At 38.1% G+C, this 1,031,183-nt stretch overlaps 2 protein-coding genes, 1 non-coding gene and 3 pseudogenes across 17 annotated transcripts; 2 read left to right on the top strand and 4 right to left on the bottom strand.

The window, feature by feature from the left end:
* Positions 1 to 30,691: 30,691 nt before the first annotated feature.
* On the bottom strand, positions 30,692 to 165,797 carry USP15 (ubiquitin specific peptidase 15). Of its 6 annotated transcripts, XM_006072616.3 has the most exons (22): positions 165,371 to 165,797; positions 139,734 to 139,861; positions 124,431 to 124,561; positions 111,278 to 111,404; positions 100,376 to 100,521; positions 95,010 to 95,071; positions 79,705 to 79,791; positions 73,683 to 73,827; positions 51,827 to 52,000; positions 50,216 to 50,374; positions 49,913 to 50,137; positions 45,847 to 45,930; positions 45,663 to 45,757; positions 45,374 to 45,565; positions 44,364 to 44,479; positions 43,909 to 44,181; positions 43,429 to 43,499; positions 42,972 to 43,087; positions 42,212 to 42,361; positions 40,215 to 40,318; positions 34,849 to 34,937; positions 30,692 to 31,141 (listed from the first exon to the last, which is right to left on the bottom strand). In XM_006072616.3, exons 1-22 carry the CDS (start codon positions 165,457 to 165,459, stop codon positions 30,959 to 30,961), a joined length of 2,946 nt encoding a protein of 981 aa, XP_006072678.1. In that variant the 5' UTR covers positions 165,460 to 165,797; the 3' UTR covers positions 30,692 to 30,958. The 6 variants fall into 6 exon arrangements, with proteins under 6 accessions (XP_006072678.1, XP_006072679.1, XP_025139671.1 ...); XM_006072617.3 differs by lacking the exon at positions 79,705 to 79,791; XM_025283886.2 differs by lacking the exons at positions 79,705 to 79,791; positions 95,010 to 95,071; positions 100,376 to 100,521; ... (2 more) ...; positions 139,734 to 139,861; positions 165,371 to 165,797 and adding an exon at positions 76,419 to 76,770.
* Positions 165,798 to 258,050: 92,253 nt separating this feature from the next.
* TAFA2 (TAFA chemokine like family member 2) lies at positions 258,051 to 844,613 on the top strand. 10 transcript variants are annotated; one of them, XM_045165424.1, is made up of 7 exons: positions 258,051 to 259,609; positions 260,428 to 260,664; positions 604,335 to 604,455; positions 667,498 to 667,604; positions 799,800 to 799,952; positions 801,021 to 801,145; positions 842,478 to 844,613. In XM_045165424.1, the coding sequence occupies exons 3-7, from the start codon at positions 604,412 to 604,414 to the stop codon at positions 842,487 to 842,489; spliced, it is 441 nt and encodes a 146-aa protein (XP_045021359.1). In that variant the 5' UTR covers positions 258,051 to 259,609; positions 260,428 to 260,664; positions 604,335 to 604,411; the 3' UTR covers positions 842,490 to 844,613. The 10 variants fall into 10 exon arrangements, with proteins under 10 accessions (XP_045021359.1, XP_045021360.1, XP_045021356.1 ...); XM_045165425.1 differs by lacking the exon at positions 260,428 to 260,664 and adding an exon at positions 333,015 to 333,075 and having other exon boundaries at positions 258,053 to 259,609; XM_045165421.1 differs by having other exon boundaries at positions 258,053 to 259,609; positions 260,511 to 260,664.
* On the bottom strand, positions 395,899 to 398,454 carry LOC123465685 (annotated as a pseudogene).
* On the top strand, positions 476,820 to 479,665 carry LOC123465714 (annotated as a pseudogene).
* On the bottom strand, positions 823,497 to 824,174 carry LOC123465653 (annotated as a pseudogene).
* A 6,037-nt stretch (positions 844,614 to 850,650) lies between the features above and the next one.
* Positions 850,651 to 850,723, bottom strand: TRNAG-GCC. The gene has a single exon. It is a non-coding gene; the product is annotated as a tRNA-Gly (tRNA).
* Positions 850,724 to 1,031,183: the final 180,460 nt, after the last annotated feature.

Below are 1,031,183 nucleotides of genomic sequence, written 5' to 3'. Positions count from 1 at the left end.
CAAGATTTAGATACTCTACAGTCAAAGATGACTTTTGTGGTTCTGGTAATATATATCTGACACTTGGTAAATCTCATAAATTACTGTGTTATATGATTGATGACTTTACATTTTTAAAATCAATGTTAGAATTAAAATCATACCAATAGCAGGAATATGAAAACAAACCAATCCATTCACATTCCTACCCTTTGATTAAGTTTTTAGTCTTCATATATTTCTTATAGTTCCTGTCTATATTAGTGACTAATTTTACCTGGCAGAGCACCAGGTAGGTGAACAGAGGAATCCTCTGTGTACTTTTGATACTAAACTATCTGCTGAGAAAGTCACTTATTCCATACACTAGGATCTGAAGATCATGCTATTTTGTGGTAGAGTTATTAAATCATTCCAGTTTCAGTTCTGTAGCTTTTTATTTATTTTTCTCACTTGTCTATTTTCATTTAATTTCAGACTACAAAAAAAAAAAAAAAAAAACCTGAAGAGATGGGGTAATTCAACAGTTCTTGAATCCATAAGTATATTTAAGAAACTCTGTCTATCACCTGCACTTTCCCCTGGCAGTTCTAACTACCTTCTCTCTCCATCTTCTGCCAATTTTCCCATTTCCAGCCCTTGGTACCCCAGAGCATGTTAACTTCTCTGCAGCCAAAAAGAGCAACAGAAAAAGAAAAGGTTTTAAAGACAGGAATTTAATTTTTTTTGCTTCCCATCCTCCAACCTTCCTGTTTCCCAGTTGCCTGCTCTTTGCCTGACTCTACATTAACCAGACTGACATCTAGAAGCCCCATGAATCATCAGTATTACTTGGCCAACAAAGGTCCGTCTAGTCAAGGCAATGGTTTTTCCAGTAGTCGTATATCGATGTGAGAGTTGGACTGTGATGAAAGCTGAGCACCGAAGAATTGATGCTTTTGAACTGTGGTGTTGGAGAAGACTCTTGAGAGTCCCTTGGACTGCAAGGAGATCCAACCAGTCCATCCTAAAGGAGATCAGTCCTGGGTGTTCATTGGAAGTTCTGATGCTGAAGCTGAAGCTCCAATACTTTGGCCACCTGATGCGAAGAGCTGACTCATTGGAAAAGACCCTGATGCTTGAGGGCATCAAAAGATTGAGGGCAGGAGGAGAAGGTGACGACAGAGGATAAGATGGTTGGATGGCATCACCGACTCAATGGACATGGGTTTTGTAGACTCCAGCAGTTGGTGATGGATAGGGAGGCCTCTTTTGTGTCGCAAAGAGTCGGACACGACTGAGCGACTGAACTGAACTGAACTGACACAATACAACTGCCTCTTTTGCTCCTGACCTGGAGCTCTCTCAGGGCAGAAATACAGCTAAGGGATGGCAATCTTTGAAAACATTGAAAGGCAAATGAACAAACTTAGGGATATCTCTCAACATATAAATATAGTCTAAATATCTATACATCTCTTTATATGCAAATATATATAAAATCATATACATACTATATAATATATAATTACATAAATGTAATTTACATATATAAGCAATATATATTCACATATTTATGAATATGTATATTTAGACCATGGACTGCCAGACTGCTTTACAGAATGGGTGAACAAACTCAATTTGTCTCTAGCAGCATATGAGGGTTCCTGTACCTCCACTTTCCTACTACCATTTTCCGTCAGTCAGTCCAGTTGTTCAGTCGTATCCAACTCTTTGTGACCCCATGGACTGCAGCATGCCAGGCTTCCCTGTCCATCACCAACTCCAGGAGTTTACTCAAACCCATGTCCATCGAGTAGGTGATGCCATCCAACCATCTCATCCTCTGTCGTCCCCTTATCCTCCTGCCTTCAATCTTTCCCAGCATGAGGGTCTTTTCCAATAAGTCGGCTCTTTGCATCAGGTGGCCAAAGTAATGGAGTTTTAGCTTCAGCATCAGTCCTTCCAATGAATATTCAGGGTTCATTTCCTTTAGGATGGACTGGTTGCATCCTAAGGATCCAAGGATGATCTCCTTGCAGTCCAAGGGACTCTCAAGAGTCTTCTCCAACACCACAGTTCAGAAGCATCAATTCTTTGGCACTAAGCTTTCTTTATAGTCCAACTCTCACATCCATACATGACTACCATTTTACATTTACTTTTAACCAATCTGACAGATAGGAAGTTTTATTTCACTGACTTTTGTATGTATCTACTTTCTAATGACTTCATGTATCTCTTCGTGTGCATGTCAGACATGAGGTATCCTTTTCTGAGAGTTTGCCCCTGTTTCCATTGGGTTTCTCTGTCAATATTGACTTGGTGGTGTTTCTGATATATTTGACATATCAGCACCTCATCAGTATCACATAATATTTAATGCTTTCCCCTAATTTGCTAGATGCTTATTAACTTTGTTCACAACGTCCTTCATTGAAAAGAAATCTATAATTTTGATGAAGTCACACTGTCCAGGTCTTAGAACAGGGAATTTCATTATTTTTTCTCATCATTTCTTCATCTTCAGGATTGTGCTTTTTGGTAGTCCTTTCAAACCTCTAATTTTATTCAAGTTGTTTAAGCCAGGAGCTTGCATATTGTGGATTTAATTTTATCAGCCTGTGCATGAATTTTGGAATAAGGAACATTCTACCAATTAATATGATTTTGAACAGCCTAAGTTCTGCACAAACCCCATTAACAAACTGATATCTAAACCCTGATACCATGGGGTCATCAGGGTTGGGCCTAAATAATCCTTCCCAATGTTTTCTAATAATATAATTAGATATCCCTATGATCAGAGACTGATTTGTCTGCTTATTATTTATACCCTTGAATCTTTGAGCAGTCTATTCTGTAGGGATAGAATCTGGGCTATTTTCCACTCTTCTTAGCCCTATGTTTGATCTAGGTTGAATTTTCATTTAATTACAAGTCTTCATTAGCTTTTTCAAACTGTAAGTGGGTCCTGGCATCTCTGGGAACCACAAGAAGTTTAGCTAACTAATAAAGGTCTAGAAGCCTTGGAAAATATGTTTCTAAAACTAATTTGAGTTATGTAGAAATGTTCTGTTTTCTCATGGTTCAGGAAAGTCCTTTCTTATTTCATTTAAGGCAGATTGAGACCAATGCTTAAAAATGACTTGCTGGGAATTCCCTGGCATCCCAGTGGTTAGGATTCATGCTTCCACTTCTAGGGACCCAGGTTTGATCCCTGGTCAGGGAACTAAGATCTTGCAAGCTGTGCAATGTGATGAAAAAAAAAAAAAAGACTTGTTGAGGAGGAACAATTGAAGTGCTTCATCTTTCCTTCCTTGAAGTCCACATACCAGGGAACTGGGGAGCCAGCAAAGTGGGCAATGTTTGGGAAAGGTGGGTAGATACAAGGAGGGTCAGAGCATGGTGGAGGAGATATGAAGGAGTCTGAAACAGCAGATAGATAAGGAAAGAAAAAGGCATGTGTGAGAGTCTTTGAGGTTGGAATAGAAGAGGGAGTAATGGCTGAGGAGGACAGGTGACCCTTGAGAGGTTAAATGGCTTCAGATAAAGTTGATTGAGATTGTTGAATGGCCTGATTAAAGTGATATTGAGGAAGTTACTTTTCAGTTTCTTCATACCAAGACAAATAAGACCATTTCTAGAAGCAGTTTTTGGCCCTTAAGATGCAAGGGTCTCCCATAAATGAACCAGCTTGGGGAGATCCCAGAGAGGGGACATTGATAGCTCCAAAATATCCTTCATAAAACCTTTTACATTTTTGGAGATCATGTACTGCATTAGTGCCATAGTGATAGAGCATATAGTCAGGAGGAAAGGAGCCTGGTGGAGTGAGAATCACTCATGTGATTAGGCTGGTACTGAAATAAACAAAAAAAGACCTCATGAAAGATCTCTAGGAGTATTCCACTCAGCAGAAAAGAGCCAGGAGGAATTCCACCCAACAGAAAGAGTCAGGAACTGAATCCTCTCTCAATTAAAAAAACTAAGATTTCCATCCGGAAAAATTCTCATCCAAATAGAAAAGGGCCAGAAAGAGTTCCTCTCAATGGTTAAATCCGCACTCCAAAAGTGCCAACATGCTGCTATAGAAAAACAATATAGCAGTTCTTCAAAAAATTGAAAATAGAATTACCATATAACCTAGCAATACCACTTCTGGGAATATATCCAAAAGAATAGAAAGCAGGGTCTCACAGAGATATCTGTGCACTCATCATGTTCATAGAAGGATTATTTATAATAGACAAAATTGTAGAAGAAACCCAAAATGTCCATTGATGTTTGGAATAAAAAATGCATGATTGGATTCACAGGTGAATGAATAAATGAAAAGTAGTTTATACATATGATGGAGTATTATTAGCCTTAAAAAAAATCTGACACGTGTGACAACATGGATGAATCTTGAGGACATTATATTAAGTGAAATAAGCCAATCGTAAAAGAAAAATGCTATATGGTTTCACTTATATGAGGTATCTAGAATGGTCAAACTCATAGAAACAAAGTATAATGGCAGTTGCCAGGGGCTGGTGCGGAGGTAAAGTGAGGAGTTAATGGGACTAAAATTTCAGTTTTTCAAGATAAAAAAGTTTTGAAGATTAGATGCACAAAATACAAATGCACTTAACACTGCTGAACTATTCACTTAAATGGTAATAAAGTTTATGCTATGTACCCTTTGTGCCACGCTAAGTCACTTCAGTCATGTCCAATTCTGTGTGACCCTGTGGACTATAGCCCACCAGGCTCCTCTGTCCATGGGATTCTCCAAGCAAGAATGCTGGAGTGGGTTGCCATACCCTCCTCCAAGGGATCTCTATTTTATCACAAATTTTAAAAAATTGCTAACGAGTCAAGATAACTTTTTTCCAGGAAGATTCTTTCTCAAACAGAAAAGAATCAGAGCCCCATTAAATAGAACTAAAGTAGCTCCTCACTGTGCTACAACAGAAAAATGTCTGAATGACTAGATTAGGAGTTGTGACTTATCCCTGTATGTTATTAGGCTGAATTGTGTCCCTTCAAAATTCATATGTGTAAGTCCTAACCCTCAGTATCACAGAATATCTCAGCCATACAGCTGACCATCCAACAATATGAGTTTGAACAGCATGGGTCCACTTACAGACGAATTTTTTTCCATAGTAAATATTACAGTGCTACACTATCCAAGGTTGGTTGACTCCACGGATGCAGGCCTGTGAATATGGAGGACCAATTCTAATATCCTTTTTTCTTTTCTCACACAGATTACTAGGTACTGCATAAGCATGTAAAATAGTACTGATGAATATGAGCAAATTTGGGTTTTCCTAGTCTTAAAGCAAATACATCTAAATTTTTTCCATTAAGTAAAAAGTTTGCTCTAAGTTTTTCATATTAAACCTTTATCAAGATAAAGGAGTTTCCTTCTAGTTCATTTTAAAGAGATTTTTTAAATGAGCATAAATGGTGATCACTCTTAAAGTCTTCTGAGTTTATCATATAATATTCTTGTTTAGAATATTAGGGAGGAATTATATTCCAGACTTTTCTGATATAGATTATGCTTACATTCTTAGGATAAACTTGATTGTAATGAATTTTTTATGACACTATTGGACTTAGTTTGCTAATATAGGCATTTCCTGCTTAATGTCATCAATCTATTTTTGAAAATGAGATGTTCTGAGGGAACTCAGTAGCCAGGGGAAGTTATAATACATTTCATATCAACCCTAAACCCCATATAAATTTTTTTAAATGTAAGAAAACTTGTAAAAATCTGTTATCAAACACTACTGTAAGACTATAAAATGCTTAAACACCACTTCTTGATCAACTTAAAACTAAGTGGAAGTTGGTAGGAAGGGCTTTGGGGAAATCAGCTGAGGTGTAGTAGTCTTGGCCTTCCTGTCTTTCCTGCTAATCCCTACCTGGAAAGTTCTATGGCTGAACTTTCAAGCAGCCACTTTGTGATTTAAAGGTGGAAACCTCATGCCAAGAATGGTAGAGAAGACAGCCTGGTTCCTTTGTGTCTTTGTAGAGCTGCTTCTTAGCCTGTGATTGCCTAGTTCCCCAGACTTCTACTATATGGGAAACATGTATCCTTACATATTATTTTAGATCTGTCTGTCAGAATAGCAGGACATTCATCTGAACTGATTCAGATATCTTATTATTCAGGCCTTTTGAGCTCATTTCCTGAGATGTATCAGTTACCTGGACTGATTGTATTGCAGGAGGGGCCAAAGCCCTGCCCTAGGTTTAATTCTTCCCAAGGAAGCTAAACTGGGGGATGGGAAGGGAGAAAATAGGGATGAGTCCCCAGGACAGAAGTCTCCTGGCTGTCAATCCTTTCCTTTTCCTCCCCACTTCTTCAGGTGACTCTTCAAAGACTTTTCTTTTTTTTTTTTTTTTAAAGCAGCAGCATGAGAAGAGGACTGTTTCCTTACACTGTAATATACTAGTTCTGAGGATTAGAAAGGGAGAGGGTGATTTTGCAGCATAATTTTGTAAAAGATGCCGGGCATGGCCAGATTCCTTCAGTGCATTCTCACCACCACAGTGCTCCTGCTGACACTGCTATATTGAAACTTTGGCTGGAGTACCCTTGGAAAATAGCTTCTTTCATGTAATGTCACAAAAACAGCAAAATCTCTCAGCCTGTAAATACCTGATAGGTAAGGTTTCAGACACCTACTTCATATTCTGAATCCCATTTGTACAGCCCAGCAACTATTTTGCCAACTCTCTTGGAAGTCATCATTCAAACATTACTTTCTCCCTGAACATCCAATTTAAAACTGCACACCTCCCAACTCCCCCATCTTTCTTCCCTGCTTTTATTTTTCCTTCAGAGCATCTAACATACGGTATACATTTCATTTACGTGTTCTGCTCATCATCTGTCTCCTTCAACTGCATAGAGGTCCATAAGCACAGGGGTGTTTTTTTCCTTCACTGGTCTATCACCAGCGTCTGGCACATGCCATATGCTCAATAATTATTTATTGAATAAATTAATTCAAAGATGTTAAATAGACATCTCCCTATGGCAGGGGTTGCTGCATTCCTTTAAATAAAGAAAAACTAAATTGTATTATTCAGAAGCACGTCTCAGTACCCTAAGCCACCCCTGAACTGCTCAGGCTCATAAGGAACTCACATACAGGAGGATCTGTTCCTTAGTTTGAGTGATGTATCAAGTCAGGAGACAAGCAAAAGAGAGATGAAGCTCTTAAAAGGGGTATTTGAAGATTGCTTAATAAAGAGGTTATTTACAAAGGTGTGTGTGTGTGTGTGTGCTCAGTCATGTCTGACTTTGTGACCCCATTGGCTGTAGCCCACCAGACTCCTCTGTCCATGGAATTTTTTAGGCAAGAATACTGCAGTAGGTTGCCATTGCCTCCTCCAGGGATCTTCCCAACCCAGGGATTGAACCTGCGTCTCTTGCATCTCCTGCAATGGCAGGCAGATTCTTTACCACTGTGCCATCTAAGGGAAGGTAAAACACCCTGGGCTAAAATCCGTGAAGATCTGTATCCACCCCCAAACCTGCCCTCTGCTTCCCCACTGAAGAGACAAGGAGAAGGCCAGTCACTGGAACGCGGCTAGAGCAGCTGTAACGGTAGCAGTTGTGGTCTGTGTTTAGCCAAGACTAACCCACACTGAGCCTGCAGGTCAGGGAGCTAAGGAGTAATGCCTGACCCTCACCCTCTGCCCTCCTTCTGCCCTCCCCCGGTGCCTCCCAAACCCAACAGGAACCTTGAGGGTATGGAACTTCACTGATGTAGTCTGTTAAATCCAATTTCCTAGATGAAGGGAGGTAACACGAAGAGTTGGACGTAGTAAAGAAAAAGGGAAATTTTCAGCCCACGTGGTAATAATACACTGGCCCATTATGCAATCTGTAACTTTTCTTTCTAGAAAACTCTTTCCTGCCACTGCCCAAACCCCAACTGATAAATTTCAGAAAGTCAGCTGTGTGTGATCCTGACTATTTTCATCAGGTTGTCTACTACCCATCAGCATCTCTACCTGGATCTCCTGCACTTTAGCACACTCAGTATCTCCATCTACAATCTACTGTCTCCACCTGTTGTCAGCAGTGACTGTAGGTAGCATGATGTCTCCCTTGATTAAGAACTAATTTTAACTACAGTCTACCCATTTACTGAGTGCATGAGTACCTAATGTACTTTTCCCTTTCGGTCTCTATGTCAGAAGACACTGGTAGCCAAGAGAGAATTAATAGTTTTCCTTTAGTCTCTGCTTAGGATGGTCTTCCCTGGTGGCTCAGTGGTAAAGAATCTACCTGCCAGTACAAGAAAAGCAAAAGACACAGGTTTGATCCCTGGGTCGGGAAGATCCCCTGGAGAAGGAAATGGCATCCCACTCCAGTATGCTTGCCTGGGAAATCCCATGGACAGAGGAGCCTGGTGGGCTATAGTCCGACGGGTCACAAGAGTCAGACACGACTTAGTGACTAAACAACAAGAAGAAGAAGGAAGGTCAGAGTCACAGAAGGAGCTGTGACAACAGAAGCACAGGTATGTGAGTAACATGGAGAAAGAGAAAAATTAGAAGATGCCGTGTTGCTGGCCTTGCAAATGGAGAAAGGGACCATAAGCTAAGGGATGTAGACTACTTGTAGAAGCTTAAAAAGACCAGGAAACAAATTCTCACCTAGTATCTCCAGAAGGAATATAGTCCTGCTAGAATCTTGACTTTAGCCCGTAAGACTCATTTCTGACTTTATATTTACGGAACCTTAAGATCATAAATTTGTCTAAATTTAAGCCATTAAATTTACTAATTGTGTTACAGCAGTAATAGGAAATTAATGCTGGTGCCACCCTATCTCTGGGTGATAAATAATGGAATGAAATGGCTTCAGGACAGCAAAATGAATAACAGGTGAGTGCAGCTCTTGTGCCCACTCTTTCTCTCTTTTAACTAAACTTTGTACTGTCGCACTTGAAGATATGGCGATTTTAGTTCTGGAGCACAGTAAAGCAAATATCGAAATAAGGTCAGGCATACAATTTTTTTTTGGTTTCCCAATGCATATAAAAGTCATGCTTACACTATACTATCAAGTATGTAATAGCATCATGTCTAAAACAACAATGTACATACCTTAATTAAAAACTGCTTTATTGCTAAAACGTGCTAACCATCATCTGAGCCTTCAGCAAATTATCATCTTTTTTGCTGTTGGAGGTTCTTGCCTCAATGCTAACGGATGCTGACTGATCAGGGGGTAGGTGCTGAAGATTGGGGAGACTGGTAATTTCTTTTTTTTTCTTTCTTTCAATATTTTGGCCATGGAGTACAGCTTGTGGGATCTCACTTCCCCAGTCAGGGACTGAAGCCAGGCCATGGCAGTGATAGCACTAAATTCTAACCACTAGGCCATGAGGGAATCCCGAGGCAATTTCTTAAACCAAAAATGAAGTTTGCAATATCAATTAACTCTTTTTTCACAAATGATTTATCTACAGCATGCAATGCTATAAGATAGCATTTTGCCCACAATAGAAATTCTTTCCAAATTGGAGTCAGCCCTCTCAAACCCTGCCACTGCTTTACCAACCACTTTAATGTAATATTCTGTACCCCATCTGTTGTCTTAAGGAACATTTAGAAAGCACCGATCACGGCTATAGACAGCACATGATGAGCACTACAGGATAATTTGTATGTTGAATAGAAATTCAAAACGTATCTTTTGTTAAAAAAAAAAATCAAACAAAGGGATAAAAATAAATTCCTTGGTAACAATTTTTAAAAAATAACTTTTAAATACTGTTGAGGTGGGTCTGACTTTTGGGAAGGCCCTTGGCTGTGACAGCTGTTAAGTGCAGAAAGCCCAGAGATCAGAAAGCAAGGTCACACTCGTGGCCCTCGGCCCTGCAATGTCAGTTGGACGTGTCTTCATAATGTCCACAGGCCCTAAAGGGTGTGGTTCCCTGGGTTAGGCCAATATAGCCTTCAGCCTGGTCTTTATAAACTTCTTAAGCAAAAACTCAAAGAACTTAAATGAGGAGCCCAGGATTGCTGATGAGGCCTGATGTCCTGAGAGTGGTAGTTTTTCCATCCATCCTATCTTCAGTTGAAATTGTTTACTGGCTATAAAGACATAGAAAATTTTGTTATTTGGAGGTCTAAGGAGAGGCTAAATCCTTGTGGGAAAAGAAAATTAACAGTCAAGATCAGTAAAAACTTATTCCAATTTGCCAAATTAGATTTGTTTTATTATGACAATACCAGTAGTCATTTTTGCTATGCACCAATTACACAGCTAGACTTGCCATCACTTCACGGCAAATAGATGGGAAAACAATGGAAACAGTGAGAGACTTTATTTTCCTGAGCTTCAAAATCACTTCAGATGGTGACTACAGCCATAAAAAAGATGCTTGCTCCTTGGAAGAAAAGCTATGACCAACCTAGACACCATATTAAAAAGCAGAGACATTACTTTGCTGACAAAGGTCCATCTAGTCAAGGCTATGGTTTTTCCAGTAGTCAAGTATGGATGTGAGAGTTGGGCTATAAAGAAAGCTGAGCACTGAAGAACTGATGCTTTTGAACTGGTGTTGGAGAAGACTCTTGAGAGTCCCATGGACTGTAAGGAGATCCAACCAGTCCATCCTAAAGTTGATCAGTCCCGACTATTCATTGGAATGACTGATGCTGAAGCTGAAACTCCAATTCTTTGGCCATCTGATGCGAAGAACTGACTCACTGGAAAAGACCCTGATGCTGAGAAAGATTGAAGGTGGGAGGAGAAGGTGACAACAGAGGATAAGATGGTTGGATGGCATCACCGACTCAATGGACGGGAGTCTGAGTAAACTCCAGGAGTTGGTGATGGACAGGGAAGTCTGGCATGCTGCAGTCCATGGGATCACAAAGTTGAACATGACTGAGTGACCAAACTGCAACTGCAATTAGACAGCTTAAAAATGGAAAGTAATCCATCAGATCAGATCAGTCGCTCAGTCGTGTCCGACTCTTTGTGACACCACGAATCGCAGCACGCCAGGGCTCCCTGTCCATCACCAACTCCCGGAGTTCACTCAGACTCACGTCCATCGAGTCAGTGATGCCATCCAGCCATCTCATCCTCTGGCGTCCCCTTCTCCTCCTGCCCTCAATCCCTCCCAGCATCAGAGTCTTTTCCAATGAGTCAACTCTTCACATGAGGTGGCCAAAGTACTGGAGTTTCAGCTTTAGCATTATTCCTTCCAAAGAAATCCCAGGGCTGATCTCCTTCAGAATGGACTGGTTGGATCTCCTTGCAGTCCAAGGGACTCTCAAGAGTCTTCTCCAACACCACAGTTCAAAAGCATCAATTCTTCGGCGATCAGCCTTCTTCACAGTCCAACTCTCACATCCATACATGACCACAGGAAAAACCATAGCCTTGACTAGACGAACCTTTGTTGGCAAAGTAATGTCTCTGCTTTTGAATATGCTATCTAGGTTGGTCGTAACTTTCCTTCCAAGGAGTAAGCGTCTTTTAATTTCATGGCTGCAGTCACCATCTGTAGTGATTTTGGATCCCAGAAAAATAAAGTCTGACACTGTTTCCACTGTTTCCTCATCTATTTCCCATGAAGTGATGGGACCGGATGCCATGATCTTCGTTTTCTGAATGTTGAGCTTTAAGCCAACTTTTTCACTTTCCTCTTTCACTTTCCTCAAGAATCCATAGAAGAAATTAAAAGCAGTTTTTAAATGGAGGTCTTGAAAGATCTAGCTGCAAGAATTTATACAGCTGGACACTCCTGCCCCCTGCTGGTTAAAATTGGCTACAACCAGGATAACCCAGATTAAACTGTACTCAAGCAGTTCAGTTCAGTTGCAGCAAGTTCTTCCTGTACTTAGGGAAATTTCTTAGTTCGTTTCTTTCAAGAGGCATACACACAGAGACAGACAAAGAGAATAAGAGAGGGACAGAGTCAGACAAAAAAACAGAGACAGAATCAGTTCAGTTCAGTCGCTCAGTCGTGTCCGACTCTTTGCGACCCCAGTGAACCACAGCACGCCAGGCCTCCCTGTCCATCACCAACTCCCGGAGTTCACTCAGACTCACTTCCATCGAGTCAGTGATGCCAGTAGCACCATCTCATCCTCTGTCGTCCCCTTCTCCTCCTGCCCCCAATCCCTCCCAGCATCAGAGTCTTTTCCAATGAGTCAACTCTTCACATGAGGTGGCCAAAGTACTGGAGTTTCAGCTTTAACATCATTCCTTCCAAAGAAATCCCAGGGCTGATCTCCTTCAGAATGGACTGGTTGGATCTCCTTGCAGTCCAAGGGACTCTCAAGAGTCTTCTCCAACACCACAATTCAAAAGCATCAATTCTTCGGCGCTCAGCTTTCTTCACAGTCCAATTCTCACATCCATACATGACCACTGGAAAAACCATAGCCTTGACTAGACGAACCTTTGTTGGCAAAGTAATGCCTCTGCTTTTGAATATGCTATCTAGGTTGGTCATAACTTTCCTTCCAAGGAGTAAGCATCTTTTAATATCATGGCTGCAGTCATCATCTGCAGTGATTTGGGAGCCCAAAAATAAAGTCTGACACTGTTTCCACTGTTTCCTCATCTATTTCCCATGAAGTGATGGGACCAGATGCCATGATCTTCATTTTCTGAATGTTGAGCTTTAAGCCAACTTTTTCACTCTCCTCTTTCACTTTCATCAAGAGGCTTTTGAGTTCCTCTTCACTTTCTGCCATAAGGGTGGTGTCATCTGCGTATCTGAGGTGATTGATATTTCTCCCGGCAATCTTGATTCCAGCTTGTGCTTCTTCCAGCCCAGCGTTTCTCATCATGTACTCCGCATATAAGTTAAATAAACAGGGTGACAATATACAGCCTTGATGTGCTCCTTTTCCTATTCGGAACCAGTCTGTTGTTCCATGTCCAGTTCTAACTGTTGCTTCCTGACCTGCATACAGGTTTCTCAAGAGGCAGGTCAGGTGGTCTGGTATTCCCATCTCTTTCAGAATTGTCCACAGTTTATTGTGATCCACACAGTCAAAGGCTTTGGCATAGTCAGTAAAGCAGAAGTATATGTTTTTTTTGGAACTCTCTTGCTTTTTCGACAGAATAGATCGACAAAAAAATACCTTGCATTTCTGCCTTCCCCTCCTTCTTTCCACTTCCCAGGTGGCGCTACTGGTGAAGAACCCACCTGCCAATGCAGGAGATATAATAAGAGGTAGGTAGGTGTTTGATACCTGGGTCGGGAAGATCCCCTGGAGGAGGGCATGGCAACCCTCTTCAGTATTCCTGCCTGGAGAATCCCACGGACAGAATAGCCTGGTGGGCTGCCGTCCATAGACTCACAAAGAGTCGTACACCGCAGAAATGACTTAGCACACATGCACGGTCCCTCATCCAGGGACTGAACCCGGGTCTCCCGCATTGCAGGCAGACGCTTTACCGTCTGAGCCACCAGGAAAGCCCCTTTCTACCTTATAGCACTGCAACAAGTACTAATTTGTTTTAAAATATTGCAAAAACAGAGGGTAAATGCTTTTTTGATTCAAAATATAATCATCAGCCTAAAATAGTGCCTGGTACATAGAAGGTGCTCAGTAAATATTTGTTGAGAAAATGAGAGGGAGCCAGAGAAAAAGTTGCAGAGGTTAAGAGAGAGGAGGAAGAAGAGACAAGACCTGTTCTTTCAAGGACTCGTCCCACCTCTATCTGAGAAACATTTATATCAGGAATACTAACATCACAGTGCTTCGTAGACAGGAAATAGAAACTCAATTCAGTTGGCATACATAGGCATTGACCTAAGTCTTTTACAATTATCCTTACATCATGTATACAATAACCCTATATGGTAAACATTATTATACCCATTTTAGACATGAGAACACTCAGACAAGCAGAGATTAAGGTAAATGTCCAGTGGTTAAGACTATTTGGCAAAACTAAAACAATTATGTAAAGTTTAAAAATAAAAAAAAATTAAAAAAAAAAGACTCCATGCTTCCACTGCAAGGGATGTGGGTTTCACCTCTGGTCAGAGAAATAAGATCCTGCAAACTGTGCAGTATGGTCAAAAAAAAAAAAAAAAAAAAAAAATTCCAGAGTTAAATAGCTACTTAGTAGTGGGGCTGAGATTTGAATCTGGGAAGTTTGGCTCCACAGTTCACACTTTTAACGAGCAGCATGGTGCCTCTCCAAAAGATGTGAAGAAGAGGGGAGAGCAGAGATAGAGGAGAAAAATATCTTTGGGAGTACTGTACCAATCTTTCCATGTCCAAGATTAACTGACTGCAGGTGTGAGTTTTTACGGGCTCTTTTCTGTCCCATTGGTCTGTCTGTTTTGTGCCAGTCCCACACTGTTTTGGTAACTGTATAAACTGGCTACACCAGTTTGCATTCCTACTAGTAGTGGAGCATTCTAGCCACTCCACATTCTCACTAAAATTTGGCATTTATTCTAGCTATTCTAATAGGACTCGAGTGGTATCACATTGTGGCTTTCACTTGCATCTAATGATTTATGTTGGGCATATTTTCATCTGTTTATATGGCATCAGTATATCTTCATCAGTGAAATACCTATCCAAGTCTCCTGCTTTTCCTTTTTTTTTTCCAATTGAGTTGTTTCCTTACTGTTGAGTTTTGAATTATATTTTGGATACAATTTTTTTTTTACTGGATATATTTAGTTGCAAAGATTTTCCTACCAGTCTGTGGATTGCCTTTTCATTCCTTAACAGTGTCTTCTGCAGAACAAGTTTTGCAATTTTATTAAAGTCTACTTTATCACTTTTCAATTTGTATCATGTATTAGGTGTCATAACTATGATATCTTTGCCTAACCCACAGTCAAAAAGATTTTCTCCTGTTTTTTTCCCCGGTTTATAGTTTTAGATTTTTGCGTTTTGAACTATGATCCATTTTGAGTTAATTTTTGCATAAGTTATGGGTTGGAGTTAGCTATTTTGCATAGGAATGTTCCATCACTGCTAAAATGACAATCTGTTTTGCACTGAATTGCTATTAATATTATGCAAAATGTCAATTGATCCTATATTTATAGGTCTATTTCTGGAGTATATTCTGTCCCACTGATCTTTATGTCCATCTTTCACCAACATTTGCACTTTCTGATTATTGTAGTTTTATAGTAAGTTTTACAATCAGGTTATGTGACTCCTCCAACTTTGTTCTTACTCAAAATTTCTTAGGCTATCTCCTTTGATGTTCTATATAAACTCTTACAGTGATCTTGTCAATTTCTACAAAAAGTTTTGCTGGATTTTTTACTGAGATTGTGTAGATGCCATAGATCTCTTAGAATAAAACTGACAGGTTAACAGTATTAATATATCCATAAATATAATATAATCATTTAATTGGGTCACAGATCATCAGTGTTTTATAATTTTTGACATATAGATTTGGCACGTTTTTCTCAGGTTTATGCTTGATAATTTTACAAATGGTACGTTTCCAATTTTCATTGCTTATACAGACAAATAAAATACAAAGAAATACAAAGAAAGGCAATGCCAAAGAATGCTCAAACTACTGCACAATTGCACTCGTCTCACAAGCTAGTAAAGGAATGCTCAAAATTCTCCAAGCCAGGCTTCAACAGTACGTGAATTGTGAACTTCCAGATGTTCAAGCTGGATTTAGAAAAGGCAGAGGAACCGGAGATCAAATTGCCAGCATCTGCTGGATCATCAAAAAAGCAACAGAGTTCCAAAAAAACACCTACTTCTGCTTTATTGACTACGGCAAAGCCTTTGACTGTGTGGACCACAACAAACTCTGGAAAATTCTTAAAGAGATGGGAATACCAGGCCACCTGATCTGCCTCTTGAGAAATCTGTATGCAGGTCAGGAAGCAACACCTAGAGTTGGACATGGAACAGCAGACTGGTTTCAAATAGAGAAAGGAGTACTTCAGGGCTGTATACTGTCACCCTGCTTATTTAACTTATATGCAGAGCACATCATGAGAAACTCTGGGTTGGATAAAGCACAAGCTGGAATCAAGACTGCCAGGAGAAATACCAATAACCTCAGATATGCAGATGACACCACCTTTATGGCAGAAAGCGAAGAAGAACTAAAGAACCCCTTGATGAAAGTAAGAGGAGAGTGAAAAAGTTGGCTTAAAACTCAACATACAGAAAACTAAGATCATGGCATCTGGTCCCATCACTTCATGGGAAATAGATGGGGAAACAGTGGAAACAGTGACAGACTTTATTTTTTGGGGCTCCAAAATCACTGCAGATGGTGATTGGAGTCATGAAATTAAAAGACGCTTGCTCCTTGGAAGAAAAGTTATACCAACTTAGATAGCATATTAAAAAGCAGAGACATGACTTTGCCAACAAAGGTCCGTCTAGTCAAAGCTATGGTTTTTCCAGTAGTCATGTATGGATGTGAGAGTTGGACTATAAAGAAAGCTGAGCACCGAAGAATTGATGCTTCTGAACTGTGGTGTTGGTGAAGAGCTTGAGAGTCTCTTGGACTGCAAGGAGATCCAACCAGTACATCCTATAGGAAATCAGTCTTGGATATTCATTGGAAGGATTGATACTGAAGCTGAAACTCCAATACTTTGGCTACCTGATGCAAAGAACTGACTCATTCGAAAAGACCCTTGTGTTGGGAAAGATGGAAGGTGGGAGGAGAAGGGGATGACAGAGGATTAGATGGTTGGATGGCATCACCGACTCAACATGAGTTTGAGTAAACTCCGGGAGTTGGTGATGGACAGGGAGGCCTAGCGTGCTGCAGTCCATGGGGATGCAAAGAGTTGGACACGACTGAGCCACTGAACTGAACTGAATCCAATTATTACTGGTGTCCTTATAAAATTAGAACACAAAAGGAGACACCAGGGATATACTGCATGATGGCCATGTGAAGAAAACGTAAGAAGGTGGCTATGTGCATGCCAAGGAGAGAGGCCTTAGTCTATCTGCACCTTGATATTGTACTTCCAGTCTCCAGAACCATGAGAAAATAAACCTATGTTGTTTAGGCCACCTACTCTGTGGTCTTTTGTTATGGAAGCTCTAGCAAACTAATACAATCAGTCTTGCTGATTTACTGCAGGCATACCTCATTTCACTGCACTTTGCTTTACTGTATCTTCCAGATATTCCGTTTTTTGTTTTTTGACAAATGGAAGATTTGTGATAACCCTTCATTAAGCAAGTTTATTGGTATCATTTTCCCAATAACATTTGCTCACTTTGTGTCTTTGGTAATTACACTTTGGTAATTCTCACAACATTTCAAAGTTTTTCATTATTGTTGTATTTGTTACGGTGACCTGTGATCTTTGACGTTACCATTGCAAAAAGATCAAGACATGCTAAAGGTTCCAATGACAGAATTTTTTAGCAATTATATACGTTATTTTTTTAGACAAAGTGCTAAATATAGCACACTTAACAGATTACAACATAGTATAAACATAATTTTTATGTTTTTAGCTTAACCCCTAAATTTTCATGTGACTTTCTTCCTTGACCCATGTTAAGTTTCTAAATATCTTGTTATTTACAATCATCCCTTGGTATCTGCTGGGGATTGGTTTCAGGACCTCCCATCCCAGATACTAAAACTCATGCATAGTCGACTAAGTCCCGTATATAAAATCGTGCAGTATTTGCATATAGCCTTTGCACATACTTCCGTATACTTTAAATCATCTCTAGATCACTTATAATACCTGAAAGTGAAGTGAAAGTGTTAGTAACTCAGTCGTGTTCGACTCTTTGTGACCCCATGGACTAAAACACACCAGGCTCCTCAGTCCATGGAATTCTCCGGACCAAGAGTACTGGAGTGGGTTGCCATTCCCTTCTCCAGGGGAATCTTCCTGACCGAGGGATCAAACCTGGGTCTCCTGAATTGCAGGCAGATTCTTTTTATCATCTGAGCCAATACCTAATCCAATGTAAATGCTATATAAATACTTGCCGGCATCCAGCAAATTCAAGTTTTGCTTTTTGAAACTTTCTGAAATTTTGTTTCAAATATTTTGGATCTGGAATGTGCCATTGTAAACCAGTGGATACAGAGGGGGCTGACATATTTCAAATTTAATTATTTGGGGGTACAAGAGCATATTTGTATGATGTCAATTATTTGCAATTTGCTAAAACTTATTTATGGACCAGCATTTTGTCTTAGGGGCCTCCCTGGTGGCACAGTGGTAAAGAACCCATCTGCAGGAGATGCAGGTTTGATCCCTGGGTCAGGAAGATTCCATGGAGAAGGAAATGGCAACCCACTCTAGTATTCTTGCCTGGGAAATCCTATGGATAGAGGAGCCTGGTGGGCTACGGTCTATGGGTCACAAAAGTTAGACACGACTTAACGACTAAACAACAGTTTTGCCTTAGAGACTATTTCTTGCATATTTGTTGTGTGTAGTGTTCCATAAGTGTCAATCATCTTATTTTAATACAGCCACACTAAATTTCCTATGCCTGGGTGTATAATTTTCCATCTTTTTACTTATGACTTGTTTGGTCTTTATATTTAAATTGTGACTGTTGGAAAAAGCATATGTTGCATCTTTACTTCAGCCTTATCCAGAATTTAGTGCATTTAACTTATTAATATGGTTGCATTTAAATCTACCACTTTCCTCTGTTTACCATTTGCTCTTCCTATTGTTCCTTTTCCCTTCTTTCCTGCCTTTACTTTTTGGGTTTGTTGGGGAGGGGTGACAATATTATTATTACATTTTATCTCTTCCACTGATTTTCAGTTATGCCTCTTTTGTTCTTTGTGTGTGTGTGTGGCTGCTCTAAATATTGCAGAAGGAAATGGCAATCCATTCCAGTACTCTTGCCTGGAAAATCCCATGGATGAAGGAGCCTGTTAGGCTACAGTCCACGGGGGTCGCCAAGAGTCGGACACGACTGAGCTAAATATACCATGATCTTTTGCATTCATATTATATTAATTCACATATAAGAACATTATAACAGTATAATTTTAATTTACTCTCTTTATCTAATGTAGTATGTTTTATTCACACATTACAAATACCACAGTACATTTTCATTCGTTTTGAACAACCATTTGATTTTTTCTAAGAAAGAAAAAAATTTCTAGTTATCCACATGCTCTACTCACCATTTCCAGAGTTTTTTTCCTTCCCGTAAATCTGAATTTCCATCTGGAAATTCTTCCGGCATGTCCCTCAGCATTTTTGTAGTATGGGTTACTGATGGACAAATTGTCTTTAATCTCAAAATGTGTAATTTGCCTTCAGTTTTGAAAGATATTTATTTGTGTATCAATCCTAAATTTGACAATCCCCACTCTCCCACCACACACTTCAAAGATGTCATTCCGTTTTCTCCTGGCTTTTGTTGCTTTTAATGAAATGTCAATGGCATGTTACTTGTAGCAATGTATAATAACTCCCTCCCACCCCGCAATGGCTACTTTTGAGAATTAATTTATCATGGATTTTTATTAATTTGACTATTAAGGGAATGGATGTGGTTTTCTCTTCTTTTTGTTCTACTTGGGATACACTGGATTTTCCACATTGATTTCTTTGGTCAAATTTGGGAAAACTTCAGTCATCTGTTTTCAGTTCTTTTTTCTACTCCATGCTTCAGTTTGGTTCTCTCTCGCAGGTCGTGTCCCTGTTACTTTAGGAAAAAAAATCTCTATGCTTTATTTTAGATAATTTCTGGATTTATTTAACTTTTGGCCATGCCACATGGCATGCACATAATCTTAGTTCCCTAACCAGGGACTGAACCTGTGACCCCTGCAGTGGAAGCCTGGAGTCTTAACCACTTGACAATCAGGGAAATCCCTGGCTTTAAGTTGTGTTCTGCATTAATCCCATCAAATTAATACATTTTTAATTTCAGTTATTATATTCTTTCAATTTTTACATTTGGTTATTTCATATAGTTTTCATATATATTCCCTGACATTCCCTATTTCTTATTCACTCTGTCTTTTCCTGTGGACTCTTTAATGTATTTATTAAAGTCCTTGTTTACCAATTCTAACATTTGGGTTATTTTTGGATCTGTTTACCATGAGCTTATACTTTCCTGTTTAATTTCTAGTAATTGTGCAAGATACATGTTATTTTCTATTTTATAACATATGGAGGCAACCTAACAATGACAAGGCCTCAGCAAGGCAAATGAAATGAACATTTTCATGAATATTCTTGGAATGTATTTTCCATTTTTTAAACTGATATACTCATTTTCCATCAAATTATTTTGATCCTGACTTTCCCCCAAGAACTTCATTTTTCTGTATTAGAAATTATATGAAAACAACAATATGACAATTGCAGAAATATATCCACAGAATATTTACTACAGAAGAACATCCCTGATTCTTGAAGTTAACAGTCTAGTTCAATTCAGTTCAGTTCAGTCACTCAGTCCTGTCCGACTCTTTGCGACCCCATGAATCCCAGCACACCAGGCCTCCCTGTCCATCACCAACTCCCGGAGTTCACTCAGACTCACTTCCATCGAGTCAGTGATGCCATCCAGCCATCTCATCCTCTGTCATCCCCTTCTCCTCCTGCCCCCAATCCCTCCCAGCATCAGAGTCTTTTCCAATGAGTCAACTCTTCGCATGAGGTGGCCAAAGTACTGGAGTTTCAGCTTTAGCATCATTCCTTCCAAAGAAATCCCAGGGCTGATCTCCTTCAGAATGGACTGGTTGGATCTCCTTGCAGTCCAAGGGACTCTCAAAAATCTTCTCCAACACCACAGTTCAAAGGCATCAATTCTTCGGTGCTCAGCTTTCTTCACAGTCCAACTCTCACATCTACACATGACCACTGGAAAAGCCATAGCCTTGACTAGACAGATAGTCTAGTTACAGGGAGTATATTACAGTTTTATTATGGGTTTTCTATGGGCAGCTTTAAAGAATCCGAGAAAATGTGCCTTAGCCAAAAATAGAGAAGACAAAACATAAACTTGATTTTAGGGGTAAATCCCAACATTACATCTTGAAAAACCAAATCAAAACTCCACAATATGAGCAAATATCAGAGTCTGAACGGACAAGCCATGCCTTTGGAAATCCAATGTAGCTGTGGAAACAGTAGTTATAGAAGGATGACTAGATAAAAATTCAAGTTTACAGAGATACCAGCTAAGTGTAAGGATAGAAACAAACAGGCATAAAAACCTGAAGTGAGTGTTTCAGAATCTGGAAACAAGTGGGTCCAGTGACAGGAGAGGGAGACATAACTAGCATGAAAGATAAGGTATTGTCTTCTCTCTGCCCTGGTTTTACGTTGCCTCTGAGGGCAGAAAGGGTGTTAGAACTCCACTGAATTCTGAAGCTCAATTCTGTATTTGCTAATAACTGCAGTGTGAAAGTGGTTTCCAGAGTTATACCAATTTCACTAGTGCCAAAGAAAACACCTGGTCTTAACATCACTCACGGCGAGCCTCAAATACTTCTATATTACTCATTTTTAGAATATCTATCAATTAAATGATTTATCATGTATTTCAGAAAGCAGATTCTGAACAAGTTAAGCAATTCCATTTTCCTTCTGGGTCTAATCATTGAGGGTTTAAAAACTTTGTTAGTGGACTATATATACAAGTAACTCTGGTTGGGCTATTATTTTATTTTTATCCAATTACAATTGGTGTCATTATACAGTTATCATTCATGTGCCTCTTTAAAGATAGCAGCAGATTCAGAATGTTCCAAGTATACCTAGTTGTTCAAAGGGAATTTTGAGAGGTCTGTCCATGAAAATACTTGTACAGCTTAAACCACTCATGAAAGAAAAAAAACAAACCACAAAATCTCTTTTTTTCCAATCAAAACTATCTTCTGTCCTCGTCTCTTAAATTTGGCTCTTTTTGTTTTCAAAATTAACTTACCCCGTTAAGAAATTGAGTCTTACCCTTGGCCATCAATAAGACCCTTTTTTGCCTCAAAAGTGAAGTCTTTTAAAATGGAAATTCAAATCTGAAAACTATGGACTGTTTCCCGTCCTTTCAAATTAGCAATTTGTATACCTATCTTTGTATATTCCAACCAAACAGCATCTTTACTCTTTCAATGTGGTTGCATGTGATTTAGGGACAAGTACAGCTTTACAGGCTGCTTGGAAGCCATTAGTAGGTAAACTCTCATTACAATTTAATAACTCTGAGACCTTTTTCAGAGAAGACAAACTTGGTGACTAGTTTGTTGGTCAATGCAGAGGCAAAAAGGATCTAGATCTTACTTCTGGTAGCTGTTAATTCTCCTGGAAAACCTTAGGTTCAAGAAAAATGGACAATCTTAAGGGAAAGCAGACTTTAAAATGTTGTACATGTGATACTGGATTAGGAGGCTAATTAACTTAGTCACAGAATGGTTACTTTGTCATGGAGATCAGGTTAGAAAACAGATTTCTTTACAGTAAAATGTCTTTAGAAAATAAAAATGAAGTGTTGCTATTCTTCACATTTAATTTTGAATAGCCTAAAATTAATAATACTTAATTTGTTTTTAATAATGCTGAACTTAGAATGCTACTGTATTTTAAACATGCATTTAATGCACATTCATAAGGCAAATTTACTTTGAAAGCTTTTGAAATACGTACTCATTAGGGATATCAGGGATAAAACAAAATCGTAGTAACAGTTATATTTCAGATATTGAGGCAAATTCTTCATTTAATAATTACCACATTTAGGAACACATACTATATCCAACACCATCTTAGCATCTATGAACAACTCTACCATCAAATTATTTCAGTCTAATGGGGGATGAGAGGTATGTACAGCTTATGGTGACAATGTGTCAGGAAGAGCAAGCAATGTACATTGGGATCGGTCCTGCAGGTATGTAGGAGTTTGCCAGGTAGGAGATAAAGCAGACCATTAAGCAGAATAGTATGTGGGAAAGCCCAGAGCTGTCAAATTGTGTATGTCTCAGGGAAGGTGAGGAGTTGGATAAGGGCTAGTTCTCAGTATTTTCCACTGAATAGGCAATCTGGGTGGACAAACTGTTACCCTCCTTGTTCTATTGCTAAAGAAAGCTTATTGGAACTTGAGTGCGAATGATAATGAATAGGGATGGCTACGTTCATTTGTAAAGAGAGAAAAATCATTCCCACACATGGGTGTACTTTTTTAGTAATATCTGCTGCATTATTCATAATGATCAAGGCACAATTTATGCTTCACAATTATTCTAAAAGGTAGGGTAATATTCAGTGACAGACTTTATTTTGGGGGGCTCCAAAATCACTGCAGATGGTGACTGCAGCCATGAAATTAAGACGCTTATTCCTTGGAAGAAAAGTTATGACTAACCTAGACAGCATATTAAAAAGCGAAGACATTACTTCACCAACAAAGGTCCATCTAGTCAAGGCTATGGTTTTTCCAGTAGTCAAGTATGGAATGTGAGAGTTGGACTATAAACAAAGCTGAGCGCCAAAGAATTGATGCTTTTGAACTATGGTGTTGGAGAAGACTCTTTAGAGTCCCTTGAACTGCAAGGAGATCCAACCAGTCCAACCTAAAGGAAATCAGTCCTGAATATTCATTGGAAGGACTGATGCTGACGCTGAAACTCCAATACTTTGGCCACCTGATGAGAAGAACTCACTCATTGGAAAAGTCTCTGATGCTGGGAAAGATTGAAGGTGGGAGAAGGGGACAACAGAGGATGAGATGGTTGGACGGCGTCACCGACTCGATGGACATGAGTCTGAGTAAACTCCAGGAGTTGGTGATGGACAGGGAGGCCTGGCGTGCTGGGGTCCATGGGGTCGCCGAGTTGGGACACAACTGAGTGACTGAACTGAACTAAGGGTAATATTCAGTGCCAAGAGTGGATGGTTCAGGGAGATGAGTTTGGTTTCCTCACAAATAACTATTCATAGCCCTCTACCACAGTAAACTATATTCCAAGAAAAGCCATGTGCTTGCTAAGCAAACACGCAGTTTTAAAATCTCACACTTCCCTCTAACCAAACTGATCCTCCCGAGCACTCCTAGATGGAAATTCTGCTCTGCTTTGTAAATTGAGAATCAGAGAGGTAACAAGACTTACAGAAAAGTGGTAGGCCCAAAACACAGGTGATTAAACTCCTGAGTCTATTTTCCAAACCCCTCTTTTATTCATAGACAGTTTGGAGGAGGACTTTAGGCTGAAGAGAGGAACAGAATCTGGCTTTTTTTTTAAGGGACTCACTCTGGCAGCAGAATAGAGAATGGACTGGAGTAGGGACTGGTGACCAGAAGACATAATCCTGGTGAGTGGATCTGACTGTACATTTATATTTTCAAACAAGGAGATGCTGTATCTTAGTTTGCCATGACATGCAGTTACTTAATACTGGTTACATTATTTTTAATTGTACATAAATATATGAGCAATTAAAGTCACAACCATTGGAGTTTGATTATCTTTACTCAGATGATTTTAGATACTAATGAAATCGAGGAAAAAAGACAACATAATCCATGACTGCTGAAGGCAGAGAAAAAGGTTCTATTGTAAAATGGTTATGCTCATAAGTAGCTTTAAAAATCCTACTGGTTAGTATGTAACTGGATTCTAGTATCCACAATGAAATTTTAATTTTCAAGCTTACCATCACACTAAGACTTCTGCTCCAAGTCTTTTTAGAGGAGCTAGGAGAACATAAAAAAAAAAAAAAAAAAAAAGGAAAAAACAAATATTAATTTGACCCATCCTACTATTCTTTTGCTAAAAATAAGTAACAATGACTTCAAAAGCTGGATTTATGCCTTCCATTGAAGAAGTCTTTCACGAGCAATGACAGAGCATTCTAGTTGCCCATAATAGAAAATATTGCCTTATTTTGCAAAACTTCAGTTTATACCTTTATATCCATTACTTGCTATAAGAAACTATTATTTTATGGTTGAGAACTAATGACTTTAGAGTCAGCTGTGGTGAATGGTTCTAAATACAGAATGTTTTCTACACTGTCTCCCAACAAACATCATACCCAAGTATCTGTCATTGTTTACTATTTGAATTTGCAATATTACCTCAACTCACACAACAGATATATGGTACAAAATTGAATGTAGTTGTTCTATAAATTGAGTTTTATCTTACTAGTCACTCAATATTTGAATCCTATAGGAATTCTTCTGATTTTAAAAAAAGGACTATCTATTTCTCTATCAGTTCAGTTCAGTTGCTCAGTCGTGTCCAACTCGTTGCGACCCAATGAATCACAGCATGCCAGGCCTCCCTGTCCATCACCAACTCCCGGAGTTCACTCAGACCCACGTCCATCAAGTCAGTGATGCCATCCAGCCATCTCATCCTCTGTCCTTCCCTTCTCCTCCTGCCCCCAATTGGTTTTATTAAATGAGGGCAATCCCTAAAATCCCTACCCTAGATGCTTGTAGGATGTTTTGTCTTGAGGAGTTTTCAGAACACTGATAATTCACTACAGGTATCAGGGAGCTCAGAGAATGAACAATGATCCGAACATCTAAAGCTTCTTTAGGAAATGAGTTAAAAGGTCATGATGGATTAATTCTTATGAACTCAAGGGAGTTTAAAAGTGGCCCACTTCATATAATGAAAAGATATGAATATAGGTATGAATATTCTCTAGTGATATGAGAAAATGAAAGAAAAATGAATACATTTTTCACTAGAGACAATGAAATACACTGCTACTTACCCACTCCAGTATTCTTGGCTGGAGAATTCCATGGACAGAGGAGACTGGTGGGCTGCGGTCCATGGGGTCACAGAGCCGGACACGACTGAGTGACTAACACTTTAACAGGAAGAACTCAAGGTGAGAAGAAAGCAGGCCAGATGAAGGAGTGAAGGCATACATGTAAGGCCGGAATAAGCAGAAAACTCTAGTACGAGTCTGAACTATCCAAAACCTAGCATACCTAACAGTGAATGAGCAGAGGAGGAATGAGGAGCTACAATGCCTGTTAACCTACAATATTCCTTCAGAAATTCTAAAAGAAAAGCAAAATACATTTTAATAAGAAACTTTGTTTGAGATGTTATAGAGTTTTAAAACCCTGTAAGGTTTTAACTGTTAGTTAAAAAACAAAGTGATAGTCAAGGCTTAAAACAACAGTTTGGGAAATGTAAAGAATTTGTCACTACCGAGAAAAATGGAAGAATACACATTATGGGAAAAGACTGTCAGGATGTTTCCATATTTATTGTTTTACTTTTATGTATGTAGATTTAACTCCAGCTAGCAATGGACTTGAAAGTCACAGCAAATGAAACTATTTTGTTTCACCAAACTATATAAAACAAGCTATAAGTTCCTGATATGAGGGAAAACTTTGAGCAAGTGAGCACCAACTTCAACCATGATTTTCTACAGATGAACAGTTAATTACCAAAACAATTTAAACATTTAAAATATTTGATTTTATGCATATTGAAAATGTGCAATCTTATTTTTTTTTTTACAGCATTTCCATTTAAAAGAACAATTTCCAAAGAGATAGCTGTATTTTTAGCTGCTTTGTATAATCATGTTTAACATGCATTTCTAGGGAAAAAAATCCAAATCTATTTGGCTGATTTTTTCTATCTATCCTTTAAGACTCTAGATCACAACATTATGTCAACTCTTGATTTTCCCTCAATGGTTTATCCCCTTTCTAGATTCCCTTAATAACTCAGTCTTTTCCTTTCACTATCTTGGCAATTTCCAGGCTTCCCAAGGTAGAGCAGGTTATAATTAGAGCAAGGTATGATGTAGGGTGAATATGTTTCCCAATGCATATATTTGCCAAAAATAATTTTTGTACTGTCTGTTTTATATCCATTTAAAAATTCTTTACCCCATCATCAGTTCAAATAAAGCTTGATTAATATCTGAATTTTTACCATAAACATTTCATCTTCCCAATTCTGATATTTAAAAACCTACTTTATGTAGATAAAAACTTGAATATACTTAATCCAGTTTTAAATAAAAGTGTTATCTGAGCTACTTCAAAATTCTTTTGCTTTAATATACAGTAAATAAGAATTAAACATAAACATATATATTGAATTAAAATGCCCCAAACTTAGAATGTTTATGAGAAAAATTATGCATATTTATTTTTTAAAAATCTGATAATGAAACCATAGAGTATATAGCTCTGCAACTTAATGTATTAGTCAGCAAGAATATAAATACACTCTCTTTCTCCCTTTCTTTATCCTCTGGCACTTAAAAAAAAGTACTTGTGAGTTATCAACATAAGTATTTTTTCAAGAGAAGCTGTTTCAAATAAAATTTTAATAATCATTTTATTGTAGAGTAGAAAATATGAACAAAGATTTTCACTATTTTTCTTTGGCTTCAGAAATAAAATTTATTTTCCTTTCCTTCTGAGATTTTAAAGACTTCTGTTTCCTTCCTACTATACAAGAATCTTCCACATTTTTAAACATTAACCTGGAGAGAACATGCTCATCTATACCGCACAAGCAAAGATCAGAAGCATACATACAAGAAGGGAGGATAGGAAGCAGGCAGTAATGAAATGGATTGTCTGCAAATACTTAAAGAGAGTAAAACAGACTAAAAGTTGGCTTACTTTTTATTATCACCATGCCCCAGTCATAGTGTCAAGAGATAGTACATTCTCTAGGATGAAAGGTTCCTACTAGCATGCTCCCCACCCCTAGAAACCCTCCCCTCTTCCCCACTTTTGTAAGCCACTGAAGGAGACTACAGGTCTTTATCTTAGTCTCCTGGCTTATTTCTCATAAGATGTCCCCAACTCGGAAATTAACTGGTGAAAAAGTACTGCCTTATACTGTATCAAGGGTTTTGGCCTTTAACTAATTTTTTTCATGCCCCAATCAATGTTTTGTGTGGCTTTATATCTAGTTGCTGGAAAAGCAAGGACAAATATAGGACCACTAAAAGAACACAGATTATAAGAGAAAGCAAGAGATTTAAGTAAAGCATCAGGCTACAGCTTTTTCACAGACATTAATTAAAACCAAGTCACAGGTGAATGAAAAAAGTCCTGAGAATCAGGGTTGCATTTGGGAAAAGGCATTATATTAATATTTAAAATTTAATTAAAATTGTAATAAATATATGTGAGTTGAATGAAGTTAATTTCAAAGGGGAATGGTGAGTCAATATTCCAGGTGGTATTTTTCTTATTCAATTCTCAAATAGTCACCTGAAGATACTTTTGGGAGCAAAGTTATAAGACTTCAAGATGACTTTCTATGTAGACTGAAAAAATCAGTAGTGAGTATACTACACAGTTTACAAAGCACTTCCTATAAAACACATTATCTTGTTTGAGCTCCAAACAATCCTGTGAGTCAGACACTAAATCTAGTGGGAGGTAGTACATACATCTGAGGATAGAATATTGGCCATCGCATAATATCCACCACATAGCAACTGTGTGAACTGCTTTGTATCCTTGTTTCTCCGTATGAGAAATGGGGAGGATAGATGTCCCTACCTCATAGCTATTGGGGAATAATATGAGATAATACATCTAACTCATATAGTATCTGGTCTCTGGTAAGTGCTGAATAAATGCTATTATTATTATCATTATTTTACAGGTGAAGAGACAGACCAGGAGAGATTAAATTTAAAGTCACATGATTACTAAGTATCTAGGCTAGAAGCAGAATTCTAGACTGGATATATTCCTATGACCCTGTACTACCTACGGATACCTACTTTTAGAGTAAGGAATACCCTTTGCACTATTTTTAAGAGTTTATTTTTTGCAGCAGAAAATGCCATTTGATTTTGACAAATTCAGTAATTTTATTAACATCGTTTTCTTTTTAAAAACACACAATTAGGGTAGAAACTACACTCTAGAGCTATAAAAAAAATTGTCTTTTCTTTAAACCTCAGAAAAATGGAAATAAAGTTTACTAGTTGGTAGATAGGAGAAAGCCTGCAAGCTCTCTGGGTGCACGGATATTGTTTACTGCTAAATCTCAAGACTCTAATAAGTATACAAACAGTTGCTCAATGAATATTTAAACTGAAGAAGTCAACTTTAAAACATGTCCTTAACAGGAAGATTTACCTCACTACGACATGTTTTCCTTTCTATTTTTAACTATATAACTAAAAAGTAGAGCATATGGTCACTGACCATAAAATAGGGGACTTTTATTAAAAGATTCAGAGTAAGAAATAAAAGACTAAATAAGGCCTTGAATAGCTTTATTGAAATCTGTATAAATAAACATGCACATTTCAAATGTAAACTCAAGTGAACTCAGGTGCAGACAAAATTTTAACCTCTGTCATGCAGGAGGTTAGTTTACATTAAAAAAAAAAAAAAAAAAAGAAAGAAAGAAAGAAAAAGAAAAGGAAAGGATAAAAAGGAAAAACGCAAAACAGCTTTAAAAATACCAGGATGAAAAACCAGCTTTAATATTAAGGTATAAAGAAAGCAAAGCCATGATCAACATACCTCATTTATCCTGGTTAAATGCATTTTTCTTTCACGTTTAAATGCTAACATAAATAAATAATTTACCAAAATGTGCACTCACAGAGTGAACTTTTATTTACAATACACAATTTATAATCTATTGTATTTGATTAGTTCAAGTGAAGAACATTATACTTTTTGCTTTAATAATAGTGGGACACATAGCAATTTCTCAGGTAGTCGATATGTGAAACGTGCCCCAGCATTTATTTTCTATTAAAGGCAGTATTATATGCCAATTGACAATACATTCTTTCAACTAGATCGAAGGGGAAAAAGCAGCAAATGAAAAATGTTTCAAATGTTCACACATATTTTTGGCATCCTGGATCCTTGAATGTGGTGAACTAAAATCAAATTCAAGGTTTGTATGTTTTATATACTGTACAGGTTCTGACTCTGGAACATGCAATGCCAATTCTCTTGTAACAAGTTCCCTTCTGAGAAAAGCTGTAAGGCTATGGTGAATTCCATCAGGAACACACAAAGAAAGTTAACAGACCTACCTTTAAAGCCAATTGTCCATTAGTAATTTAAAGGCCAGAAAAAAATTTCTCATCTAAGCTTGATGCAATCATTACTATGGATACAGAATACTATTAAATTTGTCTTTATATTACAATACTTGGGAGAGCTAAAAGTTGCCAAATTACTAAAAAATGGGGTAGAGAAAAACAGACAGCCAAAATTTTAATTTTGGACCAACACCAGATTTAAAGATATGCATTTTAAATTTAAAGTAAGTAAAAAAGAATCTGAATATCTAAGGAATAGATCCGAACAGCAGTGAAAAATACTTACATTTAACTGAAAAGTGACTTTCGATGAAGTGTGAAATCTAGAACCTGTTTCCACAGTAGTAGTAAGATGAACATAATATTCTGTTTTTTTATGATACTACAAAAGGAAATAACTTTTTCAAGACTGCTTCTTGTATCATGATTTAGTTTTATAACAGGCCCACACTGATTCCAGGTAAAGATTTGGAAATTTGGTTTTCCAAGAATACTACTGCAGTATTTATGCCACATTGATACTGCAGCTCATTATCATAGTAGTATATGTGGCAGCCTAATGCACATGAACTAGATTATCCAAGAACTAAGTTCAGCCATAGGTTTCTTGCAGTTATTATCTGAGCAAAATAAATGACCAACATCCACAAATTTAACATTTGTCATCAATTAACTCACATCCAAAAAATTAAAGAAAACATAATTCATCAAAACAGCAGCAAACTTAAAAGGGATTTATTTGTGATTTCCTATATATATTTAGCTTGTAAATACAAGACTGTAAATGTATTAAGAGACAATTTCTGTTAAAGTTTTCATTGTGTTTCACTTCAAGTACTGCACAAGTTAAAATCTGATAAAGGATTTACATTCAGTGATCTGAAACTCCCCATCTCAGACTTTTGTTTAATGTGGTGGGTAACTTCATCATTTCAATAGATACCACCAGCAGGAAAGTCTCTCTTTTATGGCTTCTAGGACTTTCATTAGTTAGTGTGCATACAGTTCTCATTTTCTATATCATTGTCATTATCATTGCTATCTTCATCACTTTCTAATGGGATGCCTGTGGCAGCTGAAGCACCTTTAGTTTCTCGGTCAAGGGGGAAAAAGCCAGTTCCACTGAAAGTGTCTTGTCTCTGGTAGAAGAGTACATATGCTGCTTTGGACTGTTAAAACAAACAAAGAATATTAAAATGGTTATGATTCTCAAAGATCACATTAAATATAGAATGAATTTTTAGCTGATAACCAATTTTGGTGATAGGACATAAATCAAGAACACCACACATGGTCAATGGAGGTTACTAAAATTTATTAACTATATCAATAGTATGACTTCTATCTATAAAGGAAGAATGGTCACTGGATTTAACATTTATTCTCTTCTAAGTTAGCTGGACTGATAAATCAATGCAACCATATCACAGATTCACCTTCTTACTCTAACATGAAATAGAATTCTATGCCTTCTTTCCTCTTGTCTCTAAGGATAGAGCAAATGTCTTTCTAACAGTAATAGCTTCATTCTGTATTTGTTCTAGATTCCAACTTTTCTTACCATCTTAAGGATACTGCTCCATCAATCATCACTGTGTATCTTTAATGAGTTCTTATCTACTGGACTTTTTTTGGTATAAAAAATACTCAAGTCTTCTCCTTCATAAATTCCTCTCCATTCCTTTTCTAGCTGCCATACACCTCTTACTCTTCCTCGCAGCCAGGCTGGGGTCTATAGAAAATCTAATATTCATCATTTACTCTCATGCACACTCCTCAATTCAATGTGATTGCTGCAACCACTGTAATGAAATGCCTTTCACCAGGCTCAAAACCCTCTTATAAACAAATTAAATGGGTGCCTTTTTTAGCCAATCTTTCGGTGGCATTTAATGCTTTACTCCTCCTCCTGCATTAAAGCATTTTTGGCTTCTGTTATACTACTTTTCCTTAGATGCTTCATCTCTAGAGTTTCTTCTGATTTTCCTGTGGGCTCATTAAATCCTGACTTAAAGTAAAAAAAAAAAAAAAAAAAAAAATCATGTTTTCAGTCCTCAGCTCACTGCTCTTCTGAATATGTATCTTCCCATAAGTGACTCATTCAAACCTATGGTTTTAACTGCTACCTAGAACAGACAATTCAAATTCATAACTTAAGCCAGTTCTCACCCCTGAACTTTAGTCCAATTAGTCCAACTACCTAATGGAAATTTCCACAGAGCTATTATACAGGTATCAATTTCACAGCAAATTTTCTTATTCACTATCTTTGTAAATGTCAAAGTACGAGTCATCATCTCCCTCCCCCCTCTATATTTACATGTCATCTTAATCAAGTTCTAGTATTTCTGTCCATTAAAGAGCTCACAAATCCATTCTCCCCTGTCTATATACTTACTACCACTAATTTAACTTGAGAAGATCTTGTGGCTTAAATTTCAGGACAGCCTCCTTTCCTCTGGAGGCTGAATAATGGCCTTTGGGCTTCTTTACTGGGTGCCCTCCAATCTGTCTTCTAAAGTGTTCTCAAGACATGTTAAAATGGAAATTTAATAATGTTCTTCTGTTAGTTAACAACCACCCAATACTTCTTAAAGGCTTTAAGAAAAGATCAAAACAACGAAGAACTCATCTTTCATGATCTAAGTGCCAAGTTTAGCCCCAGTCTAATTTTTGCTCCACATTCCTAACAAGTCTTTTGTTTCAGTAACACCAAATTATTTGCTGTTCCCTTAGCTAAATGGTATATTCTGCCACACCTCCTTGCTTTCGTAGCTACTGTTCTTTTTGCTAAGAATATCTTTGGTTTTGGTTCTTTTGTCTAATTTACCACTATTCATATTTGCAGACTCAGATCAAACACTCCCTGCACTGGTTCTGTTTCCTTACACTCCAATTAGTTGAGACAGCTGCCTCAATCTATACAGTCAAGATATTTAACAGTAATTATCATAAACAATTGTCAATTCATGTCTCTGTCACCTATAGATTGTAAGCTTCTTGACATTAGAGATAGCTGTCTTTTTTGGCTTCCCTGGTGGCTCAGATGGTAAAGAATCTGCCCATAATGCAGGAGACTCAGGTTCGAACCCTGGGTCAGGAAGATACCCTGGAGACTGGAATGGCTACCGCTACCCACTCCAATATTGTTGCCTGGGAAACCCCACGGACAGAGGAGCCTGGTGAGCTACAGGACTAAGTGATTAACACTTTCACTTTCAACCTTGTGTAGAATAGAGTGTTATATATAGAATGTATTCATATACTTGTTGACTAAATGAAGAATTATTACTGTTAAAATGTAAGGTAACATCAAATTCACATACTGTATATAAACAAGATATTTATTTGAAAGCAAGATTAGGGCAGTGTTGTCAAATAGATTTTGAAGGAGGATGTAGGCAACTTCAAGGTTTTGGTTGAGAGACTAAAGAAGAGAACAGAACTGAAAAATGAGGGATATGATATAAAATTAGAAGTCCAAATATACGCCCAAAATGTAGTTAACTTAAGCATAAACACATTTTAAAAAATACTGACTTTAAAAGTCTCTTTCTGTTCTTGCTGTAGCTATAGGGAGATAAGCAATAATATGTATGTATATAAATCATGTGTACAAACAGGTGATAAAGATATAAAACATCTATAAACAACTCAAAATAACTTCATATCTATGTATACAATAACTGATTAAAACTATGCCAGTAATTGGGCTCAGAAGTTTATTAATTTATTAAACTGAACAATTTAAGTTGAAGACTTTTAAAGCATTATAAACTAAAACAAAACAAAAAGCTAATCTCTGCCCTCAAGGAATACATAATTTAAACTGGGAAATAAAGTAAAGCAATCAGTGCTCCCCACATCAACAGAAAACTTCTGTATAGGAAATATCATTGCATGAGGAAATACTACATTTCTCATTCATTGTAAATACTGTGATCAATAAGTAAAATTATTATAAAGGCAAAATTTATAGAATAATAAACTCTTATCAAGCAAGCCTTAGTTTTCTTCTTAGAACATTATTAGTCACCTGTCATCTATTCATCAATCAATAGAGGCTACCCTGGTGGCTCAGCAATAAAGCATCCACCTGCAAAGCAGGAGACCATCTATAATGTAGGAGGCACGAGTTTGATCCCTGGGTCAGGAAGACCCCTGGAGAAGGAAATGGCAACCCACTCCAGTATTCTTGCCTTGAAAATGAGGAGCCTAGCAGGCTACAGTCCATAAGAGTAGGACATGATTTAGTAACTAAACCAACATTGTCAATCAATATTTGATAATAAAAATGTGCTCTGATAGGAAACAAAGCAAATGCCAATATTTTTGCTCCAGCTATGGCTGACAAGCTGATGCAAGTGTGAGTAGATGTAACTTCCTAATTTTTCTACTATTCAGAAAACATCAGACAAATACACAGGGTTAATTCTGAAAATTTTGTAATTTGTTTTACCTAATTATATCATTTCAAGAGTTTGAATATGTAATTGTCATAAAGGATAAGACTTTTCTTTAAATATCTCAGGTATGGTAAACTTAAAAGTTTTTTATTTTTCTATTTTAGCATTCTGACTTTAGCCAATGTCTAGAATGTCTGAGCCTATTGTTCAGGGGAGAATTTAATATTTTCATTAGAAAAGTCCAGTTTTCATGTTGAAAACTACCAGAAAAGTTTTCATGTTCAACTTATGCTTCTGCTAGTGGACAAATTTAGAAGACAGATCTCCACTTAAAAGGACAATTTTACGTATCTTTAAATAAGAACGAGTCCCTCAACTACTAGAACTGCTAGAATATAGACTATAGTGCATCATGGGCCCCTTTTAAAACAATGGATTCCTTGATCTTCAAGATTAAAAGACACACTTACCACAATCTGGTCTTCAGACGCAGTTGAGACACTACTATCATCAAAGTAGTACCATTTTCCATCATCTTTATTTTTTGCGAAAGCAGTATCTAATGAAAAAAATACAATCACTTCTATCACTTAAATGATCTGTGGTTTTCTGGGAGGGAACCCTCACGACTTTAAAATTGTCTATATAAGGAATACCTATTAAAATTACATGATAATCATCTACATTAGGCCAATCTATCGTATATTCAACTGATTCCAATGTTTAAAGGTTTTCAGAATAATTTTCTATAATCTGGAAGTCTATGATACTTTCTATCTATACTTTTTTTTTTTAATCCCAGGAACATACAGGGCATATTTATTATTTTTTTAATACAAAGAATAACAATACTAATGACAATACATGGTGATTAGCATTTGTATCAGGCCCAGTGCTGTATTATTTCAAAAAGAAGGTATTATCATTACTATTTTTCTAATTTTACAGATGAGGAAAGTGAGGCATCAGGAGAAGTTTAATTTGTCCAAGAGTATAGCTGTTAGGCAGCAGAGTTAGGATTTAAACTCAGCTCTGTTTATGATTCCAAAGTTTGAATTTTCAAGTGTAAGTTTAAATTTTCTATGACCAATATTTTTTCAACAATACTATAACTCATTGATCTGTATTATTTTGTTTTTTTTTTTACATCAGAATCATTTCCAGTCTTTAACAAAAGTACAGGGCAAGAGAAATGTAAAAAGCGATCAATTAATCTGCACAAATTTTAAAGATTCGCTTTATCATTAAGTTAAAAAAATGCCCACTTTTCCTATCTCATACTTTGTATAAACTACCCAACAACTGAAGAAACAAAGCTGCAAAATGTACTCATAACAATTATCTGCTGTCATAACTTTTAAAAAGTGACACTACAGATTTTGTCTTCTAAATAGTTCTACTCCTCTTAAAATTATTCTTCTGAGTGAAGCCCATTATGGGTTGTAAATTTGTCAATCTGAAATCAAGTCCACCACATTCACAAATTTAAAGAAACATATTTTCAGACCAGTAAGTCTGACACTAAAAGGACAAGACTGAACAATAATATTGGGCTTCCCTGGTGTCTTATCTGGTAAAGAATCACCTGCAATGCCGCAGACCTGGGTTCAATCCCTGGGTTGGGAAGATCCCCTTGAGAAGGGAAAGGCAACTCACTCCAGTATTCTGGCCTGGAGAAGTCCATGGACTGTATAGTCCATGGGGTCACAAAGAGTTGGACACAACTGAGCGATTTCCAAAAAAAAAAAGAGACACATCTAACAAAAATGCACACAGAGTTTGCAAACTAAATGATGGTATCAAAAGAAAGCTAAACTAATATTTGTAATTCTGAGAAAAAGACAAAATGAAAAATGAGTATCAAACTCAGGTAAAAAAGAACAATAGATAAAAGAAGAGCTACCCATTTTAAACATAAATGCAACTAATAATGCAAAACAACTAAGAAAACTGTTAGATGAAACAGATAAATCATTTTAGTAGTAGTCCTGACAAATTCATCCCAGAAAAAGAATGAACATCAAAAATAACCAGAAATAGTTGTGATTTAAATAAAACTAGTAAGATTAACTGTGATAGAAACAGAGAACTCTATGTTTGAATGGGGAATACATATGCTTTTAAAGTACATCAACATTTAAGAAGCAGTCCATGTATTAAGTTACATGAAAGCCTTAATAAACTCCTAAGGTTAATATAGATAATGGCCCTAATTACTATAAAATAGAATTAAGAAAAAAAGGAGAGCTTTACAAAAAACATATACTTGAAAAAGCATATGAGATAATCTTGTGATATTCAGAAAATTATACAGGAAACTAAAAACATACACAGAATTCAAAGAAAAAGAAGACTACATTAAAAAATTTATGCAACAGTCATAGAGTATTTAAAGGAAAACTTATAGCTTTAATTATAGCCTTCAACAGAGGGAAAAGAAAGAAAACAAAGTTAAGGATGCAACCCAAGAAACCAAAGGAGTAAAAGAGCAAACTCAAAGTAACAAGAGGAAAAATATACCAAGGAGAAGAGAAGAAATCAACAAGATAGAAGACATACCATGTATAACAACAACAAAAAATAATACAATAGAAAGTCTAATTCTTTCAAAAGACAGAAAAGAACAAGGAACAAAAAAATATAGCATAAGAGTATTATAAACAAATATTCTCAAATAAATTGGGAAATACACATTTTAAGAAAAATGGGGAATGTCAATATGTACACATTCTGGAAAAAGAAAATCAATAAACATGACATAAATAGAATAATTTATGGCTGAGAAGTCCAGATAGTTTTATTGGATGAATTCTATGAAACTTTCTTACTAGTTAATTCTTATATTATACTAGCTGCTTCAGGAAACATAAAACAGTAAAATGTCCTAACCTGTTTCATTAGACTAGGTCATAATCTTGATTCCAAATTCAGACTTAAATTGAAGAAAGTGGGGAAAACCACTAGACCATTCAGGTATGACCTAAATCAAATCCCTTATGATTATACAGTGGGTTGAGAAACAGATTTAAGGGCCTAGATATGATAGAGTGCCTGATGAACTATGGACAGAGGTTCATGACACTGTGCAGGAGACAGGAATCAAGAACATCCCCCAAAAAAAGAAATGCAAAAAAGAAAAATGGCTGTCTGAGGAGGCCTTACAAATAGCTGTGAAAGGAAGAGAAGCAAGCCATTTGAATGCAGAGTTCCAAAGAATAGCAAGGACAGATAAGAAAGCCTTCCTCAATGATTAGTGCAAAGAAACAGAGGAAAACAACAGAACGGGAAAGACTAGAGATCTCTTCAAGAAAATTAGAGATACCAAGGGAACACTTCATGCAAAGACGGGCTCGATAAAGGACTGAAATGGTATGGACCTAACAGAAGCAGAAGATATTAAGAGGAGGCAAGAATACACAGAAGAACTGTACAAAAAAGATCTTCACAACCCAGATAATCATGATGGTATGATCACTCATCTAGAGACAGACATCCTGGAATGTGAAGTCAAGTGGGTCTTAGAAAGCATCACTACGAACAAAGCTAGTGGAGATGATGGAATTCCAGTGGAGCTATTTCAAATCCTGAATGATGATGCTGTGAAAGTGCTGCACTCAATATGCCAGCAAATTTGGAAAACTCAGCAGTGGCCACAGGACTGGAAAAGGTCAGTTTTCATTCCAATCCCAAAGAAAGGCAATGCCAAAGAATGCTCAAACTACCGCACAATTGCACTCATCTCACACGCTAGTCAAGTAATGCTCAAAATTCTCCACGCCAGGCTTCAGCAATATGTGAACTGTGAACTTCCAGATGTTCAAGCTGGTTTTAGAAAAGACAGAGGAACCAAAGATCAAATTGCCAACATCTGCTGGATCATCGAAAAAGCAAGAGAGTTCCAGAAAACATCTATTTCTGCTTTATTGACTATGCCAAAGTCTTTGACTGTGTGGATCACAATAAACTGTGGGAAATTCTTCAAGAGATGGGAATACCAGACCACCTGACCTGCCTCTTGAGAAATCTGTATGCAGGTCAGGAAGCAACAGTTAGAACTGGACATGAAACAACAGACTGGTTCCAAAGAGGAAAAGGAGTATGTCAAGGCTGTATATTGTCACCCTGCTTATTTAACTTCTATGCAGAGTACATCATGAGAAACGCTGGACTGGAAGAAACACAAGCTAGAATCAAGATTGCCGGGAGAAATATCAATCACCTCAGATATGCAGATGACACCACCCTTATGGCAGAAAGTGAAGAGGAACTAAAGAGCCTCTTGATGAAAGTAAAAGAGGAGAGTGAAAAGGTTGGCTTAAAGCTCAACTTTCAGAAAACTAAGATCATGGCATCTGGTCCCATCACTTCATAGCAAATACATGGGGAAACAGTGGAAACAGTGGCTGACTTTATTTTTTGGGGCTCCAAAATCACTGCAGATGGTGACTGCAGCCATGAAATTAAAAGACGCTTACTCCTTGGAAGGAAAGTTATGACCAACCTAGACAGCATATTAAAAAGCAGAGACATTACTTTGTCAACAAAGGTCCATCTAGTCAAGGCTATGGTTTTTCCAGTAGTCTTGTATGGATGTGAGAGTTGGACTATAAAGAAAGTTGAGTGCAGAAGAACTGATGCTTTTGAACTGTGGTGCTGGAAAAGACTCTTGAGAGTCCCTTGGACTGCAAGGAAATCCAACTAGTCCATCCTAAAGGAGATCAGTCCTGGGTGTTCATTGGAAGGACTGATGTTGAAGCTGAAATGCCAATATTTTGGCCATCCGATGCAAAGAGCTGACACATCTGAAAAGACCCTGATGCTGGGAAAGATTGAAGGCAGAAGGAGAAGGGGATGACAGAGGATGAGATGGATGGATGGCATCACTGACTCAATGGACATGAGTTTGGGTAAACTCCGGGAGTTGGTGATGGACAGGGAGGCCTGGAGTGCTGCATGCAGTTCATGGGGTTGCAAAGAGTTGGACATGACTGAGTGACTGAACTGCTAATGAAAGAACAATTAAAAAAAAAAACTACAATATCATTTCAGACATGAATTAAATTTTATTTAATCCTAAACAAAACCAGCTAACCAAGTCCAACTGAGTATATTAAAAAAAATATTTAATGAATAGGATTTACCCCAGAATACAATGATGGTTCTTCAGAAAAACCTATCAACTGGAGAGCACAGATTGGTATAATCATCCTGGAGTGCCATCTCACAGTACTTCAACCCAGCAATCTTATATCTGGGTATGTAGCTCAAAGAAATTCTCACATAGGAGACTAAAAACAATGATGTTTATTGTTCTCGAAATGGTAGAAAGTTAAAGTTAATCTGGATGTCCACCGTGAAGTGAAAAGAGAGAATATGGTAGATGTAAGTCATGAGTGGTTAGAAGCAATGAATTAAATTGACACAAGTAATATGGAGAAGTCTTAAGTGTCAAGAGAGAAGAGTAAACTCTATAGCAGAGCAACAATCATATAAATTAACAATGATGTGTGATTTGTGAGAGCGCATACAACAAACATGTTAGAAAGGGGAGGAGGAGGAGAAGGCGAAGGACAGGAGCCCTTAATGGACCAGTGATTTCCTGTGCTCTAACTGAGGAGTATGATTAACTCAATCCTCTTCTTTTAATGTTAAAAAAAGAAAAAGAGTTTCAAAAGCTGATTCATTCATTAATCAATATCTACTGATGTAGACACAATATCTACTGTGTAAGACACATCTCACATTTTTCTTTTAAGAAGTAATAAATATTTTAAGGAAAAAAGTCTGGTGTTATTAAACATCATGACTTTAGTAAAAAAGTAAATTATCTACTTACAGTGTCCTCCTCCCATTCCTCCATAGTGGTTGGAAACAGCAATCAAATTATAGCGGCAAGGACCTGCATTTGGATTAATTAGGAATTCTGACATATCCAAATCACTGTTTAAAAAAGAGATCAAGTTAATTTTATGTTTCCCCTAAATGTAATGAAATTTTACTCTTCAGTCAGTGTTGTCTGACTCTCATTTAAATATACTCCTATACACACACATATATGTATCTCATTAAATAAATTACTAAGGGCCAAATAACTATAAAATTATACAAATACCCTTGAGATTTGAGTGTTTCAGCAAAAATTTTCTTAGGGATTGAGAATTTAAAAATTCTCCACTGATCGTTTGTATTCAGATTAGTATTTTCATGTTAATACATTTTTTAGTATAAGAGGAATTATAGACATCACCATTTATCACGTGGGTTCTTTTTTAAAGTTATTTTCAGAAATTATTTATTTAAGGAAGAATAAAGGGATAGTGAAAAAAAACTTTCTTAGAAATTTTATCCTAATTTGAATATAAAATATATTTAAATATAACTCCAATATCTATTCTATGTTTTCCAGGTTTTGATGACCTATGCATCCTAAATGGACAACATTCTCTGAAATACAACCAGCTGTTTATAATTTATCACACACAAAACTGGAATATGATCATTTTATAGTTTATCTTTTTTTCTGGTTATTCTTTTTATATTTGTATAATTAAAAAGCAATAATGATTCTAAATTTCAAACAGATCTCTAATAGATTTAGCTTATCATTACTCTTGTTTCTTCTTTTACTCATATTTTCAAAATGCTGTATTCTTGAAAAGTTTGATGGCTCATAATTTTGTTTTGTTAAAGAGAAAATAAGCATTTTTATTCTATAATTGCAAAACATTTTCAATTTTCAATTTATAAACATGGATTAGAATAAGCAATCCAGAGAATGTTTTCAGTATTACATTATCTATTTCCTTCTAGTCACCTCTGCATGCATATACAATACCTACCTTCAGTATCTGTTTACTTACAAACTGTAGTAAGTAAATTTGGTATACCAATATTATGAAATATGAAAGAATACTGCCAATTTTTTTTCAGGAAAATGGGAGAGCAGCATGGTCTTTTTACAAAATAGGGTGTAATGAAGTCCTTCCTGGACTCCGTGAATCAAGATACATTATTCCCTTCTTGACCATCTGAATTCTCAATGATTTTAATGAAAGAATAAAAAAAGACTACTGATATGCTGTATGTAGACTTCTTTATATATTTTTACAAATAGGACTTACTCTGGACACTGAAATAAGAAAACCAAAAGATGACAATAGGAATGACTTATTACTCTACTGATGATCTGCCTTCTAAACAATTCCACTATTCAGTTTTCACATTAGTTTTTTTAAAAATGCATTTAGGAATAATGGAGGATTAATGATGAAAACAAAACCACTAAGATCCCATGAAGTATCTTAGATTTACAAACAGGGCCAGTGAACTCAAAAGATATTGTAACATAAAATGAGTTTTACTTTTTTTTTTTAATGTATTTTCTCTTTGTCCTTTGAAAGATCTCTTAAGGAATAAAAATTGTTACTAATCCATACAAATTGCTAGAACAACCCCAAAAATACACTTGAAAACTGAGACTGGATCTAAAACAAAACAAATGAACAAACAGAATAGAAACAGACTCACAGATACAAAGAACAATCTTGTGGTTGCCAAAGGGGAAGATGGGTTGGGGGATGCGTAAAATAGGTGAAAAGGATTTAGATATAAGTCAAAAGGACTAAAGGTATAGCACAGAAAGTACAGCTAATATTATAGTAACTTTGTATGCTGTGTAATGTATAAAATTATCAAATCACTATACCTTACACCTGAAACCACATAATATTTAAAGTCAACTACGTGTAAAAATAAAAAAACACCTATAATTTGGGAGTGATGTTAAAAAAAGTTAGAGGTGCCCAAAGTTTATTAAGTTCAATAAGAACTTACTTGATAGGAAAATCAACTAAGGTATCCAACTTGTCTCTCATGTATCGACTATAAGAAAATCGCTTGAGATGTACCACAAGTACTGGAGGCAGAGACCATAAATCCAATTTCTTTGTGGCTTGCTGATGTTCTTTACAATTGGGACAATACCTAAATATATCGAGAAATATTTAAAGCTTAGTAGAGATAATGTCAGAGGTAATATCAGTAATGCCTAATATGTAACAGATTGACAGGAACTTGTTATTTTTAATCAATACATGTTTCAAATAGATTTAAGTAGTGAAAATGAGTATGTAAATAAGTATTCAAAGAAATAATGAGGGCTAGATTATTTACATTTTAGTAAGCTAAAAAAACATGGATGTAGCAAAACTGTGCTGAAATAAAGGTATTAGAAAAATCTTGAGACTTTTTGGACTCAAATTAGTAACAACACAAAACATATTGTGATTTTCCTAAAAAAGCTTCTGTTGGAATACCTCCACAGCTAAAAGTTCCTGGAAAAACGTAACTAAAATGAATTATTCATAGTAAAAGAGCTATTATGGAAAATATACTAAAATAAGATTAAAACTTAACATTTTAAAACTTTTAAAGACATTTTCATTCTTAATATATTATTACCATATAAACAAATGCTTATTGTTTAAAATATCAAAGGGAATTTAACTATTACTTTTTCAATTTGAGGTACCACATACCTCAGTATATATCCTTAAAAAATAATTAGAAACAATTATTTAATTTTGTCTCTTACCAGGGATCTTCAGCACCTAGCTTTTCTTTTGTTGTAAAAAGCTCAATGCAATCTTTTAATTTCACAAAGGGTTTTTTAGGAGGTTTGTATTCCACACTTTCATGTTTTTCAAAATCCTAAAGAGAAGTATTTCTTGAGTTAAGAAAACAAATGAAACAAAACTCATTTTAGTGATATCATATTACTATGAATAGTCATGAAAAACTCCTAAATGTTCTAAAATAAATCAAAAGCTTATTTTAGCTGAGATTTACAGTATTTCTAACTTCCTGTATACATACCTATACAGACAATCAGGAAGTTTAAATAGTAGGTTCAAAGAAGATGAACCTTTTCTCTTTTAACACATAACCATTTTTAAAATTGCAAAATAAACATATTTGGTAGAAGAAAAAGAGTGTAACAAAACAGTGTGATCAATATAGAAGAGAGAAAGAAGGAATGAAAGATGACTTACCTCAGCAGCATTTTCATCAAAATATCTTTTTTTCAAATCAGGATCCCAATCCAAAGCAAGGAAAGACCTTTCTAAGGTGGAAAACATATTTTTTTCTTTAAGATTTAATATGCTGTATTGAGTTAATATATTTTAAGATATAAAATAATACATTTTAAGATATATAGCAGAATAGAGAGACTACTGTACTAGGTGATCAGGGTAATTTGCTATTTCCAAGCCATTAAAATATTTTAAAAAAGGTACAAAACTTAAGTGTAAGTCCAATCTTCATTTAATAAACGCCGATGTGTTTTAGTATACTTAGAAATGAAGGCTTTTCATTTAAACATGTAGATAGATAAGTAAATGTTACTTCCTAGGACAGTGTTGAATTTCAAGGTTTCACCTCAAAAAAACCCAAAAAACAAACAAACAAAAAAAAAACCCCAACACACTTTGGTCAGTTTAGTGTTTAAGTCATTTTCCACAAATACTTACCATCTAACCTAAGCTGCCTATCATCAAATCTTATATGCCTGGTATCATCTTTGATGTAGTTGATATCAGTATTGCCTAAGTTGTTGAACTGGAATGTAAACAATCGCTTTTTGTGTCCCGTGAGTTGACCTCTGCAAGTCTCTTCAGTACATAATCCATTTTCAGAATCATTATCTCCTCCAACTGAATCTTCCGACTGACTGTTCTCATTCTCAGAGGGCAGTTCTTGATCCTGGCTGGATTCATCATCTGGCTCATCTGTTTCCATTTCACCTAATATTAGATATTAGAAATCTTTATACAAAACCAATGCTACATTATTAATACTTATTGATATGAACATTTTTCCCCCTAGGCTTGCAGATATTGTTAAATTCCTTAATCCTCATCCTCTTAATTTCCCTCTGCAGCAATAACCCAAGAGAAAATTTTACAATTTAATACATAAATCTTACTTGGTGAGCCTTCTTCATGGATGCCATTTGGGCCATTCCCATTAATATTTTGGTCCTTACAGCAGTGTAGGGATCCTTCAGTGTCTTCAGTGTCAGTAGATATTTTGACATATCGGCTGAAGTAAAATCAGAAATCAAACAAGTTCAGTTCTACTAAGGTAAAAACTTAGAAAAGTTTTCCATTCTTTCAATAAAACAAAATTTCAAATTTCAATTAACAGTGGTCATTTAGTGGATTCAATGATAAATTCAGGCTCAAGGTATGGTACCATAATCATCTGTGTTTGGCTGTCTTAAAAAAATATATAAGTTAATTTGTTACTTCTAGGGTTTTAACATCTTCCTCTTTTATGTTAAAAGTTTGTGGGAAATAATTTCGTAAAATTATTTTATAAAGATTCTCATTTAGATGATATATATGTATAGTACGCTAAGACCACTTACAGATTGTAATGTGATCTTTACGTATGGGTTATGGGACTATAATGATTAAAACAGGCATGCAAGAAAGAATACTAAATATGTCAGTTATAACAGATAAAAGAAAGGAAGTAAATGGCATTCTTGATTACTCTAATTCAAACCAAGGTTCAATTCAAAAAGATATTGCCTTACAAAAGAAAGAACCATAAAAGCTTATCCTTTTAAATAAAACCATTTATTATTATGAGTTCTTGTTATCAGTATGAGCGCTGTGTATAAAGAAATGAAGCATAAGACATTTGTTATGATTTCAAAGTGCATACATGATAAACTATTTTCTTCCAATTATAAATTTTTGGTGTAAAACAACTAAGAGAATTTATGCTTCCTGTATTTGAAATTATCTCAGCGAAGCGTTTCACATGATCAAGAAACTGAATTAGCCTATAATTTGATTTCTTACACTGCTACCTGTCTAAACAAAGATAATATAGATGACTAATTATGTTCTGATAGTACCTTGCATGTTTGGTTTTATTAGCTATTTAATATTTTATTTTGTTAATGCAGAACTGTTTGGCACTTACCACATTCTCACAAGCAAAAGATTATAGAGTTTATCTTCAGTATTGTTTCGTGGAACAGCCATAAGAAAAGGCTGACCAAAAAGTGAAGAACCAGTATGGTGGGTGTAACTTGAGTGTCTAAATTTTTCTCTCAGGCAAACAGGAATAATCACATGCTCTGTATCTTCTGTCCTATTTATGTTAATCTCAAACCTGCAAGGATAAAACTGACTGTAAACTTTGAAAATTTTATGATATTTCCTTTCATTTTTTTCTCAAGAAATATTTGTGCAATGAATTTCATACTTACACATAAATATCATCACGTTCCATAATACTACTAAGATTTTCATCCATTGCAAATATTCTGTGAAATCTATGATTGTATATATCAGTAACTATCATCTAAAAGGAAATAAATTTCTATTAAGCAGGGTTACAACAGTGAAAAACTAAACTCCAATTTACATACTTTAAACCCATAAACATCCTACCTTATCTGCAGGTACTCCTGACAAAAGAGACAATGCTGTACAAAGATCAAGTATGTTTCCAATTTTGGGGACAACCACTTTGTACTAAAAAACAAAAAAGAAAATTGCAATGACTTTATTACTTTGGAAAAAATACTCACTAGTTGAGACTAACCTTCTGGTTGCTTCCTCACATTCACTTGGCATTTGGCTCACAGTGTCTGTCTCCAATCTTGCCATTGTCCTGGGTGACAAAGTCCACGTGGACAGTTTATCTTAGCCTTATTATTCCTTCACTGCTCAATTCAAAGGCCTACACTTGCATTTAACCATGGTTCACGTCTCAGACCTTGCCATCTCCTTTTCCTCCTGATACCTTAAACTCTTAACTGTCTAAACACTATTTACTTTTCCTGGAGACCCATACTTTCCTATTCTTGGCTTGCATTGAGATATCTAGTCCTTTTAACTCTCAGTTTTTCCCACTGGCTCCTTAATATCTCCATGCCCTTCCATCCCCATGATTTATCCCTTCAACCATTCCACTGCAAAAACTTTTAACTACTTTATTATTCAGCTATTCAATTTTATTCTTGCTATACTTTCTTAGAGTTGTTTAGATATGCCGGAGTAAATTGCCCAACTTTATAGACTGGTGTACTACAAACTCACAGTGCCCAATCTCAATGGATCCTTCAACCCTAGCCAGAAATTCTTCTGTGTCTCCTTTATTTGCTTATTCTCATATTTCTCTCAATAACTATTTAAAATCGTCACTATTTCTTAGGCTTCCTATTTCACCATTACTCCTCTCACTATCAGCAGAATACCTATCTGAGTGAGAAAACAGCCTAAGCGATATGAAAATCTCCAACTTATTGTTTACCCTGTAAACCTGAGTCTAAAAAGTCCTTTTCTCTGTCTCTTTTGATACAGGGAAAGGGAATCAGGTGGTAGTACTCTTCCCATTCTAAAAGTGGTTTAAAAAGATGCAAACAATTAAAAAAAAATGCTTTGCAGTTTAAAACAAACAAAAAAAAGACTAACCCTGGCATCTATATATTCTCTTCTGACTCCTCTAGAACATAAACTCAGCAACTATCCTTTATTTCATTTTATCTTGGTGGCTCAGACAGTAAAGAATCCACCTGAAATGCAGGAGACCCAGGTTCTATCCCTGGGATGGGAAGATCTCCGGGAGAAGGGAATGGCTACCCACTCCAGTATTCTTGCCTGGAGAATTCCATGGACAGAGGAGCCTGGTGGGCTACAGTCCATGGGGCTGCAAAGAGTTGGACACAACTGAGCGACTAACACTTTCACTTTACTTTTTAACTCTTATAAAATCAGAAATGTCTCAAAAAACAAAACCATCTCTCACTGCTTTTTAATAATTCTCCACTAATTATCTCCCTTTCTCTTCTGATTCATAAATAGCCTTGTTAAAAGTAATGTCCACACTCTTGTAACTTATATCCCATTCACTTATTAATCCACTCCTGGCTTCTGTCCTCACCTCTTTAACCTGTGATCAAGGCTACCATTTAACCAAGTCTTTTTCAGTCTTTATTTTATTATCTCTCTGTAGCAAGACTGCAGACTACTGCCTCCTTCAAAATCTTCCTTTCCCTACAACACTACTACATCTTATTCTTTTCTAATGCTTTAGTCAAATCTTCCTGAGGAAAGAACTAACTCTCTAGTGTAATCCTTCAGGCTTTTATCTTTAGCCTTCTTGATTCTATATGCTCTCCTTAGATTAGGTGACAATATATCCCAGTTTGCTTTGGCCAGTCCTGGGTTAACCTGATGTCTTGGTATAATTTTTAATATGGCCCTTTTCATTTTTCAAATTGCTCTGGTTTAGACGATCAATTAAGTTATCTCATCCTTCTAATACATTCCCTACCATCTTCATAGAGCTCACCACTCAATTTATCTCTCAAGCACAGATCTCACTCCTCTAGTCTACACACATAAAATCAATGCTTATTGATACTTCTCCCAAATTTTCCTCATGATTCTCAATCTGTCCAATACTTAACACAGATTTAAGTCATGTTAAATCAACATATCCAATACTAAATTAGGCTGCTTCTTAAAACTTTCTTCCTCTATCTTCCAGTAAAACAAATAGTACCATTCTCCTCAGTTTTCCAATCTCATAAACTTGAATATCTTAATATATTTTCAACTCCTATATTCAACTGGCTTTTCTACCTGCCCGCCATCCTGATACTTAGCTTGAGAGTCCAAACCCTTGTCATCTGTCATCTCATCACTACAAAAAAACCTTTTACTTAACCTTTTACTTAGTACATCTGATCTAAGCCTCTCCAATCCAATCTCTGCACTAGCCAGTGTTCTTTCTGAAACACAAATCTACCATATCATCTCTTTACTTAATAAGCTTTAATGGCTCCTTTAGTCTTTAGGATGAAGTCCAAGCTTCTTGTGATAGCACATTAAGCTTCTTTGTGATCTAGCTTCTGTTTACCATATTATCTACCTGTAGTTTCCAGAAGTGGGCCATGTTCTCTTTTGCCTCAGCCCTTTCTTTGTATGTGTCACTCTCTTGGTATTTATTCCCAATTTTCATGTGCTTAAATCCTAATCATTCTTCAGGATTCAGCACAGGCGTCACTGCCAGTTTGGGTAGGTTATTCCTTCTGTATACTCCTTGAGCACCCTGTCAGAGAACTCTTCACACTGTATGACGAACTTCTTGAGAACAAGGACAAGGAATACCTTTGTACATCCAACACCTTGCATAGTATGTGAGTTCAATACATAATACATATTCAATGTAATTACTAACAAACTTCTTAATTTAAATCAACTTCAGTGATGGCAAACTCATGTGATGGGCTAACAACGCTAATTCCTTTTTCTCTAGAGCCTGTGTTCCCGCTCTCTATCTCCCTGCCCTGTGAGGATGCATTTGAGGAGGCATCCATCTGTAAGTGAGGAAGAGAGTCAGCATTAGAAACCACCAAGCTGGTTCTCTATATTTTTCCATTTCCGGCCTCCAACTGTGGGAAAATAAATTTCTGTTATGTCACTCAGTCTGTGGTATTTCATTATGGTGGCCCGAGCAGACTAATATAACTAATACGCTCTAAAAAACTGCACTTCTGGCTGGAACCTATACGAGGATTTTGGTAAACAATTTTTTAAAGGATGAACTATGTTTACTTTATTTACCAGAGTTTTATACTCTGAAAGTACCCAATACATATTTGAATGAATAAAACTTATGAACACTTCTAAGTCATGAGGATTGGGAATAAAAAGATTTCCAAAGTTCCTTTCTTCAAGGAATTCACAGTCTAGGGGACAAAATTTAAAATAAACCAAAGGTCATAAAAAAATTTGGTAGGTGTTAAAATAGAATTTAGGGGAACAGAAGGTAGAAAAGGAAGGAAATACTTTTATTAGGGTAGGTCAAATGTCAGAAAAGGATTAACTGATTAAAAAAGGGAAAATACATAGTACTTTGCTTCATAAAATGTAAAATAACCCAATTATAACACTAGGCAATGGAATCAGGCAGACAATTGATATTAAGGTCTACCACAGGGCTCTTGTATAGAATAAAGTTCTTCTCTTCTTGTGTAGACTAACCAAACTGTTAAAAGATTAGAACATTACTGAAGCAAGTATTTTTACCCTAATTTCCACTTCTCTTTCAAGTTCTTAAAATGCTTAAATATTAAAGCATATACCATTGTCTTATCATATCATGAATCAAAATGTACAGCAAATATTAGTTTCACTTCCAATGGCCAGTAGGAAAAAAATTACAATGAAGATTAAAGAAAGTTCCAGTTGGAAAACTGGGTAAATAATACTATATTATTAATCTTTGTAAGCTAATATTCCTAACAATATTATAAAATCAAACCACCTCTCATTTTTCTTCGATAAGAAAATGCCTTTGAGAATTTTTTTTTACATGATGAGTTGTACTAATTTTCAAAGTATTTAGCATATAAAAATCTCTTATGCAAAAAAGTTTATTACTGAATTGTACTTCAGGCATAAGGACTCAGCACTAACAAATGCCAAGAAAAAAATCATTACTTACCTGCATAGGTTTGGTAAGTGGATCCATTCTAACTAAATAAACTTCCAAGGTACGTTCCTTCTTCATGGGCAATGGAAGTGTCAAGTAACAAAAAGGATCAAATGTTACTGAAATCTTAGCACATTCCGGACAAACTAAAGTTGATTTAAAAAGGCCATGAAATATATCTACTATGATAGAATCATTTCTTTTTAAATGGTTTTCCCAGGCTTCTTCAGCAACTACCTATAAGGAAAACAGACACATATTACACAGAGATATCACATTATTGTAACAATGTGACAATAATATGATTAAATTTACCTTATCTGGTCTTCCATCAGCATCTTTTAATTGTATATATGGTTTTTTCCTAATTCTATTCAAATCCTCATGTAGTCCATCTAATAGGAAAGCTAATAGTTCTTGACAGTCCTGCTGCTGGTATCCAGAGAACTGAGGTGCAAAACGTCCTACTTGTGTCTGTAAGAAAAGCAAAACTATAAAATCAGTTCTAGGGATTTAAAAAAATATATAACTGATAATCCATATCTGTGAATTCATATACTTCCTAAAATTTATTTGTAATCCTGAAATCAACCTGTGGCACTTTTGCAGTAATTTTCAGATATGATAATTACATATGGATAAATACACATAAATAATTACATATCTAAAAATATTTTAATAATGGTAACTTATGTGTAAAATAGAAAAGAAACGTTGACCTGAGGAAAGAACAATGAGAAAACATTGCAGTTTTGTACAAAGAATTGGGAAACACTAAAGACTTGCTCTTAGTGGAAAAAATTTCATGAACAGAGGAAGCCTGGTGGGCTACAGTCTATGGGATCGCAAAGTGTCGAATATGACTGAGCTCACACAACACATAGACTTAAAATTCAGTAACATTTTTGGGTCATTTGAAAACTACAGTGCTCTCATTCAGCTTCTGTGTTTAAAGAGGATAAATCTCATAGAGACAAAAGGAATATTCATGCTCATACATACTTTTTCTAGTCATTGCAGTGCTAAGTATTTTTTTGATGAGACTGAAAAGAAATGTCAAAGAAAAAAGTCAGGTATCAAGGACCTATTTATAATGTAATTTTAAATGAGGACATCTTGTAAAATGAAAGTAACTGGAATTACGGATAAAGGCTGAGGAATGATTTGTCTAAACCAGTTGGTCCAAAGTCTGGAAAGTTAAGGAACAAATGCAGGAGCTTTTCTGCTTTGTTGCTATTTATTTTTAAAAGAACCAGCATTCAGTTAATAAAATGTTGTCCAGTCGATTTCCTATAAGAATATCATTTAAGTTGTATAAAAAGTGATTGAAAACTGCTAGGAAGAGCTCCTGGAGGAGGAAATGGCAACCCACTCCAGTATTCTTACCTGGAAAATCCCATGGACATAGGAGCCTGGAGGGCTACAGTCCATGGGGTCGCACGAGTCAGACATGAATGAGTGACTAAACTACCACCATCACCATACTCAATATTTAGTGTTTGCTTTGCAGACTAATTTCAGTAATTTTTCAAACTTATGACTTTCAAAATAAGAGTCCTTAGAGCTTAATGACATGCCCAAATTTAGTCTTTACATTTGTATAAAATATTTACGTAGGTTTCTTCGAGATACGCTGTAGTCTAAAACAATCTGCAAGTGCTCACTGCTCTCTGTCTGTTGTCATTTTGAACCATGCCTGTATTTCTCAACTTTTATTTATGTCCTTTACCATCTCCCAGAACTCATCTGTTCTGTACCCTACCCTGAAAATTTAATACTTTATTTGCTGCATATCTATTTATATGCTGAGTCCCTCTGGAGGGCCACAAACCATTATAATAGCTATGATTCTTTGCTCTTTTCCCAAAGACTTCTGTCCTCTTGGGGGTGAAAAGGACTTGATGAAAATGTATTTAAGATACTAACCTTAAAGGCTCTTGGTGTGACATAGCTGTACTTTCCAGACCACATTTGCTTGATCAATTCAGCATAAGATTTAGCTATTTCACCTCTCATTCCTAAGGGATTGTCAAAATTCAGTTCTTCTTGATACTTATCATTCAGGAAATATTCAGTAAGTGGAGGTGTATTGCTCAAACACTGCAAAAAATAAAATATATTTTCAAGTAAAAGAAACCATACATATTAAACATTAAAATGCAGAAACAAAGTGATTATATATATATAGAAAAATTTACACTGATGGCCTCTTGCACTAAAATAAATAACTGATCAAATAAACATTCAAATGATGTACTCAACTATTCATTTCCCAAATTTCAAGTCAATTATTTATAGTAAACGAAAATAATATCTGTTGCTGCAAAACCTACATTAATTTTAACCACAGCAAACTACTGGTTAACTGGGAGAGAAGTTCAGAATTTTTTTTCTGGCAGAAATTATGGATCGTCTAACCATCCCAAGCATTTGCCAATTAGCCTGAGTAGGAGCTAAAAACTGAGATGGAGCACAAGTAAGAAATGAACTTTAAAGAGGTATTTACTGCTTCCATTGTCAATTCATCATCATGAAAGAGCAGCCTTCTAAGTTTTCCTTTTGGGTCAATCATTTTCTAGAAGGGACAGTACAGATCAGCTGAGCCTGAGAAAACAAACTTCTATTATGTGAGCTCTGGCCAATAGTGTTCTTACTTCTTCCAGCTCTTATTTAATAATACAACAACCCAATTTTACTTTATGGCATGATTAAAATTATGAGTAAGTTAATTCTCCAGCTCTATTCCATTTTGAATAATTAAGGATCTAAAATAAAATAGACAGTGGAAGTACAGTTTTCCCAGAATATTTTATCTCAAGCTAAAATAATTTTAAGTTGATAATGCTATATAATGTGACTTCATTTTGAACCCAATATTACTTTATCAATTAGATGTCTAGAGCCATTAAGTAGAATATGTAAAGACTGACACAGACATAGAGTCATAAAGGTAACTTTTTGGCTGCAGGAAGATATTTGTTTTGGAGTATAGTGAAAAAATGCTTTAAGTGAAGCTAGCTCTTTGCATGTAAAGTAGTAGAAACCCATTCATAGGCGAGTTCAGAATTCATATTAATGGAAATGAAAGTTTTTCAAACCTTGCTTACCACTCATAAGAACTAAGTTAAACAGTCTGGGTAACTATGAAAAATTAAGCCTGCTGAGTTTATGCTGATAACTTGGATGTTATAAACTATATGTCATATACTGTTTGGCTAAAACTTAAGCATATTCAATCTTAAAAATAAATCATGGTGTTATATTTTGTGTTTTCAATTAAAAGTCAATTTCTGTGTACTCATAACCATGATATCTAATTTGGAATTTTCTAATAAAAATAATGCTGTTCAAACTGGTAGTCTGGCCCCAACCTCAAGATAAGAGGGAGAACTCTTTATAATATGGAACTTGTTATTACATTATTTTAGGCAGTGAAAACAATATCAACAGTCAAAAAATGTTTGAGGTGGGCTACATAGACTGTGATTTACAAGTTATTTTCAACAGTAAAAATTTTTATATAGAAAAGAGGCAGGCTACAGTATAAGATGCAATTAGGGAAGGATTTTTTTTTTTCTTTTCCGTACTTTTGCTCCTAATTCCTTTTACATCTCAAACTTTCCTAATCTTACAGGCTTTCTCAGTTTCATTTTCTTTTTATAATATATATTGGTTTTATACCCAGCTTGGAGGTAGGGGCCAGCAACCTAGAATACACCATGACTACACAGGGCATAAATGCCATCACTCAGTAGTATCATCTGATTTAGTACAAACAGGACCAATACTAAACTGTCAATGAAGCAAAGTGGAGATAAGATACCATTTACAACAATTATAAATTAGTTTTCAAATCCTTATATTTGATCAGCTCAGGGTTTTACTAAGAATGTATAATATTCTACTACTGTGTGCAACAATTATATAAAGAAATTAATGTTTTACCAAACAGTTCAAAGAATCAAGCTGTGCAAACATGAATAATTCTTGCAGTTTGCTTTTACTTATTCATAGTTATCCTTATCTTGCAAAGAGCTTCCAATTATAATTGAAAAATTTTTAGTTTTGCATCCATAGTGATCTTTCTAAAATTTGTCACTAAAATTTAAGACTTGATTATGTCACTTCCTTGCTACAAATCCTTTAATAGCAATTTCAGATTAAAATTTCAAATTCAAAAAGACAACACCTATTAAAACCTCCCTAGTCCCTTTTTGACTTTCATTTAATCTACCATTTGCTTTGTAACAGGTCTCTACTTGGATTTTTAAAAAGAACAGTGCTTATTTTCATAGTGACTCATGCCAGTTTGAAACTGATTATAATTAACTGATAACAAACTAAACAACAAAACACAATGGTTCAGTAAATAATTGCCTGTATTTCCTGTCAAGATATCATAAAAAAATTTTTTTACTTTTTTTTAAAATTAGAGGATAACTACTTTACAACATTGTATTAGCTTCTGCCATATGTGAATCAGCCATAGGTACATAACCTATGTATCCTGAGATAAACCTTATTTTAAATGTGAACTATTAAGTCCTAAATAGTCTCCCAAAGCATCTTATTTGTTAAAGGTAATGTTTTCAGGAACTCACGACCTTAATTTTTCTAAAAATTTGTACAAATACATACAAATACAGATATTCAATTGTTCTAATACACAGTCCATAGTATTTTAAAAACTAAACTGATATCATATTTTTTTTTTCCACCTCTTGAAAATACCATACTTTTTTCCCTTACTTTGAAAATAATGGAGTCATTATATTCTAGAAATAATACAAAAACCAGTTATATATTAAAAGTTCTCTTTGGGTATCAATTTCAAGGTACAGCTGGAATAGAGCTCAAACAACTAAAATATTTTCATGTTCCAGGTGATATCAGTATTCAATGCCATCGCTCTGGCAGAAGAAAAGAAGCTGGTTTCTTAAATTTGCTCATAATACAATTGATTTGTAATTTATGCAACTCATTACTCAATCTTTTATCATGAGGCTTTCTCAGAAACATGAACACCTTTGACAATTACCAGAAAATTTGATATTGGACTGGCTTCCATTAAGTACAATATTTTAAAGAATAAAGATAAATTTAATTAGTACAGTAATAAAAACTAGAACCAGAGTTCTAAAGCATATCTCTCAAAGATTCTTCTAATATAAAAAACACTACTTTCCTATCTGTTTGGAAGTGTTCCAAGATGATTCCTTTCCTAAGGCATATGAATTCCTATATATGTAGACATAGAAAATGTCCTTATTAACTCATAAGCTACTTTACTCCAACAACAGAATATAGACCAGAAATCATACAACATACGTTGTGCCTATGTGTATATATCTCTTATTCTCAATACTTTCTGAACTGGAGAAAACAACCACCACCACCCACAAAACTTTCATCCATAACATACATCATTTTTCTTATAAAAAACTGAGAATTAAAAAACAAAACACAAACCCTGAGAATATATATGAATGTATCATAAAAACAAAAAAGGATTATATAAACAATATTAGCATGTTATTTTTATGGCCACTTATGAGGTTTTTTTTTTGACATTCTACCAGTCATATGACATGCTGAGCTTCACCTCTATTACATTCATTTGATTTCAACAGCTTGACACTGACTAAATGCCAATACTTCCATAGTTTAAGAACTAGCTCTTACAATTCACCATCAAAAAACGAGGTCCAAATATAAAGTAATGTGACTAATCATAAAACACATATCTTAAGCCATATTTTGTTTGTATTACAATTGTATTTAGAATCAGTCCTAATATTGCATAGAATTTTGTCAAATACCATTTTAAAAATGAAGCAATAATCAGACTGAAGAAAAAGATTCTGTATTAGTCGTTTCAATTCTTTTTTTCAGTTCTACCTCTGTTAACTGCTACCAACCCAACTCTCTCCACCCACCCTCACGTGTGCATGCTCAGTAGTGTGACCCCACAGACTGCAGCCTGCCAGCCTCCTCTGTCCATGGAATTTTCCAGGCAAGAATACTGGAGTGGGTTGCCATTTCCTTCTCCAGGGGTAGTTTCAATTCTTGATGCAAAAGAGAAAAAGCAAAAAAACCTACATTAATTAACAGGCAAATGCACTTGTTAACTAGGGTAAATATTCATTTAAACTTTTTATGATCCCTAGGCAAGTTAATACTGTGCAAAACTGACAAAAGCATTTGAAGATCTAAGTATTAAAAACTAAATTGCATATTTAGTATATGGTAATATGAATACTAAAATTTCATATTTAGCATATAGTAGACTTTGGTACCCTTGCCTGGAAAATCCCAAGGACGGAGGAGCCTGGTAGGCTGCAGTCCATGGGGTCGCTAAGAGTCGAACATGACCGAGCGACTTCACTTTCACTTTCTTACATTGGAGAAGGGAATGGCAACCCACTCCAGTGTTCTTGCCTGGAGAATCCCAGGGACGGGGGAGCCTGGAGGGCTGCCCTCTATGGGGTCGCACAGAGTTGGACCCGACTGAAGCGACTTAGCAGCAGCAGCAGACTTTTGGCATTCATTAATTTAGGCTGTGTGACGCAGCATCTTCACAGCTGGCTAACTGGAAGGTTCAGGATATAAGCTAGTATGAAAAGATGTTGGTCCAGGAAGAATGATGAGAATGGTGTATTATGTGCAAACCAATCATTCTGTGAGCAAATGTATCTGTTCCTCAATGTGGCTTTATACTTCTCTACTTGTGCTCACATATGCATTTAAAATCAAAATTGCATGTAAGAATGTGAATTCTTGCATGTGAATTTGAATTAGGGATTTTATGATATATTTCTTAAAGTATTAAGACTGAGCCTTAGCATGTACTCTTTCCCTTAGTATGTTCTTCCCCTGTAAGAAATTCCTACTTATTCTTTAAAACTCATCTCAATATCTCAGTACCTCAAAGATAAACTAATGTTCCTTCTTCTGGACTAACTCTATTAACTTGAACTCTTATACTGTCTTTATCCTGAGAGCAGAGTCCATGTCCTATTAACTTTTGTAACTCAGCATCTAGCACAATGCCTGGCACATACCGTAATAAAGGTGTGATGAATGAATTAAAAACTTATATGGTAAAGCAGTTCTTACACAGACTGAGAACAGTGGGAAAACACTTGACTAAGATCTGAATTGCAGCCTGCTATATAACTATAACCCATTCAAAGCTCTACAAGTTAAAAAATAAAAGTCCAAATAATGCCTAAAGAGGGTTTCTTAATGAAGAAAAAGTTAACTAATGTGAATTCTCCAAAAAATAACTCTCAAGATAAATCCATATAAGTAAAAGATACGTGAAAGGAAAATATATGGTAATATATTTTCATGATGACTCTTTCCCTCAAATCAACCTGGAACTAGACATAATAATTCTTCAGAGAATTACTCTAAATAATCAAATATCTCATCTACTGGACATTGTATATGGATCAATGTATATAGACTTTTAACCACTGTCACCATGAAGAACTCTTTTTTTAAAAATGCATATAGTATTCAACTATTTTAAAAAGTGTTAATTATCTATGAAAAACTCTCTGGTTATACATTTCCACCTTTAACCCAACATGCTATAATTGGCGTATTATGTGAAGTCTGATTTTCTCTAATTATTTAAATTTCTTGGAAAGACTACAATGCTTTTTAAAAATGACTTTTCCTTAAACACACATGCAAAAATCCTGTTGTTCTTTTATTACTGTCAATAAGTTCTTCCATTAAATGTTCTGATCAGTAAGACTGATGTTTCTAGAATTCTCTGAAAAAGTGACTCATTGTAAGAGTCTCAATTTTGTATTTCACTACAATCTTCCAGTTTTTAAAAAAACTGACCAAGTGATATAAAGTTCTACTATATAACCAAATCTCAAGTCTATAATCAACATATTTTAGGAAATGAATAATTAATAGCCATCCCAATAACTTGTAATGAATCTGGAATTTCCCCAGTACCTGGAAAATAGTCAAAGTAATCCCCTTCAAAAAGAGAAAGTTGTCTTTTGTAATGCTGAATATGAACCACTCCCTTTCTGTTCAGGTGCTCCAGAAGCCCAATTTTCAAGTGATCATGTATGCTCACTATTTTAGTAAACCGGTAACTAGAACAGGAAAGAAAACAAACTTAATTTTTGATTACCTAAAGCCTTTGAGAATTGTGTAACTCATTCTGTAACTGATCAAAAGGTAATCCCACTCACAACTCTTAAAGTAGCTACACTTTCAAACTGACCAATGCTAAATATAGGAACCCAACCTAAAGTGGAAATTATTTTCTTATGATTTAAAAAATAAAACCTAAAGTAATCCATGGTTAAAGTAATCTTAGAATACCCCCCAATATATTTTTCTGGATTTTAAGATTAGATGGATAAAGAATTTTCAGATTTGTCAGATTGTTTTTTTTTTTTTGTCAGGACAACAGTATAAACATTCTAAAAAGGTACTGTATAACTCCAAAGCATTCTATTAAAACTGGGATACTGGCTCTAATTATGTAATAAAGTAGTGGATAAGACAGAAAAGTATGATGTAGACTTTCACAATGAAGAACTACAAATATAAGCCTGCGCTTTCACCATGGAGATTTGAAAAATGAGATTTATAAGACACTTCATGTTTTATTTTTTGTTATTTTTCTCCTTAGAATAGGAAAATCTCCTTATATTTGAGGGATCAATTTTGAAGTTTCTCTATATATTCTGGGGAAACAAATACAACTAAAGCCATATTTTGCTTTACATTTCCATTCTCCAAGTTTTCTTTAAAGAACAAATTTGTGTATGTAAAATACAAATGGATATAATTTTCTTTTTAGTTTTAAAAAACTTTAAATATTTTTTTCCCTCTCCCAACTACTTAGTGAAGAGAGAATTGGCATACACTCTACTTAAAATATTGGAATTTTACATAAAGCAGTTTTAAAGGCAGCATTTTTAACTAGACAAAAATATTCTAACATTTTACCATTAATCTGGCACTATGCTTAGGACATGAAAAAATTAAATTTCATTTAAAATCTCTGCTATCACCATTTTCTTCAAATTCTATGGAATCTATTTTTCACACACTACTTGAATTTAATAAGAATTATTATGAAAACTTAGTTAGTATGACAACTAATGGGAAGCCTTTTGGCTAGCAAAGAAATGTCAATGCCTCTTCCCCTTCACCTACAGGACTGAGAAAGAAGAATTCTGTCAGCAAGACTACACTGCTACTTACAGTATCTCCTGTAATTAGAACTGTCATGCTTAAAAAAGCATGATTATATAAGACTGGTGATTTTTCATATTAAAAGCTAAAAGTAGAAATTGGACAGAAGATCCACTGGATAGAAGATACCACAGAGATATATTTCAAAACTTTTGGGATAATGATTATATCAATAAGGATGCTACAAGCTTCAAGAAGTTGCATGATGTTTTAAAACTAATGGACTGCCAACATCAATTGTAAAAAAAAATTTTTTTTAGTAACAGGTTATATATGAATGATTTTATTTTTAGATATTCAGTTTACTGAAAGCATTCTAAAGCTAAATGATTCTAATAACATTAGTAAATGTTAGTGCAAGTTGTATTTTAGGGGACTAAAGCTTACAAAGTCAATTTTAATGTTTAGCAGCTTATCTCCTACTCTGTTTTAATAATTCAGAACTGGCTCACAATAAAATTAATGTCAACATTTTAAGCAAGGAGACTGTCAAAGGTTTTAAGAAGAAACAAACTTCTATAATTTTGTGTGTGTTCAGTCCCTCATAAACAATATTCAGTAAAGAAACATTTTTGAATAAATGAGCATTAAGAATTGCGTGAACCATTCATCTTTTAGATCTAGGCACATACAGAAAGGTATAGCAGAATTTTTAAAAAAAAAGCTTCACTGACTTACTACATTCTTTAAGAGAACCACCAAGTCATATACTTCTCTGTATCGTTTTATGGCACTAGGCACATAATTGACAATATTTAAGCTGAGTTGAAACAGAAGTTTAAGAACTATGTGATAACATGAACTATGAAGGTTTCTATCTTCATAATAAAAAAGAACTTAAATTTACTTGATTAATCACTCAACAAATATTAAGAACAGAAGATCACTATTGTAAGAGTCTCCAGAAATATAATGTTCTAAAATGATGTTTTCATATCATTCACTGTGAAATCATTAAAGAAACACTTTGCACAGTAGTGAGGGTATGTTCTGACAAGCTGTGATTAACATGGCAGGCCAATTCAAGTGCTATGAAACTGGTTACATTGGCAGGTCTTTGTAAGAACTACATATATACATATATATTACATGTTATAATTCTTTTAAAAATTATTGTGCTCTTTGACACTTAGCTCCAGAAATACCATTAATGTGGTACAGGTTAAGCAAATATTTCAGGTAAATTTTCCTAACTCAGTGTTTTTCAAACCATCTATGTGGAGGGACTAATATGTTTTAAATTCTTCAAATTGTCATAGACTGATACTTTATAAAGTTCATAAAATGAAAATGAACTACTAGAAAACTGAAATAAGAAACAACATACGGAAAACAAAGCCCCATTTTTAAATTATTAGATTTAATAGAAATGAAATTACCTTAACCACTATAAAAGTTTTGGATCACTTATGCTTGTATAGTTATTTTACTGCTGACCAGCACAGTCTCATCCAAACACTGTGAGAAACACTATTGTAATGTACTGAACTATTATCTGCCATCGTATCAAACATTGGGGATATAAAAGAAAGCCAAAGACAGTCTCGAATTGCATGATTCTCACTGTGCAGTAGTTATCTGTCCAGAAGAGACAGAGGAAAAGAGCTGTGTGTGCATGTGCGTGTGGGTGTCCATGAGCAAATATATGGGTGTATGAAAGGCAACTAGGAAGGAGGCAACATTAAATATAAAGAGACCTCAGACTTAATGAATTATGAGAATCCTTTTAGTTAAGGAGCTAGGTAGGGTCCAATTTGGATTTTATCCTTTAGGTGATACAAAATGAGTTTTAAGCAAGGAGGTATTTGCATTTAAAAACAATGACACTTTGTACTAAATGAATTAGAAGAGGATAAATGATGAACAAAAAGATGAGTTAGGAACAAAGAAATGAGTTAGATATATTTTTCAACGGTTCATTTAAAAGACACTCAAGTGTTAAAATACTGTACTGGCAGGACAGAAAATGATAGATACAAGTGATATTTAAGAACAGTAGAATCAACAGATCCTGTGGTAAGTCAGGTTTTGACTTAGGTCAATGATTGCACCTATAAGGTGGTATACTAAATAAAAGCACTAAGCTTCTAGGAAATATGTTCAGTCACAGACATGCTGAGTTTGAGTTATCTGTAATATTATTTAGGCAGGGATGTCCATCTAATAGTTACATTTTGGAGGAAAACTCAGGAGGGAGAATTATGGTGGAGAGAGCTTTGCGATTTGTCAGTTATAAGCAGATTTCAACTAGAGGGGCTACAAAGAGCCTAGTGAAACAGGGAGTCAAGAATGACCTTACCAAATATAATTTCTGTGGAGTGGTATAATGGTCACGGTGATGATATAGCAGCAGTTGATACCTACACAATGTTTGTTATGTGCCAAGTACTTCTTAAGGATTTTATCTCCATGTAACAGATAAAATTAAAAAGTTTCTTATCCAAGATCATACAACTTGTAAAGTTATAGAACTAGGATTTGAAGCAGTCAAACTGCAAAATCCAAGCTTTTACCTACTGTGCTATGCTGCAGTCATGAGGATTACTGAATGGAATATGAGAAAGTGGGGAGAAAGCACAGACCATCCTTTTCAAGGTCAAGGGTACTCCATCTTCCTCTTACCTCATTTTTTTAAATAAGACTTGACCATGTACATATGTTGAAAGGAAGACAGTGAAAAGGTGAGGATAAAGGTACAGAACAAACAAGAAATGATTAATGGAACAGGTTTCAGGGAAGGTAAGAAAGGTCTCAGGAAGATGGTAGTATAATTATGATGATATAGATACTTTGATATGGTATTCAATGAATATAAGAATCATAAAGGATATATTAATATTAGGAATCTCCTTATGAACAGTAACATTCCGGTCAAGAACTTGTTTTTAATTTCTTTTAAGAACAGTTAATGGCACCCCACTCTAGTACTCTTGCCTGGAAAATCCCATGGACAGAGGAGCCTGGTAGGCTGCAGTCCATGGGGTCGCTGAGGGTCAGACACGACTGAGTGACTTCACTTTTCACTTTCATGCATTGGAGAAGGAAATGGCAACCCACTCCAGTGTTCTTGCCCAGAGAATCCCGGCCATCTATGGGGTCGCACAAAGTCGGACACAACTGAAGTGACTTAGCAGCAGCAGCAGCAGCAAGAAGAGTTACTGAAAGCTTTCTCTTGGGCAAGGTACATGATGTTTAAAAAAGCCCTGGGCAATTACTGAATAATTTACACAAAATATCTTAATTTTATACCAGATCTATTTAAAAATATATGTATTCATTCATATATGCATAATAAACATGCATGTGTATGTATACTAGTGTTTGTGTATGTGTCAGTCAATGACTCGGTTTATATTCAAAGCAAAATCTGTCTAAAGGAACACAGATCTTTAATTACACATGAGACCTGATTATTAAGCAAAGAGTGATTTTCCAGTAAACCCTTCAAATTCAAATGAACGTCATCTTTGATGCAATTACTTTAGGAGACTATATGTTTGTTTCACTGATACTGTCAACTGCTCAAAATATTTTAGGTACTTCTCTTTTTAGAGCTGACAGATGTATGAAAAAGCACTGTTATCTATACAGCACCCAGGAGGTATTAATATGTTTATTGAGTATATGAACAATGTGTTTTTTGCTATGGTAAAGTAAGATTTCTGATGTAGGGATTCCTATGATAAAAAAAAAAAAGGGGGTGCTCATCTGAACAAGTATGAGCTCTAATGTTATAGTTGTACCTCTGGTACGTCATTGCTATTTTTATCACCAGGTTAACCAAACATAAGTCTTAGTGAATAATGTACTCAATCAAATGAAATCAAGACCCAATTCAACTGTCACCTCCTTAGGGGAAGCCTCACTTATTTCCCAATAGATCTCTTCTCTTTGCTTCTAAAACAGTTGGCTATCATGCTTTCTATATCACATATGATTATATCTTATTTATTTACATGTTTATCTTATTCACTACACAATGAAATTCTAGAAGACAGGCACTGTCTTTTTCAACTCTGTATTACCAATGTCTAGAACAATGCTTGGCACAGAGTAAGTCTCAATGTATGTTTATTGGATTAGCTAAATACATTAGCCACCCAAAACAAGAAGACTAGCCTAGCTGCTCTTAATTTCTTTGACCCCTTTTTTTTTCAACTCGAGATGAACCCAATTGTCTTATTGTATGAACCCAGGCATCTATTTTATGCATTATGTAGCTAAACACTATATCATTCTAATTGATGGTCTTCAATCTCAAATGAGATCTCAGTATTGCTGAGCAATCTTGTTCATGTATTCTTAGCTTATAATATGGTCTCATTCTTTTGGAAGTCATCACAAAATCAAGAAACTACTTGAATCCATAATCCCCTTCTTTTATCTTGTTGCAACAGTAGTGTCTTTCCTCTATTCGCATGTTAAACTGTAAGTCTTAGTCCTGGAATCTCTTTTTCACAGATGCCCTCTCTTTACAGATGCAATCATTTCCCTGATTTTAAAACCAACTACAAACAGCCACATTTTTATTTCCAGTCTAAGCCTGTGTCTGTATTCTGTACTCTTAGAACATCCATCTGTCTATGATGTATCAACTTGGATGTTTCATGGGCATGACAAACTGCATAAGCCTAAAATTAACTCATAATCTTCTCCTTACTTCAAACCTACCTCCCCTGTCTCTCTCCTCCCATTGGTATCATTATGTCATCATTATGATGTACAAGCCAGAAGCCAGACACACACTTGTGATTTCCTTTACTTTTCATTAATTTGAATGCTGGCTACATGCCAGACACTGTTTGAGGTAGCAGGGCTACATCAGTGACTAAAACAAAGTCCCCATGCTCATGGAGCATGAATTGGAAGTAGGGAGAGGCAAACAGACAAAAAAACTCATATATATACGTGTGTGTGTGTGTGTGTGTGTGTGTGTGTGTGTATAGAGAGAGAGAGAGAGAGAGAGAGAGAGAGAGAGAGAGAGCGAGCGAGCATGCAAGTATCAGGTGGTCATGCAATGGTAAGGGCAATTACCATTATATATAGAGCGAGGAGGGAAACATCTGACTCATATAAGTGTAGAGACCCCAAGGCAGGAACATTTGTGGAATACGTGACGGGGCTAAGTGAGGAGGGAGCAGAGTGAGCATGGAGCAAAGTGGTAGAAAATAAGATAGCAGGAGCCAGATCATGCAGGGCCTTACAGTCTCTTTTAAGAACTGTAGCTTTTTCTTGGTGAAATTAGAAGGCATTCAGTGATATGAACAAGGAGTAACAGGAAATGTTTTAATTAAAAAAAGAACAACCACAAACCTATTTATTTGGCTGTGCTGGGTCTTAGTTGTAGTATGTGGGATAGTTCCCTGAACAGAGATTGATCCCAGGCCCCATGCACTGGGGGCATGGCATCCTAGCCACTGGACCACCAGGAAAGGCCCTGCTTTAAGTTTAAAATGATCTCTCTGAAAGTTCATTTTTGAGGATGAATCATAGGGGCTAAGGGTATAAGCAGAGAAATCAGTTAAAAGATAACTGCAGTAAACTAGATGAGATGATAGTTGCCTGGAACCTTTAATGCCTTTGTAATGCATTGAAATGCAAATTCCCCCTACATGATCTGGTCTTTGCCTATTTCTCTGAACTCATTTTTATCACCCCCCCCACCATTTTAAATATTATCCCATGGGTTACTTATCTTTGGTTCCTCAAGCTTGCCTGCCTTAGGGGCTTTGCACATGCTGTTGCTCTGTCTGACTTCAATTCTCACCTGCCTAACAACTATTCTTTGGTCACCATTCAAACATTATTTCTGGGGAGCATGACATCCAGTATAAATCAGATGCTCTCCCAGCTCTTGTTATACTCATTGTACCTTCCATGATTTTTTCTCTTTATGATGCTTATCACACTCACAATTTAATGTTTATACTCTACTAGACTAGGGCTTCCTTAATGGCTCAGACAGTAAAGAATCTGCCTGCAATGCAGAAGACCTGAATTTGATCCCTGGGTTGGGAAGATCTCCTGGAGAAGGAAATGGCTACCCACTCCAGTACTGCTGCCTAGAGGATTCCATGGATAGAGGAGCCTGGTGGGCTACAGTCCATGGGATCACAGAGTCAAACATGACTAAGCGATTATTACTTTCCTCTGCTGCTGCTGCTGCTGCTGCTAAGTCGCTTCAGTCGTGTCCGACTCTGTGCGACCCCACAGACGGCAGCCCATCAGGCTCCCCCGTCCCTGGGATTCTCCAGGCAAGAACATTGGAGTGGGTTGCCATTTCCTTCTCCAACGCATGAAAGTGAAAAGTGAAAGTGAAGTCATTCTGTCGTATCCGACTCCCAGCGACCCCATGGACTGCAGCCCACCAGGCTCCTCCGTCCATGGGATTTTCCAGGCAAGAGTACTGGAGTGGGGTGCCATTGCCTTCTCTGTCTACTAGACTATAATTCATGGAAATAGTACTCTTTTGTTCACTACAGCATAGTCAATGTCTCCCAGAGTGAAAGTCACTTAGTGACCCTTTGGTGAATATCTGCTGAGTAAATGAATGGATGTGCTAAGTCACTTCAGTTGTGTCTGACTCTTTGTGAACCCATGGAGTGTAGCCCACCAGGCTCCTCTCCCCATGGGATTCTCCAGGCAAGAATACTGGAGTGGGTTGTCATTTTCTTCTCCAATGAATGGATGACTTAACACTTATTATTTGAAAAAAATTATACAGCTTGATCCCCTACAATATTCTGGAGATAAAGCTCTGAATAACATTTTTTGAAAATCAACTTTATCATCAAAGGAAGAGAAATATCCATCAGTGATATTCAGAAGAATGAAAGCAATTCTAAAAGGAGTTCTTAAATTATTTCAAACACACCATCAAATATAATCTCCCAGGGAAAGTGTCTGAATCATAAAATAGTAATACTACCTTATGGAAACATTTTGTATTATGGGGACCATATATTTGGCATAAACATAAAAACATTTTTAATGGATGCACAACAATGTGAATATACTTAATACCACTGGACTGTACACTTAAAGATAGTTGAAATGGAAAACGTTGCTATGTATATGTGACCACAATAAAATAAAAGATTTTAAAAGCACTTCTTACAAGTTGACTAGTATAATTATGAAAGATACATTATCTCAGGATGTCTGAATTAAAACTGGCACACATCCTAATGTCAGCCAGTTTTAACTCATTCATTAACTTGTCTTAGTGAATGACAAGTTACTTAAACTTTCCTTGCCTCAAATTTCCTCTTCAGTGAAATAAGGATACCAGATGCCCTAACTCAAAGGTCTCTATGAAGGGAAAAGTAAGAACATGACAGTGATAGGAAAAACCACCTTTACTATGCAAAGAAGGATACTGTTACTATCAGAGGTTGTAGGTTCACTGCTGCTGCTGCTAAGTCACTTCAGTCGTGTCCGACTCTGTGCAACCCCGTAGATGGCAGCCCACCAGGCTCCCCTGTCCCTGGGATTCTCCAGGCAAGAACACTGGAGTGGGTTGTCATTTCCTTCTCCAATACATGAAAGTGAAACGTGAAAGTGAAGCCGCTCAGTCGTGTCCGACCCTCAGCAACCCCATGGACTGCAGCCTACCAGGCTCCTCCGTCCATGGGATTTTCCAGGCAAGAGTACTGGAGTGGGGTGCCACTGCCTTCTCCGGTAGGTTCACTACACTGGGCTCTTAATATTTTAATATGAGTTTATGAGAATTAGTAATCTATTTTAAATACTATTATTAATCAAAGCAATGGTTTTTAGTAACCAACTCGCTCGCCAAGTACAGTTTAGAAATTATTGTAAAGAAGTGATTGGTAACACTAAGCAAAAGTTTCCATATAGATAGTACTAAAAAAAAAAATAATGAACTAAGCTAACCCCACTCCAGTACTCTTGCCTGGAAAATCCCATAGACGGGGGCACCTGGTGGGCTGCAGTCCATGGGGTCGCAAAGAGTCGGATAGGACTGAGAGACTTCACTTTCACTTTTCACTTTCATGCATTGGAGAAGCAAATGGCAACCCACTCCAGTGTTCTTGCCTGAAGAATCCCAGGGACGGGGGAGCCTGGTGGGCTGCCGTCTATGGAGTCGCACAGAGTCGGACACGACTGAAGAGGCAGCAAGCATCCATTATTGGCAAAGCAAAAACACTAATGAAGTTGATCACTGGTAACATGAATTACCACAAACTATTTTTACTCACAAACTGAAATAGAAAGATGATCTTAAGTGTGACAGTAGAAAAAAAAATCAAATAGAGAGGGCCTCTTGTAATTAAAACAGCATAACATTAACTGACTAGAATTTAAATACATACATTAGGACAAACAGGCAAAAGATAAAAAACCTTTAAGATATATTTAGCATGGCTTTCTGCTTTCTAAGGCTCTATCTGTCCAATAGCTTATTTTTTCCAGTGACTAATAATACCAATTTATAAAATTTAGAACATAAACCTGATATACTTCAGAACATTCCAATCATAATGTGTTGAGTGACATGCATATATTTAATAAAGAAAAAAAAAAGTATTTTGGAAAAAGCTTTTGACATCAAGGAAATGAACTGTTTTTGATTGTTTAGGTAATACAAATAAATCTGAAACCATTTTCTGTTTTCTTGCTTCTTTACTATGCAAAGAAGGGTACTTTGGTAACTACTAAAACGGGGCAAGTTTTAGTAGTTACCATTATAAAGACTGACATTTCTTATGTTTCCAATTACAAGTACTTTGAATAATTATTAAAATCAGTACAAGATAATTCAGTCTGATTATATTAATAACTGCTGCTATATGTTAGCACCCCAAGTAATTCTACCTCGTGAGTGTAATATAAAACAATTCTGTATTAAAATCAGATGTTATTATCTACAACTCCTTGAAATAATATTATCTACAACTCCTTGTAATCTGTACTCATGTCATTTCGTATTCTAGAATTAGGGACTGACAAAACATAAGAAAATTTATATTAACAGAAACAGAAGCATTAATCATAGAGAAATGTGTATAATAATTTGGAAGAATGTGAAGAACAGACAAGTAAGATCACTGGTTATGAAAGGCATATTTTCATGATCAGAAATCACCATTAGCCAACTTACACAGGTACAAAGCATTCGATCAGAGATACTGCTTCTGCCCCAGTTATGAAAACTAAATACTTAAAGAATTATGCTATATATATACTCTTTCCCCTAATAATCTGCCTGACAATTAAGGTTCTCTTTTCCAAGTCCCCTTACTTTTTCTAAAGGGAAGAAATATGTCTCCCTTTCCCTAGTTCAAACAAGGGAGAAGTAAAAACACTGGCATCTGTGATAAGAAAGTGAATGGTTCTAAGTAAGGTTGTTTCCATTTCTTTACCTTTATCAAAATGTAAAGATCTGATTGAGTTGCCATTTGACAAGATGATTTAACATATTTATGATGCTAGTCTGCCATGTAATTTTAGGTACACAGTATGGAAGGAGCTCAAATATATTGAGTTTAATTGCTTGGGTAAAAATCTGCCATAAGAATAGTATTTGAATTTTTCATCAGCCACATTCTCAGTTTACCTGAAGTTATCATTTTCTTCAAAATCCTAAACTATTTAAAAAAATTCTTGTTTCTGTGGTTAGGTGTTTTGTTTTTGTGATTGGAACAAACTATGTTCATTTATTGAATCAAAAGTTTGGTTAATTTGAATAAAAATTAGAAAGTTTCATGTTAAACTGTGTTTCCAAGAATTTCTTCCAATAAATGCAAAAGAAAGCTTGAGGTAAGTATAGAAAAGCATTATACTTAATTCTGTTCAAAGCTATGAAGTACTCCAACACAGAAATAATAGCTTTAGTAGTGACTTTTTCACAGTTTTGCATTATATGAGAATCCAGTTTCTTAAAAGAATGTTATTTCTGTGTAATATTACTCATTCTCTTTAATTACATCTTAAAAAAAAAGACTTTTCAACTTTCTATATTCTTTGAAAACTTTCAACATTCTTTGGAATTTACAGAAAAACTTTTAACCTAACCCAACAGATCACAGGAAAAAGCTGACTTTAACAACGTTTGAAATTTCAACTGACATTTATGACAAAGGATAAAAAATAGGTCCTTATCATCTCTTTTTTTCAATGACTTCTTAGTGTCTATTTTAAGAAGCCCTATTACTTTCAAATAAAGAGTTGGAAAACAACCATCTTACGCCATGCTGCTTTCCAGTGGAAAAGACTATATCACTCCCTTGCTTCAAATCCATCTGAAGAGTTGCTTCTTCCAGGAAGCCAATCATGAGCATCCTACGCCTTGACAATGAAAAAGACAAGGGTTGGAGTGCTCCTGAAATCTACTCAACTAATGCTAATTAAAATTACCTCCAAAAATGCAAATTTAAAAAACTAGACATTTTCTCAATGGAGTAGTATATTAAGGGCACTGAAAAACTACTTTGCTAACTCATTTTGCTACTGGAACACAGTGATGTATGCCTCTAATCATAACTACTGAGGAGGCTGAAGCCAGAGATTACTTGAACTCAAGAACTTTAAATTTCCTGCAGACTGATTATTCATGAAAAGTTCTATGCTGTTATATCCCCTGCTTAGTCAGTATGCCTAGGAGAGCTAAGTTAACAAAGTTCAGAAATGGAGATGATAAATATCGTTATTGAAATAACACTAAACAACAACAACAAAAAAATTAAAAGTACATTCAATTTTTCCTTCATTCGCTAGGTCCAGACAAAGCGGAATAAGACTTGTAGGAAAGGAGAAAAAATAAACACAGGGACTATGGATGGTAGAATTTTCCCACAGTCACTCTGCTTGCTGCTGCTGCTGCTGCTAAGTTGCTTCAGTTGTGTCCGACTCTGTGCGACCCCATAGATGGCAGCCCAACAAGCTCCTCCGTCCCTGGGATTCTCCAGGCAAGAATACTGGAGTGGGTTGCCATTTCCTTCTCCAATGATGAAAGTATAAAGTGAAAGTGAAGTCGCTCAGTCGTGTCCGACTCTTAGTGACCCCATGGACTGTAGCCCGCAAGGCTCCTCCGTCCATGGGGTTCTCCAGGCAAGAGTACTGGAGTGGGTTGCCATTGCCTTCTCCGGTCACTCTGCTTAACTCCTTCAAATAAAAAAAAGATAAAATAATATCAACCTAATGCCTAATCATTTATGATGTGCCAGTCACTATCCTAAGAACTTTATATTCATCAACTCAATCCCCATAAAACTCCTAAGATAAGGGGACTATTGATATTATTTTCCTCACCTGAGGAGAAAAATAAGTTGGAGAAATAACTTATACAGGGTAGCACAGCTAATTAGCAGGAGAGATGTTAAACTACTCCTTAGAGTCCTAGGATTCCATGAGCATGCTCCTGGGGCCATTAAATAGAAGAAAAGCAGACAGCACTCTGGGTACTTCAACCAACCAAAGCAACTTCACTGTATCTATTTAATTGCTGAGGAGACAAAGTTTTCACAGTAATAATTCAAAAAAGATTTTCATGTTAAAAAGCAAAACATCTGAAAATTACAATATCAAGGCTATAATCTTAATAGGTCAGGACCTATGTCTAAATGTATCTCACATGTTTGATATCTAGCAAATATTAACTAGATAAACAAACTATATGGCAGCACTATACTCATCAGAAAAATTTAACACTTATGCATACCATTAAATCAGAGAAAATCTTGAGTACCAGCATTTTTCAACTGAATAATAACAATGATAATATTAAATAACACTCAAATTTGTGCTGCTTAGTTTTTAATCACAAATGATCAATTTGATTATCTCAAGGCTACTGATGGGTTAAGCATAACCTATGCTCACACAAAAAAACTGCAATGCTTTTGCACCCATGTTTTTAAAGATATTGTCAACAATTACACTGCCTGATGTACTAATGTCCACTCATATCTTTTAGAATTACTGAATTAATAAGAGATTATATTACAATTCAAATTATCAGTAGAAAATTTATTTTATAATATTTATTGAAGTTAATGAACTATCTTTCATTTCACAGAAGTTACAAGGAAACTTAAATGGTGAATTTTCTACTTCAAAGCTGACATCTAAAGCAATTAAAAATTATAGATGCTTTAAGAAAATAAAACTGAAGTACTAGCTTTTCTAATTCTGCATGTGGATTAAAATTCAAAAGCAGCAAAAATTAAAACTAATTTTTTCTCTTCCCCAACTTGGAAAGTTTTATTTTAACGAGAGTAGTTCTTTAAAATACTTTGCTGAAATTTTCATGAAAAATTTCTCTTTTATGATTATCAGAAAATTACAAACTATCACCCTAACAAACCTCATCCTCACATCTATATCTCAGCTGAAATGAAACAAAAGGTGAAATATATTAAAGAGAAGTCAGCATTAGGTATACCAGTTTATTGTAATAAAACTGCTTTCAACAGAAGAACAAAGTAGTAAAATGAAGTTTTTACCTTAAATATACACAAGGGAAGTTCAGCAAATGCCAAATCTAGCTCAACATAGTTGATTAGCAGATTTCATTTTAATATTCATTTTTGAGAAACTGAGTTAACCATATGGAGATAACACTAAATAGACTATAACAAAGGCACAGGAAACGAGAATGTAATATTGCCTTACAAGAAATTTAGTTTGAATGTAAGCCAGAGACTCTCTGGCATGAATGATTAGCATGAACACTAATTCTTGTTTTAATGGACTGAAATTTTTTATGCTTATGCAACTAAAATTTTTACAAAAATCCTATTCTTAATCCTTACGAAAAATCACCAAGATTGGTTTTCCATACTAGAATGTTAAAACAAAACCAAAACCCCAAAGACCTCAAGATATCAAGCCTCCAGAATGAAAATAATTGTGGTAATGCAAGAATAAGCAGTTGTATAAAAATTAATGTGACTGGCGATATGAAGGGTTTTCTGATACTGATATAACAACTGTTTATATATATAAAACATTTTCCAGAGATGGCGCTAAATATGATTTTTCAGTGATTAGGTAGAGTAGTCCAACAGATACAGAAACAAAATGACAATGCCTGCACTGTCCCTATCTCAGAAAGCTCAGCACCCATGCACTTTATTATCTAAATTAAACTGTCAGGATAACAATAGTTTTGGCTTGTTCTTTTCAGATGAGTTACTTTTCTCTTCTTCCGAAAAATAAAGACAAAATATTTTAAAATTAAATTGTCTAACTAGTGCTAGGATCCTAGAAAAAAAATTTGGATAAAGTGATTCCCATTAAAGTATAAGCAGTATTAATCATCAAAGTAGGTTTAAAGAAAAAGTTTATTAAACCTACACAATATCTGCTTGAGCAGACAACTTACTGACTGGCTCACCTTTAAACCAAGATATCTGGAATTTATCAATTTTACACACCCTAGTGTGTGTCTTAAAAAAATTGTCAACTCCTAGTCAAGAGTTATGATGGCTAAATTCTAATTTTTCAAGAATGCTATAAAGACAATGGTTAATTTAGGAAACAAGTGGATTAATGAGAATGTATAAATTATTTAGAATTTTGAATGAAGAAGAGTCCTATACTTTTTTCAGATAGTCAAAAAGATTTGCAAGTATGTCCTTTTCAATCTACATCTGTGTTTAATCTGTATCTTTGGAGGGTGCCTCCTGGGCATAGGCGATTCAGTATTAAAATCTGAATAGAGAACAGAATACTGTAGATTTAGAAATAAAATTCATAATTGGGGGAAAAAAAGACTTGACAAATGTAGATAAAATTCAAATATCAAAATAGTATACCATTATCTTGGGCTCTTTGAAACACAAAATTTTATTTTAAAAGGGAAATAAAATAACCAGTTCTAATATTATGCACAGTGACAGTGATAGTCAAGTATATATAGATCTTGTTACTTCTAAATCAAAGATATCAGTATTTCACAAGTAAAGTTGGAAGAAGGTACAGACAATAGGAAGAAAAAGGAAGCTCTATGGAACAGACAAAGGGAAAAAAGGGCAGTGATCTCTTATATCCCCAAATTGAAAGAGCATTAAGGGAAAGTGATTTTTTAAAATGCATATACAAAATTTCATTCAATTTTATTTTTTAAAATCTTAATTTCACATTAAGGTAAAAAAAAAGATTTAAAAATAAATTTTTTTTTTTTAGAGGTAGAACACTGGTGACCATAAAAAGCATTTTATGAGATTTCCACCCATGTCTTAAAAAACAAGAGACTTCATGTAAAGGAGAGATCTTACTAGTTTTTTTTTTCTTCTCTGAGACCCTAGGTTTTCTGATTGGAATTATATTTTCCCATGAATTTATATTTAATCTACTATGTGATAATCAATCACATGCCACCTAACTGAGAAGCATAAGGTATTCTACTACCAGCATCAGAATGAAACAAATGTGCATTCTTCAAGCTTCCATGAAAACAAAAGCTCTTCAAACATATTATATAATACTCAAGTTCTGACATGTAAAACCCAACTCTATTTCTCCTGTATTACTGATTTCCATAAAGCACAGGAGTTTCACTTTGTTTGGAAAGACCTACCTGAAAAGCTGAGTTCATGAAACACGTATTTCCCAAATTACTCAGGCCACAGAGGCCTGGTTGTTCATTGTTTCTTCCAGGTTCTGAATAATCATAGTTCTTATAAGCGGTATATGATGGGAGACAATAATTTGAGTTTTTCACACTGGAAGAAAAAACAAAAAATATTTTTCATAATGCACAATTATCATCATACAGTTATAATGAACAGAGTACTTTAAACCTATTTGAGATAGGTGGTCAGTTATTAATTTTTTTATAAAGCACTTAACTGAGGTACTTCTAACATGAACCTAAATCACAACAACCCCCTTAATTAATTCCTCATTCAATCAACAAAATCACTGTATCATATACCACATCAACCAATACAAACCACATTATATCTTTCTACCCTTAATGAACCGGAGTAGCTTCACAGCTTGCTCTGTTCTTCACTGTTCCAACAAATTTGAAAAATTCAGATTTTAAACACCACTCGCAGCAATAAATTATCTCATTTATGTCCATTTTACATCTTGCTATTGTAATAGAGTGGGAACAAGAGAAACAGGAAGAGTTGTGCTTTAGTTACAGGTAAGAGCACAGATTTCCAGGGCCTCTGTGACATCACTATTCTGATGCACTGAAGATTCTATTTATAGTATTCTATGCTAGATCAGCAAAATCTAGTATTCAAATGCAGAAAAACGTCTGGGATGATTAGGTATGCAAAACTGAAATGATTCTAAGCAAGTACATTTCAGTATTATTATTACAGAAAGAATCTTCTAGCTTGTTAGATAAAAGGAGTTTATTTAACTAGATAAATACAACTTCAGGATAATATGTACTATGATGAGTACAATAGATAATAATCTTTAAAAAATGATGTAATATTCAACCTTTAGAGAATCAGAGTAATTTTACAAAGAACTAAGAAAATCAATAAGCTAGACTCCTTTTTTTTATATGTAGTTAAAAATTTGTTTGTGGAAAATACTGGCTTCTTAATTTTTTAAAAAATAAATTTATTTATTTTAATTGGAGGTTAATTACAATATTGTATTGGTTTTGCCATACATCAACATGAATCCACCACAGGTATACATGTGTTCCTCATCCGGCTTCTTAATTTTTAGTAAGTTATCTTACAAGCTATTTATGATGAATGCTTTGGATAAACCTAAACAAGAATCAAGGTCATTTGGTAAAAACAAACAAAAGAACACACTATTACAAATAAACTTGGTAAATCAGTAACTCTGACAACCTCAATTGGCTATAATTTATTCCTGGTATTACTTTTTACTTGTAATTTCAAATAACTTTCCATTGTAGCTTCTATACTCTCACTTTATAATTACAACAGTTTAAATGAACTGTACTTCTGTCTGTTCTAACAAAACCTTAAGTAAACATACATGCCCCAACACAAAATCCTATCAATCAATAATTATACACATAATGTTATACCATTAATATTTTTGTATTCATCACAAATAAAAAGATCAACTCTCATACTAAAAAATTAATCTACCCTAAACTTAAAAATAGCAGGGTCCAAAGCGGATTCATGTTGATGTGTGGCAGAACCAATACAATATTGTAAAGTAATTAGCCTCCAATTTAAATAAAAGTGCTCATAGACTTGTAGCTATTTACTTGTTTTAAAGTTAAAGAAAAAAAAAAATGGGTTCAAGCATCTTTCGAAGATCACTACCCTTATAATTTTTATTACCAGTAACTAAGTTCAAGGCACCTGTCAACAATTCAATATATATTAACTTAATAACTGATTCTTGACTCTAACTTCTAGGATATGTAACAGAAAAACTGAGTTGTTTTTCTTTCTTCCCTTTAAGAAGCACTTAAAATCAAGGCCTGCTATACATTACAAAAATAAAAGGTCTACATTTTCAACATGTTGAAAACCTATATATATATATATATAATTGTTATATTTAATATGTGTATGCTATATATATATATCAGCTATAAAATAATAATAAAACAAGACACAATACAGAGGGAAAGTATGCCCAAATGTATGTTCATGCACATACACACACCCATATCCACACTCACATCCAAGCAAATGAAAAGACTAAAAGCACACTTATAAGCTTATTCATATTCTGATACTCCCTACCCCCAATAACAAACGAATGTTGAAAACTCAACTCTTCTTTGTGGCAAGAGGATGGAGTTTGTTGGGACAGGGATTCCTATCTACTGAAAAATGAATACAAAACTCATATGCAAAAGCAGTGTTTGGTTTTATCTTTTAAGATCTGAATACTTAAAGGATATCCGTGTTTTAGTTTAAGTGACAGGATAAGAATAAACCTTGTCCAAAGATTGAGATACTAGTCTAGATGCTCAATGATAATAATGAAAACAAATTAAAAATATTTTAATACTGTCTTCATTGGTCACTTATAATCCACATCTTTAGTGCTCTTTAAATCAAATAAAGTCTGCTGAGGAAAATACCAAAGCCAGCAGCTCGTTAAACACTTAAGCAAAGAACATGGAAACCTAAGCCCGAAAGACAGTTTCTATACCTTTCATGATGACTTCTGCTGTTTTTTCCTAAAGAGTGTAAGCTAGTCCTTATCCCATAGGGTTTGCTACTTTGCAAAAATAAATGAGTTTTCCAGGAATCTTACTAAGAATTTTAATACTATATTAGATTAATTATGTATTATAAATCTATCATCTTAAATGAATATACATTTAAAAGTTTATGCTTACTTTGCAGTTAATGAAATGATGCTTCCACCAAGTAACTTGTCAAAAGCCAGATCACTAGCTAGCTCTGGCAGTCGTTAGTTCCAGTTCCTTTTCATCGCTTAATCTCTTACACAAAGTCATTTCCATTGCAAATAAAAGAGTTTTAAATGAATTAACAGAAAAACAGAATGTGCTCTGATGTGGAAACCCACGAGTTGAGACAATAAATACATTGAAGAGATTTATTTTTAAAGGCAGTATTATAGCAAAACAAATGTAGCAAGACAGAAGAAAATGCAGCAAAAAGAAAGATTTTGGCATATATAATGAATATTATATGAATTAATAAGAAAACTACAAGGAAATCAATATTCAGGCATCTGATTCTTAATATTAGTCTTTAATAAAAACTTAATCTTTATTAAACTTATACAATTCCAAGTACACTTTGTTATTACTATTATAACAAATATTCTTATTTCTAAAAATGAAAATTTTGTATCTTAATAATGTATCAGTTTAAAGCTTGAATTTGTAAATAAATGCCATATAAACTTGTATATCAGAACTATTGGTTTTAACATGCACTTTCAGTGGAGTATATAGCCACATACATGAAGTTTCATAAATGTACTTAATTTAACAATGTTACTACCGATTTTACATACTTTTAATTAAAGAAATCATGCTATTTCCATCTGAAGTCTTAAGCAGCTACTTATTTCCACAAGTTGAAAAGAAAGTCAAGAAGTAAATTTTATGTGAGATAATTGTTTAGGTAAACATGACAACATTAATTCAAGTTTTTCAAGCTAAAAAAATTCATTTCATAAATGTTTAAATTTTGTTCCTTACCTAAGAAAGGTAAGTTTTACTTTTAAGTAAAATGGCACCAGCAACTATTTACTATTAAAATTTCCAATATGAAAGGACTATTTTAGTGTCTACACAAATATAAATAGCTAAAAACAATCTAGTCATAGGAGTATAATCATTATTCATGTTCTAAATTTAAGAAACCACTCCCAATTCCCCTTTTTAATATTTTCCCCAGTCAGAGGTTTTGAAATCACATTGAACTGTCATATTTTTACAATGAGAAGGAAGTAAGACAAAAATAGAAGCACCAGACCACATGTACTAATATGGCTACTCTGGTCAAAATACAGTCTATGTTCAATACAGTCTATAACATTGTTCAATACAATGTCAAAAAACCTCTCTCCAAAGAATAACTATAAATACATGTACAGAATAAGTAACATGTATAGAATAACTATAAATACATGGAACCAAATTCTTTTACAGTAAATGTGGGAGCCATCTGCAATCGGCAGAAACACAAATATTTTATCTCATATGAGAAAATTACTTTTAATGAATTAAAAGATACCATGTAAAATACAAACCAGATTATAGGAGGATTCCTTTCACTCTTTTGCTTGAGAATAAACATTTTTGAATAGAAGAGAACATACTACATTGAAATTTTGGATATCCAGTGTCTTCAATATTTCACTATTATACTACAGTGTGCATATCTTGTTACTACTGAAATAAAGGAATAAATGTTTTAAATCTTGATACAGATAGCAAACTCTTTTCTAGAAAAGTTGGACTAACATTCCAACCACTCAAACAGAATCCTTACAAGAAAATATATCATCACTTAACTTTTCTCAGTGCGATGGAGGTGGGGGGAAGTAGATGGAGTTGTTAATGGTTTTAATTTACCTATCTCTAGTTAGTGAATTTGAACATTTAAAATGTTTAATTCTTTTATTTTTACAGCCCAGCTACATCATTTACTCACTTTTCTAGCCATCTGAAAAAATTCCTTGCTGGTTTTTATAAGCTTGCTATATTAAGAATATTTGCCCTTCACTGCCATTTCTGGCAAGAATTTTCTTCACTTATTTGCCTTTTAATTTTTATATATCTGACAATTAATACTTTTTAATAGCAATCTAATTTTTCTAACAGCATTTCCTGGATAATCTGCCCATTCTCCATTAGTCTAGAATATTGATACTTTCTGATCACATTAAATTCTTTTGTATGTAAAGGTCTGTTTCTGAGTTCTTTTCTATTCCATTGATATGGAGGTGTATTACTGGGTCAGTACTTTGCTGTTTGAATTCTATCTTTATAACAGGTTGTGATATTTATATTCCATTGATATGGAGGTGTATTACTGGGTCAGTACTTTGCTGTTTGAATTCTATCTTTATAACAGGTTGTGATATTTAACAGGATTAATCATTTTCAATGTTTTTCCTTTCCAAAGTTATTTTGGCTATTCTTATATATTTATAATCCAGATGTATGTTAAAATTGGAATCATTTTATCAAGCCCCGCCCTCCATAAGAATTTTAAGGGAACATTAATTAAACCTATAAAATCAATTAATGGTGCTTTTTAAAAGAGTATTTCACAAATAGTCTCAAGTATTTTTGAATTAATTCTCTAGAATAATCAGATGTCATTTATGAACTGGACAAGCAGTGTAAATATTTAATAACATAAACACTGTAAATCTAATATAGAAGTGACAATGTATACATCCAAGAAGTAAAAGGATGATAATCATCTCTGGATTAAAGTTCTTTCCATAATGGACCCGACTAATTATAGTTTTCTTTTTATCCTTTCCTATAAAACCATGCCAATTTTCAAGGCAATATATCCATGTCAGATGTTATTGTGAATACCAAGTGACTTTCATCCTTTTTCTTATAGCAATATATTCAAAGGCACACACTGTCATGTAATTTTTATTTATCCCAAGATTCTGAGTATTCGTGGTAGAGCAAAGGAATTGTTTCTCCAAGCTATTTAAGAAAAAGTAACTGCCTTTTTCATAAATAAGAATTTGTATACACTTTTCAATTTTACTGACTGTACCTTCCAACTGAATCACAGATACACATTTTTAAAAAAACACCATATGCTGTCTGTGATTACATGTCTAGTTCTAAAATGACATCTGAAATTCATACTCTTCTTAAAAATTTGAATGATAACAGACTTTATATATGACAATAATTAGCATTTAGAATATAAAACTCTGAAAGTGCTTTATTTCTCTTTTAGTAAATTATTGTAGTATATATATTAAATCAAGAAGTTTATACTTCTGCTTGCTTTCTTGAGAAGTTACTCTTAGAAGAACTGATGAGTGATTTAAAAGAAAATCAATTTTAATGCATTAAGACTTTTTTATTCTGAATTTTAGTTACAAGAGATTTTTTGCAACCACAATAGGGTGATCAATTAAACAAAGAGTTTTTAAGATTCAGTGCTTACTTTCTGTTGTTGATGTTGTTATAATTATTTGATAGAGATGAAGGAGAGATCTTTGGTAAAGTTGAAAAATTGGATGCACCTGGGGACCTTTAAAAATATGAAAATGTTAAATTAGATAAAAAATGCTGAATTTTGAAATTAATTATGAAATAAAGAAACGAACTAACAGATGACAATGTATGTAGTAAATGAATGCTGGAAAACAGATTTATGACGAAATCATCATCCTTTGGTTTTCAATTTCTGATGTATTCATATAAAAAATAATGGTATATAAGGGAACTACTTTCAAAAGAAATTTATCAAATTAAATATAACACTCAGTATTATTCTCATAAATCTACTAATGCAATACACCTATTTCTGAGTTCAGGTAACCATTACTAATATTTTACAATCAATAATTTTCTTAAGTCAGTGGAATTAAAATACTAAATTTTTAAAGGAAGCATGTTAAATAAATCCACTTTGTCTCAGTGGATACCGAGCATGCATGCTCAGTTGCTCAGTCGTGTCCAACTCTTACAATCCTATGGATTGTGGCCTTTTAGGTCCCTCTGGCCATGGGATTTTCCAGGCAAGAATACTGGAGTGAGTTGCCAATTCCTACTCCAGGGATCGTCCCAACCCAGGGATTAAACCCACGTCTCTTGCACTGGCATGCAGATTCTTTACCATTGAGCCACCTGGGAAGCCCCCAGAGTGTACCATGGCATTCTGATTATACACAACACAGATATCAGAGGATTTACCAATTTTAAAAGTGTAAGGCAAGAGGGATAAAAGAGCAAAGAGAATTCCAAACATAATCCCATGAAGCAATATTTGGCCAAATTCATCCCTGCAAAAACTGAACAGATACAAATCTGACTGCATATTACACACCTCACTAGTTCAGATCTTTTTGGAGAAATCTCAATTACTAATGGCTTTTAATCAACAAATATGATTTGAAGGCATGATTTATAATAAACAAATCCATGATATACAAACAATTATTTTCAAGTACTTAGAAGTTTCTGAAAGATTTAATTTTTCTTATACTTTTGTACTCAAATTTAATTTACTAGGCAACATCTAGGCCACAGGCTGTAGGGCCTTAAGAAGTTAATACTTTCAGTCCAGAGTCTTAGTCATCAGAAATTCTAAATTAGTGAGGCCTCAAGTGATTACTGTTTTAAAAATTATTTTATTTCTTTTACTCAGGTGACAATGAACACCAATATGGTCAATGAGCAGGAAAGTATATAATCTATAAAATTTACTTTTTGGTAATTTGAATTTTGCAAAGTGGTGAGTAATAAAATTTCTTACATATAAAAATTTTATTTAACTTTTGAAGTTTTATGAAATCTTGGTAAAATTTTTTCTTTATTTGAAAGGAGGATTTTTTGTTGTTGTTGACTATATACAGATAAGATTATATCAAGTGGGACTTCTATTTAGCTGCCTTTCTGACAGAAGACCCTTGCAAGATTTTATTTGCTAAGCTCAAAACGAAAAATATAGCCACCAAGTTTTAATATAAAACAATGTAGAAGACACACTTAAAATGCAATTTTAATATAAATACTAATATTTTAAGGTATTTATTTTAAAATGTTAATAGTAATAAAGAAGCATTCTGGCATTGTTTGCCTTCATATTATTAATGCTAAATTAGGGAAACAAACTAAAAACACTGCACCTAAGTTATAAGAATTAAGGAGGTTAATCTTTCAAAATGTGATCCATTTGACTACGATTTAATTCAACTCACTACAAGTTTTCAAGTATACAGAAAGAGAAATATTCCCTTAAATTTTACTTATACTAAAAGTTATGAAAATAAACATTTTATTATAACATATATTTATTATATATATGGCTAAGGTCATATATCATGTGAAATGCCTATATATATACACACACACACATATATATATATATTTATATAAGTGAAAAAGTTGGCTTAAAGCTCAACATTAAGAAAACTAAAATCATGGCATCTGGTCCCATCACCTCATGGCAAATAGATGGGGAAACAGTGGAAACAGTGGCTGACTTTATTTTTCTGGGCTCCAAAATCACTGCAGATGGTGATTGCAGCCATGACATTAAAACACACTTATTCCTTGGAAGGGAAGTTATGACCAACCTAGACAGCATATTAAAAAGCAGAGACATTACTTGGCCAACAAAGGTGCGTCTAGTCAAGGCTATGGTTTTTCCAGTGGTCATGTTTATGGATGTGAGAGTTGGACTATAAAGAAAGCTGAGTGCTGAAGAATTGATGCTTTTGAACTGTGGTGTTGGAAAAGACTCTTTAGAGTCCCTTGGACTGCAAGGAGATCCAGCCAGCCCATCCTAAAGGAGATCAGTCCTGGGTGTTCATGATGTTGAAGCTGAAGCTCCAATACTTTGGCCACCTGATGGGAAGAGCTGACCCATTTGAAAAGACTCTGATGCTGGGAAAGATTGAGGGCAGGAGGAGAAGGGGACGACAGAGGATGAGATGGTTGGATGGCATCACTGACTTGATGGACATAGGTTTGGGTGGACTCCGGGAGTTGGTGATGGACAGGGAGGCCTGGCATGCTGCGGTTCACGGGGTTGCAAAGAGTCGGACACAACTGAGCGACTGAACTGAACTGAACTGATGGTATATATGTTCTGTGCTTAGTCGCTCAGTTGTGTCCGACTCTTTGCAACCCCATAGACTATAGCCCGCCACGCTCCTCTGTCCATGGGGATCCTCTGGGCAAGAATACTGGAGTGGGGTGCCATGCCCTTCTGCAGGGGATTTTCTGAACCCAGGGTTTGAATCCAGGTCCTCCACATTGCAGGCAGATTCTTTACTGTCTGACCCACCAGCTGCTAAGTCGCTTCAGTCGTGTCCGACTCTGTGTGACCCCATAGACGGCAGCCCACCAGGCTCCTCCATCCCTGAGCTTCTCCAGGCAAGAATACTGGAGTGGGTTGCCATTTCCTTCTCCACTGACCCACCAGGGGAAGCCCCAAAATAGTGGAGTGGGTAGCCTATCCCTTTCTCCAGGGGGGCTTCTTGACCCAGGAATCGAACCAGGGTCTCCAGCATTGCAGGCAGATTCACTACCATCTGAGCTACCAGGGAAACCCATATGCAGGTGGGGAGTGTGTGTATGTGTCTCTGTGTGTGTGTGTGTAACGTTTTTTCTGCCCATCTGTCCATTTTTACTATTTATTAGCAACTCTACTCCAAGACAGTATAGGATTTCTTGCCCTTGTTAAGTCTAGCAATACAAAGACAGACACAGTTCCTGATCTCAAATAGCTCATAATCTAACAGAAATGACACAAGCAACCTACAAAACAGTTTAAGTTCTAAAACAAATTTTAAAATTATAACAAAATCAAATTTTGTGGGTAGTACATGAAGTAATTTTAAAATGTGCACAGCTGGAAGGGTAGGTGGAAACTGGAACATAAGAGTATTCTAGGTGCAAAGAATAGTATGTGAAAATGTGTGGCTACAGAAATCATGATGCGTTAGGGAATTATCAATAAATAGAAAGAGTAGGAAGTGTGCAGTGTTAGAAACAGAGGTTAGTAAGGCAGGTGTGATAATAAAGAACCTCTTATGTCCTCTGAAGGAATCTGGATTTTATCCAATTGTGCTGTGGCATATTGAAAGATTTTAAGAGTATCAACATAGCCAATTTGTATTCTAGAAAGTTAACTCTTGAGGAACAGAAAGAGACTGAAGACTGGAAGAGCATTTAGGAGACTATAAGAACAACAAAGGTGAGAAGTAATAAAGACAGTTGAGTGGGCACAGGCAACATGTCTTGGAGATTCAGAAAACAGTACTCAAAGTGCAATCCATGGACACCGAGCGGGCTACAAGATCCTTTCCAGGCAGCAGTCCATGAGGTCAAAACTATTTTCACAAAAACACCAACATGTTATTTAAACATTATCTGACCTCCTTCACTGGGTAGATATTTGCACCAATAGTACAAAAACAATGGTAGGTAAAACTGCACAGTGCCAAAGAGGGCCTTTTATAGATTACAATGTGAATGATGTCCCTGGAGTTGTGCAGTATGAAACGTGCAAAAATAGGCAGGCAGCCCTAGAGAGGAAGAGAGCCAGCCAGTTAGAGGATTGGTCAGAGTCCTGAAAAACTGGTATAATGGTTTCAAAATAAGAGAATTTCTGTACGAGATAGTTATCAAAAAGAAGTATTAAAGAGAGAGATCAAATAAATTAGGTTTTAAAAAAGTTCAATAAGGACTCTGCTACGGAGAAGGCAATGGCATCCCACTCCCATGGGTGGAGGAGCCTGGTAGGCGGAAGTCCATGGGGTCGCGAAGAGTCGGACACGACTGACCGACTTCACTTTCACTTTTCACTTTCATGCATTGGAGAAGGAAATGGCAACCCACTCCAGTGTTCTTGCCTGGAGAATCCCAGGGATGGTGGAGCCTGGTGGGCTGCCGTCTATGGGGTCACACAGAGTCGGACACGACTGAAGTGACTTAGCAGCAAATCCTGAATAGGTGATAAGAAATAGTGAGCACTGCCTTTTTAAAGAAGTTGGCTCTCAAGGGAGAAAAACTAAATGATATTCAGAGGAAATTGATGGTCTTGTTTTTAAAGATGGGAGAGATTTGTTTGTATCTATCGGTTAGCTTGGAAAATGATTCTGGAAAAGAAACAAAAGCACAAAATAATGTTAACTAGTGTCTACTATAGGTGGGCAGTATGCAAGGCATTTATATACACAGGAGTGAGTTGATAATGAAGGAAAAGCAAGGTCAAGGAAACACTTGGATAAATCCATTGGTAGAGAGCTTGCTTTTAAAGAGCACAGAGATCAGAGCTGGATGGATGTGGTCCACAGGTAAATAGAAAAGTTTGATAAAACTTTTTAAATCCTGATACAGACATTATTGTTAATAGTTAGATCACTTATCTACTGTGATTCCAACTTCTGACCTAGATTACACGTAGCCCAATCTAGCTAGTATTTGTGGAATTAATTTAGGGGTTGATTAGTCAATCTGTGGATTATAGCCTGAACACTAACTCTTTCTTTAATATAATTTGGGAATCACACTGTTTACTAGCAACTTTGCACTAACAGCTTTCTAAAGAGATGAGTGAAAAAAAAAATGCTTAGAACATTATGCACAAACTAGATGCTAAGCCAGTTGTCTAGCATTAAACTCATTTTGGCTAGTTAGGGCTAAGTGTAATATAAGACAGTGAATCGTCTCTTAACAAGACAGAAAAAAGTAAAACAGCGCAGCTGAATTGATTCCATTAAGTGGGAAAATTAAACTTCACCCCTGACAACTGAATGCAGTATTTTAATTCCCCTATTCCCAGTGTTTGAGCTAAAAGCCTATAATTCAAGGCCAAGCTGAAATTCTTACATGAACAGAAAAACAACTTTACCTAAATATTCAACATACATGGAAATCTAATATATATTGAGCAATGAAAATATAAAGAAATTAAGTCTGAATACTGACATATCTAATTTAAAACTTTTATTTTCAAACATGACATAAAACCCAAATTTTTAAAATTTAACATTAAAAAACAAAAATTATTAAGAAAAACAAGACTGATCTTAACTTTCCCAGTTTCTAACAATCATCCTAAACTAAGTTCTTAGAGAAAATGAAAAATTTAACTCTCTTGAAAAATTAAGCACCTTTACTGCTGTGAGATATAGATTAGTTCGATTCAACAAGCATTTGCTTTGTGTCTCCTTTTTGTCAGGTGGCATGTTAAATACTTAAAAGAGAACTTATGAAAATTTACATATATGATGCTTCACATAACTTAATTTTTGCTTCTCATTTTGACTGCTCTAATGGGATCTGACAAAATATTCCACTTTAAAAAAATTAGTTACTTTTCTTTAATCATTATCACTCTCAACACCAAAACTGCAACCCAATTTTTTCTGCTGTCTTAACACAAAAAATTTTCAAACACACACATGTCCTCATGTGCCCAGTATCAGTCATTCAGCTTCAAAAATTATTAACATTCTACCACTCATTTTATTTATAAAGCCCTCAACTTCCACATTCATGTTTTTGCCGCACTATTTTAAATTTATAAGTACACCTGTAAATACTACAGTATGTCTCCCCAGCAGGTTAAGAGATCTTTTGCGATACTACTGTCTGCCCCAAACTAATATTCAGTCATGTTCACATTTTTTCCCCCAACTGTCTCAAAAATTGAATTAGTCTGAATAGGGATCCCAAAAATGTCCTTACACTTGCAGATCAATTTTAGTAATTCCAAGAGCCCTTACCTTAACTCCAAGAGCAATTTCTGCTCCTACCAGCTAACTCCTCTGATTTCATCTTACTATGCCTATGTTTGTTTTTATTTTCGTCCTGACTTTTTAATCTAGTCATACAGTCAACCTTGACTTATATGTGTCACTGTAAATTGTTCAAACATTTGGAACAAACCACGGGATACAGAAAGTATCCAATAATTTTTTGTGAGTACCTCTGAATCAAGCATCTATTTGAGAACTGAATACGTAAATTTCATTTATGCATGAAATATACTATCTAAATGTCGTAACTTCAATTTAATTTGGATATGGCTTTTAAATATTAAATCTAACACTAACTAATAAGCTTGATTGTGACCATGCTCCCTTTGGTAAAACTTGGAGACATAGTACTAGGTTATACATTATCTTGTCACAACAGGAAATAGGTAGTGTTTACACAAAGATTTATTTAATCAATGTGCATTTTCAGAATTTTAAAGGAAAATCTGTATACACATTCAAGATCTTAGTGAATATTAAATTCAGGAACCACAAAGTATAGTTATGGGAAGTGTGTGTTTCTGTATCAATACAAGCACAAGCATTTCCAAAGAAGATCTGGAGTCTGGACCACTAAAATAGCCGGAAAAAATCAGTTTATTGGTAAATAACAATACACAAGAACTTCATTCCACCATTATGCTGCCTTCATCATTAGGTAACAAATAGCTAGGAAAGGATGTATATATTTAAATAATAAATATATTTATATATAATTTTTTTCTCTCTCTAGGAATAATGCCTTTCCAACCAAGTACCACCTTATTTTTCTTCTTTCCATACATTTCATGATGAGTGATCTATATCAGGTGTTCCAATATCTGACTAGGTATTCATCCCCTCTTTCCCTATACTCTATTTCTTATTCTCATCATGCTGTCTTCATTTGTCAAATACACAGAATCTCTTGTCTCCCTCTAATTTCTGCATCATTTAAATACATTGCTTACCACATTTAAATACATTGCTTACCATTCCCTTTATTCTATAAGTTCTTTTTCCCCTTGGCCTTTATGACCAAACAAGAGTCAAGATTTCCTAAATCTTCAGAATTATTCATTTTATCTTTTTGTCTTGTATCATTACTTAGGGACACTTTTAAAGGTTTAGTATACAGTTCTTTACATTTTTAATTAGATAATTCAGTAATATTTCTCACTTCCAGGAATGTAACTCCATTCCTGTAATTCTCATTACTTTCTAAGCTTTGGTTGCCCATAATAACTGCATCCTATGCAGTTCCATTACCTTAAACTTTTTAGTTTCAGAAAAAATTATTGTTTCTTAAAAAAATTTTTTTATTGGAGTACAGCTGATTTACAATGTTGTGTTCTGTCTTTTTCTTATTCAGACCAATGAGATGAAGCATGAAAGAAAATTTATAAAGACTCAAAATGTCTTTAAAAATGACAACAAATTGCAGATTTTGGAATGTTATTCTAGATTTATGGCTCATAGGCTGCATTTTAAATTGAAGATGTTATTAATTTGAAAAATATGAATTTGAATGACAAGGAATGAAAAACTGGTTCCTGAGCCATCTTCTCAACTCCTACAACCAAAATCATTCAATCCCTCACCTTTCAATATTTGAACAAGGTTAAAATTGGTAACAAATTTGTATACTTTCACAGAAACTTTAAGAAAGCACTTTCTGTGAACTGTAATAACCATTGTTCTTTTAGTACCAAAGTAAAACTATCATAACCAAATCTGTTTCAAATAAGCAGAGACTGTCTTGCTTATAAATACTTAAACAGTGTCTATTCAGGTTATTGTTAAAATGAAAACAATACTTTATCTCACAAGAGTTTCCTAGTACGAATTTTCAATTGAACAGGTCTATCCACCATTTCTGAATCCATTTATACAGTTAACCTTGCAATTACTATACATGCAAACTGGGCTTAATAAGTCTTTAAAAAGTCCTAAAGAAATATATGCTAGGCTTTTCTATCTATATTTAAACAGATACAAAATCAAAACAGCTGGTGTAAAAAAAAACAAAACAATTATTACAGTCACCTAGATGTTTATTGTTTATCCTAAATAAAAAGTAGTATGCAGTGGTTTTATTTATAAAATGTTTCCTCTCTCCAAGTAGAGCATTCAGGGACAGAGTGCTGTAAAAATATTAACATGCCACTAAGATGAAGTTTATACTTAGTGCTCAGTCACCAACTTGGAATTCTGCTAATCAGAAGACCACAGATGGCAGAGGGCCAACATCTGAGTTAAAAACTACCGGCTTAGTTTTCTATTTGATTTATTTTAGCCTGTCATATCTTACCTGGTTGATTCTGGATTCTTCTCCAAATGTTTTCTAGCTTATGAAAACTGCCTCTTCAGTCATCAATGACCCTTACTTTTTTCAACAGATTCTTAATTACACATCTCTTGTCAGTATTTTTGAGCAATTAATGAAAATGTCTGCATTAAAACAACTTCTCATGCTATTTTTATAAGAATTTTTACTTATGTTAGAAAAACAGCAAAATATGGATATTTTAATTTCTAAAACGTTAGTACTGTCAAAAGCACTCTTTGGGACAATTATACCTAAATGAAACCATACAGAAAAAAAGTAATAGTACAATTTAATTAATCAAGTTATACTGCTTCTAACTAAGGGATAAGGTGTTAACATTAAACAAATTTTCTGGAGAGTAAGGGGTAATCTATTGATTAGATTTCTCCTCTCTTTAGGAACACACAGGATTCTAGAATTACTCTACTTTAAAATAATTAAAAAAATATATAAGCTGTAACTAGCTACATACCTCCAATTGAATAATTAGACTATCCACCCAATGACAACATTTTCGGAAAGACAGTCAAATTTAACACAACAGAAAAAACATTACAATGGTTGAAGCTTTCATAAAATATTATTAGAAAATAATGTGTTTTTGAGCAGTTTTAAGAAATTAGATACTTAAGAACTAGATTAGAAATCCAAGTTCTGGAAAAAACTAAGCATCTCAATTAAAAAAAAATAAAACATGAATATAAAGATGAAAAAATAAAATTATAAATTGATATCTAGCAGACAAATCTGAATAGATAAAAATAGAAAACTTCTGAATAATTTTTAGGTCGGTTCTTAAGATTTCCAATTAGATTTTGGGTTGTCATAGGTTAATACATTTTTATAAACAGGACTATATGTTTTAAACAAAATTATATTTTATGCTTAATATGGCTTTTATATTTAGCAGTTCCTCAGGTGAGGATATATTGTCTCCATTCTGACAGAAATGGGTCTAGTATGATTTTTAGGTCCTTCAGAACAGTTAGTTTTCAGTAGTATAGAAAAGTCAAGACAGATACTGACATGCTTTCTCTCAATGCCTACTGTAGTGGTGTTCTTGTATTTTCTTCTTCATAAGCAGCACCTAAAATTCAGATTCCTGAGTCCCCTCATAAAGATTTATACTTGCTGGTCTGGTGGGAAGGACTGTGGAAACTTCTGTCTATAGTGGTTCACACAATACATACTAAGAAACATTATCTACAGAATTTCTCAAAGTGTGACAGATCAACAGCATTAGAATCAGCTATGAGCTTATTATGAGAAATGCAAATTCATGAGCTCGACCTAGATCTACTGAATCAGAAACATTAATGATGGGGCTTAGGTAACAGTGTTTTAACAAACTCAACAGGTGACTCTTCCTTTCATCACCATATTACAGCTTTTAATGATTTTTTCCTTGGCTTTTGACACTCTAAGTAGGAAATATTTATGTGCTAAGCAGTATGAGCACTGGACAGACCCCAGATTAGTGGTGGTTATTAGAACTAGCATCTTCATACCATGCGGAGGACCAAAGGTTGTCTCCTGACAGACATGATGACAATTCTAAGTGTTACAGCTGTTCTGTATTTTAATATCTTGAAGTTTCTTTTTTGAGGACCTCAAAATTACATGCCTTCTGCTACAGTTGAATTTGTCTAAGTCACATGTGGTTATAATGTAGTAACTTCAATGAATACACAGAATTTCACTTTTTTAAAAAAAGCTGGCATTTATCCAGAAAAAAGGAATTTGCATCTTTACTTCAATTGTAAATGATAATTCCTCAAACTTCTTTTTTCCGTAATCTGTACTATTTTCCTCCACTTCAGGTGCCTTCTCAATGTTCTTGAATATTATAATTTTATATAATATGTTCTGTTCCAAGTTTACCTAAATGATACTAAGTTAAATTTCATTTTGTTTTTTTTTTCTTTCAACTGTATGTTTTAAAGTTTATTCAGTTTTAAAGATCTTACCACTGTTACTTCTGCCTACTGCACTGGTTTTCCACAGTACATCACCATCATTTTTCTTATTCATTCTACCTGAAAAAGATATTTAGCAAGGCTGCCTTCAAATCCCCACTATCACAAACAATGCAGCTACAAAGACTGCATAATATATTCAGGGACCTGTGTAAAAAATTCCACTGAGTGCTGGGTCAGACGCATTAAGCATTCCTAATTTAATTAAACACTGACTGATTTATAGAATGGTACTAGTTTGTAGTTCTACCATCAGTACCTAAGTTGTCTCCTACAACTCTCCAAACACTTCTTACTAGCACCCTTTTAGGTTTTTGTCATTCTGATGGCTATTAGGTTGTATCTCATGCTTTAATTTTACAAGAGAGTTTGTATACCACCTCACTACTTGTCAGCGCTTGGGCGTCCCCTTCTTTAAATTTTTTCATCTTTTATTTTTATAAAAGGTTATCTGCTTTGTTTCCGTTAATTCACAGCAGTTCTTTGCACACTGTAGTATTATTCTCTTGTAGGCTTTAGATTTTCTAAAACCTACATCTGACTTTTAACTTTGTATACAGTTCCTTTAACAGAAATACTTGATGTAATCAAACACATTAATTTTCACACTATGTTCTGTGATCCCTTAGTCACAGATACTATCCAAATTATCTTATTGAAGTGGGTTACTAATGTTATATATCATGGTCAAGAATCTACACAAGCCAAATCCACATTTTTTTAAAAACAAAGTTTTACTGCAACACACCATATCCATATGTTTACACAATGTTTACTGCTACTTTTAAGCTGTATCAGCAGTTATAGTTGAGTCAGAGACCCTATGGCCTATAAAGACAAAAATACTTATTATATGTTGTGTTGTGATAGTTGCTCAGTCATGTCTTGACTCTTCATGACCCCATGGACTGTAGCCCGCCTGGTTTCTCTGTCTATGGGGCTTCTTCAAGGCAGGCAAGAACACTGGAGTGGGTTGCCATGCCCTCCTCCAGGGGATCTTCCCAACCCATGGATTGAACCCAGGTCTCCTGCATTGCAGGTGGATTCTCTACCAGCTAAGCTAAAGAGTATTGAACTATGGGTATGGAAAACACCTGTTAATTTTTATAAATTAATTTTATATTATATAGTATTGCTGAATTCTCTTAGTTCTAGTCTCTTGTCTTTGGATTTTATGAAGACAGTATTATTATCTGCAAATAGTGTATTTTATTTCTTTTTAAAATTTCTAATCTTATTTAGTTTGATTCAAAAATTTTCAATTACATGTTTGCTACAGATTCTAGACTTATAGGCTTTATCAAGTTAGGACAATTCCCTTTTATTCTTAGTTTTTTGAGAGTCTTTCCATATAGTAGATGCTAATTACAATTTTTTTTTTTGCATTTTTAATACAATAATATTAAGTAATAAACTATCATTTGGCAATTTATGACATACTGCTATATTGTATTTCTCACATTTTACAGTGAACAAATACTTAAACTTTTCATGTTTTAATATTTGGGTTTCCTATAAAACTGGCTGATTCAGTGAAGAATGGGACTCAATTGTATTTCTGTGTGTATCTCTGGTATAGTACCTTCACTTACCAATATTTACTACATGTGTATAATGTGTAAAGTATTATATAATAATGTTTTCTCTTACAAAAGCAAGTAACTATAGCTGTTTAAAATAAAACTAGTACTGTGCTAGCAGATAGGAACGAAGACAATAAAAGAAAATATTAATATGTAGTTTTATCTCTTAGGTGAGTATCAGTAATTTTAAGTTGAAAAGGTCTCTCAATCCTTGAAATTCAAGGGACTTTTATATTAACCCACAAGCAGTTCTGCAACCTCAAAAGTTATTTAAAGCTGTAACAAGTATACAACTATACAACTATCTAAAGATAAGCTAGAAAAAAAAAATAGTAGTTCTAATCTAAACACTAAATGTGAATATTCACAAAGAAAATATTCCTAACTTCTAAAAACTAAACACATCAAGAAATCTACATGATTCTACCATGTGTTTTTTAGTATCTCCCTAAAATAATTTCTACTCTTGTATTACATCCAACTAAGTGGAATAAAAATAAAATGTAATTAATATACTTGGGCATATTCCCACAAAAAATTTAAATAAACTTCACAGAAGATAAAAAGGACAGAGAATAACTCAGTAAAGGTATATTTTAGTTCTGAAGGAAATTAAGTGGCAGGCTGTTCTCTTTTATTAGCTAGGTTGGTTAACAATGACTAAATTATCATAAATTTAAGAACCGTTATTTTAAGGATTTCAAAACACAAATTCACAATCTTTAATCAGAAAATCTGAAATTCCAAAAGCTTTGAAAACTTAAAAAATTCTCCATGATTCCCTTAAGGGCAATCTAAACTGACCTGATATGAGTTATTTATACTCCTTATTTATCCTGCTTTGTGTGAATACTTAATGAATACTAATGTGCTTAACTATGAGTCTCCCTGGACGTTACAGAAATAGTAAAATAGTAAGTGGCACATGTGACACATTACTTCTCAAATGTCTACAAAGTCAAAATATTGAAATACAACTAGCCCTAAGTGTTTCTGATAATGAAATGTGGATCTGAAAATCCTAAAACCCGTAAAAATACTTCCTGCCATGCAGCATGTTACCTTTTCACTCTGTTGTTTCTGTTACTGTGTGGAAACTTTTTAGTTTGGTATAGTCCCTTTTGTCTATTGCTTTTGTTGCTAGTGTTTTTGCTGTCATATTCAATATATCACTGCCAAGACCAATGTAATGCTTTATAGATTCAGGTCTTGTTTTTAAATCTTTAAATAACATATCTGATAAGAGGTTAATATTCAAAATATCAATATATAAGAAACTCATTACAATTCAACAGCAAAACCCTCAAATAACCAGATTTACAAATGGGTCTAGGGTTTGTTTGAACAGACACTTCTGCAAAGAAGGCACACAAACACGTAATAAGTATGTTAAAAAGATGCTCAATATCAGAAATCACTGGGAAATGCAAATCATACCACAATGAGATACCACCTCACACCTGTTAGGATGTTTATTACCAAAAGAACAAAAGAAAATGAGAGCCAGCAAGGATGTGGGGAAACTGGAACCCTTGTAAACTGCTGCAGTGTAAAATGGTATAGGCACTACAAAAACAGTAAGCAGGTTCCTCAAAAAATTAGAACTAGAACTATCACATGATCCAGAAATCTCACTTTTGGGTATACATACAAAGGAAATGAAATCAGTATCTTGAAGAGGCATCTGCACTCCAAAGTTCAGAAAATAGTAGTATAATTTAAAATAGTAGTATAATTTAAAATAGCCCAGATGATGGAAACAACCTGAATGTTTGTTGATGGATAAATGGATAAAGAAAATATACAAAGGACTTTTATTCAGCCTTGAAAAAGGAACGAAATCATGCCATATTTGATAACATGGATGAACCTAAGGGACAGTATGCTTGGTAGTGGGTTAGTTGCTACATTGTGTCTGATTCTTTATGGCCCCATGGTCTGTAGCCTCACCAGGCCTTCTCTGTCCATAGGATTATCCAGGCAAGAATATTAGAGTGGATTGCCATTTTCTTCTCTAAGGGATCTTCCCAACCCAGGAATCAAACCCATGTGTCCTGCACTGGCAGGCAGATTCTTTACCACTGAGCCATCAGGGAAGCCCTTGTTACTCTTAAGCCCTGCAAAGAATGATCTTATTCCTATAGACATCCAGCCCAATGGCTTTGTTAATAGCATGGACTGTATTTAAATAATGCAAAAATCAGAAGAATTGAAATTTTGCAAAGGATAATATAAGCAGGCTATACAATACAGAGATAATCGTATTTCACTTCATGAAAGTTATCAAAGACTAGATTTTTTTCAAAAAGCGATAAGCCCATATGACTGAGGATAATATGTCCAGTAAAGTAAGACAATTCTTAGAAAGACAATATTGTGTGATTTCACTTATATGAGGCTATGCAAACTAGTCAAACTCATAGAAACAGAGAGCAGAATGGAGATTCCCAGGGGCTGAAGGGAAAAATGAGGAATTACTGTTCAACAGGACTAAAGATTGCTACACGATGAATAAATTCTAGAGATCTTCTGTAGAACAATGTACCTACAGTTAACAATACTGCAAGTGCACACACTTAAAACTTTGTTAAGCAGACAGATATAAAGTTTTGTTTTTTTACCATAATTTAAAAAATTTTAATAGAAGATTTCTAATTTTTTCATTGCTCATTTACCATCAAAATAAAACTCTTCTATCTCTACTTGTGCTTTTATACTCTATTTATTTAAATAAATAAAAGTATTACTTTCACATCAGATTCATTTTGATAAAGAATATTCTTTTAACAGACACTTTAAAAAAAATCACAAAAAGCTTGAAAAATATTAAACAAAATGTTTAAATAGTGATTTGATTGTATTAGTGCACCATTACATTTATAACATTTCTACATTATTTAAAAGAAATTAGTATTGGAAAGCTTTTAAATTACAGCATATTAATTTAGGTGCAAGTTTAGACAACTCCTATACTGAGAATAAAACACTAAAGTATTAAAAAGTTAAATATATTTGGAATATATAATTATGTTCTTCTATCATTCTGTATTATCTGAAATCAAAGCTTCAAAATCATGTATTAAGCCATAAAAGGTGAGAGCACTTACTTAGGAGTAGACGGACCCCTTGGCCATGTTCCATCTTCATTTTTCTGTTCTATCACTAACACCTGCAAATAAGACAATAACAGTGTTTTTTCTTAACGCCGAAGTTAAAACAGCTTAAGAAGATTAGCTGTATATGCTAAATATCTAAACTAACTCTGCAGTGACTTATATGACACAGTAGACAAGGTGAAGAGGAATTTGCACTTTGATTTCAAAGCGGGTCAAGGGAGATAGAGAGACCTTGAATATAAGACGTCGGCAATGACAGAAAGAAAGAAGGTAACAAACTATAAGGAAAATCATTGGTTCTATGACTTAAAGCATTAAAAAAGTTTAAACCAAGTTGATAGAAGTTCTTTGAATCTAGGGAGTATGTTTTCTGTTTGTTGCTTGTAAAAGTACTGTGCAAAAAACAGATGCTCAATAAATGGTTATAGTTGTTCTTAAACATACTGATATATGATCTCAGTCAACTATTGTTATGCAAATACTGAGGAACAGATACAAAGACAGTTCCAAATTACAGATTATATATGATTTGTCTGGGGTTTGATCTGAGAGAATAACATTGAAACATGTATATTATCATATGTGAAACAGATCACCAGTCCAGGTTCGATGCATGAGACGGGGTGCTCAGGGCTGGTGCACTGGGATGACCCTGAGGGATGGGACGGGGAGGGAGGTGGGAGGGGGGTTCAGGATGGGGAACAAATGTAAACCCATGGCTGGTTCATGTCAATGTATGGCAAAAACCACTACAATATTATAAAGTAATTAGCCTCCAATTAAAATAAATAAATTTAAAATTAAAAAAAAGAAAAGAAATTTGTCCTTATTTACATTATCACTGTATAAATTAGAAAATCTTTTACGATATAAATGATAGAACCATGTATGAGAATCAGACTGCAGTTCCCTATTGCAGCATAGTTAGGGTAGACACAAATCACCTCTAACAAATGAAAGGTACAGGCTGAGGTGAACTATATTTTAAAATAAAACCCCAGAATCTTTTTTCATTATCTTCCAATCTAAAATAGAAGGCTCTCTTCTAGTTTTTAGTAGGGGTAAGTCTGTGCAAAGAAGAAAAACCAAAATAATTAACAAAAGAAATAAGTGATCTCTACAAGTTAGTATCTAAATTTCCACAGGAAAACTATAATATATAAAATATGCCTGGAAGCAAATTCAAGGCATTAAAAATTCGCATATATTCTACACTACATTTTTATTAACTCTTTTAAAGTTGCAATTTTGTTACCTGTTCTATATATTCTTAGTAATATACTTCTTTATTGATAAAATAATTAAAAAAATTTTTATTTGGAGGATAACTGCTTTACAATGTTGTGCTGGTTTCTGCAGTATAACAATGTGAATGAGTCATAAGAAGGGGACGTATGTATACTTAGCAATATACTTTTGTGGACTATGGGTTTCAGGCAATTTCTAAGTTGGCATTTGGATATTAACCATGTAAAAATGTAAGCCTGATTCAGAATACATATACAAATGAAATATTGATTTAAAAAATTCATGGAACCATGTTGTTGATGAAGAAGTGAAGTCGCTCAGTCGTGTCCGACTCTTTGTTGTTGATAAAATATGCTAGTTAAAACACTAATGTTATCTTTGTGTGTGGTGTGTTAGTTGCTCAGTCGTGTCTGACCCTCTACAACCAATCTGTATGTAGCGCACAAGGCTCCTCTGTCCATGGGATTTTCCAGGCAAGAACATTGGAGTGGGTTGCCATTTCCTCCTCCAGGGGATGTTCCCAACCCAGAGATCGAACTCGCATCTCCTATGTCTCCTGCATTGCAAGCAGATTCCTTAACCACTGAGCTATTGGGGAAGCCAAAGTTACCTTTAAAAAAGTTATCTGTAAAAACTTAATTATTTCCTGTAAACAAAAAGCACATGTGAGGAACTTCCCTGATGGTCCGGTGGTTAAGACTCCGTGCCCTTGGTGCAGGGAGCACATGTTCGATCTCTGGGTGGGGAACTAAGATCTTACAAGCCATACAGCTTGACCAGAAAACAAAAAACAAACTCCCAAAACACACATGAAGTATAGGTAATATATTAAGAACAGTGCACTGTTTATCTGCCATCCTGACACCTCCCTGATCATATTCCTCTCCCTAACTACCACAGGCAATTAACCATTATGCTCAATTCCTGGTTTAAGATGATACAGTCATATATTTACATAGTTTTACATGTTTATAAAGTTGAGTTTGCTGAGTAATTTTTAACTTCTGAAGGAAGGATTTCCTGTGCTACAACTTATAACTGTACAGACATCTAAGTAAAAATTATACTTTATTAAAAAACATATACACATAAACTTTGTCTCTGCTGCTGCTACTAAGTCACTTCAGTTGTGTCCGACTCTGTGCGACCCCATAGACGGCAACCTACCAGGCTCCCCCGTCTCTGGGATTTTCCAGGCAAGAACACTGGAGTGGGTTGCCATTTCCTTCTCCAATGCATGAAAGTGAAAAGTGAAAATGAAGTCGCTCAGTTGTGTCTGACCCTCAGCGACCCCATGGACTGCAGCCTTCCAGGCTCCTCCGTCCATGGGATTTTCCAGGCAAGAGTACTGGAGTCGGTGCCTTTGCCTTTTCTGAACTTAGTCTCTAGCAGCACTTAAATCAGCTGTAAAGCAAAAGAGTTTAGCTATAGAAAATGTCAAAGGTATATATTTAGTATCTTTGCTTACAGTTTGTTTTTTAAAGGAAGATCCTAAAGCTGAAGAATCAAAAAAATATTTAAAGTTTAACTGTAACTTTTAATCCCAAGCAGTATTTTAAATTCCTTTTGTCTTTACAATTAATGTTGAATGCCATCAGAAATGCTAAAACTCATTTCCTTACTCAAATGTATCATTTTCTGAATAAAATTTTCATCATTTATGGTTAAAACCTTAACTCAAAATGAAAATATTTTAAAAAAGATTTTAAGATTTAATTAAATTGAACATACACATACAAGAAAGAGAGGTAAAGACCATCTATTTTGAGCGGTAAACTCTTCAATAATGTATCTTTGTTTCACTTTCTAATGAGGATACTTTCTATTTCAGTAAGAAAAAAAAATTGTTTTAAGTCTAAGATAGTGTTCAGTTCATTCATCATCATTCAGAAAATAACTGGTCAAAAATCTAGACAATTTCATGCATTTTCTCTGAACCATTTCTATTTCAAAAGATCAAATGTCTCTAAAGATATTCTATAAGAATGTTTAATAAGATATTTAGTCTTATTAAAATAATTCTGTCATCTTCATTCTGATAGATGCATTCCTATCAAGAATATCAAATTACTTAAATTCTCTAAGCCTCAGTCTAATATACATGACAAGGAGAATTATAGCCATTACACAGACTCAATTATTGAAAAGATTTAAGAAATAATCCTACATATTTAAACTGTATTCCCTGGAGCAACCTCATGGCCTGATGGATGGTAACCTCTTTCTACTGGAAGAGAGAAAGTTGGATGGATAAGGAAGGGAGTGTCGAATAGCCAGTAGTTCCAAATGTCTCAATCAGCTTCAACTGGGTAACTCCTTTAAATTAGAATACATGTTAGATTTTGTAAGATTTTACTTAAGAATATAATGGCTAAAATAAGTGTGAAAATCACTGTTTTACAGCTTAGGACAATATTTGATTATAGTAGGAACAATTTCCACCACATATCAATTTTAAATTAACATAGAACAAAGCAAAAACTTCCATATATTGGAGCAGCAGGCTCTGTGTTAGGTATTAAAATATAGGTCCTATTTAGGACACAAAATCCAACCAAAACAAGGACTTCATAGTTTAGCCAGGGAGCTTAATATATAAATAACCGAAGTTCACAATGAATGATACAAGCTTCCCTGGTGGCTCAGACAATGAAGAATCCGCCTGCAATGCGAGAAACCTGGGTTCGATCCCTGGGTTGAGAAGATCCACTAGAGGAGGGCATGGCCCCACTCAAGTATTTTTGCCTGGGGAATCCCATGGACAGAGGAGCCTGGCGGGCTACAGTCCATGGCGTCATAAAGAGTCGGACATGACTGATCAACTAAGCACAGCAAAGTATACAATGAATGATACAAGACATACATGTAAATCATTATGGAAGTTAAGGGAGAAATTTTTTCTCCAAAGTAAAAAAAAATTCTATGCCTTAGTTAGATACTGAGATAAACAGATCATGAAAGGCTGAAGAAATGATCTGACATTGGGATTGGAAGGATGGATAATCTGATCTGGTTAGAGTACATGATAGGATGGGAAGCTTCATTTCAGTATTTGGATGTTTAAAAAGAATTTTATTTTGGATGAATACAGGGAATGGGGAGAACGATACAATGGGCAGATGAAACAACATATATCAAAGAACAAGAGAATGGAACACCATAACAGGCTTAAAGACTATAAGTAGTTCAGTTAGGTTTTGTTAGGAATACAAATCAAAAGACAAGATTAATCAAAAGATGCTGGAAGAATAAGGTAAATGGATAAACCATGACTTGCATGCTATGTTAAGGTGCTGAGACTTTATTCTACAATTGTTAAGGAGCCAGGGAAGATTAGTGGAAAGGAAATAATAAGGTTTACATTTTAGAAAGGGTATTCTGGCAGAAATATGGAAGGTTGAGAATGGACATGAAAAGACTGGAAGCAGCGGGATTTGTTAAAACATTACTGAAAAATAAGGGCTGGAAATGGAATAGAGATTAATTAAAGAGAGAGTTGGAAGGAAGAATCAGTAAGACTTGCTGATTGTGTCTAGAAATCTTCATTTCTCAACACATTCGTTTGTTTGGATTACATCATATAGTCTTTCATTTGTTTGGATTATATCATAAAGAAAGACCAAACTGGGGGTTGACCCCTTCTAACAGGTATTGACAAACTACAATTCACTTAACTCACTGACTGCTTTTGAAAATCAAGTTTGTTGGAACATAGCCATATCCATTTTCTACATATTGTTTACCATTACTTTCTTGCTACTACAATGGCAAAGTTGTGCTCATGACAGAGATCATATAGACCGCTGAAACAAAAATATTTATTACTTGATCCTTTACAAAAAGTATGTTGATCCCTTATTGTATTAGTTATTTGTCAATGGAAAATAATTTATTTTTAAAAAGTCAGTTATTCTCAAGCTCAAGGAGAGAAGAAGTTATAATTAGTGTATAATTAGTGACCAGCAGGGAAAAGAGAACAGATGAGTTAGAAAAGAGGAAATCAGAGATAGTAGAACCCATTGTAGAGTGTCAGGATAGCCATAAAGTTTATGAATCTCAAAAGCTTCATGGATAGTATGCTTAAAATAAACAGCGTTGCTAAACAATACCTGTCCTTGGTATAAACCAGCATCCTGAATGGTGCTGTCTGGTTTATTCAGTGGTTCAAATGTATTACTCATGTATTTGTTCCACAATCTGGTCTCCTTTTCATCTGGAATATTGAAGATTTTTCTTATTTCCTTTTCAATTGTATCTAGACATAAGGAGGAAAGATATGTAAATATAATAAATATTTAATAATGTACACACAGAGATAAGTGCTCACTAGCATAAAAATCCTAAATTTAAAATACTGATAATAATAAGAGAAGATAAACAAATATGCAGGAAATATATAAAACAATCAAGTTTTTGAGACTGGGTATACTTTTTAGGAACAAAATGATAATTGTAACTCTGACAGATAATTACTTGGAGAAATTAATATCTCAAAGGTAAGAGTTCAATCACGTAACACTAAAATATAGTTTACATTATACAGGGTGCACTTTAACTTCTTATACATTATAAAATTAATGTATTTTCTGATGATGTGTTGGTGTTAGAAATTAAAGTATGATTCAGAGGTGCCACAGGATGAAATTTCGTTACAACAAAATCAATTTAAGAATAATTTATATTAAGCTGAATATAATTTACAGTTTAAATAGCTAACTGAAATTAAATAGAATATGGAGACACACAAAAAAGTGCCATCTTTGAAGAGAGGTTGGTCAAAAATCTCTTGATTCCAAGGTAAAACCAGGTATCTTTCTTATTTCTAAACCAATTACCTGAGTGGGAGAAGTCTTTTTTAAAAACCCACAGCAGTTTATCTGCTGTAAAGTAAGATATAGGAGTATCTACATGTTTGAGAGTTATTAAGTTTTGGTACCATATTTAGATGAATCTTTAAAGTATTTTTAAACATTGTCAATAACTCACCTAACTTAGATTTCAAGAAAGTTACACTTAAAATATTTTATAACATATGAAGAAATATAAAATATCTTTTAGAATACTTGATTAATTTTGGACAAAACATTATTTGTAAAATACTAAGTCTAACAATACATGTTCTCTTAAAAAATAAAAGCCACACCTAACCTACATAATCAAACTTAGTTCAATAGCACTGTTTATGTTCTACTTAGCTTTTAATCCTCTTTAACAGTCTTACAGTGGAAGACAGTTTAATTAAGGCATTCATTACAAGGTAAACATTAAAGTGTACTTCAAAACTTAGAGCAAACTAGCCAGAAGATTTAAAAAATTACATCAAATAACTGTAAGTATATTATTAAAACTACTTTGTATTTTGGCAGCACTGATTTTATACCTGAAGTGTAAATCCATATAGAGAAATGCACAAATCGTCAGTATATAATGATGAAATTCAAAAGTGGATACACCCATATAAGCAGTACAAAAAACAGAAAATTACCTAGGAAGGAGGCTACAGGAAGAAGTCAAGGAAGGGAGGTTATTTTTCTATAAAAATGAATACTTGTTTCCTGAATGAAGAAATAAATCTTGCTCATTGCAAAAATATATAAAATACAAATAAAATGTTCACCTAGAGATAACCACTGTTACCATGTTGATATTTTTTCTTCTAGGCATTTTTCCTATTCAGTTCAGTTCAGTTCAGTCGCTCAGTCATGTCTGACTCTTTGCGACCCCATGAATCGCAGCACGCCAAGCCTCCCTGTCCATCACCAACTCCTGGAGTTCACTCAGACTCACGTCCATCGAGTCAGTGATGCCATCCAGCCATCTCATCCTCTGTTGTCCCTTTCTTCTCCTGCCCCCCAATCCTTCCCAGCCTCAGAGTGTTTTCCAATGAGTCAACTCTTCGCATGAGGTGGCCAAAATACTGGAGTTTCAGCTTTAGCATCATTCCTTCCAAAGAAATCCCAGGGCTGATCTCCTTCAGAATGGACTGGTTGGATCTCCCTGCAGTCCAAGGGACTCTCAAAAGTCTTCTACAACACCACAGTTTAAAAGCATCAATTCTTCGTCGCTCAGCTTTCTTCAAAGTCCAACTCTCACATCCATACATGACCACTGGAAAAACCATAGCCTTGACTAGACGGACCTTTTTTGGCAAAGTAATGTCTCTGCTTTTGAATATGCTATCTAGGTTGGTCATAACTTTTCTTCCAAGGAGTAAGCGTCTTTTAATTTCATGGCTGCAGTCACCATCTGCAGTGATTTTGGAGCCCCCCCAAATAAAGTCTGACACTGTTTCCACTGTTTCCCCATCTGTTTGCCATTAAGTGATGGGACTAGATGCCATAATCTTCGTTTTCTGAAGTTGATTAATACATACATATTTATATGCATAATATGTACAAGTAATATGGAAATGTCCTCTTGATTTTGAGAAGGGTAATGCAAAGGCCCTGAGATGGGGACGTATTTGGCATGTTTTAGAACACCAAGGTGCACCAATGTAGCTGAAGTGGAATTTTGTTGTTGTTCAGTTGCTAAGTTGTGTCTGACTCTTTGTGACTCCATGGACTGTAGCCCACCAGGCTCCACTGTCTATGGGATTTCCCAGGAAAAAATACTGGAGTGGACTGCCACTTCCTTCTCCAGGGAATCTTCCCCACCCAGGGATCTCCTGCATTGGTAGGCAGATTCTTTACCACTGAACTACTAGGGAAGCCTGAAGTGGAATGAGCAAGATGAAAAGGTCAAGGTACTAATTGTAGGATCATACAGAATTTAGGTAGTTATGAAAGCATTCTACTTTATCTGATTTTATCTGATTAAGAAGAGAACTCACTGAGGGGTTGTGAGTAGAGAAGTGGCATGTTCCAACTGACATTTTAAATGCTCACTTTTACTGCTAGTAAAGAACAAACTAAAGAATGTCAAGGATGGGAGACTAGGCTACTACAGAAATCCAATCACGGTGATAACAGTGGAAGCAACATTAAGCTGTCAGACTGAGAACAGATTCTAAGGAATGCTTAGAAGTTATGTTGCCAGATTATGTAGGTGAGAAATGCAAGGGAATCAGAATGATACCAAGGATTTTAGCTTAAGCAATCAGAAGTGCTAGTGATGATTACTCAGACAGGGAAAAATAACAGAGTAGTAGGTTTTAGGGGGAAGAAGAAGAATTTAGTTTCAGACATGTTATCCTCAGATTTTCATCAGACACAGATGATGATATGGAATGGATGAAACTGGAATTAAGGGAGAATTTGGGTAGGAGATATAAGATATCAATATATAGAAAGGATTAAAAGCCAGGGTAAAACATTAAGGAAAAGAATGGAGATCCAAGGACTAAGCATATCACACTGCTGTTTTGAGGTCAGAAACACGAAGAGCATCTAACAAATGACTTTGAGAAGTTGCAGCCAGTGAGAACTTGTGCGCTGGCAGCCATGTGAAGAGAAAATATTTCTAGGTGGAAAAGTAAATAAGTATGTAAATTTTTGCTGGCATGCTAAGATATGCAGAGTACATCATGCAAAATGCTGGACTGGATGACGCACAAGCTGGAATCAAGATTGCTGGGAGAAATATCAATAACCTCAGATATGCATATGATACCATCCTTATGGCAGAAAGTGAAGAACTAAGGAGCCTCTTGATGAAAGTGAAAGAGGAGAGTGAAAAAGTTGGCTTAAAACTCAACATTCAGAAAACTAAAATCATGACATCCGGTCCCATCACTTCATGGAAAATAGACAGGGCAACAGTGCAAACAGTGAGAGATTTTATTTTCTTGGGCTCCAAAATCACTGTAGATGGTGACTGTAGCCATGAAATCAAAAGATGCTTGTTCCTTGGAAGAAAAGTTATGACCAACCTAGACAGCATATTCAAAAGCAGAGACATTACTTTGCCAACAAAGGTCCGTCTAGACAGGCTATGGTTATTCCAGTAGTCATATATGGATGTGAGAGTTGGACTATAAAGAGAGCTGAGCACTGGTATTGATGCTTTTGGACTGTGGTGTTGGAGAGTCCTTGAGAGTCCCTTGGACTGCAAGGAGAGCCAACCAGTCCATTCTAAAGGAAATCACCCTGAATATTCATTGGAAGGACTGATGCTGAAGCTGAAACTCCAATACTTTGGCCACCTGATGCAAAGAACTGACTCACTGGAAAAGACCCTGATGCTGGGAAAGATTGAAGGTGGTAGGAGAAGGGACGGCAGAGGATGAGAGAATTGAATGGCATCACCAACTCAATGGACACGAGTTTGAGTAAGCTCTGTGAGCCGGAGATGGACAGGGAAGCCTGGTGTGCTGCAGTCCATCGGGTCACAAAGAGTCAGACATGACTGAGCAACTGAACTGAACTAAGACAATGAAGACTTTAACCACTGGATTTATTAATGTAGAAGTAATTAGAGACCATCACAGAAGTATAATCAAGGGAGTGATAGGTCTGATCTAGTGAGTTTGAGGGAGAAGGCAATGGCACCCCACTCCAGTACTCTTGCCTGGAAAATCCTATGGACGGAGGAGCCTGGGTAGGCTGCAGTCCATGGGGTCGCAAAGAGTCGGATAGGACTGAGCGACTTCACTTTCACTTTTCACTTTCATGCATTGCAGAAGGAAATGGCAACCCACTCCAGTATTCTTGCCTGGAGAATCCCAGGGACGGGGGAGCCTGATGGGCTGCCATCTATGGGGTCGCACAGAGTCGGACACGACTGAAGCGACTTAGCAGCAGCAGCAGTGAGTTTGAGAGAGAATAAGAGCAGAAGAAGTGGTAGTCAGAAAGCAGTTTGCTTAAAATGATATATGGCAAGTGCAGTTGTAGATAATGTCAGCCTGGGGTATATTTATGGGAACTGGTGATTGAGTCTGAGGTGCAGATCAAGGTCACCAGAGTGAGAATGTCAAGGTACTGAGATGATGTGCATATTTCTATATATATTAATCTGACAATATTAGGCAGTTAATGAAAAGGATAAAGAGATAAAAAAGTATTAACACAGAAAACATAAATAAAATTACTGTGACAAACATTTTTTTAAATAAGAAAGTTAAGCAATTCTATTAATAAATTTTAAAACAAATCACCTTTCAAATTTTATAATAAAATTATTTTTCAGTGGTATTGAGAATAAATAAAAACATATTCTATCTTTCTTATTGAAACATCTTCAATATCTAATATATCAATTTAGGGAGAAAAATATTAAAAGGCAGAGTATTTTGGTCCTGAATATGGTAAATTATTTAGATCCTACTTATGGCTGTCATCATTTTTATTATAAATCAATGCAGGCATTATTAGCTGAAAATGGAACATTTTATTAATTTGGTAAAAGCCGAAAACAAGTGCTTATATTTTTTAATTCTGTTTGTATAATTTGTATGCTGTAGTCAATTCTAAAGGAAATCAGTCCTAGACAGTCATTGGAAGGACTGATGTTGAAGTTGAAGCTCCAATACTTTGGCCACCTGATGTGAAGAACTGACTCACTGGGAAGGACCCTGATGCTGGGAAAAACGAGGCAGGAGAAGGGGACAACAGAGGATGAGATGGTTGGATGGCATCACTGACTCAATGGCCATGAGTTTGAGCTACCTTCAGGAGTTGGTGATGGACAGGGAAGCCAGGCATGCTGCAATCCATGGGGTCGCAAAGAGTCACACACAACTAAGTGACTGAACTGAGCTGATATTGCATATCATACACATAGCTATTTTGATCCTTTTTAGACAGATTGAGAAAAAAACATTCAGGGAAAAAAATATACATCTCATATTTCCTTTCTTATCAAATTCTTTATTGCTTCAAAACTCACTTGCTCTAGAAAAACAAAATCAATCCAATTAACACTTGTACAGATTGTGTAAAGCAGCAAATTAAGAGGTGAGACTCTGATATAAAAGGTCTAGTTAAGGAGTCAAAATACTGGCTCTATTACCTGGTACCAGGGTGAATCTTTGTAAATTACCTTATCTTTCTAAGCCTAGGTGTCATCACCTTTAAGATGAGGGTATAGTAATGTTGAGGTTTAAATAAGAAATTTCCTACAAAGTGCCTAAAACATAGGAAAGTGAAAGTGAAAGTGAAGTCACTCAGTCGTGTCCGACTCTTTGCGACCCCACGGACTGTGCCTATCAGGCTCCTCCATCCATGGGATTTTCCAGGCAAGAGTGCTGGAGTGGATTGCCATTGCCTTCTCCAGGGGATCCTCCCGACCCAGGGATCGAACCCAGGTCTCACAGGAAGTACTCAGTAATTGCTAACTACTATGATAATTATAACCATGAAGTTTCTAAAATTCCTTACTTAATTTTAATTTCTGCAAAACTTTCGCTTAGAAAGCAAACATGTTCTAATACAGATTTTCAAATTTTTAAAACTAGGACCTATGGTAAGGAGCTGTGACCCAGTTTACACATATATGTAGATAGTTTGTATTCTGATATTTTCCATTCTCTTTATCCCCCAATGTTTAATGACCACAAAAGTACAGATAACATAGTTTGAAAAAATCATTCCAATACAGTAAGAAGTGTCAGCTATATAAAAAATTTACTCATATACAATTTTAAGGCATATACCCAAAATATGTAGCATTTTAAAGTATTAGTAAATTTAAACTATGCAAATTAAAATCTATTAAATCATAAACTTTTTGAAGCAGAGATTCTTTACAAATAATCTCCTTGATAATTCTTGGTGGTGGTGGTGGTTTAGTCACTAAGTTGTGCCTGACTCTCATGACCCCATGGACTGTAGCCTGCAGGTTTCTCTGTCCATAGGATTCTCCAGGCAAGAATACTGGAGTGGGTTGCGTTACCAAGTACCTAATGTAAAGACACTGAAATACTGTTTTGAGTTCAGAAATTAAAACTGAGATCTTCATATAATGAGTTTTAAAACATTTTTTCAGTAAACTGATGTTCTAAAATAAGACTTTTATTGCCTCATATAATTTACATGTAATTTTCCTACAGAAATGAGGTAAGGAACAAAGAAAATAAAGAAAAACAAAAGAAACTTTAAAATAACTAGAAAACATTATTTACACCAAGCATTTAAGAGGTAGTTTATTTATATTCCAATTGGCTGTAAATTTCAGACATTGAGTCTCTGAATTAATTTTAATAGATAATCTTTGTTGGGTACAGATTCTTAGTGTGCACATTTTGATATCATGATTAATGCAATTTCATAAATTATATTTAAAATTTTCAGTTTTCAGGATGTAGCAATGTTTTACTTTCCTGAATATGTTCCCAAAACCGAGAAGCACAAAAGTACTTTATCCACTATAATGTAATAAAAAAGACATTTATATGGAGTTTCTCACATTTTAAGCGCTCTTTTAGAAAGATGACTGTATGAGTTTATTGAAATTGCATCTCAACTTATAAATGTTTTAGCTAAATAAAGAGAGGGAGAATAAAAAATTCATACATAATATATGGTAGAAACATTAGGATTAACCAAGCATTAGGTACTAAAGAATGGTACTACTTCATGAAAATTATGGGTTAAAAGTATTTTCTTGCAGTGAAATGGCTCAGTGGTGAAAGTCAAATGTACCTATGAAATTCAGAAATATTTTATTAACCTGGTCTTCACTTCATTTTGGAACAAAACAAGATACAAAGAATTTATACCAGGTCTATTGGAACTATTGCTTGACTGAATATAATTTGAAGGTTCTTTTTATAAACCAAATATAGAAGTATAGATATATTGAGCTTAATGGTGTTTTTATTTTTTATTGTCATTTACTTCTATTTTATTTGCTTAGGAAATTACAAATTGTCACTTTTTATAAAATCTACACTATGGAGTTAATATGTACTTTTCTGAATATTTCTATTCTGTTTTTAATGCATTTTAATTATGTGAATTAGTAAAATAATGACCCTAAATGTATCAGTTCACTTCAGTTCAGTCGCTCAGTCATGTCTGACTCTTTGCGATGCCATGAATCAGCACGCCAGGCCTCCCTGTGTATCACCAACTCCTGGAGTTCACTCAGACTCACGTCCATCGAGTCAGTGATGCCATCCAGCCATCTTATCCTCTGTTGTCCCCTTCTCCTCCTGCCCCCAATCCCTCTCAGCATCAGAGTCTTTTCCAAAGAGTCAACTCTTCACATGAGGTGACCAAAGTATTGGAGTTTCAGTTTTAACATCATTCCTTCCAAAGAAATCCCAGGGCTGATCTCCTTCAGAATGGACTGGTTGGATCTTCTTGCAGTCCAAGGGACTCTCAAGAGTCTTCTCCAACACCACAGTTCAAAAGCATCAATTCTTCGGCGCTCAGCTTTCTTCACAGTCCAACTCTCACATCCATACATGACCACTGGAAAAACCATAGCCTTCACTAGACAAACCTTTGTTGGCAAAGTAATGTCTCTGCTTTTCAATATGCTATCTAGGTTGGTCATAATTTTCCTTCCAAGGAGTAAGCATCTTTTAATTTCATGGCTACAGTCACCATCTGCAGTGATTTTGGAGCCCCCCAAAATAAAGTCTGACACTGTTTCCACTATTTCCCCATCTGTTTGCCATGAAGTGATGGGACCAGATGCCATGAATTTTCTGAATGTTGAGCTTTAAGTCAACTTTTTCACTCTCCTCTTTCACTCTCATCAAGAGGCTTTTTAGTTCCTCTTCGATTTCTGCCATAAGGGTGGTGTCATCTGCATATCTGAGGTGATTGATATTTCTCCCGGCAATCTTGATTCCAGCTTGTGCTTCTTCCAGCCCAGCGTTTCTCATGACGTACTCTGCATAGAAGTTAAATAAGCAGGGTAACAATATACAGCCTTGACGTAGTCCTTTTCCTCTTTGGAACCAGTCTGTTGTTTCATGTCCAGTTCTAACTGTTGCTTCCTGACCTGCATACAGATTTCTCAAGAGGCAGGTCAGGTGGTCTGGTATTCCCGTCTCTTTCAGAATTTTCCACAGTTTATTCTGATCCACACAGTCAAAGGCTTTGGCACAGTCAATAAAGCAGAAATAGATATTTTTCTGGAACTCTTGCTTTTTCGATGATCCAAAGGATGTTGACAATTTGATCTCTGGTTCCTCTGCCTTTTCTAAAATCAGGTTGAACATCTGGAAGTTCACGGTTCATGTACTGCTGAAGCCTGGCTTGGAGAATTTTGAGCATTACTTTACTAGCGTGTGAGATGAGTGCAACTGTGTGGTAGTTTGAGCATTCTTTGGCATTGCCTTTCTTTGGTAATGGAATGAAAACCACATATATATTTGAAAGTGGATGTTGTTCTTTTAGTTCAAATTGTATAAATATGGATTTTTCCATGTGTACTTGTAAAGATCTTACGTAAAGTTTCATAAACGTACTTAATTGAGTTTGTACAAACATTGTTTTCAGCTGTGTGGCATATACTCATTGATTTCTGTCATTTACACATATACTGCACATATCTCTAGAAACTATGTTTTGAAACGTATATTGCTTTCCTAAGAACATAAATGTCTGACTCTGCTTTAGAACAAATTGTGCTATTTTAGTGTAGTTTTATAATATGCTCCCACCATGTCCTTCAAATACCATTTTAAAGATTATTTAAAACATTCTGCATGAAAATAGCATTAAAGTATTTAAGAAATAAAATAAATAAAATAAAGTGCATCTAATGACTGATTTCAACAAGGAAAGTTATATAGGTGTAATTCATAAATTTGCTAATCTCGCTTTCTTGCTGAATTCTACATTAAGTATTACGTCCTTCTCTAGTGACCATTTACATTTTACAACAAGATCAATGTTATTACCAATAATTTTCTTTTCTAAGAACTTTATTTGAAAATAACTACTATTTATAATTTTTATTTTCAGTTTTGTCATCAAAAAGTACTGCAATTGTTAGTAAATGCATAACCATGTATATACAAAGCATTTTATTCAATATATTCCTTTTTAAAATTGAAGTATAATTGGCATGCAGTATTATATTAGTATTAGGTGTGTGAAATAATGGTTTAAAATTTATATCATCAATAATTTATCAACTGTTGATCCATCAACCAGCATACAAAGTTAAAAAATTTTTTTCCTTTGTGATGAGAACTTTTAAAATTTACTTTTTGGCCACTTTCAAATTTGCAATATAATATTACTGATTACAGTCACCATGCTGTACATGAAAGCCTCATGATTTATTTTATAACCAGAAGTTTATACCTCTTAATTTCCTTCACCCATTTCACCCAACCCCCAAGCCCCACTCATCTGGCAGCCAGTCTGTTCTTTGAATCTATGAGCTTTGTTTTGTTTATTCAATACTTCCTTGATCTATAACTAAAATGTAGCTTTTAAGCAGAATTTAAAAAATTTACATATATTTTAACATACATGTATTTGTGTAGATAGGTAAATATATGGGCTTCCTTAGTGGCTCAGACAGTAGATATATAAACATATGTAGATATATAAATATATAGATGGAGTTAGGCACACATATTTGATACTATAATTCTGTAACCTACTCATTATATTAAAAAAAAATCAGTGAGTCATAATAATGCTAAGCCCACTACCTTACTAGCTATTTAATTGTATTTGGACTCCCAAGAATTAGAGAAAAAACAAATTAAGTCATTTTTCATGCTAAGAAGGGTAAATTATTATTATTAAAAAGTACATTACCTGACAAAGTTTTACCTAAGCAAGTATTTAAAGTTCTACATTAATTTATAATTCATGTTATAAACATGATATTTATTTTCAAATGCAATTAAAACTATAATTATTTGATTTTTTAAAAAGTAAAATGGCACAAATATTAAACTCATCTAATAATGTAAAGTACATCTAGAAATGATAAACAGTTCAACTTTAAGCTATGACATATTATATCAAGCTTGGAAATCTATAATATCTAAGGATAAACCTTTAAAATGGTTTTCATCTTAGTAGCATAGAGCAAACAGAATTTTAAATAAATTTTGAATAGCAATGGTTTAACAAAGAAACAGGATCTTGCATTACCTATTGTGTCAGCTTTGCTAAATCTTCGTGTTACAACATTGTTCATGTTTCCATTTTCACAGAGCTTCAATTCTGTGAGATATACTTCTACTTTGCAGTGTTTTACAAACATACCCTGTTCAACCACCTAGAAAACAAAACAAACTAGTGTCAGCTATAGCTTGATATATCTTACTGTTTTGAATAACATATCTCTAAAAAGACTTTAGAAAAAGCAGATGTCCAGTGAAAAAACCATAACTATTAAAACTCATTAATATAAAAGATACTGGATAGCTGAAAAAGAGAGGAACATTTTTGGAAATATTAATATTTAACAGAATATGAATAATCATGATACAAATATTAACAGACAGTATAGTAAGGCATTCTACTACTCTATGGAGATACTTTGGTATACTATAAATAATGAATACACTTAGTATTTATGATGAGAAAGTGCATGCAAAGTGTAAATATGGTTCGGATTAAAGATACAGACATACTTTATCTTTTAGCACTCGATCTCAAGCAAAAAACCTTTAAAAACCACTTTAAGTTTTTTATAATTTCAGCTAGCAACAGCTATAATAACACTCTGTATGTTAAAATAAATCTTTTAAAATGGTAACTCCAAATTACTGTTGCCAAAATATTCAGCTATGCCCTGTAATTGATATGTTAGTTTTCCATCCTAAGATGACTTTGTTTGACCTTTAAATGCACACTGAGTAGTTCCAGGCAACAAATGAAAGGGGAAAAAAAGTTGCTAAACATGCAAGCAATAAAGCAGAAAGAGAAGAAATGTATATATTAGGGTCACCTTTTTAATAAGTATATTTCCTTTTGATCTTCTTAAAGGTTAACTGTAGGATTTCAATCATGAACACTGTTTCTGAAAATAGTAATCAGCCTGATACGTGATACATTAGACAAATATGGCAAAAGGGAGGCTCCAAATGACTGTTGTACTCACTTGCTTAGCATCAATTCAGTAAGGGACTCAGAATTTGTCTTTCACTTGCAGTGAAGTTGTTTCAGCTCAAAAAGTTCAAAGGTAGTTTGCTAGCATTTAAAATGTCTAATTCAATGCTAATTTTTATGATACTTTATTATATATATTCTCCTAATCATACTTGTTACATTTCTAAAGTAATAGTGTGCGATTCTGTAATGAACGCATTATATAAACTAGTATATTACTGTCTAAACCAGAACTAATTTGTTTTATATCATATTTGAAGTTAAGCATGAAGCAAAGGATATTACATTATTTATAAGATTAATGGAGCTATAAAGCTAAGAATCAAATATTCCTAACAATCAGAAATTTCTGCTCTGGGACTCAATATTCGAGTAAGAATATAAGTTAGTTACTAATCATCAGTAGGTTCCAAACTGAGGTACTCACAGGCCTCATTTTATGCAGGGGGTGGGGGGTGGGGGAGGAAATTCTAACAGTAGAGCAGGTAATGGGATAAGTAAACAGGATAAAATTAAAAAAAAAAAGAGAAAACCGTCCATTATGATTTACATTGAGGTATGTATTCTCTAAGTAAGCAGTTTCCTTTCCTGGAAAGACTCAGGTGATTTAACTGTCAGAAGCTCACTGTCAACAATAAACAAACATTAATTCCCTATTTCACTACTATATACAACACAGATATCAACAAGGATCTATGGTATAGCACAGGAAACTCGACTCAATATTCTGTGATAATCTACATGAAAAAAGAATCTAAATAAGGATGAATACATAGACATGTATAACTGACTCATACTGCTATACACCCCAAACTAACGTAACTCTGTAAATCAACTATACTCCAATAAACTAAAATTTAAAAAAAATTAAGAGTACTTCAAAACACACTCTTTATTAGGGTTCAGAATTTTTTCATTTTTTTCTTTTCTCCAACATCTTACAGTGATAATTAGCACTACTCAGAATACTATTACTGTACTTAGAAGATATTTTACTGTTTCCAAAAGCAGTATATTAAAAAGCAGTTTTTTAAAGCAAGATATGAATTTGTCCTCCAACAATTTTTATTTGATAGAATCATACTACATGAATGATTAAAGACTGAATACAATAGCACTGCATCAGAGAAAAATAATTAGCATATTTATATATTAGTGTCATAATATGTACATTATTTGTTCATTTAGTAACTCCTTTATATTTGTGTATATAAAGTATCCTATCTTCATTAAAAATGTTTGTGCTGAAAATAACCTTTAAAATGATGGCTATTAAGACTGTAATAGGAAGAAACAGGCTTATAAAATACCAGATACAAAGTTACATTTATCTAGTTACTATAACCATTAAAATACACATTTGAAATAAGACAGAAAGGTGAATTTTCAGAAATAACAGTTATGTTTCAGAATTAGAGATGACAGCTAAAATGTTTTTTTCCTAGGTGAATTATAATATTTTTCTACATCAGAGATAAAGAGCAAGCACAAGATGAAATCTATGCTTGGATTCTATTAATTCATGGCCACAATGAAGGTCAAGTTTCTTTACTAAGTTAGTTAGGGAAATACAAGTTAAAGCTGAATTAAACATAATTTCCATTTGTTCACTTTGCTTTGAATACTAGTGGGCAATCTGACTAACGTCATGAAATATACCTGATAAACCTAATGTAGTGTACTCTTTACAGTGGCTTATGAAAGAATTGACTTCAAGTGCCTACTTCTCCCCTCTTGGAAAGAGAAAGTAACTTCTAAAGAAATCTGTTACTTCAAAACAATTTGATAACACTGGGCCTAATGGACACATTTACTATTTTTGAGGAGTTATACTCATTTTAGCAGCATTTACTAAGTACCTATGTTCAGTGTTAGAAATACACAATGAATTAGATCCAGTCCTTGAAATCAGGGTAAGAACACCTAGTGGTAAAAAGACAGACAGACTAGTAGAGAAGTATAATACAAATATGAAATCACAGGTGTTAATGTGTAACACAAATCTTATTTGTGATATTCTATACAAACATTTCAGGATACTTTAAAAACAAGATCACAAACATAACCATATTATCACACCTAAAGTATTAAAATGAATACCTTAATATCAAATATCCATTAAATTAAAACCAATTAAAATAAAAATGATTTTTAATATCAATCCAAATAAAGCCCATACACTGCAATTGAGAAGTCTCAAGTGTCTTTTAACCAAAAAATTCACCATTTATCTTTTTATTCTTGCAATTTTTAGTAAGACTACTTCATAGATTGTGAGTTATATTCTAAAAAGATGCAGATAATATCTAGTTGCCCCTCTTTTTATGATGTCGGTGGCTCAGATGGCAAAGAATCTGCCTGCAATGTGGGAGACCCATGTTCAGTCCCTGGGTCAGGAAGATCCCCTGGAGAAGGAAATGGTAACCCACTCCAGTATTCTTGCCTGGAGAATCCCATGGACAGAGGAGCCTGGTGGGCTATAGTCCATGAGGTCACAAACAGTCGGACATGACTGAGTGACTAAGTAGCAGCAGCAGACATTAATTAACCAGCACCTAGATGAGAGGTGGGGCTTCCCTGGTGACTCAGTGGTAAAGAACTCATTTGCCAATGAAGAAGACAAGGGTTCAATCCTTGGGTCGGGGAAATCCCCTGGAGAAGAAAATAGCAACCCACTCCAGTACTCTTTTCTGGGAAATCCCATGGACAGAGGAGACTGGAGGGCTACAGTCCATGGGGTTGCAAAAGAGTCAACAAAGCAACTAAACAACAACAGACCAGGGGTGGGCTGACTCTGATCCATAGGCTAAAACTATTTTTTTTTTTTGTAAATAACTTTACTGGAACACAGTTGTTCCCATTTGTTTCAGTTCAGTTCAGTTCAGTCACTCAGTCGTGTCCGACTCTTTGCGACCCCATGAATCGCAGCACACCAGGCCTCCCTGTCCATCACCAACTCCTGGAGTTCACTCAGACTCACGTCCATTGAGTCAGTGATGCCATCCAGCCATCTCATCCTCTGTTGTCCCCTTCTCCTCCTGCCCCCAATCCCTCTCAGCACCAGAGTCTTTTCCAATGAGTCAGCTCTTCGCATCAGGTGGCCAAAGTACTGGAGTTTCAGCTTTAGTATCATTCCTTCAAAAGAAATCCCAGGGCTGATCTCCTTTAGAATGGACTGGTTGGATCTCCTTGCAGTCCAAGGGACTCTCAAGAGTCTTCTCCAACACCACAATTCAAAAGCATCAATTCTTTGGCGCTCAGCTTTCTTCACAGTCCAACTCTCACATCCATACGTGACTACTGGAAAAACCGTAGCCTTGACTAGACGGACCTTTGTTGGCAAAGTAATGTCTCTGCTTTTGAATATGCTATCTAGGTTGGTCATAACTTTCCTTCCAAGGAGTAAGCGTCTTTTAATTTCATGGCTGCAGTCACCATCTGCAGTGATTTTGGAGCCCCCAAAAATAAAGTCTGACACTGTTTCCACTGTTTCCCCATCTATTTGCCATGAAGTGATGGGACCAGATGCCATGATCTTCATTTTCTGAATGTTGAGCTTTAAGCCAACTTTTTCACTCTCCTCTTTCACTTTCATCAAGAGGCTTTTTAGTTCCTCTTCACTTTCTGCCATAAGGGTGGTGTCATCTGCATATCTGAGGTGATTGATATTTCTCCCGGCAATCTTGATTCCCACTTGTGCTTCTTCCAGCCCAGTGTTTCTCATGACATACATATACAGCCTTGATGTACTCCTTTTCCTATTTGGAATCAGTCTGTTGTTCCATGTCCAGTATCATCAATGGCTGTTTTTGCACCCAAAACAGCAGAGATGAGTAGCTGCCAAAATGAATATTTTGGCCCATAAAGCTGAAAAGATTTATTGTCTTTTACAGAGTAAGTTTGGTGACCCTTTGACCATTAACTCATTAGGTCTTCTTTAATTTTGCTCAGTAGTGTTTGGTAATTTTCATTGTAGAAAAGCAGTTTTTCTAAGTTTTATTTCTTAGTACTTTTATCTCTTCAGTTCAGTTCAGTTGCTCAGTCATGTCCGACTCTTTGAGACCCCATGAATTGCAGCACGCCAGGGCTCCCTGTCCATCACCAACTCCCGGAGTTCACTCAAACTCATGTCCATCGAGTCGGTGATGCCATCCAGCCATCTCATCAAAACATTATTTTAAAATTCAACTTTGTTGATTATATATAATTGATTTTTCTATTAATATATTTACCTTATATCCATTCCCCTTGTGAAACTTAATTACTAATATTAATGGCTTATTTGGTAGAGCTTTTGGAATTTTCAACATATACAATTATGTCTTCTAAAACATTACTATTTTACTTCTTCATCTTCAATCCTTATTCTTCCTCACATTACCAACTGGCTAAGACTTCTAATATAGTTATCCTTGTCTTGTCCCTGATCTGAGAGGGACAGCTTTGAATACTTTACCAATAAGTATTGTCTGCAACAGCTTTAGCTTTCTATTTCTAGTTTTAAAAAAAATCATAAATTGATACTGTTTTATCAAATGCATTTTCTGTATCTACTGAGATGGTTTTTCTACTTTATTCAGATAATACTAAAATTATAACAAGTGATTTTCAAAGTAAAATAAAAATTGTGTTTGAAAAAAATCCAGCCTGGCTATTTAAACTTTTTATTTTATATTGTAGTATAGACAATTAACAATGTTGTGATAGTTTCAGGTGAACAGTGAAGGGACTCAGCTGTACATATACATGTATCCATTCTATCCCTGCAGCCTGGCCATTTTTAACTCTTTTTTTTTGCCCATTTCTGGCCTGGCTTGCTAATACTGTGTTATTAAATATTTGGTAGAATATTCACTGGTAATGTCTTCTGGAGTTAACAGTCTTCTTTGTGAAAAGATGTTTGTTTAATGATTTAGCTTCTTTATTCACACATGGCAATTGAGATTTTCTATTTCTCACTCAACACTAGTACATTCTTCTCTAGACATTTGACATTCTTCTAGACATCTGTCCACTTCACCTAAATTTTCAAATTACATAAAATTGTTCAAAATCAATCTTTTAAAAAATGTCTTTGGACTCTGCTATTGTATCCCCCTTTTCATTCCTAATACAGATGACTTGTGCCTATTTTCCTTTTATTCTTGATCAGAGTCTTCCCAGGACTCATCTTTATTTTACTAGTCAAATTACAATGTTCTTTACAATTAGTCAACTTTGGTCATTTAATGCATTTTTTTTGTTCTGTTTTATGTCTACTTCATACTAGTTCTTGATTAGTCTTAATTTCCTTTTCTTCTTTTCTTGAGACAACAGTCTTCCTTCTTTTGCAGTATTTACATTCAAAGAATGACTTTAGTCACTTTTATGCTGTATAGTTACCAATCAGTTCAAAATATGTCTAATTTTACATGTTAATCTTCTATGACCGAAAAATTACTTAGAAGTACACTGTTTCATTTCTAGGTAGCTGAGAGATCATCTAGTTATCTTTTTGTTACTGACTTCTAAATTCCTTGAGAGACAGAAAATACACTGAATAATTTCTAGCATACAGTATTGGAATTTGCTTGATGGCCCAGCATGTGTTAAAAAATATTTGTATCCTGCACTAAGTGCAGTGCATGTCAATTAGGTCACAGTGGTTAATCACGTTCAAATCTGCTTCCGAGCTTATTCATGTGTTATTGGCAGGCCTCTGTTCCTTTGCAGCTGTTGGCAGAGACTTCAGTTCCTCATCATGTAAGTCTTTCCACAGGCTGAATGCATGACATATGGCTTCACTCAAGAGTGACTGATCCAAGAGAAAGCAAGAGAGCACTCCCAAGTTAGAAGTGTCAGTATCTTTTATAAACTCATTTTGACAATATATAATACTATAACTTCTGCTGTATTTTACTAGTCACAGAGACCAACTCTGGGATGATGTAGATTACATGAGTATGAATAACAAGAGGTGGTGATAACCTGGGTGCAATCTTTAAGGCTATCTCCTACAGTACACCCTCTGGTACCAATAAAGTTATTGTTCCTGTCACCAACATGCAAAATACACTCCACCCCTGCAAAGCTCCCAACTGGTCCCGTCCCATTATAGCATCAACTCATAGTTCAGACACCTGTCATCTATATCTGATGAAGGTACAGATGAAGATTCTTGGGTATAAGTTCCTTAAGCATCTCGAGTATGGGCCTATAGATCTATGGGCCTGTGAACGAGAAGATAAATTTACTGCCCCACTTACACCCAAAATAAAATGGTGGGGAAGGCAGAAGATAATCTCAGACAGATATTTCTGTTAAAGTGGGGAAATGAAGGGGTTCAAAGAAGTTATTAGTCTACAGAAATTCTGAAATCCACCTGAGCAGACACTCAAAGTTCCTTGATTAGGGCTCACTCTTGCTTTGACCTGAAAAAATGACTCTTCGTAACACCTGGTTGTTTTCTGAGTCACCTTCTTTCATGAAAGTTAGCACACGTTTGCAGTTGAGTAAATTCTTAGTCTGATCCCTGCTTGTGTAAGTCTGGGAGGTCAAAGGTTTCTAAAATTTTATGCTGTCTCTACAGTCCAAAATGACAGTGATTCTTGAAAACACTGGATCTTTACTGGATTTCACTGGAGTTTCACCCAGGAGGCAAAAGTCACAACCACAAATGTTCTCTAGGTAAGTCCTTTCTACTCTGGGTTTATATCGAGAAGGCTCAGGGACACCACCCTGAAGCTTCTTAGAAGCCCTATAGTCCTAAAAGCCATATATTGAAAGGAAGTGCAAAGAACACCCTGAAATTCTTTAAAGGGCCTTTTTTTCTGAAGTGTACTCTGAGGCACCACCTTCATCTTTTCTGAGATCTTAACAAAGAAATTTTACAGTCACAACCTTAGGTTTCAACTTTAGACCATGCTTTCTTGAGAATACCTTGAGTTTGATTTTTGCTTGGAAGCATTTCTTTGTTTCAACATTGTTTGTCATCTGGAGAGGCTAATTTTCAAAACTAGCAAGTCTTGGCTCCTTTTTATTTAACAGTCCTTTCTTTAGCTTCTCTTTTCTCACATCTGACTAGAAGCAGAACAAGAAGAAACTCAGCAGTACTTTCAATGTTTTGGCAGATTATTAAGTTTATTAAGTGTATTTTTTACCTTTCAGTGACATGTTGTTAAAAGTTTCTTCCATCTTATTACAAAAATCACTGGGTTCCAAGAAGATTTTCCTCACTTTAAGATCTCACTGGCAGCCTCCTCAAAGTCTAAAACTCTACTACTATTCAGGGCACTTTAGGCTTTCATTAATACTCGTAAAATTCTCACAGCTTTTACCCACTTCCCAGTCCCAAAGCCACCACCACATCTCAAGTCTCTGTTACCATAACACACAACTTCCAGGTACCAAAATCAGTATTAGCTACCTGTGTGTGTATGCTTATTTGCTCAGTCATGTCTGACTCTTTGCAACCCCATGGACTTAGCCCACCCAGGCTCCTCTGTCCATGGAATTTTCCAAAGAAGAACACTGGAGTGGGTTACCATTTCCTCCTCCAGGGAATCTTTCTGACTCGGGGATTGAACCCAGGGTCTTGTGTCTTCCAGCATTGGCAGGTGGATTCTTTACCACTGTGCCACCTGGGAAGTCCATATTAGCTACTTACTACTATATAATAAATTCCCTGAAGTTTTTATCAGCTTAGCAAAGCAAATGGTATCTCACATAGTTTCTGAGGGTCAAGAATCTAAGGCAGCTTAGCTGGGCTGGTCTGGCTTGGGGTGTCTCACAAGGTTGTTGTCAAGCTGTGGGCTGGGACCTCAATAACTGAAAATTAAAATGAGACTGGAGGTTTCACTTCCAAGCTCACTCAAATCATTGTTAGCAGATATCCATTCTTCTCTACTGCCCAGAGATCTCAGTTCCTTAACATGTGAGCCCATCCATAGGCTGCCTGAGTGTGCAGGTAAATTTCTCAGACTGAGAAATGAGAGAGAACAATAGGGTGTGTGCACCCAAGACGTAAAGCCAAGGTGTCTTTTATAATTTAATCTTTTATTTTTAAAATTAGGAGCAATAACATATTAGTTTCAGGTATACAACACAATATTCAATGTATTCAATATTTATATACGTGGTGCAATGATCACCACAGTAAGTCTAGTTAACATTCATCACCTTACATAATTATGTTTCTTTTCTTACAACAAAAACTTTTAAGATCTTCTAGAAGTCTTAGCAATTTTCAAATATGCAATGTCGTATTTTTAACTATAGTCACCACGCTGTACAATATATTCCCATGACTTATTTTACACCTTTTGACCTAAAATTTAATCTTGAAAGTGATATACTGTACTATGATTCTACTATATGTCACTGGCCACAAAGACCAGTATAATACAAAACCAGTACAGACCCTGGTACAATGTGGATGGGTACTATTCAATGCTGTGGCTATGAAGAGATGGAGATAATGGGGTTTGTCTTGGGGCAACTATCTGCTAATATTGTTATGTACATAATTTGATACACATCTGACCCTCATAAGAAATTATTACTATTTTAAAGAGCCTACCTTAACACTCATTTATAGTATTTGCTTCTGCCAGTCAGCATTTTTTCCTGTGTTTCCAAGCTTCTGTACAGAGTAAATTTTCATTCTGAAGACAATTTTTATTTCCATTGGTGCAAATATGCTGGTAACAAATCCTATCAATTTATCTGAAAACAACTTTTTTCACTATTATTCTTAAGGATGCTTTCCAAGGTTATAGAATTCAAGGTTAGTAATTATTTTATTTCAGTGTATTGAAGATACAGCATTATTATTATATTTTATTTTGGCTTTCTCTTGAGAAAGCATCTGTCTTACCCTTACTTTGAAGGTAATAAATCTTTTTTTCCTGCCTATTACTGGGGATATCTTTGTTTTCTTAAAGTTTTTCTGTGTATGATTTCGTCTGTATTTTTTCAGCTTGGGATTCATAGCATTTCTTTAACCTGTAGCATGATACCTTGCATCATATTTAGAAAATTCTCAACTATTATTTCCAGTATTACTTTTACCCCATATTATCTTTCCTTTCCTTTGAGGAGACCACTTAAATCTATGTTACGCTTATTCACTGCATTCCATGTGTCCCTCTTTTGTCCTTATTTTCCACTCTTCAGTCTCTTTAAGCTTTAGTCTATTTTCTAATGGTGTTATCATTTACACATTGTTTCTTTTTAGTCTAGTATTTCACCCAAATAACCACAGATATACAAATATGAACTGTTAATGTGTCAACTTTGTAACATGCTTCAAATAAATCCAAATATGGTTTGGTCAAATAACAAGCACTTAATTCTTAATGTTTTCATATTAGTGTTCAGTTTTAGAATTACATTTGGTTCTTTTTAACTTTTTTTTTTTTAACATAACAAGCACAATATTTTAAGGTTTCTAATACTTCTGTCATCTGGATTCCTCATGAATCTGTTTCCATTATCCATTGTTTCTCTTGGATTTTTGTTCCACTGTACTTCCTGACTATTTGCCTGTTCTGTTTCTGGTTTTAAGATGAATGCCTGATATTTTAAGTGAGACATTTTAGTGATGATTTGAGGCCTAGGAATATGGTTAACTTTGTTTCTACATGAGAGCAGGGGTATTACCAATTCTAGATTTCTTAATGCAATCAGAAATTAGTAAAATTTGAAGCTGGGCTTCAGATTCTAAAAAACCAGTCAAGTCTATTCTTTTAAGTGAGTTCTACTGACATCAGGGTCTGTTCTTTATGTGAGTCTACTGGGATTAGAAGCATAGGAAAAATGCAAATTCCCAAACTTACTGATTTAAACTAAGATCGCGGCACCTGGTCCCATCACTTCATGGCAAATAGATGGGAAAACAGTGACAGACTTTATTTTTTTGGGCTCCAAAATCACTGCAGATAGTGACTGCAGCCATGAAATTAAGACGCTTACTCCTTGGAAGGAAAGTTATGACCAACCTAGACAGCATATTAAAAAGCAGAGACATTACTTTTGCAATAAAGGTCCATCTAGTCAAACCTATGGTTTTTCCATTAGTCATGTACAGATGAGAAAGTTGGACTATAAAGAAAGCTGAGTGCCGAAGAATTGATGCTTTTGAACTGTGGTGTTGGAGAAGACTCTTGAGAGTCCCTTGGACTGCAAGGAGATCCAACCAGTCCACCCTAATGGAAATCAGTCCTGAATATTCATTGGAAGGACTGATGCTGAAGCTGAAACTCCAATACTTTGGCCACCTGATGTGAAGAACTGACTCATTAGAAAAGACCCTGATGCTGAGAAAGATTGAAGGCAGGAGGAGAAGGGGACAACAGAGGACGAGATGGCTGGATGGCATCACTGACTCAATGGATGTGAGTCTCAGTAAACTCCGGGAGTTGGCGATGGACAGGGAGGCCTGGCGAGCTGCAGTCCATGGGGTTGCAAAGAGTAGGACACGACTGAGTGACTGGACTGAACTGAACTGAACTGAACTGATTTAAGTTTGAAGGAAGACATTTTAATAGGTACTCTAGATAGTTTAATACACACTAAAGTTTGAAAATTATTTTACAAGTGAAGCAAATTCCAACTGCCTCATTAAAAATAAATATATAACCTCCTAATAGACTTCTTGGGGTTCCCTGGTGACTAAGATGGTAAACAACCTGCCTATGTTTGGGAGAATCTAGGTTAAATCCCTAGATCAGGAAGATCCCCTGAAGACGTGAATGGCTACGCACTCCAGTATTCTTATCTGGGAAACCCTAGGGAGAGAGATGCCTGGCAGGCTTTAGTCGGACACGACTCAGCGACTAAACAACAAGACTTCTTAAACTTTTTTTCCTTCTGCCTATATGAAGTCTTCATGATTCTTTATCTTCTTTAATTTGCTTATCAGACATAGAGTTCAAAAAATGCCAATAAGGCCTCTTTCAAGAAGAAATGTCAAAGGAGTTGTCAGCTAATCAGTTTACTATATGATATTCTACATTTATTAAGGAAAAAACACGTGTCATTAATGTTGAATTAATACAAGTTAACACATTTGAATGTATTCTAGACATAGGTTTTTCTTTACCCAAGAATAAAAGTCTTCTAGAGAGTTTTACAGCTAAATATTTTATCCTTCAAGTGGTCAAAACACTCAGTTCTATAGGAACTACAGATAAAAATCGTAGGCCATTATATATACACACACATATATGTGTGTGTGCTCAGTTGTGTCCAACTCTGCGACCCCATGGACTGCAGCCCTCAAGGCTCCTCTGTCTATGGAATTTTCCAGGCGAGATTACTGGAGTAATTATATATTTTATATATACATATATTTATATATATATATATAAAATTTATTTATGGCTAGCATTCCTAGAAGAGATGACTCTTAACTTTAAATTGGCTATAAGACTGAGTGAAATTAAGGAACAAAACTTAACTAAATCAAAGGCATATTCACATTCTATTTAGAGAACAAAATTCAGTTCTATACCTAAACCACAGATATACAAATACAAACTGGTAATATATCAACTTTGTAGCATCAGTTTCAAATAAACCCAATTATGGTTTGGTCTACTAGAAGTTTATACCCTTGTGCTATATAATTGACTTTTTAATCATTTTTATGTGGAAATAAAACCAGATAAATAATTCTGCTCCACCTGACTACACTATCAAATACGTGTGTAAGGTTGACAGATCTACCTTAAGTACTGGGTATTATTCTACTATTGCAATACTGACACTTTCATAAATGACTTTTTAGCTCCCCAAAATAAAGAAAATGGGTCATTTTTAATGTTTCTAGACTGTAATTATAAAGCTTAAAATCAGGATAAGAAAAACAACTGCATTTTCAAGTTTAAAAAAATTTAAGTACGTAAACTCACATGGCTTTCTAAAAGATCCTGAACCTTGCTACCTCTGTCCTAATTTCCTCACCTATAAAATGGGGATAATACTTACCTTAGAAAGACTTTTCATGAGGATTAAATTAGTTAATAATGTATATGATATGCTTATATCAGTGGCTAGCATATAATACACCCTCTCTCTATGTGCGCTAGTGTACAGTAACATTTTGATGGTCTTTTTCTCCAAGATAATTGAGGCTTCATAAGTCATGGAAATTAACAACAAAATATGAACTGTTTAAGAAAAATATTTCTATTCATTTCTTAATATGTACCTTTCGTGCTATTGGTTCCTGACCTTCCATCAATGTGTACCAGCTGACAAGTTTGTTCCAGCCCTCAGTTGGCAACAGTATGTAATCCAATTCATCAATAAGGTGCTCCTTAAGTGACTGGGCATCGCCATCTACAAAAGAGAAAATAAAATCAATACAGAAAAAGAAGTAATACTACATAGCTCTAAATACTGTGGTCGAACATACTACAAATTATGTAAATTCATGAAGACTAATTCAGGTATTTAAATAATGAGTTTTGAAAGAAGCTCTGAAGAGGTTCACAAACCTTAAATCTAGGCATTTCAAAATAAACTGTTGCTTTACAAAGTTTCAGTATGTATCATTAGTCAACCAACAGTGTTTTAAAAAGTAACTTTTCTATTATTGAACTCTTAAAGAAATTCTAAACTGTTGGTCAGAGGATCCCAATGAAGAGTGTTTCCCAAATATCTTGAGTATCAGAGATCTGTCACACAGTAATAGTGATCAATTCAGTATTAACTGATGAAGAACATTCAGAAGCAAATCAATAACCTTTCACAATACCAAAGCACATGGGCTGAGAACCATGATGGAAACCACAAAAGGGTATGTCATTACTCCAGAGAGTCCACAAGCTAGATTCCTCCACAGATCCAGAGTAGAGGTAGTTGTTCAGTTATGCTTCTATGATCCATTTTCAAAATTCCAGTTGGACAGGGCAGGCCAGAGATCTAGAAGCAATACTGTGAGCTGTACCTATATCACAGTCCTAATCTGAGACTCACTGATTATTATTTGGTCACTTGAATTTCCAAAGTGTAGAAAACAGAAACAAATAGTTTACTCAGTTATTTGTAATTAACTCAAAAATATAAAGATTTTCTCATTCTGAGTCAGCCCTGAATTAACAAACATGGGAAGCAAAATTGTTCCAGGCAGCATTTCAATGATAAAGTACTACTTTTAACTAGATACAATAAAAATCAAGAAGCAAGAGAAATGCTTAAAAAAAAAAATTATTTACTCTATGTACGATCAATCTATGGTTACAAAATCATACAAACCTTTGAGAAAAACTATGCTTCATATAGAACAGAAATGAGAAAACTCTGAATTTTATACGAACTTCAATAGCTGGTACAAAGTAAGTATTAATTTTAAAGCTCAGTTTAAAAAATTCTTAGTTGTAACTTTATTAAATTCTTGATGAGACTGACTATTTGGAACAAATTTTCAGAACCCTCTGAAAATGAAACTCTCTTATGCATCATGTACTAAGTCATGTTATAGCAGATGATCATGTTATCTCAGTCAATTCTCAAAACAATCCTATAAGATGAATATCTATTTTAGATTAAAAAATACATTCAAAGAAATCAAGTAAATTGCCCAATACATTCACACAGAAAATTGCAGGTACAATGAAAGGTACCATTATGGAAAATACTTTTATCTCAGTTGATTTTCAAAACAATATTATGAAGTAGACAGCTTCATTTTACTTAGTAAATAGATTCAGGTATTGATTAACCTGCCCAAGCTCACATACAGAAAATTGTAGGCTAGACTCAAACATCTATCTATTTACACTAATATCCGTTTTCTTTCCACTATAATAGGCTGCTTCAAAATAAATTTAGGGAAAGAAAAAAAGTTTAAAAATTAAGATGTCTATGTTATTCTCCACAATAATTCAAGAGTCTGGGTAAATGATTTTATTATGTAACAGAATCAAACAGTAATTTATATCTAGTTGTTGTTTAGTCACTAAGTTGTATCCAACTCTTTTGCAACCCCATGGACAGCAGCCCGCCAGGCTTCTCTGTCCATGGGATTTCCTGAGCAAGAATACTGAAGTGGGATGCCATTTCCCTCTCCAGGGGATCTTCTCGGCCCAGGGATCAAATCCATGTCTCCCACATTGGCAGGCAGATTCTTTACCACTGAGCCACCTGAGAAGCCCTATAGTGGATAAAATAAAATGATCAATTTTTTAATCATTTTTAAGGGAGGAAGAACAACCCTAAACACAGAACCTCTCATTTTTGTTACGTCTGTGTTTTTGATATAAAACTGATATCAAAACTGCTGAGATTTAAAGTGTAAAATTTGTTGTTGTGACATAGCAATACAAGTGTGAAATCATCATTACCAAAACCATAAACATATACATCAGCATTTCCCCTCACCCTCTGGCCACAAAGGCTTCCCTGTCGCCCTTTTTTTTGGTGTAATCTCTCCTTCCTGTCCATCCAGGTTCACTGTCCTGTACCCTGAAAACTGCTTATCTGTGTTTTCCAACTGTAGACTAATTTGCATTTTCTAGATTATATAAAATTGGTATGTACTGCTTTATTTGGTGTCATTTATGCTGCATCATTATCTTGAAATCCATCCATATTTTTATGTATCAAGAGTTCATTCCTTTTAATTGCTGAGTAGGATTTCATTACTTTATATGAACATTCTGTAATTTGTTTATTCATTCAGCTACTAATGGGCATTTTGGACTGTTTCCAATTTTCTCTACAAGTAACACTGATATGAACACTCATGTGTAAGTTTTCTCTTCATGTCTCTTGGGTAAATACCGAGGAGTGGAATGATTGGTTCCTGTGGTAAATGTATATTTAGCTTTTTAAGAAACTGCAAGACTATTTCATTATCCAAAATAGTGTATGAAAGTTCTACTTGCTCTACAGCCTCATCAATACTTGGTATGGATTTATCTTTTAAATTGTAATTTGAATCATTGTAAATGATTCAAATCATGCACAGTGGGACCTCACTGTGGTTTTAATCTTCATTCTTCTAATGACTAGTGATGTTGAGTATTTTTACATGTGCTTTCTGAAAACACCACCTTCTCTGGTGAGGCATCTGTTTAAGCCTTTTGTCTATTTTTTCCACTGGGCTTTATGGAATTCTTTATTCTGCATCTATTTTATCAGCTAAGTAATTTGAAAATACTTTCTCCCACATTGTGGTTTATCTTTTCATTCTCTTAACAGTGTTATTTGAAGAAGCTTTTGTTAATGATGAATTACAAATCATCAATTTTTCCCTTTATCAATTGTACTTTTTAATTCATAATTAAGAAATCTTTGCCTAACACAGTGTCACAAAAATCTTCTCCTAATTTTTTCCTAAGAGTATCACAATTTTGGTTTTTACATTTAAGTCTGGTGTGTTTTGAGTTAATTTTGTATATGGTGCTGGGTACAGGTCAAAGTTCATTTGTTTCTGGCAAATAGATACTTAACACTCAAGCAGCATTCATCTATTTAAAAGACTTCACTGAATTTCTCTTACATTTTTATGTAAAATGAATTGCATATATGTGTGGATCTACTACTAGATCCTCTAATATGTTCAACTGATTTTTATCTCACACTATATACAAATATTAATTTTAAATTGATCAGAGACAGAAATGTAACCGCCAAAACTCAAAAACTCTTAGAAGAAAACATGTCTTTTCTGATCCTGGATTAGGTGATGGTTTCTGCAACAAAATCACAAGCAACCAAAGGAAAAAAATAGATAAACTGGACTTCATCAGAATTAATTTGCACTTCAGAGGCACCATCAAGAAAGTAAAAGACATACACAGAATGGGAGACAATTTTTGGAAATCTTGTTTGATAAGGGACTAGTATCCAGAATACATAAACAACTCTTAAAATGTAACAGTAAACAGACAAATAACCCAATTAAAAAATGAGCACAGGATCTGAATATTTTTCCAAAACAGATATAAGCAGCACAGATATGACACTTAACATCATTAATCATTAGGGAAATCAAAATAACAAACAGATATAAAAATAACAAATACAAATCAAAGTAACAATAGATATCAGTTCACTGGAAAAGACCTTGACCCTTGGAAAGACTGAAGGCAGGAGGAAAAGGGTACTAAGGAGGATGAAATGTTTGGATAGCATCACTGACTATAAGGACGTGAGTTTGAGCAAACTCCAGAAGACAGTGCAAGACAGGGAAGGCTGGCACCACCGGGTCACAGAGAGTCAGACCTGACTTAGCAACTGAACAACAACAATCATTTCATACCCATTAGGATGGCTATAACATAAAAGAATAGACAATAATAAGTTTGGCAAGATGTGGAGGAACTGGTACCCTACTTGCTGCTGGTGGGAATATAAAATGGTGCCAACTATTTTGGAAAAGTTAAGCAATTCCTCAAACAGATAAACACAGAGTTACTATATGACCAAGAACACATCTACACAAAAATCTGTACATGAATAGTTCATGAATGAATTATTCATTCATAGCCAGAAAGTAAAAACAACCCAAATGTCCACCAGTTGATGAACAGATAAATTAAATGTGGCATATCTCTATACAATGGAAAATTATCCATCCACTAAAAAAAGAATAAAATACTGATTCATGTTACATGAATGACACTTGAAAACTTCGTACCAAGCAAAAGAAGTCCAATACTACGGACACGTATTGTTTGATTCCATTTAGATGAAATGGTCACAAAAGGAGAATCCACAGAGACAGAAAATATATTAATGATTGCCTAGGGATGGGGTCTTGAGAGGAGATGAAGACTGACTGCTAATGGATATGAAGTTTCTTTCTGGGGTGATGAAAATTTTGAGGAATTAGACAATGGTGATGGTTGTAAAACTATGAATATAAAAAAAGAAAGCCAGTGAATTACAGAATTTCAAAGGATGAATTTTATGGTGTGGGAGTTGGACATGACCGAGTGAACTGAACTGAACTGAACTGAACCGAAACTCTATCTCATTTTTTAAAAAGCCTACTAGGAATGTGATTTGAAATTGTGTTGAATCTGTAGACTGAGTGGAGGAATTAAAAAATACTGAGTTTTCTGATCCAAAAATATAATTTCTCTAGGTTTTAAATTATCTCAGCAATATCCTGTAGTTTTTAGTTTACATGTATTATAGATTTATCTGCATTTTATATTTTGGTGCTATTATAAAATACATTTTTAAAATTTAAATTCATGTTAGTTCATTTTTAATGTACAAGAAACACAACTGGTTTTTGAGTAATGGTCTTGTATCCTATAGGCTAATTTCATTTATTAATTCTAGAAGCTTTCTTTTTGTAGATTTTATTAACTTTTCTACATAGACACAGGTATTTATGAATAAAGGAAGACTTCTTACTTTTTCCTACAGGGATCAAGACCATCCCCATGGAAAAGAAATGCAAAAAAGTAAAATGGCTGTCTGGGGAGGCCTTACAAATAGCTGTGGAAAGAAGAAAAGCGAAAAGCAAAGGAAAAAAGGAAAGATATAAACATCTGAATGCAGAGTTCCAAAGAACTGCAAGAAGAGATAAGAAAGCCTTCGTCAGCGATCAATGCAAAGAAATAGAGGAAAACAACAGAATGGGAAAGACTAGGCATCTCTTCAAGAAAATCAGAGATACCAAAGGAACATTTCATGCAAAGATGGGCTCGATAAAGGACAGAAATGGTATGGACCTAACAGAAGCAGAAGATATTAAGAAGAGATGGCAAGAATACACAGAAGAACTGTACAAAAAAGATCTTCACGACCCAGATAATCACGATGGTGCGATCACTGACTTTGAGCCAGACATCCTGGAATGTGAAGTAAAGTGGGCTTTAGGAAGCATCACTACGAACAAAACTAGTGGAGGTGATGGAATTCCAGTGGAGCTGTTCCAAATCCTGAAAGATGATGCTGTGAAAGTGCTGCACTCAATACGCCAGCAAACTTGGAAAACTCAGCAGTGGCCACAGGACTGGAAAAGGTCAGTTTTCATTCCAATCCCAAAAAGAAAGGCAATGCCAAAGAATGCTCAAACTACCGCACAATTGCACTCATCTCACATGCTAGTAAAGTAATGCTCAAAATTCTCCAAGCGAGGCTTCAGCAATATGTGAACCATGAACTTCCTGATGTTCAAGCTGGTTTTAGAAAAGGCAGAGGAACCAGAGATCAAATTGCCAACATCTGCTGGATCATGGAAAAAGCAAGAGAGTTACAGAAAAGCATCTATTTCTGCTTTATTGACTATGCCAAAGCCTTTGACTGTGTGGATCACAATAAACTGTGGAAAATTCTGAAAGAGATGCGAATACCAGACAACCTGATCTGCCTCTTGAGAAATCTGTATGCAGGTCAGGAAGCAACAGTTAGAACTGGACATGAAACAACAGACTGGTTCCAAATAGGAAAAGGAGTTCGTCAAAGCTGTATATTGTCACCCTGCTTATTTAACTTATATGCAGAGTACATCATGAGAAACGCTTGACTGGAAGAAACACAAGCTGGAATCAAGACTGCCGGGAGAAATATCAATCACCTCAGATATGCAGATGACACCACCCTTATGGCAGAAAGTGAAGAGGAACTCAAAAGCCTCTTGATGAAAGTAAAAGTGGAGAGTGAAAAGGTTGGCTTAAAGCTCAACATTCAGAAAACGAAGATCCTGGCATCCGGTCCCATCACTTCATGAGAAATAGATGGGGAAACAGTGGAAACAGTGTCAGACTTTATTTTTCTGGGATCCAAAATCACTACAGATGGTGACTGCAGCCATAAAATTAAAAAGTGATTACTCCTTGGAAGGAAAGTTATGACCAACCTAGATAGCATATTCAAAAGCAAAGACATTACTTTGCCAACAAAGGTTGGTCTAGTCAAGGCTATGGTTTTTCCTGTGGTCATGTATGGATGTGAGAGTTGGACTTTGAAGAAGGCTGAGCGACGAAGAATTGATGCTTTTGAACTGTGGTGTTGGAGAAGACTCTTGAGAGTCCCTTGGACTGCAAGGAGATCCAACCAGTCCATTCTGAAGGAGATCAGCCCTGGGATTTCTTTGGAAGGAATGATGCTAAAGCTGAAACTCCAGTACTTTGGCCACCTGATGCGAAGAGTTGACTCATTGGAAAAGACTCTGATGCTGGGAGGGATTGGGGGCAGGAGGAGAAGGGGACAGAGGATGAGATGGCTGGATGGCATCACTGACTTGATGGACCTGAGTCTGAGTGAACTCCGGGAGTTGGTGATGGACAAGGAGGCCTGGTGTGCTGCGATTCATGGGGTCGCAAAGAGTCAGACACGACTGAGCGACTGATCTGATCTGATACAATCTGTATGTCTTTTACATTTTCTTTTTGCTTTATTAAACACTGTCTAGAACCTCCCGTACAATCTTGGCTTAAAGAGTTGAGAGTAGGCATCCTTGCTTTTCCCTGATTTTAGAGGGAAAGCATTCAGTCTTTCACTGTTGAGTATGTCATCTGTAGATGCCCATTTTCATAGATGCCCATTCTGAGGTTGAGGAAGTTTCTTTGTATTTTACTCTTTTATATAGTATTTTGGTAAGTTTTTTCTATATCCCTATCCTCTTTATTTTTGGACTTGATTTACTAAAATTCTGTTAATAATAGATGCATCTATGTTCATCAGGGGTATACTGGTTGAGAGCTTTTTTTTCTTGAAATGTCTGTCTTAGACTTTGGTATCAAAGTAATGCTGGTTTCACTGCATGAAGCAGTCTCTCCTAATTTTTGAAAAGAGCTTTTTTTGAATTGGCATAATTCTCTTAAACAGCACTGGTAGAATTCACTAGTGGCACCATCAAGGTCTGATGTTTTCTTTGTGAGGAAATTCTAAACTACAAATTCAACTTCTTTAATTGATATAGGGCTCTTCAGAAAATTCATTCTTTTGGAATGAGCTTTATTAGTTTTCATCTTTCAAGAAAGATTTCTTAATTGCCCTTTTGCTATTTGTAGATTTCTATACAGATGTTACCTCTCTTGTTCCTGATACTGGTAGCTGTGTCTTTTACCTTTCTCTTTGGAGGGAATGATGCTGAAGCTGAAACTCCAGTATTAGCCACCTCATGCGAAGAGTTTACTCATTGGAAAAGACTCTGATGCTGGGAGGGATTGGGGGCAGGAGGAGAAGGGGACGACAGAGGATGGGATGGCTGGATGGCATCACTGACTCGATGGACATGAGTCTGGGTGAACTCCGAGAGTTGGTGAGGGACAGGGAGGCCTGGTGTGCTGCAATTCATGGGGTCGCGAAGAGTCGGACACGACTGAGCGACTGAACTGAATTGAACTGTGATCAAACTAGCTCTTTATAAATTTTATTATCTTCATAAAGAACCAGTCTTTGGTTTCATTGATTGTCTCTATTTTTCTGTTTTTCTTTTATTTGATTTCTGTTCTGAACTTAGTATTTCTTTCCTTCTGCTTGATTTAATTTGTTCTTATTTTTAGTTTCCTGAGTCAGAAACCAAGGTCACTGATTTGAGACCTTTTCTTTTCCTTATGCACGTTAAATGAGCTATAAATTCCTCTCCACTTACTATTTATTTGCCTTCCACAAATTTTGATATGTTTTGTTTTCACTTTCATTTAAAATACTTCTTAATTTCTTTGAGTTCTCTTTGACCCATGAGTTATGCAGAAGCATGTTAAGTTTTCAAACACTTGAAGATGTTTTACCTCTCAGTTATAACCTTTCCTTTTCTTTATACATGTTAAAAGAGCTATAAATTACCCTCCACATACTATTTACCTGCCTTCCACAAATTTTGATATGTTTTGTTTTCACTTTCATTTAGTTAAAAATACTTGCTAATTTCTTTGAGTTCTCTTTGACCCATAAGTTACGCATAAGTATGTTAGTTTTCAAACACTTCAAGATGTTTCACCTCTCAGTTATTATCCCTCTGTAGTAAGAAAACATATTTTGTATGATTTAACTCCTGCCAACTTTACTGAACCAGGTTTTATGCATAATACTGTTTATCTAAATGCTTCATGTGAACACCAAAAAGAATTTTCATTCTGCTGTTGTTCAGTGGGAATACAGTAAGTCCTCTACACATGAACAAGTTCCATTTCAAGAGTATGTTCATAAGTCCAACAAGGTTAGCCTAGGTATCTACCTAACACAACTGGCTATACAGTACTACACTATAATAGATTTACAACACTTTCCACACAAATAATATTTAAAAAAACACACACAAAAAATAAGGAAAACATTTTTAATCTTATAGTACAGTACCTTGAAAAGTATGGTAGTACACAGAGTACAACAGCTGGCATACAGGGGCTGGCAAAGAGTGAACAGGCAAGAAGAGTTACTGATGGAGGCAGGAGAGGAGGTGGCAGATGATAAGAGCTGAAAGACTGTCAGCAACAGGAGGCAGAGGGCAAGGTGCAACGTCACTCATGCCTGATGCTGATGACACGGGTTCTGGGTCCTTGCCCGATTCAATTCTATCTACCCTGTTGAAAAAACAATCCAGTGATGTCTGGGTAAGTAGTTCTCTTTTTTCTTGTCACAGATGACAGAGTAGCACTGGACTGCATTCTGAACAGCAGTGGCAAACTTCGTGTACCATTCTACACTTGGGCCCCACACCTCAAAAACTAACAGTGCCTCCTCAAATAAAGAAAACCCTTTGCCATTTCATGTGTCATTAATCTCTTCGTTCTTCAGTTATTTCTTCTTCCTCTTGTCTCTCTTCATCCTTTCTCTGGGCCTCCAATTCCATCAGGTGTTTATTAGTAAGCTCCTCATTTTGCACAGCAAGGTCAATGAGGTCATCCTCTTGCAGATCTAGCTCCAATTTTTTTCCTGAGGGTCACTAAGTGGCTGAAGACCTCTTTTGATTCTTTGTCCACCTTCTCAAATCCATGAAAATGATGAATAAATTGTGGGTAAAGGTTCTTACAAATCCCATTCATGATGACAACTAAACATAACACCAAGCAAAGTCAATGTTTTTTATGGGTTTGTACATGGTACAGCCCTTCCAAAACTGTTGCAAGGTGGTTCCTGATTTGTCACTTGCCTTTATTGCCTGACAAAAAGTGCAATGTGAATATTTCTTAAAAGTCCACAGGCTTTTAACCCCCTGGTCCACAAGCTGGATAACCGATATAGTATTTGGTGGCAGATACACATTGGGATGAAAGTCATCCATGAATGACTTTGGAGGGTGGCCGAGAGTATTGTTGAGCAGCAAAAGAATGCTGAATGGGATGTCTTTCTTCAAGCAGTATTTCTCAACTCTGGGATAAAATGGTGGAAAAACCAATCCTGGAAAATGGCCTGTGTAACCTGGGCTTTGGGGTTTCTCCACACAAAAGGAAGAGAGTCCCTGTCTGTTTTTAAGGGCTCTTGGGTTCTCTGGATGAGAAACTAAAAGATTCTCTGGCTTCATACTGCCAGAAGCACTGCCACCAAACAAAGAGAGTTAGCCTATCCTTTAGTGTTTTATAGCCTGGCATCAACTTTTCTTTCTTACTGATATAACTTTGGTCTGAATTCCTCTTCCAGTATAGTCCTCACATCCACATTAAAAACCTGCTATAGTAAATATGTTCCTTCATCAATAATTTCTTAAAGCATTTCAGGAAATTTCCAGGCAGGTACCATACCTACACTTGCTGCCTTGGCACTTATCTTTACATTGTAAAGCTTCGCTCTAGCCTTGAATCGATAAAAGCAGTCATGGTTGGCTTTAAAAGATGTGCCTTCTGATTTTTCACCATGTTTCTTCTTCAAGTCTTCATAAGGCTTTTAACTTTCTCTTGCATCAGCATTAAACTGAGAGCAACTCAGCTGACACCGATCCTGCATTCACATACTGAGAAGTTTCTCCATCTCCTCCATTACTTTTCCATGCTCCTTTGGTATTATTGTCAACATCATTGGCATGACATACTTCACATGTCCCAAGATTGAATGATTCATGTTATAAGAATAAGTGATCTTCACCATCTTTTTGCCTTGCTCCACTCTCTCAATTATTTTCACTTTTGTTTTCATTGTTATTGCTTGGTGCTTCTCAGCAGTACCAGCTACATCACCGCTGCTTTTATGCTTGCTTCTGAACATCCTGGGCTTGAAATAAAGATACTGCACCACTGTACTATATACAGTAGTTTACAGTAAAGTACACAAAAGCACAACCACTTGTAAGAGGATGCATGCATGTAACAATTTATTCCAGACACATGAACCAAGTTATATGACTGGATACGTGAATGCATGTACACATCTTTGAAAGTTTGCGGTTAGTATATAGGGAACGTACTGTATTCTATAAATGTCAGGACAAGCAGATTGATTTATTTCCTTTCTACTTTTTTGTCTACACTTTTTCTATTATAAGAATAGTACTGAAATATCCATTATATAATTGTGGATATTTTTCTATTTCTCCTTGTGGTTCTGGTTCTGTCAGGTTGTACTTTGCATATTTTCAAGTGACACCATTAGATGGGTATATATTTTTAGGATGGTTATGTTTTCTTAATGAACTGTCCTGGCCCATTTACGATTATGAAATGCACTTTTATCGCTGATAATGTTCACTGTTCTAAATCTTAATGTCTGATATTAAAATGGCCACTCCAGCATTCTTTTGATTATAGTGTTGTATGCGTTCATTTCAGTTCAATCACTCAGTTGTGTCCGACTCTTTGCAACCCCATGGACTGAAGTTAGTATGTGTCTTAGTTTTCTACTGCTAACAAATAACCATAGTAGCTTAAAATACCTATTTATAGTCTCATAGTTCTGTGGGTCAGAACTTCAGGTGAGTTCAACTGGGCTTTCTACTTCAGTTCAGTTGCTCAGTCGTGTCCGACTCTTTGTGACCCCATGAATTGCACCAGGCCTCCCTGTCCATCACCAACTCCCGGAGTTCACTCAGACTCACGTCCATCGAGTCAGTGATGCCATCCAGCCATCTCATCCTCTGTCGTCCCCTTTTCCTCCTGCCCCCAATCCCTCCCAGCATTAGAGTCTTTTCCAATGAGTCAACTCTTCGCATCAGGTGGCCAAAGTATTGGAGTTTCAGCTTTAGCATCATTCCTTCCAAAGAAATCCCAGGGCTGACCTCCTTTAGAATGGACTGGTTGGATCTCCTTGCAGTCAAAGGGACTCTCAAGAGTTTTCTCTAACACCACAGTTCAAAAGCATCAATTCTTTGGCGCTTAGCTTTCTTCACAGTCCAACTCTCACATCCATACATGACCACTGGAAAAACCATAGCCTTGACTAGATGGACCTTTGTTGGCAAAGTAATGTCTCTGCTTTTCAATATACTATCTAGGTTGGTCATAACTTTTCTTCCAAAGAGTAAGTGTCTTTTAATTTCATGGCTGCAGTCACCATCTGCAGTGATTCTGGAGCTACAAAAATAAAGTCTGACACTGTTTCGCCATCTATTTCCCTTTCTACTTAGGGTCTTACAAAGAGGGAATCAAGATGTCAGACAGGCTTCTCTCCTATCTGAAGGCTCTGGGAAAGAATCTACTTCCAAGTTCATTCAAGTTGTTGGCAGAATCTAGTTCCTCATGGCTACAGGTATGAGGTGCCTGTTTTCTTGCTGGCTATAGGCACAACCATTCTCTTTGTCCCTAGATGACACCTGTATTTCTTTTCACATAGTCCCATTTTCAAATCAGCAATGAGTTCTTCTCATGCTTTAAATCCTAACTTCTATAGCTACCAGCTAGAGAAAGCTCTGCTTTCAAAGGGCATGTATGATCAGATAAAGCTCACTGGGATAATCTCTCTTTTGTCATATAACATAAATAATCACAGGAATGATATCTTATTCTCAGGTTCCACTCACACTCAAAGGGGAGATGGTTATAAAGAGTGAGGATGACTGGAGGTTAGTCTTAGAATCTTTCAATTTCTATTTGTACTCTGTATTTAAGGTGGGTTTCTGGTAGACAGTATACAGTTGGGTCTTTATTTTTTAATCCATCTTACAGTCTCTACCTCAAATTTACATTAAATACAATTGTTCACAGAGTTGGGTTTAAATCTACCATCTCACTTGCTATTCACTTTCTATTTGTTTCATTTGCTTTGTGTTCTTCTTCACTTAAAAATTTTTTTTAAATGTTGCTATTTCTCCTTATTATGCATTATATTTTCTGCTTCTTTGCATTCTGGGTACTATTTGTTTGGATCCAAGATACTAAAAATTTTATCTTGTTGGATGGATGCTGGATATTTTTGTATTCCTGCTTCCCAGGTGGCATGTGGTAAAGAATCTAATCTGCCTGCCAATGCAGAAAACCCAAGAGACGCGGGTTCAATCCCTGGGTGGGGAAGATACCTTAGAGGAGGAAATGGCCACTCACTCCAGTATTTTTGTCTGAGGGACAAAAATTCCAGGGACTGAGGAGCCTGGTAGGCTACAATAGATGGGGCTGCAAAAAGTCAGACACAACTGAGTGTGCGCGCGCGCGCGCACACACACACACACACTCTTGTGTTCTGTTCTGAGATGCAGTTAAGTTACTTGGAAATAGTTGCTTTTGATTTAGAAGGACAAGAGGATTCATTTTGCCCTACTATAGAGGCTAACCCATTCTCTGCAGTCTACTCCATGATTTATAACGTTTTCCACTCTGGCTACTGTGAACACATTATTCTTGCTCCTTTATGAGTGAAACCGAGGGTACTCATCAGTTAGATCCATTAAACTGTAATTTCTTAATGAACAGTGAACTGTAATATGCCTTCACTGATCAAGCTCACTTTAATTGTTTTTACAAAAACTCGCATGTCCTCCAAGTTTCATAAAGTCTAAAAATAAGATACTTTCCTGAGATGTTTTTCAGGAATTTGCAATCGGCTGCATTCAGTTTTAGGTAGAGCTAAGATTAAGACCACTAACTGTCCAACTGGGCTTGTATGAAGTGTCCACTTGGTGACCTTTTGACGTGAAAGGGCCCACAATTCCACCCTCAGAACATGCTAATGCCTCCATTTTCTGAACATGTGTCTCATGGACAAGCAAGCAGCTTACCTGCATCTGCATAAGAATGACTCACTTTTTTCTTATCATCAATTACCCTTCCCCATGCTCTGCATACCTTGGACTACCCTGCTTCTTTATTTCCACAAATACCCTGAGTCCCTTGCTATCAGGTAGGTGGATTTCAGAGTTGTTCTCCCCACTCCTCACTTGGTTGCCTCACAAATAAATCCTTTCCCTGCTGCAAACTTTGCCATCTCAGCATCTGGCTTGTAGCACATCTGGCAAATGAACCTGATTTGGTCACATGAACCTAAATGACTGCTCTAATTCTTTTGATAATTCTTTTCTTGGCCTTGGGTGGCTTGTCACACACATGCAGTAGTCAACTGTCAGCTGAAGACTTACAAGAGTCTTCAGTGGTTTCTGTAGATCTCTAGGTCTCTCTCTCTCCTTACGTGCTGCTCATTCCTCTCTGGTCCTCTGCCCTGGAAACTCTGGCTGTCTTGGTCTCCCTGGACTCCAAATTCTTTTCTCAACTAAGGGAGGTTGCCAGGCTTTGCATGGGTCTTCCCTTTTGTGCTGTGCCTTGGAAACTCTCTCAATACAGTAAGCTGAGGAAAACACAGGGCTCATTTCATTTGTTTCATACTTCTCAGGGATCACTGTTCTTCAATGCCTGATGTCCAATATTTTAGGAACCATGGTTTCATATATTTTGTCAGGGTTTTGGTTCATTTAAATGGAAAGATAAGTCTAGTCCTTGTCATTCTACCTAGGCCAGTAATGAAAGTTCTAGTACTTAGGTTTTATTCTCTTTAAATGTTACCAGAGTTTTAGAAGAGCTGACAAGTATTCATAGTAAGGGTTGTAGAAAAAAATCCAAAAATCCAAGAATGTAACATATACCACTGCTCCCCAATTAAAGAAGTTACGTGTCCGTTAGCAAAATAATACACAATAGAGCATTTCCCCCAAACAGTAAGATAGTGCTATCTAATTTACATTCTAGTCTTAAAAGCTAGTAAACCCTTTTTACATCATAAATGACAAAATTCGTCATAATATAGAAAACTAATTATGACAAAATAATCTGAATTCATTAGGTCAAATCTATAATATAGTCGGCCCTCTGCATCCACCGGGAGGAAAAACATTCCAGAAAGTTCCAAAAACTAAAACTTGAATTTGCTATGTAACAGCAACTATTTACATAGCATTTATATTTTGTTAGGTATTAAAAGTAACCAACAAAAGACTTAAAGTTTATGGGAAGACATACATAGATTATATGCAAATATTATGCCATTTTATATAAGGGGCTTGAGCATCCATAGATTTTAGTATCTGAGAGGGGTCGTGGAATCAAACCCCACGTGGACACCAAGGGATGACTATATAAGAAATTTCTGATTTATCAATTTATTTACATTAACATTTTCCACATTATATATGTTGACCATAACATATTAAAATGAACACATTTACCAACTTGATTTAAGGAAATAATACCTCTAAGAAGCCCAGAGTTATCAATGGGTCCAGGATAAACGTTTTGATCTCCCATCTGGTATTTGTCCCAACTGTCAAAGCCAACATACTTTTTCCACTGTTTGAACCAGCGACTATCGACTAGGTACCTAAAAAAGAAGAGAAATTGGTAAAAGAAAATATCAAGAACTTCAAGAATAGCAGAAAAGCTATCTTTTTTTTTAAATATATATATTTATAATGTGGACCATTTTGAATGAATTACAATGTTGCTTCTGTTTCATGTTTTGGTTTGTTGACTGCAAGGCATGTGGGATCTTAGCTCCCCAACCAGGGCTCAAACCTGCATCCCCCACATTGGAAGGTGAAGTCTTAACCAACGGGCCACCAGGGAAGTCCCTCTATTTTTTATATTTCACTTTATATCAAAGTACATGTCTACTTCAAAGGATTACTGAGAATAACTAATGCCACAGTTGTAGAAGAGAAATATTTCACTTGTATAAGGTATTATTTCTATTGTTCTATAAAATATCTACTACACACAACTACTGACATACACATTAAACAAAAAATCCTTAATAGAACTTTTAAAAAAATGCAGTAGCTGTTCAGCACAATATGTGCCAACTGAACAAAAATTCAAATGACAATGACAAGCGTCCATCAAGGTAAAATTTTACATGCAACATGGTAAAATGTTAACATGAAAAATGGTTCTTTTGCAAAAAACTTACAAATACAGTATGCTAATTATATGTGTTTTACTGTATCTTTCAGGGAGTAAGGAAAGCAATTATTAAAGGTTTGGAAGATTGATTTTAGTAATTATAATCAAAGTTTTAAAAGAAACTTTAAAAATATCTAGCTTCTTTACAACAGAAGTTGATAGCAACAACACTGTCTCCCACTGTTTCTCGTACATAAGTAAAATTCGCTGGGGCAAGCAATTGGTTTTTAATTGATTTCACAAGTATGAAACCAAGCACTATAACCATTACTGAAACTATATTCACCCTATAGCTTTCTCATCAGATGACCAGTTACAGAAAAAGTAAAATAATAGTCTCTAGCAAAGATAGAATAAAAAAATTATTATTCTAAAAAAACCATATAAATTTATTTATATTATATATACCATGCTTTGCCACTGGTTCATAATTATTTTAAAATTCTTTTCCAGAAACATTTTCCCTCACAGTTAACTAGGCTCAATCACAAACAAAAGCAAAGGTTAACAAGATGTTTAAAGTCCACGTGTGTAGCCAAGTTTTTTAGAACATCATTCCAATGCTTCCATGCTTACAATACTATTCATAGAGCCCTGTAGGAATGAAATGCTATCTTTATGTCTGAAAATACTTGAAGTAAAGGCACCAACCTAACAAAACCCCACAATTTTTAAGGAATATTCATCAGCAGTTCGATTTCCTAAAAATGGGTAAGGTAGAAGAATTATCTATACATGAGTATTCCAAACATACTATCAGGGTCATACAATGGAATGCCACCAAGTTGTAGATTTTGATCTATGAGGAAAAAAGAGAATTGAAAAACTAAGTTTTAAGAAAACCCTGTTTGTAAGATAAACAAAATAGATTAGACTAGCAACGTCTTTATATGTTAAACTGAATAAAGAAAATTAGACTTAACTGTATGTGTGCATGCGTGCTCAGTTGTGTCTGACTCTTTATGATGCTGAGGATGGTAGCCCGCCAGGCTTCTCTGTCCATGGGATTTCCCAGGCAAGAATACTGGAGTGGGTTGCCATTTTGGTCTCCAGGGGATCTTTCTGACCCAGGGATTGAACCTTCGTCTCCTGCACTGGCAGGCAGGTTCTCTGCCTCTGAGCCATCAGGGAAAGCCAATGAAACATGAGGGAAGCAGAAAACACAGGAGTATCTATTACGGAAATAACGTGCAGTCTTCTTAGGTGTATTCTTGAAATTAGATAAAGTGGACATATAAATGAAAAAAAAAATTCTAAGACATTTACATGGATTTGTTGTACTGTAAAAACTTTAATCTATTATAGACCTGCCCTAAACACAAGATTCCTCCATTTTAATTCATAAAAGCCTAGGACAAAACCAACAGCTCACCAAGATTTTAAGTGAACAAAGACCTAAATTTATTATACATTTTCAACAGCACTCTTAATCTTTGATACGTTATTAAGGTCCAGATGCACCCAACTTCTGAGTTTCTTTTTTGAATAGTTTTAACTATTTGTAAAGGTTGATATTTCATGGTTTTTATTCTTGAAATAGCAATCTGTACAAATAGTTATACCTGATTTTAAGATGAAGTCTAAAATCGGTAACTTTGCCTAATAGGTCTTGCATGATCTGATCTGCTTCTATCTCCCTCTTTAGTCTTAACTAGTACCATTTTTCTTTTTGCTGAGATCTAGTTCCTGGACATACTATTTTCTGCCTCATGGTTCCTTCTGCCTCAAATATTTTCCTACTGCTCTCACCACCTAGTTAACTCTTATTATGTTTCAGATAATTTAAACATCACTTTTCTCAGGGAATCCTTCCATAAGCTTCTCCCCATTTCCTCTTAGTTTGGAAAAGAAAACACAAGATGGCAATCTCAGTTTACTAGCTCTCAAGACTCTTTATTCAGTTACAAGGATTACCTTTAACAATAACAAAATAGCTAACATTTGAGCTTTACTCTTGGGCAAGGCAAGTACTTCTAAGTACTTTAATATACTGACTCACTCACTCCTTTAATTACCCAATGAGGTAGGCACTCCTATAATTTCACAGGCACATAGAAATTAACTTGCCCAAGGTTACAAAGTTAGTGCCAGACCTGTGATTATGAAAATGTGTTAGCGGCATAGGGAGAAGCGAAAAGACCAATGAAAGCACAAAGAAACAAGAACCAGGCTCAAGTATTCAACATTTGTGGAACTACGCTACATGCTAAAAGCATCATTACAAACCAGTGTAGAAAGATCTGGATATATATATACATGGAAAAAATTAATTAGAGCTCTACACCTCACATATATAGTCAGTTCTACTTGAAAAAGTTTAAGAAAACCTGAATGTGTTAAATGTGACTGAAATAAGGGAACAGTAACACAAAGTCTGCGTATGCTTAAGTACTACTTCACTCTAGTGCCAGGACTAGGGTAAAGCAAGTGAGATGCCAAGGGACCCCAACAGGGAGTGCGTCCTTCTACACCCTAGGAGCCTTACTTGTCTCAGCCTAGCCCTAACTCCAAAACAAACACTAGATAAATGTGGACAACTACCCAGCTATACTGAGTGGCACAGGTGTGCACAAAACATACATTTTTACATCTACTTGCAATCACCATGTGCATTATGAACTACACACTCCACATCTGTTACAATTTCTTGGTGCATTTTGGATAACCTTCCTTCTACCATTTCACAATAATTTACAGGCTGCAATGTTTTTGAATCCCACTTCAAGCAAATTTCCTTTTTTTCAAAATAAAAATGACATATTTTTTGTGGTATTAGTGTATCTCTTAACCTTTAATAAATGTAAAACTATGCTACCATTTTTATTAGGTATCTTTTTTAAACAAATGGGTCGCTGCCAAGAAATTTTCAAGTGCTGTGCCCCAACACTATTTTTCCCATATGCCCTGTGGGTTTTACTGCATGGTTTTGCATATAGCACAGTGATTTTCAGGAACACATGCTCTGTTACAGCAGAAACTGTACAAAAATAAATCATAGTTGGATTAAAAACATAAATGTGAAAGCAAAAATATAATTTTTTAAAAGATAATGGAGAAAACTCTTGTTACTTCAGAATATAGGAAGAGTAAACACAAAAAGCAAAAACTCTTAAAAGTAAAGGTTGATAAAATCGCAAGGTTAAAATGAAAAGCTTCTGTTTAACAAAGGAACCAAGTAAAGAAAGACAGAGATTGGGAAAAATACTGCCTATAACCAACAAAGGATTAGAATACATGAAAAACTCCTTTAATTTAAAAAGAAAAAAAGGACAATACACAGGACATCAGAATAGCCTCGATACCTGTATCATTAGCAATGTAAAAAATACAAATTAATATCATACCACCGCGTTTGCATGCAATTGGTGAACACACAAGCACACGTACATGTGTCAATAATATTGTGTGGAGAAGATGTGTAGTAACTACAGCTCATAAACTATCAACTAGGGTGTAAACTAGAATCCTCATTTTGGAGAATAATTCGGCAAATTTATTAAAGATGAAGATGTGCATACTGCAGAATCACATATTGTCATTGCTAAGTCTTATAAGAAACTCTTGCACATATTTACAAGAATACAACTTGTAATGCAGTTACATTATATATAACACAACATAATTAGCAAATGGAAAACAGGAAAAGCTCCCTGATATCCACTATTCCTATCACGACATATTATACAAAAACTGAAATGAAAAATACAGCTGCAAGTATTAACATGGATAAATCTCAAAACTGCAATGTTGAATAAGAAAAACAGAAGCTGCAAAAGGATACATGTAATATAACACAAATACATTAAGATACAGATACGCACACACAGTACAACTATAGAAAATTTTTAAACATGCGACAAATAATAATATTCATAGATTCATGTATACATATTGAAAATATAAGTAAAGGGAATAATAAAAATCCATTTCTGGATGGTGGCTCCCTGTGGCAAGAGAGGGAAGGGGTTAGGATGAGTGAAAACAGGTACAGGGAGATTCAACTGTATTTGTAAAGCTTTTTTTTTTTTAACTAACAGAGGTTTACACAGCAGTTTTGTTACATTTTTCTTTGTATTCTGTTTTCTGAAATAGTATACTTAGTATGGAAGAAGGCAATAGCCACCCACTCCAGTACTCTTGCCTGGAAAATCCCATGGACGGAGGAGCCTGGTGGGCTGCCGTCTATGGGGTCGCATGGAGTCGGCCACGACTGAAGCGACTTAGCAGCAGCAGCAGATGACATACATCTTTTCCTTGTGTGAGCTCCTCAAGACCAGATGCCATATCACATGAACCTTTGTAATTCCAGTCCCTCACTCAATTCCTGACACAAAGCAATTGGTTAATAAAAATTTACTGAATGAATGAATAAAACTGCTTCTGGGTATGCTTTTATTTACCAGAGTAACTTGCTACTATGTATTAGCTTAACAATATCATTTCCTGAATACTCAGTAACACTTTAATAGTTACCAGTTGAAACTTGATTTCCTCTCATGTTGCACAAAATAACACCCTATTTGACATTTTTTGTTATTGTGTTTATAAATCTTTCTTATTTGACATTATTATTTTAAATATTCATATAAGTTGCCTAAGGGTTAGTTTTCAGAGAAGGCAATGGCACCCCACTCCAGTACTCTTGCCTGGAAAATCCCACGGATGGAGGAGCCTGGTAGGCTGCAGTCCATGGGGTCGCTAAGAGTCGGACACGACTGAGCGACTTCACTTTCACTTTTCACTTTCATTCATTGGAGGAAATGGCAACCCACTCCAGTGTTCTTGCCTGGAGAATCCCAGGGACGGGGGAGCCTGGTGGGCTGCTGTCTATGGGGTCGCACAGAGTCGGACACAACTGAAGTGACTTAGCAGCAGCAGCAGCAGCAGCATACTTAATATGAATTATATGTTTCCTATTTAATACAGAATAACCGTTTATATGGATGGGCTTCCCTGGTGGCTCAGTGGTAAAGAATCTACCTGCCAATGCAGGAGACACAGGTTTGATCTTTGGGTCACAAAGATCTCCAGAGAAGGAAATGGCAACCCATGCCAATATTCTTGCTTTGGAAATCCCATGAACAGCGGAACCTGGCAGGCTATAGTCTACGGGGTCACAAAAGAATTGGACACGACCTGGCAACTAAACAGTAACAATGGTTAATGTATAATCTTCATATACATGCACAAAATGAAAGAGTCAAACATACAGACTATGAATAATGTTGCAGTCAACCAAGCTGATAGCAAATGAGATTTCAAGTATAAAAATGGGATAAAAATGTGTACAGAAAAATGTATAAAATGCATAGCTTTAGTTTTATTACTCTTTACTTTTTAAAAGAAATTCATTATTTTCTATTATTATTATTTTATATTACCTCATATTTATTTTATACTATCTCTTTGAAAAGAAAAGACCCTGATGCTGGGAAAGATTGGAGGCAGGAGAAGGGGATGACAGAGGACGAGACGGTTGGATGGCATCACCAACTTATTGGACATGAGTTTGAGCAAGCTCCAGAAGTTGGTCAAGGACAGGGAAGCCTAGCATGCTGCAGTCCATGGGGTTGCCAACAGTCAGACACAACTGAGTGACTGAACGATGACAAATCTCTTCCAAATCCAACAGATTAATTTCCATTCAGTTCAGTTCAGTCACTCAGTTGTGTCTGACTCTTTGTGACCCCATGAATCGCAGCACGCCAGGCCTCCCTGTCCATCATCAACTCCCGGAGTTCACTCAAACTCATGTCCATCGAGTCGGTGATACCATCCAGCCATCTCATCCTGTCATCCCCATCTCCTCCAGCCCCCAATTCCTTCCAGCATCAGGGTCTTTTCCAATGAGTCAACTCTTTGCACGAGGTGGCCAAAGTATTGGAGTTTCAGGTTTAACATCAGTCCTTCCAATGAACACCCAGGACTGATCTCCTTTAGAATGGACTGGCTGGACCTCCTTGCGGTCCAAGGGACTCTCAAGAGTCTTCTCCAACACCACAGTTCAAAAGCATCAATTCTTTGGTGCTCAGCTTTCTTCACAGTCCAACTCTCACATCCATATGTGACTACTGGAAAAACCATAGCCTTGACTAGCCGGACCTTTGTTGGCAAAGTAATGTCTCTGCTTTTGAATATGCTATCTAGGTTGGTCATAACTTTCCTTCCAAGGAGTAAGCGTCTTTTAATTTCATGGCTGCAATCACCATTAGATTCTAAGAAAAAGTTACATAAACCTTGAAGAATTTTCTTTAGAAAAACATGACTTAATTGTTTCCAAACTGATCAAATTATGAATCTGATATATAGTAATGCATTCATTTTCAAGAAATTATTTCCTTTTGTTAACTAGAGCAACTACTAACTAAGCCAGAAAGGTGAAAATGATTGGTTGACATCTCGTAAGAAAAGAAAAGCACAAAGTACAAAAATACAAATTATTACCCTTGTTATCTGGGAAGATATGTAAACCAAACAATCAAAAAATTCTAAAACTGACATATATACTGACTTTAAGCTGATCAAGCTTTAGTACCAAATATTAAACTTACCAAATATTAAACTATAGACTTGCAACCATCCTGCTGCTGCTGCTGCTAAGTCGCTTCAGTTGTGTCTGACTCTGTGCGACCCCATAGACGGCAGCCCACCAGGCTCCTCTGTCCATGGGATTCTCCAGGCAAGAACACTGGAGTGGGTTGCCATTTCCTTCTCCAATGCATGAAAGGGAAAAGTGAAAGTGAAGTCGCTCAGTCGTGTCTGACTTTTAGCGACCCCATGGACTGCAGCCTACCAGGCTCCTCCATCCATGGGATTTTCCAGGCAAGAGTACTGGAGTGGGGTGCCATTGCCTTCTTCTGCAACCATCCTAGGTTCAACTAAATACTAACATGCAAACATCTAGATGGCCCAGAGTAATTATTAACCTCTTTATGATAAACAAATTTAAGTTTCTTACACAAAAGAGTTAGTATGATACAGATGAAACTGAGGATGAAATATTTCTGAATAATATTGAGCCATCTGACTGTGTTCCTATATAAAAAGCTATGAAGCAAACGTACCAAAATATGCTCACGATCATTTCAGCTTTTGGGTGAGGCTTCGGACTGTGGCTGAATCACTATCATTCCCTCTGTTTCAGGTGAAAAGTGAAAGTGAAAATCGTCCAGTCGTGTCCAACTCCTTGCGACTGCATGGACTATACAGTCCATAGAACTCCTCAGGCAGAATACTGCAGTGGGTAGCATTTCCCTTCTCCAGGGGATCTTTCCAACCCAGGGATCGAACCCAAGTCTCCCGCATGCAGGTGGATTTTTTAACCAGATGAGCCACCAGGGAATACAAAGGACTTTAATGATGATGCCTCACATTTGTCACTACCCAAAAGGCCTGTTTTCGTTCCAATCCCAAAGAAAGGCAATGCCAAGGAATGCTCAAACTACCGCACAATTGCATTCATCTCACACACTAGTAAAGTAATGCTCAAAATTCTCCAAGCCAGGCTTCAGCAATACATGAATCATGAACTTCCAGATGTTCAAGCTGGTTTTAGAAAAGGCAGAGGAACCAGAGATCAAATTGCCAATATACGCTGGATCATTGAAAAAGCAAGAGAGTTCCAGAAAAACATCTATTTCTGTTTTACTGACTATGCCAAAGCCTTTGACTGTGTGGATCACAACAAACTGTAGAAAATTCTGAAAGAAATGGGAATACCAGACCACCTGACCCGCCTCTTGAGAAATCTGTATGCACATCAGGAAGCAACAGTTAGGACTGGACATGTAACAATAGACGGGTTCCAAACTGGGAAAGGAGTACGTCAAGGCTGTATATTGTCACCCTGCTTATTTAACTTCTATGCAGAGTACATCATGAGAAACGCTGGGCTGAATGATGAAGCACAAGCTGGAATCAAGATTGCCGGGAGAAATATCAATAACCTCATGTATGCAGATGACACCACCCTCAGGGGAGAAAGCGAAGAGGAACTGAAGAGCCTCTTGATGAAAGTGAGAGTGTGAAAAAGTTGGCTTAAAACTCAACATTAAGACAACTAAGATCATGGCATGTGGTCCCATCACTTCATGGGAAATAGGTGGGGAAACAGTGAAAACAGTGGCAGACTTTATTTTGGGGGGCTCCAAAAATCACTGCAGATGGTGATTGCAGCCATGAAATTAAAAGACACGTATTCCTTGGAAGGAAAGTTATGACCAACCTTGACAGCATATTAAAAAGCAGAGACATTACTTTTCCAACAAAGTCTAGTCAAGGTTATGGTTTTCCTAGTAGTCATGTATGAATATGAGAGTTGGACTATAAAGAAAGCTGAGCACCGAAGAATTGATGCCTTTGAACTGTGGTGTTGAAGCAGACTTTTGCGAGTCCCTTGGACTGCAAGGAGATCCAACCAGTCCATCCTAAAGGAGATCAGTCCTGAGTGTTCACTGGAAGGACTGATGTTGAAGCTGAAACTCCAATACTTTGGCCACCTGATGTGAGGAACTGACATGTGAAAAGACCCTGATGCTGGGAAAAACTGAAGCCGGGAGATGAAGGAGATGACAGAGGATGAGATGCTTGGATGACATCACTGACTCAATGGACATGAGTTTGAGTAGGCTCTGGGAGTTGGTGATGGACAGGGAGGCCTGGCGTGCCACAGTCCATGGGGTGGCAAAGAGTCAGACACGACTGAGCCACTGAATTGTACTGACTGATGATTCTCAAACACTAGTATACCAATATGAAAATGTTTCTATAATGATATTATGAGTTCAAAATTACTAAAGAAAATTTCAGAGATTAAGTATCTATGGTCTTCAATCGATCTCAAGTCCTTTAAAAACAACCTACAATCCTCCAGCATATCTCCAGTTTAGCCTTCTCTACTTCCAATAACTATTTCAAACCTTTTCAAAGCATTAAGTCTCTAATCCATTAGGCTGAATAGACAGCCTTGCTGCTTACTTTTCGAAGTAAGCCCCAACTTTCTAACTCTCTTATTCCACACCTTTATCATCAGTGATTCCCTTACATACCCGCGGAGTATACAACTCTCCTTAAATCTAAGGCTAATAATTTTTGTTCCTATTCTTTGGATCTAATTTCCTTCTGCCTCCTTGGAGACTTAACTTATAAACAGCCGCTACCATCTTTTTTTCCCCCCATATCTATTCTGTTTTTTTAACTTAGCATATAAGAAGATCCATCCACTCTTTTCCCCCTTCTGCCCATATGACTGCCCTACTCACATACACATTTCCTCTTCTACCTGCTCCCATTTTTCTGATTTGTCCTTGCAGCCAAGCTTCTCCTTCCTCTATCTTCACTTACTCTTCACCAAAGCACAACAGATCTTGCTATCCCAATGGGCCCTCAAAAAGGTCCTCGTGAAGTCACCAATGGCCACCCTACCGAATACAAAGGATTCATAATTTTGTTACCATATCAGTGCTTTTAAAAATAATCTCAGTGGATTCATAATTTTGTTACCATATCAGTGTTTTTAAAAATAATCTCAGTGATTGTACCTTTCCGGAGGGCAGGAATATATCTATATCTAAATGTATTTAGCTATTTTACAAGATTCCCTACTTCTACCTAAATGTTAATGTCACAGAGCTGCTCTTCAATTTCCTTTTTTCTCACAGTCAATAGTCTCAGTGATATTGTAACTTCACCTGGAGTCTAAAATCTGCATGCTAAGACCAATCCTCAAGTTCTTGAATATTTCCAATTTCTATTCATCCATGTCAACTTGGAATTTTTATAGAATTTCAACTTCAAGTTGTCAACTGTCTTTACATCCTCAAATGTACTCCTTCTCTAATATCTCTTTAATAAATGTCATCAGTAATTTAGTTTCCCAAACCAGAAACCAAATTATCCTATATTCTTCCATGACCCCTTAACATCTAGCAACCAAGTCTGTCCCTCTCTTCTTCATGCTCAGAAAAGTATCTTAGTTCTGTAACTCACCCTCCTCATCAGTCTTAAGTGGCATAGAGTACTATAACAGCTGCCCAACTTGTAACTGCTTTAAATTTGCTTGCTTCCAATTTAGCCTCCATTCTGCTGCCAGACATTTTAAAAACACAAATATGATCAATCACTCTACTGTTAAAATTAAAATTTAGTGTCATGTAACAGACCATCTTAACTGTCTCCTGAGAAACCTGTATGAGGGTCAAGAAGCAATAGTTAGGACCCCGTATGGAACAACTGATTGGTTCAAGATTGAGAAAGGAATACGACAGGGCTGTCTGCTGTTACCCTGTTTGTTTAATCTATACACTGAGCACATCATGAGAAATGCTGGGCTGGATGAGTGACAAGCTGGAATCAAGACAGGTGGGAGAAACATCAACATCCTCAGATATGTGAATGATACCACTCTAGTGGCAGAAAGCAAAGAGGAACTAAAGAGCCTCTTGATGAGCGTGAAAGAGAGAAAGAGCTGGCTTAAAACTAAATACCAAAAAAACTAAGATCATGGCATCCAGCCTGATTTAATTCATGGTAAATAGAGGGGGAAAAGGTGGAAGTAGTGACCGACTCCCCTTCTTGGGCTCTAAAATCACTGCAGATGGTGACTGCAGCCATGAAATTAGAAGATGTTTGCTTCTTGGCAGGAAAGCTATGACAAACCTAGACTGTGTTGAAAAGCAGAGACATTACTCTGCCAATCAGGTCTGTATAGTCAAGGCTATGGTTTTCCCAGTGGTCACATACAGTTGTGAGAGCTGGACCATAAAGAAGGCAGTGCCAAAGAATTGATGCCTTCGAACTGTGGTGCTGGAGAAGGCTCTTGAGAGCCCATTGGACAGCAAAGAGATCAAACAATCAATCTTAAGGGAAATCAACCCTGGATACTTGGAAGTACTACGATGCTGAAGCTGAAACTCCAGTATTTGGTCATCTGATGTGAACAGCTGACTCTCTGGAAAAGTCCCTGATGCTGGGAAAGATTGAGGGCAGAAGAAGAGAGTGTCAGAAGATGAGATGGCTGGATGGCATCACCAATGCAATGGACGTGAACTTGGGCAACTTCAGGAGATGGTGAGGGACAGAGTGTCCTGGCATGCTGCAGTCCATGGGGTCACAAAGAGTCAGACACAACTGGGTGACTGAACAACAAGAGAATAGAAATGTTTTAATTTATATTTATGTAAAGTTTTTTGTATAAAGTGTTTTCAAATTAATCTTTAGAGTAACTTTTCCTCCTCTTTTTTTTATTTAGCTGATGGGGAAACCAAAACACAGAGAAGCTATGTACCTTAACAAGGTCATACAACACTGAGTGTGTAGGACCTGTTTTCAGTATGCACTCTAGTTTTCAGACTCTAAAGTTTAGTGTTCTTTCTACTGTATTAAACTGTACTTTGGAAGCCATTTACTAACAGAGAACTAAGGCTTCCCAGGAAGCTCAGTGGTAAAGAACCGCCTGCTAATGCAGGGGATACAGGTTCAATCCCTGTTTCGGGAAGATCCCCTAGAGAAGGAAATGGCAACCCACCCCAGTATTTTGGTCTGGGAAATTCCATGGACAGAGGAGACTGGTGGGTTGCAGTCCATGGGTTGCAAAGAGTTGGACACAATGCAGTGACTGAGACACATTTAGAATAAACAAAAACCTTTTTGAAAAAATATCATCTTAGCGTATGAACAGGAGTTATTTCATGAAGAATAAGATAAAAAGCTATCTAGATTGAAGGAACAGCACATGCTAGACCCAGAACAACTTCGGGATTCAGGTATACTAGAAGAGTTAAATGCAGTTGGAGTTTATGACAAAGGGAGAAGAGATGCTGGATAAGGGAGGCTGGGGCCACACTACAGCACCTTTAAGGTAATCAAAGATTTTATCCTAAATGCAAGGAAAGCCACTGACAGATTTTTAGAAGAGATATGATCTGATTTACATTTTATGAAGATCATTGGGAGTATCTCACAGGAGTGTTGGGAGGTTTAAACACAAGTGAAATGTTTAATAAATCAAAACTTACATAAAGTTATGAGTACTTCAAAAAGGCCTAAACTGTATGGTGCTAAATGTTCTAATGGTATCAAGACAGACAATGTGTAATGTGGTCTGGACAGAACAATTATCAATGGCTACAGAGAAGCAGAATCAATTTTAGAACCCAAAACAAATCAATTCAAAATGAGTCAATTTTAAAACAGCCCTCAAATGCAGAAAAGCTATTATAAGAACTGAAAAGCCAGGTTGTAGGTTTTTTGCTGTTTTTTGTGTGTTTTTTGGGGTGGGTGGTGGTAGAGAAGAAAGGTAGGAGTCTCAAAAGCTGGCTAGTGTCTCTACACACTAAAAGAAAATTTAAGAAACACATAAAGGGACCAATGAATGATTCAGAACAGTCGTAAATACAAAGACATTTAAAAGCAATACAGGGAAATGGGGAAATCCCAAGAGCTGGATTCAGAAAACCATAGGGCTAGTGAATGCATGGTTCTGTTTTGCTTTTTTGGATTAGTATACCTTTATGCTGACAATTTTCAAATAAGCAGTTCCTTCTTAATTGCTTAATACTGATATATGATGTTTATTTTTAAAAAAACCCTACCTTTTTCTCTGCAAAGTAGATATAAGACAGTCACTATTTTGCAACTGAGGAGACACACAAAAACTTCAGCCTAATTCAATGTAGCACACTTACTCTGAGAACAACATGTATAACTGTTGTGTGTAGAATTAACAGCATAAACACTTTTGGATATTAATTCACTCTATGACTAATCATCTCATTGAATAAAATACTGTTTCAATTACATTTAAGTTGCAACAGCATTAGCCATTTTTTAATACTAGTAAGAGGTATTTATAGTATCTAGTACTTTAAATCATTATAAAACTAGATACCTCACTGATTTTTTTTAAGTACCACAAATGAAAACTCTTCAGTAAAACATAATCAAGGAAAGCTATTAAGTTGTTCAAATAAACCAATGGTTTGGTTAATCATCCCTTTATATCTTAATTTTTAGGTGTGAAGCATTTCCAACCTATTTTTTGCTCTACACATTAATCAGCTGGCAAGAATTAATTTTTATGACCTCTTTTACATCTAAACTAAAGACAAAGAACTCAGGAAGGAAGCCAAATAAGATTGTGACAGTGAAAAGAAAACACACAGAAGTGGAGAAAATGTTGCGTATCATCTATCTGATAGGGGCTTTGTATCTAGAATATATATGAAGAACTCTTAAAACTCAATAATGAAGAGAAAATTGCCAAGTGAGAAAATGGGCAAAGAATATAGACAGGCATTTTTGCCTAAAGGGCTAATAAGCATATATGAAAAGATGTGCACCAACATTTGCCACTATGAAAATGCAAATTGAGCCTCCAATGAGATACCACTTCACATCCCCCAAGATGGCTATAATCAAAAAGACAGATAAGTATCACAACAATGCAGAGAAACTGGACCCTTATACATCACTAGTGGCAATGGAAAATGGCGCCACTGCTTTGGAAAAGAGTCCACTAGTTCCTCAAAAAATAAACACGGAGACTCAGCAATTCCATTGCCAGATATGCACCCAAGGGAAATGAAAACTTATGTCTAGACTAAAACTTGCACATAAGTGTTCATAGAAGGATTATTCATAACAATCAAAAAGTGTGAACAAGTCAAAAGTCCATCAACTGAAGAAGGAATAAACTTAATGTGGCATCCCTATACAACGGGACATTTTGTGGCAATAAAAAGAAATGAAGTGCTGATATACACTACAAAATGGATGAATCTAAAAAGCATTATGTTAAGTAAATGAAGCCAGAGATAAAAATCACACATATATGATTTTATTTACATGAAATATCCAGAAGGCAAATTTATAGAACAAGAAAGTAGATTAGTAGCTGCCAAGAACAGCGGGATGTGGGTAGAAAAGGGGGTGGGGGAAACTGCTAATAGGTATGTGGTTTCTTTTAGGACTGATAAAAATATTCCAAAATTGACTGTGGTGATGGTGGCACAATTCTATGAATATACCCAAATTCAGTGAATTGTACACATCAAGTGATATGTGATACCACTCACCGATTTCTTTTCTCTGCCCATGTTCCTTTCCTCCAGAGACAGTATGATATGTCAATTATACACAATAAAGCTATTATCTTTTTTCAAAAGTGTGAAAGGGCCATAAATCTGGATGGAATTACTAGGGATAATTTTACAAAGATTGGTTTTGAAGTAAGTGAAAGTCAAGACTTAGTAAAATGTACTGGAAATAACATGAATGATGTGTAAACTCCTATAAGGAAGGAATAAGTAAAGAATCTGCAGGAAACAATACTTGTATCAAAGAGCTATATTAGTTAGAAATGAGACTGCCAAGACTACAATACTAAACCAGAAAGACCTAGAAAATTCTGTAGTTTCCCCATAGATAATAGATGAACATGGTATTTTACTAATATGACAAAACTGCCACTTCTTAATTCTAATACTTTCAAGTATTCATCCCTCAAAGAACTGTTTCCCATAAAATGGGTATGGCTATCACTCAAAGGCAGGCAGTAGCAGTGTATTTTAAAATGCAGGTTTCAGAGGTGACTGCCTAGATCAGAATCTCTGCTGCACCACTGACTGACCGTATCACCATGTGCACTTAGCTCTGTACTCCAGTTTCTGAAACTGTAAAGGAGAACACTATCACTTATTTCATACAGACTCATACATGAATGGTAGTATTTGTAATCATAGCCACAACTGCATGGTACATATAAATACTTCGCTATACCTTTTCTGAGATTTGAAAAGCTTGAAATTCATTCAAATTTAAGAAAATAAATTTTCCATCTATATCACAGATAAATCTCTTGATTAAACTGTTAAACTTCATCAAGTTGCTATGACATATTGCTAAATAATATAAAGCAAGCCAAATTATCAGATCTCTTATGGTTAAACAGATCTTATGGTTAGATCATTTAACCCTTATCATTCTTTTTTCTTTCTTCTAGTTTTATTTATACAATTGACATACAGCACTATAAAAGTTTAAGGTGTACAGCATAATGATTTGACTTACATACATCATGAAATGATTACCACAATAAATTTACTGAACACCCGTTAGCTCATATAGATACAAAATTAAATAGAAAAAAATTTTCCTTATGATGAGAACAGTGGCCACAGGACCGGAAGAGGTTCAGATTTTATTCCAATCCCAAAGAAGCGCAATGTCAAAGAATGTTCAAACTACAGCACAACTGCACTCATTTCATATGCTAGCAAAGTAATGCTCAAAATCTTTCAATAGCATGAGAACATCCAGATGTACAAGCTGGATTTAAAAAAGGCAAAAGAACCAGAGAGCAAATTGCCAACATCCACTGGGTCACAGAAAAAGCAACAGAATTCCAGAAAAACATCTACTTCCGCTTCACTGACTATGCTCAAGTCTTTGACTGTGTGGATCACAACAAACTGTGGAAAATTCTTCAAGAGATGGGAATATCAGACCACCTTACCTTCCTCCTGAGAAACCTGTGTGCAGGTCAAGAAGCAACAGTTAGAACTGGACATAGAACAGCAAACTGGTTCAAATTGGGAAAAGAGTATGTCAAGGCTGTGTACTGCTTATTTAACTTAAATGCAGGGTACATCATGTGAAATGCCAGCTGGATGAAGCACAAGCTGGAATCAAGAATGCTGGGAGAAATATCAATAACCTCAGATATGCAGATGACACCATCCTAATGGCAAGAAAGCTAAGAGGAACTAACGAGCCTCTTGATGAAGGTGAAAGAGGAGACTGAAAAATCTGGCTTAAATTCAACATTTGAAAAACAAAGATCATGGCATCTGGTCCCATCACTTCATGGCAAATAGATGGGGATAAAATGGAAACAGTGACAGACTTTATTTTCTTGCACTCCAAAATCACTGTGTATGGTGACTGCAGCCATGAAATTAAAACATGTCTGTTTCTTGGAAGAAGAGCTGTGACAAACGTAGACAGTGTATTTAAAAAGCAGACATCACTCTGTCGACAAAGGTCTGTCTAGTTAAAGCTATGGTTTTTCCAGTAGTCATGAATTGATGTGAGAGTTGGACCATAAAGAAAGCTGAGTGGTGAAGAATTGATGCTTTTGAACTGTGGTGCTGGAGAAGACTTGAGAGTCCCTTGGACAGCAAGGAGATCAAACCAGTCAATCCTAAAGGAAATCAATCCCGAGTACACACTGGAAGGAGTGATGCTCCAATACTTTGGCCACCTGAGGAGAAGAGCCGACTCAGAAAAGACCCTGATGCTAAGAATGACTGAAGGTGGGAGGAGAAGAGGACAAGAGAGGATCAGATGGTTGGATGGCATCACAGATTCAATGGACATGAGTTTGAGCAAACTCCAAGAGACAGTGAAGGACAGAGAAGCCTAATGTGCTATAGTCCATGGGGTGGGCAAAGAGTCAGACACAACTGAGTGACTGAACAACAATGATGAGAATTCTTAGGATTTACTCTAACAACTTTCACATATAATATTCAGCACCATTAATTATATTACAAAGGAATATTGTTTTTGTTGTTTAATCACTAAGTCATGTCCAACTCTTTTGCAACCCCATGGACTATAGTTGGCCAGACTCCTCTGTCCATGGGGTTTCCTGGAGTGGGTTGTCATTTCCTTCTCCTTCACCACTGAGCCACAGGGAAGTCCCACAATGGAGTATTACTCAGCCATAAAGAAGAATGAAATCTTGCCAGGTGCAACAACATGAATGGCCATGGAGGATATTACGCTAAGTGAAATAAGTCAGACAGACAAATATGTATGATTTCACACATATATGGAATCTAAAAGACAAACATAAGAAAGCAGAAATAGTCATAGATACAGAAAACAAACAGGTGGTTGCTAGAGAAAAGGAAGGTAGGCAGAGGAGAGAAATAGGTAAGTGAGATTAAGAGGCACAAACTTGCAGTTGCAAAATAAATGAGTCCCAAGCAGGAAATGTACAATGTGGGAAATAGAATCAGTTATCATGTAATACCTTCGTATGGTGACACATAGTAACTAGACTTATCCTGGTGATCCTTTTGAAATGTATAGAAATATCAAATCACTATGTTCCATAATAGGAAGTAACAGTGTTATAGGAGAACCAACCAATCAAACTCATAAAAAATTAGATCAGATTTGTGGTTACCAGAGGCAAGGGCATGGGGGAGGAGGACTTGTATGAAGGCAGTCAAAAGATACAAACTTTCAGTTAGAAGATAAGTACTAGGGAGGTAATGTACAACATGATAAATGTAATTATCACCCTTAATCTTTTTTTTTACTACAGGAACTTGATGCTCTTTTCACTCAAGCAAAGAATTTTTTCTCTAATGCTCCCCAGTTTTGATTTCACTGGCTAAGTGAAATAAGTCAGACAGAGAAAGACAAATATCATATATTACTTTTATGTGGAATCTTAAAAAAATGATACAAATGAACTTATTTACAAAACAGAGACTCATAGACACAGAAAATAAACTTTTGGTTACCAAAGGGGAAAGTGGAGATGGGGGGATTAATTAGGAGTTTGGGATTAAAATATACACACTACTATATATTAAATACATAACCCACAAGGACCTACTGTATAGCATAAGGACCCATATTCAATATCCTGTAATAGCCTCTAATGGAAAAATCTAAAAAATATGTATCTATATCTGAATCACCTTGCTGTACACCTGAAACACAACATTGTAAATCAACTATATTTCAGTTTTAAAAGCAAAAACTGGCTCTCTAAAACTTAGACTAGCCTGGTCTCAGAGACACTTTGGACTTGCTTGTGAGAGAGCCTTTGCTGCCTTTCACTAAAAAGTCTTTTCTAAGGCCACGTCTGCTAAATCATTTTCCTGAATTACGAGGAATTATCACACTAATACCTGGACCTTCTCAAAGCTAAAGGGAGAGTGGAAGGGACAGGATTCTTAGTATTCCTCCTCATAAAGAAGAAAAAGTAGTCATTACCCTCCTTTTCTTTTTGGACAACTATAAGAAAACCGAGTGGAATCTTACTGAAGAAGCAGTATTCTAGGCAGAACCAAATATAGGTTAACCCTACAGAGGTTTTCTGCCTTATATTAGAATCTGAGCTTTTTTCTTTTTGAAGAGCTGTTCTTGATCGTTCCCTCAGATACATCACTTTAATCTGAATTCAAAACTGAGTTCACTTACTACCAATCAGTCTTACTCTACGTTTCTTTGGTGGCTTCTGTGTACAATGGATGGTGACGCTAAACGGAACTACATTTCCCTTTCTAAAGAATAGATGGAGAAAGAATCTGAAAAAACAACTTCAAAGGAATAAATATAAGATACAGAGTGTGAATTACAGTGGTAACTAAGGAAATGAAAATAAGAGGCACAAACCAAACTGACATTACTCAGGGAGGAAAAAAAAACCAGCAACTGCAGACAAATTCTATATGGAGACTAAGAAGAAACAGTTTAATGGTTTATGAAATACTGTTTGAATTACACTTGAGTAGTGACACCACAAAACATTTTAATACTAAAAAGATACTAATAGGATTTAGTATTTTAAATCATTATAAACCAGGTGTGTAAGTAATATTTTAAAAACCAGCTCTTAAACCCTCAAACATCTATAAAATGAGGTAAATAAAACTCTTGCTTTAATAGCTGCACAAGTATAAAGCATTTTGGATAGTGGCTAGAAGAGAGTAAGCATTCAATACATGCTCACTAGTGGTGGTATTATTATCTGTGAACCACATGCAAACCAACTGATTTCTCTCAGATTTCTCATCTACAAGAACAGAATATACACTTATTTTGAGAATCCAACCAGATGTGCACAAACACCTTCACCAGTAATTCTCAACTTTCCCTTTATCTCCCTGCCAATCTAGCTGATGGTTTCAATTCACTTTTATCAATAATCATAGTTTTTCAGTGAAGTTAATTCTCACAGTGAGGAAAAGAAAAATCACTCTAAACTCTTGTCCAACTTAATGGACATGAGTTTGAACAAAATCCCGGAGATGGTGAAGGACACAAAAACCTGGCGTGCTGCAGTCCATGAGGTCACAAAGAGTTGGACACGACTGAGTGACCGAACATCACGTAATAAAACAAATATACCTAATGACTAATAATATGGGAAAACTCATTTTATCAGCAGTGATACTACATGGACTGTCAGTTTTCAGATGTTAAAGAGGTATCAATATGGTTATGTACCTTTCACTGTCTTAAGTGTGCTTTGACTCTGAAAATTCACAAGAAGTTGGTAATCATGGAACGTAAAATATCAAACTTTCACATATGCATTTTCTGGGCTATTTCTATGGATTCTTAATGGGGAAAAAAAAGACATATATTTGTGATTTATACTTTTAAAATATGGGTAAAGTACTAAAACAAAATATCCTACTCTTACTACAAGCTCTTACTATCTGCTAGATACGCTGTTTCTGTAAAACTATACGTAAAGGGGGCCATATGGCCTCTAACAATCGCTTATGATTACTAATAAACAAAATCCCAAATCTAAACAATACATGAGCCCAATTGCTTTTGTTTAAATGTACTTTTGGACTGAAATAATATTTGTTCTACATATTCAGTTAATAACCTACTAATCCTTAAACATATTTTTTTTTTTCCAAAAGCAGTATAAGATTTTCCATCATATCAAAACTAAACAGTCACAAGAAACAAGTGTGGGATAAAATGGTAAAATTCTCTTCCTAAATATAAATTAGATTCCATTTAAAGAGAAAAGAATGTCCATTTAAAAAAACAAGTGGAACACTTTAAAATGCATCTTTAAAAGGCTGCTGCTGCTGCTGCTGCTGCTAAGTCGCTTCAGTCGTGTCCGACTCTATGTGACCCCATAGACAGCAGCCCACCAGGCTCCCCATCCCTGGGATTTTCCAGGCAAGAACACTGGAGTGGGTTGCCATTTGCTTCTCCAATGCAGGATAGTGAAAAGTGAAAGTGAAGTCGTTCAGTCGTGTCCAACTCTTTGTGACCCCATGGACTGCAGCCTACCAGGCTCCTCCATCCATGGGATTTTCCAGGCAAGAGTACTGGAGTGGGGTGCCATCGCCTTCTCCATTTAAAAGGCAGTGTAGCACAATAACTTTAAGGCCTGATTTAAAGCCTCAAACTACCTGGGTCCAAATCTCAGATGTATCACTGTGTGAACACTTCTTCAAGCCTATCTGGGGAAACTCCTATTCTGGCCAGTGTGCACTGGCACACATTCACATTCTGGTACCCTAGAATAGTAGTAATGAGGGACTAAGTGATTCAGCAACACCTAGCACAGGGCCTTTTTAATGTAATATCATAGGTCACAGCCTGACAATTCTTTTCTCATCATACTTACATCCAAGCAAGATTAGTAGCAGTTACAAAATTATTTTCTAAAACATCTATTTAATACTTTGTATGTGCTAATGAAAAAAGGTGGTATGATTTAGGAAAAAATAAAATCTGAATGTCACTAAGTAGATGCTAAAGCTCTGGATGTGCTTGACCAAATGGGGTACATTAATCTTGGCTTCACTAACAACTTACAAGTGATTTTAAAAATTATGAAAAGGATTAAATAAGGAAAAGCTACTTTTCTCAATTTTAAGCAATTAAAATGTGAAAAATATGCTTTAACGTCCCTACTTCTGTTATGTTCATCAATTGACCAACACTAAAAAACAGTTTTGCTTTCTGGTTTCATTTGATGCAAATGATATAATATATATCCTATTTTAGAGGTAAACACTTTGATACAATTAAAGCTAACAGTAAGAGTAATATAAAAACTTCTTGGCAAGCACACACTAAACAATTTGGAGTTCATATTGATTAATAGTTTCCATTTCCATTATTAACTGATGGCCTGATTTAAGATTATTTTTTAGTGTGAATCAAAATTGCAAAAACATAAAGGACTACATAAAATAAAGATTTCTAAGTAAAACAGTAGGAAAGGAAAGCTCTAAAATTGAAATTAATGCCTCCTCTATCAAAAAAACTTGATTGGTCCAATTCCTCTGCAGTTTGAGACAAAAACATCACACATGGCTATATGAGTACATTTTTAAATGACTATAAATCAAAGTTACTCTTCAAAGTTACCTTAAATCTGCTAATTTTATTAGAGTTTATACAAAAATGACATGCAAGATTTAATCTGTAAAGTAAGCTTTGAACATACTTGAACATAAAAATTAGTGGAAATGATTGGTAGATACATAACATTTAATATAATGAGGGAATACAGCAGTGATTTTGGTGACTTATAATCATCTATTTATTTACTTACAATAAATCTATTTTAAAAGAAATCACCTAAGAGAGTACATAACCCACAACATGTATTTGTATATTTGTATACTTATTTAACTATCATTCCCTTCAATAGGTTCTTCCATCCCTGATAATACTTAATGCAATGTACTTTAAACAAATTTTCCTTTTATCTTATTAGAGGAAACTACCATGTACCTAAAAATTAAGTTGTCTTTCATTCATCCTAAGCCAAACAGTTCTAGTTCCTTTACTCTTTTTCTACACTTTCTAAATTCTAATAGTGTTGTTCATAGTTTTCTGAATCTCTCCATGAAGCTAAACACAGATGAGGAAACAGCATAAAAGATCACGCCTTCTAACACAGATAGCTGTTACTTTTATACCCAACCTTTTTAAGAAGTGTATCTCTTTTACATCAATTTTGACATTTTTGTCACTACAAAATTTAATACCAAACATATCATAAGGTTTGTTACTCGTCTCAGACACGTGTAGCTTATTTTCATCTCTAGAAAGTTAGTTTCCAGATAAAACTCATCCACTATTTACAAATAAACAGAAATTCTAGTATCCACATAGAAGCAAATCTGTATCCTTGGCCAGGTGTTAGCATTAATTACCATAGTAGTAGGAGGCAGTCTTTATCTGCAAAGTGCTCACAACCTAATTAATGATCTTTACTTATTTGAATGTATTTGACTATAACATGAAACGTTTGTATTAAAATTTCAAGAATAAACTCATGGTAAATCTATCATTTTTTCTTAACAGTCCAATCAGTCTTTTCAAGATGGTAATATACATATGCCAAGACAATGTTCCATTTGCATATGGCCCATTTCAGCTACTAAAAAACAAGCAGAATTTGCCCAAACACCCATAAATGACTAATCCGAGGCTTTTTTAAGACTTTAAAAAGAGAAATAACTATTTAACAAGTTTTGCTGCTGCTAAGTTGCTTTAGTCGTGTCCAACTCTTTGCGACCCCATAGACGGCAGCCCACCAGGCTCCCCCGTCCCTGGGATTCTCCAGGCAAGAACACTGGAGTGGGTTGCCAGTTCCTTCTCCAATGCATGAAAGTAAAAAGTGAAAGTGAAGTCGCTCAGTCGTGTCCAACCCTCAGCGACCCCATGGACTGCAGCCTTTCAGGCTCCTCCGTCCATGGGATTTTCCAGGCAAGAGTACTGGAGTGGGGTGCCATTGCCTTCTCCGTAACAAGTTTTAATGAGTACCAAAAACATGAACCCAAGCTACAACTAAACCATTAAATATCTTTACCAATTCTGTACTCACGAACACATTATCAAATTCATACTTAACAAATTATTCTCCTTAAAATTCTGAATCAAACTTTTGCTAATTCCTTTTTTGATAGGTTTCACTTGCTAATTCCAAGTAAACTGGCTCACATATAAACCAAATTAGTTTCTGGAGCATCCCAGTACCATCTTTTCCTGCAATTTTTTTCCTGTAAATGAGAGGGGAAATCAATTGTGAGGATAAAAATTTGCACATTCTGCTGTTAATTAAATGTCTGAGCCTCAGTTTTAAGATGGAAGCACTAAAATGACTCAAATTTATGAACTTCCTGTATTTACTCTTATAAATATCAACAAATCTTTAAAATGATTTACAGTAACTTTGTCAAAAATAAAAATGCTAAACTTTAATGGTCACAATATCCATACTGCTTTGATCACCCTTTATGGTTAACACCACCAATTATTACTCAGTATATCAAAACCACAACAACATTAACAAGGAGTAATATACATATAAGTAGTATCTATATATTAAATTAAATAGCATCACAAACTCAATGAACATGAGTTAGAGCAAATTCCAGGAGACAGTAAAGGACAGGGAAGCCTGCTGCACTACAGTCCATGGGGTCACAAAGAGTCAGACACAACTTAATGACTGAACATCAACAAATATATTAAATTGTAGATTTGTATTTCATGAAAATCCACATTTACCTTAGTATAAGGTGGTATTAGGCAAGGTAAATTAAGAATGTTAAAATGTTCTTTAACAAGAAAAAGCAAAGATTGATTTCATCTTTAACAATTCACAGGAAAAGGTAAACAAAAATGTCCTAGGAAATGTCCAATTTCCCCACAATAATAAACATCATAGGAACACTCCATTATGAGCAAAAATGATTATTAAACCATATTTTTTTTGCTGCAATCCAACAAGTATATGTTTACACTCTCAGGGATTTTTAATCATATAAAACTTACAGTGTAGCCTAACAAAATAAGAAAAAGTACCAAGACTTAGACCAAAGTATTTAAATTCAAGTCCCAAGTCTGCCATCTACTAGCTTACTTGACAGTGATTCTAGCTTACTTGACAATGATTCTAATACCACAGCATTTTAACAGAAATGGTAGTAATAAGAAGGTAACTAAAATTTAATGTTATCTCAAGGCAGAAAATCTTGTAGACTATTTCACTGAATCAGGATAAACCCCTAAATGAAATCATTCTGTCCATTTCGTAGATGAAATCATTGAGATGCAATTTAAATTAACTTTCCTCAAAGTCACACTGCAAGCTAAGTGGTGGAAAGGCTAACCTAACTTGAGTCTAAATCTTACGCTCCTTCCACTAAGCCATAATGAGGAAATGAAAAAACATGCTGCATATTATACACGACGATAGAAAAGTGAAAATAACTTTTATTATAATAAAGAGGCACATGATCCTTCCTAATGAAACAGAGCACTTTAGGTTACATATTCACATACTTAAGTTATTTTGAATACCACTTGATATGGCCCACAAATATTAAAATCTACAAATACTTCCTTCTATATTTTAAGTATATCCTTTGGTATTTTATAAGTTTGAATGTTAGCAAGTGACTGAAGCTTCAAGTGGACTTATCTACTTCTTGCAGGCCTACGTTATCCTTCCAGTAAGAGGGAAGAGCTGCACTTCTATGAGAAACGCTGCCGGCGTCTATCAAGCTTCCACTAAAGCACAAGACCACGTGGTACCACTCAGAAGCCTAAGGTTCAGTACTCCTCTCCCTCCTTTTGACAAGGAACTAGGAACTAGGTTCCTTTCTCTTAAGTGGCGCCCTGACACATGCCACCTGTGTAGTACGAACCGCAAACATCCTGCAGCCGGCCTCCCGGAAGAATACGAGAATCAGAATAGGGGAACTTGGATGCCGACAAAGCAGGGAAAGGAAATGACTAAAGAAGTGAAGCGGGTGAGATCGTGATCAGCCGCGAGACCAGGACCTGTCAAACATTAAGAGACTCACACCGAACGAGAGTAACCTATCGTTCGGGAAGGCCTGAAGTGGGAGCGGCACAACCAGAGGAAGAAGGACGAGAAGAACCTCAAGAGCCGCCGCCGCCGCTCCCCGCAAGCCTTTCAGCATGCCCCGACGAGCCATGAACTGTGGCCCTCATTTCGGGTCCAATCTTTGCCCCAGCCTTGCGGAAGCGGCCAAAATCCTGCTGCCTGAGGCGGCCGCCGCCGGACCTGCCCGCACCTGTCACCAGCGAGACACCAGCCCGCAGTTCCCACCGAGTTCCCCACCACCCTCGGGCAACCGCAGCCACTTCAACCTCTTTCCCTCACCAGGTGTCCCCTTTCCGGAGCGAGGTTTTGAGCAGCGTCGCGATGTCAGAACGCTGGATGTCCAGATCTGCCGCTCCGCCTTCCGCCATCTTCTTCCACTAGCGGTAGCGGAGGCGGCAGCGACGGCGGCGGCACGCCCCAGAGCATTGTGGGAATGGCGTCCCGCGGCCCCTCCCAGTCGGCAGGTCGAAACCAAAAGAGACGAAAGGGTGGGGGGGGTGCGCCTCCGGACCGGCGTTGGCCCCGGGCGGAGTGAGTGCGCCGCCGTGGTCGGCTGCCTCGCATCGGCCCCTGCCCGTCTAGCAGCTCGCCTCGGCCTCCTACGACCCGGGAACGCCTGGTTTTAACTCTCGACTGTGGGGCCTGGATCCTGTCTCACTTGAGCGGTGCCACCGCCCTGTCCATCCTGCCTTCTGCCTTCCCCTCCGTCTTTCCCACAGACGCCTGAAAACCCTTATTTGCGCATTCACTCACGCTTGAGGGTGGGGCGGGGCGAGGGGCGTGGGGACGGCTGAAATATGGCAGAAAAATTTTAACAGGTCTGTGACTCGAGTCTTTCCGTTGCGAGTCCCAGAACCTAAACTCGGTGAAGATTGGACCAAACCTAGCAACCCGAAACCGAACGCTTAGCCGCAGTGCTCTTTCTGGGCTCTTTCTTGCGCTCCTACTCCTGCTGTAGGTGGAGACCTTTTATAGGCTCTTTGTGACGCCTCCCCAGGCACACCCAGATAGCTAAGCTGCAGTGAAAAACACGTTCCAGTTCCTCGGTGAACAAGGTGTAAAATATGTATCGAATAGTGCCAGGTACTAAAATAAAGGAGCGAAAACAGGCGAGAAACCCATTCTCCTAGATACTATGAAGTTACATATTCCTAGCCACACCTTCCCATGGTGTGTGCACCTGAAAGTAGGTAGTTCTAGCTATTATTTGAAGCCGATTATGTTAAAAATGGGAAAATCGAGTCTCAAAAATCAAATGCCAAGGTCACACAGTAAGTGGAGAGGCAAGTTTATAGTCCAGCTTCACATGCACACTGGCTCGCTGTTACACTAATTACCACTCCTTACGAAAGCCTAAACTAACATAGAAACTAGGCTGCACTAGTCATTTAAAACAAACAAAAAACAACACCTTTGTACACCTAGTGGCTAGCGCTTTGTACACCTAGTGCTGCCTAACATAAGAATGACCTAAATATGTGTTTAAGAAATAAATTGTGGCAAAACTGCCTAAGTAATTCCGAGCATGAAGATGTCCAGCGATTTGACTGTAAGATAACATGATGTGAAAAGTCTAAAAGATGGATAAGAATTCCAGCATGATCTCTCTTGTTTACTAGTTTTCAGCCTCTATGCTAAGTCATTTGGTAGGAATGCAGAAAATGGGTGTAATATAAGTGTTGAACCCTTCCAAGTCAGGGTAGTATAATTTGTGTGTATCAGCATTAGGATTGCTTATTTTCTTTGAAATAATACTGTTTTGTATTCTTGTATCATCCTTGATTTGAAAGTCTGAAAACAGCTTCCAGTTCCTGCTATTTCTTATACTATTTGATTTTTGACGTTAAAAATTAGTTTAACTATGAGTACTATCAAAGGGTTAAGTTTCCCTCCTTTCCCACCTAAACTCTGAAAGAGAACTAAGTAATTTTTCAGAAAGGCCTATGGATATGGGAAAAATAATGGAATCATATGAATGAACATGAATTCAAACCTCATGTTCATGCCTCAACCTCTAGCTGCAAAGTATTTAGCTATAGTTAATCATCAAATTGAGAAAGATAATACGTGTGTTAAAGAATTTTTATGAAGATTAAGAAAAACAATGTATGTGTATTACCTGGGGACACAGTAGCCAATCAATAAACGCTAATGTTCTGTATTGATGGGATTATTTGTAACAGTGTATTAATTGTATCTCAATAAAGTTGTTGGGAAAAAGAAGTTACAGGTTTTGAAGGCAAAGATCCTCTCCATCATTTTATAAACACAACAACTGAGAAGTGAGGCCTCATGCATACCCTGCTATCCAGCTTGGTATTTTTTTTCAAAGACAGGGCATTTCTGATATGTTGAACTCTGTATCCATGCAACAAAATGAAATAACATTTTATTCGTTTGCACCATGTTCAAGGCAATGAGTTAACGGGATATAGATGTGTAAGTTCGATGTCAATTTGAATTATGTCAGATTGATGAAGTCATTTTGTACACATAACTAGTTGCCTTCAGAGTGAAAAAAGAAAGAAGAGTCACAGTATTTTATTTAACAAGCCCACTTATACAGTGCCAAATCAGGTTCTAAACACTTTAAAGTGTTATTTTGATTCTCCTAACAATTCTATGAGGCAAGTATTATTACTACTCTCAATAGGTAGATAAGGACTTCCATGGTGGCTCAGACGGTAAAGCAACGACCTACAATGCGGGAGACCAGGGTTCAATCCCTGCGTGGGGAAGATCTCCTGGAGAAGGAAATGGCAACCCACTCCAGTATTTTTGCCTGGAAAATCCCATTGATGGAGGAGCCTGACTCTTTGGGACCCCATGGACTGTAGCCTACCATGCTCCTCTGTCCATGGGATTTTCCAGGCAAGAGTACTGGAGTGGGTTGCCATTTCCTTCTCCAGAGAATCTTCCCGACCCAGGGATCGAACCTGGATCTCCCTCATTGTAGGCGGACACTTTACTGTCTGAGCCACCAGAGAAGCCTATTAGGCTATAGTCCATGGGGTCGCAAAGAGTCCTACTCAACTGAGTGACTTCACTCACTCACTCACCAGGTAGATAAGGAACTGAGGCAAGCAGCAGAACCCAGATTTGAAACCAAGCAGTTTAGTTCCAGCATCTAGAAGGTTTGGGTAAATTTTTATTTTTCTACTGGCCTTTACGATCTTGATAATAACAATCAATTGATTGCTATAGTAAGTAAACTTAAATTGTTTAAATTAGTAAGCAAATTTACAAATTTATGGAAATTCTGCTTATCATACTTCTACACTCAGTTATGAAGAGAAATAAGATACTGTTTATAAATACTAAATTGGTTAAGGTTCACTACTGAATATCTTTTTTCTCTAGTGAATAAGTAGATAATTGATGAGAAATGTTACTTTCCTTTGACTCACACAGATAACTGAACCAGGTATTACATTGACTTGTTTGGAATAAGTGTCTTCACTGATGCTTCCCTTAGTTAACTTTATAAAAAATGTACTATTTTCTTGGTGATTGCTATTACCTTCTCAGACTCTGCACCTTTCTTACCTGTTAAAAATTTGACCTAGGACTTTGAATAGGGAAAAGGGGTATCTGAGTACTTTAGATTTTAAGCTTGATATGAATCAAGTGCACTTTACCTAAAAGCAGGATTCCTTCATCTTCAAATAATTCCCTCTCTGCTTACTGATGTTTAAGTGACGTCTTTCAGAAAAGTTATTATTTTCAACAACTAAAAGGTAGGACTTCAAATGTCAACAATCTGGAAGAGAGTAAATCTTAAAACTAAGGTGTCAAATGAGTGCTTGATAGACCTTAGATGGACCAGAGAAAGAAGAAAAAGAACTGCATCTTTAGATAGAGTTGAATGCAAGAAAGTACAAAGAATTCAAAGAGGAACTTTGAATATTTAACAATTTTGTTTGGTGTTGGCTTCATGAGCCTAAAGAAAAATCTGCTAGAATCAGCACATTCCATAAAGGAACAATGATTGATGACCTAGCTGTCTTTATTTCTCAGCTCTTCCTATCTCAGGGTCTTCAGGAACCACTGCTTCACTTTTTCCTTCTTCCTTGTCCTTCCTCTACAGTTATTCCTTTTGATAACTCCCCACTCCCCCATGCGTGTTCAACTCTCTAAACCCTTCATTCTTTTCTCTTTTGTAACTTTATAACTCCATTTTCCCCTTTACTAGCTCTCGGAACAGCTAAAACACAGTGGAAAGGAGGGGGAGTAGTGCAAACACCAAAACAGCATGTAGTAATATGCTTAATCTGTTAATGATATTTTGAAACTTGAGATATGAACAAAAATTGTAAGTGCCACGATGCAGTTTTAAAAACTTAAAAAACCCACAGTCTTCTTATTTCAGATAAATGTTATGTTCTGATAAAGAGAAAGAAAAAGTAGTGAAATGAATACAGTGTCTTACACAAAGGGCCAGTGTACTTGGATTTTGACTCTGGCTCGGTGCCACTAACTAGCTTGATCACCTTGGCCAAGTTATTTAATCTCTGTGAACATTGGTTTTTTTCATAAAAAATAAGGTGATTAGACTCTTCTGGGGCTGAAACTCAAATGCTTGCAAGGGTTCGATAATAGCTAATGTAAATGAGTGAAGCAAAACTGTTGTTAAGACAGTGAGGAGTTGTGGGAACTCTAATGAAAGATCTGCCCTAACTAAAGTTATTTAAATTAAAAAAAAAAAAAAAAAGAGAACAAACAAAATTATACCTTCTATCCTAAAGGATCTAGAAAGTTTAATTTTAACCTGGGTGTGAAGTCTGCCAATGGATTATTTGGAGCTGCTACTTTAAATTCTCTGTTTTGGAAGCATAACCAAAATGCTGTGTAAGCTGACATTACTCTGGAGGTTGATGTCAATCTATGGTAGATACTAAATGACTAGAGAACTAAACTGAGTTAAATCAACAAACAAATCAAATATTCTCATAGATCTAGAATTATAACAAAAAAATTTAAGAGATAGTATATTCTGTGGGTCCTAGATATTTCAAAATGAAATGTACTTGTATAGCGCAAAACTTTTCCAAGAAAAGAGTTTGGTTATCCTATCCAACAGAGTGGTTGGTGGTGGTTTAGTCATTAAAGTCGTTTGCAAGTCTTTGTGACCCCATGACGGTAGCCTGCCAGAATCCTCTGTTCATGGTATTTTCCAGGCAAGAGTACTGGAGTGGGTTGCAATTTCGTTTCTCCAGGGGATCCTCCGATTGAAGGATCAAACTTGGATCTCCTGCTTGGCAGGTGGATTCTTTTCTGCTGAGCCACCTGGGAAGACATCCAACAAAGAGTGATATAGATTAAATCAAGGTTAATAGGAGGGAAATCTGCCCATTTTATTTTTTCTTTATTTGTTGTTTACATTTATTGACATATTAAAGGTTAAATGTGTTATATTTATAAATAGAATTCAAGGTTCATAAATGACCACTTCAAGAAAAAATAGATATGTTAAACAGCCTCTGAGTCCTTTTCCCAAGCTTCATAATAATAGATGGATTTTAGAAAGCTACATCATTTCAAACATGCTGATCTTTTGTTTTAAAAGACAAGTTAAACAAAATATTGATCTTAACATTATATACTTGATCATTCTTATTTTATATCAGTTTTGTGTAAGAGTTTAAACATTTTCTTTTATGCCCATGTATCTTAGAAATCTAAACATCCAAAGTGAGGTAGAGACTTGTGTAACAATTCAGTGATTCTGCAACTATATAAATTCCAGAGAGATTAACTTTGTTTCCTCCCAAGAGAGTATCAAATTATTCAGATTTTCTGTTTGGACACTCCTCTTCATTTTGGCTTTGATAGCAAAAAGATTTAAACTGCTGACAAAGAGTTTTAGAACAATATATTTTATAATAGCATGTCTTAAAGAGTACATCTATATTCTGGGAGTGATGCAAACTTTGCCAAGAGGCATTTTTTTCATGTTGTCTTCCAGGTATGTCTAAGCAATAGGGACACTATAGACCATATGGAAGCTTTAGTCAAGTTAGAAGACATCAACAATGAAGGTAAAACAAGTCAGGTGATTTAATGAAAATATTTACTATTGATTTTTGCTGCTAGCCAGGATGCTTCTCCAGAGAAGGCAATGGCACCCCACTCCAGTACTCTTGCCTGGAAAATCCCATGGACAGAGGAGCCTGGGAGGCTGCAGTCCATGGGGTTGCTAACAGTCGGGCACGACTGAGTGACTTCACTTTCACTTTTCACTTTCCTGCATTGGAGAAGGAAATGGCAACCCACTCCAGTGTTCTTGCCTGGAGAATCCCAGGGACGGCAGGCCCTGGTGGGCTGCCGTCTCTGGGGTCACACAGAGTCGGACACGACTGAAGCGACTTAGCAGCAGCAGCAGCAGGATGCTTCTCTCTAGGCGTTTTTGAACTGGCATCAGTTGTGCGTTTCTAAAATTATTAGTGGCCCGAGACCACTGTGTAACACACTGGAAGTAATTTGTATATCATGAGGGATTCTTGATATGTACAGGAAATAACGATATACCTCCACATATAACTTGATTTACTTAATGTTTATGGAAATTTAATACAATATAGCTGCTGCTGCTGCTAAGTCGCTTCAGTCGTGCCTGACTCTGTGCGACCCCATAGACGGCAGCCCACCAGGCTCCCCCGTCCCTGGGATTCACCAGGGAAGAACACTGGAGTGGGTTGCCATTTCCTTCTGCAAAACATATATAGAGGGAAGATTATATATTTTAGAATTAGAAAGACCTATATTTGAATGCCCCACTCTGCTACTTACCAGCTTTGTGATACTGGAAACTTTTGTTTCCTCATCTGTGAAATGAGAATAATAGACTATAGCATTCAGTCAAAAAGAGCATGAAGTAATGAATGTAAAACTCATCATAGAGCCTAAAGTATAGTAGCAATTCTTATTGACGAGCTACCTATCCCTCTTAGATTGGAGCATCTACTAAATGTCAAAAAAAATTCACTAAGATCACAAAGTTGCTATGCAGTAATGTAAACATTTATATTAAAATTAGCAGTATCCCATCTCAAAGAAACCCAATCATTACAGGGGCTAGGATGGATAATATTGAAAGTTCAGCTTTACTCTCAGTCTTTTCTGTGAAGGTGTTCTTAAGAATAAAACAATGTACTTAGAAGCCAATAGTGGAATAATATACAAAAATAGTTTCATATGCATAGGAATCTCCTCTAATTATACACATAATAGATCAAATACATTTGTTATAGTCATCTTGGCTTCCCTGGTAGCTAAAATGATAAAGGATATGTCCCCTACACGGGAGACCTGGGTTTGATCCCTGGTTGGGAAGATCCCCTGGAGAAGGCCATGGCAATCCACTCCAGTATCTTGCCTGGAGAATTCCAAGGACAGAGGAGCCTGGTGGGCTCCAGTCTATGGAATCACAAAGAGTCAGACAAGACTGAGTGACTAACACTTTACCTTCACTAGTCATCTTACCTGTGGATTAAGACAGACAATGCAGAAGAAAGAATAGTGGCTGGATGTCCACGTCGTAATTCTGGTACCTATGAATATGTTACCATGTGTGGCAACATGACAGAAGGGACTTGGTCAATTTGATTAAGGTTGAGGACCCTGATCATGAACTCCTTATTACCAAATTCAGACTTAAATTGAAGAAAGTAGGCAAAACCACTAGACCATTCAGGTATGACCTAAATCAAATCCCTTATGATTATACAGTGGAAGTGAGAAATAGATTTAAGGGCCTAGATCTGATAGATAGAGTGCCTGATGAACTATGGATGGAGGGTTATGACTTTGTTGAGGAGACAGGGATCAAGACCATCCTCATGGAAAAGAAATGCAAGAAAGCAAAATGGCTGTCTGGGGAGGCCTTACAAATAGCTGTGAAAAGAAGAGAAGCAAAAAGCAAAGGAGAAAAGGAAAGATATAAGCATCTGAATGCAGAGTTCCAAAGAATAGCAAGAAGAGATAAGAAAGCCTTCTTCAGCAATCAATGCAAAGAAATAGAGGAAAACAACAGAATGGGAAAGACTAGAGATCTCTTCAAGAAAATTAGAGATACCAAGGGAACATTTCATGCAAAGATGGGCTCGATAAAGGACAGAAATGGTATGGACCTAACAGAAGCAAAAGATATTAAGAAGAGGTGGCAAGAATACACAGAAGAACTGTACAAAAAAGATCTTCATGACCCAGATAATCACGATGATGTGATCACTGACCTAGACCAGACATCCGGGAATGTGAAGTCAAGTGGGCCTTAGAAAGCATCACTATGAACAAAGCTAGTGGAGGTGATGGAATTCCAGTGGAGCTATTTCAAATCCTAAAAGATGATGCTGTGAAAGTGCTGCACTCAATATGCCAGCAAATTTGGAAAACTCAGCAGTGGCCACAGGACTGGAAAAGGTCAGTTTTCATTCCAATCCCAAAGAAAAGCAATGCCAAAGAATGCTCAAACTACCGCACAATTGCACTCATCTCAATGCTAGTAAAGTAATGCTCAAAATTCTCCAAGCCAGGCTTCAGCAATACATGAACCGTGAACTTCCTGATGTTCAAGCTGGTTTTAGAAAAGGCAGAGGAACCAGAGATCAAATTGCCAACATCCGCTGGATCATGGAAAAAGCAAGAGAGTTCCAGAAAAACATCTATTTCTGCTTTATTGACTATGCCAAAGCCTTTGACTGTGTGGATCAGAATAAACTGTGGAAAATTCTGAAAGAGATGGGAATACCAGACCACCTGACCTGCCTCTTGAGAAATCTGTATGCAGGTCAGGAAGCAACAGTTAGAACTGGACATGGAACAGACTGGTTCCAAATAGGAAAAGGAGGACGTCAAGGCTGTATGTTGTCACCCTGCTTATTTAACTTCTATGCAGAGTACATCATGAGAAACGCTGGGCTGGAAGAAGCACAAGCTGGAATCAAGATTGCCAGGAGAAATATCAATCACCTCAGATATGCAGATGACACCACCCTTATGGCAGAAAGTGAAGAGGAACTAAAAAACCTCTTGATTAAAATGAAAGAGGAGAGTGAAAAAGTTGACTTAAAGCTCAACATTCAGAAAACGAAGATCATGGCATCCAGTCCCATCATTTCATGCAGAATAGGTGGGGAAACAGTGGAAATAGTGTCAGACTTTATTTTTTGGGGGCTCCCAAATCACTGCAAATGGTGATTGCAGCCATGAAATTAAAAGACGGTTACTCCTTGGAAGGAAAGTTATGACCAACCTAGATAGCATATTGAAAAGCAGAGACATTACTTTGCCAACAAAGGTCCGGCTAGTCAAGGCTATGGTTTTTCCAGTGGTCATGTATAGATGTGAGAGTTGGACTGTGAAGAAAGCTGAGTGCCAAAGAATTGATGCTTTTGAACTGTGGTGTTGGAGAAGACTCTTGAGAGTCCCTTGGACTGCAAGGAGATCCAACCAGTCCATCCATTCTAAAGGAAATCAGTCCTGGGTGTTCTTTGGAAGGATTGATGCTAAAGCTGAAACTCCAGTACTCTGGCCACCTCATTGGAAGAGTTGACCCATTGCAAAAGACCTGATGCTGGGAGGGATTAGGGGCAGGAGGAGAAGGGGACAACAGAGGATGAGATGGCTGGATGGCATCATTGACTCGATGGACGTGAGTCTGAGTGAACTCCAGGAGTTGGTGATGGACAGGGAGGCCTGGCGTACTGCGATTCATGGGGTTGCAAAGAGTCAAACATGACTGAGCAACTGAACTGAACTGAACTGAACTGAACTGGGGACCCTGAGGTGGGGAGATTATCTTGCATTATCCAGTTGGACCCAAGCTAATCATGTGAATCCTTAGAACTTGAGAAGCTTTTCTGGCTGTGGTCAGAGGTAGATATGACAATGGAGGAACAGTTTTGAAGATGGAATAAAGGGACCACAAGCCAAGGAGTATAGATGGCTCCTAGAGGCTGGAAAAGGCAAAGAAATGAAGCCTCCAGAAAGGAATGCTGCATTGATGGTTTTATTTTAGCTCAGTGAAATCTGTATTGCATTTCTAACCTACAGAAATGTTAGATAAAACATGTGTACTGTTTCAAGCCACTAAGTTTGTGGTGACTTGTTATAGTAGCAATAGAAAACTAATACAGATTGGTGGGAAAACAGTCTATCTGGAGGAAATAAAAACAATGCAAAGTATTTTCAGACCTTAAATTGGCAACTGTATCCACCTATTATAGCACTACACAGATATGTTATATCACGGGTCACATAAGAAATTGGTCTCAATAAGATTTATTCTCTGGACTGCTGGTTCACAAAAGTATGGCAATGAACTGTAAAAGTGACTTCCCTGATAGCTCAGTGGTAAAGAATCTTCCTGCAGTGCAGGAGACTGCCTGCAAAACAGGAGAAGTGGGTTTGATCCCTGGGTCAGGAAGACTCCCTGGAGAAGAAAATGGCAACCCACTCCAGTATTCTTGCCTGGGAAATCCCATGGACAGAGGAGCCTGGCAGGTTACAGTCCATTGGGTCGCAAGAGTCAGACACGATTAAACCACTACCACCGATATAAAAGTGACACAATACAGAAAGTAATAAGCCATACTAAAGTCTTTGATGATTATGAGATTATTTTAACTTTTTTTTGCAATGTCGCCAAAATCTTAACATCAAATTTAATAAATATTCATCAAGAATAAGGACCTGAAGCTTGAGAATTATGCTGATTACATTTCCACTGGGTCAGATATAAGCCATGAATAGATGACAGTAGATACAAACAGCTTCTAGACCAGTTGTAATAGATTTAATTATTGTCATACTACACAGGAGAAATGCTATAAAGACTCACTAACAGAGACTCTGAAACATTTCAGGGAATCAAGAGCAACACTTAAGCCAACATCATGTATTACAAGCAGAGGAAACAGAGTAGAGATGAATTATGAGGAGCAGAGCTGTAAATACACATGAGCTGGATAATACATATAACTGCTGGCTAAAGTAGATTACAAATTAACACTTTTGGTCAAAACTTGGTTTCCTTCCTTCCTTCTACCCTTCTTCCCTTCCTGCCTACTTGTCTTCCTTCTGATCTTCCAGGGTATTTGATACAGTTGTGGACAATGGTTCCTGGATAAGTACTTACTGAATGTAATGGCTTTGCAGGCAAGTTAAAAGTAAGAATAAGGCCCATGTCCACTGACTACGTAAAGTGGTTAATGGAAAACAGAAGTAGATTAAGGTAAGAAGGAAAGTACCTTGTTTTGAATAGAGCAAGAGCTGAGTGGTTTTAAGCAATGGCCTTTAGACTCTCTAATCCTCTAACTGCTTTTGAATGGTTCAGGTATTGTAAATGATGCTATACAGCAAGTTTCTTTTAGCCCTTTCAGAGAAAAATGAATTTCAAGATTTTTTGTCTTGAAGGGGAAGTAAAAGAAATGTGGCAAATTAAAAGACAGTTCCAAACTGTCAGACTTCCAAAATAAAGGAAGTTTTCTCCAAATTCTTCTACTGTTTAACAAGGTTTGCATTTGTAAGCTTTCTCTTTACATATTGCATAAATTAATTCAGAAAACAAATAATAACTTATAAAGATTTGAACATTTTTTTAAAATTTATTTTTAATTGGAGGATAGTTGCTTTATAATGTTGTGTTGGTTTTTGCTGCACAACACTAATCAGCTATAACTATACATATATCTTCTCCCTCTTGAGCCTCCCTCCCCCACATCCTGCCCCTCTAGGTGTGAATACTTATTTATGTATTTATTTTTGACCCTGATGCATGGCTTGCAGGATCTTCATTTCGCCATCCAGGGATCAATCTCATAGTAGAGGCATGTAGTCTTAACCACTCAGTTCAGTTTAGTCGCTCAGTCGTGTCCGACTCTTTGCCACCCCATGAATCTCAGCACGCCAGGCTTCCCTGTCCGTCACCAACTCCCGGAGTTCACTCAAACTCATGTCCATCGAGTTAGTGATGCCATCCAGCCATCTCATCCTCTGTCGTCCCCTTCTCCTCCTCCCCCAATCCCTCCCAGTATCAGAATCTTTTCCAATGAGTCAACTCTTCGTATGAGGTGGCCAAAGTATTGGAGTTTCAGCTTTAGCATCAATCCTTCCAAAGAACACCCAGGACTGATTTCCTTTAGAATGGATGGACTGGTTGGATCTCCTTGCAGTCCAAGGGACTCTCAAGAGTCTTCTCCAACACCACAGTTCAAAAGCATCAATTCTTTGGCACTCAGCTTTCTTCACAGTCCAACTCTCACATCTATACATGACCACTGGAAAAACCATAGCCTTGACTAGCCGGACCTTTGTTGGCAAAGTAATGTCTCTGCTTTTCAATATGCTATCTAGGTTGGTCATAACTTTCCTTCCAAGGAGTAAGCGTCTTTTAATTTCATGGCTGCAATCACCATTTGCAGTGATTTTGGAGCCCCCAAAAATAAAGTCTGACATTATTTCCACTGTTTCCCCATCTATTTCCCATGAAGTGATGGGACCAGATGCCATGATCTAATCATCAGATCGTTTTCTGAATGTTGAGCTTTTTCACTCTCCTCTTTCACTTTCATCAAGAGACTTTAGTTCGTCTTCACTTTCTGCCATAAGGGTGGTGTCATCTGCATATCTGAGGTGATTGATATTTCTCCCGGCAATCTTGATTCCAGCTTGTGCTTCTTCCAGCCCAGCGTTTCTCATGATGTACTCTGCATATAAGTTAAATAAGCAGGGTGACAATATACAGCCTTGACGTACTCCTTTTCCTATTTGGAACCAGTCTGTTGTTCCATGTCCAGTTCTAACTGTTGCTTCCTTTCCTGCATACAGGTTTCTCAAGAGGCAGGTCAGGTGGTCTGGTATTCCCATCTCTTTCAGAATTTTCACAGTTTATTGTGATCCACACAGTCAAAGGCTTTGGTGTAGTCAATAAAGCAAAAATAGATGTTATTCTGGAACCACTAGACCACCAGAAAAATCCCATGAATACTTTTTTTTCAAGTCTGAAAGAACTTTAAGTTAAAGAGAGTAAATTAGCTTTTTTTAAATATAGAAAGACTCATCTAAGAGAAATGATAATTCACTGGAAAGGAAATTTTCCCCAACAACGATTTCATTAAGTTATTGCTATCATGATATGGAAGAACATTTATGATGAAATCAACTTAGGAATTAGGTGTTCCTTTATATATACCTGTGGCAGATTCATTTTGATACATGGAAAAACCAATACAATATTGTAAAGTTAAAAAATAAAATAAAATTAAAAAAAAAAAGCTATAGAAATAGTATTATCTGATTAAGAATTGACCTGGGCACCTCAAATTAAATTTTAGGCCTTCTCCTTCAAAAAGGAGCTCTTAAGTTAAGGAGCAAGGAATCTAAGAAGAGAATGCAGCTCTTCATCTGAACTTCAGAAAGGGATAATGGAACTCGTTTGGAATTTGCTCTTCCTCTCCAACACCAAAGGTATGTTACGTATCCAGTGAACTGTTAATGGCTGGAGGGTTAAAAAGGAAAAATCATTTCAGCCTCAGGTAGTATTCCTGAAAGTGTGGCCTCTGAATTAGCTATATCACAAAGAAGGTGCATTTAAAAATGTGGATTTTTAGGCCCAACTCCAGATAGAGTGAATCAGAATCTCTTGAAGCCTGCATATTAACAATCTCACAGGTGATTCTTGTGCTCTCCAGAATTTGGGAAGCGGCAGGAGGAGAAGGGGACGACAGAGGATGAGATGGCTGGATGAGATAGAACAATTTCCATCTCTAGCCCTCTAGGAATATTTAGTCTCAGTAAATTAAATAAACAAACCCTAGTATAACTCTCATATACCGTAACAGGCATCACTTCTCCTAGGATGTTTTTTCTTCTTAAGAATTATGACAATTTCTTTAATAAAGATGCTGGCTTGTATCAATGGACTGATATTATACTCAATAATTTCTTCTATTTGATGTCTCTATATTAATCCTTTATAGTCCATTGGGTTTCTTTTTTAGTAGATAAATCATATTTCAGTTAAAACACAATAAACTAAGAATTGTGTATCCAACTGATGATAAATATTTTTAGTAAGTGGGCTTCCCAGATGGCTCAGTGGTGACGAATCTTCCTGCCAATGAAGTAGACACAGGATATGTGAGTTTGAGCCATGGGTTGGGAAAATCCCCTGCAGGAGGAAATGGAAACCCATCTACCTGGGAAATCCCAGGGACAGAGGATCCTGGTGGGCTACAGTCCATGGGTTTGCAAAGAGTCAGACATGACTGAGCAACTGAGCATGTATTTTTAGTAAGCATTGTAAAAGTAATTTATTTTTATGTTAAAAATATAGCCTATACAAATAGATCTAATTTAGATTTGTTAAGCCTGGTTACCAATGGCTAAATATAAATATAAATATATGCTATGTCATATAGATTTAAAAAATATATTGTATATTATATTTATATATGTGTATATACGTAGATAATGTTTAAGCAGAGGGAATGAAGTACTTGTATAATTAGTGTGCCATATATTATATATGTGTATACCACATATTTTTCTATGATAACTTAAATGTGTGATAATTTGCAGACTGTATGTAAAACCTGTTTGCTTCAGATTTGTAAGGATCATAGTATTCATTACTGCATTTAAAGATCATCATACTAGAAAATCTCATTAAAAATGGAGCCTATTTTGAAAACACTGAAAAGATCTTTTTGTAGGCTGCTATGCAGCCATGAAATTAAAAGACACTTACTCCTTGGAAGAAAAGTTATGACCAACCTAGATAGCATATTCGAAAGCAGAGACATTACTTTGCCAACAAAGGTCCGGCTAGTCAAGGCTATGGTTTTTCCAGTGGTCATGTATGGATATGAGCACCGAAGAATTGATGCTTTTGAACTGTGGTGTTGGAGAAGACTCTTGAGAGTCCCTTGGACTGCCAGGAGATCCAACCAGTCCATTCTGAAGGAGATCAGCCCTGGGATTTCTTTGGAAGGAATGATGCTGAAGCTGAAACTCCAGTACTTTGGCCACCTCATATGAAGAGTTGACTCATTGGAAAAGACTCTGATGCTGGGAGGGATTGGGGGCAGGAGGAGAAGGGGACGACAGAGGATGAGATGGCTGGATGGCATCACTGACTCGATGGACGTGAGTCTTGAGTGAACTCCGGGAGTTGGTGATGGACAGGGAAGCCTGGCGTGCTGCGATTCATGGGGTGGCAAAGAGTCGGACACGACTGAGCGACTGAACTGACTGATCATACTCAGACTTCTATGTATGTAAGAAGAAGGTATGAAATATGTAAAAGTGGCACATTATTGGGTACCTCTCAAATTGGAAAATCAGGAGGTCAGAACTAGGAATTTGATGTATTAAAAACCCCCTAGATGATTTTATGAAGTTAAACAGTCCTTTGAGAAATCTCAGTTATATAGAGGAGACCACAACATATGTTAAAAGTGAAAGCATCAGTAATTATTCTTTTTAGTTCCAAACATTCTGCATTTTGTATTGTGGCAGTGAACACCCACCCCTATCCAACCTCACCCTACCCCCAAATGAGTTCTAAATCATTTTTTCTTCCTGGACCCATGTCTCTTCAATGAGTACAACATGCCTAGGGAGCAGCTTAGGGATGCATGGGACTGAAAACATGGCTTCCTTGAAAAGCACTGAAAGTGCCTATATATTGATTTATACAACTAACTCCTTAGGACTCATATTTTGACAGGTAAGAGATAATACAGTATGAGATTCAAAGGCGTCTTGAATAAGTAAACTTATACAACACAGAAAGACGATGGCAATATGATGATGGTTTTTAAAATAACTAAAAAAGATTAAATATACTTAAATTTAAGAGCAAAACATCAAGACAAATGCTATTTAGTGATACATTTCCCTTAATTGGAAACAGAAATGAAAGGCTTGGGTTAGCTGTAACTAAGATTTATTTATTTCGGAATCATTGCCAAATAATTCAAGTCTTTACTAACAGTTTATAGTTGTTATAATCTCCTTTACTTAGAATTATAGTCAAATATTTTCCTGTTTAAAATCAGAGTTTCAGATTTGTTACCTTGATTTAATTTAGCCTTGAGTGTCTATAATAAATATTAAGGAGAAAAACTCTCATTCACTTTCAGTACCTCAAATAGTAAAATACAAACTCTTGAAAGGAAACTTAAAGAGCAACTATTTGAGAATGAGAAGTAAATACTATGGAACAGTATTTACAGTGGTTGATATACATGAAGGGGGCTCCTGGGAACACTGAACAAGTTTCTGACTCTTGAACTGACAAATGAGGAGGAAACAATCTGTGAAAATCTCCATTTGTAGCATCAGAAATCAAGTGTTCTTAGACCTCAATGGACCTAGCAATCATCTCATTTCATCCTTACCTTTTGGATGAACAGTTTAATAAGTGAGGTTGTGACCTTCCAAGGTCATAAAGCTAGTGAAAGGGTAGGGTTAGGACTAGCAGCCAGATAACCTGACTGTTACTTCATTACTTTTGCATAATGTCACACTAATTCAGTAAGTCACTATATTACTGATATTGGGCATTCTTAATATAACAGATTTTCTACTAAATTGGGAACTGGGTATGCCAAAAGTCATAGTACTCCCTATGGCAGAGATTGCTTATGGTCTACAAACCTATACTCTAATTTTCTTCCATAGCAACAGAAGTTTCAGCTGAACACATGGCTGCACAATCAAACACTCTGAATGCATTTTCTTTTTAAAAACCACTTTGAGATATATAATTCCACATGCCATACATTTGGCTCCTTTGAAGTGTACCACTAATGTCTTTTAGTATATTCACAGAGTTGTGCATCTATTGCCACAATCAATATTAGAATATTGTCATTACCCTCCCCCAAACTCCACACCCCTGGGCTGTCACCCCAAAGCCCTCAGCCCCTCAGCCCCAAGTAGTCATGAATCTACTTTGTATATGTTGTATGCTATGCCAAGTCTCTCAGTCATGTCCATGGACTGTAGCCCACCAGGTTCCTCTGTCCATGGGGATTCTCCAGGCAACAATACTGGAGTGGGTTGCCATACCCTCCTCCAGGGGATCTTCCCAACGCAGGGATCAAACCCAGGTCTCCCACATTGTGTGCAGATTCTTTACTGTCTGAACCACCAGGGAAGCTACTTTCTATATAGATTTGCCTTTTTGGACCTTTCATTTAAATAGAATCATACAATATATGCTCCCTTGTGACTGGCCTCTTTGATTTTGCGTAATGTTTTCAAGATTCATCCATGCTGTAGCACGTATCCATGCATCATTTCTTTCTATTGAATACTAATAATTCTATTGTATAGGTATACCACGTTTAATTTAATCTACTCATAGTTGATGGACATTTGGGATGTTTTCACTTTTGGACTACTGTGAATAATGTTGCTGCGAACATGGTGTTAAATTGTTTGTGTGGATGTATATTTTCACTTTTGGGGCATATATACCTAGGAGTGGGATTGCTGGGTCAAATGGTCACTCTGTGTCTAGTCATTTGAAGAACAGGCAGACTGTTTTCCAAAGTGACTGCACCATTTTACATTGCCACTAGCAGTCTCTGAGAGTCCCTATTTCTCCAACTCTCAGAAACCTTTGCTATTATCTGTGTTTCTGACTATAGGCATTCTGGTGTGTGTGAAGTGATATCTCATTGTGGTTTGATTTGCATTTCCCTGATGGCTAATGATGGTAACATCTTTTTTTTTTTTTTTTTTTTTTGCTTGTTGACCCTTTGCATATCTTCTTTGGATAAATGTCTATCCACATCCTTTGCCCATTTTGTACTTGGATTATTTATCTTTTTTATTATTGAGTTGTAAGTGTCCTTTAGATATTTTAGATACTAGATCTTTATTATATATACAATTCTCAGAGTCTTATAGCTTGGGTCTTACTTACATTTAGTCTTTGATCCATTTTGAGTTAAGTTTTCTATGTGATGTGAGGCATGGGTTTAATTTAACTCTTTTGCATGTGGAAACTCCAGCACTACTAGTTAAAAATATTATTCTTTCCTCCGTTGGTCTTGGCACCTTTTTGAAAATTAACTAACCAGAGCTACAAACACTCTCAGTTCTATTTCATTCACTTGTATGTTTATCCTTATGGCAGTATCACATTGCCTTGATTACTCTAGCTTTGCAATATGCTGTGAAATTGAGAAGTGTGAGTTCTTCAACTTTGCTCTTCTCTCATAGGATTGTTTGTCTATTCTGAGATTCTTGAAATTCCATAAGCATATTAGAATTAGCTTTTCAATTTTTGTAGAGTAGTCGGCTGGGATTTTGATAAAGATTGCCGAAATTTGTAGATCAATTTGGTGAGTAATGCCATCTTAACAATGTTGTCTCTCAATTTATGAACAAGTGAACACACCATGGTTACTTAATCTCCCTTGCTAATACATGTGGTCATGTTCTAGGTTGTGGTCAATAGAATGTGAGCTAAAGTTATGTGTGAAATGTCTTATTCATGCTCATATAAGGAAGGATCATGTTTATCACTCCCCCATTCCTGTTCTTCCTTTCTGGTGGCTAACAATTAGAGATGATAGTGAGAGCTAGAGTTACCATGTTTTCTGTAAACTGGAGTTGATCTCCTGTCCTGGATTAAAGGACTTTAATCCCATCCTGAGGGCCCCATTTTTATGACCCAATCTATCTCTAATCACTTCCTAAAGGTCCCACTTCAAAATACCATCACATTGGGGATTAGAGCTTAAATATTTAAATTTGGGGGATGATGGTACACAATAACATTCAGTCCATAGCATTCTGGCACTGGCTTTCCCAAATTTATATCCTTCTCACAGGCAAAATACATTCACTCTATCTGAACAGCCCCCAAAGTCTTGACTCTTTCCAGGATTAACTCTAAAGTCAAAGTCGCATCTAAATCACATGTGGGTGAGACTCCAGGTATGATTCATCTTAAGGCAAAAATTCCTCTGGAGCTATGAACCTATGTAACCAGACAGGTTTTGCACTTGCGTGATTCAGTGTGAGATAGGTATAGGTTAGACATTTCCATTCTCAGTGGGAGAAGTGTGAGAGAAGGAAGGGTGTGGGTCTCAACAAGTTAGACTCTAGCAAGGCAATTCCCATTGGATCTCAAGGTGAGAGAATAGTCTTGGTTAGATGCTCAAATCTCCTGAAGTGGCAGTATCTCCCCAATGGCTCAGCGGGAATACGCAGTATACACCTCAGCTCTAACAGTGGGCGTCGTGCCTCCACAGCTCCAGGCAGTCTCACTCTGGCTTTCCTTGGTGGCTGTCTAGCCTGTTGAAAATGTGGTGGTGGCCCTGATGATCTCTGAATCACCCCCAGGGCCATTCTTCCCTTATCTTGAAAAATAGCACCTGACACAGCTAAACAGCATTATGGTTTGGGTGATTTAGGGTGTAAAAACTCTGACAGCTTTCTTTGGTTTTGTCCCCTCTCCATTCCTTTCAGTTCAAACTGGCAGGGTTGCTGGAGTGGTTGATTAGATCTGTGATTAACATCCATGTTAAACTCCTAATTGAATGGTCAGTCAGCCATACCCTTAGCATTCTCTTATGAATACACTTTGTTATTTTTGTGTGTGTGTGTGGGTAGGATCAGAATTTTCCAAATATTTAAGTTCTAGTTCCTTTTTGCTCAATAGTTTTATTTTCAATTTAAATCTGTCTTATATGCAATCAGAAGGAACCAAGCTACTCCTACTTCTTCACACTTTGTTTAGAAATCTCAGCTAAAAATCCAATGTCATCATTTGCAAGTTCTACCTTCCACTATACATTAGAACACAAACACAAGTCAGCCAAATTCTTGGCCACTTTTTAATAAGGAAAGCCTTTCCTCCAGTTTCCAATAGTCTGTTCTTCATTTCCATCTGAGATTTCATCAGAATGACCTTTACCATCCACATTTCTACTAACATTCTGTTCATGATTATGTATTTTCTAAGAAGGTGGACACTTTCTCTCTAGTTCTCCTCTTTCCTTTCTGAGCTCTTACCACATCACCTTTAGCATTCCCTTATGACAATATGAGCTTTTTCTACCAGGCACTTCAAAGATCTTCCAGCCTCTTCCCATTCCCCAGTTACAAAGCTGGTCCACATTTTTAGGTATTTGTTACAGCAGTATCCTACTTCTTAGTACCAATTTCTTTATTAGTCAAGATCCTTCAAAGAAACAGAACTAATAGGACATATATATCCTATATATATATATATATCCTATATATTTGTATATATATCCCATATATATGTATCCTATATACACACAAATATATAGGACACACATGTGCATATATAGGATATACATATATATGTGTGTGTGTGTGTGTATTGGCTTAAACACTTATAGAAGCTGAGAATTCCTGTGATCTTCTGTCTGGAAACTGGAGGGCTAGAATAGCCATTGGTATAAATTCCAGTCTGAGTTTGAAGACCTGAGAACCTGCAGAAGGTGCAGATTGTGTAAGTCTCAGTCCAAAGACAGTCGGTGATTGATGGCTGAATTCAAGTAGTTAGTCAGGGTGAGAGAGCCATCTCATGTTTCTTCCTTTATTTTAATAAGGGCACAAATCCCATCATGAGGACGCCACTCTCATAACCTAATGTAATCCTAATTGCCCTCCAAAGACCCCACTTTCAAATAGCATGGCACTGGGGATAAGGGCTTCAAAATATGAATTGGTGTTGGGCACCACATTCAGGTAAAAACAACAGGTCACATTACAATTAAGATGAAAATAAAGAAACAACTCAGAAATTGGGTCCTTTCAAACTTTATTTTTTATTGAAGTATAGTTGCTTTATGATATAATATTAGTTTCAGGTATACAACATATTGATTTAATATTTTTATATATTATGCTCCATTTAAAGTTATTACAAAATAATGTCTGTATTTCCCTATATTGTATAATATATCTTTATTGTTTATTTATTTTATACACAGGAGTTTGTATCTTTTAAACTCCTGCATGCATGCCCAATCACTTCAGTCATGTCCAACTCTTTGTGACTCCATGGGCTATAGCCCACCAGGCTCCTCTGTCCATGGAATTCTCCAAGCAAGAATACTGGAGTGGGTTGCCATGCCCTCCTCAAGTGGATTTTTCTGACTCAGGGATTGAACTCCTGTCTCCTGCAGCTCCTGCCTTGCAGGTGTATTCTTTACCGCTAAATCACTGGGAAAGCCCCATTAATCCCTAACCTCCTCCCCCGCCCCACTTCAAATTGAATTCTTTTTTTTTTTTTTTTTACTGATTTTATTTTTACTTTTTATTATTTTTTTTAAATTTTATTTTATTTTTAAACTTTACAATATTGTATTGGTTTTGCCAAATATTGAAATGAATCCGCCACAGGTATACACATGTTCCCCATTCAAATTGAATTCTTTATCTGAGAAAAAATCTCCCTATATTACTTGGCTTTTGCTGTGTAGCCAATCATCCAAACACTTGGTGGCATACAGGGAATAGACTTTCATTTATTTCTTGCAAGTCTATTGTTACTAAGGTTTGAGAAATCTTACTTAAACTCAACTGACTTTGGCTCTAGCCACAAGTTCAGTCTAAGTATGCCCTACATTTCTGTTATCATAAGAATCAGTATACCTGAGGCATATTCTTCTGATGTGAAAACCTGGAATGCAGGAAAGAAATCTTAGTCATGTAAGCACATTGCAAGCCTCTGGTCTTGTCATGTCTATTAACATTAATTTGGCCAAAGGACATTATAAACTCCAAATTCAGTTCAGTTCAGTTCAGTTGCTCAGTCATGTCTGACTCTTTGCGACCCCATGAATCGCAGCATCCCAGGCCTCCCTGTCCATCACCATCTCCCGGAGTTCATTCAAACTCACATCCATTGAGTTGGTGATGCCATCCAGCCATCTCATCCTCTGTCGTCCCCTTTTCCTCCTGCCCCCAATCCATCCCAACATCAGAGTCTTTTCCAATGAGTCAACTCTTCACATGAGGTGGCCAAAGTACTGGAGTTTCAGCTTTAGTATCATTCCTTCCAAAGAACACCCAGGGCTGATCTCCTTTAGAAGGACTGGTTGGATCTCCTTGCAGTCCAAGGGACTCTCAAGAGTCTTCTCCAACACCACAGTTCAAAAGCATCAATTCTTCGCCGCTCAGCCTTCTTCACAGTCCAACTCTCACATCCATACATGACCACAGGAAAAACCATAGCCTTGACTAGACGGACCTTTGTTGGCAAAGTAATGTCTCTGCTTTTGAATATGCTATCTAGGTTGGTCATAACTTTTCTTCCAAGGAGTAAGTGTCTTTTAATTTCATGGCTGCAATCACCATCTGCAGTGATTTGGGAGCCAAAAAAACCAAAATCTGACACTGTATCCACTGTTTCCCCATCTATTTCCCATGAAGTGATAGGACCAGATGCCATGATCTTCGTTTTCTGAATGTTGAGCTTTAAGCCAACTTTTTCACTCCTCTTTCACTTTCATCAAGAGGCTTTTTAGTTCCTCTTCACTTTCTGCCATAAGGGTGATGTCATCTGCACATCTGAGGTGATTGATATTTCTCCCGGCAATCTTGATTCCAGCTTGTGCTTCTTCCAGCCCAGCGTTTCTCATGATGTACTCTGCATAGAAGTTAAATAAGCAGGGTGACAATATATCAGCCTTGATGTACTCCTTTTCCATTTTGGAACCAGTCTGCTGTTCCATGTCCAGTTCTAACTGTTGCTTCCTGACCTGCATACAGGTTTCTCGAGAGGCAGGTCAGGTGGTCTGGTATTCTTTCAGAATTTTCTACAGTTTATTGTGATCCACACAGTCAAAGGCTTTGGCATAGTCAATACAGCAGAATTAAATAAAGGCAAAAAAATCCTCCTCTCCAGAGGAGGAAGGGGACAAATGACTCTCTGTTGAACACTGTTTTAAATCTAATCTACTACAGTCTTCTTTTACAGTTGTAAATATTCTTTCATCAACCATATGTAATATACACTCTCTTTCATTTCAAGACACCCCCAAAGTCTCATTCAAGCATGACATCAGATTTAAAGCTTAGGATCACATGAATTTTTAGTGTATCTCTTTGTGATTCAAAGACCCAGAAACTTATAGGATAAAGTATCTGCTCTCAAATATTCAAAATATGATGGTGGAAAAAGGAAAGGATAACTATAAAAGACACTTCCATTTGAAAAGGAGAAGAATGAGATACAGATAGGAGTCACTGGCTCTTACCAATTTTGAAATCCTGCTAGACAAGTATTTCCAAATACCTCCACTTTGGGGAAGCATAATGTTCCTTGGTGAACATCGTTCCCATCCATGCTTCTTCATGGCTCTTTGCTCTGTCCTCTGCTGAGGTGGAAGGATCTTTGTTTATTTATTTATTTTATACTCCTCCCTAGTCACTTCTGAAAAGGGCTCTTCTTGGTGGCTAAGATGCTTTCACAGTCTGGTCCCTGCCTGTAGAAAGTTGGGGCCTAAAGTTCTTTTTATATCTGTAGAGCCTCAGTTTCTTTCAGTTCAAACCTGTGGTGACTTTTGCTAGAACAGCTTTAAGGAACAGTCATGGATTTCCTTTGTATTGATTCCAGTCAATCCTACATACCAAAAGGCTCACTCACAGTTCTTTTTGAGATATGATCATCTTACTTTATAGACTTACTTGGAAATACTTTGGGTACTGTCAAGACTTTGTTGAACCATATCCTTTATCTTTATAGATCCCTTCCCTGGTGGCTCAGATGGTGAAGAATCTTCCTGCAATGCAGGAGACCCAGCTTCAATCCCTGGATGAGGAAGATCCCCTGGAGAAGGAAATGACAACCCACTCCAGGATTCTTGCCTAGAGAATTCCATGGACAGAGGAGCCTGGTTGGCTACAGTTCATGGATCACAAAGAATTGGACACAACTGAGCAACTAACACTTTCACTTCCTATCCAAGAGAAAAGATTTAGTAGGTAACACGTGTAGTAGACACCTACTACCTAAACTCATCTCTATGGCTGCATGATGGATACCTAATGACTAGTTTCCGATAAAAGGAAAAGTTTGAGCTTTATTTATGAATGATTCAAATCAGTATGTGGGTGAAAGTCAAGAAAAGGGTGGTAGTTACCCTACAGATCCATTCATGAGTGGGTTTAAAAAAAATGAGACCAGGATAAATTCTCTCAATCAGCAGAATTTTGGTTGGTACACCTAGTCATCCATTTTGCATGGAAAGACAAGTTTGTTCAGTGACCTGAAAGGAGAAATATTGTTAGTTTGAGGGCCAGAAAGTCTGAAGTAAAGTTATATGGATGGCCCTAGGGAGATGGGCAAAAGTGTCAAGAATTTTGTATTGTATGTGAGCACCAACCATAAAACAGATACCCCAGAATAATATTTTGCCAACAAAGGTCCTTTGGGATTGGGGGCAGGAGGAGAAGGGGATGACAGAGGATGAGATGGCTGGATGGCATCACTGACTCGATGGACGTGAGTCTGAGTAAACTCCGGGAGTTGGTGATGGACAGGGAGGCCTGGCATGCTGCGATTCATGGGGTCGCAAAGAGTCGGACATGACTGAGCGACTGAACTGAACTGAACTGAACTGAGGGAGATGGGCAAAAGTGTCAAGAATTTTTTATTGTATGTGAGCACCAACCATAGAATGGATATCCCAGAATAATATTGGAACAAACAGACTGAATGACTCAAACAGTTGACATCAAATAGCCTCTATCCTCAGAGCTGTAACAACAAACACATGAATATCATAGCCACAGTTGCAGGGATGATGGCTATACAAGGGGACTGCAGCGCAGTCTCCTACTTATCAAGACTGATCTAGCTGTTACTGCTGCCAAACATCCAACTTATTGGGAACAGAGATCAATACTGAGCCCGTAATATGGAATCATCCGTAAAGGAAGAACAAATGGTGTCATGTTAAATACATTGGACCCTAATTCTGGAAAAGGCAATGATTTATCTTGATTACAGTTTATGTTACAGGTATGAATTTTCCTTTCCTGCCAGCAGTATCTCAAACATCTCCACTAACAAAGGGCTCACAGAAGGTTTGATGTTATTCCCAGGTAGTGCTAGTGGTAAAGAACTCGCCTATCAGTGCAGGTTAGACAGAAGATACACTGGTTTGATCCCTGGGTTGGGAAGATCCCCTGGAGAAGGGAATGGCGATCTGTTTCAGTATTCTTGCCTGGAGAATCCCATGGCCAGAAAAGCCTGGCAGGCTACAGTTCATACGGTCGCACAGAGTCGGAAACGACTGAAGCGACTTAGCATGGCATATAATATGTCAAACAAAAGGCTACCATCTTTAGGAGATGCTCCATTCTAGAGAGCATCCAGTATGTAATGACTAGTTCAGTATAGTTCAGTGGCTCAGTCATGTCCGACTCTTTGCAACCCCATGGACTGCAGCATGCCAGGCTTCCCTGCCCATCACCAACTTCCGGGGCTTGCTCAAACTAATATCCATCAAATTGGTGATGCCATCCAACCATCTTATTCTCTGTCATCCCCTTCTCCTCCTGCTTTCAATCTTTCCAAGTGATAGGGTCTTTTCTGATGAGTCAGTAATTTGCATCAGGTGGCCAAAGTATTGGAGCTTCAGCTTCAGCATCAGTTCTTCCAGTGAATATTCAGGACTGTTGTCCTTTAGGATGGACTGGTTGGATCTCCTTGCAGTCCAAGGGACTCTCAAGCGTCTTTTCCAACACCACAGTTCGAAAGCATCAATTCTTTGGCACTCAGCTTTCTTTATACTCCAACTCTCACATCCATACATGACTACTGGGAAAAACATAGCCTTGACTAGACGGATCTTTGTTGGCAAAGTAATGTCTCTGCTTTTTAATATGCTTGTCTAGGTTGGTCATAACTTTCCTTCCAAGGAGCAAGCGTCTTTTACTTTCATGGCTGCAGTCATCATATGCAGTGATTTTGGAGCCCCCCAAAATAAAGTCTGCCACTGTATCCACTGTTTCCCAAACTATTTGCCATGAAGTGATGGGACCAGATGCCATGATCTTAGTTTTCTAAATATTGAGTTTTAAGCCAACTTTTTCATTCTCTTCTTTCACTTTCATCAAGAGGCTCTTCAGTTCCTCTTCACTTTCTGCCATAAGGGTAGTGTCATCAGAATATCTGAGGTTATTGATATTTCTCCTGGCAATCTTGATTCCAGCTTGTGCTTCATCCAGCCTGGCATTTCCCATGATGTATTCTGCATATAAGTTAAATAATGAGGGTGACAATATGCAACCTTGATGTACTACTTCACAACTTGGAACCAGTCTGTTGTTCCATGTCCAATTCTAACTATTTCTTCTTGACCTGCATACAGATTTCTCAGCAGACAGGTCAGGTGGTCTGGTGTTCCCATCTCTTTAAGAATTTTCCATATTTTGTTGTAATCCACATAGTCAAAGGATTTGGTGTAGTCAATAAAGCAGAAGTTCTTCTGGAGTTCTCTTGCTTTTTCTTTGATCCAGTGGATGTTGGCAGTTTGATCTCTGATTCCTCTGCTTTTCTAAATCCAGCTGGAACATCTGGAAGTTCACAGTTCACATACTGTTGAAGCCTGGCTTGAAGAATTCTGAACATTAATTTACTAGCATATGAGATGAGTGGAATTGTGAGGTAGTTTGAACATTCTTTGGCATTGCCTTTCTTTGGGATTGGAATGAAAACTGACCTTTCCAGTCCCGTGGCCACTGCTGTTTTCCAATTTTGCTGGCATATTGAGTGCAGCATTTTAACAGCATCATTTTTAAGATTTGAAATAGATAAACTGGAATTCCATCATCTTCACTAGCTGGTCCCATCACTTCATGGGAAATAGATGGGGAAACAGCAGAAACAGTGTTAGACTATTTTTTTGGGCTCCAAAATCACTGCAGATGGTGATTGCAGCCATGAAATCAAAAGACGCTTACTCCTTGGAAAGAAAGTTATGACCAACTTAGATAGCATATTGAAAAGCAGAGATATTACTTTGCCAACAAAGGTCCATCTAGTCAAGGCTATGGTTTTTCCAGTAGTCATGTATGGATGTGAGAGTTGGACTGTGAAGAAGGCTGAGCACTGAAGAATTGATGCTTTCGAACTGTGGTGTTGGAAAAGACGCTTGAGAGTCCCTTGGACTGCAAGGAGATCCAACCAATCCATTCTAAAGGAGATCAGTCCTGGGTGTTCTTTGGAAGGACTGATGCTAAAGCTGAAACTCCAATACTTTGGCCACCTCATGTGAAGAGTTGACTCATTGGAAAAGACTCTGATGCTGGGAGGGATTGGGGGCAGGAGGAGAAGGGGATGACAGAGGATGAGATGGCTGGATGGCATAACTGATTCAATGGATGTGAGTTTGAGTGAACTCCGGGAGTTGGTGATGGACAGGGAGGCCTGGCGTGCTGCAATTCATGGAGTTGCAAAGAGTCGGACACGACTGAGCGACTGAGCTGACTGAGTGACTGACACTAGCTTTGTTCATAATGGTGCTTCCTAAGGCCCACTTGACTTCACATTCCAGGATGTCTGGCTCTAGGTGAGTGATCATATCATCGTGATTATCTGGGTCTTTAAGATCTTTTTTGTATAGTTATTCTGTGTATTCTTGCCACCTCTTCTTAAAGCTGCTTCTGTTTGGTCCATATCATTTCTGTCCTTTACTGTGCCCATCTTTGCATGAAATGTTCCCTTGGTATCTCTAATATATTTTGAAGAGATCTCTAATCTTTCCCATTCCATTGTTTTCCATTATTTCTTTGCATTGATCACTGTGAAAGGCTTTCTTATCTCTCCTTGCTATTCTTTGGAACTTTGCATTCAAATGGGTATATCTTTCCTTTTCTCCTTTGACTTTAACTTCCCTTCATTTCTCAGCTATTTGTAATCCCTCCTCAGACAACCATTTTTCCTTTTTCTATTTCTTTTTCTTGGGGATGGTCTTGATCACTGCCTCCTGTACAATGTCACGAACCTCTGTCCATACTTCACACACTCTGTCTATCAGATCTTATCCCTGTTTGGCCTAGTGGTTTTCCCTGCTGCTACTGCTGCTAAGTCGCTTCAGTCGTGTCCGACTCTGTGCGACCCCATAGATGACAGCCCACCAGGCTCCTCCGTCCCTGGGATTCTCCAGGCAAGAACATTGGAGTGGGTTGCCATTTGCTTCTCCAATGCATGAAAGTGAAGTCACTCAGTCGTGTCCGACTCTGTGCAACCCCATAGACGGCAGCCCACCCGGCTCCTCCATCCATGGGATTTTCCAGGCAAGAGTACTGGAGTGGGGTGCCATTGCCTTCTCTGGTGATTTTCCCTACTTCCTTCTATTTAAGTCTGAATTTGGCAATAAGGAGCTCATGGTCTGAGCCACAGTCAGCTCCTAGTCTTGCTTTTGCTGACTATATAGAACTTCTCCACCTTTGGCTGCAAATAAAATCAATCTGATTTTGGTATAGACTTTCTGGTGATGTCCATGTGTAGAGTCGTCTCTTGTGTTGTTGGAAGAGGGTGGTTGCTATGATCAGTGTGTTCTCTTGGCAAAACTCTGTTAGCCTTTGCCCTGCTTCATTGTACTCCAAGGCCAAATTTGTCTGTTACTCCAGGTATCTCTTGACTTCCTACTTTTGCATTCCAGTTCCCTATGATGAAAAGGACATCTTTTCTCAGCATGAGTTTTAGAAAGTCTTGTAGGTCATCATGGAACTGTTCAACTTCAGCTTCTTCAGCATTGGTGGTTGGGGCATATACTTGGATTACTGTGATATTGAATGGGTTGCCTTGGGAATGAACAGAAATCATGCTATGATTTTTGAGATTGCAGACCAAGTACCACATTTTGAACTCTTGTTGACTATGAGGGCTATTCTATTTCTTCTAAGGGATTCTTGCCCACAACAGTAGATATAATGGTCATCTGAATTAAATTCGCCCATTCCCATCCACTTTAATTCACCGATTCCTAAAATGTCAGTATTAACTCTTGCCATCTCCTGTTTGACCGCTTCAATTTACCTTGATTCGTGGGCCTAACATTCCACGTTCCTATGCAATATGGTTCTTTGCAGCATTGGATTTTACTTCCATCACCAGTTACATCCACAACTGGGCATTGTTTTTGCTTTGGCTCTGCCTCTTCATTGTTTCTGGAGTTATTTCTCCACTGTTCTCCAGTAGCATATTGGGCACCTACTGACCTGGGGAGTGCATCTCTCATTGCCATTTCATACTGTTCATGGGATTCTCAAGGCAAGAATCCTGAAGTGGTTTGCCATTCTCTTCTCCGGTGGACCACGTTTTGTCAGAATTCTCCATCATGACACGTCTGTCTTATGTGGTCCTACACAGCATGGCTCATAGTTTCGCTGAGTTAGACAAAGCTGTGATCCATGTGATCAGTTTGGTTAGTTTTCTGTGATTGTGGTTTTCATTCTATCAGCCCTATGATGGAGAAGGATAAGAGGCATATGGAAGCTTCCTGATGAGAGAGAATGATGGTGGGGGAACTGGGTCTCGTTCTGATGGCTAGGGCCATGTTCAGTAAATCTTTAATCCAATTTTCTTTTGATGGTCGGGGCTTTGTTCTCACTATGGTAGGGGTAAGGAAGGTAATGGTGAACTTCTTTAGAGATTTTGTCTTTATCCCAGGTCAAATATCACTGCAATAGATTAGACTTGCTACTTCTCTGAAGTTGGAATTTAGTGATAAACAATTTCTGTTTTAATCCTGTAAGTTTCAGAATTTCTGGACTCTAAGTTTTTCTCAACTCTATAATTCAGGCAGTTCCTTTAAAGTTAATCTCTTTCTTTTTTTAATTTTTAAAGAAGATTTCTTTATTTATTTTGTTTATTATGGCTGTGCTTTGTTGCTGTGCATGGGCTTTCTCTTGTGGAGAGCCGGGGCTACTCTATCTAGTTGCAGTGTACAGGCTTCTCATTGCTGTGGTTTCCTTTGCTGCAGAGCACTGGCTCTAGGCAGATGAGCTCAGTAATTATGGCTCATGGGCTTATTTGTCCTGCAGCATGTGGGATCATCCCGGTCCTGGGATCAAACCTGTGTCCCCTGTATTGGCAAGTGAATTCTTCACCACTGAGCCACCAGGGAAGCCTGAGTTCATCTCTTTCTTATGCCTTTGCAAGTGGCAGCTAGCAGCCCACTTTTTAACATTCTGCTTTTAAATCATCTCACCTAATTTCACAAGTTTATTAAATACATGTTCTGTCTTCCATGTTATTGCAGGTGACAATTTCCATTACATAACAATGCTGCCATTTTTCAACTCTCCAGTGACAATTACATCATTGCCTGCTGCCCATTCCCAAGGTTAGTGCTACATAATTTAGGTTTTTGTTACAGCAGCACTTTAAATACCGAATTTTGTATCTGTCCAATTTTTCTGCCTTTCAAAACACCTCCAATCCTACTAATGCACAATAATCTGCATGTATTTCTTATCCTGCACTTGTGAGTGGGATGGAGTTTGGCTGATGTTGGTGGGGCTCAGCTGGTCTCCAAGCTGCAGGCTGGGACTAAGCCTGCTTCACAAATATCTCATCTTCAAGGTAGACCTGTTCCCATGCAAAAAGCAGAAGACCAAGAGACAAGTCCAACTATGCAAGCCCACATCAGTAGCAGAGAAGTGTATTCCTCATGTAGGGCTAGGGAAAGGCGGTGATCATTTGCTGAAAAATCCTCTATCTACTGTATTACTGGAATGTAGAATAGATAAGGTATAGAAAATATGAAAGAATAATTATTTAATGGAGAATAGACAAGACTCAACATTTGTCTAATAAGAGCTCCAGAATGAAAAATAACCAATATTAAAAGAGAAAATGATGATCTTTTTTTCCCCCCTAGAAACAGAGTCTTCAGATTCAAACTTAAAATGAACTTTATGTAAGTAAAGTGAGTGTCCAGGAGTCTCCAGCAGAGGTGTGGTTCAGTGGTTGCCTGCTGCAGGGTTGGGGGCACTGAGCGTAGCAGTACGTGCATGGGATCTTTTGAAGGAGGTCGCCATTATCTTCATTGCTTCCACCATAGTTTGGCCCCAGGTACATCTGGTACCATCACTTCATGGTTAATAGATGGAGAAACAGTGGAAACAATGGCAGACTTTATTTTTGGGGGCTGCAAAATCACTGCAGATGGTCACTGCAGCCATGAAATTAAAAGATGCTTGCTCCTTGGAAGGAAAGTTATGACCAACTTAGAGAGCATATTAAAAAGCGGAGACATTATTTTGCCAACAAAAGTCCATCAGGTCTAGGCTATAGTTTTTCCAGTAGTCATGTATGGATGTGAGAGTTGGACTATAAAGAAAGCTGAGCGCTGAAGAATTGATGCTTTTGAACTGTGGTGTTGAAGAAGACTTTTGAGAGTCCCTTGGACTGCAAGGAGATCAAACCAGTCCATCCTAAAGGAAAGCAGTCCTGAATGTTCATTGGAAGGACTGATGTTGAAGCTGAAACTCCAATACTTTGGCCACCTGATGCAAAGAGCTGACTCATTTGAAAAGACCCTAACTAGGAAAGATTGAAGGCAAGAGGAGAAGGGGACAACAGAAGATGAGATGGTTGTATGACATCACCAACTCAATGGACATAAGTTTGACTAAACTCCAGGAGTTGGTGATGGATAGGCAATGGCAACCCACTCCAGTACTCTTGCCTGGAAAATCCCATGGAAGGAGGAGCCTGGTGGGCTGCAGTCCATGGGGTCGCTAAGAGTCGGACACGACTGAGCAACTTCACTTTCACTTTTCACTTTCCTGCATTAAGAAGGAAATGGCAACCCACTCCAGTGTTCTTGCCTGGAGAATCCCAGGGACGGGGGAACCTCGTGGGCTGCTCTCTCTGGGGTCACACAGAGTCGGACACAACTGAAGTGACTTAGCAGCAGCAGCAGCAGCAGGGAAGCCTGACATGCTGCAGTCCATGGGGTTGCAAAGAGTCAGACAGGACTGAACTGAACTGAACTGAAATAGCAGAGAGGGAACACAGCTCCACCCATCAACAGAAAATCGGATTAATATTTACTGAGCATGGCCCCACCCATCAGAACAGGAACCAGTTTCCCCCTCAGTCAGCCTTTCCCATCAAGAAGCTTCCATAAGTCTCTTATCCTTCTCCATCAGAGGGGCAGATAGACTGAAAACCACAACCACAGAAAACTAACAAATCACATGGACCATACATAGCCTTGTCTAACTCAATGAAACTATGACCCATGTTGTGTAGGGCCACCCAAGATGGTTGGGTCATGGTGGAGAGTTCTGACAAAATGTGGTCCACTGGAGAAGGGAATGGCAAACCACTTCAGTATTCTTGCCTTGAGAACCCATTAACAGTATTGTCACTCGAGTGTATGTTCCTCGGTTCTTTGTCTCGTCACAACAAAGATTTGGAGCGACAGACATTAAAGCCCTCAGCGCGTCACAGCTCTTGGGTCTTGGACAAACCGTGCTACAGCTCTTAGGCAAATCAGTGTTACAGCTCTATTTTATTTATAAGATAGCAGGAGAATCCAAGACTCGAAGAGAAGAGAGTGGAGGAGTGCGTGGGGAGGGAGGGGGAGAGAGAGAGAGAGAGAGCGCGCGCGCGCATGCCCATGGGAGAGAGAGTCTGAGAGAAAGCACTTTGGCTCCTCTTTTTATATGTTTTTTCCTCCATCTGGGCCTGCCCTATGCAAATTGGGCTTAGCCAGGAGTGCTATTTGTTCTGCCTGAAGTTTTCACTCTGGTCCTCAGACCTTCCTTTGACCTTCCTTGTCTTTTAGCCACCGCCATTTTGGACTCCTTTTCCCTATTCCACCTACCTAACAGTATGAAAAGGCAAAAAGATAGGACACTGAAAGATGAACTCCCCAGATCAGTAGCTGCCCAATATGCTACTGGAGATCAGTGGAGTAATAACTCCAGAAACAATGAAGAGACGGAGCCAAAGCAAAAACAACACCCAGTTGTGGATGTGACTGGTGATGGAAGCAAGGTCTGATGCTGTAAGGAGGATAGGAACCTGGAATGTTAGGTCCATGAATCAAGGCAAATTGGAAGTGGTCAAACAGGAGATGGCAAGAGTGAATGTTGACATTTTAGGAGTCAGCAAACTAAAATGGACTGGAATGGGTGAATTTAACTCAGATGACCATTATATCTACTATTGTGGACAAGAATCCCTTAGAAGAAATGGAGTAGCCATCATGGTCAACAAAAGAGTCTAAAATACAGTGCTTGGATACAATCTCAAAACCAACAGAATGATCTCTGTTCGTTTCCAAGGAAAACCATTCAATATCACAAAATCCAAGTCTATGCCCCAACCAGTAACGCTGAAGAAGCTGAAGTTGAACGATTCTATGAAGACCTATAACACCTTCTAGAACTAATACCCAAAAAAGATGTCATTTTCATTATAGGGGAATGGAATGCAAACGTAGGAAGTCAAGAAACACCTGGAGTAACAGACAAATTTGGCCTTGGAGTACAGAATGAAGCAGTACAAAGGTTAATAGAGTTTTGCCAAGAGAATGCACTGGTCATAGCAAACACCCTCTTCCAACAACACAAGAGAAGACTCTACACATGGACATCACCAGATGGTCAATAGTGAAATCAAATTGATTATATTCTTTGCAGCTGAAGATGGAAAAGCTCTATACAGTCAGCAAAAACAAGACCAGGAGCTGACTGTGGCTCAGATCAGCTCCTCATTCCCAAATTCAGCTTAAATTGAAGAAAGTAGGGAAAACCACTAGACCATTCATGTATGACCTAAATCAAATCCCTTACGATTGTACAGTGGAAGTGACAAATACATTTAAGGGACTAGACCTAATAGACAAGCAAACAAGTGCCTGATGAACTATGGATGGAGGTTCATGACATTGTACCGGATACAGGGATCAAGACCATCCCCAAGAAAAAGAAATGCACAAAATCAAAATGGCTGCCTGAGGAGGCTTTACAAATAGCTGTGAAAAGAAGAGAAGTGAAAAGCAAAGGAGAAAAGGAAAGATATACCCATTTGAATGCAGAGTTCCAAAGAATAGCAAGGAGAGATAAGAAAGCCTTCCACAATGATCAGTATAAGAAATAGATAAAACAACAGAATGGGAAAGACTAGAGATCTCTTCAAGAAAATTAGAGATACCAAGGGAACATTTCATGCAAAGATGGGCTCGATAAAGGACAGAAATGGTATGGACCTAACAGAAGCAGAAGATAATAAGAAGAGGTGGAAGAATACACAGAAGAACTGTACAAAGAGGTCTTCACGACCTTGATATTCACGATGGTGTGATCACTCACCTAGAGCCAGACATCCTGGAATGTGAAGTCAAGTGGGCCTTAGGAAGCATCACTTTGAACAAAACTAGTGGAGGTGATGGAATTCCAGTTGCGCTATTTCAAATTCTAAAAGACAATGCTGTGAAAGTGCTTCACTTAATATGCCAGCAAATTTGGAAAACTCACCACTGGCCACAGGACTGGAAAAGTCAGTTTTCATTCCAATCCCAAAGAAAGGCAATGCCAAAGAATGCTCAAACTACTGCACAATTGCACTCATCTCACATGCTAGTAAAGTAATGCTCAAAATTCTCCAAGCCAGGCTTCAGCAATATGTGAACTGTGAACTTCCAGATGTTTAAGCTGGTTTTAGAAAAGGCAGAAGAACCAAAGATCAAATTGTCAACATCCAGTGGATCATCGAAAAAGCAAGAGAGTTCCAAAAAAATATCTACTTCTGCTTTATTGACTACACCAAAGCCTTTGACTGTGTGGATCACTACAAACTGTGGAAAATTCTGAAAGAAATGGGAATTCCAGATCACCGGACCTGCCTCCTGAGAAATCTGTATGCAGGTCAGGAAGCAACAGTTAGAACTGGACATGGAACCACAAACTGGTTCCAAACAGGAAAAGGAATACGTCAAGGCTGTATAGTTATATACAGAGTACATCATAAGAAACACTGGGCAGGATGAAACACAAGCTGGAATCAAGACTGCCCAGAGAAATATCAATAACCTCAGATATGCAGATGACACCACCCTTATGGCAGAAAGTGAAGAACTAAAGAGCCTCCTGATGAAAGTGAAAGAGGAGAGTGAAAAAGTTGGCTTAAAGCTCAACATTCAGAAAACGAAGATCATGGTTCATCACTTCATGGCAAATAAACTGGGAAACAGTGGAAACAGTGACGGACTTTAGTTTTGGGGGCTCCAAAATCACTGAAGATGGATACTGCAGCCATGAAATCAAGAGATGCTTGCCCCTTGGAAGGAAAGTTATGACCAATCTAGACAGCATATTAAAAAGCAGTGACATTACTTTGCCAACAAAGATCCGTCTAGTCAAGGCTATAGTTTTCCCAGTAGTTATGTATGGATGTGAGTGTTGGACTATAAAGAAAGCTGAGCACAGGAAAATTGATGCTTTCAAACTGTGGTGTTGGAGAAGACTTTTGAGAGTCCCTTGAACTGCAAGGAGATCCAACCAGTCCATCCTAAAGGAAAACAATCCTGAATATTGACTGGAAGAACTGATACTGAAGCTGAAACTCCAATACTTTGGCCACCTGATGCAAGATCTGGCTCATTTGAAAAGACCTGGATGCTGGGAAAGATTGAATGTGGGAGGAGAAGGGGATGACAGAGGATGAGATGGGGAATACCCATAAGGATAACAGCTGATCTTTCAATAGAAACTCTTCAAGCCAGGAGGGAATGGCAAGACATACTTAAAATGATGAAAGAAAATAACCTACAGCCCAGATTATTGTGCCCAGCAAGGATCTCATTCAAGTATGAAGGAGAAATCAAAAGCTTTTCAGACAAGGAAAAGCTGAGGGAATTCTGCACCACCAAACCAGCTCTCCAACAAATACTAAAGGATATTCTCTAGACAGGAAACACAAAAAAGGTGTATAAATTCGAACCCAAAACAATAAAGTAAATGGCAACGGGATCATACTTATCAGTAATTACCTTAAACATAAATGGGTTGAATGCCTCAACCAAAAGACAAAGACTGGCTGAATGGATACAAAAACAAGACCCCTACATATGTTGTCTACAAGAGACCCACCTCAAAACAGGGGACACATACAGACTGAAAGTGAAGGGCTGGGAAAAGATTTTCCATGCAAATAGGGACCAAAAGAAAGCAGGAGTAGCAATACTCATATCAGATAAAATAGACTTTAAAACAAAGGCTGTGAAAAGAGACAAAGAAGGTCACTACATAATGATCAAAGGATCAATCCAAGAAGAAGATATAACAATTATAAATATATATGCACCCAACACGGGAGCACTGCAGTACGTAAGACAAATGCTAACAAGTATGAAAGGAGAAATTAACAATAACACAATAATAGTGGGAGACTTTAATACCCCACTCACACCTATGGATAGATCAACTAAACAGAAAATTAACAAGGAAACACAAACTTTAAATGATACAATAGACCAGTTAGACCTAATTGATATCTATCGGACATTTCATCCCAAAACAATGAATTTCACCTTTTTCTCAAGCGCACATGGAACCTTCTCCAGGATAGATCACATCCTGGGCCATAAAGCTAGCCTTGGTAAATTCAAAAAAATAGAAATCATTCCAAGCATCTTTTCTGACCACAATGCAGTAAGATTAGATCTCAATTACAGGAGAAAAACTATTAAAAATTCCAACATATGGAGGCTGAACAACACGCTGCTGAATAACTAACAAATCACAGAAGAAATCAAAATGTGCATAGAAACGAATGAAAATGAAAACACAACAACCCAAAACCTGTGGGACACGGTAAAAGCAGTCTTAAGGGGAAAGTTCATAGCAATACAGGCACACCTCAAGAAACAAGAAAAAAGTCAAATAAATAACCTAACTCTACACCTAAAGCAACTAGAAAAGGAAGAAATGAAGAACCCCAGGGTGAGTAGAAGGAAAGAAATCTTAAAACTTAGAGCAGAAATAAATGCAAAAGAAACAAAAGAGATCATAGCAAAAATCAACAAAAGCAAAAGCTGGTTTTTTGAAAGGATAAATAAAATTCACAAACCATTAGCCAGACTCATCAAGAAACAAAGGGAGAAAAATCAAATCAATAAAATTAGAAATGAAAATGGAGAGATCACAACAGACAACACAGAAATACAAAGGATCATAAGAGACTACTATCAACAATTATATGCCAATAAAATGGACAACGTGGAAGAAATGGACAAATTTTTAGAAAAGTACAACTTTCCAAAACTCGATCAGGAAGAAATAGAAAATCTTAACAGACCCATCACAAGCACGGAAATTGAAACTGTAATCAAAAATCTTCCAGCAAACAAAAGCCCAGGTCCAGACGGTTTCACAGCTGAATTCTACCAAAAATTTAGAGAAGAGCCAACACCTATCCTGCTCAAACTCTTCCAGAAAATTGCAGAGGAAGGTAAACTTCCAAACTCATTCTATGAGGCCACCATCACCCTAATACCAAAACCTGACAAAGATCCCACAAAAAAAGAAAACTACAGGCCAATATCCCTGATGAACATAGATGCAAAAATCCTTAACAAAATTCTAGCAATCAGAATCCAACAACACATGAAAAAGATCATACACCATGACCAAGTGGGCTTTATCCCAGGGATGCAAGGATTCTTCAATATCTGCAAATCAATCAATGCAATACACCACATTAACAAATTGAAAAATAAAAACCATATGATTATCTCAATAGATGCAGAGAAAGCCTTTGACAAAATTCAACATCCATTTATGATAAAAACTCTCCAGAAAGCAGGGATAGAAGGAACATACCTCAACATAATCAAAGCTATATATGACAAACCCACAGCAAACATTATCCTCAATGGTGAAAAATTGAAAGCATTTCCTCTAAAGTCAGGAACGAGACAAGGGTGCCCACTTTCACCATTACTATTCAACATAGTTTTGGAAGTTTTGGCCACAGCAATCAGAGCAGAAAAAGAAATAAAAGGAATCCAAATTGGAAAAGAAGAAGTAAAGCTCTCACTGTTTGCAGATGACATGATCCTCTACATAGAAAACCCTAAAGACTCCACCAGAAAATTACTAGAACTAATCAATGACTATAGTAAAGTAGCAGGATATAAAATCAACACACAGAAATCCCTTGCATTCCTATACACTAATAATGAGAAAACAGAAAGAGAAATTAAGGAAACAATTCCTTTCACCATTGCAATGGAAAGAATAAAATACTTAGGAATATATCCACCTAAAGAAACTAAAGACCTATATATAGAAAACTATAAAACACTGGTGAAAGAAATCAAAGAGGACACTAATAGATGGAGAAATATACCATGTTCATGGATTGGAAGAATCAATATAGTGAAAATGAGTATACTACCCAAAGCAATCTATAGATTCAATGCAATCCCTATCAAGCTACCAACAGCATTCTTCACAGAGCTAGAACAAATAATTTCACAATTTGTATGGAAATACAAAAAACCTCGAATAGCCAAAGCGATCTTGAGAAAGAAGAATGGAACTGGAGGAATCGACCTACCTGACTTCAGGCTCTACTACAAAGCCACAGTTATCAAGACAGTATGGTACTGGCACAAAGACAGAAATATAGATCAATGGAACAAAATAGAAAGCCCAGAGATAAATCCACGCACCTATGGACACCTTATCTTTGACAAAGGAGGCAAGAATATACAATGGATTAAAGACAATCTCTTTAACAAGTGATGCTGGGAAAACTGGTCAACCACTTGTAAAAGAATGAAACTAGAACACTTTCTAACACCATACACAAAAATAAACTCAAAATGGATTAAAGATCTCAATGTAAGACCAGAAACTATAAAACTCCTAGAGGAGAACATAGACAAAACACTCTCTGACATACATCACAGCAGGATCCTCTATGACCCACCTCCCAGAATATTGGAAATAAAAGCAAAAATAAACAAATGGGACCTAATTAAACTTAAAAGCTTCTGCACATCAAAGGAAACTATTAGCAAGGTGAAAAGACAGCCTTCAGAATGGGAGAAGATAATAGCAAATGAAGCAACTGACAAACAACTAATCTTGAGAATATACAAGCAACTCCTACAGCTCAACTCCAGAAAAATAAATGACCCAATCAAAAAATGGGCCAAAGAACTAAATAGACATTTCTCCAAAGAAGACATACAGATGGCTAACAAACACATGAAAAGATGCTCAACATCACTCATTATCAGAGAAATGCAAATCAAAACCACTATGAGGTACCATTTCACACCAGTCAGAATGGCTGCGATCCAAAAGTCTACAAGTAATAAATGCTGGAGAGGGTGTGGAGAAAAGAGAACCCTCTTACACTGTTGGTGGGAATGCAAACTAGTACAGCCACTATGGAGAACAGTGTGGAGATTCCTTAAAAAACTGGAAATAGACCTGCCTTATGATCCAGCAATCCCACTGCTGGGCATACACACTGAGGAAACCAGAAGGGAAAGAGACACGAGTACCCCAATGTTCATCGCAGCACTGTTTATAATAGCCAGGACATGGAAGCAACCTAGATGTCCATCAGCAGATGAATGGATAAGAAAGCAGTGGTACATATACACAATGGAGTATTACTCAGCCATTAAAAAGAATACATTTGAATCAGTTCTAATGAGGTGGATGAAACTGGAGCCTATTATACAGAGTGAAGTAAGCCAGAAAGAAAAACACCAATACAGTATACTAATGCATATATATGGAATTTAGAAAGATGGTAACAATAACCCTGTGTACGAGACAGCAAAAGAGACACTGATGTATAGAACACTCTTATGGACTCTGTGGGAGAGGGAGAGGGTGGGAAGATTTGGGAGAATGGCATTGAAACATGTAAAATATCATATATGAAACAAGTCACCAGTCCAGGTTCAATGCACGATACTGGATGCTTGGGGCTGGTGCACTGGGACGACCCAGAGGGATGGAATGGGGAGGGAGAAGGGAGGAGGGTTCAGGATGGGGAACACATGTATACCTGTGGCGGATTCATTTTGATATTTGGCAAAACTAATACAATTATGTAAAGTTTAAAAATAAAATAAAATTTAAAAAATAAAATTAAAAAAAAAAAAAGGAATGAAATAATGCCATTTGCAGCAACATGGATGAACCTCGAGATTATCATACTAAGTAAAGCAAGTCAGAGAAAGAAACCTTTCTTATGATACCACTTACATGAAGAATATTAAAAAATGATACAAATGAAAAAAAAAAAAAAGAGGATGAGATGGTTGGATGGCATCACCAACTCAATGGACATGAGTTTGCATAAACTCCGGTAATTGGTGATGGACAGGGAGGTGTGGTGTGGTCCAGTCCATGGGTTCACAAAGAGTCAGACATGACTGAGGAACTGAACTGACTGATGTATGTAAAACTAAACAAAACCAACTCTCTCTCTATACACACACACACACACACATTCTCTCTTTCTCTCTAAAGATATGCAAACACATATCTATGCGTACAGAAATAAAAATGAGTTTGATAAGAAAAATAAATCCATACATATTCATACATACAAATATATAGGCTCTTTTTCATGAACATAAAAAAGAAATCTGAGAAAATCTTAAATACTAAGGAAAAAGACAGTTCTCTATTAGAGAAATGCCATTTAGATAGAAAACTTCCCGTCAGTTATAGTATATGCAAGAAGACATTGAGAAAATATCTTAAAAGTACTGAAAGGAGAATTGCTCTCAGCTTAAAATTGTGTACTCAATTGAATTATTCAAGATGAAGATGAGGGGAAATGAAGAGATTTTTAGGAGAAGATTGAGTCTACAACACACTGAACTTCTCACAGTTTCTCACATCATGTATTTAAGGAAGACAAAAATTGAATATAGAAGTTGAGGTAAGAAGCCATTTTGAGCAAAGAAATAAATACATATAACTATTGATTAGACTGATTTTAAGAAGAGGTATTTTAAAGAGTAATTGTGTGAATGAACATTGAGAATATTATGCTGAATGAAATAAGCCAGTCAGAAAAAGAATATAGGATTCCATTTATACAAGGTCCCTAGAGTAGTCAAATTCATAAAGACGGAAAATATAATGGTGGTTATAAAGGGCTCGGGAAAGAGATGAATGGGGGGGTTATTGTCTAATGGGTATAGAGTTTCAGTTTTGTAAGATGAAAAGAGTTTTGGAGGTTGAGTGCAAAACAATGTGAAAATATTAACATTACTGATCTGTACACTTAAAAAATGGTTAAGATAGTAATTTTGTTTTGTATATATTACAGTTAAAGAAGTTGAAATAATTTTAATAAGTACAGTAAATGGTCTAAGTATTAGCAGTATCCATTAACTTTAGAACAAGTGCATTAAAACTGTAAGGGTAACTATCATAACAAAGAGGAAAAAAAAGTAAATTAAACCACTTCACTAGAAGGAAGACAAGGAGAAGAGCAAGGAGATCAGCAACAATACCAAACAGGGAGCGATTCAAAGAAGCAGCAATGGAAAGCATAGCACATAGAAAGCATAGCATATCTATGAGTAGAAAGAAGGCCAAATATGATCACAGTAAATATGAGGAATTGGACTTGTTAAAAACCAGAGGCTTTATAGTACTTAAAAAATAAAGCACCCTTAAGCAGTTTATAAGAAGTATCTGAAACATGAAGACATATAGAAATATTGAACATAAAAGGATGGAAAATAATATGCCAGGAAAATGCCAAAAACAGTTGGTTTTGCTGATATATCAAAACCTATTTTGGGTTGTCTTACCATCTATAATCAATCAAATTTCTATCAGTATAGACTTTGAGGCAAAAAAAAAATTTATTAGGAAAAAGTCACCATTTAATGATTAAAGTAACAGTTTACAAGGGAAATTTAACATCTGGAGTCTTTCTATAACTAGAGGCATGATGTCAAGACATATAAAGCAGAAAGTCTAAAGAATTATAAGTAGAAATTGAGAAACTCTTTTAAAAGATGATAGAACAAGCAAAAATCAGTAAAGATAGAAAATATCAGGACATCTTCAGAAATATGCTTGATCTAATAATCATATATAGACTCTTCTGGCCAACAATTAGAGAATACAGATTATTTCAAACAAGGGTAAGGAATTTATAGAAAGCAAGCAGTACAAAGCCAGAAAGATTTCAGAAAATATCAAACAATCCATGTCATAAAGAGCTCTTTTTCTGAACAAAATTAGAATTCTAAAGAGAAAGACGGCCCCAATTACTAAGTGTTTGAAAACTAAATGGTTCATGGCTAAAATATATCGAATTGGAAACTGCATAGCATTTATAAAGTAATAACAATGAGAATAGTCTGGTGCTAAAATAGAACCAGAGTGACATGTAAGGTCTAAATGCATAAATAAGAAAAAATGATAATTAGGGAGCTAGATTTTCATTTTTAAATGATAAAAGTACAACAGAGTAAGTCACAGAAATTAATAAAATAGAAACAAAAAGAGTAAAAAAAAAAAGCCAAAATCTGGTCCTTTGAAAAGGCAGGTATATTTTATAAAATGAGAAGAATGATGCCAGTGCATAACGAATGTTAAATAATAGCTATAATCATTAAAAGAAGATTGCTACTGAGCCATCAACTTAGTTTTCTGGATTTATACCATGTAGTTAGGTTTTGCTGGTTCAAGTCTCTGGCATTTAACCACACAATAAAACAACAACAAAAAAATCAGTCCATAAATGATAGCCTTTACAAATAATCATGAGTGTATATTGCTGCTTGGTTTAATAGACTGCATAATGTTTTATAAAAATTAGTTCATTTACTTGATAAACGGAAACGGCTATGGGTCTTGATTCCAGCCCAAAGGTACATGATATGCATTTATAAATATGTAATTAGGCAGCTCTTAAAGCCAAATTTGCTACTGCTACACTACAAGTCTAGCATTATAAGTACTAAAGCGTTTTCCTGCCATGCTTCCTTTATCAACTTTATTACTAAGTGGAGAAGCTTGGCATTCGAATGTAGTCTCTGTATGAAAGTATGTAATGGAGAATCAATAACCTGTGTATATCCTATATAATATTCTCATACTATATAAATATTTCACAAATAAGGGTGTTTTCATTTTCTTAATATCTTGAGTATCATAATATTTAAAATATTAATAGCTTAAAATCTTAATAATTTTGCCTGTAGTTTTCAACACAATTTTATGTAAAAGTTACTGTCTACATTTCAGGTCAGTGACTCATTTAAAATGACTTTTAAATGAATATAACTTTTGGGCTTTCCCTGGTGGCTCAGATGGTAAAGAATTTGCCAGCAGTGTAGGAGACCTGGGTTCAATCCCTGGATCAGGAAGATCCCCGGAGAAGGGAATGGTTACCCACTCCAGTATTCTTGCTCAGAGAATTCCGTGGACAGAGAGAGGAGCCTGGCATGTTACAGTCCAGGGGGTCGCAAAGAGTTGGTTTTGGGAAGAAATGTGCTTATTTTTAAATAAAAAGTTTTTGATTAGAGTTTTACAAGTTGGTTAGTTACTACAGATTACATTCATATAGGGTATGTAAATTTCAATCTGTGTGAACTTTACTCCAATCAAAGTATTGTGTTTCCTCAGATTAAGAAGACTTAGCTTTTTAATCTTTAGATGTATAAAGCTAAGTGTGTGTGAAATTCAATTTTAGAATTTGGGCAATTAAATTTTAAAATTTGAAACATTTGAAAAATACAGGAAATTACAGAAATAAAACATACACCTGTAAAATGACCATAAAACATCCTCAATAGTTAACATTTTATCATATTTGCTTTATCCTTTTATAATATAGTGACTAAAACATTTAGAATTGAGAGTCATTGTCCCTCCTATCTAGTCCCATTTCCTTCCTCTTTCGCTAGTAAATTCAGTGTGTCTTTTCATTCAAATTTTATGCTTCTGCATATGTAAAAATATAGTTATATAAAATTTAGAGTACAGTTTTATGTCTTAAGCTCTACTTAAATGAATTCATTCTGTATAAATCATTCTGCAACTGCTTTTTTGGACAATATTGTTTTTATAATCCACTATTTACACACACACACACACACACACACACACATACACACACACATACACACACACATATGTAATCAGTGGGTTGCTCTTACTTGCTATATGATGTTCTGTCATTTAAACATAGCACATTTTAGTTATTTTCCATCTGATTGACATTTCACTTTCGGTCAATATTTTGTATACATACCCTTTTATAAATATGTGTGAGAGTGTCTCTAGAGCATGTATCTAGAAATAGAAATGTTGAATTTTACAGTACGTTCATATTAAACTCAATGCCCTTCATTTATTTTTTGCCAAAGTATTATATCCAAATAGTTAAAAATTCAATGGGCATTATAGAGTATAGCATAAAAATCGTAGTCCCTATTTCTGCCTTCTCTCATGCTTGTCCTTGGAAGTCACCACTTTCAACTGTTTTAAAAGTTTATTCTGATATTTACCCCATTATATAGAATATGCACATGCTTTCGTCATAAACATCTATTGTCTTCTTGCTTTGGAACATAAATGCTTTATTTGGCTCATTCATAGCTTCTTATTCCTTTCTTCTATTTTTCTGTATAATTTTGTCTCAGTTTTTGATTATTAAACCTCTAATTGTGTCTGTATCTTTTGACTCCATAAATATTGATTACTCCTGAGCCATGTGTTAACAGTATTCTTTTGTTTCCTGTTGTGTTCTTTTTTTCTGAAGCTGATAATTGCTTGATTTTTAAATTATTATTTTTCTTTGAAAATTTGAATAAAGTTTTCCCATAGCTCTAAAACCTCCATAGAATATATCTCAATCTAATTTTCATAATTTTCATCAGGCCTAAACTTTAAGACAATTATTCTATTGCCCCCTCCCCCTGAAAACAACAACACTGGACTTATCTGATACCCTGCCAATCTGAATTGGTTGCATTCTCAGCTTTGATGTTCATTGTTATTTTGGAACTTTCTTTTGTCATCATTTTTGGAATTTTGTTTACTTTCTTTCTGTCTGCTTTCTGGAGCTGAAAAGAGGAAAGAGGAAGAGAAGCACCCCACTGCTCAGTATGAACTCTTTTCACCACTTTTTCATTTGCCTGGTAATCTCCAAACTGGTACCTCTCTATTATTTCCAGAGAACAAACACTTATTTCCCTCTGGTGACTGGGGAAGTTGCCTGACTTCTTTGAGGATGAGGAATTGGGAGTTTTGTTACAAGCTGTACAGTTTTACAAGCAATATCTGTTTTCAGCTCCTCTGCATCACTGCCTCCAACTCTGGAGCCATTCAAGGGTTCTGAGGGCCAAGGCAGCTTGCTTATATTTGCTTCTCCCAGTATAGGCAAAAATGTTGTGTTTCTGTTTCTTGTTATTTGAGATAATTTCCAAATGGGGGAGCAGTCAGAAATGTTTTCTGTTCTTTCTGCCATGGTATATTGCTTTGTCAGAGGACCCAGAAGTTAGATTTCCACATTCCCAATAACTACTGTGGCAGAAGTTGCTGGAACCAAATTAGGAATTCAACTGAAACATCAGTAAATGAGACTGAAATTAATCTGGGGAAAACTAGATAAAACACCTGCATCAGTCAAGATAAGGACTTAATGTTGTAAAATTAAATTGAATGCCAAAAAGAAAGGAAAGGATAGCCCCTTTTCAAGATGACAAAGTATTTCTCAGTCCTTTCGAAAATTCCTTCAAAACAGAAAAATGAAACAGACTTTATCTCTAGAGAAACTTGGAGACATTTGTATCTCTGAACCACAGTAAATGAAGACAAAAAGAAAGTAGGTCAGATCTGACGTCTTTAGAACAGAAGTATCAATGTGAGGCAAGTTTGCATGATCTGACCCAATCTAGTGTATCTTTTGTCACTTTCTTATGAGGATGCTAAGCCGCTTCAGTTGTGTCCGACTCTTTGCAACCCTATGGACTGTAGCCTGCCAGGCTACTCTGTCCATGGAATTCTCCAGGCAAGAATACTGGAGTGGGTAGCCATTCCCTTCACCAGGGGATTTTCCCACCCCAGGGCTCGAGCCCACATCTCTTATGTCTTCTGCATTGGCAGGTGGGTTCTTTACCACTAGTGCCCTCTGGGAAGCCCTTACCACTTTCTTACCTGTATCTTATGTTTAAACAGAAACAGGTCCTTCAGTTTCCTAGACTGTATTTACATTTCGTATCTTCTTATGTAGGACACATGCTATTCTCTTTGCATAAAATAATGGTTCTCAACCTTGTCTTGTGTGTGTCAGGAGAGGATGTTAAAAATTAAATATTCTCCTAGGGAGCTAGTAACATTAGAAACCATGGGACTGGAATGTCCTCACAATACCTTTTCTCTTCTGCCCTCAGACTTTTCTGTAGCAAAACTCTACTCATTTTTTCTGATCATCTCAAGGTCTACCTCAAACTCTTCCTGACCCTCTCACTCTCCATTGTCCTATCCAGATATTATCTCTTCTTCCAGTTATTCTCTGAGGCTCTTTATTTGTATACTTCCTCTGGCACATATTATATTCTTCACACGGAGGAATGACACTTGTTATTCGTTTTTGTCATCCCTAGACTATAAATCTATGGAAGGATTGAGCCTCTATTTATTAATTTTTACATCTTTCAAAGCATCTAGCACAAGGGCTTTCATATAAATGGGTACTCAATAAACATTGGTTACGCTAAATATTCAAAACCTTTTTTTAAAACACTTTTTATTTTGTTATTTTTGGTTGTGTTGAGTACTTCATTGCTGTGTGCAGGCTTTCTCTAGCTGTGGAGAGTGGGGCTACTCTTGGGTGCAGTGCTCAGGCTGCTCACTGTGGTGGCTTCTCTTGTTGCAGAGCACAGACTCCGGGTGCACAGGCTTCAGTAGCTGTAGCTTGTGGGCTCTAGACTGCAGACTCAGAAATTGTGGCACACAGGCTTAGCTGCTCTGTGGCAAGTGGAATCTTCCGGGACCAGGGATCAAACCGGTGTCATCTGCATTGGCAGCAGATTACTACACACTGTTTCATCAAGGAAGTTCTTCAGAACTTTGGAATGAGATGCTTTTTTTTTTTTTAACTGAGAAAACAGATTAGAAGTCTGTGGGATGTGAAAATAAGGGCATATTCAGTGTCAGATCAAAATTAATGATTTCTTTTCTTCCATGTTTGAGTGTATAGTTTAAAGTACTAAAAGTCTGATTAGTTATAATGTTTCTAACACAAAGATAAGTAACATACAGATCTTCAAAGATTTACCCAAGTTTATAAATTCTAATTTTCTATGTCAGAAAACAACTCTGAAAAGAGAATCATCTTAATTATTATATATTTCCAGGCCCAATAATTAGAAAGTCAATTAAGTAGCATCTGCTGGCTAGAAAATTACACAACATAGGAAACAGGAAATCATAGTGCAATATATCAAAGCAACAGTATTTATAAATTCAAATTGCTTGTCAGTCAGCCTTTACCTGGTGCATCTTATATATTCATTGTTTGAAGGGCTTAAGTAATACAAGATGAACCGAAGTAAAAGTCTGATGAGGCAGGTCAATGCTAAAGATTGGGGGAGGGGGCAAGAACATGGTGGTAGCTAAAGCCTAGAGAATAGGTGGGATTACTTCAGAAAAGTATGTCAAGAGAAATGTGTGGACCAAGAGTGACATCCTAAGATGCAATAGCATTTAAATGATGTCTTAGGCAGAAGAATTTATGAATGTAAATGAGGAGGATAGGACAGACAAGAAAAGGAAAAGCAGGAGGGAGTTGAATTTCAGAAGCCAAGGGACTAGAGAGTTCAAGGACTCATGAGCACTTCTGGTTTGAAGATGGTAGCATATATAGTTGGCATTTACCTTTTCTCTTTTGAAAAATCATCTGAAAGCAACCAGGAGAATGAGAAAGTAAAAGAACACAAACCAGGAGACAGCTAAAACCCCAGTCCACCAGATAGGTGGAAATGATGATGAAAACTTTAGAAATTAAGCAACAGTGTTTGTAGGAGGAAGCATAGAGAACACACCATTATGAATACCTTAAAAAGAGCCAGCAAAGTAAACTTGCCAGAGGCAATAGGCATAGCCTTGGAGCAAAATCTAAATATGTTGTTTGGGAATAGGGTGTGTGTTTGTTGCATGAGACCATCTGTAGGATAAGTTGCTAGAAGTGGAATTGCTGAGTCAAAATGCAGGAAACCCTGGAAATTTTGATAAATATTGCCAAATTGTCTATAGATCTTAAACTCATTTACACATCAACCAGCAATTTATAAAAATGCTAGCTTCTCCATACTCTATTAAGCTTTCTAATCTTTGCCAAATTTATAGGTGAAAATGGACATTTCAGTGTATCTTTATATATGTTTCTTTATATATGTTGGCACAATTTTCCTAATGACCAGGAACCCATGAAATGTCTCTAGATGTTCCCCCATTTTCCTTATTTTTTCTGAAAAATACTGATTTGGAGAAACTTTTACTATATAAGGGAAATTAATCATTTGTCAACGAATAAGTTGCAAGTTACTTCTAGTTTTGCTCTTAAAAAAAAAACTTTTCTTGATTTTTCCATGTATTTTTTTTATAAAAATTAATTGTAGTCAAATTAGTCTTTTATGGTTTTTAAGGTGGAAAGCACACACTTAGAATTTACTTATTTCAAGATTGTAAAATTTTTTTCACATAAATTTTTCTAATTTCTTTATGAAAGAAAGTTGGAAGTGAAAGTTGCTCAATCTTGTCTAACTCTTTGCGACCCCATGAACAATTTAGTACAGATTGATACCACTATTATTCATGCTAAGGCACCAATAGTTTATCCACCAATGCTTTTGCACCATTATCACAAATATCAATCAGCGACAAGGGCAAATAACATCTTCATTTTATTATGAAAGTGGTTTTGACTTCATGGGACCCTTAAAGCATCTTAGACACCCACAGGGGTTCTCTGAAATGCAGCTTGAGAACTGCTGGTTGAAGCATCAGAGTCTTTCTCTTTGTGACCCCATGGACTGCAGCCTACCAGGCTACTCTATCCATGGAATTCTCCAGGCCAGAATACTGGAGTGAGTAACCGTTCCCTTCTTCAGGGGATCTTCCCAACACAAGAACTGAGCCTAGGTCTCCCACATTGCAGGCAGATTCTTTGCCGTCTGAGCCACCATGGAAGCCTCTATTAATATTTGATTCTGATAAATCTGGAATTTTTCTCAGCATAAGATGGGATATATGAATCCAATTATATTATTTGCCACAAGACTATTTCAATGTTATTTATTAATTAAATAATCATCTTTCTCAACAACTCAAAATAATTGTATTGTATTAGATCTGTTTCTGGTCACTCTCAGTTCAATTCAATTCAGTCGCTCAGTTGTGTCTAACTCTTTGCGACCCCATGAACCGCAGCATGCCAGGCCTCCCTGTCCATCACCAACTCCTGGAGTTTACTCAGACTCGTGTCCATTGAGTCAGTGATGCCATCTGACCATCTCATCCTCTGTTGTCCCCTTCTCCTCCTGCCTTCAATCTTTCCCAGCATCAGGGTCTTTTCCAATGAGTCAGCTCTTCGCATCAGGTGGCCAAACTATTGGAGTTTCAGTTTCAACATTAGTCCTTCCAATAAACACTCAGGACTGATCTCCTTTAGGATGGACTTGTTGGATCTCTTTGCAGTCCAAGGGACTCTCAAGAGTCTTCTCTAACACCACAGTTCAAAAGCATCAAATCTTCAGTGCTCAGCTTTCTTTATAGTCCAACTCTCACATTCATACATGACTAGTGGAAAAACCATAGCCTTGACCAGACGGACCTTTGTTGGCAAAGTAATGTCTCTGCTTTTTAATATGCTGTCTAGGTTGGTCATAACTTTCCTTCCAAGGAGTAAGCGTCTTTTAATTTCATGGCTGCAGTCACCATCTGCAGTGATTTTGGAGCCCAAAAAAATAAAGTCTGACACTATTTCCACTGTTTCCCCATCTATTTCCCAGGAAGTGATGGGACCAGATGCCATGATCTTCGTTTTCTGAATGTTCAGTTTTAAGCCAACTTTTTCACTCTCCACTTTCACTTTCGTCAAGAGGCTTTTGAGTTCCTCTTCACTTTCTGCCATAAGGGTGGTGTCATCTGCATATCTGAGGTGATTGATATTTCTCCCGGCAATCTTGATTCCAGCTTGTGCTCCACCCAGCCCAGCGTTTCTCATGATGTACTCTGCATAGAAGTTAAATAAGGAGGGTGACAATATACAGCCTTGATATACACCCAGTAAGTAGAATTACTGAATCAAATAATAACTATGTTTCATTTTTTTTGAGAAAGAACATACTGTTTCGACAGTGGCTACGTCGTGTGCGTTCCCTTTCCACTCTATTGATAAGTGTCACAATTTTGATGAAGTCCACTTTATCTTTTTTTTCTCTCTCTTTTGCTTCCTGTGTTTTTGGTGTCATATCCAAGATGTCCTTGCCAAATTCATTGTCATAAAGCTTTCCCCCCCCTATGTTTTCTTCTAAAGATTTTATAGTTTTAGTTCTTTCACTTGGGTCTTAATCCATTTTGAGTTAGTTTTTGTACATATTGTAAGATGAGAGTCCAACCTTACCTTTTTGTGTGTGGATATCCAGTTCTTCTAACATTGCTGAAAAAACTGTCTTTTCCTGATTATGGTCTTGGTACCCTTGTCAAAAATCATTTGATCACATATTACCTGTTTATGCATTTATATACAAAATTTAGAATCTGTTTGCCTAGTGGAAAAATCCTGTTAGTATTATTTATTTATTTTTTTTGTTAGTATTTTTTAAATTGAGATATAATTGACATGAAACATTATTTTAGTTTCAGGTGTACAACATAATGATATAATATTTGTATATATTGCAAAATGATCAGCACAGTAACTCTAGTCAACATCTGTCAAGCATATATATCACAGAATTTTTTCTCTTGGAGTGAGAACTTTTAAGATTAACTCTCTTAGCAACTTCCAAATATTCAATGTGATGTTATTAACTATAGTTATCATGTTGTATGGGCTTTCCTGGTGGCTCAACAGTAAAGAATCTGCGATGCAGAAGACCCGGGTTTGATCCCTGGGTTGGGAAAGTCCCCTGAAGGAGGGCATGGCAAGCCACTCCAGTACTCTTTCCTAGAGTATCCCATGGGATACTCTAGGAGCATGGGAATCCATAGGGTCACACAGAGTTGGACATGACTGAAGCGACTAAGCAGCAACAGCAACCATGTTGTATAGTACATCCAATGACAACTTATTTTATAATTGAAAGTTTGTACCTTTGACTTTCTTCACCCATTTTTTTCACTCTCCATCCCCCACCTCTGGCAGCCTTCTTTTCTCTGAATCTGTCCTATTAGTATTCTTGTTGGGATTGCATTGAATCTACAGATTAATTTAAGGAGAATTTATATCCTAACAGTATTGAGTCTTACTTACCAAGAATATGGCATGCTTCCTCATTTGTTTAACTCTAGTTTTGTGTCCTTTAATATTATTTTAACATTTCTTTGTATAGATATCACACACTTTTTACTTAATAAAATCTTGGCTGTTTTGTCCTTTTTTATTATTATCATAGGTGAGATCTTTTCTTAATTTTAAAAAACTGATCACAGTATGTATACAGGAATTATTTTGTTTCAGTTCACGCAGAAAATACGAATATATATTAATTTCATGGTGAAATGAGTGGGTCACAATTTTTGCTTATTCTTCAGCAATGTTTTCTGGAGAGTGTTTTCAATTGTCTTTCCTTATTTGTTTACTCTGGTACAATCTTTGTGCAGATCTTGTGCTGGCTCTTTATTGATTACTCATTTGTAAGAAAGTTTTTGTGGACAAGAAGCCAGAGCTGTGTTGAGACTAGTGGAAATTTCCTTATGATCTAGAAGTATGTGTGTGTGTGTGTGTGTGGTGTGTTTTAAAGCCTTTAATTCTCCCCAGTCAATGGAGAAAGACATGTATGTCCAGGGGACTAGAGGTTTTCAAAATACAATGTCTCTTCACCCTTCTGTCACAGATGCAGACTACTTCCTAATATGTCTTTCTTGTTTTAACCCTTATTTAGCCCCACTTCATCTTTGTGTTAGACTTAAACTCTTTGTTTAATGTGGTTCAGAATCTTTACTCTGGAAGTCTCCAACTTATGGATTTGTAAAAGTTTTTATATATTTTGGATATTAGCTCTTTGTTGGTTATATGTGTTGAAAATATATTCTCTGTACTTTTCTCTTTTCACCTCTGTATACTGTCATTTGATGAACATTAACTCTTCATTTTAATGTGCTAGCATTTTTCAATCTTTACTTATATAGTCAGGGTGTTGGTGTCTTTAAAAAAATTTTTTTTTCTCAAAGATCATAAAGATATTCTCTAATGCTATTACTAAAACTTTTTAATTTTGTCTTTACATTGGCTTCTCTAATCCTCCTAAAATTGATTCTTATGAATGGTGTGAGATTAGAGCCCCGTGTCATTTTCCCCAGTTATCCCAGGATCATTTATTCAAAGGTCCATTCTTTATCCACCAATTCATCATGCTACTCCTGTGGTCATACTCGAGCAGGTCTTTCTGGGTTATCTATCCTGAATCATTGATCCATTTGTTTATCCCTGTGATAATATTTCATTGTCTTAATTATCACAGCTTAATAATAAATCTTAATATCTGTTACCAACTTAGATTCCTAATAAAATATGTTAGAGTGCATTTCAATATTTTCAGTATTTTTGGACACTGCATATTACATAGTACTCTTTAAAAAAATATATATATATTTTTTTCAGTGAATTCTGTGAGGTCTGAAACATTTTTTAAAGTTAAATTCTTTGGTCAGTGTTGGTCTATTCATATTCTCTATCTCTTTAAATATATTTTTAGTATTTTACAACTGTTCATGCATTTACTTTTGATTATTATCTTTATTACTATACTATTAAAATATTTTCAGTAATTTCCAAATCCTTTTATAGACAGCATGAGTAATTTCTGGTTATAATATATAGGATAATAGCAATGTATGTATATCATAAAAAATTGGGAAGTATAGAAAAGTATAAAAAAGAATTAAAATGACCTGTATTCTAACTACACAGAGATGATTATTTTGTTGAATATTTTGCTTCATTTCTTCCAGGCATCTCCTTTTTTTTTGTTTCATTTTTAAAAGGAGGTTTTAGCTTTTAGAGAAGTTTTAGGTTTACAGCAAGACTGAATGGATGGTACAGAGATTTCCCATATGCTCCCTGCCCCCACATGTAGGTATTATCAACATTCCTTACCAGAGTGTTCAGTGTGTTACAGCCTTCGCTAGCACATCATTATCATCCAAAGTTCATAGCTCACAGTAAGATCCACTCGTGGTGTTGCACATTCTATGGATTCTGACAAATGTATAATGACAATGTACTCACCATTGAGTGAGTACAATGCAATTCACCATTGAGTGAGTACAAATGTAGTCACCATTATAGTGTTGCAGAGAATAGTATCACTGGCCTAAAAATCCATTGTGCTTTGCCTATTCATCCCTTCTCCCAAGAACTCCTGGCAACCACAGATGTTTATACTGTCTGTATAATTTTGCTTTTCCATAATGTCATATAGTTGGAATCATATATTAATAGTATTTGGCCTTTTCAGAGTGGCTTCTTTCACTTAATAATATGCATTTAAGTTTCTTCCATGCTTTTTCACAGTTTGGTAACTCATCTCTTTCTTTCTCTTTTTTAAATTGGGGTATAGTTGCCTTACAATGCTGTGTTAGTTTCTGCTGTACAAAGAAACATATCAGCCATGTGTATACATATATCCCCTCCCTCTTGGACTTTCCTTCCATCACTCCCCCATCCCACCCATCTAGGTCACCACAGAGCACTGAGGTGAGTTCCCTGTGACATACAACAGGTTCCCATTAGCTATCTATGTTAGGACTCATTTCTTTCTTTCTTCCTTTTTCTTTTTTCTTTTAATTTTGGTTGCTCTGGTTCTTCATTGCAGTGTGTGGGCTTTCTGTAGTTGCAGCATGTAGGCTTCTCTTGTTGTGGAGCATGGGCTCAGTAGTTGTGGTTTGTGGGTTTAGCTGCTGCACAGCATGTAGGATCTTAGTTCTCTAACCACAGATTGATTCTCCTGCATTGGAAGGTGGATTCTTAACCACTGGAATACCAGGGAAGTCCCAGGGTTCATTTCTTTTTAGCTCTGAATAATATTCCATTATCTGGATGGACTATAGTTTATTTATCCATTCACCTATAGAAGGATATCTTCATCTCTTCCAAATTTTGGCAGTTATGAAAAAAGCTACTATACACATCTGCAGGTTTTTATGTGGACATAGGTTTTCAACTCATCTGAGTAAATATCAAAGAGTATGATTGCTGGATTAAATGTTAAGAGTTTACTTAGCTTTATAACAAATGACCAAACCATCTTCTGGAATGGTTGTACCATTTTGCATTACTATCCACAATGAATAAGTGCTCCTGTTGCTCCATGTCCTCATCGGCATTTGGTGGTATCAGTGTTTTGGACCCATCTTTCTAATAAGTGTGTAGGGGTATCTTATTGATGTTTTAGTCAGATATTTTAAAAAATCTCTGGGTTCTTATATTTAGTTTCTCACTTTATTAAATGGTATTTTCTTCCTTTTCACTAAATGGGCTTAATTTTGTAATTTCTTTTTCAAAATAATCATTAGTGTTTTTTTTTTAACTGTATTTTTCCTTGTAGTTTATTTCCACTGCTTACTTTCATATGACTTATACTTCATTTTAATTCTTTTTTTTTTTTCATTCTGGTAGTTTGTTTCTGTCTCCCATTACATTCTGCCTTTAGTAAAGTCATTTTAAACAGTTTTTTAAGATGACATTTTAATAATTCAGCTGTTTAATAGACTTCATAATTTTGTTCTAGACTTTTTCACTTTCTGAAACGTAAGTATTTTCAGTTTTCATCTCACATTCTCTTTGATCACTAGGTTAAGAAAAATTCCAAATCTGTAGGTTAGCTTGTTGAGTAAGCCCTGTGACAGAATGAGATTTTGTGTTGTATCTTAAAGTTAATATATTAGAATAATTTAATGTAGAAAGTTATTTAAGGAGTAAGATGCACTGATACAGTTGTGATTTAATGGAAGAAGGCACAGTTTTATGTACAGAGTAGGTGGGTCATTAGTAATAAGAGCAGTCAGGTTATATTTAGTGATGTAATTGTCCTAAATTTAATGAGAAAATTCAACTCCTTTTTTAAAAAAAAAATATATTTTTAATTTTATTTTTAAACTTTACAATATTGTATTGGTTTTGCCATATATCAGAATGAATCCGCCACAGGTATACATGTGTTCCCCATCCTGAACCCTCCTCCCTCCTCCCTCCCCATTCCATCCCTCTGGGTCATCCCAGCGCACCAGCCCCCAAGCATCCAGTATCATGCATCGAACCTGGACTGGTGACTCATTTCATATATGATATTATACATATTTCAATGCCATTCTCCCAAATCATCCCACCCTCTCCCTCTCCCACAGAGTCCAAAACACTGTTCTATACATCAGTGTCTCTTTTGCTGTCTCGTTTACAGGGTTATTGTTACCATCTTTCTAAATTCCATATATATGCATTAGTATACTGTATTGGTGTTTTTCTTTCTGGCTTACCTCACTCTGTATAATAGGCTCCAGTTTCATCCACCTCATTAGAACTGATTCAAATGTATTCTTTTTAATGGCTGAGTAATACTCCATTGTGTATATGTACCACAGCTTTCTTATCCATTCGTCTGCTGATGGACATCTAGAATGCTTCCATGTCCTGGCTATTTTAAACAGTGCTGTGATGAACATTGGGGTACACATGTCTCTTTCAATTCTGGTTTCCTCAGTGTGTATGCCCAGCAGTGGGATTGCTGGATCATAAGGCAGTTCTATTTCCAGTTTTTTAAGGAATCTCCACACTGTTCTCCATAGTGGCTGTACTAGTTTGCATTCCCACCAACAGTGTAAGAGGGTTCCCTTTTCTCCACACCCTCTCCAGCATTTATTGCTTGTAAACTTTTGGATTGCAGCCATTCTGACTGGCATGAAATGGTACCTCATAGTGGTTTTGATTTGCATTTCTCTGATAATGAGTGATGTTGAGCATCTTTTCATGTGTTTGTTAGCCATCTGTATGTCTTCTTTGGAGAAATGTCTATTTAGTTCTTTGGCCCATTTTTTGATTGGGTTATTTATTTTTCTGGAGTTGAGCTGTAGGAGTTGCTTGTATTTTTTTGAGATTAGTTGTTTGTCAGTTGCTTCATTTGCTATTTTCTCCCATTATGAAGGCTGTCTTTTCACCTTGCTTCTAATTTCCTTTGTTGTGCAGAAGCTTTTAAGGTTAATTAGGTCCCATTTGTTTATTTTTGCTTTTATTTCCAATATTCTGGGAGGTGGGTCATAGAGGATCCTGCTGTGATGTATGTCGGAGAGTGTTTTGCCTACGTTCTCCTCTAGGAGTTTTATAGTTTCTGGTCTTATGTTTAGACCTTTAATCCATTTTGAGTTTATTTTTGTGTATGGTGTTAGAAAGTGCTATAGTTTCATTCTTTTACAAGTGGTTGACCAGTTTTCCCAGCACCACTTGTTAAAGAGATTGTCTTTAATCCATTGTATATTCTTGCCTCCTTTGTCAAAGATAAGGTGTCCATATGTGCGTGGATTTATCTCTGGGCTTTCTATTTTGTTCCATTGATCTATATTTCTGTCTTTGTGCCAGTATCATACTGTCTTGATGAATGTGGCTTTGTAGTAGAGCCTGAAGTCAGGCAGGTTGATTCCTCCAATTTCATTCTTCTTTCTCAAGATAGCTTTGGCTATTCGAGGTTTTTTGTGCTGCTGCTAAGTTGCTTCAGTCGTGTCCAACTCTGTGCGACCCCATAGATGGCAGCCCACCAGGCCCCGCCATCCCTGGGATTCTCCAGGCAAGAACACTGGAGTGCGTTGCCATTTCCTTTCATACAAATTGTGAAAAAAATTCAACTCCTTATGGCAAATACTGTTTACAACTTTAAGTGAAAAAAAAATTTTTGTTAGCAAATAAATGACTCATAAAATATATTTTTTCAAGTCAACAGTCCTAAAAATTTTACTATTAGAATCAATTTCTGAATATTTAAGAAAAACTCTGTCCTTGATATACAGAAATCTAGGTTTATATTGGTTTAGATTAAGTATGCTGCCAAGTCGCTTCAGTCGTATCCGACTCTGTGTGACCCCATGGACTGCAGCCTACCAGGCTTCTCCGTCCATGGGATTCTCCAGGCAAGAACACTGGAGTGGGTTGCCATTTCCTTCTCCAATGCATGAAAGTGGAAAGTGAAAGTGAAGTCACTCAGTCGTGTCTGACTCTTAGCGACCCCATGGACTGCAGCCTACCAGGCTCCTCCATCCATGGGATTTTCCGGGCAACAGTACTGGAGTGGGGTGCCATTGCCTTCTCTCTAGATTAAGCATAGATTTAATTTATTTTGCTGTTACCATTTGTACATGCTCTCTAGTCTTCTCTTGTATCTACCAATGCTTGGCATTCCCCACTGGTGTCAGCAACATTTTCAAATTTTCTATTAAATACAAGTAAACCTGTGACCTGAAGTTTCACTTATAATTTTAACTAAAGCTAATTCTTCATTTCACACTTCAAATAACCAAATTAATTTCTCTTATATCTGTATTTGAACTCCTATAAATAAACCTAGATTTTTGTTTTTAGAAACAGAGTGTAATTTTATTCATTGATTTATGTAAGTATAATATTAATAAGAGGAACTTAAATATTGTGTCTTTTCAGAAATATTTTTCCATAAATTTTTTTTCTTTTGCTATACTCACCTTGACATATTCATTCATATTATATTATTCTGTTCTCATCTTTTCTCATTTAGTCCAAATCACAGTTTTTGTATATTGCCATTTTAATCTCATCATCTCAAATCCAAAATGCCAAAACGTCTAGCTATTTTGCAAGTATGATATTATTGAATGTCCTATGTAAATGTGTAACTGCTTGAAAAAATGTCCTTCAGGATATCTTTAGTAAATAGAAAACTATTCCAATTTAAATGTCCTTTTGATATCTATTCTGATTATCGTTGCTTTATTGACTTTGTGACTTGCAATGAGGTATAAATGAAATGTAAAAGAGAAGGAAAGTAAGTGGCTAGGAATAGCATTATATCCAATAATATCTGAAGTATCTATTTGGCTTATAGATTTAAGAGTGTACATAAAGATAATGCTAGTATATTATAGAAATAGGTCAGTGCTTGACATATTATAAATGCTAAATAAATATTTATTTAAAGTAAGTGAGTGAAATTCAGGATTTTCACAGGAGGTAAAAACAAGTAGAGTTTGGGTTAAAATGTTTAGCTTCTTTGTTGAATAGCAAATGGTAGTTTTTCTCTGGAGTAATGTTATTCTTCATTTCAGTTAACTTGTGAAGTGAAAGGCTACACAACGTACTACATAGCTTTTCAAGGACTAGGAAGGTGTGTTTATCAAAGATGAGGAGGGGAGTCTTTTTTGCCTTTCCTTTTTCTCCCTCTCTTCCTTTCTTCCACTCTTTTTTCCTTATAAATTAGAAATCGATTCACATTTATAAAAACCTAGAAGTAAAGTTTCTTTATTTCCCCTTCCCTCCCTTCATCTAATGGAATATAATTTTAGTATGTATATCTTAGGTAAGTTTTCTGGAGGAAAACATTCTCAGATGCACATTTGTTTGCAAGAAATTTATTGAAATATGTCCTTGGGATCAATATCCATGGGGAATCAAAGGAAGTAAGAATGGTAAGAGGGAGGAGTTGAGCTGTGAAGCAGTTGTGACAAGGGCCTCAACCATCTCAAGGGGAACTTTGGAACTAGTATGGCCTTTCTGAGGTGCTCCATTTTGAAGGAAGTGCTGAGCGTTTATACCTTTGTATCTGGATTTGACTCTGGAGGTGGGTGGAACCCAGGAAAGGAATTCAGTTTTGGCCACATGACTCTCTTGAGCTGACTTAGGGAAGGTCTGGCAGAACCCACCTCATAATGAGCAGTACTGGCCCACTGGTCACCTGAGTCTCCACTGATCAGGCTCTGTGTCTTTATGAAGGTCCAATAGCACTCCAGAGACCTATTATTATGTTTTTAAATGCTGTACAACTCACTGCTACAGATGACATAGTTTGATAAGAATCCTAAGGATGTACATTGTGATTTTACTTTGGGAGCTTGTCTTAAATTTCACATGGTATCTTTTCCCATCACTCATACCTTGAATACTGAAGGATCTGCTAAGTCATACGGTCCAAGCACTCAGCCTGGACCTGCTGCAAGTCTCTTTCCTGCTTGAGCCCCACTCAGACTATCATGCCACATGTTAAATATACCAGCAGTCTTGTTAGTGTGTAATATGTTACTTTCAGAACCAAAAGACAAATATTGGACATTATGCTTCCTTCTTTGTGCATAGAGACAAGTTGCAATTATTTGTTCCTTAGTTTAGAAAGAATATCATAACTTGTCCCAGAGCCCTGGACTCTTGCATGTTACTTGTATAGCATTTCCCTGAATTTTTGTATAGTTTAACTCCTACTTTTTGGAACACATATGTTATACCAAGGCCTATAATATGTATGGAACTTCTTGCTCATCCAGTCCAATTATGGTACCATCAGCAAAGTGAACCAATGCTATGTCTTGCCAAATGACCAGTTCAGATTTCAATGACTATATTATGTCAGAAGGCAAAAGCATGAACCTAGTTTTGTTTTTTTCATAAATATATACACATATTTGCTTCAGGTAGATTAAAACAATTTCTGATCTTTCCAGTAGGGGTGGAAAATGACATGTTTATCAGATCAGTGATAGTATAACATGCACCCAAGGCCATCCCAGGTGGCACTAGTGGTAAAAATCTGCCTGCCTACTTTTCGACCCCTGGGTTGAGACGATCCCCCAGAGTAGGAAATGGCAATCTATTCCAGTATTCTTGCCCGGAAAATTCCTTGGACAGAGGAGCCTGGTGGGCTACAGTCCATGGGGCTGCAAAGAGTAGGACATGACTGAGCACGCATCCCAGGCCACAGTAATCTATTCTAGCAAAGAGGTCACATCTGACATAGCAGCTGCTATTGGAGTCGCTTTCTGATTGAGGTTGCCTTATGCTGTCATTATCCAGGATACATCTGTTTTTTCTTTTTTTTTAAATACTTTCCAGGTTGGTTTATTAAATAGGGATATGATGAGAACTAGCAACCATGCATCCTTAAGGTCTTTAATGGTGGCCCTAGTCTCTGCCATCAACTCCCAACCAGGGATGAAATACTTTCAGAAAAATTAAAATCTTGATGGGGGTAGTTAGAAGTTTTTAATTGGCTTCTCTACTGCATAGGTCTTATCCCACAGTCCAAAGAACCAATATGGGGTATCTGCTAATCACTGAGTATTGTTCGTAGTAGTTATACGTTTGGGAACAAGAGAGGGAACAAATAGGCACTGGAGGTCTCTGTGAATCCACTTTTAGCAGGAATTTGACAGGATTGCATTTGTGACTTCACCCCCATATTCTGGTACTCTAACAGAGGTAACATGTGATGTTTCAGTGTCAAATCAAACCCTGTGTCCAAAATCCCTTGGAAAGTGTGAGTATTCTCTTTGTTGACTATATAGTCTTAGGTCCTTTGGGGAAAGATTAAGAACATCTTAAACTTACTCACTTGCCATGGTGATACAGGTCTTTGGGACTTGTTCTTTCAATGGGTAAAACTTGTAGTCTTCACAATGATACAATTTTATTTAATGCTCATCATGTGAATAGCTGACAATATATAAGTGCCCTCGTCCTACGGATAAAAACCAAGTTTCAGGGAGTTTAGACTACATAAATAGTAAGTTGCAAAACCTATGTCTGTACCCATATCTTTTATTTTGTTGATTTGTGAAACAGTGTTCTTTTTCTTAAGTCAAATACTATCCTGGATAGGCTGTGGCTACAATAAATTTACCGAGAGTAAGATTATATTTATTCTTCATATCTGAAAAGCAAAGTTGAAAGGCAAAATTGTCAGTACTTCCCTAGGCTGTGGGATATACTAGTAAATTTATCATTCTTGTATCCTATGAAGTGAAATGAAAAAATGTTGATCTTTTTTCATTTCAGAATATTCCCACTGTTAGGGCAACTTCTGGGAAAATGAATGACCTAGGTCTAGTACACAGTGATTCTTCTGGTGACAATATCAGCAATGCAATTAATAAATACTTTATGAGAAAGTGACATCACTACTTAGAAAGTTTCAGTCTCCCATGTGAATATATATAGGTATCTTATACAAAAATGATTTAAGTTTTTAGTAATCTCTCTCAGATGAGCGTTCCAAACCTTCCTTCCTTTTCTAGACATCTCCTTTTTTACCCTGAAGCAGGAGAGTCAGTCTTAGCACTGTTGAAGGAGTATGAGTGAACATTCTTGTGTCATTCCTGACCTTGGATAAAGGCTTTTAATTTTTCACCCCGGTGGCTCAGACAGTAAATAATCTGCCTGCAATGTAGGAGACCTGAGTTTGATCCCTGAGTCGGGAAGCAGAAGGGAATGGCAACCCACTCTAATATTCTTTCCTGGAGAATTCCATGGATAGAGGAGCCTGGCAGGCTATACAGCCCATGGGGTCGCAAAGAGTTGGACATGACTGAGTGACTAACACTTTCACTTTCATTGAGTATGATATTACCTGTGGGCTTGTCATATATGGTCTTTATTATGTTAAGGTATAATGTAACTATACCTTCTATACCTAATTTGTTGAGAATTTTTATTGTGAAAGAATGTTGACTTCTGCCAAATGCTTGTTCTGCTTCTACTGAGTGAAGTGAAGTGAAAGTCTCTTAGTGTGTCCGACTCTTTGTGACCCCATGGACTATACAGTCCATGGAATTTTCCAGGCCAGAATACTGAAGTGGGTAGCCTTTCCCTTTTCTAAGGGATCTTCCCAACCCAGAGATCAAACCCAGGTTTCCCACATTGCAGGCAGATTCTTTAACAGCTGAGCCACGAGGGAAGCCCACTTCTATTGAGATGATCATATAATTTTTATCCTTCATTCTGTTAATGTGATGCATCCTATTCACTGATATGCTTATATGCTACCATCCTTGCATCAGGGATAAATCAATCAGGGATAAATCCACCTTGATTATGGTCTATGATCCTTTTAATGTGCTGTTTTTAAATTTGACTTGCTGGTTTTTTGGTTGTTCTTGTTGGGGATTTTTGCATCTGTATTTATCAGGGTTATTGGCCTGTAATTTCTTTTCTTGTAGTGTCTTTGGCTTTGGTATCAAGACATTTTATCGGGCTAATTTTTGGGGAAGATTTTGAAAGGAGTTGGCATTAAATCATGTTTAATATTTGTAGAATTCACTAGTGAAGCCATCTTATCCTTGCCCTTATCTGCCCCCAGGTGTTCTAACTATGCTGGTTGCCTCAGCACTCTGAATGAAGTGAGACAGAAATAAGTCTCTTGGGCAGTTCCTGAAAGGCTACATACAGATGCTAGGTGGACATGTCACTCATTCCTTCCCCTGAAGATCAGATTGCAGGCTCAGTGGTCTCAGCCCTGAACTGGTGGCTTGAGGGAGGGGCCGACATGAATCAAGTGAAACCATTTTATTTTCTTGGTTTTGTGCTCTTTTGGGGTGTTGCGAATTCTTAATTGGACACTGAAAGCCTCATAAAGGTATCATGGCCCAAGTATTGTTGCTTTATTGATGTCTCTGTTGGGGGATTAAGAGGTGGGACTTTCTATTTCATCATCTTGTTAATGTCACTCAGGTGTCTAAATCAGCCCTTCTGTTTTTTTCTTTTCTTCTTCAAATGTGTGTCTTACATTTCTTATTACTTTATTTGGCTGCCCTGGGTCTTAGCTGTGGCCTTTAAGATGGTTGACCTTCCTTGTGGCACGTGGGATGGTTTAGTTGGGGCATGTGAACTCTTAGTTGTGGCATGTGGGATCTACTTCCCCAACCAGGGATTGAACCCAGGTCCCCTCCATTGGAGCATGGAGTCTTAGCCACTGGACCACCAGGGAAGTCCACTTGAATCAGCCCTTCTTAGTGGGGGATTCCTTGGTGGTTCAGGGGATCACTGGACTCCTTGAAACTGTTATTTAAATTTTAGAAGTATGTTCTTTCATCAGGTTCTTATTGGTTCCCCCAAAGGTAAGAGTCCAAAGAGTTTGTTTACATTCTGATCGTAGTATCAACTGGAAACTCGATTCAGCATCTCTTTTTTTAATGTCTTTTTTTCTGAATTTTTTATTTTGGTACACAGGTCTGGGAACCTACTCTCTGTTTTAATATTGTTTTCACAGATGAGGACATTCTGAGTTTCAAATAACATATAATGTCTTGAAAGACATCCCATTTTAAGTTGAAGCTCCCTACAGTTGAGATAAAGAATAAATGTTTTTGAAGGATTTCAGAGACTGATAAACATTTTTATTCTCTGAATTGGATTATAAATTCTAAAAGACAAGACCATGTATATTTAAAAAGCCCAGTACTACACAAAGGAGTACCTAATAGCAAACTGTACTTTGAATAATTATTAAACAAATTGAATTTACATTGTTTAAGTATTGATAAAGAAAACTAGACAGATTGTTTATAAACAGATTACAACCAAGGATTTCTCCTCTGAATTCTAAGTATGACTTAGAACTGTTTCATTCTTCCTCTTATTGGGAAGAGAGAAATTTCCCCTCCCTACCTCTCTTGAGTTCTTGTGGCTGGACAAATAATAATATGGATACAAGAGAGATTAACAGGAGAAAAAGAAACAAATTTTAATTCATGTATATGGAGGTCTCATAGAAATGGAACCTAAGAAGTGCCAAAGCAGGGTAGCTTTCATACTTTCTAGAAAAATAAACAATACATTGTGAAGAATGGGCAGGACAAAGAAACAATGTTTGGGTATTTAATTAGTGAAGAATCTAAACAGAGTTTGGGCTTGTAAATTAAAGAAGTAACAAAGTTTGTTTACAGAGGCTTTTTGGCTCCCAATTCCCTATCTCTAGTGATAAGAATGTCCTTCAACCTCCAGATGCAGGGAGTGTACCTTTCACATGACAGATTTATTTCCAGCTTTAGGGAGAGAGAGAGAGAAGAGTCAAATTGTCTCTCTTTCATCATGCCAAGTTGCGTCAGTCGTGTCTGACTCTTTGCAACCCTGTGGACTGTAGGCCACCACGCTCCTCTGTTGATGGAATTCTCCAGGCAAGAATATTGGAATGGGTTGCTGTGCCCTCCTCCAGGGGATCTTCCTAACCCAGGGATTGAACCAGCATCTTTTATGTCTCCGGCATTGGCAGGAGGGTTCTTTACCACTAGCGTCACCTGGGAAGACTCTTGCATTGGATCTTCCCTAAGTAGCTTTAATTCAAAATAATCAATATGCCACTGAGGCACATTTAGGGATAGTGGGCCCTGAGTTCCAAGAGTTTTCTGCTCTGAAACTTCCCTGGAAGTTTTACATATTAAAATTTGAGCTGGTATATTTTTCCATCTCATTGAACCAGTCTCTTAGCCTTGACAATAGGCTAGTTCACTTAGACACATTTGCGTAGGTGGTGATCCAGGTGGGTTCCCAAAATTAGGTCTATACTTCAAGCAATTGTATATTTAATAAGAAACATATCCATGGAAACAAAAGAAAGACAGAGGTTAATGATTGGAGCAGATTATAAACCAGTTTCTGAGCCCAGAGGCCAGTCATTCAAGATGTCTAGATATCAGGGTTGAAGCATCTTTTACAGTTTGAAATGTCTCTGATAATATCATCAGTAAGCTTTTCTGAATGGCTCATACAGCAGGGCATGAAGACTGTGGCAATTTCTCTGAAGTTTGTATTAAGTCATCTAGTATCAGTTTGCAGGCCTTCAGGTAATAGGGCAGTTTTAATTCTCAGTGATATCAAATGAAAAGGATAGAATAAATTTGGAAATGTTAGTTTGGAGAGTCATAGCCAGATGTTAGAGGAAACTATCTTTTTGCCTTTTCATGCTGTTCATGGGGTTCTCAAGGAAAGAATATTGAAGTGGTTTGTCATTCCCTTCTTTAGGGGACCATGTTTTTGTCAGAACTCTCCACCATCACCCATCTGTCTAGGGTGGCCCTACAGGGCATGGCTCATAGTTTCATTGAGTTAGACAAGGCTGTGGTCCATGTGATCAGTTTGGTTAGTTTTCTGTGACTGTGGTTTTCATTCAAGGTTCTGTTTATGCCCTCCAAGAGTCTGTTTCCCCAGTCCTGTGTAAATTCTGGTGGCTCTATGGTGGGGTTAATGGCGACTTCCTCCAAAGGGCTTATGCCATACCCAGGTCTGCTGGACCCAGAGCTCCTGTCCCAGCTGCAGGCCACTGCTGACCCATATCTCCTCAGGAGACACTCAAACAGTTCTGGCTCAGTGTCGCAGGGTCTCTGGGTCCTGGTGCACACAAGGTTCATTTGAACCCTCTGAGCATCGCTGGTGGGTAAGGGGTTTGATTCTAAATGCGATTTCACCCCTCCTACCATCTTGCTAGGGCTTCTCCTTTGCTCTTGGACATGGGGTATCTTTTTTTTTTTTTTTTTGGTGGGATCCAGTGTTCTCCAGTCAATGATTGTTTAGCAGAGAGTTGCAGTTTTGGAGTTCTCGCAGGAGAAGATGAGTGTAAGTCCTTGTAATCTGCCATTTTCCAGATTGTTCTACTCAATGTTCAGAAAACTAAGATCATGGCATCCAGTCCCATCTGCTGCTGCTGCTGCTAAGTCGCTTCAGTCGTGTCGGACTCTGTGCAATCCCATAGACGGCAGCCCATCAGGCTCCGCCATCCCTGGGATTCTCCAGGCAAGAACACTGGAGTGGGTTGCCATTTCCTTCTCCAAAGCATGAAAGTGAAAAGTGAAAGTGAAGTTGCTCAGTCGTGTCTGACTCTTCGTGACCCCATGGACTGTAGCCCACCAGGCTCCTCCGTCCATGGGATTTTCCAGGCAAGAGTACTGAAGTGGGGTGCCATTGCCTTCTCCACCAGTCCCATCACTTCATGGTAAATAGATGGGGGAACAGTGCCTGACTTTATTTTTTTGGGCTCAAAAATCACTGCAGATGGTGATTGCAGCCATAAAATTAAAAGATGCTTACTCCTTGGAAGGAAAGTTATGACCAACCTAGATAGCATACTAAAAAAGCAGAGATATTACTTTGTCAACAAAGGTCCGTCTAGTCAAGGCTATGGTTTTTCTAGTAGTCATGTATGGATGTGAGAGTTGGACTATTAAGAAAGCTGAGTGCCAAAGAATTGATGCTTTTGAACTGTGGTATTTGAGAAAGACTCTTCAGAGTCCCTTGGATTGCAAGGAGATCCAACCAATCCATCCTAAAGGCAATAAGTCCTGAGTGTTCATTAGAAGGACTGATGTTGAAGCTGAAATGCCAATATTTTGGCCACCTGATGCAGAGAGCTGACTAATTTGAAAAGACCCTGATGTTGGGAAAGATTGAAGGCAGGAGGAGAAGGAGACAACAGAGGATGAGATAGTAGATGGCATCACCGACTCAATGGACATGAGTTTGGATGGACTCCAGGACTTGGTGATGGACAGGGAGGGCTGGTGTTCTGTGGTTCATGGTATTGCAAAGAGTCAGACACAACTGAGCAACTGTACTGATACTGATACTGATTAACTGGAACTTAATTCTTTGAAACTTAATTTTTTAGTAAAAATAAAGAAGTAAACAGTTGTGAATTGTAATAATATTATGTGGCTTGGAAAATCTTTGCATACATTTTATAATTTCTAGAAACATAAGCTATTTCATAGTAGAATCTTTCAATAAACCATTAAATACATTAACTAATAAACCAAAACTTATTTTGTTGTTGTTGTTGGGCAGTTGCTCAGTTGTGCCTGATTCTTTGTGACCTCATGGACTGCAGCATGGCAGGCTTCCCTGTCTTTCACTGTCTCCCAGAGTTTGCTCATATTCTTGTCCATTAAATCAATGATGCCATCCAACCATCTCATCCTCAGTCGCCCCCTTCTCCTCCTGCCCTCAGTCTTTCCCAGCATCAGGGTCTTTTCCAATGAGTCAGCTCTTCTCATCAGGTGGCCAAAGTATTGAAGCTTCATCTTCAGCATCAGTCCTTCCAATGAATATTCAGGATTGATTTCCTTTAGGATGGGCTGGTTGGATCTCTTTGCTGTCCAAGGGACTCTCAAGAGTCTTCTCCAGCACCACAGTTCAAAAGCATCAATTCTTTGGCCCTCAGCCTTCTATATGGTTCAACTCTCACATCTGCACATGACAACTGGAAAAAACCATAGCTTTGAGTAGACAGACCTTTGTTGGCAAACTGAGGTCTGTGCTTTTTAATGTGCTGTTTAGCTTTGTCATAGCTTTTCTTCCAAGGAGCAAGCATCTTTTATTTTCGTGACTGCAGTCACCATTCTCATTGATTTTGGAGCCCAAGAAAATGAAGTCTATCTATTTGCATTGTTTCCCCATCTATTTGCTATGAAGTGATGGAACTAGATATCATTATCTTAGTTTTTTGAATGTTGAGTTTTAATCCAGCTTTTTCATTCGCCTCTTTCACTTTCATCAAGAGGCTCCTAGTTCCTCTTCACTTTCTGCCATTAGGGTGGTATCTGCCTATCTGAAGTTATTGATATTTCTTCTAGCAATCTTAATTCTAGCTTGTGATTCATCCAGCCCAGCTTTTTGCATGATGTACTCTGCAATAAGTTAAATAATTGGGATAACATCCTTGACATACTCCTTTTCTAATTTTGAACCTGTCTGCTCGTCCATGTCCAGTTCTGTTTCTTCTTGACCTACATATAGGTTTCTTGGAAGGCAGGTAAGGTAGTCTGGTATTCCCATCTCTTAAAGAATTTTCCACAATTTGTTGTGATCCAAACAGCCAAAGGCTTTAGCATAGTCAATTAAGCAGAAATATATGTTTTTCTGGAATTCCCTTGTTTTTTCTATAATTCAACAGATGTTGGAAATTTGAACTCTGGTTTCTCTGCCTTTTCTAAATCCACCTTGTACCTCTGGAAGTTCTTGGTTCATGTACTGCTACTGCCTCACTTGAAGGATTGGATCATTATCTTGCTAGCATGTGAAATGAGTGCAGTTGTGCAGAAGTTTGAACATTCTTTGGCATTGCCCTTCTTTGGGATTGGAACTTATTTGGTCTCTGTAATAAGAGGTCAAAAGTAGGTAAACAGACTTGTTCAGCAATAAATGTTTTAGTATTTTACCTTATTTGGAAATGATCTAGACATTAAATGCATCCCCATCATTTAATTTAATGTTGCAAAACTCTAACGGTATAATTACTAAAGAGATTTAGGAAACTATGTAGACATATCATAAAGTAATTATTGTTAAAAATTTAGTTTAAAAAGTCTTATCTCATTTATATCTATTTAAATCATTTGTTTTTAAACAATATACTTAGATTACTCATGATGATTTCATGAGACAGTAAAGCATTTAGTCATTATCTTAAGTTTTGCTGTTATTGTTGACATACTGCTAGAGAGACTACATGAGGCCATTTGACTAGTATACCCAGGTAGAATAAAAGTTGTTTATCTGCACTATATTTACTGCTGGCAACCCTGAAGACATACCTGTAGTAATTAAACCAAAAAGCTTCAGTCTAATGCTCTCCCAACTGAGTTATTTCAGCCATTTAGACCAACAAGCCTAAAGTTAGCTTTTATTCACCAAAGATTATTCTAGATTATGTGAACTTGAAAAATATTTGGATTAGTTTTTATTATATTTTTGAAAACGTTTATAAAAGCACTTGCTTGTTTAGGTCAAATACATAGAGCTCTTTTACAAATTAATTTTGTAAAAACATACAATGGTAGAAAAATAGGGTATCTACAATGTACACGTGTAGATATGTAGAAAAGCACCACCACAGATCTCATAGTTATCATTTTAAAACTTTAGCCATTAATCAAGTAAACTAAAAAACTCACTACTTGATAAGTAACAGTTGGAATAAATGAAGTTTACTTGCTCATATAGCTAAATTCTCTTATTATTTGTGGAGAATAATTTAAGATCTTTATTTGCCCTTGACAAGCAATTATAAGGAGGCTGTGATTTATTAGCGATGCAGGAGCAACCTTTTAACAATTTGTATTTAAAAAGGCCTCTTTCCTTTTTTGTTTGTTGTTTCGGGTTCTACCAATGGAGCTAGTATGGGCTCAGTCTCAGGCAGTGTGGGCTGTGTTTACATTTCAAAGACATAATAAGATTTATAAATTTAAGGGACAGAGAAAGAAAATTCAAGTTTTCTCCTAGGAGTTTTGGAGTATATTTCTCTTTTATAAGTCTTAGGGTAATTATTATTAAAAAAATTTTTTTAAGTATGGAAAATGTTGCTTCATTATTCTGATCTTTATAGTATCAACAAGCATTTTAAGAGGAATAGGTGAAGTTTTGGGACTGGTAAAAATAAGTGGGCCTTGATTTGTTTCTAGAGTTGCATTTCTGGTGGTGTTGAGATTTGTAAGAGAAAGACAGTTGTTTCTAATAGTCCTTGAATATTGGCTTCCAGATCATCTGTTTCTTGATTGTTTGTAGGAGAGTCTGGAGATGTTTTGTTTTGTTTTTTCCTAAGAAGAGAAATTTATGTTGGATCTTTAAGTCTAATTTTTGTTTTTTCAGAATAAAGGATCTTTAAGGCTAGACATTATACTTTTTCCCCCCTCTCAGTTTGAGTACTAATATGACAGTTGTTTATAATGACAGCTCTAAAAAAATTTTCCTTTAAATATAACCAATTTAAAGGGTCCATTGTCTGGCCACTGATGAGTAGAATCTTATATTAATTTCAAATAATGCCTCAAACCAATAAACCTTTTTTTTTAATGGCCTAACTAAAGATGGAAGGAGGCATCCCACATGAGAGCTTTCATAAAATCCAGAAAGCTCATTCCCAGAGTTCACCTAAGAAAGGGGATAAACTAGGAATTTGGAATTACAGGTACATACTGCTGCTGCTGCTAAGTGGCTTCAGTCATGTCTGACTCTGCGACCCCATAGACAGCAGCCCACCAGGCTCCCCTGTCCCTGGGATTCTCCAGGCAAGAACACTGGAGTGGGTTGCCATTTCCTTCTCCAATGCATGAAAGTGAAAAGTGAAAGTGAAGTCACTCAGTCATGTCCAACTCTTTGTGACCCCATGGACTGCAGCCTACCAGGCTCCTCTGTCCATGGGATTTTCCAGGCAAGAGTACTGGAGTGGGGTGTCATAAACTTCTCCAACAGGTACACACTACTGTACATAAAATAAACAAAATGGTCTTACTGTTTAGCATGGGGAAGTATATTCAGTATTGAGAGAGCTAATTATTAGAAAGAAAAGTGAAAGTGAAAGTGAAGTGGCTCAGTTGTGTCCGACTCTTTGCGACCCCATGGACTGTAGCCTACCAGGCTCCTCTCTCCATGGGATTCTCCAGGCAAGAATACTGGAGTGGATTATCATTTCCTTCTCCAGGGATCTTCCTGACCCAGGGATCAAACCCAGGTCTCCCACATTGCAGGCAGATGCTTTAACCTCTGAGCCAGGTTGATAAATAGTCCAGTAGTCATGTATGGATGTGAGAGGTGGACTATAAAGAAAGCTGAGCGCCGAAAAATTGATGCTTTTGAACTGTGGTGTTGGAGAAGACTCTTGAGAGTCCCTTGGACCGCAAGAAGATCCAACCAGTCCATCCTAAAGAAAATCAGTCCTGAATATTCATTGGAAGGACTAATGCTGAAGCTGAAACTCCAATACTTTGGCCACCTGATTCGAAGAACTGACTCATTTGAAAAGACCCTGATGCTGGGAAAGCTTGAGGGCAGGAGGAGAAGGGGACGACAGAGGATGAGATGGTTGGATGGTGTCACTGGCTCAATGAACATGAGTTTGTGTAAACTCTGGGAGTTGACGATGGACAGGGAGGCCTGGTGTGCTACAGTCCATGGGGTCACAAAGAGTCAGACATGACTGAGTGACTGAATTGAATTGAACTGGTAAAGAGTCCAGGGTTCTCAGGGAGGAAGTTGTCCAGGGCCCTTGAGAGGAGAAAGGGGTCCAAGGCTCTCAAGGAAGAGAAAAGTACAAATGGGTCATATAACAATGTATCTTGCTCTAGGACATGTTTCTCCTTTTAACAAAAGCCTTCTGACTAATCTTTTTATCTTAAGACTTGTGGGAGTGGATCTGGTAAGGCCTTTCTATTGTTAATTCTACTCTTGTTGATTTAAGATGCATGTTGTGGGAGTGGGTCTGGCCTTGGTAAGACTAGTGAGGGGGGCACTCTCTGTTCCCCTTCTGATGTCTATGTCAGAAGCTTTCTCTATCCCTTTTTTTACTTTAATAAAACTCTGGTCAACACCGAAATCAGATTGATTATATTCTTTGCAGCCAAAGATGGAGAAGCTCTATACAGTCAACAAAAATAAGACCAGGAGCTGACTGTGGCTCAGATCATGAACTCCTTATTACCAAATTCAGACTTAAATTGAAGACAGTAGGGAAAACCACTAGACCATTCAGGTATGACCTAAATCAAATCCCTTATGATTATACAGTGGAAGTGAGAAATAGATTTAAGGGCCTAGATCTGATAGATAGAGTGCCTGATGAACTATGGACTGAGGTTCATGACATTGTACAGGAGACAGGGATCAAGACCATCTCCATGGAAAAGAAATGCAAAAAAGCAAAATGGCTGTCTGGGGAGGCCTTACAAATAGCTGTGAAAAGAAGAGAAGAGAAAAGCAAAGGAGAAAAGGAAAGATATACCCATCTGAATGCAGAGTTCCAAAGAATAGCAAGGATAGATAAGAAAGCCTTCCTCAGCGATCAATGCAAAGAAATAGAGGAAAACAACAGAATGGGAAAGACTAGAGATCTCTTCAAGAAAATTAGAGATACCAAGGGAACATTTCATGCAAAGATGGGCTTGATAAAAGACAGAAATGGTATGGACCTAACAGAAGCAGAAGATATTAAGAAGAGGTGGAAAGAATACATAGTAGAACTGTACAAAAAAGATCTTCATGACCCAGATAATTACGATGGTGTGATCACTCATCTAGAGCCAGACATCCTGGAATGTGAAGTCCAGTGGGCCTTAGAAAGCATCACTATGAACAAAGCTAGTGGAGGTGATGGAATTCCAGTTGAGCTATTCCAAATCCTGAAAGATGATGCTGTGAAAGCGCTGCACTCAACATGCCAGCAAATTTGGAAAACTCAGCCGTGGCCACAAGACTGAAAAAGGTCAGTTTTCATTCCAATCCCAAAGAAAGGCAATGCCAAAGAATGCTCAAACTATTGCACAATTGCACTCATCTCACATGCTAGTAAAGTAATGCTCAAAATTCTCCAAGCCAGGCTTCAGCAATATGTGAACCGTGAACTTCCTGATGTTCAAGCTGGTTTTAGAGAAGGCAGAAGAACCAGAGATCAAATTGGCAACATCTGCTGGATCATGGGAAAAGCAAGAGAGTTCCAGAAAAACATCTATTTCTGCTTTATTGACCCTGCCAAAGCCACACAGTCAAAACTGTGTGGATCATAATAAACTGTGGAAAATTCTGAAAGAGATGGGAATACCAGACCACCTGATCTGCCTCTTGAAAAATCTGTATGCAGGTCAGGAAGCAACAGTTAGAACTGGACATGGAACAACAGACTGGTTCCAAATAGGAAAAGGAGTACGTCAAGGCTGTATATTGTCACCCTGCTTATTTAATTTATATGCAGAGTACATCATGAGAAACGCTGGACTGGAAGAAACACAAGCTGGAATCAAGATTGCCGGGAGAAATATCAATCACCTCAGATATGCAGATGACACCACCCTTATGGCAGAAAGTGAAGAGGAACTACAAAGCCTCTTGATGAAAGTGAAAGTGGAGAGTGAAAAAGTTGACTTAAAACTCAACATTCAGAAAATGAAGATCATGACATCTGGTCCCATCACTTCATGGGAAATAGATGGGGAAACAGTGGAAATAGTGTCAGACTTTATTTTTTTGGGCTCCAAAATCACTGCAGATGGTGACTGCAGCCATGAAATTAAAAGATGCTTACTCCTTGGAAGGAAAGTTATGACCAACCTAGATAGCATATTCAAAGGCAGAGATATTACTTTGCCAACAAAGGTCCGTCTAGTCAAGGCTATGGTTTTTCCAGTGGTCATGTATGGATGTTAGAGTTGGACTGTGAAGAAGGCTGAGCACTGAAGAATTGATGCTTTTGAACTGTGGTGTTGGAGAAGACTCTTGAGAGTCCCCTGGACCGCAAGGAGATCCAACCAGTCCATTCTGAAGGAGATCAGCCCTGGGATTTCTTTGGAAGGAATGATGCTAAAGCTGAAACTCCAGTACTTTGGTCACCTCATGTGAAGAGTTGACTCATTGGAAAAGACCCTGATGCTGGGAGGGATTGGGGGCAGGAGGAGAAGGGGACGACAGAGGATGAGATGGCTGGATGGCATCACTGACTTGATGGACCTGAGTCTGAGTGAACTCCGGGAGTTGGTGATGGACAGAGAGGCCTGGTGTGCTGCGATTCATGGGGAGGCAAAGAGTCAGACAGGACTGAGCGACTGAACTGAACTGACACAAAAGCTCTTGAGTGATCAGTCCTGGTCCCTGGTTCTGAAGCTAAATCCTTTTCTTTGGAGATCACAAATCTGATATTGTTCACAGTAAGTTGTCAGTATTTTATATTGCTGCTGCTGTTAGGCGCTTCGGTTGTGTCCGACTCTGCGCGACCCCATAGACATCAGCCCACTAGGCTCCCCTGTCCCTGGGATTCTCCAGGCAAGAACACTGGAGTGGGTTGCCATTTCCTTCTCCAATGCATGAAAGTGAAAAGTGAAAGTGAAGCCACTCAGTCATGTCTGACTCTTAGTGACCCTAAGGACTGCAGCCTACCAGGCTCCTCCATCCATGGGATTTTCCAGGCAAGAGTACTGGAGTGGGTTGCCATTGGCTTCTTCAGTATCTTATAATAACTTTCCATAATATAATGGAAAAGAATCTGAAAAATATATATGTTTGTATATGGAAAACTGAATCACTTTGCTGTTCACCTGAAACTGACACAACATTGTAAATCAACTATCTTCAATTAAAGAAAAAAAAGCAAATCAGAGACCATATGTGGGAGGAAAAGGATTCCCAGGGATCACTAAGTCCAAAGAACTAGCTCTACAAACATTTTCTTTTGCTAATTCTAAATTTAGAGAGAGAGAAAAGGGAATCTCACCACTTTTCTTTCCACCAGACCTTGCAGGCACTTGGTAAGAAGTCTTACCTTCTGCTAACTTTAGTCATGTATGGATGAAAGAGTTGGATTATAAAGAAAGCTGAGCACTGAAGAATTGATGCTTTTGAACTGTGGTGTTGGAGAAGACTCTTGAGAGTCCCTTGGACTGCAAGGAGATCAAACCAGTCAATCCTAAATGAAATCAATCCTGAATATTCATTGGAAGGACTGATGCTGAAGTTGAAGCTCCAATACTTGGATGCCTGATGAGAAGAATTGATTCATTGGAAAAGACCCTGATGCTGGGAAAGATTGATGGCAGAAGGAGAAGGGGACAACAGAGGATGAGATGGTTGGATGGCATCACCGACTCAATGCACATCAGTTTGAGCAAACTCCGGGAGATGGTGAAGGACAGGAAAGCCTGACGTGCTGCAGTCCATGGGCTTGTAAAGAGTTGGACACAACTGAGTGACTGAAAAAGAAGAACAACAATCACCTTTGTCAGATATCCCAGGTCTTCTCAGCTGCAGCAGTCTCAGGGTAGGAAGTGGGGACCAGCTAGCCATCTGGTGGCTCACCAACTTTCAGGAGGAGAAAATTTCCCCTTTTCCTCTCTTGAGTTCTTGTGGCTAGACTAATAATAAAATGGACACTAGAGTGGATTGCCATTTCCTTCTCTATGAGATCTTCCTGACCCAGAGACTGAACCCAGGTCTCCTGCATTGCAGGCAGATTCCATACTGTCTCAGCCCCAGGGTAGCAAGATGGACACAAGAGAGATTAACTGGAGAAAAAGAAACACATTTTAATTCATGTGTATGGCGGTTTCATAGAAATAGGACCTAAGAAGTGGCCAAAGCAGGAAGTTTTTGTGCTTTTTAGACAGGGAAACAATTCATTTGTGAAGAATGGATAGGACAAAGAAACATAGCCTTTGGGTACTTAATGAGTGAAGAATCTAAAACAGAGTTTGGGCTTGTAAATTAAACAAGTAAAAAGGTTTGTTTACATAGACTTCTTGGCCCCATGTTCCCAATTTCTGGTGATAAGAGTGTCCTTGTACTTCTAGACACACAGAGGGCACCTGTTATATGAGAGATCTATTTCCTGCAATGGCACCCCACTCCAGTACTTTTGCCTGGAAAATCCCATGGACGGAGGAGCCCGGTGGGCTGCAGTCCATGGGGTCGCTAGAGTCAGACACGACTGAGCGACTTCCCTTTCACTTTTCACTTTCATGCATTGGAGAGGGAAATGGCAACCCACTCCAGTGTTCTTGCCTGGAGAATCCCAGGGACGAGGGAGCCTGGTGGGCTGCCATCTATGGGGTCGAACAGAGTTGGACACGACTGAAGCGACTTAGCAGCAGCAGCAGCAGCAGCAGGGAGACAGAGAGGAGAGTCAAACTGGCCCTTTTACATTGCCTCTTTCTACAGTAACTTTAATTCAAAGTAATCAATACACCATCGAGGCACATTTTGGGGCAGCCTGGCCTGGGTTCCCACACACTCAGCTACTCTCCAGCTGTGCTCCATGTCTAGTCAGGAGGGACTGAGCACTGTGTGGTATGCTAGTAGTTGCCTGGTCTAAACCTAGAAAAGAAGACAGGCATTTAGAGTAGCTTCTGGGTACAAACTGATTCAGAGGCTAAAATTGGGGCCTCGAAACTTCCTGGGTTGCCAGTATATGTTTTACTAATACAATCATTTCATAGCCTTTAATATGGTTATTTCCACCAAAGAGAACAAAATATGTTATTCGTGGCTTCCATTTTACATAATTTCATAGTTGCTATTTTTTTTTTTTTTTAAGAACTAGGACATAAGGCAGAGACTTCAAGTTTTTTTTTTTTTTTTTTAAATTTTATTTTATTTTTAAACTTAACATAACTGTATTAGATTTGCCAAATATCAAAATGAATCCGCCACAGGTATACATGTGTTCCCCATCCTGAACCCTCCTCCCTCCTCCCTCCCCATTCCATCCCTCTGGGTCGTCCCAGTGCACCAGCCCCAAGCATCCAGTATCGTGCATCGAACCTGGACTGGCAACTCATTTCATACATGATATTTTACATGTTTCAATGCCATTCTCCCAAATCTTCCCACCCTCTCCCTCTCCCACAGAGTCCATAAGACTGTTCTATACATCAGTGTCTCTTTTGCTGTCTCGTACACAGGGTTATTGTTACCATCTTTCTAAATTCCATATATATGCGTTAGTATACTGTATTGGTGTTTTTCTTTCTGGCTTACTTCACTCTGTATAATAGGCTCCAGTTTCATCCACCTCATTAGAACTGATTCAAATGTATTCTTTTTAATGGCTGAATAATACTCCATTGTGTATATGTACCACTGCTTTCTTATCCATTCATCTGCTGATGGACATCTAGGTTGCTTCCATGTCCTGGCTATTATAAACAGTGCTGCGATGAACATTGGGGTACTCGTGTCTCTTTCCCTTCTGGTTTTCTCAGTGTGTAAGCCCAGCAGTGGGATTGCTGGATCATAAGGCATGTCTATTTCCAGTTTTTTAAGGAATCTCCACACTGTTCTCCATAGTGGCTGTACTAGTTTGCATTCCCACCAACAGTGTAAGAGGGTTCCCTTTTCTCCACACCCTCTCCAGCATTTATTACTTGTAGACTTTTGGATTGCAGCCATTCTGACTGGTGTGAAATGGTACCTCATAGTGGTTTTGATTTGCATTTCTCTGATAATGAGTGATGTTGAGCATCTTTTCATGTGTTTGTTAGCCATCTGTATGTCTTCTTTGGAGAAATGTCTATTTAGTTCTTTGGCCCATTTTTTGATTGGGTCATTTATTTTTCTGGAGTTGAGCTGTAGGAGTTGCTTGTATATTCTCGAGATTAGTTGTTTGTCAGTTGCTTCATTTGCTATTATCTTCTCCCATTCTGAAGGCTGTCTTTTCACCTTGCTAATAGTTTCCTTTGATGTGCAGAAGCTTTTAAGGTTAATTAGGTCCCATTTGTTTATTTTTGGTTTTATTTCCAATATTCTGGGAGGTGGGTCATAGAGGATCCTGCTGTGATGTATGTCAGAGAGTGTTTTGCCTATGTTCTCCTTTAGGAGTTTTATAGTTTCTGGTCTTACATTTAGATCTTTAATCCATTTTGAGTTTATTTTTGTGTATGGTGTTAGAAAGTGTTCTAGTTTCATTCTTTTGCAAGTGGTTGACCAGAGTTCCCAGCACCACTTGTTAAAGAGATTGTCTTTAATCCATTGTATATTCTTGCCTCCTTTGTCGAAGATAAGGTGTCCATATGTGCGTGGATTTATCTCTGGGCTTTCTATTTTGTTCCATTGATCTATATTTCTGTCTTTGTGCCAGTACCATACTGTCTTGATAACTGTGGCTTTGTAGTAGAGCCTGAAGTCAGGTAGGTTGATTCCTCCAGTTCCATTCTTCTTTCTCAAGATCGCTTTGGCTATTCGAGGTTTTTTGTTTTTCCATACAAATTGTGAAATTATTTGTTCTAGCTCTGTGAAGAATGCTGTTGGTAGCTTGATAGGGATTGCATTGAATCTATAAATTGCTTTGGGTAGTATACTCATTTTCACTACATTGATTCTTCCAATCCATGAACATGGTATATTTCTCCATCTGTTAGTGTCCTCTTTGATTTCTTTCACCAGTGTTTTATAGTTTTCTATATATAGGTCTTTAGATTCTTTAGGTAGATATATTCCTAAGTATTTTATTCTTTCCGTTGCAATGGTGAATGGAATTGTTTCCTTAATTTCTCTTTCTGTTTTCTCATTATTAGTGTATAGGAATGCAAGGGATTTCTGTGTGTTGATTTTATATCCTGCAACTTTACTATAGTCATTGATTAGTTCTAGTAATTTTCTGGTGGAGTCTTTAGGGTTTTCTATGTAGAGGATCATGTCATCTGCAAACATTGAGAGCTTTACTTCTTCTTTTCCAATTTGGATTCCTTTTATTTCTTTTTCTGTTCTGATTGCTGTGGCCAAAACTTCCAAAACTATGTTGAATAGTAATGGTGAGAGTGGGCACCCTTGTCTCGTTCCTGACTTTAGAGGAAATGCTTTCAATTTTTCACCATTGAGGATAATGTTTGCTGTGGGTTTGTCATATATAGCTTTGATTATGTTGAGGTATGTTCCTTCTATTCCTGCTTTCTGGAGAGTTTTGATCATAAATGGATGTTGAATTTTGTCAAAGGCTTTCTCTGCATCTATTGAGATAATCATATGGTTTTTATTTTTCAATTTGTTAATGTGGTGTATTACATTGATTGATTTGCGGATATTGAAGAATCCTTGCATCCCTGGGATAAAGCCCACTTGGTCATGGTGTATGATCTTTTTAATGTGTTGTTGGATTCTGATTGCTAGAATTTTGTTAAGGATTTTTGCATCTATGTTCATCAGTGATATTGGCCTGTAGTTTTCTTTTTTTGTGGGATCTTTGTCAGGTTTTGGTATTAGGGTGATGGTGGCCTCATAGAATGAGTTTGGAAGTTTACCATCCTCTGCAATTTTCTGGAAGAGTTTGAGCAGGATAGGCATTAGCTCTTCTCTAAATTTTTGGTAGAATTCAGCTGTGAAGCCGTCTGGACCTGGGCTTTTGTTTGCTGGAAGATTTTTTATTACAGTTTCAATTTCCGTGCTTGTGATGGGTCTGTTAAGATTTTCTATTTCTTCCTGATCGAGTTTTGGAAAGTTGTACTTTTCTAAGAATTTGTCCATTTCTTCCTTGTTGTCCATTTTATTGGCATATAATTGTTGATAGTGAGACTTCAAGTTTTAACCATTTGTTTGGGCTTATTTTCAGGCATCTTCAGGAACTCTGATATTAAAAGTTTTAATTATACATAGCTTTAGATTCTGATGCTGGGAAGGATTGGGGGCAGGAGGAGAAGGGGATGAGAGAGGATGAGATGGCTGGATGGCATCTCCGACTGGATGGACATGAGTTTGGGTGAACTCCTGGAGTTGGTGATGGACAGGGAGGCCTGGTATGCTGCAATTTATGGGGTTGCAAAGAGTTGGACATGACTGAGCGACTGAGCTGAGCTGAACTGAACTGAAGCTTTTTTTTTTACCTTGGAATTTACATCTCTTGGACTCAAGTGGTTAAGGTAATTTTTATTCTCTTTAAAGTAACACAGTAGTTGAGAAACCTCATGCACAAGCACAGTTGCAATTTATTTATTTTTCCTCTTGAGACTTAGATTTCATGTTTGATAATTTAGAATGCCAAATGAATAAGAAAGAAAGAGTTTTAAATATTTCATTTTTATTAGAATTATTTTTTGTGGTAGAGCAATATTATAATCTCAATGATCCTAACAGGCTTTTATTTTTTATTTTTTTTATATTTTATTTTATTTAACTTTACAATATTGTATTGGTTTTGCCATATATCAAAATGAATCTGCCACAGGTATACATGTGTTCCCCATCCTGCACCCTCCTCCCTCCTCCCTCCCCATACTATCCCTCTGGGTCATCCCAGCGCACCAGCCCCAAGCATCCAGTATCGTGCATCGAACCTGGACTGGTGACTCGTTTCATACATGATATTATACATATTTCAATGCCATTCTCCCAAATCATCCCACCCTCTCCCTCTCCCACAGAGTCCAAAAGACTGTTCTATACATCAGTGTCTCTTTTGCTGTCTCGTTTACAGGGTTATTGTTACCATCTTTCTAAATTCCATATATATGCGTTAGTATACTGTATTGGTGTTTTTCTTTCTGGCTTACTTCACTCCTAACAGGCTTTTAAAAGAAAGCAGTTCTATCTGCCAAGAAAGGAAGAACCAATGTTTAGAGAATGGTTATAAAGCAGAGAGGAGTAGAGTAGCTATTCCACCATGTATGTCATCAAACTCAGATAGGCTCAGCTTTGAAACCTTGTCAACTTGCAAAATGTCTAACGGTGGCTTGAGCCTCAAGGGATGATTAAATTATGGTCTTTAAGAATGTTTATTGGTCGACTACTGGCTTCAGTATCAATAACCTCCGAGAATGCAGATGACACCACACTTACGGCAGAAAGCAAAGAAGAACTAAAGAGCCTCTTGATGAAAGTGAAAGAGGAGAGTGAAAAAGTTGGCTTAAAACTCAACATTCAGAAAACTAAGATCATGGCATCTGGTTCCATCACTTCATGGCAAATAAATGGGGAAACAGTGGAAAGAGTGTCAGATTTTAGTTTTGGGGGCTCCAAAATCTCTGCAGATGGTGACTGCAGCCATGAAATTAAAGGATGCTTGCTCTTTGAAAGAAAAATTATGACCAACCTAGATAGCATATTAAAAAGCAGAAACATTACTTTGCCAACAAAGGTCTGTCTCGTCAAAGCTATGGTTTGTCCAGTAGTCATGTATGGATGTGAGAGTTGGACTATAAAGAAAGCTGAGCACTGAAAAATTGATGCTTTTGAACCGTGGTGTTGAAGAAAACTCTTGAGAGTCCCTTGGACTGCAAGGAGATCCAACCAGCCCATCCTAAAGGAGATCAATCCTGAGTATTCATTGAAAGGATTGATGCTGAAGCTGAAACCCCAATACTTCGGCCACCTGATGCGAAGAACTGACTCATTTGAAAAGACCCTGATGCTGGGAAAGATTGAAGGTGGGAGGAGAAGGGGATGACAGAGGATGAGATGGTTGGATAGCATGGCCGACTCAATGAACAAGAGTCTGAGTAAACTCTGGGAGTTGGCGATGGACAGGGAGGCCTGGCGTGCTGCAGTCCATGGGGTTGCAAAGAGGTGGACACGACTGAGAGATTGAAGTGAACTGGACTGGCTTCATACAGTTTGGTGATTTTGTTGCAAAGTTAGTTACTCATAATAAAGTGACTTAATAAAGCACTAAATTTTGGGAAGTTTGTATGAAATGTAAACTGGAGAAGTTACCCTTATGATTGTCCTTCATGACTTCCCTGTTTACTTAGTTGTATTAGCTGTACTTTGTCAGTGGGAGAGAATGGACTTCTAGGAAAGAAGACAAGAATTTTGAATAATGGGCCGGTGGCTCAGTGGTAAAGAATCTGCCTGCCAATGCAGGAGATGTGGGTTTGATCCTTGATCTGGAAGATCCCACATACCAGGGAGACACTAAGCCCTTGTACCACAACTACTGAGCCTGCACTCTATAACCTGGGAACCAAAATTAATGAGCTTACTGCTCTGCAGCTACCGAAGGCTGTGTGCCCTAGAGCCTGCACTCGGCAACAAGAGAAGCCCCTGCAACGAGAAAACCTTGCACTGCAATGAAGAGTTGCCCCTGGTCTCAGCACTACCAAAATCCCGAGTGCAGCAACAAAGACCCAGCACAGCCAAAAATAAACAAATAAAATTGTATGAAAAAGGAATTTGGAATAGTCCTGGTACATTTATGAAGATATTTTCTGTCACACACATGAAAACTAATCAAAATGTTGAGAGCTACCGGTCCAGTCTATTACATAACCTTGTACACATGTGTTCTGCGTTGGGGCCAGCACCCTAGTAGAGCTAGGATTTCACAGTAGAATCTGACCCAGAGAGCCGAAGCATAAAATGAATAATTAAGAAAGAAGACATATTACCATTAAAAATCCTTTCCTTATCTTACATACAGCTCTATGGCTATTTGTCTACCTTTAAAATTTAAACTATACCCCATCCCTAAAATTCACTCCTCTTTATCATTCACATAATTGGATTAATTAGGAAGCTAATAACTTCATTTGTACTGATGCCATCATTTTGCTGTGTTGGACTTTTTGAAAGGGCAGGTGCCATTTACATATAATTAAGCGTGTAGTAAATCCACTTAGATGATGATGCTGTTCTAATGTTCGTCTTATTAGATTGCTTGCTGCATGGTGTTCCCTTGCATTTGTTATTACTACTTGAGGGAACTTGATTTCTATAGGTTTCCCATCAGTTGTCTAGCTAGAGATTTTGTTGAATACCTCCAATATTGGCAATTCCACTCACTTTTTTAATGGCTCATTATCACCGACTCGATGGACATGAATTTGGGTAGACTCCGGGAATTGGTGATGGACAGGGAGGCCTGGCGTGCTGCAATTCATGGGGTCGCAAAGAGTCGGACACAACTGAGAGACTGAACTGAACTGAACTAATGCTGTCTAATGAACCTATACATTAAAGTATGCTAAAAATGTGTTAAAAACTTAATTTATCTCCTCTTAATTTTGACTGATTCTTTTCACACAATTAAATTTTATTATCTCATTTCCTTATACTCCTTTATTTCTTCTAGGATTTTGTAACAGGCACATCTTTGTTGATACTACTTCACTGGGATGACCCAGAGGGATGGTATGGGGAGGCAGGTGGGAGCGGGATTCAGGATGGGGAACATGTGTACTCTCGTGGCGGATGCATGTTGATGTATGGCAAAACCAATACAATATTGTAAAGTAAAAAAAAATAATAAAAATAAAATAATAATTAAAAAAAAAAAACTGGATCCTAACAGGAAAAAAAATTTTTTTTGGCTTCTCATTTTCACTTGCTTCTTTCTGTTGTGGGATTATCTTCTAAACGTACAAGCTTTACCTTTGAAAGACTTCAGAACTTTTGTCATGATTTATTTTTGTTGCTGTAAAGCAGGCAGTATATACTGTAGAGACATCAGCACTTGCCTGCAGTTGCTCTGTTTTGACACTGGGTGGCCAAAATACACATAGAAGTTTCTTGAAACTGTCTTAAATCTCTGCAGGCAACGTTTTGATCATGTTGGATGACAGAAACCATTTTTGTTATACTAGAAATGGGAGGAAATTTTGTACAGAAATCCAGAGTTCGAATGGAGGAATTTCAGGGTTTGAGTTTGAGCTTTCTGGAAATGATTAAACCAGAACAATATGTAGAGTAAAAAGAACAATGGACTAAGCGATATGAGTTTTTATTTATGCTCTGGAGTCAGATCTAATTGCAATTCTGGCTGCTCTCACTTTTTACCTGAATTGTTGGGCAGTTTACTTAATCTCTGAGCCTTAGTTTAGAAGTCATAACATGAGATATCTCTTTTATAAAACTATTATGAGAAGAAATATATTAGTTTTCTTTCTTTTGTTTCCCATTTCTGAATAAAAACTTGTAAACCTTGTCCTCTACTTAGTTTCAGTAAAAACAATCTTTGATATATGAGCAATCAATTCAGTGAATTTGACACTCCTTTCCCCCTATACTTAGCCACATTCTGTGGATGAAAACTATGGGTTATTAATAACTCATTGGCAAATAATACAGGGAAATGGGATTCTGAGCTAAAGACTAGAAGGACCAGGCTCTTAAGCATGGTACTGAAATCTGATTTTCATCTTGGCTTGTACCTTTGCTGTGTGATATCTTTTGTTCCATGATAAAGTGAGAGTCTGTCTGCTTCTACAACCTTGCAGTGGGAAAGGGAGGGAGGCAGGAGGGCAAAAAGGAGTAGAGACCAAAAGCAGTCTAGTTAGTCCAGTAAACCAGGCAGGAAGAACGAGGATTGGAAGAAACACTGATTGTCCATGATTACCATGGGCATGATAAAGTCAAGAGACAGATAATCTGGAGCTGGTAGCACTGGCAGAAGGCTGTGTATCACACTTCAGGTGTAGACCGAAGGACAACAAATCTTTGTCATTTATGAAAATCATATGAATGAAGACAGCCAATGACTTAAATCAGGTAAAGTTGTTAAAGACCCTAGATTTCCTACCTCAAGCCAAAAGAGATTTTAATTTCTAGTGGAGGAAGGGAGCAATTTAGTAAGACAACACTCTTAATCCTAAAGATCCAGCCCTCTAACCTATACTGCTGAGACTGATATGTTCATTACATGGACCATTAATTTCTCATAGATCTGGATCTTGTCAGTCCCTGCCTAATCCTAACCCCATGCTAGCCATTCATAAAATATGATTTTATAGCTACTTACTTGCTTCCTATTTAGTTCTAGAAATCATGAGAGCTCCTGCCTACTATGATACTATAGCGTCTTTCCACCAACAAGTGGTATATGTAAATAGTTTCTTGTTGCCTTATACTGCATGGGTCAAAAAGTTTGTTTGGGTTTTTCTATAAGATGGTATGAAAAACCCAAAAGAACTTTTCGGCCAACTAAAATACTATATGACTAACAGGTCCCAAAGGCCAGTATTCATAGAACCCAATGTTCAGCCCATTAATAAACAGAATGGATACAAATTAAGTGCAGTAAAAAAAATATTTTTTTTTTAAATAGTTTTTTCTTCCATTGCTTTGATGTCTCAGGTGCCTTGTGGGACACCTGCTTGGTCTGTGGAACTAATATGTGTTAATATTTGGCCCATGAAATGATAGGATTTGCCTCTTAACTATCTGATAACCTTTTTTTTTCTTTCTGGTCTGCAGTTTTTGTTCCCTTCAGCTAGCCTCGTATCTTTAGAATTTTTCAGACTAGAAAGAAGTACTTTTCTCTAACTTCACATTTTCCCCCAAAACTACTGGGAAACAAATTTTAGATTCTCCTAAGGGTTCTTTGTCAGTCTGGTCTCTGCAACTCAGCAAGCAACTGGCCAAGGAGTGAGACAAGATTGTCCACCTTATCTCATCCCTCCCTGTGGCCAACCTCAGGTTCACAAGGAATGAGGATGTCTAGACTCGGGCTGTATACCAATACAGTATGTAAGGTGTCATAGGGAAGGGCTCCTACTGGGTGCAGCATGAAGCTGACACCAGGTCTCTTTCTTACCTAGCTACTCTGGCAATGTGGGCACATTTTGAAACTGTCTATGTGCTTGTTACTGAAATAAGTTGCTCACCAAGAGATGGGTCTTTTAGAGTCTGGGGCTATTTTTTTTTTTTTTTTTTTTTGACCTTGGACTGACTATAACATTGTGGAGAAGTGAAACTTTCCCTGTACTCTAGGAACCACTGCAGTTCAGCTGTTGGAGGAAAGTGAACTTCTGTTACTATTCTAAAGTGGGGCTTCCTGCTAACGTGTGCATAGAGGCAGCTGAACATAGGAAATAGAAACAAGCAGGTGGGACTCTGTAGGTCAGCAGGACAAGAGACCTTGAAGAATGCATTTGAGTTCCTGTCTCTGGTGTGTGTGTGGTTGCAGTAATAAAGAAGACTAATGTTATAAACCATGTCAGCATTTTTCAAGATTGCCAGTAGCTACTTGGACTCTAGTGCCTAGATGAAGGTAATCCCTGTGATTAGCAAGATGGAGGCCTAAAGTCATTATTATTGAATATGAAAATAAATGTGACCATATATTGTTCCACAGTTTTGTGAATTGAGATCAGTTGCTCATCCATTCATGACTATAGCTTTGGTAGATGAAACAAGAATGAACATGACTATGTACCTTCAAGAGCATATAGTCTAACATAGGGTAATCTATTAAAAATGACTCAATTACAACATGTTATGGTAAATGTTAACATAGAAGGAACTATCAGGTGTTTGGGAGTACATAGGAGAAACAAGTTGGCACCCCACTCCAGTACTCTTGCCTGGAAAATCCCATGGACAGAGGAGCCTGGTGGGCTGCAGTCCATGGGGTCACTAAGAGTCAGGCATGACTGAGTGACTTCACTTTCACTTTTCACTTTCATGCATTGGAGAAGGAACTGGCAACCCACTCCAGTGTTCTTGCCTGGAGAATCCCAGGGACCGGGGAGCCTGGTGGGCTACCATCTATGGGGTCGCACAGAGTCGGACACGACTGAAGCGACTTAGCAGCAGCAGCAGCAGCAAGGGAATTATGAATGATTTTTTGGAGGAGATAACCCTTGTCCTGAGCCATAATGAATGAGTTGGAATTAACCAGGTATATTGTTTACAGATAAGGTGCATTTCAACCAACTGCATTTGGAAAGCCATTATAACAGGTATTACTCATCTCATTCTTTGGAGTATGGTAAAAAAAAATCAGGAACTAAACAAATAAAGTCTCTAAATAAACAGAATTGATACTGTTACCTCCATGTACCAAAGATGACATAATCTCTGACATATAAAACTTGCTAGTGATTTCTAGCTTAACCAGTTAGATTTTTATAATACTGTTGATAAATCTGAGTTGTAAATTAAAGCCTTGAGATTAATTCAATGGCTAATGCGGAAAGTATATCAAATCTTGGGAAATTTGTGCTTTCTAGTGAGACAGAATTGTAGAAACATGTTCCAATGTATTGGTGAAAGCTGTTGGATGGACTGTATCTTTTAAACTGATCATGGGAACAGTCCAGGGACTCCATAATCTGGGCAAACTTTTTGTTTGTACCCAAGACAGGTGTCCTTTAATCTATAATGGGAATACTCTGCTGTGCACAAGTCAGACCACAATACACCTGCTGGATTAAGCTCCTGTGCAAGATGCTAGCTATCATACTAGATTGAAAAATTGAACACAAAACCTTTCCCCCACTCTTTAACGTGTTTTTGTAGTTCTACCCATTAAGAGATGGAGTCCTTCTTCACCCCTTGAGTGTGGGTTGGCCTGATGAACTGCCTAGCCAAGAGGACTGTAGCAAACATGTGAGCAGAGATTTGGAAAGTGCTGGGTATTGAGGCTTCCCCTATTGCCACTCTTAGAAGCCTGTGATTGCCACTGTGTTAAATGAGAAGAGACAAGCAGCTTATTTACTCTCCAGTTCTCCAGGTTTCGGTCAGTCAATGGGGTGAGGTACTATATTGCTGGTTGACTATAGGCACAAGAGTCAGCTCAGCTGAATCCAGAGGAACTGCCCAACTGAGCCTAGATGCACTCAACCCAAATTGCCAATCCCACAGAAATGTGAACTAAATAAATACTTGTTCTTTAAGCCACTAACTTTTGGAGCGGTTTGTTGCATTTGCCTCCATACCCCACAAAGGGCAGTGCCTATGTACTCCTGCCTTAGTACTTTGTCTTACCGCTCTGAGGAGTAGTTCTCTTCATTTATCACCATGGTTTCAGTCTGTTCACTTGACCAATTTGGTTTCCTGATTATTGACTATAATGTATTTATATTTATTGTATGTTAGGTACTATGCTAGGTGATGGGGATTCTAAAAGTTAATAATGTACACATGCCACCTTGAGTGAGTGAGTGAAAGTCGCTCAGTCATGTCCAACTCCTTTCGACCCCATGGACTATACAGTCCATGGAATTCTCTAGGCCAGAATACTGGAGTGGGTAGCCATTCCCTTCCCAGGGAATCTTCCCAACCCAGGGATTGAACCCAGGTCTCCAGGGATCTTCCCAACCCAGGGATTGAACCCAGGTCTCCCGCATTGCAGGCAGATTCTTTACCAGCTGAGCCACCAAATGGATTCTATGCTTCCTTCTGTGTACCTGATTCATGAAAACGAAAGTGAGTGAGAGAGACATTACTGAAAAAGATGGAGTGAGGTGATTAGCACCAAGTAAACAAAACAAAAGGAGACAGCAGGGAATGAGTGGCACTCCTCTTCACTCATACACTAGAAATTAGAACTTTTTGCTCATTTGTTTTAATATCCTAGACCCTCAGAGCACTGAGGGAAGCTGGTGCTTGTTTTTCTTCTCTCTCTCCCACAAATAACTTCCTTCTATTCTTATTAATGTACCCATGTTCTTTGGTTAAGTTTTTTCCATGCATGATGCATGTTAAGTCACTTCAGTACTGTCCGACTCTCTGCGACCCTATGGACTGTAGCCTGCCAGGCTCCTCTGTCCATGGGGCTCTCCAGGTAAGAGTACTGGAGTGGGTTGTCATGCCCTCCTTCAGGGGATCTTCCTCACCCAGGGATCGAACCCGAGTCTCATGTCCCTTGCATTGGAGATGGGTTCTTTACCACTAGTGCCACTGGGAAGCCCAAGTTTTTTCCCATATCCAGGTCCAAATGATTTTAATTTCCCTGTAATATAGAAGATAGCCTATTTTAGTGGTGGTGCTGGGGAGGGTAGAAAAAAAATAAAAACCAAGGGGTTTCCCTGATGTCTCAGTGGTAAAGAATATGCCTGCCAATTCAGGGGACACAGGTTCAGTCTCTGATCCAGGAATATCCCACATGCTGCAGAGCAATTAAGCCCCTGTGCCACGACTGCTGAGGACTGCATGCCCTAGAACCCAAGTTTCACAACAAGAGAAGCTGCTGCAATGAGAAGCCTGAACACTGCAACTAGAGAGTAGCCCCTAATTACTGCAACTAGAGAAAAGCCCCAAGCTGCAAGGAAGATCCAGCACAGACAAAAATAAATAGATTAAAAAAAAAATTAAAGCCAAAACCAAACCAAAAACTGGTTTTGGATTCAAGTAGATCCATCTAGTTTGATTTCCAGCTCTGCCACTTAATCACAGTGAAACTGTCTCAATTTTTTTTTTTTTTAATGTGTAAAATGGGGTTATATCATGTACTTTGGTGGCTCAGATGGTAAAGAATCTGCCTGCAATGTGGGAGACCTGGGTTCAATCCTTGGGTCAGGAAGATCCCCTGGAAAAGGGAATGGCTGCCCACTCCAGTATTCTGGCTTGGAGGATTCCATGGACAGAGGAGCCTGGCGGGCTACAATCCACGGAGTTGCAAAGAGTCAGACACGACTGAGCAACTAACACACACACACACACATTGTGTACTTTATGGCATGTTGTGAGGACTTAAGAATTTGAGATTTTTTTTTTTTTATAGAAAGCCTCTAGCAGAAAGCTTGCTGCTGCTGCTGCTGCTAAGTCACTTCAGTCGTGTCCGACTCTGTGCGACCCCATAGACCGGCAGCCCATCAGGCTCCAACGTCCCTGGGATTCTCCAGGCAAGAATACTGGAGTGGGTTGCCATTTCCTTCTCCAATGCATGAAAGTGAAAAATGAAAGTGAAGTCGCTCAGTCGTGTCCGACTCTTAGTGACCCCATGGACTGCAGCCTACCAGGCTCCACCATCCATGGGATTTTCCAGGCAAGAATACTGAAGTGAGGTGCCATTGCCTTCTCCGAGCAGAAAGCTTAAAGTGCCCCAAAGTGATGTTTCAGTAAGCCCTCAGAATGTGAAGAGCTGCACATGGAGTTGCTATCAGTGAAGTTCTGCATTCCAAGTAATTTTTTTTACTGTTTATATCGGATGAGGCAGGCAGTTTAAATAAACAGATGATTACAAATATCATCTCAAGATTATTCAACTGGGACATATTTGCTGCTTTGTTTCAAAGGGAAAACAAAATACTTGATTTCAAAGTCTGGGAGGTGCTGGAAATAGGAAAACCTTGATCTAAAAATCATCAGATATTATCTAGATATTTACAAAAAGTACAAAGGCTATTACAGAATTATGAGTGTGGATAAGAAATTCTATTATATTTTGTAATTAACTTATACATTTGTTCTCTTCATGAACTTCTTTTCTATATTTTTGTAAAAACATATGGGTTTAATATTGAAAATAAGGATGAAATGGCATACATTTTAACAATAAAATACAAATTTAGCAATATGAAAAAATGATAGATTTTCCTATAGTCACTGAGAGCTACTGAATTAGAAGCTAGAAGGGTTGAAAGTATGCTTTATATTTCTTGTAAGAAAGGAATGCCAATGTTCTGAAATGATTTTGTAAATGGCTATTCCTCCCTGCACAGAGCCCAGGTTCCCAGTCATTCCTGCCTGGATTCCATGCTACTACTTAACATAGCTGACTGAGAATTACTGTAGGATTGGCAGTGAAACAGTAGTGTCAAGTGTCTTCAAATGTTAACCTTGCTTCCTGGGGAAAGTTGCTAGGCAAGAGGAACAAAATAAAAATCTTTGACCATATGATATGAATCTTTTGAAAGAGACCAGGTGAGGGTACCTCAAATGATTGACATGTATTTGATTCAAATCTACTCTAGTACAATTAGCTAAAAGAATAAAACTACATTATTTAGTTTTGGCTTGTGTGTGTGTACGCATGCGTGCACATGTGTGCATATGCGTGTGCCATGAGGACTTCCCAGGTGGCACAGTGGTAAAGAATGAGACACAGAAGACATGGGTTCCAACCCTGGGTAGGGAAGATCACCTGGAGGAGGAAATGGCAGTCCACTCCAGTATTCTTGCCTGGAAAATTTCGTGGACAGAGGAGCCTGGCAGGCTACAGTCCATGGGATTACAAAGAGTCGTACATGACTGAGCACACACGCACATGTGTCATGCTATTATTCAAATGAAAGGGTAAAAACTACACTGTACCAGGAAATAGCAAATATGACAGTATTTTACAGCACAGCATCATAGAAAAATCTGTAAGCAATGCTGTAGAGTGGACAGTAAACTCACTGTATATCACTGTATATCACCCAAAGTGTCCAGGAAACCGCAATTAGAAAGCTGAATTTGGCTTTAAAAACATTCACTCCTTGTTTTAAATGACTTCAATTAGTCTAAGCTATTTTTTAAAATAAATTCTTTTCTTTCTTTAACCCCAAACTAAATTAATTATCACATTAAAATAGAACTACTCCAAAAATTCAGAGTGAATGGAAAGAAATTTAATAAAAACTTAAATACATTTAAAAATAATTTTTAAATGGAATTTTTGTTTTCCTGCTTATTTTTACTATTTACTTTAAATTTTTATACATTTTTTAAAGGTTACTTTTCACTTACAGTTATTACAAACTATTGCCTATATTCTTATGGTTTCCCAGGTGGTGCTAGAGGTAAAGAACCTGCATGCCAATGCAGGAGACGTAAGAGACATGGGTTCGAACCTTGTCTTGGAAAGATCCCCTGGAGAAGGGAATGGCAACCCACTCCAGAATTCTTGCCTAGAGAATCCCATGGGCAGAGGCGCCTGGTGGGCCACAGCCCATGGAGTCACAAAGAGCTGGCCATGAGCGAACATGTGCATTGGGTGCAGCCTTGGTGTTGTACAACACATCCTTGAGCCTACTTTAGACCCAATAATTTGTATCTCCCTTTCCCTCAGCCCTGTATGGCCGCTCTCCTCCCCTTACTGATAACCACTTGTTTGTTCTCTGTATCTGTGGGTCTGCTTCTTTTTTGTTATATACACTAGTTTCATGTATCATACAGAAATAAATTGAATTAAAACTTTCAAATAGTTCACAAAATCTAAATATTAATGTTACAGATGGGCCCTAGCTTTAACTTGACCAAAGTAACAAAATATTGTAACATCTGTGACACTATCTTATTGAATCAAACTTGTGTCCCCTCCCTCTGGTTTAGTAAAGCCAATCTACTCTCTCTGGGTTGTGGTGAAGGAAAGAGCAATGTTTACTGTAGGCACCAGACAAGGACTGCCAGTGCTGTTGCTCAAAAAACCCAGAACTCCTGTCTGATGTCTACAATAATCATTGCATTTTCCCTTACTACAACCAAGCGTCAGTAGACTGGCTTTACTGTCCAAGGGTGAGGGGACCCAAGTTTTGCTTTGGTAATTCAGTTCAGTTTAGTCGCTCAGTCGTGTCTGACTCTTTGCGACCCCATGAATCGCAGCACACCAGGCCTCCCTGTCCATCACCAACTCCCGGAGTTCACTCAGACTCACGTCCATCGAGTCAGTGATGCCATCCAGCCATCTCATCCTCTGTCGTCCGCTTCTCCTCCTGCCCCCAATCCCTCCCAGCATCAGAGTCTTTTCCAATGAGTCAACTCTTCGCATGAGGTGGCCAAAGTACTGGAGTTTCAGCTTTAGCATCATTCCTTCCAAAGAAATCCCAGGGCTGATCTGCTTCAGAGTGGACTGGTTGGATCTCCTGGCAGTCCAAGGGACTCTCAAGAGTCTTCTCCAAAACAATCACCCCAGCCTAGTACAATTTAAGATGGCTAAAAAGTGAAACTATGTTCCACATTTCTTTGTAAATGTGGTAAACCAGTATTACTTATATTTATAACTAATGAAAGAAGTATGTGACAGCCTGTCAATGGTTTTAGTGTATTAGAACTATAAAAGCACAAAACTTCAGAGCTGGAAGGAATTTAGTCACCTTGACAATGACTAGTTAAATAAGGTATGGATATTGGCTCCAAAGCAAGATCTGTGAGTTATCGCTAGATATAAGGGGTTTGTAAGATTTCCTGGATCCATCAAGATCATTTCTTTGTTTTAGATTTTCTTGTTCCAAATTCATTATTCATACTTATTCATTTTTGCATAATCCTCTAGTCACTAGATTAAAGTTTTACTCATGGCCAAACTTAATCGAATTGAACCTTAGAAGACTCTTCATTTGAGCCCTTATGCCTACTGTTTAAGTCAGCACTCAAATTGACCAAACCTGTAAGGACATGACCTTTCAGCATTTTGCTATTAAATTTCTGTAAAGACTGTAAGGTTCCTTTATCAAAGACACTGCTTATCTAGGCCTTCGGTACAAATCCTGTCTATAAATAAATTAAAGGTTGGAATTTGTAAAACGAAAAAAGCTCTCTGAAGCCAGATACTCTTCTTTTGGGGAAAAGTTGAAGTCTCAGTTACAGCCTGTAAAGCGTACTAACCCGGATCTCCCTCTAGAGGGAGACATAGTCCAGCTTTTATACCAATTGCTGCCTCTCATCTTTTATTGCCTCTTTTTCTACAAGACCGCAGTTTGCTCTCAGAAGCAGGTGCGGCTGCTGAACAGAGGTGGCTATTGGGAAGAGAGATCGAGGGAGGCGACACCGCCTAGTCCTGCCCTCGTATTTTCTAGCTTAACTCAACCTGGAGTGTTGGCACCTGTTTTCTCCCTGCGTTCTCCTTGCACCACACAGGGAAGCCAGTCATTCCGAACTCCCTGGACTTCCAGGCTGGGTGGAATAAGGGGTCTGGGTGGAACAGGGGATTCTGTCCTCTACGGTGACTTTCTAAAAGGTACCCACTAGCGTGTTTTTGACAGTGCAGCACCTAGGGTGCGAGGCGGAGAGGAGGCTTCGGTTACTAAACCGCTTCTTTTTATTCTGGGGATCTGATTTGTTTTCTCCGCGTTCTCCCCCGCCTCATCTCTCTCCCGTTCTTTAGCGAATTGACAAAGACAGCACCTGCTGGCTGGTGTTCGATGTTGGAGCTCGCACCTTCTCGGTGGTGACGGTGCCAGCGTACTGGGGACGGGGGACAGCGGCGATTTCCCCTCCATCCAGCCCATGATGCATAGAGGAGCAGCGGCTGGGCTGCGTGGGGCTCTGCCCGCAGCACTTCGAGGCGGGATTGAGGGGCTGCAGCTGGCTATGAGTTGCTGTTAAGTGGACTTGGCGCCAAGTCTCGGAACCGGCATCAGCTGAGACCTATCTGCTAAAAGCCGGAACACAAGCGCCTGCCTGCACTGAGCAACTCCAGCGTCTTGAGGGCGGAGGACAGCGAGCTCGGCGCCTCTTCTCCGTCCTATCCCGAACCTCCCCTGCCACTCTCGCACGTCGGAGACCCAGGACCTGAGAGCCAGGGAACTGGAGAAGTACGCGGCGGAGGCTGCTTTCCTGAAGGTGAACTGTTCCATCCAATTGCCTTTCCCCAGAGAGCAAAAGGGAGGGCGGGAGAGAGTGAACTGAGGATGTGTGCGTGTGTATCTGTGTGAGACGACGTGCAGCGGGAGGAAAAGTCGTTACTCGGCGTTTTAAAAGCAAACAAATCAGAGATGGATAAGAGCGGCGATTGCTGCGAGACCGCCTTGATTCTCGCAGTGTGAGGAGCTGAGCGCACCGCGCGCATCCGGCGAGGACAGCGGGCGACCGCGGGCGCTGTCGAGGGCTGAGGACTTTGGCTTCTCCCCTAGCCCACAAATCTTTTGATTACTTTGACTCGTGAACAACGAGAGGAGGAAAGAGACGAGGCTCCCGCACGTCACCTTCCATCCACTTTAAGGGGATTCCAGTTTGGATGTCAAGAGATTCCTGAACCCTCTTTGCTATCGGAGGAGGAAACACACGCGCGCGCGCACACATACACACACGCACGCTCGGGGCCACACTCACACGCCCTCCACTAGCACACACCTCCAGACTTCGGTTCCCTATGCCCCAGAACGGTAACGGCGGATTGGCATCTTGGAAGCGATGCGAGAGCGATAAGGCTGGCGCGGGTCCGCGGAAGCTGCAGGAGCATCGCTAGGTGTTGCCGCCACCAGGAAGCCGGGCTGCAGGTAGGTGCCGGCCGCGCCTCCCGCCGGCGCTGGGGACTCGCGCGGCAGCCGGAGGACCTGGGGGTCGGGGGCTGTAGGGAGCTCGCCGGGGGACAGCTAGGGGGTGATAGCAGATGCTAATTGGGAGGCCCGGGTAGGGGCGGGAGTAGAGGAACGCCGAGGGGGTCAGAGCAAGCGAAGGAGGTTCCGAGAGCCTTGCCCTTCCTCTTTTCTCTCTCTTCTCTGCCCCATTTCTCCTAACACAGAGAGCCACCCGGCCGAGGACTGAAGTGGGTGTTAATTCTATCCCTCTACCTAACCAATCTCGGTTGGTAATCATTTTGGACTCCTAATAAGAAGCTGGGGGTCGTGTATAAGGGACCCTGACATCAATAGCGTTTCAGGTCGTCTTTCTGAAATCCCCACTTTCTGTCTACTTCTGATTATTTCTCGGGCCTGTCTGCAGAAGGTGGGTGTTTCAATGAGGCGATTGCTTTCTCCACCTCTGACTGTTTTCATAAAGAATCATCTGGATAAGTTCTGGCGCCGTGTCTCCGTAAAGGCTTTACTTAGATTTGGTAGCAGACGCTTTACTACTGAGATAAAGATCTAGTAAAGGATACTACGGGAGAGGTTTAGGACAAGGATCATTTTAGGAATAGCATTCAGAAAACAAAACAAAACACAGCTTCGAGAAACTAACGCTTTTTCATTTGTTTCCGGGTGGATGTCCCCACAATCTTGCTAATACTACACGGTTTTTCTGACCCACTGCTTGCCTGGCCCTTCCCTCTTCTATTCCAGAAGGCCAGATTCCACCAAGAAGTGTTTTCTTTTAGGCCACTGTCAGTGGGGAACGTGTTATTTCCAGAAACTGCCTTTGCAAAGGAAAGTTTGAGGTCCATCGCCCTCTTTCCCCTAGAACTGCAGGCTGAGCTATCCAGTCTCCACATAAAGAGGACGAACTGTCGGTGCTCGAGAGCCCTGAGTAGATGCGAAGCTTCCCGAGTCAGTGGGTCAGTACTCCGCTTCCTGAGCAAATGTTAAACAATTGGCTGGAGCATGTGGAATCACAGGTGTGGTCACTACAGTAACTAGCTAGCCTCTCTTCACCTGGTGCTGGGTGAGTTGGGCTTGTGGCCATAAGACAGAAAATAATCTTTTTGAGAGTGTTAAATACCGTCTTGAATTTTGCAAGCTCTGTTCTTGAAAAAACAAAGCCAAACCTGTATGCAACCTTTGCTCTGAAAAATAACCCCAAAGCAGCCAGTGTATAAGGGTCTTTTACTCATGACAGGATGAATTTTAATGACTATTGACTGCATGATAATTATCTGATTCCTGTCTTCCCCAGCTAGATTGTTTGAGACATCAGCATTCAGACTGTTATCAATTAACACTTTAAAACTGATCTATTAGGCAGTGTAAGTTAAGACAAATGAGTAATTAATTTAAGATTTCTGTGTAAAGTGCTAAATGGCAATAACTAGCAGAGGAGACTGAAAGCACTTCTAAACCCTTTAAAAACCAGGCATTAAGATTGTTTGTATTTATTCCAGCCTTCCCATGTTTGCACATGTACTCTCAGACTGGTGAATCTTTTACAGTTTCAAATCTCACACCTAAGATTATTAAAAATGACTGGACACATTTAATCTTCTCTCTCCCTACTTTGTCCTGTTTTGGATCACCTCCTGGGTCAGTTGTTTGCATATTGACCTTTGTAGAATCCTAATTTTTAAAGTCTTCAGTAGCCATTGAAAGGCCATTACTAACCACACTGGAGTTTATTTTATTTTCATTTTCTTAACTTCCAGTGAAAAAAATTGGGTTACATTATTTATAGATATAATACTATGAGAACAGTGTTACACTGCCAACTGACTTCTTAGATACTTTTAAGAGGCAGAACACAGTATGTTGCTTTTTTCAAGTTAGGTTTTCTTTTTTTTTTTGAGACTGGAATCTTGATTCTTGCCTTTAACATAGTTTTATAGTTTAGGGTGCTTGAACTTACATATTTATACATAGTGCTATGATGTACGTCTCTTAAGGAAGAACCAAAAAACTTGGCATAAAAGCAAACACCTATAGCGCTACAAGTTGTGCTAAAAAGGAACCTAAGGTTACTGAGCTAATGTGATTTTGAAGCTGCAAAGTATTAGCTATTTTAAGTGACAGATTGGAGAGTGAAGATTCATTGAGATCCCATGGATCTATGTCAAGAAAGGTACATATTTCTTGAAGACTGCATTATAGTATTTACTAAACACCAAGTTATAAAATGTCATAACACAGCTGTAAAAAGATCTGTTTTTAGACATGGCCACTTTTCCTTTTTAAAAATTTATGAAGTGATGAAACTTAGGGGGTGATAGGTTTTATGGAAGTTATTTTTGTATAGTATCGAAGTTTTAGTTATCCCGGATTCTGTATCTTCAATATAGTATTTTAATTTTGATTCTTTTACCAAGTGTTCTTGAGTATTGAAATGTTGAAAGTGCATTTTAGGGTTGATTTATCACTGATTGCAAGTTATGGATTATCCTATAGAGATAGGCTAATATGTGCTTCTCTAGCATTTTCCAGGCTTTTTTTTTTTTTTTTTTTGAATCATGAGCTCTGATAAAAGGTACTGTCAGATTCTGCCTAAGTTCGGCTGTGGTAGCAAACTGATGCATGTCCCAAACTAAGAATGTTCTAAAGTGTCATCAGTTTATTTCTAATATATTTGAGACGATGAAACAACCAGAGTACAAACAGTTCAGTGCCCCTGCTTTTACTTCTCCAGTATTTTATTAGGGATGCCTCATTAAGTCACATTATTCTGCGACTGTTTTGTTCGTTGAAGATTCAAGTAAAAATAAGGAACTTAATGTGCAATGCAGTTTTGTTTTCTAGGTGAAAAACCATAAGTTGAAGTAAAATAAGCATCTAATGTAGTCCCCTTTGATCTATACCTGACATTTACATATGCAGTTCATCAACCTGTTATTTGTAGGGCTCCATCAAAACAAAGAGAAAGAAACGCATTAACACAGACTGTTTCTAGATATGAAGGCCAAACCAGCAGCATCAATCTCATATCTGGTCCACATACCTGCACAGTATTTCATGAAATATATATTGTTTATGAACCATTGATTTTAATGCCAGGTAATATGGTGAATTTGCCATTTTGTTTGAAAATTCTTTGATTTATTTTGAACTACTTGGAGCACATGGAACTGTACCACTGAAAGAGGAATGTATTCTCACAATGAGTCTTTTTAGAGAACAGTCTTACTTGAGGTTTAGAATGCAGTCTGAAATAAGGGAGAGGGAAAGTCAGGCCCAGCCAACAGCAGCCTAGGAGTTGGTTTTGGTTTTTAAGTTGTCATTGACCACTGGTAATTTTTAGAGAGTCTGATTCTGTTCATTTGGCACAATGAGTCAGTGCCCTTGTCAATGAAATGCAGCCAACAGTTTTTGTCTTCTCATTCTTGACAGAAATTTTAAGAGGAATGGTTAGACGTAATTGGAATGTGAAGAAAAACGGTATTTAAATACTTTTTTCTGGCGATATGACTCTAATCTCGACTTCTATATGTTTATGTATGTACATGCATACACACATCTGCATTTAATGGGACCCGTGTACTGAAGGGGAGAGAAGGCCTTTAAAAAAAGGTCTACATTTTAAAGGCACCTAGTATTTCACTCTTTTACATGATTTGACCTCCAGTGCAACCGCAGCTGTCATTTAACGAGGTTGCTTATAATTGAGCTTGAATCTTTGAGGCACTGTTGCAGGCAGTATTTTTTCTCTTCAGTTCTCTCTTTTGGAGATATTTTTATTCATTAGGCTACAAATGCAAAAAAAATCAGTTTTGTCCTCTATGTAAGGGCTTTTTGGAATGTGTTTATTGACACCATGACTGGCAATCTCAACACATTTTAAACAGTGAATATATCTATATTCTCTTTATTGAATATGTACCTCTGCAGTCCAAACACAAACTGTGCATTACATGAGAGAATGCTATTCTGGTTTCAAATGGTATCTATAAAATTTCCAGAAACATATTGATATTACACTCCAAGTTTGTTAAATTTCCTGAACCCACCTACTTCCAATGTGTGTACTACATGTATGTGTTGCGTTTTACCCTAGACTATAAGTGTAGGCCACTTAGTGATTGGAATTAGTGAAAACTTTATGCAGTTGATTTTTATTAACATTTAAAAAACAGAAGACTTTCAGATTACTTGGGCTTTATATAAGACATGAATATATAAGCTATGAGGAAAGTATTCCATTTTATTCACAATTATCCATATGGGATATATAATATAACTAGGGAATCAGAGCTTATATTCTTTTATTTGATAAAGTCCTTTTAATCACTTCCTTTAGTCTCCTAAATTACTCCATAGCACCTGTAATTATTTTATGATTTACCCTGAATGGACAGTTAGAGAAGTTACATTTCCCTTTCCCCTAGCAATAGCCAAAACATACTTATTCAATTACATTTATATTTATAGTTCTCCTTTTACACAGTAGATTTTGGAAACTTTTTATATATAGAGAGATTGGATAATGTGATAATGCTGCCTTCTTAGCAATTATAGTGGTAGGCTGAATTTAGTACTTTGACAAAATGGGGACAATCAGCCCAACAAGTCTCCTTTGCTCTTTTATCTTCTTGAGCTACATAAAGCTAAGTCTTCATATAAAGCCTGGAGAGTGCAAAGTAGCTTTTGATGAATGCAAGGTTTGTTTTACTAAATATTTTTGAGTTTTTTCCCTGCTATGAACTAGTCACTGTATAATTGCATGCATGTGAATGGGCAACTGTGTTGACCTTTAAAGGTCATGCAAAGATTCTAAGCCTTACCATTTGCAGTGTTAATTGCCTATGGCCTCCTGTTGCTGCATATGGAGCTTTCTGTTGAGTTTAATAATACAGAACAGATTATGGAGCTAGCAGATTATACAGCTCTTTATAAGTGAATTCATGAAGATATCCATGGTAGGCACTGTGACAGAAGATTTTTTGAAAAGCCTATACGTGCTTTAAAGTTAAAATTTTTGAGGAGAATCACCTGGGCTATGAGAAGACAGATTATTTCTGGTGCAAAAAACTGATCATTGAAAATTATTTTTGTGTAAAAACTGTGCTTTGGTTTTATTTGGCTCTGACTGAGTTTTCACTCTCAACATTCTTCTTGGAGATCCGCAAAAGAATTGTACTTAAATATTGGAGAAAACATATGCTTGTCCTTTCCTGCGCTGTTACGATAAAGGCCATCTAGATGAGAAAAGTAAGGTGTGTTATTTGTCCTAGTCGGCATTATCCTGGCTTCATGTTTTTTGACTTTATAGATTGGAGTAAGCAAAGACAGGCAACTACAAAAGGGTTATGTGGTCATAGGAATAGTAATAACAAAATCTCAGTCTAGTAATAGAACACTGAGACTGTTAGAATATGTTCTTCAAGATAACAAGCCCTTTAAATCCCTAGAACCTACGTCTACTCAAATAATAGAGCTTTGTGCATTGATAAAGCCAGTTTGGGACTGCTCAGATCAGTCAAGAATTCAGAAGTGGTCAATTCAGATCATTTGAGGAAAGCAACATATACTTTTAATTTATATTAGTTTATGACAGTTCCAAATTATTTAAGGTAGAAAACCTAATTATTGTTACTATTTCCTTCTTAGTTTAGTTTTACCTTTTCGTAGGGGTATGATGGATGGCATACTCAAATTTGTTGGTGCTGAAGAGTTCAGTAAATTCTTCCTTAGAATGGCCGACAGACATATCAGCAGCAGTGACCTGGTCCTGCTTTGGTTTGTATTTTCTTCAGAAAGTTGGCTTGAATTGAGTGAAACAGTTCTAACTTTAGTTTTCTTTCATGGCATATAAGGAGAAAGGAGGTAGATGATCTACCTTTTGGGCAGGCAATTCAAAGGCCAAGGGTATTGACATCTCAGACTCTGGAAACAGAGGCCCCATTTTAGGCAGCTTTAAGTTCAAGGAAAATTCTAGCCTATTTTTTTTTTTTTTTCCTCTAGCTTTAGGTCCTGAAATGTTATATCACAGTAGTTTCCTGCTAAGAAGCATATTTAGCATTTGTTGCAAACTTCTTTTAGATTGATTGTTGGTGTGTGTATAAATACACCAGAACTGGGTCAAAATTTAGACTTTGCTATTTGAAGATATATTTGCTCATCACATTATTTGTTGAAGGGTTAAAATTCATTGGCTTGCATTTTGGTTAGCAAATAAATTTTATTTTATTTTTTTAATTTTATTTTATTTTTAAACTTTACAAAATTGTATTAGTTTTGCCAAATATCAATGATTTTTATAAAACCTGTGTGGTACCGTGGTGAAAGCTCTGGGAATTCTTTTGTAGCTCTACCAATAAATAACCACATAACCACAAGAAAATCACTTTACTTCTCTGTGCCTCAGTTTCTCAGCAATATATTTTCTTCATTTAAGTTTTCAAGATAATTAAAAATGTATTTTTTTGCTGTGTCCTGACCTATTAAGCTTCATGGTGTGGGAAGTATAATAATGTTGCAGTACATGCCTTTATTTAGAAAGTCAAGAGATGGCTAGCACAGAAAGTTCCTGGAACACCAGTAAATGTTCCAGAAATGCTTTTCAGTAAGCAGTTTGTCAAAGTTCAGTTTTATATGATTGGGATGGTGATGATGTTAATGATTATAATGACAACTAAAGACTATAGATGAAGGGACACAAAATCGAATCAGACTAACTCTTATTCTGTTTATCCATTTTTCCTAATTTGCATGATGCTTTTTTGTTGTGGAACAAGTTGTAACAGGCCTTGAGTCTTTGGTTTGTTGGAGTTACATGTCTCTTCTCTACTGCTGGTTTTCAGAGTCACCGAAAGAAAATGATTTGGTTGATTAACCCAAACAGAACTAGGTAAACAAATGGATAATCTTCATATACCTGTTGATAATTAAACACCTTCATTCAAAAATCTGCATGTGAACTTTTGACAATTTATACTCCTTGGGAAAGTCCATAGATCTATTCAATGTCTTGAATACTCATTAGGTGCTTGGGGGTATTTCAGTAAACAAAGCTACAGAGTTTACCATTTTAGTATAATACTTGACATTTTGAAATGAATCTGGAGGAATGGTTCAACAATGTATTTGTGTTATAGCTGCTTTTACTATTCTTGTTTATAACTGGAGTATAGTTTCAAAAAGAAATAGTTAAAATATCTGAGTTGGAATGAGTTGTGAAGAATAATATCACAGTATATATTTAAGGTGAGGTAATATGTAGTTAAGTGGGTTGATTCTAGGTCAAAGACGGATTTTTAAACCAGTGTAACACAAACAATGGCTCCTTTACCTGTTTTATGTACATGAAAGAAATAAATTCAGATAGGCTGAATGACTTGATCAGTGACGTGATGCTCCCTAGAGACTCTTAAAGGGGTTGCAAATTCAAATGTGCACAGGAGTCTGGCTGGGAATGTGAATCAATGAAGCTGGCCAAATGGAAGATGACAAATGGCAACAGACACTGAGTCTCAGCTACAGTGTTGGGGAGACTGTGGGGAATGGTAGAGATTCTGGCCAACATTCAGAATGGGAGAACTGAACCTTGGCTCCATTTGTTGCCATGCTAGAATGTAGGCCTGGTGTTGCTAGATTTTCTGAATTGTAGAAGAGGACTTAGAAATGTAGAATTTTTAATGCGAAAGTTTTAGATTTATAAATGATGCTATTCAAATTTGAAATACTGGGTGGGCCAACAGACATATCTGCAGGCTGTATGTAGGCCAAGGGCCATGAGTGTGTCATTGTTGAGAGGGATATGTGAAGACAGCTAGCGAGGGAGATACGTGTATGCCTGCCCTTCTGTCGTCTGTAGCCACAATCCTCCAACCCCAATTGCATCTAGAGCCAAGGTGGTTGACAGCAAAAGGGTTAGCTGGAAGAGCTGACTGATCATGATGAGTGGTTCAATCTCACCCCCGGTTTTAGTTTTCTTCTTACTGACTCATTGTACCGTTGATGCTGAACTCATCTTGATGTTGGTGGTACTTTGGAGGGTTTAAGCAATGTGCTGGGAATACAGAAGTTTAAGTGTATGCTAGATATCTGGAATAGCTCTATAGTTCTGTAAAGCATTTCCTTTAGATCAGTGCTTCTTAAAGTTGGAAACATACACTAATCATCTGGGGAAATTTTGCTAAAATGCAGGTTCTGCAGTGGGGCCTGGAGATATTGCATTTCTGATAAGCTCCTGGGTGGAGCTAATGCTGCTGGCACTGGAGTTGCAAGGTTTTAGAGAGTTTCCTCACCTGAATTTCACTCCATGCAAGCAGAAAGGCTCCTACTATTACTTCTCCGACAGGCTTCTCCTTGTAGTAAGCAGCCTAAACTTGGCCACCGACCTCAAACACTTGTCTCAAAGGCTCTTTAAATTGCGCATAGAATTCATAAATGTTATGCTTAGTTTTCTAGTCTTCTATTTAGAGAACATATTTTCCCCCAAAACATGTCAGAAATTGCCTTTTCTTCACATATTAATGAAAATTTCATTTGTTTCCTACAGTTTGAAGAAATGTTTATTTTATAAGTAAGGCATTATCTTAAACACAGATTTAGTCAAGTCAGTTTTAGCTCCTCAAATAATTTTTGTAATTTCAACAGTAACTTCTTTCTTTAAGGTTTAAATGTCACAATTTTGGCCACCTTGTCTGGATTTTTGTTCAATTTAAGTAGTTATTAGGAATATGTGGGAAGAATGAGTTGGAAAAAGATGCTCTTCGTGTTTATTGTGCTTATGACTTTTTTTTTAAATTTAAATTTATTTTAATTAGAGGCTAATTACAATAAAGTGAATCTCTCTCCTTTTCTTTTTTGCTCTGCTAATCAATCCTAAATAGCTTTAAAAAAAAAAGTGATTTCTTTAACATCGAAGGCATAATAACTTATTATGTAGGGTATTTGACTTTTTTATAATTAATATTTTTTTTCTAAACCACTTTTACTAATGCCAGAGGTGTTGTATCTCAAATGTGTAACTCGATTCAACTGAGAGATGACCTAGATCTCATGTTACAAGCCCAGTTCAAAAAAAATTCTGTTGGCAGTTTTATCAATGTCCTGGAAATTTTCAGGTTTTCTTCTTGGTATGTTAATTTCAATCTGAGATTAGATTTAGACATGTCAGAGGGAAGCAGTTTGTTTTCTTTCATGCTGAATGATTAAAATAGTTTGTAATAGTAATGCTATTAAATCTTACTCAATTTCTTTTAAGTGCTTTAGAAGTTTCTATTACATTGAATAGCTTTGCTCATAGCTGAGTAATGATGTGAATTGATTTTACTGAATCTGTTAGACTGTAAGCTCTGTGAGGCAGAACCATAAACATGTTTCTATTAATTCCTGGTGCTTAGCACAGTGTCTGGCATCTAACAGGTACTTAATACATTTAACAGGAAAACGATCAATAGTTCATGTTGATAGAATGTCTTTTTGTATGTTGCTTCAATGTGTGAGGAAGTATTATATGAACTGTCATTTATTCTAATCGTGTTCAGTGTGGCTGTGTGTGTGAGAGAAAGAGGGTTTATTTTGACTTGGAATTTCCATCTCTAACCTGAAAGGTATATTGGCATTAAAAAAATAAATGCATTCTAGTCAAAACATCAAAGACAAAAAACAAAATGAGCATGCTGACTGATATTCCATTCTTTCTACAATTTATTGTAACCTGGAGGTTTAGAGACTATGTGTGCTTATGATTCTGCAGTTGTATAAATTAAATAATATTTGTCAATGTCAAATTTAAGTGTTGTTAATCACATATGGAATATATTTTGATTGCTCTTGTCAGTGACTTGACTCATCATTCATTAGGGAATTTAAAGCCATTTATTCTTATCCACATAATTACCATTTTCATAATTTATCATGAGCCAGATTTCCTTCACTCTTTCGCCTTCAGAAACACTATTGACTGTGATATCATTGTTCTTGGTTTCAGTGATATTGAAAATTACTGGTGTTCTAATTTTAAATGCTATTTTGTACAGATAGTATGCATTCAAGTATTGATTTTATTTTAGTTCTTCTGGGTTAAACAGAGCTTTTAAATGCTTGCCACCATAGATGATTTCACAAAATTAAAATTCTTTGACTGTAATTGAATATGAAGGAAACTCATGTGTATCATAAAAACCAAAAAATTCAACTTAGTTCATTAAAAACTTAAAGTTGGATTGTGTTGTTTTCATTGTAAAAGATTGCATTAAATTGTATATATTAGCATCCCTATATGCTTCAAAGGTGCTCAAAGCCCTTAGACATAATTTCTTCACTCTTTGAAATATAAAACATATTTTTGGAACTTTTTAATTTGAGTCAAAGGACAGGCTTTACACTGACTAGATCTGATTTTTCTTGGTATTGTTCAAAAACATACTTTATAATTAAGATGTAAGGCTATTGAACTAGGGCCATTGTGGAACATATTGAAAAAGATAGATCTATGCTGCTTCCCCAACTCAATCTCAAATATGAGGTTAATGAAAAATTTAAGTACTGTATAGTACTGAAAGATTTTAAAAATCAATAAGTAGAATTAAAGTCAAGCTTAATGTATATTGGTGAATTTTTCCTTGGAGCAAAGTTTCTGTTATATCTCTAGGAAGGCTATTTAAGTTATAGTCATCTTTGTCTGGTATCTTTCCTTGCAGCTGATTACATCTAGTCTTTAAACTCAGGGTTTGTGGCTAATATTTCACTTTGTATTTTGTGAAATTTGCTTTAAGTTCACGGAGTGGATGCTATGGCAGATTGGAGTAAAATGAAAGCAGGAAGCAGACTGAATAGCTGGCAATCAGGGATTAAAAAGGTGGCAGGGTTAGCATTTTACAGAATATAGTGGGGAAAAGGTAATAGATAGGGACCAGATGGAATGAAAGGGAAGAAAAAAGGTCAGAATGGAAGTTTGTTCTAGCTAGAATTTTTATACAAGAAGAAGAGGAAATGACCTTAGAGAGAAGGAAAAAGTTAGACAAAGAATACATCCATTATAATTCTTGGAACAAAGAGGCAAAATGGCAACAAACTAAAATTACAGAGGAGAGAAAGATGTATGGTGCCAAATGAATTTTTCCCTCTTTATCTTGTAAAAATTCTATCTCGGAATAGGAACTTTCTACGAAGGTGTTTTGTTTTGTTTTTCAACCAAACTAAAAGACTGGATTCTAGTTCTGACCTTGCCTCTAGATAGTCAACCCTAAAAAAAAGTTACTGAACATTTTTGTCATCAGTTTTTCCAATGTAAATGAGATGATTGGATTTAATGATTACTTAGATCCCTCTAAACTTTGTAAGTCAAAGATGACCGTAGGTCACCCTTCTGTGCTTCTGTTCTGTCCCCTGAACGTTATCTTAGACCATGCTCTGTCTGCGTCCTTCCTAGACTGTGAAATTCTTGAGATCTGGAAATGTTTTGTTCTTTACCTTGTACCACCTAAGCCTACCTTAGAACATACTCAGGCATTTAATAAGTGTTTTATTAATTGATCTTTAATTTTATTATTCTAAAATTCTAGATTTTTCATCTACATAATAAACAATGTATTCCAGAGGCATAGGTAACAACCACATTTGCATGTTGCTTATTGTTATAAAACACTTTCATGCATGTGATTTTATTTGATATCTAAAGTCACTATGAGACTGGGATAACTGCTATCCTCAATTTCAGGTAAAGAAATTGATGGAGACTGGTAAAAATCACAACTAGTGAGTGCCAAGAAGTTGGCTTTAATTCAAAGCCTAACTGTTGGGAGAAAATTTTCTGTGTCTCTCAAGACACTAGGTATCCTATAGTTCTGTAATATCTTTTTCAGTTCAGTTCAGTCGCTCAGTCGTGTCCGACTCTTTGCGACCCCATGAATCGCAGCACGCCAGGCCTCCCTGTCCATCACCAACTCCCAGAGTCATATCTTTTTAAGCGTGTTTAAAAAGTGAATGGTCCTGGAATAATGTCTCCCTCTGAATCACAGGGCAGATTTGCTTACTGTCCAGCATTAATAAAAATAATGTCTCCCTCCAAGGCAAAGGGCATATCTACTAGTAGTTTATTATAAATGATTTCCTAAGCCCACATTCCTAATTTCCACAAAGCAGTGCATATGTGTCGTCCATATGGGCTGTTTTGTACTGTACCTGTGGGACTTGGTCGCAAAGCAACTGACTCGAAAGTGATGTTCATGCTTCTTGCTGTGTAATAGCTCCTCTATCTTTTAACCAAGAGTCTTGCGTCTTTTGCCATTAGTTTGCCATTAGGATTGAGACCCATCCTTCTCTGATATTTAGAAAGATCCTTTGGTGGCACTATAGAGGTTAAATTCCATGAGGGTTTGGAATAGGAAGTCAGGGAGACCAGCTAGAGAGCAAGTGAGAAATGGCAAGAATTTGAGGAAAGAAGTTGGAAGAAGGGAGGAAGAAAAGGCAAAGTTTAGATGTAGGAGATGGAACCAACTGATCATGGAGACTAAATGTGTAAAAGAGGGAGAGAAAGAGTCAAGGATAGGTCTTTGCTTGGGTGACTAGTACTGTGTTACACAGTGTGACCCCCAAAGTTACCCTAGTCTATCTAGATGAAGATAGTTGGTTGAATTTTAAGCATTTTGAGTTTGATGTGCCCTTGGGATATCCAAGAAGAAGTCTAAATAAGTAGTGGTAAATTTGGATCTGGTGTTTGGGACAGAATTATAGTTTAGACATGGGGATTTGGGAGTCATTGGTGTACATGCTGCTGTTGAAACCTAATTAGATGTGATCTCCAGGAAGAGTGTTTAACAAAACACCAAGGAGAGAGCCCTGGGGAGCAATGAAATATAGAAAGGAATCTCAGCTCTTTTTTTATGTCATAAAGAAGAGCCACCTTTCTCTCTATTTGTTCTCTCTCTGGGTTTTTGCTCAGCTTGCTACAACTTGGCCTCATAAACTAAGGAGTCCACCTTTCCTGTTATGATCTGCTGTATAGAGATGCTAATGGTAGCAGAAGGAGAGAGTAGTGGAGGAAAAGTGGGGAGCATGCCTGGAGTTCCTTATTTCCATTTTCCCCTCTGCTATCCCTGGATATCATTGTGTTTTAAGGCTGTACTCCTCAGGACTGTTGGAGAAGGGAATGGCAACCCACTCCAGTATTCTTGCCTAGAAAATCCCATGGACAGGAGCCTGGTGGGCTGCTTGCTGTCCATGGGGTTACACAGAGTTGGACACGACTGAAGCGGCTTAGCAGGCATGCATGCATTGTAGAAGGAAATGGCAGTCCACTCCAGTATTCTTGCCTGGAGAATCCCAGGGACAGAGGAGCCTGGTGGGCTGCCGTCTGTGGGGTCGCACAGAGTTAGACACAACTAAAGCAACTTAGCAGCAGCAACAACCTCAGGAATGTCATGGACAAGCACACTGTGAGGGGATAAGGAATTCCCCCCTGTGGTCTTTACTCTTTATGGAGATCTAGAGACATTTTAAAAATTTAAAATTTGAGCTTTTACAACATTCCAGGCACTGTATGAAACACTTCATGAATTATCTAATATACACAGTAATTCCAGAAGAAGGTACTACTGTCATCCCTATTTTGTAAGTAAGTGGCTTGACCAAGACTGCCCAGCTTGTAAAAACCAGGTGAATCTTGAATCATCCTGCCTACAGGGCTCAGTTTTTAACCATATAGTACTGCATCTAAGTCATACTTTTTGGAAAAGTAGACCCATTCTGCTTAATACACTGCTGGTTAAAACACTGTGTTGATTCAAATTATTTCTACCTAAACATCGTAAGTCGGAGAAGGCAATGGCACCCCACTCCAGTACTCTTGCCTGGAAAATCCCATGGATGGAGGAGCCTGGTGGGCTGCAGTCCATGGGGTCGCTAAGAGTCGGACACGACTGAGCGACTTCACTTTCACTTTTCACTTTCATGCATTGGAGAAGGAAATGGCAACCCACTCCAGTGTTCTTGCCTGGAGAATCCCAGGGACAGGGGAGCCTGGTGGGCTGCCGTCTATGGGGTCGTACAGAGTCGGACACAACTGAAGTGACTTAGCATAGCATAGCATAAACGTCATAAGTAGGTCTTGTCTAAGTTTAGAATTGTACCATTAAAATTACACTATAACATCCATAGAATTTTTTGAATATCTCTTAGATTTCCCATATGTAGCTTTGTATGGTCCTCCAATTTCATATGATAAGACATTAAGTAATGAGATAGAGAGCTAGCATTCAACAAAATATGAAAAATTTATTCATATATTCAAATATTTGTTCCTTTGAATCAAAAAAGGAAAAGCTCCAATTTCGAAACAAATGTGAGCTAAAGTGTGTCTTTTTCTGGAATTTAAATTCAGGCTGAAACATTCTATTACATTTATCTTACAAAAATCTCTCGTGGGCTCTTGGTTATATAAGAAATGGGTTTCTTAAGGGTAGAGTGGGAATAGCTTAGGCAGCAGTTCTGGCTGCCAAACTCAGTTGCCTCTGTAGAACATCAATATAAGACTAATTAGATGCTAAATGCTTGGTGAGTATTGAACAGTGCAATCTTCTAATTTTCTGATTAATGACAAAGCTTCATGGAAACATTAATTATATTGGAAGAATTCAGACAATCCCATTTTTGAGTAAAACAGAAAATATATATGTAAATGGATTTTTTCGCCTAATAATATAGCAGCAGACACTCCATGGTCACATGAATAGTAGGTTCCTATTCTTGAGGGTTATGGATGTTTTTAATAATAAGATGACAAAATTGAAGGAGGAGTACTGTATTATAGCTACATTATATTTTCTTTGGAATCTGTCTTTAAAGCTCAATGTTAGAAAAGAACATATTGAATCTTTTTTTTTTAAATGAGAAGTATCATGCAATGCAATTATAGATATGTATATATATGTTCAGAATATATATGCTTTATATTCTCTTTGTATACTTCCTTAGTCTGAATTATTTGCTTCTAGAATGGATTAGTAGTTGATGATAATTTGTCTTATTTATCAATAATTTAAGTATCACTATAGATTAAACTCTAAAACTATAAAAAGCTCCAGCTAGAAAGTTTTGTTAGTAAGAGAAAGGTCTCTTGGGAAAGATGTGATTTAAAATCATAACAAACAAGAGTGTACTTTCACTTGAAGAGCCACTTTGTTGAAGATGACAGGGCAGTTTTATTTCAAATGACTGGGGATATGGCAAAGTGAAAATGTGGTATAAAAGGAGCTTATTGTAGATACACAATAACTTCAGAAAAGAAAAATGTGCAGTTCAAAGAAATGATATAATCAGAGCAATCAGTAGGCATTTTGAATATTTTTCTTTACTCATTTTATTATAACATTTATACCTGATTCCACCCCTTCCCTGCCATAATATAATAGTTTTAAATCAGGAAAAAGCCTTGGGAATGTAGAATCCAAAAGTCTCATCTTATAAATGAGGTCTCAAGATCGAAGAAGTGACCAAAATGTGCTACAGGGCACAGAAATAGTGTCAGATCCAGGTCTGAAACCTAGTTTTTCGGATTTCCTGAAGGGATGTTTCCACTGCAGACACACTTCATCAGTTTTTCATAGTCAAAGTTCTGGAAGGGAGTTTCAGAGGGCACCTAATCTATCTTACTTTCTTACACTGATTTAGAAAGTTATGTGAACATTGATCCAATTAAGGAAAAAAGATCTACAGAGAAAAGAATGCTAAAATTTCATTCAATAATTTATTCTAGAGTCTAGTACCCTGTTTGTCAATATATGTTGATACAGTTGTTTATGAAGTACCTACTATGTGTCAGGCACTATCCTATGTGCTGCAGATACTTAGTAAAGCAGAAAGAGTCCTTATTTCTTGGAGTTTTAATCCAGTAGAAGAGAGAGCTAATACACATACATGTATATATGCATATTCATATAGACACAAATATATTTGCACATTAGGGTAAGGCTGTATCTTCAAATATTTAGAAAATAGTGTTGTATCAATGGATAGACATACAAGGAATAAGATTTTGATTCAGAAGGAGAAAAATATTTGAATTATTTAGAGCTGTCTGAAGATTAAGAGCTTTAGAAAGTGGTGATTTTATAACATTGGGGTGCTCATGAAAGTACAGCTGGATAGCTTCCAGGAGAGCATTATTTTGGAGGCATTCAAATGCTAGATGGACCTCTTATTAAGTTATTTTTCTTTGAACTTCTTTATGGGAAAAATTAAATTCTTTGCCCAGTGGATTTTATTTAGGCTTCGTTTTATTTGATTTCTCTGACATTTGATTTAGATGGCCATTACCTTCTTCTCCAGCTCAACTTCCCTCCCCACCCCCACAGGCTTAATAAACAATATTTGTGGTTCCTTTCTTTATTCTATGGTCTTTCTTTAGAACCTCTTTTGCTGGCTCCTCTTCCTCTGTTGTTGTTTAGTCACTTAGTCATGTCTGACTTCCTTGAAATAATGATGTTCCCTAGTACTCTGTCCTTAGAATATCTACATATGCATATTTCCTTGATCTTATTTACTCTCATCACTTAACTAGTGCCATTGTGTTGCTGATTTCCAAATCTGAGATTCCAAGCAAGAGTTTTTCAATTGAAATACCCAACTGTATACTACACCTCTCTATCTGGATGTCTCAGATTGAACTCATTCTCTACTCTCAAAATTCTTCCGTGTTTTCCTTTGTCACCAAGTAATATTTAAATCTAACTAAAAGTTGTTTCAAATCTAGATCAGAAACTAAGACACAGATTTCAAAGACTCTGGTCTGGAACAAAGTCCATGGCATGTGGTGAAGCAAAGTTGCTCAGTCGTGTCCGACTCTTTGCGACCCCATGGACTCTAGCCTACCACTCTCCTCTGTCCATGGGATTTTCCAGGCAAGAGTACTGGAGTGGGTTGCCATTTCCTTCTCCAGAGGATCTTCCCAACCCAGCGATCGAACCTGGGTCTCCCGCATTGTAGGCAGATGCTTTACCATTTGAGCCACCAGGGAAGATGGCATGTGGTAGATATTTAATAATAGTCAACTTAACTGAATGGATTAAACTTATGCTTGTTATTGAGGTCACGTTCTTTCTTCTGCTCCTCAGTTCAGTTCAGTTGCTCAGTCATGTCTGAATTTGCAACCCCATGGACTGCAGTGTGCCAGGCTTCCCCGTCCATCACCAACTCCTGGAGCTTGCTCAAACTTGTGTCCACTGAGTCAGTGATACCATCTAACCATCTCATCCTCTGTCGTCCTCTTCTCCCGCCTTCACCTTTCCCAGCATCAGGGTCTTTTCTAATGAATCAGTTCTTCCCATCAGGTGGCCAAAAGTACTGGAGCTTCAGCTTTAGTATCAGTTCTTCTAATGAATATTCAGGACTGATTTCCTTTAGGATGGATTGGTTTGATCTCCTGTCAAACCAAGGGACTGTCCAAGGGACTCTCAAGAGTTTTCTCCAACACCACAGTTCAAAAGCATCAATTCTTCAGGGCTCAGCTTTCTTTATGGTCCAAATCTCACATCCATACATGACTACTGGAAAAACCATAGCTTTGACTAGATGGACCTTTGTTGGCAAAGTAATGTCTCTGCTTTTTAACATGCTGTCTAGGTTGATCATAGTTTTTCTTCCAAGGAGCAAGCATCTTTTGATTTCATGGCTGCAGTCACAATCTGCAGTGATTTTGGAGGCCAAGAAAATAAAATCTCTCACTCTTTCCATTGTTTCCCCATCTATTTGCCATGAAGTGATGGACTGGATGCCATGATCTTTGTTTTTTGAATGTTGAGTTTTAAGCCAACTTTTTCACTCTCCTCTTTCACTTTCATCAAGAAGCTCTTTAGTTCTTTGCTTTCTGCCATAAGCATGGTGTCATCTGCATGTTTGAGGTAATTGATATTTCTCCCAGCAATCTTGATTGCTGCTTGTGCTTCATCCAGTCCAGCATTTTGCATGATGTACTCTGCATATAACCATGATGGTATGATCCATTGTGGTTATCTGGGTCAGTAAGATCTTTTTTTGTGTAGTTCTTCTGTGTTTTCTTGCCACCTCTTCTTAATATCTTCTGGTTCTGTTAGATCCATACTGTTTCTATCCTTTATTGTGCCCATATCTGCATGAAATGTTCTTCTGCTCCTAAGGGAGGTTAAACCATTTGATAAGGAAGATTGTGGAAGGACCTTTTTCAGTACTCTAAGTTCAGAATGTCTTCAAGGGAAATTAAGGAAGAGAAACTTCAAAATCTTCTCTAGTTAGGGGACCTCATTTTTTTTTTTTCCTGTGTATGTAGTGAAGACAGGAGACTAACATCTATTGAGTACTTTACATTGGACCATGCCCTGAGTTAGTAACCTTTATATATATATATATATATATATATATATATATATATTTGTTCATTTATTCCTCATAATGAGCTAAGGGCCCCAGGGGTTAGTATTGATATCTTCTACTTCATTTTATGGCTAGTTGATTGTCAGAGAGGTTAAAAAATAGTTCTGTTAAAGGTCACTAAACTTATTAGGTGACTGAGCTAAAATTTGAACCCAGATTATTTAAATTCAAAGGCAAAGGCTTCCTCCAGCCTTCATTTGTTTTCTGTCGATCATTTTCCATTTACCAAGGTCACTGGCATTGTAATTCCATCTTTATATATGAAAATGCTTTCCATGTTCATGTAGCTTTGAGTGTGAGTGTGTGCTTAGTCACTCAGTCGTGTCTGACTCTTTCCGACCCTATGAACTGTAGCCTGCCAGGTTCCTCTGTTTGTGTGATTCTCTAGGCACGAATACTGGAGTGAGTTGCCATTCCCTTCTCCAGGGGATCTTCCCAACTCAGGGATTGAGTCCAGATCTCCTGCATCCTTGTAGGCAGATTCCTTTCCTTCTGAGCCACAAGGAAAGCCCATTTAGTGTGTAGTGTATGTATTAAACACCTACTTTTTACTGGGTATTATATGCAATAAAAACAGGGAATAGTCAGCTCTTGCCTTGAAAGAAATGACATAGTTATCCACAGGGTTATGAAGCATGCTGTTCAGGCCTCAAGGAGGTTGTAGAAAACTAATTAAACCACTCTGGATCGAAGATTAATTCCTGTGATGCTTTATTTTTCTTGTTGAATTGTTGTAGTTACATGATCTTAGAAATACTTTTTGGTGTGTTGATGAATATATCACTTAAGTCATGTCAAGAGTCTTCTATTTAAATGGAGCTAAGCTTCCTCTTTTAAGCACAACTTTGATTTATATCCCTTAATGTATCCACTTTACTTTGTTGAAAGTATTTATTTATTTGCCTTAGTCACTAGATTATGTGATTCTTGAAGGCAGAGACTGTTCTTTGCCTATTTTCTGGCATATTGTTGTTCCTTAATGTTTATTGGAAAAGAAAGGAAGGGAGGGAGGAAGGAAGAAAAGTATCTTTGACTTTTATCTCCTGAACTTATAATTTTGTTAAATAAAAATATTAAATTTGTCTGAAGTGTTTTATTTTTTCAATAGTCTTTCTGCTACATGATCTATATGATTTTTCTCTTTGATAAAGATTTTTATGATGATTTGCTTTGGTATGTTTCATTAAAAAAATAAATATGATATAGTTCTCTTCTGACCATCTTCCTAATCCTCCATGAATTTTTAAAAATGATAGGTGTGGGCCTATGGCCAGTTTCTTAATATTATAATAGATTAAATGTGTTTATTCATACTTTATCTCTGTATTATCAGTATGCAATGCATCAAAAGGGAAGAAGAGAGGTCCTTTGAAGTCTCTGGTGAAATTCTCTTTTTTTGATGGGGGGATGCCTCTTCCTATGGAGAAGGCAATGGCACCCTACTCCAGTACTCTTGCCTGGAGAATCCCATGGATGGAGGAGTCTGGTAGGCTAGAGTCCATGGGGTCGCAAAGAGTCGGACACGACTGAGCTACTTCACTTTTACTTTTCACTTTCATGCATTGGAGAAGGAAATGGCAACCCACTCCAATGTTCTTGCCTGGAGAATCCCAGGGACAGAGGAGCCTGTTGGGCTGCCGTCTATGGGGTCGCACAGAGTCAGACATGACTGAAGTGACTTAGCAGCAGCAGCAGCCTCTTCCTAATCATTTATTATAAATGGAGTGTCATGCAGCAGAAGTTTCTTATTTTTTTTTTCAGAAGTTTCTTATTACTGTTTAAACTTTGTTCTAGTCACAGCTGTAGTTTTCTTTCAATACCACTGAATATTTCAGAATCTGGAATTGTTCTGTAATATAAAATTTTAGCAGAGTAGAGCTGAAGGATTTGCTTATGTTCTCATATTCTCTTCAAACACTATAGATCATCTACATGAATCAGTTATCAGTAATGAGGTGATGGTTTATAATAAATAATAAAAATGATTAATACTAAAATAATCATAACAGCAATAATTTAATTTATAATCAGAGAGATCATGTGGTAACCTTAAGAGTGGTGAGTCATAGCAAAGTGAATAATATAATGTTGTTAGGTTGTAAGCTGGCTTCCCCAGTGGCTAAGTGGTAAAGAATCTGGCTGCCAGTGCAGGAGATGCAGGTTCAATCCCTGGGTCAGGAAGATCCCCTGGGGAAGGAAAGGGCAACAACCTGCTGCAGTATTCTTGGCTGAAAATTCCATGAACAGAGGAGCCTGGTGGGCTACAGACCATGGGGCCGCAAAGAGTCGGACATGATTGAGCACACACATAGGTTGCAAGCTACTTATTGTTTTCAGAATAGAGATCAATCAAGAAATGCTATAGCAGCCTGAACAGATGAGTGAGAATGAACATGTTTTCAAAATTTGTGGATATGTTAATAAAATATTGATGGGTGGAACTATAACAATAGGCCAAGATAGTCTATCTGATAAAGCCCATATTGCAGTTAGGGTTTACAGTTCTGGGGGGTCTCTCTTGAGTAAATACTACAGAAGTAATAAACAAGTACATTACTCTGGTTGAGCAAATATGGAAATGGAAGAAAATAAAAGCAGAGTTATCTATCCCAGGAACCTGGCTGACGTGATGTATGTGTTAGACAAATTTCGAAGCTAATATTTCTTTCATGTTTTGGCAGCGTTTCAGAAGAAGGTGAATCTTAACACTCCCATTATCACTAGGAGATTTGTTTTCTCAAGGAGATTTGTCTAAAGTACCCACCCAGTGTGATGCTAATGACCTAACATCTGATTTACCTGACTGTAAAAGTACTTTTGCTTATTATTATGATGATGATAACACTGGACTCTGACATATAATTTTCTTTGTTTGGCATTTAAAAATGGGATATCAATTATTTTAGGCCCAAGGGTACTATTAAGTCTTGCTCTAGGGTCCTTGGGACTGCAATTTTCTCTTTGAGCTTTCATAAATCACTGGCACAACAAGACAAACAAGACAGTTACGCTGCTTGTAAAGAACTTGGAAACTAGACAATAGGGGAATTGTCTTAGAATCTTAATTTAATTTTTAGATTTGTGTTTCATGGTAAACTCGTTTTTGTTATACTCCTCAGATTCATTTCTATTATATAGGTGCTGTCATTTATGAATATAATATATTAACAAAAACACTTTTTAAAAGGGCCTGTTACTTAGTTTAAAACATCTATTTCTTGTGTTTTCTAAGTCTAATTTACCACTCTTCTAGTTGGCCTCATGTTTTACTATAATAGGTACACACTTATAAAACTCTTACTAAATGCACATTTAAGGGCTTCCCTGGTGACTCAGATGGTAAAGAATCCACCTGCAGTGTGGGAGAACTAGGTTTGATCCCTGGATTGGGGAGATCCCCTGGAGAAGGGCATGGAAACCCACTCCAGTACTCTTGCCTGGAAAATCCCATGGATGCAGGAGCCTAGAAGGCTGCAGTCCATGGGATCGCAAAGAGTCGGACACGACTGAGCAACTAAGCACAAGTACCCAAGGCGTGGGAAACCCTGGAAAGCTAGGTAATATAGGCAGTCATCAATTTACAAATGGTCGTGTGTAGGCATCTGTGTAGTGCATTTGAGAAAATCTCGGTGTACCAAACAGATCATAGACTTTGGCATCAGATAAATCAGATGAGTTCTATTGCTTACTGCTGCTGCTGCTAAGTCGCTTCAGTCGTGTCCGACTCTGTGCGACCCCATAGATGGCAGCCCACCAGGCTCCCCCATCCCTGGGATTCTCCAGGCAAGAACACTGGAGTGGGTTGCCATTTCCTTCTCCAATGCATGAAAGTGAAAAGTGAAAGTGAAGTCGCTCAGTGGTGTCCGACACTCAGCGACCCCATGGACTGCAGCCTTCTAGGCTCCTGCATCCATGAGATTTTCCAGGCAAGAGTACTGGAGTGGGGTGCCATTGCCTTCTCCCTATTGCTTACTAGGTGCATGATATTTGCCAAATTACCAGCTTCCATAAAAACCAATTTATGGCTGGTTTTGTTCATCTATATCTTCATCTATTCCTCTACCCCTAGATTAGAGAGTCCAAGTTAGCTATTATTTCTTCTTAAAATATTTCAGTATTTTTCTAAAAGATAGTAACTTTTAAAAGTTTTATGTATTTTGGATATTAACCCTTTATCAGCTAGATGATTTGCAAGTATTTTTGGTTTTGTCTGTTGCCTTTTCATTTTTTCAAAAAACTACGGAAATGCCGTTTAATTTGATGTAGTCCCGTTAGTTTGTTTTTGCTTTAATTTTCAAATCCAAATAATCATTGCCAAGACTGAAGTCAGTGAGCTTGCCCATTATGTTTTCTTCTAGAAGTTTTATGGTTTCAGGTCTTATGTTCAGGTCTTTCATTCATTTCGAATTGATTTTGTGTATTGAGTAAGATAGTGGTTCAGTTTCATTCTTTTGCATATGACTGTCTGGTTTCCCCGGAGAAGGCAATGGCACCCCACTCCAGTACTGTTGCCTGGAAAATCCCATGGATGGAGGAGCCTGGTAGGCTGCAGTCCATGGGGTCGCACAGAGTTGGACACGACTGAAGCGACTTAGCAGCAGCAGCAGCAGTCTGGTTTCCCAATGCCATTTATTGAAAAGACTATCGTTTCCCCATTGTGTATTCTTGGCTCCTTTGTCATAAATTAATTGACTATATATATATATGTAGGTTTATTTATGGGCTGTGTATTCTATTCTGTTTATCTATGCATCTGTTTTTATGCCAATGCCATACTACTTTGATTTGTAGGTTTGTAATATAGTTTGAAATCAGGAAGTGTGATGACTCCACCTCTGTTCCTCCCCAGGGGTTGCTTTGTTTTTTCAGGTCTTTTGTGATTCAAAACAAATTTTAGCACTGTGTGTTCTATTTCTGTGAAAAAGGCCATTGGAATTTTGATAGGGACTATATTAAATCTGTAGATTGCTGTGGGTAGTAAGGACATTTAAAGAATATAAATTCTTCCAATCCATAATCATAGAGTATCTTTCCATTTATTGTATCTTCCTTAGTGTTTCATCATTGCATTATAGGATGTAAGATGCTATATACTGTGTATGACATTATATACTATATATGAGATGTTATATGCTGTATATATGTAATATATATATAAAGGTATATGTACTTAAATATATAAATAGGTATCTAAAATATATGTATGTGTATGTGTATAAAGAATTCCTGCAACTCAACAGCAAAAAAACAATTCAATTAAAAAATGAATGAAGAACTAGATAGACATTTTTCTAAAGACATACAAAGGACCAATAGGTACTTGAAAAAGTACCGACCATCACTAATTATTAGGGAAATACAAATCAAAACCTCAGTGATATACTTCATATTGTCAGATTGGCTATCATTAAAAAGAGAAGAAATAACAAGTGGTGAGGATATGGAGAAAAGGAAACTGTGTACTGTTCATGGGAATATAAATTGGTATAGCTGCTATGGAAAACAATATGGAGGACCCTCAAAAAAATAAGACTATATCTACCATTTGATCCAGCACTGCCTTTTCTGGATATATATCCAAAGAAACTAAAATCACTATTTCAAGAAGATATCTACACCTTATGCTCATTGCATCATTTTTTAAATAATAGCCAACACATGGAAACAATTGAGAGATCCTTTGATGGAGAAATGAATAAAGAAAATGTGGTATATTTATACAATGGCATATTCTTCAGCCATAAAAAAGAATGAAATCATGCCCATTGGTGACAACATTGATGGACCTCAAGGGCATTATGCTAAGTGAAATAAGTCAGACAGAGAAAGACAAACACTGTATTATTTAATTTGTATTGAAATAAAAAAAAAACTTACAGAAACAGAACAGGTTGGTGGCTGTCAGAGGCAGGGAGTGGGGAAATGGGTGAAGGGGGGGATCAAAAGGTATAAACTTCTAGTTATAAGGAGAGTAAGTTATGGAGATGTAATGTATAGCATAAAAGATGCTTACTCCTTGGAAGGAAAGTAATGACTAACCTAGAGAGCATATTCAAAAGCAGAGACATTACTTTGCCAACAAAGGTCCGTCTAGTCAAGGCTATGGTTTTTCCAGTGGTCAGGTATGGATGTGAGAGTTGGACTGTGAAGAAAGCTGAGTGCTGAAGAATTGATGCTTTTGAATTGTGGTGTTGGAGAAGACTCTTGAGAGTCCCTTGAACTGCAAGGAGATCCAACCAATCCATTCTGAAGGAGATCAGCCCTGGGAGTTCTTTGGAAGGAATGATGCTAAAGCTGAAACTCCAGTACTTTGGCCACCTCATGCGAAGAGTTGACTCATTGGAAAAGACTCTGATGCTGGGAGGGATGGGGGGCAGGAGGAAAAGGGGATGACAGAGGATGAGATGGCTGGATGGCATCACTGACTTGATGGACGTGGGTCTGGGTGAACTCCGGGAGTTGGTGATGGACAGGGAGGCCTGGTGTGCTGTGATTCATGGGGTTGCAAAGAGTCAGACATGACTGAATGACTGAACTGAACTGAAGAGAATAAATCTCAAATGCTTTCATCATAAGCAGAAAGAATATGTAACTATGTTACTATGTGAGATGATGGATATTATCTTACTGTGGGGATCATTTCACAATATATACATATATCAAATAATTATGTTGTACACCTTAACTAATAGTGTCATAGATAAAAAATCATAATGATATCTTCATGCCAAAACATTTAACATTAATTATTGAATATTACCAAATATCCAGCAGTTGGTGTTGAAGTTTTTATGAGAACTGCTAAGATCAGGATCTTGAAAAAAATATATATAGACATCTTGCATCAGGATATATATATAGTCCATCTATTCATGACTGATGCCTCTGTTAAATATTTTTAAACCTATATTCCCCCTCCATCTCTTTTATTCTTCTTCCTTGTAATTTATCAGTGAAAGAAATGAGGTCATTTGTCCAGTAGATTTCCTATAGTCTGAATTTTAATGATTGAATTCTTGCTATGTTTTTAACGCATTTATTTGTTCCCTATATTTTTGGTAAATTGGTAATTCAAACTAGTAGTGTGGTCATCAGAGAAGGCAATGGCACCCCACTCCAGTACTCTTGCCTGGAAAATCCCATGGATGGAGGAGCCTGGTAGGCTGCAGTCCATGGGGTCGCTGGAAGTCGGACACGACTGAGTGACTTTCCTTTCACTTTTCACTTTTATGCATTGGAGAAGGAAATGGCAACCCACTCCAGTGTTCTTGCCTGGAGAATCCCAGGGACAGGGGAGCCTGGTGGGCTTCCGTCTCTGGGATTGCACAGAGTCGGACACGACTGAAGCAACTTAGCAGCAACTTAGCAGTGTGGTCATATTCAATTTAGATTTTTTGGGGCAAGAATACGTCACAGATGGTGTTGTATACTTGTGTAATATATGATTTTCTTTCTTTCTTGATGTTATTAATCACTGTTCAGTGCTTAGATCTATTAATTTATGAAGGGTTACAGAGTAGTGATATAGCAATTCAATTATTCCTTTTTTATTTATTGGCTATTCTGCTATAAGTAGAAATCTCTGCTTATCTGTTGCTCACACAGAGGTACAGTGTAGAAAAGGCAGTATAAAAATGTGATTTTTGTTTTAATTTACAAATTTTCAAATATTTTAGCATCTTTAAAAGGTGCCTAATGAAAAAAATAAGTGACTAATGGGTCCCTTAAAAATTATAAATATGAAGTCATATTTCATATGTCTCATTCCACTGCAGATATTATCCTTATTAATGCTTAAATTGCCCTGTCTTTGGTCAGTATGAACCTTTTCAAATTTCCTCATGAGTTTTTTTAACAACTCTATTTTTAGTGTGACAAGCTGTCTCAACCTTTTAAAATACTTTTCTTTCTACAAACCTGGAACAAACTATTTTTCTCAAGTAGCCCTGCTGCTCTTTGATAGGAAGTGGCATTTAGAACTAGGATCTGGGAATTAGGGTTGCCCATTGCTATTGGGTTGTATGTTGTTGCAAAGCCTTTCCAGTGTATAGAACTAGGAAATGCTGAGTTTCATGACATTTTATTATAAATTTATAATAATACCCCCAATAGGACTATAGAGCTTTCACTTAATTTCTTTGATTTTATGTCTTAATCCCATGCTGGAAAACCTGGTTACCAATGACAGCAATATAATTGTGCATTTGTTTCCTCCGACAGTATATGCACAACAGTCTCAGGATGAGGGTACCAACTCTATCACCAATGAATGAGTGTTGAAAACATCTAATGTTAGTTAATAGTTTCTCTTTGTGCTTAGGCTACATAGATTCATTGGTTTCTTATTGCTTTTAGCTTTCAGAGCTTGCTTTTTAAAATTTAAAAGTAAAATATTTGTATCTAAAACACAAGGCATGTTCAGAGAACTCTGGTTTCTATTCCTGCCCCCTTCCACTGCTTCCCTCCCTCCCTCCCACCCTCCCTCTATATAGGTAACTGTTTAAGTTTTTGTTTTTATAGACATTTAAGAATAATTAAGTGAATGTGTATATTTTTATCCCAAATCTTTAGATAAATGGCAGCATATTGTACATATTTTTCTCTCCCCCCTCTTTTTTTTTTTTTCCACTTAAAATTTCTGGAAATCATTCCATTGTAATGTATGGAGATTTCTGAACACGTTTTACATTTGCATAGTGCTCATTTGGTGGATGTAATAGAGTTTATTTGGTTAGTTCCTGTAGATGGACATTGCGGGGTCGTCAAATATAATAGTTAAAATGATTCAGGTAGAGATTACAGGCTTTATTGAGCTGATGAGCACTGGGAAGTACTTGAAAATCAGATAATTCCCCAAGCTGTTTCAGACCTGGAATTTCACAGTGTGAGAAGGGATGGCCATGCTGCTGCTGCTAGGTTGCTTCAGTTGTGTCTGACTCTGTGCGACCCCAGAGACCGCAGCCCACCAGGCTCCCCCGTCCCTGGCATTCTCCAGGCAAGAACACTGGAGTGGGTTGCCATTTCCTTCTCCAATGCACGAAAGTGAAAAGTGAAAGTGAAGTCGCTCAGTCATGTACAACTCTCAGTGACCCCATGGACTGCAGCCTACCAGGCTCCTCCATCCATGGATTGTCCAGGCAAGAGTACTGGAGTGGGGTGCCATTGCCTTCTCCAGATGGCCGTGCTACTTCATCTTAATTGTTGGAGAGCTTGCAGCTAGGACAGTTAGAGGTGGTTTTGGTTCTTCATGCCTCATGTTTGGGATCATGGGTGTCAGTCTCCTACCAGCAACTGTCAGAGCAGTTCTTGAAGAGTATTTTTGGAATCTTTGTAGTTTGTTAAGGTCCAGGGGTGGGGGGAAGGGGGGAGGTGAATGGGAGGTAGCAAACAGAGGGGAAAAAGGAAAAGGAAGCAGAGATTGAACAAGAGAAAATAGGGTCTGTTTAATTCATTTGTAAGCTGTTTCCATTCTTTTGCTATTATTAAATAGTGCTTCAAAAAAGGGCTTTTTTTTTTTTTTTTTTTTGGCCAATATTACTTTGGAATAGATTCTTGGAAGTGAAATTGCTGGCTTATAGGCTAAAATCACATGTAATTTTGCCAAATTTCCTCCTTAGGGTTTTAACTTTTCCATTAACACAAGTATTGTATGAAGTGCACATGGTTCTACCAGACTGCCAAAAGAACATGTTAGGTTTTTTGATTAGTGTCAGTCCGATAGTTAAGAAGTGGTGCTTCAGTGTAGCTTTAATTTGCATTAGAGGAAAATATTCTTTTTAAGGAGAGATAGATAAAAGAAAAAGAAAGTATGAGAAAAATCAAAGAATTGTTATTGTAGATATGTTTCTTTGCAGAAGGATTAAGGTGATAGCCTTCCCAAAAGAGCATTCATGATACTAGTCCCTAAACATCCTGAGAAGTCAGAATCCAGATAATGTTTGTTAATAATATGGAAGAAAGAGAGACTGACTCTAGTATGTTTAAGTAACCACCGATTAAGAAAAAAAAAAAAACAAACAGCCCAGCTGACAAAACATTAAATTCTAGATTCTCTAAGCAGTAAGTTTGGGGCAGACTTCCTTACCTTTTTGTTGGAGGAAATGAAACAGATTTCCTGCTTTTCTTTGGCATTATTATCGAGACTGTATTTTAACCTGAATTGTCTGTGGAAGACAATGCTTATAAAACCTTTCTAGAAAGTGAACTTCATTTGGAAAATGTTACTAGTGAGTGACATCAATTCTAAAAAAGTATTAGGTTGTTTAAATTTAATTTTTGTTTTCATAAGAAAGAAACAATCACATTAATTCTGAGCACTATATGCCTTTTCTCATTGCCTCAATAATGTCAAAGAGAAACATTAAACATACTAATTGACATGTAACATTGCATTTTACTGAGAAATGGAACAAACCTGGTGGATGACAGGGCCAGGTGGTAGAGAGTTCTGACTGCAAAAGCAAAGCAGGTAGCTCCTGTCTCGTAGGTGCAGTGAAGTGGTTGGACAGATTCGACCTGAGGAAAAATATGATAAAATGTGTGTGACTCAGGAAGACAGGTTACTGTCAGGGAGTTTATAAGATGGTGAGAAATAAAGGCAGAGCCATCAGTGAATAGGCTTTCAGAGTAGTTGCTGGTGAGGAACTAAACTAATGTGATACTTGTGTTACTTGTGGGAGAGGAAAGGAAAGAGAAAAGAGATGCAACAGAATTTGTAATCAATCACTTCCGAAGGGCAAGGAGACTCAATGATGTCTTCATGGTTTCAAGACCAGAAGAATGATGGAACTGTTGACAAACTTTGAACATGAAGATTTTGAGCTACTCTAGAGGGGAAGATGATAATTTTTATTCCAGACCTAGTAATTTTGAGGTTATATTGGAACATTTATGTGGTAACGTCCGGTAGGAAACTGGAAATTTGCTGCTAGATTTCAAGAAAGACCTGAGGGCTGAAGATGTTTTATAGAGAGAGTCCTTGGAAATATGTGTGAACTCTAAAGGAGAGAGAGGATTCAAGAGTTTAGCTCTGCAGAGTCCCCTTCTTTGGGCTCCTGAAGGAGCAAGAAAGTAAACAGAGAAGGAGTAAATAGACAGGAGTTGGCTTATGGTGGTGTTGCTGAGGCTAAAGAAGAAGGCAATGATGATGGGAAAAAATATGAGAGGTTCAAAGAAGGTAATGACTGAGGGAAAGCCCATCACATTCTGAAATGATAATCAGTACAGAGGCTGAGAAGGCTTGCCATTGGAATATAGAAATGAAGATTCACCCTTCTCTCACAGGATCTTTCGTATGACAAAATAACTCATTATAATTGAAAAAATCATTTCCCCCAAGGTATTGGGAAAAGACTATTAGACTTGTAAGGGGGCCTGCATTCCAATTTCAGCTCTGCCACTAGCCAGTTTTATAACCTTGGGCAAATGATTTAATTTTTCTGGGCTTCGTTTGTCAAATGAACTGTTCAGTAAGGGGAGGGTGGATGACTATCGCTACAGCGACCACTACTGGCCTACTGAACTGCTCAGATGAGATCAGTCACTCAGTCGTGTCCGACTCTTCGCGACCCCATGAATCGCAGCACGCCAGGCCTCCCTGTCCATCACCAACTCCTGGAGTTCACTGAGACTCACGTCCATCGAGTCAGTGATGCCATCCAGCCATCTCATCCTCTGTCGTCCCCTTCTCCTCCTGCCCCTAATCCCTCCCAGCATCAGAGTCTTTTCCAATGAGTCAACTCTTCGCGCATGAGGTGGCCAAAGTACTGCTAGCTGTTGCTTATTGAACCCTTTGTGCCAGGCCTTGTACTTTATCTCTATTCTTTCATTCATGTGATACTTAATGTTCCTTTTCTTGGTGGCTCAGACAGTAAAGAATCTGCCTGCAATGCAGAAAGTTCAGTCCCTGGGTTGGGAAGATCCTGTGGAGAAGGGAATGGCTACCCACTCCAGTATTCTTGCCTGGAGAATTCCATGGAGAGAGAGCCTGGCAGGCTACAATCCATGGGGTTGTAAAGAGCCATGACTGACGACTATCAAGACTTTATCAAAACATCATGATTTAATCTGAAACATATGAGAAGCTCTAACACTTGGAAAATACTCTCAAATAACCAAGATTATGTCTGAATTTTTCTAGTTGATTAATTTTTTCCAATTGATTAACTGCTGGGTAGATTTGTAAAAAATAAATTATTTTCTTAAATCTCAAGTGAATCATGTGTGTATGAGAGTGTAAGTCCTGAACCCTGGCTAGATTTAAAATGTAGACATTTCCACAGAAAGCAGCCGTTGTATTTTTATGCTTATTTCTTCCACTAAAGACAGACATGCTTATTAAGATACTAAATGAAATATATCTTTAAAAAGAACACTGTGTCTCAATAAGGCTGCCTGGCTTTGTCTGCAAGGCACAATGATGTCCTGAATATAAAACTGTATCTTAAGTTCTTCAGGTACAAGATAGATGTTCTCAGGTTTGAGAGAGAGAGTTGTTGAGAAACTAAGTGAAACTTTGGCTGCCCTTCAAAGACCTCAAATTTACCAAATTGCAGATCAAATGGACTCACCTCCTACTGAAACTTCTAAAGGAGAGTCCTATACAGAAGGATTCATGGCATAAGCACAGATGTGCTTTGAATCGTGCTTATGAAAAACAAATCAAATACTAGATTTCTTTTTCCACTCTCTTTGATTGCTGAAATAAGACTATTCATAACAGTTCCATTTTCTGTTTTCCAAAAATAAATTAGATCTTGGCTCTGATTATAGAAACATCTGTTGAAGTGAAAATCCTTTTAGTAAAGTCATGGGAAAGAGTTAAAATGCAGCTATCCACCCCCCCGATACCCCCAACCCTTGTGTTTTTACTATCCCTATCAAAAAAAAATATGACATGTTATACACATGGTTGCTGTGGACCTCCATTTCCTCCTTTGCCCACCAGTTTGAGGATCCATTGCAATGAATGTAGGCCAGTGAGAGTTACATTACTTGGAAAACAAACAGGTATATTTGCTGTACTTAAATACAACCTCTCTTTAAAATCATCTGTCTTTGAATGCAGATATCATAAATGAAAGAGGACATTCTGTGGGTTCTTACATTTCCGTGACTGCTCATTTGGTTTCAACAAATCATCTTTAAATAGGTAAATTACCTCTGTGAAAACAAGCAGGAAGGTCAAAGAAAAACTAGAACCGCTGGCCTTAGCCTCTGTGAGTGACAGCTTAAGAAAAATGAGAGCAATGGTTGCTCTGGCCCAGAAGATCAGGAGTTGAAAACAAAGAAATTGTTCTTCTAAAGAGCCGTGCCATCTTAATAACAACACCCCAAACTGCTGCCAGCTGTTATGGAGATAGAACTGATAACAGTGGTCAGATAAAAGACCAGCTTGTAAGAGCAGTGAAAAGTTGAGATTTATGTTTTCTTCTGGTGTTTGAAGATTTTGTCTGGAATTGAGGATAATTTTTACAGAATTGTAAAGAGTGTAGCACTGCCCCGGTGTTCATAGCAGCACTGTTTATAATAGCAAAGACATGGAATCAAACTAAATGTCCATCAACAGATAGTGGATAATGACGATATATATACATACATATACACATCTTCATATATATGTGTATATAAACAAACACACACACACACACACAGTGGAAGATTACTCAGTCATAGAAAGAATGAAGTATTGCTGTCTGCAGTAAGATGGATGGACCTAGAGATTGTCATACTGAGTGAAGTAAGTCAGAGAAAGACAAATATCATGTGATACCCCATATATATAGAATCTAAAATATGATACAAATGAATTTATTTACAAAACAGAAATAGATTCACAGACATAGAAAACAAACTTCTGGTTGCCAAAGGGGAAAGTTGTGGGGGAGGGGATAAATTAGGAGTTTGGGATTAACAGTTACACACCACTGTATATAAAATAATCAAGGTCCTAGTGTACAGCACAGGGAACTATATCCAATGTCTTGTAATAACCTATAAAGTAAAAGAATCTGAAAAAGAATATATATATATATAGAAAGATACATATGTATATCTGAATCACTTTGTACACCTGAAATATTGTAAATCAACTATAACCTCAGTAAAAAAATAAAAAAGGAAGTGTGGCACTGAACACACCCTTTTGTATTTCTCATGAAAGATCCTTGCTAAATTTCAGAGACAAGCCGGGTTATGTTTTGAGTCAAGAGGAAACTCGCATCTGACATGTGGATCTCTGCACTCTTATCCTAACGTCCATGACTGGTTTTTACTTCCAGTCTTCTGCGTGCATGCAACATCTCAATGTGACCAAACTTCTTAGTGTTCTCTAAACACTTTGCTTTTCTTTCAGTGAACTTTGTTCATGCTGCGTATTCTCTGTGTCATCTTCCTTCATTTCTGCTTTTAAAGAAATCTTCCCTTTCCTTAGACCTTAAAAGTCCTAAAATCTTAAAGAAAGCTTGTCTTTTTGTGTGTGTGTGTGGAATGCCACATAGAAACATCCATATAATAGATATAGAATTCTTAGTTGACACCTAAATTCCTTTTTAAATAAGGTTTCATTATTTTCTGACTTCAGAATCCAAAGAGGAATCCCAATGAAACGTGGCAGATTTGCTGGTGATTGGAGAAAAGTCTGGGCTTCCCAGGTAGCTCAGTGGTAAAGAATCCACCTGCCAGTGTAGGAGATGCAAGAGATGCGAGTCTGATCCCTGGGTCAAGAAGATCTCCTGAAGGAGGAAATGGCAACCCACTCCAGTATTCTTGCCTGGAAAATCCCATGAACAGGAGCCTGGTGGGCTACAGTCCATAGGGTTGCAAAGAGTTAGAAACAACAACTCAGTGTACATATACACACACAAGGGAAAGGCTGCAATGCACTGGGCATTTTTGTGCCCAGAATTCATGCTGAATGCTGTTGGGAAAATAAAATTAAAAACATCTCTTTCCAACTTAGGAAATCTCTCCACAAAGGTAGAGAGAAAGATAACAGTTTTATTATTGAATAAGTATTAAACCAGAATGTAATATATATCAAGGTGATTTATAAAGAGATTATAAAGACAAAGAAATCTCAGCCTTTTGGATTGCTAGGCATGTTCTCCAGATACATAATGACTAGTCCTCAAGGAGACTAGACAGTATCGCTTGTCTAGCATAGTTTATCATATATTCACCTAGTAATTGAGGTGACTATCCATATTAGCTAGTTGACTTTACGCAGAGGGAAACACACTTCTCATGGCAGGTGGTAGCTTTTGCAATTTGGCATGAAGTTCCCACTGAAGTTAGTAGTCATATCTTCTTAGATGGGGGTGGTCGTCGTCTTAGAAGATGGGGTCCCTATCCTAGATGATTGTTTCCAAGAGTTGGTTTCCAGGTCCTTGAGGGAGACATGCCTGGTTTTTTTTTGACCACACCATGCAGCATGTGTGATCTTAACTTTCTGACCAGGAATTGAACCTATGCCCCTTGCAGTGGAAGTGTGCAGTCTTAGCCACTGTACCTTCAGGGAAGTCCCCATTCCTGGATTTTAAAGTCAGCAAGAGATTGACTTATCTTTTAAAAAGATTTATGTGTATTTTGGAGAGAGAAAGAGCTTATAATTACAAGTGTTTGCAAGTAACTAAGGAAAGGGATGATATGGTCAGTGGGGAGGATATATCTTATTTTCTTTCTTATCAAAAAATAATTCCAAGATTTGAAACTTTCTTTAATATCCAAAAGAGCAATCCTCTCATTCACTGTGCTTTTGTTGTGGATATACATTTAGACTTTCTTTACTCTCTGAAGTATTTTTCTTTTCTGGTAGTATTTTATGCATCAGATTATTCCTTTTTTATTGTAGTAAAATATACATAACATAAAACTTTCTATCGTAATCTCTTTGAGTTTACAGTTTGGTTGAATCAGGCCCCTTCCTACTGTGTAACTGTCAGCACCATCCACATCCAGAGCCCTTTTCATTCTATAAAACGGAATTTTCACTCCATGAAACTTAACTAAATAATTATTTAGTTAAATAATGTTAACTAAATTAAATAATAACTTAAACATATTTAATAACATTAAATAATAACTCCTAAGACTCTCTTGCCCTAGTCCTTGGCGATCACTATTCTACCTTTTTTTCTTTTTAAAAATCTCTCCTTTTCCCCCTGTGCTGCAGGCTCTGGTAACTCCCATTCTACTCTCTGTTACTATGAATTTGCCTTAAAAATACAAACACACACACACACACATACACATCACATATAAGGGAGATCATGCAATATTTGTCTTTCTGTGTCTGGCTCGTTTTTTCGGCATGGTGTATTCAAGTTTCATCCATATTATTGGAAATGGCAGAATTTCCTTTTTAAATAGAATTCTATTGTTAATGTACACCACATTTTCTTTATTCATCTGTTGGCAAATATTTAGGTTGTTTTCCTATCTTGACTGTTGTGAATGATGCTTTAGTGAGCATGGGTGTACAGATGTCTCTTCTAGACAGTGATCAAGTTTTCTATTTTAAATTTGTATTTGCCCTTACAATACCACCCTGAGAGCAACAAGGCCTAATTTCAGACCCCTGTCACAGGTAAGGACCCAGAACTGGTCAGAGGCATACCTATGGGAGACAGACCTGCCTCACACTCTCGTGCACTTGCAGTTGATCATACTGAAGTCAGAAATTGGCAGTCAGAGTTTGTACTTTTCTGTTATGAGACATTACTTTCTGCTATATATTAGAGTTATTTATATGCATGCCTCATCTCCTTTGCATGTCTTGGAGCCCCTGGGTGGCAGGCAAAAACCAATTTCTTATTGTTTTCCAACTCACTCCTGTTTAGCCACATTTAATATTTTTTTTGTGGTAGATACTGTGCTAAGGCTAAGGGAAAAGAGCTGAATATGAAGAAATGACACCTTATTCGGAGTTATCAAGTATTTGCAACACAACTGACCAAGGCCTTTAAGAGGAGAAGAAACAGAATGTATGCATGAGAAACTACCTGAAAGATTCTGGAAAGATTGTCTTAGGAAGTGTGGTGGTTAATTATGTATGTCAACTTGAGTGGGCCATGGGTTGCCCAGATTAGGCATTATTTCTGGGCATGTCTGTGAGGTTGTTTCTGGGTGAGATTAACATGTGAATTTGTGGATTCAGAATAAGTAGATTGCCCTCCCCATTGTGGGTGAGCATCATCCAGTTTTGGGGGGCTTGGCTAGAAAAAAGGGAGTAGAAGCAGGAATTAACCTCTTTTTTCCTGCCTCATTGCTTGAGCTGGAACATCTCATTTTCCTTGCCCTCAGATGTGATTTCCCTTATTGGCTCCGCTGGTTCTCAGGTCTTGGGACTTGGCCTGAATCACACCATTGCCTTTCCTCAGTCTCCAGCTTGCAGACAGCAGACTGTGGGACTTCTCAGCGTCGATGTTTGTAGGAGCCAAGTCCTTGTAATAAATCTCCTTTTATAGCCTATTGGTTCTGTTTCTCTGGAGAACCCTGACTAACACAGGAAGTGATGCTGAACCTTGGTAGAAATCTCTTTTATCAGTCTACTCATAGGTATATTGACTTTTTCTTAATCACCATCTGGAATTGTAGAGCTGTTAGGGAAAGAAGAAAGACCGAGAGAGAGATATTGTGTGTGTGTGTGTGTGTTGGGGGAAAATGGAGGAGGAAAGGGCAATTGCATGGCTAGGTTCCCAGGAGATTTTCAGAAAGGGCTTCAGATATACTCTTATCACCAAACACTTTGCCCTCTGAGCTCTAAAAACATGGGGTCTGATGGGGCTCTGGATCACAGAGGATGTCTTCTTGCTTGAGCTGAATGTGTTGGATAAAGGTACAGAGCTGAGAGGAGATACTTGAAGACACAGAGCTCTACAGGCAGGGCGTCCAAGAGTGTAGGAATAGGCATGTCATGGGGCAAGGCACGGGCATCAAACATTGTCTTCCTTTACTGCTTCCCTTCGTTTGCACTGAGCTTAGCTCAGAAACTGAGACTTGGTAGAGAATGCAAGCCTATCATTCAGATTCTGCCATAAAAAGTATTTATTGTGGCTTTCTATTAAAACAACTTGGAGTTCTGACACTCAAAGGAGCAGCCTGTTCCTTTTAGAATATTTCTTCCTGAGTTATAATTCCTAAATGGGGAAATGCATCCTACAAGGTACTTAAGAATTTTATGATGCTCAGTAATTCACCATGGTCTCCTCAGCTTATGGTGGCAGTTCTGCTGGTAACGGTAGCATGAATATTTTTATTAATGGCCATTACATTGAATGTTAGTTTCTTCAGGATTATTAAAATCCTTTGTTTAGTTATTTTTTTCTGTTTTATTCTCCCCTGAACCTACCTTTTGGCAAGTGATTGACTATAGCCCTGCATGAGTCAATACTTTAAAGAAACAACTTGAGTATTCAAAAAATGTCTTTTAGTCACATCTAATGCAGTTATAGAAACAGAAGAGTTCTTCAGTGCTATGTCAAGTTACACCATGGGACAGGAAGAAATTATGTTTCTTCTATAATGAGTCTTTTGACAGCCTGAACTCTTAATAATTTTTTTAGAACTCCACACTGAATTAAAAATTCAGTTGTATACCTGTATAATATGTGAAGTTATTACCTTTTACTTCTAAACTGAAGTGTTTCAACGGAAGAGAAACATTTCTTCTTTCTTGCTTTAACTGAGTTGAGGAAGGAGTTGAATGCTTCATATCCTCCAGTGCCTTTTCATTTGTACTGAAAGTACATGAGCTTTAAGTGCTGGAGATAATTAAGGAGGTTAACATTCTCTTTTGCTTTTAATGGCATTATCTTGCCTTTACCACCCTGTCTTGGAAACTAAAAGTGAGAGACTAGCTGTGATAGAAAGAAAAAAAGAAACATCCATAAAAAGACCAATTGTAGTTTCACAACTATGTCTTTATAACTAGGCAGGGTAGGAAAGAAGTGAATCTGAAGAATAGAGACCTGGGTCTAAGATACAAGATGCAGATTTAAGGGGCCAAAGCAATTTGAGATGGAGAAGGCGATGGCACCCCACTCCAGTACTCTTGCCTGGAAGATCCCAGGGATGGGGGAGCCTGGTGGGCTGTTGTTTATGGGGTCGCACAGAGTCGGACATGACTGAAGTGACTTAGCAGCAGCAGCAGCAGCAGCAATTTGAGAGTACCAAGTCTAAGGAATTTAGCTGATAGCTCTGAGAAGATTTGACTCTGTTCCTGTAAAGAATTGACAGTACCTGGAAAAATATGTTCTTATATGCTAATAAATTGTGACAAACTCACCAGGGGAATGTCTGGGTCAACTCTTCCATTGTTTTCTTTTAGTACTTAGAATCCTTCACTCAGTAGAAATATGCCAAATAGAATATGTTTTAATAAACTATTATGTGAAAATTATGTTTATGACTTGAAATACTGTCTACTATATTCACCTATATGCAGCAATTTAGTCCTTCCCAAATATCTAAATGTGGTTATATAAACTTGTTGTTTATAGAATGCACATGTATCTTTTTTTCCCACTCAACACATACTTAAGCAGCACTTACTTTGTGATGAGCCCTGTCTTTGGTACTAGAGATAGAGCTATTAAACAACATAGACCTTGCCTCTGCTTTTTTGGAGCTTATAGTCTAGTCTAGTAGGGGCGTGTGTGCTAAGTTGCTTCAGTCCTGTCCAACTCTTTGTGACCCTGTGGACAGTAGCCCACCAGGCTCCTCTGTCCATGGGATTCTCCAGGCTAGAATACTGCAGTGGGTTGCCGTTTCTTTCTTCAGGGATCTTTCTGATCCAGGGGTTGAAGCGGCACCTCTTACATCTCCTGCAGTGGTAGGCGGGTTCTTGACCACTAGTATCACCTGGGAAGGCCTTTACTGGGGTAGGCATAGGATTAAAAAACTGTCAGATAATTGTAAATGCTATGAAAAAAACAGAAGCGAGATGATGGTGGGACCTGGACCTGGACCTCTCTCCAGTGTGGGAGAGGCTAGAGGAGGTCAACTGTTTAATCAGGATGTTCCCAAAAGGCATCTCTATGGAGGTGATGTTTGAATTAGCACTGGGATGATGAGAAGGAAACAGCCATTGGAAAAATGACAGCAAGTGCAAAAGCCCTGAGGTGTTAGTGAACTGATGAGACTCAGGGACAGAGGGGTAACGAGGGAGGCAGGCTTGACTGCAGAGGTCTGGTTGGCCATGAATAGGTGTAGGTAAGGTGATTCCTGGGGTTTTCTAAATATCTACTCCTTAATATCACTTACCACTTTAACATCACTCATATTCAAATTGCATTTTAATATCTGCCTATGCTCTGATATTCAATAAAAATCAAGTAGCTGTGCCAATTGCTTCTTCATAGGGCACTATAATTATATTGTCACTGAGACAGAATATTTTCCTAATTTCTTCTTTCCTGCATTGATTTTTTTATTTAAAAAAATCTTTCCCTTAGACCATTTTCTAAGATGAAAAATTTGAGACTTCTTGAAAGAAAAAAAATGTTTTCTATTATGTATTTTTGAATACTGAAGATAATTATTTTAAATTTCATGCTTAAGATTTTTTATAGTTTTTAGTTTTATTTTTTGAGGGAGAGCATAGTGTTTCAAGGTATTTTAATGTACAAACTGCATAATTACTATTAATTTCATCACATGTAAATGAAGTATATATGCTCCGTTTTTAGACAAAAACAAAAAAAGGTAAATAGTGTATTTACATAAAAATAAAGCAAAATGTAAAAAGCTCCTATACTTTGCTTTAATGTTATATACCATAACTGAATCGCGTGTTTTTAATTTATGCTATCTTAAATGCACAAGGAAAAGATATTCATTCCTCCTGTTTGTTTCAAATGTATGTGTGTGAGCTAATATACTATATATTAGTTTATATGTTTATATATTAGTTAAAATATAGTATATATTTTCTCTTAAGATCTTTTTCCAAGATACTGTATATACATGAAAATAGTATAATATTTATTGTACTTAAAAAAGTTCAACTTTTGGAATACTGTTCAGCCATAAAGAAAGATGAATGTTTACCATTTAAAACAACATGGATGGACTTGGAAAGTATTATGCTAATTGAAATAAGTCAGACAGAGGAAGACAAATACTCTATGATGTCACTAAGATGTGTGATCAGAAAAAAATCTAGTGAATATAACAAAAAAGAAACAGACTCACAGATACAGAGAACAAACTAGTGATTATCAGTGAGGGGAGGGAAGAGAAAGAGGGGTAAGGGATTTAGAAATATAAACTAGTATGTATAAAATAAACCGCAAGTATATATTGCACAACACAGGGAATATAGCTAATTTCTTATAACTATAAATGGAATATAACCTTTAAAAATTGTGAAACACTGTTATGTACCTGAAACTTAAATAATATTGTGGATCAACTACACTTCAATTTCAAAAAACAACTTTGTTTAGCTCTCTGGATAACAGAACATTTTCAAATATGTTATCTCATATAATCCTTAACACCAAGTCTGTAAAGAATATTGAAGCAGACATTGCTAGTTACCTATTCATTCCAATTTCCCTTCTTTACTAACACAACTTCAGTTTTGACTAGATTGGACATGTGTTCATCTTAAAAAGTGTGCATTTCCTAACCTTCCTTGCTACCAGTGGTGTGTGACACAGTTGTAGCCTATGAACTATAAATGGAAGTCTTACATGGATCTGGAGTCTTTTCTCTTCCAATAAAGCTTCTGTCCCCACCTGTCGCCTTTCCTCCTTTTATCACAGACACAGTTATTAGCTGGAATGTCAGGTCCATGAATCAAGGCAAATTGGAAGTGGTCAAACAAGAGATGGCAAGAATGAATGTCGATATTCTAGGAATCAGTGAACTGAAATGGACTGGAATGGGTGAATTTAACTCAGATGACCATTATATCTACTACTGCGGGCAGGAATCCCTCAGAAGAAATGGAGTGGCCATCATGGTCAACAAGAGTCCGAAATGCAGTACTTGGATGCAATCTCAAAAATGACAGAATGATCTGTGTTCGTTTCCAAGGCAAACCATTCAATATCACAGTAATCCAAGTCTATGCCCCAACCAGTAACGCTAAAGAAGCTGAAGTTGAACGGTTCTATGAAGACCTACAAGACCTTTTAGAACTAACACCCAAAAAAGATGTCCTTTTCATTATAGGAGACTGGAATGCAAAAGTAGGAAGTCAAGAAACACCTGGAGTAACAGGCAAATTTGGCCTTGGAATACGGAATGAAGCAGGGCAAAGACTAATAGAGTTTTGCCAAGAAAATGCACTGGTCATAACAAACACCCTCTTCCAACAACACAAGAGAAGACTCTATACACGGACATCACCAGATGGTCAACACCGAAATCAGATTGATTATATTCTTTGCAGCCAAAGATGGAGAAGCTCTATACAGTCAGCAAAAACAAGACCAGGAGCTGACTGTGGCTCAGACCATGAACTCCTTATTGCCAAATTCAGACTGAAATTGAAGAAAGTAGGGAAAACCACTAGACCATTCAGGTATGACCTAAATCAAATCCCTTATGATTATCCAGTGGAAGTGAGAAATAGATTTAAGGGCCTAGATCTGATAGATAGAGTGCCTGATGAACTATGGAATGAGGTTCGTGACATTGTACAGGAGACAGGGATCCAGACCATCCCCATGGAAAAGAAATGCAAAAAAGCAAAATGGCTGTCTGGGGAGGCCTTACAAATAGCTGTGAAAAGAAGAGAAGTGAAAAGCAAAGGAGAAAAGGAAAGATATACCCATCTGAATGCAGAGTTCCAAGGAATAGCAAGAAGAGATAAGAAAGCCTTCTTCAGCGATCAATGCAAAGAAATAGAGGAAAACAACAGAATGGGAAAGACTAGGGATCTCTTCAAGAAAATCAGAGATACCAAAGGAACATTTCATGCAAAGATGGGCTCGATAAAGGACAGAAATGGTATGGACCTAACAGAAGCAGAAGATATTAAGAAGAGATGGCAAGAATACACAGAAGAACTGTACAAAAAAGATCTTCATGACCCAGATAATCACGATGGTGTGATCACTGACCTAGAGCCAGACATCCTTGAATGTGCAGTCAAGTGGGCCTTAGAAAGCATCACTATGAACAAAGGTAGTGGAGGTGATGGAATTCCAGTTGAGCTATTTCAAATCCTGAAAGATGATGCTGTGAAAGTGCTGCACTCAATATGCCAGCAAATTTGGAGAACTCAGCAGTGGACACAGGACTGGAAAAGGTCAGTTTTCATTCCAATCCCAAAGAAAGGCAATTGCAAAGAATGCTCAAACTACTGCACAATTGCACTCATCTCACACGCTAGTAAAGTAATGCTCAAAATTCCCCAAGCCAGGCTTCAGCAATATGTGAATTGTGAATTCCTGATGTTCAAGCTGGTTTTAGAAAAGGCAGAGGAACCAGAGATCAAATTGCCAACATCCACTGGATCATGGAAAAAGCAAGAGAGTTCCAGAAAAGCATCTATTTCTGCTTTATTGACTATGCCAAAGCCTTTGACTGTGTGGATCACAATAAACTGTGGAAAATTCTGAAAGAGATGGGAATACCAGACCACCTGACCTGCCTCTTGAGAAACCTGTATGCAGGTAGGAAGCAACAGTTAGAACTGGCCATGGAACAAGAGACTGGTTCCAAATAGGAAAAGGAGTTCATCAAGGCTGTATATTGTCACCCTGTTTATTTAACTTATATGCAGAGTACATCATGAGAAACGCTGGACTGGAAGAAACACAAGCTGGAATCAAGATTGCCGGGAGAAATATCAATCACCTCAGATATGCAGATGACACCACCCTTATGGCAGAAAGTGAAGAAGAACTCAAAAGCCTTTTGATGAAAGTGAAAGTGGAGAGTGAAAAAGTTGGCTTAAAGCTCAACATTCAGAAAACGAAGATCCTAGCATCTGGTCCCATCACTTCATGGCAAACAGATGGGGAAACAGTGGAAACAGTGTCAGACTTTATTTTTCTGGGCTCCAAAATCACTGCAGATGGTGACTGCAGCCCTGAAATGAAAAGACACTTACTCCTTGGAAGGAAAGTTATGACCAACCTAGATAGCATATTCAAAACCAGAGACATTACTTTGCCAACAAAGGTCTGTCTAGTCAAGGCTATGGTTTTTCCTGTGTTCATGTATGGATGTGAGAGTTGGACTGTGAAGAAGGCTGAGCACTGAAGAATTGATGCTTTTGAACTGTGGTGTTGGAGAAGACTCGTGAGAGTCCCTTGGACTGCAAGGAGATCCAACCAGTCCATTCTGAAGGAGATCAGCCCTGGGATTTCTTTGGAAGGAATGATGCTAAAACTGAAACTCCAGTACTTTGGCCACCTCATGCGAAGAGTTGACTCATTGGAAAAGACTCTGATGCTGGGAGGGATTGAGGGCAGGAGGAGAAGGGGACGACAGAGGATGAGATGGCTGGATGGCATCACTGACTCATTGGACATGAGTCTGAGTGAACTCTGGGAGTTGGTGATGGACAGGGAGGCCTGGCGTGCTGCAATTCATGGGGTTTCAAAGAGTCGGACACGACTGAGTGACTGATCTGATCTGATCAGATTTGTTAAGACCAGAGGGAGAGGCCAAGAGAACTCCAGTGACCATGACTCTGGCCTTTCTTAAGTCACCAAGCCAACTCCATGCTTCTGGGCTTCTTGTGTGAAAACAGCCTTCACAGTTGTTCACCTGCAGGCAATCCATTACTAACATTAGTAGGATTCTTAGGTTAGAGTTTCAGTGAATTTACTAAGAGCACACAGCACATATCTCTAAGTAATGTCTGACTCTTTGAGACCCCATGGACACAGCACACCAGGCCTCCCTGTCCTTCACTATTGCCCAAAGTTTGCTAAACTCATGTCCATTGAGTCAGTGATGCCATTCAACCATCTTATCCTCTGTTTCCCCCTTCTCCTCTTGCCTTCAATCTTTCCTGGGATCAGGGTCTTTTCTAATGAGTCCACTATTTGCATCAGGTGGCCAAAGTATTGGAGCTTCAGCATCAGTCCTTCCAATGAGTATTCAGGATTTATTTCATTTAGGATAGACTGGTTTGATTTCCTTGCAGTTCAAGGGCCTCTCAAGAGTCTTCTCTAGCACCACAGCTTGAAAGCATCAATTCTTTGATGCTTAGCCTTCTTTATAGTCCAACTCTCATATCCATACATGGCTACTGGAAAAAACATAGCTTTGATTATATGGACCTTTGTGGGCAAAGTGATGTCTCTGTTTTTTAATACACTGTCTAGGTTTTTCATAGCTCTTCTTCCCAGGAGCAAGTGTCTTTTAATTTCATGGGTGCAGTCAACATCTGCATTTTGAGACATGTGGGATTTTGGAGCCCAAGAAAGTGAACTCTGACACCGATTCCCCCTTTTATCTTTGTTTTCCATGAAGTGATGGGACCAGATGCCATGATCTTCGTTTTTTTAATGTTGAGTTTTAAGCTAGCTTTTTTAACTTTCCTCTTTCACCTTCATCAAGAGGCTCTCTAGTTCTTCTTCACTTTCTACCATTAAAGTGGTATCATCTGCCTATATGAGGTTGTTGATATTTCTCCTGGCAATCTTGATTCCAGCTTGTGCTTCACACAGCCTGGCATTTCACATGATGTACTCTGCATATACTTGGGCTTCCCTGGTGGCTCAGAGGGTAGAGCGTCTGCCTACAATGAGGGAGACCTGGGTTCGATCCCTGGGTTGGGAAGAACCCCTGGAGAAGGCAGTGGCAACCCACTCCAGTACTCTTGCCTGGAAAACCCCATGGATTGATAAGCCTGGTAGGCTACAGTCCATGGGGTCGCAAAGAGTCGGACATGACTGAGCGACTTCACTTTCTTTTCACTCTGCGTATAAGTTAAATAAGCAGGGTGACAATATACAGCCTTGACATATTCCTTTCCCAATTTTGAACCAGTCTGTGTTCCATGTCCAGTTCTAACTGTTGCTTCTTGTCCTGTATACAGGTTTCTCAGGGGGCAGGTAAGATGGTCTGGTATTCCCATCTCATTAAGAATAGTCCACAGTTGTGAATGCACAGTCAAAGGCTTTAGAATAGTCAATGAAGCAGTAGTAGATGTTTTTTGGAATTCCCTTGTTTTTTCTATGATCCAGTGTATATTTACAATTTGATCTCTGGTTTCTCTGCCTTTTCTAAACCCAGTTGGTACATCTGGAAGTTCTCCATTCACATACTGCTGAAGCAGAGGGATTAGCTTGAGGGATTTTGAGCATAATCTTGCTTACATGTGAAATGAGTGCAATTGTGCAGTAGTTTGACCATTATTTGGCATTGCCTTTCTTTGGGATTGTAATGAAAGCTGATCTTTTCCAGTCCTGTGGCCACTGCTGAGTTTTCCAAATTTGCTGGCATAATGAGTGCTGCACTGTAACAGCATCATCTTTTGTGATTTGAAAAAGTTCAGCTGGAATTCCATCACCTCTACTAGCTTTGTTAGTAGTAATGTTTTCTAAGGCCTGCTTGACTTCACACTCCAGGATGTCTGACTCTGAGTGAGTGACCACACCACTTTGGTTACCTGGGTTATTAAGAGCTTTTTTTGTACAGTTCTTCTGTGTATTCTTTCCTCCTTTTCTTAATCTCTTCTGCTTCTATTAGGTCCTTGCCATTTTTCTCCCTTATTGTGTCTATCTTTGCTTGAAATGTTCCCTTGGTATGTCTAGTTTTCTTGAAGAGATCTCTAGTCTTGCCCATTCTATCATTTTTTGCTTTTTATTTGCACTGTTCTCTTATGAAGGCTTTATATTCTGGATCGTATATTCTTTTTCACCGTTGTTTTATTTGTATCATACAATTGAGTTATCATTTTGATTTCATATTCCTGTTATTGTCCAAAATCTTGCCTGATTAGATGCAGCATTTTCTAGAGTATGTCCTAATGTTCCTCTTCACCTGGACATGATAATGTGATGTGATAGGTTTGGTGGTCAGTGTGCCAAGCTTATGCCAGAGGTAGCAGGTTAATCCAGTTTTGTTGTAGTGATCACCCTGTTTGAACAGTCATCACCAGCCACCTTTGAGAACAACTATAGCTGTCCTTCTACCTTCATATCACAAATTCCTAGTTCAAATTGTAGAAATCAGAAGTTGTATTTATTCATTAAAAACAACATTATTGAATGCCAAGCACTGGGTGAGGTGGTGGTACTAGAATTATTAATGGAATCTTACTATTAGTATAATGAAGCGAATGTCCCTCCTCTGATTGTTATGCTAGACATCAACATATCACAACATTTTGGCATTTTTTTATTTGCCCTAGAGCAAGGGTTCAACACATTCTTGGAGCTTGATTAAAATTAAAACATGAATACTTTCTGGAGAACTGGCTCTATTGTTGTAATATAATTTGACACTTAAATGGCTTTCAAATCTGTCTTTAGAGTCACAATTATGCTGGTGATTTGGGCAAAAGCAATTACCCATGCAAGTAGCTGCAGCTGTGTACAAATAGCCTAAAATTATTCATGGCCCCCATCACAGCTCTATGCCTCACTTCTATGAGAGAGTGACCCTGAATTTCAGAATAGCATTTAAACAGGAGATGAATTACTATGCAGTGGAAGACACTGTCAGAATGTTCATATGTAGCCCTCAGATCCGAATTAGACAGTTTTGGATTTCACATTTCCAGAGAACTGGAGACCTCTTTATGCCACAGGCAATCAACAAATAAGTAAAATCTCCAAACACTGAATGTTTGGTCACATTTTAGTGCTGCCTTTTGGATCAAGAGTGAATTGCTGAGTTTAAGGGGTCTCAAGGTGCCATATCTTCTTGGAGGGGGTCTTCTTCCTCCCTAGTTGCTTTATCCTCTGTAAGGAATTGACATAAGTTTACATTTCTCTCAGTAGTTTGCATCAAATCACATCCACATTAAGTTTTTTTCTTTCCATTGTTCACTGTGCATACAAATGAGTAATCTGAGAATGTGAATGTAATTAAAAAATGCTCTCTCATGAGCGTGGCATGAAAAACCTTCCAGACGTCATCTTTTTTCCCCGCCTCTAGATACAGTTGATTGCAATGTAAGGTGTTTGCACATTTTCCAAAGCAGCATCATTGTGCTGTATATTTTACAGATCAACTTGCTGTTTCAGAGGACTGTACTAAATCAGAAATGTCTCTTTTATTGAAAATATTTTGTACTACGGTCTTGCATTGTGTTTCCTCCCTAGAACCATAAACATCTAAAGGCTAACATCATTTTGTTCCTCTAGTTCACTGGGTAACTGTATCTGATAACTAAATGAAATGTAACAGAAGAATTTATTTTTTGAGTCTTGTTCATATTCCTAACTCCCTTAATATACTTCTCTAAATAATAGAGTCTATTCTAATGTATGGCATAGAAGTCTCATTGGGCTCAAGTGTGTGTAGAAAGAGATTTCTTTTCTATGTACTAGATACACAAATCTGGAGGGGAAGGAAATTAGCTTTGTAACACTTCTTCTACCAGCATAAACTGGCCAAAGGATTTTCTTCTCAGTGATAATATGTAATTGCGTTATGAAATTGTTACTAAAATCTTATTATAAACTATCAGGTCTTTTCTATATGACACAAAATAACTATACACACATCAGATATTGTAAACGTACCATGTATATTGTCATTCTGGGCAATCTTCTGCATTTAAAGTAGAGAAGACCTTCCTTTACATAGAGAATACTTTCTAGACTTCTCGTCAAGTAACAAAATCTAGAAACACCATCTTTCTCTGTGGAGACTTTCAACAAGGACTGATTTGCAAGAAGCGTGCACTGATGGGCTGTGGACAGTCATCATGGACAGCTTTCCACACTGCCTCATGGGTTGGCTTTCTTCTTCATGGAGGTACGATGACAGGAAGCTTAAACCTGCAAGGTGGGTGCTTGTTGGCTGGGTGACCTTGAACTATGGTTTGCTAAAGTGGTTGAATTTATAAAAAGAGCGGCTTTCTTAACTAAAGGAAAGAAACCAGTTTGCATCTCAAGGGACCTTTTAGAGCTCCTCTGGCTCCAGGAGTCAGATTTCAGGGCACATTTGAAACAAAATTTGAAACTGCAGAATCACTCCTTCCTGCTGCTTTTGGTGTTGGTGGTGGTGATATGAACGTGGCAAAACTCGGAAATAAATAACTTATGATGGTGATGATAAGATCCCAAATGGATAAAAAGTTGAATTTTAGGTGAAAGTACACATGTATCGATGGTCATTTCTTCTAGAATGACAGGGCTTTACACATTTGGATGTACCTAGTTTGGTTTAGGAATGGGTTACCCAGTTCCCTCCTCTCATAAACACAAGAAGGATGGAGCATTAGGCAGGTTCTATATTCTTTGCGCCAAGACTCTCTCTGATTGCTGCTGTTTGGTTGATTTTGAGGACCAGTGTATGGTGTTGCAGGTAACACTTTTGAATAGGTGAGTGATGTGATCAGGAAGGCCCTATTAGGAAAATCAATCTGATTGTAGGATGGATTGGAAGAGAGGTTCAGTAGATAATGATTCAGGAAGCTAAGAGAATATAACTCATCTACCCCTCTAGGCAAATTTAAATTAATGCCTTCTCTTTCCAAAACATGCTAGTTCATTTTGTTTGTTTACCTGTAATACTGTATGTGTTTTTAAAAACAGATATGAAATGGGTTAAAAATAGATATATACAAAAAATCATGAAAATAGAACAAGAGCTGTCCAGCCAAGATCTCTTGTAGGGAAGGCATTATGTTTTAATAAGCTTTGTGTCATTGGTTCCTACTGCAATCGGCACCTTACCGAACCATTTAATATTGGCTGAATTAATGAAGAGTCGGGTGATAATTGGGTTAGAAAAAACAGCATCTTGAATATAGGTCCTTTCCCTGACTCTGTGCCCAGATGTAACATTCAATTCATTGGCAGCTGAAGGCAAATCTAAACGACAGATTCTTTGATATCTTGAAAAAAGAAACATGGAAGGTTTTTACGGCTCATGGCTCTAAGGGGAAGTTCATGGTATGTGTTGTTATACAAGGGACCTGGACAAAGGCTTCAGTAACACTGTCACAAACAAAACAGAAATGTTTGTCATAAAGAGGTTCCTTATACTGACCCCTGATAAAGGCCAAGGCATAATATTATATTTCTGTAAAGGCATTTCTGTGGCCAAGTTAGAGTTGAAGGAAGTTATTTGGCATAGCTGAATACTGAAGAGTGAATTGCAAAAATATTGACTGCATTTTGGCATAGTTATTAACACCACCTTTTTTTTTTTTACACCACTTTTTTTTTTTGAATGATAGTTAATTGGTAAATAAGTTCCTCCAGGAAGCTTTTATTCTTATTTGATAAGGGAAGAAAATATATACTATTTGGTTCATCTAAAGAAATTTATGTAGAAAATGTTTATTGTGGGGTGGCAAAACCATTTCCCTCAAATAAAATATGAATCCTAATATATGAAGCTAATGAATTCTGGTTGACAATGTGTAAATTGAGAGAGCGGAAAGAACCACTACCATGAAGGTTCCTGTCTTCTCTCTGTGGAATGCTAGGACTCTGCACAACCTGGTTTTGAAACCTCTTCCTCAAAGCTTTAGAAAGTTGCCTAAAGATCTATGTCTTAGCCCTTGTTTTCCAACATTTAGAGGACCTGAATTTTAAGTCTTAAGAGCCAATCCCTATCCATGTTGATTCTTAAGATGTATGGCAAAACCAATACAATATTGTAAAGTAAAAAAAAAAAAAAATAAAAAAAAAAGAAATTACAATAAAGAATCTGAGGGAATGTTACTGGGATTTGTGTCCAGAATGAATAGTAGATTCATGAATGTGTTTGTCTTGGAATCAAAAGCAGATTGTACATTAACAATCACTGTAACTCTATGCTAAGGCCTAGCTCAGGTCGGGCTGAGAGTATGCTCACTCCAACTGAATTGTACCAGTGAGGCAGGGGCCAGAAAAAGAATTCCAAGTCATTCTGAGATAATAATGTCAGGTAATGAGGTCACAGAAAATGGAAAACTTTGAAAGACTCTCAGGTTGGGATGTCTTAAAAATCTTTGAACACTTTGATAAGAGGAGTCCAACATATATAGTAAGACACATTTGATGATTTATTGAGGAAGAGGTCATATGAGCATTAGATGGAGTGACTTCTAATTGGTTATATCAAGTAACTGAGAAAAGTCCCTCTGAATTACCAACATCAGTGAGACAAAGCCCCTTTGATTCTACATTGCCTAGTGATCATATTAATATTTTAATGAAGGACCCAAATTTTAGCAAGAGGCAGTCACTCTCTAGATCTCTGGCTCTGTATAAACAAGGTTTTAAAACTCCCAAATGAAGATTATCAGGTCAGAGTCTGTATTTGACTCTTTATTTTGTCAAGTCCTAGAGATTTTAGTCCTTATCAGATATATTCCAGAGATCATGGAAAAGGCAGCCTTTTGCCACTTCAGGCTTTGGAACGTGTTTCTACATGTAATGGGATTGTTAAGTGACATTTTTTGCCTGAGATATAGAGACTAGATTTCAAAGCTAGAGACAGAGAGGTTAAACCTCTACTCTTTTTTTTCTGACTGTGTCAAGTGCCTTGCAAAATTTAGTTCCCTGACCAGGGATTGAACCTGGGCCCTTGGCAGTGAAATCTGAGAGTCCTAACTATTGGACCACCAAGGAATTCTCTAAACCTCTATTCTTAAGAGAACTACTATAATTCAGAGCCACAGACTTCACCCAGGGCTGAGAGGCAGAAGCCTTGCTACCCCCAGTCATTACCCAACCTTCTAGTCCCCAGTTCCAGTCTATAAAAGTTAGATGAGGGAAGGGGGAGCTTTGTAGGCACACAGAGCATAGCCCCTAGGAGTGTGGTGCTTGATAATGGGAGCAGGGGATGGCAAGAATACTAAGTCTGGGGAAAGGTATTTACTTTCTCAAGGTGAAATGAGGGTGACCTGGGAAAACTCCTTTTAGAGACTTGGGATGACTGCAAGAAGGGGAAACTGTCACTTCACTCCAGGATAGGTGTTAGATTTGGCAAAGGACTTGATAGATCTCTGTGTTTATCTCAGCAGGGAAAAGGAGAACTGGAGTGAATTGCACGGCCAAGAGAAGAGAGAGGGAGAGTAGCCTGCCTTCCTACCATTTGGCACTGAAAGGAAGGATGTGTGAATTTCTCATTGGTCACAGAGGTGCCAAGAAGTAGCTGTCTTTCTTGGACCCCACACAGTATGAAGGGCATCCCCACAAAAAGGGCTTTGGGGTATATACCACTCTGCTGAGAGTGGGCCAGCAAAGAGGTCAGGCTGGAACAAGATTTCCTCATGTCCAGGGACTGTGCATGGAGGACACCTTGCAAAGTCAGCTGACAGATTCACACATGTTCCTCATGAGAGAATGAGAAGTTGGACATTTTTTCCAGATTTCACATTTATGGCCAGTGGTACCCAGTGCTGTGCTGTGCTCAGCTGTGTCCGACTCTTTGTGACCTCCTGGACTGTAGCCCTCTAGCTTCCTCTGTCCATGGAATTTTCCAGGCAAGAATACTGGAATAGGTTACCATTCGCCTCTCCAGGACATACCCATGGCCAGTGGTACCCAGTAATGCTATTCAAGTAAGAGGTGCTTATTCCCTTCATCTGAAGGAGAGACTCAGTGGGGAAGAGCATGTCCTAGAGGGCAGTTTGTGGATGTTCACTCTAAAATAAATGATGAAGATAAGTTAAAGAATATATTTTGCTCCACTCCCTTCATATCGTTTCTACCACAGACTGAACAATGACAAGTGGGGAAAGCTTTAGCTCTGATATGAGACTGGAAATCAGGTTGAACAAATGATTGATAACAAAAGGTGATTAAGGAGTGATGGAGCCTGCCTAGGATACTGTTAAATGCTCTGCTACGCTGAGAAAGGAGGAGCTTTGGAGAGATAGAAAAAAACACTCTGTTTATATTTCACCGAAGAAAAGCTTTTAAATAAACTGGTATGTGTAGGTGATGATATACTAACACTTTCAGGTTGGATATCAAGGCTAATTCCATCAGGCTGAGGCATAGCTTCCAGATCAATTTCATATAAGATGAGAATATAGACCTCCTTAACCAGTCCATCTTGAGAGCAGCTTAATGAACAAACTGCCAGCCATGGGGCGATGTGATGATATTTTGTGGCATTGGAGCTAGGTGGTGTTCTCTCTAAAGGGTCTGGGATATTGTTTTAAATGATGCCATATATAGGGAGTGTCTTCTTTTGGGATAATTTTAATGTATATTTGAAATTAAGAAAAGAAGCAAATCTAGTTACCTTACAGATGTAAATCAGTGAAGGGTTATTCTTCTGCTTCTTTGTTCTGTGTCTAAAAAAGGATCACACGGTATTTATATGTTACCACACTGGACCAGCTCTCTTTGTGGGTTCTTTTTCTTAATTTTTTTCTACAAATGTCGAACTGTATCTGGACCTTTCGTTCTTTTTTTAATGGAGGTGAAGGATAGGGTCATTCCTTTGTAGAGTTTTGGTGACTTGACCTTTTTTGTTGACCTCTTCTGAGTAGACATGATTAGCAGAAATGATATCCAGTCATAACTGCAGACCACTTCCTTCTTCTTAGTAGCAATGTTCAATGGGAAGTTGGTAAAATTTTGGATAAATATATTTCTTACAGGAACTTGGCTAACATTTCATGCTCTCTCTATTGAACTGTATCTTCTAGTGAAGGGCACACACATCTTAAGAACAATAGCAGTTATCATTTGCTAGTTCCATTTGAGTTAAACAGGAAAGAAAAAAAACTATCAATTATGTGGTAACATAAGGGAGCATTAGAACTTTAAAAGATAATTTGACTCAGTTCAGTTCAGTAGCTCAATCATGTCCGATCTTTTGTGACTCCATGGACGGAAACATGCCATGGACAGGCCTCCCTGTCCATCACCAACTCCTGGAGCTCACTGAAACTCATGTCCATTGAGTCGGTGATGCCATCCAACCATCTCATCCTCTGTTGTGCCCTTCTTTTCCCGCCTTCAATTTGACTAATGGTCTCCAAGAAATGGATACCAACAAGAGGAGACTTGGTGAATAAGACTGGAGCAGGCAAAGAAGACTGCTATGAGATTGCCATTAGCTGAGTTTGGGCTGCTGCTCACAGCTGCCCTGGGCATATACTGCACTGATCTAGGCAGCTGCCTTCATGTGGATCACATAAATGATACCTGCTGGAGTTGTGCAGTGTGGTGGCTCTAGGGATGTAACTCTGGGCAGATTTTACAGGTGTTGAGATAAGTTCCTAGTCAGGTCATCTTTGGGCTGGTCAGATTCTTTGACGAGTTCAGCAGGTGAAAGCATTCCTGTATATGATTAGTTCTAAGGTCTAAGTTCTGCATACTGATCACTTGGCTGTATAGAAGATTGGGCATGCCATAACAGTACCTAGTTTTTTTCTAAGTAAGTCTGCAAATGTGATTAGAGACTCTCCCCAGATGACCGTTGTGTATGGGAGATTCTTCTGCCAAAGGGGCTTCATGTTTTTGGGAACGTAAAGAGATCTGTTAGTCTTGAAAGACTATGAGATTGTCACAGATAGATGAGAAGTGACCTAATATGTACTCATCTCCTTATTAAAAAAACTTGTTAGGCACAATTTACAATATTTATTTGTTTTTGGCTGCACTGGGTCTTCATTGCTGTGTGGGTTTTCTCTAGTTGTGTCAAATGGGTGCTACTTTCTAGCTGTGGTATAAGGGCTTTCCATTGTGGTGGCTTCTCGTGTTGCCAAGCACAGGCTTCAGAGCGTGTGAGCTCAGTAGTTGGGGCTTGTGGGTTTAGTTGCCCTCTGGCATGTGGAATCCTCCCAGACTGGGGATTAAACACACATTCCCTGCATTGCAAAGTGGATTCTTAACCACTGTATTAATAGGGAAGTCCTGCTGCTGCTGCTAAGTCGCTTCAGTCGTATCCGACTCTGTGTGACCCCATAGACGGCAGCCCACAAGGCTCCCCCATCCCTGGGATTCTTCAGGCAAGAACACTGGAGTGGGTTGCCATTTCCTTCTCCAATGCATGAAAGTGAAAAGTGAAAGTGAAGTTGCTGAGTCTTGTCCGACTCTTAGCGACCCCATGGATTGCGGCCTACCAGGCTCCTCTGTCACATGGGATTTTCCAGGCAAGAGTGCTGGAGTGGGGTGCCATTGCCTTCTCCGAGGGAAGTCCTAGGCACAGTTTTAAACTTAGCCATTTCTTAAGTCTCTTTAAAGGCAAAGAAGTCTGGAAAGACAGATACAAAGGAACTGTATAACACTGTAGTCTCTGGCACTGGAATCAGTTCAGTTCAGTTGTTCAGTTGTGTCTGACTCTTTGTGACCCCACAAACCACAGCACGCCAGGCCTCTCTGTCCATCACCATTTCCTGGAGCTTGCTTAAACTCATGTCCATTGAGTCCGTGATGCCATCCAACCATCTCATCCTTTGTCGTCCCCTTCTCCTCCTTCCCTCAATCTTTCCCAGCATCAGGGTCTTTTCAAATGAGTCAGCTCTTTGCATCAGGTGGCCAAAATATTGGAGTTTCAGTTTCAACATCAGTCCTTCCAATGAACACTCAGGACTGATCTCCTTCAGGATGGACTGGTTAGATCTCCTTGTAGTCCAAGGGACTCTCAAGAGTCTTCTCCAACACCACAGTTCAAAAGCATCAATTCTTTGGCACTCCGCTTTCTTTATAGTTCAACTCTCATATCTATACATGACTACTGGAAAAACCATAGCCTTGACTAGACAGACCTTTGTTGGCAAAGTAATGTCTCTGGTTTTGAATATGCTATCTAGGTTGGTCATAACTTTCCTTCCAAGGAGTAAGCATCTTTTAATTTCATGGCTGAAATCACCATCTGCAGTGATTTTGGAGCCCCCCAAAATAGTCTGCCACTGTTTCCACTGTTTCCCCATCTATTTGCTATGAAGTGATGGGACCAGATGCCATGATCTTAGTTTTCTGAATGTTGAGCTTTAAGCCAACTTTTTCACTCTCCTCTTTCACTTTCATCAAGAGGCTCTTTAGTTCTTCACTTTCTGCCATAAGGGTGGTGTCATCTGCATATCTGAGGTTATTGATATTTCTCCCAGCAATCTTGATTGCTGCTTGTGCTTCATCCAGCCCAGCGTTTCTCATGATGTACTCTGCAGATAAGTTAAATAAGTAGGGTGACAATACACAGCCTTGACATACTCCGTTCCCTATTTGGAACCAGTCTGTTGTTCCACATCCACTGGAATACCTGGGTTTAAATCTTGGGTAAACCCTTATTCATAGTATGACTTTAGCATTTTCCTTAACTTCTGTGTGCTTCACTCATCTCCACTGGAAAATGGGGACACTAGTACTACTTACACAATAGAGTTTTCATAGGATTAAAGATGTTAATCCACATGGAGTAGGTAAAATGTTGCCTGGGAAATAGTTACAATTCAATAAATATTAACCATTTAAACATCGTCTCAGATACCCTGCTTTGACAAGAGGTGAATCTGTTTGATTTCTTTGGGAATCCATTTAATTTAAAGGGAATTTGACTAATTATAGGCTGTTAATCCTTCTTTCGGAGAAGGCAATGGCACCCCACTCCAGTACTCTTGCCTGGAAAATCCCGTGGATGGAGGAGCCTGGTAGGCTGCAGTCCATGGGATCGTGAAGAGTCAGACACTTACTGAGCGCCTTCACTTTCAATTTTCACTTTCATGCATTGGAGAAGGAAATGGCAACCCACTCCAGTGTTCTTGCCTGGAGAATCCCAGGGACAGGGGAGCCTGGTAGGCTGCCATTTATGGGGTCGCACAGAGTCGGACATGACTGAAGCGACTTAGCAGCAGCAGCAATCCTTCTTCAGAAAATGTCAGGGAATTTTGCTTGAAGTATTGCTGAGGCATTTTATTGAAAGCTCTGACTTGGGTAGAACTTTTCTCCTACTTTATTCTCAGTTTCTCCAATCAATATTGGGTGGTCATGCTTAGGAGAGACTAGCAGTTTGGTATGTCTTTAGCTGTCAAATTTTTCTGGAAATACAGGAGTGCTATGATCTGAAACATGATACAATATAGTGAAAGGAACTAAGGTATTTAGAAATTGAGACACAAAGTTGGAATTCCTGGTATTTACCAAAGTATGACTCTGGATGGCAATGAGCCACCATTTGGTGCAGAATGTCCTCGTCCAGTTTCTTACAGTGTTTCTAATTCTCATCACCTTTAGACCTTGTGAATTTCATTCATTCAAGAAATGCTAACTGATGTCCTAGGACTAATTGATAGCCTAGCATTTGATGTGAGCCAGGCGGAAAACCAGGAGTTTGAGTACTGCACAAGGCTCCAGTAGTTATTTTTCCCATTTTATATGGGCCAGAACTGGCTTGGATAGGTTAAATAGCTTCTCTAAGATCACATTGCAAAGAGAAGTTACTTAACCTTTAGGAGCCCCAGCTTCTTTGATAAAAAGGAGAAGATAATACCTGTTGTAGCTAGCACACATGGAGATGAACATGTCTCCTTAACTGACTGATGAGGATCACATGTAAAGTCTGGCATTTGTAGGTACTCAATGTGTTGTGTGTGTGTTAGTTGCTTAGTTGTGTCCGACTCTTTGCGACCCCATAGACTGTAGCCCACCAGGCCCCTCTGTCCATGGGATACTTTAGGCAAGAACACTGGAGTGGGTTGCCATTTCCTTCTCCAAAAGGAACTATAGAAAGAAAGAGAGTGAAGTTGCTCAGTCATGTCGAATTCTTTGTGACCCCATGGACTGTAGCCCACCAGGCTCCTCCATCCGTGGAATTTTCCAGGCAAGAGTACTGGAGTGGGTTGCCATTTCCTTCTCCAAAGTACTCAATAGATGGTTGCTAATAACAACAGAAATGATGATAATTTAGTGTGAAGGCCAGTTTCAGTGCATTTCCATAGGAAAATTTGGTTTGAATTCTCCTAGATTACCAGGAAACCAATGATGACCGTAGCTCTGTCAACTGTTCTTAGTTGACGGAGTTTAGTGTTTACTGAGGCTTACCTATGAGTTCCATTAGGTTTATAAGATATGTCTGTGCACTAACAAAGCATTGCAAATCAACTATACTACAATAAAGATTAACAAACAAACGAACAACAACAAAAAGAAAAGCCTGTGCAGAACTAACTATAGAAAATAAGCATTTGTTTTCCCTATTTGTGGCATGGCTCTCCTCTTCATTGCTTTGCTCACATTGTCTCTTATTGTTTACAGTTAAAGCATTTTAAAAGGCAGATAACAGAATAAAGCCAAATCAAAAGATGGCTCACGAAAAAAGGCAAATTGTTAGGCTCCAATATACAATAAAATTTAAGCATGGAAATAGCAAAGGGCCAGGCCTGGTTCTTTGTTTGAATGTTGTGAGTATCAAGTCTGAGGTTTACCCTCAAAGCAGGGAGCAGATGTGGAAGGTTTCAGGTAAAGCTTCTGAAGGTTGAGGTTTAGATGAGAGCCCATCCAATAGCAACAGGAACTAGAATTTCCAGGCTGGTACCAACAACCTTGAACCATTTCAGAAAGAAGTGTATCCATTAGCTGAGATAAGCCCTCTCGCCTGTAATGTTCTTGTCAGGCTATAGGAACACACAGGCCCCAGAACCTAGACATCATTCTGAATTTTCAATCTCCAAAGATGCTTCAGGGCTTTAAAACAACTTCCGTGTATGGAATGAAGAACTTTGTTTATTGTTAAAGGAATTTCAGGCATCTGTGATCAGGTTAGTGACCTTGAAGAATTTATTTAGCCTCTGTTTCTAAAACTGTAAAACAGGGATGATAAAACCTACCTCAGTGCAGAGGGTGGTTGTGATGATTTAAAGGAGCAGTATACACGCATCACCCAGAACAGTGCTGACCAGGAAAAGCTAATTATGATAAAACATGAACAGAGAGTCCTTCCTTAGTATACACTTCACCAGGGACCTGTCTGTCCTCTCTATAGTCTAGGCTGTTTTCACTCAGCTTATGTGCTAACTTTTTGATCTGATGTGAGCAAGGCCTATAGTCTTTGATCAGCTAGTCTCTCAAATTTTCCTGTTCCCACAGGAAATAACCCACTTCTGGCAGTACCAGTGCATAATCTGCACTGGGGAAGTTGATGAGAGGATGAACTGGGTACCACCCGGGGCTGGCTGGAAGTTTGTGGTTAGGATGTCTGCCTGAGAAACAAAGTAAATGTTTGTTGTAGGTTGGATTGAGTGGAGGTAGATGCTGGGACAGAGTTTGGGGGACAGTGAATTTATTGAGGATCAACACCTGTGAAGGGAAAGAGAAAGAAACAGAATTGGGTGAAGGGAGAAGTAGAATTGTGATGTAGGTCTGGCAAAGCCTCGCTTCTCCTGGGCGTGAGCTTTGGAACAAATATCATGCTTCAGAGTTGTCCTGTATTTGCCCAACTGTTTATCCTCCCACCTTGCTTGCATACTGGATTTGGGTGCTACCAGAGGGCTTGATGGAGGAAGTGGCAGCCCATTCCAGTGTTCTTGCCTGAAGAATCCCATGGACAGAGGAGCCTGGAGGACTGTGGTCCATGGGATTGCAAAGAGTCAGGCACGACTTAGCAACTAAACAAGAGGGTGTGAGCTCCAGTGAGGCAGTTCTGTAGCTGATGGGAAACTGGAGAAACTGAGAGCTGAAGCTGTTCTTTTTGTTGGGCAGGAGGAAATCCATCTTTGAATGTCTACCAGAACATTTTAGAATGAAGAAAACCGTCATTCCTGTTGCAGATACTCCCTCACAAAACTTCTTCTAATCTGCAGACATTGGTTTGGGGAGGCTGGGATCAAAATTTAATTCAACAACCGAATAACAGGAAACTGCTAAAGTATTTACAATAAAATCCGCCAAGTTCCCAGGACAAACCTCTTTATAAAGCACACTCCCCCAAGAGCCCATATGCTCTGGGGAAATGAAATATACACTGCCCCTCTGGTGTTGTCTTTCTAAGGTCTTTATCTTAAAAATACAAATAAACAATAATAAATGACCATGACCTTTCTCTGTCTTTCCTCCTGCTACTTAAAAGAAAGGTAAACCAGGATGTCTTGAGTACTCAAAATATAGTGAAAAGATGGTTGATTGGGGGTTAGGCGACTTTATCTTGGTCCTGGCTCAGTCACTGTGTAAGCTGGGTTAGTCACTTCTCAAGTCCAGACCTCAGCTATCTTGTCTGTATAATGGAAAATTGGGCCGGATGCCTTCCATCTCTGGTGTGTTGGAATAATAAGAAAGCTTCTCTCCAAAGTGTTGGCTTCTTGGTCTTTTTTAAAAATCACATGCCATGGTTTCAAGCAGTGCTTGTTAAGACGTAGGTCATTGGTCCCACAACCTGCTCACTGGAGAAAATGTTCCTCTGCTGTAGACTTTGGCAACATATTCTTATTATTTCCAACCAGTAGAAGATGTAGTTATGAATGTCTTGATCTGTTGTTTAATTTTATATTAAATCAGTGAGTCAACTATAAAAGAGTAGGCATAAACTTCATATTCTGTCATAAAATTGTTTCGCTTTTCTAGTAAAAACAACTTGGAGTGCTGATTCTCAGGGGTAGAATGTTTCAGTTTATCCTGCTGCTGCTGCTAAGTCGCTTCAGTCGTGTCAGACTCTGTGCGACCCCATAGACGGTAGCCCACCAGGCTCCCCTGTGCCTGGGATTCTCCAGGCAAGAACACTGGAGTGGGTTGCCATTTCCTCTTCAATGCATGAAAGTGAGAAGTGAAAGTGAAGTCGCTCAGTTGTGTCCGACTCTTAGCGACCCCATGGACTGCAGCCCACCAGGCTCCTCCGTCCATGGGATTTTCCAGGCAAGAGTACTGGAATGGGGTGCCATTGCCTTCTCTGACTTCTTTGTAAATTACAGTCCCTAAATAGGGGAAATGAATCCTACAAAAGACTTGAAAATTTTATGAGACTCAGTAATTGAGTGAAGAGTAGTCATTTTACAGAGTTGGATGCACTGGGTGCGACAGCTCCAAGTAATTATAATAATGACTGTCTTTCTGACTATTATTTTCTTCAGGAGTGTTAAAACACATTGACTTACTTAATCCCCAAACCTGCCTTTTAACAAGTGATTGACAAGACCTCTGTCTAGGTTGGTATTAAACGTATTAAAGCTTTGAAAAAGTCCCCCCTTCCATGTTCCCATAATTTAAACACATCTAACAATGTAAAAAATCTTAGAGTTTCTTTTATTTATCTAGTTACTCCATGGACAAGGGCAGAAATTATTATTTTCATCCTATCACTGGTCCTTGGGTGGCGTGAGATCTATTAATTCTTGTGGCACTCATTATAGAATTAAGGATTCCGTTGGCGAGCCTGTTTAAAATGGAAAGCTCACACCTCTTCTGAAAAAGGTTATTTTAAATTAAAATGAACGTTTCTGTTTCCATTGTTTTAGATGTCTTAAGTGGTGCACTGAACTGAAAAGAGATGTGAAGCAGACGTTGGGTTGTACCAGGGGAAGTCAAACTTTGCTGAGTGCTGTGTATGCACCCAAAGGCTGCATTTAATTGGCATGCAGTGGAGTGTAGCAAGGCAGCCCTCCCATTACAGCAGCCATCATCCATATAGGTTTTAGAAGACTGAACAATTCAATGCCTTCTGTTGGTCTGTCAACTGAGACTTAAAGTACTAGTGGCCATTTATTCATTCATTCATTCATCAAGTTTTGATTGTGCACCTACTATGGCCTTGGCATTGTTCTAGCGATTGGAGCTATAGCAGTAAACAGGCAAGATTTCCTGTTCTCGTGAATCTTATATTCTGCAGGGGGCAGAAAACAGAACGTAAGTGAACAGGTAACATTAGTGGTATGTCAAATGATAATAAGTGATATAGGGAACAATAAAGAAGGGTAGGGGGATAAGGAATGTTGAGGTAGAAGTTTGCATCCAATTTAAAATAGTGTAGTCAAGAAAGACCTCACATACCATTTCACACCAGTCAGAATGGCTGCTATCCAAAAGTCTACAAGCAATAAATGCTGGAGAGGGTGTGGAGAAAAGGGAACCCTCTTACACTGTTGGTGGGAATGCAAACTAGTACAGCCACTATGGAGAACAGTGTGGAGATTCCTTGAAAAACTGGAAACAGAACTGCCTTATGACCCAGCAATCCCATTGCTGGGCATACACACCGAGGAAACCAGAAGGGAAAGAGACATGTGTACCCCAATGTTCATCGCAGCACTGTTTATAATAGCCAGGACATGGAAGCAACCTAGATGTCCATCAGCAGATGAATGGATAAGAAAGCTGTGGTACATATACACAATGGAGTATTATTCAGCCATTAAAAAGAATACATTTGAATCAGTTCTAATGAGGTGGATGAAACTGGAGCCTATTATACAGAGTGAAGTAAGCCAGAAAGAAGAACACCAATACAGTATACTAATGCATATATATGGAATTTAGAAAGATGGTAATGATAACCCTGTATGCGAAATAGCAAAAGGGACACAGATGTATAGAACAGTCTTTTGGACTCTGTGGGAGAGGGAGAGGGTGGGATGATTTGGGAGAATGGCATTGAAACATGTATAATATCATATATGAAATGAATTGCCAGTCCAGGTTTGATGCATGATACAGGATGCTTGGGGCTGGTGCACTGGGATGACCCAGAGGGATGTGATGGTACAGGGACCGAGGTGGGAGGGGATTCAGGATGGGGAACATGTGTATACCCGCAGCGGATTCATGTTGATGTGTGGCAAAACCAATACAATATTGTAAAGTAATTAACTCCAATTAAAGTAAATGAATTAAAAAAATAGATAAGCAACAAGGTCCTACTGTGTGTAAAGCAGATAGCACATGGAACTACGTTCACTATCTTGTAATAACCTGTAATAAAAGAGAATCTGAAAAAAAAAAAAAAAAAAAGACCTCACAGAGGAGATGGCCTTTGAGACAAGGTCTTAAAAGATATGAGGCAGTTTGTAATGGGGAATCTGGGGGAAGAATATTCTTTGCAGAGGGAATAAGCAGGTATGGAAATCAAGAGGTATCAATACATCAAGGAGGACATTTTACCTAGTTTGAAGCAATTTGTAGGGAGAGATTTCGAAGACCCAAGGTAAGATCAGACAGGCAAGTGTGGGGGCTAATGGAATGGGGCTTTGTAGGCTTTTGTAAGGCATACAGTTTTAAAAACTTTCAAAAATATATATAATTTGTTTATATATTTATATAATTTTTATTGGAGTATAATTGCTATGCAGTGTTGTGCGTTTCTGTTGTACAATGAAGTGAATCAGCTATATGTATACATATGTCCCCTCCCTCTTGAATCTCCTTCCCAGCCCACTCCTCCATCCCACCCATCTAGGTCGTCACAGAGCACTGAGCTGAGATCCCTGTGCTTTATAGCAACTCCCAACTAGCTGTCTGCTTTACACACAGCAGTGTATACAATGCTACAGAGTCAATGCTACTCTCTCAATTTGTCCCACCCTCTCTTTCACCCCTGTGTCCAGAAGTCTGATCCCCTTTTCTGTGAACTCTATTCCTGCCCTGAAAATAGATTCATCAGTACCATTTTTCTACACTCTGTATATATGGCATATGGTTTTTATCCAAAATATGTTGGGGAGATATTGCAGGATTTGAGCAGAGGAGTGATGCTATTATCTAATTTATGCTTTTAAAAGAACTACTTTGGCTGCTGTGTTGAGAGCAGAATGCATGGGAGTAAGAATGGGATCTGGGAGACTAGTGAGAGGAGGCTATTATACTATAGATGGAGATGATGGTGGCTTATACCAGGGTGTTTGTAGTAGAGCTGGTGAGAAAGGGTTGGGAGACTTTGAACTAGATTAGGTATATGCTCAAGAAAGAGGCCTGGGCTCTGTCTGTATCTAAGCACTGTGAATGGCTAGGCCATCAACTTAGTTGTGGGGTAATAAAACAGAATAGCACGTGAGCTTTGGAATTAGAGAAATCTGGATTAGAACCCAGTTTCCATCCCATATCAGGAATGTGGGCTTGGGCAGGTTACTTAACCTTATGGAACCACTGCCTTTGAATGGGAATGCTGTAGTCTGAATGTTTGTGTTCTCCAAAAATTCATATGCTGAATTTTAATTTCCAAGGTGATGGTGTTAGGAATTGGAGGTGATTGGGCCATGATAGGTGGGACTAGTGCCCATATAAAAGAGGTTCCAGAGAGATCCCTCACTCCTTCCACCAAAGGAGAAGTGCTAGCTGTGAACCAGAAAGAAAGTCTTTGCCAGAACACATCCATGGTTAATGTCTTGATGTGACATGTGAACACTTGACGTCTTCATTTGGAAGTCTTACAGTTCTGTTACCTTGATATTGGACTGCCAGCTTCCATAGCTGTGAGAAATAAACCTGTTGTTTATAAATTACCCAGTCTGTGGTATGTGGGCTTCCCGGGTGGTGATGGTGGTAAAGAACTTATCTGCCAATGCAGGAGACGTAAGAGATGCGGGTTCAGTCCCTGAGTTGGGAAGATTCCCTGGAGGAGGGCATGGCAACCCACTTTGGTATGCTTGCCTGGAGAATCCCATGGACAGAAGAGCTGGAGGGCTACAGTCCATGGGGTTGCAAGAAGTCGGACATAACTGAGGCAATTTACTACACACAGGCTGTGATATATTGGTTAGCAGCTTGAAGAGACTAAGGTAGGGAATAAACAACAACTCCAAGGGCTCTTATGAAGATTTAATATGCTGACAGAAGGGCAATAACCTGTAGAGGGATTAGCCAAGTAAGTGCTTGAAAGTATTAGTTTTCTTCAATTTTTCATTAGCTTAGATAGTGTCACCTATCTTGTAAACTCAATATAGCATGGTTTATTTGCCCATAAACTATTAATATGTTACCCTGACTCTCTGGACAGAATCTGTGCAGGGTATTTCCCAGTACATCTATCCTTGAGGTGGCAGGGGTGACATGTAGGAGGTTTTCTGGCCAAATGACTGTAACCGTGTTGAAGACAAATTCCTAATATAATGGTTTTTTTCTTTCAGTTTCAGTCCTATGTTAAAGGTGAGGGTCCTCTCTAAAGCAGAGACTTTTCTTGGGGATTGGGGGATGGTTTTCAAGGATAGACTTAAAGGGCTCAGAGAATCTCAAATATTATCAAAATTTTGTGTATATGCATTTTTTTCTGGGAATAAGAAATTGAAGATTACAAGAAAAAGAGGCCTATGAGCCCCCCAGTATTATCAACCACTGTTCTATAAATCTTTACTTAGCCAATGACTGTGTTCTAAATACTGCCTCCCCATCCCCCACTTCCTAATGTAAGAGAAATTGTTGCCTACTCTTGCTAATTCTCTTAACAAATATTTCACCACAAAACACTTTGTGGTTAGGAGATGTTATCCTGACTTCTTATACTTCTCAGTCTGTCAATAGCTTCTGTCTTTGACTCCCCGACCACTGCTAATTATACACTTCTCTGCGTATATACTATTTACAAAAAAAGCTCAGGAGATCTTTATACCTTATAATTATTGTTGTGAATTACATGGCTAGCTTATTTTTCCTGTGAAATGCTCCCCCAAAACCTGGAGGGAGTAGGGATCATATTCTGAAAGGTTTGTCCTTTGCTATTTTTATTTGTTGAATTGGAATGATACGGTTTCCTAGAAGGGTAAAACAGGTATCTTTGAAAATTATCAGGGTTGACAGAAGAATCATAGAAGAGATGGGAAGGGCTACATTATGATTCTGAATTTGTATCTATCTAATCCATCTGTAGCCATACTTAAAATTCATGATTCATACCAATTGTGAATCACTGTGTTAACTGAAATAACTTAAAGTTTCATGGATCTTCTGAATTGATGAAAGGGAACATACATTTTGTCTTAATGGAAATCTCTGTAATTTAAAAACAAAAACCTGTTCACTTGTGAACTTGGACTCATACCCCAAATACTGCTGTGTGTGCAAACTAATGAATTTACAAACTTGAAAAATTGCATGCAAAGTAAGTGTCTAGGCAGTGATGAGTCAAATATCGTCTCATCAGCATTCATCATGATGCCTCTGGCATGAAAAAGAGCATTCTTCTCTTGAGACAGAGAGAGAGCAGAGAAAAGTCAATCAGGGTGAAGGAGCCAGGCATTCCTTCTATACATACATGATTTCTCCTGAGATTTACATTCTTTATCAGGTAGTTCACATTGCAAATAAGTCCTCATTCTTTAACTAGCTACTGACCGGTCAAAAGATATGCTTTTCTAAGAGCACTTCATATGATTTTTTGCATGATTGCATAATGCAAGCTTTGTTGCTAACTTAATTGAGCTGATGATATCCATAAGTGGGATAATTCAAAGGTGGTAAATCAGCCTCTAAATTTGCCTTCTAAAAGGAAAGCTTGTTTTCTTATTTAATTTGGTGGTTTTACCATGAGATATAAGATCTATTTTTTATTACATGTTTTTTCTTTTCAATGTTTATTTTCATTTTCAAACAATCCGTTGCTTTATAATGAATTTTCCAAATCTTTCTCACCTTGTTGTAGTAATGCTCTGCTGGCTCTATAACCTTGTGATGAAGGGGTTTTTACTTTTGTTGAGTAGTTGAGTTTCCAAATCATAAATCTGATGGCAATCTTCTGATGCCTGTCACTGGACTGCTAAGCAATTTATTGAACTATTCAGTTAGAGGAGTGAGATTTTGCTAAGAATGTGGCTTTGCTTGGGTCATTTGGAAACACATACACACACACACAACTGGCTCTTTCGTGCAATAGACTCTTGTTCACAACCTCAGATCAAGTACCTGTTTTATTGAGAGAAGGAAGGGGACTGGTTTCGTTAAGTACCTATTATGTGCCTGCAGCAGTGGCCAAGATACAGTCCTATTTCCATAGAGCTTACAGGGGACCAGGGAAAAGAGGTAATTAAATAAATATTATAATACATGTGATTAGTATTATAGTGTTAGTATCATACCATTATTCTAGTGGGCAGTAGTGGGGGCTTTGCTTAGTATTATGGGCCAGAGAAGGCCTTCTGGAAAAGAATGATGTTAGGATGAGATGTGATAGAACAGCAGAAATTAGACAAGTGATGGGAAATAGGATCAGGAGCAGAGGTAGGTAGTATTGCAATACTGAGATGAAAGATGACTTTTGGCAGGAGGTGTAATATGTGTAAAAGCATGTTTGAAGAATTTAAGTCCACAAAGCTACAGAATATAGACTTTGAGTCATATGAGGTGGACTAGAGAATTTAGCTCCAGTCATTTGACAGTTATGTGCTAAATGTTGTGATAGATGAATTAAATAGATATGCTTCCTGTCTTTATCAACTTTACATTCTAGAGAGAGCAACACTAGGTAAATAAGGGAACAAATCAAAACCAAAATTAACATAGATTGTGCTAAGTGCAGTGAAAAAAAGAAATGGTATGCCATAGAAATGTGGGTGTGGCTACAGAGTAGTCAGGATGAGTTGGTAGGGGAAGTGACCCTTACGCTGAAGCATGAAGTACTAGGAAAAGTCAGCCATTAGAAGGGAAAGAGAGGGACTTGCCTGATTTCCAGTGGTTAAAACTTCATTTTCCAATGCAGAGGGTGTAGGTTTGATCTCTGGTCTTGGATCTAAGTTCCCACATGCCTTGAAGGCAAAAAAAAAAAAAAAAAAAGTACAATAGAAGTTATATTGTAACAAACTCAATAAAGACTTTAAAATGGTCTATATAAAAAAAATCTTTTTTAAAAGGGAGAGAAAGAGCATACCAAGAAGAGACAATCTTAAGGACATGACTGGTGAGGTTGTTTGCCCAGGGTCATCCCAGGCAGTGAATGGCAAAGCTATGAAGATAGTATAAGCCTTTATTCTCCATGTTTGTTTGTCCAAGCCTATGTTGTTTGTTTAGTCATTCAACTGATTAATATTTATTGGCAACCAGGCACCATTCTGTGCTTCAGGGACACAAAATTATATCAGATATTCAAAATTCTTGCCTTCATGGGTTTATGTCTTGCTCTTTTCCCGGAGTCATGTTGCATCTTTGGAGGGCAAGGGGAAGACAGAACACTTTCCATCTGTAAGTAATGAAAAAAATAGATTAGTATGAGTATGGCTTATGAATGAAAGGGAAATTGTTTACTTGTGTAATTGAAATGAGGATTCCAGGATGATTGAGTAACTCTCCATCTCTATTTTTCTCCTGTCCTTCTCTTAGTTCTTTTCTTTTCTGTGATTTAGTATTGCCCAGTTCCAGATTTTGTATTCATATACCACACTGCCCAAAAAGAAAAAAAGTTTCCAGAATTTGCATCATTAGTTCTGAATTTTGTTTTCATTGGGTTGACCTTGATGGAGCCAAGATAACATTCACGATGTCTGGCTTAGGCCTCGGCTCTGTATTTATTCCTGTGATGAGAATATTGCCAGATTCTTAATGGGGAGTGATATCAATCCTTGGGTGTGTATGTGCAGAGACTTATGAATGTTGTGTTATCACAATGAAGGGAGGGAGCTCCTAACTGACATTTAGTCACTGAAGACCAGGAGTGCTAGAGGTTCTTCAGTGCATGGGACAGGTTTGTACCACAAAGAAGTGTCCCATATTCTGCATACCTTTCAGATGTGCTTCTAGACAATATATAGGTGAAACGTTTTATGTAATCATCTGAACTTAGAGTTTAGCTGTGCCACATTTAAACACAAAATGGAGTTTGGGGAATGTGGGGAGGAATATTTTAATATATAGTGAATTTCCCAGAAATGTCACTATTGGATATTTGGTGAGAATATTGTACTTTGTTCAGAATTTTTCCAAGATTTGTTCATCCATTTGAAAAATCACATCAGAATTTTTATGATGCTCTGATATTTGAGATGTTTGTGCAATATACCTTATCACTTGCATTTGTAGGAGTCTCATTTCATGGTGGTTCCACGGAAAGGTATAGGTATTTGACTGCATTGTGTTAGTTGCTTAGTCATGTCTGACTCTACAACCCATGGACTGTGGCCCACCAGGTTCCTCTGTCTGTGCAATTCTCCCAGCAAGAATACTGCTGTGGGTAGCCATTCCCTTCTCCCAGGGATCTTCCCAACCCAGGGATTGAACCTGGGTCTCCTGTATTGCAGGTGAGTTCTTTACCATCTGAGCTACTGGGGAAGCCCTTGACTACAATAGCATGCCTTAATATTTACATACTGAAATATTTTTGTCTTATGAATTCCTTTGACTTCTACTTTACATTTTATTTTGAGCCTTATGTTAATTTTTGAAATCATGGAGAGGATTGTTGGTATATTTATTTATGAATTAATTTTTTGGTATAAAAGGGATATTGGAAAATTGTTATTATTAACAGGGGCTGATGGACCTGGTGGGGTTGAAATCACTGGTTTGGACCTATCAGAGCCCACCTCTGCAGTTGGGGGTGAGGTTGATACTGTACAACCTGTTTAATATGCACGGGGGAAAAGGTAGAATGGATATTGGGGAGATAAAATGTCAGTGGGATACTCATTTTATTGTTAAAAATGTGCTTTTCTGAAGACAGAAGTGAAGTGATTACAGTTTAATATTTTTGTGTGTGTGTTTTATCAATCTCATAAATGACATACATCTCATAAATGACAGACCATCACTTCTGCCACATTCCATTGATTACACAGACCAACCTTGACACAAAGTAGGACTACACAGGAGTGTGAATACCAGGTATGAATACCAAGAAGTGATAGGCTCCAGTACCCTCGGGTAGCTGAAGTGCCATTCTAAAGCTTAGTATAAAGCGAAGGTTTCTTTTTTAAAATGGAAGTATAGTTGATTTGCAATGTTGTGTTACTTTCAAGTGTACAGCAAAGTGATTCAGTTATGTGTGTGTATATATATCTCATACACATATGCACACACTACTTTTTCAGATTCTTTTCCATCAGAGTTTATTACAAGATATTGAATATAGTTCCCTGTGCTATACAGTAGGTCCTTGTTGTCTCTTTTATATATAGTAGCGTGTATTTATTAATCCCATACTTCTAATTTATCCCTTCCCCCTTTCCCCTCTGGTAGTCGTACATTTGTTTTCTGTGGCTGTGAGTCTGTGTCTGTTTTGTAAATTAAGTTCATTTGTGCCATTTTTTTTTTTTTAGATTCCACATGTAAGAGGTATATGTGATATTTGTCTTTCTCTGATTTACTTCACTTGGTATGATAATCTCTAGGTCCTTCTATGTTGTTGCAAATGGCATTATTTAGTCCTAATATTAAATGCACTCTCAGGTAAAATCTGGAGAAGGCAATGGCACCCCACTCCAGTACTCTTGCCTGGAAAATCCCATGGACGGAGGAGCCTGGTAGGCTGCAGTCTATGGGGTCGCATAGACTGAGAGTCCGACACGACTGAGCGACTTCACTTTAACTTTTCACTTTCATGCACTGGAGAAGGAAATGGCAACCCACTCCAGTGTTCTTGCCTGGAGAATCCCAGGAACGGGGGAGCCTGGTGGGCTGCCATCTATGGGGTCACACAGAGTCAGACACGACTGAAGCGACTTAGCAGGTAAAATCTAGATTAAGATAATTTTTTGTTGTGAATACTGGCCCAAAGTGTTTATTTTCAAAAGCAAGTTCACCTGGGATGAAATGTGACACAAGTTTTATTTCATGTTGAAAATTTTGTCAGTTTAGGTTTCAGATTCTCGCTTTTGACAGTTCAGTTTGTATAGGCACCTCTCATTTGCTGCTTTAACATCACATTTTCCATTTTAATGTTGTGCACGAAATCCATGCTTCCAGCATCTAGAAGGGTTCTCAAACATAAACTTGATCTGGCCTGAAGTTGTGAAAGAGGGATGATGACTGAAATACTAATTTCTAGTAAGAGAATCATCATAGAATCAATAGTAGGATAGAAATGGAAGGCAGCAAGCAAAAAAATGGAGAATTTTGGCTTGGTTTATTTAGCAGGCTAACCAGTTGAGATAGTAACTCAGATTAAAGTTGAATAAACATATCTGGTTCCTTTAAAGCTGGGCTTAAAAAAGATAGAACATTTGAAAATGGCCATTTTAGCTAGGGGGAATAGATTTTTTTCTGCTGCTACAAAATTCACACCTAAGTGAAACTCTTATCTGTTTCCTTGAATTAAATGAAAAGTGTTTCTATTGCTTTAGTCATAATGTATCTGGTACGGTGCACACACTGGGCTTTTCCAGGTGCACAACCGAGAGCCATTTGAATTTTGCAGAAGGATTTGTGGCGAGCTACTGGGAACATGCCCAGAGACCTTCACTTCAAGGACTTTCTAAGTTTCTATAAAATAATGGATTTATATGCCAAGCTTCCTCTAACTATGCAGGAGTTAGCTACTTGCTGTTGGATAAGCTTAAATGCACAGAGAAAGTGCAAATGTGACCTCTTTTTTTTTTTTTTTCTTTCTCCCTGTGTGTGGATGCCAAGGAGGGAGTCTTTACAATTTCAAGGGTTGTAGGTGACCTCTTAATTATAATTACTTAGCAGGGAACCAGCTCTGACATTTTGCCTTTGTGCCCTACATTTCTAGCTGGTCTAGTGAACCGCAGTGCTGCGTTGCCTCATATGTTGCCTTCTTTCCACAAAAGCCAGTGAGCTCTATGGCATTGGCCCTTTTCATTAGTACGGTTTTCCCATTTTAACATGTTGTCTTATGTCAGTTGGCTTTTTTGGTTTTGCATCAACATTGTAATCAGTCGCTACCATTTTGTTAAGCTATTTGTTGATGCTTATCCCTTGTCGGGTTCTCAGTTTACTAACCACTGATATGATTTTCACTTTTCAGAAAAGGATTTTTACAGTTTAATAGAATGTTCCCAAACAGACCATTTTCTCTCCCCTCTCTTCTCCCTTTCTTGACTCTTGCTTATAAATTGGTATGTTCCTCTCAAAGAAAACATACTGTGTTTGGACAACAGGAACAATTAAAACATATCAAATATGAGTCAGTGGATTTCAAGTGCCAACTAGAATGCACGCTATGGGAAGCATGTCATACGTCTACATACAGAAATGCTCTCAACCTCTGTGAACAGCCCTTGTGCTGTGCCTGCCACTGAAGTAAGTGCTCCAGAAGTGCCAAATGGAACAAATTGAGGAACACACCAAATAAGCACTTTCTAAATCTAACTAATAAGGAACTCTCATTTTCATTCCTATTTCTACCATAGTATATCCTGGCCAGTGAGTTGGGCAGTAAAAATATCATGAACTGGTCTTACTTTATCAGAAATATTAGTTTATATATTCATTTATTCCTTTCTCCCTTGAATCATGTAGCTACTTTTGCCACTTCAGTTTTGAGCTAAAATGTAAAATGCTTTCCCTCCTTCAGGTGAGTTTCAGCAATAACAGGGAAAACTCTGAAGGCTTCCTGATAACAGTTGAAAATATACAAGTTACCTTCTTTGCTGCCAGTAAAAGAAACGGCGAAAGGGGACATGATGTATGAGGTCACAACTGTGGTTTTGAAGTCCCTCAGGCTCTCCAGTTAGTTGTGACACTGGAGGCAATTTACCTCCAAGAAGAGCTACTTCTTGTCTTCTATTAATAATTTATTCCTAAAACCAGCTGCTAAAATGTGAGGAGATTAAGTTCATGAATAGAGCAAATACTTTGGATTTATGTTTATCATCTGTTGTAACAAGGAGATGGGATTTCTGGCTTAGTCTAATGTGCTGGTTAATGGAGTGTTACCAAAGCATAACAGAGAGACTTCTTGTTTATCCAGTATTGTTGGGAAATGGAATATTATGGTATTTTTGATCCTCAAGAATTGCCACATATGCCTGCTGAAGCAGTGACTCTCAGCTGGGAACAATTTTGCCCCCTAGCGGACATTTGGCAGTGCCTGCGGATATGTTTGATAGTCAGGGTGGTGGGAGGAAGAGGTGCTGCTAGTGTTGAGTGGATAAAGCCCAGGGAGGATGCCGTGCATCCTGTGACACACAGGACGGTTCTCACAAGACATTATCTGGTCCAAAATGTCTGTAGAGACTCTGCTATGCAGCCTGGCACTTTTTATCAAAGTAGAATTCAGCAAAATTCAGTTAACTACAAGATGACAGCAAATACTTTTGGTGATTTAGATGATAATTTAACATCTTACAGTGCTTCAGTGTCTTTATCAACATTAATTACCACTATGTTGGTAAAGGATAGGAGTGTTGGTTTGTGAAGATTCCTGGGTGCTAGAAGGCTAAGGATGTTATGCTGTGGTGCAATTATCTGAAGAGGCTCAATTAATTCTTGTGTCATAACAGTTATTTGAGTTAGAACTGCTACTTCTTTCTTATAGGGAGGATCATTTACTTTTCACATTACCATAAAATTGAAATATGACTTGGTCTCTGTTAGTGTGTTTTAAATATACTTTAAAAATAATAGGTGACATGGTCTTGGAAGAATACTGCTCTCAACATAGCTGTTGTTACAATATTCCATGCTTTTATTTTAAGCCTACTAGGGGAATATACGGAGAAGGCAATGGCACCCCACTCCAGTACTCTTGCCTGGAAAATCCCATGGATGGAGGAGCCTGGTAGGCTGCAGTCCATGGGGTCACTAAGAGTCGGACACGACTGAGCGACTTCACTTTTACTTTTCACTTTCCCGCATTGGAGAAGGAAATGGCAACCCACTCCAGTGTTCTTGCCTGGAGAATCCCAGGGACGGGGGAGCCTGGTGGGCTGCCGTCTATGGGGTCGTACAGTTGGACATGACTGAAGCAACTTAACAGCAGGGGAATATAAGAAGGAAGGAATTTTTCTTCACTCATTTGGACAAAGTTTGTGAGCACAATACAACAAAATGGAAAAGAAAAATACTGCTTCTGGTTAGGAAAAATGAAGGAATCTGTTTATTATTAGTCAATGAATTAAATATTATGTGAGCTGTCTCATTCACAATCTGGGGCTAGCACAGCAAATAAGGTAGAACTTTTTATGATGTCATTTACTGAATTTTTTGAAAAATAATAGAAGTCTCAAGCATGACACTAAAAGTAATTTTTTGTGTCTGTAGTAACTTGCACACATGGATTCAGGTGTGATATATGAGATTTAAGAGTGTGGCGACTTCTGTCAATGTATGGCAAAACCAATACAATATTGTAAAGTAATTAGCCTCCAATTAAAATAAATAAATTTATACTAAAAAAAAAAAAGAGCGTGGAGACTTAAAAAAATAGAAACCACTGATTATGTGACCCTAGTCTTGTCCTTTGAACCACACTAAGAGTTATAAGGTGATTAAGTATAGGTTGTCATCAGTAAGTAGGCTTATGCTGTCAATGATTTCTTTTTACTAAGCACATATTAAACACCTAATATTTGCTATGCTATTCTGGAAGAAGAGATTAAAACATAAATCAGGAATAGTCTCTGCCCTTCTGTGCAACTGCTGGAGGAGGTGCTGGGGCTGGGGAAGAGAGAGTTGGACAGGGAAGTGTTGAGATTGTGGAGTGGGACAGGAGCGGTGGGGAGTTATATGAATATTCACATCAGTGGTAGGAGGATAAAAAAAAGCATGAAAGAAACAAAATCTGTCACTTATACCTGTTTTGACCTCTTGTTTTTTTAACTGGGATTTGTTTATTTTTTACTCTTTCTGTTAGACATATTTAACTCTCAATTGTGTTGAATAACAAGCCTTGGGAAGGGCATGGTAAACATAAGCTTAGTATGTGTTTCACAAGCTCTGAGTTTCCTAAGAAATGAATTGTCTGAGTGTGAACTCAGTGCACTGATTTTTGTCACGCTTAAACCTGTGGCTTCCAGGGCCATTCTCTAAATAGATTAACATTAAATAAACAGTGAAAAATCTTGAGCCTATATATTCTGCAGTTTCTATTTCAAAGTGTAATCCTAATTAAACTTTTACATATTTTTGTTTTGTCCTAGAAGAGAGTGATCAAATTGACCTGAACAAACTGCTGAGATGGAAGGGAAAAATGTAACCTAGGTAGGCAACAATCTCAACACGTTCAAAACAGAATGTATAATTTTCCACCATACTCTTGTTTCTTACTCTGTACCCATTTTTTTCTTGCCTTGATTGTGCCTCCAGTGGATTTATTCCTTGCCAGTCTTGATAGCTTCAAATCTGTTCTCCACATGTGATGTCAGTAATCTACAGAAACCACAAATATGACGGGAGTAATATTAGCAGATAACATTTAACTAATACTTACTATGTACTTGGTATTCTTCAAAGTGCTCAATATATAGTAAATCTCAATTTTCACAATACTATGATATCAGAACTATTATTACCTTTAATGCACAATCTACATAAAATGAAGATTTATTATACTTGCCAAAGGAGGAAGACAAGAATTGGGAATGGGTGGTGAATGATGGAGTTGATCATTTTTTGGAAGTTGCCATCTTCCTTCTGACCCATTTCCTTTACCAGTTCTTCAGCACTTTTGGATTTATAATTATCTTGTACTCAAGCTCCACTTTCTAATGGGAGCACAGGAGAATACCATTAGGGCCAAACAGGCTAAATCCAAGACTACATCCAGTACATGAACCCATGATGAAGCATTCATGTACCCAGCAGACTCTATCGCTCTCAATTTTTAAAAATGTATTCCATAAAATACTGACTGAAAACAAGTAAATTGGTGAGTATCTTCCTAAAACAGTAAATCAGTATATCATGTATTATAGAGTATTTATTTAGTGGATTTTGAGAAAAAAAAGTTGCTCTATTAAAAAAAAAGATTTGTTAAAAAAAAAAGACATAACTTTTCAAGAGCCATAATGCCGAAACATGGTTCGCTTAACAGTTATTGTGAACTAGTTTATGCTTTTCTTAAAGTCCTTCAAGGTTCTGCTTTTGGGTGATTCTCTAGCATCATTTTCCCCCACTTCCCATCTCAGCCCTTTTTGATGTTGTTGTTCAGTCACTCAGTCATGTCCGACTTTTTGCGACGTCATGGACTGCAGCATGCCAGGCTCCTCTGTCCTCCACTATCTCCTGGAGTTTGCTCAAATTCGTGTCCATTGAGTCAGTGATACTATCTAACCATCTCATCCCCTGCTGCCCCTTCTTTTGCCTTCAGTCTTTCCCAGTTACTTGTTGAGATTGTTGTTGTTGTTCAGTTGTTCAGTCATGTTCAACTCTTTGTGACCCTATGAACTGCAGCATGCCAGCCTTCCCTGTCCTTCACCATCTCCTGGAGCTTGCTCAAATTCATGTCCATTGATTTGATGATGCCATCCAACCATCTTGTCCTCTGTTGTCCCCTTCTCCTCTTGCCTTCAATCTTTCCCGGTATCAGGGTCTTTTCCAATGAGTTGGCTCTTTGCATCAGGTAGCCAAAGTATTGGAGCTTCAGCATCAGTCCCTCCAATGAATATTCAGGATTGGTTTCCTTTAGGATGGACTGGTTTGATCTTGCAGTCCAAGGGACTTGGAAGAGTCTTCTCTAACACAACAGTTCAAAAGCATCAATTTGTCTTTACACTTAAGCATCTACTCAGTGCCGTTTCACCTGGGTTCCCACTGCATTAAATATCCATTTCCCCCTTCTTTATGCACAGAGTGGGTGTGTGGCTCAATTGAGGAATTCTGAACTTTGGAAACCTCAACCTTTTAAGGGGGCTATTAGCAAACCTGTTCAAACTGTGTCCTGGAAGGACACATTATCTTTATTCTTCTGGTCAAAAACCAAATCTACCCTCTGCCCTGGAGAGAGAATCACTGTGTCTTGCAAGACTGTTTGATAAACATTCCTGAGCAGCTAGTCTAGAATACAATAGCTGATAATGCTTTTGCTTAGAAAGTGCAGAAACAGGAGAGATCCTTGGAGAATTGTGCTCCAGTTGTTGCTCTTGGCACATATTAAAATTACTCATTTAAGTTTCTGGTTGGAGAGCGTATTTAGAGGAGAAATTTAATCTTATCAATCTTTACATTCTTAACATTTAGCATAGTGCTTATCCCAGAGTAGAGATTAATATTTGTGAAATAAATGAATAAATGAAGGCTTTTAGAAATAAACTACACTAAGCACAACTGTTTCAAATGCCAAGTGGCTCATTGGTAGCCACCTGGTTTTCCATGATCCAGACTCTGAAACCTTTGAAATAATTTCTTACTATATAATGATAATGCCAAATGTATTAGTTATTATGGACCCAGAACTTAAACTCTTTATAAATAATGCCTCGATATGTATCGATAAGCAACCCTTTGAAATGGTACCATTATCATTTGCTATTAAAGACAGAGATTCAGAAAGGTTATGTAACTTGTTCGTAGTCACACAGATGGTCCGTGGTGGAGATGAGATTTGAACAATGGCAAGTGGTTTGACTTTGGAGATTGTGTTTTTAGACACTTAAGTGGTAGAGGCCCTCATAGGAGAGGAAAGAAAAAAGTCAGCCTGAGTTATCGTAGGTTTTCTCAACAGATACTCTGTCTCCAAAGCCAAACTTGGATAGATAGAACAAAAAACAGATTCTGACATGCATTTGGTGAACTAAACAGGTTTTGATAAAGATGTCTTTTTTGCAAAGGAAATTCTTTGAGGATAGTAAGACAAAGGTAGCATCTTTAGGGATGAAGGATCCACAAAGACGTTATTTTTGCTAACCTCCAGCTAACTAGGCTAGAGTGGGGCCAGCGTCATGGGCCTGTTACCGATGTAGTCACATGGGGTCTTGCACTTAGAAGGGTTGTGCTTTGAAGGGTTTATTGGCTGCTTTTGTGCTCTGCTATCCCTGTCTTGAAATTCTTTTTTAAAATTTCATTTAGTTTTGACTGTGCTGGGTCTTCACTGCTGTGCGTGGGCTTTCTTCAGTTGTGGTGAGCGAAGGCTACTCTCTAGTTGCAGTGTGTGAGCTTCTCATCGTGGTAGGTTCTCTTGTGGAGCACAGGCTCAGTACCTGTGGCACCTGGACTTAGTTGCCCAGTGGTGTGTGGCATCTTTCCTGGATCAAACCCATGTCCTCTGCATTGGCCTGTGGATTCTTAACCACTGGTCCTCCAGGGCAGTCCTTGAAATTCTTAATACTTTTTCCATAAGGGGTCCTGCATTTTCCTTTTGTTCTGGGCATCTCAATTTTTGTAGCTAGTCATGGGCTGGAGTCTTGGTTAATCATTTATGTGGCTAATTATTTGACAATGGGGAAGGAAGGTGGACTGGCAACACCAGAGGAGCCACCAGTAAAGTCCTCAGGTCCTCAGTATTCATACTAGAGCTCTGGAGAGAGAAGCTCAGGCCTTGAATTTCAAGGCTATGGAATATCTAATTCCTAAATATTTGATGATTCTACAAGATTGCCTTCGGATTGATTTTAAGATATTTGTTGTAGAATACCAGTCTGTCTTAAGGGAAAAAATATTACAGATAGTATTTTCTGGAGTTTTAAAGATCTTAGATCTATTTTCATTCTTTTTCCTGGTTGGCTGGTTTGTTTGAGGTCAATTTAACCATTCTTTTTTTTTTTTAACAAGCACCAAATCAATTAAATGAGAAATAATATTTCCTTGTAACAGGAATCAATATCCACCATTTCCATTTTGATAAGTTACATTTCCATTATCTTTCATAAATGTGAATGCACTTTGTGACTTCAGGGTTTTTTTTTTCTTTTTGATGTGTGTGTGACAGTGTAGGCTCATTATGCTTTATATCATCAGGTTTGCTAGCATATTTCAGTGATGTTAGCAAAGATTCTATTTGTGATACCTCAGTAATTCTACCTACCTACTGCTGCTTTTTCTTTATGTCCTCAGGAACCTTACTAAGAGACTTTCTATAAGTTTGGGTGACATCCATCTGCATTTGCTTCCGACCAAGTGAAAGTCATTCAGTTATGTCCAACCTTTTGCGACCCCATGGACTATACAGTCCATGGAATTTTCCAGGCCAGAATACTAGAGTGGGTAGCTTTTCCCTTCTCCAGGGGATCTTCCCAACTCAGGGATTGAACCCAAGTCTCCCATGTTGCAGGCGGATTCTTTACCAACTGAACCACTGGGGAAGTCCTGTTTCCAACAAACACACATGAAATCCAGATCTTACTTCTGGTGATTATTTTCTTCTGTACGTGTTTATATCATTGTCTCTGCTATCTTTGAAATTTACCCTGCTGAATTCCACCATTCTCCACATTAAAATAAGCAGGGGTAAAGAAAACACTGATTTGTGATGCAGTTTCTTAAAAACCACTTGTCCTGATTTATCGTTACGAATTTTCCAAGTCCTAAATCTTTTCTGTTTTCAAATGATTATATTCTGATGAATACTGAGTTGAATTTTACTTAAAATAGGAGAGATTCTCTAGGGAATGAGTTCCATAACCTCTGATGCCACAGTTACCTGTTTTACTGCCGCAGACCCAGCAGAGGGAGCCCAAGTTAGTGAACATAATTTTCTCTGTAACTATTTTGATGACCCAAATGAGTAACTCATGGTCCAAAGGAGATTTTTTGAGGGGCAGGGGGAGCAGTCAGAGTATATGGGGTATATGTATGCATGTGTTAGAAAGAGAGTAGACGGGAGAAGTAAAATAGAAGTTGCCAGCCATGTGGATTTTAAGATGCACTTGAAATGTGGGAGATATATGACATCTTCTGAAGGGAAACGACAGAACTGATGGAGAGAAGCATTTAATTTTCAGATCCTGAGGAGGTAGTTTCATGTTAAAGGTATAAAATTACTTTCTTTTTCTTACTTTTCCAGTTAGTTCTCCCTTTAAAACTTTTTATTAATAGATTGAATTCTTATACATTTCCATTTCTTGTGATTTTTATATTCAGGGTAATTTCCCATTGAAAGCTTTTTTAAAAATTCCCTTCCTTTGTCTGTTACCTTACTGGCCCACACATTGTGCATCCTTGTCAGAGTCTAGAAAATCTTGGAACTGTTTAAATTTAGGTGAATATTTATTCAATAGATTAATCAATTAGTCCACCAACTATGCACACAGCAGTTATTGAACTTTTAGTTCAATATGAGGTGCAGAACGCGTGTACATCTGTGTATATGGGGAAGCGGTGTAGTCACAGGGGAGAATTGAAGCAAGTTTCTGTGCGCAATGAACTTACATGTAGTTGAGTCAATAAGTGTGTTTGGTAAAAGACAAAACCTTATGTATGCGACCAAATGTTAGGCAATAGTTCTAAGTGCCCACAAAGTTAAACTGAGCATAAAGTAGGTGTTCACAGAAGAGACCTGCAGATCCTTGAGGTGGCTGGAGGAGCCCAGAAAGGTCTCAGGGAGGATATGTATGGGCCTGAATGATGAGTGTATGGGTTCTGTGTATGGTGAGAGCAGAAGAGAGGAGGGAACCAGGCCTCCTTTGGTAGAGAAGCAACTTGAGAGAGGCTGTGAGGAAGAAAGCATGGTTGTGATGGCGATACGGGGCAACTGTGAGGGGTTGTGGTGTTCGTGTACTGCATACTCCTGGGGGTGCCACTGATACAGGCCTATGTGAATGGTGCTACTGGAGGCACCGAGCACCTTAGCATGAGTTCTGGGATGACAATGGTTATGCTGAACAGTGACTTCTCATTCTTTGTATATTGTATTAATATAGCCATCAATCTACTCTATTGAGAGGAATCTATATAGAGACAAGAGAGCACAGCGGGTCCAGATGAAATGTATAGTCAGATAGCCTGGATGTGAATCTTGGGCACATCAAAATACAGATGTGTGACCGAGGTAAGTTTTCAACCTCTCTAGGCCTTATTTCCCTCTTCTGTAAAATGGCAAGTAATAATGGTTTCTATTGCATGGAGTTGTAATGGTTAGATGAGATACAGTGTCATATGCTTAAAACAGTGCCTATACTAGGCACTGTGAGCCCTCAGCATTAGCTGTTATCATAAGAGAACTGACGTGTGACTCAAACAGAAAGCAAATATCCTACTCTTTCAGGTGTAGAAATACTCCATTAGGCTTTCTTTTATGAAAACCCAGGGTCTCATCTAGGTATCTTTGTCTTTTGCTGGTGAGGAGTGATGAAACAGATTATATGGTTTAAGATCATACCAGTTTCACAGGCTGATTTATGTAAATGAATCAGGTGTGGCCAACCTTGTTTCAATAAATTGAAGATGACACTTATTTCAGTCAGACTGGTGCTCACCTGGGAATTTGATGGTTCTGGTTGTGCTTGCAGTGCCTCCATATTTTCCAACTGTTTCAGACCGTGGACTGAATATAAGCTCTGTGAGGGCAGGAACCATGCCTACCTTGGCTATTCTTGTATGTCCTTGTCATTTCAGTTCAGTTCAGTGGCCCAGTCACTCTTTGCAACCCCATGGACTGCAGCATACCAGGCTTCCCTGTCCGTCACCAACTCCTGGAGCCTGCTCAAACTCATGTCCATCGAATTGGTGATGCCATCCAACCATCTCATCATCTGTTGTCCCCTTCTCCTCCCGCCATCAATCTTGCCTAGTATCAGGGTCTTTTCAAATGAGTCAGTTCTTTGCATCAGGTGGCCAAAGTATTGGAGCTTCAGCTTTAGCATCAGTCCTTCCAGTGAATATTCAGGGTTGATTTCCTTAGAATTGACTAATCTGATCTCCTTGTAGTCCAAGGGACTCTCAGGAGTCTTCTCCAACACCACAGTTCAAAAGCATCATTTCTTCGGCCCTCAGCATTCTTTGTCCTGGTACCTGACATTTACTCTTTATTATGGGTCAATGATTGAATGAAATCATGATTTTTAAAGTTCTCCTTGTCTTTTACAAATATGTGGATAGTTCTATTCCTGGCATAGATGAAGTAGGCATTACAACAGAATGTCTTGAGTGATGTCTAATTAAATATCTTTCCTGGTGTTTTATCATTGCCATAAAATGAAAATCACATATTTCAGATCACTTAATAGCCTACAGATGTTGTCTTATACTTCATGTAATTTTCTACAGCATTCATATGAATTTGCTAGTAATATTCCTTCCATTTAATAGATTGAGCCATTTAACTCTACTGAGATTCAGTTACTCAATCTTACACATGGATTATTGTGGAATTCAGGCTTAATCTGAGGTCTTTTGACTGTAAGTGCAAAAATCTTTCTTTTAATTTTTGCAGCACCATACTTTTCCTGCCTGGATTAAAAGCCTACACAATTATATTTGCTGCCCAGGGAAGGATGAAGTGAAGTCACTCAGTCGTGTCTGACTGTTTGTGACTCCATGGACAGTAGCCCACCAGGCTCCACTGTCCATGGGATTTTCCAGGCAAGAATACTGGAGTGGGCTGCCATTTCCTTCTCCAGGGCATTTTCCCAACCCAGGGATTGAACCCGGGTCTCCTGCATTGCAGACAGATACTTTTTACCGTCTGAGCCACCAGGGAAGCCCAGGGAAGGATGGGGCTTCTCTAAATTTCTCATATGGGCATACGTTATTTGTGAGATTAGGTTTGAATTACCTTGGAAGACACCCAAAGCTCTTAGGGGATGTGATACTGGCCAGAGCCTTGAGGTGGGAGGAGTAGTGGAACAGAGTTAGAATCTCTCTTGGGTAGCTTATAGAAATCATGGCATGTCCTTTGGAACTGGAAGGCCTGGATGGGATGCTCCACTAGAAGTTTTGAATAAAGGCAGTGGGAGTGTGGAAAACAAAGACAGGGAAGGAAGACTGGAAAAGAAAGGGCCTTGCACAGGCATTACAAATCTTCATAATTTTATGTAGAGCTGATCTTGTTATTGAGTCAGATAGAAACCTAAAGCCAAGAAACTGAGTAGGCTGAAACTGTCTGACTGTATAGGGCTTCAGGACGAGAGAGTTTGGAAAGACCCTGTTTTTCAGTTCTTCCTCTTCTGGGTTTGGAGAAAAGTCTTCATCAAATATATTGGCAACATTCATCATCTTCTATGCCAGACTTTTGGAGAAGGAAATGGCAACCCACTCCAGTATTCTTGCCTGGAGAATCCCATGGACAGAGGAGTCTGGAGGGCTACAGTCCTGGGTTCGCAAAGAGTCGGACACGACTGAAGTGACTTAGCATGCACACGTGCATGCCAGTCTTTACATTATGCTCTGAGGCAATGCCTAGAAATGGATTTTGCCTGACAAATTTTACTACTGTTGACAGTTTTTATTCTAAATTCCCAACATCATGAAATTACTAAATGGACTTTTTAAAAAGAGATTAAAAATGCCTACTTAGTGAGAACTTTGAAATGTACAGTGTTGTATCCTAGTAGGTACTTAGTAATTACCAACGTTCTTGAACCCAGTCAACATTTGTGGGCACTTCCATTGTATAACTTATCATGGTTTGTCCCACCATAAATTTATGTCTTCTTGATTTTATTATAGAGCAAATTTGTGTCCTTTATATTATCTAGATCAGTGGTCTGACCATAGTAGATGTTTAATAGATATTTGTTAAAATGGATTAGAAATTAAATACTGTCACTTTTATAGAGTAAAACAGTGGAATAAGAGAAACAAAAGCTCTTCTGAGATAGTGGATATTTGGCAATTAATTTACTTTTTGGTATACCACTTCTTTTTTTTTTTTTTTGAAGTCCTTTATATATTTATTTTTATTATTATTATTTTTTACTTTACAATATTGTATTGGTTTTGCCATACATCAACATGAATCCGCCACGGGTGTACACGTGTTCCCAGTCCTGAACCCCCCTCCCATCTCCTTCCCCATACCATCCCTCTGGGTCATCCCAGTGCACCAGCTCCAAGCTTCCTGTATCCTGCATTGAACCTGGACTGGTGATTCATTTCTTATATGATATTATACATGTTTCAATGCCACTCTCCCAAATCATCCCCCCCTCCCTCTCCCACAGAGTCCAAAAGACTGTTCTATACATCTGTGTCTCTTTTGCTGTCTCACATACAGGGTTGTCATTACCATCTTTCTAAGTTCCATATATATATGTGTTAGTATACTGTATTGGTGTTCCTCTTTCTGGCTTACTTCACTCTGTATAATAGGCTCCAGTTTCATTCACCTCATTAGAACTGATTCAAATGTATTCTTTTTAATGGCTGAGTAATACTCCATTGTGTATGTGTACCACAGCTTTCTTATCCATTCATCTGCTGATGGACATCTCGGTTGCTTCCATGTCCTGGCTATTATAAACAGTGCTGCGATGAACATTGGGGTGCACGTGTCTCTTTCAATTCTGGTTTCCACTTCTTTTTTTATTATTATTTTTTAATTTTTAGCTCTGCTGGGTCTTCACTGCTATGTTGGCTTTCCTCTAGTTATGGCGAGTGGAGGGATACTCTAATTGTGGTATGTGGGCTTCTCATTGCAGTTTCTGCTCTTGTTTCAGATTACAGGCTCTAGGGCCTGCAGGCTTCAATAGTTGTGGCTCTGGGGCTCTGGAGCACAGGCTTAATAGTTGTGGCACACAAGCTTAGTTGCTTCATGGCATGTGGGATCTTCCTAGATCAAGGATTAAACTGTGTCTCCTGAATTGGCAGATGGATTCTTTACTATTGAGCCACAAGGGAGACCATGGTATACCATTTCTTTGTGAACCAATTTTATATATAAGGTGAAGTGAAGTCACTCAGTCATGTCTGACTCTGCAACCCCTTGGACTGTAGCCTGCCAGGTCTCCTGCAGTGCAGGGGGATTCTTTACCATCTGAGCTACCTTGGAAGACTTTTACACATAAGGTAGAGGTTAACTTGATTTCATTTTAGAGTAGACATCAAAATAAGCAATATACAGAATGCCTGTAAAAACAAATTAATTCCTAGTAGGAATGCAAAAATGGAAATGGAAGTGGATATGCAGAGCACTGATTATGCTTGCCTTTTCCACATTGCCATTGCTTTCCAGGCATGGTGTGTGTATGTGTGAGTTTGTGTGTTCCAACTAGTTAAAATAGATTTTTAAATATGTCTTGATGAAGGGATTAGGAATTCTTAGTTGTTTCTCTCCTTTTTATAATCATTCTTACTGTATGTGATAGAATTAGCAACTTCAGTTACTACTGTGTAAGGTTTTCGTTTAGGAAGGCATTGCATTAATATAAATAAGTAATATCAGAATTTTGGGATAGTTTATTTTGGAAACGTGTAATGGCAATTTCCTGTAACAAGAGATCAATGCTTGAAGAATAAATACTTCATAAGTATCAAGAAAACTAGGAAATTCAATCCTTACAGTATATTAAAAAAAAACCCCTCAGCTCTAGATGGATTAAGAATTTGAATGTTAGCAAATTTTTTAACACTTAGTAGACTATACACATGAATGCATTTTAGACCCAGAAGTCAGAAAATATTCCTTAAATAAGGCATCAAACGTCGACTACAAAAGAAAAGACATATATTTTACTATATTAAAATAAGAAATTTATCAAGAGACCACTTAAAGAAAATGAAAAGTCCTATCACAAACCAGGAGAAGATATTTCTGATATATACAACTGACAAAGGACTGGTGTCAAGAGCATGGAAACTTTTGGCAAAAAATTAAAAGCCTGAAAACCATAATTGTTGAAGATATAGATACACTAGATGTTTATTATGGGTCTGAGTGTAAATTGGTGCAACCATTTTCGAAAACATTGAACATTTTGTTGCACTTTCATATATCCTAGGATCCAGAAATTCCACTGCTAGATATTCAGTAAACCACATGGGCATGGGTGACAGAAAACATGTACAAGGATGTTCCTATTAGTGCTAGTCAAAGAATAACCTGCACACGACCCAAATGTTATCAGTAGAAGGATGGATGAAGAAAGTGGTATATATTCACATAACATGATATAGTAGTCAAATAAAACATTGCATTTACAAATATGAGGGAATCTTATCTATGTAATCCTAAGTAAAAGTATCATTCTAAAAAAATTATGCCATTTTTATAAAGTTAAAAATAACTAAAATATCTCTTGAAATACAGCCAGATGTAATAAGTCTGTTAAACAAGGTCATCAAGGGAATGCTGAATATGGAAATGAATATGGTTATTGCCTCAGGTCTCAGAATTGGAAAGGTTATCATATGAGGTGACCATGTAGCTGAATGTGGTTCAGGATCCTCTTAACTTCTTTTGGATGGGCAAATTTGTGATTCCTTATTATATTGTTCAAAAATGGCTAAATAAATGGAAGTGGATCATATAATTACCAATGATGTGAGTATTGTATAAGCCAAAGATTATGATTAATCCAACTTTGTGCACCTCAAATACAAAGAGAAAAAGATGAACTAGTTCCCAAAATATATAACTATTAAGGACATTCAGTATTTAACCATATTTTCAGAGTTGACGTGGCATACTATATTACCTTACTATTTTTATATTATGTATCTATGCTTTTTCAGATTATATGTTACATGAAAAAACATTTTGATCTTATTCCCAGATTATTTGTGTCTGTCACATAAAAAATAAAACATAAAAGTCATTCACCATTTTCTTGGTGTGTATTTTAATTATATTTAATCTATTTTTAAAAACAATTAAGGCAGTATTTGAGACCAACTTTTACTGCAGAAGTATTTAAACTTCATAAAGATTAGGTACTTGAAACATTTTAAGTGCTAAACATTTAAATAATCAGCCTAAACATACCTGTTAGAAAGATGTGGGGTCTTAGACTGAATTGATCTTGGTCAGTATGTGGAATTTCCCATCTAAAATATCGTATTTCCTAAAACACATTTCCTAAAATACAGTCTGTTATACTTAGAAAACAAAATTGAAAGCATCTCAGAATAGCAAAATTAAGTCTGTTGTGAATTACTGTAACTACAATACAATACAAATATAAAGTGGCATATACAAGATCCACGATTATGAGAGAACTAATCAATAACAGGGATAGGAATTTCAGCTGACCAAAACAACTGGCAGTTTTTAAAATCTGAAAATACTATTTTGCAATGAATCCCAGATATTTATTCACATTTGTATGAGTTTGCTGGGACTACCATAAGAAAATCACAGACTGGGTGCTTTAAACAATAGAAATTTATTTTTTCACAGTTCTGGAGGCTAAAAGTCCAAGATCATTGCACTGGCAGGTTTGATTTCTTTTGAGGCCTCTCTCCTTGGTTCACAGATTTCCACGTTCTTGCTCTGTCCTCTCAGGGTTTTTCTTCTGTGCATACACATCCCTATTGTCTCTTGGCTCTTCTCAGGATACCAGTTGTACTGGACTAACCCCCTCCCCACCCACCATCTCCCAGCAGCAGCTGCATTTTAACTTAATCACCACTTCAAAGAATTTTGCTTTGAGATGCTAGAGTTTAGGATTTCAACATATGAATTTGGGGGGAACACAATTCAGCCCATAACGCATCCTTTTTTGTGACTGATTCTTGTTGTGAGTGTGTTCCAGGCTCCTTTTTAGATGTTGGGGAATAACACTAAAGCTTATTATCTGGGTCTCACAAGGTGCTCAAATTAGAGGAAAAGTCCTATGGCATTAAATGTGCAAATGCTATTGTTCCCAAATCCCTGTAGTATTTACTAAGGACTAGAGGCTTCTTCCTCCCTTAATTGTTTAGAAGAATTGAAAGTGAAAGTGCTAGTCACTCAATTGTGTCCCACTTTTTGCGACCCCATGGACTGTAGCCCATAAGGCTCCTTTGTTCCTGGGATTCTCCAGGCAAGAATACTGGAGTGAGTTGTCATTCCCTTCTCCAGGAGATCTTCCCGACCCAGAGATTGAACCCGGGTCTTACTCCTTGGAAGGAAAGTTATGACCAACCTAGACAGCATATTAAAAAGCAGAGACATTACTTTGTCAAAAAAGGTCCGTCTAGTCAAGGCTATGGTTTTTCCAGTGGTCATGTATGGATGTGAGAGTTGGCCTATAAAGAAAGCTGAGCACAGAAGAATTGATACTTTTGAACTGTGGTGTTGGAGAAGACTTTTGAGAGTCCCTTGGACTGCAAGAAGATCCAACCAGTCCATCCTAAAGGAGATCAGTCCTGGGTGTTCATTGGAAGGACTGATGTTGAAGCTGAAACTCCAATATTTTGGCTAGCTGATGCGAAGAGCTGACTCATTTGAAAAGACCCTGATGTTGGGAAAGATTGAAGGCAGGAGGAGAAGGGGATGACAGAGGATGAGATGGTTGGATGACATCACTGACTCGATGGACATGGGTTTGGGTGGACTCTGGGAATTGGTGATGGACAGGGAGGCCTGGCATGCTGCAGTTCATAGAGTAGCAAAGAATTAGACACAACTGAGCGACTGAACTGAACTCAACTCCTGCATCAGCAGGCAGATTATGTACTGTCTTCCACCTGGTCGGGAACCCTGACAACTGATAAAGAAATCCTTGTTGTTATTCACTCTAAGAGTCCAGAGCAGGCTGTATGGAGTTGAGCATGTGAGAGCAGCTTAATTGCAAGGGAACACCCATAATTAGTAGCATGTTTCATCGTGACAGTCAGTTGTGGATTCTTATTGGAACCTCTGTGTTTTCTTTACTGACAAGGTCGTGCTTCATGTCTGAGATGCATCTTCCCTAATTGTGGTCATGTGGGTCCCTTGCCCCTTGGAGTTAGGTGGCCATCTTCTAGAGCAACTATCTTTCTTAAAGTATTTCTCAGTCCTTCAAAGGGAAATTTGGGTTCCCTGGTGGCTCAGATGGTAAAGAATCAGCCTGCAATGCAGGAGACCTGGGTTCGATTCCTTGGTTGGGAGGATCACCTGAAGAAGGGAATGGCAACCCACGCCAGTATTCTTGCCTGGAAAATCCCATGGCCAGAGGAGCCTGATGGGCTTCAGTCCATGGGGTCCCAAAGAGTTGGACATGACTGAGTGACTAACACTTTCACTTTCACAACACAGCACATATTTGAAGTCAGAGAACCAAACATATCCTCTAAATTTTTCCTTTTTTTTTTTTAAAGACTGTCTTTGTAATACTGTGTCACATTCCCAAAACTAATAATTTTCTGTGGTTGTTAGACAATACAGGCCACTTTAAGGCAGGAAATGGATCATGTCACAGAAATGGAGAAAAGTGGCTTGGTCAAGACAGAAGCGTCCTAACACATCGCCATCAGGTCGCACTTCCCTGATAGCTCAGTTGGTAAAGAATCCACCTGCAATTCAGGAGACCCTGGTTTGATTCCTGGGATCAAGAAGATCTGCTGGAGAAGAGATAAACTACCCACTCCAGTACTCTTGGGCTTCCCTGGTGGTTCAGCTGGTAAAAAATCCACCTGTAGTGCAGGAGACCTGGGTTCGATCCCTGGGTTGGGAAGATCCCCTGGAAAAGGGAAAGGCTACCCACTCCAGTATTCTGGCCTGGAGAATTCCATGGACTGTATAGTCCATGGGCTTGCAAAGAGCTGGACATGACTGAGCAACTTTCATTTTCACAAGCAGTCTAGGCTGGCAAGATGGCTCCAGAGTGGAGGGGCACTTGAGGTCCTGTCTTCTTTTAGCTCCCTAAATTCCCAAGAGTAGTTTTCAGCATCAGAGAAGCCTGAGTGTAAATTAGTCCAATCTCTGGCCAGTGAAGTCAGCTTGCTTTTGGCTACAAATGCTATATTAAAATGGCTTGAGCAGTTCAGCAAAGTATTTAATTGCTTCACTTTACCAAGAGTAGGCAGAGATGATGTGGCCTCTCTGTGAGTTCATGAAGAATCCTAGCTCTTTCCTCACCTCTGTTCTGCTTTCTTCATCTTGTTACCTTTGGGTCCTTGAGATGGTCACCCTGTGTTCAAAAAAGACCCCAGACATTGTAGCCCTATACCAGTGCCCCATTCAGGTAGGTTGGGAGGGAACTTTTCCTTGTATGTCTTCCTTTTTTGCTTTCTTTTAAATTAGGGAGCAACAGTTTCTCAAAAGCCACTATGAAAACCTCTGCTTGTATCTTTTTTTTCAGTTTATCTGAAGAAAAACAAAAATGGTTCACCCATTTCTCTTGCACTTTATCTGCTGCCTCTGGCAACCAACAATCTGTTCTTGTATCTGGTGAGCTTGGTTTGTTTGTTTATTCGATTCCACATGTAATATAGAGCATTTGGTATTTATCTTTTCTGATGTATTTCATTTAGCATAATGTCCTTGAGGTACATCCATGTTGTTAGAAATGGCAAGATTTCATACATTTTTATGGCTGAATAATATTCCATAGTGTATGTGTGTGGGTGTGAGAGAGAGAAAGAAAGATATATATAGTTTCTTTATCTGGTCATCCATTGATAGGCACTTAGGTTGTTTCCATATCTTGGCAATTGTAAATAATGCTGCAAGAATACTATAACATGACACCACCCTTATGGCAGAAGGCAAAGAAGAACTAAAGAGCCTCTTGATGAAAGTGAAAGAGAAGAGTGAAAAAGTTGGCTTAAAACTCAATATTCAAAAACTAAGATCATGGCATCCGGTCCCATCTGCTGCTGCTGCTAAGTTGCTTCAGTTGCGTCCGACTCTGTGCGACCCCATAGACGGCAGCCCACCAGGCTCCTCCATCCCTGGGATTCTCCAGGCAAGAATACTGGAGTGGGTTGCACTTTCCTTCTCCGATACCTGAAAGTCAAAGTGAAGTCTCTCAGTTGTGTCCGACTCCTAGGGACCCCACGGACTGCAGCCTACCAGACTCCTCTGTCCATGGGATTTTCCAGGCAAGAGTACTGGAGTGGAGTGCCATTGCCTTCTCCCATCCGGTCCCATCACTTCATGGCAAATAGAAGGGGAAAAAATGGAAACAGTTACAGACTTTATTTTTGGGGCTCCAAAATCACTGCAGATGGTGATTACAGCCATGAAATTAAAAGATGCTTACTCCTTGGAAGGAAAGTTATGACCAACCTAGATAGCATATTAAAAAGCAGAGACATTACTTTGCCAACAAAGGTCCGTCTAGTCAAGGCTATGGTTTTTCCAGTAGTTATGTATGGATGTACGAGTTGGACTATAAAGAAAGCTGAGCACTGAAAAATTGATGCTTTTGAACTGTGGTGTTGGAGGAGACTCTTGAGGGTCCCTTGGACTACAAGAAGATCAAATCAGTCCGTCCTAAAGGAAATCAGTCCTGAATATTCACTGGAAGGACTGATGTTGAAGCTGAAACTCCAGTAATTTGGCCACCTGATATGAAGGCCTGACTCATTGGAAAAGACCCTGATGCTGGGAAAGATTGAAGGTGGAAGGAGAAGGAAATGACAGAGGATGAGATGGTTGGATGGCATCACCAACTTGATGGACATGAGTTTGAGCAAGCTCCTGGAGTTGGTGATGGACAGGGAAGCCTGGCATGCTGCAGTCCACGGGGTTGCCAAGAGTTGGACACAACTGAGCAACTGAACTAAATACTATAACGATCATGGGAATATATAGATATTTTCAAACTAGTGTTTTTATTTTCTTTGGATAAATATCTGAAAATTAAATTGCTAAGTCATATAGTAGGTCTAGTTTTAATTTTTTGAGGAACCTCAGTACTCTTTTCCATAGTGGTTGCAGCAATTTATGTTGCCAGTAATAGTGCATGTGGGTTCCCTTTTCTCTACATTCTTGCCAGGACTTGTTATTTATAGTCCTATTGACAGTGGCCCTTCTGATAGATGTGAAGGGATATCTCATTGAAGTTTTGATTTGCATTTCCCTGATAATAAATGATATAGAGTATCTTAAACCTGTCAGCCATCTGTACATCTTCTTTGGGAAAATGTTTATTTGGATCATCTTCTGCCCATTTCTTAATTGGATTTTGTTTTTGTTTTGTAATTATGTTGTGTGACTTCTTCATACATTTTGGATACTAGCCCCTTATCAGATATATGATTTGCAAATGTTTTCTCCCATTCGCTAGGTTGCCTTTTCATTTTGTTGATAGTTTCCTTTGCCATGCAGAAACTTTTTAGTTTTTTGTAGTCCCACTTGTTTATTTTTGCTTTTGTTGCTTTTGCTTTTGATGTCCGGATTCAAAAAATCATTACTAAGACCTATGTCAAGGAGCTTACCACTTATATTTCCTTCTGGAAGTTTTATGGCTTCAAGTCTTACATTCACTTTGAGTTAATTTTGTGAAAGATGTAAAATAGTGGTCCAGTTTTGTTCTTTTGCATATGGCTGTCCAGTTTTCTCAAATAGAGACTGTTCCTTCCCTATTGTATATTCTTTGCTCCTTTTGTCATATATTCATTGACCATATGAGTGTAGGTTTATTTCTGGGTACTTCATTCCCTGCTTTTATGTCAAAACTATTCTGTTTTAATTACTTTAGCTTTGTAATATAGTTTGAATCATGGCATTTGATGTGCTAGATTTGTTTTTCTTAAATTCACTTTGGCTAGTCTGGGTCTTTTATATTTCTATTAAAATTTTGGGATTGTTTATTCTGTTTCTGTGAAAATGTCATTGGAAAGCTCTCCAAATATTAAAGTTGATCAATTATTTTCATGTTTTTAGACAAGTTACAGAACTAGTATCTCATTTTATTTAAAAATGTGGTTGGTTTCTCTTTAGATTATCTAATGCTTTCTTCCTCCTTCCATACTATTTTCTGTTGTTTGGGAGTCTAGACCACAGAAGGTTGCAGAGAAAAACAGTTGAATAATTCTACTGAAGTTGAGGCATCTAGAGGTGATGGGATGATTGTGGATGGGTATGAATTTACACCTGGCAGTAATTTCCTTGGGTCAGTGGCCAAAGACTACAAAGGAAGCTGGATGTCTGATACCATTGCAGATAAACAGCATGAGATTCATTCCATACTCTTTGGATTGTGGTACAATTATGCTCCCTCCGCAGGGTAGAAATCAGATATAACCTTTGGAAACAACGACTGAGGGGAGAGCAGGTGAGTGTAGATGAGAAGATGCATCTTTAAATTTATTGAAATGACATTTCCATCACATGGTTATAGAAACATCAATATATAATATTTCTTTCCCATCTGAATTTATGGTTTGCAATTTGAACCTGGCACTGTCCATTCTACATATTTCAGTTTAGATACAACAATCTCTGCTAACAAGGACTGAAAAAGATTGAGCAGCAGCATGGCTTGATCCAAGGCTAGAGAATCATGAACCGTAAAAATCTTACTCTAGCTCTTGTAATATGCTGTCATAAATTGAAAAAAATCAGTACAGTGTGAAATACTGGCCTTCTGCAGTAGCATGAAGATGATCTGATATATAAACTTGGAAAATGGGGACCTAGAGAGAGGAGCATACACAAATGGTACAAATGGGAAGGTAACTCTTGTTAGTTTTCAGTTTGGTGATATTCTGATCAGGCTGAATTTAATAGTTTCTCTTCAGGACTTGAGATTAACATAAAAATAGAAAATAGCCAAATTATGGGGAAGGAATTACTCAAAGGAGGTCACTATATTGAGAAACTATTTTAAAAACGGATGGTGCTGTGTTAGTTTTAGAAATTAGTTTTGGCCTAAATGACCAAAATCACACTGCATTTCAATAATCCATAATTCGATCAGCTCATGTTCCATTAAATGATGCCCTTGATTTAGAAATGTCCTGTAAAAGAACTCTGACAAAAATTATTAATAAAAATAAAATTCTTGGGGTAATCTTTGAGGATGCTTAGAGTCATGAATCATACTAAGAAAAACAACTTGTATAATTACAACAGTGTGACAATAATAAATATGCCTGTTAATACAAGTAGTGGTTAAAATCCTGGACTTTGGATTCAAGTAGGCTCTGATTCAAAGCCTTTCTCTACCAGTTAGTATCTGTGACCCTGGGCAATGCACTTTGCCCTTCTGTAAAATGGGAACACACGTACAGTTCCACAGTATTGTTATAGATGTTAGATCAAGTATCTAATGTGTGTGGCAATGGTAATAATTTATATTATTATTAAAAATCTTTTCAGTTGGAGGCTTTTAGCAACCTGACCCATGATCTAAAATATTGCTTTTGGTTGGCTTTACAAAATAAAGTATTGAGACATTATGATTTCTTGCATTTCTTAAACAATCTAATCTTTTAACACATTAGAAATCACTGATACACAGGTAGTAGCTTCCATATGGTTTTTCATGAAGTATGGCAAAAAAAAATACCATGAAAAGATAAATGAAAGAGTAAGTTCTTTAGACAATACTGTTCATATCTTCTCAAGCAAGATAGGAAAAAGAGAAGATAATTTTAATGGTGTCTGGCAGATACTAACGATATTAATGTAATAAATACTATAGTAATTTATGTTCTATTTAATAGCATTCTTATTTCAGTCATCTGGGAGAAATAAAGCTACTTTTATATGCTAAATGTGGAAATAAGAGGTTGTTTTTATGATTGTGCACTGAGGAAAATAGAAATGCAGAAGAGTTAAGAAATCCAGGGAAATGAGTGTACCTATGGGCTGATTCTTATTGATGTATAATAGAAAACTACAAAATTCTGTAAAGCAATTATGCTTCAATTAAAAAAAAGAAATCCAGTGAATATCCTAAAGAAATAACTTTTCTTTCAGGTCTTTTATTTCGATTTCCTCTCTGAATACAAGCCCTACTTAAAATAATTTTAGTTCATTAAATCAGAATCCTGAAAATTTTGAGGATACTATACTATAACTAAGAAAACATGACTTTAAAAAATTCCTCAGAATTCACTCCTGTTTTTCATTTTTAAGACAGAATTTGGTTTATTTGGAAAAATAAAGTCCAATCAAACTTAGGACTCTGGCTGCATTTACTTGATATTCCCTTTGGTAATCTTCCTTTTTTGCCTTTGCCATTTTGAAGAAATGATCTTTTTTCTAATAACTTTGTTAATTCTGATTGGTCTCTCTTTTCAAATTTTTTTTTTTTAAAGAAAATATCAGAGCTATTTTAAAATTTTTGCCTGCACTACAGAGTGACCTGGGCTTCCCTGTTGGTTCAGACAGTAAAGAATCTGCCTGTGATGCGGGAGACCTGGGTTTGATCCCTGGGTTGGGAAGATCCCTGGAGGAGGGCATGGCAACCCGCTCCAGTATTCCTGCTTGCAGAATCCCCGTGGACAGAGGAGCCTGGTGGGCTACAGTCCACGGGGTCCCAAAGAGTGGGACACAAACTGAGCGACTAAACACAGCACAGAGGGACCTAGATTTTTTTTTTTTTTTTTGCTTTTCACTTTTTATTAATTACCTTTAATTACTTATCAGTAAGGGATAGAGGGTGTATCTTCATAGTCTAAGTATATGAAAGCAAAAAAAAAAAAATCAATGCATGAGGAGGATTAAGAAATCTTTGTTAGGGATTTTGTCTTGATGTTTATCATGGAGGCTCTGCAGTTCCGCAGTGCAGGAGATAATGGAGACCAGGTTTGATCCTTGGAGAAGGAAATGGCAACCCACAGCGGTATTCTTGCCTGGGAAATTGCATGGACAGAGGAGCCTGTGGGGCCACAGTCCATGGGGTTGCAAAAAGTGGGACACGATTGAGTACGCATACATTGTCATGGAGCAGTGGAGAGGCTAACGGTGAGTTAGTAAAGCAAAGCTCTCATTTCTTGAGAAATTCTTTGCGGGAGTCCAAAGATAGCAATGATCCTTTGGAAATAGAATGCTGTACAGCAGTAAGATGAAGCTCTTTTGCAAGTCTCTCCGCTGCTGCTGCTGCTGCTCCTGACAGGGAAGCTATTTTAACTTTTAATTTGCTGAAAGGCAAATAAGGCAGCTGTCTTCACAGTAGGAAGTTAGGGGGTGAGTGTTGGAGACACAGCTCTCTTTTCATGTAAATTAAAGGAGAATATACTAAAGGAAAGTATACTGTTGCTGTACAGACTCTCAGCAAGCAGGCCAGAGTGTCATCTTTAGTGATTCTCTTATGATTTCTTTTAATTTGCCAAACACATCAGATCTGAGAACAGATTTTATATTTGACAGCACTGAAGCATCCCTTCCCTTTTGCCTTCCTCCACCTCTCCAAACACCAAAACTCAGGAAACGTTTTGGATGATGTTTGAATTTAAAACTGTACTTAATGTTTTCACTAAGCCTTTATTCTTTTCTTTATGATATTCCTTTTTATTGAAGCATTTTTCCAAGGGAATTGAAGCTCATGAGGGAAGAATTGTGATTGCACCTATTTTTCATTAAATAGGAGATGTGTAAGTAACTTCTCAACGTTGCATGGAATATAGTAATGGCAAGTCTCTGGATGATTCCTTTTGATGTTGTCCTCTAAAAGTCTCATCAGAAAGCATTGCTCTCTGCATTATCCCCTTCTGATTTCTGGTGGTTTTGTTTTGTTTGGCTATTGATTGGTATGACACATCACTCTTAATGCTAACATTAGATGATGCTTTATAAGAGCACTTAGTGGAAAATGACTGTATGTAGGTAGAAAGTTCATTAAATGGTTTGAACTATTTGTCTGAGATGCATTATCAGTCAGATGTATGTTCCAACTATAGGACTGATTGGGAATTTTGGTAAGTTGACTCATTTAACTTATCTCTACTATACTTCTCTTTTGTAGGGTAAAATGCATTATTTAGAAGAATGCGAAACTTCTCTTTGTTCTCAGTGTAATACATTTTTAATGGCTAATGATTGTATAGATAGATAATCTCATATGGGGAGCAAAAATGTTTCCCTTTGGTTATCATTATAAATTTACTTCTGAACAAATTAAAAATGAAATCATCATCCCTGTCAGAATTGGGCAAGGAAACAAAGGCTTATTAAAGAGTTGCTTTCCCTTGGTGAAATATATTATCAATAATCGTTGTAGTTCATAATGCATGTGGTTTGGCATGATTTTTTATTTTTTTATTTTTGTCACACTTCCCTAAGGAAGTTCAGGTTTTTATTTTTTTTTAAATTTTATTTTATTTTTAAACTTTACAATATTGTATTAGTTTTGCCAAACATTGAAATGAATCTGCCACAGGTATACCCGTGGTCCCCATACCCTCCCTCTGGGTCAGAGGGATGGCATGATGTTTTAATTTGTGCTGATTTGTTGGTATAGAAACCATTTTTGTTTTACATTTTCTTGTCTGAGAACTTGCAATAGTCACTTATCTTCTGTAAATGAGTTTGGAGGTGGCTCAGTGGTAAAGAATCTGCCTCCTAATGCAGAAAATTCAGGTTCAGTCCCTGAGTCGAGAAGATCCCCTGGAGAAGGAAATGGCAACTCACTCCAGTATTCTTGTCTGGAGAATCCCACGGACAGAGGAGCCTGGTGGAGCTACAGTCCATGGGGTCGCAAAAGAGTCACACATGACTTAGCAACTAAACAACAATCACACTGAACCTGGTTGGTATCAGGACAAATAAAAATTAAGAAGCTTAATCGTCACTATTGAAAATAAGGGAAGAGACTCCCCCCTCCCTTTTTTTTCTTTTCTTTTCTTTTCTTTTCTTTTTTTTTTACTTTAGAAAACTTGTTACTTGTACATACTTTCCCCTCTCTTTGAAATGTGTATACATCCTCTGAAAACTGGATGCACCTTTCCTCAGCTTTGTGACCCTGGAGTATCTTTCTCAAGGGCCTGGGCACCATCCCTTTGAAATGTCAGCACTGAAGAAGAAAGAACCCCTGCATCCCTGTGTCTCTGGCACGGTGGGAGCCTAACTTTTGTGGGACCTTCTCACCAAGTTGACAAAATTACCTCTTGTCATAAAGAATGAGAAGTTTGCTTCTTCTCTAAATAAAGCTAATTACCTAACACAGATGGTTCCCCCAATTACCAGGTAAATTTAAGGTGAGCTACATGTGACAAATTGTGCTGTTAAGTCCTCTTGCTTGAGAACTGTTGTTAATCTTGAAAATATGTGTGCAATAATTTGTGTCCGCTTGACTATATAAAAAGAAAGATTTATTTCCATCTTTGCAATCTCCCAGTGGATCTCAAGTGATGCACATTACATTCTGTTTTAATAATTCTTCAAAAATATAAGTGTTTTCTTTTACTATACCACCTTTAGGGAGAGTGTTTAGAGTCAGGAGAAGATTTTGTTTTTAATTCCATTCCCACAACAGTGGTCATGTGTGTGCTAAGTCGCTTCAGCTGTGTCCACTTCTTTGTAACCCTATGGACTGTAGCCCTCCAGGCTCCTCTGTCCCTGGCATTCTCCAGACAAGAACAGTGGAGTGGGTTGCCATGCCCTCTTCCAGGGGATCTTTCCAACCCAGGGATCGAACCCACATCTCTTATGTCTCCTGTATTGGTAGGCAGGTTCTTTATCACTAGTGCCACCTGGGAAGCCCCAATAAAGGTCATCAGTTCAGTTCAGTCCCTCAGTCTTGTGCGACTCTTTGTGACCCCATGGACTACAGCATGCCAGGCTTCCCTATCTATCACCAACTTCTGGAGCTTGCTCAAACTCATGTTGTCTAGGTTTGTGATAGCTTTTCTTCCAAGGAGCAGGCCTCTTTTAATTTCATGGCAGCAGTCACCATCTGCAGTGATTTTGGAGCCCAAGAAAATAAAGTCTGTCACTGTTTCCATTTTTTTCCCTGTCTATTTGCCATGAAGTGATGGGACTGGATGCCATGATCTTAGTTTTTTAAATGTTGAGTTTTAAGCCAGCTTTTTCACTCTCCTCTTTCATCAAGAGACTCTAGTTTCTCTTCGCTTTCTGCCATAAATCATCTGCCATAAGTGGTATCATCTGCATACCTGAGGTTATTGATATTTCTCCCAACAATCTTGATTCCAGCTTGTGCTTCATCTAGCCCGGCATTTTGCATGATGTACTCTGCATATAAGTTAAATGAGCAGGGTGACAATATACAGCCTTGACGTACTCCTTTCCCAATTTGGAACCAGTCTGTTGTTCCATGTCCAGTTCTAATTGTTGCTTCTTGACCTGCATACAGATTTCTTAGGCGGCAGGTAAGGTAAGGTAATAGTGGTCATGGACTATTATAAAAAACACTTTGACCAACCTGTGCCTTTAGTTGTCTTTCCTTCTTTAATCAGATGTTCAATTCAGAGAGAACCCTCTTGGCTAAAATCGCTAAAGATTAATCAGTATTGTGTAAAGAACAAACAAGACTGTTTCATTAGCATTTTTTTTTTTTTTTTAGAACAGCCAGCATTCCATATTCCACTGTGAAAGCTATTGTGAGGATAGAATTAGCTAAGTGGCACGTTTGTCACTCTTTCTTTTAATTACTACTTAATACATTCTCTCAATCTATTTTTAGGCTAATGTTATTCTGTTAAAGTTATCACTATTCATTTTAAATACAACTTGCTTTCAGTTATATTGTTAATAATATCCTTATTATATTATTAAGGTGCAAAATGTTAAAGTTGGCATTGCTAACTCAAAGGTGACTTGTGGCATAGGAATGATTTATGCTTGTGGGATTGCAGAGTCTAAAAATAGGGCTTGATGTTGCATATGTACTGCAGTATGGAGGCCCAATAGGGTCAGAAGAGGATGGGTTTTCATCTCTGTCTATCAGTTTTCTTGCTTTTGTCTCCAAGTCTGAGCAGCATTGGAATAATTAGATTGCCCATTTGTATCATTTCCCATCAGTGCATACCATCCTGCCCCGCCAACTCCCAGGTGTTTACAAGGAAGCACATAGTCTGTAAATAGCCTTTCTATACAACCCTAAATACTAGCTTACTTTGAAGGTGTGCTTAGTTGCTTAGTCGTGTCCGACTCTTTGTGGCCCCATGGACTGTAGCTTGCTAGGCTCCTCTGTCTATGGGGATTCTCCAGCAAAAACACTGGAGTGGGTTGCCATGACCCCTCCAGAGGATCTTCCCAACCTAGGGATCGAACCCAGGTCTCCTGCGTTGCAGGTGGATTCTTTACCATCTAAGCCACCAGGGGAGCCCATGAATACTGGAGTGGGTTTCTCCCATCTATTGAACTGGGTGGTGATAGACCCTTGCTGTTAGGTTCTGGTGTGGTTAGTGTGGGACTTTGACCTTAGGATGACACTTTCATAAGTGTCTAGACATAGAGCAAATATTACAAAAAGAAGGTATTTCTGTAAGTAAGGTGCATGACAACAATTCTGGGAAAGGAGCATTTCTGAATGAACAACACACATTTTGGTTCTTGTTCCGTCTGGTTTGATGCATCTGCTTGTGGCTAAGTGTGAGATGACAGTGTTGACAGATGGCTTTCCTTCAACCTTTCCAAGTATGAACTCTGATCAGATGAGTGGAAGTCATGTAATTGAGTTCACAGATCTATTGTTGATGGGGCCAGAAGTTGCATGAGTATAAGGGTGTGCTATAGAAAGGGAAATCAAGGCTAGTACCATTCAGAATATATATGGGTGACTCAGGAATTGGGTAGTTTATCTCCTCATTGGCTGGACTGGATTGGACTGTGGATAAGACAGATAAGCTGATGGAGCATTTATGTTCAGTATAGCTCCAGGCCCTTCTTTAATGACATCTGTGAGGATTAAACATGATAGCTATGAGTTTGTATAGATATCATATAGAGTCACTAGCTTAGTTTTTCTCTATCAGAATATATTTGATTACATTTCTTACTTTAAGGTGATGGGGCCATTGGGTTCAGGCTATATTATTATCCTATAAAAGAGGAATTGTTTAGATTTTGAAAATAGCTCTGGAGTTCTGTAAAGTTGTGGTAATTTATAACTGTTCTGACACTGTTGTTTAATAGGTAGTTCAGCTCTTGGAGTTTACTGGAAGAGATCTCAGGGATTAGCCTCTCAGCAATAATTTTATGTCAGTGGAATGGCTTCTGTGTTGCTGTGGTGTAACAAGGTGGAACCTGTTATACTACTTGCCAGCTGCCAATTTAAATACACACTGGGGAGAGTAATCTAATTTTCAGGGAGTATTAACTTGATCTTAATGAATGTTGATGTTTAATTTAATTGTGACCTTTTAAGTTATACTTTTTGAAGAAAAACATCTCATGTTTTCACAACATGAACTGTTGCAAAGTCAAGACACTGATTTTTTAATGGATCTCGAAAAACATTTTAAGTAGAACAATTCAAATATTTTGAATCCAGCCCATTCCATTTTAATCCAAAAAAATAAACTAGTGAATCTCTCCTGATTGCCTACTTTAAACTTAAAGAAAATATAGTCAAAGGAAAACAAGCACTAATATAATGAGAGCAGAAAGAAAAATTTAATCTCACACACTTATAATTAATTATACAGGAAGAATAAGATTACTCCCACTAGCTCTATCTCAGCTTCTTAACCAGGCAAACTCCTACTTGTCCTACAAAACCCATTGATAAAATTCCTTTTTTTTTTTTTTCTCCTGTGAATACTTCCCATTTCCTGGGCTACCCACAGGCAGAGCTCATTACTCTCCCAGCACTTTGTTCATATTTTGTTAGCACTGCTATATTTTAAGAATTTACTCTTATATTTTCCTCTTTCCCTTGACTATGAGTTTCTTGAGGATAGAAACTATTTCTTACTTATTTCAATATATCATTGTGTAATGTTAAACTTAGTATTAGACGTAGAGTAGGTACTCCAAAAATACTTAATAAAAAAAGAGGAATGAATGGGCTCTCAAAAAACTCAAGAAATGGTCCATTCTCACTGTGTTGAAGTAGAATTTTCTATGTTGGGGGGTGATGGTATGTGTCCTCCAGTGGTTTATTCTTATAGAAGCTCTACCTAGGGTCCTGCAGTTCATCCACCGCAGATTGACCTTGGAATCCCCTTACACTCTTAAGAACTTTGTCTTTCAGGATAAGAGCTATGTATGGGCTTAGGGAAGAACTAAGTCTCAATCTAAGAAAATTTGATAAGCAAGTATTGTATGATGATTGTGTATCTCCAGGTAAATGCAAAATACCTTCAATCTAAGTTTAAACTCATGATAAGCATGAGTATAGGTCAGAGATGTGTCAGTTCTGTGTACCTTCATACTTATTTAGGAGATGGTCTGATAATTAGGTGTCAGCCTTGGCACTGTGTGGGTCAAGTTCATTAGTCAAGTATATGTTGGCTCTTGTGGATCTCAGGTGAATACGGATTATTGGTTAAGGAACCTAATGTGGAGTGCTGGATTCTCAAGCTGCTCTTATGTTTGAGGGATCACTCAGAATCTTCAGGATTGTCCTGGATCTTTGTATATTCTGGAGTGCTCTTGAAAAACAAGACTGTGAATCAAGGTTGTTATTGTATAATCTGCTACTAACCTAGACCATTTCTGCACTGTGAGTGTTTGTACACGATATTGTCTTAGTTTGGGCAGCTTCAACAACAGACCTTTATTTCTCACAGTTCTGGAACCTGGAAGCCTGAGGTCAGATTGCCAGCATGTCTGGTTCTTGGTAAGGGCCCCTCCTCCCATTTCAGTCTTCTAGTGGTCACCTTACATGGCAGAGAGAGAGCAAACTATCATGTTTCTTCTTGTGAGGGCACTGATCCCATTCATAAAGGCTCTACCTTCATGTTCTAATTACTTCCTAAAAGCCCCACATCCTACTAATATCATTTTAGGAGTTAGTTAGGATTTCAACATATGAATTCGGGTGGCACAATTAGTCAGCCCTTAACAGGTATGTCTTAAAGTGTAACAATTAAACAATAGTCTATAGGAAACTATAAGATGTCACTTATCTGTGATTCAGACTGCTCTTTCTGATGTAGCTCTATTATTTACATAACTTTTCAAGCCTTGTTTCCTCAATTTCTGTGATAAAGAGAACAAAGTGGTACCGAATTTTAGGCCACTGCCTGAGGTGGGCATTGCTTTTCCCCAGGAAGCATAGTTCATATTGTAGTCTGCTGCTGCTGCTGCTAAGTCGCTTCAGTTGTGTCCAACTCTGTGTGACCCCTTAGACGGCAGCCCACCAGGCTCCCCCGTCCCTGGGATTCTCCAGGCAAGAACACTGGAGTAGGTTGCCATTTCCTTCTCCAATGCATGAAAGTGAAAAGTGAGAGTGAAGTCGCTCAGTCGTGTCTGACTCTTAGCGACCCCATGGACTCCAGCCTACCAGGCTCCTCCATCCATGGGATTTTCCAGGCAAGAGTACTGGAGCCATTGCCTTCTCTGATATTGTAGTCTAAGTGACTACAAATTTGAAAGAGCTCTCTTAAAATTTGAAGAGCACAGTGTGTGCAACCACTACTGGAAGACCTGCATGTTTATGAAAAGTAATGAGTCCCTGCACACAGAATGCTCTGCACAGTTCTTGGGACATGTACAAAAATGACAACTTCCATTGTTACAGGAAGGATCAGATGTTCTTTGAAGAAGACTGGATAGGATAAGGGTTATGCTATGTTGCTCTTGTTCAGGTGCTAAGTCATGTCTGACTCTCTGTGACCACATGCCTGACTTCCCTGTCCTTCACTATCTCCCTGCATTTGTTTAAACTCATGTCCATTGAGTCAGTGATGCCATCCAACCATCTCATCCTCTGTCATCCCTTTCTCCTCCTACCCTCAATCTTTCCCAGCATCAGGATCTTTTCCAGTGAGTCAGGTCTTTGCGTCAGGTGGCCATAGTTTTGGAGCTTCAACTTTGGCATCAGTCCTTCCAATGAATATTCAAGGTTGATTTCCTTTAGGATTGATTAGTTTGATCACCTTGCAGTCCGAGGGACTCTCAAGAGTCTCCTTCAACACCACAGTTCAAAAGCATCAAGTCTTCAGTGCTCAGTAATCTTTATGGTCCAACTCTCACATCCGTGGATTACTACTGGAGAAACCATAGCTTTGACTATATGGACCTTTGTTAGCAAAGTGATGTCCCTTTTTTAATATTCTGTCTAGGTTTGTCATAGCTTTTCATCCAAGGAGCAAGCATCTTTTTAATTTTATGGCTGCAGTCACTGTCTGCAGTGATTTTGGAGCCCAGGAAAATAAAGTCTGCTTATAGGTTATAAGGAATACCATTTCAGAGTGATGCTAATAAGTGAGTAAAGGATTGAAAATGCAAACACAATCTATTTCATCAATTATTGGTAGAGTTTATGTTTAGAAGTCCGGAGAAGGCAATGGCACCCCACTCTAGTACTCTTGCCTGGAAAATCCCATGGATGGAGGAGCCTGGTAGGCTGCAGTCCATGGGGTCCCTGAGGGTCGGACATGACTGAGCGACTTCACTTTCACTTTTCACTTTCATGCATTGGAGAAGGAAATGGCAATCCACTCCAGTGTTCTTGCCTGCAGAATCCCAGGGACGGCGGAGCCTGGTGGGCTGCCGTCTATGGGTTGCACAGAGTCGGACACGACTGAAGTGACTCAGCAGCAGCATGTTTAGAAGTCAGCTTGTTTGTTAGAAATCTTAGACCAAATTGCCTAAGAATATAATTACAGTCACATTTCACATATCTGGAGGTGATTTTCTATCTCTAATCCTGCTTTCTGAAATGTCAATTCTTTAGGATATAACTTTTACTAGAAATGAGATAATAAACTGAGGAGGTTTCAAAGATGCAACCGTGAAGATAAGGAATTGACTTTCTGGGTTCTTGTAGAATTTTATGACTCTTAATAAACCTACGGTTCTCAAGCAGCATGGTCATCTTGTTTCCCCATCCATAGCAGATTGGAAGAGCAAACTTGAAGGTGTGTGTGTGTGTGTGTACATACATGTATCTACTGCTGCTGCTAAGTCACTTCAGTCGTGTCCGACTATGTGATCCCATAGACGGCAGCCCATCAGGCTCCCCCGTCCCTGGGATTCTCCAGACAAGAACACTGGAGTGGGTTTCCATTTCCTTCTCCAATGCATGAAAGTGAAAGTGAAGTTGCTCAGTCGTGTCCAACCCTCAGTGACCCCATGGACTGCAGCCTTCCAGGCTCCTCCATCCACGGGATTCTCCAGGCAGGAGTACCAGAGTGGGGTGCCATTGCCTTCTCCGATACATGTATCTAGAAAGCTACAATTAGGAAGACACAATACACAATGACAGCAAGTAGAATAATCACAAGCTTGGCTTGGAGGGGTTAAAAAGAAAAATGAAAAGAAAATCCTCCATATCAATTATCCCTGACACATTAAGAAAATATACTCAATATTTTCTATTTAAAAAGGAAATTCATATCTAAAATTCATTCCCATTTTGTGAAAGTCTCTCAGTCATGTCCTACTCTTTACAACCCCATGGACTATATAGTCCATGGAAGTCTCCAGGCCAGAATACTGCAGTGGGTAGTCTTTCCCTTCTCCAGGGGATCTTCCCAACCCAGGGATCAAACCCAGGTGTCCCACATTGCAAGCAGATTCTTTACCAGCTGAGCCATAAGGGAAGCCCTCCCATTTTATGACCATTTAGTAACTAAAAATGGTCTAAATAAAAAAAAATTTGTAGCTAAGAGAAGGCATATCATTGGTGATATGACTTGGCATTAGAATGGGTTTACATTCACCTCTTATGTTTAAGTGATGTGGGCAGATTAGTTAGTGCTGTGAACTTCTGCTTTCTTATCTCTCTTCTCTATAAAGTGGAGGTGATACCCCCAGGCAGGGATGCTGTGAGGCTGGGATGACATCATATATGTAAAGTGCAACCAGGAAGGACCCCATACATTATTGCCTCTCATTCTATTATTTGTCTCCTTATCTGTTTGGTGAAATCTTTGTATCTAAAACACCCTATTCCCAATGAGGTTTCACTGCATTGCTATTTATTGATACTTGACTGAAAATTAAATTTATAATTCACATCTCAGATAACTGATAATTATATACTTTGAATGATCTAGATACCGCTAAAGGCCTGCAGGTGTGAATCTGCAGCAAAGTGCTAGGGTTGTCTAAGTATCAAAACTATTTATGGCATTGAAACATGTGTAATATGTATGAAACGAGTTGCCAGTCCAGGTTCGATGCACGATACTGGATGCTTGGGGCTAGTGCACTGGGACGACCCAGAGGGATGGAATGGGGAGGGAGGAGGGAGGAGGGTTCAGGATGGGGAACACATGTATACCTGTGGCGGATTCATTTTGACATTTGGCAAAACTAATACAGTTATGTAAAGTTTAAAAATAAAATAAAATAAAAAAAAAAACAAAAACCAAAAAACTATTTATAGTTTTGTGAGATTTCTGGAATGTTATGACTCTCTAGTATGAAGGAGAAAAGATACATTTTATTTATTACCTGTGTAACTGAAGTTAAGAAGACTGATTACATTCTTGTGTTAAATGCACTTTGGAAATAGTTTGGATAATGGTTCTGGGCTGTGTTACAATTCACTTTTTTTTTTTTTTTCATTTACTCTTAGGTGCTTTTTGTCATTATTATATATCTTATTGATTTGGAGGATGTTCTAGAGACATGTACTATTGATTGAGTAGTGTTTCTATATTTTGTGATTTACCAGTTTTTGCTCCTTATATCATTATTACCACTAGAATCAAATTGAAAAGACTCACAGATCCTTTTCTATCATGGAATTTTTAGTTATTTTTATGACATGTAATGGATTAAAGAATTTAATGGTGGCTGCCTAATTCCTTTAAAGCTATCTAAAATGTGCCATCTGCTTTATAACCTCAAGTGATCTTATGGTTTATTAGTTTTATTAAGCAAACATTTAATGTGTAAATATGATTTAATAAGCTTTCTGCAGGTGTCTAATTGGGTTTTAATTTCTTCCACTAGAATTAAATCCAGTAAAATGTATGTAGGTCTCTTAAGTCACAGTAATGTCTCTGAATGTTAGCTGGTCAAATATAAATTTGTATTTTGGTTCAATTTCAATTTTAATATCTATAAATCTCTGTTGGATTCTACTATCAGATCACTACATTAAAGAGATGATTCTTAAGGTTTCAGGAGTAATTTATAAGCCAGAACTAATTCTGCTGTAAGAGACAGAGAAGTCCAACTCAGACTAGCTTAACTGAAAAAACTGATCATCTCGAATAACTTGGAAGAACACTAGGGTAGATCTCTGAATTGGAAGAAGAGATGTAAGAACTAGACCTTAATGAGTGGAACCAGGGACCCAATGATTGCAAAAATCTATCTGCCTAATTTTTTTTTTTTACACCTATGTTTCTATTTCTTTACACATTTGTTCTGTTTTGGAGAGATTTATTTTTTTCATTTGGCAGGGGACAAGGCCATTGCAGCCCAAGCTTAGCAACTCCAGTGGAAAAAGTTTATTTCTCTTCATCTTCATATGTCAGTGCCAGGGAGTACTCTGACCAGGCCTTGGTCACATGCCCATGGGTGATGGGAAGACTTGCTAGGCACAGGTAGGTTGACCTCAGTCAATCACTCCTGAACCCTTCTGACAAGCTGATAAGTGTTATAGACCTCTGTAGGAAAATCTCTAAACACAAATGTATCTGATTATTTACATAGTCCTCCAGGGAGCTGGTTAATAGTCTCTCCTTAGAGGTGTATAGACTGCAGGTTAAGAACCCCTGTGATAAAATGTTAAGGCAATGTGAGTCAGCATTGAAATGAAATTTTGGCAAATGTTTTTATACTTCCAAAATAGTCAATTCTTTCAGTTAAATAAGTGTGTGTGTATGATATATACTTATATATGCTTGTGTATGCTTGTATATGGGCTTCCCAGGTGGCTAAGCAGTAAAGAAGCTGCCTGCAATGCAGGAGAGCCGGGTTCAATCCCTGGGTCAGGAAGATCCCATCTGAAGGAGGGAATGGTGATCCACTCCAGTATTTTTGTCTGAGAATTCCAGGGACAAAGGATCCTGGTGGGCTACAGTCCATGGGGTTGCAAAGAGTTGGTCACGATGGAGTGATTAATAGTTTCACTTTGATTTATATATATATATATATATATATATATATATATGGTATCCAATAGAATTTTAGGAACTATCTCCTTTAGATACAAGGGAATATAAACACTTAATTATCTGGGGATAAACTTCAAAATCTTAAAAACATCTTCAGGCTGTAATGATGAAGCAGCTTCCAAGAACAGTGAATATAGCTGAGAAGCATCAGAACTTTTCTTACACTATTATATGATCTGTCACGTAGAAGAAAAGAGGGATTCCATTGTCTCTAATAAGTCAAGGTTTTCCATGAAAAATAAGAGTTGGGTATACATGACTGGAGGGGAGAAGGAACTCACTGAGAAAAAAATAAAAAAGGAGTCTACCTGCGCTACTGCCGTGCCTCTGTAACTGGCCTGCTACCTTCCACCCTTGTCTTCTTCTTGGTGCTTCCCCAGGGAACAGACAGAGCAATCATTTAAAGTACAATCAAGCAGATCATGTCCATATTGGCTAGTCCTTGTGCTGAAAATAGTTACCATGACCTATATGCGAGGATCTGGCTCCTGCTTCTTCCCCCACCTCCATCATTTCAATTTTCTCCTTTGCCTTCCCTTCTTTCCGTTCCTCACATTCCATTCTTTCCATTCCTCACATATGCCAACTTTCATTGATCTTAGGCCTTTAACCATGTTGCACCACCTTTCTTCTTTTTTAAAAAAATATTTATTTGGCTGTGGCGTATCTTAGTTGCAGTGTGTGGGATCTTTGATCTTTGTTGTGGCATGCAGGATCTTTATTTATTTATTTATTTAGTTGTGGCATGCAAACTTTTAATTGTGGCATGTTGGGATATAGTTCCCTGACCATGGATTGAACCCCTGCCCCCATACATTGGGAGCACAGAGTCTTGTCCACTGGACCACCAGGGAAGCACATTATTTCTTGAATGTCTTCTCTCCACTCTTTCCTGGCTCTCTCCTTCTTATCCTTCATGGCCTTGGTTTCATTATTACTTCCTCAGAAAAGCTTTCTGGAACCTGAGTCTCAAAGAACTGCTTCCTATTCCTCCCCTTGATAGTACTGTATTACTGCACGTTGTAAGGACATATTTCTTTGTTTGTTTATTTATTTTTTTTATCATGCCATAAACATTTACAATAATTTTTTATGACCATTTAATCACCAGTCAGGATACAGTTTCCCCCAACCGACCCACTAACATCTTTCTATAATACATTTGGTTTCTTTGAATCAGAATTCAAACAAGGTCCACACATTTCATTTGGTTGCTACATCTCTTAAATCTCTTAGTTTCTAACAGCCCTTCTCCCTCTTGTTTTCTTTTCTTTTTTTTAATTTTATTTTATTTTTAAACTTTACATAATTGTATTAGTTTTGCCAAATATCAAAATGAATCCGCCACAGGTATACATGTGTTCCCCATCCTGAACCCTCCTCCCTCCTCCCTCCCCATTCCATCCCTCTGGGTCGTCCCAGTGCACTAGCCCCAAGCATCCAGTATCGTGCATCGAACCTGGACTGGCAACTTGTTTCATACATGATATTTTACATGTTTCAATGCCATTCTCCCAAATCTTCCCACCCTCTCCCTCTCCCACAGAGTCCATAAGACTGTTCTATACATGCATTAATAAGCTCTGTGTGATCAGGTACCATGTTTGTTTTGTTCATTTGGTGCCTAACACCATGCTTGGGGACTTAATGCTTTTTGAATAATCACTGAAGAAATGCAAAGAGAATAGTGGAGATTAGAAACAGCTGCAACAGCTGACTAAAAAGCTTAGAAGTAGCAAGGGATTGTAACAGCAGTAGACATTCTGGTGGCTGGGTCAAAGAGAGAGATGCGTGCACAAAGCTCATGGAACAGAGTTGCAGCCCGGGGCACAGGGCTGTGTGATTTCAGGCGTGTGCCCCATGAGGACATGCACAGGCACATGAGCCTTCTGCTCAACAGCCTTGTGTGACTCAGGGTGACATTTGGGAGGCCTGGCGATCACCACAGCTTAGCAACCTTGGGAACGGTTTGCACACAGCCTGTGAGTGACAAGCTAAGCCACTTGTGCCTGTGTGTCAACACTAGCTCCCCTGGCAGATTTGGCTTCATTTGTAACCCTGAGTTCAGAGAAGGCACTGACACCCCACTCCAGTACTCTTGCCTGGAAAATCCCATGGACGGAGGAGCCTGGTGGGCTGCAGTCCATGGGGTCGCTAAGAGTCGGACACGACCGAGCGACTGGCCTTCCCCTTTTCCCTTTCACGCCTCGGAGAAGGAAATGGGAACCCACCGCAGTGTTCCTGCCTGGAGAACCCCAGGGACGGGGGTGCCCGGCGGGCTACCGTCTACGGGGTCGCACAGATTCGGACACGATGGAAGCGACTTAGCAGCAGCAACAGCAGTAACCCTGAGTTATCATTAATGAAATATTGGAAATCAAGTTGTACATTTTGGAAGTATTTTCATTAAAAGTAAAGGCAAGATTTGATTGTTTGCCTTCTTCTTGGTGTGTGTACTTAAAAAAGGGGAGACTCAGTTGGAATTGGACTTTACAATCCTAGATACCCAATTTAGCTTCAAAATAAACTTCATTCCTCTGCTTTTTCAGCTAACATTTTCTATTTCCTTACCCATGAACAGGATCACATTGTGAGGTGTACCATGTCATTTTACATTTCTTAGCTTTTTTGTTTTTTTAAAGTTTCTTCTTGATTAGGTATAGTTGGAGCAGAGCTCCGCCTCCCTGCCATTTTCTCTACAGTATGGATGGGATTTTAGTACTAGTTTTATCATGATGTGTGGGTGCTTGACTTTTAAAAGAGCACATCTCAATCTAAGCAGCGTCTTTGGCATCATGATAGGAGTCCCGGATCCATCTGGGAACTTGGGCTGTGCACAAAGATATTAAGAGCCCACCAGCAGATGAGATCCGCAAATAAGAGAACCTAAGGCACCCCTCTGCTTCTCTTGATAAAGGCTTCCACATCTTCTCTCAGAATGCTGGTTTCATGGTGTGTGTGTGCTTAGTTGCTCAGTCATGTCTGAGTCTTTGTGACCCCATGGACCCCACCAGGCTCCTCAGTCCATGGGATTCTGCAGGCAATAATACTGGAGTGGGTAGCCATTCCCTTCTTCAGGGGATATTCCTGACTCAGGGATTGAACCTGAGTCTCCTGCATTGCAGGCAGATTCTTTGCCATCTGAGCCACCAGGGAAGGTTTCATGGTATTGCTGCTGCTACTGCTAAGTCGCGTCAGTTGTGTCCGACTCTGTGCGACCCCATAGACACTGGAGTGGGTTGCCATTTCCTTCTCCAGTGCATGAAAGTGAAAAGCGAAAGTGAAGTCTCTCAGTCTCTCTGACTCTTTGTGACCCCATGGACTGTAGCCCACCAGGCTCCTCTACCCATGGGATTTTCCAGGCAAGAGTACTGGGAAGTGGTAAAGTAAAAACGTATTAAGAGAGAGGGCAATATAGAGAGACATTTTCCTATTATCAGTCTTCATGAAAATTTACTCTCTGAACCAGATCTGTTATGCCCTTCTTTCGGAGTTTTGCATAACTGTATCCTCTCATTTATCAGAGTTTAGTTTAAATACCGCATCCTGAGAGAGGTTTTTTTCTGATGTAGGTCAGTTCACGAAGACTGCTTCATACTTGTGGGTTGACAAACAAGGATTCTTATCTTCGAGCAAGCTCTTAGGTTTCTTTTGTATTACTGTGAATTAGACAGTAAGCCGTGCAGGGTACACATGTATTTAACAATACAGTGGTGAGGGTGGATGCAGATTCCTGGAACCTCCTGTATTTTTCAGAGGCTCCACCAAAATATAGTAGAATCAGGTGTGAAGGACTCTTCAGGTAAGAGGAATTTTTGCCTTTTAATACGTTATTAAGCCCCTTATTAAAAAAATGCCATTTGAAGTGTAACACTCAGATATAGATAATGGTTTCATAATTTTTTGCTGTGTCACTTGTACATCTTATTGACTGCTGTGCCACCTGGCCTTACAGGGTTTCAGTGTTTTGGGCCTGACTGTGATTCTCTAGAAATTTTGATCATCCTCTTACCACAGTGCCTTGTTTATTTCCATCATAATTCAAATAACACTCATTTATTTGCTGGTTTCTTGACTGTCTACCTCTTAACTCCAGCAAGGTGGTGATTACATCCCTTTTTCTAGGCGCAGCCTCAGGGCCTAACATAGTTTTAGGAACCTTGAATTTTCTACCCTTATAGTATCATGCATGTATTGCTCTTGTGGTTGTATATGTCATGAAATAGGAAAGCTTTAGAAGAGAGCAAGGCAGACACTTTGACTACATCTATTAAGTCTGGAACCTGGGATCTGGAGCTAGGTGAGCAGGTTTAGTGATATTGTCACAGACATCTTTAGCATTTGAAAGAATGGGCAGTTAGAAGAACTTGATGATGACTGAAATTTTTTTGTTAAATCTCCTCATTCCTGCAAATTTTGTCACCTTTGAAACACACTTTGCTAACTTGTCATGATAATACAGCCAATACTCTAGGCAGTATAGCCTTTTATTTCAGAGAGTAGTCTCTGGATTGAATTGCCTTTGTTTCTGTCCTCTGTCTACCTCTTGAGTTATTTGATTTTTGGTGGTTTCTTAATCTCTCTGATTTCAGTTTCTCCATTTTTAAAATAAAGCTGATAATAGAATTTATTAATATTTTATAAGGTTCCTGTAAAGATGAAATCAATATGTTCAATGTGTTTAGAACAGTATCTTGAACAGTAAGCATTTAATACTAGCTAAAATAAGCAAATATATTAGCTAATTTGGGGATAAAATTTGGGTTTACATTTGTTTTGTAAGAGATAAACATTTCTTTCTAAAGTTTTTTCTTATTAAAGCCAACAGCTTCTTTAGTCAATGATACTGATCTTTTTTTTGTCATTTTTATTTTTTATTTTTATTTTATTATTTTTTTAAATTTTATTTTATTTTTAAACTTTACATAATTGTATTAGTTTTGCCAAATATCAAAATGAATCCGCCACAGGTATACATGTGTGCCCCACCCTGAACCCTCCTCCCTCCTCGCTCCCCATACCATCCCTCTGGGTCATCCCAGTGCACCAGCCCCAAGCATCCAGTATTGTGCATCGAACCTGGACTGGCAACTCGTTTCATACATGATATTTTACATGTTTCAATGCCATTCTCCCAAATCTTCCCACCCTCTCCCTCTCCCACAGAGTCCATAAGACTGTTCTATACATCAGTGTCTCTTTTGCTGTCTCGTACACAGGGTTATTGTTACCATCTTTCTAAATTCCATATATATGCGTTGGTATACTGTATTGGTGTTTTTCTTTCTGGCTTACTTCACTCTGTATAATAGGCTCCAGTTTCATCCACCTCATTAGAACTGATTCAAATGTATTCTTTTTAATGGCTGAGTAATACTCCATTGTGTATATGTACCACAGCTTGCTTTCCATTCATCTGCTGATGGACATCTAGGTTGCTTCCATGTCCTGGCTACTATAAACAGTGCTGCGATGAACATTGGGGTACACGTGTCTCTTTCCCTTCTGGTTTCCTCAGTGTGTATGCCCAGCAGTGGGATTGCTGGGTCATAAGGCCGTTCTAGTTCCAGGTTTTTAAGGAATCTCCACACTGTTCTCCATAGTGGCTGTACTAGTTTGCATTCCCACCAACAGTGTAAGAGGGTTCCCTTTTCTCCACACCCTCTCCAGCATTTATTGCTTGTAGACTTTTGGATCACAGCCATTCTGACTGGTGTGAAATGGTACCTCATAGTGGTTTTGATTTGCATTTCTCTGATAATGAGTGATGTGGAGCATCTTTTCATGTGTTTGTTAGCCATCTGTATGTCTTCTTTGGAGAAACGTCTATTTAGTTCTTTGGCCCATTTTTTGATTGGGTCATTTATTTTTCTGGAGTTGAGCTGTAGGAGTTGCTTGTATATTCTTGAGATTAGTTGTTTGTCAGTTGCTTCATTTGCTATTATCTTCTCCCATTCTGAAGGCTGTCTTTTCACCTTGCTAATAGTTTCCTTTGATGTGCAGAAGCTTTTAAGGTTAATTAGGTCCCATTTGTTTATTTTTGCTTTGATTTCCAATATTCTGGGAGGTGGGTCATAGAGGATCCTGCTGTGATGTATGTCAGACAGTGTTTTGCCTATGTTCTCCTCTAGGAGTTTTATAGTTTCTGGTCTTACGTTTAGATCTTTAATCCATTTTGAGTTTATTTTTGTGTATGGTGTTAGAAAATGTTCTAGTTTCATTCTTTTACAAGTGGTTGACCAGATTTCCCAGCACCACTTGTTAAAGAGATTGTCTTTAATCCATTGTATATTCTTGCCTCCTTTGTCAAAGATAAGGTGTCCATATGTGCGTGGATTTATCTCTGGGCTTTCTATTTTGTTCCATTGATCTATATTTCTGTCTTCTTAAAGTGATGAAAGAAAATAACCTACAGCCCAGATTATTGTACCCAGCAAGGATCTCATTCAAGTATGAAGGAGAAATCAAAAGCTTTTCAGACAAGCAAAAGCTGAGAGAATTCTGCACCACCAAACCAAATCTCCAACAAATACTTAAGGATATTCTCTAGACAGGAAACACAAAAACGGTGTATAAATTCGAACCCAAAACAATAAAGTAAATGGCAATGGGATCATACTTATCAGTAATTACATTAAACGTAAATGGGTTGAATGCCCCAACCAAAAGACAAAGACTGGCTGAATGGATACAAAAACAAGACCCCTACATATGTTGTCTGCAAGAGACCCACCTCAAAACAGGGGACACATACAGACTGAAAGTGAAGGGCTGGGAAAAGATTTTCCATGCAAATAGGGACCAAAAGAAAGCAGGCATAGCAATACTCATATCAGATAAAATAGACTTTAAAACAAAGGCTGTGAAAAGAGACAAAGATGGTCACTACATAATGATCAAAGGATCAATCCAAGAAGAAGATATAACAATTATAAACATATATGCACCCAACACGGGAGCGCTGCAGTATGTAAGACAAATGCTAACAAGTATGAAAGGAGAAATTAACAATAACACAATAATAGTGGGAGACTTTAATACCCAACTCACACCTATGGATAGATCAACTAAACAGAAAATTAACAAGGAAACACAAACTTTAAATGATACAATAGACCAGTTAGACCTAATTGATATCTATAGGACATTTCATCCCAAAACAATGAATTTCACTTTTTTCTCAAGTGCACATGGAACCTTCTCCAGGATAGATCACATCCTGGGCCATAAAGCTAGCCTTGGTAAATTCAAAAAAATAGAAATCATTCCAAGCATCTTTTCTGACCACAATGCAGTAAGATTAGATCTCAATTACAGGAGAAAAACTATTAAAAATTCCAACATATGGAGGCTGAACAACACGCTGCTGAATAACCAACAAATCACAGAAGAAATCAAAAAAGAAATCAAAATTTGCATAGAAACGAATGAAAATGAAAACACAACAACCCAAAACCTGAGGGACACGGAAAAGCAGTCCTAAGGGGAAAGTTCATAGCATTACAGGCACACCTCAAGAAACAAGAAAAAAGTCAAATAAATAACCTAACTCTACACCTAAAGCAACTAGAAAAGGAAGAAATGAAGAACCCCAGGGTGAGTAGAAGGAAAGAAATCTTAAAACTTAGAGCAGAAATAAATGCAAAAGAAACAAAAGAGACCATAGCAAAAATCAACAAAACCAAAAGCTGGTTCTTTGAAAGGATAAATAAAATTGACAAACCATTAACTAGACTCATCAAGAAACAAAGGGAGAAAAATCAAATCAATAAAATTAGAAATGAAAATGGAGAGATCACAACAGACAACACAGAAATACAAAGGATCATAAGAGACTACTATCAACAATTATATGCCAATAAAATGGACAATGTGGAAGAAATGGACAAATTCTTAGAAAAGTACAACTTTCCAAAACTCGACCAGGAAGAAATAGAAAATCTTAACAGACCCATCACAAGCACGGAAATTGAAACTGTAATCAAAAATCTCCCAGCAAACAAAAGCCCGGGTCCAGACGGCTTCACAGCTGAATTCTACCAAAAATTTAGAGAAGCGCTAACACCTATCCTGCTCAAACTCTTCCAGAAAATTGCAGAGGAAGGTAAACTTCCAAACTCATTCTATGAGGCCACCTTCACCCTAATACCAAAACCTGACAAAGATCCCACAAAAAAAGAAAACTACAGGCCAATATCACTGATGAACATAGATGCAAAAATCCTTAACAAAATTCTAGCAATCAGAATCCAACAACACATGAAAAAGATCATACACCATGACCAAGTGGGCTTTATCCCAGGGATGCAAGGATTCTTCAATATCTGCAAATCAATCAATGTAATACACCACATTAACAAATTGAAAAATAAAAACCATATGATTATCTCAATAGATGCAGAGAAAGCCTTTGACAAAATTCAACATCCATTTATGATAAAAACTCTCCAGAAAGCAGGAATAGAAGATATTAATCTTTTTAATGTTGGGAGATGTAACCCTGAGAAGGTTGGGGAAGGTTGGCTCTTAGGTGTCTAAACTTGCAAATACCCACAGGAAGGAAATGTTAAAACACAGAAGTTTCTGAATGTATAATCCAAGTGATTGATACCTTTCAAAGTATTCACTCCTGGAGGCTGCACACATTTCAACTCTGCTGTAATCACTCCTATTTTGAACTTGCCTTCAGAACAAATTTGACAATCTTTACAAGTACATCTGCCTTTTTATTTTGTATTATATTTAAATCTTGTTTTAGACTCAAGATAGTGTTACTCAGTTTTATTCACTTGAATTTATTAAGACTGACACCGAATAATTTTAGTTCTTAAAAAAAAAAAGCCACCCTCAGAGTATGAACATGTTGCCCTCTGAGGACAATCAAGAGTGTGATGTGGGCTTTGGGAATGTTTTCAAAGGTAGAGGTCCAAAAATGTTCTGAGCCTATGGCATCATCACTGGAAGATGGTGCAGCCTTGCAAGGTTATCATTTTGAGGAGGACAACACCAAGTTGCATGTATAATTTCAAGCAGTTATTATCTTTGTAGCTAAAAATTTAGGCTCACCAGGGGATCTGGTTAATTCTTTGCTGTTAAGACACGTAACAACTTTGAAGCCAAAATTGTATGTGAATTCTATTAGTTTAAAAAAAAAGTCTCTTCATGGTGATGTTTGGCAGAAACCAACAAAATTCTGTAAAAGCAATTATCCTTCAATTAAAAAATAAATATATTAAAAAAAGAATCTCTAGTAATGCCAATACACAATCTATTCTTGTCATTGCTGTATCTTACCATTAAATTAAATATTAATTTTACTAATTATAATTAAATAGCAAATATAATAATGTAATACAGTAAAATATAATTTTACTATTTAATTATAGATTAAATAGTAATTTATAATTCAAATTGCTATTAGCTGAGATTTTCATTTATGTCATTAATATCTTGATAAACCCAGCATGTGCATAAGAGGGGCTTGTGTTAAAAAATATATAAATACATTCAATTATTGCTTTTAATTTCAACACATTCCTGCAAATGATTATATAAAGCAGATATTTTTCCCAAAGGAATGATATTGTTGGAGGTTGTGCTCCTAACCAATGACAGAGATTCAAATAAATCAGAGACATAGCATTAATGCATTTTAAATGCAAAATTATAACAGGCAAGTTTTATATAATAATCTAAAATAATAAGTTGTATACTAAGTCCTATCAAATATCCATAAATATACTGTGCATCTTTATTATAAAGAGAATATGAATGGACTACAAAGTTTTCATATTGCAAGCAAGACCTCTATTGGAGTGTAAATTTGACTGGAAACTAATGTCTGATCAGTAATAAATGGTAATTATTAATTTAATTTTAATAATTTTAAAATTTTATGGTATTTAGAGGTAGCTTTGCAAGGCTCATGTCTTTGGAATGGTCTAAAGAAATTTAAACATTATGACTTTTCTCCCTTGATAGAATATTCCCATAGCAGGCAAATTTGTGAGAAAAAAAAAAAATTAGTACCATTGACCTCAGATCCATCTCCCAACCTACTTTAGCAGGTTTCCAATACATTTATTGGGAGATTGATTGATTCATTGATTTCCTCAAGATATTTATATTAGACATCAACCGTGCTCCAGGCCCTGACATCGGGTTATTATAAGTTGGGGAGTTGATCAGGAAGCCATAAAGGAGGCTGAGAAGGAGTGGAAAGGAAAACCAGAGGGATTCTAGAAGTCAGTTGAAGAAGGTTTTTCAGGGAACCTGGGCTAATTAGTCCTCATATTACTGGAAACAAATAAAAACTGACCACAGAATTTATTGAGGTGGAGGGTCATTTGTGACCTTGATAGGAGTGGTTTTGGATAGAGTGGAAGCCTGATTGGAGAGAATGGGTGGCTGGACACTGGAGTCAGGAGTTTAAACAACTTTTAAAGGAGCTTTGCAAGTAAAGGATTAGAGAGAAATGAAGTGATTGAGAAATGAAGGTACAGGGGAAAGAGGTCAAGGTTTTTTTTTTTTTTTTTTTTTTTTTAATAAAATGGGAGAGATCACAGCATATTTGTGTGTTGATGGTGCTGATCTATAAAAGGGACAATCTGTTTATATAAGAGCAAGGGGAGATGGGCTGAGTCAATGTTCCTGAGTAGGTGTGAGTGGATGGGATCTAGTGCACAAATGGAGAGTTGAGCTTAGCTAGGCGCACAGATGGTTTCATGTTATCAAGACAGGAGGTAAAGTATGTGGGCAAAGATGCCAATAGGTGGGTATTATTTACCCTTTTAAAAATAAATTTAAATATTCAAAGGATTCATTATTGTTGCCCAGTGTCATACCCGATAATGATCAGCTGGAAAGAATATGTCACTCAACTTGATACTCTGTTGATATTCATTAGAATTGCTTTACTTTTCATTGGAAACATATTTAAAAACACTTAATAGCCACTCTTCCAAAGGTGTTTCAAAATTCCTTTTCTAGAGCAGGTATGAACCAATTATGAAAGAGTCTTATGATTGAACTTACATTTCAACTTCAATTTGACAAATCATTCAGTGAATGTATAGGGGCTGGGCTCACTTAAGTGTGGCTTTAAATGATTGCATTTGAGATATGAGTAATGAGAAAAGATGGCAAAGAGCTATATGAAATATGAATTACCTGTTTGGACTATCAATTATCTATCAGTTTTTCGTGGGTGGTTTGGTGAGACTCCTCTACCTTCTACTCATACAAAGGTTATAAAACTCATAAAATGTAAGACTTGTATCAGGAGAAATGTTACGTACAGGGTTTCCTTGTGTTTATGTAAGTATGTATGTTATTTTAAAGAGGGAAACATGCACTTAATATTCTTTGACTGTATGCTAAGCATGTGCCAAGCTCTGAAATGATATTTAATGTCTCTTGGATGTTCACTACCTTGGGTTGAATTGAGAAATATAGATATGAATGCTGTATTGTTTAGAAAAAGACTGGACTGGAATAGTTGTAGAATACTTGGATAAGAAATGAAGAACTTGCGTTGGGACCTCAAGCCAAGTCTTTGCCTTGGCACCTGAGATAGGAAAAGGATGAAGGATATATCTGTGCCTAGCAAAATGCTTGGTGCATATTAAGTATTTAAAAATACCTGTTTGATTAATTTTGCTACATTTTGTGTGTGAATATTCAAACCTTTTGTTCGCATTTCCTAGAAGTGGGAAAACAATGGAGACTAGGCATACGAATTATGTAGTAAAGAATCCAGTTTTGCTACTATTATTCAGCCTTAATTATTGGAAATCTAATTTAGGTCCAAATTGGCTATGCTCTGAAGGATTTATGAAATGTTTTAACAAAAGTGGCAGATTCTGGAAAGAACTAAAAAACCAAAGAAGAGATAACTTGGCTCATTCATCTTGATTGAACTGGAAATATTTTTCCTGGAAAATAAAGATTGCTATTGGGATTATCTATTCTTTAGAAAAAATACTTGTTGTATTCAAAAAAAAAAAGGTGCAATTAAATGATTGTAGGAAATAAACAGAGAATAGACTAGTTTTTCAGTTGACCTTGAGGCTCTAGCACTAGAATTGACAGTGACTCTGTTTCAGCCTCAATTTATTCTTCAGTTGCCAGGAAAATGTCTTATTCACACAGTCTTGAGGCAAGCTCTAAGTCATCAACAGATTGCTCAAAGTGATATCAACTGTTTTTTATAAAAACCTCACTATTCTTCAAACTGTAAAAGTATGCTTCTGTTTTCCAAAGTAGAAACATATTGTATTTTCTGTTTTCTTTGATTTTGTAGTATAATTTTGATAACTTTGTAGTAGAATTTGAAAATTTTTTTTATTATATTATGGTTGTGTAAATGACTGCCAGGATATTTTGTTCAGAGTCCAATTTTCTATAGCTCATCACTTGTTTGTAGAAAAAGCTTTCAGTTCAGTCCATTGGTTGAAATTCTTGAATAAATCCTACCACGAGTTTAACTCTACTGGACTAGAGTTGTACAGATGATTTTGAAATCATGTTGAAATTTTATCCACTGAAAAAGCCAAGATCTGAATGTGAACAGAAACCAAGGGATACTAATGTTGGAAAAGTCCCTGATGCTGTGAAAGATTGGGGGCAGAAGGAGAAGAGGGCATCAGAGGATAAGAAGGCTGGATGGCATCACTGATGCAATGGATATGAACGTGGGCAAACTTTGGGGGATGGTGAGGGAGAAATATCAATAACCTCAGATATGCAGATAACACCATCCTTATGGCAGAAAGTGAAGAAGAACTAAAGAGCCTCTTGATGAAAGTGAAAGAGGAGAGTGAATAAGTTGGCTTAAAGCTCAACATTCAGAAAACTAAGATTGTGGCATCTGGTCCCATCACTTCATGGGAAACACATGGGGAAACAGTGTCAGACTTTCCTTTTTTGGGCTCCAAAATCACTGCAGATGGTGATTTCAGCCATGAAATTAAAAGGCACTTACTCCTTGGAAGAAAAGTTATGACCAACCTAGATAGCATATTCAAAAGCAGAGACATTACTTTGCCAACAAAGGTCCATCTAGTCAAGGCTATGGTTTTTCCGGTGGTCATGTATGGATGTGAGAGTTGGACTGTGAAGAAAGCTGAGTGCTGAAGAATTGATGCTTCTGAACTGTGGTGTTGCAGAAGACTCTTGAGAGTCCCTTGGACTGCAAGGAGATCCAACCAGTCCATTCTGAAGGAGATCAGCCCTGGGATTTCTTTGGAAGGAATGATGTTGAAGCTGAAACTCCAATAATTTGGTCACCTCATGTGAAGAGTTGACTCATTGGAAAAGACCCTGATGCTGGGAGGGATTGGGGCAGGAGCAGGGGACAACAGAGGATGAGATGGCTGGATGGCATCACCGACTCGATGGACATGAGTTTGGGTGAACTCCGGGAGTTGGTGATGGACAGGGAGGCCTGGCGTGCTGTGATTCATGGAGTCACAAAGAGTTGGACATGAGGGAGGTGGTAGGGGGGTTCAGGATGGGGAACACGTGTATACCCATGGCAGATGCATGTTGATGTATGGCAAAACCAATACAATATTGTAAAGTAAAAAAAAAAAAAAAGTCAGACATGACTGAGCGACTGAACTGAACTGAACTGAGGGACAGGGAAGCCTGGTGTGCTACAGTCCATTGGGTTGCAAGGGCCTGAAGATAACTAAGTGTGGAACATATTGTGCAGGCAGCCTTAAGAGACTGATAATATTTAGGTAGCACATAGCTATAAAGAACAATATCAGTAGATATGCTTCTTAATTTCGGAGAAGGCAATGGCACCCCACACCAGTACTTTTGCCTAGAAAATCCCATGGACGGAGGAGCCTGGTGGGCTGCAGTCCATGGGGTCGCTAAGAGTCGGACACGACTGAGCGACTTCCCTTTCACTTTCCATTTTCATGCATTAGAGAGGGCAATGGCAACCCACTCCAGTGTTCTTGCCTGGAGAATCCCAGGGACAGGGGAGCCTGTTGGGCTGCTGTCTATGGGGTTGCACAGAGTCGGACACGACTGAAGTGACTTAGCAGCAGCAGCAGCAGCAGCACATAGCTATAAAGAACAATATCACGAGATATCCTTCTTAATTTAGACTATAGGATAGAATGATGAGTGAGGTTTGGATCTGCAGAAATACCTGTGACTAAAGAACCGTTAAAGGAATAAAGCAAATGAAGGTGACAAGATGAATGATGTTTGCATAGGCAAAAGCCTCATCAAGTATGTTACCCACAGTTGTTGATCTTGGAAATCAGGAAAATATGGACTTCCCCTAAACCATCAATTCTAATGACTCTTTGGCAATTATTTGTTCCAACTATGGTTTTTAAAAGATCATTCAGATACTTCTGTGAACCATATATTTTTAAAAGATGAGGCCAGGTTAACAGGAATATAGAATAGATTCAGTTGGCCTAAAGGGATTCATAGTATCTCCTGTGGTCACACCCTGCCTCCTTCCTCATGTGCCATCCCCTCTCCAACACCCTGCCATGATGTTACACCTGAATTAGACTCTAGTTCAGTCCTGTTGCTCTTCATATCTTGTTTGTCTCATCCTAAAGCCATTAATTGACAAACTTTATTGTTGTTGTTGTTTAGTCACCCAGTCATGTCCATCTCTTTGTGATTCCATGGACTGCAGCATGCCAGCCCTTCCTGTCCCTCACTGTCTCCCGAAGTTTGCCCAAATTCATGTCCATTGCATTATGTCATCCAGCCATCTCATCCTCTGTCACCCCTTCTCCTTCTGCCCTCAGTCTTTCCCAGCATCAGGGACTTTTCCAATGAGTTGACTGTTTACATCAGATGACCAAAATACTGGAGCTTCAGCTTCAGCATCAGTCCTTCCAATGAGTATTCAGGGTTGATTTCCATTATGACTGACTGGTTTGATCTCCTTGCTGTCCAAGGGACTTTCAGGAACCTTATCCAGCACCACAATTTAAAGGCATCAATTCTTTCGTGCTCTGCCTTCTTTACACTCCAGCTCTCACAACTGTACGTGGCCATTGGGAAGACCATAGGCTTGACTATATGGATCTTTGTCAGCAGAGGAATGTCTCTGATTTTTAGCACACTGTCTAGGTTTGTCATATCTTTCCTGCCAGGGAGCAATTGCCTTCTGATTTCATGGCCGCAGTCACCATTCACAGTGATTTTAGAGCTCCAAAAGAGGAAATCTGTCACTACTTCCGCCTTTTCCCCTTCTATTTGCTCTGAAGTAATGGGGCTGGATCCATGATCTTAGTTTTTTAAATACTTAGTTTTAAGCCAGCTTGTTCACTCTCCTCCATCACCCTCAAAGGGCCCTTTAGCTCCTCTTCACTTTCTGCCATTAGAGTGGTATCATCTGCATATCTGAGGTTGTTGATGCTTCTCCTGCCTATCTTGATTCCAGCTTGTAACTCATCCAGCCCAGCATTTCTCATGAAGTGTTCAGCATATAGGTTAAACAAACAGGGTAATAGCAGACAGCCCTATCGTACTGCTCTCTCAATCATGAACCAATCAGTTGTTCCCTACAGGGTTCTAACTATTGCTTCTTGACCCGCATACAGGTTTCTCAGGAGACATGTAAGATGGTCTGGTATTCCTGTCTCTTTAAGAACTTTCCACGGTTTGTTATGATTTACACAGTCAAGGCTTTAGTGTAGTTGTTGAAACAGAGGTAAATGTTTTTCTGGAATTCCTTTGCTTTCTCTATGATCCAGCGAATGTTGGCAATTTGATGTCTGGTTCCTCTTCCTTTTCTAAACGCAGCTTGGACATCTGGAAGTTCTTGTTTTGCATAATGCTCAAGCCTAGCATGCAAGATTTTAAGCATGACCTTACTAGCATGGGAGATGAGTGCAATTGCCCAATGGTGACACCTGAATTTAGACTCTAGTTCAGTCCTATTGTTCTTCATATCCTGTTTGTCTAATTCTAAAGCTATTAATTGGCAAAATCTATTACCAAAATTAAAAAAAATCAGTCTTGAGTTCTTGGGCACTGTTAGAGTTCTTCCATTTAGGCTAATACCAGAATCATAGTATGTAGACAGATCACAAAACTGAAGCTTAAAATAGTGTAGAAATTATGGGTAGCAGGTGGAGAACAGCAATTCCCTTTGAAACACAGCTAATCTTTCTGTTTGCTTCTTTACCCAGATCACACTACTCACTGACAGTCCCCAGTCAATTATCAGTCACTTTAAAAAGTTTATTGGTGCATTTTCTAGTAAGAGATTTTAACTGACTAGCCTTCAAATACCAATAAAGGAGAATAATTCTAGTACAGAGCTTTGGTGTTCATATGGTTAATGGTTGTCTCAGATTTGGTTTGAAATCCTATTTTGCCTTGAACAAATCCATTGAACTTTAAAATTAAGAAAACTTTAGAGAATTTTTCATTGCTACTGCTTCTCCTTTGAAGAGGGGAAAAAAAGTGATGCTATTGATATTTCCATAGAGTATTTTTGTTTTCTGGTTCTTTTTATTTTTTGGTGAGAAGAATAGGTAGTAGGTCAGCCAAAGTTGTTTTTTTTTTTTCTCAGAATGCAAAATAATATTAAGTCTAACCCTCATTGAGATTATCTCAGAAAATGACAACTTCTAGATATCCAGACCTATTTCTTGACTTCCAAATTTTCCATATGGCTAACTCCATCACTTCTGAGTATTTAAATGCAAGGCATTCCTGTGGCACTAACTTCCTCCTAAGGAAGAATTCTTATGTAGCCTTATTCCCCCACTTCTGATGTGTATTTTTTAATCTCAATGTCAGTGCCATTTTCTGTGGAGCAAGCAGTCTCTGTTTAGGGCTTTTTTCCGTGAGGCTTCCCCTCAGTCTTTCCTTCTATTCACTTCATGGGATAAGCCCATTGCAGGCTCCAGGCTGCAGCATAGATCTCATTTTAGCAGCCTTGCTAGGCCGCCGATCCTCTCCCAGATCTTTGTTTCTGCATAAATAGAAGGACTGGGGTCATCATGAGAGCCGCTCCTGTATGTGCTGCCCCTCCTGGAAATTGTTCTTTTTTTCCTTTATTTTCTGGCCAGTTATTTAAACTTTATTTAGTTGGCTGATTCAGTTGCCCCCCGCCCCCTTTTTTTTTTTCCTACTGAAGTTTTGAGATGCATACATATCTACTGAATTAAGATGGAATGAGGAACAGGTGCTTGTTGACTGATCATGGACAAAAAGAACTGATGGATAAAACATACAGAATCCAGGGTGTGACTGAGTTATGTATGTATATATACATATATATATGTATTTCTTTTTCATATTCTTTTTCATTATGGCTTGTCACAGGATTTTGAATATATTTCCCTGTGCTGTACAGTAGGATCTTGTTGTCCATCCTTTATTTATATAATAATTTGCCTCTGCTAATCCCAAACTCCAATTCCTTCCCTCCCCTACCCCACATCCCCCTTGGCAACCACAAGTCTGTTCTTTATATCTCTGAGTCTGTTTTTATTTTGTAGATATGTTGATCTGTATATTTTAGACTCCACATGTAAGTGAGATCATATGGTATTTGTCTTTTTCTTTCTGACTTTGCTTAGTGTTATAGTCTCTAGGTCCATTCATGTTGCTGCAAATAACATTTCATTCTTTTGGTGGCTGTGTGATACATCATTGTGTATGGGTGTGTATATATATATCTCTCACAACTTCTTCATTCAACTGCTGATGGACATTTAAATTGTTCTCATGTCTTGGCTATTGTAAATAGTGCTGCTATGAACATAGAGGTGCATGTATCTTTTTGAATTACAGTTTTGTCTGGGTATATGCCCAGGTGTGGGATTGGAAAGCTCCAACCTATTAAACAACAACTTCCTATAAATCCCTTGCCCTTGCCTGAACCCCTGGCATCCACCATTTGATATTGAATCTCTATGAGTTGGACTACTCAAAGTACCTCATATAAATGAAATCATACAGTAGTTGTGCTATTTTAATTGGCTTATTTTATTTAGCACATGCTCTCAACATATGCTTTATTTAGCATATGTTCATATGAAAGTGAAAGTCACTCAGTCATGTCCGACTCTTTGGTACCCCATGGACTATACAGTCCATGGACTTCTCCAGGCCAGAATACTGGAGTGGGTAGCCTTTCCCTTCTCCAGGGGATCTTCCCAATACAGGGGTTGAACCCAGGTCTCCCACATTGCAGGCTGATTCTTTACCACCTGAGTCACCAGTGAAGCCCCCTACTTTCATTTCTCAAGATTCATATATATTGTAGCATATGTCAGAGTTTATTTCCTTTTAAATCTGAATAATACTTCTTATATGTGTATAAACCACATTTGTTTATCCATTCGTTCATTGATGGATATTTAGTTAACTTTCACCTTTTGGCTATTTTGAATAATGTTGCTATGCATACAGATTTCTGTTGAGCCCCTGATTTCAGATCTTTTGGATATATACTCAGAATTCCTGGAAAAAAGTGAAAGTGTTAGTCTCTCAGTCGTGTCCAACTGTTTGGGACTCCATAGACAATAGCCCACCAGGCTCCTCTGTCCATGGAGTTCTCCAGGCAAGAATACTGGAGTGCAGTATTACAATACTGTAATACTGCATTGCAGGCAGATTCTTTACTGTCCGAGCCTGGATCATATGGCAATTCTATGTTCAAGTTTTTCAGGAATCACCATACAATTTTCCATAGTGGCTACACCATTTTTCATTCTAACCTATAGTTGAGAACTTTAATTTATCAGCATCCTCACCAAAGCTTATTCTCTTTGTGGGTTTTGTTTGTTTTTTGATAATAGTTATCCTATTGGATGTAAAGTGGTATCTCATTGTAGTTTTAACTTGCATTTCTCTAATGATGAGTGATGTTGAGCATCTTTTTTTCATGTGTTTATTTCTTTCTCTCTCTCTCTTTTTTTTTTTTTAACAGATATGCCTATTCAAGTCCTTTACTTCTTTTTATACTGTTTCTTAAATTTAAAAAATTCATTTATTTATTTTTGGCTGCCCTGGGTCTTTGCTGCTGCCTGGGCTTTCTCTAATTGGGTGAGCGGGGGCTACTCTCTAGTTTGGTGCGTGGGGTTCTCACTGTGGTGGCTTTTCTTGTTGTGGTGCACAGGTTCAGGCTCATGGGCTTCAGTAGTTGAGGTTACATGGGCTTAGTTGCCTTTTGGCATGTGGAATCTTCCCAGACCAGGAACTGAACCCATGTGCCCTGCATTGCAACGCAGATTCTTAGCTACCGGACCACCAGAGAAGCTTCCTTTGCCATTTTCAATCAATTTTTAAAAATTGAGTTATAGGAGTTCTTTATATATTTTGAATATATCCTTATCAGATAGATGGTTTGCAAATATTTTCTCCCATTCTGTGAGTTGCCTTTTTATTCTGTTGATAATGTCCTTTGATGCACAAAAGTCTTTAATTTTTTTCTTTTTTAATTGGAGGAAAATTGCTTTACAATGTCATGATGGTTTCTGCTGTACAACAATGCAAATAAGCCTTAATTAAACATATATCACCTCCCTCTGGAGAAAAGTTTCTAATTTTGAGCAAGTCCAAATTATCTGTTTTTTCTTTTTGCCTGTGCTTTTGATATTATATGCAAGAAATAATTGCCAAAGTCATTGCTATGAAGTTTTCCCCTGTGTTTTCATTTAAAACCTTTGTAGTTTAGTTCTTAAATTTTAAATCTTCTATTTACAATTAATTTTTGTATATGGTACCTGTTCTATTTTTTAATTTCCATCACTCCAATAAAATATAAGCTCAATAAAATTATAGATCATATCTGCTTGGTCTGCATCATATCCCCACTCCTTTATGAGAGTTTGGCACATAGTAACATACAAAAGAATGAACTAAAGACATGCATGTGAAGTTTCTAAGGCACATAAATGTCTGCTTTTTAGAATCATAGAATTTTGTGCTAGCATCAGAGTTTATTTAATTTGTGTTGATCACCTTCTAGGTCAACTTTCTTCTGTTCGTATTTCTTTTATGACCATATAGCCTAGAAGTTATATGGAAGCATGGTTAATCAGACTTAAATTATCACAATCCTCTAAGACTGGGATAAAACATAACATAGACAATGTAACAAACATCAAAAAGTCTTCTTTTGTACAAAGAAGAAATTGGGGCAATGAGCTTCCCAATAGTTTTTTTTTTTTTTTTTTTAATTCTTTATGTTTCATATATCTTTTCACTTTAGCTTTGGCCAGTTTCTTTATTTACCTGGGGAAATACAGTCCTATTTATGATTCTTAACATTATGTGACCCCATAATAGAGGAAATGGGCCTAGAAACTTTGACATTCCTCCCCTTAATAATTGATTGGAGGGTAGAGATGACTCTTCTTTCTGCCATTACTGGCCTTACTGCCCTTATATCAGGAAAATCTGCTTATACTATCTGTGAAAGAATCTACTGATGGCGATAGGGAGATCTGATAAAAAGAAGACAAGTCATAGTTTCCTTGATGGAGAGTGGAGGTACTGAAGGATGGATCTAGGTTCGGGTAGCCTGGAACAGTGGCAGACAGACTTGTCTCGGTGAGGGTGGCAGTAATCACTCCACTTAGGGCTTCCCTGGTGACTCAGATGGTACGACTGCAATGCAGGAGACCCAGGCTCAATCCCTGAGTCAGGAAGATCCCCTGGAGAAGGGAATGGCTACCCACCCCAGTATTCTTGCCTGGAGAATTCCATGGGCAGAGGAGCCTGGTGAGCTACAGTCCATGGGGTCGTAAAGAGTTACACATAAAGCGTCTGTCTACAATGTGGGAGACCCAGGTTCAATCCCTGGGTTGGGAAGATCCCCTGGAGAAGGAGATGGCAATCCACTCCAGTACTATTGCCCCATGGACAGAGGAGCCTGTTAGGCTACAGTCCACGGGGTCACAAAGAGTCGGACACGACTGAGCGACTTCACTTTTCAAGCGACTAAGTATACCACACACACACAATTGCTCTACCTGGCTCTGGATTGGGGCAAGAAATTTGCACAGATAGGAAAGAAGTGTTTATCTTGAAGGAGCCTGGCTAGAGAGGGGTCTGTCAAGACCAACAACACTGGATTTTTTAATTTCTTAGTGAATACAGCAGCTGAAGAATTGCTCATGGATCCTAAAGCTTGAAGTAGTGTGATGAATGCAGTAACTTCTGGGCACCTTTAATTGGTTTCTCTTTCTCTTTTTGAAGAAAGAAAGAGACTTGGATAATATTTTAAAAGTTGACATCATAAGTAGAACTGAATTTTGTGTACACCTTCTGACTCTTGAGTTCTAGGGGAACGACTACTGTATCAGGAAAGCCTTAGTAAATGTTCTAAGTGATGCTAACATGTCTTGCCTTGAACTTTTCTCTCTCACCATTTTTTTTTTTTTTTTGAAATATGAGATTTCTTTTTCAATGCTTCAGATTATGGTAAAAGAAAACAAAATAAATTCTCTGGGTGTGTGTTAGAGTATTTCTTAAACCTTCTATCCTTCAGATACCTGTTTGCTATCTCCCCTATTTCTTTGTCCAGTCTTGACCTCTAGGCATGAGTGTTGATAATAGTCTAAGCATGAAGCCTACTAATTAGGAAGAAAAAATTCAACTTAAGTAAATGAATCAATGAAGGAAGAACTTCCTTTGCCTATTCTCTTTTTCCCCTTTTGGGGGAGCAGTATTTCTCTCCTCATGAGAATTTTTTGCAGACTTATGTCCCAACATTGCTCTCCAGGTTTTGGTAAACATTTTCAACTGTGCATTGGTAAAGCTGCTGAGAGACTTTCCCCACTTCTTGTGAATCTGACTTTGCACTGCTCTTTTTGGCATCATTCTATTACATCTCTGCCTTTTGTACTGTGTTATTATAAATAGAGAAGGGCAAATGGAAAAATGCTAATGATTGTCATAATTGGGTTCATTATTTAAACAAGTATTAGATAAGCTGTTAGGTATTTAAGTATTAAGCCTATAACTGGGAAGTGGTTTTGTGCTCTCAAAAAGCTTTCCTGTAAACTTGGGTTTGAAAATTGTAAAAGGAAAAGGAATATAAAAATGTGAGAGGAAATATTAAAAAAAATGTGTGGTTGCCAGACGATTTTGTCTCCCTTTACATACTTAGGGCAGATTTTGATGAAAGGTTGGCTTTTTTTATATATATAAGAAATGCACTGTGTATTCATACTTAAGCCATAAATCTCTTGAATTTGGAGTTCAGTTTAAAAACATGCCAGGAATACTGATGTATCTCTTCTTGAATGTATCTTTTGAAACACACACACTCAATCACATACACACAATAAGATTAAAGTGTGATCCAAATAGCAGCAGTGTGGAATGAATTCAAAGTATATGTTAAAAATTTTTAAAATCACATAAAGGCTAAGGCTACTAACATAGTTTAAATGTTCTAGATATTTTAACGACAGAGATATTCTGTTGAGACTCCAGCACACTAAAGATACTACTGTATTGGTTTCTTCACTATCTATCTGGCCATTGCACCATAAAAGTATTTAAGATGTTTTTCCTGTCTTATGCTGAAACTCTGGGAGACAAAGTGCTAATGCAGAATAAAATGTTATTTGTAAATGATGACTGAGGTTTTCAGCTGTAAAAATACTGTTTAGATTCAGATTAACAAAAGCTCACTTTATTTTTGCTTTTGTTTTGATAGGGGGGAGGAGAGATATATTAATAAAATATAGACATATCTCAAGAGATCAGACCTATACTTGACATGTACCTCCAGAGAACATGTTTAAGCATGCTTTGGAAGATGTCCAGTAAGCATCATTCTATGTTCTCCTTTACAAATGAAAACTCTTCAGGTAACAGAAGAAAGAAGTGGTCTCTACCAATGTAGAAGTTACAGAAATTGTAGTGATGCATTTTCTACCCAAAGAGACAATTCAGATTAAACCATGTCAGTCCTATCAGATCATAGCAGGTTCATATAAGATCAGCTATCTGCTTCAGTTTATTATCTCCATTTCCTAAACATAGAAAGTAAATTCCCAGTACCTGTAGTTTAGGAGACACTCAACAAAATTAGATATTGTGGCAACAGAGTCTACTGGTGAGAACCTTGATTCTGGAACCAGATTATGAGAGTTTAAATTTCACTTCTACACTTACTGTGTATGATTTTGAGCGAATCTCTTTTTTTTCGGCTTTAGTTTCCTCATCTGTAAAGATGAGGATAATAATAGTACCTACTCTCAAAGGGTAGTTTCAAGGATTAAATGGGAAAAAAATAATTATGGAACATGGTTGACCCATAGTTCCATAATGTGTTAACTATTCAGTAAGTGAGTTCAATTCAGGTCAGTTCAGTCGCTCAGTCGTGTCCGACTCTTTGCAACCCCATGAACCGCAGCACGCCAGGCCTCCCTGTCTATCACCAACTCCTGGAGTTTACCCAAACTCATGTCCATTGAGTCAGTGATGCCATCCAACCATCTCATCCTCTGTCGTCTGCTTCTCCTTTCACCTACAATCTTTCCCAACATCAGGGTCTTTTCAAATGAGTCAGCTCTTCACATCAGGTGGCCAAAGTATTGGAGTTTCAGCTTCAGCATCAGTCCTTCCAATGAACACCGGGGACTGATTTCCTTTAGGAAGGATTGGTTGGATCTCCTTGCAGTCCAAGGGACTCTCAAGAGTCTTCTGCAGCACCACAGTTCAAAAACATCAGTTCTTCGGTGCTCAGCTTTCTTTATAGTCCAACTCTCACATCCCTACATGACTACTGGAAAAACCATAGCCTTGACTAGACAGACCTTTGTTGAGAAAGTAATGTCTCTGCTTTTCAATGTGCTGTCTGGGTTGGTCATAACTTTCCTTCCAAGGAGTAAGCGTCTTTAAATTTCATGGCTGCAGTCACCATCTGCAGTGATTTTGGAACCCCCCAAAATAAAGTCTGACACTGTTTCCATTGTTTCCCCATCTATTTGCCATGAAGTGATGGTACAGGATGCCATGATCTTAGTTTTCTGAATGTTGAGCTTTAAGCCAACTTTTTCACTCTCCTCTTTCACTTCCATCAAGAGGCTCTTTAGTTCTTCTTCACTTTCTGCCATAAGGGTGGTGTCATCTGCATATCTAAGGTTATTAATATTTCTCCTGGCAAACTTGCTTCTAGCTTGTGCTTCATCCAGCCCAGCGTTTCTCATGATGTACTCTGCATATAAGTTAAATAAGCAAGGTGACAATATACAGCCTTGATGTACTCCTTTTCCTACTTGGAACCAGTCTGTTGTTCCCTGTCCAGTTCTAACTGTTGCTTCTTGGCCTGCATACAGGTTTCTCAAGAGGCAGGTCAGGTGGTCTGGTATTCCCATCACTTTCAGAATTTTCTACAGTTCGTTGTGCTCCACACAGTCAAAGTCTTTGGCATAGTCAATAAAGCAGAAATAGATGTTTTTATGGAACTCTCTTGCTTTTTCCATGATCCAGTGGATGTTGGCAATTTGATCTCTGGTTCCTCTGCCTTTTCTAAAACCAGCTTGAGCATCTGCAAGTTCACTGTTCATGTATTGCTGAAGCCTGGCTTGGAGAATTTTGAGCATTACTTTACTAATGTAAGGGAGAAAAGGAAAGATATACCCATTTGAATGCAGAGTTCCAAACAATAGCAAGGAGAGATAAGAAAGCCTTCCTTAGGATCAATGCAAAGAAATAGAGGAAAACAATAGAATAGGAAAGACTAGAGATCTCTTCAAGAAAATTAGAGATACCAAGGGAACAGTTCATGCAAAGATGGGCTGAATAAAGGACAGAAATGGTATGGACCTAACAGAAGCAGAAGATATTAAGGAGAGGTGGCAAGAATACACAGAAGAACTGTACAAAAAAGATCTTCATGACCCAGATAATGACGATGGTGTGATCACTGACCTAGAGCCAGACATCCTGGAATGTGAAGTCAAGTGGGCCTTAGGAAGTATCACTGTAAACAAAGCTAGTGGAGGTGATGGAATTCCAGTGGAGCCATTTCAAATCCTAAAAGATGATACTGTGAAAGTGCTGCACAATATGTCAGCAAATTTGGAAAACTCAGCAGTGACCACATGACTGGAAAAGTTCAGTTTTCATTCCAATCCCAAGGAAAGGCAAAGCCAAAGAATGCTCAAACTACCATACAATTGGACTCATCTCAGTGAGTAAATGACACAAATTCTTTTTAGAGTCTGTATTTTTAAATTATAGTAAATGTTCTTCAGAATTCAACTGAAGTGTTCCATTGTGATAAGTTTATGACTGGTTACTACTTTGATACATGATGTGATTACTGTCTTTTCTTGACTTCAGAGCCTATACCAGAAGACTCTATGAGCTTATGAGCTCAATAAAAAATAGAAATCTGCTTTTTGTTGTGCTCCTAACTTGCTTAAGAAAAATTATTTAACCTTTTTAGACTCAGGTCTTTTCCCATTTGTAAAATGAGAAAAGTAATATGTACTTTATCTATTTTGCATGAATTTCTTAACTTATAAAATTGATGTGACAATAATTGTGAAGGTAACATGAACAGGTAAAATGATAATTTCAAAGGTATTTAATTCTATATATAGAAGTAATACTTAGGGGAAAGTTTTAATGCTAAGGGAAAATAGTGAAAATTTTTTTTTCATGAACTGGTTGTATAGACTGCTCTTCATGGACATAAAAATAAAGTGAAGTTTGGGCCATTTTTTTCTTTTCTGTCACCTTGTAAGCTTTATAAGTGTGTTATTTATGAATACATAGTCATACAAAGTAGGAATCATTATTTTATACATAATGAAACTGAAGGCAGAAAAATTCAGGGATTTATTAGATCCACATTGAATAATGTCTAGATTTCAGAATTTTGTGAAGTTCGTGTACGTGGCAAATCAAAGAAGCCATAGCTGTAGCATACATCCTTCTCTCTGTGTCTATTGTTTTTTTCTTTTTTTCCTCATCTCCTTGGCCAAGATATAATTCAATCTAGCATGTGATTGTGTGTTTGGAAAAAACTATTATAAGTAGGAAGGGTCGTATGGGAGGGAGAGTGTTAAGAGGGCCCATGAGAGTTCTACCTTCTGGAGTATATCTTGATATAATTCCCTCTCTTTAAATGTGAGCCTGCACTAGGCCCATGATGAAGTTTTAAGAAAGAGAGACTTTCCTTGGTGAGCCTGAATCCATCAGATGAGTCTTTAAAAGGGACTGCACTCTTCCCTGGTGGCTCAGCTGGTAGAGAACACCTGCCATGCGGGAGACCTGGGTTCATCCCCTGGGTTGGGAAGATCCCCCGAAGAAGGGAACGGCCATCCACTCCAGTATTCTGGCCTGGAAAATTCCATGGACTGTATAGTCCATGGGGTCGCAAAGAGTCGGACACAACTGAACAACTTTCACTTGTACCTCACTTGCAGTCTTCCTAGAGAACAAGATTCAGATTGAGTGGGAATTTTTGACAAAAGGAAAATGTCTTGTCACTTGCTTTGAAGACAGAGGGTCTATGGCAAGGAATGAAGCTGGCCTCTGAGATCTGAGAACAACCTCCAGCTGATGGCCAACAAGGAATTGGGGACTATAGTCCTCTGACTGCAAGGAATTGAATTCTGCCTCAACTTACTATCTTATAAGACGAGCTGAGTTCTAATTGAGAATACAGACTGACTGATACTTTGGTTTTAGCCTGTGAGATGTGAGCAGTGAAACCAGTGTCTTTGTGGTTGGACTTCTAACCTAAAGAACTATGAGCGAATAAATTACTGTTTTAAGCTGCTAAATTTGTGTTAATTTGTGATGCAGCAGAAGAAAATTAATGTGGAGAGATTAAGGGATTGACTTTGCAATGGCTGTGCTACTTGATTTACTTTCTGTGAGCAGCTTCTGAAAACAAACAAACAAACAAAAAACAAATAGTGTGGCCCAGATGAACCAGTATTCCAGACAGGAGTACTGATTTCACATAATGGATTTAGTAACAGTATGCTGTTAAAACTTTACTTGAAGTCAACAGCATGGCTTGACATATAGATCTGTCAGAAACACTGAATAATTTGAATGTAATTGACAAAGTACATTTTTATTAACTTCATTTTAAATTTATGCTCTTTTTCTCTTATGTCAGTTTGCTACCTGTTCCAGTGACAGGGATAAGGATGTCAGGAGATGAAAGTTTGCAGATTTGGAAGTGTGTGTGTTTGTATGTGTGTGTGTTTGAATCTGTATGTGTTTGCATGTGTATGTATGTGTGACAGAGAGAGAGAGTGAGTATGAGAGTACATTGAGATTACACAGACATTCAGATGTTTCTGGGTATATGAGACCAGCAATTTCCCTAGGCTTCTATGTGCTTGGCTAGACTTACTTGAAAGAAAGAAGCTTGTAAGAGAGATACTAGTGTATAGAGAGCTAATGTTTGGATAGAACTGCAGTTGCAGATGATAACATGACATTGGGAATAGAGCCTGACTCGGTGAACCACATATGACCTCATAGAGAGAAAGGCGGTAATTCCAATTTAAGAAATTGTTTTAAATAAAATTTGTGAAATGTGCACATAAACTGGGCTGCATGTATCTCCAGGGTACAAAGCAAACAAAAGTGGAGGATTTTATTTTTCTCTCCATTTCCTTATGAAGTATGGCATTGTTCTGGTGATATGAAGGCCATAGATACTCATGGATGTACCCAGAATGACATGGACAGTCTCTGCCAGAGAAAACGGAAATGATTTATTGAGAGAGGGAATACAGGAGAGCTAACAGATGATATGAGTGTGGGTTAGGAAGGAGAGAGTAAATTTGAAATATGTTGATTTTGAAGTCCTGGGGTATAGAAGTAGAGGTTTTAAAATATGGATTGGGTTCATCATTCCATATTCCGTATGAGTTAATATAGGATACTTGTTTTTCTTTTTCAGACTTACTTCACTCTGTATAAGAGACTCTAGGTTCACTGCTAGAGAACAGACTTGGGTTCACAGCAAGGGAATGTGAGGGTGGAATGAATTGAGAAAGTAGCATTGACATATTACATTACCATGTGTGAAATAGATAGCTAGTGGGAAGCGGCTGTATAACACAGGGAGCCTATCCTGGTGCTCTGTGATCACCTAGAGGGGTGGGTTGAGGGAGACTCAAAAGGGAAGGTATATTATGGGTGTGTGTGTATATATGTATATAATTATGACTGATTCACATTCTTGTATGGTGAAAATGAATACAACATTGTAAAGCAATTTCCCACCAATTAAAAAATAAAAAAGTATGTATTGGGAACTTCGCATGAGGTTTGTGTTGAGGATGTGGATTTTGACAGTGTATTGGTGTTAGTTGAATTCACGGATGTTGATGAAATCATTTTGGGAAAGTATATGGGATAATAAGAAGTAGCTCTGGAAATAGACAGGGCATACTGGAAAATACTGCTAAGTTGTCAGAATTTAGAAGAGAATTGGAAAAAAGTTGGTATCCTGGCAGTGAAGGGAGAAAGAGGTTTTATATCTTTGTAAAATTTCTTCCATGCTTTATAATACCTGTTGCATAGCCATAAGGGGATTTAATGATCCAGTCATTAAAGTAAATTCTCAGAAATGTGCCACAGTTGATGCTAATCCTCATTTCTTTACCAACGATATTACTTTCCTTTCAAATATTCAGAAAGAAGTTACTAAGCATTTCCTCTTTTGTAATTAAACAATCATTACTTGCTAATTTAAGAAGGAGCTTTAATTTTTAATTTACTCTTATGTAAAAGACAGCATATGCAGTGACTTTGAGCCAAAATATCCGTGAATATTTCTTTGTCAATTAATGAAAACAGAACACAGAATAAAAGCATCTCATCAAGCTGTGTTCATATGTTTTGCAGCTTCTGAAATCACTAGCGTCAAATTAATTGAAATTTCTTTAAACTGTTGGTTTTAAAGAGAGACCTAATCAAGTCAGCCAGCAATAATTCTCTAGGTTGGTAATTAATGAGTTTAATAATTTATCTAGTGTTGAATAATTCTTTTTATGGCTGATGAATCTATAAATAATTATCTAGGATTAGAAGAATATGCAATATTTTCATTTATATTAAATATCTCAGAAAGTTAATCACCTAAATCTGGACTGATATACTGGAGGAATCTAAAATTCATTGAGGCTTCATTTCTATCAGAATTCCACATTTGAGGTTTCTCCTTTTCAGAGGTTCTGGTTTTATATTATTTTTTTTTCTCAGAGACTTTGCTACGTTAGGCAGCTATTTACATCTTCAGGGCCTTCAGAAAAACTATCTTATCTAAATAATGTCCTCACTAGCCCATGGGGATACTTATGGGGATGAGAAGTTATATTTTTATTCCTCCTGCTTTGTAAGTATAACAGTATATTGTTGTATAACAGTAAAACTTCTGGTTAATGCTGTGGAAAAAAGAATTGGTGGAAGCTGTTGTCTGACGTCCTTCTTTTGATGGTTTCAAATGTGATGTGAGATTGAGTGAGGAATGCTCCTGAAAGATTCCTGGCCAATACACACAGGCTTACCTGTGGTGTCTAACCTTAGTAAAAGAAGAATTGAAACGAGTCATCAGGAGAATATTTGATTTTATTGAGAAAGATACCTGCAAAACCCTAAGGAAACCTTGTGTGTTTGCTTAGTGGCTCAGTCATATATGACTCTTTGTGATCCCATGGGCTCCCGCCAGGCTCCTCTGTCTATAGGATTTTACAACAAGAATACTAGAGTGAGTTACCAGTTCCTACTCCAGGGGTTCTTCCTGACCCAGGATCAAACCCACATCTCCTACATTGCAGGGGGATTCTTTACCACTGAGCCACCTGGGAAGCCCAAGGAAAACTTAGGAAGCAGAAAAAAAACATAGCTTGCTCAACTGTCATATCAATAATAAGACGTTGTTGAAATCCAGGACAAGAAAGTGATTTTAAAAATGTTACACATATTTTGCAGTGAAAATATTTATTTATTAAAAAATCTCTATTTCTAAAGCCTTAAATCGCACTGAATTACCCTCCTAACAAAACCTAAAGATAATTTGAAGGTTTTTTCCTTAAGAGATTTGGAACTTTAAAATTCTTCATTTTTCTTTTTTGATTAGATTGCTGCAAAAGTAATTCTATGAATTTTAAATCATTATAACTAGACTCAAACACATCTTTATTAGTCAAAGTAGGAACCATTACAATCAACACATTTTTGCCAATGAGAAATAAGTTTGTTTATTCCGATAGCATAAAAATCCCTGCTTCAGGATTCAACAGACTCTTGGAAAACATTTTCTGCCTCCTGCTGTTTGTGGAAGTGTTTTCCCTGTAAAAAGTTGTCAAGATGCTTGAAGAAGTGGTAGTCAGTTGGTGAGAGGTCAGGTGAATATGGCAGATGAGGCAAAACTTTGTAGCCCAATTCCTTCAACCTGTGAAGCGTTGGTTGTATAACATGTGGTCGGGTGTTGTCATGGAGAATTGGGCCCCTTCTGTTGACTAGTGCTGGTTGTAGGCATTGTAGTTTTCAGTGCATCTCATCAATTTTGCTGAGCATACTTCTCAGATGTAGTGGTTTCACCAGGATTTAGAAAGCTGTAGTGGGTCAGATGGGCAGCAGAGCTCCAAACAGTGACCATGACCTTTTTCTGGGTGCAAGTTTAGTTTTGGGAAGTGCTTTGGATCTTCTCTGTCCAACCACTGAGCTGGTCATTGCTAAATGTTGTATAAAATCCACTTTCCATCACACATCACAATCCGATTAAGAAATGGTTTGCTGTTGTTGCGTAGAATCAGATCAGATCAGTCGCTCAGTCGTGTCTGACTGTTTGCGACCCCATGAATCTCAGCACGCCAGGCCTCCCTGTCTATCACCAACTCCCAGAGTTCACTGAGACTCACGTCCATCGAGTCAGTGATGCCATCCAGCCATCTCATCCTCTGTCATCCTCTTCTCCTCCTGCCCCCAGTCCCTCCCAGCATCAGACTCTTTTCCAATGAGTCAACTCTTCCCATGAGGTGGCCAAAGTACTGGAGTTTCAGCTTCAGCATCATTCCTTCCAAAGAAATCCCAGGGCTGATCTCCTTCAGAATGGACTGGTTGGATCTCCTTGCAGTCCAAGGGACTCTCAAGAGTCTTCTCCAACACCACAGTTCAAAAGCATCAATTCTTCGGCGCTCAGCCTTCTTCACAGTCCAACTCTCACATCCATACATGACCACTGGAAAAACCATAGCCTTGACTAGATGAACCTTTGTTGACAAAGTAATGTCTCTGCTTTTCAATATGCTATCTAGGTTGGTCATAGCTTTTCTTCCAAGGAGCAAGCGTCTTTTAATTTCATGGCTGCAGTCACCATCTGCAGTGATTTTGGATCCCAGAAAAATAAAGTCTGACACTGTTGCCACTGTTTCCCCATCTATTTCCCATGAAGTGGTGGGACCAGATGCCATGATCTTCGTTTTCTGAATGTTGAGCTTTAAGCCAACTTTTTCACTCTCCACTTTCACTTTCATCAAGAGGCTTTTGAGTTCCTCTTCACTTTCTGCCATAAGGGTGTTGTCATCTGCATATCTGAGGTTATTGATATTCTCCTGGCAATCTTGATTCCAGTTTGTGTTTCTTCCAGTCCAGCGTTTCTCATGATGTACTCTGCATATAAGTTAAATAAACAGGGTGACAATATACAGCCTTGACGAACTCCTTTTCCTATTTGGAACCAGTCTGTTGTTCCATGTCCAGTCCTGACTGTTGCTTCCTGACCTGCATACAAATTTCTCAAGAGGCAGAGCAGGTGGTCTGGTATTCCCATCTCTTTCAGAATATTCCACAGTTTATTGTGATCCACACAGTCAAAGGCTTTGGCATACTCAATAAAGCAGAAATAGATGTTTTTCTGGAACTCTCTTGCTTTTTCTATGATCCAGCGGATGTTGGCAATTTGATCTCTGGTTCCTCTGCCTTTTCTAAAACCAGCTTGAACATCAGGAAGTTCATGGTTCACATATTGCTGAAGCCTGGCTTGGAGAATTTTGAGCATTACTTTACTAGCGTGTGAGATGAGTGCAATTGTGCAGTAGTTTGAGCATTCTTTGGCATTGCCTTTCTTTGGGATTGGAATGAAAATTGACCTTTTCCAGTCCTGTGGCCACTGCTGAGTTTTCCAAATTTGCTGGCATATTGAGTGCAGCACTTTCACAGCATCATCTTTCAGGATTTGGAATAGCTCAACTGGAATTCCATCACCTCCACTAGCTTTGTTCATAGTGATGCTTTCTAAGGCCCACTTGACTTCACATTCCAGGATGTCTGGCTCTAAGTCAGTGATCATACCATCATGATTACAATTCAAAATGAAGATTTCTTTGATTTTCTGTCAGCTCATGAGGGACCCACTAAGTGAGTTTTTTCACCTTTTCTGTTTGCTCCAAATGCTGAACGACTGTAGAATAGTCAATGTTGAATTCTTTGGCAGCTTCTCGTGCAGTTTTAAGAGGATCATCTTCAATGATTGCTCTCAAATGCTTGTTGTCATCTTCCGATGGCTGGCCATTACACTCATGTTTAAGGCTCTAGTTTCCTTTGCAAAACTTCGTTAATCACCACTGCATTGTATGTTTGTTAGGAGTTCCTGAGCCAAATGCATTGTTGATGTTCCAAATTGTCTCCACTGCTTTATGACCCATTTTGAACTCAAATAAAAATCACTTGAATGTGCTTTTTGTCTGACATCATTGTGTGTATGTGCACGTGCGCGTGTATGCTCAGTTGTGTTCAACTCTTTGCGACCCATGGACTATAGCCTGCCAGGCTCATCTGTCCATGGAATTTTTCTGGCAAGAATACTGGAGTGGAAGAGGAGCCATTTTCTTCTCCAGGGGATCATCCCAACCCAGGAATCGAACCCGCATTTCTTGTGTTTCCTGCATTGGCAAGCTTCATCACTTTATCACTAAGGTTTCTTTATCATTGAGCTACTTGAGAAACCCCTAATATCATTGCCATCAGTTCAGTTCAGTTGCTCAGTCATGTCCGACTCTTTGCGACCCCATGAATCGCAGCACGCCAGGCCTCCCTGTCCATCACCGACTCCCAGAGTTCACCCAGACTCACGCCCATCAAGTCAGTGATGCCATCCAGCCATCTCATCCTCTGTCGTCCCCTTCTCTTCCTGCCCCCAATCCCTCCCAGCATCAGAGTCTTTTCCAATGAGTCAACTCTTCACATGAGGTAGCCAAAGTACTGGAGTTTCAGCTTTAGCATCATTCCTTTCAAAGAAATCCCAGGGCTAATCTCCTTCAGAATGGACTGGTTGGATCTCCTTGCAGTCCAAGGGACTCTCAAGAGTCTTCTCCAACACCACAGTTCAAAAGCATCAATTCTTCGGCACTCAGCCTTCTTCACAGTCCAACTCTCACATCCATACATGACCACTGGAAAAACCATAGCCTTGACTAGACGGACCTTTGTTGGCAAAGTAATGTCTCTGCTTTTCAATATGCTATCTAGGTTGGTCATAACTTTCCTTCCAAGGAGTAAGCGTCTTTTAATTTCATGGCTGCAGTCACCATCTGCAGTGATTTTGGATCCCAGAAAAATAAAGTCTGACACTGTTTCCACTGTTTCCCCATCTATTTCCCATGAAGTGATGGGACCGGATGCCATGATCTTTGTTTTCTGAATGTTGAGCTTTAAGCCAACTTTTTGACTCTCCACTTTCACTTTCATCAAGAGGCTTTTGAATTCCTCTTCACTTTCTGCCATAAGGGTGTTGTCATCTGCATATCTGAGGTTATTGATATTCTCCTGGCAATCTTGATTCCAGCTTGTGCTTCTTCCAGTCCAGCGTTTCTCATGATGTACTCTGCATATAAGTTAAATAAACAGGGTAACAATATACAGCCTTGACGAACTCCTTTTCCTATTTGGAACCAGTCTGTTGTTCCATGTCCAGTCCTGACTGTTGCTTCCTGACCTGCATACAGATTTCTCAAGAGGCAGGTCAGGTGGTCTGGTATTGCCATCTCTTGAAGAATTTTCCACAGTTTATTGTGATCCACACAGTCAAAGGCTTTGGCATACTCAATAAAGCAGAAATAGATGTTTTTCTGGAACTCTCTTGCTTTTTCCATGATCCAGCGGATGTTGGCAATTTGATCTCTGGTTCCTCTGCCTTTTCTAAAACCAGCTTGAACATCAGGAAGTTCATGGTTCACATATTGCTGAAGCCTGGCTTGGAGAATTTTGAGCATTACTTTACTAGCATGTGAGATGAGTGCAATTGTGCAGTAGTTTGAGCATTCTTTGGCATTGCCTTTCTTTGGGATTGGAATGAAAACTGACCTTTTCCAGTCCTGTGGCCACTGCTGAGTTTTCCAAATTTGCTGGCATATTGAGGGCAGCACTTTCACAGCATCATCTTTCAGGATTTGGAATAGCTCAATTGGAATTCCATCAGTTCCACTAGCTTTGTTCATAGTGATGCTTTCTAAGGCCCACTTGACTTCATGCTCCACGATGTCTGGCTCTAGATGAGTGATCACACCATTGTGATTACCTGGGTCATGAAGATCTTTTTTGTACAGTTCTTCTCTGTATTCTTGCCATCTCTTCTTAATATCTTCTGCTTCTGTTAGGTCCATACTATTTCTGTCCTTTATTGAGCCCATCTTTGCATGAACTGTTCCCTTGGTATCTCTGATTTTCTTGAAGAGATCCCTAGTCTTTCCCATTCTGTTATTTTCCTCTATTTCTTTGCATTGATCGCTGAGGAAGGCTTTCTTATCTCTTTTTGCTATTCTTTGGAACTCTGCATTCAGATGCTTATATCTTTCCTTTTCTCCTTTGCCTTTTGCTTCTCTTCTTTCACAGCTATTTGTAAGTCCTCCCCAGACAGCCATCTTGCTTTTTTGCATTTATTTTCCATTCAGGTATGACCTAAATCAAATCCCTTATGATTATACAGTGGAAGTGAGAAATAGATTTAAGAGCCTAGATCTGATAGATAGAGTGCCTGATGTATTCCAGTATCAAATAGCAAATTTCAACAGTGCAAAACCTTCAACCTAATACTGCATATAGGTTTGTTGGATTTTTCAGAATAATGCAAAGTACATCAGATGTGCTCAATTACATAGAAGAAGGAAAGTCTCAGCATAGATAATTATTAATAAAATAACATAATGAGTGATTCACTTCCTGTTTGAATGTACAGTTCAAATTAGCTGAATTTACCAAGTCAAGCATTAGCAATATTGTTACAAAGAGATGGTATAGTTTAGTGTGAAGAACACAGACTTTGGTTTACTGCCTCTTCTGCTGATTGAAGGGTGTGTAGTATTTGGCAAACCACTCAACTGCTCTGAATATGTTTAGTTACAAAATAAAAGGAATATAATGAGGATCAAGAGAGTATGTTTTTAGAAATGTTTTCTAAACTGTAACATTTAAGTTCAAACTGTGCAACTGAAATGTTATCATTAGCAATAATAATCAGAAAACAATAGTTTCATTTATAGTTCACATGAGTGATCTTGGTGTTTTGGTCTTTACTTACTCTTAAGGAATTTATTGAATTAATAATCCTGCAAAAGTAAAACCAAAAGCCTCTATTGGTTATTGCCTATAAAACACACATATGTATATACATACATAGAACCATACATACATGCATGTATGATCTATTAATTAGACTAGCTAAGTCACTGCAACAAACAAACATCAAAATAGTGGTTTAGTAAACAATTTTACCATGATGGTGTGATCACTCACCTAGAGCCAGACATCCTGGAATGTGAAGTCAAGTGGACTTTAGGAAGCATCACTGTAAACAAAGCAGGTGGAGGTGATGGAATTCAGTGGAACTATTTCAAATCCTAAAAGATGATGTTGTGAAAGTGCTGCACTCAATATACCAGCAAATCTGAAAAATGCAGCAGTGGCCACAGGACTGGAAAAGATCAGTTTTCATTCCAATCCCAAAGAAAGGCAATGCCAAAGAATGTTCAAACTACTACACAATTGTACTCATCTCACACTCTAGCAAAGTAATGCTCAAAATTCTCCAAGCCAGGTTTCAACAATGCGTGAACCATGAACTTCCACACGTTCAAGCTGGATTTAGAAAAGTCAGAGGAACCAGAGATCAAATTGCCAAAATTTGTTGGATCATTGAAAAAGCAAGAGAGTTCCAGAAAAACATCTACTGCTGTTTTATTGACTATGTCAAAGCCTTTGACTGTGTGAATCACAACAAACTGGAAATTCTTCAAGAGATGGGAATACCAGATCACCTTACCTGCCTCCTGAGAAATCTGTATGCAGGTCAAGAAGCAACAGTTAGAACTGGACATGGAACAACAGACTGGTTCCAATTTGGGAAAGGAGAATGTCAAGACTGTATATTGTCATGCTGCTTATTTAACTTATATACAGAATACATCATGTGAAATGCCAGGCTGGATGAAGCAGAAACTGAAATCAAGGTTGCTGGGAGAAATATCAATAACCTCAGATATGCAGATGACACCACCCTTAGGCAGACAGTGAAGAAGAACTGAAGAGCCTCTTGATGAAAGTAATAGAAAAGAGTGAAAAATTTGACTTAAAACTCAACATTCAGAAAACTAAGATCATGGCATCCAGTCCCATCACTTCATGGCAAATAGATGGGGAAACAATGCAAACAGTGAGAGACTTTATTTTCTTGGGCTCCAAAATCCCTGAAGATGGTGACAGCAGCCATTATATTAAAAGACTCTTGCTCTTTGGAAGAAAACCTATAACCAACCTAGACAGCATATTAAAAAGTAGAGACATTACTTTGCCAGCAAAGTTCCCTCTAGTCAAAGCTATGGTTTTTCCAGTAGTCATGTATAGATGTGAGAGTTGGACTATAAAGAAAGCTGAGCACCGAAGAATTGATGCTTTTGAACTGTGGTGTTGGAGAAGACTCTTGAGAGTCCCTTGGACTGCAAGGAGATCCAACCAGTCCATCCTAAAGGAAATCAGTCCTGAGTATTCATTGGAAGGACTGATGCTGAAGCTGAAACTCCAATATTTTGGCCACCTGATGCAAAGAGGTGACTCATTGGAAAAAGAGTCACCCTGTGGCTGGGAAAGATTAAAGGCAGGAGAAGAAGGGGATGACAGAGGATGAGATGGTTGAATGGCATCACCAACTTGATGGAAATGAGTTTGAGTAAGCTCAGGGAATTGGTGATGGACAGGGAAGCCTGACGTGCTGCAGTCCATGGGGTTGCAAGAGGCGGACATGACTGAGCAACTGAGCTGAAACAATCTTAAGTGTTTTCATCTGGCTGGTAACTCTGCTTCTTGTAGTCAAATGGGAGCACAGCTGGAATGACCTTGTAGCTTTGAAAAGGAGGAGAGCATCTAGTCTGGCTGCACTGATGTCCACTCAAGCAAGTAAGGTGAAATGTACACAAATTGCTTCTACTCACATTCTATTGGCAAGAGCTTGGGCACATGGCCACATTAGCTGAAGGGAGCCTGGGCGTACACAGGGTCCATCTTTGCATCTGTATCCTACCTAGAACTTTATTCCTATCAAAAGAACAGGTGGCATGTCCACCATAAAGGGTACTGCTTTTTCCTTATTTTGCTTTTAGTGGAATACCTAGTACATTGAATGATTTTCATATTAAATAAGATACCATGTGGATAGTACATTTGTGTTTGATATATGGTCAGTACTCAACTGATAGCTATTATTACACAAATGTTTCAATTAATATCAGGGAACAAAAATGTATTTTTGGTACAATATGTGGTATATGAAAAGGTAATAACACATGTTCATATTTCATCCATGACATTTCCTATAGTCATTAAAAATGTAAAAATCATCTAGATAAAAGAATTCCAGTTATATTAGATGTAAATATTGCATATATGAGTTTGCTTAATGCTGTTAGTCATGAACCTCTTCATGGATCACAGCCTTATCATGGCAAAAGTGTTGAATAACTCAATGAAGCTATGAGCCATGCCGTGCAGGGACACCCAAGACAGATGGGTCATAGTAAAGGGTTCTAACAAAATGCAGTCCACTGGGGAAGGAAATGGCAATCTACTCCAGTATTCTTGCCTGCAGAGCACCATGTCAGTTTGAAAAGGCAAAAAGACATGATACTGGAAGATGAGACCCCCAAATTGGAAGGTGTCCAATATGCTACTGGGAAAGAGTGAAGGATAGTTACTAATAGCTTCAATAAGAATGAAGTGACTGGGCCAAAACAGGAATGACACTCAGCTGGGGATATGCCTGGTTGTGAAAGTAAAGTCTGATGCTGTACAGAACAATACTGCATAGGAACCTGGAATGTCAGGTCTATGAATCAAGGTAAATTGGATGTGGTCAAGCAGGAGATGGAAAGAGTGTGCATCAACATTTTAGGAGTCAGTGAATTAAAATGGACTGGAATGGATGAATTTAATTCAGATGACCATTATATCTACTCCTGTGGGCAAGAACCACTTAGAAGAAATTGAGTAGCCATCATAGTCAACAAGAGTCTGAAATGCAATGCTTGGGTGCAGTCTCAAAAACAACAGAATGGTTTTGGTTTATTCCCAGGGCAAACCAATAAATATCATAGTAATCCAAGTCTATTCCCCAACCACTAACGCCAAAGAAGCTGGTGTTGAATGATTCTATGAAGACTTACAAGACCTTCTGGAACTAATACCAAAAAACATGTACTTTTCATCATAAGGGATTGGAATGCAAAGGTAGGAACTCAAGAATTACCCAGAATAATAGGCAAGTTTGGCCTTGGAGTACAAAATGAAGCAGGGCAAAGGGTAACAGAGTTTTGTCAAGAGAATACACTGGTCATAGCAAACACCCTTTTCCAACAACTTAAGAGATGATTCTACACGTGGACATCACCCGATGGTCAATAGTAAAATTAGATTGATTATGTTTTTTGCAGCTGAAGATTGAGAAGCTCTATAGAGTCACCTGACTCTATAGAGTCAGAAGGCAATGGCACCCCACTCCAGTACTCTTGCTTGGAAAATCCCATGGATGGAGGAGCCTGGTAGGCTGCAGTCCATGGGGTTGCTAAGAGTCAGACACGACTGAGCGACTTCACTTTCACTTCTCACTTTCATGCATTGGAGAAGGAAATGGCAACCCACTCCAGTGTTCTTGCCTGGGGAATCCCAGGGACAGGGAAGCCTGGTGGGCTGCCGTCCATGGGGTCGCACAGGGTCAGACACGACTGAAGTGACTTAGCATAGAGTCAGCAAAAACAAGATTTGGAGCTGACTTTGGCTCTGATCATCAGCTCTTCATTGCAAAATTCGGCCTCAAATTGAAGAAAGTAGGGAAAATCATCAGGCCATTCAGGTATGACCTAAATCAAATCCCTTATGATTATACAGTGGAAGTGAAAAATAGATTCAAGGGATTAGACCTAGTAGAAGTAGATAGAGTACCTGAAGAACTATGGACAGAGGTTTGTAACACTGTACAGAAGATGGTAACCAAAACCATTCCCAAGAAAAAGAAATGCAAGAAGGCCAAGTGGTTGTCTGAGGAGGCCTTAAAAATAGCTAAGAAGAGAAGTGAAAGGCAAAGGAGAAGGGGAAAGGTATACCCAAAGGAATGCAGAGTTCCAGCAAATAGCAAGGAGAGATGTGAAAGCCTTCTTAAGTGAACAATGCAAAGAAATAGAGGAAAGCAATAGAATGGGAAAGACTAAAGATCTCTTCAAGAAAACTGGGGATATCAAGGGACCATTTCTTGCAAGGATGAGCATGATAAAGGACAGAAACAGTAAGATTGTAGCAGAAGCAGAAGAGATGAGAAAGAGGTGGCAAGAATATACAGAAGAACTATACAAGAGAGGTCTTAATAATCCAGATAACCACTGTGATGTTGTCACTCACCTAGAGCCAGGCATCCTGGAGTGTGAAGTCAAGTGGGCCTTGGGAAGCATTACAAAGAACAAAGCTAGTAGAGGTGACGAAATTCCAGCTGAGCTATTTAAAAAACCTCAAAGGTGATGCTGTTAAAGTGCTGTACTCAATATGCCAGCAAATTTGGAAAACAGCAGTAGCCAAGAACTGGAAAAGATCAGTTTTCATTCCAATCCCAAGAAGGGCAACGCCAAAGAATATTCAGACTACTGTACAGCTGTGTTCATTTCACATGCGAGCAAGGAAGTGCTCAAAACCCTTCAAGCTGGACTTTAGCAGTACGTGAACCGAGACCTTCCAGATGTACAAGCTAGGTTTCAAAGAGGCAGAGGGACCAGAGATCAAATTGTCGACATTTGTTGTATCATGGAGAAAACAACGGAGATCAAGAAAACCATCTGCTTCTGCTTCACTGACTATGCTAAAGCCTCTGACTGTATGGATCACAACAAACTGGAAATTTCTTAATGAGATAGGAATACCAGATCACCTTACCTGCCTCCTGAGAAACCTGTATGTGGGTCAAGAAGCAACAGTTAGAACCAAACATGGAACAATGGACTGGTTCCAAATTGGAAAAGGAGTACGTCAAGGCTGTATATTGTCACCCTGCTTATTTAACTTATATGCAGTGTACATCATGTGAAATGCTGGGCTGGATGAAGCAGAAGCTGAAATCAAGATTGCTGGGAGAAATATCAACAACCTCAGATAGGCAGATAATACCATTCTAATGACAGAAAGTAAAGATGGACTAAAGAGCCTCTTGATGAGAGTGAAAGAGGAAAATGAAAAAGCTGGCTTAAAACTCAACATTCAAAAAACTTAGATTATGGCATCTTGTCCCATCACGTCATGGGAAATAGAAAGGTAAAAAGTAGATTTCTGTAGAAACAGTGACAGATTTTATTTTCTTGGGTCCAAAATCACTGTGTATGGTGACTGCAGCCATGAAATTAAAGTCGCTTGATCCTTGGAAGAAAAGCTATGACAAACCTTGACAGCATATTAAAAAGCAGAGACATTACTTTGCCAAAAAATATCTGCTAGTCAAAGCTATGGTTTTTCCAGTAGTCATGTATGGATATGAGAGTTGGGCCATAAAGAAGACTGAGCACTGAAGAATTGATACTTTCAAATAGTGGTGTTGGAGAAGACTCTTAAGAGTCCCTTGGACTGCAAGGAGATCAAACCAGTCAATCCTAAAGGAAATCAATCATGAATATTCAGAAGTACAGTTGCTGAAGCTGAAGCGCCAATACTTTGGCCACATAATGTGAAGAGCCAGCTCATTGGAAAAAGACCCTGAGCCTGGGAAAGATTGAAGGCAAAAGGAGAAGGGGGCAGCAGAATATAAAGATGGTTATGTAACATCATTGACTCAATGGACATGAATTTGGGCAAACTCTGGAGGATAGTGAGGATAGAAGAACCTGATGTGCTAGAGTCCATAGGGTCGCAAAGAGTCAAATATTACTTAGTGACTGAACAACAGCAATTTGTCATAAAAGTAAATTGATGATCAAAAGATGCATCTTTGAAAGTAAGAGGGAAACAGAATTTATTTTCAAAGTGTTTTATGAATCTGTTCAGTTCAGTCACTCAGTCCTGTCCAACTCTTTGCGACCCCATGAACTGCAGCACACCAGGCTTCTCTGTCCATCACCAACTCCTGATTTTTACCCAAACTCATGTCCATTGAGTCGGTGATGCCATCCAACCATCTCATCCTCTGTCGTCCCCTTCTCCTTCTGCCCTCAACCTTTTCCAGCATCAGGGTCTTTTCAAATGAGTCAGCTCTTTGCATCAGGTGGCCAAAGTATTGGTGTTTCAGCTTTAACATCAGTCCTTCCAATGAACACCCAGGACTGATCTCTTTTAGGATGGACTGGTTGGATCTCCTTGCAGTCCAAGGGACTCTCAAGAGTCTTCTCCAACGCCACAGTTCAAAAGCATCAATTCTTTGGTGCTCAGCTTTCTTTATAGTCCAACTCTCACATCCGTACATGACTACTGGAAAAACCATAGCCTTGACTAGACGGACCTTTGTTGACAAAGTAATGTCTCTGCTTTTCAATGTGCTGTCTAGGTTGGTCATAACTTTCCTTCCAAGGAGTAAGTGTCTTTTAATTTCATGGCTTCAGTCATCATCTGTAGTGATTTTGGAGCCCCCCAAAATAAAGTCAGCCACTGTTTCCACTGTTTCCCCATCTATTTGCCATGAAGTTACAGGACTGGATGTCATGATCTTAGTTTTCTGAATGTTGAGCTTTAAGCCAACTTTTTCACTTTCATCAAGAGGCTCTTCAGTTCTTCACTTTCTGCCATAAGTGTGGTGTCATCTGCATATCTGAGGTTATTGATATTTCTCCAGGCAACCTTGATTCCAGCTTGTGCTTCATCCAGCCCAGCGTTTCTCATGATGTACTCTGCATATAAGTTAAATAAGCAAGGTGACAATATACAGCCTTGATGTACTCCTTTTCCTATTTGGAACCAGTCTGTTGTTCCATGTCCAGTTCTAACTGTTGCTTCCTGACCTGCATACAGGTTTCTCAAGAGGAAGATCAGGTGGTCTGGTATTCCCATCTCTTTCAGAATTTTCCAGTTTGTTGTGATCCACACAGTCAAAGGCTTTGGCATAGTCAATAAAGCAGAAATAGATGTTTTTCTGGAACTGTCTTGCTTTTTTGATAATCCAGCAGATGTTGGCACTTTGATCTCTGGTTCCTCTGCCTTTTCTAAAACCAGCTTTAACATCTGGAAGTTCATGGTTCACGTATTGCTGAAGCCTGGCTTGGAGAATTTTGAGAATTACTTTACCAGCATGTGAGATGAGTGCAATTGTGCAGATGTTTAAGCATTCTTTGGCCTTTCTTTGGGATTGAAATGAAAACTGAACTTTTCCAGTCCCATGGCCACTGCTGAATTTTCCAAGTTTGCTGGCATATTGAGTGCAGCATTTTAACGGCATCATCTTATAGGATTTGAAATAGCTCACCTGGAATTCCATCACCTCCACTAGCTTTGTTTGTAGTAATGCTTCCTAAGGCCCACTTGATCACATTCCAGGATGTCTGGCTCTAGGTGAGTGATCATACCATCGTGATTATCTGGGTCATGAAGGTCTTTTTTGTACAGTTCTTCTGTGTATTCTTGCCACCTCTTCTTAATATCTTCTGCTTCTGTTAGGTCCATACCATTTGTGTCCTTTATTGAGTCCATCTTTGCATGAACTGTTCCCTTGGTATCTCTAATTTTCTTGAAGAGATCTCTAGTCTTTCTCATTCTATTTTTTGAATCTCTTAGTTATGAAATCTGTTATGAATCTGTTAGTAATGAAAAAAACTTTGACATATATAATTCTTACTGCAAATATTCCCAAATTAATAAATTTATCACCATCTAATAATTTTTGTGAATTATGAAATAAGACATCACTCCCTAAGCAATTAAATTGTGGTACAGACTGGAATTTGAGGGATTTTAAAGATCTTTCTTTTTAAATTAGCCCTTCAGTTTCAAGGCTAAGCAAGATTAAGTATGGGAATTTTTGCAATGCAAAAAACTTTCTTAATGGCATACTGGAAGAACTATAGCATTCTTGTGCTGTCTTGCTGGCTGGAATGTTGTGATGACTGGTAGTCTCTGTACTGTCTGAGCACAGAAATTTAAAGCTAACCTTGGTTTTTCAGTACTTTAAATTTCCCTGTGTGTGTGTGTGTGTATGTATGTGTGTGTCTGTTAAGTCTGAGATGTAAAGGCGTAATAATACAGTAAGTTAAATCACTATTGCATCCATGTATTCTGCTAGGCAAGTCAATCAAATGAAAGCAAATTTGCATCCACCAACTCAAGTTCAAATTTAACACACATACCTTAAATATGCTTCTATCATTAACACATAACATAGTTGAGCAGACAGAGGTCTAACTTACTATCAGTTCAGTTCAGTCACTCAGTTGTGTCTGACTCTTTGTGATCCCATGAATCGCAGCACGCCAGGCCTCCCTGTCCATCACCATCTCCCAGAGTTCACTCAAACTCACGTCCATCGAGTTGGTGATGCCATCCAGCCATTTCATCCTCTGTCGTCCCCTTTTCCTCCTGCCCCCAATCCCTCCCAGCATCAGAGTCTTTTCCAATGAGTCAACTCTTCTCATGAGGTGGCCAAAGTACTGGAGTTTCAGCTTTAGCATCATTCCTTCCAAAGAACACCCAGGGCTGATCTCCTTCAGAATGGACTGGTTGGATCTCCTGGCAGTCCAAGGGACTCTCAAGGGTCTTCTCCAACACCACAGTTCAAAAGCATCAATTCTTCGGCGCTCAGCCTTCTTCCCAGTCCAACTCTCACATCCATACATGACCACTGGAAAAACCATAGCCTTAACTAAACGGACCTTTGTTGGCAAAGTAATGTCTCTGCTTTTGAATATGCTATCTAGGTGGGTCATAACTTTACTTCCAAGGAGTAAGCACCTTTTAATTTCATGGCTGCAATCACTATCTGCAGTGATTTTGGAGCCCAAAAAGTAAAGTCTGACACTATTTCCACTGTTTCCCCATCTATTTGCCATGAAGTGATGGGACCAGATGCCATGATCGTAGTTTTCTGCATGTTGAGCTTTAAGCCAACTTTTTCACTTTCCTCTTTCACTTTCATCAGGAGGCTTTTTAGTCCCTTTTCACTTTCTGCCATAAGGGTGGTGTCATCTGCATATCTGAGGTGATTGATATTTCTCCTGGCAATCTTGATTCCAGCTTGTGCTTCTTCCAGCCCAGAGTTTCTCATCATGTACTCTGCATATAAGTTAAATAAGCAGGGAGACAATATGCAGCCTTGACATACTCCTTTTCCTATTTGGAACCAGTCTGTTGTTCCATGTCCAGTTCTAACTGTTGCTTCCTGATCTGCATACAGGTTTCTCAAGAGGCAGATCAGGTGGTCTTGTATTGCCATCTCTTGAAGAATTTTCCACATTTTATTGTGATCCACACAGTCAAAGTCTTTGGCATAGTCAATAAAGCAGAAATAGATGTTTTTCTGGAACTCTCTTGCTTTTTCCATGATCCAGCGGATGTTGGCAATTTGATCTCTGGTTCCTCTGCGTCAACTTGCTATAGCAGCGTACAAATGTGAAGACTGGTCCTTCTTATCAAAATAGTCCATGCCCTCTCAGCACTGTATAGAAGATTTGTACTTGTCTGTGTAGTCATGGCATAGGAAGTCCTCAGTGCCACTTGAGTCCACCTGTCACTTGATAATGGCAGATAACTGAAAATATACTGTGCACCTACTGTGTAACCAGAAATGCATATAGTGAACTATAAAAAATTAGTTATCTTTAAATTCAATTCATTCTAAGAAAAATTGGAAGGCACTACATGAATTTTGAAGTTAAACAGAACTGAAGTACAATCCTAGCTCTCAGACTTACTAACCATGCAATACTACAAAGTTACCTTTTCTGAACATGAGTGTTCCCATCTGTATAGTAATACCTACCTCAAAGAGCTTATGTGAAGATTAAATGGAGGAAGACAAGCAATGAAAAATGTCAAGTACAGATGGGGAAAATCCTAGAGTTACAGGGAAATCTTTAGGCAGGAATGTTTCAGATATGGTATTTGTAGTAATTTTTTCTCCCCAGGTTCCAGTCTCTCTTTCCCTCTCTCTTTTGATTACTTCTGCTCACTATTCAGCATTGCTTGCTTTTGTTTTCTGAAATATGATAGATGGGATGTGGCACTTCTTGTTATCCAAAGCAGTGTCTTGGGTTAATTTGTTTCGGCACTTGCCCTGTCCTCTGTGTTGTTCTGGTGGGAGGAATTTAAAGGTCTCAGTGGCTTCCAAAGACAACAAGAACATCCAGGAACTATATTTTAACACTGATTTCTCTTTCAAACTAAATAGTTTGATTGTACAAGAATGGCCTGCTCTTGGATGAAAGCCAGTGTTATCTGTTGATCAGGGTATTTGTTCTATTTTTTTCGCTTTGCCCCATCATTTTGTCATTCAGTATCTCCACCTGTAGAGTGGGGCACAGGTTTAGTGTTGAGAGTGCAAGATTATTATCACCCAAGGATCCTCATGCCCATTTTACATGTCAGCTTATCCATCTTTCTTCAGAGATGTAGCTTTTTCTAATGCAGGATACTTGGAGAATGAGTACAACAGAATAGTGATATGAGAATTTTGGATTCCCTGCCTATTGTGATACTAATTGTTATAAACATTAGGGTTGTGAAGTACATTGCTTGACTAAACACCAGACCTGGTGTGCCTAGGTGTCTGAAACAGAACACAACCACAACAAAACTGCATTTCCTCTACCCCTTCTAGTCTTTCCCATTTCAGTACTGGCACTGTCATCCACCTGGTACTTGTTCAAGCCAAATGTCTAGGAGTTAGCATTGTTTCTGACTTTCCAGGTGCTAATAGTAAAGAACTAGCCTCTCAAAGTAGGAGACATAAGAGACGCAAGTTTGATCCCTGGGCCTGAAAGATCCGCTGGAGGAGGGCATGGCAACACACTCCAGTATTCTAGCCTGGAGAATCCCATGGACAGAGGAGCCTGGTGGGCTACAGTCCACGGGGTCACAAAGAGTCAGTATCTCAGATCTGTCTTTTCTTTTTTTCCCCTAACTTTCTAGTCCAAGTCAGCATGGTATCTTCTTGGTGTCCTTTCTTGGATAGTTGCTCCCCCTGAATTCATGCTCTGTGTGTCTCTCTCCTGCTTCAGAACCCTTGAAAGGTCCCATCCCACTTAGGAAATCCACTCTCCTTATTCCAGCTTTCGAAGTCCTACACTTGCCTACTGCTCTGAGCTGCTTTTGTGGTACTGTCTCTCCCTAGCTTGCTCTGGCCACATGCCAAACGTCTTTGCGCTTAAATCCTGTGCTCTGGGTATTCCCTGTGCCTAGAGAGCTCTTCCTCCTTATCCTCAGAAGATGTTTCCTTCCTGACATTTCAATTTCAGTCTAAAAGGCACCTTCTCAGAGAGGACTTTCCTGTTGCTTTCCTTCATGTGATTACTTTTAGTTATCTCCGAAGCATTTACCAGCCTCTGACCCCTTAGGGGCTAAGTTCTTTCACTGTATTCACAGACCCTGCAACAGTACCTGTTTACAATCTATTTAGCACATATTTATTAAAAAGCTTTTTGCTTTTTCTTTGCAGTTTGTGTATTAAGCAAGATTTAACTTCACATCAATTGTAGGAGAGCATTAATTAGTAATACCTACTATCAAATGGCACAGTGTTAGAGAATCTGCCTGCCAGTGCAGGAGATGTTGATTTGATCCCTGGGTCAGGAAGATCCCCTGGAGAAGGAAATGGCCACCCACTCCAGTATTCTTGCTGGGAGAATCTCATGGACAGAGGTGCCTGGCAGGCTACAGTCCATGGGATCACAAAGAGTCAGACACAACTGAGCACACACACACACACACAAATTAGTGATAGGTTCAGTTCAGTTCAGTTGCTCAATCGGGTCCCCTTTGCCACCCCATGAATCGCAGCATGCCAGGCCTCCCTGTCCATCACCAACTCCTGGAGTTCACTCAGACTCATGTCCATCGAGTCAGTGATACCATCCAGCCATCTCATCCTCTGTCATCCTCTTCTCCTCCTGCCCCCAATCCCTCCCAGCATCAGAGGCTTTTCCAATGAGTCAACTCTTCGCATGAGGTTGGCCAAGGTACTGACTGGAGTTTCAGCTTTAGCATCAGTCCTTCCAATGAATATTCAGGGTTGATTTCCTTTAGAAAGGACTGGTTGGATCTCCTTGTAGTCCAAGGGATTCTCAAGAGTCTTCTCCAAATCCACAGTTCAAAAACATCATTTCTTTCATCTCAGCTTTCTTTATGGTCCAACTCTCACATCCATATATGACCACTGGAAATCTGTTACTAGGTCACTCTTAATTTATTAGTTACAACAGGTGTAGCCTTAACCACTACAGATGAGTGTAACCCTAACTACTAGTAGAGACCAAGGAATGGAGGTATGGCACTTTCTCCATCAGTTAAGGAACACTTAACATAAATGCTCTAGCCAAAGAGCTGCCACCAAAAGTCTTTGAATTAAGTCAAGTGAAAGATCACATTGTTGACTGTATTTGCTTTTATAGCTATTGCTCCTGGCTCATGTGTTTTGAAGCCTATTGTTCAATATGTATTTGGTGAGTATTGTAGCATGTTTTCTCTCTCACTCTTGCCCTCCTCTTTCTCCTTCTTGTCCCCTTTCCTCTCTTCTCCTTCTTCTTCCCTCCCCCTACCCATGAGCCATGTGTGTGTGTGTGTGTGTCTGTGTGTGTATACACACACATACACACTTTTTTGTCCTTGTGGAAGGAATAATATCCTTTGAGGTTTGCTTAAAAAATTACCAGTGGTGCCAGTGTTAGAGATTAAGAAAGTCTCTGCCGTCCATTGCTATTATTATACCTCATTCAATACAGTTTTAAACTTGAGTTCTCCAATAATGTTTTAAAAATAAAACAGTGCAAGCAATAAATATCTTAAGAAGGAAGCTGACTTTATATCTTTGGAATTTCCTTTAGTTCTTTGTTGAGAGCTGATCTCAGATGGCTTATGAAAGAATGAAAGAATGGACAAATTAATATTACTCTCAAGACTATCAAGCAAGTGTATAAATATATTTGAAAAGTAAGGCTACCTTGCAACATTATAAGTATTAAAAAGAACTTGGCAGATGTGCTTTGGCCATAATAAGCATGATACCTAATCCAAATACAATTATTTTTATTTTAAAATGTGGTAGCAGGTCTTTTCAGTATTTGTGGCTCAGTGGTAAAGAATCTGCCTGTCACTACAGTAGATGTAGATTTGATCTCCTAGAGAAGGAAATGGTAACCCACTCCAGTATTCTTGCTGGGAAATCCCCTGGACAGAGAGCCTGGTGGGCTACAGTCCATGGGGTCACAAAGAGTTAGATTTGACTTAGCAACTAAACAGCAAAAAAGCAAGTCTTTGCAATATTAATGAAGAGTGCGTTAGCCATACCTACTGAACATGAGGCAATGTGCATGATCACTGTTTTGTTGTTCTTGTCACATGAAAGAATCAAAATTCAAAGATCCAAGGGTGGCAATTGAGTCCTGAGTAATATGTTCTTTACTTGCCCCTTTTTTCCCCCCAAGAGTAGGAAAGAAGTGCTTAGACTCAATATACACATGTAAGGAACCTATTTACATGTTTACCTGGCTCTTAGGAGCTGCTCAACACACATTAGCTGGTGTCATTATATAGCTTAAGGCATTTCTTATCTATTGTTCCTATTCTGCTGGAAGTCATTCATGCTATTAAAATACAATTTGGGAGGACTCCCAGGAAGTGTAGCTTCTGAAGGTGGTTATCTATCCAGGAGGCAGAGCAACCCTGGAAAGCTACAGTTCAGTGTGCTCTGTTTTGGTAGTGGGCTAGGTGTGTATAGAATAAAGGATTAGAATGCTGTCCCTTTCCCCTTAGACTCATAATAAGAGCACCAGATCAGTGATTTCCAGAAAATAAATAACACCGACCTTTAAAGAAATCTCTGTTTTGATTCTTCCCCTGCCCCTGTGCCAGTAGGGATTTTCTGTTATGGTCAGAGATAAACAAAAAAGGGTAACGGGCTGTTATGAAACAATGAGAAAATATCCATCCTGGAGGGCAGGAAACCTGTGTGTAGCCAAGGAGCCACTTATTGGGGGCTTCCAGAGATTGCACAAGCTAATCCCCTCTGTGGAAATTGCAATTCGGAGTCACTCTGCTTCTTTTGTGATTGAGGTTTTTCAAGCTGGCTTTGTTCATTTTTAGAGAGTACATGCTTTGTGATAGCCCTACCTAAGAAACTTTTAAGACAAGAAAAGTATCAGTGACATCTCTGAGAAGTATCATTCCATTGGCCTGTTGTTACTGAGTCCAAACTTGCTCTGCTCACTGCACAATGCGCCAATGAATCCAAGAGACAGGTTGAGGCAGGAAGAGACTTTAATTGGGAGCCAGCTGACTGAGAAGATGGCAAGCTAGTGCCTCAAAATAACCATCTTATCAGGGTCTGGATGCCAGGTTTTTTTTCATAGATCAGAGATGAAGACAGTAAGGAAGCAAAGTAAAAAGGCCATTAATCTTGCAAGCATCTCCTAGAATGGCAAGCCTCAGGTGGAGTATGTGTTAATTTCCCCCTTCCATCCATCTACAAGTGCACAGCGTTCTGAACAAAGGCACTGTAGCTTAATAGTCAGGCGGAGGGGCAGGATTCTTGGAGGCAGGCCATTCTGTATGATTATAATAACAAAAGCAAGGAAAAGCAAGTCAGAGGAATGGTTCCATTGTGGAGTCAGAATTGGCTTCTTCTCTGCAACATGGGCAGTGGTATTGATAACACTGATGTGTTCCATCTGTAAGAATTCATCGTTTCTATTTTTAAATGGCTACCTGTGATTGTTAATATTCCTGAGGTTTGCAACCATGCAGGCTGCAGGTTCACATTTCCTGGTAATGCTTAACAGTGGCCGACTCGTACAAAACATCTGAAATTCTCTCTGGGAAGTCAAAGATAACACTTGGCTTGGTGATGGAGAAATCCTCTAAACTGAATTTTTGAATAATATTTGGAGTCTGTGAATTTTTCCATTTCCATATCCAAACAGAAAGGGAGCCCATCTGATAATTTGACTGGGGTGATGTATGAGCCCCTTGCCTAACTATTGTAAGACCTATTCCAAGGAGGCAGGTGGAAGATGAGATAATTCCTCTTAGGGCGCCAGCAGGAAAAATAGCTTAGCTTTGATATTTTTCAGCTTTTCAAAAGAGAGCAGAGGTGAGGTTATAAAAAGAGAATCCCATCTCATCTCTCTTTCCCACAGTTCCATCCTACAACTCTGTGAGTGCCAAGTTGTCTATGAAGGGGATTTGTACAGGTAACCGAGGATGTACTATTGGAAGTGAAGAGAGACCATGAGTCAACCATATTGGGGTATTTGTAATTTAAATTTCCTTGAAGGTTAACTTTATAGTTCTAGCCTTTTCCTTTAAATTATATTTGTAAGGACTTTCATCACAGTGTTTCCTATAATGAAAAGATATAAAAACATAGAGATCTGTTCTGAGGTGCTTTGACGTTTGTATTTTTGAAGTGAAGCAGGTAAATAAGCCTTATTATTTCTATTTTTGTAAAAGCCAAGGGAAATGGAATTATAGTCCAGTGTCAACAGAATTGAGCCACTGTGGAATTAGGGGATGGAGTTTGTAGAACTGAAACTCTGATGCTGATAGTCTTCCTTTCTATTCAGAAGAACCTGAACAAATAAAAAAGTAAAAACAAACATTACTAGAAAAGGAAGCAATAAAGAGATATACAAATTGAAATGTCATTTAATAATGAAATAATGCAAACCTAATTATGAAATCTGATCTTTTTTTTGTCTTGTTTGTAATTTCTGGATATTTAGGAGACACCCATATAGTCCTTGAAATTTCCTTTTGGTATTCTAAAGAGAGTAAATTTTTGACTGATGCTTTATCATTGAAAAAAATTGGGCTATTTCAGGAAAAGGGGAAGGGTTAGCAGCCTTTTATTTATATGGGGAGTTGTCCTATTTTTGCTTTCAGTTACTAATTGTCATTATCTTTTCTCTATGAAAAATTACTGTTCCTCATCACACAGAAATGACAGGATTTATCTCAAGATTTTCAAACATGCATTGACACTGTCTGGATTACACTGACATTAATCATTGTAACCAGTTGTTTTATAAAGTGGTGTGCTTCTGGAGACTGTTGGTGTGTTTATAACTGATGTACCAGAAAAAAGCTTGTTTTTCTTTTATCATTTTGTGGATGATAATGCTGAGCACAGGTGTAAAAATTATTTTAAGGTGAAAGTTCTAGTTCCACCCCTATTAATCATTAATACACACATTCAGAGAGTCAGATATTTTATCAATATACATAATATTGCTTGTTTAGTCAGACTCTATGATTCTAAAAATTGATCACACATAACGATCTGTATGATACAGAGGTCAGCTAAGAATAAATAGTCAGAAGTTCATGCTGCTGCTGCTGCTAAGTTGCTTCAGTCGTGTCCGACCCTGTGCGACCCCATGGACGGCAGCCCACCAGGCTCCCCCGTCCCTGGGATTCTCCAGGCAAGAATACTGAAGTGGCAGCCATTAAAAAGAATACATTTGAATCAGTTCTAATGAGGTGGATGAAACTGGAGCCTATTATACAGAGTGAAGTAAGCCAGAAAGAAAAACACCAATACAGTATACTAACGCATATATATGGAATTTAGAAAGATGGTAACAATAACTCTGTATACAAGACAGCAAAAGAGACACTGATGTATAGAACAGTCTTTTGGACTCTGTGGGAGAGGGAGAGGGTGGGATGATTTGGGAGAATGGCATTGAAACATGTATAATATCATATATGAAACAAGTCGCCAGTCCAGGTTCGATGCCAGGTGGATGCTTGGGGCTGGTGCACTGGGATGACCCAGAGGGATGGTATGGGGAGGGAGGAGGGAGGAGGGTTCAGGATGGGGAACCCATGTATACCTGTGTCAGATGCATGTTGATATATGGCAAAACCAATACAATATTTTAAAGTTAAAAAATAAAATTAAAAAAAAAGGAAAAAAGAAAAAAAAAAGAATACTGGAGTGGGTTGCCATTTCCTTCTCCAATGCATGAAAGTGGAAAGTGAAAGTGAAGTCCCTCAGTCATGTCTGACTCTTAGCGACCCCATGGACTGCAGCCTACCAGGCTCCTCCATTCATGGGATTTTCCAGGCAACAGTACTGGAGTGGGGTGCCATTGCCTTCTCCCAAGAAGTTCATATTAGTTCATAATATATGAAGCTCTGGGCCTGTACCAAGATACACACATTTCTCAGTCTGAATACTGATTTTGCAAGTCTAGGTATGATTTTGGAGTTTTCAACTGCACCTTTTCCTGACGTTGTTTTGGTATTCTTGTTGGTTAGGTTACTCAGGAAAACAACTCACTTGCGTTATGTTTTTTGAAGTACAACGGGTTGCTGAGTACTTGATTTTTGCAATTTGGAAATTTTTATTCCTGTTTACTTCTCATACAAATATAATTGACATTTTGACTGCTCTCTGGTGTTTCCTGGGAGTGTGGTGTATCATCTTAATGAGCACTTTCTTAGTAAAATGCATATGTGAGTAGGATGTTCTGATTTCATGCAAAGTTTGTACTCGGTATGAAAAAAACTTGCAAAAAACGTTTGCATCATGACTACTTTGGGGAACCAGATTCCTTGGAGGAAAAACAATGCTATGATTTGCTAATGCTGAGAGTGTTCCCTTAGGCATAGTGCTAAAATACAGCAAAACAGCTATCTAAAATAATATTGTACATAGCATTCAATTATATGTGTACAGGACCTCATAGTGTTAATTAAACTAGTAAAATTAATACTAACATAGACAACAGAAACTGGGCTTCTAGTTGAAAAGATAGAGCAAATTCAACAGAAGGCTTCCGGCAAGGATTGTCAGTGTTACTTCTGAGGTGATAGTTTTGGAGGTTTTGTGAATTATGTGGACACTAAGCATATTTGAATGTTACCAACCACCATTTTGTTTCAGGTTTGCAGATGGATTAATACATAGTGAACTAGTACATATCTTAATATCATTTATTAGGGAATATAATTGAGTGATATAAGTAAATTTTTTTACTAAAATTATACTGTATGTGAAACAAGTGGAAAACTTAATGATTATATTGATAAGAAACATATTTGTATTTAGACAATTATTTTAATATTTTACATTATCTCTGTTGAATCCCATGAGGTCAGGTTTGAAAACTGAAGTCCAACAGATTTGGTGATGTATATTTTTCCTTTTATTCTCCTCTTATTATTTTTGGCTTGCAAGCTAGGCCTGGGTTCCCTCTTACTGTTGTACTGGCAGTATGTTAATTAAAAAACACAAGTAGCTATTTCATTGTCTACAACTATTATTGTAGGCTAATACATACACTATTTTTTGTCTCTGTGTATATTCTTTGTTGGGAGAAGGAAATGGCAACCTACTCCGATATTCTTGCCTGGAGAGATCCATGGACAGAGGAGACTGGTGGGCTACAGTCCATGGAGTCATACAGAGTCGGACACAACTGAGTGATTAACATAACGTAACATTTACCATTGTCGCTAAATCATGTCCGACTTTGCGACCCCATGAACTGTAGCACGCCAGCTCCTCTGTCCTCTGCTATTTCCTGGAGTTTGCTCAAATTCATATCCATTGAGTCAGTGATGCCATCTAATCATCTCATCTTCTGCTTCCCCTTTCTTCTTTTGCCTTCATTCCTCCCTAACATTAGGGTCTTTTTCCAATCAGTTGGCTCTTCATATCAGGTGGCCAAAGTATTGGAGTTTTAGCATCACTCCTTCCACTGAATACTCAGGATTGATTTCCTTTAGGATTGACTGATTTTATCTCCTTGCTGTCCAAGGGACTCTCAAGAGTCTTCTCCAGCACCACGATTCAAAACCATCAATTCTTCAGCACTCAGCCTTCCTTACGGTCCAACTCTCACATCTGTACATGACTACTGGAAAAACCATAGCTTAGACTATACGGACCTTTGTTGGCAAAGTGATGTCTCTGCTTTTTAATATGCTGTCTAGGTTTGTCATAGCTTTCCTTCCAAGGAAAAAGCATCTTTTAATTTCTTGACTGCAGTCACTGTCCGTGGTGATTTTGGAGCCCAAGAAAATGAAATCTATCACTGTTTCCACTTTTTTTTCCTTCTATTTGCCATGATGTGATGGGACTGGAAGCTGTGATCTTCATTTTTCTAATGCTGAGTTTCAAGCCAGCTTTTTCATTCTCCTCTTTCACCCTCATCAAGAGGCTCCTTAATTCCTCTTCACTTTCTGCCATAAGAGTGGTTTCATCTGTGTTCTCTGAGGCTGTTGCTATTTCTCCTGGCAATTTGTGTGTACATACAATGTGGCAAAAGGTGTTACAAAAGCCCACAAGAGTGTCCTTTTCCCAGAAGTTAAAAACTGTTAGCTAAGATTTTTAGTAAATTTTAGAAAGATTGTGGAGTTTGAACTCTGATTCAAAAATCCCCACTCTGACACTTATTAGCTATTTAATCTTAAACAAATTTTTTAAATTGCTCAAAAAATGAATCTTTATTTTCTCATCTCCAAAATGGTCATGCCACATAAACCACACAATTGTTAGGAATGTATTAATACATAATTAGCACTTAGCTCTATCTCAGGAACAGAGCAAGTGAAGAGTAAACAATAGCTCTTATTACTGTTTTTCTAGGGAGTTGCTTTTCTTTTCTTGCTCTTAAACATTAGAGTCACTTTCTGTGCATAGCCAGCCACCTTTCTTAGGTACAACAATCAAAATCATTGGCATTCTTTGTATTTAGATTCATTTCTGAGATCTCATTAATGGTGATTAAGTTTTGTTCTTAATTTTTTTTTTGGTAAAGATTGATTTCTTTAATAGTTTACTAAGGTATTTTTTTCCCCCCAAAGGAAGTAAATTAACATTTATTTAGTTCCTCTTTATGCCTTGTTCTCTTCTGCTTTCTGATTATAAGAAATCTATGTATCACATGTTTCTATTAAACATAATATTTGATATATTTAGAATGCTTTATTCCCATTTGGATAATGAAGAATTTGCTATGTGAATATCATTTATTGGGCAAATAGAAAAATATGATTTGGTTAAGCATTAAGATGAATACTCCATTGCCTCTGTATCTGCCTTTTGATCAAAGGTGCCTTTTCTAGGGGTACATACTGAATAGATTTCATTGTTATAGAAAGATCCCAAGGGCGTTGACTAAAGGTTAACTCAAACTGTTTATGGAATATGTATTTCTGTTTTCTCAGATAAACTTTAGGAGATGAGTGAATAAGAAATTTGTGCTATGATGTGGCATCTGGATTTATTCATAACACAAAATAGATAAATAGTCCAATTATTTTATCTATTGGCTTAGGTTAGCACTGGAAATTACAGGACTATTTCATGTTACGATTTGGGCAAAACTTCAGGAATAAAAGGTTATAACCAATTTTACCTTTTACAAAGCACCTATCACTTAGAAGAAGGCTAAAATGACTAAATAATACTCAATAGGAAACTTATCTTTTAATGGAATAAGTAAATGTACTCTGAAATCACAAAAAAATTTTTTTAAATTGCCATTTCAGGTTGAATTAATGGAAAACTTTTGCATCACAAAAAGGACAGTTATCCTAAAGTGATAAAGTACCACAAACATAAACCTAGAGAAAGCAAAAAAAATGAATGTGTTATCATTATTAAATTTTTTATGGAAACAAATAATATTTCCCTGTTGTGACATGGTTTGTTATTGAAGATTTGAATTATTATTGTTTCATAAAGCATCTACATGACATATAATAAGAACTTTTATAGTATGTAGCTTGAAAAGTTTTGTTCTGCATCACAAAATAAGTATACCCCAATAAAAAATTCTATTCTAATTACTTAGGAAGTTTATTTCCTTTTTTGAAACTTTCTAAAATCACATTTGTATAAATAGTAATTTAATTATTGTAATTATTTGAAGTATCTCATTTTTTGCTGTGCATGATGGAAAGAGGCCATTAATAAAACTTATTCTTTTTCCCAACCCAGCCTTGTTTGTAGGCACTACAACTTATTTGCTTAAGGACCATCATGGGGCCAAGTTACTGGGGTTGTGTGGAAACAGAATGAAGCGAAAGTGAAAGTGAAGGTCGCTCAGTTGTGTCCAACTCTTTGCCATCCCATGGACTCTACAGTCCATGGAATTCACCAGGCCAGAATACTGGAGTGGGTAGCTTATCCATTCTCCAGCGGATCTTCCTGACCCAGGAATCGAACTAGGGTCTCCTGTATTGCAGGTGGATTCTTTACCAACTGAGGGAAGGTCAGAAGCAGAATAATGGATCCCCAAAGATGTGTGTGTCCTGAGACTCAGAATCTGTCGATATGTTACCCTACTGCTGTCTTAGTCAGTGGTTGTTATTTAGCCACTAACTCTTGTCTCTTTGTGACCCCATGGACTGTAGCCCTCCAGACTCCTCTGTCTATGGAATTTCCCAGGCAAGAATACTGGAGTGGGTTGCCATTTCCTCCTCTAGGGTATCTTCCCAGACCAGGCATTAAACTTGTGTCTCCTGCATTGGCAGGTGGATTCTTTATGACTGAGTCACCTGGGAAGCCCAGTATGGGCTGCTATAACAGAATATCATAGACTGGAGTGGGTGGGGTGGGGGCTTATAAACATCTGAAATTTAGTTCTAACAGTTCTGGAAGCAGGAACAGAGGTTCCAGTGAGGACTTGATGAGGACCCTATTCTGGGTTGCAGATGCCTGTTTTCTCGATTCATAGTGAAGGGGGGTGAGAAAGAGCTTTCTGGGGCTTTTTTTTTTTTTTTTTTCTTTTTTAGTAAGTTCCCATTCATGAGGGCTGTACTCTTATGATCTAATTACCTATCAAATGCCCTACCTCCTAATAACATTACATTGGGGTTTAGGATTTTGATATGAATTTGTGGGAATACCTGGAGAAGGAAATGGCAACCTACTCCAGTATTCTTGCCTGGAAAATCCCATCGATGGAGGAGCCTGGTAGGATACAGTCCATGGGGTCTCAAAGAGTTGGACATGACTGAGCGACTTCACTTTCTTTCTTTTGTGGGAATACCATGAAGTCAATAACTATTGCAAAAGAGGCTTTGTAGATACGATCACAGGTAAGGGCAATGATCAGGGGTCAGGTGAGAGACTTTACTGGATTATCTAGGTGGGCTCAGCTAATTACAGGAGTCCTTGAGAGTGGAACACCTTTCCCTGGTGGGTCAGAGAGATGAGACAGAAGAAGGAGGAGGAAAAATTTGTGAGAGGGACTTGACCACTGTTGCTGGATTTTGAAATGGAACAAGGTGGCTGTGAGTCAAGGAATGCAGTGGGCTTTTAAGAACTGGGAAAGACCTTTAGCCTATAGCTAGAAGGAAAATGGAGATCTCAGTTTTACAACTGTGAGAAACTGAATTTTGTCAACAAGCAAGAAATAGATTTTCTCTTAGAGCCTCCAGAAAAAAATGGAGCCTATCAACACCTTGGTTTAGTATAATGAACTACAGAACTGTAGATTTCTGCTGTTGTAAGCTGTTATGTTTGTGGTAATTTGTTATGGAAACAATGGAAAACTAATCCAGGTGAGTTTACCACTCCACAGCATTCCAAGCAGATCGCAACAGGGCAGTGGTGTTGGATTCTTAAAAAAAAGTAATAACACTTGCTCTAATACTTGGCTAGGTAATTTTGAGGACTATGTATGAAAACTATTGCAAATTGTACAAATACCAGTGGAAAATAGACAGGTCCTTTGATAAATCAGCCTAGTTGAGCAAAGACTCTGTTCCAGAAACTAGTCTTTCCATTTATTGGTTCTATGATCTTAGGCAGTTCATTTGAATTCCAAGTCTTGATTTCCTCACTTTTAAAAGAAGTATGATGATGATCTCTGTTTCATAGGGTTGGACTATTATTAGATTTGGTGGGCTTCCCTGGTGGTGCAGATGGTAAAGAATATGCCTGAAATGCAGGATACCCAAGTTCAGTCCCTGGGTTAGGAAGATCCCCTGGAGAAGGGAATGGCAACCCCCTACAGTATTCTTGCCTGGAGAATTCCATGGATAGAGGAGCCTGGTGGACTATAGTCCATGGGGTCACAGAGAGTGGGACATGACTGAGAGATTAACACACTTACTAGATTTAACTTTAGAGTGAAAAGAGGCCAAGTTGGCCTGGAACCTATAATGCTACATGCTTGACCAGCCTTTCACCTCAACTGCACAATGACGAGAAAACTTGGAGAGTGAGATCCTTTGATGTAATTACTCCTTTTGTCATTATAAGCTTGGCTCCAAACTCTGATCCTCATAAATTGGGCTATACTGTGAGTGGACTTCCAGCTTCCCTTGTCTTTCTGATGTAAAGTGTTAGCTGCTCAGTTGTGTCTGACTCTCTGTGACCCCATGGACTGTAGCCTGCCAGGCTCCTCCATCCATTGAATTCTCCAGGCAAGAATACTGGAATGGGTTGCCATTCCCTTTTCCAGGGGATCTTCCTGACCCAGGGATTGAACCCTGGGTCTCTGGCATTGCAGGCAGATTCTTTACCATCTTAGCCATCAGGGATGTAAGGCCTAGACTAAAAACAGCCACATTGTTCTCCTTTGTCCTTTGTCCAGGCCAATACTTTGAACTTGATTCTTGTGGTCTTCCTACCAAGATGAGATGAGTAGGGAAGGATGAACCCAAGGAAAGAGGCATTACATTTCTTGCTGAGATATAGAGCAGGGATGGTCTAACTAGCCCACTCACAGGTGTCCTCAGAGTGGAAAGGGAGAGATCCTCCCTAACTTGGCAGTCCTAGTGAGGACTGTCTTTCCACACTCACTGCATAGGAGCGTAGCCTCCAAAATAAGGCTGAGAGTCAAGAAAGCAATATTCTTAAAAAAAAAAAAAAAAAATCAGTGGTGAAAGGATTCTAGGTACAGAAGAAAAGGCCTGTAATTTCTTATCATGTCACACTAAAGCCCATCTCCTGCGCCAATATTGTTATTATTTAATCAAAGAAGAACTTGTTTGTGTATTTTTAAATTTTTTTTATTGAATTATAGTTTCTTTACAATGTTGTGCTATTTTCCACTTTACAGCAAAGTGAATCAGCTATTTTTTGTTGTTCAATTGCTCAGCTGTGTCCGACTCTTTGTGACCCCATGAACTGCAGCATGCCAGGCTTCCCTGTCCTTCACCATCTCCCAAAGTTGCTCAAACTCATGTCCATTGAGTTGGCCATACGTGTACATATATCCCTCTTTTTTGGATTTCCTTCCCATTTAGGTCACCACAGAGCATTGAGTAGAGTTCCCTGTGCTATATAGTAGTTTCTCATTAATTGTCTATTTGATACAGAATAGTGTATATTTGTTGATCCTAATTCCTCCCACTCCATTTTCCCCACTTGGTGTCCATGTGTTTGTTCTCTATGTCTGTGTCTCTGTTTCTGCTTTGCAAATAGGTTCACCTGTACATTAATTTTATCCTCCATCAATATTCCCTATCCAGATGTAAGAAAATTCATTCCCCCCATAGGATGGAGTGTGTTATTAACAGACTTAGCAGACATTTTAAATTAATAAATTTCATCTTGAAAATGAAGGCTCAATCTGATTTTCAGTCACTTGGTGAAGTAAAAGAGTTTTATATTTTTACATCTCTTTCTTTCCTGAACCTCCTTTGGACCTCTTCAGCCAAAGGGGGTCTTTCCCTCTCTTACAATAAATAGCTTAATGCCCTCATGCTTAATAAAATACTTAGTAGAGGCAAGTTCCCTGTGGACAAAGAGTTTTGTCACTTGCATCTACTGATGTGTCTCTAACTGTTGGAGAATTGTCTGACCTGATACCTTGTAGGTGCTCAGTAAATACTTGTTGAATGAATGGATGATGAATCTTCTTAATTTTTCTGGCACCTTATAGCATCCTTGGGCTTCCCAGACAGCTCAGCTGGTAAAGAATATGCCTGCAATGCAAGAGACCCCAGCTAGATTCCTGGGATGGGAACTTCCCCTGGAGAAGGGATAGGCTACCCACTCCAGTATTCTTGGGTGTCCCTTATGACGCAGATGATAAAGAATCCACCTGCCATGTAGGAGACCTGGGTTCGATCCCTGGGTTGGGAAGATCCTGTGGAGGAGGGCATGAGAAACCACTCCAGTATTTTTGCCTTGAGAATCCCCATGGACAGAGGAGCATGCTGCTGCTAAGTCACTTCAGTCATATCCAACTCTGTGTGACCCCATAGACGGCAGCCCACCAGGCTCCCCCGTCCCTGGGATTCTCCAGGCAAGAACACTGGAGTGGGTTGCCATTTCCTTCTCCAATGCATGAAAGTGAAAAGTGAAAGTGAAGTCGCTCAGTCGTGTCTGACTCTTCCCCATGGACTGCAGCTTACCAGGCTCCTCCGTCCATGGGATTTTCCAGGCAAGAGTACTGGAGTGGGGTGTCATTGCCTTCTCCACAGAGGAGCCTGGTGGGATACAGTCCATGGGGTCGCAAAGAGTTGGACACGACTGAGCGACTAAGCACAGCACAGCACTTAGTGTCTTTATTCCTGTGGTGCCTTCACTTTCCAAAGCAATTCTTAAACCTCATACATGAGAAACCTCCTAGTGGTAATACAATTAAATTATATTGAAAGAATGTACTAAAAGGCATAGGATTTTTTTCTACCTCACATCTTGTGACTGCCCTTTGATCACCCCATTTTCTATAGGATATATTTAATACTTACAGCATCCCCAAAGACATCTGACTATAAGAACCACATAGTGACTACTGAAGGAAGGGACAGGAGACAAATTTCTAAGACCCACCCCAAGTGGGCAGTTTTAAAGACCAAAGGGTGGCATCTCCAGTGAGAGTAAACCAGTAAAATCTCATTGCGCAGAAAGACAATTCGAGAAGATGTGCTTGTCTGGATGTTGTTGTTGAGTGGCAAGGAGGAAAAATGGTCATGCATGCTGCTACTGATGCTAAGTCGCTTCAGTCATGTCCAACTCTGTGTGACCCCATAGACGGCAGCCCACCAGGCTCCCCCATCCCTGGGATTCTGCAGACAAGAACACTGGAGTGGCTTGCTATTTCCTTCTCCAATGCGTGAAAGTGAAAAGTGAAAGTGAAGTTGCTCAGTCGTGTCCGACTCTTTGCGACCCCACGGACTGCAGCCTACCAGGCTCCTCCGTTCATGGGATTTCCCAGGCAAGAGTACTGGACTGGGTTGCCATTGCCTTCTCCGGGTCATGCATGAGACTTTGTAAAGACAAAATGGCTCTCATATAAAGTTGAAATTTGAATAGCCATAAAAAACCTGAAGCCAGCAGCAGATTTCAATGTATTCTGAATTTCCTTCTTTTTCTTTCTTTCTTTTTTTTTTCTGAGGCTACTGGTAGAAACAAAGCTCAGTCTTTCCTAGAGGAAGGTTTCTTCTATCTATGCCTCTAAACAATTTCATTAAATAAGATAACAAAGCAAATACCTCAAAGTTGAAACAGGGCTCCATATGAGAGAACCAGCTGAAACAATGGATAATAGAATCAGACCCAGGGGCAGACAGACTCTAAGGGCCCCATGGTCCCTACTCCCTGACATTCACACCCTCGTGTAGTTTCCTCTCCTTGAGCATAGGTGGAACCTGTGACTCTTAACGAGTAGATGACAGAGAGAATGGATTGTCATTTCTGTTATTAGGATACATAATATTCTATTGCACATTTTTCAAGGAGATTCTCCTTTGGTGGTTTTGAAAAAGGAAGCTACTGTGTTGTGAGATGTTCCATGGAGAAGACCCCATATAGGGGTCTGCCCTGGAGAAGGCAGCATCCAGCCAATGGCCAGCAGAGAAGTGAAACCCTGGGTCTGGAAGATTGCAGGGAACTGAAGGCTGCTGTGGAAAATTCTGGAAGAGATGGGAATACCAGATCACCTGATCTGCCTCTTGAGAAATCTGTATGCAGGTCAGGAAGCAACAGTTAGAACTGGACATGGAACAACAGACTGGTTCCAAATAGGAAAAGGAGTACGTCAAGGTTGTATATTGTCACTCTGCTTATTTAACTTATATGTAGAGTACATCATGAGAAACACTGGACTGGAAGAAACACCAGCTGGAATCAAGATTGCTGGGAGAAATATCAATAACCTCAGATATGCAGATGACACCACCCTTATGGCAGAAAGTGAAGAGGAACTAAAAAGCCTCTTGATGAAAGTGAAAGAGGAGAGTGAAAAAGTTGGCTTAAAGCTCAACATTCAGAAAACAAAGATCATGGCATCCGGTCCCATCACTTCATGGGAAATAGATGGGGAAACAGTGGAAACAGTGTCAGACTTTATTTTTCTGGGCTCCAAAATCACTGCAGATGGTGATTGCAGCCATGAAATTAAAAGACGCTTACTCCTTGGAAGGAAAGTTATGACCAACTTAGATGTCATATTCAAAAGCAGAGACATTACTTTGCTAACAAAAGTCTGTCTAGTCAGGGCTATGGTTTTTCCTATGGTCATGTATGGATGTGAGAGTTGGACTGTGAAGAAGGCTGAGCACCAAAGAATTGATGCTTTTGAACTGTGGTGTTGGAGAAGACTCTTGAGAGTCCCCTGGACTGCAAGGAGATCCAACCAGTCCATTCTGAAGGAGATCAGCCCTGGGATTTCTTTGGAGGGAATGATGCTGAAGCTGAAACTCCAGTACTTTGGCCACCTCATGCGAAGAGTTGACTCATTGGAAAAGACTCTGATGCTGGGAGGGGTTGGGGGCAGGAGGAGAAGGGGACGACAGAGGATGAGATGGCTGGATGGCATCACTGACTCGATGGATGTGAGTCTAAGTGAACTCTGGGAGTTGGTGATGGACAGGGAGGCCTGGCGTGCTGCGATTCATGGGGTCGCAAGGAGTTGGACACGACTGAGCGACTGAACTGAACTGAACCGAAGGCTGCCAACAACCATGGGAACTTCCCTAGTTGAGCCTGTAGCCCTGGCTAACACCGTGGTTGCAGCTGTCTGAGACCCTGGGCAAAAGATCCAGTTAAGCTTTGACTCCTGACCCTCTGAAATTGTGAGATACTAAATGTGAGTTGCTTTAAGTTACTAAGCTTGGGGACTTCACTGGCAGTACAGTGGTTAAGACTCCTTGCTTTCAATGCAGGGGCCGTGGTTTTGATCCCTGGTTAGAGAACTAAGATCCTACATGCTGGGCAGTGTGGCCTTCCCGCAAAGTTACTAAATTTGTAGTGATACTGTTATGTAACATTAAGTAACTAATTCTCAAAGGTATCAGATATTGGAATGATGACAGAAAATATAATGAATATATATTTGAATTTGAAGAAATTAAGGATGGGATGAAAATGTGAGTAAGGATCAAGAGACTGTGAAACTGATCGAACAGATTTGAAAAAGGAAATAGAACTTCTAAATGAAAAATTAAAAAAAATATTAAAAACTCAATGGACAGTCTCAACAATAGACATAGCTGAAAATGGAATTAGTAGCCTGTAAGGAAGAGCTGATGAAATCATTCACAATGAACTTACCTTGACTCTTGCTGTTTATTATATGGTCATATGGCTTGCTGCTTCACTCCTTACAGGTTTCTACCTACACATTACCTTATCTGGGTGGTCTTCTTGACCATCCATGATAAAAGAGCCACCCACCCTCATTCCTGCCTGTCTGATATCTTTCACCTTGCTTTATCTTTATTCAGAGTATTTATTATCCAGTGACATACTGTTTATTATTTATTTTGTTTATTGATTGTGTCCCCATATCCCACCTTACAGACTATGCTTCGTGTTTAGTGCAGCAGCCCTGGCACCTAAATAATGCATGTCCATTAGTAGATGCTCAGTAATTACTTCTTGAATGAATGAGTGAATGAAAGTGGCACAGAGAGAAAAAGAGATGAGAACACATCTAAGGGAGACTGGGAGATGAAGCACTTAGGCTTATCAGACATACAACAGCTGTGATTATTTCCCTACTGTCTGCCTTGCCTCATTAGAATGTTGGGACGCTGAGGGAAGGGTTTGACTGTGTTATTCACTGCTGTATTCCCAGTGCCTAAATGAGTCTGGAATTTAGTACTGCTGAATAAAATAATACATGAAAGTCTATTATCTTTCTAATCAGAGTTTTGGAAGGAGAATGAGGGAGAGGTGAATTTTGAAAAGCTAATGACTGGGAATTTTTCAAAATTGATAAAAGATATTCTTTTTTATTTAAAAAAATTTTTATTTCATATTGGACTATAGTTGATTAATGATGTTGTGTTAGTGAAAGATATTAATTATTAAGTTTAAGAAATCCCAAAGAAGCCCAAGTAAACCAAAGGAAATCTATATCTGAGGCCTATCATAGTGAGAGTACAAAGATCTTACAAACAACTTGATGAAAAGACAGATTTCTCTACAAAAGTTGACTTTTCAATGGCAAGAATGGGAGCCAGAGAGTAGTGGAATAATATCATAAATTATAATATGAAAATAAAACAATTAAATAATTATAACTTTATGTTCAGCAAACCAGTCTTTCAAAATATGGGCAAAATAGATATTTTCAGACAATTAAAGAGAGATTCGCTAAAGGAAATTCTAAAAGATATACTTACACGTGATTCCTTAAAGGGAGATCTGAATGTAAGGAGGAATGGTGATCAAAGAAAACCAGAACTTGTTAACTTACAGCTAACTGATACCCAATACATGAATCAGTAATGACAGTGTCTAATTAGTGTGATTAAATAAATTAAAATATTTAGCAATAACATATAATTGAGTTGAAATATGATAGAGTATGACAAGACTTAAAGTATCTTGAATTCCTTACATTTTTTGAAAGGAGGGAAATAATGTTGATTAATTTTAGTTTTAAAGTATGTTTTAAAGTATGCGTAGTAAAATTTTAAATTTAAGACTCAAAGGGGACAGAGTCATAATTTCCAAATTAGTGAAGTAAAAAAATGGAATGAGAAAGAAACTTAATTTAAAACAAGGCAAGAAAGGAAAAAAAGTCTAGAAAATAAGAGAAAAAAGGAAGCACAATATCATATAGTAGGAATAAACCCCCAAATAATCACAATTTAGAAAGAAAACACAGTTTTAAAAGATAGGACCACCAAAGTCAGAATTTGTTTCTTTTAAAAGACTAACATAATTAGCAAATATCTGGCAAGATGGATTACAAGAAAAAGAGAAAAGCAAGAACAAATTGGTAAGAATAAAAAGGGGGCACAGATGAGAAATTAACAAGATCAGAAAGATGAGGTGAAAAACTTAATCACTAAATTTGAAAACTAAGACAAAAATGGGGGGAAATAATCACTTTTCATCAAGACTCAAAAAGAAATAGAAAACCTGAACAAATTCTACAAGCACTGAAGAAATGAAATGAATTTTAAATATCTTCCCACAAATAAAACACCAGGCTCTGATGCTATTATGGGTAATTCTTCCTAACATTCAAGGAGCAAATATTTACAATATTCCACCATAAACTTTTCCAGAGAATAGCAGTGGATGTATAGCACAATCTTGACACCAAAATCAGAAAAGGACAGTATGAGGAAAGAAAATTTGCAGGCCTTTCTGTCTCAGAAATGTAGACAAAAGCCCTAAACAAAATAAATACTAGCTAATCTTGTCTTGGCAGAGGATTAGAAACCACCATCTTCATGCTTCTAAGGAAAGAATTATCCCCGCCCCCCCCCCTTTTTTTTAATTGTATCAGAGGCAGGCAGCCCCCCTGTTTAGCCTGCTAGGGAGTGCAGGAGTCAGCGTCTCTGAGGTAGTTCTTGATTTTCATTTTCCCTGGAATGTCGAACATTTGTGACTTCACTGTTTTGGAGACATTATGGCAAAAGAGTTTGTTCATCCCCAGGTATTAAGATCAGTATCAGAGCAGCCAAAAGTGTTCAGTGGTTGCCATAAATCAGCCCTCCAAAGTTGTAGACTGCTGAGATGGACACCTCCAGGGGAGTGGTTGTGTTGTGAGGGAGGTAAAGTGGGTAGGGGAACCTATGGACCATAAACTCCCCAGGCCCCCAAAGTTCTAGTGCAATTCCTTTCTCCTAACACCAACTCGATGGACATGAGTTTGAGCAAGCTCCGGGAGTTGGTGATGGACAGGGAAGCCTGGCGTGCTGCAGTCCATGGGGTTGCAGAGAGTCAGACATGACTGAGTGACTGAACCGAGCTAATACACTATCGGTGAGTGCTTTAGACCATATGCTGCTAGTACTACTTATTGTTCAGTTCAGTCTAATTATTATATGCGACACTGATTATATACATTACTAACTTTTCCAAGTTTAGACATTCTGGTTAGTTACTTTTATAGCATGATGTTCTATATACATTTTTGAAAATCAGAGGTCATATTGGTTACTGCTGCTGCTGCTGCTGCTAAGTCACTTCAGTCGTGTCTGACTCTGTGCGACCCCAGAGACAGCAGCCCACCAGGCTCCCCCGTCCCTGGGATTCTCCAGGCAAGAACACTGGAATGGGTTGCCATTTCCTTCTCCAATGCATGAAAGTGAAAAGGGAAAGTGAAGTCGCTCAGTTGTGTCTGACTCTTAGCGACCCCATGGACTGCAGCCCACCAGGCTCCTCCGTCCATGGGATTTTCCAGGCAAGAGTACTGGAGCTACAATAGCATATTGTTGAAGTGAAGATTGGAATTCTTACACTTCTAGGAAGCTAGCACTCTAATGTGTGGGCTGTCTTGTGCTTCCCAACTTCAGATATCAACCTCCTCCACAAAAGGAGTTAGAACAGGTGGATGGAGCAATATAAAGAGAAAAGTTTTACTTCCAGTTTTTAAAAATGTAGATCATAACATCAGGAATGAAAATTTGAGCTTTAATGCAAGGAATCATTTATTTCTATATTTGCTAGAATTTTAGATGTTGTGGAAGTGTATTAAATTCTTGGGTTTGAACTACAGAGATAAATTGTAAGCAAGAGTCAAGAGTTTTACATTTTACTTTTATACTTAAATTTATGCATAATAGTTCTCTATTGACTTTCAAAGATTTTTGACAGTTACCTATAATAAGAAATAGGTTTTAATTATAACCTAATATGCATAAAAATACATAACTGAAAAAGACATTATATGAAAAGATACTCTTATTACATATGATATAATTTAATATTTATTCTATCATTTAACTAACAAATACACATTGTGAACCACTAAATTGATTTTGTGACATATTAATAGATTAGAACCTCCAGTTTGTACTATGTAAAATATAATTAGATTGATAATGTTGCTTTAGTTGACTATTGATCTCTTTTATTGAATATTATTTATGAATAGCACTTTGAAAAATTTTTTCAGTCCTTGTGTTACCAAACTCAGGTTCAGTTGCTCAAGAATCCAATACTGAGAGACAAGTGTTGGGTGGAATGAAAGAGCTTTACTGAGGAAGCGGGCAATTTTAAGAAGGAAGCTAGCATGTTCAAAGAAACCAAGCCAACTCCCCAGGTTTTGCTCAGAAGTTATATAGGGAGAAGAGGAAAGGACTATGTATTGGAAAGGGTAAACTATTTTTAGAGATGAATGTCTTAATCAGGTAGTTGTAAGTAGCCATCAGGTGTTGCCTGCAGGTGGAACACTATCTGAGCTGTAAATCTTTGGTTAGCTATTCTTGGAGAATAAGGAACAGGGTGAAGCTTATAAAACAACTAATCTTCAATCTCAGTACATCAACAGCTTTCTCAATCAGCAGCAAGCTAAGCATAGTTAATGCTGAAGTAGGGTAGAAGTCAGGCATAGTAAGCGTAAGATCACAGCCACATCATAACTAAGAAACAGAGTTGGGATAATGCCAAGGAACTGAGAGTCCCTGGTTAGTGTCTCACTGCCTCAGTTACAATCCCCACTGGCAGGTTTTTCTATTTCTATAGAAAAGGATAAAGAATTGTCGTCTTTGACTTCTTAAAGCTGAACATGGGCAACCAAGGATTCTTAGAGTAGAAGGATCTGATGTAGTGTAAAAAATAGTCTGGTTCCCTTAGGTGCTTGTTGAGGTCCCAGAAGAGGCATCCTAACCTTTTTAGTAATTATTTTGCAAAGAGTCATTATGCCAATTATGATCTCCTTTTTTATTGGTTTTTAGTTGCTAAGTTGTGTCAGACTTTTTTGGAACCCCATGGACCGTAGCCTGCCAGGTTGCTCTGTCCATAGGATTTCCCAGGTAAGGATACTGGAGTGGGTTGCCATTTCCTTCTCCACGGAGTCTTCCCCACCCAGGGATTGAACTTGCATCTTCTGCCTTGGCAGGTGGATTCTTTACCAGTGAGCCGCCAGGGAAGCCCCATGACCTCCTTCACTAGAAAATAAAATCCCACAGTAAAAGAGTTAGTTCCAGTGTAGGATTCCTTCAACCATTCACCTAATTCCAGAGGGAATCCAAGAGAATAAGTGAGTAAACCAATCCCACCCTCCCTGAAATAGGGGAGTATGGTGGTCTGAAGTCTGTTGGAGCCAGGTAGCCATTTGTCTAATCTTTTTAATACTAGTCTCAAGCTAGTCTCACGCTGTGAGGAGGTATTTATGTAAGAGCAGCAGGCATGGACTATGTGCAGAACAGCACAGTCAACTCTGACAATCATCTTGAAACTGGTCATGTGGTGGTTCGGTCAGAATCATTCTGACTGTTTTAAATGCTGCTGCTGCTAAGTCACTTCAGTCATGTCCAACTCTGTGCGACCCCATAGACTGCAGCCTACAAGGCTCCTCTGTCCCTGGGATTCTCCCAGCAAGAACACTGGAGTGAGTTGCCATTTCCTTCTCCAATGTGTGAAAGTGAAGTCGTTCAGTTGTGTCCAACTCTTGGAGACCCCATGGACTGTAGCCTACCAGGCTCCTCCGTCCATGGGATTTTCCAGGCAAGAGTACTGGAGTGGGTTGCCATTGCCTTCTCCTGTTTTAAGTGCAGTTAATCTTCAACTCCAGGACTGTTTTTTTTCCCCCATCTCTTGAGGCCAGTTTCTGGAATTGTGCAAGTCATAGTTTCAGTACTGATCAAGTTGTAGCAACTAGGTTGCATTTATGTTGCTACAAAGGCATTATTCCATTCTTTTCTGTGGCTGAATAGTATTCCATTTTATATATGTGCCACATCTTCTTTACCCATTCATCTGTCAATGGACATTTAGGTTGTTTCCATGTTTTGGCTCTTGTGAACAGTGCTGCAATGAACATAATGGTGCTTATATCTTTTTGAATTATAGTTTTGTCTGCATATATTCCCAGGAGTGTATACACACACACATGGCTGTATACAGTCACCCTGCTTATTTAACTTATATACAGAGTACATCATTCAAAATGCCAGATTGAATGAATCTTAAGCTGGAATCAAGATTGATAGAAGAAATATTAACAACCTCAGATGTGCAGATGATACCACTCCAATGGCAGAAAGTGAAGAGGAGCTAAAGAGCCTCTTGATGAGAGTAAAAGAAGAGAGTGCAAAAGCTGGCTTAAATCTTACATTCAAAAAGCAAAGATCATGGCATCTGGTCCCATCATTTCATGGCAAATAGGAATGGGAAAATAGAAGCAGTGACAGATCTTTTTTTTGGAGTGGGGGGGGGCTTCCAAAATCACTGCAGATGGTGACTGCAGCCTTGAGATTAAAAGATGCTTGCTCCTTGGATGGAAAGCTGTGGCAAACCTGGACAGCATTTTAAAGACATCACTTTGATGACAAAGGTCTGTAGACCTTTATAGTCAAAGCTATGGTTTTTTCCCAGTAGTCATTTATGGATGTGAGAGTTGGATCATAATGAAGGATGAGTTCTAGAGAATTGATGTTTTCAAACTGGTGCTGGAGAAGACTTGAGAGAGTCCCTTGGACTGCAAGTAGAACAAACCAGGAAATCCTAAAGGAAATCAACCCAAAATATTCATTGGAAGGACTGACACTGAAGCTCCAATACTTCGGCCAACAGATGTGAAAAGTTGACTCATTGCAAAAGACCCTGATGCTGGCAAAGATTGAAGGCAAAAGGGGAAGGGGGAAGCAGAGAATGAGATGGTTGGTTAGATAGAATCACTGACTCAATGGACAAGAATTTGAGCAAACTCTGGGAGAGAATGAAGGACAGGGGAGCTTGGCTTACTGCAATATGTGGGGTTGCAAAGAGTCAGACATGACTTAGTGACCAAACAACAATTACCATCAGTTGGATTGCTGAATCATATGGATGCAACTAGAGATTATCTTGCTAAGTGAGGTAAGTCAGAAAGAGAAAGAGCAATACCATGTGATAACACTTATACGTTGAATCTAAAATATGGGGCAAAAGAACCTATCTACAAGATAGAAACAGACTCATAGACAAAGAGAACAGATTTGTGGTTGCCAAGGGAGAGGGGGAAATGAAGAGGGATGGACTGGGATATTTGGGTTGGTAGATGCAAACTATTACCTTTAGTATGGAAAAAAAACAGGGAACTATATTCAATAACCTGTGATAAACCATAATGGGAAAAATTTATATGTGTATAACTGAGTCACTTTGCTGTATAGTAGAGATTGGCAGAATATTGTAAATGCTATAAATCAACTATACTTGAAAAAAAAGATGCAGCAATTTATGTCATGGCTGCAGTCTGGTCATCATGCAGTTAGATTTTTCCCTCTGGTAGCAATTACAGTATCTGCAAAGCACCTCAGGAATGTGTATGAGACTGTCATCTGTATCCTTCAGTTCAGTTGCTCAGTCATGTCCACTTCTTTGCAACCCCACGGACTGCAGCAGGCCGGGCTTCCCTGTCCATCAGCAACTCCTGTAGCCTGCTCAAACTCATGTCCATTGAATCGGTGATGCCATCCAACTTCTCATCCTCTGTTGTCCCCTTCTCCTCCTGCTTTCAATCCTGCCCAGTATCAGGGTCTTTTCCAATGAGTCAGTTCTTCACATCAGGTGGCCAAAGTATTGGAGTTTCAGTTTCAGCATCAGTCCATCCAATGAACATTCAGGACTGATTTCCTTTAGGATGGACTGGTGTCCTTGCAGTCCAAGGGACTCTCAAGACTCTTCTCCAACACCACAGTTCAAAAGCATCAATTCTTCCCCACTCAGCTTTCTTTATAATCCAACTCTCACATCCATACATGACTACTGGAAAAACCATAGCTTTGACTAGATGGACCTTTGTTGGCAAAGTAATGTCTCTTCTTTTTAATATGTTGTCTAGTTTGGTCATAGCTTTTCTTCCAAGGAGCAAGTGTCTTTTGATTTCATGGCTGCAGTCACCTCTGCAGTGATTTTGGAGCCCAAGAAAATAAAATCTCTCACTGTTTCCATTGTTTCCTCATCTATTTGCCATGAAGTGATGGGACCAGATGCCATAATCTTAGTTTTCTGAATGTTGAGTTTTAAGCCAACATTTTCACTCTCCTCTTTCACTTTCATCAAGAGGCTCTTTAGTTCTTCTTTGCTTTCTGCCATAAGTGTGGTGTCATCTGCGTATCTGAGATTACTGATATTTCTCCGGGCAATCTTGATTCCAGCTTGTGCTTCATCCAGCCCGGCATTTTGCATAATGTACTCTGCATATAAGTTAAGTAAGCAGGGTGACAATATACAGCCTTGACATACTACTTTTCTGATTTGGAACCAGTCTGTTGTTCCATGTCCATTTCTAATTGTTGCTTCTTGACCTGCTTACAGATTTCTCAGGAGGCAGGTCAGGTGGTCTGGTATTCCCATCTCTTTCAGAATTTTCCACAGTTTGCTGTCATCCACACAGTCAAAGGCTTTGGCGTAGTCAATAAAACAGAAGTTTTTCTGGAACTCTCTTGCTTTTTTGATGATCCAATGGATGTTGGCAATTTGATCTCTGGTTCCTCTGCTTTTTTGAAAATCCAGCACAAAGATGTGGAAGTTCATGGTTCATGTACTGTTGAAGCCTGGCTTGGAGAATTTTGAGTGTTACTTTGCTAGCATGTGAGATGAGTGTAATTGTGTGGTAGTTTGAGCATTATTTGGCATTGTCTTTCTTTGGGATTGGAATGAAAACTTACCTTTTCCATTCCTGGGGCCACTGCTGAGTATTCCAAATTTGCTGGCATATTGAGTGCAGCACTTGCACGGCATCATCTTTCAGGATTTGAAATAGCTCAACTGGAATTCCATCACCTCCACTAGCTTTGTTCGTAGTGATGCTTCCTAATGCCTACTTGACTTCGCATTCCAGGATATTTGGCTCTAGTCCAGTGATCACACCGTCGTGGTTATCTGGGTCATGAAGATCTTTTTTGTATAGTTCTTCTGTGTCTTCTTGCCTTCTGCTTCTGTTAGGTCCATACCATTTCTGTCCTTTATTGTGTCCATCATTGCATGAAATGTTCCTTTGGTATATCTAATTTTCTTGAAGAGATCTCTAGCCCTTCCTATTCTATTGTTTTCCTCTATTTTTTTGCACTGATCACTGAGGAAGGCTTTCTTATCTCTCCTAGCTGTTTTTTGAAACTCTGCATTCAAATGCTTATATCTTTCCTTTTCACCTTTGCCTTTAGCTTATCTTCTTTTCTCAGCTATTTGTAGGGCCTTCTCAGACAACCATTTTGTCTTTTTGCGTTTCTTTTTTTTGGGGATGGTCTTGATCACTGCCTCCTGTACCATGTCAGGAACCTCCGTCCATAGTTCTTCAGGTACTCTATCAGATCGAATCCCTTGAATTTATTTGTCACTTCCACCTGTATAATCATAAGGGATTGGATTTAGGTCATACCTGAATGATCTATATCCTTCAGGGAGGAACTAAAGATTTTGTGGCTTTATTTTCCTAATCATTAACTATTTAAGCCTGCTCTTTTGTGACTCAGGGGAAGGCCTGGGAGACTATTGCTTTTCTACAAGAAGGAGACGAGACATGGAGGGGCTTTTGCACCTGGGAGGGCCCTCAGGACCTCAGGGTCCTGCCAGGTTTCACTTGTAGTTTGTCCTTGGAATGGTGGCAGCATGGTAATTGTGACCTTCATAGCACATAATCAGCTTTGATAAGTTTACTTCTGCTGCTGAAGGTCTAAATGAATGACAGTGGTTACTGAATATGGAAATACCTATACTTATTGTAATAAGTTGACTACATGGCTTGTGGAAAATCAGATGTAGAGGCTTTTATTTTTTTTCCGGCTTTATTGAGATATAATTTATATACAGCCCTGTATATGTTTAAAATGTACAGCATAATGATTTGACTTACATACTTCATGAAATAATTACCACAGTAAGTTTAATGAATATTCATCATTCATACAGATACAAAAAGAAAAAATTTTTCCCTTGTAATGAGAACTCTTAGAACTTACTCTCTTAACAACTTTCATATGTAGCATACATCAAGGTTGATTATATTAATCATTGTTGTACATTACATCCCTAGTATTTATTTATCTCAAAACTGCAAGTTGTAGCTTTTTACCACTTTCATCCAATTCCCTCTCAAGAGAGTCATTTCTTTTTTTTTTTTTTGTATGTGTGTATTTATTTTTAATTAGAGGATAATTGCTTTACAATATTGTGTTGGTTTCTACTGTACAACAATGTGAATCAGCCACATATACATATATCCCTTCCCTCTTGAGTCTCCTTCCCACTTCCTACCTCATCCCATTCCTCTAGGTCATCATGGAGCAACAGATGAGGCTCTTTTCTGTTGCACATATTTTTAAAAAACATTCTGGACTAAATGGGCTAAATATTAACTATTGTAGTGATCCAGGAAAACCTATTATATGTTTGAGAATAAATTTTGCTCTTTATTATATTTAGAAGATAAGAATACTGTTTTAAAAATAAAACTGTGTTGAAATCACAGTGTTCCCATACCTTAAACTGGGACACATTTATAATTCTTTAGTTCTGATATCACCAATAAATGCAGGTCCAGAAAACAAAGCATTTTAAAATGCCATGAAATGTACCCATGTGTTATATATTTAGAACACAGCTTTACAGATTAGAATGTTGTTTTATGTAAAGTAGTAGCTTTCACACTTCAAGTATCTGGAAGAGTTTTATAAAACACAGCATTAAGTGTGAACTGCTCCATTTTTATTCAAAGTTTATGAGATTCCAGAAGTACCATTATATTGCCTTTACTTTAAAGTACAATTCACAGTAAAATACACCTTCCCTTTCTTATTTAATAAGTTTCAGTGGGCTACAGCTTAAAATGTCTTGTAACTGGTTTCCATCTTCTTCAGGCTGAAGACATTGAGGTGAATTCAGATTTTTGCCTCATTTGAGACTTCAATTTCAGTGTTCTGGAACTTTATTTTTGAAATGTTTCTTTGTTGGCAACATAATGGGCAAGTCTTTATACTCAATCTAAGGCACTAATGATGAAAAGGCCTGAAAAGGCAAAGTATAAACCTTTTAATATCATGTGTACATTTGAGTTTGTCGACATGCAGACACGCTTTGCATATTTTGAGTTAGAGGTGTTAACAGTCGAATCTGTTACTTTTGCTTTTTGGTATTTTTGGTCAGCTTGGTGTTGCTGGCTGAAAGCATTGCTCGTTCATCCTGCCTGCAGTGCTCTGTCTAGACCAGCGGTCCCCAACCTTTTTGGTACCAGGGACCGATTTTGTGGAAAAGAGTTGTTCCTTAGGAAGGTGGGATGGTTTTAGGATGATTCAAACAGATGACATTTATTTTGTTGCCACTGATTTAACAGGGGCCAGAGTTCAGAAGGTAATGTGAGAAATGAGGAATGGCTGCAAATACAGACGAAGCTTTGCTTACCTGCCATTTACCTCCTGCTGTGTGGTCTGGTTCCTAGCAGGAACTGGTACCAGGGGTTGGTGACCCCTGACTAGACTGGCCTTACAGCTGTTACTGGTCACTAGAAGTTCACAGTTGTATCCTATGTACTGAGGTGTCCTCTAATGTGTTTCTCTTGTCCAAACTAAAAGACCCCAATTATCCTTTCTATATGTAGCTATAGTCTTTTGTTTGCAGTTCAAGGTCAACCTGTAGTAAATAAAATTACATAAAACCAAGAAAAATGAATGTATTTGATGGCTAACATTTATTCAACATTTTCTATGTACTAAGCTCTGTTTATTTGCAGATTACAAGTATTTTCTCACATAGTCTCATATCAACATGACAAAGGGCTTCCCTTGTGGCTCAGCTGGTAAAGAATCCCCTTGCAATGTGTTGGTCCCTGGGTTGGGAAAGGAAAGGCCACCCACTCCAGTATTCTGGCCTGGAGAATTTCATGGACTGTGTAGTTCATGGTGTAGCAAAGAGTCAGAAAGGATGGAGCAACTTTCACTTTCATTTCACTTTCAACATGACAAAATAGGTTCTAATATTATTTCTATTTTACATGGGAACAAACTGAGACCCAGAGAGACATTAACTTGACCAAAGTCGCTCAGTTACTAAGCAACTGAGGCAGAATTGGCATTAGTAGAATTTAATTCTGCTGTGTGAGATAGCTTCTCAACTTGCAAAGGAGTGAAAAAGGGTAGTGTCCCCCCAACATTTTCCTGATAAATTGAGACCTTTTTTGTTGCATTATGAATGCTTTGCTTTATGTTAAAATTATTTTTTAGTTAAAATAAATATTTGTGATAGGATCATAATAAAGTTACAAAGATTTTAGCCAATTTATTAATTTTATTTCAAAGTTAGTAAATTATCCATTTCTTCATTTCAGTTCAGTTCAGTTGCTCAGTCGTGTCTGACTCTTTGCGACCACATGAATCGCAACACGCCAGGCCTCCCTGTCCATCACCAACTCCTGGAGTTCACCCACACTCATGTCCATCGAGTCAGTGATGCCATCCAGCCATCTCATCTCTGTCGTCCCCTTCTCCTGCTGCCCTCAATCTGTCCCAGCATCAGAGTCTTTTCCAATGAGTCAAGTCTTCGCATGAGGTGGCCAAAGTATTGGAGTTTCAGCTTTAGCATCAGTCCTTCCAAAGAACACTCAGGACTGATCTCCTTTAGAATGGACTAGTTGGATCTCCTTGCAGTCCAAGGGACTCTCAAGAGTCTTCTCCAATACCACAGTTCAAAAGCATCAATGCTTTGGTGCTCAGCTTTCTTCAGAGTCCAACTTTCATATCCATACATGACCACTGAATATGACTAGACGGACCTTTGTTGGCAAAGTAATGTCTCTGCTTTTGAGTATGCTATCTAGGTTGGTCATAACTTTCCTTCCAAGGAGTAAGCGTCTTTTAATTTTATGGCTGCAATCACCATCTGCAGTGATTTTGGAGCTCCCAAAAATAAAGTCTGACATTGTTTCCACTGTTTCCCCATCTATTTCCCATGAAGTGATCCATTTCTTAGAGTTACATAACAGTCTTACGTACTCTTCATGTTAGTTTCTCTAAAAGATATTCTTTCAAACTCACAATGAAAAAATCAGTGAGAATAGTTTTAAACATATACCAGAAGATTAAATGTGTATTCAGAGCAGCATCTTATATTGACCAAACAAGTAAAAGTCAATTACTGAGTAAATATTAATCTGAGTTGTAATGATATACACAAGACACTTGAAGGAAGGAAAAATTGCTGCTTGGGGAAAATGTACTGTTCACTTTTTATGTGTTTTCATGATTTTGATTTGGATGACAATGAATTAAATTAACTTTGATTTTAGAAGTCTTATAGGACCATCAGTAATTGGTCTCAGGAGATTAAATTTTGTATTTCTGCACTGTTTTAGCTTAATGCTCCATTCAGGAAATTCTATGTAATGAAAAGAAACACTAAACTCTCAATCTTTTCTCTCCATAAGCTTTCACTTCTTTTAATGAGCCAATGTTAGTTTACTTAATTTATGAAGAAAGAGTGAACCATAAACTTCTCAGTAAACTTTCAAGTAATACTCAAATAATGAACCTTAAAAAAATTATCAGTTTAAAATTTGTACTCTTTGTTTGCTGCTGCTGCTGCTGCTAAGTTGCTTCAGTCGTGTCCAACTCTGTGCAACCTCATAGATGGAAGCCCACCAGGCTCCCGCATCCCTGGGATTCTCCAAGCAAGAACACTGGAGTGGGTTGCTGTTTCCTTCTCCAATGCATGAAAGTGAAAAGTGAAAGTGAAGTCGCTCAGTCATGTCCGACTCTTAGCAACCCCATGGACTGCAGCCTACCAGGCTCCGCCATCCATGGGATCTGTTTAGCAAACAATAAATATCAGTGCTTGGGTGTAATCTTCATTTGCCACTAATATATTCACAAAATCCTCAGATTGTCTTAAATTCTACTTTTATGTGCTAGGTCAGATCCTGAAGTTCTAGAACAATTAGAATTTAGGCAGAGCAGCCTCCATCATTTTATTGGAACTGCTGGAACCAATTGCCTTTTCTGAGGGGCTGCTATGTATTAATGCCTGTTCATTACAGGTGTTAAGAGACTGATAGAGGGTACATAGGCAGAGAACTGTTTAAAATAAAATATTATTATATGAAAGTATATAATCACTAGTTGCTTAGAGCAGACATTAGGACAGTCTTCCTGATATGAAGAGAAAATAAAACAAGGAGGAGATAGTAGCAAGGATTAGAAGATGTTTAAATTGGCTCAGTTTTTAAACTTGAAATTGATATTAGCATACTATGAAATTGGCATGCTATTGAATTAGCATACTATGGTCTGTAGGCCACTTGTGGCCCACTGCCTGTTTTTGTAAACAAAGTTTTATTGGGACTTGGCATGCTTGTCAGTATATATTATCTATAGATGCTTTCATAGTACAAAGGCAGAGTTAGTCATTGCAACAGAAACCATATGGACTGTAAAACCTAAAATTGTTGTTAACTGGTGCATTTTAAAAAATACTTGCTGACCACTTGTATAAATTCATATGAAAATTATCTTAAGTTTCTTTTAAGATATCATATATATACATGTAAGTTGATGTAATATCATGCAGCTAGAGTATTGTGATCTTTTAAGACTGCCACATGGAATAATTATTAAATTATTTAATGATATAAAGAGATATATTCAGGAGCTATCTTTGGAAAAATGTTGTGTTTAAAAAATTTTTTAGAATACAACTGCTTTAGGAACAGGTTGTTGTGTGTTGCTTTGGATGAAATAAATTTTTGTATGGAGATTTAATTCTTAGCGATTATATATTTTGATCATGTTGTAACAAAATTAGAATATTTATTGTTCGAGTTTGTTAATATGGGGTAAACTATGTTTAGTTTTTACTTTGTTTATTGCATTAGATATTTTGTTAATGGAAATTAGTGTATGTTAATTTGCTCATTTATAAAAGATTATAGTTATTTATAAATGACAAAATATCAGTTGAATATTTCTTAGACTTGGTAGCAATCTATGACATTAGTGTGTGATGCACATAAGTTTCATGTTATATGACAACCATTAATATTATAAAATGCATTTAGTGGTTAAAGAGAAGGGATCCATTAGTATAATTGGTCCTTTCTTTGAATGGAGCAGAGAATTATTTTAGAAAGAGTGCCAGCTTGTATATGTTTTGGTTTTATTTAATTCAACAGTTTTTATGACCATGTAGGATATGGTTTTGAGGACTAGAGTGTGCCTTACTGCTGAGTGGCATCCTACATACAGCTCATACTTTAGTATAACTTTACTGGTTGCATGTCTGTTTCTCTCACTGTGTTTCTATATCATTGTGGACAGAAGAGGTATGCACAGTGCCTGGCTCTTTGTAGTCACTAAATATGAATTGCATTGAAGTATTTGTGTAATGAGAAATTATTTATTTTTGAAATTCTCCTGGAATTCCAAAATATTCTTGCTGTTCCTATTTTTATTGTTACAAAATATTCTTGCTGTTTCTACTCTGAAAATACACAAGGAAGCAGTTGTTTAGATGTCTGTCTGCCGGCTTGATCTTATAACCCTTCGTAAGGAGGGACTGTGCTTGATTCATTTTTTTATTGCCAGTGCCTGGCACAGAACAAGGAGCACATGCTTGTAAAGCAAGGTGATGAGTAATATGAGTGCCATTCCTTATCACAAAGAAGGGGCATTTGTTTGTGCATCTGGATGAAGTCTTTTTGCATGAAGCAGGAAAGAGGAGGAGGAATAAGGAGTAAATGTGTATGCCTCACTGGGTTAAAGGTCTGAGTAGTCAAGGATTGCTGAATGAATGAATGGCAGAGTAGTAATTAGACTCCTAGCTGTCAGGAAGCATGAAACTGAAATATTAGAGTAATACCAAAAGCTGATTTAGTAAAAAAAAAAAAAAAAAAAGTCTTATTTTCCTCTGGTGTAATTTAGCAACACTAAGGATGCTGTTAAGGTGTGCTCCCTTGGAGAGAGTGAACTTTCAGACTTGAAAATGTTGGTCCTTTGGAAATCCTGGAGCACTCTTCCAGACTGAGAAATAGGAAGGGATCCAAGTTTGCCTTTTATAGATCTGACACAAAGATGCTTAGAGTTACAGTAGGCTGGTAAACGTTTAACAACTCCTCTCTAGCAGGGGACACAACTCTGATTTGCAGTGTTTTCCAGTTTCTTTGGATAAATACTCCCACCATGGCTGTTAAGTTATTGACTTGACCTCACTGAACAAGGAGTTGGGAAGAAGTACCATACATAACTGATTCTCCTGAGCCGGTGCTACCGGCTGTAGATCAGCTGCTTTAAAATCACTTTAACTTTTCATTTTAGGGATTTCCTGCCAGGTTACCAGGAGTTATATGGAGGTGTTTCATGTTGTTAACTAATAAGTATGGATGCTATTTGTTTTACATTCATGAGTGAATGTGGAATTGCAGTTTTTATTATTTTTTTTTATCTTTGTGACATCTTGGCAAGAGATGCAATTGTAACTTTTAAAATGTGTGTGTCTGTAGACCAGAGGACATGGTCTCAAGCGTTTTGTTTGACCTTCAGAAATGGTAATAGCAGCAGCATGCGGGCATGCTCAGTTGTGTGTTGCTTTTTGTGACCCCGTGGACTGCAGCCCACCAGGCTCCTCTGTCCGTGGGATTCTCCAGGCAAAAAATAGTGTAGCAGGTTGCCATTTCCCCCTCCAGGGGATCTTCCTGACCCAGGGCTCAAACTCATGTCTTCTGTGTCTCTTGCACTGGCAGGTAGATTTTTTACCACTGAGCCAAGTAGAGGCATCTTGCAATTGTCTTTCCAAAAAAAATCGGCTTTCTCAAAGGTACAAGGGAGAGATGGCTTTGCTGTATACCCAAACAAGCTGGCTGCTGTGCCTTTGCTCTGGCCAGCATTGGTCTAATTTTATACTTGTGAATCTACACATTGTCTGAAGGTAATTCACACTTAGCTAAATTATTCATTTGTGATATTCAGGCGGCAGCTTGGAAATTTTTCAAAGCTGCTCTTTTACAGGTAACTGCTAACAATGCTTCCCTGCAGAACCTTGTCAATGCTGTTTGTGTGTGAGGTGCAGAGGGTTTTTTTGGTAAGACTCTAATTTACTCTTTATGTTGTAAATATGTCACTCAATAAATCTAATAGCATCTTACATAATATATGTAAACTGACTTCACCTGGCAACCTGGTTTTCATCTCCTATTTTTCCCATATATGTTGACTTTCTCCTAATGCTATTAAAATGTTAAAGATGATTGGAAACACCCCTTCATAGTCAGTCTTCTTGGAGAAAGGGTTTATATTCATTTTTTTTTTCATAGTCTCCCATTTCTTCCTGAATTCAATGTTGTTTAGCTTCTTTCACCCATTATTCATGGAGGAGGAACTGGCAGCCGACTTTAGTATTCTTGCCTGAAGGATCCCATGGATGGAGGAGCCTGGTGGGCTACAGTCCATTGGGTCACAAACAGTTGAGTACTACTGAGCACACACCCATTATTCAACTGAAAATATTTTAGTTAAGGACACTCTGTTCTTCTCCTCGTTGGCTTGTTCCCTATATGCTGCTGCTGTTGCTAAGTCGCTTCAGTCGGGTTCAACTCTGTGCGACCCCATAAATGGTAGCCCACCAGGCTCTGCCATCCCTGGGATTCTCCAGGCAAGAACACTGGAGTGGGTTGCCATTTCCTTCTCCAATGCGTGAAAGTGAAAAGTTGCTTCAGTCATGTCCGACTCTTCACGATCCCATGGATTGCAGCCTGCCAGGCTCCTCCATCCATGGGATTTTCCAGGCAAGAGTACTGGAGTGGGTTGCCATTGCCTTCTCCAGTTCCCTGTATGACTTCCTCCTAACTCATGCCTGGGTTCACCTGCTTCCTTTTCATCCTCACAACCCCTGGGTTGCATGCCAGACACTTCTTACAGGGTCAGTGTGCTTGTCTGCTCATATCTCTGTGACCTTACATGTCTCCCCTCCAACTCACAGTGCTGCCACAGAGTGCACCATCTAAAGGAAAATCTGATCATGTTAGGTGACATCTGGCTGCCCTGGTTGAGCAATGGTTTCATGCCCCTTCTGGAAAATTCTCTTCATTAAAAAAAATTTTTTTTTAACACCAAAAACATTTTGTATTGGGGTATGGGTGTTCTTTGGAAGGAATGATGCTAAAGCTGAAACTCCAGTACTTTGGCCACCTCATGCCAAGTGTTGACTCATTGGAAAAGACTCTGATGCTGGGAGGGATTGGGGGCAGGAGGAAAAGGGGACGACAGAGGATGAGATGTCTGGATGGCATCACCAATTCGATGGACGTGAGTCTGAGTGAACACTGGAGTGGGTTGCCATCTCTGGGAGATGGTGATGGACAGGGAGGTCTCAGTGCTGCAATTCATGGGGTCGCAAAGAGTCGGACACGACTGAGCGGCTGAACTGAACTGATACGCAATTAACAATATTGTGATAGTTTCAGGTGAACAGTGAAGGGACTCAGCCATACCTATGTATGTATCCATTTTCCTTTAACATTTCTTTGGAGGGATGCCAATGGAGGGAGTGGTGGGTACAGGAAGGATTCTGGAGGCTCACTCAGGGAATGCCACCTCCTTCCCTTGAAGGCACATCACCAGAGCTGTTTGAACAAATACCACTGGAAGAAATACTCTTCCTCTTGAGACTTATTCTTTCATACAGACTCTCCTTGAGATAACTTTGTATCATTACAGTTTTCTCCAATTTTCTAGTGATGGTTTCTTGATATCATGAGCAACTGCCCGGCGAGTCAGCTTCTTAATGTCTCTGCCTACAGATATCTTGCTTATATTATCAGATCATTGGAGATACATTCCTCTCCTTCGGTTTATGTTCGTTATGTATGTGGTCTCCAGCTAAAATATTTACATATTGCTAGTGGGTCCTGTTCTCTACTACGAAATAACTCAAGAACATTTGGGCCTTGGATTATGTAAAACCATTTAGTTCTCTATTTTATTAATTCTATGATTTGGGCAATTTGTATATTGAGTTTACTCATAATACAGCTTATCTGTCCACAATACAGGAGACCTGGGTTTGATCCCTGAGTCAGGAAGATCCTCTGGAGAAGGGAATGGCTACCCACTCCAGTATTCTTGCCTGGAAAATTCCATGGACCAAGGATCCTGGTGGGCTACTGTCCATGGGGTTTCAAAGAATGGGACACAACTGAATGACTAACACTTGCACTGTGATTATAACATGAAACTATGAGGGCATAAGTGTAAATGAATTTTATGAAACAGCATTATGATAAAATGTTGAGTAGTAACTGACAACAAATGAAGATTCAGGAATCTGGGAATCGTAACTAGGAAAATGTGTACTGCTAAGTGAGGATTTTAATTTCTAGTGTCTCAACAGTGTTGTTATGGTCGTACATTTGCTTTTCCCTAAGTGATTCACTGTAGATGTTGAGAGAGAATTTCCCTGATTGGAAGCAATCTCTGTCTTAAGCTGATCACCAAAAAAAAAAAATTATTTGAAAAAATATACTTCAGAGATCACTTTATCATAACACATTGTTTTCTTTAAAGTAAGAATGTATGTAGTTGTCTTTTTTTTTTTTTTTTTCTTTTTCTCTCTGATGTTTTAGGGCTTCCCTGGTGGCTCACACAGTAAAGAATCTGTCTGCAATGCAGGAGACCTGGGTTCAGTCCCTGGGTCCGGAAGATCTCCTGGAGAAGGGAATGGTTACCCACTCCAGTACTCTTGCCTGGAGAATTCCATGGACAGAGGAGCTTGGTGACCTACAGTCCATGGGGTCACAAAGTGTCGGACAAAGTACTTGTGAGGAGTTTTCATCCAGAAGCTTTCTGACTGAGAAAATAATTGCTCATTTTCTGTTTTAGCCTCTGTTGATGCATATCCTAGTATTCCAGAAAAATCAGAACTAGATCATTCTTGAAGGCTAGTAGACTGAAATGAAACTAAAAGGTTATTATTTACTTTTAAAAAAATCTCACTGAGATAGTAAAATGACAGTTGCTTTGCATTTTGGCTATGTGTACTTCAAGGAAAGAAGATAATTTATTAATTAGTTAAATAAGATTTATGCTCAAATAAGTATTTATTTAAAAATGCCAAACTAACACTTTGGATAAATAAGTTTGAAAATCTGCATTGAAAATTGAATTAATGAAACTTAACAGTACTCTGTGATCAAATAAACTCAGCATCTAATCCAATTTATTCTTCATTATTTCTTATTGTTTCCTCTGTTGAGCTGAACATTGGTGGTAGTAATATATTTATATTATATTGGACTTTATCATTTATAAAGTAATGCCACTTGCATCATCTAATTTAGTTATCACAATGCTCCTGGGACACAAGCTGAGCTTATATATTAAGGAAGAATTGTGGTTTAGAGAGGTTATGACTTGTCAGATGTCATGCAAATTATCAACTGGGGATCTAAAATTCAGGCATTCAGACACCTGGCCTTCCTTATTTCTCTCTCCTTCTATCCTAACCTTATTTCGGTCCTAAAGACCTTGCTACTGCTGAGATGCTGCAGAGACATCAGAATTTATGAAAATTTCTCTGATAATATGTTTATCACATATTAATAAATCACATTTGTTGATGCTTCAGTTCCTGATGTGATTAGTATTATTACTATTTTACTTAGCTAATTTTAGGATGATCTTAGTCTTCTTGCAAGTATTTTCTTTTCTTTTCTTGTTTTTTTTTTTTTTAGCTTTTAATTTTGTATTGGGGTATAGCCGATTAGGGCCTAGATCTGATAGATAGAGTGCCTGATGAACTATGGAATGAGGTTTGTGACATTGTACAGGAGACAGGGATCAAGACCATTCCCATAGAAAAGAAATGCAAAAAAGCAAAATGGGTGTCTGGGGAGGCCTTACAAATAGCTGTGAAAAGAAGAGAAGCGAAAAGCAAAGGAGAAAAGGAAAGATATAAACATCTGAATGCAGAGTTCCAAAGAATAGCAAGAAGAGATAAGAAAGCCTTCTTCAGCGATCAATGCAAATAGAGGAAAACAACAGAATGGGAAAGACTAGGGATCTCTTCAAGAAAATCAGAGATACCAAGGGAACATTTCATGCAAAGATGAGCTCGATAAAGGACAGAAATGGTATGGACCTAACAGAAGCAGAAGATATTAAGAAGAGATGGCAAGTATACATAGAAGAACTGTACAAAAAAGATCTTCACGACCCAGATAATCACGATGGTGTGATCACTGACCTAGAGCCAGACATCCTGGAATGTGAAGTCAAGTGGGTCTTAGAAAGCATCACTACGAACAAAGGTAGTGGAGGTGATGGAATTCCAGTTGAGCTATTTCAAATCCTGAAAGATGATGCTGTGAAAGTGCTGCCCTCAATATGCCAGCAAATTTGGAGAACTCAGCAGTGGCCACAGGACTCGAAAAGGTCAGTTTTCATTCCAATCCCAAAGAAAGGCAATGCCAAAGAATGCTCAAACTACCACACAATTGCACTCATCTCACACGCTAGTCAAGTAATGCTCAAAATTCTCCAAGCCAGGCTTCAGCAATATGTGAATCGTGAATTCCTGATGTTCAAGCTGGTTTTAGAAAAGGCAGAGGAACCAGAGATCAAATTGCCAACATCCGCTGGATCATGGAAAAAGCAAGAGTGTTCCAGAAAAACATCTATTTCTGCTTTATTGAGTATGCCAAAGCCTTTGACTGTGTGGATCACAAGAAACTGTGGAAAATTCTGAAAGAGATGGGAATACCAGACCACCTGCTCTGCCTCTTGAGAAATTTGTATGCAGGTCAGGAAGCAACAGTTAGAACTAGACATGGAACAAGAGACTGGTTCCAAATAGGAAAAGGAGTTCGTCAAGGCTGTATATTGTCACCCTGTTTATTTAACTTATATGCAGAGTACATCATGAGAAACGCTGGACTGGAAGAAACACAAGCTGGAATCAAGATTGCCGGGAGAAATATCAATCACCTCAGATATGCAGATGACACCAGCCTTATGGCAGAAAGTAAAGAGGAACTCAAAAGACTCTTGATGAAAGTGAAAGTGGAGAGTGAAAAAGTTGGCTTAAAGCTCAACATTCAGAAAACGAAGATCATGGCATCCGGTCCCACCACTTCATGGGAAATAGATGGGGAAACAGTGGAAACAGTGTCAGACTTTATTTTTCTGAACTCCAAAATCACTACAGATGGTGACTGCAGCCATCTGTGAATACAGATTGCTGAGTGACTGATCTGATCTGATCTGATAGCCGATTAAACAGCAAAGGGACTCAGCCATATATATATATATATATATATATGTATACATACACAGACATATATTTATCCATTCTCCCCCAAATTCCCCTCCCATCCAGGCTGCTGTGTAACACTGAGTAGAGTTCCATGTGCTCTACAGAATATCCTTATTGGTTATCCATTTTGAATATAGCAGTGTGTATTAAAGTGAAATTAAAAGGTGCTTACTCCTTGGAAGGAAAGTTATGACCAACCTAGATAGCATATTCAAAGCAGAGACATTACTTTGCCAACAAAGGTTCGTCTAGTCAAGGCTATGGTTTTTCCTGTGGTCATGTATGGATGTGAGAGTTGGACTGTGAAGAAGGCTGAGTGCCGAAGAATTGATGCTTTTGAACTGTGGTGTTGGAGAAGACTCTTGAGAGTCCCTTGGACTGCAAGGAGATCCAACCAGTCCATTCTGAAGGAGATCAGCCCTGGGATTTCTTTGGAAGGAATGATGCTAAAGCTGAAAGTCCAGTACTTTGGCCACCTCATGTGAAGAATTGACTCATTGGAAAAGACTCTGATGCTGGGAAGGATTGGGTGCAGGAGAAGAAGGGGACGACAGAGGATGAGATGGCTGGATGGCATCACTGACTCGATGGACGTGAGTCTGAGTGAACTCCGGGAGTTGGTGATGGACAGGGAGGCCTGGCGTGCTGCAATTCATGGGGTTGCAAAGAGTCGGACATGACTGAGTGACTGATCTGATCTGGTCTGATCTGATAGCCGATTAAACAGCAAAGGGACTCAGCCATATATATATATATATATGTATATATATATGTATACATACACAGACATATATTTATCCATTCTCCCCCAAATTCCCCTCCCATCCAGGCTGCTGTGTAACACTGAGTAGAGTTCCATGTGCTCTACAGAATGTCCTTACTGGTTATCCATTTTGAATATAGCAGTGTGTATATGTCTATCCCAAACTCCCTTACTATCCCTCTCACTCATCCTTCCCTGTACCCCTCCACAACTGTGAGTTCGCTTTCTAAGTCTGTGAGTCTTATTTTGTTTTGTTAGTGAGTTCATTTGTATCATTTGTTTTAGATTCCTCATATAAGGGATGTAGTATGATATTTCTCCTTCTCTGTTGACTTACTTCACTCAGTATCTTACATGTATTTTCTCTGTGTGTTAGCTTAAGGAATAAAAAGTAAAAGTGTAAATTCTTGGGATTTTGCAAGTAATATGTTGAAGTATTAACTCCATCTAATGAACAGAGCAGTAATCTGTTAAATAACTGTTAGACCAAGACAAATCCCTCAATCCACATGGTTTTAGTTATTCATGTATTGATCCTGACCATTGTTTTTGCTGATTAATTATGGCATAGGCAGTTAGAATGAAATGGGCCAAATAGCAATTATAGTACCAGAATTTACTTTATACTTATATAAATATTTTGAATTTATATAAATATTTTTATATTGGATAGATTTGCTCTGTCAAAATAAGGGCACTTTTAGTTTCATTTAAAAATATTTTTTTTCAGTTCGATAACAGTAACCCAAAATTCAGAAGAAACATGTTTAAGTGTTAACATTTGTTTTTCCCTTTAACACTTGCAGTGATTTATAACTCATATTAAATGAGATTCTGCATATCTTTTTGTGTAGTCAGTTGAGATAGAAGATTGCAAAAGTGTAGCCTTTATAGTATCTTTTTCCTTTAATCTTTGTTTCTGATCAGTGAGCCGGAAGCTCCCTAATTGGTTAGCAATAAATCATAGGAACTGACTTATCTTAACTCATTTTTCTAGCTCTGATACACAACAAACATGGGAGCAGATTGAATTTTAGGGTCAAATAGTATCAGAAACACACTTTAATCTTTTGGATCCAGTCGTAGTTTTTCAAAAGCAAATTATAGCATTGCTGCCTTTGGGATCCCTTACTATAGCCATGGGCTATCTGACTTTTGTATCCCTATCCAATCGGGGTCCCTTATTTCTCTAGCTTTTCTTCCTTTCCAGTTTCATCATTTCATCTGGTTTTCCCTCCAATGTTCTTATCCTTAAGTTCTCTGTTAGTGCTCAGCTCCCTTGCTCTAGTCTTTCATACTGCAGGCAGTCTGTAACCTTTCTTGTCTTTTGTTGACTCTGTAGGCAATAGTGGTTTGAGAAGTTTCCTTGTGGTTTGTTACCTGTGTGTGAGAACAATGGTTTCTCTCATACTGTTCTGGTAGCCATTGTAATTAGATTGATTTGGGGAAGGGGAAAGGAAAAATGTCATGTTAGATTCTCTCATATGTAATATTTCTCAATTTTTTTTAATAAACATTACAAATAGCCCCAGGTAATATCGGGCACCCCAGATATAGGTTCATTTTTTTTTTTAATAGAAGACATGGCCAAAGTTTGTAGGGTGTAAGTTGAAAGCCTAACATCTCTACCTGTAAATAATTTGTTGCTTTTGAATATTTTAGTTTTAACTGCAAGTTTTAGAATCCATGTTACTTTGCTTTGAAAGAAAAAAGTAAGCATCTTTGTTTTTAATGCTAACATCTCTCTGGGGAGTACATCATGTGTGTTGTATGATGAAATATAGATTTGTCTGTTATAAGTTATTTATAGGAAAGCATGCAACTTCATTGCTTGGTCAGATTCCAACCAAAAGCATATAGTATTCAATGAATAACTAATACAGATAATTAACAGATTAAGAGAATGTGTGAGCCTAAAGCATGAGCAGAGAAGTTGAGAAGGAGGTTATCAGCATAAAAAAATTTGGAAATGAACAGCACAACTGGAGCATGAATGGAATCAATTTAATTTGTGGGAATAATATTTCCTTAGAATATATTCTTATTTCTTTCTTATGACTTTGACTATATCCACATTAAGTAAGGAATATCCAGGTCAGATGTCTGTCAGATGGACTAGTTATATTTCTCCATAAACAAACCCATTGCTATATTAAATGGATGGTTGTCTGTTTTTCCATTTATTTATTTATTTATTTATTTTTCTTTTTAATTTAATTTAATTTTTTTAACTTTACAAAATTGTATTGGTTTTGTCATATATCAAAATGAATCCGCCACAGGTATACATGTGTTCCCCATCCTGAACCCTCCTCCCTCCTCCCTCCCCATACCATCCCTCTGGGTCGTCCCAGTGCACCAGCCCCAAGCATCCAGTATCGTGCATCGAACGTGGACTGGCGACTCGTTTCATATATGATATTATACATATTCCAATGCCATTCTCCCAAATCATCCCACCCTCTCCCTCTCCCACAGAGTCCAAAAGACTGTTCTATACATCAGTGTCTCTTTTGCTGTCTCGTATACAGGGTTATTGTTACCATCTTTCTAAATTCCATATATATGCGTTAGTATACTGTATTGGTGTTTTTCTTTCTGCCGTCTCTGGTGTTCAAGGGCTCAAAATATCAGGCACAGTGATTTTCAAAGGGCCCAGGAAACACAGATGGGGACGGGTTTGTGCCAAATGAGAGGAGAAGCAGAAATCAGCCCAGCCATTCTAGGTCTTGCTCTGTTCTCACATAGTTTGGAAGCTTGAAGGAGATGAATTGCTTGTCTTTGCTTTCTGTACCTGAGAGAGATTTTAAGCCCAGCCGTTCAGCTAGCATTTGGCTAGTGGTACTTCAAAAGAATTAAAAAGACGCTATTCTCCTGGAATCTTCCAAAAAACGATTGGCCTCCAAGATGTTTGGCATAAGGACTAATGTCTGCTAAAGACTATTGATTTATCAGCATGTAAGCAGCAGACAGTGGAGCCAGATCAAAGGAGGATGAGTCTGAGCTAAAAATCACTCCACCTCCATGTTTATTAATGCTTGGTCTGTTGGCCGTATCATGATGATGCCTGCCTGGTGCAAGCCAACACAGGCTGTTCAGACTTCCCTGCTCATGGAAAATACACATGATTGGTCTGGTTTTATCCCCAGAATATGTTGCCCTTTGCTACCTTTTGGCAACTCCTTTCCCAGGTGTGGATTCCTGCTATCTTCATGATCTGTAACTTTCACTACTTTATCTGTAGATATAGAGATTTTGTTACTCTATGTTATGTAGACATAATAGCAGCTTTAAAATGTTAAACCTAGGCAGCATATTAAAAAGCAGAGACATTAATTTGCCAACAAAAGTCCATCTAATCAAAGCTATGGTTTTTCCAGTAGTAATGTATGGATGTGAGAGTTGGACCATAAAGAAAGCTGAGTGCTGAAGAATTGATGCTTTTGAACTATGGTGTTGGAAGAGACTCTTGAGAGTCCCTTGGACTGCAAGGAGATCAAACCTGTCCATCATAAAGAAAATCAGTCCTGAATATTTATTGGAAGGACTGATGCTGAAGCTGAAACTCCACCTGATACTTTGGCCACCTGATGTGAAGAACTGACTCATTTGAAAAAAGACCCTGATGCTGGGAAAGATTGAAGGTGGGGGGAAAAGGTGACGACAGAAAATGAGATGGTTGGATGGCATCACTGACTCAATGGACATGAGTTTGAGTAAACCCCGGGAGTTGGTGGTGGACAGGGAGGCCTGCTGTGCTTCAGTCCATGGGATCACAAAGAGTTAGACACGACTGAGCAACTGAACTGAACTGAAAGTGTTAAAATTCCTAGATTATTGTTAGTTGTGTTTATATTAAGAATGTAAACTAGAAAGCTTTGGTCAATTTAAACAACAGGGTGTAGATGAAAGGGAAGGAAGATTTTGTAATCTGAGTTTTTTTGGTACCTAGAAAACAAACAAGCAAAACAATCCATAACTCCTTAATGTCCTCTGTACCCACTGCCTCCTCTCTTTCACAAAGGAAAATGATGTTAATTTAGGATCATACTGTTGATGGATTCTCACGCACTTCTGTATGTATCTGAAAATATGCATTTCAAAGATGAAAACGTTTGGAAACTGTGAAGAACAGTTAAAGTCTCATGAGTAATTAATAGAAGATTTTTGAATTTAAGAGGATTATATTTGCTTTAGAATGTTAGAACAAGTGCCACTTGTTATCTTTTAGTGCTTTCCTTTGTTTGGTCTATTTTTTCAAAATGATTATCATAATTGTTAAGGCAGCATTCAATCTGATGGCAGTAAAGCTTTTATAAATCTTAATAAAATTCCCCAGCATGTGGTTTCAACCAATGTATAGGGATTTATGGGTTTAATATCAGATGGAATTATCACATATTATATGTTAGACAACTTAGGCCTTTCCTTTGAAGAATAGGCTCCTTGCAAGGTACTTAGTATGTGACATATTTCCAAAATTATTTGATGCAAAACAAAACACCAACAGGTAAAATTTAAAGATTATTGTGACTAATTCTTGAGATTCAATTACTGTACAATTTTCATTAAGTGCAAATATTACTTATCCCTCTGAAATAAGGCAGGATTTAAGCCAAACACTGAAATATTAATTGAAGTGGCATCTTTTCTATTTTTAGAAATGAGAGACATACTACTTATAAATATTTGTTGTTTTATCATTTATGGCTGATATCTCTAGCTCCTTTTTTTGAGGTTCTGAATTTTATTTTATAAAACCATTGAGATTGATAGAAATTATGAAGTTTTGAGGAAGAAGATTCTAAAGGATGCAGGAAAGACAAGGTGATGACAATTCTGTATTTAGGTGAATCCAAAAAGTGATCAGTACGGTAGGTTGTGCTTAGGCCTGGGCTGTAGCACAGTTAACCTTGGAAGGATAGAGTATATTGAAAGGCCACCTCACTGGAACGGAACAGATGGTAAAATGGTATATGCAATTTAATACGGTTGATGAGATGCAGAGCCCGTTGTTAAAAAGTATAGCAACAAACAAAATAAAGGCTCATCATGGAGTTATAAGTGTTTTGACAGGTAAGCTAACGTAATATAATGCAAGTACTTAGGGCTCCAGGCAGACCTTTAGGCTGGTAGGACCAGAGAAGACATTCCACTAATTGCAAGTTCTCAGCCACTAGAATGGCATTTAGGGTAAGACTCTATTCCAGCAGAGAGGCTGCCCAGATGAAGCCAAAGTCTCAATTTTGGAGGAAAACATGTACCATACATGTTACTGAACTAAAGATTTGAGTGCAGAAACTAGAATTAAATATCAGTATTTGGTTATAAGCACCTGGATTGAGCTAACATCCAAGGAGACTTATGTTGATTCTATTTTATGCTAAATTTTGCGTTGGAGTTGCTCATGTTTTTGTTTATAATCTTATTAATGTTTTTAATAAGATTAGGATCCTAAACTCTGGGGCACAGTTGAGACTTCAGGTTAATTTTGATAATAGGAAGAGGAGAGCCTGGGGACAGGTGAGGACTATCCTCTCTCCTGGGAATTCCCTTCAGGTATGGAATGAAGGACTATCCTCTCTCCTGGGAATTCCCATGAAGGACTATCCTCTTTCCTGGGAATTCCCTTCAGGTATGGAATGTTTGGCATTGTGGAGGTCATCTCTCTTAGAGACTTTCCATCATGATCATTATTTAAAATACATTTCTGTAAGGTATTAAGTCTACTTGGATAAGTTAAATGCCTCTTGGATAAGCTTTATAACTCTGAGTCCAAAAATAAATATTAAATAATAAAAGAATGCTATCTCATTTGCTTTTCTGGATACTTAGATTTTAATCAGTATTGTAATCTTCTTTTAGAACTTAAAGATGCATGAAAAATTACCTTAAAATGAATTAGGTTAGCATTTGAAAAAAACCTTTTAGGTCCTGTGAGAAATTTTTATTAAACCATAAAGCTTTATTTAATATTCAGTGTGGTAAGAAAACATGATGCTATTAAAATGCTTAAATTTTACATTGTAATGTGCCATATGGTTTGTGTCCTAAGTTGACTTTCCACTCTTTATCAAGGAGAAGAATAAATAAGTATATACATGATTCTGATTGTGACCTCCAAATTCTACCTCAAGATTTCCTAACCACATAGCCGGTTAAAGTTGTCCACCTGACCAGAAAATCCATTTTATTAATACACATTGGTAGGAAATATATTTCTTTTTGGCAGCAATAAATTCTAGGTACTTCTATGTGAATTTTCTTTAGTTGCTCTGTGCACAAAGTTCTCTCGGAGAGGAGAAATATCTTTTAATTATTACTGTGAAGTTAAGAAGACAGAGTTTCATTAATCTACTTTTAGTACCTATCTCATTGTAATAATTACTGGAAAATAATTAAGGAGAGAACTGGATAGCTACATGCAAAAGAAAGAAAGTGGACCACTATCTTACCTCATACACAGAAATAACTCAAAATGGAATAAGGGTTTAAACTTAAGACCTGAAACCATAAATCTCCTAGAAGAAAACATAGAATGTAAGCTCCTTGATGTACCTTAGGAATAATTTTTGACTCTCATACCCAAAGTAAAAGCAACAAAAGCAAAAATAAGCAAGCAGGACTGTATCAAGCTAAAAGACCTCTGCGCAGCAAAGGAAATCATCATTTCTTCATCCAAAGAAAATAAAAATGCAACCCACTGAGTGGGAGAAAATGTTTGCAAATCATGTACCCCACAAATGGTTAATACCAAACATATATAAAGAACTCATACAATTCAATGACAAGAAACAAACTGATTAAAAAAATGAGCAGAATATCCTCAAATAAACAACATACACTACAATCTAAAGAAATTAGGAAAAAAACAAAGCCCAAAGTCAGCAGAAGGAAGGGAATAATAAAGATTAGTGGGGAAATAATTACAGTAGAGACCCCCACCCCAAAATAATGGGAAAGATTAATGAAACCAAGAGTAATAGTACTTCTGGGTATTAATTCAAGGAAAACAAAAACACTATTTGGAAAAGATATATGAACCCCTTTGTTTGTTGAAGCACTGTTTACAACAGCCAAAATGTTGGAAGCAATGTAAAGATCCATTGATGGATGAATGGATAAAGAAATTGTGGTACATATATGAAATGGGATATTATTCAGCCATGACAACTTGGATGGACCTCAAGGGCATTATGCTAAGTGAAATAAGTAAGACAGAGGAAGACAAATATTGTATGATGTTTCTTATACATAGAATCTTAAAAAGACAATCAAAACAACTAAGCTAATAGATTCAGAGTGGTGGTTGCCAGAGGCAGGGGGTGGGAGATAGGAGAAATGGGTGAAGGGAAGTCAGAAGGAAAATATATATAGTTCTATTTTCAGTACTTGACTAATTTCAGTAATTATTCCACAGAGTTCAGCAGTCCCAATGGAGGTCTGTTACCATGTAGTGGAAAGAACATGAATTTTAGAGGCAACAGATGAGTTTGACTGCCTTTTTTTTTTTTAAAAAAAAAAACAAAAAACAAAACAGTTACAGCTCTCTGATTCTGGACAGTTTGCCTAACATTTCTATATTTCTGCTGTGAAAGGTGAGTAACAACTCCCTCAGAAGATAATTGTAGATACTAAATAAAGAAACAGTTAACATAATGTTGGTATTTTGTAATTTCACTTAAAGTTCAGTTTTCTTCTCAACTCTATTAAGCAGTGGAGGCTATGTCTACCTCATCAGATTAAGAGTCAGTGATAAAAATGTTTTGAATAGTAAGGTCCTATAGACTTGTAAGAATTTGTTCTAGTTCTTTTCTGCTAACAACTGATGTCTCAAAAATGTTTTGAAATTTTCTCATCACATGACCAGTTGCTCACTTGACCAGAAAGATCATTTTAAAGGGAAGGCAAGTATTTACGTAATTTTTATGAAATTCTTACATGTTTCTCTTTAATCCAAATTCAATTTGACCTCTTTCCCCTTTGGTCCTATGATACAGCACTTTTCTGTATCCAACAATGACCTCTTAGCCTCCTTTGCTAGCACTTCCTCCTGTTCCTATATATATATATATATATATCCAATATTTCATGGGAAATAGATGGAGAAACAGTGGAAACAGTGTCCGACTTTATTTTTTTGGGCTCCAAAATCACTGCAGATGGTGACTGCAGCCATGAAATTAAAAGACACTTACTCCTTGGAAGGAAAGTTACGACCAACCTAGATAGCATATTGAAAAGCAGGGACATTACTTTGCCAACAAAGGTCTGTCTAGTCAAGGCTATGGTTTTTCCTGTGGTCATGTATGGATGTGAGAGTTGGACTGTGAAGAAGGCTGAGCGCCGAAGAATTGATGCTTTTGAACTGTGGTGTTGGAGAAGACTCTTGAGAGTCCCTTGGACTGCAAGGAGATCCAACCAGTCCATTCTGAAGGAGATGAGCCCTGGGATTTCTTTGGAAGGAATGATGCTAAAGCTGAAAGTCCAGTACTTTGGCCAACTCATGCGAAGAGTTGACTCATTGGAAAAGACTCTGATGCTGGGAAGGATTGGGGGCAGGAGGAGAAGGGGACGACAGAGGATGAGATGGCTGGATGGCATCACTGACTCGATGGACGTGAGTCTGAGTGAACTCCGGGAGTTGGTGAGGGACAGGGAGGCCTGGCGTGCTGCGATTCATGGGGTCACAAAGAGTCAGACACGACTGAGCGACTGAACTGAACTGAATGTTTGTATTAGTTTTCTAGGGCTGCTGTGGCTTAGAAAATGTGTGGCTTAGGGCTTAGGGCTGTGGCTTAGGGCTTCCCCAGTGGCTCAGTGGTAAAGAATCTGCCTGCAATGCAGGAAACACAGGAGACACAGGTTCGATCCCTGGGTCAGGAAGATCCCCTGGAGAAGGAAATGGCAACCCACACCAGTATTCTTGCCTGGAGTATCCCACTGGCAGAGGAGCCTGGCAGGCTATAGTCTATAGGGTCACAAAGAGTTAGACACAACTGAAGCAACTTAGCACAGGCACTAGTATATATGCATCTCAGGATTTTCTAAGCAACAGGTGGTGATGCCAGCCTCTCCGTGAGGTCCCCTTTCTTGAGTTCTTAGCAGCAATCCCAGGCATACTAACGGTAAATATGCATTGATACTGAGGCAGTGTAACATTAATTTTATCTGAGTTACTTTAAAAAGTCTTATACTAAGCTCCATTTGGCAACAGATCTCTCTTGACACTGCTTAATGCCCTGCTCTCAACCATCAAATTTCTGCTTTACAACTGCTTGTCCAGAGTAAGAATCCAGTGAAAGGTGTTTCTCTTCTTTTTTTTTTTTTTTTTTTGAGGAAATATGTTATGCACATCAACCTCTTATTATCCTCTCCAGGGGGACCTGTGTAACATAAATTATAGTGATTTATTAGGAACAGAGAACCTATTAGAGTGTCCTTACTCAGCGGTTTTCATGGAGTGCTCTATAAGCAGAAGAATATTTGTCATTGTTGGATGGGTTTGGAATAAATAAAATAGAGAACTAGTATACGGTGCATAGAGTTTGACACATCAGATGAATTTGTATATCATCACAATCCAGTGTACCCGTGGTGTTTTGTACACGCATATTAGGAATTCTGATTCTGCATTTTCTCTGCATTTGAGCTGCTGATGTCTCAAATCGAATGTGGGATCTAGAATATCCTTTGTGGGCCACTTGTGGCAAGGACAGAAACTATTACACTGTTTTAGAAAAGATGCAGGCGTCTTCTGAGGCAGATATTGCAAAACAGTAACGCCATGAAGAGCAGTCAGGTCGGTGAATGGGCATATGGGAGATGACTGGGTGAGGAATTCGGGAGTAATCTAATTTCTTCCTGGGAGCTTGATGACTATCATGTACAAATGGCTGATTTTAATTTCCTGTAATAATGGAGACTTAAAATACACTCATGGTGGAAAAGATGGGTGAAAGGAACATGGATTTCCTTCCTGGGAACCTGATATGTTGTACTTTCTTGCATAGCACCTCTAAGTGATAAAATGAAATGAGGATCCTGGCATTCCATTTTTTCCTCTTGCTTTATGTATGTCTAGAAGTTTTTCTTATATACAAATGAAATAAGAAAACGGATTAGAGTTGATATTCATGTATGTAGATAAGTACTTATTTTTCTAAAATTTGTTGAGTATCTTCTATATGGCTAGTATGGGGTACAAAGGTGTTTATGGTATTTTGTTTCCTCCAAACAGATTTCAGTCTAGTAGAGGAAACTGTCAAATTATCAGGTATGAAAATTTATGTTGTCAATTATCTTTTATCTTGACCAATTAATAAATTGTTTCAGCAATAATTATTAATTATTGCTTTATTCTATAAAGTATAGGAATGACTCTCAGATTTTGGTGCACATCAGAATTTGGCATGCAGGATCTCTTGTGGGTTTTTAAAAAAGTATAAGTGGTCAGCTTCTATCTCTGCTTAATCTTATTCTATAAGTCTGTAGCGGGACCTGGGCATATATATTTGTAAAAGGCACTGCAGACAATTCCGATGCTAGCCAAAGCTCTTGAACCCCTGCTACAAGTGCTTAGAAGCAGATATACATTATTTACTTATGGCATGAATGGTTTCAAAGTCATATGGTGTTTTTTAGCTGTAGCATGCAAACTCTTAGTTGAGGCATGTGGGATCTAATTCCCTGACCAGGGACCAAACCCAGCCCCCCTGCACTGGGAGCACAGTCTTAGCCACTGGACACCAGGGAAGTCCAGTAGCATTGACATATACACACTACCATGTGTAAAATAGATAGTGGGAACTGCCTATAAAGCACAGGGAGCTCAACTTGATTCTCTGTGGTGCTGTAGACAGGTGGGTTGGGAGAGGGAGGGAGGCTGAAGAGGGAGGGGATATATGTGTGTGTATATAGATAGTTATTTCACTTTGTTGTACAGCAGAAACTAATATGACATTGTAAAGCAACTACACTCCAATTCAAAAAAATGATGGGGGTGAGAGGGAAGTTCAAGAGGGAGGGAACATATGTATACTTATGACTGATTCATGTTATTGTACAACAAAAACCAGTACAACACTGTAAAGCAATTATCTTCCAATTAAAAATAAATTTTAAAAAGGGAAGAAAAACAATCATATCATTTTGCAGAAGACAGGAATTTGTCTGGAACTTTGAGCCAGAATTTCAGTGAGGGCAATTCAGTGCCAGCACGGGCTGTTGGAGACTTCAGCTGGCTCTTGGATCAAAGGGATTCGATTGGCAGTGTTTATCCATCCCAGTTGGATGCTTAAGGACACTGGTTCTTGCTTCTTGGTTACTGGTTTGAATGAAACTCATCCTGCACAGATGGGCCATGGTTTGTGAGCACAGATGGAGAAGGAACAATAAGTTCAGTGGCACAGCCCACATATGGGAAGGAGCAAGAGAGAAAGAGACAAAATCTGAAGGTGGAGGCACTAAACAAAATTAACTTTCACCTGGTCAGTGTTATGACAGAAAGCATTTGTTTATGGTTCTTAATGAGGGTGTACATAGCAAGTCTTTTAGAAGCTCATCCAGATTTACTTTATTTATTGCCTCTAAATAACATGATAAATACCCTCCAAGCACTCACTATATAAAAATCACTAACAATGCAGCAGGACTGAAGTAAAAAGAAACCTCAGTGACAAATTACATGCTTTTCTTAAAGCAGAAGGAACCGAGTTAATAAGGATGGAAACAGTTGACTGACATTCTGTTCTAAACAATAAAGGTCTCAAGTTAGTACATGGGATTTCTCTTTAAAAAAAAAAAAAGAATTACTCCTTCTGGTGACACGATGTCTTCATTTTCAGTATTTGATATTTGCTCTGGCTTTGAAATTTGATCTTTTTAGTTTTGTGATAAAAGTATGAGAGTATATTCATATATATATATACACACACACACACACATGAGGATATACTCAAAAGAGCATAAATTATATGGACTGTAACCCACTAGGCTCCTCTGTCCATCAAGTTTTCCAGGCAAGAGTACTAGAGTGGGTTGTCATTCGCTTCTCCAGGAGATCTTTCTGATCCAGGGATCGAACCCCAGTGTCCTGCATTGCAGGTAGATCCTTTACCACTAAGCCACCAGGGAAGCCCATAATCATTGCTACATATTCTATATTTTATAATCCTCATTTACAATTTATTTCCCATACTAAGTTTTAGCAAAATCCCACTCCCCCAGCATTACTCCTAGGCTGTTTGGTGAACACAGATGCACAAAAGACGCCTGAAGTCTAAATGAGCCAGATAAGTGAATGGACAATGAGGAAATATACAACCAGTGGTCCTGTGTCCACTGCCAAGGAGGCAGCTTACCTCATTTAGAACATCTCAGGAGGGGTCGACCAACTGATCCCCCTTCTCTTCTATAGGTTTGGAGAGCTATTGTTTCTCTGACAGCTGTAGAACTTCACTCTTTAATTTCCTCTTGCCCTACCCAGATTGTTTGAAAAATCACTCATTTCCTTATAGTATTCAGTATTATGTCATTGCTTGAAGCATAAAGGTTAGACTCAGTATTAACATCACCTACAAGGCCTTATGGCAGTGGTTCTTAACTGGGGATGGTTTTGTCCCCAAGGGCACATATGGCAAAATCTGGAGACATTTTTGATTCTCCTAGGATGTGAGGATTAGGGAATAGTGCCACTGGCATCTACCATGTAGACACAAGAGATGCTGTTGAACATCTTCCAGTGTGCAGGGCAGGTCCTCACAATAAAGAATTACTGACTGCGAATGTCAGTGCACTACGATTAAGAAACCTTGCCCTGTGGTATCTGGCCACTGCCTGTTTCACCAGCCGAATCTCTGACTACCTTCTTATTGCACTGTGCACTCCAAGGCACGCTGGTTTCCTTTCAGTTCTTTGAATAACTTCTGTCCCTTTCTATTTTTAGGCTTTTGCATTTGCAACTCTCCGTATTCAGACCCCATTTCTACTTCTTTCATTTGTCTTTCATAGTAGGAATTCACTCTGAATCCTTTAAAGCTCAGTTACCAGCATTCCTCAAGCACATATTCCATATCTCTCCCACTAGGTTAGGTGGGCCTTATCTGGAAGATCCCCTGGAGAAAGAAATGGCAACTCACTCCAGTATTCTTGCCCAGGAAATCCCATGGACAGAGGAGCCTGGCAGGCTACAGTCTATGGGGTCGCAAAAGAGTCAGACAACAGCAGCAAATGCTCTTACAGCACCATGTATTCCTGTGCCTTTGACCTTAATAACACCCTGAGTGTATTGTGTAATCGGTTGTTCACATCTTACCTTCTTCCTGAGAATATAATCTGCAGCAGGGAAGGGCCAATTCAGTTTTGGATCTCCTGGGACTCTCATAGGGCTTTACACTTGGTAGTCACTCAATAAATATCTCGAATGAATGAATGATCAAATAAGTGATTTATAAGGTGATTTGTTGAGTAGACCTACTGCTATTTTTGACACATTAGCTGGGAGTGACGTCTCTCTTCTAAATCTATAGAGCATTTTCAAATTTAAACCATATCAGTTATTAATCACATACTGTTTTGTATAGTAATTATAGACAAAGTAGGATATATTGGTTGTGGCTTTTTGTTTGCTTGTTTGAAAGGATTTCATATCTTTATTGTTAGAGAGTTTCCATGATAAGTTTGTGAAGTCTATATGTTTATCAATTATGGGGATTTGAAGCGTTCAGTCCTGGAAAATACGGAAAATACAGATAAATCTAACTTTCTAAAAGAAATTTTTTTTTCTTTTAAATTGGAGTATAGTATATGTATATCTCCTCTTCCTTAGATTTCCCTCCTATTTAGGTCATCTCAGAGAATTGAGTCGGAGAAGGCAATGGCAACCCACTCTAGTACTCCTGCCTGGAAAATCCCATGGACTGAGGAGCCTGGTAGGCTGCAGTCCATGGGGTCGCACAGAGTCGGGCACGACTGAAGCGACTTAGCAGCAGCAGCAGCAGCAGAGCATTGAGTCGAGTTCCCTGTGCTTATTCAGTTGGTTACCTATTCTCATTAGTTACCTATTTTATACATAGTAGTGAAGTGAAGTGAAGTCGCTCAGTCGTGTCCGGCTCTTTGTGACCCCTTGAACAGTAGCCTACCAGGCTCCGCCGTCCATGGGATTTTCCAGGCAAGAATACTGAAGTGGGCTGCTATTTCCTTCTCCAGGGGATCTTCCCAACCCAGGGATTGAACCCGGGTCTCCTGCATTGCAGGCAGAGGCTTTACCATCTGAGCCACCAGGGAAGTCCCCAATCTCCCAGTCCATCCCACTACCCCTTCCCCCTTGGGGTCATGGCTTTTTTGAGTTTGGTAGTTTTGTTACAAGTGCAAAATCACTCACCTTTTTTTTTTTTAATCATCATTCCTTGCTGTCCTTATTCTCTCTCACTCCAATTACATCTGACTGACTTCCCTGGTGGCTCAGATGGTAAAGCATCTGCCTACAATGAGGGAGACCTGGGTTCAATCCCTGAGTGGGGAAGATCTCCTGGAGAAGGAAATGGCAACCCAATCCAGTATTCTTGCCTGGAAAATCCCATGGACGGAGGAGCCTGTAGGCTACAGTCCCTGGGGTCTCAAAGAGCCGGACACGACTGAGTGACTTCACTTTCACTCAATTTCTACTTTATCTTTGCATTGTTTGATTTTTTTAAAAATTAATGACTATTACTTTATATTCAGAAAGATGAGTAACATTTTAAAATTCTATTGGAATTGGACTGGATTCTGGGATTGTCTCATCCAATTCCCCAAAATATAATTTTATAGGAATTTAAAAACAAGAATATAGCACAAAATATGGCTATGGGGAAATTGGTGAGAAATTTAATTGAAGATTAACTATGTACATTAGAGTTGAGAATAAGAGATCATATTATGATCCAAACATCCTGCTTGGCTCACTGTCTAATATATACTCGGTCAAATATAGTTAACATAATTAGGCAGCTTACATAAAGCAGAGGTGTTCATCCTCTAGATTTTTCAAATAGAAAACAGACTGAATATCCTTATTATATTGATTAATCTATTATTCTGGAAAAACCTGAATGAACATTACAGCTAAAGAGAATAATGAGAAAACTTGAATTATAGGCCATTATATATGAATAAATTTGTGGAGAATGAATTGGCTCTGACCTTTCCTGTTGTAGGCAGGTCTAGTAAACATTTGAGTGTGTACATATGATTTGTCTTCCAAGTTATGCCTAAACATCCTCCTGTCCCTTCTTAGGGTGTGGGCTTGGCAAAGGGAGTTGGGGTCCAAGAGAGGTGAAGACATCTACTGCTTACATTGCTTTCTAATGAAGAAATGTGTGATCTGTTTTTAGCTGCCCTTGAGTCAAAATGCATCCAATTGCTGTCCATAATGTCATGTACCTGTTACACACATTTGTGTGTTAACTGGGTGATGATCTGTAAATACAGGACTTTGACTTACCCACCTTTGTTCCCAGCCTCTTTTAATCTTGGGCTATACAGTTAATTTTTCTTGAATGAATATATCAGATTTAATCATATGAAGTTGTTGATATTCAGCTATTATTTGACCTACATATATGACATTTTCATATGGTTCAGTTTAATATAAATGAGTGAATGGATGAATTCTAGATTTGTTTTTTTCCATAGAGAACCAATGTTCTAGGTGATAATGAAACAAATTTGAAATAATATTGTTTGCTTAGGCACATAATAGTTCAAGTAGATTTTCATAGGTTAGCCAGGAAACCTAGCCATTTTTTAAACCATTGATTCTGTAGGAAAATGCATGTCAACTACAAAATTCAACTTATATATGAACATTTGATACACACTGTATTCATAAATCAGTGATGTAAATCATTACACCTGTAAGAAAGTTCTTCATATTTTGGCAGGATCATTGATAGAGATTTCTCTGCTAGTTTTTTGGTTTAGGACCAGTGATTAGGAATAGGTAGAGAATTTACATGATAAAGTCAGTGTTGCTGGAATCTTTTTTTTTTTTTTGATATTTATCTGAGGAATACAAAAACACAAATTTGACGAGATACATACACCCCTATGTTCATTGCAGCATTTTTCCCAATTGACAAGACACTGAAACAACCTAAGTGCCCATCGGATGAATGGATAATGAAGATGTGAGATATATATGTATACACATACACACACAATAGGTCCTTTTCTTGAGGCATTAACTCATTAATGGGAACCTGGGTCACAAGAGAACTGGATCTTTGAAATCTAAAGAAATGTAGCAAAAATGTGCAGAACTAATAAAAGCAAACATCTTTCCTAAGTGCTGATACATTCTGTATCAGTAATCTGCAATGAGTGAGATCATTTTTAGTCTTAGGGTTTGAAGAATTCCTTTGCTCATGGATGTTAAGATCTCCAAACACACAGGGAATATATGCAGTTTCATGAGAAACCTCATGATGAGAGTAGGCATATGGTAGTGTTTCATCAGGAAACACAGGAAGGGTGATATTTCTGCCAAAGGGTGATGTAACTAACCATAATTTCAGCCTTGGAAAAGCAAGGGTAATTACTTAGCTCACTGCTCTCCATGTAGAAGTTGAACTAACTTTCCAGGTGCCAGTGTGACATGGCTGAAGCAGTGAGGTAGCCATCCATGCACGTGTTTCCTTGCAGGGAAGATCCTTAGTTGAGGGAGAGGAAGAGACAGAGGTTTGGATCATAGGTGTTTATTTACTCTTTAAATCCCTTGATGATATAAAAACAGCAACAACAACAATGATTAAAAAGTCATGAAGAATGGGAATCATTGCTGAGGAGGAGAATATTCTTAGGTGAGAATGCTGCTTCCTTTTCTGATTTTATTTTTTAGATAAAAAGGAACATGGGAACTTCAACATACTTTTCCATTTGCCTGATTAATATTGAGCAGGAGAAACTAACAACACTCTTAATGCTCATAAATATAAGTAGCTGTAGGCATGTTTCTTATTTTTTCTTATTAGAAGAGACCTGGAGATTTTTCTTTAATGCATCAAGAAGTCTTATATGATGATTTTTTTGAAGGAAAAGCAAGCAAAACCCATTATTACTATGGAACGTAATTAAAAATAAGATGAAAAATGATATGATTGCCAATCCCTTTATCATGCCAGGGTATGTAAACACTTCATGTGGTGAGACTAGAAGTAAAACTAAAATTACTATTATTATTACAGGTACAATTATAAGCATAATGCTTTGTATCCCCTATAACCCTTTTACATACTTGTGTTTTTGAAACAATTCTCAGAACAATTGTCACAGATATTGGCAAAGTTTGATTCAGTCTTAATGTGCATGTTCTATTAATGTCCAGGTTACTACCAGATCCATCAGAAAAATTTGGGGTTGAATTGTATTGAGAGGAGTCATATTGTTGAATGAAGTTTTGTCTGTTCTGTTTCTCTGGTGTGTTTTTCCCTCCTCATAGCTATCTCCTTCTGCTTTGTATGTTCAACATTATTCTTTGTGTTAAAATTAGCAGCAGAGGTGTTCGTGATTCATCACTTACCACTGATCTCTTGGACTAACACTTGCTTTGCATTTCCAGGTTGGTATTATGCCATCAATAACTGCTTTTTAAGTACACTTGCCAGCCAACTTTTAAATGTTATTTACATTATGGACCATATCTCCCCAGTTTGATCATTGAAAGCAAGCAGGGCCTAATTAGAATCTTTGCTGTGTTACGAGTAATTTACTGTTTCTTCACAATATTCCTTATACTATATCAGCTATATATTTCTTACCAGATAAGAAATTAAATTGGTCTGGAAAATTCATTCTGAAAATATTAGAGCACACTTGAAACTAAATAAGATTGGTAATACAGTAGGTCACCATAAATATTTGAATTATGTTCCATATGCTACAAAATATAGGTGATCAGAAGTGACACCATTTTGGAACATGGAGACATTTGTGCTTTTATTGCAAGAGAAATTTATAGCCTAGATGACTATTAATTTCTGTTCTCCAAGTTCTCAAGATAAATACGCACAGCAATGTGTATTCTTTATAATGTTCTGTGGGTTCGTCAGCACCTGTCTTGGTTGTCGAAAAGTTCTTGGCTTTTGCACTGGACCCACCTCTTGATCTTCTCATGTATTGACTGGGACACGCCTTGTCTTACTCATGTCAGTCAGTCCCAATACAAACTTTCAGTCTTCCAGGTCACACCCCACCATGTCCCATACCCAATTATTTCAGCTTCTGTACACTGTCTTGTCCCATATAACACTCCTCCCTGACTCCTAAAACCTCTTCCTGGTGCTTTCTAGAGCCCACGGACTGTTATCAGAAAAATCTATGATAGTTTTAGACTTTTCTCAGTATATTCCTTTTACTTCATCTGATGTTTAACTTTCTCTGAGGTTGCTGTTTGCATGGCCAGCCTGGCAAGAAGTGGCTATCCTCCTCCTGTGCCTCCGCTTTCTAGCCCCAGGCCTGGTGATGGGATCCAGGTTTTCCTTGTTCCTCATTGCTGTTTCCAGCCCATGCTCTGGCCTCCTCCTAAACTCCTTTAAATTGTTCTTACCCATTTCTTTGGCCTCCAACTCCCTTGAGTCTTCTCTTTTTGTTTCTCCAGTTTCCCTCATGGATCTCTCTCTCTATCTTAATTTTTGGTTATTGAAATGTACACTTAGGCGATCCTTACCATACCCATGTCTCTGAGTTTCTAGGAGTCTCCATCTCCATTATCTTCTAACCCCAACCAGCTACCTCCTCACTCTGCCACCATCTGTGGGTTTCTAAGAATTCTGGTGTATTTTTACCTTATCTGAGCTTCTCCTCCTGCACAATGAAATGATGAAAATTAATGAGTGGTGGGAATGACCATTGTGAATTCCTCCTGTAGGATAAATTGTGTACTTTTATGTTGCTAGAATATACATCAGTGACACCATGGAAGAATTGTTGTGATGCCTATTTATAGCAAGGAGTCAGAAGAGATCTCAGTGGGAAATAAAAGTACTTTACTCTAAAAGCAGTGCCCTATGTTAATTCTTTGTTTTTTTTTTTTTCCATATACTGGTGTGATGTTATTGCTATGTTCATCCTGATTCTCCAGAAACTTCTCTAGAGCTGTGTGTGTGTGTGTGTGTGTGTGTGTGTGTGTGTGTGAATGAGAGAGAGAGAGAGAGAATATGAGAGAGAAAGAGAGAGGAAGGAGAAATTCCTCTCCTATGTAATTTCATCTATGTAGCCATGATCATGAGAGCTAGAGTCAACTTGCCTCATCTGGGTTTATTGTTCTGGCCATTTTAGAGAGACTTTGACCTCTATTTTAACTAGTGAAGCGATATAGAAGTATAGAGTGATTGCACTTTCTTTTGCCTTAATAGTCTACATTTATTTTGTGGATGGGTCAAGGGGAAGAACTATTTGTCTCGTCAGCTGAGGATGTCCTGCCATATTGTCTGATAGGCACTCTCTCATGTGAATTTAAGTTTTTCAGTCATGGGACAAAGAAACTATAGTGCATAGTTTATTGGAGTTGGTAACTTTGCAAGCAAAAGACATGCTGGTTTTTACCTGCATGACCTTAGATGAGTCACATCTCTGAATTACTCAGAGATATCATTTTGTTATCTATAAAATGACTATGATAATATCTTCCTCACAAGCATAATATTAGTGTTGAAAAGAAACATACAGGACAACCTGTCCAGCATGTCAAGCACATGCTAGGTCTTCCATAATTTGATGGCTTTCTTCTTTGCATCTCAATCGACCCCCACAGTGCTGCCACTGAGTGTTTCCCTTGTAGATTATGTGTCCAACTCAGTGGTTCAGAATAGCTGGCCTGTTTTCACTTGGGATAAAAATATAAAAGCTGTTTAAAACCAATTATTTGAGTTAAAATGTTACCTAATTTTTAATTAAAAATTAAATACATTGACAACATTTTCCATTTTCACTATTTACCATATTGTTCATTTAAAAATGCAAAAAAATAAAATATCCATCTTTATAAATTTTCTAATGTGTATCTATTAATTACACATTAAATACACGTTTGGCCCATGTATTAAGAGTGAAAATAATTATGGTTTTTGTGGCATGTTATTGTTATCACAGTACAGATAATAAATGCCAGAGATCCCTCTTAGATATGTATTAGATGTGAAGGAGGGGTTGGCGGAAGCAAACAAGAACTGAATAGTTTGGTCTACATTTTGTCCTTTGGGGTGGTTGTACTGGCTGTTATGACAGATGTCCCTTTTGCTGCTTAATAAACAAAGCTGATTTTGCTCACATTTGTTCTTGGCTCCTACCTTGCAACAGGTGGCCCATCAACCTGGTGTCAACTTTGCAACTGCTGGCTGTCAGGGGCTTTGAGAACCTTCTGTTATGATTAAAGCAATAGTTTAGGAGAAACTTAGGAAATCTGAGTTTACACAATCTGTTTAAACTTTCTTGTAATCTGAGATGGATTCTAGGTACTCATTTGATGCTTTTCTTTTGTGCTGTGTTGACATGATTGACCACTGGGGCTTCTATTGTTGGCCACATTGTGAGTACTGAGTTGCTGGCAGCTGAGAATTATTTCATAAATGTCTTTGCTTTGAGCCTTAGATAGAAGTGGTCTTTTTCTAAGACCTACTGATTTCTTACCCTGCAGACAAAGAGGTAAGGTTCAGAAGTTAAAGATGGGGAGAGAGAGGGAAGACTCACTGTGGAGGGGTGAATGAACATCGGTCTTCCTTTCCCTTCCTGGTCCAGCTCTTGGTAGACAGACTAGGTCCTCAAGCTCAGACTTATCATAGAAAATGAGTATGAACATGAGCTTTGTATACATTCATTGAGAACTTGATATGGCACTAGAGTAGTAGAAAAATATTTGGGGAATTTTCTCTCTTTGGAAAATAAGAACACGTCCATGAAATGGCTTCCTGGGATCTGAACCCAACCAGTTTGATAACACGGAGAAGGCAATGGCACCCCACTCCAGTACTCTTGCCTGGCAAATCCCATGGACAGAAGAGCTTGGAAGGCTGCAGTCCGTGGGGTCGCTGAGGGTCGGACATGACTAAGCGACTTCACTTTCACTTTTCACTTTCATGTATTGGAGAAGAAAATGGCAACCCACTCCAGCGTTCTTGTCTGGAGAATCCCAGGGACGGGGGAGCCTGGTGGGCTGCCGTCTATGGGGTCGCGCAGAGTTGGACACGACTGAAGCGACTTAGCAGCAGTAGCAGCAGCAGTTTGATAATGGAGCCTGCCTCTATAGCACTGATGAGTCAGGAAGTAAACATCTAGACTGAAGGGTCAGAATCCTTTCATACAGAAAAAAGGATGACTGATTTGGATAACATGGAGACAGGAGATTTTTAGCCACTGCACCTCAGAACTCCTGAGCTCTTGTCTTAGTTCTCTGAATCAGTCTGGTGATGGAAAAGCATTAGAACATGCTGATGAAGCCTGTGAGTGGTACAGATACCTGGATTAGAATCTCCGCTTGATCATTTTTTACCTTTGACAAATGGGTAAATTAATTAAACCCTGCGTTCTTCAATTTCTTTATCTCTAAAATGGGAATAACTGCATAGAAGATTTAGATTACAAAGATAGAGTTCAAACTGGGGCTGGCATATGGCAAAGTGCCACATATGAAGATCTTTTTTTTTTTCTTCCCTGGAGCAGGAGTTAAATTTACTCTGTACAAAGTAGGATAATGTTGATGTACTATGCAAGGAAAAAAAATCACCAGATTGTTTTGGGATTCTTATATGAAAATGCTACACAAATATAAGTTATCAGTCATAACACTAGCAAAGAGAAACTATGAATCTTTTCTTGCTTTGCTTGTTACAATGAATTTCATTTTCTTAAAAAAAAATTTATGTAACTTCTCTTAAGAATAATTTTCCCTAGTAACTTTTTTTATCCTTGCTCTATTGTCCCGTGAACAACATTAATTTATTTGATTGTAAATATTATCCTCTTGCTGCTGCTGCTAAGTCACTTCAGTCGTGTCTGACTCTGTGTGACCCCATAGACGGCAGCCCACCAGGCTCCCCCGTCCCTGGGATTCTCCAGGCAAGAACACTTAGTCCATACCTTATGTCTAGGGCCATGTGCAAAGGCTGCATATGGCTTGTTGATTCTTTGTCTTGCAATCACATAAAATACAATCAAAATAGTAACTTACAAGTAACTTTCTTGGTCCAGCCTAGAAAATTTTCATTTACATATTTTAAGTTAGTCTTTTAGTTCAATGATTTTGTCTAATTTCATAGTTATAAATATGTGGCAGATGTCATTTAGCTAAATTTGAAAATTGGGATTAATTATTGTAGAAATAGTGCTTTTTAATATGTCATTCTATGAACCATGGGAGAGCTATTATGCAAAACAGAAGAATATTCTGTGGAAAAATGTAAGTCTTTGAGCTATTGGTTTTTAAAGGAAAGACCCTAAAATTATTATGAAATCGGATAAGTTAGGACTGTAATTTCAAGCTGTGTTCTGATTTATCTCATGCTGTTTGATATTGCTACATAAGTGATGCCAGCATGGTCAAGCATTTAAATGCAAATTTATAATTCTAAGTGCTCTCCTTTGTTGAAGGCATTTTGTTTAAGCTTGGAATCCCCAAAAGATTTACCACAATTTTGATTTCTTTCTGAAATGGAAACCTTTGATAAAAATAGGAGATACAGAGAATAAGCCAAATAATAGCATTAATCAGCAAATTCAAAACAGGCCATTGCCCAGGCTCTGCAAACCAAAACAAAATTGGACAGAGTGACCCCTGTCTGCCAGCTGATAGAGGAATCAGAGCTGTTTGTGAGAAAAAAGACAGAATATGTTGCATGAAAGGTCAAGTTGAGCTGGAGCTGAAAAGAGAAAAGCAGATTAGCAAGCAGATCAACCTGTCATAGTGACAAGGGATGTTTCCAGGCTTTGCCAAGAGACTGGAGGTTCCCATTAGCCAGAAGGAAGCAAATCTGTCATGGGTTCACCTCAGTGCAAATTGTGGGGAGACCTGGCCGAGAGGGGATCATGTGCTCCTCTCTCTTCTTTGTGTGACTTCTCACATTGGCAACATCCATCTGCTCAGGTGAAGCTTCCTGACACAAGTGAGCAATGGAAATCACACAAATGGAACACCTAACCAACCTTCCCATTTCACCAGAGATTTGTCAGAGGGCTAGAGAAAGGCAGTTGACTAATTCTGATTAATCTTCTTCATGGTTAGTGTTTGTTTATCTAAAAAGCATGATGTGAATGCCCCTTCTAATTATTGTATTATTAGATTTTTTTAATCCCTTAAGATATAAAATGTTAGTGGTCCTCATTGATTTGGTTCCCAAAAGTGCTAAAATATATATGGTATAAAAAAATGAAACAAGGTTGATTGTTTGCCATGTTAAGATATGTTAAGTTATTTTAGAGTCTAGACTACTTATTCATCTTGGCTTTCTGTACAGTGCACATAGTAAGTGCTCAATATTTTTTATTAGAGTTTTTCTCTAGGTAGAAGCTCTAGTTTGCATTGCAGTTAAGATGGAACAACCAAAACTTAAAAGTCAGAACTAGAAAATAAAATTTGGATTTGGTTACAAGTTTTCTCATAAAACATATTTTTCATTACAGGCACACCCCATTTTATTACATGTTACTTTATTGCACTTCGCAGATACTGTATCTTGTACAAACTAAAGTTTTGTAGCAACCCTTCATTGAGCAAGTCTATTGGTGCTATTTTTTAAACAGCGTTTCTCACTCTGTGTCCCATTTTGATAATTCTCACAATACTTCAAGTTTTTCATTATTCTTATGTTCGTAGTGATGTGGTCAATGATCTTTAATGTTAATTGTTTTGGGGTGCCTAAACCTTACCCATATAAAAGCACAAACGTAATGGGTAAATGTGTGTGTCCTGATTGTTCTACCAACCAACTCTTTCCCCATCTCTCTAACTCTCCTTGGGTCTCCCTATTCCCTGGGACACAACAGTATTGAAATCAGGTCAATTAATAACCCTACAGTGGTCTCTAATGTTCAAGTGAAACAAAGAGTCTTATGTCTCTCACTTTAAATCAAAAGCTGGAAATGATTAAGCTTAGTGAGGAAGGCATGTTGAAAGTTGAGACAGGCTGGAAGCTAGACATCTTGTGCCAGGTAGCCAAGTTGTGAATATAAAGAAACATTTCTTGAAGAAAATTAAAATTGACACTTCAGTGAACACACAAATGATTAAAAAAAAAACAAAGTGAAACAATCTTATTGTTGATATGGAGAAAGCTGTAGTGGTCTAGACAGAAGATCAGACTAACCACAAAATTCCCTTAAGCCAAAGCCTAATTGAGAGCAAGGCCCTAACTCTCTTCAGTGATTTGAAGCTGAGAGAGGCGAGGAGGCTACAAAGAAAAGTTTGACACTAGCATAGGCTCACTCATGAGGTTGAAGGAAAGAAGCCATTTCCATAACATAAAACTGCAAGGTGAAGAAGCAAGTGCTGATGTAGAAGCTGCAGCAAGTTATCCAGGAGATCTAGCCAGGGTTATGGATGATGGAGGCTACACCAAACAACAGATTTTCATTGTAGACAAGACAGCCTTCTATTGGAGGAAGAGGCTGTGTAGGACTTTCATAGCTAGAGGGGAGAAGTCAGTGGCTCTGGCTTCAGAGCTCAAAGCATAGGCTGACTCTCTTGTTAAGGACTAATGCAGCTGGTGGCTTGAAGTTGAAACTAGTGATCATTTACCATTCTGAAAATCCTAGGGCCCTTTAAGGCTTAGGCTAAATCTGCTCTTCCTGTGCTCTAGAAATTGAATAACAAAGCATGGATGACAACACATCTGATTACAACATGTGATTTTAAAGCCTACTGTTGAGACTTGACGTGAAGTGTTAGCTGCTCAGTAGTGTCAAATTCTTTGCGACCACATGGACTATAGCCCACCAGGCTCCTCTGTCCATGAAATTCTCCAGGCAAGAATACTGGAGTGGGTTGCCATTCCTTTCTCCTGGGGATTTTCCTGACCCAGGGATCAAACCTGGGTCTCCTGCATTGCAGGTAGATTCTTTACCATCTGAGCTACCAGGGAAGCACTGTTGAGACTTACTGCCACAAAAATTTTCTTTCAAAGTAGTATTGCTCATTGATAATGCACTTGGTCACCCAAGAGTTCTGATGCAGATGATAAGTTCAGTTCAATTCAGTCACTCAGTCGTGTCCAACTCTTTGTGACCCCATGGACTGCAGTATGCCAGGCTTCCCTGTCCATCACCAACTCTCGGAGCTTATTCAAACTCATGTCCATCTAGTCGGTGATGCCATCCAACCATCTCATCCTCTGTCATCTCCTTGTTCTCCCACCTTCAATCTTTCCCAGCATTAGGGTCTTTTCAAATGAGTCAGCTCTTTGTGTCAGCTGGCCAAAGTATTGGAGTTTCAGCTTCAGCATCAGTCCTTCCAATGAATATTCAGGACTGATTTCCTTTAGGATGGACTGGTTGGTTCTCCTTGCAGTCCAAGGGACTCTGAAGAGTCTTTTCCAATACCACAGTTCAAAAGTGTCAGTTCTTTAGTGCTCAGCTTTCTTTATAGTCCAACTCTCACATTCATACATGACTATGATATATGAGATTACTATTGTTTTCATGCTCACTAATGCAATATCTGTTTTGCAGTTCATAGATCAAGGGGTAGTTTCCACTTTCAAATCTTATGATTTAAGAAATATATTTCATGAGGCTATGGCTGATATAGATAATGACTCCTCTGATGGATCTGGGCAAAGTACAGTTGACCCTTGAATAATGTAATTTGAACTTCGTGGGTCTTCTTCTATGCAGATTGTTTTCAATAGTGAATACTGAAGTACTACATGATTTATGATTGAACCTGTGGATGCTGAAGTCCAACTGTAAGTTACTTGCAGTTTTGAACTGTATTGAGGGTTGGCATCCTGAACGCCCTCATTGTTCAAGGGTCGACTGTAAATTGAAAACCTTCTGGAAAGGAGTCACCATTCTAGATGCCATTAAGGATGTTTGTTATTCATGGGAAGAAGTCAAAATATCAACAGTAACAGTAGTTTGGAAGAAGCTGATTCCAGCCATCCTGGATGACTTTGAGAGCTTCCACACTTATGTGGACCAGGAAGCATCTGCAGATGCGGTGGAAATACCAAAAGAATTAGAATCAGAAGTAGAGCCTGAAGATGTAACTGAATTGTTGCAATCTCATGATAAAATTTTAGCAAACGAGGAGTTGCTTCTTATGGTGTGCAAATAAATGATTTATTGAGATGCAATCTACTCCTGGTAAAGATGCTCAAAAGATTGTTGAGATGACAACAAAAGATTTAGAATAGTACATAAGTTAATAAAGCAGAAGCACAGTTTGAGAGGATTGATTCCAATCTTCAAAGAAGTTCTGCTGTGGGTAAAATGCTATAAAACAGCATTGCATACTATAAAGAAATTGTTGGTGAAAGGAAAGGTCAACTGATGCAGCACATGTCATCATTGTCTTTTTTTTTTTTTTTTAAAGAAATTGCCACAGCCCCCTCAATCCTTCAGCAGCCACCATTCTGATCAGTCAGTAGCCATCAAGATCAAGGCAAGACCCTCCAGAAGCAAAATACTCAGGAAAAGCTGAAGACTCAGATGATAGCTAGCATGTCTTAGCAATAAAATATTTTAATAAAGGTGTGTACATTATTTAGACAATGCTCTTGCACACTTAATGGCTACAATGTAGTGTAAACATATAGGCATTGGGAAACCAAAAAATTCATGGGACTTTTTACTTGTATTGCAGTGTATTGTATTGTAGTGATCTGGAACTGAAACTGCAGTATCTCTGAGACATGCTTTATTAAATGCCTTTAAAAATGCATGCTTATTATGCTTTACTAAGTGTGATGCAAAGCAAGTTAAAGCATATATATATATATAATATATATATATATTTTTTACACTGGCATTAGCAAAATAGCAGTAAGATGTTCTTGCTAATTTTTACTTGGTCTGCCTGAAATATAGATATATTTTCTGTAGAAACTCTTCACTGTGAGTTGAAACAGTCCACAATAACATTTTTTTGATCTCTGTCCTACTGAGAAAAAGTGTCAAATAATAGATTGTCATTATGTAGGAATCAGAATGATTTCTCAGGTGGAACAGGAGTTTCATCTATCTACAAAGTAGAAAGAGTCTGCAGAGGCTGTGTTCAAGTTAGTCAGTAGGCACCTTGAACATTGTCACTGAATCATTTTAGAAGAAGCTATGCCTATGAGAAGCACTGTAGCCCACCAGGCTCCTCTGTTCATGGGATTCTCCAGGCAAGAATACTGGAGTGGGTAACCATTCCCTTCTCCAAGGGGTCTTCCCAACCCAGGGTTTGAACCTGGGTCTCTTGCATTGCACATAGATTCTTTCCCATCTGAGCCACCAGGGAAGCCCTTATCTGTTGCTAGGCCCAATTTATCAAACTCTCCATGACTATTCAGCCCACATAATACGGTTAGGTTACTTAGGCTGTAGATTTTGGAAAGTTATCTTTTCGGTAGTATACATCAAGTCTGTACAGAGAGCTAAGGAGAATGAATGCTGAGATCATGGAGCTGTTCATTGACTTTTCTAGTGTAGCTAAGGGTGATTGTACCAAATTATGGTGTGGTGAGATGGGGAAGGGGTCCAAATGATGCAGAGAATGTCTCCACATCCGAGGCAAGTAAGAGGAGTAGAAGCAGAATCTCTTCAAGCAGTAGAGGGAAGACAGTTGAGCCTGAGGTTGGAAAACTTTTAATTAAGTCAGACACAGAAAAGTACTTTAGAACAAATCTGCACTTCTGACATGACAGGCTTAACAAATGTCTATTTATCTCGTCTTTAAACTTTCTGATTAGGTAACTTAGGTTAGTTACCACAATAAGGATGATAATTTGCAGTAAAGAAAAAAAATTGAGAGGTAAAGGTTGGTAGGAAGTTTTGGGAAGAGACCTGTGGTTTTCCCTACCTGATTTTCTTCTCTTTGCCTTTTAAAATCCCATTTATCAGCGTGTCAAGTTTAGAATATGAAGAGTGAAAGTGCAGTGGTAAAGCTACCCATCTCAGGTGCATTGAAAAACATACAGAGGCACAGAATGCTGTCTTTCCCTCTTGGGGCTGTTTTCTAGTGAGTCTCAAAGGCATATTGCTGCTGTAAGAAGTTTGCAGGGAATTCCAGACACACTTTAGCATCTTTCTAATCACAAAATAATAGTTTCTAATTTGTGGTCCATAAGTCTTGGGTTTGTAAATCTTTTAGTGTGTGGGCAATACTCTAACACAATGGTAACTTTCTTCTTTGTCATCTGATATTATTTAATTTGCCAATGAAGTGATTAAGCCTAGGAAATACACCATAAGACACTGGTATCCTAGATGTACATGTAATTGCTAAATTTAGATCTGAATTTAAAAACAAATCAATTTAATATAAGCAAAATACTTAGAGGTGTGAAATACTTTCTAGAATAAATGAAGGCAAGTGCACCTCTTGTCCTTACCTTGGTGGGTCCACCTCCTGTTCCCTATGCCCTTTCCCCTTTATTTCTAAGCTAATCATGCCAAGTAACAATCCCTTGTTATTAGCTTTGTTTTTGGGAAACAGGCCCAAATTACCATGTGTGAAGCACTGACTTCTGTCTTTTTTGGCTTCATTCTCATTACCAATACTTGTTAATTCTCTTTCCATCTTTCTATCATCTTTACTGTAACACACATCCACAAAACTATTTAGAAGTGAAAACTTTAAGAAGAAAGTTTTCAAGGATTAGGTATATCCAACAGGATAATGCTGTATTGATGGAATGATCAGTGACTGGGTTTCAGGTCTGAGATTGGTGGTGTGTTTACTTTTCTTATTTAACTGTTGGAACTCCTGGGAACCGAAAAAACTACTTGCAGTTGTATACCCTGGCCTCTTCACTTTGCTTCCTGACACGTGAGAGACACTTAGTACCTGATTGTAGGGAGTGATGAATGAGGATGAATGAATGATGGCTCAGCTACCTGTCTTGTTGATAAAAGGAGTTAAGGTTATGCTGCTGCTGCTAAGTCGCTTCAGTCATGTCCGACTCTGTGCGACCCCATAGACGGCAGCCCACCAGGCTCCCCCGTCCCTGGGATTCTCCAGGCAAGAACACTGGAGTGGGTTGCCATTGCCTTCTCCAATGCATGAAAGGGAAAAGTGAAAGTGAAGTTGCTCAGGTGTTCAATATTTTCAGCTGGTGGTGCTTTAGTCACTAAGTCATGTCCATCTCTTGTGACCCCATGGAGTGTAGCCTGCCAGATTCCTCTGTCCATGGGGTTCTCCAGGCAAGAATACTGGAGTGGGTTGCCATTTCCTTCTTCAGGGGATCTTTCCTACCCAGGAATTGAACCCGGGTCTCCTGCATTGCAGGCAGATTCTTTACTGACTGAGCTACAAGGGAATTCCAATATATTCACCTAGGATTGAAAAAAGTCATGTGATTTGAACACTAAAAATATTTTCTTCCAAGAAAAGGGTTAAATCCAATCATGTTATTGTATATATGTCTCCAGTTCAGTAAGAATTACTTGCACAGTTAACATATGTAAAACTGTTAGCAACTGCCTAGTGAGTAGTTACAATAAGTACTAGCTATTACTATTGGGGCTTCCCTGGTAGCTCAGCTGTAAAGAATCCACCTGCAATGCAGGAGACCCCCATTCAATTCCTGGGTTGGGAAGTTACCCTGGAGAAGGAATAGGCTATCCACTTCAGTATCTTTGGGTTTCTCTGGTGGCTCAGACAGTAAAGAAAGAATCTGCCAGTAAGGCAGGAGACCTGGGTTCGATTCCTGGGTTGGGAAGATTCCCTGGAGAGGGACATGCAGCCCACTCCAGTATTCTTGCCTGGAGAATCCCTGTGGACAGAGGAGCCTGGCGGGCTACAGTCCATGGGGTTGCAAAGAGTCAGATACAACTGAGCGACTAAAGTGCAGCACATGATTATGATAACAGTAACAATATATAAGCAATAATGATTATTGTTATTATCATTATTTCATTGAGAGAGAAAGTAAGTAAGAAAGATGGCTGTCTGATAAGAATGCTTCTTGGTTCTCCCAAGAGCAAATAGTCCTTACATCCCAGTGTTGTGTTTGCTTTGCCAGAAAAAGACAACAAGTATAGTTAGGTACATTGTGGTCAGGATGGCTGTTTTAAAATACAAGACCAGTTATGTCATAGGCTGTCTTAACACCCTGCAAAGTCTTGCCATTGCTTTCAGAATGAAATTTGAAGCATGACAGGTAAGGCTACCTATGATTTGCTCTTCTGATTTAACCTAATCCAGCTTCATAGACCTTTCTATTCATAGTCCCTTGGGGTGTATGTCCTAACTGTTCCTACAATATTCTAAGATTAGGTCTGTTTCCTTGTTCATCTCCACAATTAGACCTTGTTTTCTTTGCCCATCATCTAGCACGTGGATTTGCAAGCTTCCTCTAGTTTGGTAAATGCTTTAGGCTTTGTGGGCTGTACTTTTACTGTCACAACTACTCAGTTCTGCCAGCATAGCACAAAAGTGGCCATAGACCATATGCAAAGGTGTAAATGTGACTGTGTTCCAATACAACTTTATTTATGGACACTAAAATTGGAATTTCGTACAGTTTTCATGTACCTTGAAATGCTATTCTTCTCTTGACTTCTTTTCATCCACTTAAAAATACAAAAATACATGTATACCAGTGGTGGATTCATTTCGATATTTGGCAAAACTAACACAATATTGTAAAGTTTAAAATAAAATAAAATAAAATAAAATAGAAAACTTTAAAAAAAAATACAAAAGTTGTTCTTAGTTTGCAGGCCATACAAAATCAGGCAGCAGGAAAGATTTGGTCTGTGTGCTGTTCCTCCCTAGTCTAGCAAAATGCCTGGCATGAGAAGAGTGCTCAGCTGCTGCATTTGAGTGTGCGTGCAGCTCACTGACACAGGGAATTGACATTCTCTAAAAACGGCATGTCTGTTTCTACCTGTAGGCCATGCGCCTTGTCTCTTTCTTTACTGAGAATGTCCTTTCTTGTTTTTGTTTGCTCGTTTTAATTTTCTGCCTAGTGAGCTAGTATTTGTTCTTCAAGATAGAGGATCAGCTTTCCAAAATAGAATTCAGCTCTCCTCCAGGTGAAAAAAGAGATGGGGTCTTTGACGAGTCCACATCCATCTGTGCTTCTATGGGAGCTTTGTATTAATATTATATATCCCATTACTGTAGCACTTTTCATACTGTATTTTAATTATCTTTGCTTGTGTTGCTCTTTTCCATCATTTCCTGAAGTTATACTATATGCCTAGTACCAGTATAGGATATGACATTGATAGTCATTTAGCAACAATGAAATATTTTTATGAGAATTCTCAATATTCTGTTGAGACTGCTTGGCATCAGTCTAATCTATAATGATAAGACTGTCTTTCATTATTGATAATGAGGTAACTTTGGTGTCTAACACTGAAATAAATACAACTGATCTTGACTAAACATGCTAAGTATCACTAAAAAATGAAAAACAATTAAATTGGAAGCTCAGGAAGTAAAAGCTTTTTGTGTGATATAAAACATCAGTTTTCTAATTTCATTTAAGCTTCAGTTCAGTTCAGTTGCTCAGTCGTGTCCAACTCTTTGCAACCCCATGAATCGTATCACGCCAGGCCTCCCTGTCCCTATCACCAACTCCCGGAGTTCACTCAAACTCATGTCCATCGAGTCAGTGATGCCATCCAGCCATCTCATCCTCTGTCATCCCCTTCTCCTCCTGCCCCCAATCCCTCCCAGCATCAGGGTCTTTTCCAATGAGTCAGCTCTTCGCCTGAGGTGCCCAAAGTATTGGAGTTTCAGCTTTAGCATCAGTCCTTCCAAAGAACACCCAGGACTGATCTCCTTTAGAATGGACTGGTTGGACCTCCTTGCAGTCCAAAGGACTCTCAAGAGTCTTTTCCAACACCACAATTCAAAAGCATCAATTCTTTGGTGCTTGGCTAAAATCTGTAGATATATTTAAAAAATAAGCCTTTGCTTAGCAACACTATTTAATCATATCTATACATTGCTATTCTTTCCTGGAAAGATAAGGGATACTGGTTGTACTAGAGATTTCGTGGTGAAATGTAAAGGATTTTGACTAATTATTATGTTATTTCAGCAAGTTAACTGCTTTCAAAAGTTTACTTTGATGGGGTTTGCCTAGAAGAGAGGAGATATTTTATAACATATCTTAGTTACAGTGTCAGATATTCCATTATAAATTCTCTCAGGCCCCTTATATATGCTCAATACTTATTTACTGTGAGACTATCCAGTACCTTATATCATATATCTCTCTATTTCCTTGGGGAAATTTCCTGCATTCTCCCAAACTATAAGATTTCCAGTTGAGATCAGTGTTTTGGGTAGATTTCACCACAAATACACTTGGAAATCTCAGTAGGAATTGAAAGCACATCACCATGTGAGATGAATAAGAAGCTTTTTCATTATTGATAATTTATTTTCATTCATTCTAATCAGAGAAAATAGTAGTGAGTGTGGTAACTTAGGTTGTCATTATAAATACAATGTCTGAATGCAGGCTGCTTATCTTCTTTTATTGAGACTATTGCATACCAGTGATTGGAAATCAGCATGTATTCAATTGGTACAGGTGTTTATAAAATATATGCCATATCAATGTGGAGAAAAGAGAAACCATGCTTGGGTGAACTTACCTAGTATTTAACTTGTAGGAAGTCATATTTCATAGAGGAAAAAATGTCAAATCGCATTTATGGGACGGAAGAATGATGCTGAATGTAACAGAATACACAGAACAGGGATATTTCACACAAAACCCCAATCCTTGGTCCATTGGTCAGCTGTCTTAATTTAAGATAGTATGTATTTTCTTGTAAATTCATTCATTAAGGTTTAAACACCTTAATGATGGAAATTTTGTCATGTGTCTTTGTGTACATTGTAATGTTTGGTACAGGGTCTTGCATATAACAGGAACACACACATTTGCTGAATTGTATTTATAAACAGTTCAGTGTGTAGAAAAAGTAGCAGTCTCTGAAATGTTCCCCGAGAATAACTTTTCCAAATATGTGCTATGTCCATAAATATGTAGTAATTAAACCATGGCATCAGCTTTCATTCATTGAGAGCCTACAGTATCCTATTTAAATTTTTTTTTTTTTACACATTAACTCATTTAACTTGCAAAACAATGGTATGAGTTGGTATTAATCCTTTCCCCCTCCCAGAGAAACTGAGCCTCAGGGAATTTAAATAACCTGAGTTTATGTGTAAAATAAGAGTGGTATGTACTTTATAGGGTTTGTGAGGATTAACTGGGATGGATTATAGACCAAACTTCCTGGTGTGTGCTAAGCCCTTTGTTACTATTAACGATGTGCAGCTAACAAGTTGTGAGTTGCAACTGCATCACAGTTAGTCTCACTTCAGAGCCCACACTCTTCATCATTGTGTTCCGATTTTCTACCCTAAATACAGAGTACAAATCATCTTCCTTCCTGTTTTGAGCTCCTGTAGGGCAAATGATAAGTCTTTCTTTTGTTTTATCTACTAGTACCCTGTGCACATGATCATAAATGTTGTTGACCGGCTTGACAGTGACAGTTTATGGTTTTGTTTTCCATATGAATGATTGGTAGATTGCTTGATTCTGAGAAGGACTCAAAGGACTGTTGTTACAGTATGCCTTGCATTTTATATCCAAAAAAGTCCCCCTCCCCCAATAATATGCCACCTGCATCCTGATTCTAAATTCTGTTTCCCTTGGTGGTGGTATGAAGAAGGGACTGAGAACAGACACGGTATTCAGGTGGTGGTAACATTTTCCAGGGAGCTTTGTCAGTTGCATCCTGAAGTCATTTCTGATGGTTGTGTCTTAGGATTTTTCAGAGTTAGACTTTTTTTTTACTTGAGAGGTAAAACTTTCTCTGTGTTTTGAAGGTGAGAGAATTAAAAAAAACAAAACACTGGATCTCGTAGCCCTGGAGAACTTGCCTCAAAGGGAATCTGAGTAAAAAATGAGCTGTCAAGTGTCCTTGAAGTTCCTTGCTAGTCATATAATGATGCATCATTTGTCAAATGCAGCTGTCTTTCTTTATGTGAAGATCCTGATACTGGGGGTGTTTCTCCATCCTTGAGCACGTGGAAGTCAGTAACAAACTCAGGACCAGCCCTTCTGTACGTGGAGGTGCTAAATGATGATCATACTCTCAGAAGGTATAATCAGCTTGTGTGACTCCGTTTTTTTTTTTTTTTTTCATTGTGGAAGAAATGCATAACATAAAATTGATCATTCTGATTAAGTGTACAGTTCAGTGGCATTAAGTACATTCACATTGTCATGCAACCATCACTACCATCCATCTCCACAGTTTTCCATCCTCCCCAAATGAAATTCCGTGCCCGTAAAACACTAACTCCCCATTCTCCTCTCTCCTCAGCCCTTCGTGACCACCATTCTGCTTTCTGTCTCTAAATTTGACTGCTTGTTTTAGTTTTATAACTCCATGATTTATTGGTTTAAACTGAGGCCTACATTTTCCCACTTTTTCTGATAATGGTTATTATCCAATTACTGAGATTGACGTTCCACTGCTATATCTTTGCAAGCTTGTGAACTTAATGCAGTAAATATTCTACTTTACTTCTTTATATAGTAAACTCTTAAATCTTGTTATCACATCCTGAGGGGAAGACCTGTTATCTGTTCTGTTACCAGTGTTTGAGGCATTGTTGTACATTGTGGAGCAACAGTAAATATGTATAGAATAAAGATACTGCTGACTTTCATTATTGGACAAGTTTGTTTATTTAAAAAACATTTAAAAATATTTAACTGGAATTTTCTACTATGTAGGAGACCAGTTAAATCAGGCACTTCCTCTTTCTGTGATAACCTCTCTAAGTTTTTAAGAATTAGCAAAGTTGAATTTGGGCTGATGCCCTCCAAATCACGGAGAAGGCAATGGCACCCCACTCCAGTACTCTTGCCTGGAAAATCCCATGGACAGAGGAGCCTGGTGGGCTGCAGTCCATGGGGTTGCTAAGAGTCCGACACAACTGAGCGACTTCACTTTCACTTTTCACTTTCATGCATTGGAGAAGGAAATGGCAACCCACTCCAGTGTTCTTGCCTGGAGAATCCCAGGGACGGGGGAGCCTGGTGGGCTGCCGTCTCTGGGGTCGCACAGAGTCAGACACGGCTGAAGCGACTTAGCAGCAGCAGCAGCAGCCTCCAAATCATTTGCTTATTCATCCATCGCCTGAGTATCCATCGCCTGGGCACTGCTGTATGCTGTCTCCGTATGCTGAGTACTGCTGTGCCTTAGGTGCTGGCTGTGCAGTGGTGCACAAATGGCCTTGATCCTTGAACTCAGAGCCCTAGTGAAGAGCACAGGAGGTAAAAAGTGAACACACAGCTGATACATTCCTTGTAAATTATGTGAAAGAAAAAGATGTGATGCTATCAAAAAGATCGATGATGGACAGACCACTTTAAATTGAAGGAAGTGGAGAAGTGATAACTGTTTTCATATTTGAGTTGAGCTGTGCTCTCGTGTAGGACAGCAAGAGGGCTTGTTTGAAAGATTCAAGAGGGTGTAGGATAAACATTCTTGTGAGTGTGTGCATGCATGCTTCAAAGATAAAATGCATGGCCTTTTCCAGGTTATTTGTCCCATGGCTGAAGGTAGTTAAACGTGACTTTGTGGAGACATTATACTCAAACACTGACAGGTTGGTTTTGAAACCTGGTTGAATATCAGAATCATCAATTTATGTAGGAAGGTTCAGTCCATTGATTGATATTTGATAGTTCTACTTAATACATGCTATCTGAATCTGACTTTGAGTTGCTTTTTGGGTATATATAATGATGGCAGCCAAGATGAGAAGTAGCCGAAAATGGTTTTAAATTCTTTCCAGCTCGCAAACACAAAATTAATTACTCAGCAGCACTGGTTAATATACCATTTGATTAGGTCTGCGTATTGGTATCTTGTGCCAAATTTGACTCACTAATATTCTAAATGTACACAGTAACCTTGAGGACGTAGCTTTTAATTACTTGCTTTTTGGTGCCTAATATAGAATCAAGATTAGTGATATCAGTAAGGTCTTTCAACTTAATGTATGTTATAGAACCCAGTGGAATAATGTGTATTGTAAAAATTTGGTGAATTTGTTTCACAGTAGCTCACAAAAGGTATCTGTCAACAATCAGCTATCTAGTATTTCTGGATCATCTCTTGTGTCCTAGGCACTATTTGTGAAAAGTGTATCTAAAAAGATTGGTCATTTCTTCTCTGCGTATATTGATGAGACCAGTTGGGTACGGTTTGTGAAATGAAACTTGTTGCTGCTATATCAACTTTTGTAAAAGTGTAATGGTGTTTTGGCTTTTGACTATGCTATATCTGAAGGTAACCTTACATGATGGCTTAAAGGTTAAAGCGTCTGCCTGCAATGAGGGAGACCTGGGTTCAATCCTTGGGTCGGGAAGATCCCCTGGAGAAGGAAATGGCAACCCACTCCAGTATTCTTGCCTGGAGAATCCCATGGACTGAGGAGCCTGGTGGGATACAGTCCACAGGGTCGCAAAGAGTCAGACACGACTGAGCGATGTCACTTCACTTACATGATGGCTTAACTTACATCTAATTTATCATATTTACATGTTGAATCTCTCATAGTGCCTAACTGTAAATGGTCAAGATTTAAAGACTAAGTAGCTGAGTGAATAAGATAGGTTATCCAGTGGAATGACCTGGTTTCTACACATTCTACTGAAAAGCAGTTTCACGTTATTGCAGTTCATTAAGTACTACTGTGTACCTCACACTGTGGTTTATTACTCACACTGTGGTATTGGAATAGTAGTAATAAGGGTGCTTTTTTATAATAGATTAAGTCCAGCAGAGTCACCATGCTGTGTGATGATGATGTTTGTGGTGGTAAATATCTGGGTGCATTGTTTGCCTGAAAAACTAGATATTGGAATTATAGATTTATTTTGTATTTAAGTCTCAAATAGTACCTAGTAGCAACAGGAAGTCTTCTTTCCTTTTTCTTGTGTTTCTTAATAAACACTTTTAACACTTATTTTTAAAGCATGTTAACCAGGAAAATTGTGTTCTACTTAATCCTATATTAGTTCAAGTCTGTTAACATGCTATGATTAGAGATTTGTGGGTGGGTAGAGGCAGGCATTGATTTCTATTGTGTTGCCCTTACCGTAAATACCACGAATTTATAAGCTGCAAAGCTTGAATTTACCTCACTGATTTCCATGTAGTAAAATTCTTCCTCATTTATAATCTGGTAACCTAATCCTTCTCACATAGCCTGTCCCACTGAATTTACTGCTGCTTTGTCTGTGAACTGCAAATGCTCTGTAATAGGCTAAATTCGCATGACAGCATCTGGAGATAATCTAAATGTTCCCCCTGTGAACCTGTATGATTTTAAATATGGAACCATGAATGCCTCTTAGGCAAGAAATTAATTTCCAGCATTTTAATAAGAAGGGTGTGTAAGTGTGCACTGAGGCCCTAAACTCTTCGTTAACTGGGCAAATTTTGTTTGTTTGCAGCATGAATGCACTTACATTATTTTCTGTAAGCTACATTTTCCTCCAGTATTTATATTTAAGTGATTTTTTTCCAACCTTGCAATAATTGAGAAAAGAGAATTTAATTTTTTTCTTCTCTTCTGTGAGTGCATTTTATTGTGGAGTATCTGGCGGTATTATTGTGTCTAAAACATATTGATTCTCTATTGTTATTGGTGAGATTAAATTTCAAGTACTATGTTATATATGGGATTCCTAGCCATTAAAGTTCCAAATATTTGTTTCTGTAGTGTAATTTTAGGAATGGGATAAAGTCTGAGATGGAATAATTTGGACACAATATCGCTCTTGCAGAGATTTTTCTACTTGTGTGCTTAGACAATTGAATAAGAGTATAAGCAATGAAACTTTGAAAGTACTAAGAAAAATGGGAAATACTTTCTGACCACAGGCACCTCTGTGCTACCACAAAACATCTTCAAGAAGTTAAAACAACAACAGCAGCAACACTGTTATAAACCAGCAGTTTGTTAGAAATGCTGGGAAATGGAGAGCATGGTATGTGTGCTTTTCATTAGTTTCCATGTGATATATTAAAGGAAAATAAAAGTAATACAAATAAGTTTTGTTACAGACCAGATATATTTTTTTTATATTTACCTTAGGAGAAATACAGATTTATCAACTTTTAATAATGTAACAGTCAGATAATTAGTATTTATTGCTAATTCTCTAGGCACTTAGATGTATATCAGGTGGTCTGGATTTTTAATGTCCTTGCTAAATCACTTTTATGTACTCAGCATCTACTGGATATGACTAAAAAAATTAGACCTTAGAGATTCTAGATTTCTATAGATTCTATCTGTAATGTTGCACGTTCATTATAATAATGACTTAAGAACATTTGAAAATTATATACAAATGTATGATTTATTCAGCATTTATGCCTTGAGAGCTCAACCACATTTCACAAATGTGGTGGTCATAGCTCTGTTATACAGGTGAGGCAAACTGAGGTTTCCAGAAGAGCTTAGTGGAATTGCTGAGATGCTGGTGTACATAATGCAAGACCTGGAGCTCATTGAGTATCTTATACTACAGTTTCAAATTAATGGTTTTGTAGGGATGTTTTAATGCTGCAAAATATAGTAAGAAGATACAAAAATTAGTGGAGACTGGTGTGTTTCTTAATCACATCTAAGTATGATATTAATAATAAGGCTACCTCTAAGAAGGCTACCTCTATGGGCCACTTCCCTTTATGCTTTTATGGTAATGGAAAAGCTGTTTGGAGGCCTTTTTCAAAGTACATTGAATTATTTTGACATACAGTGCAGTTGCACTAAGGCATTCCCATCAGAGTCTGAAGAGGGAAACAAAAGGAAGATGCATTTATTCTTTATGGTAAGATAAATTGTTATAAACGGAAAAACCATAGACTTAGATGCTAGCAGAATAGAGTTCAGATCTAAAATCTTATTTTTTTCACCTTGTAGGTGTCATAAAATTTTCAGAACATTGGTTTTCTTATATGCAAAACAAGGAATGTATTCTCTTAGTACTTTCTGAAAGTGAAAGTGAGAAATGTTCAGTTATTTCCAACTCTTTGCGACCTGTAATTCTCCAGGCAAGAATACTGGAGTGGATAGCCTTTCCCTTCTCCAGCAGATCTTTCCGACCCAGGAATTGAACCGGGGCCTCCTGCATTGCAGGTGAATTCTTTACCAACTGAGCTATCAGGGAAGCATCTTAGTACATTCTAGGGGTGATAAAAGGATGGGATGACATAATGTATTGCTTGCAATGGCTTAGTCATTTGAAATAATATCAAACTTTTACATAAAATTTTTATATCTGAAATGGCCAAATGAATGTGTCTAAATTGCTCCATATCTAATACTCAGTTTCTTCTTGACTTAGTTATTCCATGGTGGTAATGTTATCCACCAAATCTTCCCAGGTGGTGCTTGTGGTAAAGAATCTGCCTGCCAGTGTAAGAGATGTTTAAGAGATGCAGGTTTGATCCCTGGGTCGGGAAGATCTCCTGCAGGAGGGAATGGCAACCCACTTCGGGATTCTTGCCTGGTAATCCCACCTGGTAATCCCATAGACAGAGGAGCCTGGCAATCTATGGTCCATAGGGTTGCAAAGAGTCAGACATGACTGAAGTAACTTAACTAGCATGCACGCATGCAGAAGTCCTGTTTGCTATGTTATTAATTCTGTCAGATCTAAAGGGGTTCAAACTATATATCATCTTTATATTCTCAGCAGCTGCTAGTTCCTGACATATACTAGGCACACAAGAAGTGCTTATTAAATGAATGAATGGTTTTGGGATCTTGAGGTTTCTTACCTGCTTTTTGATATCTCTGTAAAAAGGATGGGTACCAGGGAATATGATGATTTCCTTCTGCACCTTTTGCTCTTATGATATTCCCAAAATTTATTTAATTGATTTTAAATAGTTTACTACTTTGCAAAATGTTATGAAGATCAGAAGTTATGCATTCAAGATGATGATTCTACAAATGGCTAGATACAGAAGTTCTCATGCCTTTGCTTTTTTTCAAAAAGCTGGTTATACATGCTACCAGATTTCCTTTCTTGTAATTTGTACTTGAAAGTGAAAATGAAAGTCGCTCAGTTGTGTCCAACTCTCTGTGACCCCATGGGCTATACAGTCCATGGAATTCTCCAGGCCAGAATACTGGAGTGGGTAGCGTTTCCCTTCTCCGGGGGATTGCCCCAACCCATGAATTGGACCCAGGTCTCCCGCATTGCAGGTGGATTCTTTACCAGCCGAGCCACCAGGGAAGCCCAGGAGTATTGGAATGGGTAGCCTATCCTTCTCCTGAGGATCTTCCTGACCCAGGAATCAACTGGGATCTCCTGCATTGCAGGCGGATTCTTTACCAGCTTAGCTACCAGGGAAGACTTCATGTGTACTTGGATGGAAATTTTCATTCAGAAGCATAACAAATTTTACTGGTTTCAAGGATTTGGTCATTTGAGAAGGAGATGCAAGTATGATCACAACAACAGTCCTTTCTGTCAATTTCTTTTTGATTTTTCTCTATTTGACCCCGCAATTTTCTTCAAAGGTCATTTCTCCCATCATGTATAATATGGGGCCTAAATGTTGGCAATAAAATGGATGGTGTCAGGTATTTTTCTAAACACCAAATGACTGCAATCATTTTTCTTCTGTGTAATCCTGGTACATCTAGATATATGGTAATAGCAGAAAGCCAACTAGGAATATTTGGATATGTTAACAATTCCATCACTTTGCTTATTCCTTAGTGATTACAAGTATACTTAAAATCTGTCCTTCATAAAGTTGGACTTTTATAGTAGCAGTATTTTTAACACAGTCTAATATTTCTTTTAGATGAATTCTAGGCATATCATCTTTGGATCAAACTTAGAAGATGTCACAGTGTGTGATCATATGTTGAAATACTTCTATTTTAACAAGTGTTGACAGTGTCATAACAGAAAAAAAGCAATAGGTACTAGCATATGTTCACACATTTAAAATGTATATTTTTTCTATGTCACCACTTTCCCTTTTTCTTTCTTGAGAAGCATTATTCTCTTAAAAGCTTTATTTTTAAAAGAACAAGAATTATGTGAAATATTTAATATTTAACCACTTAACTATTTCCAGGAATGTGATATTTTTATAGCTGATTTTTGTTGCTATATTTTATTTGTCTTAAAATGCTTGAGCAAAGGAAAAGACAATACAGTATTCCACCCCCCGTCCTTGGGGAATACGTTCCATGACCCCCAGTGGATACTTGAAAGTATATTCCATGGATGGAGGAGCCTGGTGGGCTGCAGTCCATGGGGTTTCTGGGAGTCGGACACAACTGAGCGACTTCACTTTCACTTTTCACTTTCATGCATTGGAGAAGGAAATGGCAACCCACTCCAGTTTTCTTGCCTGGAGAACCCCAGGGATGGGGGAGCCTGGTGGGCTGCCGTCTATGGGGTCGCACAGAGTCGGACATGACTGAAGCGACTTAGCAGCAGCAGAAGCCTATATACTATGTTTTTTTCCTATACATAAATACTTATGAATAATTTATAAATTAGGCCCATTGAGAGATAACAACAATAATAATAGAATGATTATAACATTATAATTTAATAAAATTATGTGAATGTGGTCTCTCTCTCTCTACATATCTTTACTCAGCTTTCTTCTTGTGATGATGTGAGATGATAAAATGCCCACATGATGAGATGAAATGAGGTGAATGAAAGGCATCATGATGTGCCATTAGGCTACCATTGACTCCTTTTTTAAAAAGACTTAAGTTATTTGTTACTTATTTTTTTTAATTGGAAGGTAATTGTTTTACAGATAAATGTCTGTGTTGGTTTCTGCCATACAACAATGCAAATTAGTCATAATTGCATGTATATGTGTATGTGTGTGTGGGTATCCCTCCCTCATGAGCCTCCATCTCCTCATCCCAACCCAACTCTCGAGGTCATTGCAGAGCACCAGGCTGAGCTCCCTGTGTTATATGGCAGCTTCCCGTTAGCTATCTGTTATGCATAGTAGTGTATATATGTCAATGTCTCTCTCTCAGTTTGCCCCACCTTCTCCTTCCCCTACTGTGTGCACAAGTACAATTTGTATGAAAACACAAAACACCCCGAATAGCCAAAGCAATCTTGAGAAAGAAAAACAGAGTTGGAGGAATCAATCTTCCTGACTTCAGACTATACTATGATGCTACCATAATCAAGACAGTATGGTACTGGCACAGAAACAGACATATAGAACAATGTAACCAGATAGAAAGCCCAGAGATAAACCCATGCTCATATAGGCACCTTATCTTTGACTAAGGAGGCAAGAGTATACAATGCAGAAAAGACAGCCTTTTCAATAAGTGGTACTGGGAAAACTGAACAGCTATGTGTAAAATAATGAGATTAGAACACTTCCTAACACCATACACAAAAATAAACTCAAAGGCTTAAACATAAGGCCAGAAACCATAAAACTCTTAGAGGAAAACATAGAAAGAATAGTCTTTGATATAAATCACAGCAAGGCCCTCTTGGACCCACTTTCCAGAGTAATGGACGTGAAAACAAAACTAAATGGGATCTACTTAAAAGGTCTTGTATTATTGACCTGATGATGATATGTCAGGAACAGCATCTGCTTCAGGTGATCGTGGATTATTGGTCCATGAAAGATGGTCAGATGTCAGGAACAGATTGTGTGAATGGTTGGGGATCCTGGGTAGAATTGAGTGGAATGGTGTGAGACTGCATCATGCTACTCAGAATGGTGTGCAATTTAAAACTTGTGAATTATTTCTGGAATTTCTCATTTAATGTTTTCAAGCCACAGTTGATGGCAAGTAACTGTGACTATGGAAAGTGAAAATGAGGATGAGGGGAGACTACTGGAATTCAGAAGAAAAAAATATTTTACATAGTAGTGCATTCAATTATTTAAATATCTGATCAATCTTTTTTCATGGTGTCTGCAAAATTTATTTGGTTAATTTGTTTATAATTTTTGTCTTTGCATAAAAGGACTAAGAAAGGACTTATAAGTCCTGGTTATGAAGACTTCTGAAAGTACTTTCTTAATAATCAATGGGAAGAGGATGGGGGTCTCTTTATTCACAATGATTTTTCTTTATAAAATCACAGAATGGGGCTCTAGAAGTCATTAGTTTATTCTCCCATTAAGAGCTGAAATTATCTCTGTGTTGGGCTTTCCCAGTGGCTCAGCAGTAAAGAATCCACCTGCCAATGCAGGAGACATGGGTTTGATCACTGGGTCAAGAAGATTCCCTGGAGAACGAAATGGCAACCCATTCAAGTATTCTTGTCTGGGAAATCCCATGAACAGAGGAGCCTGGCAGACTCTAGTCTATGGGGCCGCAAAAGAGTTAGGCATGACTTAGTGACTAACTGCAGCAACAAACTCTATGATATACCTGCTAAGTTCATTCATTCATTCAATAAAAATATTAACTGATTAACACATGCATATGAGTGCTGAAAAATTGATGCTTTTGATCTGTGGTATTGGAGAAGACTCCTAAGAGTCCCTTGGACTGCAAGGAGATCAAACTAGTCCATCCTAAGGAATGATGGGCATGAGTTTGAGCAAGCTTTGGGAGTTGGTGATGTACAGGGAAGCCTGGTGTACTGCAGTTCATGGGGTGGCAAAGAGTCGGACATGACCGAGCGACTAAACTGAACTAATGTTGGGCTAGATCATGTCCAGCTCTTTGTAACCCCATGAACTGTAACTTGCCAGGCTTCCCTGTTCATGGGATTTTCTAGGCAAGGATACTAGAGTGGGTTGCCATTTCCTCCTCTAGGGGATCTTCCCGACTGAGGGATTAAATCCACATTTCCTGAGTCTCCTGCATTGGCAGGTGGATTCTTTACCATTGAGCCACCTGGGAAGCTTAGTAATTGATTACCTACTATGAACCAGATCCTCTTCTACTCATTGTGAAAAAGCAGTGAACCAAATAAATAAACCCCCTGCCTCACAGAATTTGCTTCCTAGTGGGAAGATATGGACTGGAAAATCACTGTAATAACAGGAAATGATAAGTGCTAGGAAGAAAGTCAGCATAAAGGGTATTATTTTATATAGGGAGATCAGGGAAGAGCCCTTTGACATGGTGCAGAGCCCTAAATGAACTGAGAACAGGTTCTAAGCTGTATACAGTCTTAGGGTCAGCATGTGCAAAGGCCCAGGGGCATGGTGTGCTTAACATGGGGTCACTATGGCTGAAGCAGGGGTAAAATGGTAGGAGAGCTGACCAGGGGACAGATAACATGCACAGATCATCATCACAGCATATCTATCATGCTTCAAGGCAGGATCTGTTACTTAACCCAACATAATAAGGGACATCTATTGTCCCTTTAGTCCACAAACAACCCTATAATGTAAGAAATGTTTTCCTAATTTTATACCCTAATATATATATAGTTTATGTAACTTGCTTGAGTCCAAAGCACAGACTTGTAATGAACATCTGAGGTGAACTGGGGATTGTCTCTCTTTTGTCTTGCAAGCAAGTATTAAAAAGATCGATGGGGAATTACTCAAGAGCAGTGATAGAAAATGGGTGGAGAGAGGATGTGTTAGTCACAGAATTTGGTGACTTCCATTTAAATGATAGTTGGTGCTTGCAGTTGCTATTTTCCAATTGATAAGCAGGTGACAATCTGCTTGGCAAAATATGTTGAAAAATTGGAGTGGCTCCATCTATCTGAGGCAGATTTAACATTCTTTTCCTATGACAGCTTCCTAGCCATAGCTCGTTGTTCGACTTCAGTTAGTGGTAAAACAAATGTAAAATGTTGAAATAAATATAAATCCTACCATTCAATTTCAGTTTCTATGTCTCGTAAATCTATTTTTCTTTCCAACTTTGAGTGCCTATACTATAACATGATGGTTATCTTAAAAATCAATCATTTGTAGCCTAGTATATTTCAGATCTTTAGATATTATCAGATATTCACATAATTCATATTTTCTTCTTTTTACCAGCAGAGGGCAGACTTCACAATCCTGTTTTCTTTGGTCAATAACAAGCACAGATGAATTAGAAAGGTTTAAAAAAAGAACAAAACCTTTCCAAAATGATGAACTTTTAAATCCTCTGTACACAGTTTACAAAAAAAAAAAAGTATCCAATGGAAGGGAACTTAGGATCTAGTCAATACTCCTATTATCATGCCATATTTTATAGTTTCATGTCATCCAAGAGAGATTAAAAGTTGTTTCTCTTGATTGAGAGAAGAAAAATACAATAATAAATCCTTGCTATGAGCCTTACTGGTATTAAAAAAAGAGAAAACAGATTTGTTTTGCCTCAATAGAGCTTGATAGGAAAATAATGCAAAGCAAATTGTAATAAATAGATGATTTGGGTGTAGATTATCTAAGGTTTACTTGCTTGGCAGTTGTTTCTTTCCAACTGACTTTTCTTTGACAGGTACGCATATCAGAAAGAGCATCAGACTTGAGCTGAGCACTCACTGTTTGCACAGCTTAGAGTATACGACCTGTCTCCGCCTCAATTTCCTTCTTTGTAAAATGCATGTAGTAAGGCTTGCCTGGCTTATTTGTGTCGGTTACTGGAGAGAAAGCAGGAGGTACAGAGAGAGGACCTGCATTATAGGCCAACTTTCTGACTCTAGACAATTGAACCTTGTTGGACCTCATTTTCCTGCTTTCAAAATGAACAGTCTGGACTAGAGTAACTACAGGTGGTATGTGGTCCCTGAAAGCACTTTTGTACTAAAATCTTAGCTTAAAAGGGCTAGTAATATGGAAAGTGCTATATAAATGTAATTGAATAATAAGGCATGCATTTCACCAATATTTTAAAATTAAATTATGTTGTATGTGAGTTTCCAAGAGCATATCTGTACTCTGAAGCCACAGTGGGTCAGTATTTAAAATCTGACTGGAAAGAGAGAAAGAAGCAAAGCTAAAGTGAAGGCAATGAATAAAAATAGCACCCTTAAAAGGTAATCAGAATGACTGGTCATCAAGATATGACACTACTTGCTAGGCGTCTTTATTCCCAGAATGAAAGCAACCCTCAAGTTACAAACATATATATATAATATATATAATAATACAGCTTATTATTTCATTCACTGATTATTTTATTCACTGATTCCCTAATTGAACATTTATATTGCTTGTCTTCCTTGTATTAAAGGCAGTTTATGCATTGTCACATTTCCCGCCGAACGTGGAGATGATGTTTTTTTCTTTTTCTCTCCTCATGTCAGAGCAGAGACGAGATGTTTTCTCCTCTTCTATGATACAGCTATTTTTAGCTCAAGTAATTTTTCTTTTTTTTAACACCTTTTCGCACCCCCTTCCAGCTGTTGCTTAGGGATCTCAAATATACCTGCTCTCCTTTACCCTTTCCAACTCTCTTTTTATTTCATTTAGATGAGCTCAAAAGAACCTGAATGTGGGCTGGAAGTTGAACAGCAGTGCTGGTAATCTATTTGTAACAGGGATAAGCTTTGAGGTGAAAATAGATATAACAAAGGCCCGATTTCTAATAACCTTTAAAGGGCCTTAGAGTGCCCTTCAGAACTGATATAAAATTTCTGTCTTCCTTCTCATTTTCACTCTTTCTAATTACATATGGCTGCTCTTAAGTGCTGGTATTCATAAAATAAGACTTTTATTGTTTTGCTTTTGAAAAAGGGAACAACTTTACTGGGGGAAATTTACGTGCAAGAAAACTGCACATATTTAATGTATATAATTTGGTGAGCTTGCACACGTGTACACAGCCACAATACCGTAACCACAGGTGACATATCCATCACCTTCAAAACTTTGGGTTTTTCAGTTTTTAAAAATTCATTTTGGCTGTGCTAGGTCTTCTTTGTGGCATGTGGGCTTCTCTAGTTGTAGCACACGGGCTTAGTTGCAGTATGTGAGATCTTAGTGCCCTGACTAGGGATTGAACTCAGGTTCCGGCAGAGTCTTACCCCCTGAACCACTGGGGAAGTCCCTCCTTGGGTTTTTCATTAATTGCTTGATATTGAGATGGTTTCATTCACTGTTTTCCATTTATAATATATGGTATTTTAGATAAATGTAAATTAAATATACTTTTATAGACTTAGTTGTGGATCTACAATTAGGACATTTGTTACTTTTAGGGAAAAATACAGAAATCAGCTTTTAGACTTTAATATATGGGTCATTAGGAACTTTCTAATCTTTTTGAACCCACTTTTTGCAGAAAGATTGTACACGAGGAATCTGAAAGGTTTTACTACAATCTGCCTTTGGTTCTTTTGAAATCCAGCCAAGTCACACACAAAAACATACTTATGTTTAATTTCTTTAAATATATTTATTGTATATCTACTATGTAGTAGGCATTGTTTTAGGTACTCGGGATATATAATTAAACAAGACAGAGAGTGTTTTGCCTATGTTCTCCTCTAGGAGTTTTATAGTTTCTGGTCTTACGTTTAGATCTTGAATCCATTTTGAGTTTATTTTTGTGTATGGTGTTAGAAAGTATTCTAGTTTCATTCTTTTACAAGTGGTTGACCAGATTTCCCAGTACCACTTGTTAAAGAGATTGTCTTTAATCCATTGTATATTCTTGCCTCCTTTGTCAAAGATAAGGTGTCCATATGTGCATGGATTTATCTCTGGGCTTTCTATTTTGTTCCATTGATGCTATATTTCTGTCTTTGTGCCAGTACCATACTGTCTTGATGACTGTGGCTTTGTAGTAGAGCCTGAAGTCAGGTAGGTTGATTCCTCCAGTTCCATTCTTCTTTCTCAAGATTGCTTTGGCTATTCGAGGTTTTTTGTATTTCCATACAAATTGTGAAATTATTTGTTCTAGCTCTGTGAAGAATACTGTTGGTAGCTTGATAGGGATTGCATTGAATCTATAGATTGCTTTGGGTAGTATACTCATTTTCACTATATTGATTCTTCCAATCCATGAACATGGTATATTTCTCCATCTATTAGTGTCCTCTTTGATTTCTTTCACCAGCGTTTTATAGTTTTCTATATATAGGTCTTTAATTTCTTTAGGTAAATATATTCCTAAGTATTTTATTCTTTCTGTTGCAATGGTGAGTGGAATTGTTTCCTTAATTTCTCTTTCTGTTTTCTCATTATTAGTGTATAGGAATGCAAGGGATTTCTGTGTGTTGATTTTATATCCTGCAACTTTACTATAATCATTGATTAGTTCTAGTAATTTTCTGGTGGAGTCTTTAGGGTTTTCTATGTAGAGGATCATGTCATCTGCAAATAGTGAGAGTTTTACTTCTTCTTTTCCAATTTGGATTCCTTTTATTTCTTTTTCTGCTCTGATTGCTGTGGCCAAAACTTCCAAAACTATGTTGAATAGTAATGGTGAAAGTGGAATACATTTGAATCAGTTCTAATGAGGTGGATGAAACTGGAGCCTATTATACAGAGTGAAGTAAGCCAGAAAGAAAAACACCAATACAGTATACTAACACATATATATGGAATTTAGAAAGATGGTAACAATAACCCTGTGTACGAGACAGCAAAAGAGACACTGATGTATAGAACAGTCTTATGGACTCTGAGAGAGAGGGAGAGGGTGGGAAGATTTGGGAGAATGGCATTGAAACATGTAAAATATCATGTATGAAACGAGTTGCCAGTCCAGGTTCGATGCACAATACTGGATGCTTGGGGCTGGTGCACTGGGACGACCCAGAGGGATGGTATGGGGAGGGAGGAGGGAGGAGGGTTCAGGATGGGGAACACATGTATACCTGTGGCGGATTCATTTTGATATTTGGCAAAACTAATACAACTTTGTAAAGTTTAAAAATAAAAAAAAAAGAATTATAAACAAAACAAAACAAAACAAAAAAACAAGACAGATCATGGAGTCTGAATTCTCATAGTGGAGGAGCAAGGGAAAACAATTAACATAATAAATAAATTTTATAGTATAGTGGATGGATAAAAGAGCAATACAGTAAGAAAAATAGTGCAGTGTGGAGGGTTGGGAGTGCTAGTCTGGGGTAAATGGGTTACAGTTTTAAATAGGATTTCAAGGTAAGCCTCATTTAGAAGCTGAGATTGGGCAAAATTTGAAGATGAAGGAGAAACTCATGGAGACAAACCTAAGATAAGACCATTCCAGGCAGAGGAGACGGTGCAAAGACCCTGATGCATGGCATCTCTGGTGGGTTTGAGGCTCATTGAGGGGATCTGTTGCTGTCTACAGTGAGTGAACAGAGAGTAGTAGGAGAAGGGGGAATCAGATATGAGGGGCATGGATCATGACTGGGCTTGTAAGCCAATGGTTAGACTTTGGATTTTACTCTGAAATGGGAGTCAGTGGAGGGTACTGAATAGGAAAATTACATGATCAGACTTACATTTTTTAAAGGATCCTTCTGAGTGTTCTGTTGTCAGTAGGTTGTTGGTAGATAAAATTGGAAGCTGGAGGAAATGTTAGGAGACTTAATGTGAGATGATGAATGTGACAGAGGAAAGGATTTAAGAATAACTGCAAGGAAGTGGTTATAATAATTTTTCATGGAATTTAAATCTTTGTAGGAGGGTGGAGACATATCAGGAGGGTAAAGGACAGTGAAAATTAGTAGGATCAATGCTCTGCAAGTTCCCATGGGGTTTAAGCATTGTCAGAGTGATCTGAGGTACAAGAGGAGGCATGCATCTGAAAAGAGGACGTGATTAGGAAATGGGATGCATGAAATATAAATTTTTGGAGGATTTGTAGATAATATCAAGGTGAGGAATGTGACTTGGGAGTGAGTGGCTAGAGGAGGGCATAGGACATGATTACTGGAGGAAAGAAATTTGGGGAGAGACCAGGCTCTTAGAAGACCTATTTATGTATAAATTGAAATGGCCAAAATATGAAGAAAGGAGTTGGGCTTTAGAGAGGCATAGTACACAAGGAGCTAAAACTGTCAAGAGAAGATGACATCAACATTGTGGGCTTGGGATGATTAAATCTGATGAGATTCCAAGCTAGGATATTATATGGAGGAGAGAAGGAGAATGCAATGAGAAGAATGTGTTTTAATATGAGAATGTAACCAGAGAGAGACACTGCAGTGAGAAACGAGGGTGCCTACCTCACTCCAAGGCCCGGCTGTAGGAAAGGAAGCCTGAGTCTTGAGAGTCAAGGGAAGCAGGCTGCTAAAGGAGGAGCCAGAATTTCTGTTAGAGGAAGAAGGTGAAGATGAGAAGATGGCTACATTCCCATTAAAAGGGAAAACCAAGAAATGCCTTTTATGATTGAAGTGTATGCTTCACAGAATACTTTTATCTCAAGGAATCAAATCTACCAGTACTTATTGAATACCTGTAATATGTAGAGTACTATAGCTTATGGTCCATGCAAACACCGTGAAGCAGGAGCCACTGTAAGATTCACTGGCTGTGACCTGCCCGATCATATCATGTCATTGCCTGTCCCTAAAGATTTTTTTTCCATTGGATGGATGAAAGGACACTTGGTGTGGTTCATACAACAAGGAGAGTCCGGAGGGCTGAGGGATCTTTGGGCTGCTGATAAAACCATTTGGATCTTATTTTTCTGGTAACTGTTCTATTTCTACCACTATGGGATCGTATGATTCCAAGTTTCATTTGTATTATAACCGTTTGACAACATCATCTTTTAAGAGCAGTTATAATTGTAGTTCCCCTAGTTTCTTCTGATGTTTAGTTTTTAATTAATTGTAATCATAGTGTATTTTTGTTTTACTTTTTATGTACAATTGAATTACTATATATTGTGTTGCCTAGAATAAAAGATGTCAGTTCAATTAATTTTTTTTCCAGATGTGGGCACACAGTTAAGTTTAGCAGCTTAACTGACTTGCAGAGCTGAGAGTTCAAGGAAGCAATTGAACTTCTAAAATGTCTTACAGACCAATGTTCTTGCTCTGATGCTCTTTCCCCTGCCTTTTAGAATTCCTGTAAAATATTCATAAATTACAGTGATATCATTAGGAAGGGAGAAAGGCAGTGGTGGAGTATAATAATGCTGATCCTCAAGCTTTTTGTTTTCAGAGACGTGTTTTTTTCCCAGTGTGCCAAGAGTCCCTCTTATGTCCCTTTCCCAAAGGCAATCGCTGTTCAGATTTCTGTCTTTATAGATTCATTCTACCTGTTTTTGACCTTATGTAAATTGATTCATAGAATACGAACCTCTTTGGGACTAGTTTCTTTTGCTTCACATTCTGTTTGTGCAAGTCACCATTATTGATATGAGAGGAGATGGTTTGTTTTATTTCATTGCTGCACAGTATTCTATAATATGTATTGCAATAATTCCTTTATTCTCTGTCCTGAAAGAACATATAGATTGTTTCAGTTTGCGGATATTCCATTTACTACTGTTTTGAACATCTCTGACAATTTTGAGGGTACACATTTATACGTACATGCTGAATATATACAGGTAGTGGAATCACTGGGTCATAGGGTATGTATATGTTCATCATTGTCATTCAGTCACTAAATCACATGTCTGACTCTTTGTAACCCCATGGACTGCAGCATGCCAGGCTTCCCTGTCCTTCACTCTCTCCTGAAGTCTGCCCAAACTCATGTCCATTGACTTGGTGATACTATCCAATTATCTCATCCTCTGCTGTCCCCTCTCCTCTTGCCCTCAATCTTTCCCAGAATGTATATGTTCAATTTTCATAAATACTGCCAAACATTTTTCCGAAGTGTTTGTACCAATTCTGACCTCCCTCTTGGAATGCATGAGAGTTCCATGTGCTCCATGCCGTTGGTACTACCTGATATGGAATCTGGTTCACAACTCTCATGATATCAAGGTCCTGACCATCTGTTATGTATTAGAAATTATAGCAAGTGTTGCAGGGAGTAAAAAGAAAGTATATGATGTGGTTTATCTCAAGCTTCTCCTAACGTAGTTGGAATAGCTAAAACATATGAGGAAAGTAAAGAATGACACAGGCAAAATGATAAATTAGAGGGTTAGGCTAAAAGCTGCATTTATTATCTTTTATAATTTAATTTTGTTTGCTATATTTGTTTTCTTTTAAAAATGTACAAGAAACAGGAAGTGGCAGAAATCTTAATGGAAAAATAAGTGAGTTGGTTAATTCAAACAAACATCTGATCAATTTATTTTGGAATGTCTCTGAAACCCATATTAATTTTTTGTTTGTAAGATTTTTCTCTGTAAATATATGTATATTTCTGAGAAAGTGCACCTATGTCAGAAAATAGAGGTAAAAAGAACTTATATTAGCCAATATGTTACCTCTTTACACAATCTCACAGGTTTGGGGAAAGTCTTTATCCATCATTTCTGACATATGTCATCCAGGTCACCTTTCCACCCTTCTGATGGGAGGAGCTCAATTATTATTAGTTTTCATTGCCAAATTTTTCCTTTAAGTTCATTAAAAAACCTTTGTGCTCACATACATAACCTTGATTAATCTTCAAAATATTTTCTGGGATATAGGAACTAGTATTAATGTCATTATATAGATAAAGAAGCAGGTACTGGTGGTTAAGGAATTTAGTTAGAGCTTTTGAATTATTCTCCATGAAATTGTGTTGATTAGCATGGAACTGGGCTGCTGTAGTCCATGGGGTCGCTAAGAGTCGGACACGACTGAGTGGCTTCACTTTCACTTTCATGCATTGGAAGAGGAAATGGCAACCCACTCCAGTGTTCTTGCCTGGAGAATCCCAGGGACGGTGGGGCCTGGTGGGCTGCCGTCTATGGGGTCGCACGGAGTCGGACTGAAGCGACTTAGCAGCAGCAGCAGGGCACATGACAGGCTAATCAGTCAGACAGCTAAATGATTAACCCACCATCAATGGATGATCAATGGGCTGATCTTCACTTTATGAAGCTGTATCCATACATATATCTTCTCCATACTGTACAAAGTTATATGCTTCTATGTAAGACATTTAAGGTCTCTGTCCTTTAACTTCTTTATTTGGCAAATGCAGATACTAATACCTGAGGATCTTCCAAGTTGGATTTTTATGAGCTTAAGTTTAAATACTTTAAAATGAAAGCCTAATTGTATTCATATGTTGAGGCTATGGCATAAATTGTTTGGTAATGTCTGGGAAAATTTCATGAGAGTCTTAAGGCCACTTTGAAGAATGAGGCATGCTTTGGTAGGCTAGGATTTTGAATTTTTCTTTCAGTTATGTTGGAAGAGGAAAAAAACCCTGGAATTGAATTGTTTCCTCACATATTGATGTCCTCTTATGGCAAGGGTATTTTTCAGTCTTAAATGAAATCTCTAGAGGAAAGAAATGACAAAGCCTAGTATTTGAAACTAGGTATTATTCACCCAGCTGAGTAAAAACTCGACCTCTTTAGCACAATGCCCTGGTATTATTACAGAGCAGGTTAGCACTTGACTGCTATGGCGGGAAAAAAGTCCTAGAAACACACAAAGGAAAATGTTTAGCATATCAGTCAGTTCAGTTCAGTTGCTCAGTCATGTCCAACTCTTTGCCACCCCATGAATCACAGCACGCCAGGCCTCCCTGTCCATCACCAACTCTTGGAGTTCACCCAAACTCATGTGTATCGAGTCGGTGATGCCATCCAGCCATCTCATCCTCTGTTGTCCCCTTCTCCTCCCGCTCCCAATCCCTCCCAGCATCAGGGTCTTTTCCAATGAGTCAACTCTTCTTATGAGGTGGACAAAGTATTGGAGTTTCAGCCTCAGCTTTAGTCCTTCCAATGAACACCCAGGACTGATCTCCTTTAGAATGGACTGGTTGGATCTCCTTGCAGTCCAAGGAACTCTCAAGAGTCTTCTCCAACACCACAGTTCAAAAGCATCAATTCTTTGGTGCTCAGCTTTCTTCACAGTCCAACTCTCACATCCATACATGACCACTGGAAAAACCATAGCCTTGACCAGACGGACCTTTGTTGGCAGAGTAATGTCTCTACACTTTAATATGCTATCTAGGTTGGTCATAACTTTCCTTCCAAGGAGTAAGCATCTTTTAATTTCATGGCTGCAATCACCATCGGCAGTGATTTTGGAGCCCCCCAAAATAAAGTCTGACACTGTTTTCACTGTTTCCCCATCTATTTCCCATGAAGTGATGGGACCAGATGCCGTGATCTTCGTTTTCTGAACGTTGAGCTTTAAGCCAACTTTTTCACTCTCCACTTTCACTTTCATCAAGAGGCTTTTGAGTTCCTCTTCACTTTCTGCCATAAGGATGGTGTCATCTGCATATCTGAGGTTATTGATATTTCTCCCAGCAATCTTGATTCCAGCTTGTGCTTCTTACAGCCCAGCGTTTCTCATCATGTACTCTGCATAGAAGTTAAATAAGCAGGGTGACAATATACAGCCTTGATGTACTACTTTTCCTATTTGGAGCCAGTCTGTTGTTCCATGTCCAGTTCTAACTGCTGCTTCCTGACCTGCATATAGGTTTCTCAAGAGGCAGGTCAGGTGGTCTGGTATTCCCATCTCTTTCAGAATTTTCCACAGTTTCTTGTGATCCACACAGTCAAAGTTTTGGCATAGCCAATAAAGCAGAAATAGATGTTTTTCTGGAACTCGCTTGCTTTTTCGATGATCCAGCAGATGTTGGCAATTTGATCTCTGGTTCCTCTGCCTTTTCTAAAACCAGCTTGAACATCAGGAAGTTCACGGTTCACATATTGCTGAAGCCTGGCTTGGAGAATTTTGAGCATTACTTTACTAGCGTGTGAGATGAATGCAATTGTGCGGCAGTTTGAGCATTCTTTGGCATTGCCTTTTTTTGGGATTGGAATGAAAACTGACCTTTTCCAGTCCTGTGGCCACTGCTGAGTTTTCCAAAATTGCTGGCGTATTGAGTGCAGCACTTTCACAGCATCATCTTCCAGGATTTGAAATAGCTCAACTGGAATTCCATCACCTCCACTAGCTTTGTTCATAGTGATGCTTTCTAAAGCCCACTTGTCTTCACATTCCAGGATGTCTGGCTCTAGGTGAGTGATCACACCATCGTGATTATCTTGGTCATGAAGACGATAGGTATTGCGAGAGGCATCAGAGGGCAGACACACAAACCATAATCAGAGAAAACTAGTCAATCTAATCACACCGACCACAGCCTTGTCTAACTCAATGAAACTAAGCCATGCCGTGTGGGGCCACCCAAGATGGGCGGGTCATGGTGGAGAGGTCTGACAGAATGTGGTCCACTGGAGAAAGGAATGGCAAACCACTTCAGTATTCTTGCCTTGAGAACCCCATGAACAGTATGAAAAGTAGGGTAAGGGAACCCAGGAGAACAGCTCTGCCACATGGCTTGCAGTATGGTGATGGGATCAGTTTCCTGGTTGTCTTTAGCCAATCATTCTGACTCAGAGTCCTTCCTTGTTCAGCCAAGATGGATGCCAGAGATAAGGATTCTGGGAGGTGGTCAGACATGTGGTGTCTCCTTTTGACCTTTCCCGGACTCTTCTGGTTGGTGGTGGCTTATCAGTTCCATGTTCCTTACCAGGACCTCCCGTCCTAAAACAACTCATGCAAATGATTACTATGGTGCCTGACCAGGGTGGGCAGTTTCAGTCGGTGTGCTTCCCCTAACAGACAGAGCAGCCTGGTGGACTACAGTCCACGCAGTGGCAAAGAGTAGTACATGACTTAGTGACTAAACAACAGCAAAACATTTATCTTTAAAAAATGTGTAGATCTGAAATCATTTCAATAAAACTTCATATTTCCCCTCATACTGATGTTCTGAGCGATAGGAATTAGCAATCATACTTTTTAGGTAAACCTCTACTCTTCTTTTACCTGTCCTAGTTTATTCCCCAAATTCCTTCACTAAATGTATTCATTAAATTCCTTTTAATTTTCTCATCTTTCCACCTGTGAGCCTAGGATTTTCTTTCCCTTCAGACTTTTGGATAATTTACATTTGACCTTTGATTTCCTGTGGATTGTGACTGAGGAAGCTGATCTAAGTTCTCCCTTTGCATAAGTGCTTAAAAATAAGACTTTTCTTTGTCAGTAGTATGAACTGTTGTTTGTACTTTCTTATTTAAAAATTCAATTTAAAATTTTGTTTTAATGTGAATTTAGCTTTGGGTCAAAATGTTCATTTGCAAGAAAAACTTACTGTTTGAGAGGATTGACGTGTTCACTTTTCTTTTAGATGCTTATATCATTTGAATGCTTTCTTCCTCCTTGCTTCTTTATCTACTCTTCTCTCCCTAGGGACCACTGTTAAACCTTTGTGTTGTTCCCTGGATCTTCCACTTCAGCCCTTCCAAAAAGGCTTCCCCATGTAACAGTCAGAAAGATCCTATAGAAATGTAAATTCAGTCACATTTCAAAACTCCCCTGTGGCCACCTCTTGCTTTCTTCTAACTTCCTTCAAGAATTATGCTGCCTCTTTCCTGCTATTCTCGTGCTTCTTCAACTCCAGCTCTCCTGCCTTCTTGCTCTTCTCTGAACAGACCAAGTTCATTCCAACTGCAGAGGCCTTTGCCTTCCTGGTGAATTTGAGGTTCTTGCTTCTTGCAAAAGAATTGGAGATGAAGTGATAGGTAAAAAGTGGATTTTGTTCATTGTAGTCCCTAATTTGTGTCTGACTCTTCGCAATCCCAGGGACTGCAGCACGCCAGGCTTCCCTGTCCTTCACTATCTGCCAGAGTTTGCTCAAATTCATGTCCATTGAGTCAGTAATGCTATCTAACCCTCCTCTGCTGCTCACTTCTCCTATTGCCATTGATCTTTCCCCAGCATCAGGGTCTTTTCCAAAGAAGTGGATTTATTTAAAGTGAAACAGATTCCACACATAAGATTGTGGGCCATCCCAGAAGGTGAGAGAGCCTTGAAATATGGCATAGTTAGTTTTTATGAGCTGGGTAATTTCATAGGCTAATGGGAGGATTATTCCAGTTGTTTGGGGGAAGGGGTATAGATTTCTAGGACTGAGTCACCACCAGCTTTTTGACCTTTTATGGTTCACTTCAACTGTCGTGGTACTGGCGGGCATGTCATTTAGCACTTGCTAATGTATTACAATGAGTGTATAATGAGGCTTAAGGCCTATTGGAAGTCAAATCTTCCGTCATGTTTGACCTAGTTGGTTCCAGCCAGTTTTTGTCCTATCCTATGGCCAAAGTTGTGCCTTGCCCTCTTCTCCTGGTTCCCTTCTCACTTCATTCAGATCTCTGCTCAAATACCACTCTTTCAAAGAATGCTTCTCTTGTCACAACCTCTTCTCATCACTCATTATCACTATCCTATTATTTTTAATTTTCCATCTATCACTAGCTGATATATATTTAATTGCTTGTTACTTTTTGCTTTCCACTAGAATATAACCTCCAGAGAGTATAGATATTTTAAAATTAAGAACAGTTGATGTGGTCAGCTAGCGTGCTGCAGTCCATGGGGTCACAAAGAATCAGACATGGCAGTGACTGAACAACAATAGCATTGTTGATGTGCAAAACTATATAAGCTTCAGGTATACAGCATAATGATTCACAGTTTTTAGAGGCTGTATGCCTTTTATAATTATTACAAAATATTGGCTATATTCCCAGTATTGTAGTACATCCACATAGCCTATTTATTTTTTATGTAGTAGTTTGTACGTCTTAATCCTTTACTCCTGAGGATGTAGATTTTGTTGTGTCCACTGCTGTATTTCCAGGACTTAGAAGGGACCTTGGTTTATAGTGGATAATCAATATTTGATAAAGGAATGCATGAATTGAAATGATTTGTTGACTAAAGTGGCTTGGCAAGTGTGTAGACCTAAGAAGAATTTATTGCTATCTTATCTGATTGATATTATGCCATAATTTGGATTCAGGGTATTTGGTTTCTCTTGCTAAGCTGATGAGAATAGAGAAATATACTTTGAAGAGTGCTTGAAACTAAGACTTCTCCTTCCTAAACCACAACTCAAGACAAGGGCTTTCACACAGGTAGTTGATTTGGGGAAGTGACCCAAGGATGAAGAAATGGAACGGTCGTGAAAGAGAAAGAGGGAAGCAATCATAACCTATCCAAGGTGAATTTTTGAACTGTTTGCTGCTGACTTAGCAGCTAAACAACAACTCTAGGTTTGCACATATACTGGAGTTGATGGGCATTTCTGCAATGTCCCTGTGGTTGCAGTGGGGGCCCCTGGTAGAAAGCTGAGGTGAGGGGCTGTTAGGCACACAGCTGGTCACTGAAGTACCAGTTAGAGTAAAAAAGGGAGGGAGGAGGATGAGAGATGGGTAACAAGAGGTTTCTTTTTTATGTTTTCCTGGCTGCGTGGCATGTGTGAGTGCGATCTTAGCTCCCCAGTCAGGGATTGAACTCATGCTCCTTGCACTGGAAGCACGGAGTCTTAACCACTGGAATGGCAGGGAAGTTCCAACAAGAGTTTTCTGATGCAGTGATCTTCACTGTTTCCCTCTTATGCATCTTAAACTGGATTAAAATGATTCTTCATACTCTTTAAGGGCAGATTAGAGGCCTTTTTCTTTTTGGTTTTCTTCAATATCTCACATGATATATAGTAGGAGTTGGAGAAATACTTCTTTACTATTTGATTGTCTTGCTAGCATTATCCCATATTCATTTACTTTTGGATAGTAACCTTAAGTATTATAAAACAAAGAATCTCAAGGTTAGTGTACATCTTTTGTCAATGAAATGTAAAAAACAAACATATAGACCCAATCAACCCATGGATTAGTTAACTGTACTCTTTTTGGGGGGGAGTGAACAGCGTTATTGTTATACAATTTACATACTTATACAACTTACCTATTTATAAGTATACAATTTAGTGATTTTTGTGTATTTGAGAGTTTGTGAAGCCATTACTGCAATCCATTTTAGAACATATTTATTGCTTCAGAAAGAATTCCCATACTAGTGTTTAGCAGTCATTTCTTTCTTCTCAGCTATCCCCAGCCATAGACAGTGACTCACCTACTTTCTGTTTCTATTGATATGCATATTCTGGATATTTTATATAAATGGAATCATAAATATACTAGCAGATACACTCTTAAATCTTGCACATATTCATTGAACCTAAATTATTTAACTATCTACTATGAGCCAGGTACTATTCTAGGCATGGGGGAACGTGATGTTGGAAAAAAGCAGACCCGGTCCCAGGCTATACTTTATTAGAGGAAGCAGAAACAAACAAAACAACAAATCTAAACAACTACATAAAACAATTAGATATGTGCTATATTGAAGACATAGTATACAAACAGAGAAAAGTGATGATGGCAAAGACATTTTGATGGAATTGTGAGGTCATGAGCAAACACTTTCTAAGCAGGTGACATTTTTGTGGAACTTGAAGAAACTGATCATATGACGATAGAAGGATGTTTTGAAAAGAGAGAGCAGCATGTGTAAAGGCCATGACATGGGCAGAAACTTAGCTTATTTGAGAAACTGAACCATTGTGGGTGAAGCACAGTGAGCTAACAGTGACAGGGGTGCAAGACTGTGCACTCAAGTCCTTCTGGGACAGGGTAGGGGTGTGGGGAGTAGATGATGCAAGGCCTCGGAGATCAGTTTAAGAGGCTGGAGTTTACTCTCTTTGTATGAGAGGCTACTGAGGGTATTGCATAGGAGAGTGAAGTGAACTGACTTGTGTTTAATAGGATCATTCTTGTTGATTGGCAAATGGAAGAGATACAAGATAAATGAACCAATGAGGAGGCAGTTTCAGTGGTCTAGGCTAGCAAGGATGATGGCCTATGAAGGGTTGATTTCAATGGAGATGCAGAGGAGTGAACATGTTCAAAATATATTGTAGAGCATAGAGAATATGACCCAGACCCAGATTCTGAACAAACGTTTAGAGATGAGATAAAGAAAAAGGAGACAGAGAAAAGTCTCCAGGCAAGTAAGAAGAAAGCTGAGATTTTAAAGATGTAGAAACCAAGGATGATAGAGTGGGCAACTCATCAGAGGCTATGAGGATGTCAAAAAAGAGGAACAAAGAAGAGTCCATTACCTTTGGCAAAACAGAGGTCATTGACAACTTTGAGGAAAACAATATTGATGGAAAGATGGGTAGAAATGTGGTTGCTGCTGCTGCTGCTAAGTCGCTTCAGTCGTGTCCGACTCTGTGCGACCCCATAGAGGGCAGCCCACCAGGCTCCCCCGTCCCTGGGATTCTCCAGGCAAGAACACTGGAGTGGGTTGCCATTTCCTTCTCTAATGTGTGAAAGTGAAAAGTGAAAGTGAAGTCGCTCTGTCGTGCCCTACTCTTAGCGACCCCATGGACTGCAGCCCACCAGGCTCCTCCATCCATGGGATTTTCCAGGCAAGAGTACTGGAGTGGGGTGCCATTGCCTTCTCTGAGAAATGTGATTAGATGGATCAAAATGGGAATGCACATGAAAAGGTAGAGGTAGTCTGTGTAGACTATTAAGGAGAGTAGAGAAACAAGTTGGGGGGTAAGTGAGTTGGGTGGGATGTTTTTTTCCTCCCTCCAGTTGGGACATATTGAAACACATTTGAATATTAGTGAAAATTACTCTGGAGAGGGTTTGAGACAGAGAGGCTTAAGATTCCGGTGAGAGGTCTTGAGAAGACCATAGGATAGGAGATTGAGTATGATATGACTGGAGGCATTGGCTTTTAATAAGAATAGTGAATTTTCTTCATTGTAATCAGAGGAAAGAAGACAGAGCCAGCACAAACAGATAGGTTTGTTTGTTTAAGTTTGTACTGGTGACAGAATTCCACTTTGATGGCTTCTTTTTTCTCAGTGGAGATGTCTGGACTCTGAAGAAGGGGAGAGTGTCCATTGAGCCCAAACTGAGGGTGGAAAAGGTACACTGTACAGGTGAACTTACCTGGGCAAGGGACAAAGGATAGGGTAGATGTATTGTTAAAAAATATTTGCAGAACCTGAGAGTAGCACGTTAAGTTTTATTTGGGGCAAAATGAGGACTGAAGCCTCAGAGACAGCTTTTCAAATAGCTCTGAGAAACTGCTCAGAGAAGGCAAGGGGAGGGGCTAAGATGTATAGGAATTTTGCAACAAAGAGTAGGTAGTCTGAATGTCGAAAGTTTACTGTTAAAGAAACCAGATATCTTAAGGAATTGAGTGCTTTGCTATGTATGGGAAGATACAAGAGTCTGGGCTCATTGAAATCATTCCTTTGATGTGCACCTCAGCTATGTGGCGCCAGTGTCCTGTGTTTTTCACATCCCGAGTTCCCTCAGGGCTTACCAGCTCACCATCCATGACGGCTGCAAGTACTGATGACTGTGGAATCCTTATTTACCAATATGGCAGGAAATATGTTTATCAGTATTATGTGCATATGACATCTCATTGAATTACTTAAAATGAGCAAGTTTATTGGCTGGATTATTAGTTACAAAGTTGCAGGCCAGTTTGTAGAGTGGAATCTGGTGTTGAGCAGTTTTGGGTGTGAGTCAGAGATGAATCTAGACTTCATTCTATGTAGAGAGCTGTGCAGAGTTTCATAAGACAGCAAGAAATTTGAGGGATATGGTATTTAAGGAACATGAATCTTTCATCTGCTTTCAGTCTAAATTGGAGGGGAATGAAATGCAAAAACTTGAGGCAGATAAGGATCTTGTTAACACACACACTTTAGTTTCTGTGTTAGAAAATGATTAAGCATCTATTTCAGCATCTACACCCAACCGTGACCATTTGTTGAGTGTTCTCAATTTATGAATGTGAGAACTGAGGGTTAGCTGGACTAGAAAGAAAAATCCTGATATATGAAACTTGGATTCATCTAAGCAAATGGATCTCTACACTCTGAACTTCTGTGTCTGTCCAATGATAGGACTATTTGGCAACGATGAGGTTTGTAGCTTCTGACATCTAGGTACGTTGTATTCTTATACATATTTGTGTATCTTCTGGTCAACCCATCATTTAACACCTATTAGGAACATGATGACCAAGATATTTGGCAGAAAGACATTTTAATAAAATGGGTTCCAAATAAAGCCCTGAATTATATCTGTTTGACAGATAAGATTAGCACACATACAGATTAGAAAATGATGGAAAACATGTATACTTGAGAGGACCGTGGTACCTCACAAGCTTTAAGCACTTTAATCCTGAGAATGGAGACACTGATATGAATTGGAATGATTCATATGGATGAATGAGATGCTGAAAAAGGAAATTACTAAGAGCTGATTCATAGTGGAAATCTGAGATTAAGGATTGTAAGAAGGCATTCTGGATATAGTAAGAACACCAGTTTAAGGAATAGAAATGATGGTGGAATATTTAATGAGCAGAGAGACCTGGTGAAATGAATAGAGACTCTATTTAAAAAATCTTACTGCTGCTGCTCTCCAGCTTTGTGATTCAGGATGTGAAATATAATCTTCCTGGGATTCAGCTTCCTCATCTGCATAATAGGGATAATGATGCTTGCCTTCAGAGTTCTCATGAAGGTGTGACATACTGTAGGCTTTGGGCTTGACACTGAGTGTGTAGGAGCTATTATTTATGGAACAACAGAGAGAGAAAGGATCATCATTCATTCAGTCTATTCTTTCAGAGAGTATATAAATGTGCTCGGCACTGTTCTTGGTTCCGGGGATGCAGCAGTTTATAAAATGCCCAAGTTTCCACTCTCATAGAACTTATAATCTTGTGGAGGGATGTATATTGAAAGAAAAGGAAGAGTAGTGTAGGTGAAGCAGAAAAAGGTGGATGAAGGAGCTGGTGAGGAGTGAAGGCTGTCAGAGATGAAGTGGTGGTCAGATAATAGGACCTTAGCGAAGGCACCATCAGGGTCTGTGGTAGAGACAGTGGATTTGACAGATTGAAATGTGAAACCATCTAGATATTTGAGGGCAGTGGTGATACACATGTTAAAGGCTCACCCTGGCTGCTGTGCAGCAACAGGCTATAGGGAGACGAGGGCGAAAGCACAGTGAATGGCCCTTGTGAAAAGTCCAGCTGAAAGGCAAATGGGCCTTTGGGTTAGAAAGCAGTGGAAGCTATGAGATCTGATTAGTTGTTGCATATATTTCAATAAAGAGTTGGCAGGATTTGTAGATGGATGGAATGTGGAGTGTGAGAGAAAGAGGGTATTCAAGAAATATTTCTTCCGAATGTAGTCTCCATATACTAAAATTAGGGAGATAGAATAGTAGCAGCCATGGGTGGAATGATCAAGATTTCTGCAGGACATACAAACTGAGGTTCTTTTTAGGTTTCCATATAGAATTAACTAATAGAGTTTGGAAGTTTGTCTGAATTTCAGGAGAGAGGGAGGGCCTAAAATACAAATTTGAGAGAAATTTGCACTTAGATATTTTTTTAAAGTCATATAACTGGATGAGATGAACTAGGGAGTTAGTGTAGGAAGACAAGAGATCTAAGGATCGAGTCCTGAGTTAGATCAGTGCTTAGAAGTCAGGAAGATGAGAAGGAACCATCAGCAAAGAAGACTGAGAAATAACGTAAGAGAAGAATTGAAAGAGTAGTGTTTTAGAAGCCAAAATGTAAAGGCTGTTTCAAAAGACAGGGAGTGATCAGTAAAGTCAGTTTTTACTTAATAGATGAGTGAGAAAAGCCCTGAGCAGTAGCAGTTGGGTTTGACAGAGTTGATTACTGACCTTGACTGGAGCTGTTTTTGGAAAACTAGCAGGAAATTAACTAAGTTAGAATAGGTTCAGGAGAGAATGCATCAGCATATTCAGACAGCAAGTATAGATAATTCTTTTAGAAAGTTTTGCTGTAAGAAGAAGCAAAGACATGAAATAAGGAAGATCAACAAAGCTTTTTTAAACAGGAGAGACGTAGTATTAATTTATGCTAATGGAAAAGAGCCAATAATGGGGCAATTGATATAACTGAACTGTACAATTCATGTTCGAGAATGTGAGAAATGTTTGGATAGTAGATGATAATATTAGCCTTTAAAAGCCAGTGAACTAGGACGGCGCAGAGGGATGGTACGGGGAGGGAGGAGGGAGGAGGGTTCAGGATGGGGAACACGTGTATACCTGTGGCGGATTCATGTTGATATATGGCAAAACCAATACAATATTGTAAAGTTAAAAAAAAAAAAGCCAATGAACAACTTGAGACCATGTTGTAGGCAACATGAAACTTTATAGGAACTTGAATAGAGAAGTGACATAAAATCTATATGTGCCTTCAGTAAAATTCAGCAAATTGATTTATAGGCATCATTAGGCTTATTACCCCATTAAATATAAAAATTGGGAAAATCTCTGCATTGTAAACACACAATTCATCCTTTGGTGGGAAGTGCTGTAGAACGTGAACTCTAATATGCTAGTCCACTGAATCCTCCCAGCAAATCCAGAAGATGGATACTATAATTGACCACATTTTATAGAAGAGGAAACTGAGACCCAGAAAGTAAGCAGCTTTTCCTAGGCAGTAGATGAAAATGGTAAAGCTAATAATTGCACCTAGACAATCCAGTTCTGGAACACAGTGTAAAGGAGCATGTTCTGTTGCTTCTCTCCATGTATTGTCTTATAATTTATAAATTTCATTTGGCCCCATTTATAGTTATTTCATGAATATCTAAAAAAATCTACTGTGTTCCTCACTTAAATATCCTGTCTCACCATTTCTATTAATTCTGCAAATTATATTTCATTTGTTATAGCTCACATATATTATAATATACACATCACTGTGCATAATTTACAAATCATGTACCCACAAATTCTCTTTCTATACATATTCACCCCTTGATGTGATGGTCAAATGCAGAATCAGATTAAAATGTTTTTAGTAATAGCCATTTCATAATTGCATAGTGCTGTATTGTTTACCGAGAACTACCACATAAACAATTTTATTTAATACTTGTAACTACCTGGTATGTTTGTCAGAATAGATATAAATATTGCCCTTTAAGATTCATTGCCATTTAAACAAATGAAGAGTCAGAGATACTGACACAGTGCTTAGCTCAGAATAGACACTTAGTTGAACAAAAAAAAAAAATTGAATGAACAAATGGTCCATGGTTTTAGTCATAGAGTTTGGAAGAACAGTGCCATCATAGAAAACTGAGATTCCTGACTGTTAATCCAGGAATGTTCCCATTATATTGCAGTTGTCATGAATTTTTTAATCTTTATTTTTAAATGAAATCCTTTGGCTTCCAAGTACTAGCAGGTAAAATATAATCAAAGTGGTGAGATAGAATTCTTTATGTGCTGTATCTCAAATTGAGAGCTGGTTTTCGATTGGAGAATTGCCATGATATCACAGGTAGCAGACGTTTCTTTGGGTCAATATTTAATTAATGTCTCAGCAGATTGCTAATAGAGACTGAATCGTAGGGAGGGCTGTTTGAGAGGTGAAACGGATGAAGAAAAGATGATTCTCAGTTACTGAAATCATTAAAATGTTGAAGGTGATTATTTACACGTTTAGGGCACATTAATTGTTCTGACATGGGCACACTCCATCCCGGATAATCAATGTCCTCTTCATATCCCTCTCTCCAAGTCATTTTTAACAGGCTCTGAGGGCAATAAGCTTTTTGGCATCCTGTTTTGTGCACTTCTAGACATTTGCTTCAGATGATGAGCTCTGCCAGATGCCGTGCTTGAAATACTTCTATTCTGGAGGTGGGTGAAGAGGTACAGGTTCTAACACCCATCTATGAATACAAGTTGTGAGTTGGCTCTGGCTTTTCTCCTCTAAAAGGTGGGCAGTGACACTCTTTCTGGATGAGGACAGCGGTTGCAGTGGTGGTATTGAGGGCTTTGGTAAGCAGTTACAGTGGGGAGCACATGTTTTTATACTCTTGGTTAGCCAGGAATGATTTCACATAGCCTAGAAACTGTTGGAGTGTGATGGGCAATTTGGCCAAGTCAGGTACAATTGTCAAAGTTTTACTTTGAGGGGAACTTTAATGGGAGGACCCAGCTTTTCAATATGTCTTTGACATGAGCCTTTTGGGGGGCAGTGGATAACCGTTGTGTGTGTGTGTGTGTGATATGAGGTAGTTGTTACTATTGTCCGTCTCCTCTATGAATTGCCAAGCATCCTCCCACATCTTGATGAAAGGAAACAGGCAACTCTGTTATAGAATTCCATGCTTCTGCCCCAAACTAGTAAGCATAGGACCCTCTTCCAGCTAACTCGTCTTGGTGGTGAGTGTCACTATGCAGTGCTACTTTAAATGTGTCATCTTAAACAGGTATGATCAATATAGCATGCTGTCAACAAATATCTGTCTTAATTTTTTTTTCCATGGTCAGAGGTATCTGAATCATGTAAGAAGCATTTGAGCGAAAAATCTTTATTTTTGAGAAAAAAATTGTTCCTGTTCACAGATACCTCTGTATCTATCTCTATTGAGGAAAGTTGAATTCCTAAGTGTCAGCATAAGATGACTACTTTTGCTTCTGTGACATCAATTAGAAGTGTAGACTCCTACTTCATACATCTCTTAGCAGAAAGCCCAAGCCTTCATGTACAGCCTCCTTCCCAAAGAGGTTTGAAATGGTATTTTGAGAAACAGTTCAAGAGACACGCTGTTCAATGAGAACTAAATAGTCTCTCAATTCTGTTGCAGGGGCCAAAGTACATCACCAGAAGACAACACATCTTAGCTAAAACCTTGGTTTTCTAGTAGAATACATTGGTTGGGTAGTTTTTCTGAGTTTTTGTTTTGAGTTTGACTGGTGGAATATAATTAAATATTATATCATTGGCTTTGAACAAAGGGCAAGTTAAGAAACAGCTCTATTTGAAGAATTGTTCTTCATCAGAATTGCAGTGCACTCGGCAATTGCTGCCAATAAACAGTTGTTGAATTAATGAATGAATTGAAGACATTCTGTACTCTGCTTCTTAAGGTTCTACGCAGGAAGGATCAAGTGGAAAACTCCTCCATGAGTTTATTACTAGCAGAGTTTTTGTTTCCATATGGGCTCACGTACTTTTGATTTCATTACTTCCTAAATGGCTTCTGATCCATTGTAATTTTTAACTCAGCTGTTTTATGTATCTTAATATTATAAAAAACTCTCTAGACTCTAAATCTTGGAGCATTTCAGAATACATTTAGTTTATTTCGCTCTCTGTTGCCTGAAATGCTTCAAGTCTTATTGGGGAATGAGGCGGCCATATAAGATATATGAAAAAGAAGCCAACAAAAAATAATTTTCCCCAGAGTGCTTCCGCAGGAGAAAGAGAGATTTCCACTGAGACTTGTAAAGGAGGGAGTTTAGCTCAATCTGGAATTCACGATGGGCTGTGGTGGCTCAGGTGGCGCTAGTGGTAAAGAACCCTCCTGCCAATGCAGGAGACAGAAGAGTCGCAGGTTCGATCCTTGGGTCGGGAAGATCCCCTGGCAAAGGGCATGGCAACCCACTTTAGTATTCTTGCCTGGAGAATCCCATGGACAGAGGAGCCTGGCAGGCTATAGTCCATAGGGTCGCACAGAGTTGGACATGACAAGCAACTTAGCACACACGCATGGCCCAAGAAATAATCCCTCAAAACCTGTGCATTGCCAGGGCAACCCTCCCACCTGACTGTACCCCACATACCTGTCAGAAGCACCAATTCATCCACTGTAGAAGAATACTAACTGAAAGAAGGTTTCACTGTGATGATGATTTATCATTTTTAATTTATTTTATATGATTTAAGCCTTAGGAGAATTTATTGACTTTAATAGGCTTCAGCAAACATTGCTGTGAGCCTTGATTTATGTTGAGGTATTTATGAGAACCATTAGATTTCCCTCCTTGTGCTTCCTGAGCACACTCTGTTTTGGGGCAATGTTTCTGTGTCTATTGACTTCCTTCCACCAAAGAGAGCTTTTGTGAAATGCTACTTATTATTTTATTTGCAGATCTTGATAATTTACTTTAGGTGAAGGAGCAGCCTGAATAATTTAATTTATTTGGGGTTTAGGTATTATTCTCAAAAGTACAGTTTTCAACAGGTTAACTGTCTTTGGGATGGGTGCAGACTTTCTTGGATTCTCTTTAGTTTGGGAGCTCGCAGGGGAATACTATTTACTGTCAGTTTCTAACAAAGGCAATGTGCATTTTGAATATGGCAAGACACAAATTAGGCATGATACTCAGGCTGTGCAGTAATGGCCCCCAGATCCTGAGAGAAGTGCATTTGTACATTTGCTTGGTGATGAGTTGACCAGAACCATGTATTCCTTTGTCCTGGACCTTAATGGGTTACTGGCTTGAAGAGAAAGCAGAGATCTGTAGATAAAGCGCTCATTCTAACAGAAACGAGCAGTACTATTGCTCACCACCCCTTATTGGTTTTTTAATTCAGCCACATGTGAAAAGGATGCCAAGAGGAAGCACATTATGATTTATGAGTCGTGGAGCTTGCTGCACTAAGATTCTGAAAACTGTACCGCAAGCTTGTTCTGTGAATTTTGAAAAGAACACAAAGTTATTTTTAACCTCCTCATTTATAAAACTGGATGCTTAAAAACTATAACAAAATTATGATTTTAATGACTTTGTTTATATTTGGAGGAGGGAACTCAGCTATCTCAGATGAGATTCTTAGAGAAAATAATTAGTATCTTCTGTTTTAAATAATTCCCCAAGATGTGGGTTTGCTGGAGCTCTTTTTCTTGACCAAGAGAATTAGTTTTATCAGGTGGTGGCTTTAGTGCTGAGGAATGTGAGCCTCTGACATAGAAGCTTTGCTTGTCTTCTCCTTGGTTTGGCTTCTATCAAGGCTGATTTATATAATGTCAGATTTTTATGTAATTCTTCAAAATTTGAATGATTTTAGTTTTCAAACATAAGAGAATTGGTATGCTTTTGACTCTTATACACTTACAAATATATTTCTTGGAATAAAAAAAAAATTATCTCTCTTATACATACCCTGATCCTAATATCTGAGAGAAATAGCCATGAAGAAGAGGAAAGTGAAAATTTCTAATACATGTATATTAAGTTGTTTCAAAAGAGCCTTCTTTTTGTAAGGACTGTATTTTATTTCTGCTTGAATAAATACCACATACTGAAGATTGAATTACATTTGTGATTTCATTACTATTGACCAACTACACAGACACATGCACTTTTTTTCATACTATACAGTAGCACCATTTATTTTTATTTGATGCAATTAAAAATATAAATACCTTACTAATTTTCATATTAATTACATGTTGAACTGATAACATTTTAGATATATTAGATTAAAGTATAAAATATATAACTAATAAGGACCTATTGTATAACACAGGGAACTCTACTCCATACTCTGTAGTGACCTATATGGGGAAAGAATCTAAAAGAAGTGTTGGTATATGTATATGTATAACTGATTCACTTGGCTATATAGCAGAAAGTAATACAACATTGTGAATCAAGTATATGCCAATAAAAGTTAAAAATGAAATATACAAAGAGGCAAATTAAAAAATTACCATACAGAATTATCATAACAATTCAGTGTATTTCATAATGATAGACAGTATAAAATAAAGAACTTTGTTTTTCTCCCCTAAGAGTTTAGGACTAGAAGACTGTTGCTTAATACTTTGTCCTTGATTTCCAGAAGATAAAGTGTATAAAGGATAAAATAAACTTCTAGTGGAAATTATTTGCAAAATACTTCTATTTTCTTTTGTTTATCCATATTTAGGATATAATATACAAGTCAAAATAAATCCAGTATTGCTATCCAGTCTTGAGGTCTGAGTCCTTAAGCTCTCAGTGCAGCAGCTCGTCTCCTTGATTGGATTTCTTTGGTGTCAGACAGCATTGTCCATCAACACGAATGAACTGTGGCTTCTAGAGGGTAAATCGCATAATCAGCCCAACTTCACATTCAAAGCAACTTTCACCTTCTCCATCTCTCTAAATTAAATTCTAGGACAGTGTTTTAAACTTCAGTTCCTTTCACTTTCCTCAAGTTTAGTCAAGGAGAGTCTGGCTTATAATATAAAATACGATGTTTATTCTTACCCCAGTGGATGTGGACAGCAGCTGTGTGTTCTAACTTGCTTGGTAGTAGGACATCATCACAATTCTAATAAGACTTAGTGGATATTGCTTTCATTCTGTTAGAAAATAAGCATCCTGACTTAATGGGGACAAGTTATATAATCACAGAAACAATTCCAAATTGTCAGTTCTTGTACCCCTTGTTAAACCATACATGTGGTTATGTATACGTGTAAATGTATGCACATCGATTAAATGACTATGGTGATAATTTATTTAAAACTTAAATGCTATCCCATGTATGAGAAACATAACTGAAAACGCTCTTTAGAATAGTAACAGTCTGTGAAGAGTTCTCACAGCTACTTCCTCTTTTGTTGCCTCTAAGCTGAGTGTGCTGTGGGCTTAGTTGTTCAGCCTTGTCCAGCTCTTTGCACCCCTGTAGCCTGCCAGGCTCCTCTGTCCATGGAGATCCTACAGGCAAGAATGCTGGAGTGGTTTTCCATGCCCTCCTTCAGGGGATCTTCCCAACCCAGGGAATGAGTCTCTGGAAAACCATAAAAGCGTTGAAGATACATGATGGAAAAAGGCAACCACCTTGGCTTTTACAGCCTCTTTTGTCATATTTGATAATGTCTTCCCTCAGCTATTGGTATGGAAAGAGCTACCTGGTTCAGAAGACCTGAGTTCTATTGCAAAGCTTATAGCTTACTAGTCTGTTTCTCATATGAGAGTGTAATCTCCATGAGGGCAGGGACTGGGCTCTCGCCTCATTCATGATTTAGATCTTCAGTGGTCTATCATAATCTAAACTGATTTGTTCCACAAATATTTGAGAACCTTCTTTGGGCCAGGCACTGTTCTAGATGCTGGTGGTAGCCCAAGAAAAGAAACAAAATCCTTGTCTTTATGGTGTTTACACTCTGCTGCTGCTGCTGCAAGTCACTTCAGTCATGTCCGACTCTGTGCAACCCCATAGAGAGCAGCCCACCAGGCTCCCCTGTCCCTGGGATTCTCCAGGCAAGAATACTGGAGTGGGTTGCCATTTCCTTCTCCAGTTTACACTCTAGTTGGGACATATATGTGATAAGTGCATTGAAAGATAGTATAGCAGAGCATATAAGGCAGTGCCATGAAGAGTGGCTGTGGAGTCATTTTTGCTAAATAGAAATGAGCAAAGCCAGGAATGAGCCATGTGGATAGATGGGGATAGAGAGTTCAGGGCAGAATAATAGCAAGAGACCTTGAGTTACTTGATGTATTTGCAGAGTAGCAATAATAATAAAAGTGAACAAAAAGGAGTAAGCCTGAGATCATAGAGCTATTGGCATTAGGGCTTGAGGCTATTAGCTTTATTTGGTTAATAGGAGCTGTTAAGCTTGTTTTTCAGCCTCTGAGCAGGATATGCACTGACTTCCCTAATTCTTAAAATGCAGAACCTTCAGATTGATTTTTAGACTGCTGATTAATAACTCTAGGGATCTAGACCCTCGAATCCCACCCATCCCATTTTACTACTTGGTGATAATAACAGAAAGTTTCCAGAAGGAAAGTTAGTGGCAGTCTGAATGGGAGCTTTTCTTTGTTTTCTTCCTCAAGGGTGTCATTTCGGATCTCATTGGGTATAAATGGGAGAGTGTATTTATGGGAGGTGTAGTGTATTGTGAAGAACAAAAGAAATAAGGTGTTCTGTAGAAAATATACCATATTCCAGCACTGTTTAGTTTTTTAACTTCCCAATGCTAGTCCCGGTACATGGCTGAGCCTTTTAAAACAGTGATATATTTTGTCACCTACTCAACCCAAATTATTTGAGTTCATCAAACAGTTTGTTCAGGTTTTTCCATAAAGTGTTATGCGTACATGTTTTCGTAAGATGTTAGGTAATACATGTAAGCTGTTGACCTTGTGCTTTCAGAAATAGGCCTTTCTTTCTCTTTCCTTTTTTTTTTTTTGTTCTTCAATTTTATTTTATTTTTAAACTTTACATAATTGTATTAGTTTTGCCAAATATCAAAACGAATCCGCCACAGGTATACACGTGTTCCCCATCCTGAACCCTCCTCCCTTCTTCTCTTTCCTTTTTAAAACTAGACTTGAATGGAGTGTGGATCCACAGAGCAGGGAAGGGAATTAAAGAGCTTTTAAACATATGAAAAGCACCTAGGACAAAATGTTTTTTAATACTACCTCTTTTTTTCCCACCCAGTTGTTGGTAAGAATACAGGCATAGCTCAAAGATATTGCGGATTTGGTTTCAGATCACCATGCTAAAGTGAATATTGCAATAAAGCAAGTCACAAGCTTTGGTTTTCCAGTGCATGTAAGAGTTTTGTGTATACTATAGTGTGGTCTATTAAGTGTGCAATAGCATTACATCTAAATAATGTACAAACCTGAATTAAAAATGCTTTATGGTTAAAACATGCTAAACATCATGTGAACCTTCAGCAAGCTATAATCTTTTTCCTGGTGGGAGAGTCTTGCCTCAGTGTTGATGGCTGCTGACTGATCAGAGTGGTGGTTGCTGAAGGTTGGGATGACTGTGGCGATTTCTTAAGATAGCAATAAAATTTGCCCCATCACTTGACTCTTCCTTGTACTTGAACAATTATAGGCCATTGTAAGTTTACTAATTGGCCTAATTTCAGTATTATTGTGTCTCAGGGAATAGGAAAGCCAGAGAGGAGGGAGAGAGACAGAAGCGACCAGTTGGCAGAGCATTCATAACACATACATGTCTTGGTTTAGTTCGCTATCCTATATGGGTGTGGCTTGTGGCAACCCAAAACATTAACAATAGTAACATCAGAGATCACTTAGCACAGATCACCATAACAAATATAACAGTAGTGAGAAAGTCTAACACATTGCAAGAATTGCCATACTGTGACACAGACACATGAAGTGAACAAATGCTGTTGGAAAAAATGACGTTAGTAGACGTGGTTGATAGCAGGTTGCCACGAATCTTTGTTAAAAAAAGCAACATAAAACAAAACCCACAGTGTCTGCAGAGTGCAAATAAAGCACCACACAGTAAAACAAGGGTGTGCCTGTCTAGTCATTCTGGAAATTTATCTGATAGAAGTTAATGAAATTAAGTTAACATGTGCTGCATGGCCACTCTCTCAGGCCTAGGTATGCCTGACAGAAAATTCTAACAAAGGTAAAGGAATATATCAGAGAATTATCTTCTCATCTGTTTTGGTGGTGATAGGAGTAGTACTTAAGAGCTAGAGGTGCAGAGGTAGAAAACTTTTCCCTCCTTCCATTCTCAATTCTTTGGCTGGTCTAATGTAAATGTAGGGCTGATTCACTTTGCTGTACAGCAGAAAATAACACAATACATCCTCCAATAAAAAATTAAAAAACATTAACATAAGGCATATTGACAGGACAACATTTTCAGTTTACTTGTACAGGAGATTATAAAAATACAAGGCCTGACCAAAGAAGGCAGCATTTTATACCTTTTAGATAATTTAGACAATACATTTGTGAAGAACTGACAAAGCACAGGGGTTTGGGTTTGGGGTAACAAATTAGTGACGAGGTCACAAATATTGTTTATACAGGTTTCTTGGCTCTAAATTCTTTGGTTCTGGTGATAAGGATGCCTTTTATCCTTTTGGTACAGCGAGGGCACTTTTCACATGTGAGATTTGTTTCCTGTGGACAGAGGAGGTTCACAATATCTTTATTTACTGGTTTTTCCTTAAGTAACTTCAATTCAAAATAATCAGTGGCATATTCTTCTCTCTTGGGCTCCAAAATCACTGGGCTTTCCTTAGAAGGAAGGCTATGACAAACCTAGATAGTATATTAAAAAGCAGAGACATTACTTTGCCAACAAAGGTCCATCTAGTCAAAGCTGTGGTTTTTCCAGTAGTTGTGTACGAATATGAGAGTTGGACCATCAAGAAGGCTGAATGCCAAAGAATTGCTGCTTTCAAATTGTGATGCTAGAGAAGACTCTTGAGAGTCCCTTGGACAGTAAGGAGATCAAAAAAGTCAATCCTAAAGGAAATCAGTCGTGAATATTCATTGGAAGGACTGATGCTGAAGGTCCAACACTTTGGCCACCTGATGCAAAGAGCTGACTCACTGGAAAAAACCCTGATGCTGGGAAAGATTGAGGGCAGGAGGAGAAAGGGATGACAGTAGGTGAGATGGTTGGATGGCATCATCGACTCAATGGACGTGAGTTTGAGCAAACTCCAGGAGATGGAGAGGGACAGGGAGGCCTGGTGTTGCAAAGAATCAACAGAACTTAGTGCCTGAACAGCAACAATAATAACAATAACAATAGCAATATTCTTTATCAGAGGCAACAAAGATTTTTATAACTAAGGAACTGAAAAGTAAAGTGTGGAGGTTGTATACCCAACTTGTGCACTTCAGGGCAACAAATTAGATATAAATAGAGCAAAATGGACAGATATCAAAAAACTTAGATATTAAGAACCTGGTACAAGTTTAGAAAAAAAAGAATAAAAAAAATGAGATGTGCAGTCTACTATTTACTTTTAATAAGTGAATCACATTCCTATGAATTTCTTATTTTCATAAACCTATGACCATATTTCAGGACATATAACAAGCAGTTTAGGAAAGGGGTTGGGACACCAAGTAAGGTAGGATTTAGGTATACATTGGAAATTATGCCAAAGAGAGAGGCTTTCCAATGATGAGAGTGCCCTGTTTCCTTGCACCTGAGATCCAGAAGACAAAGAAAAGTCACGCTCTGTTATTTGAAAATCAAATAATCTTTTTTGATTCTCTGTTACTGTGATTCCAGGGATGTATTCCTGTGGGAGAACAAGTATTTGGAAGTAATTCTGAACAATTCATAACCATGAAATACACTTCAAAGATAACTTATGTAAAAGAAAATAAATTATTTTCTAAATAAACATGCACAGTGATGCCTCTTGGCAGTATGGTATTTAAAGTATTCTTTCAGAGAACACAAGGTTACTAGGGCTCACCTACAGAATGTGGGGAGGGGAATGGACTTGGAGGGCTGGCTGCTCATTTTTCCTTTTTATTTCTCCATTTCCACAATTATTCCTTTGTGAGATGTTTCTTCCCATCAGGTTCCCCATTTCTGCGTCTTTCACTAACTGGCTTCCTTCTGGGTGCTTTTACTGCCATGACGGGTGGCCTGGGGTAAGGGCCATGCTGGATGCTTACCTTGTGTTCAGAGTGCTTTTCTCTTTGAGATCGATTTTTCTTTTTTCTTTCACTTTTCTTATTTTCTCTGTTATTTTCTTAACTTCCTCCTTAAGAACGCTCCTTCCTTTTCCAATTTGAATGACATTTTATCCAATTCAGGACATTTTAGGGGCAGTACCTCAGTGACTTACTAGAACATATATTACCTCCCTCTTTCACACTCTTTCTACGCCCTGGTACATAGATACACTTGGATTTTAGCATTTTTAAGTAGAAAAGGTGAACTTATGCAGTCAGTTTTCAGTTCTGAAATGATAATACAGAAAATGAATCATCTTTTCAACACATTTTCTCTATTTGACTTTGTTTCTTTTTTATTAATATTATTTAAGTATTCATTTTATTCATATTCATTTTATTCATATTATTTAAATAATATGATCTAAAATCCATGATTTTGAGATATTCTTTTTTTTTTAATTTTATTTTATTTTTAAACTTTACATAATTGTATTAGTTTTGCCAAATATCAAAATGAATCCGCCACAGGTATACATGTGTTCCCCATCCTGAACCCTCCTCCCTCCTCCCTCCCCATTCCATCCCTCTGGGTCGTCCCAGTGCACCAGCCCCAAGCATCCAGTATCGTGCATCGAACCTGGACTGGCAACTCGTTTCATACATGATATTTTACATGTTTCAATGCCATTCTCCCAAATCTTCCCACCCTCTCCCTCTCTCACAGAGTCCATAAGACTGTTCTATATATCAGTGTCTCTTTTGCTGTCTCGTACACAGGGTTATTGTTACCATCTTTCTAAATTCCATATATATGTGTTAGTATACTGTATTGGTGTTTTTCTTTCTGGCTTACTTCACTCTGTATAATAGGCTCCAGTTTCATCCACCTCATTAGAACTGATTCAAATGTATTCTTTTTAATGGCTGAATAATACTCCATTGTGTATATATACCACAGCTTTCTTATCCATTCATCTGCTGATGGACATCTAGGTTGCTTCCATGTCCTGGCTATTATAAACAGTGCTGCGATGAACATTGGGGTACACGTGTCTCTTTCCCTTCTGGTTTCCTCAGTGTGTATGCCCAGCAGTGGGATTGCTGGATCATAAGGCCGTTCTATTTCCAGTTTTTTAAGGAATCTCCACACTGTTCTCCATAGTGGCTGTACTAGTTTGCATTCCCACCAACAGTGCAAGAGGGTTCCCTTTTCTCCACACCCTCTCCAGCATTTATTGCTTGTAGACTTTTGGATCGCAGCCATTCTGACTGGCGTGAAATGGTACCTCATAGTGGTTTTGATTTGCATTTCTCTGATAATGAGTGATGTTGAGCATCTTTTCATGTGTTTGTTAGCCATCTGGATGTCTTCTTTGGAGAAATGTCTATTTAGTTCTTTGGCCCATTTTTTGATTGGGTCATTTATTTTCTGGAGTTGAGCTGTAGGAGTTGCTTGTATATTCTCGAGATTAGTTGTTTGTCAGTTGCTTCATTTGCTATTATTTTCTCCCATTCTGAAGGCTGTCTTTTCACCTTGCTAATAGTTTCCTTTGTTGTGCAGAAGCTTTTAAGGTTAATTAGGTCCCATTTGTTTATTTTTGCTTTTATTTCCAATATTCTGGGAGGTGGGTCATAGAGGATCCTGCTGTGATGTATGTCAGAGAGTGTTTTGCCTATGTTCTCCTCTAGGAGTTTTATAGTTTCTGGTCTTACGTTTAGATCTTTAATCCATTTTGAGTTTGTTTTTGTGTATGGTGTTAGAAAGTGTTCTAGTTTCATTCTTTTACAAGTGGTTGACCAGATTTCCCAGCACCACTTGTTAAAGAGATTGTCTTTAATCCATTGCATATTCTTGCCTCCTTTGTCAAAGATAAGGTGTCCATATGTGCATGGATTTATCCCTGGGCTTTCTATTTTGTTCCATTGATCTATATTTCTGTCTTTGTGCCAGTACCATACTGTCTTGATGACTGTGGCTTTGTAGTAGAGCCTGAAGTCAGGTAGGTTGATTCCTCCAGTTCCATTCTTCTTTCTCAAGATCGCTTTGGCTATTCGAGGTTTTTTGTATTTCCATACAAATTGTGAAATTATTTGTTCTAGCTCTGTGAATGAGATATTCTTTAGTGGATTAATTTTTAAAACTTCATTGAAGATTTCTTTCCCTTGTTGATCCAGTAAGGCAGTGATTCCTTTTCTCATACACAGATTCCACTTAGTTATTGGTTCTCAAAGGATAATTACTATTTAACTAATTATGTGCTAAGTGCTCTGCAGTGGCAGGGTAATTATACAACTGTACTGCACCATAACAAAATCACTGTGGTGTTTGGGGGAGTTTGTTTGACCAGAATTCATTTTGATGGTAATTCAAAGGCAATGGCACCCCACTCTAGTACTCTTGCCTGGAAAATCCCATGGACAGAGGAGCCTGGTGGGCTGCAGTCCATGGGGTCGCTAAGAGTCAGACATGACTGAGCGACTTCCCTTTCACTTTTCACTTTCATGCATTGGAGAAGGAAATGGCAACCCACTCCAGTGTTCTTGCCTGGAGAATCCCAGAGATGGGGGAGCCTGGTGGGCTGCCGTCTATGGGGTTGCACAGAGTCGGACATGACTGAAGCGACTTAGCAGCAGCATTTGATACCCAGAGGGCATAACATCAAGTTATTTGTAAGAAAATGGCAAATGTCATTTAGTTTCACATTATAACCTATTATAGTTTAGCACTGAACAAGTGAAGTGCATTCTTTCATGAAAATGAATTTCACACACATTCTTGGTTACTGGAGAGCTAAGCTTTTGGTTTTTCTGATTGGGAGATAGTTGCAAGGGTTCATTTAGGAAATATTGACCATGTGTGCCTAGTTTGAAATGCCATGCACATATAGGCAAGATTAGGCAAGAGTCAGTAAGCATAGCTACTGCTCACATGAGACTTCAGTTCTTCCATTTTCTCGGAGTACTGTGCATGGACTACTGCTTTGCAGTTACTGGTGAGGACACTGAGCCTCAGAGGGGATTCTTGTCTAATGTAAATTTCTAGGGTTTTACCCTTCCCCCCAGCTCCCTAGGTTCCAATTCAATAGTTTACGTGGAGGCCCAGAAATCTGCATTTTATCCACGTAGACTTAAATACTCCCCAGTTGAGTCCAAGACATCTTCAACTTTGATAGCCGCTAAGCGCCACGAGGACAACCAGGTTAATGTGTGTGAGGGTGTGTGTGACCTGTGGGCTGTTTGTTCTTTATTGTCCTCACCCCAGTGCTACTCTCTGACAAAGATGTATGTCACATCTTCTTTCTGATATAGGAACATTTATCCTTTGTTTTCAATTTCAAAATTCATGTTCATTTTGAAAATTAAGTCCCCCATTTAGAGTATTTGTTACAAAATATTGTGACATTAATAGATGTATATCTTGGAATGTGGGATATGGTGTGTATGATGAATGCAGCTCCTGGATTCACCAGTTATTTTAGAAGTCATTTTTAGAGGGTGTTAGGCTTTTTGGAGATCATTATTAAATTCTCCTTTCAAAGTAAGGATTAATTTAATTTGGCAGTTATGCAGAGGGACAGAGTATTGTATGTACATCATCCCTTTTAATCCACCTCCTCTTGAGAGAGTAATATTACATTTATTTCCACATGGGAAAATGTGGTATAGGGAAGCTAAGAAACTTGCTCAAAATCACACAGCTCAGTAAAAAGTCATTGCTAAACAAAATGTCAGTAATGCTGCTATGGGGAAAGAAAAAAAATAATTTTTCCTCAACCCTTCTAGGTTCTTGGCTGAGACCTCCCTCCTTTAATAAATAATAGATTAACAGGACAAAAACAAACAGCAGATGACTTGTTTACTTCTTATATACAAGGGAGATACGTAGGAAAACTAAGTGACTTCCCCAAATGACCTAAGCTACCACCTTAAATACTTTCTTTAGAGAAAGACAAAGGAGATGTTGGGAGAGAGAGAGGAGGTCAGTTTTGGGAGGTTGCCAGGGGAAACACAGCAGTCAAGGGTAGGATTGTTATGTGGATTTAAATTCATGCCTTTTCCACTGATAAGAGATTCTAGAGATTTAAACATCCTCCTCCTGGTATGGAAAGGGAGATGTGGTTACAAATGGAGACTTCCTTTGTAAATATCTCTTACAAAAGGGTGACTTCTACTTGGTTTTCAAGAGCTTTTCCTATGTCTGCTATTTCTTTTTTTTTTTTTTTAATTTTATTTTATTTTTAAACTTTACATAACTGTATTAGATTTGCCAAATATCAAAATGAATCCGCCACAGGTATACATGTGTTCCCCATCCTGAACCCTCCTCCCTCCTCCCTCCCCATTCCATCCCTCTGGGTCGTCCCAGTGCACCAGCCCCAAGCATCCAGTATCGTGCATCGAACCTGGACTGGCAACTCATTTCATACATGATATTTACATGTTTCAATGCCATTCTCCCAAATCTTCCCACCCTCTCCCTCTCCCACAGAGTCCATAAGACTGTTCTATACATCAGTGTCTCTTTTGCTGTCTCGTACACAGGGTTATTGTTACCATCTTTCTAAATTCCATATATATGCGTTAGTATACTGTATTGGTGTTTTTCTTTCTGGCTTACTTCACTCTGTATAATAGGCTCCAGTTTCATCCACCTCATTAGAACTGATTCAAATGTATTCTTTTTAATGGCTGAATAATACTCCATTGTGTATATGTACCACAGCTTTCTTATCCATTCATCTGCTGATGGACATCTAGGTTGCTTCCATGTCCTGGCTATTATAAACAGTGCTGCGATGAACATTGGGGTACTCGTGTCTCTTTCCCTTCTGGTTTTCTCAGTGTGTATGCCCAGCAGTGGGATTGCTGGATCATAAGGCATGTCTATTTCCAGTTTTTTAAGGAATCTCCACACTGTTCTCCATAGTGGCTGCACTAGTTTGCATTCCCACCAACAGTGGAAGAGGGTTCCCTTTTCTCCACACCCTCTCCAGCATTTATTACTTGTAGACTTTTGGATTGCAGCCATTCTGACTGGTGTGAAATGGTACCTCATAGTGGTTTTGATTTGCATTTCTCTGATAATGAGTGATGTTGAGCATCTTTTCATGTGTTTGTTAGCCATCTTTATGTCTTCTTTGGAGAAATGTCTATTTAGTTCTTTGGCCCATTTTTTGATTGGGTCATTTATTTTTCTGGAGTTGAGCTGTAGGAGTTGCTTGTATATTCTCGAGATTAGTTGTTTGTCAGTTGCTTCATTTGCTATTATCTTCTCCCATTCTGAAGGCTGTCTTTTCACCTTGCTAATAGTTTCCTTTGATGTGCAGAAGCTTTTAAGGTTAATTAGGTCCCATTTGTTTATTTTTGCTTTTATTTCCAATATTCTGGGAGGTGGGTCATAGAGGATCCTGCTGTGATGTATGTCAGAGAGTGTTTTGCCTATGTTCTCCTCTAGGAGTTTTATAGTTTCTGGTCTTACGTTGAGATCTTTAATCCATTTTGAGTTTATTTTTGTGTATGGTGTTAGAAAGTGTTCTAGTTTCATTCTTTTACAAGTGGTTGACCAGAGTTCCCAGCACCACTTGTTAAAGAGATTGTCTTTAATCCATTGTATATTCTTGCCTCCTTTGTCGAAGATAAGGTGTCCATATGTGCGTGGATTTATCTCTGGGCTTTCTATTTTGTTCCATTGATCTATATTTCTGTCTTTGTGCCAGTACCATACTGTCTTGATAACTGTGGCTTTGTAGTAGAGCCTGAAGTCAGGTAGGTTGATTCCTCCAGTTCCATTCTTCTTTCTCAAGATCGCTTTGGCTATTCGAGGTTTTTTGTTTTTCCATACAAATTGTGAAATTATTTGTTCTAGCTCTGTGAAGAATGCTGTTGGTAGCTTGATAGGGATTGCATTGAATCTATAGATTGCTTTGGGTAGTATACTCATTTTCACTACATTGATTCTTCCAATCCATGAACATGGTATATTTCTCCATCTGTTAGTGTCCTCTTTGATTTCTTTCACCAGTGTTTTATAGTTTTCTATATATAGGTCTTTAGATTCTTTAGGTAGATATATTCCTAAGTATTTTATTCTTTCCGTTGCAATGGTGAATGGAATTGTTTCCTTAATTTCTCTTTCTGTTTTCTCATTATTAGTGTATAGGAATGCAAGGGATTTCTGTGTGTTGATTTTATATCCTGCAACTTTACTATAGTCATTGATTAGTTCTAGTAATTTTCTGGTGGAGTCTTTAGGGTTTTCTATGTAGAGGATCATGTCATCTGCAAACAGTGAGAGCTTTACTTCTTCTTTTCCAATTTGGATTCCTTTTATTTCTTTTTCTGCTCTGATTGCTGTGGCCAAAACTTCCAAAACTATGTTGAATAGTAATGGTGAAAGTGGGCACCCTTGTCTTGTTCCTGACTTTAGAGGAAATGCTTTCAATTTTTCACCATTGAGGATAATGTTTGCTGTGGGTTTGTCATATATAGCTTTGATTATGTTGAGGTAGGTTCCTTCTATTCCTGCTTTCTGGAGAGTTTTGATCATAAATGGATGTTGAATTTTGTCCAAGGCTTTCTCTGCATCTATTGAGATAATCATATGGTTTTTATTTTTCAATTTGTTAATGTGGTGTATTACATTGATTGATTTGCGGATATTGAAGAATCCTTGCATCCCTGGGATAAAGCCCACTTGGTCATGGTGTATGATCTTTTTAATGTGTTGTTGGATTCTGATTGCTAGAATTTTGTTAAGGATTTTTGCATCTATGTTCATCAGTGATATTGGCCTGTAGTTTTCTTTTTTTGTGGGATCTTTGTCAGGTTTTGGTATTAGGGTGATGGTGGCCTCATAGAATGAGTTTGGAAGTTTACCATCCTCTGCAATTTTCTGGAAGAGTTTGAGCAGGATAGGTGTTAGCTCTTCTCTAAATTTTTGGTAGAATTCAGCTGTGAAGCCGTCTGGACCTGGGCTTTTGTTTGCTGAAAGATTTTTGATTACAGTTTCAATTTCCGTGCTTGTGATGGGTCTATTAAGATTTTCTATTTCTTCCTGATCGAGTTTTGGAAAGTTGTACTTTTCTAAGAATTTGTCCATTTCTTCCACGTTGTCCATTTTATTGGCATATAATTGTTGATAGTAGTCTCTTATGATCCTTTGTATTTCTGTGTTGTCTGTTGTGATCTCTCCATTTTCATTTCTAATTTTATTGATTTGATTTTTCTCCCTTTGTTTCTTGATGAGTCTGGCTAATGGTTTGTCAATTTTATTTATCCTTTCAAAGAACCAGCTTTTGGTTTTGTTGATTTTTGCTATGGTCTCTTTTGTTTCTTTTGCATTTATTTCTGCTCTAATTTTTAAGATTTCTTTCCTTCTACTAACCCTGGGGTTCTTCATTTCTTCCTTTTCTAGTTGCTTTAGGTGTAGAGTTAGGTTATTTATTTGACTTTTTTCTTGTTTCTTGAGGTGTGCCTGTATTGCTATGAACTTTCCCCTTAGGACTGCTTTTACCGTGTCCCACAGGTTTTGGGTTGTTGTGTTTTCATTTTCATTCGTTTCTATGCAAATTTGATTTCTTTTTTGATTTCTTCTGTGATTTGTTGGTTATTCAGCAGCGTGTTGTTCAGCCTCCATATGTTGGATTTTTTAATAGTTTTTCTCCTGTAATTGAGATCTAATCTTACTGCATTGTGGTCAGAAAAGATGCTTGGAATGATTTCTATTTTTTTGAATTTACCAAGGCTAGCTTTATGGCCCAGGATGTGATCTATCCTGGAGAAGGTTCCATGTGCGCTTGAGAAGAAGGTGAAATTCATTGTTTTGGGATGAAATGTCCTATAGATATCAATTAGGTCTAACTGGTCTATTGTATCGTTTAAAGTTTGTGTTTCCTTGTTAATTTTCTGTTTAGTTGATCTATCCATAGGTGTGAGTGGGGTATTCAAGTCTCCCACTATTATTGTGTTATTGTTAATTTCTTCTTTCATACTTGTTAGCATTTGTCTTACATACTGCGGTGCTCCCGTGTTGGGTGCATATATATTTATAATTGTTATATCTTCTTCTTGGATTGATCCTTTGATCATTATGTAGTGACCATCTTTGTCTCTTTTCACAGTCTTTGTTTTAAAGTCTATTTTATCTGATATGAGTATTGCTACTCCTGCTTTCTTTTGGTCCCTATTCGCATGGAAAATCTTTTTCCAGCCCTTCACTTTCAGTCTGTATGTGTCCCCTGTTTTGAGGTGGGTCTCTTGTAGACAACATATGCAGGGGTCTTGTTTTTGTATCCATTCAGCCAGTCTTTGTCTTTTGGTTGGGGCATTCAACCCATTTACGTTTAAGGTAATTACTGATAAGTATGACCCCGTTGCCATTTACTTTATTGTTTTGGGTTCGAATTTATACACAATTTTTGTGTTTCCTGTCTAGAGAATATCCTTTAGTATTTGTTGGAGAGCTGGTTTGGTGGTGCAGAATTCTCTCAGCTTTTGCTTGTCTGAAAAGCTTTTGATTTCTCCTTCATACTTGAATGAGATCCTTGCTGGGTACAATAATCTGGGCTGTAGATTATTTTCTTTCATCATTTTAAGTATGTCTTGCCATTCCCTCCTGGCTTGAAGAGTTTCTATTGAAAGATCAGCTGTTATCCTTATGGGAATTCCCTTGTGTGTTATTTGTTGTTTTTCCCTTGCTGCTTTTAATATTTGTTCTTTGTGTTTGATCTTTGTTAATTTGATTACTATGTGTCTTGGGGTGTTTCGCCTTGGGTTTATCTTATTTGGGACTCTCTGGGTTTCTTGGACTTGGGTGATTATTTCCTTCCCCATTTTAGGGAAGTTTTCAACTATTATCTCCTCAAGTATTTTCTCATGGTCTTTCTTTTTGTCTTCTTCTTCTGGGACCCCTATGATTCGAATGTTGTAGCGTTTAATATTGTCCTGGAGGTCTCTGAGATTGTCCTCATTTCTTTTAATTCGTTTTTCTTTTATCCTCTCTGATTCATTTATTTCTACCATTCTATCTTCTAATTCACTAATCCTATCTTCTGCCTCTGTTATTCTACTATTTGTTGCCTCCAGAGTGTTTTTAATTTCACTTATTGCATTATTCATTATATACTGACTCTTTTTTATTTCTTCTAAGTCCTTGTTAAACCTTTCTTGCATCTTCTCAATCCTTGCCTCCAGGCTATTTATCTGTGATTCCATTTTAATTTCAAGATTTTGGATCAATTTCACTATCATTATTCGGAATTCTTTATCAGGTAGATTCCCTATCTCTTCCTCTTTGGTTTGGTTTGGTGGGCATTTATCCTGTTCCTTTATCTGCTGGCTATTCCTCTGTCTCTTCATCTTGTTTAAATTGCTGAGTTTGGGGTGTCCTTTCTGTATTCTGGCAGTTTGTGGAGTTCTCTTTATTGTGGCGTTTCCTCGCTGTGTGTGGGTTTGTACAGGTGGCTTGTCAAGGTTTCCTGGTTAGGGAAGCTTGTGTCGATGTTCTGGTGGATGGAGCTGTATTTCTTCTCTCTGGAGTGTAATGAAATGTCCAGTAATGAGTTATGAGATGTCTATGGTTTTGGGGTGACTTTGGGCAGCCTGTATCTTGAAGCTCAGGGCTGTGTTCCTTTGTTGCTGGAGAATTTGCTTGTTATGTCTTTCCCTGGAACTTGTTGGCCCTTGTGTGGTGCTTGGTTTCAGTGTCGGTATGGAGGCGTTTGATGAGCTCCTGTCAATTAATGTTCCTTGGAGTCAGGAGTTCCCTGGAGTCAGGGATTGGACTTAAGCCTCCTACTTCCAGTTATCGGTCTTAATTTTACAGTAGTTTCAAAACTTCTCCTTCTATACAGCACCACTGATAAAACATCTACGTTAAAGATGAAAAGTTTCTCTACTGTGAGGGTCACTCAGAGAGGTTCACAGCGTTACATGGAGAAGAGAAGAGGGAGGAGGGAGTTAGAGGTGACCCAAATGAGATGAGGTGGAATCAATAGTGGAGAGAGTGGGCTAGCCAGTAGTCACTTCCTTATGTGCACTCCACAACTGGACCACTCAGAGATGTTCACGGAGTTATACAGGGAAGAGAAGAAGGAGGCAGGAGACAGAGGTGGCCAGAAGGATAAAAGGGGGAAATGAAAAGGCGGGAGACAGATCCAGCCAGTAATCAGTTCCTTAAGTGTTCTCCACCGTCTGGAACACACAGAAATTCACAGAGTTGGGTAGAGTAGAGAGGGGTTAGGGAGGAGATACAGGTGACCTGGTGGAGAAAATGGAGAGTCCAAAGGGAGAGAGAGCAGTCAAGCCAGTAATCTCGTACACTAGTGAAAAATGGGTCCTGAAGATTGGGTTCTTAAAGGTACAAAATTGGTAACAAATACATAAAAACAAAAATTAGAAATTAGAGTAGAGTTTGGAATTTCAAAAGTGCGATGTTAATGAAAAGGAGAAGGAAAAGAAAGAGAGAAAAAACGAACAAAGAAAAACAAACAAGGTCGTGAAAGTAATAAAGAAACTACAGGTACAAAATTGATAACTAATACCAAACAGCAAAAATTAAAAATCCAGAGTAGAGTTTGGAATTTCAAAAATACAACGTTAAAAAAAAAAAAAAAAAAAGAAGAAGAAGAAAAATAAAGAGAGAAAACAAACAAACCAACAAAAACAATGTCGCAAAAATTATAAAGAAAATACAGGTACAAAATTGATATCAAATACCAAAAAGCATAAATTAAAAATCTTGAGTAGAGTTTGGAATTGCAGATATACGATGTTATATAAAAGAAGAAGAGAAAGAAACAGAGGAAAAAAAAAAAAGTCACAGCAATTATGAAAAAAACTATAGGTACAAAATTGATAACATATATCAAAAGGCTAAAATTAAAAATCTAGAGTAGAGTTTGGAATTTCAAAAATGCAATGTTAAAGAAAAGAAGAAAAAGAAAAAAGAAAAAGAAAAAAAAAAAAAAAAAAAAAAACCACGGTCAAAAAATTATAAAATATATATATGAAGTTTGCTGAAGAAGAAAAAAAAAAAAAAATAGGGTCTTTTTTTTTTTTTTTGCAAAGTAATAGTTATAAAAGTGAAAATTAAAGGACAATAGAGGACTTAAAAAAATTTTTTTTTTTAATTAAAAAAAAAAGAAAGAAAGAAAGATTGATCGTAAAAATAGTAAAAATATATCTAGGTCTTTCTCTGGTTTTGTTGTGAGTATTGTGGGTTCAGTTCATTTTTGGCAGTTCCTTAGTCCGACTTATATTTCTCAAGATCTATAGGCCCCTTCCTATGTAATCCGTAGTAACCACAGGGTTTTAATCTATGGCCTGTAGCTTCCAAGGCGTTTCCCTCTGTTAGAGCTTCTTCTGTTTGCTGGTCTCTTCAGTGTCTGGTTCCCGCCCTGACACAAAGGGGACGGTGGAGGACCCTATTTTTTTTTTTTTTTTTTTTTTTTTTTTTAATTTAGGCTCACTTGTTTAGCCGCGCTGTGGGGAGGGAGGGAGGGATGCTGCAAACAGATAACACTGGTGTGCGCTCGAAGTGCCTCAGCCACACTGGGTCTGCCCCCGCTCACGGCGCGTGTAACCTCCCTGCCCACACTGCTTGGGCTCTAGGTTGTTCCGCCGGGAACAATCAGAGGCCGGCCCTGGACTGAGCTCCCAGGTCCAAGCCGCTCAGGTTCAGGCACTCGGGTAGTCCTCAGAGGCGCAGACTCGGTTGGGCCTGCGTTTTGTGTTCTTCCCAGGTCGAGCAGCTCAGGCGATGAGGTGCTTGGCGGGCGCCAATGCTGCGACTTATCGCCTCCCCGCCACTCGGTTATCTGGGTGTAAAACCGGCGCACCTTCTCAGGCAGATGTTGACCGTCCAGACCCCCAAGAAGTTTTAGTTAGCAAAGAAGCCTGCTTACAGTTTTATAGATAGTGTCTCTCTGGGGCTGCGATTGCCCCCTTCCGGCTCTGGTTGCCTGTCACCGGAGGGGGAGGTCTGCAGCCGGCTATCTCTGTTCAGTCCTTTGTTCTGTGCGCGGGCCTGGCGGTGTCTTAGGTTAGGGCTGGCTTTTCGCGTGGTAGATATCCCACAGTCTGGTTTGCTAGCCCAAATTATTTCGCTCAGATAGCGCTCAGGACATTCGGCCCGATTCTTACTCTAAGGGACACAGCCCGCGCCGCACTTCCCTGCCCAGCCCCCGCTTGCTAATGCCGTGTGCAGGCGTCTGCGCTGCTTCTCCGCTGGGGGAGTTCCCGTAGGGCTCACAGTCCGCGATTTTTAATTGTTTATTTTTTTTTTCCCCTCCCTTTTATGTTGCCCTCTGTGCTTCCAAAGCTCGGCACAGATTCGGCAGTGAGAGGGTTTCCTGGTGTTTGGAAACTTCTCTCTTTTTAAGACTCCCTTCCCGGGACGGAACTCCGTCCCTCCCTCTTTTGTCTCTTTTTTTGTCTTTTATATTTTTTCCTACCTCCTTTCGAAGAGTTGGGCTACTTTTCTGGGTGCCTGATGTCCTCTGCCGGCATTCGGAAGTTGTTTTGTGGAATTTACTCGATGTTTAAATGCTCTTTTGATGAATTTGTGGGGGAGAAAGTGTTCTCCCCGTCCTACTCCTCCGCCATCTTGGCTCCTCCTCCCCTATGTCTGCTATTTCTTAAGAATAACCAGTACCCTAAAATAATCCTTATGCCAAGGGGACATATTTGAGGTAAATTCTGCCCTCCTTCACTGCTTCTGACACCCTTACCATAGACAGTGTTGTGGGGCTGTTTTCATGAAAGTGAAAGTTGCTCAGTTGTGTCCAACAGTTTGGGACCCCATGGACTATATAGTCCATGGAATTCTCCAGGGCAGAATACTGGAGTGGGTAGCCTTTCCCTTCTCCAAGGGATCTTCCCAACCCAGGGATCAAACCCAGGCCTCCCGCATTGCAGGTGGATTCTTTACCAGTTGAGCCACAAGGGAAGCCCAAGAATACTGGAGTGGGTAGTCTATCCTTTCTCCAGGGGATCTTCCCGACACAGGAATAGAACCGAGGTCTCCTGCATTGTAGGTGGATTCTTTACCAACTGAGGTATGATGTTTCCATGATTCCTAAAAAATAAATTCTTAATCAAAAAGAAGGCAACTCTTAGTCTACTGAAATCTTATTATGATCCTTTCTTTTCCCTTTACCCTGCAACAATCAAAGGATGTCTGAGAACTGATCAGAAGAATGAGGACACCACTATGTTAGCATTATTAAGAACCTGGCTGAAAGACTGTTGTTCACAAAAGTGGCTGTTTTGCATTGATTTATGCTGAATAAGACAAAGGGAAAGAGTGGCCACATACTCTAGGAAATGACAAAGACTTGTAGAATTAAATGAATGCAGCTACGAGAAAGCTCTGCTTTGAAAAAGAGTGACAATTTTACTTCCTTGGTCTACCAATTATAAGATGAGCAAATAGGATGTTCTTTTTAGAGGCCAGGTTCAGGGTTACTGAATGAGTTTCATGAAAGAAGAGGTTTCAGTCAGAAAAGGCTTGCTGACGGCATCACATCCATTGTCTGAGCTTTGCAATGGAAGACAGGACATGCTTACTTGGTGAACAACATCAAATAAGAAAATCAAACAATAAGGCATTTTTGTTTCATAATTTGCTAGAGCTTTTATAATATTTCTAGTGTGAATACAAAGAGCCTAGACCATCTTTTAGAGAAGGAGATAATTAAAAATGCTTTTTTTAGTATTAGCAATTTAGAACCATTTTAAAATTTGGAGATAAAATGTTTTATTTATCCACAGATTTTGCTAAGAGAAGAATTGAAATATTGATCATATCAACCATTTAATGAAGCTTGGGCAGAAAAGTTTGTCTTTCATTTGGATTAAAATATATTAAATTTATAAAGCAAGTTCACAGGAAAAGTTGCAAAATGTTTTGTGCTTAAAATGAATGTTTTTTATATTATTTTCCTTATAATGTTTGAATCGTAATAAACGCTGCTGACCAGATTCAAAGTAAAAACTGATTGAGTCATATGTGTTTCTTTTAACAGCTAGGATAGTCCATTTAAAAATTGTTTTTATGATATTTATTTTCAGAGTTATGTATGTTGCAAGATAAACTGAAGCATATTAAAACTTTTTGGAGTCTAATTGAGTAAAAAATCGATTCCAATTTGGCAGCATCAAAGTTATTAAATAGAAGTAGTTAGGAATGCTTCTCCTACAGGAACCAGGGCAAAACTTACAGAACAGAAGGTGTGGAAACAAAGAAAGTAAACTATTTGCTTGGCTATGGCTTAATGCCTAGTTGGCTGTTTGTGATTGGTCCTTCTTAAGCTTTGATCTTGTAGCTCTGAGACATTTACAGGCTTAGATTTTGGGTAGGTTCCATAGAACCCCCCATGGCATTTGAGCCACCTCAGTTTAATGACCTCATTGTTTAGTTAACAATAACAGCTCTGGCTGTTGGAAAAAAAAAATTTGTCTTTTGATTGGGTGCCTAGTGAATTCAACAGTGGCTCAGTGAAGAGGTTGAAAGGTCAAATCATATCATCTTTGACTTTTTCATCTATGAAAGATTTGTCTAAGCTGGTGAAGCGGGAAAATGATTTTTAAAGGTTTGCCTCTTGAATTCCTCTTGATGTTTCAGGATAAGACTGCTAATATCTAGAATTGTACCTACCTTTGCATTAGAAATTGCAGATAATTTAAAAATTTCTTGGTTCATCTGGCTTTAGACCAGGGATTTACATTTATAACAATGGCTGAATTCTCCCCAAATGATTGGCTGTGTTGGGCAGGTGGAAATTTGCTCCCCTTTGCCTTCTTGAATTCTTTTTGGCTACTCTAATAATTAAATTGAAACAAGACAGTCACATGTGAAAAAAAAATTAGTTGATTTGCACAGAAGTCTCATAGAAATGAGACCCCCAAAGTGACTAAAACAGACTGTATATCATTACTAGACAAAGAACCAGTTATTTGTGAAGATTTAACAAAGAAAAGGTGCTAGTGCTTAGGCTAGCCAACTAGTAAAGAAATAAGTTTGTTTATGCAGTTTTCTTAGCTTTGAATTCTTTAAGTCTGATGATAGGATGCTTTCTATCCTCTGGGTGTAAGGAGGATACCTTCATATGAGTTTGTTTCCTGCATTCAGGGGGAAAGCAGGTTGTAACTTTAATTGAAAATAAAGAATATGCCTTAGAGGCATAAGGAACAGTCTGTTCTGGCCACCAGAAGCTGTATAGATTCTTTGCACATAACTTTGTCATAACCATGTGCTGTCAATTGGTATTGCATGCCTAGCTGTTGGGGTTTCCCAGGTGGCTCAGTGATAAAAAATCTGCCTGCCAATGTAGGAGACCCAGGAGACACGGGTTCAATCTCTGGGTCGGGAAGATCCCCAGGAGGAGTAAATGGCAACCTGCTCCGGAATTCTTGCCTGGAAAATTCCAGGGACAGAGGAGCCTGGTTGTGTTATAGTCCCTGGGGTTGCAAAGAGTCAGAAGCAACTGAGCACGCTTGAGCACTGAGCCTAGCTGTTGTTTAGATGAACTGATGATAATTGAGACTTTTTATTTTTGGACCAAGCAGTCAGTTTGCCACTGATGAAAAAAAATCTTTCCTTCATTTTTGTAGCACATGAGTTTTTTTCACCAAAGGAAACTGCATTGATTAATAATTCAAATGCTAGTATCCTTGCAAGTGTCTTATCACATAAGCTGTAGAGCCTGGATTTCATTCTGCTGTGAGCATTGTGCAGAAGATCATCTGTTCTGGGTGGCATTGCTGCTGTAACAGTGTGAATTGCACTTTTAATTTGTCTTCCCATCTGACAGCACATCTAATTATACTTTATAAAATCTGTTTTAAACGATACTTATACCTTCCATTGAAAGATATTTACATAAAGGCGAAGATTAAATAAACATTTAAAAGTTATATCATCAAATCATTTAATTCAATCACCCCTTCCATTGCATTTGAAATGTAATATACATTTTGTTCTTACTTAGCTAATTTTCAGGAAAACCAGAGAGTGGCCAGAAACGACTGATTAGAATGAGAGTGAGAGATAAGAAATGACCTTCACTTGCTTTGAAGTTATTGGGTCACCCAATTTACATATCTGAGTATTTGGAAACTTTTTTCTACCACTAAACTTCTTACTTTTTAAGTTTTCTATAGACTTACATGTTTGGCAAGAGTAGTGAATAGGCCAGGCACATATTTTAATTATGTAGAGACTGAGAGATTCAATCACACCTCTTTAAATGCAATGGGTTACATTCCTTTTTCTCCCTTTGTCTTGCTTAGTCTTTTTCTGCCGCTGTCTTAATTTTTAATACTGTTAACATAATAGCTGATCTGCTTACTAGAGCATCATTATTTTTACATAATACACATTGTTATTCTTCTTTTTCTGGAGAGTTTCAATAAGAATTATTACATTAAAAAATAAAGCTTTTTTCCCCCCAGACATCTAATGATTGTGATTACTGTTACAAGCCATGTTGATTCTTAAACTTGGCTATACATTTGGAGCTTTAAAAAACAATTAATGACTGGCTCTCATCTCCCGAAGTTTATAATTAAATTAGTCTGGGGTGCAGCCAAGTTCTAGGGATTTAAGAAGTTCCCAGATGATCCTAATGTGCAGCAAAGTCTGAGAGCTGCTGTTCTCAAGGGCTAATCAGGGTTCCTTGAGGGAGTTCTGTATTAACAATGGTTTCCAACCTGTCTGCACATTGGGATCCCCTGGGGAACTTCAAATAATAATGATGCTTGTGCCGCAAACCCAGAGGTTGTGATTTAATTGCTATAGATGGTGATTTGGAATTTTTAAAATTCCCCATATGATTCTAATATGAAAACGAGGTTAGGAACCACTGTGTTAACCTGTAATTAAAAAATAATAATCTAAATGGTATTTTCTAAGAACATCACAACTTATCTACATTTGCAACATGTAATAAAAATGAGATATGAAGTATTCTTTCCCCTTGATTGTTATATAAGGGAGTAGGTTAGAGGCACTTGAAACTTATAGCATTTTTGTAGTGTACCTTTAATTTGCATTCCTGTCTGCTCCTAAGTAGAAGAAATGAACTCAATGACTTTTAGTAGTAATATCTATAATCTGTTTTTGATAGATGTATTAAAAACATGCATTTTTCTTAATGGGTATGATAATGCTTGATGAGGAAAAAGTTGCTCTCTTATACAATTCACGTGAATATTTTCACCTTGGGATGATAATAAAGTGTTCTGTTTTCTGGTGCTAGTATTTGAATGGAATATTGAGGTAGGTGGGAAGATGATTTCTAAAGCATGAGTTATTTCATTTGGGTCACTTGATTTTTGTGTAAGCTACATCCTCTACTTCCTATCATGGATCTGTAATCCAGTTGATCCTGGTTTAAGGGTTACTCCTTCCACTTTCCCTCAGATAGTTCTTGTATGCTTCTTTCTCTTGCCATCTCATGCCCTTATGCCCAGCTATTCCTCCAAATGACTTACTGCTGCCAATAATATCTATTTCCAATTATCAGTTTGTTCTTAAGTACAAATGATTCGATCTTTTAGAAAAATCTTTCTACTTGTTCACACTGCATTACAGATTCTTCATTCTGTATTCTTTTTTTACTGCTTAGTTCTTTCCCCATTTCTAGCTTCCCTAAGTTATCCAGACCAAATACCTTTATACCTTGTCCATCAGTAAGGTTTGGCCAAGAAAACAAAATTCAAGCTGTGAATTCTAACTGCAAATGTTTTAATATATGGACTTAGGATCCACACTGGAGAAGGCAATGGCACCCCACTCCAGTACTCTTGCCTGGAAAATCCCATGGACGGAGGAGCCTGGTAGGCTGCAGTCCATGGGGTCGCTAAGAGTCGGACATGACCGAGCGACTTCACGTTCACTTTTCACTTTCATGCATCGGAGAAGGAAATGGCAACCCACTCCAGTGTTCTTGCCTGGAGAATCCCAGGGATGGGGGAGCCTGATGGGCTGCCGTCTATGGAGTCGCACAGAGTCAGACATGACTGAAGCGACTTAGCAGCAGCAGCAGCAGGATCCATACAACTTTGCAAGGTCTAGGTGAGTGAAATTAACTAAGTTAACTAAGCTAATTTAAGGTCCTCCCTTCTTAACTTGTTCTCTATAAATACTGATGCCCTCACCCTGGTGCTTGATTTATTATTGGATGTAACTTATTTTCCTCTATTAACTTCTCTTCTCATAATATTAATAACAAAATAGAATATATTCAAGAATATTATATAATTTACCATTTTCTGATTCCTTCCCATCTTTAATGACCTAGGTAAACTTTCTTTTTTTCTTTTCTTTTTCTAAAGGAAATCTCTGATCACCTTTTCTCATGTGATTTTTGGATGCGTATTCAACATACATTGTCTTTGACTTCCAATCATTCCTTGTTCTTTTTTTCACTAATTTTGTCACTCCTTATTTTGCCCTGCTTTCCATATCCTCCAATTTTTCTTTTCATTCTTTAACTTCACTAATGACATGTTTTTCTATATCCAGTAACTTTTTTCAATCTTGATTCATCTAGAATTAATGAGTCACTAGATGTAGGGGTTACCTTCTCATTTTTGGAGTTCCTAGGTCTAAATGTAGATGTGCCAGAAGAAATGTTCCTCACCTTGCTAGCTTTTCATTTGTTTGTTTTACTTGTTTAAAGTGAATCACTGAGGACCCTTTTTTTTTTTTTCATTGCCTAAACCCTTTTGGGATTTTTCTCTGTTCGCAATGCAGCCGTTCTGATTTGGGTGTTCACAATGCTTTCTGTAGGAGCTTGCTAATTGGTGACTGTGGTTTCTGTAACCACTTAACAACTCCTCTATCCTGGCCCAGTAGGGACTTAATGCAGGTTTGGTAACTCATTTTCTTTAAAAAGTGCTTCCATTATGTCATTTTCTTGTAGAAGACCTTAGTTTTTGTTATAACCAAGTTCCTTTGACTATTGTAAGGTCCTTCAGGCTCTGGGCTTGATCTGCTATTTCATTCTTAACACCATAACCTCTGAAAGGAAAATATTATATTGACTACATTGATTTATTTCTTATATTTCACATGTGTTATTCCCCTTTTGCTCGTTTAACTTTTGCGTATCTTTGATAGCTAGCTTTGTTCTTATCATATTTAATAAATAACAGCTTCTGACATTATATTTTTTCTTTTGTGGCCATTACTTTTTAAAGTCCAATATTTGGGAAGCAACAATATATATAAATTAAGAAAATTTGATCCTTCAATCAATTTTTAGTTGCTAACAAGTTTTATCATAAACACTTTAGTCATTGTCAGTTCTATTCTCATTTGATGATCTCTACTTGTAATTTCTGTTATCATTGGATAATTGATTTATTCTTTATCCTTTTTTATTCTTAGTGCCAAGAATAAATAAAGAATAGTGTTTTATTCAGTACACACACACATGCATACACACACGAACACATATATATTTTAACAACAAAGGTACAGAAATTTGGTGTACATCTGGATTCAAATGGCAGAGTAAAATATATTCTCTGGGTTCAAATGATAGAGCCCAAATTTCTGCTATGACTCTGTGCTTCTTAGCATGGCTATCAAGGTCTTGTCAACTGGAAAAATAGACTGCACAGTTTAAGTGCTGTGAGTTGAATCTCTTCAGTGTCTTACTGAGGGACTCTGGCCCAGGAAACAGCCTCTCAGATAGCTGAGAAATAATTCTGAAGAGATAAGAGGTGGGGCGAGGTCTATATATATGTGATTTTGGTAGAGCGCACGTGTAATCAAGCACACATCTAGACAGAAGGTTGCTGCTAGTCACAAGGGGCAGATATCTTAGTTAATGCTTTTCTTAGTACAGGAATGTGCAAGAATTTGTGTTCATTAAGTTTTCTGCTGAAAATATCTGTCTGAAAGATTGTTTTGCTAGTTTTCCCAGAACACAGTATCTCATTCCTAACATCTGTCCTGAATTCCTTTCAGGGTGTTTTGAAGGTCATCAGTACAGCGCCTAATGACTTAACTCTTGTAGAGCAGGTGGGAGTGACATACCTTAGTTGGCAGTCTTCAGCGTCTGACTGTATGCTCCTTTCTTGTCCTATCTCTTATAGTACATCTTTATTTGCCCTTTTCTTTAGCCATATTGGATTTCTTGACATCCTCTGAACTTAATACATTGTAATTTTTTTGTGCACCTGTGCCGTTGTTCTCACAGTTTCCTCCATATAGAATATCCCTTTGTCTCCTTCTTTGTCCGTGAACTTGTATGCTTTTAAAGGGCCAAATTCAAATGTGTATTGAGTTCTCTGATCCTTCAAGCTTAGTGAATATCTCCCTCATTTGTGCCATTATATTATTATTTTTTTACCTTTTAAAAAGTGTTTACCACCTTATGTCATATATGTTTTCTCTATTAGACTATGTGTTCGTTGTTAATCAGGTATATGTCTTCATTTATTTTTCACTTAGTACCTACTTGATCTTTCATTTGAGATGCTGATGGGTACATGCCTCTTATACACTGCTATCTTACACAATGTGTAATGTAAGATTTGGGCAAACAGACTAGATCCTGTATTTTCATAGACGTCTAATAGCCCCATGCTGGGTGAGGGTTATCCTTTGCAGTCACTGACTTTTTCTCCAGACATCCTGTTACATTTTAGGTTTTCATATTCTTGGTATCTATTCAGTGATGGGTAATAGATTCTGAAGTAAGGAGAAAAGGAAGTTTAAAGTAGTTTTTCAAAAGAGTTTTTTATAAAACCTTTAAACTGCTTACTATTTGAGTATATATTTTTCCTTAAAAATAAAAAATACATAGTCACAAAACATTTATGGATTACTTATGGTACCATTATTATACTAGGAACAGTAGGGCACAGCAATGTCATAAAGATATTTCTTGAAGAAAAAGGGAAGAAGAAATATAACTAGTTAAATATTTCTGTATGATAGTCACCTTTTTGTGTTTTATCCATAATTCCTGTTATTACTTATAATCACATTATTTTCTTCATGAAGAAATGTGGCTCAAAGTGGCTCATGAACTCACCTAGGGAAATATAGCTTGTGAGGGGCAGAGAAGGTATTTGAAATCAGCCTCTAATTTTGTGCGTCTCAATTTTGTGTGTCTCTAAAGACAACATTAGTTCCACCCTTTACTATAGATATCATCTCTAGCAGATGTGAATTCACAGAGATAGGAATTCTAGGGCAAATTCCTTAACCTCTTTTCTCTATCAGTTTCCTAATATAGTTAATTGAAATAATTATCCTCATACCAACTTAACTGAAGAGCAGTGTTTCAGTGATTGAAAAAATATGTGTAAAATGATTAGCACAGTGACTGAAACAGAGTAAGTTCTCATTGGAAGCAATTGTGATTATTACTATCATTAAATCATACTATCTCTAAAATAAGCAAAGCAGGTGTGTGTGTGTGTGTGTATGTATGTATATGTGTGTGTGTGTGTGTGTGTGTGTGTGTGTGTGTGTATCTCCAAACAAACACAAGAAGCTCAAAATGTTGAATGTAGGACTTTAATAATGGCACTGAAACTGAGGCCCATGTTGTGTGTCTCAGGGCTTCCCTGGTGGCTCAGAGGGTAAAGTGTCTGCCTGCAGTAAGGGAGATCTTGGTTCAATCCCTGGAAGATCCCCTGCAGAAGGAAATGGCAACCCACTCCAGTATTCTTGCCTGGAGAATCCCATGGATGGAGGAGCCTGGTAGGCTATAGTCCACAGGCTCACAAAGAGTTGGACACAACTGAACGACTTCACTTTCACACTTGTGTGTCTCATGTTTTTGTACAGTAGTTTAAGATGAGCAACAAGCTTTAACGTGCACTGTTGAAGCATGTAAAATGTAGAGGCTAAAGCACAAGCTTATTACACTATAATACATTTATAAAGTCTATAAGTTTGAGTTTATAGGAACTCAAAGTGATGTTTGGCTTGGAGAATGAAGTGAGTTAGGGAAAGTTAAGAGTGCTGACAGGGTTGTCATAGAAGTGTTGGTAGAGGGATTACAGAAGATACACCATGTAGCATGAAGAAAGACCCAGAAATCAGAATAAGAAATTGTATATGGAGAAAATGAAGTCAGTTCAGCAGAAATGAAGGCTTTTAAATATTTCATTTTCTAATTATCTAGCCACCTGTATAGCTACCTCAAAGAACAGCTAATGTTGGAAGGAGATAGGGAACAGGTTTCAACACCTTTCAGTGATAATATGATGTCTGTTGAGTGATGAGCACCCACTGCACCAGCAACAAGACCCTGATAAACAGTAGTTGCCCACCATATTACCAGGCCAGGACAAAAATTGCAGAAATAATGGCCGGCAGACCTGTTTATGGGATTTGTTGTTTGTGTGGATATCATGTTTGGATTATTATCTTCTTTGTTGGAAAATGGGTGACACTGGTAAGTAGATTATGTTTTCTCTTCATTCATGTAATACTACACTCCATAAATCCTGACTAAGTGCATGTTAGTTTGCTTTCTTCTGATAGGTATATTTTTACTGCTCCTGCTACTATTTATGATTGCTTTTTCAGTTGTGAACTGGAATGTATGATAGTCCACAGGAGAACACTTCTGTGAACACTATTTTGAATGATTCAAGTTCTTTAAGCTTTCATGCTTTCACTTCAATTTCCAACATCTTGCATTATTATAGATTGAAAGAACAGTTCCAGTATGTTAGTGTTTCTTGTCTATGTTGACTGCTGAATGAGTTTTATTCAAACTCATAGATGGAACAATGGAGGCATAATATTTGATTTTTAAGTCTTTAGAATCAAAAGATTCTTGAGGATCAAATCATTTCACTAACTATGTAATAGATGGCTGTTAGATTCTCTGTAACTTATCCTTTACAGTTAGATGACTGTGTTTAAAAACGTTAAACTTTTTCTGGTATAGAACTTCTATGGGACATGGTGATTCCCAGATGGTATGTTACCTCTTGGGATCAAGTTAAGTCCTTGAGTTCTTCTTTGTAACCCCATTGAGCCTAGCATAGTGTTTATATTTAGCAGGAGATTAACTAGTGTATCTTGATTGAGTTAATTATTGCCTAGTTACAGAAAAGTACATGTGCTGCTCTGAAAACTTAACACAATAAATATACAGGTAGAGAAAGATACGCTAAAATGTCATTTCCTCACTGAAGTCTGACCCACAAGAAAAGATCGAGACCTTCTGTGGTATAGTGCCTCAGCACTTCTCACTGTTAATTTGAAGCAATTTAAAAATTTGTTTGTAATAATAGATGCAATTTATCCCTAGGGCAGCTTGGCTATTATTCTCCCACATATTTGCTGCTCATATGTAAACTTAACACAATAGGATGTATACATAGAAAAAGATAGATACAGAAAAATGCTTCGTTTGACTGGAAAAAATTTTTTTCATATTTATTTTTGAAATCTCCCATCTTAGTGTTGTAAATGTGTCTACATAGTTTAAAACACCTCAAATGAGAAAGCAGGAAGCTAGAAGTTGTGTTAGCATAGCTGCAAGTGAGAGCAAAGTGGGCTGTCCTCCAACCTCCCTTGAGATAGGATCATTCCATGTGATGTGCATCTGTTCTTGGATGCTTCTGAGCTGAACTTTTTGCCAATTTAATTCCATATGTATTTATTGAATATTTATTATCTTATTGGGCATGAACTTAATGATGTGGATGATTTAAAAGATGATTAATACTAACTCACACCCATTAGATTTAAAAAAAAAAAGACAAAGTGTTGGCGAGGATGAAGAGAAATTGGAACACTTATACACGGTTGGTGGGAAGGTAAAATGGTACAGCTGCTATGGAAAACAGTATGGCAGTTTCTCAAAAAGTTGAAAATAGAATTACCATATGATCTAGCAATTACATTTCTTGGTGTATATCCAGAAGAATTGAAAGCAAGGTCTTGAAATTTTGTACACCTATATTCGTAGCAATATTGTTCATAGTAGCCAAAAAAGTGGGAACAACACAAGTGTCCACCTATGGATGAAGAGATAAAATGTGGCATATACATATAATGCGATATGTTGTTTAGTTGCTCAGTCATGTCTGACTATTTGTGACCCCATGAATTGCAGCACACCAGGCTTCCCTGTCCTTCACTATCTACTGGAGTTTGCTCAAACTCAAGTCCATTTAGTTGATCATGGCATTCCAGCCATCTTTGCCCCCTTTTTCTCTTGCCCTCATTTTTTCCCAGCATCAGGATCTTTTCCAGTGAATTGGCTCTTCACATCAGGAGGCCAAAGTACTGGAGCTTCAGCTTCAGCATCAGTCCTTCCAATGAGTATTCAGGGTTGATTTCCTTGAGGAATATGCATGCATGCTAAGTTGCTTCAGTCTTGTTCTACTCTGTGTGAACCCATGGGACTGCAACCCACCAGGCTCCTCTGTCCATGGGATTCTCCAGGCAAGAACACTGGAGTGGGTTGCCATGCCCTCCTCCAGGGGATCTTCCTGACCCAGGGATCAAACCCACATCTCTTACATTTAATCTGCTCTGGCAGGCAGGTTCTTTACCACTAGCGCCACCTGGGAAGTATAATGGAATATAATACAGCCTTAAAAGAAAAGAAACTCTGACATATACTACAATATGAATGACCATTATACTAAGTGAAGTAAGCCAGTTACAAAGAGAAGACAAATACTGTGATTCCACTTAAATGAGGTACCTAGAATTGTCAAATTCATGGAGACAGAAAGTGGAAAGGTAGTTTCCAATTATGGGCAGAAGGGGTTGTTGTTTAATGGGTATAGAGTTTCAGTTTTATAAGATAAAATGAGTTCTGGAGATTGGTTGTGTAACAATGTGAGTGTACTTAAACTTTAAAATGAGAAAGATAAAAATTGTTTTGTATATTTTACAACCTCCCCTGCACATACACACACCAATTAAGACAGTGTTACTGCCTTTATGGTGAAAAAGTGAATGAAATTATAATTACCTGAGTGAAAAACTACAGAATAAGTAGGAGCTAGCTAGATAAGCAGAAGAGAAGGAAAAATAATAGACGATTCTGGGAGAGGCACATGGAGAAACTAGATGCTAGGATGGCTGAAGCTCAGAGGATGTGCTCGAAGGACAATAATATCAGATGAGCCTGGAGACGAAGGCAGGGTTCATATTTTTCAGAAATTTCTAGGCCATGTTACAGATTTTAGCTTTTGGCCTTTTGATTGGGGGTCACTGATTTGCTTGTCATCTCAGTCTCATTCCCACTTCACAGTGCCATTTAAAACTAGTTAAGGAGTAATAAAGGCTTCCCTGGTGGCTCAGTGGTAAAGGATCTTCTTACCAATGCAAGAGGCATGGGTTCCATCCCTGGATTGGGAACATCTCCTGGAGAAGGAATGGCAACCCACTCCTGTATTCTTGCCCGGGAAATCCCATGGGCAGAAGAGCCTGGTGGGTTACAGTCCATGGGGTTGCAAAAAGAGTTAGACAAGACTTAAAAGTAAACAAAATAAATAATTTCACAGTGGTGTCCAAGTACTCTTGGAACTGGTCAATCCCTGGTAATTAGGCTTCTTACTTGTTGCTCCTGAGATTCAGTCCTCTCCTGCCTCTAGTGTTCAATTCCCTCCTCCCCTCCAGTTTTATTGAGGTATAATTTACAAATGAAATGTGATATATTTAAAGTGTACAATGTGATGGTCTGTTACACATTAGGAAATTATTCCCTATATTCAACTTTTTTTTTTTTGTGAGAGCATTTAAGTTCCTTTCTTTTAACAGATGTATAGAGTACCATGTTATCAACTATAGTCACCGGGTAGATCTTCAGACCTTATTTATCTTGTTACTGAAAAATTTTGCATATATAAGCAATACTATGTGATATAAATAGTTGTCTCTCTTTCTTTCTGACTTATTTCAATTAGCATAATGTCCTATGGGTTGACTCATTTTTGTACCAAGTGATAGGATTTCCTTGTTTATGGCTGAATGATATTTCATTTGTTAGAAATACTATTCAAGAAAATTAGAGCTACCAAGGAAACATTTCATACAAAGATGGGTAAAATAAAGGACAGAAATAGTATGGACCTAACAGCACCAGAAGAGGTGGCAAGACTACACGGGAGAACTATATAAAAAAGATCTTCATGACCAAGATAACCATGATGGTGTGATCATTTACCCAGAGCTAGACATCCTGGAATGTGAAGTCAAGTGGGCCTTAGGAAGCATCACTACTAACAAAGCTAGTGGAGGTGATGGAATTCCAGTTGAGCTATTTCAAATCCTAAAAGATGATGCTGTGAAAGTGCTGCACTCAATATGCCAGCAAATTTGGAAAACTCAGCAGTGGCCACAGGACTGGAAAAGGTCAGTTTTCATTCCAATCCCAAAGAAAGGTGATTCCAAAGAATGTTCAAATGACCACACAATTGCACTCATCTCACATGCTAGCAAAGTAATGCTCAAAATTTTCCAAGCCAAGCTTCAGCAATACGTGAATTGTGAACTTCCAGATGTTCAAGCTAGATTTAGAAAAAGCAGAGGAACCAGAGATCAAATTGTCAACATCTGTTGGATCATCAAAAAAAACAAGAGAATACCAGAGAAACATCTATTTCTGCTTTATTGACTATGCCAAAGCCTTTGACTGTGTGGGTCAAAACAAACTGTGGAAAATTCTTCAAGAGATGGGAATATCAGACCACCTTACCTGCCTCTTGAGAAACTTGTATGCAGGTCAAGAAGCAACAGTTAGAACCAGACATGGAACAACAGACTGGTTCCAAATTGGGAAAGAAGTGCGTCAAGGCTGTATATTGTCACCCTGCTTCTTTAACTTAAATGCAGAATATATCATGAGAAACAGTGGGCTGGAGGAAGCACAAGCTGGAATCAAGATTGCCAGGAGAAATATTAATAACCTCATATATGCAGATGATGCCACCCTTATGGCAGAAAATGAAGAGGAACCAAAGAGCCTCTTGATAAAAGTGAAAGAGGAGAGTGAAAAAGCTGGCTTAAAACTCAGCATTCAGAAAACAAAGATCATGGCATCTGGTCCCATCACTTCATGGAAAATAGATGTGGAAACAGTAGAAATAGTGAGAGACTTTATTTTTGGAGGCTCCAAAATCACTGAAGATGATGATTGTAGCTATAAAGTTAAAAGACACTTACTCCTTGGAAGAAAAGCTATGACCAACCTAGACAGCATATTCAAAACAGAGACATTACTTTGCCAACAAAGGTCCATCTAGTCAAAGCTATGGTTTTTCCAGTAGTCATGTATGGAAGTGAGATTTGGACTATAAAGAAAGCTGAGAGCTGAAGAATTGATGCTTCTGAACTGTGGTGTTGGAGAAGACTGTTGAGAGTCCCTTGAACTGCAAGGAGACCAAACCAGTCAATCCTAAAGGAAGTCAGTCCTGAATATTCATTGGAAGGACTGATGCTGAAGCTGAAACTCCAATACTTTGGCCTGATGCAAAGAACTGACTCCTTGGAAAAGATCCGGATGCTGGGAAAGATTGAAGAAAGGCGGAGAAGGGGATTATAGAGGGTGAGATTGTTGGATGGTATCACCGGAGCAAGCTCCTGGAGTTGGTGATGGACAGGGAGGCCTGGTGTGCTGAGTTCATAGAATCACAAAGAGTCAGACATGTCTAGCAACTTAACTGAATATTTCATTATATACTTATATAACATATTTTCTTTATCTATTCATCATTGGCAGACACTTAGTTTTTGTCCATACATTGGCTATTGTGAATAATGCTCCTATGAACATGGGAGTACTAACATCTCATTGAGGTCTTGATTTCAATTCTTTTGGAATTATATACCCAGAAATGAGGTAACTCTATCATATGGTAGTTCTATTTTTAACTTCTGAAGGAACCTTCCATACTGTTTTCTGTAGTGGCTGCATCAATTTATGTTCCCAACAGTGTACAAATGTTCCTTTTCTTCTGCATGCTTACAAGCATTTGTTCTCTCTTTATCTTTATTTTGATAATAGTCATTTAAACAGTGTGACGTGATACATCATTGAGCTTTTGATTTGCTTTTCCTTGATGATTATTGATGTTAAGCACCTTTTCATGCACTTCTTGAACATTTGTGTGTTGTCTTTGGAAAAATGTCTGTTCAAGTCCTTTGTCCATTTTTAAATTGGGTTACTTGATTTAAAAAATTTTTTTTGCTATTGAGTTGTGTGAATTTCTTCTTTATTTTGGACGATAACCTCTTAGTGGATATGTGGTTTGCAAATATTTTCTCCCATTCTGTAGGCTGCATTTTTGCCTTGTTGCTGGTTTCCTTTGTTGGGCAGAAGCCTTTTTGTTTGATGTAGTCCTGCTTATTAGTTTTTGCCTGGACTCTGGTGTTTAAAGTCAACTTGTTGTCTTGCTCCCTGATTGAGTTTTGCCTGTTTACCTGCCCACTATATCACTCTTTTCTCAAGAAATGAACCATTCTTGCCAGTTACCTTCTCCCAGGTGATTGCTGGCTTGCCTGACCTTTCCTCAAATATTCTGTTACTATGCTCTGCTAACATTGATGGTTCACCTTTGAACCTCTCTACTTACTTCTTGATGAGAACCTAAAGATAAATAAAGCATTTTACTGTTCTAGAGGCATTATAATCTAGTAGAGGGGGTATAGATAATTTTCCAATTCAAATCAAACTGCACTGCATGTTTTAACAGAAGTATGTAAATTAATAATTCTTTGGACACATAAGAAACCCAATCTTATGGGGAAGATGAGGAAAAATTAGAGGTTCATATAGGAATTACAAATGACCCTTGGACTGTTCCTGAAGGATGAATAGAATTATGACATTAGGCAAAGTGAGTAGAGAAAGAAAAATCTGGTGAAAAGAACAAATTGAGTAGTACCTAGCATTGTTCTGATACTTAATTAGAGTGTTGAATATTTGTTTAGTGAATAGATGAATGAATGAAGCAAAGTGTGGGATGAGGAAGAGGGAGTGATCAGGGATGACTCATTGTTGCTAACTTGGTAATGCCAAGACTCAGTGAGACATGGCAGACTGGGGGAGGCAGGGCAGTAGAGGAAGAAAGAGTTATTTAGCATGTGGTAAATTTGAGGTGTCTGGGCATGTCTTGTCTCCTAGAGGTTTAAGCATTCTGATAGCTTAGCTTCAGCATAACTGAGCAGCTCATGGAGGGAGAAAAAAGATAGTGAAGGGGAGATGATTTGGGAGACTTTTATAAAAATCTAGGTTAAAATGACTGTCTAAATTATAGTATGGGGAATATCAGTAAGGAAGGAGTGATAAGATTTGCTAATAAAGAATTTTATGAGCATGTAATCTGAAAACAAAGAAAGCTGAGTATAGACTACATATTTGGAGAAGGGAATGGCAACCCACTCCAGTATTCTTGCCTGGAGAATTCTACGGACACAGGAGCCTGGTGGGCTACTGTCCCTGGGGTTGCAAAAAGTCAGACACGACTAAGTGACTAACACACAGTAATAATGATGAAAAGGATTTAGAAACCAAATAAGCAAGAATAAAAATCATAAGACTCAGTTTTCCATCCACTCGTGACTGCATTTTTTAGAATTATAAGCATGGCTATTGTCTACTTTTCAGCTCCTAGGTGACTAAATAGAACACTATTAAGGAAAAGATGACCAGATCAAGCCTTTACCTATATAACATAAGGACCTTATATATATATAAAATGAGAACTATTTCAGGGAGATAACTTACATTACTTGCATTATGTTTTGAATTAAACTGTGAATCAGGTACTTGTTACTTTTCATGGCTTTGGGTTAAAATAATGAAGATAAGCAGGAATTACTGGAAGTTCTGTATTAAATGTAAAACACATGATCTTTAACCAATGAATGAATGAAGAATGAATGTGGCATTTGGTGGATTTTAACGCAAATCAGTAGTGAAAAGCAGTGAAAGTATTGTTGTAATAAGCAAAGTTCAAATTATTGAATTCCAGTGAAAGGAAAAACACCAATGAGTAGCTAAGGTTTTTGTCAATTAGAGGGATTAAGCATTCTGTTATTAAAGTGAAGTTGAATGCTGTCTGTCTGTTCATGGAGAAAGTACCAGATCGACTTGTCTCAAGTAGATAACAAGATAAAATCAAATAAATTTGGGGAATCTTTTTAATTTAAACATTTTGTGTTATAGAAGAGATTGCAACAAACATAGGCTTTGTCTTCAAAACAAACAAATGAAAAACTTCTAGTCACATGGAGAACCTGAAATACACTCTATTGCATGACTGGAGAAGTAAAAAGAACAGTTCCATAAACTTGGCGTCATAGGACCTGGTGTGTATCTCTGCAGGACTATTCAGTGTTTTTGTGACCGAACAAGTATGTGATGCTTATCCTCTTTAGAACATAACTTCTTTACCTGTAAAATAAAGGGGAGAAGGTTTGCCCACTGACATTAAATTTATGTAAAAGCACTGTGGGATATAAAGTGTTACGTCAAGCCAGAAGTTCCCAGAAAGCAAAGCCAAAAGATCCCAGAAAGCAAAAGGTTTAACTCTAGAATAAAATTTTGATTAGAAACCATATTATCTCATCAGCCAAGATGACCACCATTATATAGCATTAATATTGGACAGAGAGTATATATTCAAGTAAAAATGATAGACCCAAGTTGATTGCAAATACGGAAAGGACAAAGAAGAGTTCCACCTTTTTTTTTTTAGTCACATGGTACATGCTTATAAGATACTGTAAATGCTTAGTTTAACAAGGCAAGTTTGAGACTGGAAGTTTTTTTCACTTAGGCAGGACTGCTGCTGCTGCTAAGTCGCTTGTCAAGTCTGACTCGGTGCGACCCCATAGACGGCAGCCCACCAAGCTCCTCTGTCCCTGGGATTCTCCAGGCAAGAACACTGGAGTGGGTTGCCATTTCCTTCTCCAATGCATGCATACATGCTAAGTCACTTCAGTCGTGTCCGACTCTGTGTGACCTCATGAATAGCAGCCCACCAGGCTCCTCTGTCCACAGGATTCTCCAGGACTAAGTGGCTATAATTTTTAAAAGGCACACTGCTTGTTTTAAAAATATCTGGAAAGGTAGTATAATTGACTGAATCATACAATTGATTATATAGCTAAACACTGCTTTAATTGGAGGATGTACTACTTCTGATCATGTGGGTAACAGGAGTAAGTATGTGGGAGAGGAGCCAGAAGACCAGATTCCAGTCTTGTACCATCACTCTCTGAGCTGCTCAGAGTTGATGCCTTCATCTGAGACATGAGATTAATGATTAAGCATTTCTCACAGAGTGGTTGTGAAGATAAAATGAATCAATACAAATTGAGTGTGAACCACAAAACTCTGTTCAACAGACATATTTTGCACCAAAGATAAGCCCAGCAGTGTGTTAGTTATTGAGGATACAGTGGTAACTGGATGTAGCTTGTTCCCTTAAAGAATTCACAATGTAATGGGCTGGGCACCTTTCCGTGCTATCTTGTTGCTATGTAGAAATGCATGCATAATGATTTGGGAGCACAGAGGAAGGAGTGTTGAACCCAGAGATATTTTCTAGAGAAATTGAGGATAGAATCATAGTATAAAACAACACGCCGATTTCAGTTAAGATTTAAACTCATAGGCTTAAAGTGGTGAATGATAAAGAAATTATTCAAGTTATTTAAATGTTAAATTTAAAATGTGAGATTGCAAATGAAAATAGGAAATTAAAAACTAAACAAATCCAGCACACAAACCATCCCCGTTTACTGGATAAAAAGTAATGCACTGAAATTTTTGATAAGCTGTAAATTTATGAGATAATTTCAAATATTTAAAGAAAAAGCAAAAATGTGTACTTCTGACTGGAGAAGAAATATGTGGAAACTGAGTAATAATACATGAAATCTTAGTCCATATATTGATTAAATATCTCAGGAGAGACATTCTGTTTTTCCATCTCCATACAAAGGCATAGTGGTTGATGTTGGTGTGATGGCCTTAATCTTCGTGTCCATTCCAGGACCCACACTGGTTTTACTTTATTCTTACTCAGTAAAGCATATATCTAAGATGTATATTTGTACTGGATATAAACAACTGATAGAATTAATGATAGAATTTGGTAAGTTGGCCAAATATGCACTACCTAAACAAAAGTAAGCAATTTATTTTCTTTGTCCTAGTAAGACATACCTAGAAATACTATATTACCTTTAGTGATAAAACTGTAAAATAGTTAGAAGTAAACTTACCCAGAGGAGTAGAAGACCTATGCAAACAAAAACTGTAAAGCAAACATTGCATAAAGTAATAGATATATTAATTCTTAGATGGGGGAGGCATATATTGAAAATCTCAACTTTTCCAAAATTAACATGTATATTTAATGCAATTTCAATGAGAATCCCAACAGATTAATTTCTTAAATGGATAAAATGGTCTTATAGTTCATATAGAAGAATAAATAGCTGAGAACAGTCAATAAAAATGTGAAAAAGAAGGATATGGAGATGTTTTTCATATTAGATAAAAGAACACACTATAAACCCTCTAGTCAAATCATTATAAAAATAGATGAATAGATTACTAAATAAGAGAATAAGGAAGTTAAATATAAGGAGTTCATATTCAGACATTGTATCTTCAATTTCTTCTAAAGAGAATAAAAATGGATCCCTATCTTATGCTATATACAAAATAAATTTCAGATTAAAGTGTAAAAAGTTAAAAAATACATAAATGATTCAAAAAACATAAAGGTTATGGAAACTTCATTAACCAAGATGAATAACTGATTATGTACAAAGGAAAAAGAAAGCTTTTATCTAATCACTTAAAAGTTGAAAATCTATGTATGGAAAAAAAGATAAACGTGATAGATTTGGGAATATATACAGTCATGGTGATCAATATTTATACCTGTGGCGGATTCATTTTGATATTTGGCAAATCTAATACAGTTATGTTAAGTTTAAAAATAAAATAAAATTAAAAAAAAAAAAAAAAGAAAATTTTCAAAACAAAGGTAAACAGTCCAAGAAAAATAGGAAAAGGAGTATGTCAAGGCTGTATATTGTCACCCTGTTTATTTAACTTATATGCAGAGTACATCATGAGAAACACTGGACTGGAAGAAACACAAGCTGGAATCAAGATTGCCCGGGAGAAATATCAATAACCTCAGATATGCAGATGACACCACCCTTATGGCAGAAAGCGAAGAGGAACTAAAAAGCCTCTTGATGAAAGTCAAAGAGGAGAGTGAAAAAGTTGGCTTAAAGCTCAACATTCAGAAAACGAAGATCATGGCATCTGGTCCCATCACTTCATGGGAAATAGATGGGGAAACAGTGGAAACAGTGTCAGACTTTATTTTTTGGGGCTCCAAAATCACTGCAGATGGTGTCTGCAGCCATGAAATTAAAAGACGCTTACGCCTTGGAAGGAAAGTTATGACCAACCTAGATAGCATATTCAAAAGCAGAGACATTACTTTGCCAACAAAGGTCTATCTAGTCAAGGCTATGGTTTTTCCTGTGGTCATGTATGGATGTGAGAGTTGGACTGTGAAGAAAGCTGAGCGCCGAAGAATTGATGCTTTTGGACTGTGGTTTTGGAGAAGACTCTTGAGAGTCCCTTGGACTGCAAGGAGATCCAACCAGTCCATTCTGAAGGAGATCAGCCCTGGGATTTCTTTGGAAGGAATGATGTTAAAGCTGAAACTCCAGTACTTTGGCCACCTCATGCGAAGAGTTGACTCATTGGAAAAGACTCTGATGCTGGGAGGGATTGGGGGCAGGAGGAGAAGGGGACGACAGAGGATGAGATGGCTGGATGGCATCACTGACTCGATGGACGTGAGTCTGAGTGAACTCCGGGAGTTGGTGATGGACAGGGAGGCCTGGCGTGCTGCGATTCATGGGGTCGCAAAGAGTCGGACACAACTGAGCGACTGATCTGATCTGATGATTTGCAGAAGGGCAAATACAAATGGTCAACAGACATGAATAGATGCTCTAATCTAAATGTAAAGAAATGGAAATGAAAGAAAAAATGAGATATAACTTCATAATTATTAGAATAACAAAAATTGAAAGATATTAGTGATAGAAATTATTGGTAGGGATGTAGAAAAAAAGTTATTCATATATTGCTGATGGAAATAGCCACTTTCAGAGGTTGTTTGAAAAAAAATTAGAATTGTAGTGTTGGGAATTTATACCATAGAAATAAAAGCACCTATTTATAAGTAAATATTTACTAAGGCATTTTGTCCTGTTGAAAATCAGAAAATAAAGTGTGTGTGTATGCTATATATAATACACATATCTCCATAGTTTGGAATACTATGCAGCCATTAAAAGAAAATATTACTGTCATAACTTGGAAGAATTTCCATGAGATAGTATTGTGTAAGAAAAGAGAAGTTTAATAATATGGCTCATTTTTGATAAAACAATGACAAGAAAATTATATATATGTATCTGTACATATCTTTCTGTGCACATGTAGGTCTGTATAGGATTATATGAGAAAATAAGAAAAGAACACGCACCAGGTTGCTAACCTAGGTCCCCTGAGGAGCAAGGATGAGGTGCTATTGTAGACGGAGGTTGGAGGAGATGGCTGAAGGATAAGGGGATGTGGGAAGCTGAGTAAAAAGGGAAACTATAAGAAGACTGCCCTTCCCAAAAGTGTGAGCCACATTTATGCTTTTATATGTGTGTATGTATGCATAATTAAAAACATTAACAAACTAAAGAGGAAATTATCAAAATGTGAGTGAGAGAAATGGTACTCACAGGTAATTATAAATTTGCCTACATTTGCAAACAAAGTCATTTATAAATGTTAATATTTTATTTATGTAGCAATTTACTTGTGATCCATCTCAAAATTCAAGCCACAGTTAAGTCACTAATCTGGATCGGGGTTTCCCATATTCTTCATCTCATAGCACATGTTGGAAATGATAGTATTTACTTGGAACATTAGGGCTTTGGGGGAGGCTATTGCAGATTAGATATTATGAGGGTCTCTGCTCTTCTGGAAGCCACGTGCTCTGCTGCCCAGGGCTCTCTAGAGTTTCTCTTCCAGAGAACCACAGAGTTCAGATGCCTGTGTGGCTACTCAGAATGCTGTGATTTCTGTTTTAATGATTGCTTTCTATTTTACTTAACCAGGAATCCTGATGTTACACATGGATTATATTAGCTCATGCTAAATTTTAAAACCTGGATTACAAATCTTTATATCCCATAGCCTAGATTTCTCCTCTGGGTAACGTATTCTCAAAAGAAGCATTGCATAAATGCCAAAGAAAGAGATGTCTATGGTTCATTCATACTTAATTTTTTAAGAATTAACTTCGGAATTCTTTCCAAATGAACTTATAATTTTACCAAGAACACTCTTATTATAATAAGGGAATCATGTTTGCCAAATGTCTCCGCCAAGATTGTTTTCTACTGTTAATTACAGAAAACCTGACTAAACTGGTTTAATATTGCTCACATAAAAAGAAATCTGGAGGAAGCAACCCAGAGTTGCATTATGAGTTACATGTTTTCAGCAATGTCCTGGGCTCTTTCTTTCTGTTCCACCATCTTCAGGATGTGGCTTCCATCTCTGTGGTCACAATTGGGATTCACTATGTTCAGAAAGAAGTGGGAGAAGGCAGTGACTATATTTGAAAAGTAAAAACAGTCCCAGAACTTTGCAGCAGACTTTCCTTTATGTATTGTTCACAACCATGTAACATGTCATACTCAACTGCAAGGGAGATCTAAACTTTTAGCTGAATACATGGTAACAAAGGTTTTTTGACCAAACTTTGGATGGTTCCTTTGAGTCCTCTTCTTGACTCGCCCTCAGCTTTGGCTCCCACTCTGTCTTTGGCCTGCCCAGCCTAGTGTTAACAATAAATCCTGCTAAGTCATTTTAGTGAGAATTCCCCCACCTATGATCTTGGTCACGCTGTTCATCCCCCATCTTTAATGTACAAATCCTTGACTTGTCTTAGCAAGAATCCTATTAGGTTATTTTAGCAGGAATCCTCTTGTCCTTGATGTTTCCTCTCTATAAATTTTTACCCATTGGTCCCTCAACTCTGTTCCTTGCCTGTAGATCCCCAGTTGCCTTTGTTCTTGTTGTTTTTAAAAATGTATTGATTTGGCTGCATGGCACAGGGTCTTCAATCTTTGTTGCAGCATTTGGGATCTAGCTTCCTGACCAGGGATCAAATCCAGCCCCCCTGCATTGGGAGCACAGAATCTTTGCCACTGGGCCACCTTTGTCTTTGCTGTATTTGGAGTTGAGTTCGATCTCTGTCTCCTACTGCAATATCCCTATTGCTGTAGTTCCGGATTTAAGCTCTTATCATCTGTAGGCTTCCCTGATAGATCAGTTGGTAAAGAATCTGCCTGCAATGTGGGAGAACTGGGTTCAATTCCTGGGTTGGGAAGATCCCCTGGAGAAGGGAAACAAGTGTCAGAATTTTTTCTTTAACAATGGCCAGTCTGAACAGAAAAAGGATTCTGTTAGCTAAGAAGATAAGAATGGATATGGAGAAGCAACTAAGTGCCTGTCACACTAAATGTCTCCTTATTCTAAACTCGAGTCATTTATATTTGAGGAGCAAACATGATATGAAGTTATAAATCCTTGTGAGTTTGGGACTTATATTTAACTTCCATTCTCTTGGTGATATACCAGGTAATACACTATTTACATTCAGTAAAATAAAGCCTATAAAACTTTCTACCTATGTATTTTGCAGTGAAGTTTAATTAGCTAATGGTGATAAAATGATGTGAAGAAAGTTACTGCAAGTACATAAAGCTTTGTTAGATAATGTGCGAGTAATTTCACAAAATCTGGATAACCATCAAGTAATTAAAGGCAAATGCACTGTGGAGGCAGTTATGTGACTTCCATTAGCGCTCATCAGAGGCTGACACACCCATTGAGGGAGGAGCAGATCTTATGAGGTTCTGAAATGTTGTTTGAAAAATCCTTACTCCTCTTTTAAAATCACTTTCACCATCTGCTGGTAAAAGAATTGAGATGGCTGCCTGTGAACTTAGCAATTAAATGTGCTAATACAGTAGCTGGAGAAAATGACTGTCACACCTGTTTTTAAAAAACAACAACAACAAACAAAACAAAATTCCACGACCACCCCCAAACCAAAAAAACACCATCTGGTCTTCTGTGAAAACCTAACTTCAGATTCTTAAAAAAACAAACCCAACTACATTTTCAGGTATTATTATGGATACTGAAAATGTAGTCATTTTATCCCAGTTAATTTCTCAAAAAATTGGGATTTCAAGGCAGAGAGTCATCAAACCAATATTACTGTGTGTTTTCCTTCCTCTTTTTGGATTTCAAGAAGATGGAGGAAGGGACAAAAAACAACTGTGAAAGAGTTGTTTAATTTTGCTTTGTCAGTGAACTCCTTAATCCACCTACAAAAGACAAGCATTTGTTTCTATTGAAGACATATTAGTTGTTGAAGATGAGCATGTATAAAGCTGATAAGGGAATACATAGCAAAAGAATTCTTTTTTTTTTAACAAAAGAATCTAGTGAGACAAGATGCAATAAAATGGAATATTTTGACCCTGAGAGGGGTTCCTGAAAACCTTTGGAAAGTGTAGGACAAAAGTATTAGGGAAAAAAACACAAAAACTAGTCTTCATAAATTAGTAGGCCACTAGAATCTAATTTTCTGATAATTGTTATTCATGTCTTAATATCTGCTACTAAATCTCATGCTCTCATCTTAACAGAGAAATTGTGATTGAGACTAAATTAAAATGTTTGTATATATTATTGGGCTATTTAAATTTTAAAATCTCTAAAATTACATCATTAAATTTGGGACATTAAGAAGACTTCCTGGCACCAAGAAAATTGATATAAATAAAATCACTACATGCTCTTGTTGATTCATGGTTCAATCATATCCACTGCTCCAGTGTCCAGTGTGAGAACCATGTAATGCTGTACGTTAAGCAGTCCCTTCCAGAAAAAGTCAATCCAGCTCTTGACTATGTATTAAAGTTAATTTAATACACATTTTAATTAAATTTAATCTTTCTAGAAACATCTATTGTATAAAGGTAAACATAGGGTAATACTATTATTTGGTCTAAATAATGTAGTTAACATATGTGCCCAATCAATATTAATATTTTATCTAAATTAAGCAATAAATATCAGCTAGTAAGTTCATAATCCAGTTATTGTATTACTCTAATAATATGGGTCTTTAAGACACTATTTTTTAGTAAAACTAATATTATTTCCAGGTATTGTAGTCTACTCTTAATACAAGACCCTCAAAATACCTTTTACTGGGATGATGGTGTGTGTGTGTGTGTGTGTGTGTGTGTGTATTTAGGGAGGGTTATATTACCCTGGTACTTGTGAGCTTCTAAGAATTATACAATGAATTAAGACTTCAAGTTAATAAATTTTTTCTCTGGTTTAATGATTTCATGTAGGTCAACAAACCCTGAAATAGGGCTTGCTCTGAGAAAAAGTTCAAGTGGAAATATCTGTGTAGTAATGTAATAGCTAGACTTTTTTTTTTGGGGGGGAGGGTCTGTTCCAGTTTCTAACATTAAAAGTTACCAAGTGTCATTTATGTACATGAGTTTCCCATTTTGCAGCAAACTGAAATTACATTTAACACTGTAGTAAGTAGCTCACCCAAAGAGAATTAAGTATGATTTGGAGGAAGTTTTAGAAAGGATGTTGATTATGTTCTCCACCCACTTTGCTCACTACAATCACAGTGTCTTTTCAGCTCAATCTACTTCATCTATATATCTCCAAGCAATATTACCAAAGGTATTTTTCTGTTGTGTATAAAATTCCCCTACCAAGGGTGCTGACAGATGAGCTGGGTCAGAAGAAGACACTGATGCCCCGAGACTGCCCTTCAGTGGTAAGGCTGGAGGAACGGGCAGCTATGGCCTCACTGGTGGCATTTGAGACACCTCACAGATGCTGGGCCCCGAGAATGTGCAATGAAATGACACATGCAGGCTGCGTGGCCTTGGGCCTCGGCAGATGTGCATTTGGAGCCCCGGGGTTCTAGCCCAGAAGCCCTTGTGACTACCCGAGGCTCTTGAGGCTGCCAGAAGGCTGCAGATTTCTGGCCCACACATGCGCAGTTCCCTCCCAATTCTGTCCTTAGGCACTTCCTTCCCTGGTAAGCATTCAGGCCACAGACAGTTCATACACCTGGACAGTCCACTGAGGCGAGGCACCTCATATTGGGGTGAAGACTGCTGGGGAGACCTTGAAGAGGATTAGTGTTTGTATGAAAGGTGGAATGATCCAGGCCCTTATAGATGAGTCTGGGAGGAAGAGTCTCTGGGAGGGGTCTCCCAGGTGTTTTTCATCCTACGAATCCCCTGTGGGCCCCTGTAATATCCTAAGGTCTGGTGAGACTGGACTCTCTTTGGGAAGATTGCTCATGGCTGCAGTACCTTCACCTGATTCACCTTTTCTGGGTTGTTTTTGCTCCTGGGCACAACCCAACCCATCCTCTCCTCTTCCTTCATCAGGACCCAAAAAGGAAAAGAGAAAAAAAAATCCTATAAGGTTAAAATAGATACACATAGGAAAAATATTGGTTGACTGTGATAAAATCTATACTATACATGAGATGCCTCTTGTTTTCTAAGCAATTAATTTGAATTTAGATTTATATATTACTGACTCCAAGGGCTACTTTGGAGAGTATTCCATTCTCCCCTTCCACTCCTCCAGAAAAAAAAGAAAAAGTAAATGTTCTCTCTGGAGTCCTGAGTGGACTTTTCGAAAACCTTCATTAGTCCCCATCAGTAGCTCTGCAGTTGCCTTAAAATTAATCCTGTAACTTCAGTGTCACCCCTACACTCTCTTCTAAACCTTTGCATGCATGCATGCTAAGTCGCTTCAGTTGTGTCCAACTCTTTGCAACCCTGTGGACTATAGCCCACCAGGCTCCTCTGTCCATGAGATTCTGCAGGCAAAAATACTGGAGTGGGTTGCCATGCCCTCCTCCAGGGCATCTTCCCAACCCACGGATCAAACCTGTGTCTCCTGCAACTCCTGCATTGCAGGTGGATTCTTTACCACTGAGCCACCAGGGAAAGTCTCTCTAAACCCTTATTTCTAAATAAATTCAGGTAAGGGTAGATCTAAGAAAGTATGTTCTATTTTAATATATTTTTTAGAAAATGTGCATACAGTGACTTGTCATCAGTGAAATACCTATATCTGTGACTGATTGTGTCATACACTGTTCTGTCCTCCATGTCCCTGTGATTCTGAAAGCACATAACTCAGACTGAGACTTGAACCCGCTCTTTTAATTGAAATAGCACACCTGTTTATGAAGCTCGGGTTTTTTATGTCTGGACTCAGAAAGAATTCAATGAGGGACAAAGTGATAGGTAAACAGTGGATTAATTTAGGGAGATACACTTTCTATAGAGAGAAAGCAGTCCCTCTCAAAAGGCGAGAATGGGCTCAGGGCACAGGGTTATCTGAAAAAGGGAGAACACCCCTAATATAAGAGGAGGTAGTTTTCAATGGGCTGGATGACTCCATAGGCCAGTGGGAGGATTATCCTAATTAATTTGGGGAAGGAACAGGGATTTCCAGGAAGTTGAATCTTCTGCCATGTTGGACCTAGTTGATTCTAACCAGTTTATGTCGCATTCTCAGCTGCAATGTCATTCTTATAAAGCTTGTGTCCTGCCCCTTTCCCTGCTGTTTCAGTACTACATTTGTTCAACTATGCCTTTGTATTTTGCTGGGTGAAGTACTTCCAGTGTAAGGAAGACATTGACACAGGTTCCCCAATAATATAGAAGTCATGAAGCTGTTATATCCTGTGTGTTGTTAACAGCATACTAATTGAAGTCACTGCTTATTAATCATACACATTTGTGAGTGTATATGTGTGGGCTAAAAATCCCACGAATATGTAGCAAATAAATTAGGATGTAAGCTAAAAGAACTGTGAATTCTTAGTAAGAGATTGGCAGTTGTTATTAATCTCAAGGTAAAGCTGAATCATAGCTGCACTTAATTTGTGCTTATTTTACAATGTAATTTTGTTGAAATTATACCTCTTTTGAATTACTGTTGCTCAACTATTTTCCTGACTTGAAAGGCGTTACTAACTTGTACCTGTTTTTCAATGGAGTAGTATCTTGCATTTAACTTATTGTTACTAATACTTGTAATTCAATTGAAATAACCACATGAAAAATAGATTAGTTAAGTGGTGGTAATACAAAGATGCCAAAGTTGGCAAGGTTGGTAATATAAAGGTGGCAAGAATACACAGAAGAACTATACAAAAAAGATCTTCATGACCCAGATAAGAGAGATGGTGTGATCACTCACCTAGAACCAGTCATCCTGGAGTTTGAAGTCAGTGGGCCTTAGGAAGCATCACTATAAGCAAAGCTAGTGGAGGTCATGGAATTCAAGCTGAGCTATTTCAAATCTTAAAAGATGATACTGTGAAAGTGCTGCACTCGATATGCCAGCAAATTTGGAAAACTCAGCAGTGACCATGGGACTGGAAAAGGTCAGTTTTCATTCCAATCCCAAAGAAAGGCAATGCCAAAGAATGCTCAAACTACCACACAATTGCACTCATCTCACATGCTAGTAAAGTAATGCTCAAAATTCTCCAAGCCAGGCTTCAACAATACATGAACCGTGAACTTCCAGATGTTCAAGCTGGTGTTAGAAAAGGCAGAGGAACCAGAGATCAAATTGCCAGTATCTGCTGGATCATCGAAAAAGCAAGAGAGTCCAGAAAAATGTCTATTTCTGCTTTATTAACTATGTCAAAGCCATTGACTATGTAGATCACAACAATCTGTGGAAAATTCTTCAAGAGATGGGAAGACCAGACCACCTTACCTGCCTTCTGAGAAATCTGTATGCAGGTCAATAAGCAACAGTTAGAAGTGGACATGGAACAATGGACTGGTTCCAAATTGGGAAAGGAGTATGTCAAGGCTGTATATTGTCACCCTGCTTATTTAACGTGTATGCAGAGTACATCATGCAAAATGCCAGGCTGGATGAAGCACAAACTGGAATCAAGATGCTGGGAGAAATATCAATAACCTCAGATAAGCAGATGACACTACCCTAATGGCAGAAAGGGAAGAGGAACTGAAGAGCCTCCTGTTGAAAGTGAAAGAGGAGAGTGAAAAATCTGGTTTACAACTCAACATTCAGAAAACAAAGATCATGGCATCTGGTCCCATCACTTCATGCCAAATAGATGGGGAAACAATGGAAGCAGTGACGAACTTTATTTCTTGAGGCTCCAAAACCACTTCAGATGGTAACTGCAGCCATGAAATTAAAGACGCTTGTTCCTTGAAAGAAAAGCTGTGACCAACCTAGAAAGCATATTAAAAATCATGTCTCTACATTATTTTGCCAGCAAAGATCTGTCTAGTCTGAGCTATGGTTTTTCGAGTAGTCATGTATGGATGTGAGAGTTGGACTATAAAAAAAGCTGAGCGCCGAAGAATTGATGCTTTTGAATTGTGGCGCTGGAGAAGACTCTTGTGAGTGCTTTGGACAGCAAGGAGATATAACCAGTCAATCCTAAAGGAACTCAGTCCTGAATATTCATTGGAAAGAGTGATGCTGAAGCTGAAACTCCAAATACTTTGGCCACCTGATGTGAAGAACTAACTCATTGGAAAAGACCCTGATGCTAGCAAAGATTGAAGGCAGGAGGAGAAGGGGACGACAGAGGCTAAGATTGTTTGATGGCATCACCAACTCTATGGATATGAATTTGAGCAAGCTCCAGGAGTTGGTGATGAACAGGGAAGCCTGGCGTGCTGCAGTCCATGGGTTCGCAAAGAATCGGACAAGACTGAACAACTAAACTGAATTCAATACAAAGTTACAGGTCTTTTTTAAGGGGAGTGCCATTTTTTTTCTTTGAAAAGTGCAAGCATGCAATGCCTTTGCATAGTGCTTTCAGATTTGGGCAATGTTTTCTCAGGACACTGGAATAGCTAAGTCTTTACTTAATATTTCTCTAATTTCCAGAAGAGCCTTATTGCTTCATGGAGGAAATGATAAACATGAACAGGAGATTGGATGAAGAGACACTGTATAGTTTTGCTTTGGGTGAATGTTTGTGCTTTATTATTGACTCAGAATAAAATGACATACTTAAAAACTGGTCTTGGTTTTCTGGGCTACTTTGACAGATTTCTATTTTTACAAAATGTAAAGGAGGAGAAATTGTCTTAAAAAAGGTCATCTTGAGAGCAAAACCAAAAACACTTGTCTTAGGCAGATGCTTTACTATCTGAACCACCAGGGAAGTCTTTTATGGCCACATAAATAATCAAATATATTTGGAAACATTTAGTCAGGGAGTATGCCTGATTCTGAGACTTGTAAATGAATTTTCTCAAACTCGTATCTATGTCATAACTTTTCCACAGCTTCAGATATACAATTTTTTAAGGCAATGAAAAGAATCCTAAAGATTAACAAAAAACAAATTGGAAACCTGGTAGTGAATGAAACTTAGGTCCACTTATTCATGAGCAGTAAAGCCAATCTACTGACACCTAGTTGAGGAGAAGGAAAGTGCAGCGTCAGTATAAAGTGCCATACAGAGTCCAGGACAGGTAGCGACCAAAAACCCCAACTCCCCAACGAGTTTCAGGAAAGCATTTTTAAAGGTCAGATGAGGGAGGGGAGTCTCAGCATTTGTGAATCACCTAGTGCACAATTCTCTGACTGGTTGAAGGTGAGGTAACAGAGCCTTGTCATGGGGGATTAGTATTATTAGTCCTCAGGCTCCCGTAGGCCTGGGGCTGTGTGGTCATGGTCATTAAGTAGTTAATATCTGCTATTTGGTGGAGATTTTAGCATCTGTAAAACAACTCAGGAAGTGTGCATCAGATATTATTATCTAGGTAATATAGATCATGACATCTGGTCTCATCACTTCATGGTAAATAGATGGGGAAACAACGGAAACAGTGACAGACTTTATTTTCTTCAGCTCCAAAATCCTGTGGATGGTGACTGAAGCCATGAAATTAAAAGACACTTGCTTCTTGGCAGAAAACCTATGACAAACCTAGATAGTGTATTAAAAAGCAGAGATATACTTTTCCAACAAAGGTCCATGTAGTCAAAGCTGTGGTTTTTCCAGTAGTCATGTATGGATGTGAGAGTTGGATCATAAAGAAGGCTGAGCACCGAAGAATTAATGCTTTTGAACTGTGGTGTTGGAGAAGACTGTTGAGAATCCCTTGGACTGCAAGGAGATTCAACCAGTCAATCCTAAAGGAAATCAATCCTGAATATTCATTGGAAGGACTGAAGTTGAAGCTCCAATACTTTGGCCACCTGATGCAGAGAGCCAACTCTTTAGAAAAGACCCTGTTGCTGGGAAAGATTGAAGGCAGGGGGAAAAGGGGACAGCAGAGGATGAGATGGTTGGATGGCATCACCAACTTAATGGACATGAGTTTGAGCAAACTCTGGGAGATAGTGAAGGAGAGGGAAGCCTGATGTGCTACAGTCCAGAGGATATGGGGGAAGGGTCTGTCCCAGGAAGGCCCCTTCAGGTCCTGCTCAGTTAGAAAATCTTGGTGTGGATACATGAATAGGTGGATTTAAAAAGCTGCCTGCCATATCAGTAAACAAAGGATGCTGCAGACTCAATCCATTACACCTGCCCCTCCCCCCATGGCAAGCCCTAAGGGAACTCTGGATGGAGACCAAGGGGCTGCAGCCACCCCCAAGGGTGCATTCTCAGGGGCTCAGAATGGAAAGAACAGGATACTGGCCCCAGATGGCCAAATTTTTTGAAAGTGAAAGTGTTAGTTGCTCAGTGCATGGAATGCTCTAGGCACGGATACTGGAGTGGGTTGCCATTCCCTTTTCCCGGGGATCTTCCTGACCCGGGGATTGAATCCCGGTCTCCTGCATTGCAGGCTGATTCTTTTACTTTCTGAGCCACTAGGGAAGCCCGAGATAGTTAAGGAGAATATCAAAGGAATGATGTTAGTGAGCCCAGATTCTTTTATCTTCCCATACATAGAAAAGTGCTAAATTCATTAACATGAGATGTCTGGTTTTCTTTAATTAACAGTAATCTGTTGATGTTCTGACTATTTAGTCTGTTGCAAAAACACCTTCATATCCTGGGTCTTCCCTTACCTGGTCAGAGCAGTCCCTCTCGGCTGGTCTGAGAGGCTGCCTCCCAGGCTTGACCTAGAAAGTCCGCCAAATAAAAGGTAATTCTCAACTTTTATGTTGTGTATTTTTTTGTTTTTTAGTCATCCAGTGTATCATCCAATGTATTTATGTAGAAAAATTCTGTAAATAAAATGTAAGCATTGTATTTCTGAAAGCCTGTTTCCAATGAGCTTGTCTTTGTCAGTTCTTGGAGTTTTTGTGTTGATCCCAGGAAGATAAGGATTTAGGTACTGAAAATCTAGGAAAGAATATATTAATTTGAATTAATTAAAAAAATCTTGAACATAACAATAAGAGATAAAAATCTAAAACCTCAGGATGGGGCATACAAAATAATAGTAGAGAAAACTGATAAAAACCTTTCATATTTAATATTTTATTTTTATAGTCATTTATTTCCCTGCTGAACATCTCATAGCTTCTTCATTATTACCTAATAGATAAAAATAATTATCTAATGAAAGCACTGAAATATAGATTGACATCATGGACATTTTTACCTTAAGAGAGTCTGCAGTAGAAAATGATCAGCATAGGTATCTGTCTTGATTCCATCTGCCCCCTTCCTGTCAATCATTGCCTGGATAAATGGTCACATTTGCAGAGACTTGGTACTAGTCATGTGTGTCCAAGAAAAAATCAGAAAAAATGTGGCAGTAGCGATGAGAAATACATTCTTTGGCAATTCATTTTCCTCACCACTTAGCCACCATTAACACCAGGAAGAATTCAAATTGCTACTCTGGGTTTAGCTGTCTTGGGTTATTACATTACTTAAAGTCCTTTGCATTTTTTCTCAAATGTGTATTAAGCTATATTTAACTTATTTTTTTTCTTCTTATGAGGTGAATATTACAGCTTACAGAAATCTGACTGAAGCCTTAAATGTTGACTAACAAATTTTATTAATAGGTGCAAATAGTGATTAGTTTGGCAGAGTTGTTAATCATGAATTCCAAGAATGGAGACCTGGTTGGCGGGGGGAACGTTTATTTGGAGTTTGTTAGGGCTGTAGCCCAGGAGACACAGATACAAGATGTGCTTGAATTGTGTGTTGCTGGACCACAAGAGGGAGGAGATTATAAAGCAAGACACCTGCAAGGTTATGTAAATTGTTTGTCAAGAATTAGGGTTGGAGCAGACGAGAAGTAATAGTGCTTGTTAAGAAACAAGTGGTTGGGGGGAGGGGGGCACATAGTATTTCAAGGCGGAAGCCCTGTGTGTCTCCCTTTGCCTGGCCAAGTAATAAAGCTGTCCTTTTCAACTTCACCTAAAACTCTGTCTCTGAGACTCGATTTGGGACCAGAGTGCAGAGAGACTGAGCTTTTGGTAGCAGCAGGAGCTTAGATTTCTGAAGTCCTACTAACATCACTGTGTGTGTGTTCTCAGTTGCTCAGTCGTGTCTGACTCTTTTGTGACCCCATGGACGGTAGCCCACCAGGCTCCTCTGTCCATGGAATTTTCCAGGCAAGAATACTGGAGTGGGCTATCATGCTCTCCTTCAGGGGATTTTCCTGACCCAGGGATCAAACCCACGTCTCTTGTGTCTCTTGCATTGGCAGGCAGATTTTTTACCACTGTGCCACTGCTATCACTAAGACAATAATAAATAACACTTAACATAAATCATGTTTCATCTGCTAAAATATCATAAAGTAAATTAGGACCTGGAGGAAAAACAAGACTATCAAGGAGTATCACTCCTTGTTGCAGATGTGGAAGCTCCTGCCTCCATTAAACCATTAATATCTCTGTTTTCAACTCTGGGTTCTTTCTTTGGTCTTGAATCTGGGAAAGCACAGGTCTTGTAGGCCTTCAGGGTGCAGCCCAATAATTGGCTGAGCAGCCAGAGACTGAGGAAACTCCTGTGAGTGGCAGGATGTGGGGAAATACAAGACAGGGAATGGAGAGTGGTGGGGGTGGTCCACCAGCATGTGGAGCCTGAAAGTTGTAGGTGTAAACCTGGGCTGGCCATCCGTGAACATACGGGGCCTGCTTCATCTACACCAACCTCACATTGACTTACCTTCCTAGTGCGTGCATCTGTGCTCAGTTGTGTCCAACTCCACGACCCAGGGACTGCAGCCCACTAGACTCCTCTGTCATGGAATTTCCCAGGCAAGAATGCTGGAGTGGGTTGTCATTTCCTATTCCAGGGTGTCTTTCCGACCCAGGGATCGAACTCACATCTTCTGTGTCTCCTGCATTGGGAGGTGGATTCTTTACCACTGCCACCTGGGAAGTCGAGTATTCACTCCAGACCCAGCTGGTAATTGTTCTTAATCAAAGAGATGGTGAGGAGCATGCCTCTCTTCTGGTTTCTGTGATAACTAATGAGCCTACCTGATGTAGATTTCCCTATAACTGGTAATTTCCTCTTTACCCCTTCCCCAGGGGCCAAGACTGGCTCCATGTCCTGCTGGCCATTTGCAGCATATAATGGCGTGTCACTCCAGGACCTTGCTTCAGATGTGTAAGCTCCCCCATACATTAAACCATTGATTTCTCTGTTGCTGGAAAAAAAGGAAAAAGATTGGTTAGGTTTTGAAAAGTTTACATAGTTGGGAAGATTGTGGGTGGAGGAGGGCTTTGGAACTACAAGGTTGCAGCTAGCAGCTACTAGCAAATTCTGTTTTGAAAATGGCTGATAGTGTCCTCAAGTTTGATTCAATTTTAAAAAGTCAAGTTCTCAGTGATACTGGAACATGTCTGAAACCATATCCACAGGTGGCCACCTGGCTCCATTTTGGATGCCTGAACTTTCATGAACCTTACTTCATTTTGATTTTTAAGTGATCTTAAATATGTCACCAGAAGTATGCCTTATTTGATAATTCCAGCGTTTGAAACTGGGTTGGTGACTATGTAATCAGGATCCTAGGGGTGTGGCTTACTTTGAAGTAGGAGAATTGGTGAAGGACTGTTTAGAGTCACGATGGATGACAGAATTGGGACAGCAGTGACACGGCAAGGTGATGAGAAAGTGGTCCGGCCATAACTCTGGCTATGTGACCTTGAACAAGTAGCTTAAGTTTTAAGTCAGTTAACTGACTCTGGATCTCAGTTTTTCCCTTTGTAACACGAGGGGGCTATAAATGTTTGCTGGGATCCCTTTTATTTCTAGCATTCTATGAGTTGGGAGCCTGAGAGTTCTGACTACAGCAGCAGGATCAATTTGGGGAGGCAGACAGTGGAGAATACTTGCTGTTCAGGATCCATTTATCTTCAAGCTGTACAAGTGGAGGTAGCCCCCATGTCCTGTTTGAGGAAGATTTCCTTATTTTCTTTAGACAGTTTTTGACCACATATAGAGTCTAGCTTTTATTGGACGTTAAGAATACCAGGGTTTATTTTTGCCTCTGCAGTTGTAGCTTTAGCTAAATTTTGCTTGACCATCTGAAAAACAGTAATATAATCTCTTTCTTTTGTTCAGATATGTTTTTTACAGTCTTAGACTCAAAATTAAAGCCAGGCAGGTAGCACCTGATGTAACTCTATAGTTTGTGATATGACTTACCTCCCCATTGCTTCTCAGCCTTCCACAACCCAGTAGTGAAATTGAAATCAGTTATTACAAGAGACACTTAGCCTAAAGACTCCTCTACTTACTTCTAAAATAAGAAAAGCCAAACTATAAAAATGCATTTAAGCTGGAATATGTTGGCAACAAATGTTTTTTCTGTTGTAAAACCATAAATCACTCACAGGGAAATAATAAAAAATTAAGTAGCATTTTATCAGGACTTTGTAGGCTATTTTCAAATAGATATTTACTTTACATAATAGGCAGTATTTTGAGAAAAGTGAATATAATGTGTGTATTATATGTACATACATTTCATATTTTATGTTTTTATTTAACATATTTTTCATACGCCAAGTCCTTTTCCAAGCATCTTAGAAAAGTTAATCTAGTTAATGATTATTGCAGGTATGAAACTCTGTGCCAATGCACTTATTCATGAATTTACCAGCTAATTTTTTCCATGAAATATTTTAAATTTTAACTTATCTTCACCTCCTAGCTTTCCTGAGTATATTCTACTATATAGTACAGGTACACAATATAAATTATAAGTATAAACTATCAGAATAAATATTAAGAGGAAAGGAGGCATTATAAATATCGACACAGTTACATATTACTTTCAAGATTTCCTGTAGCACCAGATTCTGTTCAGTGGATATCCTTCCCTCAGGTAAGCCTAAAGGGGTGGGTGTATCATTTGGGTCATCTTTCAAAGGGTGCCAAAGGCGGCATTATTGACAGTCCTTCCAGAAGCCAGGAATGAAACTGTGACACAATTTTAGCTTGGTGTATTGATTTCCTGACTTATTTTGAAATTCATAGTATATCCTTCAGTGTCATGTGGAGAAAGAAGAAAAGGAAAAAGTATGCTTCCTTTGTAACACAACTTCACTTTTCTCTTGCCTTCAGCGCCCTTCATCCCCTTTCCCTCTGTAGTTTTGTTTTCCAGACAAAGTTGCCAAGGCTTTCCCCTGTGGTTCTGACCTTTCTCTCCTCTTTCCGATGGTTCATTTAATTTTCATCTCACAACCAATGGTCAGTTGTCTAATTGTAGCCACCATATTTATGCATACCTGTGCACATTTATTGCAGACATGGGCATCCACTTTTTGTTTATTCATAGTTTTCAGTCTAAATGGTGTTCTAAGTGGGAATAGTCCAAATTGCTGATATTTTTCTTTTTAAAATATTAGACTTCTTCTATTTTAACCATTAAAAAAAAACTTTCTAGAATGATTGGTTGCCTATAAAAAAAAACCCCACAAAATTTAACTGCTTGGTAAGATCATTTTTTTAAATTATAGTTGATTTATAATGTTGTGTTAGTTCCTGCTGTACAGCAAAGTGCATCAGTTATGCACACACATATATCCACTCTCTAGATTTTATTCCCATATAGGTCATTACAGCGGAGAAGGCGATGGCACCCCACTCCAGTACTCTTGCCTGGAAAATCCCAGGGATGGAGGAGCCTGGTAGGCTGCAGTCCATGGGGTCGCTAAGAGTCGGACACGACTAAGCGACTTCACTTTCTCTTTCACTTTCATGCATTGGAGAAGGAAATGGCAACCCACTCCAGTGTTCTTGCCTTGAGAATCTCAGGGACGGGAGAGCCTGTTGGGCTGCCGTCTATGGGGTCGCACAGAGTCGGACATGACTGAAGCGACTTAGCAGCAGCAACAGCAGGTCATTACAGAGTACTGAATAGAGTTCCTCTTACTATCCAGAAGGTTCTAGTTTGTTATCTATTCTGTATATAGCAGTGTATATATATCAGTCCCAATCCCCCAATTTATCCCTCCTTTCCTCCTTTCCTCACTGGTAACCACAAGTTTGCTTTCTATATCTGTGACTCACTTCTGCTTTATAAATAGGTTCATTTGTACAATTTCTTTAGGTTCCATATATAAGCAATATCATATTTTGTCTTTGTCTGACTTCACTTAGTATGACAATCTCTAGGTCCATCCATGTCACTACAAATGACATTGTTTTGTTCTTTTTTATGGCTAAATAATATTCTATCATATATATGTATCATGTCTTCTTTATCCGTTCCTCCATGGATGGACATTTCAGTTGCTTTCATGTCTTGGCTATTGCAAATAGTGCTACAGTGAACACTGGGATGCCTGTATCCTTTCAAATTATGGTTTTCTGTGGATATATGCCCATGAGTGGGATTGCTGGATCATATGGTAACTCTACTTTTAGTTTTTTAAGGAATCTCCATAATATTCTCCCTAGTGGCTATACCAATTTTTTCATTTTAATTAGTCCTTCAAGTGATTGGATGAAGGCAACCCATGTTAGCAAGGACAATCTGCTTTACTCAGTCTACTGTTTCAAATGTGTTTATTGTTATTGTTTAGTTGCTAAGTTGTGTCTGACTCTTTTGCCACCCAACGGACTGTAGCCCACCAAGCTCCTCTGTCCGTGGGATTTCCCAGGCAAGAATACTAGAATGGGTTTCAGTTTCCTTTCCCAGGGGATTTTTCTGATGCAGGGATCGAAACTGGGTCTCCTGTGACCCAGTCAAGTTGATGTAAAATTAACCATCACAAGTGATAAGCAGTAAATGATAGTAAGACAGAGAGGAACTACTTAAATAGGATAATTAGGCTTGGGTGGGGAGATGATGATTAAAGTAAGACAGAATGTTGAGTAGGACTCAGCAATCGGGAGAGATACTTACTGACCTCTGCTCCCCTCCTGTATGGGTTTAATAGGAATGTGGGCTCTAGAGCTAAGATGTCACAGCTATTGTATTTGCATAAAAATATATATACAGTTTTACTAAGAATTACAATGTAAACATCCAAAAACTACCAGCCACGACAATAAATGGGTCATTTACAACACTCTTGAGCTCCCCATGATTACAATAAATTCTCTCCCCAGGGAGAGACCAGCATCCTGCCATTTGTGAAAATCATTTGCTTGCTTTTTATAATTTTTAAAATTTACAGACGCATCATGAAATGATATAACTTGTTCTGCCAAGTTTTGTGCTTTATATGAATCAAACCATTCTGAATATATTAATCAATCCTTAAAGTGACCTTCCCTGTCTCTGATTGTCTTATTTGCCTTATTTCCAAGGTCTTCTGGGGTGTCACACTATTGCCCCCATATATTTCTGTGGACAAAATTTCCTCTAGTCGATTTCTCCAGCTTTCAGATTTGTAAATGTTTGTATTAGAAGTCCTTTGCATAAGGTTATGCTTCCTTCAGATCTCAAATATAAGGGACTGCCTAAACTTTTAATCTTGGCTTTGATGCTTATTAGCTGTGTGCCTGTGCGCTCAGTTGATAAGTTGTGTCTGACTCTTTGTGACCCCATGGACTGTAGCCCACCAGGCTCCTCTGTCCATGGGATTTCCCAGGCAAGCTTACTGGAGTGGGTTGCTATTTCCTCTTCCAAGGGATTTTCCCAACCCAGGGCTTGAACCCACATCTTCTGCATCTCTTGCATTGGCCTGTGAATTCTTTATCACTGAGCCACCTGGGAAGCCCTATTAGCTGTGTAATCTTGTGTAAGTTTCTTATCCTCTGCTCTGTGTAATGGGGATAATAATGCTATGGACTTGTGAAGATAGAAAATAATACATGTAAGGTGTTTACTGCCATGTCTGTTGAATACCACTCAATGACTCTTAGCGTTTACTATAACAATGAGGGGTTTTGTGAAGATTAAATTTGAAACTGTTGCTGCTAATATGTAATAGTACTCTGTCATTCTTGGTATCATTTCTCTGTTTTTTTTCCTTTTAGGTTGTGTGGCTGCTTACCAGATATTTGTGATTTCTATGTCATGAAACTTCCCTGGTGGCTCAGACGGCAAAGCGTCTACCTACAATGCAGGAAACCCAGGGTCAATCCCTGGGTTGGGAAGATCCTCTGGAGAATGAAATGGCGACCCACTCCAGTACTCTTGCCTGGAAAATCCCATGGACAGAGGAGCGTGGTAGGCTACAGTCCATGGGGTCACAAAGAGTTGGACATGACTGAGCGACTTCACTTTCACTTTTCATGTCATGAAAAGTATAATGCACTAATGCTATCATCTCTATACCAAGGAGACTGGGAAAATCTTGACTTAACAGGGATCAGAAAATTCATCCTCGCAGAGCATATATTGCTGGTTAAATTTTTGAAGACAGTGAGTGAGAGTGTTAGTTGCTCTGTTGTGTCCGACTCTTTGCAACCCCACAGACTAGCTCACCAGGATCCTCTGTCCATAGACTTCTACAGGAAAAATACTGGAGTGTGTTGCCATTCCCTTCTCCAGGGGACCTTCTCAACCCAGGGATAGAACATGGATCTCCTGCACTGCAGGAGGATTTCTGAAGAATGGGTGAAAATTGGCTCAGTGAACCGAGGTGGGGTTTTCTATGAACACAATGGTAATTGGACATGCAAATTTTTAGAAAAGAAACATTACCTGTTCCTTTGAACATCATTGTTTTTCAGTTGCTGTAGAGAAGCTCGTGATGAAAGAGGTGACCAAGTTCTTAATTTTGGCAAGACCTACTTTTGTTTACAACATTGAATCTATTAAACCAATACTGTCTAATATGTGAGCCAACATGTTATTAAAATTTTTCTAGTAGCCACATAAAAAAATAAAATAGCTGAAGTTAATTAAAAAATACTTTGTATACCATGTCTAGACTATTATTTTAATATATAATCAATATAAGAATTATTAATAATCTATTTTGAGGTTTTGTGAATAGTAGTCTTAGAAATTTGGTTACAGTCAACAGTTGTAGTATTATCAATTCAAATTATAAATTTTCATGAAAAGCACTTGATTTGTATTTCAGTTTTGTAAAATTACAGTTAAAAATAGATTCACATACACATGCTGTTCAAAACAAACATAAATGTTTTTAAAGAACTGAATGAGGTTTATGTTTTAAAACTAAACTTAAAGTTGTCTGTGTGTTAGTTGGTCAGTTGTGTCTGATTCTTTGTGACCCCATGGACTGGAGCTCACCAGGCTCCTCTGTCCTTGGAATTCTCCAGGCAAGAATACTGGAGTGGGTTGCCATTTACTTCTCTAGGAGATTTTCCCAACCCAGGGATCAAACCCTGGTCTCCCGCATTGCAGGCAGATTCTTTACTGTAAGTTAATTAAAATTTAAAGTTAAAAATTGACTTTTCAGGTGGCGCTAGTTGTAAAGAACCTACCTGCCAATGCAGAAGATGTAAGAGACACAGGTTCCATCCCTGGGTCAGGGAAGATTCCCTGGAAGAGGGCATGGCAATCTGCTCTAGTATTCTTGCCTGGAGAATCCCATGGACAGAGGAGCATGGCAGGCTACGGTCCATAGCATCTTATAGAGTTGGCCATAACAGAAGCAACTTAGCACACACAATTAAAAATTTAGTTCCTAACTCACATGAGTCATATTTCAAGTATTCAATAGTCATGAATAGCTAGTGTTTCCTATGTGGAACAATCTGGCATCAAACTATATTCATCTGAAATAAATTAATACAATTTTCCCTAATGTAACTAAATGATAAACTCACAACTATAGTATTTTATCAGCTTCATGAAGTAGTTTATAGATTTGACCTGTTTTTTCACACATCTCTTTTTTTGAAATTACCATTATAGCCACCATTTATTTAGGTGGATCAATTTGTCTATACGGAAGGATCAATTCTCAGTCCTCTTACTTGACCTCTTACTTGACTAGGGCTCAGTTGGTAAAGAATCCACCTGCAATGCAGGAGACCCTGGTTTGATTCCTAGGTCAGGACGATCTGCTGGAGAAGGGTACTTTCACTGCCCCTTCCAGTATTCTTGAGCTTCCCTTGTGGCTCAGCTGGTAAAGAACCTGTCGGCATGTGGGAGACCCAGACTTGATCCCTGGGTTGGGAAGATCTCCTGAAGAAAGGAAAGGCTACCCACTCCAGTATTCTGGCCTGGAAAATTCCACAGACTGTATAGTTCCTGGGGTCGCAAAGAGTCGAACCTGACTGAGCAACTTTCACTTTCACTTTACTTGACCTCAGAGCAGTATGTGTGTGATGCAGTGATCATCTTCTTCTCCTGGATGTACTTGCCTGGGACTCATGCCATCATACCTTCCTAGTCTTGCTCTGATCCCACTGGCTGGTCCTTCTCAGTTTTCTCTGGTGCTTCCTTTTTCACTCTAAATGTTGAAGGACTTTGGGTCTCAGTCTTGGACCTCTTTAAATCACTTATTGATGATTTAAATCACTTATTTGATGATCCTGTCCAGTATCATAACCTTAAATATCAATATGTTGATGACTCCTAAGTTTGAATCTTTAACCTAGACTTTCTCCTGAATTCCAAACCCATATATCTACTCTACTGCCTACTTTCATATCTGATTACACATCTCCAGTATACAGTTGGCTCTTGAATAACATGAGTTTGATATACACAGTTCCACTTGTGCACAGATATTTTTTTCACTAAATACATACTACAGTACTATAGGATCAAATATTGATTGAATCCATGTGCAGAACCATAGACACAGAGGACCTACTTTTCTGAGTGTGTGGAGGGTTGGAACCCCCAACACCCATTGCTCAAGAGTCATCTGTAAGTTATCTAAAACTGATTTCCCACCAAACAAGCTCTGCCTGTCTTCCCTATCTTAATGGTTAATGGTAACTATCCTTCTAGTTCTTCTGAGTAAGGTCCATGGAGTCATTCTCTTTCTCTTACACCCACTAACAAATACATCAGTTAGTCCTGTTGGCTTTACTTTAAAAAATATATCCAAAATCTAACCTCTTCTCACCAATTTTTTTCTGCTACTATCCTGGTGTAAGCCACCATCATTCTTATCTGGATAACAACAACAAGCTCCTGTTGCACTCCCTATATTTGCACTCTTAACTCGTTCAGTCTATTCTCAAGCCAGAATCCATAACATGACATTGTGCAAAACATCAATGACATCCCATATCTGACTAAAAGCCAAAGTTCTGGTTATGGCCTCACACTGCCACTTGCCTTCTGACCCTTTTCCACCCCCACTTTGGGCTTTTTAAAGAAAAAAAAGTTTTACTAGAATTTAGTTGCTTTACAATGTTATGTTATTTTCTGCTGTACAGCAAAGTGAATCGGTCATTCATGAACATATATCCCCTCTTTTTTGGATTTCCTTCCTATTTGGGTCACCACAGAGCATTAAGTAGAGTTTTCTGTGCTATACAATAGGTTCTCATTAGTTATCTATTTTATACATAGTAGAGTGTTTATGTCAATCGCAATCTTCCAATTCATCTCACCCCCTGTACCCCCTTGGTATCCATATGTTTGTTCTCTACTTCTGTGTCTCTATTTCTGCTTAGCAAATTGATCCATCTGTACCATTTTTTTCTGGATTCCACATGTATGCATTAATAGGGCTTTTTGAACTCTGGCCTTGTGCAAGAATTTGAGACAGCTCCTGTCTCAAGGTCTTTGCACTTACTGTTCCTTTGGCCTTCTCCTCTTCCTCCATTCTGTACAACTCATTTGTTCACCTCCGGGGACCTTTATTCGATCGTCACCCTTTCAAAGAGGCCTTCTTTTACAAGCAGTCCCATTGCTACCTTGTATGTGTCAACGAAGTGGTGCCCTCCCTGGAAGCATGGCTCTGTGGTTTGCAAAGGGACAAGGAGACCGGCTGCTGGGCTACTGCATTGAAAGTTACCTGTGATACTTGGTAATCTGTGTAATTGTCCTCTCTTGTGCAAGCTATCTGGAAAGCTCCCCACAGTTTTCTGCAAAGAAGACTCTCTCTACCTCTAGGTGGTTTTTGACTTCCCTTGCCTGCTCAGCTGGGCACTCTTGTGCAGCTCAAGATGCAGAGGGTCATGCTGAGGCCCTGCTGACCACTCCTCCCACCACATGTCTCCCTATCTCCCTCCTCACTTTATTTTTTTCTACAGTTTTACCTGCCATCTAGGAAATGCACATGTCGGGCCACTTGTTCAAAAGTATTCAGAATTTCAAGGCGACACCAGCACAATGTTAGACCAAGCACAGGTCCTTCTGATCTCAGACCCTTGTGTTTTTGAAGTTGGCACCGCGGTCATGTAAGAGACTAAAGAGTGCACTTGTGTATTCAGCCTATTGTTTGTTCTTAGCATACTCAAATATAACCTCAACTGGGGTCTGGGCTTTTTTTCTGTTCTGTTTCTCTGTTATATCTGCAGCCGCTGGAACCTATTCTTTGACAGATAAAGGGATGTGCTAAGCACGACGTATAGGTTTTAAATATATTGTCAATAAAGCTGATTTTACACATGGGAAAGGTGAAGAAGATTGAACACTGTTCAGTGTATTGTCACATGTGTGGAAAGTGGGGGCTGGGAAACTGTTCTATTTAGAAAGGGAGGCTCAGTGCAATTTAGGAACTTCCCCAGGAGTGAACATTTCAGTGCAGAGTATTGCTCTTTTTCTCTGAGTGCTACTTCAGCAAACAGCTTATTTTTGGCTCTTCTGCTATGAGTGGGTAAAGAGAACAGTCCCACCAGGAGAGCTAAGTAACTAATGAATTTCACAGTTTCTCTCTTTTCAGTTGAAAATTCCCTTGATAATAACATTAAGTACTTGTATGTAGCTCATAAATTATCCCATTTGCTCCACAAAAATTCTCTGAAATAGACAGAAATTGTGCTTTTTCCTACTTTATAGATGTGAAATTTGAAATCCAAGTTGGCCAAGATTATGCAGTTTAGTGAGGAGTAGGGCTGTCAGACACCAAGTTTTTAAAGTCTCGGTTTCTCTTTGGGTTTTGTTCATGTTATTCATTGCAAAAAATGATGTTTTAAAACTTGTGGCAGGTTTCTTTGATCAATGGTTACAATTTTTCTATTTCAAGGTAATGAATATACTGAAGAATGTCATATTCTTTTTGTTAAAGCTGTGGTGTTTGTGAAACCTGTGTAAATCTCATGCTGAAACTATGTATATATCAGGAATTAGTTTCTGATTATATTTCATGGAGTTTAAAATTGGTGTGATGTAGCACATTGATACTTAATAAGGTGTTTATAAATTGATAAATAGCTCAATGAATTATTTCATTGATTCAAGTATTAAATGGAAGTTTAGTGTGGTGGCTTTTGGTGAATTAGAACATGATAAAGTTTCCTGGAGGACTATGATATAGGCAGTTGCTTATGATGAGTTTCTATCAATTGAGAAACAGATTGTATTTCTGGAAAAGGTAGGTTAAAGTATTGCTTATCATTTTGGTGCTTGAGTTTCTTGGCATTCACTATTGAATAATTATTTTTGGATAATATTGTCAGAAACCAGACATTTTAAAAATAAAGCACACTCTCATAAAATTAACATTTTTTTCAAAGTTGACTCATTGGAAAAGACTCTGATGCTGGGAGGGATTGGGGGCAGGAGGAGAAGGGGACGACAGAGGATGAGATGGCTGGATGGCATCACTGACTCGTTGGACGTGAGTCTGGGTGAACTCTGGGAGTTGGTGATGGACAGGGAGGCCTGGCGTGCTGCGATTCATGGGGTCGCAAAGAGTCGGACACGACTGAGCGACTGAACTGAACTGAACTGAAGGAATATTAGCAAAACTTAGCACTTTGCATATGCAGTTCTATTTTTCATCCTGATTCAAGTGATGGTGCTATATAGTCAGTAATTAGTTTTTTCATATATGTATTCATAACAGGCTTAGTTGATGTTTATGAATTCAGCCAGGTGGACTCATTTTTCATAAATCTTACCTGATCTGAGGCAAATCGATGTTCTTCATTTTATAAATACATTTCCCAATGAGTGAAAGTGTGGAAGGAGAGTCACACAGTAAGTGTGGTAAGGAAGTGATTATTTAAGGAAATTTTTTCAAGAAGTGGTGAGTCTTTGTAAAATCAATATATTTCATTTATTTAGATTTTGGACTAGCTTTTTTTTTTTCCTTCCTGAATAAGCCATTGAATTCACTATGTGCTAAATGTCAAGAGTGACCACATTGAAAGTTCTGTCTAGAGAAACTCTCACTCAACTCGGATATCTGTAGCACAGCTTCTGAGATATAGAAAAGTATCTTTGTAAAGTGTCACAAATATTATAGAATGAAGATGTGTCTGGATGAATTGAAGACAGTTTCTCTCTGCTTTGAGGCAGGGTTTTCTCAGGCAATGGAGCATCTCGTTGGTATATATTTGGTGGTTCCAGGAGTTATCATATATCTCATCTGAGTTGAGCTGGGCATGATAAAGAAGTATAGGAAAGGGGTTCTTCATCATTATCATGGTAATTTTGTTCCTTTCTGAGGTGCTAAATGTGATTCTAGTTGATGTTTGGACTCACCATTAATTCCTAACAGAACAGTTACTTACGTCCTGTACTTTAAATTTATTTTTAATTGAAGGATAATTGCTTTACAATATTGTGTTGGTTTCTGCTGTACATTGCCATGACTCAGCCTCAGGTATACGTAGGTCCCCTCCCACCTCTTCCTACCCATCTAGGTTGTTACAGAGCCCCGGTTTGAGTTCCCTGCAAATTCCCATTAGCGATCTATTTTACATATGGTAGTGTATATGCTTCCATGCTACTCTCTCCATTCATCCCGCCCTCTCCTTCCTCCCCCCTGACCATGTCCATAAGTCTGGTCTTTATGTCTTTGTCTCTATTGCTGCCCTCCAAATAGGTTCATCAATGCCATCTTTCTAGGTTCCATATATATGCATTAGTATAGTGTCATCCGTGGTGGTGAGGGTTAGGGTTTACTCATCAATTTGGAGTCCCTGAGCTCTTTTGAGTAAGACCTTGGGTTCCTCTAGGCCACATGTTGAGGACTTCATGATTAGATTTGAGGTTCTGGTCTTCTCTCTCTGATGGATATAGTACTGCTTAATAAGTACAATATTATTAGTATAATATATTAATTATATATTAATAGTATAATTTTATACTATTAAAATTATAATTAAAATTATACTATTAATATATAAATTAATATAATAGTATACTATAATCTTAATTATATCATGATATTACTTTACCATTTTCTGGTTAAGGGAGTCTGTGGAACAGTATTTATCTGACTGTCTTGAGCTCTGCAATGGGAGTATTTATGGTAGTGAAGATATATGGATTTACTTGGGCCCCAAGGATCTCTTTTACTTTTAGGTCTTGAGATATGTTCCATATACTAGGGAAAACTATTGTATTTAGAATACATGAACAAGATGAGCATTGGGAACTTTTTATCTGTGTGATCTTGGAGAAGTTACTTAAGCTTCTTCAAGTCAAATTAGATGCCAATTTGGCAGACCCCGGAGTCCAATCAAGGGATGAAATCTCTACCTATCCAGCTTTCTCCTTACTGTTTTGCACCACTCCATAGTGATAATTTTCAGTGAAATAACATCCATATTGTAAGGCTTTTATGAGATTTAGGAATACTATGTGCATATGTTAGAACTTCCCTGGTGGCTCAGTGGTAAAGAATCCACCTGCTAATACAAGAAATGCAGGTTCTATCCCTGGGTCGAGAAGATCCCCTGGAGAAGGGAATGGCAACCCACTCCAGTATTCTTGCCTGGGAAATCCCATGGACAGAGGACCTAGCAGGATACAGTCCATGGAGTTTCAAAAGAGTCAGACACGACTTAGTGACTAAGCAACAACAATGTGCATGTGTTAGCACTGCACCTAGTCTAGCAAGTGTTCAGTTAAAGGTCATTATTATTGTTCTTACTATATCTGCTACTATGACAATAGCTGCTGTTTTGAACAGTTTTAGTTAAGGAGGTGATGTATTTTTAAACCCCTGGGTTCAAGTTCTGCACCTTTATTGTTTTATTTAAAACTTTATTGTTTTATTTAATCATGACAAACTAATGAAGTAGTTATCACCTACCCATTTACATAAATGTAGAAACTATAGCTCAGAGCAATTAAGAATGTATTTGTTAAGAATCTTTATGAGATTGAACTGGGACTTGGATTCAGTCTGTCTGGTCCTAAATTCCATGTTCCTTCCTTGCTGCCTTGAAGCATCTGAGATAAATCTAGAAATGAAACAAATGTGGGTTAGCACACAAAGATTCCTTCCTACATCAGCACAAGTATCTCTTTTACCTTGACCTCCAGAGCCCTTTTTCACTATGTGGAAGTTTGGGGAACTTGATTTTAAGCTCAGCTGGGTAAACCTAATTTCTATCTATTTCTGTGTCTACCTGGAACCCTGCTTAGCTTTCATAGTTCCTTAGCCCCCAGAGACAGCAGCTTGTAGCTTAGGGAAGCCTACCTCTAGTATTTAATTTGATGGCTCTGTGATGCAGCAAAAAGTGTACCATGCAGATAATTTCCAGTGGATTTTCATAAAATATGTAACCATCAACTCTCTGCCAGGGAGAAGAAGGATATGAGAAGGTTAATGGAATCTTCACCTTTGGCACTTGGGTGCCAAAAATCTAGAGTCTTATAGAAAAAAAAAGTTTGATGGGCTATTCTAGGGCATTAAAAGACTTGAGAGTGTGTGTGGTATCTTTCGTCTCCTTGCTGGACCATCATCTGATTTTTCCCTTTCACCTCTGTAGCTAATTTTCCCAGCCTTGGAAAGTATTATTACTATTCTCATTAAAGAGTTACCACCTTAAAGTTTCTTTTCAAAAGTTGTACACAAGTAGAAAAGAAAATAATATTTAATCATATGTATGTTAATTCCTTTTTTTGTTGTCAAGAGCCACATGAAAAGATGTTTAGCATCACTAATTATTATGAAATGAGAATTTCATAATTATTTCAAATTATTAGAAATGAGAATCAAAACTACCATGAGATATCACCTCACTCCAACCAGAACGGCTATCATCAAAAAATCCACAAACAATAAATGCTGGAGAGGGTGTGGAGAGAAGGGAACCCTCCTACACTGTTGGTGGGAAATGTAAATTGGTACAGCCACTATGGAGAACAGTATGGAGGTTTCTTAAATAACTAAAAGTAGAGCTACCATATGACCCTGCAATCCCACTCCTGGGCATATATCTGTAGAAAAACATGATCTGAAAGGATACATGCACCCCAATGTTCATTGCAGCACTGTTTGCAATAGCTAAGCCACCTAAATGTCCAACAACAGAGGAATGGATAAAGAAAGTGTGGTACATATATACAAAGGAATATTACTCAGCCATTAAAAAGAATGAATTAATGCTTTGCAGCAACATGGATGGACCAAGAGGGTGTCATACTGAGTGAAGTAAGTCAGACAGAGAAAGGGAAATAGTGTATGACATCCCTTATACTTGGAATCTAAAAAGAAATGATACAAATGAACTTACAAAATAGAAAGAGACTCACAGACTTAGAGAACAAACTTATGGTTGCTGGAGGGAAGGGATAGTTAGGGATTTGGAGATGGAACTGTATACACACTGCTATATTTAAAATGGATAACCACATGTATACCTGTGGCGGATTCATTTTGATATTTGGCAAAACTAATAGAATTATGTAAAGTTTAAAAATAAAATAAAAAAAAAGAATAAAAGGAAAAAAAAAATAAAATGGATAACCAACAAGGACATTCAATACAGCACATAGAACTCTGCTCAATGTTATTTGGCAACTTGGATGGGAGGGGTGATTAGGGGAGAATGGATATATGTATATGTATAGCTGAGTTCCTTCACTGTTCACTTGAAGCTATCACAAGATTGTTAATTGGCATTACTCCAATACAAAACAAAAAGTTCAAAAGAAAGAGCCCTATCACTGATGGAATTGGTGATATAGGAGCAAAACTTGCCACTCCAAATGTCTCTGTGGCATGCAGATTATTTTGTGCTAGGAAAAAAAAAAAATCAAGACTCAGGAAGAAAGACTGAGAAAGAAACTTTGACCTTCCTCCTAACTGCCTAAAAGAATCTAGACAGGAAGTGTGTTCCCTGGAATGGAGCTATCACCAGAGATATCTGCAAAGAATGTGGGCCGACAGTGGTGCGGAAAACTCTGACAGGGTACATGCACTCTGTGTCTCGTTTTCTCTACAGTTCAGTTCAGTTCAGTTCAGTCGCTCAGTCGTGTCAGACTCTTTGAGACCCCATGAATCGCAGCACGCCAGGCCTCCCTGTCCATCACCAACTCCCGGAGTTCACTCAGACTCACGTCCATCGAGTTGGTGATGCCATCCAGCCATCTCATCCTCTGTCGTCCCCTTTGCATGAGGTGGCCAAAGTACTGGAGTTTCAGCTTTAGCATCATTCCCTCCAAAGAAATCCCAGGGCTGATCTCCTTCAGGATGGACTGGTTGGATCTCCTTGCAGTCCAAGGGACTCTCAAGAGTCTTCTCCAACACCACAGTTCAAAAGCATCAATTCTTTGGCGCTCAGCCTTCTTCACAGTCCAACTCTCACATCCATACATGACCACAGGGAAAACCATAGCCTTGACTAGATGGACCTTTGTTGGCAAAGTAATGTCTCTGCTTTTGAATATGCTATCTGGGTTGGTCATAACTTTCCTTCTAAGGAGTAAGCGTCTTTTAATTTCATGGCTGCAGTCACCATCTGCAGTGATTTTGGAACCCCAAAAAATAAAGTCTGACACTGTTTCTACTGTTTCCCCATCTATTTCCCATGAAGTGATGGGATGCCATGATCTTTGTTTTCTGAATGCTGAGCTTTAAGCCAACTTTTTCACTCTCCACTTTCACTTTCAAGAGGCGTTTTTTTATACAAGGCTCAGCAAACGTGTCTTTAGCAAATATTTGCTTTTCCATCTCCTTGTGAGTTGCCTTCCTTCCCTTCAAAGTCCCAAACCACTATCCCCAATATCCTGTTTTATCTTCAGTTGGAGATGATATTTAAGGTGAGGGTTTTGCCCACTTTGATGAGTTACTGTTTTCCTGGGTCTCTCTCATGTATACTTGTTGTTAACCTTTTGTTTAATTTCCTCCTGTTGATTTGTATCATGTTGATTTACTTCTTAGACCAGCCAGAAGAATCTAGAAGGGTAGAGGAAAATTCCTCCCTCCCCAGCAGTGGACTGAATTTGTAGTAGGCCTTCATAAACCATTTTCCCCAAATGGGAAAGTATACAAGTTGTTTTTCTCCTTTGAAAATACCATATGGGTGCTTTTTGTTTATGTACACTAATAATATACATTCTTCTACTACTTTAGATAAGGAAATTAGTTTTCTGGTATAAAATTTAATTTGAAATGAGTCAATAATTTATAATGCTATTTGAAGTAACTGAGGTGAAAAAAGTTACAAGGTAAAAGAGAAAATTTATGCTTTGGTGTAATATTTGCAAGGAATGAAAACATTGGTGAAGCAGAATTGTCTTCAGATACATTTTTGTAGGCAAGCAAGAGCCCTGTAATTGGAGAAGGAAATGGCAACCCACTCCAGTATTCTTGCCTGGAGAATGCCAGGGACAGGAGAGCCTGGTGGGCTGCCGTCTATGGGGTCGTACAGAGTCAGACACGACTGAAGCGACTTAGCAGCAGCAGCAAGAGCCCTGTATATAGGATTTTGATTATCTATAGAAATTTCCTGGCACAAACCTGATACAAAAATTGGTTTGCTGTATATTACTTTTGTGTTCTAGAAGATTTCCCAAAGAAGATAATTCACCAGATAAAGTTGCTGTATAAGCCTGCTGTGCATTTTAAAAACAAAAGCCCTGGTAACATTACAAAATGACGGTGACCAACAGGGATACACGCAGCTTGAGGTAAACAGCACCTTCCATGCTGGAGATTAGCTTATTTCTCTTTAGTTTTTGAAATTATTTGGAGAAGTAGAGCAGATCAAAGATTTTATGTGTTCTGGAGGGTTTCACAAAAGACCACAGGTAAGCTTCAATAATGATTACATGGTAGGAGTGTAGATTCCTCAACCATGGCCTTCATAGAATATGCTTATAACAAAAATGCATTAAAAGTTACACACTTTCACTGCACCTGGACAGTGCTTTGTGGTGTTCCTCACGGGCAGAGGAACTGGCATTGTGCCCTCTTGGTTACACTGATTTGAATTGGAGTATTGCAATACTTACATCTAAAATTAAGGTGTTTTTATGTATTAGATGAACCAAGTTGTCTGAGACTTCCAGTCTATTATAGGCATTCAGCACGAGGATTTATTTGTGTGTGCTTATAGCAAGGATTGATTATTGAATGCTGAACGGTAATGCATGGAACAGACTAGAATCCTAAAGTTGGAAAAAAAAAAAAGATAATACACTTAATCATAGAATGCCTTGGAGAAAACTAGAGCTATTTGTGATCATGATTAAACTGATGGTGGCATGAGGAACAAGAACATGTTGAATAGTGTAATTTCTTCAGCTATTTTGACATATAGTAAAAGGAAACAAATGACCGCTCATTGGTCTGTCTAGTTATGTATTTTATCAAACCAACTAACTATCACCAGGCTTAAGTAGGAGACAGGTTCTCACTGTATGCATTAAGATGTTGGCACCAAATTGTTTCTGCTATGGAATCCTCTTAGGATTTAACATCAAGGCTTTCAAAGGAAGCGCTGCTCCCAGGTGAACCACTGTGCCCCGTGGCGCCTGACAAATTGGATTACAGACATTGCTATTCAGGGGCCTTAGTTACTCCATATCTCATGTAGAGTGCTGTAAGGGGAGACTGAAAATTCTGAAAATATGTTCCAAGGTTTTGAGGAACTTAACTCCAGTGGAGAAATAAGCCCTTTGGAGATACCCACTGAATGTAATGTACTAACGTAAAGTAAGGTCCCAAAATAGTGACTATACAAAAGGCTTGCTCTACTACTAGGTGTAAACAGTATGGAGCATGATGGTTAGGATCAGGTGCCTTGTATCCAGCAACTTGAATATTGATTTTTGCCCCTGGATAGGTATGAGGTTTCAGTTTTCTCATCTGCAAAATAGAGTGAATCATAGTTTTTACTTGTAGGATTGCTGTGAAGAGGAATGTGATAATCCATGTAAACTGCTTAGCATGAAGCCTACCATATGCTAAATGTTCAATGCATGTTTCCTACTTTTGTTGAAGCAGCTTCTAGTATTCAGGGGGTACAAAGATGTAAACCTTTCTGTATTCCTTTATCTGAATTTTAAACTTAAACTAAGTTTAAACTAACATTAACTTAACTAAATTTTAAACTAAATTTAAACTAAAAAACCCTTGAAGCTTTCAAGGCTTCATTTTGATTTATCTTTTTTAGGGTTATACAGTCACTTCTGACTTAAAACCTAAGTCTGTTTTGGGTGAATAGTCAGATTCAGGGTTCTGTTCTCCTTTTCTTCCCCTTCTTCCCAAGGCTGATCCTGAGAGCTTTTGGATTTTGGCACCAGGGAAGTATCACATGGTCTGTGTTGCTTTTCATTTGCCATCTGCTGCTCTGTGGTATGTGTGGAAATTGCACAGTGATTGATTGATCTGGGGAGATCAATCCAGACTCAGTCTGATGTGGACTTCCTGTGATGACTTAGCCCCGCCTTGGCTCTGGATACGGAGCTGCTCATCCAGTCTTCTTGGCCCCATAGCCCTTGCAAACTGTGCTTAATCAGATTATGTTTATCATTATGATTATCGATGTTTCTGACTCTTCCAAAAGAGTCTTCTAGAGATTAGAATAACACAAATTGAATATGGGTGCTAAGGGACAGCTTCTGTTACCATAAATTACTGTAGGGTCACAATGGCCAATGGGAAGCTGGTGATGAAATCTGTTAAAACAGTTACAGTTGACCCTTGGACAACACAGGTCTGAGATGTAGTTTCACTTGTATGTGGACTTTTTTTCAGTAGCAAATACTACAGTACAACACTATCTGATCTGCAATTGGTTGAATCCATGCATGCAGAACCACACGCATGGAGGACCATGTTTACAGAGGGCGGACTATACCTTATGTGTGGCTTTCAAATGTGTGGAGGGTCATGGCCTACAAAGTCAACTGTAGTTTGATTACCAGTTACTATAACTAAAATTTAACCTCAAGTGTTCAGTTTCCAAGTCTCATCTCCTTTTCATTGTTGCTTTTACCACCTCTTCCCTGGTAGCTCAGCTGGTAAAGAATCCACCTGTAATGCAGGAGACCCCGGTTTGATTCCTGGGTCAGAAAGGTCCTCTGGAGAAGGGATGGGCTACCTACTCCAGTATTCTTGGGCTTCCCTGGTGGCTCGGATGGTAAAGAATCCACTTGCAATGTGGGAGACCTGAGTTTGATCCTTGGTTTGGAAAGATCCCCTGGAGGGGGAGGGTATGGCAACCCATTCCAGTACACTTGATAGGAGAATCCCCGTGGACAGCGGAGCCTGGTGGGCTACAGTCCATGGGGTAGCAAAGAGTCAGACACTACTGACAAAATACAGGGATCACTACCTCAATTTTTGTTTTTTTAACAGATCTGTTTTTCATACAAAATTTTACTTTGTATTTTATTTTATTATTTTTTTATTTTTATTTATTTATTTATTATTTTTTTTAAATTTTATTTTATTTCTAAACTTTACAATATTGTATTAGTTTTGCCAAATATAGAAATGAATCCGCCACAGGTATACCTGTGTTCCACATCCTGAACCCTCCTCCCTCCTCCCTCCCCATACCCTCCTTCTGGGTCGTCCCAGTGCACTAGCCCCAAGCATCCAGTATCATGCATCGAACCTGGACTGGCGACTCGTTTCATACATGATATTATACATGTTTCAATGCCATTCTCCCCACCCTCTCCCTCTCCCACAGAGTCCATAAGACTGATCTATACATCAGTGTCTCTTTTGCTTTCTCATACACAGGGTTATTGTTACCATCTTTCTAAATTCCATATATATGCATTAGTATACTGTATTGGTGTTTTTCTTTCTGGCTTACTTCACTCTGTATAATAGGCTCCAGTTTCATCCACCTCATTAGAACTGATTCAAATGTATTCTTTTTAATGGCTGAGTAATACTCCATTGTGTATATGTAAAGGAAGAACATACATCCCACCAACCAGAGGGCTAAGAACACTCCATTGCTCTGGACATATTTAATTCCATCTAAAAGGTCAAGAGAGAATTCTTCCATTTATTCCAATCATTCTCAGCCTCACTATTATTGGGTTGGCCGAAAAGTTCATTCAGATTTTCTGTATGATTGCATGGAAAAGCCTGAACAAAATTTTTGGCCAACCCAATGCATTTTTGCCTTGAGCATGTAAGGACTAGTTTTGTTTGCTCTCTATTCCTTTAAAGTTGTTCTCCATAGAAGCTCCAGACTTCTCACACGTGCTAATTCCCATTAGGGTTGCCCATCCCCACCTCTGTCTCTGCCTCTTACTCTCCTCATCTCCCAGCACTTTTACACTGGGCCCTTTAAGGTCGCTTGTAAACAAAACCTCTATATTCCCCATTTTCTCTGAACAGTTCCTTCACCTTCTTGTACTAATGATAACTTGGCTCTTCAGAGAATATTGCTTCCCCTGAAGGTATTTCAAGTGGTTGCTTTTTTCCTCCAATAGTTCTACTATCAAGGTTGGAAATGAGGGAGGTTTCCTAGTTACTCATCAGCAATTTTAACGCGTTCCCCCTTCATCCTCTCTCAAACACCCTACTGTTGAAACTCATGTCAGCAGAATATATGATCTGCTGTCTCTCAGTGTTCTTACCACTGATTCTTAAACTATTCTGTACTTCCTGATGATTTTACCTTCTGCCACTGTTAATTCATGGAAATTTTGATATAACTGTGTATAATCCTTCCAACACTTTGACAACTTAATTTCTTTCTTTATTTTTTAAAAACTTTTTGGCCAAGTCACACGTCATGCAGGCTCTTAGTTACCCGAACAGGGGTCGAATCCACACCTGCTGCCTTAAAACATGGAGTCTTAACTACTAAGCCACCAGAGAAGTCCTAACAGCTTGGTTTCTTAAACTCCCTTTCTCTAATAGTTTGTCATGCTTCCTACTTCAGCCATTTAATCCCAGGTCATCCTCGGGCCTTGGCACTATTGATAACTATAACCCACACACAATTTCAATTTCAGCTGGGCTACTCTCTGACTACCATCCATGGCCTTTTAATTTAATTCCTTTTACTATACTGAAATCCTTCTAATATCCTTCATTAGCCCTTCAACCCCTCCAGGATCTTCAACCCATTAATCGTACCAACTTTTTACTATCCTCCAGTCTCTTTATCCTCTCAGCCCTCTCTACCTAATTTTAATCCCATGGTCAGTTTATACACTCACTACCTTGCCTTTGTTCTTGAATTGCCCTTCTTTTGCATCTTTATACTTCCTTGGAGAAGCATAAACTTCTTTAAATCAAACTTCTCTGTTTCTGCACTGGCCCAGCTGATTTTTCAGTTCAGTCACTCAGTCGTGTCCAACTCTTTGTGACCCCATGGACTGCAGCACGCCAGGCTTCTCTGTCCATCACCAACTCCTGGAGCTTGGTCAAATTCATGTCCATTGAGTCAGTGATGCCATCCAACCATCTCATTCTCTGTCATCCCTTTCTCCTCCCGCCTTCAATCTTCCCCAGCATCAGGGTCCTTTTAAATGAGTCAGTTCTTCGTATCAGGTGGCCAAAGTATTGGAGTTTCAGCTTCAGCATCAGTCCTTCCAATGAACACCCACGACTGATCTCCTTTAGGATGGACTGGTTTGGTCTCCTTGCTAGCCAAGGGACTCTCAAGAGTCTTTTCCAACACCACAGTTCAAAAGCATCAATTCTTCAGTGCTCAACTTTCTTTATAGTCCAAATCTCACATCCATACATGACTACTGGAAAAACGATTCCTTTGACGAGAAGGACCTTTGTTGGCAAAGTAATGTCTCTGCTTTTTAATATGTTGTCTAGGTTGATCATAGCTTTTCTTCCAAGGAGAAAGCATCTTTTAATTTCATGGCTGCAGTCACCATCTCCAGTGATTTTGGAGCCCAAGAAAATAAAGTCTGTCATTATTTCCATTGTTTCTCCGTCTATTTGCCATGGGATCAGATGCCATGATCTTAGTTTTTTGAATGTTGGGTTTTGCTGATTGAGGCAAGAGTAAAACACGTTGACTGGTGTCTCTTTAAATATGTAACCATATACCTCAAATGGGTCTTGAATGCTTCTTGGCAATCATGCTGTCTTCTACTCTCCACATGTCTATTTCACCGTTTTCCCTCCCTCCTCAAAGGCCAGAAGCCCTTCCTCATCCCCACTCTTCTCTGAAGGCCTTGCTTCCTGAGTCTTTCAGAAAACTGAAGAATCAGCAGAGAACTTTCACCAGCACGTCTACCCACCCATCACCCTCTACCTTCCTGCCTCCACTGTAGAGCATTGCTCTCAATCCTGTTGGCACAGTTAGAATCACATGGAGGTTTTATAAAACTACTGATGCCTCAGCTCCTGCACTAGATCAGTTAAACTAGAACCTACCTGGGCATTGTATTTTTAAAAGACTCTCCAGGGGATGTTTCTGTCCCGTCAGCATTGTGAACCATTGCTATAGATGAATTATCTCTGTTCATACCTAAAGCCAGCCCCTCCGCTTACTCATTGGAACAATGAACCTCACCTCCCATCTCCCAAGGACATAACTATGGATTCTCCCTTCTTTTTCCATCATCAGTTAATTACCTCTCAAGTGGATCATTTTTTTTAACCAGCATACATAACATTCAGTAATTTATGCAGGATTTTTAAAGTAATTTTTGCCACAGTTCCCCACCAGTTCCATCATTTTACCTCCCTTTGAAGAAATCTTGCTCTTCTTCCATTCTCTCTCTTTTTTTAACCCTTCCAATTTTATTGACTTATAACTGACATACAGAACTGTGTGGGTTTAAGGTACACAGCATAATGATGTGACTTACGTACATTGCAAAGTGATTGCCACAGTAAGTTTAGTGAACACCCATCATCTATATCATGTAGATACAACATTAAGGAAATAGAAAATAATTTTTTTCCATGTGATGAGAACTCTTAGACTTCTTTTTCATGTGTAATGTAGGGCAGTGACTCTAGATATTTTCTAACTTTAATTTTGTTTTAGAGTGACGTAAAATATTTGCATGTTTCTCTTATAACAAATATAATCTGGTCTTTGTGTTACCTCTTATTTAAATCTGCTCTAGTTAAGATAACCAGGGACTACCCCAGCAGTCCAGTTGTTAAGACTCCAAACTTCTGCTGCTGGTGGTGCATGTTCCATTCCTGGTCAGGGAACTAAGATCCCACGTGCGTCTTGGTGCAGCGCCCCCAAAATAAATAAATAAGATAACCAAAGACTTACACATGGCTAATGCCAATATTCAGTTCTTAGTCCTCATCTTCCTTGAAGAATTAACAGCATTTGACATAACTGATCACACGCTTCTCCCTGATACTCTTTCTTTATTTGACTTAAAGGATACCACACTCTTCTATCCTGCCTCATTTTTTCTCAGTCTCCTTTACTGGTTGCTTCTCTTTTCCCTAAATACTCAGTGTTTGTGAGGTCTTGGGCTCAGTTTTTAATCCTGTTTTCTCTTCTGTATATACTCACCCATAGTCATAGTATCTAATTCTCACTTTTGTATTAAATTGCTTAATCCAACAATTCCACATGAAGAGCTGATAGCCCTTTCCATCTTTGATAGTGGCAGTTCTATTTTCCAAAACCTTGAAGTCAACCTTGAGTACTCTTTTTCTAATACTCACATTCAATCTAATGGTAAGCCTTCGTACTCTGCCTTCAGCCACATTCAATCGATCAGTAAGACTTCTTATTCTACCTTCAAATTATATCCAGCATCTGGCCGCTTCTCACCACCTCCACTGCCATCGCTCTGACTTCTGTCACCATCATTCTGACCTGGATTAGTACACAGTCTCCTTGCTGGCTCCCTTGCTCCCTTCCCTACTTCACAATATGTCTCAGTCAAGCAGGCCAGAGTATGAATTTAACACCTCAGTCATTCCTCTGCTCAAACACTCCTGTAGTTCTCTTTACCACTCAGAGTAAAAGCCAATAAGCCAATTCCTTATAAAGGCCAATAAGTCCCATTATAACCTGGTCCACCTTTTTCTTTTGAATTTTGGCTCCACTACTTCATTTTCTTCCTGTTCTGCTCTAGCCACATTGGCCTCCAAACCCACCCATCACACTGTTGCCTCTTGTACTGGCATTTCCAAAAGGAATTTTTGCCCCACATATTTGCTCAGCTACTCTTTCATCTTCTTTAAGTCTGTATCTTCTCACGAAGACTTCTCTGGCAACTTTCCACTTGTCCATTTTTTTTTTTTTTATAGCATCTTAATATTACTGTCTAGTAGTCTGTATAGCTTTTGTTGTTGTTTAGTCGCAAAATCATATCTGACTCTTTTGCTGCCCCCATGGCCTGTAGCCCCCCAGTCTCCTCTGTCCATGGGATTTTCCCAGCAAGAATACTGGAGTAGGTTGCCATTTCCTTCTCTAAGGGATCTTCCCAACCCGGGGACTGAACCCACATCTCCTGCATTGGCAGGCAAATTCCTTACCACTGAGCCACCTGGGAAGCCCTGTATGACTTATTTATTATCATAACATTATTAAAAGATCATATTATTCTATGAAGTATACTTAATGATTTATTCAATTGTCAAGGAAAGAATGAATATTTAATAATTCATTGTCTCAATTAGTATTTAAATTAGTGCTGATTTGTTATATCAGTTATATATTATACCAACAGTATAGATCTTTTAATTTCATTGCTTGATGGTGTTTCAAGTACTTAAAAAATTGCCTATGTGCTCATTACTTTTTAAAAAATTTTGCTTATAATAATTTCATATTGGTAATGAACTAATAAGACTGAGAAATTTTCACATGAGTCAACAGCAAGAAAGTGAAGTGGAAAATTGAGATTACAATACTGATAAGCTAGACCAAAAATGTATTTGCCTATATTAAGCAATTTGAAACAGACTGTTATTGTTTTGGGTTGAGTGATTAACTACTGTATACTGCCCTATTGCCCAATTTTCTACTCTTACTGCAGATTTAGACTTAATGATCATATGAGATAAATGAAGAAATTGACCATTATACAATTACAATTATGAAACAAAATACGATGATCAGAAAGATTGCATTGGGGAGGTGATGGTTGATTTGAGTGTTTCATAGATGGAAAATATTTATTCAGAAAGGCAGTCAAAAGAGCTTTCTAGGCAAAAAGTGCAACATGCCAGTAGGCTTGTTTTAGAGAAATGGCAGTAGAAATCAGGGGCTGGTGTCTAGGAGAGGGAAAGTTGAAAGAGGGAAGGGTTGGCTATGAAAGGTGTACTGAATATCAAATATACCATTTTCTGGTTGATTTTTCTTCTATGTCCTATTTCCAAAGATATCTTCTGAATTTCACACAGAGCATCAGAAAAAGAAAGGCAAGAGGGAAAGTGGTATTGATGGTTTAAGTAATTCCTTGAGGGAAAACTGAAATCAACACATTGTAATAATGAAAAGTAAAAAATGATGATTGCTACAAATTACTTAATGGGCTACCACCAGTTCAGTTCAGTTCAGTCGCTCAGTCATGTCCGACTCTTTGTGACCCCATGAATTGCAGCACGCCAGGCCTCCCTATCCATCGCCAACTCCCGGAGTTCACTCAGACTCACGTCCATCGAGTCAGTGATGCCATCCAGCCATCTCATCCTCTGTCGTCCCCTTCTCCACCTGCCCCCAATCCCTCCCAGCATCAGAGTCTTTTCCAATGAGTCAACTCTTCGCATGAGGTGGCCAAAGTACTGGAGTTTCAGCTTTAGCATCATTCCTTCCAATGAAATCCCAGGGCTGATCTCCTTCAGAATGGACTGGTTGGATCTCCTTGCAGTCCAAGGGACTCTCAAGAGTCTTCTCAAACACCACAGTTCAAAAGCATCAATTCTTCGGTGCTCAGCCTTCTTCACAGTCCAACTCTCACATCCATACATGACCACTGGAAAAACCATAGCCTTGACTAGACAGACCTTTGTTGGCAAAGTAATGTCTCTGATTTTGAATATGCTATCTAGGTTGGTCATAACTTTCTTATAGGCATTGTGTTATAGCTTTACACACATTGTCTTATTTCATTCTTTTAACACCTCAAAGAGATTGTTAACTATGATTATCATCTCCATTTTACTAAAGAAGAAATATGGTTGGTACTGGCAAACCCAGGTATAATATTAACTCACATCTTTCTGACTCCAGAGCTCTTAATCATAGCACCAATATTTACCAAAGAGTCTGCCCTTGTTACATATGAAGTCTCCTGGGTCCCACACTGGACTTATTGAATTAGAAACTCTAAGGATAGAACCCAGTGCTTGCTAAATTGCTTCAGTTGTGTCCAACTCTTTACAACCCCTGGACTGTAGCCCACCAGACTCCTCTGTTCATGGGATTCTCCAGGCAAGAATACTGGAATTGGTTGCCATGCCCTCTCCTAGGGGATCTTCCCGACCCAGGAATTGAACCTGCATCTCTTTGCATCTCCTGCATTGGCAAGCAGGTCCCTTACCACTAGTGCCTTCTGAGAAGCCCATGGAACCCAGTAGCTTGCATTTTAAACAAGCAGGTTCTTAGCCCAATGTAATTGGGAACCCCTGAACTACACACTACTGTCTCTCTAGAACTGCATTTGTTCATAAGATTCAGGATACTTCTAAATGAATGGTTGTCTTTTTTGTTTCCAAAATTTAGCTATTGATTCTCTTTCTTTGGGCTAGGCTTTCCCTGCTGTTGGCTAAATTGTATGTGTGTGTGTGTTTCTTTTTTAACCACATGGCTTCTTGGGCCTTTAGATCTATGTCTGATGTAGGAATTGTGTGACTTTGATAGACTTATATCCAGGGACAGACAAACATTCTCGTTCTGTTTTTTCTTCAGGCCCCTAAAGGGCTTGTTCCCTAGTAGGAATAAGTTGGCTGGCCTGCTTTAACAGGCAACAGGAAAAATGCTATGTGTCCAAATACCTACCAGCCCTTTCCCCTCAATTTCCCACCTATTGAGCTTCCTGATATGTGACTCTAGTGAGCAGAGGTCAATTATACCAGGGAGTTAAGGAGGGTACGGAGTTTGATCTAATAAAATGAGCAAATGTCTAACCAAAAGATAGTCCGTCAGCAGAATGCTATGCCTTATGAGATAGTGAGCCTCTCACTAGTGGACATAATCAAGTAGAGCCTGGGTGTTTTATCCTCAGGAATACCACATGAAGAACTGGATATAACTCTGACCTTGTTATTAAAAAAATGAAATGTTTAATTTTTGACAGCTGAAAACTATGAAAAAAGTTTTGCATTTTTTTCAAAATGCTATCTAGACTTGGATTCATAGGGGAAGTTTCATGCTTTTTCATACTATTTTATTATCTCATGAATGCTTTCCTTGTTAAAATGTCTCCATGTCCAATGACTTCTGATCTATGCTGTTAAGGTTCTTACCAGGTTCTTCTGACAGTTATCTCTGTTGATCTTGAACACTCATCTTCATTTCTCTCTCTTATCCTTGTATATTCTAATGGCAGGACTGGGGGCTGGGAGATCCACATGACTCACTCTCCTTGCCATGTACAAGTTCTTACTACTCCCAGTTGGGCATTTAGGTTAATTAGACATGAATGACAATGATGTGAGTGAACTTATCATAGTTAATGTAGCTATTAAGAATACATTTCCAGGCAACATCTGTACATAATTTGGATAAGGAAGCATAAACCCTGAAGTATATCCTTTTAAAATTATTTCTCAAGCAGAAATGGAGAGCATCTTAGATTAATTTGGAATTTTCACAGTGATTCTACTAATTGGGAATAAGTGATCTTTTTGAACATGTGTTACAGATTCACTGTAACATGTGGTTCAGATGTCTATGCTCAGAAAATTTTTTCTAAATAATAGTGGAATGAAAGTAAAAGCAAGCCAAAAAATCAGCAAATAAAAAAGCAAAAGTACAATATTGCAGCCAAAGGTGAAAAATGAAAAAAGACAATAGAGAGTCTTTAAGTAAGTTCAACAATTTCAAAGATGACTTAACAGTCACACTTTACTTTGGTCTAGTCGGATTACAACTAGAAAGTAAAAATAATAACACTGTAAAAACAACTACCATTAATTAAACCTTTACTATTTGTGAGATACCATGCTGGACAATAGACACGCTAATCACATTTAATCCTTGTAATTAACCTTTGAGGAATGTAACGAAACGTTCTGATTCCTAGGACACAGAAGTTGCGAACCAGACTCAGAGAGGTTAATTAACTTGCTGAAAGTCAAAAATAGTTGTCAGTTTTAGAGCTGAGGTTCTAACACAGATCTATCAGACCCCAAAGTGTATTTAAAAAAATTATTATGATGTAAATTCTCCTTTTATTATGTTTAGCTCTGGATCTCATCTTTCAATAGGAACACAGAAAAATTGGAACCTATACAGAAGAGAATAACTCCAGTTAGAAACATTTTCATGCCATTTCATATGAGGAATGACTGAAGTCCCCAGAGAGGACTTGGATGAGTCAAGAGAAAGGTGAGAGCTGTCCTCTTAGTATTGAAAAATGCACCTTTGGATGGGGGCTTTGATTTGCTTGCCTTAGGACCAGGATCTACTGGGAAAATGCATCTGTCCTAACTGGTGGAATTGAGTTCCTTTGCTTGGGGTGATTTCTAGAACACGTGCGACAGGCACTTGGTGGGAATCTTGCAGAGAGAACTGACAGATATGTGGACTACATAAGTTTGTCGTCCCTTCCAAATCTTAAACTATGTTAATTGGGGAAACAGAGTTTAGAGCAAGTTCCAAATCATGTCCACTATAAAACAGCTATAGAGAGACTAAAAGCCTTGTATAGCTAATTCCTTGTCAACTCTGGATCCCTTGCCTGGCATATAGCATTCACTGAAGTACATGTTGAAGGAATCAATGAATGGTATATGATAATATTAAGGTGAAGTCTTGAGAATGTAGTGGCAGGTCCTACAATCTAGCCATGAGAATATTTTTAGATATCTCTTTTGAAGGAAAGTCTCCCACATGTAATATTTTCTGCTAGGTAGTCTCTGCTTATTGATGGACCAAGAGAGTCTTTAACTGGAAGAACACTAATCATTTTCATGGGGTTTAGAGTGGACTCATGGCTTCCAATAACTAGGCTTTCTAAATAATAGATTCCAACCTTATGAACACTCAAGCAATTACCCAAACTCCCACACTTTTGGAGAGTTGTGCAAACTTTGGGGAGCTGTATGGTGAAAGTGGGGCTTACCAGGTGGTGCTAGTGGTAAAGAACCCTCCTGTCAATGCACGTAAGAGACACAAGTTCATTCTTTGGGTTGGGAAGATCCTCTGGAGGAGGGCATGGCAACCAACTCCAGTATTCTTGCCTGGAGAATCCAGTGGACAGAGAAGCCTAGCGGGCTGCAGTCCATAGTGTCACAAAGAGTCAGATATTACTGAAGCAACTTAGCATGCATACATGGTGAATATGATGCTCATATTTTGAGTCTTCCTCCTCTCATGTGAGACAAACTGTAGACCCTTTACACAAATTTAATATTAGATCCAAAGACATGCCATTTCCCATGGCAAAATTAAGAAGTAAATGAAGTTTGATTTCAATGCCTTCATCCTAAACAGTGAACACTGTTATCACCTTATACTTAGTGAAAGTCTACCTGTGGGTCTTCATCTTTAAAGGTACAGCATCAGGGACAGGTGTGTGGAGAGAGAGCGGTGATTAGGGTAGATTTCCTGGCATCCCCAAATTTTATCACTCTTTTTGCCTATAGTCAAGACTGATCTCATTCTTGCATGGTATTATTATAATTGCTTAGGATAGATGAAAGGAACAAATGTCTCCCTTCACAAACCACAGAATTCTAGAATGTTGGAGATGTTAGGGGATGGAGTGACTACTTAGTCTAATTCCAGCAAGGTTGTGTCCTACTTCAAGTCAGTCGGGGTGGAAATATAGTTGCTCTTTCCCTTTCAGTCCTGTGCTTGTAGTTACTTTGCGACACAGCTGCTTCCAAACGTGCTTATTTAAAGAGGTTTTTTATTTTTTTTTGTCACCTCTATTCTGAATACAAGGAAATAATAACTCTCACGACTCGGATGTTGGGCTCTAGTGAAGGGTTGTGAAGATATGGCATCTACCTTCTCCAGTCATCTGACTGTCCTGAAGTCAGGCTGGGCATAGCTACCTTCCAGGCATATGTTTTCTGACCAGATTGTAGCTCTGGTGCATGAAGGACTTTGGTTCGTTTTTTGCTGACCCCATTCATTTGCATAACAATTAAATTACTGAGAAAGTGAAGCCATACAACAAATATTAATAAAGAATGTTACAAACAGAAGTTGGGATCATGATCTACTTGCTCCCTGTCGTTCACATCCTCCGAACTTCTATCCTAGGAACCAGAAGGATGTGATCCACAGACATCAGAGGCTGGAAAAGAAGTCAGGCTTTTAAACTGCTATCTTTTTTTTATGTGGACCATTTTAAAGTCTTTGTTGAATTTGTTACAGCAGTTCTTCTGTTCTGTGATTCAGTTTCTTGACTACAAGGCATGTGAGGTCTTAACTCCCTGACCAGGGATTGCCCCCTGCATTGGAAGGTAAAGTCTTAACCACTTGACCACCCACTTTGGGACATCCCTCAACATGCCATCTTAAATATTGGAGCTTGGAGTACATTTCTTTCCCAGTATCTCCCATTTTTTTTTTTTTCCTGTGCCAACAAGAGCTATTGAATTAGAGCTGTCTCCAGGGATTAATGTATGTAATAATCAATACATATCTGTAAAATCTTTTAAGAGAAGTTGGAAGTTTTCTATGTCAATTGAAGATGCTGATTTCTTGGGTTCTATAAAGGTGGACACTTTGTCTGGTAATCAGGACCAGTTCAGCTTTTTTAGTACTTTGCCTGCATATTTTCTTTCCTGGTTCTTTCTTTCTTTCTTTACTTGGTTTTCATTCTAGTGCACTAAAGCCAACAGCCTCAAAACTAGGAGAGGAGATTGTTCACAGTTGCCTCCATAGCAATTATTGGACAGTTTTTATTTTATTTACTTATTTTTAATTTTTTAAAATTTTTATTGGGATATAGTTGGTTTACAATGTTGTAAACCATTAATTTACAACTGTACAGTTTCTACTGTGTTAGTTTCTACTGTACAGCAAAGTGAATAAGCCATACATATACATATATCTTCTCTTTTTTGGATTTCCTTCCCATTTAGGTCACCACAGAGCAGAGTTCCCTATGCTATACGGTAGATTCTCATTAGTTATCTATTTCCCATACGTGAAAAGTGAAAGTGTTAGTCCCTCAGTGGTATCCGATTCTTTGTGACCCCATGGACTGTAGCCTGCCAGCCTCCTCTGTTTGTGGGATTATTCAGGCAAGAATACTGGAGTGGGTTGCCATTCCCTTCTCCAGGGGATCTTCCCGACCCAGGGATCGAACCCAGGTCTACCACACTGCAGGTGGATTCTTTACCTTTTGAGCCACCAGGGAAGCCCATTTTATACTTAGTAGTATATATATGTTAACCCCAATCTACAAATTCATCCCATCCCCTGCAGAGTATTTTTCAAAATTTGAGATTCGATTCTTTGAAGACAGACATCCGTCACCTATTTACCGAACACACGGCCACTCCTTTTTGCATTAGTAGTTCACCAGAACTGTTCTTCTTATCTGTATAAACAGCAGAGGATTCTATAAGTTTCTGCAAGTCTGTGACTTCAGGCCTACATGGCTGCTTCCTTACTGAGATAGGGTGAGGCTTCCAAGCTCTTATACAAGTTAACTAAGGTCAGAATCGAAACCTCTGATCTGTTATCAGGTCTATTTTACTATTCCTTGAATCTTCTGTGGTTCACTTCTGTTTTATCATGGTCATTCAAATACCTTTTGGAAGAGGCAGACATTTCTTAGCTATTGTAAGAGGAAATAAAAGAAGAGTTTGTTTCCGTACTTGGATGCTGGTGGCTACAGTAAACAGAGTGATTCCAGCAAGGAAGGTAAAATCAGGAGCAAAGTTAGGACTTTCTGTTGGCTTTTTACCTGTCTGAATATTCTTCATAGCTAAAACTTTGGGCTTCCCTGGTGGCTCAGATGGTAAAAGAATATGCCAGCAATGCAGGTGATACAAGAGACATCGATTTGATCCCTGGGTTGGGAAGATCCCATGGGGAAGGAAATGGCAACCGGCTCCAGTATTCTTGCTTGGGAAATCCCACGGACAGAGGAGCTTGCGGGGCTACAATCCATGGTGTCACAAAGAATTGGGCATGACTGAGCAACTAAGCATATATTTTAAGTCCTATTTGTTTTAATGCCATTCTCCCAAATCATCCCCCGCCTCAATATTGTAAAGTAAAAAAAAAAAAAAAATCCTATTTGGGGACTCTATGTTTTTCTAAGTTCATTTAATTATTTATGTATTTTTGGTCTTGCTGGGTCTCCATTAGTGTGTGTGGACTTTCTCTAGTTGTGGTAAGCAGAGGCTTTGTTTCAGTCATGTCTCACTCTTTGCAACACCATGAACTGTAGCCCATCAAGCTCCTCTGTCCATGGGATTCTCCAGGCAAGAATACTGGAGTGGGTTGCCATTCCCTTCTCCAGGGGATCTTCCCAACCGAGGGATCAAACTTGAGTCTCTTATGTCTCCTGCATTGGCAGGTGGATTCTTTATCACTAGCTCCATCTGGGAAGCCAAGTTGTGGTGCACAGGCTTCTAATTATGGTGGCTTCTGTTGTGGAACATGGGCTGTGGGTGCACGGGCTTCAGTAGTTGTGGCTTGTGGCCTTTAGTTGCTCTGTGGCATGTGGCATCTTCCTGGGCCAGGGACTGAGCCTGTGTCCCCTGCATTGCAAGGCAGATTGTTAACCACTGGACCACCAGGGAAGTCCTATGTTTTGTTTTAAAAAGGACTCAAGAAAGACTGAATTTATGCTCTAAGATAATCAACAGCAATATGAGGTATATAGAGTAAGTATTAAATATTAATTGAATATATTTAACTTTTCTAGTTGTTGTTGTTCAGTAGCTCAGTTGTGTCTCTTTGCAACCTTATGAACTGCGGCACAACAGGCTTCCCTGGCCTTCACCATCTCCCAGAGCTTTCTCAAACTCATGTCCATTAAGTCGGTGATGCCATCCAACCATCTCATTTTCTGTCACCCCCTTCTCCTACTGCCTTTAATCTTTTCCAGCATCAGAAGTCAGTTCTTCGCATCAGGTGGCCAAAGTATTGGAGTTTTAGCTTTAGCATATTCAGGACTGATTTCCTTTAGGATGGACTGGTTTGGTCTCCTTGCAGTCGAAGGGACTCTCAAGAGTCTTCTCCAACACCACAGTTCAAAAGCATCAATTCTTCAGCACTTAGCTTTCTTTATAGTCCAAATGTCACATCCATACATGACTACTGGAAAAACCATTCCTTTGACTAGATGGACCTTTGTCAGCAAAGTAATGTCTGTGCTTTTAATATGCTGTCTAGGTTTGTCATAGCTTTTCTTCAAAGGAGACAGTGTCTTTTAATTTCATGGCTTCAGTCACCATCTGCAGTGATTTTGGAGGCCAAAATTAAAGTCAGCCACTGTTTCCACTGTTTCCCCATCTATTTGGCATGAAGTGATGGGACAGGATGCCATGATCTTTGTTTTTTGAATGTTGAGTTTTAAGCCAGCTTTTTCACTCTCTTCTTTCACCTTCATCAAGAGGCTCTTTAGTTCCTCTTCACCTTCTGCCTTGAGGATGGTATTCCCATCTCTGGACGAATCTTCCACAGTTTGTTGTGATCCACAGAGTCAAACCTTTAGAATAGTCAATAAAGCAGATGTTCTTCTGGAGTTCTCTTGCTTTTTCTATGCTCCAGTGGATGTTGGCTATTTGATCTCTGGTTCCTCTGCCTTTCCTAAATCCAGCTTGACCATCTGGGAGTTCTCAGTTCATGTACTGTTGAGTCATATAAAAAAGTAAGAGGGAAAATTAATTTTCACAATGTATTTTATTTAAATCTATATCCAAAATATCATCATTTCAACATGTGGCTCTAGTTACCGTTTAAGTGTTTGATAACCACATGTGGCTAGTGGTGACCGCAGTGGACAGCACAGTTCTAGAATGAGAACTGCATGCATTTTGCTTGCACAGACTCCATCATAAATAGCATATTGTAGAGCAATGAGCATTTTGAATCCCAGCTTGGGCTCTTACTGTTTGGGTGAACTTAAGAAGTTACATACGTTTCTGCAGTTTGGATTTCTAATGTATAAAATGAAGTACTGATTAATGCTTAGGCTTAAATGAGATAACATGCATATGATGCTAGGCACACAGGCACTTGATAAAGCAGTAATTATCAGTATCGGTAAGTTTCACTGTGGAGTCTGGATGAAATTGTTAAGTTCTTCCACAAATAAGAGCTGGATGAGAACACTTAGCAAGTAGGGATGAGACATTGACTTTGGCTTGGCTTTCATTTGGTTCTTTTTTGAGATTCTCTACATCCTTTCTGGTGTCCTGTGTTGTTTGCATTTTCATTGCTCACTTTCCTCTTCAGAGCCTTGCTTGTTGCTTCTTGGCTGCTGTTCTGGTGTTTCACCTTCTCAAGTTCTTGATGTCTCTCATTCAGAATCTCTGTAATCAATTCTGGTTTTATGCCCAGTTCTATTTGTGACTCGCTGTCTGGGCCTGATGCTTGCTTTCTGCTTCCCTGGCACCAACCCTGGTTTTATTCTTGTTCTGCCCCGGAAAACAAACTAGGACAGATAACCTTGTTCACTGGATGCGTGATGAGTGTGGGCTTTCTAAAGATTGGGTGTGATCTTCAGTACCCATACCTAAGCCTAATAACGAATTCCTATGGGATTTAATTTGATACCCCAAGGTGAATTAATTTAAGGGCTCTGTGAGTGGAAAATATCATAACTCAGACATGCAAAGAGTTAACCACAGTGGAGCTTGACTTAGGAATTGTGAAAGAAATGGTAGGGTTGTTTATAGCTTAGGGGTTTTGATGGATTAAGGATTGGGCCAACCTCAGTGCTTCTTTGCTTGAACAGTTGCCCAGAGTCTGGGTGAAGGTGGGAATACTGAGAATTGGGGTAAGGAACTTCCTGCTGCTGAGTGATTCTAAGAGTGCTAATTATGGTAAATTGCTGTGATTTTTTGGTTTGGTTCTTGTTTTTTAAATGCAAAACTCAAAGAAGCTTTCCAATCCAATATTAAGTGAATGGCCCAGAAAAGAAAACCTAAAGTAAACATGGCTATTTTCTTCTGAAAATCATGAGGACAATATGTGAATAAATGCAACCTTCGTGAACATCTGTACAAGCTGTAACTCCTTAGCCAGATGGGGAACTTGGAGGCAAATTACTTGTCCTATTTTTGCAAGTCCTGAAGACAAAGCAACAGTCAAGTATCTGATCTTTGTGGTGAATGCCTCCTAAAATAGAGTTGTTCAAATCATTGGCAGTGTTAGGACTGCTGGTTACCCACTTTGAAGAAATACAGATGATTCCGAGTTGCACAGGGTGAGTTTATCAAGAGTGATGGCAAAGGGGATACTGATTGTGATGGGATTGGATATTCTTTGCTGTGCTGCATGGGGTCTCGACCTTTACCCAGTTTTAAGACCCAGTCCAGTTCCTGCCCCTTTCATAGCTTTCCCTTAAATGTATTCTTTTTTTTCTTTAAATACATTTCAGTCTATAGCATGAATTTGATAAAAATTCTGTATAATCCTGGAGAAGGAAATGGCAACCCACTCCTGCAATCTAGCCTGGAAAATTCCATGGAACCTGGAAGACTAGAGTCCATGGAGTCACAGAGAGTTGGACATGACTGAGTGACTAAACAGCAACCACTGCATAACCCTAGGGAAGCTCTCTCATTGTCTTGACCAGTCTACAACATCTTAATGTTATTTAAGATTTTCCAACTAAATTGGGAACTCCTTGAGGACAGGGGCTAGTATTTATACTACTTTAACCCCCAGCCCTGCCCAGGAGGTATTTATTGATTGTGTTTATCCCAGAGTCAATCTCTGGGGCGAGTGTTGTTCACATAGTTGAGAGACAAGAGGATAGTCACAGCTTTAGACCCCCGCCCCCAGCCTCTTCATGTGTTGCTTGTCCTCAGCTAATTGTACCCTGTGGAAGTCAGGAGGGAGTGATCCTTTCCAGTCTTCCTAACACCTAGTTAGTCCTAGGAGTTATGTTCCTAATACTCAAATTCTGATATGTGAATGAATAAAAATAAGAGACCATTTCTTTCCATGCTGTGGGTTGTACTCCCAAGTTGCATGAATCATCTAATGAATGCATGCTTTGTATCCTGAGGGACTGAAAGAGAAAAGAGGGCTAATGGATCTGATAGCCACCTGCTCCAGAACACACACACACACACACACACACACACACACACACACACACGGATACTTGTGACTCTTGGGGACTTACTTTGTGTTGTACTGGGAATTATTTACACACTTGACTTTTTAACATCTGAGATTTATCTTATTTGTCCTTGTCTTTTCCTATAACCTCTTTTAAAAAAATATTTGTTGAATAAAAGCACTATCTTTACACATTGAAAAGTCAATAAGTATGTCAGTTGTTCATTTCAGTGGTCAAGAAAAGTTTTTAAGTTTTTATTAAGTAGATTCCTTTCAGTGACTATTCCAAATTTTTACCATTCGCTTTAAGATCCTACTCAACTTTTCCACTTTGATTTTCCAAAACTTAGTATGCCTTTTCATGTATAAAAAAACTTAAAGCCTTCAGATGTGATCAGTCTCAAGTCTTCCTTTCTCCAATTTCCAATCTCTATTATTCTTTTTAAAATACACTTATCTACTTATTTTTGGCTGTGCTAGGTCTTCGTTGCTGCTTGGGATACTCTGTAGTTGTAGAAGGCTTCTCATTATTGTGGCTTCTCCTGTTGCGGAGGACAGGCTCTAGGGCATGTGGGCTTCAGGGGTTGTGGCTCCTGGGCTCTAGAACACAGGCTCAATAGCTGTGGTTCATGGGCTTAGTTGCTCCTCTGCAGGTGGGATCTTCCTGGACCAGGGATCCAACTCGTGTCTCCTGCATTGGCAGGTGGATTCATTACCACTGAGCCACCAGGGAAGCCCTCTTTATTATGCTTTGCTACATTTGCCACTGCTCTTTGATTCCTTCCCATGTAACTCTATCCCCCATTGGCTGCCTAATCCTTGCACACTCTTGGCACTTCTCATGCCTCTGTGTCTTTGGCGTAGGCATCTTTTCCTTAAATTTTGGCATGTTTCTTCTACAGCTCTGCTAACACCAGACTTTTTGCTGGTTGATCACATCATGCTTCTCACTCGTTAACTACCCCTCACCTCCTCACACATATCCATATGCTCTGATTCTCAAATGTATATTTCTAAACTAGATGTCGCTCCCCACACCCCAGAGGCTCAAAATCTCATAAGAAAATGCCCTCCTGGTCAGCTTTACCCGTGAAGAGGCCGTGTGCCCTACTTACCCTTGCATCCGCAGGCACTACTAGTATGCTTTAAAATGGCATGGTTTTTTTCTTATGCTTTGATAACTCACCTCCATGTTTACAGACAAGTAAATAGAACCTTGAAAATGTTGTGACTTCAAGGTCAAAATGCTCGGTACAGTTTACAAATTTGTGACTAACTACTTATCCTGTGTAGGGCCTTGGGTGCCTTTCTCTCTAGATTTCCTGATATGTGAGCATCCTTCATTGTGTCCATGGGATTACAAACTGTCATCTCTGGTAACTCTCTGACAGTGAAATGCAGGCTCCTTCACGCTTCCTGAAATTGCACTGTTGGATCACTCTAGGATTAAAAATCACACTGCAGACCAGGGAATAAACTGGCTTTGGGGGAAAGTTAGCAACAGTTGAGACAGGCTGAGATTTGTAGAGTGCAACATTCTGATCATACAGTGAAATACACGGATGGGAGAGACCGTGAGATACTATCTAGTTCATTCCTTCATGCTCACATATAGCAAAATTGTTTCTGTGTTGCTATGTAAAAAGATTTCCTCAAATTTACTTGAGATGAGTTCATGTTCTTTAATGATATTACATTCAATGGATCACCTTTTGGTGTTTGATTTTGGGTGTCTGGGCTGATGGTTCTTGACAGACGACATTCTGGGACATTCTAGCACCACATATCACTGAGTTTGACACTTTCAGAATTTATATTCTGCATATTTTCCAGAGCCCCCTGGAACCAGTATCCTTGTAGTAGGATTTGTGACATCCTTATATCCTGCAGATGGTGATATTCTATAATGTGGTGGAATATAGGTGACTCTTCCATATTTTCAAGTTAGCATTCAATGTTTAGAATAGTTATACTTTTTCTTGTCAACCCATTAAGGACCAAATTCGTGTCCCTGCAGTTACTCTGAATTAGGTAGTATACTGTCTTTGTTAAAGGGAGATTAAAAGTACTAAAGATGCATGTTAACAACTTGATTACTGAACTTAGGCTTTTTCCATGCATACTCAGATGGATTTGATAAAGTATTAAAAGAGACAGCTTTGGTGCTTCTGTGTGAGAAAGTGTCTGCATGCCTGGTAGCAATAGATAGATGTTAAAGGCATTTTGTTCAGGGACTTAGTAAAATGAGTGTTTGCCTTTTTGTAATTTTCAAAAAGCTCTTATCCCCTATGTATGAGAAAGGGATTCTGCATTGTGTTTTGCTTTCATAACTGAGGAGGACAAGAACCTTTTTTTCCTGATTATAATCTCATTTCATACTGATTTGATATGAGGAAATTTTTCCACAGTCTTTAGCGGTCTGTCTGCTGATGCTAAGACTCTGGTGCTACTAATTCTATGCATTTATTTAGCATTTTTATAGTTTACATATTCACTTATGTACAGTAGCAAACTTGATCCTCAATTTTAATGAAATAATATTAAGAACATCTTACCCTTTCAGGGGCTAAGCTGAGGATTTATTGTCTTTAGTTTGGATCATCATTATTATAGCTATTTATAACTCTCAAAACTAGTATCTTAATGTTAAGATAATAGTAATGTTGGGTTATTGAACTATGGTTTCAAAAACAACTGACAGCTTATTGCTCTTTCATTTGTGGTACTTCTCATGTCATTTCAAGTAATTAGCACACTTATTAAAAGGCCTGGTAATGGCTTAGGCTTTTGAACAATAATACAATCTCTTACTCTAGAAGATAAGAGATTACATTTTTAAGATAGTCATAAAATAGTTCTATTACATTGTAGGAATCTCATGTACTGCTGAATTAGGTACAGTAATTCTCCATGAAACAGAATAATACTTGCTGGCTATATTCCTAGATTTAACCAATTAATTGTTAGGAAATGGAGAACCAGAAAATGAAAAAAAAAAAAACAAAACAGAACTCACAATTCTCCATTGGGTACTGAATGTACACTTTCTTCTGACTTCTTTTTAGCATCTAATTTTTAATGGCAACCTGCTGAAGATATTACATTAAAAAAACCCTTGGCTGGTAAATGAAATCAGCATGGTAGATTTTTGTGGTTTTTCATTGACTGAAAGAATGAGGCCAATGAACCATTTATTTAATAAACCTTTCAGCATACTGACATTTTCTAGGTACAACTGCTTTTGTAGTCTCATTCATTTTATGCTCAGGCCAGTAGTTACAGTGTGCTTCTTGCCAGTGGAACCGAATAATGTAGACTATACATCGCTAGGAGGAATCGCATAGCCCATTGGTTAATGTAACCTGGTTGAAAATTATGAAAATAAGAAGTTGTTTATCGAAGTGTTTTCATTTGTGCCATGTATGTCACCCACTTTATCTTGGTTGATCATCAATGGAGTTAGTATTATTTCCATTTTATCCAGGAGAAATCTAAAGGCTCTAAGTGAAAGTCACTCAGTTGTGTCCGACTCTTTGCGACCCCATGGACTAGACAGTCCATGAACTCCTCCAGGCCAGAATACTGAAATGGGTATCCATTCCCTTCACCAACCCAGGGACTGAACCCAGGTCTTCCACATTTTGGGCAGATTCTTTACCAGCTGAACCACTAAGGGAAGGCTAAAACTAAGTTTCTACGCTACTAAAGGCTTATTTTATAGTCCTAGACCTACTGTAGTCTCTAGGACAGAGTACTTGATGAGGAAACATAGGTAAAACAATCGAGGACAAACTTGTAAGAGGCAGAGCCAAATTTTAAACTTCTATCTAAAGTCTCCCTATACTCTCACTTTTCTACTCTGCCTCTTAAATAACTGAATTTTGGGGGAAGTTAGTCCCACTGGAAAAAACATCTGTAGTATTTTTCGTCCAAATGCCCAAACTTTTTTATTGAGGATGGTTTACCTTCAACCTGGTATTGTGATTGCAAAGCCAGGAGGGTCTTTGTGTGTGTTGTCTTTAGAACATCATCCCCAACTGCCATAGTGTATTGATGGAGATCAAATTTGTATTTTTTTATGTTATTAATAATGTAGTCAATATAGAAGGATGCTTTAAGGTTTCTACTTCTAACTTCTATGATGTGTCAATTTTTTAGTGTTTCAAAAGCATGGCTTTAAAACAGTTGCAGAAATCTTTAGTAATTCCTGATGATGATTCTTGAAAATATAGTAGACTTTCCAAAATTCAAGCATTTTTCTCAAATCACTTAGACTGTTACTATTCCATTGTCTGAAAGGCAGGTAATTGAATGAGTGTAAATTACAGTTGATGTTTTAGAAAATAGCTTTTGATCTTGAACTTCCTTAGAAGTAAAATTAAATGTGAAGTTTTCAATTTCATGAGTGCAGTTGTGTTTTTGACTCACATATAATGGTTGATGTACAGAGAAACTGTAGAGATTTAAAATCACTGTTTCTTTTTTTTTTTTTTTTTTGGTGGGACTTTTTAAAAACTTTTTATTTTGTATTGGGGTATAGCCAAATAATAAACAATGTTTTTACAAATCACTGTTTCTTAAAATTAGAGAATAGAACACAAATCAAGCAATTTCTCCAGGACTGTTCAATTTGACATGAAAATAAAAAGAATTCAGGGCCTTTTTTGGGAATGGCTCATGGGTATCAGAAGGAGGGGATTTATAAAATTTTTTTCTTTCATAAATATTTATTGAGTGCTTATTATGTGTCAGTCACTGTTCTAGACCGAGTAATGTGGAACCCGGTAGTGAATAAGGCAGAAAAAATGCTTCATATGGAACTTAGATGCTAGTGGTAGGAATCATAAAATATACAAACAAATGCACAAATACATTATTATTGATAGTGATGTTCATTGGATGGAAATCAACTGGGGACTAAGCTTTACATAACAGGTGGAAACCCTCTTGGAAAAGGTTAAATTTGAACAGAAATCTGAAGAATGAGGGAATGAGAGAAACTTTCAGGGAAAGGAACTAGACAATGTAAAGGACTTGAGGACTTGTGTGTATATTCAGTCACTAAGTTGTGTCTGACACTGCAATCCCATGAACTGCCGTACACCTGGCTTTCACAATCTCCTGGAGCTTGCTCAAACTCATGTCCTTTGAGTTGATGATGCCATCCAACCATCTCATCCTCTGTCATTCCCTTCTCCTTGTGCCTTCAATCTTTCCCAGCATCAGGGTCTTTTCCAATGAGTAGGCTCTTCACATCAGGTAGCCAAAGTAGTTGAGCTTCAGCATCAGTTCTTTCAATGAATATTCAGGGTTGATTTCCTTTAGGATTGACTGGTTTGAAATTTGAGTTTAGAATTTTTAGGAAAGAGATGAGTGGGAGGGAGAAATATAATAGATCACATGGCAGAGGTAGAATGGGCCAGATCATGAGTGGCCTATGAGGCCACAATCAGGAGCTGGGATTTTATTCTCAGTAATAACAGCACATTGGTAGTACCACGGCAGATGTTACGTGAGCCAGTGTAAAATTTGCATGTAAAAATGGAATTTGCATGATGGCTCTTACATTATTAGGAGAAAAAATTCTACAGTGAAAGAGTGGAAGCAGAGAGGTCAGATAGTACCCCATTGTAGTAGTCAAGGTGAGACTTGGACAAGAATGGAGGGGGAAAGAAGTAGGTAGATTTAATGTATATTCAAGCTCCTGAGTACAGGATGTGCTGAAAGTTGGGAATGGGAGGGAAAATAGGTGACTTCTGATTTATTCACTTGACAAGACGGTGGTATAATGAAGAATAGGAGAAATAGTGGGAGAGAACGGTGGAAATGCATGACTCTATCTTTCAAGTATGAGATATTCATTAGTCATATACTTGGAAATGCTACATTTTCTTTTTGGCCATGCCACCAAGACCTGCAGAATATTATTAACATTTAATAATTTCCTCACCAGGGCTTGAACCTGGGCCCTCAGCACTGAAAGCACAGAGTCCTAACCTGGACTGCCAGGGAATCTCATAAATTGTTATTTGAGTATGAAAGTCTGCCTCAGGTTAAGATGTCAGGGTTGGAGGAAAATTTTGTAAACAGTGAGGAAATCATATTAAAGCCATGAGACTTGATGAGGTGATCTGGGGATACACTGCAGACAAAGAAGGCTCCAACAGAGCCATGAGACACTGTGGTAACCATTCAGAGGTCAGCTTGAGGAGCAAATATAGGCTAAGCACCCTGAGAATGAGAAGCCAGGAAGGTAGCAGGAGAATCAAGAGTGTGAAGGTGTTCAATGCGTCACTCGTAGAAGAGGGCAGAGTGTTTCAAAATGAAGGGTAGGCTCAGTTGTGTTTATGCCACAGACAGGCCGAGAAGATGAGGAGAGCAAGGTTAACTCTAGCACAGGAAGTGGTTTATGTGCTATTTTTTTGAACTAAGCATTGATAGTATGCAATCTCCAGCTTTGAGTAGCTGGGCAGATAGAAAGTAGTCATGGTATTAATATCTTATTTTTAAAAGTTGTGACAGTCATTTTATAAATATATCAATAAAGCTGTTAACTGAGGTGATATATTTTTCCTTGATTCCATAGTTTGGCTGGAATTCTTACATTGTGTTACTGTACACATAGGTAAACAAGAGGTTAAATACCTACAGTGTCATACCATGAAAATATAGAATCTTTAATGTTAACGCCTGTGGCTAAATCAGTAGGTTGCAGTGAAAGAGCTTAAGTGGCAGAGGTGCTGAACTGGAAACCCTATCCATAGTCACAGGAGCTATAAAAGTAAAAAACTGTTTTCTAGAATCGTAATCATATACATTAAAGAAGTAAAATTTGATACCTATGCATGAAGATTTTCAAAGAAACAGACCCCATTATCAGAAATGTATCGTGGCAGATCTGTGAGAGGATGCATAGCTGTATAATCATCATCATTAACTGATGTGGTTTGGCAATCTAAAATTGTCTCTTGGTGCTGTGGGAGACATAATGTCACAAAGCTGTATGAATTCAAAATGTTTTATGGGTATGGTGCCTTCAACTCAACGTTAAATCTCATTGTATTTCTTCTGATCTTATCTAAGAAAATACTTTTTATAGGCCAAGTACTTCTACTTTCTTCAGATGACCTCTTGCAAAAAATCCTGATTTTGCATTATAATTACATTGTTTAGATGTCTTTTTCTGCTGTAGGAATACCATGTATTTATTTTGCCATAATTTGCAAGTGATGATAAAATTTAGAGAATGTTTTTTTTAACTACAACAGTGGAAAGTAGAATTTAAAACTATTTTAAAATGTGAAATTGAAGAGTTGAAACTCAGAAAGCAGATCAAATTTGGCAGCATTGCTCTTTTTCTTCAGTTGCCAAATCTTGTCTGACTCTTTGGGACCCCGTGAACTGAAACACACCAGACTTCCCTGTCCTTCATTATCTCCTGGAGTTTGCTCAAATTCATGTCCATTGAGTTGATGATTCCATCCAACCATCTGATTTTCTCTTGTCCCCTTCTCCTTCTACCCTCAATCTTTCCTACCATTAAGGTCTTTTCCAGTGAGTCAACTCTTTGCATCAGGTGGCCAAAGTATTGGAGCCTCAGCTTCAGCATCAGTCCTTCCAATGCATATTCAGGGGTGATTTCCTTTAGGACTGACTGGTTTGAACTCCTTGCAGTCCAAGAGACTCTCAAGAGTGTTCTCCAGCCCCACAATTTGAAAGCATCAGTTCTTTGGTGCTCAGTCTTCTTTATGGTCCAGCTCTCACATCTGTACATGGCTACTGGTAGAACCATACTTTTGATTATATAGACCTTTGTCAGCAAGGTGATGTCTGTGCTTTTTAATATGCTGTCTAGCTTTGTCATAGCTTTTCTTCCAAGGAGAAAGTGTCTTTTAATTTTGTGGTTGCAGTCACTGTCCACAGTCATTTTGGAGCCCAAGAATATAAAATTTGCGACTGTTTCCCCATCTATTTGCCATGTGTTGGGACAGGATGCCATGATCTTAGTTTTCTGAATGTTGAATTTTAAGCCAACTTTTTCACTCTCTTCTTTCACCCTCATCAAGAGACTCTATAGTTCCTCTTTACTCTCTGGGCATTAGAGTAGTACCATTTGCATATCTTAAGCTGTTGATATTTCTCCCAGCAATCTTGATTCCATCTTGTGAGTCATCCAGCCTGGCATTTTAAATGATGTACTCTATATATAAGTTAAATAAGCAAGGTGACAATATATAGCCTTGAAATACTCCTTTCCCAATTTTGAACCATCCAGTTCTAACTGTTGGTTCTTGGCCTGCATACAGGTTTCTCAGGAGGCAGGTAAGGTGGTCTGGTATCCCCATCTCTTTAAGAATTTTCCACAGTTTAGAAAATAGACAGAATGCTATTGGGAAAATATTCTTAGTCAAATAGACATATGTAGGCATACATTTTAGAAAGATCATGAAAAAGTGACCAACAGCTTCTTAAAAGAAAATCCAATATGCTTCTTATAAAAACAGATCAGAAATTGGTAATCACATGGACAGCTTAACTTTCTTTACTGGCTGGTTAGTTCAGTGGTAAAAAACAACAACAATGTGATTTTGGTGGCTCACTGATAGAAACAAAGGAATAATGCTGAATGCTAACATTAAACATCCTTTACTTATTCAGAAATTAATGAATATCAGTGAAAATCATGAAGTTAGACAAGCATCATATAAAAAGATATCAGCTAATAAAATTTGTATGTCAGCTGTGTGTGATAGTTGCTGAGTCACAAAGTCAATTCTTTGTGACCCCCATGAACTGTAGCCCACCAGCCTCTGCTGCCATGGGGTTCTCCAGGCAAGTCTACTAGAGTGGATTGCGATTCCCTTCTCCAGGGTATCTTCCAACCCAGGGATCAAACCTGGGTTTCCTGTATTGCTTTCAGATTCTTTACCATCTGAACCACCAGAGAAGCCCATATGTCTACTATATCTCAATAAAAATTTGGCCTTAAGTAATGATAAAGGAAATACAAATTAAGATCAAAATGGATACCATTTTAAACCCACTAGAATGCAAAAAAAAAAAAAAAAAAAAAGAGAGAGAGAAGCTTTCCTATTAATATATCAAATGTTGGCAAGAGTGTAGAGTAATGGAAACTCAAACAGTGCTGCTAATGGGGGTGTAAATTAGGATGGACACTTTTGAAAACAATTTAGTATCATCTTGTGAAGTTAAACACATACATTCCCTATGACTAACAATTCTTTTCTTATGTATAAATTCCAGAGGAACTCTTAACACATGTGAACCAGGAGATGTATATAAGAATATATCTAGTTGTATTATTTAAAATGTCAAAAATACAAAAACAGAAATCCCTAGGAACAACCTAAATGTCCAGTGACAAAAATGGATAAGTATATTTTGCTAAAGTCACACAAGGGATTATCTAACTTTGAAAATGAATAAATTACAGTTGAATGCAATGACACAAACACATCTTTGAAACATAATGTTGAGTCAAAAAAAAGACCCAAGTTTCAAGAGATTGTGTATAGTGTGATACCATATTTGTAAAGCTTAAACTAAGCAAATTGAATTAGTGCATTGGCTAGGAATACATATATAGCTGCAAAAATTACTTTTTTAAAAAAAGTTAGTGATTACTTTTGGATGAGGAGGAGAAGAAGGAAGGAAACTGGGAAAATATATAGCTTTAAGAACAGTAGTAATTTTTTTGTTCTTGGTGATGGGTTTAGTAGGTGGTGGTTCACATCCACTTTTATTCTTCCTAACTCTACATATATTACCTGTTTTTCTATGTATCAAATAGGATAGAAAAGCAATCGCTCACAAAATCAGTTATTGTTCAAAACATCTTGACTGACAGCAGAGATAAGGTACCACCTAGGTACGGCACCATGTTCTCAGATAACTATATGCTCCATTTGCTGTTTATATCACCGATAGTTTGATGGCAAGCAGAAGGAAAGAACACTGATAATACAGTTACATCTCTCTTTAGAAGCTTAGCTCAGATACTGGGCTGTTTCAGAAATCATTGAGTATATTTAGCATTTACATTGACAATGAGACATGTTGTCCAATGCCTGCTGAGCCCTCTTTCTTCCTTCATTCAGTTATAGAACAGTCTTATGGACTCTGTGAGAGAGGGAGAGGGTGGGAAGATTTGGGAGAATGGCATTGAAACATGTAAAATACCATGTATGAAACGAGTTGCCAGTCCAGGTTCGATGCACGATACTGGATGCTTGGGGCTGGTGCACTGGGACGACCCAGAGGGATGGAATGGGGAGGGAGGAGGGAGGAGGGTTCAGGATGGGGAACACATGTATACCTGTGGCGGATTCATTTTGATATTTGGCAAAACTAATACAGTTATGTAAAGTTTAAAAATAAAATAAAATTAAAAAAAAATAACACTGAAATAAAAAAAAACAAAAAAAAACAAAGTGCTGCCAAGATAAGAATAAAGAAAATCAAATAAATCATTTGTCAAAAGACTCACGTGTAAGGTATAGGCAAATAGTGTAGGAGTACTGATTAAAATGCACAGATTGAAATGCTTATAACCAAAACCTCTCTAAGCAGATAGAGTGGCAAAGTAAGAGCTTCCAGCATTTGAAGTGGCCCCATAATATCAGGAACAATGATGTGAATGTGAATCCCAGCACTTGTTGAGTGCTGTGTATTTAACTGAAGAGATAATTGTATGCAAGTCTGTGGAATCCCTGGGCAGATTAAAAACACATGGTATTTGGTAGATTATAAAAATATTTCATGATGTTTTTTGTATTCATGAAAGTATAGTATAATTAGATTTTGGCTTCATTTGTGCTTGTGACTGCCATTGTTAATTTTTTTCATTCCAAAATTTTATTAACTCATAACCTCAGAGTCATTACTTTCCTTGTGTATTTCATACTTAGCTTTGGCTAAGTTTAAGGATGTAATTGCTATGGAAGAAGAAATGAAAAATAGAATAAAGAACTGGCTCCCTGTTGCCTCATCTATGGTCATAGATTTTTAGGTGCTATCCTCTTGATCCAACATTCGATAGTTGTATTCCTTCCCTCCCTAACCTTTGTATTATATCATCCTTTCTCCCTTCGTTCTTTCTCACACTTTCCTCTGTCTTCCTGTCTTCAGGTGCTGTTTGGATTTGTAGTCTTATGTCTTAACAAAATTCTTATTCACAATACTTTCGGTGGAAGGGAGTTACTCCTATATAAAATTAAACATCTGAGGAATTGGCATAATCTGTTCTCTATACCTTAAATCAGAACATTAGATTACCAGGTTGCTTAGGAATGCCTTCCTTCATTCTTCCATTTACTCATTCATCCAATAAACACATGTACTGAGTATCTAGTACATGGCAGTGCTGTTGTGGACTTCTGGGATACAACTCTGCAGAATGGCATAGTCCCAACCTCTGAGAAGTTCCCTTTATGAAGAGTCTGCTCAATTTATAATTTAGAGATATAAGCTGTCAAATATATGAACTATTGAGGTTATTTAAAATAAGCAAGGGTGTCTTTCTAGGGAATGCTGACCTTTGTGAATCCCTCTCTGATTCTCTACTCCATTGTATTTGTGTTGGCTTTGAAATCCTTGAGTAAATTCCAGGTGTGTGTGTGTGTGTCTGTGTGTGTGTGTGTGTGTGTGTGTGTGTGTGTGCATGCACATTCTCAGTCATTTCTGACTCTTTGTGACTATAAGGACTGTAGTTCAACAGGCTCCTCTGTCCATGAAACTGTCTAGGCAAGGATACTGCAGTGGGTTTTCATTTCCTTTTCCAGGGGATCTTCCCAACCCAGGGGTGGAACCTGCATCTCTTGCATCTCCTACATTGACAGGTAGATTTTTTTTTATACCAAGGAAGCCTTCATCAGGTCTTACATTGATTGCAGCATTATTTACAACAACCGAGACATGGAAACAATCTCAGTGTCTGTCAATGGATGAATGGGTAAAGAAAATGTGGTATTTATATAGGATGGTATATTATTCAGCTGTAAAAAGAAGGAAATCCTACCATTTGTGACAACATGGATGAACCGTGAGGGCATTATGGTAAATAAAATATCAGATAGAGAAAAACAAATAGTGTATATTTTCACTTATATGTGGAATTCAAAGATGTTAAAATCATAGAAATTGAGAGTAGGCTGGTGGCTGATAGGGAGTACGAGAAATGAGATGTTGGTCAAAGCGTGTAAACTTCAAGTTGCAAGATGAATTAGTTCTGTAGATCTAATGTACAGTGCAGTCATTATACATAACAATACTTTGTTACATATTCGAAAGCTGCTAAGAGAGTACATCTTAAATGTACTCTCATTACACACACACAACTGGTAATTTGGTGAGGGGATAGAGGTGTTAACTAACCTTAGTTTGGTTGTTTTTCAATATATACTTAGATCATCATATTGTATACCTTAAACATACACAATGTTTTATATCAATAAAGCTGAATAGAACTGATCTAGAGTGTCATTGGTTTAGTTTTTGAGATCTGTTTTATTTTTGAGTACGTGATGACTAGATCAGGAAAGAGTGAGTGTATCCTTTGTGGAGGGTAGAAAGATATCAAAGGACTGGACTTTTTAACGGAATCAAAGTATTTGACACTTCAGTACAGTTCAGTCACCCAGTTGTGTCCAACTCTTTGCTATCCCATGGACTTCAGCACACCGGCTTCCCTGGCCTTCACCATCTCCCAGAGCTTGCTCAAACTCATGTCCATCAAGTTAGTGATGCCATCCAACCATCTTGTCTTCATTGTTCCTTCTCCTCCTGCCTTCAATCTTTCCCAGCATCAGGGCCTTTTCTAAAGAGTTGGCTCTGAACATCAGGTGGCCAAAGTATTGGAGCTTCAGCTTCAGCATCAGTCCTTCCAATGAATACACAGGATTGATTTCCTTTAGCATTGACTGGTTTGGTCTCCTTGCACTCCAAGGGACTCTCAAGAATCTTCTCCAACACCACAGTTCAAAAGCATCAATTCTTTGGTGCTTAGCCCTCTATATGGTCCAATTCTCACATCCATACATCACTACTGGAAAAATCTATAGCTTTGACTAGATGGACCTTTGTCAGCAAAGTAATGTCTCTGCTTTTTTTTTAATTATTATTTTTTAAATTTTATTTTATTTAACTTTACAATATTGTATTGATTTTGCCATATATCAAAATGAATCTGCCACAGGTATACATGTGTTCCCCATCCTGAACCCTCCTCCCTCCTCCCTCCCCATACCATCCTTCTGGGTCGTCCCATTGAACCAGCCCCAAGCATCCAGTATTGTGCATTGAACCTGGACTGGCGACTCGTTTCATATATGATATTATACATATTTCAATGCCATTCTCCCAAATCATCCCACACTCTCCCTCTGTCTCTGCTTTTTAATATGCTATTTAGGTTTGTCATAGCTTTTCTTCCAAGGAGCAACCATCTTTTAACTTCATAGCTGTACTCACCATCTGCAGTGATTTTGGAGCTCAAGAAGATAAAGTCTGTGACTGTTTCCATTATTTTCCCATCTATTTGCCATGAAATGATGGGACTGGATGCCATGATCTTAGTTTTTTGAATGTTGAGTTTTAAGCCAACTTTTTCACTCTCCTTTTTCACTTTCATCAAGAGGCTCTTTAGTTCTTTACTTTCTGCCATAAGGGTGGTATCATCTGCATACCTGAGGTTATTGATATTTCTCCCAGCAATCCTGATTCCAGCTTGTGCTTCATCCAGCCCAGTATTTCACATGATGTTCTCTGCATATAAGTTAAAATAGCAGGGTGACAATATACAGCTTTGACATACTCCTTTCCCAATTTGGAACAGGTGTATTGTTCCATGTCCAGTTCTAACTGTTGCTTTTTGGCCTGCATACAGATTCCTCAGGAGGCAGGTAAGGTGGTCTGATATTCCCATCTGTTGAAGAATTTTCCACAGTTTGTTGTGATCCACACAGTCAAAGGCTTTGGCATAGTCAATAAAGCAGAAATAGATGTTTCTCTGGAACTCTCTTGCTTTTTCCATGATCCAGTGGATGTTGGCAATTTGATCTCTGGTTCCTTTGTCTTTTCTAAATCCAGCTTGAACATCTGGAAGTTTTTGATTCACTTACCATTGAAGCTTAGCTTGGAGAATTTTGAGCATTCTTTCCTAGCGTGTGAGATGAGTCAATCGTGTGGTAGTTGGAGCATTCTTTGGCATTACCTTTCTTTGGGATTGGAATGAAAACTGATCTTTTCCAGTCCTGTGGCCACTGCTGAGCTTTCCAAATTTGCTGGCATATTGAGTGCAGCACTTTCACAGTATCATCTTTTGAAATAGCTCAACTGGAATTCCATTACCTCCACTAGCTTTGTTCATAGTGATGCTTCCTAAGGTCCACTTGACTTCTTACTCCAGGATGACTGGCTCTGGCTGAGTGATCACACCATCATGGTTATTGGGGTCATGAAGATCTGTTTTGAATAGCTCTTCTGTGTATTCTTGCCACCTCTTCTTAATATCTTCTGCTTCTGTTAGATCCATACCGTTTTTGTCCTTTATTGTGCCCATCTTTGCATGAAATGTTCCTTTGGTATCTCTAATTTTCTTGAAGAGATCTCTAGTCTTTCCCATTCTATTGTTTTCCTCTATTTCTTTGCATTGATCCCTGAGGAAGGCTTCATTATCCCTCCTTGCTATTCTTTGGCACTCTGAATTCAGATGGGTATACATTTCCCTTTCTCCTTTGCCTTCACTTCTCTTCCTTGTCCCTTATCTGTGGCTTTATGGATTGTGGCTAGTTGTTGAGAATCTTGTATATGTATTATTTTTCTCACCTGATAAGAAAACATGTTTTTTTTTTTTTTGAAGTGTGGTTGACTTACAATATTGTGTTAGTTAGGTGTACAGCAAACTGATTCAGTTATATTTATATATATATACATACATATATACAGACACATATATATTTGAGATTATTTTCCATTATTGGTTAAGATATTGACTATAGTTCTCATTTTTATACAGTAAGTCCTTTTTGCTTATCTAATTTATGTACAGTGGTTTTTATCTCTTAATCTCAATATTCTTAATTTAGCTTGGCCCCCCCCGGCCCCCTCCCCCCACCCTGCCCCACTTACTAATTCCTTTTCTCTTTGGTAACTAAAAATTTGTGTTCATTGTGAGTCTGTTTATGTTTTCTATATAGATTGATCTGTATTGTTTTTTAGATTCCACAAATAAGTGGTATCATATAGTTTTCCTTTCTCTAGCATACTTCACTTAGTATGATATTCTCTAGATCCATCCATACTGCTGCAAATGTTAATATCTCACTATTTGCTATGATTGAGTGATATTGCATTATTATCTTCTTAAGACAATCATTTGTTGTTGGGCATGTAAGTTGTTTCCATGTCTTGGCTAATATAAATAATGCTGGTATGAACATTGGGGTGCATGCATTTTTTTGAATTAACTTTTTTGTCTTTTCTGAATGTGTAACCAGAAGTGCAATAGCTGTACTAAACTAGCTCTAATTTTAGTGTTTTTTAAAGTAATCTCTGTAGTACATCCCCACCAATAGTGTAAGAAGGTTCCCTTTTCTCCACATCCCCTTCAGCTTTTATTATTTGTAGATTTTTGATGATAGCCATTCTTACTGGTTTGAGGTGATACCTCATTGCAGTTTTGATTTGCATTTCTCTAATAATTAGCAATGTTAAGCATATTTTCATGTGCCTGTTAGCCATTTGTATGCTTTCTTTGGAAATAAAACATATTGTTTAGGTCTTCTGCCCATTTTTGGACTGGGTTGTTTTTGTGATACTGAGTTCTATGAGCCATTTATATATTTTTGGGTATTAACCCCTTGTCAGTCACATCATTTGCAGATATTTTCTCCTAATGCCTCAGACGGTAAAGAGCCTGTCTGCAATATGGGAGACCTGGGTTTGACTTGGGTTGGGAAGATCCCCTGGAGACGGACATTGCAATCCACTCCAGTATTCTCACCTGGGAAATCCCATGGACAGAGGAGCTTGGTGGGCCACAGTCCACAGGGTCGCAAAGAGTTGGACATGACTGAGCGACTAACATTTTCTTCTATCTTGAATGTTGTCCTTTCGTTTTGTTGATAGTTTGCTTTGCTGTGAAAAAGCTTTTAAGTCCCATGGCATCTGGTCCCACCACTTCATGGGAAATAGATGGGGAAGCAGTGGAAACAGTGTCAGACTTTATTTTTCTGGGCTCCAAAATCACTACAGATGGTGACTGCAGCCATGAAATTAAAAGACGCTTACTCCTTGGAAGAAACGTTATGACCAACCTAGATAGCATATTCAAAAGCAGAGACATTACTTTGCCAACAAAGGTTCGTCTAGTCAAGACTATGGTTTTTCCTGTGGTCATGTATGGATGTGAGAGTTGGACTGTGAAGAAGGCTGAGTGCTGAAGAATTGATGCTTTTGAACTGTGGTGTTGGAGAAGACTCTTGAGAGTCCCCTGGACTGCAAGGAGATCTAACCAGTCCATTCTGAAGGAGATCAGCCCTGGGATTTCTTCAGAAGGAATGATGCTAAAGCTGAAACTCCAGTACTTTGGCCACCTCATGCGAAGAGTTGACTCATTGGAAAAGACTCTGATGCTGGGAGGGATTGGGGGCAGGAGGAGAAGGGGACGACAGAGGATGAGATGGCTGGATGGCATCACTGACTCGATGGACGTAAGTCTCAGTGAACTCTGAGAGTTGGTGATGGACAGGGAGGCCTGGTGTGCTGCGATTCATGGGGTTCGCAAAGAGTCGGACACAACTGAGCGACTGATCTGATCTGATCTGATTCATTTTTTGCCTTAAGAGATTGATCTAAGAAAATATTGCTAACTATTTAAGTCTGAGAATGTTTTGCCTGTGTTCTCTTCTAGAAGAATTATGGTGTTATGTTTTATATTTAGGTCTTTAAGATATTTTGAGTTTATTTTTGTATATTATTTGAGAGAGTGTTCTAATTCCATTGATTTACATGTAGCTTTTCAGCTTTCTCAGTACCATTTGCTGAAGAGATTGTTTTTTCTCCACTGTATATTCTTGCCTCCTTTGTTCTAGACTAATTGATTGTAGATAATGTGGGTTTATTTTAGGGTTCTCCATTCTGTTCCATTTACCTATTGTCTCTTTTTGTGCCAGTACCATGCTGTTTTGGTTACTGTAGCCTTGTAGTATTGTCTGAAGTCTAAGAGGATTGTGCCTCTTGTTTTGTTCTTTTTCCTCAGGATTGCTTTGGCAATTCTGGGTCATTTATGCTGCTGCTAAGTCGCTTCAGTCGTGTCTGACTCTGTGGGACCCCATAGAGGGCAGCCCACCAGGCTTTCCCTGTCCCTGGGATTCTCCAGGCAAGAACACTGGAGTGGGTTGCCATTTCCTTCTCCAATGCGTGAAAGTGAAAAGTGTAAGTGAAGTCACTCAGTCGTGTCCGACTATTAGCAACCCCATGGACTGCAGCCTACCAGGCTCCTCTGTCCATGGGATTTTCCAGGCAAGAGTACTGGAGTGGGGTGCCATTGCCTTCTCCAGGGTCTTTTATGGTTCTATATAAAATTTAAGATTATCTATTCTAGTTCTGTGAAAACTGTCATAGGGTTTTCTTAGGGTTTTCTATATAGAGTACCTTGTCATCTGGGGATAGTGACAATTTAACCTCTTACCTTTCAATTTAGATTATTTCTTTTTCTTGTCTGGTGCTGTGGCTAAGATTTCCAATACTATGTTGAATAGTGGTGATAGTGGAAGAAAGTATTTATAAACTCTTTTTACCATATGGCTAAATTTATTAGGATCTTTTAACCTGCTGTCCATCCATGCATCCATTCATCTATACATTCATCATTTATTAACTATCTGTTTGGTACCAGATACTCTACAAAGTATATAAGGCCTCTAGCTTTACAGAGCTTAGATTTTGCTCTAGTTGTATTTCTTGTGTTTTTATGGAGGCTCTAAGATAAATACTATCAAAATATAGGGAAGGTGAAAATTTTAAATTGTAATAACCATGTGGACAAAGAGCCTATTTAATCTGGATAGTATTATCAGTAGATGACAACATGTTACTTGGTTTAATAATAGTTTTTCTGTACCCATATTTTATCAATTCTAAAGGCAGTATTAGTTTGCTTTCAAATGCCGGATGGGTAGGAGACACATTTCTTTAAATATTCAAAAGAATACAAGATTGTTTTAGCAGTGAACTTTGTGTTAAAATAACAGGGACCATGCAGACAATCCTTATTCTGAAATTTTACTAAATCAGGCAATTTTGTTTATCAGACCATCACTCTTTTGTTAATAAGAACATAATGTACTATGGGGCAAATAATCACATTCATTTACAAATATCATCAGGATTTCAGGCAACTGACAAATGACTGCATGATACTTAGAGAAAATTTCTAAAGATATTATATCTGCTTTTAAAATGTCTTTACTGTTTCTTTTTGTGTTCCCCAAATACAGCACTGTCTTCTTTGCTGAGGAGCTACTTTCATAGCTAAATTACTGAATATTTTTATTTTGGAGTAGATCTAATGCAAATATCCATATTTGCAACACACACAACACACACAAAGGTCAGGAGGTCCAAAGCATGGTTTCCACACCAACTGAAATTTGTTCCCCTGGAACTTGTCAGTATTTGCTTTCACTTTGTATTAGAAAACTTATTCTATTTAATGATGTGTTTTATGGTGTGATTGTTATGAAAAGTGTTATTTAAGAGTATTTGACACCCATTTAGTAAAACTTCCATTTGGATGTTATAAAAGCTTATAGACTAAACATTTTATAATTTCCATATTCATGAAAAATAAAGGCAACCATGGGAAGGTAAAAGAGAACACTCTTCCTCCCTAAACTATCTAACTGGGCTTCCATGGTAGCTCAGTGGTAAAGAATCTACCTACCAATGGGGGAGACATCTGTTCAATCTCTGGGTCAGGAAGATCCCTTGGAGAAGGAAATGGCAACCCATTCCTGTATTCTAGCCAGAGAAATCCTATGGACAGAGGAGCCTGTCAGGTTGCAGTCCATGGGATCTCAAGAGAATTGGACATGACTTAGTAATGAAACAACAACAACTACTTAGTTCATTTTGCTATTAAATCATCTTGAAACAAGCAACTGATTTGAATATGTCTACACTTGTTTTTGTTGTTGTAGTTGCCCAGTCGTGTCTGACTCTTTGTGACCCCATGGACTGCAGAACTCCAGGCCTCCCTGCCCTCACCATCTCCTGAAGTTTGCCCAAGTTTATGTCCATTGCATTGGCGATGCCATCCAGCCATCTCATCCTGTGACGCCCTTGTCTCCTTATTCTTCTACACTTGTTTAAATAGTATATAATAGTTATTTTGAACAAACTAAAATGTAGGAAAGAATGGACTATTTTGTGTATGTATTTTTATGTGATCATTTATAAAATTTGAAAACAAAGGAAACTATCCCCACATTCCCTATCTTCTTTCTTTTATGGTGGAAAATTTGTTTCCACTACTTTAAGCCAACCCATCTGTCATGGTTTGGATCTCATTTCCTCTCAAGGACTTCGGTCCTACCATTTTCATGCTTCTCAGTCCTGAATTGTCCACTTTTCCTTTTCTACTGGATCATTCACGCCAACATACACAAATCCTCCTACATTTCCTGACCCTATGTCTCCCCATGCTACCATCCTATCTTCTATATTCATTGTCTCCACCTCTTCATCTCCTTATCCCACTCCAAAGGGTCTTCTGTTCCTTCCCCTTCACTCTTGCTGCCGTTTCCAAGGTCACCAAGGCTTGCTTCCCTGTTGTCCACTGTCATGGTTACTTGTTGAGTTTCTCTTATTCAATCCCTAGGCAACAGTCCACACTTTGGTCTCGGTTGAGTATTTCTTCCTTTTGGGGATGCCTTTTTTCTTTTTATGCTTGTGCAAGCACTCTCTCCTGATTGTCTCCTCCTTCTAAGACTCCTTGTAAACAAGTTTATGAACTCTTCTTTCTCTGTTAAACCTCTAAAGTTCAGAGTGTACTAGGTCTTGGTCTTTCTTATTTAAAATCTTACTTTGAATTGGGGTTTCCAGATATAGCAATTAAAAATACAGGATGCCTACTTAAATTTGAATTTTATGTAACATTTTTTAGTGTAAGTATGTCCCATATAGTGTGTATCCACATACATCTGTCTATATCTATCTATCTACCTATCATATAAACTATTGGGACATACTTTTGTATGTTTCATGCAGTGTTTGGGACATACTTTTTACTAAGATGTAATTGACATGTCATAGCATGTAAGTTTAAGGGGTATGACATATTGATTTGATAGATTTATATATATATATATATTTATATGATTGCCATCATAGCATTAGTATAACATAGAGCATAACACCTCTTTCACATTACATAATTACTTTTTCTTTTTTTGTGGTGGGAATAATTAAGATCTATTGCTTGGAAAATCCCATGGACGGAGGAGCCTGGTAGGCTGCAGTCCATGGGGTCGCTAAGAGTTGGACATGACTGAGCAACTTCCCTTTCACTTTTCACTTTATGCATTGGAGAAGGAAATGGCAACCCACTCCAGTGTTCTTGCCTGAAGAATCCCAGGGACGGGGGAGCCTGGTGGGCTGCCGTCTATGGGGTCCTACAGAGTCGGACACGACTGAAGGGACTTAGCAGCAGCAGCAGTAGCAGCAGTCTCTTAGCAAGTCTGATGTATATAATATAGTGTTGTTGTCTATAATCTCTATACTGTGCATTAGATCTCCGGGACTGTCTATCTTCTCTATTGGCTATTTTATAATTCCCATATTCATGAAACATAAAGGCAACTGTGGAAAAGTAAAAGTGAACAGTTTCCCCACCTAAACATTTTTATTTGTAAGTTTGTACCCTTAAACATCATCTTCCCTATTTTGGGATATACTTAAACCAAAATTATTCATTATGTCTGAAATTCATATTTAGCTCGTGTCCTGTATTTCATCTGGCAACCCTACCCTGTGTGAGTTCATATGGATACTTGGTGTTAAACAGCATCTGTTTGCCCCAGAATTTATCTCTCTTAGCTCCAGGTCTGGGTTCCCAACTTCCTAAGTAACATCTTGCACATCTCTCTTCTCAAACTTAGTATGTCCAAAAGAGAATTATTCATTTCCATCTCGTCTCTTTCTTACTAATGACACCAATATTTTCTTTACTACCTTCTCATCAAATATTTGGACAAGCTCTGAGGTGTATATACTCAAAACATATCACAAGTGTGTGCAGTTTTCTTCATCTTTGCTGATACCTCATTTGGTCAAGCCATCATAACAACTCACCTGTGATGGCCCCAGCTTCCTCCTAGCTCTATTATATCAACCCCATACAATTCTGTATCCATGTAAAAACTCTTTATAAAGTGATCTTTAAAAGATGTTCATGAGATCATGTTATTTTCCCTATTGTAAATTGCCCTATTGTAAAGCTCCCTCCACTTCTACCTTCCAATGACTTTTCACTGCACACTGAATAATCCCAAATTCTTTTTTTTAAATTAATTTATTTTTAAATTGAAGGATAATTGCTTTACAGAATTTTGTTGTTTTCTGTCAAACATCAACATGAATCAGCCATAGATATACATATGTCCCCCCTTCTTGAACTTCCGGCCCATCTCCCTCCCCTGAATAATCCCAAATTCTTTATCATAACCAAGGCCTCTGTGATCCAACTCTTGCCAGTATCACTTTTCTGACCCATGCTTACCTGCTGTGGCCACACTGCCTTCTATTTCAACATTTCTCTATTTTTCCCCTTAGAATATGCTTTCCCTTTTTTCCTCATGGCTAGTTCCTTTGACTACTATTTTTCTCACCATCCTATCTGATGTTGCTTTGAAATCTCCAGCCTTCCAGCACTGTCTATCACATGGCTCTCTTATTTTTTTTCATCAGCTGTAATTAATACTTGAAACTACCATATTGGTTTATTTAAATGTTCATTTACTTTCACTCTTCTGGAACATAAATTCTGTGAGGAGAAGGACTTTGTTTCTTTTATTAACTATTTTATCTATAGCTCCCACAATAGAACATAGTAGGTATTCAATAAATATTTGTTGGCACTGAGTTAGTGGTTTTCTAAAATACATTTGAGCCATGAAAATTCCAGCATGTTACCCTTCCTTGGATTTGAAGATAGGTATAGAATGAAAATATTTCCACTTCTTTTTCCCACTGGCACTTATGTTATGATGTTGAGTTGGACATGTTGATGAAAAAAACAGCAATCAGTATCAATGAAAACACAGAATGATTTCATCTGCTGGTATGAGCTCGTTCTGCCCCTGGGGAGAAGCCTGATATATTATAGCCAGTCAGGATACTACAATGGATTGTCTTTCAAAGTCAAATTTCAGCCTGTCAAAGAGGTGGAGAAAATGATTTGTGACCTGAAGAGCTGGTAGATTAATATTTCTGAAAAAGTGTTCACCAACCCCCTGCAGCTACTTGTTTGTCCCAAGTAGATGTCTATTAAGGCATCTCTCCCTCTGGTGTAGGAACTGCTTTGCACAAAACAGCACCTTTGCTTTATGTATAGACATTTCCCCTGCCCCAGGATGGGGTTTCCCAGTGAGGTGTAACATTCATTAGCCCCTTTGGATAATGCACTTGCTGAAACAAGTTTGTGTCTTATTCTCAGAGCTTCATTTCAGAGCCAGAATGCACTGGGTGTCTGGGGGAGCTGTGATGTATGGAGCAGAAAGAAGATTGATTTTCCACCAGGTACCAAGTACCTGGAGTAATGAGAGTGGCAAATTACTTGCTCACTGAGCAGACATGACAGGAATGTCATGGAGTGAGTTTGTATGTATGCAAACGCTCTGTGGTCACATGGGGGAGAATTCCACAAAGTGACCTTATCTCTGGAAGGTATCTCTCCAAATCACCACCTTATGCTGTGAAAGCTACACTCAATGAATGCTGTGTAATAGCTGCTTAAAAACAAATGCTTCTAATGAATAATGTAATGCTCATGGTACAGTAGGAAATAGGATAAATTGTGATGCTATTTTAAAATGGAAGTCTTCAGCTCACAGGCTATTTCTGCCATTCATCTTGGATTTTGTGGCAGTAGAACATAAAATATCTCCTTTAATAGAGTAAATGAAATGGAGTGATTTATCCTAGTCACTGTGGGCCTTTAGAATCTCTCATTTGGTAATGGAAAAAATCAGTGGTTGATGGAGAAGCAGATAATTTTTCGATGTTTAGGCAGTCCAATGCATAGAGAACATACACGCTTCTCAGAACATTTGGGGCAGAAAGAAATTTTTTAAGTCTTTAAGTGACAGAAGGAAATGGTGGTAATATTCCATTAAAACATTTCAAGATCTCCAACATGACAGTTTACACAATTCACTTTAAAAAGCATTGCTAGTGCTTTTAGCTGTAAACTCTTAAAATAACATTAAAACGATACTTTCATTTTCTTAGTTTAAAAGTCTGCTGATTTTAGCAAGTAGTCTTGGATTTAAAATTCTTTTTCCTTGTTTGATATTTATTTGTTGATCATTCATCATTTGTTGTTTTGAAACCTTGGTTTGTGCCTGATGTTATGTTATGTTAAATGTATGGTCCACAGAGATCAAAGAAACCATCCAGGTCCTCAGGCAACTCATTCCTAGTAACTTACATTTTCTCTGGCTTAAATAAAGCCAGAGAAAATGAACTTGTTAAGCCTAGTTGGGGGGACTGAGCCCTGAGAAGCTGGGCGGAACACACCATTGTAAGAGAGGAGTTATCTGCCTTGGGCCCCCTGTAGTCCCCAGAACATTGACTGGAATACTCAGCAGGATCCAGTTAGTCTAGATATTTGTCAGCAACAAATGTGACATCCTTTAACTTGGTACCCAATGGATAAACAATATATATGTTTTCTGTGTGTCATGCAACATCCTAACTGTTTCACTTGAGTCACCTGGCTTAGCTAATTTAATAACCATGCTACTCCTATTCAGTAGAATCTGGCATTAGCTCCACTTTGCAGGCAAGGAGATGAATAGAGAGTGAGAGGAAATAATTCTACCAAGGTCATACAGGCAGTTTGTAGTCAAGGCCGACTGGCTGTAGACTCCTCTGGTGTACAGCCTCCTACAACCCCAGGGAAGTTGACCTCTGCTGGGCAGGAAGAGGATCAGGAGGGCTTTGTTTGAAAATAGATGAATCCTGCATTTTGGAATAAGAAATATACTCTAAAATTTACTTTGTGACTGCCTAAAGCATGTTTACGTACAAGGCAAATTCTATAGACTGAAATTCATGTTCATTTCTAGGATCTGTTCACTAAGAATATGGTACTATACCCACACCTTGATCCACTGAAATTTTCTTTCTTTAGGTTGCTTTGATCCTCCTTGGTGCTTGCCTTGTCCTAATATGTGTTGGATTATTGCATTGTTGCTTGGGGCCATCATTTTTATTCTAAGGTTCTTTGTGTCTACTTGATCTTGTAAAGTGTAGCCTCTTACTGAATTTCTAAGAAAGATTGCATCCTTTAAAAGCTTTGCAGAACATGAGTTGTTATATGTACTTATCATTCTCACTTTGCCTGCTTTTCTGTTTGTAAGAGGATGTAGCTACGGTTGCTTCATGTGAATGACTTTTCTGTGTGGTGTTCTTTTAGCTACAGTTAGGATTTGCATTTACTTTTGGTGGGAAAAGTTCCGATTGGGGCTGGAGTAATGACAAACTGCCTATGTGTCAGGAGCATGATACCTCCTTGCTCTAATCACCTAGAAATGTTCTGATTTCATCATTTTCTCTCCCTGAGTATTATGTGGGTTATGGTAATAATAGAAGTTGGCAAGGCTATGGTTTTTCCTGTGGTCATGTATGGATGTGAGAGTTGGACTGTGAAGAAAGCTTAGCACCAAAGAATTGATGCTTTTGAACTGTGATGTTGGAGAAGACTCTTGAGAGTCCCCTGGACTGCAAGGAGATCCAACCAGTCCATTCTGAAGGAGATCAGCCCTGGGATTTCTTTGGAGGGAATGATGCTGAAGCTGAAACTCCAGTACTTTGGCCTCCTCATGCGAAGAGTTGACTCATTGGAAAAGACTCTGATGCTGGGAGGGATTGGGGGCAGGAGGAGAAGGGGACAACAGAGGATGAGATGGCTGGATGGCATCTCTGACTCGATGGACGTGAGTCTGGGTGAACTCCGGGAGTTGGTGATGGACAGGGAGGCCTGGCGTGCTGTGATTCATGGAGTCGCAAAGAGTTGGACACAGCTGAGTGACTGAACTGAACTGAACATTTCAGTATTTGCTAAGTGCTTTATATGTCTTAACTAATTTAATAATAAAGCTAATCCTATCAGGTAGAAAGCATTGTTTTCTATTGTGTTGGCCAAAATATTCATGTTTTTCATAAGTTATTACGGACAAATCTGAATGAACATTTCAGTTCAGTTTAGTTCAGTCACTCAGTCGTGTCCGACTCTTTGTGACCCCATGAACTGCAGCATGCCAGGCCTTCCTGTCCATCACCAACACCCAGAGTTCACCCAAACCCATGTCCATTGAGTTGGTGATGCCATCCAACCATCTCTTCCTCTGTCATCCCCTTCTCCTCCTGCCCTCAATCCCTCCCAGCATCAGGGTCTTTTCCGGTTCATGAACCACATTGTTTTTTCTTTGATATTTTAAATACCTGTCAGATCAGATCAGTTGCTCAGTCTTGTCCGACTCTTTGTGACCCCCATGAATTGCAGCACACCAGGCCTCCCTGTCCATCACCAACTCCTGGAGTTCACTCAGACTCATGTCCATCAAGTCAGTGATGCCATCCAGCCATCTCATCCTCTGTCGTCCCCTTTTCCTCTTGCCCCCAATCCCTCCCAGCATCAGAGTCTTTTCCAATGAGTCAGCTCTTCGCATGAGGTGGCCAAAGTACTGGAGTTTCAGCTTTAGCATCATTCTTTCCAAAGAAATCCCAGGACTGATAAGAACTAACAATACAAAACAACAAAAGTCAATAACCAATTATGTATATGCTCAGTTGCTTCCGTTGTGTCCAACTCTTTGCAACCCCATGGACTGTAGACCACCAGGCTCCTCTGTTCATGGGATTCTCCAGGCAAGAATACTGGAGTGGGTTGTCATTTCCTTCTCCAAATATTATATATATATATAAATTTTAATATATATGTGGGCATAAATATAAATTACATATATGTATATATACATATCACACATAAATATATATATAATATGTAATTTATATTTTATATATATATATGCTGCTAAGTCGCTTCAGTCGTGTCTGACTCTGTGCGACCCCACAGACAGCAGCCCACCAGGTTCCCCCGTCCCTGGGATTCTCCAGGCAAGAACACTGGAGTGGGTTGCCATTTCCTTCTCCAATGCATGAAAGTGAAAAGTGAAAGTGAAGTCACTCAGTCGTGTCCAACTCTTCGCGACCCCATGGACTGCAGCCCACCAGGTTCCTCCATCCATGGAATTTTCCAGGCAAGAGTACTGGAGTGGGTTGCCATTGCCTTCTCTGATATATATGTATATACACCCCATATATATATGTGTGTGTATATATTTGGGGTATATGTTTATATATATTTATCTATTTATATATATTTGTAAAACTATGTAAATACATATATTTATGTCTACATCTCTCTATATACACATATATGTGTATATATGTGTACACATATATGTGTACATATGTGTATACACTTACACATATACATAAATACATATATACCCCAGATACATGTGTGTATGTGTGTGTGTATTTATTTCAGTTAGATTTTAAGCCCCCAGTGATCAAGTAGACACAGATGTCCATTTGGACTCAGAGCTAGACCTTGACGCTATGAGGGCCTGATAGTGGGATAAGCCCAGCTTTGGTCTTTGAGGGAAGTTTCATTCTGGTAGGTGAAGCCTGCTATCTAGGCCATAAGGCAAAAGCAGCATAGCCCAGAGAATTCTTGTGGAGAGCAGGAGAGGTATAAGCAGACAATTAATGTCAAGGGAGACTGTTGAGAGGTAGCAAAGACTAGGGCTAAGTTTCAGGATCAGAAAGAACTCCCAAGGAGATGGCAAGAGCAAAGAGAGGTCCTTTATAGGTGCTAGAGAAAGAAATCAGGCTTGGGAAAATGATAGAAGCTCCATTTCCAGAACTGGGGCACCTGGTGAGGGCCAGACTGACAAATGCGATGTGAGTCCCATGGTTTGGGGCCAGCTCTACTTAAATTTCTCATTCCAACTGCTAGAACTGATCCTAAGTACTAGGAGGGTGGAATGAATCTAAAGGAGAAGCAGATACGTTCCAGCTTTGGAAAAATACTCTCCTTTAAAAAAATTTTTTTTGATATAAATTTATTATTCATCTTTTATTATTGTCCAATATTTCATATTTTAAAATGATTAAGTGAAATGCTATCAGACAAGGTTCAAGTGTTCAGCTGGTGGGTTAAACACTTCAGCTTCATAAAAGCCCTCTCCAACAGTCTCAAATGGGATATTATGGTGTGGTTTTAAATCTGGGTGATATATTCATATACTCTCTGTTCTGAAACATCTTGATTACTGTCTGACCCTAAAACCTCTATAAAAGCTCATGGAAATTACTGTTCTCATGGCCTGAGTTTGAACTACTAGGCCACATCATATATCCTAAAGGTTATATCTTAATATCAGCAAAAGTTTTACTGATTTGGAACCATCATAAGCAACTTAGAAGTAGTTAACTTCTAAGTCAACTACTATTGTTAATCTTATACAATTTACTCCTGAAGTTCAAAGATTGTGCATGTCCTTTTAATGGCCAGATTTTCCTTTACTTCAGTCTTTTTTTTGTAATTAAAAATTTTGTTTCTTGTAATTGGAGGATAATTGTTTACAATGTTGTATTGGTTTCTGCCATACAACAGAGTGAATCAGCCATAAGTATACATATATCCCCTCCCTCCTGAGCCTCTCTCCCACTCCCTATAATGCACTCTCCTTTATTAAAGGGAGGCCTTACCCATATCATCACTCAAATATTAACCAATTTTTTGTCATAACTATGGGAGTATTTCTAGATTTAGGTACATTCCGTTAGTTATACTTACTGGGTTTCTTTCTGATTGGTTCTTGAGATGGAGTGAAGACAGTACCCTAAATAAATTTATTTCTAGACAAATTTGTTTCCTTACACAGAAATGAACATTCTGAAAGGAGAGAATAGTAGTTTATATCAGTAGTGTTATCCTTTGTCAGAAGATGGAAATGAAGCCTGCTAAGGCAAGCACAACATCAATGATCAAGTCACTAGCATGGAAGGAGGAGAAAAGTTCGACTCATTCTGTTGAACACAGGAGAGGAATAAAAAAGGGCCAAACTTCTCTGTTCCCTGGCATTATGTTGTCTTTCTCCCTTAGTGCAAAAATAGCAACCAATATGAGACCCAAAACTCTTTATTCTCTTTCATTTGGTGTATAACATTCCCACTACTATTGCTGTAGAATGATTTGAAGGAACAAGGAATTTGTAATCAGAGGACCTGGATAGGGGGCCTAAGTCTACCACTTATGGTTGTGTCCCTATTGGGCAAGTCATTTCATCTCCCTGAGGCTGTTTTCTTATTTTTGAAATGCTTTGTTCTAGACTTAACTCTTTACTCCAGTCCATGGACTTAAGGGTGAAGCCAAGTGAGACTGCTTGCCATTTCTAATCCTTGCATGTTTCCAGTTCCATGTCTTTCCCTAGATTAAGTTAGCTTTATCATTTTCTCAGTGCTTGTAGATTTGGTGGTAGGACTTTTTGAATCTTTGCTGTTTGCTTAAATTTGTCTAAACATACACATTACAGAATGAATACTTAAGTCATGATCGTTTCCATTTCTTTAAGATGATGTGACATTTGTATTAAATTAAACTTAATTTGAATATCAAAAATGTGTCTTGATATGTCATGCTTTCTTATCATCTGTGCTTATTAAAATCTTACCCATATGTTAAGGTTTAGCTCAGTTATTTCCTACTTCATATACAGGGTTAACATTTATGGAGGATGTTCTTAGTGTCAAAAACAAAGGGTGCTTCCCATTTGTTGCATAATGTAACTGCCAAAATTGTGGAGGAACTGATATTCAGACAAATCTGCTTATTCTATCTTGATTTTTTTTTCAGAAAAAATTTGAAAAAGCTGTAAGATTGGTAATGTTTTATTTTTTTTATTTTATAGATAGGAAAACTGGTTTGAAATAATTTATTTCCATTCATATAACCCGTTTGAGTGAAGATATGATTAGAATCTAACTCAGAATTACTAGTCTTGTGCTTTGTCCTATTTGTCAACATTTTATGAAGGTCCGTTGAAAGGGATGTTTGGTCACTGTCTCTGCTGCTGCTGCTGCTAAGTCGCTTCAGTCGTGTCCGACTCTGTGCGACCCCATAGACGGCAGCCCGCCAGGCTCCCCCATCCCTGGGATTCTCCCTAAACCTCTACAATCTTTTATTTAGTATTCCATGCCTCCTTCTCCTACTTAAGTGATCTTATAAATCGCATGTCTGTTCCTCTATTATGAGTCCCTTAAAGGAGGAAGGAATTGGGGCTTGCTGATCTTGGTATTGCTTACAATGCCCACCAGAAGGCCTTGCATAAAAGACTCTTAAGAGTCCCGTGGACATCAAGATCAAACCAGTCAATCCTCAAGGAAATCAACCCTGAATATTCATTGGAAGGATTGATGCTGAAGCTCCAATACTTTGGCCACCTGATGCAAAGAGCTGACTCATTGGAAAAGACCCTGATTCTGGAAAAGGCAGAGGGCAGGAGGAGAAGGAGGTGGTAGAGGATGAGATGGTTACATAGCATCAGCAACTCAATGGACATGAGTTTGAGCACACTCTGGGAGATGGTGAAGGACAGGTAAGTCTGGTGTGCTGCAGTCCATGGGGTTGCAAAGAATCGGACACGGCTTAGCGACTGAACAACAATATTGCCCCAAGCTAAACTTGGAGTAAACAGTTGCATTTCCGTCAAGTTTGCCTAATGGCAAATATATCTATGAGGTTTAATAATTATCACATAATGATGATGTGTATATAGTAAATAATAGTTTGTGAATTCAGGCTCAGTGTACTTCAGAATTGAATCTATGCCATTATACTCTTTTATTTATGGAAATTAATAGAAAATGAGCAATACATGATTAAAATGTATTTATAATCCTTTTATTAGCTGAATGATGAATTATTTTGTTTGCTATATTTTTGTTAAAGCTTAAATCTACAACTTTAATCAAACTGTATGCTCCATTTGTACAAGGATCCTGCCTATCATTTTCACATATACATTATAGCCATTATGTAAAGTAACTGGCGTATTTGTTGGACGATTGGTGAGGCTATGGTTTCATTGAATGATGAACCTTTGACTCTTTAGATAATATGATTCTTAAGGTTAAAACTTATACATTTTTTCACATAGATTAGCTCTTTTGATTTTCATAACAATCCTGTAAAGTAGTTAGAGCAAGTATTATATCTTCATTTTACCAAAAAAAAAAAAAAAAAAAAAAAAAAAGCTGAGGCTCCAAGAGATAAAATAACTCCAGAAATCACTTCCCTAAGCAGGAGCAGGTGACCAATACCTGAATTCAAGTATTTTTACTCCAAATCATGTGTTTGTTCTGCATTTTCATGTAGCCAGTAGAGGATTTAGACATAGATTAGAATGTTGGCCAAGGTATTCACATTTGATAAATTTTAGAGGTGCTTTCTGGAGAGTTCAGTTCAGTTCAGTCGTTCCGTTGTGTCTGACTCTTTGCGACTGCATGAACTGCAGCATGCCAGGCCTCCCTGTCCATCACCAACTCTCAGAGTCCATCCAAACCCATGTCCATCGAGTCGGTGATGCCATCCAGCCATCTCATGCTCTGTTGTCCCCTTCTCCTCCTGCCCTCAATCTTTCCCAGCATCAGGGTCTTTTCAAATGAGTCAGCTCTTCACATCAGGTGGCCAAAGTATTGGAGTTTCAGCTTCAACATCAGTCCTTCCAATGAACACCCAGGACTAATCTCCTTTAGGATGGACTGGTTGGATCTCCTTGCAGTCCAAGGGACTCTCAAGAATCTTGTCCAACAACACAGTTCAAAAGCATCAATTCTTCGGCACTCAGCTTTCTTTATAGTCCAACTCTCACATCCATACATGACTACTGGAAAAACCATAGCCTTGACTAGACGGAACTTTGTTGAGAAAGTAATGTCTCTGCTTTTTAATATGCTGTCTAGGTTTGTCATAACTTTCCTTCCAAGGAGTAAGTGTCTTTTAATTTCATGGCTGCAATCACCATTTGCAGTGATTTTGGAGCCCCCCAAAATAAAGTCAGCCACTGTTTCCACTGTTTCCCCATCTATTTCCCATGAAGTGATGGGACCAGATTCCATGATCTTCGTTTTCTGAACGTTGAGCTTTAAGCCAACTTTTTCCACTCTCCTCTTTCACTTTCATGAAGAGGCTCTTTAATTCTTCTTCACTTTCTGCCATAAGGGTGGTGTCATCTGTATATCTGAGGTTATTGATATTTCTCCTGGTAATCTTAATTCCAGCTTGTGCTTCTTCCAGCGCAGCATTTCTCATGATGTACTCTATATATAAATTAAACAAGCAGGGTAACAATATACAGCCTTGACATACTCCTTTTCCTATTTGGAACCAGTCTGTTGTTCCACGTCCAGTTCTAACTGTTGCTTCTTGACCTGCATACAGGTTTCTCAAGAGGCAGGTCAGGTGGTCTGGTATTCTCATCTCTTTAAGAATTTTCCACAGTTTATTGTGATCCACAGTCAAAGGCTTTGGCATAGTCAATAAAGCAGAAATAGATGTTTCTCTGGAACTCTCTTGCTTTTTCGATGATCCAGTGAATGCTGCCAATTTAATCTCTGGTTCCTCTGCCTTTTCTATAAATTGAAGTGTTTTGGTATGTGAAAGATGGCACTGCTAAGGAAGTCATGTTACTGAGATTGGTGAAAGAATTAATTTGAAGCAGCTATGATTGGCCTTTGAGCCTTATACTGTGAGAAAACTAAGTACAAACATTTTATTCTCTGCTTACTTTGCATCTATATTCCAGCTTGTCTGAACCATGAGCTGTTTAAGGCTTCACATTTTTACCAAAGTCTTTTGAATATCCTTTTGCACTCTGTAATTTTTGTTCCTCCCAGTTGAAAAGAATCAGCTGACTTTTTTGGTATTTTTATACCCTGTGCTTTATTGTCTTCCTCCTGTGTTTTCTACCCAATGCCAAAGTGCAGATGCTGTGATTACTACTTCTAGTTCAAGACATCTGCTTTTCAGTAGGTCCTTTTCTTTCGTTCTCAGTTAGAATCTTTATGTCAGCATAGCATTGGATCTTGTCCTTGCAAGAACAAATACTCTGTTTTTAGCCTCTGGATTCTCCCATGGACAGCACACTTAGTTTTATGTCGCATTCATGTTCTAAACATCTCTAAATCTATGAATTTTAAAATATTCCTGAAAGTACAGTTCTTTGATGAAAAAGCACTCATTGGAAGTCACAGGTCTAGACACAATTTTCAGTTGGGTTAAGTAGGAAGAATGGGGATGTTGTTTTTCAGTTGCTAAGTTGTGTCCAACTCTTTGGGACCCCATGGACTGCAGCGTGCCAGACTTCCCTGTCCTTCACTATCTCACTATTGGAGAGTTTGCTCAAACTCATGTCCATTGAGTTGATGATGCCATATAACCATCTCATCCTCTGCTGCCCTCTTCTCCTCCTACCCTCAATCTTTCCCAACATCAGGGTCTTTCTGAATGAATAGGCTCTTCTCATGAGGTGGCCAAAGTATTGGAGCTTCAGCTTCAGCATCAGTCCTACCAATGAATATTCAGGGTTAATTCCCTTTAGGATTGACCGGTTTGATCTCCTTGTAGTCCAAGGAACTCTCAAGAGTCTTGTCCAACATCATAGTTTGAAAACATCAGTTCTTTAGCACTCAACCTTCTTTATGGTCCAACTCTCACATCCATACATGACTACTGGAAAAACCATAGCTTTGACTATACAGACCTTTGTTGGAAAAGTGATGTCTCTGCTTTGTAATACACTGACTAGGTTTGTCATAGCTTTTTTTCCAAGGGGCAAGCATCTTTTAATTTCATGGCTGCAGTCACAGATGGCAGTGATATTGGAGCCCAAGAAAAGAAAATTGGTCACTGTTTCCACTTTCCCCTTTCTATTTGTCATAAAGTGATGAGACCTGATACCATGGCCTTAGTTTTTTGAATGTTGAGTTTTAAGTCAATTTTTTTACTCTCTCGCTTCATTCTCAAGAGGCTTTTTAGTTTCTCTTTGCCTTATGCCATTATTATGGTATCATCTGGATATCTAAGGTTGTTGATATTTCTCCTGGCAATCTTGATTCCAGCTTGCGATTCATCCAGTCTGGCATTTCACATGATGTACTCTTCATAGAAGTTAAGTAAGCAGAGTGACAATATACAGCCTTGACATACTCCTTTCCAATTTTGAACCAGTCCATTGTTCCATGTCTGGTTCTAACTGTTGCTTCTTGGCCTGCATACAGATTTCTCAGGAGACAGGTAAAGTGGTCTGGTATTCCCATTTCTTTAAGAATTTTCCACAGTTGGTTGCAATCTACACAATCAAAGGCTTTTATTGTAGTCAATGAAGCAGAAGGAGATTTCTTACTGAAATCCTGTTGCTTTCTCTATGAGCCAATGAATGTTGGCAAATTCACCTCTGGTTCCTCTACCTTTTCTAAATCCAGCTTATACATCTGAAAGTTCTCAGTTCACTACTACTAAAACCTAGCTTGAAGGATTTTGAGCACAAGCTTGCTATCATGTCAACTGTGTGCAACTGTACAGTTTTTGAAAGTTCTTTGGCATTGCCCTTCTTTGGCATTGGAATGAAAACCAACCTTTTTCAGGCCTGTGGCCTGAAACTGCTGAGTTTTTCCAGTTTGCTTGTACCATATTGCATGTACCACTTTAACAGTATCATCTTTTAAGATTTTAAATATTGGATTAGGTCATTTTTGCTATTAGATGCTCTCCTCCTGCTTTTTTTTCTGATTCAAGTCACACAGAGTTTCTATAGCCTATGACTAGAAAGTTCTGTCTGTTCTAAAACATATCCCCCAAAATGGCAGATTAGATCAGAGGCCACACAGCTGCCCACAGGCAGTATTTGTCATGCAGAGTTTTGAATTATTGAGAACATTTAAAAATTGAGAGATTTCAAATATAATTCTGGATTTCTGGTTATTAATGAGAATGGGAGGTATGACAGAACAAAACTCACATTTCCATGTACATTTCTTTCTCCTTTTTTCCTCTCTATCCCTCTGCCTCTCTCTCTTCCTCTTTCCCTCTAGTCTTATATCAGTAAATAGCTAAATTTATTTCCAGACATTTATAATTTTAATCTTTTTGAGCATGTAAAAAAATCCATGGTCAAGGTATCTTTTTTTTTTTTTTTGGTATAAATCCTCCCCCACTCCCAAATATAGTAGGAATTCTTTAAAAATACATAATTCTATTTTAAAATGTGTTAAATAGGACATGAACATTGTTGTTTTCATTACCAAACTGGAAAGAATTTTGGATCTAGAGCTAAAAGACCTGGTTTTGAGTTCTGGCTCTGCCACTTAGTAACTTTGAACAAATCCCTGAATTTCTCTGAGCCTGTGTCCTCATCTCTGCAGGGGGATGATTATATCTGCCAGCCTCATGGTCATGTGTATCAAATGTGATCATGGATGTGAATGTTGTTAGTATACCATATGGCACTATGGAAGGTAAGATCCTTTTTAGGGAAGCAGAGCTATAGCGTATGGCTTCTCAAGGAGCTTAGGATGTGGTTACAGAGATGGGACTCACATAAGATAGCTTAACAGTTAACAGTATCCTATTGCCTGCAAGGGGTGGAGGAATTAGATGTTATCAGACATAAGAAAAAGTACGTGATTATGTAGTGTAACCAAGTTCAAAATTAAAAGGATATATGTAGCATTTCTTTGTTTTATTAATTCATTTATTCCACACCTACTCTGTGACAAGAAGTATTGTAAGTAAACTGGGGATAATGTAGTGAAATAGAAGGCCTGGGTTCCTGCTTTTATGGGGTCTATATTCTAGTAGGGGGAGAGAAGAATACTATACAAATAACATATGCTGCTGCTGCTGCTAAGTCGCTTCAGTCGTGTCTGACTCTGTGCGACCCCATAGACAGCAGCCCACCAGGGTCCCCCGTCTCTGGGATTCTCCAGGCAAGAACACTGGAGTGGGTTGCCATTTCCCTCTCCAATGCACAAAAGTGAAAAGTGAAAGTGAAGCTGCTCAGTCATGTCCGACTCTTAGCAACCCATGGACTGCAGCCTACAAGGCTCCTCCTTCCATGGGATTTTCCAGGCTAGAGTACTGGAGTGGGGTGCCATTGCCATCTCCGAAATAACATATAGATCATCATTATAATTTAAAATACTGTTAAGTGCCATGAAGAAAATAAATGTAGGTTATATGATACAGTTGATGAGCTGTTCCATTTATGACTCTTACCATATACCATTTTTCTTTATTTTTATTGTGATAAATATGACATCAGACAATTTACCATTTTCACCACTTAAAGTATACAGTTCAGTGGGATTAAGTACATTCACAATATTGTACAAATATGACAACTATCCATTTCCAGAACTTTTCCATTATCTCAAACAGTAGTTCTATAGCTGTTAAACAATAACTTCATATTTCTCCCTCCTCTCAGCTCTTGGTAGCTTCTACTCTACTCTCTGTCTTTTAGGAACTGGCCTATTGTAGTTATCTCATATAAATGGGATAACAGAGTATTTGCACTTTTGTGTCTGGCTTATTCCACTTAGCATGTTTTCAAGGCTCCTCCATGTTGTAGCATATATCACAATTTCATCCCTTTTTAAGGCTGAATGCTGCTGCTGCTAAGTCGCTTCACTTGTGTCTGACTCTGTGCGACCCCATAGACGGCAGCCCACCAGGCTCTGCTGTCCCTGGGATTCTCCAGGCAAGAACACTGGAGTGGGTTGCCATTTCCTTCTCCAATGCATGAAAGCAAAAAGTGAAAGTGAAGTCGCTCAGGTGTGTCCAGCTCTTTGTGACCCCATGGACTGCAGCCCATCAGGCTCCTCCGTCCATGGGATTTTCCAGGCAAGAGTACTGGAGTGGGTTGCCATTGCCTTCTCCAAGGCTGCATGATATTCTGCTAAATATACACAGCATGATGTTTATCCTATATGATATTAGCTATTTTAATGTGATTTGCTAAGAAGTATAATTTATAAAATACTTGACAAAGTACTTTAATTATACATGGTAAGAAGAGTATTGGGCTTCCCTGGTGGCTCAGATGATAAGGAATCCGCCTGCAATGCAGGTGACCTGGGTTAGATCACTGTTTGGGAAAATCCTCCTGAAGGAGGGCCTGGCAACCCACTGCAGTATTCTTGCTTGGAGAATCCCCATGGACAGAGGAGCCTGGTGGGCTACAGTCCATGGAGTCTCAAAGAATAGGACATGACTGAGTGACTAAGCACAGCACACACATAAGAAGAGTGTTAACTCAGGGATTATTGGTTAAATTGCTGTTAAACTGACATGGTATCTGGCACAGTTGTGAAGTATTCTACCTGCTGTGTCTTGGATTATTGTTCCCGACAATGAAGTAAGAGGATATAAATTGGGAGGAAATAAGGTCAGTAGGTTTTCAACAAATATGGAATGACTGGCTGTAATGGGTTAGTTGCTAAGTTGTGTTCAGCTCTTGCAATCCCATAGACTGTAGCCCACCAGGCTTCTCTGCCTATGGATTTCCCAGGCAAGAATACTGGAGTGGGTTGCCATTTCCTTCTCCCGGGCATCTTACCAACCCAAGGATCTAACCTGGGCCTCCTACATTGCAGGTGTATTCTTTATTGATTGAGCCATCAGGGAGACTCAATCAGTAGCTTGGACTAATCCTACCTGCCCCGGCCCCAATGTAGGACTTCCCTCTAGTCTGTGTTATTTGGGGGAATTTTTCTGAAAGAGATTCAGGTAACACCCTTCTGCCACCACTTTGGGCTATAATTTCAGAATCTAATAAGTCTAATCATTGGGAAAATGTCTCAAGAGTGCACATTTAACTGCTTGACTGCTGCTTCGCTGTGTGATTTGCATACTGCTGGAACATACCTGCCCTCCAACCAAAGAAACCAAGTTCACCGTAAAGAAAATGATAGGGATGGAAAGAAACGGCTGGTGGCAAAGATGGAAATACTGTATATTATGTGATTTTATTCAGAAAAGGAAATTCCAGATATTGGAAAGGGTAAAAAAGTAAGATTTTAAAAGGAGCCGAAATCTTGTTGTGAAAGGAAGAAGCCAGTAAGCAGTATGTATGTGTGTGACTCTTTGCTACCCCATGGACGGTAGGCTCCTCTGTCCACAGGATTCTCCAGGCAAGAATACTGGAGTAGGACAATGAGGTCTAAACATATAGTGGTTGCTGCTTTAACTCTTCATGAACTAACTTCTCAATTGCTTATGTTATTAACTGAAAAGTCAGTGTAATACTTTACTATATTAAAATCTGCTGATGTGCCACCCTTCTCTCTAAAGGATTTCATTAACATTTATGAAGTTATGTACAAATATTGAACACACACAAGGAGTGTGTATGCAGTGAAGTAGTGAAAATGTACACGTCTCAGAACTGCAATCTCTTTTAATCATGCGTTGCAACACTGCTGTGCTTGGAGTTAAATGATGGTACCCATGGGTGTCCAAACATTTTGCTCAAACCATTACTCTTAGAGCAGAGTGTGGACTCTGTTGAACTTGATTACCTCTTCTTGGACTTCTTTCCATTGTTTTTTGTTTGTTTTTGAGGCTGTAAAATGGCATGTATTTCAACACAGCTGTCAGTGCCTTGTCCAAGGTTTTCTTGCTTTTATACTTTTCGAAGGTAAGGTTGAAATGAGTTAATATTAGCACCTTTTGGGGGATGGTTATATGAGAGGAGGCCTTCAGAAACACAACTTTAACCTTTTAGGTCACTTACTGCTGAGAAGGTTTTATGCTGAGGGAGGGACTATATTGCAGTGGTTTATTGGTAAAGACATGTTTCTCTCCTGAATGTATATTATTAGTGGACAATGTGTGATGGCCTGTGGGCCACACTGGATGCCCTCAGACCTGTAGCTGTAGTTACAGTGAGAAAGTGTCGTTGCGTGTGTGTGTGTTCAGTCGGTCAGTCATGTCTGACGGTTTACAATCCTATGGCCTGTAGCCCGCCAGGCTCCTCTGTCCGTGGGATTTCCCAGGCAAGAATACTAGAGTAGGTTGCCATTTCCTCCTCCAGGGGATCTTCCCAACCCAGGGATCAAACCCATATCTCCTGCATTGGCAGGCAGATTCTTTACTGCTGAGTCACCAGAAAAGCCTGAATATGTCATTCTTAGGTTACAAAAGTTATCCTAACAAAGAACCCTTGAAGATGAATTATTTTTATCATTGCCACTCATTCTTTTGCTTCTTTGTTAGCATGAAGGAGAAATTGCGAAGTGGAGTGAATTTCTCCTGCAGCCTCATTTCCTAAGAGAACAAGGATAACTAGAGCAAAAGTAAAAAAGTACTTACCTAGTCTCAATGGTAATTGAGAGGACAAATATTTAGAACTGATTTTATGACTACAAAATATTTCCTTTAATAATCATAAAAGTTTTACTTAAAAGGGGAAGAAAATATTTTGTTATGAATCTTGTATGTGGAATTTAGATGTTATATGTAGAGCTGGTGATGATTTTGCCATACAGAATCACAAAATTATATCCTAGGTTTGTGATTTTGGCATCTATCAAAGAGTGAGTATGATTGGGAGTTTTCTTATTCTATTTAGTTATATGCCACCCAACAGCTGTGAAACATCACCATCTCTGTCACTCAGGAGTGGATGTTTTGTGGCTTGTCTACATACTGCCTGTCTCCTACCACCTGTTTCTAGCCATATTTTGACAGAGAATCATTGCTGTAAGAAGGTGGGAGGAGGTAAATCAAGATTTTTCTAGTTGTTGACATATTTGCCTGAAGTTTTTGTAGGAGGAGATTGAGCATGAAATAAGATTTGTGTTGTCTAGATTTTAATAATCCAGCCATCTCCTTTATAAATATCATCAACGCACCATCATTTGATAGTACACATGTATTCTATATTAAATGGTACAGCCTAGGCTTCTTTCCAATTAAATAGCTCTACTTCATTTTAAGATTTATCTCAGTTATACTCACATTTGCTTCTGGTTTATTGTTTGATGTCATATATTATTTGTTGTGGGTGGTTCGGTGTGAAATCTTACTTTGACCATACCAGGGAATCATAATGTTGTTTGTTGTTGTTCATTCACGAAGTCCTGCTTGACTCTTTTGTGATCCCTGGGACTGTAGCCCACCAGGCTCCTCTGTCCACAGGATTTTCCAGACAAGTATATTAGAGTGGATTGCCATTTCCTTCTCAAGGAATCTTCCCGACCCAGGGATCAAATCCACGTCTCTTGTGTTGGCAGGAGGATCCTTTACTGCTGTGCCACAAGTGCATAACCATAATGCCTTCTGCTAATTTTTTCCCTTGGGAAGAGCAGATTTGAATTGTGGAAACAGTGTTTCATAGTTAAAAAGAATGATAAATAATCGTAAGAGTAGGGCACTAAATACAAAACAGAAATGCAGAGAAAGAATTTTATTTAAGGTTAATATTGTGAAGCAAAAGAGAGATTAAATTAAAATCTGATTGATTTAACTACTGTACTTTGAAAGGAGTAAAACACCCCAACAGGGCATGTGAGAATGAAGATATGTGTTTAGTGTTGTCTTCTTTGTGCCTTGTGGCAAAGATACGGAGATCAGTTACCCGGTTTTTCCGTATTGAAAAAAGAAGTTAATCACAGAAGAATTTTAAATGATTACTGTATCACAGCTGGCATTTATAGATCAATTACTATGTGTCAGGATCTGTGCTTAGAACTTTAAATAAATTAACTTACTTAGCATTCCAGTAGGTATTGTTATTATCTACATATTACATAAGCAGAAACTAAGGCTTTATGAAATTAAATAGCATGTCTCTAGCAGGCGGTACAAAGTAGTCCCAACATCCCATTATGACTTCAAGCCTCATGTCCTTAGTTGCCATAAGACTAAATTCACTACAGTTTAAACTGGAATATACAATTCATATCTTAAACATTGGTCAGAAGAACTTAAGCCAAGTTGAAGAAGTAGTTTTTAGACATCTTTTCTTGAGTCTATATGCAGAAAATAGACAATCAGAAAACATATGAAGATTTATTTTATTTTCTACTATTCACTATATTCTAAGTATGTTTTTTTTTTCTTCAAGCATGTTTCCACATAGAAGTCAATGTTAATGTCTTATTAAAATTAATTGGAGAAGGCAATGGCAACCCAGTCCAGTACTCTTGCCTGGAAAATCCCATGGACGGAGGAGCCTGGTGGGCTGCAGTCCATGGAGTTGAGAAGAGTCGGAGATGACTGAGTGACTTCACTTTCACTTTTCACTTTCACGCATTGGAGAAGGAAATGGCAACCCACTCCAGTGTTCTTGCCTGGAGAAACCCAGGGACGGGGGAGCCTGGTGGGCTGCTGTCTATGGGATTGCACAGAGTTGGACACGACTGAAGTGACTTAGCAGCAGCAGCAGCAGTTAAATGTGAATTTTAGATAAATCTGATAAGGGATTTATTTCTGAAATATAAGGAACTTCTTATAATCTAAAAGCAAAACAAAATAGATTTTAAAATGGGCAGAGGATTAAATAGACGTTTTTCCTAAGATGACTTACAGGTGGCTAATGGGTACATAAAAAGATGCTCAATATCATTAATCATCAGGGAAATGCAAATCAAAACCATGGTGAGATATCACCAAATAGCCAAAAGATAACTAATGTTAGTGAGGTTGTGGAGAAATTAGAACCTCTGCGCTCTGTTGGTGAGAATGTCTACAAAGCACTGTGGAAAACACTTTTCAGGTTTCTTAAAACATTAAAGATAGGAATATCATTGTCATTGTGCAGTTGCTCAGTCATGTCCAGCTCTTTGTGACCCCATGGACTGCAGCATGCCAAACTTCCCTGTCCTTCTCTGTTTTCCAGAATTTGCTCAAACTCATGTCCATTAAGTTCGTGATGCCACCCAAAAAATTCATCCATATAGGAATACCATAAGAATCTAGCAATCCCATTCCTGGGTATATTTCTAAAGTACGATTGAACTTAATATCTTGAAGAGAGATCTGCACTTCCAAGTTTACTACTGTGTTGTTAACAATAGCTGAGATATTAAAACCACCGAAATGACTACTGACAAGTGAGTGGATATAGAAAATGTGGTATACTCACTGTTGTTTAGTTGCTGAGTTGTGTCCGACTCTTTTTTCTACCCCGTGGACTGTAGCCCACCAGACTCCTTCGTTCGTGGGATTTCCCAGGCAAGAATACTAGAGTGGGTTACCATTTCCTTCTCCAGGGGATCTTCCCCACTCAGGGGTCAAACCCATGCCTCCTGCACTGGAGGACAGGTTCTTTACCACTGAGTCGCCAGGGAAGCCTGGTATACTCATGTAGGGGAATATTATTCAGCCTTAAGAAAGATGGAAATCCTGCTGTTTGTGATTACATGGGTGGATCTGAAAGGCAATATGCTAAGTGAAATAAGTCAGTCACAAGAAGACAAGTACTGCATAATTCCACTCATGTGAGGTATCTCATTAGTCAAACTTACAAAAGCAGAAAACAGAAAGTTGTTTGCCAGAGGATGTGGGAGAAGATGGGGAGTTATTCAATAGGTATAAAGTTACAGTTATAAAGCATGAATAAGTTATGAAAATCTGCTGTACAGCATAGTGCTATAATTAACAATGTGGCATTGTGCACTTTGAAATTTATTTAGATGGTAGAATTCATGTTAAACATTGTCCTTAACAGACTTATACACAGAAGGAAACAACACAAGGAAACTTAGGAGGTGATGGATATTTGTGTGTCTTGATAATGATGATGGTATCATGAGTGTTGACATGGCCAAATGCATCAAACTGTATACACTAATATTTGCAGCATTCTAATATATTATTTTTCTCAGTAAACCTGTAAAAATATAAAAGTGAATTTAAGTTGGCATCCTTTATTTTATCTGATAATCCTAAATTTGTCACTTCTGGTATAACAATTTTATTAGGTCTAATCTCAATAGACTAATATCTGGTAGATATTGGACCCTTAACTCTGAAGTTTTAATTCACCTTTCATCAGATCATGCAGTGAGTATAAATAATAGATACACCATTTAAAGATTGATTGTTTTGTAGTCCATAGACCACAGTAATGAAAAACAATAGTCTTTCCTTTATCCAGTGTCATGGCAATATGGTGATCTTCTTTTGATGATTTTCTAGATAAATGATAGTTAGAACTTGCTTTTACTCTTTTTTTAAGTCTAAAATGTACCATCTACTTTGGGGCCCATTACAGAGTATTTGGAGTATTGTTAATTTGCAATGAGAACTGAACCAGTGGGCAGAAAATTGGTTTCAAGACCCTCCTCTACCATCTACAACTTGTCTTCAAATGTTCTTTCAGATTTGATCTGTAATCTGAGAATATTAATATGTACAAAGCTTACATCAGAAAGTTATCGTGAGGATCTTTTCACGTGCCTGTTGGCCATCTGTATGTCTTCTCTAAAAAATGTCTATTCAGATCTTTTGACCATTTTTGATTCGGTTGTTTGTTTTGTTTTTGATATTGAGTTGTATAAGCTGTTCATATGTTTTGAATACTAACCCCTTAGCTGTCATATCATCTGCAAATATTTCCTCCCATTCCGTAGATTATCTGTTCATTTTGTTGATGGTTTGCTGTGCAAAATTTTTAAGTTTCATTAGATCCTGTCTGTTTATTTTTGCTTTTATTTCATTCAGATCCCCCAAAAATGTTTCTACAGTTTATGTCAAAGAGTGTTCTGCCTATGTTTTCTTTCTAGGAGTTTTAAACTTTCATGTCTTGCATTTAGGTCTTTAATCAATTTTGAGTTTATATTTGTACATGATGTGAGGAGATGTTCTCTCTCTCGTTTTTTAAAAAAAACATAGTAGACTCCTTTTTTGAAGATTTATTTATTTTGTTTTATTTTTGGCTGTGGTGGGTCTTCGATGCCACGTGGGCTGTCTCTGATTTTGGCCAGTGGAGCTACTCTTCTTTGCAGTGAGCAGGCTTCTCCTTGCGGTGGCTTCTCTTGCTGTGGAGCACAGGCTCCAGGCACGTGGGCTTCAGTAGTTGCAGCATGTGGGCTCAATAGTTGTGGCTCATGGGCTCTAGAGACAGGCTCAGTAGTTGTGGCGCATGGGCTTAATTGCTCTGCAGCATGTGGGATCTTTCCGGACTAGGGAACAAACCCGTGTCACTTGCATTGCAAGGTGGATTTTTAACTACTGAACCACCAAGGAAGCCCAGGAGATGTTCTAATTTCATTCTTTTACATGAAGCTGTGCACTTTTTCCAGAACCACTTATTGAGGAGACTCTTTTTCTTCATATATTCTTGTCTCCTTTGTCATAGATTAGTTGGCCATAGATACCAGTATATTTAAAACTATAAACATATGTAGCAATATTAATAACTTCAGTTAGCATGCTGTGTTCCAGGTATCTCTACAGGCATTAGAGATAGCTAATGATCTAATGTATCTAATGATCTTAGAATTCTGTACATTTATAAATTTGATGTCTATTCTCTGATATCCCAGTATCAGTATTCATTTTGCAGAGCCATCTGAAGACTCTATTAATTAGCCTTGCTTTTTTTTTTAAGACTTTTTCATATTCCTGTCTTTAATTCTATAGACTTAGGATAAATTCCTAAAAGTAGATTCATTTTCACCTATGATTAAAACATGTAAGTTCTTTTACTTGCTGCTCAAAAACTTTATTTCTCACTAATTCCCAGCCAGGTGGCTATGCCCTAGATGTTATTAATAATGTATAATAATCACTACAGTTTGCGTGTCTACTTTATTCTGGCTTTGTGTCAGATTCTTTATACACACTGTATTTATTCCTTACAACAGTCCTACCAGTATGTAATAGTATTTATGCATTCTTTATGTGGGCATTGAGGCTCATAGTTGTTAAGTACACTCGACAAAGGCATTTTCCCATTGTATGTCAGAGCTAGGATAATATTCAGGTAAGCGGTTCTGCCTTGCAAGCCATGCTCTGAAAGAAGGATCTTTGAAGAAATAGTAGTATTGCTGATTTAGCATATAACTTTCTTTTAAGTTCAAACCATCACACAATTTCTTATTAGTTTTAATGACATTCCTATTTGAAAAAATAGATGGCATTCCCATTTTATAGATTGAAAAGGAAGGTAAGTGATTCAGTTGTAATAACATGCACAGCAATGTGGTTTAGCTTAGCCCTCGTCATTTCAGGTGTCTTTCATAAATGATTGCTTTATTTTGCCTATAGTGTTTTTGTCTGTTTTGGGTATTAGCACTTGGAGCCTTAGAATATTGTATGTTTCAGGAAAAATCATTTGAATGATAATACATTTCTATTTCCTATCATTATGGTCTGTAGGTGGCAAACGCATTTATGTAAAATCAGCACTTTGGTTGTACATTACTAGGCATAAAGCAAAAGCACTCCTGGATTTCTATACCCACCAAAATTGCAGTATTGTAGGAAAATGAATGGAAGTATAAATTTTGGGTGAAGGAAGGAGGCAATAGTGGTTCTTAAAAGAGGCTTATATTTGCTGCCAGGCAATCCTTAGAAACCAGTGGAGCTTTCTTGGCTAAATCTCCAGGGTCGACTTCTTAACTGAATGGAATGTAAAAGGTACATTCATCATGAAACACAGATGTATTGAGTGAATTTTATAGCTATTGTTTCCATTTAGAAAAATGTGAGAACCAGGATTATATTCCAAAGTCTTTGCTTTGAAGTTACCTAAAAAAATGTGAACTAATTGGACTAATCTTATGACTGGCATACAAAAATGCAAAGTAAATAAACTTTACTTTTTAGATATTCATTTGGCTACTTAAGGTCTCGGTTGTGACATATGGAATCTTCCACTGGGACATGTGGGCTTCTCTCTAGCTGTGGCACTCAGGCTCAGCAGCTGCAGCACACAGGCTTAGTTGCCCCTTGGCATGTGGGATCTTAGTTCCCTGACCAGGAATTGAACCTGTTTCCTGCACTGCAAGGTGGATTGCTAACCATTGGACCACCAGGGAAGTCCCGTAAGTCTATAAACTTTTGATAATTTTAAAATGGGAAATCCAGATTCTATTCAGTGGGTAGATTCTAATTCAAATAACATACACAGTTAAGTGTGGTGTGAAATACTATAATGTCATGGTATTGGATATGTGGTATAAAGTGGATCCAAATGAATACCAATAATAAAAATGAGTAGATTACCACCTCAGCTTCTGGATAATATAATACAATACCACAGGATTATTGGTAGGGTCACATGATTATCTCTTAAATTTGCTACTATATATTGTATGTACAAAATATGTACACACATGGATCCCTTATACTTTAATATGCATCTATATTTATCTAATCTCAATACTGATATCACTGTCTGCCTGCCTCAAAGAATATTGCAATAGCAATATTCCTGACTAACATAAATGCTAGTCAAGTTGGACATTATTATTGGATAAAACCAGCAACGTAGTGAAATTTGTGGCTCAAGATGTCATATTTAGTAGGGTTATTGTAATAACCTATCAGAAAACAAAGGATAATTAATTTTGGAAGATGCATTTGCTTCAATATAAAATAGGGAAATTAAAAGTAATAACAATACTTAGGATAATAATAATATTGTCATAATAACTTGTCTTTGTAGAGCATAGATACTTACAAAAACTTAGTCTACCCTGACTTTGGTATTTTTAACGTACCTCTTCCTTCTGGCTTTTTCCAATCACCTGTTCAAGTCTCTCGCTACCATTTTGTCTCTACTTCCCTTTTCAGTATGTTTCTTAAAAGAGTGATTTAGTCTGTTTCCATTTTCTCATCTCCCATGCTCCTCACTTCATTTTGTATCTCTCCACCAGTGTGTGCACTGTACTTTCCACTGACATTCTTAGCCACTGAGTATAGCAGACATTTAGTTGTTTAAAATAAAAAAGTAATGAAACCTCCATTAAGAAGGATTCATTTGTTCTGATTCTAAAATAAAGGCACAGATTCCTTCATTGAACATATTTTGATGTTCTGTGAATACACGGTGATTAATAGAGAGGAACTTGGACTTGCCTGGCAGTCCAGTGGTTAAAGCACTGTGCTTCCAATGCAGGGACACAGGTTCAATCCCTGGTTGGAGAAGTTCTACATGCTGTGTGGTGGGGCAAAAAAAAAAAAAAAAAAAAGTGGAGAGGATTTGTCCTTATAGAAATAACATTTTAATGAGAGAAAGAAGAAAATAAAAACCTCAAATATGTAAATAAGTGAATAAAATAATTTCAGATTATAATAAATGGAGGAAATACAGATGGTCCCCAACTTTAAATGGTTTGCATTCATATAACTTTGAATTTGACTATACTTTCAAACTATACTTTGAATTTTTTTCTTGTCTGGCAATATGTGGTACAATACTTGCTCCTGATACTGGAAAATATGGGTGAATTGAAGCTTCCTGTTAGCCATGTGATCCCAAAAGTAAATAGCTGCTTCACTTAGAATCATTCTGTACCCATACTACCATTCTGTTTTTCATTTTCAATATAGCACTCAATAAATTTATGAGATATTCAACATTTCATTGTAAAATAGGCTTTGGTGGTTTAGTCACTAAGTCATGTCCGACTCTTGTGACGCCATGGACTGTAGCCTGCCAGGCTCCTCTGTCCATGGGATTCTCCAGGCAAGAATACTGGAGTGGTTGCCATTTCCTTCTCCAAAATAGGCTTTATGTTTGCCCAACTGTAGGCTAATGTTGGGCTTCCCAGGTGGTGCTAGTGATAAAGAACTTGCCTGACAATGCAGGAGACTTAAGAAACTTGGTTTTGATCCCTGGGTCAGGACCTGGAGGAGAGTATGGAAACCCACTCTGGTATTCTTGCCTAGAGAATCCCATGGACAGAGGAGTCTGGTGGGCCACAGCCCATAGGGTCATGAAGAGTCGGACATAAAGCGACTTAGCATGCATGCAAAGGCTAATGTAAGTATTCTGAGCATGCTTAAGGTAGGCTGGTCTGAGCTCTGATGTTTTGTAGGTTAAGTGTATCAAATGCATTTTCAATGTACACTGAATTAATCTGGATGTAGCCCCACTTTAAGATGAGGAAGATCTATACGACAGGATATTAGGAACAAGAGAGAGTGGGGTGGGTGTCTCTGGATTCTGAAGGGTAAGATGCTCAGGAGGTATTCTCTGTGGAGGTGATTATGAACTGAAACTGACCATGCAAAGACTAGAGGGAGAGCTTTCAAGGCAGAGCTAACATTTAATTTGGGTTTTAGAATGAATTTGGCTGCAAGGGGATTGGTTTACACCCTTGAAGTTTCTAGGGTGAAATCTGAAACTGGCCTCCATATGTGGAGGGTGAGGAGGGATGCACAAGGGAGAAAACACTACAGATTGGTAAGTGGAGCATTTAAAAAGCAAGGGAACTTACATTGGAGGCTTGTCTTAGGTGCTGGATGATGGAAATCATTCCGCAGCTGCCCAGCAAATCTTAAGAGGCCTTACTAGGGTTCAGTCATGTATTCGGTCTGGATGGTCTTAGCAGCACACATCACCTTTCAAGGTACACCCTTGGAGTAGCTCTCCCTGTGGGCATGGTGGGCAGAATATACATTCCTAGGACAGGGAAGGACCCTCCGACTGCCTGGGTACAGCTTGAGTATCAACCAGCAGTTATGTCCTCCTGATTACCTCCTCTGACAAAGGGACAGAGGGAGGGCCAATGTGTCTGAAGTGTAAAGATGGAGGGGAACATGGATGTGAATTGAGGTCAGAAAAGTCAAGCAGGGAGATGATGTTGAACGTTCTCTCCAGTGAGAAATTTAGATTTTTACTCTTATTTCAATACACAGGTAAATTTCTAGGGTTTTCAGCAAAGAGCGGGGTGTGGTATTATTTGATTTACATTTTATAAGTACCATTCTGGTCCCTATCAGGACAGAAGGAACTTACCAGTTGGAGCATTCTATTTCAAAGTTAAATCCCTGTACTAGATTTGGCTGTTAAAGTTCATGCCATCGTAATTTGTTTACACAAGGTTGATATGAATGTTAGATCAGTGTAGAAAAACGTCCTATAAAAAGGCTTTTGTACTGAGCTGGCCAAAAAGTTCCTTTGGGTTTTTGTAACATGGAAAAACTTGAATGAACTTTGTGGCCAACCCAATATACATTGCCTTATATGACCACTATTAAGGCTTCTCTGATGGCTCAGTGGAGTAAAAGAATCTACTTGGAATGCAGTAGACACAGGAGACTCAGTTTCTATCACTAGGTTGGGAAGATCCCTTGAAGAAGGAAATGGTAACCTATTCCCGTATTCTTGCCTGGGAAATCCCATGGACAGAGGAGCCTGGCTGGTTATAATCCAAGGGGTCACAGAGTCAGAAATGACTGAATGACCAAGCGTGCCTAAACACACACATACACATGACCTTTACTTCCACAAATAAGTGCCTTAAGCTCTAGGAGAGGCCAGGTGATTGGCTTCCAGGCTCCAGATTTTTATCTTCTTGTTTATAAGTCTTTCCCACCTTTTTTCCCCTTCCATCTTCTTTATATTAGTTAAACCTGCCTTCTGTTTTTATGGTAAAGTGATTTTTCTAGCAGCATAATAGTTTCTTGCTTATTTATAATTAAAATACACTTTTAACATCAGTGTGGGGGCAGAGGGTTCTAACACCATTCAGACATCTGAATGGATATAACTGAAACATAGTACAGATGAGAAGAGCAAAAGAAAGTCTGGAGATTTAATTGTCAGTTCTCTACTTTGACAGCTTTTCACTTCAACATCCTTCACCGCCAAGGTTAGCATTTCTCAATTATTCTATTTCCCCTGTCTTGCCAGTGGCTGCTGCTTGGGGAGCAATTTCAAGGTTTCATCCTTTCTGTGAATTTATCCTTCAGTTTCCAGTTTCTTCTTCTTACAGCTTTTGCTGTTATAAAGTTCACTTAAATGTTGCTTTAAAAAAAAAAAGTAAAAAACAAAACATCAGTGTGACAATTTTGAAAGTGCATTCAACCTTTGACTATGGGGGAAATTTTTAGACCGAGACCTGGTGTTTAGCACCTTGAATGAGAAGTGAGTGCCCCCACCCTCTGTGCTCTTGTACAAGGTCAGGAAGAAGCATACCATCCAGCCTATTTTCTTTAGGGTTTTCTTCTTGGGTGTTGCCCCTTCGTGGAACATCAGTCATCACTCTGTTACATTTCAGTTTGCTCAATCTTGGTTGTTATTTTAAAATCAGAATAAATCACATTCCAGATTGGATTTCTCCCTTCTTTTTCTTCTTCGCTTTGTCTTATCTTCCCCTCCCCTACCCCTATCTCACTTTCTTCTCTCTGTGGGTCTTTTCCTAGTTTCATCCTAAAATAGTGACACACACTTGCTTCCTGCTCATGTTGGCAATGGCATGATATCTTTGGCTCTACAACATGATGTGACCCACATTCAACAAATATTCTCTTAGTTATTGAGCTGAACCTTGGGCCAGGCTCTCTTTTATTGTTCAGTTGCTAAGTCATTTCTGACTCTCTGTGACCCCATGGACTGCAGTGTGCCAGCCTTCTAGGTCCTTCATTACATCTCAGACTTTGCTCAGATTCATATCCATTGAGTCGGTGATACTATCTAACCATTTTGTACTCTGTCGCCCACTTATGCTCCTGCCCTCAGTCTTTCCCAGCATCAGGGTCTTTTCTAATGAATTGGCTGTTTGCATCACGTGGCAAAATTATTGGAGCTTCAGCTTCTATCCTTCCAATGAATATTCAGGGTTGATTTCTTTTAGGATTGAGTGGTTTGATCTCCTTGCAGTTCAAGAGACTCTCAGGCTCTAGGTATTTTCAAATGTGTGGCTCACAGTCCCTATCTTTAGAAATCTTGTATGATAGTAAGCGATGGGGATAAGTAAATAGAAAATTATATTACAGTGACATGTGCCTGGTATATATAGAGTAGGGCTTTTAACATGCTGCTGCTGCTGCTAAGTCGCTTCACTTGTGTCTGACTCTGTGCGACCCCATAGATGGCAGCCCACCAGGCTCCACTGTCCCTGGGATTCTCCAGGCAAGAACACCGGAGTGGGTTGCTATTTCCTTCTCCAATGCATGAAAGTGAAAAGTGAAAGTGGAGTCGCTCAGTTGTGTCCAACTCTTAGCGACCCCATGGACTGCAGCCCACCAGGCTCCTCTGCCCATGGGATTTTCCAGGCAAGAGTACTGGAGTGGGGTGCCATTGCCTTCTCCAGCTTTTAACATGGTCTTGACCAAATCCTATAGAAGGAATTCTTTTTTTTTAAAATTTTATTTTATTTTTAAACTTTACATAATTGTATTAGTTTTGCCAAATATCAAAATGAATTCGCCACAGGCATACATGTGTTCCCCATCCTGAACCCTCCTCCATCCTCCCTCCCCATACCATCCCTCTGGGTCGTCCCAGTGCACTAGCCCCAAGCATCCAGTATCATGCATCGAACCTGGACTGGCAACTCGTTTCATACATGATAATAAACCTTAAAAGCTTCTGCACATCAAAGGAAACTATTAGCAAGGTGAAAAGACAGCCTTCAGAATGGGAGAAAATAATAGCAAATGAAGCAACTGACAAACAACTAATCTCGAAAATATACAAGCAACTCCTACAGCTCAACTCCAGAAAAATAAATGACCCAATCAAAAAATGGGCCAAAGAACTAAATAGACATTTCTCTAAAGAAGACATACAGATGGCTAACAAACACATGAAAAGATGCTCAACATCACTCATTATCAGAGAAATGCAAATCAAAACCACTATGAGATACCCTTTCACACCAGTCAGAATGGCTGCGATCCAAAAGTCTACAAGCAATAAATGCTGGAGAGGGTGTGGAGAAAAGGGAACCCTCTTACACTGTTGGTGGGAATGCAAACTAGTCCAGCCACTATGGAGAACAGTGTGGAGATTCCTTAAAAAACTGGAACTAGAACGGCCTTATGATCCAGCAATCCCACTGCTGGGCATACACACTGAGGAAACCAGAAGGGAAAGAGACACGTGTACCCCAATGTTCATCGCAGCACTGTTTGTAATAGCCAGGACATGGAAGCAACCTAGATGTCCATCAGCAGATGAATGGATAAGCAAGCTGTGGTACATATACACAATGGAGTATTACTCAGCCATTAAAAAGAATACATTTGAATCAGTTCTAATGAGGTGGATGAAACTGGAGCCTATTATACAGAGTGAAGTAAGCCAGAAAGAAGGAATTCTAAGCTACACCCTGACCAATGAATAGAAGTTAGCAGTTTGAAGAGTCTGGCACATGGAGGTGGGTGACATGTTTCAGGTGACATGGAGATTTAGCTGGAAGATGTAGAGGAAATTTTGTAGAATTAAAATATTGACTATGAGTGTACATAGAGAGAGAGTTGGGGAAGAATGGTGTAAAGTAAGATTGGAGACAGAAAGACAGAAAAAGTTAAGTTATTGTTTTTAACTCTGATACCAGTACAAGTTTTTTTTTTTTTTTCTTTCCCTTAAACCTAGAAGAGAATCATGTGAAGGTTTCAATCATATGAAGGGGGTCTCATGATCATAATTACATGTTTGGCTACAATATAGAGTGTGCTATATGGGTTTTCCTGGTGGCTCAGATGGTACAGAATGTGCCTGCAACACGAAAGACTTGGGATTGATCCCTGGGTTGGAAAGATCCTCTGGAGGAGGGCATAGCAACCCAATCCAGTATTCTTGCTTGGAGAATCCCATGGACAGAGGAGCCTGGTGGGCTACAGTCCATGAGGTCACAAAGAGTTGGACACAACTGAGTGACTAAGCACAGCACACATAGAGAATGCATTTCGCTCAGTTAGCAGTATTTATCAGGTACTTCCTAAGTACTAAATATGACAAACAGAATCACATGAAAAGCAGACAAAGATTCAGCCTTTGGTTCCCAAGGACGACAATATTGGCAGCAGAAAGTCCAGTTAGGAGACTGCGTGTTGCCCATGAAAAATTTTGGTGGCCTGAACTGCAGTATTGCAGCAGGGATGTGTGCATAAGTAAAAGATATTCAGAAAGCAGTATTGACAGAACGTGGTCATTGACTGGATAGGGGTAGGGGTGGTATGAGAGGAAAGGCAGGGGTCTTTACAGACTTCCATATGTTGACCTGCTTTCTCCTTCCTTTTTCAGTTTGACAGCCTGGTGACTTTGTGGGTGTTTCTGTTTCCATATGTCTAGTTATCAGTTTGACCAGTTGTCAGTTCTGTCATGCCATGTGGTCGGTGAACAATGATAGGGAAAATACAATGGGTCATTGACCTTGTAGCAGAGGCCATTTGCTACGGGAAAGCTATTATCAAGAATTATGCTAAGCAGCTCTTCTTGTCAGATGAAGTTTGCTAAACTGTTCATTCTGTTATAGGTTATGCAGTACAATATTGTTGCAGGGATTGGGTGTAGGAGAGGAGGCAGGATGGTGGCAAAAATGTGAGAAAAAGAAGAATCTCATAACAAAGCTAACAGTAAGAGTGCCAAAAAACCACAAAGGTAATAGAATGGAAGATTTTAAATGGGAATTAAATGGGCACTTGAGATTGAATATCCCTAAACCAGATTGTTTTTCTAAGATACTTCCTGAGGACATTAGTATACTGTATTACACTGTGAAGAAAGGTTTCTAGACAATGCTGTACACTCAGATATGCCTCTTGTTTCAAAAAATCTGGTTGCACCCAGAGTTTTATAAATCTACTTGCCCCCTTTGTTTTTCAATACTGTATTAACATTCTGTGAAGTGATGCCTTGCAGGACACACAGATTTGGGAAATGCAGGTCTAACAAAGTTATGGCCGTAGTAATGGTTAACACCTATTGAACATTAATTATCTTGTATGTGTAGTGGTAAATTCTTTCCATGAACTAACTCCTTTAGTTTTTGTACCAACAACTATGAGATAGATATTATTCTCATTTTGGTTGCAAAAATACTTAGTTAAGTAATTTATAAAGTCATATAGACAGTAGGCAAGAAGCCAGATTTTAAACCAAGCCATCTAATCCAAAGGTCAACACTTATTCCTTTGTACATTATCTAAACACGTCACAAGACCAAGGTCCATGGAGGACTTGCAGCTGTTGGGCCCACTGAAATTCCCTTCAATCATCTCATGCATGGATGGGCCTCTCATGTACTCCAGGAACAACAAAACATGCAAATGACTGAACACTTTCCAGGCTCATAGTCATTGAGCCCTTATACATGCCAGCCATGGGGCCAGGCTCTTCACATACATACTCCATATGGCAGAAGAAAAAGTTGAGGCAGGAGATCCAGAAACTCACACAAGATTACTCAATCAGAAGCCAAGAGAGCCAGACTCAAATCCAGTCTGATTCAGGAGTAAGTCTGGAGTCTGTGTTCTTAGTCATACAGTGCTGCCCCCTCAACATCTGAATCAGTGTGAACAATCTCTCCAGGCCAAGAAGTGTAACTGTGTATCTGTATTAAATATGCATAAAATATCAACTTATTTTTAATCCATTTATTGGTATGAGTGACTCCTCTTCAAAATTATACAGTCATCATTGCTACCACGGAGTCATACTTTTGGAGACAGAATGTTTTGGAAGTGAAGGTGTGAGCAAAAAGATAACATGGAGGACTCAGGAGGAGGAATCAGGCTAGGTGAGGAAGCGACCTCACAAACCTGCACTGGAACTAAGACAAGAATGCAGGTCAGATAAGAATGGAGTGCCGTCCATTCAGGATCGAATCTGGGGAGGTACAGTGTGATGGATGTATATTTTATCTCCCTCATAAATAAAATGCGGATGGATTATGTTTTATGTTTTGCTTACCCCTTAGCAATATAATAGTTAATGTAAAGATTTTAGATTAAGGCAATTTGGTGTGTGAGTTTTCACTCTATCATTAAACACAAATTTAATGTAATTTCTGTCCTTCGTCATCTACAAAATGGGGATAGACATACCAACATCCCCAATTTGTCCTGAAGAACAGTTGAAATAATGTTGTATTCAGTGCTACAGAAAGTAGGTGCTAAACTTTTGTTTTAGGTAGCTATTATTTTATTATAACATTGCTTTGTTTTCCTGTTTTGTAGTCTCAACTTGCAAATGTTAACTTGCCATTTTTCATTCTGCTATTTCATTTTTCTTCTACTCATAAAGTACAGCATGGTAGGTTCAACAATATTAAGACACCTGTGTTTCAGCAGTAGTGATGTTGTACAGTAAAGTGACTTTTAAAAAGCACATTAGAAATAGTAGATTTGAAATGATTTTATTCTGTGCAGGAATTCATCAAATACGTTTTATCTCAACTGTTTACCCTGACCATTTGACTTGGCTTTGAAGAAGAATTTTTTAAAAGTAAAACAAATCACTTACTTAAAGATTATTCAAACAGCTGTGCCTTGAATTTTTTGAAAAAGATGAATCTATATTTATATGGAGAGAAAAATAGTAATGGTTTTTGGTTGGTTTCAGTTGTCATTAAGTGAAACAAGGTTGATAGAGCTAGGGCCTCTCTTATCACTTGCAGTGTATCAAGGTACTTTGTTTGGAAAACTTTAATCTTTTTTCTGTTCATAATTTATATGCAGAGAACAGTATTTTAATATAAGAAATGCAAATGTAGGTGTTAAAATGTCATAGGAACTTGTAAATGTACCATGATTATAGTGGAAAAACAGTGGGTTCACATACTTAAGATTTTTATTATTATTATTATTATTTTTTGCAGGATGAGTAAGAGATACTTACAGAAAGCAACAAAAGGAAAACTGCTAATAATAATATTTATTGTAACCTTGTGGGGGAAAGTTGTATCCAGTGCAAACCATCATAAAGGTAAGTTCTTCTCATTTCTTCCTTGCTGTCTATGGAAGGAAACTCCCTTTAATACAGACTGTTGTGTTCTGCCTTTACTGGTGAGTTACTTTTACTAAATATGGGTCTGCCCATTGCAGTTCTTTTCAAGTGAAGATGCAGAGATCCTAATATGGCTTTGATAGGGAATGAATGAGTATTAAAATGTTTCCAAGATTACTGTCACTTCTGCAAATAATATTCAAAGAGTACAGAACCGTGAATCTGCTTTATTCCTACCATTTCCATTTTTAAGATGTTAAAATGTTGAGTTGACAGGCAACAAAGATGAGTTTCAATGTGTAATTATCCACTAATGAAAGCACCTTTAATAATACTTATCTTAATAATATGTATACATGTGAATTTCCTTTCAGTACTTTTTGTAGGTCATATTTCTTCATGCCAGAGTATATCTTTGGCCACTATTTGGGTTTTACTGCTAGTATGATATTAAGCAGGTTCAATCCTGCCATGAAACAGGGGGAGGGAGGATATTTGTCTTATATATGTGTGTTAAGCTTGATAGCTCATAATTATGCCTCTTTCTGTTCTCTTTCCTGAGCATGAGACTCAGCATAGTGAATAAATACTTTTTCCCAAATGAATTAAAATGGGATATTTCTGGACTGTTCCTACCATAATTAAGTATTCATAACCTGAAAAGTCAATTTAGATTTTTCTGTGAAATATGATTTTACAATCTAGTTCTTTTTCCTCTGTAAAGTCCACAGATTAGCAACTTACTTTCTTATTTCTGATTAGAGTTAAGCCTGCCTTGAATTTTGTTAACACTTAAAATAGTTACACATGGGCATTTAATTAGCATTAGGGAAGAAGTATGCCAGGGAGGGAAGATGTGGTGTGACACTTATAAACACTTATAAATCTTTCCCCCTGTGTTTAAAACAAAAAAGTCATCTTTCAAAATATGAATTTTATAAAAAGTTTCTTCATATTTCACAATCCTGTTTTTGCCCCACTGTGCATGTTTTCTTCTTTTCCTTAGTATAGCACACAGATCCACAAATAAAGCTTAAAAAATTTTAAATTAGGGTTACTGGTATAATATTAAAAAGATGTTAAGGAGGATATTATTCATCTGCCTCCAAATTGGCTACAGTGAACCAAACTGAAGAATAATGCAGCCTTAAATTGTTGTGTTCAGTCAACAACAATCCTGTTGTTGATTGAATCCTGTTCAATCCTGTCCAACACTTTGAGACCCCATGGACTACAGCATGCCATGCTTTCCTGTCCTTCACCATCTCTTGTAAATTGCTCAAACTCATGTCCATTGAGTTGGTGATGCCATCCAACGATCTTGTCCTCTGTCATCCCCTCCTCTGGCCTTCAATCTTTCCCATTATCAGGGTCTTTTCTAATTAGTCAGCTCTTCCCATCAGGTGGCCGAAGTATTGGAGCTTCAGCTTCAGCATCAGTCCTTCTAATGAATATTCATGATTGATTTCCTTTAGGATTGACTGGTTTGATCTCCTTGCAGTCCAAGGGACTCTCAAGAGTCTTCTCTAGCACTATAGTTCAAAAGTATTGATTCTTTGGTGCTCAGGCTTCTTTATGATCCAACTGTCACATTCCACTACTGAAAAAACCATAGCTTTGACTATATGGACCTTTTTTGGCCAAGTAATGTTTCTGCTTTTTAATATGGTGTATAAGTTGGTCATAGTTTTTCTTCCAAGGAGCAAGCATCTTTTAATTTCATGGTTGCAGTCACCATTTGCAGTGATTTTGGAGCCCAAGAAAATAAAGTCTCTCACTGTTTCCGTTGTTTCCCCATCTATTTGGCATGAAGTGACGGGACTAGATGCCATGATCTTAGGTTTTTGAATGTTGAGTTTTAAGCCAGCTCTTTCATGCTCCTCTTTCACATTCATCAAGAGGCTCTTTAGTTCTTCTTCACTTTCTGCCATAAGGGTGTTTTCATCTGCATCTCTGAGGTTATTGATATTTTCTCTCTGCAATCTTGATTCCATCTTGTGTTTCATCCCATCCTGGTATTTTGCATGATGTACTCTGTATGTAAGTTAAATAAGCAGGGTGACAATATACAACCTTGACGTACTCCTTTTCCAATTTTGAACCAGTCCTTTGTTCCATGTCTAGTTATAACTGCAGCCTTCAATATTCACCTTTTAAAAAGGGGCAAACTACTGGGGCCGAGCCTCCTGATTTGGACTTCACTAGAGAAGACACCACTTTTCCAGTGGTCGTGTATGGATGTGAGAGTCGGACTGTGAAGAAAGCTGAGCACCGAAGAATTGATGCTTTTGAACTGTGGTGTTGGAGAAGACTCTGGAGAGTCCCTTGGACTGCAAGGAGATCCAACCAGTCCATCCTAAAGGAGATCAGTCCTGGGTGTTCATTGGAAGGACTGATGTTGAAGCTGAAACTCCAATACTTTGGCCACCTGATGTGAAGAGCTGACTCATTGGAAAAGACCCTTATGCTGGGAGGGATTGGGGGCAGGAGGAGAAGGGGACGACAGAGGATGAGATGGCTGAATGGCATCACCGACTCGATGGACGTAAGTTTGAGTGAACTCCGGGAGTTGGTGATGGACAGGGAGGCCTGGCGTGCTGTGATTCATGGGATTGCAAAGAGTCGGACATGACTGAGTGACTGATATGAACTGAACAGAGAAGACACATCATCCATATGGTCCCCATGGATGGTCATCCCAGTGCACCTTCTCAGTCTATAAAAATAGAATTGAGAGAAATGGGAGAGATTCATAGTAATTGTGAGTGTCAGTCCAGCAAAACAAGGGCTCATGATAAGGATGTGTTTTCATCTCCAAAGCCAAGTCGTGGGGTCTCTAAGAGAATCAATCAAAAGGACTGCTCCATAGTGAATACTGCATACAATTTTTAGAGCTGCTTTTAAGAACTTATAAGTTGTGCTATGTTCTGTGCTAACCTCAAAACAAAGATCTTTTCTTACTTTTTGCCAAAAAAAAAAAAAAAAGAATGTTTCTTGAACATATGAGATTGACTCAGAAAACCTACTCAAAGTGCCAAACCCAGTGCAGTATAGAAATGACTTTTGCTGATCCATTTCCACCCTACAAGAATATTTTGGAGGAAGAATTTAGGAAAAATTTCTCTGCCTCTTTTCCCTTTTCCTTTCTTTCTTTCTTTTATATTTTCTATGCAAATGTTCCTTTTGTTTAAACTATTTTACATCTAATGAGTATAATTTACATATTATTTGACACATACATAATATTTTAATTAATGTACATACAGCCATACATGAACTGTGAACTTCCAGATGTTCAAGCCAGTTTAGGAAAAGGCAGAAGAACCAGAGATCAAATTGCCAACATCAGCTGGATCATGGAAAAAGCAAGAGAGTTCCAGAAAAACATCTATTTCTGCTTTATTGACTATGCCAAAGCCTTTGACAGTGTGGATTACAATAAACTGTGGAAAATTCTTCAAGAGATGGGAATACCTGACCACCTGACCTACCTCTTGAGAAACCTATATGCAGGTCAGGAAGCAACAGTTAGAACTGGACATGGACCAACAGACTGGTTCCAAATAGGAAAAGGAGTACGTCAAGGCTGTATATTGTCACCCTGCTTATTTAACTTATATGCAGAGTACATCATGAGAACCGCTGGGCTGGAAGAAGCACAAGCTAGAATCAAGATTGCCAGGAGAAATATCACCTCAGATATGCAAATGACACCACCCTTATGGCAGAAAGTGAAGAGGAACTAAAGAGCCTCTTGATGAAAGTGAAAGAGCAGAGTGAAAAGGTTGACTTAAAGCTCAACATTCAGAAAACTAAGATCGTGGCATCTGGTTCATGGCAAATAGATTGGGAAACAGTGGAAACAGTGGCTGACTTTATTTTTCTGGGCTCCAAAATCACTGCAGATGGTGATTGCAGCCATGAAATTAAAAGATGCTTACTCCTTGGAAGAAAAGTTATGACCAACCTAGACAGCATATTAAAAAGCAGAGACATTACTTTGTCAACAAAGGTCTGTCTAGTCAAGGCTATGGTTTTTCCAGTGGTCATGTATGAATGTAAGAGTTGGACTATAAAGAAAGCTGAGCACAGAAGAATTGATGCTTTTGAACTGTGGTGTTGGAGAAGACTCTTGAGAGTCCCTTGGACTGCAAGGAGATCCAACCAGTCCATTCTAAAGGAGATCGGTCCTGGGTGTTCATTGGAAGGACTGATGTTGAAGCTGAAACTCCAATACTTTGGCCACCTGATGTGAAGAGCTGACTCATTTGAAAAAACCCTGATGCTGGGAAAGGTTGAGGGCAGGAGAAGAAGGGGACGACAGAGGATGAGATGGTTGGATGGCATCGCCGACTCGATGGACCTGGGTTTGGGTGGACTCCAGGAGTTGGTGATGGACAGGGAGGCCTGGCATACTGCGGTTCAGGGGTCACAAAGAGTTGGACATGACTCAGCTACTGAACTGAACTGAATGTTTAGGACATATTCTTAAAAGAACACAAGTGTGCTCACCACCCAATTGAGACCTGTAACATTTCTAATTCTTTTGAACATGTGTCTTCCACTCTAATTTCATTTCTTTGCCTCCTTACCTAAGCTAATCCCTATTCTAAACTTTGTATTTATAATTCCTTTGCTCTTATTTATAATTTTACTATGTATTTGTGTATATCCACATGACATGCTGCTGAATTTTGTTATTGATTTACATAATAGTGTTATACTGTGTTTTTATAATTTGCTATTTTGCCAAACAGTATATTTGTGACATTCATTATATTTGATGGTAAATACCTGTGGTTAATATTATTATTTAATGTTGCTCTGGTTTTTTTTTTTTTTGGCTTCCCAGGTAGCTCAGCTGATAAAGAATTCTCCTGCATTGCAGGAGACCCCAGTTTATTCCTAGGTCGGAAAGTTCCCCTGGTAAAAGGTTAGGCTACCCACTCCAGTATTCTTGGGCTTCCCTAGTGGTTCTTTGGTAAAGCATCTGGCTGCAATACAGGAGACCTGAGTTCAATCCCTGAGTTGGGAAGATCCCCTGAAGAAGGGCATGGTAGCCCATTCCAGTGTTCTTGCTGGGATAATCCCCATGGATAGAGGAACCTGGTGGTTACAGTCCATACATGAATATTTTGTGTTCTTGTCATTATGAACTAAGTTTCTATGAATATTCTTGTGTATCTTTCCTGTTGCACATGTGCAAGGGTGTCTCAAAGGCACATTCCAACGAGTAAATTCTAGGTCATGGAGCATTGCATATCTTCAGTCTTGCCAGATTCTGTTAAATGGGTTTTCAAAGTAGTACTAAGAAAGTTTTTCAATTATTTCTTTTTATTGAGGTATAGTTGATTTATAACACTAGATTAGTTTCTGGTATATAACACAGTGATTCAAAATTTTTATGGATTATATTACATTTAATGTTATTATAAAATGTTAGCTACATTCCCTGTACTATATACTATATCCTTATGGCTTATTTTATACATAATAGTTTGTGTCTCTTAATCCTCAACCCTTATTTTTCCCCTCCTTTTTTCATCTCTCCACTATTAATCACTAATTTATTCTCTATATCTAAGAGATTGTTTCTATTTTACCATATTAATTTGTTTATTTTAATAACATACAATGTTTGTCTTTCTCTCTCTGACATATTTGACTAAGCACAATACCCTCCAGGTCTATCCATGTTGTTGCAAATGGCAGAATTTCATCCTTTTTATGGCTCAGTAGTATTCCATTGTGCATACATACCACATCTTTATACATTCATCTCTCTATGGATATTTAGGTTGCTTTCAAAACTTGCCCATTGTAAATAGTGCTGCAATGAACATTCAGAAGCATGTATCCTTTCAAATTATTGTTTTCTCTGACTATATTGGTAAAATACCCTGGAATAGAATGGCTACATCATATAATAGATCTATTTTTCCATTTTGGGGGAAGATTCCATCCTGTTTTCCATACTGGTACACCAATTTACATTCCCCTTCTCACCAACAGTGTACACAGGTTGTTTTTTCTCCATATCCTTGTGAACATTTATGACTTGTGATCATTTTTGTGACAGCCATTTTGACAGGTGTGGTGGTATCTCATTGTGATTTCAATTTGCATATCCATGATGATTAGTGATGTTCATCTTTTCATATGCCACTTGGCCATCTGTGTGTTTTCCTTCAGAAAAATGTCTATTCACTTATGCCCATTTTTTAATCAAATTGTATATTTTTGAGTTGTATGAGCTGTTTATATATTTTGAATATTAGCCCCTTATCTATCATATCGTTTGCAAATGTTTTTGCCCATGTAGTAGGTTGTCTTTTGTTCTATTGATGGCTTCCTTTGCTGTGCAAAAGCTTTTAGGTTTAATTAGATCCCATTTGTTTATTTTTGATTTTGCTTCCATTGCTCTTTAAGAGAGATTCAGAAATATATTGCTATAATTTATGTCAAAGAGTATTCTGCCTATGTTTCCTTCTAGGAGTTTTATAGTTTCAGATCTTCCATTTAGTCTTTGATCCATTTTGAGTTTATTTTTATGTATGGTGTGACAAAAATTTCTAATTCTGTTCCTTTACTTGTAGCTGTCCAGTTTTCCCATTGCTTATTGAAGAGACTGTTTTTTATCCATTACATACGCTTGCCTCTTTTTTCATAGATTAGTGACCATGAGGTGCATGGGTTTATTTCTGGGCTGTTTATTCTGTTCTATTGATATAGATAGATGTCTGTTTTTGTGCCAGTACCATCCTAATTTGATGGCTATAGTTTTGTTGCATAGTCTTAAATCAGAAAGTGTGACATCTCTAGTTCTGTTCTTTTTATTCAAGATTCCTTTGGGTATTCCAGATCTTTTGTGTTTCAATACAAATTTTAGAATTATTCATTCTAGTTGTATAAAAAAAAATCAAAACACCCAGAAGCACACTCCTCTTTTGTTACCTAAGCTATATGCTCTTGAGATTCCCTCTAAGAGGGCTGTCTAGGTCCTTCTGTTGTGACAGATTGACTGTGTAGGCAGTCTGGTGGGTTTTGTTGGCTTCTGGCCCAGATGATTATCAGACTCTGCCTTGCTAGTGGGGCCTGATCGGGAGGCAGCTGATTGCAGAACCCCAGGATGCCCTGAGGCTAGTACTAACTCACAGGTGGTTGGAGTCAGAGTCCAGAAGACTCAGGGACTATCGTACCCACTACTGGTGAATGAATCCGAATCCTGGAGTCAGTGCCAGACTACTGGCAGGTAGTAAGATCAGTCCTAGAGTCTGGCTTCAGGTTCCAGGGATCCCAGAGCTGGTGTCAGATCATTGGTGGACAGGGGTCTGGTTCTTGACACAGTTGCATATGTGGTTCATGGTGTCCTGAAGCTTGTGTTGGCCTGCTAGTTACAGAGCTGGGTCCCCACTGGTCCCAGGGTAGCGTCTGGCCTGATGAGGTGGACTATGTCCTCAGGCTGAAGAATTGTGATTTTCTTACATCTGCTGTCTGCCCCATCATGGATTAGGCTGGTCTAGAGGCTTGTGCAGGCTTCCTGGTGGGAGCTGCTGGTGCTGGCCTACTGGTGGGTGGAGCTGGGTCTTGGCCTTCCGGTACTGTGGACTCTTCAGCAGTGTTGAGTTTAGATGTGGCTGTGAACTCGGGAAGTTTTTAGGCAGTCTGTTTGCTGATGGGTGGGACTGTGTTCCCAACCAGTTAGTTGTTTGGCCTGAGGTTTCCAGCACTGGAACGACAGAGGATAAGATGGTTGGATGGCATCACTGACTCGATGAACATGTGTTTGAGCAAGCTCCAGGAGTTGGTGATGGACAGGGAAGCCTGGTGTGCTGCATGCAGTCCATGGGGTTGCAAAGAGTTGGACATGACTGAGCAACTGAACTGAACTGAACTTCCAGCACTGATGTCTAGAAGCTGTTGGATGGGGCCAGGTCTTGGCATTAATGAGCCAGAGGGAGGATCCCACGATGGCAGCTGCAAGCAGCAGTGTCCATGTGGTAGACAGCTCCCACATGTGGCTACTGTGAATGTCTATGTCCCCAGGGTGAATTGCAACCAGCCCCTGCCTCTCCAGGCAACTCTGCTAGGTCTAGCTCAGGCTTCTTTCAAGTTACTGCTCCTGCACTGGGTGCCAGAACATGTGGGAGTTTGTGTAGGCTCTTTAAGAGTGAAGTCTCTATCTCCCACAGACCACATGGCTTTAATCATTGGTTAGGTTTAGGGCAAAGGAGGCCTGTTTGCTTATTTTCATTTTTTATTGTGAGATAATTAATAAGAAATCTGTCTCTGATCTAGAGCACTTTGTGTGAGCATTCAAGGTAAAAGTAATACAGATGAATATTAAAAATCCAACAGCTCTTTTCTAAGAGCTTTGTAGATATGAACTCATTTAATCCTTATGACAATCTATAATGTAGCTACTATTATTTTATCTATTATATAGATCAGAAACTGTGGCAAAGAAGAGTTAAATCATTTGACCCAAATTGCCTAGCTAGTGTAACTGTTGGGAGAAGAAATCAAATCTCGGAAGTCTCATTCCATGTGACATGACAAATATCTGGTAGTGAATTTCTTTGTATTATTTGGGATTTAGTTGACTTCCTGAATCTGTGGATTGGTGTCTTTCATGATCTTTGAAAGAATTTCAGATATTCCATCTTGAGATATTCCTTCTATTATCTCTACTGAGCTAGAACTATGGTTATATGTATGTCAGCTTCCCCTCTCTGTTCTGCATGTATTTCAGTCTCTTATATTTTGCGCCTTCAGGTCTTTCTGTGCTATATTCTGCAGTATTAAATCAAATCTTTTTTTTCCTACCAAAAAATGTGTTCTCTTTGGTCTAATTTGCTCTTTCATGTATTTACGGAGTCTTAATTTCATCTATTACATGTTACTAAAAACTCTTTTTTCTTACAAATTGACTTGGCTTTTGATATATTTTGTTCTTTATTTGCTTAGTGTCTATTTCTTTTTATACATTATATATCAAATGTCACACATATATAAAATTTGATGCTTCTGTTTTATGAAATTTTTGCGATTTCCTCTTCATGACTCTCACTCATAGTACTTTATTTTAGGGTTTTGTGATTTTAAAATTTTGTGAGCTAATGTTTATTGGAATCATATTGTGAGAGTTTTTAAGGCCTATATTTAGAATTCATTCTGCTCAAGTTGATTTGCATATGCCATGTGTCTTAGGTAAGCTTCTCTAAAATCAGAGCCAAGTCAGGAATTCTTATTTATGTGATTTATAGAAAGAATACTCTCAGGAGATGGAGAGCAAGTGCAGCAGGATAGAGTTGGGGACAAAAGTTGAGCACAAATAGGGTCTCAGCTGGAGAATAGCCTGGTCAAGTCCTTTAGGTGGCTCAAAACATAAATTGCTTCACAGAGTTGATTCCCTCCTTGAAGTGAGATAAAGAGCCTCTTCTACATTTGTGTCCATTTGGCACTCTCTGTTGACATGTTAAACACGGTAGGGAGTAACCCTCCTGGAATATTAAAAGCTTCTCTTTAGCAGGTGGTAGAGTTCTAAACAAGGGAGGGGCTGTGAATAGTAATCTCCTACCATTCACAGCAAGTGGGGGTAAGGTGCACTGCTGATAAAAAGGATCTTGGTAGTGAACCAACAGCTATGTATCACTGCAGTCCACTTCTTTTACCCCTTAGATCTGCTTGCTTCTTATTTAAACGTACTCTGTCCAAGCAAAGCTTATCAAAGATTCTGGTTGGTTACAATTTCCAAAAACACTTACTTGAGGAGGAATTGTGGGGCCATCACTAAGGCAGTTGATACCATTAGCTGATACTCATTATCTGCCCACTTCCTTAGCCATTAGATTCCTATCTCCTTCCTATTCAGCTAGAAGGCTTACCTTGATGATTTACCTAGACCTCACAGCTAACGGTTCTAAGCTCTGTGTTATCATGCTCTTAATTCTGGGGTTGTTGTACTTACAAAATTAAAAATTTATGGTTGTAACTGGGCATTGGGGTTGCCAAGAAATACCTCAGTGAACCATATGAGAGCCTAACCTATTTTATTCTATCCTGGTACATAGCAACTGCCCTCTTCCTTGTGACCATTGAGGTCACTATTAACCTCATCACTATTTAACTCCCTTTTTTTTTTCTTGCTCGTCTATGGGGCTGTTGTTTTTCAGTTGCTCAGTTGTGTCTATCTCTTTGCAACCCCATGAACTGCAGCACACCAGGCCTCCCTGTCCCTCACCATCTCCCAGAGTTTGCTCAAGTTCATGTCCATTGAATTGCTGATGCCATTCAGCCATCTCATCCTCTGTCACCCTCTTCTCTTTCTGCCTTCAATCTTTCCCAGCACCAGAGTTTTTTCCAATGAATTAGCTGTTCACATCAGGTGGCCAAAGTATTGGAACTTCAGCATCAGTCCTTTCAATGAGTATTCAGGGTTGATTTCCTTCAGGATCTACTGGTTTGTTCTCCTTGTAGTCCAAGGGACTCTCAAGAGTCCTATATGGTTCTGAGTAGGCAGCGACTGAAGCTGTATGTTTAGTAGGATTCTTATTGTTTCCCCTTGTACACACTTTCCCTTTCTGGGAACCAGGGTTGCTAGACTCAAAGAGTCTGTTGGTAGTTTTCACAGGAATATTTTAAGTGAATAATTCTGATGGAAAATATGTTTTACTCAATAGTTTTCAAATACCCACAATAAGGACTGAGAATATAGCAGTACATATAAGAGGCAAAAATGTTGTACTTGTGGAGTTTTTGTCTTAGAGGTGGGAAGATGGAATAAAAAGGAAACCAGTTTTATAGTATAAATGCTATGGAAAAAAGAAAGGAAGAAAGAGGTATGAGAATTGTTTAAGAGGGATTGTAGTTTTAAATAAGGCCTTTGGATAAGACCTAAAGTTTCCAGTGGAACTAGCCATGAAAATATCTGAAGGAAGGATGTTCCAGGCAGAGCAGTAAATAAGTATGAATGCTTTTAAATAGGAGCATGCCTGGAGAAAGAATGAGGAGTAGCAAGGCTGCTGTGCGTAGAGCAGACTATGTAAGGAAGAGAGTGGTACGAGATGAGATCATTACAGAGTAGGTAAGTGTAGGAGATGAAACAACAAAATAAATAGCTCTTCCAAATACCAGTGCAATAGCACTGTGTTCTCAAGAGCAACCAATTGGAGAATAGTTTTACTCTGTTTTTTTTTTTAACAGAATGTAGAAACACTGTAGAAATCTAGAGCATTTGTATTCAAAAAATGAGATATCTAAAAATCAGAAAATGTCATCGCCTGCTTAATAAAGTCTTCTGAGCTTTGGGCACTAAAAGTCCCTCACCCACAGACAAATCTCCACAGATATTCTGTCCTGAATTCTCACAGTTGTTTCAGGCTGGGCATTTTGGGAAGGGTGTAGTGATTAACTCAGAGCATTGTGACAGCCAATCAAAAAGTATAAGCACTATTTCCCCTTGGAAGAAATTACATCAGGTATAGCTTCAGATAGTGGAGATCAGAGAGGAAATATTTCAGTTTAGAATGCCAAGTTCCCAATAGAAAAACAGTCATAATCTTAGAAGACTGTTTTCTTGCCTTTTCTTCCTTTACCCATCAGATCCAAACTAAATTTAGATAGAATGAATCATCACTGAATGTTTGAGTTGGAAAGTGATCTGTATTTAGTGTGGGATATAGTCACTTGGACTGCAAGGAGATCCAACCACTCCATTCTAAACAAAATCAATCCTTGGAAGGAATGATGCTGAAGCTGAAACTCCAATACTTTGGCCACCTCATGCGAAGAGTTGACTCACTGGAAAAGACCCTGATGCTGGGAGGGATTGGGGGCAGGAGAAGAAGGGGACGACAGAGGATGAGATGGCTGGATGGCATCACCGACTTGATGGACATGGGTTTGGGTGAACTCCGGGAGTTGGTGATGGACAGGGAGGCCTGGCGTGCTGCGATTCATGGGGTCGCAGAGTTGGACATGACCGAGTGACTGAACTGAACTGATCCACAGATGAGAGTTAAACACATACACATTTTTTTAAAGTTCATTTGATTATATGTTATCCTTCACTGTCATATTGCTGCTGCTGCTGCTAAGTTGCTTCAGTCGTGTCCGACTCTGTGCAACCCCATAGATGGCAGCCCACCAGGCTCCCCTGTCCCTGGGATTCTCCAGGCAAGAACACTGGAGTGGGTTGCCATTTCCTTCTCCAATGAATGAAAGTGAAAAGTGAAATTGAAGTCGCTCAGTCATGTCCGACTCTTAGCAACCCCATGGACTGCAGCCCACCAGGCCCCTCCGTCCATGGGATTTTCCAGGCAAGAGTACTGGAGTGGGGTGCCATTGCCTTCTCCTCAGTGTCATATTAGGTGATTACTAATATGAGTTGGAACTTTTGATTAAATGAATTTTTTTCAGAAAAAAGTTAAACTGTGATTTTCAGCCTAAAGCCTACATGAAAGAGCAGCCATTTAATTTTTTCCTTTGGTAGTTCTTGATTTATTTGTTGGTTCATTTGACAATTTATTCATGTCTCCAACCAGTTACCCAGTAAACAAAATATATATGTTTTCATTAAAACAAAATTTGTTTTAATTCCAAAACAGTAAATATTTACTAATGACAGTACTTTGGCCACCTGACACTTAAGAGCTGACTCATTGGAAAAGACCCTGATTGGGAAAGGTTGAAGGCAAGAGGAGAAGGGGGCAACAGAGGACAAGATTGTTGGATAGCATCACTGCCTCAATAGACATGATTTTGATCAAGCTCTGGGAGATATTGAAGGACAGGGAAGCCTGGCATGCTGTAGTCCATGGGGTCACAAAGAGTTGGACACAACTGAGTGACTGAACAACAACAATAATTGATATTTTAAAGATATAGATAAGCAAAAGAGGCAGAAATAAAAGTCATTCATGATTTCATGTTCCAAAATAACCACTGTTACCCTTTCAAAAACAGTATAAAAATTTGTGACCTCCTTTTCTCACTTTAAAATATACAAAATACATATTTGAGTATTTGTTAAGTGTTGGGTTTTAGGTCAGGTTCTGGAGGTTAATAAGTGACCAGCACAAGCTTGTTTCATGCTCTGTGGAACTTACAAAATGGTAGGTGTGAAAAATACTAATTTGATAATTGGGAAAATAGATATTTAATTATAAATTGCATTAAAGTATTTAGAGATATTCAGGATAAGAGTATATAACATACAAAATGGGTGGAAGGCAATCAGGAAAGTCTTTTCTAGGGAAGAGACATTTGAATTAAGGTCTAAATGGAGAGTAGGAGCTGGCATCCAGGTAGGATCAGTAGCCTGTGCAAAGGTGCTAAAACATGAAGGAAGAGAATGCTTTGGAGCAAAAACAAGATCACTGTGTTCAAGGACATAAAGCAGGGAGGATGGTGTGTGCAGTTAAACAGGGGATGTGGCTGGTGCAGATCCTTTGGGGTCATATTCAGTTAAAATTGTTTGATCTAATTTAGCTAGGATGTTACTATGTTCTCTTGTGCTGGTTTGCAGTTGACTATGATGTACACTAAAATTTAAGAACCCTGATTTATGATTCATAGTGTTTCAAGGGCCTTGTTTATGAGAACAATTAGATTAAAGGCCTAAGAGAAAGAAAAATGGCCATAACATCAACTGACTCTACTTTTGACTTTTAAAAATACATTTTATTATTTATTTTATTGAATTTTCAAAGTAATGCATGTTTATTTGAGAAGCTTTGGTAAGAAAGAAAAATATCAAGAAGAGAAATCAAATTACCCATAATTTGTGCACATAGAATTAATTAGATGGCATGTGGGCATATTTTCATCTGATTTAATTTATGAATGCATTAAACATATTTGAGAGCATTCTGTTCATTCAGTTGTTATTTATTTGTACATTTATTGACATGGACTAGGTGAGAGACTATGCGGTTCTGGGCTGGTGGTGTTGTTATTGTTTAGTCACTGAGTCATGCCCAACTCTTTTGTGACCATGGTCTTGGTGATTCTGATTTAAATGATGTAGATAAAGTTGCTGTTTTCCTGGAGTTTACCCTTTTATATCCTGAGTTTTCTCCTCTTTTTAATATTAAGATATCTCATGTATACAGAATAATGCACAAAACACATATGTACACTCAAAATAACAATTATAAACATAGCAATTGTTGTAAAATACCAACCAGGACAGTAAATAGAATATTACCAGCCCCCCAAAGTTCCTTATCCCTCTTCCTGATTACAACCCTTTGCCCATAGAGGTACCTCTCCTTGTCTTCGTATGCTTAATTATAGAGGATTATTTTGTCTGTTTTTTGATTTTGTAAAATTGGGATCCTATGTTAGGTATTTTTAAAAGCGTTATTTGCTTCTTCCCTCAACATTTTTTTTCTTGAGATTCATCCACATTGTGACATAGGAGTCCATTGTGTGAGAAGAATGTGATGCATTTATCTTTTACTAAGGTGGGCATATGGGTTTTTCCAGTCATTGGCTGTTATTGCCAATGATACTGTGGACATTATTGTACATGCACTTTGGTTCACAGGTTCACAATTTGCCCCAAGTATATTTTTCTGAATAAAACTCTACGGGCTATATACGATAAGTACATATTCAAATTTCTCTTTTTCCCCACTTAGTAGTATAATTAGCAATAAATGCTAAATTAAAAGACAATTCCTTCTTGGTAGGAAAGCTGTGACAAACCTAGACACTGTTAAAAAGCAAAGACATCTCTTTTGCCAACAAAGGTCCATATAGTCAAGGCTATGGTCTTTCCAGTAGTAATGTATGGATGTGAGAGCTAGACAATAAAGAAGGCAGAGCACCGAAGGATTGATGCTTTCAAACTGTGGTGCTGGAGAAGACTCTTGAGAGTCCCTTGGAAAGCAAGGAGATCAAACCAGTCAATCTTTTTTTAAAATATATATATATATTTTTTTTTTCTAATTACTTTTTTTGCCATACATCAGCATATATATATTTATTTTAATTGGAGGCTAATTACTTTACAATACTGTAGTGGTTTTTGCCATACATTGACGTGAGTCAGCCATGGGTGTACATATGTCCCCCATTCTGAACCTCCCTCCCACCTCCCTCCCCATCCCATCCCATCCCTCAGGGTGTCCCAGTGCACCAGCCCTGAGCACCCTGTCTCATGCACTGAACCTGGCCTGGTGATCTATTTCACATATGGTAATATACATGTTTCAATGCTATTCTCTCAAATCATGCCACATTCACCTTCTCCCACAGAGTCCAAAAGTCTGTCCTTTATATGTGTCTCTTTTGCTGTCTCACATATAGGATCATTGTTACCATCTTTCTAAACTCTATATATACGCATTAATATACTGTATTGGTATTTTTCTTTTTGACTTACTTCACTCTGGATAATAGGCTCCAGTTTCATTTACTTCATTAGAACTGATTCATATGTGCGTGGATTTATCTCTGGGCTTTCTTTTTGTTCCATTGGTCTGTATTTGTGTCTTTGTGCCAGTACCATACTGCCTTGATAACTGTGGCTTTGTAGTAGAGCCTGAAGTCAGGTAGGTTGATTCCTCCAGTTCCATTCTTCTTTCTCAAGATTGCTTTGGCTATTCGAGGTTTTTTGTATTTCCATACAAATTGTGAAATTATTTGTTCTAGCTCTGTGAAGAATACTGTTGGTAGCTTGATAGGGATTGCATTGAATCTATAAATTGCTTTGGGTAGTATACTCATTTTCACTATATTGATTCTTCCAATCCATGAACATGGTATATTTCTCCATCTGTTAGTGTCCTCTTTGATTTCTTTCACCAGTGTTTTATAGTTTTCTATATATAGGTCTTTAGTTTCTTTAGGTGGATATATTCCTAAGTATTTTATTCTTTCCGTTGCAATGCTGAATGGAATTGTGCCCTTAATTTCTCTTTCTGTTTTCTCATTATTAGTGTATAGGAATGCAAGGGATTTCTGTGTGTTGATTTTATATCCTGCGACTTTACTATAGTCATTGATTAGTTCTAGTAATTTTCTGGTGGAGTCTTTAGGGTTTTCTATGTAGAGGATCATGTCATCTGCAAATAGTGAGAGCTTTACTTCTTCTTTTCTAATTTGGATTCCTTTGATTTCTTTTTCTGCTCTGATTGCTGTGGCCAAAACTTCCAAAATTATGTTGAATAGTAATGGTGAGAGTGGGCACCCTTGTCTTGTTCCTGACTTTAGAGGAAATGCTTTCAATTTTTCACCATTGAGGATAATGTTTACTGTGGGTTTGTCATATATAGCTTTGATTATGTTGAGGTATGTTCCTTCTATTCCTGCTTTCTGGAGAGTTTTTATCATAAATGGATGTTGAATTTTGTCAAAGGCTTTCTCTGCATCTATTGAGATAATCATATGGTTTTTATTTTTCAATTTGTTAATGTGGTGTATTACATTGATTGATTTGCGGATATTGAAGAATCCTTGCATCCCTGGGATAAAGCCCACTTGGTCATGGTGTATGATCTTTTTCATGTGTTGTTGGATTCTGATTGCTAGAATTTTGTTAAGGATTTTTGCATCTATGTTCATCAGTGATATTGGCCTGTAGTTTTCTTTTTTTGTGGCATCTTTGTCAGGTTTTGGTATTAGGGTGATGGTGGCCTCGTAGAATGAGTTTGGAAGTTTACCATCCTCTGCAATTTTCTGGAAGAGTTTGAGCAGGATAGGTGTTAGCTATTCTCTAAATTTTTGGTAGAATTCAGCTGTGAAGCCGTCTGGACCTGGGCTTTTGTTTGCTGGAAGAGTTTTGATTACAGTTCAATTTCTGTGCTTGTGATGGGTCTGTTAAGATTTTCTATTTCTTCCTGGTCGAGTTTTGGAAAGTTGTACTTTTCTAAGAATTTGTCCATTTCTTCCACGTTGTCCATTTTATTGGCATATAATTGTTGATAGTAGTCTCTTATGATCCTTTGTATTTCTGTGTTTTCTGTTGTGATCTCTCCATTTTCATGTCTAATTTTATTGATTTGATTTTTCTCCCTTTGTTTCTTGATGAGTCTGGCTAATGGTTTGTCAATTTTATTTATCCCTTCAAAGAACCAGCTTTTGGTTTTGTTGATTTTTGCTATGATCTCTTTTGTTTCTTTTGCATTTATTTCTGCTCTAAGTTTTAAGATTTCTTTCCTTCTACTCACCCTGGGGTTCTTCATTTCTTCCTTTTCTAGTTGCTTTAGGTGTAGAGTTAGGTTATTTATTTGACTTTTTTCTTGTTTCTTGAGGTGTGCCTGTATTGCTATGAACTTTCCCCTTAGGACTGCTTTTACCGTGTCCCAAAGGTTTTGGGTTGTTGTGTTTTCATTTTCATTCGTTTCTATGCAAATTTTGATTTCTTTTTTGATTTCTTCTGTGATTTGTTGGTTATTCAGCAGCGTGTTGTTCAGCCTCCATATGTTGGAATTTTTAATAGTTTTTCTCCTGTAATTGAGATCTAATCTTACTGCATTGTGGTCGGAAAAGATGCTTGGAATGATTTCTGTTTTTTTGAATTTACCAAGGCTAGATTTATGGCCCAGGATGTGATCTATCCTGGAGAAGGTTCCATGTGCGCTTGAGAAAAAGGTGAAATTCATTGTTTTGGGATGAAATGTCCTATAGATATCAATTAGGTCTAACTGGTCTATTGTATCATTTAAAGTTTGTGTTTCCTTGTTAATTTTCTGTTTAGTTGATCTATCCATAGGTGTGAGTGGGGTATTCAAGTCTCCCACTATTATTGTGTTATTGTTAATTTCTTCTTTCATACTTGTTAGCATTTATCTTACATACTGCAGTGCTCCCGGGTTGGGTGCATATATATTTATAATTGTTATATCTTCTTCTTGGATTGATCCTTTGATCCATGCACATATGGACACCTTATCTTTGACAAAGGAGGCAAGAATATACAATGGATTAAAGACAATCTCTTTAACAAGTGGTGCTGGGAAATCTGGTCAACCACTTGTAAAAGAATGAAACTAGAACACTTTATTAAACCATACACAAAAATAAACTCAAAATGGATTAAAGATCTAAACGTAAGACCAGAAACTATAAAACTCCTAGAGGAAAACATAGGCAAAACACTCTCTGACATACATCACAGCAGGATCCTCTATGACCCACCTCCCAGAATATTGGAAATCAAAGCAAAAATAAACAAATGGGACCTAATTAACCTTAAAAGCTTCTGCACATCAAAGGAAACTATTAGCAAGGCGAAAAGACAGCCTTCAGAATGGGAGAAGATAATAGCAAATGAAGCAACTGACAAACAACTAATCTCGAGAATATACAAGCAACTCCTACAGCTCAACTCCAGAAAAATAAATGACCCAATCAAAAAATGGGCCAAAGAACTAAATAGACATTTCTCCAAAGAAGACATACAGATGGCTAACAACATGAAAAGATGCTCAACATCACTCATGATCAGAGAAATGCAAATCAAAACCACTATGAGGTACCATTTCACACCAGTCAGAATGGCTGCGATCCAAAAGTCTACAAGTAATAAATGCTGGAGAGGGTGTGGAGAAAAGGGAACCCTCTTACACTGTTGGTGGGAATGCAAACTAGTACAGCCACTATGGAGAACAGTGTGGAGATTCCTTAAAAACCTGGAACTAGAACGGCCTTATGATCCAGCAATCCCACTGCTGGGCATACACACTGAGGAAACCAGAAGGGAAAGAGACACGTGTACCCCAGTGTTCATCGCAGCACTGTTTATAGTAGCCAGGACATGGAAGCAACCTAGATGTCCATCAGCAGATGAATGGATAAGCAAGCTGTGGTACATATACACAATGGAGTATTACTCAGCCATTAAAAAGAATACATTTGAATCAGTTCTAATGAGGTGGATGAAACTGGAGCCTATTATACAGAGTGAAGTAAGCCAGAAAGAAAAACACCAATACAGTATACTAACGCATATATATGGCATTTAGAAAGAGGGAAACAATAACCCTGTGTACGAGACAGCAAAAGAGACACTGATGTATAGAACAGTCTTATGGACTCTGTGGGAGAGGGAGAGGGTGGGAAGATTTGGGAGAATGGCACTGAAACATGTAAAATATCATGTATGAAATGAGTTGCCAGTCCAGGTTTGATGCATGATACTGGATGCTTGGGGCTGGTGCACTGGGATGACCTAGAGGGATGGTATGGGGAGGGAGGAGGGAGGAGGATTCAGGATGGGGAACACATGTATACCTGTGGCGGATTCATTTTGATATTTGGCAAAACTAATTCAATTATGTAAAGTTTAAAAATAAAATAAAAAAAAAGAACAAAAAAAGAACTGATTCAAATGCATCGATTGAGATAATCATATGATTTTTAGCTTTCAATGTGTTACTGTGGTGTATCACATTGATTGATTTGTGAATATTGAAGAATCCTTGCATCCCTGGGATAAAGCCCACTTGGTCATGATGTATGATCTTTTCAATGTATTGTTGGATTCTGTTTGCTAGAATTTTGTTAAGGATATTTGCATCTATGTTCATCAGTGATATTGGCCTGTAGTTTTCTTTTTCGTGGCATCTTTTTCTGGTTTTGTTATAAAGGTGATGGTGACCTCATAGAATGAGTCTGGCAGTTTACCTTCCTCTGCAATTTTCTGAAAGAGTTTGAGTAGGATAGATGTTAGTTCACCTCTAAATTTTTGATAGAATTCACTGTGAAACCATCTCAAACCAGTCAATCTTAAAGGAAATAAACCCTGAATACTCTTTGGAAGGACTGATGCTGAAGCTCTAATACTTTAACCACCTAATGCAAACAGCTGACTCATTAGAAAAGACCTTGATGCTGGGAAAGATTGAAGGCAGAAGAAGAAGATGGTGACGGAGGATGAGATAGTTGAATGGCATTACTGATTCAATGGACATGAACTTGGGCAAACTCTGGGAGATGGTGAGAGACATGGAAGCCTGGTGTGCTGCAGTCCATAAGAGTAGCAAAGAGTCAGACACAACTTGGTGACTGAAGGTGACTGAACAGCAACAAAATAGCAACAAATGATGTGTATTTACTTATATATCTAAAGTGAAAGTGGAAGTTGCTCAGTCCTGTCTGACCCTTTGCAACCCCATGGACTATACAGTCTATGAAATTCTCTAGGCCAGAATACTGGAGTGGGTAGCCTTTTCCTTCTCCAGGGGATCTTCCCAACCCAGGGATAGAACCCAGTTCTCCCACATTGCAGGCAAATTCTTTACCAGCTGAGCCACAAGGGAAACCCAAGAATACTGGAGAGGGTAGCCTATCCTGTCTCCAGGGGATCTTCCCAACCCAGGAATCAAACCAGGGTCTCCTGCTTGCAGGTGGATTCTTTACCAACTGAGCTATCAGTGAAGCCCTTATATATTTAAATATATATCTAGATATATTTTATATATATATAAAACTATCAATAAAACATTTTTTAATTGGGACATGAAAAAACATGGTAATAATGTACCCTAAATTACATAAGAAAATCTTTGTTCTTAGATTTCTTTGAGACTGTTTTGTTTGTTAATATTAATATAAAAACATTTGTGTGAGAACTTTTATTTATATTTGATATTAATATTAATTCAGTTCAGTTCAGTCGCTCAGTCATGTCCGACTCTTTGCGACCCCATGAATTGCAGCATGCCAGGCCTCCCTGTCCTTCACCAACTCCTGGAGTTCACTCAAACTCACGTCCATCAAGTCGGTGATGCCATCCAGCCATCTCATCCTCTGTCGTCCCCTTCTCCTCCTGCTCCCAATCCCTCCCAGCATGAGGGTCTTTTCCTATGAGTCAACTCTTCTCATGAGGTGGCCAAAGTACTGGAGTTTCAGCATTAGCATCATTCCTTCCAAAGAACACCCAGGACTGATTTCCTTTAGGATGGACTGGTTGGATCTCCTTGCAGTCCAAGGGACTCTCAAGAGTCTTCTCCAATGCCACAGTTCAAAAGCATCAATTCTTCCACGCTCAGCTTTCTTCACAGTCCAACTCTCACATCCATACATGACTACTTGAAAAACCATAGCTTTAACTAGACATTACTTTGTTGGCAAAGTAATGTCTCTGCTTTTTAATATGCTGTCTTGTTTGGTCATAACTTTCCTTTAAGGAGTAAGTGTCTTTTAATTTCATGGTTGCAATCACCATCTGCAGTGATTTTGGAGCCCCCCAAAATAAAGTCAGCCACTGTTTCCACTGTTTCCCCATCTATTTCCCATGAAGTGATGGGAACGGATGCCATGATCTTCGTTTTCTGAATGTTGAGCTTTAAGCCAACTTTTTCACTCTCCACTTTCACTTTCATCAAGAGGCTCTTTAGTTCCTCTTCACTTTCTGCCATAAGGGTGGTGTCATCTGCATATCTGAGGTGATTGATATTTTTCCCGGCAATCTTGATTCCAGCTTGTGCTTCTTCCAGCCCAGAGTTTCTCATGATGTACTCTGCATATAAGTTAAATAAGCAGGGTGACAATATACAGCCTTGATGTACTCCTTTAGTTACCAATTAAATAAACTTTATTAATGCATTTTGTTCATTTTAAATTTATTTACATAGTTAACACAAGTGAGAACTTTTGAGGTGAAAAAGAATAAAATGATTAGTTTTGTGTCATTCAGCATTCACTCAGTAAAAACGAAATCACAGTAAGTGGTTTAAAATAAGGAACTGATTACAACAGTGTTGAAAGAGTTGGAAAATGAAACAGGGAATTGTGATGTTACTATCCAGACATTGGTTAACTACAGAAAGCTATAACTGCCCATAGGGATGGGAGAGCAAGAAGGAAAATGGAGTACCTAGAGAAGTGAAAGTCTCTCAGTAGTGTCTGACTCTTTGTGACCCCATGGACTATACAACTATATAGTCCATGGAATTCTCCAGGCCAAAATATTGGAGTGGGTAGCTGTTCCTTTCTCTACCCCAGACCAGAATACTGGAGTGGGTAGCCGTTGCCTTCTCCAGGGGATCTTCCCAACCCAGGGATTGAACCCAGGTCTTCCACACTGCAGGCAGATTCTTTACCAGTTGAGCCACCAGGGAAGCCCAGAGTTACCCAGAGCTCCAACTTATAGTGTTTACTGCTGAGGCTGCTGAAACACTGCTGGTGCTTTGGGAATCACTTCCATTGCTTCTAGGCCAGAAGCCTGAAACCAATTCTCTCACGAGATTCCAAGAGCCCACGGGCCTCCAGCACTGCTAGACTCTCCGCAAATGCTGCTGAAGTCAACAGACATTCACACAATCTCCCTTAGCACTTCTGAAGCCAGAAGCTGGAGAAAAAATTGGACTCCCTCTTTCTTATGAGCACTTTCCTCCAAGAAGCAGACTCCAGGACAGAATTCAACATGCTTGATTGTTTATTGTGGGAAATACCTTTGAAGTATAAAGAGGGAGGGAGCAGGAGTAGATGGGGTGAGTCTTCAGACCAGGAGGAAGGCTTGACACCTGTGAAAGAAGAGAAAGAAGGAAGGAGGCTTCAGTAGCAAGAACCCTAAACTTTAGCACAGTTTTGAAAATGTCTTGGCCAGGCCAGTTCTGAGTCCTGGAGCAAAGGCTGCCCATTGGAGGGAGTCCCATAAAGGGCTGTTGTGTCACTGCCTGCTTGCTGCCCAAATGAAGTGTGGTCTTGACATAGATCCACAGGTGGAGTTACTGGAAGCCATCACTCAACTATGTTCTTTGCAGTGGGTACTTTTGAGGGAGAACTAAGCATCCATCTTTGTGGCTGCCACACTACCGTGTGCAGAATCTAACCAGAAGCCAGCTGGCAAGAAAGTCGGAGGAATCTAGTATTTAAGTTTTCAACCCACTTCAATACAGACAGGAATATAGAAAGATACATGTTGAAAGAAAATGACAGGTAGCTGCTGCATGAATATTTATACATTTTGTCGAATTACCTTTTATTCCTTCACAGAGGTATATAAGACTTTGCTTCTCACCAGTCTGAAAATATTGGCTACAGATCAATATCTTTGTTAAGGTAGAAGGTCCTGACATAGTCTCTTATTCATATTTTAATTTATATTTTCTGTTAATGGATAGTTAATGTTTGAATTATTTTCATTTTCTAATATTTGAGTTATTCATTGATTCCTTTGACAGTTTAATATTTCTTTCATTGATGTTTGAAAACCTTAGGTAACTTTTAAACCTTGGTCACATCCACTGTATATTTTCCGTTTACATGGTTTTCAAATTTAATGTTTATAGATTGTAGTTTTTCAGAACATAGAGTGTCTCACTGTTGTCAGAGAAAATTTGAAAATGTATAAAATATAAAAAAGAAAATTTAAAACACCTGTAATCCTCTACATATATAATTATTAACTTTCAAATATTATTCATATAATATTGGGAATATACTGTATCCATAGATTTTTCTCCTTTCGTATTATATTGTGAGCACTTCTTCATCTTTCTTGTGAAAATATTTATTTAAACATACTATATAATTGGATAGTAGAGCTGTTTATTTTTCCTCTACTAAAAATAAAGCTGCAATAAACATTTATATGTGCAATTGCTTTTTCCCATATCTATTTATTAGGCTAAATTTACAGTGATCAAGTACTAGTTCAAATGGCTTAAATTTTAACATGTTTTAAAAATGATATTTTTAACTATAAAAATAACGTGTTCATTTTAGAATATTTGGAAAGTATAAAAGAAGCACTGATAAAATTAAAATGATGTAATATATGTAATAATATATTCACAAAGTGAAAGTGAAAGTCGCTCAGTCTTATTCAACTCTTTGCAACCCCAGGGACTATATACAATCCGTGGAATTCTCCAGGCCAGAATACTGGAGTGGGTAGCTGTTCTCTTCTCCAGGGGATCTTCCCAATCCAGGGATCAAACCCAGGTATTCCGCATTGCAGGCAGATTCTTTACCAGCTGGAGCCACCAGGGAAGCCCAAGAATACCGGAGTGGGTAGCCTGTCCCTTCTCCAGTGGTCTTCCCACCCAGGAATCGAACCTGCATTGCAGGCAGATTGATTTATTAACATGATGCACGTTAAAATGTGTGCATTTTGATATTATTGAAAAATTACAAACATCCCTATTCATATTCCCATCAGCAAAGAGCTTACATACTATTGTCAACACTTGGCCAGACCAATTTGGAGTCCTTGAGATTTATCATTCTAACTAATTTTTGTCAAGTTCATCCTGTTTTAATTTGTGATTTTTAGTTATTAAAGATCAAATTTTATTGGTTTATTGACTGTTGATATTTTTTATTAATTATGTTTTCATGTAATTTAGCCACTGTTTTTATTAGGTGACCTTGTTTTATGAGAGCTCTTTATAAAGGATTAACACTTTGAGCTGTTACCAGTAGTTTACATTTTGCCTGATCAGTGCATTCGCATATAATATGCAGGAGCACAGCTTCAGAACTCCAGACAATGTGTGTTTTCAACCACGTTTGTTCTTTTACTAGCTATGGGTAATTTTTCTTTTTTTCTTTTTTGTTTGTGGTGGAGTGATGGTGGGTGTGGAGTACCTGAATCCTTTTAACATAGTTTCTTTTATTTTTTTAATTTTTTTAAAAATTTTATTTTATTTTTAAACTTAACAATATTGTATTAGTTTTGCCAAACATCGAAATGAATCTGCCACAGGTATACCCATGCTCCCCATCCTGAACCCTCCTCCCTCCTCCCTCCCCATACCCTCCCTCTGGGTCGTCCCAGCGCACCAGCCCCAAGCATCCAGTATCGTGCATCGAACCTGGACTAGCGACTCGTTTCATACATGATATACATGTTTCAATGCCATTCTCCCCACCCTCTCCCTCTCCCACAGAGTCCATAAGACTGATCTATACATCAGTGTCTCTTTTGCTGTCTCGTACACAGGGTTATTGTTATTTAGGACTTCCCTGATGGCTCAGATGGTAGAGAATCTGCTTGCAATGCAGGAGACCTGGGTTCAATCCCTGGGTCACCTTAAATTAAAAAAAAAAAAATTGCCAATATATATCTAGGTTTTGTCCTTTTAATTACTGAGTGAATCTTTTCAAGCTTAGACTTAAGTTTTCAAAGATAATCTTACTTTCACTTTGTATTTAAGTAGTGCTCCTATCTCTGTGTCCAGTTTCACTTTTTTTTGTATTTAAGTAGTGCTCCTATCTCTCTGTCCAGTTTCACTTTTTTCCTCCTCGCTCAGTTTTTGGATTTCCTATTGTTTGGCTGTTTGACCTCCTGAACTTGTCTTCTAATATTTTTCTATATTCTTTGTGTTCTTTTGCTCTTTTTGGAGGAGATGGGTTAGGTGACTTCTTCACCTTTATTGCCCAAACTTGTGCAAAATCTTATATCTTCTTTTATACTTTTAATTTTTTGCATGCATACCATGCAAAAAAAAATATGTTTTCTGAATGTTCTTATGCCCATGCCTTGTACCACCTGCCCCCAGCTCCCTGTTCCATTTATGAGTATTTCTTCTTGCAAAGTCTCTTTTTTCTCTTAGATTTTTTTCCCCTACTTTGCTCTTTTAGTTTCTGTCTTCCATGATAGAAGTTTTCCTCAGATAGGTGATAATCCCAAACTGCTCTGGAAGCTCTGAGTCAGTTAGTGGGGCTTGTGGACCTTGAGATTCAAAGCAAGATGATGTGCATACTGTCACTTCAGTCGTGTCCTACTCTTTGTGACCCAGTGGACTGTAGCCTGCCAAGCTCCTCTGTCCATGGGATTCTTCAGGCAAGAACACTGGAGTGGGTTGCCATGCCCTCCTCCAGGGGATCTTCCCAATCCAGGGGTTAAACCTGCATCCCTTACTTCTCCTGCATTGGCGGGTGGGTTCTTTACCACGAGTGCTATCTTGAAAGCCCAAGGTGATGTGACAGGGCTTTTACTGGAGAACTTCCAGTGTTAGTCTATTTAAGTTTTCTTTTGGATTGGCCAGATTCCTTCAGGAAGAATCCTTTAATCTCTTGTCTGAGATTGTGAGAATTGACAGGTAAAAGCAGGTAGGGTGAGGAGGTACATCTCATATCAACGTTCTGTAGTTCATTCAGTGTGGTGCCTACAGCCTCTGCTGTTTCTTGTGTTGCCCAGTAGACAGACCACCTCTGTCTTTCTCCCCCTCAAATAAATCTTCAAGCTTTTGCCTGGTTGGCAGGTAAGACAGCTACCTCGTGACATAGAATGATCAAGAGTAATTAAAGATTTAATTGCTTCTCAGACAGCTTTTATCAATGCTTCTAATTATAGCCCTCAATGCTTTATCCTTTCCAGACCTACCTGAAGCTTCCTGTCCCTAATTCTTTTGATCGTTCTCCACTTCTAGGCTTCTTGCGTTTTGATGTCAGTTCTAAAGTTTTGTTGTTGTTGCCTCCTACTTAAATGTATTAGTTCCACCCACCAGCTTAAATCAGAACACTAATGATGTTTTAAGTTTTGCCATTTTCTTTTTAGTTTTCTTATACTCTTCTTTATCTTGTTCAGTTCAGTTCAGTCACTCAGTCATGTCCGACTCTTTGCGACCCCATGAATCGCAGCACGCCAGGCCTCCGCCCATCACCAACTCCTGGAGTTCACCCAAACTCATGTCTATCAAGTTGGTGATGCCATCCAGCCATCTCATCCTCTGTCATCCCCTTCTCCTCCTGCCCCCAATCCCTCCCAGCATCAGGGTCTTTTCCAATGAGTCAACTCTTCACATGAGGTGGCCAAAGTATTGGAGTTTCAGTCTCAGCATCAGTCCTTTCAATGAATATTCAGAATTGATTTCCTTTAGAATGGACTGGTTAGATCTCCTTGCAGTCCAAGGGACTCGCAAGAGTCTTCTCCAGCACCACAGTTCGAAAGCATCAATAAGGCTCTCTTTTATTTCCATGTGTCTCTTTCCCGGTTCCAAAATTTTCCTCCACATTCTGTTGTAGCTTTCTTCATCTTTGCTTTGATCAAGTTCCGTCTTTCCTGAAGGATATGGATATGCAAAGTAGGAATTCTATAAATTTTATTTTTAGATCTTGTAATTTTATTAATAGCTAAATTTATTTATTTTTAATTGAAGAATAATTGCTTTATAATATTGTCTTGGTTTCTGCCAGACATCAACATGAATTAGCCATAGGTATACCTGTGTCCCTTCTCTCTTGAACCTCCCTCCCACCTCCCTCCCCACCTTACCCCTCTAGGTTGTTACAGAGGCTCAGTTTAAGTTCCCTGGGTCACACAGCAATATATTTTTTAAATGATTCTGTCACACTGCTTGTAGAATACTATTGTCTTTGTCTTCTCTGAACTATTGCAATTCCTTTCTCATTACAAATTTCCAAACTCTGGTCAGTTCTCCACACAGTGGGTAAAGTGAGTTTCTAAAAATAAATGTTGCTAGTTTTACCTCTCCCTCATTTATCTCTTTTCTTCTTCCTCTAACTCAACGTGATCCAGACATATTCTCTTTTGCACTTTCTTGAAGGCCCTGTGCTCTTTTTTTGCCACATTTTCCTCTTTGTGCTTTTCACATTTATGTTGCTTTATTTGTCTAGCTAACTACAAGCCTTCATTGATGTCCAGTATCTCCCCCGGAAAGCTTTCCTTACCTTTCTAGTTTCTCTGTGATTTGGTCACATGGCACCTTATTTCCTTTACAGCTCTTATTATAATTGTACTCAATGAATTATTTGTGTAATTTTTTTTGTTAATGCTTTATGAGCATTAACATGGTTCTTCAAAAGCTCTATGAAGATGGATTCAAGTATTCAGGCATCACCTGTTCCTAAGAGTTTGTAGCATAAATGAAACTTTAATAGGGTCTTTTCTTTAAAAGATTTCATGTTTCAATACACTGAATAGAAGCTATAAAAGGGTTTGAGAAATTAATGGTGATAGCAAGTATTCTTAGTCTTTTCTTCCTCTTTTAATGGTGGTGGGTCTAGTATTCCAGAATTAATTATTGATTTTCAAAAATACAGTTTAAAAATTACATTTAAGAAGTCTTTTCCTCTATATTTCCTCTATTTTAAGAGACTGGATTTTGCTTTCAGTTTATGATGTGCTTGGAGGTATTGTTTGTCAGTTGCGAAGTCATTTCTGACTCTTTGTGACCCCATGGACTGCAGCGTGCCAGGCTTCCCAGTCTTTCACTGTCTCCTGGACTTTGTACAAATTCATGTCCATTGAGTTGATGATGCCATATAACCGTCTCATCCTTTGTCACCCCTTTCTCCTTTTGCCTTCAATCTTTCCCAGCATCGGAGTCTTTTCCAACAAGTTGGTTCTCATCAGGTGACCAAATTATTGGAGTTTTAGCTTTAGCATCAATCCTTCCATTGAATATTAAGTGTTGTAGGCATACTACCTTTATACTTAGAGGTATAGAATTAGGGAAATTCTGAATATTTAAAGTTAAAACAGATAAAGTAATCCTACATATTATTTCTAGTATGCTTTCATATTTATTACTTGGGCTATGAAAGGAATTTTTTTTACTGTAGCTTCTTTTGCTGCTTTCAGGAATTTTTTGTTTTTGTAATAAACTCAAAGCAAGTCTGCTAAGAGAAGAGTGAATCTTACTATTTTAGGTGGGTATAGTTTTCTGGTGTTGGTGGTTTTGATACTCACTGAATGAAGTTATAACATTATTGCATAGTTATGTGCTTTAAAAAAAGAGATTAAAATTATGAAACATCTGTCATCTTTTGACTGTGAACAATGTTCAGTTATTTCCAGGTGTATATACTAGACACTGCACAGTTATCAACAAGCATTTCATAACTCATTTTGGGGAATTTCTATAATGTATTCCTATGACTGACTGTAATCACCTAGCAACAATTAAAGGATGTCAAAGGAATTCTGAATTTTTTTTTTTAACTTACTGCAGAATTTGCTAATGCTTATTTACCTAGAGCAGTGTTTTTCAACTCTATTTCTACTTTTGCTCTCTAAGGAGATTTTTAGATTTTTTTTTCTAATTGATTCTCACCCCTTGAAATTTTGTATATATTTATGTGCTGCATGTGTATCTGTGATTTTTGTAGATAAAGAAGGTAAGAATTCTCCATAGTTTTTTCATGGTTCCCATGAAGCAATTTTCATACTCTTGTGGGATGATATTACTCTTGTTGCAAGTGCATGACCCAGAGTTAATCAATTTTCATTACTATGATTTCTGTTTCATAGTAATATTCTTTTCCTCTCATTAATCATTGTAAAAATTCCTAGTAGCATTTGATATAAGGACTTGGAGAAGCTAATATAACCTACTAGATCAGTAATCTATATATTTGTGAGTTCATATGAAAAAATATTTGAGGAAAAAGTTCTTTTCTATATCTTATAGTTTGTTTTATTTGTATATTTTTTTCACAGTGTCATAACAAATAGATGATGGCTTATTGAAGTACTTAAATTTTTGTTTTCAGTCACAATAGACTTCTGTGAATACCTTTCTTATCAAATTACCAAATCATACTGTTCTATAATTTTATAATAACACAAGTTATCAAGTCACTGGAAAACATGTTTAATATCTTCTATAGTCTCTATTGGGCTTCCCCTGTGGCTCAGATGGTAAAGCATCTGCCTGCAATGCAGGAGACCTGGGTTTGATCCCTGCATTGGGAAGATCCCCTGGAGAAGGAAATAGCAACCCACTCCAGTACTCTGGCCTGGAAAATTCCATGGACGGAGGAGCCTGGTAGGCTACAGTCCATGGGGTCACAAAGAGTCAGACACGACTGAACAATTTCACTATAGTCTCTACTTTTTCATATTGTGAGTTCCATTTGTGTATCACTAATGTACTGGCTGTCTGTATAATAGGAAGTCATTTACTTACTAAATCAAGTCTGGTCATGATATTTGGATGTTAATAAAATAAAATCAACAGGACACAAGATTGGATATTAAATTACCAAACAAAATGACTACTTAGCTGATTACTCATGATGAACATGTCTACTTCCCCAAATAAATTGTTTATAAGTTCACAGTGGATATGAGAGAAGACTGCATCTGTAGGATATGCAAACTGTAAAACTAATTTGAAATGGTGCCTAAGCTACTTTACAGAGTGGTGAAAAAAGAAGAAGATTTGGAGTTAGGAGAATTTAGGGTTTGAGCTGAATGCCCTTGGGTGAAATACATTAACCTTGAGATATTAGGGTATCTTAAAATAGGAGTGATAGGTGTTCATTTTCCTACACTGGATTGGTATAGAGGTAAAAAAAAATGATAATGCATATGAAATTTCTTTTAAAGTGCCATAACTCATTATAGTTTCTACTATATACAAAATTTTTAATTTTTACTGATAATGTTTTTATAAATATTGATAGTTTTGAAAGGCATTTCTTGGGAAATAAAATTAAAGTGTGAATCATAAAGGAAACATTTTCTATTTTGAAATATGATATATATAATAATCAACCCCATACATGAAATTAAAATGCTTTTGCAAATGTGCATCTATAGGAGTGTTTAGAGGAAACTGTTACCTGTTAGAAAAAAAAAAGATCTATCTGCTTGATAATATATTGTAAAGTTATAACTAGTTCACTGGAAGGTTAATGCTGAGAAAATCAATAAGTTTTTTCCTGACTTGAAACATTAGAGCTATAAAAAGAAGTGAAAATCAGCTATAGATAAAAGTGACAGCCACACTAATAGAGGATTCAGGGAAAAAACATGTTAGCATGCCATTTTAATAAATTATTAGGCTATTTGTGTTTGTGTAGTAGCTATGACCTATGTGTTATTTCCTAACTCTGCAAATGTCTTGTCTCAAAATAGATGTTACTTAAGTAAAACCACTCTTGTGTTTGTTTCCTAACAAAGATATGCTATTCTAAAACTACGAAAGTAAAGGAAAGTGAAGTCGCTCAGTCGTGTCCGACTCATTGAGACCCCGTGGACTGTAGCCCACCAGGCTCCTCCGTCCATGGGATTCTCCAGGCAAGAATACTGGAGTGGGTTGCCATTTCCTTCTGTAGCAAATACTCCTCTACAAAGCTCATGCCTTGGGGACATTTGGGTCAAAGACAGATAAAGCACTTTCTTTCTTTGCAATATATATATTCTTAAAATTTAGGTTAAATAAACTTTGTAAATGAATTCATTTTAAAAATGAGGAAATTTCAGTCTTTTTAGGTCAATTATGTTGACATGGGAATACATGTGTCCTAACATTTTTACATTTTATATATTATAGTTTTACATTTTACATATTATAGTTTTTCAAAGTATTTATATGTATCAAATAGTGAAGACAAGTTACTTTCAGAAATAATATCAAATTCCCATTGGTTTTTCTTTTCATTTAGTTTCCCGATAATTTATATATCATTCATTCATTCATTCAACAAATATGTGTTGCACATTTATTACATGCCAGATACTATTTAGTCACCAAGAGACCATCAAAGTGAATTAGATCATTGTGCTCTCAAGGAACTCATCAACTAAAAGAAAAACACAATTATCCAATGAAAATCTGAACACAATGAGTATTTAATAAAATCTTACCTATTCACAGACAAAGACAAAGCATTTGCATATTTATATAAACAGCAGAAGAAATGATAGAGACAAGTCCATCTTAGCGCTAAAGAAAAAGTAAAATTACTAGAAAATGCATAAATATGTGTCAGCCTGAGAAGGTTGGTGAAAGCAGGAGACAGAGGATGTATAATGAATGAGTGAGGGATTTGTAATGGGAGGAAATGTGTCAGGGCTGAAACGGGGCTCAGAGAAGCATGAGGAATCTGCATGGGAAGTAAGAAGGAAGGCAGGAGTGCAAGCTATGATCACAATATAACTTACCTGATGAAATAACTCTGGTACGTAAAATTCAAGTCTTTAGTTTTTCTAGACTAACAGCTTGGATTTTGAAATTGCAAAACTTTGACCACTGTAACTTAACAGCTGTTGAAATTTCTTTGTGTTTGCATGAAGGAAATGAAACACCTTTCTAAAATGTGACTGTCACAGAATGGCTGCGATCCAAAAGTCTACAAGTAATAAATTCTGGAGAGGGTGTGGAGAAAAGGGAACCCTCTTACACTGTTGGTGGGAATGCAAACTAGTACAGCCACTATGGAGAACAGTGTGGAGATTCCTTAAAAAACTGGAAATATAACTGCCTTATGATCCAGCAATCCCACTGCTGGGCATACACACTGAGGAAACCAGAAGGGAAAGAGACACGTGTACCTCAATGTTCATCGCAGCACTGTTTATAATAGCCAGGACATGGACGCAACCTAGATGTCCATCAGCAGATGAATGGATAAGCAAGCTGTGGTACATATACACAATGGAGTATTACTCAGCCATTAAAAAGAATACATTTGAATCAGTTCTAATGAGGTGGATGAAACTGGAGCCTATTATACAGAGTGAAGTAAGCCAGAAAGAAAAACACCAATACAGTATACTAACGCATATATATGGAATTTAGAAAGAGGGTAACAATAACCCTGTGTACGAGACAGCAAAAGAGACACTGATGTATAGAACAGTCTTATGGACTCTGTGGGAGACGGAGAGGGTGGGAAGATTTGGGAGAATGGCATTGAAACATGTAAAATATCATGTATGAAACGAGTTGCCAGTCCAGGTTCGATGCACGATACTGGATGCTTGGGGCTGGTGCACTGGGACGACCCAGAGGGATGGTATGGGGAGGGAGGAGGGAGGAGGGAGGAGGGAGGAGGTTTCAGGATGGGGAACACATGTATACCTGTGGCGGATTCATTTTGATATTTGGCAAAACTAATTCAATTATGTAAAGTTTAAAAATAAAATAAAATTAAAAAAAAATAAATAAAATGTGACTGTCAGTCTCAGAGCTGCCTTTTGCCAGGCAATTGTTTTAGGTTACAAATCTCATTTAACCACAAATCAAGTTTTTAAGTGAAATAATATTCAAGTTACATAAACCAAGATAGTAGCTCTAATCAAGTCAACTTGGATATCACAGGAAGATTTATAACCAGTTATCCTTCAGAGATTTCTGACTTGAATTTGTTTTGGACTTGTGATCTTATTTTATCAGAGTACAGAATTCTCACATAAGTCATAAACTTTTAAGAAATTGTACCATTAATGAAAATTCCTGGTAGAATTACTACCAAGAATATTACCTTGGTATAAGTACTAGAATGAATCCCATTCATCTTTCAGAGGTATTTCTGAACTTGAATCTAACCATTTAGAAAAAGCTATTGAAACCAAATACGTATATTTTTTTGATAAAAAGAACAATTGAGAACAATTTCTTAAAAACTTGGACAAAAATATGCTATAGAACATCAAATGTCAAACCACAATAATTACACTATGTTAATAGGAGTAAAAAGTCTATTCATCTAGTATATTAGATCTGCAATGACACCACCTGTGAAGATACTCTTGGATTTTGTATTAGTATTGATCAGTACTGGAATTGCCACTTTTCAGGGTTGACTTTGTTGTTCCTTAGATAAAGTTTCATTTTTCTAAGAGAATCTGGACTTTTAATTTGGACTCTGAATATATTTATTTCAAAGTATAGGTTGATATTATTTTTAATGTCCTCAAAGTGGAGTAAAAACTTTTTTTAATACAATGAATTCTCTGGTTATTTGAACACAACCATTCTATTATATATTGATAGATGTTTATTCTAGTGTTAGTGAAGGAATTATGATCTTAGGAAATGGGCTTCCCTGGTGGTTCAGATGGTAATGACTGTCTGCAATGCAAGAGACCTAGTTCTATCCCTGGGTTGGGAAGATACCCAGGAGAAGAGAATGGCTACCTACTCCAGTATTCTTGCCTGGAGAATTCCATGACAGAGAATGGGGTTGAGAATGGACAGTCCATGGGGTTGCAAAGAGTCAGACACAACTGAGCAGCTAACATTTTAACTTTTCCTGTTTCAAAATGGGCTTAGGCAACTTTATATCTATTTTATTAATAGGAACATCCTGGAATCTTTCCACAAAGTATGTTGGTCTGTTGGATGTTTTATATTTTTATAGAACCTTATTTTATGGATTGTTGATGTGAGTGCTAGCAGCAAAGTGCTTTATAGAGTTAGCAAATGATTGTTTGAGCCTCTGGACACACTGGGGAACTTCAGTAATAAGGTTGTATTTCCAAGTGCTGAGATACTCTCTTTGGAAAATCGGTAGTTTCTTCCCCAAAGGATACTAACCTAACTCATCCCTTAAGGGGATTTTTAAAAACTGAAGTACACTTGATTTACAGTGTTGTGTTAGTTTTAGGTGTACACCAGAGTGATTCAGTTATGTGTGTGTGTGTGTGTGTATTCTTTTTCAGATTCTTTTCCATCATGGGTTTTTACAAGATACTGAGTACAGTTCCCTATGTTATAGGGAAGTAAGTCCTTGGTGAGGGGATTTTTTTTTAATGTCTCAAATATGGCTTATCATATCAAATCCTCAGAGGGACAATTTCTGTGCTAAAGATCCTATTCTTATTGATAAATCAAAGATTGATCATAGAGGCACAATGCTTCATGATGTGATATTTCGAGGTCTCTATGTCAGTTGTCCTGACCCTATAAGGTGATGAGAAATGTGGGGCTTGGGATATTGGGAGCCAGAATCTGGGGGTGCCTAAGCTCTTGGGCATATTTGGAATCTCCATATGCGTTTTCCCCCCCTAAGAGATAGTGTCACAGAGTAAACAAGGAGGGAACCTAGGTAAAAAGTATTAAGAATACTGTAAATAAAAATTTGAATATATTTAGACTTTAGTAAGTCTCACTGAATGGCCTGTGTCACAGTAAAGGAACTCCTGTATTTTCGTCAGTGCTACAACTGCTGTGGACACGATTAGGCTGCAGCTGTCTTAGGCACCCAAGATTTACAGGGTCAACTCAACCAATTGCTGTCTCAGTTTATCATTTGACTTTTTTCTATTTATGAAATTTCTGTTTATTCTCTACTGTTTACCCAGGAACCATCAGCTACCACTTCAAGTAGACTACTTCATCATTCTTAATTCATTTTGACTTACACACCATTTCTGTACTTGGTCCTAAGTTCAACATAATGGTAGCTTTCTTTGAATTTTAGATAGTCTATATGTAATATATAAATATACACTGTGTATATTACTTCTAAGTTTTGTAATACTCCAGATAAAGTTGCTTTGTGGGGTGTTTTTAAGGCAGGAAACAATATACCACCTAGGTATGAGAAAACAAGTTATCCCTCATAGACAAAGATGATTTTCTGTGAACTAATAATAGATTCTCACATGCTTGATAATTGTTCGTGAGTTGTACTTTTTAGCCAGTTTGTAACTTCTGTATAACTGTGTTTTGTGATATTTTATTGAGGCACAGTGACTTCTTATTTTAGAAGAATAAAATTATTATTTCTGTTTACTTTCATTTCAAATTAGATCATAATGGAAATCTTTGGGTGTAATGAGCTTTAAAACCCAGTTTCTATAAAAATGATTCATTTCTCCAAAGAAGACATACAGATGGCTAACAAACACATGAAGAGATGCTCAACATCACTCATTATCAGAGAAATGCAAATCAAAATCACTATGAGGTACCATTTCACACCAGTCAGAATGGCTGCGATCCAAAAGTCTACAAGTATTAAATGCTGGAGAGGGTGTGGAGACAAGGGAACCCTCTTACACTGTTGGTGGGAATGCAAACTAGTACAGCCACTATGGAGAACAGTGTGGAGATTTCTTAAAAAACTGGAAATAGACCTGCCTTATGATCCAGCAATCCCACTGCTGGGCATACACACTGAGGAAACCAGAAGGGAAAGAGACACGTGTACCCCAATGTTCATCGCAGCACTGTTTATAATAGCCAGGACATGGAAGCAACCTAGATGTCCATCAGCAGATGAATGGATAAGCAAGCTGTGGTACATATACACAATGGAGTATTACTCAGCCATTAAAAAGAATACATTTGAATCAGTTCTAATGAGGTGGATGAAACTGGAGCCTATTATACAGAGTGAAGTAAGCCAGAAAGAAAAACACCAATACAGTATACTAATGCATATATATGGAATTTAGAAAGATGGTAACAATAACCCTGTGTACGAGACAGCAAAAGAGACCCTGATGTATAGAACAGTCTTATGGACTCTGTGGTAGAGGGAGAGGGTGGGAAGATTTGGGAGAATGGCATTGAAACATGTAAAATATCATGTATGAAACGAGTTGCCAGTCCAGGTTCGATGCATGATACTGGATGCTTGGGGCTGGTGCACTGGGACGACCCAGAGGGATGGAATGGGGAGGGAGGAGGGAGGAGGGTTCAGGATGGGGAACACATGTATACCTGTGGTGGATTCATTTTGATATTTGGCAAAACTAATACAGTTATGTAAAGTTTAAAAATAAAATAAAATTTAAAAAAATGATTCATTTTAACCTATATCAAAATGACTTTAGTCTCAGTAATATAAATTTTGTATCCCAAAGAAATAACAGCACGTAGAAAATATGTAGAAAATGCTTTCTTTTGTCTTACTATAAAAATAAAGCAAACTTGTCCTTCTATTTTGACAAATGACTCCGTATATATGATTCAGTTCTGAATATAGCAACACTGAAACACTACTTGACCAGATTTCAGTCTTACTGAAAATGCCTTGAAATATTTCTCATAAAACCACTTAAATAAGAATCTTTTTCAAACAGGAGATGCCTGCCACTCCATGTCATTCTGAAGTTCAAGGCTGAAGTAATTCTTTATTGGCTGAAATGTAGAATTAATTTAAAGTGGACTTCTCATGAAGTCTCATGTGGCTTTTCTAGGGAAGAAATTATTCAATGACTAATGAGAAGGCACTGGTTTATAAAAACTCTGATCTTTTAAAGCGTCACCTGCCCCCCATTATCTACATCTCTACATAAATTATTACATGCTTTTAGAACCACCTCTTACTAGCCAAGTATGTATTATTTTTCCAGTATTATTATTAATGCTGAACATTTGCTCTTTCCATGTTAACCAAGTAACTCAAAATTTCAGAAGTGAAAAATCCTTGGAGGTCATATACTGTAACCATTAATCGGAGCGTGACTGTTCTGTCAGATTGGCCAGCAAGTTCATTTGGCTTTCCCAACTGAACTTTTTGCCAACTCAGTGCAATACTCCTGACCAGTCTTCAGCTTTTTAAATGTATTGCCACAAACAGCAGTTTCATTTTTTGAAATATCAAGTCATTTGAACTTGTTTGAAAATTTTTCTCATGTCTGCATATATTTATATATTTGTTCATCTGTGTTTATATATACCCATTTCCATAATTAGAAGTAATAATATCTGCATAATTGCAACCAGTCGAAAACAGATAACAAGGCATCACATGACTATTTTTTCTGTGTAATGATCCTTTCAATATTTTCAGGCACACATCTTTTAGTCCTCCTTTCCTTAGAATTAACATCTGCTAATTTCTCAATTCATCTTCAAAAACAGGCTTACCTTTATGATCCTTGGAGTTACTTCTGTATTTTACAGATTACTGTAATTCTAGACTATTCCAAGCAGAATAAAATGAGAAATACAGTTTCCTAAAGTCTTTATGTTGCTTTTTCTGCAATTCTGGATTTTCCTAAATAACAATTTCCCCAATATCTAGAGTTCAACTGCTTCCTAATAACCCCTTCTAATCCATGGGGGATACATTCTAAGACCCCAAGCAGATGCATGAAACCAAGGGTAGTACCAAACTATATATATATATATATATATATATATAATTTTGTCTTTTCCTACACATACACACCTATGATAAAGTTCAATTTATACATGATGCACAGTAAGAGAGTAAAATAATAACTAATGATAAAAGAAAACAATTATAGCAATATACTGTGATGAAAATTAATGTACAAATGTAACGCCTTTTCCATCTTAACGAAGCACTTATGCACTGTGGCCTTAACTTTTGCAGTTTGAGGTGTGACAGCAGACCTAGAGTGAATTTTTTTCCTCCTTCCGAATTTCACCAATGGAAGATTCATTCTTACCATAGATCTTAACAGTGTAGGTACACATTTTTTTTTTTTTCTTATTAAGTCAAGAACTTGGAACTATTCATTTATAGGAAGCACTCTACAGCTTCTCTTTGGTATCTCTGAATTGCAGCATTACTACTCTGGTGCTTTGGAACTGTTATTAAGTAAAACAAAGATGACCTGAACACAAGTACTGTGATCCCCTTATAGCTGATCTGATAATGTTGATTTACAGTCAGAATACATATATTGGACAAAGCAAAGATTCATGTTTAGGCAGGTCTGAGCAGGACATTGTGAGATTTCATCATGCTACTGAGCATGATGTGCAATTTAGAATTTATGACTTGTTTATATTTAGAATATTCTACTTACTGTTTTTGGAAGCCAACAGAAAGTGAAACTGTGGATACTGTAACCCAACTTTGTTTTGGATGCAGCACAATCTGGAATCAAGATTGCTGGGAGAAATACCAATAACCTCAGATATGCAGATGACATGACCCTTATGGCAGAAAGCAAAAGTGAAAGTGAAGTCGCTCAGTTGTGTCTGACTCTTTGTGAAACCATGGACTGTAGCTTGTCAGGCTCCTCTGTCCATGGGATTTTCCAGACAAGAATACTGGAGTGGGTTGTCATTTCCTTCTCCAGGGGATCGTCCCAACCCAGGGATTGAACTTGGGTCTCCTACATTGCAGGCAGATTCTAGCATCTGAGCCAGGAGGGAATTTTGGCTTAAAATTCAACATTCAGAAAACTAAGATCATGGCATCTGGTCCAGTCACTTCATGGCAAATAGATGGGGAAACAATGGAAACAGTGCAAGACTTTATTTTCTTGGGCTCAAAATCACTGCAGATGGTGACTGCAGCCATGAAATTAAAAGATGCTTGCTCCTTGGAAGAAAAGCTATGACCAACCTAGACAGCATATTAAAAATCAGAGACATTACTTTGCCAACAATGGTCCTTCTAGTCAAATCTATGGTTTTTCCAGTAGTCATGTATGGATGTGAGAGTTGGACCATAAAGAAAGCTGAGTGTCGAAGAATTGATGCTTTTGAATTGTGGTGTTGGAGAAGACTTGAGAGTGCCTTGGACTGCAAGGAGATCCAACCTGTCTATCCTAAAGGAAATCAGTCCTGAATATTCATTGGAAGGACTGATGCTGAAGCTGAAACTCTAGTACTTTGGCCACCTGATGAGAAGAACTGACTCACCAGAATAGACGCTGATGCTGGGAAAGATTGAAGGAGACAGGAGAACGGGCCAACAGAGAATGAAATGGTTTGATGGCATCATTGATTTAATGGACATGAATTGAATAAGCTCTGGGAATTGGTGATGAACAGGGAAGCCTGGTCCATTGGGTTGCAAAGAGTCAGACACAACTGAGTAACTGAACTGAACTGAACTTTGTTTTAAGGAAAAAATGATGTAGCGTAATTTAGCAAATAATTTATCTGATGCAGGTAGCTTAGACTTGTAGTTACAGATAGAAAAGATTTTTCTGAAATAACTTTCCATATTGCCGTCTTCTTCATCATGTGCTTTTAGTGAGGAAAGTTTGTTGGGAAATTTGTCCCTGGTCTCCTGTACGACCTAATAAACATACCGCAGGCCATTAGTGTATCTCCATGTGGTGATTAATCTCAACACTACCCTGAATGTCTGGGACATTCTTCCCTCTGTAGACCTGCTCAGCTTCTCTGTGCATATGGCCACTCATCTACTCTCCAGTTTATTCAACATTAGTTGCAGCCACATGATGAATCTGGGGCTAGTGCAGTTCAAATATCGGTGAATATTCATCAAAGAGATGTCTTCAGTAACAGTGCTGCTGTGCTTAGTCGTTCAGTCATGTCCAACTCTTTGCAACCCCATAGACTGCAGCCTGCCAGGGTCCTCTGTCCATGGGAATTCTCCAGGCAAGAATACTGGAGTGGGTTGCCATGCCCTCCTCCAGGGGATCTTCCCAACCCAGGGATCGAGCCCGGGTCTCCTGCATTGCAGGCGGATTCTTTACCATCTGAGGTTTAAATCTGACTTGTGCAGGGCATTTCAAAGAGAAAGAACATCTACTTCAGCGTTGTATAGCTCTTTGGGTTTTCCTAATGTTCAGTTTGTGGCTACTACTTTGTATTTTTCATTTTTGATGAAATTAAAACATTGTCAAATATTTGGGGCTCCTCATGCTTTGAGGGTTTTGAAAAAATGGGTCTCATCTGACTTTTTATATCCTAGAATATGTGTTTTTGTTTGATTTATTGAAAGTATTGCACTGAGTACACTTGGCCTTGACATGAGAATTCTTTAAATGGGCTCATTATAAAAGTCTCACAAACCTGAATATACTCAGGTCCTTAACTTGGCTTCTTATTCTTCATACACATTTATGTAATCCACTGTTTGGAGGCTGAAGATGTCAGACATTTCAGAGGATTTGTACCTGACATTTTCAAGAACAAAAGAGTTCAACTTAAAAAAAAAAAATCAGGAACATGCTATGTTGAAATTGCATCTGCCTTTAGAATACAGACTCTTGGTTGCACTTGATATTGAGCATTTGTTGCTGCTGCTGCTGCTAAGTCGCTTCAGTCGTGTCCAACTCTGTGCGACCCATAGACGGCAGCCCACCAGGCTCCCCCGTCCCTGGGATTCTCCAGGCAAGAACACCTTCTCCAATGCATGAAAGTGAAAAGTGAAAGTGAAGTTGCTCAGTCGTGTCCGACTCCTCTTCGTGACCCCATGGACTGTAGCCTACCATGCTCCTCCATCCATGGGATTTTCCAGGCAAGAGTACTGGAGTGGGGTGCCATTGCATTTGACCCCCCTCCCCAAAATAAAGAGCAAGTTCCTCCATGTGGGAGAAGCTCTTTGGTTGAATGAATCAGATGGTATTTTTTTTTTCTACTATATATCTTTTGTCCCTGTGTGCTTTTGTAGGTGGCTGAGAAAATTCATGATCTAGTGTTAAGTGTAATTATTTTCAATACACCTTTAAATCATGAGCAAAAACAGAAACAAAACTTACCTATGAAGACTGTGCCATTAAAACCCCCTGGTCCTTTTCTTAAATCTTAAGCTTTATCTGGCATTGACCAGTATTTTAGTTGAGGGTAAGAAACTGAAATATAACTTGGCTTATCTGGGCTCTGTTTGTCTATTACCTCCCTTGACCAATTTGGATACCCTATTATCAGTTGGAGTTTCACAGTGGTAAAGAATCCGCCTGCCAATGCAGGAGATGCAAGAGACGTGAATTTGATTCCTGAGTCAGGAGATCCCCTAGAGAAGGACATGGTGACCCACTCCAATATTCTTGTCTGGAGAATCCCATGGGCACACACACAATCAGTCAGCTTGTAAACTTTTACTTTTTGAATTAGCCCCAGCCTTAAGAAGTATGCTGGCTTGAGAAAGGTTCTTCCAAAATACCTTTCTTTTGGGAAGAAAAGTCCTATGTTGACTATTTAAATTTAGAATAAAGGGAGAGAGCTTGGCATAATCTAATGCAACTCTTTTGCCAGGGTCTGTTCTCGCTGTGCTTGGACACTATCTGTGATTGTACACAGTTCTCATGGACCACATTTATACTGTGTCTCACCAAATGTTGGACACGAATGAACGACTCAGCACAGCACAGCATAGCACCTTCTGGTACAAGCAGTCTGTGGCCTGACTTCTAGCTCAGGCTGACCCTTGCTCCAGCTGCATACATGGATATTCTTAGGGCCTTGGGAGGATTAGACACTCGATCAGTCTGTTGAATTAAATTGAAGATGCTTTGTGCCAGTATAAGACTCTTTTTGTAAGTGGGATCTTGACTCTCCTGCTAATGGTTGACCTTACTTAGCCTTGATTTCCAGCACCTCTATAATTATTGGCCTCTGACCGCTGGCCTTGACCATACTTTAACTCTAAATTTCCCTCATGCCTTCTGTTCCCGGTCTCTGAAGTGTCTATCGGTGTAACACCATCCTCACTGTTCCAGTCTCAGAAGAGAAACTGAATTAAAACTGATTCAGACAGTACAGTCCATGGAGTTGCAGAGTCGGACGTGACTGAGCAACTAACACTTTCAGAAAAGAAACAGATTATTGTTTTCCTTTGTTCTTTTAATAGGAAGTTGGTCAGGAAAATAGTAGCTTTTTTGTTTAGCTGGAGATATAGATTATTTTAAAGAATAAAAGTCCTTTAATGAAAGAAAAAAGCCTAAAAAATTTCTGATGTATAATAACTATGGAAGACAACAAGCTATGTTGGGAGTTGCCTTAGAAACATAGATAATTCACTGGCAGCTAGTATCAAATTGTTTTTCTCTCTACCTGAGATTTTTCAGTGGGCTTATTTGTTCTGTCATCTCTCAACCAGTGTCTTTAGTAAGTCTTCTAGTTACAGAATCTGTGTAGCTTACTGTCTGTTCTCTGGTTGAAGGGTATATGTTGGGCTTCCCTTGTAGCTCAGTTGGGAAAGAATCTGCCTGTAATGCAGGAGACCTGGGTTTGATTCCTGGGTTGGGAAGATCCCCTGGAGAAGGAAATGGCAACCCACTCCAGTATTCTTGCCTGGAAAATCTCATGGACAGAGGAGCCTGGCAGGCCACAGTCCATGTGATCGCCAGAATTGGACATGACTTAGTGACTAGACTACCACTAGTTACAGAATCTGTGCAGCTTACTGTCTGTTCTCTGGTTGAAGGGTATATGTTGCAGACTAACATGTATATAAAATTAAAGAAATGGTTGTCAAGGAACAAAAATGGAGGTGAATGTTTCATATACCCAGCCTTATGACCAAAGTAAATTTAAGAGGTTTTAAAATATGTAAGGTTGATTCCTTGTGTCAGTCAAACTGACTGGTTGTGAAACATGCCAAATAACATTATCCCTGATTTATCACACTCTCAATATACAGGCACAGTGAAATACAGAACTCAGGCACTTCAGGCACATACATAAAAATAGACTTGAAGCATATTAAGTCAGAATTAACCTAAAAATGCCACTGCTTCCTACTTCACAGTATACCAAGTCACAACTCTGCTTTGTTAGCTGGACTGCCGCTACATTAGGGCTTCTCAAGTGGTACTAGTGGTAAAAAACAAAAAACAAAAACAAAACCTCACCTGCCAATGCAGAAGATGCAAGAGATGCAGGTTTGCTCTCTGGATTGGGAAGATCCCCTGGAATAGGAAATGGCAACCCACTCCAGTATTCTTGCCTGGAAAATTCCATGGACAAAGGAGCCTGGCAGGCTACAGTCCACAAGGAGACAAAGGGTCAGACATGACTGAGCATGCGCGCACACACTGCGGCTACATTGCTTTCAGTTTGAGTTCCGGCCCCTCTGAGGACAGCAAGGACTTACCCCTTCACCATTCTGTTGGTTAGCCTTCCCCTTCCTGGGTTTTCTGCCTCAGATTTCCCGAGGACCTGAGCCCCCATGGACATTCCATGCACTCTTACAGCTCTGCTGCTGCTGCTAAGTCGATTCAGTCGTGTTCGACTCTGTGCGACCCCATAGGTGGCAGCCCTAGATCTTCATATTTCAGGCTCCTTCTACCTGCAATCTTTACCCCATTGTCTACTTCAGCTTTGCTTGGCTGAGTCCTTGTCATTCTTCTGATACTGATTCTGCTTCTGCTTTTATCTTCTTGCTGCTGCTGCTAAGTCGCTTCAGTCGTGTCCAGCTCTGTGCAACCCCAAAGACGGCAGCCCACCAGGCTCCCCGGTCCCTGGGATTCTCCAGGCAAGAACACTGGAGTGGGTTGCCATTTCCTTCTCCAATGCATGAAAGTGAAAAGTGAAAGTGAAGTCGCTCAGTGGTATCTGGCTCTTAGTGACCCCATGGACTGCAGCCTATCAGGCCCCTCCGTCCATGGGCTTTTCCAGGCAAGAGTACTGGAGTGGGGTGCCATTGCCTTTTCCTTTATCTTCTTAGGTGGCTACTAAGACATATTTCACCTAGAAAGTGTTACCTGATCCCCTAGTCTGGGTTAGATTGTTGTTGTTTTCAGTTGTGTCTGACTCTTTGTGACCCCATGGATTGCAGCACACCAGGCTTCCCTGTCCTTCACTATCTCCTGGAATTTGCTCAAACTCACGTCCACTGAGTCAGTGATGCCATCCAGCCATTTCATCCTCTGTCACCCCCGTTCTCCTCCTGCCCTCAATCTTTCCCAACATCAGGATCTTTTCCAATGAGTTGGCTTTTCCTGTCAGGAGGTCAAAGTATTGGAGTTTCAGCTTCAGCATCAGTTCTTCCAGTGGATATTCAGGTTTGGTTTCCCTTAGGATTGACTGACTTGATCTCCTTGCAGTTCAAAGAACTCTGAAAAGTCTTCTTCAGCATCACAGGTTGAAAACATCATCCTTTGGCACCCAGACTTTATGTTCCAAGTCTCACATCAGATAGTCACTTCATTGTTTTACATGATCATATGTTTATTGGTATCTTAGGATTGATTGTTGTCTATTCATCTTCATATCTTTCTGTCCTATGGCCCCCATTAGTAAGTTTCTAGACTGCAACAGATGGCCTGCTTCAGTGTTCCCGAGGCATAGGCAAATTTTAACACCTGGTAGAATAAGCCTGAATGAAATCTCCACTTTTTGGCAACTTCATGTATAATAGCTTTGCTATCACCTTGTTTACTGTAAGGCAGGGTTTCTCAACCCTGACACTATTGATACTTGAAGATGGGTAATTCTTTGTTGTGGGGGGCCTATCCTCTGCACTGCAGGATTTTAGCAGCATCCCTAATCTCAACCTACTCAATACAAGCAGTCCCCCTACCCCAGGCCTGACAACCAAAAATGTATCCAGACATTGCTGAATGTCCCTGGGGACGGGGAGCTGGGATTTTCCCCAGTTGAGAATCATAGCTTTAAGGTTATTAATCATAATATTTACAAATGTTTTATTGCTTCAAAATTATTGACAAATGTACTTTAAAATTCTTTAAATTTCTTTTTTAACCATTAAAAATTGAATTATAGATAATTTACAGTATTATGTTAGCTTCAGGTGTACAGCAAAGTGATTAAGTGTTTTTTTTTTGTATATATATATATATATATATATATATAAATGTTCTCTGGGAAGTCAAACTCTCATCCTTCCACACTTATCCTTCCCCTGACTGTCCTGCTACACTTCTGCAGTACCTGGCATCTAATAGGTGCTCCAAAGTGTTTGCTGAAAGTATTTAAAACTACCTAGGAGGAACATGTTTTTCAGTCATTGAATTGCCTTTTGTGTTTGTTTGTTTCCTTTTCTGCTTCAGGAGGAACGGTATGAGTATTTCTCATAGGCTATATCCCAGACTCTGTAGATGGTCCATAAGGCCCCCCAGGATTCCAACTCCTCCTACCTTGTCTCATCTCAGATGATTTCTCTTTTCATCTCGAAGGATTCTTTCAAGGTGTCAACTTTTTGTCTGCTTTGAGCCTTGGTGTCTGTTGTCTTCTCTGTCTGGAATACACTTTCTCCCATTTCACCTGCTTTTGTGACTTAGCATGCTTTGGGTTGAAATGAAAAAAGAAATCACATTCTACAAGCTTTGGCAAACGTGGAATTTATTGGAAGCATGCTGCAGCATCTCCCATATCTGTATGAAAGGCAGGAGTGATCCAGGTCTTGGGGACAACTGCCTCAAGAAACTTAAATATTGCTTGAATTCCCTTTTGTCTCTGCCTCTCATGTCCATAAAGCTCTCATATAGCCTTTATTTTCTTCTCCTACAATTTCTTCCCTCCCCATGCAAAGAAGAGCCACAGCAAAGTGCCGGTTCTCCCTCCGGTGTTGACTCTTCTATGACTGGAGAGGCACTGAGTCTCCTTTCTTAGGGTTAGTCCCCAGAATTGCCTCACCTTGGATCAAATGTCCATGCGTACTTTAATCAGCTCAGGCTGTGAGCTAAGCCTGTGTAAAACAGATGTGGCAGTACAGAGTTCTTTGTGAATTTTGTGAGCCACTCAGCCAACTCCAAAGTTGTCTACTCTACTGGCTAATTATTTCCATTACTTCAGTGCTCCTCTCTGAGAGTAGTTCCTCAAAGAACCCTAATTACAAGCTCTTGTAGTGGTTTTCACTTCTTCATAACACTTATTAAAATTATAATTACTTTTTTATTGGTATAATTTGTTTGCCATTGCTCTTCCCCAGTAGAATGCAAGTTTCAGGAATGCTGCAACCACATCTGTTTGTTCTGTGTTATTTTCAGCAATTAGTGCAGAATCTTGCTAAGAGTACTATCTGATTAGTAGTTATTGAATGTAGGAATGCATTCCTGGATTCAGTCACAAAATTTCTAAATGAGCCGATCAGAGATAACAGTGATGATTATTAGACATGAAGTGTTCACAGATTCCAAATTAGTTTCATTTAAAAGAATATTAGTGGATTTCGTGTAGTTAGTGGATTTCATGTGATACTTTCTTTCATCCTGTCTAAACCAAGAATATGACTCATATTTAAATACTACTGGAGAAGGCAATGGCACCCCTCTCCAGTACTCTTGTCTGGAAAATCCCATGGATGGAGGAGCCTGGTGGGCTGCAGTGCAGTCCATGGGGTCGCTAAGAGTTGGACACGACTGAGCGACTTCACTTTCACTTTTCACTTTCATGCCTTGGAGAAGGAAATGGCAACCCACTCCAGTGTTCTTGCCTGGAGAATCCCAGGGACCGGGAAGCCTGGTGAGCTGCCCTCTATGGGGTCGCACAGAGTCCGGACACGACTGAAGCGACTTAGCAGCAGCAGCAGCAGCTGAATGGTCATATATCAAAAGTGCTTTGCAGTTTATGTAACTGTCAGGTAGTCAACAATGGGTTAAAGGTTATGATATGAAGAAAGAGCAGTGTCATTTTTTATGCTTGTGAGGAGAGATGTTAAACAATGAAGAAGAAATCACATAGAGGAATAACAATGTGTGCCACATAATCTTTGATTCAAGGCAAATTGGAAGTGGTCAAACAGGAGATGACAAGAGTGAACATTGACATTCTAGGAATCAGTGAACTAAGATGGACTGGAATGGGTGAACTTAACTCAGATGACCATTATATCTACTAGTGTGGGCAGGAATCCCTTAGAAGAAATGGAGTAGCCATCATAGTCAACAAAAGAGTCCGAAATGCAGTACTTAGATGCAATCTCAAAAATGACAGAATGATCACTGTTCGTTTCCAAGGCAAACCATTCAATACGCAGTAATCCAAGTCTCTGCCCCGACTAGTAGTGCTGAAGAAGCTAAAGCTGAACAGTTCTATGAAGACCTGCAAGAACTTCTAGAACTAACAGCCCCAAAAGATGTCCTTTTCATTATAGGGGACTGGAATGCAAAAGTAGGAAGTCAAGAAACACCTGGAGTAACAGGCAAATTTGGCCTTGGAGTACAGAATGAAGCAGGGCAAAGGCTAATAGAGTTCTGCCAAGAGAACACACTGGTCATAGCAAACACCCTCTTCCAACAACACAAGAGAAAATCTACACATGGACATGACCAGATGGTCAACACCGAAATCAGATTGATTATATTCTTTGCAGCCAAAGATGGAGAAGCTCTATATAGTCAGCAAAAACAAGACCGGGAGCCGACTGTGGCTCAGATCATGAACTCCTTATTGCCAAATTCAGACTGAAATTGAAGAAAATGGAGAAAACCACTAGACCATTCAGGATTGACCTAAATCAAATCCCTCATGACTATACAGTGGAAGTGAGAAATAGATTTAAGGGACTAGATCTGATAGAGTGCCTGATGAACTATGGATGGAGGTTCATGACACTGTACAGGAGACAGGGATTAAGACCATCCCCATGGAAAAGAAATACAAAAAAGCAAAATGGCTGTCTGAGGAGGCCTTACAAATAGCTGTGAAAAGGAGGGAAGCGAAAAGCAAAGGAGAAAGGGAAAGATATACCCATTTGAATGCAGAGTTCCAAAGAATAGCAAGGAGAGATAAGAAAGCCTTCCTCAGTGATCAATGCAAAGAAATAGAGGAAAACAATAGAATGGGAAAGACTAGAGATCTCATCAAGAAAATTAGAGATATCAAGGGAACATTTCACTCAAAGATGGGCTCAATAAAGGACAGAAATGGTAGGGACCTAACAAAATCAGACGATATTAAGAAGAGATGGCAGGAATCCACAGAAGAACTGTACAAAAAATATCTTCACTACCTAGATAATCACAATGGTATGATCACTCACCTAGAGCCACACATCCTGGAATGTGAAGTCAAGTGGGCCTTAGAAAGCATCACTATGAACAAAGCTAGTGGAGGTGATGGAATTCCAGTGGAGCTCTTTCAAATCCTGAAAGATGATGTTGTGAAAGTGCTGCACTCAATATGCCAGCAAATTTGGAAAACTCAGCAGTGGCCACAGGACTGGAAAAGGTCAGTTTTCATTCCAATCCCAAAGAAAGGCAATGCCAAAGAATGCTCAAACTACCGCACAATTGTACTCATCTCACATGCTAGTAAAGTAATGCTTAAAATTCTCCAAGCCAGGTTTCAGCAACATGTGAACTGTGAAATTCCAGATGTTCAAGCTGATTTTAGAAAAGGCAGAGGAACCAGAGATCAAATTGGCAACATCCACTGGATCATTGAAAAAGCAAGAGAGTTCCAGAAAAACATCTACTTCTGCTTTATTTACTATGCCAAAGCCTTTGACTATGTGGATCACAATAAACTGGGAAATTCTGACAGAGATGGGCATACCAGACCACCAGACATGCCTCTTGAGAAACCTGTATGCAGGTCAAGAAGCAACATTTAGAACTGGATGTGGATCAACAGATTGGTTCCAAATAGGTAAAGGAGTACATTGTATATTGTCTGTATATTGTGTGTAAAAGTCTATATATTGTCACCCTGCTTATTTAACTTATATGCACAGTACATCATGACAAACACTGGGCTAGAAAAATCACAAGCTGGAATCAAGACTGCCGGGAGAAATATCAATAACCTCAGATATGCAGATGACACCACCCTTATGGCAGAAAGTGAAGAAGAACTAAAGAGCCTCTTGATGAAAGTGAAAGAGGAGAGTGAAAAAGTTGGCTTAAAACTCAACATTCAGAAAACTAAGATCATGGCATCTGGTTCCATCACTTCATGGCAAATAAATGGGGAAACAGTGGAAACAATGGCTGACTTTATTTTTATGGGCTCCAAAATCACAGCAGATGGTGAATGCAGCCATGAAATTAAAAGACGCTTACTCCTTGGAAGGAAAGTTATGACCAACCTAGACAGCATATTAAAAAGCAAGACATTACTTTGCCAACAAAGGTCCATCTCATCAAGGCTATGGTTTTTCAGTGCTCATGTATGCATGTGAGAGTTGGACTATAAAGAAAGCTGAGTGCCAAAGAATTGATGCTTTTGAACTGTGGTGCTGGAGAAGACTCTTGACAGTCCCTTGGACTGTGAGGAGATCCAAAGCAGTCCATCCTAAAGGAGATAAGTCTTGGGTGTTCATTGGAAGGACTGATGTTGAAGTTGAAACTCCAATACTTTGGCCACCTGATGTGAAGAACTGACTCATTTGAAAAGACCCTGATCCTGGGAAAGATTGAAGGCAGGAGGAGGAGGGGACAACAGAGGATGAGATGGTTGGATGGTATCACCGACTTGATGGACATGGGTTTGGGTAGACTCCGGGAGTTGGTGATGGACAGGGAGGCCTGGCATGCTGCAGTTCATGGGGTCGCAAAGAGTCAGACATGACTGAGTGACTGAATTGAACTGAATCTTGATTGTTAAAACTTAAGAAAATAGTAATAAAAGGAAAGAAAGTAAAAATAACTTAACGTTGCTCTAAGATAGAATATTGATTGCAATCCTTATCAAATCTATTGATTATTATATCATTCACAAGGTGGAGATACGTTTAAAGAATAAAGTTATGGAATAATGAATATGACTATATGATACTTTAAAAGTTTGGTCAATTAAGCAGACTTCAAAAATTATTTATGACAGGTAATGAGGTAATAGCTTAAATACATTAAGAATGTTTTATTAATACAAGCCATCAAGGGAAAACCCCAAAAGCAGTCTTAGAGGGTAGCATAAAATTCACAAAGGAAGGAACACAAATTCCCAGTAAACATATAAACATTCAAGTATTGTTTCCATTTCAGTATTAATTTTCTAAAAACATAACAATTATACACACACACACACACACACACACTCTTAGCAAAGTTTCCGAATTCTAAGTGATAGCTAATTTATGATAAAAAAGACACATGAATTGGTTTTGAGGAACAGAATTAGACAAACTTTCAACAAAGCAGTTTGGAACTATTTTATAAGAGCTTTGCTTCTGTTAAGGAATTATTTATATTTTTCAGTGTCATTGAGACCAGCAGTAATTAGTCCAGCAGCTGGCTTAAGGAGGAAATCGTAAAATTTTAAAACTGACAAAAATGTACATCAATTCACTCAACTGTTATGGACGGCTAAGGCCTTTACTTTGAAATTGGTCCTCTGAATAAAGTTTTGCCTTATCTTCCCTGTATAAATAGCACTCAATGTATGATCTAAATTTCCAGGTTGGGATTCAAGAATCTGAGATACTTGCTGAATAAGCTGTGTGCAGCATTTTTCCATATATTTTTCTCTAATCTTTTACACTTTTTACTTATGTCTGTCTTCTCAGAAGTACATTTTTAGTTAATCGGCTTTCTTGAATCTTACCAAATCTTTCACATTTGAATAGTATCAATTTTTATAATAGTTAATTGGATTATGTAAGTGCAGTTACAACTGATATAATTATGTTTGTGAGGACACTCAATTGATTTTTGGTAAATACAAAATTTAACTAGTAGGAACAAGTAGCCATAAACCAAGAGTATGCTGCTCTTGGTGTTGGGGAATCCACTAGTCAAAGGCTAGGAATGGAGGACATCAAATAATCCAGAGTTTAAAAATAGACGTGCGTTAAGGGAATATCTACTCTACTTACTGTTATTTCAGTACTGAAGATGCTTAGTACTTCTAAGTACTAATAATTGTACAATTACCGTATCTCCTCCTGGACAGGAGGCCCCTTAAGGATGGGTGCTATATCTTGACCATAGCTGTATTTCTAGAACCTATGGCAGGGTCTGACACAATATAGATGATAAAAAGCATAGTTTTTAGGTTAAATGAAAAAAGGAACAGAATGTTTGTGGTCTTTCATTCAGTAGTATTTCATTTCTGTAAATCTATCTCAGGACAAATTCAGACCTATGTCAGAGATCTATGTTGTTTTGTTTTTGGCCATGCTGTTTGGCTTGCAGGATCTTAGTTCCCTGACCAGGGGTGCAACCTGGGGCCCCTGTAGTGGGAGTGCAGAGTCTGCCAGGAAATTCCCAGAGGATCTATATTTAAAAATGTTTATTCATAGTTTTTTTTTTCTTGATAATTTAAAGATAGCTATTGTTAAGGATGACACCACCCTTATGGCAGAAAGTGAAGAAGAACTAAAGAGCCTCTGGATGAAAGTGAAAGAGGAAAGTGAAAAATTTGGCTTAAAGCTCAACATTCAGAAAACCAAGATCATGGCATCCAATCCCATCACTTCATGGCAAATAGATGGAGAAACAGTGGAAACAGTGGCAGACTATTTTTTTGGGCTCCAAAATCACTGCAGATGGTGACTGCAGCCATGAAATTAAAACACACTTACTCCTTGGGAGAAAAGTTATGACCAACTTAGACAGCATATTAAAAAAACAGAGACATTACTTTGCCAACAAAGGTCCATCTAGGTAGGCTATGGTTTTTCCGGTAGTCATGTATGGATGTGAGAGTTGGACTATAAGAAATCTGAGTGCCGAAGAATTGATGCTTTTGAACTGTGGAGTTGGAGAAGACTCTTGAGAGTCCCTTGGATTGCAAGGAGATCAAACCAGTGCACCCTAAAGGAAATCAGTCCAGAGTGTTCATTGGAAGGACTGATGTTGAAGCTGAAACTCCAGTACTTTGGCCATCTGATGCAAAGAGCTGACTCATTTGAAAAGAGCCTGATGCTGGGGAAGATTGATGGCAGGAGGAGAAGGGGATGACAGAGGATGAGATGGTTGGATGTCATCACCGACTCAATAAACGTGAGTTTGGGTAAACTCCGGGAGTTGGTGACGGACAGGGAAGCTGGGCGTGCTGCAGTCCACGGGGTCGTGAAGAGTTGGACACAACTGAGCGACTGAACTGACTGACTGATAGTGTTGCTCATAGTGTTGTTTGTAATAGTAGATGATGAAAAGTATCCTAAACATTCAATAGTTTGAAAACCAGTTTATCATAGTAGTGTCTAGTAAAATATTATAGGCATTAAAGATCATTTGTTTGTTAAATATTAAGTCTTCTTTCCCAAAGAACAAGAAGTGCACAAAATTTGACATATATAATTTAATAACAGTAAAAACCTTGTATAGTGTTATCCTCATTTTTAAAATATAGTTATTTATATATAGATATATCAAAACCTAGAAGGAAAAACATTACTGTTAACAGTGGCTCAGTTTGGATGGTATATAGTTTTTTATGTTCTTTTTGATGCCTGTTCACAGGTTTTATGTATTCTAGAGTCAGAAGAAGAGAGTAAAGTTCGGGGTCAAGCTGATTTTTCTCAGGCAATGAAGAGAAATGGATTAGCATCTAGTTAGAAATGTAGAAAGCAGTCAAGACGGAGCAACTGAGACAACACAAGTAATTATAGAGGCTCATAGTCACAGAGGGAAAAAAGTTAAGTAAATGACAGACAGAAAAAAAAAAAAAAAGAAATATTGTGTTCCAAGAATTGTTTTGAGGGACCATGGAAGAAATAAATTACATGATTTTATGTAAAAAATGATTGCTGTGGCTTCGGTGAATTATATAATGTTACTGATTTTATTGCATAAGGAGTGATAATAAAGAGAAATGGCTGTCATTTAGGCCAGAAAAAATAAGAATCTAGTCAAATGGTAAAATCAACTGTTGGTAGGATTTCAAAGCTGGGCATTTCTTGCAGTTATTTCCCACTTATTTTTATCTTCAGGGTTTGTTCACTGTTTGAAGTTATCTAATTGGGATAGTCTCCTATGAGTTGATGTTTTCCTCAGGAAGAGACTTGGGAAAACATGTACTGACCTCTTAGCAAAACATTGTACAAAGCTCTGTACACCAGGTCAGAGCACAACTGTATTGAGACTTACAAGCTGTGGGTGGGCTCTATTACAAATGGAGCTGCAGACTGGCCTGAAGGCGAAGTCAGTCCACCAGATTTCCCCCTGCAGAAGCTAAAGTCACTGGATCAGGCTAAGGTCAACATTGTGAATCACAGGAGTTACTCACTGCAGAAATAAGGGCTGATGTGCAGGTAAGGAATCCAGCAGCGAGTCACATCAGGCAGCCTGATACTATTGATTTTACTGACTTCCTGCTCATGCTGCCATATTCCCATTTCTCTTAAGTGAGAAGCAGACGTCTATAAGCTGGGCACATGTCCATGTGAGGCGCAGGAGCAAAATGATGCAAACAGAAAGGAACCCTATCTAAGCTATGTTGATTTTTGGTGCTTGTGAGGATTGAGTGAGGTAATGTGTATGAAAGCATTTAGATCACTGCCTGGCATGTAGAAAAAAAACAAACATAGTGTAAGTGAGAAAGTAATGAATTTCAGCAAGAAGGAGTAGTGATTAAGAGATATCCCCTGGATCTTGAAGGATGAGCAGATTGTTAATGGGTTCATTTGGCACAGTGGTTTCCATTCTTGGTTTAGGGACCAATCTGACTGCATGAGAATCACACGAGAATAGTGACGATCTCTAGCCTCTACCTCAGATCTTGCAATGGGGCTCTTTAATGTGTGTGTTGCTGCTGCTGCTGCTGCTAAGTCACTTCAGTCGTGTCCAACTCTGCACGACCCCATAGACGGCAGCGCACCAGGCTCCCCCATCCATGGGGGATTCTTCAGGCAAGAACACTGGAGTGGGTTGTCATTTCCTTCTCCAATGCATGAAAGTGAAAAGTGAAAGTGAAGTCGCTCAGTCGTGTCCGACTCCTAGCGACCCCATGGACTGCAGCTTACCAGGCTCCTCCGCCAATGGGATTTTCCAGGCAAGAGTACTGGAGTGGTGTGCCATTGCCTTCTCTGAATGTGTGTGTTAGACCTCCCCAAATTATTCTGATGCACAGCCAGATTTGAAGTCATTGATGTTTTGGAGCTGTGGAAAGAGTAAAACAGCATAATGAAATGTAGGGAGTCATGAAGGTTTATGGCATGTTTGGAGTAGTAAGTCTCCCTAGTTTGTCTGGGCAATAGAGTTCTGGAACATTATAGATGGAGATACATTCAGAAAGATAGTTATTGATTGGAACTATTATATAAGGGCTCTTGGGTACTATGCCAGAGATATTTGACTTTACTGGCTAGGAAGTAGAAACTCATGAAGATTGAGTAGGGACTAAGAGTGATGTCCTTGATCCCAAGAATCAGGAATGTAAATGTTACCATTTCTAAAGGGGTTTGGAAAGAATCATGCTGCCTTTTCTAACTTGAAATTCATGGTTATCAAATTAATTGAGACTTAGCTGCAATTAATAATTTCATAGGTAGCTCTTAAACAATAACTGTGCTTTGCTCCCAATTCCTGAAGATCTGCTTTAATTGTTCTGGAGTAGGTGTGGACACTGACTGCAAGTGAGGATTCTCCAGGTGAGTCCAGTATGCAACTCAGATTGAGATCTTCTGCCCCCACCAATTCACTTGTAAACTGGTAAAATCTTTTCACAATTTCTATTACTCTTTGCATGTTCTTCATCTTTTTACCTCATAACTTGCAGTTGTAGACTTTGTTCTTTTATTTCTGAGAAAACAAAAACAGATGAGAACTTTGACATTCTCATATAATCCAAACCTATAAACCCATCTTCTTACTCAATACCTTCTCTTCTGTTAGAATAGATGAATTGGCAATGCTTCTATTTATGAAAAATTTCCTCTAAATATATAATAAATCCTGTCTTAACAATTCAAGGCTTCACTTCTTCAGTTGTTCCTTTTTCTCCCCTGCATCAATTATTTCCTCTGTTGGATCATTCTTCAGTTCAGTTCAGCCTCTCTGTTGTGTCCAACTCTTGGAAACCTCATGAACTGCAGCACGCCAGGCCTCCCTGTCCATCACCAACTCCCGGAGTCTACCCAAACTGATGTCCATTGAGTCGGTGATGCCATCCAACCATCTCATCCTCTGTTGTCTCCTTCTCCTTCTACTCTCAATCTTTCCCAGCATCAGAGTCTTTTCAAATGAGTCAGTTCTTCACATCAGGTGGCCAAAATATTGGAGGTTCAGGTTCAACATCAGTCCTTACAATGAACACCCAGGACTGATCTCGTTTAGGATGGACTGGTTGGATCTCCTTGCAGTCCAAGGGACTCTCAAGAGTCTTCTCCAGCACCACAGTTCAAAAGCATCAATTCTTCCATGCTCAGCTTTCTTCATAGTCCTACTCTCACATCCATACATGACCACAGGAAAAACCATAGCCTTGATGAGATGGACCTTTGTTAACAAAGTAATGTCTCTGCTTTTTAATATGCTGTCTAGGTTGGTCATAACTTTCCTTCCAAGGAGTAAGTGTGTTTTAATTTCATGGCTTCAATCACCATCTGCAGTGATTTTGGAGCCCCAAAATATAAAGTTTGCCACTGTTTCTACTGTCTCCCCATCTATTTGCCATGAAGTGATGGGATTGGATGCCATGATCTTAGTTTTCTGAATGTTAAGCTTTAAGCCAACTTTTTCATTCTCCTCTTTCACTTTCATCCAGAGGCTCTTTAGTTCTTCTTCACTTTCTGCCATAAGGGTGGTGTCATCTGCTTATCTGAGGTTATTGATATTTCTCCCAGCAATCTGGATTCCAGCTTGTGCTTTATCCAGCCCGAAATTTCGCTTGATGTACTCTGCATATAAGTTAAATAAGCAGGGTGACAATATGCAGCCTTGACATACTCCTTTCCAGATTGGAACCAGTCTTTTGTTCCATGTGCAGTTCTAACTATTGCTAGTTGACCTGCACACAGATTTCTCAGGAGGCAGGTCAGGTGGTCTAGTATTCCCATCTCTTGAAGAGTCTTCCACAGTTTATTGTGATCCACACAGTCAAGGTTTTGGTGTAGTCAATAAAGCAGAAGTAGATGGTTTTCTGGAACTCTCTTGCTTTTCCAATGATCCAGTGGATGTTGGCAATTTGACCTCTGGTTCCTTTGCCTTTTATAAATATTGCTTGAACATCTGGAATTTCATAGTTCACATACTGTTGAAGCCTGGCTTGAAGAATTTTGAGCATTATTTTGATGGTGTGTGAGATGAGTGCAATTGTGTGGTTGTTTGAACATTGTTTGGCATTGCCTTTCTTTGGGATTGGGATGAAAGCTGCCCTTTTCCAGTCTGTGGCCACTGCTGAGTTTTCCAGATTTGCTGTCATATTGAGTGCAACACTTTCACAGCATCATCTTTTAGGATTTGAAATAGCTCAACTGGAATTCCATCACCTCCACTAGCTTTATTCATAGTTGTTTCCTAACATAAGCCCCCCTTGACTTCGTGTTCCAGGATGTCTGGCTCGAGGTGAGTGATCACACCATTGTGATTATCTGGGTCATGAAGATCTTTTTTGAATAGTTCTTCTGTGTATACTTGCCACCTCTTCTTAATATCTTTTGCTTCTGTTAGGTCCATACAATTCCTGTACTTTTTTGTGCCCATCTTTGCATGAAATGTTCCCTTGGTATCTCTGATGAAATATAACTTATTAAAAATGTCTTCCATTACAACTCTACGTAAAATAGTACCCCTCTGTCCTTTTCACCCTGCTTTCTGTTTCTTCATAGTGCTAATTTCTATGTGGGATATTATATTATTGTGTACTAGTTTATTTTCTGTTTATTCTTATGGGAGTGTATGCATTCTCAGAGGAAGGATGCTGTCTGTATGGTGCATAGTAATATATATCCACACCCTAGAATAGTGTCTAACACATATTGTAGGTGGTCAATAAATACTTATTGAGTGAATTAATCAATAAATGAATTTATAACTTAAATCCTAGCAATGGATGGGGTAATCAAAAGGGAAAGGGTTGAATAAAGGACCTTTGGGATTCCTTTGAGAGTTTATTCATTCAGAGGAAATGAATCCACTGAAAGAGATTGAGGTAGTGAGAGAATCAGAATGTGCTATGTCATGAATATACTGGTAATATGAATATTTAATATAAGGTTGGAAAGGATGAAAAATGAATAGAAAACACTGGATTTAGTTAATAAACCTGTGAATGTTCTGGTTATTTACTGCTGCATAATCATCTATTCCAAACTTAGTGGCAAAAAGATGACCATTTTATTATGCTCAAAACTCTGTAAATCAGGAATTGGGACACGACAGAGCAGAGGTGGATTCTTTGGGTCTCAGCTGAGAACACTTGATTGTCTTGTTGTGACTTGAAGACTAGAGTTGGAGTCACTTGGAGACTTTGTATGTCTGGTGCCAGGTCAAACATGAGTGGCAGTTGGGGTTCAGCTGGGACTGTTGAACAGAGCACCTCTGGGTGACATCTCTTCTGGCTTGGGCATGTCACAACATGGTGTCAGGGTTGTTTCTCAGAGGAAGTGTCTAAAGACACATCTGGAACATCTGATAGGTGATCTTTCCAAGAGAAGCAGGTGTAAGATGCATGGCCTTCTGTGATCTAGTTTGGGAAATCACACAGTCTCAATCTACTGCTCCATAGTTTGGGGCACAAGCAAGATACTAAGGACAGCTCAGAAAACAGAATAAGCACACTCAAGGAGAGGGAAGTAGACTTCATCTCTTGATTGGCTAGTGCTAGTATCACGCTGCAAAAGAACAAGGGGGATTCATTGCCATTTTTCTCTCAAACCTTCTTCTTTTATGTACTTGTGTTCATATTTTCTCTGAAGATGATTTGAATAAATATATTTTAATGTTGTCAGTACTTATAAACTAAATAATTATAGAAAGATTAGCATTATAATCTTTACTATTCTCCCTTATTATCTACATATATTACTATTATTTACATTTAATAAAAATTTTTGGATCAAAAAGAGATATGTTTTTCCTAAAGATGTCTAGTTAATGTGTATTTCTTTGAAATTTATTAAATACATACATGTCCCTATTTGTTTAAACCTTTGGATGTTTTAAATTGTTTTCTTTTTTTTATGTAAAATTAGCAACTTTCAATATTAAATATAAATTATTGCATTTTCAGTTCAGTTCAGTTCAGTTGCTCAGTCGTGTCTGACTCTTTGCGACCCCATGAATTGCAGTACTCCAGGCCTCCCTGTCCATCACCAACTCCTGGAGTTCACTCAAACTCATGTCCATCTAGTCGGTGATGCCATCCAACCATCTCATCCTCTGTCATCCCCTTTTCCTCCTGCCCCCAATGCCTCCCAGCATCAGAGTCTTTTCCAATGAGTCAACTCTTCGCATGAGGTGGCCAAAGTATTGGAGTTTCAGCTTTAGTATCAGTCCTTCCAAAGAACACCCAGGACTGATCTCCTTTAGAATAGACTGGTTGGATCTCCTTGCAGTCCAAGGGACTCTCGAGAGTCTTCTCCAACACCACAGTTTGAAAGCATCAATTCTTTGATGCTCAGCTTTCTTCACAGTCCAACTCTCACATCCATACATGACCACAGGATAAACCATAGCCTTGACTAGACATTTTACTATTAGAAAAAATAAATTTACATTAGTGACTAAAATAGTTTAATATATAAAGCTCATAAGAACATTTCCTCCAAGTTATATGTTCTCCTATTAACAAAGGAGCCAAGTAACTTGCTGTCTTTATTTAATTTATGTTATTGTGATTAGGAATTATGGTTATCTACCTGTTCATTATGTGAGCACTGATCACACAGAAGTTCAATGAGGCAAGCCTGTATTATATGCACAACTCTTTTTAAAAACATAAGTGTCCAACAAACAGCTCAGAAACTAAATGTATCCTGAGACCTTTATAGTTTTAAATAGAATTAATGAATACCCACAAATATCTCACCAGTGTGATGAGACATCTGAATAAGCTTAATTTAAAATTGTAATTGGGAAAAGAAACAAAAACATCATTAATTTGTTCAAGAATATATTTGTATTCAGAATCAAACTGTCCATGTAGAGTCATTAGATAGCTATTCAAATGTTTATATATTACTTGGACCTCAGTAGAATCAGTATTAATTCTCTTTAATTAAACTTCTGACATTTAGTGTTGAAAGCTACAGTTAGTAAGGTCTAAGAGATTTGATTGAAATCAGTTTGATTAAAGTTACTGAATGCAGCTTAAAAAAATTCCTAAGAACTATATATTTGGTTAATTTATTAAAGGGTAGCAAGTAATCTGATTGAAAACAGCTTGATCAAAGATTGGCCAAGACAATAATTCTATTAAAAAGTTGATCAAAACAAATAGTTTGGATACTCTTTTCTCAAGTATCAGTTATCTTGGTAAAACAATTTTTAATTTCATAGTTAAACAGTTACTATACCATGCACATTACTATTTATATAAAGTTATGCTGTAAATTATATTATTTTGGTTTATTGTTGCTCAGACTCAGTTGTGTCTGACTCTCACTGATTGCATAGATTGCAGCACACCAGGCTTCCTTGTCTTTAACCATCTCCTGGAGTTTGCTGAAACTCATGTCCATCGAGTCAGTGATGCCATCCAACCATCTCATCCTGTGTTGTCCCCTTCTTCTCCTGCCTTCAATCTTTCCCAGCATGAGGGTCCCCCCCCCCAATGAGTAGGCTCTTCCATCAGTTGGCCAAAGTATTGAAACTTCAGCTTCATCATCAGTCCTTACAATGAATAATCCAGGATGCATTTCCTTCAGGATGGATTGGTTTGATCTCTTTGCAGTCCAAGGGACTCTCAAGAGTCTTCTCCAACACCACAGTTCAAAAGCATCAGTTCTTTGGCACTCAGTTTTCTTTATGGTCCAGCTCTCACATCCATACATGACTACTGGAAAAACCATAGCTTTGACTATACAGACTTTTGTCAGCAAAGTGATATCTCTGCTTTTTAACGCACTGTCTAGGTTTGTCATGGCTTTTCTTTCAAGGAGCTAGCATCTTTTAATTTCATGGCTGCAGTCACTGTCCACAGTGATTTTGGAGCCCAATAAAATGAAGTCTGTCACTGTTTCCATTGTTTTTCCATCTATTTGCCATAAAGTGATGGACCGGATGTCATGATCTTCGTTTTTTGAATGATGAGTTTTAAGCCAGCTTTTTTACTCTCCTCTTTCACCTTCATCAAGAGGCTCTTTAGTTCCTCTTCAGTCTCTGCCATAAGGATGGTGTCATCTGCATATCTGAGATTATTGAAATTTCTCCCTGAAATCTTGATTCCATCTTGTGCTTCATCCCATCCAGTATTTGGCATGATGTACTCTGCATATGAGTTAAATAAGCAGGGTGACAATATGCAGCCTTGACGTACTCCTTTCCCCACTTTGAACCAGTCTGTTGTTCCATGACCGATTCTGATTGTTGCTTCTTGACCTGCATACAGATTTCTTAGGAGACAGGTAAGGTAATCTCATATTCCTATTTCTTAAAGAATTTTCCAGTTTGTTTTGATCCAAAAATTTTTAATAGACTGTGCTTTATTATGACTAATGAAAAACTAATGTGGCCCATGAACACATGGATTGATGGCCATATAATGCGGCAGTAATTATTGATTAGGAGATTAGATGTGGAAGACTAAAGGAGCACTTAAGTTACATAATTCTTTGACTTTCCAACTCTCAAGATTCTAGCCAAGTGGCAAGTAAAGAAATGGGTCATAGTGATTATCTGAAGATTATTGACTTTCTTTCAATGTTATTTGCTAGGTTATCAGATGATTGAATGAAAGTAAATTTTGCTTAATTTACTCCTTCCTCTCTAATGTGTAGAATGCTTGTGAAACTAAAATGAATTGATAAAACATTGCTAAACCAAAACTGAAACCCTAGGTAGGTTGAGTATATGAATTGTTTCAAATGAGTTCATTGAACTTTCAGATGCCATCATTAAACTGGTAAACCACCCTTAATACATTGTGGCAAATGGAAAGGGGGTAAAAAAGGAGGACATGGACACATTTAATAGAACTAATTAATATCGTCCTTAATTAACTTTATTTTCACAAGTGAGAAGTGGTTGAAATGGACCATCTTTTGATGTAATGAGTTTTCTGTTATTGGATGGGATCTAAGCAAGAAATGAAGGGCCATTTGTTGAACATATAGTAGGGATTATGCATTAACTAGTGATTCAGAATCTCCAAAGAATGTTCTACAGAAGAGTATTTATGAAGTATGTTAATACATTTGTGTTTAAATGTTTCTATATTATGTTTCTAGAGGGAAAAAAGTTAAACATTTTCATTTATTTTAGGAATACTCTTATTTTTGATATACTAATATGCCTCATGAATCTTAAGGGAATTAATTTTAAGTGCTTTCTAAACTTATTTGACTTTAATACCCTTTATTTATATCTTATGAGACTTCTGCTTATCCAACTGACTACACATCAGGAAACATCAAACCACGTGTTACTTAAAATTTTTACTGCTCTGAGATTATTTGAATATAATCATTTTCTCAAAGTGGAGCTACAAGTTTAAAAGGAAAATAAAGCAAGCATGATTTCTAAGAACAAAGAACACCAGAGAAACTATTTCCTCAATAATACATGAATGTTTTGGAATCACAAAGATAGGTTAGCAACATGACAAGATTCAGACTAATACTGCTTTAAGTGAGATGGAAGGTTATTTCTCTCATAAAATTCTGAAATGGTATTGGAGATCTGTGACAAGAATTCATCAAGATGGAAGATTCTTCTCCCTTAGTGCTTCAGCTTCCTAATGTTAACCCTTCATCTTCCTGGACCATGGTGGTGGAAAAGGGGAAGGGGAGGACAGGCTACTTTCTTTTATTGACAAGGGTACAACTTGTCAATTGCATATCATACTTCTACTGGCATTCCTGTGACCAAAACTAAATCAGAAGGCTACCTGCAACTGCAAGGGACTGGGCTTAGTTCATTCTGAGCTAAAGATTAGGAAGTTCTCTTACTGTACAAGATGGAGAACATGGGTATTGGAGAACAATATTCAGTCTCTGTATTGTCAGTACAGTTCCTTCCATATTTGTAAGAAAACATGGCCTCTATAAATTGACTCTATTTGTTTTTTGACATCTTGTCATTCCTTAAGTACATAAGACTGAAGAAAGTATGAAAATATTAGTAAGAGAACTGAGAGACAGAGAAATTGAGTGAATGAGAAGGTAAGCACAGTCTAGACTGTGCATATTGCATCTTGCATGAGTCAGAGCTGAGGGTAATATTTTGCATTTATGGTGAGATTCCCTGGCCACTAGGAAATTAATATGTACTATATCAAAACCCATGAGACTTCCTCAATGGGTCAGTGGTAAAGAATCTGCCTTCAGTGCAGGAGATGCCAGAGAGAGGGGTTCAATCCCTGGGTCGGGAAGATCCCCTGGAGTAGGAAATGTCAGCCCACTCCAGTATTCTTGCCTGGAAAATCTCATGGACAGAGAAGCCTGGTGGACTAAGTCCATGGAGTCGAAAAAGGTTGAACACAACTGAGTGCACATGCACTGCACCGTGTTAGAGCTCACATGGGTGGCCTGACTTGTGGCCACTCAAACTTTCGTAAATTATTTACTTTATGTTGATGTTAATATTTCTAAGCTTAGAACTGTTTCCCAGTTTTCTTATTTTTAATCGCGAGACTTGTCATTGACTATTTCTAAGTTGCAGGTTTCTTTTAAGTATTTAATGAGAATTCACTTTGCTAGCTATTTTACATCTGTTTTCTCACTTAAAACACAATTTCAATTTTACAGATATGTGTATGTATAATTACGGGTCAGTGGATAAGTGTAAACACTTTCTCCATGTGATTGTGTTAAGTGCTGTGTTGAGATGTGGAAGAGTGGCACATCATGCTATGCTTGTTCTAAAAATAGAAACCATGGAAACCTGCTAAAACAAATGCAAATTATAGGATTAGTGGGCATGGTGTTTGCTTGTCTGGACCTAACATTCATCATCAAGAAATAACTTGCTTTCCATAGCTGAAAACAAAGTGCTATAATCTTGCATCTAGCTGTCATTGGTTCAACTCAGGGTGCTGTATTAAGAATTGGAAAGCATGTCAGAAAATTGCCCAAAGAAGATATATAAAATAACTTCAGGTTTTTCACAACCTTCATCAACCTTTCCATACTCAATGCAGCTATACATATATTCCATTTTTATAGCTTCGTGGCTTATTTATATTCAAAATAGAGATAGAAAGTCTTCTTTCTCTTTAATTTTCCCTAATAGAAAAGGAACTTGCTATGTTCTAAAATAACAATTATAGTTTAAATTTGTGCTTTACAGATTTCTATAGCATATTTTAATAAACATTTATTTTCATATTCTGAAAATACTCAGATCAGAGATCTCTCCTTTTGAATTGTTCTTATAATACATAGCCTGAAAAACATCTAATCTTGAAAGACCGCCTGAAAAACTCCAATCTTCTAATTTTCCCCACATTCTTATTCAAGATCCTTGTTGCTTGCATGCATGCTAAGTTACTTCAGTTATGTCTGGCTTTTTGAAACCCTACGGAATGTAGCCCACCAGGGTTCTCTGTCCATGGGATTCTCTAGGTAAAAATACTGGAGTGGGTTGTCATGCCCTCCTCCTAGGAATTGAACCCGCGTGTGTTACATCTTCTGTATTGACAGGTGGGTTTGTTACCACTAGCGCCACCTGGGAAGCCCTTGTTGCTTGGTCACCTTGAAAAGGTATTAAATATATCACTGTGCCCATTTTTTTCTCTACCAACTTAGACTGACTCATCATAAATCTAACACTCAATCAGAACTACTGCTTTAGTTGTTTCCTCATTCCTTGATCTCCTTCTCCATACCTACTTCTCAGCCTTCCCTTCTCACTAGCCCTTTAAGTAAAATAGGTACCACATCCAACTATTCCCTCCTCACAAACCAGCACCACCTCTCAGCTTTCCCTACTCTGTTAATGATGCTTCTATTCCCTCTCATGTAGGCTTGGAATATCAGAGTCATTTTCAAGTCATTTCTAACATCTGTCTCATGCAGTCAGCTGTTCTGCTTATTCTAGGGTCTGCGTCCATGACATCTTTCTTGTCTGCCTGGATCCTCTGTTGATCCCAGCCTGTTTCAGGCCCTTATTATTTTTTAACTGATGCTCTATACTGTGCTGTTGATCTTTCCAATAAACCATGATGACTTTCAAACTGAAATTCTCTGTTATTTGAACATGCCCCTTATTCTTAGGGGCTTCCCTGGTGACTCAGCAGTAAAGAATCTGCCTGCCAACGCAGGAATGTTAGTCACTCATTCATCTTCAACTTTTCTCGGCCCCATAGACTGTAGCTCAGTAGGCTCCTCTGTGCATGGAATTTTCCAGGCAAGAATACTGGAGTGGGTAGCCATTCCCTTCTCCAGGGGATCTTCCCAACCCAAGGATCAGACTTGGGTCTCCTGCATTGCAGGCAGATTCTTTACCATCTGAGCCACCAGGGAAATCCACCAATGCAGGAGACTTGGGTTCAATCCCTGCGTCAGGAAGATCCCTTGGAGAAGGAAATGGCAACCCCCTCCAGTATTCTTGCCTGGGAAAATTTATGGACAGAAGAGCCTGGTGGGCTACAGTCCATGGGATCACAAAGAGTCAGACAAGACTTAGCAACCAAACAACAGAAACTTATTCTCAGCTCTGTGTGCCTTTATTCACTGTTTTCTCCCATAGAGTGTTCTCTTCCATGTATCCAGTTATTGAAATATTACCCATCTATAAGACTCATGGCTATTTATCTGAAATCAAATTTTTAAAAAACAGATATTATAGATGGGTTCATACAAGTAATTTTACTTTGCAATAATGCATTTATTTTCCTCTGTTCTGAAACTATGATCCACTAAGACATACAGTATTATAAACAACTTAAAACCTTTTTGCATGCACAACACATTGTCAAAACTTACTGCAGCAGAGTTGTAATTTTTCTTAGGACATCAGCCATGCCTTATTCATATCTGGATTCCCTAGAGTACTTTCCACAGTTTCCACAAAATAGAAATTCATTAAATATTTGATGACTGAATAAGTGAATGAATTTAAGATTTGTTATTCTCAGTATTAGTGGACTCTAACGGCAATGAATGGCCAAAGACCTCATCAGTTAACTTTGAGAATAAGTTCCTTACTTATTTTATAAGGTATTCTTTATTTCAATTTTCTGAGAGAATAATGTGTTACCTTTTGGAGGGAAATAAAATAGCTTTATCTGTTGTTTGAATAGAGAGGTGAAAATTGATCAGAATACTTTTTACTACCTAGCATGGCCCTGATGAGCACCCTACACAAAATACAGGTATGAAAAGACCAATATTACCTTCACAGTTGTATTAGTTATCTATTGATATTATTACATTACAAATTACCACAAACTTAACAGCTTCAAATAACACATGTTTTATTATCTCATGGTTTCTGTGAGTCAGGAGCTCAGACACTATATAACTGGGTTCAGTGGTTTAGGATCTTACCAGGCTGCAGTCCAGGTTTGGGCTGGATCTGCAATTTCATCAGAGGCTCAACCAGGTGAGAGTTTTCTTTCCAAGCTCACTCAGGTGATCGGCAAGTTCATTTCCTTGTAGCCTGTAGGACTGAGGCTGCCCTCAGCTCCTAGAGACCAGCAGATCCCTGTAGTGTGTTTTCACTTCCTGGCAGCTTGCTTCTTCACAGCTGTCAAGGAAGAGAGACTCAGGAGCCATTCTGCTGGCAAGACAGAGTCTCATATAACAATCAGAAAATGATTTCCCATTACTTTCGCCATCTTCTACTTGTTAGAAGCTCATCACAGGTCACACTTATACTCAAAGGGAGGGAATCCTCAAGGGTGTGGACACAGTATCTGGGTATCTTAGAGGCCAATTTAAAATCTTGCACCACAGTGATGGCTTTCGGCATATGGTTGCTATTTGCTCATGCATAAGTCCTTCTTCAGATTATATTGTTAATATTATGCTAGGAGTCATACCCCTACTTCTTTTTTGAAAATAAGTATCCAGAATATAGTATTTCGGACTTATTATTTATTCATGTATTTTGGCTGTACTGGGTCTTCTTTGCCGTTCAAAGGCTTTCTTTAGTTGCCACGAGTGGGGGCTTCTGTCTACTTGCAGTGTGCAGGTTTCTCATTGCAGTGGCTTCTCTTGTGAAGCACAGACTCTAGAGCGTGGGATCAGTAGTTGTGGTGCATGGGCTTAGTTGCCCCAAGGCATGTGGGATCTTCCCAGAATAGGGATCAAACTTATGTCTCCTGCATTGACAGGCAGATTCTTTTTTTTTTTTTTTTTTTATGGAAAACTATACTCTTTATTATAAATTTCAACCCACACATCATGTAGTACAACAAATAGCTTTCCTACCTCTGTTTAACTATTTGTATCTGTGGCCTTAAATTGACAATGTTTTATTTTAAATTAATTTATTTATTTTAATTGGAGGCTAATTACTTTACAATATTGTAGTGATTTTTGCCATACATTGACAAGAATCAGCCACGGGTGCACATGTGTTCCCCATCCAGAACGCCCCTCCCACCTCCCTCCCCATCCCATCCCCCAGGGTCATCCCAGTGCACCAGCCCTGAGGATCCTGTCTCATGCATCAAACCTGGACCAGTGATCTGCTTCACCTATGATAATATACACATTTCAACTCTACCCTTTCAAATCATCCCACCCTCACCTTCTCTCAGAGTCCAAAAGACTGTTCTTTACATCTGTGTCTCTTTTGCTGTCTCGCATATAGGGTCATCGTTACCATCTTTCTAAATTCCATATATATGCGTTATTATACTGTATTGGTGTTTATCTTTCTGGCTTACTTCACTCTGGATAATAGGCTCCAGTTTCATCTACCTCATTAGAACTGATTCAAATACATTCTTTTTAATGGCTGAGTAATATTCCATTGTGTATATGTGCCACAGCTTTTTTATTCATTCATCTGCCCATGGACATCTAGGTTGGTTCCATGTCCTGGCTATTGTAAACAGTGCTGCGATGAACATTGGGGTAGACATGTCTCCTTCAATTCTGGTTTCCTTGGTGTGTATATCCAGCAGTGGTATTGCTGGGTCATATGGCAGTTCTATTTCCAATTTTTAAAGGAATCTCCACACTCTTCTCCATGGTGGCTGTACTAGTTTGCATTCTCACTAACAGTGTAAGAGGGTTCCTTTTTCTCTGCACCCTCTCCAGCATGTATTGTTTGTAGGTTTTTGGATAGCAGCCATTCTGACTGGCATGAGATGGTACCTCATTGTGGTTTTGATTTGCATTTCTCTGATAATGAGTGATGTTGAGCATCTTTTCATGTGTTTGTTAGCCATCTGTGTATCTTCTTTGAAGAAATGTATGTTTAGTTCTCTGGCCCATTTTTTGATTGGGTTGTTTATTTTTCTGGTATTGAGCTGCAGGAGCTGCTTGTATACCTTTGAGATTAATTCTTCATCAGTTTCTGCGTTTGCTATTATTTTCTCCCATTCTGAAGGCTGTCTTTTCTCCTTGCTTATAGTTTTCTTCATTGTGCAAAAGCTTGTAAGTTTAATTAGGTCCCATTTGTTTATTTTTGCTTTTATTTCCATTACTCTGGGAGGTGGGTCATAGAGAATCCTGCTGTGATTTATGTCAGAGAGTGTTTTGCCTATGTTTTCCTCTAGGAGTTTTATAGTTTCTGGTCTTACGTTTAGATCTTTAATCTATTTTGAGTTTATTTTGGTGTATGGTGTTAGAAAGTGTTCTAGTTTCATTCTTTACAAGAGGTTGACCAGTTTTCCCAGTACCACTTATTGAAAAGGCTGTCTTTTCTCCATTGTATATTCTTGCCTCCTTTGTCAAAGATAAGGTGCATGGATTTATCTCTGGGCTTTCTATTTTTTTTCCATTGATCTATATGCCTGTCTTTGTGACAGTATCATACTGTCTGGATGACTGTAGCTTTGTAGCATAGTCTGAAATCAGGCAGGTTGATTCCTCCAGTTCCATTCTTCTTTCTCAAGATTGCTTTGGCTATTTGAGGTTTTTTTGTATTTCTATACAAATTGTGAAATTATTTGTTCTAGTTCTCTGAAAAATACCATTGGTAGCTTGATAGGGATTGCATTGAATCTATAGATTGCTTTGGGTAGTATACTCATTTTCATGACAGGCAGATTCTTAACCACTGGACCACCAGGGTGAACCGTTGGACTAGCAGGACAGCCCATCCCTACCTCTCCTTAAAAAAAATAAAAAAGAAGAATTTCATGCCAGATCTCCACTGGTAGGACACAAACACTGAAGGACCTGATGAATTAGGAGGTGATAGAAGACTATGTTTCAGAGAAGGCAATGGCACCTCACTCCAGTACTCTTGCCTGGAAAATCCCATGGGCAGAGGAGCTTGGTAGGCTGCAGTCCATGGGGTTGCTAGGAGTCGGACACGACTGAGCGACTTCCCTTTCACTTTTCACTTTCATGCATTGGAGAAGGAAATGGCAACCCACTCCAGTGTTCTTGCCTGGAGAATCCCAGGGACAGGGGAGCCTGGTGGGCTGCTGTCTCTGGGGTCACACAGAGTTGGACACGACTGAAGCGACTTAGCAGCAGCAGCAGCAGCAGAAGACTATGTTTATCTGGTTTTTGTTTCAAGGACTGAAACCACTGAGAGTCCAAACTAAGATTCCTGAAGAGCAATTATACCAGGATAGAGTGCTCTGAGCAGGACAGAACCTGCGAAGTTATCTGGTAGAACTACTCACTTTACTAACTTGCTAACAAAAGTACTCAGAGATTGAGTGGTTTGCCCAGAATTGAAGCTGAATTTGTGACCTTCTTGGAGAACCTGGGCTCTTAGATAGCAAGGTTAATGAGCACCTGCACTGAAATTACTTCACTTAAATATAGTTTATGGAGACTGGCTTTGATCCAAAGAAGCAGGTTTTTTAATATTTTTACAAACATTTTTAAATTGGCATAACACAGTGAAAATCACACAGATATTATGTTTATTTTGGCACATAAAGAGGAAAATTAGAAGATTCTTTTACACAATTTTTAAAATGGGATATTTAATGCATGTGCTAGCTGTTAGCTTATGGAATAAAAACAACTACCATTGTATTTCCTCAGAGTTAAATATAACTCTACAGAGAATACATATGGAATGAATGGTTGAAATGATCAATTATGAATAAATGAAGAACCTTTATCTGAATGTTGGCTGTATTCCTTGTGCTTTCTCTGATCCTGATTAGGATCTACTCCTTGGAGAATATATTTGTATTTCCCTTAATATAAATCATTCATTCTTAATTACATATTTATACATGTTAGTATAAAGTATCTACATACTAGACATTACACTGGCCCTAGAAATACATAGGTCAAGACTTATTTCTTATTTTTGAGTATTTCATAGTCTATTGGGAAAGAAGGAAACATAAACAAAATTATCATGCAATATGTTAAGGTCAGTATAGTCAAAGCTCTGATTTTTCCAATAGTCATGTATAGATGTGAAAGTCAGACCATAAAGAAGGCTGAGCACCAAAGAATTGAAGATTTTGAACTGTGGTGCTGGAGAAGAGTCTCAGGAGTCCCTTGGACAACAAGGAAATCAAACCAGTCAATCCTAAGGGAAATCAACCCTGAACATTAACTGGAAAAACTAATGCTGAAGCTGAAGCTCCAATACTTTGGCCACCTGATGCAAAGAACTGACTCATTGAAAAAGATCCTGATGCTGGGAAAAATTGAAGGTAAAAGGAGAAGGAGGCAGCAGAGGACGAGATGTATAGGTAGCATCATGGACTCAATGGACTTGATTCTGAGCAAACTCTGGGAGATAGTGAAGGACAGGAGGTCCTCCAGTGCCACAGTCCATGGGGTCACAAAGAGTCAGACACGACTTAGCAACTGAACAGCAACAACACATGTTAAGAGTGTGGTGATATAAACTAACCCTAGAGCAAATCTGCAGTTGGAACAGTTCCTGTATCTGAAGGGCTGGAGAGACTGACAGAGAAGTGACGGTTAACACCAGGAAGGTACACAGTGAGCAAATATCTTGTGCTCCAAACTGGTTTCTTAGTTTTCTAGCACTTTTACCTTATCTGCATTTTGATTCTTCATGGTTGAATTTTCATTCTGATTTAGAGTATTTGTTGTTGTTATTCAGTCCCTCAGTTGTGTTCCACTCTGCAATAGCTTGCACTGCAGCATGCCAGGCTTCCCTGTCCTTCACTTTCTATCCGAGTGTGCTCAAACTCATGTCCATTGTGTCAGTGGTGCCATCCAACCGTCCTGTCTTCTGTCATCCCCTTCTCCTCCTGCCTTCAATCTTTTCCAGCATCAGAGTTGTTTTCCAATGAGTTGGCTCTTCCCATGAGGTGACCAAAGTATCAGAGCTTCAGCTTCAGCATCAGTCCTTCCAATGAATATTCAGGATGGATTTCCTTTAGGATTGAGTGGTTTGATCTCCTTGCAATCCAAGGGACTTTCAAGAGTCTTCTCCAACACCACAGTTCAAAAACATCAGTTGTTCAGCACTCAGCCTTCTTTCTGGTCCAACTGTCAAATTCATACATGACTATAGGAAAAACATAGCTTTGACTAGATGAACCTTTGTCAGCAAAGTGATATCTCTCCTTTTTAATATGCTCTGTAGGTTTGTCATAGCTTATCTTCCAAGGAGTAAGCATCTTTTAATTTCATAACTACAGTCACCATCCACAGTGATTTTGGAGTCCAAGAAAAAAAGTCTGTCACTGTTTCCATTGTTTCCCCATCTATTTGCCATGAAGTGATGGAACCAGATACAATGATCTTAATTTCCTGACTGTTGAGTTTTAAGTCAGCTCTTTCACTCTTCTCTTTCACCTTCATCAAGAGGCTCTAGTTCCTCTTTGCCTTCTGCCATAAGGATGGTGTCATCTGCATATCTGAGGTTATTGATATTTCTCCTGGCAATCTTGATTTCAGCTTATGCTTCATCTAGCCTGGCATTTTGCATGATGTATGCTGCATATAACTTAAATAAGTAGGGTGACAATATACAGCCCTGATGTACTTTTTTCCTGATTTTGAACCAGTCCATTGTTTTATGTCCAGTTCTAACTGTTGCTTCTTGACCTGCATACAGGTATCTCAGGAGACAAGTAAGGTGGCCTGATATTCCCACCCCTTTAAGAATTTTCCACAGGTCGTTGTGATCCACATAGTCAAGTGCTTTAGCATATGTAGTCAATGAAGCAGACATAGATGATTTTCTGGAATTCACTTGCTTTTTCTATGATCTAGTGGTTGTTGGCAATTTGATCTCATATTTAGGTGGGTTTATTGTAATAGACTGCAGTTAGAGGCACAGATGATTCATTTCCTTTACTACTTTATATTACTCCCAATTTAAAACTACAGGGTTTCATGGAAAATGCATTAACAAATATGTAATAAATAGGTGATTTATATTAGATCTGCAGTACATGAATTACAAGACTTTGATTGTGAAAGGACCAGTTCTCAATGTTTTAAATTCATGTTTTCTCATCATCAAAGAATAAGATGAAAACCTTTAACTATAGTAGCTACAGATTGAATTAGTACACAAATTAATATTTTCTTTTCATTTTATCTTTTATCTTGAAATAAATGAGAAATTATGACTCACAAAATATATTCAAAGAGAGGTTTTCCATAAAATCTATCATTAAATTTCTTGTATTTGTTGCTTTATAATTGATTTTTAGTTCTAGAAAGTTTTAAAATGAATTCATTTAATCACATGTAACTGTGACTATCTATAAAATGGGGCTAACAATTCCAATTTACCCCATAAGTGGATTAGAAACTCAAAGATAAAAATGAATAGGAAAATTCCTATGAATTAAAAGTTCTACAGAAGTGAAAGTCACTTAAAATTTGGAAAACTAAGTTCAGAAATTTTACTAAGTTTTAGAAAAAAGTTTTAAGGCATGGCAGAAAATGAGTTAATTAAAAAAGTTTTTTTTTTTCTGTGTCTAAATCCCATTAAGTCAGTTATACATTGTTATAATTAACATTCTCTTGCAGAAGTGCTAGTGGATTTTTAAGGATGGAGAATAAATGTGTTCTTATTAGAGTTCTTACTTGCAAATTTATGTTAGTATGAGTCACAGTCCGAGTGAAGAACAAAATTCCTAGAAACGTTTCCAACAGTCTCTCTCTCTTCCTCTATCTCATTCTCCCTACCTCCCTCCCTTCTTCCATTGTTTTCTTCTCTTTTTTCTTTGCAGTCTACTTTAATAAAAGATAATGTTCACCAGGCTATCTGAAAAGTTCAGTCTGAGTTCTGAAAAATAATTTTTAATTAACTGTGGTTTTCTTTTTATTTCCTAACCACTTCCTAGATTAGCTGTTAAAAAGAATCATAAAAACAGATTCCATTTAATAAAATATTGAGAATTTTCAAGCCAATTACCTATATGATAAATACTTAATCATGAGTCTAAATATATCAACATTTTACCCTATGGCTAGAAAAAGTGAGTTAAGAGCTATATTTATCTTACATGCAGTAGTTAGTTCAGATTGCAATGGGATGTTTTAGTGCCCACATTTAATTGCATGGTGTGTGTGTTTGGTGCATGAGCCCTATGAAATGAAGTGTCAACACTAAGTAATCTTTAGGAAAGAAGAGGAGCTGGTTCTTGAATGAATGCCTAATATGTAGAGGCAATAAACGATGCTGTCTCTCTCACTAACAAATTAGAGAAGGTATAGACATCTTCTCAAGGTTTGGTACAGATATATCCCTTGACTGAATAATATTTCAAAACAAAGAACAAGAATATTTCTTTCTCTCTCTCTTTTCTCTGCATGTGTGTGTGTAGGTCCCTTTGTTAAAAAAGAAAAACAACAACAACAACAAAATAGAAAACCTAATAGAATGTTACTGCTAGAATTACCAGTCACCTAGTCCCAGTCATTTGTTCTATACGTGAAGTCCAGGGAGGGCAAGTATGTTTTCAAATATTCCAGCAAGGAAAAAGAACTTGGATTAGAATCCATCTCATTTCCCAAGTAGAGTTATTTTCACATTCATGTAATTAAGCTTATCTTTATCTTTTCTTTATCTTTTTCTTTTCATCTCCTCCTTCTTTTCCTTTCCTCTTCTCTCTCTCTACCCCTCTCCCCTTCTTTACCTTCCTACCTCCTCCTCCTTTTGTGTTACTGACTCTGACAGGCAGCATTCTGGATAGTGGAAGTTCCTAAAACTCACAATTAGGTAGAGTGAAAGAATCAGATAGTTAGAAAGAAATAAAGAATGCTATTACTGCTTCTTAGAGGTAAGTGAAAATCAATGAAGGGATGAATGTAGATGTTAGAGTTAATCTAAACATATATTTCCCACATTATTTGAATACGGTGAGACAGATTTAAGGTTGGAACACAATACAATATTATTATTATCTCTTGGTGTCCAGTTATTTGAACAATTCATGCCCACACCATCGTTTTATAAACATGTCATGTTGAAGTGAATAAGTTAGATGCACAGTCTATCAATATGTCATCATTGATCCATAGAGTAATGGAATCCTTAACATGGTGAGAGATGTTGGCAACTATTGGAGAAGAAACTGATATAAATGCAGATTCTTTAAGAATTCAACAGTGATTATTAAGACTTGTACAAACAATTTCTCCCCATGTTGTCTGGATAGGGAAGAGTGGCTCTTTTCAAGATCAGCTATACTTTTAACAAGATTTGGAGACTAAATGAAGTTTCATGATTATCTCACAAATTTGTCCATAGATTTTGAAATGAAAAATGTACAACGATTTTGAAACTTAAAACTTTGGTGGAGAAAGTTTTAACCTCCCAGATGTTGGTGCACTTATGAAATTTAATAAAATTTCATGGAAATGTGTACTGAAAAATGCCTTCCGGGACATTTGTCAGATTCTCAATATCGATTCATGAAATGGAAAACAGAAGCTGTTCTGAGCTGTCACCATTATGTAATAGATAGTAAACTTGTGTTTTCGACAAGTGAATAGTTAGCAAATTAGGCATCTGGATGAAGTAGAATTTTGGATTCTAAATTGCATAATTCACCCCTGAACATCTGCCAGAGGAAAAAGAGCAAAGATAGCATAGAATCTGAGGAAAGATAGATGCTGATAAATAGGGAGTGATAATGCAGTATCTAACAAGTTTTTGAGTTCAGATCCCTAGTATGTTTTCTACAATGATACTATTTCTGTAATTATCCAGAGATATTTGGATTTACATAAGAGGTATTCTGGGGACGTGTAATTCAGCTGGTTATATGAGAGAAAAAAAATCTGCTTATCTTTACATTTTACTATTGGAAAGATTTTACAAGTCCTAGAAATCCCATAAATGCCCTGACTTGATGATACTGAATGGGTTAAGAGGAATTCACAATATATTCTTTGAAGTAAACTTTTCAGGTAATCACAATTTTTCTAGTACATTTAAAAATTTTTAGGTTTTGCACATTTTAACTATTTATAAATTTATCAATGTTGTCATCTCTATTTCTCTTTAGCTCAAAACTATTATTTCTTAGTGGTCTACATAAACCTGCTCCTTCCTACTGTTCTACTTTTCACTAGGATAAGTATTCCATGGGTCAGATATGCTTAACATCCATGTAAGAGACTGTAATTAACCAGTGATGATGGCTGATGAAGGCTAGGTTAGGAAGAGGTGATGTGGTTTAGAGGCAATATACAATAATAGGATAAGCAAGAGTTTGAATCTCATCCTAGTCTCTTACAAATATGTAAAGCATGAGGTTACAATCTCTGAGTGTGTGTCTTTTCATTTGTAAAAATGAGTATGATAGCATTGTTGGGGGGAACTGAATGAGATACTGTTTATGGGTCAATTCAATAAAAGAAAAATTAGCACTCAACAACAATATAGTTTCCTTGCCTCTCAATCTTCCTTTCCACATTAAATAGAATCTTTGGATATTGGAACTAGACAGGAACTTCTTGATCACTTTGTTCAAAGACAGTCGTGTGCCCCTTGGCGTCTTGAGACTTAAAAATATCTCAGGGGCTGTCATAGGAAAGGGTGATGATACACCAGGGGACGGGACTCTGGAATCTTATTTCAACCTGCATCAGATGGTGATGGAGGTGATCCATTCCAGGTGATTTGCTTTGTATATTTATATACAATAGTATTTGGAGAAAGAATCTCACTATTTAATAAAGGTCTGAAAAATACTAATTTTAATCCACCCTACCCCAGTTTTACTGATGAGAAGATGAAGTCCCAGGGAAGTTATATTACTTATCCAAAGTGAATATTTTTTTGGCACATTACCAGTTAAACAGGCTTCCCAAGTGGCTCAGTGGTGAAAGAATCCACCTGCTGATGCAGGAGATACAGGAGACGTGGGTTTGACCCCTCAGTCAAGAGGTTTCCCTGGAAAAGGAAATGGCAACCCAGTCCAGTATTCTTGCCTGAGAAATCCCAGGGACAGAGGAACCTTGTGGGCTACAGCCTGTGGGGTTGCAAAGAGTTGGACACAACTGAGTGACTGAGCATGAGGCTATTAAACACAAGCAAAATAATATGAGCACTGAAATGAGCACAACTTTTATGAAATCGTGTTTGGCAGATGCTATATGGTAAAAAAAAAAAAAAAAAGAAGAGGACAGTATAGATCAGAGAGAATGAGGTGAAGATTTAATCATGGTTGAGCAGGATAGAGAGGAAGTTGGGGCTTCAGAAAAATGATCAGAGTCAGTTGGCTCAAATCCCAATGGAGGAAGATGTGGATTCCATTCTCCTGGTGAGGCTGGCTGCCATCCTGTGCTGAATTATGAGGAGGAATGATACAGCTGGCGCTGGACTCTGGGGAGAGTCTGTTTTGGATAGCTGGCAGCCTTGGGTGTTGCTGAAGGATGATGGAAGCAAGAAGTGAAGGAAAACTGAACAGTGGAGGCTCCCTAGAGCCATCGCTGTGATTTAAAGTTTCTGAGAATGAAGTTTGGAGCATTTGGGGGAAAATGCCTGGAGAAAAGTAGAGGTTGGTTGAAAAGACCACAGAATTGTATCAATATGTCATTTTGAGGTGGCTGATTTATGTTTATTCTGGTGATTTTTATATATCGCTGTTATTTCTTTTTGCTAAAATTCACTCATTGTGGCTTTTTTATGGCTGCTCTGAGCTACACTAATCTGCATCAAAACTGGAGAGAGTTATGGCATTGGTTTTTAAAGACCTAGGGCATACCTAGTCACCACTTAACACAGAAAACATCTTTAAAGCACTACCTTTAAGATGACCTTTGAGTAGGAAAAGATAAAAATCTCACTTTTAGGGGGAAAAAAAAATCTTGTCTAGGAATTGATTGTGTATGTTTAAGAATTCCAGTAAGTCAAAATCATATAATATAAATTCTTCATTATATATTCTCTATCTCCAGAGTATATTTTGCAGTTTAGTTTCTTAATAATGTTATCCTATTAATAATTACTGACTGACTAATAATTAGGATATATTATCTGAAATACATATTATTTTTACTATCATGATAATCATTTTGTTGTTTTCCCTTTCTGACCGACTTAGCCCTGTCACATGAACATGGGACAGGAAGATTTGTTTATTTCCATTTACAGATTAGAAAATTAAGTCTCAGAAGTTACTTGTCAAAGTCCCCAATCCTATTATATGTGAGGTCTGGTTTAAGAATCTTGCCTTCATATAAGCCCACTTTTAGTTCACTTTATCAGGATGTCATCATGTCACATATAATGTAGCAGGTACAATATGCCTCCTGACATATTTGCATTTCAGTCACTGTGTTTTTATACATCAGATCAGATCAGATCAGATCAGTTGCTCAGTCGTGTCCGACTCTTTGCGACCCCATGAATCGCAGCACACCAGGCCTCCCTGTCCATCACCAGCTCCTGGAGTTCACTCAGACTCACGTCCATTGAGTCAGCGATGCCATCCAACCATCTTATCCTCTGTCGTCCCCTTCTCCTCCTGATCCCAATCCCTCCCAGCATCAGAGTCTTTTCCAATGAGTCAACTCTTCACATGAGGTGGCCAAAGTACTGGAGTTTCAGCTTTAGCATCATTCCCTCATAGTCTCTTCAAACAGATTGTGAGCTATTGGAAACAGTGACAAAATCTCTTTATTTCTTTTGGTCTCCCAAATCTAGCACACAATAAATAGTTATCATTTGCTCATAATGTTTCAAAGTCATGTATAATAATATAGATCATAATAATAGCTCTATCAGTGCCAGATTCTGTACATACAAAAAGAATTAGTTATTAGGTAATACATTTGTTCTCTAAGTGCTCAGTCAAACGGGAGAAGACAGGTAAGAAGTCCAACAAGTATGGCTGCTCCTTTGCCATACACGAGGAAGGGTTAGGGGTAGGGTTGTCATACACACGTCAGGTTAAGTGCTTCCTCAAAGAAGGCGTCTCTCACTCCCAATCTAATGATGCTTCCGTCCGCTAAACTCTAGTACTTTTTTTTTTTTTTAATTTTATTTTATTTTTAAACTTTACATAACTGTATTAGTTTTGCCAAATATCAAAATGAATCCGCCACAGGTATACATGTGTTCCCCATCCTGAACCCTCCTCCCTCCTCCCTCCCCATTCCATCCCTCTGGGTCGTCCCAGTGCACCAGCCCCAAGCATCCAGTATCGTGCATTGAACCTGGACTGGCGACTCGTTTCATACATGATATTTTACATGTTTCAATGCCATTCTCCCAAATCTTCCCACCCTCTCCCTCTCCCACAGAGTCCATAAGACTGTTCTATACATCAGTGTCTCTTTTGCTGTCTCGTACACAGGGTTATTGTTACCATCTTTCTAAATTCCATATATATGCGTTAGTATACTGTATTGGTGTTTTTCTTTCTGGCTTACTTCACTCTGTATAATAGGCTCCAGTTTCATCCACCTCATTAGAACTGATTCAAATGTATTCTTTTTAATGGCTGAATAATACTCCATTGTGTATATGTACCACAGCTTTCTTATCCATTCATCTGCTGATGGACATCTAAACTCTAGTACTTTTTATCAACCGAAGAAGACTTTTCCAACTGCTTCATTCATTTCAATCAGCCCTGAGAACCCACATCACCTCACTTTATTTTGTGATAACACTTATTTTAATTTATATTATTATTTATTCATTTGTTTTATTTTGTTTCACTGGAATAAATGCTCCATGAAAGCACAGGCAGTCTTGTCTTGATATTCACTGTTGTAATGTCCCAATATTAGAAAAGTAAGTGCTTAATAAACAGAGCATGGAGGAATATTTTATATAGCCTCACAGCTTTAACTACTGTCTAAATACTAATGACTCCCAAATTCTAAGTAAATTTTTTGTCTCCAGCCCTTTCCTCTCCTCTGAGTCCCAGATGAATATGCTCAATTGCCTACTTATCCCCTCTTGAATGTCTAAAAGGCATCTGAAATTTAACATTTTCAAAATAAAACTCTTTATTTTCCCATTCTTCTTCCTTCTCAACCTGTTTTTTCCACAGTTTTCCCAACTTAATACATGTCTTCACAGTCTACTTCTTCAAGTCAAAATCCATTAGTCTAATGCCTCTCCTACTAGGTCTGCCTCAAAAATATATATCAGATTTTTCCATTTCTCTACTATTTCTGCCACCGCTGCTCTATTCATGACACTATCTTCTCTCACATTTAAATACTTGATGCAAAAACCTTATGTATTTAGTTTCCTATTGCTGCTGTAACAAATGACTGCACACCCAGTGACTTAGAGAAAAAAAATTATCTTACAATTCTGTAGATCGGAAGTTCACAGTGGATCTTACTGGGATAAACTCAATGTGGAGTCAGGGCTTTGCTCCTTCAGGAGCATCTTGGGCAAAACCCATTTCCTTCCCTTTTTTAGCTTCTACAAGGCATCTGCATTTCTTGACTCATTGCCCCACCCTTCATCTTCAAAGCCAGCAGTATAACATCTTCCAATCTTTTTACCTCTGTTTCCACTATTATATTCCTCCCCCCCCCCTTTTTTTGACATTCTCTCTTAAAGGACACTTTTGAGAACATTGGGCCAACCTCCAGGATAATCTTCCCATCTGAAGGTTTTTTAAATTAATTATATCTTCAAAGTTCCTTTTGCTATGTAAGGTGACATATACACGGATCCTGGGGATTAAGATGTGGACGTCTTTGTTGGGGGGAGGTGAAAGTGAAGTTGCTCAGTCGTGTCTGACTCTTTGCGACCCCATGGACTGTAGCTTACAGGCTCCTCCATCCATGGGATTTTCCAGGCAAGAATACTGGAGTGGGTTGCCATTTCCTTCTCCAGGAGATCTTCCTGACCCAGGGATTGAACTCGGGTCTCCCACATTGTAGGCAGATGCTTTACCATCTGAGCCACCAGGGAAGTCTTATTGAGGAGAGGTATTAGTCTGATATTCATCACAGTTATTAATATTAGTCAATAATGAGTACAAACTAATTTTATAATTGGGTCTTTTTTGATAAAATATGATTTAGTCAATTGATGGGATGCTATACAACCACTATGATGAAAAAGTTTTAAAAGGAGGTTATACAACAGGAAGAGTTATTTTTGTAAAGCAGTATTCTGTGTATATACTCAAGGGAAAATTAAGGAAGGAACTATAGCAAACAAACTAGGAAGTTATTTTGCATTTTTTAATTCATCCAAATTTTTAAATCATCTTTGGTAAATTTTATTAAAAAGAAAAGTAAAGCACCAAACAAAATGGCCATTACACTAACACAGGGAGAAGAAGATGAGGCTCTTCAGGTTTGAACCCTCTAGTTCAATCCATACTCGATCACTAGGTTTATTGATCACATGGACTGTAGCCTGCCAGGCACCTCTGTCCATGGGGATTCTCCAGGCAGGAATACTAGAGTGGGTTGCCATGTTCTCTTCCAGGGGATCTTCCCAACCCAGGGATTGAACCCAGGTCTTCCTCATTGCAGGCCAATTCTTTACCATCTGAGCCATGAGGGAAGCCCTTATCTAGCTCAGGGGTCCCCAACCTCCAGACCATGGACCAGTACTAGCTGGGTCTATTAGAAACCCGGCTGCACATCAGGAGGTGAGAGGCAGATGAATGAGCGAAGCTTCATCTGCCACTCCCCATCACTCACATTACTGCCTGAACCATATCCCCGCCTCACCTCATTCCCAGTCTGTGGAAAAATTGTTTTCCATGAACTTGGCTCCTGGTGCCAAGAAGGTTGGGGACCACTGATCTAACTGGTATAAAACTCTGCTAGTGGCTTTGTTTATGTGCTTAATAAAGTGAAAACTTAGTTTGATATTCAAGATTCACTGTGAACTGTTCCTACTTATTTTTCTGGCTCTTTGCTCATTCATTTCCTATGTTTGATTATAGCATGTTTTTGTCCACTTGATTTTTTCCTAACTTGAATTCTATTCATTTAGGAAGGGCCAGACTAAGTGCATTTTCTATGAAAACTACACTTTTACTGGAAAGTGAACGTTCTCACTTAAACTCTCATCATAGTCTTCAATATTATTATGACATATACTTTTGTTTTCTTATGGTTATGTTGTACATGGTTTGTCTCCAATTAGTTGTAAAACTGCTTCATGTCATGATTTATGTCCTTTACATCTTATTTCCCAAAGTCCTTGAATATCGTCATGCCGTGTATATAAACACTTTCTAATTGAACGGACAGTCAACTTATAGATTTGCTTTTTTTCTTATTGGCTTGAATTTCTTAATATTCTCTTTGCTCTCTAGCCATATGATTATCTTCCATTTGAGAATTTTAAATCCCTTCTCTACCAACTAATAACAATATAATCTTGGTTCCGTCACTTACCCTCTCTGTGCTTTATAGTTTTTAATGCTAGGATTTTCAGAATTAATTGTGATAATTATATAGAATTATGGGAGACCTGGGTTCAATTCCTGGGTTGGGAAGATCTCCTGGAGAAGGGAACAGCTACCCACTCTAGTATTCTGGCCTGGAGAAGTCCATGGACAGAGGAGCCTGGCAGGCTACAGTCCAAGGGGTTGCAAAGAGTCAGACATAACTGAGCGACTTTCACTTCACTTCATACATGATAAACAATTGATAAATATTGGACAAATTATTTTTTAAAATTTATTTTTATTAACATTAATAATAGTTTATCACTTGACATTGCTATTTAGAAATCTTCCTTTGAAGATTTCCTTTGAGAGAAATTTTTATTTTTACTTACATGTAAATTATGTAGTGTTAATGTATTAATAGTTGACTGTATAGTAATCAGACTGGGTAGATTAGCTAAGGTTACTCTAGCTGCTGTAAAAACAAAACAAAAAAAAACAAAACAAAAAACCACCAAATCTCATATGTTAATACAATAAATTCTATTCCCTGACAGTGCCAGGAAGAGTGGTGGGTTGATTTCAATTCTCACCCAGTTTTTCAGAAACCCAGGCTGACTAAAATCTGCTTTCTTCAACACCTGGCTTAGGAGGTCCCCTTAAGCAAACACTTCCAGCTGGCTGACATGGGATGAACAGAAGATCACTGAGGATTCTATAGGACATTTTTATGCCCCAAGAATGGAAGTGGTGAATCTCACATCCACCTTGATTCCACTGACTACAGCTTGGCCCCACCAAGGTAAAAGGGAAGCTGGGAAGTGTAGTCTTTAGCCAGGCAGCTACTTTCCAGCAATGACTCTGAAATAAGGAAAGGAGTACAGCTGTCTGTACGGTATCTAGCTGTCTCATTAGATCACAAGCTATTTCTGCCATATTATTTAAATTTTATTAGTGCTTAAATGTTATGAGAGTAGTCTTCTTAAAGTAATAGGAATCGTATCATGTGAAACAATAATTTGAATCTGTTCTCGGTTGCCAGCACTGCCCTCCCAAATTATCTAAATTTTATCTGAGGCTACATTTAATCCCCTAAAATGCACTTAAGTGTAAGTGGAGATATCTACATTTAAAGACAAAGGAGTCTTGCACTAAAGTTATAGCATTTTTTTTTAAAGGAACTCAAAGTAATGATGATGCCTCCTTTAACACACTTCCTCCTTCCCAGCTCCATTGGAAAAAGAGTCAAAATAATTCTAGGAAGTTAGGTTTAATACATTGAAGATCAGAGGCAGAATTTCTTAAAATATTGGGCAAGGCTTATTTTAAGGAAAAATATTCTGGTGTTCATTTACCAATGTTTGAGTAATCTTTAAGTGATGAAACAATAGGAACAGTAAATCTATATTTATTTTTTTACACAAAGGAAATAATCTGATCAGATGGCAAAGATGATGAGAGGGGAAATGTAGTTCTCAGGAGGACCCCATGGACCGTAGCCCACCAATCTCCTCTGTCTTTGGAGTTTCCCAGGCAAGAATACTGGAGTGGGTTGCCATTCCCTTCTTCAGGGGATCTTCCTAACCCAGGGATCAAACCTGAGTCTCTTGCATTGCAGGCGGTCTCCTATATCACAGGCAGATTCTTTACCTGCTTAGCCATCAGGGAAGCCCCCAACCTCAAGACTAGTAACTAACATTTATTGAAGCTGACTATGTGTAACCTGAGGGCTTTCCAGGTGGCACAATGGTATATGGCCTGCCAATGCAGGAGACCCAGGAGACATGGGTTTGATCCCTGGGTCAGAAAGATCCCCTGGAGTAGGAAATGGCAACCCACTCCAGCATTCTTGCCAGGAAGATCCCATAGACAGAGGACCCTGATTGGACATAGTCCATGGGGTCACAAAGAGTCGGACATGACTGAGAACATGTGTGTACACACACACATGTGTAAGACAGTTTATGAAGTGCTTTATTTTTATTATCTCAGCTAATCTTATAAGTACTATTCTAATGCCATTTTAAAGACAAAAGCACTATTACTATCAGTATTTTAAATATGAGAAAACCGAGGTTCACGTGGTGAAAGAACTTGCCCAAGTTTAGCTAGCGAGCATTAGGACTGTGATATGATCAAGGAAGCCTGACTTTTGATGCTGCTCACTGAACCTTGTGCTCTCTGCCTTTCCATCGGTGTGATCTTGCACAGAAAGCACCTTCAAACTGTGTGCTTTCACATAGCTCCAAACTGGGGTGTCCTCTGTGATTCATCTGTTTCCCATCGCCACCATTTCTAAATGCCTTTACTAGCCTCCCTTTCCATTTTGATCTCATAGTTCATTCATTGATTCTTCGCTTGGTAAACATTTACTGATTGTATATTGTGCTGCAGGCACCATGTAAGGATGTAAGGCTATTGCCAACCACATTAATTCATTGATTCCAATCTTTCCCCCCATAACCCATCCTGCAAGACTCCTTCCAGACCAATAGTCCTTCAGTGTTGTTTTTATCCTGGAAATCTAAGCTCTTCTGCTTAAAGGCTTTAAAACACCAATCTAATCTTACCATCCTACTAAATATCATGCCCTATCCTCTCATTTGTTCAGTTCAGTCGCTCAGTCATGTCCGACCCTTTGTGACCCCATGGACTGCAACACACCAAGCTTCCCTGTCCATCACCAACTCCTGGAGCTTGCTCAAGCTCATGTTCATCGAGTCAGTGATGCCATCCAACCATCTCATTTTCTGTTGTTCCTTTCTCCTCCTGCCTTCAATCTTTCCCAGCATCAGGGTCTTTTCCAATGAGTCAGTTCTGTGTATCAGGTGGCCAAAATACTGGAGCTTCAGCTTCAGCATTAGTCCTTCCAATGAATATTCAGGACTGATTTCCTCTAGGATTGACTGGTTTGATCTCCTTGCAGTCCAAGGGAGTCTCAAGAGTCTTCTCCAACACTCCAGTTCAGAAGCATCAATTCTTTGGCGCTCTCTCATTTGTACTTCTAAGCTTTTGCACATTGCTTTGCTTCTCAGCTTATCTAAATTCTAATCATCCTTAAAGGTTTTCCAATGGGGTTTCTTCTGCATGAGATGGGGAATGCATAGACATATACACACATACACTTATATACCATTTTTCAGGTCACTATACTTTTAGAGAGAAAGGATAAAATACAAAAATAATCATACATTTTCCTTTCAAAATTACAGCACAGTTTGGGGAAACACGTCATCATGTGCCCTCTCTATCCTTCACTTCTAAGTAAGCGATTTTTGTTGTTGTTGTTGTTTGCTTATTTTTTTAAATTGGAGTATAATTGCTTTACAATGTTGTGCTAGTTTCTGTAGTACAACAAAATGAATCAGCTATATGCATGCATATATTCCCCTCCCTCTTGAGCCTCCCCCACCATCCCATCCCTTTAGGTCACCACAGAGCACTGAGCTGAGCTCCCTGTGTTATACAGCAGCTTCCCACTAGCTATCCACTTTACATATGGTAGTGTATATATGGTCAGTTTTCATTCCAATCCCAAAGGAAGGCAATGCCAAAGAATGCTCAAACTATTGCACAATTGCACTCATCTTACACACTAGTAAAGGAATGCTCAAAATTCTCCAAGCCAGGCTTCAGCAATACATGAACCATGAACTTCCAGATGTTCAAGCTGGTTTTAGAAAAGGCAGAGGAACCAGAGATCAAATTGCCAACATCCGCTGGATCATCAAAAAAGCAAGAGAGTTCCAGAAAAACATCTATTTCTGCTTCGTTGACTATGCCAAAGCCTTTGACTCTGTGGATCACAATAAACTGTGGAAAATTCTGAAAGAGATGGGAATACTGGACCACTTGACCTGCCTCTTGAGAAACCTATATGCAGGTCAGTAAGCAACAGTTAGAACTGGACATGGACCAACAGACTGGTTCCAAATAGGAAAAGGAGTACGTCAAGGCTGTATATTGTCACCCTGCTTATTTAACTTATATGCAGAGTACATCATGAGAAACACTGGGCTGGAAGAAGCACAAGCTGGAATCAAGATGGCCAGGAGAAATATCAATCACCTCAGATATGCAGATGACACCACCCTTATGGCAGAAAGTGAAGGGGAACTAAAAAGCCTCTTGATGAAAGTGAAAGAGGAGAGTGAAAAAGTTGGCTTAAAGCTCAACATTCAGAAAACGAAGATCATGGCATCCAGTCCCATCACTTCATGGGAAATAGATGGGGAAACAGTGGAAACAGTGTCAGGCTTTATTTTTTTGAGCTCCAAAATCATTGCAGATGGTGATTGCAGCCATGAAATGAAAAGACGCTTACTCCTTGGAAGGAAAGTTATGACCAACCTGGATAGCATATTGAAAAGGAGAGACATTTCTTTGCCAACAAAGGTCCGGCTAGTCAAGGCTATGGTTTTTCCAGTGGTCATGTACGGATGTGAGAGTTGGACTGTGAAGAAAGCTGACCGTGGAAGAATTGATGCTTTTGAACTGTGGTGTTGGAGAAGACTCTTGAGAGTCCCTTGGACTGCAAGGAGATCCAACCAGTCCATTCTGAAGGAGATCAGTCCTGGGATTTCTTTGGAACGAATGATGCTAAAGCTGAAACTCCAGTACTTTGGCCACCTCATGCAAAGAGTTGACTCATTGGAAAAGACTCTGATGGTGGGAGGGATTGGAAGCAGGAGGAGAAGGGGACGACAGAGGATGAGATGGCTGGATGGCATCACTGACTTGATGGACATGAGTTTGAGTGAACTCCAGGAGTTGGTGATAGACAGGGAGGTCTGGCATGCTGCGATTCGTGAGGTCACAAAGAGTCGGACACGACTTGAGTGACTGAACTGAACTGAATGTATATATGTCAATGATACTCTCTCAATTCGTCCCAGCCTCTCCTTCCCCCATAATGTCCAAGGTCTGTTCTCTATGTCTGCATCTCTGTTCCTGCCAATGTGTTCACTGGTACCATTTTTGTAGATTCCACATATGTGCATTAATATACGATGTTTGTTTTTTCTTTCTGACTTCACTCTGAATGACAGACTCCATGTTAATTGTTGTTAACTTCATTCTCTTCTATATATCTTGATTGTAGACACTATATCTTATGTTTGTATTTAGTGTTGCATATTGCCGAGTACATAATAAACAATTTAATATTTTATTAATTCTGTTGAAATAAAATCATCAGAAATTTAGGGTCAATTCCACCCTAGCTCTGTGGTTCATGAATAGATAATTGTCATATTAAAAACATGGTAATGAGTTCTGCTTATTGGTATCCCTGTGCTTTCAAAAGGTAAGATTAAACAAGTTGACATTTGCACATGCTAGTGAATACACTTCCTTATTTCTACAGCATGTATGTATTCATTCTGGAAATTTAAAAAGTATAGCCTAAGGTGTCTTGATGGACTGACTCTGCACTCTCACTGGTGAGGGCCTGAGTTGACCAGGGATTGAACTCAGGCCCTCAGCAGTGAGAGTGCAGAGTTGTAACCACTGGACTGCCAGGGAATTCCCCCCAAAATTTTAAAAAATATTTATCTGAAGTGTATTTTGTGTCCATTAAAAAATATTATTATAAATTTAGTAATATGTAATCTTATAGTCATTGGATTTGAGTGTTTGAATTAAAATTGGATGTTTCTATATATAGTCAGGAATGAGGTAATGTATAGATATCTCACTAGCCTGTGCTATGGGTCTCATTTACCCATTTTTTAGGACTGCTAATGTGTTTTAACGAATGATAATTTTTACATATTGTGGTCAATTTTTGTGCATTAGAAAGCATTGTGCCTTCATTATATCCATTATATTTCTTCAAGTACTATTTATTTTAAATTAGTGAATCATCATTAAAATAAAATTTTGATCATAATATATGTTGTCTTTATCATGGATTAATATGAGATACATATTCTATTATGGATAGATAAAAATAGAATTGTTGATTTTGTGCAAGGAATGATTATAGCATTTATGCTATCCATTAATTCTGCTTTTAAGTTTAATTAAGCTTTAAGCTTAATAATACGTGAATGTTACAGTAAGACTTGTCCTGCTGTCTGGCTACAATGTCAAATCATTTTTATGTAAGAATAGAAATGCTATGGATAAAGGATAGGTAACTTTCCAAAGACCATTGAAATGTGAAGTTTTGTTAATTTGAGTCTTGGTTCTACCCACTATGAGTATATAATCTTAGGTTGTTACTTAATCTATAGGTACCTCAATTTTCTCATTTGATAAGTAGGAATAATAAGAGGTACAAAGGGCTAATGTAAGGTTTAAATGAGATAGTGTGTACAAAGCGTTTGGGACTAGAAAGTGCTTCAAAGGTGTTAGAATTTATTACTTTTTAAAAGACTTCCGGTCATAATGATTCCTGGAAGCATACTTACTGTAGGAGCTTGTTTCATAGAAACTTACCTTGGTTTGACGACCTTGACCCAAAGATATTATATGAATGACATCCAGAATCATTGTAATATAAAATGCAGTTCCTGACTCAATTCTCTGCTCCAGACTCGACCTAATCTACATTCTGGGTGACATTAACATAAGTTTATGAGTAGGAACTGGTTGAAGTACCCTTCTCCTGTCCTTCTCTCATGGAGAAGATCATGGAGAGTGTGCCTGACGAGCTAATTCAAGTCTCCCTGAATCTGAAGTTGTGAGAAGGGAGTAGTATAAACCATATGGCTTTGTTTATAGAAAGTTCTTGAAAGACATGCTTGTGAATGCTTATAATTAGTGACAAGAGTATTTGAAGATGGACATTATATCCTATATATTAATCACATTAATAGTGAATTGGGCACTTGTGTCAACTCCCTGTTACATGTTGAAAGTTTATAAAAGAGAAATATGAGTCACAGATTTTTTTTCATTTAAGTATGCAAAGCCATTGTATTCTAGTCTTGACTTGGATAGGAAACTGTGGATTGGTACTTGAGGTCTCAGAATTTATACTGTCATTTGAAGATGTTGAATATTTTGAGTGGGAAAGTTGTAACAAATGCACTGAGTTTGGTGCTATTTTTCTTCCTTAATTTGATAAGTGACTAATATTGTATCTAGTAATAATACCTCTCTTATGGTCTTATTAAGAGTATTAAAAGAGATAATATACATAATATGCATACAATTACACTTAGCACATGGGGAGTGATATGTAAATCTTAGCTATTCTTATTGTTCTTAGTATTCTGGAATATGTATTATATTTTTGTTATTTCAGTGATTTGTAATAGCTAATCTCCTGAGATCTCATTTAGCTAGTCATGAAGGCAGAAGTTACTGTGTTTCAGATTTTAAAAATTCACAAAAATATTTAGTAAATCAACAAGCTACATTATATATATTAAACAGTTGAGCAAAATCTTAGAAAAAAATTGTGTTTATGTTCAGTTTATGTATATATGCCAGTACAGGGTTGACTGATACAACATATGCCTAAGGGGATTTAGGCTAATTTTGTTATCCATAAGATGTACAATTACTGACACGGGTTCTTGCTTTTAATAATAGAATAATCTTATTCAGTGTATCTAGAATGAATAGAACATTGATGCTTAAAGTTTGGAACAAAGTTGGTTGCAGAATCTGAATGAAATCTACCCTAAATGAAATCAGACATTGTTTCATGTCACTTGAGAGTGACATTTATATAACTTTGAGAGTGAATTTACCATCATTGATTCCTCTTTTTCACTTTTTACTCTGTTGCATGATAGACTTAGAACTCCAGGGTAAAGTCTCCTTGGCCAGAGACTTTGAGCTAACAGAACTTTGGGTTTTAGAGCTGAAAACATAGCCAGCCATGCTCCCTAGTAAGTCATTCCTATCACTGGACATATCTTTCTTATCAGTTGCCTTGTCTTGTTTGTCATCTGTACCACATGGATAAAAGCATTGGTTAGCTCTATAGTCCACTGGAGGAAAATGTTAAATAGTTGTTTATGCTCTCCATTCTTAAAAATGGAATATATTGCCTTTCAAAGTTCAAAAGCAACTTTTAAAGGATGGTGGATGTTTCAAGTTACAATGCTTTCAGTGTAGAACAGCACACACATGGAGCTCTCTGACACTGAGAATACCTAGCCCGGTGGATTCCTTTGAGGCACTCTTCGTAACTGACATGCACTACGGTGATCCTTGCTGGCTTTACAGTGTCTTACACTGAGAATGATAAATGGCATCTCATTAACTTTTATCTCTTTTGTTCCATGTGGAGTCTATTTCTGACCCTGTGACTTGTAAGTGTTCTCTTGAAGGTCAGCAAAGGATTTTTCTCCCTATGGGTCCTTCTTAGCTTTTCTGAAGCATTTGACACAGTTGCCAACAACCACTTTCTCAAATCTGTCTTCCATTTCCATCTCTAGTTGGCCTTACCCTGATTCCCTTGTATCTCTGAATATTCCTTCTCTTTCATGGTTGATTCTCATCTATTTCTAAAATTCTGCCTTCTGAGGCCTTATCATTGCTGGTGCCCTCTCTACTCTTAAAGCTTCATGGATTTTACTGTTGTAGCAAATGACTTCCCAGCTTATTTCTCAGGCCAATCAAGTTTCCACATTTCCAACGAAGTCTTGATGAATTTCTCCCTCCATATTGGGCTGTTACCAGTAATTCAACATGTCCAAATAAAGTCCTCTCATGTTTTCCTGATTTCAGGTATTGAATCAAGGTTTCTCACTGGCAACTTCCTCCTAATAAATATAAATTGCCTAAAGCTGTCAAATTTTTCTTCTGAAAGGAAGGTTCCAATTATGCATTTCTTTCTCTGTCAAGTTTTAAATTTGAATTCAGAGTTCCCATACAAGAATATTACCAACTTCTTAGGGTTGTATTAAAGATTAAAAGAGATATCATAGATAAAGGTTACCAACATTATATGTACAACATGGATAGGTAGTCCATATATTATTCAAGACTATGATTAATTATATTATCTTCTGATTACTACTTTTATTACTTCAACTATGTTCTGCCTTTTAAGTGCCATTTGAATTAATTCTATGATATTTTCTCAGTTATCATTTATAAAAGTATCTGTTATCTACCATTACAAGTGATAGTATTTATTTGCAAGCAATGTAATTTACTTGATTTATACAATCTTAAACTAGATGGATGGAGAAGGAAATGGCAACCCACTCCAGTATTCTTGCCTAGAGAATTCTGTGGACAGAGAAGCCTGGTGGGCTGCTGTCCGTAGGGTCGCACAGAGTCGTACACAACTGAAGCGACTTAGCAGCAGCAGCAGCAAACTAGATGGAATAGAAAAATTAAGACTTTTCCAGAGAAAAAGAGAACTGTACTAGAAACCTGACACCATCTCTCTTTGCCTGGATTCCACCCTTGAGTAAATTATTTTATCCTGTTATCCTTGTTTATTTAATCTCTAAATTGGACATATGCATATATTTTCTAATTGTTTACCTTAGAAGTTTGTGGTGAGCCTTGAATAGTGGTCCTACCCCATTAGGGCTTTGGTTTTCTTGCCCTCTTGAAAGGGCTATACTCTTGGCCTCGGTTCTCACAAGCCCCTCTTATACCCATCAAAACCTGTCCCAAGGTAGGACCAATGTCCTTAATGACAAAGTCTAAATTATTGATAACACCTATATGTGACTTCTTCCCAAAAGTCAATAATTATAATAATAATAATAATATACTACTAAGCAGTGAATGGAACATTATTTTTAAATATAAAGAAAAAGAAGAACAAACATATGCTGTGAGATCACAAATGGATTCTGTAATATTGTTCCCTATCCACCAAGTATTATTATCTGTCTGTGAATTTAAAAAGTGAAATATGGATTTTAATCAAATGTTTGGTAATAAAGACTATCTGCAAATTTGGTACAAGTCATATAGAGAACCAGTGGAGCCGAGAATGAAGGAAGCTGTGTTCTCTATCCGTTTTTGTTTTTTGGTTGAAAGCTATTCTAGGATATGCTGCTTCTTGGTAGGTTCAAATTACTGGCACTTGGCCCTATGAAGGAAAAATGGAGAAGAAAATTTGGTGATGCTAAGTATTTCCCCTTAAAGATCATATAATCAGTTATCTTAGATACTATTCTATAGAATATTTTATTTTATTTTTTATAAATTTATTTATTTTAATTGGAGGCTAATTACTTTACAATATTGTATTTGTTTTGCCATACATCAACATGAATCTGCCACGGGTGTACACATGTTCCCCATCCTGAACCCCCCTTCCACCTCCCTCCCCATACCACCCCTCTGGGTCATCCCAGTGCACCAGCCCCAAGCATCATGTTTCATGCATCGAACCTGGACTGGCAATTCATTTCATATACTATATTATATTCATATTCATATATATATTAATTCATATATTATATATTATACATGTTTCGATGACATTCTCCCAAATCATCCCACCCTCTCCCTCTCCCACAGAGTCCAAAAGACTGTTCTATACATCTGTGTCTCTTTTGCTGTCTCGCATACAGGGTTATTGTTACCATCTTTCTAAACTCCATATATATGCATTAGTATACTGTATTGGTGTTTTTCTTTCTGGCTTACTTCACTCTGTATAATAGGCTCCAGTTTCATCCACCTCATTAGAACTGATTCAAATGTATTCTTTTTAATGGCTGAGTAATACTCCATTGTGTATATGTACCATAGCTTTCTTATCCATTCATCTGCTGATGGACATATAGAATATTTTAAATATCTCATGTAGATCTCTGTATCACTGATACATAGTATCTTTTCATAAGGCATTTAACAATATTATATATAAGTAAGAGAGAACTTCACAATTTGATGATGGTTCTATTGTATACTTATTCCTACTTTGTATAAATATTATACCTTAAAAATGAGCCTTAGTACCTAAGGTAGTCAGATTCATAGATACAGAAAGCAGAATGGTGGTTGCCGGGGTTTAGGGAGAGAGGGGGTGGGAAGTTAGTGTTTAATGGGTACAGAATTTCAGTATGGGAAGATGAAAAAGTTCTGGAGGTGGATAGTGGTAATAGTTGCACAACAATGTGAGTGTACTTAATATCACTGAACAGCTAAAGGGTTAAAATGCTACATTTTATGTTATGTATATTTTTCCACAATAAAAAAATTTAATCACCTTGTCAGGGCAGTGTTTTCTGAACTGCATGCTATATGCATTAGTTGATCATGAAAGCATTTTAATAGGTCATATGTGTGCCTGCTAAGTTGCTTCAGTTGTGTCCGACTCTTTGTGACCCTGTGGACTGTAGCTGGCCAGGCTCCTCTGTCTGTGGGATTCTTCAGGCAAGAATACTGGAGTGGGTTGCCATTTCCTACTCCAGGGGATCTTCCCAACCCAGGGATCGAACCTGCGTCTCCTACATTGGCAGGTGGGTTCTTTACCACTAGCACCATCTGGGATGGTTAGCATATAAATAAATGAAAGAAAGAGAATAGAACAGAATAAAATACATAAATGCGTTGCTCACCATAAGGGGAAGTACGGTTCAAACTTGTGTTTCATGATAATGTAGCCAATTGGTATGGCAGTAATAGGCTGTACGTGGCTGATGTCTTAGTCCCTTTGATAAATTCCCTATTCTGATAGGAGACGAGCCAGTGAAAGATTGATACCCGTGACACACTGATTGCTGAGTATTTGGAAAATCCCCTCTGTAGGTAGGGGTTACTGATATAAAATATATTTCTTTTTGTGGTTGATATTCAAAATATTAAAAGACAAATATTTCAGATGGGAGGAAATCTAACTGATAGGCAGGAAACTCTTGCATCAACAAGTCCAGATAACCAATGTCTTACAGCTTTAACTGAAGCATCAGCAATAAAGCTTTATCTGTCTCTCTGGCCAAGAAGGGGTCTTGGCTTTGTGGAAGATGAGATCACCTTTCAGCGAAACATGCTTTCACCAGTGAAGCACTGATTGAATAAATAAGTCCCTGTACCCTGAGGAGGCTGAAGTCAGATGGATGAAAACTGGCCAGATCCTAGAGTTTCTACATGAACTACTCCATCTGTGGTTTTCTATTTTTTTTCTTTTTTACAGATTTTTGCACCCAGCTGAGTCTAGGCCGATTTGCCATGTAATTCATGTAAAACTTTCCCTGAATCAGCAGCTATAAATCCATCCAACTGTCCACTGCAGCTCATTGGAAGTGTCCTGATACTATTCTGGGCTTAATTTCACTGGGTCATTAGTGCATAACTCTCAAGAGAATGCTTACATTTTGATTTTCCTTGATTTTTTTCCCAAAGAGGAAAAGTTTTCCTTGACAGATGGCTGTTACTGGTGGCTGGCAAGCAAGCTGATGGATGAGGGTTTTTTTTTTTCGTTTGGCGTGTGCAGTGGGGCATGCTCAGCAGTGCGGCTGTGGCAAACCATTCATTAGCCTCGCTTTTGAAGGCTACTAGAGATGATATTAATGTGTGATGCTGTGTGAACTCTGCTCACATCCAACTGGAATAAATAGGTTAATTGCTCAATGAAATTAGCTCATCCAAGTTAGCTGGTCTGGCAACTGAGTGGTAAACAGTTACCAAGAATTACTCTTGTGAATTTACTGACTACTCTCTGGAACTAGTGGTCTGGTTAAGAGTTTTGTAACGGCTGCTTGAAAGATATATGATGAAGGATGTCCACTGTACCTGCACTAGCTTGGTAGTTCTTAGGAACGTTTCTGCATTGTAACAGGTTGTTGTGGTTCAGGTACTAGGTAGTGTCTGACTCTGCAGCCTCATGGACTGCAACATGTCAGGCTTCCCTGTCCTTCACTATCTCCTAGAGTTTGCTCAAACTCATGTCCTTTGATTAGGTGATGCCATCCAACTATCTCATTCTCTGTCACCTCCTTCTCCTCCTGCCCTCAATCTTTCCCAGCATCAGGGTTTCTGCATTTATATTTATGTTAAACTGTGCAGTCAGTAAATTTCAGATTCAGAAAGACTGCCTGTCATGTCTCATAATCTAGGAACAAGAAGATGCTTCACTGTTGTTCAGAGCTAAATTTAAGACAAGTTTAAAGCTAAGTTACTTTTGTCCTCTATTCATTGCAAAGACAATAGCTGGACTCAAAACTCCTAGACATGCATGACTTTTCAAGTCAAATCACAATTTTAATAATACCTTTCAAATCTCATTTCTTGAGTTTTTTCCCATTTGACTAAGAAATTTCTTTCTTAGAATAGGAGAATAGTGCAATTTTCCCCTTGTTTTCTTCTCCTTTAAAATATTGCCTTCCCACTTTTCCTCACTTTATCCTAGCTCCCAACTTCCAGGCAACCATGAATCTGCTTTCTATCATTACAAATTAGTTTGAATTTTTCTAGACTTTTATATAAATGGAATTATATAATATATGCTCTTTAAATCTGGCCACTTTCATTTTCAGCATAATTATTTGAGAGACATCTATGTTGTTGATTGTATCAATAGTTCATTGCTTTTTTACCACTTAGTAGTAGTATATTGTATGATTAGATCACAATATGTTTATCCATTCACCTGTTGATGGCTGAGTCATTTTAAGCTTTTGATGAGTATGCCTCTTTGTGTGTGTATCTGCTATAAACACTTATTTACAAGTCTTTATATAGATATGCTCTTACTTCTTTTGAGAAAATACTAGGAATAGAATGATTGGGTCATATGGAATATTTAGCACGCTAAGAAATTGTCAAACTCTTTTCAAAGATGTTGTTCAGTTGCTTAGTCGTGGTCGACTCTTTGCAACCCCATGGACTGAAGCTCGGCAGGCTTCCTTGTCCACCATGAACTCCGTAGCTTGCTCAAAATCATGTCCATTGAGTTGATGATGCCATCCAACCATCTTGTCCTCTGTTGTTCCCTTCTCCTGCCTTCCATCTTTCCCAGTATCAGGGCCTTTTCTAATGAGTCGGCTCTTCACATCAGGTGGCCAAAGCACTGGAGCTTCAGCTTCAGCATCAGTCCTTCCAATGAATATTCAGGAATGATTTCCTTTAGGGTTGACTGGTTTGATCTTCTTGCAGTCCAAGGGACTCTCAAGAGTCTTCTCCAACACTGCAGTTCAAAAGCAGCAATTCTTTGGTGCTCAGCCTTCTTTATGGTACAATTCTCATATCCATACATGACTACTGGAAAAAAACACAGCTTTGACTATATGGACCTTTGTTGGTAAAGTAATGTCTCTGCTTTTTAATATGCTGTCTAGGTTTGTCATTGCTTTCCTTCCAAGGAGCAAGCGTCTTTTAATTTCATGGCTACAGTCACCATCTGCAGTGATTTTGGAGCACATTTGCTGTGATTTTTAAAGTAGTTGTTCTGTTTTACGTTTCCACTAGAAGTGTATGAGAATTCTAATTCTTCCATTTCCTTCTCAGTATTGCCAAAACTTGGTTTAGTTAGTTTTTTCAATGTTAGCAATTGTGATAGGTGTGTTAAGAAGGTACCACTGTGGTTCTGTTTGCGTTTTCCTAATGACTACAGATGTTGAATGTCCTTTCACATGCATATGTGCTACCTGTCTTATTTTTGTTGTTGTTGTTCAAGTGTTCTGTTTACATGTTTAGACAATTTTCCCAGCACCATTTGTTGAAAAGATTGCATTTTCTCCACTAAATTGCCCTTGTATTTTTGTTGAAAATTATCCATACGGGTGTGGGCCTATCTCTAGTTTCTTTATTATGCACCACTCTTCTATTTTTCAACCTTCATGACAGTGCTATATAGTTTTGATTATTCTCAGTTCAGTTCAGTTCAGTCGCTCAGTCATGTCCGACTCTATGACCCCATGAATTGCAGCATGCCAGGCCTCCCCGTCCATCACCAACTCCCGGAGTTCACTCAAACTCACGTCCATCAAGTTGGTGATGTCATCCAACCATCTCATCCTCTGTTGTCTCCTCCTCCTGCCCCCAATCCCTCCCAGCATCAGAGTCTTTTCCAATGAGTCAACTCTTTGCATGAGGTGGCCAAAGTACTGGAGTTTCAGCTTTAGCATCATTCCTTCCAAAGAACACCCAGGACTGATCTCCTTTAGGATGGACTGGTTAGATCTCCTTGCAGTCCAAGGGACTCTCAAGAGTCTTCTCCAACACCACAGTTCAAAAGCATCAGTTCTTCGGCGCTCAGCTTTCTTCACAGATCAACTCTCACATCCATACATGACTACTGGAAAACCACAGCCTTGACTAGATGGACCTTTGTTGGCAAAGTAATGTCTTTGCTTTTTAATATGCTATCTAGGTTGGTCATAACTTTCCTTCCAAGGAGTAAAGTGTCTTTTAATTTCATGGCTGCAATTACCATCTGCAGTGATTTTGGAGCCCCCAAAAATAAAGTCTGACACTGTTTCTCCATCTATTTCCCATGAATAAACCTTTATATAAAACCAATAAATATTGTAAATTAAAAAAATAATAATAAAAAAATTAAAAAAGAAGTATTAGTTCTGTAGCTTTTTTTTGTTTTGTTTTCCAAAGTTATTTTCAATATTCTAGCTCTTTTGCACTTCTGTAGTAATTTTAGCTGCATTTATAAGATTCTACAGAATCTCCTGATAGGTTAAGATCATGACAAATCTAATGACCAGTAAGGGGAGAATTGACATCTTAACAATGTTAAATGTTTTGATTCCTGAATAAGATATATATTTCCATTGATTTAGATATTCCTTGGTTGCTTTTATTGCGAAAGTAATCATAAATTTTGATTCTATTTAAATTTTTTCATTTTTTAAATTGTTGCTCATATATAGAAATACAATTTATGTTTGTCTGTTAGTGTTGTATCCTTCAATCTTGCTAAATTCACTTAGTTCTAGTATCTTTTCTGTAGATTCTATAGGTTTTTTTTTCTGTAGGTGATCATGTTATCAGTTAATGCAGTTTTATATCTTCGTTTTCAATCTGGATACTTTTTATATTTTTACCTTGCCTGATTGAACTATTCAGAACTTCCAATAAAATGTTAATAGTAATTGTGAGAATGGACATCTTTGTCTTTCTTCTGATTTAATATGTCACAGTTATATAGAATAGTTATAGGTTTTCCATAGATACTCTTTATCAAATTTAATATGTTGTCTCCTACTCCTAATTTCCTGAGAGTTTTTTTTTTAAATCAGGAATAGATGTTGGATTTAGTCAGTTTCTTCTTCTGTATTTATCAAAATCATTTTCTCCTTGATTAATGTGGTAGATTACACTGATTTTCAAATACTAAACAAACCGTGCATTGCTAAGATAAACCCTACTTGATCAATCTGTATTATCATTTTTATATATTGTTAGATTTATTTTGCTAGAATCTTGCTTTAAATTCTTACCTCTATGTTCATGAAGGATGAACAATAGTTTTCTTATAATGAGTTAGCTGGTTTAGTTATCAGGATTATATGGGCCTCAGAGAATGAATTGGAAAATAGTCTCCCCTCTTCAATTTTCAGAGGGTTTTGGTAGATCTGGCATTATGTCTTCCTTAAATATTTTGTAGAATTAATAAGTGAAGTCATCCAGGCATAGAGTCCTCATTGTGGAAAGGCTCTTAGCTAAAAATTCAATTTCTTTCATAGATATGGGCTATCTGTGTTATTCAATTCTTAAGTAGAGTTTCTAGCTTATGTTTTTCAAGGAATTTGTCCATTTCATCTAAGCCATTAACATTATTGGCCCAAAGTTATTTTCTTTATTTCTCCCCTTTTAATATCTATAAAATCTGTAGTGAGGTCACATCTCTCATTCTTGTTATTGGTAATTTTTTTCTCCTCACATTTGTTCTTCATAATCCAGGCTAGAGGTTTATGAATTTTATTAAATTGCATAAATGTCTCAACAGGCTCTTGGTTTTTATTGATATTCTCTATTGTTTTTCTATTTTTCTAGTTCACTGATTTTTAAGTCTAATCTTTAGTATTTTCTCTCTTTTGCTTACTTTGTGTTTAATTTCCCCTTCTTTTTATAGTTCCTTAAGAAGGAAGCTGAGGGCATTGATTTAAAATTCTTATTATATATAAGTAATATAAGATAATACAATAATAATATATTATTATATATATAATAATTTATATTTAATTAAATAAAATAATAAGAATAAGAATATATTTTTATTCTTTTTATAATGTAGGTACTTAGTGCTGTTAGTTTCCCAGCATCCCACAAGTTTTGGCAGATTATAATTCATTTTCATTAAAATTTCAGTTAAAAGTATTTTACTTTTTCTTGCATGTCTTCTTTGACCTATGACTTAGAAGTATGTTATCTTGTCTCCAAATAATTGGGCAATTTCTAGATCTTTCTAATTTAATTCCACTGTGTCCAGAAAATATTCTTTGTATAACTCAACTGTTATATCCTCTTGATGAGCTGACCTCTTTATCCCTGTTTGTATTCTTTTTTATCCCTGTTAATATCCTTTGCACTGAAATCAACTTTGTTCAAAATTAATACTCATTCCAGTTGTTTTGATTAGTGTTTGCTTAGCATGGCTTGTTCCACCCTTTAATTTTAGCCTATTTTATCTTTAAATAGTTATCTTGAAATTTCTAATTTAATTATCTCTGCCTTGTAATCAGTGTATTTAAAAGTTTTGTTTGATTATTTATATGGTTGTTTAAATCACTCATCTTCCTATTTGTTTTCTATTTGTCCTATATAGTTTTTACTCCTTTTTAATATTTTTTTGGCTTCTCTTGGATTGAGTAATTTTATGATTCCATTATATCTTAGTTGGTTTGCTAGTTATAACTTTTGTTGTTATTGCAGTGGATGCTTCAGAGTATACAGTACACATCTTTAACTAAAGGTAACAGTTTATTTTCCAGTGATCTTATGTTTCACATACACTGTGAAAATCTTACGATAGTGTACTTCAGCTTCCCCTTTCTGGTCTCTGTGTTATTGCTAACATACATTTCATATCTACTTGTGTTATTAACCTCAAACTCTATTGTTATTGTTTATAAGAAGTCACTCTTTTAAATAATTAAATTATAAGAAAAATCCTATATATTTTCCCACGTCATTCTACATCCTATACTCTTTATCCCTTTACATAGATTCATATTTCCATTTGGTACAATTTTCCTTATGCCTAAAGGACTTCCTTTAACATTTCTTGTAGTGCAGCTCTGCTGGTGATGAATTATTTAGCTATTGTAATTCTAAAGATGTCTTTATTCTGCCTTCAGTTTTAAAAGATATTTTTTGCTGGATATAGAATTATCAGTATGACAGTTTTTATCTTTCAGCCTTGAAAACATGTTCCACTACTTTTCAGTTGCATTGTTTCCAATGAGTGATCTTCTATTTTCCTCATCTTTGTTCTTTTGGACCTTATAAGTCTCTTTTCTCTGGAAGCTTTTATGATTGTCTGTTTATCAGAGTAATATGATTATAATGTTCCTTGCTGCTGTTTTCTTCATGTCTCTTCTTCTTGGGGTTTGGTGAACTTTTGATATCTGTAGTTTTAAATTTTTAATCAAATTTGGGGGGTTTTATCCTTTAGTTCTTCAAATATTTTTCTTTATCCTTCAACCTCACTCCCTTTCTTCAGAAACTCAAAGTGGATGAAAGACAAATAAATAAATGTAGTTGAAACATACACACATATAATTAAAGAAATTCCAATTACACATAGTTTAGATGCACAGCTTGCTGGCTCTCTACTTATGGTTTATATTTTTAGTCTTTGTTTTGCTCCGTGTTTTATTTTGGGTTGCTCTGCCTTTATAGTATTGTTTCTTTCTGCAAGTCTGCTGCTGCTGCTGCTGCTAAGTCGCTTCAGTCGTATCTGACTCTGTGCGACCCCATAGACGGCAGCCCATCAGGCTCCACCGTCCCTGAAATTCTCCAGGCAAGAACACTGGAGTGGGTTGCCATTTCCTTCTCCAATGCATGAAAGTGAAAAGTGAAAGTGAAGTCGCTCAGTCGTGTCCGACTCTTAGCGACCCCATGGACTGCAGCCTACCAGGCTCCTCCGTCCATGGGATTTTTCCAGGCAAGAGTACTGGAGTGGGGTGCCATTGCCTTCTCCGTATATTCCCCTGCTGCTGCTGCTGCTAAGTCGCTTCAGTCGTGTCTGACTCTGACACGACTTACTTACTCACCTCATTATCAGGAAATAAAAGAGCTCTTTCTAATGTTCCTAAATACTTTAAATGAATAGAAAATAAATATATGTGCTTCACCTAAGCTCATAAATTCTGCATTACATACAATGTCAACTTTAGTTAAAACCTCTTCTAAACCTTTCCTGAATTAGGAGGAGTTTGAAACCTGGCCTTGAACAAGTTGCTAAACCAAGCCTCTTTGAGCCTGTTTTAAAACTGTGAACTTTCCCTTTTATGAAGTTATAAAGTTTATATGAGATAATAGGTATAAGAACAGATTCAGTATGCTATTCTGGGTTCTTCTTAAAGGTAATACTTGTTATTTTTTCTTCCTGGTTATCAGTTGAGGAAAAAGATCTGGTTTAGATGATAATATACCAGTGTGCTCAGTCATTACAAATTAAGTATGAGTTACTGATACAGAGACTGGTGGATAAAAGTTACTTTTATGTATGCATTTTATTTTAGTGCCAGAACAGCAAGTTTAGATGATATGGCATATTTATTTTGTAACTTGGAAAGTATTTAATACTTAAATCCTCTTATAAACAATGCATTTGGTAAAGCACTTTTTCTGTTTTTGTGCTCAATTTTTGATTTTTTAAACTTCCAATATCTCCCATTTTTATTGATCATTATTTTCTTTTTCCAACATGTCTTACATAGGATTTTGCGAGGAGCATGTGTATATATAAATGACCTTTTTTTGGCTTGTATCGGAGTAAATATGTTGGTATCAGTAAACAAATATAATACAAATCTGCTCATATACTCAAAGTGCAGAGGTGTTATACTCCACATCCATACAGACAGTTCTAGGCATGATTGGCACTTCATTGACTACAAAAAGGGATGAGGTTCCCCTTTCATATTTACAGTTAATATGGCATTGCCAAAAAATAGGAATAATCTGGGCATTGGTTCCATGGAAAAACTACACTGTAGTAAAATGTGATAACATTCATTTCCTGTTAGGATTCCTTTCTTAGGAGTCAGAAAATTAAATTTAAAAAGAAAAAAAAGGAAATAATTTTAAATGAGAGAATGTAAAAAGACTATATAAAACTTTCTTTTCCTGTAATGTAAATTTGAAATACAATTTTTTGAAAAATGAAAAGATATTGCAAGACACTTTGAATGTCCCATTTCATTAAATTAGAACTTGTGATGAACTCCCATCTAATTTTCTTCTCTTTTGATAAATTATTGAACACTTGAAATTTATCTCTAAAGTATTTTCTCCCCCTGTACTGGACTGTGAAAAGTTTCTCCCCAAACTCCTTTTCCAAACTGTGGATCGGAAACAATTCCATGAAGATGATACTATGCCAGTGAAAGGGGAAAGAGGAAACCCAGTCTGTATAACCTACAGCAAGACAGGGTTCTTACTTCTGATCTTAGATACAATGAAGACCAGGGATGAACCATGTGTTACACCTTTCTCAGGGAGCTTCTTTTATGTCACTTCTCTTGATGTGCTTGGCATTCTTTGCTATGCTGATCCTAGGTACTGGATCCTTCTTTTAACAAGAAAATTTCTCAGAGCCTCTCCAATCATCCACACTTCAAAAGATTTAGAGCAAGAGGCAGTCTCTGCTGTGGACTGAAGTCTTGTGTCCTCGCTCCCCAAATCCATGTATTGAAGCTCCTAGCCCCCCATGGGATGATATTAGAAGATGGGGCCTATGGGAAGTAATTAGGTCTTGAGGGTAGGGCCCTGGTAAATGGGGCTTGCAACTCTTACTAAAAAGATAGGAAAGATATAACCTCACTCTCTCTCAGGCATGTGAGGATATAGCAAAAAGATAGCTATCTATAAGCCAGGACACTCTCACTGGACACTGGATCTGCTGGGGCCTAGATCTTGGACCTCCTGGCCTCTAGAACTGTGAGAAACAAATGTTTGTTGTTTAAACCACGCAGTCTATAATATCGTTGTTATAGAAGCCCAAACTGATGAAGTCTGCTTGGTCTCTTACCATCTTTCCTCCTCTTTCCTTTCCTTTCTTTCTGCATGGGATGGACTTATTTTCAAAGTCTCAAAAAGATTAGACTATGACCTTTCCTTCTCTATCTTTCCACTCTTTTCCAGGAAAGGCCTATCTCACAGGAGAAAGCATGACCACCTAAATAAACCTTGATCACAAAAGTATGCTGCTGCTGCTGCTAAGTCGCTTCAGTCGTGTCTGACTCTGTGCGACCCCATAGACAGCAGCCCACCAGGCTTCATAAAGTGACCATGCTGCTTTTATGTCTCTGACTGCCATTTGATCTTCTGTTTATGCATGATTTAAGTTTGTCTTAGGTTACTTATGTAGAATTACCACTATATTCATCTTCTCTGACTGATTGAACTACTAGTAAAAGCCTTGAAATGGAACATTAAGCTATATAAATATTGAAAAGACATACTTCTGTTCCTTCTTAATGATACTGACTTTAAAATTGTAAATATAGGGTGCTGAATTCTTCAGTTTTTAGTGAGGTCTTGATTTTGTCTGGGAACTTAAGAATCCAAATGAATTACATTTGAAATAATTTAAAATTATTTCAGAAGGAATGCAGTCTATACAACCTACAGCAAGACAGGGTTCTTACTTCTGATCTTAGACACAATGAGGACCATTGTGTCCAGTGGATCAGCTAGTAGACCACCTGTGCTCTACTAGTTTAAAGAGCAGATCCTATTGGCCGCTTCCCATTTCTGAAGTAATTTTTTATTAATAAAGTAAGTAATGTCAAGTCTGGCATAGAAAGTGAAGCATGCTTTGTTAGCTTCCTGTCTGGCATATCCTTAATGTTCATTCATTTCTATTCAGTAAATGTTTATTGGAAACCTACTGTCTACATAAAAAATATTCACAACCTAAAAGTTGAGAGTTATGTTTTATTCAGTGGGAAATTTTAGGATGTCAAACCCAAGAAACAGTATCTCAAGTAACCCTGAGAGAACTGCTCTGAGGAGGTGAAGGGAGGAACTAGGTTATATAGAAGTTTTGAAGCAAAGGGCAGGTAGTCTGAACATCAAAATATTATTGTTAAAGAAAACCAGGTATTTCAAGTTAAGGAATTTAGTGTTTTTCTGTGTATGGGAAGATGCAAGAGTCTGGGCTCACTGAAATAAAATTTCTTTCATATTCATCTCAGCTATCAGGGCCAGTATCCTGTGTTGTTCACATCCTGAGCTCCCTTGGTGCTCACCTTAGGGAGTGACTGCAGTCTGATGGCTACCAGACTGTTGCTAGTCTTCTTCCCGAGTGCTCTTAGGGCTCACCAGCTCACCTTGAAGGGCTGCAGTCACTGATGACTGTCATGTCCTTGTTTATTGACATGGCAGCAGGTATTCCATTTTTCACCACTCTGTGCCAAATTAAGAAATCCCTGTCTTAGCAGAGGAAGCCAATTTTTACAATAGAGTTTGATAACTAAGTACACTAGTGGGACAGAGAGGAGTGGTACCAAACTCTTCATTATCAGAAACAGTTTATTATCAGATAGTATTATTATCAGAAATAGACTTGATTCTGTCATGTATAATTAGACATTATGAAATCAAGGCCTTTTCATATGAATTTGTCTTAACCAAAAAAGGGAGGTATTATTCAACAATACCATGTAAGTGAATACTAATTTTTGTATTCTTTATAATATTTCTTTATAGTTTGGTTTTTATATTTCTGATTGATCTTCTGTGGGCTCCAAACACTTCAAACTTCCTTGCCTGAGGCTGCTTATCAGGTAGTTACTGATCTGTAAGCAGTGTTTTATCTAAGTATTTTTCAAAAAACTTATTGACCCTTTTATTAAAGTACAGTATATTGAGAACAAAATATGTGAAGTGTTTTAGCATAGATTCTCCACAAATATTTTCCTCAAGCTTTAAGATTAAATTCTAGGACCTCCTAGAAAATAGATATAAATGTCAGCTCTGGTCTTCATTATCAGGAAATAAAAGAGCTCTTTCAAATGTTCCTAAATACTTTAAATGAATAGAAAGTAAACATATTTGCTTCACCTAAGCTCATAAATACTGTATTACATACAATGTCAACTTTAGTTAAAACCTCTTCTAAACCTTCCCTGAATTAAAAGGAGTTTGAAACCTGATTAAATAACAAAGGGATAGGGAAAATCTTTGCAAGCTTATTTTTTTAGGCCAAGAATTTAACCTTGTACCTTTGGGCTCAAATATTTACATGGGATAAAAGGTTTTTTTTAGTAGTCATTTACACCACCACTGTGTCTAATACACGATCCCTCCTGGCCCAAATCCCACTGTTTCCCAAGGAGGACCCCAGTTCAGGAGGTATAAGAACAAAATTCAGAACAGGTAGAAAGGGTTTTATGAGCTTTATGGGTTGGTGAATGACACGAAATCTCATAAACTGCCATTTTTACTTCTACTGGCAATTATCCCTAAGTGAAAGTAAAATTGCTACTCTTCTGAATTTTAAATTGTAATTATTATTATTTTAGTTCAATTATTTTGTTATAGGTTATTCAGTAAAATTTTTTTGTAGTAACATATTATTGTTACAATATTTTTTCTATAAGATTCACTAATGACTTTAAGATATATATTTGTGGTCTATTTCTAACACTTTTACACTGAGGGCTTTTTTTTCCCAACATGACATTGTCTGTAATGGAGGGGGATTGATAATTTTTGCTTTGCCTGAGGCTGTGTTGTACACGTGTGCACACACATATACCACAAATTTGATTCGTGCCATAGAAAGAAAAGTGGAAAAACCATGTCAGATTTCAAGTACCGTGATATTCTAAAATCTAAGCTACTTTACAAGAAGTCAGAGTGTTTAATAAAACAAACCCTGAACATCTTCATTAATCAAGCTGAGTGTGGCAGCCTGTGTTTGCAGCTGCAGGACAAAAATACCTCAGCCCCTAACTTCTTTTTATCCCACCCAGCTGGAGGTAGATGAGGCAGACTCTAGGCTAAGCTGTAAATGTTGTGGTATTTGTCTTTTCCCTCCTTTTTCTGACTTTTCCCCTCCTCCACATTTCCCCTTTGTCCTTCTGTTCTTCTCATGCTTCCTGCTCCTCAATCCAAACAGGAAAGTATCTTATAAAGACCCATTTATACCTATTGATTGACTGATTACAACACTTCTGAAATGCCTTCACACTGAAGCATTGCATCAACCAGACTTTTCTCTTTGATTGTAGGACAGGCTTATTCCCTGTTAGGAAAACTCTGTTTCCTCAGCAAGCTAGTAAAGAGATTGTCTGGAGAGTGAAATTAGGAGGAGGCTCTCAGGAGCCTCAGAAATCACATTTATCCTGGTCACACAAAGTTAATTTAGACCTTATAATGTTTTCAGTATCCAAGCACTGCTGTACATTGAGAGCCTGTGAAAGAAAATTTTGTGCTTTGTTGTTCAGTCGCTAACTCGTTACAACTCCATGGACTGCAGCATGCCAAGTTTCCCTGTCCTTCACTATCTCCCAGAGTTTACTCGAACTCATGTCCATTGAGTTGGTGATGCCATCCAACCATCTCATCCTCTGTCATCCCCTTCTCCTCCTGCCCTCAATCTTTCCCAGCATCAGGGTCTTTTCCAATGAGTCAGCTCTTCACATCAGGTGGCCAAAGTATTGGCACTTCAGCTTCAATATCAGTCCTTTCAATGAATATTCAGGGTTGATTTCCTTTAGGATGAATGAGTTTGATCTCCTTGATGTCTAAGAGACTCTCAAGAGTCTTCTCCAGCACCAGAGTCAATTCTTCGGCACTCAGCCTTTTTTAAAAATGTCAAGGAAGACTTCATTCAAGACTAGTGCCAAGGGAAGAGAGATGGACTATCACTGAGAAAAAAGGCAGGAGGATTTTTAAACAATGAAAGCAGGGCTGGGAGGAAGAAGTTGAGTTGGAGGAAAAGTACTGGAGGACATTATGGGGAGACTGGTCTATCTGTGTTCCTTTGCATCTGCTAATTGGTACAGATTAAAGTGAATCTCCTCCTCTCCCACAGGGACTGGGACAGGCTCCAACTTTCTTGATGATTATATTTCAAAAGGATGGCTTCTTTTGCATCCTTGATAAAAACATTCCTGGATGGTAAAACTGGCAGGAGTCTGGGAGACAATTCATATCTCAAAGGAGGAAATGAAGAATTTTCAGCGGCAAATTTGCTACAGTAACAAATATTAAAAAAAAAAAAAAAAAAAAGGACAGTCAGGGGAGTATAGTGTGCAAAAAAATCCATCTCAAGTTTAGTCAAGCTGAAGAGAACTTGATGCCTTCTGGCCATCCACTTTCCACATTCTTTCCCTTTCTAACCTCACCTCTAAGCTCTTCAGTTTTTGAAAAACATATGAAGGTTTCTGGTTCTCACTGAAGTTGATCTCATGTCCCTGCATATTTATGTGCTTAGTTGCTGAGTCAAGTCCAACTCTTAGTGACCCTTTGGAGTGTAGCCCACTAGACTATGCTGTCTATGAAATTTCCTACACAAGAACATTGGAGTGGGTTGCCATTTCCTACTCCAGGGGGATCTTCCCCACCTAAGGATCAAGCCCACGTCTCCTATGTCTCCTGCATTGCAGGTGGATTCTTTACCCACTGAGCCATCAGCTTCTTCCATTTGTGACCCTTGTCCTGCACTAGCACAGGTGTGCCTGTTGGCATTTATCCTCTCTGTATATGTTGCCTGCCTGCCGTTTTGATCTGAGCTCTGCCATCTCTTCCATATGCTCTATGCCTTGGAATCACCTATATTACGTTCAGGGAGATTTGACATTGTTTTCATGGGCATTTAATGACTTTTCACATTGTAACTGTCCTTTTCTGATCTCCTCAAACATACCTTGAACACAAAAATACACCTCTGGTTGTAAAGTTGTGCCTAAGATCAATATCATTTGGGCTGTATTCTCTTCATTAATAGAGATGTTATCTTATTGAGTATTAATGTTTATAGTAACAAACAAAGGAAAAGCACAGATTTAGTACAAAGACACTGCGGATGCCACAGTTTTCTTACTGAATCAAAGCTTACTCTGCTCACTCTATGAGAGGCCAATGAATCTGAAGGGTGGGGTATTGAGTGAAGGGATAGGACTTTATTTGGATAGCAGGCTGGTGGAGAAAATGGCTGACTAATGTCTCAAAATAACCATCTTGTCAGAATCTGGATGCCAGGTTCTTTTATGGATCAGAGATGAGGTGGAGATGTGGAAACAAAGTAAAAAGACCATTTAATTTGTGCAAACATCTCCTAGAATGGCAAGCCTCAGGAGAAGGCAATGGCACCCCACTCCAGTACTCTTGCCTGGAAAATCCCATGGACGGAGGAGCCTGGTGGGCTACCGTCTATGGGGTCGCACAGGGTGGGACACGACTGAGCGACTTCACGTTCACTTTTCACTTTCATGTATTGGAGAAGGAAATAGCAACCCACTCCAGTGTTCTTGCCTGGAGAATCCCAGGGACGGGGGAGCCTGGTGGGCTGTCGTCTATGGGGTCGCACAGAGTTGGACATGACTGAAGCAACTTAGCAGCAGCAGCAGCAGGCAGGGGGATGTGTTAGTTTCTTTTTCTTAAAATCATTCACAGGTGGGCGGGGTCAGATTATCTTTCTCTGATCTAGCCAAAGACACTTTAAGTGGCAGGCAGAGCAGGCAGGGTTCTCTGAAGCAGGCCATTATGTGTGATTATAATAAGAAAAGTGGATTATGTAAAGTTTAAAAATAAAATAAAATTAAAAAAAAAATAAGTGGCCAAAGACACAGATCTAGCAAGGAATAGTCAAAATTGATTCTTACTGATCAGTTTTGCTTTGTGGTAGTGAGAGGAATGGAGAAGGCAATGGCACCCCACTCCAGTACTCTTGCCTGGAAAATCCCATGGACAGAGGAGCCTGGTAGGCTGCCATCCATGGGGTCATGAAGAGTTGGACATGGCTGAGCGACTTCACTTTCACTGTTTACTTTCATGCATTGGAGGAGGAAATGGCAACCTACTCCAGTATTCTTGCCTGGAGAATCCCAGGGACAGGGGAGCCTGGTGGGCTGTGGTCTATGGGGTCACACAGAGTCGGACACGACTGAAGCGACTTAGCAGCAGCAGCAGTGAGAGGAAACTACTTGATTGTACCTGGGCAAAACTGGAGCCCAGCATATGCTTTTCAGAGAAAAAAACAGTGACTGATTCCTCAGAGTGAAAAATTCTCCATCACCATTTAGGGAAGCCTGTACCTTCCCAATTGCTTTTAATCTCTTCTGGAATTTAAGTCTCCCCTAATCCCCACCATGAGAGTTCATAAGACATAATGATCCACAGCAGCACATTTCTAAAAGCTTGGGTATTTTTTTTTAAAACTTTACATAATTGTATTAGTTTTGCCAAATATCAAAATGAATCCGCCACAGGTATACATGTGTTCCCCATCCTGAACCCTTCTCCCTCCTCCCTCCCCATTCCATCCCTCTGGGTCGTCCCAGTGCACCTTAGGCTAGAGTAAGACTATTCCTATCAAGGGCAGGCTTTGGTTCAGGGTGAGCATTGGCTGTGATTATATGTTCCAGTTTGCATCCAGCCAGCTCCATTTAATACCTATTATTTAAGCATAATCATTAATAGCAAACCCTTCACTCATGAATGGGTCCTGAGTCAGATAATAAATGATATGGTCATTTGAACTTTGTCACTCAAAGTATTGATTTTTTCTGTGGGTCCTTGACTCCTGTACCAGTGTATAGTAAAACTACTCCTCATTCTGTCTGATTTCAGATGTGCAAAAATTAGATTAAAATTTCTCCTATTCTTTCTCTCTCACACACACAGACACACACAGACACACAAAGACATGTACAATACTACAAAGAATGTACAAAGAATGCTTACAAAGAATGTACTTCTCAGTCTGACTACCTTTTAAGCATAATTCAAGAGGAAAAATGTTTTCTTAAATGCAACATAATATGCAAAGATACTTGCCCAAGGTGAACTCAGAGCTTTATATTATGACACTAAGCACAGTTCATTCTCAAGTGGAGCTCATTGCTTTGTGTTTTCAAAAAACAGAGATGTGGTGGTGATCTTTTATTTATAGAAAGATCAGACAAATCTTTGAAAACATTTTTTTTTTCCTTTTTATCAGATCATATTTTAAAATGAGTTTCCTCTTCCATCTGTCTGTGCAAGCAAAGGGTCACAGGTAAAAGGATTTCTTTTCCTTTTTTGGTCTTAAGCAAATTACCAAAGATAAGTAGTAGGCAAGTAAATGTAAGAGGGTTAGTCTTCTAGTTATAAGTGGTCATTGGTATTCACATGTCCCCAAAGCTGAAACTTAATCTTAGAGCAATAACAAAGGTCATTGAAGACAGCTAATAAGCATGAAGACCTGGGCTGATCTGACTCCATGAGTGCTAAATTGCTTCAGTTGTGTCTGACTATTTGCAACCCTATGTACTGTAGCCTGCCAGGCTTCTCTGTCCATGAGATTCTCCAGGGAAGAATACTGGAGTGGGTTGCCATGCTCTCCTCCAGGGCATCTTTCCAACCCAAGGATTGAACCCATGTCTCTTATGTCTCCTGCATTGGCAAGTGGGTTCTTTAACACTAGTGCCACCTCGGAAGCCCAATCAGCCTCCGTAGCCTGTATCCCAAATCACTCCCCTGTACTGCCTTCCAGCTCTATCATAGTTTGGTCAAAGTTTGTCTTCTTCACCAAGGCAGAGAGTTTGGCCTCCCTACGTTTAGCATACCACAAGTCATTAGTCAATAATAAATGGGTGAATAATTGAAGTTATGCATGAGAAGGGTAATAGGATGAGAGATAAGAGCTAGGGTGAGTAGGTGGGAACAGAATTGGACCACAAGGCCAAGGATGATGGCAAGTGCCTGTTGGCAGATGTTCACAAGGTGTCATGAGGACTCTCATTAAGAATCCAAGGTAAGAAGCAAGTTCAGATTGGGGTTGGAGGGAGAAGAGATGACATACTGATGAATAAGGTTCAAGAGTGGGGTTTGGTGGCAGAACAGTTTGACAGTTTTTCTGAGTGACTTTCTTGGGCCTTAGCCTAGAGAGACAATGCCCAGCAGCGGTTAAGTTGAGGGCTTTGAATTGACATAGCCCTTAGGTCTGGAGAAGGAAATGGCAACCCACTCCAATGTTCTTGCCTGGAGAATCCCAGGGACGGGGGAGCCTGTTGGGCTGCCGTCTATGGGGTCACACAGAGTCAGACACGACTGAAGTGACTTAGCAGCAGCAGCAGCAGCCCTTAGGTCAAGCCTTTAAAAAGAATTTCCCAAGGCATAGAGGTTACTACTTCCCATCCAGTATTCCATTTCATCCTCACAACGTTTTCATTAGGTGGATAGTTTGTATCCCACTTTATGACTGAACCCCTTGAGAATTTGGAGTGAAGTAACTTCAGTGAGCTTAGTTTTCTAATCCAGGTGTCTCTGACCCTAGAAAATGACCTCTCAGCTATCCTATTCCTCAGAAAGGCTTCCTGAGAATGTTATTTTGCACAGTTAAGAAGTTACCTACCACCAACCACATCTTCCCCCTCACTCCCCACTCATCATTCATCAATGACACTACCTCCTGCTTTACCAAAGGTGTTAAGCAAATCATCATTTATGTCAATAGCAAACATTTACAGAATATGTACTGTGGCCAGATACTGTTGTTGCAAATGCTCTCTATTTATTAGCTATTAAGTCCCTAAAAATGTGCTGTGAGGCAGATACTATGATTTTTCTTCATTTTACAAATGAGGAAACAGAAACATGGAGACATTCAGTAACCTGTCAAAGGTTATGCAGCAAGGAAAGAGCAGAACTGGAATTTGAATCTGTGTAAGGCAATGGCAACCCACTCCAGCATTCATTCCTAGAGAATCCCATGGACAGAGGAGTCTGGTAGGCTATAGTCCATGGGGTCGCAAAGAGTCAGACATGACTGAGTGACTAACACACAGTCTGGCTCTGGAGTCAGCAGTAAAGAATCTGCCTACAATCTGCAGGAGACACAGAAGCCCCAGGTTCAATCCCTGGGTCAGAAAGATCCTCTGAAGGAGGAAATGGCAACCCACTCCAGTATTCTTGCCTGGGAAATCTCATGGACAGTGGAACCTGGCAGGCTACAGTCCAAAGGGTTGCAAAGAGTCAAACATGACTGACCACATGTACGCATACACACACACACACACACACACACACACACACACACAGTCTGCCTCTAGATTTGTGTTCTCAGCTATGGTTGACCCATGAACAATGCGGCAGTAGGGGGCATCCACACTCGGAGCAGTCAACAGTTCCCATAAAACTTACAGTCCACCCTGCCCATACATGGTTCCGGTACCTTCAGGATTCCACTTGTGCAAATTCAATCCAGCATGGATGGTGCAGTACTATACTGTTTGCTATTGAAAAAAAATCTGTGTGTAAATTAACCATCACAGTTCAAACCCATGTTGTTCAAGTGTCAGCTATGCTATGTGCAATTATTTATATTATCTATTGGGAAAGATTGAAGGCAGGAGGAGAAGGGGATGATAGAAGATGAGATGGTTGGATGGCATCACTGGCTCAATTGACATGAGTTTGAGCAAGCTCCAGAAGTTGGTGATGGACAGGGAAGCCTGGTGTGCTGCAGTCCATGAGGTTGCAAAGAGTTAGACATAACTGAGAAACTGAACTGACTGACTTAGAGAAGAGAGTAACTTTCTGATGACTAGATCCATAAATTAATTTCCTTTTATTCCTTGTTGGAGTATAATTGCTATACAATGTGTTAGTTTCTGCTGTAAAACAAAGTGAGTCAGCTATATGTAAATGTATATCTCATCCCTCCTAAGCCTCCCTTCCACCTACTGCCATCCCATCCTTCTAGGTCATCATGGAGCACCAAGCTGCCCTGTGTTATAGAGCAGCTTCCCACTAGCTGTCTGTTTTAGACATAGTTTTATCTCTCTCTCTCTCTCTCAATGCTACTGTTTCAGTTAAAACCACTGCCGTCTGTCCTAGCTCTTATCCTGAAGACTGTTCCCAGAAGGATAATAGGAGCCCCATATTTGTAACAATATTGTTGATAATAATAGCCAATAACCACTGAACACTGTCTATGTGGTGGACACAGTGCTAAGAGCTTTACCTACTTTCTTTTATTTAATCTTCCTAACAGCTTTATTATTCCTGTTTTGCAGATGAGGAAACTGCAGCTTGACTGTAAGAACTTTGCTCAAAGTCACACAGCAAGACTCAGCTGTGGCAAAGCTGGCATCTGTCTGATTTCCTCTTGAAATCACCAGATGCTCTGCTACCCACCAGCAGAAGGCTGCCTGAGCCTCTGACTCATTAATTAGTTTTGCTGGATGGTGTCCATTTTACACTACCTAGGGAGGGCCTGTTACTGTACATGGTCACATCACTTTTAGGAGAAAAAGTCAAATTATGCAAAGAACAAACCAACACCAGGGACCTTTTCCACTAATAACATTCCTGGGATGTCACCCGGTTAGTATTCACTCACTGCTACATTTCACACTGAGTCTTGTGTTTTTTCGCATCTGTGTAAAGCTACACTTCCAGCACATCTGAGGGCTGGAAGCCGAGAAGCATGGCCAGGATTAATACTGAAAGTAAAATGATACTTAGGAGATAAATGTTTAAAGAAGCAGGACAAGTGTTTTAGAAAGGTTTATATTCTAAATATTTTAATATAAACTTTTGGATGGTACATGTTCTGTGGTTCAATATACACATATTTATATTTGGTAAAGTAAACCAAATCAATATAAACCTTTCTATATTTTTATTGAAAAGGCCAATGAAATTATAGAAATTTAAAACCAGAGGAACCTCAGAGACCATCTATTTCAGATCAGGAAGCTAAGTGAGGCCAGTGTTGCTGGTTTGACTTGGCAAGCTTTCAAGCATCTTGCAAAATTCAGATTTAACATCTTCTTTACAAATTATTTCCTATCTCCCTTCTCATGCCTGCCCCTTCCTGGGTAGAATTCATGGATTTAGATTATCTTAGTACAATCTGTGGCTATGAGTGTTATGGCCCTTTAATCACTTTATTTTACTTTTTGTGCACATGGCTCTCTTCCTCTACTGCCTTCTGAGCTCATTGAGAGTTGTTTTCCCTTTGGTTTTATATTCTCAGGAGGCAGCGCAGTGCCTGGGATATAATCAGTATTACATATCTTCCATGTGTGAATGCAAGGTTAGTTGGTAGTGGAGTGCAAAGGAGGGCATAGATTTTTCCAACTCATCCAGCAATGATCCTTCTACTACACTTTGCTATTTCTCTCTTCTAATTTGAATTTCCAATCAAATGTGAATTCTGAACACATTTTTAAAGAAGACATTATCTGAGAAGCTATCAACAACCATAAAACTTGGTTTTTATGACAGTGTAAAGTTCTTACCCAGTGACTAGGTAGTATGGAATATAATTTCTCAAAGAGCTACTGGCATCTAAAAACTAAAAAAAGCCTTGTCTAGTCTCCTTTAATAATTTGACTTAGGATTTATATCTTTTTGATCTAGAGTGACACTCAGAACCCAGAAGTTCCATATTGGAATTGCTGAAGTAGTGAGGAAAGATAACCTAAATTTGCTTTTCATGTCAATCACTGGGAATAAAGAAAACCTTCCATGTATGAGAAAAGATTTTGTTGGAAGCCAGAGATTTTGTTCATTCTTGAATAATGTTGATTACTTCTGTTTATAGATATCTTGCTGGCCCCACAAAATGCCTCCAATGTAGAAAACCTCTTAGTACACTGAAGGGTATGGAATTATGAATCTGCAAAATTAGATCCAGAAAATAGAAGTTCAACCTTCTCTCAGGGGATAATCATTTCTTAAAATTAAATGACTTTAGTGCCTCTATCTAGATTTGTATGTAGCTTACAGTAAATTTTCAGAGTGGAAAAGAAACAGAGATCCTTCTAATTGTGTGGTTGACGAAACTGCAGTCTAAATAAGTAATATGATTTTTATTTTTTATTTTTTTATTTTTTTTATTATATAATAATAATAATAATAGTAAAATGATTTTTAAAAGAGCTTTCCTGACCAATTTGAGACCAAAGTTAAGGTCTCCTGTGTCAAAGTACATCATCACATGACTTCTCTGATGAACAGACGTTTGGTGATTATGTTGGAACTTTCTTCTATTATGTACGAATGCTACTGGTTGAAATGCTTTTAGCTGACATATTATTTTCCTTATGTATGATATTAAATAGTTTCCTATCTTATATGGCCAACTTTCTTATTTTGTGGATGATAAATTGTGATTTAGAGAGATGAGGTGATTTACTCACAATTAGTCAGTTGTGATAGTGAAGTGAAGTGAAGTGAAAGGCATTCAGTCATGTCCAACTCTTTGTGACCCCATGGAATTCTCCAGGTCAGAATACTGGAGTGGGTAGCCTTTTCCTTCTCCAGGCGATCTTCCTAACCCAGGGATCAAACCCAGGTCTCTGGCATTGCAGGTGGTTTCTTTACCAGCTGAGCCACAGGGGAAGCCCAGTACTGTGATAGTACTGGAAATGGAATTTAGGGCTTCCAACTGCCCAATCCAGGGCTTACTGAATGTGTCTTTCCTCTTGAAACTCTACTTGGTTCTCCAATAGAACAAATTAAACACATATTCATGTATCCATTTCAAAATAGCAAAGTCAAATGTTTTTACAATTCTAATAAGTTCATCTAAGACTGGACTTGAAAAAAATGATTAAAATTTACTGTTTTTTTCCCTCTCCTGAGAACTCTTATAGTAAAGCATTTATTTATTCATTTATTCATCAAGGATATTGATTTCTCTATTATGGATCTCAAACTGTGCCTCAAGCTAGGTATTCAGAGATGAATAATCATGAGTTTGGGCCTCACAATTTAGTAGAGGGAAAGAGAGATATAAAATGTAAATATAGAAAACTGTGATAAGTGTGGCAAAATAAGAAAATGTTAACCAGAGGACAGAGCAGTACAGTCTACCTGAGAGGTTGATTAACAGCTTCACAGTTTTCTGAACTTTAAAGATGGGATAGGTGTTTCCTTAGAGTAAAAAGTGGGCCGGTATTCAAGAAAGAGTGAAAGGTGCTGAGCAAAGATACAATAAGATTATAAAAATAGTTTATATAACTTCTGTGTAGGTTATGTCAAAAGTACCCAGGAAAGTGAGGCTGGAGAAATCAGAATTGGTCTGATGGAAGGATGCTCAGGCTACGCCCAAGAGTTTTGAATTTATCCTATGAAAAATAAAGAGCCAAGAATACTTTTAAACTATAAAAGTATTTAAACCATAGCCTTAATTTTATTATCTATTTATAATTTTTTTAGAAAGACCTACCAAGGTAGATGGTGTGTATTTTTTTGTGTAGGGGAATGATCTAGCCAATAGGAACCCTCATGATTATTTAAGGAAAAGGTGCTGTGGATAGCTTGGCTAAGACAGTAGAAGTGAAGTTGTAGAGGAGAGAGAGAAATTAAGGAGGTTTAAAAGAGGCAGAAGAGAGGAATTTGGTGAACAGAGATGTGGGGGTTGGTAATGGAAGTGACACTGGACTAATATTAAGAGAGCTGAGTACTAATCTATGATCTTAAATTAACATTATATTTTCTCACCATCAATTTCTAACAGGGAAACCTGGTGTGCCACAGTCCATGGGGTTGCAAAGAGTCAGACATAACTGAGTAACTAAATAACAACAAAGGACTTTATTATTCTAGAAGTCTCTAAAAATCAATGATTCTCTCTTAGATATCTGCATTGTACATGAATAGATTCAAGGGTTTAAATAAGGTATCCATAATAATTCTAGCTAGCATCTAATAATTATAACTAAAATCTACTCTTTCTCATATATAAGCATCATTATGAATGTTGACTCAATTGATCTTCATTATAACCCTTTAGATGATAATGTAATTCTCATTATACAGATGAGAAGCTAAGGCTTAGAGAGGTTAGGTAATTTTTTAAAAATCACATCTTTTGTCTTCATGTTTCAGTCCACATGGAATGCTATGACAAAATACCAAAGACTAGGTAGCCTATAAAAAACTGTTTTTAGAGTTTTTTTCTCACAGTTCTAGGGGTTAGAAGTCTGAGTTCAGGATATTAGGTGGTAGTGTGAGGGCCTTCCTCTGGGTTTCAGACTCCATGTTGTATCCTCATGTTACAGAAGAGTAAACTAGCTTTTGGGGAGTCTCTTTCATAAAAGCACTAAATCTAATCACCTTCAAAGATCCCACAGTTCCTTCTTCTTAATACCATCACCTTGGGCATGAGGTTTTCAATATTTGAATTTTGAGTGGGAGAGGAGACACAAACATTCAGGCTACAGTACTACTCTTTTTATTCTCTGTGTAATTTTTCTTATCAAGTGTTTGGAGTGCATCCAACTCCTTCCTACATCCATTACTAGGAATATTATTCCATACTAATTAATATGTGCTATTCTAACAGCTGTGCTTAGTCGCTCAGTCATGTCCGACTCTTTGTGACCCCATGGACTATAGCCTGCCAGGCTCCTTTGTCCACTGGGATTCTCCAGGCAAGAATACTGGAGTGAGTTGCCATGCCTTCCTTCAGGTGATCTTCCCAACCCAGGGATTGAACCTAGGTCTCCTGCATTGCAGGTGGATACCTCTAAATGTTACTGGTTTAACAAAACCTAAGTTTATTTCTTGTGCATGTGAATCCAGTTAGTATCAGAGGGTAGATCTCTCCTCTATACATCATTCAGGGTCCCAGGATGATGGTGATTCTTCAGGATAACCCTTGACACTGACTTCTATCTGAAAGAGGAAGACAGAAAGTGGCTGATAATGGGGGAGGGTTTTTGAAGACCTGATCATGAAGAAGTATAGCTCATTCCTGCCCTTATTCCATGTGTTGCATGCCAGGGAGACTGGAAAACGTAGTCTACTTGTGTGCCCAGTGGGAAAGAAAAGGGAGTCTTGATGAATAGGTAGATACTTGCTTTTAAAGGTGGGACTTGAACCTCGACCATCTGACTTCAGACTCCTCACCCAAACCACCATGCTATATATAATATTCTGACTTGATTGCTGTCATAGAATCAACAGTAATCAAACTATTTTGTGCATAAAGCAGGATGAAGATACAGGTTGACTTTATAGTGAATATTTTACTGTGCAGTTAAGATTCATGGCTTCATACAGATAAGAAATACATTCACAATATAAATTTCATAAACTCTCTTCTCAGTTTCTCATTAAGTTCAGTGACTTAATGCAGTTAATTTGTGAGTTTGAATCGATTAAAAATATGTTTTACTTCGACTTTCACTTTCTATTAGGTCTAACATATTGTACCCATTATAATGGAACTTGTCATTTCATAAGCTCACAGCATTTTAAAATTGGAGGGAACCTCTAAATTAACTTTAAAACTAGTCTGATTTCTTCATTTTGCAGATGAGGAAAGAAACTCAAACACTCAACCTTTCACTCTTCAGGGACAAAAATCCCACGTTTTTTTCACTGCTCTTGTTACTCACTCTATCATTTTCCTCAAAAAGCACTTGGGCTGCACTGCCCTTCTTCCTACAAGCACTTATAGGAATATTATCAGTCATAAAAGAATAGCATTGACTCTCATAGTATTTAGGAATTGAGGGTGTTATGATTCTTCACATTTTGGGGTATAATTTGGGATTAAGCAGAAAGTCTATTTTTAAGTGTATTTAGAAACATTTAAAAGAAAATAATGGCCCATGTTCCCCTCATAGTAATTGGTGATAGTCATCTTTTGAAATGTCAGTTTTCAATATGAGATAAATATAGAAAGTGAGACTGTTGAATTGTGAATTTCCCAGATCCTACTTTGAAGGTTGAAATTTGTCTTTTGCTCTTAAAAGTGGGGGTAGAAAATATTTCTTTTCTTAATTGAAGTATGGTTGATTTACATTGTTGTGTTAGTTTCTGACGCACAGCAAAGTAAATCAGATGTGTGTGTTCTTTTTCATATTCTTTTCTATTATGGTTTATTACAGGATATTGAATAGAGTTCCCAGTGCCATACAATAGTTCTGATTGCTAATTAGCTTTTGTTAATTTTAACTTTATTTAAAAAGGAGAAATAGCCTAGTCAGTATATTATTTGGGGGTCAAAGAACAGAGACATCATCAGATTATATCAGGAAAAAGGGGCTCATTGAAACCTATTCTATAAAATGTTTCAGGAATTGAGGGAAAAGTTCAGGAATCCCTAAGGAAAGGCAGACACCAGGGTGGGTGGTGGAACTACCTTCTTCTTTATCTCTTACTTCTGCCCTCGTGCTTAGCTCCTGCTCTTACCTGCTTCTTGTGAGTCCCTATCTCTCAACACCATGAATCTTGCAAAAAGCTCTCCACAGGTCAAGGTGTGACTCCTGACACCAAATGGCCTTTGGATGTAAGGGTCCATTTCCAGGGGACAATTCTGTAAGTTTGAGTTCAGATTTCTAGAGAGATGGATTTGATGGATCCAGTTCCTCTTTTTCAGAGCAGGCCTTACCAGCAGAAGTTGCTGGACAGTTTATAAAGAGACCAATATTCCTTGAGGTTTACCTTCCTCAACATCACTTCTCATTTAAAACATAGTGGAAGGTGTTCATGATTGAGCTGAGGGGCAATAAATCTAAAACTTTTCCAAGAATAAATCTTTTTTTCTGCTTCTTTCTCTTAAAACAGATTGCAGGACATCCCCTGGTTGAGGGTTTGCTTTTGTTAATGGAGACTGTATTGTTATTAGGATTATTATCGTTTAGTGGCAATCTGGTTTTCCCCAATGATTTTATCTTTTCCATATGAAACTGGAGCAAGAAAACAAGCTCTGTAAAAGTGTCACTGGCATTTGGCTATTTCCTCCCTGATTGCCCTGACTTCATAAATTATGTGAACTTTTGAAATTTCATTGAGCTTTTTAAATGACCATTTCTTTCAATTAGATTGCTTGAGCATGAAAGTCTAAACATGTGCCCCATTTTTTTCAGTCTAATGAATTAACATGAGAAATTAGCTGTCTCAAAAAGTTTTTGTTTCAGCACATTTTTTCCATTCAATGTGATTTACAGCAACCTAAATCCACTAACTAGCTTGCATTTCAGATACCTTTTGGTGAATGTAGGTGATGCTTTATTTCTACTTAGAAGTTGTAATGCAGACTGTTTGGGGAGCTAGTCAAGATGATAAAATTATTCAAAAGAAGTATATGGAGACAAACAAAATTTCAGAATCAATGAGACAAATCAAAATACAAATAAGAACTGAAATCTAATGGAGAGGAAATCAAGTTGGAAAAATTTACAACCTGATGCTAAGTTTACTCTCTTCTGTAGCTTGTGTCAGATTCTTTTTACAAGCATCTCATGTCAACATAATTAAGTATATATATATATATGAAATTAGAACTTTTATAGAATATGGATATTTCTCAGCTCTATTTTTAAAATGTATATATGTTGAATCATTTTGATATTCATTTCATTAATAGTTATAATAAAAATTTTTAATGGTATACAATTTAAAAGCAGTTTCACATACATTATCTCATTTAAATCTTTATAAGGACTCTGGAGCTATTTTAGAGAGGAACAGCAGTTCTTTGAAAGGCAAATAGACTTAAACATTCACTCAAGTATAGTGCAGTACAGGGTAGAGTTGTACTGAAGGATTTCAGTTCCAGTGCCCTCGTCCTTTCAAGGCTACCAAGCATCACTTGTAGGGACAGTGATACACTTCGTGCTTTCCTTCACATCATCGGAAACTAGTTTACTGCATGGTGTGCAGAGCTCCATAGAAAAGGCATTACATGACAGAGTTGAAGATCGTGGCTTCTGAAAGCAAACTGCCCTGAATTCTCACATCTGGTTTTGTCTATTGGCTATTTTATTTTGGGCAAATTACTTACCGTTTCCTGGCTCAGTTCCTTCATCTGTAAATTGGGGATAATTATAGTTTCCTCTTTAATGGTTGCTGTGATAATAAAATGGAATAATGCACAATATACAGTGAATATTCTATAGATGTACGCCATGGTAATTATCCCTTGAATTGTTTCCAGAGTGAATGGATTATTCTTACATTTAGAATGTGATATGCATAGCTTTGTGTTCTTATTAACTAAAGGCAAGCAACCACTACTCAAGGTAAATGATTTGCATAAATATTATTCTACTGTGAATCAATTTTTCATATTTATGTATTTCTAGCAGGGCTTCCCTAGTAGCTCAGCTGGTAAAGAGTCCGCCTGCAGTGCAGGGTAGCCCAGTTTGATTCCTGGGTCAGGAAGATCCTCCGGAGAAGGGATAGACTACCCACTCCAGTATTCTTGGGCTTCCCTGGTGGTTCAGACAGTAAAGAATCTGCCTGCAATATGGGAGACCTGGGTTTGATCCCTGGGTTGGGTAGATCCCCTGGAGAGGGGAATGGCTACCCAATCCAGTGTTCTTGCCTGGAGAATTGCATGGACAGAGGAGCCTGGCAGCTACAGTCCATGGGGTCGCAACTGAGAGACTTTACTTTCTTTTCAGTTGGTTCATAGGTAATGAATAAAATGTGACTGTATTAACACACACACACACACACACACACACACACACATATAAAGTCCTTATATAAACAATATGTATATATAATTTTATGTGTAAATATAGGTATCTGCATATATATATATATTTAATTTGTGCACACATACAAACCAAATGCTATTCAGATTTTTTTCTCCTGTGGAGAAGGTGAAATGTAGTTAGAAACAAAGGATTTAATAAAATGTCTTACAAGATTTCATCCCAGTCACAATGGCTTTGCAATAACATTTAAGAATCTTGAGATACGATTTAAGAGGCTGTCTCTTAAGGCCATGTTTCTAGGGAACCAGTAGGGCCATATCCTATTTTGAAATGAGATACAAGGGTAGTAAGCTTGTTGTTGTTTAGTCACTAAGTTGTATCCAACTGTTTTTGACTCCATGGACTGCAGTATGCTAGGCTTCCCTGTCCTTCATTATCTCTCGGAGTTTGCTCAAACTCATGTCCATTGAGTTGGTGGTGTCATCCAACCATCTCATCCTCTGTTGCCCCCTTCTCCTCCTGTCCTCAATCTTTTGCAGCATCAGGGTCTTTTCCAATGAGTGGGCTCTTCGCATCAGGTGGCCAAAGTATTGGAGCTTCAACTTCAGCATCAGTCCTTCTAATGAATATTCACGGTTGATTTCCTTTAGGATTGACTGGTTTGATCTCCTTGCTGTCCAAGGGACTCTTAAGAGTCTTCTCCAGTGCCACAAGTTGAAAGCATCAGTTCTTTGGTGCTCAGCTTTCTTTATAGTCCAACGCTCACATCCATACATGACTACTGGAAAAACTGTAGCTTTGACTATGCGGACCTTTGTTGGCAAAGTGATGCCCCTGCTTTTTAATACATTGTCTAGATTGGTCATAGCTTTTCATCCAAGGAGCAAGAGCCTTTTAATTTCATGGCTGTAGTCACCATCTGTAGTGATTTTGGAGCCCACGAAAATCAAATCTTTCACTGCTTCCAGTTCTTCCCCATCTATTTGCTGTGAAGTGATGGAACCAGATGCCATGATCTTAGTCTTTTGAATGTTCAGTTTTAAGCCAGTTTTTTCATTCTCCTCTTTCACCCTCATCAAGAGGCTCTTAACTTCCTTTTCATCCTCTGCCATTAGAGTGGTATTATTTGCATGTCTGAGGTTGTTGATATTTCTCCCAGAAATCTTGATTTCAGCTTGTGAGTCATCCAGCCCAGAATTTTGCATGATGTATTCTGCATGTAAATTAAATATGTAGAGTGACAACATACAACCTTGTTGTAGTCCTTTCCCCCTTTGAACTAGTCTGTTGTTCCATGTCCTAACTGTTGCTTCTTGACCTCAATACAGGTTTCTCAGGAGATAGGTAAGGTGGTCTGTTATTTCTAATCTCTTTAGGAATTTTTCACAGTTTGTTATGATCCACACAGTTGAAGGCTTTGGTGTAGTCATTGAAGCAGAAGTAGATGTTTTTTTCTGGAATTCCCTTGCTTTCTCTATGATCCAATGCATGTTGGCAATTTGATGTCTGGTTCCTGTCTTTTCTAAATCCTGCTTGTACATCTGGAATTTTTCCATTCAGGTATTGCTCAAGCCTAGCTGGAAGCATTTTGAGCATTACCTTGCTAGCATGTGAAATGAGCACAATTGTGTGCTAGATTGAACATTCTTTGGCATTGCCCTTCTTTGGGATTGAAATGAAAACTGACCTTCTCCAGTCCTGTGGCCACTGCTGAGTTTTCCAAATTTGCTGGCATATTGACTACAGTACTTTAACAGCATCATCTTTTAGGATTTGAAATAGCTAAGCTGGAATTCCATCACCTCCATTAGCTTTATTCAATAGTAATGCTTCCTAAGGCCCACTTGACTTCACACTCCAGGATGTCTGACTAGGTGAGTGATCACACCATCGTGGTTATCCAGGTCATTATGACCTTTTTTTTGTATAGGTCTTCCATGTTTTCTTTTCACCTCTTCCTAATCTTGTCTGCTTCTTCTTAGGGCCTTATCATTTCTGTCCCTTATTGTGCCCCTCCTTGCATATGATATTCCCTTGATGATATATGATCTGACAACGTGATTCACTGGAGGAGGGAATGGCGAATCACTCCAGTATTCTTGCCCCATGAACAGTAGGAAAAGGCAAAAAGATATGACACTGGAAGATGAGCCCCACCCCCCAGTTCCCACCCAGTTTGAAAGGTGTTCAATATGCTGCTGGGGAAGACTGGAGAAAAAGCTCCAGAAAGAATGAAGAGGCTGGGCCAAAGTGGAAATGACTTTCAGTTGTGGATGTGTCTGGTGGTGAAAATAAAGTCTGATCCTGTAAAGAACAATATCACAATGGAACCTTGAATGTTAGGTCCATGAATCAAGGTAAATTGGATGTGGTCAAGAAGGAGATTGGCAAGAGTGAACACTGACATCTTAGGAATCAGTGAACTCAAAACAATGGGAATGGGCAAATTTAATTCAGATGATCTCTGGTTTTGGAGGCTTTGAACTGCCTTCTTAAATGTACAATGCAAAGAATTAGAGGAAAACAATAGAATGGGAAAGAAGAGAGATATCTTCAAAAAACCTTGCGATATCAAGGGAACATCTCATGCAAGGCTAAGCATGATAAAGGACAGAAATGGTAAGGACCTAACAGAAGCAGAAGAGATTAATAAGAGGTGGCAAGAATAACCTTGGCAGGCAACAATTAGAGCTGGGCAAGCCTTGGTATTCCTGTTTTCATAGGAATTAAGCCTGTGTGTGTCTAGTGACATTTCACAAAGCTGTAAGAGGCAACATTTTGTGCTCTGCATTATGTCCAGGAAGGAGAAAGTAGCAGAAAGACGTGAGGGTTTTTTTTGTTGTTATTGTTGTTCTTGTTGTTTTATCTTTTGTGACTTGGGGATTATGACATCAAGGACATTGGTTGTTCTTTTTTCATTTAAAATCTTCTCCAGGGGGTCTTGCATCATTTTAGTATGATGCTGATTGTCTGTGAAGTCTATTTTGTTAATTTGGAAAGGCCTAATATTTGACTAGATTAGTTTATCATGAGCTCTGCCTGACTCTGTGTAGAGAAGTCTAGTAACTGCTTTAATTTTTTACAGTCATTAAGCTTTTAAAGGAAAACCACAGAAATTAGTTTTACCTTTTTATTACTTGTTTACTAATTATTAAACATGTACCACATACTGAGAAGTTTACATGAAAAATTAGCCTTTGTCTATAAGAATTTGATGTAAGAGTTAAGTTATATAGCAGAAAAATAAGAATTATATATGGGAACACCTATGCAATGCTTTGCTGTTGTTCAATTGCACAGTTGTGTCCGACTCTTTGCGACCCCATGGACTGCAGCGTACCTGGCCTCCTGTCCCTCACCATCTCCTGACGTTTGCCCAAGTTCATGTCCATTGCATTGGTGATGCCATCTAGCCATCTCATCCTCTGATGCCCTCTTTTTCTTCTGCCCGCAGTCTTTCCCAGCATCAGGGACTTTTCCAATGAGCTGGCTGTTTGCATCAGGTGACCAAAATACTGGAGCTTCAGCATCAGTCCTTCCAATGAGTATTCAGGGTTGATTTCTCTTAAGATCTACTTGTTTGACCTCCTCGCAGTCCAAGGGACTCTCAGGAGCCTTCTGCAGCACCACAGTTCAAAGGCATCAATTCTTTGCCGCTCTGCCTTTTTTACAGTCCAGCTCTCACAACCATACGTGACCACTGGGAAAACCATAGTCTTGACTGTATGGACTTTTGTTGGCAGAATAATGTCTCTGCTTTTCAACACACTGTCTAAGTTTGTCATAGCTTTCCTGCCGAGAAACAATCGTCTTCTGATTTCATGGCTGCAGTCACCATCTGCAGTGATTTTAGAGCCCAAGAAGAGGAAATCTGTCATTACTTCCAGGTTTTCCCCTTCTATTTGCCATGAAGTATTGGGGCAGAGTGCCATGATCTTAGTTTTTTTAATATGTAGTTTTAAACTGGCTCTTTCACTCTCCTCCTTCACTCTCATCAAGAGGTTCTTTAGTTCTTTGCTTTCTGCCATTAGAGTGGTATCATCTGTATATCGCTTCTCTGGTGGCTCAGACGGTAAAGCGTCTGCCTGCAATGTAGGTGACCCGGGTTTGATCCCTGGGTCGGGAAGATCCCTGGAGAAGGAAGTGGTAACCCACTCCAGTATCCTTGCCTGGAGAATCCCATGGATGGAAGAGCCTGGTAGGCTACAGTCCACGGGGGTTGCAAAGAGTCGGACACTACTGAGCTACTTCACTTTTACTTTTCATCTGTATATCTGAGGTTGTTGATGTTTATTTCACCTGTCTTGATTCCAGCTTGTAACTCATCCAGCCTGGCATTTCTCGTGATGTCCTCAGCCTATAGGTTAAATAAAAGAGGGTGACAACAGATAGCCCTGCCATACTCCTTTCTCAATCCTGAACCAATCAACTGTTCCATAACGGGTTCTAACTGTTGCTTCCTGACCTGCATACAGGTTTCTCAGGAGACAGGCGCCATACTTAGGTGAATGAAATTTTGATAGTAGATTCACTTGTCTGTTTTGAAGTATCTCATTTTGTTTACCACATTAACTGGCATTTATAAAAATATTGAACAGCCAATATTCTCCCTACCCATGTCTTCAAACTCTTTGAGTGTAGGATTATCCATCCCTCCACCCAACCCTCCACATCTACCTACATATATACCTACCATCTATTCCATTTTTAAAAATGTAACTATTCTTTCTTGCACTCAGTCACTAAGTCACGTCTGACTCTTTGTGACCCGAAGATCTCCAGTCACCAGGCTCCTCTGTCTGCTTCCCAGGCAAGAATACTGGAGTGGGTTGCCATTTCCTTCTCTGATCCCTTTCTAATTCCCCTGAAGAAAGCTTTACAACTTTAATTTTTAATAAAAAGAACAAAGATTGATAGAGTTTGTTTGTTTGCTTGTTTTTTTACAAAATGCCACTTCTCACAAGGAAACAATCTGTGTGTCTGTGCACTTTATTCATAGGCAGAAAAGCTGTGGGTCTGTGAGGCTCAGTCTTCCAGGTCACCTTTATTATGAATCCCTTAACATTTAGTCCCATCTTCTCTGAAGGGAAACATGCCTCTCTTCTTCTCAGCACAGCTCCAACCTTATCTTTCTCCTCATACCATATAGGCACCATTTCACCTTTTTTCTCCTCAAAGAAGAAGCACACTTTCTTCACCAGAGCTCTGACATACAGAATTTAGCCAGCATTCAGTTCAGTTCAGTTCAGTCGCTCAGTTATGTCCGACTCTCTGCGACCCCATGAATCGCAGCATGCCAGGCCTCCCTGTCCATCACCAATTCTCGGAGTTCACCCAGACTCACGTCCATCAAGTTGGTGATGCCATCCAGCCATCTCATCCTCTGTCGTCCCCTTCTCCTCCTGCCCCCAATCCCTCCCAGTGTTATCCAATTGGAAATAATTTATTACAATTCATTTAATTATATAAATATCTAAACAGCATTTTCTTATATGTATTTGTTCATTGACTCAATACCCTAGAATGATCTGGTTTTGAGATTATCATTCTTCACTGACTTATCCACTCACCAATGCATTTGTGTGTGTGTGTGTGTGTATATATATATATATGTATGTATGTATGTGTATATATATTTGTGTGTGTATATATATATATCCTGTTGAACAACCTAGGAAGCAGTAGAAAGTACTACGGTGTTGTCAGGGTAGGCTGTTTTGTGATATTAACAAGCAATCAAATTTTAGAGTCTTGTAACACTTTATGGTTTATGTCTCACTCTTAATGTCCATGTGGTTGGTGGGGATTCTGTTTCACGTCTTTTAACTTGGGGACTGCGTTTGATATAGTCTTTATCATCAACCTACCTACCATCTATTTTATTTTTTTTTTAATTTAATTTTCCCTTTCTTGTGCTCAGCCACTAAGTAATTTCTGTATAATTTGTTGCTCTGGCTGGTGGGGATAAATCTGGTGAATGAATACTATTAATATGTCCTCACAGACTGATATCCTTTGCTTTTGCTCATAAGTCTAGTTTTCATTTCATTGGCCAAAGCAAGTTCCATCACCACATCTAAATGTAATTAATGGGGTGGAGAAGTATAGTTTTTCTTGTCAGGCAAAGTAGAAAAGAATTTTGACATTGGGAAGGGGAAACCAGATGCAGATTTTTCACCAATTCTTTTCCAACTTATGATAAAATCTCCATATGACAAAGATGACAGAATGGCCCTGGTGGGTAATGCTGAAATGGTGTTTCTTGTCTCGGGGTAGGGACTCATGGAATCTCACTGTGTGCACCTGTCTTTTGTGGTTCTGTGACAGAAAACTGAGCCAACATCCGGCTCTCCCTGAAGCTGTCTCAGCTCAGTGCTCTGCCTAATAGCATCACTATCTTAAGAAACCCTAATAATCTCTTGTCTCTGGCTTCCATTCAAAGACCTGCAGGACACATCCCATCATCCCTATTGGAGGTCCAAGCGTCCCAGATAGTCTGTCATCACACAGATGTTTATTTCCGTTTTGTGCCATAATCCCACCCCTCCGTTCATTCCACTATGTCCTCTACAGTTTACCGTGTGCGTCAGCCAGCTCCCTGCCAGGCAATCCCACCACTCCTTCCCAGTACATTTATTCTTCCTCTTTGAAATACATATTTCATGTTCTTTTTTTTTCTCAAACATCTCTCATATTTCATAGCAAATGAGATGACATCAGATATGAAACTGCATTATCTTCTAACCACCTAAACGGCTCACACCTACCTGCTTAATTCACGCATCCCACCTTCACTCTTGTTAAAATGGATTAAATGTCCCCACATGAATCTAACGCCAACCCCACCACATGCCCTGCATCTTAATTCTTCTTTTCCCCCTTTCAAGAACAGTCTTTTTAAATTACCCTCTTTCTCTCCTATATTGTCATTTTCTTTTTCTACTAGATTATATTCTAGCAAGCAAGCATGCTTTTATGGCATCCATTAAAAAAAATTTCCCTGACCCTTAGACTCATTCCGACTACTGCTTCATTTCCTTTTTCCCTTTACAGAAAAACTCCTTGAAAGAAATTTTTATAATTGTCTACAGTTTTGCATCTCATTCTTTAATAAACTTACTTTAATCATGCTTTTATCTCCATCATGCCATTAAAATGATTTTCATCTGGATCAAGTGCTAATAATAGCTAACACAGAGTACCTGCTATGAGGCAGGGAATGCTCTAAATACTTTGTACATATTAACTCATTTAGTCCTCTAACCAGACATATGAAGATGGTGCTATTAATATTCATCCTTTAGATATGAAAAATGCTAATCAGAGATAGTTGCTGACTTGGGCAAGGTCACATTACTATTTAGAATGAGCTTTAGAATTTAGAAGAGCTTAGATGTGAACCCTGGAGAAGGAAATGGCAACCCACTCCAGTGTTCTTGCCTGGAGAATCCCAGGGACAGGGGAGCCTGGTTGGCTACCATCTATGGGGTCGCACAGAGTCGGACACAACTGAAGCGACTTAGCAGCAGCAGCAGCAGATGTGAACCCAATTACTTCTTGCCTAGAGAATACCATGGGCAAAGGAGCCTGGTGGGCTGTAGTCCATAGGGTCTCAAAGAGTTGGACATGACTGAAAAGGCTTTGCACATGTGCACTCTGGTTTTGGAGGCTGTGTTTGAACTGCTGCACCATATTACTGCCTCAGGAGACAATTATTTTGCTTTATTTATTAAAGCTTTCAGCAGCATTTGAATAACTGACCAATCTATGTTTCTTGAAACAGTTTATTCTTTGGTTTTCCATGCCTTGTCTCATGTTCTTTTCCTCTTACTTCATGTTCTGCTCCCCAATTCTAGAATTAGGTTCTAGACTATTATTTCTCTGCTTCTCTATCAGTAGTCTTTTCATGGAAATTAGTCAGTGTATGACTTTAAATATCACCTATTAACCTAACTTGCTTAAGTGTTTATCTGCAGTCCAGATCTCTTTCCTGAACCCCACTGTGTAAATGATGCTGCCTGACTTACACCTCAGCTCCAGTGTCTTATAAGACTCTCAGACTTAACAAAGACAAAACAGAAGCAAGCAATTCTGACCCACCCAACTGTTAACAAACACCTCTTTCCCAGGCCTCCTCTATCTTCCAGAACTACCAAATTTTAATTCCTCAGGACAAGCTTAAAAATAATCTTTAACTCCTCTTTCCCTCACAGCTCACATTCAATCCATTCAAACCAACTCTACCCTGAAATACCTCCTCATCTGGTACTTCATCCCAACCCTTAGTCTAGTCTTGGTCCCATCCTTCATCTCCTGAACTCCTGTAGCCCCTTCATGATTGGTATCCCTGCTTCCACTCTTGCTTTCTTTAGTCTTTTCTCTAAAGAGTGGCCTGACTAAACTCCTAAAGCATTAATGAGATGACATGCCTGACTCTTTGTGACCCCGTGGACTGTAGCCTTGCCAGGCTCCTCTGTCCATGGAATTTTCCAGACAAAATTACTGGAGTGGGTTGCCATTCCCTTCTCCAGGGGATCTTTCTGACCCATGGATCGAACTCAGGTCTCATGTATTGCAAGCAGATTCTTTACTATCTGAGTTATGGGAGAAGTCCTAATGAGATAACATATCCACTCAAAGGCTTTGTCTTGTAATGAGAAAAAAATTCAATCTCTTTACTGTGGCACACCTGCCCCTAAGCCATTTCCCTCTGTTTCTGACACATTGTCCTCAGCCTCTCAGTTGTTCCACCACGGTGCAGCCACACTGGTCATCTTGCTGCCATTTCCCCATTTCAGAACCATGTCATTTGCTGCTCCATCTCTTTGGAAACTTATTCCTTTCTTAGCTCTTCATCATGGAGGCTTCCTTTCTCATCACTCAGGTCATCATTCAGATTACTTCCTCAGAGAGGTCCTCCCTGAGACCCTCATACAATTCTGCCTTCTCTCCCTGTTTGGTTACTCTCCATCACATTACCCTATTGCATCTCTTTTAAGAAGCTAGAAAAATCTACTGTTGTCTTACTTAATCATTAGTCCCTAAGGATTATTCGCTTTCTCCACAGGCATATGAGCTCTTCGAGGGCAGGTCTCTATTCATCTTATGCATTGTTGCATCCCCATTACTTAGAACTATCCCTGATATGTGGTAGTAACTCAATTAGAGTCTGTCGTACAGAGTGAAGTAAGTCAGAAAGAAAAATAAATATCGTTTATTAACGTATATATGTGGAATCTATAAAAATGGTACAGATGAACCTATTTGCATAGCAGGAATAGAGATACAGATATAGAGAACAGACGTGTGTACACAGGAGGGAAAGGAAAAGGTGGGATGAACTGGGAGATTAGGACTGACTTACACTACTATGGAAGGACTGATCATTGGAAGGACTGATGTTGAAGCTGAAACTCCAATACTTTGGCCACCTGATGTGAAGAGCTGACTCATTTGAAAAGACCCTGATGCTGGGAAAGATTGAGGGCAGGAGGAGAGGGGATGACAGAGGATGAGAAGGTTGGATGGCATCACCGACTCAATGGTTTGGGTAGACTCTGGGAGTTGGTGATGGACAGGGTTCATGGGGTGGCAAAGAGTCAGACACGACTGAGCGACTGAACTGACTGACACTACCATGTGTAAAATAGATAGCTAGTGGGAACCTGCTGTATAGCACAGGGAGCTCAGCTCAGTGCTCTGTGGTGACCTAGAGGGTGGGACAGTGGGTTAGGAGGGAGGTGCATGAGGAAGGAGATATACATATACATATAGCTGATCTGCGTTGCTGTACAGCAGAAATTAACAACATTGTAAAGCAATTATACTCCAGTAAGAAAAGGGAATAAGTGAGGTTCAGTGTAGAAAGCAATATTTTGACCTGCATATTACATAAAGCATTCAATAAATTGAGAGAAACTGAATCATTATTAGCTAAGAAAATATTGTTGTCTACAGCACAAGGAACAGAAATTTGTCTTTCAAGTTTTTACCTTTTGTAGAGATAGCCTTCTGCTTGAAGCACACACAGAGAAATCCCTGTTGTATCTACCATGGCAAAAAAACCTTTGTGACATTGGAAATGGTACTTGCTTCTTGCAAATTCTTTTGAGGATTATGTGTCAAAGCTATACCTGAGTCTCTTGGTCTCACATAGGGAAGGAGGTGGACAGTGAATGTGATCTGTTCTCACAAGAAAAATCTAAACAGTCTAACCTGAGTCCCTGCTCAGTGGTTCCCCATCTCTAAGGGGAAAATTAATATAAATGCATGATGTCCTAACCTCATTTACAAAATGGGTCTTAATATGTTTATAACATTAAATAACTTCAGATGTCCTACTTTTCTATTTAAATCTCTGTTTTTATAGCAATCACATGCTTTAAAATTTCTGAAAACATAACATTTCAACAAATGTTTGATTTTAAGCTGTTTTTTATTTTTAGCAGATGGAACTTTTGGTTTATCGTTTCACAGTAGGGTTACTACTTTGAAGAAGATATGCTGGGGAAAAAGAAACAATGAAGGCAAACTTGAACCCTATCCTAATGTAATGAGTGGGGTCCAAAAAATGTCAATCACCTCAGCAGCTGGGTAGCCTTACTGTGAGGCCGAGAAAACGGCCAATGGAGCCTCACAGCGTGTTGGACTGGATTTTGCCAGGGCAGATATAAGTCTGTCCACATTCTGGCTGTGGTTGTTGCCATTTGGTGGCAGTTGTTCCCTCAGGCAAAATCGACAGGAATGATCTGTGGGTCCTGAGACTGGATGGAACTTTCAGGAAAATGGCAGCAATTTTTAAAAATCACCCAGTTAGTTCATTTCCAAGAAAACTGAGCAGAAGAATGCTGAGGAGGTGGGTTCCCACCCTCAGACTTCCTAAGTTCTGAAAAGAAATTCCCTTCCTGACTCTTAGCCTTAACCCGAGAGAGAATAACCTAAAGACTATCACCTTTATCAGCCCACCCACTTTGAGAATAAGGCTTGTCTCAGCCCCAGTAGAGGGCACTTTGTCTATGGAGTGACCCTACTTTGATCAACATATTGAACAAAAAGGTGTTAAAAAAAAAAAAAACACATGCAAATAAATACATTTTTGTTGGCACTACATATTGCCTCTATATTTCAGACTGTTTGTTCTAACAGCTCATTCTAATCTAGCCACTAATTGTTCCTGCTTCACCAGGCATTTACTGATAGAAATGGTCCTACCACATTTAGCAAAGAAATCAAATCTGCCTTATGGAGTCAACATCATTGTATTTCTAGTTTCATGCATGGTGGACCCCTTATAGAGCTATATTTAATGCACTTCTAATTAAAAAGTGGGGGAAGTATCCAAAGCTTTCTCAGTGTTGTCTCATCTTTTGTTTTTTTGTGTGCAGCTCACCATGTTAAAACAGGCACTTGCGAAGTGGTGGCACTCCACAGATGCTGTAATAAGAACAAGATAGAAGAACGGTCACAAACAGTCAAGTGCTCCTGCTTCCCTGGGCAGGTGGCGGGCACCACACGAGCTGCTCCATCTTGTGTGGATGGTGAGGCTTCTTCCATTGCTCCTGTGATAGTGTAACTGGGGACTGCATAGAACTGGAATCTCACGGTGATTCTCAGTTCTGGGGTTCATCCTGGGGGGCGACACCATCAATCATATGGTTGGCATGAGATCATTTGAAGAGCATTCTGAAATTTAAAATCCACTGAAAGAAGGTCTAAGGACTTGCACAGTCTTATAGCAAAAGGCACTATAATGAGGTTCCAAGAAGTCCATGTACTTCTTACTTTGATACCATGAAATACTGATTTGCCAGTGGAGGGCCAGTGTGTATGTTTGTGTGTGTAAATTAATTGGCAAAGGCAATATAAAAATAGATGATTAAATAGTTTGGGTCCTTAAACCCATGGATGGTTCTTAAGAATGAAAAAATAAATATCATACATATGAATGAATGTTTAGTTGTGGATAGAAGTCACATGAAATATTTTTATAGAGAGTCATCAAAATGTTAATTTCTTTCTTGGAGGATTCACCTAATAGGATATAAATATTTATGTGGATCTGTATAATTGATGTGATCATAAATAATATTTTGTTAAGTGCTCATATATTTTCATGATGCATTCTTTGCAATGATTGTTACTGCCCATAGTTTAAAAAAAAAAAAGACATCAATTTGAATGCCTTCCTGATTTTAGTCTACTTGGGGGAGATATTACATTGATTCTAAAATATTGATTCTAAACTGGTCATAGACTCAATTTCTTATATGTTTATGTCAATCAGCACATGAATACATCCACATAATTTGTTTCTAATATGCTAATTTCCGTGAAACCTATGTGTTTGTATGAAAAACCCTTCAAAAATGTGCCTATCATTAACAATTCTGTATTATACACTGAACATGTATAATAGTATTTGCCCTCTTAAAGTTTTAAGTATTCTTATCACAATAAAATTTTTAAAAATTAAAAATATTTTTAGTCAGAAAATCTATAAAAATTTACTCCCTTTGGACCAAAACAACAAAAAAAAAGCATGCACACCCAGACAATTAACAAGCCCAAATAGAAAATCTTGAATTGCTTTTTTTTTTAATCTATAGCTTCCATAGTGGAACAGAAATGGTGGTGCCATATGCAACCATGTCTTGAGGGAGAGGAATGTAAAGTTCTTCCAGATCGGAAAGGATGGAGCTGTTCCTCTGGGAATAAAGTGAAAACAACTAGGGTAAGTGGACAGTCAGTCTGTGAAAGTTAAAAATTGCTGAATTCATAGAGCATGGAACATGTGCAGTGACCTCTTTAAGTGGTTGTAGGATTGAGAGGGTACAGTTTTCCACGGTACATTTTTTCCTCATTTTCTCCCTATTCATTTTTTCATAGCACATTTTTGTTTCACTCAGAATAACATCTGTAGGTTGCCAATAACTGTCGTGTTACCTAATAATTAAATACTATTTATTTCTTGATGAGATACTCACAGTAATGTGAACCGCCTCCGACCCCTGCTGGAGGATGCATGTTAAATGCTGGGGAGGTGACCCTAATCCCTCATTCTTCTGATGGATAGTAATCTGAATAAATCCTGAAAAAAAGGAGAATTTATTTATGACTCAATAAACATTTCCTAGTTAATATTCTTTCATTTTTATGAAAGTAATTCTTTTGACCTCCCTAATTTCTGGATCAATAAATAGTTTCTAATGGTTGTGTTTGTAATCACTGTAATGAGTTACCTAGTAGAGTTTTCAAATCTCAGGATCAATATAAAAGGAATGCTCTTCAGATGGTGATGTATTTCACCTTGCAATGACTGATTTCTGGGGAGAAGTGAAAAATACTTTTAGTCTTTGATTTTCTAATTACCTCCAATGGATATTCTAGACTGGCAGAATTTAAATTCTTTGTGGAATTAGCAGATGAAAGTTCTGTCTTATTTTGCTTTTTGCTCTGAAGGGAAAGCTGACTATTGCTTAGAGTTGGATAATTGGGGACTAGAAGATAATAATGTTTTATAAAAAGTAACATAAAACTAGAGACTAGTTAGGGTATTATTTAACAATAGCAGTTTCTTATTATTTTTTTTTTTTAATCTTGTCTGGACATATTAAAGAGGATTAATTTAAAATCCCATGAGATATATAATGTTGAGTAATATCTTTAGTGTATTTTCTGTGTATTCAGCCATACACAGAAGTAACCAAGTTTATAATAAATAATAACGTTATATTTTGTCAAATGTATCATGACTCTAACTTGTCAGTTAAATGCTGACACTCCTTTCTAAAATCCATGGAGAGCATGATCAGTTAATTAGAATAATTGTATTATTCAGTTAGCACATGATATAACCCATATTGATTTGTTAAAATCATTCTAGCAATATAAAACTTCCTTATAAGCTACTTATAGCATGAAAATCTGTCCCCCCCTAATTATTAATCCTTAGTCTAAAATAACACTCATGGAAATGTGTGAAGATTTGATTATGAAACAATTTTTTTAAAGTAGTGATTCATTGAACATCGATGGTTTTCATCCCTTTTTATGGCTGAGTAATATTCCATTGTATATATGTACCACAGCTTCTTCTTTATCTGCTCCTCTATTTATGGAGATTCTGGCACCCCACTCCACTCTTGCCTGGAAAATCCCATGGACGGAGGAGCCTGGCAGGCTGTGGTCCATGGGGTCACTGAGGGTCGGACACGACTGAGTGACTTCACTTTCACTTTTCACTTTCATGCATTGGAGAAGGAAATGGTAACCCACTCCAGTGTTCTTGCCTGGAGAATCCCAGGGACAGGGGAGCCTGGTGGGCTGCCATCTATGGGGTCGCAAAGAGTCGGACACGACTGAAGTGACTTAGCAGTAGCAGTAGTAGGTTGCTTCCATATCCTGATTATTGTAAATAGTGCTGCAGTGAACATGGGTGCATGTATCTGTTTGTTTTTTTTTTGTGTGTTTTTTTTTTTTAATTTTATTTTATTTTTAAACTTTACATAACTGTATTAGATTTGCCAAATATCAAAATGAATCCGCCACAGGTATACATGTGTTCCCCATCCTGAACCCCCCTCCCTCCTCCCTCCCCATTCCATCCCTCTGGGTCGTCCCAGTGCACCTCCCAGGAGTAGGATTGCTGAATCATATGGTAGCTCTAGCTTTAGTTTTTTAAGGAATTTCTGTGCTATTCTCCATAGGGGCTGTATCTTTTACATTCTTACCAACAATCCAAGAGGATTCCCTTTTCTCCACATCTTATCCAGAATTTATTATTTGTAGATTTTTTGATGATGGCTATTCTGACTGGTGTGATGAGATATCTCATTGTAGTTTTGATTTGCATTTCTCTAATTAGTGATTTTGAGCATATTTTCATGTGCTTGTTAGCCATCTGCATGTCTTCTTTGGAGAAATATCTGTTTAGGTCTCCAGTCCATTTTTGATTGGGTTGATTTTTTGATACTGAACTATATGAGCTGTTTGTATATTTTGGAGATTAATCCTTTGTCAGCTGTTTCATTTGCAAATATTTTCTCCCATTCTGAGGGTCGTCTTTTCGTTTTGTTTATGGTTTCCTTTTGCTGTGCAAAAGTTTTTAAGTTTAAATAGGCAGAGTTTTGAATGGACCTGGAGATTGCCATACAGAGTAAAGTAAGTCAGAAAGAGAAAAACAAATATTATACATTAACACATACATGGAGAGTTTTAAAAAATGGTATGGTTATCTTGTTTGTAATGCAGAAATAGAGACACATATGTAGAGAACACATGGATACCAAGGAGAAATGGTGGGGAATGGAGGTAGAATGAATTGGGAGGTTGAGATTGACATATATATAAATACTATGTATAAAACAGATAATTAATGAGAATGTACTATATATATAGCACAGAGAACTCTCTTCATGCTCTCTGGTGACCTAAATGGGAAAGAAGTCAAAAAAGGGGATGTATGTTTATGTATGGCTGATTCACTTTGCTGTACAGTAGGAACCGACACAGCAGTTGTAAAGCAACTGTGCTCCAACAAAAAGGCTCTATGTTTTTATTAAATGAGCGGATAATGATGAAGCTAACATTTATTAGATACGTAAAATATATGCCGTATACGGAAAACGTGCTTCATGTGAATTAGCTTATTTAATCCTCTCAATAGCCTGGTAAAGAAGGTAATATTATCTCCTTTTCACAGCTGAGTAAGTCAAAGCTTTAAAATGTTAAGTGACTTCTCAAGGTCATATAGCTAATTAATGAGAAGTTAGGGTTCAAACTATACATTTTTTATTGCAGAACCTAACCTCTGAACCCATAGTTTATACTAGCTGATTTAACTTATGTAACTGTGATTAAAATTTACTATAATTCTGTTCAAGCAGACCTTTAAGAATATTTTTAGCTTTTCAAAACATTGACATGAAAAGGTCGGGACCATGTGATCTAAATTCTTGTAATTAATTGTTTCACAAGTGTTGCTTTACTCCCCGTTTGGCCATATTATCAAGAGTTCAAAGTTAAAATTGAGTCTCCTTCACAAATTCTTCCTAGTGTAATTAAACAAGATGGATAAAAGACTGAGCGCTTGTGAGCAGGGAAGACCACATCTAGATCCTCTGGTTTATTTTAGTTATAAGTTTATATAACTAATGTACTTACAGTGGATTGCCCTTTTTATTTTCCTTCATCTCTTTTGCCCTGGAGAACAGCTGTAAAACCTCCTGGAAGACACTGTTGAAAGGTTTCATGAAACAGTAGACGTTTGTATTAAATTATGTTTTAATAATTCCTTCCAAGCCTGAGAGTCTTTGATTCTCATTTAAAAAGGAAAAATCATTATATATAAGAGAAGATAAGAGGCTTGAGAGAAGGAGCTTCTTGATTATACAATCAAAGTAAATTATTTTTATTTTTTGCTTCACAAGTAAAAAGATTGCTGGTGAAAATGAAGCTACTTAGATGTTTTCACCTAAAGGAGCATCATGGCATTTCAAATGGCTGGGCAAAATGATGTTAAATTATGAATGTGAGTTTGGCTTACACAACAACGTGGGTGAATTTCCCCAAAGCCCCAAAGAAGAAAAGTTCCCAAGGTCACCAGATTGTTATTGTTCTGCCATCTCTGTTGAAATAGCCCAAAAAGTATAGGAGATAAGAAAAATTCTTGAAACAGTTCTGGCACATTACTTTACCCATAGTGAAAGTGTTGGATAGAGGTAGGGTCTGCCATACTTAAATAGCAGCAATATTGTTGAGAAGAAATCTGATCACTGTTCTAACCACTGGTATTACTATCCAGTTGAATAAGGTAGCCATGACTGTGGGGAGCCAACAAGCCCTTGAGGCCCTGATTTGGCAGGTCCTAGCCACAAATGCAGAGAAGGCAATGGCACCCCACTCCAGTACTCTTGCCTGGAAAAGCCCATGGACGGAGGAGCCTGGTAGGCCACAGTCCAGGGGATCGCTAAGAGTCGGACATGACTGAGCGACTTCACTTTCACTTTTCACTTTCATGCATTGGAGAAGGAAATGGCAACCCACTCCAGTGTTCTTGCCTGGAGAATCCCAGGGACGGGGGAGCCTGTTGGGCTGCCATCTATGGGGTCGCACAGAGTCGGACACGACTGAAGTGACTTAGCAGCAGCAGCAGCCACAAATGGGAACATCTAGAAGTTAAGCAGGAATAGGTTATAAAGTAACTGAAGAGCTGCTCTCAGCCAAAAGCCATTTGGGTTTCTTATGCAGAATATGTTGATCTTGTGGGATTACACTGCAAGCAAAATGGCTCAAGAAATGATTAAAATTTGCAATAACATACACCCTCCCTCATAATTGCCCATATCCAATCTGGAGTGCTCTGGTAAATTTAATGTTAGAAGAGAAGCAGTCAGCCAAAAACATCAATGAGGCTTGCTTGGCCTCAGCAGAGATGCATGATAGTTTCCAGAATTGACTACAGATCAGGGGCTGGGTGAATTCCTCATTTAAGACTAATTTGGAACTTACATTGTACTTCCCATAAATGCTAATTATATCCTCCTTCTGTCTTTGTACTAGATTCAGGAAGCTTATTGTTATAACCCATTTTCTATTTGTCCTAACAAGGGGAAAAGGCATAGCATAGACAGGCCTTGTTGGAGCATCAATATTTTGCATACATGCTCTTCAAAACTTCCAACATTTAATCTGCAGAGAAAGGAGGATGCAACATTTGTTTCCCAAGCCCTACTTCTCACCTAAAGGTAAAACTTAATGACTGCATACAACATCTGTAAGCATTTAGAATATTACTTTAAAGAACTCCTAAGTTAAAAAGAAAAGAGCCATGAAAGGCTTTTGATTTCGAACTCACTTTCAAAGATAAATAATAAAGAACTTTTCAAAGAGTCATTAATAAAAGAATAGTCTTTCCACTGTGAAAGAGCACATAATTATCTGCTAATTATAGAATAGAAAAGTAGCAGAGGGGAAAGGTGCTATAGAACATGTAAGAGTTGAGGAAAAAAAAATCTTTGATAATGTTGTTGGAATCCTCAGAAAAAATAGACTGTGGTTCATTTCTTTTAATGTTTGGATATTCTTTCTCTGTGGAATATCTCCTAAAAGAAGTCACATTCTAATTTTAGGATTTACAGCCCTTCAGCATTGGTACAGATTCCAAACATCAGTGGTCACACAGCTCTGAGGTCTGTTTCTTACCTAAGGATAAGTGAACTTGAGTTGATATTATACAAGAGTTTTATATTTTCATTAAAGATATTATCTTTATGAATCATGAATCCTCATATGCCTAACAAGACATTTTCTGAGTAATTTTTAACTAATTGGAATTCTTTCATCTTTACTCATTTACTTAAAATGCCTTAAACAGATAAGAGCTCTAATTTTTTAACATCACTTCAAACATAATGGATTTTAAGGGCATAAAATATGATTTTACTTTGTTGTGTAATTCAATGAGAATCAACAAATATTAAAAATTTCCTGTACCTAAATATTTTATAGTAAAAATGCTCATTTTATAATCAAAGCAACAAAATCAAATATGAAAATATTTACTTAGCTCTTAAAGTATGCTGGGTGCTCTGCTAAGTACATTGAAGGTATTATCTTATTTAATTTCCCCAACTACAGTAGTCACTAACTAGAACACAAAGATAGATAGATATATATATATAGCATGTTGCCTGCCCACCAGGAATATGCCCTTGAGTAGGGGAAAAAGTAGTATACAATTGCATTATTCTTTTGCTATCCATATGCAGATCACTAACAATAAACATTCGGAGAAGGCAGTGGCACCCCACTCCAGTACTCTTGCCTGGAAAATCCTATGGACGGAGGAGCCTTGTAGGCTGCAGTCCATGGGGTCGCTACAAATTGGACACGACTGAGTGACTTCACTTTCACTTTTCACTTTCACGCATTGGAGTAGAAAATGGCAACCCACTCCAGTGTTCTTGTCTGGAGAATCCCAGGGATGGGGAAGCCTGGTGGGCTGCTGTCTATGGGGTCGCACAGAGTCAGACATGACTGAAGCAACTTAGCAGTAGCAACAATAAACGTTGGAATCTACTGGTAAACATAAGTCAAGAATAACATTGTTATAATAATAGGGATAGCATAAGCCTGTAGTTCAGCTTCCTCATCTGCAAAAAAATGAGAATATTGATCTAGATTTAATTTCAAGTTCCTCTAACCGCCATTTATTCTTTGATTCCTTGTGCCAAGGACATTTCCAACTTCTTTTCCAGCTAAATTTATATGACACTAATAACTGGCTGATATCAGAAGATAAATAAGTGCTAGGTTTTTCATCCTCTCTCTCTAAGGGAGAAAAGAAATAGCATCTTAGGGTGCTTGGCTGATTAAAGCCTCAAGTCACCCCTTTCCAGATGCTGCCTGATTTTATACCAAGACTTGATGACTCTGAGTAGGTGGGTCTGAATGGTATCCAGGGGAGCAACTCCAGGTCCAAGGCAAGGCAAGAACACAGCAAGAGAAGAAAGGTTCATTTTCTCACTTTAAGGTGGTACAATTTGTGTGAATATTCAATCATAAGCTCCCTTCTTGACTTGTGAATTTAACATAGACTTAGGCTAGTATGGTCTTTTTTTGATCAGCCCTTTCTACCACACACATTCGTCATTCTTTTGTCTTTATTTCACCTCTGACCAGGCCCTGAATTGCATTCTTGTCCGTGTCCATCCATGACAGATCATGATGACTCTTAGGGCTGTAGTTTTCAATTATTTTGATGGGACCTAAGTAAGAAATACATCTTACATTATGATCCAAGATGATATGATACAACACCCACCCCAATACACACACACTCATATACCCCATACTATAACTAAAATTCTGATTTTTGTGTTTTATTTCCTTCCTTCGTTCTCCTTTCCTTCATTCTTCCCTCTTTTCATCAACCCCATAAATTGATTTTTATAACCCAACAATATGTTTCAACATGTGAGTTGAAAACCATGACTTTAGAAGTGGTATTTGACTGCTGCTTGTGTTGGCTGCATGGAAGTGATAGCCACTGCTGACTTGCAAAGATACAAGCTATTGAATAGACAGTTTTCAAGTCAATTGGTGTTTTAGATTTTAAATATTTTTATTCAATATTTTGGGGTAAAAATTTCACAAGATCTTTTAAAATATAGTTTTCATGGGAAAGAATGTGTATACTGTATCTGTTCTTCAATTTAGCAAGTAATTATTGTCTTTTATTGTCAGGTATTATTCTAGGTTCTAGTGCATGTTGGCCCAGATGGTAAAGAATCTGCCTGAAATGCAGGAGACCGAGGTTCAATCCCTGGGTCAGGAAGATCCACTAGAGAAGGGAATGGCTACCCACTCCAGTACAGGGTTCTGGCAGGCAACACTCCATGGGTTGAAAAGAATCAGACATGACTGAGCAACTAACACTGTCACTTTTCTTTTTTCATAGCACAGCACAGGGGAAAACAGACTGGATCCCTGGCTTCACAGGGCCTAGATTCTTATAGGGTGTGTTGGTTTTTTACTGTTGCCTTAGCAAACGTAGTGATGTGAAGCAACATCCATTACTAATCTGTAGGTCCAACTTCCATGCCTGGCTATTTTTCTGCCCTGTGTTTCACAAGGTTCAAACCAATGGGTTCTTCATCTTTTCCCAACAGGGCTGTTTTTTTTTTTTTTTTTTCTGGAGGCTCTAAGAGAAAATCTGCTTCCAAGCCCATTCAAGTCATTGGCAGTTTGGTTCCTTGTAGATGTAGGAATGAGGTTTCTATCCCCCTGCAGCTGGCATCTGGAAGACTCTCTCACCTCCATCAGAATGCCTGCTTTCTCTATCACATTGCCTTCTCCATCATCAAACCAGCCAGGGCGCATTGAGTCTGTCTCACACTTTGAATCTCTTTGATGTCCTTATTCCCCCATTTCTCCTCTGACTCTTCGGCTTTTAAAAACTCAAGTGATTACATTAGTCCCACCCAGATAGTCCAGGATGATCATCCTATTTTAAGGTTAGCTGATTAGCAACTTTAATTACCTAGCAAAGTCCCTTCACAGAAGTACTAAGATTAGTGTTTCTTTGAATTCCTTGGGGACAGGAATCTTGGGGATATTTCTTTAGAATTCTTCCTATCAGACATGGAGAGACAAAATAAAGATAAATGAGTAAAGTATATATTAGATGGTGGTAGATGCCATGGGAGAAAGTAAAGCAGGGAGGAGAAATGGAGAGTGCTGAGCCAAGGGAGTTTGCATAGTGGAGTCTTAAAGGAGATGCAAGGACAAGCCACATGACTATCTAGAGGCCATGCCTTTCAGGTAAAGGGAAGAAAAAGCACAAAATACCTGCCATGGAAGCTCCCCTCGGAATATCATATTCAACAGATAGCAATGATGTTAGTGTGCCTGAGGGGAGTGAGCAAGGGCAAGTGGTCACATTTTGATTAGAAAGGTAATATGAGGCAAGTCAGTATTGACTTTAATTTTTGTCTTGAGCAAATAGAATGAGGAATTTGACATTACGTGAGTTGGGGAGAACTGTGGGGAGAACAGGCTTTAAGTTTTACATTAATACCCACTAAATCTAGGTTATGTAGTAGAAATTTAAACATAACTTCTTAAACTTGATATTTATTAAGAAGAGTAGGTAAAAATTTTTTTATCATGGTAAGAAAAATGGAGATATTGAGTGAAATTCATACTAAAGAAGATTTAAAATCTCAAATGACACAGACATTTGAAAAAAGCATTTAAACAATCCTGTAATTATTGTAATATTAAGTTTTAAAAAGAGATGTAGACAGAATGTTTTTTTCCTCAATTAGATTTGAGTCTAAGGGTAGGGGAATACCAAGCTAGATGTCCAAGCTGTACCACTTCTAAAAGTGACATTTTAAACCTAGTATTTTAAATTTAAGAGCTGCTTACTTAATTAATAGTAATTTAATAGAGCCAAGAGTGTCTCCTTTGTTATTTATTTAGAGAGTTATTAGAAATTATTGCAAAGACCTTTAACAAATAAATCATCAGAAAATATATTCTTTAAAAAAACTTGGCCTATATTTTTACAATTAAAATGAGAAATGGACAACGCATGAGTGTTTTGAAGTTCCTATAAGATTTAAATGCTTCTACAGTACTTGGGCCCGGTATTTTTTGTGGGTGTTACTCTGAATATTGTGCTTATAATCTTATAATTAATTGTGAATGTTTGCACATTGTAATGGGAATCTAGTTCAGGCATCATAAAATTTCATTAGCACTATGAGGTTTATATCTTTAGGCTACTGCCTAAATAGCATTCCTATCTGTTATGTGAGGGCTAAAACTATGTCAGAGATTTATTTTTAATATTAAGGAGCTTGCTATTTGTTCAAAGTTATATTCCTGGGGGACTTCCCTGGTGGCTCAGTGGTAAAGAATCCACCTGCAATGCAGGAAACTTGGGTTTGATCCCTGGGTCGGGAAGATTCCCTGGAGAAGGATAGGGCAACTCACTCCAGTATTCTTGCCTGGAGAATTCCATGGACACAGGGGCCTGGTGGGCTACAGTCCATGGTGTCACAAAGAGCTGGATATGACTGAGCACAATCAAAGAACAGTATGTCATAGGCCTTGGGAGAACAGGAAGTTGGAGCATCTCTAGCTAGTGGGGGTTCTATGCCTCTTTCTTTTCTGTGGTGTATAACAACCCCTCTATTAAAAATATAATCTTTCCTGAATACATTCTCCAATGGCTCTTTCCCACTACTCCCCACACACTTTCTATGAAATTTAAATGCCTGAATCAATGATTTCAGATCCATTTTTATTTTCTTTGGAGAGTATGGTAAAATTTCCGTCAAGCTCAGAATTCCAGATGCTTTGTGCAGAGACAGCTGTAGTCTAACTCTCTCTCGGATGAGAGTAAATCCCATCCCCCTCCTCGCAGACTACCTCTAAATAATGGCCAGTTGGTTGTGAGGTGTACAAAAGCAGGGTTGAGCTTAACTCTACAATGGTTAGACCACATCTGTAGTACCCATAAAATTCTGGACACCAACGTTCAGTGGGCGAGAAAAAAAGAAGTTTATATAAAGGATTTTGTTGATATTTTCCTCAAAGAATAGAAGCGCTAGGAGTAATAGTTTTTTAATTTTTTAAAGATATAACATGCAAAAGAAAAACATTAGACTTGTTCTGTGTGACTACAAAGAATATAATTAGGGACAATAACTCTCTTGGTGTCAGCTCAAGATGATGTTGAATGTGCTGCCTTGAGAAATGGTAAATTCCTCATTTCTGGAAGTCATCAATTTGTGATTTAAAAGGATAAGCAGAAGTTCAGAGTTAACTAGTTCATTTTACTACAACAAACACAAAACAGCTTATGCAAAGCCAGGGAGGCATAGATGAGCATGTCTTATTCCTGGAATTAAAATCAGCTCATGGGGTAAATTCATATGTGTGATGGAATTCCCTGAGAAGGGAATCACGATGGCCTTTTAACTGCCATGCTAAAAGAAGTGGGTGTTATTCTCTAAGCAATGGTGAACCACTGAAGAACCTTAAATAGTAAAGGAGAAGGGTCTTATTTACATTTTACAAAGTCTATTTGGCTACAGTGGTGAATTGTAGGGAACTGAGATAAGGATAACAGTCTTGAACTAAGGGAAAAAAAAAAAAAAAAGTGATACACTGAGGGTGTCCAGGAGTAGGAAAGGAAAATCAGCAAGGCTTGGTAACTAACTGAATATAAGAGGCTACTGAGAGAAAATTATCTCCCTATATTTCAGGCTTAACCTGTTTGGTAATACTAATTGATAAAGATGCAATGAAGTAGAGATATTGAGTGGATAGTTTACTATATAGCCCTAGAAATCAAGATAGAAGTCTAAGAATAATCATCCCTGAAGTGAAAGTGTTAGTCACTCAGTCGTGTCCAACTCTTTGGAGACCCCATGGACTGCAGCCCACCAGGCTCCACTGTCCATGGAATACTCAAGGCAAGAATACTGGAGTGGGTGGCCATTCCCTTCTTCATGGGATCTTCCCTACACAGGGATTGAACCTGGGTCTCCCTCATTGCAGGCTGATTCTATACTATCTGAGCCACCAGGGAAGTCCAATCATACCTAGATGGTGTTGAAATAATTAACTAAAAAGGCTGTCCTAAAAGGAATATGTTGAAAGGGAAGAGCATCAATGACATTTTAGCTGGTAATGTATAAGGTACTTGCTAAGGAACATGAAGTGTAGACAGAGAACTCGGAAAACCAAGAGAGACAAGATTCTAAGAGAACACAGAATGGGAGAGTTCCAGAGAGACAGGGCCATCAGTTGATCCAACAAGGACATAGAACTTACAGCAGATGATATGGTCTTTAAGTTTCTTTCTGGGTGTGATATTTGAAAGAAATACTGGAAGTTCATGATCTGTCAGCTGAATATTACTTACTATAATAATCTTAATATCAGACTCTTAGTTGGATGGTGTCATTGGTGACACATTGTAAACACTGCAGAATATACATCTATTTAAAACAGAATGGAGTATTAGAAACATTTTTAAAATAGGAGTATGACTCCCTTTAGCAGAACTAACTAACTCTATTTAAGGGAAGCCTATCCATTGGTTTGTTCATTCAGTCTGTAAAGATCAATTGGAGGTCTGTTATGCGGCACTGAGCCTGATAGTGTGGTAGGCTTTGGGGATTCTAATTAAAAAAAAAAAAATCAAGAACCTTTGCTGTCCAAGAGTTCACGGTCAATTGGAGAGAAAGTCAATAAATCACTTTCATGTGCAGAAGTGGTCGAACAGAGGTTTGTATAGATGCCACGGGAGTGCATGGGCTGTGTAACATTGCTGGCCTATAAGCTTCCTAAAACACATGGACAACAGGTTTTTAGACCATTCAAAGGCAAATTACTAAATAATTTGTCTGCTTAATAGGTAGTGACTAAGCACAATGGAAATATTATGTTCTGTGATGTCAAGATTTGCTTTCATTGTTTTCCACCTTTGCATCTGGTATTCTACTGCTGTACGAAAATGAAAATCCATTAGGATGCTTTTTCAACTAGATTCTTTCCTCCTGATGAACTATTCATAGAGACAACACTGAGTACTTTTTGGATTAGACTTTTAAATCACTTAAAATTTTTCTGCTAGTTTTAAAATATGAGAGAGGGGAAGGAGAAAGATTTGTATATGGGACCATAGTAATAGCTCTAATTAAATGGAAAATAATTTAAAATTGCCACCTGAAAAGAAGAATAATGGAGCTTTATAACACTGTGCATATCTATTAATGCTTCGAGCTTATAGAACAATTTAAAAATCTTTAACATATTACTAACAGCAAAACCAGCCATTCAGTTAAAATGTCACCTAAGATATAAAACTCAAATTGCCAAATTAAAGTAAAGAAGCCAAAAATCTTTATAGTTTATAACTAAGATAAGGAATTCCATGTATATAATGTTTAATATTGAACTTATTATAGACAAGAATTATTTAGCTGCTGAATGTACCTTTTGCTGCTGTGGTTCAGTATTATTGTGCTTTGCTCCTATTAAGTTGAGATGTTGGCTTCCTGTGATTTATGATGGGATTAGCCTGAAGTCAATAAAGGGCTGTTCTGCTGAGGTTCTGTTTACTGTTGGCTATTTTACCTTTACTCTTTATTGCTTATTCTCTTCTGGTGGCAAATATATTTTACCTTTACCTTGCCTCTCCTATTCTCTTTCTAGCCCTATTAAAGGAACACGAGAAGTAAGAGAGACAGACAGACAGACAAAATAATACCAGGCAGTGTAAATTCATTTTCAAAGGGTATTTGCAAATAATCAAATGCAATGTGTTTTACAACTTTAAAACACCCTATTCTAGAAAGGACTGTTTGAGTTATCATGAAGAGAGTTGATTTGGTCAGCCTGTTTCTAGGATTCATAACTGAAATGCTTTTATTCTATCTTGAAATAAAATTGAATATTCTCAACAAACACATTGGCTGACAGATAAATTTAAACAGGTATCATGATTAGAAATCTCAGCCTCCAACTTCAATTACAACATGTGATCAATTTATGAGGTTACTGAAGGCAAATGTCTGCCAGACAGCCAACCATTGTTTGAGATTAAATTTCAGCAATGAAATCAACTTGTTGAGAGCACCCCTGCATGTATAATATAGATGTGAACTATCTGCCTCTGCATTATAACCTCGATTTCTTGTATGAGCTGCAAGGAAAGTCCCTTATGAATAAAGCTTTTGGTTAATGGTGACTTTTGACAAATTCACATTTCACCTATGCGATGGTCTAAGGAGACCCTAATTCAGTGCAACTATATTGCATCACTGTATATTACACCAAAGATATTGTAACATGAAAGAAAAGTGTTCATTATCAATAGATTAAAAATATCTAGGGTAGAAGTTCAGTTGACCCTTGAACATCAGAGATTTCAACTGTATAGATCCACTCATATTGATGTTTCTCAGTAATACTACCTGATCCATGATTGATTGAATCTGTGGATATGGAATTGTGTATGTGCAGATTTTTGACTGTGCAGGGGTGGTACCCCTGAGCACTTCAGTATTCAGAGCTCTGCAAACCCATCATGAAGGTAGACTAATTCCTGCTCAAAAGGCAAATGACAGCTACAACTTTATAGGCTTTACAAGTAGAATGGTCACATTGAGAGTGTCCCTTTCAAGTTCCACTAGAAAGAAGTTCAAGAAATATTGCAACTGTTGCTCAGTCATCACATGATCTTGATTATTACAAGGCAGTAAATATAGGAACCGTGTGTTTAGAAAGTCAGAAAGTCAAGGGCAATGTATTAGTTGGTATATGGTTAATCTTATATGTACACTTGTCTGGGCCATAGTGCCCAGATATTCGGTCAAACATTTTAAGGGATGTTTCTGTGGAGGTGTATGTGTGTCTGTATGTCTATTTGAGGGAAGAGAAAAACAGGTTTAATCAGCACCAGTAATTCCAAGGTCACCCCCACCCCCAAGTGACAGCAATCTTAAATGGTTTAAGCTACCTTTTGCATGAAGTCACAAGGTCTCAAAACTGTTTTACCTTATTTTAAATGGGGACAGCATGTTTACGGAATTACAAATGCCATGACACAACACATTGGTATATTCTCATTTTTAGAAATTATTGAAAAACTGATTTCACAGTTTAAAGGAAGACATACTACAGTATCTAAAAGACCAATTTTAGGGGTAATAACTTAATACCTAATGCATCTGGATCTAGCTATAATAACTCATTTGAATTTATATTTCTTATCTCTGGAATATTCCATTCCATAGTTTCCAAGACTAGGGACAGTTACTGCTGCTGCTGCTGTTGCTAAGTTGCTTCAGTCATGTATGACTCTGTGAGACCCCATAGACAGCAGCCCACCAGGCTCCCCCATCCCTGGGATTCTCCAGGCAAGAACACTGGAGTGGGTTGCCATTTCCTTCTCCAATGCGTGAAAGTGAAAAGTGAAAGTGAAGTCACTCAGTTGTGTCTGACTCGTAGCGACCCCATGGACTGCAGACTATCAGGCTCCTCCATCCATGGGATTTTCCAGGCAAGAGTACTGGAGTGGGTTGCCATTGCCTTCTCCAGGGACAGTTATTATAGGAACTCAAATCAGATAGTCATTCCTAAAGGCTTCTATAAGGCTGTTTTTAGGAGCGATTTAAATTTAATTGGTGGACTTGAGTAAAGCAGATTACCCTTCATTTGGGTGGGCCTCATGCCATCATTTGAAGTCCTAAATGGAACAAAAGACTGAACTCCTCTGTCTTCTCAGTCAAAATACTTAGTGAAATGGAGATAAGTAATTTACCTGGTAAATAATTCCAAGTAATAGTATTTAAGCATGATCACTGTACTTGGGAGAGGAATAAATGAATACAGGGAAAACCTCAATATGAGAAGAACATATAAAAAGTACCAAATAGAAGTCACAGGACTAAAGTTTATAATAAGTGCTTAGTTGCTCAGTAGTGTCTGATTCTTTGTGATCCTTTGGACTGTAGCTTGCCAGGCTTCTCTGTCCATGGGATTTCCCAGGCAAGAATACTGGAGTGGGTGGCCATTTCCTTCTCCAGGGGATCTTCCCAACCCAAGGATCGAACCCATGTCTCCTGGGTCTTTATCCACTGAGCTATCAGGGAAGCCAAAGTTTAGAATAACTGATCTGAAAAATATTTACACTACAGGGGTTCAACAGCAGACTAGAGGAGGCAAAAAAAGACCAATGAACTTGAAAACAGAACAGTGGGCATACCCTATCAGAGCAGTAAAAAAGAATGAAAAAAAAGTCAAGATTAGCTTAAGGAACTTAATGGACAATATCAGACTAACACTGGCATCATGGGATCACAGAAGGAGGAAAGAAAAAAAAAAAAAAAGGCAGAAAGCTGATTTGAAAAAATAATGGCTGAAAACTTCCCTAATTTGGAGAAGGAAACAGACATTCATGTTCTGGAAGCCCAGAGAGTTCCTAATAAGATGAAAACCAGAGAATCCAATCTATATTCATACATCCTGAGAAACACTAGACTGGATGAAGCACAAGCTGGAATCAAGATTGCAGGGAGAAATATCAATAACCTCAGATATGCAGATGACTCTGCTCTTATGGCAGAAAGTGAAGAAGAACTAAAGAGCCTCTTGTTGAAAGTGAAACAGGAGAGTGAAAAAGTTGGCTTAAAGCTCAATATTCAGAAAACTAAGATCATGGCATCTGGTCCCATCACTTCGTGGCAAATAGATGGGGAAACAGTGGCTGACTTTTATTTTTTTTGGTCTCCAAAATCATTGCAAATGGTGATTGCAGCCATGAAATTAAAAGACGCTTACTCCTTGGAAGAAAAGTTATGACCAACCTAGACAGCATGTTAAAAAGCAGAGACGTTACTTTGCCAACAAAGGTCCATCTAGTCAAGGCTATGGTTTTTCCACTAGTCATGTATGGATGTGAGAGTTGGACTGTAAAGAAAGCTGAGCACTGAAGAATTGATGTATATACCTGTGGTGGATTCATGTCAATGTATGGCAAAACCAATACAATATTGTAAAGTAATTAGCCTCCAATTAAAATGAATAAATTTATATTAAAAAATAAATTAAAAAAAAAGTAAACTGGGTGCCAAAGAATTGATGCTTTTGAACTGTGGTGTTGGAGAAGACTCTTCAGAGTCCCTTGGAGTATAAGGAGATCCAACCAGTCCATCCTAAAGGAGATCAGTCCTGGGTGTTCACTGGAAGGACTGATGTTGAAGCTGAAACTCCAATACTTTGGCCACCTGATGCGAAGAGCTGACTCATTTGGAAAGACCCTGATGCTGGGAAAGACTGAGGGCAGGAGGAGAAGGGAGCGATGGAGGATGAGATGGTTGGATGGCATCACCGACTCAATGGACATGGGTTTGGGTAGACTCCAGGAGTTGGCAATGGACAGGGAGGCCTGGCGTGCTGCAGTCCATGGGGTCGCAAAGAATTGGACATGACTGAGCAAATGAACTGAACTGAAAATGTCAAAATTAAAGACAAAGAGAGAATCTTAAAAACAGCAAGAGAAAAAACAATCTGTAAAGAAACCCCCACAAGACTATCAGCAGTTTTCTCAGCAGAAATTTTGCAGGTCAGAAGGAGGTGGCATGAAATATTCAAAGTACTGAAAGAAAAAATTACCATCTAAGAATATTCTACCTGGCAAAGTTGTCATTTAGAATTGAAGGAATGGATGAATTTTCCAGACAATAAGAACTAACCAAGTCCATTATTAAACTGGCTTCACAAAAAAATGTTAAAGTGACCCCTTTAAGTTAAAAAGGAAGGGCCCTAATTAGCAACAAGGAAACATATAAAAAGTATAAATCTCACTGGTAAAGGTAAATATATGGAGAAGGTAATGAATTACTTAGAAAGCTATTATGAAGAATGAAAGATAAAAATATTTTGTAAAAATAACTATAAAATTTGTTAAGGGATACATAAGATAGAAGGATTTAAAACATAACATCAAAAAGATAAAATGTGATATGGGAAATAAAACTGTAGAGCTTTAGATTATTTGTACTTAAATTATCATCAACCTCAAATAGAGAGTTATAAGTGTAAGTTGTTATATGTAAGCCTCATAATAACCACAAAATAAAAACCTAAGAAACAAGAAAAATCGCTAACAACCTAACTTTACCTCTTAAGAACCTAGGAGAAGAACAGCAACCTAAACCCAAACATAGTGGAAGGAATGAACTAACAAGGATGAGAGGAATAAATGAAAAAGAGACTAAAATATAATAGAAAAGATAAGATATTGTTCTTTGAAAAGACAAAATTAACATTACATATATATATATATATATACACACACACACATATATATATATACATACACACACACATATATATATATGACACCTATATAAAAAGAAGTGATATCTTTCTATATGCCTAGAGGATGTTTTTCATGTGTATAGTTTGGCACTCTATGTAAATACGGAGAATTTTTTTTACCCTGTATATCAGTTCAGTTCAGTCACTCAGTCGGGTCTGACTCCCTTCTCCTCCTGCCCCCAATCCCTCCCAGCATCAGGGTCTTTTCCAATGAGTCAACTCTTCACATGAGGTGGTCAAAGTATTGGAGTTTCAGCTTCAGCATCAGTCCTTCCAATGAATACCCAGGACTGATCTCCTTTAGGATGGATATAGTTCCTATGAATAGATAGGAAAACAAAATCAAATCTGAATCATTATTTACTAAGCACTTATTGAACATATATATTCAATGCCAGTCGTTGTATCAGAAACTGGATATCCAAAGACAAATATAATCACAATATTGCTGCTGAATGGAGAGGTCTCTTCGAATTACATATTTTCCTATCTACAGTAGAAGTTTTGACATATTTTCTGATCTCTTTAGTCTACATTCTTCTTATTATGACTATTAGATACAAGCTTACTTTGGAAAGGGCAATCTTCTAATAAGATATGTAAAGCAGACAAGTAGTTTGAAAAGTTGTAATCTTAAATCATCTATGTCTAAGTATGTGATTTTGATAAGGAAAAAAAAAAAAAACTGTTACAACACCAAAGAAAATAATCTCACTCCTTAGTTATACCACATACAACAGAACTAAGAAGTAGAGTCATAAAAACACTGTGGAGCTCTATGCCTACCTGCTTAGCCTAACATGTTAACAAAGAAGCTTTGTTTTTTGTGAGGGGAGTAAATAGTCTATGTTTAATTTAGTAGGACTTTTACATTAAAAAAAAAAAATTGTTGAAAACTCTAGGAAGGATCCCAAAGTTCTATTAGCATTGCCTTAAGCACTGTCAGTGGATACATTGTCAGGAATGTCTGTCTGTCTGTCTGTTTTTTCACAATGGATCTCATTTGCTTCAGTGAGAAATGGAAGCTGCGTTCCATTGAGAAGTCTTCAAGGATGGTATAATGATTAAGAAACCAACTGTCTAGAAGTTAGATTACTTGAGTTCACATCCCTGTTGTGCAACTGAGTAATTGATGGACTTGAGCAAATTGCTTTACATCTGTGCTCCTCAATTTGCACATCTGTGGGATTGGGGCAGCAATGCACTTACCATATAGTTTCCGTATTTGGATTAAATGAGTTAATATTTGTAAAGCACTTAAAAAAACTCTTGGCTGAATGCAAGAGCTATATGGCCTTGTTAAGTGAAATAGATGAATCAAGCAAGTTACTAATAGGCTCAAAAAGTGGACCAGTTTCCTCATAACTCAAACATAAACACTATTATTCCACAGGAGTTAGTCTTGTTAAATAAATACTGACACAGAGATTTCTCAAGACTTCTTTTACCACCTCCACACACATTGAAACGAAGGTTTTAAAGAAAAAACACAAGTTCCTTGAGGTTGGTCTATGTGTACCCATTCCCTCCCCTTTGGATTAGCTACAAAAATTCATCCTAAACCATAGAGATGGAGTAAGTGGATTCCAGTGCCTGTAATAGTCACAGGCTCTGGGCCTTTCCAGTTACCTATTAAAGATAAGATAGATAAGCCTAGTGGGAACTTCTGTATTAATCAGTTGTAAAGGTATCTTTCCCAGGTTTATGCTGCAGGAACTGAAACAGTTTCTCCTTTGGTGGCTTTTCAGCAGCTTCTTTTGAGGATTTCTTGAAGTTACAAAGTAAAGGTGGCTTTTTTTTTTTTTTTTTCCTGCCTATTGTTGACATTAACTTCGCTGATACTTTTATATTCACTGATACAATTCAAGGAGGACTCACAGAAAGTATCCATTTATGGTTAAATTGTTAACTTGAAAGGGAGGGATGTTATGTTGTGGTTTACATGCTAGGTATGGGGGGGGTTCTTTTTTTTTTTTTCATTTAAATTTGTTGCAATTGTTTGCCTATAGCAATGTGAGATGAGATTAGTTGCTGCAACAGTAAAGGACTGTTTTATTGAATGTGGAGCTCCCCTTGCCCATTCTGCTATTGCTAATACAACATTAATGCTCTCACTAAATCACAAAAACACCAAGTAGAAACTGATACTGGAAGCGTTTATAGACATTCAGCAATTAGCAGAGGCCAATAATTCCTATTTATGGCATAAGAAATAAAAATTAAGTGATTTTTTAGCCTCAGTGTATTTCAAACAAAATATGTTACACATAAGTTTTTGATCTCAGGAAATACAGTTAGGTCTTATGTCCATAATATGCCTTCTTTATAATTTATCCTCACTCTTATATAACCTTTGAAAATAAAGTGGACTTGACACAGGAGATGCATAGCATTGAAAGGACAATGATATTATCAAAGAGCCAGAAATGCATTTACACTTAATGCCTTATATAATTAGAGTTCATATTTTATAACAGTGGAATAATGAGAATAATCTGGAGTAGCTAAACATGTTTTTGTTTTTGATTTTTCTTTTTAGGAGGAGTAGCATTTCTTTTTTACTCTTGGTTCCACATTTCAAAAATTACATTGTCTGCATTTTGAATTAAGTGAGAGTTGAGAAAGGTCATTTTTTCTCCTTTATATCTCAAACATAAACCAACTTTTAGTAAGTTTCAGATGCAAAACAAGAGGTCCACCACAGACAAATGTCTGTGACATACTTTCAACAAAGTTATTTAAGATTCCCCCTTTCTTAAAGTGCTCTAGGAATCAGATGGGTGACTATGGGCTAACACCATCTCTATCAAGTATTGGCAAAGGTTATAGCTGGGAAAGCCTTTGCTTGTTGAATAGAATAGGTATCACAGAACTGAGTAACTGATAATACTTCAATCTTGAATTAGGTTAGGTCTTGATCTGCTTCTAGCCAGTTGATCTCTCGAAATATGTGGGCTGTGCGGTAAGTTTTGGTTGCTCTATGATTTTTTTCTTGCTTCTAGATTTCATATATTCTCAATTTGTTTTAGAGATCAATCTTTTTTCTTTGGAATAAACCAAGGACTGGAAAAGGCCAGTTTTCATTCCAACCCCAAAGAAAGACAATACTAAAGAATGCTCAAAGTCCCGCACAATTGTACTAATCTCACATGCTAGTAAAGTAATGCTCAAAATTCTCCAAGCCAGGCTTCAGCAATACGTGAACCGTGAACTTCCTGATGTTCAAGCTGGTTTTAGAAAAGGCAGAGGAACCAGAGATCAAATTGCCAACATCCGCTGGATCACTGAAAAAGGAAGAGAGTTCCAGACAAACATCTATTTCTGCTTTATTGACTATGCCAAAGCCTTTGACTGTGTGGATCACAATAAACTGTGGAAAATTCTGAAAGAGATGGGAATACCAGACCACCTGACCTGCCTCTTGAGAAATTTGTATGCAGGTCAGAAAGCAACAGTTAGAACTGGACATGGACCAACAGACTGGTTCCAAATAGGAAAAGGAGTACATCAAGGCTGTATATTGTCACCCTGTTTATTTAACTTCTATGCAGAGTACATCATGAGAAACGCTGGGCTGTAAGAAGCACAAGCTGGAATCAAGATTGCAGGGAGAAATATCAATCACCTCAGATATGCAGATGACACCACCCTTATGGCAGAAAGTGAAGAGGAACTAAAAAGCCTCTTGATGAAAGTGAAAGAGGAGAGTGAAAAAGTTGGCTTAAAGCTCAATATTCAGAAAACGAAGATCCTGGCATCTGGTCCCATCGCTTCATGGGAAATAGATGGGGAAACAGTGGAAACAGTAGCTGACTTTATTTTTTTGAGCTCCAAAATCACTGCAGATGCTGACTGCAGCCATGAAATTAAAAGACGCTTACTCCTTGGAAGGAAAGTTATGACCAACCCAGATAGCATATTGAAAAGCAGAGACATTACTTTGCCAACAAAGGTCTGTATAGGCAAGGCTATGGTTTTTCCAGTGGTCATGTGTGGATGTGAGAGTTGGACTGTGAAGAAAGCTGAGTGCCAAAGAATCGATGCTTGCTTTTGAACTGTGGTGTTGGAGAAGACTCTTGAGAGTCCCTTGGACTGCAAGGAGATCCAACCAGTCCATTCTGAAGGAGATAAGTCCTGGGTGTTCTTTGGAAGGACTGATGCTAAAGCTGAAACTCCATACTTTTGCCACCTCATGCGAAGAGTTGACTCATTGGAAAAGACTCTGATGATGGGAGGGATTGGGGGCAGGAGCAGAAGGGGACAACAGAGGATGGGATAGCTGGATGACATCACCGACTCGATGGACATGAGTTTGGGTAAACTCCAGGAGCTGGTGATGGACAGGGAGGCCTGGCGTGCTGCAGTTCATGGGGTCGCAAAGAGTCGGACATGACTGAGCGACTGAACTGAACTGAACTAAATGTGTATAAGGGAGCCCAAAAGGGAATTAATCAATTTTGGTGCATATTTTGAAGACATCTTTACAGAACATATTGCTTTGAAGTTAGGGTTAAAGTGACACTTTCCACTTGAATGATGCAGAAGACAACATTCGTTCAGGAGAAAGTAAGCATTCTAAGCATTCCTCTCCCAGGCATCTTCCCTCAGGCACTGAGATTGCAGCCTCCAACACATGGGGACAGCAGAAGGAAGAGACTTCAAAAGTCAAATATATTTCAACAGCTCATTTTTTTAGCAAGTCTGGCAGTGAGATCTTTCCATTCTTCTCTCTTCTCTGTGATGTATGTGGGAGTGAGTAGCTGCAGTAGTGATTCTGGCTGTTGTCTAAAGAAGTTCTGACACAAGGCCTCAGTGTTACATTTCACGTACATCCCACAGTCATAGCTGTTTTGTTGAGCAGGGGCTTTCTCTTCCATAAAGGCCAGTTTGTTTCCTTTTCTGCCTAAGAAAGCCTCCAGTTTCTCTGCTACCTGCTTCACATGGAATGAGTTACTATTACCATAAGAATCATAATGAAAAAGGCCATTTTTATCTTGCAGATAAACCAAAAAAGCTCCAGTGGGTTCCCCCAGCTGTGTGATTGGAACTATCATTGATGGCTAAAAATATAACTCTCTTATTGGGGAGGTCCAAGGGTTCAAGGAACATGGCACTCTCTGTTGGGCTGCCAGTGCACTTGATGAACTGAGTAACTTCGGGGCTGATGAAGCAGACATGGTCAGAGCAGTCATGAAACTGACTGCTGGAAAAGTACTCAAAGGCAAACCCAATAACATGGACATTGAGCCCGCTTGGAGGATCCAGTAGTGAGAATCTGATTGCCACAGTAGACGGTCCATGTAACTCAAAACTACTGGGTCCATCTTGTATTGACCAGGGCTGCTCAGAAATTCCAGAAGCTGTTTCAGGCCTCACCATCCCTACCAGCCTCCAAACAGCTCTGTACTGGCTGGAAAAGCAGTGCTGTAGTCTCAAATCCAGAGTTTTCTACCCCCAAATTGCAACATTCCCCTCTAGTTCTCTAAGGCAGAGGTTCCCACCTCTGCTGTAAAGTGAAGAAAAGAAGTTTGGGCAGAGCCTCCTGAGGGCGATGAAACAGGGCCTAAACTTATGGTTTTGAAAATATTTATTTTCAAGTACTGAATCAAAGTGTGTGTTAGGATTTATTGTATTCTCACTACAGGCATTATTGCATTTAATCTTCACAGTAGTTGGATGAGATAGGGATTATCTCATTGTATAGGGAAGAAAAAGCTAATGGAGGTGATGGAATTCCAGTTGAGCTATTTGAAATCCTAAAAGATGATGCTGTGAAAGTGCTGCGCTCAATATGCCAGCAAATTTGGAAAATGCAATAGTTGTCACAGGACTGGAAAAGGTCAGTTTTCATTCCAATCCCAAAGAAACACAATGCCAAAGAATGCTCAAACTACCACACAATTGCACTCATCTCACACGCTAGAAAAGTAATGCTCAAAATTCTCCAAGCCAGGCTTCAACAATATGTGAAGTGTGAACTTCCAGATGTTCAAGCTGGTTTTAGAAAAGGCAAGAGGAACCAGAGATCAAATTGCCAATATCCGTTGGATGACTGAAAAAGCAAAAAAGTTCCAGAAAAACATCTATTTCTGCTTTATTGACTATGCCAAAGCCTTTGACTATGTGGATGGCCATGAACTGTGCAAAATTATTCAAGAGATGGGAATACCAGACCACCCAACCTGCCTCTTAAGAAATCTGTATGCAGGTCAGGAAGCGACAGTTAGAACTGGACATGGAACAACAGACCGATTCCAAAATTGGGAAAGGAGTATGTCAAGGCTGTATATTGTCATCCTGCTTATTTAACTTATATACAGAGCACATCATGAGAAACGCTGGGCTGGATAAAGCACAAATTGGAATCAAGAGAGCTGAGAGAAACATCAATGACCCCAGATATGCAGATGACACCACACCTATGGCAGAAAGTAAGAACTAAAGATACTCTTGATGAAAATGAAAGAGGAGAGTAAAAAAGTTGGCTTAAAGCTCAACATTCAGAAAACTAAGATCATGGTATCTGGTCCCATCACTTCATGGCAAATAGATGGGAAACAGTGGTTGTCTTTATTTTTTGGGGCTCCAAAATCACTGCAGATGGTGACTGCAGCCATGAAATTAAAAGATGCTTACTCCTTGGAAGAAAAGTTATGACCAACCTAGGCAGCATATTAAAAAGCAGAGACATTACTTTGCCAACAAAGGCCCATATAGTCAAGGCCATGGTTTTCCCAGTAGTCATGTGTGGATGTGAGAGTTGGACAATAAAGAAAGCTGAACGCTGAAGAACTGATGCTTGTGAACTGTGGTGTTGGAGAAGACTCTTGAGAGTCCCTTGGACTGCAAGGAGATCCAACCAGTCCATCCTAAAGGATATCAGTCCTGAATATTCATTGGAAGGACTGATGTTGAAGCTGAAACTCCAATACTTTAGCCACCTGATGCCAAGAACTGACTCATTTGAAAAGACCCTGATGCTGGGTAAGATTGAAGGAGGGCGGAGAAGGGGACGACAGAGGATGACATGGTTGAGTGGCATCACTGACTCAATGGACATGAGTTTGAATAAGCTCCCAGAGTTTGTGATGGACAGGGAAGCCTGTCATGCTGCAGTCCATGGGATCACAGAGTCAGACACGACTGAGTGACTGAACTGAACTGATAGGGAAGAAAACTGAGGGGTTTTTGAGAGTGAAATAATAGGGCTGCACAGTTGACAAATAGCTACCTCAGGATAAGCTCCCCAGCTGGTTGATGTTCTTAACCCCATGCTCTTAACCATTGCTTATGATTACTGCCTGCCTAATTTTCTGAAAATCCTAAATTCATCATTTTCCTCCTCATCATCATCAGTTAATGAGCATTCATATGAGTCAAACATGTAAACTTTTTTTTAATTGGGAGAAATTGAAATTTACAAATGATTGCCTTTTTCAAGTTTGGGCAAAATTGGGAAAGTTCCATCATAATAGAATTTTTACTTATAAACTAATAGACATAACCCCCCAAATTCAGGAAATGAACCCTATACTTAAGACAGTGTTTTGAAATAGACCTAGATTTTGTACAAAGCCTATTTGCCTTTTTGTTATAACAAATATTTTATGTTAAAAGTAATAGTCTATGCAATAGTGTTAATTTGCTTTTCAGAGTTCATGACCTTGGATTACAGTACTAACTAATAATATTATAGTCAATTTTTCACATTACAACCTCTATGTCTCATTTTTATGATGGAAAGGTTGAAGAACTTAGTACAGAGCTATATCTAGGAACCCTTCTTCAATGCCAGCCTTAAAAATTTATTAGCAATTTCATGTGATTTAATGGGTTTCAGAAATGTTTTATGCTTCAAGTTATGTTCCCTTTTTGCCTGAATTTCAGTGGCTGATATTCTTATATCAGAGAGTCATTCATTCATAGCTTAAAGATTCCAACATTCAGGAATTATTTACTAAAATTCAAATTTCCACAATAAGGGTAATTACTCTACATAGGTGATAATCGAATTTATGGTCCTGAGGCCTTATTTCCAGGGTAGACCCAACAGGAAGTCAGGACGACAGGTGTAAATCAGGATTATCCAAGGCAAACTAGAAAATATAGTCAGTCCAAGTATAAGCAACTTAATTTCTAGTCTGAGCATTAGATGAAAGTAAGTTTGAAGAGAAGACTTGGGTTAAACCTGATTATAATGCAGAGGTATGATGCAGGTAAATACCAAAGTAAATCTTAACTGCTACTTAATTTGTTGGATGACTAATCAACACTGAGTTCATCATTAAAACTGATCCCACATAACTTGACTTTCACTTTTAGTAATGTATATTTAGTAATATGGTCAAGGTGCCCCTTTCTTCTTTCCTGCCCCCAAAAGGAGATTAAAGAATTTGACAAATTATAAGGTGGTATACCTGGAGGCACTGAAAAGTCCACAAGAAAGGGAAGAGCATCTAGTCTAGAATCCAAGGTCAAGGGGTGGGGGGCAGGGGGAAAGGGTGGAGAAGTGGTGGTGAAGAGCAAGAGAGATTAGTCCTGTCTGGGGAGTTACTAAAGCCTTGGAGATAGCTGTCAGTGTTAACAAAAGAAGGCAAAGGAGAGGAAAAGGGAATCTAAAATAAGTGAAACAAATAGCAAGTACTTGGTAGTTATTAACCCATATTTGTCAGTGATTATACCAAATCCCCCAGGCCTGAATGACCCAATTATTAATAAAAGGCAAATACAATGTTTGTCAATCTGGATCAAAAAATCAAAACACAAGTATATGTTATTTAACAGGAGTACCTGTTATATATAGTGCCTCTGAACTATAAAAATAAGCGAAAACAAAATTAAAAAAAAAACAACAAACAACTCAGAAAAGATACACTATGTAAAAACTAACCTAACAAAAAGTGATACAGTAATACTAGTAGTAAAGAAGAATTTGTGGCAATAATTACTGTTAAGGAGGGATATTTCCTAATAAAAGTTTTAATTCCTCATGAAGAAATCACATAAGTGACTTTCTGCATACATTACTGCTGCATGCTACTTCCCTTTTTACTAGAATTAGTAAAAATAACTAAGTTCTCAGTATTATCAAGAAGTATTATAAGCACTTAACACGTATTAGCTCACTTAATCCTCACAAACATGTCATGAGATAGTCATGATTATTATCTTCATTTTACGCATGAGGAGATTGAGAAATGAAAATGTTGCCCAAAGTTTCAGAGCTAATAAGCAATGGAGCTGGGATGAAATGCAGGCAATCTACCCTTTAAGTTGTAAGAATAAATATTTGAGTAGAAGAGCCTAAATGGACCAAATAGTTTTTGGCTTTCCCTCTAGTACACATTTCAAATGAGTTTGCCATGGACGGGGTAGTACCTAAGATATTCTTTCCCCTGTACTTCAGATATTAGTTTAGCTGCTTTTCCATCTCTTTCTTTCAGAATCTTCTAAAAGCAGAGATATGGTATTTTTTCTCATGACTGAACTCACATTTCTCTTTAACTTCAATAGCTCAAGAACAGCTGAATAGTTAGGGGGAGGGAACATGGCTTTAAAGCTTTTCTTGTAGACATGGAAAACTAAATGCTACAATGGAGGGATGAGTGACCTTCTTATTTCTAGATTGGTTTTCTATACTAGGAAATGTCTCAATTTAGCTGCAGTAGGAGTGAATGTAAGTCATGTTATGCAGGAATTCTTTGCCACCAGTCAGTGGAAAACATTTGCCAGGAAAAACTTCTGTTGCTTGCCCTATGTGTGTGGATACAGTCCCTCACTACCCTCTTCCTTAAAACATTGCAAGCCTTCATTGTCTAAACAGAAAGAACAGTAGCCCTCTAAGTTATAAGAATAAATATTTGAATAGGAAGAGAGTCCATTATGAAAAGAAGTCATCGTGGTCTCATTCACGTATGTACTTAGGCTCTCTCCAGGTCCAACTTCCAGGAATGAGGCTTCTAGAGGGAGGAGCATACAAAGCCATGTGTGTTTCTGATAACTTCAATATGGTTTCTTTTTGTGCCCCCATGAGAACAAGGATAGTATCTGCTTTGCACATTTTTATCCTAGTAATATAGGAGCAATAACACTTGTGGAATAAACAAAGAAATAGATGAATGAACAAATGAACAAACATCTGTGACTTCATCTGCTACCACTCTCCTCACTGCTTACTCCATTGCCACCACCCTGCCCTTCTTACTTTTCTTGTTTCTGGACATTAGCACATGCTGTTCCTTCCGCCTGAAATGTTCTTCCTCCAGATGTCAGCTTGATTGGCTCTCTTATCTCTGTGGGTGTTTCCTGCAATTTCACATTCTCAGCAAGCCTTCCCCATCTAACTGAACTTGCATATCCCTGCCTCAAAAATCCTTTTGTTTCTCTTAACTTTCTCTTGGCATGGCCTAACATACTTAAAAATTTTACTGGTCATGTCTGTCATTTGTCTGGCTCTCTGGATTGTCAGTTTCACAGGAGCAGTGATTCCCCGCCCCTCCCCCCCCCCATACAAAGGACAGTGCCTGCCACTTATTATGTGCTCAGTAAATATTAGTCAAATAAATGAATGGAAGAACCAGGTATGCAGGACCTGTTTCACTAGTTTTAAAGCCCCCCAAATAGGGATCACAGCCCCCAGAGTATCACTTACACTTATATGCTTCTTTGAGAAGCTTCACTTTTAAGTTATCTGAGCTTCAGTTTCTTCAACTATAAACTGGAGATAATAGTACTTAGTAACAAAGACTAACAATAAATTGTAAAAGTTGAAAAATCTCACATAATAATCATGAGGATTGCAAAAGAAAATGGACGTGCACTCAGCTGTCTACTGATGCCCGCAATTATGACCTGAGGAATGAATGCAAAGGAAGGGTGATTCCAGCTTTCCCTGAGCAGCAGAATGATTCACTGTCTTTGGCATTAGAGTGTAGACCAGAAAATGCAGTCAGCTGCATTTTGCTAAGCAAAAATGAACTTGTTTGCCTTTAAAAATACTAGTCTCTTTATTTGAAAAAATAAAGTGGTGGTTGGAAGGGTCAGGCATCTTAAATATGGAGGCTATAAATTAAGTTAGTATGTCTATAGCATGTATGGTGGAGAGACAGAGAGATTGCATGTACAGAATTTTGGGAGCAAAGCACTCATGGTATCTGTTACTTTGTTACATCATAGGAAAATTGATATTTCATTTGTACCACCATACCTGATGCAAGTGAACATGTAATATCTAGATGTAGGGTAATTGTCACCACATAGTATTTCATGAGAAAATATCCTGACAGTGTTAAGCAGAAGTATGCAAATTACTCAAGAGAGTGATTTTTTTTAATTAGGATAATTTTTAACTGAAATATTAACTGTAATGAATATGCCAGAATGAACCTTGATGTATCTATTTGGACATTTCCTACATCCCAAGTGGTTAGTCTAAAACCAATTAAAGCACCACAGATTGCTATTATCTTCTTGCATTATTATTTTCCTGAATTAATTTCATTTTAAAAATCAGACCTTCTCCAAATGAGAATAAATTTAAATATCTGAGGTACAAATGTGAAGCTGATGTCAAGACCCATGCATATCTATAATTTCAAATTCTGAAACCACAGCATCATGGGAATAATCATAATTTTTTTTTAAATGGAGGTACTGACCTTTTGGGTCATTTAATCATTCCTCTTGCTCTTCCCAGAGAATCCAAATAGTATCTCTAGTTTCCCTTCTGAAATTACTTATCACTTTTCCCTTATATTCATACATTAATTTGTTCATTTATCCATCCACCTACCCATTCCTCATTTCATCCTTTCATTTAGTAAGTATTAGGCATCATTTTGGCACCCCACTCCAGTACTCTTGCCTGGAAAATCCTATGGACAGAGGAGCCTGGTGGGCTGCAGTCCATGGGGTCATTAAGAGTTGGACACGACTGAGTGACTTCACTTTCACTTTTCACTTTCATGCATTGGAGAAGGAGATGGCAACCCACTCCAGTGTTCTTGCCTTGAGAATCCCAGGGACGGGGGAGCCTGATGGGCTGCCGTCTATGGGGTCGCATAGAGTCGGACACGACTGAAGCGACTTAGCAGCAGCAGCAGCAGCAGCAGTAGCAGCAGGCATCATTTATGTACCTGGAATGAAATACTGCTTAGCACTGAGGAAACAAAATGTATGCTAATATTTTTTCAGTACATCATAGTTGAGTGAGAGAAACCAACAGGTTAATAAATAATCATAATGCAATAAGATAGGTTTTATAATAGAAGTATGGAAAAAGTATGTTTTCCATCTAGTATGTTGACTGGATGAATCACAAAGGCTTATGAATTAGAAGTGGTAAAGTTTGTTCTGGGGTTTGAAAGGAAAATATTTTAGGCAAAGGTAAAATGTATCCAAAGATAAGGAGATAGGGCATATCAAGTCCTAGGAGGATTAAATCATTAGGTGTGACTGGAGTTGGGTCTGTGTATCTCTGAAGAGGGTGGGAAGAGGAAAGATGAAGCTGGGTGGGTTGAGGTCTTATCATAAAGGACTGTCTGTATTACCAGCAAGAATTTAGATTTCCTTCTATAATAGGACATTTTTATAGCCTTTTCTTTTCAGGATCATGATAGCAAACAGGAGGAGAAGCTCCATGACGCGAGACCACTCAGGGAGACAAATTAGGAGGATATTCCAACCACACAAACCAGAATAAAGGCTTCGATTAAGATAGTAACAATAAGACAGAGGGGGGAACTGATTAAGAAGATGACTAGGGTCTAGAAACTAATTAGAGATAAACGTCTGGAGAAAATGCTATCATTGTTAAAAATATTCAATGGGGAGAAATGAAATTAAAGAACATTCCTATAAGGCTTTCCATGTTTATGAACAATGTGAAGAAAATGGAAGCCTGGAAATATGAATTAGTGTATTTCTCATCTGTCCCTTGCTTTTTCTGAAAAATGTGAAGCTCTTCTAAATTTTCTCCAACTTCACCCTTTGCCTTCAGTCACATGTGACCATGGCAAGTCATGACATTGACCCACTTCATAACTGTATTGGCCCTGATATATCTGGATAAAGTAAATGTGACTAGAACCCAAAATTCTGTTCTTCCTCAGACAATCATTTTTATCTCACATTTTCTGGTTAGGTAGAGAGAGGCCAAGGTGATAATGATGGGAAAGAGGGATCTGTTCTTGTTGCACAAAGACCCTTTTTTGTTTGTAGGACACGACTGAGTGACTTCACTTTCACTTCACTTTTTTTTTTTCAAAATTAGAAAATATCTTTTTATATTATGACATGATTAATCTTCTTTCTGCTATTAATTTTAACTATCCAGAACTCTCACTTTATGTAGGAAATGTTTTTCTTTACTTTTGATTCATTTTACCAAAGCTCTCTGTTATCTGACCCTGATTACTAGCCACTCCTTCAGGTGATTTATTATTATTCATGTTATACTGTCAAATATTTAAATATTTGAAAATCAAGTAGTACATGTTTTATATTTTGGGGGTACTTTGGGAAAGAGAGATCATAAAGAAAACTTTCGAAAGTCTGTCTACAAAATGTCATAAATTACAACTGAAAAAAGTCATGAATCCCATTCAGACCATTAGTGGGGGTTACACAGTTGATGATAGAGAACCACAAAGCTGCCTTGAGAATTGAAGGCCCATGGATGGCCAGACACACTGGGTAAATGACATGGCCTCATTTATCAGCATTAAAGTAGGTATGATTCAGGTTCATGCTTCAGCAAATTACAAATTACTGTAGATATGGATGTGCAGGCAACCTATGAATGGTTACGATTGCAAATATTAAGTCTGCGAATTCTAATTGAATATTGTTACATAATGTAATTCTACAATTCTCTTACCCTTTTATGTTAAAATGGTTGTCTATTGATTTTTATACACTTTCTTCCTTGATTTTAAATGAACTCCTTTCTTACATTTGTGCAGAATGCTTCCCAAAATAGTCACGAGAAATGCTTACTATCCTTTTATCAGTTTCTTGTAAGAGCTGTTTATTTTAGGCCCTATTTATGGGTATGTGTTTCTCTGAAATAAAAAGAATGTTCTAAGAGTTTATAATCCTCTAGGAAAGATGCAAAACTGTCCCCATTGTGTGGGTTTTTATGGAGGTAAAGGAAGTTATTGTCTTGCTATCCCTTTATGGTTGTTGAAATATTCCCCTTTGCCCAGGTCTGTTTCCTGTAATAATGTTTTTAACAGTGGCGTACCTGACATGGGTTTGTTCCTTAGGCAAACGTGTAAAACTCTTCAAATTTGAATGGAGTAGAAAGAGAAGGTTTCTGCTGTGTTTGATGACAGTTTTTTTATTTTTCCACATCCAAAAATGTTCTGGCTCCATGTTGGAGCATTAGTGTGGCAAATCCTAGCGTTGGTGACATTCTAAGGAAGGGACAGAAGTTTCATTAAGGAGTAAAGATTCAAAATGACTCCAGAACTGCCTCAGTGGTCAGTAAAGAAGGCTCTGAATTATTCTTCATAAAAAGGGGAAAAGGGGAGGCATCATTTTTTTAATAGGAGGCCCTCAAACTGGCCACAAATAGCCAATGTCATTGTTGGTCAACTGAATGTTGTCACCTACAAAGACCCTGTAGCTAATATATTGTTCTCCTAAGAACAGAAACAAAAACTCTGAGTGCATAAGTGGACCTCTGTCAGTGTTCAACCTGCCTATTAGTCTGTAAATTAGCACGAAAAGCACGGAACCATCAAATTTTTACCTAATCTCCATAAGCCAAATGAAGATTGTGTTCTTACCTAATCATTCATTCTTTGTATGTTTAAATTGCCCCTTAATTGAATAAGCTATGTCATACCAGCATCTAGGTAATTAGAACTGGTTAGATTTAAAGATTCATATTTTAATCAACTTTGGGAATTTGAGACTACTGGATTAAGACTATTTTTAAAAAAGTGAGACATATATCTGGGAAATAGAAACAAAGCAGAAACTTCCGACATATTAAACATCACTGCCTATGCTGCCCTGACCTTCAGAAAATGAATTCTAGCTTTTTTAACTTAGAGAATGATTTTTTTCCAAAGATATACCACATGTGGAGTGGTCATCTCTAAACTTAATTTTATGGCAGAATATAGGGATGAAAAAAGAGTATATGCTGCTTCAGGCATGGTACTAGCCTCATGCTTCCACAAATTTCACCAAGTTCTTTTCAAAACGACAGAGGCATATTCTTTATGCAGACAAGTATCTCAAGGAAAAGTTGTTACCAAGAGCCACTTACATTTATAACTCAACCAACCAGAAGCTAAGAGAAAATGTTGCTCTTGGTAATTCCTATACCAGTAACTCAGATTTCTTCAAAGTTTCAATCCTTCTTCCAAAAGTCCACTTATCTTAAAATCATCTTTTAAGCATAACTTTTTAGTGCTTACTTCTGTTAGCCCTCATGTGCTGTGAGGCTGAAATACTTGACTGTGATGCTTGAGCAGATATAAATTTTTAAAGTAAGTGTTTATGACAGAAATTGGATAAAAACTATCCATTCAAATAACTCCTTTATAAATGAGAAGTGAGTCTAAAAAAATGAACCAATCAAACTTAGGTAAAGTGCCTTTCCAATTGCATTCAGAGTCTCAACTGTCTCTAAAAATAGGTAAACTTTGCTATTAATAGTATGTATATCGGAGAAGGCAGTGGCACCCCACTTCAGTACTCTTGCCTGGAAAATCCCATGGACAGAGGAGCCTGGTAGGCTGCAGTTCATGGGGTCGCTGAGGGTCGGACACGACTGAGCGACTTCACTTTCACTTTTCACTTTCATGCATTGGAGAAGGAAATGGCAATCCACTCCAGTGTTCTTGCCTGGAGAATCCCAGGGATGGGGGAGCCTGGTGGGCTGCCGTCTATGGGGTCACACAGAGTCAGACACGACTGAAGCGACTTAGCAGCAGCAGAAAAATATTATTAAAAATCTATCAGCTTTCCTCAAAGCATTCAAAATAACTGCTCCCATTTTAAGGACTTTATGATGTTTCCATCAAGTTTGAACAGTGTATCCCCATTATACTGTTGTCTTTCAAAAGTATCTATTTTTTGTCATTTTCCATCTGGAGTAAATGTAAGAATGTGTATGGTGCAGGACCAGGAGAAGAAGAAAATTTTAAAATTTTCTTAATGTCCCAAAGGAAATTATTAAATACCCAAGGAGAAACCAGGGAAGGTTTTGTTTGGCTAACAGTTAATGTTAGCTGATCTGCCTCTAAGTGGATGAATGTGCATAAACAGCAATGGAAACAGTCATCTTCTTTCCTGATTCACATAGAAGAAAGAGTTCATGGCAGGCACACTGCACAGCTTTCAAACTTCCAAGAAATGGTGCAAGTCCATCTGTTCCCCAAGATTCATTTCTAGTAGAGATCTTCATTGGCACAGCACAGGAAGCTGAAAGCCACTGACAGATGTTGTATTTGTGGTAAAAAGCTCACTAGTTCTGCATTCTAATATAGGCTTTTCAGAAAAATGAAGTCTACATGGTGGCTATACCACCCATGAATTTAAGTAATCAGGATAATGTTTTATCCTCTTTTGAATTAGTCCTTAAGAAAAGTCATGAGTTTGGGGACAGAAGGGAATCAGAAACTCACTGAGTCCAGCCAACTTGTTTGGCATGTGTGAATGAACCCTGGAGATTCAGAGATTTTTTAAAGTGACTTGTTCAGAGTTATAAAAACCAGACGGTAGTATCACTGTTATAAACTCTTATCAGTACAAGGCCACCTCTTCTCAGTCAATCTGGGGCTCTGTTTTCTTTCTTTTTTTTTTTCCCAGAAGTCTAGGAAGACTATGCCATTTTCTGCTTCCATACTAGGACCCACACTGTGGTACACCTACATAGAATCAATTAACTACAGCTCTATTGTTTGAAATGACTATATTTCTAATTGCCCAAGGCTGTTACATTTTTCTGAGAATTCCTAGAACAGATAACAAGATCAATTCACAGTAATGTTGACCCTAGCTGAAGTGATAAGTAGATTGGCTTTTTGCCCCAAACGTGGAGGCCAATCCACAGCACCAGTCATTCTTGGGAAGGAAAATTAAACTAGGATATGAAAATGCAGTGGGTTTCAGGGCTTATCGGAGTCACCTCCAACACCATGAAAGCAAAATAGAAGCTTACTTTTTTATATAGATGTACATGTTTATGACAGTAATTCATGTAAGTCATTGCCTCATATTGCATCATCTATACTTAAAAGCTGTCTGGTCAGCTTGCTCTTAAATGATTACTTCAGACCAATAGGAAACTTTCATTTCATAATACCTCATTGCATAAGGTGCTTTAAGAAAGCACAAGTGCATTCATGTACTATTACAACCAACTGAATGGCAGCTTTTCTCCTGCTTAAATGAGAAAGCCTGCTACTGCAGAGTAATGATGTTTTAATTGCACATTTAGTACATAAAAAGTGAAGCAAGAATTTAATTCATGTACTTGTAACAGCTACATTAAAAAAATACATTTGCAGTGAAGCAGCAATTATATTCCAAGCAAGAAAAGTTCATTCAAATCAGCATTTAGTGGTTTAAAAAATTGGGATTGCTTTAAGAATCCAGTTACTGATTCAGAAAGATTTTAAATGGCAGATTACCTTATGTTATACACATGAAACTAATATAATGTATGTCAATTATACTTCAATAAAGAAATTAATTTAAAAAGTCAGCATTTAGGATTGTGAGGGTATTCTAGTCTTCCTTTACACCTATATCAAGTAAGTTAAATTTATTTATTAAAACATTCATTTGAAATGGGGCCTATGATGCTGTTAAGCAGTTGTATTGTAAAAATTGGACTTGTACTGCATTTCACCCTACTGCCTCCCTTCAGAAATACAGCTACATAGTCCTTGCCTTCCAGTTGTTTAAAGAATATCCATCAGTCTAAAGATAAGTGTTTCTCTTATTACACAGATATTTTAGCGAAAATTTAACTTTTTAAACAATGAAATTGACTTGTAATCTTCATAAGGCATTGTCTTTAATATTTTGTATATGTGACTTATTTTTACATTCAAAGGAATATAGTTCCCCATAACAAGATTTTCGTGACGACCCAGGAAAAATAAGAATATTTTGTAAATTAAGCTAATATGATAAGATTCACATGTATATTGTAGAGTTTTGGCATTGATTTCACAAACTTATATAGGTGGGCAAAGTGAATGTCTAAAATTGAAAAAATAAATATCTAAGATGTGGGATAGAACTCAAATACATCAGAAGAACCATAATGAATAAGGAAATTTACAAATATGCATTTTGTTTGGCATAATTATACCACATTTATTTTTAAGCCTAGATGGTTAAAGTACAGTACTAATTTCCTAAATATTTTTCCTGCATTCAGAGTCTGATGGCAGCTGATTCATCAGAAAGACCAATAATGGAATTGCCTATAAAGACTAGTAACGTATGCACAGAAATAATTGAGAGCAAAACTAAGAATTCAGTGCATTCAGCTGCCTAGAAATGTATCCATATCTGAATAATAATAGTTACCACTTACATAATGCTCATTATGTACCTTGGAATATAATTCTTTGTGTTAGTCGCTCAGTCATGTCTTACTCTTTGCAACCCTGTAGACTGTAGCCTGCCAGGCTCCTCCATCCATGGCATTTCCCAGGCAGGAATACTGGAGTGGGTTACCAGTATACCAGTGGGTTCCTTCTCTAGATCTTCCCAGCCCAGGGATTGAACCTGGGTCTTCCACATTGTAGGCACACTCTTTACCATCTGAGGCACCAGGAAAGTCTTAGAATATAAGCACTTGACTAATTAACTTATTTTTCCTCAGCTCATACAACCCTATGATGTAGGTACTAATATTATAGCTGTCTTATTCGAGGTCACATGCTGAGTTATCAACAGAATGAAACATTGAACCTACACAGCCTGACTTCAAAGTATATTCTTTTTGACGATTAAATACCCTCTCACCTTGTCTGAAACAACAGTCTCTCCCAAAGCCAACCAAAACAATAGTGCTTTCTTCTTTATATATAACTACCATCATATGACTTTGATTAACAGCGTATGAAATGAATGATTGCAAATTCAGTTACTATAAGACAGAAAATTAACTAATTAAATCAATATTTGTAGAGAAACAAGATGTAATGTCCTCTGCCATAGATATCCTATGTATCACCTTTTGAGTCTTAGTTGGGAATTACTACCACCTGTTAATATTTGAAAAGCATTTGCCTGGACTGATGCTTTGCAGGGATTATCTGATTTAATCACAATAGCAAACTTATGATGGCTGATAATACCATTTTTGTATTTCATATGGGGAGACTAAGGCTCAGGGAGTTTAAATAATTTATTTCAACCCCACAGTGTGAGGAAGTGATAAGTCAGAGATCTGAACTCAGGCAGTCTGTCTGCAGAGCTCACACTCCTTGTCACTATGTCTCTCCCCATAGTCTACTGTCTCCCATTGGTAACCTAATCAGCATGACTTAAACAGGGTGAAAAGAACTGTAGACTCCATACATATAACGATTTTAGGAACTGTATAGAAACATCAAAGCATCTTTTACATTTGGGGACAGAATAGATTCTTGAATATTTTTCCTTTTTAACCTTTTAAATTTATTTTACCTTGAAGATAGGCAGAGGATATAACACAATGGTCAAAATACAAAATTAATACAGTATGAATAGAAAATGGCAACCTGCTCCAGTACTATTGCCTGGAAAAATCTGTGGATAGGGGATCTTGGCAGGCTACAGCGAAGAGTTGGACATGACTGAGCAACTGAGCACACACAATTTTAAAATAGTTGACTTCACTTAATCTCAAATATGCCATTTACCTGGTTTTGGTTTCTCAATTTAAACTGGTGAGCAGACTTAAAAGACATGATTTTAGCATAAATTATTGAGAAATCTGAAAGCCCTATAATAGATTTGTTCAACTGGAAGAAATAAATGAATGCTTTCATCTAAAAAAATAATTGGTGCTTCTTATTGAATGTTACCAGATTAGCTTCTTCATCCCAGTGGCTCATTACCAAGGTAGCTTTGTGCTTGTAACTAGAAATAATAATACTAATGGTAATTAGTATTGCATGTGTTTAGCAGCCCAGCAGTTTCACTTACCGAATTGGCTGGTGTGCAGCACACACAAATAAAAGTTGCATGAAAAAGAACAGCTGTGTAGAATACTGCCTTTGGAAAGGCAAATTTACCGGGACAGTGATTATGGTGTATGAAGCTCAAGGCGTATCTGTAATGATCGTAGGACCATGTCTCTCTCTCACGCAGTATTTTATATCTATTGCCCTCAGAATGAGAAGACAGTGAATTCATGATAGTAAATGCTATTTCCTATCCTGTAAAAGTGGTTTTATTGCAACCTCCTGCTTTTAGTCACTGAAAACTTGCTGAAAAGCTTCCTTAGAAAGTAAAACTTTTACTAGTTGGCCTCATCCAAAAGATAGGGCTTGAGTGAAAAGAGAATAATATTTAAGTTCTAAAAAAAAAAAAAAAAAGGCAGTGTTTCATTTGGTGTACTAAAAACTTACTTTTAAGTGAAAGAAAAATTTTTAAATGTTGAATTGTATAAGTATTGCCTGAGATCTCTCATATTAAGAAATTTCAGTTAAAAAAAAATGAAGTTTCAGTTTATCATCTATAAAAGGTAAAATGGCAATCGTTTCTCCCCATTAGCATGTCAGAATTTAACTATGAGTCACTTGGACTTAATGAGCATAAAAACCATAAATGCATTTTTTTGTATTAAATTTTAGACAATTATTTTTAAAATGTTATTTGGATCTTGCATATTAGATGATGAAAATGGGTGATAATATACCTGTATTCAGAATCATCTGCCTGTTTTAAAATCTTTGGCTTTGCCATTTTGTTTGGTACAAATCTGGAGGTTATCAAGAAGGGTGATGATTTATGTTCATATTTATAGTTCATTGAAAAGGGCAAATTATGACAGCCTCTGTTTGAATTCCTTAAGTGCAGTCCTCTAACTTGTCTATTAGTAGGATCCTCTCATTCTACTTTTAGTGGTTCTCTTTTTAAAGATTTATGTATTGAAAGAAAAAAAAAACTGATCCCAACTCTAAAACTTTTATTTTTATGGTACTTTATAGTTGAGAAAGCTAGGTTTTCATAAGTATACTTGATCGTCACAGGAACACTGTGAGGCCCGCAGGATTATTCTGCTGTGCACATGGGGAACTGAGGGGCCCAGATATGGCATGACACAGCCACACTGACCTAAACCCAGCAACTATATGCCCAACCACAGGAGCCCTCTGATCATAATCAGATAATGTACAAAAATCATACCTAGAATTAATTGTCTGTTACTCTTCATCTCATAAAATGTGGGGGTTTTTTAGGATTAAAAAACTAGGAAATATTGTGTAAAAATAGGGAATAAGGAAAAGCTTTCATTGTTTCAATCCATGCTTATTTAGACAATTACTTCTTTGAGTTAAGCTTAGTTTTCTATCAATTATTTTAGCTGATAGAAATGTAAATTACATATATATATAATTCACAGCATAATATAAATGTACATTTATGAGGATCTGGATTGTATAGTTGTGTTTGTATATACTTATGTTTCCTCTACTGAGATGGAGGAAAATTGTATTTCAGATATATAAGTCCTTGGTTTTATACTGTCAATTTGATGTCTGTTTTTAAAATTATTTGAAATTGAAATTATGAAATTAAATTGAAATTAAAATTATGTGAAAATAAAGCTTTAAATACATAAATAGTTGAGAGACTCACTCCTCAGCTTTATATAAACCAGCAGAACAAAATGCTTACCTTGGAATGAAGATGTAAGACTGTGTCCGCCATACCCACCAATAGATTACTTAGAATCTGGGCTTGTAGTAGTTCAAGAGGACGTGTTACTCACTTTCCTGGAGTTGTTGCAGCGTGTCCCTTGAGTGCTGAACCTCTCCTGAGGCTAAATCATTTGTTCTCTTCGTTATTCCTGTCATTTCAAACACTGGTGCCCATATTACATTTCACAGTGATTTCTTCCTGCAACCAATAGGAGAATTCTCAGAAAAGGCAGGTGAATTTTCTCAGCCACTGGAAATCAAAAACTGTGTTAAATCAATGTTTGTCAAAAAAGTGTATCATAAAAATAAAATTTCTGTCTTTTTCACAATGATGAGCTATCTTCATTAGCAAGCTATGACACACAGAAATATATGTCCTCCCCATATTCTTCTTACACTGACTCCCAGACTTGGAGCCCTTCACAGAACTTGTGTAAAGTAATCACTGAATGGCAGACAAATTGATAATAAAATCGCTGCCCTGTCTAAGACACCCCTGCTCCCAGAATCTCTAGAGGCCAGCAGGCCCATTATGTTTGTATCCTTCCATCATCAGTTCGGTCCTCTGTGAGTGGGAGTAAGAAGCTACAGATTTGCAGGCAGAAGCTCTACCTTTGGGAATGAAACTGACCAAAGAGACACAAACATGGTTGCTGCCTCCATGCAGAATATACATGTTTGAATTTTACACCTTTCTTTTATACTGTAATTTGAAACCAGCCATGGCAGAGCAACATCTTGTTACTTTATGTTTTTATTTTTCATAGTTGATCAAACTACAAACAAAACAAAAACCTGTCTTTTGGCAAATGTTTCGTTAAAAGATAAGTAACTATGTTACTTAATGAAATAAAAATAAAATATCCACAATAATTTTTAAAAATTCACTTTTTGTTGTAAGCATCACTGGAAAAGAACTGTTAGGCAATCCTAAGTACCATGGTATTAAGAGCATAACTAGAAATTCATTACACAGCAGAAATCTTTGTCTCTCTTTGTATCATATTTCTTCTGCATACATATAATGATATCTATGTACATATTAGGTATTCTAGCTATTATTCTTTTTTTCCTGTAAATAAACATTCTTTTGACTTGAGTACCTGTGAAAATCCACATGATTCTGCCTCAATAATATGTACAATAGCATTAATAATTCTGCTCTAATCAATTTCATGAGAAATTTTGGGGACCTTAAAATTTGGTATAGGATTGTACTATAATTGTTTTTCTCCCCCATTTTTTTTTTTTTGCATTATGAATAGTGGATTTTCTGAAATGCAGTTGAGTCAAATAAGCATTCAACTTGTCAACTATTTCAAGAATGATTTTTATGGAATGAAATCCCAAGGGCTTTCTTGAAGATGTGGTCTGATTGGATTCCTAAGAAAAAAAGTCTTTGCTTCACTGACTCCTGGCATGGTGTATGATCTCTGGGTTATATTCACAAAGTCTATGCAAAGAACATGGATTCCAGAATCATTCTTTGGGTCCAAAAGGGGTAACTTCTCCAGTTGAGATCTTCCTGGTCACTGTTGGAGTCACTTGGATAACTGCAAATGGCTCTCAAAAATATTATGAAAGAATAGAGAAATAATTTTAATAAGCTAGAAATACCTAAATACGGTAGTCCTTTAAAATTCAGTAATTTATTTAATATAGCAAATACCAGCACTTGGAGTTTTTACTTATTCATTTCTAATACTTAATTGTGTAGAGTTTTAAGATGATAGCAGATATGAAATGATTCTACTTTCTTTTTCTTTGTAGGTAACCCATTAACCAAGGTGAAATCAAGTGATCCTCAAGGTTGATTACATTGAACATATGCATACAAACATAATTCATAGGTGATCTTGAAGGAAAAATTTTATACACCTCCGAAGTGGCACTCTGGAGTCTATTACTTCTGGGGGATTTCATGGCTCATAATCAGCTTCTTGGAATCAAGACTTTTTAGAAGTCCTACATGAACTTCAGTATCATGAAGATTTCATCAGATTTGAACTGTGTTCAACTTGTATAATTGTACTTAAAAAAAGAACTTGAAGTTGCTCCCTGAAGAGTTGGCATTTCTGGATGGTATCAGAGACACCTACCCTTTGGGCTCTTGGCCCCAAATGTGACTGCCTTTCTTGTTTCTGAAAGTCTCTCAAGTGCACTGGCCTTCTGTCATGGACCTGTTCCTGGGTCCTGTGTTCACTGGCTAGGATTGTACATGGCTTCAGTGACATTTCCTTTGCAAACTTCTCCTCTGGCATGGTGTAGACTGAGACAATTTAATTTGTATCCTAACCTTGGAGCTCTGAAAGCCTACATGTTTTAACATCTTAAAGTTGCTTTTGTTAAAGGAATGGAAATATATATCCATTGATAATAATTATTGTTGGCAAGTTATAGTTATCTGAAAACATCAATCATATAAGAATGTGTAGACAAGCTGACATGTTTCCCCAAGGCTAACACACTACTGCAGCTCTCTGTCAGTTAAATAGGTAGTAGTTAGAACTGAATTACCATTTTCATTATATACTCCTATTTGGTACCTCTAGAGTACATTCCCTTTCAGAGTTTTTTTTTTTTTTTTAAGTGAACTTTTTCTTTTATTTTTATCTTTACTTTTTCCCTTCACAGAAATCATCAATGAGCAGTCAAGTATTTAGGTAACCTTCAGTTTCAAAAAATTGCCATGGATGCATGTGGGTTTTGATTTCTTAGCTCAAAAGTTATTTGCTTAGATTTCTTCTAATATTTTTTTAAACTGTCCTTTCTATCTCATTTTTAAAAGACTGTCTCTTGCTTGATTCCAAGGACTGTTTGAATGCCTATTTGTTTATTCAAATCTGTTGGTAGAGTAAATTGTTCATTTCCTTGGCTTCAAATTTATAAATATTTGTTTCTAGTTTTCCCTTTCAAACAATTTCTTAGGTCAGTTTTTGTCCATGTTTTTGTAGTCCTTTTAACATCTGTGGTTTTCAGTTCTAAAGGAAAATCTTACAAATATTTCAAGGCCTTAAACACGTATGTACTTTTTTTTCTAAGTTATTCACAGAATGTATAATTTTATACTACTTTTATTTTGCTTCATTTGTTATGTGGAGGGAAAGAAGAATGGACATTGCATAGCCATTCTGTAATAATATTGTGTAAATGTATAGTTTGAAGGATTGTAAAGGGAGAGGCTTCTGTGTTTACTCATCTTAGATTGATAAGAAGATACTTCAGAAATTGTCCTATTAGACATTCTATTATGTTAGACAGAGTGTGGGTATCTTCTGTGATTTTAAAACTCACTCACATGGCCAATTATGTATATGTTGATTTCCATGATGGAGGCTGACCTACAGACCAAAGCTCTCCAGGGTAAATTGGTAATAATCTTCAAAGACCAATATATTACCCAGAATCTTTTCTCAGCAGAATGACTAACACTGTAAAATTTGTTAAATATGAAATTTGTAAAGTATACTTTTGATATTGAACTAAAGTATACTGACCCATAAATCCATGGAATGACTTTCTTCTTCCATTTTCATTATGTATGCAATTAGATGGCTCTGAGTGAATTTTGCAATGGTTCAAGACTGTCTGAACTTGTAAAGAAAGGAATAATAGTTGTGCTGGAGTTTCTGCATCAGTGATAATATTAATTTCTTTGGAACAAAGTGGAAAATTATATTATTTTAGAAATTATGAATTTGTCCTAGGTTTGAAATTATAGATTATGCCTCTCTTTTTTAAACTATGTCCTTTAAAACAACACTGGAAATACTGTATTATATTCAAGTGTAATACATGCATATCAATAGAAAAAATAAATGGAATTTCAAATATACTAACTAGATTATCCCCAGTAATGTTGTGACTCTTCAGAAAAGGTGAATAAAATTGGAATATAAAAATGGACTCTCTTTCCTGAGTTATTTTCAGAGAATCTGTTTTTTCAGTGTTTTATTTTAAAAGCACTTCAGTTACTGTCCAGGAAAACCTCTGATTTTATGGGAAAGCTGACATATATTCTTTAATTGTTTTATAAAAATCCATGGCAAATCTTGCCATTTACACAAGGTTCCAATATTTGGGTTGCTGCTTTGCTAAGAAACAATTGAAATAGATATATTTATACTTGTGCCACTTGCTTACATCTTGACTATGAGCACAACTGGCAAGTTTTTGCTAGCAATATACAAAACTCATTTTATTAAAAAAACTGTCTAAAAGAATATACTGTTTATCCTTTGAAATTCATTATACAGTTGACCCTTGAAAACACAGGTTTTAACTGCCTAGGTCCACCTATACATGGATTTTTTTCAACAGTAAATACTTTAGCACTACACAATCTGAGCCTAATTCCAGGGACGTGAAATCATGGATATGGAGGAATCACATACAGCGAGGATGGATTCTAAGTTATATGTAGATTTTTAATTGCAAGGAGGGTTAGCTCCCCTGACCCTAGCATTGTTCAAAGGTCAACAATATATGGGAGTGTTAATTAAAACAAATATGGCTATGATTTAGCCTTTTAAATTACTTTAAATAGCTTTGATTTTGAATTTAAGATTTTTTATAAAAAGTTATGAAAACAGTTCAGAAGCCTTCTGTGTACCCTTTCCCCACCATTCCCTAGTGATAACATCTTATACAACCAAGAAATTGACATTGGTACAATACTATCCTCTCAAATACAGAACTTTTCAGACTTCACTTGTTCCACATACACTTTTGAGTATGTTTATTTTTGTTCCTGGGGTTTCCCTGGTAGTTCAGTGTTAAAGAACCCACCTGCTAATGCAGGAGATGTGAGTTCAATCCCTGGGTTGGGCAGATCCCCGGAGAAGGAAATGGCAACCCACTCCAGTATTCTTGCCTGGGAGATCCCAGGGACAGAGGAGCCTAGAGGGCTACAGTCTATGGGGTCACAAAAGTGTAAGATATGATTTAGAGACTCAGTCAGTTCAGTTCAGTCACTCAGTCGTGTCTGACTCTTTGCAACCCCATGAATCGCAGCACGCCAGGCCTCCCTGTCCATCACCAACTCCCGGAGTTCACTCAGACTCACGTCCATTGAGTTGGTGATGCCATCCAGCCATCTCATCCTCTGTCGTCCCCTTCTCCTCCTGCCCCCAGTCCCTCCCAGCATCAGACTCTTTTCCAATGAGTCAACTCTTCCCATGAGGTGGCCAAAGTACTGGAGTTTCAGCTTTAGCATCATTCCTTCCAAAGAAATCCCAGGGCTGATCTCCTTCAGAATGGACTGGTTGGATCTTCTTGCAGTCCAAGGGACTCCCAAGAGTCTTGTCCAGCACCACAGTTCAAAAGCATCAATTCTTCAGCGCTCAGCTTTCTTCACAGTCCAACTCTCACATCCATACATGACCGCTGGAAAAACCATAGCCTTGATTAGACAGACCTTTGTTGGCAAAGTAATGTCTCTGCTTTTGAATATGCTATCTAGGTTGGTCATAACTTTTCTTCCAAGGACTAAACAACAATAATATGTGATGTATGATCCTATTCTTTTTAATTAATTTGGTAAATATCTACTCCAATATGTCACAACACAGAGTATGGGTCAATAGGTGTTTGATTTGTGATAACTTTTTTGAAGTTCTCTATTTATGGAATGATATCCTATAGAGTTATTTTTATACATTCTTATTGCATTAACACAATGGAAGCCTTCAGTTTTAACATCAAACCAGTACCATATAAGATTTCAAATTTGCAGTTGGCATTAATGGATAGGAAGAGGTCTGAGATTCTGTATCTATGGTTGAAATAAAAAAGGAGTTTGTTACTGTTCTTTATTTTTCTTAGCAAGACCCATATATACAATGCTATATAATTGGATTGTGGCTTTTAATAGTACACAATGGTTAGTATCACAGCAATTAAGTGGGACATTAACTGGGTCATGATCTTTTAAAAGTTTTGATAATTTTCTCAATTCATGATCATATGTGAAATCGCTCAGTCATGTCCGATTCTTCGTGACTCACAGACTGTAGCCTGCCAGACTCCTCTGTCCTTGGATTCTCCAGGCCAGAATACTGGAGTGGGTAGCTGTTCCCTTCTCCAGGGGCTCTTCCCAACCCAGGGATAGAACCCAGGTCTCACACATTGCAGGCAGATTCTTTACCATCTGAGCCACCAGGGAAACTCTCGTGATCATATATCCATCTAACAGAGCAACATGTACAAATATATCTAGTAGTATTTATCATCCTGGAGATGTTTCTCATTTTGACCCACTTATGTAGAGAGAATTAGGAAAAAGAAAGACATCTTAGAGAAGCTGAAAAGTTGGGGAGACTTATACTGGGCATCTCCCATTCCCCTTATCCACATAGAGAATTCATAGTAGAACATTACTGTTTTTATTAAAGTATAGGTTTGTCTGTCTGACTTCATACCTGCCTTCCCCTCCTTTCTTTTCTTGTTTTCTTCCTTACCCTCCTTTCCCTCCCATCCTGCCCTTGCTTCCCTTCTTTCTCTATTGTTTTAAATATATAGAATGCTTTGAAAAAAGGGTAGAGGTAGCAGATTTTATTCACTACTTGGTGTGATACTGAAAAGTAGTATAAATATTACAATTATCCAGCATCTAATTGACTTACTAAATTCCTACTAGGCACAAGCATATTTGGCTAAATCAGGTGTTACCTGAAGTTTAGCTTTTAAAGTGGTCTTTAAAATCTGTTCAATGGATATTTTTAAATGCCGTGAATCTTCAGGGCACTATGCTAATCAATGGAAAATAGGTACAGAGAAGACTGAAGTGTTTCACATTTGTTTTGATTTTTTTTTCAAATCTTCACTATATTTCAAATTACTAAATGGTATGCACTTTGTCAAGCATTCTTCTAGAAGGTTTTATCTGTTACACAAAGCAATCGAACTTTATGCTAGAAGTTATATGAGCAGGGCACTGCAAAATTGTGTTTCAGAGATTTCAGCAAAAAGTGATAGAAGGTCTTAAAGAAGAGAGATTATGGGCTTGGAGAGAAGTTAGAGGCGACTGACATAATCCCAGAGAGCTACTGAGGGCCTGAGCTTGGACTATTACCTTGAAGAGAATGTGGGGAAGCAAATGGCTATCAATCCTAGTTGTAATTTAAATTACTTGAAGATATAAAACTACCAATGTCCAACTCTACTTTCTGAGAGTCTCTTAATTGGTTTAGGATTAGAGTCTGGACACAAATATTTTTTAAAAAGCTCTTTGGGTGATTTCCCTGGTGGCTCAGAAGGTAAATAATCTGCCTGCAATGTAGGGGACCCAGGTTCAATCCCAGCCTTGGGAAGATCCCCTGGAGAAGGGAATGGCTACCCACTCCAGCATTCTTGCCTGGAGAATTACATGGACAGAGGAGACTGGCAGGCTGCAGCCTACGGGGTTGCAAAGAGTCAGACATGACTGAGTGACTAACACTTTCTTTCACTGGGTTAAGAAATAATGAAGGATTTTGCCAAGGTAGAAATGAGAAGTTGGGTAGGATGATTGGATAAGTATAATGAAGATGTGGAAGAGAACTTAGTCCTGAGCCTACTAAAATGGGATAATTGAGATTTAGTTAAATATTAGAAAACTCTGGAGGAAAAGGAGTTGAGTGGCAGGTGGAGATGAGATAAAATTTTAAGCCTAATGAGTTAAAAGTGCCAAGGAAACATTCAGAAAAATCATGTTGGATAAGAATTGAACAGGTTTTATTGGATTTGTAATTACAGTGTGTTGGTCTTGGAAAGAGCAGTTTCAATGAAGTGTTTATCGTAGATTTGAGATTTCAGTGGGATGGAGAGTAAATGAGAGATTTGAAAGTGGAACTAGCACATGTTTTTAATCCCCTTCTATTTCCAAAGGAAATAAAAAAGAAAAGCAGCACAGTGGTTGTGTCAGAGAGGCAGAATTGAAACAGTGCATTTTTCTTAATATAGAAATTAGACTGTGTTTATATATACTGTTATGGAGGGAAGGAAAGGAGGAGAGGCATGTTAAGAACCTAGGGCTAAAAATATAAAGCAATAAAGGAATAGATGGAAATAGGGGTGTTCCTATCTAGATGGAAAAAAGATAAAATGTATGAGGAATAAGCAGGACCAAACACCATAGAAATTCTAAGGGGATGTGAACAGTGATGAGTCCATTGGTGTTTAGGTATTTGGTGACTGATGACAGAGAAGTGTCATTAGGTAGTTAGACCATGAGTCAAAAAGCAATCACTGAAGTTGATCAGCACATAGATGAGTATCAGCTTGTCCCTGGGCTATTTAGGCTTACAGAATTACTCTAAGATCATAAATTCAGAAAACTAAGATCATGGCATCTGGTCCCATCACTTCATGGCATATAGATGGGGAAACAGTGGAAACAGTGTCAGGCTTTATTTTTGGGGGCTCCAAAATCACTGCAGATGGTGATTGCAGCCATGAAATTAAAAGACGCTTACTCCTTGGAAGGAAAGTTATGACCAACCTAGATAGCATATTCAAAAGCAGAGACATTACTTTGCCAACAAAGGTCCATCTAGTCAAGGCTATGATTTTTCCAGTGGTCATGTATGGATGTGAGAGTTGGACTATGAAGGAGGCTGAGCACTGAAGAATTGATGCTTTTGAACTGTGGTGTTGGAGAAGACTCTTGAGAGTCCCTAGGACTGCAAGGAGATCCAACCAGTCCATCCTAAAGGAGATCAGTCCTGGGTGTTCATTGGAAGGACTGATGCTAAAGCTGAAACTCCAGTACTTTGGCCACCTCATGCAAAGAGTTGACTCATTGGAAAAGACTCTGGTGCTGGAAGGGATTGGGGCAGGAGGAGAAGGGGATGACAGAGGATGAGATGGCTGGATGGCATCACCGACTCGATGGACATGAGTTTGGGTGAACTCCGGGAGTTGGTGATGGACAGGGAGGCCTGGAGTGCTGCAATTCATGGGGTCTCAAAGAGTCAGATACGACTGAGCGACTGAACTTAAGATGATAAATAGATAAATGAGAGATAAATTAACTAAGTCTCAGTATCCTTATTCATGAAATGAAGATATCTACCTCACAAGATTGTTGTGAAGATTCAGTGAGTTAATACATGTAACATGCTCAGCACCCTATCTTGTACATAATATTTACTCAATGGTGGTTCTTTTATTGTGAAAAATGTCAAAATCCCATTTGTTCTGCAATGGTGTAAAGTCAAGTTGGTAGAAAATAATAAAGTCATATATGATATAAATGAGTTTGGAGCTGGGTAGTATCATTACAAATGATAAATAGAAGAGGACAGTGTAGAAGCGTTACATTTAAATAATTTCCTCCCCCACCCCTGGAATTAAGTGACTGTAAGGAAGGTAAAAGAGTAACCTTAGTCTCAGACTAAGTGAAAATATTTTTTCTGACAGGTGAAGGCAGAAAGGTTTATTGGCTGAGTGCAAGGAGGCAGTAGGGAAGGAGAAATTGTTAAAGGGAGGGATGGATTAATATCCTGGAGGAAGGAGAAACAGATGGGGTTGGGAATATTAAGCAGAAGGGTTAGTGGGCGAGGAATAACCTTTCCTTTGTCAGATAAGCAAAGAAAAAGACAGATGAAGCTGAAGACAAATTTAGTAGTGAGGCCAAGGAAAATAATGCTAGAAGCCGCTGGGTGAAAGAATGGCACATTCAGGTGTTAAGTAGATTTTTGTCTGCTGAGTATACAAGGGGCAAAATTCAGTTTGGAATCTCCAAGGGGAGTAGAAAATATTTCAAGTAAACCTTGATGTTTTTAGATGCCTCTCTTGAGCTTACTGTGTCCCAGGTATTCTTTCTAAGCACTTTAAAGTGAAGTTGCTTAGTTGTGTCCGACTCTTTGCAACCCCATGGACTGTAACCTATCAGGCTCCTCCAACCATGGGATTTTCCAGGCAAGAATACTGGAGTGGGTTGCCTTTTCCTTCTCCAGGGGATCTTCCTGACCCAGGGATCGAACCCAGGTCTCCTGCATGGCAGGCAGACGCTTTACCGTCTGAGCCACCAGGGAAGCTTCTAAGCACTTTAAGTGTATATTTAATCTTACTTGAGATCTGTGTTATTGACATTACGATTTGCTAATTAAAAAAACTGGGGCCACAGAGTGTTTAAGCAATTTCCCCAGTGTCACAAAATAGTAAGTGGCAGAGATAGGATTTTAACTTCTAGAGTAGTAACTAGTAGGGTGTTAATTTAGCCATGAAAAGCATGTGTCATGAGCTGTAGGAAAATTCAAAGAGCAAATAAAATGGAATGTTGGTTTTTAAATCTAGGGAGGGGAACAGAGACTTGAAATAGATTTGAAAGTGGAGAACATTTATTAGGGATGAGTATTAATTAGGAGAGAGCCATTAATTCATTAACAAACATTTTTGTGTTCCTACTATGTGCCAAGAACAATGTTAGATGCAGTGAATAAAATCTAAGTTTTACCTTTTATTCAAATGATATCCCTCCCGGGAGTGATAATAAACTGAATTTTTAGTAAATGAACTTAAGAATCTTCAGATAAATTCCACAAAACACTGAGTTTGCATAGAGCAGTACTCAGATAGAGAGTAGTGACTCAAAGTAAAACATGGAAATGAAGAGCAGGAAAACACAGTGGTCCAAAAAGAAGCCTATCGTTTTGATGAAGGTAGGCTAGATTAGCAATGAGGAACCTCACTAAGGCCTGAGTATGTTACAGAAGAAAGAATTTGCATAGTTTGCATTCTGTGTTAAGGATTTATGTTTGATTTTTAATTGGAAGCTAAGTTTCCTGTTACTATGTCCATTCATAATGCAGCAAGGGAAGATTTGTTAGAATGATGTATCAGTTACCCACTGCTGTGTAATATACAATTCCTGAATGCAGTAGCATAAAAAAATAATGCCTCCGAAATCTATAGGTCAACTGGGAAGTTCTTCTGATCTTGGCTAGGCTCACATTTATGTCTGCAGGGAGCTGTGTTTGGGCAGGCATTGCTGAGTCTATCTGGACTTTTTCACATCTCCTAGGAATATCTGACTGTAAGCTGGTCTAGGATGATCTTAGCTAGAACAACTGGACTAGTTCCAAGTGGTAGTTTGGCGTGTTCTCATGACAGAGCAGGCAGGGTTCTGTAACCATGAAGATACACACTCAGAACTGGTAAAGACTCACTATGACTACATTTCATGGCTACAGCCAGTTACGAAGGTAACTCATATTCTGCAGGTGGAGAAAGCTGCAAATCACTGCAAATCACCACTTCTTACTGAAAGCTGCTGTAAAGTCACATTGTAAGATTAGATAGAAGAAAGGATAAAGAGTTGGGCCCATGTTTTCAGTCACCTCTAGTGGCTTCATGCTAGTCTTACTCCCCTCCAATACAAACTTTGCTTGTTTATGTGAATAACCTTTCAGTTCTAATATGATTTTTGTACACATCAACTTTAAATTCTCCAATGGCTCCTCATGGTCCAGATATGAAACCTATACTCTATATCAGACATAAATGGCCTTCCACTTTCTTGCCCTTACATACTTTCTGCCCCTTCCCCGCCACCACCCCATGTCTGTAATAAAGGAATCCTAAAGGAAATCAACCCTGAATTATTCATTGGAAGGACTGATGCTAAAGTGCTGAAGTTGAAGCTCCAATTCTTTGGTTACCTGATGCAAAGAGCTGATTCATTGGAAAAAGACCTTGATGTTGGGAAAGACTGAGGGCAGGAAGAGAAGGGGGAGACAGAGGATGAGATGACTAAATGGCATTACTGACTCAGTGGACATGAGTTTGAGCAAACTGTGAGAGATACTGAAGGCCAGAGAAGTCTGGGGTGCTACAGTTCACGGGGTCACAGAGTCAGACACAACTTAGGGACTGAGCAAGAATGCTTGTACTGCTAATCCTATCACACCCAATCCTTGCATGTAGTTCTGAAAACTTCCTTCAGTTCAGTTCAGTTCAGTTCAGTCGCTCAGTCGTGTCTGACTCTTTGAGACCCCATGAATCACAGCACGCCAGGCCTCCCTGTCCATCACCAACTCCCAGAGTTCACTCAAACTCACATCCATCGAGTCGGTGATGCCATCCAGCCATCTCATCCTCTGTTGTTCCCTTCTCCTCCTGCCCCCAATCCCTCCCAGCATCAGAGTCTTTTCCAATGAGTCAACTCTTGCATGAGGTGGCCAAAGTATTAGAGTTGCTCCTCCCAAACACCTCTTTTGTCTCTGAAGCTGGACTCTACCTTTATCTTCCTCCTACCTTGCCAGTCAGTTTTTTAAATCACATCTGTAAGTTTAAATTATCAAATTAACAATTCTACCATAGAATTAAATGGGAAAAAATTGAGACATCATAAGATTACTATTGGTAAAATAATTTTTAAACAAAGTCTTCCTAGAATGAAGCTCTCAAGAAGGACTTAATTCAGCTAATTCAGCATGCTGCTGCTGCTAAGTCGCTTCAGTCATGTCTGACTCTGTGAGACCCCATAGACAGCAGCCCACCAGACTCCTCTGTCCCTGGAATTCTCTAGGCAAGAATACTGGAGTGGGTTTCCATTTCCTTCTCCATAATTCAGCATAGATGGTATTAAATTATTATTATTAATCTTAGTTATATATATATATTTCCTGTTGATATCTTAAATTTTGAACTGAAAATAGATTACATAGAATTTTTAAAAGTTGCTTGTGAGCTAATTATCTGCAGTCCATTAAGGCCTCTTTTTCTTTTAGAAAATGAGGAGGCGGAAAAAAATAAGAGCTTTCCTTCAGTGAGTGTCTCTGCCAAGTCTCCCCTGACCTGCCTCTCCCCCTACCCAAGCCAACCCTGATGCCTCTTCTCTATGCACCCACTGCTTTCCTTTATAGTGTTTATTTGTTTGCTGTCTAACGTCTGCAATCCTCGCCTTTTTGTCTCAATTCTAATTGTGCAAGAATGTCTGGGATGCAGCAGGTAGTGAAGGCATTACTTATTAAATGAAATCATTACATGATTTAATATGCACTGCCTACTCACACTTAGTAATAAGCGAGTTTGCTTCTTGTTGACTAACTTGTTCCTAACTTGGAAATGCTGAGTATCAGCTGTTAAGAAAGATTCTGGCAAATGGAGCATGATTGTGATTTGCAGTGCAAATGTCATGTTAATCTTTGTTTGTTTTCTGGCTGATAGTTAAATCTCTTGTACTATGCATCAAAAATGTCACAGTTAAACAATCTGAGGGATTAAATGGCTCCTTCTAATTTCCATGCTGCTAACTGGCAGAAAGATAATCACTGTTGTCAGTCTTTGCTGGTGAGTTCTCATGGAAAATATTTCTTTTTTAATTTCAAGGCATTAGGAAACACTCAAATTATAATTTAAATGTTTATTCTAGAGTACACGAACAATCTATTGCTAGTTCATTGTCAGGCATTCCAAATATATTACTAAAACGTCACCAGCATTGGTCATATTTTTACCTTAGATGCTTTTTATTAATTTATTCTGTGCTATTTTTTTTAACTGGAGGATACTTGCTTTACAATGTGTTGGTTTCTATTTTTTTCAAAGATGATTTTAGACATTTTAAAATTCTGTGTTATTTCATTATGAAAACTAATGATATATATTGCCAATATCTCTAAAAACTAATAGAAGCTTAAATATTTTGTTGGCTTAACTGTTTCTAGTAGCGTTGTAATGACATTGAGTGAAACTTAGTTGGCCCTCCTCATTTCACCTCAAGCTAAACATTATATCCTTTTGTCTTATGATTCTTATTTAGTTTTTTAAAAGTTAAAACAGCCTGTTTTCTCTATTAAAGGTACTCATTATTGGAACTAGTTTCAAAGAAGACCATGTGGCAGTTGTGAAGGGGAAGGTGTGAGGTATCTCTTAGCATCCCTAACAGGTTTACTAAGAAAGAATACTTGAGAATGTATTACACATAATTACTCCACAAGGCACTTTTACAAATCCAATTACCAGATTTCTAATTTCAGTGAAAATATGGGGAAAAAAGGTTTCAGACTCACATGAAATGTGCTGTTGTGCAGAATACCAAGTCCATCTTCAGAGTTCAACTGTGGGAAGACTGTAATAGCAATATCTCCCTGTAACAGAACTCCACAGACAGCATTATGATGAATGTTCTGTGTGTGTTCATTTAATTTCAGGCATTGCTGCACTAAACAGTAAACCGAATATGAGAACCTGAATCCAGATGTATCTTGTCACTTTCTTTCCCAGTCAGTTCAATCAAATGTCATTCTATTCAATTGAGTATAGACAGGGTGAATTTCAAGTAAAAGAAAGTTCAACCAGAGTGACAAATATTCTCTTAAAGTTACTTTTGTTTGATTTCATCTTTTTTTCTTCTTTGGGGTGAAAACACACTGAAATGGAAATCAGGATGAAAATTCTACAGCTGTTTGGTGTTTCTAACTTGAGCTTTGGATCAGTAAAGCTAGTTGTTTCATCCATGCCTCATGTGCTCATATAGGTTGGGCACTGCACAAATTCAAGAAGCACCACTTAGCTACACCACTATGAGAATGTCAGTCCCTTAGTTTGTGCAGCATCCATCTCATGCAACTGTAAACAGAAGCTCTGCTGAATTTCCCCATTGTGAAAGAGGTATTTGTTTCAAGGAAATATAGAGAATAAAAGTGAAAGAGGTTTTTGATTTGTGACTTAGCCATTATTTGAGAGCACTGCAGGGAATCTGGGCCATGAAATAAGTTGAGACTTTAGTCAAGCACATTACTTTAAAATTTTTTGAGCCTTGAGTTTCTCATCTGTGAAAAATAATAGTATCTGGTTTTCTCTGCTGCCCTAGACTGTTATAAAGATTAAGTTAAAGTAGTAAAGAAAACCACAAACAAAAAGACAGTGTACAGAATTGGGAGAAAATATTTGCAAATGATGTGACAAACAAGGGCATAATTTCAAAAATATACAAACAGTTCATACAACTTGAAAACAACAAAACAAGCCAACTAAAAAATGGACAGAGGACCTAAAGAGACACTTCTACAAAGAAGAAATACACATGGCCAATAGGCACATGAAAATATGCTCAACATCACTAATTATTAGAGAAATGCAAATCAAAACTTCATTGAGGTACCACACTGCATCAGTCAGAATGGCCATCATTAAAAAGTCTACAAAGAAATGCTGGACAAGGTGTGCAGAAAAGGGATCCCTCCTGTACTGCTGGTGGGAATATACCTTGGTGTAGTCACTGTGAAAAACAGCGTGGAAGTTCCTCAGAAAACTAAAAATATGATTACCATGTAATCCAGCAATCCTATTCTTGGATATATCCAGACAAAACTATAATTTAAAAGATACATGTACCCCTATGTTCATAGCACTATTCACAATAGCTGAAACATGGAAACAAGTTAAATGTCCGTCAACAGATGACTGGATAAAGAAGAAGTTTACATATATAGAACAATACTGAATACTATCAGCCATTTTTAAAAAGGACAAAATAATGTTATTTGTAGCAACATGGATATAACTAGAGATCATACTAAGTCAGAGAGAGAAAGACAACTACCATATGATATCATTTATATGTGGAATCTAAGTATGACACAAATGAACCTACCTACAAAACAAATATAGAATCATGTACATAGAAACCAGACTGGTGGTTGCCAAGGGGGAGGCAAGTGGGAGAGGATTGGATTGGGAGTTTGGGATTAGCAGATGCAAACTGGTACATATAAAATGGATAAACAACATGGCCCTACTGTATAGCACAGTGATAAAGCATAATAGAAAAATATTTAAAAGAAGGCCTATACACAGATAACTAAGCTGCTTGGCTGTACAGTTCAGTTCAGTTCAGTTGCTCAATTGTGTCCAACTCTCTGCAACCCCATGGACCACAGCATGCCAGGCCTCCCTGTCCATCACCAACTCCCAGAGTTTACCTAAACTCATGGCCATTGAGTCGGTGATGCCATCCAACCATCTCATCCTCTGTTGTCCCCTTCTCCTTCTGCCTTCAACCTTTCCCAACATCAGAGTCTTTTCCAATGAGTCAGTTCTTCTTTGGCCAGCATCAGGTGGCCAAAGTATTGGAGTTTCAGCTTCAACATCACTCCCTCCAATGAACACCCAGGACTGATCTCCTTTAGGATGGACTGGTTGGATCTCCTTGCAGTCCAAGGGACTTCTCCAACACCACAGTTCAAAAGCATGAATTCTTTGGCGCTCAGCTTTCTTTACATGCATTACAGGCAGACTTTTTACCATCTGAGCCACCAGGAAATCAGGAAGATGCCCTGGAGATGGAAATGGCAACCCAGTCCAGTATTCTTGCCTGGAAAATCCCAAGGCTGGAGAAGTCTGGCCGACTAGAGTCGTTGGGGTCACAAAAAGTTGGACACGACTGAATGACTTCACTTTCACTTTTCTCACATCAATACATGACTACTGGAAAAGCCATACCTTTGACTAGACAGACCTTTGTTGGCACAATAGTGTCTCTGCTTTTTAATATGCTATCTAAATTGGTGATAGGTTTACTTCCAAGGAGTAAGCATTTTTAAAATTTCATCACTGCCGTCACCATCTGCAGTGATTTTGGAGACCCAAAAAATAAAGTCAGACACTGTTTCCACTGTTTCCCCATCTATTTCCCATGAAGGGACCAGATGCCATGATTTTAGTTTTCTGAATGTTGAGTTTTAAGCCAACCTTTTCACTCTCCTCTTTCACTTTCATCAACAGGCTCTTTAGTTCTTCGCTTTCTGCCATAAGGGTGGTATCCTCTGCGTATCTGAGATTATTGATATTTCTCCTTGCAATCTTGATTCCAGCTTGTGCTTTATCCTGCCCATCATTTGGCATGATGTACTCTGCATATAAGTTAAATAAGCAGGATGACCATATACAACCTTGACATACTCCTTTCTCAATTTGGAACCAGTCTGTTGTTCCATGTCCAGTTCTGACTGTTGCTTGTTGACCTGCATACAGATTTCTCAGGAGTCAGGTCAGGTGGTCTGGTATTACCATCTCTTTAAGAATTTTCCACAGTTTGTGGAGATCCACACAGTCAAAGTCTTTGATGTAGTCAATAAAGCAAAGTAGATGTTTTTCTGGAACTCTCTTGCTTTTTCCATGATCCAATGGATGTTGGCAATTTGATCTCTAGTTCCTCTGCCTTTTCTAAATCCAGGTTGAACATCTGAAATTTCATGGTTCACATACTGTTGCAGCTTGGCTTGGAGAATTTTGAGCATTACTTTGCTAGTGTGTGAGATGAGTGCAATTGTGCAGTAGTTTGAGCATTCTTTGGCATTGCCTTTCTTTGGGATTGGAATGAAAACTGACCTTTTCCAATTCTGTGGCCATTGCTGAGTTTTCCAAATTTGCTGGCATATTGAGTGCAGCACATTCATAGCATCATCTTTTAGGATTTGAAATAGCTCAAGTGGAATTCCATCACCTCCACTAGCTTTGTTTGTAGTGTTGTTTCCTAAGGCCCTCTTGACTTCTCATTCCAGGATGTCTGGCTCTAGGTGAGTGATCACACCATTGTGGTTATCTAGGTCCTAAAGATCATTTTGTATAGTTCTTCTGTGTATTGTTGCCATCTCTTCCTAATATCTTCTGCTTCTGTCAGTTCTATACCATTTCTGTCCTTTATTATGCCCATTTTTGTGCAAAATGGTATCTCTGTTTTATTGAAGAGATCTCTAGTTTTTCCCATTCTATTGTTTTCCTCTATTTCTTTGCATTGATCATTGAGGAAGGCTTTCTCATTTTCCTTGCTATTCTTTGAAACCCTGCATTCAAATTGGTGTATCTTTCCTTTTCTCCTTTGTCTTTAGCTTCTCTTCTTTTCTCAGGTACATCTAAATACTTTTAGATTTGAGTAATTGTTGTTTGTATATGGCATTCTATGGAATGAGGTTCGTGACATTGTACAGGAGACAGGGATCAAGGCCATCCCCATGGAAAAGAAATGCAAAAAAGCAAAATGACTGTCTAGGGAGGCCTTACAAATAGCTGTGAAAAGAAGAGAAGTGAAAGCAAAGGAGAAAAGGAAAGATATAAATATCTGAATGTAGAGTTCCAAAGAATAGCAAGAAGAGATAAGAAAGCCTTCCTCAGCAATCAATGCAAAGAAATAGAGGAAAACAACAGAATGGGAAAGACTAGGGATCTCTTCAAGAAAATTAGAGATACCAAAGGAACATTTCATGCAAAGATGGGCTTGATAAAGGACAGAAATGGTATGGACCTAACAGAAGCAGAAGATATTAAGAAGAGGTGGCAAGAATACACAGAAGAACTGTACAAAAAAGATCTTCATGACCCAGATAATCACAATGGTGTGATCACTGACCTAGAGCCAGACATCCTCGAATGTGAAGTCCAGTGGGCCTTAGAAAGCATCACTATGAACAAAGCTAGTGGAGGTGATGGAATTCCAGTTGAGCTATTCCAAATCCTGAAAGATGATGCTGTGAAAGTGCTGCACTCAATATGCCAGCAAATTTGGAAAACTCAGCAGTGGCCACAGGACTGGAAAGGCTCAGTTTTCATTCCAATCCCAAAGAAAGGCAATGCCAAAGAATGCTCAAACTACCACACAATTGCACTCATCTCACACGCTAGTAAAGTCATGCTCAAAATTCTCCAAGCCAGGCTTTAGCAATATGTGAATCATGAATTTCCTGATGTTCAAGCTGGTTTTAGAAAAGGCAGAGGAACCAGAGATCAAATTGCCAACATCTGCTGGATCATGGAAAAAGCAAGAGAGTTCCAGAAAAACATCTATTTCTGCTTTATTGACTATGCCAAAGCCTTTGACTGTGTGGATCACAATAAACTGTGGAAAATTCTGAAAGAGATGGGAGTACCAGACCACCTGATCTGCCTCTTGAGAAATTTGTATGCAGGTCAGGAAGCAACAGTTAGAACTGGACGTGGACCAACAGACTGGTTCCAAATAGGAAAAGGAGTTCATCAAGGCTGTATATTGTCACCCTGTTTATTTAACTTCTATGCAGAGTACATCATGAGAAATGCTGGACTGGAAGAAACACAAGCTGGAATCAAGATTGCCAGGAGAAATATCAATAACCTCAGATATGCAGATGACACCACCCTTATGGCAGAAAGTGAAGAGGAATTCAAAAGCCTCTTGATGAAAGTGAAAGAGGAGAGTGGAAAATTTGGCTTAAAGCTCAACGTTCAGAAAACGAATATCATGGCATCTGGTCCCATCACTTCATGGGAAATTGATGGGGAAACAGTGGAAACAGTGTCAGACTTTATTTTTCTGGGCTCCAAAATCACTGCAGATGGTGACTGCAGCCATGAAATTAAAAGACGCTTGCTCCTTGGAAAGAAAGTTATGACCAACCTAGATAGCATATTGAAAAGCAGAGACATTACTTTGCCAACAAAGGTTCGTCTAGTCAAGGCTATGGTTTTTCCTGTGGTCATGTATGGATGTGAGAGTTGGACTGTGAAAAAGGCTGAGCACTGAAGAATTGATGCTTTTGAATTGCGGTGTTGGAGAAGACTCTTGAGAGTCCCTTGGACTGCAAGGAGATCCAACCAGTCCATTCTGAAGGAGATCAGCCCTGGGATTTCTTTGGAAGGAATGATCTAAAGATGAAACTCCAGTACTTTGGCCACCTCATGTGAAGAGTTGACTCATTGGCAAAGACTCTGATGCTGGGGGGGATTGGGGGCAGGAGGAGAAGGGGACGACAGAGGATGAGATGGCTGGATGGCATCACTGACTCGATGGATGTGAGTCTGAGTGAACTCCGGGAGTTGGTGATGGACAGGAAGGCCTGGCGTGCTGCGATTCATGGGGTCGCAAAGAGTCAGACACGACTGAGCGACTGATCTGATCTGATCTGATATGGCATTCTTATGCTATTCTAAGCAGTGAATCATATTTTATCTTCTCACTCCTGATTATAAATAAATTTTCTTCAAAAGACCATCTCTAAGTTAGCAGTCTTAATTTAAAGACAAAATAAAAACAGTATTTTATTTTAATTCAGTGTTTACTTCACATTTTTAGGTGATTATGCCATGTATAGTTTTAAGCCCTCTACAAATTTTAACTCATTTAGTCCTCACAACCATTAATGAAGGTGGTACTATAATTGTCTACATTTTGCTGATAGGAAACTGAATAGAAGGGGTTAAGTATAATAATTTGCTAGCTAAAAAGTGGTAGAGAAGGATTCAAATCCTGGCTATCTGGCTACAGAGCCTGTGGTCTTAAGCATTGACTTGTTATCAATTTTGGTGGGTAATAAATCATATGGGTTATAAGTAAAGATGCTTACAGTTTCTAGGTTAGTTGGTTTGAATGCTGTACAAATAAAACCAAGATTAAGTGCCAGATTTGCATGTAAAACTCTCCAAGTGGATCAACACTATCTATGCAGATATCTCATCTAGACTAAACAACGTAAAAGAAGAGATGAGCAAATATCTAAGATCTTAGTAGAGTCATTGTGTGCTCCCCACTGCTGACCAGAAGTCGTCTTTGAATATTTCCACAACCATGGCTTCTCAGGTGGCACAGTGGTAAAGATTCTGCCTGCCAATGCAGGAGATGTAGGTTTAATCCCTGGGTTGCAAAGATTCCCTGGAGAAGGAATTCCCTGCTCCTGTATTCTTGCTTGGAAAATTCCATGGACAGAGGAGTCTAGTGGGCTACAGTCCATGGAGTTGCAGAGTTGGACACGACCGAGCACACACACACACACACACACACACACACACACAACCGTGATCGCACATGGGATGCTATCACAAGTCAAGATTCCTCCACATCCAGCTTAATATCTTAAAACAAATGTGCAATTAGAATAAAGAGGTTTATATGTCTTTTGTTTAAAATTGTGTGGCTTAGTTATGTTTCACTGTAACTCTATCAACACTCGTCAGTTTGTAAAGAGTCTGCTTGAAATGCAGAAGACCCTGGTTCAATTCCTGGGTCAGGAAGATCCCCTGAAGAAGGGATAGGCTGCCCACTCCAGTATTCTTGGGCTTCCCTTGTGGCTCAGCTGGTAAAGAATCCGCCTGCAATGGGGGAGATCTGGGTTCGATCTCTGGGTTGAGAAGATCCCCTGCAGAAGGGCACAGCTACTCACTCCAGTATTCTGGCCTGGAGAATTCCATGGACTGTATAGTCCTTGGGGTCGCAAAGAGTCAGACACAACTGAGGGACTTTCACTTTCACTGTTAACACTATGGTCAAGTGAATTCTGCTTTACTCGGAATTATTATGTAACCTAGACTAGAATCAGAGAAAGCAATGGCACCCCACTCCAGTACTCTTGCCTGGAAAAATCCCATGGATGGAGGAGCCTGGTAGGCTGCAGTCCATGGGGTCGCTAAGAGTCGGACACGACTGAGCAACTTCACTTTCACCTTTTACTTTCATGCATTGGAGAAGGAAATGGCAACCCACTCCAGTGTTCTTGCCTGGAGAATCCCAGGGACAGAGGAGCCTGGTGGGCTGCCGTCTATGGGATCGCACAGAGTCGGACACGACTGAGGTGACTTAGCAGTAGTAGCAGCAGTAGCAGTAGACTAGAATACATCAACTCTTTGTGCCATAATCCAACCATTATTTCTCTTTTAGTCTTTGGAAATCAGAACGTTTACTACCCTTCATTTCCCAGTGCTTCTACATTATCTCTGATTATTTAATGATTTGGTGCTGTAATCTGAATTCTTTCAATAATTTGGAGAAATAATCCATCTGAAACTGATGCATGAATCCATTGAAAGAATGTCTTCCTATATACATATATATGTGTCTGATTCCTTATTACTCATCTTAATTATCTGCTGCAGTAGGGAGTGATTCTTTTGGAGATAGCAAGCAGAAATGAAACAGGAATTAAAGAAAAAGACTGTATTTTAAAACACCCCTACTCTAACACCAGATCCTTGATTTATATAATCTCACTTAATACTTAAACCTTTATGTGGAGTTGTACATAATGACTATGAATTTATAGGGAACCTTGATTCAGAGACATGACTATCTCAAACCAGGGCTTCAAACCAGTAGCTGGTCTCTAAGTCTTCCCAAATGCCAAAATACTTATACTCTCCATTATATTTTGAAATTCTCTCTCAATCACCATTTAACATACAAGCATCTGGCCAAAAAGAAGTGTTCTGGCCTTTCTATTGAGAGGAAATTAAAGAGAGTTAGTTTTACAAGAATTTTCCAGATGTCTCAGTTATTGATTTCTAATTAATATTCATACAAATCTGTATTATACACAATCTGTACTTAATGTGTTCTTATCTTTTGTACATATCTTTTTTTATATAAGTACTTGGAATTCATTACACAGCTGTCAGTAGAGCCTTATCAATATCTTCAGGTAAATTCCTCTACCCCATTTTCAACGAATATACACATTTTTGAATCAACTTTTCTTTCAGCCTATAGGATTCATCAATATCCATGACTAAAGATTCATTAAAAAAAGGCTGTGATACACTCCAAAGCAGACCTGAATCTTTTCATTGTATCCAGAACACTAATCCAGTCACTCAGGGTCCTTTGAAACACATAAAATGTGAGAATTGATTGGAATTATGAGGGTTGTCTTCACTTATTATCATAGTTTCTGAGGTTAAAAATACATCATGTTTAGCCAACGTAATTTATTTCAGTATTTTTTTTTTTTAGTTTCATTGAAGCTATTCTTGAAAGATAAATGATTATACAGCATAAGCTAAGGCCTTTTATTTTACCAGATTCTAATTTTTAGGTGCAATAACACACATACAAGAGACTACTAAGATATATCATTAAATTTAGGTAATTAGTAATTTCTTACAATAAAATATATTAAAATATTTGATCAAAGATGCATGCCAAGTATAAATAATTAAATAGAATTTTACTGGGTTAGGTTAGTAGTTAACACAACTTCATCACTTTTAGGAAATATACACATGTGATCTTTCAGGAGACTTAATTTCTTAATCTAAGGCAATGATGAAAGATTTGATCTTTTCTATTTAGATTTCCTCCCTAAAAATATTATTCACGCTAATGACTCCTCAAATTAGTATCCTCAGCCCTAATCTTGCCCTTGAATGTCAAGATCCTTACTCCAACAATCTACTTGACATCTTCATTCAGATGTCTAATTAGTGTTCAAACAGAATATGGACAAAACAGAAGTTTTGATTCCTCTGTCTTAACTTTCAGCTCTCCTTTCTCAGTCTCCTTTAATTTCATAAATATAGTTATAATACACTCAGTTTCTCACATTAAAACTTATTCATCTTTAATTTCTTTTTTTTTTCACTGCTACAACTAATACCATCAGCAAGTGCTATTTACTCCACATCTACAAACACTCTAAATCTATTGAATATTTTATTTTATCTCCTCTGCTATCACCTGTTACAATTCACCATCATCTCTTACCTAGACAAATGAAAAAGAAAATTAACTGGTCACCTTATTCCTATTCGCTGCTCTCCCCCCATTTCTCTGTCTGTTCTCTGACTAAGCTGTGTTGTGCTGTGCTTAGTCACTCAGTTGTGTTCGACATTTTGTGACCGCATGGAGAGTAACCTACCAGGCTCCTCTGTCCATGTGGATTCTCCAGGCAGGAATACTGGAATGGGTTGCCATTTCCTTCTCCAGCAGATCTTGCCAACCCAGGGATCAAACCCAGGTCTCCTGCATTGTAGGTAGATTCTTTACCATCTGAGCGACCAGGGAAGCCCAAGAATACTGGAGTGGGTAGCCTATCTCTTCGCCAGTTTGATCCCATTCCCAGGAATTGAACCCTGTTCTCCTGCATTGCAGGCAGTGCTTTACCAGCTGAGCTACCTCCCCTTACCATAATCCACTCTCCATACAATAGCCAAAATAAAATTTCCAAAGTATAAAATTATCTTCAACAAATCGTGTGGGGACAATTGTACACTCACAGGCAAACAATAAAACAGATCAACAAAATCAAAACCCAAAAAATCTTAACCTAAACTTCACACCTTATACAAACATTAACTCCAAACAGATTGTGGGCTTAAATGTGAAATGCAAAACTATAAAGCTTTTAGGAAAAAACATGGGGGAAAATATTTGGAATCTACAGTTAGGCAAAAAGTTCTTAGACTTGATACTAAATATATGATCCATGAAGCGAAGTGAAGTGAAGTTGCTCAGTCGTGTCTGACTCTGTGACCCCTGGACTGTAGCCTACCAGACTCCTCCATCCATGGGATTTTCCAGGCAAGAGTACTGGAGTGGGTTGCCATTTCCTTCTTCAGGGGATCTTGCCGACCCAGGGATCAAACCCAGGTCTCCCACACTGAAGGCAGACCCTTTTCCATCTGAGCCACCTGGGAAGCCCATATGATTCATGCTGCTGCTGCTAAGTCGCTTCAGTAGTGTCCGACTCTGTGCAACCCCATAGACGGCAGCCCACCAGGCTCCCCCGTCCCTGGGATTCTCCAGGCAAGAACACTGGAGTGGGTTGCCATTTCCTTCTCCAACGCATGAAAGCGAAAAGTGAAAGCAAAGTCGTTCAGTCATGTCCGACTCTTCGTGACCCCATGGACTGCAGCCTACCAGGCTCCTTAGTTCATGGGATTTTCCAGGCAAGAGTACTGGAGTAGGGTGCCATTGCCTTCTCCATATGATCCATAAGTATTAATTAATAGCTCGCATCTCATCAAAATTTAAAAACTTGCTTTGTGATATATCATGTGAAAAGATTGAAAAGGAAGATGATGGACTTGGATAAAATATTTTCAAACCACATATTCAATAAATGACTAGTGTCTAGAGTATATAAACAACTTCCAAAACTCAACAGTAAGAGTTTAATTTCATGATGATACAGGAAGCTTCTGAACTTACCTCCTCCATGGACACACTAAATCTACAGCTACAAATGGAACATTCTTTCCTCTGAAAGAAATTCAGAAATGAGCTGAGTGAGTGGCTCACATACATTTGACAAAAGAGAAAAAATGGGTAGGAGAGGCTGAGGAGATGTTTTGTCATACCCCTTTCTTGGCAACATATAATTGGGACACATGAGCATCAGCATATAATGGGAAGGAAGTCACAATGTTCCCTGAGAAGAGAAAGGTTTAGACCCCATATCTCATGCCCCATATAATCTTTTCAGATTTATACCTGGGAGAGAGCTCCCTAAAACATCTACCTCTGAAAGACAACAGGTATTGTGTCCATGAAACCCATAAGGCTATTATGAACTAAGAAAGAGTTCTTAATGGGCACACATGGACTCACCACTGGAATCCTCCCCCAGCAGAGCCCACTGCAGAGGCGCTAGACTGAAACATCCTGTCTTCCCACTAAAGAGACCTATTGATTTATTACAAAAGCTGTCATCAAGGACCAGGCTTCTAATTTAACACATATCCAGGAGTTGACTGCAATACTGTCCAGATAATGGAGAGACTAGCCGTCATATCTCCCTCTGTCTCACTTCGGTATGCTAGGATCTCCCCAAAACAGATTGTGCACATGTCTGATATCCAAGCTTATATGCCTTCTGTTCAGAGGTCACTTCCTTTGATAAGCCTGGCTCTGAGGACCGCCAGGAATTGTATTCATTGGCCTGAGTATGGCAGCAAACAAACAAACAGTTCTTGATGCTCTACCCACCTAAGGTTTGACCAGAAGGAGCAGGCAAAACTACCCATCTCCTGATCTCCCCTAAAAGAAGTATATTTACACATTTTAAAAACTGTTACTTGAGGATTCAGTTTCTAATAAGCCTGCATCTAGGTGTTGACTGAGATTCTCCTCTTTGAAACACCGACAGGTCTTGGAACACTGTCTAATACTGGGAATCACTATGAACAGAGAAAGCTGAACAATCATGAAAGTTTGACAGACAAGAGTGAAGACAAAGCTAAACTAAAATTTTCATTTCCTACATGTGGCCACTTCTTCAAGACAGAGAGGATACCACAAAAATACACTATATCATCATTAACAAAATGTAGGAGAAAAATTACATGGTCGTTACAAACCATAGAGGCAGAAAAAGCAGTTGACTACATTCAAAATACGTTCATGATAAAAGCTCTCAGAAACTTGGCACAGAGGGAACTAACCACAACATAATAGAGGTTATATATGAGACCACAGACTCTATGTTTAAAAGCTACAAGCTTTTCCCCAAAGATTAAGAACAAGATCAGGAACCCACTCTTATCACTCTTGATCACCACAGTACTAGAAGTAAGAGCTAGAGCAATCAGGCAAGAAAAGTAGACAAAATGCATCCAAATCAGAAATGAAGTAAAACTGTCTTTATTTCCAGATGACTAGATATAACATGTAGAAAAACCTTGAGAGTCCAAACAAGATTTGTTAAAAGTAACAAACAAATTACACTAAAGTTGCACACAATATCAAGATACAAAAATCAGCTATGTTTCTATATACTAATAATAAACTATCAAAGGAAAATTAAAAAGTCATTTTTACAATGGCAATAAGATAAAATGCTCATAATATATTAACTAAGGAAGTGTAAGACCTATATATTAAAAACTGTAAGACACTGATGAAAGAAATTGAAGACATCATAAATAAAAGATATTTCATGCACATAAACTGGAAAAAATTAATAGTTAATACTGTTATTACTGTTAATACTGTTATTACTCCATACTACTTAAAGCACTTGACTGATTCAATGCAATCCCTATAAAAATTGGAAGGTCATTTTCCACAAAAATACAGTAAACATTCTTAAAATTTGTTTGGAACCATAAAAATCCCCAAATAGCCACAGCAAACTTGAGAAAGAAGAACAAACATAGAGGCATTACACGCTTTGAATTCAAACCATATTACAAAGCTACAGTATCCAAAATAGTATAGCATTGGCATAAAACAAAACAAAACAAACAAACAAACAAAAAACAACAGGCACATAAATCAATGGAACAGAATAGAATGCCCAGAAGTAAACCCATGCATAAATGGTCAATTAATTGTTAAGCCAAGAATACAATAGGGAAAGGATAGTCTTTTCAAATGTTTGCTTGCTAAGGTACTTCAGTTATATATGACTTTTTGTGACCCTAAAGACTGAAGCCCACCAGGCCTCTGTCTGTGGGATTCTCCAGGCAAGAATACTGGAGTGGGTTGCCATGCCCTCCCCCAGGGGATCTTCCGAACCCATAATGAACCCTGTGTCATTATGTCTTTTGCATTGACAGGTAAGTTCTTTACCACTAGGGCCACCTGGGGAGCCCAGTGTCCAATAAATGGTGTAATACAGCAACATGTAGAGGAACAGAGCTGGATTCGTACCTTACAGCACACACAAAAGTCAACTTAAAATGAATTAAAAAATTTGAATGTTAAATCTGAAAGCATAAAACCCCTAGAATAAAACAGGGGGCAAGCACCATAAAATTCATCCTGGCAATGAGTTTTTCTATATCACACCAAAAGTAAAGGCAACAAAGCAAAACAACAAGTGGGACTATATCTGACTAAAAAGCCTCTGCACAGCAAAAGAAACAAGAAAATGAAAAGGCAATTTACAGAATAGAAGAAAACTTTTGCTAATCACGCATCTGTAAAACAGTTAATTTACAAAATATATAAAATCTCATTCAGTTCAGTTCAGTTGCTCAGTCATGTCCAACTCTTTGCGACCCCATGAATTACAGCATGCCAGGCCTCCCTGTCCATCACCAACTCCTGAAGTTCACTCAAACTCACATCCATTGAGTTGGTGATGCCATCCAGCCATCTCATCCTCTGTCGTCCCCTTCTCCTCCTGCCCCTAATCCCTCCCAGCATCAGAGTCTTTTCCAATGAGTCAACTCTTCAACTCAATAGCAAAAAGACAAACAACAACAACAAAAAATCTGATTAATAATGGACAGAGGAAGTGAATAAATACTTTCCCAAAGAATACGTTAAAATGGCCAACAGGTGCTGGCTGTTGAAAAGGTGCTGAACGTTACTAATCATGCTGCTGCTGCTGCTAAGTCGCTTCAGTTGTGTCCGACTCTGTGTGACCCCATAGACGGCCTCCTATCAGGCTCCTCTGTCCCTGGGATTCTCCAGGCAAGAACACTGGAGTGGGGTGCCATTGCCTTCTCTGACTAATTATAGGGAAATGCAAACCAAAAACTTATTCCCACCCTTGTTAGGATCAAAAAGATAAAAGGTAAATGCTGGAAAGGGAATATTTGTGAATTGTTTATAGGAATATATATTGGTACAGCCACTATGGAAAACAGTATGAAGGTTCCTCAAAAATTAAAAATAGAACTAGCATATGCTCCAGCAATTCTACTTCTAGGTTATTAGTTAAAAGAAACAAAACCACTATCTTGAAGAGGTTTCTGAATCCCCATGCTCAACACTGCATTCTTCATAATAGCTTATCAACAGATAAATTTATAAGGAAAACATGTATGTGTGTATGTGTGTATATATGTATATGAGAGAGTTAATTCTTAGGCTGATAAGGAGTCCAGGGCCCTCAAGGAGGAGAAAAGTCACATAAGACATTCTTTCTTTAAGCCCAGAGATAATGATTACACAACAAAACAACTCATCTTGCTCAAGGGTATGTTTTACTTTAAATTCTGTACTAATAATTATATAACAATAATGTATCTTTTAAAAATTGGATTAAAGATTTACTGAGCATAGCCCTGCCCATTAGTACAAAACCTAGTTTCCCCCTCAGTCAGTCTCTCCCATCAGGAAGCTTCCAAGATCCTCTTATCCTTATCCATCAGAGGGCAGACAGAAAGAAAGCCACAATCATAGAAAACTAACCAAACTGATCACATGGACCACAGCCTTGTCTAACTCAATGAGATTATGAGCCCCATGCCATGGAGGATCACCCAAGATGGATGGGGCATGATGGAGAGTTCTGACAAAACGTGGTCAACTGGAGAAGGGAATGGCAAACCACTTACAGTATTCTTGCCTTGAGAACCTCATGAACAGTATGAAAAGGCAAAAAGATGGGACACTGAAAGATGAACTCCCCAGGTCAGTAGGAACCCAATATGCTACTGGATCAGTAGAGAAATAACTTCAGAAAGAATGAAAAGACAGAGCCAAAGCAAAAACAACATCCAGCTGTGAATGTGACTGGTGATGGAAGTAAAGTCCAATGTTGTAAAGAGCAATATTGCATAGGAACCTGGTATGTTTGATCCATGAATCAAGACAAATTGGAAGTGATCAAACAGGAGGGGGCAAGAGTGAATATTGACATTTTAGGATTCAGCGAACTAAAATGGGTGGAATGGGTAAATTTAACTCAAATGACCATTGTATCTACTATTGTGGACAAGAATCCCTTAGAAGAAATGGAGTAGAAATCATAGTCAACAAAAGAGTCCAAAATGCAGTACTTGGATGCAATCTCAAAACCAACAGAACGATCTCTGTTTGTCTCCAAGGAAACCATTCAATATCACAGTAATCCAAGTCTATGCCCTGACCAGTAATGCTGAAGAAGCTGAAGTTGAATGGTTCTGTGAAGACCTACTAGACCTTCTAGAACTAACACCCCCAAAATATGTCCTTTTCATTATAGGGGGCTGGAATGCAAAAGTAGGAAATCAAGAGATACCTGGAGTAACAGGCAAGTTTGGCCTTGGAGTACAAAACGAAGCAGATCAAAGGCTAATAGAGTTTTGCCAAGAGAACACACTGGTCATAGCAAACACCCTCTTCCAACAACACAAGTGAGGACTCTACACATGGACATCACCAGATGGTCAATACTGAAATCAGATTGATTATATTCTTTGCAGCCAAAGATGGAGAAGCTCTATACAGTCAGCAAAAACAAGACCAGGAGCTGACTGTGGCTCAGATTATGACCCCTTATTGCCAAATTCAGACTTAAATTGAAGAAAGTAGAGAAAAGCACTAGATCGCTCATGTATGACCTAAATAATATCCCTTATGATTATACAGTAGAAGTGACAAATAGATTCAAGGGATTAGATCTGATAGACAGAGTGCCTGAAGAACCATGGATGGAGATTTGTGACATTGTATAGGAGGCAGTGATCAAGACCATTCCCAAGAAAAACATGCAAAAAAGCAAAATGGTTGTGTGAGGAGATGTTACAAATAGCTGAGAAAAGAAGAGAAGTAAAAGGCAAAGGAGAAAGGGAAAGATATACCTATTTGAATGCAGAGTTCCAAAGAATAGCAAGGAGAGATAAGAAAGCCTTTGTCAGTGATCAGTGCAAAGAAATAGAGGAAAACAATAGAATGGGAAAGACTAGAGATCTCTTCAAGAAAACAGAGATGACAAGGGAAAATTTTGTGCACAGATGGGCATAATAAAGGACAGAAATGGTATGGACCTGACAGAAGCAGAAGTTATTAAGAAAAGGTGGCAACAATACACAGAAGAACTATACAAAAAAGATCTTTATGACTCAGTAACCACCATGGTGTGATCAGTCACCTAAGCCAGACATCCTGGAATGTGAAGTCAAGTAGGCCTTAGGAAGCATCACTACGAACAAAGCTAGTGGAGTTGATGGAATTCCAGTTGAGCTATTTCAAATTCTAAATGGTGATGCTGTGAAAGTGCTGTACTCAATATGCCAGCAAATTTGGAAAACTCATCAGTGGCCACAGTACTGGACAAGGTCAGTTTTCATTCCAATTTCAATGAAAGGCAATGCCAAAGAATGTTCAAACTACCATACAGTTGCACTCATCTCACACGCTAGCAAAGTAATGCTTGAGTAATTCTCCAAGTCATGCTTCAACCATATGTGAACTGTGAAATTCCAGATGTTCTAAGTGGATTTAGAAAAGGCAGAGAAACCAGAGATCAAATTGCCAACATCTGCTGGATCACTGAAAAAGCAAGAGAGTTCCAGAAAAGCATCTACTTCTGCTTTTTTGCCTACGCCAAAGCCTTTGACTGTGGATCACAATAAACTGTGGAAAATTCTGAAAGAGATGGGAATACCAGACCACCTGACCTGACTCCTGAGAAATCTGTATGCAGGTCAACAAGTAACAGCCAGAACTGGACATGGAACAACACATTGGTTCCAAATAAGGAAAGGAGTACATCAACACTGTATATTGTTACCCTGCTTATTTAACTTAAATGCAGAGTTCAGTTCAGTTCAGTAGCTCAGTCATGTCTGACTCTTTGTGACCCCATGAATTGCAGCACGCCAGGCCTCCCTGTCCATCACCAAGTCCCAGAGCTTACCCAAACTCATGTCCATTGAGTTGTTGATGCCATCCAGCTGTCTCATCCTCTGTTGTCCCCTTTTCCTCCTGCCCCCAATCCCTCCCAGCATCAGGGTCTTTTCCAATGAGTCAACTTACATGCAGAGTACATCATGCCAAATGCTGGACTGGATGAAATACAAACTGGAATCAAGATTGCCAGGAGAAATAGCAATCACCTCAGATATGCAGATGACACCACCATTATGGCAGAAAGTGAAGAAGAACTAAAGATTTTCTTGATGAACATGAAAGAGGAGAGTGAAAAAGTTGGCTTAAAACTCAATGTTCAGAAAACTAAAATCACAGCACCCAGTCCCATCCCTTCATGGCACAAAGATGGGGAAACAATGGAAACAGTGAGAGACTTCATTTTTGTGCTCCAAAATCACTGTAGATGGTGACTGCAGCCATGAAATTAAAAGATGCTTGCTCCTTGGAAGAAAAGCTATGACCAACCTAGGCAGCATATTAAAAAGCAAAGCAATTACTTTGCAACAAAGATCTGTCTAGGCAAAGCTATGGTTTTTCCAGTAGTCATGTATGGATGTGAGAGTTGGACTATAAAGAAAGCTAAGTGCTGAAGATTTGATGCTTTTGAACTGTGATGTTGGAGAAGACTCTTGAGAGTCCCTTGGACTGAAAGGAAATCAAACCAGTCAATCCTAAAGGAAATCAGTCTTGAATATTCATTGGAAGGACTGATGCTGAAGCTGAAGCTCCAAAACTTTGGCCACCTGATACAAAGAACTGACTCTGAAAAGACCCTGATGCTGTGAAAGATTGAAGGTGGGAGGAGAAGGAGGGACAACAGAGGATGAGATGGTTGGATGGAATCACCAACACAATGGACAGGATTTTGAGTAAGCTCTGGGAATTGGTGACAGACAGGGAAACCTGGCTTGCTGCAGTCTATAGGGTCGCAAAGAGTCAGACACCACTGAGTGACTGACCTGAACTGAATATATCTTGCTCAAGGACATGTTTCTCCTTCTTAAGAACCTTCTGACTAATCCTGTTATCTTAAAATCTAAGTCATGAGAGTGGCTCTATTTTTAGTAACCAATTGAAAAGGTATATAAGGCCTTGAGAACACTGGGGTGTGGAGCACTCTCTGCCCCCTTCTGATGTCTGTGTCAGAAATTTTCCTTATCCTTTTTATACTTCAATAAAACTCTGTTACATGAAAGCTCTGGGTGATTAAGCCTTGTTCCTGGTCCCGAAGCTAAATTCTCTTCCTTGGAAATCACAGGTCTGACACTGTTCACCATAAGCTATCATCTGTGTACATACATACAATGGAATATAACTCATTATTTAGGAGGAAATTCTGTCATTCATGACAAGGTATATAGACCTTGAGGGCCTTATGCTAAGTGAAATGTCAGACATAGCATACTGTATGATCTTACTTATATATGGAATTTACAATCAACCAAACTCAGAAACAGACAGCAGATTGGTCGCTGCTAGAGGTGGGAGAAATCAGTTCAGTCGCTCAGTCATGTCGGACTCTTTGCTACCCCATGGACTGCATCAAGCAAAAAGGGAGAAGACTCAAATCAATAAAATTAGAAATGAAAAAGGTGAAGTTACAATAGATTACACAGGAATACAAAGGATCATAAGAGAATACTATGAACAACTTTATGCCAATAAAATGGACAACTTGGAAGAAATGGACAAATTCTTAGAAAAGTATAACCTTCTAAAACAGAATCAGGAAGAAATAGAAAATATGAACAGACCAATTACAAGCACAGAAATCGAAACTGTAATAACAAATCTTTCAATAAACAAAAGCCCAGGGCCAGATGGCTTCACCAGCAAATTCTACCATAAGTTTCAAGAAAAGCTAACACATTCCCTGCTCAAACTCTTTCAGAAAATTGAGGAGGAAGGAAAACTCTCAATCTTATTCTGCTGCTGCTGCTGCTGCTGCTAAGTCGCTTCAGTCGTGTCTGACTCTGTGTGACTCCATAGACAGTGGCCCACCAGGCTCCCCCATCCCTGGGATTCTCCAGGCAAGATCACTGGAGTGGGTTGCCATTTCCTTCTCCAATGCATGAAAGTGGAAAGTGAAAGTGAATTCGCTCAGTCGTATCCGACTCTCAGCGACCCCATGGACGGCAGCCTACCAGGCTCCTCCTTCCATGGGATTTTTCAGGCAAGAGTACTGGAGTGGGTTGCCATTGCCTTCTCCGCAATCTTATTCAACAAGGCCACATTCACTCTGATACCAAAACTAGACAAAGATGCCGCCCCCCCCCCCAAAAAAAAATACAGGCTAATATCACTGATGAGCATAGATGCAAAAATCCTCAACACAATTCTAGCAAATAGAATCCAACAACACATTAAAAAGATCATATATCATGACCAAATGCATCCCAGGGATGCAAGGATTCTTCAGTACAAGCAAATTAATCAATGTGATTTGCCAAATTAACAAATTGAAAGATAAAAACCAAATGGTTATATCAGTAGATGAAGAGAAAGACTTTGACAAAATTCAACACCCGTTTATGATAAAAGCTCTCCAGAAAGTAGGCATAGAAGGAATATAAACAGTGTTAGTCAGTCATGTCCAATTCTTTGTGGCCCCATGGACTGCAGACTCCTCAGTTTATGGAATTCTCTAGGCAAGAATATTGATGTGGATACTCATTTCCTACTCCAGGGGAATCTTCCAGACCCAGGGATTGAACCTGTGTAGCTTGCATCTTTTACACTGGCAGGTGGGTTCTTTACTAGTAGCACTACCTTGGAAGCCCCTAGAAGGATTATGAAAGTGAAAGTGAAAGTGTTAGTCACTCAGTCATGTCCAACTCTTTGTAAGCCCATGAACTATAGCCTGTCAGTCTCCTCTGTTCATGGGATTCTCCAGGCAAGAATACTGGAGCGGGTTGTCATTTCCTTCTAGAGGGGATCTTCCTGACCCAGGGATCAAAACCAGGTCTCCTGCACTGCAGGTAGATTCTTTACCATGTGAGCCACTATGCTATGCTATGCTAAATCGCTTCAGTCGTGTCCGACTCTGTGCGATCCCATAGACGGCAGCCCACCAGGCTCTGCCGTCCCTGGGATTCTCCAGGCAAGAACAGTGGAGTGGGTTGCCATTTCCTTCTCCAATGCATGAAAGAGAAGAGTGAAAGTGAAGTTGCTCAGTTGTGTCTGACTCTTAGCGACCCCATGGACTGCAGCCTACCAGGCTCCTCTGTCCATGGATTTTCCAGGCAAGAGTACTGGAGTGGGGTGCCATTTCTTTCTCCATCTGAGCCACTAGGGAAGCCCTTAAAAGGAATATACCTCAACATAATAAAGGCCATATATGACAAACCTACAGAAACCATTATCCTCAATGTTGAAAAATTGAAAGTATTTCCTCTAAATTCAGGAACAAGAGTGCCCACTCTCACCACTATTTTTCAATATGGTGGAAGTTTTGGAAGTTCTAGCCACAGTACTCAGAGAAGAAAAAGAAATAAAAGGAATCCAGATTGGAAAAGAAGTAAAACTCACTGTTTGCAAATGACATGATTTTCAAAGAAAATCCTAAAGATGCCACCAAAAAGTACTAGAGCTAGTCAATGAATATAGTAAATTCACAGGATATAAAATTAATTCACAGAAAAACACACACACACACACACAAAATTAATTCACAGAAATCTCTTGCATTCCTATACAGTAAAATGAAAAATCAGAAAGAAAATTAAGGAAACAATCCCATTCACCACTGCAACAAAAAGAATAAAATACTTGGGAATTAATTTCCCTAAAGAGACAAAGACCTGTTTGCAGAAAACTTTAAGACACTGATGAAAGAAATAAAAAAATGACCCAAACAAGTGGAGAGATATACCATGTTCTTGGATTGGAAGAATCAATGTAGTGAACGTGACTATACCACCCAAAGCAATCTATAGATTCAGCGTAATACCAATCAAACTACCAATGGTATTTTTCACAGAACTAGGACAAATATTTTCACAACATTTATGGAAACACAACAGACCCTGAAGAGCCAAAGCAATCTTGAGAAAGAAGAATGGAACTGGAGGAATCAACCTACCTGACTTCAGACTATGCTACAAAGCTACAGCCATCAAGACAGTATGGTACTGGCATGAAAATGGAAATATAGACCAATGGTGGAAGACAGAAAACCTGGAGATAAATCCATGCACCTGTGGGCACCTTATCTTTGACAAAGGAGGCAAAATCATACCATGGAGAAAAAACAGTCTCTTCAACAAGTGGTGCTGGGAAAACTGGTCTGCTACATGTGAAAAAATGAAATTAGAACACCTCCTAACACTGTACACAAAAGTAAACTCAAAATGGATTAAAGACCTAAATGTAAGACCAGATACTATAAAAACTCTTAAGGCAAAAAATAGCATAACACTCTCTGACATAAATCACAACAAGATTTTCTATGACCCACTTCCTACAGCAATACAAATAAAAACAAAAATAAACAAATGGGACCTAATTAAGCTTAAAAGTTGTTTCTTTCTTTTAATTCACAATGAAGGAAACTATAAATAAGGTGAAAAGATAACCTTCAGAATGGAAGAAAATAATAGTAAATGAAACAACATAGAATTAATCTCTAAATTATACAAGCATCTCATGCAGCTCTTTATCAGAAACCAAACAGCCCAATCAAAAAATGGGCAGAAGACCTAAAACATTTCTACAAAGAAGACATACAGATAGCTAATAAACACATGAACATATGCTCAACATCACTCATTATTAGAGAAATGCAAATCAAAACTACAACATGATATCTCACACTGCTCAAAATGGCTATCATCAAAAGTCTACAAACAATAAATGCTGGAGAAGGTGTGAAGAAAAGAGAACCCTCTTACACCGTTGGTGGGAATGCAAACTAATACAGCTACTATGGCAAACAGTATGGAGATAACTTAAAAAGCTAGGAATAAAGCCACTATATGAACCAGCGATCCCACTGTGGGGCATACACCCCAAAGAAACCAGAATTGAAAGAGACACATGTACTCCAGTGTTCACTGCAGCACTATTATGATAGCTTGGACATGGAAGCAACCTAGATGTCCATCAACAGATGAATGGATAAGGAAGTTGTGGTACATATACACAATGGAATATTACTCAGCTCTAAAAAGGAACATATTTTGAGTCAGTTCTAATGAGGTAGATGAACCTACAGAGTGAAGTAAGAAAAAGGAAGACAAATATTACATATTAATGCATATATATGGAATCTAGAAATATAGTACTGACAACCTACTTTCAGGGCAGCTAAGGAGACACAGTCATTTTGGACCCAGTTGGGGAAGAAGAGGGAGGGATGATACAACAGAATAACACTGAAACATATACATTACCATATGTAAAATAGGTAGACAGTGGGAATTTGATGTATGATACAGGGAAGCCAAAGTCAGTGCTCTGTCCTGACTTTGACAACCTGGAGGGATAGGGTAGGGAGGGAAGTGGGAAGAGGGTTCAGGACGGATGGGACATATGTCTACTTAATGCTGATTCATGTTGATATGTGGCAAAAACCATCACAATATTGTAACATAATTATCCTCTAATTAAATATATATATATATATATATACACACACACACATATATATATAAGGAAAAAATGCTACCAGTAGAAAATGGTGAAAGACATGAATATTTCATTGAGGAGGATTTGAAGATGGCAAATAAGTACATAGAAATGTGTTCAAAATAATTAGCTACTACAGAAATTAAAACTACAATGAGATATAAGTCAACATATATTAATATGACTAAAGTGAAAAACAAGAGCAAGTAAAAGTGGGATACATTGAATGGATGCTAGTATTCTTTCTGTAATGTTATAGTTTTGCAAGATGTTAGCATAGGAAAAACTACACAAGAGGTACGACATGCCTGCCCTTCACCATTTCTCATAATTGTATGTGAACCTATAATCATTCCAATAAAAAATGCATCAAATGTACCAGTACCCCTTGTTTTTTTGCACTTTCCTTTATTTCACTTTGCAGATACTATGGTTTTTTGCAAATTGAACATTTGCGGCAATCCTGAGTCTGGCAAGTCTATTGGCACTTTTGCTTTTTATTTTAAAAGCATTTGCTCATTTAGTGTTTGTCATGTCACATTTGGTAAATTCTCACATATTTTAAACTTTAAAATTATTACTAAATTTGTTATGGTAACCTGTGATCTTTAATGTTACAATTGCAATTGTTTTGGGGTGCCATAAACCACACCCTTATAATATGGATAACTTAATAAAAGTTGTGTGTATTCTGACTGCTCCACTGACTGACTAGTCTCCCATCTCTCTTCCTTTCTTCAGGCCTTCCTATTCCCTTTGAGACAAAAATACCGAAATTAGGTAAATTAGTTACCCCATACAGAGAAGGCAATGGCACCCCACTCCAGTACTCTTTCCTGGAAAATCCCATGGACGGAGGAGCCTGGTAGGCTCCAGTCCATGGGGTCACTAAGAGTCGGCACGACTGAGAGACTTCACTTTCACTTTTCACTTTCATGCATTGGAGAAGGAAATGGCAACCCACTCCAGTGTTGTTGCCTGGAGAATCCCTGCCGTCTATGGGGTCGCACAGAGTCGGACACGACTGAAGCGACTTAGCAGCAGCAGTAGCAGCCGCAGTTACCCTATAATGGCCTCCGAGTGCTCAAGTGAAAAGAGGTGCACGTCTTTCTCTTTAAATAAAAAACTAGAAATAATTATTCTTAGTGAGGAAGGCATGGCAAGAGCTGAGATAGGCTTAAAGCTAGGTCTCTTGCATCAAATACTAAGCTATGTAGTGAAGGTAAAGAAAAAGTTCTTGATGGAAATTAATAGCGCTACTCCAGTTAACACATGAATGATAAGTCAAACAGTCTTACTGCTGATACAGAGAAAGTTTTAGTGGTCTGGATAGAAGATCAAACTAGCCACAATATTTCCCTGAGCCAAAGTCTTATCCAGAGAAAGACCATTAACTCTCTTCAATGTTTTGCTATGAAGGTTGGAAGAGATGAGGAAACTGAAGAAGAAACGTTTGAAGGTAGCAGAGGTTGGTTCATGAAAGAGGCAAAGCAGCCATTTCCATAACATGAAAATACAAGGTGAAGTAGCAAGCACTGATTTAGAAGCTACAGTAAGTTATCCAAAAGATCTCACTAACATAATTAATGAAGGTGGCTACACTAAACAACAGATTTTATTTTATTTTTTTTAATTTTTTTTAATTTTTATTTTTTTTTAATTTTATTTTATTTTTAAACTTTACATAACTGTATTAGATTTGCCAAATATCAAAATGAATCCGCCACAGGTATACATGTGTTCCCCATCCTGAGCCCTCCTCCCTCCTCCCTCCCCATTCCATCCCTCTGGGTCGTCCCAGTGCACCGTGAAGTAAGCCAGAAAGAAAAACACCAATACAGTATACTAACGCATATATATGGAATTTAGAAAGATGGTAACAATAACCCTGTGTACGAGACAGCAAAAGAGACACTGATGTATAAACAACAGATTTTAAATGTAGATGAAACACATTTCCCTTGGAAGAAGATGCCATCTAGGACTTTCAGAACTTGAGAGGAGAAGTCAAGGCCTGGCTTCAAAGCTTCAAAGTACAGATTGACTCTCTTGTTAGGGGTTAATGCAACTGGACTTGAAGCCAGAGCTCATTACCATTCCAAAAAACCTAAGGCTCTCTTAAGAATTATACTAAATCTACTCTGTCTGTGCTCTATAAATGGACAACAAAGCCTGGATGACAACACATCTGTATGCAACATGGTTTACTGAGTATTTTAAGCCCACTACTGAGACCTACTGCTCAGAAAAAAAGGCTCCTTTTAAAATATTCCTGCTCATTGACAATGAACCTGGTCACCTTTGGGCTCTGATGTATTCAATACAATGAATTTAATGTTACTTTCACACCTATTACCACCACACCTATTCTGCAATTCATGCATCAGGGAGTAATTTTGACTTTCAAGTTCTACCCTTTAAAAAATATACAGATAGTGATTCCTTTGATGGATCTGGGCAAAGTCAAATGAAAACCTGGAAAAATTTCACCATTCTAGGTGCAATTAAAAACATTTGTGATTCATGGGGAAGATTCAGAATATCAATACAAACAGAAATTTACAGAAGGTTGATTCCAACCCTCATGGATAACTTGGAGGGGTTCAAGACTTCCTCAGTGGAAAAAGCAACTGCAAATGTGGCAGAAATAGCAAGAGAACTAGAAATAGAATCTGAAGAAGTGACTGAACTCATGATAAAATAAATGAGCGTTTGCTGTTAATAAATAAGCAAAGAAAGTATTTTCTTGAGATGTAATCTACTCTGGGTGAAGATGCTCTGAAGGTTGTTGAAATGATAACAAAGGATTTAGAATATTATATCAATTTAGTTGATAAAGGAGCAGTAGGGTTTGAGAGGCTTGATTCCAATTTTGAAAGAAGTTCTACTGTGGTTACAGTGCTATCCAAAAGCATGGCGAGCCACAGAGAAATTATTCGTGAAAGGAAGGGTTAATCGAGGGGCAAACTTCACTGTTGTCTTATTTTGAGAAATTGCCATAGCCACTCTAAGTTTCAGCAACAACTACCCCGATCAGTCAGCAGTGATCAATATCAAGGCAAGACTCAGCACCAGCAAAAAAGATTTTGACTCTCCAAAGGTTCAGATGATGGTTGGCATCTTTTAGCAGTAAATTATGTATTAATTAAGACATATGCACTGTATTTGAAGGGGCTTTCCTGGTGGCTCAGCAGTAAAGAATCCACCTGCAGAGTAGGAGCCACAAGAGACATGGGTTTGATCCCTGGGTCTGGAAGATCCCCTGGAAGAGGACACGGCAACTCACTCCTGTATTCCTGCCTGAAGAATCCCATGGACAGAGGGGCCTGGATGGCTACAGTCCATGGGGTCGCAAAGAGTCAGACACAACTGTGACTTAGCATGCATGCACATTGCATTTTAAATATAATGCTACTGCACACCTAATAGACTATATTATATGCATAACTTTTATGTGCACTGCTAAGTTGCAAAGTCACTTCAGTCGTGTCTGACTCTGTGCAACCCCATAGACGGCAGCCCACCAGGCTCCCCCATGCCTGGGATTCTCCAGGCAAGAACACTGGAGTGGGTTGCCATTTCCTTCTCCAATGCATGAAAGTGAAAAGTGAAAGTGAAGTTGCTCAGTCGTATCTGACTATTAGCGACCCCATGGACTGCAGCCCACCAGGCTCCTCCGTCCATGGGATTTTCCAGGCAAGAGTACTGGAGTGGGGTGCCATTGCCTTCTCCTCCAAAGGTCTACCACACTTCAAACAACAGAATAAACCCCATATTCCTTACTCTGACTGTTCCGTCTGTCCTCCAGAGATTCTGGGAGTTAGCTTCCTAATTGTCATTTACATATCTTTTCTTTTTCTCTCTCTTTTTTTTTTTTTTGGCATGATAGATTTATTTTTTTTTGTTGTTCTTCAATTTTATTTTATTTTTAAACTTTACATAATTGTATTAGTTTTGCCAAATATCAAAATGAATCCGCCACAGGTATACATGTGTTCCCCATCCTGAACCCTCCTTCCTCCTCCCTCCCCATTCCATCCCTCTGGGTCGTCCCAGTGCACCAGCTCCAAGCATCCAGTATCGTGCATCGAACCTGGACTGGCAACTCGTTTCATACATGATATTTTACATGTTTCAATGCCATTCTCCCAAATCTTCCCACCCGCTCCCTCTCCCACAGAGTCCATAATGCTGTTCTATACATCAGTGTCTCTTTTGCTGTCTCGTACACAGGGTTATTGTTACCATCTTTCTAAATTCCATATATATGCGTTAGTATACTGTATTGGTGTTTTTCTTTCTGGCTTACTTCACTCTGTATAATAGGCTCCAGTTTCATCCACCTCATTAGAACTGATTCAAATGTATTCTTTTTAATGGCTGAGTAATACTCCATTGTGTATATGTACCACAGCTACAAATCTTTTCAAATGTTTCCTCCTAAGAGATGCCTTTCCAAGTACCCTATCAAAGTATGCAATGCTTTACTCTGTCCATTCACTGCCACTTAACTTTATTTCATTTTCCTTAAAACTTTTGTCAAATATGGTATTATCTAGTTTACTCACATATCGCCTAACTCCCTCCCTAATTTGACACAAATGTAAACCCGTGAAGGTATGATCTTCTTTATTTTCTTAAGAATTATTTCCCCAGATCTTAAATGAGTGTCCAGCGAGCAGCAGACACATTCCTGTTAATTTTAAATAATGAAATAAAAAAAGAAAAAGGTAGGGAGGAAAATAAAAGTTGGACTCTCCTCTTTCTTGAATAGTTGAATCACAATATATGTCTGAGTGAAGACTGTCAATTCTGTTAACATAAAAAGACCAAGCTGGGGAGTGGGATATAATCAGTAAAGCAAAGATCTCCACTGGTAGGCAGTACTGAACACACGGAAGTGTGGTGAAAGCTGAGCTGCTCAAACCAGGAATGTGTTCATTCATTTCAGTCAGTTCAACTCAGTCACTCAGTGATGTCCCACTCTTTGCGACCCCATGGACTGCAGCATGCTAGGCCTCCCTGTCCATCACCAACTTCCAGAACCTACTCAAACCCATGTCCATTGAGATGGTAATGCTATTCAAACATCTCATCCTCTGTTGTTCCCCTCTCTTCCCACCTTCAATCTTTCCCAGCATCAGGGTCTTTTCCAGTGAGTCAGTTCTTCACATCAGGCACAAAAGTATTTGAGTTTCAGCTTCAGCATCAGTCCTTCCAATGAATATTCAGGACTGATCTCCTTTAGGATAGACTGGTTGGATCTCCTTGCAGTCCAAGGGACTCTCAAGAGTCTTCTCCAAAACCACGGTACAAAAGCATGAATTTTTTGGTGCTCAGCTTTCTTTATAGTACAACTCTCACACTCATACATGACTGCTGGAAAAACCATAGCTTTGACTAGATGGACCTTTGTTGGCAAAGTAATATCTCTGCTTTTTAATATGGTCATAGCTTTTTTCCCAAGGAGCAAACGTCTTTTAATATCATGGATGGAAGCACCATCTGCAGTGATTTTGGAGCCCCCCAAAATAGTCTCTCACTGTTTCCATTGCTTCCCCTTCCATTTGCCGTGAAGTGATGGGACCAGATGCCATAATCTTAGTTTTCTCAATGTTGAGTATTAAGCCAACTTTTTCACTCTACTCTTTCACTTTCATCAAGAGGCTCTTTAATTCTTCTTTGCTTTCAGCCCTAAGGGTGGTGTTCTCTGTGTATCTGAGATTATTGATATTTCTCCTGGCAATCTTGATTCCAGCTTGTGCTTTACCTGGCCCAGCATTTCTCATGATGCACTCTGTATATAAGTTAAATATACAGCCTTGATGTACTCCTTTCCTGATTTGGAACCAGTCTGTTGGTCAATGTCCATTCCAGCTGTTGTTTGTTGACCTGCATACAGATTTCTCAGGAGGCAGGTCAGGTGGTCTGGTATTCCCGTCTCTTTAAGAATTTTCCACAGTCTGTTGTGATCCACACAGTCAAAGGTTTTGTTGTAGTCAGTAACACAGAAGTAGATGTTTTTCTGGAACTCTCTTGCTTTTTCAATGATCCAACGGATGTCGTCAATTTGATCTTTGGTTCCTTTGCCTTTTTTAAATCCAGCTTGAACATCTGGAAGTTCACAGTTCACATACTGTCGAAGCCTGGCTTGGAGAATTTTGAGCATTACTTTTCTATCATGTGAGATGAGTGCAATTGTGTGGTAGTTTGAGCGTTCTTTGTCTTTCATTGGGATTGGAATGAAAACTGACCTTTTCCAGTCCTGTGGCCACTACTGAGGTTTCCAAATTTGCTGGCATATTGAGTGCAGCACTTTCACAGCATCATCTTTTATAATTTAAAATAGCTCAACTGGAATTCCATCACCTCCACTATCTTTGTTCGTAGTGATGCTTCCTAAGGCCCACTTGACTTCACATTCCAGGATGCCTGTCTCTAGGTGAGTGATCACACTATCATGGTTACCTGGGTCTTGGAGATCTTTTTTGTATAGTTCTGTGTATTCTTGCCATCTCTTCTTAATATCTTCTGCTTCTGTAAGGTCCATACCATTTCTGTCCTTTATTGTGCCTTTATCAGTCATTAATTTGTGAGTAAATAGAGTGAATATGTCTGTGTAACTGGAACATGGGAGGAATAAGTGGCACAATCACAGTCTTTAAGGAACTTGAAGGACAAGGAAGGTGAAGAGTCACTCTTCACTACATCACAGCTCTCTACCATCTTATCTCAAAGGTGTGTCTTCTTGATTTGAATTGGGGAAAAGCTGAGCTATAGAGGGAGAAATATCTTTACTGAAATAAAACCTATCAGTCTGGCAAATCTTCACCAGTATTTAGAGGAACATAACTGCTCAGAAACACAAAATGGCTTCATAAGTGACATAGAGCTAAATGCACCAAATACAAAAGTCCCAAAATTCCTTTCATAGAGTCATGGAATTGATCTTGGTAGCAGAAAAATATTCACTGTGGAATGGACAAAAGAATGTATGTACTCAAATTCTGATAGAAAAAATTTCCATGTTTCCTGTTAGCACAAAACCTGTCAGGATAGCCTGACATTTGCAGGAGAGAACACTTTGGAACTTAGAAGTGGGGGTTGACAATTGTTCTAGCCTCTACCACCAGGTAATCATGCTGCTTAGAAATCGTGGCAAAGGGACTTGAAAACAATGTCTCCATATGCCACAGTTGCTGGAATTACCTCAGAGAGATTCCCTGGTCATTTCTCGTATGGAGAAGCTCATTAGATAACTATAGGAAGAACAACTGGAGGGAAACGTAGTGCTATTAGTAGAAAAGTCTATATAATAACGTATTTATATTCTAAAAGATCTTGCTGCAAACAACTTACTAGAAATAGTTATGGCTGGTCTTTCATGCCATCAGTTCAGTTCAGTTCAGTCATTCAGTCATGTCCAACTCTTTGCGACCCCATGAACTGCAGCACGCCAGGCCTCCCTGTCTATCATCACCTCCCGGAGTCCACCCAAACCCATGTCCATTGAGTTGATGATGCCATCCAACCATCTCATCCTCTGTCATCCCCTTCTCCTCCTGCCCTCAATCTTTCCCAGCTTCAGAGTCTTTTCCGATGAGTCAGCTCTTCACATCATTGGTGGCCGAAGTATTGGAGGTTCAGCTTCAACATCAGTCCTTCCAGTGAACACCCAAGACTGATCTTCTTTAGGATGGACTGGTTGGATCTCCTTGCAGTCCAAGGGTCTCCAAAGAGTCTTCTCCAACATCACAGTTCAAAAACATCAATTCTTTGGCACTCAGCTTTCTTTATAGTCCAACTCTCAATCCATACATGACTGCTGGAAAAACCATAGCTTTGACTAGACGGACTTTTATTGGCAAAGTAATGTCTCTGCTTTTGAATATGCTATCTAACTTTCCTTCCAAGGAGTAAGCTTCTTTTAATTTCATGGCTGTAATCATCATCTGCAGTGATTTTGGAGCCCAGAAAAATAAAGTCTGACACTGTTTCCCCTGTTTCCCTATCTATCTGCCATGAAGTGATGGGACTGGATGCCATGATCTTAGTTTTCTGAATGTTGAGCTTTAAGCCAAATTTTTCACTCTCCTCTTTCAATTTCTTCAAGAGGCTCTTTAGTTCTTCTTCACTTTCTGCCATAACGGTGGTGTCATCTGCATATCTGAGGTTATTGATATTTCTCCCAGCAATCTTGAGTCCAGCTTGTGCTTCCATAGGTAGTGACATAATACTCACTGTCTCAAACACAAGCACAAAGACTGTTAGTTTATATCAAATATTTGCTAGTCTCCCAGCCAGAGGAATTGTCTACTCTAATTTTCTCTTCCAATATTGGAATTCTATTAGATAGTTAGTGAAGTTCAGAAATGTTTATTCTTTTGGAAGATAGAATGCTGAATTTCATATAACTGTAACCTATTTCAATGATACACTACTTCTATAAAAAGGAGAGAATTGATTGGGCTTAGTGGTTCAGAGCTTGGTGTCTATAATCAGAAAGACCTGGGTCCCAGTTCAGTCTTGACAACTTGGCACAAGTTATTTATGTTTTCTAAGTCCTAATTTTTTCCTGTGTAAAATACGGACTGCTGCTGCTGCTGCTAAGTCAATTCAGTCATGTCTGACTCTGTGCAACCCCATAGATGGCAGCCCACCAGGCTCCCCCATCCCTGGGATTCTCCAAGCAAGAACACTGGAGTCGGTTGCCATTTCCTTCTCCAGTGCATGCAGGCATTCTAAGTCACTTCAGTCATATCTGACTCTGTGTGACCCCATGGACAGCAGCCTACCAGGCTCTTCTGTCCACCAGATTCTCCAGGCAAGAATACTGGAGGGGATTGCCATTTCCTTCTCCAGAATAAGGGCAATGGCAACTAACTCTGTAGCTATGAAAATTTTATGAAATAATTAACATCAAGAAGGATCTGACAGGGAAGTGGTTACCACAATTGTTATTGAGTAGTTTCCCAACTAATACATTTATTTTAAAGAATAGTTTCGATGCACAATACTGGATGCTTGGGGCTGGTGCACTGGGACGACCCAGAGGGATGGAATGGGGAGGGAGGAGGGAGGAGGGTTCAGGATGGGGAACACATGTATACCTGTGGCGGATTCATTTTGATATTTGCCAAAACTAATACAATTATGTAAAGTTTAAAAATAAAATAAAATTAAAAATGAAAAAAAAAAGAATAGTTTTATCCTACTAGAATAAAGGATAAAATACAACATTCAGATAATCAAAACTTTCATTTTTTTCACCAGAGTGAGAGTTACCAGTATGAACAAATATATCAGATCAGATCACATCAGATCAGTCACTCGGTCATGTCCGACTCTTTGTGACCCCATGAATCGCAGCACGCCAGGCCTCCCTGTCCATCACCAACTCCCGGAGTTCACTCAGACTCACATCCATCGAGTTAGTGATGCCATGCAGCCGTCTCATCCTCTGTCGTCCCCTTCTCCTCCTGCCCCCAATCCCTCCCAGCATCAGGGTCTTTTCCAATGAGTCAACTCTTCGCATGAGGTGGCCAAAGTATTGGAGTTTCAGCTTTAGCATCATTCCTTCCAAAGAAATCCCAGGGCTGATCTCCTTCAGAATGGACTGGTTGGATCTCCTTGCAGTCCAAGGGACTCTCAGGAGTCTTCTCCAACACCACAGTTCAAAAGCATCAATTCTTCGGCACTCATCCTTCTTCACAGTCCAACTCTCACATCCATACATCACCACAGGAAAAACCACAGCCTTGACTAGACAAACCTTTGTTGGCAAAGTAATGTCTCTGCTTTCGAATATGCTATCTAGGTTGGTCATAACTTTCCTTCCAAGGAGTAAACGTCTTTTAATTTCATGGCTGCAGTCACCATCTGCAGTGATTTTGGAGGCCCAAAAAATAAAGTCTGACACTGTTTCCACTGTTTCCCCATCTATTTCCCATGAAGTGGTGGGACCGGTTGCCATGATCTTCGTTTTCTGCATGTTGAACTTTAAGCCAACTTTTCCACTCTCCTCTTTCATTTTCATCAAGAGGCTTTTGAGTTCCTCTTCACTTTCTGCCATAAGGGTGGTGTCATCTGCATATTTGAGGTTATTGATATTTCTCCCACCAATCTTGATTCCAGCTTGTGTTTCTTCCAGTCCAGCGTTTCTCATGATGTACTCTGCATATAAGTTAAATAAACAGGGTGACAATATACAGCCTTGACGAACTCCTTTTCCTATTTGGAACCAGTCTGTTGTTCCACGTCCAGTTCTAACTGTTGCTTCCTGACCTGCATACAAATTTCTCAAGAGGCAGATCAGGTGGTCTGGTATTCCCATCTCTTTCAGAATTTTCCACAGTTTATTGTGATCCACACAGTCAAAGGCTTTGGCATAGTCAATAAAGCAGAAATAGATGCTTTTCTGGAACTCTCTTGCTTTTTCCATGATCTAGTGGATGTTGGCAATTTGATCTCTGGTTCCTCTGCCTTTTCTAAAACCAGCTTGAACATCAGGAAGTTCACGGTTCACATATTGCTGAAGCCTGGCTTGGAGAATTTTGGCAATTCCTTTACTAGCATGTGAGATGAGTGCAATTGTGAGGTAGTTTGAGCATTCTTTGGCATTGCCTTTCTTTGGGATTGGAATGAAAACTGACCTTTTCCAGTCCTGTGGCCACTGCTGAGTTTTCCAAATTTGCTGGCATATTGAGTGCAGCACTTTCACAGCATCATCTTTCAGGATTTGGAATAGCTCAACGGGAATTCCATCACCTCCACTAGCTTTGTTCGTAGTGATGCTTTCTAAGGCCCACTTGACTTCACATTCCAGGATGTCTGGCTCTAGGTCAGTGATAGCACCATCATGATTATCTGGGTCGTGAAGATCTTTTTTGTACAGTTCTTCTGTGTATTCTTGCTATCTCTTCCTAATATCTTCTGCTTCTGTTAGGTCCATACCATTTCTGTCCTTGTTCCTTTGGTACCTCTGATTTTCTTGAAGAGATCCCTAGTCTTTCCCATTCTGTTGTTTTCCTCTATTTCTTTGCATTGATTGCTGAAGAAGGCTTTCTTATCTCTTCTTGCTCTTCTTTGGAACTCTGCATTCAGACGTTTATATCTTTCCTTTGCTCCTTTGCTTTTCACTTCTCTTCTTTTTCACAGCTATTTGTAAGGCCTCCCCAGACAGTCATTTTGCTTTTTTGCATTTCTTTTCCATGGGGATGGTCTTGATCCCTGTCTCCTGGCCAATGTCATGAACCTCATTCCATAGTTCATCAGGCACTCTATCTATCAGATCTAGTCCCTTAAATCTATTTCTCACTTCCACTGTATAATCATAAGGGATTTGATTTAGGTCATACCTGAATGGTGTAGTGGTTTTCCCTACTTTCTTCAATTTAAGTCTGAATTTGGTAATAAGGAGTTCATGGTCTGAGCCACAGTCAGCTCCCAGTCTTGTTTTTGCTGACTGTATAGAGCTTCTCCATCTTCAGCTGCAAAGATACCATCAATCTGATTTCGGTGTTGACCATCTGGTGATGTCCATGTGTAGCGTCTTCTCTCGTGTTGTTGGAAGAGGGTGTTTGTTATGACCAGTGCATTTTCTTGGCAAAACTCTATTAGTCTTTGCCCTGCTTCATTCTGTATTCCAAGGCCAAATTTGCCTGTTACTCCAAGTGTTTCTTGACTTCCTACTTTTGCATTCCAGTCCCCTATAATGAAAAGGACTTCTCTTTTGGGTGTTAGTTCTAAAAGGTCTTATAAGTCTTCATAGAACCATTCAACTTCAGCTTCTTCAGCATTACTGGTTGGGGCATAGACATGGATTACTGTGATATTGAATGGTTTGCCTTGGAAATGAACAGAGATTATTCTGTCGTTTTTGAGATTGCATCCAAGTACTGCATTTCGGACTCTTTTGTTGACCATGATGGCTACTCCGTTTCTTCTGAGGGATTCCTGCCTGCAGTAGTAGATATAATGGTCATCTGAGTTAAATTCACCCATTCCAGTCCATTTCAGTTCGCTGGTTCCTAGAATGTCGACATTCACTCTTGCCAACTCTTGTTTGACTACTTCCAATTTGCCTTGATTCATGGACCTGACATTCCAGGTTCCTATGCAATATTGCTCTTTACAGCATGGGACCTTGCTTCTATCACCAGTCACATCTACAGCTGGGTATTCTTTTTGCTTTGGCTCCATCCCTTCATTCTTTCTGGAGTTATGTCTCCACTGATCTCTAGTAGCCTATTGGGCACCTACTGACCTGGGGAGTTTCTCTTTCAGTATCCTATCATTTTGCCTTTTCATACTGTTCATGTGGTTCTCAAGGCAAGAATACTGAAGTGGTTTGCAGGTTCAAATCAGTCAGAATGTTTTGAAATAGAATTGTTTTGTTTCTATTGAGGCTTGACACTCTAATATTTAGGTAAGATTTCTTGAATATTATTTTACCTATTTTGGGGTTTCCCGGCTCAGTGGTGAAGACTCCACTTGCCAATGCAGGAGATATGGGTTTGATCCCTGGGTTGGGAAGATCCCCTGGAGTCAGGATATGGCAACCCACTCAGTATTCCTGCCTGGGAAATTCCATAGACAAGGGAGCCTGGTGGGCTATAGTCCATGGCATCGCAAAGAGTTGGACCTGACTGAGTGACTGAGCACAGATGCATTTTACCTATTTATGTCATATAAATCATGATTTCTATCAATAATTCTATCAGAAAACATTTCTTTTTGGTAACTTGCTATTTGGTGGGCAAGGTCTTTGCAGTGGCACAATTGGTAAAGAAGACCTACATAAAATGTGACACAAGGTCTCATGTGACTTTTGCCGTTCGTGACTTTTTTAAGCCCTTGGCCCTCCCTCTGTCACTGATGCTAATGGAAAAATTTTATAACCGTAATCTCAGTTGAGACAGGGGTCACAGGGAAAAAGTCTAGATTTGAAAAACAAGCATTCATGTAACATTTTTAACAGATGACAAGTTTTAAGAATACAGTCTTCTTTGACTTACACTGGACTTCTTTCAGGGTCCTAGAAAGTTGGATAGAAAGTTTTGTTTCCTTCTTAAGAATCATTTTTTAAAGAAGCCAAGAAAGGTAGAAATCTGTAGACTATGTATTCAATATGATAAATTTAAGCTTGAATTTGGAATGTGAAAAGTAGGTTATCTTTTATGACTCTATGCTTTGATAAGATTATATAAGCATTTATCACTTTTCCACTTTTTTAAGACTTTGTAAGGATAGGCTAGAAACAAATATGCCAGGAGACAAAACTTACTCAATTTTCTTCCCTGTTGAACAGATTGAAAGAATAATTGTTTCTAGTGACTCACCATATAAATGAGTCTTGATAACTCAAGGAAACCAGGTTTTTGTCAGGTCTAGTTTATGGGAAAGATACACAGAACCATAGGCCTGGGCTTTTATATCAGTCCAACAGTGGACTTATAATCACTGTAAAGTTGGTGCTGGAACAATGTAGGGTTTAGGGCTGCCAACTCTGAGCAGTGGAAAATCCACCTATAACATATAGTTAGCCCTCTTTAGACACAGTTCAGTTCCTCTGTATCTATGGTTCCATACCTACAGATTCAACCAGCTAGGAAATATATGGTACTGTAATATTTATTGTTTAAAAAAAGGGGGTGTATGTGGACCTGTATAGTTCAAACCCATGCTGTTCAAGGGGCAACTGTATCTGTCATGTAGAAACAAGTTAATTGGAAGAAATACTAGGAATCTAAACAAAGGATTTCATGTAAAGAGAGATGTTAAATAGCCATCAGTGACATATTTTCATATGCCAAATGAAATATAGAATTAACTTAAATATACATATAGGTTAAAGTAAGAAGTAGATTTATCTTTCTCTTTTCAGGTATAAATTAACCTGGCAAAGGAAATGCAATGATTATGTAGAGTATCAAAAACACTGAGCACTGCTTGCCTGAGAAGGAAGGGATTTATAATTTGGTAATAAATAGGTCAAACAATGCTGAAGGCTGATTTTTATGTTAAATACCTTTTCCTATAAAAGGCTAGTTGTACTTAAAATTTATAGCATTGATTATAGAAGCAAAGAGGATAATGCCTAAGAAAAACATGTCAGGATAACCATCAGCTCCATCATATTACAGCAGCATATAGCTGCTTTATAGATTTATTGTAATAGTTTTAAAAGGTCATTTAAATATGAAGACAATCGTCAGGCTTGGCCCTTTAAGGATTTGCTTTTAGCAAAGTACGTTAAGACTTATGTTAATGGAATTTCCAGGACCACGCTTCTAGTTAGATTTAGACCCCTTCAATATTTTTAACCTTTTACTATGATCTCTGGGTTTGAAAGTGGTGACTCCATTTCAGTCTGAGACCAGTCCTGCTAATATTCTGCCCCAATGGGCAGCCTCCTCATGGAATAGAATAAAGGTCTAAGAATCAATATACCTCACTTTCTAAAAGAAATTCTGGTTTTTAAAAATCCCCTTCTATTTTCTTAAGTATACTTGTATGTGTCACACTATGCAGCATTATTTTCAGTTTTAATAGCAAAATTACCATTGATAATATACTTATAAATATTCAAAGTTCAGAAACCAGGAAAATAGATAGAACACAAGTCTGAAAATCTCATCTTGATGTTTCAGCAGGTGGTTCTGGATTTTCTCGGCTCTACCAAGACTCTCACAGTATTAATTTTTGTTTCTGTTGTGCATTTCTCTCTCACAGTTGCTCAGTCATGTCTGACTCTTTGCGAACACATGGACTATAGCCTGCCAGGCTCCTCTGGCCATGAAATTCTCAAGGCAAGAATACTGAAGTGGGTTGCCATTTCCTTTTCCAAGGGATCTTCCCAACCCAGGGATCAAATCCAGGTCTCTCGCATTGTAGGCAGATTCTTCACTGTCTGATCACCACGGAAACCCTTCATTAGGCATTACATAAAGGAAAGTAACAGTAATTTTAAGTAAAAGGATGTTTAAAAAAAGAAACTAGCCCATTAACAGAACATGTGAGCACGTGTGTGTGTGTGTGTGTTCGTGTGTGTGCATGCTTAGAAATTGTAATCATCCTATACAAAGGAAATAATCACTCTACTGGGGAAGAATTATGTTGTACAGGGATTCCTGGTTGAAGATAGGTCCGATGAGACATGAGCAGTTACTTCCAGGTCATCTGGGACAAAGCTTGCTTTGTTTGCATGTAGAGGCAGGGTCCAGGATCTCACACATCCCCATCGCAATGGGTCCTGAATTCACTAAAAGGGTCTCTGGTTGCTTCTGTGAAAAAATGTTATTCTGGAACTATTTCAGGAAAAACTCAGCTTGCCCAGTGGGGTGCTACAAGGCATATTCCTGATGAATTCACTTCAGCATCTTTCCTATATTTCTGTCACTTCCAGAAAAATGTCATGCAGCAACTGAATAGCTCTTGGATTTAGATTTGGAGGCCTGCTAAAGTTTAATTTTAAACAATAATCACCATGCCATTGAAAGTGTGATGGGAAATGTTAATGCATCAAAGCAGGAACACATTATATTTTATTAAATTTGGAAAATATGTTTGATAGGCAATAAACATTAAGGCTAAGAGTTGTAATTTTTTTTTTCCTACAAAAAGCTCTAATTTTCATTGTTGGGTCATATAGTATTTCCTACATAGAATTTAAATGTCAATAATATTGAGTTGGCAATTTAATTTCTGTTCAGTTCATTTAAGTAGAATCTTTGTCCAAACTAAAAGTTATAGAAATTCCACATATTTGTAACTCAAAACAGTCTTTTAACTTTTACTATATAAAGTGAAGTGCTGCCATTTCTTGGATTGTACAAAAAGTAGTAATGACAATGTTCAAAAGAGGTTTACTTTAGTGATGCCAAATGGCAATTTGATGCAATTATGTGTTTAATTCAGGGGAAAGAAAAGAATATCCTACCCAGTGAGCTGTATATTAAAGTAGCATGCTTATTTTCTAAATTCCTTGTAGTCTACATTTTCCTAATATCTACTTTGGCAGCTACAACTCCAAACAGTCTAATATAACTGATTTTGTATATACCCATTGTGGGATAGTAAACAATAACAAAACCCAAACCTTTAAAAAATCCTAGAATTCATATCAAGGGTCAAAGCAAGCACTTCATTCATTTTTCATTTTAGTGACATTCTTTTGTAGAAGACCCCAAAGTGACATCAGTAGTTTTCCTAATGTCTAGAGAAGCTACAGTTTAATTTTATTTTCCAAACTGTGCATATTTTCTTATAACTAAACAGAGAGGTAAGAAGTCCAAGAAGAATTTCCTTGATTTGTCTCAAAACTGGAATAGTATTTAAATATATTTTGTTTGCTGAATAGATATAAATTCACTCAGCTCATTCACAATAAAAGCTATGGTACCTTAAACTGCTTTTGCCAGTTACAGCCCTGTCAAGGTGACTTCTCTTTCTGTTTCAATTACTCAGCTTTGCCATTGTTTAACTATTACAGTGATGGAAGGCTTGCACTACTCTTATTTATGGAGGGTGACATTTCACTAGAGAGAAATCTCCCCCACTGAATGTAGAAGGAAATGTTACATTAATGGATACCAAAAAAGATGCCATGAAATAGTGAAATGAGCAGTTTCTATTCTGAAAGATTTGGAAATCAGAAAACATTATTTCTAATAAGTGAGGGATCATTACCAGTGCATGTTTTGTGCATAGCTTGCTTTCCTACCATTTTGTCAAAGAGACACTATAGAGGCCCTTGATGTCTGCAAATTGGTGACATTTCCCCCATACCCTTGAAAATAAGCAAGTAATAGAGCCTTTTAGATATATTTTTGCATGGCGTTTAACTTGAAATACAATAGAGTTGGAGGTGACATTTCAAATGGGATAATATATTTTGTTAAATGGCATTTTCAATAAGCTCCATAAGCTTCATTACCAGTTTCTCAAGCACAGTGAGTCTCAGATGTTTTGACCATCAGTCAATGCTGAGGCATATAGTAAAACATTACCTTGAAGTGCTGTAGAAACTTATGAATTTACCACCAATTTAAATACTAATAGAAGAAACTATGGATTGCAGATCCAGATAGAGACCACAGCAGGGTTTTGTCATAATTTGTACAAACAGTCAATATTATTCTTAAATCAAAGTCCATCAAAGAATAAACAACAGTAGGTAACCATAGTATGCTTAGTGACTGCTTACCATGTGCTAGGCACTGTCCTAAATGCTTTTCACATATTCTCTCACTTTATCCTCAGACTGTGTACCATGAAACAAAATGATAGTCTGTTTACAGATGAGGAAACTGAGCCCTAGGTTGTTTAAATAATTTGACCTGATTCAAAGCTAGCAAGCAATGGGTGCATATCCACTAATATGCTTACAAAGCCCTTAAGTATAACCAGGACATATGACTACCTCCTTTGTTCTTCTTAATGTGTTCTTCTGCTTCATATAAGAAGTACTGATACACAAGTAAAAACTGCTGGAAGACATTTTTATAGGGATGAAGCCATTTCTTGTCAGTGAAATGAGCGTAAAACCCTAAGAAATACTGACAGAAGCTTGGTGTAAACCTGTTCCTATGCAAATTTCTGCAGATGTTGCCACTGCTCACAGCTCAGCAGAGCTCTAGAAACCTTCTGTTTTTAAGAACATGCCGTTCTCTTTATTCAGATGTTGCAGAGATCAATGTAATGGGAAACTAAAAAGGTGGTACTTGGATTCTATGGCTATCAAATAATCTAGTTCAAAAAAGTCAGGTTAAATACACTGTTTAAACACTCATTCTTGACAGACTGCTATAGTGGTATGCTCCCTGCTCGTCTCAGATCAGGAAATCTTCAAAGGTCATAATTCCCTTCCCCATTATATAAACATTTCTATTATATTAGTAGAAAAATGGTGAAGTGAATGGGTTAGACAGAAAAGCAGTTGAGAGTTCGGCCTGTAAGTACATATGTAACGCTAAACATGCATCTTCATAACCTCTTGAACTACTTTGCTTTGAGAGAAGAGAGTTTTATGGACAAAATGGTTGGAGCTCCTTGAAAAATCTTCCTCTTTCCAACAATACTATGAGTCAATTGGTCTCCAAATCAGTCAATATATAGTACATTTTTAAACATACATTTTAATATAAATGGTAGATAATTAAGGTATACAACATGATTTGATATACACACATCAAATATATATGTATATCAAATCATGTTGTATAGTGAAATAATTACTAAATTTAAGTTAATTAATGCATCTCCTCATATAGTTATCAGTTCTTTTTATAAGGTACCTGAATCTATTCTTAGCATATTTCTGGTATTCAGTACAGTATTAACTATAGTCACTATGCTGCACATTTGATCTCTGGAATTATTCATCCTACAAATGGCAACTTTGTAGCCTTTGACAAATTCTCCCCATTTCCCTCACCCTCTAGCTCCTGTAACCACCTTTCTACTCTCTACTTCTATGCATTTAATTTTTTTGTAGATCCCACATACAATATTTGTCTCTCTGTATCTGGCTTAATCTTAGCATAATCTCTTACAGGTTCATCCATGTTGTCACAAATGCAGGACTTCCGTCTCTCTCAAGGCTGAATAACATCCTCTTGTGCATATATATATGCACATATATGTATATAATTAAGTATATTTATATTCATTTATTTTGACATTAGAGTCCACACAAAAGTGGGATCACAGTATTTGTCTTTCCCTTTCTGACTTACTTAACTTAGCATAATACTCTCTAGGTCCATTTGTGTTATCACAAGTGGCAAGATTTCAATCCTTTTTATGTCTGAGTATTATTCCATTTTATATACACCCCACACCTTTGTTTATCCATTCATCTGTTGATGGACACTTGGGCTATTTCCATATCTTGGCTATTGTGACTAATTCTGCAATGAACATGAGGGTGCAGATATCTTTGAGTTCCTGATTTCATTTCCTTTTGACATATAACCAAGAGTGAGGCTGCTAAATCATACCTTTTTAAATTTTTTGAGGAAAACTGTATCATTTTCTATAGTGGCTGTACCAATTTACACTAGCACCAAGAATGCACAATGGTTTCCTTTTCTTCACAACCTCATAGCACATTTTATTACTGGTTTTTGGTGCATATTTCTCAATGATCTATCACATATGTGCATATGTATGTTGTACCTGTCATTGCTCACTATATAAGAAAGGTAACAAACAACTATCTATCAATAAAGAAAACTGAAAATGGGGAAAATGAATGTAAATCCTTAATGAACAAAGGGAAGGTCTAGGGATATTCTTAATGAGACAGCATTCAGTGATATTGTTGTTTACCTATTCTCCTTATTCTCTACACTTTAATCTCTGAAATTTGAATCCATTCAGATCAATGAATTTTTTTCCCCTTAAACTCATGACATTGAATTTATAACATAAAAAGGGTTAATTAAGAGTCATTACACCAACTAGATCATATACATTTCAGTATTTTGAAAACTGTTAATAGATGGCAATCATCCATTCAACCATTCATCCAACCACACATTTCTCTCAAACCAAAAATGAAATGTGCAACCGTGCTGTTAAGTCAAATCCTGCTAGCTTTCCACCAAATTTTGCTCTTTACTTCTTTCAGTGGAATGTGGGCAGAAGCGAAATGTGTCCCCTTTGGACTGCAGGACCCCCCAAACTCAGTTCTACTATGCAGTTGGTAACAATGCCCATAAGATAGTAGAACTGCCCTGCTCATCTGAACCACAGATCGCTTGATGGAGTGGAGCTTGCCTGCCAATCTTGCACTGTTAAAGTGCAAATTTCTATCTTATTTGAACCATTGATTTTGGGTTACTCTCTAACTGGCTCAGACAGTAAAGAATCTGCCTGAAATGCAGGAGACCTGGGCTTGATCCCTGGGTTGGGAAGATCCCCTGTAGGAGGGCATAGCAACCCACTCCAGTATTCTTGCCTAGATAATCCCCATGGACTGGGGGGTTACAGTCCGTGGGGCCACAAAGAGTCGGACGTGACTGAGCGACTAGCACACACAGCACACTGCAATATCAAGTTGGCTTTCATACCAATCAATATATGTAACTTGAAAACTGGAACTATATCTAGTTTAGATTGTATGTGTTAAAAGCCTTGATCCTTAGCCTTCCTTGTATATTATGGAGTTTAATAGCTTTATAATCCTCTTTTCTATCAGAAAGGAGTTGGCTCATCACACTGTGACTACTTCTTTATATTATCCTTGATATCCAAGGTGCAGACAGTTCTTATGCTCTCTGTATATAAGTCTATACAATCCAGATTTTAAGGTGTAGAGTCTTTATCAACTATATTTATGTAGTACTGGCTATATTTTCCTGTTTGCTACTGAAAAGATCCTTGTGATACTGGACTAGGGTAGCTGCATTCTCTGCATTCACTATCTTGCAGCTAAAGGTCATGTTTCATTTCTCTCTGGGTCTTGGTGGAAATTGACACATGAGATTAGGATTTTCTGAGTTATTGGCTACTCTGGTTTGGGTTTGGGTGGGCCAATTATAACTTTGATTAAGTTGTGTGAAGAACTCTGTCACTACTCATAATTCACATTATTTAACTTCCTTTGCTAAACTATTACATTTCCTATTTAATAGGGAAGTAGGATATATTTGACTGTATATATTTTGGTTCTCTTTTTCTTTAAATCTTTCCCAAAAGCTGTAAGTTACACATACCTTAGGGAAACAAAAGCCTTAGTAGCAGAATAACTGAGGCAGAAGAATGGATAACTGACCTGGAAGATAGAATGGAGGAAGTCTCTGCCTTAGAACAGAATGACATAGAATGAAAAGAAATGAGGACAGTCTTAGAGACCTCTAGGATTACACTGAACACACCAACACTCAAGTTATAGGGATCCCAGAAGAAGAGGAGGAAGACAAAGTGTCTGAGAAATTATTTAAAGAGATTATAATTGAAAAACTTCACTTCCATGGGAAAGGAAATAGTCACCCATGTCTGGGAAGTGCAGAAAGTCACATACAAGATAAACCCAAGGAGAAACATGCCAAGACACACATTATCAAACTAACAAAAATTTAATACAAAAACAAAATATTAAAGCAGCAAAGGAAAAGCAATAAATAACATACAAGGGAATTCCAATACGATTTCTAGCTGATTTTTCAGCAGAAACTGTGCAGGTCAGAAGGGAATGGCAGGATATATTTGAAGTGATGAAAGAGAAAAACCTACAACCAGGAAGGGTCTCATCCAGATTCAATGGAAAAATCAAAAGCTTTACAGACAAGCAAAAGCTAAAAGAATTTAGCACCACCAAATCCAGCTTTATAACAAGTGCTAGGTTGGAAACACAAGACAAGGAAAAGACATAAAAACAAACCCCAAACAATTAAGAAAACGGCAATAGAAACATGCATTTCAATAATCACCTTGAATGTAAATGAATTAATTGTTCCAAACAAAAGATAAAGACTGGCTGAATGGATCCAAAACCAAGATCCACACGTATGCTGTCTACAAGAGACTCACTTCAGATCTAGGGACACACACAGAATGAAAATGAGGGAGTAGTAAAAGATATTCCATGCAAATGGAAATCAAAAGAAAGATAGAGTAGCAATACTCCTATCAGACAGAAGAAACTTTAAAATAAAGGCTGCTATAAGAGACAAGGAAGGACACTACATAATGATCAAGGGATCAATCCAAGAAGAAGGTATAACAATTATAAATATTTTTGCACCCAACATAGGAGCACCTCAATATATAAGGCAAATGCTAACAGCCAAAAAAGGGGAAATTGGCAGTAACACAACAGTGGGGGGCTTTAATAGCCCACTTATACCAATGTACAGATCATCCAAATGGAAAATTAATAAGGAAACAGAAGCTCTAAATGACACATCAGGCCAGATAGAATTAATTGATATTTATAAGACATTTCCCTGGTGGCTTAGATAGTAAAATGTCTACCTACAATGCGGGAGACCTGGGTTTGATCCTAGATCAGGAAGACCTCCTGGAGAAGGAAATGGCAAGCCACTACAGTACTCTTGCCTGGAAAATTCCATGGATGGAGGAGTTTGGTGGGCTACAGTCCATGGGGTTGCAGAGTCAGACACGACTGAGTGACTTCACTTATGTTTCATAAAAAGCAGCAGAATATACTTTTTCCTCAAGTGCACATGGAACATTCTCCAGTATAGTTCACCTGTTCAGTCACAAATCATGCTTCAGTAAACTTAAGATAACTGAAATCATATCAAGCAACTTTTCTAACCACAACACTATGAGATTAGAAGTCAACTACAGGAAAAAAAAAATAGTGTAAAAAACAAACTCTTGGAGGCTAAACAGTATGCTACTAAATAACCAAGAGATCACTGAAGAAATCAAAGAGGAAACCAAAAAAATGCCTAGAAACAAATGGCAATGAAAACACCATGACTCAAAACCTATGGAATGCAGCAAAAGCAGTTCTAAGAGGGAAGCAATACAATCCTCTGTCAAGAAACATGAAAAATCTCAAATGAACAACCTAAACATACATCTAAAGCAACTAGAGAAAGAAGAATAAACAAAACCCAAAATTAGTAGAAGGAAAGAAATCATAAAGATCAGAGCAGAAATAAATAAAGTAGAAACTAAGAAAAAAACAGCAATGAACAATAAAACTAAAAGTTGGTTCTTTGAGAAAAAGAATAAAATTGATAAACCTTTAGCTAGACTCAGCAAGAAAAAAGGGAGATGTCTCAAATAAATAAAATTAGAAATGAAAAGGAAAATGTTACAACTGACACCACAGAAAAATAAAGAAGCATAAGAAACTAAAAAACAGATATATGTCAATAAAATAGACAACCAAGAAGAAATGGATAAATTCTTAGAAAGGTCCAGCTTTCCAAGACTGAACAAGAAAGAAATAGAAAATATAAACAGACCAATCACAAGTAATGAAATTGAAACCATGATTAAAAAATCTTCCAACAAACAAAAGTCCAGGACCAAATGGCTTCACAAGTGAATTCTATCAAACATTTAGAGAACAAAGAGCTATCCTTCTTAAATTCATCCCAAAAATTGCAGAGGGAAAAACACGCCCAAGCTCATCCTACAAGGCCACCAAAACCCTGATACCAAAACAAGACAAAGATGTCACACACAAAAGTAAATTAAAGGCCAATATCACTAAAGGTGGGCTTCCCTCATAGCTCAGTTGGTAAAGAATCAGCCTGCAATGCAGGAGACCCAGGTTCCATTCCTGGGTCAGGAAGATCCCCCAGAGAAGGAAATGGCAACCCACTCCAGTATTCATGCCTGGAGAATCCCATGGAGAGAGGAGCCTGGCAGGCTACAGTCCATGGGGTCACAAGAGTTGGACACAACTTAACAACTAAATCACCACCATCACTAAAGAACACAGATGAAAAATCCTCAACAAAATACTAGCCTATAGAATTCACGAGCACATTAAAATGATCATACACCATGATAAAGAGGGTTTAATCCCAGGGATGCAAGAATTCTTCAATATATGCAAATCAATGTGATACACCATATTGAAAAATTGAAAGATAAAAACTATATGATCATCTCAATAGATGCAGAAAAAGCATGACAAAATTCAACACCCATTTATGTTAAAACTCTCCAGAAAGTGAGCAAAGAGGAACCTACCTCAATATAATAATGGCTGCATATGACAAAACCACAGCAATCATCATTCTCAAAGATGAAAACCTGGAAGCATTTCCTCCTAAATCAAGAACAAGACAAGGGTGTCCACTATCAGAGAAGAAAAAGAAATATTAACTAAAAGAATCAAAATTTGAAAAGAAGTAAATCTGTCAGTGTTTGCAGATGACATGATACTATGCATAGAGCATCCTAAAGATGCCACCAGAAAACTACTGGAGTTAATCAATGAATTTGGTAATGTTGAAAGATACAAAATGAATGCACAGAAATCTCCTGCATTCCCATATACTAACAGTGAAAGATCAGAAAGCAAAATTAAGGAAACAATCCCATTTTTCATTGCAACTAAAAGAATAAAATACTTGGAAATAAATCTACCTTAAGATGGAAAAAAAACTGTACTCAGAAAACTATAAGATACTGATGAAAGAAATCAAGGATGATACAAACAGATTGAGAAATACACCATATTCTTGGATTAGAAGTATCAATATTGTAGAAATGACTATATTACTCAAAGCAATCTAAAGATTCAATGCAATCCCTATCAAATTGGCATTAACTTTGGCATTTTTCACAGAATTAGACCAAAAAGTGTTCAATTTATATGGAAACACAAAAGACCCTGTACAATCAAAGCAATCTTAAGAAAAATGGAGCTGGAGGAATCAGGCTCCCTGGCTTAAGACTATAATACAAAGCTACGGTCATCAAGACTGTATTGTACTGGCACAAAAACAAAAATAGAACAATTGACCAGGGTAGAAAGCCCAGAGATAAACCCACACAGCTATGATCACCTAATTTATGACAAAGGAGACAAGAATATACAGTGGAGAAAAGACAACCTCTTCAGTAAGTGGTGCTGGGAAATCTGGACTGCAACAAGTTAAAAAAAAAAAAAAAAGAAATCAGAATGCTACTTAATGCCATGCACAAAAATAAACTCAAAATGAATTAAAGACATAAATGTAAGACAGGACACTGTACAACTCTTAAAGGAAAACATAGGAAAAGCACTCTGACATAATTTCTTACAAGATCTTTTTTCACCCACCTCCTAGAGTATGAAAATAAAAACAAAAATAAACAAATAGGATTTTGTTTAATTAACTAATTGTACTTATGTTTTTGCACATCAAAGGAAAGTGAAAGTGAAGTCGCCCAGTCGTGTCCAACTCTTTGCAACCCATGGACTGTAGCCCACCAAGCTCCTCCATCCATGGGATTCTCCAGGCAAGAATACTGGAGTGGGTTGCCATTTCCTTCTCCAACATCAAAGGAAGCTGTAAACAAAATAAATAGACAATCCTCAGAATGGGAGAAAATATTTGCAAATGAAGCAACTGACTAGGATTAATCTCCAAAATATACAAACAGGACTTCCCTGGTGGTCTAGTGGTAAGAATCCACTTACCAATGCAGGGGATACAGGTACGATCCCTGGTTCAGGAAGATTCTACATGCTGTGAGGCAACAAAGCCTGTGTACCACAGCTGCTGAAGCCCATACACCCTAGAGCCTGTTCTCCAAAACAAGAAAAGCCACCACAACAAGCACACTCACTCCAACTAGAGAAAGCCCATATGCAGCAACAAAGACCCAGCAGCCAAAAATAAATAGATAAATTAAAAAACAACCCCCCTTCCAAATATACAAATAGCTCATGCAGCTCAAAACCAAAAAAACCCCAAAAACCCAATCAAAACATTGGCAGAGGTTTAAATAGACATTTATCCAAAGATATATAGATGGCCAACAAACACATGAAAAGATGCTCAACATCAATAATTATTATAGAAATGGAAATCAAAACTATAAAGAGGTATTACATCAATCATAATGGTCATCATCAAAAAATCTACATACAATAAATGCTGGAGAGGGTGTGGAGGAAAGAGAACCCTAACACAAAGTTGGTGGGAATGTAAATTGATACAGCCACTATGGAGAACAATATGGAGGTTCCTTAGAAAACTAAAAATAAGACTACCATATAATCCAACAATCCTACCTCTTGGAGTATACTGTAGAAAACCATAGTTCAAAAAAATACATGCACCCCAATGTTCACTGCAGCTCTGTTTACAATAGCCAGGACATGGAAGCAACCTAAATATCCATTAACAGAGGAATGGATCAAAAAGATGCAGTGCACATATACAGTGGAATACTACTCAGCCATACAAAAGGAAAGAAATTGTGCCATTTGTAGAGACATGGATGTACCTAGAGACAGTTATACAGAATGAAGTAAGTCAGAAAGAGAAAAAACAAATATTGTATATTAGTGCATATATGTGGAATCTAGAAAAATGGTATAGATGAAATAGCAAAGCAGAAATAGAGAAACCAGACATACAGAGTGAACATACGGATACCAAGGCAGATGGAGGGGTGGGATGGATTGGGAGATTGGGATTGACATATATACATTATTATTGTATAACATACATAACTAGTGAGAACCTACTGTGTACTTCAGGGAACTCTACTCAGTGCTCTGTGGTGACCTCAATGGCAAGGAAATCCTCCCCTACATCCAAGAGGGGATATATATTTATTCACTCTACTGTACAGAAGAAATTAATACAACATTGTAAAGCAACTAGACTCCACTATAAATAAATGAAGATGACAGTATCGTACGAAGAATTGTTGAAATCTTACATGCTTTCAATTAGTATATGAATATTTTGCCGAAATAATGAAAAATCAGGAAATTTTTAAATAAAAATTCTGATGATAAATTTGGAAAAAATAAAGATTCAAAAATCCAAACAGCAGATTGTCAGAAATCCTTTACTTTAAAATAATAATCTTATCTCACTATTCTAAATTCATGTACCTTTAAAATTGGGAAGATAAAATTCACTGACCACCATGCAATTAGTGGGAGTGCCACAGTGCAAAAAGTCAATAGGTGAGTTGAAGGTAGCTAAAAATGCAGTTCTGGGTTCCCTTACCCTACTGCTTTCCACCTGGGTGCCCTTTCCCAATAAAGTCTCTTGCTTTATCTGCACATGTGTCTCCTCGGACAATTCATTTCCGAGTGTTAGACAAGAGCCCAGTTTCGGGCCCTGGAAGGGGTCCGCCTTCCTGCAACAAATGGCGACTCTAGCGGGAACTCTTCTTTGCTGAGACTGACATCCTGACCACTTGGGGTACTCAGGGGTCAGCTTGCCTGCCAATGGACCAGACCCAGCAGCCACAACTGGGACCCTTTTGTCCCTGATCTCCTCCTGATGCAGACAACCAGCCAGAGTGCCCTGACCAGGCCCTACAGTGGATTGGTCTATAGAGAAGACAGCTGACCTGATCTCACCTTAAAATGATGCTCAAGCAGGAGAAACTACACTACACCAGGATGAAAAGATGATGACATCAGAGGTAGACAGCTTGCCCAAGGTGCTGGACCTGATTGGTATGATCATTTATGTTTTATTGACATCTTAGACCTCTGCATATAAATTAAATGCTTTTCTATCATAGGCCTGATTCTATGCTAGTTTTAAAAATAAATTCATTTGTTGGGTTTGTGGCCAATTACCTGTGTCTAGTTCTGGGTTACCTTGTTAAATTTCTCTACTACAAGACTCTCACTGGTTGGCTCTGAGAAAATTTACTTAAAACAAAAATTATAGTCATATTCAGGTTACTGTGATATTACTAGATAGGATCCCCTCACTAGGCCAATTAATTATGCTGCTTTGACTCTGGCCATAAATTTGAGCTTTTTTCTATTGCTGCTGCTACTGCCAAGTTGCTTCAGTCATGTCCGACTCTGTGTGACCCCATAGATGGCAGCCCACCAGGCTCCCCCATCACTGGGATTCTCCAGGCAATAACACTGGAGTGGGTTGCCATTTCCTTCTCCAATGCAGGAAAGTGAAAAGTGAAAGTGAAGTCACTCAGTCGTGCCTGACTCTTTGCGACCCCGTGGACTGCAGCCTACCAGGCTCCTCCGCCCATGGGATTTTCCAGGCAAGAGTACTGGAGTGGGGTGCCATCAAGCTCAATCAGAGCAACAAGAAAAGTTTCAGCAAAGGAGGAAAAAATCTCCCACAATTATGGGATGGATTTATATAGATAACACCAGGCTATGTAATTTAGGTTTAAAGTCTCCTCTATGTTGGAAAAAATTAGATCATCCTAAGGGCAGACACACTGAAACCATACTCACAGAAAACTAGTCAATCTAATCACACTAGGACCACAGCCTTGTCTAACTCAGTGAAACTAAGCCATGCCTGTGGGGCAACCTAAGATGGGCGAGTCATGGTGGAGAGATCTGACAGAATGTGGTCCACTGGAGAAGGGAATGGCAAACCACTTCAGTATTCTTGCCTTGAGAACCACATGAACAGTATGAAAAGGCAAAATGATAGGATACTGAAAGAGGAACTCTCCAGGTCAGTAGGTGCCCAATATGCTACTGGAGATCAGTGGAGAAATAACTCCAGAAAGAATGAAGGGATGGAGCCAAAGCAAAAAGAATACCCAGCTGTGGATGTGACTGGTGATAGAAGCAAGGTCCGATGCTGTAAAGAGCAATATTGCATAGGAACCTGGAATGTCAGGTCCATGAATCAAGGCAAATTGGAAGTGGTCAAACAAGAGATGGCAAGAGTGAATGTCGACATTCTAGGAATCAGCGAACTAAAATGGACTGGAATGGGTGAATTTAACTCAGATGACCATTATATCTACTACTGTGGGCAGGAATCCCTCAGAAGAAATGGAGTACCATCATGGTCAACAAAAGAGTCCGAAATGCAGTACTTGGATGCAATCTCAAAAACGACAGAATAATCTCTGTTCATTTCCAAGGCAAACCATTCAATATCACAGTAATCTAAGTCTATGCCCCAACCAGTAACACTAAAGAAGCTGAAGTTGAACAGTTCTATGAAGACCTACAAGACCTTTTAGAACTAACACCCAAAAGAGAAGTCCTTTTCATTATAGGGGACTGGAATGCAAAAGTAGGAAGTCAAGAAACACCTGCAGTAACAGGCAAATTTGGCCTTGGAATACAGAATGAAGCAGGGCAAAGACTAATAGAGTTTTGCCAAGAAAATGCACTGGTCATAACAAACACCCTCTTCCAACAACACAAGAGAAGACTCTACACATGGACATCACCAGATGGTCAACACCGAAATCAGATTGATTATATTCTTTGCAACCGAAGATGGAAAAACTCTTTACAGTCAACAAAAACAAGACCAGGAGCTGACTGTGGCTCGGATCATGAACTCCTTATTACCAAATTCAGACTTAAATTGAAGAAAGTAGGGAAAACCACTAGACTATTCAGGTATGACCTAAATTAAATCCCTTATGATTATTCAGTGGAAGTGAGAAATAGATTCAAGGGCCTAGATCTGATAGATAGAGTGCCTGATGAACTATGGAATGAGGTTCGTGACATTGTACAGGAGACAGGGATCAAGACCATCCCCATGGAAAAAAAATGCAAAAAAGCAAACTGGCTGTCTGGGGAGGCCTTACAAATAGCTGTAAAAAGAAGAGAAATGAAAAGCAAAGGAGAAAAAGAAAGATATAAGCATCTGAATGCAGAGTTCCAAAGAAGAGCAAGAAGAGATAAGAAAGCCTTCCTCAGTGATCAATGCAAAGAAATAGAGGAACACAACAGAATGGGAAAGACTAGAGATCTCTTCAAGAAAATTAGAGATACCAAGGGAACATTTCATGCAAAGATGGGCTTGATAAAGGACAGAAATGGTATGGACCTAACAGAAGCAGAAGATATCAAGAAGAGGTGGCAAGAATACACAGAAGAACTGTACAAAAAAGATCTTCATGACCCAGATAATCACGATGGTGTGATCACTGACCTAGAGCCAGACATCCTCGAATGTGAAGTCAAGTGGGCCTTAGAAAGCATCACTATGAACAAAGCTAGTGGAGGTGATGGAATTCCAGTGGAGCTCTTTCAAATCCTGAAAGATGATGCTGTGAAAGTGCTGCACTCAATATGCCAGCAAATTTGGAAAACTCAGCAGTGGCCACAGGACTGGAAAAGGTCAGTTTTCATTCCAATCCCAAAGAAAGGCAATGCCAAAGAATACTCAAACTACCACACAATTGCACTCATCTCTCATGCTAGTAAAGGAATGCTCAAAATTCTCCAAGCCATGCTTCAGCAATATGTGAACTGTGAACTTCCTGATGTTCAAGCTGGTTTTAGAAAAGGCAGAGGAACCAGAGATCAAATTGCCAACATCCGCTGGATTATGGAAAAAGCAAGAGAGTTCCAGAAAAACATCTATTTCTGCTTTATTGACTATGCCAAAGTGTTTGACTGTGTGGATCACAATAAACTGTGGAAAATTCTGAAAGAGATGGGAATACCAGACCACCTTACCTGCCTCTTGAGAAATCTGTATGCAGGTCAGAAAACAACAGTTAGAACTGGACATGGAACAACAGACTGGTTCCAAATAGGAAAAGGAGTACGTTAAGGCTGTATATTGTCACCCTGCTTATTTAACTTATATGCAGAGTACATCATGAGAAACATTGGACTGGAAGAAACACCAGCTGGAATCAAGATTGCCGGGAGAAATATCAATAACCTCAGATATGCAGATGACACCACCCTTATGGCAGAAAGTGAAGAGGAACTAAAAAGCCTCTTGATGAAAGTGAAAGAGGAGAGTGAAAAAGTTGGCTTAAAGCTCAACATTCAGAAAACGAAGATCATGGCATCCAGTCCCATCACTTCTTGGGAAATAGATAGGGAAACAGTGGAAACAGTGTCAGACTTTATTTTTTGGGCCTCCAAAATCACTGCAGATGGTGACTGCAGCCATGAAATGAAAAGACGCTTACTCCTTGGAAGGAAAGTTATGACCAACCTAGATAGCATATTCGAAAGCAGAGACATTACTTTGCCAACAAAGGCCCGCCTAGTCCAGCCTATGGTTTTTCCTATGGTCATGTATGGGTGTGAGAGTTGGACTGTGAAGAAGGATGAGCACTGAAGAATTGATGCTTTTGAACTGTGGTGCTGGAGAAGACTCTTGAGAGTCCCTTGGACTGCAAGGAGATCCAACCAGTCCATTCTGAAGGAGATCATCCCTGGGATTTCTTTGGAAGAAATGATGCTAAAGCTGAAACTCCAGTACTTTGGCCACCTCATGCGAAGAGTTGACTCATTGGGAAAGACTCTGATGCTGGGAGGGATTGGGGGCAAGGGGAGAAGGGAAAGACAGAGGATGAGATGGCTGGATATCATCACTGACTCGATGAATGTGAGTCTGAGTGAACTCCGGGAGTTGGTGATGGACAGGGAGGCCTGGCGTGCTGCGATTCATGGGTTCGCAAAAAGTCAGACATGACTGAGCAACTGAACTGAACTGAACTGAAAAATGCCAAGTGCTGCTCTTCAAGGTGGGCAAGGAACATGACATCTGAATGAAGAGAAAGAGAGGAGAAAAAAGATGATGACTAAAAGCAAGGAGATGAGTCAATTTCTTAGACATATCAGGAGTGCTCAATTTGTGAATCATGGCTTTGGCATCAGCTGACAAAGACAGAAGCAAGGCATCTACCCAGCAAGTAACCTAAGTATCCCTTGGTGATCAGCATTCAGTATGAGGGAGGTGTATCTCAATTGTAGGACTCTTAGGAAAGCTCTGGCATAATAAGCCATATTTGGAGAAGGCAATGGCCACCCACTCCAGTACTCTTGCCCGGAAGATCCCATGGACGGAGGAGCCTGGTAGGCTGCAGTCCATGGGGTCACTAAGAGTCGGACACGACTGAGTGACTTCACTTTCACTTTTCACTTTCCTGCATTGGAGAAGGAAATGGCAATCCATTCCAGTGTTTTTGCCTGGAGAATCCCAGGGTCGGCGGAGCCTGGTGGGCTGCCGTCTATGTGGTCGCACAGAGTTGGACACGACTGAAGTGACTTAGCAGCAGCATATTAAACTATCTCGCAGACACTGTGCAGGAAAACTGGTGCCAGTGAAAAATGACACTTCAAGATTTATATATGTACCACTCAACTGACATATTGATTTACTGTAATATGCTTTAGCTTTACTTGTTTTTATGCCAGATAATCCCTAGAGTTCTTGAAGGCTGATTATGGAGAGGAAAAATTTATGTCCGTCAGTTGGGCATCTGAGTAAATTAGGGTCATGTTTACATTTTGCTCTGTGTCTGAATGCTAACACTCTACCTATTAACTAGAAAAAAGTTCAGTCTTTTACTTGGTTAATTCCATGAATGTTTTCTCCAAATCCCAGATATGGTCATTAACCTCAGAATGAACTTCTATAGGTGACCATGGAACCCTGTGAACCGATGAGATGGAACTCAACAATGCCCAAGGTAGCCAGAGGAAATGTGCTACCATCAAGTGGACCTTACTTGCTTGAGAAATCACCGTGCCCTTGGGGAAGCCAGGGCTGTGATGTTTCCAGGGAAGCCAGAGTGTGAGGCAGTTGCTGTGAGTTTCATGCCCAGGTTTAGCAAGGCAAGAGCACAATGTCACATTCAATCCATGCACCCTGTAGCAATCTTTGGAGCTAACAGTGGTGTTATCTATTTTTAAGGGTCTTGCTCTTTGGTGTTACCCTTACACATGTGGAGGATGCCAGGGAGACTGGATCAGCATGAGCAGTACCAGCCCTCCTAGAGCCTAGACATCTCCTCCAAACATGTCTGGGTCTTGGTGCTGCGCCCAGATCATTAATCCAGGCTGTTTACCTTTATGTGAATTTTCCCTTCAGGAGCTACTGGTATTAGTTATGAAGGCTGGATTCAAAGGACTTATTCAAGCTCATCAGCAATTTTTTTATATTTAAAAACCTCAGAGAGGGTTCCAGTTCCCTTTTTTTCTGGGAGACTTGTCTGCCTTTCAAGAAGGGAATACTTGCAAATACAAACTTTCAAAGAAGAGCATCATTCAACTCCACTAACATCTGAGATCCTAATAAAAAGTATCCAGAGATGAGCAACGAGAATGTTAAAAAATAGCATTTAGACCTAAAACATAAACGGGAAGCTAAAATGTTCTGCTACTGTCAATAACTGAGAACTTAGGAGAGAATGCACTTTTTTTTTGGTGGGTGGGAGGGAGGAGGTTTAATAAAACTTGGCACTTTGGGTTCCTTGTTGTTATTAAAAGTCATGTCTGGGTGTCTGCACCAATAGGTATTTATAAAATGCATATTTGAGCGGGCTATGTGCTGAGGGCAATATGAAGTGAATGAGAGAGCCAACCAAAGCACTCATAATCTTGGGAGAACTACTTTTATGGGCTCAGTTTTACTTAAATCCCTTATTTTTTATCTTCACTTATCTTTATATCTCAGTCTCCAGTCCACTTACTACTTAAAGTATTAATTCTTAATGTCTGCAAAGACCTCACTGTGGCTTTGCTGTAACTAGGTAGAGAATACCTAGAAAGGAATACAACATATTTGAGAATTAATTAAGAATGCCACAGGGCACAATTTAGAATCAAGGGCAATTTTAAAATCTTGTGTGTGAATTAGCATTACCACCCAGTGTATCTAAAAAAGTTGCTTTCCCCTGGAAAGTCTAGATATTTTTGCTTAGGACAGGAAACAGAGTTTATGGTTTCAAAGCAAAAAAAAAGTGAGTTAAGGCAACTGTCAATGACGTTTTTAATGAGACTGGGAACATGGCTGTAATTTCTGTGGTTCGTGCAGGTGCAGTGAAATGTGTGTGGTGACATTTCACAAGTTTTGAAACTATGCTGAGACTGCTCATTTCCATATTAAAGAGCTAATAGCTACCGTCTGCTCTGAAAGGAGATGTAATGTTTTAGCAAGATCTGCTGACAGGTGGGCTCTTTTACAGGTCTCTGCTCAGGATGCCAGTGTCATTACAGAGATTTCTGGTAGCCAAACGTTGTTTTCCACTTTTATAAAATGAGTTTCAGAAACTATAACGTTTTAGAATTGTGCATTGTTCATCACAGAATCTTTGGAGAGAAAACACCAAATAATTTAAGATAAAGGAGGCTTTTTCGGCAAGAAGATCCCCTGGAGGGGGAAATGGCAACCTGCTCCAGTATTCTTGCTGGGAAAATCCCATGGACAGACGAGTCTGGCAGACTATAGTCCATGAGGTCTCAAAGAGTTGGACATGACTGAGAAACTGAACACAACAACACAGCAATCTATCAGAGGTTAAAGAAAAAGGTAATTTATATGTGGGTATTTACAGTTAACTTGAGTGAATTAGTGAGCTGGCAAATCACAATGAACTCTTAAAAAATGGCTTTCACATCATACTTAAACTAAGCAAAATATTTTGTCCATTTCAATAATACATCCTTCATAATTTTTAAGTTGAAAAGAAAATAACAAAAAGTTCATGCTAGGTCTAACTTAGTTGAATTGTGTGGTTTGTGGCTGAAACTTTTCTTGGGTATTTGATCCTCCTAATGTCTTCTTTCTCTGAGGTCTAATGGTCTTTGCTTATAATCAATTACTTCAACCCTTCCAAAATAGTGGTTTATGCTCCAGTTCTCTCTTTTGACCCTGCCCTCCTTCTCCAGCCTGACATTCAGATCTTCTCTTACCTGATTGTCAGAGTGGAAATGAATGGCATAAGTCTGTTTCAAATCTGAGCCTACCTTATGGTATAACTGATATAACAGCTTTCTCACAAACTGTGCTCAGGATTTGTGGGAATAGAGTAACTAAAGTTTACATAGTATTTTTTCTTTTCACTTACAAAACCTTTTTTTTTTTTTTAATGTGCAAGGCCTTGATCTTAATAATAGCCCTTTGCATTAAATATTATTAGATCCATTTTGCTAATGATGGTACTAAGAATCAGTGAGGCTAAGAGGTTTGTTTATCAGCAGCAGGGGTTGTATTTAAAGCCAGGTATTTAGACTCCAGAGTGTGCTCTTCCCACTATCAGCTCAGTTCAGTCGCTCAGTCGTGTCTGACTCTTTGCGACCCCATGGACTGCAGCACACCAGGCCTCCCTGTCCATCACCAACTCCCAGAGTTTACTCAAACTCATGTCCATTGAGTCAGTGATGCCATCCAATCTTCTCATCCTCTGTTGTCCCCTTCTCCTCCCACCTTCAATCTTTCCCAGCATCAGGGTCTTTTCAAATGAGTCAGTACTTTGCATCAAGTGGCCAAAGTATTGGAGTTTCAGTACTCCTGCAATTATTCTTATTTAAAAAAAAAAAACACAATAATTTTGACCCTGTACCTACTTTTATTACTAGTAGCTTATAATTACTGAGTGGTTGGCATTGCCCTGGCATTTTCTCAAGCATTTTGCACATTTACGCATTTGCTCCTCACAACTCCAAGCATATGTGCATACAAACTGTTGCTTCAGTTGTGCCCTATGAACCTATGGACTATAGCCCACCAGGCTCCTCTGTCCATGGGATTCTGCAGGCAAGAATACTGGAGTGGTTGCCATGCCTTCCTCCAGGGGATCTTCCTGACCCTGGGATTGAACCCATGTCTTAGGTCTCCTTCATTGGCAGGCAGACTCTTTACCACTGTGCCACCAGGAAAGCCCCACAACACCATGTTATTATCCCAACCGTCTGGTGCACAGCTGAGGCCAGAAACCTGTGGGGAATCTATTTGCCCACAGTCACACAGCAATGCTGACCAGAAGGTGTCTTTCCACATCTGAGTACAACCTTTCTGGCTCTGTCCCCCTAACTTCTTTATTTCTCAGCCCCCAATTCAGAACATATTACATGGGCTTTAGCAGAATTTATAGAGGATTGTAGAATTCTAGAATTGTTCCCCTGTTCATCATCCATTTCTAAATCCCCGAGGGGCTGACTTTGAAAAAACAATGAATATGTAGAATAAACCAAAATGCCAAATACATGAGAAGGCTAATGCCTTGAGTCAGCCTCATTGAGTTCTTCCCTCATGTCTTATTCTTTTCCCTTACATATTTTTGAGCTACATTATACTTGGATCATAGTTGCTAGAAGTATTTGCTTATTTATGCTAATTTGACTTTTCCAGGCAATACAAAGCAAATAAGAAGGGTTTCAACTTAATTTTACCATCAAAGTTCAATCACTATGTGGATATTTCTGTTGTTAAACTAACTCTTGTATAACCTCCAATCACTTGAACAAATGATCACTTGATCATTTGTACTGAATAAGAATGTATAATTAGTAACTGTTAATAACTGACATTTGCAAGGGACATATGGATCGCTTTTGGTAAAAATTGTTCAATTTATATTCTCCAGATTGTTTCCTTGCTATAATTATGCTAAAATGGTAGCCATCCATATATTGCTTGGGCATGCCTGCACATGAATTGTGTATAATTACAGGTGATAGAGAAATGAGCAATAGTGGTGTAGTGGGAATATCTCTGTTATTTTGTTATTGTTGTTAGAAGTCAGGTTTGAGTCCCAGAGTAACTTTATAAATTATAATCTTTGGAAAATGACTTTAATGCTCTAACCTCCTTTTACACATCTGTAAAGCAGGAAATAAGTTTGTTGTAAAAAATCAAATGCTTTAAAATACATTAGGGTCTTTGTAAACTATAAAATTATACAAACATACACACACACATTGAAAATCTGACCTCAAAATGGTAAATACGTGTCACTCATGACAGCGTTATTCTACTAGTTCATAGAAAATATTACTAATTTCAGTAGTCTTTCTAAGGAGGGTATGTTTGTGTATATACATATTTATTTACATATTTACATTTATAGTCAGAGTCCTTCTCAACATAGCTCCCAGTTGGTCACTACCAATCATCCAGAGATGTCCACTAGTTTAACTTTCTTCCTTTTCCTTATTTAATTTAGCAAATTTTATTTGTATATGGAGAAATTGTGATTCATTCATTGAGTCAGCAAACACTTATTAAGTACCAGAAAAGGTACAGGTTACTAATGATTAAAATACAAATAGAGTATATTTCTGATCTGGGAGCTTCTGTCTGATGAAAGAGGTGGTGGAGGAGTTAACGTGATTATGGTAGGGTGATTAGCAATACAGTGTAGGAGGCAGAGAAAGAAATGCTTATTTATGCCCCTTGAGATTACAGATTTGATTAAAGCAGCCCTCAGGGCTGGGCGTGGGATTTTCAGAGGCTGTGTCAGCATGTTCATCCTTGGTTGGAAGTAATAAGGAGAATGTCTAATGCTGTGAGGAAACTTTACTAAGAATAAGAAAGCTGTATCCTTCAATTCCAAAGTTTTTGAAACCTCTTCTATGGAACATGTAAATTTTGAAGGGCTATTTAAGTGATAAGGCATTAGGATAGTGACAAAGAGGTTTTTAAGAACAGAGATTAAAAGCCAAACCAACCAAAACAAAACCACCATAATGAAGAAGCCAAATTTCAAAATCAGATTCAGATGACTGAAGATTCTGATGGAATCTGGGGAGCACAATCTGGGGAGTAGATTCTGGGGAGCACAAATACTCTTTCCAACAAATGGAGAGAGAAATAAGGTCATTAAAGAAAGCCTTATCATAAATTAAAGATGAACAATCACCCACATTCCTCACTATCCCAGAGGTAACCATTATTACCGTTTGGATGTATTTCCTGCCAGTCTACATATTTCTTTAATTGAAGTTTGATTCAACTGCAACATTAGTTCCAGATGAACAACACAGTGAGTTACTATTTCTATACATTATGAAATAATGACTGTATTATACCTAGTTACCATCCATCATCATACAAAGATACTGCAACATAAATGACCATATTCCCTATGATGTACATTTCATCCCCATGGGTCATTTATTTTGTTACTAGAAGCTAGCACCTCTGGATCTCTGTCACTTATTTCTGTCTGTTCTTATGCCAGAACCACTTGGTCAACATTGTGCTACAGCATGTCTTAAACTGGGTCATCTGTTTCTAAACTGTGCTCATCTATTTTAAATTGTTTTGGTTATTCTATGTGCTTTGCATTGCCATATAATTTTAGAATCAACTTATCAATTTCTAGACAAAAGCATTCTTGGATTTGTATTGCACTTATGTTTAATGATAAATCGAATTGATAATAATTGCCATGTGAAAACCACAACAAAAAAAGACAAGCTTTATGTCAAAAGACCTTTTTTTCATAATACCTGGACCTGTTTTAAAGTTAATTTGTAATAGATGCCTAGAGCTTGGAAAAAGTTTGTCAGCTATTAGTTTCAAAGAGAACAAATTAATCCCAAAGTTAGCAGAAGGAAGGAAATAAAGATCAGAATGCAAATAAATGAAAAAAGAGATCAGAAACACTAAAGCAAGAGCAAAAATAAGAACTGTTGTATTTTTTAAAGATAAGAAAAAAAAAATCCTTTAGCTAGAGTAACTAAGAAAAAAAGACACAAACGAATTAAGTTAGAAATGAAGAAGAGGCATTACAATTGATACCACAAAAATACATAAGGTCATATGAGACTACTGTGAATTATTACATGCCAAAAAATTGAATAACTTAGAAAAAATGGATGAATTCCTATACCATACAACTACCAAGACAGAATCATGAAGAAATAGAAAATCTGAACAGACCAGTAACTAGGAAGGTTTCTAAATAGGTAGTCAAAAACCGTCCAACATAGAAAAACCCAGGATCAGATGGTTTCATTGGTGAATTCTACCAAATACTTAAATAACTAATGTCATAACTAATGCCAACCTTTCTCAAACTCTTCTAAAAAATCAAAGAGCAGGGAACATGCCCCAACTCATTTTACCAGGTGGTATTACCCTGATTCCCAAGACAGGTAAGTATACTACAAGAAAAGAAAATTATAGGCCAATATACCTGATGAATACTGATGCAAAACTTCTCAATAAAATATTATTAACAACAACTGAATTCAACAATACCTGAATTCAACAATACATTAAGGGAATCATATACTATAACCAATTGGAATTTATCTGTAGGATATATGGATGGGTTCAATATATATCAATCTATAAATGTGATACACCACATTAATAGAAAGATAAAAACCACATGATCATCTCAATACATACAGAAAAAGCATTTGTCACAAACACAACATCCTTTCATGATAAAAACCCACAACAAATTGAGTATAGAAGGTACATGCATGCGTGCATACTGTCACTTCAGTTATGTCTGACTCTTTGTGACTATATGAACTGTAGCCCACCAGGCTCCTCTGTCCATGGGATTCTCCAGTCAAGAGTACTGAAGTGGGAGGAGCTAAGATGGCGGAGGAGTAGGACGGGGAGAACACTTTCTCCCCCATAAATTCATCAGAAGAACATTTAAATGCCGAGTAAATTCCACAAAACAACTTCTGAATGCCAGCAGAGGACATCAGGCACCCAGAAAAGCAACCCAAGTCTTCGAAAGGAGGTAGGAAAAAATATAAAAGACAAAAAAAGAGACAAAAGAGGGAGGGACAGAGTTCCATCCCGGGAAGGGAGTCTTAAAAAGAGAGAAGTTTCCAAACACCAGGAAACCTTCTCACTGCCGAATCTGTGCTGAGCCTTGGAAGCACAGAGGGCAACATAACAGGGAGGAAAAATAAATAAACAATTAAAACCCGCACATTGCGAGCCCTACGGTAACTCCCCCAGCGGAGAAGCAGCGCAGACGCCTGCATCCGCCATTAGCAAGCGGGGGCTGGGCAGGGAGGCGCGGCGCAGGCTGCATCCCAAGGATCTGGCCTGAATACCCCGAGTGCTATCTGAGTGAAATAATTTGGGCTAGCAAACCAGACTGTGGGATATCTACCACACAAAAAGCCAGCCCTAACCTAAGACACCGCCAGGCCCGTGCATGGAACAAAGGACTGAACAGAGATAGCCGGTGGCAGACCATCCCCCTCCAGTGATAGGCAGCCAGAGCCGGAAGGGGACAATCACAGCCCGAGAGAGACATTATCTATAAAACTGTAAGCAGGCTTCTTTGCTAACTAAAACTTCTTGGGGGTCTGGATGGTCAACATCTGCCTGAGAAGGTGCGCCGGTGCACACCTATATAACCGAGCAGTGGGGAGGCGATAAGTCGCAGCAATTGTGTGCGTCAAACACCTCATCACCTGAGCTGCTCGGATCTGGGAAGGGCACAAAACATAGGCCCAACCAAGAGTCTGCGCCTCTGAGGACTACCCGAGTGCCTGAACCTGAGCAGCTTGGACCTGGAAGTGCAGGCAGCCCAGGGCCAGCCACGGATGGTTCCCGGCAGAGCAACCTAGAGCCTGAGCAGCGTGGGCAGGGAGGCTACACGCGCCGTGAATGGGGGCAGACCCAGTGTGGCTGAGGCACTGCGAGCACACGCCAGTGTTATTTGTTTGCAGCATCCCTCCCTACCTCCCCTCAGTGCGACTGAACAAGTGAGCCTAAAAAAAAAAAAAAAAAAAGTGTCCTCCACCGTCCCCTTTGTGTCAGGTCAGAAACCAGACGCTGAAGAGACCAGCAAACAGAAGAAGCTATAACAGAGGGAACCGCCTTGGAAGCTACAGGCAATAGATTAAAACCCTGTGGTTAGTACCAACTACATAGGAAGGGGCCTATAGATCTTGAGAAATATAAGTCGGACCAAGGAACTAGCCAAAAATGAACTGAACCCGCAATACTCACAACAAAACCAGAGAAAGTCCTAGATATATTTTTACTATTTTTACGATCATTCATTCTTTCTTTTTTTTTTCTTTTTTTAATTAAAAAAAAATTTTAAGTCCTCTATTATTCCTTTAATTTTCATTTTTATAACCGATTACTTTGCAAAAAAAAAAAAAGACCCCATTTTTTTTAAAAGCAAACTTCATATATATATATTTTTTATAATTTTTTTGACCTTGTTTTTTCTTTTCCTTCTTTTCTTTAACATTGTATTTTTGAAATTCCAAACTCTACTCTAGATTTTTAATTTTAGCTTTTTGGTATTTGTCATCAATTTTGTACCTATAGTTGTTTTTTTTATAATTTCTGTGACCCTTTTTTCTTTTTCTTTTTCTCTGTTTATTTCTCTTCTTCGTTTAAATAACATTGTATATCTGAAATTCCAAACTCTACTCTAGATTTTTAATTTATGCTTTTTGGTATTTGTTATCAATTTTGTACCTGTATTTTCTTTATAATTTATGCAACTTTGTTTGTTCTTGTTTGTTTTTTTTTCTCTCTCTTTCATTTTCTTCTTCTTTTTTTAACATTGTATTTTTGAAATTCCAAACTCTACTCTAGATTTTTAACTTTTGCTTTTTGGTATTAGTTATCAATTTTATACCTATATTTTCTTTATAATTTTCGCAACCTTCTTTGTTTTTGTTTGTTCGTTTTTTCTCTCTCTTTTCCTTCTTCTTTAACATCGTATTTTTGAAATTCCAAACTCTACTCTAGATTTTTAATTTTTGCTTTTATGTATTTGTTACCAATTTTGTACCTTTAAGAACCCAATCTTCAGTACCCATTTATCACTAGGGAGCGAGATTACTGGCTTAACTGCTCTCTCTCCCTTTGGACTCTCCTTTTTCTCCACCAGGTCGCCTGTGTCTCCTCCCTAACCCCTCTCTACTCTACCCAACTCTGTGAATTTCTGTGTGTTCCAGATGGTGGAGAACACTTAGGGAACTGATTACTGGCTGGATCTGTCTCCCTCCTTTTCATTCCCTGCTTTTATCCTCCTGGCCACCTCTGTCACCTTCCTCCTTCTTCTCTTCTCTGTATAACTCCATGAACAACTCTGAGCGGTCCAGTTGTGGAGTGCACATAAGGAAGAGATTACTGGATAGCCCACTCTCTCCTCTATTGATTCCACCTCATCTCATTCGGGTCACCTCTAACTCCCTCCTCCCTCTTCTCTTCTCCATATAATGCTGTGAACCTCTCTGGGTGACCCTCACGGTAGAGAAACTTTTCATCTTTAATGTAGATGTTTTATCAATGGTGCTGTATAGAAGGAGAAGCTATGAAACTACTGTAAAAATAAGACTGATAACTGGAAGCAGGAGGCTTAAGTCCAAACCCTGACTCCAGGGAGCTCCTGACTCCAGGGAATATTAATTGACAGGAGCTCATCAAATGCCTCCATACCTGCACTGAAACCAAGCACCACACAAGGGCCAACAAGTTTCAGGGCAAGACATATCAAGCAAATTCTCCAGCAACAAGGAACACAGCCCTGAGCTCCAAGATACAGGCAGCCCAAAGTCACCCCAAAACCATAGACATCCCATAACTCATTACTGGACATTTCATTGCACTCCAGAGAGAAGAAATATAGCTCCACCCACCAGAACACCGACACAAGCTTCCCTAACCAAGAAACCTTGACAAGCCACCTGTACAAACCCACACAGAGCTAGGAAACACCACAATAAAGAGAACTCCACAAACTGCCAGAATACAGAAAGGACACCCCAAACTCAGCAATTTAAACAAGATGAAGAGACAGAGGAATACCCAGCAGATAAAGGAACAGGATAAATGCCCACCAAACCAAACAAAAGAGGAAGAGATAGGGAATCTACCTGATAAAGAATTCCAAATAATGATAGTGAAATTGATCCAAAATCTTGAAATCAAAATGGAATCACAGATAAATAGCCTGGAGACAAAGATTGAGAAGATACAAAAAAGGTTTAACAAGGACCTAGAAGAAATAAAAGAGAGTTAATATATAATTAATAATGCAATAAATGAAATTAAAAACACTCTGGAGGCAACAAATAGTAGAATAACAGAGGCAGAAGATAGGATTAGTGAACTAGAAGATAGAATGGTAGAAATAAATGAATCAGAGAGGATTAAAAAAAAAAAAACGAATTAAAAGAAATGAGGACAATCTCAGAAACCTCCAGGACAATATTAAACGCTACAACATTCGAATCATAGGGGTCCCAGAAGAAGAAGACAAAAAGAAAGACCATAGCAAATACTTGAAGAGATAATTGTTGAAACCTTCCCTAAAATGGGGAAGGAAATAATCACCCAAGTCCAAGAACAACAGGATAAACCCAAGGCGAAACACCCCAAGACACATATTAATCAAATTAACAAAGATCAAACACAAAGAACAAATATTAAAAGCAGCAAGGGAAAAACAACAAATAACACACAAGGGAATTCCCATAAGGATAGCAGCTGATCTTTCAATAGAAACTCTTCAAGCCAGGAGGGAATGGCAAGACATACTTAAAGTGATGAAAGAAAATAACCTATAGCCCAGATTATTGTACCCAGCAAGGATCTCATTCAAATATGAAGGAGAAATCAAAAGCTTTTCAGACAAGCAAAAGCTGAGAGAATTCAGCACCATCAAACCAGCTCTCCAACAAATACTAAAGGATATTCTCTAGACAGGAAACACAAAAACGGTGTATAAAATCGAACCCAAAACAATAAAGTAAATGGCAACGGGATCATACTTATCAGTAATTACATTAAACGTAAATGGGTTGAATGCCCCAACCAAAAGACAAAGACTGGCTGAATGGATACAAAAACAAGACCCCTACATATGTTGTCTACAAGAGACCCACCTCAAAACAGGGGACACATACAGACTGAAAGTGAAGGGCTGGGAAAAGATTTTCCATGCAAATAGGGACCAAAAGAAAGCAGGAGTAGCAATACTTATATCAGATAAAATAGACTTTAAAACAAAGGCTGTGAAAAGAGACAAAGATGGTCACTACATAATGATCAAAGGATCAATCCAAGAAGAAGATATAACAATTATATATGCACCCAACACAGGAGCGCCACAATATGTAAGACAAATGCTAACAAGTATGAAAGGAGAAATTAACAATAACACAATAATAGTGGGAGACTTTAATACCCCACTCACACCTATGGATATTTCAACTAAACAGAAAATTAACAAGGAAACACAAACTTTAAACGATACAATAGACCAGTTAGACCTAATTGATATCTATAGGACATTTCATGCCCAAACAATCAATTTCACCTTTTTCTCAAGTGCACATGGAACCTTCTCCAGGATAGATCACATCCTGGACCATAAATCTAGCCTTGATAAATTCAAAAAAATAGAAATGTTAATTATGGGAGTAGACCTGGTCTTTACAAGGATGTATCTTGCCTGAGGACAGTGTTATCTTAAAATGTAAATTATGGGAATAGGACTGATGAGGTCTTTACAACCTCCAGATATTCTTTGGATTATATAACCTCATTGTTAACACTAGCAAGCGGGTACTCTTTCTGCCCCCTTCTGATGCCTATGTCAGACGCTTTCTCTATCTCCTTTATACTTTAATAAAACTTTATTACACAGACACACACACAAAACAAAAAACAAAAAAATAGAAATCATTCCAAGCATCTTTTCTGACCACAATGCAGTAACATTAGATCTCAATTACAGGAGAAAAACTATTAAAAATTCCAACATATGGAGGCTGAAAAACACGCTGCTGAATAACCAACAAATCACAGAAGAAATCAAAAAAGAAATCAAAATTTGCATAGAAACGAATGAAAATGAAAACACAACAACTCAAAACCTATGGGACACTTTAAAAGCAGTCCTAAGGGGAAAGTTCATAGCAATACAGGCACACCTCAAGAAACAAGAAAAAAGTCAAATAAATAACCCAACCCTACACCTAAAGCAACTAGAAAAGGAAGAAATGAAGAACCCCAGGGTTAGTAGAAGGAAAGAAATCTTAAAACTTAGAGCAGAAATAAATGGCAAAAGAAACAAAAGAGATCATAGCAAAAATCAACAAAGCCAAAAGCTGGTTCTTTGAAAGGATAAATAAAATTGACAAACCATTAGCCAGACTCATCAAGAAACAAAGGGAGAAAAATCAAATCAATAAAATTAGACATGAAAATGGAGAGATCACAACAGAAAACACAGAAATACAAAGGATCATAAGAGACTACTATCAACAATTATATGCCAATAAAATGGACAACGTGGAAGAAATGGACAAATTCTTAGAAAAGTACAACTTTCCAAAACTCGACCAGGAAGAAATAGAAAATCTTAACCGACCCATCACAAGCACGGAAATTGAAACTGTAATCAAAAATTTTCCAGCAAACAAAAGCCCAGGTCCAGACGGCCTCACAGCTGAATTCTACCAAAAATTTAGAGAAGAGCTAACACCTATCCTGCTCAAACTCTTCCAGAAAATTGCAGAGGAAGGTAAACTTCCAAACTCATTCTATGAGGCCACCATCACCCTAATACCAAAACCTGACAAAGATGCCACAACAAAAAGAAAACTACAGGCCAATATCACTGATGAACATAGATGCAAAAATCCTTAACAAAACTCTAGCAATCAGAATCCAACAACACATTAAAAAGATCATACACCATGACCAAGTGGGCTTTATCCCAGGGATGCAAGGATTCTTCAATATCCACAAATCAATCAATGTAATACACCACATTAACAAATTGAAAAATAAAAACCATATGATTATCTCAATAGATGCAGAGAAAGCCTTTGACAAAATTCAACATCCATTTATGGTAAAAACTCTCCAGAAAGCAGGACTAGAAGGAACATATCTCAACATAATAAAAGCTATATATGACAAACCCACAGCAAACATTATCCTCAATGGTGAAAAATTGAAAGCATTTCCTCTAAAGTCAGGAACGAGACAAGGGTGCCCACTTTCACCATTACTATTCAACATAGTTTTGGAAGTTTTGGCCACAGCAATCAGAACAGAAAAAGAAATAAAAGGAATCCAAATTGGAAAAGAAGAAGTAAAACTCTCACTATTTGCAGATGACATGATCCTCTATATAGAAAACCCTAAAGACTCCACCAGAAAATTACTAGAACTAATCAATGATTATAGTAAAGTTACAGGATATAAAATCAACACACAGAAATCCCTTGCATTCCTATACACTAATAATGAGAAAACAGAAAGAGAAATTAAGGAAACAATTCCATTCAGCATTGCAACAGAAAGAATAAAATACTTAGGAATATATCTACCTAAAGAAACTAAAGACCTATATATAGAAAACTATAAAACACTGGTGAAAGAAATCAAAGAGGACACTAATAGATGGAGAAATATACCATGTTCATGGATTGGAAGAATCAATATAGTGAAAATGAGTATACTACCCAAAGCAATTTATAGATTCAATGCAATCCCCATCAAGCTACCAACGGTATTCTTCACAGAGCTAGAACAAATAATTTCACAATTTGTATGTAAATACAAAAAACCTCAAATAGCCAAAGCTATCTTGAGAAAGAAGAATGGAACTGGAGGAATCAACCTACCTGACTTCAGGCTCTATTACAAAGCCACAGTTATCAAGACAGTATGGTACTGGCACAAAGACAGAAATATTGATCAATGGAACAAAATAGAAAGCCCAGAGACAAATCCATGCACATATGGACACCTTATCTTTGACAAAGGAGGCAAGAATATACAATGGATTAAAGACAATCTCTTTAACAAGTGGTGCTGGGAAAACTGGTCAACCACTTGTAAAAGAATGAAACTAGAACACTTTTTAAGACCATACACAAAAATAAACTCAAAATGGATTAAAGATCTAAACGTAAGACCAGAAACTATAAAACTCCTAGAGGAGAACATAGGCAAAACACTCTCTGATATACATCACAGCAGGATCCTCTATGACCCACCTCTCAGAATATTGGAAATAAAAGCAAAAATAAACAAATGGGACGTAATTAAACTTAAAAGCTTCTGCACAACAAAGGAAACTATTAGCAAGGTGAAAAGACAGCCTTCGGAATGGGAGAAAATAATAGCAAATGAAGCAACTGACAAACAACTAATCTCAAAAATATACAAGCAACTCCTACAGCTCAATTCCAGAAAAATAAATGACCCAATCAAAAAATGGGCCAAAGAACTAAATAGACATTTCTCCAAAGAAGACATACAGATGGCTAACAACACATGAAAAGATGCTCAACATCACTCATTATCAGAGAAATGCAAATCAAAACCACTATCAGGTACCATTTCACGCCAGTCAGAATGGCTATGATCCAAAAGTCTACAAGCAATAAATGCTGGAGAGGGTGTGGAGAAAAGGGAACCCTCTTACACTGTTGGTGGGAATGCAAACTAGTACAGCCACTATGGAGAACAGTGTGGAGATTCCTTAAAAAACTGGAAATAGAACTATATTATGATCCAGCAATCCCACTGCTGGGCATACACACTGAGGAAACCAGAAGGGAAAGAGACACGTGTACCCCAATGTTCATCGCAGCACTTTTTATAATAGCCAGGACATGGAAGCAACCTAGATGTCCATCAGCAGATGAATGGATAAGCAAGCCGTGGTACATATATACAATGGAGTATTACTCAGCCATTAAAAAGAATACATTTGAATCAGTTCTAATGAGGTGGATGAAACTGGAACCTATTATACAGAGTGAAGTAAGCCAGAAAGAAAAACACCAATACAGTATACTAACGCATATATATGGAATTTAGAAAGATGGTAACAATAACCCTGTGTACGAGACAGCAAAAGAGACACTGATGTATAGATCAGTCTTATGGACTCTGTGGGAGAGGGAGAGGGTGGGGAGACTTGGGAGAATGGCATTGAAACATGTATAATATCATGTATGAAACGAGTTGCCAGTTCAGGTTCGATGCACGATACTGGGTGCTTGGGGCTGGTGCTCTGGGACGACCCAGAGGGATGGTAGGGGGAGGAAGGAGGGAGGAGGGTTCAGGATGGGGAGCACGGGTATACCTGTGGTGGATTCATTTCAATGTTTGGCAAAACTAATACAATTTTGTAAAGTTTAAAAATAAAATAAAATTTAAGAACAAACAAACAAACAAAAAAAGAGTACTGAAGTGGGTTGCCAGGCTCTATTCCCAGGGATCTTACCAACCCAGGAATCAAATCCATGTCACTTCTGTCTCTTTCATTGGCAGGCAAGTTTTTTTACCAGTAGCACCACCTGGGAAGCCCATAGAAGAAACGTACCCCAACATAAAACAGGTTGTTATAGTAAACCCACAGCTAACACTATACTCAATGATACAAGATAGAAAACTTTTCCTCAGATATTAGAAACAAGACAAGTGTGTCCATTTTTGCCATTTTTATTCATTGTAGTACTGCAAGTTCTAGCCAAAGCAACCAGGCAAAAGAAATATGAGACATTTTAATCAGAAAAGTAAAATTGTCTCAGTTTACAGATGATATGATCTTATATATAAAAAACTCACAAAAACTGAACCCCACATCATTTGAAACTAATCAATCAACTTAGCAAAGGTACAGGATGTAAAGTCAATATACAGAAATTAATTGTTTCTATATAATAACAATTAAATATCTGGAAAAGAGCTAAAATAATACTATCCCATTTATAACAGCATCACAAGCAATAAATACTTAGGAATAAATTTAACCAAGGAAGTGAAAACCTATACCAGGAAAACCACAACTTCGATAAAAGAAGTTGAAAATGCAAATGGAAACATATCTCATGTTTGTGGATCAGAATAATTAATATTGTAAAACATCCATAATATTCAAAGCCATCTATAGATTCAATGTGATCCTTTTCAAAATTATAATGTAATTTTTAGACAAAAATAGAAAAAAATAATCCTCAATTTTGCATGGAACCAAAAAAGACTCTGAATAGCCAAAGCCATGAGAAGAAACAAAGCCAGAGGCATCACACTTCTTGATTTCATATTATATTACAAAGCTGTAGTAATAAAAACAGCATGTACTGGCATAATACCAGACACATAGATCAATGGGGCAAAATAGACAGCCAAGAATAAACCCACATGTGTATGATCAATTAATTTTTGATAAAGGAGCCAACAATGTATAATGGGATATGGATAGTCTCTTCAATAAATGGTGGTGAGAAAACAGGACAACCACATGCAAAAGAAGGAACTGAATCCCTATCTTATACCATACACAAAAATCTACTGGAATTAAAGATTTGAGTGTAAGACCTCAAATCATGAAACATCAATATAAGATGTAAGAGGCAAACTCCTTGACATGAGGTCTGACAATAATTTTTTGGATATGACATTGAAAACTAAGACAAAAAGCATAAAACAGTAAGTGTGACTGCATCAAGCTAAAAGCTTCTGCACAATGAGGGAAACAAAATGAAACAACAGCCTACAGAATGGAAAAAAATATTTGCAAATCATATATCTGATAAGGGGTTAATATCCAAAGTATATGAGGAACTCATACAACTGAATGGTAAGAAACTCAACAATTCAATATAAAATGTGCAGAGGAACTGAATAGAGATTTTCCCAAAAAAGACATACAAATGACAACAGACACATGAAAAGATGTTCAGCATCACTAATCATCAGGGAAATCCAACTCAAAACCATAATGAGATAGCGCCTCACACCTGCTATTATCAAAAAGAAGAGAGATAATAGGCTTTGGCAAGGATGCTGAGAAAAAGGACAACTTGTACTCTGTTGGTGGGAATGTAAATTGGTACAGTTACTAAGGGAAATGATATGAAGGTTCTTCAAAGAATTAAAAATAGAACTACCATATGATTGAGAAATCTCACTTCTGGGTATATACCTAAAGGAAATGAAAACAGGATATCAAAAAGGTATCTGCACTCCATTATTAACAATAGCCAAGACCTAGAAACAATCTAAGTATCCATCAATGGATGAATGGATAAAGATGTGTTAGCTATATACAATAAAATGTTATCAAGTCATGAAAGAGAAAGAACAACACTGAGGGAATTATGCTTAATGAGGAAAGTCAGATATAGAAAAACAAATATTGTATGATATCACTTATTTAATGGAAGTTTAAGAAGCTGAACTTGAAGAAGCAGAGTAGAATAGTGGTGGTTATCATGGATTGTGAGGGAGGGACATTGGGGAAATGTTATTGAAATGTACAAACTTGCAACAAGGAGATTAAAAAGTTCTGGAGACCTAAGGTGTGGCTTAAAGCTAAATATTGAGAAAACTAAGATCATGACATCTGGTCCCATCACTTCATGGCAAATAGATGGGGAAACAATGGAAACAGTGCCAGACTTTATTTTTGGGGGCTCCAAAATCACTGCAGATGGTGATTGCAGCCATGAAATTAAAAGACGCTTACTCCTTGGAAGAAAAGTTATGACCAACCTAGATAGCATATTCAAAAGCAGAGACACTACTTTGCCAACAAAGGTCCGTCTAGTCAAGGCTATAGTTTTTCCAGTGGTCATGTATGGATGTGAGAGTTGGACTGTGAAGAAAGCTGAGTGCTGAAGAATTGATGCTTTTGAACTGTGGTGTTGGAAAATACTCTTGAGAGTCCCTTGGACTGCAAGGAGATCCAACCAGTCCATTCTAAAGATCAGTCCTGGGTTTTCTTTGGAAGGAATGATGCTAAAGCTGAAACTCCAGTACTTTGGCCACCTCATGTGAAGAGTTGACTCATTGGAAAAGACTCTGATGCTGGAAGGGATTGGGGGCAGGAGGAAAAGGGAATGATAGAAGATGAGATGGCTGGATGGCATCACCGACTCGATGGACATGAGTTTGAGTGAACTCCAGGAGTTGGTGATGGACAGGGAGGCCTGGCGTGTTGCAATTCATGGGGTCACAAAGAGTCGGACATGACTGAGTGACTGAACTGAACTGAAGGTGTAACCTGTTAATTATAATCAACAATACTGCATATACTTCACAATTGCTAACAGGCTAGATCTTAAATGTTCTCATGCAACAAAAGAAATAATTGTGGGATGTGATAATGGTGTTAGCTCAAGCTATGGTGGCAATTATATTGCAATAGTTTCAAATCAACACATTACACAACCTTAAACTTATACAATGTAATGTCAATTATATATCAACTCAAAAAAAAAAGAACATTTTTCACTGTAGTAAATGCTGGACAGCTAGGATGGAGAATGAGTTATACAATCCTTTTGATGTCAGTGTGTTTATGGGAGAAAGAGAATTCTAATCAATAACTTTACTTCTATAATCCATTGTAATAGATATTGAATGAGAATTTCCCACTGTGATTCTTTCATGTACTTGTGTTCCCCTTCTTTTTCACATCTGCTTTTTTCCCACCCTCTTCTGCACAAGATATTGGTCTAATACACAAGATATTGATGTAATACACCCTCCTACCCAGTCTCTTTAGGTAAATCCAAATTGCCCAATGGTTGCTAATCTACAAAAAAAATTGCTCCATTTTGGGGAAAACTTCTTTTGACCAATTGTTCCTGGAATTATAAATAAAATCAAAATCTCCTCCCAATGTAGAAAACTTCATTACAATGATAATAGAGAAACATTTTACTACTGAATGAGCATTAAACCAGAATGTTATAGGTACCTTAAGCAATTTGTGAAGAGATTACAAAAACAATAAGAAACCACACCCCTTTATAAAGGCAAGCCAAGCATATACAGCTCATTGCATACATGTTCTAAAAATAAATAACTAGTCAAGTCAGGGTACTTGGCAGCACCATTTGTTACACATAGTTCACCCTAAATTCACCTGGTAATTGGGATGACTGTGGTAGTTAATGGCTTTCACACCAAAGGAAAATAAATATATCATGTCTTTATGACAAGAAATAGTTTTGCAACTTGAGCCGGGCACTTGCTGAAGGTAGGCTCCTGTCCTCCCAACAGACACTGGGAAGGTAGGGGTGTTGTCTTCCTTAATGCTTGCATCTCAAATAGATGGCTCCCAGGTCCTTGAGAAAGATATTATTGTCTCATAAAGCTGGCAAGAGGCTTCATAACTTCTGAGAAGATTTACATGTATTTCAAAGAGACAAAGAAAAAACTTATGTTTTTTAAAATAAATTTTCTAAGGAAAGGGAGAGGTAAAAGTCTATTTTCAAAAATGAAAATTAAGCATTTTATTTGTTAATTAACATTTGCCCTTGCACTGTTCTTTTTATTAGCTGAAAATAGTTAACCCTCCTGCCAAAGCTGTATAAAATTACCACCCCTATTTCTCAAATTAGAAAGATCATTTTGTGCCTTCTCTTGCTAGGCATTTTTAAAACAAAGTCTTATGTTAATGGTGCCATGACTGATTTTCTTTCATACTACTACCAAGTGGAGTCATACTATCCTTAAAGTATTACTCAGATTGACTTAATTGACTTTCCATAGACTGTTGTCTAGAAAAATATGCCTGCAAGTATCAGGAGGTTCTGTTCTCATGGATATACCTGATTTCAGCTACTACCTTCATGATCTCAGTTTAGGGATCCTCTTATGATACCATTCCCAGGGTCCCTGCTATGTACCTAGACATCCCAGAGGTGGAATTCTCTCTCCTGGTGCAGATTATATATTTGAGATTTAGAATGATGGACAGGTCTATATTACATCAATGAAATCAGCTCATTAGGACAACCCTGCTTCTAAGTTTCTCTGCAGTATTCAAAGTCTAGCTGAAATCTTCATTGTCCTCCTTTCTCCCCCTCCTCTCTTTCCTCTTCATTTCCCACCAACAAATTCCTGTTCATTGTCAATGCAGAGCAATAGCATGATAGCTTTTGTAGTCTTGAAGGCTGCCAACACGTGCCACAGGGCTTACCTTTTCACTGTGGTTTAGAAATGCGCTACCTAATAAAAACAATTTTCTCTAAAAAGAATTCTAATGCCAACTTCTAGGTTAATACAAGTATATTTACTTATTTGAAAATGTAGTCATAGAAAACTACAAGGTCAAAACAAATTAAGTGAAGGAATGAGGTGACTAGGAGAAGTAAGTTTAGACTGAAACAAGTATAAGTTTTCTGTACAAAATTCACATTCTAAGGTCTTGTATGTTTCTTGAAGGAGGAGTAAACATTTCTGTTCTGTAGAAGTAGTTCATCTTTTAATCAAGGCAAAGGTATGAACAGTGTAGCATAAGCAGACCGAGTGGCTAACTAGGGCTACACACACAAGCTAAGGCAGGAATGCTGATTACCCTCAGCGGGAAAAAATATTTTACTCATCAGGATAGAAGCCTGGGGAAAGTACATCTAGGCAAAGGCATAAAATAATACTTCTGGTGTGTAGGTTCAAGGAATATCAGATAGGCCAAACCTGGAACAGAAGGCATGGTGAAGAGCGGAGAACCATGAGGCTGGAAAGGCTAAAGGACCTTGGGTACCTAATAAAATGCCTAGTATTTATCTTCAAGTCAGTGGCGGGATTACCAAAGACTTTGAGCAGGACAGTGACCTAAACATATTTATATTTGTTAAAAATTTTTTTACTATGATACCAATTATGTCACTGTCTATACATTATTTTCGAATTACTTTTCTCATTCATAAATCTCTGCTTGGAAAAAGGAATTTGTGTGTGTGTGTGTAACTCTAAGCAGGAATAGCAGTTATAAACATTGTTTTTAGATAAAAGACAAATTTTCACAGAGTTAAGCTTTTGGAGTTATGAATACATGAATCACACACACAAAAAAAACTTTATTCAGTTCAATTTATATAGAGAGTACAAATAACATGTGTTTTGAAAACACAGGTGCATAATTTATTGGGATTAGATTCTGGACAATTAATTCACAGATGACTGGCATTTTCTGGAATTCCACAAGAATATGACTCCTCTTCACCAGGAGGTTAAATTACTGATTCACTCAGAATTATTAACAAAGCAGGTTGAAAATTTACAACCACACACACACACACAAAGCTACTAAATATCCTCTAACATGAGATACCATATTTGAACATTCTATACTCTCTCACAATCACAATTCAATTTTCCTAAAAACCCATCAAATAAACTAGATTATTTAATACACTCTGTTCTTTCAAATGGTTACTATTTCAGCACCTTTGATGAAGTGAATTGATGTGATTTTATTCATGGTAACAGAAAATACTGCAAGAAGTTGTTAGCAATTAACACATTCAAGTAAGAAATAGGATGCATGTGATTATTTGATCTGTTCACATTTCATAGATATTCTAGATTAGCTAGAGAAAAAGGTTAGCCAAGAAGAAACTGTGAAATTATGTAATTCAAAAGGACTTAAAACTTATTTATAATGCTGTGATGGGAGTTGAGAAGTGTTATTTGAAAAGACCAAAATCCACTGAGGGGAAAAATACAGTCAAAAGTGACACAGTCACAGAAAGAAATTCACTTATACTGACATGTTATTATGTCTGAGATTCCTATTTCTACTTCCTGAAATATTACAGTAAATTTGAGCTAATACATCATTAGGAATGTTGTTTTTGTTGGGTAAAATGAATTACAATAGCACGTAAAGGTAAGGATTAATGGTAAATGGTATACTAGAAAGGCACATAATTATATCATAATTTACTTTTTTTCTTACTGGTTTGTGTTGATGATGAGAAAAAACACTGAGAGAAATACACTAACCATTTGTGTTCTCTTAAGAGACAACTATTTCTTTATCTTATCCCTTCAGAAATAATTTGGATGATGTTTGAGTTAGTCTTCTATAATGTTTAAAATTCTAGGAAACATGAAGATATGTTTATAGAGATGTTCATCTGATGTGGGCACTAATCATTGCAATTTTGATTATAAATTTGTGCTTTTATTGACATAATGTTAGTATTGCTTACTATTGGGCTGGCCAAATAGTTCAAATGAACCCAATACATTTTAGTGAGCAAGGGAGTAAACAGAGAGGTCTTGTAAAGCCTGTATGTGAGGCTAACCAGATACTCTCAACCAGTGTCTACAACATGTTGGTGTGTCAGGTCTTTGATTCTTTCAGCTCTTGTGGCCTGGGAGATTTTGACGCAGCTGAAATGCCAGGAGAATGAACAAATAATACTTTGTCTAAAGTGACTGAGCAAGTATTACCACTTTGTTCAAAAATTTGGGAAGCACTGAAATAACACTTATGGTGAACATGAGACAAGCTAAGGTGAGAATGGCTCTTCTAGTGAAGGTTAATGGAAAGAATCAGAAAGATTCAATGGTGAGTCTTGATTTCCCTAATCTGTAGAGCCACAGTTTTCTGATCTATTTTGAGGATAAGATAATATATGAAAAAAGCACTTTATACAACTGCAAAGAGCTACATGGATGTGAACACATGCAGTCTGATACTTTCTAGGTCTAATCACCCTTAAGAGAAAAATAGTAGTTCAATGAGTGAATGACTCAATGGCTCACAGATGAATGAATATGCACTTCTGCTGATAGAGTGATACCATGGAACAACCAAGAGTTTGCAGTGTGACTTGAATTTAGATCTTGGCTCTGTGAGCTATTGAGCAAAATAACTCATTTGAACTGTCATAATATTTTCTGAACACACACACACACAACCAGGTAATTAAAATTCACTTTGGAGGGTTATTTATAATATTTCTATGCATCTACGTATCTATCTGCAGGTATACCTACGTGTGCACATACGCAATGCCTTCTTCATGAGGAAAATGGAGACAATACCAACATGACAGGCTTATCGTGATAGGGAAGATTAGAGACTGATGTAATAATGTAAATACCTATGTCATCTGCTTTTGGTTTCCCACCCTCACCCTCTGGCCTTCATTCTGGTCATTGCAGTACATACCAAGTTTTTTAATATAGCACATTGATATTTTGGAATGGATAATTCTTTGTTGGGGAGGGCTGTCCTATACATTGTAGCATGTAGAATGACTCTAGACATCACAAACTGTCTTCTTGTAGCAAAATTGCCTTCTGTTGAGTACTATTACTCTAGGATTTTCCAGAACAAGAACTCATTACCAAATGGGAGATAGTTAATAGTTATTTTGTACAAGCCTTAATAAGTTACAAAGCATCAAGATCTCAAAAAGATAATGTGGAGATATTCCAAAGAGATGCCCTCCTTGCCAGAAAAAGGCAAAGAGCGCATGCTATGGAGAAGCAGGGTTCATTCTTTTCCCTTTTACTCAAAAATATACCCCGGCATCATTACCAATGTCTTTATATTTCACCTATGCCTCCTGGCACTTTTCTTCAAGGTAGAAAGTAGTAGGGAGCACAAACTCTCTCTGGTGATCATTATATACCTAGTACTGGACTCTATCGGGCTTCCCAGGTGGCGCTAGAGGTAAAGATAGTGAAGTCCCTTAGATGTGTCCTACTCTTTGCGATGCCATGGACTACAGCCTGTCCATGGGATTTTCCAGGCAAGAATACTGGAGTGGGTTGCCATTTCTTTCTCCAAGAGTAAAGAATCCACCCGCAAATACAGGAGATGCAAGAGACTCAGGTTCAATCCCTAGGTTGGAATGATCTCCTGGATGGGAAAATGGCAACCCATTCCAATATTCTTGCCTGGAGAATCCCATGGACAGAGGAGCCTGGCAGGCTACAGTTCACGGGGTCTCAAAGAGTCGGACATGACTGAGCAACTAAGAGCACACACATTGGATTCTATCACTACTGATGTATTATCATCATTTTAGTTACACTGGGTAAACTGAATTAATGTTTTGATTAACTGAGTAACATCTGAAATTAACTGTATTTAATAGTACCATATGTATGAGAAAATAAATTACAATAACCTTAGATCATATGGAGCTGAAGTAAGACACAGTATTGTGATAAATTTTGCCATTTTGAAATAGAGCTATCTACCATGAAGTGAGTTTAGTTCTTGCTATTTACTTCCTGCATTTTCATGCAGATTGTGCAGCAACAAGAAAATTGGCAATCAATCCCCTACTGTGCAGTATTGGTTTCTAAAGCAGAATCAAGCCTATCCCCTTCCTGAGGTCCCATTAGTACATTCTTACATCATTTGGGGCTTATATCTACTAAGAAACAGTAGAACAGGAAGTTGAAGATGATACTCAGTAGGATACAGGATTCTGATATATATAATTTTCTTATGCCAAATACTGTGGATGAGAAGGAAGAGTAAAAGATGTGCATACAGTACATGTTTGAAGATGTGATCTCTTGTCTTCCTTTATACATTATAAACCTGTACAAGGAAGAAATACAGACTGGTGCACAGAAACAATTTCTGTCTCTGACAGAGAGTCAAGGAGGTTGGGCAGCAATTTACCTTTGTTCAACAAAGTCATACCAGATGAATTCCTATGGATAAACACAAGTGAGCTATGCATTTCTTTTTATATTTGTTTACTTTAAACCTGACAGAAGCAGTTTTATAAGAGCCTAAGGATTAAGGAGCAGAATAAAAGGTTATCTGTGTTTTCTTTCTACTGACAATCTGAAGCCAGGTTAGTTTTACTTTATTAAAAGAAACAAGCTGATGTCATTAAGATGGCAGAATAGGTGCTCCCTGACTTCAATCCCACTCACAAGACTAGCAACTATCCACAGACAAGACACCTATATGAAGACCGCAGAACCCATGGGTTAGGCAGAAGCACTCCCTTGGACCACAGAGACTGAGAAGGACCACATTAGAAGTGCAAAAGGAGTGATTTCACTTTGATTGCATTACCCCTCTCCCCACGCTGGCACAGCACCAAACTGAGAGGAGCCTCCCTTGGCCTTCAGTTTCTCCATTGGGCAAAAGAAAGCCCAACCTACGTAGACATCCTTCTTCACACCATTGTCAGATGCTCCTCAGAAGGGCCACTTGGATCTTGCCTCTAAGGCATCACTGGCTGTGCCTGGAAACCCAGGGATCAGACAGGGATGGAGAAGGGGTTCATAGCAACCAGTGCATGAATATTGGCAGACCACATTTCTGCTGGTGGTGGTACAAGCTGAGATCCCAGCTGTGGCTTCATTTGGCCAGAGAACTCAGTGAGCAGTTATACCTGGGTTGTGTCCCCAGCCAGCAGCCATATAAGCCATGGAGCCCATTCTTGTCAGCCCTACCCAGACAAGAAAACAAATTACCAACCCTGTCCAACTACTGAGCATGGCTCCCATCCTGCCGCACCAGGAAATCCAGCCATAGATGCCAGGCAGCTGCAGAGCACATTCCACGGCATGGCTGGGTAGGGAAATAAGTCAGCAGACCTGTCCAATTCCTCAACAAACCCTCCTGCCCAGTCTGAACAGGAAGACCAAGCAGTGGTTCCAGCTCAAACCCATCCTATAGACCTGCCCAGCCTCAGAGACTGGTTTGCAGCCCTGCCCAACAACAAAGTGCAGCCTATGGCTCTGCCTTATTGCTGAGTACACTCCATGACACCACCTGACCAGGGGCCCTGGACAGTGACCCACCCAACCAAGAAGCACAGCAGCCTCCTGCCATATCTAACTGCAGGATTCAGCTGGAGGCCCACCTGACCAGGGAGGTTGGCCAATGACCTTGCTCAACAGCAGAGCACAACCAACACCTGTCCAGTGGTGGAGCCCACTTGCGGCCTGATCTCACCTCAGGGCACAGGCTATGACTCTCTTGATTGTGGAGCACAGCCTGAGGCCCTGTCTGATCATGAAGCTCTACTTGCAGCCCTGCCTGAATGCGAAATCTACACAATTCGATTTGGAGAGCACAGCCTAAGGCCCCATGTGGCCAAGAAAATTTGAGGAACTCACCTTGCAGCACTAATTAAAGACTCCAACCAGGGCATCACCCTGCCACGGAACACAGCCTGTGGTCCCACCCAACCAGAGGTGACTGTGGAGCCCAGTCAAATGCTCCAGCTTAAAATAAGATGTTTAACTACAAAATATCATATGTAGAACTTCACTGGTGATCCAATGGTTAAGAATCCGCCTGTCAATACAGGGGACACGGGTTTGATCCCTGGCCTGGAAAGATTCCACACGCTGTGCAGCAACTAAGTCCATGCGATACAAATACTGAGACCACGCACCACAACTACTGAAGCCCTTGTGCTCTAGAGCCTGGGGTTTGCAATAAGAGAAGCCACTACAGAGAGAAGCCTGAACACCGCAGTCAGAGAGCAGCCCTTAAAAATCTGTGTGTAATAATAAAGACCCAGCCCAGCCATAATAAATAAATTACATGTAGATGCATGGTAAGCATAAAGGAAAAACCTGTAGTACAAAAGAGTAAATTAAAGGAATCAAAGCAAACTGCCACAGAAAGTCATCATATCACAAAGGAAGACAAGAGAGGTAAAGGGTAAAAGAACTACAAAACAGAACATAATGAACAAAATGGCAATAGTAAGTCCACATCTATCAATAGGTCCTTTGATGAAATTTTACAAGCAAAATGGAAGAGTGACTGAATGGATAAAAAAGCAAGGTACATAAATTGCTGCCTATAAGAGACTCCTTTTAGCCATCATGACATGCCTAGACTGAAAGTGAAGGGATGGAAAAGCTATTCCAAGCAAAGGCTTAGCGACACCAAGTGTTGTCATACTTACACCAGGCAAAATAAAATTTAAGTTAAAAATGGTTACAAGAGACAAAGAAGGTTGTTATGTAAGGATAAAAAGGTTAGTTCATCAAGAAAATACAACAGTTGTAAATTTTTGAGCATCTAACATCAGATTACCTAATTATATAAAGCAAATACAAACAGATCTAAAAGGAGAAATAAACAGCAGCACAATAATAGTAGAGGATTTTAATATTCCATGATCAACAGTGGATATATTAGTCAGACAGAAAATTAATATAGAAAGAACTGATTTCAGCAAAGCTGGATTTCAGACAAGTACAAAAATAGGTAAAGCATCTTATCAATTTTTATGTTGATTACATGTTGTTAACAATATTATTTTAGAAATAATGGGTTAAATAAAAGATGCTATTATTTTTTATTTTTTAATGGGATTCTTAGAACACTTAAAATTACACATGTTTTGTAGTATATTTCTGTTAGACAATGCTGGCCTAAAGTAACACTTCTGAAACTTACTTGTTAAGGGACTGTTGTTATAAGGATGATGAGTTATGTGTGAGGAAAAAAAAAAAAAACTTGCCTTGAAAAAATAATTTGGTTAGCTGTTACACAAGATTTTTCTTCAGTATGTTCAAAAAGATTATATATATGAGAAAGTTTTCTAAGTATCTAAAATACAGCCTCTACCAATTCCTTCCCTCCTTGTATGAGAATATTATTCTTTCGAACAAAAAAGTGGAACTTTTTCCTCCTCTTGCACCTACGCAAGTCTTAACTTTTTCCTGAGTAATTTAATGCATCAGAAGCTGTCTTGTCTTAGGATTTCTGATGCTAAATTCATTTTATAGGTGCTGTTTGGGATTATCAGAATAATCTTTCCTTGAACAATGGTCTGAAAAGATATACGCACCCCAGTGTTCATTGCAACATTGTTTACAATAGCCAAGACACGGAAGCAACCTGGGTGTCCATCAACAGAGGAATGGATAAAGAATATGTGGTACATATATGGAATGAAATATTACTCAGCCATTAAAAAGAATGAAATAATGCCACTTGCAGCAACATGGATGGACCTAGAGAGTATCCTACCAAGTGAAGTAAGTCAGACAGAGATGAAGAAATATATGACATCCTTTATATGTGGAATCTAAAAAGAAATAATACAAAAGAACTTACAAAACGGAACCAGACTCACAGACTTCCAGAAGGAGCTTGTTGCCAGGTGGAAGTTTGAGGATAAAGAATAGTAAGGAATTTGGGATGGACATGTACACACTGCTATATTTAAAATGGATAACCAAGAAGGACCTACTATACAGCATATGGAGCTTTGCTCAGTGTTATTTGGCAGCTTGCACTGGAGGGGAGTTTGGGAGAGAATGGACACCTGTATCCATGGCTGTAAGGCTGAGTTCCTATACTGTTCACCTGAAACTGTCACAACATTGTTAATCAGCTATACGCCAACAAAAAATAAAAAGTTAAGAAAAAAAGAACACTTTTCTTGGAACCCAGTCACTACCATGTTGCAAGAAGAAAAAGTCACGTGTTAAAACTGTGTGGACATACTAGTTGGTTAGCCCAGTTCAGACTCAGCAACAGCCAGGATCAGCTACCAGCTGTCACAGTGAATACCCTTAGGCATCTGCCATAGTTTTGAGTTCTAATGACTGGAACCCTGTCCCTCCTGACAAACTCCAAGACCCTGCGCTGAACCCGCTCACCCTAGAGAATTGAGAGAAAATGGTGACCTGTTGTAAGAAGCCACTAAGATTGCGGGGAGGGTTGTTACATCCCTAGCTTTTCAGAAAAGGACTTCTTATTAACATATCCTAAACTAGTTCTTCTCAGAATGACTCTATAAAATAATAACATAAAAAATCACAGAAAAGAACTATTTATTAACATATCCTAAACTAGTTCTTCTCAGAATGACTCTATAAAATAATAACATAAAAAATCACAGAGTTTGTGCATTTTTTTGAAAAATCTGAAGTAACCACTATAGAATCAAATACTGTATATGTATTTTATAACTGGACAAGGAAGAAGAATAAAGACTGTATGGTGGAAGACAGAAACCTAAATGAAGGAAATGTGCAGTTGTGGGAAAAAAGGAGCCCTTGTACATGTTTGTAGGGATGTAAAACAGTGCAGTCCCTATGAAAAACAGGATGGAGTTTCCTGAAAAGTTAAAAATAGAACTACCATGTGACCCAGTAACCCAAATTCTAAGTGTTTGTCAAAAGGAAATCAAATCTCTATTTTAAAGAGATATCTGCACCTCCATGTTCATTGCTGTATTAGTCACAATAGCCAATAATACATGTAAACATTCTAAATGCCTATTAATGGATGAATCAATAGATAAAATAGATAAAATGTGTTGCTTGCTTACAGTGGGCTATTATTCACAGCGATTAAAAAAAAAAAGAAATTATGCCGTTTGCAACAACACTGACAAAACTTGGGGGGCATCATGTTAAGTGAATTTAGTCAGAACCAGGAACAAAAACTATATGATCTCATATGTGGAATCTTAAAAAAAAAAAAAACTTACAGAAGCAGCAAATATAATAATAGCTGCCAGAGGCAGAATGTAGAGACATAGAAAATGGATAAAGGTGGTCAAAAGGTACCAACTTATAGTTATAAGAATAAACAAGTCCTGGGATGTAATATGCATCATGGTGATCATACTTAACAGCACTGTATTGTATATCTGAAAGTTCCTAAAAGATCCTGCTTATTTAACTGATATGCAGAGTTCATCATGAGAAACGCTGGGCTGGCTGAAACCCAAGCTGGAATCAAGATTTCCAAGAGAAATATCGATAACCTCAGATATGCAGATGACACCATCCTTATGGCAGAAAGTGAAGAGGAATTAAAGAGACTCTTGATGAAAGTCAAAGAGGAGACTGAAAAAGTTGGCTTAAAGCTCAACATTCAGAAAACTAAGATCATGGCATCTGGTCCTATCACTTCATGGGAAATAGATGGGGAAACAGTGGAAACAGTGTCAGACTTTATTTTTGGGGGCTTCAAAATCACTGCAGATGGTGACTGAGGCCATGGAATTAAAAGACCCTTGCTCCTTGAAAGAAAAGTTATGACCAACCTAGACAGCATATTAAAAAACAGAGACATTACTTTGCTAACAAAGGTCCATCTAGTCAAGGCTATGGTTTTTCCAGCAGTCATGTATGGATGTGAGAGTTGGACTATAAAGAAAACTGAGTGCTGAAGAATTGATGCTTTTGAACTGTGGTGTTGGAGAAGACTCTTGAGAGTCTCTTGAACTGCAAGGACATCCAACCAGTGCACCCTAAAGGAAATCAGTCCAGAGTGTTCATTGGAAGGACTGATGTTGAAGCTGAAACTCCAATATTTTGGCCACCTGATGCGAAGAACTGATTTATTGGAAAAGACCCTGATGCTGGGAAAGATTGAAGGCAGGAGAAGGGGACGACAGAGGACAAGATGGTTGGATGGCATCACTGACTCAATGGACAGAGTTTGAGTAAGCTCTGGTAGTTGGTGATGGACAGGGAGGCCTGGCGTGCTGCAGTCCATGGGGTCACAAAAAGTAGGACACAATTGAGCGACTGAACTGAACTTAACTGAAAAGAATATATCTTAAAGGCTCTCATCATAAGGAAAAAGAAAATTATGTGAGGTAATGGATGTTAGCTAAACTTATTAATCATTTGGGGATATATACATACATTACACTTTTATGTTGTACAACTTAATTATAAAATATGTCAGTTATTTTTCAAAAAACTGGAAAAATTAAAAAGAAATGCAGTATATAATCATGTTTAAATATTTTACATCTATTAAGATAATTTCTATGAAGTGTTTTAAATTACACAGCACATATGATAAGTTAAAATGTAAGCTACATAAAAAATATTGTCATATACAGAAGAACACACATGAATTTGTAAGAAAATGTGAAAAGTATTCTAAAATATTAGATCTTTAATTTTATCAGATGGTTCTCTCCTGGTGGTGATATAATGACAATTTGTATTTTTTTTTTGCTATCTCATGAGCTTACCATATTTTTTTTTAAAGATAATATTTAAAATCAGAATTTCTTTTCTAGAAGAAATTAATGCCTCTTTTCCATTTGTAATGGAATGTAATTTACCCTTTGCTTCATATACAATTTGTGATGTAGAAAAACCATGGTCACATTTTCACTTCTTTGGTATAAAATAATTTTAGTGAAGTGTCAGATGTAGAAGCTGAGCCAGAGCAGCTGAGTGCCTGTTCTTGGCCTGATATGACAATACTCGCTTTGAATATGTTTGTGTTTAATGCCAATTCAAGGACTATAAACACTAAGATGCCATTTTGGTAATCTAGGCTTAAAATAAAGACTATAAACAGAAAAATTTTCCCAAAGAGGGAAAAAATAAAAACGCCCTTACACTGTGGACTGAACTTAATCCATAATGTGGGAAAGGGTACTTAAGATGACTGTTTCTCTGTTATTGCCCTGTCACACTCTTTAAACACTAAATCTGATTGTGAGGATAGAAAGGATGACCAAATAGAAACACGGAGTTTGAGTGACTGTTTCCACATGGATTCCCTTAACTTTTCCCAATAGGGCTATTGACAATGTATGTGTGAACCCATATGTTCATAATATTGTGACTCAGCTTTAGGTTTTATTCAAATTCTCTACATTTTGTAGGCAGATTTGGACTACAATTCAATAGTTCCAAAGCTGTATTTTTCTGCATATTTGAACTTTTGTTCATTTGAATGCTAAGAGCTATTTCAACTCAAGGGAGAGATAATGTGTGGGTGGCAGGATGCTGCCTCAGGAAAAATCAAATTAAATTTCTTCTCAGGATCAACTGAAGGTTCTATCTATCACCTCTTATAAGATAACCCTGAAGTGTGAGGGTGAAGTGAAAAATTTTTTGTAGGGGCATATGTTCAGATTTACATTTTAGGACATATGAATGGTGGAGATAGGAGTTATTGATAGATTCTGAATGACTTAGAGAATGCCCTCACTTTATGATTGACCCAGCCCATGCAGTTGTTCTTTTAATAGTGTTGCCTTGGAGGATCAATCCTATTTTAATTGAGAAGTTGATTTCTAAGTGGATTTCATCTTATCATCTTTTTTGATTGATACATGTACACATATAAATACACACATATATATGGAGAACATGGACTTTCTATTCTTACCTCATTTTCCATGGGAAATTTTAATCTTGGTTGGCCATATCTTTCTTGACAAAAATTTGAAATGTCTATAATATTAATGTATTATTATTTTCAAGTATTTCTCAATGCATATTATTTCTCAAACACTCAGATTTGAATCTTATACTATTTCCTCTTTTAAATGGAATAAATAACTTCATTCTCTGAACAATCTTATAAATAGCACAATATAACTGAATAATTAATAGCAGTGCCCTGGAGTATCTACAGGAAGACATGTAGTGTAGTGGAATGAATCTTGATATCAGTGTATCTGACTTTTGGTTAATTTTTAACTATGACAGAACCAACAAACTTGATGGCATTACCTATTCCTATTCCAAAAAGTTTGCAGAGACGGAAAAAGAAACAAAATAATCTGATTAACTTTTGGACCTCACTGAAGTTGTTTAATTACCAAAAAAAAATTCCAGAATGTACAGGTCTTATGATGTTTGCTTTGCTCTAAGCTGGTAATAGTTAAGAGGCATATGGAATGAAAGTCCCTTTTATTTGATAGGACTATTACCTAAACTACTTATTAGAATTTTATAGACTAGCAAAAATATTAGTTACCTCCAATTATACCAGAAAGTGATATACGTTTGTAACCTTCTGATATATATATATATATATATATATGCTTTTAAAGTATTTGATGCTAAGATAGACATAACTTCTCATGAAGCCACAAATTAAAGGTCTAAATCAAATCAAACTTTTCTTTCACAAAATGCATATTTTCTAAAGAAATTGTCCATAGGTAATTTATGATACCTAATGACTAACTTTTCATTAAGCATTTGGAAAAAGTTACTGTCAATATAAGTAAATGAATAGTCAGGTCAGGTCCAAAGACTTTTCTTGTAACTACACTCAGTATTCTTTTCAGAATTTGATATTTTCAACATTCCCTGTAATATTTGCATGTATCTGGAGTAAGGAAATTCTGTCATTGAAATTACTCTGATTTTCAGGATTCTGCATCTGTCTCCTATTCACCCTCTCACCTTATCATTGCCTTCCCCAAGATTTCCCTTCTCTCATTACTTTCTAGAGTGATTAATGAGTGTGCCTCCCAGTCCTTTCTCTTGAAATAAGGGCAAGCATGCAAACGTGCCCTGCTGGTTTTTTTCTTTTTTTCCCCCACTGTGAGGACAAGGATATACCCAGACAAAATTTCCGTGAGTTAGAAATGTGATGGACATGTTGGCAACAGTGCAAGGAGATCTGAGTCTGAACTGAAAACAGGTTTAATCAAGAGATTTCTCCAGGATTGATGGAGTTCTTTTCACAGTCAGTGGGTCACATTTCCATGGTTCTCCTATGAATAGTAAAAGGTAACGAGAGAGGGCAGCCATTTTTTCAGGCCAGTAAAATCAGTACTCAGGCAATCTGGTCACAGAAATATTTGCAGAAATCACTTAATTATTTACTGAGGGCTTATCAGGTGCCAGGTAGTGTGCTTGGCAATGAAAAGGATAGAAAAATGTGGTTCCTATGCTGAAGAATGTACTAACTTGTTAGAAAAAAAAAATTTGGGAAAACACGATGTAAGACAGTTATTGTGACCCACAGGTCATAGAATATGAGCATTTTAAATATCACATCGCTTAGCTCCTGCAAACTGCTAATAACATTAAAAAGGAAGGTGTTTTCAGTCCAGATAACCATCTGAAAGGTATAATTTCTGACAACAACAGAACACAGTTTCCCTATTTCTCCTTTCTAGACTATTTGACTAGAGTTACAGCTCCAACAGGTTTCCCTGATGGCCCAGTGGGTAAAGAGTCCTCCTGCAATGTAGGAGACACAGGAAATGAAGGTCAGTCCTTGGGTCAGGAAGGTTCCCTGGAGGACAAAATAGCAACCCACTCAAGTATTCTTGCCTGGAAAATCCAATGGATAAAGGAACCTGGCAGACTAGAGTCCAAAGGGTCAAACAGAGCTGGACATAGCTGAGTACATACACACAAGGCTCCAACAAGTACAGGGCCTGAATCTGCTTTTTTTTTTTTTTTTCTTTTACAGAGAGAGCCAAGTATAGTGTCTTGCACACAGCAGATGCTTACTATTTGTTGAGTAGTATTATTGAGGAAGAAGAAAGGGTTTAATTCCCAGTTTAAAGAGCTTCTCCTTTACAACTTAGAACATTTTTTAAGGATTCTATTTTTCAGTCAGGAGTTCTGTGACTCTACTGCATATGAAGATGAGTACTTGTATGAGGAGATAGAGTAAGAGAGTTATTTATCCTTGACCCAATATATAAGCTTACTTGTATAAACTTCCTAACATAAAAAGAAGGGTATTAGTAAAATATACAGGACTTACCTGGGGACTGACATGGTAAAGAATCTGCCTGCAATACAGGAGACCTGGGTTCAATCCCTGGGTAGGGAAGATCCCCTGGAGAAGGGAATGGCCACCTACTCCAGTGTTCTTACCTGGAGAATTCCATAGACAGAGGAGCCTGGCAGCTATAGTCCATGACATCACAGACAGTCACAAAACATATAATGCCTGCTTAAATTCTGAGTAGTGAGACAGGGCCCAGAGGAAATATATATCTTGTGTCAGCCAAAGCAGGGACCCCAGAGCACAGGGAAGGTAAGGGTCTCTCTCCATGGGCAGGTGGAGGGAATAAAAACCTATATGGTAGGGGGCCCAATAGCTAAGACAAGTTTCTAGATATCACTTCCCATGTCATGATTCTGTCCAACCAGGGGGCCAATATTGATGTGAGCTGCTTACTCTAGGATGGAGCAGCTTCCCAGACCACCTCCCAACCTGGAATTTGGTTTCGAGAGTCTACTTTGTTGCTTATCTGCCAACACATCCAGAGATAATTTGGACCAGTCTTCAAACTAAATTCTTCACTGATGCAGGATAACTTTGGTTGAGAAGTTATGTTTTCTTTTTCCTGTTTCCTGTCTCCTTTACACCACAGAAATAGGAGTAGGAAGAGAACAGATGCATAAAATAATCTCTGTTCTTTAATTTTAACTAGATCTAGAGTAAAACTGTTTACTATTGAGGAATAAAGTAAAGTTAGAACTTGAAAATCCAAACCCAAGATATAAATGGATGTGCATGCATGCTAAGTCACTTCAGTCATGTCTGATTCTTTACAACCCTTTGTACAGTAGCCCATCAGGCTCCTCTGTCCATGGGATTCTCCAAGCAAACTTACTGAAGTGGATTGCCATGCGCTCCTCCAGGGGCTCTTCCCAACCCAGGGACTGAACCTGTGTCTCTTATGTCTCCTGCATTGGCAGGTAGATTCTTTACCACTACTGCCACCTGGGAAGCCCCAAAACTTAGCTAATGAATGGCCAAGCACAAAATACAGAACTTGTAAAGACAATGAGCAGAAATGCATCATGTCAGTCATCTCCAGGCCTAAATAGTACATTAGCAAAGATATTACTAGCTGCTATAAAAGATAAAATCTCAAATTTCAATAAATTGTATAGTCTATTTTTTGTCCCATGATGCCCAAACAGGTGTTCCTGATTGATGAATGGCTCTTCTCTCAATGACAGAAAACCTAGTCTCCTTTCTTCTCTTAACTATTCAAGAATTTTCAACTTATGGCTTACAAAGGGGCCCTCAGGGTCATCTTCCTTCCAGCTAGTCAGAAGAGAAACAAAGCATGTTGAATCCCTTGTGGAGGGTTTTTATGGTGTGGCTCCCTATCCACAGTCCACTGGTCAGAGCTTAGTCACACAGCCGCATGGCTCTGTAGACTAATATAATATACTCCTGTCTCAGGAGAAGGAGAAGATGGGATTGGTGAGCAATCAACTTGTCTCTGGCCTAGACTAAGTACTTAGAAAAAAGCTTCAGCAAATTTAAAAGGTAAAATAGAGGATAAAGATTCAGTGATAAGTAAGTAATACCTCTGAACTGTCTTTTAGAAGACAAATTGTGTGGAGTCTACAGAAAAAGATCAGCTATTTTGACAACACAAGAACAGGAATCCCAGTTGAACCAGTGCCATATTAGGCTAAAGATTGTCACCATTGCTTAATAAGAATAAACAGGATTAGTATCATAGCTCTACTGAATATATAGCTTTTAAAAGTATAATGTTTTCATATAATTATTCTAAGTAATATGTACATAATTCTTATTCCATAGTGGGGGATACTCTCAACTAAATATTTTGCTATCTTTACAAGGTTAAGAATAAAACAGCTTCAGTTGCTCAGTTATTCTCTTGGGTTGATATCTAGATGAGTGGGATCCATAGAATTATATTTAAGATTATGGTATCCAGAATGAAAAAATTGGGGTTAGGAACCCCTTTATAATTTTTGATTTTTTTCGTTTCCACAGAGGCAGAATTGATTTACTCTTCAAAGAAACAAAGAGAAATATTGTAGACAGCAAACTGTGCCAGATCTTGGTACAGAAAAAAATTTATCCATTATCATGTGATCAAAGATTAGAAAAGTAAGTGAATAGATTTTGGTATGCAGTTGCAAACCAGGTGGCAGATGAAAGAATATAAGAAACCTTATTGAGCTGCAAAACTGCATGGACTGCAAGTTCATAGAAAAAATTGTAAAAAGTGTTTGTTACACATAGGGCAGTACATACTGACTTGAATTTCATTAAGAAGTCTCACATTTGGAACTCACTAATATCTATGTTGTTATATAAATGTACCTTGTTTTTTTAAATGTCTTAGACAGCCCCAGTCACAATGCATGCTAAAACTTTAGCAACATGAACCTATGGGAAGAAAAAGCATTAGAAACAAGATTTGATTTGAGAGTAACAGAGGCTTCCCTGATGTCTCAGTGGTAAAGAATCCACCTGCCAATTCCAGAGACACAGGTACGATCCAGGGATTGGGAAGATCCCCTGGAAAAGGAAATGGCAAACAACTCCAGTATTCTTGCCTGGGAAATCCCATGGACAGAAGATCCTTGAGGGCTACAGTCCATGGGGCGTCAAAATAGTCAGGTATGACTTAGCAACTAAACAATAACAAACAGAATTGGCTACAGGTCTTAATCATATCAGGGCATTACAAGAAGTTCAATGTAAAGTGTTAGAAGAGTTAGACTTGATTTAGGCTAGTAAAGATAGGCATGAAGAGCCAACCTGAAATATATTAGATGCTCAATACGTATTTGTTGAAAGAATGACTGAATCTGATGAACAGATTATAGAAAGAGGGGTCCAGATGACAAGGTACACTTGTATTGTATTTATGGCCGGGTCAACATATGTACAAAATTTATCTCCAAGGGAAAAGATCCAACCTGACCTAGTTGGCCATCAAAATAGTAAAATGCAGAGCAGGAGGACTAGAAGAGAAACAAAGGCTAGAGTACAGGGATTGTACACAAAGCAAAGGTAAGGTTAGATTTCAATTTAGTGGGGTTCTAAGATCGTCAAAGAAACATGAGTTTTCTTCTTGTTAATTCATGCCTGCTTTGGCCAGGAATAACTCAAGCTTCAGATACAGCTAGTCTAAAATTAATAGCTCTCATTTACAGTATTTGGAAAGGACAATGCACCTTTCTTACTTTTTAGCCTGTAAACCTCATGTAAACATGGAATACTCTTTGATTCTCCATTTTACATTCCATATATTTATAATAGTGTTAGTACCCGACATATGTTAGTTTACTAGTTATATTTTGAACATAGAAGTTGATTCACTCTATATGAGGTTTTTAAAAAGTACTAAGTAGGATGAACATCAAGAAGATACAGTTCTAGTTTAAAAGGTGCTGGATTTAACACCATGTTTAAATGACAGATATACTTCCTGAGAGCACTATCACTTAAGATAATGAAGAACCCCTTTCACTCTGCCTCATCCAGAAAAGTTGAGGGTTAGATCAATATTTCAGGATAATAGGTTATCTAGTTCCTCCAAATCTATGTGACTACACCATAACAATTCAGTTATATCCCAAATTGTAGATTATGACCATTGTTTTCTAAATTTACAACCAACATAAAATATTACATTGGTTTATCTTTTCACTTGTTTCATATATTACTGTGCCACAACTAATTTTCTTTGTTTCTGCTTTATTAATCTTCTGCATTTTCCATCATCCTATCCTTATCTGTTCAAGTTCTACTTAGTATTCCATTAAGATGTCTCACAGTTTTCTCCCTTTTCTTCTGCATTCTATGTACCATTATTCTAGTTGGACTTAAATCACCTATGTGCCTAAATTTCTATAGCTATCTCCTGGCTCAGATATGAGCTCAACAACCTCAGACTTGCAGATGATACCACTCTAATGGCAGAAAGCAAAGAGGAACTAAACAGCCTCTTGATGAAGGTGAAAGTTTCGTGCTCTTGCTCATGCTCAGTCATGTCCAACTCCTAGCAACCCCATGGACTGTAGCCCACCAGGTTTCTCTATCCATCAGAGTTTCCAGGCAGGAATAATGGAGTGGGTTGCCATTTCCTCCTCCAGGGGATCTCCCTAACCCAGCGATCAAACCTGAGTTGCTTGTGTCTCCTGCATTGGCAGGTAGATTCTATGGCAGGTAGAAGGTGAAAGAGAAGAGTGAAGAAACTGGCTTAAAACTCAACTTCAAAAAATGAAGATCATGGCATCTGGTCCCATCACTTCATGGCAAATAGATGGGGAAATAATGGAAACAGTGACAGACTTTATTTTCTTGGACTCCAAGATCACTGCAGATGGTGACTACAGCCATGAAATTAAAAAATGCTTGATCCTTGGAAGAATAACTATGACAAACTTAGCATATTAAAAAACAGAGACATCACTTTGCCAAAAAAGGTCTGTATAGTCAAAGCTATGATTTTTCCAGTAGTCATATATGGATGTGAAAGTTGGACTATAAAGAAAGCAGAATGCCAAAGAATTGATGCTTTTCACAACACCAACTGTGGTATTGGCGAAGACTCTTGAGAGTCCCTTGGACAGCAAGGAGATCAAAGCAGTCAATCCTAAAGAAACCAACTCTGCATATTCATAGGAAGGACTGATGCTGAAGCTGAAGCGCCAATCCTTTGGCCCCCTGATGAGGAGAGCCAACTCACTGAAAAATATACGCTGATACTGGAAAAGATTGAGGGTGGGAGGAGAAGGGGGTGGCAGAGGATGAAATGGTTAGATAGTAGTACCGACTCAATAGATATGAATTTGAGCAAACTCCAGGAGATGGTGGAGGATAGAGGAGCCTGGCATGCTGCAGCCCACGTGGTTGCAAAGAGCTAAACATGATTTAGTGACCGAATGGCAACAACAACTATCTCCTAGCTTAGTCTCCTAATTCTGGTCTCTCAATCACCAGGGCATACTGAGTGCTTTTTGTGTGTGTTTTAAAATTTTAGAGTTTAAAACAATCTGCCAAGCCCACAGCTAAAATCATACTCAATAGCAAAAGCTCTGCACAAATATTAGGAACAAAACAGGGTTTTGTTCACCATTTCTATTGAGCATAGTACTGGAAGTCCTAATCAGAGCAATGAATAAAAATAAGGCATTACAATTGGGAAGGAATTTAAATTATCCTTGTTTACAGATAACTTGATTTTATACATAGAAAATCCTAAGGACTCCAACAGTAAAACCCTGTTACATTAATAAGTGAATTCAGTAAAGAGGCAGCATATCAAATGAACACACAAAAGTCAGTAGTGTTTCCTCACACTAACAACAAAATATCTGAAAAAGAAAACTCATTTAGATAGTACCAAAAGCAAAACACTTAGGAATAAATTTAACCAAGGAGATGAAAGGTTTAATACTGAGAACTAGAGATATAGATGAAAGACATTGAAAACACATTGATGAAAAGATATCCAGGGCTCATAGATTAGAAAAATTAGTATTGGTAAAGTGCTCGTGCTTCCCAGAGCCATCTATAGAGTCAATGCAATTCCTATCATTATTTCAATGGTGTTTTTTTTTTTTTATAGAAATAGAAAATGAATTATAAAACTTGTATGGGACCAAACAAGACCTTGAATACCCAAAGCAATCCTGAGAAAGAAGATCAAAGCTCAAGGTGTTACACTTCCTGATTTCAAGCTATATTCAAAGCTATAGTAGTCAAAAGAGTATGTGCTGACATAAAACCAGAAATGTAAATCAATAGAACAGACTAGAGAGCCTAGGAATCAACCCACACATATGTGGTCAACTGCTTTACAACAAAGGATCCAAGAATACACAATAGGGAAAGGGTGAAAAACTTCTACATAGCAAAGGGAACAATAAACAAAATTAAGTGAAAACCTACTGCATAAGAGAAAATATTTGCAAATAATGTATTTGATAAGGGGTTAATATCCAAAATATTAATATATAAGGAAATTCTACAACTCATAGCAAAAATATAAATAACTCAATTTTTAAAATGAGCAAAGTACCTGAATAGACATTTTCCAAAAAAGATATTCAAGTGGCCAACAGGTACATGCAAAGGTGTTTGACATCATAATCATTAGGCAAATGCAAGTCAAAAGCTCCTCACTTCTGTTAGAATAGCTATTATCAAAAAAGAGATATGGTTCAAAAAGTTACATGCCCACCTCAATGTTCATTGCAGCACTGTTTACAATAGCCAAGATATGAAAGAAACCTAAATATCCATCAATAGCTGAAGAATATACAGTACATATATACAATGGAATATTTCAGGCATTAAAACTAATGAAATAATGCCATTTGCAGCAAAACAGAGGACCCGAAGATTATCATACTAAATGAAGTAAGTCAGACAAAGACAAATATCATATAATATTGCCTATATGCAGAATCTTAAAAATGATACAAATGAACTTATTTACAAAACAGAAAAGTTTCACAGACTTAGAGAATGAATTTATGGTTACCAGGGGGGAAGTGAGAGGAGAGAGATAAATTGGGAGTTTGGAACTGAAATGTACATAGTGCTATATTTAGAATAGATAACTAACAAGGACCTACTGTAAAAATAAACAATTTTTTTTAAGAGACACGTTTTGCAAGGATGTGAAGAATAGGGAACTCTTGAATGTTGTTGGTGAGAATGAAAATTGGTATAGCCACTACAAGAAATAGTAGGAGGTTCCTCAAAAAGTTAAAAATACAACTACCATATGATCCAACAACTCTACTTCTAGAAAATATCTGAAGAAAATGAAATCACTATCCTGAAAAGAACACACTACCCTGTTTATTGCAGCTTTATTTAAAATAGCCAAGACATAGAAACAACCTAAGTATCTATTGAGGGATGAATGGATAAAGAAAATGGGGAATATATATGTGAGCTGGCCAAAAATTTTGAGTTTTTTGTAATACCTTATGGAAAAATTTGAATGCATGTTTTAGCATACCCAATATTTACATATTTTCATATATTTATATATGTTTATGTGCATAAATACACATATGTACAATGGAATAGTATTCAGCCATAAAAGATATGGAAATTCTACCACTTGCAACAACATAGATGGAACTTGGGGACATTATTCTAAGAAATAAGTCAGAGAGGAAAACACTTTATAAGTACTTATGTGGGAAATCTAATAGCCAAAGTCATGGACACAGACCATGTTTGTGGCTATCAGGGCAAGGGAGTGGAAAGTTGGGAAATCTGTAAATGTGGTCAAAAAGTACATACTTCCCATTATAATACAAATAAATTCTGGGGATGTAATGTATAGTGTGATGACTATCATTAATACTATATTTAGTGTTAATGCTAATACTAATATTAATACTATACTATCATTATATATTTGAAAGATGTTGACATAGTAGATCATAAAAGATCTCATCACAGAGGAAAACTTTTTTTAACTATGTGAAGTGACAGATGTTTACCAAACTTATGGTAGTAATAATTTGGCAATAAATATATATATTAAATCATTATTGTGTATATGCTAAACTAATGAAATCTTACATGTTCATTATGTCTCAATAAAACTTGTGGGGAAAAAACTACACTAAAAATATTTCTCCCAAATACAACATACTGTATAGCAATTTTTATTTCTAAGAATTTCAGATCATTAAAAATTTTTTTTATTAAAATTTAATTATCTGAGAGTAAAGAGGATATTGTTAGGACCTATGACTGATTTATTACAAACACAGAATCTCAGGTACAACCCAGACTCACTGCATCAAAACATGCATATTGACAATGTCCCCAAGTGGAGCTTATGCATATTAAAGTAAAATAACCACTGTATACAGTCTGATTCTCCATTTGGTTCACATTAGAATAACCTGGTATGTTTTTTAAAAAAATGGTAATGTCTGGTCCCACACATACCAATTTATTGTATTCCTATCCCTCTTAGGTTTACTAAGATATAAGTGATATAACATTGTATAAGCTTAAGGTATACAATGGGATAATGTGATACATATATATTACAAAATGATTACCACAATAAGGTTAGTTGACACCACAAAATATCTCACATAATTACCATTTTTTGGTGGTGAGAACATTCAAGAACTCCTCTCTTGGCAACTTTCAAGTATGTTAACACAATACAATGTTGTTTATTATAGAAAGTACACTGTACATTAGACCCTCCACATTTATTCATGTTGTAACTGGAAGATTGTACCCTTTGACCAACATCTCATTTCCTCAGCTCCTGGAAACCATCATTCTACTTTCTATTTCTAGGAGTTCAGTTCTTTCAGATTCTATATATAGGTAAGAATATACAGTATTCATCTTTCTCTGGCAGACTTACTTCTGAATACTTTGCAATTATACATCTTAAAGCTACTTGTCCATGAACTGGTGATGGACAGGGAGGCGTGCTGCGATTCATGGGGTCACAAAGAGTCGGACATGACTGAGTGAAGTGACTGACTGACTGATATCATTCTCCACATTAAAGATAGATGCACATGTTCTCCTTTCTACTTCCTCAAATTCAAGCTACTCTGAGAGTTTTCAGTATGACATAATGCTTTCCATCCATCTCCGTTTCCTTCTATTCCTGAAGCCACATCCTGTGTTTAAATTATATTTGTGTAGCACCTTAAAGTTTAAAAGAAGCTTCAGAAATCTCATCTTTCTCACAATAAATAAAGTGGGTATGATTGTCCATTTTATAGAGATCCTAGAAGGCAATGCAAATTTGCCAAGGTCACTTAAAAAAGCAAATGGCAGAGCTCATTCCACTGTATTACAGTAGAACTCCTGATACTTGTTTTTCATAGATTATAGTTCTTGTTTTTTTTACTTTTAAAAATATTGCTTCTTCCCTATTCTGTTAATTATAACTATTTTAGCCCACATTCATCATTTTGGTGAGTTATTTAGGTAAAATTCATGTATTTTAAGACCAGAACTTTTTATAAGCAGGGATCATGTTTTATTTTTGTAAAACTGTTAGGTAGCTAGAATAGGAAACAGGAGTCCAAAATGGCAGTGGCTAAAAGGCAAAGAAAGGAAAAAGCCCATGAAAATGAAACAAAAGAAAATCCAAGGACTGGAGTGAGAACCTCAGATGAAGCAAACAGCCCTCCTGGCTAGCCCAATTTACATAGAGCAGGCTCAGGGGAAGGAGACAGAACATATAAAAAGAGGAGCTAAGATTGAGCCTCTTCTTTCGAGTTCACCTGCTCTCAATCCTCAAGGATGTATTTTCCTTTGCTTGCCAAATAAAACTGAGCTGTAACACCAGTCTGCCATTTCAAATTTTTGCTGCAGTGAGACAGAACCCAGGAAATCACGTATTCCTCTGACAAAATCATTATGATATCTTTTATAATATTGAGCCATATTTTGGATCAATACTTTTAGTTAAGGTGAATCAAACAGCTCTTATATATACATGAATATATGCTGAACTTGGCAACTGTGAAAAGGTGGTCCTTGCCTGTCGTTGAGAAAATTTTAGCCAATTGTGGGTTTGGGGAAATAAAAATTAAATAAATAACTCTAAATTAAAAGCAGTAAGAAAGGCTCTAAAACAGAATTATGTTTCAAGAACTATGGGTAATCAAAGAAGGAAGAGATCTAGCTGTTAAAAGTGGCAAAGGCTTCATGGTTCAAGTTACATTTGAAAAGGTCTTTGGAAGATGATTAGCAAAATAAAGATGGTACATTTGAAATTTAAAATATCTGCAAACATAATATAGTATGAATACTAAATACAGAAGTTATAAATTAAGAGCTCAGGTCATCTGAAAGACAATGGATATTTTAAAATATTCAATCCATTACTACTCATTCATTCACTCATATGACAAGTATTTGTTAAAACCAAATATACGTGCTACCTTCAGGGCACCCAAGATCCCTAGGGAAAAAAAGTCATCCAAAGAAGTGTGAAATATGAAAGAAAAGGCTAGAAAGGCAGTGTGTACATAACATTACAGGAGCACTGTGGTGAGAGCCTCTGTCTTTGTGTTCGAATAACTGAAAAGTACTGCAATGGTGAAAACTAGACAGAATGGGTAATGCAGCTATGTTGGTCATTTGCATTTGAACTCTCCTGATTGGTGGTTTAAATTAATTTATTCTGAGCAAGTTGAGTTCCCTAGGCAGATAGGTTGATGTATTGCATTTCATTATTTTGCTAGCATCCCATGTTCTCCCTCAAAGTAGAGCAGGAATTGAGTTCATTGCTCAGCAGAGCTCTTATCTTAGGCTTGTTAACTTCTTGGATGTAGCCCATGAACATTTATGTTCGTGTGAGAGAGGTTATGAAAATATCTGTAAGTGAATAGAGTCAGCAGGGGTTTACTCTAAGTGAAGACTCTGGAAGCAGGCATTCACTGAAAGGGTCTCCTGTGAAAAACACTGTTTGTAAGAGCTGACTGATTTTATTTGAAAGCATAAGCAGTGGGTATAATAAAAGAACACAATTACTGAGCAACTTTGTCATTTTGTGTTAATTTAACTGGGGTAATGGAATTAAAATTAAAATCTGTGATTTTTTTTCTGGCAGGTATGCAATATTTGTTTTACAGTAAACTCAGCAAGAGACACTACTAACTTCTTAATGGTTCTACTATAACTGGCTTATATTTTGTTACTGAGTATTTAAATAATTTCAGGCCTATTTCACCTTTATATGTAAGCAGTTTATTAAACAGTCTGGACTAGTACAAACACTTTTCATTCCAACTTGACCCCCAAATCAAATGCAATCACAAGGACTTTTGGGAATAGAAAATCCTGTGTTTTATAGTTAGCAACTGTGCTAGCAACCACCAACGCTTGAGGACTCCTGCAGACTCACACCGTCCCTGATGCTATTTTGCTAAGTGACCGCAACTTGCTGTCTTTTTATGTGTTGTTAGAAGTAGCTCCAGGCTAGAACCAGTAATGTTAGTGCCCACGTGTGCCTCAACACGTTTCATTTTGCAGTGTGACCTTGGCGTGCTTCTCAGTTGGCCCGCCACCTGCACCGATGAGATTTCGCAATGATACAAGAGAGGAAAAAGAAGATTAAAGCAAGATCTGAAAGAAAACTTTAGAAAATACCACCCCCAAATTAATTATCCCTTGTAGAAGCAGCTCTGTGAAGTATTCTCGCCGCACACCCTACCTCCTGCTATTATGGAGGTGGTGCAGCAAGATCATTACAAGAAAAAGAGCTCAGACTTCAGTTTCACATGGCTGGCTTGTTAAAAGAAAGGACCTTAACCTGTGTTCTTTCACAGCATTTAATGAGCTGCTATGTCTACAATCAGTGGAGAGAAAGGGACAAAATGTACCTGTAAAGTTATATTAGCAAGTTATTAGCCATTTGAAATGACTGTAAGGAGCACATTGAGGTAAGATCAATGGGATGACACAGTCAGTGCAAGCCTTTTATATGAAAAGCAATTCTGAAACACAATTGCTAATAACAGATCTATTAATCCTATAAAATATACTAACGGGTTCATTCTAGGGAGTAGGAAGTAGGTGATAATTAAGAAATTGGAGGTTTAAATGGCATGAGGAACCCTAGCAAGGTCCCCTGCCTACACTGTAGCATGCCCCATGTTACATGTGCCTGGTGATAAATTTCAAAGCAAAAATATATTTTAAAGGAAATTTGAGTCTTTTTTTTTTTTAATTTTCAAATGTTCCATGTAATTTCAGAACCTCTACTTTGGTTACCAGCAAAGCAAAATATTGGAGGCAGAGAAATGGGGAATGGATATAAAGGTGTGTGTGTGTGTGTGTGTGTGTGTGTATAAGGGTGAATTGTGCACTCATAGTGTGTGTGCACTGGTTAAAACAAGGGAGGGTTTTGCAGCAGCATGATTTCTTTTACACCTCATACTGCTTGCTTTTAGACTGTTCCTTTTCTTTTTGTATTGGGTTTCTTTGAAAACACTGCAGGAGACTTCTCAGTTTGCCTCATGGCTTGACAGGCCTAGTATAGAACCAGGATTCTAGGAACATGATTTTAACCTCACAACTTCTTAACAGGTTCCACTTTTTTATGTCTCTCATCTTCTACCCTATTGAGTAAACCTCTTGCTAAAAAAAGAAAAAAGAAACAAAGCAAAAAAAAAAAAAAAAAAAAAAGGGAAAACCTAAGGCAAATCACATGGTAAAATGATTGATTATGCTAACTTAAAACACCTCAGGGCTTAATGCAAACATTAAGTTAAAATTGTCTGCTAATTGGCAACAAAAGATGCTGGTTTAAAATTTCCTCCCATGACTTCTTTTATTTTCTCTTTGAAGTCTCAGACCTGTTAATTTCTTCTCTAAACTCTGTCCCTGGAATATATCATGTATTTCCACAGATCTGAAAATTAAGTAAATTCTTTTCAGTATTGTCTCGCATACCTGTTATGGTTACCTTCACTCCCATCTCACATCTAACATAAGGATAACTGAATATATTTATTCTTGAACAGAATGACTACTTTTTCCCCAGAGATTATCAGAAACATTAAACCTAAACAATAATATCAACATATGTGATTCTTTATACAGGTAATCTCATTTAATCTACATAATAACTGTGGAGTGTATACACCACCTCTATTTTTTAGATAAGAAAGCCTCAGAGAGTTTGGGTAACTTGTTCAAGGTTTCCTAGAGCTAGTAAGTAGCAGACTCAGGACTTCAATTTAGGTATTATTTTGATGCTTTTGAACCATGGTGTTGGAGAAGACTCTTAAGAGTCCCCTGGATTGCAAGGAGATCAAACCAGTCAATCTGAAAGGAAATCTGTCCTGAATATTCATTGGAAGGACTGATGCTGAAGCTGAAATTCCAATACTCCAATACTTATGCGAAGAAGTGACTAATTGGAAAAGGCCTGGGATGATGCTGGGAAAGATTGAGGGTAGGAGGGAAAGCGGACAACAGAGGATGAGTTGGTTGGATGGTATCACTGACTTGATGGACATGAGTTTGAGCAAGCTCGGGGAGTTGGTGAAGGACAGGGAAGCCTGGTGTGCTGCAGTCCATGGGGTCACAAAGAGTCAGACACAACTGAGCAACTGAAATGAACTGGACTCTTATTTAACTTCCTTTTCCATTCATAGGTGTATCTCAGCTACAGTGAAGGTTTGCTTCCAGACAACCACAGTAAAGCAAATACTGTAATAAAGGAAGTCACACAAATGTTTTGGCTTCCCACTGCATATAAAATTTATGTTTACATTATATTGTACTCCATTAAGTGTGCAATAGCATTATATGAAAAACAGTATACATACATTAAAACTTTCTTGCTGAAAAATACTAACCATCATTTGAATCTTCATCAAAGAGTATTATTTTCACTGGGAGGGTTTGAAATATTACAAGAATTAGCAAAATGTGACAAAGAGACATAAAGTGGACAAATATTGTTGCAAAATAGTACCGATAGACTTGCTCAAAGCAGAGTTGCCAGAAAGCTCCTATTTGTAAAAAAAAAAAAAGAAAAAAAGGCAGTATCTTAAGTGCAATAAAGTAAAGAACAATAAAACAAGGTATGTCTGCATTAACTTTGTGCCTTTAGACAAGTTACTTCTCATTGCCTTGTTTCCTTATTTGTTAAAGCATTGTTGATAACTTGCTTGACTCTACTGGACACACCATCCTGAATTGCCACCATTATTATTCTGACTCCAGAGTGTGCTTTCCATGCCAGGGTTTCTCAAACCTTAGGGTTCACTGGAATCACCTGGGATCCTCATGGCTCTGTAGGTTGGATCCAGTAGTTCTAGGTAGGATCTGAGATTTGGTGTCTCTGAAAGCTCCCAGGATGCTGATGCTGCTAGTCTGCAGGGTTGCCTACCACACTCTCACTTAAAGAGAGTTACACTTGAATTGTTCATAGGGAAGTGGTGGCCAAAGTTTCATTTCTCCTTTGGGAAGATGAGTTGCTACAGTTCAGTCAGTTCAGTCACTCAGTCATGTCCAACTCATTGCGATCTCCAAAATCAAAGCACACCAGGCCTCCCTGTCCATCGCCAACTCCCCGAGTTCACCTAAACTCATGTCCATTGAGTCCGTGATGCCATCCAGCCATCTCATCCTCTGTAGTCCCCTTCTTCTCCTGCCCCCAGTCCCTCCCAGCATCAGGGTCTTTTCCAATGAGTCAGTTCTTTGCATGAGGTGGCCAAAGTGCTGGAGTTTCAGCTTTAGCATCAGTCCTTCCAGTGAATACCCAGGACTGATCTTTAGGTTGGACAAGAGTCTTCTCCAACACCACAGCTCAAAAGCATCAATTCTCCGGTGCTCAGCTTTCTTCACAGTCCAACTCTCACATCCATACATGACTACTGGAAAAGCCATAGCCTGGACTAGACAGACCTTTGTTGGCAAAGTAATGTCTCTGCTTTTTATTTTTTTTATTTTTAATTATGAAATTTAAAAACTGGGCACTTTTCTTATTCAAGGTCCTGGGTTTAGAAGACAAATGTCCAACCCTTCCACTGTCAAAAGAAGCTTACAGAAATACCCGCTACGCAAAAACACTTATTCAGTTCCCATTAACTTCAGGACTCAAATTGATGACTTACCATACTAATTCTTCAACAATAGACTGATTTTTCTTTCTATTGCCACCAGAGTTCTATAACTCTAGCCTTAATAGACCATGACAACTTCTTTTTTTTTTAATTTTATTTTATTTTTAAATTTTACATAATTGTATTAGTTTTGCCAAATATCAAAATGAATCCTCCACAGGTATACATGTGTTCCCCATCCTGAACCCTCTTCCCTCCTCCGTCCCCATACCATCCCTCTGGGTCGTCCCAGTGCACCAGCCCCAAGCATCCAGTATCGTGCATTGAACCTGGACTGGCAACTCGTTTCATACATGATATTTTACATGTTTCAATGCCATTCTCCAAAATCTTCCCACCCTCTCCCTCTCCCACAGAGTCCATAAGACTGTTCTATACATCAGTGTCTCTTTTGCTGTCTGCTTTTTAATATGCTATCTAGGTTGGTCATAACTTTTGTTCCAAGGAGTAAGTGTCTTTTAACTTCATGGCTGCAATCACCGTCTGCAGTGATTTTGGAACCCCCAAAAATAAAGTCTGACACTGTTTCCACTGTTTCCCCATTTATTTCCCATGAAGTGATGGGACCAGATGCCATGATCTTCATTTTCTGAATGTTGAGCTTTAAGCCAACTTTTTCACTCTCCTCTTTCACTTTCATCAACAGGCTTTTTAGTTCCTCTTCACTTTCTGCCATAAGGGTGGTGTTATCTGCATATCTGAGGTTATTGGTATTTCTCCCAGCAATCTTGTGCCTCTTCCAGTCCAGCGTTTCTCATGATGTACTCTGCATATAAGTTAAATAAGCAGGGTGACAATATACAGCCTTGATGTACTCCTTTTCCTATTTGGAACCATTCTGTTGTTCCATGTCCAGTTCTAACTGTTGCTTCCTGACCTGCATATAGATTTTTCAGGAGGCAGGTCAGGTGTTCTGGTATCCCTATCTCTTTGAGAATCTTCCACAGTTTACTGTGATTCACACAGTCAAAGGCTTTGGCATAGTCAATAAAGCAGAAATAGATGTTTTTCTGGAACTCTTGCTTTTTCGATGATCCAGCGGATGTTGGCAATTTGATCTCTGGTTCCTCTGCCTTTTCTAAAACCAGCTTGAACATCTGGAAGTTCACAGTTCACATATTGCTGAAGCCTGGCTTGGAGAATTTTGAGCATTACTTTACTAGCATGTGAGATGAGTGCATTTGTGTGGTAGTTTGAGCATTCTTTGCCATTGCCTTTGAGTTGCTACAGGTCATGCTAGTCTAGCAAGATACTTTGTTGAGCTATCAGTTTTCTATTTTATTTTCTGTACCTATTTTGTCTCAACCTCTTCCCCTTCAAAAAGGTAGCCTGGCCCTTTAGCCTTCCTCACTTCAATGGTTTTTTCATGATAAGAAACAGAATCATGTTGCCAATTTCCTTTGCATTAGAATAAAATCAATTTTATTTTCTTCTGAAAGACTGAACTCATTAAAGAGATGATGGATCCTTCAGGAAAAATGAATAACTGTCACTAATGTAAGGGAGACAAAGGGAAAGAAGAGAAAAAAATGGGAAGGGGAAGAGGGAGGGGGCAGAACAAGGAAGGAAGGAGAAAGAAAGAAAAAGAAGGTGTCTAGGTAGCTAGAGGGAAGCTTCTGTATAGTACAGGGAACTCAGCTTGGTGCTCTGTATGACCTAGAGGGGTGGGATACAGGAGGTGGGAGGAAGGGATGTATATATAATCTATACATATAATTGATTCACTTTATTGACAGCAGAAACACAGTGTTATTAAAATAAAAAACTAAGATGGTGCCTCCAACCAGGAAGGTGCAGAGCTTGACGAATGCCCACATAAATGGGTCATCTTCTGCCTCATTCCTTGACAGAAATAAAGCAGGTGGCAGACCTACAAAGGCCTATAAACCTGTCAAGAAAGGATCAGAGATAGTAGGAGTCTAAGACTAAACTCTGTTCCTTTCTTGGTGTATGGGCTACTGCTGCTGCTGCTAAGTCGCTTCAGTCGTGTCCGACTCTGTGCGACCCCACAGACGGCAGCCCACTAGGCTCCCCTGTCCCTGGGATTCTCCAGACAAGAATACTGGAATTGGTTGACATTTCCTTCTCCAATGCATGAAAGTGAAAAGTGAAAGTGAAGTCCCTCAGTTGTGTCCCACTCCCAGCGACCCCATGGACTGCAGCCTTCCAGGCTCCTCCATCCATGGGATTTTCCAGACAAGAGTACTAGAGTGGGTTGCCACTGTATGGGCAGTAGGGTGTTAAAATTTTTTTCACTGGATAAAATTGGCAAACAATTTGATTTTAGTCTGATACTATTGCCAGAGATAGGCGGGTGAGGAACACATAGAGTCTGGATACTTAACTAGGAGGAGAGGAAGGGTGGGAGAATTTTTAAGAGATAGTGTGTGTGTGCATGTTGTGGTGGGAGGATGTGTCTTGGGGGGAATCTTAGGCCACCTGTGTTTGCTAATTGCTCTTACCCAAAAGAAAGGTAAAGTTGAGAGAAGGTAGTTTTAAACTCGGACAAAGACACCCACAGGAGTTAGGCTCCTACCCTCCCACAGAGACTGGGAGATAAGAGGCTCTATCTTCCTTGGTAATATTTCAAAAGGATGGCTCCCAGTTTCTTGAGAAAGATATCCCTGGCTTGTGAAACTGGTAAGAGGCTTTTTAAAAGATTACATTTAAAAATGAAGGAAATGAATGTACAGTTACAAGTTGTTTTTGTTCAGTCGCTCAGTCATGTTCAACTCTTTGCAACCCCACGGACTGAAGCACGCCAAGCTTCCCTGTCCTTCACTATCTCCCGGAGTTTGCTCAGACTCGTGTCCATTGAATTGATGATGCCCTCCCACCATCCAATTACAAGTAGTCTAAAGTGAATGCTGTAAGAAAAGGGAAGTCAGGAGCCTATACTCAGGACAAAACTGGTCTAAAGTTTAGTCAAGCCAAGGGAGGGAACTGTGCTGGTCAAAGGTTATTGGACTTGCTAAGATCTCATTTGCCCAAAGTTACAACCCAAGACTCCACCATCGCCATTCTCCCTCAAAGTCCTGATATAAAAGTCTCTAAGTCTGTCTCCTATGTTCCTCCATGAACATCACAAATGGAAGTACATAGTCCATTTATATAATGATTCAGTCATATAACTTTGGTCAGCAGGATATGATTCTAGTAGTCGCAGTAATAATAGTAACTTTGTATTTTAAGGAAAGGTGATTTCTTTTGAAACAAATAAATTTGGAGCTAATAGAGAAGGTTTCCTCAAATATTAGATAATATGTAAATTCAGATCTTAAAGCCTAATCACTAACTCTTTCAATTGTGAGAATTTCCAGGAATCAAGGGTGATGACCAGCAGGGCCTGTGCCCAGCTTCTCCCCAGTTCTGCTGAGGTACTTAGTCATTATCTCCTTAGCAAACCCCACTCCCTCTAGCTATTTAAATTTAGAACTTTTCCAAGGCAGAAGTGGTATGTCTTCCTAGATGTTGTATTATTACAATAAAATTATCTTGCAAATCTAGCTCACGTTTATTCAATGGCTACTTTGTTCTAGGTAATATTGAATGTCAGCTATTACTATTTCCATTCAACATGAAGAGGACTGAGACTGTTGTAGCCATGCGTTCCAGGAAACAAACTCACTCAGAAGGACAATGCAGATAGTGGAGTGCAGTTTATTACACTTGCGGGCCCAAGGCAGAGTCTCCTCTTAGCCAAGGAAACCTGACCAGTTTTTGTGAAAAACTTTTATACCCTAAGTGTATGTGCGCAAATCCGTGCACAAAGCTGCCTCCCCAAATTCCCTGAAACTAGTCTGAACAAAGGAAAAATAAAGATACAGTCAAAGTTAACTGGTGATTCATATGCCTTACCTAGGTAGTTAACAGTGGACAATTATCAATAGGCCTGTGGTCATACCCCAATAAGCATAATAGAATGTATGATTCTATTCGGTTACACAGGTAGTTAGGGTATTATTTCAGGCGATGGAGAATCTAAGTATGAGCCCTGGGGCTCTTCCTTCAGGGGGTCTGGCTTTCCAGTTGGTATGTTGTTTCCATAGATACTGGGCATATAGCTCAAAGTCCACAGTCTGGCCCAAGATGGAGTCCTGCTTTCAAGATAGAGCCTGTTCTGTTTCCTCCTTCAAGACAAAGAAATAGCATAGGTACAAACAGAAGCAAAAGCTCAATCTTATGGAAAGAGCCATATACAGCAGAGGGGCCAGCCCAGATGGTCCAGAAATTAGTATAAACAAAAAGAATGAAAACATGATTTGAGAAATCATCTGTTCTGCAGAGTGGAGTCACTGAGAGGTCTCTGCAGTGACCTATATTTCAAAATTTTGGGGGCTTCCCTTCTGGCTCAGTGGTAAAGAACCCACCTGCCAGTGAAGGAGATGTGGGTTCAATCCCTGGGTCTAGAAGATACCCTTGAGAAGGAGATGGCAACCCATTCCAGTATTCTTTCCTGGAAAATCCTTTGGACAGAGAAGCCTGGCAGGCTACAGTCCATGGGGTCGCAAAGAGTCAGACATGACTTTGGCAACCACACATGCAGGCACACAAATGTGAAATAGCTCCATAAGGTCCATAAGCTAGGTTTAAATGTGTCAAACTCAGCTTGCTGATGAGGAGGGGTAATTTGGGGTAAACAACAATAGAAGGGTCTTAAGCAACAGTTTTGTGGATGGGTAAACTTCATAAAGTTTAGGAGTTGCCTAAGCTTCATGGGAAATAGATGGGAAAACAGTGGAAACAGTGTCAGACTTTATTTTTTGGGGCTCCAAAATCACTGCAGATGGTGACTGCAGCCATGAAATTAAAGGACGCTTACTCCTTGGAATAAAAGTTATGACCAACCTAAGTAGCATATTAAAAAGCAGAGACATTACTTTGCCAACAAAGGTCCATCTAGTCAAAGTTATGGTTTTTCCAGTGGTCATTTATGGATGTCAGAGTTGGACTGTGAAGAAAGTTGAGCACCAAAGAATTGATGCTTTTAAACTGTGGTGTTGGAGAAGACTCTTGAGAGTCCCTTGGACCACAAGGAGGTCCAACCAGTCCATCCTAAAGGAGATCAGTCCTGGGTGTTCATTGGAAGGACTGATGCTAAAGCTGAAACTCCAGTACTTTGGCCACCTCATGCGAAGAGTTGACTCATTGGAAAAGACCCTGATGCTGGGAGGGATTGGGGGCAGGAGGAGAAGGGGATGACAAAGGATGAGATGGCTGGATGGCATCACTGACTTGATGGACATCAGTTTGAGTAGACTCCAGGAGTTGGCGCTGAACAGGGAGGCCTGGTGTGCTGTGATTCATGGGGTCGCAAAGAGTCAGACACAACTGAGTGACTGAACTGAACTGAAGCTTGCAATTATTCAAGATTTGCTTTTGTGTTAAGTCACATAATGACTCACCTGCTCGCTCTAAGAAAATTTCCCAATTGTATTTTCATGCCTCTTATGATGTTCTAAGCTAGACAATGTTGGAAAGCAGTTAGGTTTGATTTTAGCTCTACTGTTTTCCAGGATTCTAGATTCTCTTTTTGGCTTTTCCCCCAGATGTAATGGTAAGATCATTACAGCTCTGTTTGAATTGTCATTAGCCTCCATAGGATACTGATAAAAGATCAAACACCTAATAAGCTATATCCTTCCAAATGAGGGGTGGTGCTGCTGGAAAGCAAAAGTCTGAGCAGCTGTAATATTGTGAAAATGGGTTAGAGGTTGATGTGCACCTGGTGGTCTTTCTGTGTTTCCCTTTAAGACCAACTCTATTTATTTTATAGCTTAAAAACCTGCAATTGGAAATGAATGTGATCAATATCTGTGACTTATAAATTGTTTTGCAACCAAACTCTAGCAATCAAAGCCCTGTATTATGTTAGAAGGCATAACTTTCTCCACATTTTCCCTTTAGCTTGAAAACAGGGAATGTGAAACTCTAAAAGGCACTGAGATAATGGCTCTGAGCTAGAGAATTTTAAATAGGCTTCCAACTTATCAAAGCTGACTTTTCCCATTCCTAATAGATAAGCAGCTTTGTGACATAGAATGAAGAGGAAATGCTCTGTCATAAGCATTCACTAAAGAAACCTATGCCCACAAAAGGCTTTCTTTCCCCTTTGGGAAATTCAAAACTTCTGAGTAATAAATTGCTCTGGGAGGACACATCGGTAGCATATAACAGCGTGTTGGCTGTTTGTCCACCCCGTGGAAGTTCATTATCTTCTAGGCTGGCGTCACCTTACTTGTGATGAAAGGCACTTAGATTATTGTCCCTTCCCTTTCAGGCTCAACAATGACACGAATGCACAGACCTACTATCATTGTCAAGCAAATGACATATTCATATACTATTAAAGCAATTTTCCAGGGGAGTATACTATAATGATAATATAATGTCTATTCAATGTAAAGTCTGCCAAAGTAGTGAAGATATTTCCTGGTCTGTGACAACAGAACTATTCAGTTACAAAGTCAAGTAATTGTGCTTTTTAAAAGTTTTTAAAAGTTGTAATTTCTCTCAAATATAATCACTGCATTTAAATTCTCATTTAAGACTTCTATCTTCCCCTTTTTTATTTTTCCTGATTTTACTTTCTATTTTTGCTCTGAATAAGAACATCTCTCCTATATTTTGTTCAATTCTCAATCTCATTATTTTTTGTTTCCCATAGAATCTATCCCTCTCTTAACACCCACTTGTGTACACCCCAAACAAGAACTCTGCTTATTCTCTCCTTTCACCAATCATATCCACTAACAATTCTGTCCATCCTTTTTCAAATTATATTCTGAGTGTAGCCAATTAGAACCACCTTCACACTTCCATATACCCACTTCCATGTACCACACTTCCATGTACCTTGTCTCTTACCTAGATTACTATTAAATGCCTTTTAATTACTTAACCTATTTCTATCAGCACATTCTATAGTTTCTTCCCCAAACAGGAGTGATAGCCTTTTAAGACACAAATCAGACTGTATCACTTTTTTTCTCCAAACTGTGCAGTTGGTTTCCATGATATTTATAATAAATTCAATTGTTTTACTGGTGTCTACAAAGGCGTGGGATGGTGCTAGTGGTAAAACAATCCACCTGCCAATGCAGGAGATGTAAGAGATGTGGATTCAATCCCCTAGATCCCCTAGAGAAGGAGAGGGCAACCCAATCCAGTGTTCTTACCTGGAGAATTCCATGGACAGAGGAGACTGGCAGGCTAAAGTCCATGAGATCACAGAGTCAGACATGACTGAGCACACACGCACACAAAGCCCTACATGACTACCTTTCAATCCTTCTCTCACTTCTGTCTTTGCTCAGAGTCCCATTGTCCTCCCTGTCATTCCTCAAACATGTCAAGTCCCCACCTCAGCTAATTTCCACTCACTGTTCTCTCTTCCTGGGAGCTCTCTTGTATCCTCTCACACCCGGATCCTCATGTGGATCATTCCTCATTCCCTTCAGGTCTTTGGTCAAATGTCACCTCCTCTGACATTCCCATCTGCTCAATGAATCCAAAATATTTATGCTGCCCACTTACCATCTTCATCCCTTTTTATACTTATTCTACTTTCTTCTTTCTTGCACACATCTCCTGCCATTGTATCATATAATAATCTGCTTATTCTCTTTCTATGTGTCTCTCCCACTTCAGTGCAAACTCTGTGAAGGTGGAGACATTTTCTTTTTGGCTCCTCATCTTAAACATGAGATATAGAAGTGCTGCCTAGTACAAGCAAATGTAAAAAAACCTATTTAAATGAATGAATGTTACATTTTCTACAATGCTTTTATGTTTTTGGAATTTATTTCTTATCAGCTGACAAACTACATTTTTCAAATTCTTCCTCCAAAATAAAAAAAGAAAAGCATGACATCTACATTTTGAAATGCTATATTCAAAATGTCCGAAACTAAAATAAAAAATGATCACAGTGGAATGCAACGTGATCAAATAATGCTAATATACAGACTTCTGATTTTAGTAAATTCATGGAGTAATTTGTTTATAGCTTGATGCAGATCAGAAACTAGACTATGTCTAAAATTCAGTTTTCCATTTTATTCAAAGATGTTAGTCCTGTTATTCTAGACATATATGATCTGTTCTTCGTTATCTATCACCTTATCTCACTGCTTTCTAATTTATCTTCCATTAGGTCAAGCCTATTTTCATGTCATTTCTGTCAGAGGACTTGCTGGTTTAAGGTTTTGGTTTTGCCCTGTCTTGGATCCTGGAATTTTTTCTTCTCTGTTTCCAACCAGTCTGAAGTTCTGTGATGATCTATACAAGGTCAGCCTTGCTCACCCTTGTATTCCCAGTGACGACTGCAGTCCCTGGCATACGCGAGGTGTTCACTAAGTGAATTAGCATACTGGCCTTTACTAATATACTTCTCTGTTGTGGATTGTATGTCTCTCCTTTGACTGTCTCCTTTCTACAGTAAACTTTTAAGGTATAATATTTTTCTGAAGTTACAGGAAATAAGATAAAAGAATTGCACAAGAAAATGGTCCATATATTTCTCAACAAAAATTATCTGGAAAACTGATGGAATATTGACCCCTATGCCATTGTCATAACGATGACTTAGTTACAACTGACAAAATAAATCCTTGTAGGTATGAAATGCTAGTAGACAATTTCAAAATAAATTGAAATGTTAAAAAAAAGAACAAGGTTTTTTCCCCTTGTAGCATATTAATGCACACAAATTTTGTTTATTCATTAACATTTCCTAACAGGAAAAAATAAATGGAAAACTGTAGGCACCTATAACACTCATCTTGTTGAAAAAAATGGATAAATTTTTAATTGCTTAATACATTTCCAAGAGTTCTAAATTTAACTTAACATTCATAAATGCCATATTATTAGAAAGAATTGTACTGTAAATTATAGTATTTATCTAATAGTTAATGAAAATATAATGATCTTAGTGAAACTTTTTCATATAGATATAAATTTGTTTTATGATGCTTCTTTCAGAAATAAGAGTAAAGAGACTCAACAAAAAATTATTTTGCAGCTTATTTTCATGCATTTATTTGGTAGAATATCAACTTAAAAATGTATTTTGCTAACCTTTTGCAAAACTTTTTGCATAACCTTTTGCAAAAAATTATAGTAGCATTTAAATATAGTACACTTAAAATGTGTTGTGCCTTTTCTGGCAAGAATGAAGAGTGATTGTGAAGTGATTAGTTGGAGCTTTAGCCTCTGTTTTCCTGTTATGAGAGGTTTATGAGTAGAATCACTTTATTCCAATAGTCTTAATAAAGACTAAATAGAAACACCTGGGGAACCGTTTTGGGACACTCACTATCACTTTGAAGTTTCAGGGTTCTGACATTTTGTTGCAACCTGAGAACACTTGCATAGCCCTCTCATGCTTCCTTTTGGTAAGACTTTTTGACGAGAATTATTCCTCTTCTCAAAGATATAAATGAAGAATAATTGGAGAAAATAGAATTTGGGTGGCTTCTCACTGCATTGTATATTACAAGGGGTGTGACAGCCATTACTCCCAATTATATTTAAGCTGAGGGGCAATTAATTTAGCATTTGTCTCTATACTCCTTTTCATTTTTGCTTTTGTTGCATGATTTCCCATTTTCTTGTCTCTACTGATATTCATTATTCCTCAGGACAACATGCAAAGAATAAAAAATAGTTCTTGGCATACTCTCTAAAATCCATGACAATGTTAAAAACAGGAGGTGGTGATAATAATTAGTTTAATGAATAAATGAGAGTGAGGTATAAAAGACAGTATAAGCATCATCTTTTGTAGCCCATAAGGAAAATCACCGCCCACAAATTTGATTGTGAATTTTCCTCCTCCACCTTAAAAAAAAAAACAAAAAAAAACTGGCAAGTAGAATAAATAGAACTTTTTTTACTGGACTTTTTATTTGTATATCATATCACTCAGGGCCTGGCCTTGCGTTGTAGCTCATGATGCTCAAAGTTACGTACTTAATAACATTAGCTGTAACCAGCTATACATTTTCGAGGGTTAGCTCTGTAAGGCACATAGTCCAGGTCTCTGCTCCCTGTTTTCTGAACTTTTCAAAGAAAGCTTATAGAAGTTAGTCAGTGTAACACTATCTTACTCCAGTTGCAAAGACAATGATCTAAACTTGGATTGATTTAAAGATATAAATTTTATGTCCAGGAATATATTAACTTTTATTTTTCCATTCATTCTTTCATTTATCCATTCATTGATAGAAAAGTAGCCATGGACAAATAAATATCACCACACTAGGATGGACACCTTTCATTACAGTCACTATGACACTATAATTCCTCCATGGCAGTGAAACACCTGAGTCCTAACCACCAGTCCTAACCAGGGAACTCCTAAAAGTTTGCTGTCTTTGGGGGGAAAAACAAACCCACAATTGACGGTGATCCCTTAAGTTTGATAGTATGGGTTTTTTAAGTCTTTAGGAGAAAGAACCTCCACTTTGGAAAGAAAAAACTAGGTTTAGAAAGTGATTGAAGTCATTATTAGTTTGTGGGATCAAGCAAGTTATGTAATTTATTTGGACTCCTCTGTCTGGATTGGCCAAGGATGGTGTGAGGATTAATGAGATTAAGTATGAAAATCACCAGGCACACCAGTTCAGTTCAGTTCAATCGTGCAGTCGTGTCCAACTCTATGAGACCCAATGGACTGCAGCACGCCAGGCCTCCCTGTCCATCACCAACTCCCAGAGATTACTCAAACTCATGTCCATTGAGTCAGTGATGCCATCCAACCATTTCATCCTCTGTTGTCCCCATCTCCTCCCGCCTTCAATATTTCCCAGCATCAGGGTACATTCTGGTGAGTCAGTTCTTTGCAACAGGTGGCCAAAGTATTGGAGTTTCAGTTTCAGCATCAGTCCTTCCAATGAACACCCAGGACTGGTCTCCTTTAGGATGGACTGGCTGGATCTCCTTGCAGTCCAAGGGACTCTCAAGAGTCTTCCCCAACACCACAGGTCAAAAGCATCAATTCTTCGGCACTCAGCCTTCTTTATATTCCAACTTTCACATCCATACACAACTACTGGAAAAACCATAGCTTTGACTAGACGAACTGTTGTTGGCAAAATAATGTCTCTGTTTTTTAATATGCTGTCTAGGTTGGTCATAACTTTTCCTCCAAGGAGCGAGCGTCTTTTAATTCCATGGCTTCAGTTATCATCTGCAGTGATTTTGGAGCCCGGAAAAATAGTCTGTCACTGTTTCCACTGCTTCCCCATCTATTTGCCATGAAGTGATGGGACCAGCTGCCATGATCTTAGTTTTCTGAATGTTTCTTAGTTTACTGAATGTTAGGTGTTTTTTTGTTTGCTTGTTTGTTTTCACTCTCCTCTTTCATTTTCATCAAGAGACTCTTTAGTTCTTTGCTTTCTGCCATAAGGGTGGTGTCATCTGCATATCTCAGGTTATTGATATTTCTCTGAACAATATTGATTCCAGCTTGTGCTTCATCCAGCCCACTGTTTCTCATGATGTATTCTGGATATAAGTTAAATTAGCAGGGTGACAATATAGAGCCTTGATGTACTCCTTTCCTGATTTGGAACCAGTCTGTTGTTCCATGTCCAGTTCCAACTGTTGCTTCTTGACCTGCATACAGATTTCTCAGGAGGCAGGTCAGGTGGTCTGTATTCCTATCTCTTGAAGAATTTTCCACAGTTTGTTGTGATCCAGAGTCAAAGGTTTTGGTGTATTCAATAAAGCAGAAGTAGATGTTTTTCTGGAACTCTCTTGCTTTTTTTTTTTTTTTTTTTAGGCTTTGTTTATTTATTTATTTTTTTAAATTTTATTTTATTTTTAAACTTTACATAATTGTATTAGTTTTACCAAATATCAAAATGAATCCGCCACAGGTATACATGTGTTCCCCATCCTGAACCCTCCTCCCTCCTCCCTCCCCATACCATCCCTCTGGGATGATCCAATGGATGTTGGCAATTTGATCTCTGGTTCTTCTGCCTTTTCTAAAACCAGCTTGAACATCAGGAAGTTCACGGTTCACATATTGATGAAGTCTGGCTTGGAGAATTTTGAGCATTACTTTGCTAGCATGTGAGATGAGTGCAATTGTGCAGTAGTTTGGACATTTTTTGGCATTGTCTTTCTTTGGAACTGGAATGAAAACTGACCTTTTCCAGTCCTGTGACCACTGCTGAGTTTTCCAAATTTGCTGGCATGTTGAGTGCAGCACTTTCACAGCATCATCTTTTAGGATTTGAAATAGCTCAACTGGAATTCCATCCCCTCACTAGCTTTGTTCGTAGTGATGCTTTCTAAGGCCCACTTGACTTCACATTTCAGGATGTCTGGTTCTAGGTGAGTGATCACACCATCGTGATTATCTGGGTTGTGAATCTCTTTTTCGTATAGTTCTTCTATGTATTCTTCCCACCTCTTCTTAACATCTTCTGCTTCTGTTAGGTCCATACAATTTCTGTCCTTTATTATGCCTATCTTTGCATGAAATGTTTCCTTGGTATCTATCATTTTCTTGAAGAGATCTGTAGTCTTTCCAATTCTATTGATTTCTTCTATTTGTTTTCATTGATCGCTGAGGAAGGCTTCCTTATCTCTCCTTGCTATTCTTTGGAACTCTGCATTCAAATAGGTATATCTTTCCTTTTCTCCTTTGCCTTTCACTTCTCTTCTTTTCATAGCTATTTGTAAGGCCTCCTCAGACAAGCATTTTGCCTTTTTACATTTATTTTTCTTGGGGATAGTCTTGATCACTGTCTCCCATACAGTGTCATGAACCTCCATTCATAGTTCATCAGGCACTCTGTCTATCAGATATAATCCCTTGAATCTATTTCTCACTTTCACTGTATAGCTGTAACGGATGTGATTTAGGTCATATCTGAATGGTGTAGTGGTTTTCCCTACTTTCTTCAATTCAAGTCTGAATTTGGTAATAAGGAGTTCATGATCTGAGCCACAGTCAGCTCCCGTTCTTGTTTTTGCTGACTGTATAGAGCTTCTCCATATTTGGCTGCAAAGAATATAATCAATATGATTTTGCTACTGACCATCTGGTGAAGTCCATGTGTAGAGTTTCTCTTGTGTGTCAGAAGAGGGTGTTTGCTATGACCAGTGCATCCTCTTGGCAAAACTCTGTTAGCCTGTGACCTGCTTCATTCTGTACTCCAAGGCCACACTTGCCTGTTATTCAAGGTATTGCTTGACTTCCTACTTTTGCATTCCAGCCCCCTATAATGAAGAGGACATCTTTTATGGGGTATTAGTTCTAGAAGGTTTTGTAGGTCTTCATAGAACCATTCAACTTCAGCTTCTTCGCATTACTGGTCAGGAAATAGACTTGGATTACTGTGATATTGAATGGTTTACTTGGAACTGAGCAGAGATCATTCTGTTGTTTTTGAGATTGTATCCAAGGACTGCATTGCAAACTCTTGTTGACTATGAGAGCTACTTCATTTCTTCTAAGGGATTCTTGCCCACAGTAGTAGATATAATGGTCATCTGAGTTAAATTCACTAATTCCAGTCCATTTTAGTTTGCTGATTCCTAAAATGTTGATGTTCACTCTTGTCATCTCCTGTTTGACCACTTCCAGTTTGCCTTGATCTATGGACCTAACACCAGTTTGCCTTGATTCATGGACCTAACATTCCAGGTTCCTATGCAGTATTGTTCTCACAGCGTTGGACTTCACTTCCATTACCGTTCACAATCAAAACTGGGTATTGTTTTTGCTTTGGTTCCATCTCCTCATTCTTTCTGGAGTTATTTCTCCACTGATCTCCAGTAGCACCTACCAACCTGGGGAGTTCTTCTCTCAGTGTCCTATCTTTTTGCTTTTTCATGTTGTTCATGGGGTTCTCAAGGTAAGAATACTGAAGTGGTTTGCCATTGCCTTCTCCAGCGGACCATGTTTTGTCAGAACTCTCCACCATGTCCCGTTGTCTTGGGTGGCCCTACATGGCATGGCGCATAGTTTCATTGAGTTAGACAAAGCTGTGGTCTGTGTGATCAGATTGGTTAGTTTTCTGTGATTGTGGTTTTCTGTCTATCTGCCCTCTGATGGAGAAGGATAAGAGCTTATTATGGAAGCTTTCTGATGGGAGAGACTGACTGAGGAGGAAACTGGGTCTTATTCTGATGGGTGGGGCCATGGTCAGTAAATCTTAAATCCAATTTTCTGTTGAAGGGTGGGGTTGTGTTCCTTCCCTGTTATTTGACCTGAGGTCAAACTATGGTGGAGGTAATAAAGATAACCTCCACTTTCAAGGTCAAGAGGGTCGGCTGTGAGGAGATACCCCCTTGTCCAAGGTAAGGAGCAGCAGCTGCGCTTTGCTGGAGCAGCTGTGAAGAGATACCCCACGTCCAAGGTAAGAGAAACCCAAGTAAGACAGTAGATGTTGTGACAGGGCATCAGAGGGCAGACACACTGAAACCATAATCATAGAAAACTAGCCATTCTGGTCACATGGACCACAGCCTATCTAACTCATTGAAACTAAGCCATGCGGTATGGGGCCACCCAAGACAGACAGGTCATGGTGGAGAGGTCTGATAGAATGTGATCGGTCCACTAGAGAAGGGAATGGCAAACCACTTCAGTATACTTGCCTTGAGAACCCCATGAACAGTATGAAAAGGCAAAATGATAGGATACCAAAAGGGGAACTCCCCGGGTCGGTAGGTGCCCAATATGCTACTGGAGATCAGTGGAGAAATAACTCTGGAAAGAATGAAGGGATGGCGCCAAAGCAAAAACAATGCCCAGTTGTGTATGTGGCTGGTGATAGAAGCAAGGGCCTATGCTGTAAAGAGCAATATTGCATAGGAACCTGGAATGTCAGGTCCACGAATCAAGGCAAATTGGAAGTAGTCAAACAGGAGATGGCAAGAGTGAATGTCGACATTCTAGGAATCAGTGAACTAAAATGGACTTGAATGAGTGAATTTAACTCAGATGACCATTATATCTGCTACTGTGGACAGGAATCCCTTAGAAGAAATGGAGTAGCCATCATGGTCAACAAAAGAGTCCAAATGCAGTACTTGGATGCTGTCTCAAAAAGGACAGAATGATCTCTGTTCATTTCTAAGGCAAACCATTCAATATCACGGTAATCCAAGCCTATGCCCCAACCAGTAACGCTGAAGAAGCTGAAGTTGAACGGTTCTATGAAGACCTACAAGACTTTCAAAACTAACACCCAAAAAAGATGTCCTTTTCATTATGTGGGACTGGAATGCAAAAGTAGGAAGTCAAGAAACACCTGGAGTAACAGGCAAATTTGACCTTGGAGAACGGAATGAAGCAGGGCAGAGGCTAATAGAGTTTTGCCAAGAGAATGTACTGGTCATAGCAAACACTCTCTTCCAACAACACAAGAGAAGACAACGCATGGACATCACCAGATGGTCAACACTGAACTCATTTTGATTATATTCTTTGCAGCCAAAGATGGAGAAGCTCTATATAGTCAGCAAAACAAGACCGGGAGCAGACTGTGGCTAGATCCTGACCTCCTTATTGCCAAATTCAGACTTAAATTGAAGAAAGTAGGGAAAACCACTACACCATTCAGGTATGACCTAAATCAAATCCCTTATGACTATACAGTGGAAGTGAGAAATAGATTTAAGGGACTAGATCTGATGAACTATGGACTGAGGTTTGTGACATTGTACAGGAGACAGGGATCAAGACCATCCCCGAGAAAAAGAAATGCAAAAAAGGAAAAAGGCGGTCTGAAGAGGCCTTACAAATAGCTGTGGAAAGAAGAGAAGCAAAGGAGAAAAGGAAAGATATAAGCATCTGTATGCAGAGTTCCAAAGAAGAGATAAGAAAGCCTTCCTCAGCGATCAGTGCAAAGAACTAGAGGAAAGCAACAGAATGGGAAAAACTAGAGATCTCTTCAAAAAAATTAGCGATACCAAGGGAATATATCATGCTAAGATGGGCTCAAAAAAGGACAGAAATGGTATGGACTTAACCGAAGCAGAAGATATGAAGAAGAGGTGGCAAGAATATACAGAAGAACTGTACAAAAAAGAATTTCACGACCCAGATAATCACGATGATGTAATCACTCACCTAGAGCCAGATATCCTGGAATGTGAAGTCAAGTGGGCCTTAGAAAGCATCACTATGAACAAAGCTAGTGGAGGTGATGGAATTCCAGTTGAGCTCTTTCAAATCCTGAAAGATGATGCTGTGAAATTGCTGCACTCAATATACCAGCAAATTTGGAAAACTCAGCAGTGGCCACAGGACTAAAAAGGTCAGTTTTCATTCCAATTCCAAATAAGGTAATGCCAAAGAATGCCCAAACTACAACACAATTGCACTCATCTCTCACGCTAGTAAAATAATGCTCAAAATTTTCCAAGCCAGGCTTCAGCAATACGTGAACCGTGACTTCCAGATGTTCAAGCTGGTTTTAGAAAAGACAGAGGAACCAGAGATCAAATTGCCAACATCCACTGGATCATGGAAAAAGCAAGAGAGTTCCAGAAAAACATCTACTTCTGCTTTATTGACTATGCCAAAGCCTTTGACTGTGTGAATCACAATAAACTGTGGAATTCTGAAAGAGATGGAAATACCAGACCACCTGATCTGCCTCTTGAGAAACTTATATGCAGTTCAGGAAGCAACAGTTAGAACTGGGTATGGAACAACAGACTGGTTCCAAATAGGAAAAGGAGTATCTCAAGGCTGTATATTTTCACCCTGCTTTTTAACTTATATGCAGAGTACATCACGAGAAACACTGGGCTGGAAGAAGCACAAGCTGGAATCAAGATTGCTGGGAGAAATATCAATAGCTTCAGATATGCAGAAGACATCACCCTTATGGCACAAAGTGAAGAGGACCTAAGAAGCCTCTTGGTGAAAGTGAAATAGGAGAGTGAAAGGGTTGGCTTAAAGCTCAACATTAAGAAAACGAAGATCATGGCATCTGGTCCCATCACTTCATGGCAAATAGATGGGGAAACAGTGGAAAATGTGTCAGACTTTATTTTGGGGGGCTCCAAAATCACTGCAGATGGTGATTGCAGCTATGAAATTAAAAGGCAGTTAATCCTTGGAAGGAAAGTTGTGACCAACCTCAGTAGAGTTCAGTTCAGTGCAGTTCAGTTGCTCAGTCGTGTCTGACTCTTTGCGACCCCATGAATCGCAGCACGCCAGGCCTCCCTGTCCATCACCAACTCCCAGAGTTCACCCAGACTCACGTCCATCGAGTCAGTGATGCTATCCAGCCATCTCATCCTCTGTCGTCACCTTCTCCTCCTGCCCCCAATCTCTCCCAGCATCAGGGTCTTTTCCAATGAGTCAACTCTTCGCCTGAGGTGGCCAAAGTACTGGAGTTTCAGCTTTAGCATCATTCCTTCCAAAGAAATCCCAGGGCTGATCTCCTTCAGAATGGACTGGTTGAATCGCCTTGCAGTCCAAGGGACTCTCAAGAGTCTTCTCCAACACCACAGTTCAAAGGCATCAATTCTTCCACACTCAGCCTTCTTCACAGTCCAACTCTCACATCCATACATGACCACAGGTAAAACCACAGCCTTGACTAGACAGACCTTTGTTGGCAAAATAATGTCTCTGCTTTTCAATATGCTATCTAGGTTGGTCATAACTTTCCTTCCAAGGAATAAGCGTCTTTTAATTTCCTGGCTGCAGTCACCATCTGCAGTGATTTTGGAGCCCCCCAAAATAAAGTCTGACACTGTTTCCACTGTTTCCCCATCTATTTCCCGTGAAGTGATGGGAGCGGATGCCATGATCTTTGTTTTCTGAATGCTGAACTTTAAGCCAACTTTTTCACTCTCCACTTTCACTTTCATCAAGAGGCTCTTTAGTTACTCTTCACTTTCTGCCATAAGGGTGGTGTCATCTGCATATCTGAGGTTATTGATGTTTCTCCCAGCAATCTTGATTCCAGCTGTGCTTCTTCCAGTCCAGCATTTCTCATGATGTACTCTGCATATAAGTTAAATTAGCAGAGTGACAATATACAGCCTTGACGTACTCTTTTTCCTATTTGGAACCAGTCTGTGGTTCCATGTCCAGTTCTAACTGTTGCTTCCTGACCTGTATACAAATTTCTCAAGAGGCAGGTCAGGTGGTCTGGTATTCCCATCTCTTTCAGAATTTTCCACAGTTTATTGTGATCCACACAGTCAAAGGCTTTGGCATAGTCAATAAAGCAGAAATAGATGTTTTTCTGGAACTCTGTTGTTTTTTCCATGATCCAGAGGATGTTGGCAATTTGATCTCTGGTTCCTCTGCCTTTTCTAAAACCAGCTTGAACATCAGGAAGTTCATGGTTCACATATTGCTGAAGCCTGACTTGGAGATTTTTGAGCATTCCTTTACTAGCGTATAAGATGAGTGCAATTGTGCGGTAGTTTGAGCATTCTTTGGCATTGCCTTTCTTTGGGATTGGAATGAAAACTGACTTTTTCCAGTCCTGTGGCCACTGCTGAGTTTTCCAAATTTGCTGGTATATTGAGTGCAGCAATTTCACAGCATCATCTTTCAGGATTTGAAAGAGCTCAACTGGAATTCCATCACTTCCACTAGCTTTGTTCGTAGTGATGCTTTCTAAGGCCCATTTGACTTCACATTCCAGGATGTCTGGCTCTAGGTCAGTGATCACACCATTGTGATTATCGGGACATGAAGATCTTTTTTGTACAGTTCTTCTGTGTATTCTTGCCATCTCTTCTTGATATCTTTTGCCTCTGTTAGGTCCATACCATTTCTGTCCTTTATTGAGCCCATCTTTGCATGAAATGTTCCCTTGGTATCTCTAATTTTCTTGAAGAGATCTCTAGTCTTTCCCATTCTGTTCTTTTCCTCTATTTCTTTGCATTGATTGCTGAGGAAGGCTTTCTTATCTCTTCTTGCTATTCTTTGGAACTCTGCATTCAGATGCTTATATCTTTCCTTTTCTCCTTTGCTTTTCACTTCTCTTCTTTTCACAGCCATTTGTAATGCCTCCCCAGACAGCTATTTTGCTTTTTTGCATTTTTTCCCCATGGGGATGGTCTTGATCCCTGTCTCCTGTACAATGTCACAAACCTCATTCCATAGTTCATCAGGCACTCTATCTATGAGATCTACGCCCTTGAATCTTTTCTCACTTCCACCGAATAATCATAAGGGATTTAATTTAGGTCATACCTGAATAGTCTAGTGGTTTTCCCTACTTTCTTCAATTTAAGTCTGAATTTGGTAATAAAGATTTCGTGATCTGAGCCACAGTCAGCTCCTCCTTGTCTTGTTTTTGTTGACTGTATAGAGCTTCTCCTTCTTCAGCTGCAAAGATATCATCAATCTGATTTTGGTGTTGACCATCTGGTGATGTCCATTTGTAGATTCTTCTCTTGTGTTGTTGGAAGAGGGTGTTTGCTATGACCAGTGCATTTTCTTGGCAAAACTCTATTAGTCTTTGCCCTGCTTCATGCCGTACTCCAAGGCCAAATTTGCCTGTTACTCCAGGTGTTTCTTGACTTCCTACTTTTGCATTCCAGTCCCCTATAATGAAAAGGACTTCTCTTTTGGGTGTTAGTTCTAAAAGGTCTTGTAGGTCTTCATAGAACCGTTCAACTTCAGCTTCTTTAGTGTTACTGGTTGGGGCATAGACTTGGATTACTGTGATATTGAATGGTTTGCCTTGGAAATGAACAGAGATCATTCTGTCGTTTTTGAGATTGCATCCAAGTACTGCATTTTGGACTCTTGTTGACCATGATGGCTACTCCATTTCTTCTGAGGGATTCCTGCCCGCAGTAGTAGACATAATGGTTATCCAAGTTAAATTCACCCATTCCAGTCCACTTTAGTCGCTGATTCCTAGAATGTCGACCTTCACTCTTGCCAACTCTTGTTTGACCACTTCCAATTTACCTTGATTCATGGACCTGACATTCCAGGTTCCTATGCAATATTGCTCTTTACAGCATTGGACCTTGCCTCTATCACCAGTCACATCCACAGCCTGGTATTGTTTTTGCTTTGGCTCCATCCCTTCATTCTTTCTGGAGTTATTTCTCCACTGATCTCCAGTAGCATTTTGGGCACCTACTGACCTGGGGAGTTCCTCTTTCAGTATCCTATCCTTTTTCCTTTTCATACTGTTCATGGGGTTCTCAAGGCAAGAATACTGAAGTGGTTTGCCCTTCACTTCTCCAGTGGACCACATTCTGTCAGATCTCTCCACCATGACCCACCCATCTTGGATTTCCCCACAGACATGTCTTAGTTTCATTGAGTTGGACAAGGCTGTGGTCCTAGTGTGATTAGATTGACTAGTTTTCTGTGAGTATAGTTTCAGTGTGTCTGCCCTCTGATGCCCTCTTGCAACACCTACCGTCTTAGTTGGGTTTCTTTTACCTTGGGCGTTGGGTATCTCTTCACGGCTACTCCAGCAAAGTGCAGCCACTGCTCCTTACCTTGGATGAGGGGTATCTCCTCACCGCCACCCTTCCTGACCTTCAACGTGGGATAGCTCCTCTAGGCCCTCCTGTGCCTGTGCAGCCAGGGCTCCTTGGACGTGGGTTTGGTCCTCCCGGCCGCTGCCCCTGGCCTTGCACGTGGGGGCTTGGGGTAACTCCTCTCCTTGCTGCCCCTGACCTCGGACGCGGGGTAGCTCCTTTCGGCCATTCCTGTGCCTTCACAGCTTGGCACTCTCAGCCACTGCCCCTGACCTTGGACATGGGGCAACTCCTCTTGGCCGCCGCCCTTTGGGCATGGGGTCCTCCTGGCTTCTGCCCCTGACCTCAGACGTAGGGTAGCGCCTCTCAGCCACGCTTAGTGCGCCAGTCGTCACAGCCACCTGCACTTAGTGCACCGGTCATCGCAGCCGCCTGCGCTTAGTGCGCCGGTCCAGAGATATTACTTTGCCAACAAAGGTCCTTCTAGTCAATGCTATGGTTTTTCCAGTGGTCATATATGGATGTGAGAGTTGGACTGTGAAGAAAGCTGAGCGCCGAAGAATTGATACTTTTGAACTGTGGTGTTGGAGAAGAGTCTTGAGAGTCCCTTGGACTGCAAGGAGGTCCAACCAGTCCCTCCTAAAGGAGATCAGTCCTGGGTGTTCATTGGAAGGACTGATGCTGAGGCTGAAACTCCATTACTTTGACCACCTCATGTGAAGAGTTGACTCATTGGAAAAGACCCTGATGCTGGGAGGGATTGGGGGCAGGACGAGAAATGGACGACAGAGGATGAGATGGCTGGATGGCATCACGGACTCAATTCACATGAGTTTGGGTGAACTCCAGGAGTTGGTGTTGGACTGGGAGGCCTGGCATGCTGCGATTCATGGGGTCGCAAAGAGTCAGACACAACTGAGCCACTGAACTGAACTGAATAAAGATAATGGTGACCTCCTTCAAAAGAGTCATGCTGCTACACTCAGTGTCCCCAACCCTGCAGCAAGCCACCATGAACCCATGTCTCTGCTAGAGACTCCTGGACACTCACGGCAAGTCTGGGTCAATCTCTTGTGGGGTCACTGCTCTTTTCTCCTGGGTTCTGGTGTGTGCAAGGTTTGTTTGTGCCCTCCAAGAGTCTGTTTCCCCAGTCCTGTGTAAGTTCTGGCAGCCCTATGGTTGGTTAATGGCGACCTCCTATAAGAAGGTTTATGCCATACCCAGGTTTACTGCACCCAGAGCCCCTGCCCCTGCAGCAATTCACTGCTGACCCATACCTCCTCAGAAGACACACAAACACAGTTCTGTCTCAATGTCTGTGGGTTCTCTGGGTCCTGGTGCACACACGGTATGAGCCCTATCTCTGGTGGGTATGGGGTTTGATTCTAAATGCGATTTCACCCTTTCTACCAGCCTGCTGGGCCTTCTCCTTTGCCCTTGGACATTGGGTATCTTCTCAGAGTCGTTCCAGTGCTGCACAGCTGCTGCTCCAGTGCCTGCTGTTTTGCTGGGGCTTCTCTGCCCCTGGATGTGGGGTATCTCCTCACAGTCGCTCCAGCACTGAGCAGCAGACATGGGGTATCTCCTAACAGCCACTCAGCCACCATGCAGCCACTGCTCCAGGGCCACCAGGCACATAGAAGACAGCTAAAAATGTTAACCTTGCTGAGCCCTCATCTATCCTCCTTCAGTCAAGGTCAGGAGTACATTGGAAGTAGGAGGTTAAAAAGGAGAAGAAAATAATGTATTTTTTTTCTTTGAAACACATACTATACCCACCAATTTAACCTATGTTTTTTGTGGTTAAATAAATACCTAATCAAAACTTCCATGGGCCTGAGGGTAAATTCTTAGGCATTCAAGAGTTACTGTTGAGGATTTTCACATAATCACAGTGCCAACATTTATATTTGTGTTTAAGATCCTGTTTGTCCAGATGAAGATTGAAAGCTCCATAAGGTACTGTGTCGTTGTTTAGTTGCTAAGTCATATCCAACTCTTTGTGACCCATGAACTGCAGCATGCCAGGCTTCCTGTCTTTCAGTATCTCTCTGAGTTTGCTCAAACTCATGTCCATTGAGTCAGTGATGCCAACCATCTCATTCTCTGCTGTCCCCTTCTCCTCTTGCCCTCAATCTTTCCCAGCATCAAGGTACTGTGTAAAGGTGGGTATTGATGTAGTTCAGAGAACATCAGTGGAAAATTGAGATTCAAAGTAGTATAGGTACAGCAAGTGTGAAGAAGCTGTGCTGAAACTGCACTGTCTATAAACATTGTGACCAGAGTTATAGTAAACCTAATTTGTATAGATCATTTATAGCATTTCATTAGCAGGGACTATGGTAAAAGTATTAAATTATAATTATTTTCTGACATCTATCAATGATTAAGTTTTCATTCAATTTAATACTAATTTGAATGAGAAAGTTTTCAGACTGACTTTTGAAACTGACATTTGAGAATATGCTTAATAGCCATGACTTGTAAGTGGTAGTTGTCTTGAGTTTTCTGAAATTGGGATCTATTAATGTATTCTTACCATATTTTTGCAAAATACCATGTTCTGAATTAAAAATTAAAACTGAAGAATTATGACATACAGAACTAGTCTTAAGGCTCCATCTTTTAACTGTTAAACCCCAACATTGTCAATTTAATTCCAGGACACAACCTCATCCATCACAATAAATAAAACTGTAACTATTTATATTTTTAGTGTTTAAATATTTAAATTAATTTCAGGGTTGTGGTAGTTAAATTATATAAATGAAATTATTTTACATCTGGTTTTGTGTTTGTTTAACTTTGAAGTCATTTTACAAAAAAATTTATTTTAATATCAATAGTCTTTAAGACATTGTTTTTTCAAAGTGGTTTGTACATTTTAAGTTTTAGAAACATTGACAAAATGGATGGATAATAATAGCTAAAAGAATGCAATAACCTCCTTACCTTATTAAAATAGAGAAAGATGGTTTCTAAGTCTACCTCCATTACTTTATTTGAAGATCTCCAAAAATAAACAGCAAATGTAACTTAGACTATCAGAATTCCCTCAAAGTAATCACCTATGGAAGAAGAGATAGAATTAAAAGTCCTGGTTGAATCTGCAAATGTAATTGAATCAGAAACACAAGGATTAACTTCTTAGCACAAGAATCCAGTCCTTCTAAACAAATGCCCTAGGTGCTTGGCTTAATCAAATGTCACTTTGAAAGCAGCAATGATAGTCTTGTTACCCAAATGCCTTACCCAAACTTCATCTGAGAGAGGAGAAATTACAGGGGATCAGTGGAATAAAGTGTTAAAAGAAGAAATTATCTCTTGTCTTTGTAATTCCCAAGCATCTTCAAATCTATTAATATATTTCTTTTGGAGAATATGGACTGTGGGAATTTAAACAGTCATTCAGGAAGATCAATATCTTTGCCTCAGATATATGATGACTTAGATTTTTCTAAGTCAAGCTAGACACATTAGCTGAGACTTATCTTAAAACCACTAGAAAATGACCAGGAGATATTGACAATAAATTAAAAACTGTCTTTACATAGTACAAGGTAGACAATTGTTTTAAAATCATGTCCTTTGAATCACCTATGATGTTATAGAGATTAATGAGTCATTTTACAGCTGCTTTCATTTACAAAATGAATCTTCCTACTTAGACAACTAGGAGCAGTAGCGTATTTTCGTGTGTGAGATTAAAAGTGATTTAATGAATATGAAAATTAGAGATTACTCACATGGGATAGAGAACCCAATTACATTTCTCAGGCTCTTAAGTATAGGTAAGCAGTAAATTTACATTATTAAGGATATTAGGCAATGAATCAAAAGGTGACCATTTTTTATATAACCAAATCCTACCTTGTCTATTGATGTATCTCTTTCAACTAGAAAGTAAAACTCACATATCCTGCATAGCTTCATGGCTAAATTTTTAATTATTTTCTAATAATTTATAATTTATAAAAATTATTATTTGAGAGTTAAATTCCTTTTATTTTTATTTTTCAGTTTTCAAAACTTTGAACAATGCTTTAAAGTTTTAACTTTTAAAATCCCTCTATGTGAAGAGGGCAAAGATTTTATGCTATGAAATTTGAGGCCCTTAGCTAGACAGAACTATTTTTAATTATCTAAGGAGTACGTCAAGGCTGTATATTGTCACCCTGTTTATTTAACTTATATGCAGAGTACATCATGAGAAACACTGGACTGGAAGAAGCACAAGCTGGAATCAAGATTGCCGGGAGAAATATCAATAACCTCAAATATGCAGATGACACCACCCTTATGGCAGAAAGTGAAGAGGAACTAAAAAGCCTCTTGATGAAAGTGAAAGAGGTGAGTGAAAAAGTTGGCTTAAAGCTCAACATTCAGAAAACAAAGATCATGGCATCTGGTCCCATCACTTCATGGGAAATAGATAGGGAAACAGTGGAAACAGTGTCAGACTTTATTTTTCTGGGCTCCAAAATCACTGTAGATGGTGACTGCAGCCATGAAATTAAAAGACGCTTACTCCTTGGAAGGAAAGTTATGACCAACCTAGATAGCATATTAAAAAGCAGAGACATTACTTTGCCAGCAAAGGTTCGTCTAGTCAAGGCTATGGTTTTTCCTGTGGTCATGTATGGATATGAGAGTTGGACCGTGAAGAAGGCTGAGCACCAAAGAATTGATGCTTTTGAACTGTGGTGTTGGAGAAGACTTTGGAGAGTCCCTTGGACTGCAAGGAGATCCAACCAGTCCATTCTGAAGGAGATCAGCCCTGGGATTTCTTTGGAAGGAATGATGCTAAAGCTGAAACTCCAGTACTTTGGCCACCTCATGCAAAGAGTTGACTCATTGGAAAAGACCCTGATGCTGGGAGGGATTGGGGGCAAAAGGAGAAGGGGACGACAGGATGAGATGGCTGGATGGCATCACTGACTCGATGGATGTGAGTCTGGGTGAACTCCGGGAGTTGGTGATGGACAGGGAGGCCTGGTGTGCTGCGATTCATGGGGTCGCAAAGAGTCGGACACGACTGAGCGACTGAACTGATCTGATCTGAACCATTCTTTACTTCTGTAGATTGAATCTACACAACAATTATTTGTCCACCTGTGCTAGGTATGGGTCTAGCCTTTAGAGATACAGAAGGAAAAGATTCTTGCTCTTATGGATTTGCTTTCCAGTGTGGAAAGATCCAAAACCAAAACAAAACAAATGATGAAGGAAATCTCATGTAGTGAGTGATGTTATAAGTAAAATAACAGTGATTTCTACAGGAGTAATGGGGGTGAAAGGCTTACCTTAGACAGGTTGGTCAGGTGACATTTTAGATCATTTAGACATTTCCTAAATGAGAGAGTCATCCAAAAATATCCACTGGGGTCAAGACCCTTTCTTTGGTTGGCAGAGAGCAGGCCTGTGGGCAAGTTCTGCACAAGCCTATAGATCCCAAGAAGAAGGGAGAGATTAAGCCATCTGTGGTCAGTTCTCTTCCCAATTTATTGATGTGGTAATTAAAGATACCTTCATGATTAGGGTTTTAAAATGAGGCAAAAGCCTAAAAGTACCTTTCTAAAAACCTTTCATGGAACCAGAGGAGTAGAACAAACATATTTATGCTCCCTTCCAAGAAAAAAAAAAACATCTAGATTTTATTCTAAGGACAATGTGAAGCAACTCTAAGAATTTAACCAAAAGCATGACCCTGATTTACAGGTTTAAGGGAGCATTCTGGCTGTAGTCCAAGGATGAGATTGTAGGAGAGTGAAGAGTGATAGCAGGCAGACTGGCTGGGAAGCTGTGCAATGACCCAGGGAAAAACTATGGTAGCTGGCTAGGGAAGTCATGATAGGGGAGATTAGAAGTGGTTGAATTCTATGCTAACCATTTTACTAGTGTTATGACCTTGCTCAAGCCACAGAGGCTCGATTCTGAAATCAAAACCTTAAATTTACGCTCGTTTTCAAACTTAAGTAGGATAGAGATGGTGAGAAGGGGATAGATCTTGTTTTGGAAGTTAAATTGAATGCACTAGCTAATGTATATGTTATGGGGTGAGGGAATAAGAATTAAGAGTTCTGCATACACACTATGAACAAGTTACCCAATCAACAACACATGGTCTCAGGTTCGTTTCAGTTTAGTGGCTCAGTTGTGGCCAACTCTTTGCAACCCCATGGACTACAGCATGTCAGCCTTCCCTGTCCATCACCAACTCCTGGAGCTTGCTCAAACTCATGTCCTTTGAGTCAGTGATGCCACCCAATCACCTCATCCTCTGTCATCCCCTTCTCCTCCTGCCTTCAGTCTTTCCCAACAGCAGGTTATGCTCTGCCTTCTCATGTTTCCATGGCTAGTGCATGTTATTCCCGCTACCTAGGTAAATTATTCTCTAACTTTCTGCCTGGTTAATACCCACTGATCCTTCAAGTTGTAATTAAAATGTCACTTGCTGTCTAACACCTCCCCGATCTAAATTAGATACTTCTCTTTGACCTTCTAAAGACTCAGTGCATGTACTCCTCGAAAATCAATTACCATACTGAATTCCAGACTCTCCTCACTGCAAAGTGTGGGAGAGATAGTCAACAGGAAGTGTGCCTTTCCCCTCTATACCTCTATTTCTTTACATTTTACCTCCAATATCGTATAAACCTAACATGTTTGTTGTGAAGCTTACATCAGTTCATTGGTGTCATCTAATCCAGAATGCTAACAGTTTTGCTGTGGTGGGGACTGTAAGCAGTATTTGGAAAACTGCCCCCTTTCATTACTTCTCTTAAATGGTGAACATGTTAGAGAACATGGGTGCATTCATTTAGTAGGTTACATAATTAAATGTTTGCCTACATCAAAGGAAAAATTGCACAGGATAAAGTTAAACAGGCAAGGAAAATTTTCAAGATTATTGCAACAGAGGAGAGGCCAGAACACAGTCTGAGCTCAACTCAGTTGAAGCAAAGGGCTGGGGAGTTTTTTAAGAGCTGAAGTGAGAAGAGTCTTAGGTCATTTGTGTTTCCTAGTTGGCCTTACCTGAAAGAAGAGTCAACTTTCCCCTATCATCCTAACAGGAGGTAGGCTGTTTTACAACCTGGAGCAAGGAACTCATAGGAGTTAGGCTCCTACAAGTCCTCAGAGAATGGGAAGTGGGTCCAGAGCTTCAGCCTGTATTAGGACAGCATCCCATGGTCCACCTTGGAGCACATGGGTCAGCTTTAGTAATTTTATATCATTCATGGAATATGAATGTATAATCCTTTGCATTCATTACAGGAGGCAGCATGACATCCCTGTGTTTATTTCTTCTCCCCCTTTCAGGTATTCCTGGAGCTCTCCCAGAAGCAGGAGTTAAATGAGTGATGAGGAACTTCACCCTTCTGGGAAGTAGAAGCTCCTCCAAAAGAAAGAACCTTGAGGCCCCAAATACCCTGTGTTCCTGTTCACACCTATGGTTGTTTCCTTGACTTTATTTCAAAGAGATGACACCCAAGTCCTTCAGACAGACATTTCTGGGTGGTGAAACTGGTAAGAAACTTTTAGGAAGATTTACATATCAAAGGGGCAAGGAAAGGGTTCACAATCACAAGTTTTCTAATGTAAATTCTGTAAGAAAAGGGATGTTAGGGCATAGAGAAGACCATCAAGCTTTTAGTCAAGTAAATCTAGTAGACTGTCTTGGTCATCTACCACATTTAAGATTATATTTACTTTTACTATGCTCTCAGAGAGCACAAAGATTGTCAGATTATCACTCTAAGATGTAATTGCTAGTCCACATGCTTTAATATCCATTTACTGCATATCAGGAGGTATAACAGGCTTTCATGTTTTGCTGACTTTCAGATCCTGGTGAGAAAGTTATGATAATGGCTTTATTTTCTGTGAGTGGAGCAGCCAGTCTGATTTATAATTCTCAAAACGATGTGTTCTTGGTAGATTTGTTCATAATCTACCATGTTGCCACAAATTTGAGACTGGAGACAGCTTCTGTGCCTGCTTAGGGTTTGTGGGAAACTCCTATTTGAGTTTCATGCATTTCAAAATACCTGGAAAAAAAGGTGAACACCGGATTCTAAGATTTCTTCTCTTGACAGGGCCTTTGATCAAGATTTTGTTTGAACAAAATTTCAGGCTTAGTCTTCAGAACATAAAACTTCCCTCAGAAATTCAGAGTATTCTTTTCTGTGATGTTAATAAACAGACTCATTATTTATTGTAGTGGGGTGCTTTTTTCTTATAGTGTTTGCATAAGGGAGTGATTTGGGAAAAGCTGTATGTTTGTTCTGAATGTGAAAAATGTGGCTATAGTGAAATTGTTGATTAATTCCCCTCTCTCATTCTCAGATTTATCTGTTGGAGACTCAGCATTTTGCAGGCTCATTCTAGAAACATTTTCCTCTCATTACTGAAGCACTGCTGTGTCATCATTTTGATACTGGAAGACCAGATTGTATGACCAATGGGTGGTCAAGCCCTGCAGCAACTAGAATGTCAGGCACGGACTTCTCATCCCTTTTCACAAAGAAGAGTGTTTGAATGAGGGATTCAGATTGGATGCGTGGTTTTCTAGAGCATTTTTATTAAACTCTTTGACTTTGTCTACCCAGAATGTCTAGAAGGGAAACCTAGAGAGGTCCCAGACATCAAAGAACCAAGTCTGGAGGCAAGGAGAACATGAAATACCATGTTCATTTCTTTGGCTGAACTCAGGCCCTCCTAGCATCACTCTCCCCCATCAGAAAGGAAAATTGATACTTTTAATTATAAAATTGTTGGAGATCTAAATGCTTGCTGGAAGGTATCCACTGTGGACTTGCCATTCAAAATGTACTCAGATCAGTAGCATTGATATAACCTGGGAACTTGTTAGAACCAGAGACTTGGGCCTCACCCCACACCAACTACATCAGACACCCAGGGAGTTTATATGCACATTGAAGTTTGAGACACACTGCATTCAGGAATAGTTTTCCTTGTCTTATTAGTAAAATAGCTCATTAAAAGCATCAACAATAATGGTACATCAAGATTTCACTTAGCCTTGAGTAACAGAAAAACTGGCAAACAGATGTTTAAACACATACAAGGTTGTGAAAACAAATGAAGACCACCCAAATGAGAAAAAGCAGACTATTTATTCAGAACTTTCTATAGTAAGTGAGTCAGACATTGTCATTTGCATTTGGCAGAGACTCAAAGGCAATTGGAGGAGTGGGAAGATTTTATAGTTAAAAAAAAAAGGACAAGGTTTCACATGTGCTCTGATTGGAGGTTATTGACTTGGGGAAGCTGGAGGCAGGCTCTCTAGGAATAAGGCATCTTATGTGGTTGGTTTGGAGGGAAACACTGACATTTGCTGGTTGATCTTGAGTTTGAATGAGGAGAGAAAGCAAAAACAGTTGTCAGGAACCCTTGACAAAGTTCTGACCATTTCTAGGCTCATTGCTGCAGGGGTTTGGCTTCCTGGGCTTCATTTGTGAACCAGAGTTCTATTCCTGTATTTAGTCTGGCCATTGCATGTCTACTTAGCCTTTTAGGGTTAATGTTTCTCACATAATAAGAAGTCCAGTGTAGGCATCCAGGGCTAATATAGTTGTACAAAAAAAGTCATCAAGCACCTGGCTCTTTTCATTCACTTGTTCTACCATTCTTCAATATTTGGATCTCATGAATTCTGGGCAGGGGAATTCAGCAAAGGGTTCAGTAACCACCACTTAAGTCTTCTCCTGGAAGGATCTGCCTTTTGATTTGACATGAAAAGTCCTCCCAGGTATTTCTCTATCCTTGTCATTGGTCAAAACTTGATCTCCTACTCATTTCTGGCTTATAGAAAGCTTAGAATCATAGTATTCTGCACCTAAGCCGATATTTTGAACAAGACAAGGGGGAAAATAGGAATTTGAGACAATCTGTGTGGCACCCCACTCCAGTACTCTTGCCTGGAAAATCCCATGGATGGAGGAGCCTGGTAGGCTGCAGTCCATGGGGTTGCGAAGAGTTGGACACGACTGAGCAACTTCACTTTCACTTTTCGCTTTCATGCATTGGAGAAGGAAATGGCAACCCACTCCAGTGTTCTTGCCTGGAGAATCCCAGGGACAGGGGAGCCTGGTGGGCTGCCTTCTATGGGGTCGGACAGAGTCGGACACGACTGAAGCGACTTAGCAGCAGTAGCAGCAGCAGTGTTATCTTTCACACGTATAAGGAGCCTTTCTAAAAAAACATATACTTTAACAAAATATGCAATCGTGCCTCAAGCCATCTGCAAATTTAAGTTACAGCTTTTATAATACCTAAAGTTCAAGTTGTATCACTCATAGAAACATATTATTATTCCATGGCTGAATACATGGCTGTCACATGTATCAGCTGTATTTATTCACATGTCTCTACATATGGACATGCTCATATCCTTCTTCCCACAGCTGTCTCACCAGGTATATACTATGTTCATCCTATTTTTCACATGAGGAATCTGAGGATAGTCTAGCAATTTGTCCGAGGTCAGAAAGCTAGGAGGTTATGAGATAGGATTTAAACCCAGTTGAACTGGGTCCAGAACCTGTGCTCTTCATCACTCTGCCATGCTGCCTTTCATTCAGTACACAATGGCATAGATGAATTCAATTTAATGGAAATAAGTGTTATGATGGAAAAGCGTAGAGAGTAAAAGGTGAGAGTATATAATAGGGGGCATGGACTAATTTGTGATAGGTTGGGGAAAGCTTCTCTCAGGAAGCTGTATTTATCTGACAGTTGAAGAATGAGTTGGAACACGGTAGAAGAATTTGAAAGAATTCCAGATAGAGGGAAAAACATGAGAACCAAACTGCTGGGAGTTAGAAGATGTGTGTAGTAGCCAGTGTTTGGGACACAAAATAGGATGCACGGACTGAACAGCAAGGCTCTGAGAGTGACCGATCTTTGAGACTACAATTGGACACACTCTGTGGTCCTGGCTTGGGCACAATGGTGAGGGCACTGATGAGAAGCTAGGGTCTTAAAGATTTTGGATATGAAACTCAGTATCCAGGGAAATCAGAGTTAGGGAAATTCAAGAACTAGGATCTGAGGCTCTCCAACACACAAAGTTCAGGGGGAAAAGAAAAGTGAAAGAAAACCATAATGACTAAAAAAGGGACCAAACAGTGAGGTAAAAATAAAACCAAGCTAGTGCAGGGAGCCAGAGACAGCTTGTTCCCTCTAAATCAGTTTAGCCCTCTCTCTCACAGCAACAGAACTTTCACTTTTCACTACATTCATGGCAGCTCAAAATGTTACCCTCTCAGCTCCCCTGGTAGGAATATGTTGTGTGTTAAGTAGTGTCCCCTCCAAAATTCACATCACCTGAAACCTCAGGGTGTGATCTCATTTGGAAATAGGGTCTTTGTAGACATAATTAAGCATCTTGTGATAAAGTCATCCTAGGTTGGGTAGGGAGTGGTCTAAATCCAGTGACTGGTGTTCTTCAAGAGGAGGAGATTTGTAAAAACATACAGAAAAGAGGGCAGTGTAAAGACAAGAGGCAGAGGTTGGAGTTATTTTCTCACAGATCAGGAAACACCTGAGACCATCAGAAGCTAGAAGATATGAGGAAGGATTCTTTCCTCATATCGCAGTGGGATCATAATCCTCTGTCACCTTGATATCCAAATTCTAGCCTCCATAAATGAAAACAAAGCTCTTGAATTTTCCCCTTCTATGAGATTCACCCATTAAGTGATCTCTTCCAGTCATACATATGTATTTTATTTTTGGATAGGTAATACATCCAGGAAACATAACCTTCACAAAGTACAAAAGAATATATATTAAAATATTTCTCTCCAGTTCTTGCTCCCAGCCACATAGTTCTCATTCCAAGAAGGGACTGCTATCAGTTACTTTTGCAGATAGGCACATGTATGTTTGTGCTGGGCTTCCCAGGTGGAGCTTGTAGTAAAGAACCCGCCTGCCAATGCAGGAGGCATAAGAGACCACCAGAAGCTGGATTCAATCCCTGGGTCAGGAAGATCCTCTGGAGGAGGGCATGGCAATCTACTCCAGTATTCTTGCCTGGAGAATCCCCATGGACACAGGAGTTTGGCAGGTTGCAGTTCATAGGGTTGCAAAGAGTTGGACAGCAATGACTATGTGTATATGATGTGTGCACACATGCTTGTAGACATACCTATATTTTCAATAGATGCCAGTTCTGGTCTATTTTCACTGTTCTGCATGTTGTGTTTTCACTTAATATGGGAGCTTCCAGGTTCCTCTGTCCATGGGATTCTCCAGGCAAGAATATGGAGTGAGTTGCCATTTCCTTCTCCAGGGGATCTTCCTGACCCAGGAATCGAACCCTGGTCTCCTGAAGTGCAGGCAGATTCTTTACTGACTGAGCTATGAGGGAAGCCCTTCATCTGAAAAGCCTATACAAATTTGTTTACTCAATCCTAACTAATGGACATGTAGACCATTATCAAATTATTGAAAATGTAATGGAAATACTGTCTACATTAGTCTTTATAAGAATATCCATAGGCTAAATTCTTAAGGAGAAGTGATTAAAAGAGTATATGGATTAATTTTGATAATCAGTACCAGGTGCTCTGTGTATTCAATGCAAGCCCTATCAAATTACCAATGGCATTTTTTTCATAGAAGCAGAACAAAAATTTTTTTAAGTTGCATGGAGACACAAAAGACCCCAAATAGCCAAAGCAATCTTAGGAAAAACAGAGCCTGAGGAATAAGGCTCCCTGACTTCAGACAATACTACAAAGCTACAGTCATCAAAACAGTATAGTACTGGTACAAAAACAAAAATATAGACAAGTGGAACAGGATAGAAAGCCCAGAAATAAACTCACATACCTATGGTCAATTAATTTATGACAAAGGAGGCAAGACCAGACGATGGAGAAAAGCCAGTCTCTCCAATAAATGGTGGTTGGATAACTGCACACCTTCATGTAAAACAATGAAATTAGAACATAATTTAACACCATACACACACACAAAACCTAAAAATGAATTAAAGATCTAAATTTAAGACTGGATAATATAGAACTCTTAGAGGAAAATATAGGAAGAACACTCTGAAATAAATCACAGTCATACCTTTTCTCTTTCCTAGAGTAATGGAAACAAATTGAAAAAATAAACAAATGGGTTTTATTTAAAAATAAAAGCTTTTGCACGGCAAAGGTAACCATAAACAAAATGAAACTCACAACCCAGAATGGGAGAAAATATTTGCAGATGATGTGATTGACAAGAGATTAATTTCTAAAATTTACAAACAGCTCATTTGGCTCAATTTTTTAAAAAAGTATCCCAATCGAAAAGTGGGCAGAAGACTTAAATAGATGTTTATCCAAAGAAGACACATAGATAGCCAAGAGACACACAAAAAGATGCCCAACATCACTAATTATTAGAGAAATGCAAATTAAAATGACAATCAGCTATCACCTTAGACCAATCAGAACGGCCATGATCAAAAAGTCTACAAATAATCTGAAGAGGTTTTGGAGAAAAGGGAACCCTTCTAAACTATTGGTGGGAATGTAAGTTGGTGCAGCCATCATGGAGAATAGTATGGAGTTTCCTTAAAAAACTGAAAACAGAGCTACCATGTAATCTAGCAATCCCACTCCTGGGCCTATATCCAGAGAAAACCATAATTTGAAAAGATAAATGCACCCCAATATTCACTGCACCAGTATTTATAATAATAAGAATGTGGATGCAACTAGAATGTCCATCAACAGAGGAATGGATACAGATGTGATTATATATATATATATATATGTATGCATATGTATATATACAATGGAAAAGTACTCAACCATTAAAAATAATGAAATAATGCCATTTGCAACAACATGGATGGGTCTGGAGATTATCATACTAAGTGAAGTAAGTCAGACAGAGAAAGATAAACATCATATGATATCACTTGTATGTGGAATTTTTTTTAATAATAAAAATGAACTTATTTACAAAACAGAAACATGAAATGGAGCAGGACCCTGTGGTCCTTGCCTCCCATGTCCTCTGCCTGCCTTTTGTCTGTGGACAAGATTTAGTCAAAGAATAAGTTTAATCAGAGATGTGACAAAATGCAGAAACAAAGGAAAAGAGTTAAAGGAGACCAAATAATAATAGTTCAATTATTAAGGATATTCAAGGACTATAGATAATACTCTGAGTCATAGCCTGTGAGCTGTTTTGCAGATACTGAAACATCTACCAGATGGAAGAAGTTAACTACATGATGACCAGACTGTAGCCATGACATAAACTGCCATAATTCTGAGAACTGGCCTCATAGGAATGGAAACAAACCAAACCTGGAACTGAAGATCAACTGTGCTTAAAACACTCAAGATGATAATGGTCAGACCACCAATGACCAATTTCAAGGCCACTGTTAGAGCTGACTGTGCTGTTTCTGTATGTAGCCCCCTCCCTCTGTCTCTAAAAGCTCTTGCCCACTGATTGTCAGGGGTTGGGGGAGTTGAGCTTTGGACAGGTGTCTGCCCCCAACCCTCCCAGTTGCCAGCATCCAAAATAAAGCAAACTTTCCTGTCCACCAATTTGATCTCTTTATTGGCTTTTGGGTGGCAAGCAGCTGGCCCGTATTTTCGGTTACAAATAGACTCACAGACTTAGAGAATGAATTTATGGCTACCAGGGAAGAAGAGGGGAGGGGAGGGAGAGAGTGGGAATTTGGGATTGATACATACACACTGCTATATTTAAAATAGATAACCAATAGGAAGATGTGGTGTATATATAAATATATTGTATAGCACAGGAACTCTGTTCAATATTCTCTAATAACCTAAATGGGAAAAGAACTTGAAACTAAATGAGAAAAGAACTTGAAAAATAATAGATAAATGTGTATGTATCACTGAATCACTTTGCTGGACACCTGAAACTAACACAACATTGTTAATCAACTATACTCCAATATTAATATACAAAATATGCAAAATTTAAGAAAAATATACAAAATATACTCCAATATACAAAAATTAAAAATCCATATATCAGTTCCAACATTAAAAAAAAAAAATTGCCAAATAACCTTTAGTAAAGGTTGTATATACTTCGACTTTTAGCTGCAACATGTAAAAACACCAGTTGCTCCACATTTCAATCACAATGTATTTTATCATTTTTATTACACATTGAAAAAAGTTATACATTGATACTGGAAAAGTGAGATAAATGTTGAGCATATTAATACTTATGAGCCATGTACATTTCTCTATATTGATAGTCATTTTCCTCATTTTTCTACAGAAGTGCTGGTATTTTTCTTACTGATTTATAGATTTTTTTTTCTTTTAGAGAAATTAGCAGTTATCTACAATATGAGTAATAAATCTTTCTGGTTTACTCTTTTAACTTCATAATTTTATGATACATTCATTTAAAAATACCTGTACCTACTGTATACTAATCTTCTCTTTTATTACTTCTGAGTTTTACCCAGAAATCCCCTGTTTCTATTACACCTACTCCTTATTCTTAAAACTGGTAAAGGGAAGAATTAAACATTTTTCTTGACTTGTCAATAGAAATTTAGACAGAATAACAAATAGACCCAGTTGATGAAAGAAAGGAGAGGAGGGGTTATTTAGTTTTCACCTGTGAGTTGCTCTTCCCAAATATATAACTGACTATAATTAAAACTTTGGTTCTAAATAACATTTTACAGAAAATGTAAGGGAGAAACAAATTAAATTATGAGGATACAATTAGATAAGCCCAGAAACAATCTAAGATAGTCTATTAAGACAGTTGGCCCAATCAAAAAAACAAAACAAAACAAAACATCAGTGTCATTAGAAAAAAAAAAAAAGGTGTTTTTTCATATAAAATTTAAGAGACATAACCAAATGCAATCTGATATTTGATTGGATCCTGTTCCAAATAATAGAAAAGCTGAAAGTATTTATAGCTTTCTGACAACATCATAGTCATAAGCAAATTCAAAGTCCTGTTATGCTCAAATTGTTCCTAATGTATTAATTGCTTTGGAACAAATTCACATTTCATGATAAGCATTATAACAGAACTGACTGTATTTTCAATTTGTTAATTGTGATAATGATACTGTGCTTATGTAGGAGAGTATTTTTTTGAAGAGATGTATGATCAAGTACTTAGTGATTAAGTCAGGTCTTCCTAAACACACTTTGAAATAATTGAGCAAAATACAACATAAATGAGTAATATGACGATGTTTAGGATTGTTGAATTTAAGCAGTGGGCATAGATGTTTATCATATTTCATTTTTAAAATATGAATTAGTTTTCTATTGCTTCTGTAATTTGCTAACTTGAATGGAGATCAGAAGAGCAAGTACAGAATAGTTCAATTGGGACCTCTACTTCCAATATAATAAAATCAAATTTAACTAGTCAGCAAGGCTGAGTTCCTTTCTCAAGGCTTGGGGAACTAATGTGCTTCTAAGGGCAGATTAATTCCTTTCAGTCATAGGACTGAGCTCTCAGTTTCCTTGCTGGCTGTCAGCTAGGTACATCTATCCTCCTGCTGCTGCTAAGTCGCTTCAGTTGTGTCCGACTCTGTGCGACCCCAGAGATGGCAGCCCACCAGGCTCCCCCGTCCCTGGGATTCTCCAGGCAAGAACACTGGAGTGGGTTGCCATCTCCTTCTCCAGTGCATAAAAGTGAAAAGTGAAAGTGAAGTCGCTCAGTCGTGTCTGACTCCTAGCGACCGCATGGACTGCAGCCTACCAGGCTCCTCCATCCATGGGATTCTCCAGGCAAGAGTACTGGAGTGGGGTGCCATTGCCTTCTCCAAGAGGCTGCCATAATCTGGCTCATGGCTCATGCTTTCCAGGTGGTCTCCCTTCAGCAAAGGTGGATCAACATCTTTCAAACCTTCTTCCCTCAAACTTCTGTCACATCACTTTGACTCCAGCCAGAGACAGCTCTCTGCTTTTAATTAGACTGGGTTCACCTGGATAATCCAGGGTAATCATTTCTTTATCTTAAAATTCATTTCCTCAATTATACCTCCAAACTCCCTTTTGTCCTGGAAAGTAATATAGTCAGAGGATTCAGGGATGATGTTATAGGTATCTTTGGGGAACTATTATGCCTACCATACTATATATTTGAAAATTTTGTAATAAATATAAAAAACATAGAAATGCTTCTCCACTACAGAATATCAATAATAACCACCACCACATTCTATGATACTCCTTTTAGAGATTTTGTGGTTTTATTTTTATATGCAAGTCTTTTTTGTTTATTTCTCTCCTCCTTACATGGGCTACCTAAGGAGGGTGACACATCCTATCAGCAGTGTTAGCATCACCCATTTTTATTTTTTTTTTATTTTTTGAGGGGAGGCTGCCACATGCTCTGACCATGCAGTATAATTCATATTCTTGCAAATCCTTGTGTTCGAGTTTCAGTTTCAATTAAAACAAAGAAAAATGTCCATCTCATGAAGAAATCTCTTCTGCTCATGCTTAGTTCAATTCAAAAGAACGCACATTAAAAAGTTTCCCCGTAATTGCCTCAATTGTCTTAAAATATACTTTTAATCCAAATCTGACTGCTTTTTATAAACTGAATTCCTGGGCCATATTGTAAAAGGTAACTGGGCTAGAGGTTGCCTTTGGATCCTGGCTTACTCATTGCTTCCTTAGTTAGAACCTACTGGGAGTTTAGACTGCAAGAGGATTAACTCACAATAATGAAGCTCTGTGAATTATCCATTATGCTCTGACATGGCAACTGGGACAGCTGGAGCACTGGGTGAGTCTATGGAGGAGAAATAAAACACGGAAAGTGGATAGGATATTCACAGAGAAGAAAGGTTTAGGGAGACCAAGATCTCTCTGGATCAGTGTGTTAGCAGAAATAAGGAACTTTTATAAACATGATATTAAGCATTGTCTTATTTCTGGTAAATCAGAGTATTCATCCAGAAAAAAAAAATTCAGAGGAAGAAGTTAACTTTCCCAAAAGACAATGAACATGATGGTTGATGGCACTATTTACCTAGATAAGGGCTGAGACCAATTACCAAGACTCCTTGCTCTTACCAAGCTAAGAGTTATGTCATCTACATATTTTCTAGTAGATCTTCATATTAACTAGTAAATGCTTTGCTATGCTAAGTCACTTCAGTCGTGTCTGACTCTGTGTGACCCCATAGACGGCAGCCCAACAGGCTCCCTCGTCCCTGGGACTCTCCAGGCAAGAACACTGGAGTGGGTTGCCATTTCCTCCTCCAATGCATGAAAGTAAACAGTGAAAATGAAATGGCTCAGTCATGTCCAAGTCCTAGCGACCCCATGGACTGCAGCCTACCAGGCTCCTCTGTCCATGGGATTTTCCAGGCAAGAGTACTGGAGTGGGGTGCCATTGCCTTCTCCTGTAAATGCTTTAGGCATTACTTTTTCTAAATCTGATATTTGGCTGTAAAATATGGAAACTCAAACCTTCTACATGCCCTCCAAATTACCCCCGCCTGAGGCTCACAAGCTTTTAGGAACTTTCCGCATAGCCTTAGGGTTTCCAACTTATGGAGTAGATTGTAGCCTCTAGCAAGAGAAAAACTCTTTACTCAAAAACAAACTTCTCCCCATTTACAATTTGCTTTTGGTTGGCCCTGGAAAAGAGACAAGAGAACTTGGTTGGGTTTTAAAATGTATCAAGTTGGAGTTTAGGATTTGGGAAATATATAGCATTCAGCAGATTGAGATTTTATTACAGAAATTAAAAAGTCAAAATGCTTGGAGACAAGAGATGCAGAGTGTTTTTGATTGAAAGTGGAATAGTGATTTGGAGCCAAATTTAGAACAGAATCAAAATTACTGGTGCACATGTGCTTCACAGGGCATAATAGCTTTGGCATGTTCAGAAAAAAAGTTCTACAATTATGGAGCAGTCCTGGCTATTTATTAGGCCACTTCATGACTTTAACTTGCTGGGCCTTTGTTGGTAATAAGAAAGCATTAAAATCTTTTATCAGGCTACTTCCCCAACATAAGTAAACAAGTCTCCTGTTTTTCTCTCTCTTTTTTTTTTTTGTTTTCTCCTTATTCCCTTTCTACTTCCTGCATTCTTTTCTTCCTTACCTTTATATCTTTTTTTTTTTTAACTTTACAATATTGTATTGGTTCTGCCATATATCAAAATGAATCTGCCTCAGGCATACACGTGTTCCCCATCTTGAACCCTCCTCCCACCTCCCTCCCCATACCATCCCTCTGGGTCGTCCCAGTGCACCAGCCCCAAGCATCCAGTATCGTGCATCGAACCTGGACTGGCGACTAGTTTCATATATGATATTATACTTTTTATCCTTTACTCTTTTTTAGTTTTTGATGAAATTGAAAAACAATTTTACTGTGTTTTATAACCATATCATAAGAGCAATACCCACTACTGAATTTAAGTAATTGAACATCAAAGAAAAGGTTTTCCCTTTTGAGGAATAGATCACACTCATTCCACTCGAATGTCATTTGATTGTGTGCTTTAGTATTTTTGAATACTTAACAGGAATTTGCAGATTTTTAGGCCACCCATGTATCCGTTTTCTACTGTTTCTCTAACATACTGTCACAAATTTAAAGGCTTCAGTTCAGTTCAGTTCAGTCACTTAGTCATGTCCGACTCTTTGCAACCCCATGAATTGCAGCACGCCAGGCCTCCCTGTCCATCACCAACTCCCGGAGTTCACTCAAACTCATGTGCATCGAGTTGGTGATGCCATCCAGCTGTCTCATCCTCTGTCGTCCCCTTCTCCTGCCCCCAATCCCTCCCAGCATCAGAGTGTTTTCCAATGAGTCAACTCTTCGCATGAGGTGGCCAAAGTACTGGAGTTTCAGCTTTAGTATCAGTCCTTCCAAATGAACACCCAGGACTGATCTCCTCTAGAATGGACTGGTTGAATCTCCTTGCAGTCCAAGGGACTCTCAAGAGTGTTCTCCAACACCACAGTTTTAAAACAACATAAATTGAGTACAGTATAGTTCTGTGGGTTAGAAGTCCAATACAGATCTCATTGGCTAAAACCACTGTGTCAGCAGTTCTGTGTTCCTTTCTGAAGCCTGTAGAAAAAGAAAAAGAAAGAAAAAAAAAATTCTAAGCCTTTCATAAAAGCTTTCAGAGGCAACCTACATTTCTTGTTTCACGGTGATCTACCTCCATCTTTAAAGCCAGCAATGTTAAATGTCTCTGAGCTACCTCTCTAGCCTGCTCCTCTGACCACAGCTGGGAAGGGTCCTCTACTTTTAAGGACTGGGTGATTAGATTGGACTCACCTGGGTAATCTAGGCTCTTCTTCCTCATCTCAAAGTCATTTACCACCATCACATAATTAAACTTAAAAGCTTTTGAACAGCAAAGGAAATCATAAACAAGAGGAAAAGACAACCTTCAGAATGGGAGAAAATATTTGCAAATGAAGCAGTGGACAAAAGCTTAATATCCAAAATAAACAAACAGCTCATGGAGTTCAATATCAAAATATAAATTTCCTTTCTTGTGTAAGGTAAATAGTCACAGGTTCAGGAGATTATGAGGTGGAGAAAGGGTAGTATTCCAACTACTGCAACCTCTATCAGAATCACTTGATTTTCTAGTAATTAAAAAAAAAATCAAGATTTTAGCACTCTATCTGCACTCTATGCCTATATAAGATTGAAACTCAGGACTTCGCATGAGTTTGCCATTTTAAGAGTTTCCCAGATATTTCATTGCACATATCTTCCTCAGTTTATGTACCATTCTTTATCTTTGACCTAGTCAGAATTGAGTGGCCTGGGGACTCAGAACAAATGCTGTCTGAGGAACTTGCATGTTGGTGCAGTAGGTGGTCATGAAACTGAGTCCCAATTATTTCCAACTCCTCAGCATAACTGTGATATCTTTAAAAGATTCCTAAAATCTTCCAAAATTTTAATTTAGATAAAAATGTATCATGTTTAAGTGAAATAACACCTACCAGATGCTTTAGACCAATTTTAAGCAGTCTACAATTGTTCTAAACAGAAGTTTATAGATATGGAGAGCTGTCATGCTCCGTGCTGTTTAATTTAGAATCTGGAATTCACCCAGTAGATCACAATGTCTATAAAGTGAACCATGTGAATGATAAGTGATTCACGATGTGGAATCAAATTTGAGTCAGTTCTAATGAGGTGGACAAACCTAGAGCCTATTATACAGAATAAAGTAAATCAGAAAGAGAAATATAAATATCATATACTGATGCATATGTATGGAATCTAGAAAGATGGTACTGATAAACTTATTTTCAGGGCAGCAAAGGAGAACCAGGGGCTTCCCTGATAGCTCAGTTGGTAAAGAATCTGCCTGCAGTGTGGGAGACCTGGGTCCGATGCCCGGGTTGGGAAGATTCCCCTGGAGCAGTGATAAGGCTACCCACTCCAGTATTCTGGCCTGGAGAATTGCATGGACTCTATAGTCCATGGGGTTGCAAAGAGTTGGACACGACTGAGGGATTTCACTCACTCAATGGAGAACCAGACAGAGAACAGACCTATGGACATGGGGAGAGGGGAGGAGAGAAAGGGTAACATGTACGGAGAGAGTAACATGGAAACTTACAATACCACAGGTAAAATAGATAGCCAGTGGGAATTTGCTGTATGACTCAGGGAACTCAAACAGTGGCTTGTGACAATCTAGAAGGGTAGGATGTGGAGGGAGATGGGAGGGAAGTTTGGGAGGGAGGGGACATGGGTGTACCTATGGCTTATACTTATTGATGTTTAACAGAAAACCACAACATTCTGTAAAGCAATTATCCTTCAATTAAAAAATGTAAACTAGCAAAAATAATAACCCATACCTGTGCTCTAATAGCTAGACACAATGGGGCAAATGAAGGGCTGAATTTATTCCATAAATTGGAATGTCTTATAGTAATAGAAGTGGGGAAAACTACAAGACCATTCAGCTATGACCTAAATCAAGTCCCTTACGACTACAGTGGAAGTGAGAAATAGATTTAAGGGACTAGATCTGGTAGACAGAGTGCCTGATGAACTATGGACAGAGGTTTGTGACATTGTACAGGAGATAGGGATCAAAACCATCCCCAAGAAAAAGAAATACAAAAAAGCAAAATGGCTGTCTGAAGAGGCCTTACAAATGGCTGTAAAAAGAAGAGAAGTGAAAAGCAAAAGCGAAAAGGAAAGATATACCCATTTGAATGCAGATTTCCAAAGAATAGCAAGCAGAGATAAGAAAGCCTTCCTCAGTGATCAGTGCAAAGAAATAGAGGAAAACAACAGAATGGGAAAGATTACAGATCTCTTCAAGAAAATTAAGAGATATCAAGGGAATATTTCATGCAAACATAGGTAAAATAAAGGATAGAAATTGTATGGACTTAAAGGAAACAGAAGATATTAAGAAAAGGTGGCAAGAATACACAGAAGAACTGTACAAAAAAGGTCTTCACGACCCAAATAATAACGAAGGTGTGATCACTCACACTCACCTAAGACCTGGACATCATGGAATGTGAAGTCATGTGGGCTTTAGGAAGCATCACTATGAACAAAGCTAGTGGAGGTGATGGAATTCCAGTTGAGCTATTTCAAATCCTAAAAGATGATGCTGTGAAAGTGCTGCATGCAATATGCCAGCAAATTTGGAAAACTAAGCAGTGGCCACAGGACTGGAAAAGGTCAGTTTTCATTTCAATCCCAAAGAAAGAAAATGCCAAAGAATGCTCAAACTACCGCACAATTGCACTCATCTCACACGCTAGTAAAGTAATGCTCAAAATTCTCCAAGCCAGGCTTCAGCAATATGTGAACCGTGAACTTCCAGATATTCAAGCTGGTTTTATAAAAGACAGGGGAATCAGAGATCAAATTGCCAACATTCACTGGATCATGGAAAAAGCAAGACAGTTCCAGAAAAACATCTATTTCTGCTTTATTGACTATGCCAAAGCCTTTGACTGTGTGGATCACAATAAACTGTGGAAAATTCTGAAAGAGATGGGCATACTAGACCACCTGACCTGCCTCTTGAGAAACCCGTATGCAGGTTAGGAAGAACAGTTAGAACTGAACATGGAACAACAAGCTGGTTCCAAATAGGAAAAGGAGTACATCAAGGCTGTATATTTAACTTATATGCAGAGTACATCATGAGAAACACTGGGCTGGAGGAAGCAGAAGCTAGAATCAAGATTGCTGGGAGAATTATCAATAACCTCAGATATGCAGATGACACCACCATTATGGCAGAAAGTGAAGAACTAAAGAGCCTCTTGATGAAAGTGAAAAAGGAGAGTGAAAAAGTTGGCTTAAAGCTCAACAATCAGAAAACGAAGATCATGGCATCTTGTCCCATCATTTCATGGAAAATTGATGGGGAAACAGTGGAAACAGTGGCTGGCTTTATTTTTCTGGGCTCCAAAATCACTGCAGATGGTGATTGCAGCCATGAAATTAAAAGACTCTGGCTCCTTGGAAGGAAAGTTATGACCAACCTAGATAGCGTATTAAAAAGCAGAGGCATTACTTTGCCAACAAAGGTCCCTCTAGTCAAGGCTATGGTTTTTCCAGTAGTCATGTATAGATGTGAGAGTTGAACTATAAAGAAAGCCAAGCACCAAAGAATTGATGCTTTTGAATTGTGGTGTTGGAGACGACTCTTAAGAGTCTCTTGGACTGCAAGGAGATCCAACCAGTCCATCCTAAAGCAGATCAGTCCTGGGTATTCATTGGAAGGACTGATGTTGAAGCTGAAACTCCAATACTTTGGCCACCTGATGCGGAGAGCTGACTCATTATAAAAGACCCTGATGCTGGGAATATTAAAAAGCAGAGACATTACTTTGCTAACAAAGGTCCCTCTAGTCAAGGCTATGGTTTTTCCAGTGGTCATTTATGGATGTGAGAGTTGGACTGTGAAGAAAACTGAGTGCCAGAGAATTGATACATTTGAACTGTGGTGTTGGAGAAGTCTCTTGAGAGTCCCATGGACTGCAAGGAGATCCAACTAGTCCATTCTAAAGGAGATCAGTCCTGGATGTTCTTTGAACGAAATGATGCTAAAGCTGAAACTTCAGTACTTTGGCCACCTCATGCGAAGAGTTGACTCATTGGAAAAGACCCTGATGCTGGGAGGGATTGGGGGCAGGAGGAAAAGGGGATGACTGAGGATGAGATGGCTGGATGGCATCACTGACTTAATGAAGTGAACTCCAGGAGTTGGTGATGGACAGGGAGGCCTGGCGTGCTGCAAATCATGAGGTTGCAAAGAGTTGGACGTGACTGAGTGACTGAAGTGAACTGAACTGAACTGATGCTGGGAAAGATTGAGGGCAGGAGGAGAAGGGGATGACAGAGGATGAGATTGTTTGATAGTATATCACTGACACAATGGACATGGGTTTGGGTGGACTCTGGGAGTTGGTGATCAACAGGGATGCCTGGCATGCTGCGGTTCATGGGTTCACAAAGAGTCAGACATGACTGAGTGACTGAACTGAACTGATAGTGATAGATGTTACTTATCTCATTATTGTTGCTTTCATAAGCATAACTATCATTCATTAAAATTTAATATCATTAATGGCATTTGAGTATATTAGTGTCCATAAATTAGTATCTACTAAGATTTTGGTAGTTCAATATTTGGCAAATTTGTAACCTAAAGTTTTCAATGATGTCAAGCTGTAATCTTCATTTAGATTTAGAAGATCAAGTTTAGTTATAGCATAAAATAAAACTCTTCTATATACCATGTAGTTCTATAACAGTTAATAAGTGCATAGAAAGAAGAAAATCATGATTCAGCAGAAGGATGGAGACAAGAATTATTGGAGAAAAAACAATAATGAAGGTGATAGCAGGTTGGCCTTATTGCTGGATGTGTTACTTGTGTTAGTTGTTCAGTTGTGTCTGACTCTTTGTGACCCATGGACTGTAGCCTGAAGGCTCCTTTGTCCATGTCCATGGAATTTTCCAGGCAAAAATACTGGAGTGGGTTGCCATTCCCTTTCCCAGTGTATCTTCCCAACCCAGGAATCGAACCCAGGTCTCCTGCATTGCAGGCAGATTCTTTACTGTCTGAGCCACCAGGGAAGCCAACACAGTGCTTAGCTGTAACATTTGAGCTGCTCATGGGAGACTGCCTCCTAAAACTCCTTTTCCTTCATTGTGGCCTTTATTCAATGAGACATTTATTTCATTTCTAGGCTTAAGTTTTGAATCTTAAGATCTCTTTGAAAATGCAAATGTTCTTTGAGGAGATACCACAATGAGCATCTAATAGATTAAAATGAAGGAGTTTGTCTAGTTTCCTCCAGGTTAAGAGAGATTGGATTCATTTGGATATTTGGCAAAACTAATACAATTATGTAAAGTTTAAAAATAAAAAAAATAAAAAAAAAAAAAAGAAATGCAGCAAAGAGAAAGGAAAAGTCAAGTGAAAGACAAAAAAAAAAAGAGAGAGATTGGTAGGAAACAAGCAATTGTTATTATACAAAAATGAGAGTGACACAGAAAATGGAAGCCAGATGTCCCTAAAAGCTACTTCACAGTTTTTCCTGAGTCCAGCGCAAGATTTTGTACATAGGCCAGAAGCCCAATGGGAAGTATCATCTCTCCAAATCCATTCTCCTCTTCCTTCAAAGTAATAGATACACCCCAAATGTTAGTGGTAATATTTTCCCAGAAAAACACCAAAAGACAATGAACTTTTGGCCTCCTTTGTGTGGCCATGACTATGCTCTTTGCATGTAAAATGATGTGATGTTTCCTCAAAGACAAGCCTTTTTCTTCCTTTTTATCCTCCTAGTTCTGACATGCAGTTATGCTACAGATGATCAGCCTTCTTGGCTGCAGGGTGGAATCTTCCTTTTAAAAATGAGAGCAAAGCAGTGTTATGCGGCAGCTAGGATGTGAGGGGAATCTGGGGGAGAATGGACACATACATATGTATGGCTGAGCCCCTTTGCTGTTCATCTAAAACTATCACAACATTGTTAATCGGCTATACCCCAGTATAAAATTAAAAAGTTTTCAAAAAATAAAAATGAGAACAAAAACAGAGGGAGACTACGGTACTGATGGTCATGGAACAACACCACCAGCTCTGAAGTGCCTAATTTACATGAGACAGAGCTAATCATCTTTCTTAATTAAGCCACTATTATTTGGGGTTTTTTGATGCTTGTTGCTGAGATAAATATTAATTAAAACAGGTACTTTAATACATAACAATTTATTTCACAACTGGTTTAGGAGCAAACAGTGCTTAAAAAAAAATTAAATAGCAGGTGAGTAAAGAAGGAGTGGGAAAGTATGCTAAATAAATGTTTCATTTGTCTTATTTTTTTTCCTTCTTTTTAATCAATCATTCTCCCTGATTCTCTCTTCTAATTCCATGCATTCTGCTGACTTACACATATGTTTATCCACCATTTATTAAACACCTATTGAGTTTCACAGCACTGGGCAATATGAAAAGAATACAGATAGGTTTCACAATGAGACATGAATGCTCTCTGTAGCCTTTGCATTGCTAAGGCTAGATTGTAAGTTAGATTGTAGGCAGATTGTAGGACTGAAATTGATCTTAGGGATCAAGAGGGCCAAATCCCCCATCTCACAGGTGAGAAAACCTAGACTCAGAGGTATTGTGTTGCACATTAGGTAGTAGTAGGAGCTGTGGAAGTTGAGGCTCTCATATATGAGACCAGTGTTCTTTCCATTGTACCAGTTTCATTTCAGTGTTTCTCATGCAATGGGGGTTGCCTCTACTTTTGAAGGGACATTTAATTTTGCAACTTAATAGAGGATAAAGGAATATGCTTCAAAATCTAGCCAAATAAATTTGTGCTTCCCATAAACTCTGCCTCCAGTAATTATATATTGCTTCCTAATAATGTGCAGGGGTGCATGTAGTGATGGCAACTTTGGAATCCTGGATTTTAATTTGATTTTGAGAAATATGGCAATACTTTTATTACCTAAACAGTGGTGATTTTAATTAGGTTTGCACAGTGGTATGGAAGATGTAACCATGTCAGATTAGATTGGTTAAAAATTGAGTTGCCAGATTGAAAATTAGCTCCAAGTTTTCCTGCCTGTAGGGTCTGTAGAGTTTAGAGAAACAACCCAAAGTGATAGAAATGCCCTGGATTAATTGGGAGGTCTGAATACAGAAATCAGAACAGAAACAGCTATTTTTCATATCCTATGGCTGTGCTTCTCCTGTTCACCTTCCCCCTGCTGTGAAGTTTTAATGAATTGCTATAAAGGGTGAGGTAGTTTGAAACTCAGGAAAGATAAAATCATTGGGTTCCAAGAAAAACAAAACAGATGGCATGTCTTAAAATTTTTGCTTTCATATTTCAATTATTCAAAAATACCTTCTGCAAAGCTGGTGTCTATTTTGTGAAGGGCCTTTACACAGTAAGGAAGTTGCTAAATGAGTTGGGGAAAGCAGGTTAGACTGCTTAAGGCATTTTATTTTTATTACAGCAGAAAGATATTTTAATTAGTTATTTACAGTGTTTCTGACTTGGAACTAGCTGCTTATGTGGCAGAAAACACCCATTCTCTGTTAGTAAATATGGGCTGATTTCTATCCTGTTTTGCTATTTTGAATTATATTTTAAACACTTGAAGTTTAGATTTCTATCAGATCTTTAGAGTGACAAACTTTATTCACAATCTTTAACATACTTCATACTCTACTAAATGCCAGTAACTTCAAGCAGCAGTTATGAGTATCTCCACATTTTGTGCAAAGCTGTGTACTAGGTTCTGTGAATAAAGGTTTCATGATCTCAGGAAACTTAGAGTTTAATGAGAGAGACACAGTTCACTGAAAGAGGAAGGAGAAGGGACCAACTCTTCCTGGAAGAAGAAAAGTTTTCATAAAAGAGCTCCTACTTGAGTCAAGAGCTGAAGATATACAAGGCAGACAAGATGGGGTTGGAGAGATTAATCCAGGAAGAGAAAAAGCAAGGATAAATATGGAATCAGAGCAATTGCATGGCATATTCCGACTCTTTGCAACCCCATGGACTATAGCCTGCCAGGCTCCTCTGTCCATGGGAATTCTCCAGGCAAGAATATAGGAGTGGGTAGCCATTCCTTTCTCCAGGGGATCTTCCAGACCCAGGTTGAACCCAAGTCTCCCTCATCATCCTTTAGGCAGATTCTTTACCATCTGAGCCACCAGGGGAGCCCACATGGCATATTTGTGTTATGTTAAATATTTTAGGGTAGTTGGAAAACTGAATATTTGAGGGAAAGTGGCAGGAAATAAATCAAGCAGGTTTCCAATGGAAGATTTTTTCTTCTTGGAAACTTTCACATCCTTACCATGTTCCTCAATCTCTTGGGCTTCCACCTCACCATGTACTTGAGTTTCAGCTGATAACCATGCTTCACATTATGATGACAAAGAAGTCACCAAATGGGCACTTCATCTTTCTACCACCAAATCTAAAAGTATAATTCTACCAAACTCTATGGCTTCCATTTATGACAGTGACTCAACAGATAAAGTATCAGAGGCTAGTTTTTGCTTGTGTGCTTTGGATTCTATTCCCTTTTCCCTTCCCATGAAATTCTGTCTTCTGAGATTTCCTTTCTCTTCTGCTTCTATCTCATTCCCCTCTCCTTCCCAGACTGTTCTCATCAGATAACAAAAATGGATTACAATATCTCCCATCATAAAAAACAAACCAAGCACACCAATCAACAAATAAAAGAATATTCCTTGAGCCCTACCTGCTGCTTCAATTTGGGTGGTATAGCAGTATGTGTACACTGACTATTTCAAGAGCTCCCTTAAAATTTCCAATTTTCCTGGGTCATTAGACTGGTTCTGGCTCTTGGAGTGTGAGTGAAAGGTTTATGTAATGCTAAAAGCTGGTGTACCTTTTCCATAGGTCTTGTCACAGTGAACTTAGAGGCCACGTGTTCTAGACGTCATGTTTACGGGATTGGGAAGTGCAGGAAGGATCATCACCAAATGCCACGTGAGTGAGACATACTGACTATGTGAAGTCCTTGGGTTCATCTGTTAGAGGCAGCTAGCATAAATTATCCTGATACACAGAGCTACCACTCTGTCCTTCCACCCCTTCCCACAGTCAAACTCCTGTAAAGACTTCACACTTTTTCATTTTCTTCACATATATGTCCCTTCTATATATTTTACTTTTCTCCCACTCAGATTACTAAGGACTCCCATAATACAAAGGGAATGAACTTTTTATTTTGTATATATTTTATTAAACCTAGCAGAAGATAATATTGTTGATCACTTTTTGAAACAGTCCTTTCTCTTGTCTTCTGGGATTCCCTGGTGGCTCAGATGTAAAGAATATGCCTGCAATGCGGAAGACCTAGGTTTGATCCCTGGGTTGGGAGATCCTCTGGAGAAGGGATAGGCTACCCACTCCAGTATTCTGGCCTGGAGAACTCCGTGGACTGTATAGTGTGTGGGGTTGCAAAGAGTTGGACGCGACTGAATGACTTTCACTTTCTTCTTTTTTTCTCTTGTCTTCTAGTGTTTTTTCTACTCTTTGACTCTTTTTCTCCACCTCCTTTGGTGACTTCAACTCCTTTTCAGATTTCTCAATAGCAGAGTTCTTAAGGAACTGACCAAAGATCCTCATACATTTCCTTTGTGTACTCTCCTTCTAGAGTCTCTTAAAGCATGGCTTACAATTCATTCTGTGGTGGTATCTCCAAGATTTCTCCAACTCAAACATCTATTCTGAGTTCTACACTCCTCACTCCTATAGCCAAATATTTGTCATTTCCAACAGACATCTCAAACTTAATATTACACAGATACACTTTTGATATACCTTACCCTGTCTCCCAAACTGCTCTTCTTACCATTACCCACAAGAAAGTTCTACCACCATTGACACAATTTCTGAAGTTAAGAATACGGGTCATTCTTGACAAGGATCAGCACACATTCTTGTTTATTCATAGTTCCTTATTTGTTCAATTCAAATAAACTTGAAATCTACTTCACTTGACCTATCTCTGCCTCTGTCCTAAATTGTTACTATGATCTGGCTGCTTTTCTTCCTATCTCATCTCCTAATTAATTTTCCATTCAGCAGCTAAACCAATATTTAAAATTTCTGTTTAAGAGAATTTCATCTATTTGAGAAGAGTGTATAAATACAAATAAGTGCTATAAGAAGGACATTTTAAATAAATGAATAAAAATGAAGGAAATATATGGAGACTATATATCTAGGATGGTCAGGAAATGCACATTAAGTCTTTAGGCACAGAATTTGTTTAAAGTGCCACCAATATGTCACATTCTCAATAGAAAGACCAAAAAATCATCATTTTCCCTAGACTATTACTTTTTTTATTATGAGTAGAATAAATTATTCAATACATACTATTCAGTTAAAAATTTTCCATCTATGATACAACAAAATATGGCAATAAAAAGGTATCATTTGATTTGATAGCGATGTATATACATTTTTTCATGTTCCAGATATGATTCAGTGTGAATGGTGAGTGATACAATTTATCTAACAAGAGTTACCCAACAGCACTGAATGCCAATTGCCATGTAGATAGTTTAATAGTCCCCATTAATATCTTTGCAATCCCACGAATTGTAGCCTGCCAGATTCCTCTGTCCATGGGATTCTCCAGGCAGGAATAGTGGAGTGGGTTGCTATTTCTTTCTCCAGGGAATCTTTCTGATTCAGGGATTGAACCCGCATCTCTTATGTCTCTTGCATTGGCAGGTGGGTTCTTTACCACTAGCTCCACCTGGAAGATAACAAATTCTGGCTAAGCTATAGAGAAAGGGAACCCTTGTGCACTGTAGGTAGGAATGTAAGTTGGTGTAACCACTGTGGAAAACACTGCAGAGGTTGCTCAAAAATTTAAAATTGAACTGCCGTGAGATCTAGCAACCCCACTCCTGGATATGTATCTAAAGGAAACAAAATAGATATCTCAAAGAGACATCTGCACCCCCATGTTCATTGCAGCATTATTTACAATAGCCAAATGGAAAAAAAAATTAAGTGTCCTTTTTTGAATGAATGAATAAAATGTGGTTTATATATATGATGGAATATTATTCAGTCATAAAAAGGAAATCCTGCCATTTAAAAACCTAGATGGACCTTGAAGGCATTATGCTAATGAATGTGGAATAAGTCAGACAGAAAAAGACAAATACTGTATGATCTTTGTGGAATCTAAAAAACTTGAACTCATAGATACAAAGATCAGATTAGTGGTTGCCAGAGGTGTGAGCTGGGAGCTGGAGTAAATGTATGAAGGTAATCAAAAGGTATAAACTTCTATTGACAATGTTATGTCAATATTATATATTTGAAAGTTGCTTAAATAGTATCAATAGATCTTAAAAGTTCTTGTCACAAGAAAAAAGTCCCAACTATGTGAGGAAATTTTATGTTAACTAAACTTACTGGGGTAATTATTTTGAAGTATAGATATATATCAAATTACTGTATTACACATCTTAGACTAATACAATGATATATGTCAATTGTATCTCAATAAAACTGGACAAAAATAATTTAAGTCTCTTGCAAAGGAGCAGAAAGAGAGAAGTCCTAAGTGTAGAAATCCAGATGTTTACAAAGAAGAAAAACATTAAAACAGGGATGTGTATTCTCTCCCAGTTTTCCAGCCCAGGCTGCATCTTGTGCCACAGCTTTTGAAAGCTGAATAAAGGATAAAATATAAAAGCTGCTTTTAGAAACTCTCTCAAATATTAGAGACACAAGTGCTTGTCATCACACTTCCCTTCTCTTAGCCAGATTACATTTCTGGATTTTGGTTTTAGGAATGCAAACACAGTCACAGACTTTCTTCCTGTGAATGGTTCAGGTTGATTAAAGTTGTGAGCAACATACAGTCAGTGCCATATATTTCAGTTTTATTGCAACTTTCTAAAAAAAATCTTGATGTTTCTGAATTTTTCTACATTGTTTTCTTGGAACCCCAACCTCTAAAGTGATGGTGAGAAGGAGTTTTGAGGTAATGGAGCCAATATAAATTAAATTTATCCACTATGATAAATTTATCCACTATGATAAATTACCCGGTGGCTCAGTGGTAAAGAATCCACCTGCAATGCAGAGGCTGCGGGGTTTGATTCCTGGGCCAGAGAGATGCCCTGGAGGAGAAAATGGCAACCCACTCCAGTATCCTTGAATGGGAAATTCTATGGACAGGGGAGCCTGGTGGGCTACAGTCTGTGGGGGGGGGGGGGCGGTCACAAAAAGTCAGACACGACTGAGCACAGCAGGGCACCATGATCAAGAGATGTCTTGGTGGTCATGGTAGAGACGCTGAACTTGTCAGAATGCATAGATATAAATTATGGCTTGTGTCATTTATAGTCAGTGAGAGCTTAGTTTTGTTTGATTGGGGTTTTTTTGGCCTCACCACATGGCATGTAGGATTTTAGGTCAGATATGTGCCCCTTGCATTGGAACATGCATCCCCCTGGTATTGGAAGTCTCAACCACTGGACCACCAGGGAAGTCTCTCAGTTGTTTTTTATGAATAATATGTAAAATAGGAACAACAATATTAATATCTACTCCATAGGATTGTTGGGAGGGAAAAAATGTCTAATCTTTGGAAAAATATTTAGCACAGTACCCTTTATTCAGGGTATGTGCATTTTGCTAAATCTGGATCACAGTTCACAGAATTAATACAAATTAACATTAAAGTTTGCATTGTGGAGTTAGAATAGATCTTAGATGGTTTCTACCAATTCACTCTCTTTGTAGGAAATCAAAGCCAGCTGAATTGATTTGCTTGGGATCACACAGCTAAGGGCAGTCCTGGGGCTGAAACTCTGGTTTACTGTGAGCAGCCTTGTGGGCTTTTTACCGGTGAACCTTGCTGGAAGAAAAGTGACATGGGTCACTGTGTACAACCAGGCATCACGTGTTGCCAAATGTGCTTCTGTTAAGAAAAGTAGAACATCTAGCAATTTTATAGTTATGGTGTATGGGGGATTGGGTTCAAAAAGGCTCTTCTGTTAGCTAACAATGATTTCTAGTGAGTCGCTTCTTAACTTTGGTAGCAGTCTTTATCATAACCCTCTTTCATAATTGTTGTCTCAATTTGATTATGAAAAGTTATGTGAAGGCACCCAGTACCATGTTTTGAACATAGCATTTTCAATAAATGTGAAATTTGGACCTATGTTGTGAATTCATTTAATATATTCTGCCAATCTAGCTAATTTAGACAGAAAATATTCACCTTGAATGGTCTTTTCTCCAATTGTCTAAGCAACTTATTTTTAACTCTCTGATTCTTAATGCCTCTGGAAATTTAGCCATGATGAGTTGTAATATTACACTAGTTAACTTCCTAAGGTCACACTTCAGCAACAGAAATTGAATCGCACCCTCCAAGTAGCACCCTCCAAGTTTCTTTAGATAATCCAGTTATGATCATGGAATTTAATTTTATTTCTTCCATTTTAGCTACTCATTTCACTTCCAGCCATGGTAGGTAAGGGAGATTTTGTTTGTATTGCTTTTTACTCCCCCCAAAATATTAACCAAAGATATGCAGATATGCCCGCCTGTTTAAGAGCCAAAGTGACTTCCAAAAGGGGGTTGCTTTTAATTGGATCTATTTATATTCTTTTTCATTTGGCTGGGGCACTGACCCATGCCAGGAGCACTTCTGCCCAGTGGCTTGCCCCAAATTGATACAGTACTTGACCTGTTACACTCCATTTCCTGAGCTACAGTCCTGATAGAGTCGATTTCCATAACCCTCAGAACCCTGACATCACTGGGATGACAGACTTTTCCTTGAACAATAGCCTGCACCCAAACCAGCCTCCAATACACTACTATTATTAGAAATATATATTTTGTTAGCTATAAAATCATTTATACTCCACAGCTGCTTGATTGTTGGGGTATTTCCTTATGGAAGTTCTTTAAATTCAAGCTGTCACTTCACCCTAAGACCTGAGCAGTGGTGAGTGAGTCCAGATGGAGCTTTTCCCTCCTTCCTCAATTGATTATTATAGTCATTTATTTTTTCTGGGATCCTTGATAACTTTTTCATTAATAGAAAGATTAACAGAAATTTAGTGAAATCTTGAGAAAGACTCAGTTTGTATAATGAACATACAATTTTCTGAATGGCTGCTAGTTTAAAAGCAGATTTCTATGCTCTTAAACAGATTGTGAGAGATCAGTATGCCATGGAAAGATGTCCAATGCATATTGTTATGTTGTTATTTTAAAAAATTGTAAAACATGCTCCACGTAAATATGCATTTGACTTACATGTGCATATATATGTATAATATACACACATACATATATAAAAACATAAATGAAGAGAGATTGAGAAAAAGAATAATAATGCACATACTGTTAACAGTAGTTATTCTGTGAGATTCAATTAAGGAAGATGTTCCCTTTATATTTTACATCTTTCATAATAGTCTGAATATTTGCAGTGAATTACTCCATTAGTAACTTTTTGAAATCAGAATAAAGTGCTTTTAAACAGCAGGAATTCATAAGGAAACTAGAGGTTTGAGCACTTCCATACTGTTCCAGGAAGATGCTTCACTTTTCTGAGTGACACTGTGGAAAAGAAGGAGCATGTTGACATTCCTTATGAGTGTTCTGAACATTAAAAAAAAAAAATTTAAACTAAGTTAACCTATTATGGAGCTTCCCTGGTGGCTCAGACAGTAAAGAATCTGCCTGCAATGCAGGAGACCCAGGTTTGATCCCTGGGTCGGGAAGATCACCAGGAAAAGGAAGTGGAAACCCATTCCAGTATTCTTGCCTAGAGAATTTCATGGACAGAGGAGCCTGGCAGGCTACAGTCCATACGGTCATAAAGAGTTGAACATGACTGAGCAGCTAACACTACCTAACCTATTATGGGCCCCTCTATTCTTCTATATAAAATTATCATTTCTGACCACATATTTAGGCAGTTTAAAATATTTATTATTTATTTACAAAGTCGATTTCAAAAGCTCATATAGGTTTAAAATCAAATTGATGGAAGGAATTTAAGTCAGAGAGCATATGCTATAAAGCTGAAATATTCTTTTGTGTTCAACATCAGTTTCACTTCAACAAAGTTACTTTCACTAGTATATGTAAAACTAGTTGTATATTTTGACACTTCAGCTTCATTTTGGACTGGTATGTTACAGCTCATTTCTACACAATTATAAATTAGGTGTTCATCACCATCAATTTTAAGTACATTTTTATTTTTAGATTTTTCTTAATTAACGAGAACTTGGTTTTGCTTCACAATGTGCTCCACCCAAAATTGTATCCACACTGTCATCCCAAGAAAAATCATTTTCAATTTTGAGGATTAACTGAGTTTATATTAGCATTCAAACTAATGTCATATATCACCACTGAATTAATGAATATCTTAAAACTTTACTTAGATTACATGAATTGGATGAAACATCATATTTATCAAAATTAATTTTTTTGACATTCTATTTGAAGTATCTTTGTTGTTGTTTAGTTGCTAAATTGTCCAAGTGCTTTGCAACCCGATGGAAGGGTAGCCCACCAGGGTTCTCTGTCCTTGGGATTTTCCAGGCAAGAATAATGAAGGGAGCCAGCATTTCCTTCTCCAGGGGATCTTCCTGACTCAGGGATTGAACCCGCATTTCCTGCATTGCAGATTCTTTCCTACTGAGCCACCAGGGAAGCCCAAAGTATCTTATGACACACAAAATTTATATTTTTTGAGTGTCTGTGAAATTCTTCTGCTACTGAAACTAGTATAATAACAGCTATTGCTTCACTTTCTGTATGTGCACAAGAAAACTTGGAATTGAAAGCAAGCAATTGCATCTAAATACAAACTCAATCTTCACAAAATAAATTGTAAACATACAAATAAAAAGGGCTCACAATTTAGTTGGGCATATTAAAAATTTAGTTGGGTGATTGTTTTTAGTTTTTTTCAACATTAAATGATTTGTCTACATATGTAAGGGGAGTAATAGTTGTTAAATATATGTTATAGCTAAATAAACAATATATAAATCTATGTATAATAGACCTAGGCCAATCTTGTGTTTTGATTTGCATTTATTCATCTATAGGCTTAAGCATTGTTTTCATATTTAAAATCAATAACCAACAAGGTCCTACTGTATACACAGGGAACTCTGCTCAATATTATGTAGCAGCAGCCTAGATGGGAGGGAGTATTTGGAGAGAAGAACACATATACAGGTATGGCTGAGTCCCTTTGTTGTCCACCTAAAACTATCACACCATTGTTAACTGGCTATATAAAAAGCTAAAAAATAGGTAAGCTTAAGAATTATTTCGGGAGAAGGCAATGGCACCCCACTCCAGTACTCTTGCCTGGAAAATCCCATGGACCGAGGAGCCTGGTAGGCTGCAGTTCCATGGGGTCGCGAAGAGTGGGACATGGCTGAGCGACTTCACTTTCACTTTTCACTGTCATGCATTGGAGAAGGAAATGGCAACCCATTCCAGTGTTCTTGCCTGGAGAAACCCAGGGATGGGGGAGCCTGGTGAGCTGCCGTCTATGGGGTCGCACAGAGTAGGACACGACTGAAGCGACTTAGCAGCAGCAGCTTAGCAGCAGCAAGAATTATTTCAAAATTCTGTTTACCATTTACATGTTTCTTTTTATGAACTCCTCTTATCATTTTCTTATTTTTATATGTTGCTTAACTTTTCATTATCGATTTGAATGATAAAGAAAATATCCTTTGTTCATCACTAATACAAGAACTTTATTTAAACTCTCTTTATAACAAGTCTGAGATTACGTTATCATTTTTAGAAGTAGATCTTACCTATTTTCTATCTAGGGCATCTAGAGTTTCTCCAGTAGTTAAAGTATTTCACTATCCTGAGCAAAGGATGTGGGAGAACTAAGGTTTTTATTTAATGATGGGAATATTGGGTTCCTGTAACACATAGATTTTGATGATTTCAATTTATTATTTATATACATATATTACACAAATAAAATCATAACATTCTCCTATTTTAAAACCAGTAATGCGTCTTATTCTTTGTCCTTAAGATTAAACTTAAATTCTTTTACCATAGCCTCTAAAGTCCTGCATGATTTGAACTCTTTCTATTTTGCACATTAAACCATCTAAACATCTGCCACCTTTGGGCTTTTTACAGTTCATTAAATTTTCAAATGTCACTTGGTCTTAGAGCCTTTGCATGTGCTATTCTCACTGCCAGGATACATATCTCCTTCCATTCTTTGTATGGAAGACTCCTTTTCACCACTTTTGTCTCACTTAAAATATTACCTTCTTAGAAAGACTGATCCTCACTGCATCTATCATTCGCTGAATCAGTATTTTGTTGTTTTGTTTCTTGCATGAGACTTACAAGGTTAAATTACTTTATTGGTTTGCTTTTAAATTATACATTTGCAAATGATTATTGATAAATTTTCTTTTATATTTTACTACTTTTTCAAAAGTTAAAAGGAAGAGTATAGCTTTTAGTTTCATTTTGCAAATGAATTTCATACACTTTAATGTTGGTGAGAAAGCTATTATTAAATTAATTTTAAAATTAATTTTAAAATGAATTTAAATTAAACCCATGGAAATTGTTTTTATTGAATCAACAAATTCTCTGCCTTGTGAACCCACGAAAAATCTATGCTGTGATCAAGAAGTAAAACTGACTGCTCAGAAAATTACAATGAACCTGTCTATTTTCATCTTCCAGTTTGAGTAAAAGGGGGAAGAGTGTTAAATCAAAGTAAACAGAATGTTTACTCTGCTTTCAGTTTTAATAATTAAATGTATTATTCACAGTTAAGGAGCTTTACTGATATACACCTTCCTTCTCTGTTTTTCCATGATACCACATAGAGTTTTCCTTTTATTTTTCCCCAAACTTCCTTATATCTCCCTCACCTACTTTAAATAAACAAATCTATGTAAATTTCTTTGCACATTGAATGCAAAGAAGGTCTATACTTTGTTGATGGATATCTGACTCATTTATAGTTTATGTTTGGGTCTTGATTATAATATTTGAAAATAAATTCATCATTTTGTGGTATCATGTTAGCTTAAAACTTAAATAACAATTTTACAAACATTTTCTGAGCCTCCATTATGGCCAAAGCACTGCGCTAGGTACAGGACATATGCTGGTGAATTTAAAGATTCAAATTTTAGACAAATTCAAACTAGCCTTCTAACTTAAAGTCACTTATCATCACTTTCAGGTGCTCCAAAGGGTGATTTATTTTATGTCCCTGTTGGATCACAGGGCATACAAAAGCTGTCACTATGGCTCTTTTTGCAGTATAATGAATATCAGTATTTTCAGCTGCCCAGTCTTCCTTTTTTTGGTATAAGAGAACTCATTATTTTTCTTTTTCAGTTCATGTGATTTGAGTGGAACTGATTGGAAGGACTGAGGCTGAAGCTGAAACTCCAGTACTTGGTCTACCTCATGCGAAGAGTTGACTCATTGGAAAAGACCCTGATGCTGGGAGGGATTGGGGGCGGGAGGAGAAGGGGACGACAGAGGATGAGATGGCTGGATGGCATCACTGACTCGATGAACATGAGTTTGAGTGAACTCTGGGAGTTGGTGATGGACAGGGAGGCCTGGCGTGCTGTTTATCCATAGGGTCACAAAGAGTCCGACATGACTGAGCAACTGAACTGAACTGAACTGATGCTGCCTCCTGGAATGGTCACATGACTCAGGCCTGGCCAAAGGGAACAGAATAACCCAAACACTCAGCTTTTGGACTAAAAGTAGACATGTGAGCAAGCCAAGAACTCAATATCAATCTAAGCATTTTGCTAGAACTGGAAAAAGAGTGTGCTCTTTCCATAGTTTTGCTATGCCAGAGCAATGTGAGTGAACCACTGCCAGAGAATGAAACCAGTAACGCGTCAAGTGCAAATTACACATCCCTGACTTCATTGCTAACAGCCTTGTATCCAGCCGATCCTGAAGAAAGATTTTTCCTTGAACTTTTCACTTATTTAAACCAATACACCTTCTCAGTAAGTTTTCTTTTTAAATGTTGTGATCTTAACAGCTTAGAAAAATATACATAGTTGAATTCATATCTAGCCATTTTCTCTAGAACACAATAAACTGGGAACAAACTCAGAGAAGTTACAACTATTTCCTGCAAGTTGCTTATAGGAACTAAATGGGTCAGCCTGAAAAGGAAGATGAAGAGGGAGCTGACAAGATAACTGGAATAAACATCTTTGGATGGCCTGCAGAACACTATAAGAACCATTACTCATTTTCGCAGATGTAGAATCAAAAAGACAGCCTTAGTTACACTGACCATTAGGAAGTGAAACTCAAATGTAACATAATAGTTTTTCTGTTTTTAATAGTTAATGTGATATTTCAACAGATGTATAATAATGTTCAATGGGATAGTTATATTGAAGAGGAAACAGACTGGCTCTGAATGTCTCAAATAGGACAGTCGGGATACATAAGTTTTTGCTCCAGGAAAGAGACTGCAGTACTCTTCTGAGAAGTATCTCATCAGTAGAGTGTTTCTTTTATGTGCCAGATAACCACCAGGTGTCAACGTTGACAGGCGCTTAAGCACATAAAAGTAGGCTGGAAATGAGTCCCTTTCCTATCTTGTCCATTTCTAAGATGAGATGGCTCAATGCAAATGGTAATCCTGCCAGACTGGGCAGTTATTCTACCTAGATTGTTGTAACACTTCATTCTTCCTGGAAGGAGGAATTCAGTTCAGTCATTCAGTCCTGTCCGACTCTTTGAGACCCCATGGACTGCAGCACGACAGGCCTCCCTGTCTGTCACCAACTCCCGGAGTTTACTAAAACTCATGTCCGTTGAGTCGGTAATGCCATCCAACCATCTCATTCTCTGATGTCCCCTTCTCCTACTGCCTTCAATCTTTCCCAGCATCAGGGTCTTTTCAAATGAGTCAGTTCTTCGCATCAGGTGGCCAAAGTATTGGAGTTTCAGCTTCAACATCAGTCCTTCCAATGAATATTCAGGACTGATTTCCTTTAGGATGGGCTGGTTGGATCTCCTTGCTGTCCAAAGGACTCTCAAGAGTCTTCTCCAACACCACAGTTCAAAAGCATCAATTCTTCAGCGCTCAGCTTTCTTTATAGTTCAATTCTCACATTCATACATGACTACTGGAAAAACCATAGCCTTGACTAGAGGGACCTTTGTTAGCAAAGTAATGTCTCTGCTTTCGAATGTGCTATCTAGGTTGATCATAACTTTTTTTCCAAGGAGCAAGCATCTTTTAATTTCATGGCTACAATCACCATCTGCAGTGATTTTGGAGCCTCCAAAAATAAAGTCTGTCACTGTTTCCACTGTTTCCCCATCTATTTGCTATGGAGTGATGGGACCAGATACCATGATCTTAGTTTTCTGAATGTTGAGTTTTAAGCCAACTTTTTCACTCTCCTCTTTCACTTTCATCAAGAGTCTCTTTAGTTCTTCTTCACATTCTGCCATAATGGTGTTGTCATCTGCATATCTGAGGTGATTGATGTTTCTCCCAGCAATCTTGATTCCAGCTTGTGCTTCATATAGTACAGCATTTCTTATGATGGAGGCATTCAGTTAACTCTATTTTGCATCTCTCTATTGATATGTGCTAAGATATGGGGACATGGCCCTCATAGAAATATTGTCATAAGAATTATATTTTTTTTGTATTGAAATGACCAGCAAAAATCAAAGTGAAACAAAAACAAGAAAAACTCATTACCTGGAGATCAAAAGGGAATGAGAATTTGGCAATCTTCCAACTATTTTGGTCAATATTGTTGTTGCTGTTTAGTTGCTAAGTTTTGTCAGACTCTTTGTTACCTTATGGGCTATAGCCTGCCAGTTTCCTCTGTCCACAGGATTTCCCAGGCAAGAATACTGGACTGGGTTGCTATTTCCTTCTCCAGGGGATCTTCCAGACCCAGGGATCAAGGAGGCAACTACTGCATTGGTAGGCAGATTCTTTACTGCTTATCACCAGTGAAGCAAATTTTGGCCATTAGAGACTGCTAAACTGTAAGATTTAAGTAAGTAATGATTTGGATTTTGAGATCAATAAAATTAACTATGAATTAACAAATGCTCATACTCTATTGTGTGGATCATTGTTTTCCAATTATTATGTAGCTTTTAATGTGTGAAACTGTTTTATAATTAAAATTCTATATTTAGTTATTAAAAATAATAAGGACATGCTCTTTTAAGTGTGTAATAGGATAAATGTAGGATTCTTGACTAAAATATATGCTCTGTCTTGTGGAGAGAGCTCAAGGAGGTGGCATAATATTGTGATCCAGAGAATAGACGTGGGATTAAGATAGCCTTGAGTTCAAATCTTTGAACTGTAGCTTCTGTTCATATACAGTAATTACTTTAATTGTAATTTTACTGTTTTTTCTTATGCCATTATATTTTTTAATCTCCCCCTCTGTTTTCGTTCTTAATCTTTTCTATAACATTGTTTCCTCACACCATGCCTGGCACATAGTGGTCAATAAATATTTGTGAAAGAATATACAAAGGTCTTCTACAAAAATTCAATGACAGAATGCCCACAGAACACCTAAAAAAACACTGTTTTATCACTGTAAGAAGCTTCTATTAATTAAAACTTTGCACCATCCTCTTCTTGCTCACCAGAATTTTGTCACGGCTACCTTCAAAATTAAAATAATAATACTATCATTTCTATAAATATATATTATAAATTAATTTAAATAGATACAAAGATTCCTTCATAGAACCTACAAAAATGATAATTGTAGAGCTACTTACATTTTTGCAATTTATTGCCTCTGTCTGCCAGTACATTTTAAACTCCTTGAAGACAGGGCCATGTCTGGCTCATTCCATGCTGTACTACCAGTTCATCCCACAGTGCTAAAGCATGGAATTTGAGATTTCTCCTAAGGGCAATGAAATCCTTGAAGTATTTCAAGCAGGGGAGTGACATATCAGATTTGATAGTGTAAAAGATCACTCTAGTTAATAGAAGGAGACAAGGTTCATGTATGTCCAGGTATATGTAGACAGAGCAGCTCTGAGGCTGTTGCAGTTTTCTGTGTAAGAAATTGGATGGCTCAGACTAGGGTGGATGATAGCAGAGATACAGACTCAAGGCTTGTTATAGAAGTAGAATCAACAGAGGCTGAGGACTTATTCGGTGACAGTAAGTGAAGAAGGGAGATAAATCTGCTATTGTTATCTGCTGTAATAATAAGCACAAGTATTTTCATTAGGTTAGATGGTTGGTAGCATATATGTGCTCAGAAGGAAGGGGTTATCAAAATGAAACTGATAAAGTGATAAAATACTCCTCTGTATAGAGTAAAAACATGAATAGAATCAGCAGCTAATTTGTAAGGTATATATTTGGCAGTTTTTACCTATCCTACAACAGTGGAAAAAGCTTCACACTGAAAGTGCAGGGCATATATTGAGGGCAATATTACCTTGTTTACCACCCTTGGCTATACAGAAGTATAACTGACAAATAAAATTTTAAGATGTTTAAAGTGGGTAACATGGTGATGTGCTATATGTACACACTGAAAGGATTCCCTTCAATTAATTAACACATCCATCACCTCACATATTTACCTTTTATTTATTATTTGGTGAGAACATTGAAGTTCTCTGCTCTTAGCAAATTTCAATTATACAACACAGTTGTTATCAACTACAATCATCATGTTATACTTTTGAGCCTCAGACCTTATTCATCTCATAACTGGAAGTCTGTACTTTGTTTTCTGTCGAGCAAGGAGGGGATTGTAGGGTTGGTTAGTAAGCGGTTGTTTCCAGTCTCAACCACTGGGATATCTCCATATTTCTTTCACTGGGTGTGGACAGAGGAGATGACAAGTCAGATCCAGTAGATGTACATGTGTCCTACACAGTTAAAATGATTGGCAAGACCAGAGAGCAAAAATGAGACCAGTGAGGCAATTGACATTTCTGAGATAAGCAGCATTTGCGCAAAGAAAATATAACTTGAAACAAAAGAAATGGTAAAGGAAAAGAAATAAAGACGCCCAATTCAGTGAGTCCAACATAAGAGAAACTGAGTTCTAGCAAAGTGAAATGAACAAAATTGGAAGGGATACAAGAGGTCCCTTTGAGAAATGGGAGAGTGATCACTAGGATGGAGCTAGCTGGGCAAGGTGTTGTCAAGTGCTGTCATGTTTAGGCCTCCTTATAATCCTTTGAGGTGACTTTCTATTTTCATTTCTTGGAGAATGAAACAGACTTAGCAGAGTTTCATCACTTACTTATGTTCACACATGAGTCAGTGGCAGAGGCTGGACTCGTTCCCAGGTTTGTCTAACTCCAAAGTTGTTTTTTTTTTTTCTTCTTCTACTTATTTTAAAACCACATTATGCCTTAGATTAATCCCAACTCAAAATCTTTCAGGGGCAAGATAGGTAATAGAAATGAGCAAAACTGACCAGGGTGTGAAGCATTAAGAGTGGAGGACACATGGGCAAGCCAGAGAGCGTATGGTATGCTCTTACAGGAGGCAGTGCCCAATTAGCTCCTGGAAGATACTGCCTCATGGGGATGTGGGCTTGGTGTTGTCAGATCTTCAAACTTCATAAGACAAACTGAGAATTCATGTTTTTATGTGAAAGCTCTTAATTTGTAGAGGCTGCTAATTAATTCAGTATTTCAGAAAGCTGTTGACTGATCAAAAGAAACTCCTCTGAAAGCTAAATCCAGTTGATGATTGCAGGGTAGTGACCTTTATGTTACATCCTGTTGTTTGGGGCTCACTTGGCAGTGAGCACATTAAAACCCTTTGTGACATAATGGCTGGAGGTTGTGTAAGTACATGAACAGTCAAAAAGCTCTAGTCACATAGAATCAAAACAGGTAATAAATAGAAAAGCAAGTACAAGGCAAAGATAACACTGCCACATCACTGGAGGGATTCTGGTTAGAAGAGAAATGAAGGCAGATAATACCCCTATTCCCATGGTCTCTGAGGCTGGCTCACGTCAGTTTATGAGAATCAAAATGTCAAATATCCAAGAATTGTGTTCCTTGGTGTTAAAGAGTAGTTAGCTTGTGGGAGAATTTATATCAAAGAAATCTGCAAACACTAATAAGAGATTTATGTTTCCCCAGAGAGCTGGTTTACCAGCACTTCAGTGCCTGTATCTTTTGAAAATGTATATTTACTAAACAAAACCACTTAAATGTATTTATCATTTTTTATAATATGATTTGGTTACCCCCAGGAATGCATCTGTCTCTGAAGAACTAATTGAATAAATCTATTAAGGAGTTTATGCTCAGGTGAGCTCAGGTTATCATTTCATTTCCATGTTGGTGACCCAGCAAGGATGATTTCAAGACTAACATCTGAGAAGCAACTATTGCAAAAATTGCATCCTGAGCAGGGAATAATTCATTACATGTTTAGTTTTAAGTAATATCAGTTAACACGTAGAGAATACTTCTAATTGCCAATGTATTATTCTAAGAGATGTACAAATATCAGACTCAATTTATTCTTTATCAGTAAAACTATGTGGTAGAAGTTTTAATGCTATTATTTTCTTGATTATAAAGTTAAGGTCCAGAGAGATCCCCACAGACAGTAAATGATACAGTTGTGATTTGAATGAGGCTCTGTCACTCTAGGTGGATCAGATGGGAAAGAATCCGCTTGCAAAGAGGGAGACCTGGGTTCAATCCATGCACTGGGAAGATCCTCAGGAGAAGGAAATTGCAACCCACTCTAGTATTCTTGCCTGAGAATTCCATGGACGGAGGAGCCTGGCAGGCTATAGTCAATGGAGTCAGAAACGAATGAGCAGCAAACACTGTCACACTTTCACTTTCTCTCACTCCAGAGTGTGCTGTACTGCTGTAAACTACATACACTGCACACTGCAGCACTGAAAATATTAATGGCCTCAAAGTGAATGTTTTAATTAGATCAGCCTGTACACAAGTTTATCAACAAGATAGTAGGAGAGATAACGACTAAGTAACCAACACAGTTCCTGGATCATAATGGGTGATAAATACATGCAATTTTCTTCCTTTCACTTCCTGAAAACTACAAACATTTCACAAAAACATTACTGAGCAGAAAGGCCCAGCTTTTCTCCACCAACTTGATATATCTTAATATGATATAAAAACAAATTGTCCAAGTTTATATAATAGCAAACAAATTGGGAAACAATTGGGATATTAAGCTCTCTTTTTTAAATAAAAGATTTTTCTATAAATGTTATACTTTGAAAGCCCCAACTACATACACTTATAATAATTTTTCCTGTGCTTTCCACCTTCTCTCTGAAAGAGAAAGTAAATTATGTAAGCTACCTCTCTAAAAAAATTAGTATAATAAACTGTATGGTACCAGGTATGATAAATCCCATGTAGTTTTATGCTTTTACTAATGCAGTTCTATGTTAGAAATTGAGGCTAGAACACATATTAAATTGTTATAGGAATTCTGAGAGATAGAAATTTTGATTGAATCAGCCTGTACAGAGGTTTATCAACAAGATAATATGAAAAATAAACCTTATTACAGAAGGTAGTTTTCTTTAGATAAACACAAGTGTTGTAGAAATTTACTTGTAATCCTTCTGTCACATTGCTATAGAGAGATTTTTTTTTTATTTCTCAGTGTTCCTGAATATACAATTCTTTAATACTAACTACATAAATATTGCTATAAAATTATAGTGTTTAGTTTTATACAAGAGGCAGTGATCAAGACCATCTCCAAAAAAAAGAAAGGCAAAAAGGCAAAATGGTTGTCTGAGGAGGCTTTACAAATAGCTGAGAAAAGAAGAGAAGCTAAAGGCAAAGGAGAAAAGGAAAAATAAACCAATCTGAATGCAGAGTTCCAAAGAATAGCAAGGAGAGATAAGAAAACTTTCCTAAGTGATCAATACAAAGAAATAGAGTAAAACAATAGAAAGGGAAACTAGAGATCTCTTCATAAAAATTAGAGATACTAAAGAAATATTTCATTCTAAGATGGGCACAATGAAGGACAGAAAAAGAACGGTATGTACCTAACAGAAGCAGAGATATGAAGAAGAGGTGGCAAGAGTATACACAGAAGAACTATACAAAAAAGATCTTAATGACCCAGATAACCACAATGGTGTGATCACTCACCTAGAGCCAAATATCCTGGAGTGCAAAGTCAAGTGGGCCTTAGGAAGCATCACTACTAAAAAGTTAGTGGAGGTAATGGAATTCCAGTTGAGCTATTTCAAATCCTAAAAGATGATTCTGTGAAAGTGCTGCACTCAATATGCCAGCAAATTTGGAAAACTCAGCAATGGCCACAGGACTGGACAAGGTCAGTTTTCATTCCAAAACCAAAGAAAGGTGATGCCAAAGAAAATTCAAACTACTGACAATTGCATGCATCTCACACACCAGCAAAGTAATGCTCAAAAATTCTCCAAGCCAGGCTTCAACAGTACATGAACTGAGAACTTACAGATGTTCAAGCTGTATTTAGAAAAGGCAAAGGAACCAGAGATCAAATTGCCAGTGTCCGTTGTATCATAGAAAAAGCAAGAGAGTTTCAGAAAAACATCTACTTCTGCTTTATTGACTATGCCAAAGCCTTTGACTGTGTGAATCACAACAAACTGTGGAATATCCGTAAAGAGGTGGGGATACTGAAAGGTTGTTGCTGAACCATGAAAAGATGCCGGGATTCTTGGCCTCCAGAGGAGAATTCAATCCAGGGCCAGAGACAAGGCTTGATTGCTCAGAGCTTTTGGGTAATAGAGTTTTATTAAAGTATAAAGGAGATAGAGAAAGCTTGTGACATAGGCATCAGAAGGGGGCAGAAAGAATACCTCCCTGCTAGTCTTCAGCTGGATGTTATATAGTCACTAGCAGTTTGTTAATGAAAGAAAGGAATGGCTTAAAACTCAAAATGGCACCAGGCCCCTCATCCTTAACATGTATTTTGGGATAATCTTGGCACCAGACAATTCATCCTTGGCCATAAAATGATTTACTTGAATCTTGTAGAAGGGCAGATTACCATACAAATAGTTTCATTTACATTGATTAGGGGAACAATGTCTGAGTATAACATAATGGTTTGTCAAGTAGGTTCTGAGCCATTAGGCAGAACTGACTTGAAGACAGAGTCTAGGGTAAATGCGTAGTACATTAACATAGCTTAAGACAAACATTTCGATAAGAAAAATGCATTGGTTAACTCAAAGGTTGAGAATAGTTAACTTCAGATGGAACCAGGTGTAATTATGGCAACACAGTATTTTAAGAGAAACCTTTTTAAATTTGTATAGAGAAGGGAATATATATATATCTCTCTCTCTCACTAGTTTGTTTCCTCCTGCAGCTTAAGAAAGATAAAAAATGTCTGACACTTGCAGCCTATTTCCTCTATTTGCAGACTCTCGGCCTTCCTGCCTGTTACCCTCTCAATACCAGACCACCTTACCTACCTCTGAGAACTCTGGACGCAGGTCAAGAAGCAACAGTTAGAACTGGACATTGAACAACAGACTGGTTCAAAATTGGGAAAGGAGTACGTCAAGGCTGTATATTGTCACCCTGCTTATTTAACTTATATGCAGTGTATATCATGCAAAATGCTGGGCTGGAAAAAGCACAAGCTGGAATTAAGATTGCCAGGAGAAAAATCAATAACCTCAGATATGCAGATGACACCATCCTTATGGCAGAAAGCAAAGAGGAACTAAAGAGCCTCTTGATAAAAGTGAAAGAGGAGAGTGGAAAACCTAGCTTAAAACTCAACTTTCAAAAAACAAAGATCATGTCATCCGTTTCCATCACTTTATGGCAAACAGATGGGGAAACAATGGAAACAGTGACAGACATATTTTCTTGGGCTCCAAAAATCACTACAGATGGTGACTGCAGCCATGAAATTAAAAGACACTTGCTCCTTGAAAGAAAAGCTATGACCAACCTAGACAGCATATTAAAAAGCAGAGACATTACTTTGCCAACAATGATCTGTCTAGTTAAAGCTATGGTTTTTCCAGTAGTCATGTATGGATGTGAGAGTTGGATCATAAAGAAAGCTGAGCACCAAAGAATTGATTCTTTGAACTGTGGTGTTGGAGAAGACTCTTGAGTGTCCCTTGGACTATAAGCAGATCAAACCAGTCAAATCCAAAGGAAATCAGTCCTTCAGGATGGTGAAGCTGAAGCCCTTATACTTAGGCCAGTTGATGTGAAAAACTGACTCATTGGAAAAGACCCTGATGCTGGGAAAGATTGAAGGCGGGAGGAGAAGGGGACAACAGAGGATGAGATGGTTGGATAACATCATGGACTCAATGAACATGAGTTTTGAAAGCTCCAGGAGTTGATGATGGATAGGGAAGCCTGGTGTGCTGCAGTCCATGGGGTCACAAAGAGTTAGACATGGCTGAGTGACTTAGCAAAACTGAACTGATATTAATTTCCCATCTGTGAAAATTATTTTGGACTTCAGGAAAGAGAGTTCCTTTCCCTAATTTGTTAAGTAGTCAAAGGTCTAATAATCCCTTTCTTAAATTTTTTATTCCATAATAAATAAGTTCTTAATAATTATTTTAATCTCATCTTTGTTTTAAAGGTTTCCAGATTTAGCCATATTTAGGAAATTAATCCGGAGAAGGCAATGGCACCCCACTCCAGTACTCTTGCCTGGAAAATCCCATGGATGGAGGAGCCTGGTGGGCTGCAGTCCATGGGGTCGCTAAGAGTCAGACATGACTGAGCAACTTCACTTTCACTTTTCACTTTTATGCATTGGAGAAGGAAATGGCAACCCACTCCAGTGTTCTTGCCTGGAGAATCCCAGGGACAGGGGAGCCTGGTGGGCTGCCGTCTATGGGGTTGCACAAAGTCGGACATGACTGAAGCGACTTAGCAGCAGCAGGAAATTAATCCGTTTCTCATGAGATAGTATGACACTGGACTAAGTTTATGGTTACAGTATAAATGATCTGTATCTACTTAATGCTATAAAAAGGAAACATTGGAATGCCCTACACCTTTTAGGGGGCCTAGGTGATAAAATGGGAAAAATAAGTGAAAAGTAATTAGGAAAGAATGCATAAGTGCTGAATCTTGTGAAGAATACAAATGGAGTTGTGCACATAAGAGAGGCATAGGTACAACTTTGGCCCCAGTCCTTGAATGAAAAGATAAGTCAGGACTGGACATGTTGGGAAAGCTTTATGGAGGAAGTGAGAGTTCAATAGGATCTTTCATGCTGCTGCTGCTGCTGCTAAGTCGCTTCAGTCATGTCCGACTCTGGGTGACCCCATAGATTGCAACCTACCAGGCTCCCCCGTCCCTGGGATTCTCTAGGCAAGAACACTGGAGAATCTTTCATGATAGGTAAGTGTTAAATACTTGTAGAAGAGGAGAAAAGGCCCTTTAAATTGAATGAATCAAGGTAGGGAATTAGCGTTTAATGTATGTTGGGCAGTGGTGAACCAGTCTGGCTGGAAAGGAGGACTCCCACTTGGGACATAAAGCTCTTGGACAGAACACATGAGATTTGTTTTGCAGATATGAGTGAGACTAGAATTATAAAGACATAGACCATCCAAAAAGGACTATTTTTGTTTTTAAAGTTGTATTCTTAGAAGAATAATGGCAAACCTATAACTGAAATACAATGATTCATTCAAGTACATAACGAGCACATTAGATGTGACAGGTATCCTGCTGTGTACTGAGACATAAGGCCCAGCAAACCATATTCTCTGTCCTCAAGGAGTTAACCAGCAAGTAGAAAAAATGAAATAGATAAGCAAATAATTAGAATAACTTTGAAATATGTATTACAATAAGTTATGTTCAAAGGGCCATGGGGAAAGCAGGGGGTAGTGACTCATTTTGAAGAAGATGGACTGAATGTCTCCAAAAAGGAAGTGATATTTGAGGTTGAGAAAGTGTTACAAAAGAAGAGAGCGCAAAAGACTATGAATTCAAAGGCAGGGAGACTTCTATTAGGAACATACCACTGAGCCTTGGTCAGACAGGGACAGAAAATAATACACAGCTCATGTGTGTGTGTGTGTACATGCACATATATGTGTACTCCCATGTATTTGGATTGAACTAATTGCAGTGGAGGGGTTGTAGAGACAGGCTTCTGATGGCATTATGCTGTCTTATGATAACCTGCTTGGCCATGAAGGCCAGGGTTAGTTGACAGCTGAACTCATTGTTGGAAGTGAATTGGAGATTGGACACTTCTGTTACATGTCTCTAATCATAAAAGCAATTTATTTGTCTCATATTGGAAAGTGATGCTGTCAGTGGTGTTATTTCCTTCATTGAATTGAAGATTGACTTTATGCTGTTCAGTTACAAGCACCATAAACTCTCCTGTGACCTTGTGCTCTAGTCTCATGTAACTACTTGGCTACAGTCTGGATATTATTGACAATACATAATGCATTGCTAAGTCATTGAAAATATGCCACAAGTTTTTGCTCCAAAGAAGTATATTAGATTGGTCTATAGATGACCTTTCATTGCTCAGACTCCGTTAGATGACTTGAGTGGCCCTATTAATCCTTTATACCCAGAGGAGTTGTGTTTCTGAGACCCTGAGAAACATCTTTAAGAACCCTTTGAGAAAGCAAACAGATATTTAGGATTTTTACTATAGACCCTCAATATTATGTAGAGAAGGTATACCACATGTGATTCAACCTACTTGCTCATTGATTTTTTCAATAAGCATTTATTGAAAGCTCATTGTATACCAGGCACTTTGCTTAGCATTAAGAAATTAACATTGGATGTGACAAAACCTGGTGGTGCTTGTGATAAAGAACCCACTGCCAATGACAGAGATGTAAGAAATAAATAGTGTTCAATCCCTGGGACGGGAAGTTTCCCTGAAGGAGGGCACAGCAACCCATGAGGAGCCTGGTGGGATACAGTCCATAGGTTCACAAAGAATCAGACATGACTGAAGCGACTGTACACACACACGCACACAAGCCACAAAGGTTGCCCCTCAGGATTTTTGTGCAAGTGTGTCCTTAGGACTTTAATGTCAAATTAACATTAAATAAGCCACGAAGTCTGCCCTCAGGACTTTAGTGTCAGGACTCTCTCTATATAAAATATAGTGAGATATTTGCCATAATGGATCTGCACAAAATGTTTATGGGGATAGAAGTAAGAGCACTTAACTAAGTCAGCTTTGGGGAGTCGGGGAAGACTTCCAAGAGGAGGTGATATTTAAGTTGATACAGAGGAGTCAGATGAGATGGGGGAATTGGTGCATTGTGAGCTACTGGACTTGAGCCTGCGGGGAATACAGTATCAGCTCATGAAGGGCTTTATATGGTCAGGAGACTGAATTTCACATTTAAGACCACCATAACCCCAAGGTCTTTGAAAAAGAAGAAAGAAAATCAATTTGGATTTTCAGAAAGATCATTCCAGCAACAGTGCAGAGCTGGGATAGAGAGAATGGAGCCCTTGGGCTGCAGTAACCTAGGCAGGACTGATGAGCCCTAAGAAGGCCCATAAAAGTGGTCAAGAGAGAAGAACAGAGTCAAGTGGAATGAGAACTATTTAAGTGTCACAATTTACATGATTTGACTAATTAGATACAACAAACAAGGTGGGGTAGGAGGAGCCACTTTTGATACTCACATAACTCCTTTATATATTAATTTCTGAATTGATTCTCATCAGCCTTGAATGGTCAGGTTTAATTTATGCAGCCATTCCTAATGGGTAAATTAAACCAAAATGTTTTGTTTGGCCCTCTGACTTTCCTCTTTGGCTCTATGAATGTAATTTTGGCAACA

Source organism: Bubalus bubalis, chromosome 4, assembly GCF_019923935.1.
Source record: "Bubalus bubalis isolate 160015118507 breed Murrah chromosome 4, NDDB_SH_1, whole genome shotgun sequence".
Classification (NCBI taxonomy): Eukaryota; Metazoa; Chordata; class Mammalia; order Artiodactyla; family Bovidae; genus Bubalus; species Bubalus bubalis.
This window is presented reverse-complemented; position numbering and strand designations above follow the sequence as displayed.

Coding starts and splice junctions, on each gene's coding strand:
- USP15 (XM_006072616.3), bottom strand. CDS start 165,459: ATGGCGGAAGGCGGAGCGGCAGATCTGGACATCCAGCGTTCTGACATC. Junction 52,001..73,682: donor TCATGAACTCAGCTTTTCAG/GTAGGTCTTTCC, acceptor TATTTTTTGCAG/TGTTTGAGCAATACACCTCC. Junction 40,319..42,211: donor TTAGTTGATTTTCCTATCAA/GTAAGTTCTTAT, acceptor TTTTTTAAACAG/TGATTTGGATATGTCAGAAT.
- TAFA2 (XM_045165424.1), top strand. CDS start 604,412: ATGACTGAAGTCCCCAGAGAGGACTTGGATGAGTCAAGAGAAAG. Junction 667,605..799,799: donor CAGTGCAAACCATCATAAAG/GTAAGTTCTTCT, acceptor TTTTGTGTGCAG/CTCACCATGTTAAAACAGGC. Junction 799,953..801,020: donor TGCTCCATCTTGTGTGGATG/GTGAGGCTTCTT, acceptor TTTAATCTATAG/CTTCCATAGTGGAACAGAAA.